We start from the raw sequence: 1,153,433 nt of genomic DNA, 5'->3' as shown, positions 1-1,153,433 counted from the left end.
ACGGATCGTGCAGCCACCTCTGGATCCCAGAGTCAACAGATGGGGACGTTTGCAAGACAACAACCGTCTGCACAAACAGTTCGACGACGTTTGCAGCAGCATTGACTATCAGCTCAGAGACCATGGCTGCGGTTACCCTTGACGCTGCATCACAGGCAGGAACGCCTGCGATGGTGTACTCAACGGCGAACCTGGGTGCACGAATGACAAAACGTAATTTTTTCGGATGAATCCAGGTTCTGTTTACAGCATCATGGTGGTCGCATCGCGGTGAACGCACATTGGAAGCGTGTATACGTCATCTCCATACTGGCGTATCACCCGGCGTGATGGTATGGGATGCCATTCGTTACACGTCTCGGTCACCTCTTCTTCGCATTGACGGCACTTTGAACAGTGGACGTTACATTTCAGATGTGTTACGACCGGTGGCTCCACCCTTCATTCGGTCCCTGCGAAACCCTACGTTTCAGCAGCATAATGCACGACAGCATGTTACAGGTACTTTACGGGCCTTTCTGCACACAGAAAACGTTCGACTACTGCCCTGGCCAGCACATTCTCCGGATCTTTCACTGGCTCGCTACAATACGCCAGTCACAACTCTTGATGAACTGTGTTGAAGCTGCATTGGCAGCTGTACCTGTACACGTCATCCAAGCTCTGTTTGACTCAATGCCCAGGCGTATCAAGACCGTTATTACGGCCAGAGATGGTTGTTTTGGGTACTGATTTCTCGAGATCTATGCACCCAAATTGCGTGAAAATGTAATCACATGTCAGTTCTAGTATAATATATTTGTCCCGTTTATCATATGCATTTCTTCTTGCTTTAGCAATTTTAATGGCGAGTAGTGCACATTTTCAGTTTCCTGCTACAACGTCCTAAGTGAGAGAAGGCCTGCTGGTCAGATTAATCGCTTTAGTTTCTTGCAGAAATGGATGGCTTTCACCATATCCACGCCATTTCAGGAGGAAAGAACGGTTGGGGCGAAGGTGTGGTAAAGGCATCAGATTTACGGCTGAGCAGCATTACCCTCAAAACTCGCGAGTGGTTGCAACGGGTTGGGCCGCGGAACAGAACTGCCTGTGAGGGCAAGCCGAACGCCGCTGTCAGTACTAAACTGTCTGGAAGGCAGGTGGCTAGTCGTACAAGCACCACCGGCGTGCTGCCAAGTTGAGACGCGTGTGAGCAGCTATGGCTGGGGGGGGAGGGGGGGGGGGAAGTATAAAGAGGGATGGTGGCCGAGGGGACGCGGTGGTGTTGCCCCTACATTAAGAATAATTGAAGCACCCTCGGGAATCGCCGCAGGGGGAGCAAACGGGCAGCGCGGAATGTGCAAATGGCAGAGCCGTGTCGGCCGCTTGTGCTCCTCGTCAGGCAACTTCGCCCGCAACAACGCCGCCTCTCGCTGGCGGCTGCCGCCCCCGCGCGCCGTGCTTTACGGCCCCGCAGAGAACTGAAATAATTAAAATTGGTTAACTGCGCAACTCTGGCGCTTCGGGGCCGCCCGGCGCGAAACCGCCCCGCGCGGGCGCCGCCCGATCCAGTGCGTGTTACACAGCGCCCCACGCCGACAGACAATGTCTGAAGATGATTTTGCGGAAACAGCCGAAACGACGATAATATCCTCCCTCGCTCCTTCAAGCTGAACCACCACAGAGCTGAAACCGCTGTTGCTAAGCTCGCGCTCCCTTGCTGAAGTTCAGAATATTACATCGCACTATTAATCACAACAAAAACTGTGAGTGATAAATCTCTATGCATAAAAGGAAATGTCCTTACGGACTGACACATCATCGCCAGCCCCAAACCGTTTAGGACAGAAACTTGAAATTTGGGGACGTTCTCGACATCACAGTGTAGGTATCGTTTAAGAAGGAACTTTTCGAAATTACACACGTAAGGGGGTCTAGATGGGGATGAAAGGTTTTTTGTAAATGCGTCGCTTTAAAGGCAGTTTTATAGTTAGAACTGTGGTGTCACCGCCAGACACCACACTTGCTAGGTGGTAGCTTAAATCGGCCGCGGTCCATTAGTACATGTCGGACCCGCGTGTCGCCACTGTCAGTACTTGCAGACCTAGCGCCACCACATGGCAGGTCTAGAAAGACGGACTAGCACTCGCCCCAGTTGCACGACGACTTTGCTAGCGACTACACTGACGAAGCATCGCTCATTAGCCGAGCAGATAGTTAGAATAGCCTTCAGCTAAGTCCATGGCTACGACCTAGCAAGGCGCCATTAGCCTTACATAGCAATTGATAATTATCGTCCAAAGCATGTCTCAACAAGAACGATGTATACCACAAGGATAATAAAGTTAAGTAAACCGACATTACGTTCTTTTCTTATTAGCATTCATTGAGCGTCCTGTTTCAGACTTCACGATATTCTGGGTGAGCTTATAGCGTGCCTATTCGGCCCCCTCAAAATAAGTGTCGGCCCCTCTGTCGACACATCAAGAACTACGAAAATTGGTGGGAAACAAAAAAATACGTGTTTCAGCATTTTTGGAGTTTTTACCACTAAGGGGGAGAAATTGTGGGTAAAAGTTTTTCTGAAAATATATCATTATTAAAGCACTACTAAAGCGTTTGTAAAGCTACTGCTATGAAAGATGATATCCGATTATCGCTTGGAAATTAAAAAATATACGTACTTCTGGGTTTTTAAAAATTCAACCCCTAAATGGGTGAAATATGAGGTGAAAAGTTTTATGAAAATATTTCGTTATAAAACCATTTCTAAAGCTAGATATACGAAAACGGTTAGAAACAAAAAGTACGTGTTTCAGTGTTTTTGAAAATATTTCGTTACATTAAAACATTTTTGAAGCTAAATCTATGAAAATTGCTATTTGACTTCTAATTAAATATGCAGTATGTTAGGGGATGGAAGTTTGTGTGGAAATATCACCACAAGAACTCAAACTACAGGATCAATAAATGCGTCTGACTTCAGCTACGATATTCACTTATTGGTCAGTACATTCGGAAAAGACCATGCTTCTATGATCTTAACTAGCGCGAAAGGTTTAGATGTTGCAGTTTGCGAATACATAAAAGTTCGGTTAATGAAAAATAGAAAGAAATCAATGCAGACCACCAACGGAATAGTGCTAGCCGCTAAGCTAGTTTTCTTATAAATGTAAACAGCAAGTGGCATGGAGTAATGTACTTGAAAAGTTAATCTGTTGGTCCCAACAGTGTATTTTTTTTCTCACTTCTTCCAATAAGTTCATTAACTTACCCTTATATACAGGGTTTCAGAAGACAATTACACGAAAATTAAAGACACACAGAAAACAGACACGCATCATTGGACAGAACACCTCACGGAGACACGGTTGTTATCAGTACGTGCATCTAATTAATCGCCGCGCGGGGTATCCGCTTGGTCTCAGGGCGCCTTGCCACGGTTCGCGCCCCCCCCCACCCCCACCCCCTCCGTCGGAGGTTCGAGTCCTCCCTCTGGTGGCATGTGTGTGTGTGTGTGTGTGTGTGTGTGTGTGTGTGTGTGTGTGTGTGTGTGTGTGTGTGTGTTTTGTCCTTAACGTAAGTTACTTTAAGTTAGATGAAGTAGTGTGTAAGCCTAGGGACGGAAGATCTCAGCAGTTTGGTCCCATGGGAACTTGCCACAAATTTCCAAATTCTAATTAATCTGAGATGCCGATGCTGTTGTTGCCACGGAGGACACCACGACAGGAACCCGTTTTAGAATTCTGTCGTTTGGGTTGCGTATTTGTAGGAATGAACTAATTCGATTCGACGATGTGGAGCAGGCTATCTGTCTACATGTTCCGACATGCCTTCTGTCTACTGTAACCATCAAACAGCACATATTACAAATTGAAACTTTAGAGAAGTTCTATCGGGTGATACATGCCCTTTTTGTGTGTGTCTTCTAGTTTACAGACAGTAATCTTCTGAAACGACAGAGATAATTGTGAATAACATTGTTTTTTTTTTTTTCAAAACCTGCTTCGGGTGATTAATGCTGTTTTGTTTAGACACTTTCAGACATGCTACAGTGAAAGGGTTTCCATCAAATATTAAACGTATGCTAAATATTCTTGCCTTTTGGCCAATTTAAAACTTTATCCAGTTTCCACAACTAGTTTTCCTGGTAGCTTTGGTCAGTTAAGATCGTACCTGTGTTATATGTCTATTGTGCGTGTTGCATAACTATCGGGCGTTACAACAAACGATCTCCTTCTTTATGTATGCGATCAGTGTCTTACTAGTCTCCCCTAAAACCTGGACGCGATTAGCCGTCTAGAAACTGAGTGAGGATATAGAAATGGCTGGATAACCTACAGAACATTTTGTCCTACATCGTTATACTCCTGTCTGTTACTTAATAATAAATAGTATTTACAGCAGAACTGAAATTGTCTGTTTATTTCTCGTTTTATTCAAAAATTGTTGATTTGTAATATGAAACACAGGGATGTTCTAGTAAAAATAAAGAAAACAATATAGATTTATCATACAGCGCCAAAAAAAGCAATTTCCTCACCGAAAAGGTAAAATAAAATAAAAACTCAAAAGAAAAATGTGTCAAACATTGCTTCAATACTTTGTCGGACGTATATAAAACATGCTCATATTATTCATAAGCAACTTCTGCATTGATCAGTAACAGCAGCAAACTCTTGCGTTCCATCACGTTGAAGAGCCTTGTATTGTGTACAAAAAATGGTTCAAAATGGCTTTGAGCACTATGGGACTTAACATCTATGGTCATCAGTCCCCTAGAACTTAGAACTACTTAAACCTAACTAACCTAAGGACATCACACAACACCCAGTCATCACGAGGCAGAGAAACAAAAAATGGTTCAAGTGGCTCTAAGCACTATGAGACTTAACATCTGAGGTCATCAGTCCCCTAGACTTAGAAATACGTAAACCTAACTAATGTAAGGACATCACACACATCCATGCCCGAGCCAGGATTCGAACCTGCGACCGTAGCAGTCGCGTGGCTCCGGACTGAAGCGCCTAGAACCGCTCGGCCACATCGGCCGGTTATTGAGTACGAACTAACAATAATAATTATATATACTTTTTGACTTTGTGCATGTAAACTGTTGTCGAAACAGAAGTAATTGCTTTGGTTACATAAAAGCGTAGAAGTTAACGGATCAACTAATTTTTATTACTTGTAAAATACAGTTTATGTTCTGTAAGAACATAAAACACACGGTAGAATAGCACGGAATGAGGCGCAATTCTAATTACGTGCAAAACAAACAACTAATCAAACAATCAAACCAAACAGAATTCGTCGGCTCCCATTTTCTGTTTTACGCAATCAGAATTCCCTACTAATTCTGTCGTCATTTATGTAGTGTACCAAAACTATCAAACGAAGTAAATGTGCAAATACAGTACGCCGTGGCCAGGCGAACCGTACACTATTTCTGACCTGAAATCGGTAACTAAGCTTCAGTGCGTTTTAAAACTTTGTACAAGCCAAATAGACTGGGGCTGACTTGGAATATTAGCTGACACGTATGTACGTAAAACGTTTGTAATGTAAAACGATTCGGAAGTATTTGTAGGATTTCCCAGTGTAATCCCCCATGAAGATAATAGCAGGTGCCATGTAGAATACAGCGGTAAGAGCCACGCAAACGAATATATCACTTAGTTGATTTTAGGCACTAATTTCCATCGCTCAGTCTCTACACAGCGAATAACAAAAAAGTTTAAAAAAATAATAACAAAAAAAAGAGACTGAGCCACAAAGCCGTGGCGCGTCCGCAGCAAAACGAGGATATCATTCCATGAATGCAAAGCAGGAAACAGAGAGAGGCAAATTCGAAACAATGGCCGCCGTCCGCTAACAGCTTCAATTCGGGTTGGAAAAATGCCAGCTCGGTTTTAAAGCAACTCGCTGCCAAGTGCATTCCGACATTTCCAGACCGATTAGATTGGCTGTACCACGAGGGGGAGGCAGAGAAGAGGAGGGGAGGGCGATTTGTGCAGGGTAGGGGTTGGTTGGCAGACTGCGAGAATGCTGAAACGTTCGCGATCGCAACGGGTGCATCGTAGCATCCTGGAAAAGTGCGTGACCGTACGTTTGGTCGTCGACAGCAAACGTTGTGTGTCCGGATTAAGAAACGTGAATATTCTACTAAAACAGATTTGTTCAGTACATAGCGTGCGTGCCTTTACCCTGAAGATGAATGGTTATAGCAGTGCGAAATGCTAATATAATTACGTCGTAAAAAATATAAACAATAAAGGTACGTAGATTGTTTCAGGGAGCTTTGCTTCCTTACTAGATCTAATGTTAGGGAGGCCCAGAAGCTGTTAATACGAGCCAGTGACTCCGTTTTTTTTTTTTTTTTTTTTTTCCCCAGCGAGCGAGGTGGCGCAGTGGTTAGCACACTGGACTCGCATTCGGGAGGACGACGGTTCAATCCCGTCTCCAGCCATCCTGATTTAGGTTTTCCGTAATTTCCCTAAATCGTTTCAGGCAAATGCCGGGATGGTTTCCTTGAAAGGGCACGGCCGATTTCCTTCCCAATCCTTCCGTAACCCGAGCTTGCGCTCCGTCTCTAATGACCTCGTTGTCGATGGGACGTTAAACACTAACCACCACCACCATTCTTTTTTTCCTGTTGGTATACCAGTAGTAATGGAAGAAACTTGCTGTTTTATGTTTACAGCCATTTTGATACATTCCTTGGTTTGAACTCTTGCGTCTCTGTACTATAATAATGTACACCATTGTAGTAGGTGGGTAATAAACAAAGATAAAATGGAGAATTCATGGACAGATTTGTTTTTCTTTAAAGTAAGTGAAACAATTATTAAAACCGAACATTGTTTTGAGCAACACAGTGTTTTCTAAGATATAGTTCCCTTGGATGTGGTTTGCCGTTGCTTTGCTCTTACCTTTGAACTGACTTACCCAACCAGTTACAGCGGGACCTATAGTTCAAGGTTAGAATTGTAAGACTACTGTAGGTCACTGTAGACAACCGTAAGTCAGCGTAAACTGCTTTGGTCACTTAAGGTCTTACTTGCAGTACCTGTACGTTGGGTTTGTTGGATCTTTTATTCCATGCCTTTCGGGTGGTATTTTACAACGATCGCTTTCTTTACGTATGCGATCACCCTTACTAGATTCCTCTAAAAGCTGGAAGTGGTTAACTGTCGAGAAATTGTGAGCGGATATATAAAGGGCTGGATAGCTACGGGACATTTTTGTCCTACATAGTTATCCCGAGTCTGTTACTTTAGAATAAACAATAATTGTAGCAAAATTGAAATTGTCGATGTTTATTTCATATTTTATTCGAAATGTGTTGGTTTGTAACGTGAAACAGAGGGTTGTTGTAGCAAAAGTAAAGAGACCAATACAGATTTATCATACAGCGTTAGAAAACTAAATTTCCTCGGCAAAAAGGTAAAATAAGAAAAAACGTAAAACAAAAATACGTGTATATCAAACATCGCTTCAAAACTTCGTCGAACATACGTGAAACATGTTTCTGTTATTCATAAAGAAGTTTCGCATTTATCAATGATAACAAGGAACTCTTGGCTTTGATCATAATAAAGAACGTTGTAACGAGTATAAAATATGCAAGTAAGCTGTACTTACATCAAAAGTGATTTCTTTGGTTACATAGAAACCTAGAAGTTATGCGATCAGCTAATTTTTATTACTGTTAAAATGCCGCGGCCCCTCCCGCCGGAGGTTCGAGTCCTCCCTCGGGCATGGGTGAGTGTGTGTTGTTCTTAGCACTGGTCAGTTTCAGTTAGTTGAAATAGTGTGTAAGTCTAGAGACCGATGACCTCTGCAGTTTGGTCCCTTAAGAACTCTCACATTTTCTTAAATGGACTAACACTCAATTACCTGTGGTTCTAATTATGTGCAAAACAAACAACCAAACAAAGAAAGAGTATTCGTCAGCTTTCATTTTTTCTCTTACACATTCGCTTACGTTTCCTTCCCCACCAATTCTACCAGTACAGACGGTAATCCTACGATTTACTATGTCGTTTATGCACTGTACTAAAATATCGAACCGTAGTTTTGGCGGAACGCAACTCTGTGCAACATGGATTCCGAACCACGGTGCAATTCGTCATTTTCCACATCAACAGACATTGCTAGAAATGAAAGAAATGATAAATGACTGATAAAAATCCCAGGAGTTACTGGGGATCGAGCCCGAGACCTTTGGATTTGTAGCCTGTGCACTTTACCATTCAGCCACAGAGTCATAAACCGAGTGGGGGCGATGTACTGTTTACGATACTGCACTCGCATTCGGGAGGACGGCGTATCCAATCTCGACCAGCCATCCACATTTAGGTTTTCTTTGACTTTCCTAAATTGTTTAAGGCGATCGATGGGATAGTTGCTTTACAAGTACATGTCTGATTTCGTGTATCCCATTTCCCTGCTCCGAACTTACACCCTTGTCTAATGACCTCGTCGCCGACAGTGCGTTAAGCTTTAACGCTCCTTGTCTCTTTTTTCTTAATTAAACGAAATCTCTATGGTACTTGACATTCCTCAACAGTTATGCTTACAATTTTTTTACTCATATTCGATCAATCTTTCAGTACGCTCAGCACAAGAGCCTTCACTCATTACCTCATGTGCTACGATTATAACCTGATTTTTTAATATTGTTATCGTGCGTATACACTAGGTCTCCTTACGGACGCATATAACCACGTTTTTGCTATAGTCTATAATACCTGTCGACAGCCCAGAGAATACATACACAGTAACGACATATAGGGCGGCAATTATTGCACTACATGAAAAAAAACGCAAATTTGTTACGAACTACGGCGTGCACATACTTTATTCAACATGTAAATGTCACTGCAGATATCTGGGTTTAGGTTATGACATGTTGGACACGTCTGCCGTCATTGGCGATGACGTGACGCAGACGAATAGCGAAATTCTACATTACACGCTGAAGTGTGGGAACATCGATGCTGTCGATGACCTCCTGAATGACCATTTGCAGCCTAGCAATGGTTTGGAGGTTATTGCTGTACACCTTGTCTTTAATATAGCCCCACAAAAAGGAGTCGCATGTCTTCAGATACAGAGAATACGGCAGCCAATCGAGGCCCATGCCGGTGGCCTCTGCGTACCCCAGAGCCAGAATGCGGCCCCTTCAGTGCTCTTCCAGGACATCAAACACTCTCCTGCTTCGATGCAACGAGCTCCGTCTTGAGTGAACCACATCTTGTCAAAATCTAGGTCACTTTGGATAATGGGTATGAAATCATCTTCCAAAATCTTAACGTACCGTTCGGTAGTCACCGTGCCATCGAGGAATATCCCACCGATCATTCCGTGACTGAACATTGCACACCACACAGTCACCCGTTGAGGGTGAAAGAGACTTCTCGATCGCGAAATGCGGATTCACAGTCCCCAGAATGCTGCAATTTTGCTTATTGACGAACCCATCGAAATGAAAGTAGGATTAGTCGCTAAAGCAAGCCACGAATGCGCATGCCGATTCCTACCATGCCCTGCGGCCACCCGCGCAGTTTGAGCGTCCTAATGCAAACCGTTCATAAGTTATGACGATTTTATTTCATGAAGTTCAGTAATTGTCACCCTGTATTGGCGGCCCACAGACAGGCAAGAGCCTAACCTCAACTCTTTGCTGCATGGGGTAGCAGCGGTACCGCGACACCATGGAGGTATTATAAAAACACATCACATAGGAACACGGGATAAAAATTGCTAAATAACTCAACGCGAAACTGGGCAGTAGCTTTCAGAACGATTAGGGACGTACAGTTCAAGAATTACAAACCGAGAAGAGTGCACTGACATTTTCATAAACTGTTTCTCCTTTTATCTGCTCTAACAACTATGAAACGTCTCAAATGTGAGCACATTCAATAATTAAAGAGACAAATTGGTGTAGAAAAAAGCTGTGCACTTTTACGACATAGAAACTTTTGCTAATTCTCAATATAAGCCCCACCAGAATTAATACACTTGTCCCAACGATGAATTAGTTCTTTTTTAGATCTCATGCAAGGAAGTGTTGTTGTTTCAGCCTCTTTCCTAAAATTTTTTTGACCTCCTTCTTGTTTGCTTTGTCTTTTGGACTCTGGTTCTAAATGATGAACTCAGGTTGTATCACACGTGCTTAGAAAATAGTCACCTTCTCATTCACAGCGTTCGTTCAAGTCAAGTCTGTGCACCCTCCGAGTCTTATTCCCTTATACTGCTCGTTAACTCTTTCGACGCCCATCTCGCACTTCTTTTCTATACTTTAACTTATTATTGATAACGTTACTAACTGTGTCAACCCTTACTACAGCTGTTTTTGCTACATGTTTAACTGTAATGCTTCGGCCTTCACGAATAGTATCGTCATTACGAGTTTCAAGCGAAGGAATTGACGCTTCAACTGGCCGGCCAAGACGTTGCTCGTCAGTCTCCGAGGTTCGACCGCTTTTGAACTATTCTACCCACTTATAAAAATTTCCGTGGTTCGTAGTACTTTCACCACACTGTAAAATTAACCAAGAAAAGACTTTAACCTGTTTTCACCTTCTGAAAGCAAAAAAAGGGTCACAGAACTTGGCACAGATAATGTGGAAACTTCAAGCGGATTCGCCTTGTTTAAAGACAATACTGACTTTATACACAAAACCTCTGCTATCCGTTGGCTCTGAGTACTATGGGACTCAACTACTGAGGTCATTAGTCCCCTAGAACTTAGAACTAGTTAAACCTAACTAACGTAAGGACAACACAACATCCATGCCCGAGGCAGGATTCGAACCTGCGACCGTAGCGGTCTCGCGGTTCCAGACTGCAGCGCCTAGAACCGCACGGCCACTGCTATCCGTCCGCTGTTGTCTGCCGATCCCTGTAATGCCAACCTAAAGTCATGAAAATTCAAAACTTCTCCCAAAAATTGTGTCATTTTTACATCAGTTTGTCTCTCAAATTATTAAATGACCCTCGTATGATGCTGCTGCTCTTTTCAGTCCGAAGACTTGTTTGGTGGTGCTCACCAAACTGTTCTACCCGATTCAAGTCTAACCAGCTCTGCATAATTACTGCTCCCTACACCCATTTGAAGCCGCTTTCCGTAGTCAAGGCTTAGTCTCCCTCCACCGTTTTTACCTCCCACACACTTTCCTCCGCTACGAAACTATTTCTTGATGACTGTGAATGTCCCGAATCAATTGATACCTTCTTACTGAAGTTATGCCATACATTTATTTTCTGCTGAATTTAATTCAGTACCTCTTCATTCGTTTCCCGATGTACCCATCTAACCATTAACATTCGTCGGTAGCAGCACATATGAATAGCTTCTATGCCCATTTCGTCTGCACTGTCTGTGATCCACGTTTCAGTTTCTTGAAAGGCTACTCCCAGATACTTTCAGAAAAACTGCCGATATTTAAATATTTGTCGTTTTCAGAAAAGATTTCCGTACTTTTGTTAGTCGGTATTTTATATCCTCTTTACGTCTGCCGTGTTCAGTTATTTTACCGCTGAAATAATAAAAATCAGCTAGTATTTTCAGCTCTCATTTCAGGAAGTCAATCGCTCGGTGCCACCTAATCTAATTTGACTAAATTCCAGTAGCTTTACTTTTACTCGTTCCTTTTCGTTAAACTGCTCTTCCAAGCCATTTGACGTCTGTGTCACAACTACAGTTGTCATGTGACAAACTTAAAGCTTTTATTTTTTCAGCGTGAAATTTAATTCCTTTTCCAAATTTATCATTCGTTCCTTTTACTATTTGCTGTATAATAAGTTGGATTAAATAATCTGGGGCACACGCAACATGGAGTTTCTCATCCTCTTCTCAAGTGGTGCTTTCATTCCTTTCATATCCTTTGACTTCTGGTATTGAAACCATACACCAACGAATATGTACACCGTCTGTTCAAAAAGCTGCAAGGCTGATTTTATACCTGGCATACAAACGACGTCATCTTAGTGATTATGATGGCGGCTTGAACTACGTAACAACTGTAAACATTCGACCAGTTAGTTGTAAGCACTCAGTATTAAGTAGCGCGCAATGTTGTCACAAATTTCTATGAAAGAAAATCTCTAAATAAAATGGTGAAACTTTCTCCAGATTGCTTAACAAAAGAGAAATGTGCAGAAAATTTGTCACGCACGTCTTGATACTCTAACAAAAATAACGACACGTGGACGCCTGCCGCATCTTAGTTGAAATGGAAAACGCGGTTGATTCTCTCTGAAAAAAATCGTCACAGATGACGAAACTTGCTGTTATAAGTACCAACCTACCACAAAATGACAGTGTACAGAAGTTAACATAAAAGGTCAACTCTTTGACGACATAACTGACAACTCGAGCACGTGTGACGCGACATGTGAACAAGATCGCAAAGGACTTTTCTGACAGTGTCACGTGGTTGTATGAATTTTCTGTGTGTTGTATTCAAGTTCAAATGGTTCAAATGGCTCTGAGCATTATGGGACTTAACATCTATGGTCATCAGTCCCCTAGAACTTAGAACTACTTAAACCTAATTAACCTAAGGACAGCACACAACACCCAGCCATCACGAGGCAGAGAAAATCCCTGACCCCGCCGGGAATCGAACCCGGGAACCCGGGCGTGGGAAGCGAGAACGCTACCGCACGACCACGAGATGCGGGCTGTATTCAAGTGGGAGGGGCTGGGGGCTGTATAGAAAATTGATGCATCAAAATCACTAACTTATCTTTTCTCTATTTTCTACCGATCCAGTCTCGAAACATTTTGGATTGACGAGGTATAGTAACGGATGAGTGAAAATTTGAACGTCTTTTTTGTTGAGTACGTTGCCCAGTGTGTCAACTAATTTGTCACCTGCCAGTTTCTGACACGATAGTGAGCTATGCGTAATGTTTTTGAGTTACCCTCGATTTCCTCACTTGACTGCTCTATAAGATAGCCTAACGTGTTGGGAACGCTACAATCAAGTATCACTTGTTTCTCAGTTACCGCCTTCCTTTCATGTCTTAGGATTTTTAGGATTGCCAGTTTTAATCGTAAAAAATTATAATGATGTATCAGTGAAAATTTGAACGCCGTTTTCCTCGAATATGCCTTCCACGGTATAAAGCAATTGGCCACCTGCTGGTGTCCGACATTATTCCGAGTTAAACGTAATTTTTATAAGTGTCAGTTTATTTTAGCTAACGTGTCTGCTCGGCGCGGAGTCGCTGGACCACGTTACGGACTGGCGGACGCCGAAACGTGAGCACTGGCGACCTCTGCGACTGGCGCCAGTAGCGTGGGAGCGAGTCGCACATGGCTCGCAGCTGCGTGCACGCACACCCACGCAGCCGGCTATTCCTCTCCCCCCTCCCTGCCAAGGCCAATCCCACACACACACACCAACACACACACACACACACACAGGCTCTCGCTGACAGCGGCCGGCTCGCGGGCCAACCCCCTCCTTGTATCAATTTGCTGCAGACGCCCCAATCGCCGTGACGCTAAATCACGCCGTCACATCCGAATTAAATCGCATCTCTGTTAGCCGAGAGCGGTCCATTCACTTCGGCAGCTACAAGCGACCGCTCACCCGTCCGTTCTTCTCTGCCCGTTCCCGCTTACCGTACCCTGCTCCAGCTTTTTTTAACGTATTAAGAGCCGATTGGGTCTGGAAAAATTCTCTTGTGACTGTGCAATGCGGATTTTTTTTTTCTTTCTTTCCTTTCCCTTTCTTTCGCTAGACGATCGATGCCTTCGTCGGAGACTATTCGACTTTCGAGCGCTGTTATCGTGGGTCACATTCTGTGCACCTAAGTTCCAACTGACATGAATAATACGTAGCTTTCAAAATGGCGTCTGTAACGGAGATGCGTTCCAGCCAGGTATCTGTCACTGAGTTTCTTTCGGCGGTAAACCAGAGCACTGCAGATATTCACCGGCACATGTCTACGGAGACCAGGCAGTCAACAAAAGCACGGTGAGTCGTTGGGCGAAGCGTCTGTCCCATGGTAACAATGTCGTGCTAATCCGTCCGATTTCCTGCGTTCCAACCCGCCGCACAAAGCTGTGAACCTTACAGTGTTGGAGCCTGTGGACGTCCTCATTCGGACAACCGAACACCTCGTTGCACGACTAGCCTGACACAAGTCTGCGCATCGGAGAGGAGCTGACAAAATTTCATCGGACTGTTCTTTCTCATCCACCCTGCAGCCCATGTCTCACACCTTCCGATTTCCATGTGTTTCTTCCAATGAAGGATGCTCTCCACGGCAAGCAGTATGCGGATGATAAGGAGGTTGCTGGCAGCAAGACATTGGCTCCGACGTCGACCAATAGACTGGTACCGGTGCTTCCAGTAAGGTTGTGGAAGGCCGTCGCACTGAACTGAGATTATGTTGAAAAATAGGTTTTTGGGTGGAATAATATGGTGCATTGTAGTCCTGAATACAACCGACCCGCTTTCAAATAAAAATGTATTTCTTTACTTATTGAAAGCTCCTTTTAGGTTTCCGCACCTGTGTTGGTTTCATTCAGTTCTTTATGCGTGTACTGTTTTGTCGTCCTATGATATAGTTAAAGTACTAAAATACTAAATCATCCATTATTGCGGCTATGTTGCTTTTCCTTCTACGCATTCCCATAAAAGTCTTCAGTATGGAGTGTGCTTCAGAGATACAGCGTGCCGTGTAAAGAACGCAACTTGTGAATGCTTAAAAACATACACATTAATTGATAATCTCAAGTAACTTAGATGTTATTACAATGATACGACATGTGATTATGTATGAAATAAGATATTACTTAGATGCCCTACAGGACCCTGCAAGCACACTATCGTTCTTACAATGAATTTTCCATACCTTTCCGGCATACTTGCACCTCTCGTTCTAAAACTACACGCTGGATCTCGTCCTTGAGCTCACGAAGTGATCGCGGTTTGTTGGCGTACACACAAGATTTCAAAGAGCCATATATAAAGAAATTAAATCTCATAACCTGAGTCGTCCTTATAAGAAATCACCCTACCAATGTACCTCTTCAGCATTAACACGATCCAGTTCAGACCACAATGCCTCCTTTAACATACTGCGCTAATGTTCGCCGTCCACTATTAACACGTTTCCAGCGCCATTTTCGTGCACCATTACGCCGTCAGTCCCAACGCCATACCACACAGTTACTCGTTGTGGATGTAGTAGCTTCTCCATAATTCCTCCACGGTTTTCTGTCTCCCAATTTCCTTGTCCACGAAATTATTCAACAGAAAGTGCCCTTCATGACCGGACATCGTTTTCTTCGAGAAATTGTCATATTTGTTGTGCAAACACCCAGTGGGCTAATTTTCTGTGCCTTTCGTCATGTTTTGGCTTCAGTTCTTCTTTCGTTTGGATCTGACTGTCGCAAAAGGGCAGATTCCTTTCGGAATTCGTTGCATTCTGATCCTGGGAATACCCAATTGTTGTGAACATCGAGCAATAGATTTCACCGGACTTACAGAAATGTTATCGCTCACAACGGCGATGTTTTCTACAGGATGACCAGCACGAGGACACCATGATAGTTTCATGTCCACAACGGAACCGGGTTTCTCGAATTTAGCAACCAGTATCACACAGTCGATTTATTCGGTTTCGGTGGATTACATTAACCAGACATTTCCTTGAGTTTGCGAACAGTCAGTGCACAGTATTCACCACATTTGTAACTGTTTTCCACTATGACAACATTCTGTCTTGTCGTGAAGAGCTCTATTACTAACAACAAAGGGGAAAAAGATGAGAATTGCACGAACTGGAAGGCCTAATAGCACCCACATAGCAGAACACGAACTGTATGTTAGATTCAAACACAATAGTAGGTTGGCAGAGGGGAAGCACCATCGGGATTCTGTGCTGCCTGTGATGTTCCAGGAAGCCCGAATACTTGGGAGGCAGCCTGTCACAGTGGACGAGCGGTTCTGGGCGCTTCAGTCTGAAACGGCGCGACCGCCACGGTCGCAGGTCTGAATCCTGCCTCGCGCATGGATGTGTGTGATGTCCTTAAGTTAGATAGGTTTAAGTAGTTCTAAGTTCTAGGGAACTGATGACCTCATATGTTAAGTCCCATAGTGCTCAAAGCCATTTGAACCATTTTGAACTTGCGAGGTAGCCACGGAAGCGGAGACACTGAGTAAGAATAAAGTCCTCAAGCAGATAAAGAACTTCAGTACGAGGTGCATTCAAGTTCTAAGGCCTCCGATTTTTTTCTAATTAACTACTCACCCGAAATCGATGAAACTGGCGTTACTTCTCGACGCAATCGCCCTGCAGACGTACACATTTTACATTTTTCACAACGCTGACGCCACGATTCCATGGAAGCAGCGAAGGCTTCTTTAGGAGTATGATTTGACCACTGGAAAACCGCTGAGGCAATAGCAGCACGGCTGGTGAATGGGCGGCCACGGAGAGTGTCTTTCATTGTTGGAAAAAGCCAAAAGTCACTTGGAGCCAGGTCAGGTGAGTAGGGAGCATGAGGAATCACTTCAAAGTTGTTATCACGAAGAAACTGTTGCGTAACGTTAGCTCGATGTGAGGGTGCGTTGTGTTGGTGAAACAGCACGTGCGCAGCCCTTCCCGGACGTTTTTGTTGCAGTGCAGGAAGGAATTTGTTCTTCAAAACATTTTCGTAGGATGCACCTGTTACCGTAGTGCCCTTTGGAACGCAATGGGTAAGGATTACGCCCTCACTATCCCAGAACATGGACACCTTCAGTTTTTCAGCACTGGCGGTTACCCGATTTTTTTTTTTTTGGTGGCGGTGAATCTGTGTGCTTCCATTGACCTGACTGGCGCTTTGTTTCTGGATTGAAAAATGGCATCCACGTCTCAACCATTGTCACTACCGACGAAAAGAAAGTCCCATTCATGCTGTCGTTGCGCGTCAACATTGCTCGGCAACGTGCCACACGGGCAGCCATGTGGTCGTCCGTCAACATTCGTGGCACCCACCTGGATGAAACTTTCCGCCTTTTCAGGTCGTCATGCAGTATTGTGTGCACAGAACCCACAGAAATGCCAACTCTGGAGGCGATCTGTTCAACAGTCATTCGGCGATCCCCCAAAACAATTCTCTTCACTTTCTCGATCGTGTCGTCCGACCAGCTTGTGCGAGCCCGAGGTTGTTTCGGTTTGTTGTCACACGATGTTCTGCCTTCATTAAACTGTCGCACCCACGAACGCACTTTCGACACATCCATAACTCCATCACTCCATTCAGAAAACGAATGATTGCACGCTGTTCAAGTAAGGAAAACGTCGTCATTTTAAGTATTTAAAACAGTGCTCATTCTCGCCGCTGGCGGTAAAATTCCATTTGCCGTACGGTGCTGCCTTCTCTGGGACGTATTGACGATGAACGCGGCCTCATTTTAAAACAATGCGCATGTTTCTATCTATTTCCAGTCCGGAGAAAAAAATTCGGAGGCCTTAGAACTTGAATGCACCTCGTACATACGACAGCTACAGGATCCCAGCCGCCTGGCTGCCAATGATAACGATACGGCGGACCGAGTGTCATCATACGGCCGAGCAAGCATCTTCTCTAGCGGAAATTGCCCTGTATTGGTGACACAGTGTTTAGCGGGTGGGTATTGCCTGCTATTCAGTATAATATTACTCAGTCACTGCTTCTCGTGTTTGAGTATGTCTGCGTTGTGCCAGGTATTAGGTTTGACTAGGACGTCAGCTTATTGTCGACCTACAGCGTCTCAAGCAACACCACCGGCGGCTTTTAACGGTCGGCAATAGCGTTCTGCTTTCCAAGGCGACGGATCAAAGGGTTCTGGGAAGTTCTCTTGTTCTACAACTTTGTTGCGTGCTCTTTACCACGAGTTTCTCATTAGCAGCGTCGTGTAGGTACGCCGCTGGGAGGTTCCTCGGGACATGATAAATCTGCCGTAGAGCTTAGTTTTGGAGCCATTGGAGATTGGTGAGGTTAGTCATCCCAGCTTTTCCCCAGACGGAGCAGGCTTAGTCCATTATCGGCCAGATGCAGGGCCTATAAATCTGAAGGCCACGTACAGTGGAGAGAGCTGCACGCTCATTGATGAGAGGATAATGAGCGCCCAGGATGCAGATCGTCGTCTTGTGGACTTCATCGACATGGTGCTTCCTTAGGAGTCGGCGGTCCAAAGTCACAGAAAGGAACTTTACAGTTGATGTCCATGGAACGCGCAAGTCGAAGAGTGTAATGTAGTCAGTAATAGAGCATTGATCCTTTGCAGCGTTAATACCCACGCGCTATATCGTAATGCAGCGGCCTCACCGGACACAACCGCGACACAAACAACAGATGCAGCATCGATGTAGTTTGCCACCAACTGACAGGAGGAAAACACGCCCAACAATATCATCGCCCATTCCGAGTGGGGTGCCAATTACCAGCAAGTCTTTGGTTGGTTCGTTGATTTGGGGGAGAGGACCAGAGTCATCGGTCCTATCGCATGAGGGAAGGATGGAGAAGGAAATCTGCCGTGTCCTTCCAAAGGAACCATTCCGACGTTTGCCTGATGCGATTTAGACAAATCACGAAAAATCTAAATCAGGATGGCCGGACGCGGGCTTCAACCGTCGTTCTCCCCAATACGAGTCCAGGGTGTTAACCACTGCGCCACCTCGCTCGGTTCCAGCAAGTCCTCTACCCCACGATTATTCTGCTGTAAATAAATAAAGTTTACCTACTATGCGTCTCCTCCTTTTTGGACACTCAGACGTTTAGTCTCAAACTATTTGCTATTGACATGGATCTTTACTTTGTGCAGCACTAACTATACGGTAGGAAGAGGGGACATATGTCTCACACTTCACTGTTTATTTCGCCGTACGCTAAATAAAGTCTGCTTCGTATCTCCTTCCTCTACCGCCGATTGTATTTTAAGGACAATGAAGTTCTAAGAAATTTGACGTCTGTGGGCTTATCACAGCTGTAGAAATGCAATACATTGATTACCAATTCCCCAGATAAGTTATTTTACGCTCTGAGGAAGTCGCTGCAAAACAGCCGAACGTCGATAATTTTAGTATCTTAGAATTTTTAGTATATTATAAGATGACGCGACAGTACACTCAGAAGTTTAGTCTCAAACTATTTGCTACTGATATGGATCTTACGTCCTTTACTCTCTGCAGCACTAACTATACGGTAACAATTGTACGTGTTCGTTGTTCTCCAATTATTAAATTATCTCGTCCTAAACAAAATGTACCATACAGTCTATAGAAAATCTTCATAATCGGAATTCGTTCTAATAAAAAGCATTTTGTTTTCCTACAAGCGGTACTCGTATTTTTGCTGTTTCATTTGGAACAAGTTTTGCTTAATTCACATAGTTTATCGAGTTTGACATGTCGTGGAATACTGAATTTAAAAAGTGGCAGTTCCACTTTGAAGAAGTTTGTATAAATAGCTGTGACCTTATTGGTAACCTGTGTTCTGTTGCCGAGTTTCTAAGGATGCACCAAACCCTTTAAAAAACGAAGCATTTACTCTTTCGTCGCATTTTGTGGTACAATAAATGAATGCACATCAGACCTGAGTAAGAATGCAGTCTTATATCACGATTTCTTTTTTTCACTTGCACTGCAAAATCCTGTTGTATAAATCCTGTAAGATACATCCGATGACTGTTAAAATTCACTTATTTCTGCTGACGACAATCCATTGAACTTTCCCGGCAGTAACCGATTCATCACGTGGGGTAATATAAGGATTTCAGCCTATTTTGCAACGTAAGAAACGAACTGGAACAATTTCATTATACCAATATGCTACTACAGGGTTAACAAAAAATGGTTCATATGGCTCTGAGCACTATGGGACTCAACTTCTGAGGTCATAAGTCCCCTAGAACTTAGAACTACTTAAACGTAACTAACCTAAGGACATTACAAACATCCATGCCCGAGGCAGGATTCGAACCTGCGACCGTAGCGGTCGCGCGGTTCCAGACTGTAGCGCCTAGAACCGCTCAACCACCTCGGCCGGCAGGGCTAACATTCTCAACTACTAGTGAGTCTTACCTGTAAGCAGTATCACACGGATTACAGTGCCAACTGTCATATATCTCTATCGACGACACTCTTGAACGACGAGAACTTCGGAATTGAAGAAGATGTGAAAATTGTTTATGCAATCTAGAATCGATTACTAATAACGTTGTTGTGAAACACTTTGGTATGTTTATAGATTCACATTACTGTGGCTCACTCCTTTCTGTCACATAGTTGATTGAGGAAACGAGAGATGCGATTCCATTCCACTTGCATGGCACAAAGACTAGCAACAAAACACGTTTGCAAGTTAAATGAAAACCAGTTAGATTAGTATTTCTGTGAACTGAGGAGTATTCCACGAATGTCCTGTACTGCAAGTATCCAGCAACGCAGAGTTTCCGAAGGAGCAATATTAGTACCATAATCAGTACCAGTTTCTCGTTGCTGAAGCAAACCAAGTATGCCTAAACGTAACCAGTCCACAGAAAAGTAAAGGAAAAGTGAATCAGTTATTACATTCGGTAATGTCAATATACAGGGTGTAAATTTTAAGTCGACAAATGTTGACAAAACTTATCCGAATCTGCGGAAAAAATTAGTATTTGGGGCAAAATTTGTAATTCCTCCATCTCAAACCCTACCCTATGGGGAGAGAGGGAGACTTTTAGTTTTAGCGAATCAAAATTTACGAAGTAAATAAGTATTTTTTATTTATTCGTAACCATTTTCCACGCAAAAATGAGATGATGAATTTCCTTGAATTACAGCGCCAAACACTAAGAATCATAACAAATGTTTAAGATAAAATGTACGTAGTTTTTTATGTACAATCTGATTCTGCAATAAAAAATGGGAGTTCTCATTTGAAATTTTAAAGTTACCTCCCGCCCCACCGCCAAGGGGCTGGGGTGGCGGGCTAATTTTAGCACCAGCAAATGTCCCCATCGAAAATAATCATTTTTTCGTGTGAAGCTTATTTTTCGAGTTATTGTAGTCTGTCGACTTAAAAAAAAATGGTTCAAATGGCTCTGAGCACTATGGGACTTAACATCTGAGGTCATCAGTCCCCTAGAACTTAGAACTACTTCAACCTAACTAACCTAAGGACATCACACACATCCTAAACCTATCTAACCTAAGGACATCACACACATCCATGCCCGAGGCAGGATTCGAACCTGCGACCGTAGCAGTCGCGCAGTTCCAGACTGTAGCTCGTAGAACCGCTCGGCCACTCCGGCCGGCGTGTGTGTGTTTGTCCTTAGGATAATTTAGGTTAGTGTGTAAGCTTAGGGACTGATGATCTTAGCAGTTAAGTCCGATAAGATTTCACACATATTTGAACTTTTTTTTTCTTTGGATATCAAAATTAGGTCGAGGCAGAATCTGTTAGGGTGATCACAGGTCTGGTAGTATTTAGAAATTATAGTAACAGGGAACAGATCGTTGGTATTCTCCTTTCACATGCTGCCAATATCAGTTGCTGAAAGAAATGAGTGGCGAATAAATTACTAACGTTTGGTGGCAAAAATTTCTTGAATCACATTGGGACATAGTGATTATAGTACTGTCAATAGAATTTTATAACCGTTGATGGTGTACAAGGTATTGAAACCGGTCATGTAATAACAAAAATACTTTGAGATCGAGACAGAAAAATTTTATATCACTAATGGCACAGACTTCTTCTATTTTCTCTCGTGTATGGAGACCATCACCCGCATTAATACTGTGATATTAGAAACTACACAGAGGAATACCTTCCACTGCACAAACATTATCTCTTTTAGCGTGCGCTTAACTGGAGATAATTACGGTGTATCACCTCTGCTGCATCGTATCGTTGCAGCGTGCACTCAGACTAATGAAGAATTGCGTATAATTGAATCCTTCGGAGCTATAGACGCTTTCCTGAGTGCAGCGAACTTGGAAAGTGCCACGGATGATTTCAGGGAGCACGACACAGCGACGAGTAACGTTTCAGCTCGAATTCCACGTGCGGTCGTCAGGATGCCCTATTTGGGGTGTAAGGGTGTGTGGCATATAGAAAACGCGACACGATTCGTGTTTCCGGGAAATATGGGCGGTGTTTTCATTCGTGGGCAGGCAGATTTATGACGGACCGCGGGCAGTTCGGCTGCAGCCGACCGGGCAGGCAATTACGTGGCGCCGGTGACGCAGCAGGACGCCCCTCCGCGCTTTGTATTAAAATTTTATGCTCGAAGAATGACATTAATTAAACTCTCGCAACGCATTTCAATTAAATTTTCGCGTTGTTCCTGCACAGGGGGCAGATTTCCGCACACGGAAACAGGTGGATTTTTGAGAACCCACTGCCTAGTGCGTTGTCCACTTTGCTGTCGCATTTGCAGGAGCAGAATTAGCAGCAGCTTTTTCCGCCGCAAGCCAGGTGATCTTCTGCGGAAGTGACTTGTACACATCTCTTTGTTTCTTTTACTGAGGGGAAGGGTTGAGGGGGTGGGTGGCATGGCAATTAAGGGCTGTTACCACTGTATTAGTTGGCGCCCTGTTTAAGTTGTTGGACTCGGCAGTGGGGAAAAGTACGATCCCAATCTCCGTTTTGTCACTGTAGTTCAGGTTTTGTTCCTGTTCTTCTGCAAGGATAGGCTGTCACGCTTTTCCTCCTTTCAGGCTATTGTCGACGTCCTATGGCCTAACTTCTTGTTGTTCTGTACTACATAAACTTCTTTATCGGTCTCGAAGACTCCTTTGGTTCAAAGTTTAATGGCTCTCCGCCCCTTTACATTTCATTGCCAACCATAAAACTGGGTGGGACGGTTGCGGTCCGGCCTATTGTTGATTTTTTTTTAAACTTTTTATTGAGCAATATCCAATCCCAGTCGGAATAGTGTAAGATCGTTACCAAATGGAAATATATGGGAAAGGATTACCATTGGCGGGGTTAGCCGAACAACCGAGGGAGACCACACGAAAACGTTGGTCGGAACCGTAGCACTCGAAATACTATTATTTTGTTTCGGGAACACAACGTAGCAGTCAGAAACATTAAGGTCTAATCTGTAGACATGTACACATTAGTCTGTGTAATAGAGTGAGGACAAGAACTTTCTCGATTTTTTTGCAATGCAGCTATTATTTTAGTATGCTCCATGACACACTCCATTTTATACATCGCTGATTCTCGCTCACGACATCGAGAAATTGAGTTTTAATATGAAAATCATTCAAAAATAGATAGCTGTCTAGCGGATAGTAGAGGGACGCAGTTGGAAATTTTTATGAGGTAGGGTAACATTAGCACATGATTCAAAAGGATAAAAGGAAGATTAGAAATTAACGCTCGTCGACAACGAGTTCATTGGAGACGGACTATAAGCTAAGATTGTTTTGTTGAGGATAGGGAAGGAAATTGGCCGCGCCGTTTCATACGAACCATTTGCCTGGAGCGATGACTGTAATGTAATTAAATGGAGTCAGCCGGTGTGGCCGAGCTGTTCTAGGTGCTTCAGTCTGGAACCGCGTGACCGCTACGATCGCAGGTTCGAATCCTGCCTCGGGCATGGATGTGTGTCCTTAGGTTAGTTAGGTTTAAATAGTTCTACGTTCTAGGGGACTGATGACCTCAGATGCTAAGTCCCATAGTGCTCAGAGCCATTTGAGCCATTAAATGGAAATAAAGTCAAAATGTAATAAGACGAGTGAATATCTTAACTGGACTCCAAGATGCAAGAAATGGTCGGGGCAAAGAACAGGTGGAAGACGGATAAACAGCACTAAAAGCATGCAAGAGCAACATGGAGGCCTTTAGGCAGCTTGTGTCGAGGTCCGATAAGCAGGCCAGTCTGTGGATGGTTTTTAGGCGGTTTTCCATCTGCTCGGCGAATGCGGGCTGGTTCCCCTTATTCCGCCTCAGCTACAATACGAGGTGCATTCAAGTTCTAAGGCCTCCGATTTTTTTCTAATTAACTACTCACCCGAAATCGATGAAACTGGCGTTACTTCTCGACGTAATCGCCCTGCAGACGTACACATTTTTCACAACGCTGACGCCATGATTCCATGGCAGCGGCGAAGGCTTCTTTAGGAGTCTGTTTTGACCACTGGAAAATTGCTGAGGCAATAGCAGCACGGCTGGTGAACGTGCGGCCACGGAGAGTCTCTTTCATTGTTGGAAAAAGCCAAAAGTCACTAGGAGCCAGGTCAGGTGAGTAGGGAGCATGAGGAATCACTTCAAAGTTGTTATCACGAATAAACTGGTGCGTAACGTTAGCTCGATGTGCGGGTGCGTTGTCTTGGTGAAACAGCACACGCGCAGCCCTTCCCGCACGTTTTTGTTGCAGTAGAGGAAGGAATTTGTTCTTCAAAACATTTTCGTAGGATGCACCTGTTACTGTAGTGCCCCTTGGAACGCAATGGGTAAGGATTACGCCCTCGCTGTCCCAGAACATGGACACCATCATTTTTTCAGCACTGGCGGTTACCCGAAATTTTTTTGGTGGCGGTGAATCTGTGTGCTTCCATTGAGCTGACTGGCGCTTTGTTTCTGGATTGAAAAATGGCATCCACATCTCATCCATTGTCACAACCGACGAAAAGAAAGTCCCATTCATGCTGTCGTTGCGCGTCAACATTGCTTGGCAACATGCCACACGGGCAGCCATGTGGTCGTCCGTCAGCATTCGTGGCACCCACCTGGATGACACTTTCCGCATTTTCAGGTCGTCATGCAGGATTGTGTGCACAGAACCCACAGAAATGCCAACTCTGGAGGCGATCTGTTCAACAGTCATTCGGCGATCCCCCAAAACAGTTCTCACCATTTTCTCGATCATGTCGTCAGACCGGCTTGTGCGAGCCTGAGGTTGTTTCGGTTTGTTGTCACACAATGTTCTGCCTTCATTAAACTGTCGCACCCACGAACGCACTTTCGTCGCATCCATAGCTTCATCACCACAAGTCTCCTTCAACTGTCGATGAATTTCAATTGGTTTCACACCACGCAAATTCAGAAAACGAATGATTGCACGCTGTTCAAGTAAGGAAAACGTAGCCATTTTAAGTATTTAAAACAGTTCTCATTCTCGCCGCTGGCGGTAAAATTGCATCTGCCGTACGGTGCTGCCTTCTCTGGGACGTATTGACAATGAACGCGGCCTCATTTTAAAACAATGCGCATGTTTCTATCTCTTTCCAGTCCGGAGAAAAAAAATCGGAGGCCTTAGAACTTGAATGCACCTCGTATATCGGCGATTGCTGCGCAAACAAGTTCTCCATGTACGCGTATACCACCATTACACTACCACACAAACATAGGGGCTACACTCGTCTGGTGTGAGACGTTCCCCGGGGCTCAACCGGAGGCCGAACCCCACAATAAACCTGGGTTCGGTGTCGGGCGGTGGAGGGGTGACGTGGACTGCGGTAGTCGTCGTGGGGTTGTGGACCACTGCGGCTGCGGCGGGGACGAAGCCTCTCCGTCGTTTCTAGGTCCCCGGTTAACATACAATACAATACAATACAATCCTCTCACAACGCCTCACACGCGAGGCTTACCTGCATTTCCTGTGGGTGGCCCTGCCTCCCCTGTTGGAAGGCATTTGGGTTGATGGTATGGAGGGTCCTGTAGCTACCGTTCCAGCTTTCTTGCGCGGAGGCATCTCGACAACGTCTACCCTGAACACACATTGAGAACGAACAGGTGCTGATGGTTCACTCCCACTAAAACATAAGTACAGACTGAACATTGCCACTTGCCTGGTATGTTTCCATGTGTGCTTTCAATCACTGAAACCCACAGAGTCAAAGATCTTTTATAACCTCCTTGAAGTGGGTGTACCTCCCTTGGAGCGCATTTCCGGCCATATCTCCATATGACCGTTTTTTCTCCTTACGCTCTCTTGGATAGTTTCCTACTGTTGGTCCCCAATTATCAAAATCAGCCTGCTTTTGATTATTATAGAAGGTAAGGACATAATATTCACGTACAACATCACATCGTGTCTGTCAAGTAGCGACAACAGTAAAGCAAGGTAACTTTTTGTAAATTCGTTTTTAATACTGACGCCACAGTAGACGTAATGTCGTGTCGGCTACTGTAGTAAATTTATGTCTCATGTTGACTAGTTCGATCGAGACTGGTAGCAAGGAAAAGATTATATCACCAGTTGCTCTTGGCGTTGTATAAAAATGTCTTTTTGTTGGCACATCTCACAGGGGACTACCAGACTTGTTAGTCGCGGATTTCGATGAGTCTGATGTGTGTTGTAGACACATCAATCTTCAATATGTGGCTAGCGGCTTTTCTTGCAGCGGCCCCTACATAACGTCAGTCACACTTCGAACAAGCAAGCACAGTGGAGTGGCAAAGGTTGGCGGATATCATGCTGGTGGTAACCACTTCCAATCCTGTCCAGGTACTTCTTACATTATTAATTCATAGGGAGGGCAGACTAATCAGACACTTTACGCTCAAATTTTTGTACAGGAAAGAAAAGCATGCTCCTGTGACGTAAAAATTATAAAAAAAATGGCTCTGAGCACTATGGGACTTCACTTCGAAGGTCATCAGTCCCCTAAAACTTAGAACTACTTAAACCTAACTAACCTAAGGACATCACACACATCCATGCCCGAGGCAGGATTCGAACCTGCGACCGTAGCGGCCGCGCGGTTCCAGACTGTAGCGCCTTTAACCGCTTGGCCACCACGGCCGGCTAAAAATTATCCCACCCAAATGTAATCTCCTTTGCCATCCATGCGACGTTTATTTTTACAGTCAGGTTGAAATGTTCGTGGAAAAATACATAATGTTCCCGACGTGCTAAAGAGTAGTAGAGAAATCGCTTTGAGGGGAGATTCCTTAACAATACAGCGTGCAATTCAGCGTCAGTTTAGTGTACCTGATTTCATGTGAATGATGGTATACGCTTCGTTTGCATCGAAGTTGATTGAAGGAAAAATACTCTTTTGGAATCTAAACGAACTGTGTTTTCCGCTATCGTTTTTGATAAATCCGTGTGTCTGCGAGGCAGTAGCTTTCAACTAATGTGTGTGATGTTCTGTGAATTGGTGGTTGATTCTGCGACAAACACCAACCGGAATTTTGTTCTAGAACAGAAAGCGATGCAAGCGATAGCGAGTGGGACGATTCTGTGATCCATTCTGTAACAAACAAAATAAACATTTCAAGAAAGTTTGCTGTAGTTATTGGTTTGTAAATGAAATTACTTCGGCGAAAGTGATTGCTTTTGAATAATTTAGAATGGCATATGTTATTAACTGTATTATGTACGATGAAATTGGAAAAAAAGGCGGAGGAGCAGGATTTGAACCTGTACTGCCGGCAAGGTAGCCGGGAACCTTAGCCCCTGTGCTACGCTCATTTAGTCGATACGTATGACACGTGTGAGTATACTAGGTAAGCGTAAAACTTCAATGTCAGTTTCTCTGAAACTAGAAGTTGACGCATAGAAAGCGGCTAGCCAGATACTCAGAACAGGCCCCTTTACAACACACCTAAGTCTCATCGTAATCTGTGATTAACAGGTCTCATGGTCCGTTTCTCAGCTGCGAAGACGCACAAGCATCCCTCCTACCTCCTCTAAATCAGCTGTCAATTATGTGATACTCCTCTGCAGCCCGGAAACGGTTCCACTTCATGCAAATGGGCACAAAATAAAACGAGACTTCCATAAATATGAGCAAAATTAACATTTCTAGGAGCTTGTCGACTATTATGCGAAAAACGCCGCTCCGAATTCTGAGCGCGTATTTACGGTTCGGGGACCTCCGGCCGGGACTTCCACATAATTATGGAGCGGGCAGGAATCTCCGAAATGAATGATAAAGACGTTTTAATTAAATTAGTTTCTGATTCAGAGCGCGGCGGCTCGGAGGACAACGCCTCTAATTAAAAAAATACCCCGCCAGAGGGCTCGCCGACCGCTCTGATGGACAGACAATTACTCGGCTACTCGGAATTCCGAAGCCCGGACGGAAAAACACACATCTCGCAGGTGAAATTTACGACTCCAAGACGGGTAGCTACCGGTCCTGTTACGGGAGAAGTCTTTCGCTCTGGTGAAGTGGAAGTGAAGACTTGAACAGACAGCTGATGTGAGGGGACTTCGGGAAGTAAGTCACACGTTATTACGGCAGGCCAAGTAACTTTCATTAAATCTGCACTGCACGTTAAAGTGACACATATAGTTACAGTTTTTCAACATAACCAGCAGGTCTCTATAAACAACGGTCGTTCAATTCCACGACGATAAGGATCTATGAACGCTAGAAATAATTCAACACCTTCTCTTGCTGACGGTATGGGTAACATAACTGATGATGATAAACAGAAGGCCGAAATTCTAAACATAGCTTTCAAAAACTCGTTTACGATAGAGGACTGCAGCACCATTCCCCCTTTCAATAAACGAAAGGATGGCTGACATAGTGTTTAGTGTATCTGGGATAGTAAAACAGTTAAGATCCTTAGACTCCAGTAAGGCATCTGGCCCACACGGTATCCCCGTAAGATTTTATGTTGACTATGATACAAATATAGCCCCATTCTTATCCGTCATCTATCAGAGATCATTGGAACGGCGGAAAGTTCCACGGGACTGGAAGAAGGCCCAGGTCATAGCAATCTGTAAAAAGGGTAGAACATGGGATGCACATAATTACCGGCCAATTTCACTGCATCGATTTGTTGTAGAATCATGGAACATATTTTATGTTCAGACATAATGTACTTTCTAGACTCTGAGAAGCTCATCTTGAAGAAACCAGCACGGTTTTAGGAAACAGCGGTCATGCGAGACACAGCTGGCCCTCTTCTTGCATGATACCGGCTCCCATGTTGATGCCATATTTCTCAACTTTCGAAAGGCATTCGACTCAGTTCCCGTCCTGTCGCTTGCTACAAAAAGAGCGCGCTTACAGTCTATCCAGTGACATATGCAGTTGGGTAGAAAGTTTTCTAACAGACAGGAAGCAGTATGTCGTCCTGAACGGAGTGATTTCAACAGAAACAAGCTTAACTTCAGATGTGCCCCAGGGCAGTGTAATAGGTCCGCTGCTTTTTACGATTTATATAAGCGATCTAATTGATGGTATTGACAGCGGCCTTACACTGTTAGCCCATGATGCTGTAGTCTACAGGAAAGTTGTATCACACGAAAGTTGTGAACAAATCAATCAGGATTTGCAGAAAATAAATGCGTGGTGTAATGACTGGCAATTATCTCTCAATATTGCTAAGTGTAACCTACTGCGTAAAACAAGGCGAAAATCCCCATTAATATACGAGTACAAAATAAATGATCAGTCTTTGGAAGTGGTAACATCAGTCAAGTATCTGGGTGTGACTATTCGAAATGATCTCAAATGGAATGATCAGATTACACAAGTAACGGGTAAGGCGAACTCTAGACTGCGGTTTATTGGTAGAATCCTGAAGCGATGCAGTCCTTCAACAAAGGAAATAGCTTACAATACGTTAGTTCGTCCAGTCTTAGAGTGTTGTTCGTCTGTATGGGACCCTTATCAGTTGGGTCTCATTCAAGAGATTGAGAAGGTCCAAAGAAGAGCAGCAAGATTCGTGACTGGTACATTTAGCCATAGCGAGAGCGTAACAAATCTCATAGAAAGTTTGAAGTGGGACACACTTGCAGATAGACGACGCGCTAAACAGAAGGGGCTACTCACTAAATTCCGAAATCCAATCTTCACCGAGGATGTAGAGCATATATTATTATCACCAACTTTCAAATCGCGTAATGATCATCATTCAAAGATAAGGGAAATAAGAGCTCATACTGAGGCGTTCAGCCGGCCGGAGTGGCCGTGCGGTTCTAGGCGCTACAGTCTGGACCCGAGCGTCCGCTACGGTCGCAGGTTCGAATCCTGCGTCGGGCATGGATGTGTGTGATGTCCTTAGGTTAGTTAGGTTTAATTAGTTCTAAGTTCTAGGCGACTGATGACCTCAGAATTAAGTCGCATAGTGCTCAGAGCCATTTGAACCATTTGAGGCGTCCTGTAGCAGAATTATGGATGACATCTGATGGTCACGCATTGTGAAGATGAAGGAGAACAATAATCTCAATAAAACTCAACGTGGGTTTGACAGCCAGAGACCTTGCGAAACTCATAATAAGTTACGACTTAAGGGGAGGTTTACTATCTTTGGCCCGAAAGAAGCATGTTATTTGAGAATTTTTTTATCGGGATGTATTATAGATATCAATGTCAAATGTGGTCAAAATGTTTATTGATATTTCCTCTACAAACTGGAATTTTTTCGACCGGAAATGTCGAAGAGCAAAGGCGGAAGTGCCGTCGGAATGAAACAAAATTTCGATGTAGACCTCCAAGCGCGGTATGTAACAGGTCAGCCGGCTCGTCTGAAATCAAAATTGAGTTGACGTTAGCGAAGTATGTAAGATTCTTTAGGAGTTGTACCTCGCTTAAGTTATTTGGACCATAGGAAACAATATGGTGGCCACTTGAAAAAATATAGGGTCTTTCATCGATTTTTCGACTTCGTCGCCCAAGTAAAAATATTTATAGTTTATGGACCGGAATAAAAGTGGTACAAATGGCTCTGAGCACTATGGGACTTAACATCTATGGTCATCAGTCCCCTAGAACTTAGAACTACTTAAACCTAACTAACCTAAGGACGTCACACAACACCCAGTCTTCACGAGGCAGAGAAAATCCCTGACCCCGCCGGGCATCGAACCCGGGAACCCGGGCGTGCGAAGCGAGAACGCTACCGCACGACCACGAGCTGCGGACAAAAGTGGTACAACTCCTAGACAATTTAGTTAGCTACGTCGGAAACTAAGAATCATGCCAATCAGTTCAGTAGATTCGAAGTCACCATACCGCGCGATAAAAAGAAGTCATTTCGAGAAAAACGCGTTTGAAAAAAAAAATGGCTCTGAGCACTATGCGACTTAACTTCTGAGGTCATTAGTCGCCTAGAACTTAGAACTAATTAAACCTAACTAACCTAAGGACATCACACACATCCATGCCCGAGGCATGATTCGAACCTGCGACCGTAGCGGTCGCTCGGTTCCAGACTGTAGCGCCTAGAACCGCACGGCCACTCCAGCCCGTGCGTTTGAAGTTTTGACTACATATAAATGCAATATAATGCAACTTACGTTCAATCTGCTATTCCGGGTCGATAAACTAGTCATTCATCTTCCTCAAAGAGGGCGTTCTGCTAGATCTGGGCCATCCTACACTGCTTCAGAGCCGCTCGTACAGCCGGTGACAAGCGGTTTTCGGCCGCTTGAATCCGGTGGTCAACCGAATGCTTGGCGAACTGCGTCGAATAGAGTCCCAGGGTGGCGTCCATCGTTGTCATGGTCTTCAGAATTGCTGAATACCCTTCGTTCAAGCTGCTCACTGCCAGGAAGGTCGCAATCTCCTAAGTCTTCGCACCATAATTCAAATGCTTGGGGGCTAACTTAAAAACATAGGCGATCAAACTTTCATTTGAATTTTGTGTCTTTCCTCCCAAGCACCGGTTCAATAACTCGTCCTCCGAAAGAAAAAAACTGGTGCGTGAATAAGGCCGATTTCAGGCAGGTGCATTTTTTTGTTCAACCGTGAATAACAAGAATTTCCGTTCAGTATTCGGAAAAACCGTTACACGGATGGATTCTAAATATTTTTATGGATCCAAAAACGCAATTTTAGTTTTTTGAACCAAAAGATAGTAAACCTCCCCTTAATAGAAATATAAGCTTATTGAGTATAGGGTCAGATTTTTGGTTCAATTTAGTACTATCTTGCAGACAAAACTAAAAGTGGTTCTTAACGAAATAAAATCGACAGATATAAGATTGATACTTTCGGGAGAACAGCAAGAGAGTATTTTATGGTCATTGTTGATTACATTTTGTATTAACGACCTAGTGGATAACGATGCAGGCTCTGCGGGGCTATTCGCAGGCTGTGCTGTTGCTTATAGGCAGGCTGCAACGCCAGAAGACTGTAGCGAAATACAGGAAGACCTGCAGAAGATTGATGGATAAAATCCATCAGTGTTCGATTTCACTATTGGCGACTTATCACAGGAAAACAGCGACAGTCGCAAAGTAATTAGGAGTCGTTGCACGGAGCGACGAATGCATAAAACAAATGACAGAAAAAACCGATTCCAAATGGAGATTCAGTCGGAGAATCTGAAGGATACGTAATTTATGCACGAAACGAGTGAATGAAGACGTTCATTCAACTGATTCTTAGGTACAGTTGATTATTCTAGGATCCCTATCATGTAGAGTTAATAAGAAAGATAGAGGAGCTACAATTAAAACTGGCGAGTTTCTTCATTGGATCGTTTAGTACGTGTGAACGCGTTCCGGAGATCTTCATCGAACGTCAGTGATGAACGCTGCAAGAAAAGCTTTGTGCGTGACGGTCGGATTAACTACTGAAGTTCCGAGAGCGTATGTTCCAAAAAGTGTCAGGCAACACATTGCTTCCTCCCATAAACGTCTCGTGAAATGAAATGGGCGAGAAAATTAGAGAAATTAGACCCTATGCGGAGATAATCGTCTTGCTTGGGTAGAAAGATCCTGATGACTTTTTTCTTCCATGTCTGTGAATCAAATGTGGGTGTTTAAACTCCGCCATCTGCAGCACGCAATATTCTTTTTTTTATGTCTCAAAACATGTTTCGACACCTACGTGTGGTCTTCTGTGGCTACTGATTCATTCCTTAAAAAAAATTTCGTGGCGTTTTTTCTATTTCAGGCATAAAATTTATGGCGTATGCATTTTTTTTATTTTTTTGTAATTCAATGGTTCAAATGGCTCTGAGCACTATGGGACTTAACATCTATGGTCAGCCGGTCAAAGTGGTCGAGCGGTTCTAGGCGCTTCAGTCTGGAACCACGCGACCGCTACGGCTGCAGGTTCGAATCCTGCCTCGGGCATGGATGTGTGTGATGTCCTTAGGTTAGTTAGGTTTAAGTAGTTCTAAGTTCTAGGGGACTGATGACCTCAGATGTTAAGTCCCATAGTGCTCAGAGCCATCTATGGTCATCAGTCCCCTAGAACTTAGAACTACTTAAACCTAACTAACCTAAGGACATCACACAACACCCAGTCATCACGAGGCAGAGAAAATCCTTGACCCCGCCGGGAATCGAACCCGGGAACCCGCGCGTGGGATTTTTGTAATTGCTTATCTGAAATTACGTTGATTGAGAAGATGGATTCCTACAGGTTGGCTTGCTTTTATGCCTTTTTATGGCTTGATAGTACGTCATCTGTAAACTAATCGGAAGAAACAATAATGTTATCTTGGAACTCTTCCATTTGGTCTGTGTTTGCATAGAAGAACAGTAATATCAGAAATTGAGTCCACCTTGATGCAAACATCTTGTTATTCGTTTGTTTCATTATTATCCCAAACTAGTTTCGGTGACAAATATCACTATCGTCAGTGGGTTTTCTTTTTAATCTGAAACATGCAGAAAATGGCATCGTTGTAAAAACACAGTAAAACATTACTTGAGGTTCAAGTTCGTTTGATGTACGAGTAGTTTCACTGTCGTTTTCTTTAAGTTTATTAAAGAGCTTTACTGGAAATGCCTGGCCTGGCATTTGTATAAATCATTAAGAGTTGCAAACTTTGTTTTGGTGCTTAGTGTTGTGTTTTGGTTCAAGAATTCGTTTCCCCTCATAACCGCTTTCTGTTTGCGGGAGTTCTCGTGTACCGCAAGTGTTTGGTACAGACTAGAGCTTTCTCTAAGGGCCTTGAGATAATTTGAGTATTATTTGCATCATAGTTTTCCTTTTGAGATGATCTGTGAAAGAGGAGCATGTTCTGTCGCTTTTTAAACCTCTGCGAGTTTCATACGCACATTTATCGATAATCACGGATGCAACGCCGGCCGGGGTTGCCGAGCGGTTCTAGGCGCTACAGTCTGGAACCGCGTGACCGTTGTGGTCGCAGGTTCGAATCCTGCCTCGGGCATGGATGTGTGTGATGTCCTTGGGTTAGTAAGGTTTAAGTAGTTCTAAGTTCTAGGGGACTGATGACCTCCGATGTTAAGTCCCATAGTGCTCAGAGCCATTTGTACCATTTTTGTACAGAAACTTAAGACTGCTGGAAAGTTCTAAAGGACTGATGACCTCAGAAGTTCAGTCCCTTAGTGCTCAGAGCCATTTGAACCATGAATGCAACACGGAATGGAGTAGTACACGAAGTACGTTGCGCTGCACAGTGGAGCGTACGTGGTGACACTGGCGAAGATGGGAGGCGCCACAGTGGGACAGGAGTCAGCGCTTTCCTTCGGCAGCGGTGTCACGTGGCGGCTTAGAGGTGAGTGGACGGAGGAGGCGCGCGCTAATAAGGCGGGCAGGACCGGTCGGTGGGCCCGCGCCCTCCCCGTGGGCGTGGAATGCTGAGCCGCACCTGGCGTCTCCCGTTACCCGCAGGCGGGAGGAGGTGGCTGCCCGCCCGCCTGGCCGGCACTCCATCCGTGAACGCCATGGCGAAATTAACTCTGCATAAAGGCGTTTACTGGCGACAGCCAATAAAGCGTTATACGTGGTGTTTCAGACAAGGTGTTCTAAAGTCATTGCTGCTTCTAAGCGGTATACATCACTCCAAATACAGGAAGGTATTGTGTGCGGGGCGGTCGGAAACCGTCTGGAAAGCTTGTAAGGTTCTTGCACGGTAGGTAGTGCCGAGAAATAACAGTTCAGAAAAAAATTCGATACTTTACGTCGTTTCCGAGTTTATTAGCATTGGAGTCAGCCGATCAGGTCGTTGCGTGCGCAAATACTAGCGTCCCGTCAGAGACGGTGTCGCCAAACGTGCTCATCTTTCGATTTCCTAAAAGCGATACAAATATTAGCCACGAGCCTATCGTAAGGATCGAACCCGAGCCAAAGGCTGAGCAGTCTCGTGTGTTGTCATCTACGCTGTAAGAACAACAGACACTAATTGCAATTGTCGGGACACTTCACTGTGCGCGCGCAACTTCAGTGCTTATTAACTCTGAAACGGCACAACGTACATTTCTTTTATTAACAATTATTTCTTTCAAGCTTTTCGAACTGTTTCCAACACCTTTTACATGTTGACTACTTCACGTCGTTCGTTTTGCGGTATAAAGTTGATCGTGGATTACTGTCATTGCCTCATCTTGTTCATTTATTATTAACACGTTTAATTCCGAATATCAGTATTTCAAGTCGCTAGGTGATTGCGTTATCAATCACTGGATGAGTATAGTTCTTATACACTACTGGTCATTGAAATAGCTACACCACGCCGGCTGCAGTGGTCGTGCGGTTCTAGGCGCTGCAGTCTGGAACCGCGAGACTGCTACGGTCGCAGGTTCGAATCCTGCCTCGGGCATGGATGTGTGTGATGTCCTTAGGTTAGTTAGGTTTAACTAGTTCTAAGTTCTAGGGGACTAATGACCTCAGAAGTTGAGTCCCATAGTGCTCAGAGCCATTTGAACCATTTTAGCTACACCACGAAGATGACGTGCTACAGATGCGAAATTTATCCGACAGGAAGAAGATGCTGTGATATGCAAATGATTGGCTTTTCAGAGCATTCACACAAGGTTGGCGCCAGTGGTGACACCTACAACGTGCTGACATGAGGAAAGTTTCCAACCGAATTCTTATACACAAACAGCAGTTGACCGGCGTTGCCTCGTGAAACTTTGTTGTGATGCGTCGTGTAAGGATAAAGGTCGGATTGTAGCCTATCGCGATTGCGGTTTATCGTATCGCGACATTGCTGCTCGCGTTGGTCGAGATTCAGTGACTGTTAGCAGAATATGGAATCGGTGGGTTCAGGAGTGTAATACGGAACGCCGTGCTGGATCTCAAAGGCCTCGTATCACTAGCAGTCGAGATGACAGGCATCTTATCTGCATGGCTGTAACGGATCATGCCCTCTTCGCGAGATATACGTAGGAGGGAGCAATATACTGCTGACTCCTCGGTGAAGGTGTGTTCTAGAAACTTCAACAAAAGCCCGTACCGAGCTACTGAACGTCTCTCTTGCAGAGTCTTCAACTGGAGTTTGTCATTTCCGTAACGCTTTCGCGATTACTAAAAGATCCTGTAACGAAGCGCGCTGCTCTCCGTTGGATCTTCTCTACCTCTTCTATCCACCCTATCTGGTACATATCCCACACCGGTGAGCAGTATTCAAGCACTGACCGAACAAGTGTACTTCCTTTGTTTTCGGACTGCATTTCCTTCGGATTCTTCCAATGAATCTCAGTCTGGCATCTGCTTTACCGACGATTAATTTTATATGGTCATTCCATTTTAAATAACTCCTGATGCCTACTCCCAGATAGTTTATGGAATTAACTGCTTCCAGTTGCTGACCTGCTATATTGTAGCAAAATGATAAAGGATCTTTCTTTACACGTATTTGCAGCACATTACACTGCACCACGCGTCAATTCGTCGCAGACCCTCCTGCATTTCAGTATAATTTTCGCTTGTTAGGACCTCTCGATATACTACAGCATCATCCGCAAAAAGCCTCAGTGAACTTCCGATGTTATCCACAAGGTCATTTATGTGTATTGTGAATAGCAACGGTCCTACGACACTCCCCTGCGGCACACCTGAAATCACTGTTACTTCGGAAGACATCTCTCCATTGAGAATGACAAGCTGCTTACTTCGGAAGACATCTCTCCATTGCTGCGTTCTGTTGTGTAGGAACTCTTCAACCCAATCGCACAGTTGTTCTGTTAGTCCATATGCTCTTACTTTGTTCATTAACGACTGTGGGGAACCGTATCAAAAGCGTTGCGGAAGTCAAGAAACAAGGCATGTACCTGTGAACCCGTGTCTCGTGGACGAATAGCGCGAGCTGGGTTTCACACTATCGTTATTTTCGAAACCCATGCTGATTACTACAGAGTAGATTTCTAGTCTCCAGAAAAGTCGTTATACTCGAACATAATACGTGTTTCAAAATTCTAGAACAGATTGACGTTAGAGATGTGGATATATTCACTAGAAGAGATTTCCACAGTGGCGAAGATGAACAAATGCTACTAGGTCTTAAAATATGCACGTTAAAGCCCATGTTTACCGGACAAAAAATGGTTCAAAAGGCTCTGAGCACTATGGGACTCAACTTCTGAGGTCATTAGTCCCCTAGAACTCAGAACTAGTTAAACCTAACTAACCTAAGGACATCACACACATCCATGCCCGAGGCAGGATTCGAACCTGCGACCGTAGCGGTCTCGCGGTTCCAGACTGCAGCGCCTAGAACCGCACGGCCACTTCGGCCGGCTTTACCGGACATTTTTTCGTGTTTTGGACCATATGAAATCTTTCCGAAACAGAGAAAGCAAAGAGCTTCCAGTAGAGTAGGTTCACTGCCAGAGGATTCACTGACCGAGGTGTCAGATGGATATGCGCTTAAGAGTTTAGGCGCGGTCATTTCCGGACCAGGGTCCCTTACCTCAAACTGATACATTTTCTCTTCCCCATTATCCCCAAAAGTTTGTAACATCATCACGCAGTCACCCTGTAGATACGTTAGGCTTGCCCGAATGTAGTGTCCAGCAATGAGAGCTTAGTCCTTGCAATACTGAAACTGAGGAGCCGCAGAGGCAGCAGCGGCTGGGGGAGACAGCTCTTGGATCGTGGAGGCTCGAGCCCACGTGGACTACCGGAGCGGCGGAGCGCAAACCCTCCGCGGCAGTGCGTGTTGTCCTAGCCAGGTAATTAGCGGCCGTGGTCCGGCCTGCACTCGCGTGGGCGGCGGCCGCGGTGGGGGCGGCGTGGGAGGGGGGTCCGCCGCGCCGACTCTCTCACGGTTCGCCGCGCCGTCTGTTTCAATTTGCCGGCCACGGCGCCCCTTGTCTGGCGGACCATCTCCACCGCTATTATTGCTCCCCTTTCAGCCACCTGATCGTGCTGTCACCGCGACTGCACGCTGCCGCAGGTACGCTCGCTTCCTACCACATCACGTAGTACGCCACAACAAGAAAGTCACGTCCGTATGTTGCTTAAGAATAAAAAAAGAATTGCGACGAAAGTTTTATTTAAGGCATAATTACAAGGCCTATCAAAGAAATTGAAGCGCCCAGAAGGGGAGGAAGAAGTGACATGAAACTTCAATGGTTGACAGGGTATGTCACGTTATTTCAGTGATCACAAAATCTAATCAAATTTACAGTGAGCTTGGCAGTACGAACTACCTCATCAATATGATGATACGACCCCTCTGGCCTCGACGTGTGTACTGACTCGGTTGGGAAAGTGTCATTATGACATAGAATAGTCAGGGATACAAATTAGAAATTTTTTATTAAAATTCACTCACACTGCCACACAAAAATTCAAGTCATGCCAAAATGAGAGGCGGAAGCAGGAAGGGGAGCCAGTATGTCGCAAGTGTATCAGGTCGGCGACACTGTCTGCCGAGAAAGGATACGCTTTCAGCATAAAGCTAGACTGCGAAAGAAAACCAAAGGATCCTACGAAGGGTACCTCTAGATAATCAGATCACACATCTTCAAGTGGTTGTACATCACATTTAACACTAATTTACGCTGCTGGGTTGACAGCAACGCTGTAGCAGTGGAAGTGGAGCATCTTCTTCAATAAAAGATTTTTTGCTGTGTTTTGTACGCCACTGGCCATTAAAATTGCTACATCACCAAGATGACGTGCCACAGACGCGAAATTTAACCGACAAAAAGAAGATGCTGTGATATGCAAATGATTAGCTTCTCAGAGCATGCACACAAGGCTTCCGCCGGAGACGACACCTACAACGTGCTGACATGAGGAACGTTTCCAACCGATTTCTCATACACAAACAGCAGTTGACCGGCGTTGCTTGGTGAAACGTTGTTGTGATGCCTCGCGTAAGGAGGAGAAATGCGTCGCCCATCCGACTTTGATAAAGGTCGGATTGTAGAATATCGCGATTGCGGTTTATCGTATCGCGACATTGCTGCTCGCTTTGGTCGAGATCCAATGACTGGTAGCAGAATATGGAATCGGTGGGTTTAGAAGGGTAATACGGAACGCCGTGCTCGTTCCCAACGGCCTCGTAACACTAGCAGTCGAGAATGTAGGCATCCTATCCACATGGCTGTAACGGATCGTGCAACCACGTCTCGATCCCTGAGTCAACAGATGGGGACGTTTGCAAGACAACAACCATCTGCACGAACAGTTCGACGACGTTTGCAGCAGCATGGACTATCAGCTCGGAGACCATGGCTGCGGTTACCCTTGCGCTGCATCATAGACAGGAGCGCCTGCGATTGTGTACTCAATGACGAACGTGGGTGCACGAATGGCAAAACGTCATTTTTTCGGATGAATCCAAGTTCTGTTTACAGCATCATGATGGTCGCATCCGTGTTTGGCGACATCGCGGTGAACGTACATTGGAAGCGTCTATTCGTCATCGCCATACTGACGTATCGCTCGGCGTGATGGTATGGGGTGCCATTCGTTACACGTCTCGGTCACCTCTTGTTCGCATTGACGGCACTTTGAACAGTGGACGTTACATTTCAGATGTGTTACGACCCGTGGCTCTACCCTTCATTCGATCCCTGCGAAACCCTACATTTCAGCAGGATAATGCACGACCGCATGTTGCAGGTCCTGTACGGGCCTTTCTGGATACAGAAAATGGTCGACTGCTGCCCTGGCCAGCACATTCTCCAGATCTCTCACCAAGTGAAAACGTCTGGTCAATGGTGGCCGAGTAACTGGCTCGTCACAATACGCCAGTCACTACTCTTGATGAACTGTGGTATCATTTTGAAGCTGCATGGGCAGCTGTACCCGTTCACGCCATCCAAGCTCTGTTTGACTCAATGCCCAGGCGTATCAAGGCCGTTATTACGGCCAGAGGTGGTTGTTCTGGGTATGGATTTCTCAGGATCTATGCACCCAATCTGCGTGAAAATTTAATGACATATCAGTTCTAGTATAATATATTTGTCCAATGAATACCCGTTTATCATCTGCATTTCTTCTTGGCGTAGCAATTTTAATGGCCAGTAGTGTAAATCGTCTGTTTCTATTCCTGTTAGCAAACCAAGGATACAATGCTATTTTAGGTAGACATCGGCCATAAAACTCCTTCTGAAATCTTATTCAGTACCCATTGGGTCTGCTAGTCGCTCATCGCTTTTCCATGATTAAGGTCAGCATTTCTTGGATACCCATTTTGCGAAGCTGCCCACTGCGTCATTATGGAGGACGCCTTGTGCCCTGTAGTCCATAAATTATAGTTACTGTTCTTGTTTGCTTATTTTTAGCAACTTCCTGTACAGTATCTGTAATTAGAGGTAATACTCTTTCGGTCCATTTTAGGTTTTTGAGGCTCATCTAAAAGCTTCCGGAATCAGGTAATATCACCACAATTTTTCGTGTACAAAGTCTCTCTCTCTTTTCAGCAATCACCTTCCCTGTAGACCACGCGCTGCATCAACGATCTGCTTCCACTGTCTTCTATCTCTCGCAACGGAAATTCCTAATGCTGCGATGTCCTTCTCTATGTCATCGTTCCGCCTTGTACGGGGTTGGAACAATGGTCTTGGTACCTGAAGAGCTGCTTCAAATGCTTTCTTTGTGATTCTGTTGTTTTCCATCATAGCCACATGGCCAGCCCATTGCAGTCTCCTACTTTTTAATTTCTGGATGATAGTGGCTTGCTTTATTAACTGATCAATTTCATTGTTCTTTTGAATTCTCCATACACCATTCTCAAACACAGGTCCCCAGATTTTTTCATTACTTTTCTTTCGAAATTATTCAGTTTTTCTTTTTCGTTCTTTGCAAGCGTCCAGCTTTCTGAACCGTATAGTACTGTGGGGCGGATGACAGCGTTGTATATCATCATCTTTGTGGTGATTGACAAAGCTTTTCTTTTGAGTGGATTGCTTAGTGCGTATAGACATCTTGACCCTGAGGCTATTCTTTCATTTATATCCATTGTTATGATATTTTTACTGTTGAAACGTGATCCAAGCTATTTAAACTGGAGAACTTTTATGAATTTAGAATGCTGATCAATTACAGAGTAAGGATTTGGGTTTATGACTCTACCTATTTCCATATATTCGGTTTTCTCTTGGTTAATATAAAGCCCCATTTTGCTGGCACTGTGCCTGAGAGATCTGTACATGTCTTTCAGTTCTTCTTCAGTTTCACTCAGCAACACTATATCATATGCATAAGCCAGGAGTTTTACTTCACTGCGTTCGAATTGCAGACCATTGTATACATGTAAATTACTCTCCCGAACCACTTTCTCTAATGCAAGGTTGAAGAGGACACATAAGAGCGTCTCCCTGTCGTAAGCCTGTTTTAATTGGAAAGGGGGGGATATGGATCCTCTGAACTTCACTGCTGTCAGTGAGCCATCCACGCACAGTTTTATCATCCTAATGCTTTTACTGGGTATACTAAATTCTCGTTATGTGTTGTAGAAGCTGTTTCTGTGGATGCTGTCGTAGGCTCGCTGAAAGTCAATGAAGAGACAGTGGATTTTTTTGTTAAATTCCCAGTATTTCTCAAAGATCTGCCGTGTAGTAAACAAATTATCAGTTGTGAAACGGTTTGTTCGAAATCCAGCCTGGTAGTCTTAAATAATGTCTTCTGCATAAGGTTTATGTTTTTCCAGAATGATCATTGAGAGGAGTTTGAATGTTATGTTCAGCAAACTCATTCCTCTGGAATTTCCACATTCTATTCTGTTTCCTTTCTTGTCTATTGGACAAAGTATTGCAGTTTTCCAATCCACCGGCAGTGTTTCAATTTTCCACATCGTTGTAATTAGGTTATAAATTTCTTTGTGTAGTTTTCTTCCGCCCTCTTTTAATATCTCTGCTGATATCTGGTCCTCGCCATCTGACTTGTTGTTTATGAGCTTTTGAATGGTGTGCATCACTTCCTTTTCTGTGATTCTACGTTATTAATTATTAATGCTGTCACTCTCAGACATTGCGTAGTTGAAGGTTATGTGCGGATCAGTGCAATTTAACATTTCTGAGAAATACTCTTTCCATCTTTCTAGGATATCTTCCAGCTGCGTTAGCATATTTTGATTTTTATCTTTTATGAATAGGTTTTCGCTTTGATAACCGCTCTTACTTTTCTTTGTATACTGAAACAACTCCTTTGAGTTTCTATTCCTGCTTTCTACTTCTATAGATTCTAGAATTCCAGTTAGATATTTCCTTTCCTGTGTTCGTAGAACTCTTGCTATTTCTCTACCAACTGCCTTGAAGGTCTCTCTCCTGTCCTCACTCTCCTTCTTATGCAGCCACAGCAGCCTGGCTTCATTCCTCCTTTCTACTGCTCTCTGACACTTTTCGTTGAACCATTTCTATTTCTTCGTTTTATTTTTCTTGCCCAGTATTTTTTCTGCTGCATCTGTTACTACAGTCTTTATTCTTTCCCAAGCCTTCTCGACATTATTTTCCTCCTCAGCTTCTTGCAATGCTGTAAATCGATTATTTATTTCAATCGCATAGACTTCTTTAGCAGACAGTTCCTTCAGTCGTTCGATGTCTAAATTAGGTTTTGGTATGGCGTTTGGTTGTTAATTCCAAATCATAATCAGTAATATATATTGTTATTATCAATGTTATAGCCTCCGACTCCTAGTGACATGATGAATGACGCCTTCCAAGTACTCCTGAACATTCTTTTGGTCCTCACCTCTTCCATGGTCACTCTGGTGCTTTCTTTGATGGCCTCTAACCATCTTCTCCATTTTAGTTTTTTCTCTAAATGTGTGGCCTTCTGCTCTTTCGAGCATGACGCCTTTTTCTAGTGTCTTCAGCTATCGTTATATACCCTAAGTACTTCAGTTTCATATGTAGCATTTTTACCTCCAAAGATATTTTTGGTATGATTTTTTCCACGAATGTCTTGTTTATTTATTTTACTTTTTTCCTTGATTTGTCAGTCCATGAAATCCTCAGGATCCTTCGGAAAACTTAAATTTCAAAAGAATCGATTTTCTTGCACTCCACTGTCTTCATTGTCCATGACTCACAACCTTACAAAACTATGGGAAAGATAAAAGTTTCAGCCATTTTTAGTTTGGTCAGTAGTGACAGCTTAGTTTCCTTTTGCATCTTACTAAATTTAATTGTATCGGCTTATTTAAGTAACGCCCTTCTTCTTATTTCCTCAGTGCGGGAGATGCAATCCCTCATACAGAGTGGAAACGATAAATGTTCACAGCATAAAACTCCGATGCAGGGGGAGTCGAGTCGGACAGTTCGCTACAGGACACTTGCTGTCTGTGAAGATGAGAAACAACGTCAAATTGGGCTACCAAACCCAACAAAACTACAGCGCGTGCGCGCCGTGCGAGATTGTCAGTATCCTCTCGCACTCTTACGTCACTGGAGTAGACGGCTATTTCGTTAACATTATTAACCTTTCCCGTGATGGTAATTAAGGAGAAAAGTCTTTTGTAAAAGTTGCGCAAAAACTAATTACGTTTAAAATTCTATCTCAAAGTTATCCTTACAAGCACAGTAGTTTCACAGAAAAAAAGACAGAAAAGCGAACGATTTAACTGTTCATTTTATGCTGTTAAAAGTCTCGGTATTTTGAGATAAAAATTTACACAAACTTCAGTTTCAAATTTTGTAATTTCAGTATCAAGGGGACTTGAATATTGCAAAGATGCTGCAGTGTAGATTCTTTTTGCAGGCCAATTAGGATGTTTCGCGGATTGACACACTACAAGTAGAGTGGCGCTCTACAAAACTACGGTTCGGTAGTTCTGGTACACTACATAGATGACCTGATAGTAGGATGCGGCGGAATTTTAAAGGAATTAAGCATGAGTCAATGCGTAAGAGAGAAAATAAGGGGCGACGACTTTTCTTTGTGTTTTTGTTTTGTGCAAAATTAGACACCGCACATCATTCAGTGTTAGTCCGTCGTGTATTTTATGTACTTACAGAATGTAAATTGCGTTTTACAAGAAATAAATGCGATTGATCCCATAACTTCTGCGCTTTTATGAAAACAAAGCAATATTTTTGATACAACTACAGTTTTCATGCACAATCATAATAAATATATACAATGGTCAGCCAGAACATTATGACCACTTACGTACTATCGATATAAACCAACCCAGGCGGTAGCAACGTCACTGGCAGTTTGGTGTTGAATGAATCTATTCAGTTTATCAACAAAATATTCTAGTTAACTCGTTGCCCGAGGTACTCGCAAGAAAGCTTAAAGAAAAGTTTGAAAATGTTTGAAACAATAACCCAGGCTGTGAAACATTGTGCCACATCGATAGTTTTATTAACGGAACACGTGAACTTTTACCAGAAACAGTTAGAGCCAACATAGCACCCAAATTCAAATACCGCCCAGTAACCTCAATTGATGCACAACGGTCCTTTTCTGCGTAAAAAAATGTTTTGAGTGATCGAAGACACAATCTTACTAGCGAACATATGGAACAGTGCTTGGTAGTTTACGTTTACAATAGCAGAAAAATTTAAAATACATTGTAAATGATTCTTTGGTCTAATAGTATTAATTAAAAGTTAATGCTGTTCAAAAAACTTCACGATTGTATGTTGTTTTTTAAATAAAATATTACGGAGTTTTTGAGCATGCCACTCTGCGTTCGATATATCTCTCAGTTGGTCCTGTGCATATCGATTGTTTCGCTGCGACTCACTCGCATTGCATCCGCTTGTTACCGACAAAAATAGCAAAGAAGGAACAATTCTTGAAACACGGTATGCGTCCCCATTTTGCAAATTTTTAGAAAATAATCCTAGAAAGGCCCCCTTCCTTACCTCTACCAGAAAGTATTCAGAAAATATCAGCGTTCTAAATGTACCGATCTTTCGCGTGGCCGGCGTTCTTTCTCGTAATTGATATGCACAGGAGTCCGCAGCTCGTGGTCGTGCGGTAGCGTTCTCGCTTCCCGCGCCCGGGTTCCCGGGTTCGATGCCCGGCGGGGTCAGGGATTTTCTCTGCCTCGTGATGACTGGGTGTTGTGTGATGTCCTTAGGTTGGTTAGGTTTAAGTAGTTCTAAGTTCTAGGGGCCTGATGACCATAGATGTTAAGTACCATAGTGCTCAGAGCCAGAGCCAGAGAGATATGCACAGGTTCGGCTTTGAGATATAATGCACGCAGTAACTATAATGTTATTTAGTTTTTGATCTTGCATATTTCGACACTTTTCATGCAGTTTTAAGCATTTTTCATGCATGTTTTAAGGTTTTTATGATGCATAAAATCTGGTCTTTAGTTATAAGGTAACGCCCATTAGGTATGCAACCCACCTAACGTGCAGGTAACACTGGTATGACCTTAACTGACCAAAGCTACTGGGAAAACTATTGTAGTCTTATGCTTACCTATTATAGTCTCAGTAGGCTCCAGTAGTTTTACAACTCCAACATAAACTCCCCTGAATCGATTTCTCTGTCTCGATTTCGCGCAGGCCACTGTTTTACATTCTAAACACGTTTGCACCGTCTATATTTCAATGCTCACCTAACTGCTTACGCGATAGCTCTGGACTCTACCTCCTACCATTTTTCGCCAAAAGAAAATGCGGAACAGGTAAAGTTGATATTTTCCTACCGTGTTAATTTAATGATAGCATATGTGTTGCTGTGGCAAGGCACGAACCGTTGCGGCAGCATCGTGACTGTACGCCGTGAGGCTCGTGGCGTTTGTTTATTTACTGAGCGCCTCCCCAGCCGCCCGGGCAGCAATAGATTGGGCGGCGCAGGGCGGCGCCGGCCTTGCGTGGGCGGGTCCTTACCGAGGGCAGTCACGTGCCCGGCCCGGCCGCCTCTCGTAAAACTCATTGGTCTCAATTTCCTAAAGGAAGCGGCGCTGGTGTCTGCCCCGGACGTTGCTCTGCGTACGTGTGGGGCGCGCTCGCAACTCCAGCCGCCCCTGCGGTCGCACAACTCGGCGGCCACCGCCACAGCCGCCGCTGCTGGCGCCACCGCAGACCTCGCGCACCGCCCCGCCAGCGGAACGGCTGCGTCCGCTGCTTGCCAACTTCTCGGCCCCAGCTAGCTGTCACCGCGTGTCTCACGTCCGCTGTATGTAAACATATCACCGGACCGCTTCTCTCTAGTGAATACCGCGCGTAACACTGCACTGTACACATAGCCCGACAGCTACACAGCTGGTCATTATAACTGCAGAAGTATGAACGCATCGTGCAACAAGCGTCAAACTGACGTTAAGTGTACAACATGCTTCAAAATACATTTCAGCCTAACCGCTTGAAGTAGTAACAGTTGTACCCTCTGTACTACCTGATCAAAAGTATCCGATCGCCCCTATGCATAGCGGAATTGACAAGTAAATGGCACGTGAGTTGTATCCGCCAGTATTCAATAACGAGTGGTGTACTGGGTTGTCACTACCGATGCAGTAACAGCAGAGTGAGTCGATCAGGAGGGCTCACTGACTTAGAACGCGGACTAGTCATTGGATATCACTTGAGTAACAGATCCCTGAGGAGATGGGACCTGGACAAATTGAAAGAACTAGAGGTTGTACACAGCTTCAGGGAGAGCATTAGGGAACGATTGACTAGAATGGGGGAAAATAATACAGTAGAAGAAGAGTGTGTAGCCTTGAGAGATGAAATAGTGAAGGTAGCAGAGGACCAAATAGATAAAAAGGCGAGGGCTAGTAGAAATCCTTGGGTAATAGAAGCGATATTGAATTTTACTGATGAAAGGAGAAAATATAAAAATGCAGTAAATGAAGCAGGCAAAAAGGAATACCAACGTCTCAAAAATGAGATCGACATAAAGTGCAAAATGGCTAAGCAGGGATGGCTAGACGACAAATGTAAAGATGTAGAGGCGCATATCACTAGGGGTAAGATAGATACTGCCAACAGGAAAATTAAAGAGACCTTTGGAGAAAAGAGAACCACTTGCATGAATATCAAGAACTCAGATGGAAACCCAGTTCTAAGCAAAGAAGGGAAAGCAAAAAGGTGGAAGGAGTATATAGCGGGTCTATACAAGAGCGATGTTCTTGAGGACGATACTATAGCAATGGAAGAGAATGTAGATGAAGATGAAATAGGAGATATGATACTGCGCGAAGAGTTTGACAGAGCACTGAGTTTTGCTACTTCGGGAGCAAAATAACTGATAATGGTCGAAGTAGAGTGGATATAAAATGTAGACTGGCAATGGCAAGGAAAACGTTTCTGAAGAAGAGAAATTTGTTAACATCGAGTATAGATTTAAGTGTCAGGAAGTCGTTTCTATAAGTATTTGTATGGAATGGAGCCATGTATGGAAGTGAAACATGGACGATAAATAGTTAAGACAAGAAGAGAATAGAAGCTTTCGAAATGTGGTGTTACAGAAGAATGCTGAAGAGTAGATGGGTAGATCACGTAACTAATGAGGAGGTATTGAATAGAATTGCAGAAAAGAGAAATTTGTGGCACAACTTGACTAGAAGAAGGGATCGGTTGGTATGACATATTCAGAGGCATCAAGGGATCACCAATTTAGCATTAGAGGGCAGCGTGGAGGGTAAAAATCGTAGAGTGAGACCAAGAGATGAATACACTAAACAGATTCAGAAGGATGTAGGTTTCAGTAGGTACTGGGAGATGAAGAAGCTTGCTCAGAATAGAATAGCATGGAGAGCTGCATCAAACCAGTCCCTGGACTGAAGACCACACACACAACAGATCCTTCAGGGACGTTCCAACCCTCTAAGGCTGCCTAAGTCGACTGTTGGTGATGTGATTGTGAAATGGAAGTGGAAAATGGAAATGAGCGTTTGGCGTCATTGGATGGGAGGCCTCTTGCTGGGCAAGTCCGGCCGCCGTGGTGGAGGTCTTATTACATTCGACGCCACATTGGGCGACCTGCTCGCCGGATGGGGATGAAATGGTGATGAAGACAAGACAAGGCAACACCCAGTCCCTGGCAGAGAAAATTCCCCGACACAGCCGGGAATCGAACCCGGGCCCGTAGGACGGTAATCCATCACGCTGACCACTCAGCTGTCGGGGCGGACGTGAAATGGAAGTGTGCAGGAATAACCAGAGCTAAACCAAGACCAGGGAGTCCTCATCTACGGATGAACAGGAACCGTCGAGGTTGTAAGACACTGGATTGAACCACCTTAACGAGTCATTTGTGATTTGCAAAATGCTTCCAGTAGTCCAGCAAGCACAATGACAGTGCATAGGTAGTCAAATAGAATGCGTTACGATGGTCCAGGAGCTCCTTACGAGCCACACGATTCTGTAGTAAATGCTAAGCACGCTACAAGTGGTGTAAAGAGAGACGCTATTGGACCGTTGATGAGTGGAAACTTATGATTTGGAATGATAAATCAGGCTATACCCTTTGGTAATCCGATACAAGTATTTGCATTTGGCGAATGTGAGGAGATCATTACCTCCGATCTTGTTTGTTGGTTGACTGGGTTGAGGGGACCAAACAGCGAGGTCATCGGTCCTATCAGATTAGGGAAGCATGGGGAAGAAAGTCGGCTGTGCTCTTTCAGAGAAACCATCCCAGCATTTGCCCGAATAGATTTAGGGAAATCACGGAAAACCTAAATAAGGATGGGTGGACACGGGTTTCAACCGTCGTCCTCCAGAATGCAAATCCGGTGTGCTAACCACTGCGCCTCCTCGCCAGGTCCAGATCTTGTTAGTGACAGCTGTGACGTACGGATGAGATGTGGTAAAGATATGGGGGTGTGGATGGGGTGTGATTCACTTACCGCGTTAAGAAAACGCTTAATGCAAATTGATATGAACACACTGCATAGCATTGTGTGCTTCGCATAGTGGAGGAACAATACGGAAACGATGACTGTAACAGCATGCAAATTTAATCAATCGTAAAGCAGCATCTGTGAGGCAATCGCTTCTGGACAATAGCGTTGCTAAAACGGAGTGGTTTGACTAGTGTTGCGATCCAAACACAATGGAACACCATTGGAACGAATCAGAAGGTCAACTTCTCTGAAGATGTCAGTGACTAACATAAACACTTATGAAATAATTTGTATGCGTCTTTCTTGCGTTCACAGAGCGAGAGTAGCACCAAGTGTCCAAGATGGGAACTATTTTCATTACTATTTTTTTTTCCAGTGTAAATCAGTTCCCCATTAACGCGTTAGAAGATCTACCAAGTGTCGCTGCCAAATGACAATTACAGCCCACACAGGATCTCTGTTACTAGCTGTACTCTAATTATAACCACTCAGTGTATCTGGTTCGTTTTGTAACGAATTGCGTGTTCACATCACCGAGCACCTAATTAGACTGCTTGATGACCGAATTAACAGCTTCTTCGCTTGTACGCGCAGGGCGCATTTCCGTCATAGATCGGCCATCTCCGCCAATACTCGTGTTAATCTGATACCTTTGTTATTTTCCAATAGTCAATTTTTAATAAATACCGGAAATATAGAAAGTACGAAACCTCAGTATTAATGAAGATTCCACTAACGTCAGCTTCAGATTTTAATAAATTATTTATTAATTATTATTACATGACGTTATGCACCTTGCCGTCAGTTTTGTACGGGAATTCCTGGAGTCTGTAGTAGCCCAGAGACTTGTCTCTTGCAGACAGAATCTGTCCCTCACTCCACATCCAGGTGCCTTTCATAGTCGAATGGTTAACACGCATCCCTATAGCAGTAAATGCAATTCTGTAAGGAGATCGTATCGCAACCCACAGCGTGGCATAAACCTCATAATGGGATTACAACACGCTCACAAGCTATCCTCGGGGTGCCCTCAGCCTCGTGATGCCAATTGAGGAGCTACTCGATCGAATAGTAGCGGCTTCGGTCAGGAATACCATCTTACGATCGGGAGTGCGGTTTGCTGACCCCACGCCCCTCCTATCCGCATCCTCCACCGAGAATGACACGGCGGTCGGATGGTTCCGGTAGGCCACTCGTGGCCTGAAGACGGAGTGCTTTTATTTTTTTATTTGTTTTTTTTTCTTCACAAGCTAACCTCACTGACACGCACGCAACGGCAGAAATATCGAAGCCTACCAGTCACTTACCTAGACGTACAAAATAGTGTATAATTAGTATCTCTGCACCTGATGATGGTGCAATGTGTCGAAACATGTAGCGCTAAAGTACGCGAAGTACACAGAGTACGCGAAGGAACTTGGCCCCCCTTCTTGCAGCAGTGTACCGTAGGTCTCTAGAAGAGCGTAGCGTTCCAAAGGATTGGAAAAGGGCACAGGTCATCCCCGTTTTCAAGAAGGGACGTCGAACAGATGTGCAGAACTATAGACCTATATCTCTAACGTCGATCAGTTGTAGAATTATGGAACACGTATTGTGTTCGAGTATAATGACTTTTCTGGAGACTAGAAATCTACTCTGTAGGAATCAGCATGGGTTTCGAAAAAGACGGTCATGTGAAACTCAGCTCGCGCTATTCGTCCACGAGACTCAGAGGACCATAGACACGGGTTCACAGGTAGATGCCGTGTTTCTTGACTTCCGCAAGGCGTTCGATACAGTTCCCCACAGTCGTTTAATGAACAAAGTAAGAGCATATGGACTATCAGACCAATTGTGTGATTGGATTAAGGAGTTCCTAGATAACAGGACGCAGCATGTAATTCTCAATGTAAGTAAGAGTGATTTCAGGTGTGCCGCAGGGGAGTGTCATAGGACCGTTGCTATTCACAATATACATAAATGACCTGGTGGATAACATCAAAAGTTCCCTGAGGCTTTTTGCAGATGATGCTGTGGTGTATCGAGTCGTCGTAACAATGGAAAATTGTACTGAAATGCAGGAGGATCTGTAGCGAATTGACGCATGGTGCAGGGAATGGCAACTGAATCTCAATGTAGACAAGTGTAATGTGCTGCGAATACACAGAAAGATAGATCCTTTATCATTTAGCTACAAAATATCAGGTCAGCAACTGGAAGCAGTTAATACCATAAATTATCTGGGAGTACGCATTAGGAGTGATTTAAAATGGAATGAGCATATAATGTTGATCGTCGGTAAAGCAGATGCCAAACTGAGATTCATTGGAAGAATCCTAAGGAAATGCAATCCGAAAACGAAGGAAGTAGGTTACAGTACGCTTGTTCGCCCACTGCTTGAATACTGCTGACCGGTGTGGGATCCGTACCAGATACTGTTGATAGAAGAGATAGAGAAGATCCAACGGAGAGCAGCGCGCTTCGTTACAGGATCATTTAGTAATCGCGAAAGCGTTACGGAGATGATAGATAAACTCCAGTGGAAGACTCTGCAGGAGAGACGCTCAGTAGCTCGGTACGAGCTTTTGTTGAAGTTTCGAGAACATACCTTCACCGAAGAGTCAAGCAGTATATTGCTCCCTCCTTCGTATATCTCGCGAAGAGACCATGAGAATAAAATCAGAGAGATTAGAGCCCACTCAGAGGCATACCGACAATCCTTCTTACCGCGAACAATACGAGACTGGAATAGAAGGGAGAACCGATAGAGGTACTCAAGGTACCCTCCGCCACACACCGTCAGGTGGCTTGCGGAGTATGGATGTAGATGAAGATGTAGATGAAAGTAAATATTGCTATTAAACTTATCTGAAGCAGTCGCAGACACAGATGCATACATTTGAGTTAATAATGATAGTGCCCAGGATGCGACACGACTGCACGGTGTCCTGCTTAGTGTGTATGTAGATGCTACACACACGGTAAGTGCCACGCGCCGCGATGTGGACGCGCGCCCGGTTCGCCCAGATCCGCGCCGAGTGGGCAGTGGACACGCCTCGCGCGGTGTAGCGGTATTTCCCGCGAGTCCGCCAGACAAATCGGCTGCCACTCGGGCGAGTCAGCGAGCTGGCGCGGCTCGCTGTGTTTCAGCCAATCGATGTCCGTCACTCCCGCAAATTGTGTTCCAGACCTGCGCAAACCTCGGCGCCGCCGCCACGTCTCTGTCATCAATTTTAGTAAGCGGACCCGCTGCCGGCGCCCGGCGCGCCGTTGTCACGCAGATAGCCCCAGTCACACAGGCTTCTCTGCTGCTGCGCGGAACGTGACTGAATCTGGCTGTCACGTACCGCTCATACCTGAGACTAATAATAGCGGCCATATTTAGGGAAAACAATTTAACACTCCTTTCGCAGATTTCGAGAATACTTTTGATAGTAGAATGAAATTAATGTTCCAATTCTTACGTCAGATTTAGCTAAAATGGAGGGTATTTAAGCCATTAGACAAATTGTTTCTCTCATATAGATTCTTTCTCCTTATATATAATATTAAACAAAAATTGCATACACAACGATATGCAGCTTTGCTTCCTTCCTCGCTATACAACAGGAAAGTTGTATTTTTGTCTTGTCGACTTATGAACAGAATATTAGATTATCGCTACAGAGCCGGCCGGAGTAGCCGTGCGGTTCTAGGCGCTACATTCTGGAACAGAGCGACCGCTACGGTCGCAGGTTCGAATCCTGCCTCGGGCATGGATGTGTGTGATGTCCTTACGTTAGTTAGGTTTAATTAGTTCTAAGTTCTGGGCGACTCATGACCTCAGAAGTTAAGTCGCATAGTGCTCAGAGTCATTTTATCGCTACAGTATGTGAATCGTCTGACACTTGGTAGTCTTGCCCGTTCATAAATTAAAACTATGCTAAATACTATATTAAAGTTTTTATCCTATACATTGAGCAGCTTGAGAGTTCTCTCTCTCGTATTTCACATACAAATAATTTCAACCAATTTATCCACTCATTTATAGGAGCTAGGACGTCAAACGGGCCGACTTGGAGCAGGAGAGGCACCACAGGACTTTTAATTTCCACTGTCTATACTTTTACAAATAAATTCATAAACGTTTGTCAGCATGACGAGGAAGGATTCAGGATTCACACTCATAGCACTGGAAGTTCAAAAACATAACAAAATAATTTTTTTTCCATGTGAAATTTCATCATTTTTCACTTACTATTGGCTGCATTTGTTGCTATAGGTACACTTTTCTTCACAAGTAAGAGAGATTCTTCGATGGATTTTGCACAGCATACAAACCGTACTTACAGGTGTATAAAACTCTAGAATTTATTTAATTTATGAAAAAATGAATGAGCTGTTACATTTTGAACTTCATGTTTGGAAAAAAAGTCAAATTTTAAAGTTAGTTATATCACGTTCTATGGCAGTTTATAATACATTTGGAAAATTATAGAGTTTCGTTCACCTGTAAGTATGGTTTGCGTGCTGCGCAAAATTCATCGAAGAATCTCTCTTACTTATGAAGAAAAGTGCGCCTATAGCATCAAATGCAGCCAATAGTAAATTTAAAAAAATGATGAAATTTCACATGTAAACATTTTTTATTTTGTTATGTTTTTGAACTTCCACTGCTATGAGTGTGAATCTTTAATCCTTTTATTTATGAATAAAACATGAATTTACGAATAAAACTATAGACAGTGGAAATTAAAATGTCCTGTTGTGCCTCTTCTGCTCCAAGTCGGCCCTTTTGACGTTCTACCTTTCTTTGAAATAACAGCAATCAAGTCTCAAGGTCAAAGAGATAGGAGGGAAGAATTAGGGTTGGGTTGTTTTGAGGGAAGAGACCGAACTACGAGGTCATCTGTCTCATCGGATTAGGGAAAGAAGTCGGCCGTGCCCTTTCAAAGGAACCATCCCGGCATTTGCCTGGAGCGATTTAGGGAAATCACGGAAAACCTAAATCAGGATGGCCGGAAGCGGGATTGACCCGTCGTCCTCCCGAATGCGAGTCCAGTGTGCGAACCACTGTGCCAAGGAGGGAAGAGAAGATGGACAGAGAGTGGGGGCGAGGCTGAGAGAAGAGGGGTGAAGGGGAGATGGAGATAAAAGTGGGAGGTAGTGATGAAGAGAGAGAGGAATAGTAGTAAGAGATGGACGAACAGAGGGACGAGAAGGAGTTGTACAGATAGATAGTGTAGAGGGAGCTTAGGACGTATATCCAATTTCAATACATATTAATTAGCAATTGCAGAATATTTGCTGGCTCTCTAATCGGTTGTATTTGCAAGCACGTAGCACACTTCATGCCAGACTGACGTCTGTTGCAAGTCGCCTGCTAGAATTTTAATAGCCGGCAGTGTACTTCTAGTGTTTCACTTGCTATTTTTCGTTTCCTTGTGTGTTATGCAACCTATATCCCACCACACCCGATCTGTCTGTGGCTATGGGTTAGGTGAACGACAGTTAGTAGTGCGTGATAATCCAGGTACCAGACCGTGTTGAGGCAGGCGGCTGGCGCGCGCTTCTGAACGGCAGGAACGTGCTGATGCTGGCTTCGGAAGCTCGCTGATTACAGGTGCAGCGAAACCGCTCCCCACGCCGTACTTCGGCCTGGGCTAAGCACCTGTTGGGGCGAACAAGCCGTGTTGGTGCAGCGCTAAACAGCGGGCTATATTGCGTCCCGGGCGGAACAGGGGCTGCGTCTCGCCAGCCGTTCCCCTCCAGCGCCGCGGTGGAACAGAACTTGGCTCGAGGGTGATTATGTAGCCAAGCGCATCGACGAAGCGTATTTGTAGGGAACAAGGGTGGGTCACACTCTACTGACGGGCCGATATCGAGGCCATTACGGACGGATCGATGGTTTAATTAGAGAAGCAAGGTGAAGGGCATCTGCCGTGGCTTATTCCTGCGAACAACAATTGGGTGTGAATTCAGTGATATGGGGAACTCCCATAACTCCTAAGTCTGACTGACGTCGATCTGTTGTAGAATTTTAGAACATGTTTTTTGCTCGCGTATCACGTCATTTCTGAAAACCCAGAATCTACTCTGTAGGAATCAACATGGATTCCGGAAACAGCGGTCGTGTGAGACCCAACTCGCTTTATTTGTTCACGAGACCCAGAAAATATTAGATACAGGTTCCCAGGTAGATGCCATTTTCCTTGACTTCCGGAAGGCGTTCGATACAGTTCCGCACTGTCGCCTGATAAACAAAGTAAGAGCCTACGGAATATCAGACTATCTGTGTGGCTGGATTGAAGAGTTTTTAGCAAACAGAACACAGCATGTTGTTCTCAATGGAGAGACGTTTACAGACGTTAAAGTAACCTCTGGCGTGCCACAGGGGAGTGTTATGGGACCATTGCTTTTCACAATATATATATATATATATATATATATATATATATATATATATATGACATAGTAGATAGTGTCGGAAGTTCCATGCGGCTTTTCGCGGATGATGCTGTAGTATACAGAGAAGTTGCAGCATTAGAAAATTGCAGCGAATTGCAGGAAGGTCTGCAGCGGATAGGCACTTGGTGCAGGGAGTGGCAACTAACCCTTAACATAGAAAAATGTAATGTATTGCGAATACATAGAAAGAAGGATCCTTTATTGCATGATTATATGATAGCAGAACAAACGCTGGTAGCAGTTACTTCTGTAAAATGTCTGGGAGTATGCGTACGGAACGATTTGAGGTGGAATGATCATATAAAATTAATTGTTGGTAAGGCGGGTGCCAGATTGAGATTCATTGGGAGATTTCTTAGTAAATGTAGTCCATCAACAAAGGAGGTGGCTTACAAAACACTCGTTCGACCTATACTTTAGTATTGCTCATCAGTGTGGGATCCGTACCAGGTCGGGTTGACAGAGGAGATAGAGAAGATCCAAAGAAGAGCGGCGCGTTTCGTCACAGGGCTATTTGGTGAGCGTGATAGCGTTACGGAGATGTTTAGCAAACTCAAGGGCAGATTCTGCAAGAGAGGTGCTCTGCATTGCGGTGTAGCTTGCTGTCCAGGTTTCGAGAGGGTGCGTTTCTGGATGAGGTATCGAGTATATTGCTCCCCCCTACGTATACCTCCCGAGGATGTCACGAAAGTAAAATTAGAGAGATTCGAGCGCGCACGGAGGCTTTCCGGCAGTCGTTCTTCCCGCAAACCATACGCGACTGGAACAGGAACGGGAGGTAATGACAGTGGCACGTAAAGTGCCCTCCGCCACACAGCGTTGGATGGCTTGCGGAGTATAAATGTAGATGTAGATGTAGAAAAAGAATTTGAATCTTGCTCCTTCCGAGTTTGCAATGTCTTTAATCACATCCTCGATACGCTCGGGGATTTTTTTTTTTTTAAGGGACTTGCTCGAAGGAAGGGCAACAACCACAAAAATGAACAAGTGCTTTCACTATTAAGACCTGTGGCATTAAATGCTTAGCATCAAATGGGACTGCCTCACTCGCTGTTGATCACCACTTTGTTTTTGTGGTGAGTTTTGTTTCTGAGACCACAACATCAGCCCATGTTAATGAGACAGAAATCGTTTATTCAATGTGTCTGCTATCTGCAAATCGTCAGCTTTTATTTCGCTAAAACTGCATAGAAACCACACTTGATCGGTGTATCACACCAATTGTCGGCAGACCCAGGTCTGCCTACCCTGTCTGTGCGATAAGTTAGACGGGGTATAGTTTTCTGACTGGGGAGAAATCGTTAATGGAGTTCCACATGATTCAGTACTCGATCCACTGCTGTTTGTGGGTCGAAATACAACTCTCCAGCTGCTAGTTACGTTCTGTTTATACAATCAGGTGCGACTTACATACGAGACATTTTCAAGTGTATTAAGTGTTTATGCCAACGCAGGCATAGTCACATACTGAAATGGGTAAATACCGACCGAATGAATTTCCTTTACTTTACGTCTGTGGTCACGAATGTTTTGTCAACAGATTATCTGTTTCAGTCTATAATGACCATCTTCAGATCTGTTTTATAAAAACAATGTCCTAATGTACTGGAGCCACTCTCCGACAGATGAACTCTGGCGCAGAGCCGAAGCGGCATGGATCCCATACTCGTATCTCTCATCCGAATCAATTTGTACACGATTCTCAGCCAGGTAAAAGCTGTTGCTGCTAGTACAGGATACTAAATTTCACACCATGAATATCCCCAGTCACATACACTAAATAAAATTTCATTTTTCTTACCCTTTCTTGTCATGGTCAGTAGCATGTTAGGTTGGTGCTTAAGTTCGTAGCGTTTTTCCGTAACTTTCATGAACACAAGAGATAAATCTAACAGCGACTTTCGTCAACTACAGTATATTTCCGTCGCTGTTTACAACAGTCTGCCTTCGCTGGAGTAAGTTTTCGATTCCGCGACTGCAGAAATCATTTGGTTTTGAGGCGATGACCTCTCCGAGCCATGCTCGGAGCACATTTTCATCCGGAGAGAAAGTTCCTTGAAAGTTGTTAGGTGGAGAGTAGAAAAAGTGAAAATCTGAGGGTGCAAGATCAGAAGAATAAGGTGAGTGCGGAATGACGTCTCAACGAAATTCCTGTACAGTGTTTTTTGTCAGTGTAGCGGAATGCGAGCGGCCGTTAGCGTGGAGTAGCATCACTCCACGCAGACTTCATGATCATTGTTTTTCGACTGCGTCTGCAAGACGTCTCAGTTGTTGACCGTAGATTTCAACAGTGATGGTTACACCTCGGTGGCAGGGTGCGGGGGATGGGGAGGAGGGGGAGGGTAAGCAATTCGTATTATCTCACACCCTCGCTGTTCCACCAGTCGCATAACATTACCTTTTGATGGTGCGTGAAGCGCTTTGTACGGCGAGTTGCTAATTTTTTTGGCCTCATGCGTTGCTTTCTTTTCCTTATGTTAGCATAAAGACACCATTTCTCGTTTCCAGTAACGATACAGGACATGAAAGGTAGTTGTTGTTCACGAGCCGATTTATGACGAGAAAGCAAAGGTGCAAATATGGCTACCCGCTGTATATTTGTGGTATTGGCTCAGAGCATGCGGTGCCCACACGTCAGATTTTTGAACCTTCGACATTGAATCATGAAAATGTCGCACGATGATAGAATGATCACAGTTCATCGCATTTACCAGTTCTCGTGCACACTGACGGGTACATGGTGGATTGATGCGATAAACCGGTCTTCATCAAACCGTGAAGGTCTTCCTGAATGTAGAATGTCACTAACGTCAAAACGATCTTCCGTAACCACGAGAAAAACATTTTCTTGTCGTGCTCTCTTTACCGATGTTCCTGTCTGCCTCCACTGCTCTCACCCCTCTATTGAACTCTACGTCTACATCTACATGCATACTCCGCAATCCACCATACGGTGCGTGGCGGAGGGTACCTCGTACCACAACTAGCATCTTCTCCCCACTCCAAAACAAAGCGAGGGAAAAATGACTGCCTATATGCCTCTGTACGAGCCCTAATCTCTCTTATCTTTGTGGTCTTTCAGCGAAATGTAAGTTGGCGGCAGTAAAATTGTACTGCAGTCAGCCTTAAATGCTGGTTCTCTAAATTTCCTCAGTAGCGATTCACGAAAAGAACGCCTCCTTTCCTCTAGAGACTCCCATCCAAGTTCCTGAAGCATTTCCGTAACACTCGCGTGTTGATCAAACCTACCAGTAACAAATCTAGCAGCCCGCCTCTGAATTTCTTCTATGTCCTCCGTCAATCTGACCTGATAGGGATCCAAAACGCTCGAGCAGTACTCAAGAATAGGTCGTATTAGTGTTTTATAAGCGGTCTCCTTTACAGATGAACCAATCTTCCCAAAATTCTAACAATGAACCGAAGACGACTATCCGCCTTCCCCACAACTGCCATTACATTCTTGTCCCACTTCATATCGCTCTGCAATGTTACGCCCAAATATTTAATCGACGTGACTGTGTCAAGCGCTACACTACTAATGGGGTATTCAAACATTACGGGATGCTTTTTCGTATTCATCTGCATTAATTTACATTTAACTATATTTAGAGTTAGCTGCCATTCTTTACACCAATCACAAATCCTGTCCAAGTCATCTTGTATCCTCCTACAGTCACTCAACGACGACACCTTCCTGTACACCACAGCATCATCAGCAAACAGCCGCACATTGCTATCATCCCTATCCAAAAGATCATTTATGTAGATAGAAAACAACAGCAGACCTACCACACTTCCCTGGGGCACTCCAGATGATACCCTCACTTCCGATGAACACTCACCATCGAGGACAACGTACTCTAATAAAAGTATATGTCAGAAATCTTCCAATTTCTCCACTGTCATTCCATTTTCTAGCGTTCACATCTCTACTCACTCTCTCCAAATGACAAAACGACAGTATGTGAACTGTAATATCAACAATGAACTACAAATGTGAAATGACAATCGATAAATAAATTCATAGCAACCAGAATACCAGGAAGCGAAAGGAAAACGCTAAGAACTTATGCATTAACGTAATATTTCCCCTCGCACACCTTAATGGTTCGAAATAGACCGCAGTCCAGAACACCGGCCCCTACACGTCGTTAAAGACTGAAATTGCCACTACCGCAGGCAGTTTCACTATGAAACAGGCATAATCCGGAGCGAGGTCGTCAGTGCTGCGTACCTAACTGATCTCAACAAGTAATCCGGGCATCGGAAGCCGTGCTTGCATGCGCAGCGCCGAGGGTCCACTACACGCGAAGTCCAGCCACAGCCGATCGCCAGCGGGAACACACGAACACACACACACACACACACACACACACACACACACACACACAGAGAGAGAGAGAGAGAGAGAGAGAGAGAGAGAGAGAAATACTCGCACGCACAGGTGCTGGGCAGCTGAGTGACTGTTCACGCGAACGTTCAGCTAGTTCGTTCGACTGCAGACGATGACCATAGCAGCTGCGGATCTGAAAATGGTCCCTGGACGAGGTGCAAGTTCACAGCCGTCTGAATTCTGCCTACCTGACTGGGCACTGACGAACTGCTATATTTGCATCTGACCAATGAACTGAAACTAAATCTTGCACCGAGTAGGCCTGCGTGACTTCAAAAAAAAACGTGATGATAATTGAACAGGGCACTGTAACACGATCTGTATTATTCAAATGGCTCTGAGCACTATGGGACATAACTTAGGAGGTTATCAGTCCCTAGAACTTAGAACTACTTAAACCTAACTAACCTAAGGACATCACACACACCCATGCCCGAGGCAGGATTCGAACCTGCGGTCGTAGCGGTCGCGCAGTTCCAGACTGTAGCGCCTAGAACCGCATGGCCACTCCGGCCGGCGATCTGTATTATTGATGTGTATTATTGATGTAACTTGCTGTGGGGATAGACCTGTGACAGGTATTTCATTAATAACACAATGCAGATGTGGCCGTCCTGTTCGGCAGGTAGGTCTCAAAAACTGTGAGGAATAGAGATTACACACTTTGTGGGCCCGCCACATTACAAGAGGCTACTCTCTTGTCCCATTAGATATGGTCAGGTTTCTAGTTTGGAAGGTAGGAGACGAGGTACTGGCGGAATAAAAGCTGTGAGGATGGGGCGTGAGTCGTGCTTGGGTAGCTCAGTTGGTAGAGCACTTGCCCGCGAAAGGCAAAGGTCCCGAGTTTGAGTCTCGGTCCGGCACACAGTTTTAACCTGCCAAGAAGTTTCATTTTTTAGATATGGTCAAATTACCACAGAGAAATGAAGAATTCGTGCAACATGAGAGGTCGGTCAGTGTCTCGAGCAATGTTTAGATACAGTCACTGGCAGCTAGGAACTGCATAAGCTGAAGGACAGTGATTGTGGACAACCCAATAACCTCTGAGCACTAACAAAGGATACCACGCCTGTCTCGTAGTTCGAATCCAAACAGCCTGACATATCTTCAAGGATAACCGTGTGACATATCGAAACACTGAGGTTGTTCTGGTCTTCGTTGTTCCCTATAGTCTCTTAACGGCGTATAAATTACCGTGTGGATGACTGTGCCGTATTCTAATACAGAGTATTGTTGTCTCTGTGTATTGTGGACAAGAATACAACGAAAGGGGAGTGTTTAATCCAAGATAGCACACATTGTCTTGTCTCGAAAAGCGTGGTGGACGTCTCCTGATCCTGCCTCTCCGTCCAGCAGACGAATAACAGCCTCAGCAATGTCACATTAGAACTTATGTACGTCGATTTAAAATTCCCTTACTTCGCGGGCTTACTATCTCCACTTTTCTTTCCATATTTTGCTTTACGGACTAGCTTGCTTCTTTTTTATGTTGCGGGGCTTCTTTTGTTAAGTGTGTAAATTGGTGCCTGCGTAGCATCCAGCTATAGCCCTCGGCGTTGGACTGTTGGTACGGGATGCAGAAGTGCTGGGATGGAATATCTCACATAAATCCAGGTGCTTCTAAATGAATAATAAGCTCACGCGCTGAGAACCGGCGGGAAAATTGCTTTTCTGCAGCGGATACGCCTTAAGGAAGCTTTATTATGAGCTGCGGCGTTCCTCTCTCTCTAAATTCTCTGCTGAGAAAACATTATTACGAGACGAATAACGTTTAAGAGTCTTAGGCTGCCAGGCAGAACGTGCTCGAGGCAGGCGTCACGTACCCTGTACTACCTGCTATTTTAATGTGCTAGTTGCTACATTGCAGAAACGTCCTTTACTTGGTTTTATGCACTTAGAAAAGATTTGTTTGCTTTCAGGCTTTGCTTAGATGGAAGAAAAGTGCGAGAAATTGTTATCTATAAAGCAAATTCAACGAGCAAAAGAAATTAGACGCAAAAAGTGCCGAACGCGTAACTTTTTTGCAGGTGTCTTAAAAAATACATACGAGGGTGAATCAAAAATAAAAGATACTTTTTAAAAAATTATTTGTGAATAAAAACGCAAATTCTAGTCATTTTACACGCAATTCCCTCCTTTCGAAACACAGCTTTCCCAGTGAATAAATAACTTTGATATGCCATACTCTTAGAACGAGCTTCTTTGAGTGGAAAAATACATGAAATTCACACGAAGGTCGGCCTGGGCTATGAGAAGAGTGTTAAAGTGTTTCCCATCAGAATTGCTCCCTTCTATCATTGGTGAAGACTTCTGTATGGGAACATGTGTTGTCTTGCTGATATAAGGAGGTCTAAATAATGAAGATTTTTATGTAAACGGAGAACAAATCGATGTTGTTGCTACGCTTGCCCGCTAACTACACAAATTCTTATTGTCATGAACCAGAGTCGCAACACCTATCGTGTAGGCTTCCCTCTATCAATGGAGGGTGAACAGGACCGAATATACTGCAGGAAAGCAAGTCTAATTTGAGCGGCCGTCTGCAGAGGTCGCTAACAGCGCAGGACTATGTTACATGCCACTCCTCACGTGCTAACAGTTGTATGGAGATGCAGTATCACTCGGCACTAGAATATAACTTGTGTTCCGCGGCTTAACCTCAGAGCAGGACTGTCACAAACTACACTCCTGGAAATTGAAATAAGAACACCGTGAATTCATTGTCCCAGGAAGGGGAAACTTTATTGACACATTCCTGGGGTCAGATACATCACATGATCACACTGACAGAACCACAGGCACATAGACACAGGCAACAGAGCATGCACAATGTCGGCACTAGTACAGTGTATATCCACCTTTCGCAGCAATGCAGGCTGCTATTCTCCCATGGAGACGATCGTAGAGATGCTGGATGTAGTCCTGTGGAACGGCTTGCCATGCCATTTCCACCTGGCGCCTCAGTTGGACCAGCGTTCGTGCTGCACGTGCAGACCACGTGAGATGACGCTTCATCCAGTCCCAAACATGCTCAATGGGGGACATATCCGGAGATCTTGCTGGCCAGGGTAGTTGACTTACACCTTCTAGAGCACGTTGGGTGGCACGGGATACATGCGGACGTGCATTGTCCTGTTGGAACAGCAAGTTCCCTTGCCGGTCTAGGAATGGTAGAACGATGGTTCGATGACGGTTTGGATGTACCGTGCACTATTCAGTGTCCCCTCGACGATCACCAGTGGTGTACGGCCAGTGTAGGAGATCGCTTCCCACACCATGATGCCGGGTGTTGGCCCTGTGTGCCTCGGTCGTATGCAGTCCTGATTGTGGCGCTCACCTGCACGGCGCCAAACACGCATACGACCATCATTGGCACCAAGGCAGAAGCGACTCTCATAGCTGAAGACGACACGTCTCCATTCGTCCCTCCATTCACGCCTGTTGCGACACCACTGGAGGCGGGCTGCACGATGTTGGGGCGTGAGCGGAAGACGGCCTAACGGTGTGCGGGACCGTAGCCCAGCTTCATGGAGACGGTTGCGAATGGTCCTCGCCGATACCCCAGGAGCAACAGTGTCCCTAATTTGCTGGAAAGTGGCGGTGCGGTCCCCTACGGCACTGCGTAGGATCCTACGGTCTTGGCGTGCATCCGTGCGTCGCTGCGGTCCGGTCCCAGGTCGACGGGCACGTGCACTTTCCGCCGACCACTGGCGACAACATCGATGTACTGTGGAGACCTCACGCCCCACGTGTTGAGCAATTCGGCGGTACGTCCACCCGGCCTCCCGCATGCCCACTATACGCCCTCGCTCAAACTCCGTCAACTGCACATACGGTTCACGTCCACGCTGTCGCGGCATGCTACCAGTGTTAAAGACTGCGATGGAGCTCCGTATGCCACGGCAAACTGGCTGACACTGACGGCGGCGGTGCACAAATGCTGCGCAGCTAGCGCCATTCGACGGCCGTGGCGGTTCCTGGTGTGTCCGCTGTGCCGTGCGTGTGATCATTGCTTGTACAGCCCTCTCGCAGTGTCCGGAGCAAGTATGGTGGGTCTGACACACCGGTGTCAATGTGTTCTTTTTTCCATTTCCAGGAGTGTATATCAGCAATCCGTAAAGCTGAGTGTTTGTATTTCCTTTAACAAGGATATGTTTTGAAGGTTGCACTGTACTCATTTCAGTAGCTTTGATTATATGCCTACGGGCCTGATGCGAAGTTGAGAGTAGTGCCACAGATTACAATGACATCAATGGCACCTTTATGGTTAGTAATTTTCCTTTAATTTACGTCTATGGTCACAATCTTTTTTGTTTAACAGATTACCGGTTTCGGTCTTTAATGACCAATATCAGATCTGCAGCAAAAATGGGAAAAATATAAATACACCCGCAAACTGTATACACCTTAAGAACAATACATAGCGCATATTGAAAAGTAGTACTGACAAAATTTACATTTGTGTGCATCAAGTATGAAGAGGCATACCTGTTTCATAAAAACGAAGTCCTAATGTACTGCAGCCACAGTGGCATCGTCAAATGTTAAATGCGGAATCAGCACCAGCATCGTCAAATACATATAAATTACATCACATGCAGAAGTCATGTTGTCAGTAAAACTACTGTTTAGAACAAGCTGCCGTACAGTAGCCACAAGATGTTTGTGTTGTAAGTTGACCAGATGTCGCTAATGTCGGCATACACTAGTTTTCAATAATTCAACGGTGTTTAATATTTATGTCATTGTCTAGAATATTGGCACTAGAGCATATGTCAACCACTGTTTTTTAACTCTTCGTCTTTTTAACAATATAACTTTTGTCGTGTTCTTTTTATTGCTTTTTATTACTGTAACAATTTTTATACTATATAAGCTTATTACAGACTTTAACTATTGTATCCCCCTTTTATTTTCACTGTTTAAATTAATTATTGAATTATGCCTCCTCATATTTAAAGCGCACAAATGTAAATTTTGTCAGTACTACTTTTCAATATGAACTATGTATTGTTCTTAAGGTGTATACAGTTTCCGAGTGTATTTATATTTTTCCCATTTTTGCTGCAGATCTGATGATGGTCATTAAAGACCGAAACCGGTAACCTGTTAAACAAAAAAGATTGAGACCATAGACGTAAATTAAAGGAAACTTATTACATATACGGGTCACTGTGTGTTTTTTCGCGACGATGTCGCAGCTTGTGAGACCTTTGTGGTTGTTGTCACAGCCTAAGTTTAGGGAACGTAACAGTTCTCAGCACCTATGAGGGGTGTTCAATAAGTAATGTAGCACATTTTTGTGTCATTTTCTTCAAAAAAAAGGCGGAATTTGTTGTGGCACATCGTGAACTATTCCCGCTTCAGCCCCTATAGTTCACGAAGTTCCGATGGTTGGCGATGCTATACGTAGTTTTAATGGCGTCTGTAACGGAGATGCGTCCCAAGAAGAGAGCTGTCTTTGAGTTTCCTTTGGCGGATAAACCAGACCATCGCAGATATTCGTAGGATCTTGCAGTATGTCTACGGAGACCTGGCAGCGAAAAAAAAAGCACGGTGAGTTGTTAAGCCAGGCGTCTTGTCATCATCGCAACAAAGTCGCGCAAGCCTGTCCGATCTCCCGTGTGCTGGCTGGCCGCACACAGGTTTCACTCCTGAAATGTTGGCGCGTGCGGACACGCTCATTAGACGTGAGGCAAACGAATGGCTTTTTTCTCTGTGACAACGCAAGCACTTAAGTGTGCGCACCCGAGAGGCGCTCGCAAAACTACATTTGACTCTTCTTCCTCATGCACCCTACAGCGCCGATATTCCATCTTGCGACTTCCATCTGTTTAGTACAATGAAGGATGTACACCACGCCCGCATCTCGTGGTCGTGCGGTAGCGTTCTCGCTTCCCACGCCCGGGTTCCCGGGTTCGATTCCCGGCGGGGTCAGGGATTTTCTCTGCCTCGTGATGGCTGGGTGTTGTGTGCTGTCTTTAGGTTAGTTGGGTTTCAGTAGTTCGAAGTTCTAGGGGCTGATGACCATAGATGTTAAGTCCCATAGTGCTCAGAGCCATTTGAACCATTTTTGATGTACACCACAGGAAGCGGTACGTGGAAGATGGGGAGGTTATTGACGCAAAAAGACGTTCATTCCGACCAGTAGAGTGGTATCATGAGGGCATATTGGTCATCACAGTAAGATGTCGTAAGGCTGTCGCACTGAACGGCGATTATGTTGAAAAATACAGTTTTGTATCCAAAAGAGTGGGGAGTAATATGGTGTTTTAAAATTCTGAGCAAAACCAACCTGCTTTTAGAAAAATACGTGTTGCATTACTTATTGAACGCACCTCGAACTAGTTAGTGACGTAGTGATACACACACTTACCAGCGGAGTTTGGTTATCAATGGAATGCAGCGTTGCAGCGTACATTTGTTGATTGCCCGCCAACATTTGGGGTTTAGCTTCAGACCTTACAGCATCGTTTGGTGGACATAGTGTATACCGATTAGGTTCCTTTCAGATTACCTGATACAATAGCTCCCTACTTAGCAATCATATACAACCGCTCGCCCACCGATAGATCTGTACCTACAGATTCGAAAATTGCGCAGGTCGCACCAGTGTTTGAGAAGGGTAGTAGGAGTAATCCATCGAACTACAGACCTATATCTCGAAGGGAACGATCTATTGATACGTAATCAGCATGGTTTGAGAAAACATCGTTCTTGTGCAACGCAACTAGCTCTTTATTCGCACGAAGTAATGGCCACTATTGACAGGGGATCTCAAGTTGATTCCGTATTTCTAGATTTCCGGAAAGCTTTTGACACCGTTCCTCACAAGCGACTTCTAATCAAGCTGCGGGCCTATGGGGTATCGTCTCAGTTGTGCGACTGCATTCGCAATTTCCTGTCAGGAAGGTCGCAGTTCGTAGTAATAGACGGCAAATCATCGAGTAAAAATGAAGTGATATCAGGTGATCCCCAGGGACGCGTTCTGGGACCTCTGCTGTTCCTGAACTATGTTAATGACCTGCGTGACAGTCTGAGCAGTTCTCTTAGGTTGTTCGCAGATGATGCTGTAATTCACCGTCTAGTAAGGTCATCTGAAGACCAGTATCAGTTGCGAAGCGATTTAGAAAAGATTGCTGTATGGTGTGGCAGGCGGCAGTTGACGCTAAATAACGAAAAGTGTGAGGTGATCCACATGAGTTCCAAAAGAAATCAGTTGGAATTCGATTACTCGATAAATAGTACAATTCTCAAGGCTGTCAATTCAACTAAGTACCTGGGTGTTAGAATTACGAACAACTTCAGTCGGAAAGACCACATAGATAATACTGTGGGGAAGGCGAGCCAAAGGTTGCGTTTCATTGGCAGGACACTTAGAAGATGCAACAAGTCCACTAAAGAGACAGCTTGCACTACACTCGTTCGTCCTCTGTTAGAATATTGCTGCGCGGTGTGGGATCCTTACCAGGTGGGATTGACGGAGGACATCGAAAGGGTGCAAAAAAGGGCAGTTCGTTTTGTATTATCACGTAATAGGAGAGGCAGTGTGGCAGATATGATACGTGAGTTGGTATGAAAGTCATTAAAGCAAAGACGTTTGTCGTCGCGGCGAGATCTATTTACGAAATTTCAGTCACCTACTTTCTCTTCCGAATGCGAAAATATTTTGTTGAGCCCAACCTACATAGGTAGGAATGATCATCAAAATAAAATAAGAGAATAAGAGAAATCAGAGCTCGAACAGAAAGGTTTAGGTGTTCGTTTTTCCCGTGCGCTCTTCGGGAGTGGAATGGTAGAGAGATAGTATGATTGTGGTTCGATGAACCCTCTGCCAAGCACTTAAATGTGAATTGCAGAGTAATTACGTAGATGTAGATGTAGATATTCGCTGTAATTTGAGCCGTAGTTTCAGACGTGTTAAAACAATCATTTTCTTGGCTGTCCGTTTTTTGTAACCGTTGCACATGCATTTTACTGACTTTTTCCTTTAAGCACACGGTTTATGCAGTCACTCCACAACCTGATTAGCTAAGCTGCAGTGTGAACAAAGGCCTGATGCGGAGGTCCGGCCAGCCCTGCGCCACTGAAGAGTGTGCCTGCATCGGCGCTCCCTGGTCGCGCGACGGAGGCGAGGCGAAGCGCAGCGGCTGGCCGTCTCCTTAAGCTGGAAACACTGGCCGGATTTGGAGACGTCGCCGGGGAAATAAATCTGTCTTTTGTGAGATTCCTAAGCCTCTTTCGCAGGCACGGGTTTGCGTTCGCTGCCTGCCGTCCGCGTGCCGGGGCCGCTTACTCGCATCACAGACATCGTTAAACAAAGGCTAAGTTCTGGCTCGGAAGGATGCATTTCTTGAGAACGTAGCAGTGGGGATGGAAGCATCGCGTTGTTGATTTCTCAGTCACCTGGTGTGGTCCATCCACATTGCTACTTTTTTTTTAGTAGCGCCACTAATGCCTATATACCTGACATATTAACGGGAGTAAGTAGCAATAATATTATCTTGCAACTCTTCCATTTGGCCCGTGTTTGCGTAGAAAAACAGTAATATCACAAATTGAGTCCGCTTCGATACAAAACACCCTGTTATTCGTTGTTTCTTTATTATCCCAAACTAGTTTCGGCGACAGATATCACCATCATCAGTGGTTTTTTTAATCTAAAACATGCAGGAAATGGTATGGTTATACAAACACAGTAAAACATTATTACATTTTTACAAATCGTCTTTTGAAATATAGTTTTATATTGATATTTTCATACTACCTTATATATTGTATGCTACAGCATGTTTTAAGCAATTATTGGCGCTGTTTGTGACATATTCTCTGTGCTCTTTTTTTCCTGTTGCCGTCTTTTTACTTAGCGAACATCATGTCATCTGCAACCATGTGAGCGGCTGTCAGTAAACAAATACCCGAAGGTGAACTTCGTATGTCAACAGTATATGAAAGATTTTGATAGAGAACAAACAATGTATTTACCTTAATAGAGTTCAAAAGTCATAATATATACACTCCTGGAAATTGAAATAAGAACACCGTGAATTCATTGTCCCAGGAAGGGGAAACTTTATTGACACATTCCTGGGGTCAGATACATCACATGATCACACTGACAGAACCACAGGCACATAGACACAGGCAACAGAGCATGCACAATGTCGGCACTAGTACAGTGTATATCCACCTTTCGCAGCAATGCAGGCTGCTATTCTCCCATGGAGACGATCGTAGAGATGCTGGATGTAGTCCTGTGGAACGGCTTGCCATGCCATTTCCACCTGGCGCCTCAGTTGGACCAGCGTTCGTGCTGGACGTGCAGACCGCGTGAGACGACGCTTCATCCAGTCCCAAACATGCTCAATGGGGGACAGATCCGGAGATCTTGCTGGCCAGGGTAGTTGACTTACACCTTCTAGAGCACGTTGGGTGGCACGGGATACATGCGGACGTGCATTGTCCTGTTGGAACAGCAAGTTCCCTTGCCGGTCTAGGAATGGTAGAACGATGGGTTCGATGACGGTTTGGATGTACCGTGCACTATTCAGTGTCCCCTCGACGATCACCAGTGGTGTACGGCCAGTGTAGGAGATCGCTCCCCACACCATGATGCCTGGTGTTGGCCCTGTGTGCCTCGGTCGTATGCAGTCCTGATTGTGGCGCTCACCTGCACGGCGCCAAACACGCATACGACCATCATTGGCACCAAGGCAGAAGCGACTCTCATCGCTGAAGACGACACGTCTCCATTCGTCCCTCCATTCACGCCTGTCGCGACACCACTGGAGGCGGGCTGCACGATGTTGGGGCGTGAGCGGAAGACGGCCTAACGGTGTGCGGGACCGTAGCCCAGCTTCATGGAGACGGTTGCGAATGGTCCTCGCCGATACCCCAGGAGCAACAGTGTCCCTAATTTGCTGGGAAGTGGCGGTGCGGTCCCCTACGGCACTGCGTAGGATCCTACGGTCTTGGCGTGCATCCGTGCGTCGCTGCGGTCCGGTCCCAGGTCGACGGGCACGTGCACCTTCCGCCGACCACTGGCGACAACATCGATGTACTGTGGAGATCTCACGCCCAACGTGTTGAGCAATTCGGCGGTACGTCCACCCGGCCTCCCGCATGCCCACTCGCTCAAAGTCCGTCAGCTGCACATACGGTTCACGTCCACGCTGTCGCGGCATGCTACCAGTGTTAAAGACTGCGATGGAGCTCCGTATGCCACGGCAAACTGGCTGACACTGACGGCGGCGATGCACAAATGCTGCGCAGCTAGCGCCATTCGACGGCCAACACCGCGGTTCCTGGTGTGTCCGCTGTGCCGTGCGTCTGATCATTACTTGTACAGCCCTCTCGCAGTGTCCGGAGCAAGTATGGTGGGTCTGACACACCGGTGTCAATGTGTTCTTTTTTCCATTTCCAGGAGTGTATATATATATATAATCAGTTCATGACATCTAGTCATACAAATTTACTCTCTCTAAGGGGCACACGTCCATATCATCCACTCTCAAAACTCCGCCATCTCACTCCCCACATCCACCACTGCTGGCGGCTCACCTCCAACTGCGCAATGCTACGTGTTGTTCACATCCAACTGCCCAACACTACAATAGCGAATATTACAACAATGTCAACCAGCCACAGACTGCACACAGCACAGCCAGTGATTTTCACACAGAGCGCTACGTGGCGTTACCAATATAAAAACCTAAACAGCCTACTTACATACAATGGCTCTGAGCACTATGGGACTCAACTGCTGTGGTCATTAGTCCCCTAGAACTTATAACTACTTAAACCTAACTAACCTAAGGACATCACACACACCCATGCCCGAGGCAGGATTCGAACCTGCGACCGTAGCAGCAGCGCGGCTCCGGACTGGAGCGCCTAGAACCGCACGGCCACCGCGGCCGGCTCTACTTACATACAGCCTACTTACAAGGTCTAGAATTTGGAAATAAATAAATAAAAATTGGTATGAGGCCTCATTAGTTTTGACTGCCAGACAAGGGTATGTCAAGCCTGTTCTTCACACTTCGTCACCAGTCTGCAGTACGACCTTCTCCGTCCAGATCAGCAAGCCAAGTGATCGATCCTGTCTTTCGAAATGAGCCTTCTCCGTCTCCCAAGAAAGGCGGCAGAATTGGTCAATCAGGATTGTTCTTTTCACCAAATTATCTGTTCTTTCGCAGTCATTACTATTTTTGTTATTTACTTGAGATACTAATAATAACTTTCGAGTTTTGCATGTGACAACCACATTGCATCCTTCCTCCATCGTCGTATTTATTTGTTAATAGTTGCATTGCATTTTCGATTATAGCCTTGTACTCGAAGATAGGTCGTAGAGGTCGGTATAGCCCCCTACTTCCACCCTGGCTGATCTTCTTCGGGATCTATGAAACTCACGCTCACCAGAGAACAGTTGCAAACATGAAAGCAAATACCTTTTTCCCTCCGATGTACTGGAACAAACAGTTGTTCCTTCCACCGCAGAGCTCACCGAATCAGGTCCACACTGACGGAATGTAGGGTCCAGTACTGTGAATATGGCCGGCCGCTGTGGCCGAGCGGTGCTAGGAGCTTCAGTCGGGAACCGCTCTGCTGCTACGGTCTCAGGTTCGAATCCTGCCTTGGGCATGGATGTGTGTGATGTCCTTAGGTTAGTTAGGTTTAAGTAGTTCTAAGTCTAGGGGACTGATGACCTCAGCTCTTTAAGTCCCATAGTGCTCAGAGCCATTTGAACCATTTGAACTGTGATATGCCCTCTTGCATTCAGTTTTTACGTGATACGTCACACCTTTCCCGCTCCAGCAAACGTTTCTGTTGGACGGTCGCATTGTGGCACTATTCACTTGGAAGGAAGGTCCAATAATGGCACTATTCACATGAAATCATCCTGTCAAGGTGGCGGTATTCTTACTGAAATTACCTCTTTCCTTTTCTCATTTGTACATGTCCTGCCTCTCCCAACATATACCGCTTGGTCCGGTACTGTGTAGTCGCCTTTTACACTTACTCATTTTTAAGAATCAGTCCCCTTCTAATACTCCTTTTGTTATTTTGATCATGATTCTTTCATCACATATGCCGTGGAAATTTGTGTCACCCAGTCTAGTGTTCTGTGACCTTTCTCACCAAAAGCTTATTTTCAGCGTGGTGAAAGCTTAGTTCTAATCGGCAGCAGCATTACAGCATTTTCCCTAAAAGCACAACTGGCATATTTTTACCGTTCAGGAAACAAATCAGTGAAACAGTTCGTCAATGTCATTAAACTTCACTTAGGATCGGTGCTTTTCAGAGACGTACTTTCATTTTAAGGTAACTTTCCCGGATTTTAAAACGACATATGTAATCGATAACTGGTTCCTAGCGCATAGTCGTTAGAATGTTGTGTGACTGGTACGAACACGATGAGACACTTTTATCCAAACATTTAATTTTGGTTGATACATAACATCGATCTTGTACAGTGAACAGGATGTAGCCATCATCTTTGATTATTTATTACGTCTACATACATATAAGTGACCGCTGTGTTTCTGCTTACATTGCGATTAAGATCACGGAAGACGAATGGCGGGTTTGATGGCAGCTTTTGCCTGGGGTATAATAGGTAACGTCCGTTAGTACGGCTCGCGGATGTTTGCAACAAGCAATAGCTCCGTCTGGGAAGATGTTGAGCGCAATGCCGACCGCTTCCTGCAGCTCACTGCTGGATCCATATTTCAACCTGACACTAATCACTTGTTGCCTAGGATGTCGAGGTCGTCATCCATGCGCTGCATTTACAGTTCATTCTGACTTGCTCGTTGGATTATAATCAGGTAGACCGGACGTACGTTGGATGAAATATGTTTTCGCCGGCCGATTGGTGAGTAGCTTTGAATTGCGGCTCTGATAGAGGGATAGCGACAGACTACAACTGAGACACAAAGAGGACGCTTCTCTGATTTCATACAGTTAAGTAAGAAATACCTTACCGCACGTTCAGATGCTGTCTAAAAATACTATTCCTAAATTTCTAGTTATGCTTCCACATTAACACGAAAATCAAATATATTACGATACTGCTATTGCTAGAACTAACCAAAGGTAAAACAATGGTAACTGAATGTAGAGGAATCAATTCAGCTGATGCCTAGGAAATTATATTTGCAAATGAGACACTAAAAGTAGAAGACGAATTTTTCTGTTTGGGCAGCAAATTAGCCGATGTTGGCAGACGTACTGAGGATACAAAAGGCAGTCTTTGCTTTTGGAATGTGATGGTACAGAAGAATCATGAAGATTAGGTGGGTAGGTCGGCTAATCAATGAAGAGGTACTGCTCCGAAGCGGGCAGAAAAGAAATCTATGACACAACTCAACTCAAAGAAGACATTGACTGCTGCAACAACCCTGTCTTCAGACTGGAGACCATGACACACCGGAAGTGATCTAAAGCATACTTTTTGTGCTTTTACTGATGATTGTTTCGATTCTTTCGTGACTCAGCAATGTCTATGTCAATCGGTATGATATTTTTAAGTATAAAATCTGTGAAATTTGAAAAATAAACGAGTGTCCAAATATACAGCTTATCTTCAAAACAAATCACTTGACGTCTCCGACTTGTACAAAAAATTTAAATAAGCAGCTCTTCAACCACATAGAACGTAGGCTGAATTTAATTCAGTAACGTTAGTGTTGCTACAGACTTTTCCGAAGTGATAACACGAATCGCAGTCTTTCAACCCAGTACTGGGCCAAGTCCAGGGCTTCTTTCTTGTCCAGTCACAAATCATGTTTAGGGACAGTTTGGAGAGGCCAGGAGGTGTTCCAAGTCTTGCACAACACAACAGTCCCACTTGTCGTCATCCACGTTATCATGACCCCGCCTGATCATGCTTGTTTTCACTGGAGCCACCTCTGTTCTTATGCGGTTCAGGGTCCTCCATGTTTTCCAGTTTGTTATGTAGCTGCCAGTTACTACGTGTGCTGGTGGACAGTCGGTTCGCGGTTCTTCGATGACAGGCTGTAAGAACCATTTGCGGATCCCAGTTGTCCAGAGAGAGACTGTCGATTATCGATGGTTTGTCTGAGCCTCCCTGTGAATTCATGAAATGTTCTTCGGAAGATGGTACTCGCAAGAACAGCAGCTATGTAAAGATTTGATAGGAGAATGTTTCATTAAGAACTATGTCGACTTCCTTTGCGTGAGTTGATTTGATCCGCACCGGGCAGGCGTATTCAGCTGTAGAGAAACGTAGTGCTTGTGCGGTGGTTTTCAGGATAGAAGGTATCACTTCCAATTTGCTGTTTACGTGTTTCCGCGAAATATTCTGGAGGCACCTTCACAGTGGCGTCCATTTGTCAGCCATCTATCCAAAGTCACACCTTGATAGGTTTCTTCATCTGTCTGTTCCAATGCGGTATTATTCCAGGAACCATGAGATTTTGCGTTGTTTGCCGAGCACGAAAGTGGAAAGCGCTTACTTGAATCTTCAAAAGAATCAATTTACAGAGGTTATTTTGATGATATTCTGACAAATCTCAGAGTGATTTCTCCAGCTTCTGCTCTACGACCTCGAAAGTCCTCCCCTGAGCTGTGATTTCCAGATCATCTGCATATAGGAAATACTTAGTATTATTAGTTACTGGCGGTCGTTAGCGCATAGATTAAAAACGGGGGAGGGAGGAGTGGAAGAGCGCTTCTCTGGGCCAGTCCATTTCTTTGGTTTCTCCATCGGCTCTTCCTTCCACTAAGAACGTCGTAAAATTGCCTATTTTGTAAGAGAGACTCAACGATCTTGACAATGTGGCACTCTGTGAGTTCGTTACAGACTTTCTGGAAGAGCAACCTATGATTGACTGTTTAGGCCGGCCGCTGTGGCCGAGCGGTTCTAGACGCTTCAGTCCGGAACCACGCGGCTGCTACGGTCGCAGGTTCGAATCCTGCCTCGGGCATGGATGTGTGTGATGTCCTTAGGGTTACTTAGGTTTAAGTAATTCTAAGTTCTAGGGGACTGATGACCTCAGATGTTAAGTCCCATAGTGCTTAGAGCCCCATTGAATGTTTCGTACGCAGAGCTGAGGTCGACCAAAGCTGTAATCTTTTTATTTTCGTACCTTTCTTCTATGAGTTCCGTCAGGTATTTGTTACAGGAACCTGAAGTGGTTAGAATGCGTTCACGGATAAGCAAAAAACATTTTGCGAGAGAAGGAAAAATATCTGCGAAACTGCGGTATGTCGAGGTATCACCACCAGATACAAACACTTGCTAACCGCATATTTTTTCTGTAGAACGAGACGGTGTTCATCGAGAAACGATTGAATCCACTACACCCTTGTACGAAACCGACTGGAAAGAATGCTATCTGCGACAACAGGATTATTGGTCTTGGCCAGTGGCCTGCAGAAAAATTGAAAAATAAGAAAGTAAAAAGAAGATTGCGCATTCAGTATAGATATTATACGCTGGAAACAGTCTGGTCCACGACGGACTCTCTAAAGCTACAGACCGAAAAGAATTTTTTAATTTTCGTTCTTTATGAATACTTCCATCGAAAATTTGAATATAGCTTACAGACAGTAAACTGAAAAATTCCTGTCCAGTTTTAAGCAGTCTGCTGTCTTTTCATTTCACGTCCCCGTTGTCGAATGCCGTTACTGTTCATTATATTGTGTAAATAGTATTTAATTATTTCGAATTCCGTTACTGTTCATTATATTGTGTAAATAGTATTTAATTACAGTACAACTGCTTCCTAACACTAGCAGTTTTTTTCCTTTTAAAACGGGCTCTTATGCCACACCGTCTGTCATAACATTGTTTTTTTTATTTTGAAGTCCGATAAAAGGCAACACAGACTTACATGTAATTTTTTTTAAATTCCAGTCTATAAAACAGTTTTGTGAGTGGCGATTAATGAGTCCTTTTCGAAGAAAAAGTAAAATTAAGAAAATGGGAAATCAATTAATAAATTGCTTCTATACAAAGCTTGAGGCATCATGTATCTTGTTGAGAGCTTAAACTCTTGTCACAAACTCGAACTCAACTGTAAAGGTAGGTTCTTCTTGAGAACTACAATTTATTTGGAGATCACAGATCTTCTTGGAGGTACAGTACTCTTGCACGCTGAACTTTCCTTTCAACTAATGGTCTTCTTGAAATTTAATCGTAAATTATCCACTATACTCTTCTTAAAAGTTTTTTGGGTAATTCTGGAATTTGTTTCTGTATCTGATTCCCATTCGCCACTTTAACATCCAGTGGCGCAGAAGACGTACGGTACTGCGTTTTGTTCTGGCCACCTACCTGTACCATGCTATAATTACTTAGTTGTTTGTCAATGCTTCTTTTTAGTACATCAGTGAGTAATTTCAGTGTATAAAGACAATAATTCTAATTGTGACAGTGACAAGTCGTTTCCATTCATAGATAGAAAATTCTTCCTCCCAGTAAGATTTTTTTCCGTTGTGCGGCAACATTCTTCTTTTAAATTAATTTGCATCATCATTTAGGTTGGTTCCTCTCTCTGCTGATTGCCAGAGTCTGGACCCGTGCTTCATAGGGATATCAGCTCAACCAGACCGACACCCCACAAAATCAGACAATTTTACAAAACTCTGCCCTATGGCCGGCTGTAGGTAAATGAATAATTCCCGAGTTTTCAGTGTTAATCTATGGAACTAATGGAAGTAATCAGGTGTGAACAAGTCTTCCTGACGCTATCGAGCTATCTTTCTAGCCGTTCTGAAAGACGAAGTAAGAAGTCTTATCCTACATTTCCAGAAAACTGGCTCGGCTATCCCATGCGAAATCTTTCGGTCTTGATAATTCTTATGGTTCTGCAAGGTACTTGCCGCTTCACACCACTTGCATCTGGGAAGGGCTTTCCAATTTCAAAACAGACATTTAAAGAAAGAAAAGAAAAACGATTACGCCTGGCTGCGACGGCTTCCTGAGCTCAGCGTTTTCGCCGAACTGAAGTGTTCTGCCAATACATCATCTGCTTTTCTGGGAAGTCTCTGGGAACACACCAAGTAAGAGATACGGTATGTTGACTATTCTGAGTTTCACTGCGGGCTGTGCACAAGACAAAGAAATGACAATGTTGTGGCGGGCGGCTTCTACGGTCGGCCGCACCACACCGCCTCACAAAGGGCAGTCACTCCCGAGTGCTGAACAGGACCTCGCTTTTCTGTGGAAAACGAGATTCACTGGTGGGTACTCACTCTGGGATTCTCCATTCACGAAAACTACTGAAATATTTGCATCCAACTACCAGTATGTACACTCCTGGAAATTGAAATAAGAACACCGTGAATTCATTGTCCCAGGAAGGGGAAACTTTATTGACACATTCCTGGGGTCAGATACATCACATGATCACACTGACAGAACCACAGGCACATAGACACAGGCAACAGAGCATGCACAATGTCGGCACTAGTACAGTGTATATCCACCTTTCGCAGCAATGCAGGCTGCTATTCTCCCATGGAGACGATCGTAGAGATGCTGGATGTAGTCCTGTGGATCGGCTTGCCATGCCATTTCCACCTGGCGCCTCAGTTGGACCAGCGTTCGTGCTGGACGTGCAGACCGCGTGAGACGCTTCATCCAGTCCCAAACATGCTCAATGGGGGACAGATCCGGAGATCTTGCTGGCCAGGGTAGTTGACTTACACCTTCTAGAGCACGTTGGGTGTGGCACGGGATACATGCGGACGTGCATTGTCCTGTTGGAACAGCAAGTTCCCTTGCCGGTCTAGGAATGGTAGAACGATGGGTTCGATGACGGTTTGGATGTACCGTGCACTATTCAGTGTCCCCTCGACGATCACCAGTGGTGTACGGCCAGTGTAGGAGATCGCTCCCCACACCATGATGCCGGGTGTTGGCCCTGTGTGCCTCGGTCGTATGCACTCCTGATTGTGGCGCTCACCTCCACGGCGCCAAACACGCATACGACCATCATTGGCACCAAGGCAGAAGCGACTCTCATCGCTGAAGACGACACGTCTCCATCCGTTCCTCCATTCACGCCTGTCGCGACACCACTGGAGGCGGGCTGCACGATGTTGGGGCGTGAGCGGAAGACGGCCTAACGGTGTGCGGGACCGTAGCCCAGCTTCATGGAGACGGTTGCGAATGGTCCTCGCCGATACCCCAGGAGCAACAGTGTCCCTAATTTGCTGGGAAGTGGCGGTGCGGTCCCCTACGGCACTGCGTAGGATCCTACGGTCTTGGCGTGCATCCGTGCGTCGCTGCGGTCTGGTCCGGTCCCAGGTCGACGGGCACGTGCACCTTCCGCCGACCACTGGCGACAACATCGATGTACTGTGGAGACCTCACGCCCCACGTGTTGAGCAATTCGGCGGTACGTCCACCCGGCCTCCCGCATGCCCACTATACGCCCTCGCTCAAAGTCCGTCAACTGCACATACGGTTCACGTCCACGCTGTCGCGGCATGCTACCAGTGTTAAAGACTGCGATGGAGCTCCGTATGCCACGGCAAACTGGCTGACACTGACGGCGGCGGTGCACAAATGCTGCGCAGCTAGCGCCATTCGACGGCCAACACCGCGGTTCCTGGTGTGTCCGCTGTGCCGTGCGTGTGATCATTGCTTGTACAGCCCTGTCGCAGTGTCCGGAGCAAGTATGGTGGGTCTGACACACCGGTGTCAATGTGTTCTTTTTTCCATTTCCAGGAGTGTAGATAGAGATGTAAGATGTTAGTTGACATTCTAGTCTCCACAATTACTGAATATTGCTTTCTATAAATGTGAGCATACATAAACTAGCCTCACTTGAACTCGAACCAAATGAATTAAAGTTCATTACAACCACAAAACATGAGACATTTCAGTCCAGCAATAGACTGCCACGTATCAGGTTGCCCGGCTGGATCGGGCTGCTGATGTTCCCAGCATTTTTTGGGCGTCTAACTGTAGCTATTGTATCTTGTGTAAGGTTGCAGCATTTCATGGCTATTGTCACTGAAGGCAGAATGTTCTAGGCTCTTAAGCCGCATCATGTTCTTCTTCAGTTTTTTCCTATGCAATCGATGTCCCGACCTCTCTGCTGGAACCATCTCCAGGACCTTCTGGTTTCCGCAGTTAGCTGCACACTGTCAAAGAGCAGTGTCGCGTTCACTTCCTGCGCTTGTTGCTGGGTGACTTTTTCCTGGTGTTGTTGGTGGGCAATCGTCACTGGATACGTTGTGAAGGAAGCAGAGAAAAAGAGAGAGAATACTTACCAAAATATTTTTGTTGTGCCGCAGGGGTACCTTCCTGGAACTTTGTTGTATTCCTCGCACTCGGTGGCTGTGTATTTACCTCCTCGATGGCGCGAAGCTACGAAGGTTGAAGCCTACTGCTGTGCTCTGTACTGCTTCCCGGACTTACCTTCTACAAATGTTGCATTCCTTGGTGAGCACTCGTATGTTAGTGAAATCTATACAGAGTGCTACGAAGTCATTGCATTACACGTGTATGTTTGACAGACGACACAATGGAGAACAACTTGTATTAGAGACAAAATGTCCGCCCCGATAGCTGAGTGGTCAGCGTGAGGGATTGCCGTTCTACGGGCCCGGGTTCAATTCCCGGCTGGGTAGGGGATTTTCTCCGCTCAGGGACTGCGTGTTGTCTTGTCTCGTCATCATTTCATCCCCATCCGGCGCGCAGGTTGCCAAATGTGGCGTCGAATGTAATAAGACCTGCACCAAGGCGGCCGGACCTGCCCCGTAAGGGGCCTCCCGGCCAATGACGCCAAACGCTCATTTTCAGAGACATCATGTTCACTGGCACTTCCCGGTAATGCTAGGTGCTTGATATTGATCACGTCCCTGATAGCCGACAGGGCGTAGACATTCAGTGGTGTGCATGTATCTTGTATGTTGCCTATAATCTATTCATGTGCTCTATATGAAGGGGCACAGGTTCAGCAAAATAAAAGGTATTAACTCGCTTCTCCTAAAATATCTTTCCCAGCCTCATTCTTAAGGTTTTCCTATTGAAAATCAATCGAGCAATTTACTTGAGAGATAGTATGCAGCACACTGCTGCTTAGTAGACCGTGCTAGTTTCGCGAAGTGTCGTAGTCCCAGGTTTGGCAGTTACTAAACGATGCGTTAATGTCACCAGGAAGTATAAGCGAAAACTTCGTTCCCAATGGCGAATGTATCACCCCATAGACTTTTAATGTAAATATTTTGAAACACCCTGCACAGATCTTCGGCTGTATGCAGCTAACTGGGAACACCAGAAAATCCTGAAGAAGGTGCCAGCAGAGGAGTCGAAACACCAGTTGTTCAAATCAAATGGCTCAAATGGCTCTGAGCACTACGGGACTTAGAATTACATAAACCTAACTAACCTAAGGACATCACACACATCCATGTCCGTGGCAGGATTCGAACCTGCGACCGTAGGGGTAGCGCGGTTCCAGGCTGTAGCGCCTAGAACCGCTCGGCCAACACGGCCGGCAACGCATGTTGTGCAAGAAAAAACTGAAGAGGAACATGAAGGGGCCTGACAACCAGAAGATTTTGCATTCTGTCGTGTCTTGTATTGGCAGAAAGATTCCAGTCAGGCCGCGGGATATTACTGAAGGTTTAATGATGAGGAGAGATGAGTACGAGAACCAGGAGAGAGAGAGACAAATGGGAAAGGAGAGGAGAGGGACTATATTCGATATCATTGCCTTATTTATAGAGCATGAGTGCCCAGATATTTCTTACATTAAGCCAGCTTCGCAGGATTGGATGTAAGAAAGAATCGAGGCATCCGTCAACGGTCATTCGGAAAAAAAGGAAGAGTCATTTAGATCCGTGTCTGGCCGAGCAGCAAATTTAATAACGGTAGGAGTCAATCCCAAGGAGACTTCTCCACCTGCAACCGTGTGTGTGTGTGTGTGTGTGTGTGTGTGTGTGTGAGAGAGAGAGAGAGAGAGAGAGAGAGAGAGAGAGAGAGATTGAGGGAGAGAGACTGCTGTGTGCGACCCAGCGTGCTACATCGCGAGTCGAACCATTAGCAAGGTGCACACAGACAGACACACACACTCTCAGGCGAGGAACCCGGAGGGATTCCACAGAAGCGAAAGCGGAAAAAGAAAAATATTGAATTGGCGTCGCCAATAGGAGGCCACAGATTGCGCTGCACTCTCTGTCTCTGTCCCCCTGCCACGTTCCCTACACCCTTTTTCTTTCAATTTTTTTTTTCTCCCTCCAGAGACTCTGCTCCGACACGACAGATTTCTCTTCCCCTTCTTTTTCCCCCTCTCCTCCCCTACCCCCACCCCCCTCCGTTCCCGCGCACGTCCCGGGGCCACACTTGCCGTACTTCCTCTGTCATCTCGGGGGCGGACAAGAACAGGTAGCGCGCCGGGGCGCCTTGCGGCCGCCTCGCTCCGGAACCGGCAATAAACTGCCCGAATTGGCGAATTACGCGCGACGAGAAGTGAAATACGGCTGCGCCCCGTGCTGCCCGTAGCGCGCGCCGCCTCCCCGCGGGGGCTGTGAGGAGACCGGCGTCACCTCCTACTCCGGCCCCATTCCTCTGCTGCTTCTCCTCCCACAAAAGGCAGCAGCGACGCGGCTGCCCGGTAATATTCTCCAACGCGGCGCAACAGAAAGGCCGCGCCCGGCGTCAGAGCGAGTGCGCGCGGTCCGCTACAATTTTAAATCGCGCCGACGTGACGGGAATGCGCCTCCGGACAATCGGGCGGCAGGAGAGTGGGGGGGAGGGGAGAAGGGGAAGGGGCTGTGGCGAGTAGGGGTAGCAGGCCGTTACGTCGCGGAGGCTACGAGGGCGTGTAAAAAATAAAAGAAAGCGGCGCGGGGCGGGAGGGGGAGAAAGCATTGGTAGCGCAGAGAGAGGGAACCTCCCTCCCGTACATTGAAATATAAAATGAACGTGCCCGCCTGGGGTCCATTACAATTAATAGCTGCCAGTGTTCTCGACGCAACAGCTAGCCCCCCTCCCTTCCCCCGCCACTCGACGGCCCGCGTTTATTGTTCTGTTTGCGCGCGTGGCCGAACTGGCTCGGCCGCAGCAAGATTTAGTACCGCCTCGGGCCGCTTCTTGCGGCTTTCCGAGTTTCCGACGCCAGCGCTCGGGTGCGCGCGCGGGAAACTGCGAAAACAAGAGCGTGTCGGCTGGCTCGCCTTCCTTCCGTTCTTCCCTCCTTCCTTCCGCGCGCGCTTCCGTCACTGGCTGTACGTGTGTGTGTGTGTGTGTGTGTGTGTGTGTGTGTCAGTGCCCGCACATGGGGGCGCAGCCCGCGCCGAAGTTGGTACTGCGATCTCCAACTCACTGCTGATACCCACCCGCGTGCGCCGACTGCCGACCTGTGTAATCTCGGGCCCGATACACGTCAGGGCCTCCGGCGAGACAGTGAGTCAGCGGAGTATGGCTAATATCTCCCCGTCTCGATTAATTCGACGGGCCGCCTTCGATCCGGAGCGTTGTTCTTCGCATAGTGATGAGTCCGCTTCGAATATCTGTCAAGAAGAAGATGAGTGTAACGTCACCGTCAATGCTGTTGCATGTACTTAAAAAAAAGTGTTTCAAGAAGGAATGACTGCAGTACCGTATCACTAAATGCTACCGAACAGAAGAGGATTGGGGGGAACTACACTCACTACGTGCTATATGTGTTACAATAAGATTACAAATGACAAACGAGAAATGACAAAAGCGGCAGGTTTTCTTGCGTTTTTACTAGAAATTAATACTTCTCGCTTTTTCTCGTGTAATTTGGCTGCTACACCTTGTCTCCTCTAAAATCTTAAGATCCTAGATCAAACGCAAAGCACTTCAAGCGGTCAGTAATTGGAATTTCTATAACTAAAACAAGATCTGTAATATGGCTTACTTGTCGATTTCATTAACTTAGAACCTTCTATTCTGTACAGAACGAAGAGAATGGATTTCTGTGTACGTGACATAAACCTCCAGCCAATAAATGTAATCTTTCTCGAGAGAAATGCGAGCTATGTGATGCTCTGGCCCTACAACAGTACGATAAAAAAAATGACAAAAACGGTAGGTTTTCTTACCTTTTTACTACAGATTAATAGTTCTCGCGTTTGGTCCTGTAATGTGGCTGGTACACCTTGTCTCGTCCAACATCTTAAGGTCAACTGCAAGGCACTTCAAGCGGTCAGTAATTGAAATTATGATAACTAAGACATGACCTGTAATTCGCCTTAGTTGTCGATTGAATTATCTTAGAACCTTCTATTTTGTACAGAACGAAGAGAGACTGGACACCTCAGTACGTGACATAAACCTCCAGCCGATAAATGTAATCTTTCAGAAATGTAATTTTTCAGAAACTGCTATCAGTCACATTTACTCACCACTTAAATTATTTAATGAAGCGACATGTTTAGTGGCATAAACCTCATCTTCAGTCTGCAGTGGCGATACAAGAATATTTAATAAAAGTACGAGGGGCATTCTATAAGTAATGCAACAAATTTATTTCTCGGCCAATTATGGTGAAAAATGCCGAATTTGTTGTAGGACATCATGGAATACTCTGGCTTCAGTCCCTAGTTTTATGAAGTTCCGATTGGTGGCGTCGCTATACACAGCCTTCGAAACGGTGTTTGTAACAAAATGGCTCTGAGCACTATGCGACGTAACTTCTGAGGTCATCAGTCGCCTAGAACTTAGAACTAATTAAACCTAATTAACCTAAAGACATCACACACATCCATGCCCGAGGCAGGATTCGAACCTGCGACCGCAGCGGTCACGCGGTTCCAGACTGAAGCGCCATTAACCGCACGGCCACATCGGCCGGCGCGTTTGTAACAGCACTGCGTGCCAAGCAGAGATCTGCCATTGACTTTCATTTGGCGGGAAACCAGAATATCGCAGATATTTGTAGGTGCTTGCAGAATGTCTACGGAGACCTGACGGTGAACAAAAGCACGGCGAGTCCTTGGGCGAGGCATTCCTTCATCATCCCAAGAAGTTGCGCAAACCTCTGCGGTCCCCCACGTGCCAGCCAGCCTCACACAGCTGGACTCCTGCAATGTCGAAACGTACGGACACTCTCATTCGAGGCGATCGACGGATCGCAATCAAGCACTTCGCTGTTCAAGTGGATGTCTCTGTTGTTTGTGCTGAGACACTCGTCCATCGCCGTGTGTCTGCTGGGTAACTAGCCGCGTAATGGAAGACCATACTGCCAGACTGAGATTCATTGGAAGAATCCTAAGGAAATGCAATCCGAAAACGAAGGAAGTAGGTTACAGTACGCTTGTTCGCCCACTGCTTGAATACTGCTCAGCAGTGTGGGATCCGTACCAGATAGGGTTGATGGAAGATATAGAGAAGATCCAACGGAGAGGAGTGCGCTTCGTTACAGGATCATTTAGCAATCGCGAAAGCGTTACGGAGATGGTAGATAAACTCCAGTGGAAGACTCTGCAGGAGAGACGCTCAGTAGCTCGGTACGGGCTTTTGTAAAAGTTTCGACAACATACCTTCACCGAAGAGTCAAGCAGTATATTGCTCCCTCCTACGTATATCTCGCGAAGAGACCATGAGGATAAAATCAGAGAGATTAGAGCCCACACAGAGGCATACCGACAATCCTTCTTTCCACGAACAATACGAGACTGGAATAGAAGGGAGAACCGATAGAGGTACTCAAGGTACCCTCCGCCACACACCGTCAGGTGGCTTGCGGAGTATGGATGTAGATGTAGATGAAATGAGCAACGAAGGACCATCTGTGTGGAACTGCTTGCGCGTTACGAGGCTGATAGTGACAATTTGTTGCCGAACATCGAAACAGATGATGAAACATGGGTTCATCAGTGCGGACTGGAAACAAAACTGCAATCTGTGTTGGGGCACCAGACCACCTCTCCGCCGAAGAAAAAGTTCAAAGCCACATTCTCAGCCGATCAAGTCTTGGCGACAGTCTTCTGGGACTCTCATGGTGCAACGGTCAACTCTAAAGTGCATTGTGCTACCCTGACAAAACTGAAGAAACGGCTTCATCGTATTTGTCGCCACAAAAAAAGCAAACAAACTTCTCCTTTTCCATAACAAGGCAGGGCCTCACACAAATCTGCGCACCCGAGAGGAACTCAACAAACTTCATTGCACTATTCTTCCTCATCCACCCTGCAGCGCCTGCCGCTGTGGCCGAGCGGTTCTATGCGCTTCAGTCCCGAATCGCGCTGCTGCTACGGTCGCAGGTTCGAATCCTGTCTCGGGCATAGCTGTGTGAGGTCCTTAGCGTAGTTAGGTTTAAGTAGGTCTAAGTTCTAGGGGACTGATGACCTCAGATGTTAAGTCCCATAGTGCTCAGAGCCATTTGAACCACCCTGCAGCCAGGATCTCACTCCTCCCGACTTCGACCTCTTTGGACCAATGAAAGATACACTTCGTCGGAAGTAAAACGACTGGGGAATTATATGATGTGTTGGAATTCTGAATAAAACAAACCACATTTCAGAAAAAAAAAATTGAAATACTCGATGAAAGCCACTTGTGCACAAAGATATTAGAGTTACTTTGTACTGTCTTAGCATGTGATTTCCTTCTTTTCTCACTGCACAAGCCAAGATTCAGCAGAACAACTTAAATATCTATGCGTACTTTTGTTAAAAGCTTTTGTGTTGCCATTGTAGCCTGAGGATATGTTTTACAACCCGAAACATGTTGTTTCATTAAATAATTTTAGTGTAGCCAACAAATATTGTTAATGTTGGCGGTCTCTAAGGAACCTTTTCATATTCTGGAAGGGTCATCGTCGTTCAAGAACAGTTTATCGGCTTCAAATTAATTCATAAACTCTTTACAACATTTTATTGAGTATTAAACGTGCTTCCTCATTCCTCCAGTGGTTTTCTCTTTCATAATGAGGTCCACTTCAGTCAGGATTTCGCAAATTTTAATTTATTATTGAACTTTGTGGCCAGATGCCCCTCCTGACGTCATAACTGTCAAGGTAACCTAAGGAGGGAAACTTGTGTACACCGTGTATATGTGAATCGTGGTCCGCAGCTCGTGGTCGTACGGTAGCGTTCTCGCTTCCCACGCCCGGGTTCCCTGGTTCGATTCCCGGCGGGGTCAGGGATTTTCTCTGCATCGTGATGACTGGGTGTTGTGTGCTGTCCTTAGGTTAGTTAGGTTTAAGTAGTTCTAAGTTCTAGGGGACTGATGACCTAAGATGTTAAGTCCCATAGTGCTCAGAGCCATTTGAACCATTTTTGTGAATCGTGTATATTGTGTTGTGTGTGTGCGTATTTTAACTGTTTGTAGTCCATACATCGTATTCTCTGAGGTGTAATTTGGGGACTAGCCAGTAGTTGCCTAAGCGAGTTGCAGAAACTGCAGGCTGGCCAGTGTACCAGTCAACGTTCCTTAATCAAAAAATAGTTCACATGGGACTTAACATCGGAAGTCACAGTCCGCTAGAACTTAGAACTACTTAAACCCAACTAACCTAAGGACATCACACACATCCATGCCCGAGGCAGGATTCGAATCTGCGACCGCAGCAGCAGCGTGGTTCCAGACTGAAGTGCCTAGAACCGCTCGGCCACAGCGGCTAGCCAGTCGTTAATCCATCACGGGGATTCGATCCACCTCTGGCCCACCTCCCTGACTCGGAAGCCGTAGTAGAGTCGCGAAACTGACGGCTGACAGCGCTGTTGCCAGCTTTCAACTGCAAAACCCAAACGGCAGCAGGCGAAACACTAGACGTTCATATAGCTGCGACATCACTGAGGCGTTGCCGTAGAGACGTATACACCATCGCGTAATATGACTTGTTGAGACATACGTGGTAAGTAGCCGAGCCGATCTCACTGTGACTGTCAGGTATCTTCTCTCGCCATTGACCGTTGTGGCCGAGGGGTTCTAGGCACTTCAGTCCAGAACCGCGCTGCTGCTACGGTCGCAGTTTCGAATCCTACCTCGGGCATGGATGTGTGTAATGTCCATAGGTTAGTTAGGTTTACGTAGTTCTAAGTATAGGGGACTGATGACCTCAGATGTTAAGTCCAATAGTGCGTAGAGTTTTTCAGAGCATTCACACAAGGTTGGCGCCGTTGGTGACACTTACAACGTGCTGACATGAGGAGAGTTTCCAACCGATTTCTCATACACAAACGGAAGTTGACAGGCGTTGCCTGGTGAAACGTTGTTGTGATGCCTCGTGTAAGGAGGAGAAATGCGTACCATCACGTTCCCGACTTTGATGAAGGCCGGATTGTAGCCTATTCGCGATTGCAGTTTATCGTATCGCGAAATTGTTGCTCGCGTTGGTCGACATCCAATGACTGTTAGCAGAATATGGAATCGGTGGGTTCAGGAGGGTAATACGGAACGCTGTGCTCGATCCTAACGGCCTCGTATCTCTAGCACTCGAGATGACAGGCATCTTATCCGCGTGGCCGTAGCGGATCGTGCAGCCACGTCTCGATCCCTGAGTCAACAGAAGGGGACGTTTGCAAGGCAACAACCATCTGCACGAACAGTTCGACGACGTTTGCAGCAGCATGGACTATCAGCTCGGAGACCATGGCTGCGGTTACCCCTGACACTGCATCACAGACAGGAGCGCCTGTGATGGTGTACTCAACGACGAACCTGGGTGCACGAATGGCAAAATGCCATGTTTTGGGATGAATCCAGGTTCTGTTTACAGCAGCATGATGGTCGCATCCGTGTTTGGCGACGTCGCGGTGAACGCACATTGGAAGCGTTATTCGTCATCGTCATACTGGCGTATCACCCGGCGTGATGGTTGGGGTGCCATTGTTTACACGTCTTGGTCACCTCTTGTTCGCATAGACGACACTTGGAACAGTGGACGTTACATTTCAGATGTGTTACGGCCCGCGGCTCTACGCTTCATTCGATCCCTGCAAAACCCTACATTTCAGCAGGATAATGTACACGCCATCCAAGCTCTGTTTGACTCAATGCCCAGGCGTATCAAGGCCGTTATTACGGCCTGAGGTGGTTGTTCTGGGTACTGATTTCTCAGGATCTGTGCACCCAAATTGCGTGAAAATGTAATCACATGTCAGTTCTAATATAATATATTTGTCCAATGAATACCCGTTTATCATCTGCATTTATTCTTGGTGTAGCAATTTTAATGGCCAGTAGTATATTATTACTGCCTGTTGATTGGCTAAAAATACGAGACCCCGTCTACCAACACATTCTGTGAAAACCGCACATGAACAGTAGTTTCGATTTCGGCAACATTTGCGGTGCAAGGTTTAGGTAAGTGATCCTGTGTATGCCGATACATATAAGTACATCCCTTGTAGTCGTTCCACTTTTGATAGGGGTAAGTCGAGAAGGGTCTTAGTTTTGAGTGCTATACGCTGGACTGGAAATACATGCATACGGAAACGGACTCCGCTGTCTCTCTCTCTCTCTCTGTGTGTGTGTGTGTGTGTGTGTGTGTGTGTGTGTGTGTGCTGTTTGTGTGTGTGTGTGTGTGTGTGTGAGTCGCCGACGTCGAGCTGCAGACGAGGAGGCGGTATTCAATTTTCCGGCAGCAAGGACGAAGATAACGCGGCGGCCTACCGACTAAGTCGCAATTCTTCGTGTTGGAGTTTATTCGGCTGGGTCCCTCGGAGGCCGCCCATCCGTTTCGCTTCCCCTTTATGCTACAGCAGCGCCCCCTCGGCGGACTAGGTGGCCGTGACGGGCCGGTATGGAATTACATTCCGTTGCAATGAATCCACAAGCAGCGCACTCGCCAGGGCAGGGTGGACCGCCTTGTTTATTTTTAAAACGCGGCGGGTTTATTACGCCCGTCTTGAGGCAGCCCGCATGCGGGAAGGGGCTCCGGGTATTTCAAGCGGAGGCTTTGCCATTGTATAAATTTTAAAAAGGTTTTTCGGGAGCTTGCTGCGTCCAGTATAAGAATGCCGGGGAAAGACCACTTCCTTCTCGTCTGGGCACTCTCAAACAACTGAAAATTTGCATAGCGCAATGGAAAGATGAAGAATGCAGTGCAGTCGGCTCGGATAGTGAATTTTCGAGCTCCTTCCGCTTTGGAGAAGAGTTGCTCTATCTAAGGTTGTTGCCTCTTGCTTCAGTTTCTATTGCAGAAGTACTATCTACAACATTTCCGACAGCACTCCGTTTGTATCTTTATACTGTCGTCCAAAATACCACACATTGTTCGCTTGTTCATTAAATCCGGCAGTGCTTCGCAACTGCTAAATATGTGCTGGGAATTGTATATAAGTCCTAATGTCGCTCTCTCCCTTCTTTTCTGTCCATCTCAACCCCCCCCCCCCACTCTTTGTCCGTCTCGTCTTCCGCCCTCCAATCCCCCCCCCCTCTCTCTCACTCTCTCTCTCTCTCTCTCTCTCTCTCTCTCTCTGTCCATCTCTTTTCCCCTCTCTCTATACCGAGCGAGGTGGCGCAGTGGTTAGCACACTGGACTCGCATTCGGGAGGACGACGGTTCACTCTCGCGTCCGGCCACCCTGATTTAGGTTTTCCGTGATTTCCCTAGATCGCTTCAGGCAAATGCCGGGATGGTTCCTTTGAAAGGGAACGGCCGACTTCCTTCCCCATCCTTCCCTAATCCCATGAGACCGATGACCTTGCAGTTTGGTCTCCTCTCCAAATCAACCCAACCCCTCCCTCTCTGACGCTGAGCCTTGTGTATTGTTATTGCAAAGGAAGCATGCATTTGGAAATCAAGTCGCTTAAAATGAATGGGTAAATCGATTGGGAGCATTAATTTAAGTGGTGTAGAAGGGATCTTTCCAGTTGCTAGATCTGTGGGGATAGTAGATTCAGTGACAATATTTTTCATAGTTTTCATGTAAAGGATAGGACTGCAAAGTTTCAGATTCCATAGCAGTATTCTAATCACAAATCGATAAGCCATAAATTCAACATTCCTCTTTTATCTTAAAACTGACTGCAATGGGGAAGACGAAACAGCACACTGCTCGGTATACAGCTTTTGTTTAAAATTGTATAAAGAGAAATAATATATGTATTAAAACAATTTTTCTAATGGTTTAAATGCCCTGATGTCTAAGTTGAAACTGACTGCTAGAAAGAAAACGAAACCGCACGTTTTCACAGTACACAATCTTCTTTCTCGGAATTGGTTTTAACAGAAAATCTGTACATTGTATTATAAAAGATGTATAGTCTGTGTCCGGCTGCTTGTTACTAGGGTATGGGGTAACAAACTGAGGTAAAACGGTGAATAACTCTTAGAGATTATCGCTAACAACGTTTAACAAATGTTGTGGTAGCATAAGTTAATGATCTGTCGCCTATGTGTTTAAGGCGGCCGTATGCACATATATAACATTTTTCTACAACTAAATTGTACAGAATTTATTTTCATCTAGTTATTACGTCGTTGTTGAAACGTTAGTCTGACAGAATTTTATTTCACAGTTAAATAATAAAATATAGTGAGATAAGCGTTTTAGCAAAGACAGCCAGTAATGTGCGCTTGTAAATAAAGACCGTAGACATTTACAAAACCCACAATAATTTTGACAGAAAGTAAGCGGGCTACAAGTTAAAAAAATATGAATCCGAATATGCCCAATCAGAATGACGATCAGTTACTTTTAATCGAGAACGATGACGCTACCCAAAATTAACAACGCTTGGGAATCACGTGAAGAATGCTAACTAGAACTATAAATGGTAACAGCACTATAAATTTGGGAAGGTGTAGCCGAAAGGTTTGAACTTCGTTTTCAGATAGGTAATAGAGAAGCGCCACCATTATTCTGCAGGGAGCCCTTCATGCAGTTGCCATTTTACCTCCAGGAATGTCTCCAACTGTCTGAGACGAAACATCAGGGAGTCACTTTACATATCGACCACGGCGTCTCAGCCCGGAAGTTTTAACACAAGCTACTTCTAATTATTTCGACAAATCTAAATGTTATAATCTCACAGTCTACCTCATCTCCCTCCAGGTCGGCGTCCTTGCGGATCAGAGAATGAAGCCAGTGGCGGGGATATCCGCAGTTTTATGGCGAGAATCGCAAGCTACTTTCCATAGCCATGACTTGGCAACTACCCCAAACGGCCTAGTGGGACGTCGCGGTGATGTATCGGCCCATCCGGCGGAGGAAGGAAAAAAATAATTTCGCTGGGGTATTAATCTGGAATGTATCACAGCGAAGGCTGCATTTGGCGGCGCCAAGTTATAATTCAGGCGCGTGTCTAGGCCTGGGTGGCGTGCTCCCATTTGCATTTTAAAACGAGCCTGCAGCCGCGAACTGCAGTGCGCATGCGCAGACTGAGGGCTGCGATGGGCCTATGCAGCTATCGTATGGCATACGCACCCTACAAAGAAAAACTCATCTGTTTTCTTCGTTGACCGTGGGTAAGTCTATTACCTGGAATCGTATTGGTCCTTATTAAAGAAAATACATTCCTACGAGCAGCCCGTCGGGCCTCAAGTGACTCCTTGATTCCACTATTCTGCGCAAACAGAAATAGCATACCCACGGCCGGTGAAAAAAGAAGCATACGTTATCAAATTGTCTTAATTTACATTAACTGATCTACAAAAGCAGGGAAGGATAGGCTTCTGTCCACTACTAGCTTACAGGCCTTGGAATTTACGTTGACTGTACCGTCTTCTTTCTTCTTCTCCTTCTTCGCCTTCTTCAAATCTCGCAGCAGTCAATATATTGAGTTTCGCTAGCCAGATCATTGCACAAGGATGCTTCTTGCATCTGATTTAAACAAACGGTTAACTTCATTCTTAGCTTTTATCTTTTAAATTAAAAGCACAATATTGTGTATGCTCTACAGCTTTAATTTAATTCATTAAATTGTTTTGACTCTAGACGGCCATCCTCGGACTTTAACTACAATCGTCAAAGAGGGCACAATATTGGTGAATTAGACTAAGAGAGATGATACACATCGAGAGTGACGTAGTTTGTAGTAGCAGAGTCATCTTTGACAGCACAGAGTCATCGTAATCGAAAATGTTAACAGTAAAAAAACCTAAAGAGAACGAACAAGACATTAACACAAAATCTCGAAAAAAGTGTGTGTGTGTGTGTGTGTGTGTGTGTGTGTGTGTGTGTGTGTGTGTGTACGCGCGCGCTTGTTGGAAAAGTAAAGGTTGGCATTAACGAAGAATTACACTCATTAAGAGAGATGATGTGCGTATGGTTAAAAACCTAATAGCCTATATAACAATTTAAATTAAATTAACAACCACAGCAAAACAAAATTAATACAAGAGAAGAGAACTGAAGAATAGCTTCAAGAGGTAGAACGTATGGAAAGCGATGCAGCGCAGAGTGAAAGATAAAATTGACAGTTGTAACAGGCGTTACATAAGATTAATTATATGTCAGTGGTATGAAAAATATCTTTTATTGTACAGAAGATGTGCATATTATACAACAACACAATACAATAACTACATAGACAATCGAAATAAAGTAAATAAATATAGGCAAAATGGAGGTATAAAATTGAGCATATCATTTGCAAAGGATTGAAGAATTGTGAGGATTAAGCGAAGCTTAGAAGATAGGAAATTTTGAGCTGTGTTTGGTTGATTAATTTTATATATGAACAGTGGACGTGCAGTTTATTGATATCCAGGGATTCCAACAGATTAAGATTTTGATCTTTGCTAAGTAGAGGACGTGAGACTGCGGCTGGAGGTTGTGCCCCTCACAGATTAACGAAATACATTCATACTGTAGAATATTCCCAATATTGTGCCTTTCATGTAAAATTATGAAGTTTCGCTACTAGGGAGTGATGGAAGAATCGGTTCAAATGATTTCATTCAAACATTTCCTATTTACCACTAACTTCAATTGTACACTGACGTCTCCTGTTATTTCCTAATAACTGTTATTTTGCATAGTTCGTGTTAAACTGTTTGTGTGTGCTGAAAGTGACACGGAAGGAAAAATTACTGAAATTCCCACACCAATAGCAAATATATCCTCAGACAAAAATGGAAGATACAGTCTAGAGCAAAGCCTCCTGTTGTCGACTATACATTTATCAGCCACAACATTATGACCACCTAACTAACGGGCGGTCTCTCCACCATTTTCACGGATGACAGTGGCGACGCGTCGTGACATGGAAACAATGAGGCCTTGGTAGGCCGTTGGAGGGAGTTGGCACCACATCTGCACACACGAGTCACCTAATTCCCGTAAATTCTGAGGAGGGCGGGGGGGGGGGGGGCGATGATCTCTGACGCCACGTTCAGTCACATCCCAGATGTGTTCGACTGGGTCCAGATCTGGCGAGTTGTAGGGCCACCACACCAACTGGAACTCGCCGCTGTCTTCCTTGAACCAATCAAACTAATCGCCATGTGACGTGGCGCATTATCTTGTTGAAAAATGCCATTGCCGTCGGGAAACATGGTCGTCATGATGGGGTTTCGCAGTCTGCAACCAGTGTACGGTACTCCTTGGCCGCCACGGTGTCTTGCACGAACTCCACTAGACCCATGGATGCTCAGGTGAATGTTTACCAGAGCGTAATGGAGTCGCCGCCAACTTGTCTCCGTCCGGCAGTACAGGTATCAAGGAGCTGTTCCTCCCGGAAGACGGATTGCTGCCCTCCTATCGGCACGATGCAGAAGGTACAGGGTGTCATCAGACCATGCAACGCTCTACCAATGCGCCAACGTCCAGTGCCGATGGTCACGTGCCCATTTCAGTTGTAGTTGTCGATGTAGTGGTATTAACATTGGCATATGCGTGGGTCATCGCATGCGGAGGCTGTTCGTTAGGAGTGCTCGATGCACTGTGTATTCAAGAAATGGTTCAAATGGATCTGAGCACTGTGGGACTTAACATCGGAGGTCATCAGTCCCCTAGAACTTAGAACTACTTAAACTTAACTATCCATGCCCGGGGCAGGATTCGAACCTGCGACCGTAGCAGTCGCGCGGTTCTGGACTGAAGCGCCTAGAACCGCTCTGCCACCGTGGCCGGCACCACTGTGTATTCAAACGCACCTGTACTCTGCCCATGGGCGCTAATGACCACTGTAGTTGTGCGCCCAAAACCACAAAAAAAAAAGATCTGGCGTTAGTTCTGCCACAGTTCGCCGACTGTCCTGTTTTACCAGTCTGCCGAGCCTACGACGTCGGACATGTGTAGTGAAGGGTGGCCGCGTAACTACTGCTACGTCCGGGCGTAGTTTCACTTTGGTTTCACCACGCGTTGAAGACACTCATCACAGCACTTCTCGAACAGCCACAAGTCGTGCAGTTTCCGAAATGCTCGTGCCGAGCCTGCGAATCATCACAATCACCCTCGGTCAAACCGAGATAGATCGCGCGCCTGCCTCATTCTACCCACGGAGCGCACGCTCACTGATTTTACAAACGCCGTGCGTGCGTGTGTCTGACTAGCAGTCGTTCGTCGCCAGGTGACGCTGTTGAACTTGAGCAAACAGAATTCGGCCACAGCAAAAAAATCCGTACTGCAGTTCACCTGAGGAAACAGTTACATGGCTGTGTAGATAGAGCTTAAGTTGGGCATCTAGCTATTAATTAGCTAGATGCCCAACTTAAGCCGGCCGAAGTGGCCGAGCGGTTAAAGGCGCTACAGTCTGGAACCGCACGACCGCTACGGTCGCAGGTTCGAATCCTGCCTCGGGCATGGATGTGTGTGATGTCCTTAGGTTAGTTAGGTTTAAGTAGTTCTAAGTTCTAGGGGACTTATGACCGCAGCAGTTGAGTCCCATAGTGCTCAGAGCCATTTGAACCCAACTTGAGCTCTATCGCTTTGATACCTACAAAAATTTTTCGTATATCAAGTGATGAAGGCTCTGGTACATCATTCCCATTAAATGAATTTGGTCTTTTGTCGTACGTATAAAGCAGTAATCGTAATTTTTTTTAATCACATTGAGATAGGATATTTTTGACTGATCTTTTATATGCGCGATATTTCTTGTGAGTTATTAATTATTGAGAAACTTATGAGAACCTAATTTTCATCACTAATCTCCCATTTCCTGGATTAATATAAGGTTTGCTAGTCGAATAAATTATTACCAAAAAATTAATCTGTCGTAAAAATTGTGATATTGATGGAACAAGTCTAGATCATTCCTTCACACAAATACGTACCTCATTGAGGAAAAGTAGGCATGTTAATAATGCGAGTTATGCAAATCGGATTTTAATTAAAATATTAACAACTTCTGGTTGAATCTAAGTAATTAAAATTCAAATTAAAATAGTAGGTGTCTAGTAGTACAGTATTTGAAATACATTATAATTAGTTTTAATAAACTAGATGTTTCTAGTGTGAAAGGATCAGGGCACGCCCGATTGCAAGTCTTATCTTGGTCGGAAGGCAAGGCTGGAGTTATGGAAGAAGGCGACGCCTCACTTGCAGACGCCAGAAGCTGAAGAACTACCACCTGGACACAACGAGAGCTGGCTGGTGTGGAAATCTTTAAACAGATTACGATCAGGAGTTGGACGATCCAGAGACAACCTGAAGAAATGGGGCTTCGTAACAGAAGATACGTCCTGTGATTGTGGACAAGAACAAGCCACAAGCCACATGCTCCAGTGCCTTTTGTGCCCTACATCCTGCACGAAGATTGATCTCCTGCAAGCCACTCCAAGTGCCTTGGAGGTTGCAAAGTACTGGGCACATCTAATATAAATACAATTTGTATATATATATTTACGTATTTATTGATGTGTATGGCTACTGTAAATTTGTATGTTTCTGACTCGAGAATAAAAATAATAAACTAGATAAACAGCACTGAACCTGTGTTTATTTTTCTTCGTAACTGATGCTGAGTGGAACCAGGAAGCATAAGCTGTTGGACAGGATTATCGTAATAAAAAATAAAAAAATAAGATACGTAATATGATGAATTGTCATAAGGTTCAAAATGGTTCAAATGGCTCTGAGCGCTATCGGACTTAACTTCTGAGGTCATCAGTCCCTAGAACTTAGAACTACATAAACCTGACTAACCTAAGGACATCACACACATCCATGCCCGAGGCAGGATTCGAACCTGCGACCGTAGAGGTCGCGCGGTTCCAGACTGTAGCGCCTAGAACAGCTCGGCCTCCCTGGCCGGCTGTCATAAGGATTCTTTAAGCCACTTTCCCTCTGGTAAGGCATTACTAATACCCTTTTTCCTTTGCGTGTTGTCATCATCATAGGGTCACAGAGCATAACAGTTTATAAAACGGAATGGCAGCGTCAATTTCAAAGCCATTTACGTATCGGTAGTGTAGCAAGTGTTCGTGACACTGCATTCAGACCGATTAAAGCACTGTCCAGACTTACCGAACTGAAACGAGGGCGGTATCGAATGCGCGTGCGTCGCCTTTTATTGTGACCGCGGCCTTGGAAGCGACAAAGGGGAAGCCCCGACGCATCGCTACGTTTCTCCCCCGCTGTGGCGGTCGCCATGGAAACGCGGCGCTCAGTCTCTCTCTCTCTCTCTCTCTCTCTCTCTCTCTCTCTCTCTCTCTCATATGGACGTCACTCGATCCGCAGCGGCTGAAATATACCGCGCTGTGTGTCGCTTTGTCAGCGCAGACGGGTCTGCTCTGGCTGCTGTCAATCACTTGAAGAATCGAGAGAAATGACCCAACTGTGTATCGCGGCGAAAGTTGGCAGCACGGAAAGCTCTGCTGTCTCGCCCACTTTATACCAGCTTCCTACCCCTGCGCAGCGACAAAATTCGCCAGTTTCGTATCTCACATGTGCACATTCATACAGGCCGATTAAAATTACTTGATAGTTGACGTTTGCCACTTGCCGCCATGTGAAATCCATTCACAGTTGCGAATATGGACTACCATCAGCTGTATAATGGAATGACTACAATGAAAATTCGTGTCGGGGCAGGTCTCGAACCGTGACGTCCTGCTTATCGCGAGCGGTCGCATTACCACTTTTTTTTATCTCATTTTGTTGGTTGCATTTGTTCAGGGTGGACGTCTGATGACGCCCGTTCAAGTTCATAGTTGTTCCGTACACTCAGTTTTATTTATTACAGAGGGCTGCTAACCCTCTGACCGAACACGCTGAGCTACCAAGCCGGCAAACCATTTGACTATCCGTACACGACTCACAAACCGAGCCAAAGTTCCATATGTCGTCAACCTAGTGACTACAACCTGTAGTCGAACATTCGCTATGTACATCCCCGTACAGGGGAAACATTTTACTTGAAAGTCGCTTGCTCGGTGTCGGCGGATAAGTACGATGTTGCAGTGCCTGTGTTAATCCGCACTACGATGTAAAATTCCTTTGGACATGCATGCAAGATCGTACTTGCCGCTACAGTGTTGCCAAATTCGTTGCCCGCTACCGCTCGGTTGTAAGTGACACACAAACACGAGCGGTCGCTTCACAAATGCTGTTAACGTATAACGGGGAGCCACGTCGGAAGTGGTTGCAGCAAGGTATGACAGAAATGCGAGATGCTCTGTCGACAGCTGATTTTAAATGATGAGTGACTGAACTGCGGCAGACGACGCGTTTTGTAACACTGAATTTAAACTCTTGTCCTAACGTAACCACAACCTCGCGAATGTTCAATATAACCGTGAAAATGGTGCTTAAAAATCTGCGACAGAATTAAACTCACGATCGCCTTGTTCACGGCGTTTAAGGCTAATCTTCGTGTCCAAACTCAAGACAGAAAAATTACCTAATATGTTTGTTTGCACTGCTGTCTTTCGCAGCAAAATTTCAGTTTTAGCGGCGAAAGCAAACTGTAATTCCTCACTGTCAGTGTTACCTGAAACTATGTTTACACTGGCTATACGAGCTGCCGCGTTACCAGCCGATGAGCAGTCTGGGTGACACTTTGATGCAGATTACAGGCCACACAGGAGGATTCAGAACGAAAAAAGAATGATATAAAGAAAAATAAGAGCTAATAAACAAGTCAAAACGATGATGAAAATAACGCGGCAAAGTGTTAGAAATAAAATAAAAAATACATTTAAGCTGTTTAACTGAATAAAAATGATAATCAAAGTCTTTTGATTGGATTGAGAAAAATAAAAACTTCATTGCTGTTGACAAGATTCGAACCTTCCATCTTCTACACGTGTGGTTTATACGTTAACCACACGCCATATCATAACACTACAAAACGTTCTATTTATGTCTCTGGTATCACAGTCGTAATGACTAACAGCCTTCAAAAATGCGGCGGCTTCACTCAGTTTCGTGCGAAGTTCTTCTAACGTAGGTTGATCTCTGATTGAAATAACTGTATAAATGACGCTGAATCGCGTTTTGTGAGGAATGATTTTGTTAGTGGATAGTGGTTAGTTGGTTACTTGGTTAGAGATTGTTTGGTTAGTGATATGTACGAAACGTGCGAAACGTGTGTATTTCATTAGCATCGTTTTGTGTGTGTGTGTGTGTGTGTGTGTGTGTGTGTGTCTGTTTTGCTTTTGGTGTGATTATCATGTGTGATGAAATACGAAATAAAACTGATAGACCCAGAATTCGGGATCCAAAAACATCATGAAAGAAAGCCGGACAACGGATTGGAGGTGAACTAATTGTTGTGGCAGTTTCGCAACGGCGAATGGTTAGGGAGTGACGTTGAGCGCCCTGAATGGAGGAAACCAGCTAAAACGCCTGAAGTGTCAACCATCAAATAATTTTAACTGGACAATAGAAATCCAGAAGAAAAATTTTAATTGAGACACATGTCAGTTTTAGAATAATCTTCATAGAGGGCACCACAGCCATTTGTTAGACGAGAGCATCATTTTTTCCACCTGCGCCGTGTTTATTTAAGCTATTTCTTCGGCGCATACTCACATATCTCGTGTCAAAGCTAGTAGTAAACGACAAGAAAAGGTCCAGTGATAGTGAAGCGGTGTCTAGCATTCCTTGTGGAGGTGTTATATGTCAACTTCTATTCTTAAACTGAAGAAAAGATGAAGGAGACAATCTGAGCAGCTTTCTCAGATTTTTTGATGATGATGCTGTTGTTTATCGTCTACGAAAGTAATCAGAAGATCTAAATCAATTGCAAAATGATCTAGACAAGACATTTGCATAGTGCGAAAAGGTGCAGTTGACTCCGAGAAGTTAAAAGTTTTAGATGTTCCACATGAATACTAAAGCAATTCTGTTAAATTTCGGTCATACGATAAATAAAAAAAATTCAAAGATTGTAGACTCATTACCTTTGGATTACAATTACAAACAACTTAAATTGGAACAATCACACAAAAAATGTTATGGGAAAGGCGAACCGAAGACTGCGTTTCGTTGGCAGAATATGAAGACTCAACAAATGTACTACAGAAATGGTCTATACTACACTTATCAGTCCTCTTCCGGAGTATTTATGTACGTTATGGTCTCCTTACCAGATAGAACTGACGAAGGATTTCGAGGAGGTTCAAAGAAGGGTAGCCCGTTTTGTATTCTCGCAGAATAGTGGAGAGAGAGTCACTTATGCAATTAACAAAAGCCTCTTTCGTTGGGGCGAGATAGTTCACGAAGTTTCAATCATTAACTTTCCCCTGAGAATGCCAAAAGATTTTCTAGACTCTCACCTACATAGGGAGAAATGACCATCACAATAAAATAAGATAAAACAGAAGTCACACGAAAATATTTAGGTATTCCTTTTCACACGTGCTGTTTGTGAATGGAACGGTAGAGAAATAATCTGAGAGTGATTCGATGAACCCTCTGTGAAGCATTTGTTTGTGAATTGCAGAGTAGTCAAGTAGATGCAGGTGTACTTCAGATCGTTTTGTTTTACATATTGTTCTGTTATTGATAGTTCGACAGATTACTGGTGCACATGAGGTGGGAAAATGCGCAGAGCTATAATGCTGACCAGTGAACAAAAACGAGCACGGACTAAAATATTCAGAGGTTTACGCACATCATATGAAGATGGTGCCATTTTCTTACGTATGGCACCCTTTTCTAGGTAACTATCTCTCCATTAAAATACGTCCACACCACTGTGTCTCTATTTCGTGGCTTTAATATAGTGTGTTTGTTTCTTTGTACACACTTAAACACTCGATAGTGTCTTATAAACCTGAAACCTGTTGTGGAAGGAAGCAGTCTAAATAAACGAAAACTAAACAGAAAAAGTGCTGCATTCATTTATTTCAGAATATTTGAGATCGTATTAAGCTTTCTGGTACGATCCAAAGTGTCAAACGAAACACCAATAAATGAATCTGTGTTTAGATCCGTGCGGAGCTACGCGTCTTTAGATACGATGAATAAAAAACGTGTCTAATATTGTTACAGGAGGCCACATTGGTCAAAGCTGAAACGAACCAAAAAAATCTGTAAACATATGACTCGTAGTTGGACTGTCTATTCTCAGCTGTTATTGGTACAGTGCGTTTCAAAACTCTTCATTCCATTTTAGAAGACTATATCTTCCACATGAAAGAAGGCGAAAACTTGAGGTGAATTTTAACTTACGCATAGGAATAAAAAACTTTTATGGTTACCTGACATGATCATTCATTGCAGAAGGTGGTCTATAGTTTTGTATTGTAGCCTTCTTTTGAAAACCAAGTTATCTGCTAAAATCGCTATGTTACTGGAGTACTAGTTTCGGCAATATATATTGCCATCCTCAGATCCATAAAACCGGGTAGTGCTAGTTACATCATACAACGCTTACACCACTCTGTGATATGAGGAGTATATAAACGCATAAAAAAGTCGTGGCATGCAAGGTGTTCTATCACGGTGTATGTACAACTCAAGAGTACGCATGGAACTAACAGGCTTTTGAACACCTGGAATGTCATTGTAATGCCTCGACGTATTTATGTATATTTCATGGTCCTCATGTGACAGCATGGTGGGAGCATTGTGTAATGTAACTGCTATTGCCCGGTTTTCTGGATACGAGAATGGCAACACATACTACTGAAACTAGTAACCCAGTAATCCTGTTAACACAGCGATCTTGTCAAATAAACTGGTTTTCAAAGGGCATGTCTTTTACATACTCTCTCTCTCTCTCTCTCTCTCTCTCTCTCTCTCTCTCTCTCTCTCTCGCACACACACACACACACACACACACACACACACACACACACACACACACGTAAAACCTTGGAGCACTTCTTACATTTAGCTTCCTTCATTTACCTTTCACAGATGTTCCATGTGCCCTCCACTGAACGCACGACAAACGTCCAGACGACAAACGAACTGTGCTTCAGCTCATCCAAAGGTGCTGAAAGGGGGGGGGGGGGGTGCAAAGACGGAGCCTTTCACGCCCTCTCCCGCCCCAAAGAAAAACCACATACCGTCAAATCTGATGACCTTGAACGGTGAAGTGCTACCAAGGAAAACTTTTAGTTACTGTGCATCAGTTAAAATTCATCCCAAGTATCTATCTTCATTCATGCGGAACATATAATTTTGTGAAATGGGATGTGCCTTTTGAAACACCCTTTATTATCTAACGATTTTTCGTCTATGTCTATGTTCAGCTGAGTAAGTTCACCTTAATGTATTGAGGCGCCTTCTTTGGCAGTATGTTTTATTATTGTTCCACATGTAACCTTTTTGCTCTTCTCGTATAGCTAATCTTATACGATCTATATTGTGCAATGTATTTGGAAGCAGAATAAATGGTATTATATTTGACTGTTCCGTCTGCCGGGTTAAGGCGTGGAGACAAATTAATGAAATAATTTTTGAATTATTGAAATAATCTTTGAAATCTATCAACAAGTTGAAGGTTCGAGTTTTTACCGTAAGAAAATGGAGCGTAAATGATCTCAGTTACAAGCCTCGCCAGACATATTTAAATATATCACACAATATATATTTCGTTAGTACTAAACTCTTTCTCATAACGAAACAAATTATTTTGAATAGTCATTAATAATATTAGTGATGTTGTTATAGTACTGAAAGACGAAAAACGTTTTATGAATTTTACTTGAATAATCATTTATTCATCTCAATACAAGTCATTTTCGACGATCATCAGCAAAGGGAAAGAACGGAAACGAAATGGTACATAAAAATAGCCGTAATGGATTTTTGTAATTTCTTGTAGTGCAGTGATCAAATATGGAGTACAAAGAGTTAAACTTCGCACGCACTGCGCCTCCAAAATGCTACGAGATCATGAACAGAGATCAGAAACATTGCAAATCTCGTGACTTCGTTGAGATGTATTTCAGAACACACTAAGAACATACGTTCGAAAACAAATATGCTTCAGTGGTTTCGTTCTTGACTGTATTGAACTGTCTACATAATTCTCCAACGTTACGATTATTTTTCATGAAAATAAAAATCTGTGTCACAATTCTGTTTTTCTTGCCAGGTTAAGAGCTTAACTTAAGCTCGATACGCAAATCAAGATCTTAATGCTTACCATTTTTCCATTATGTCCGGGACGAGTTTTTTCTCATTTAGAAATGTGCTCTTGGAAGAATCACAATTCGTCGGGTTAACACAAAATTGTTACGCCTTGAGCACTTGAAAGCAAGAATGAGTTCTCAGAACAGGTCGTGCTTGGTATAGTGAACTGTAATTGAATGTGAATGGAAAATTTAATATTTATTCTGCGTGAGAAGTAACAATAAACGAGGTATTTGATTGCTGACGAAGTCACGCTTTCTATAGTGTAAAGTAAACTAGGTTCACAGATTGAATCAGGAGTATTCGTCATTCAATTGTGGGAAAGAAAAAACTGCCTTCCTTAATGAAACGCTTCGATTTTACACGGCAGAATGGAGGAGTAAATAGTGGAAGTGAAGTACCAAAAACGACTTGTCTGTGTTTGTACAGGGGTTAAACTGTTTGCAAAATATTTTGTGTCCTCTGCGCTCCTGATATCATGTAACGATGTGCCTGTTACGATCCAACTGCCGCGAATAAACGCCGCTGCATATTTTTTATTATTATTTTCCAACAGTAATGGTTTCACAGCTTCGAATTTAGGAATACGATTCCCCAGACAGCGACGAAAATTGTGGCGCTATTTCATACGAGCCGCGGGGAATACATAGCACCTCATTCGCTTCCAGAATTTGCATACGGGAGAGCATTATGCGCCCTGAAAAAAAAAAGTGGATGGGATGAGCGCGATATTTTTCTTCCTTTTTTTGTCCTTTTTGGTTTGTATAATTTGGCGGCGTGTAAATCACAGCGTATTTTTTATCCAAAATTTTTATAGTCCGCCGTTGGTTAATTCTCAGTATTAACAGCCGTCTGTCCTTCGGTGCGAGAAGTACCCGTTTGTCTTCCATGTGGTTCTCTCAGCGCCTGCGTAGAACAGAACAGCGGTATTTTTGAAAGAACTGGCCATGTAGGGGACGCTGGAGCTCTATGGACAGATGAAGATACTTTTTTCTTTTTTTGAGGGACGTGTGTAAAAATTTCCGTTACAAAAAATACATAACATGGGTCCGTGGTGTCGACTGTTAACTTTCAGTAATTTGTAAAATATTTTTGACGCTGTGGTCGTTATGATACAGATTAGATTCAATTGAAAACGTGATTAATGAAATTGACATGACAGTAAACTGGATTATTCGTGCACGAATTGTACTAACAGGAAAAAAATAAACTGACTGCGTTTTGTTACCCGTAGACCCCCTTCCGCATCTATGTCATAAGTGTTACGCAGGAAGGAGGAACTAATTTAACGAAGAGTAGGTAGCGAACAAACTGTGACGTTTATTTCCACACGTCACATACCGAAAATTTAACTGACTGATAAGATATGATATGAAGAGCTTCTCCACCGAATCGACGGGGAAAGGAATATGTCGAATATACTGACATGTATATGAGATGATGGTAGGACATGTGTTGAGACACCAGATAATAAATTCCATGCTACTAGAGGTAGTCGTCAATGGCAAACGCTGTAGATAAAGAAATATATTGAAGTTTATCCAACAAATTATTTGAAAAATTCGGCTGCAAGGGCTACAAAATATGACAAAGTACAATAACATAGAAATCGAAATTACAGTTGTGGAAAACACAATAAACAGTACAGTCGATGGCGAACAATATGTCCTGTAGTAAAAATTCTGTCATGTAATAGGAATTCAGCGAGAATATAAATCCAAAATAGATACAGTTGTGAAAAGGAGTAGATATCTTACATATGAGTATGCGAGGAGAACTGGGATGAAGTGGTGAGGGTTTTATAAAAAAAAAAAAATTAAAGTAGTGACTGATGCTTTGCTTTTGCACGTACATGCGAGATGTAACTAAATTCTTTTTACAGACTTTGAGGACACGTTCCTTCCACTAAAACAAGAAAAAAATATCTAGTCAACATGGGCTCCAAAATGCTCACTTCAAAAGCTATGAGCATTTGTTCAGTAGAAGAGATGTGTTTTACATTAGCTCTTAAGATACACGTTTTATAGCCGATGTTTACCGAACACTTTTTCCTTTTTTTGGTCCACACTACCTCTACTACAATATGGAAATCAGAGAGCTCGCAGTAGACGAGATGTGTTTCACAGTATCGAAGATGAATAAGAACTCATATCTCGTTTGGAACGCATTTAGAGCCGATGTTTGTTAGGCATTTTTTTCTTTTTTGGTATAAGAAACCTGCAATCAAAGTCTGTAAAGGGAATTTAATTACATCCTGTAGAAGGCTGCTTCGACTCTGTTTGAACCAAGCTCAACAGAAACTAATCCGTCATTTTGTGGAGTATGCGAAGGGAACCTCCCCATCGCACCCCCCTCAGATTTAGTTATAAGTTGCCACAGTGGATAGGCCTTGAAAAACTGAACACAGATCAATCGAGAAAACAAGAAGAAGTTGTGTGGAACTATGAAAAAAATAAGCAAAATATACAAACTGAGTAGCGCAAGATAAGTAACATCAAGGACCATGCGAGCTCAGGAGCGCTGTGGTCCCGTGGTTAACGTGATCGGCTGCGGTACGAGAGGTCCTAGGTTCAAGTCTCCCCTCGAACGAAAATTTTAATTTTTTATTTTCAGACAATTATCAAAGTTCAGGCACTCACACATAATCAACTTCGCTCTCCAAAATTCCAGGACATGTTCACATTTGCTTGGACATATGCAGGATTTGACGGTCTACACACGGAAAAATTTGAAAACGTTAGAAACGTATGTTTTGACAGAGCACAGGGAAAACTGTACGACTGTGAAACTGTTGCATTAATTTGTTGCAGTTTATGTGACAAACTATGTTTTCATCACTTTTTTGGGAGTGATTATCACATCCACAAGAAAACCTAAATCGGGCAAGCTAGAAGAATCTTTTTACCCATTCGCCAAGTGCACAAGTTAGGTGGGTCGACAACATATTCCTGTCATGTGACGCACATGCCGTCACCAGTGTCGTATAGAATATATCAGACGTGTTTTCCTGTGGAGGAATCGGTTGACCTGTGACATTGCGATCAAATGTTTTCGGTTCCCATTGGAGCGGCACGTCCTTTCGTCTACTAATCGCACGGTTTTGCGGTGAGGTCGCGAAACACAGACACTAAACTTATTACAGTGAACAGAGACGTCAATGAACGAACGGACAGATCATAACTTTGCGAAAATAAAGAAAGTAAACGTTTCACTCCAGGGAAGACTTGAACCAAGGACCTCTCAATCCGCAGCTGCTCACGCTAACCACGGGACCACGGCGCTCCTGAGCTCACACTCTCCTTGATGTTGCCTATCTTGCGCATGGACTACTCAGTTTGTATATTTTGTTTATTTTTTCATAGTTCCACACAACTTCTTCCTGTTGTCTCGATTGTTCTGTGTTCAGTTTTTCAAGGCCTATCCACTGTGCCAACTTATAACTAAATCTGAGGGGGGTGTGATGAGGAGGTTCCCTGGTCAGAGAAAAAAAAAGTTCTCAGATAACTAATGTGGAAGTGCATAGCTGCAGAATACAGGCGTCCCTGTTTGAGTGCTCATACTCCGTACTGTAGCTTATGTTAAACAGTCAATCCAGCGCGTATGTTTCATTTCATTGTGCTGATCGCACTTTCTCATTTTAGTTGTTTTTCTTAAATTATTTTACGGAAGGTTAACGCTCGATGTCTTACCGCACTCGAGAAAATTAATGACGCAACGCGAACTCAGTTTAACAGTTAAAGAGGAGAAACCATCACTGCATTCTCCTGAAGTGATTTTTGGAGAACAACGATAAAAGCGTCCACAAACCTTCCCGTCATTGACCAGATACAATGTTATACGAGAACACAAATATCTGGAAGAAGTTCTTTGCTTCCCATTCCATCGTCCACGTTATTCATTTTTTTTAATAAATCCAGAATATCGAACCTAAACAGCTGTGCAAATACATTGCAACATAAACTCCAAGAATTTTTGCTACGAATAAATGGACCGAGGGTGGGGGGGGGGGGGAGAGAGAGAATTAATTTCCGGTTTGGGAAAACGTGCCGGTGGTGCAGCTGCCTTTGCCGCGACGCCGCTATGTACTTGAGCCTTGCGTATTGATCGCTCTGACGCAACACGCAAACACATGTTAAATAATACATGGAAAATTCATCTACGCCTGCCATCGTATGCGGCAAACGGCGGGGAATTTTAAGCGCAGCGAAATGCGGCAGCGGCTACCGCATTCCGGCCAAGTGTCTGCGAAGTGCGTGTGCGCGAGCGACGGTGCGTTTCGCCCGCGGCTGTTATTCCGTGGGAAAACATATCCCGTATCTCCGTGTTGCACAGCACAGCGGATGTATTCCATCCCCATTAATTGTGCACTCGTGAGCAACTACAATACATACACCCATCCAGCAACGAGTAGCACATCGTTTCCTCCTGATGACTGCAACGAATCAACATAGAAAATGTCTAAATGTTTGAAGAGATTAACTTTTATTAACTACACAGAAATATGCAAACAGGGATACAAAAACCAGTAAATTCTCGATCGGCTGCAGCCTAAAAAAAGTTTTTAGGAAGTACGTAAATACTGTACTCACTCGAACTATAATTATATTCGTTGCTGCTCAAATTACTCTAAATATACAGAGCTGTACTATTAAAATTTAGAAACCTCCGAAGCGATGTATATGACGCTGAGACAAGTAATTTAATGTAAGGAACATGGAGCCGTAAATGTCGAGAAATACCTAAAAGTGGATGACAAATGCTGAACATGTGCCGTCGCCAAATGACGTACAGTGTTTGAGTCAGTCGGTCTGTCACACCTGATCATCGCAACACAATTCAAGCATTAACGTCGGTGTGACTCCAGGCCTACCTGCTCGACTTAAGCGGGTGGGCTTCAAATGGTTCAAATGGCTCTGAGCACTATGGGACTTAACATCTGAGGTCATCAGTCCCCTACAACTTAGAACTACTTAAACCTAACTAACATAAGGACATCACACACATCCATGCCCGAGGCAGGATTCGAAGCTGCGACCGTAGCGGTCGCGCGGTTCCAGACTGAAGCGCCTAGAACCGCTCGACCACACCGGCCGGCGATGGGCTTCATGTTCCAGTCTTCTGTGTGACAGGCAGTATTTTTTCATTGCCTTAGACAGTTATATGTTTACAGCTAGATAAGATTCATTATTTTAACTACTGTTTTCGCGCTCTCCGTCAGCTATTACAACGTACAGTACAATAAAAACCTCCCGCATTATGTCACAAGTAAATGACTGTAAGCTTCCGAATTTACCAGTGAATGACCTACGTTTTCTTTTCTAACTAACCTCTGTGCACAGAAAAAGGAAGGACGAAAGGAAATAAACACGAAACGATAAGAGCCTTCGGTTGGTTACAGCGAGAAAAGTAATTTTGTAACTTCAACGTTACCGCAGTTCACATTTATCAGAGGTTTTCGCAGTGTGTACCGATGTGCAGCACTGTGTAGTACTGCCCACAAACGGTAAGTGTAGGGTCGACAAGCCCAACCGCTGTACTTGCGGCGACGTACGTCGCCTCATGACACCACATGTTCAACATTTGTCATTCACTTTTGCGGTATTTCCTGACATTTGCAGTTCCATGTGTTTATATTAAATTACTTGCCACGGCGGATCTAAGTTGCGTCGGGTGTTTTTAAACGTTAATAGGAATCATTCTGCATAGTTTTTCGTTTCTGTAACCATAACGTTCTCTTACAGTTATTAAAGGCGTTCCAAATACGTCCTTGCATCTACAAAAATGTTTATTTACTTCAGCATATGAGCTTCGTTTTATTCATTTAAAAATCATCATTGGTAGCATTTTGGTCCGAATTCCGTTTGCATTTGGAAATACCGTCTGTTTACACAGTATCCAGGAACCGACATTGATTTGCTTAGTTGACTGACTTAATTTCGTGTTGGTTAGTAGCAATATATATTGTATTAAGGTAGAACAGAATACGGTATTGAGCTCTAGCGTTTATGTAAGTTCTGCTGACAGACCGTAAACACTCACGGATACGTTTAGGCTAAACACACGCATGCGTTTGGACTAAACGCGTACACACACACACACACACACACACACACACACACGTACACTCACCCTTTTAAAGCAGGATACATGTTGCTTCGGTTCCCATATATGGTGTAGAACTGTTACCAGTCGGTCATCTGATAGTCCATTGCTGCCTTAAATCGTAGCAGTGATGGGGCCCACGGAAAATACGCTACACCCTCGCTTTCGCCCCCCCCCTTCTCTCCCCCCCCTCCCTTCCGACGCAGCGAACTTGTGACGTCAGACTAGTTGCCTCGCCCGATATACATCTCGAAAGCTGGGCTACATCCGGTGCCATGCGGGAAATCTGTATCTCAATGGAAAGATAAACACTAAACTCGTTAACGTTGTGAAGAGAGCGTGAGCCTATTTAAATGAGCAGCTGTGAAATATTAAACTGGTCTAAAACATTGGGTTGGTGCATAATTTCGCAGCGGTATCGTTTCGCGTGCTGGTATTTCGGTTACTATAAGTTTATTTATCGGCTTTCGTTTTTTATTTGTAGTTCACTCTTGGTATTTGAGTTTACATATTGTCATTTGGAGACAGTGAGAGAAGTTACGGATCATCTGCCAGGGTAGCCGAGAGCGCTAACGCGCTACTTCCAGGACTCGGGTAAGCGCGCTGGCCCCGGATCGAATCCGTCCGGTGGACTAACGACTGGTGTACCGGCCAGCCTGGATGTGAGTTTTAGGCGGTTTTCCACGTCCCACTAGGTGAATAACGGGCTGATCCCCATGTTCCGCCTCAGTTACATTACCCACAGACATTTGAAACACGTTTGCACTATTCAATGGATTACACTTGATGCAGACAGTAGGGATACACACATTCGGTCCTCGGGGGGAGGGGGGGTATGGGTTGGCGACAGGAAGGGCATCTGGCCACCCCTTAAAAATTAACACGCCAAATCCGGTTAGCCGTAACAGCAGACCAAGCTAGTCGGGATTAATGCTTGGAAAGAGAGAGAGGAGTTATGGACCCTACAAAATCAAGTTCCAAGTGGAGAAATTGGAACAGTTCCGACACATTCTTCTATCTGAGGTCAGGAGAGGGGTGACAGCAGGGAAGGCAGCTAGAAATATTTGCGCCATGTACGACGAGATTTTTCGCCTTAATATCACGTGAGATGTACAGTCACGGAATCGAAAGTTAGGCCAAGGTTCGCAGACTGTTGTAAACAGTGAAGGAGAATATATTATTGATGACTATAGTCTCTATTACGTTTATTTGTGGTGTTTAATAAACTTACGGAAAAATGGTTCGAACTTGTGCATCAGCACAACAGTAACTCTATCTCCGCTGGAGATAATCGCTGCAGTTAATAAGGCCTGAAGTGTCACGTGCTGTAATGCACGATACAAGGCCCATATATCTGCCTGGCTCCGTGGCAGCAAAGTGGTGTGTATTTGTCAATGAGTTGCATCGATGCGACGCAGTAAAGTGCATCGAATTAGAGACGTGACAAAATGACGGGAATGAGCTGCCGTGTTTTGATGCCCTCATGACCACATTGAGAATGAAGTTCTCCGATTTGTTGCCGTATCAGCGCGGACATACGACATATTTACAAGGAATTCACACCCATTTTACACAATGTAAGATCGTAAAAAGATACTAATCGGCAGGAATTACGGATGAGATTGACGCCTTGTCAATGGCAGCCGCTTCTAAATCCAACAGAGGTTACCGATGTCAGTGAATAGCGGGTACATCTCGTCCAGCTGGTGAACAAACATTGCGGACGGAATTAGATCTGACAGATACTTCGTGACAGCGCATTTCTCACAGCGGCACATAAAGCGGCATGTCTTTACCTGGCCAAACAACTCAGAAGCTGTGCAGTAACGGGCCGGAGGCGAGTAGTGTTGTCTGATGAGTTGTGATTTAGTCTGTTTTCAAACGATGCAAGGCGTCGTATACAGCGATGGCCTAATGAGACGTTTAAACTGCACCATGTGTAGGATGCAATTCAGGCCGGAAGTGGTTGTGTTTTGAGGGCGTTATTTATACCACGAATTCGGTCCACTCATTCATGTCACCGTGAACATAAACCAGGATATTTATTTTAACATTCTCGGCAAACAGTCATGTCCTAATTTTTACATCTTTATATTGAGTGTGCTGTAGATACTCCCATCTTCCAAGATGACAACAGCCGTGTTGTCGCAGCGGCACGCATAGGTTACTGCCTGGACGAACACTCGTGCATCCTTCGACCTTGCCCGCTAAATCGTCCGGTCTTAACCGCACAGAAAATGTCTGGGTCTATTTGGAATTAGCAGTCGACATCCCACAATTGACTGCCCTACGGGGTATAAGTATAACGAAGGAGAGCCACACAGCAGTCAGTCGGTATGGGATCAAAGTGGGAAAACCATACAGATGAGATAGTAGTATGTCAAAAGCAATAAAACTGTTTTCAACACAGAAAGAACCAAGTCAAGAATTGTTGATAATTTGGAGCCAGAAACGGCAAAAATATTTCAAACATTTGCTTGTGAATAAAAAGTAATTACATTTACAAAAATACTCTTGTATTAGAAATTCAAATGAAGTGGAGGGATGAGCCGATAATTAGACTGTACGAAAAATATTACTTATCAAGAAATGTGCCTATGATAATAAAAACAGTTAATGTACTTCTCACGCTTTTTCTTTTCTTTATTGTTATTTCGATCACCTTATACAAAGGCGGGCTATCAGCAGCATATTAGGCCGCTCTTCAGCCTTGAGTGGTACAATAAGTATTACATATAGGTGGCACAATAATACAATAAAAACGGCGGGCAAAAACTGTAGACACGAAAAACAATAAACATGGAGCCGTTCACGCTGGACGAGAAGAATCACCAACACTAGTTGACACGGCGCACATAACACGGATGACGGCGACGGCACACGTGAACAATGGTGGCGTGACGGCGAAAGAACACTAAACACAAAACGGAGGCACACACACGAGACACTGATGGCGATGATCTCCGGCGTGCGAATGTCCACTGAGCGTGTACGAGTCCGGGGACCTGCCAAGAGAGGTGGAGGGGGGAGGGGGAGAGGGAGAGGGGAGAGCAGAGATGCCACGGGCAGGGGAGATAGGGGGAAGGGAGGAAGGGGGAGGCGAAGCCCGGGGGAAGAGGGGTGGAGGAAGGAGGACGGGGGAAAAAGGAGAGAGAAGGGAGGGAGGGTGCCTAAAGGAAAGGACACAGGAAGTGGGGGAGGATCAAAGTTGATAGGAGGGGTAGATGGAGGGGAGGAGGACATCATCAGGTAGGGGGAGCTGGCGGAAGCCACCTTGGGAGAGGGTAAGGAGGGTGGAGAGATGGAGGCCGGGTGGGACGTGGGAATACAGGCGCGGCAGCGGGCAGGGGTGGGAGAGGATGGGCGAGACAAGCGGGTGAGGAGGATCGAGTTTGCGGGAGGTGTACAGGATCCGTATCCTTTCAAGGAAAAGGAGGAGGTGGGGGAACGGAATGAGATCGTACAGGATCCGCGTGGGGGAGGGGAGACTGATGCGATAGGCGAGGCGGAGAGCATGGCGTTCAATGATTTGAAAGGATTTATAAAAGGTAGGGGGGGGGGGGCGGAGATCCAGGCCGGATGGGCGTAACAAAGGATAGGGCGGATGAGGGATTTATAGGTGTGGAGGATGGTGGATGGGTCCAGACCCCACGTACGGCCGGAAAGGAGCTTGAGGAGACGGAGCCGGGAGCATGCCTTGGCTTGGATTGTCTGGAGATAGGGGGTCCAGGAGAGGCGACTGTCGAGGGTGACGCCAAGGTACTTAAGGATGGGGGTGAGGGTGACAGGATGGCCATAGATGGTGAGATAGAAATCAAGGAGGCGGAAGGAAGTGGTGGTTTTGCCTACAATGATCGCCTGGCTTTTGGCTTCTCACGCGTGAAATAAGTGTTTATGTACTCTTGCCTTAAGCGCAGTAAACTGCAGTTATCCACATATTGGAAAGCATTTCTTCATGAATAAGTTGTAGCTTATGTCATCCAGTCTCTGAGATTCAGCTGTTTTTACTTTTATTTCACGATAATTTACGTCTCTTGGCGGTTCACTAACGCATAGGACGCAAAAATATAATAACTGCGACGTTAATTAAGTAGACAAACAATTAAAAAGAAACATTATCTTTACCCTGCATGTGACTGTCTGCTTCCTCACGGCCTGGAGCGCTAGTGCCGCTCCTGTCAAACGGCAACGAGTTTTTCCAGTAGAGAATTTGCGACTGTGTGTGAAACGAGCGTGGTATCTGCTGGGAATGAACAGTGTTTATTTCCTTGGGAACTCTTGTTTCCTTGGATCGCAAACTTAGTAGTAGACTTGTGACCAGACGTGTGAACTAAGCGTATGCTTGCGTGTGTTTTTCCACTAGCTGTTTATAAAAGCTGTGGAACACAAGGGACGCGGATATGCGCAAGCCACCCCAACAAGTCCACCCCCATCAGTATGCTGATGACACCGCTTTCCTCGTCCTCTACCCTATATTCCCGAAATCCCAACGATCCCTCCCAATCCATCTCAATCACTTTACTTCCTGGTGTAACCAATGGTTCCTCAAGATCAGCCCCTCCAAAACCCGGCAAATAATTATAGGACGAACCATCGCACCTTTCCTCTCCATGACATCTACCTTACAACTTAAAACCGACCTATCCAGTTAACAGACGTACTAAAATATCTTGAACTAACTCTCAACCGGCGCTTAACTGGAAAACCTCACCTACTAACCATACAATAAAATGCCCACAACAGACTAAAACTAATAGGTCCAACTTCGGGATTACAGTCTTCCACTATTCTCAACCCCTACATAACCGTGGTCCGACCAATCCTCTGCTATGCGAATATTCCATGGATCACCACCACACCAAAGTTCTGTTAGTCCCTCCAAATCTTCGAACGCCACGCACTCCATCTCGCTTTCCGCTGCCGTTTATGCCCCTCCCCTCCCCCCTTTCCCATGGATCCACTACCGCCTAATTTAATTCCCGCCCTTCCTCAGCCACACCAAACACCTTCGCATCTTTTATCTCCTCCACTGTTTGCAGACTAGATTCCAATAACTTCATTGTGTCTCCTCTGATTACCAACCCTGTTACGCTGCCGCGCCTTCACATACATACATCCCTCCGTCCCTACCCCAACGCACACTCCATGTCCTATCCCTATGCAAATTCTAACAACTCCTTCGCCAAACAATGAGATCCTCTCCGATATTTAACGCTTCTACCAACATTTACTCTTCCCATGCCTATTCCACTGCAGGTCAGGGCTCCTCTCTCCGTCCATCCCCACCCATTCCTCATGCAACCACTGCCCTACCCACACGACACACTACTGCCCACCGTTTGCACTTACCACTGAATGTATTTCCCACTATTCAGCTCCACTACCTATCATCTGAAGCGCGGAGTGGCCGCGTGGTTAGAGGCGCCATGTCACGGATTGCGCGGCCCCTCCCGCCGGAGGTTTGAGTTTTCCCTCGGGCGTGGGTGCGTGTGATCTGAGGTCATTAGTCCCCTAGAACTTAGAACTACTTAAACCTAACTAACCTAAGGACATCACACACATCTATGCCCGAAGCAGGATTCGAATCTGCGACCGTAGCAGTCGCGCGGTTCCAGACTGCAGCGCCTAGAACCGCATGGTCCAGGCGGTCGGCAGCGTTTTTTATCAGAACTATTTCACCTTCCTGCAATATGTTTTCAAAATGTATATGTTGCCATTTTTCAACTGTCCGTCTTTGATTTTTGATTTAAAGTAGAAAAACAGACCCATACTTTGTTTTTAATTGTCACTATAATTTTTTTAATTCGTTTGGCTGGGGAACTAAATATTGTATCGCTGACAGTCCACCCCTCGCCCATATGGGGCGAGGTAGATGAAATAACAATAAAGGATAAAAAAGGGGGCGCAGTCTCCCGGCGGCGCTGTGGTCGCGGTGCAACGCCACGGATATGGAGCACCCATCTTAGCCCGTGGGCTGAAGCTTTAAAAGGGCCCGCCTGCGGCCGGGATTACTCCCTATCGCGTCTTATAGAGCCCCGCACAAGCGCCTTAAATATTTATAGCGGATTATCTGGCGCTCTGCAAACAGGATAGCTGTATTTATAAACAAATCAGAGCGCCACTGGCTTTGGCAGATCCGCACCTCTTAGCTCCGACTTACACTGTTAGCGGAGCGTGCCGGCGCAGCTCCGGCGCAGCCGGAGTGTTCCTTGAGTCGGAGGGAGCACTTCCTTCAAGTCGGGGCTATGAAGAACGCAGCGCAGTGCAGCGGACGTTTTGGAATAGAATGAACCGAAGACGCGAAGCTTCCCAAAACAATTTTACCGTCGAAGAACTGGTCTGCCTATGACAGTCAATTCCATGTTGAGTAGCGTTCAGTTCTCCTCATATACAGAAAATTTTAGTCCCCTGCAGCAAGGGACTGCAGCATAAAATCTCCACATAAAATTTTATAATACGTGTCTGAGTAAGTGGCATCATACGGAGGTGTGACAAGGACGTTTAACGAGGAAGTCATTTAGCAACGGACAATTTTGAAAACAAGTAGAGCATGAATAACACGAAGCGGACAGTTACGTTAGTTCAAGATCAAATTTTATCGATTCTACATTCATCTACGTCTGTTTTTAGCAAGCCACCTCATGCTAACTGCGAACGTGACAGCCTGACAATTCAAGTGAGATACGTAACTTGACGTGTTCAGCGTCAAGCCCAAGTGAAAAGAATAGTTGAAACTTCCTGGCAGATTAAAACTGTGTGCCCGACCGAGACTCGAACTCGGGACCTTTGCCTTTCGCGGGAAAGTGCTCTACCATCTGAGCTACCGAAGCACGACTCACGCCCGGTACTCACAGTTTTACTTCTGCCAATATCTCGTCTCCTACCTTTCAAACTTTACAGAAGCTCTCCTGCAGGATTAAAGCTGTGAGTACCGGGCGTGAGTCGTGCTTCGGTAGCTCAGATGGTAGAGCACTTGCCCGCGAAACGCAAAGGTCCCGAATTCGAGTCTCGGTCGGGCACACAGTTTTAATCTGCCAGGAAGTTTCATATCAGCGCACACTCCGCTGCAGAGTGAAAATCTCATTCTGAAAGAATAGTTGTTCACTTCGCGTCTCCTGATGTTGAGCCCGTTTCTGAGAAGATTACGTACAGTCGTGGTGCCGTTTATGATTTGAAACTGTTATAGGAATGTGGAAGTACGTAATGTTCGCCCACCCAGTTGGCCGTGCGGTCTCTAACGCACAGTTTCCGGGCGGGAAAGAGCGCCGGTCCCCGGCACGAATCCACCCGGCGGATTTGTGTCGAGGTCCGGTGAGCCGGCCAGTCTGTGGATGGTTTTTAGGCGGTTTTCCATCTGCCTCGGCAAATGCGGGCTGGTTCCCCTTATTCCGCCTCAGCTACACTATGTCGGCGATTGCTGCGCAAACAAGTTCTCCACGCACGCGTACACCACCATTACTCTACCACGCAAACATAGGGGTTCCACACGTCTGGTGTGAGACGTTCCCTGTGGGGTCCACCGGGGACCGAACCGCACAATAACCCTGGGTTCGGTGTGGGGTGGCAGAGGGGTGAAGTGGACTGCAGTAGTCGTCGTGGGGTTGCGGACCACTGCGGCTGCGGCGGGGACGGAGCCTCTACGTCGTTTCTAGGTCCCCGATTAACATAACATAACATAACGTAATGTTCCCTGACGGACGCCATGAATTTGCTCCAGCAGTGCAGTGCTTGCCAAAACATTTCTCACAATAGAATCACCATTACCCACTGCTACACACATTTAATTTATTACACAGTGGTGTCACTGAATATAAATGCCTCCTTCGTGTTCCTAATCGGAAATCAAGCTGTAAAATTATGGAAGTGAACGTAATGTTGAATTACAGAGTACAAAAATTAACAATGTAGAGAATTAAACACACTTCCACTAAGGCTACGAACAGTGACACCTGACACACAACGGTTTGCGTTTATGGCCGCGACCTGAGTCGTTGATAGTGATGCAGTTAGCGTTTTACGACACTTTTTATCAGTTTGGCTTTAGGAAAGGTGAAAGCACCGGAGAGACAATTCAGACGTCGCGGTTGATAATGGAAGCGAGGCTAAAGAAAAATCAAGACACGTTCATAGGATTTGTCGACCTGGAAAAAAGTTTGACTATGTAAAATGGTGCAAGATGTTCTAAATTTTGGGAAAAATCGGGCTAAGCTGTAGAGAGAGACAGATAATATACATTAGGAACACGAGGCAAGAGGGAATAATAAGAGTGGACGACCAAGAATGAAGTGCTCGGATTAAAAAGGCTGTAAGGCAGGGATGCAGTCTTTCGCCCCTACTGTTCAATCTGTACATCGAAAAAGCTATGATGGAAGTAAAAGAAAAGTTCAGGGGTGGAATTAAAACTCAAGGTGAAAGGTACCCTATAGTCTTCGGTACCCTATAGTTTTCCGACATTGCGCTACAATTTTCTATAGTTGCGACTTCTCTGCATATAACAACAACATCTGGGAAAAGCCATATGATACTTCGGACGTTACCCACTATGTCATTTAAATATATTGTGAAAAGTAATGACCCTGTTACACACGTTTGGGGCACACTCGAAATTCATTAAAGGTGGTATATACACTACGTGATCAAAAGTATCCGGACACCCCCAAAAACATACGTTTTTCATATTAGGCCACCTACTGACAGGTATTCCGTATCAGCGACCTCAGTAGTCATTAGACATCGTGAGAGAGCAGAATGGGGCAATCCGCGGAACTCGGGGACTTCGAACGTGGTCAGACGATTAGGTGTCACTTGTGTAATACTTCTGTACACGAGATTTTCACACTCCTGAAAATCCCTATGTTCACTGTTCCCGATGTGATAGTGAAGTAGAAACGTGAAGGGACACGTACAGCACAAAAGCGTACAGGCCGGCCCCGTCTTTTGACAGACAGAGACCGCGACAGTTGAAGAGCGTCGTAAAGTGTAATAAGCAGACATATATCCAGACCATCACACAGGAATTCCACACCGCGTCAGGATCCACTGCAAGTACTATGACAATTAGGCGGGAGGTGAGAAAACTTGGATTTCATGGTCGAGCGGCTGCTCATAAGCCACACATCACGCAGGTAAATGTCAAACGACTCCTCGCTTGGTGTAAGGAGCATAAACAATGCAAGATCGAACAGTGTAAAAACGTTGTGTGCAGTGATGAATCACGGTACAGAATGTGGTGATCCGATGGCAGGGTGTGGGTATGGCGAATACCCGGCGAATGTCATCTGCCAGCGTGTGTAGTGCTAACAGTAAAATTCGGAGGCGGCGGTGTTATCGTATGGTCGTGTTTTTCATGGAGGGGGCTTGTACACCTTGTTACTTTGCGTGGAAATATCACAGCACAGGCCTACATTGATGTTTTAAGCATCTTCAAAAAGTGGTTCAAATGGCTCTGAGCACTTTGGGACTCCACGTCTATGGTCATCAGTCCCCTAGAACTTAGAACTACTTAAACCTAACTAACCTAAGGACATCACACAACACCCAGTCATCACGAGGCAGAGAAAATCCCTGATCCCGCCGGGAATCGAACCCGGGAACCCTGGCGTGGGAAGCGAGAACGCTACCGCACGACCACGAGCTGCGGACTGAGCACCTTCTTGCTTCTCATTGTTGAAGAGCAATTCGGGGATGTCAATTGCATCTTTCAACACTATCGAGCACCTGTTCATAAAGCACGGTCTGTGGCTGAGTGGTTACACGACAATAACATCCCTGTAATGCACAAGCCTACACGAAGTCCTGACCTGAGTCCTACAGAACACCTTTGGGATTTATTTATTTATTTATTTATTGCCAAATTATAGACCTGTTACCTGATGTTTAAAACAGGTCGTACATCTTACAATTTTCGTTTTTCATATTTTTACAGTTTTCTTTCCTTTTGTTTTATCTACAACATTTACAAAGAATGATTCAAAATAACAAGAATTTGAAGTTGAAATATAAATAACATTTTGTTGTTTTTAAGATGTTTTTGGGATGTTTTGCAACGCCGGCTTCGTGCCAGGCATCACCGACCAACATCGATATCTCTCCTCAGAGCAGTACTCCGTGAAGAATGGGCTGCCATTCCCCAAGAAACCTTCCAGCACCTGACTGAACGTATGCCTGCGACAGTGGAAGCTGTCATCAAGGCTAAGGGTGAGCCAACGCCATATTGAATTCCAGTGTTACCGATGGTGGGTGCCACGAACTTGTAATTTTCAGGCGGGTATCCAGACACTTTTGATCACATAGTTTAGCCCAGCAATTAATAACTAAGACGCACTTGGATAAACAGATGAATCCTACGAGCCTTTCAGCAGTGTCAAGTAGTTAAAATGGATCGAGTTTCCGACGAGGCTCTCTGAGGCCACTGTTAAGAGGAATTTCATTGGTTCCCAGACCTATGTTCATTAGGGTTACTCGCTTGTTTCAGTTACCTCTACTCGCCCATTTCGTCTGTACCTATATTATTTAGACAGCCTGCATCCGGCGAGTGAGTAATAGGGAAGGAGATTTCATGCTTATCTTTTCAGCGTCCCCTTCCGCACTGAATGGCAAGCAGCTCTGTACCTGACTATTATTTCTGCAAGATGAAGTTCCATCTTTACCAACAAGTTCGTTCAGCACTACACAATGCACCCTGTCCGCTACCGTGACCCACGAACGGCGGTGTCACCTCCTCGGGTGTAACGGCAATCCCAGCCGAGATCTTAGTTCCAGACGAAGCCGGCCAACTGCAGAGGCGCCGCGAGCAGGTACGCAGCTTACTTAGGAAGTTAGTTACCGTTTGCTACAGACGCTACTGCGGGGGACGCAACTCCGGCGACTAACTCCCCCGTAATCCCGCGGATAACTTACATCCCGCCAAGGAGCTGCAGTAAACTTGCTCCACGAAAGTATAGCCGCCGCTGATAACGCACGAACCACCTTCGAGCAACCTGCACGCCAAGTCCTTGTTTGCTGTTGCAGTTCGGTAGTTGTGTGTTCTCACAGGCGCACGAATTCACGAAATCAAGCACTTTAGGAACAAGGCAGTCTCTCAGATCTTAGCGAGCGTGGAGTGGTAGGACAAGGTGCTGGGGAGGGGGGAATAAGGAGGTAGCCGGCAACTCGTATGTTTTGTCTTGCAAGAGGAAGATGTGGACAAAAAGAACCACAATATCCTGCAAAATAAAACTCTAGTTAAATAATCACCAAAGATATTAACCGTACCACTTTATTAGAGGTAGTACATATTACCTACAATGAACTAAACGCGCACATTCCATGGAACCACTGTTGCTGCACCAGGCCAAAGCAGAATGGAGAAATTTGTAAACACAGAAGTTTTGACATTAGGGAGGTAACGTTCATAAACAAGTGAATAATTCCTGATTTCACATTTTATCAGTTTTTGACACTGACTGAAGACACATACGCATACACACACACACACACACACACACACACACACACACACACACACACACACACACACACACATATTATTATTATTATTACACTGGTTTGCAAAATAAAAGCAACAAACGGAAATTTTGCAAGACTTGCTTTTATTTTCCTACAAAACACTACAAGCAACCAATAGTAAAGTAGGAACAATGTGTAGAATACAGAATATAAACGGATGCAACAAGCATAACGGTAGACAAAAATATTCTTCGTTTTTCTTTTCAGCTCAACAGGTTTGCGCACACATTACGACAACTGGTTAATGTGCGTAGTATGGGATGTGGCCACCTCTGGCCGCAGTACAGGCCTGACAACGACGGGGCGTGTTGTGAATGATGTCATCAATCTAATGTTGAGGCAGTAAGGCCCAGACAACGACGGGGCGTGTTGTGAATGATGTCATCAATCTAATGTTGAGGCAGTAAGGCCCATTCTTCATGCAGAGCTGCTCGCAAGTCTTGGAGAGTACTTGGCGGATGCTGACGTGATGCAGCTCGTCTCCCTAGTGCATACCAGACATGCTCTTTGGGATTCAAATCGGGAGAGCAAACAGGCCACACCAGACGTGGAATGTATTCCGTTTCCAAGAGAACATCAACCACCCACCCTTTATGAGTTCGAGCATTATCGTCCTTGAATACGAAGTCTGAGCCCACAGCGACTCGCAACAACCGTAAATGAGTCCCAAGATCTGGTCACGATACCTGACAGCAGTTAAACCTTGCCGATTCACTCGTACAATGAAGTGTTCGAGTGGTCAACATCATCCCTGCCCTCACCATTAGGGATCCTCCTCAACATCAGTCTCTTTCCATAATTTTTGGGTCCCTAAATCATGTTCCACGTGCCCTCTAGCTGCCAATCCGTCGAGTATCACTCTCCAGACCAAATCGGCACTCATCTGTAAAAATAACTTTCGACCGTCCAGGTGGCATTTTGACGAATCCACTCTAGTCGTTCCCTTCTGTGAAGACGCGTCAGAGGTAAACATGCAGCAGGTCTCTGACAATAAAGGCCACCCTGCCGAAGCCTTTTGTACACCGTTTTCCCGGTACAACACGTCCATTGGCTGCTGCGAGGACAGATGTCAGTTACAGTGCAGTACTAAGGCAGTACTTCGTGCCGTTACAGCCAAACAACGGTCCTCTCTTTCTGATGTCACACATGGTCGGCCCTGCTCTGGTCTTCGAGATACACTTTCTGTCTCTGTAAACTGTCGCAACACCCGAGAAACAACAGAACGATTCACATTAGGCCATGGGGCTAAGTCAGTTTGCAACTGTCTTCCTTCCGTTCTTCCTATGGCCCTCCATTGCAGAGTGATTGCTCTGACGTCATTGTTGGCATGGTTGTCCATTGACCGGAATGCCATCTTCAGTGCAGAAAGCGATTCTACAGACATCTGTTGACCGTTTGTATGACTATATCGTGAATTAGACACAGGACGGGGAAATAGCGGTTTGCTGCTTTAATTGTGGACACCAGTGAATCATTATTATTATCTACTATCCCTATTAAGAAAGACATTGAACTTGACTAGACATGATTTTTTCTTCTTTCTTGCTTCTTCCAAAATTATCTTCATGCGCTCGCTGTTTTCTCTATTGCGCCCTTACAACCATACATTCCTGCTTTATTTTATATTTTTCATTTTTTCTTCGCGCTGTGTTTTTATTTAACCTTTTTTGTTTGTACATAATTTTTCTGAACTGTTCACGATTATTTTCATTGTCTTGTATCATTCATAGTTCTTTAATGTATTTTTCTGTCTCAGTAATCTACTGTATTTTGTCTTGTTTGTGCTAGCGTTTGCTGTTTCAAAGATTTGCCTTCTAAGCCTATTCTTGTTTCTCCTAGTGATATGTCGATAAAATTTCATCCTTCTCTTTCTAAAGTTGTCCGTTATCGTTTCTGTCTGTTTATAGATCCCTCTTGATGGCCTCTTTACCCAAACCGCTTCACCAGAAACTGGTCCCAATATTTTCCTTAGAATTTCCCTTTCCTGCTTTTAAACGTATCTTATTTTCGTATGACAATGAAACACTATATTTTCTGCAGCGTAGAGAGCTTCTGGCAGAACTACTGTGCTGTAAAGCCTTAGTTTTGCATTGACAAAATTACAAGTTTCACATCACCCAGCTTCCCAGAACTTCTGAAGATAGACGTTGACTGTGTATGTTGTATCACAGACACAGTCCCTTTCACTGTTCAGCGATGTCAATAAACCCGCCAAAAGATGTAAACAACCATGTATGAGCAAAAAAATGGCTCCAAGTACTATGGATTTAACATCTGGGGTCATCAGTCCCCTAGACTTAGAACTACTTAAACCTAACTAACCTAAGGAAACCACACACATCCATTCCCGAGGCACGATTCGATCCTGCGACCGTAGCAGCAGCGCGGTTCCGGACTGAAGCAACTAGAACCGCTCGGCCACAGCGGCCGGCTACACACGCTTACTCGAAGGCAACTCACACACGTATGACGACAGTCTCTGGCTGCTGAGGACTGATTGACTTCGGCATTCAGAGACTCTGGTCGAGTGTGTGTGTGTGTGTGTGTGTGTGTGTGTGTGTGTGTGTGTGTGTGTGTGTGTGTGTTTGTATGTGTGTGTGTGTGTGTGTGTGTGTGTGTGTGTGTCGCCTAAATTTCGATGAAGGCCCTTTCGGCCAAAAGCTTACTTGAAACTTCCTGGCAGATTAAAACTGTGTGCCGGACTGAGACTCGAACTCCGCTGCAGAGTGAAAATCTCATTCTGGAAAAAGCTTACTTGTTTGACAGTCTATATACGACTCAGCATCCCCACTGCATGGTGAGTAGCAGTCTATCCTTTTCATAATATTGTCATTATTCCATACTGTGTTTTCGATTTTTATGAAAATACTTTCACTTATTCTAATTTGACATGTATTTGAGTTTGTCTGTCCTGGGAAAATAATAGCTCCAACAACGATTTTTGCTGGTGGTAACCAAAATGTCACTCCGGCCGTTCACCCTTCTCTGAAGAAAAACTCGTCTTAATAATTTCCCTGCATTTCTTTCGTCACGTGGTATGTACTCGTCGTGATAGACGACTGTGACGTGGCAGGTGGGAACGGATGGTCGGTGACGTAGGCACTCCCCCTGCGCCACACGCCTCGCCAGTTGCCTGCCTGCCGGTGCTGCACGCCGAGGCTGAGTGGAGGTCGCACATCCGGCAGACGGCGGGAGCACAGCACAGACCGCTTAGGGTCCGCATCCAGCCAGCCGGCAGCGGGCGACAAGTTTTTGCAGCGCGATGTCGGCCGGATGTGCGGCGGGCGAGCCTAACTCCAGTTACAAGGCGCGCCGCAGCTTCCTGGCCACCGCTTCCTCTGCAGCCTCTGCTCGCCTACTCGCATGACTCCAACTGCGGATGGAGTTGAGCAGGGAGGCAGCAGCCCGAAGGCGCTGTCCCGCGCAGTGCATAACCTAGTTACAGTGTGTAAACTTTTAGATGGCAGACCTCTCCCTAGTCCTGAATCGGTAGAAGTCGGTAAACGTCGGAAGGCTTCGGTAGGCACGCAGTTTCGACTGCTGCCAACATTACGTAGCTGACTGTGTTGTACAAGGTAGTCATTGTCGTCTGCTTCGTTATTGTTTTGCGCTGTACTGTTCTGCGTGTTTTTATTGTGCAGTTGTGCTAAACATTATCAAAATGAGAGAAGGGCAGTTGCTGGTCCATCTCGGGAGTCGCCAACAACCCCTCCCGGTAGGCATACGGTTAGAAGGAAACCAATATTACGTAGCGATGCTCGCAAAATTATATTGCGTGTGATTGAATGCTGCGCGGCACTTTTCACGCATCTCGATGTTTGCCACGTCATATCTCCTGAATTATATGTCGTAAAGAGACATAAATTTGCCGGCGCATTTACTGATATATGTGGATACTGTATGCGAAATATGTTGCGATAAGAGTTAATAGTAACGAAATAATACATTAAAACGTCATGCCTACTGCGGAAGATTTACGGTATGTACTGAGAAAATGTAGTAAGCGATAACCTTTTTTCCTTTCATTATTTTGTGGGGGGCGTCAGCGAGAAAAATTTTCGTAAAGGTTTGAAATTGTATGTAACGTTTGTTGCTAGTCGCTAAGTGCTCTCATTCTCAAATAGTGGATGCATAAATCTGGGTATTTTCCCGCGGTGGCATCTCATTGTTTATGACGTCATATCTCCTCAATAATGTGTCTTATTTCTTTTTTTTCGGCTAGGAAACTTCTTGGGCGTACGGAGAACAACTCACCAAAGTTTCATTGCAATCGGATGAATGGTTTGTGAGTGCATAGTAGACAAACATACATACATTCATTTATATATATATATATATATATATATATATATATATATATATATATATATATATATTTTAATGCACATGATTATTTCAGTTTCGTTTACGGACAACATTTAAAGCGAGTTTTACTTCCAAACCATTCGTCTGCTTTCGTGTAAGCATGACGCGCAATTTGTAGTGCCAGCACTGCAACTGGTAGGCGTGCCTTGTCCCCCCTCCTTCCCCCCAACGGCTCATCTACCCCTCTCCACTCCCCTCGCCGGCCAATGCTTGCTGCCTCCTCTCCCCGCACTCCCCTCACAACTCAGCCATCTTACAGTTAACACACTATACGCTAGTAGACACACTCTCGTAACGAGTCAGGTTAACTAATCGTATCGCGCTAAGGCACTGGCAGTGTGCTTTAATACTTGATTTTCAGGTCCGCAGTTGTGGTAGGCAGAGTGTAGAGCCACGGGCCGTAACACATCTGAAATGTAACGTCCACTGTTCAAAGTGCCGTCAATGCGAACAAGAGGTGACCGAGACGAGTAACCAATGGCACCCCATACCATCATGCCGGGAGATAGGCCAGTATGGCGATGACGAATACACGCTTCCAAGGTGCGTTCACCGCGATGTCGCCAAACACGGATGCAACCATCATGACGCTGCAAACAGAACCTGGTTTCATCCGCAAAAATGACACTTTGCCATTCGTGCACCCAGGTTCGTCGTTGAGTACACCATCGCAGGCCCCCCTGTCTGTGATGCACCGTAAAGAGTAACCGCAGCCATGGTCTCCGAGATGATAGTCCATGCTACGAACGTCGTCGAACTATTCGTGCAGATGGTTGTTGTCTTGCAAACGTCCCCATCTGTTGACTCAGGGATCGAGACGTGGCTGCACGATCCGTTACAGCTATGCGGATAAGATGCCTGTCATCTCGACTGCTAGTGATACAAGGATTCGAACCTGCGAACGTAGCGGTTGCGCGGTTCCCGACTGTAGCGCCTAGAACCGCTCGGCCACTCCGGCCGGCGACACAGTACAACGGTACAGTGGCACAAGTCTTCGCAGCACATCGCTCAGCACACGTTGTTGATTTGTTATGGTGATATATGGCGTAAATCTAAGAGGTGCTTAATAATGTCTGACGTGAGAGTGCTATCGGAAATAAACTGTTAATTTCCTAATTCTGAAGCTGATCACTTCTAGCACAAGCTCTCTAAGCTCCGTCATGCTATGTTTGCACATCAACGGTGATGAAAATACGCTGTACAAACATTTTTGTCTTTGACTTTAAGCACTTCACCTGATATTTATGTGACATATTTCACACTGACATGTTACTACATTCGGTCTCAAAAACATATGGGAACCCATCAAATAAATAGATCTCTTCTGAACAGCACTTTGCAAGACATCCCAGATATGCTCAATAATGTTCATTTCTGATGAGTCTGGTCGTCAGTGGAAGTGTTTTAACTCAGAAGAGTGTTCCTGGAGACACTCTGTAGCAATTCTGGACGTGTGGGGTGTCGCATCGCCCTGCTGGAACTGCCCATTGCACAATGGACATGAATGAATGCAGGTGATCAGACAGGATGCTTACATACGTGTCACCTGTCAGAGTCGTATCTAGATGTGTCAGGGGTCCCATATCACTCCAAATGCGCACCCCCTCACACCGTTACAGAGCCTTCATCAGCTTGAACAGTCCTTTACTGACATGCAGGGTCCATGGATTCATGAGATTGTCTTCATACCCGTACACGTATATACGCTCGATTCAATTTCAAACGAGACTCGTCCGACCAGGCAACATGTTTCTAGTCATCAATGGTCCGGTGTCAGTTTTGACTGGCCCAGGCGAGGCATAAAGCTTTCTGTCGTGCACTCATCAAGGGTACACGAGTCGGCCTTCGGCTCCGAAAGCCCCGATCGATGACGTTTCGTTGACTGGTTCTCACGCTGACACTTGATGGCCCAGCACTGAAATCTACAGCAATTTGCGGAAGAATTGCACGTCTGTCACGTTGAACGATTATCTTCAGTCGCCTTTGCTCCCATTCTTGCAGGAGATTTTCCGGCCGCAGCGATGTCGGAGATTTGACGTTTTACCGTATACCAGATGTTCACGGTACACTCGTGAAATGGTCGTACGGGAAAATCCCCACTTCATCGCTACCGCTGAGATGCTGTGTCCCATCTGTAACACCACTTACATCTTGATAACCTGCGATTGTAGGAGTAGTAAGCGACATAACAGCTGCACCAGACACTTGTCTTATATTGGCGTTGCCGACCGTAGCGCCGCATTCTGCCTGTTAACGTATCGCTGTATTTGAATACGTATACCTATACCATTTTCTTTGGCGCTTCAGTATACGTGTGAAAGTAACGAATATTATCAATTCACTTGAACTTCTGCTTAGCTGAAAACATTGTGTGTGGACTGTTTTAAAGCTTCCTGGCATACTAAAACTGTTTACTGGATCGGTATTCGAACCTGGGACCTTTGCCTTTCACGGACTATGCTCTTACATACTAAATTATACATGCACGTACAGCTTCATTGGGGACAATGCATATGCTGGGATGGACAAGGATCGCACACGGAGACACGCTGGAAGTGACCAAGGGAAACAACGGAAAACTTAAATCTGGATACCCGAATAGTGGTCTGAAACTTGTTTGTCCTCAATTCGAGCTTAGTGCTTTATCCATTGTGCCATCTTACTCACTATGATTGTTCAAGACCCCTTCCTTACGTACGAGTTCCTTCATTGTAGGTAATTCGCCGCCAGTGAAAGCGTACAAGAAACAATGGACTGTTGGAGTCCATGCAGTGTACTTGAAACACGGAGCACGACCAGCTATTTATGCTTCTACACTCAGCTATACAATGTTTGGTTAAAGTAAAATGTTATGGGTCATAAAGATATAACTGCCTTTACCGTTCTACATATACGGGCCATAAACAGTAGATCGTTAGAGACCGAAGATGGCCGCTATGAGTGGAAGTTCAACTAAATAATATGTGGTAGGATATTAATGTCCTACGGAGGAAGACACTCGTATGGTTGCTATAAAATATTTACCATTTCTTTTCCATTAATCTTGAGTTAATAAACTGTGTTTACCGGAACCTGTTTTCTAGGAAAACAAATTTATTTGTGTTTGTATGCCTAAATAAATTTCACCAGAGCAGACGCATCCTCAGTGGGAGTTTATTCAATTTTTCTTGAGAGCATATTTTATTCTCTGTGACTATCTACCAATTAGACTATCTTTTAGAAAAGTAGTTAATGTAGCATACCACATATTTTGTAGTACGCCTTCTCAGATGTGAGACTTGCGCATGATTTTATTAGATCTCGTTTCGCAGTTTTTTCGTCCTTGCCGTATTCTCCTAGTGTTGTTCACAGTAGTCCGATGTTACACGTTTGGCAACACGACTGGAAGCTTACTTCATTGGAATTGGTATTATGCACTGGCCCACACCTTCGAAAAGACCAACGTAATTGTAAATAAATTGGTGTTTCGAAAATTCCACTTTATTTCCATTCTCCCTCGTCCATTAGGTACAAGAAAAGGCTTATGGTGCTGGCAAGCATTAGTACAGACTGTAGAGTCGAATGGTAAAGACCACTACAGTGGTATGTTGTAACCGGGCAGATACGTGGGAGTACCCGGCGAGGTATAGGGGAGGGCGGCCCCCTTCCCGCCCACACCCGCAATGACCACCCTAGACACAAATTATGATCTTTGGAATCTGAATTCCCATCTTGTCCATCACACAGACAGATGTATCAATTTAGAGAGAGCCAGAACATGTGATGAATATTGACTATAGTGGTGTGCACATAAAAAGTAAAGGCGGGTAGCGGAGTGATGCGCCAGTGTACCAAGTGACCCTCTGGCAAATAGCATCATTCTGCCACGTATATCTTTAGGGTGAGCTTTGGGGTGCACGTGGAACTCTTAGTCTTGAATTTCATTTTAGTTTAGGTACGGTGAAAGCACTTAGCCACTATAGTGTTCATTGTGCGTGGCCTAAAGCGAACACGATGAATATTACAATAAGAAGCAACAGCAACATTTTACCCAACGAATAATTTTTTCCATGGAGAGCGCGAAGCAGGAACAGTGGCCCAACGTGACGCTTACCCCAGATTTTGAGTTACCTGGTACGCAATGGCTGCAGCGTGTGGCGTGGCAAAGAGGCAGAGAGCACGCTGGTGAAATGCTAAAATGTTCTCACTCTCTGTCTTGTCTGCGCAAAACACACCCGCCATTTGCTTTATTAGTTGCAAACTGCTATAGTAACAAATGCAACCAAAGCTATCTGTTGCGGAAATCTTAAAAGTATTTCGCCGGCAGAAGCTACTCTGCAACTGTAAATGCGGCATGGTGTGTGTGTGTGTGTGTGTGTGTGTGTGTGTGTGTGTAAACTGTGACACTAGAAAGAAATATTTTTCTGCTCTTTGGAGAAATAAGTCTTCCCTTATACCGAGCAACAGTTCCATACTCTTAATCTCCCTCCCCAACCACGAAAACATAGGAGCACACCCAGCCCCAACGTTCTTAGTTAATATACCTATTACATTACTGCAAAAAGCATGTTAAATTTTTAGCTATTGATGTGTATTGTAAGTCCGGTTTATCACGTAGCTTAAGAAACGCTTCAGTCCTTTCACTGCTATTGTGACGTATGTGCCCCACGATAGATTATCAGAGAACCAGTGGGAATTTGCTGCATGTTATTACTATGTATCAGTGTTTCACTGGCAAAGGGAAGCCTGCTGAATTGTTGTAGAGTTCTTGTAATTACGGCTTGCCCCTTAACGTTATGCTGTCTTCACGTTTCATTGTTCATCCACTTCTCCTCCCCTCCCCTCACCATACTGTCACAACGAGTAAGTTCACACTTACAGATAGGCAACCTAATCAACAGATTTGCAAAGCGGGCTGCCGTCGAACCTTGCTGGACAAGTTGTGTCAGTGAATTGCATTTACGTGTCAACGTTTGCATCTTCAAAAACGGTGCTCACATTGAACACCTTTAGTGTTAGTATAAAACACTTGGAGGGATGCTCCATTCACTAATATGTGTCTGTTTTCTGTGTGTCTCGCAGTTTTTACACAGTCATCTTCTGAATCCTTGGAGGTATTTATGAGTAACCCTTATGCCCCACCTCTCGCCTCGTTTGAAGACGAGCTGGTGGTGTTTTTCTCATATTGTAAATTCTGACAACGCTATTAGTTAAAATAACAATACATTGCCTTTCACGCCGAAAAACAAATTGTCAGTGAACGGGTCGAAGCAAGGGAATGTATCTCTGGGTGGCTAGCACTTAACTGCGAATATTACTCGGAAAGTAAGATCCTGTCTGTAACGGAATGGAAATCACAGTGAAAATCCGATTACGCTTTGCACAGACGTGTTGCGCAGTGTCTCTACTGTGCGCGTCGATCGCGCCATGCCACTCTTTTCGGTTCTGAACGCACAGGGAGCACGTAAAGGTGCCTAGAAAGTAGTGTCTCCCGCCAAAGATGGGTGACTGCTGAGAGATTTTTGCCGGATTTCATGCAACCCCATATAAAGTAACTGTCACGCATGTCCTTCGTCGTGTCTTCTCTCAGTCACACATTGCAGGCGCAATCATTGCGCTCCTGTAGAGTTTTCGATGGGAAGTGTCTGATCAACCAGCATTCAGCCCGGACGTGGTTCCTTCTGATTTTCAGCTCTGCTCACATGAACCGCTGGCTATGAAGCCAACATTTTGTCACAGACAACGAGCAGCAGACTAGCTTAGAGGATTGACGGCAAGCACAGGCAGCTGCCACCTGTGAAAATTAGTATTTGAAAATTACTGCAACACTACGACAAATGTCTAAATCGGAGCGGCGTCTGTGTAGAGAAGTAGCTGGAAGGTGTAGCTCATTGCTGCAACTAAGACTTTTCGATTTTCGCTGTGGTTTCCATTTCGAGACCGACCAGACCTTTCTTTTCCAATAACCTTTGTATTACGCTCCATGTGGAAGCGAAATACCCGTATACTGTGCACATTTGTATGGTTGGTTGTGAACAAACGGAAATATAACGTACTTCCTTTGGACACAGATAACGCTCAGTCCTTTATTATACTGCTTGTTAGTGTGTAGAACACTAAGGCCTACTGTTGTATGGTTGTTACCTAACTAAAGACAAATTCCCACTGCATGGCAACCGTGCTCACAGCTCAAGTCGCGGCAGAAGGTGATGATCAAGTGCTAGGTGCACGGTGCCGTTATGAATTGCACAAAGTGATATCTTCCAACGTAAGGATAACGATATGGAATAAATAATTACTTTATGAATAATTTACTTCTCTCTCTTCAAAATATATAATTTTTATAATACCTTAATCAATTTAACCAATTATCATGATGAGTATTACTTACATGTGACATTCAGCTCCGATGAATGAAATTTGTTGGTAGTTGTTGCCATGTACCGTTGCTCTGCAGTCATTTTTATTTATCTCTGTTTCCGATCGCAAGGTGAACATATTTTAGTGGTCTTTTTTCCATTTTCAGGTAAAGCACCGCAGTGGCGCACGTTTCGTCCCTTCGCCTACAGTGGAGGCTGCAGACTGTGTACACGTGAGAAAATTTCACATTATTTCAATCCCGATAGAATGTGCTTTTTGCTGGAGTACGAAATACCACATCTGCTATTCGTGTTGGTGGGGGAATAAACAAAATACCTTATTGGGTGTATAACCATTTAAAGCACTAAAAGAAGGCTTTTGGGGGACACATGGGCAAAAAAGATCGTTCTGTTACTTAAAGACATAATAAGTATGAACACATGAAAAAGTTGCGCTTTATTTGCTGTTAATTTTGTTCTCTACCGCTCCCCTCCCTCTTTCCCCCCCCTCCCCCCTCTCTCTCCCTCCATCCCTCACCCCCTCACACCCTCACCATCTCTCCCCCACTCTCTGATCTTCATTTAGTGGGATTCACGTAATCCACCGTGAACTTAGCGAAGGAACAATTTCGCCCTATCATTTAGACAAAGCTTGGAATAAAGAAAAGAATCTGTTTGTGCTTGGATGTCCACTGTATACAATCCAATTGCCTGGAACTCAGTAATTTTTTATATTAGACTGTGGTTCTGTGTATAAAGATAAGAATTTTCCTGTGCTCTGATAATTGTCTCCTGCCGATGTCATTTTGGGTAAGATCTCCCGTTTGATAATTGCCTCTTGCTGATATTTTGGTTAAGATCTTCCGTTTTGCAGCCGCCAATAGAAAACATCGCCGTCCCCGCCTCTACTCAGAAACAGAGTCCAAGGCTGTACAGTGATAAGCACCCACATGAAAGGCGCTCCATCCCCTCAACTCCACTTCATATAAATCCGAGCTATCTAAAACAAGGCAGACGGAGCAAATGCTTTTGTGATCTTGTGTGACACCGTGCCGTTCCTCGCATAGTCGTTGGTCCAAAACCGAACTATGTGGCCAATTTTAATGTGTTCGATGTGACTACGAAAATACTTAGCAAAGCACCTTAACTTTTGCTCAGTGCTATATGTGAAGCTTAGCACAGTGTAGAAGAAATTGCAGAACGCTATAAAAACAACATAAAGAACAACGACTTCAAAACGGTAACATACATGTAAAGATAAAGGCTGTATCGCGTTGAGCAGATTTGATAATTGTGTGAACAAAGCACAACATAGGTCAGGCTTTCTTGATTTTAATTACAGGATTCGGTCTAATAACGTTAGCTTGAGATTTAAAACACAGTAAGGGAGTAGCTACCACCGTCGTTTGGCAGGTGAGGACGAGCTGACTCTGATGGTAGATACCTATCTTCCTGTGTTCTTTGTTGGAAGATCTCAGAATTCCGTCCGAACAGGAAATTGCAATTTATTCATGTTGTAAAACGTCTACTTCTCGTTATTTTAAATAAATCCACCTGATGATAGGGGTTCAGTTCTCCGAAATGCATAGTGACAAAATCAGTGAAATTAACGGGCTACAGTTATTGGAATATATCAATAGGGGATTCCAATGCGTTCACTTCTACAGGGCGATACAAAATTGCCATTACTGGCTTCTGACAAAATTGCTATTACTGGCTTCTGACAAAATTGCTATTACTGGCTTCTAGAGAATGGAGAGGGGGCTTAGTAGATGAAGTTTTGATTAGGAACCAGTGCCTGGAAATGTACCGTTTGGTTATAAAATGAGTTCGAGGTTAAAAAATAAATGGCTCTGAGCACTATGGGACTTAATATCTGAGGTCACCAGTCCCCTAGAACTTAGAACTACTTAAACCCAACTAACCTAAGGATATCACACACATCCATGCCCATAGGCAGGATTCGAACCTGCGACAGTAGCAGTCACGCGGTTCCGGACTGAAGCGCCTAGAACCGCTCGGCCACCACGACCGGCTGAGTTTGAGGATCAGATCACTTTCATATGTGCCGCTTCACGATAAGCACACACCGGAGACAATATGCTCTGAGCTATGAGCTGTAGGAGCACATGGCACGGGAAATGTTTCGAGCATTTTTTCTCGGGTTCTCTTCTACGTGACGAAATACGTCCTCTTCAAAGTCGACAGTGCAGCGCGTTCATGGAGCATCACAGCCAGCCCTCCTATGTTTCGAACGTACCAATTTCTAGTAGCCGTTGTTGTAGTCAGACGAAGGTGTTGTGTGATGTCATAATTACAACGGTAACTTACGGCGGTGGCCTCTTATCAACTTGTGTGCGTACCACGAAGTGAGAGATTTGCAAGTGATCCGATCTTCAAACTGATTTTACATCCGAACGGTACATTTCCGGACATGGGTTCCTTATCTAAAACTCATCTACGAAGTCCCCGGGCGATCAGAGGCGCGTTCCCACAGTTCGCGCGGCTCCCCCCGTCGGAGGTTCGAGTCCACCCTCGGGCAAGGGTGTGTGTGTGTGTGTGTGTGTGTGTGTGTGTGTGTGTGTTGTCCTTAGCATAAGTTAGTTTAAGTTAGATTAACTAGTGTCTAAGCCTAGGGACCGATGACCTCAGCAGATTGGTCCCACAGGAACTTATCGTAAATTTCCAGTTTTTACGAAGTCCCTTAGACAGCTCCTAGAAGATTGCAATTAGTTGTCTTGACGAATTTCTACACGGAGGAAAAGAACGCCACGCTCACCGTTCATGTTGTGGAAACATGGGAAAGGCTCTCTGGCAGAAATCCTCGACCACATAAACAGCATTCATAAAACCTTCCATTTTGATACAGAGGTTGGCAAGGACGTCTGATTCTCGTTTCTACATGTCCTCCTGGCGAGAAGATTTTATTACATTGGTAATGATAGTACGAGGACTGTTCGTAAAGTAAGGTTCGATCGGCCGCGAAGTAGAAACCACAATGAAAATCTAATGAAGCTTTACATAGGTGTGTGGGATAGAGTCTATAGTATGCCACTAGATCGCGTCACATCGCTCTTTTCAGTTCTGAGCGCACAGTGGAGGTGTAATATTGCCTAGAAAGTAGCGTCTCCCGCCAAGTATGAGTATCTGCTGAATGATTTCGCCAGATTTCATGCAACCCACGTAACGTAACTGTTATACATTTCCTTCTTCATGACGATTCTCGGTCGCAAACTGCACAGGCAATGAAGACCCTCCTGCAGTGATTGATATGCGAAGTGTTTGGTCATCCACTTTATAGTCCGGACTCGGTTCATCCTGAGTGTCATCTCTCCTCACGTGAACCACTGGCTTTGAAGACGACACTTTGCCACAGACAACAAGCTGCAGATCAGCGTAGAGAATTGGCAGGAAGCACCGGCGACTGCCTTCTATGACGAGGGTATTGAAAGTTGGTACAGTGCTACGACAAATGTCTAAGTCGGAGCGACGACTGTGTAGAGAAGTAGCTGTAAGGTGTAAATGACAGCTTCAAATGAAACATTTTTCTTTTTTTTACTTTCACTTCGGTTTCCACTTCGTGATCAGTTGGATCTTACTATCCAAACAGCCCTCGTATGTCGATACATCATTGAACCAAAATTTTATGACCACTGGCCACCGCGATGTTGAATGCCGTCTGTTGGCATTTTAGGGACTTGCCGCAATAAGGAAAGTATATAAACGGAACAGAGACCTATGAGGAATCATTTTAGGCATGACACAGGACACAAATGGGGAATTCCACTGAAATAAGCGACACTTAGAAAAGCGTAGACTGCTTTGGCCTGGTACCTGGGAACGGACAGCTTGGGAACACCGAAGCTGTTCGGCTGTGTCCTACGCTACTATCGTGAGCATCTACACTCCTGGAAATTGAAATAAGAACACCGTGAATTCATTGTCCCAGGAAGGGGAAACTTTATTGACACATTCCTGGGGTCAGATACATCACATGATCACACTGACAGAACCACAGGCACATAGACACAGGCAACAGAGCATGCACAATGTCGGCACTAGTACAGTGTATATCCACCTTTCGCAGCCATGCAGGCTGCTATTCTCCCATGGAGACGATCGTAGAGATGCTGGATGTAGTCCTGTGGAACGGCTTGCCATGCCATTTCCACCTGGCGCCTCAGTTGGACCAGCGTTCGTGCTGGACGTGCAGACCGCGTGAGACGACGCTTCATCCAGTCCCAAACATGCTCAATGGGGGACAGATCCGGAGATCTTGCTGGCCAGGGTAGTTGACTTACACCTTCTAGAGCACGTTGGGTGGCACGGGATACATGCGGACGTGCATTGTCCTGTTGGAACAGCAAGTTCCCTTGTCGGTCTAGGAATGGTAGAACGATGGGTTCGATGACGGTTTGGATGTACCGTGCACTATTCAGTGTCCCCTCGACGATCACCAGTGGTGTACGGCCAGTGTAGGAGATCGCTCCCCACACCATGATGCCGGGTGTTGGCCCTGTGTGCCTCGGTCGTATGCAGTCCTGATTGTGGCGCTCGCCTGCACGGCGCCAAACACGCATACGACCATCATTGGCACCAAGGCAGAAGCGACTCTCATCCCTGAAGACGACACGTCTCCAATCATCCCTCCATTCACGCCTGTCGCGACACCACTGGAGGCGGGCTGCACGATGTTGGGGCGTGAGCGGAAGACGGCCTAACGGTGTGCGGGACCGTAGCCCAGCTTCATGGAGACGGTTGCGAATGGTCCTCGCCGATACCCCAGGAGCAACAGTGTCCCTAATTTGCTGGGAAGTGGCGGTGCGGTCCCCTACGGCACTGCGTAGGATCCTACGGTCTTGGCGTGCATCCGTGCGTCGCTGCGGTCCGGTCCCAGGTCGACGGGCACGTGCACCTTCCGCCGACCACTGGCGACAACATCGATGTACTGTGGAGACCTCACGCCCCACGTGTTGAGCAATTCGGCGGTACGTCCACCCGGCCTCCCGCATGCCCACTATACGCCCTCGCTCAAAGTCCGTCAACTGCACATACGGTTCACGTCCACGCTGTCGCGGCATGCTACCAATGTTAAAGACTGCGATGGAGCTCCGTACGCCACGGCAAACTGGCTGACACTGACGGCGGCGGTGCACAAATGCTGCGCAGCTAGCGCCATTCGACGGCCAACACCGCGGTTCCTGGTGAGTCCGCTGTGCCGTGCGTGTGATCATTGCTTGTACAGCCCTTTCGCAGTGTCCGGAGCAAGTATGGTGGGTCTGACACACCGGTGTCAATGTGTTCTTTTTTCCATTTCCGGGAGTGTATATATAGCGACTGAAGACGGTAAAATTAAGACTAGGCAACAAGGTTTCGCACATCCTCGTCTCGTCATAGAACGTGGAGGTAGTAGGGTTCCGCAGGGATAGAATGAAGGGTAGAGCCACGGATCGTAACACATCTGAAATGTAACGTCCACTGTTCAAAGCGCCGTCAATGCGAACAAGAGGTGACCGATACTTGTAACCAATGGCACCCCATACCATCACGCCGGGTGATACGCCAGTATGGCGATGACGAATAAACGCTTCTAATGTGCGTTTACCGCGATGTCGCCAAACACGGATGCGACCATCATCATGTTGTAAAAAGACCGTGGAGTTAACCAAAAAAATGACGTTTTGCCATTCGTACACCCAGGTTCGTCGTTGAGTACACCATCGCAGGCGCTCCTGTCTGTGATGCAGCATCAACGGTAACCTCAGCCGTGGTCTCCGAACTGGTAGTCCATGCTGCTGCCAACGTCGTCGAACTGTTCGTGCAGATGGTTAACTCAAGGATCGAGACGTGGCTGCACGATCCGTTACAGACATGCGGATAATATGCCTGTCGTCTCTACTGCTAGTGATACGAGGCCGTTGGGATCCATCACGGCGTTCCGTATTACCCTCCTGAACCCACCGATTCCGTATTCTGCTAACAGTCATTGGATCTCGACCAATGCGAGCAGCAATGTCGCGATACGATAAAACGCAATAGCGATAGGTTACAATCCTACCTTTATCAAAGTCAGAAACGTGAAGGTACACATTTCTCCTCCTTACGCGAGGCATCACAACAACGTTTCACCAAACAACGCCGGTCAACTGCTGTTTGTGTATGAGAATTCGTTTGGAAACTTTCCTCATGTCAGCACGTTTTAGGTGTCGCCACCGGCACCAACCTTGTGTGAATGCTGTCAAAAGCTAATCATTTGCATATCACAGCATCTTCTTCATGTCTGTTAAATTTTGCGTCTGTAGCACGTCATCTTCGTGGTGTAGCAATTTTAATGGCCAGTAGTGTACTTCCGGAAGGCTACTAAGGACTTATCGAATTCTTACTACTCCAAAGGTGGATCAAGACGCTAATAATCAGGTGGTCAGACCGTTTATCATCTTCAGTGTATTTACTTATTTGGATCGTTTCGACTCTTTAGCCCCACGATTGATTTGACTGTAGACTTCCCGCCGTACACTGCTGATAAAATGCTTTCTCGTTTTGGGAACAGGTGACAGTGTCGATTTACCAGGCTTTGGGAAAAGTCTCATAGTCACTATCTTCTTGCAAATCAGAAGCTGAGTATGATACTTGTATAAATGTCGCATTATCTCCACACTGTCATCTGTATGGGAACTCGACAGTGTTGCATCGCTGTGTATTTGTTCACTACGACCTCTTCTTACCAGTGTCTATAAATTGCCTTGCCTGTCGTGTTTCTTCCTAGCAGCGTTATATTTTTCCTGGTGTCCTCCCGTCTATGATCTCCCCATGTCATGTAGCTGCAAATATACTGCACTCCGGTATACTGATTTTTTTTTTCTCCGTGCTCCAGTTGCTTTCAAATCCTCCCTGGCTCAATATTGGTGCAGGCACAGTTCCGCAACGCGTTACTTGTGCTGCTGTGATTTACACACGGCAAACCCAGTTGCATCTGTGCAGCTTGCGATATACATCGGCGGTGTTTTTGACGGTGCCCGCGCTGTGGATTCGCGACTTGTGGCGCGGTCCGTCGCCAAAGCGGCCGGGGAGCGCGACGCTCGCGGCGCGGCGTCCTTGCGGCGGAGCCATTCACGTGAGGTGGACGCGGACACAGTATCGGATTTTGCGTGCCGCCGCGCGCTCTGCAGCCGCCGGCCGGCTTTGTTCGCGCTCTATTTTCACGGACGCCGCTATTTCGGGCTGGCGCTGCCGACGCAAATAGCGAGACACTGCACCGTGGCACGCCGAGCCCCAGCAGCAGCGTGACCCTGCCGCGCTGCCGCCGCGAACGACCGCTTCATCTGCCTGCCCAGTAGCTTCAGTCACAACGGAGGCGTGCTCCCAAAGGTTCATATTTTTTGCTCAGCTTCCACCCAAATTTACTACACATCCTGATAAAAAAATTGAGGCACCCAGGAGGCATGATCGCTTGTCAATGTAAGTTCCTATACTTACACACCGCCGGCAGGTATTTAAAAGATAGGATATTGCAGTGCCTGTGTTATTCAGGCACTGCAACACCGTATTTATCTGCCGATACATGGCAAGTGACTTTCTAGCACAACGTCTCACCTGTACGGCAATATACACTATGGGATCAATAGTATCCGGACACCCCCAAAAACATACGGTTTTCATATTAGGTGCACTGTCCTGCCACCTACTACCAGGTACTCCATATCAGAGATCACAGTTGTCATTAGACATCGTGAGAGAGCAGAATGGGGCAATCCGCGGAACTCACGTACTTCGAACATAGTCAGGTGATTGGGTGTCACTTGTGTCATACGTCTGTACGCGAAATTTCCACACTCCTAAACATTCCTAGGTCCATTGTTTCCGATGTGATAGTGAAGTGGAAACGTGAAGGGACACGTACAGCACAAAAGCGTACAGGCCGACCTCGTCTGTTGACTGACAGAGACTGCCGACAGTTGAAGAGGGTCGTAAAGTGTAATAGGCAGACATCTACCGGAACCATCACACAGGAATTCCCAACTACAGCAGGATCCACTGCGAGTAGGTTACAGTACGCTTGTTCGCCCATTGCTTGAATATTGGTCACCAGTGTGATATCCGTACCAGGTAGGGTTGATAGAAGAGATAGAGAAGATCCAACGGAGAGCAGCGCGCTTCGTTACAGGAACATTTAGCAATCGCGAAAGTGTTACGGAGATGATAGATAAACTCCAGTGGAAGACTCTGCAGGAGAGACGCTCAGTAGCTCGGTACGGGCTTTTGTTGAAGTTTCGAGAACAGACCTTCACTGAGGAGTCAAACAGTATATTCCCCCTCCGACGTAAATCTCGCGAAGAGACCATGAGGATAAAATCAGAGAGATTAGAGTCCACACAGAGGCATACCGACAATCCTTTTTTCCACGAACAATACGAGACTGGAATAGAAGGGAGAACCGATAGAGGTACACAAGGTACCCTCCACCACACACCGTCAGGTGGCTTGCGGAGTATGTATGTAGATGTAGATGTAGAGTACTATGACAGTTTGGCGGGAGATGAGAATACTTGGATTTTACGCTTTAGCGGCTGCTTATAAGCAACACATCACGCTGGTAAATGTCAAACCACGCCTCGCTTGGAGTAAGGAGGGTAAACATTGGACGATTGGATAGTGGAAAAAGTTGTGTGGAGTGACGAATCACGGAACACATTGTGGCGAACCGATGGCAGGGTGTGGGTATGGCGAATTCCCGGTGAACGTCATCTTCCAGCGTGTGTAGTACCAACAGCAAAATTCGGAGGCGGTGATGTTATGGTGTAGTCGTGTTTTTGTGGAGGGGACTTGCACCCCTTGTTGGTTTGCGTTGCACTATCACAACACAGGCCTAAATTGATTTTGTAAGAACATTCTTGCTTCCCACTGTTGAAGAGCAATTCGGGGATGTCGATTGCATCTTTCAACATGATCGAGCACCTGTTCATAATGCACGGCCTGTGGCGGAGTAGTTACACGACAGTAACATCCTTGTAACGGGCTGGCCTGCACAGAGTCCTGACCTGAATCCTATAGAACACCTTTGGGATGTTTTGGAACGCCGAATTCGTGCCAGGCCTCACCGACCGACATCGATACCTCTCCTCGGCGCAGCACTCCGTGAAGAACGGGTTGCCATTCCCCAAGAAACCTTCCAGCACCTGACTGAATATATGCCCGCGAGAGTGGAAGCTGACATTAAGGCTAAGGGTGGGCCAACACCATAATGAATCCAGCATTACCGGTGGAGTATGCCACGAACTTGTAAGTCATTTTCAGCCAGGTGTTCTGATACTTTTGATCATATAATGTACATAATGAGTGTAAGAGTTCAGGTCGTAGGCGCGTGGTTAAGACATATGGAAGTTTGGGTCTGGCCGTGACTCGTGCACGGATAGCCTAATAGTAATAATCGGGAAATCCGGGTTCGAACCTCGGTCCGGCACAAATTTTCATTGTCGTCATTCCATTCTACAGAAATCCTGATAACTCAGCTTGCTTTGTTCGTCCATGCGATCTACAGCGGTATTGTCAAAGATGCCTAGGCTGACGCAATATTTTGTTTCAGGAAGGCACTGGATACAGATCGGCTCCGTCGTTATTGCAAGCTTGCCGAATATCGAAACAGATTTTTCATTGAATACAGAACTTACATGCAGACAGACCTCAACACATCATTCTTAATGGATTATTGTCGACAAACGTAAAGGTAATTTCGGGACCAACCCAGAGGAGTATTACAGGGCCACTATAATTAACAATTTATTCTAGTTATCTAGCGGATAACATTAGAAGCTTTATGACGGTGTTCGCTGACAATGCGGGTGACTATAAGAAGGTGTCAACGCCAGAAGGTCCGCAGCTGGTGGTTTAGTAGCTAGCGTTGCTGCCTCTGGATAACGGGGTCCCGAATTAGATTCCCGGTCACGCTGGGAATTTTCTCTTCCCGGGGACTGGATCTTCGTATTCTCCTCATCATTTCATCATCATTCGTGAAAGTGGCTATTTTGGACTGTGTAAAGATTGTGACTTTGTACGGGCGTTGATTACCGCGCCGTTGAGCGCCCCACAAACCAAAACATCAACGCCAGAGCACTGTGTCGAAATGCTGGAACATATGCAGAGGCCAACGATTGCGACAAGGACTGCCTGTTGACTCTGAACGTAAATAAATGTAACGTATTGCCCACAAATAGGCGAAGAGGTCCATTACTAATCGACTGAAGATTTGGGACAAATCTCTGAAAACAGTTACTGTCGTTAAATACCTGGAAGCAACCATCCGGGGTGACCTAAAAGGGAGCAATTACATTTAACTAATAATAGGAAAGGCCGATGTCTGACTGTGAGTCATAGAGAAGATGCTGAGGAAATGTAATCCACCCACGAAAGAAGTACCTATAAAACAGTCGTTCAACCGATCCCTGAGGAATAATAAAAGAGAACGGGATCGTTTACGGCATCACTGCCCTTGGAAGCTAGACATTACTTATAGCAGTGTCTGATCACAGACCATAGCTGGCACCATAAAACTGCTTGGGCTGTTGACCTGTAAATGTAATCATTTTATCTATTTCACATCTATAAATAATGAGTTAAGAATGGGTGGACCCATTTGCAAGTGTACATTTATTGTTTTGCTTTAATATCCAAACACGTTTCACCACATTTATGGCATCCTCAGTGGGCTTTCTCTGTATCTATAATATGCACGTACAGATTATGTTTGGGTCAGGAAATACGTCAGATTTGGTTGTTATGTAATTTAAATACGTACTTTTACTCTTGTGTTACATTGTTTGGGTCTGTGGCTGCCAATCGAAATCAGCAACAGATCTAAATAAGTACAACGCGTCATCTGCAAATATTAGGGATGCTAGGATTTCGTCTGCATTGAATTATTGTTTAACTCCAACCACTAAAATATGTATTCCGGGAAAATTTGTGGTATATGCCCATTTTTGACCCTATCATTACTACATTTGGCTTCTCATGGGTTGTGGCTGATTTGTATTTGTGGGCCGATTTGTTTTTGTTGTCCTCGTTCCTGTACTTGTGTACTTGCAAAAAGGCGGACCCATCCATCAGTTATTATTATTTTCTGTAAGCACCTGAATTAAGCTTAAATTCGAATATAATAATCCTTATGTATTGTCTTGGCAAGAGATTTAACTGAATTGGCCGACTTTCAAAGCTTTTTCTGATTGTTTTCCGGAAGTTAACAGTGCGGTTCAAAATATTAGGCATCTGACGTTTAAAGTCCAAAGTTCTGATATTGTTGCGATAGGTACTGTCTATAGCAGCTACCATAGCGCTCAGATCTCCACTGTGGCAGAAGATGTCTGTGTCCCTTACAAAAATCACACAAAAAAAATCTGAAGTTCATCTACAGCATAGTTTCTGCAGTGGGTCTAAGCGTATCAAAATTTGTTCTTAATTATAACTGTAGAATGGCAATCAATAACGGGCTAAGTGCCAATTTTTTCTTAGTTATACTCGAAAAACCAAGCTAAGCACCGTTGCCAACAACCTAAAAATTGGGCTAAGCGCTATTATCATTTCTGGCAGTGTATATAAGGCCCGAAAGACAGCAGGAGTAGTATGTGCTGGCCAACTCGTGAGGCTAAAGCGGGCTAAGAGCGACAAAGCTTTGTAATTGCTTGCAGCGTTTTACATAGATTTTGCGCAGACTGAGAAACATACGAGGCTGGAAGAATGTTCGAGTGTCAAGTATTTAAGGACCTTGTAAAAAATATTGAGAACGCGACCCGAACAATCTATGTGTGTTTAATACGCCCCAGCTTGAGAAACTTTTTTAAAAAAAGCAGCTGATAGATGCATTAACACAGCTACAATAAATATTTCCAAGTGTAATTGAATTCAAGATTTTCCGAAGAGGATTACCACTGACATAATAAAGAACTTTCACCGTCACAACAACGTAAAAACAACTTGTCAGCTGAAAAAAAAAACGATCTGCAACATATTCTGCCGTATTTGAAAGTAGCTAATAGAACATTTTTCGAACAGTTAAACATCAATTAAAATTTCTTTCTGCACTATGAAATTGAAAGAAAGTTTAAAAATAATTTAATCACAGGATACTGCATGTGTAAAATTTTATTATTAAAAAAATTGATAAATATTTACCTAATTTCACCGATACCTGTATCACATTTTTGCACGTACTGCGTTTTTCAGAATAAAATATTTATTTTAATTTATAAAAGGAAGGGCACTCAAAACATTTTGTAACAGTCGTGTGAGTCTTGGAGTAGACAATAAATTTTAAAAAAGTTCTTGAGGTTTTTTCATTAAAATATTTTTTCCAAACAATAAAATTGAATAACTTGAAATCAGCTTATTGGCTCTTAGTCCGTTATTGATTTCCACTCTACAATTAGGGCCACAGTTAAGGTTTTCTGCAAATAAACTTTTTGAACGTGAAAAAGTTTCCTGCTCGAGAATTCGCAGCCGCAACACTTCGCACTCGCACGGTCTTGCATACCAACACAGAACGCAGCAGAGGTCGACAATGGCAGGCTCCCATTGAGGTTTTGCTGGCGGGAACAGTCCAACCCGCACGTTGTCAAATGCCAAGTAATTTAAATAGGACTGCAGGCTCGGTATGAGAAAAACTGCATCTGTGCGATCTTAGGAGGACTTCATTGGGGTTGTTCGGTGGTAATCGTCCTTTCTGCAAGCGCTCGGCAGGAAGTGACTGTAAACTGAGAGACAGTGGTGTTCCCGGAAAAGAAACGGCTTCGATAGCTTAACTAACGGCAGACGCCGCCGTCTCGAGAAGCCGAGCTGGATCCCCGTCGCCCCTGCGCCCTCCCCCTGCGAGGCGCCCTTAAACGGATGCAAATGAGATTTGCGTTGCGGAAGAGAGTTATTGGGCGCCGTGGGGAGCGCCAAGGCAGAGCGCCACCCCAGACCGAGTCAGCATTCCCGCCCCGGGGTCTGCATTCGCACTTGGATCTGCTCAGCTTAAACCGCTCAGCGCCCGTGCGCTACCACCTTCCCCTCTCTACACATCCTGACTCTTCTTACGATATGCAAAGCTACGAAGATATACGAGGGTATATCAGTAAGTATCTGCACTTACGTTGTAACCGTCTTTAGGTTGGCAGTACGACTTACTTGTTAGTGCACTCCGCAGCCGGCAGATGGCTCTGTTCTCTTCGCCTGTGGCACGTTTAAGCATTGTCGCACCTGTTCGTTCAGATCTCTCGCAGAGTAAACGTGGCTGTGCTACTCCACGTTTGCGCCAGTCGACAACAGCGTTATTTGTTTTCGGCGGTGTGAAGGCGTACCGACGACTGAAATCCATCATATCTACATTTATACTAATATTCCGCAAGCCAACGTACAGTGAGTGGCGGAGGGTATCTTGTACTACTACTAGTCGTTTCCTTCTGATCCTCAAGCAAATAACGCGAGGGACAACGACTATTTATATGCCTTGGTAGAGCCCTAATTTCTCGAATCTTACCTTTGTGGTCCTTACGGGAAATGTACACTACTGGCCATTAAAATTGCTACACCACGAAGATGACGTGCTACAGACGCGGAATTTAACCGACAGGAAGAAGATGCTGTGATGTGCAAATGATTAGCTTTTGACAGCATTCGCACAAGGTTGGCGCCGGTGGCGACACCTACAACGTGCCGACACGAGGAAAGTTTCCAAACGATTTCTCATACACAAACAGTAGTTGACCGGCGTTGCCTGGTGAAACGTTGTTGTGATGCCTCGTGTAAATGCGTACCATCAAGTTTCCGACTTTGATAAAGGTCGGATTGTAGCCTATCGCTATTGCGGTTTATCGTATCGCGATTTTGCTGCTCGCGTTGGTCGAGATCCAATGACTGTTAGCAGAATATGGAATCGGTGGGTTCAGGAGGGTAATACGGAGCGTCGTGCTGGATCCCAACGGCCTCGCATCACTAGCAGTCGAGATGACAGGCATCTTATCCGCATGGCTGTAACGGATCGTGCAGCCACGTCGCGATCCCTGAGTCAACGTATGGGGACGTTTGCAAGACAACAACCATCTGCACGAACAGTTCGACGACGTTTGCAGCAGCATGGATTATCAGCTCGGAGACCGTGGCTGCGGTAACTCCTGACGATGCCTCACAGACAGGAGCGCCTGCAATGGTGTACTCAACGACGAACCTGGGTGCACGAATGACAAAACGTCATTTTTTCGGATGAATCCAGGTTCTGTTTACAGCATCATAATGGTCGACTCCGTGTTTGGCGACATCGCAGTGAACGCACATCACATTCGTCATCGCCATACTGGCGTATCACCCGGCGTGATGGTATGGGGTGCCAATAGTTACACGTCTCAGTCACCTCTTGTTCGCATTGACGACACTTTGAACAGTGGACGTTACATTTCAGATGTGTTACGACCCGTGGCACATGCCACGATGCCTGCGAAACCCTGCATTTCAGTAGGATAATGCACGACCGCATGTTGCAGGTCCTGTACGGGCATTTCTGAATATAGAAAATGTTCGAATGCTGCCCTGTCCGGCATATTCTCCAGATCTCTCACCAATTGAAAACGTCTGGTCAATGGTGGCCGAGCAACCGGCTCGTCACAATACGTCAGTCACTACCTTTGATGAACTGTGGTATCATGTTGAATCTGCATGGGCTGTAAACCTGTAAACCTGTAAACGCCATCCAAGCTCTGTTAGACTCAATGCCCAGGCGTATCAAGGCCGTTGTTACGGCCAGAGGTGGTTGTTCTGGTTACTGATTTCTCATGATCTACGCACCCAAATTGCGTGAAAATGCAGTCACATGTCAGTTCTAGTGTAATATATTTGTCCAATGAATACTTGTTTATCACCTGCATTTATTCTTGCTGTAGCAATTCAGTAATGTTTTTTTTGCAGCGGTAGGATCGTTCTGCAGTCAGCATCAAATGGCGGTTCTCTAAATTTTCTCAATAGGGTTCTTCGAAAAGAACGTCGCCTTCCCTCTACGGATTCCCATTTGAGTTCCCGCAGCATCTTCGTAACACTTGCGTGTTGTTCAAACCTACTGGTAACAAATCTAGAAGCCTACCTCTGAATTGTTTCGATGTCTTCGTTTAATCTGACTTGATGCGGATGCCAAACACTCGAGCAGTACTCAAGACTGCGACCTCCTTAACTGATAAACACAACTTTCCTAAAATTCTTACAATAAACCGAAGTCAACCATTAGCCTTCACTATCACAATCCTCACGTGCTCGTTCCACTTCATATAGCTTTGCAACGTTACGCCCAGATATTTAAACGCCGTGAGTGAGTCAAGCAGGACGCTACTAATGCTGTATCCGAATATTACGGGTTTACTTTCCCTACTCATCCGCATTAACTTAAGTTTTTCTATGTCTAAAGCCAGCTGCCACTCATCACACCAACTAGAAATTCGTCTAAGTCATCTTCTGTCATCTTACAGTCACTAGTCTTCGACACCTTCCCGTACACCACAGCATCATCAGCAAACAACCTCAGATTGCTGCCCACCGTGGCCGCCAGATCATTTATGTATATAGAAAATAATAGTGATCCTACTACGCTTCCTCCCACAACACTTCCCTGGAGTTCTCCTGACGACACTATTGTCTCCGATGAAAACTTCTTCGCCGGCGATGACAACATACTGTGTTCTGTGGCTAAGAAGTCTTCGGGCATAGCAGGAGAAGAATGTTGATGTCCATACCTACAAAAACAAGAAGAATACAATCTTCGTCACTCATTTCTTAAGTTATGTCACTTAGAAAAGAGTTCAGTCTGTATCGACAAAACTTTTTATCCATTGGCCCGTGACATAAAATATCTGACGGATACCAAACTGCAAAACGCCTTGTATTCCACAACCAAAGTTTTGTATAAAACTTGTAGCCTATGAATGGATAAATTGTGCAGTGTGTCTCAGAAGTAATGGTCACTATTCAGAGATATGGCAGGAACATCGTTCGAAGCATGAAGTCTAATGAACATGGGCTCTAAAACCGATGCGTTAAGAACTATGAACAATTCTTGAGTAGAAGAGATGTGTTTTTCAGTAGTGAGGTTTATGCCCTTGTTTATAGACAATTTTTTTATTATTTTTGCCCGTACTATCTCCTCCCAAACTAAGGTAGGCAGTGGGCTTGCAGTAGAAGATATTTTTTTTACAGCATCGAAGATGAAATAGTGCTCATAACACTTAAGGTGTACATTTTAGAGCCAATGTTAACTAAAATTTTGAGCGTTCCTCTCATATCCCTGAATATTAACCATTACTCCTGGAACACCCTGCACTTCATTAATGTTAAAATGAACTAGGTTAAAACTAATTACTCTCAGGCCCGGTGATCTAGTGATGAAATGTGTGCCTGGAAACGGAGAGGTCGCTGGATCAAATCTCGGGCGATTCGCGAGAATATTTGTCTTTAATGTGGCCTTCACCTCTCAGCGCTGTGAGGAACCACGAGGAACGACACGTGGTTCGGATGCCACGTTGAACTGTCGGGCCCCTCTACCCCGTTGCGTAACTGCGGTAGATTAGAGACACGCAAGTTTCCGAAATGCCATCCAATTCAAAGATTTGCGTCCGCCTATTGAGTCACACGAAATTATTCTGTATACATATCCAGTAAACTTACTCATTCCAGATCGTTTCGATGAAAGGGGTTCGAGTGATCTAAGGAAATTGTCACTATCTAACTAACTAACTAACTAAGTATAAGACTTTCAACTCAGCATGGCGGCAATATGTTACCACGCTGAACTGTTTAATGAACCATAGAAAAGCGGCTGACTAAGCATGAAGGACAGATGAAGAGCAGTACGTCCAGTCAGAACTACTATTCATGCCTACAGTGAGCAAGTCCGTAACCTAATTTTGGATAAGTGACGAGCGACTGCTGACGAAGTGGCAAACGCATGTTAGTCATGGATCTCCATATGTCATCAGCCAGCTTTCGTAAAATTCGTGTAAGTTGGGTTCCCATAATCTCAATGAAAAGTGCAAAGTACTTGAGGAATCATGTTGGAATCTGTCAAGAGCTACTAGATCTTCATTCTAATGAAAGTGAAATATTTTTGAAACGAATCACCACTGGAGATGAAGAATGAGTTCATCACTGAGAACCAGAGAGCAGACACCCGATCACGGAATGGAAGCGTACCGCAACTCCTGCCAAACAGAAATTTAGCCGGCCGCGGTGGCCGAGCGATTCTAGGCGCTTCAGTCCGGAACCGCGCGATTGCTAAGGTCGCAGTTTCGAATCTTGCCTCGGGCATGAATGTGTGTGATGCCCATAGGTTAGTTAGGTTTTAAGTAGTTCTAAGTTCTAGGGGACTGATGACCTCCGATGTTAAGTCCCATAGTGCTCAGAGCCATTTGTACCATTTTTGTACAGAAACTTAAGACTGCTGGAAAAGTGAAGCAGACAGTTTTTTGGCATGCCCAAGAACTAATTCTGGAAGGGCTGGAGATGCTTGAGTACACTTTACATCTCTTAGAAAAGTATAGCTTTCAGCGCTGTAAATGACCGTACAAATGCCCAGGTCATTCCCGTTTTGAAGAAGGGTCATCGAACAGACGCATAAAACTATATGTTATGTCTCCGACGTCAATCTGTGGCACAGTTTTGAACGTGTTTTATGGTCGTATATTGTGACATTTCTGGAGACCGAGAATGTCCTCTCTAGGAACCAATATGGGTTCAGGAAACAGCGATGGTGTGAAATCCAGCTCGCCCTATCCGCAGTAGATTCCGGCGGCCAGGTTGATAACGCGGCTCTTGACTTCCAGTAGGCGTTGCACACAGTTCCACCCTGCCGCCTAATGAGCAAAATGTGAGCGTACAGACTTGATTGAAGAGTTTGTAGCAGCTTGTCATTCTGAACGGGCAGAAGTCTTCTAACGTAAAAGAAACTCTGAACGTACTACCAGGGAGTGTTATACGTACATTACTTTTCATAGCAAATATCAACGACCTAGTGAATAATGATGGAAGTTGCATGAGGCTTTTCACGGATGATGCTGATGTATACAGAGTAGTCTCGAAGCTAGTAAATTTATCAAAATGCAGGAAGCCCTGCAGAGCATCGACTCTTGTTGCAGGGAGTGGCAATTGTACCTCAACGTAAAAACCAGGAACGTTTTACGTAAAAGTTGGCTAAACAACCCATTACTGAATGATTGCATGATTTCGGAGCAATCATTGGACGCAGTTACTGCCACAAAATATCTTAGTGTATGTGTAGGGAACGCCTTAAAGTGGAATGACCATATAAAATTAATCGCAGGAAAGACAGATGCCAGACTGACTTTCATTGGAAGAATCCTCAGGGAATCTAGTCCACTGACGAAGGAGGTAGCTTATAAAACGGTCGTTGGACCAATATTTGAATATTGCTAGTCAGTATCGGATTCGCATCAGATGGGACTGATGGAGGAAACTGAGAAGATCCAAAGAAGAGCAGCGCGTTTCGTTACAGGTTCATTTAGTAAGAGCAAAAGCGTCACGGAGATGCTCACCTAACTCCGTTGGTAGACGCTGCAGGAGAGGCGTCCTGCTTCTTTAAAGTTCCGAGAGTGTACGTTCCTAGGAGAGTCAAAATGTTCAGCTGTCCCTACCTATGGGTTTCACACAACCTACAACACCCTCAAAAACCATGTGTGAAGTTCTCATATTCTCTCACTTGCTACGCTTTAGCTATTAGTCCTACTGAAGATATGAACAGGAATTCTTTGTAGGAAGTAAAATGTAGCTACATTTTGTACAGGTATACGAGGTCTGTACAAAAAATTCGGGAACATTCGTAATTTCGCGCCAATGGTTTGTTGCAGCGAAATGCAGTTGATATCCCTGCATTTAATGTGGAAGTATCGGAGGTTACATTGTTGTACGCCTGTTAGTTATTGTTCAGTGCTGTACTGAGTAGAACGTTGTATTGCACAATTTGCGAATTTTGAGATGGCAAAGTTAGAGGAGCAACACGTCTCCATTAAATTTTGCGTGAACACAAGAAAACATTTGCAGACACACACCAAATGATGCAGGAAGCCTACGGTGATAAGTGGGTAAGCCGTACTGTGCTACGAATTGTTCAGACGGTTTAAAGATAACCGTCGTTCAGGGCGCCCTTCGATTTCTACCGACGACTCTCGTGTTAGGTGCGTTAATGTAATTGTGAGTGCCAACCAAAGACTGACTGGCCGAGAGGTTGCAGAAGAATGTAAAATTTCAGTTGGCTCACTCACGTCATGAAATCCTAATACACCTTCTTGGAATGCATCTCGTCCCAGGGCTCGTGAGTCAAGACCAGAAAGACTTTCGCCTCGCAATCTGTGAAGAGCTTCTGTATCACGCAAATGAAAACGTGATGTTATTTAAGAGAATGACAACTGATTACGAGACGTGGGTGTTCGGCTACGATATTGAGACCTAAATTCAATCTTCACTTTTTCAGCGACGGTTTTCGAGTTATTAAAATAAAAAAAACAGTACAAGAGTGAACTTCAGACGCACCACTAGCTCCACAGTTATACCTCCCCAGTCAGGATTTCTAGTAATTCGTTCATGGCACTCCCTCCTACTACGATGCAAAAATTTCCAATTACACAAACTATTCCCAGTATTCTACATTTTTCGGTCTCTGTTGATTGGGCTATTTCACCACCACCACAGTCGTGGTAGTGAAAGGAAAACGACTTTTGTAAACGTCGCAGTAAAACTAATTACGTTACCGTTACAAACAGAATAGTTTTGTAGTCAGAAAGTCTGACCAATACTATGACGTAATTGTTCATTTTATGGTGATAAAATCCACAAAATTGTTTCGTAAAATTTACGCAAACGTCATTTTAACAATTGTAAGTGCTCGAATAACCCGGCGGCGTAATAAGGCTTGTAAGTGAACATCAACAAAGATCGAATGTGGGGAACAATTCGTGCAGTCGCAAATTTTTGTACAGTGGTAGGAGGGAGTGTCATGAACCACATAATAGAAATTATGACCAGGGGGACGGGGGGGGGCAATGTATGGGAAAAAAGAGTGGCTTCGAAGGTCAGTTTTGTACGTTTTTCTCGAATAACTCGGAAAGTATGGCATCTAGTGAATGCGTATCTCAGTACAAAGTTAAGTACAATAAATTTCCAACAAAAAGATCCAATTCATTTTTCCTGTAGGACTAGTAAGATGCACGTAGCGAGTAAGAGAAAACGAAAATACCGTGCATGGTATTTGAAAGTATTGTGGGTTGCATAAAACACATCGATAGGGGCAGCTGAATTACCTTCTGTGTTACTTCGTGTTACATGTATCTAGCGGAAAAACCAAGAAGACAAAATTAGATCTGAGCCCATAAGGAGGCTTACCACCAACTGCTGTTTCCGCTGGCCGGCCGCGGTGGCCGAGCGGTTCTAGGCACTTCAGTCGCGAACCGTGCGACTGCTACGGTCGCAGGTTCGAATCCTGCCTCGGGCATGGATGTTTGTGGTGTCCTTAGGGTTAGTTAGGTTTAAGTAGTTCTAAGTTCTAGGGGACTGATGACCTCCGATGTTAAGTCCCATAGTGCTCAGAGCCATTCGAACCATTTGTTTCGGCGAACCATTCGCAACTGGAACAGGTAAAGGAGACGCGACCGTAGTACATAACGTTTCCCTCTCCCACAGAGCGTAATGTGGCTCGCAGAGTGTAATTGTAGATGTAGATGCAGAAGCAGATGCAAGTGTAGTAATTCGCCAACCAACTCGCGATTTCTATGTGTCAAAGAGCTTATTGCCACAATTAGCTTGACGTCTGCGTCAGCGCCAGTTTCTGCATAGACCAATTAAAGCGCCGAACCCGCTGCGGTACGTCATAGCGTTTGCGAATAACGAGTCGTTGAATTTCAGGTTGACGTATGACGGCATGAGTGATCACTGCAGCAGGACAGCGTACCTGCTTGACATCTCGTGCAGTGAAAGGCATACCGGCATCCTGCCCGGACCGGGTCTTTAACCGGAATGATTGTCGATTATTTAGACGAGCCCGCCCCGGCGTATAGAATCAGCGAGCGCAGCGCCGGAGAGATGCGTCCGCCAACCCCACCCCAGCCCACCCCAGCGCAGGCCCGTTCGCTGCTGCCATTTGTCGTGCGGCCGCCGGCCAGCCCTTCTATAAATAACGGCCCGGGCGACGCGGGGGCGCGGCTCGCGCCATAGTGTTGCTTTGATAAGTAGATTTATTAGGGCTGGCCCGTTTCAGCGTTTGTCATCATTAATAGCTGCAATTAGAGCGCGCCGCTGTGAATGCGCGTGCCTTTCTGCGCACATTCCCGATGCTGTGCACGCCGTTCCAGCCGCCCTGTGTCCCTGTCCTCTGTCCTGCCTGATCTGCGGCTCGCCAGCGGACGCTGTCGGTCAATACGAGCAGCGGATAGGACCTGTGCCGTCCGACATTCTTCCAGGACGATCGCTTCTTGACAGCTGCGAGGGGTAGTATAAAGTACTAATTATTGCATCGAAAATACAGTCACCAGCTAGAAGATTGTGACCACAGACCTACTATCGATGTAAATCCTTCCAGGCAACAGCAGCGTCAGCTGGCGATGAATGACTGCTAGTCAGACACATGCACAGTGCATGTACACTACTGTCCATTGAAATTGCTACACCAAGAAGAAATGCAGATGACAAATGGGTATTCTTTGGACACATATATTATACTAGAACTGTCATGTGATTACATTTTCACGCAATTTGGGTGCATAGTTCCTGACAAATCAGTACCCACAACAACCACGTCTGGCCGTAATAACGGCCTTGATACGCCTGGGCATTGAGTCAAACACAGCTTGGGTGGCGTGTACTGGTACAGCTGCCCATGCAGCTTCAACACGATACCACAGTTCATCGAGAGTAGTGACTGGCGTATTGTGACGAGGTAGTTGCTCGGCCACCATTGACCGGACGTTTTCAGTTGGTGAGATATCTGGAGAGTGAGATGGCCAGGGCAGCAGTCGAACATTTTCTGTATCCAGAAACACCCGTACACGACCTGAAACATGCGGTCGTCCATTATCTTGCTGAAATGTAGGGTTTCGCAGGGATCGAATGAAGGGTGAGCCACGGGTCGTAACACATCTGAAATGTAACGTCCATTGTTCAAAGTGCCATCAATGCGAACAAGAGGTGACCGAGACGTGTAACCAATGGCACCCCATACCATCACGCCGGGTGATACGCCAGTATGCCATTCGTGCACCCAGGTTCGTCGTTGAGTACACCATCGCTGTCTGTGATGCAGCGTCAACGGTAATCGCAGCCATGGTCTCCGAGATGATAGTCCATGCTGCTGCAAACATCGTCAAACTGTTCGTGCAGATGGTTGTTGTCTTGCAAAAGTCCCCATCTGTTGACTCAGGGATCGAAACGTGGCTGCACAACCGTTACAGCCATGCGGATAAGATGCCTGTCATCTCGACTACTAGTGATACCAGGCCGTTGGGATGCAGCACGGCGTTCCGTATTACCCTCCTTAACCCACCGATTACATATTCTGCTAACAGTCATTAAGTCTCGACCATCGCGAGCAGCAATGTCGCTTTGCGATAAACCGCAATCGCGATGGGCTACAATCCGACCTTTATCAAAGTCGGAAATGTGATGATACGCATTTCTGCTCCTTACACGAGGCATCACAACAACGTTTCACCAGGCAACGCCAGTCAACTGCTATTTGTGTATGAGAAATCGGTTGGAAATTTTCCTCGTGTCAGCAAGTTGTAGCCTTGTGTGAATGCTCTGAAGAGTTAATCATTTTCATATCACAGAATCTTCTTACTGTCGATTAAGTTTCGAGTCTGTAGCACGTCATCTTCGTGGTGTAACAATTTTAATGGGCAGTAGTGTAGTATTAGTGAGCGTGGTGTCCGTGTGTAGAATGTGGAGGGCGCGTGATCTATCTGAGTCTGAGTGAGGGCTGGGCATGACTTGTCGGGTGTCTGAGAAAAGCTCTGGTGAGTGTCTTTAACAGGTGGCGAAACCAAGGTGAAACCACGTCCGGACGTCGTGGGGTTGGCCGGCTGCCCCTCATTACAGATGTCGGACGTCGTAGGCTGGGCGGACTGGTAAAATAGGAGAGGTGGCACCCCGTGGCGGCACTAACATTAGAATTTAACGCTGGGCAGAGTGTAAGTGTGTTTGAGACACAGTGTTCCGAACATGCCTAACGATGGACCTCTGCAACCGACGACCCATGAATGTTCCAATGTTAACACCACGACATCAGCAACTGCGACTGAAATGCACGCATGGCCATCTGTACGAGGTGCATTCAAGTTCTAAGGCCTCCGATTTTTTTCTAATTAACTACTCACCCGAAATCGATGAAACTGGCGTTACTTCTCGACGTAATCGCCCTGCAGACGTACACATTTTTCACAACGCCGACGCCATGATTCCATGGCAGCGGCGAAGGCTTCTTTAGGAGTCTGTTTTGACCATTGGAAAATCGCTGAGGCAATAGCAGCACGGCTGGTGAATGTGCGGCCATGGAGAGTGTCTTTCATTGTTGGAAAAAGCCAAAAGTCACTAGGAGCCAGGTCAGGTGAGTAGGGAGCATAAGGAATCACTTCAAAGTTGTTATCACGAAGAAACTGTTGTGTAACGTTAGCTCGATGTGAGGGTGCGTTGTCTTGGTGAAACAGCACACGCGCAGCCCTTCCCGGACGTTTTTGTTGCAGTGCAGGAAGGAATTTGTTCTTCAAAACATTTTCGTAGGATGCACCTGTTACCGTAGTGCCCTTTGGAACGCAATGTGTAAGGATTACGCCCTCGCTGTGCCGGAACATGGACACCATCATTTTTTCAGCACTGGCGGTTACCCGAAATTTTTTTGGTGGCGGTGAATCTGTCTGCTTCCATTGAGCTGACTGGCGCTTTGTTTCTGGATTGAAAAATGGCATCCACGTCTCATTCATTGCCACAACCGACGAAAAGAAAGTCCCATTCATGCTGTCGTTGCGCGTCAACATCGCTTGGCAACATGCCACACGGGCAGCCATGTGGTTGTCCGTCAGCATTCGTGGCACCCACCTGGAAGACACTTTCCGCATTTTCAGGTCGTCATGCAAGATTGTGTGCACAGAACCCACAGAAATGCCAACTCTGGAGGCGATCTGTTCAACAGTCATTCGGCGATCCCCCAAAACAATTCTCTCCACTTTCTCGATCATGTCGTCAGACTGGCTTGTGCGAGCCCGAGGTTGTTTCGGTTTGTTGTCACACGATGTTCTGCCTTTATTAAACTGTCGCACCCACGAACGCACTTTCGACACATCCATAACTCCATCACCACATGTCTCCTTCGATGAATTTCAGTTGGTTTCACACCACGCAAATTCAGAAAACGAATGATTGCAAGCTGTTCAAGTAAGGAAAACGTCGACATTTTAAGTATTTAAAACAGTTCTCATTCTCGCCGCTGGCGGTAAAATTCCATCTGCCGTACGATGCTGCCATCTCTGGGACGTATTGACAATGAACGCGGCCTCATATTAAAACAATGCGCATGTTTCTGTCTCTTACCAGTCTGGAGAAAAAAAATCGGAGGCCTTAGAACTTGAATGCATCTCGTACTGGACGTTGGCGCACTGCCAAAGCGTTGCACGGTCTGATGAACCCCGATACTTTCTTCATCACACCGATGGCAGAGTGCAAAACCGTCGTCTTCAGGGAACAGTTCCTTGACGCCTATACTGCGAGACGGAGGCAAGCTGGTGGCGGCTCCATTACGCTCTGGGGAGCATTCAAGTGGGGATCCGTTGGTGCGGTGGAGCTCGTGCAAGGCACCATAATGGCCAAGGAGTATCGTACTCTGTTTACAGACCACGTACACCCCTTCATGACGATCGTGTATCCCTACGGCAGTGGCACTGTTCAGCAAGATAATGCCCCATTTCATAATGCCAGGAGTACGATGGTGTGGCTCGAGGAACACAGTGGTCAGTGTTGTGGGCGCCGATACCTTCTGCGTTGTTCCATTGAACTCCCAGTTGTGTCCTGGTCGGGTGGAGCGGAAGTTATCCTGTCGCTTGGTCCGTTGACTCTCTGTCGGTTGGGTTTCCGTCGGATTGAGAATTGTTGGGCCGACTGCCCGTCTCACCTAAGCGAGAGTTAGTGTTTGAATTCCAGGCCGACCCTTCGAAATTTCTGAGCGCCGTTTGATGTGCTGCCTTTTCTAATTTGTCCTTGTTGTTTGTTTATGTATGGCTTCTAGCCGATTTTAAATTAAAGTTGTTTTGCCCTTGAGGCGTGGGATTGAATGGCACATTTATCCGGGAAGTAAGTTCTAAAATTAATGTTTGGCTTGCTCTGTTTTTAATGTTTTCTTTACTCTTGTGAAGTTTGTCAAATGAATAAAGTAGGATGTTAGAGTGCAACTAACAGCCATTCATTTAGGCCCCTTTCCACAAATTAAACTATCTGCGGGTATAGCAGGGCATCTCAATAATGTTGCAATAGTTTTGTAGCTTGTTGCTGATATAAAAAAACTGATTTACTTCATATATATAGTTTAACGTCGTTCCTGTGTTAGATGTTATTATGTATGAGAGTGCTGGCACCTGCTGGTAGTATTATGTACTTCTTTTTAAAGGTTTCCGGTATCACGGAGCCAGTTACCAACTTACACACATCTGACAGCAGTGGACGTGCTCTATCTGAAATATCTGACACAGTTGTGCCTTGCTAATACTACAGTCTGGAACCGAGCGACCGCTACGGTCGCAGGATCGAATCTTGCCTCGGGCATGGATGTGTGTGATGTGTTTAGGTTAGTTAGGTTTAATTAGTCCTAAGTTCTCGGCGACTGATGACCTCAGAAGTTAAGTCTCATAGTGCTCAGAGCCATTTGAACCATGTTACATATAAGTGTATTTTCCGTGATTTATCATAATCATTTTCAGCGCTTTATTTTACGTAATACTATTAATTTCACAATTTACCTCCATGTTTTCAATGGTCATATGGCCATGTGCCACACCTAGAGACTATATAATTTACATATCCGATTATATGTAAAGCTGAGTTAAGGTTTTTCAAAATTACATACGATAATTATAAACCTTGTGATATATTTGTAACACTTACAGATCTGAAGATGGCGATATAACTTTGCTGAAACTAGCAATCAGGATATGTATCAATTGTCATCAGTAATAAAACTTTTATTTTGGAAACTTTTTTACAACTGAATACGTATATTACAAATATTGTAGCGGGTCATGTTACAAATAACTAAATAAAATACCGCGAGTAAACAGCTTTTGGGGGCTCTGTACCGTGCAGAATGAGCTGGAGATTTGTCGTGGAGCAGAAACGCACCTTTGGATAGCTTTCCACAACGATACGTACTGATAGCCTACAGTAATCTGGTCAGGAGATTTTCGTTGTTTGCTGCCATAATGATTGGTCCGCACGAGCGTGATCTGTTATCACCATACTACTGCCCTCCCAAAAATCATTCAGCATCTTTGTCCAATGATGGTTTGAGTCTTCGCCTTCTACGACGATAAAGAATCCTTACGTCTGCGTTGCTTGGTTTGCTCCTTAATCTCAGGGTCATTGCTACACACGAAGCACTCTTCATTGGTTTCAAGATGTCTGTAGAAGTAATGCGGATTAGCCTGACACAACTGCAGCATTCCCGCTATTGTCTCCGTTCTGTTTTATTATACGTGTGAGCAGTCACCAAACTCAGCCATCGGTAACCTTTTTCATGTTCAAAACGTCGTTCGAGATGTTCAAAACGTAGTCTTGACTGGGTTTTCATTTTCCTGAACTTGTGTCAATTGCGACAGGCCTTATTCGAGCACTAACGCCTCCACTCCTTTTGTGATTCGCTGTTCTTCACAGAGAGGGAGCCCGCCACTTCGTTCTTCGTCATTCAGAGTTGGAGCCAGCTACTCACACTTTTATTTCGCAGTGCATTATTGACATACACTTTCTCCAACTCGGCAGTGGATTGTTACAGCGTTGTTACCCTTCAAATGCATTCTGCATTTGGCATACGTGCGAGTTATTGGTCTTTTTTATTGTGCGGCCCATTGCTATTCTCTTTTGAATTTGAATTTCGTAGTACGTGTCCTATTTTTTGTTGTTGTAAAAACTGAGGCTTATTTACTTAAACTGTAGTATAATAAAAGACTAATGTAGGGTTGCTCAATTTTCAACTCAGACTGATGAGAAAATCTGTGTTTTGGGCATGCATCATGAATTAGAGATTCTGGTAACTCTTTGTATACTGCTACAGACGTCAGGCAGTGTTAGGTTCGTCATCAGTAGTACATCTGACCAGAAGCTACAGTGAACTTTTTTTTTTGTGGGACTGTCACTCAGCAACGCTGTCCGCTGAAGCATGTATTGAACATATGTAACCACCGTCTATTTCTGGCCATTGTAATAGGTCCACAGGTTAAAACCAAACCATTTTTCTTATACACTATATCGGGTCGCAAAACTGTTGATGTGGCTCCTCACCAAACTCTCCTCCCCCCCTTCCTCCTCCTCCCCTGCTCATACGCACGCCATTTTTCCAGTGTTTAAAACATCGAAGCTAAATTTGCTGGCTGTGAAGTAAACACGTGTCCGACACGGTTTGTGTGCTTGTAACGATATGTCAACCTTCATGAGGTACAAGCAAACATTTCACGCTGTTGCGGCACGATTTACCGAGACAGAGTCGTGTGTGACTGTTCGAAATATTTGCGGCGACACTCATCGCCTACTACACATGTTAGCACTAACTTGTTCTGGGCACTTATGGCGTACATAAATGAAAACGACAAACAATACACAATTATGTGTTATGTCAACGTTCTCTGTATGACTTCGTAGTATACTGCGTGGCTCTTCACATTCTCTGTCTACAACAGTTTCAAGAGCACGAGTAACTTTAAGTTATTAACTGTCTCCATAAATAATCCTATCGTAATGAGAAAGAATGAAATTTGTTGCGAACGGCTATAGTAGAATGAGCAATGCAGAATATCTGATATAAACTTTTATTTTCTTCCACTAGCAGTTTCTCGGGTCACTACCACGACTGCTTTCTCTGTGATGGTGTGTGTATAAAACTACAAAGAATATCTTGCGTCTCAGAATTATGCAAAATGCATCTTCAACGACAGTATTCAGAACTGTAGACAGATGATACTAAACGACCACAAAAATAGGTTACTTTCATCAGCAACATCTGCTACCATTTTCTTTAGATTCTGAAAAAGTTGTCCCCCGATTTAGAAGTATTTAGTTTGTGGAAGGACCTTGAAGCCACTTCTTAATTTTCAAAAAACGTAGTTTATGATATGTGTATGAATAATGTACTGCAGTCTTCGCTTAAAGTACCCACACAAGCCTGTGAGCAGATGCCACGACCACAGCAGTATGAAGTGTTAGAATGGCGCAACGATTATTCCTCATTTCCAAGAGTGTTCGTAATTACTCCTGGTTCACCAACTGCTAAGTCCGAGAAAATGGCCGAAACGTATGTGCCGATTGGATCCTGCCTCCCTCAGTACCTAATATGTTCCAAAACGCAGCTAATAAAAACGGAATTTTCCGGCGCTCATACCTCGGGCTCTATTGGGTACGAAAAGGTAGTGTTAAGTAATTTGTATAGCCCTTGGGCTAGGAGCAATTTCTACACCCAACAGAAGTATCGTTTTAGTGTCGCTGTACTACAGTACAGTGTCAAGGTATGAATATTACGCACTTCCTCCTGCGTAGGCAAAGGCAGCAAATCGGTTGGTTCTTTTTGCATTTGATGTGGTATACTGCGGTCTTGATGAGACTTACGGAGACACCATTAGTTCATGGGCGATCTTCGGAAAAAACCCCAAAAACGTTTTTTTACTATATTTTCGCCATCACCAGCTGACCAAACCAAGCAGAGAATTCACAAACAGCTGTGCACTGCAAATTGCTGAAATTATTACGATGTATTGCTAAGGTCCCAATCTCGGACAATCTTGAAATTTTTTTCCAGATCTTTATCCGTTTCCGAGATTAGAGGTTCAAAGTTACTCTACTTATACACGTAAAATACGGAGGTAAAATCTGTGACGTAGCACGAACAGATATGCTGCAAAGTGTCTCCGTTATCATCTGCGTACCCCATGTTACAGTACTGAAGCACATGAAAAATGTTTTCTTGCACCTAAAATCCGGTCGGAGGTGTAAAATTAGTTCTGAACTATTTCCGTTTCGCATAAGTAAATGACCTAAATTTTACTGACCAGTACATTCCTTCTCATATAAGTGATATACCTTTCTACAGCTGGAAGAAGATGGGAAGCAGCGGAAAAATCCTCCTATTGGAGAACAAAAAATGCTAATATATTCTGCTTATTTAAAAGACTCTGACTGAAAAGTGGGGTAATAGCTGTCTGATTCTCTGATTCTACCATCCTCAGCACCTTTAAAATTTTTCCCGTTAATTTTGACATGCGAACATATTCGCGCTTTTGTATGGTGAGAGAGAAGAAGATAATGACAGTGGCAAAGAGACGGAACTAATAAATACTGGATGATAGCAGACAGTGGTTGCGTTATAGAAAGAGCGAAGGAGACAGGGCCAGTGTATCAGAGAGCGGTACAGGGCTGTGTAACATAGTTGACAGTGACAGAACAGTGCTAGGAAAATAGTAAAGGAGACAGTGCCAGCAGGTGGAGAGGGGGGGGGGGGAATAAAGAGAAAATGGAAGTGGAAGTGATTGAGAGACAGAGATAATGAGAGACAATGACAATGATAAATAATAAAGAAGAAGAGAGAGATAGTGACTGTGAGAAGTTACAGTAGTAGGAAGGAGATATCAGCAGTGAGAGAGAGAAAGAGACCGCAGTAGTAGGACAGAACGGTGGGGTGCAGTGGCTGTGACACAGAAGATAATGACAGATACACAACGAGACAGTGAGTTGGGCTGAAAGAGTGAGTGAGAAAGGGAACTGGGAGTGGATGCTTATAAGCGACGCACAGTGATGGACTAGTGGGTGTAAGTGTGTTATAGTTAGGAGAGCTTGTAGAAGTTTGAGGTGAGTTGCATGTTTAAGAAAAAAAATTTTGGGAAAATTTTTAAGGGTGCTCAGGAAGATAGAATGAGGTAGCTGGTACCCCACTTTTCAGATAGAGTTTTTTAGATAAACAATAACATATTCACAATTTTTTGTGCTCGATAGGAGCATTTTTTCAACGGTTGCATTCTGCACAACGCAGGCGCAACGCTTGAATTGTATGTCTTATTTTTCGACTTCTTGTAAAAGTACCGACGTCTTGTTGGCTTCTTGGTAAATCATACGTTACTGTACGTTAGCAGGAATGAACGATATACAAAGAAAATCGGTTCCACAATGATGCGTTTAATGAATTATATCTCATTGGTGAAATAGGAAAAAATTAAATTGTAAAATAAAGAAAAATAGTATGACGAAACTACACTAAAACCAGTGGTAATCAGCCTAATACTCGGATATATAAAACACTTTGACTATGAATGTTTCTTTTCATAATTACAGTGATGGCGAAATATTTAAAACCACCTGTTTAGTAGCGTCTTAGTCCACACTGGATCATAGTACAGCAGCGATCTTGCGTGGTATGGATTTAACAAGTCCTTTGTTGTTTTACTATGATATGTGGCACCAGGCGTTTATGCGTACGTTATGCAATATACATAAGGGCGACAGTTTGTGCGAGCGGAGCTACCACCAAATAGCACCCCAGATCCGTTCCATCGACTTCAGATCACGCAAATTTGTTAGCCCAGAGATCAACGCGTGTTCACTAACACCATCCTTCCAACACTATAGCACGATTTTGGCCTTGTGACCCAGGCAGTTACACTGCTGGAAAATGCCAACGCGGCAATCAAAGTCATCTACATCTATATACATACTCCACAAGCCACCGCACGGTGCGTGGCGGAGGGTACCCTGTACCGCAACTAGTCGTTTCCTTTCCTGTTCCACTCGCAGATAGAGCGATGCAAAAACGAATGTTTGTGTGCTTCCATTTAAGTCCTAATTTCTTGTATCTTATTTTCGTGGTCCATATGCGAAATGTATGTTGGCCGCAGTAGGATTGTTCTGCAGACAGCTTCAAATGCCAGTTCTCCAACGAGGCATCTCCGTAACACTTACATGCTGATCGAAGCTACAGGTAACAAATCTAGCAGCTCGCCTCTGAATTTATTCGATGTGTTCTTTCAGTTCGATCTGTTTCGGATTCCAAAAACTCGAGCAGCAATCGAGAACAGGTCGTATTAGCGTCCTACATGCGATCTCCTTTTCTGATGAACGCCACTTTCCTAAAATTCTCCCAATACACCGAAGTCGACCATTCGCCTTCCCTATCACAATCTTCAAGTGCTCGTCCCATTTAATACCTCTTTGCAACGTTACGCCCAGATATTTAAACGACGTGACTGTGTCAAGCAGGACATTACTAATGTAGTAAACGAACATTACGGGTTTGTTTTCCCTATTCGTCCGCATGACTTTTACTTTCATATATTAGGAGCCAGCTGCCATTCATTACACCAACGCCGGCCGGGGTGGCCGAGCGGTTCTGGGCGCTACAGTCTGGAACCGCGCGACCGATACGGTCGCAGGTTCGAATTCTGCCTCGGGTATGGATGTGTGTGCTGTCCTTAGGTTAGTTAGGTTTAAGTAGTTCTACGTTTTAGGGGACTGATGACCTCAGAGTTAAGTCCCATAGTACTCAGAGCCATTTCAATCATTTTTTGCTACCGGTCTGGGCTACCCTAGTTTACAGAGCAGGCGAGCCTTCGTCTTTCATGTTCTGTGATGAGGTACGATTCTCTAACTCCTTGTCACCTTCTCGTAATCTCACTATTCTTTGGTCACTTTCTGTAAAGGCTCACGCCAATAATATGGGATCAATCAACCATGTTCGCCGTTTCCAAGGCGCTCGTTCCCATGCACGAGGCCACAATCTGTCCTTTGTCAATGATTCACCGTTCGTCTCCGCTCAATTTATACACTTTTCTTACCGCATCACGCACCCACAGCGGCACGAGTTGCCTTTCAATCTCACAGTGGGTAGTGGTCATAATGTTTTTGGCTCATCTGCTTACGTACTATGTAAGTGTCTGAATCTATACAGGTAAGTTTTAAATATCCTAAAATAAGGGTTATCGTAACAATGTGTATGAGTAGATGAAGCCAGTTGTGACAGTTTCTGTCCGATGCTGCCTGCAGTTCACGACACCTTAATTCACATACAGCAGACTGAAGGCGAAACTTTTTTTCTTTTTTGTAAATGTAAATTTATTCTCTACTCTTACTGCTTGCTAACCACCACACTCATTTCAGCATACCGTCTACAGCCTACAAAATCTGCTTACACATTCATGCTTAGGGCTGTACGTCGACTACTCTTCACACGGTTATCGTAATCTAATGACATAAACACAAAACGTATATTTGTTCAAGGTGTTGAAATCAATATTTTTGTGACCTGTGTTTTGTCTCCGTTCTCTCAGATTTACATAACACAGGCGCAGAGCCCGTGGTCACTTACAGCACGTGTGCCACATAGGAGTTCCACACGTTAGGCGGCGTACGCTACCAGCGATGCAGTTAGTGTCAGACAGTTGCCTAAGCAATTGGCACCGATTGTCTTCATGCTGGATGAGCGTCGTCAGCATAACGATTCAGCGTGAATAAAATCTATAATGCGTAGCTCAGTACATAAGTGTTAAGGCCAGTGTTCAGTCCTCAGTCGTTCAAGGATTTCTTTCTTTCACGGTTCGCCTCTTTTGCCTCTGTTCTTGATTTTTTAATGTGGATTATTTGAATTTCCTGTGGTTCGGAGTACACTTGTACTGTATCCCTCTATAGCTGGTTGAGTAGGTAAGCTCAAATATTAGAGGAAGGAAGATAATACCACTTAATTATCCTTCTTTTACTACTGCTGCTGCTGTTTGTCTTGCAATCTCATTTGAATATACTCGCCATTCGCTTCAAACGGTCTTCCGAGTTCTTTGCTGTCGCTTTATGTATTCACTAGCAGCCGAATCCACTGTTGCCCAGGTATTCATTTATACCTGCACCCGAGTCTTAGCACGTGTGGAATTAATTTTGTGACTTATAAAGCATCTTTGTTTACACCGTTTGAAGTAGTGTGATTCGGGACATAAACGAAGAGCTTGTTTACTTCACTAATACGGGAGAGATCCAGGTAGAGCTGGCTGTGCGAAAAGCAACTGGGCCTTAAGTCCATACCTGCAGCATGCCGCGTCTGCCCTTATGCTTTGTTTATGGTCGAGGCACAACGTAAGCTCACCGGGCATTCTACACGTTTAAAACGAAACGGTAAATTGTTAGGAATAAGTGGGATTCGGGGTATAAAACCTCGCTCTCCTGTGTTTACTCCCCAACAAGATTTGCGCTTCTATGGTATTACATTGGACAGAAATAATTTTAATCCTCTGCGAATAAAGCGTTCTGAGGAACTAAATAATGCATGACGTCGTTCCTGGCTTTCGGGTGGAGTTTCTATAGAGCTTGTTAATGCTTGATGTTCTCTAGACGCAGCAAGTCTCACACCAAGATCTTCATTGGACTCTTGAGACCACTCTGTTGTATTCAGAAAGATTCTATCGTTTTCTATGCACTTTTATTCGTAAACAAAGCAAATCAAAATGTAATAAGCAGGCACCTAAAACACTGATCAAGCTCGATAAATTCGTTGTTCCAAGCCAAGAAGTCAAATATAAATAAAACCTACCGCAAGAAGTAATTTTTAAATACACAAGGCAAAATCATTGAATCCATATGTCGTAATCAAGCAGATTCGATTTCAGTTTGTATTTGTACAGGTATTTCCGTCACTGGTATAAACTCCCAAAAATACATCTATCATTGAGTTAAAAAAAAAAAAAGAAAAATTAACAGTGCGATCTGTTGGTTCTTTGGTGTTGGTTGGTTGGTTATTGGGGAAGTAGACCAGACAGCGAGGTCATCGGTCTCATCGGATTAGGGAAGGACGGGGAAGGAAGTCGGCCGTGCCCTTTGAAAGGAACCATCCCGGCATTTGCCTGGAGCGATTTAGGGAAATCACGGAAAACCTAAATCAGGATGGCCGGACGCGGGATTGAACCGTCGTCCTCCCGAATGCGAGTCCAGAGTCTAACCACTGCGCCACCTCGCTCGGTTTTCTTTGGTGTACTAGAAAACTTACAGCTCACTTTATTGTTTCTTTGGTGTATTACACTATGCTGGCAACGGCCTTGCCGCAGTGGTTACACCGGTTCCCGTGAGATCACCGAAGTTAAGCGCTCTCAGGCGTGGCCGGCACTTGGATGGGTGACCATCCAGGCCGCCATGCACTGTTGCCATTTTTCGGGGTGCGCTCAGCCTCGCGATGCCAATTGAGGAGCTTCTCGACCGAATAGTAGCAGCTTCGGTCAAGAATACCACCATAACGACCGGGAGAGCGGTGTGCCCCTCCTATCTGCATCCTCCACTGAGGATGACACGGCGGTCGGATGGTCTCGGTAGGCCACTCGTGACCTGACGACGGAGTGCTTTTATTACACTATGCTGATTGAACATCTGAATTACTACGCTGTTCAGACGATTCTAGATAAAAATTTAAATTACAATATATTTCTTTTCTGTCTTCCGATTTTGAAAAAAGAAATCCTATACGTTGCCCCAAACTACACTCAAGTTAACTGTGAAAACCACATGAAAACTCTTCCAGTAGTTTTGGAGATCGGCGTGTTCAAACAGCCAGACACAACTGTTTTTGGTAAATTTCTTTTAATCACGATATCTTTTTCTGCTGTGATTCGCTTTTGATGAAATAAAACATATACTCGTACGTTGTGCCACTTTAGGCTCAAGCTGCCTGTGAAAACCCTATGAGAATTCGTCAAGTAGTTCCGGAGATTAGCGTGTTAAAGCAGGCAGAAACGGCGGTTTTACAATTTTATTGTTAGTACAGAATATATAATTACGCTTAGAAAACGTCGAGATTCACAGTCTTCCATAAGGCTCCGCCACTCTTCCAACGACCTTTGTCTGAAAACTTTGAGTGGAACACAGTTATCACAGGGAAGAGAAAAGCATTATGTGGAGAAACGAAAAAGTTGTTGACTCGGAACCGCTGTCGGCGTCACGTACGCGTCTCCGGGGTAAGTTCATTGTACCTCGCACCCATTGTGGATCCCAGCCGCCAAATGGCGTTCCCGGAAGCCGAGCAGCTGGCGGGCGGCCTCGCTTGGTTAGGTCGCGTGGGAGTCGGCCACGGGCGGCCACCCGCCAGAAAATCACTTGTTCGTTCCGTGCCAGCGACATCGTCAGGGCAAGGATAAACACAGCCCTGTGTTCTCACGGCAGTGCTGCTGTCGGCCTTGTTGCGACGTACATTGGACGGTCTTAGCTGACGGCACCACCTCCTTTAGGAAATTGAGAGAAAGTCGGCATTGTCTTTTCGCTTGAGACAAAACCCTTTGTTCTGTTTCAAGGTAAAATTCTCTGTTTGAAGTAATTCAAGGACGAGACGTATTCTGGAACTACGAGTCATGTTTTTAAGTAAGTATTTTCCTTATTGTCCGCCTCCATATTTGAGTTGTCAGCGCGTCTGACTGTCATGCGGGTCCCTGTGATTCAATTCTCGTAAGTGCCGCAGATTTTCCCTGGGGTGACGGGGTGGGGGTAGGGGTGGAGGGAGACTGAAATGGGGTGCACGCTGCCTCCTGATGTTAACTGAGAAACTACGTGAATGTGTAGTAGTGGCTCCAAGGTCAGAAAGTGTGGTGTCACAAGGCTTAGGCCTGTCCCACCCCTCATGAAATTGACCAAGACTTATACGAATAATTGTAAGAACAGTTATTATTATTATGTTCTTTAAGTTTGTTTTTGGGTTTTCAGAAATACTGTGGGAAGAAAGTTTATTTATGTTGCAGATAACGTGGAAGACGTTGCCCACGAAAGTTCGACGTAGCGGCAAGTGGGCAATGAATAAAACGAATGCTGCAAACTACCGCGAGCCATGGAAGAGCCTGGGAAGCGAGGGCTTCCAGCTTCCTAGGTCGTTGTTGGACAACGTCAAAGGAAGAGATATTGTGCTTTCTCTTTCTAAACAGATCGATCGAGTCTTGAAAGGTTCATGTAAAACGTATAGGCGGGTGACACATTAGGTGGGACCCGATAGCTGTAATACTTCCACAGTGGTTAAAAAGTTGTTAAACGGTAAAACCAATAGTTCATCATTTATATAGATAAAAAGTAGTAAAAATATAGGAAAGGAAGAGTTGCGGCGTCAGAACGAAAAATGATACATCGCTCAGCGACGAAGAAGGACGTAAACAGCGGGCGTTACGTGGTGAAAACAAATCAACTGATAAAATAGTAAGTCTGTAATTACGCATAAAGCCACGAAACACTGCAACAGCTAACAACCGCTAGAAGAATTATTAGCTGATCCCATGCCCATCCATACCGAATGTAGATGACGCTATAATGCAGAGGAGGACGTGGTCCTGGTCCCTTCTTTTAAACAAAACAAAAAATGATCAAATGTGTGTGAAATCTTATGGGACTTAACGGCCAAGGTCATCAGTCCCTAATCTTACACACTACTTAACCTAAATTATCTTAAGGACAAACACACACACCCATGCCCGAGGGAGGACTCGAACTTCCGTCGGGACCAGCCACACAGTCCATGACTGCAGCGCCCTAGACCTCTCGGCTAATCCTGCGCGCCTTTAAACAAAACAAGTTAATTTGTTTAACAAATTTATTACTACATGAACTCCTAAAAAATTCATCAAGCAAAAATCGTAACACTGGAGTGAAAATGCCAAATGTCATGAAAACAAAGTACTCTCTTTCATTCAGCCTTATACATCGATAGCGTCCTCAAAAGCTGCATTAAATTTGACGAACAAACCATAAGTGTATTTATATTCAAATTGGTTCAAATGGCTCTGAGCTCTATGGGACTTAACATCTGAGGTCATCAGCCCCTAGAACTTAGAACTACGTAAACCTAACTAACCTAAGGATACCGCACACATCCATGCCCGAGGCAGGATTCGAACCTGCGACCATAGGGGTCGCGCGGTTCCAGACTGAAGCGCCTAGAACCGCTCGGCCACACCGGCCAGCTGTATTTCTATTTGCAGATGATAAAGTAATAATACAAAAACGAAGCAGTAAGTCGACTAAACCAAATACGTACAGAATATGATCTTGAAATCTCATTACAGCAGTATGGCCTTTCAAAGCAAATACCTCATACAGTTTGAAAGAGTAAGTAGTAACGAAATGATTGTGCAGGTGTCACATTAAAAAAAAGGGCTGTATTACGAGAAGTGACTATGATAATTATGCAGGGTGCTCTCAAATTTCCCTTACAAACTTCTAGAACTTGTAGAGGAGACTGGATAGGAAATATTTTGAACTGGAAATCATGTCCAGAAAACTTGCCATTTCCATGCTACAGCCCGTAGAAGACATGTTTGCTAGGTAGCTATGCGACTGGGTAGTTTGGTGGGGGATGCTTACGTCAGATCGCCATATGTCATTCGATGTCTGTTCTATCTCTATAACCTGGTTCGAGCCTCATTCGGTGTCTGCGAGTGCTAGATCTACATGGTTCAGTACACGTTTGCAAAATATGTCGCCATGATCATTTTATATGGCGAAGCTCGCGGTAATGGGAGAGCTAGCTGCTCGTCACCTTTATCAAGATCATAATCCACGAAGTCCGACTGCACTTCATACATTTTTCACCACAGTTACGCAACGGTTTCGTGAAGTGCGTACCTTCACCGTCAGCAGGCGTGACTGTGGTACTCCAAGGAGACGATGCACACCCGAATTGGAAGAGGTGGTACTGCATAACGATGAAGAAAATCCGCCAACAAGTGCATGTCTAATTGCTCTTGCAGTGTACTGCGTCACGCTTAATAAATTATTTATAAAATTAATCTCGTTACCAACATGATTTCAAATGGTTGCAGCGCGATAACAGTTCGTTTCCGGATATGGGTTCCAATTCAAAATATTATCTACGCAGTTCCTTCTTCAAGTTCTAGAAGTTTGTGAGGGGAATTTTAGAGCACCCTGTGTAGATGGAAAGCTTCACAAATTTGAAGCAATATGTGCTATATAATCAGAACACGTAAAAATCGAAACACTAAAAGATACAAAAATAATATTTTATAAAGCTAAATCGATGCCATTACTCTTACACGGAAGAGAGATTTGAACATATAAAAAGAAAGGTGATAGCAAAATGCAAGCACCACGGATGAGCTTCTTGAGGAGACTGGAGGGTTACAGAAGAAGAGATTTAAAAAAAAGAATGAAGATGTATGTTTGCAGTCTTTCTTGGTCGTTGTCACTGAAGTTCTACCAGTAGTGGACACAAGAAGATCCTGAGGAAGATCCCAGCAGAAAGGGTCGAAACGTTGATCATTTTAGAAGAAACATGACGCGGCCTAATAACCCAGAAGATTTCAACTTCAAGAATGAAGATGTTCCGAATGAGTTGAATGTACATGCTCTTAAAGAGCAAAAAATTGTCTACAGGGACAGCTAGGAACAATATGTCAATATAGGACGAGAAATGACTACCAAAGAAAATTCTGAAGCATAACCCGAAATGAAGAAGAGACAGCGGTCGACCAGCGAAACTGTTTACATATACTTTGTGGAGACGAAACAGGCATACGCTTGGATATCACACGGCCACGAAAGCTTCGTGAAATCCTGTATCAAAATCAGCTTTTCCATATAAGTTCCTTTGATATTAAAGCACTTACCATAAAGGTTTACCAGCTTCCTATCTCCATTCTATAATAAAAAGTCTGCTGCCATACGAGGATTGGAACTTAAATAGTGGAAACTATTTATTCACAACCGATACAAAAGAATTACATGTTTGCACCTGTTAATGCCCTTCAAAGTACTCACCAGCGTTGTGTATAACCTGTTGCCAGCGAAGTGGAAGGCGTAGTATACCGTTAGCATAGCCTGTTCTGTCGATGGTGCGAATGGAGCGGTCTACTGCCTTTCGAATCTCTGGAACAGTTATGAAGTAAATGCTTCATCTTCGGAATCAAATCAAAGTCACAAGGACTTAAGTCGTGTCACTGTTCATTTTTGGATCATCACCTGCGAACGGCTATGCGAAAGAAGCGGCGACACTTTCTGCGCAACCCATTTTGCACGACAATGCGCGGGCGCATACAGCGCAAGCTGTGGCTGCTCTGTTCGATCGATGGGACTGGGAAGTACTGTACCATCCACCATATTCCCAGACTTAAGTCTTTGTGACTTTGATTTGATTCCGAAGATGAAGGAACCACTTCGTGGCATTCGCTTCATAACTATTCCAGAGATTCGACAGGCAGTAGACCGCTCCATTCGCATCATCAACAGAACAGGCTCTGCTAACAGTACACTACGCCTTCCACATCGCTCGCAACGGATTCTACACAAGACTGGTGACTACTTTGAAGAACACTAACAGGTGCAAACATGTAACTCTATTGCATCTGTTGTGAATAAATACACTCCTGGAAATGGATAAAAGAACACATTGACACCGGTGTGTCAGACCCACCATACTTGCTCCGGACACTGCGAGAGGGCTGTACAAGCAATGATCACACGCACGGCACAGCGGACACACCAGGAACCGCGGTGTTGGCCGTCGAATGGCGCTAGCTGCGCAGCATTTGTGCACCGCCGCCGTCAGTGTCAGCCAGTTTGCCGTGGCATACGGAGCTCCATCGCAGTTTTTAACACTGGTAGCATGCCGCGACATCGTGGACGTGAACCGTATGTGCAGTTGACGGACTTTGAGCGAGGGCGTATAGTGGGCATGCGGGAGGCCGGGTGGACGTACCGCCGAATTGCTCAACACGTGGGGCGTGAGGTCTCCACAGTACATCGATATTGTCGCCAGTGGTCGGCGGAAGGTGCACGTGCCCGTCGACCTGGGACCGGACCGCAGCGACGCACGGATGCACGCCAAGACCGTAGGATCCTACGCAGTGCTGTACGGGACCGCACCGCCACTTCCCAGCAAATTAGGGACACTGTTGCTCCTGGGGTATCGGCGAGGACCATTCGCAACCGTCTCCATGAAGCTGGGCTACGGTCCCGCACACCGTTAGGCCGTCTTCCGCTCACGCCACAACATCGTGCAGCCCGCCTCCAGTGGTGTCGCGACAGGCGTGAATGGAGGGACGAATGAAGACGTGTCGTCTTCAGCGATGACTGTCGCTTCTGCCTTGGTGCCAATGATGGTCGTATGCGTGTTTGGCGCCGTGCAGGTGAGCGCCACAATCAGGACTGCATACGACCGAGGCACACAGGGCCAACACCCGGCATCATGGTGTGGGGAGCGATCTCCTACACTGGCCGTACACCACTGGTGATCGTCGAGGGGACACTGAATAGTGCACGGTACATCCAAACCGTCATCGAAACCATCGTTCTACCATTCCTAGACCGGCAAGGGAACTTGCTGTTCCAACAGGACAATGCACGTCCGCATGTATCCCGTGCCACCCAACGTGCTCTAGAAGGTGTAAGTCAACTACCCTGGCCAGCAAGATCTCCGGATCTGTCCCCCATTGAGCATGTTTGGGACTGGATGAAGCGTCGTCTCACGCGGTCTGCACGTCCAGCACGAACGCTGGTCCAACTGAGGCGCCAGGTGGAAATGGCATGGCAAGCCGTTCCACAGGACTACATCCAGCATCTCTACGATCGTCTCCATGGGAGAACAGCAGCCTGCATTGCTGCGAAAGGTGGATATACACTGTACTAGTGCCGACATTGTGCATGCTCTGTTGCCTGTGTCTATGTGCCTGTGGTTCTGTCAGTGTGATCATGTGATGTATCTGACCCCAGGAATGTGTCAATAAAGTTTCCCCTTCCTGGGACAATGAATTCACGGTGTTCTTATTTCAATTTCCAGGAGTGTAGTTGCCACTATTTAAGTTCCAGCCCTCGCATTTGACAACCCTGCTCAACGGTTGATATGATGTCAATGTCGTCGTCGTGGCGCTGAACGCCTAAATGCACTCGTAATAATTTGATTAAAAACAGTTACTGCAACTTGACAAAATTCATGAGACAAGATTAAATAGTAAGACGTCTGTTTTTCTTGAATTTTACACCAACTTTCTGCAAAAAGTCATCACTGTTTACAGATTGATCTGGCAGTAATATGGCCACCTTTAAACGTCGTTCCTTTTATCATCCCACTGCGGCTTTTGATGCCGTCTGCTACACGGCGGATTCAGCAAAAATTATGTAATAAGTCTACGTGTTGTCCTTGACAAGAGTGCATACTATTCATTTCGCTGTGTTTGAAACACATTGAAATTTCACGTTTGCACTTCGATATCGAATAAGGGAAGAATGTGAATAACACAACTTCTGTTTTGAGAAATAAGGCTCTACAATTACAATTTGTGTTAACATAAATTGTTTCGCGGAAATTTTAAGATTTTTTTCCTGATAATAATTTATTTATGAGTGCTGCGAATCTGCTGGACTCTCTTAAGCGAGTTTGTCTCTTCAGATTGTTGTGCTTTTCTAGTCAAAGGCATAGACTTAAGAGACTTGCCAATGGAATTAGAACAGACACGTCTGTTTATTTTAAAATAATTTTGATTCGGCTTTAGCCGGTCGAACTGGGGTATTTCCCTTGTTAGTAACTGTGGATTTCGAACAGTTTTCAAATATTTTCAGCTGACACAATAACTCAGTCAGACGACGCAGTATGTTAATTCGATCTCTTATCAAACTTTGAGGAAGCCCGAGGCAGTTCGGGAATGAAAAGGTACTTCATAGATATTTGTTATCCTCCGAAATTCCGAAGGAAGGGAAGGAGAATCTATTACCCTGTAGCAAATAACCTACAAATAAAAAATTTAAGAAGATTTTATGTGATTATTTATGACAGTATAAGGGCTAGACACGATCGAGACACTAAGTATATTTATTGAATGTCGTTTAGAGATGGTAAGATAAAACCTTTGTGGAAAATTTATAGTCTAACAGCTGTAAGTGTCTTACTGGACTTTTATGAAAAGTATACATTCTTTTAACGTTCATCGCCATCCCTTGTTGCTGATCTTCATGCCGTCTAGTTACCTAAATTACTGCACGGAATCAGTTTCATTGCGGTAGCGTGCTACGCTGCCGTAGAATATGTCTGGCGTTTTCGATAGCTGCGAAAGTGCTAGCATAGCATTAGCCAACCCCTTACAGATCTTTACTGATAGTCTGCATTTATTACAGGCACTAACTGCGCGCAGTGGAAGATATCTCAAATTGACAAAGACTCATGTACACAGCATACTCTCAAATATTTGAATAATGAGTCTAAATGATACTCTCTAACGAGAGGTGGAAAACACGCTTTTATGTGTGCTTATATCAGTGTGTGAAGGAACGATAGGAAGAAGCGATTGCTACAGTAAAAAAAGTCATTAAAAGAACTGACTTGATATTGCAACAACGTTATCGTCTGCACTATAGGATGGAAATTATTAAAATTTCGTTACGTTTATGTAACATTAGATAACGCGCTTAAGTCTCCAGCTTATTTGTGATACAAACAATTAATGTGAAACATAACTCAGGACGGATAAAACGGCGGAGACGCAGTTCCGAAATGGTCGCAAGTAATTTTGCGCAACAGTTACACATTACGTATATTAGAATTTTAAAACAGTTAAATTCAGTATAAATATTGTTTTAGGCCTATTTACATATTTTAGTCTTACATAGTTGACGTAAAAGTTGGTGTAGTTCGCATTAATGAATTTCTAGCGACATATAATGAAAAATACTACTTTGTACCCTTGTGACGTTACAATTTATGTCTATTGCAATTCTAATTCCACTACAGTTGGAATATTTTGCATCTACAGAGTGACGATTTAGGAGTTGTATAGTTGCTAGAAGCTTCCGAAAATGAAACCAGGTTTATCATAACGCCCATTCGTGTTACATATTTTTCTTCTGAGCGACACATATCTATGCAATCAGAGTAACATAACAAAGAACAGTAATGTAAGAAAGAATTAAAACTAAGGAAAAGTTTCTTAAGCTATAATTCATGATATGCATTGTTTGCAGAGTAAAGGGGAAAGGATAATAGGAACATCAGAGTCGTTATGACACATAAGGTTATCAAAAATTAATCGAATACGGTATTCCAGTCGTAATACAGCCACACCCAAACTTTTAGACTCTTGAAGAAGATGGTTGAAATATGCAATAGTACGAAAGAGGACAATTGCTTTTCCATTTGTTTAATAACGTTTTATGTATTAGCGCACTGATACAATAAGATTTACTTTGGACAATGACTGTTACTAACTGCGTTCGAGAATTAACGAAATATTGGCACTGTGACACGGTGCTCGTTAATGACTGCAATGACACATTTGCAAAACAGCTGCAAAATATGTAAAAAAAAAGTCATAACTGACTGCGCAGAGAACTTTAACCGCCATTGCATGTGAACCCTGCCTAAAAGGTTCTAACAAAAGACTTGGCGCCGGTATTTAGAATAGTTTTCCTATTTTTAATATGATAAATTACACTGAAACGAGTCGTTTTATGTTGATTTTCTATTGTCAGAAGCACTCTAATTACGATAAAAAAGTCTGTCTTCCCATTTAAAAAGAAATATATTTGAGTCAGTATCTTAGTAAATAAAATACGATGTCTGTTACAATTAAAAGAGATTGTTAGCATTACCAAAAATCTATTTAACGTGCCATATTATGGAGCGACCCTTTTTCGACCTTGAATCTCACGCTGTGGTAAGTTTAATTAAAACCAGTTAGTTCATTGACAACTATGAGCATTTTACTAAAGACGCGTTCTTACGCTCCGCCAAAAAATAACTTATACGAGGAGTGACGCAAAAGCGTAAACACGCGAACAAATCCACCACCGTTCGAGTACTCTGTTGTCAATAAATCATTGGAAACCGTAGCTACCGTATAATATCAAGGAGTAACCTCCTGTAACTAATATGGAATGACCACATATAAGGAATAGAAAGAAAACCGGATGGTCGCTTGAGACTTATTAGCAGTATCTTAAGGAGATGCAATTAGTCCACAAAAGAAGTGGACTACAGAGTACTTCTTCGAAGCATTCTTGAGTATTATTCGTCAGTTCGGGACTGGAGTGGATTAACAGAGCAGATAGATAATATCCAAAGAATGACAGAGTCAGAAGACAAAGGAGGAAGGTTTCAGAGTCCCACTGACCTAGCATCTGGCAGGAGATGCCTCCAGTCCCAGCCACGCCACCTCTGTCACGAAGGTAGTTTAAAACGTTACATCCGAGAATAAAAACCACTGTCACTGAGAAAATAGTGGACTCAGTTGTCCGTGAATCGTCCACCAACATGGGAGGCAAAGAATTTGAAAGATCGTACTTAACATGGAGAAACAGAAAGAAGGGGAATTTCGCCAGGAGCTGTTTTGACGCTCTGAAACATCTCTTGTTACTTCCGCTGAAAACATAATAATGTGGACTGTTTTTAACAGTTAGACAAGCCACGGGAAGTGACAGGTGGCTCTGTACGCTAAAGACACACGTCGCGAATGTTCTTTCCACTACACTTGCGTCTCCACTGGCTGCGTCCCTTGTACAAAAGATGTCGCGTAGTCGTATTCAGTTGACAGCATTCATCTCGTCAGTAATTAGGATTGCAACAACTGTTCAAATAAGTGTCCAAACTTCTTTTTTTTTTAATTTATGACTAGCATCGGTAATAATATTCACTTTTCATAACTATCACAGATAGTTGAGGTAAAATCAATCCGTACTATCTACGAAACGCTCTCGTAATATGTGCGTCTTTGTCCATGCACGTACAACGTCAGACTGTAGCTTTCTCCGTGTGAGGCCGATCTAGAGTCTGTTCCCGAAAGCCAGCTAATCAGAGGCAATAAAGGGCTAGACATCATATAACTGTGTGCTCTGTACAAACAGAGGAAGACGCGAAACGTATTTCTCAGTGTTTCCTCGCGTTGGACCACGCACGTAGTGCGTTTTCGCGACTCAGTAGCTGTCGCGCATTTTATTTTATCCAAAACTGCGCAACAAAACAGCTCCATACACCGCATTATTCGGCTGGAGTGGCTGCCTCCCAATAAACCATCATCATGTTAAAGTTACATTTAGTACGTGGGAAAGCGCACGGAGGCGGTCAGCCAACTCCGGCAGCAGACACTGAAAGATAGGCGTTCTGGAGCACTGTGTGGTTTACTATTAAAGTTCCGAGGGCGTGCGGCTCTAAAAGAGCTAGACAGTATATCGGATCCTCATATACATATCTCGTAAAAAACCCATTGACGTAAAATTAGAGAGATACCAGTGCAACGACGTTATGAAAAGGGAACTTGCCACTCACCATATAGCGCAGATGCTGAGTCGCAGATAGACACAAGAAAAAGACTGTCACAAATAAAGCTTTCGCCCCTTAAGGCCTTCGTTAAAAATAGACGACAGACAGACACTCATGCTGCTACTCATACTGTGGCTACAGTTGCGTGAGACTGCTGTCGTGTGTGTGTGTGTGTGTGTGTGTGTGTGTGTGTGTGTGTGTGTGTGTGTGTCTGTGTGTGTGTGTGTGTGTCGTCTATTTTTGACGAAGGCCTTACGGGCCGAAAGCTTTATTTGTGACGGTATTTTTGTTGAGGATATCGCGACTCAGCATCTCTGCTATACGGCGAGTGGCAAGTTTCCTTTTCATAATATTGTTACATTCCATCCTGGATTTTCCATTGTTTCAGAGATACGAGTTCAGATGAACGCTTACGAGTAATCGTTCTTCCCGCGAAATATTCGCGACTGGTCCAGGAAAAGATTTAAAGGTGTTCAAAGTACCGTCCGCTACACATTGCAAGGTCGCTTAAGGATCACAGATACAGATTTAGATTTTGGGATGCCAAAAATATTGTAGCTCACTGTACAGTGAGGTGACGAAAATCGAGGCATAGCTCCTAATATCGTTCTCCTTTTGCCCGGAGCAACGCGACGTAGCTTGCATTGACTCAAGAGGTCGTTGGAAGTCGTCTGAAGAAATATTGAGCCATACTGACTCTATAGTCGTGCATAATTGGAAAAGGGTTGCCGGTGCTACAGTTTGTGCACGAACTGATCTCCCGGTTATTTCCCATAAATGTTCTATGAGATTTGTGTCTGGCGATTTGCATGGCCAAATTATTCGCTCGAACTGTCTAGAATGTTCTTCAAACCATTAGCGAACAGCTATGGCCCTGTGAATGGTGCATTGCCATCCATGAAAATTCTGTCGTTGTTTGGGAACTTGACTTTCATGAGTGGTTGATAACGGCCTCTATCATCCAGAAATCCAGTCCACTGCGTTAAACACAGCCCACACTATTATTGAGACACCACCAGATTGCACACGGCATTTTTGAGAGCTTGTGTCTATAGCTTCGTGGAGTCTGCGCCACACTTGAACACTACCGTCAGCTCTTAAACTGAAATCGGGGTCATATGATCAGGCCATGGTTTTCTAGGAGTCAAAGGTCCAACCGGTATGATCACGAGCAGAGAAGAGACACTGCAATGGGCGTCGTGCTGTTAGCAAAAGCACTGGAATCGGTCGTCTGCTGACACAGACCATTAACGCCAAATTTCGCCGTACTGTTCTAAGGGATTAGTTCGTCGTACGTCCCACACTGATTTCACTGGTCATTTCAGACAGCGTTCCTTGTCTGTTAGAATTAAGAACTCAACGCAAACGCTCCTGCTTTAGGTTATTAACCCTTTCAGACCCGAATTTTTCTAGCCGGCTGGGGTGCCCGAGCGGTTCTAGGCGCTACAGTCTGTAACCGCGCGACCGCTGCGGTCGCAGGTTCGAATCCTGCCTCGGGCATGGACGTGTGTGATGTCCTTACGTTAGTTACGTTTAAGAAGTTCTAAGTTCTAGGGGACTGATGACCTCAGAAGTTAAGTCCCATAGTGCTCAGAGCCATTTTGAACCCGAACTTTTCTAGAGGAAGGAAAACTTTTCTTTGTGTGCTAATGATCCTAGGTGGTGATTTTAGATGCAAGATTTATACAAAAAATATGCTCATTTTCAAAACATACTTTGTACACTTGACTTCATTTTATGGACTAAAAGAACTAATTACGGAATATTCTCTGTTACAGTAAATAGTAAAATTATCATTCAAAAATTATCGTGCAAAATAACAAAAACAATAGGCATTAATACTGTGGAAAATAGCGGATCAACCACATGCGTGTACACTGTTGATCACGTGCTGCTGCGTACTGCTTCACTGACATGCTGATATTTTCACAGTGACGCAGTTGGTAGCACTTGCATGTGAGGAAAAGATTAAAAGTTCACAAATTTATACTTCAGGTTTCCTTTGGCGAAAAATGCATTTGTTCCAGCTAAGACACAGTTAAAATTTAATGTACACAATTGTAGGCAGAAGATCTGAAAGGGTTAAGTGAAGGCCATCGGCCACTGCGTTGTCCGTGGTCAGAGGTAACTTCTGAACTTTGGTATTATCGGCAGACTCTTGACACTGTGAATCTCGGAACGTTGAATTCTCCAATCATTTTCGAAATGGAATGTCCCATGAGTCTAGTTCCAAATACCTTTCCGCGTTCAGAGTCTGTTAATTCCCGCCGTGCGGCCACAGCCACTTGAGAAACCTTTTCACATGAATCGTTGTTATTGTTGTTGTTTTCAGTTCTGAGACTGGTTTGATGCAGTTCTCCATGCTACTCTATCCTGTACAAACTTCTTCATCTCCCAGTACTTACTGCAACCTACATCCTTCTGAATCTGCTTAGTGTATTCATCTTTTGGTCTCCCTCTACGATTTTTACTCTCCACGCTGCCCTCCAGTGCTAAATTTGTGACTCTTGGTGCCTCAGAACGTGTCCTACCAAGCGGTCCCTTCTTCTTGTCAAGTTCTGCAACAAACTCCCCTTCTCCCCAATCCTATTAAATACCTCCTCATTAGTTATGTGATCTACCCATCTAATCTTCAGCATTCTTCTGTAGCACCACATTTCGAAAGCTTCTATTCTCTTCTTGCCCAAACTATTTATCGTCCATGTTTCACTTCCATACATGGCTACACTCCATACAAATACTTTTAGAAACGACTACCTGACACTTAAAAATACTCGATGTTAACAAATTTCTCTTCTTCAGAAACGCCTTCCTTGCCATTGCCAGTCTACATTTTAATCCTCTCTACTTCGACCATCATCAATAGCAAAACTCCTTTATTACTTTAAGTGTCTCATTTCCTAATCTAATTCCCTCAGCATCACCCGACTTAATTCGACTACATTGCATTATCCTCGTTTTGCTTTTGTTGATGTTCATCTTATATCCTCCTTTCAAGACACTGTCCATTCCGTTCAACTGCTCTTCCAAGTCCTTTGCTGTCTCTGGCAGAATTACAATGTCATTGGCGAACCTCAAAGTTTTTATTTCTTCTCCATGGAATTTAATACCTACTCCGAACTTCTCTTTTGTTTCCTTTACTGCTTGCTCAATATTCAGATTGAATAACATCGGGGAGAGGCTACAACCCTGTCTCACTCCCTTCGCAACCACTGCTTCCGTTTCATGCCCCTCGACTCTTATAACTGCCATCTGGTTTCTGTACAAATTGTAAATAGCCTTTCGCTCCCTGTATTGTACCCCTGCCACCTTTAGAATTTGAAAGAGAGTATTCCAGTCAACATTGTCAACAGCTTTCTCTAAGTCTACAAATGCTAGAAACGTAGGTTTGCCTTTCCTTAATCTTTCTTCTAAGATAAGTCGTAAGGTCAGTATTGCCTCACGTGTTCCCATATTTCTACGGAATCCAAACTGATCTTGCCCGAGGTCGGCTACTACCAGTTTTTCCATTCGTCTGTAAAGAATTCGCGTTAGTATTTTGCAGCTGTGACTTATTATACTGATATTTCGGTAATTTTCACATCTGTCAACACCTGCTTTCTTTGGGATTCGAATTATTATATTCTTCTTGAAGTCTGAGGGTATTTCGCCTGTCTCATACATATTGCTCACCAGATGGTAGAGTTTTGTGATGACTGGCTCTCCCAATGCCGTCAGTAGTTCTAATGGAATGTTGTCTATTCCCGGGGCCTTGTTTCAACTCAGGTCTTTCAGCGCTCTGTCAAACTCTTCACGTAGTATCGTATCTCCCATTTCATCTTCATCTACATCCTCTTCCATTTCCATTACATTGTCCTCAAGTACATCGCCCTTGTATAGACCCTCTATATACTCCTTCCACCTTTCTGCTTTCCTTTCTTTTCTTACAACTGGGTTTCCATCTGAGCTCTTGATATTCATTCAAGTGGCTCTCTTTTCTCCAAAGGTTTCTTTAATTTTCCGTAGGCAGTATCTATCTTACGCATAGTGAGATAAGCCTCTACATCCTTACATTTGTCCTCTAGCCATCCCTGCTTAGCCATTTTGCACTTCCTGTCGATCTCATTTTTGAGACGTTTGTATTCCTTTTTGCCTGCTTCATTTACTGCATTTTTATATTTTCTCCTTTTATCAATTAAATTCAATAATTCTGTTACCCAAGGATTTCTACTAGTCCTCGTCTTTTTACCTACTTGATGCTATGCTGCCTTCACTACTTCACATGAATCACGTGAATACAAATGAGAGCTCCGCCAGTGCACCGCTCCTTTATACCTTGTGTGCTTGATACTGCTGCCCTCTGCACATGTAGACCTCGCTGGCTCATGTCACCTCAGTGTAAACAATCTGCTGGGCTATTTTTTGAAGCTGCGATTGATTAAACTATAACAAATGACTCTTAAGACCTATTAATGTCACATATCAATAGCGCCGCCTAAAAACTCAAAAGGTAAATGTCCTACTTACACCGCCTCACGACCGGAATGCTAAGCTGGCCGATCGTATGTAGATCGCTAACCAAAGCGGCGCGGCAATACGTCAACTGTCCGCCCGCGGCGTGTGTAATGTGTAGGCGGAATGCGCCGTGCGTCCCCGATCTGACGCCTGTATCTATTAATATTGTGGCGCGAGTTAATCCGGTCAGTGTCGCTGCAATGCGGGCCTCGCAGCGACGGTTTGGATCGAATTACGCGGCCCGTCAGCGCGCCGGTTCGGTGGACCTGTGCCGCCGTTAATAATTCGGCGACGGCTGCAAAGCTGATCTACGCACCGAGGGCACAGCGGGGACGGCGCGTTATGACGAGCGAGTCGGGTTAGCCCACCCCCACCCCCCTCCCCATCCTGCGGAGGTTCGGGAACAAGCCCTGCGCGTCACGTCGGTGCGATACGGTGACGATAGAACACTACGCTAATGTCATCAGTGTCCGAGCGCTGACCTGTTCCTATTGATGCGTCGCTCTACCTCACGGCCGTTGCTGCTGCCACCTAACAATGACGTACGGGATGGCTCAGGATCTGCACTTTGGAACGTGCGCACCCACATTCTAGGGGCCTCTATTGAATCACAGGAGTAGTAATAAAAACTGCGTGTGATACAATGGCAGAGTAAGTCTTTCAATTGGACGCCAGTTTGTCGACCTGGGTGTCCACAACCTATCCCAGTTGCCCAACTGGGAGAAGAGGACGTAAAGTTGAACGTGGAATCCGAATCGTGAGTAGTTCAAGGCAACGCCTCACGTAGTTAAGGCTAGAATAAAGGTAAGCAGAAAATGTTTTGGTCTGGCGAGGTTTCGATTCCGCGGCCTCTCGGTTACCAGGCACTCGCTTTACTGATAGACCACCATGCCCCAAAACCACAGGGGTAACATTTTTCCCCTTGTAATACTTCCCGTCTGAAATAAATTCTCCGTTCATTTGAGCTTGTAACGACACAGTCAAGTCAACACAATAACGTATATTTAAATACACTCACTTTGAAATGTAAAGGCACAGCATAGATGTCATCCATACATTTGTTCATTTCAATTGATGATCCATTTCGTAGAATGCCCCAATATTCTGCAAATGTAACAACCAACGGCATCTGTTAGTAACGTAACAAACTACAATGAAGATGGTTCAAATGGCTCTGAGCACTATGGGACTTAACATCTGATGTCATCAGTCCCCTAGAACTTAGAACTACTACAACCTAACTAACATAAGGACATTATGCACATCCATGCCCGAGGTAGGATTCGAATCTGCGACCGTAACGGTCGCGCTGTCCCAGACCAAGCGCCTAGAAACGCTCGGCCACACCGGCCGGTGTACACTGAAGAGCCAAAGAAACTGGTACAGCTTCCTAATATCGTGTGGGTTCCCCGCGAGCACGCAGAAGCGCCACAACACTAGGTGCCATGGACTCGACTAATGTCTGACGTAGTGCTGGACGGAGTTGATACCATGAATCCTGCGGGGCTGTCTACAAATCCGTAAGAGTATGAGGGGGTGGAGATCTCTTCTGAACGGCACGTTGCAAGACATCCCGAATATGTTCAACAATCTTCATGTCTGGCGAGTTGGTGGTCAGCCGACGTTTTTAAACTCAGAAGAGTGTGCCCTGAGTCACTCTAGCAATACTGGAAGTGTAGGGTGTCGCATTGTCCTGCTGGTATTGCCCAACTCCGCCAGAATGCACAATGGACACTAAGGGATGCAGGTGATCAGACAGGATGCTAACGCACGTGTCACCTGTCAGAGTCGTATGTAGACGTATCACAGGTCCCATATCACTCCAACTGCACACGCTCCACACCGTTATGAAGTCTCCACCAGGTTGAACAGACACTTGCTGATATGCGTGGTCCATGAGTTCATGAGGTTATTTCCATACCCATACACGTCCATCCCCTCAATACAATTTGAAACGAGACTCGTCCGACCAGGCAACATGTTTCCAGTCATAAACAGTCCAATGTCGGTGTTGACTGCGCTTGGCGAGGCGTAAAGCTTTGTGTCGTGCGGTCATCAAGGGCACGCGAGTGGGCCTTCGGCTCAGAAAGCTCATATCGATGATGATTCGTTGAATGGTGCTCACGTTGAGACTTGTTGATGACCCAGCACTGAAATCTGCAGCAATATGCGGAAGAGATGCACTTCTGTCATGTTGAACGCTTCTCTTCAGTCGTCGTTGGTCCCGTTCTTGGAGGATCTTTTTCCGCCTGTAGCGATGTCGGAGATTTGATGTTTCACCGGATCCCCCACTCGTGAAATGGTCGTATTGTAAAATCCCCACTTCGTCGCTGCCTCGGAGATGCTTTGTCCCTTCGCTCGTGCGCCGACTATAACACCACGTTCAATCTCACTTAAGTCTCTATCATCGGCCATTGTTGCAGCGGTAACCGATCTAACAACTGCGCCAGACACTTGTTGTCTTATATAGGTGCTGCCAAACGCAGCGTCGTATTCTGCCTGTTTACCTATCTCTGTATTTGAATAGAGATGCCTATAGTAGTTTCTTTTTCGCTTTAGTGTATTTGCATAAATGTTTTCATTTTTCTGTTTGAACAATGTAGTACACTCCTGGAAATGGAAAAAGAACACATTGACACCGGTGTGTCAGACCCACCATACTTGCTCCGGACACTGCGAGAGGGCTGTACAAGCAATGATCACACGCACGGCACAGCGGACACACCAGGAACCGCGGCGTTGGCCGTCGAATGGCGCTAGCTGCGCAGCATTTGTGCACTGCCGCCGTCAGTGTCAGCCAGTTTGCCGTGGCATACGGAGCTCCATCGCAGTCTTTAACACTGGTAGCATGCCGCGACAGCGTGGACGTGAACCGTATGTGCAGTTGACGGACTTTGAGCGAGGGCGTATAGTGGGCATGCGGGAGGCCGGGTGGACGTACCGCCGAATTGCTCAACACGTGGGGCGTGAGGTCTCCACAGTACATCGATGTTGTCGCCAGTGGTCGGCGGAAGGTGCACGTGCCCGTCGACCTGGGACCGGACCGCAGCGACGCACGGATGCACGCCAAGACCGTAGGATCCTACGCAGTGCCGTAGGGGACCGCACCGCCACTTCCCAGCAAATTAGGGACACTGTTGCTCCTGGGGTATCGGCGAGGACCATTCGCAACCGTCTCCATGAAGCTGGGCTACGGTCCCGCACACCGTTAGGCCGTCTTCCGCTCACGCCCCAACATCGTGCAGCCCGCCTCCAGTGGTGTCGCGACAGGCGTGAATGGAGGGACGAATGGAGACGTGTCGTCTTCAGCGATGAGAGTCGCTTCTGCCTTGGTGCCAATGATGGTCGTATGCGTGTTTGGCGCCGTGCAGGTGAGCGCCACAATCAGGACTGCATACGACCGAGGCACACAGGGCCAACACCCGGCATCATGGTGTGGGGAGCGATCTCCTACACTGGCCGTACACCACTGGTGATCGTCGATGGGACACTGAATAGTGCACGGTACATCCAAAGCGTCATCGAACCCATCGTTCTACCATTCCTAGACCGGCAAGGGAACTTGCTGTTCCAACAGGACAACGCACGTCCGCATGTATTCCGTGTCACCCAACGTGCTCTAGAAGGTGTAAGTCAACTACCCTGGCCAGCAAGATCTCCGGATCTGTCCCCCATTGAGCATGTTTGGGACTGGATGAAGCGTCGTCTCACGCGGTCTGCACGTCCAGCACGAACGCTGGTCCAACTGAGGCGCCAGGTGGAAATGGCATGGCAAGCCGTTCCACAGGACTACATTCAGCATCTCTACGATCGTCTCCATGGGAGAATAGCAGCCTGCATTGCTGCGAAAGGTGGATATACACTGTACTAGTGGCCGACATTGTGCATGCTCTGTTGCCTGTGTCTATGTGCCTGTGGTTCTGTCAGTGTGATCATGTGATGTATCTGACCCCAGGAATGTGTCAATAAAGTTTCCCCTTCCTGGGACATTGAATTCACGGTGTTCTTATTTCAATTTCCAGGAGTGTATTTGCGGATGCTATTATCTTTATGATCAGTTTTTTCAAAAGTTAAACACACAGAAATAGTACAATGCGTAATAAAATGGAACAAAGTACTCTAAGGTGACTAAGGCATGGGGTAACTTCTAATATCGTGTCTGAGTTGCAAGAATATTCACCCATGGCGCCTCCATAGCCGTCCATAACTGAGAAAGTGTAGTCAGTGTAGGATTTTGTGCACTAATCGACCTATAGATTATGTCCTGTAAATAACCGATTTGATTCATGTCGGATGATGTGGGTGTCCAAATTAATCGCTGGAACCGTCCAGAATGTTCTTCAGATCATCGCGATCAGTTGTGGCCCCATAAAAATTCAATCGTTGCTTGGGAACGTGAAGCCCGTGAATGATTGCAGATGGTCTTCGTGTACCCGAACATAAACATTTCAATAGAATGATCGGTTCATTTGGACCAGATGACTCAGTCCATTTCATGTAAACACAGCCCACACTATTATGAATCCACCACCAGCTTACAACTGTTGTCCATGGCTTCATGTGGCCTGCACCACACTCGAACCCTATAATGGGGTCTTACCAACTGAAATCGGGCCTCATCTGACAAGGCATGGTTTTCCAGTAGTTTAGGCTCCAACCGACATGGTCATGAGGCCAGGAGATGCGCTGCAGGCGATGTCGTTCTGTTAGCAAAGGCACGGGTGCCGGTCGTCGGCTGCTATAGCCCATTAACGCAAAATTTCGTCCCACTGTCCTAACGGATACATTCGTTGTATGCCCCACATTGATTTCAGCGGTTATTTCGCACAGTTTTGTTTGTCTGTTAACACTGTCAACTCTACGCAAACGTCGCTGCTCTCGGTCGTTAAGTGAAGGTTGTCGGCCACTGTGCTGTACGTGGTGAGAGGTAATGCGCGAAATTTGGTATTCTAAGCACACTCTTGACACTGTGGGTCTAGGAATATTTAGGTTTCCAAAATAGAATGAACCATGCGTCTACGCCCAGCTACCATGCCGCATTCAAAGTCGTACAGCAATAATCCCGCACATGCACTTACCTTTAGACCTTCTGTATGTGAGACTACCGCCATCTGTATATATGCATATCATCCCATTATTTATTACCTCAGTGTATATGAAACATTTTATCATACCTATAGAGAACTGCACTCGTTAGACAAAGACTTCATTCATTTTAGTAGGGCGGGGTCCGTATTTTATAGTGTGTGCATAGTTTGATGGAATATTCCATCGGACATGCACGCATCTCGTTATTCAAAATATTGCAATATTTGAAACGGACGAAACCAGAGGGGTACAAAAATTCGAATCAGTAAACTTCATTGGGATGCGCTTTATTGCCATTTGACTCTTTTTTAAATATAAGACTGCACTGCACTGGACTGGAACTGTATTCTGTTTTATAGAGTGGATTGTGAACGGCAAGTGAAGCTACGTCGAGAACGGGGCTGATGAACAGAACAGGCCATTGACCGATTGCGGCCTCGTGTTGTAAGCGCGTCAACATGTCTGGCGAATGTACACATGCTCGTTATTTGCCAAAGGGATTAAAAACTGGCAATATTTGTCTTGTACAGCCGCCATACAGGTCAGTTTTCAATAATCGATTCGCGCTCCATTAAGCTTTATTCACGGTACACAAAGCAACGGCGGATGGTGGAGCGCTGTGATCCTCTGTGGCTATCAGTTTTCCTACTGGAGTGCCCCTTCTTCAGGGGAAAGACTGAGTAATAAGGACTAAAAGCAATTTTGGCTGCTCGAATTATCAATACCATACTTTGTAAAATCTTAGTAATTATCAAAATATTTAGCATATCAATCTAATTCTTAAAAAGAAGTGAGATATAAATTTTCATTCACTTTTTGCTGTTGAGAACTATTATTTTGGCGTTGTTGATAGTTAATACAATAAAGCGCCTAAGAAACTCGTATAGGCATGTGTATTCAAATACAGAGATATGTACTTAGGCAGAATACGGCCCTGCGGTCGGCAACGCCAATATAAGACAATAAGTGTCAGGAGCAGTTGTCAGATCGATTACTGCTGCTACCATGACAGGTTATCAGGATTTAAGTGAGTTTGAACGTGGTGCTATATATAGTTGGCGCACAAGCGATGTGGCACAGTTTCTCCGAGTTAGTGATGAAGTGGGGATTTTCCAGTACGACGATTTCCCGAGAGTACCGTGAGTATCAGGAATCCGGTAAAACATCAAATCTCCAACATCGCTGTGGCCGGAAAAAGATCCTGTAAGAATGAGACCAACGACGACTGAAGAGAATCGTTCAACGTGCCAGAAGTGCAATTCTTCCGCAAACTGCTGCAGATTTCAATGCTGGGGAATCAAAAAGTGTCCGCGTGCGAACCACTGAACGAAAAATCATCGATATGGGCTTTTGGAGCCAAAGGTACCCTCGTGTACCCTTGATGACTGCACGATACGAAGCTTTACGTCTCTCCTGGAGTCATCGACACTGACATCATTGGACTGTTGATGAACCCCTGATACGTCTAGATACGACTCTGACAGGTGACACTTACGTAAGCACCCTGTCTGATCACCTGTATCAATTCATTTTCATTATGCACTCCGATGGAATAGGGAAGCCGGCCGAGGTGGCCGAGTAGTTCTAGTCGCTACAGTCTGGAACCGCACGGCCGCTACGGTCGCAGGTTCGAATCCTGCCTCGGGCATGGATGTGTGTGATGTCCTGAGGTTAGTTAGGTTTAAGTAGTTCTAAGTTCTAGGTGACTGATGACCTCAGAAGTTAAGTCCCATAGTGCTCAGAGCCATTTGAACCATATTTTGGAATAGGGAAATTCCAGCAGGACAATGTGACAGCCCAAACGTCCCGAACTGCTACAGAGTGGCTCCATGAACACTCCTCTGAGTTTAAACACTTCCCCCAGACACCAAACTCCACAGCCATGAATATTATTGAGCATATCTGGGATGCCTTGCAACGTGCTGTTCAGAAGAGATCTCCACCCCCTCGTACTCTTACCGATTTATGGACTAACATGCAGGATTCATGGTGTTAGTTCCCTCCAGCACTACTTCAGACACTACTCGACCTATCGCCAAGTCGTGTTGCGGCACTTCCGCGTGCTCGCGGTGGCCCTACACGATATTACGCAGGCGTACCAGTTTCTTGGCTCTTCATTGTATAAGGTGCCTTCCAAAGCTTTAAATTCCGGACGTTGTTATACTCGTAAAGCTGCTAGCTACGGCGCCGTTGTACTGCATTTTTCGAAGAGTGAGAGTGAGAAGAAAGAACATATGTATACGATAAGTGTTCCTAACAGTCCTAAGTCACAAATATTGACAAAGTACGGATTAACTGTTCATTAGTCATACTATGCTGTTGTTGTTGTTTTTCTGCTGTTGTTGTAACAGCTGTAAGTCCCAAGACTGGTTTAATGCAGCTCTCCACGGTACTATATCTTGTGCAGATTTTTCAAATTTTTGCGTAACTACTGCAGCAGACAGCGATTTCCACTAGCTTATTGTATTCAAGCCGTGGCCCCTCTCAAATATGAATTTATCTTCGTTACCTAGTTAACTATACCTTGACTTCTCCGAATGTGTTCTGTTAACCTTCCTCTTCTTTCAATCGAGTGGAAACATAAAGCTCGTATCTCCCCAGCTCCGCGCAACACTGCTTCGTTACAGTTTTGTTGGTTGTGTTCCAAAGCTTTGATAAATCGTAGAAACGACGTACCAGTACTCTACACATTGTTACTATTATACAGCACCCAGAGAAAGGTGGATATATTGACCTCATGGAGAGGATCGAAATTTTTTCACGTTACGCTAACGATTCAAATTTCTCTTTAAACTAACAACTTGAACTGAAAAACAAAAAAAGAATGTATTGAAAATTTTCTTGATATTGTATGTTTTGTGTGGTGTCCGCCTTTAGTGAAACACAATTTTGTTTTTTGTCCTAGACATGTTTCACTGCAGTTGCAGTATCATCAGTGGGTTTTTTATTATTATGGCTGTTACACATAAAGAATGTTCTTTACTATATAAATACATATAAATATTAGTTTCTAAATCGTAATTACAGGTTTTTGAAGAGCACATAAAATTGTGTATTCATACCTTCTTACCACATGGTGTGGTTTTCTCCTGTATTACGTTTTTACAGTTAGTGTTTTTCTTTAGAGTTTGTCATCTGCAACTACGAGTATATACAATTTAATGTAGGCAAAACATTTAAGCAAAAATTACGATTTCTAAACTGTTAGGGCTATGCCTCAGATGTTGATGGCGGTCCTCGTTTTTCACATGGTTAGAGAAACGTTAAATATCAAATTTTCGGTCTACTAAAAATATTTAATACTGCATTTCGTTTATGATGCAAAACCCACAGGAGTTAAGGTATCTGGATATGTAAACAGAAAAAGTGATCTGGTCCTGCGCTTGAGTATGCGATTTCTGAGGCTGTATTCCATAAAGGTTCGTTAATTACAGTGGCAAAGTACTTGATGAAGATTTGAGTAGTAAGCCTAATATACGATTTATTGTTGGCTCCCTTTTCAGTGAAGTGCAGCATCAATAGAGGTGAAAGAGGCACCTTCAACAGAAACTGGAAAAGGAATACTGTGATAAATGGGAGGGAGATGAAGCAGGTTGTTTCAGTGTGACTCGTATTATTAAAGACTCGCCTTCCGATTGACAAATTAAATTCCAATACGAGTAACGAGTACACTTGATGGATTAATTGTTGGCAGCGGTGCTGAAAGTCGTACTGATCTGAAAGCCGGCTGCCATTTAGCCAGACGCGGGTAGTCGCTGGCTCACTTCATATTTCACGGACAGCTCTGTCTCTCTTCGATGCAGGTGCAGGAGAGCCCAAACTGTGGCACGAATGCTCGTCTCTGCAGACGAAATTGCATCCAGCTTCAGCGGAAAATTCCATTAGTGCTGAAAGACACCAGCGGCGAGGGGAAAAGTGGGGCACTCTTCCACAAGATCAAAGGGACTGCTCAGAACCCATTAGCGAATTTCACGATCGCGTCTTTTTAGCTGTAACTGAAACGCCGGTGCTAACGGACTGACACAATAGGAGGTGCTAGGCGGGTCACACTGCCCGAAAAATTCATCCACTTTCTCCGACCACCAGCCCCCACCCCCACTCCAGGTAAAATAAAAAATACGTAAATTCCTAAATAAATATATAAAAAAGAAGCAGAAGGGACAAAGAACTCGACCAACGAACGTTCGCACAATGAAAGAAACCTTTTGAACTTTCGGTAAATTCTGCAACTTTATGTGTGGCTACTCTCAGTGACTTGGCTTCCTGATCCGTATAGATTTTTTGAAGAGATTAGTGTACTGGAAAACCCGTTGCTGGAAATGATGTACAACACATTCAGTACGGAAAATCGGTTTGCAGCAACGAGAGAGGGGCGTAGCAAATTCGTTTAAATATGTGGGTTTATATAACTTCAGAGATATATAGGATGTTTTACTATTACAGGTGCAACCAAAATAATCTCAATAACCAAGATGCGTTAGACATGGAAACCATTAAGTTTCCCAGACGACAAATTATGGCTCAGCGCGTGTACACCTTCAAAAGAATTCCCGAGGATCGAAAATGCAGATATGCACATGAGAACAAATACATTTCAACAAGTGCGAGCAACGTTAATGTGAAGGCGAGCTTCAGCACGTCTCCTTGCAGATGCCCGTACACATTCAAAACTCCCAGCCGCGTTCCGAATTGATTCACAACCATCCACAATGCACTCCAGAAATTCATCAAGACTATCAATTCGACTGGACTGTACTAAATCTTTAAATATTCCGAAGCAAAAAAAATCCACGCTTTCAAGTCAGGTGGTGGCGGATCATGAAGGCCATGCTACTGGCAAGCCACGACCAGTATACTCGTTATCGAAGATTCGCGCTACGTATTCCTGGACAGCCTTAAGAAAGTAAGTCATTGCACCATCATTTACGTACCAAATATGCTTCGTCTCACCATAAGCAACATCAGTCTTCCTGTGTGTGTGTAATAGGATTATGTGCTTGTTTCATTGTCCTGTGCTTACCCCATTCGCTTGTACCTACACTGAAGAGCCAAGGAAACTGGTACACCTGTCTAGTGTAGGGCACCCGCGAGCACGCAGAAGTGCCGCAATACGACGTGGCAGGGACTCGACTAATGTCTGAAATAGTGCTGGAGGGAACGGACATCGTGAATCCTGCAGGGCTGTCTATAGGAGGGGGTGGCACGTTGCAAGGCATCCCAGATATGTTCAATAATAGTTATGTCTTGGAGTTTGGTGGCCAGCAGAAGCGTTTAAACTCAGAAGAGTGTTCCAGGAGCCACTCTGTAGCAAATTGCGGGGTGTCACATTGTCCTGCTGGAATTGCCCAAATCCGTCGGAATGCACAATGGACATGAATGGATGCGGGTGATGAGACGGGATGCTTGCGTACGTGTCACCTGTCAGAATTTTATCTGGACATACTCATATCGCTCCACCTACACAGGATCCACACCATTACAGAGCCTCCACCAGCTTGAACAGTACCTTGCTGTCATCCAGGGTTCATGTGTTCATGAGGTTGTCTCCATACCCATACACGTCCATCCGCTCGATACAATCCGAAAAGAAACTCCTCCGACCAGACAACATGTTTCCAGTCATGAAACGTCGAATCTCGGCGTTGACGGATCCATGCGAGGCGTAAAGCTCCGTGTCGTGCAGTCATCATGGGTACACGAGTGGGCCTTCGGCTCCGAAAGCCCATATCCATGATGTTTCATTGAATGTTTCGCACGCTGACACTTTTCGATGGCCCAGTATTGAAATATGCAGCAGTTTGTGGAAGGGTTGCACTTCTGTCACGTTGAACTAGTCTCCCCAGTCGTCGTTGCTCCCGTTCTTGCAGGACTTTTTCCGACCGCAGCGATGTCGGAGATTTGATGTTTTATCGGATTCCAATTATTCACGGTACACTCGTGAAATTGTCGTACTGGAAAATCCCCACTTCATCGCTACCTCGGAGATGCTGTGTCCCATCGTTCGTGCGCCGACTATAGCACCACATTAAAACTCACTTGGACGTGCCATTATAGCAGCAGTAACCGATCTAACAACTGCACCAGACACTTGCTGTTTTATAGGTGTTGCCGACCGCAGGGCCGTATTCTGCCTGTAACATATCTCTGTATTTGAATACGTATGCTTATACCGGTTTCTTTGGTGCTTCGGTGTATGACAGTTGATTCCAGAAATGACACACTGACGCCTACGGCAGAGCCTCGACCCACACATTGGTGTACCGCGGGTTGCCGCGCATCTCACATGCTAGCGACACAACCGCTGGAGAAGATACATCCAGCAGTAAAATCATTGCTCAAAAAGAAAAGCCTCCTACCAAAAAAAGAGTAGGAAAAAGCAGGAGAGCCAGAAAGTTGAAGCTGTGACCAAATCTGTGACAAAAGCTTAAGAAATAAAGGAAGCTCACGGCACTGATCTGATTGCGACGTCTAGTTGAAAAGTGACGACACCAAGGTGATGTCGATCCCTTTGCAGAATGCACACTGGATCCTATTCTGATGTATAATCCAGCACATGTTGGTGGTGGAGGTTATATCTTGGCAAAATTTAGAGAGCGAAAGTGGAATTCATAAAGCTACAAATATGTCTATACTAAACCAAAAAGTACTGGAGATTGTACTACGATATTGTTCTAGAGCCTGTGGACAAGGACAAAATAATTTCTAAATAAAATGAAAAGTAATTTCCCTTATTAATAAGAATGATATGACAGGGAAATTGCCAATAGCGAAGTTTGCTATTGGATGAGTGGGGGAGGGGTGGGGGGAGTTATCAGTCGAGAAATTTGCTTTGTGTTTAACGGTCTTCTTGCTACTCTTGAAAAACAAAATAAGACAGTCGTAAACAGTTCCTACCCATTGCAGGTTGATATTATGATACCAAAAATGGGAGACAGAAATAAAGAAACGTCTGTATTGGCTCTGATGTACGTTTCATGCTGTAAATATGCTAGAAATATCCCTCACAGAAAAATCCCGGTTATACATGTGTACCGTTTTGTCCCTTCTCTTTCTCTTATTTCCAAGACTTGATCATTCTGTCTTCAGTGTACATACAGTATCACATTGTACCATATTTTGGAAAAGTAGTAACGTACTAAGAATTTCAGTTCAAAAGATGATAAAATGTTTTCAGTTTTTCTAGAGTACATTTGTAAAGTCAAAGAATTAAATACAATGTCATTTTAAAAAAGCTTATACTCTCTAACATTTACCATTTTTACCAACTATTACTCTGTTTCTTTCAAAATTACAAACAATTTATCTGATTTTGTATTATATATAAGTCACCTTATCATACATCTGAGTATCTGAAGCATGATGCCTCAAGTTTCTTTCCAAACTAATGCCGGAAATAAGAAGTTGCTGAAGACGAAAGGGCGTCTTCGCTCTTCGAAATTCCCTAACTGAGTCTCAGATTTCTACCAGTTGCATGGTATTTAAGTTTTATCATCGTTCATCCCACCTCATTCCCGCCTAATCGTTTTCTCTCTCTCTCTCTCTCTCTCTCTCTCTCTCTCTCTCTCTCTGTATGTGTGCGTGTACTTTTATCACTTACAATCACATTCGTCTCCTAAAGTTCTAATGTTGGCCTTATGTATCTCTGCGGTTAGATCAGACGCAAATACTGCAATCACATTCAGTCTGTGTATATCTCCGTCTGTACTTCAGGTGAGTAGCTGAGGATATGTAGAATATCAACTTTATTTTCCCTCCACTCAGTTCCATTTTAGTATAGCCGGCAGAAACAATGGTTCTCAGTATCCTTCTGTAGTAACCCGAATTTCTCCAACCAAATGGCATTATTCCATTGCTCCACAACCGCTGTAGGAATTTGCTGGTTGGAAGCTTCAAAATGAGTCCGAAAATAAATCATACTGTGGACTGAGGAGATCCGAAAATTTTCTAGCGGGAGGTAAGTGCTATTGTCATATAGGCGGAGAGCACAAGTATTCATTATTTACGTAGCTAGTATTTTTTATTTTTCGTGGGTCTGCAGCGTTGTAAGTCTCTTGCAACTTTAAACAGTAACGCTGCTGTAATAATTTCTTATTCAGCTGTTCTTATGGCTGTGAGGTTATTTTGACTTCATGGTCATTTTCACGTCATCTACAAAACATATAAGATGTTGGTACATAAATTTTGTACATTTTAAATAGTTATAAATTACGTTATAATTATTACGTTACAACTTGGAAGTACTTGCGTCCATAGCACATCGTTATCGCTGGGGCTATCGACATTTATTACATGTTAATAAGTTGGTGGGGTTTTATTTATTTGCAGTTTCTGAGCTTTGTTTTTGAAATTTTTGATATGTTCTTAAAATCTCATCTTCTGTTGACAGCACATAACACTTAGGGCCCAAAAGTAAATTTTCTGTACGAAATAGAAATTTGTAATCATACGCGCAAACACACGAACACAATCTTAAATTAGTAAACTGGATTAAAACATAAAAATTACATCGATAACTTTATTTAGATCATCGAAAACGAAAATGGATAAATAATTTAGGCAAAGATAATAGCACCAGTAAACAATAAAAAGAAAATAATATCTCACAGATCCATAGATTAATAAACCAGAGATTTAACCACGAGACATACATTACTAGAATGGTAATATCGTATAGAGTACCATTGGTGTCACTGAAGCCAGCACTTCAGAATCACTACATGGCGGGGAGAGCATAAGACATGTAAACACATGTGTATTTACTGATAAATGAGTCGTATGAATCAATACTCGATGTTAACAAATTTCTCTTCTTCAGAAACGCTTTCCTTGCCATTGCCAGTCTACATTTTATATCCTCTCTATTACGACCATCATCAGTTATTTTGCTCCCCAAATAGCAAAACTCCTTTACTACTTTAAGCGTCTCATTTCCTAATCTAATTCCCTCAGCATCACCCGATTTAATTCGACTACATTCCATTATCCTCGTTTTGCTTTTGTTGATGTTAATCTTATATCCTTCTTTCAAGACACTGTCCATTCCGTTCAACTGCTCTTCCAAGTCCTTTGCTGTCTCTGACAGAATTACAATGTCATCGGCGAACCTCAAAGTTTTTATTTCTTCTCCATGGATTTTGATACCTACTCCGAATTTTTCTTTTGTTTCCTTTACTGCTTCCTCAATATACAGATTGAATAACATCGGGGAGAGGCTACAACCCTGTCTCACTCCCTTCGCAACCACTGCTTCCCTTTCACGTCACTCGACTCCTGTAACTGCCACCTGGTTTCTGTACAAATTGTAAATAGCCTTTCACCCGCTGTATTTTACCCCTGCCACCTTTAGAATTTGAAAGAGAGTATTCCAGTCAACATTGTCAAAAGCTTTCTCTAAGTCTACAAATGCTAGAAACGTAGGTTTGCCTTTCCTTAATCTTTCTTCTAAGATAAGGCGTAAGGTCAGATTGTCTCACGTCTTCCAACATTTGTACGGAATCCAAACTGATCTTCCCCGAGGTCGACTTCTACCAGTTTTTCCATTCGTCTGTAAAGAATTCGCGTTAGTATTTTGCAGCTGTGACTTATTAAACTGATAGTTCGGTAATTTTCACATCTGTCAACATCTGCTTTCTTTGGGATTGGAATTATTATATTCTTCTTGAAGTCCGAAGGTATTTCGCCTGTCTCATACATATTGCTCACCAGATGGTAGAGTTTTGTGATGACTGGCTCTCCCAAGGCCGTCAGTAGTTAATAGCGGACCAAAAATCTCAAAAATGGTGCTCATCAACTGCAGATTAATAAAACTCCATGAGGTTATTAATACCTAATAGATTTCGGAGGCAGCATCAATAACGATGTGCTAAAAACTCAATTACTTCCATATTGTAACGTAAAAATCATAACGTAAACTATAACTGATGAAAACGTACTAATATTATGTAGCAACATCTTGCATCCTGTTTTGCAGATACCTTGAAAATGGCCATGATGTCGAAACGGGTTCATAGCCATACGACAGCTGAAAGAAATACATTTATAGCAACGTTGTGGGTTAAAATTATTTAACGTCTTTACGTAGCGACTTTTCAGCGCCGATGTCCTCGCGGATGACTTCGCCAAGATTAGACACAGTTAGGCTCCCTGGAATGCGAGCAGACAGAAAGCATCTGCCTGAGCTACATAGTGACTCGCGAAAATCAAGCCATTCCGAATTTCCCTTTGTTCTCTCACGGTCTCTCAGACGTGGCCGACCCCTGACACCATCCTGTTGCGTAGCATCCTATCTATTCACATTCCCTCCTCTCCTCCGTCCAAGCGTTTTATCTCTGTCTCTCGCTCTCCCTCTCTGCACGTTTCTACGTGGGCCTATACCTCCCCCCCCCCCTCTCTCTCTCTCTCTCTCTCTCTCTCTCTCTCTGTGTGTGTGTGTGTGTGTGTGTGTGTGTGTGTGTGTGTGCGTACGCACGCGTGATAGAGAGGACTGTGCTGTTGCCGTGCCTGGGGGCTAGTGCGCCATAGGCGCGTCCAAGCGTCAATTTCCACGTGGGCGCTCTCGCGTGTGCAGGAGCGCGTGGAAAACTAGCTCCCAGCACACAGCGCAGCCCCGCGGGTCCACAGCGTAGGGTTCAGTTTCATCGGACGGCCGCTGCCGGCCGCGGGCGCTGCAGTCAGCCGCGTTCCGCCGCAAGCCACTGCCCTTTGAGAGTTTATTGTCCTTCAAAGCGGTGCGTTGGGCCAGCAGCCTACTCTGCTACGGTGGTGTTTTGCGTAAATCCCTTAATTGTTTGTCACAGTCCCCGTGCGCAGTAACAATGTTGAATCGGAGGATTCGCATGCTGTTTCCGTGAATCGTTCGCAGTAAAAGTGTCCCTGCGGAGATCGAAATCGATGCTTTTGAAGCTGGACATCGTTCTTCCTACTCAAAATGGGACAGGGTATAAATATGTAATTTCAGAGCCGCGTGCAGCGTATAATTTTGTGTAGGAGGGATGAAGTCAGAACTGAAATCAACCGGAACAGAGGAAATGATGGACATTTATACTTTGGAACAGCGTGCGCCGTTCATTAATTCATCCTTCATATTCTGTAAATGTACAGAAACCAGATGGCACTTATAAGAGTCGAGGGACATGAAACGGAAGCAGTGGTTGGGAAGGGAGTGAGACAGAGTTGTAGCCTCTCCCCGATGTTATTCAATCTGTATATTGACCAAGCAGTAAAGGGAACGAAAGAAAAATTCGGAGTAGTTATTAAAATCCGTGGAGAAGAACTAAAAACTTTGAGGTTCGCCGATGACATTGTAATTCTGTCAGAGACAGCAAAGGACTTGGAAGAGCAGTTGAACGGAATGGACAGTGTCTTGAAAGGAGGATATAAGATGAACATCAACAAAAGCAAAACGAGGATAATGGAATGTATTCGAATTAAGTCGGGTGATGCTGAGGGAACTAGATTAGGAAATGAGACACTTAAAGGAGTTTTGCTATTTGGGGAGCAAAATAACTGATGATGGTCGTAGTAGAGAGGATATAAAATGTAGACTGGCAATGGCAAGGAAAGCGTTTCTGAAGAAGAGAAATTTGTTAACATCGAGTATAGATTTAAGTGTCAGGAGGTCGTTTCTGAAAGTATCTGTATGGAGTGTAGCCATGTATGGAAGTGAAACATGGACGATAAATAGTTTGGACAAGAAGAGAATAGAAGCTTTCGAAATGTGATGCTACAGAAGAATGCTGAAGATTAGATGGGTAGATCACATAACTAATGATGAAGTATTGAATAGAATTGGGGAGGAGTATGTGGCACAACTTGACAAAAAGAAGGGACCGGTTAGTAGGACATGTTCTGAGGCATCAAGGGATCACAAATTTAGCATTGGAGGGCAGCGTGGAGGGTAAAAATCGTAGAGGGAGACCAAGAGATGAATACACTAAACAGATTCAGAAGGATGTAGGTTGCAGTAAGTACTGGGAGATGAAGAAGCTTGCACAGGATAGAGTAGCATGGAGAGCTGCATCAAACCTGTCTCATGACTGAAGACCACAACAACAACAACAACAGTCAGATGCTGAACATTGGCCCACTTCCCTGTTCCACATGACGGTGCATATAAGAGGTGCCCAGAAAACACCTAAAAGCTTCGGGTACAGTTTTCTTACACCAAAACGAGAGAAACAGTCTGGTTAACATGGGTTCTAAAATTTGTACCTTAAGAGCAATCGAGCAGTTGTACATCTTTAATACTATGGAACAGATCTCTTCGACTGCAAGGACTTCGCTTTCCATATTTCGGGAGGAGCTAGTATGGACCAAACCAAGAAAAAATGTTCAGTAAACATTGGGCCTGAAATGCATACTATGAGGGGTATGAGCACTTGTTCACTTCGCTATTGTGAATTTCACCTGTTCTACTGAACTAGTACTCTTAGCTTTAAGGTATGCCTTTTAGAGCCCACTTTTACTAGACTTTTTTCTAATTTTAGAGTAAGGAGACTGGCTCTAAAGCTTGTCGGTGTTTTTTTGGGACACTTGTGTTTCATTTTTTGTTGCTCCTGAATGTTTACTTCGTTGTACCTGGAATGACACAGAAAATTCACATATAATTTCCAATTAATGTAATAAATATTGCTTATGTGAATGAGTATTTGTATCATTCAATGCTTATTTAACTCACTTTCTTCCACTCTCTCTTACACGCAGTCCTCATATTCATGATTTTATTTGCTGCTGTTGCTATGTTATCATCAGGTTCTCTTTTTTCAGTTTATCTGCAAGGAATTGTAATTCCTTACTTCTGGCATCCTTGTTCCGCTACTGCTTATTGGAACCATCTGACAAAATTCAGCTGACCTCATAGACTTCCAAGAATTCCACAATGGGTTCTAGGTCAGTAGCATCAGTGACCACTATGATGAACGCACAATGTTCCATGCGGCGATGCCACAGCACAACACACGGGATCCGTACCAGGTCAGGTTGACAGAGAAGATAGAGAAGATCCAAAGAAGAGCGGCGCGTTTCGACACAGGTTCATTTGGTAAGCGTGATAGCATCACGGAGATGTTTAGCGAACTCAAGTGGCAGACTCTGCAAGAGAGGCGCTCTCCATCGCGGTGTGGCTTGCTGTCCAGGTTTCGAGAGGGTGCGTTTCTGGATGAGGTATCGAATATATTGCTTCCCCCTACTTATACCTCCCGAGGAGATCACGAATGTAAAATTAGAGAGATTTTAGCGCGCACGGAGGCTTTCCGGCAGTCGTTCTTCACGCGAACCATACGCGACTGGAACAGAAAAGGAAGGTAATGACAGTGGCACGTAAAGTACCCTCCGCCACACACCGTTTGGTGGCTTGCGCAGTTTAAATGTAGATGTAGATGTAGAAGCACGCTTGCGCAAGCGTGCTCGTCAAGCGTATGCTCGTTACGTGTGAGGCCGCCTTTAGTCGTACTCGAGTAGCGAGTACAGCAGCACGCTCTACTGGACGGAGAGTTCACTAGAAGCTTCGGTTGCGCAGAGGTGCGGCCCTGCTCACACAGGCCGGAGCGTCGCCTCGCGACCCCTCTGGGACTCGAGAGTCGCGCACGTGCCCGGCGTGACCTTCCGGCGGACCTGCCGCCTTTGCTGGCTGACTCGGTCTCTGCCAGCAGCGCCGAAAGTGCTTTAACGCATAATTAAAGGCAGCCGGGCTGCGTTCCACTGCGCCACCTCCCTCCTCCTCTGCCTACCCTCACTCCCCACTGCTCTCCCCTAGGAGCCTGCACACCCGCGGACAAATGGGCCACCATCGGCGCCCTTTGTCACGCCGGCACCCGGCCATTACTTCCGGAGGTCATGCACGTGAGTTTCCCCGACAATTCGCTCACGGCTACAGCAGTTCCTTTTGGACCTGCTCCGCAGGCAGTTGATTACGTACGATACTCATAAAGTTTTAATTATCACCTCTAAAAAATAATTCGTTTTTTTATTGATTGCAAGTATACAGGGTGATTCAAAAAGAATACCACAACTTTAAAAATGAGTATTTAATGAAAGAAACATAATATAACCTTCTGTTACACATCATTACAAAGAGTATTTAAAAAGGGTTTTTTTTCACTCAAAAACAAGTTCAGAGATGTTCAATATGGCCCCCTCCAGACACTCGAGCAGTATCAACCCGATACTCCAACTCGTTCCACACTCTCTGTAGCATAACAGGCGTAAAAGTTTGGATAGCTGCTGTTATTTCTCGTTTCAAATCATCAATGGTGGCTGGGAGAGGTGGCCGAAACACCATATCCTTAACATACCCCCATAAGAAAAAATCGCAGGGGGTAAGGTCAGGGCTTCTTGGAGGCCAGTGATGAAGTGCTCTATCACGGGCTGCCTGGCGGCCGATCCATCGCCTCGGGTAGTTGACGTTCAGGTAGTTATGGACAGATAAGTGCCGATGTGGTGGCGCTCCATCCTGCTGAAATATGAATTATTGTACTTCTTGTTCGATTTTCCTGGGCTGCGAACAAATGCTTGCTGGATGCGTGCTACATTTTCATCACTCGTTCTCGGCCGTCCAGAACTTTTCCCTTTGCACAAACACCCATTCTCTGTAAACTGTTTATACCAACGTTTAATACACCACCTATCAGGAGGTTTAACACCATACTTCGTTCGAAATGCAGGCTGAACAACTGTCGTCGATTCACTTCTGCCGTACTCAATAACACAAAAAGCTTTCTGTTGAGCGGTCGTCATCTTAGCATCAACTGACGCTGACGCCTAGTCAACAGCGCCTCAAGCGAACAAATGTACAACTAAATGAAACTTTATAGCTCCCTTAATTCGCCGACAGATAGTGCTTAGCTCTGCCTTTTGTCGTTGCAGAGTTTTAAATTCCTAAAGTTGTGGTATTCTTTTTCAATCACCCTGTATTTTTCCAGTCCCTGTGCGTATTAAATCCCCACATCGCTGCTGGAGGAGCCAAAAAATAGGACGCACTCGACTGCCAATGTGGAGTTTCGCGCGGTACTTAATTTTCTGAAATTAATTATAAAATACTCTGGAACCCAAAGACAAATTTATTATAGTGTGACCAGTTTCGATCATCACATGATAATCTTCAGACTTTCATATCCATACTGACGGACAATGGCTGTACATGGACCAGGAACAGCCGGATGACGATAGTTCACTGTTCACTGCCGTCATTCAGCAGTTCCTGCTCCTTGTAAGGCCATTTTCCATCTATATGGTTTAGAAGATCTAAAGATGATCATGTGATGATCGAAACTGCTCACCCTATAATAAACGTGCCTTTGCAATAAAGACCATTTGACAATTAATTTCAAATATTCTACACTCAAGAGCCAAAGAAACTGATGCATATGCCTAATATCGTATAAGACTCCCGCCAGCACGCAGAAGTGCCCCAACAGGGCATCGCATGGACTCGACTAATGTATGAAGTAGCGCTGGAGGGAATGGAAACAATGAATCCTGCAGGGCTGTCCATAAACCCGTAAGAGTACGAGGGGATGGAGGTATCTTCTGAACAGCACGTTGCAAGGAATCCCAGATATGTTCAATAATCTTCATGTCTGGGAAGTGTTTAAACTCAGAAGAGTGTTCCTGTAGCAATTCTGGACATGTGGGGTGGCGCATTGTCGTGCTGGAATTGCCCAAGTCCGTCGTAATGCACAATGAACATGAGTGGATGCAGGTGGTCAGACAGGATGCTTACGTACTTGTCACCTGTCAGTGTCGTTTCTAGACGTATCAGCGGTCCCATATCACTCCAACTGCACACGCCCCGCCGTTATAGAGCCTCCACCAGCTTGAACAGCCCCCTGCTGGCATGCAGAGTCCATGAACTGATGGGATTGTCTCCATACCCGTGCATGTCCATCTTCTCGATAAAATAAGAAACGAGACTCGTCCGACAAGGTAACATGTTACCAGTCGTCAACAGTCCAATGTCGTTGTTGACGGGCCCAGGTGAGGCGTTAAGCTTTGTGCCGTGCAGTCACCAAGGGTACACGAGTGGGCATCCGGCTCCGAAATCCCATATCTATGTTTCGTTGAATGGTTCGCAGCCTGATACTTGAGGGCCCAGCATTGGAATCTGCAGCTATTTACGTAAGGGTTGCACTTCTATCACGTTGAACGATTCTGTTCGGTAGTCGCTGGTCCTGTTCTTTTTCTGGCCGCAGCGAAGCCGGAGATTTGATGTTTTACCGGATTCCTGACATTCTGGGTACACTCACGAAATGGTCGTACGGGAAAATCTCCACACCGTCGCTACCTCGGAGATGCTCTGTCCCATCGCTCCTGCGGCGACTGTAACACGACGTTCAAACTCACTTAAAGCTTGATAACCTGCCACTGTAGCAGCAGTAACAGATCTAACAACTGCGCCAGACACTTATTGTCTTATATAGGCGTTGCCGACTACAGCGCCAAATTCTACTTGTTTACATATCTCTGAATTTGAATACGCATGCCTATACCAGTTTCTTAGGGCGTTGAGTGTATTTTGATCGCCGACTTTTTCCAGCAATGTTTCCGAAAAGCTGGCCGGTGTGGCCGAACCGTTCTAGGTGCTTGAGTCAGGAACCACGTGACCACTACGGTCGCAGGTTCGAATCCTGCCTCGGGCATGGATGTATGTGATGTCCTTAGGTTACTTAAGTTTAAGTAGTTCTAAGTTCTAGAGGACTGATGGCCTCAGCTGTTAAGTCCCATAGTGCTCAGAGCCATTTGAACCATTTTCTGTTTTGTTTTCGAAAATAATTTATTTTCCGCATTTCAAGGGGAACCGCGCTGCAGCAGTTCATGTTGATTTGGAGGAATTTTACGCCAACACTTCAACATTCTATGCCACTTAGCTTCGGTGGCTCGGTCGCTTTCAGTGTGATCAAACTAGTCCGAATAATGAACAACGAAGTGGCAGATCATCTCTGCGTGAATAACCGGATATCGCAAGGGAAGCGTAACCCCTGGTGTTCGAATACTGGCATATCACAATCCAGGCTATCGTGGAGAAAGTAAAAATCAATTATGAATGAGTTGTCAGCATCTTTCACGACATTTTAATATGACAAAGGTCGCTGGTCGTTGGGTCCCTTGGCCGTTCACACCCATTCAAAAAGCCTTCCGAACCGAGACGGCAGCAGAAATGTTGCAGCTCTCTCAGGCCAATCCAGATAACATCTTCAGCCGACAGATCACCGTCGATGAGTGCTGTGCATATTACTATGACCTGAGACAGTGAAACAAAGCAAGAGTGCAGATATTCGGATTTCACCAATGCCGTGTAAGGCAAACACCCAACCATCATGGGAAAAGTGACATTGAGTTTTTCTTGGGACTATCATTATGTCGCGCTAATAGATTACGCTCGTAAGGGGAGAATCTTTGCAGAGGTTCCTGTGTATACTGGATGCCGCCTGCGGCGCGTCTCCAACCATACAGGCGTGTACCGCTGGTAGTCGCAGCTCCAAAAAAAATGGCTCAGAGCACTATGGGACTTAACATCTATGGTCATCAGTCCCCTAGAACTTCGAACGACTTAAACCTAACTAAACTAAGGACATCACACAACACTCAGTCATCACGAGGCAGAGAAAATCCCTGACCCCGCCGGGAATCAAACCCGGACGCGGGAAGCGAGAACGCTACCGCACGACCACGAGCTGCGGACTGGCCGCAGCTCCGGTCGGCTAGTAATACTATCTGGAGAGATAGAGTGGAAACAGCCGACACCAACACAAATATGCCGGGCTGCTTTCAAAGTCACCGCCAACAACTGCCACACCACTGGCTGGTGCCAGCCTCGCGGCAAATAGCGCTGATATCGTGGAAACCACTTCTGTTCCGCGGATTCACGTGACCGCTGAACGTCAGGTCAGTACCTTTCCTCCAGGCGGTTATTTAGGGTACCCGTCCGCTCTACACCCAGTTCATACTCCGGAGTTACGCAGGCAGCGCCTGGCAGCCGGTGAGTCTTAATTCGTCTTTGTCGAGCGAAACAAGGTGTATCTCACCCAGTATGCAAGCAACCAAGCCATTGCTGACAGCATTCTCGACTCACCGCTTAATTGGACTTCCGTCTCATCTTTCCTCGAGTTGACCGCTTCACTGGACCTTCATCTCAGCCATCCTCGAGTTCACTTTTCCACTGAGGCTCCGTCTCAGCCATCCTCAAGCTCACCACTCCACTGGACTATCGTCTGAACTGTCCTCGAGCTCAGAGACTCGCTGGACCATATTGCAATCACCCTCACCACCGACCACAGCTTTCACAGATTTGTTTTACTTGAGAACATTTCAGTGCAATGTCAGTGACTAATTTTCAGCCTGAATCAACTGGTTTGGATTCACATTCCCAGATAATATAAATTGTCTTCTACGCCTCCAATATAGACCTTCCGTTAATAAACATACAATTGTTCTGTCCTGCCTGGGCATTTCAGCTGTAGTATGTTGTTCCCCTCGCTCGCGAATACTAAACGGTCATACCACCGAAATTTGTTGACGATTTTACGTAAGGTTCTCCAGACCAAGTGTCGCGGGAAGCTGTCCAGCGAAGTTTTTTTGCTCCTAGAAACCAACTAAGCTCATTCTGCACAGAACACAAACACATGCTGCCTTTTAGGCTATCAAATTTTGCGTCATCCCGGTATTCTTCTGATAAGACACCCAGTGAGTTTCTCCTCCTTCACCGGATGAAGAAACCATTGCATGACAGTCATTTCCAGTATAACAATGATGTGAGCTTCTGGGATGAACGTTTGCTTAACGGCTCAATGGCTGACTTCTACAACTAGAATCTCTTTCCAAGCCACTTACCACTGGGAAAAAAAGTGTCGCAAGAAAGAAACGTTCAATCGTGTATGAATTCCAAAGGGACCAAACTGCTGAGGTCATCGATCGCTAGACTTAAACACTACCTAAACTATTTTAAACTAACTTATGCTAAGAACAACACACACACATCCACACCCGAGGGAGAACTCGAACCACCGGCAGCAGGGGCCGCGCAGTCCGTGACATGGTGTCTCAAACCGCGTGGCCACTCCGCGTGGCAGAAGTATCGCATTGAAAATTGAATATGTAGAGAAGGACCAAATGACCACAAAATTTCATGGGCGCAGTTCGATTTTTTCATTGTGATTATTAAAACTTTATGACTGCCCCGTACCTTCGCATCCCTAATTGAACGAGTCCGATTTTACTTGTTGTGAACTAGGTGTTGGCTGCAATGCATTACGTACCATGACCAAAACACATCTCTTATTCGAATAACTTACAAGCAATGGTTTGAGAATGATACATTCCTGAATAGAAACTAACCAGCTCGGTGTGGCCAACAGTCCCTCATAATGTGTCGGTGGTCGCCACAACGCAGTACGAAAACCCACCGTCCACTCATGCATTCAACACATGCCCGTGCTTACTCTCTCCCCTCCCTTTGGCCCAGCTGAGAAGATCACCAGATAGTTCTGTCAAATTCTATCAGCTTAACTCTCTTTGTGCTGTTGCCAGCGATGTGCGATATTGGTCAGAACGATATCCAATATCGTTTGGAGAGACGACGCTCTGCTGACTGCTAGGGCGACCTCTTTGCGAACGTCGGAGTCCATTGCTGTTCTGTCAAAGGCGGCACGCAAGCCAGCAGAGTTATCTAAAATTCCGTGGGAGTGAACAGGGGTATACTTAACTTGTAACAACAGGCCATCGGCTATTGGCGACTTTCATGTACAGCTATCCATTAGTAGCGCCGACAAAGCTTTTGGTTAATCACCGTAGTGCCAGTCAGCTACGCTATAATTAATTTGGCCAGCATTGAGCCAAGTCGTTTGTTGTGTGAATAGCGAGATGTTTCCTTTTAAATGGGCAGTGTCAGTTTCCTACACTATACTGTCGCATCCAAGCTTGCGTACGGGTACAGTGACCCTAGTCGACGGGACTTGAAATCCTAGTCTTTGTACATTTCGTTCACTTCTTCTGATAGAACTAAAACAGCAGTTAACATAGGACGCCGTTACATCGTTAGTTAACCGATCAGAGTGTAATGCCACAGTAGACTGCTTCCAGTCCTTCAGAAACAAGACGTTCCAGAGTGGAACACATTATTATTTTAGCCGATTACTTTTAAATGTCCAATGAGATCATTATCTTTATAATTTTGTAAGTCTTCTTACTTTTTGTTAGCTTATAGGTCTGTATACATACATTCATCTATATACAATTTTTAATCTTAAGTACTTAATTTTCACAGTTTATTAGTATGTTTTCTAGCTTGGTTAGGTAGGTCGGATACATGGACAGATATAACTACTTAGAACGAAGGTTCAGAATTAGACAGTGTGTGGTAATGCGTTCGGTCAGTTAAGGCAACACAGAGAGTAAAACAGAGAGAGCTAAAACGGCAATGGAAGATACACCCTGCATAACCAGTTACTTAACAGATTTACATTACTGATCGAGGTACTACCAGTATACATGCTGCAAAGGTCTTAGAAGCGTCAGTCACAGTCAGCTGTGTTAACACGTGTAAATCGCAGGCAAATTCAGATTTACAAGTTTCATATATCTCAATTTAACAGTAATTCGTCTGTATGACGTATTTAATTTTTCCGCACACAAGAAGAAAAAGAGTTCGTTGGATACCCTTCTGTCTCTCCTCGCCAGATGCGTCAGCATAGATGTTGGGCCGACCGCTGTGGCCGAGCGTTTCTACGCACTTCAGTCTGGAACTGCGCTGCTGCTACGGTCACAGGTTCGAATCCTGCCTCGGGCATGAATGTGTGTAATGTCATTAGGTTAGTTAGGTTTAAGTAGTTCTAAGTCTAGGGGCCTGATGACCTCAGATGTTAAGTCCCATAGTGCTTAGAGCCATTTGAACCATAAATGTTGGACGAGAATATTTTTAACGCTATCAGACGCCGACTGAATGTTGCGGATCGTTGTCTTAGGTTGTCGCATCCACAGAACAAGTGGTTGACCGTGATTCCACGTTCACAAAGCGGTGACTGAACAGCAGGAATGCGATGCAGATGTTGTCTGAAGATGCATGACCGATGGTCGCTCGTCTCATAGTTGGTGCAAACTTTCTGCCGTAATAGCTCCTTGTGTACCATGGTTCAGTTCGTATTAGTGGTGATACGTTGGCTTAAATTCGGCCTTTTCATTTCGAGGATTGTACTCAGTCTTTATTCTGTATTTTTTGTAGCATTTGTTTGCTAGTACTTCAGGATGTCTTTCTTCGCATCGTATATTGCCTATTCGACCATATCCTATATTTTTTCTCCTTTTATCTACAGTGACCTTTGATCTAACGCGTTTTGACTTGTCAGTTATTGTTTTGGAATTCTCTCAGTGCGTCTATTACTCTGTCACTGTTCTGTGTTTTCAGGAGTGGCTCATTTGGTTGTTTTTTAGCGAGGAAACTGCTGATTTGGAATCTGATAGATTAATAGTATTTCATTAGATAGTATATTTAATAGAAAGAAGAGCTCCTTGGATTACGATTCCTTTCCTACAAGACGCCATTTGTTTATTTTTTCTTCATCCATACATATTTCTTTACAGGTTTTCTTTTATTATTCTGTCTGAAAGTATATGTCAACCAATGAGAAATGTTGTGCCTAATTATCACTTATTTGTATACATAATTAGCTTTAAGCTTAAATTTATATAATCTCCAGAAGGCGTTAACATGCCATAATAACTTTCAGACAGAATAATGAACAAAAACCCATTAAAGATAACAGAAAGTGTGGGTATGGTAAAAATGATCAAGCAGTGTCTTGTATAAATCGGAGTTTCTATCCAATTTGTCCACCGAGAAATTAGAAGGGCGCTGTATTTCTTTACTTAAACAAATTTATTTCTATCTATTCGATACAAGTTTCGTGTTTGTCTTCAGATTATGTGGTTATTCTTCAATTTAGGGTATATATGCAGTTGTACGCCTACGATATGCTGTACGCAACACATCACAAAAGGTATTTCACATTCTTACAGCGGATAACATTTGCCATAAATAAAAAAATCCTATAACCATATGTCCGGAAAGGGCTACTTTTTGACACAGAGGCTGTCTTACATATCTCGACTCTGTTACATTATCAGTGATACAAGCTGTCTCCCTGTGGAAGTTCTTGTTTGTTTCTTATTGGCTGTAATTTTCTCTTTACTTATTCCACAGACTGCGAAGCTGATACGTGATATAATTAAATACTGTTCTCCAGATCAGCCGTTTCGTTTGTAGGGTACTGACTGCTGAAGATCTCCGGTGCACAACTCACACTTTATTTACGAATGAACCGAGATTCACACCGAGTGAAATAAGAGATTACCGTAACACTCACGTGTGGGAAAACTCAAATGCTCGCTTCACTAGCAACGTATAGATGAGATTTGTCGGTGTTAGACACGCATCTTATACTATACCTGATAAAACTGACACGTGCCGTTAATCAAGTACTGGAGAACGTGCCCTTGTGGAAAGGCAACACATGTGTCTTACCAAGTGCAGAAGTATGAAACCGGAATTTGGTTGCAGTAATTACACGTCTGTTGTTTGAAACTGATAAAAAATATTTCATTCAAAATAATCTCCACTGTTATTTATACATTACTCCCACCTCTCCGGCAGGCTATGAATGCCATGCCATAAAAACGGTTCTTCTTTTGAAACGAACCAGTCAGCGAGCTATTTTCATACATTTTCATACGAACTGAAGCGTTGTTCAGCGAGAGGGTATCCCAGTGATGCAAATAGATGATAATCGGATGGTGCCAAGTCTGGAGAATAAGCCACATGCCCCAATATTTCTCATCTCAACGCCTCGATCGTTTCCTGACCTCTTTTGTGTGTGTGATGGGGCACTATCTTGGAGCAACGTGACTTTTTGTTGCCTTTTTCCATATTCCGGTCGATTTAAGTCGATCATTTGCTGTTGGTAACGATCAGTGTTAACGGTTTCACCAGATTTTAACAGCTCGTCATTGATGACACCCTTCTGATCCCACCAAACACAGACATTGTCTTCTTTCCAAAGCGATTTGGTCTTGCAGTGGATGTCGATGGTTTGCCTGGATTCACCCATGAAGAAACGACTTTCTTTTTTATCAGACGAGCACCATTTCACAAGTGCTTTTTCAATTTGCTTTCTGTCTTTCATTCAGTTCATGCGGAACACAATTTCCCACTTTCTGCACCTTTCCCATGGCTTCCAACCGAAGAGAAACGGCTTTCTGCATCACATTGAATTGTTCCACGAGTTCCTGTTGAGTATATCATCTTCATCCAATAAGGCCTGCAATTCGTTGTTTTCCAACTTTTTCGGTGGTGTCTCGCGCTCGTCGTTTCTCACGTCAAAATCACCACTTCTGAATTTTTTGAACCACTCTAAACACTGTGTTTTTCCAGGAGCATATTCGTCGCAAGCTTCGACGAGCATTCTATGCGATTCTGCAACAGTTTTGTTCAAATGATGACAGAAAACGAATGATGTCGGCAAATCGTAGTTCCGGGAACAAAACTCGACTCGTTTATGCGTTTGAAATAGATACCGATGTGTGGAACTTGAGTTACTGTGTGTTGAAATTCGTCGTCAGCCGTTACAGGAAGCAGTCGGCGTTGCAGACGCGGTCACACGGGCCCTACACTGATGGCTACCATTACCTGTGGGATTCAGGTTTAACACTTCTACACCTGGTATGCACAACGGAGCAGCGCCCCGTTATGACAGAACCATTATACAAATGTTTAGTAAGCCACCGACTTTTCGAAAGTGTCCCATAGCATGACCTCGCTGTTCACCTGATCCTGCTCCCTAGCGTTACAAATTACGGAAACATTTGATAGAATGAATATAACGTTTCTACGTTGTCGACGAGTCTGACTTAAAAGAGCGTGCCTTCAACAATAGGTTTTTACCATAAGAATATATCCTTCAGGGTCAACAAACAGAAAACGTATTATAGAATGGCCCATATCTCACTCAACAAGGTTTCGTTTACGGACATAGTTCGATAAGGCTGACTTTTTTTAAAGTTGTAATCAATACGACCTCCTTTATGAATGTGAAGTACTCTTGTAAACCCTAGTACGCGTATGTACCAAGTGATAGGTCTCCTTTGGATCTCGATTATATTGCTCACAAAAGTGAAACAACATTCCTTTTGAAATCTTGCGTGGTAGTGTTTACTTCGCGGGCATTTAGATTTCATGGCAACTAGATAGTTAAGGAGTGTGAACTACGACAATGCCATCCACTCGCGGAAGCGAAATGTTCGAAAAAGAATTAAACAATCTGCGTCTGAAAGCCTTAAACAAACACCAAACAACCTCAAAACTTCAGTCGTTCCTTATACAACCAGAATTGCTCCGTCTCGTAAAACGAAATGGGAACATAAACAATGAGCATATCTACGGGTAACATTCTCTGTCTATATTTTGAGGATGATTGTTGCGATTCGTGTTCATAAATAATGTAGTTTTCTCAATCAAGTAAAGATCGCTCTTCATTGCCGACAGTTCTAATACAACTTAGAAACGAACTCTTGAGGCTTGTAGCTCATTGAAAGAGTGTAAATAGTTTACGTACTCTTATGATGAGCTTTGTAGTCGTCATGCGCAGCTAAACGGAAACTTAACATGAAGTGGATAGTCACTACATCAGCTTAGACAGTGTAATTCAGTATTTCATACCGAGCGAGGTGGCGCAGTGGTTAGACACTGGACACGCATTCGGGAGGACGACGGTTCAATCCCGCGTCCGGCCATCCTAATTTAGGTTTTCCGTGATTTCCCTAAATCGCTCCAGGCAAATGCCGGGATGGTTCCTTTCAAAGGGCACGGTCGACTTCCTTCCCCGTCCTTCCCTAATCCGATGAGACCGATGACCTCGCTGTCTGGTCTCCTTCCCCGAAACAACCAACCAATCAGTATTTCATTGGTACACATGTCCACAGCTCGTTGTCTAGTGGCTAGCGTTGCTGCCTCTGGATCACGGGTTCGATTCCCGGCCGGGTTGGAGCTTGTCTCTGCCCGGGGACTCCGTTTTTGTGTTATCTTAATCATCATCATCATCATCATCACTCGTGACAGAGACTTTATTGGACTTTGTAAAAATTGGGACTTTGTACGGACGCTGTGACCCAGCAGTTGAGCACGCCACAAACCAGACATCATCATTGGTACACATTCCATGATTCTGTTTTGCGGAGAAAAAAATACGAATATTTTATTATGTCTTGCGCACGTTATTGGAAGTTCTGTTTAGTACCAAACTACACCGATGGTGCCCCGTTCACCTTTCTAGAAGGCTAGACACTTCTCACCATTCAAATTTCTTCCTTGAGTGCATTTCGTATATAGATTCTTTTCATAATTATATTATAGTGGCGTCAAATAGAATATTAAAGCCATTTCTAGCGTCCTTGATACAGAGGAAAAAACCTCGCGCTTGATGCTCGGCTTCAGTTTCGTAGAACGGCTAATGTGGGGAGAATTGGCCTAATAACAAAGGGCCGCACTTGCTGGAATAAATGAGAAATTAAGTCAAGCACTGAAACTCTGGCCCGGGAGATACACACGATAATGTAATTAACATTTTAATGCAATCACTTGCGACTATAAACGAGGCAGTAAAAGTCATGATTAATCTTACACGCGGCAGGAACACTTCCTACGCTCTCGCCGGTCCCCTTCCGTTGCAGTGGCATGCTATATTCCGTCTCATTTTCGGCGAAGTGGCGTATCAATGTATATTGCACTGCACCGGCAGGCCAAACCAAGCTAGTGGTGAATCGCGGAAGTCTTTACCTCGGATGGTGCTGCATAGTGTTAACAAGTATGCTTCTGTACCCTACATTTACGTCTCTGCTTTTCCTATGAACTTTAAATGCAGAAAGGTTAGTTTGGTTTTGTTATGTTATCATGTAATTCCTTCTCATTCCACTGTGAGATGTCGAGTATGGAGAATAGCAGCTTCTGTTCTTCCTTTCGGAATCTAATCTAATTTTTACACGCCACACCTGTATTGGTTCTACGAACTCACTCATAACCGTGTGAAAACCGGCTTATAGGCTACATAACTAATATTTAACGAGGCCAAATGCATATTTTTCCAGTATTTATCCGTTTATACTCTTCGATTATCCTAAAGTAGGGTCAAGTAAATTCAATAAAACAATGATCATTGTTCAGTTGATTGACGTACATGTATGATATTTCACTCATTTACCCAAAGTATTGCTCAAGCAACATTCATCAACAAATTGCTCAAGCCAGTTGTTAGCAAGTCTTCAGCATATTTGTTGCAGTTATCACCTTACCAACGAGTCTCTCAATTGAGTCACGTGCGTCCAAACATACGTGACCATTCGGTTTGGTATTACCAGACGTTGTCGTTCTCAAGCGTTCGTATTAGGCGTTTTATTTCCATTTGTGGCTCGTCAGTTGCTAACTTTAGATAATTTTTGTCTGCCTGTTTTTTGCAGCGCTTATCTAATTCTATACTTCATTTTCCTCCAGATCTTTTATTTTTTGTCTGTGTCCAGAGTTTTCCTTAAAAGCTTCACTTGCCTCTTGCTACCATCAGCCAGCCGCTGTGACCGAGCGGCTCTAGGCGCTTCAGTCTGGAACCGTGCGACCGCTACGGTCGCAGATTCGAATCCTACCTCGGGCATGGATGTGTGTGATGTCCTTAGGTTAGTTAGATTTAAGCAGTTCTAAGTTCTAGGGGACTGATGACCTCAGATATTAAGTCCCATAGTGCTCAGAGCCATTTGAACCATTTTTTTGCTACCTTCTTTTCTTGCTTTTGTTAAGAATTTCTTTTCCTTCCTTACTTTCGTAAGCTTCAAACCAGTTTGGCAGTATTATTTACTCTCTCTGTTTCTCTCTCTAATAGATTTCAAGTAAATGCCGGGATAGTTCCTTCTACAAGACAAGCTCACAGCTGATAGCTTCACTCAACATTATCCAAATAAGCTATTGTCCCGTGTCACTAGTTACCTATGAGTAAAATATGGTTCAAATGGCTCTAAGCAATATGGGACATAACATCTGAGACCATCAGTCCCCTACGCTTAGAGCTACTTAAAGCTAACTAACCTAAGGACATCACACACATCCATGCCCGAGTCAGGATTAGAACTTGCGGCAGTAGCAGCAGCGCGGTTCCGGACTGAATCGCCTAGAACCGCTCGGCCACAACGGCCGGCTATCTACTTGTACATGTCGACTCTATGTTAATATTCTAACCGACCTTTATAGTTCTCCATCCTCGATTACTCATATGATTACGTTAAAGATTATTTCCGTGGCTTTTGGTAGAAAAAAGAAACAGTGATATTGGGAACAGCATTTCAGATGTTGGGAACACCATTTCAGACTAGTTGCGGTAAGTTTTACTATTACAACAAATAAAATCGGAAAATCAAATATTTCCTCCAGAGAGTACATAGCTTAGGGCCTATACTGCGCTGTGACCACACCAACGGCATACAGTGTGCAGTTGTTTTCCTCTCTCTCTCTCTCTCTCTCTCTCTCTCTCTCTCTCTACAAATAATGAAACGAGTACGCAAATTAGCCGATTTTTAAAACCTGTTATTACGAAAACGATTTTGCACTCTGTAATGCGCCAATGACTTCTCAATTTCCGGCTGGCCATGTCCCTTCTTGTTTGCCGTGTATCGATGGAAACCACATGCCGAAATTGAAAACAGCAGCTAGTTGCGCTTCCCATGTAGACATGCGAAACAAAATGAAGCCGCTGAGAATGAAATAACATAGCGACGACAGAGGAGTGGACTTGGGTGTGTGTGTGTGTGTGTGTGTGTGTGTGTGTGTGTGTGTGGTTTGGGGGAGGTAGGGAGGGGGGTAGGCAGTTATACATCGACACATTGCTTCTGCCATTTTTCAACAGTTTAATCCACCTCTGTGAAATCATCTGCGGGATTTTGTTCATTTTTCATCACTAATAACCTGATACACCGAAGTACAAAAATATTAATTTAATCTCTGACCGGATTACACAATTCAGAATAAGAAGTTCTTGTGTACTTTGTTGCATCGATTTGAATGTGCCGAGATTTATAGTTACACCGAATTTATTGGCGACGTCAGTGATTGGATAATCAAAGTATATTGTACACAAAACTGACAAAGAAGTAGGTGAAAGTTCCACAGTTGTTTCCTTCATACACAATGGAAAGAAACGCGATGGCATAGAAGCCGCCAGTTTCTTAAACTGCAGCCCTCTCCGCCCAGAAATCGTAATTTACGGATTGGCTATCCGAAAGACGGCCCTATGATACTACGTTTATTTTGTTAGGGAATTAAGTCGTGAACTACATCAAAAATCATTGCCTCCTCACCTTCCATTCGTCCCTGAGACGAGAGTGTGACAGAAAGTACACATCATCATTCGTTTTGTACATTAATGACTTTGGGTCGGGTCAATTTTAATGCAACAGCTTCCATACTGTAATTATTGGTGGTTGTCGCGAAGGCGGTGAAATAGAGGCCCCTTGGTTTGACGATGAGCTCCAGGAGCGCAGGGATACTTACTGGAAGGCACGGATAATGGCAGCCTAACAGATCTGTACTGTTCCCCCAGGACTTTCTTTTAAGACGGATATAGATTTTTGTAGGAACGGATGTTTAGGTTTGCAATGGGAATTAATGCCTACTCCGGCAATGTTTTATTTTGTTGGTATCGAGTTTTTAAGTAGAAGCCATCAGCGTCATTCATCCTCACTTTTGTAGGTGTCGTGAAATAGTCAACGTGTAGCATCCCAATAGTCAGTGTCCATCACAGAAGACTTCATGGTGGGCGCCATGCTGGTGGAAGTCTGACTCTAAGGCCTCACGCACTTACAGGAGTAGGGTGAGCCTTTGAAAATACTATTCGCTAGACGTAAATGATCTGATCGTGATTCATGCGATCGAAAGGCAACCGCCGATCGCCGTCTGTATAACTTGGCGAGATGCCATCACCACTGATAATATAAAATGCACGTCTCAAATCTACGGTGGCTTCTTTGATATTTTGTGACTTTTATTTTTAATTTGTGCTTGATCACATGTGAAACCTGATATTGAATACTAGTTCATTCTTTCCTCCCGATTTCAGTGCTTCGTAATTGTTTTTCTGTTTGTATGTGCATCTTAGCAGAATATATTTCTGTTCACAAGTCGAATTTGAGCTTCTCACGTTGTTACGACTGCGGGACGTGTCTTGGTTCACCTACATCCCCAGCTGAAGCCGGAATATACTTTGATTCACGCTGTGAGGATCCTATATCCTCCCACGTCGATATATTTGTCATTCTTTATGACCTTTGGTCGTACAGTTATCTACCTGCTACATCGGAGAATTAATGCAATTACTCCCTTGCTATAACTGGTCTATTGAGGACTCATAATACACTGATTTGCGTAGGTTACCGATTAATAATAAGATCGGTACATACGTGACCCGAGGCGCGGTCCCACAATTTTAGTATTGGCCCTTGAGTAAAGAAGTTTGGCTTGTGATGTGCAGTGCACCAGGACATGCAGGCCCGCAGCAGCGTGCAGGTCAGAAGACAATTGATCGGCGTGGAGTGTCTGACAGCGGCGACACGGAATGCACATTTGCAGCGGCAGTTGGCACCTGCGATTGCCCCTGGGAGTGCGCGCCCGTGTTGCAGCTCCGTGGGACCCGCCTACACGATCAAGTGATGGCGCTCCAGTCCGGTGAGACACACCGCACAAACACGCCGCAGTAGCGGACCGGAAGCGAGCACCTGCCGCCGACTTGTTTTTATTCCGGGAATCAAGAATACCGAGTATTTTCGCCGACAGGGGAAGCGAAATTGCAGCCGCGGGATGCAGAGCGCTGTTGTTCCTCAGACGCTTGTAAACAACGTTCTCCCGACCTGGTATTTGCTTCACCCTTGCAAATGATCGGCAGTGGCGGAACATCAATTGTGTGTGTGGTGTTTCATCTGATAGTAAACATATAAGGTGTCTTCACACTGGGCGTGGAGGAGAATGTGCACGGGAATCGTGACGAGTTTTTTTTATAAAAAAGTCATGTATTATTAACCGAGTAGTTCTTTCTCCTCTACTGTTTCTTGTAGAACCACCTCATTAGTTTTTCGGTCAGTCCAATTAGTTCTTGTTCGTAATTCTCCGCCAGGAACGTTTTCGCAGCTTCGAAGTGTACTTTCTCTTGTCTTGCTAACGTTGTGGTGTCATAATGTAGAATTAAAATTCGGAAGAGAGTTGCACAAGGCTGTTGTCTATGAGCTACTGTGTTTGACATCTGTTTAGATGGTTCAGTTAAGAAGAAGGATTATTAAATGTATGAGATATGCTGATAACATGGCGTTACTAAGTGAAACGAAAAAGGCAGTTAGTAATATGTTAGAAGAAATGAACACTACTTGTCAGGAATATGGAATGAAGGTAAATGGGAAAAATACTAAGACCATGGCTTTTACAAGGAAATCAAGGGAAACACATGTGATGAGTTTTGATGGGTTATTGAAACAAGTTTATAATATCAGATGCAAATAATCAGAAACATGACATGCAATCAACAAATAAAAACAACGATAGTATTGCAAAAGAAATGTGATACACGAGGAGGAGTAATTCGCTAGGACAGTGGATGAGAAGAGACTTCATCATGTTGGATATACTACGAGAAATAGTGACTCGAAAGATGAGCAGATCAAGGAAAATATACGAGGTAATTACATCCATATTGTAGGTGAAAAATTAAAAAATGGTTCAAATGGCTCTGAGCACTATGGGACTTAACTTATGAGGTCATCAGTCCCCTAGAACTTAGAACTACGTAAACCTAACTAACCTAAGGACATCACACACATCCATGCCCGAGGTAGGATTCGAACCTGCGACCGTAGCGGTCGCGCGGTTCCAGACTGTAGCGCCTAGAACCGCTCGGTGAAAAATTACATTATAATTATGTCAGAGACAAAAAACAACTGGGAAGATCAGTTGAACGAAAGGTATCGTGTCTCAAAAAGAGGTTCATGTTGTTGTTGTTGTTGTTCTTCTTCTTGTTTTGCTATTGGACTAACAAAATAACTGACGACGGCAGAAGTTAAGAGGACATAAAAAGTAGACTGGCAATGGAAATAAATTCTTTTCAAGATGAATGCGTCACATGCATCTATGAAAAAGTTGGCGGAAATCTGAGAGGACTGTGGAACGCTGAGCTTGCAGTAATAGTCATCATAGTCATAATAGTGTACGAGAATCAATTGCGAAGTAGTTTATCCCATACTACTACGAATCGTGAACCCATGCTCTACAAATAGCTTTTTACGCCTTAATCCAAACAGAACGGACACCTTGGTGGAATACGGCTTTCCGAAGCAAGAATTGCATATTTAGTTGTTTTTGTATTACGACATAGTGGCTAGGAAATTTTTTGACGCAGGGAACCGGTGCATTAAAGATATATTAGAAACGTATCGTTTTTGAAAAGATACGTCGTTATTACAATTGTTAACAGTACTTTCATATACGTGGGTATGGATGGGAATATAGAACTGTCTAGACAGTTTACCTTACCAACGTCTATGTGCACCTCCAATAATTATGTAGAAGAAAAATACTTATTTTACGAAAACGTGAAACGTTTAGAGGCAGACAAGGTAAAATACAAGTTTGGGACTGTCAGAAAATTTGTATGCATAGTGTATTTGGTACTACGGCTACTGTAATCCTATGGTGGTGATCTCCATTCAATTGAAGGTCTTGAATACCAGGTTAAGATCTTACAAATGCTAGAAATTTCGTTTAATTATTCAAAAAGTTAGCAATTACATTTGATTATGGAGGAAATCGAATATTATTTTAAATATATCTTTTCCAATGTGTTTCGCGCTCTTGAAACATCGACACAGTTATCTTTGGGCCTTCTGCCACCCATCTTCGAGCAGCTATTTCATGCATGCAATCTTTCGGAAAAAATTGCTGTGTGATTGGCGCGGCCGATGCTAGCGCGAATTGCCGCTGGAGAGCACTAAAGTCGCGTCTCACGTTGGCAACCGTTCGTGCTCACATACCACGCGAACATAGCTTTTCGCATCAGCGCCTCTTCTAACTATACATTCTATTGCCTTCTATCTGTAGCTCGAGCAACAACGGCGTATTCTTTAAGTCCTACTAGAGCGAGCCGAGCGGATGGTATAGTCATTAGAATTGTGCCCACGCAGCAAAAGACAGCGCGACGGAACGTGGGTTGCGACGGCGACTTTACGGGAAGGCGGAACACTCCGTGCTAAGGTTTTGTTAGAGCATAAAGGCTAATATTGTCTCCAAGTACCTTTGCAGAAAATTAAACTAAGCATATTGTAAAGGAAACAAACGCGAAATCCTAGGAAATGGGAACAATATATTCCCGATTTCAAGTCCAAGGAAATAAAACGTGATTCCCTCCAATGAAATAGCTGTAAATAGCGTGGGAAGTGCATTATTTGGCGCGAGGTCCAAGAATATTATGAAAATTGCAAAAGAACGAAACTTAAGAAATGATACTTCACTGGAAAGGAAGAAATGTACAGCGTAATTGTAAAAACAGCTAGACTCCGAAAAAACTAAAAAAATGTTGTCAACGTATACTGGTAGAAAGACTCACTGATATAAAATGTTACAGAAAGAAGGAGGTCTAATGTCCAGTCGACGAAGATGTCGGGAAACAGAGAGAGAGAGAGAGAGAGAGAGAGAGAGAGAGAGAGAGAGCACAAGCTTGGAAGGTTAGGAAAATCTGCCGTGCTCTTTCAGGAGAACCAGAAGATTTGAAGCTCCCTCCTCGTGAATACAGCGACTTACCACAGTCCCAAGCCTCTCGTTCAAAGTCTATGGGGAGAAGTGATATGGTGGTGCCGACACCATTAATTACGAGGATGGTCGTCTGTAACCCACTTCGGCTTGTGCAGGATGATGGGTTCCTTAGTACCAACAATACGGCGTCCTTGTAATCAGAAGAGCTCAGTCAGCAAATACATTCTTCATTCAGTAATGCGCTCGCGTAGTGGTTGATGACTCGATGGCACGCAGTGACCCCTCAGGCAGCAGTGCGTAAGATGGCCACGGCAGCATGCGGACGACGGGCTCATTGAAGTAGCAGCGGCAGGTCCTAAAGACAGATGACAGGGAAGGATGTAGAGGTTGGGTAGGGAAGAGGTGGGGCAGCAGGCACGGATGGACTGGAGTCAGGAGAGTGGCGCACTGGCGCACAGGCTCCGATCCCAAGAGCGGTTGGAGATGCCCGGAGACCTGATGAAGTCAAATGAAACTCTATTGTTCCAGAGACCTTTCCAGGTCTCAGACATCTATGATGCATATGTACAGACTGAAGCGATGAAAATTTGTATCGAGACCAGGATTCGAACCTGAGTATCCTGCTCACTAGGCAGAAACGCTAACGACTACGCGACCCTGGCACAGCGGTTTTATACACCTACTCAGTCCAAATTGCACTTGGTATTCACCCGAAACTTGAACAGCACTGCAGAGACCCTCCAGCTGTATTGGAATAGCACCTCACAAGGGAACATCCCCATGCACCCCCCTCAGATTTAGTTATAAGTTGGCACAGTGGATAGGCCTTGAACAACTGAACACAGATCGATCGAGAAAACAGGAAGAAGTTGTGTGGAACTATGAAAAAATAAGCAAAATATACAAACTGGGTCGTCCATGCGTAAGATAGGCAATTTTAAGGGCAATGTGAGGTGAGGATATCCGTGGTCCCGTGGTTAGCGTGAACAGCTGCGGAACGAGAGGTCCTTGGTTCAAATCTTCTCTCAACCGAAAATTTTAACTTTTTATTTTCAGTTTATGTGAAAAACTCATATGTTTTCATCACTTTTTTTGGAGTGATTATTACATCCACAAGAAAACCTAAATCGGGCAAGGTAGAAGAAACTTTTCACCCATTTGCCAAGTGTACTAGTTAGGTGGGTTGACAACATATTCCTGTCATGTGACGCACATGCTGTCACCAGTGTCGTATACAAAATATCAGACGTGTTTTCCTGTGGAGGAATCGGTTGACCTATGACCTTGCGATCAAATGTTTTCGGTTCCCATTGGAGAGGCACGTCCTTTCGTCAACTGATCACACGGTTTTGCGGTGCGGTCGCAAAACACAGACACTAAACTTATTACAGTGAACAGAGACGTCAATGAACGAACGGACAGATCATAACTTTGCGAAAATAAAGAAAGCAAAATTTTCAGTGGAGGGCAGATTTGAACCAATGACCTCTCATTCCACAGCTGTTCACGCTAACCACGGGACCACGGCGCTCCTCGCCTCACATTGCCCTTAATATTGCCTATCTTACGCATGGACGACGCAGTTTGTATATTTTCCTTATTTTTTCATAGTTCCACACAACTTCTTCCTGTTTTCTCGATTGATCTGTGTTCAGTTTTTCAAGGCCTATCCATTGTGCCAACTTATAACTAAATCTGAGGGGGGTGCGATGGGGATGTTCCCTTGTCAGCATCGAACGAAACGGGGGTCCTGCCTGAATCCTAGGCATAGGTGCTTAAATCAAATGAAACAATATGGCTCCAGAAATCTTCACAACTCTCTAACATCTATTATATGTATATTCAGACTAAAGCGACGAATTAAACTTTGTACCAGGACCAGTATTTGGGCAATGGGAACTGGGAAACGGAAATTTGGATTGAGGAGGTAAGTATGCTAGGGTAGTCTGTGCAACTGTGCGAAGCCACTGCGCCAGAGTGGCTACAAATATTCATAAATCGCTTCGGTCTGTATATGAACATCACAGATAAAGTAGCCCTGGAGCCGGTCTCCTATTGGTTGCTACGGCTAAGACCCCAGAATCATCAGGACTAGCAGACGCTCGTACACTAGCAGCTATCGGATGAAGCGGCTAGATGCAGGCAAAGCTGACTGACCCATATGGGACTGTCGACTGACGTGCAGTATGTCTGGACGTCGGTATCAGTTAAAGGCGAGGTGCTGCTGTAGTCGAGGAAGTGTAAGAAGATCATCTTCAGCTTTTAGCACTGCGAAGCACTAACGGCTGCAGGCAGGAAGAGTAGCCATCTAGTGTTGTGACAAGACTGAGGCGTTGTCAAAGAGATGTTTACATGACCGCGTTACGTTGTTGGTTATGGTACGCCTGCGGAGCTGCTGCGTCCAGCTCACTGTAACCGTCAGGGAACAAACTTCTCCGATTCAGCTATAGGGTCTGAGCACCGAGCATTAATATTAATGAAGCACCTTGAAAGGGAACAGCTTGTTCCATCTCATTCAAATTTAAGGAATGTTATAACTCGAGCGAAGAAATGGACTATCTATTTATTTAATTCATAGTTACACAAATGTACTTTCTTTCCTTAATCCCTACCCATTGCCTTTGGTTAATTAACTTTGAGTATGTATTAAGAGTTCGTTTGCTAGTAGTGGCAAGGCAGTGATGTGTTCACTCTGTAGGTTGGTTAGTGCCAACTTAAATTTAGGGCAAAGGCAGCAATGATGCACCTGTTTGCCAGGGGTAGTTCGGGGTTGGTAACAGGTTTCCCTCACCTCCAGGGCGGAGGAGAACGGCCGGTGAGGGCCGCCATGACTGGTTCACTCTAAGGGAAGCTGTTGAACTGAGCGGACGGAATCGAGGTCGATTTCCGGCTTTGCCGCCAAATTCTTTGTGGGATGGGGTGTAATTTATTATACTGTTATCAGTCCGCTCTTTTTCAGGATGGAAATAGTTAGCATGTCGTTAGGACCATTCATTTTTTGTGAGAAATTTTGCCTGTAAAAATTGAAATTTTCAGTTAGGCTTTCTTTTTCAGAGTTGAGCATAGGGGGCTCACGTTATCCATTTGTATTAATGCTATCAGACAGTGCCTTCAGCACACGAGAGCAGCAAAACCATCCAAAATCATATATTTCCACTTTTATCTGTAGCATTTTGGAATTTTAAATTTGTTTCTTGCTAAAGTATCATGGGGTCTCACCCCACCTAGTTAACTTAACACTTGGTCGTAACTGCTGATGAGAAATTTAGACGATGATGCCGTGTGAAAGCTGCTAGGATATGCGTGTGTTTTGTGTGAGTTACTTAAGGCTCTAAGCGTGTGACGTAATTTTTTGGGCATATTCATAAATTTTGTGCTGGGTTCTTTTGATTCACGACTAAACCCATTTGCAAGCAGCAACCTAGACGAGGCTCCACGTCCTAACCAATTGGTAACTGATAGGTTCTGCGTGTGAATAATTGTCTAGATTGAGTACAAAAAATTAGCCGTTATGTTTCTATCACCCACGTGGTGTCGAATTGAACCGCCAGCGAGCTACCAGTTCGTTCTTGAAAATAGTTTAAGATGTAAATGCTTGTGTGTGCCGTAAACTGTTCATTTGCGTGTGCCAAGTTTTATGGGATGTTTTACTGTTAGCAATTTTTTTTTTTTTTTTGTATATACGAGAGATGTTTGTGTCTGCTTTGTTCCTCCCGTTTTCCCGCCGAGAATCTTTGCTATAATTTTGACTAAGGTAACGGTTCTGAGAAATAATAGAGAGAGTGACCATTGAGCAACCGAAGCGCAGTTCATTAATTCATAACGATTCCAAGTAACAACATGGGGTGCGAATTTCAATCGCTGTCCAAGCAGACGGACTACATATGCAGCAACGTAGATCCCTTCCCTTCCCTTTCCCAGTGCACAATATTAAAAAAAGAGACCAGATTGCTGATAGTATTCACCTCCAGTGCGAGAGAGTGTTGAATAGATTTATGATAATATGGGTAACTTCAATGCTAAAATTTTTCGTCGTTGCTTCGTTAATTGCAATTATGAGATTGCTTAAGTATGGAGTAAAAGAGATGGTTATAACATTTATAAAGTTTCTGGGTAAATAATAAAAAAATGTCATATGAATTTAATTTCATAGATTCAGTGTCTGATCGTAACACCCTCATCCTGTGTAGAGAACAATATTAGTGCTAAATTGAAGTCATGATAATCTGAAAGAATGAAAATATAGATCATCTTAGAGCGTGGTAATTAGTTATTTGCCCACTTCATTGCTTGCGCCCTCCCCCTCGTTATCTGTTGCGAAATATTAATGTGATAATCTCCTAATCATTCAGATACAAACTTCGGGACGGTCCCCTTTCAATGAATCCTTCCGAGCATTGAACACAGCGGTTAATCATCGTGTATATGAGATGCCTAGGCACACACGCAACCGGCACGCTCTAACATAGATTAAGAGAGAGACAGAGAGAGAGAGAGAGAGAGAGAGAGAGAGAGAGAGAGAGAGAAGAGAGCAAAGAGAGCAACGAAGAAAGTGTAACGTCCCCTTAGAAAAATTACTGAATTACTGTGCTGATCAACCTCTTACACTATTTGATTTTCAAACAGCTGAGCAGTACTGAACGTACTCAGACATTTCGCTCTTTACCTATTCTGATCAACAGTAAACTGACAGCCAATGTTTTTTTAGCGCATCGCAATCTGACTTTCAATAATCCCTACAAAAGAATGGCCCTGACTAACATTAACCTATACCTTTGACAAATCACTTACCTCACAAAAATCTTCGTTACTCGAACTACTGCAGTACAGCGAGCGCCACTACTGCCAGCTAAATAAAAGATTCAAACTACTGAAGGCACTAACTACTGATAGGCATAGTTAGCAAATGAAAGATTTTGATAGAGAACAAACAATGTATTTACCTTAATAGTGTTCAAAAGTCATAATATATATATATAGCAGTTCATGACATCCAGTCTTACAAATTTCAAAACTCCGCCATTTCTCTCCCCACATCGACCACTGCTGGCGGCTCACCCCCAACTGCGCAACGCTACGCGCTGTTAACAGCCAACTGCCCAACACTACAATGGCAAATATTCCAACAACAATGCCAACCAGCCACAGACTGCACACAGCACAGCCAGCGATATTCATACAGAGCGCTACGTGTCGTTACCAATATAAAACCTAAACAGCCTACTTAGGAAGGTAACCGTTAAACCTTCCATCTATTTTTCTACCTTTCCATTCTGGAACAGCGTGCAGGAAAAACGAACACGCAAACCTTTCCGCGCGAGCTCTGATCTTTCTTATTGTATTATGGTGATCGTTTCTCCCTATGTAGGTGGGCGCCAACGAAATATTTTCACATTCTGAGGAGAAAGGGGGCCGTGCAGGGTAGATGAGTAGTGCTGCATGAGCAAATTTACCAGACTTGAGTCTTGCACCATACTGTTTCAGCAATCATCCAGGCAGCTGGCTTACTCGCCTAACTACGGGTTGGAAAGCCTTCACGTAGGGGCGTTGCCGCAGTAGAGGCGACAATAGTGGGTGTTTGAAGAAAGTGAAGAAAGCTCCGTTGACGCATAAACAGGACCCTTTCAGTCTCTTAACGTAAGAGAAATAATGTTAATTTTACAGAGAAAATTAGCGACTTTTGATAAGAATGAAAGTTTCTTTTTAGTATTAGTGTACATATTTTTTATCGCATTTTGTCAATATTGTACCTTCTTCAATGAGTTTATTCCAAATACCTTTGTATTCCTATGTTGAAAAGGGGAATAACACCAATCGGTCCCTGTTTTTTCTACCACTCAATTTTTTTATCTCCCCTCCCTGCGCCCTCGCATTCCATCGCCTTCTTGCCAAAAGATACACTCACAGGTATCTGTAAACATATAGACTACCGTCAACTCAAACACTAACGTACAAAAGAGATACCTATTGTTAAAAAGACTTCGAAACACTGACGTTAACACAAAGAGGCTGCTGTACAATTTATCTGCTATTTGAGAACTGTTGGTTCCCATACAGCTGTTCCCTACCCTTCCAAACCTGCCTCCACTATCATAAATTTTCGCAGCCACTTTATAAGACGCGTTCGTAAACCGTTTCCAATGCGTCCTTGCCAGGCCACAGCCATTCACGCCTGGGCAACCATTAGCCTTGTAAAAACAGCAATTTCTTTCGTCCATACGACCCAACTGTAAAAACCGTACAAGTCAATTTCTCTGGAGCACCTAATTTAGTTTTACTGGACGTAAGACGACCACGATGCGAGTCCAATGCTCAAGAAGGACATAAGTCGCCACGGAGATATAATTAACAAGATTCCAGCTCCAGAGGCCGGCGGGTACTTTCTCATGCATACATTCTGAGGTATTTAGCCGTGCGCAACTGACGCAGTATATCAGAAGCTAAGTGGCTCCCCGCTGAATATTAGATGCGTCATTATACGCTCAATGTGTTCGCTAATGTGACGCCCAGCAGATTCATTTCACCTATCTAATCATAATGCTACATAATAGGAGGATTCCTGTACGTGTCCCATTGTAAATCTCTCTGGCAACTGGTTGTGTACAGTTTTCAGTGAATACGGTATACTTTCGAACAGAAACGGAGACATACATGAAAATGCCCAGGAAGTTTCACAAGATTCATCACACTTTACAAGGCTGTAACTTTTGAATGAATGAAGACAGGATCTCGACTATTTTAACTTATGTATGGGACAACAATGTTGGTATTTTCAAAAGAACCATCCGATTTTACAAGTCTCTGTGTGTTACAAGCACACACAATAGCATGGAAAAATAAAAGTCGCATATCGGCCGATCCATAGCTGACATAATTCATTGTGCCATACTGTCGATGAAAATTACGCCACTGAAATGCACCTTCTGAACGCAAAATTCGTTTTGTTGCTGCGTTATTACTACCTCTTCCTTTTATATCGAGCTGCAGCAAGTCCTCATGGGTCCACGTATTCTTTGCTCTTACATGGAGCAAAATCCATGAAATTCAAATGCCATCAATGTTGGTCCATCCAAGCGATGATATCTGTCAACTCAAGCTTTTAATTCTGATTAGGCCTACAATATTTGAACTGTTCCGGATCTCAATCAGCTCACAATTGTGCTGCATCCTCCTTTCCCCAGCGACCTGATCTTATACCAGACAATGGCTCAAAAATGAGATTATTTAAGTCCACTTTACAGATACTTCAAGTTTTGTAGTCACAGCTCTATTAGTAGGATAAGTGCTGCATACAGCCGGAGTTTGAAATTCCTTGGTGGACTGTGAGATTGTTGTTGTTGTGGTCTTCAGTCCCGAGACTGGTTTGATGCAGCTCTCCGAGACCGAAGTACGATCAGTTTGCGGCTTAGATCCTTTGTTTGATCTCTGCCTCACACAATGTGTTCTCTGCAAAGACCAGCCTCAGATATTTAAAAGCATGAACTGTTTCGTGGAATCAGGCTCAGACTCCAAGCGGCTGCAGTGAATCTCATGAATAGGCAAGAGTCCTGCTCATCACCAGTCTTCGATGTGTTCACCGATCTTGCTCGCTGCTGCCCCCACGCCATCGCTCATCCTCATCAGTTTTTCCATAGGATACGTTTATGCTACAGCACCACTTCCGGCACCTTGCTGCTGGAACGCAGTGGCTCATTCTTCATTGGAAGCCTTGTTACATTTACACTGCAATCTCGCTGCTCGCCAGGAGTAATTACGTTGCAGTTGTCCATATAGTAGCGGAGACTTAACAGAATAAAACACAGCACTTCCAGAGGGACTTTGAAGCGGGCGATCACGGCTACAGTTTCAGGTCATGAGGCGCCGGCGCTTGCCTGAAACATAAAGCAGTTTCATATCGTCACCAACGCGAGGATAGTAGCGAACACTGGGGTGAACAGCGATGGTGCAGGTTAAATGGGGTGGTGAAACCAGTGAGCTTGTTAGGGTGCGTTTAAGCTGCCACTTCGCTGCTCGCTGACTTGGTCCGGTGATGATGAAACAAGCCAATTGAGTCTCACCGGCCCATTTAACCTGCACCATCGCTGGTCGACCCGTTGGTTGCTACGACCCACGTCAGGTGACGATATCAAGGTTGTTTGTGTTTCACACTGCTACTATTGCCGCATCTCCTGAAACTTGAGTCGCGAATGGGTGATTGAAGTTTACACCAGCAGTGCCGTGTTTGTTTTTTCTCTCTGGTAGCTAAGTGAGCACGTACAGGATAGTAACTACCAACGAGCATCGAGAAGACTGAGCCGTGGCGACTCGGGTTTGATCTATCTAACGTTTTTTTTTTTTTGGTCATCAGTCTACTGACTGGTTTGATGCGGCCCGCCACGAATTCCTTTCCTGTGCTAACCTCTTCATCTCAGAGTAGCACTTGCAACCTACGTCCTCAATTATTTGCTTGACGTATTCCAATCTCTGTTTTCCTCTACAGTTTTTGCCCTCTACAGCTCCCTCTAGTACCATGGAAGTCATTCCCTCATATCTTAGCAGATGTCCTATCATCCTGTCCCTTCTCCTTATCAGTGTTTTCCACATATTCCTTTCCTCTCCGATTCTGCGTAGAACCTCCTCAATCCTTACCTTATCAGTCCACCTAATTTTCAACATTCGTCTATAGCACCACATCTCAAATGCTTCGATTCTCTTCTGTTCCGGTTTTCCCACAGTCCATGCTTCACTACCATACAATGCTGTACTCCAGACGTGCATCCTCAGAAATTTCTTCCTCAAGTTAAGGCCGGTATTTGATATTAGTAGACTTCTCTTGGCTGGAAATGCCTTTTTTGCCATAGCGAGTCTGCTTTTGATGTCCTTCTTGCTCCGTCCATCATTGGTTATTTTACTGCCTAGGTAGCAGAATTATATAGCGTATAATATTATCGCTGTATGGCGGAGGAAAGGGGAAGTGACGCCCCCTCGTGGGGGAAGTCGGCGAGGCACCTGTGACAGTCGAGTAGTTGGATTTTGGAGGGCGAGCAGAAATAGTCAGATAGGCAGTAGTGCGCGGACCGTGAAGCCGTGTCTGGCGACGCCGTGTGTGGTGGCAAGAGGAAAGTTTGCCACGTTACCTGGTTGTGCTTGGGCGTTTGCGGCGGACTTGGTGGGTAGAGGCGCCGATGCTGTCGGGAACATGCTGCTTCCTTGTTTATGATGGATTTACCGTTTGCTTCTAGTGACTACATTTTCGTCTCTATGGCTCTGTGACTGATGTGATGCCATTGCGAGCACAGTTGGTTTGGATGTAAGCAGCATTTTGTTCTCAGTGTCCATCGTTCTGGCGATTACCGAGTGTGCTTGCCGTTGTGGTGTGTTTATTGAGCAGTGTGCTTTGGACGCATGACCTTACTATTAGGAGTCCATTGCGTAAGGCCGCGTTTATCCTGTGAGGACTTGTGTTCTGCTTTTAAAAACGTAGTTGTTGTCAGTCACTGAATTGCTCAAATGCATTCATACTTCTCTGCTTAAGTGTTATTGTTTTACGCCCCCGGGCCTTACTATTACTGACCTTCTCGTGTGCCACTGACTTCGTTGTGTTTTTCAGCCACGTAATTTGTGCGTTTATTGTAACGAGCCTATGTCTGCTTCTGATTAATGTTTCCCTGTGACATTGAGTGTTAATCTTGTAACGAACACTGTTTTAGACATTTTAATCAGTGTGTTGCGGGACATATCCTATTTGTGCCTCGCAAGTGGAGAGCGGAGGCGGTATATTGGCCATGATAATGTGTTGGTAGACCCATTTCACGAGTCCAGACCAGTCATCCGGAGATTTAGAAGTTGTATGTTGTGTTAAGTTAATACTCCTTATTTTAAGCATAGTGCGCTCATGCAGGAAGTTTATGTGGTTTTGCGCAGATTGCGCGGTATGTTTAGATGACTCTGAATTGACTGTGTTAAGTCGTGTCCTCTGAGGTGCTGGAAGTAGTGGATAGACAGCTGTTTTGCACACGTTGTATATACAAATAACTTATGTCCTTACTACGTTGGTGAGTTGCTTGCCCTTTGTGTCACTGGTGGTGCTAATTTAATTAATTTCGCCACCGGTCTTCGCAGAGGCTGCGAGAGGAACCGACCCACTGTGGCAAGCAGTTACGTAGTCGCGCCCGCCCACCGTAGCGGGCGTTGTTTACTAGCCCGACGTCTTCCTGTACTTGGTGACGGGAGCGTGTTGACTGGTTTCTTACGGCTTGCAGTCTGTGAAACCGTGCCTCTGGTGTACACGTGGAAGACTTATGTTTTGCTTCCAGTACCTCAGAGTGGCTCTATGTGGGTAATGAGAACGACTTATGTTGTTGGTGGCTCAGGCCGAAAGTGGTGTATATGCATTTGTTTCCCATAATTCTGTAAACATGTTTAGGTGGTTGTGTTTTTTTTTTAAGTCAATTGAACTGTTGTTCAGAGATTACTATGTATGGCCATTAACTTATGAAGACATTTAAAATAGCAAGAAAGTGTATGAAATTCTGGTTTGAAGTTGTGTTGATTATGTAGGGAAATTGCTTTGAACAGACATGTAATTAATTAGTAAACTGACTGGGTGTTGTGTGATGCCCTTAGGTTGGTTAGGTTTAAGTAGTTCTAAGTTGTAGGGGACTGATGACCATAGCTATTAAATCCTATAGTGCTCAGAGCCATTTGAGCCAATTAGTAAACAACTGAATGCTATTTGTGAGTTGAAGTTTATTGTCTTCCTAAACATATTAACGATTATTTTTAGTAGTTCACTTATGCAGTTAGGCGATTTACAAGGCCTGTTGTGTTGTTTTCTTTTAAAATTATTATCAATGTTATTAATATAGAAGTGTGTTGTAGAAAAAATAAACAGTGAACGAAGTGCCTCAAATCCCTTTGGTCCACACCTTCCGTCATTCACCCTTGGGTGGTATTAACAAACCGTGAAAGCCCATTTCGACGACAGCACAAATTGTAACAAGGCTCCTGGCGAGCAGAAAGGTGTGATGTGCGAGCAGCGAGGTGTCAACAGTGAGGCTGGAGCATAATGTGGCCATAGATGTGTGTGATTGTCACACCTTCAGCCTTGGTTCTTTTGGATTTCTTATGGAAACCTTCCGTCATTATCTTTATGGAGCCAGGTTGAACAATGTGGGTAACACACCATCTCCTTGTCTCAGTTCTGTGATGATATTAAAATACTACATTAGTTCTCCTTTGCCCTTGGATCAGTCAGCCACACTAACCAAGCTGAGTCGATTAGGCAATTCATTTGGTTCTCCCGGTCAGAGCAATCATATTACTTTTTAAAATCCACGAAGAGCACGTGAAGGTCTTAGATACACTACTAAATCTTTTCGGTGAGCTGTCACAGAAGATAGATGTATCCAAGAAAAGCAGATGAGGCATTTTGCTAAACGTAGGAACTCTGTGAGCAGCGGTTGCCATTTGCACGGCCTCAGAGAGTCGAACGCCGGTCGTGCACGTGTTTCCTTAACGCGGCTTTGGTTGCCTCGTAAAGCCTGGCGCCTGTTCCGGGCCCGCCCGGCACGCAGAGTCAAATGCGGCAAGTTGGCAACTGGCCCGGGGTAACGGCGCGCCGTCACCTGCTGCCCGGAAGGCCGGTAAAGCGGCCTGAGGCACGGCCGCCGCGCCTCATCCAAGATGCAGAAGCCGCCGGCCACGGGCGCCGCCCAGACCTTCCGGCGCGCCGCCCAGCACGGAACTCTGCCCGCTGCGCTGCCCGAGTCGCAGGGGGAGCTGCTGCCCTCTACCTGTCGTAATAACTACTGCTGGTCTCTTCTTCTACTGTTCTGTCTGTAGATTGGTTGGCAGCAATTCTTTTTCTCCATTTCTCCCTATCTTCCATGCACGGCAAACCATTATCGCCACATCTGAATCAGGTTAATAAGAGATTACCAAGCCTTGAGGCTAGGAATGATACCCCAATAAGAATTAATTTTGACTCGTGATTCTGATTCGTGATTTTATTTGTGTTGAAAGGGCAGATGAGACATACTTAACGATAGGATGTCCTGGTGTACAGGTTCTGTCCACAGTTGCTGATGGTCTTAACTAAGTTAATTCAGAAGTTAAGTAATTTTCGCCAAGACGGCATTTTTTATTGAAAGAGCACATTTTGTGCTAAGTTTGAATGGTCTTTTGCACGTGAATACAGCAGAGGGGCTCCAGAAAAGCTGTTCTGGCCGTTAGAAGAAAGCAGTGTCTGCTATCTAACGTCTGGCGTTTATGTTGCCATTTCGTTGCTCACTACTCACCAGCATGGTCCGGCAGTGATGAAGGAAGCCCACTGAGTCTTACCGGCCCATTTAACACGCACCATCACCGCTCACTGCACTGCTCACCATGTGCTGATATCAAACTGGTCTTTATTTCGTGCCGTAGCCATCGCTCTAAGTCCTGAAACTTGAGCCGTGATCGGGTGCCACAAGTCACTCCAGCAGTGCCGCATCTGCCTCTGCTACCACTCTGCCAGCAATGTGAACAGCTTCAGGGTAATTACCCCCGTCGAGGAGCGAGGCTGCAGCATAAATATACCCGAATGGTGCGTTTATGCTGGCACCTCACAGCTCGCGACTTGCGGGCGTGGCCTGGCGATGATGAAACAAATGCACGGAGTCCTAGCGGCCCATTTAATCTGCACCATCGCTGGCCGTCCTGCTGCAAAACCACATTAGGCGCTGATATCAAGCTGGTTTGGAAGTGAAACATGGGCGATAAGTAGTTTAGACAAGATGTGAATAGAAGCTTTCGAAATGTGGTGCTACAGAAGAATGCTGAAGATTAGGTGGGTAGATCACATAACTAATGATGAGGTATTGAATAGAATTGGGGAGAAGAGGAGTTTGTGGCACAACTTGACTAGAAGAAGTGATCGGTTGGTAGGACATTTTCTAAGGCATCAAGGGATCACCAATTTACACTCCTGGAAATGGAAAAAAGAACACATTGACACCGGTGTGTCAGACCCACCATACTTGCTCCGGACACTGCGAGAGGGCTGTACAAGCAATGATCACACGCACGGCACAGCGGACACACCAGGAACCGCGGTGTTGGCCGTCGAATGGCGCTAGCTGCGCAGCATTTGTGCACCGCCGCCGTCAGTGTCAGCCAGTTTGCCGTGGCATACGGAGCTCCATCGCAGTCTTTAACACTGGTAGCATGCCGCGACAGCGTGGACGTGAACCGTATGTGCAGTTGACGGACTTTGAGTGAGGGCGTATAGTGGGCATGCGGGAGGCCGGGTGGACGTACCGCCGAATTGCTCAACACGTGGGGCGTGAGGTCTCCACAGTACATCGATGTTGTCGCCAGTGGTCGGCGGAAGGTGCACGTGCCCGTCGACCTGGGACCGGACCGCAGCGACGCACGGATGCACGCCACGACCGTAGGATCCTACGCAGTGCCGTAGGGGACCGCACCGCCAATTCCCAGCAAATTAGGGACACTGTTGCTCCTGGGGTATCGGCGAGGACCATTCGCAACCGTCTCCATGAAGCTGGGCTACGGTCCCGCACACCGTTAGGCCGTCTTCCGCTCACGCCCCAACATCGTGCAGCCCGCCTCCAGTGGTGTCGCGACAGGCGTGAATGGAGGAACGAATGGATACGTGTCGTCTTCAGCGATGAGAGTCGCTTCTGCCTTGGTGCCAATGATGGTCGTATGCGTGTTTGGCGCCGTGCAGGTGAGCGCCACAATCAGGACTGCATACGACCGAGGCACACAGGGCCAACACCCGGCATCATGGTGTGGGGAGCGATCTCCTACACTGGCCGTACACCACTGGTGATCGTCGAGGGGACACTGAATAGTGCACGGTACATCCAAACCGTCATCGAACCCATCGTTCTACCATTCCTAGACCGGCAAGGGAACTTGCTGTTCCAACAGGACAATGCACGTCCGCATGTATCCCGTGCCACCCAACGTGCTCTAGAAGGTGTAAGACAACTACCCTGGCCAGCAAGATCTCCGGATCTGTCCCCCATTGAGCATGTTTGGGACTGGATGAAACGTCGTCTCACGCGGTCTGCACGTCCAGCACGAACGCTGGTCCAACTGAGGCGCCAGGTGGAAATGGCATGGCAAGCCGTTCCACAGGACTACATCCAGCATCTCTACGATCGTCTCCATGGGAGAATAGCAGCCTGCATTGCTGCGAAAGGTGGATATACACTGTACTAGTGCCGACATTGTGCATGCTCTGTTGCCTGTGTCTATGTGCCTGTGGGTCTGTCAGTGTGATCATGTGATGTATCTGACCCCAGGAATGTGTCAATAAAGTTTCCCCTTCCTGGGACAATGAATTCACGGTGTTCTTATTTCAATTTCTAGGAGTGTAGTTATCCACAACGTCCAACTCCATCCCATACCCTTTCCGCTACAGTTACGTAACGGCTTCGGGAAATTGGTACCTTCGCCGTCAGCAGGCATGACTGTGGTGCTTCAAGAAGACACCGCACACCCGGACTGGAAGAAGCCGCATTGCATCGCGTCTAAGACAACCCGTGACGAGTACATGAGAAATTTCTTTGCTTATTAATGAGTGGAATTGTGAAACAAGTGATGTACTGGGTCACGCCTAATCAATTACTTGTAAAAGAGGTCGCCTTACCAATGTGTTATGAAACAGTTGTAACACGGAAACTTCGTGTTCCCGGACATGGGATCCAGTTCAAAATATTATCTGCTCACTTCCCTCTATAAGTCCTAGAAGTTTTAACGGGAATTTCCGAACAGCCTGTACGCGTATTTCATTCAGTCTGTAGTCGACTCTTACTTAAGGAGATTTGTGTTATCCCCTTCCGTCCTTAATCAATCACCGCACCTGAGATACTGTTTTATGATTGAGGAGACAATATCGAATCAAGACCGTGGTAGGAGGTGAATTCGAAGCTTTAGTCACAGTCTGGGCAGGGAGTGGGGTATTGGGTGCTTTTATCCATGCTTCGCACCTGGCAACCCTGGTTCATCTTTTGAGTTTCCTCGTGCTAACGCATATTGTCAGTTTCAGTTCTTGTTTTATATGTCTCATGTTCTGAAGCCTTGGACTTCTTCCTGTACTCCTTCCAGATATTTTTCCTTCTACTAGCTTCGCAGTAAAGGACCAGCGGCTGCATAGCTGTCCAACAATTCTTCCTTACGTTTCTTGATAGCCGTCCACAACGATCTTTTCTCCGCTACGTTATTCAAGAATTCTTTATTGGTAGTTCTTTCTCCCATGAAATCTATAAGGCTCTTCTCCAACGTCATGTCTCGAAAGCCTGTAAGTCTTTTCCGTTCTGGCTCCCTTAAATACAGAAATTACATTTCACTGTGCGGTAACAAACAGCTTCCCGTTTTCGCATAGAAATGGTGTAAGTTCTTTCTACATATACTGAATACTCGACAAGGAGCAGAAAATCCGTTAGCTTCTCTTATTATCACTGCAGCATTGTGCATTCATTGTACGTATTTTTCGAAACTTTTGGGAGTAGTATATAGGAAAATTTTAATTTGCCACGGGAGTTCGGCACGATATTCTGTGGATTCCTTCAATTAGCCAGTTGTCACGGGGTATTGCTTACGAAAATTATGCGCAGGAAATGGAAATGAGGTAGTACGAAAGACTTAGATTTACGTGTGTGGATGCGGCACTAGCCAGCGTGTTGCCCGGAGTCGTCCATTAGCCTTTTCTCTAATAACAGACGCCTACTCGCACATACGACGTTAATTGCCTCCTCTGTGAGCAAACATTTTGAATGCTTCTAAAGATAAACGAACAAAGGATTTCACCTATCATTGTTTCTCGTTCCCTCGCCTTATAACTTAAGGTGTAAAGGAAAAGGTGGCGTGACACAGCATTGTACGTTTGTAATTATAAATAACTGCAACGTAATTTCCATCTCATGCTATAGATGTTCAAATTGCGTGGGAAATATTCGGCAGATGACATCATAAAAAGAAGAAAAGAGGCGAAAGAAGTAAAATATCTTTCTCCGCCTTTCCAAGTAAGCTCCATTGGTCACTACACGCATTCCGCCGCCGCAAACAGTTCACTAATGCAAGTTTTGGAATTGATAGAAGTATTATTGTCATTCGTATTTCGAAGACCTTGCCAAAGCTGTCCAGGCTGCCCTGGCTAACTTCACATCGGGCGGGTAGCATCTAGCCTCATCTTCTTGGACGATGATTTAGAAACACAATTGATTTCAGTCATCCGCGTCAGTAAATTTCCAAGTCATTTCCATTCGTTTCACCTAATTCTTATTATTGAGTTTCTGGAACACAATTAGGGAACGGAAACCCTGCTAAACTAGGTCTCTGTGAATGACGTCGTTAACACTGACGTAGCCACTTCCAGCGTCCTCCGATTTCATTAACACAGAAAATCGCTGACCGTGTGACAGTATCTTTGCATCTGCTCTATCTTATGTATGGTTACTCTCTTTCATTATCCGACCCAGACAGTTTTTATTCCGTTCACTACACATGTTTTCAATTCACGGCTTCCATTCTGTAAACTAGCACCAGTATCCAGTACATCTCTGTCGCAGCTCGTTATCAAACGCGATTTGAAATGTCTCTCCCTTTGAGCAAGATACGGGCCGTTATTTGTGAATAAACTGCGCTATTTTGTTAGAACCATATCTTTTATTGATCACTGCAATCTATTTGGTCTTAATTGTATTGAGAACGACCTGTTTCAAAACTGAAAATCCCTTGTCGATTTCGTTTTCTTGTTATGGCAGACTTAACATATTGTTAATCATAGTTCTAAAAATAGACCGTCTTGTACTGCTATAGGTGGCACCGTCATGACAGTACAAGAGGGTTTATTTTACATTAATAACTGTGGGGCTACGTTACTTTTCTTCACACTTGTCTCCATGTGCGCGCACGCGTCTTTAACACTAACATTTAGATACCGGTCTTTATAAAAGTTTTTTCAAAGAACAGTGTCATTGCCGGCCGCGGTGGTCGTGCGGTTCTAGGCGCTGCAGTCCGGAACCGCGGGACTGCTACGGTCGCAGGTTCAAATCCTGCCTCGGGCATGGATGTGTGTGATGTCCTTAGGTTAGTTAGGTTTAAGTAGTTCTAAGTTCTAGGGGACTGATGACCTAAGATATTAAGTCCCATAGTGCTCAGAGCCATTTGAACCATTTTTTGAACAGTGTACAAAAGCTAATACAGTGAACTTCCTATCTTTCCGTAGATTTAAACTGAAAACCAAATATATACCCTGTAACAGTGCTGTCGTTCGTTAGTTATTTACATTTTCTATGAGCGGTAATTGCAGTCTCTTGCTAGTATTAGTAACGTGACGGTTTAAAAATGTAACAAGCTTTTTCAGTTAAAAATGTGGCAGCATTCTGACCACTTGCGTAATTATTTTCTGTGTGTTTTTACATACCCTATTGATCTATAAGCCTCCAACTCCCCGACTCACACCCCCCCCCCTCCGCTCACGCGTGGACACAGACACACACACACACACACACACACACACACACACACACACACAAAGTCTATGGAATAGAGTGAGTTTCAAGCCGAATTCATTGAATTCCATTATATGCTTTGATTTTTCACATTACTAGGTAATAATCAGATATTTTATGCCTGAATATGTTACTCCTTTCTGAGCACACTAAGACAGCCAACTTGAGAGAAAAAAAAGATTCAGTTCTCCATCCAGTATTATATTTATAAACGTTACTGTTGGTTTCGAACTTCGACTGATGGCAACACTATTCGTTAGGATGTAAATGTACTGTAATGTGCTTTGTAGTTCCCGTCGTTATGCCCAGGTATTTGGAGAGCCAAAGTAGATAACATAGTCGACAAGATATGTTATACTTAGTGCACGCTTATCTTCAATGATTACTCCCTTTCCTTGAGAAGTAAAAAAAGCTGGTATCCGCAGATCAATGCGGATTTAGAAATTATCCATCGTGCGAAACTCAGTTTGCCCTTTTCTCGCACGGTATTCAACGAAGCATGGATGAAAAGCAACATGTTCCATATTCCTCGTATATTCCTGGTATATCTGATAGATTTTGACAGGATGTCTTGCTGCAGACTGCCAACGAAGGTCCGAGCATAATGAATATGTACTCACATACGTGAGTGGCTCGAAGACTTTTTAAATAACAGACCTCAGAACGTTGTTCTGTACGGTGAGTGTTCATCGTGACAGAAGTGCTCCAGGATAGTGTGATAGCACCGTTCTTGTTCTCCATATACGCAAACAATATGAAGGGCGGGGCGAGTAGCAGTATGTCTTATGATGACACTATAGTGTACAAGAAAGTGCCGTCGGTGAGTACAGGATGACTCGGATAGAATTTCTATTTAGTCCGCCGAATGACGGAATAATGTAAGTTAATACAGACGAGCTGGAAAAACGACCTTTTAATGTTCGTATACAGTATTCGTGTTGTGCTGCCTGACACAGGTACGTCGATTAAACATGTAGCCGTAACGTTGCAAACAGGCATGAAACGTAACGAGCACATACGCAAGATCGGTTGCATGGTTGGAGAGTTTATACGACCCATTCCTGAGTGCTGTTCGAGTGTTTATACTCCCCACCAGTCCGAATTATAGGAAAATACCGATGTAGTTCAGAGGCGTGCTGCTACGTTTGTTACCGGTAGATTCGATAAACGCGAAAGGATTATGGAAATCGCGGTTCTAGGCGCTCAGTCCGGAACCGGGCGACTGCTACGGTCGCAGGTTCGAATCCTGCCTCGGGCATGGATGTGTGTGACGTCCTTAGGTTAGTTACGTTTAAGTAGTTCTAAGTTCTAGGGGACTGATGACCATAGATGTTAAGTCCCATAGTGCTCAGAGCCATTTGAACCATTTTTGGATTATGGAAATGCTCCGCGAACTCAAATGGGAATCCCTGGAGAGAAGAAGACGTTCCTTTCGTGAAACATCATTAAGAAAGCGTAGAGAACCTGCTTTTTCGACAGAATGCAAAACGATTCTACTGCCATCAAAATACGTCTCGCATAAGGAGCGTGAAGGCAAGATAAGACGATTTAGGCCAGGTACGAAAGTATATAGACCAAGGGCGTCAAATGCTCAGCGTGCGGATCGATGGTTCAAATGGCTCTGAGCACTATGGGACTTAACAGCTGAGGTCATCAGTCCCCTAGAACTTAGAACTACTTAAACCTAACTAACCTAAGGGCATCACACATATCCATGCCCGAGGCAGGATTCGAGCTTGCGAGCGTAGCGGTCTCGCGGTTCCAGAGTGTAGTGCCTGGAACCGCTCGGCCACTCCGGCCGTGCGGATCGCATGCGGCCCAAAGCGAGTATTAATGCCGCCCAAGAAGTGAGCGTCTGTCACACGATCGGTAAAAAAACAAATTCTATAAAATTTCGTTTATGAAAAGTTATGATAAACTGAAACGTAATCTTAAAGATGGGGTAAAATACACAGCAATAGCTTTCGATGTGATGCAATAATTTGAAAATCTACTTCAGTATTTTCGAAAAAATAATCAAAATTTTTGTATTTATGCGACACCTTTTACAAAAAATATGAATACATTGCCACACGCTTTTCAGGTGGAGTTCATGGAGTTGCAGTCTCACATCCAACTAAAAGAAAAATTTGATAATGTCTCATTGTTGGACTTGTACAAATCACACCCTCCCAGGAACAAATAACTCTTGCTCCACAATCAAACGTTATATATGTCATCTCTGTTTGAAAGCACGTGCGTTTGATAACAGTTATTTTCAAGAATGAAGCATAAAAAGAGTAAAAATAGAACCAAAATCTCAGATGAACACGTTGAAGACACCCTGAAAATTGCAACTATTTTGATCGACCCTGATACTGGTACGTTATTTTCCCAAATTCAGAGCCAAATGTCACCTTAATCCTATGATTTGTAATTACTTACATCTAAAATCATTAATGAAATGTCATATATTAAAGTCAAATTCATTCCATATTGCTGTTTTAGAATAAAGAATCGTAAGTTATATAATTACTTCCTCAGCGGTTGTTGTTAGTGTTTATGTATTATGTGCGGCCCAAAAACACTATTCTTTTCCAATGTGACACAGGTAAGCTAAAAAATGTACACCCCTAATAAAAACAGTCATTATTACCTCGCTCCATTTACGAGTGGAACAGGGAAGGACATAACTATTTTATTCTATCGCTTGAGCCTTGTCCCGCAGTGTCAGCCATCGTTAATCGGATTTGGCATGTTAATGGTTAAGGGGTGGCCGGATGCCCTTCCTGCCGCCACCCTGTACCCGTACACCCCCCCCCCCCTGCCACCCCGTACCCCCCCCCCCCGGGACGGAATTAGTGTACCCCAACTGTCTGCGTCGAGTGTAATCCATGGAATAGTGCGAATGTGGTCAGATGTCTGTGAGCCGAGTAACTGAGGCGGAACATGGGGACCAGCCCGGTATTCACCTAGCGGGACGTGGAAAACCGCCTTAAAATCACATCCAAGCTGGCCGGCACATCGGCCCTCGCCGTTAATCCGCCGGGCGGATTCGATCCGGGGCCGGCGCGCCTACCCGAGTCCAGGAAGCAGCGCATTACCGCTCTCGGCTTCCCTGGAGGGTGAGAAAGGACATAACTATCAGTGGTAAAAGGTACACCTCCGTGATGCACCGTATGGTGGCTTGCGAAGTATGTATGTAGATATAGTGAAGGGTTGCCCAGTACTGTTCGTTGAAACCACTTTATTGCAGTTATGTAATTAATGAATGATTATAGGTGTATTGGCATTAACAGTGGTACTTGTTAAATTACTCTGTCAGGTGTTGTGTGCAGGCCTACCAAAGCGAGTATTATCCAAGTGCCACCTCCAGTGGAACGTACTACACGACCGAGTCCCGCCTGTAATTAAATTAAGAATCAAACCGTAAATAGCGGACGTACTAACTCATCCACGCGGGAAAAGCCTTATTTGTGACGCGACGGAATATCTCATTACCGTGAGAGCGGCGTTCGCAATTTACGATCCTCTTATTTTAATAGGGAGCCGTGCCTTGCGAGAATCCCTTTAACACTGTTTGATGTATCACTCCCATTCGTTTATTAAGGAACATAACAGTCGGAAATAAGTCCTGGTGGGCAAAAAGCGCGGCGGGCAGTGAGAACTGGTACCCGCTGCTGGACCGCGGTGCTGCCTTAATTGCGGCTCTCACAAAAATGGATCGCCTGCCCAGGACGCGACACGCCATTGTGTTTACTCGCAGTTGATCTCAATAACCGCCTAGCGAAGCGAGACGACGACTCCAGTTACGCTACAGACGTTTTTTACGTACGATAGTAATAGCAATCCAGTTCTGGACACTGCAGAATAGCTGCACTGGTGGTACAACACGAGCTGCTCCGGTGTTGACTTTTTTGCTGCCCGCAATAAATGCTGCCTAGTTCTTCATGGAAAAACCTGTACGAAACGAAGTTGTCCTCTTTCAACAATTACGTTCAGTTAAGCTATTTGCCTCTTCACAGAGCAAGTCCGTCGTTGATTCTCTTTGATCTGCAGCGCGACCAGTGCGGTCAATAGCTACTGTTTGAGTGAACAATAGGGAATATGGCGAGTCTTTGAGTCGGACTGTAGACACGAGAAACTTGATCACGCTGCGGGTATCAAAGTGGATGTAAAACAGTTAGTTGGTAGAAGAGAGACGTAATGATGTCGCGAGCAAGTTACGCTAAATATATCTTGTATTGATTTCATATAACTGGAAAAATGTCGGTGGTAATGGACTTGTGTGTAGGACAGGTTGCACTGTGATTGCCGGCCGCGGTGGCCGTGCGGTTCTGGGGCTGCAGTCCGGAACCGCGGGACTCCTACGGTCGCAGGTTCGAATCCTGCCTCGGGCATGGGTGTGTGTGATGTCCTTAGGTTAGTTAGGTTTAAGTAGTTCTACGTTCTAGGGGACTTATGACCTAAGATGTTGAGTCCCATAGCGCTCAGAGCCATTTGAACCATTTGAACTGTGATTTCAACCGTGTGCTTGTAAGAGCCAGAAGTAATAGTCAACTATATTCGATAATAAGTTCAGAAGTGTCGCGGAATTTGACTTTAACCCTTATCGGTCAGTGGTTTTCTCGCCATTAACAGTGTGGGAGGCTATTGCACCTGGACGATGGGAACACATGCTGTTTTTTGGTCGGTACTTCAGTGTAATGACTCATTTTAGAATCACGTGAAGGGATCCGCACTTGAGTCCGTCATAAGCAGTTTCCCCTATTTTCTACGGTTTTGTGATGTTGCTAGCCATGAGGCTGGGTTCTGTGCATCATTTGAAAATATTCCGAGTTCTACACTTTTACGTGGTGTCTCATATCATAAAACTACACTGAAGCGCAAAAGAAACTAGTATAGGCATGTGTATTCAAATACAGAGATATGTAAACAGGCGTATCCGGCTCTGCGGTCGGCAACGCCTGTATAAGACAACAAGTGTCTGACGCAGTTGTTAGGTTGGTTACTGCTGTTACAGTGGCAGGTTATCAATATATAAGTGAGTTTGGACTTGGTGTTACAGTCCACGCGCGATCGACGGGACACAGCATTTCCGAAGTAGCGACGAAGTGGAGATTTTCCCGTACAACCAATTCAACGAGTGTACCGTGAATATCAGGGATCCGGTAAAACATCAAATCTCCAAAATCGCCGGGGCCAGAAAGAGATCCTGCAAGAACAGGATCAACGACGACTGAAGTGAATCGTTCATGGTGACCCAAGTGCAACCCTTCTGCAAACTGCTGAGGATTTCAATGCTGGGCCATCAACAAGTGGCAGCGTGCGAATCACTCAACATCATCGATATCGGCTTTTGGAGCCGAAGGCCCACTCGTGTACCCTTGATAACTGCACTACTCAGTCTTACGACTGGCCTGGGCCAGTCAACACTGCGTTTCAAATTGTATCGAGCGGATGGACGCGTGCGGGTATGGAGACAATCTTGTGAATCCATAGACCATGCGCGTCAGCAGGGAACTGTTCAAGTTGGTGGAGGCTCTTTAATGGTGTGTGACGTGTGCAGTTGGAGTCACATGGGACCCCTGATACGCCTAGATACGACTCTGACAGGTGACACATACATAGGCATCCTGTCTGATCACCAACATCTATTCATGTCCACAGTGCATTCCGACGGACTTGGACAATCCCAGCAGGACAACGCGACACCCCACACATCCAGAATTGCTACAGAGTGGCTCCAGGGACATCTTTTGAGTTTAAACACTTCCGCTGGCCATCATACTCCACAGATATATGGGATGCCTTGCAACGTGCTGCTCAGAAGAGGTCTCCTCCCCGTCGTACTCTTGCGAATTTATGGACAGCCCTGCAGTATTCATGGTTACGATTCCTTCCAGCTCTAATTGAGACATTAGTCTAGTCCATGGTACGTCGTGTTGCAGCACTTCTGCGTGCTCGCGGGGTACTACACGATATTAGGCAGGTGTACCAATTCCTTTGGCTCTTCAGTGTACTTTGAAGATATAGCTAACTCTTCTGGTACAAAATTTTGTGGCGAATAAAATGCTACATATTTTTAGAACTATTTAGTTATCAGAAATGTAAGGACTATGGTATGAAGATTAGCATCTCCAAAACGAAAGTAATGTCAGTGGGAAATAAATATAAACGGATTGAGTGCCAAATAGGAGGAACAAAGTTAGAACAAGTGGACGGTTTCAAGTACTTAGGATGCATATTCTCACAGGATGGCAACATAGTGAAAGAAATGGAAGCGAGGTGTAGCAAAGCTAATGCAGTGAGCGCTCAGCTACGATCTTCTCTCTTCTGCAAGAAGGAAGTCAGTACCAAGACTAAGTTGTCTGTGCACCGTTCAATCTTTCGACCAACGTTGTTGTATGGGAGCGAAAGCTGGGTGAATTCAGGTTACCTTATCAATAAGGTCGAGGTTACGGATATGAAAGTAGCTAGGATAATGGCAGGTACTAGTAGATGGGAACAATGGCAGGAGGGTGTCCACAATGAGGAAATCAAAGAAAAACTGGGAATGAACTCTATAGATGCAGCAGTCAGGGCGAACAAAAAATGGCTCTGAGCACTATGGGACTTAACATCTGAGGTCATGAGTCCCCTAGAACTTAGAACTACCTAAACCTAACTAACCTAAGGACATCACATACAGCCATGCCCGAGGCAGGATTCGAACCTGCGACCGTAGCGGTCGCGCGGTTCCAGACTGAAGCGCCTTTAACCGCGTGGCCACACTGGCCGGCCAGGGCGAACAGGCTTAGATGGTGGGGTCATGTCACACGCATGGGAGAAGCAAGGTTACCCAAGAGACTCATGGGTTCAGCAGTAGAGGGTAGGAGGAGTCGGGGCAGACCGAGGAGGAGGTACCTGGATTCGGTTAAGAATGATTTTGAAGTAATAGGTTTAACATCAGAAGAGGCACCAATGTTAGCACTGAATAGGGGATCATTGAGGAACTGTATAAGGGGGGCTATGCTCCAGACTGAACGCTGAAAGGCATAATCAGTCTTAAATGATGATGATGATGATGATAATGATGATTTAGTAACACGTGGACACAAAGTCATACTTGGTCGATCTTGCAACATCTTGTACCTTGAAACAGAGGAAGGTTCAAATGGCTCTGAGCACTATGGGACTCAACATCTTAGGTCATAAGTCCCCTAGAACTTAGAACTACTTAAACCTAACTAACCTAAGGACATCACACACACCCATGCCCGAGGCAGGATTCGAACCTGCGACCGTAGCAGTCCCGCGGTTCCGGACTACAGTGCCATAACCGCTAGACCACCGCGGCCGGCGAAACAGAGGAAGATCTGTTACCACGGAATATGTGATACTTGCTCTTATTATGTTTTAACAATTTTCCTACCTTGAAAATGGAAATTTTTGTTAGTTTCCAATAGCTTCCGTTCCAAAACTTATTTAACTTGCAGCTGGTTTTGATAATACTTCTTTTTAATTTTATTTCAAATACTCCTTCCTGGTATGTAGTAAAGTAATAATGCAACAGATGGGTGATCAAATACGGTGTTAACATTTTCTCGACTGCAACGCTTTTCAATTTTAATAGAATATCTGTTCCTAGGCATATGAGAATGTTGTACCTTCGAACAAGTTTTCACATTTGAAAAAATCTTAATTTTCTGTAGTAATTTTTTTAATGACAGGAATTGACTGCAGCACATAAAAAGTGATTCCGTGATTTAAAACTGGAATAAGATACTATATCAAACTTCTGTTACATGGATGTATAGAGGTGAACGTCTGAGGAGTTACCTGGCCAAACCATTGCGACGAATGGATGTCAGTTGTAGCATTAATTTATAAGTATGACGGCCGAAAATTAATCAAGTTGTTACGATTTATCAGCAAAGAACTTACGTCACTGTGCGATTTTATACACTGGGTGGCCGAGAAGTTCCCATACCATGCTCACTTTGTACAATAGCGGAAATAAAAACTTATTTTAATTGTATGCCAGCTATGAAGCTGACGACAGGCATACTTCACGTATCGCTCTCAACACGATCGGCTCATTCATAAAAAGATTTGAAATATGGAAGTGAAAGGATTTAGATCGATGTTTGTGATTGAATTATCTGGAGATACGAGCAGGAGCGAGTTGCAAGTTACCGTTCTTTGTTTGCACAATACTGTGATTACCTCAACAGATCATTTACCAGTATTCCAGTTGGTGGATTATTAATAATTGTATGTTCATTGTTCCGGCAAAACTTCGTTCTCGGTGCAACAATTTGATAAGTTTCTGAAAGCAAAAATATGTATGAAAATAGGCTATCGGGTATATAATCGCTAGGTATACTGATGGTTGTTGCAAAAGAGCTAAGGTATCAAAGAGTACCCATCGGTGCTTAGTACTTTGGCGACTGAGTCTCTCTGACAACGAACACAGCGACGCAGCGCTGGTGAACAGACTAGTTTAGCCACCAGGAATTCGTATAGTCAAATTCCGTCTTCTCTTTAGTTGTTCAGTGTGAATACCTGAATGGTTTTTTAAGTAAAGCCGTGAGGCAAGCACGCTGTCCCTCTCTTTCACTCTCTTACTTCCAACACCTCGCCAATTATTTCATTTGAAAAACGAAATACTTGTCTAGGAACTGCACGAGTATCTTATTTCCTGTATTTCCGTGGAAGGTAAAAAATTATCTCTGTCAGAATCCCAGCAACTATGTTTCATTTTTAGACGAAATAATGCGAATGAGTTCTTTACGCGTCACAAGACTTTCTTGATTGTCATGACTATAATTACTCTGAACGAGGTGATGTCCACGCAGCGGCCATTAATTCAGCGGCTGTTGTGTTCTACGCTTTCTGGAGTCATTAACCGGGGAAATAACTGAGCCAGGTCTGTAATAAATTATGCTACGCTTAACGACGAAGCTGAACCGACAGTGGAGCTGTACACAGGTCAAAACCGGGAGCAGAGTTGGCCACAAAGCGTACTATGCTTGCTTACCCACTCACAGTTGCGACAGAACCTCAACTGCGTTGCCGCTGGCTCGGAGGGACATTTAACATGACAAGGATCGTTACATAAATCAGTGCGACGCGAAACGGCAGGTTGTGGTAATTGGTGGGCTGCGGCCGAAACTACCAGTGCAGTACTGTGTGTACATTTGCGCTCCCGTCGTCTGCTGCTGCTTTAGAGGAGTAGTCAACACACAATAGTCTCCGAGTCAAGGTTTCATAAAGCGGCATTAACGGTTGCTTTAGTTCCGCAGTAGCTGACAATGTTAACACCGCATTTCCTCGTTGTTAGATACCTTCCCATCTCTTTTGTACGAATATTGCCGTGTGAGTGCTGTCTCGTGTTTCATTGACAATTAAAAGAGAATTGCAACGTCACACACACACATCCTCCCCCAAACGCAATACATACGCAGGGGTTCGACAAAAATATGGAAACACGGGGGAGAAACGCATTCTTGGACATACATGCAGGTTGCCCTGTTGTAGTTGAGCATGAGCGGTACTTGTGCAATGTCCTCAATACTTTTCAAGCGTCAGTCGTGGTCATAAAAGTGTTCTGTGTAGTTGCGAGTGCATTATCTCGGAGCTAAACAAATTCGTACGCGGGCAGTTGGTATGGAATGTGCTTCTGTAGCAAAGGTAGCCGAAGTATTTAGTGTTTCAAGAGGCACCTTATAGAAGATTTATACCACATACGGGGAAAGCGGAAAAACATTATCAGCTGAGTCACAACGCGGATGAAAGTGTGTGTTGAGTGATCGAGACAGGCCGTTATTTAAGAGGATTGTGACGAAAAATAAGGGGACGAGCACCGCAAAAGCCACTGAGGAACTGATTTTCGCAATTGTGAACACTTTCAGCCTCAAAGCAACACGAAAGGATCTCCATAATATGGTAATTGCAGAGCAAGTTGGAATTCCAAAACTAATCATCACTGATGCAAATGTTCGTAACAGGGGAAAGTGGCGTCGAAGCCGCAAAAGGTGAGAAAGTCGTTTGGTCGTATGAGTTATCCTGCACAGTGTTTCCAGCTTCGGGTCGAGTTTACGTCCTAAGTGTGAAACATGGCGGGGATTCGGTGATGATATGAGTAGTCACATCGTGGTATTCCATGGGCCAAATGGTTTCTCTGCAACGTCACATTGTTGCAAGGATTATGTGACCATTTTGGCTGATCAGGCCCATCCCACTGTGCAGTGCTTGTTTCCCAGTTGTGTGTTCGTAGAGTGCAGACAAACTGAAGTATGAAGTGGTGAGCGGAGAATAATGTTGGCTTTTTGGGTATCTATGCTTTGCATAGGTGTCTGTGGGATTTCAGTGATGCTGATTACAAAAATAAGCAACATATTGCTGACGCTGAGACCGTCACGTGCGATCATAACATAGATTGTTTGAAAATATCTGAGCTGTAGGGCAAAATTTATTGAGTTAGGAGCACATATACAACTGAATTAAGAAAAATACAAGCAAGTGTAATTCTAGCTGTGGCAATGTTCTCGTCCACAAGACTAAAATCCCATCGTTCGATTTAGCCACTCTTTGTTAAGGAATATTGTTGACAGGAGAGAAGGCTATACAAATTCAAGAAGCTGCATTCTTTATTCAATATTCATCTATTTAAAACGTCGCTGCACCGTCCTCCATTCACATATGTTAGAATTTTGAACTATTGCCACTGTAAAGATCTCTATTCAAGAGAGTAGTTTGCAAACCATTCTCTTCTTAATGCGGCCTGCTTCGAGTAATTACTGTTACTAATTATTACTGTTAATGCTAATAATCATTGGTGTTAATGAAATAGCGTCATTACCAACTAAAACCGTACCTTAAAGCATGCCGAGTGTTCTCAATTGTAATGCACCCAATATGATATGTAATTTCAGTTCTGTCGACAGTGCTCCATGCATTATAGTACCTTTATTCCTTATACCGTAATTATGTCTATTTAGAAGAAAGGTGAACAGTTCTGGCGACATTCTAAGATAATTAAAAGAGCTTCTTGGATCTTCCGTTATAAATTATTACAGTAAGGATGCTGAGCAACCGAGCTGACGTCTTTTCTTCATCCAGCCACGAATCGAAACACGTTTCTTATTTTTTTTATTATTCAGCGATTCCACGCAACAAGTTTTAACTATAGAATTGGAAGGAAAATCAGAATTGGCCGTATTTTGTTGTTTTATTGTCAGCAAAATTGATTTTCGGTCACTTAGTGACCATCCTCAGTGCTGTAATATACAATTAAAATTGGTAGACAATGGTATCAAGCTATAACCACAAGCTTAGAGCGATCACGTGATCGCTCTAAGCATATGGTTATAGCTTGATAGCATTGTCTACCAATTTCAATTGTATATTACAGCACTGAGGATGGTCACTAAGTGACCGAAAATCGATTTTGCTGACAATAAAACAACAAAATACGGCCAATGCTGATTTTCCTTCCAATTCTATCCACTATTTGGTCGTAGTGCACACAACACGGCATGGAGTCGCCAATCAATAAAGCTTTAACTCCATCACAACTCGTGCAACGTGCAGTTGCCAAAACTTTCATTTCAGACACGACTCAGGGACCCACAAAACGACGAAACTGAAGTGTATACTGGTGTTGCTTAACGCTTGAGTTGGACCCCCGGTGAACAAATTGTACTCGTGCCTTTTTCCTTTCCTCCGACTGCTGCAACATCCGCACAGCTGAGAGTATGTATGCTTCGATGCCATTTGAGAATGGCTCTTGCACTGTGGATACCTCGCTCCAGGGAGGGGGAACGGATCTGGTCAATTAGGCCGCTAGTGAAGCAGTCGGCAGCGAAATGCCGACCGGGCGGGCGCATTGAACGCGCGGCGTGGGGCTCAGACACAGCTGGGCGGCCGTGCCTACCCGTCACGGCGCATTACTTGCCGCTAAGCCCGGGATGAGGGCGGCTCAAACCCGGCGCCCTATCTGCGCCGCTGACGCTGACGCCTGCTGTCGCCTATCTCTGCGCCTCTGCCGCTGCCGCTGCTGACAAAAGACGCGCTGACCTACAGCTGCAGCATCCTTTGTTTCAGGTGGGCGACGCTGCAGGAGCCTGCTGCCTCGCGCTCAGCACTTCCAAGGTGAGTTCTTCTGGGCGGGCGGCACCACAGCGCACTGCCTCTTTTAGGTCTGCAGCCATACTCCGCATACCACTGTGAAGTGCATGGCAGAGGATACGTCTCACTACACCACTTTTTAAGATTTCCTCCCGTTTTTAAGACTTCTTCCCGTTCCATTCACGTACAGAGCGTGGGAAGAATAACTGCTTAAACGTCTCTGGATAATCACGGTATATTGATAATTTTTACTTATAGACCGTCTGACAGCAACTGAATAAAACACTATTTTAGTGTCATACGCCTTTCGCCTTTATTTTCTGCAAGGCATCATCAGTGGCATGGAATATGTACATATGTTAGCTATTTAATTTACATTTTTGTCACTGTGCCTATAGGTTATAAACAGTTCTGGTGGTATTTCCTATTAAGTAGTAATGTTTTGAACTGTACTTACAGGTTGCGTGGACGATTTCTTACATATTACGCTCCTGTTGCATTTTTGGTGTTGGTCTTCTTTAAAAATATATACCACACCATATCTCACACACACACATACACAGCACCAAAAAAATTATATCGCACCAACACACACACACACACACACACACACACACACACACACACACAGAACAGATCACAGATACTTCATACTTCAATAATTACACTCGGAAGTTTGGCAATAACATTCGATCTTTGGCAAAAACTGTCGACAGTCGCCAACAGAAACCAAAACATTGCATTGAAACAAGCGTTCAGTTCATAGTGCTGTGGAATGTGGCAAAAAACCGCAAATTGGCATTCATAAAAAGAACAACAACACCAAAAATACAACAGGAGAGTAATATGTAAGAAATTGTCCACGCAACCTGTAAGTACAGTTCAAAACATTACTACTTAATCAATATACCGTGACATTACACTCAACTGAGGAAGACAGGACTACAAAAGTTGAAGATGTCAATACAGCTATGTCTCTGGATAAATTTTAATTAATGCAATCTTGTGTTCACGTTCCCTCCGTGTTAGATACGTAAGGAACTGTAGTACATTCCTAGATTTCTCATCTAATACTGGTTTTCAAAAGTTTGTAATTTGGTTTAACTGAATATATTTTGTGAAGGAAGTGTTCCACAGCTCGTAAAACGTCATAGTTCGGCCGCAAAGAACTGCTAGTAACTACTTGTTTATTCGCAACTGGCTTCAATTTACAGATTACCGTGATGTATCTCAAAGACATTTATAGCAGCCTACATGGCAGATTAAAACTTTGTCTTCAAATACCATAAAATCCATCGAACATCACTACTGTCAAGCAGTAACTTACATTCGAATGAAAGAACAAGTTTACTGTTGTCAGTCACTATTTATATCCGCAAAGTGTTTCGAAGGTTTCAACCTCCATCATCTGTTGGATTTACATATATGTGAAACTAACGCATGTAAATCCAGTTCCTTACATATCTAACACGTCTGCATTGGTCACAGGCTGCTTTCTCTGTCGTAACACATCGCATGTGAATCGTCATATTTTGTAAACAAAGGCCTTTGTTCACATATAAAGGTAACATAATTACATTGTCAGTAATGAAATATTACAGTTTTTACTACATTTTACTGTTGACAAGATCTTATTTTGTGCTATCATCTTGAAAGCAGTCCCCCTGGGAACGAATAGACCGATCCCAGAGTTCCTGTCGCTTCTGGAATGAATGCATCTTGGAACTCTTTCTTTGTTAGGGCGTTTAGCACCCTCTGTAATTGCGTTTGAATATCCTTTACTGGATCAAATCTTCGCCCTTTCAAGATAACTGAGAAGACGAAGAAGTCAGTAGGAGTTGATTTGGGTGAGTACTGCGAGGGAGGAAAAATTGCCTGGATGATACAAGCCGTATTCGTGCATTATCATGCTGGAGTATTCAGTCGTTCGTACGACACTTTTGCGAATGTTTAATCCTCATGTGATTCCTCAACGTTTTTGAACATCACGACAGAATTGATCTTTTTGTTGATAGTCCGACCAAGAGGAGCGAAGTCCTTATAAGCAGTCCCTTTAATATAAAAGAAAGAAGAATCTGATCTACATGAGCATAACGTTGCTATTGACCTGTCGAGATATTTATCTTTGAAATAAAACTGTGATCGTGTTTAAGAAGTTGTTTGAAGTTCCCTGCAGACCTCCACGAGCTCTGGCTTCTGGTCGCCTTGAAGCAATCTTATCACATACTTCCCAGCAGTCCTTCCTTTCTTAAATTGTTGTTAGAGAATAAGGCCATATGTATCACACCTTATTCCGAAGATTTTTCTTAGCAGATAGAATGCCTGTTTACGATCTTTCAGAGTCAGATTCCGCAGTATCTATTTATTTATTTATTTATTGTTCCGTGGGACCAAATTAAGGAGAAGTCTCCGTGGTCATGAACGAGTCAATACATGAAATTATAACACGATATTAGAAACAGATAAAATGAAATATAAAAGAACATATTCAGGTGACAATTCGTAAGTTTAAATGAAGAAATCAGCAATGTAACACTGGAATTTGCTTAATTTTTTAGCTCTTCCAGGAGCTCCTCGACAGAATAGAAGGAGTGAGCCATGAGGAAACTCTTTAGTTTGGACTTAAAAGAGTTTGGGCTACTGCTAAGATTTTTGAGTTCTTGTGGTAGCTTATTGAAAATGGATGCAGCAGAATACTGCACTCCTTTCTGCACAAGAGTCATGGAAGTGCATTCTACATGCAGATTTGATTTGTGCCTAGTATTAACTGAGTGAAAGCTGCTAACTCTTGGGAATAGGCTAATATTGCTAACAACAAACGACATTAAAGAAAATATATACTGTGAGGGCAATGTCAGAATTTCCAGATTTTTGAATAGGGGTCGACAAGAGGTTCTCGAACTTACACCACATATAGCTCGAACAGCCCGTTTTTGAGCCAAAAATACCCTTTTTGAATCAGAAGAATTACCCCAAAAAATAATACCATACGACATAAGCGTATTTAAATATGCGAAGTAGACTACTTTTCGTGTTGAAGTGTCACTTATTTCAGATACTGTTCTAATGGTAAATAAAGCAGCATTTAGCTTCTGAACAAGATCCTGGACAAGGGCTTTCCACAACAGCTTACTATCTATCCGAACGCCTAGGAACTTTAACTGTTCCGTCTCGCTTATAATATGCCTATCCTGTCTGATCAAAATATCGGTCCTTGTTGAATTGTGAGTTAGAAACTGTAAAAACTGAGTCTTACTGTGATTTAGCATCAAATTATTTTCCACAAGCCAAGAACTTATTTCATGAACTACACTATTTGTTACTGTTTCAATATTACACACAAGATCCTTCACTATCAAGCTGGTGTCATCAGCAAACAGAAAATTTTTGAATCACCTGTAATACTAGAAGGCATATCATTTATATAAATAAGAAACAGCAGTGGCCCCAGCACCGACCATTGGGGAACGCCCCATTGGGACTGAACATCACTACCACTCTCAATATTGCGGAGAATTACCCTCTGCTTTCTGTTCTTAAAGTAAGAGGCGAACCAGTTGTAAGCTACTTCCCTTACTCCATAATGGTCCAACTTCTGCAGTAATATTTTGTGGTCAACACAGTCAAAAGCCTTCGTTAAATCAAAGAAAACACCTAGCGTTCGGAACCTTCTATTTAATCCGTCCAATACCTCACAGAGAAAAGAGAATATAGCATTTTCAGTTGTTAAATCATTTCTAAAACCAAACTGAACATTTGACAGCAAATTATGTGAATTTAAATGCTCCAGTAACGTTGTATATACAACCTTCTCGATAACTTTAGCAAACACCGATGGTATAGAAATAGGTCTAAAATTGTCAACATTATCAATGTCTCCCTTTTTATAAAGTGGCTTCACTACCTAGTACTTTAATCGGTCAGGAAACCGACCACTCCTAAAGAAAAAGTTACAGATATGGCTGAGAACTGGGCTAACATACATAGAACAATACTTCAGTATTCTGCTAGATACCCCGTCATATCCATGAGAGTTCTTGGTCTTTAGTGATTTAATTATTAACTCAACCTCCCTCTTGTCAGTATCATGGAGGAGCATTTCAGGTAACAGTCTCGGAAAACTTTTTTCTAAGAGCGCTATATGATTCCCTGTTGGGACTAGGTTTCTATTTAGTTCACCTGCTATATTCAGAAACGTTCTATGGTGTAATGTCAGTTTTCGGCTGACTGGATGTTCGCCCGTTTTTGAAACACATGTACCAGTCGTAAGCCTATGTCTGACCGTAAATTTTGCTCAACATTTGTTGCGATTCTGTAGCGCTTTTCCCAAAGTTCAAAATAAAACTTTATACAGATGCACTGCTCTTTCAAGTCAGCCACGGGAAAGCCGCAAAATCACGGAAACATGAGAATGTACAACGTAAGACAAATAACAAAGCGACGTACCATAAAGGAATTGTCCGAATGGGACGGACGCCGGTCATCGGGACTCAATTCTAAACGGGACCCATCACTCAGACAATCCTACTCCAGGCCGAAGACGTGTCTGAGATAGAGGTGTACAAATTCCCCTTGCTGCCTGCTTGCCCCTAGCTCCTCTGCAACCATTCATGCAGGTCTGCCTGCCGCGACGTAAACACAAGAGTGCGCGTGTACTGAGGCATAGTGAGTATAATAATGCGGTCGACTTGGGCTGCCGCAAGCCCGGGCTACCTGGGTCCCCGCAGGCTTGCCAAGCTTCACGGGACCCGCTCAGCTTGCTGCGCCTGACAACAGATTGCGCTGTCAAGCTACCGTGACTAGAGTAGCCAGGTAGTTAGCCCGCAGTTCATTTATCGCAACGGTGGGGACAGCACAATGAATAGGTCGAACTTTAGTGAGATTCAAAAAAAAATAGACAACTGGCGAATACATGCTGATAAGGAAACAGAGTAAAAGTGCCGCATGGGAAACGTTGTCGTGTGTTTATGAGGCCGCTTCAAATAAATCGGTAGGTGTGTCTCAATGCAACTATGTAAAAAGGTCTTAAGTACTTATTCGGGAACCTCGAGTATGTTACGACATGTGTGCAAATTTTATTTCTTAAAACCCTTGTCCTGAGAATTACGAACACAGAAAAAAAATTTGCCGAATTGGTCCAGCCGTTCTCGAGTTTTACGCTTATCAACACATTTGGCAATTCATTTTTGTTTATAAAGGTAATAAGCCCGAAATATACGCGTAAAGGAAGAATGTACAAATAGAACCCAATATTTTTTAATTGAAAGTTTATATATATATATATATATATATATATATATATATATATATATATATATTGTTATGTTGGGGTTTGTCTTTTGGTGCTCAGGTAAAATAAAAACTTTTAATTAAGGTTCATAATACGACAATGACGCGCGCAGCTCATCAGTAATATAGGCAGGCAAGCAAGTTTCCCGCAGCCTGCCCGGGTTGGGTTCTGCTTGGCTTGGTTGGGAGTGAAGCAGCCTGCCCGTTCTGTTGACAACGCGCGGCGGCCTGCCCGCCTGCCCGCCTGCCCGCCTGGCCACCGGGCAAGCATGGGCGGGTTAAAAGCGGAACATGTACACCACTGGTCTGAGAACGACCCGGACAGTTATGGGATACCAGCTTGACTGACCCAGCAGTAAGGAGTGATGGTCAGAGGTGCCATTTCTTTTCATAGCAGGACCCATAAGCATCCTTGAAGCACAGTGGTACGTCGACGGTGTTAGAGTCCCCGTTTTGTTATCCTTTATGGGAGGCAATCCATGCCCTACATTTCAGCAAGCTGACGCTCGCCCGTACAAGAAAAGAATTTCTACTGGTTGTCTTCGTGCTTACCAAACGCTACCTTGGCCAACTAGTTCACCTGTTCTCAGCCCAGTTGAGAATCTTTGGAGCATTATGGGCGGGACCCTCAAACCGTCTTCAGATTTTGACAATGTAAAACGCCTTTTGGGCTGAATTTGACACTATATGCCTAAAGAGGACGTCCAATAACTCATTCAATCAATGCCAAGCCAAGTAACTCCTTGCATAAGGGCTAGAGATGTCCCAACGCGTTATTGACGTGCTCATTTTGAATAAATCGTCCAATTATTCTGAAAATACACTACTTGCCACTAAAATTGCTACACCAAGAAGAAACGCAGATGATAAAAGGGTATTCATTGGACAGATATATTATACTAGAACTGACATGTGATTACATTTTCACGCAATTTGGGTACATAGATCCTGAGAAATCAGTACCCTGAACAACCACCTCTGCTTGTTATAACGGCCTTGATACGCCTGGGCATTGAGTCAAACAGAGCATGGATGGCGTGTAGAGGTACAGCTGCCCATGCAGCTTCAACACGATACCACAGTTCAAGAGTAGTGACTGGCGTATTGTGACGAGCCAGTTGCTCGGCCACCATTGACCAGACGTTTTCAATTGGTGAGAGATCTGGAGAATGTGCTGGCCAGGGCAGCAGTCGAACATTTTCTGTATCTAGAAAGGCCTGTACAGGACCTGCAACATGCAATCGTGCATTATCCTGCTGAAATGTAGGGTTTCGCAGGGATCGAATGAAGGGTAGAGCCACGGGTCGTAACACATCTGAAATGTAACGCCCACTGTTCAAGACGAATAAACGCTACCAGTGTGTGTTCGCCGCAATGTCGCCAAATACGGATGCGACCATCATGATGCTGTAAATAGAACCTGGATTCATCCGAAAAAAATTACGTTTTGCCATTCGTGCACCCAGGTTCGTCGTTGAATACACCATCGCAGGCGCTCCTGTCTGTAATGCAGCGTCAAGGGTAACCTCAGCCATGGTCTCCGAGCTGATAGTGCATGCTGCTGCAAACGTCGTCGAACTGTTCGTACGGATGGTTGTTGTCTTGCAAACGTCCGCATTTGTTGACTCAGGGATGGAGATATGGATGCACGATCCGTTACAGCCATGCGGATAATATGCCTGTCATGTCGACTGCTAGTGATACGAGGCCGTTTGGATCCAGCACGGCGTTCCGTATTACCCTCCTGAACCTACAGATTCCATATTCTGCTAACAGTCATTGGATCTCGACCAACGCGAGCAGCAATGAATGTGATACCATAAACCACAATCGCGATAGGCTACAATCCGACCTATATCAAAGTCGGAAACATAATGGTACGCATTTCTCCTCCTTACACGAGGTATCACAACAACGTTTCATCAGGCAACGACGGTTAACTGTTGTTTGTGTGTGAGAAATCGGTTGGAAACTTTCCTCATGTCAGCACGTTGTAGGTGTCGTCACCGGCACCAACTTTGTGTGAATGCTCTGAAAAGCTAATCATTTGCAGATCACACCATCTTATTCCTGTCGGTTATATTTCGCGTCTGTAGCACCTCATCTTCGTGGTGTAGCAATTTTAATGGCGAGTAGTGTTTAATAATTTGTTTGTCTGTACATGTACAGCACATCTACCAATATCCATCATATTCGGAAAACTTCATGGTGATGCGTCGGTTTCCTTAATTTTTTTGCTTGGAGTGTAAGCACTCTCGTAACCAACGCTAAACAAACCACTCAGTCGCAACTGCTGTGGAAACACACCTAGCGGTGTGTCAATGTGTTGGTAAACATTTTGCGCTCAAAATTCAAATTTAGGGAACTTGAAACATCCCCTTTGAAAAATTATACATGACTGTGTTTAAAGAGACACACAATATTTTTAGCGCAACGCAGTCTGACTTTCAAAAATCCCTACAAAAGAATGGCCCTGACTAACATTAACCTATACCTTTCACAAATCACTTACCTCACAAAAATCTTCGTTACTCGAACTACTGCAATACAGCGAGCGCCACTACTGCCAGCTAAATAAAAGATTCAAACTACTGAGGGCACTAATTACTAATAGGCATAGTTAGCAAATGAAAGATTTTGATAGAGATCAAATAATGTGTTTGCCTTACTAGTGTTCAAAAGTCATAAAATATATAGCAGTTCATGACATCCAGTCTTGCAAATTTCAAAACTCCGCCATCTCTCTCCCCACATCCACCACTGCTGGCGGCTCACCTCCAACTGCTCAACGCTACGCGCTGTTAACAGACAAGAGCCCAACACTACAATGGCAGACAACAATGCAAAACTAGCCACAGACTGCACACAGCACAGCCAGTGATTTTCATACAGAGCGCTACGTGACGTTGCCAATAAGAAAACATAAACAGCCTACTTACAAACTTTCTGATGACACTTCATACCAGCAGAGGTGCAAGAATAGTATCTGCTGCGATCGCGTGCTGGAGGCCTGTGTGCGCGGCGGTGGCCCCCCAACCGCCGCTCCTGACGTGCCAACGGAAGCGTAGCGTCGGCGAACGCCTCGCCGCCCGGCGAGCGGGGGCTACTCTTGGAAAACGAGCCGCTACCTGGGCTGATAACGGCGCAGCGTATCGGCCGCGCGCCGTATATTAATTGCGTCGGCGGAAGCAAATTGCGGGGCGCCTTGAAAATACCGCTGCGGTCACGCACAGCCCTGAGGAGCTGAAGCCGCCTCCCCTTCCCCGTCCAAACCCCGCACCGCCAGCTTTCACCACCCTACCAGCAGCGCCGTGACTTAACGGGCCTTATTCTTCTAGTGCAAAAAAATACGAAGGTAAGCCTACCAGTAAAGAATTACATCGAAGAGCCAAAGAAACTGGTATAGGCAAGTGCATTCAAATACGGAGATACATAAACAGACACAATACGACGCCGCGGTCGACAACGCCTGTATGTGACAAGTGTTCTTCGCAGTTGTTAAATCGGTTACTGCTGCTAAAATGGCAGGTTACGAAGATCTAAGCCTGTTTGAACGTGGGCAGGCCGTTGTGGCCGAGCGGTTCTAGGCGCTTCAGTCCGGAACCGCGCTGCTGCTACGGTCGCAGGTTCGAATCCTGTGTGTCATGCCCTTAGGTTAATTAGTAGTTCTACGTCTAGGGGACTGATGACCTCAGATATTAAGTCCCATAGTGCTTAGAGCCATTTGAACCATTTTGAACGTGGTGTTACAGTCGGCACACGAGCGATGGGACACAGCATGTCCGAGGTAGCGATGAAGTGGAGATTTTCCCGTACGACCATTTCACGACTGTACCGTGAATATCAGAAGTCCAGTAAAACAGCAAATCTCCGACATCGCTGCGGCCGGAAAAAGATCCTGCAAGAACGGGACCAAAGACGACTAAAGAGAATCGTTCGGCGTGACAGAAGATCAACCGTTCCGCAAACTGCTGCAGAATTCAGTGCTGGGCCATCAACAAGTGTCAGCCTGCGAATCATTCAATGAAGCATCATCGATATGGGCTTTGGGAGTCGAAGGCCCACTCGTGTACCCTTGATGACTGCACGACACAAAGCTTTACGCCTCGCCTGGGCCTATCAACACCGTCACTGGACTATTGATGTCTGGAAACATGTAACTTAGCGGGACGACTGTCGTTTCAAATTGTATCAAGCGAATACACGTGTACGGGTTTGGAGACAATCTCATGAATCCATGGACACTGCGTGTCAGCAAGAGACTCTTCAAGCTGGTGAAGGCTCTGTAATACTGTGGATCGTATGCAGTTGGAGTGATGCGGGACCCTTGATACGTCTAGATTAACACAACGGATCATGTTGTCGAAATATCGTGCAAGAACGACGCTGATATCCGGCAGAATACCCTCCAACCCAAGATGTCAACAGATTGCCGGGACAGTCTGAAGAATTATCAGCAGATTGTTCTTCCCGTCAGAATGGCTCTGAGTACTATGGGACTTAACATCTGAGGTCATCAGTCCCCTAGAACGTAGAACTACTGAAACCTAACTAACCTAAGGACATCACATACATCCATGCCCGAGGCAGGATTTGAACGTGCGACCGTAGCGGTCGCGCGGTTCCAGACTGTAGCGCCTAGGACCGCTCGGCCACTCCAGCCGGCTCCGGTCAGAATAATCCACATTACCACACATGGCTGGTATACAAAGAATAAAAATGGACCCAATACTGATCGCTGTGAGGGATTTGTCTCAGTTCTCCTGACTCGTTCTATATTATGGTCTGCATTACTAAGCGTTTCTTCCTTCTTATAAACTTTCTATTTCCATATTCTTTGTTGTTTTTCGAAGTGCAGTGGATCGGATGTAAGTGATCCATTAACTCGTTTCCGACTCTTGGAGGCAAGATGAACAATGTCGTTGCATACACCTGGACGTTATTTTGATCCTCAGCTCTTCCGTGGTCATGCTGTTGCTGTCTTTCACCTCCTCGGTCCACCTTCTCCTTTGTTTTCCTTACCCATTTGACCTTGTATTCTTTCGAGCATTACAGCTCTTTCTAATGAGTCTTAGGCTATCATGATAAGCCCACAGTATCTTACATTCACGTGTTTTATTTTGGCCAACAAAGATGTTTTTTTTCATATATTTTCCAGGACTGTTCTATTTACATTTTGTTTTTATTTATTTATTTTACTTTTTCATCCAATGAAATCCTCAGAACACTTCTCCAAATCCACATTTCAAAATATCGGAGTTTCAGACCTATATTTTCAGAGTCTCCTTTCCTGCAGCAACGTGCTTAACTATAACAGATTTTTTTAAGTTATGAACTCCTTTTTATTCTCTCAGTGCAGTAGCTGCTTTTGCTATTCAGATATTATATACACGGTGAAAAGTATTTAAACCGACAAACTCTGGGAAGTTGTAGGGTACATCAAAACAAATATTTTTCCCTATGAGGAGTATTTAAACCGGTAGAGGAAGATTTCTCTGGCGGCAAATTAATTAAACCAACAAACACTTTTCCATTTTTTTATGACCAAGAGACAACAACTAGGTAGCAGATACGGCCCAATTAAACAGTCTCCAACAACACCGACCCATACATTAACGAAGAACCGCACTTTATGAGCGTTAGTAACTGTGGCATGTGGGTTATCCTCACTCCAAACATGCGAATTGTGCATGTTGAAGACTCCATCACGCCCGAACGTTGCTTCATCGCTAAACAACACACAGGGGGATGGAAATTTAGGATGCATTTCACTCTGTTCCAGGTACCACTGAGAAAACTGTGCTCTGGATGGATAATAAACTGGTTCCAGGTTGTGGACACGCTGTAAGTGAAATGAACGTAACAATTGCTCTCGAAGGACTGTTCTTACATTCGTCTGATTCGTCCCCATACTACGTGCAATCGCACGAGTGTTGATTGAAGGATCCCGCTCCACACGCCGCAAGACATCTACCTCAAATTGCAACTTCCTTACCGTGCGACGCCATCCCTGTCCAGGTAATCTGCTAAATGACCCGGTCTCACGCAGACGTAGGTACACAGCATCAAAGGTCGTATGACGCGGGATACGGCGATTAGGATATTGTTGTTGATAAACCCGTTGTGCAGCTCGTCCGTTGTGGTGCGCTATGTAGTACGCACCAATCATATCAGTGTACTCACTCCAGGTGTATCGCTCCATTAGTAAACAGAGACAATGAACTACTACACTGGTGGACAGCAGTTGCCTACAACTGAAGAGCGTAATACGCCCTCTAAGTACTGAAGATCGTAATACGGCCTCTATCAACTGAAGAGAGTAATGCGGCCTCAAAAAATGGTTCAAATGGTTCTGAACACTATGCGACTTAACTTCTGAGGTCATCAGTCGCCTAGACCTTAGAACTAATTAAACCTAACTAACCTAAGGACATCACACACATCCATGCCCGAGGCAGGATTCGAACCTGCGACCGTAGCGGTCACGCGGTTCCAGACTGAAGCGCCTTTAACCGCACGGCCACACCGGCCGGCAATGCGGCCTCCAACGGCTTAAATAATCCTCGTAGGAAAAAATGACATTAGGGATAAATATTTGTTTTGATGTCCCCTACAACCTCCCAGAGTTTGACGGTTTAAATACTTTTCACCCTGTATAAATGACATACACAATAATCCCTCCGCTCGTCCACTACATTAGTTCTCACCCCGGTTACCAAAATTTTTGTTTTCTTCAAATTTTCTCCTTAGACCAAGTCTTTTTCACTTTCCGTTCTATTTTCTCCAGCGTACCTTCAATGTTTTCTTCAATGTCTCCATTAAGTGTAGCATCATCCCCATCCCTTCAGATGCTGACTAAGTACCCTCTCAAAAAGAATGGTGGTTCCGTTACGACTGCTTCAGCCAATTCCACGACAGCTCTCCGGTCTGTTTCCGATGCATGAATAAATGCTTGTGTGTATATTTTGGCAGTATGGAACGGACGACATCTGCGAGCTTACGCAGTAGTTGTGGAGCATGCAGCGCCGGACCCCGGAATGGTCGGACCTCGAGGCTGGCAAATGAAGTCCAGCCAGAGAGCGAGAGAGAGAGAGAGAGAGAGAGAGAGAGAGAGACTTGTCGAGGCGCGTAACGCGGTGCGGCCACTGCGCTCTCATTAATAATTCATTTTCGTCATTCCGCACGCGCCGTAATTTTTGATAATCTGCGCGGCGGCGGCGGCGGCTGCGGGGGCGGCTGCGGTGGCGGTGCCGGCGATAATTAAGACGACAGGGCAGGCCTGCTGTTTATTTGGCGCGCATTCCGGCCGCTAATTGCAGTTCTACCGCCGGACTAAACTGTTTAGCGGCCTGGGCGCAGCGCGCTCATACTTTATTCACAACTTCATTTCCGACGCACGAACTACCCGCCCAGACCCCGTCCCTCTTGTTTCATTTATAATATCGCATTATTTCTCCCCGTGTATTTTTAAAGGAGTGCCTCCCTGTCATCGACGCCACGCAGCTCCAGCACCTTTCCTCGTGTCGACACCCCGCCGCAGCTTGGTCATATTTCCCGTCCTCACCACTCTCGAAGCCCTTTACCGGAACCCAACATCAGTTGCGAGGTAATATCCGATGCTTTCTGTGTGACAGATTACAGACTTCCCCATGGTGCACTTTACTGATGCTGACTATTCAAATAACATACACAGAATTCGAATCGAGAACAGCTGCCAACATGAGTAACGTAGAAGTAAATATCCTCGGAGTAGTGAATCAACTTAAATCACTTAATAAAAGCAAGTCTTCGGGTCCTTTACCAATTAGGTTCCTTTCGGAGTATGCTGATGCATTAGCTCCATACTTAACAATCATATACAACCGTTCGCTCGACGGAAGATCCGTACCCAAAGACTGGAAAGTTTCACAGGTCACGCCAATATTCAAGAAAGGTAGTAGGAGTAATCCACTAAATTACAGGTCCATATCGTTAACGTCGATATGCAGCAGGATTTTAGAACATATATTGTGTTCGAACATAACGAATTACCTCTAAGAAAACAGTCTATTGACACACAGTCAACATGGGTTTAGAAAACATCGTTCCTGTGAAGCACAACTAGCTCCTTACTCGCATGAAGTGCTGAGTCCTATTGACAAGGGATTTCAGATCGATTCTGTATTTCTGGATTTTCAGAAGGCTTTTGACACTGTACCACACAAGCGGCTCGTAGTGGAATTGCGTGCTTATGGAATATCGTCCCAGTTATGTAACTGGATCTGTGATTTCCTGTCAGAGAGGTCACAGTTCGTTGTAATTGACGGAAAGTCATCGAGTAAAACAGAAATGATTTCTGGCGTTCCCCAAGGTAGTGTTATAGGCCCTTTGCTGTTCCTTATCTATATAAACGATTGGGGAGACAATCTGAGCAGCCGTCTTCGGTTGTTTGCAGATGACGCTGTCGTTTATCGACTAATAAAGTCATCAGAAGATCAAAACAAACTGCAAAACGAATTATAAAAAATATCTGAATGGTACGAAAAGTGGCAGTTGACCCTAAATAACGAGAAGTGTGAGGTCATCCACATGAGTGCTAAAAGGAACTCGTTAAACTTCGGTTACACGATAAATCAGTCTAATCTAAAAGCCGTAAATTCAACTAAATACCTAGGTATTACAATTACGAACAGCTTAAATTGGAAAGAACACGCAGAAAATGTTGTGGGGAAGACTAACCAAAGGCTGCGTTTTATTGGCAGGACACTTAGAAAATGTAACAGACCTACTAAGGAGACTGCCTACACTACGCTTGTCCGTCCACTTTTAGAATACTGTTGCGTGGTGTGGGATACTTACCAGATAGGACTAATTGAGTACATCGAAAAAGTTCAAAGAAAGGCAGCACGTTTTGTTTTATCGCGAAGCATGGGATAGAGTGTCACAGAAATTATACAAGACTTAGGATGGACATCATTAAAAGAAAGGCGTTTTTCGTTGCGACGGAATCTTCTCATGAAATTCCAATCACCAACTTTCTCCTCCGAATGCGAAAATATTTTGTTGACACTGACTTACATAGGGAGGAACGATCACCAAGATAAAATAAGGGAAATCAGAGCTCGTACGGAAAGATATAGGTGTTCATTCTTCCCGCGCGCTATACGAGATTGGAATAATAGATAATTGTGAAGGTGGTTCGATGAACCCTCTGCCAGGCACTTAAATGTGATTTGCAGAGTATCCATATAGATGTAGATGTAGATGTAGATCGTCTTTGGAAATTCCATTTACAAACTCCTAGGACTTGTAGAGGGGAGAGAACACATAGTATTTTGAATAGGAACCCATGTCTGGAAACGTACCGTTTTCGTGCTACAGCCGTTTGAAATCTTGTTTGCTAGGTAGGCATGTAACAGACTGGTAAGTTGCACAGCTCACACCAATATTCAAGAAAGTGATTAGAAGTAATGGACTAAATTACAGGACCACATTGTTAAACGCCGATATGCAAAGGATTCTGGAATATATATGGTATTCGAACATTATGTATGACCTCGAAGAGAAAGGGCTATTGACACACAGTTAACAAGGATTTAGAAAACATCATTCTTGTGAAACACAACTTTCTCTTTACTCACAGCGCTGTCGACAGGGGATTTCTAGACAGGGTATTTCTAGATTTCCAGAAGATTTTCACACCGTACCTCACAAGAGCCTTGTAATCAAATTGCGTGCTTATACAGGGTGAGTCACATAACGTTACTGCTGGATATATTTCGTAAACCACATCAAATACTGACGAATCGATTCCACAGACCGAACGTGAGGAGAGGGGCTAGTGTAATTGGTTAATACAAACCATAAAAATTGCACGGAAGTATGTTTTTTAACATAAACCTCCGTTTTTTTAAATGGAACCCCGTTAGTTTTGTTAGCACATCTGAACATATAAACAAATACGTAATCAGTGCCGTTTGTTGCATTATAAAATGTTAATTACATCCGGAGATATTGTAACCTATGGTTGACGCTTGAGTACCACTCCTCCGCTGTTCGATCGTGTGTATCGGAGAGCACCGAATTACGTAGGGATACAAAGGGAACGGTGATGGACCTTAGGTACAGAAGAGACTGGAACAGCACATTACGTCCACATGCTAACACCTTTTTATTGGTCTTTTTCACTGACGCACATGTACATTACCATGAGGGGTGAGGTAAACGTACACACGTGGTTTCCGTTTTCAATCACGAAGTGGAATAGAGTGTGTCCCACTGGAAATGCGTCGACGTATGTGGTATCAGCATGATGGTGCACCTGCACATTCCGCAATTAACACTAGGTTGACCCTTGACAGGATGTTCGACGGGCGTTTCATAGTACGTGGAGGACGCATAAATTGGCCAGCCCGTTCTCCTGATCTTACACCTCTGGACTTCTTTCTGTGGGGTACTGTGGGGTACGTAAAAGGAGAATGTGTACCGTGATGTGCCTACAAACCCAGAGGATATGAAACAACGTATTGTGGCAGCCTGCGGCGACATTCCACCACACGTACTACGACGTGTACGACATTCATTACGCCAGAGATTGCAATTGTGTGCAGCAAATGATGGCCACCACATTGAACATCTATTGGCCTGACATGTCGGGACACACTCTCTTCCACTCCGTAATTGAAAGCGGAAACCACGTGTGTACGTGTACCTCACCCCTCATGGTAATGTACATGTGCGTCAGTGAAAAAGACCAATAAAAAGGTATTAGCATGTGGACGTAATGTGCTGTTCCAGTCTCTTCTGTACCTAAGGTCCATCACCGTTCCCTTTGTATCCCTACGTAATTCGGTGCTCTCCGATACACACGATCGAACAGCGGAAGAGTGGTACTCAAGCGTCAACTTTAGGTTACAATATCTCCGGATGTAGTTAACATTTTACAATGCAACAAACGGCACTGATTACGTATTTGTTTATATGTTCAGATGTGCTAACAAAACTAATGGGGTTCCATTTAAAAAAACGTAGGTTTGTGTTAAAAAAAATACTTCCGTGCATTTTTTTTATGGTTTGTATTAACCAATTACACTAGCCCCTCTCCTCACGTTCGGTCTGTGGAATCGATTCGTCCGTATTTGATGTGGTTTACGAAATATATCCAGCGGTAATGTTAGGTGACTCACCCTGTATAATACCGCCTCAGTTAATCGACTGAATTCGTGTCTTGCTGCCAGAGAGACCAGAGTTCTTAATAGTTGTCGGAAGTCCATCGAGTAAAAGATAAGTGATTTTCGGCGTTCCCCGAGGTAGTGTTATAGGCCCTCTGCTCTTCCTTATGTATATAAACGATTTAGGAGACAATCCGAGCAGCAGTCTTAGGTTGTTTTCGGGTGATGTGGTCGGTTACCGTCCAGTAAAGTCATCAGAAGATCGAAAACAATTGCAAAACGATTTAGGTAAGATATCTGTATGCTGAAAAAAATGACAGTTGACCCTAAGTAATGAAAACGTGAGATCATCCACACGAGTGCTAAAAGGATTCCGTTAAACTTCAGCGTGTCAAATTAAACGCCTTTCAGCCGTTTAGTTTCCAAACTCATTTTATTTGGCCACCAGTTTCGGCGATTTACTACGCCGTCTTCAGGCCCCTGACCGACGTGCAGAAAGATTCCACCTCGGTTCTGGTCAAAACAGGGACCAGCTATACTGGTATCAGTATTGCTGGCTCCTGTTTTGACCAGAACCGAGGTGGAATTTCCTACACGTCGGTCAGGGGCTTGAGGATGGCGTAGTAAATCGCTGAAATTTGTAGCCAAATAAAGTATGTTTGGAAACTGTACTGCTGGAAGGTGTTTCATTTGACATCCTGTATCGAACGTCCGAGTCCCACGATCATCGCTGAAAAGATGGACGTTCAGAGACCGTTAGACTTCGGTTGCAGGATAAATCAGTCAAATCAAAGGCTGTACGAGATAGGAATAATAGAGAATTATTGTGGCCGTGGTTCTATGGACCTTCTGCCAGGCGCTTCAGCGTGGTTTGCAGAGTAGCCACGTAGCTGTACATGTAGATACAGACGCCATGGTGGTGGGTGCTTACGTCGGATCGGCTGATATCATTTGATATCCATCCTGTCTCGCTGACCTGGTTCGATCCTCACTCACGTGTATGTGAGTGTTGGAGCAACATGGTTGAGTACACGTTTTTGGAATACATCGACATGATCCTTCTGTGGAAAGGTGACCCGGCGATACTTTTAACTACGACATTAGAGTACAAAGTTTTTATTAATTTATTCGTCTACTAAATGACAAGTATAAAATTTTTTTGCAAACACATTTCCAGATTTCGTCATGAAAGAACACTACTCAGTTCAATAGAAAAAAAGTAGAGCTTTGAGCTAGCTGAATTGCTTAACAAACTTTATCTCAAATATAAATAAGATTATTAAATGATAAAAACAATAAAAACTTAACTAGCTGTATTCTATTAATCACTCTTGTTTCAAAACAATAAATGAACTATATTCGTGGTTCACAGGCGTTGGTATAAACAGCCGATTGGTGCCTTGAAGCGGTAATAACAAATGGACAGGATAGTAAATAACCGACTACTACAACAAACACAAAACAACACAATTAAGAGGCCGGCTGCGGTGGCCGTGCGGTTCTGGCGCTGCAGTCCGGAACCACGGGACTGCTACGGTCGCAGGTTCGAATCCTGCCTCGGGCATGGGTGTGTGTGATGTCCTTAGGTTAGTTAGGTTTAAGTAGTTCTAAGTTGTAGGGGACTTATGACCTAAGATGTTGAGTCCCATAGTGCTCAGAGCCATTTGAACCATTTTTGAACACAATTAAGAACATTTAGAACATCAGTTTAAACACAAATCAGACCTGACATACGTGACTAAATCTTTAAATAATTTAAAATTACTGGAGAATATTAACGAAGATAGTAATGGTTGAGTGCTGTGTACTATATTATACCTTGGCACTCCTGAAATGAATGTAACTTAAGAACAACAAACGATAATTATGTTAAAAGTAGCCGCGCGCAGTGGCCGTGCGGTTAGAGGTGCCACCTCACTCACTGCGCGGCTCCTCCAGTCGGAGGTTCGAGTCCTCCCTCGGGCATGGGTGTGTGTGTGTTGTCCTTAGTCTAAGTTAGTATAAATTAGATTAAGTAGTGTGTATGTCTAGGACCGATGACCTCAGCAGTTGGGTCCCTTAGGAATTATCACACATTTGAACAATAATAATAAAACAATAGTAATAATAATAAAATAATAGTAATAAAACGGAAATAAAACAGACAATCGTTTTCACGTGACTCGGAGAAAGACCAGAACGCGTTCTCACTCAGAATAGATGACACCGTTGACTGCAAACACAAAATGTCCATGATGACTGACAGCAATAAGTTAAATTTCAATGCTAATATCCAGTGAGGTCCGAAAGGACAGTGTTTAACACAAGATTCTTTGCAAAATAATTTTCCTCTGTGACCGTCCTGGAATAACGATATGATAGTCATCAGTGTCGTATGCCGATATTAATGCACTCGGGCTCACGACTTTCTTAAGGCACTACCCGAAGCCAGGTGTGGACTGCAGTAAACGCAGCAGAAGCAAGGCCCCAAATAGAAGCCTTTCGGCCGGTGACAACAGGGAGCAGATGACCAAGTAGCACGTCTAATCCATGAGCAGAGACACTCTGCCTATCTCCTCCACCACACGACCTATCCGGCGAGCGCGACCGCTCCGCTTAAGTCGGCATACCCTGCTTGCCCCTTCTGGGTAAGGAAGGTAGACACGTATTCGCGAATCTAGCTGAGATACAGTCTCACCCACGTTACCGATCCCGCCCACACGCACGGGTCAGTCTTCTTCAGGAACAACTGATTGTAGTGATTGCTGTTGTGGTAACCATAGCTGGCTCGTGGCAAAGACGACCTGGATTCCGAGATTCATTAACTCTACAAGTGTTTCGAAAGAATGGCTGCGGAGTTCGAGATATAACGCAAGCGCTCTCCAAGAACTGAAAACTCGAAAATGTTCAGCGGTCACGTGATAATCCACCTGTTGTGTTTCTACCTTTCATAGGCAGTGCACATAACATAGTAGGTAGGTTCCTGGGAAAAATAAGCATAAGACCTATTTCCCGACCACCCATGAACACAAAGAAGATGCCACGGCAGATTTAGGACAGTCTCGGTCTCAAAGTCCCTGGAACGTATCATATTTCTTGTGAGTAGGAAGCAACTACATCGTTCAATCTATCCGTTACCGAACGTCGTACAGAACTTCAACGGCACATTAAAAATCGAGAACTTGAGAAATCAGCAATTGCTGAACACAGTCTCACAAAGGAACACAGAATAACCTGTCAACGTCTTGAATGTTACACGACGGTGAACTGCTATTAACAACTGCTCGACTTTCTTTCGTTGTATTTCGCGTGACGCCCGAGCAGTTTGGCTTTCCGTCTGTGCCCCTCTCTCCACGTACGTCTGCGGACGAGTGTGTTGGCCATTATGGGCGCCACAACAGCTCAACCTCACCCACCTTCCCTCCCCCCCCCCTCCACCTCCCCACCCCCACACATCCATCACGTCGGAACAGACAAGGTAGGCCGCCCTCTGTTAGCGCGCAATAAGGCGTGATGTCACTCATTGTGTGGCCGGGAGACGATGATGAATGGCAGCGCCGGCTAAACAAGTCGTCGCGGCCGCATATTTCGCCGCCGGCCCCCTGCCGCCGCATTTCCATCTCGGCTCTTCCTTCCGTCACGATTTTGGGCCAGGTGCGGCCTGCCGTGACGTGACGACAGCTTTGTTTCGAGAGGCCAAGGGGCGCCGTGATGGAAAGCTTCGCAGCAACGAACACGGTACAACGCTGTACAGACAAGTAGATCACTCCAACAGCCGTATCGTCGTCACGAAACATGGACGACTTTTCTTCTGAGAAATTCGCGATTCACAGACCCCAGTACACTTAACAATACACCGCGATACAAAATTCCATGTCACCACCAAAATTTACTACCAATCTCCGAAGACACCCTGGTGATTCACGTTAACGCTATAACAGTGTGTCGTGCACTGCGAGAATTTCACTTTATTTTCTTCATTTTAGTTAACTTGATCTTCCTATGGGTGTACGACAGGACTGTTCACGATCTCCAGTCTTGTTCAGTGGACACTTTCAGAGCACAGTACGAGGTGTGTGAGAAAATTATTGAAACGGATTTCTTCCTTACTAAAATTTTTATTTTTTTCAAACGGTATTATCCCCTTAATATTAGTTGCCGGTCGGTGTCGCCGAGCGGTTCTAGGCGCTTCAGTCTGGAACCGCGCGATCGCTACGGTCACAGGTTCGAATCCTGCCTCGGGCATGGATGTGTGTGATGTCCTTAGGTCAGTTAGGTTTAAGTAGTACTAAGTTCTAGCGGACTGGTGACCTCAGATGTTAAGTCCCATAGTTCTCAGAGCCATTTGAACCATTTTAATATTAATTCCCTTCTGCAGGTATACACCGGCGGAGCCGTTCCCTGCTGTGGTAGCAGCGGTGCAGTGTCCGGTCTCAGTAGATTCACTCTTCACCTGAGACTTTCAATGACATCTTTGTAACAAATTCGGTTGACAGTTTGTCCAGGTCTGGTCTCACAAGGGCATGCGCACCTTCGACGTTTTCGTCAGCTTTTAAAGTTGAAGGTCTCGCTGAGCGAAGTTTATCTTCAACGTACTCTCACCCTTCCAAAAATGATTTGTGCCACTGAAAAACATATGCTCCTCATATGGACTGTTCCCCATAGGCCTTTTTTTTTACTTTCCAAACATCACACTTTCGGAGTTCCATGTTTCACATGACACTTGGTGGTATAATATTGTTCTAAATTCCACTGTCCCGCCGGCCGGGGTGGCCGAGTTGTTCTACGCGCTACAGTCTGGAACCGCGTGACCACTACGGTCGCAGGTTCGAATCCTGCCTCGGGCATGGCTGCGTGTGATGTCCTTAGGTTAGTTAGGTTTAAGAAGTTGTAAGTTCTAGGGGACTCTTGACCACAGCAGTTATGTCCCATAGTGATCAGAGCCATTTGAACCATTTTTCCACTGTCCCATTTTCGTAACACGCAACAAAAATATCACTTCACTGATGGCGTTTACAAAAATCACGTGATGGCTGTACGGAGCTGAAACTCGGACAGAGCATCTGGAACGGATGAACACACCGGTCTATACAAGCATAACAACACAGAGTTGCCATATCACTTAGACTGTTGTCAGTCTCATTACTTTTCTTACAGACCTCGTTATGAAGTCATGGAAAAACTAGGAGCTTTAGGAGGACTTCAAACCCATGGCAACAAAATAGATGTGTTGAAAGTTGCTAATGGTATCGCAGTATCAGCTAAGATGCGGAACGATTAAAAGGGATACTGGCCCCGGCCGAGACGGAAACGACCGTCAACTCTTCCTGTAACATGAAAATTAACCGTACTGCATTAAAAGGGGGAGTTAAGTTGTTACTAAGCCACTGCAAATTTTACTAGTCAATATTTTATTCAAACGAAGTAATAATTTATAGTTTATACACCAGTTACTTACAATTATAAGGTCTCCTGTTATATGTCACATACAAAATAAGCACAAAATGTCCTGTTTTACGCCCTATACTGACAATGCTAGATTGTCGGGAACCACGAATTGGTCCCAGCTGCAATCGCAAATTTTGCGAGTGTTTAGTAATCTAGGGCTAATATAGCGGAAACAAACATCTTAATAGTGAGTAAGCAAAACACCCTTGTCCAAGGCTCACTTAACAACCAGTGCCTTAAGACTGTCGAATCCTTTGTCTACCTAACGATTAAAATTACGTCAGATTGAATATTGAATGAGGGTATTAGAAGACGAATCCCCCAGGAAAAAGCTTGAATTACAGCAGCGCCATGTTAAGAAAATAAGTCGTATACAGAATCGAGAGTACACTGAAGTGTGCTATGTTCCACTCGTAAAAGGCTTTTGCATCACACGAGAGAGCATATTAAAGTTTATAAAATGAAAAAAATGAGATTACTTATATGAGGCGTCCTTACTCTCTTCAACTGTCTTCCACGACAGACTTTGCGCAGTGCTGTTTAAAACGGTAAGAAAGAAAGAAATCAAGTGCTTGATGAAACAATGTTGGTATGGCGCATATCCTTCGACAAAAGACAAGACAGGTTAAAATCTACGCCCACAGCACTTCGTCTGCATTAAAATCGACATTGTGTGCACAGTTAATCGACCCAAGAAACTGGAATATATGCGGAACGGACCGAAACTGATACCAACAGTGTCCGTGTATTAAGGACCTTAGCAACAGTCAAGGAAGCCATCGTATTTCGCTAACTGCTATTGAGGTTAAACGTTGCTCTTTGTAAACATGTGACCTCCGCCACTTGTAAGGATGCTTGCACGCTACGTAACCGAGTAATCTGTTAAAAGCGGAAGAAATATGCGCTAAGTACCTGAGAACCTTTCTGCACCCGACACGAACAGTTAGCGGAACTACTTACAAAGCACCACATCTTGCAAGAAGAAAAAGCGACTTTTCACAGGGAGGTGTACTGTATTCATCAATGGAAGTTATAAGTTCCTTCCGAATTAGTAAATTCATCGTTAGAAGGAGTTTTCTGGTCACTTAGTCTATCTTTGCTTATTCATCTTAGTGGGACAAACTTTACTCCCGGAGTACTTCTCATTACGCCACATTCTTAGATATTTTTCTTTAGCTTTAGGAATTTTATGTTCCATGCTACGCGTTGTAATTTTCTCCTGGTTCCTTTTTTTCTTTATGCGATTTCAGAAACAATCTTAAGCAAGAGAGCTGTAAAATCTGAATATGGGAGCCTTCGCTACGAAACACATACATTGGAGGCAAAAAGCGGGCATTCTGTCGTAAGATTAGATCTTTTTCCTTAGCTTTCGGTTTAGGAACATCACGTTCTAGGCTACGCTTGGGAACATCACGTTCTAGGCTACGCATTGTATTTTTCTTTTGGTTCCTTGTTTTTCTGTCCGTTTGCAGAAATAATCTTCAGCAGGCGACCTGTAAACCCCGAACACATCCACTGCACGCAAAAAAAAAAGCGAAAAATTTTACGGGAATTCAGCCATAACCTAGTTTGTCTGCTGCTGTTATTTCTGCTGAAAACTATTTAAACATCTTCGGAGCGAGTGGGAAAGATTGGCAATAAAGCGTTCCCTTTCGCCTTATACGAGGGCTGGAACTTAAATAGTGGCAATTATTCATAACCGATACAAAAGAGTTATATGTTTGCACCTGTTAATGCCCTTCAGAGTAGTCACCAGCGTTGTGTAGAACCCGTTGCCAGCGATGTGGAAGGCGTAGTATACCGTTAGCAGAGCCTTTTCTGTTGATGGTGCGAATGGAACGGTCTACTGCCCGTCGAATCTCTGGAACAGTTCTGAAGCGAATGCAACGAAGTGGTTCCTTCATCTTCGGAATGTGAGCAGAATGGTTCACGGAAGGCCGTAGAACACGACGAGATGGGTCAGGGCGCACCACCCAGACCACCTCCCGAGTTGCGAGAAGGTCGACACGGCATCCGAACGGCGTTGCAGGACAGATCTGCACCCTCCTCGGCTGTGGTGCAATACCGGAACAATGTAACACATCGTACACTGTCAGGGGTGGCAGTCCGTCGCCGTTTATTACGGCATGGATTACGTGCGCGTCGTCCACTTCTCCGCCTACCTTCGTTGACTGTACAGAAACATTCTAGACGACAATGGTGTATGAAACGACGTCGCTGGGGCAGGAATGGCGTCAGATACTGTTTTTGGACGAATCCAGGTTCTGTTTGTTTTAAAACGATGGCTGCATTGTGGTTCGCCGCAGACAGGGGAAGCGGCATCACAGTGATGCATTCGCACAAGACATACAACACCAACCCCAGGCTTATGGTGTGGGGTGCTATTGGGTACAACCAAAAACCACAGTTGGTGCGTGGCCAGGGTACTGCGAGCAGTGTGACGTACGTGAATGACATCCTGCGACCCGTAGTCATATCCTTTCAGCAAAACACCCCATACGCTACTTTTCATTAAGACAATGCACGACCTCGTGCTGCTGCACGAATACGTGCCTTTTTGGTGTCACAGGATGTCAGCCTTTTGCCCTTTTCCGCAAGATCACTAGACTTGTTGCCAATCGAAAATGTGTGGGATATGGTGAAACAACGGGTGTAGCGCTGTGACCCAGTGCCAATCACCACAGATTAAGTTTTGAAACCAGGCGAATGTAACATGGATGGCTGTACCACAGGGCGCCATTTGCGTCTTATATACGTCGATGCCATCACGCATGGAACAAGTTATAATGGCCAATGGCGGATCCTGTGCCTACTAGGCAACAGGACACATGATGAACCGAGGTGACTGGAATGCTAATCATTTCTGCTGAACGGACTAATGCACATGTCCTGTGAATATGTGCGTTCTATCAGCAGTCGTTTAAGGTGTTCCGTTCTTCTGAATATGAGTGTATGTAGAACGCCGGCTTAGATGTAAGAGAGGACCTGATTGCCTAATCTGGCCACTCTAAATAAATGAAGAAATTAACAGATAAGCGCACTTTTGTTTGGGTCCCTATTTTAGTCCGAAAAGTATAACACGTGTATTTTATTTTGTTGCGATTTCTTGCCTGAAGCTCCGTTAACTTCAACGACTGGATGTGCTGACTTACCTGCTTTTAGGTTTTTTAATGGCTTGACAGTATGTCATCTATAAAGTAACGCGATCTCTCGGGTTTTCTCGGAGTTACTGGTTAATTATTTGCTTCCGGGCGTTCTACCGAGAAAGAAGCTGAAACGGAGTTTTAGGAAGATAAGCAAAAAATCGCTTACACCTGGCCGAATATCCAAAAATATCGGTAGACCCCTACGGAAACACGGCATCCTGGGAATTTCTCTGCCTTCAGCTAAGATAAAAAGAACTCCTAGTAATGTTAAACACGATTTTAGTCTCGGAAAGTCTGTCTACCGTATTTCTTGCAAATGTGGCATGTCTTAGCTGAGACAGACTAGCAGAACAGTCGAGGATAGATGCAAAGCACATCAGCGACACAGGCGACTGAAACAACCAAGCAAACCAGCTGTCTCCAAACGCTGCCTTGAATGCAGTCATGAAATGACATACGATGAGACAAATGTCGTGGTGCAAAAGCCAAGTTTCTTGGACAGCATAATTATGGAGTCTATCGAAATAAAGGTGTCAGAAGACCTAATAAACATGGACGGAGGTTTCAATTTAAAGAAGGCTCGAGGTCCAGCACGCAATTTATTAAAATCTCGCCGTCCATCACATCCATCGGAGCTGGACAACCTAAACTTGTGTTTCGCGGAATATCAGTGCGAACTCTGCAAAACAAAAGAGTATCAATGGGCGTAGTGGGTGCCGTGACTCAAATTCGGCCGTAATATACGACTCGAAAGAAACAATAGCTCTCAGTCTGGTTGGAGTTCAGGCGGCGAGAAGGCGTAATAGCAATAGTTGCAATACCTAAAGAAGACGGCCGGGTCGATGGTCGAAAGATCGTGCATGAAATCGAAACAACAACTCGATAGAACACCCAAAAGAACATCATTAATCTGTGAAGCAGGTGGAAGAAATATATTTCTTTGCTCAAAAGTTGAGAGTAGTTTTCCTATAATAGCGGTAAAGTGTGCTGTGTATATACACTCCTGGAAATGGAAAAAAGAACGCATTGACACCGGTGTGTCAGACCCACCATACTTGCTCCGGACACTGCGAGAGGGCTGTACAAGCAATGATCACACGCACGGCATAGCGGACACACCAGGAACCGCGGTGTTGGCCGTCGAATGGCGCTAGCTGCGCAGCATTTGTGCACCGCCGCCGTCAGTGTCAGCCAGTTTGCCGTGGCATACGAAGCTCCATCGCAGTCTTTAACACTGGTAGCATGCCGCGACAGCGTGGACATGAACCGTATGTGCAGTTGACGGACTTTGAGCGAGGGCGTATAGTGGGCATGCGGGAGGCCGGGTGGACGTACCGCCGAATTGCTCAACACGTGGGGCGTGAGGTCTCCACAGTACATCGATGTTGTCGCCAGTGGTCGGCGGAAGGTGCACGTGCCCGTCGACCTGGGACCGGACCGCAGCGACGCACGGATGCACGCCAAGACCGTAGGATCCTACGCAGTGCCGTAGGGGACCGCACCGCCACTTCCCAGCAAATTAGGGACACTGTTGCTCCTGGGGTATCGGCGAGGACCATTCGCAACCGTCTCCATGAAGCTGGGCTACGGTCCCGCACACCGTTAGGCCGTCTTCCGCTCACGCCCCAACATCGTGCAGTCCGCCTCCAGTGGTGTCGCGACAGGCGTGAATGGAGGGACGAATGGAGACGTGTCGTCTTCAGCGACGAGAGTCGCTTCTGCCTTGGTGCCAATGATGGTCGTATGCGTGTTTGGCGCCGTGCAGGTGAGCGCCACAATCAGGACTGCATACGACCGAGGCACACAGGGCCAACACCCGGAATCATGGTGTGGGGAGCGATCTCCTACACTGGCCGTACACCACTGGTGATCGTCAAGGGGACACTGAATAGTGCAGGGTACATCCAAACCGTCATCGAACCCATCGTTCTACCATTCCTAGACCGGCAAGGGAACTTGCTGTTCCAACAGGACAATGCACGTCCGCATGTATCCCGTGCCACCCAACGTGCTCTAGAAGGTGTAAGTCAACTACCCTGGCCAGCAAGATCTCCGGATCTGTCCCCCATTGAGCATGTTTGGGACTGGATGAAGCGTCGTCTCACGCGGTCTGCACGTCCAGCACGAACGCTGGTCCAACTGAGGCGCCAGGTGGAAATGGCATGGCAAGCCGTTCCACAGGACTACATCCAGCATCTCTACGATAGTCTTAATGGGAGAATAGCAGCCTGCATTGCTGCGAAAGGTGGATATACACTGTACTAGTGCCGACATTGTGCATGCTCTGTTGCCTGTGTCTATGTGCCTGTGGTTCTGTCAGTGTGATCATGTGATGTATCTGACGCCAGGAATGTGTCAATAAAGTTTCCCCTTCCTGGGACAATGAATTCACGGTGTTCTTATTTCAATTTCCAGAAGTGTATATGAAGGGCTTACTTCGATAATGGTATAAGTCCATTAATTCCACTTTTCTGTCTATAATGTTTCTGAAATTAATGAGGCAAACAAACAGAAAGAAAGGCTCATCTCTAGCAAGAAGTCATATACTTGAATACGTCTGGTATCTCAACTGCAGATTTTTCAGCACTCGTTTAACTTTAGGACTCTGTATTTCAATATGAACAAAATGAAGTGAGCCCTTCATATGCTTGTCTTTTCTACATTTACATTCACATCTACATCTATCTCTACTTACACGCTCCTCAAGCTACCGCCCGGCGCATGATGAAGGGTACCTTGTACCTCTACTAGTTATTTCCTTTCCTGTTCTACTCGAAAATGGAATGAAACAAAAACGACTCTCTACATGCCTTCACATGGCCCCTAATTTCTCTTACATCCCTGGTTCTTACGCCAAATGTACGCTGGCGGCAGTAGAATCGTTCTGCAGTCAGCCTCAAATGCCAGTTTTCTAGTTTCTCAACGTCATCTCCCCTCCGGGGACTCCCATTTAATTTAATGAAGCATCTCCCTAATATTTACGTGCTGATCGAACCTGCCAGTAACAAATCTAGCAGCTCGCCTTTTGTGAATTGCTTCGATGTCTTCCTTTAATCTGACATGGCAGGGATCTCACACACTCGAGCTGTACTCATCAATGGGTCACACTAGCGTTGTATGCCTCGTCTCATTCATAGCTGAGCTACACTTCCCTAAAATTCTCCCAAGAAACCAATGTCCACCATTCGCCTTCCCTCCTTCCGTCCTTACGCAAAAAAATGTTCAAATGTGTGTGAAATCTGATGGGACTTAACTGCTAAGGTCATCAGTCCCTAAGCTTACACACTACTTAACCTAAATTATCCTAAGGACAAACACACACACCCATGCCCGAGGGAGGTCTCGAACCTCCGCCGGGACCAGCCGCACAGTCCGTGACTGCAGCGCCCAAGACCGCTCTGCTAATCCCACTCGGCGTCCTCACGCGCTCGTTGTAACGTCATGCAGATATTTAATCGATGTGTCTGTGTCGATCAGCACAGTCGATCGTTACAGGATCGCTTTTCCTACTCGTTAGCATTAACTTACATTTTTGCTACGTTTAGAGCAAGCTGTCATACTCCACACCAACTAGAAATTCTATTTAAGTCATCGTGTGTCCTTCTACAGTCACTCAAAGACTTTTTCCCCACACTACAGAGTCGTCCGCAAACAGTCGTAAACTGCTGCTCACCCTGCCGGTCAGGTCATTTTTGTGTACAGAGAATAATAGCTGTCCTGACACACTTTCCTGGAACGCTCCTGACGATACCCTCGTCTCTGATGAACACTCACTGTCTTACCTACGAAGTCAAGAACTACTCACGTACCTGGGAACCTATCGTTAACAGTCTGCGGGAAGGGGGGCGGGGGCGGCGGCACTGTGTGGAAGGCTTTCCGGAAATTAAAGAATATCTACCTGTTGCCCTCCATCCGCAGTTTGCAAGATATCACGTGAGGAAACGGCATGTTGAGTTTCGCACAGGTGATGCTATCTAGAGCAATGCTGACTTGTGGGCCAAGCCTTTTCTGTCTCAAGAAAATTTATTATATTCTAACTCAGAATACGTGCAAGAATTCTGCAACGTATTGGTATGTTCGTTCGTTTACTCTTGTCCGCAGCTCGTGGTCTAGTGGCTAGCACTGCTACCTCTGAATCGCGAGGTCCCGTGTTCGATTCCCGCCTGGTTTGGGGATTTTCTCTGCCTGGGGATTGGGTGTTTGTGTTGTCAAAATGGTTCAAATGGCTCTGAGCACTATGGGACTTAACTTCTGAGGTCATGAGTCCCCTAGAACTTAGAACTACTTAAACCTAACTAACCTAGGGACATCACACACATCCATGCCCAAGGCAGGATTCGAACCTGCGACCGGAGCGGTCCCAGACTGTAGTGCCTAGAACCGCTTGGCCACACAGTCTATCCTAGTGTTGTCCTCATAATTCATGAGAAGTGTCGGTATTGGGCTGTGTTGAGATTGGGAATGTATACGAGCGCTGGTGACCGCGCAGTTGAGCGCCCCACAAACCAAACATCATCATCATCGTTTACCCTTCTTATCTACAGGAATCGTCTGCATTCTTCCACTCGCTTGGGACTATTCGCTGTGCGATAGTTCCGTGATAAATGCAAACTAAGAGGCCGTTGCTACAGAGCACTCTCTGTGAAACTAAACTGCCTTTCCATCCTAACTTGGCGACTTATTTGTTTTCGACGCTTTCAGTTGCTTCTCTGCGCCAGCTATTCCCATTACTATGTCTTCCATACACGAGTTTATTCGACGGTCAAACGACGGTGTCTTTGTACTACCCCCCATGCAAGTGATTTATTAAACGCGAAATTCAAAACTTCAGCTCTCCTTTTGCTGTTTCGTACTGCTACGCCAGACTGCTCGGTGAGATACTGAAAGATGTAAGATGCCTCTTACGTGAGGAAGACATTTTTACCAATCTTAATAAATTATTGTCTCTTATTGATGTATTCACGATAGTTATGTCGCGCGTAGTGGGATGGGGCTCGGCGCTGGATCGTAGCAACAAGCGTCAGCCTGCGAAATATACATGACAGGAAGTACCGCCATCTTGGCGCAAAATTCACCGACTTTGTTTATTTATATTTAATAATTAAAGTCATTTACGACAACATGAATACTAGGAGAAGCCTCTGGATGTTTAAAACTATTTATAATAATTTTGCCTCGTTAAAATTCACACCCGTTCATTAACAAATGCATATCTTAGTAAGTACGAACTTGATCGGAAATCCACGAACTGTGACGAAACTAGTAAGAGATACGGGCCGGCCGCGGTGGCCGTGCGGTTCTGGCGCTGCAGTCCGGAACCGCGGGACTGCTACGGTCGCAGGTTCGAATCCTGCCTCGGGCTTGGATGTGTGTGATGTCCTTAGGTTAGTTAGGTTTAAGTAGTTCTAAGCTCTAGGGGACTTATGACCTGAGATGTTGAGTCCCATAGCGCAAAAAAAAGAAAAAAAAAAGTAAGAAATACGGACTGCGCGCCAAAGTCAGCAGTCGGCGTTAAGAGCTCTTCCTGTCTTGTTCGATGGTAGCCATGCTCTCGGTTACGAGTAGTTTGTGACATGTGTGTTTCATTATTGATCTAATTGGAATAAAAGTGATATTACGGCAATTTGAATGTTAATTTCGAGTAAATAGATATCCCAAAGTTGACCGACAGCAATTTCAGATAATTAGCTTCCACCGACAGAGGCATCCAATGCGCCAATGAAGAATCTGCACGGGACGACATTTAAGAGAGCTGCACCGCGCACAGATAGGAGGAAATCTGACGACACGACCCACCAAGGCGCATCAAGGAAGGTCCGACTTACATTCACAAATTCCGCGTGGAAATGCTGACCAGTCATACTGTACGTCACAAAGAGAGCCTTCGACCTGCTTAATAATTTTATGTAGGACCAGAATTTTCTCGGGTCCTTGTCAGTATTCATCGCTAATGCCTTATTGTTCGTCCTTGGCGTTTTTAGTGGGTTATGGTTATGCACACTGCTTTTGTATTCCGTTTTTCAATTCACTCGCACCTGATATCACAAGTCGTCATACGCAAAGTGAAATGTAGGTCACTGTGTACTTGCGTGCGGGCGCATATATATATATATATATATATATATATATGTGTGTGTGTGTGTGTGTGTGTGTGTGTGTGTGTGTGTGTGTGTGTGCTGGATTTTAAAAAGCCGATTTAATTCGCAAGCACGGATAAACGGCAACTGGAACTACTACCCCCAGGAAACGTTGAATTCCTTAACATTTTGTTAGCGTTTGTTTGCCACCACAGTACAAATGTCATGTATGAATTCCCTGGTACGTCACACTAGAGAATTAACCAGCAATCGTGCATTAGATCGTGACTGGCCATTGTAAACAAGCACCCACGTTCGTTACGCCCCACTCTAGTGCTAAAAGTTCAGTGGCTGCACTAGGTTTGCGCTCTGTGGAACTCAGAACAGTCCCGCAGTCATTTCCGTGGAACAGCGTAGTTGATTGAGAATGGTAAGCCTTGCGAGCGGGTTAGACGAGCAGCATTTGCTGCCGCGTGGAATATGAAGTCGTGTCGTTGACCTACAGGCAGCGACTAGGCCGCTCGCTGCGCGCTTTGAAAGGGGAGTGTAGTGCGTTGCCCCCGCGCACACAGCAACTCGTGCTTTGCTTTCAAACGCGTCACTCCGCAGTCCAGAGGGGAGCGAAGCGACTCGCAAAGGGGACAAACGGCGCTGTGAAAGAGCATTAACTGACGCTGGCTCGCCTTCCTCTCGACGAATAATTTCGCGTTACTCTCGTTTTCTGACGACCCGCGGAATGCGGTACGCGTCGTCAACACTCTCGTACGTGGTCTACCCATGGTTACCCATTGCTACCTAATCTAACAGTATGTCTCCGGTCCAGTCATGCAACCTCGTTTGGCTAATGTATGAATACGCCCGATGAAACTGCTGAAGCATGTTCTGAGGCTAGTAGAATACTGTATCTGTGGAAGCGCTTGCGACAATTGTTTCCACTGCGTCCATTGGATGGACCAAGCGAGGTGGCGCAGTTTTTAACCCTTTTGTGGTTGATGAGACATTAAAATAGTAAATAGTTTTTGGCATTGGGGTGTCAATGTTCCATATCAGTCTAGTGTTAACGTCCAGCGAGAAGCTTTCAGTACTTGGAGAAAAATTTACAAACTATGTGTGGCGCCTCTTTTTCTGATTTATGTTATTTTTCCCATTTTATTTCATGTTTCCTTTCTTACGAATAAGAAATTTCAATTAACAAACATACAAAATGGCTGAGCACTAAAATAACATGCTTGAATGTAAGATCTTGAACTCGCTAAGGATGCGTTTAGAAGGCTGGAATTGACAAAAATAACAAGGCAGTGAAGGACTTTGCAATGTCACTGTTCGGGACTGCTCTTCTGTCCACGCCGGGTTCCCGGGTTCGATTCCCGGCGGGGTCAGGAATTTTCTCTGCCTCGTGATGACTGGGTGTTGTGTGATGTCCTTAGGTTAGTTAGGTTTAAGTAGTTCTAAGTTCTGGGGACTGATGACCATAGATGTTAAGTCCCATAGTGCTCAGAGCCATTTGAACCGTTTTCTGTCCACGTATTTTACCCTGGAAGGAACACACGTCAAGGATTTACTAACTGATTAATTTGGGTCTGGGAAATGATGATGAAGAACCTCGAGCTGCAGGAGAAGAAAATGTGCATGAAGAACCTCCACCAGTTGAAGGTGACAGTGGAGGTGCTAAATGTGTGCTGCTGTTAAAGACTGCGTATCATTCCTCATTCTTTGAATGCTGCAATTTATGACTGCAATTATCTGTCACCTTATTTATGTCATTTCATTGCAAGCTAGCCATATATATATATATATATATATATATATATATAATATTTTTTCTAAGATGTAAATATGACGAAACAATGTAAAATCATTCTTTCCTCTTGTGATTCCTATTGAGGTTCCTATTCTTATGGTTCGTTACTGATTCATGTAAGTATATTCAAGGTGAAAACATGATTTCAAAGCATAGTATTACTGAGAATGATGTATATTATTTAGATATCCTGAGTTATATTTCATTTTCAAAAATATTAGTAAAAGTAGCCTTCAGTGGCGAAATAATTGAATCTTTCGTGGGAGGAATTTTTGGTCTGCTTCACATACAATAAGTGAGTCAATATTATGACAAAAACAAGATCTTCATCTCTTCCAAATCACATTAAAGGAGGCTAATAGTTTGTCTACAGGCGACACGATGATTATTCATTTCGAATTTCGAAGAAACCACACAAGCCGAGGTTACTCGAGCATTGGTTTGGAGTGAATTTATTAGGAGTGTAAGACAATAACTTTCATGATTCAATGTATAAAAATACAGTGTGAAAGCTTTAATTAATATTCATACTAGAGAAATATATTTTACTCAATCGCGTTTTAAGATATTCAAATATCATATTCGTATGTAAAACAATTTTATGCTTCACACAGGAAGTTGATATAACTGAATAAAATATCGACAGTCTCCCGCCCCGCAAAATGATTAAGAAGTGATACAATAGTACATATTTTATTTTAATTATATTTAGGTATAGTTATTATGCAGCGAGAAGCTGATACGGACCATAGGCTAGATGTATATAAGACTATGAGCGATCAGCTGGGGCAGCATGTGTTTATACTTAGCGAAGTACGAGTGTTACACGGAAATGAAATCAAATCACCACCGTTTTAGTCCTGAGAACGACGGAAATGAATGTGTTCCCTTACGGATTACAGACATTCATTAATCCATGATGGATGACTAGCTACAACCAGGATATAAATTGGAGGTTTTTCTAAATATATAATGTAACAAATGTTTTTTGAATCTGATACGATTTGCCGTACCGTCAACCAGATTTAGAGCCACTGCAGGACCACCGTCAGATGGAGATGTTACAGGAACATTATTCCCTGGACCATGTGCAGCTTGCAGCTAGGATCGCGGCGACTTTATTGCATGAACAGCCATGTTACGTGTGGCACTCATGAAGGCAAAAATGCACGTATAATATAGAGTGTGCCGCATTTCAGTGTCAGTGACGCAAATATTATGGTTCCAACGGAACAACGATAGATTTCCAAACAGATCGACAAATAACGAAATTATGTGGGCAGATGTTGTAGCAAGAAAATTACGTATCACGGTAAACAACAAAAAATGCAAAGGTAGGATGCAATGGATAACTGGAAGCCTAAAAGGTGCTCAATGTGGAGTCTCGCGTTATTATTCAAACCACAAAATCTTATTAGTCCAAACAAGTTTCGACACACTTATGCTTATCAATGTGTTCTATATTACTTGGTTCCGAAGATTATGAAAAAGCAGATGATGGCTATTGCGTCTTGAATTTGACGAAAATGTTGTAGTAAGTGGGGAAATTATTAAAGTGAATCATATTTTATGAGGCTTATTAAACCAATCGGAAGTGGATTTTTCTAGTACTCCTGTGTTCTGTACCCAATCGTTTTTCTTTTTTGTAAACTCCACTTGTATTTTTGTTTGTGATATTTTTCTGATTCAATAATTAACGTGTCCAAGGATAAGTAAATAAAGTAAAATAGCTGCTTCATACGCAGACGTTTAAGGTTATTTGGCTACCAGTTTTTTCTCATAACGGTTAGACTCCTGAAGCTTACTTGCCTAATGTCTTAATAAGTTGTTGCACGAGTAGCTAAGAAGCTTCCATCATGGATGGCACCGTTAACTATTCAGCACCGCTAGTTTACAAAATTTACTGGCAATATTACATTAATTATTTTTAATTTAGCGTTAGGGCTCTTAATACCCGACGACCAGCATTAAAATTAATTGGCGCTATTACGGTTTGTGCCCAGAACTGTGCGCAGTAAGCAGATTAAGCGAGGTAGAGAGTGTATTTCGTGTAATCGGTCAATCTGCACTGTAGTCATTTCCGTACCGCTGTGTATTGTCCACTGACTGAATGGGCTTAGCGCGCTGATATTGGTACCCATATCCGACACGTTATCTATGACATTTGGATTGTTTCAAGCCTAAACACAGCTGCCCTTTATACATATTTCTAGTTACTATTAAATGCACGATAGTCGAGAAGTAAAACAAGCTAACTTGTCGTCGGTAAGCCCCAGCAGTCGCAACTTGTTTACATGTCCACATCCTGGACTACCTATCATCTACATTTGTTTATTATAAAAGCGAGGTATTCATTGATTTTTTATGTATTTCAGTGTTTCTTCAACATGAAACTAATTATTTATATCGAACGTGAAATATGAAAATTTCTCTGTGTTGCCATAAATTAACTGGAGTAAAAATATTAAATACAAAAGTAAGCAGTAAACAATAAATATTCCAAATACAGACAAAATTATTGGTTTCGATGGAAATTTCATCCTACACACGCGCAGCTAGTTTCGCAGTAGAAAGTCATGCTTACGTGCGAAAACCCTATTTCTATTAATTACATTAGTTCACATGGAACTGAATACTCGTACGACATGTCTAAGGTAGTGCGTACATACTTCGGATTACTCGTACGTGCTGCTGTAATCTGACATGTTCATTATACAGGGTGGTTAGAAACAATTTGAAAAGTTTGTAACGATGTTGCAGGGTAGATAGCGCTGAGAGATTCTTGTGAAGAAAAAAATTCGATACGTTGTACTGTTTCTGAGTTAATTAACATTGAATCTGCTCCCACAAATTCAAGCTACCCGCCAGATATGAGTAAGTGTCAATTGTTTTTATAGCGTAGATGATAGCGGACGAGACTGCTCAACCTTTGGTTCAGGTGTAATCCTTAATACCGTCTCATGTCCAAATTTTGTATCGTACTCTTGTTCCGCTTTACGAAACCAAACGAAGAACGCGTATAGGGACACCGTCTACTACATACATTTTATGTCTCACTAAACTAATACTGAATACTTTTCTTTTCATCACACCATTCGGTAATTCCAGTACCAACGCACCGGTATTTCTTAAGGTACTATAAAGTTATCTAATACTTGGTGTCGATCCGATACTATAGGTATCCAAATAAAAGTATCGACACTTTGTCATGTTAACAATATCGGAAGACTTTGGGGAGAAATGGTTTCAAATCCCGCCCGGTCATTTAGATTTTCCGTTGTTACTCTAAATAATATACTTTGTATCCCGCCTGGAAGGTGGCGCGTGGGTTTGCTCCTGTGATCTGCAGTATAGGCCGAATGAAGGAAGCGAGTAGGAGCAAGTGAGGTAAATCACATCGGTACTGCAAGTAAAATTAAAGCACCTTTACTGGTGTATAGACATATACAAACACATTACTTAACTTTCGGTACACATGAGCACATAGGTGCGATGCCGTTCGTGTATCAAAGCTAGGGAAGGTTCCTTTGAAAAGAACACAGCCTGTACCCTTCCCCGTGCTTGTGCTCTGCCGTTGACGTCATTGTCGTCGATGGAATGTGAAGCCTCAGTCTTCATTTAGCAACTCTCGTTGGAGGTCTTGTCTCCGGTTTAGCTATGCACGTCATATTTAACACAAATTTACAAATACATGTTTAATCAGTGCCACACTACAGGTCGTTAACGAAGGTCCGAGCATGCGAAATAGATTTTTAGATATGTGGGTGTCCCGAAGATATCTTAAGTAACAGAACCCAGTATGTTGTCCAGGACAGCGAGTTTTCATCGGAGACAAAGCTATCGTTACGTGTGTCCCAGGAACATGTGATAAGACCGCTCTTATTGTTTATATACAGCGTGTTCCATCCAACTCCGCCACTTCATTTATTTCCGAAACAAAACAAAATGGGTAATATGCATTTGGTCGGGGATGCACCTATGCCAGGGACTCACGCAGTGGGCGGGAATGTATAGTCAATCACTTTCAGCACAAAGTTATGATTTTTTTAATAGCACGTTTACGTTATTTCCATGGAAACGAGAAGTAGAACTACAATTATTGACGACAGGATTATTTTGACTGTTATAAACCTCATACCTTCTGCAATACTAGACACTGAAGGATGGCAAGAGAGCAGTAGTTTCTGCCGCAATGCGGCGAGCAAGGGCTGCCTACAAGCATAGGAGGCTTCAGGATAGTGCAAGCAACCTCATTACAGCAGAAACTGTAGCACTTTTCCATTGTTTAATTATTCCAGAAGGTATAAAGTTTAGAGCAGCGAAACCAAGTGTGTCATTACAAATTGTATCTCTAGTATCCATTTCGGTAGAAAAAAAAACATTCATGTTCCATTTAAAAAACCCTAGCTCTGTGTTGAAAGTGATGTTCTTTTACTTGTAAGGACTATGAATTCCTGCCTATTGTGTGAGCCCCTGGCACAGGTGCATCCCTGGCCAATTGCATTTTTCACTTTCTACGTTATTTCGAAAATACGGGAGGTGGCAGAGTTAAGTGGGACACCCAAGATACAGAGTGATTTTTTTCACTGTGTACAAAATCTTGGGACTGATAGATGAGAAAATGCGGAACAAAAAAGGCCTAATTAACTTATGTCTGGAAATGCATGGTTTCCATGCTAAAGACAATACTACGGAATATACCCCACTGCATGGAAAAGAAGCATAATTCGACCCATCCCTAAGATCGAAATCCCGCAACTGCCTAGTGATTACCGACAAATTAGCATACTGCCTGCTGTTTCCAAAGCACTTTAATATATTGTTCATGACCAAATCACTGAACACTTGCATGAATTCAGCCTATATGACAAATTTCAATCCGGTTTCCGTAAACATCACAGCACAAACACTGCTCTAATTAAAGTAACTGATGACCTGAAATATGCCATCGACAATCGAAAGGCAACAATATTGACGCTACTGGATTTCAGCAAAGCTTTTGACACTGTTAACTTTGACATATTGCTCAGAAAAATGCAACAGCTTAATTTCTCAGATAGTGCAATGAGATGGTTTGAAAGCTACTTAAAAGACAGACAGCAATGTGTTGTCTGCATAATTGAAAAATCTTCCTGGAAACATGTTTCCTCGCGAGTACCACAAGGACCAGTCTTAGGACCACTTCTGTTTTCTTTATATGTCAACGATATTTCGTCGGTTCTGTCCTCCTCTAAATATCATTTCTATGCCGACGACCTCCAGCTCTACCTAAGCGTCAGACCTGAAGATGTAAACACTGCAATCGCTCAGATGAATGATTATCTGTCTTCAGTAGTGACATGGGCGGAAAACCTGTGGCTTAAACTAAATTCAAAAAAGACGCAAGTAATCTTAATAGCCCATCAGAAATTAATAAGTTCAGATTTCCGTGAACGGCTACCTCCTATTCTGCTCGACGGTACTCCAATACCATATCAGAAAACAGTTAAGAACTTGGGTGTAACTTTGGATGAGCATCTCAACTGGGCGGAGAATACAGTCGCAGTGTGCCGAAAGACGTCTGCTTGTCTCTATGCTCTCAACATAAACCTGCAACATTCGCCGATATGATCATGTTAGTGCTTCATACTCAGAGCTAGGGTGGCTGCGGCCTGACAAATTGCGTGATTCCCACACACTATGTCTACTTCACCGACTCCTCGTTGCGCAAGCACCCCAGTACCTTGCTTCAGAGATTAAAAACCTGTCATGCCATCATAATCGAAACTCGAGGTCACTCTTATATGGTATCCTAACTGTGCCCACTCACAAAACAAAAACTTTTGCAAACTCCTTCTCAGTTGCCGCTGTCCGCCTCTGGAACAAACTGCCCCTTACCTTGCGCAAAATTCAATCTCCTGCTGCTTTTAAGAAGAAGTTGGAGCATTTCCTACTATCATCCCCATAACGTTCTCCATAAAATTAATGTACAAGGCCAATCCTCTCATCTGTCAAATAGCAAAGTTAGCGTCTCCTATCTTGCTCCTGAGATGCCTTCCTCTTCATCTATCTCTATTAGCCACGCAATCTTCTTTTCCTTTATATTTCCTTAATTATGTTTCATCATGTCTCTCTATTCTTCTCCTCCCTTCACCATGAGTCTCCCTCATACTCCCTGCTGCTAGCACTCCTATCTAAAATCTGTCTCTTCAATAATGTCTAATTATAACAGTACTTATGGTCTACAAATATAAACTCTATATGTATGTATTTTTCCAGGTGTACCTTTCTAATTGTTTATTTCACTTTTTGTACTAGATGTAGTTTAACATGCCTACTAAAACATATGAATGTAAAATAAGTAGAATGCCTGGTTAGATGTAAGAGAGGGCCTGATGGCCCTGATCTTGCCAGGTTAAATAAATCAATAAATAAATAAATAATGTGCCCTGTACCATGCAGGCCAGTTACAGTATGCCTGGTTTCCTCCTAGAGGGTGTTACTGTCCCTCACACCTCATGCCTTAGTGCCCTCTCCTCCCATACTAATTGGTAACGATGTTTCGGCTTTAGCACATGTGTCACCACCTTGCAGTGAATGTGGTACAGTGTTGTACACAATGGTTCCGTTTTCGAATCGAGAGCTTGTCGACATTGTGTTTACTTACGTAAAGGCTAAAGGCAATGGGCAGCGGGCAGCATGGTTATATCAGAACGCCTTTCGCCACCGATAATTTATAACCACAGCATTGAATGTTTGCAACAGTGTTTCACCATTTATATGCGACAGGGTCGTTTCAGAAAGCACAAAATCAGGCAGGACGTGCCCGAAATGTTCTGACGCCAGACTTGGAGGAGAATGTGATAACAGTGTGGAAGGCGACCTCCGTGTCAGTACCAGGTAGTTGGACCGCCAGTACAGGGTAAACCAGACGACCCTATGAAATATTCTCCATGACAATTGCTATTGCCCTTATCAGTTACAGCGTGTGCATGTGTTACTAGCGACAGATTTTCGGCGTAGGGAGCAGTTTTGTCACTGGTCTCTTCACCAGGCAACAACTATTCTGGAATTTGTGTCGTCCACCCTATTCACAGATGAAGCCACTTTCAGCTTTCATAACAGTTCTCTGTGCGACGGTATGTAGAGGCCCCATGCGAATCATCAGCATCGGTGCAGCTGGAATGTGTAGGCCGGGATAATTGGCGACCTTATTTTGGTCTAGGCGCTCAGTCCGGAACCGCGCGACTGCTACGGTCGCAGGTTCGAATCCTGCCTCGGGCATGGATGTTTGTGATGTCCTTAGGTTAGTTAGGTTTAAGTAGTTCTAAGTTCTAGGGGACTGATGACCACAGATGTTAAGTCCCATAGTGCTCAGAGCCATTTGAACCTTCTAGGGGACTGATGACCACTGATGTTAAGTCCCATAGTGCTCAGAGCCATTTGAACCTTATTTTGGAGCCAATCTTCCTTCCACGTCGCCTAGCAGGCCGGAACTATAGGTGATTCTTGCGGGTGGCTTTACCTCTCTTGCTGGAAGAAATGCCATTGATGATTCGAAGGGTTATGTAGCTGCAACATTGATGGTGCACCAGCCCACTTCACCGTTAACGTTCGCACGCTTCTCAATCGTGTCTTCCCAGTCTGATTGCTTGGACGACGGAGTCCAGTTGCATTGCTTGCTCGTTCGCCGGATCTTAACCCGTGCGATTTCTGGTTATGAGGCCATCTCAAATGTATCACGTATGCAGAGCCCTTTCCAGGTGTGAAGGTACTAGGGCGGCGGGTTCATGATGCCTTTGACACTGTTCGGATGCAGCCTAGCCGATATGAACATGTCAGACAGAAGATGTTTCAAAAATGGTTCTGAGCACGATGGGACTTAACATCTGAGGTCATCAGTCCCCAGGAACGTAGAACTGATTAAACCTAACTAACCTAAGGATGACACACACATCGATGCCCGAGGCAGGATTCGAACCTGCGACCGTAGCGGTCGCGCGGTTCCAGACTGAAACGCCTAGACGGAACATGCTACGGTATGTATACGCATGCGTTGAGACACATGGAAAACTTTTTCAGTACATACTGTAACTGTGGCTGCGTGGTACAGCGCGTGTTAAACCGCAGTCTTTGTAACATGTATGATTGAATAAATGGTCTCTATCATGGAAATCATGCATTTTCGGACGTAAGTTCATTAGACCTTTTTTATTCCTTATCCTCTCATCGATCAATCCCTAGAGTTTGTACACTGTGGAAAAATCACCCTGTATAAACGGGCTTATGGATAAAGGGGATAGGAATGTGCACCTGTTTGCTGACGACCCTGTAGTGAGCGGGAAATTGTCGTTATGTGACAATACTAGGCTACAGAATGACTTGGATAAAATTTCCGTTTAGTGTGATGAGTGGCAGTTCGTTGTATATTTGTAAAAATTTAATTTAATGTTAGAGTGCAGCATTGATAGTATGTTGTCTGACACTGTCACGTCGATTAAATATCTAGGAGTAGTATCGCAAAGCGAAATGAAATAGAACGAGCTCGCAATGTCGGTAGTAGGGAAAGCGAATGTCGACGTCGGTTTATTGGGAGGATTCTTGAAAAGTGTAAGTCATCTTTAATGCGACGAAGTACATAACACTTGTGCGACCCATTCTAGTGATGGAATATTTGGTATCCTCTTCAGGCCGGATTAAAGAAATATATCTAAGGAATTCAAAGGCGTGCTGGTAGTTTTGTCACCGGTAGGTTCGATCAACATGCGGGTGTTATTAAATACTCTGTGAACTCGAACAGGGATCCCAACGGGCAAGACGACGTTTTTTTGGCGAAACACTATTTGAGAACTTGTGAAAAACGTACATTTGCGGCCGACTGCAGAACGATCCCACTTCGACCAACCTCCATCTCGCGTAAGGACCACGAAGGAAGGTAATAGAAATCAGAGGGCGTGTGGAAGCATGGAGACAGTCGTTTTTGCCTCGCTACATTTTCGAGTGGAACAGGGAAGGGAAGGACCAGCGGTGGTATGTGGTGACTCCCCCCCGGCACCGTTTGGTACCTTGGGGACTATGTACCGGTTGGTAATAGTTACAGTGTAGCTACTCACAGAGCTCCAGTGTGGGCTGTAATTATCGTACGTTAGCAAAACGTAGTAGATATTCTAATGCGTTAATGCAGAACCAATTTACGCTGGAAAAAGTTACGTCCAGTTTTGGCCACCAGGTGCAAATCTGGCGCTATGAATGCAAGAAAGACGCATAGTAATGTTTCCATAAGTAGTGGATTAGGAAAGGATCATGGCCGGTAAAGGTGAAACAAGTGAGGAAGGCATAATGTTTATTTTATTATTAACTGCCACTTAGGCAGTTTGTTCAGTGAGAGCACCATAGACTTTCAGGAGATTCTGTACATCGCCAGATTTGCACCTGGTGGGCAAAATCGCAACTGACTTTTTTCCCGCGTAAATCGCTTACACTTAAGGGAGTAGGACGTCAAACGGTCCGACTTGGAGCAGGAGAGGCATCACAGGTCATTTTTAATTTCCACTGTCTATACTTTTACAAATAAATTCATAAAACTTTGTCAGCATTTTCAGAATGGATTCAGAATTCACACTCATTGCAGTGGAAGTTGGAAAACATAACAAAATAATTTTTTTTACGTGCGAAATTTCATCATTTTTTTCACTTACTAATGGCTGCATTTGTTGCTATAGGTACACTTTTCTTCCTAAGTTAGAGAGATTCTTCAATGAATTTTGCACAGCATACATACCATACTCACAGGTGTACGAAACTCTAGAATTTACTTAATTTATGAAAAAACGAATGAACTGTTATATTTTAAACTTCATGATTAGAAAAAAATACAAATTTTATAGTTAATTACCTCAATTTTTACCACAGTTTTTAATAGATTTGGAAAATTCTAGAGTGTCATACACCTTTAAGTATGGTTTGTATACTGTGCAAAATTCATCGAAGAATCTCACTTACTTGCGAAGAAAAGTTTGCCTATAGCAACAAATGTAGCCATTAGTAAGTGAAAAAATGATGAAATTTCACATGTAAAAATCATTATTTCGTTATGTTTTCGAACTTCCACTGCTATGGGGTTGAATTCTGAATCCTTCCTGACCATGCTGACAAAGTTTTATGAACTGATTTGTAAAAGTATAGACAGTGGAAATTAAAATGTCCTGTGGTGCCTTTCCTGCTGCAAATCGGCCCGTTTCACGTCCTACCTCCCATAACGCATCAGCAAGTCTACCAAGTTTCATTGCGATACGATAGCTACCACTCGCACTGGACCTCCGTGAGTAGTTTCACTTTAATTATAATCACCCGTTTCGTAGATGTAGACATAAATACTGTTGTGTACATAGTTCCGCGTAGTCAGCGCGTACACAACTTTCCCACTAGAGCGCGCCCCGCTAAGCACAACAGCGCAGGCGCAGCGCTCGTCCGTCTCCGCACAACGAGATGGCGCTGTCATAGAGACGGACCAAATTCTGCTTCCGCCGATCCGCGTATTAATATGTAACGCAGCCAATGAGATTGCTGCTAACGTAGAACCTTTTCTCCTCGCGGTCACACTCGCGCAGTGATACATGAACACACGAGGTATTATAACGAGTGTACAGACCTCCGATTAGTCAGTCTGCATTAGTCCGCATTTGTCTGTTGTCAAGTTTCAGTCTGCGCCTAATAAGATTATCATATTCCTGTACATAGCCATGAAGAGAAATGTATAGACACTTTGTCAAGCATCAGAGATGGTTGAGAATAAGATTAACGTACCAAGACCAAAGGAACTTCAGATAGTCAATTGCAAATAGCATCCAGAATCAAGTTAAGTAAGGTTTATGATTGTTATTATTTTAATAAATGTGTGTGAAAATTAATGGAGTTCTGTTTAAAGTTGTCACCGTCAATCTGCTACTCTAAGCGTGCAAGTGGCATCTCTATCGTCTGACTTAACGGCAGAAGATAAACACACCACGATAAGTCCACGAGACATATTGCTTACACTCGCCTACTTCGCTAGAGCGACAAGTCAAATAATCTGATGGTATGTGTATCGAAGGTCTTACAGTACGCACACCACAAATACACAATATGAAATGAGTTTTGCTAAGCCTCTAACAGTGGTTTTTTTTTTGTGTTAACATTAATTTACACGAGAAAGGAGAATGTCTAGAATGACAAGTTGCATGGCAGTGTTTTCTGACCCAAGACAGCTTGATTTATTTGAACAATTGATCAGTGGCGGTCTATTTTGTAGCTGTCATTTGGGGTTTGCATCTTAACTGGCCTATGCTCCGCCACGAGCACAGCGGGTTGCAGTCTCCCGCCCCCGTCTGCTGACGGCGACTGAATGGAAATGCGGAGGGACAGCCAGCAGGTGTTTGGGAGACAGTATCGGAGGCACGCCGCAGGCCTCTGAGGAAACAGCGGCCTTGTCGGCGGCGCGTTCGTGACCGGAGATAACGGGACGTTATTTCGGCCTATATAGCGGCGGCCGGCCTGACGTTATCGGGAGGAATGCTCTGAATTTATAGACGGAGTTGCGGCGCGTGGCGGAGACAGCCTGGCAGTTTGATTAATGGAGTATTTCGATTCTGGCAGCGCGGGCCGGCTGCCGGGACCTCTTAATGATATTTCGTTTCGGGGGGGGCGGCCCTTTTGCGAAAGCGGGACGGCGACCAGCCGTCCAGGAGCGCGAAACGCGGGGAGGGAAGTAAAAGGGAAGCCGGACTGGGCGAGCGCTGGGGACGAGGGGAGTGGGCGGAGAAACGCAGGAGCGGCTGGGTCGAGAAATGGAGTAACCTCTTCTGGAGGTCCGATGTCGCTTGATTTACAGCGGGGCACAACGTTGCCTGCCAATTTCAAACCCCTTACGCGAGCACCGGCCAGACTCTTTCTTAGGCCATTGAGTAACCGATGACCCCGCCGCGCGACAAGGGGAGCAGAGGATCACAGATAACAGGTAATAAAAGATCAGATCGCCGTATATCGGCTTCTGGGCTCTTTCTGTTCCATATGTCGAGTCTAGCCCAACGCAGCTTTCTTTCCTTGCTGAGGCTCCTCAGTGAAAGCACTTACAAGGGAACAATACACTCATCGGGTCACCGACTTCGCTCATTTCCCGCGCTATTGGAGAACGTACTTAGACGTAAGAAATGCTGCTCTTGAACGGTATTCTTCTCAAACGGTGCCGAGAAATCGAAGGTCAACATCTTAGGAGTCCAGCGACAGCCGTCGGCCATCAGCGATAACGCAACCGGCTGATGCGGCTTACTGCACTGCGTAACTGAATTGCCGGCCGAAGTGGCCGAGCAGTTCTAGGCGCTACAGTCTGGAACCGCGCGACCGCTCCGGTCGCAGGTTCGAATCCTGTCTCGGGCATCGATGTGTGTGATGTCCTTAGGTTAGTTAGGTTTAAGTAGTTCTAAGTTCTAGGGGACTGTTGACCTCAGAAGTTAAGTCCCATAGTGCTCAGAGCCATTTGAACCATTTTGTAACTAAATTAAAGGACCACTATATCGATACCCTGTAATTGTTTTACGTTACAACGTGTAGATTTGAAATTTGATTCACAGGTGCCTACAACCTTTGTAAGTAGACTGTTTAGGTTTTTATGTTGGTAACGCCACGTAGCGCTCTGTATGAAAATCACTGACTGTGCTGCGTGCAGTCTGTGGCTGGTTCGCATTGTTGGAATATTTGCTATTGTAGTGTTGGGCAGCTGGATGTGAACAGCGCGTAGCGTTGCGCAGTTGGAGGTGAGCTGCCAGCAGTCGTGGATGTGGGGGGAGAGATGGCAGAATTTTGAGAGCGATCGATATGGACGTGTGTCCATCAGAAAGAGTAAATTTGTAATACTGGATATCATGAACTGGTATATATAATATATAATATATATGATGACTTTTGAACATTATTAAGATAAATACATTGTTTGTTCTCTATCAAAATCTTTCATATGCTGACTATGCCTATCAGTAGTTAGTGCCTTCAGTAATTAGAATCCTTTATTTAGCTAGCAGTATTGGCGCACGCTGTATTGCAGTAGTTCGAGTAACGAAGATTTTTGTGAGGTAAGTGATTCATGAAAGGTATAAGTTATTGTTAGTCAGGGCCACTGTTTTGTAGGGATTATTGAAAGTCAGATTTCGTTGCGCTAAAAATATTGTGTCAGTGTAGTGTTGATTAGAATAAGTAAAGAGCGAAATGTCTGCTCAGCTGTTTGAAAATCAAATAACCTAGAGGTTTTCCAGCACAGTAAAATATAAATTTTCCTAAGGGGATGTTTCACGATCTTTCTAATACTGAAAAGCCTGGAGCCCTGCGACTTCACGCTCGGACTTGACGACGCTTCAAACACCAAAATGTCGACACATGCGAGAAAAAGGCTGGAACTCAGTTCATGTGACTTGCAAAGCGGTTAATGATCTCACATCGGCACTAAATTTCACAACAAATCGACCTAATACCACCGTTCACGTGTCACGCGACAGAAATATCGTCACAGCCCATCTTACCTACATTTCACCACTTCTTTAGAGACCTCTGCAGTGGAGATCACAACCGATCCGCACAGCGTTGAAATCACACAGTTTTCTTATTAGTGGCCGAAGGTAACATTTCGGACACAACGCCGCTTAGAATGGAAACGAAACGGCCTCAGGGGATGGCATGAATGTGGTCAACGAAATTACCTCTTTTCTTGGGAACGTTGATTCCTGCACATTTCGCGGTCGAAAACGACATTTCGCAGTGCGAGGGGCAAAAGGGCGAAGTTTTGACAACCTCTGGGACTGTTGACGTCTCCTGGGCGATTCAGCCGTTACCGACGGACATCACGGAGCTGCAGTCCCACTGAACACTATCTCACCCATTTGAAGTACAGTGCGACTGCAATATTTGCTCTGGTCTACAGTGAGGAATCACTACGGACTGTTCAAATCCATCTAACGAAATTTGAATGTGATGCGAAGCAGCAAAGAGTCCTTATGATTTTTCAGTGCTCCTGTTCTACGCCCCCCTGTGGCGCGATCACAGAAGGGTGTGACATTGATACATGCGTGAATAAAATGGCAGAGGATCCCTCTAAGATCCTCCAGTTCGGCAAAACCCTCGTTGGCACCTGCCCACATTTAGTGAGTGTTTTAAACATGTGCCCTTACAGAGAAAACCTGTGAAATACTCCTAGACGCCTGCAAGCAGACAATCATCCCTGTAGGTGTCTCAAGTGGTTGCCTACCTGCAGTTGCCTTGGGCTACCGTCAAACTTATGCGTCGGAATGGGACACAATTACGGGGTTCCGATTAAGTGACCCTTTAATTTTGTTGCGCAGTGTATAAGTCTGCTTGGGCTGCATGAGTCTCATCACTTTAGCCCTTATCTTCAATCACTCACTTGCATTACTTCACTGAATCACGTTACTTCAGAAAGGAATGACAATAATAATAATAATAATAATAATAATAATCAGACAAAGCGGTTTTCAAATCCCTCAGCTCCATCTTCTAGTCATGATACGCATTCGTACATTGAGATCTGTTGGCTTATAAAAGATCTACAAGAGAAGGGTCAGTAAACAAACTTTAATTTCAGTTCATGGTGGACGCTTATTATACGTTTTAAATCACTTTTAACATGTCAGCTGATGACGAGCAAAAATGACGAGGAAAAATTTTATAAATCTGTCATGAAATAAGTTACCTAAGCTAATGATCACGAGAAATGTTCTGTACAGAGTGATGACGCCCAACTTTGTGTTTACCAGCTTATAACGATCTCATCGCTGTTGGGATTACGTTGTTACGAAATGCCAAAAACTCTTTTCACTACTGATTTTGGCCAACATATCTTGTTAGAAGCCACACTTTGGTCGAAGTGCATGAAAGGAGACATAGTTGTAACCTCTCCCCAGTGGCAGTCAGTCTTTGCGCTGGGCAAGCTGTAAAGGAAACCAAGTGAAATTTCGACTGGGAATTAAGGTTCAGGGCTACGAAATTAAAATTTGTAGGTTTACCAGTGAGATGTAATTCTGTTAAATACGACAGAGGACATGGAAGAGCGGTTGGACCGAATTGATAGTGTCCCGAGAAGAGTTTATAAGATGAACCTCAGGCACATTAAAACAATGATAGTGGAATATAGTAAATTAAATAAGGCAGTGCTAAGGGAATTAGATTAAGAAATGAGGCACGGAAGATAGCAGATGGGTTTTGCTACTTGGGATGCAAATAAATGGCGATAACCGAAATAGGGAGGATACAAAATTGTGGCTGGCAGTAGAAAGGAAAACTGGAAATGGGGAATTCGTTATCTTCTAATAAAAACTGAAGTATTAGGAAATCATTTCTGAAGTTATTTGTCTGGTATGTAGCCTGTACAAAAGTGAAGTTTGTACGATAGGTGGTTCAGACAAGAAGAGAACACAAGCATTTGAAATGTGTTTACTACAGAAAAATGTTGGACATCAGACGGGTAGACAATAACTAATCAGGTGGTAATGACTAGAGTCGACGAAAAATGAAATGTATTGCACAACTTAACTAAAATATATTGGCGGTTGACAGGACACATACTGAGACACACAGGAATCATCACTCTGGCTACGGAGAGGCATGTGAGGGTCGGGGGAATTAACCTGTGAAGAGAGACCAATGACTGACTATTAAAGCAGGTTCAATTTACTAGGGCTTGTAGGTAATGATAACGAATTTTTTTATTACAAACTTCTTATAGCTTTTTAAATAAAAACTACTTTCTTAACATTCTGCATCTTTATTCTTCATGACTATGTCTACAAATTGCTCCATGTGTGGACGAATTCTTCAAGTTCGAAACTCGATTACCGCAAACTGTTTCTCACGGACTGACATAATTATGCTTTATATCGCCATGTTAACGTTACAATTCAGAGCCCTCTTGCGGCGCAGGACTGAAAATACATAGAAGTCAAGAATAAAGATGTAGAATGTTAAAAACGTTTGCTTTATTTAAAAAACTTTTAGGAGTTTTCACGTAAAAAAACTCTGAGGCATTACTTGTTAGCACTTCCTTGCATGTAAGTTGCAGCAGTACCGTAGAAATGAAGATGCTCGTACAGGAGAGACTACAGGTATTGCAGAGAGCCGTACCAAACCACAATAACCATATTGGACAACTGTTCTGTAGTAATATGTTTCAGGAAGGTAAGTGGGTGCTTCCCACTGACTCTAACAAGCAAATTTGGAGTCTGCCAGTGAAGCGCGCACAGCAGAAAGGAACTGAGTTTCGCAGCACAGCAAAAGCAGTGGAGCGGCGCAGTTCTGAAAGCATCTGGCGGAATAAGCGTGGCAGTACGGGGCGGGGCTGGGGCTTTGGAGGGAAATCGGGGGCAATTAGAAGACCTCGCATTCTGGCGGAGATTTAATTATCACGCGCTTCTGGCGGCAACAAAACAAGCCCGCCCGGCTCCAGTTTAAATATCGACGCGCGCCCTCGCTCCGTACACTGTGAGCGGAGCCATAATGGCATTCCGCCGTGTCTGCAAGAAGCCGCGCAGGCTGATCCGACGCAGGGGTCAGATTTTTCTTTTGGCAACGGAATTTCTTTGCAACAGGGAGTGGAGTAGAGATACTACAAATTATTTCTCAGAATGAGGAGCGGTTAGAACTGCGTGAAGACAGTGTTTTTTTTTTTCCTTACCAGTAAATTTGCCTGAGTGGTCAGTTTTTTGGTGGAAGATTACGAAACAGCTCACTTTTTTGGATTAAAACTATATTGTGTGCATTGAAAGCCACGTTTCAGTTCTGTTTCACAAAACATCGGATACATTAATAATTTATTTTACTTCCCAATATATACATTATTCTGTAATTCTAACATTTACTTGGTAATAGGACCAGCAACTCAAATTCAGTTACTATTCATTCAGTTTTCTGACCTACTCGCGTACAATTTCTTCACGGTAGCTAGTTTCGTACTTTAACGTTCATTCTCAAAGCATTGCCTGCATTTCAAGAGTTTGTTAAACCATAATTCCACTGATACACTTACCGACATCTTCATAAAACATATCTTTATGATACACGTGGTGTGAGCATTAAAAATCGTTTTTTTTTTTTCCTTGTTCGTTACGCTAATCTTCAATCTAAGGTTCATTCCAGAATGTAACATTTCTGTATTATGGTCATACGACATTTATCATTCAGATCTGTTTTATGAAGATGTCTTCTGATTGTATCACTGGAGTTATACTCTAACAAACATTTGGAATGCAGACAGTGGTCTGAGAATAAACATTAATGTTCGAAACTAGTACCCACCAAGAAACTGTACGCAGCTGGGGAGAAACCTGAATAAGTTATAATATATTTTTCTGCCTGCTCCTTGACGGATTACCAACATGCGTTTCACATACCTAAAGCCATTCTCGAACCTGAAGATTTAAACACGGCGTTATTTACTAGTACAGAAGGGTATGATTTGCTAAGAGCAGAGGTTGTACGCCCTTTTCTCTGAATAGCAATGACAGAGAAAGTCTTTGGAACAGCGTGAACCTCGAACCTTAGGAACTTAGGAACATAGTCGCATGAGGTTTCTAATATCCACTGTAATTTATAACGTTCGATTTTCTGCAGATCCACAGGTTTTATCCATTGATCGACACCTGTGTGACATATGCATTGAAAAAGAATCTGTTTCGCTGTATTTATTGGGACGAAGCAGAGCAAAAACTCGGTGTCAAAAATTGAAAGTCCAGACAGATAAGATTATTTATTTTTTGGAAGTCGTGAATAAAAGTAAAGACGAATGTTTTCTGTACGTGCTATTTGGAAGTAATAATTGTAACAGTAACCATGCTAACGGTAAGTGCTGCCGCAGAAAACTACAGACATGTGCAGCAAACATGGAAATCATCTTCCCGAACGCATTCGACAGCATTTCTTATTAATTTTCTACTGTTTATCAACTTGTTGAGTTTGGATTTTAATAAGATGGAAAACAAAATACATTTTTGGTTAAAATAATCAAAAAATAGGACCGACAAGATACTATAATCACGACCGTGCTGCAATCTCTAACGATTGCAGTATACTCGGCGAAAAAAACAGGAACGACATTTGCAATAGCAGGACCATACTCTACAAATGGCCGATTGCAAATTTCTATTCTCTATGCAAAGGGGAAAAAGTTCGTTAGGTGCCTTACGACTGTAATATTTAGGTTTATTTTTAGCTGCTTTACGTAATTGGTGAATTATTATACATGTAATAATTTTTCACTAACGCGAGACGAGCACTTAAAGCATACTGTCTTAAGAATTCTAAAATGCTCTTAAACTTGGAAACATAAAAAAATCGTAAGAAATAAAAATTTAAATTACAGTTTTGAGCAACAAGTTGAATAAGGAAACCAAAGGTGAAATCCCGTCAGAATGAAACACGTCTGTACGAATACAGAAGGCATTCATCGACATCTAATCGACGATATTTCTTCACGCCCGTCGTGCGCAGTCGTCTTCTCGTATATTAATTTTCACAAAATTTTCCGATAAATTACACATTTATTTTATATTGTATAGGATGCCTGTGTGTCTTATCGGAAAATTTTGTGAAAAATAAAGAACGAGAAGATGGATGCACACAACGGACATGAAGAAATATCATCGATTATATATCGCCGGCCGGGGTGACCGAGCGGTTCTAGGTTCTACAGTCTGGAACCGCGCGACCGATACGGTCGCAGGTTCCAATTCTGCCTCGGGCATGGATGTGTGTGATGTCCTTAAGTTAGTTAGGTTCTAAGTTCTAGGGGACTGATGACATTAGAAGTTAAGTCCCATAGTGCTCTGAGCCATCTGAACATTTTTGATTATATGTCGATGATTTATCTTCTTTTGAAAGTTATCGAGTGTATGCTATCCACTTTCCTCGTTCCTTTTCCTTAATCTGCTGGTAGTTTCGTTTATTTTTCACAACATCCGTCATTCCAAGACTACTTCTGTTTCCTCTTCCTTTCTTTCCTGCTACCTTTCCTTCGACGACTATTCGTTGCACGCAATGTCTTCGATATTATTTATTGCATTTTTTAAAAAGATCCATCCGTTTCACTCTTAACAAGGTTTTTTTTTTACTTTTCTTACGAAAAGCTCCCTCAATGATTATCCTTTAGGGTGTTAGCATCGTGGGGTACAGTCTATTTACAGGGTGTTTGAAAAAGGTATTCCGTGTTTTGAGAGGCTCTAGCATTGACCAAAATGAGAAAGGAAGTCCAGTAAACGTGGGATCTAAAATGCGTACCTTAAGAGCCATGAACAGATGTTCATCTTCGCAACTTTAAAACACGTCTTTTGTGCTGCACGCTCTTTGCTATTACGAACGATTCACAGACTGCAGAGAACAAATGAAGACGCATTCCTCTTTTATTGTCCATGGATACGGCATGCAGTAAACATCTGTTAGTGTTGTTACTGTAAACTGCACTCACAGTTCTGTGTAAGTGCAACGCACACATCAGTTATAATGGAATCAGCTTTTGTCTCGATACGTTTGTGAAATGCTTTTACATTGTAGTTTTATCTTTGCACTGGCCAGCATAATGGAAGCCACACGGGAAATGGCAGACGTATTGCTCTGTTATTGTCCGGCAATTGCAAGCAAACGTCGTGCTCGTGTCCTGTCTGCTGAAAAACGTCATAAATGCCGATAGCGAAGTAGAAAAAGTTCTGATAGCTCTGAAGATATACCAGTACACTTCCCGAAATGTGAAATACTTTTAACGCCCTGTATTTACAAACCAACCGCGCTGGTCTGTTTCCTAATCAAGGTCGATCATTAAGATGGGGCAATGACTCAAAGATGATCTTTTAGCACTGACCGAATCGGTGTAGCTCTCCTAGTACTCGTCGACAAAGATTCGAAAAAAAAAAATAGATCAATGTAACAGCGGTAAATAATTTTTTCGGAAAGATTCGATTGACATCCTTTGTTTCTAGGCCATTTAATAATTGTTCGGACCGTTACCTTTCGCTCGCGTTGCTATTACCGACTGAAATACGAAGAAACAAGCTTCAGAACTGCCAGTGGCGCTTTCCAAAGTTCACAGAAGCACACCTGTGTATCTCGCGTCCAGCGAATCTCTCCTTACGCTGTGGCTAACCTATTTCTCTGAGATGATCTTTCTTCCGGGGGTGCTAGTCCATAGCACCCCCGGAAGAAAGACTATCGCAGAGAAATGGCTTAGCCACAGCGTAAGGATTATTTTCGATGTGAAGACCTCAACAGTCCTTAAAAGTAACACGAATTCGACTCTCAGTCGATTCGTTTTTGTGTGTCACAGTATACTATCCAATGTATTGTTTCGTCTTAAACATACAGGGTGTTACAGAATGACGTTTTAAAAAATTGGTAGATTGTAGAGGATGAAATTCGGAACATGTCGCAATCAGGAATCTTTAGCTGGAAATGTGAAGTAAAGCTTCTACAGTGCTATGCACTTTCTAGGCGTTCCATAGGATAAATAAGCAGATTGCTGTAGTGTGGAAAACGTTTATTGACGTAACAGTAGAGTACGATCATACATTCTAAGCCGAGTCTGTGGCTTCGCGACTTCAGAGCAAATGTTCAATGTAAGGACCACCAGCTTCGGTACAAAACGTTTTGTCTGACTCTCTGTGAGATGCCACGCTTACCTCTGCTGGTATAAAACGCTAAAGAGATGCGTTCAGTAAGCTCAGGTACTGTTCTTACTGGTGCTGAGTAGACAAGGAACTTAACGTAACCCGAGAGCAAAAAGTCAAGTGGAGTGAGTTCAGGGAAGCGCCCAGGCCGAGGAACTGGGCAGCCGCTTCCAATTACTCTTAGCCTGAAGTTGTCTGCGAGATACGCCCTGGCCGACGATCAAAGTGTGCTGGAGCACCGTCGTGCCGAAACCACAAACTAGGGCACAATGGCGGGGGAACGTCCTCCAGAAATTCAGCCAAAGAATGTTCTAATGCCACACATCATTCAGACGACCGAGTAAGCTGTGTGGTGGCATAAGGTAATGTCCAACCATTCCAGCCGAAATGTTTACAGAGAGACCTCGTAGTTTCTCGTATGTACAATGTGTGGATTTTCAATAGCCGAGTTGATACTAGAAATTTTATTTGACATTTCCGGTTTTAGGTTCCGTGCATAAAATAATACCGAATTTCATCCCCTTGAGTTTCCCATAGTTTTAAAACGTCATTCTGTCCATCGCGAAAAGGCAAAAAAGGTTGCAACGTACGGGGGTTTCTTGTAAAATTATCGATATATTGAAACATATCTATTGGTAGTCTTAGCAGACCTTGAGTTGCTGTCTGACTTAAATTGGCTCTGTTTAAACGCGCGGTTATGCCCCCAGTATCATTTGCATCGAAATTATCACTGCACTCTAATTATTAAACAAAAATATGGTGATTGCTAGCTACGAAATCAATAATGCGGTGATTAGCATATGATACCAAATTAAGATTTATTCAGAACAGGATGAGCAATATTTCTAGCCTAACATGACAATCCAATACACTCGCTAACCTAACTAGTCTATCATTGGCACAATGCGTCCTCTTTTCCTAACTACTTAAGTCAACACTGAGCCCGCAAGTGACTCTATTGCAGTTCTGCCTGAGTTGACACAGACTCAGAGAGCGCCAGTGAAAGAGCTAGCGGAATATGAACTCATTTAGAATTACAGTGCCCTACTGCTAATATCACCATAATCCTCCGTGATGATTACCACGGTCGTGATCCAGTCTTTCCCGTGAGCGAGCTTGGCTTTAATCTCCAACGTGGACGTGGTTTGCGCCCGTAAACTACTGTACGTAAGTGTTCAATTGCGGGGTCCGTCACTAGTCAATACTCAAGCTACTTGCACATATGCCAAGAGTAGTTGGTCGACTCAGGTGGGAGGCAGCAAAGTTACACTTCAGGTTGCATATGAACACCACAAGTTAGTACAAATCTGTTTCTCTCCTCAGAGGAACTGATAATGCTACGTATGTGGAGCCGTATGCTCTAAACTATTCAGACTTGGAGAGTAACCACTGGACTCAATGCCGGTAACTTCTCCAACCTACTTCTCTCCACGCTCTCCAAGCAGGGCAGCCAGACACCGCGACTGCTCTCCTCCACAGCCGAACCCAGATTTCCTTCAGAGATTTTTTTGCAAACCTTGCCGTTCTTCGACGCATGGATCCGTGCGCATTGGTACCCAATCACGACACAGAATTCTCCCGCGGTTACTGTGGCCACCAAACTTTTAACACGTATCTCTACGAGCTCTGCGCCAATCCCGTCACAGTCTTCCGCAAATTTTCCACTATGGCGCGAAATCGTCTTTCTCTCTTTCGCATATAGCTCCTTCTCGCTTCTTGTTGTGATGGCCCAGCCTCTCCCAACGTCTCTGATGGTCTTAAGTGCCAGCCGATAAAGGGGTCCGGCCGCGGCCATCCCGTTAGTTTGACATGACATAAACACCTTCCTTAGGGGTTCCGGCCGTGTTCCAGCCTCTGAGCCCATCTCTTTAGTCTGACATGACACACACAACTTCCTTTTCTGTGTCCAACCTCTCCTACCGGTGGGCCAATTATCAATTATTATTCTGTGTATTAGTACTGATTTAGCATCATGTAAGGTGCAAAATCTGCTACCTTCCAAGGTAAAAATTATGGAGGATAAAAATAACAAGGAGTCGTCGTACCAACCGTGGTAAATTCCATGCACAGTATACAGTCACGTGACAAAAGTCATGCGATACCTCCTAATAACGTCTCGTGCCTCCTTTTGCCCGACGTAGTGCAGAAGTTCGACGTGGCGTGGACTCAAGAAGTCGTTGAAAGTCCCCTGCAGAAATGTTGACCTCTGTAGCCGTCCGTAATTGCAAAAGTGTTTCCGGTGCAGGTTGTTGTACACGGACTGACCTTACGATTATGTTAGATGGGATTCAGGTCGAACGATCACATTGTCCAGAATCACGAACAATGGTGGCGTGGTAACACGACATCCTTGTTTCGGGACATGAAATCCACGAATGACCGCAAATGGTCTCCAGGTAGCCGAACATTACCACTCCTAGTGAATGATCGGTGCAATTGGACCAGAGGGTCCAGTCCATTCCATGTAAACACTGCTCACACCATTAAGGAGGCACCACCAGCTTGCACAGTGCCTTGTTGACAACTTGGGTCCATGGTTTCGTAGGATCTGCGCAATATTCGAAACCTACCATCACCTCTTGCTAACTGAAATCTGTACTCATGTGACCAGGCCACGATTTTCCAGTCGTCTAAGGTGTAACCGACACGGTGACGAGCCCATAAGAGGCGCTGCAGGCGATGTCGTGCACTCAGCAAAGACACTCTCGTCGATCGTCTATGCCATAGCCCATTAACGCCAAGCTTCGCCGCATTGTTCTAGCGCATACGTTCGTCGTAGTCCCACAGTGATTTCTGCGGTTATTTCACAAAGTGTTGCTTGTCTGTTAGCAGTGACAGATCTACGCACACGCCGCTGCTCTCGGTCGTTAAGTTGGATATCGGAATATTGAATTTTCTAATGATTTCCGAAATGAAATGTCCCATCTGTCTAAACCCAACTACCATTCCACATTCAAAGTCTGTTAATTCCCGTCGTACGGCCATAATCGTGTCGAACACCTTTTCACATTAATCACTTGAGTGCAAAAGACAGCTCTGTCGTCGGCCGCGGTGGCCGTGCGGTTCTAGGCGCTCCAGTCCGTAGCCGCGCTGCTGCTGCGGTCGCAGGTTCGAATCCTGCCTCGGGCATGGGTGTGTGTGATGTCCTTAGGTTAGTTAGGTTTAAGTAGTTCTAAGTTCTAGGGGACTGATGACCACAGCAGTTGAGTCGCATAGTGCTCAGAGCCATTTGAACCATTTTAGAACAGCTCTGTCGCTCTGCCAATGCACTGCCCTTTTACACCTTGTGTAAGCGATACTACCGCGATCTGCGTATGTGCATATCACTGTCCCATGAATTTTGTCAACTCAGTGTATATATGTATCTGTGTTGTACAGTTTCTGGTTACAGAGGTTGTATAATGCAACAAAAGAATATCGGAAGCAAAGGTACTTTCCCCTATTACATTCGAACGTTCTTTGACGGTATTGTAGGGGTACACAAAATATTTTCTATTTCCAGAGATCTTTTTAGGTTCAGTCGGTAAAAACGGAACCGTTATTGGATTACTTCGTTGTCTGTATGGTCTATCTGATCGTCGGTCTCAGTCTGTCCCGCTGTTAAGAACCCTTTTTCTCAGGAACGGTAGACGTATGATGTCTACATTTATGTCACATACTAATGTTTATGGTCCCTTAGTGGTGTAAGAATTTTAAGCTTCTAAGTCGACGCAATCAAAAGATACGGCCTTTCATGTCACATTTTGATACGCGAAAACTCGTTTCTCAAAATAGACATTTTTTTTTTATAGAATTATGAAATTTGGCAGGAAGAAAGGTTTTCGCACTACAACCAAAGGAAAAAAGTCGAAAACTATTATATGCTATTATATGACGCGAAAAAATCTTTTTGTCACTTGTTCGTCTGTCTGTCCGTCTGTTGAGACTCCTTTTCACTCAAATTACAACAGCAAAATGCGACATTACACGAAAAATTTAAACCTCGTGCTTAAAATTAAAACGTTCTCGAAAGTTTTGCAATTCCCGGGACCAATATTTGGCAGTATGGATGTCAACAACAGGCAAAAAGTCGTCGAGGTACCCGATTCCCGGGATCAGACATTCCCGGTACAAGCTTCTAGGACTTGTAGAGGGATGTAAGTAGGTAATATTTTGAACAGGAATCCATATCCAGGAACGTACTGTTTCTGTTCTACGACCGTTTTAGTTCAGATGTGTAACTCATCCACTTCTGCTATAGAAACTGAATTAGGCGTTACGCAGTACAATTAGTAACGCACAATTCGAAGGGCGACATAACGAAACATCGATTTACCGTTTAAGCACATTTGTTTGTATAAACACTTAAACCTTACGTGTTTATATAATTCCAAAACAAAATGAACCTAGCACACTGAACCTACGGAACAGTAATAATAATAATAATGTCGTGTGACTAGGGCCTCCCATCGCGTAGACCGTTCGCCGGGTGCAAGTCTTTAGATTTGACGCCACTTCGACGACCTGCGCGTCGATGGGCATGAAATGATGAAGACTAGGACAACACAACACCCAGTCCTTGAGCGGAGAAAATCACCGACCCAGCCATGAATCGAACCCGGGCCCTTAGGATGGACATTCTCTCACGCTGACCACGTAGCTACCGGAGGAACAGTAGTGATGCATTACAACAGCGGCTCGATGTGGCAACCACCAACATTTTCACAGACATGGTAACTATGAGGCATATGCTGGTACGCACTCTCCATCTCAGTTGGTGTCTCTGTAGTTTCTAGTGCAATGGCCAGGTCAAGTGCCAGCAATCCTTCTCGCAGCAAGGCAGACGTTTTGTGACGTCAGGTGACCGTCTGACGTAATGACACGCCATCGTGTCTATCCGATTGCATGCTCTAAGAGCCGGCCGGAGTGGCCGAGCGGTTCTAGGCGCTACAGTCTGGAACCGCGCGACCGCTACGATCGCAGGTTCGAATCCTGCCTCGGGTATGGATGTGTGTGATGTCCTTAGGTTAGTTAGGTTTAAGTAGTTCTAAGTTCTAAGGGACTGATGACCTCAGAAGTTAAATCCCATAGTGCTCAGAACCAAGCAGCTCTGAGACTTTTCTCTTTCCCTTAGCAGACGTGGACGCGTTACACACCTGAACTGAAACCGTACATTTTCGAACGTGGGTTTCTATCCAAAATATTATGTGCTAAATCACCTCTAAAAGTGGCAGAAGTTTGTTGCACGAGTTTTCGAACAGCATTTGTACATAATTAAGTACGAGACTCACTCGCACTTAGTCAGCTTTTATTTGTAATGTGCCGGGATCTTATATGTTTGGCGGTAGTGCAATGACTTATTTCTGGAGCAGTGTAGCTTAAGTAATTCATATTGCGCCTTACAACGAAGTGGACGAATAGAAGCAGATCGCTCGGTGACTGTGAAATACGGCAAGTCGACTGCAAAAGGAGGAGCTGAGACGCGTCCGTGCTGTTTGCAGACGGTGTAAAAAGGGAGCGTGTTGTGGCAGTGACCTGTTAGGGCCCGTCCCGTCCCGGCCGGGGCGTGAATAAAACAAGGCAGCGCCGGCACGTGCTCAGACGGCCGGAAACGGCGAGGAAAGGGAGGCAGGCAACAGAACGACGCAGCTCCGTGTGCCGCCCGGGGCGCCGCTATCTCCTTCTGTGTGCGTCGCGACACGTTCTCCGGTAACAAGCCACACCCTGTACAAGGCCGGACTTACTGCGACGCAAGCACTGATGCGGACGCAGCAGAGGAAAAAGTTGTGTCTCCTACAGCGAAGCGTGTTTGGACCACAATTATTCACGGTGCGAAGCAAAGATTTCGCACGTAATGTCACATGCGACGTAGCACCCTTCATGGACGTCTACCAGTGCCTTTTCGTTAAAGGCGTTATAAGCAGGCGTTATACGGGTTGTTTCCGTGACAATCTACAGCGTGCGACACGACACGTTCACCGATAACGAGCTACGCTCGTGTACAGTGCCAGGCATACTGTGACGCGTGATTTGACGTGATCTAGGGGTAAATAAAGAAAATAGTATGTCCCTCAGGGATGCGTGTTTAGAACAGTGTGGTTCACATTGCAAAGGAAACATTTCACGGATAACGCCACTTGCAATAAACCATTCGTAGATGTCATAGCGAGCATTTGCATCGGAGGCTCTATAACCGTCGTTATGAGGGTTGTTTAGGTTACAACTGTGCATACTGAACAAACATAAACATAAACAATGTGTGGATTGAGAAAAGGATTTTACACTCTTGGAAATTATAAGGTCAAGAGGGATAAAATACCAGGTTGGAAAGGTTATGACTGTAATCTTAATGGTAGAACGACATGAAATGGAGGGAGTAGTTGAGAGAGAATAAGATGGCGATGTAGCCAACCTGCAGTGTTATTCGATCTCTGCGTTGAGCAAGCGGTAAATAAAACTAGGAATAAATTTGGAAAAGGCATTAAAAATCAGGGAGCATAAAAAAATTTTTTTTGGTTTGCTGATGGCACTGAAATTCTGTCAGAGGCAGCACCTAACTGGAAGGTGGACTGACCTAGAAGTCTTGAGAAGATGGTATAATATGAACGTCAATAAACTTAAAATAAGGGTAACAGGTAGTAGTCGAATTAAATCGGGCTATGCTGAGGGAATTCGATACGAAAGTGAGATACTAAAAGTGGTGGACGAAATTCTATATTTGGATAGCACAATAACTGACGATAACAGAAGTGAAGATGACATAAGTAATCAGAATAGTGTGAAAAATGAATATAAATTTAAGTGTCACAAAGTCTTGAAAATATTTATTTGAGTTTAGCCGTATGTAGGGGAAGACATGAAAGGAAATTTGTACTGAGGAGGAAGGCGTGCTAGGGTAGTGTTTGCAGGTGCTCAAAACCAATGTGCGAGGGCGATGTAGTGGTTAGCATACCTCCTTAGTGAGCAAGAACCCAGGTGTGAATCCCGACCTTGCATGAATTTTCATTCGTTACTTGAGTTTGCATATGTACACATCAAAAATATATTGGTCTAATTAAATTCGACAAACATTGTTATTTGTGTACGTGTCTCGACAGAGACGATAAATGTTTGTAAGGCGCTCAGTGACCGCAGAAGCTATGATTTTGTTTCTGCTCTGTACTTTGCTAACGATGGAAATATTCCCTCGGTCCTTCTGGAGGGCGGGTGAGGGTGAGAAGAGAAGGGCTGAATCTAATGGAAGGGGTTGGGAGTAGAATTTGGGGGGGGGGGGGGGGGAGAGAGAGCGGCATACGACGACCCGCGGAGCGGTTACTTGCCGCAAGTCCGGCGAAACGTCGGGGCTAAGCGGAAAAAGGGAAACATTCTGAGAGGCGGTGAGAGGGCATTAGTGCCGTGTCTGCGCGGCCCTAAGAGGATTGGCCCGGAATCTGAGCCCAGCCACCTGCTGGTGGGAACTTCAGCTCTACGCGCTCCGTGCCAAAGGCAGCGGAAGGTCCAGGTGCTGCCTTGCCTACCTCACTCTGGCGTTGTCGCTGCTTCTCTCCATTTTTCAGCACTCGTTTATAAATTGAGCTGTTAGTCAACAACGCGCAGGGTATTTTTGCGTCGATTGCAACTACATGTACGGACCACTTCTGTAATCCTCGATCGAGGTGGCACAGTAGTTAAAAGACTCTAGAGTAGCAATCGGAAGGAGTGAGTTTCAGATCCCGGGTCGGCCGTCTCAATTTAGGTTCAAAAAATGGTTCAAATGGCTCTGAGCACTATGGGACTTAGCTTCTGAGGTCATCAGTCCGCTAGAAGCCTAAACCTACTAACCTAAGGACATCACATACATCCATGCCCGAGGCAGCATTCGAAACTGCGACCGTAGCGGTCGCGCGGTTCCAATCTGTAGCGCCTAGAACCGCTCGACCACTCCAGCCGGCCTCAATTTAGGTATCATGCCCTTTCCCCGAAAGGGTGATCACTTCGGTAGGTGTTACAGTATTTCTGTACAAAATTGTTAAATACGTAATTATTCTTTCTTTCTTGTTCCGGGGGTCCTACAGCTGTCGCTCCATCCCGCATTTCTGTCACAAAACGCCTCGATCTTGTCATTCTTCCTCATTGTCTTCCATTCTTCTTCCCTCCATCGCTTCTTGGATACCATTCAGTCACACTTCTTCTTCTTTTGAAGGGGGTCGTCTTAAATTAATTCCATGCATGTGGTAGAACACGTCTGCATAACCTGCTTATACTCCAACTAGTGAAACAACATTGTCCTCTCGTCTAATCTGCCCACTGTACGGAAAGGATAACACCGACACAGCAAAGCTGGCTTTCTGAGTAATTCGGTATGGAAGGGAATTTGCTGCTCTGAACTGGCATCATTCATTGCTTGTTGTCACTGTGTTTTGCCCCAAACTCATTGTTGGTGTTTGTCGTGTGTCCCTCTAAGCATAACAGAACAAATGTTGTTGGTGGTTGCCTGCTTATCGACTTGTATTGTATGTTAACCGAGGGCCTAGAAACGACGGAGAGGCTCCGTCCCCGCCGCAGCCGCAGTGGTCCACAACCCCACGATGACTACCGCAGTCCACTTCACCCCTCCGCCGCCCCGCACCGAATCGCTCTTTCAGGGTTAATGTGCGAATCGGCCCCCGGTGGACCCCCGCAGGGAACGTCTCACACCAGACAAGTGTAGCCACAATGTTTGCGTAATAGAGTAGTGGTGGTGTACGCATACACGGAGAACTTGTTTGCCGACATAGTGTAGCTGAGGCGGAATAAGGGGAACGAGCCAGCATTCGCCGAGGCACATGGAAAACCGCCTAAAATACATCCACAGACTGGCCGGCTCACCGGACCTCGACACAAGTCCGCCGGGCGAATTCGTGCCGGGGACCAGGCCCTCCTTCCCAATCCGGCACGACCGCACGATTAACCTGGCGGGCTGCTTATCGACTTCCTGCGTATGCTGTGATCTGAGTGTATAGTTCACAGTACCGTGATGTGGGGACTGGGTTATATTTTGTTTTTGGTATCAGATTATTTTCACCTAACTGTGGAGTGCTGCTTGTGTGATCGGACCTCACTTGGATTTTTCTGTACCTTGCTGGGCAGCAGGAGCTGTATCGTATAGTACCTCGGTTTCAGATGAACCTTAGGTGTTATCTGTGTGGACAGAAAACAGAATGCGCTGACAAGTTGGTTGGGTTGTTTTGGGGGGAAGAGACCAAACTGCGAGGTCACCGATCTCATCGGATTAGAGAAGGACGGGGTGGGAAAGTCGGCCGTGCCCTTTCAAAGGAACCATCCCGGCATTTACCTGGAGCAATTTAGGGAAATCACGGAAAACCTAAATCAGGATGGCCGGACGCGGGATTGAACCGTCGTCCTCCCGAATGCTGAACAAGTAACGGCGGTTAGATGAATGGACATTTACCACGCTGCTAACAGAAGATGCAACTGTATGAGCCATTTTGGCGATGTTTTCAAGTCACGTAAATGTTTATTTTGTATCTTAACGATTTCTATATCCTGCATTAATATGCTTTTAAGTTTTTTGATGAATGAATCATATTGTAGTTTTGGATTTTAATAACACTATTGGTGGTTTCAAATTGTAGTATTGCTATTAATGGTATTAAGTTAATATTTTCAAATAAGAGTGCAGGGGGCCCTCTGTAGAGATTTATCGTATAGAGATTTGAGCATTTAGAACGACTGGGAGTTCATGACAGGTTCACAGTAAAATCTCTGTTTGAATAATTCTGAGGTGCACTCGATTTGCAGCCACGTATGTCCTGTCAGTAGTACGGGGATGGTATCACTGTGAAATGTGGGCTAACTTATATGTCTGGAAGTAATTGCTTTTGAATTTAAACGCAGTTGAAGCGTCATTAACTTTATCTTTCTGTAACAGCTTATCCTCGTAAACTGTTCCTGGTCCGCAACTTAATACAATTATCTTTTCTATTAAGATTTTGTTATGAGTTTTGTAACATACTAGATAAATGTAATATTAGTGTTTTAATAAATCTCAATCTGTACTCATTATCCGAGTTTAATTTGAGTAGTTGGAGTTCCACGGCACAGTGTACTCCCACGAAAGCTGTGTAGTTAGATCGCTGGTAATAAATTTCGTAGGAAGGATAAACGCAAAGTTCGATTTTGGAGGAGAGGCAGCCAAATAAATGTCGGCGGTAACAATAGCGGCAGAATTGGCGGCGCCAGAGTGACGCCCACGGTGCACACGCGACACTGGGGGAGGGCGCGTTTATTTGCGGCAGAATTAGAACCGCCGATAACAAGTAAGTTTGGTGGGGAGGTAGGCGCGTGGCGAGCGGTGAGCTAAATAAGCTCGTTAGGCGTGTAGCACAGCACGAGGGGCGGCCCCAGCCGGCGTGCGGGGGCGGCGGAGGCGGAGCCGGAGGGCTCCTAACAAGCGGTGCTCGTCAGTCGCCGCGGCCGCCGCGCGCCACAGCCGTGCGACTGGTGCGTGCAACTTCACGGCGCGTTTGCTTTCATCGCTGCGGCGTCCTGTGGTTGCAGCCTCAGCTGTTCTCAGGATCGGCATTCACTAACAGCGGACTGCCAGCGTGGTTGCCAATTACGGATGCGGTTGGCTAGAGGTCACATTCCATTGTATGTGGGCTGCATGTACACAGCGTGATGTTGTCACGACACTGAATAAACGCAGAAGTCTGGCAAGCAAGTTACGTGTGGTGCCTCAAATAAAAACAAATTACCCTTACCAAGTATTAGTCACACCCCTTAAAACAGCGTACTGTTCGGGTGGAGCGTAGTAGACATCCTAGAACTGGTACCACACCGTCATGTGACCCATATGAATTTTCTGGCCATTCGACGGTTTTATAACTGTTCATTTTCTTCGTCTGTTGTTTACTGTCGTATCGATTCGGCATCATGCTATTTTTAGACAGAAGTTACGGACAACTTCTTAGTCGACTGCAATATTGTTGCACCTGAGAGTGAGGCCGCTTCGGTCGGCATATAGTCAGTTACCATGTAATTGAGGTCGATAGTACAGGCGCAACTGACCTGAAAGCATTGATGCTTTTTCCTTAGTCACCACTGTACTTGTTTACTTAGCGTCACCGCGTGTTTCTGATAATGGCCAAGTGCATTAACATCGCGGTTGAGTAGTACTTCCGAGGTAGACACTGTGTTATTGTTATTGTAGTAGCACTTGCTCCGAAGACGCTCGATGCAACTCTCTATGTTAGTCTATCCTGTGCCTCTTCATCTCTGTATAACTATCGCAGCCTACCTTCGTTTGAACCTACATACCGTATCTCTCCCTCCACACACACACACACACACACACACACACACACACACACACACACACACACACACACACACTTCCATTGTTAAATTGGCAATTCCTTAATGCCTTAGGAAATGTCCTACCAACCGATTCCTTCCTTTTGTCAAGTGTCAAGTTGTGCAGCGAATTTCTGTTCTCCCTTATTCGATTGACTACATCATACATTAGTTACTCGATCTATCGGTGTAAACTTCAGCATTCTTCTTTAGCTCTGCATTATCAACGCTTCTCTTCTCTTCTTGTGTCAACTGTATGTCGTCCACGCTTCACTTCTGTGCAGTGCTACACTCCAAAAAGATCCCTCCATACACTCCATACAAGGTTCCCTAATCCCTATGTTGATATTAGATTTTCCGGAAATGCTGTTCTTGCTGTTGCCAGTCTGCATTTTACATCTTCTCTACTTGGGCCATCATCAGTTATTTTACTGTCCAAATAGCAAAACTACTTTTAGATTCTCACTTCCTAATCTAGTTCTCTTAGCATAATATAATTCCATTTCATTTCCTTACTCTTGTTTTAATTTTGGTGATTGTAATGTCGTTTCAAGACACTATCCATTCTGTTCAACTGTTCTTCCAAATTATTTGCTGTGTCTGATAGAATTAGCAAACATTAAAGTTTTTATATCTTCCCCAAGAACTTTCATTTTCTTTCCAAGTTTCTCCTTGGTTTCTTTTACTACAGTCTCAATGTACAGATTGAATAACATAGGTGATAAGCTACAAGAGGTACACGTATCATTGTAATAACGTTCATAACTGCACACCAATGTGTGACGTGTCCTCTCAGTATAAGTGACTCAATTAAGTTCTTATGGTAAAAGGGGATCTTGAGATTAATCAGTTTATTACATCTTGAGTTCATGAAAACGTGTCCGCATGTCCATCTACAGTCCACGAACAATTACCCTACTCACATTTATGTTCTGCAGGCGCCAAAAGTTCAACCCTCTTCCTAGCCAAGGGAACATCCCCGTGACACCTATGATCTTCGGTTCAACAGGGGTAGGTAAGTGTAAGATTCGGTACATCTTATACCATTCACCTTGGGCTTAAGTCATCATAATGAAGTAGCGTTTATGGGGGCAGCAAAGGATGTATCTGCGTCTTTTGACAAGAGGGGCGGCAAGACTTGACGTTAGGGTTGGCTAACCGGTCTTCACTCCAGGAGAATGACGGTGCGAGGAAAGCATCGACTGCGATAGCGTGTCTGCAAGCCACATATGAAGACAGTGGTTCTGAACCTTACTAGTTTACACATTGTAAGCTTATTTGTCCGTCGCTGACAAAGAAGATCGCAAACCTTCTTTCCTTCCCGTCTGGGTAAGCTATGCAGTGACTAGAGTACATGTAAAGCTTACTGGGACAGGGTAAATGCTAGGTAAAATGAAGTCGATAATTCGATTGTAATGCTGGCATTTTAATTTGATATCCCCCACAACTGACGAAATTTACAAACAAAAAAAAAAATGTACTCCTGAGAATGACACATTAACAATTTGCAATTACGTGCCCCTATTAACGGCAACTACGTTGATAAATAATCGGCACCTCGCAAGGATAACTACCAGATCAGGAATATTAGGTAAGTTGTTGGAAGTGGTTAAGCGCTGCTGAAAATCTCGCCTCTGAGCACACAAAGAGCTCTAACCGCAGAACTCTGCACGGAACACGCGTTGGTGCAGTGCTGCGATATAGACCGTATATCTCCCTTCGAAGACTATGGCCAAGACGCCGTCTCCAAGTCCGTACCGCTCGATGGCTGAAGGCGAAGTCCACTCTCTCCACAATTCTCCCGTCTCCCACGCGTACGAAAACGCGGCGGAAGAATGCTCAGTTTCGGCCAATGTCGAACTCTCTACCATCGCCGAGATCCCTGCAACTGCATTTCTGAGATCTACCCAATGATCGAGTATGTCATAACGCCCCTAGGCAAACCAAATTCCCGTCTTCACCACGTGTTGCCCAGCACAGGTGGCTCCGGATGCCAGGCTATCCCCAAAAGCGCCGTATTGTCCCGCGTCTCCGGTGACCGCTACCTGCCGCCCACGGCGGCGCGGCGAGCTACGGCAATCTGCAGACTTTATATTCCACAATTCTCAACTTCCGACGCTTTTCACCAAGGCTTTAAGTTAGTGGCTCAATCATGCAGACATGCAGGGAGTATTACTCGAGAGTGTCTCATATTTATCATAATTCAATAGAGTTATGATCTGATGCCCTTGCCAGTCCCTTTATTATCAGTACTAATGTTGGTAAGCTAATGTGTAAGTGCCCATGTCCTGGCACCTTACAACATCTTTTGGATTTCTTAATGTAACTCATCGGCGAATATTAACAATGAATTGCTCCCACCATCCGGTGGTTCAGTACCCAGACGACACATCGATGGGTTCAGATAGCTGACGGAAACTGATGTTGATGTATAAATTTGCCGAGTTTATCAACTTGGCAACTACCTACTCACCCTTAGAGAAATCATTACAAGTATCATTTGATACCGCGTGATTCCGCCCCTGGACTTGACTAATGGTTCAAATGGCTCTGAGCACTATGGGACTCAACTGCTGAGGTCATTAGTCCCCTACAACTTAGAACTACTTAAATCTAACTAACCTAAGGACATCACACACATCCATGCCCGAGGCAGGATTCGAACCTGCGACCGTAGCGGTCTCGCGGTTCCAGACTGCAGCGCCTAGAACCGCACGGCCACTTAGGCCGGCTGGACTTGACAGGCGCCTATATTCTATTAGGAAGTGAGTCCACAAGGTTGTGCAGATCAGCGGCATCAAGGTTAAGACACTCGCTGAGAACCTGATGGTGGAAATGCGCCGAGATACGGGTATGCAGATCGCGTTTAACCTGCTGTTCTAACGTGTCCCACAGATATTTGTGCCGTTCAAGTCAGTTGATTTTGCAGGACAAGTAAGATGTAATAGGGTTCATATCCTTCGAGCCCGATGAACTTTGCTGTTGTCTTCATGTTCCTATGTGAGCTATGGCCTCTTGCGAGGTGACCAGCTCCAAATATTCATGGCAGTTTCCGTCGCTATGTTCTCTCGATAACAGAATGGAATGGACCTTCACTCACTGCCTGCAGTAATCCCTGTCGGGTTTGGAAGCAATTTCTATTCACAATCCGTGAAGCGCGTCTCCGATCCCTCTGTCAGCTTCTCCTCCCGACCACAATTCTGACGTCATGTTTCGTGGCCAGGTGCGTTACACCGCTGCTTCTAGACACTTGAACAATCCGCCACCCACGGAACACCAACAAATCCAGCAACTTCACACACCCATGGCCAAGGGCGCGGCCAAACACGATTGCTCCGTTTTACCACTCAGCAAAGCACTTGCATTTATCTATGGTTACGTACAGTGGCCGCTTGAGACATCAATGTCTCGCTGATTGGTACTGCCTTACGCTCACAAAGAGCGTGATTCAATCGCTGTGCTATCTATAATGGCTCTGAGCACTATGGGACTGAACTTCTGAAGTCGTCAGTCCCCTAGAACTTACAACTACTTAAACCTAAATAACCTAAGGACATCACACACATTCCATGCCCGAGGCAGGATTCCAACCTGCGACCGTAGCGATCGCGCGGTTCCAGACTGAAGCGCCTAGAACCGCTCGACCACTCCGGTTCAAATAGCTCTAAGCACTATGGGACTTAACATCTGAGGTCATCAAACTTAGAACTACTTAAACCTAACTAACCTAAGGACGTCACACACATCCATGGCCGAAGCAGGATTCGAACCCGCGACCGTAGCGGTCGCACGGTTCCAGACTGAAGCGCCTAGAACCGCCCGGCCACAACGGCCGGCGGCCACTCCGGGCGGCAAAATGTTCAAACGTGTGTGAAATCTTATGGGACTTAACTGGTAAGGTCATCAGTCCCTAAGCTTACACACTACTTAACCTAAATAATGCTGAGGACAAACACATACACCTGCCGGCCAGAGTGGCCAAGCGGTTCTAGGCTCTTCAGTCTGGAACCGCGCGACCGCTACGGTCGCAGGTTCGAATCCTGCCTCGGGCATGGATGTGTGTGATATCCTTAGGTTAGTTAGGTTTAAGTAGTTCTAAGTTCTGGGGGACTGATGACCTCAGATGTTAAGTCCCGTAGTGCTCTGAGCCATTTGAACCATTTTTGAAACACACACACACCCATGCCCGAGGGAGGACTCTAACCTTAGCGGGGATCAGCCGCACTGTCCGTGACTGCAGCGCCTCAGACCGCTCGGCTAATCCCGCGCGGCTGTCTGTAATGGCTTAACCATTCACCTATGCGTGCGCACTGGGGTGACTAATATTTTGCCTGGCAAGCTTATCTTTGTAAACCTAATTACGTGTACTGCATCTGTACCTGTTTGGTAACATGATTATTAGGTAATGAAACACTTTTTATCTGTATGTGAGTGGACTACACAATTGATGCGGCATCTGCACGAGTGCGAGTGATATGCCCAGGAACGTCTCAGGTTTGCAAGCCCTGTCCCGATCCGCATTTGTATCCAGTAGACGCAAGCTAAATTTGATCCGTAGCGGTTATCCGCAAACGCAACTCAAATTGATAGCATTCCTCGTTGTCTCTGTCCGACCATATGCGGTCACTTCAAGAGCAACAGTGTTGATACCAATCTTGGGCAGCGGCGGCTGCGGCGGCCCCGTAAAAGCGCATTTATTACCGGAACGCGGCCTTTGTAACGCGAGCGCAGTTCAATAAGATTTGGGTATGCGAGCGGCGCTTTGTAGGCGGGCATTCCCGTCATTCATCTGGCGGCCCGTTACGCGGCTTTATGGGCTTTCAGTGAGTCAGTCAGTCAGTCTGCAGGCTGGTATCGCCGCACGCGACTGGCGCGTGCCAAGTCTCAGTCCGCGCCGGCTGCCTTTGATGGCCCGCAGCGTTCCCGCGCCGGCACTGCATGGGCTCAGCGCGCGGAATTTCACTGACTCTCTCGCCGGCCCACAGAGTCGGGCGGCAACGCGCACAGCCTGGACTCCACACGACAAAGGCTCGGCATTTAACTCGTATCAGCGAAATTAAACGAATCGTCGGTGAAAAAAAAAAGAAGAAGTCCACCTGCAGTTGTGGTGAGAGAAGGCACGGCAAAAGCGCGACCGCACGCAGTGGGCTCTGCTTTTCAAAAGCCCGCCGCTTCCGGACAGAAATGGTGCGGTTTTGGAGCTGAGCACTTCCCTGCCCCGCAGTCGGACCTCGCGGCCGGCGTTGACTTCTCGCGGTATATTTGCGTCCCTGGGGAGACAGACACTGACTGCTGTCGGCGTGATTATTTGTGTGCGAGGATATTTTACCGCGTCTCGTGCTGAGCGACACTTTTGCAACACGACTCCAGCCGGGCTCGCCACACGCCGGGACGCGTACCTGTGCGTTCGTGGTTCGTGTTAGGTCTCTGAAAAAGAAATTCCGACAAAGACGGGGCGGTGGGTGGGGGCTGTGGGGCAGCAGTGCCCACCCTCCGCAGATACACTACACAGCTTTCACACGTAACCAGTCTCGAAAATTTTCTCCCTCTTGAAGTTCGGATTATAATACAGAGTGCATCAAAAATAATCATCCGATATAAAAAAAATTGATGTAAAAAATATATTAAGGAAAGGCAAACCTACGTTTCTAGCATTTGTAGACTTAGAGAAAGCTTTTCACAATGTTGACTGGAATACTCTCTTTCAAATTCTGAAAGTGGCACGGCCGCAAGGGCGAACCAAGGATCTGAACTAGGTGAACTGGAGGGGGGGGGGGGGGGGGGGGTAGGTCGTACCAGTTTCAGGAAAGACTCGAGACAACATACAGCACTTCTTATTAAATAAAACAGTAAACCAGTGAAAAACTGCTTTTAATAAACATTTTAAATACAAGACTGCACTTGTACAATCCGAGGAAACATGCAGCATTTCTTATTAAATCAAACAGTAAATTAGTGAAAAGCTGCGAATACCTTCTAGGGGGGGGGGGTGGCAGCTCCCCCCCCCCCCCCAACCCCTGGCTGGGTACGTCCATGGGCAGGGGTAAAATACAGGGAGCGGAAGGCTATTTACAATTTGTACAGAAACCAGATGGCAGTTACAAGAGTCGAGGGGCATGAAAGGGAAGCAGTGGTTGGGAAGGGAGTGAGACAGTGTTGCAGCCTATGCCCGATGTTATTCAATCTGTATATTGAGCAAGCAGTAAAGGAAACAAAAGAAAAATTCAGAGTAGGTATTAAAATCCGTGGAGAAGAAATTAAAACTTTGAGGTTCGCCGATGACATTGTAATTCTGTCAGGGACAGCAAAGGACCTGCAAGAGCAGCTGAACGGAATGGACAGTGTCTTGAAAGAAGGATATAAGATGAACATCAACAAAATCAAAACGAGAATAATGAAATGTAGTCGAATTAAATCGGGTGATGCTGAGGGTATTAGATTAGGAAATGAGACGCTTAAAGTAGTAAATGAGTTTTGCTATTTGGGGAGCAAAGTACCTGATGATGGTCGAAGTAGACATGACATAAAATGTAGACTGGCAATGGCAAGGAAAGCGTTTCTGAAGAAGAGAAATTTGTTAACATCGAGTATAGATTTAAGTGTCAGGAAGTCGTTTCTGAAAGTATTTGTATTGAGTGTGGCCATGTATGGAAGTGAAACGTGGACGATAAATAGTTTGGACAAGAAGAGAATAGAAGCTTTCGAAATGTGGTGCTACAGAAGAATGCTGAAAATTAGATGGATAGATCACATAACTAATGAGGAACTATTGAATAGAATTGGGTAGAAGAGAAATTTGTGGCACACCTTGACTAGAAGAAGGGATCGGTTGGTAGGACATGTTCTGAGGCACCAAGGAATCACCAATTTAGCATTGGAGGGCAGCGTGGAGAGTAAAAATCGTAGAGGATGTAGGTTGCAGTAGGTACTGGGAGATGAAGCAGCTTGCACAGGATAGAGTAGCATGGAGAGCTGCATCAAACCAGTCTCTGGACTGAAGACCACAAGAACAACATAAAAGAATCATTGCTAATATGTTATTTTGAGACATGTACATGAAGAACGTAGGGTTGCAAAGATGAACTCTCCGGTTTTCCGTGGTTCCAGCTAGGTAACAGCAGCGTGCGCCCACTTCAGTTCTAGTAAAAACGGTGTCAAGACAACAGAAAGCGTTTTGTGTTCTACGATTCACACAGTGCGGCTCAGTAATAACTGTTCAGCGTGACTTTCGTCCTAGATATGGTGTGGACCCTCATACAGCACAGAGCGTTAGAGGACGGCATGAAGAGTTCCGAAAAACAGGTTGCTGGTGTAAGGCAAATCGTCGGGCAGTACACGAGTGTCCGACGCACACGTCCTAAGCATCCGCCATAGTTTTACTAGGAATCCGCCGTGTAGCTCGACAGCTCAACAAGCCCCCGATGTCCGTCTGGCGTGTGTTGCGTCGACGTTTACACATGAAACCATACAAAATTCAGCTACTGCAAGCTCGTCGTGAAGGTTACAAACAACAACACGTATTCTCTAATGAAAGATGAACCGTCATAATGTGAGGATATGGGGTACGGAACAACCACGTGAAGTTGTACAACATGAGAGGGACTCTCCAAAATTTAATGCGTTTTGTGCAGTTTTAAGGGAGAACATGTATGGACCATTTTTCTTTGCCTAGAACACTGTTACGGGAAGCACGTATGCTTGAGAACTTTCTTTTCCCACAGCTAGAGACTGATTCGAACGACTTCATTCACCAACAGTATGGAGCACCGCCACCGAAGTGCGGGAATTTCTTAAATCAAAGGATTACTTGACGACGGATCGGTCGCACTCGACCAAATGATTCAGGTTTACATTACCGGCCTCCAAGGTCAGCGGACCTGATTGCCTGTGATTATTTCTTGTGCGGGTTTATAAAAGACTCTGTTTATGTGCCTCCGTTACTAACAACAATGTATGAACTGAGGCATCGATTAACAGCAGTTGTGGAAGCTGTAATTCAGACATGCTCGCTGCAGTATGGAAACAATTTGAATACCACACTGACATATGCCTTGCATCCCAAGGGGGGAGTATTGAACACCTATGAAAAGGTATGAAAATAAAACAAAATTTATCGTATATGTTTATTAGTTACAGAAATATAGACGTGCCAAATCGGATGATTCTTTTTGATACAGCCTATAGATTAAGAAAACACCTTCCTTTACTCTAGAGACTTTGGAGGGGGCACATAGATGATAAATTTCTCCCCCCGCCCCAGTCACACCAAAATCCTGGTTTCGACTCAAGATCCCAAGCAACTAATATTTCAGACATATCACTGCAGATTCCGGGCCCTTTCGTAAAGATTAACTCACTGTTGAACCTAATATCGCATTGTTAATTTTCTAAAGTTGTTGTTGTTGTTGTTGTTGTTGTTTACAAAAACGTCGTTCGACACCTGTACTTGAATGTTGTTCGTCAGAGTGGGATCCGTATCAGATAGATAGAGGAAATAGAGAAGATTAGTAAGCAAGAAAGCGTCACAGATACGATCAACCAAATCCAGTGGCAGATATTGCAAACGAGTCGGTCAACATCACGGTATGGTTTACGAGATCGTACTTTCCTAGAAGAGTCAACAATCATAGTGCTTGCTCCTACGTTAACTCGCAAAAAGACCATGAAGATAAAATTTGAGAGATTAGAGCCCACAAGAGGGTTTATCACAATCGTTCTTGCCGCAAACTATCTGCGACTGTAACAGGAAAGGGTGGAAGCGACAGCGCTACACAAATTGCCCTCCGCCACTCATCGCAAGGTGGCTTGCGGAATACGGATGTAGGTCAGTTGATGCTCGCGACTTTTTAATCCATCCAGGTTCTCTACCGTCTAAAAGTGTTCCTTCCTTCTTTAGGGATGGGCTATAGGAGTTGTTTTGGAATGTATTCATCTCGATAAGTTCTGGGAAATCTGGGGTGAGCTGTTAACAGCCTGCCACTTGACGTTTGAACATAGAACTTTGTCTCGCATTCACGATTGGCAAAAGCCATATCACTTACGCTCTCCTCTCTTTTTTTTATTTTTGTTTTAATAATCTAATTTTTGTTAGCTTGTCTGCTCCACGTACACATACATCATTGTCATTCATCTGCCTACAGCGACCGACTGTCGGGGCATAGACGGTTGTCTTCGAAAACTTCATACGATACGCGAAAAACGGTGAATGCTTTGCTCGTGGAATATATCACGAGGCTAATCGGTTGCCGTTAGAGGTTGTTACCGTCTCATCCCCCTCCCACTCCCCGCCTGACGTACTACAGGTACTTGAATTTCAACTGTAGCAAGAAAGAAACGTTTTAATATGATAATAATAGTAATTTGTTTAATTAGTACTTAGTATATCGATTTAGCATCACCTTCAAGAAATTGTAGTGCAGAGAAATATAGCTTTTTAATGGCAGTGGTCCTAGAATTTGAGTGGTACGCATGTCGTGTTATTATTTAGGAACAATAACAGCCCCAATCTCTCACAGCATAGGAACGTCATAACTAACACGATATCAAATCGAAGTGTGCACTGACCACAACCAGCGTTAGTCTGATGTCCGCCACCTCTCAGTGCACTAAAAAATAATTTAAAAAAATGCTGAAAGTCTTTCCAACCTCGCCTTTTTTCCAACGAACTGATTCAGATTAATATTCTTCAAACTCTTAGACAACTGAAGGACAAATGTGACACATTAGTAAACTCATATCATTTTCAAAATGATAAGTGAAAAAATTACTGATTTTACTCCTCTCGTTTCTGTACGATTGTCGACACAGCAGTCTTGATGTAGTTACGATTAGTAATGGATGTACAAAGTTATTAAATTCATTAATTGTCGTAGTTTTTAATACTAGTAATAGAAGTTGCAGGTGTTCATGTTCACTACTGTCGTACTTATTCCACACATTTCAAATAACTATTCTCTAAATAAACAATTACTGACACAACGCAGCATGTGCGTGATACAAAACGAACTTTCACCTCACTTTCCGCCATCCACATGCGACTTGCAACTACTAACTAAAGAGAACAAATATTATTCTTGTATTTCAAAGCCGGCCGCGGTGGACGAGCGGTTCTAGGCGCTTCAGTCCGGAACCGCGCGACTGCTACGGCCGCAGGTTCGAATCCTGCCACGGTCATGGATGTGTGTGATATCCTTAGGTTAGTTAGGTTTAAGTAGCTCTAAGTTCTAGGGGACTGATAACCTCAGATGTTAAGTCCCATAGTGCTCAGAGCCATTTGAACCATTTTTGTATTTCAAAGAAAATGTTTCATGTAACAAATGAATTACTAATCAATTATCTTTTTTCAATCTGCTTCCAAACTTTGTAATTAACAATGTCGATGTCAATGACTTAAATGGAATTAATATCGCGTAACTAGATTTTGAAATAAATACAATGTATAAAAAGTAATCAAGATTTCTTAAAAACGATAAAGTTGATTTCTTTTATGTTGGACTCGTGTTTGCACTTATGTTTCAGATACAAATATACAAAACAATCTTATTAGTATCGTTAAAAGTGTACGAAATGCAAGATTACAATTTGAACTTTACTGGATCGTGTCGTGAATTTATCAGACGTATCGAGTACACCATGCTGTGACGAAAGAAGAGGTACTGACGAATTGCATTACGTTGGCAGCATACTGTTAGTAATTGGGCATACTTCCCACTGTGTCGGAATAATGTCTTACTCCAAAACGCTGGCTGAAGTAGGTGGCGTTCTACAGACTGCTGGCAATGAAAGGCAGACCTTCACTTCAGTGCAGACGGTCAGTACAACTTTCTGAAGTCGCACATTGACAATGCCCTAAAAAAGACCCATAAAGTTAACGTCAGATGATTATCCAGTCGTACCTGCAGTACAGTGAGCGGGTTACTTGATTACTCGCGAGACAAGAGGCAGAGGACTGACGGAGTACCTGAACCAGCGACACGCACGCTCTTCTTAGTGACGTCCGGAAATGAAGGAGAAGTAAAGTGGAGGGTTTCTTCGTGCGTTAAGATAGGAGAGCTATCACGTGGAGGGTGCGCGAGTAGCAAACCCGCCCACCAGTATGGGGAGGCGGGCTCCGATAGCGGCGGTCATAAAGTCAAGTCCTGCTGCGGCCACCGACTGGCGGTCGGCGGCCGGGGTCGTGGTCGTTAGGGCGCGATCGTAACTCCCTCTGGCCGCTGGGCTCTTCCGGCCAGAGGCAGCCCCTCTCCTTATCACGCCTAAACTTGACGCTGATCCGCACCGGATACTGCTGCAGCTAAATGTGACACATCAAAGTACAAACACTGCACGTCTGCTTCACATCCACATTCCGCAAGTCGCCTTGCAGTATGTGACGAAAGGTACTTTGTGTGCCGCTCCTACTTTGCCTCAAAAAGGAGTGTAAGCTACTTTTACAGAATATTTAATTATTGTTTAAAACATTCTCAGATTTCTTGCTTCATTAGTTCAGGGTAAATCCTCGAGCTTTCCTAGCCAGTAAGGATTACGTTAAAGCCCACAAGGAAGATATTCCATTGAGGTTGATTGTTATCGCACTTGGTTCTCCTATCTTCAGGACGGCCAAATATTTAACCAAGTTGATGACTCCAGTAGTTAACCGCTCTGATCATCACATCAAAAACTCTCAGATGTTCATTGAGAAAACCAAACACATTAGAGTTGGCCCAAACAATACTTCACTCAGGCTGGATGTGGTCTCACTATTTACAGAAGTTCCTGTGAAGGATGCCCTGAAACTGTTGGCAGAGCAGTTTCCTCCTGAATCGATAAAGTTGTTCCGACGTGTTACGACGATCACTTACTTCTGATATGGCGGTAAATTTTATGGAACGACGGACGGAATGGCAATGGATTCTCCATTGTCTCCAGCAATGGGCAACATTTTTATGAAACATATTGAAGTCCGTGCATTAAATTTGGCTCCCCTCCTTTCATCTTCATTTTATCGTTGTGCTGACGACACGTTTGTTGTTTGTCCACACGGAGTAGAAGCTCTTGAGAACTTCCATGAATATATGAACAGTGTGCAACCAAACATCCAGATCACCGCCGAGACAGAGAAAAGGGGAAAACTGCAATTCCTCTCCCCCCCCCCCCCTCTTCGACAAAAGTCGAATAGACTATTCAGCCACTGAGTGTACCGCAAGCAGACGCAGACCGATTTATATCTTGGCACCCAGAGTGTTCACCGTCCACTCTAGAAGAAAGCCTCTTTAAATATACTGCTACACAGAGCAAAAACTGTTTCCGACGAGGAACGTGGATTCCAAAATTAATCACCTAAAGCGTGCGTTCCGTAAGGAAGGTTATGGGTCACGTAATATTAAGTCAGCTTTCTCCAAGAAAAGGATAACATGTAAATGTTGAACACTCACGTGACGCACCACCAATTGCATTTCTTCCTTTCTGCAGTGCCGGCCGCTGTGACCGAGCGATTCTAGGTGCTTCAGTCCGGAACCGAGCGACTGCTACGGTCGCAGGTTCGAATCCTGCCTCGGACATGGATGTGTGTGTGATGTCCTTAGGTTAGTTAGGTTTAAGTAGTTCTAAGTACTAGGGGACTGATAACCTCAGATGTTAAGTCCTATAGTGCTCAGAGCCATTTCAACCACTTCTTTCTGCAGCGCTACATCCAGAAAAATACGCGGAGTCCTGCGAGGACGGGGTATAAGGTCTATTTTCCTAAGGAGATGAAGGAGTGCTCCCTGTTAAGGCCAGTCTTGGTCTCAGGATTTCTGCGATTTACAAGATCCCTTGGGAGTGCGGAAGCAGTTCCAACAGGCAGTCCACCCGCACCGTTTCCAACGGCCGTGCAGAACGTCAACGACACATAAACATTCTAGAACTGGAGAAATCTGCAGTTGCTGACACAGCCTCACAAACAAAAAGTACTGTTTGACTGATCGAAAGTTGCGTCCCAGGCTCCTACATACTGGCACTCTGTAATTAAAGTGGCTGTAGAAATAAGAATGTCCGATAAAACATTCATCTGTGGCAGCGGATACAATCTTAGCGGTGCTTGGAAGCGAACTGTCGATGCAGAGAAGAGCCAGAGATCGTATTCGCCACAACGTGTACGCTACGGCGGGAGCGGCCGAGCCATCTGCGCCGACTTTGACACCGTTTGCAACGGGTTTACGTAGTTCAATCAGAAGCCGTCTATGGTTTGCGTAAGGCCACCACAGCAACAGTTCTGATAGCCAGTTGCTCCTGGCGAGGACGATGGAGGTAATCGTCGAGAACTCGAGGTTTTACCCTGAACTGTCGCGAAAAGAAGTTCGAGATCGTTCTACACAACAGGCCCTTACGAAAGACTTCGTTCTCATAATTAATTACAACCCCAAAACGTTGGCCAACTAACAGGGGAAAAACAAGTTTCGGTACGCCTAAATGAAACACTATTTGTCGCTCACTAGTCTTCAGATGTTTGATGCGACCCGCCACGATTTCCTCTCCTGTGCCAAGCTGTTCATCTCAGAGTAGCTCTTGCAACCAACGTCCTGAATTGCGTGTTGTTTACACTGCCAAAAGGAAAAAAATGCAACACTCTCAAAGACAAGATCATTTTATTGACAAGTGATGAGACAACTAGGTCATCATTATGACTGTATACAATAACAGATTCATACTGCATAAAACACAACACAGTAATGGGTGCCCTAGCAGTCGCATGAGTAAACGGTGTAGCCCCCACCAGCAACAACGCAGGAGCGTATTTTCGCGTGCAAACGATCATAAATGTACCGAATGGCATCCTTTCATAAATTATCCCAATCATCTTGAACCATTTGTTGCAATTAAGTAATGATTATTGCAGGCTCTGGCGCACGGGTAAGTTCCAGCTTCATCACGTCCCCTAACTGTTCAGTTGGGAGAGATCTGGTGATCTAGCTGGCCAGGACAGTAGTGGCATACCACGAAGAGCATTTTGTGTCGCCCCAACTGTATGTGGACGTGCATTGTTCTGATGAAGAAAAACACCACTTGCTGGTCGCAGAAGTACTGGTTACTTTACCCTACAGAAACATCAGATGTGACCACGAGTTGTAACTGATGGCCCTGCACACCATGAAGCCTAAGATGGGACCTCTGTGTCGCGGACAAATACACTCCGGAATAGCAAGCTCATTAGGCGCACAGTGTACACGTGTACGTCCATAACTCGCATACAGACACGATGTACTCTCATCACTGAAGACAACACAGCGCCATCCCAATTTCCAGTAGATCTTCTCGCGACACCACAACAGCTGCTCTTGACGGTGACGTGATGTGAGTGGTACGTGGTCAGAAGCACGCGTTATTTACTCCTGGGATGCAGCAGATGGTTCCCAGTGTGCCGGGATTTCTTCCCTGAATGACGTTCGATCGGCCGCCACTGCTCGCTCAATGCGTCGATCTTCACGTCCAGAACCTGATCCACGGGTGCAGGAACGTTCCACAGACCACTGCTGAAAGCAGCAGCATACGACCGATACAGTGTACCCAACAGAGCAGCATTCCGTCGATACGCCCATCCAATCCTGCAGGCTCACAATAGGAACGCTTTCGAATTGCTCAAGGTGTTCTATAATATTACGTACTCGTCGTTTCTAGGTAAACACCGTTCACCTCTAAACTAAGAACAGTTACTGTCTGCGCACTCAAAGCACAGGATGGACAGACAGGCTTCCGGAGCTCCATCTGTAACAAATGAGTCACAACTAGCCTTGAGTAGCCCGCCCGGCTAGTCGCTTGGTCTAACGCGCTGCTCCCGAGCGAGATGCCTGCCGGTCCCCAGCACAAATCCGCCCGGCAGATTGGTGTCGAGGTCCAGTGTGCTGGCCAGCCTATGGATGGTTTTTAAGGCGGTTTTCCATCTACCTCGGCGAATACGGGCTGGTTCCCCTTATTCCGTCTCAGTTACACTATGTCGGCGATTGCTGCACAAACACTGTCTCCACGTACGCGTACACAATTTCTCAACCACGCAAACATTTGGGGTTACACTCGTCTGTTATGAGACGTACCCTGGGGCGGTGAGGGGAGGGGGGAGAGTTACTGGGGGCCGAACTGCACAATAACCCCGGGTTCGGTGTGGGGCGGCGGTGGGGTGGGTGGACTGCTGTGGCCTGTTCTGGGGTTGTTGACCATTGAGGGATACTGCAGAACGAAGCCTCTCCGTCGTTTCTAGGTCCCCGGTTTAATATACGCACAATATACAATACGTACGCCCTTCAGTACGCACGTATCATATCCTGGTGCCACACAAAACAGTATTGACGGTGTTGCATGTCTTGTTTTCGGCAGTGTATCCCAAGATCTGGATTTCTCTACAATTTTAATATTACCACAACTGTATGGCAGTCACGCTAGTTCCTCGTCAGCAACGGCTTTGTAAATTTTTTGCTGTTTCAATCGGTTAGTCAGCTCTGAAGAGTTTTATCTGTGTAGGCGGGTCACGTCAGCCATCATAAAATGACAGCGTTGCCAAATGTACCTTCCGCTACACACCGTAACGTCGCTTCTGTACTCTTGATGTACGAGTTGTGTCACAGTTAACAGCGAAAACTAACACACGTGAAAGTACATGATAACAAATGCTAAAACGTTCGAGTAAACACGCGCGATATACTTGCTGATATGTGGTTACGAGTCTCCACTGTGCCCAGTGTATTTTAAACGTAAAAGTTTCGTTTGTGCTCCCTTTAATTCGTCTCAAATTTCTCCCACATCTTACCTTAACAAGAAATATAATCCTACTACAGCTCGTGAAATGTTACAATTTGACTATTGTACAATCCTACGTGTTGAAAGACGTGTTCCGCTTGTTTCGTATTTGGATGAAATACTACACTCGTCTTTGCAGTGAGTACGAATTCTCTCAAACAGCTCAGTATCGCCTCGTAAAGCTGGAGGAAAATGTACAGTTCGGTGCTTCTGTTCGTCAACCGTATTACTAAGTGATTTTCGCTTCGCTTTTGAAATGACCCACGGGGAAAAATCGTGAGAATTGAGGTTTGATGACCATCGACAGAAATTTACAGGTCCCGTTACACAAATCCGTCATGGACCAGATTTTGAGTACAATTTTAGGGAAACGTAACAGACTGGGTTACGTTTCAAATACATTTACATCAATTAGGACAATTTTTCATTCTGAAGTCAGTGGCTGCATTAACAACAATTCGCAGTTATCTTGCAAATCGTTCTTCTGTGAACAAGTTTGCGCTGGAACCTTTTTGGTTTTGTTATGGTGTACTTTCACCAACGACCTTGTCATTTTAACGTATAATTTGCCAGATTATAGTACTGAGGAAACGAGAAGGCTTACTCAGGAATTCATGTCTTCAAATAGGGGTTTATTTTGCTATTAATTAATTATCTAAATTTGTTGATTTAATAAACTGCTCTTGAAAGATACTATTGTGTGACTGCTCGAAAATAAAATACACGGGGTAGCGCGGTTTATTGCTTTAGTTGATTGGCTGTAATGTATTGTAGCCAATCAGAAGAGAGGAAATTCGCGCTTACCTTTTTGAGCCTACAGAATTACTTTCTGGAGGACAGAAAACTTACAGAGTTCAGCCATAACGATGAAAGGACATATTTAATGTCAGCTCATAAAATATGTTTTAATTTTCGGAATTATGATCTAAAATACACTCCTGGAAATGGAAAAAAGAACACATTGACACCCACCATACTTGCTCCGGACACTGCGAGAGGGCTGTACAAGCAATGATCACACGCACGGCACAGCGGACACACCAGGAACCGCGGTGCTGGCCGTCGAATGGCGCTAGCTGCGCAGCATTTGTGCACCGCCGCCGTCAGTGTCAGCCAGTTTGCCGTGGCATACGGAGCTCCATCGCAGTCTTTAACACTGGTAGCATGCCGCGACAGCGTGGACGTGAACCGTATGTGCAGTTGACGGACTTTGAGCGAGGGCGTATAGTGGGCATGCGGGAGGCCGGGTGGACGTACCGCCGAATTGCTCAACACGTGGGGCGTGAGGTCTCCACAGTACATCGATGTTGTCGCCAGTGGTCGGCGGAAGGTGCACGTGCCCGTCGACCTGGGACCGGACCGCAGCGACGCACGGATGCACGCCAAGACCGTAGGATCCTACGCAGTGCCGTAGGGGACCGCACCGCCACTCCCCAGCAAATTAGGGACACTGTTGCTCCTGGGGTATCGGCGAGGACCATTCGCAACCGTCTCCATGAAGCTGGGCTACGGTCCCGCACACCGTTAGGCCGTCTTCCGCTCACGCCCCAACATCGTGCAGCCCGCCTCCAGTGGTGTCGCGACAGGCGTGAATGGAGGGACGAATGGAGACGTGTCGTCTTCAGCGATGAGAGTCGCTTCTGCCTTGGTGCCAATGATGGTCGTATGCGTGTTTGGCGCCGTGCAGGTGAGCGCCACAATCAGGACTGCATACGACCGAGGCACACAGGGCCAACACCCGGCATCATGGTGTGGGGAGCGATCTCCTACACTGGCCGTACACCACTGGTGATCGTCGAGGGGACACTGAATAGTGCACGGTACATCCAAACCGTCATCGAACCCATCGTTCTACCATTCCTAGACCGGCAAGGGAACTTGCTGTTCCAACAGGACAATGCACGTCCGCATGTATCCCGTGCCACCCAACGTGCTCTAGAAGGTGTAAGTCAACAACCCTGGCCAGCAAGATCTCCGGATCTGTCCCCCATTGAGCATGTTTGGGACTGGATGAAGCGTCGTCTCACGCGGTCTGCACGTCCAGCACGAACGCTGGTCCAACTGAGGCGCCAGGTGGAAATGGCATGGCAAGCCGTTCCACAGGACTACATCCAGCATCTCTACGATCGTCTCCATGGGAGAATAGCAGCCTGCATTGCTGCGAAAGGTGGATATACACTGTACTAGTGCCGACATTGTGCATGCTGTGTTGCCTGTGTCTATGTGCCTGTGGTTCTGTCAGTGTGATCATGTGATGTATCTGACCCCAGGAATGTGTCAATAAAGTTTCCCCTTCCTGGGACAATGAATTCACGGTGTTCTTATTTCAATTTCCAGGAGTGTATTTCGTGTAGTGTCGGAAAATATTTACGGGCGCACGGTAAAGACGCAAGAGCGAATTCCAGATATTTGGTACGAATTGTGTGTTTTCGAATAACAAAAATTCGTGTGGCATATGATACGAGTCTCAATTGAGAACTGTGTGTTCAAAGTGACCGATTCGTTTAACATAGGACGGGCATTCTTTTTCACAGACAATCAGTTTGTAAATTTTTCCGGTAACAGTTTGAGGTACATACCATAAGTTCGCTGTTGAGAGGGACTGTGAGTGCGTGTGAATGTCGAAATTGTAACTTCGGAGTAGTACAGTTCACTTGTAACCAAGAAGTGACAATATACGGGATTGCTGTTCGCAGTCTTTCTCTCACTTAATAGCTAGTTAAGCCTGATACTCGGAAAAAAATTCTTGCACTCTTTATACGAGAGTAGTGTGATTTCTTCTGCTACATTATACAGTTGAGAAACATTATTCGTTTTCCAACAGAGCAGGAGTGAGTGGACTGCAGAAGAGGAGTTCACCGAAAGATGAGTCGAGCTTTCTATATCTACATATATACTCCGCAAGCCACCAAGCGGAGTGTGGCGGAGGGCACAATTCGCGCCAAAGTCATATTTCACCCTCTCTGTTCCCCTCGTGGATCGCGCGAGGAAAAAACGACTGTCTGAACGCCTCAGTACGAACTCTTATTTCCCTTATCTTTGAATGATGATCATTACTCGATTTGAAAGTTGGTGGCAATAATATATGCTCTACATCCTCGGTGGAGATTGGATTTCGGAATCTAGAGAGGAGCCCCTTCTGTTTAGCGCGCCGTCTATTTGGAAGTGTGTCCCACTTCAAACTTTCTCTGAGATTTGTAACGCTCTCACAATGGCTGAATGTAACAGTCACGAATCTTGCCGCTCTTCTTTGGTCCTTCTCAATCTCTTGAATCAGACCCAACTGGTAAGGATCCCATACAGACGGACAATACTCTATGACTGGACGAACTAACGTATTGTAAGCTATTTCCTTTGTTGAAGGACTGTATCGCTTCAGGATTGTACCAATAAACCGCCTTACCCGTTACTTGTGTAATCTGATCGTTCCATTTGAGATCATTTTGAATAGTCACACCCAGATACTTGACTGATGTTACCGCTTCCAAAGACTTATTATTTTGTACTCATACATTAATTGGGATTTTCGCCTTGTTATACGCAGTAGATTACACTTACTAATATTGAGAGATAACTGCCAGTCATTACACCACGCATTTGTTTTCTGCAAATCCTCATTGATTTGTTTACAACTTTCGAGTTATACTACTTTCCTGTAGACTACAGAATCATCGACAAACAGTCTAAGGCCGCTGTCAATACCATCAACCAGATCGTTTATGTAGCGGGTAATCAAAAAGTCAGTATAAATTTGGAAACTTAATAAACCACGGAATAATATAGATAGAGAGGTAAAAATTGACACACATGCTTGGAATGACATGGGGTTTTATTAGAACGAATAAAAAACACCCCATATTGCTAGACGCATGAAAGATTTCTTACGCGCGTCGTTTGGTGATGATCGTGTGCTCAGCCGCCACTTTAGTCATGCTTGGCCTCCCAGATCCCCAGACCTCAGTGCGTGCGATTTTGGCTTTGGGGTTACCTGATGTCGCAAGTGTATCGTGATCGACCGACATCTCTAGGAATGCTAAAAGACAACATCCGACGCCAATACCTCACCATAACTCCGGACTTGCTTTACAGTGCTGTTCACAACATTATTCCTCGACTACAGCTACTGTTGGGGAATGATGGTGGATATATTGAGCATATACTGTAAAGAACATCATCTTTGCTTGTTTTACTTTGTTATGCTAATTATTGCTGTTCTGATCAGATGAAGCGCCATCTGTCGGACATTTTTTGAACTTTTTTTTTGTTCTAATAAAACCCCAAGCATGTGTGTCAATTTGTACCTCTCCACATTATTCCATGATTCATTCAGTTTTCAAATTTACACTGACTTTTTGATCACCAGTAAATCGTAAGAGCAGCGGACCTATTACGCTGCCATGGGGCACATCTGAAGTTACTCTCGTTTCTGTTGAAGTTACCCCGTTCAGGAGGACATACTGCTCTCTGTATGTTAGAACACTTTCTATCCAACTGCATATGTCATTGGATAGACCGTAAGCGCGCACTTTTTGTAGCAAGCGACAGTGCGGAACTGAGTCGAACGCCTTTGTGTTTTCTGTAGATGAGTCAAAATAACAGCACGTCGCCGCGCCGTCACTTGAGAAGTGGGTATCAACAGCGTCTAGATGTCGCCGTATCGAGCCCGGCAGCATTCGGGCTCCAGCTTTACTTCTTTCGGTTCAAATGGCTCTGAGCACTATGCGACTTAACTTCTGAGGTCATCAGTCGCCTAGAACTTAGAACTACTTAAACCTAACTAACCTAAGGACATCACACACATCCATGCCCGAGGCAGGATTCGAACCTGCGACCGTAGCGGTCACGCGTTCCAGACTGAAGCGCCTTTAACCGCACGGACTTCTTCCGGCGCAGGTGCTGTGTCTGCAGCGGTGGCACAGACTGGCTGTATCTGTGACGACGCCAGCGGGCGCCGCGGTCGGCGGCAGCCGCGAAGACTCCGGCTGTTGCGGTAGAGCTTGCTGACGTATAGTTTCCAATAACCGCACGCCGCGCCGCCGCCCCAGCCAGATCCATCGGCTGCAGACAGCCCGACGGAGGAAACTCGTTAAGACAGCCTGCGCGCCTCTGTACCTGCTGCTGCTTGAGAAGCGGCCGCAATAACTCCGTCCGGATGCCAGGCGGCACCCGTCTTCCGCTCTCGTTTTTCCAGCCGGCTTGTGGAGGAGCTCAGTCGGACGGGTGACGTCCCCCCCCCTCCCCCACCATTCCCCACCTTATCCCATCCCATTACGCCGTGCCGGGCGCGCCACCAGATTACCACATCCCGTCCCTCCACTAATGGCGTCTCCTAGCGGCACCCGTGTTCTTATTAGCTCCCCTCTCAATCTCCAGATAGGGGGAGAAAATCGGAACGAACGAGCTCCCTTCTGTTTCGTCCCCTGCGGCGTCTACTCGAGGAAGGACACACAAAACGAAAAAAGAAAAAAAAAAAAACAATACAGAGGTGTGCACTGTCACTCACAAAGTACGGCCAGCGCTCTTCAGCAGATAGCACGATTACCGACAGATATCTGACCGAATCGTTGAGACCAGGGAGATTTCCAATTTTTGTTGTCACCTTCGGTAGCTGCTACAATTTCACTACATTGCCGCCGAATTCATTAAAAAAGAGACAAAGGACAATGGTATGCCGTTGTTGTTGTGGTCTTCAGTCCAGAGACTGGTTTGATGCAGCTCTCCATGCTACTCTATCCTGTGCAAGCTTCTTCATCTCCCAGTACGTACTGCCAGCCTACATCCTTCTGAATCTGCTTAGTGTATCCATCTCTTGGTCTCCCTCTACGATTTTTACCCTCCACGCAGCCCTCCAATACTAAACTTGATACCTCAGAACATGTCTTACCAACCAATCCCTTCTTCTAGTCAAGTTGTGCCACAAACTTCTCATCTCCCCAATCCTATTCAATACCTCCTCATTAGTTATGTGATCTACCCATCTAATCTTCAGCATTCTTCTGTAGCACCACATTTCGAAAGCTTCTATTCTCTTCTTGTCTAAACTATTTATCGCTCACATTTCACTTCCATACATGGCTACACTCCATATAAATTCTTTCAGAAAAGACTTCCTGACACTTAAATCTACACTAGATGTTAAAAAATTTCCCTTCTTCAGAAACGCTTTCCTTGCATTGTCAGTCTACATTTTATATCATCTCTACTCCGACCATCATCAGTTATTTTGCTCCCCAAATAGCAAAACTTCTTTACTACTTTAAGCGTCTCATTTCCTAATCTAATTCCCGGAGCGTCACCCGCTCTTACTCGACTACATTCCATTATTCTCGTTTTGCTTTTGTTGATGTTCATCTTATATCCTCCTTTCAAGACACGGTCCATTCCGTTCAGTTGCTCTTGCAGGTCCTTTGCTGTCTCTGACAGAATTACTATGTCATCGGCGAACCTCAAAGTTTTTATTTTTTCTTTTGTTTCCTTTACTGCTTGCTCAATATACAGACTGAATAATATCAGGGATAGGCTACAACCCTGTCTCACTCCCTTCCTAACCACTGCTTCACTTTCATGTCCCTCAACTCTTATAACCGCAAACTGCTTTCTGTACAAATTTTAAATAGCCTTTCGCTCCCTGTATTTTACCCCTGCCACCTTTAGAATTTGAAAGAGAGTATTCCAGTCAACATTGTCAAAAGCTTTCTCTAAGTTTACAAATGCTACAAACGGGGGATTGCCTTTCCTTAATCTACTTTCTAAGATAAGTCGTAGGGTCAGTATTGCCTCACGTGTTCCAATACTTCTACGGAATCCAAACTGATATTCCCCGAGGTTGGCTTCCATTCGTCTGTAAGGAATTCGTGTTAGTATTTTGCAGCCATGGCTTATTATTATGCCGTTAGTTTCTTCAAATTCCGATCCATGAAGACAGTTGACAGCGCTCGACAAAAAGTGAACCATGTGGAAGACATGGTCGATATAAATGTAACTTCGTACACGTACACACCATCGGCGGGTATGTAAATAATTAGAGTTGCAGTTCTACCTGAAAGGTAGGACGGCCACCAGGGTCCGTCGTTGTTCGTATTTAGTGTTGTTACCAGGCCTGGTAGGGTAAACAAGGGACGTGAACAGAGTCAGATGTTGACTGACCTCTGCGGAGGGCACAGAAATGCTGCGTAACCGTGTGAGGCAGCGTTATCAGCACCTGAAAAATGCCTCATTGTGGTTCTCAATTTGCTTAACTGGAAGAATCTTGAAGTGTCCAGATTTGTGGAACATTCGAGACTAACGGTGACCCGATGTCGGAGTGCATGGAAACGTGACGGTAGGCATATCTTTCGAGAAGGTTGCGATCGGCCAGGTCTGACTATCAAGGAGGATGATTGCGGTACTGATCGTCAAGCAGATCGTAGCCGCGAAAACAGTTAATAGATTCTCTGCAACATACGTCATCAAGCACCACTGATCGGAGACTGGCAGCAACCGGATCAAGCAGCTGCCGCCTCAGGCGTAGCCTGCCGTTAACACCACAGTACAAACGACTGCGTTTTAAGTGGTGCGGTGACCGGCAAGCATGGACTGCTGATGAATCGCATCGCACTGTGGTTCTGCACTACCTCGCCTGACCATCATTGGCAAATGGGTCGGCTACCGGGAAAGAGGCGCCAAACTTCCACTGTTTTGAGAGGCACAGTGATGCTACTGCTGGCGTCCTGGGGTAGGGGGCAACTCGGTGTGGGTTCAGGTCACAGGTGGTAGTGATTGAGGGAACTCTGGCAGCGCATTACAGACATCCTGTGGCCTCATATGTTACCTCTTTAGCGACAGTATCGTGGGCCAGTTTTCAACAGGACAATGTCCATCCACACATGGGATACGCCCGTATGGACTGTCAGCGTGATGTTGAGGTATTACCGTGGTAGGCAAATCTCACAGCTGATAGTGATAGAGGGAACTCTGGCAGCACGTCAAAAATGGTTCAAATGGCCCTGAGCACTATGAGACTTAACATCTGAGGTCATCAGTCCCCTAGAACTGAGAACTACTTAAACCTAACTAACCTAAGGACATCGCACACATCCATGCCCGAGGCAGGATTCGAACCTGCGACCGTAGCGGTCGCGCGGTTCCAGACTGTAGCGCCTAGAACCGCTCGGCCACTCCGGCCGGCGCAGCACGTTCAAAAAATGGCTTTGAGCGCTATGGGACTTAACATCTGAGGTCATCAGTCACCTAGAACTTAGAACTACTTAAACCTAACTAACCTAAGGACATCACACACATCCATGCCCGAAGCAGGATTCGAACCTGCGACCGTAGCGGTCGCGCGGTTCCAGACTGAAGCGCCTAAAACCGGAGGCGCAGCACGTCACGGACATCCTGTGGCCTCATATGTTACCTCTCAATCGACAGTATCGTGGACCAGTTTTCAACAGGACAATGTCTGTCCCTATATGGGATACGTCTGTATGGACTGTCAGCGTAATGTTGAGGTATTACCGTTGTAGGCAAATCTCACAGGTGATAGTGATTGAGGGAACTCTGGCAGCACGTCACGGTCATCCTGTGGCCTTACATATTACCTCTCAAACGACAGTATCGTGGGCCAGTTTTCAACAGCACAATGTCTGTCCCTACATGGGATACGTCTGTATGGACTGTCAGGGTGATGTTGAGGTATTACCGTGGTAGGCAAATCTCACAGGTGATAGTGATTGAGGGAACTCTGGCAGCACGTCACAGATATCCTGTGCCCTCATTTGTTCCCGTTCAAACAACAGTATCGTGGTGCCAGATTTCAACAGGACAATGTCGTTCCACGCATGGTACATGTCTGTATGGACCATCAGCGTGACGTTGAAGTATTACCGTGCTCGGAAAATCTCCGGATCTGTCCCCAGAAGACCAACCGAACGCATGTACTCAGGCCAGAGGAGGTGTAACGTCATATAAATGGGCTCATACTGCCAAGACTTTCAAAATTTTATTAGACTTTGTAATAAGTGAAATAACATCACATACCTTCTCAAACTGTGAGATTCCAATCCGTTTCCTCCTCCCTTACCGAGAGCTTCTTTTTTTCAGCCAGTGTATTTTTTGAAGATAAAAGCAATGTTGTCCCCAAGAAGTTGTTTAATTTATAGGAAGAGACTGAACTATTAATATTAGAAACTGGCGAAATACGATAACGACAGATGAAACCGGAATCAAACGTAGGCATTAATTGAAAGTTGTAACGAAAAGCTGTCTCTAGGAAGCAGCGGAAGCACTGCCTGTTCGTGTGCAGACAAAGGGACAATGAACACAAGAGGAGGATAGTGTTCACCGAGCGCGTGACCACTATCCCAACACATTCAGCGTGATGAGCCGGCCGTTGTGGCCAAGAGATTCTAGGCGCTTTAGTCCGGAACCGGGCTGCTGCTACAGTCATAGGTTCGAATCCTGCCTCGGGCATGGATGTGTGTGATGTCTTTAGGTTAGTTAGGTTTAAGTAGTTCTAATCTAGGGGACTGATGACCTCAGATGTTAAGTCCCATAGTGCTCAGAGCCATTGGAACCATCAGCGTGATGACGGAGGCTTCTCCTAGAAATATGCCTATATAATGTAGGTTCAAGCAAGTGACTCTTGTGAACTTTCCAGGATATCCCTAACATGGGACAATACAGACGTAACGGATATAAAAGCTGAGACTTGCCACAAAGTTGGAGGACAGTACAGTAGGCGTCAGTGTCGCTACCGCTGTGTCGATCTTCGCCAGGCTGCGGACAAAGATTGGCTGGAGATATCAGCACAGTGCCATTACGAAGGTGATACACGCGGGTTTGCAGGTAGCTGACATAAAATCCTGCGCAGTCAGAGTTTGTGATAGGAATCTCTGAGACAGAGGTCTGCAACTCGTCGCCCAGTGATGCCGGCACGGTAGCTCAGCATGTTCGGTCAGAGGGCTGGTTGCCCTCTGTAATAATAATAATAATAATAAACTGAGTAAAGGACTCGGCGACCAATTTGAACGAATGTCCTGTGACGTGCGCCCAAACCAAACGCAACAAACAATACCTAACAAAAGAAGAGACAAAAAAAAAAAAGAGGCTAGCGTTGCTGCCTCTGGATCACGGGGTCCCGAGTTCGATTCCCGGCCGGGTTGGGGATTTTCTCTGCCTGGGGACTGGGTGTTTGTGTTGTCCTCATCAAATCATCATCATAATCATCATCATCATTCGTGGCAGTGGCTCGACTGGACTATGTACAAAACTGGACTGTGTAAAAATTGGGGCGCTGATGACCGTGTAGTAGAGCGCCCCACAAACCAAACATCAAACTGAGACAGAGGCGTCAGTCAGTAGCACCAGGAATACATTTCCACAGATGAGATTATTGTGACTTTCACTTACCCTGAGCTTCCTTGAGAACTACACCGAGTTCTGTACCCCTGACAACACTTTCCAGCTTGTAGGCGAACTGCAATTGGAGCTCTGTAAGCTGACCACGGTATCGTCCATCATAGATTGCATCGATCGAGGTAAGCACTCCGCCATCCACAAAGTGTCCTCCTCCTTCCTCTCGGGACACGGCAACCATTACGCAACAAGATTGGTGCATTGTCAGAAAAGAGTATATGATCCAGGTTTCCTACAGAGATAGGCCTGCCGCGGTATGGGTAACAGGTGCATCACAGGATGGAAGTGAAATGGGTCGGCAACTAAAACCGTACTCCAAAGTTGCAGTTCGCGAGACAGCATGATTCTTGCGGCCCAACGTCTAAGCTGCGCATAGATTCAAAGTGAAATTCTGCCGGTATACGGATCAGATGCAGTGCCGCGTCCAGCAGTAGTGAAATAGGACCAGACATGTGTCATGCTGATGGGGAAGTTCCGACCTCGCACTACGCGATTTTCATCTTTCCGGCGAGTTGTAAGAACATCTGGGGGGGGGGGGGGGGGGAAGAGAGAGAGAGAGAGAGACTATCCAACCACGAGGAATGGCTCCGTTAAGAAGGAGCGGATTTCTGTCGTTGAGGAAGTGAACGATTGATAGGTCGTTCCTAACATTGTTAACAAATTCTTCTTGACTATGTTGAAAAACAGTGTCACGTACCTGTGTCACTTTGAAGTGTAACGCACCACTGAATAAAAGTTACTTTGCCTGCCAAGATAATTCCTAACTTACTTCTTGAAGTCCCACCGCACTATGTATGTGAGGCAGTTTCGGCCCGTGGTCGATGTCAAATGAATATGTGGGCCAAATTCGATAGCGTGTGTGTGATCATATTTAAAACCAATTCGTGTCGTCATAATTTCTTAAGTGCCGCGCGGGATTAGCCGAGCGATCTAGAGAGTTGCAGTCATGGGTTGTGCGGCTGATCCCGGCGGAGGTTCGAGTCCTCCCTCGGGCATGGGTGTGTGTGTTTGTCCTTAGGATAATTTAGATTAAGTAGTGTGTAAGCTTATGGACTGATGACCTTAGCAGTTAAGTCCCATAAGATTTCACACACATTTGAACACAATTTCGTAAGTAAAAGTATTATGAAACATTCCTTCCGTCCACCCTCTCAACTTCCGTAACATCGCGCGAATTCCCCGTCGACCACTATCTTGAACCCATGTGCTCTAACCAATGTGCGGAACGTGAGAGAAATACGCGACTTATTGCTTCGCCGATTTTTCGGAAACTTTCATTGGGGGACTCGGATTCATTCGTTGCTTACAAAATTAATCAAAACAAGGGTCGCTATCATCGCACTGATCTGCGAGTGGGTTAAAAATGTTCAAAACTAAAGGCCCAACGCTTCCAACCGGCCGCCGTGTCATCCTCAGCCCTTAGACGTCACTGGTTGCGGATATGGAGGGGCATGTGGTCCGCATACCGCTCTCCCGGACGTTTTGTCAGTTTACGAGACCGGAGCCGCCACGTTTCAGTGAAATAGCTCCTCAGTTTGCCTCACAAGGGCTGAGTGCACCCTGCTTTCCAACAGCGCACGGCAGACCGGACGGTCACCCAACCAAGTTCTAGCCCAGCCCGACAGCGCGTAACCTCGGTGATCTGACGGAAACCGGTGTTATCACTGCGGTAATTCCGTTGGCAATGGTTAAAATTGTCAGTACTCCAAAATCGCCCGACTGACATTATCTCATGAAAATTGCTTCATTGCAAATGGGGGGGGGGGGAGTATCATTATGTCCACTCGATGGGAATTAACAGAGTTTTAACGCGGAATGGTGGTTGGAGCTACACGCATGGGACGTTGCATTTCGGAAGTCGTTAGGGAATTCAATATTCCGAGATCCACACTCTCAAGCGTGTGTCAAAAACATCAGTTTTCAGAAATTACCAAATTACCTTTCACCAAGGAAAACGCAGTGGCTCGCATTTCGTGGTCGTGCGGTAGCGTTCTCGCTTCCCACGCCCGGGTTCCCGGGTTCGATTCCCGGCGGGGTCAGGGATTTTCTCTGCCTCGTGATGGCTGGGTGTTGTGTGCTGTCCTTAGGTTAGTTAGGTTTAAGTAGTTCTAAGTTCTAGGGGACTGATGACCATAGATGTTAAGTCGCATAGTGCTCAGAGCCATTTGAACAATTTTTTGAAAACGCAGTGGCGGACAGCCTTCACTTAAAGACTGAAAGCAGCACCGTTTGCGTCAGTGCTACCAGATAAGCAACAATGTGTGAAATAGCCTCAGAAATCAATGTGAGACGTGCTAAGAACGTATCCATTAGGGCAGTGAGACGAAATTTGACGTTACTGGGCCATGGCAACAGACGACCGACGCGAATGCCTTTGCTAACAGCACGGCATCGCCTGCAGCGCCTCTCCTGGGCTCGTGACCGTATCTGTTGTGCTCCAGACGACTGGAAAACCGTGGCTTGATGAGAAAAGTCCCAATTTCACTTTGTAAGAGCTGATGGTAGGGTTCGATTGTGGCGCAAACGTCAAGAAGCTACGGACCCAAGTCGACAACAACGCACTGTGATAGCTGGTGGTGGCTCAATAATGGTGCGAGCTGTGTTTACATGGAATGGACTAGGTCCTCTGGTCCAACTGGATTTTTCACTGGAAATGGTTATGTTCCGCTACTTGGAGACCATTTGCAACCATTCATTGATGGAATACTCGTGGATGACAGTGCACCATGTTACCGGGCCACAGTTGTCCGCGATAGGTTTAAAGAACATTATGTACAATTTGAGCGAATGATTTGGCTGCCTACGTCGCAAGATATAAATCCCACAGAATATTTATGCTGCACAGCCGAAAGCTCAGCTCGTGTACAAAATCTTGCACAGGCAATACTTTCTGAATAATGGACGGCAACTGAGGCGGCATGGATCAATATCTTTGCAGGGAATTCCAACGACTTATTGAGTCCCTCCCACTTCGAGCTGGTGCACTACGCAGGGCAAAAGATCCGACACGATATTAGGAGGTCCCCATGACATCGTCACATCACTGTATGTAGGTGGTCCGTCTCGTCGATCAAGCGTCCACACACGTCTGTATCTATCCTTCTGAAATTCTCTTCTCCTACGTCCGTCACGGCGTTAGCACACAGTTTGAGATCGGAAAAGAATCGCGGCCTGAAAGGCCACAACATACGCTTTCTTATGAATGGAAATAGTGTCTCTATTCCTAGGTCATTCGTGGTGTGCCATTTTAGTTTGTATCCGCCCCGGTAGAGCCGGCACGGTTGCTCAGCGTGTTCGGTCAGAGGACTGCTCGCCCTCTGTAATAAAAGAACTGAGTAAAGGAATCCACGATCAACTTGAACGGATGTCTTGTGACGTCCGCCCAGACCAAACGCGACGAACAACACCGAAAAAAAAAGATAGCTGAGTGGTCAGCGTGACGGATTGCCGTCCTACGGGCCCGGGTTCGATTCCCGGCTAGGTCGGGGATTTTCTCCGCTCAGGGGCTGGGTGTTGTGTTGTCTTCATCATCATTTCATCCCCACCTGGGGCGCAGGTCGCCCAATGTGGCGTCGAATGTAATAAGACCTGCACTATGGCGGCCGGACCTGCCCCGTAAGGGGCCTCCCGGCCAATGACGTCAACCGCTAATTTCATTTCATTGTAGTTTGTTAACATTTGTTGAAATGCCTTGTGTCACGTACACGGAACAATTAGAAAGCAATCATAAACTGCTTGTTACATTTTCTCCCATTTACACGAGGAAACAGGGAACTGCGCTACGCTTTGTTCTAATCGTTTTCGCGGATCTCTAAACGGTCACTGCGCGACTTACATGACTTGCGGGCGTTACCGCGGTGTCTTATACACGGGCACGGTGTGGGCACTTATCTGGAGGCATAAATTGGCGCCGAGTCCGGAGGCCTCCAAGCCACGTCCATCTTAGCGCGTTTAACTCTTCCGGAATGCTGGCCAGGCACGCCACGGCGGAAGGTCTACCGCCGTTTGCATTTGTTTTACGCATTCACGCACACGAGCCATCGCTGTACACGCCGGCGGCACGCAAGGACGGCCTTCTTATATCGTGCACGACTTACAGGGTAGACTTCTAGACACTTCTTTTCGGCAACGCAAGAAACCCTGTAGGTAGTGTGAGGGTATACTATAGATCTTTTGATGATGAAATTTTTTTTAAAAATCTACGAAGTTAGAAGGAGAAAGTGGACTCTATTTTTTTACAAAAATTAATTTATGGCACTTTTTCCGTAGTTTATTGTTGTTTCATTCCATGTCGCCTCGTCTCATGTGGAGGGGTGAAGGAGAGGGACAACGGAACAAACATTTCGGCTCCTCACCAACATGCTTTTGAAATAATATAATTAAAAAGATTGAAAATTTACAAATATTTTTAAAATAATTATAAAGATGATTCTGGTATGAAAACTTACGGTTGCACTAGTTACGTTTTTCCATGCGTAGCACGACGCGCTCCAGGAATTTTTCCCATTTTCAAACGCCACGGTATGTTCGTTTTGGGTTTCATGTCTGCGAGTGTGTTGCTTCATATATTTTTCCCTGCACCTTTTCCGTCTACTACTGCAGTCGAAAAACTAGAAGAACCTCTGAATTTTTGACGCTAATGTTATTAAAAGGTGTGTTTTTAATATCTACTTACAGTTGTAGGAGTGTGAATTTCTGTGAAACGAAGAAAACACGATACCTGGTAAGTAAATGAATACTGTGAAGAAGATATCGAATACTCTATACTAGACGGTGAATGTGCCAGATAAAAAAAGTAACAATTGCTATATCCCAAAGTATCCTAATAGGACCTCGCTGCACATTTCCGCCACCGGCACGCCACGCTGACTGATCGCGAGGGGGGGAGGGGGGGGGGGAAGAGGGCGAAACTGCGAACGCGCCGCATTTAAATGGCAGCGCAGTGGCATTGCATACAATTTGATTTTATGTTTCACATTCCTCAGCCACACATATCAAAAGAAAACAAATTTTCATTGCTGTTTAATTATTTTTGGTGCACAGGAGACCTAACTTTGATCTGGTACGATCTGTCGGCATACGGGTAGACAAACAATTTCATAGATTTCTGCAATCAGTTTGCCACGCAGCCATGACTTATTTAGTTTCAAAATCGAAAAAGGTCTTTCGCACAAATATGTCGATCGAAGTGTTGTAGAACTTTTGCAACCTCATTATGGAGACGTGGGAACTCTACCTCCGGAGAACAATGTAGACGTCCTGGGCAGTTTTAACGTAAAAAAGATTTGTCTTTAAAACTGGAATTACGTTGCGGGTCAATCAGTTACATCTGCACGTGCATACAGACACTTTCAACTGAAGATGGCAAACGGTCTCGAAAACAGATGTACGACTGACTGTGTCCTTAAAACCTTCATTAAACAATACTTGTAATTCTTTCCAGGCTAAAGTGAGTTCTCCAAACATCGCGATTTCTTTAATGCCAGTGGCCTTGCGGAGATGTACTGTTTTTGTAAGAATATGTCCCTTCTTTTCTTTCTTTCTTTTGCTTGTACCGTTTTTCCCGCGGATACGCAGGGTCGGCATGGTTAATCGGATGTGGCAATGTTAGTTGAAGGGGTGGCCGGATACCCTTCCTGCCGCCACTCCGCACCCCCTGGGACGGAATTAGTGTACCCCAACTGTCTGCGATTAGTGTAATCCATGGAATAGTGCGAAAGTGTTCAGATGTCTGCAAGCCGTGTAACTGAGGCGGGACGTGGGGACCAGCCCGGTATTCACCTTGGGGATGTGGAAAACCGCCTAAAAGCCACCTCCAGGCTGGCTGGCACGCCGGCCCTCGTCGTTAATCCGCCGGGCGGATTCGATCCGGGACGGCGCGCCTACCCGAGTCCAGGAAGCAGCGCGTTAGCGCGCTCGGCTAACCTGGCGGGTCAAGAATATGTCCCTTCTATAACACGATTTTCTTTCTAACTGCATCCCCATCAAATCAGATAGAAGTTATCTTGCAGTGTTCGGGCAGTGTGCAGTCAAGGCCCCTAAAAGTGCGAAGTCTGCAATGAATTCTGGGTGTTCTAATTTTCATTCATATTTCTCTCTTTTCCTTCATAAATTAAGCGAGTTTCAAATCGAAAAATTGTTCCGAGCATGCCCCCTAACTCAATAAATGTATTTTGCAGTTATGTATGAAGTCTCCTTACTCTTATTTCCAGTTAAAACTGTTGCAACAGACAATGGAATAATGCATGCGACTTCAGAAATTTTACTATTTGCACCTTCAGTTTCTTCACGTGCTCTACACCTGCAAATTTAGCCTTGAGATTTTTCACGTAAAAAATTCGAAGGCATTACTTTTCAGCACGCCCTCGTAGATGCGGATATTAAATAAAAGCACAGCTCGATGCTTATTGATTTAGCACGTCTAGTTTGAGCGTGTAATTACAAATAAAATACGGACCTTACTGTTTGTCGGGTTTATGTTACACAGCTTTGACGTGCAGCCGTTTGCGCTGCGGCGCTTCTGTCGGAGAGTGAAAGAGAAACATTTTGTCTGCAGTCAAAGTAACCGTCGTGCCTCAGTGGCACAGGAAAATGTTAAAGTCTGCGATCGAGACAGATTTCTGCGGCAACTCCCCACCGAATGCGGACGGCGCGCCGTGTGATTTCACGCATTCTTTACCACGTCAACACTGCCGCCGGCGGGGGACACGCAGCCAGCAAACAGGGGCGAAACTGCAGCCGTTATCAGCCGGCGTCTGTCGCTTTGACACTTTGTCGGCGACGCGTCCGCGAGCGCGGGCGCAGTTCCAAAACGCGGAGTCGGGAAACAGCGCCGATCGCTCGATTGGTGGACGTCGAGGCTCGCTAAGATAATCCGCAACCCCCGCCCCACCCCACCCCGCAACTCACCCCACGGACTCCCCGACAGCGCTGAAGCGGAGCCGATACAGATACAGATGTAGGCTGGTCCCAGCCGCGTGCAGTCAATCTCCCTCAATTAATTTCCATTGCAAATTACTTTCTGGGCCATTTTCGGCAATCTGTAAAACGAGGAGCATATATATCTCTCTCGCTCGTTTCTTCTCTGTCCCTCTATCTTTCCGCACCTCACTCTCTCTCCCCTTTTTCGCCACTGTACCAGTTATTTCTCCCCCCTCACCCCGCCTGCCGCTCATTCGTCGTCCTCCGCCCCCTTGCTGTTTGCCGTATCGAACTGAATAATCGATAGTCATTACGCGCCGGTGGCCGTTTTTGCCAGTCGGCGATAACAATTGCGGGCCCGGCGAACAGCCGTAACGAGCGCTAATGACAACACCGCCGACTCCGCCCGCGGGTTCTGCCACAGCCGCTGCCGCGAGGTAGGTGGCCGGCGTGCGTGGAGGTCCAATAAACAGCGTCCGATACGCGTCGGGCAGAGCGCTGGTTTCTTCTTCGCCTTCTTCTCTCCGCTACTGGAAGGAGGCAGCTCGAAGAGAGCTAGTCCGATATGCAGATATCACCGTCTAAGTTGCCCGTAACCCTGACTGAAATCAATTCTCTACTCGTTTTTAACGACCTGTCTGGCGGATACGACTCATTAATCGAATCGAGGCTGGTATTATTAGAGCCAGTGTAATTTAGCGTTTACGAAAACAAGGTACGATTTTGTAACGAATCTAAAAACTGATTTATAGCACGACTGTAACATACTCGTTAGTGCAGCGATTAAAAAAGAAGCCTTTCAAATCTACAATTCTGTGATGGTACAGTCACTTTAAATATACGAATTTGTTTGTGAAATTTTGTTTGAATGCTCTCCAAAAATAGGCTTATCTTTTTCTTCTTTCTTTGTATTAATTTATTGGCTTTCGGGTGGTGTTCATTCAGCCATGTCACTAATGAAAGACGAGACGATAACTACTGGAGCTGATTTTCGTGTCAGTTACGATAATACGAACCAAGGCACGACGTAACACCCAGACGCCGGGCGGAGAAAATCTCCGACCAGGTTGGGAATCGAAACCGGGTTCCGTATGTTAGCAATCTGCCGTACTGACCGCAGAGCTACCGAAGCGGTCTGAGGATTCTTAGGTGGCCATTGAGAATTTGTTTGTCATTTGTATGTATGTCTTTCAATACACTGTCTCTCACAATTCAAAATATCTATATTTAAAAAAAAAGTCATAATTGAGAGACGTTTCTTTCATAAAATTTCTTTTCGTTTCATTTCGTTTATTGCATAGTTCCCCATCCCACCCTCCCCCTCACTACACACTCACTACACACACACACACACACACACACACACACACACACACACACACACACACGAACGAACGAACGAACGAACGAACGAACGAACGAACCGTAGCTCGAGTGCCTCATCATAGGGGTATTTGTGGAGAGGTAGTACTGACTTTCGGTTACTGAAGAGGGAGACCAGCGTTTCAGTAGTTTCAGGGGGCATCAGTGTGGTTGACTGACTGATATGACCTTGTATGACGTTGGCCTACATACTTTTGCTATTTTGGTAGTACGAACGGCTGAAATCAGGGGGAAAATAAAGCCGATAAATTTCAAAAAATGGTTCAAATGGCTCTGAGCACTATGGGACTTAACATCTATGGTCATCAGTCCCCTAGAACTTAGAACTACTTAAACCTAACTAACCTAAGGACATCACACAACACCCAGTCATCACGAGGCAGAGAAAATCCCTGACTTTTCTTTCCCTGACTTTCCTGTTCCATTCGCGAATGGTTCGCGGAAACAGCGATTGGTGGCAAGAGTCTATGTGAACTCTAATCTTTCTGGCTTTATGTTAACGGTCTTTACGCGAGCTATACAAAGGAGGAAACAATCTGTTAATGAAATGATAATTAAATGGAAAAAATGGTTCAAATGGCTCTGAGCACTATAGCACTTAACATCTTAGGTCATCAGTCCCCTAGAACTTAGAACTACTTAAACCTAACTAACCTAAGGACATCACACACATCCATGCCCGAGGCAGGATTCGAACCTGCGACCGTAGCAGTCCCGCGGTTCCGGACTGCAGCGCCTAGAACCGCACGGCCACCGCGGCCGGTAATTAAATGGACACCCTAGCTCCAAACAGGCGGTGATGTTCCTCATTGGGGACATGTTGAAAATGTGTGACCCAATCTGTTAGTTGACTTTCCCAGGAACGTACGTTATTGAAATTATAACAGCAAATCACTCCACGATTTTGATTTTCCAGGGTTGCTGTAATTCGCCTCAAGAGAATGCAGGGTAGCTTTTTTCCTAGAGCGGCAGTGCTTATTTCCTTCCCTACTCGTGTCAAACGCATCCACCGGCGAGTGCATCACCTTGCATTGTAGGTAGTGAGTCGGACTACACCTTGCAGACATATGAAAACACGAAAAGACAAACAACACTCAAATGCACGCATGTAGAACAGGCTGTTGTTGCCTATAGTGTTAGTATCAGGTATGGTGATCACTTTTATCCAGCAGAATCGGCTCGCAGTTCGGTTATCAAGGAAACAGAATCACACGCGTCTGGTTAGTAACCTCGAGCGTAATATTTTTGTAATGTGACATCTCTGCAGTTTTGCTTGCGGTGGTAAAAAATGCGCCAGTGTGTACATGCGGCCAAATGATGCTTTGAACATAGAATCTTCTAGGCTCCTAGGCCTCGTCAAGTTCCTCTTGAATTTCTGCGTACACAGTCCATGATTCGACCTCTCTGTTGTGGTCTTCTTAAAGATCTTCTGGTTTCGCAGTTGCCTGAACATTGTTCAGAGACCACTCTCGCGTTCAACAAGAAAAGGTCTTGAGCAATTATACTGAGAAAGTGAGGTTTCTGGGTAAAATCTTTCTGGCTGCTGTTTGTGGGCCATCCTCATTGGATTGTTGGTGAAAGAGGCAGAGCAAAAGGGGGGGGGGGGCGGAGGAGCGGGGGCAGGAATATTTATCAAAATATTACTATCGTGACACTGAGGTGGCTTTTGTAAAGTGAGCGTGACACGCGTCTTTGACAGCGTTCAGCTAACCAGTAATACCAGAAGGACCGAGCATGGTGGCATAGTGGTTAGCCTACTGGACTCGCATTCGGGAGGACGGCGGTTGAAACCCGCGTCCGGCCATCCTGATTTAGGTTTTCGTCATTTCCCTAAATATAGGTTGACTCTTACACAGAAGATTACAGCAGCCAGCCACTTTTTACAATGCTATTTGTTCATTTAGACAGTGCCGTTACCTGTTTCGAACCGATAGGTTCATCTTCAGACGGCTAGTTCACTTTTTACATTACATTTCGTGTTTTGTTTCCCCCACCTAACGAAACTTCCTTGGAGTAGTGATGCCGATGAAGAATCCGCGCCATTACCTTCCAGTGCAGGTTGGATATCACCTTGCACCATCGAAAATCGTATAATGAACTTTTCTTGTATATATATACAAGAAAAGTGCATATATATATAATGCACCACTCACACATTTAGAAGTTTCATCACATGATGTGTGAGTGGTGCGTTACATTATGTGCAAATATATATACAAGAAAACTGCATTATGCAATTTTCGATGCTGCAAGATGATAACCAACTTGCACTGGAATGTAATGGCGCGGATTCTTCATTGGCATCACTACTCCAAGGAAGTTTCGGCAGGTCGGTAAACAAAACACGAAATGTAATGTAAAAAGTGAACTAGTCGTCTGAAGATGAACCTATCAGTTCGAAACAGGTAACGGGGCTATTTAAATAAATACATAGCATTGTACGAGGGTCACTCCAAGAGAAATACACACTATTTTTGTAAAAATACAGTTTTTATTCTGCATGTGTGAATGTTTTACAGTGTGTAGATACATCCTTCCCGCTTGTTTTCAAACTTAGTTCAACCTGTTCCCGTGAGTGGCGCCGTCACAGCATCTCTTCAAGATGGCTGCTACACTTGACGTTCGTCAGAAGCAACGTGCTGTAATAGAATTCCTGTGCTGTAAAAACGAGACAGTGGGACACTTCCACAAGAGGTTGAAAAAGGTGTATGGAGATGCCGCTGTTGATCGCAGTACAGTTAGACGGTGGGCAAGCACGTTACGGGATGAAAGCGGGCACAGCAATATTGAGGATTGTCGTCGGAGCGGCAGGCGTCGTACTGCACACACTCCAGACCATGTGCAGAGAGTTAACGAATTAGTGACTGCTGACAGAGGCAGCACAGTGAACGAATTGTCACGCTACGTTGGGATAGAGGAAGTAAGTGTTTGCAGAATACTGAAGGTGTTGGCGTTAAAAAAGGTTTGTGCCAGGTGGGTTCCCAGGATGCTGACAGTGGCTCACAAAGAAACAAGAAAAACGGTTTGCAACGAACTTTTAGAACAGTACGAGAATGGTGGAGATGATTTTCTTGGAAGAATTGTGACAGGGAATGAAATATGGCTCCATCATTTTTCACCAGAGACGAAGAGGCAATCAATGGAGTGGCATCATGTAAATTCACCCAAGAAAAAAATTCAAAACCACACCTTCTGCTGGAAAAGTCATGGCTACGGTGTTTTTCGATTCCGAAGGACTCTTGCTTGTGGACATCATGCCAAGTGGAACCACCATAAATTCTGATGCATATGTGACGACACTGAAGAAACTTCAAGCAGGACTGAGTCGTGTTCGACCACATCGGCAAAAGCAGGATGTTTTGCTGTTGCACGACAATGCACGGCCACATGTCAGTCAAAAAACCATGGAAGCGATCACAAAACTCGGATGGACAACACTGTAACATCCGCCGTATGGTCCTGACCTGGCTCCATATGACGATCGTCTCTTTGGGAAACTGAAAGACTCTCTTCGTGGAACAAGGTTTGAAGATGATGACTCCCTTGTGCACTCTGCGAAACAGTGGCTCCAACAGGTTGGTCCAGAATTTTACCGTGCGGGTATACAGGCGCTGGTTCCAAGATGGCGTAAGGCAGTTGAGAGGGATGGAAATTATGTGGAGAAATGAAAATATTGCTCCTAAAAGATGTATCTACACACTATAAAACTTTCAAACATGTAGAATAAAAGATGGATTTAAAAAAATAGTGTACATTTCTTTTGGAGTGACCGTCGTCAAAAATGGCTGGTTGCTGTAATCTTCTGTGTAAGAGTCAACGTATATGTTGTACACAGCCACAGGCTCAAAACGTCAGTTTTAGACAAAATAGTACTTCCCTAAATCTCTCCAGGCAAATGCCGAGATGGTTCCTTTGAAAGGGCACAGCCGATTTCCTTCCCTAATCCGAACTTGTGCTCCGTCTCTAGTGACCCCGTTGCCGACGGGACGTTAAACACTAATCTTCTCCTGCTGCGGCACCAGAAGATACTGTAGAAGATCACAACAGAGGTGTCGAAACGGAAGCTGTGTAAGTAGAAATTGAAGAGTAATACGACGCAGCCTATCAACCTAGAAAATATTACCTTCAATGGCAACGGCCACGAAAGACTGAATACTTAGATAAATGGAGATCTGTTTTGTTTTACTGTGAAACAGTGTAAAAATTGTGTACCGCAAACGCAATTCCATTTGAAAAATCGCTCTTCCTTAACTTAGAACGCGCTGAGATTTTGCGCTAGTACTGTAACTGCAGGACAGCTGGCGAGAAAACACGAACTTTCTGGCGTTGTTCGTGTCGTCACTGCGCCACGCCGGAAACAAATAACATAAGCCGATTTTGCTGCCGAGTGAATCCCACCTAAATGTGCTTTCAGTGCGTAAAGCCCGTGAATGGTAGTCGCCATTGCAGAGTGCTGCTTAAATGTACTGCTGTGGTGAAAAACAGAAGCTCCTGAAGCGAAGTTGCTAATGTGAGCTCGAAGTGAAAATACTGCGATCTACATTACTGTAAAAAATGTATATTTGCCTTAGAGCCAGTCTGCAAACTACGAGGAATTTTCAGAGATGGCTGCCTAAATAAACTCAGAGAATGTACCAAATCATCACATTGAACTGTGTGCGTTATAGAATAAACTGGATGCAAACCCATGTGTTTTTATCCCTTACTGTATTTCATTCGTCAGTATTCAGCATCTTTAAACGAGATTCACCCAAATATGTCTCACGGTCTTTGCTAAAAGAACTTTCCATAGACGCTTCAAGGCTAGGTACGGGTTTTAGGGTAGACTCGTTACTTTTGCCAGCGGCAGTGTTTTTCTCGATGAGCATGTCAGTTTTTAGAGCTATCGGCAGCGCACGCACGACGGTTACCGGCGCTGTGCCGAAGTTCCCAACAAAGGAACGCCCTGTCAGTGAGGGCGCACCGGAAGTTTTCAGGAAGTTCTCTGACATCGCTTAACTTAACGCAACCTTCCGACGAGGAGGAATTTTGCTTCTTCGGCAGAAAGGTGAATTTGGCGGACAGTTTCAATCCTCCGTTCGAAACTTCGGCAGCTGTTGAGGGTTTATTTTTTAATCGTTATGATTCAGTTAGCTACGGGCGATTGGCGAAAAGAGTTTTCAAGCATACAACAAAATATGTATACATTTTTTGCGCTGTGATATTTCGGTGATCAGTCTTAATCATATTCTTTGAGTTGATCCCTCGTCGCTTGCCAGTTATCTTCTTCATTTTGACAATTGTTTTGAAATCCACGTCATCAGCGATATTATGTACAGGGTGATTATTATTAAAGTGAATTACTCACGGAAGTCCAACGTCGGCCGTAATCACTGTATGGCAGCGAACTTGGTTCATATGCGAATGCGTTAACGCGGAATCGATTTATGCTGAAAAAAAGTTCCAGTTTTGGCCACCAGATGCCAATCTGTCACTGTGAATACAGCAAAGACATATAGAAATGTTTCCATATGTAACGTATTAGGGACGGGGCGTGGACAGAAAAGGTTAAACAAGTCAGAAAGATATGATGAATTTATTATTAACCGCCGCTTAAACGATTTGTTCAGCATGAGCACTGGAGACGTCAACTAGATGCTGCATCCATAAAATGACGTGATTGACAGTTCCTCGCAGCAGTTCCGGTGGAAACCGAGCAAAGTATACTGGCCTTCAGATCAGTCAGAGATTGAACGTGTCCCTGGTGGACGCGTTTATTTAGATACCCCCAGAGCGAAAAGTTAAATGGATTCAGGTCGGGTGAACGTTGCAGGCCATGCGTCTGGAAAACGTATGGAAGGTTAAGCAGATCTTTTATTGGGCTGCTGTCACCTCCCCTCTTGCATGAAAACTATAGTCCCCACATAGCTGCGCTCTTCTGAAGCAGGACTCAAATTCTGTACAAGGAGGTGGATAAGTGGAGACATACAGTATACCTGACTGTCATTCTGGGTGTATTCTCTAACAAAAAGAGCGGACCGAGGGTAATAGTGCTTGTGAATCCATACCTCACAGTCACATACGGCGAGTGCAATGGCTGTTCGTGCACAGCAAGCATTTTAACAGTAACCCAAATTCGGCATATCTGTGTGTTCACAGCACCATCTAGCGTAAAAAATGCTTATCACTCTGTCGACTATTGCCCTGTCACATGTCATCGACTTCGATCCGTGCCGAAACCCGAAGAGCGAATTTGGAACGTTGCTGCGGATGATGAGGTTTAAGTTGTTGTACCGTCTGGGTCTTGTACGCGTATTAGTGTAATACAGACTGCGGAACTTTCCATATTGTTGGCCGTAAGATGGACAGTTCTCGAGGATTTTCTCTGCCTCGTGAAGACTGGGTGTTGTGTGATGTCCTTAGGTTAGTTAGGTTTAAGTAGTTCTAAGTTCAATGGGACTGATGAACATAAATGTTAAGTCCCATAGTGCTCAGAGCCATTTGAACCACTTTTTGACAGTTCTCGTGACACTGCACGAACACTGGTACTGTGTGTGTGAAATCTTATGGGACTTAACTGCTAAGGTGACCAGTCCCTAAGCTTAGACAATACTTATCCTAAATTATCCTAAGGACTAACACACACACCCATGCCCGAGGGAGGACTCGAACCTCCGCCGGGACCAGCTGCACAGTCCATGATTGCAGCGCCTTAGAGAACACTGGTATTGCCTGAGGCATGTGCTGCATGGTCACTTACAGCAAAAGCAATAACTTCCACCGGGATAGGTCGCTTTCCTCTTCCATGTACCACAAAATGCTCACCCACGTGTTGTCAACCAATGAAAATCGACATTGTATTTCCAGATGGCTCTGAGCACTATGGAACTTAACTTCTAAGGTCATCAGTCCTCTAGAACTGCTTAAACCTAACTACCCTAAGGACATCACACACATCCATGCCCGAGGCAGGATTCGAACCTGCGACCGTAGCGGTCGCGCGGTTACAGACCGTAGCACCTAGAACCGCTCGGTCACCCCGGCCGGCTATTTCCAGATGTAATAATTTCTTTTCCGGCAGTGCAGCTGAGCAAGCTGTGCTGGAGAGCCTTAGCGGAATTTGGAAAGTAGGAGAGGTACAAACATATTGGAACTTAACGCCAGATCATTAGTCGTTTCTGTGTACCTCATACGGTAAGATCATGGTCCACGAAAGTCATGAATCTGGTTAGAGTCCCCAGTTCTGCTCATTGTGTGAATCTGCCAGGAGTTTTAGTCACAATTTACATTCTATTTCAGCGACGTTCTCTTTCAAATATTGACTTGCGACAGATGCTCAAGCGATCCTGTGAACAAAAATTTCTTTTCAGACACAAATTTCACGTGAAAAAAAGCGTAGCAATTTAGTCCTCTGGTATGCCTCATTCCGTGTGACTCCACACTGGTTTTAAAAAAAGGAAGAAGAATGAAGAGTCACTTTGAAGCAATAGCAGCGCTGGCCAGCTGTTTACAGCGCCTTAATCGGCTGTCCGGCGGTAAGAAGCCGCTGACTGAGTCAGCGCGGACGCTGACACGCTGTGTTTACTGTCAGCGGCCTCTCTTATCTGCCGCCGTCACTCAGTTTCGGCCGACTTCTATTCGAGCCTCTTACAGGCCGCTTGCCGTCGGTGGCCATCATTTTGCTTGCAGCCGAACAAAGACACGTACAAGAAGGACGCGGTGGGCTACGTACGTATTCCGTTCCTTTCGTTTTGTAAGCTGTGCTGTGGCCGTCGGCTTGCTGCTCCAAGCTTCAGACTTGACTTGCACTTTGCCTTTATTCTCTCTTGTATTTTTTTGGTCTCCTCCACACTTCAGTCTACTTCTTTTATTTTACTTTGTATTCCATAGGACCAGTGTTACGTAACTACACGAAAATGGAACTTGTCATTAAATTAAATAAATAATAATTACAATCATCGAAAGAAGTAATGATATAATAATAAAACTAATGATAATAATAACGTCCCCACTACAGACACATATTGGACAGTTTAATGTGTCTATTCTTTTTAATATATTGGAGAAAACTGTAATTCTGGACTAGCAGTATCTGGAATAGACGGTAAAGCGGGCTTAGAAAGAACCACCAAGCTCAAGAAAGCCTTAAAAATCAGATGGAATCGCTACAGTAAGCGAAGATATACCGTAACGCGAAACTTCAGCAGTGCAAGACAGTTGTTTCGTCTGAGGCATTATATGTCTCAGAAACTACATCTCTAGGAGGCCACTCGAGAACTCATGTAATTGGAAAGAAAGAGCGAAAAATTCTCAGAAAAATTTATGGGCTCATTAATACAAATGGGTTATGTGTTAAAAATAAAAGTACAGATCTGAACACACCTGCAGACAAGTTCACTGATGCATTACGAAGGGACCCTCCCGCCGGAGGTTCGAGTCCTCCCTCAAGTATGTGTGTGTGTGTGTGTGTGTGTGTGTGTGTGTGTGTGTGTGTTGTTCTTAGCATAAGATAGTTCAAGAAGTGTGTAAGTCTAGGGACCGATGGCCTAAGCAGTTTGGTCCCTTAGGAATTCACACACATTCGAACGTTTTGCATTACGTAGAAGTCGCTTTAAATTCGATCATCACAGCTACAGAGTGGACAACACTAGATTAACTGAAATAACTATTTAAATAATAAATTCGAGAAAGGTAAGAATCACTTGGTTCGAATGAGATACCATCAGAGAATACAAAGCTTTTTCACTTCTAGTTGTGAATCACACGTTCGCAAGGAAAGATAAAAAAGAAGAAAAAGGAAAAGGAAAGAAAGAAAAAAACAGGAAAACACTGGACAGAGGAACGCGAGAAACAACATTCATTTCATGGTAAGGTTTTGGGAAAAGAAGAAGAAAAGGAAGCTGTCCGACCATTTAACATATTCAAACGCTATCTGTCACTGGGCATAACGAAGAAAGACTATAATGATGTGACCGCGTAGGATGTTAATTTGAAATAATTAATAATGATCAGGGAAGGGTAACGTGCTGGTTGTGCTCTTTTATTGAGAATTATTTGGAAAAACTATTGTAAATCGAAAATCTAATCTACGTTCTAGTTATATAAAAATTGCAACGTAAATTCAATACATCATAGCAACAAATATACCTACGCTTTCTTATATTACCTGGCACTTGCCGGCTACGGAATAATCACGTATATATATTGCGCAAGCCACCTACGGTTTGTGGCGGAGGGTACGCCTGGTAAGACTATCAGTTCTTCCTGTTCCCAGCTTCCGTCGCACATGGCGCGTGGAAAGGATGATTGTCCGTAAACCTCAGAATTATTTCTAATTTCTCTGATTCTCTCATTGTGGTCATTTCGCAAGACTTATGTGGGAGGAAGGTTCAAATGGCTCTGAGCACTGTGGGACTTAACATCTGAGGTCTTCAGTCCCCTAGAACTTAGAACAACTTAAACCTAACTAACCTAAGGACATCACACACATCCATGCCCGAGGCAGGATTCGAACCTGCGACCGTAGCGGTCGCGCGATTCCGGACTGAAGCGCCTAGAACCGCTCGGCCACACCGGCCGGCTGGGGGGAAGGAATATGTTTTCCCACTCATTCCAAAATGTTACTCTCGGAACATCTTCAACTTTTGTAGTCCTGTCTTCTTCGGTTGCGTGTAATATTACAGTATATTGATAAATTTTGCTTTTGTTCTGATGCTATGTTTTCGTCTGCGTTGAACACAAACGAAAACATAGCATCAAAACAAGTGTTCAGTTAGTAATGCTGTGAAATGTGGAAAACAAAAAACCCCAAATGGCAATTATAAGAAGAGGAACAGTGCCAAAAATGGAACAAAAACATAACATGTCCACGGGACCTTCCACTGAAGGTGCCATGCAGAGAATGAAGGCGAAAAGCAAATAGCACGAAAGTCAGTTGTAGTTAGACGGTCCAAAAGCAAAAATTATCAGTATACCGTAACGTTACTCTCAGAATCTCAGTAAAGAAGTTCTACGTGATGCACAATTCCTCTCTTGGAGTGTCTGTCAGTTGAGCTTCTTGAGCATGCTCTAGCGCTGAATAAACGATCCCCTGACGAAACACGCATTTCCGAAGATGTGAAAACTGTGTCAAAAACAAGCAACGAACAGTTACAATAATTCAGTTATCTGCAAGCGCTGTAAATGTTCGTTGCACGTTTTTGACGTGGTTTTCACATCTTCGGAAGTGCTATTTTCGATTATGTTACGGTGATCTGAAAATGGGCCTCGAACCGAAACTAGTCATCGAGTGAATAAGAAAGTACAATTTGCAACGTTGGACTGGCTTTTCGTACTGCCGAGTAACGGAAGTTACTGACCCATAACTACTTCAGCACGCTATAAGTTCTCTGCAGGTAGTTGAAGAAAACGAATATCTCAATTAAAAAACGAAAACTTCACTGTACTACTTTCGTGACTGTACTCTAGGACTGTTTCTAACGAAAAAGACACGGGTAGAGTATGCTCGGACGCTCCCAAATTGCGCAGCGCGCGCCACATAAAATAGTTGCACCCAATTACACAATAAATATACAATTTCCACACATTCTGGCTTTCTAACAAGGAAACATGACTGTGGCTCTCTGTATACTTATTACTAGTCAGTATCCATTATTTATTTGTCTACCAAATGTTACTGAATCGTCTGATCTATCTAAGGGGGCAGTATACGAATTCGGTTTACGAATAACTTTTTTTTTTCCACGGAGTAGGTGGGGCGGGAGGTAATACGCTCTTGTTTGTGTATATAACAGCGTTATACATGAACAGCTTGAATGTCGACTAGATGTCGGCGTGTATCCACAGAAACTCCATTTCTTCAAAATGGTTCAAATGGCTCTGAGCACTATGTGACTTAACTTCTGAGGTCATCAGTCGCCTAGAACTTAGAACTAATTAAACCTAACTAACCTAAGGACATCACACACATCCACACCCGAGGCAGGATTTGAACCTGCGACCGTAGCGGTCGCTCGGTTCCAGACAGTAGCGCCTAGAACCGCACGGCCACTCCGGCCGGCTCCATTTCTTCAACAGATATTTTGGACGTATACCTTTCGTCCACTTTACGAGTGCGCTGACTCGCTGAAGCTACAGCCCTCGTATCCGTGTTTACGGCCGAAAAATCAGTTGAAAAAACATAGTTTTAGCCTCTGCAGGATCGAATGTAGTGGTTTAATCAACGTGCCCAGAAAATACAGAAATGTTCAGATTCAGTGTCATCTACAACACCGCCGCCAGTGAATGCTTCCACAACTAATCATCTGTTTCCTCCTTATATAGACAACTCCAACAGAATATTCACATAGTTTATTTTATGATGCTCTACAATTCATCCAAAAAGGAAAGAGAGGGAGCTGGAGCCTCAGAGAAGAGAAAAAAGAGAGAGAAAGCTGTTTGGAGGGTGATATAGCGAGCGGGAACCTGACTGAGACAGCGTGGTCTTTCGTTTTCTACGTAACCAGCTTCGGCTTCCGTTCCCCCGCGATGAGGACGTCTTTATGAGGCAGCCTCGCGCCCGCGACACGCAGTCCACTTTGCAGTTGCGTGACTTCTCGCCCTCATTCATTTTATGACTTGTTATTTGCGTAAAAGATACTGCCAGCGTTCAAGCCTCCACTCAAGAACCCGGGTAATGGATCACGAGATACATTTAATTCGAGAAACTGAGTTATCCGTTTTCCTTTTTCCTTCTTTATTTACTTCTTAGAAACGTGGAAGTCCTAACAAGACCTCGGTTTCTGATATACAATAGTAGTAAGTTCTTAACACGTGTTCGACAAAACTCTATGGAGCTTTTCACTTCAAGCATCGTAAATTGAAATTCTCTCTTTCCCTCTATATACCCGTGATCAAAAAATCAGTATAAATTTGAAAACTGAATAAATCACGGAATAATGTAGATAGAGTGGTACAAATTGACACACATGCGTGGAATGACATGGAGTTTTATTGGAACCAAAAAAATACATACGTTCAAAAAAAGTCCGACAGGTGGCGCTTCATCTGATCTGAATAGCAATAATTATTGCTAATTATAATTATAATTATAATTAGCATAACAAAGTAAGACAAAGCAAAGATAATGTTCTTTACAGGAAATGCTCAATATGCCCACCATCATTCGTCAACAATAGCTGTAGTCGAGGAATAATGATGTGAACAGCACTGTAAGGCATGTCCAGAGTTATGGTGAGGCGTTGGCGTCGGATGTTGTCTTTCAGCAGCCCTAGAGATGGTTCAAATGGTTCAAATGGCTCTGAGCACTATGGGACTTAACAGCTGAGGTCATCAGTTCCCATAGAACTTAGAACTACTTAAACCTAACTAACCTAAGAACATCACACACATCCATGCCCGAGGCAGGATTCGAACCTGCGACCGTAGCGGTCGCGCGGTTTCAGACTGAAGCGCCTAGAACCGCACGGCCACTCCGGCCGGCCATCCCTAGAGATGTCGGTCGATCAGGATACACTTGCGACTTCAGGTAACCCCAAAGCCAATAATCGCACGGACTGAGGTCTCGGGACCTGGGAGGCCAAGCATCACGAAACTGGCGGCTGAGTACACGATCATCACCAAACGACGCGCGCAAGAGATGTTTCACGCATTTAGCAGTATGGGGTGGGGCGCCATCCTGCATAAACATCTTACGTTCCAGCAGGTGTTTATCAGCCAGGCTGGGGATGATGCGATTCTGTAACATATCGGCGTACCTCTCACCCGTCACGGTAGCACTTTTGCTGTCCAGCGCCATCTGTCGGACTTTTTGTGAACTTTTTTTTCTTTTTGTTCTAATAAAACCCCATGTCATTCCAAGCATGTGTGTCAATTTTTACCTCTCTATCTACATTATTATGTGGTTTATTAAGTTTTCAAGTTTATGCTGACTTTTTGATCACTCTGCATAACACCACACTGCTTAACAAATAATAACGATGCTTATGTCTTCTAAATATTGGCCAGATTCAAACCACACTTTATTATTACCTGCATTCATTTTACTTTCTTCCAGAATCTATGGCATAAGGGTTCCTCCTACACTCTTATCATTATTCATATTTTACAATACGTTCATTACAAAAACGTATTATAGGTTTTACGTAACATACAGTATTATGAAGTATTTCGTAATTACTAGCAGTACCCCCACCCATACCCACAACTGTTTATAGAATCGAACTCGAAAGTATAAAGCATTTTCCGTTATCAAACACTGGATACCTCGAGCGTGTGAGCGGTCCACTTGTACGTGGAGCCCGATTTTGTAATATATGTCATGAAAAATGACATGAAATGGTTATCACATGTAGAAGAGATTGTACCTCTTACACCACTGAACAAAAGATGTTGCCTGAATGGCAGCAGATCGATTGTAAGTAGGGGCTGGCGGAGCCCAGAGTTGGTTGCCGTTGCACGCTGTTAAAGGATGAAACGTCCCCTTAGAAAATTAATGAATGACTGTGCCAATAAACCTCTACATTATTTGATTTTCAAACAGCTGAGCAGAACTGTACGTACTCAGACATTTTTCTCTTTACTTATTCTGATCGACACTAAACTGACACACAACATTTTTAGCGCAACGTAATCTGATTTTCAATAATCCCTACAAAAGAATGGCCCTGACTAACAATAACCTATACCTTTCATGAATCACTTACCTCACAAAAATCTTCGTTACTCGAATTACTGCAATACAGCGAGCGCCAATACTGCCAGCTAAATAAAAGATTCTAACTACTGAAGGCACTAACTACTGATAGGCATAGTTAGCAAATGAAAGATTTGATAGAGAACAAACAATATATTTACCTTAATAGTGTTCAAAAATCATAATATATATATATATATATATATATCAGTTCATGATATCCAGTCTTCCAGATTTACTGTCTTTGATGGACACACGTCCAGATCATCCGCTCTCAAAACTCTGCCATCTCTCTGCCCACATCCACCACTGCTGGCGGCTCACCTCCAACTGCGCAACGCTACACGCTGTTCACATCCAACTGCCAAGAATTAAAAGACTTCTTGCCAAGATCGATATCAATAACTAGCGAAAATCGTCGAGATTCTCGATACCAGGGATGGATGAGCTATCTGTGGACATTAATAAAACCGACAAACACTAGGGACAATTCCTGACTGGAAATGGAGGAAAAAAGGTCCTATGAACATGTGTGCGGAAATACATCGTTGCCACGGTAGATGGCACTGACTAATGACAGTTCCTCTGACCATGTGCCGTGGGTTCGTAGTGCATTGCAGGCTGTTTGACGTAGCTTACTGTAAGCAGCAGAATGGCCCCTTGTGTATATCTTGCACTAGCCGAGATAATGAGTGTGTACGTCCAAGCAGATTGAAACGGTCAAGAGGAGGCACGGCTGCACCAGAACAAGTTCCCTCACAGATCACAGACACCAACCACATCGCCGGCCGATGGTGGCCGAGAGGTTCTAGGCCCTTCAGTCTGGATCCGCGCGACCGCTACGGTGGCAGGTTCGAATCCTGCCTTGGGCATGGATGTGGGGGGGGGGGGGAGATTAGTGTTTAACGTCCCGTCGACAACGAGGTCATTAGAGACGGAGCGCACGCTCGGGTGAGGGAAGGATGGGGAAGGAAATCGGCCGTGCCCTTTCAAAGGAACCATCCCGGCATTTGCCTGAAGCGATTTAGGGAAATCACGGAAAACCTAAATCAGGATGGCCGGAGACGGGATTGAACCGTCGTCCTCCCGAATGCGAGTCCAGTGTGCTAACCACTGCGCCACCTCGCTCGGTAAGGGCATGGATGTGTGTGATGTTCTTAGATTAGTTAGGTTTAAGTAGTTCTGAGTTCTAGGCGATTGATGACCTCAGATGTTATCTCCCATAGTGCTCAGAGCCATTTTGAACCAATCACAACATTTCAAGCCCCTTTTGGGCGTTTGTGTGATCACTGGTACTTTCAGACAGACGAGCGTGCAAGGAGGCGGCGGAAAGTCCGTACACCAGATTTGGAGGACCAGGTTCTACAGGATATTGAGACGAACCCTAAACAAGCTGCAGGCAAGTGTCCCGCCAACATTGTGTAAGCAAAAGTATGATTATGTGTATCCTTCATGACAACAGCTACTATCGCTATCATCTGCAGTCCCATGGAGGCCACTTTGAACATCTGTTGTGACGTGGATGCGATGCAACTGTACTGTGTTCCGGGACGATTTGTTGTCGTTGCACGCACGCCGTCAATTTCCGGACGCATGTTCGTAGGGCCTTTCTTCCTCCATTTCCAGTCAGAAATCCGTCCCTTTTTATTAATGTTCAGTCTGTATAATTAAGTTGGTAGGGAACCCACGGAGCGCGCGAGTCCTACTCGAACTTGCCCATTTTTTTCCTCTTTTCCATCAGTCTCGTTACCATTTGACTATCCCTTATACTTGTGATAAGCTGTAGATGTCGCTTTATGTAAGGCTTTTGCCGGATTCTGCTTGGACGAGATATTTTGGAGCTGACAGGTTTGGCGTATCAGTGCCATTATAAGCTGATGACAGCGTTGAGCGGCCGAGTAAGCTATGTTTAGTAAACGCTCTGCCCAGAGAGTAACGGCGGATGACGCTGGCTGGGGATAGGGCGTGATGAACGTGAGCCGGCTGTGTCCCGCCTGCATTAATGCCAGCCGCCTGCATTACACATGAGTCACCACGCTGGTCCCTGCTGTGCACGCTCCGGACAGCTCCAGCGTGACGTCACCTGCTGACAGTTATGTTTATTTCTGAGGCGATGCACGATGCCAGGACTGCTTACTGATTCCAGCGAGTGGCCAATGGAACGTTTCTCAACCGGGCGATTAGCACAAACAAAGGATGACTGGTGTTTTCTCTACACGATCAGTGAGCGAAATACGTTCTAAGCTAATTGTTCTTTAAATGTCATTGAATTGCTAACTGGGTAATCCTTTCAGAAAGTGCCAAATGAAAGCTTACTGTTCTTGAAATTACAACCTGCACTTGAGAACATAAACATGACTGGGCTCTTCGTTAGGGAAACCATCCATGCCGTACGAAAGTGAGTGCGATCTGTATAAGGTGCAAACCTGTAGGAGTACAGACTGTGAGCTAGAACTCCACCGATAAACTTTCAGAAGTGGTATGTGGACTACAACAAAAAAAGTCTAGTAAACATTGGTTCTAAAATGTTCATCTTCGATACTGTGAACACATCTCTTCTATGCAAGCTCTTTGCTTTCCATAGTTTGGGAGGAGATACGTAGTACGGACCAAAACGAGAAAAAAATGTCCACTAACTTGGAATCTAAAATGCATACCTTAGGAGCTAGGAGCCCTTGTTCTGTAGAAGAGATGTGTTTCACATTAGTGAAGATGGAGGAGGACTCACAGCGCTTAAGGTATGCATTTTAGACACCAAGCTTACAGGATTTTTTTTTCCTGTCTTGGCGCGTACTACCATTTCGCAAAGTATGGTAAGCAAAGAGCTTGCAGTAGAAGAGTTGCGTCTCACAGTAGCGAAGTTGAATAAGCCTCATAGCTCTTAAGGCATCCATTTTAGAGCACATGTCCACTTCCTTTTTTTCCCCATAGTACCACCTCTGATAATTACTGGATGCACTGCATTTGAACTTACCTCGTGGATCTGACACTTACAAGAGATAAACGTACTTCGATAGGCAATTTATAGGACGAGACATATATGGTGGAAATTTCAGTTAGAAATAGTATTGTATGTGTAGCACCGCCTGTTATAGGCTCACGGCAAGCAAGGGACAAGCGGAAAAAGAAAAAAAGCTGAAATAAATATCCGAAAAATTATTCACGGCTAAGCAAGATATGTTTTAGTTTCGCTGCGTTTGGTTCGTGTTATTGTACAAACTAGTCTGACATCAAGGAGGACTCCTAATTTAGCATTATATAAAGTCCTTCATGAGAATGCGTATACTAACGAGCAATGGAGACATGAGAGTATATATATTGACCACGACATCTTGGTAGATGATTGTTGCAGTGTCTGTGTGTTTATGGGTTGCATTTTTTCATATGACTTGTCAAGCCAATGGCAGCACGGCATCTCTTGCCGCAATTGTCACAAGTGTATCTGGCTGCTGAGGCAGGAGCAGTGGTAACATTGCGAAGCTTTTTCTGCCTTAATCTGTCTAACAAGCCTTCATCATGCTTCGACATTCCAGAAGATATATCATCACGCCACTCTGGTCTCGTGCTAGCCCGTGCCTCCCATCTGTTTGTGTCGATTCCATAGCTCCCCATATCTCGTTTACAGGAGTCCTTGAACCTCAATACAGGACGTCCTACAGGTCTTTTGGCTATAGAGATCTCTCCAAGCATCACCTCACGTGGTAATCTGTCAGGATACATACGGTGGACGTGTCCCAGCCAGCGGAGTCGTCTGTGCTTCAAGATAGCAGAAATACTGTTGCAGTTAGTTTTAGATAGCATTGCTTCGCTGGTCACTCGGTCCTTCCACGTTACTCCGAGGATGGATCTCAGGCACCGCATGTGGAAAGCATTAAGGCTACGTTCTTGTTTGGCATAGGTAGTCCATGTTTCCGATGCATACAAAAGGATGCTGAGGACGCAAGTTCGATATACAAGAATTTTGGTGGTCAAAGAGAGTTTGTTGTTTTTCCAAACGCGTGTAGAGAGTTTGCCAAAAGTTGTCGCAGCTCTTCCAATGCGAGCATGGGAGTAACAACTTACGTTATTCATAATAATTCATAGAGCAAGAACATGGATGTACATGTTATTCATAAATGTGCGGTTCTGCTCAACATAGAGAATTGATGCTTACGTATCCCCAACGCACTAGAATAACACTCGACGGTAGTTTACTAAAACATGTAACTATTTCCTTTCTGGTTGATACAGCAAGACTGCGGTGATCTCTCGTCCACATGGTAAGGAAGCTTAAATCCTTTCACAAAACACCAAGTTCCGATTCAGCCAAGTGCCAACGAGCGGTATAGCAAAAACCGGCCCTTTCAAACTTAACGTCGGTGCAGCAGCCATTGATTGTCGTACCAAAGAACTCCGATGAAACATAACTGTCATCCTGTCACACCAAAGAAAGTCGCTAGTCGCGCAAGACATGCCCTCTAATGGTATATACAAGCATCTCTGGAACTCATCACATGCCCGAAGTTACGCTAAGCAAGGAAACTAGGCGAAATGGCAGCCATTTTGCAACGCCCGCCTATAGATTTTCCTGTCCGCCCACGCCTTGTCTCTGATGAGAGTAAGAAAGCAGTAGCGAGCGACTTTTATATTCAGCACTGAAGAACATTAGCCTTGTGAGGTGAACGACTGCAAGGCGGCAGTAGTTCACCTCAACGCGAATAAAATACTCCGCTAACGACACGTAGGCCAGATTGTAGCATTTCATAAGCAATTGTGAAGTGGTTAACTGAACTCTAGGCTCGCTGTAAATTATGTCATACTTGTTATACACAAATCCAAATAACAAATCAGTGAGAGCTGAATCTTCTGTACCTACATTCAGATTGGTTCAGACTATAGCGCCTAGAATCGCTCGGCCACCCCGGCTGGCCATTGAGATTCTTCAAACCACTGTGGCAGAGGATGACACTTTTTGTACCACGTACAACAATTTCTTTCTGGTCCATTAGTGCATCGAACAAGGGAAGAAAGTTTGCTTAGAAGCTTATGTGCGAGCTGTAATCAGTCTGATCTTCTCTTCGCTGTCTCGTCTTGTCTTGTCTTACGAACAGCTTCAGTTGCAAGCGTCACATAGAACACATTGTTGCTAAGGCAAATCAAAGACATCGTTTCATTTTCAGAACACTTTGAAGACGCAACAAATTTATTCAAAAGGCTGCCTAAACTACACTCGTCCGCCCTCTTCTACTGAGTACCACTGCGCTGTATTGGATCCTTACCACATAGGATTGACGTAGAACACTGAAAACTTTGGAAGAATGGGAGCTCGGTTTGTGTTATCACGAAATAGGGGAGGTTGCCACGGACATCATACGAGAATTGTGGTAAAAATCACTGAAACAAAGGCTTTTTTTCGTTGTGGCGAGATCTTTTCACACCTATTTGGAATTACCAAGTTTCTCCTCCGAATGCGAAATATTTCTTGGTTCCCACCTACACAGGGAGAAAAAATGGTTCAAATGCCTCTAAGCATTATGGGACTAACTAACCTAAGGACATCACATACATCTATGCCCGAGGCAGGATTCGAACCTGCGACCGTGACAGTCGCGCAGTTCCGGACTGAAGTGCCTAGAACCGCTCGGCCACCGCGGCCGGCTACACAGGGAGAAATTGCCATCGTAATAAAGTAAGAGAAATCAAGAGTTCGGACGAATAGGTGTTCGTTTTTCCCAAGTGCTATTCAAAAGTGGAAAGGTAGAAAAATGGTCTGAATGTGGTTCGATGAACGCGAGTCTGAACTGTAGAAGCAATTAAGAAGACCTTGCGCAGCGCCGGCCGGGGTGGTTCAAAATGGTTCAAATGGCTCTGAGCACTATGGGACTCAACATCTTAGGTCATAAGTCCCCTAGAACTTAGAACTACTTAAACCTAACTAACCTAAGGACATCACACACACCCATGCCCGAGGCAGGATTCGAACCTGCGACCGTAGCAGTCCCGCGGTTCCGGACTGCAGCGCCAGAACCGCTAGACTACCGCGGCCGGCCGGCCGGGGTGGCCGAGAGGTTCTAGGCGCTAGTCTGGAACCGCGCGACCGCTATGGTCGCAGGTTCGAATCCTGCTTCGGGCATGCATGGATGTGTTAGATGTCCTTCGGGTAGTTAGGTTTAAGTAGTTCTACGTTCTAGGGGCTGATGACCTCAGAAGTTAAGTCCCATAGTGCTCAGAGCCATCTGCACCATTTTTTTTTAACTCTTACGCAGGGTAGACTATCTTGGACAGACGCATCAAACCAGGTTTCGCAATAAATATCACAACAACAAAAACAATGTGTCGCAGTGAGCTGGAACAGTTACCTGCGTAGCGAGAAACCTTGGACTGAGTTAACAGAGCAGTGATCGCCTTTGATTGCGCGGATTACCGGTCCGGAAGTGGGGATCAGAGGGGGCAGGCAGCGGTAAACAGCTGTTGTGAAAGAGAGAGAGGGACCCCCTTCCGGCACGGCGCGTGATGGGCGCTAAGGCGGCGCTAGGGCCAGCCAGCCCCAGCCCTGTGTCCATCGACCGCCACTAATTGCTCGGCACACAGGACGTCTGCGCTGCCGCCCCCAACTTCTTTGCGCTGCGTTCCCGTCATTTACGACTGCTGCGGAGAAAACCCGCCGGCGTTGCTCTGCAGCCTGCCGCAACCGGCAGTCCTGCCTTGGCGACACATTTCAGCACATTTTCCACCGCCTGCGTACCTTTTTACACGTTGCTATTAGCGGGCAAGAAGAGTCAGTGAAGTTGCGAGGACTGTCAAAACTCGCTACCCCTAGTCTACTTCTACATGTTGCTCAGAACCGAAGTAATGCGAGAAGATGCTCTGACGAAAAAAAATAAATAATTGCAACAACAAGAAAGAGTTGTGCGATATAAACGAAAGTTCGATATTGCAGTACCTGTGTTATTCTGATTACGATGCAAAGTTCCTTTGGACATCCATGCATGTGCAAAGGAACAGGCACTGCGGCGGCTTCAGCCGCTATGAGATACATTACATGAATTCGCAATCGCGAATGAGGAGACCCATAAGCTGTAGAATGGAATGACGACAACGAAAATATTTGCCTGACCGGGACTCGAACGTCGATTTCCCGCTTTTTTTTTTAAGGTATAGTAGATCACGGGGCAGAGTGGGCAGGGGTCGTGCATGGAGGACTGGCCACGCTGCCCCCGTCTCCTGACAGATACGGGAGAGGCTGCGGGAAGGAAACATTGTACATGTATGTAATTCTCAATTACACTACTGGCCATTAAAATTACTACACCAAGAAAAAATGCAGATGATAAACGGGTATTCACTGGACAAATATATTATACTAGACCTGATATGTGATTGCATTTTCACGCAATTTGGGGGCCTAGATCCTGAGAAATCAGTACCCAGAACAGCCACCTCTGGCCGTAATAACCGCCTTGATACACCTGGGCATTCAGTCAAACAGAGTTTGCATGGCGTGTACAGGTACAGCTGCCCATGCAAGCTTCAACACGATACCACAATTCATTAAGAGTAGTGACTGGCGTATTGTGACAAGCCAGTTGCTCGGCCACCATTGACCAGACGTTTTCAATTGGTAGTAGATCTGGAGAATGTGCTGGCCAGGGCAGCAGTCGAACATTTTCTGTATCCAGAAAGGCCCGTACAGGACCTGCAACATGCGGTCGTGCGTTATCCTGCTGAAATGTAGAGCCACGGGTCGTAACACGTCTTAAATGTATCGTCCACTGTTCAAAGTGCCGTCAATGCGAACAAGAGGTGACAGAGACGTGTAACCAATGGTACACCATACCATCACGCCGGGTGATACGCCAGTATGGCGATGACGAATACACGCTTCCAATGTGCGTTCACCGCGATGTCGCCAAACACGGATACGACCATTATGATGCTGTAAACATAACCTGGATTCATCCTAAAAAATGACGTTTTGCCATTCGTACACCCAGGTTCGACGTTGAGTACACCATCGCAGGCGCTCCTGTCTGTGGTGCAGCGTCAAGGGTAACCCCAGCCATGGTCTCCGAGCTGATAGTCCATGCTACTGCAAAAGTCTTCGAACTGTTCGTGTACATGGTTGTTGTCTTGCAAACGTCCCCATGTGTTGACTCAGGGATCGAGACGTGGCTGCACGATCCGTTACAGTCATGCGGATAAGATGCCTGTCATCTCGACTGCTAGTGCTACGAGGCCGTTGGGATCCAGCACGGCGTTCCGTATTACCCTCCTGAAGCCACCGATTCCATATTCTGCAAACAGTCATTGGATCTTGACCAAACGAGCAGCAATGTCGTGATACGATAAACCGCAATCACGATAGGCTACAATCTGACCTTCATCAAAGTCGGAAACGTGTTGTTACGCATTTCTCCTCCTTACACGAGGCATCACAACAACGTTTCACCAGGCAACGCCGGTCAACTGCTGTTTGTATATGAGAAATCGGTTGGAAACTTCCCTCATGTCAGCACGTAGTAGGTGTCACCACCGGCGCCAACCTTGTGTGACTGCTCTGAAAAGGTAATTGTTTGTATATCACAGCATCTTCTTCCTGTCGGTTAAATTTCGCGTCTGCAGCACGTCATCTTCGTGGTGCAGCAATTTTAATGGCCAGTAGTGTAGTATTATTATTTTATTTTATTTATTTATTTAATTTTAATGTCCCAGAAGTAAAATCATATATGAAAGAGAAAGGAAAGAAATACAGGGCCGAAGTGACATCCTCGTCACTACACTGGGATTAATATCCTACCCCTCAAAACTCCCCACTGCTTCGGTGGGGGGGGGGGGGGGGTCATGAAGCATGCTGCCTAGAAATTTCGCAAAGTGCCTTTTATATTTGGAGTGGCGTGGGATGATTTCGTGTTGTTCTAGTAGATAATGACAACAGTCCATGCCCAATATCAAGAGCCGTCCGCCGTGGCCGTGCGGTTCTAGGCACTGCAGTCCGGAACCGCAGGACTGCTACGGTCGCAGGTTCGAATCCTGCCTCGGGTATGGATGTTTGTAATGTCCTTAGGTTAGTTACGTTTACGTAGTTCAAAGTTCTAGGGGACTGATGACCTAAGATGTTAAGTCCCATAGTGCTCAGAGCCATTTGAACCATTTTTGAACCGATATCAAGGTCAGCGAGAGCACGTAGTGCGATGCGTGTCCTCCAATCCAGCGGATTTCGTATGTTTTCTGTGAGGGGAAAAAGACAGTGTCAGGGAAAAATAAAGATCCCGTCGTGATCGTGGATTCGTCGGTGCGCCGGAGGAGAGCCATGATACGTTGCGTCAGCCGCCAAACATCCTTTGCCTCACCACACTGCGGAGAATGTTCGTCGGTGTCTTGCATGCCACATATAAGACAGAGCGGGGAATCTACCAAGCGAACGTCGTACAATCGTTATCGGTTGAGTGTTTTGCGGTTTCTTAATGTATACCAAGAGGATCTCGCTGCCGTGAGGCGTATGGACATCTCTCCAAATCTGTCGGCAATCCCACGTTGGGTATTATAGTAGATATTCGACAACACTGCTGCCATGATGACGCCGCAAGTATTGATATATCTCACGGGTAGTGGGGATTCTTGTAGAAGGTATCTGTAACTGAACAACAAGGAATCGCGCGACGTGAGAAAAAAAAAGGCGATATTGTGCCTACCGCCACCGGCGGTTCAAAGGACGGGGCAAGAACCACGTCAGGATCGCCGACGTGATAGCGTGTTGCCGTTGGTCCCATGCTCGTAGCGTCGCTCGCAGGTATAGAGCTAGACCCTTGTTCCGCACATTCGTGAGATCAAGTCCTCCAGAATGGTGTGGGAGATTCAAAGTCTCGTATTTGACCTTAAACAACATCCCTTGGCTGGCATAGTACCCAAAGGCCGCCATTAATCTGTCAGCAATACCATGTGGCATTGGCAGTACCCGTGCCAGGTGCGGCAGTCGCGAGGCCAGAAGAACATTAGTGTATTCCACCCTTTGGAGCAGGTCGTGGGTTCGGAGTGAATTGTTGCGTATGTGCAGTCGGACTGGAGGAGACGTCGGTAGCTCGCCGCCGCTGGTTGCCGTAGCGATCGGGTGAAAAATACACCTAAGCATCGCAACGTGTCCACCATCCAGCACCGCGTTCCGTATTACCCTCCTGAAGACACCGATTCCATATTCTGCAAACAGTCATTGGATCTTGACCAACGCGAGCAGCGATGTCGCGATACGATAAACCGCAATCGCGATAGGCTACAATCCGACCTTCATCAAAGTCGGAAACGTGTTGTTACGCATTTCTCCTCCTTACACGAGGCATCACAGCAACGTTTCACCAGGCAACACCTGTCAACTGCTGTTTGTGAATGAGAAATCGGTTGGAAACTTTCCTCATGTCAGCACGTTGTAGGTGTCGCCACCGGCGCCAACCTTGTGTGAATGCTCTGTAAAGCTGTTCATTTGCATATCACAGCACCTTCTTCCTGTCGGTTAAATTTCGCGTCTGTAGCACGTCATCTTTATGGTGTAGCAATTTTAATGGCCAGTAATGTAAAATCCTGAGGTATCGCCCTGCGTCGCATGGTCGAGATAAATCATGATTGATCCTGTCAGAGGCACTATCATTTGGCTTTCCGTGCACTACTGAGGAGCAGACCAAAACTTCCATGTGTCTTTAGAGATACATGTACAACCTGTACTCGTATACCCGTTATGTATATTCCTGTACCAGTCAGACGTTGTACTTAAGTCGTTTGCCCGGTATCGTCAGATAAATACGATACAGAGGCACTGCAATATCTTCCCCCTACTCGCAAGCTCTAATAAATTCCACGCGACTATATGGAGCGGATCATTTGTCTACATTTACTGACAGGCGACGCGCCTGTCCGCAACTACGCCACCGCGCGTAGAACGAATCAAAACAAGGAGTGTTTCTCTCTCCAGACGACATGTGTCATTTCTCAGTATTTGTGGTAGTTCTCGCGCAGTCGTCTCCTGAAAACCCGGAGATACGTGCGAATAATAATTTAGTCTATTGCGCCGATGGCAGGGCCTGCTGCCACTACCGCCGCGCCCCTACACGGCTCGCTCATTATTGTCTGCAGCAGCAGCGGCGGCGGCGAGGCGGCGTGTTGCTGCCGCGCCACCTGTCCGCCCGGTTTAATTTGTGGCGCTCGCCAGGAATGCGACCCCTGTCACTCAGCCGGCGCGCCGACGCACCCCGGGCCGCAACCCTCGTCTGCTGCCTCTGCCGGTGGCCCAGCCGCCTACCGCATTTCGCGGTGGAGCCGCAAGAGGAAAAAGCTGGGGAATTCCTGCTGCACGTTATGCTCTACTCTATCGTCTATCCACTCTACTCGTGCTTCACCAGACGTAACACCTCACTACTACTGAAGCGACCTCATTCAAATTACGAGCGGCGTTCAAAAACTAACGTAATACATTTCCTTTTTGAAAGCACATTGGTTTCCTCCAGGATTCCTGTAAGTAATATTGTTAACTCTCCTTCGGATACAAAATCCTATTTTTCTACATAATACCCGTTAAATGCGACTTTTTTTTTTTTTAATCCTATGGGTAGTGCTCCCCGTCGGGCAGACCGTTCGCCGGGTGGAGGTCTTTCAATTTGACGCCACTTCGGTGACCTGCAGTCGATGAGGATGAAAGGAGGATGATGACAACACAACACCCAGTCCCTGGGCGGAGAAAATTCCCCGACCCAGCCGGGAATCGAACCCGGGCCCAGAGGATTGACAGTCCGTCACGCTGTCCATTTTTTTTACGCTCTATCCATCTTTTTTTTAATCTCCGACCCCTTTTTTTTCTATTTTTTTATAATTTTCCCCCTTTATGCTTCTCTTTTTAAAGCCCCTTAGGAAAATGGAACTAAAAAAATAAAAAAATAGAAAAAGAAACTAAGTGCCACAGCCACTTTTCATCCTATAACAAAAAAATCTGGTCCACTTCAGGCGTTGGCTCCTGACTAAGCCTACTCCAGAGAACTGCCTATATACCAGGCGAAATATGGGAAATCAAGGTTAGGGCTATCCTTAAAAACAAAACAAAATCTTCCTTTGTCTGAATTTCTTTTGTTTATTTTTGTTGTGTAATTGATCAGAGGCCTTCTGCGCCCCGCTGGTAATATGTTGAGTAACGGCTTCTCGAAATTGATGTGTTCCGTTCAATTGTTCAGAAATGTTCATTGGTTCAAACAGGAAACCTTCTTCTCTCTTGGCTTAACACATTCCAGAAACCAAGCGGGTCGTGGAAAGCACTCCCAAGGAAGTTCGAGAAAAATTGTCTGTATTATGGGTGACGGACAACGACATAATGACGGTCATTGAGGTATGTCCAAAAATCGAGTACAGAATCTACAGTTTGTCCAAATAGGTAGTGAATGGCATGTCCGCGAATCCAATTCACAGCATTGGTCTTTGCCCGAGGAAAATAGTCACGTCCCGGAAATAATAATGAAAGGGGAGTGTTCCGATCCGGAATGTCCCGCGTTAGAAAAGCCACAATACGACCAATCAATTGCCAAACCTCCGCCGCCGGTCCGCAAACAAACCGATGTTCGTCACTGTCTGGCACTCCACACGTGGAACATAGAGGTGATTGGGCGAGGTGGATACGATGAAGGCGAGATTGGTTGATTTGCTTACCATTGACAGTTAGACCATTCAGCTACCGGGGGCAGACGTCGGAGCCAATGTCTTGCTGCATCAATAACCTCTCTATCATCCACGTGCTACTTCCGGTGAATGGAATTCTTCATTGGGTCAAAAAGTCAGAACGTAGAAGGTGCGACATCCGGGATGTGGGTGAGTGGTTGAGGAAGAACAGCCCAATGAAGTATTGTGATCTCCTCTCGGTTGTCACGCTCTCTCATGTCATGTTCGTTTGCGTTCTTGTGGCGAAGAATACGCTGAAGTCGTGCATGCCTTCACAACCATATAACGGATATGCCAGGCAGCCAGTGACGTAGTTCTGCAGGGTGGCACTGCAATAGTGTAGGCATGGTTCCCTACAGCGAGGAGTTCTGGCAGGATTGGTTTGTTGCACGGTGTAGCATAACGTGACGTTTCTATATCCGACTACATGATGGGTAGCCACTTGCTGCGATAATACGTGTGTTGTCCAGAAAGTAAGTTCAGATCAGTCTATAAAAGGAAGCCACAGTGAAAATCAGAAACATTTTATTTGCAAGAGTTAGCTACACTTCCTACATAGTCGCCGCTCCGACTTACACATCTGTCAGAGCGTTGTACGAAATTTCCAACACCATCGTCATAGAAGGCAGCCGCCTGTTCTTTCCAATAGTTCTATGCTGGTCTAAAGCGCGCATCCTGCGCCCAAGTGTTGTTTTCGTATCCAGCGTTTCATGTGAACATGGATGATACTCAGGACGAGCCAATTAGGGCTGTTTTGTTGGTCATCGAACACTTCCCATCGAAAAGGCTGCAGGAGCGTCTTCACTGCCCCTGCAGAGTGTGGCTGAGAATTGCCATTAAGAAGGAAGTGCGTGGCAGTTGTGTTGGGTGGGCTGCATTCACTAAGGCGAAGCCTCTCAGCAGGCCCTCCTACTTGGCGGGAGACATCTTTGTTCTAGGCACTTTTACTCTCTCACAGTGCGCTCCCAACTGAAAAGAGCATCTTGATGCGATCGATGATCATACTAGACACTAACCGATATATCTATGGAAAGCTTCATTGGGTTTTCACTGTGGTGTCCATTTCGCACCCAATCGGAACTTACTTTCTGAACAACCCTCGTATATACACTCCTGGAAATGGAAAAAAGAACACATTGACACCGGTGTGTCAGACCCACCATACTTGCTCCGGACACTGCGAGAGGGCTGTACAAGCAATGATCACACGCACGGCACAGCGGACACACCAGGAACCGCGGTGTTGGCCGTCGAATGGCGCTAGCTGCGCAGCATTTGTGCACCGCCGCCGTCAGTGTCAGCCAGTTTGCCGTGGCATACGGAGCTCCATCGCAGTCTTTAACACTGGTAGCATGCCGCGACAGCGTGGACGTGAACTGTATGTGCAGTTGACGGACTTTGAGCGAGGGCGTATAGTGGGCATGCGGGAGGCCGGGTGGACGTACCGCCGAATTGCTCAACACGTGGGGCGTGAGGTCTCCACAGTACATCGATGTTGTCGCCAGTGGTCGGCGGAAGGTGCACGTGCCCGTCGACCTGGGACCGGACCGCAGCGACGCACGGATGCACGCCAAGACCGTAGGATCCTACGCAGTGCCGTAGGGGACCGCACCGCCACTTCCCAGCAAATTAGGGACACTGTTGCTCCTGGGGTATCGGCGAGGACCATTCGCAACCGTCGCCATGAAGCTGGGCTACGGTCCCGCACACCGTTAGGCCGTCTTCCGCTCACGCCCCAACATCGTGCAGCCCGCCTCCAGTGGTGTCACGACAGGCGTGAATGGAGGGACGAATGGAGACGTGTCGTCTTCAGCGATGAGAGTCGCTTCTGCCTTGGTGCCAATGATGGTCGTATGCGTGTTTGGTGCCGTGCAGGTGAGCGCCACAATGAGGACTGCATACGACCGAGGCACACAGGGCCAACACCCGGCATCATGGTGTGGGGAGCGATCTCCTACACTGGCCGTACACCACTGGTGATCGTCGAGGGGACAATGAATAGTGCACGGTACATCCAAACCGTCATCGAACCCATCGTTCTACCATTCCTAGACCGGCAAGGGAACTTGCTGTTCCAACAGGACAATGCACGTCCGCATGTATCCCGTGCCACCCAATGTGCTCTAGAAGGTGTAAGTCAACTACCCTGGCCAGCAAGATCTCCGGATCTGTCCCCCATTGAGCATGTTTGGGACTGGATGAAGCGTCGTCTCACGCGGTCTGCACGTCTAGCACGAACGCTGGTCCAACTGAGGCGCCAGGTGGAAATGGCATGGCAAGCCGTTCCACAGGACTACATCCAGCATCTCTACGATCATCTCCATGGGAGAATAGCAGCCTGCATTGCTGCGAAAGGTGGATATACACTGTACTAGTGCCGACATTGTGCATGCTCTGTTGCCTGTGTCTATGTGCCTGTGGTTCTGTCAGTGTGATCATGTGATGAATCTGACCCCAGGAATGTGTCAATAAAGTTTCCCCTTCCTGGGACAATGAATTCACGGTGTTCTTATTTCAATTTCCAGGAGTGTACATACGGAAAGAGTATAATTGACATATTGCCTATTGTCTTCTCCCTTGTTTTTGTTTTTTGTAGGCGGACCTATGTCTGACGATTTTCCTGAAGTTTCGTCGGCACAAGTGGATGGAATCGCCAAACGCTTCACCCTCCATTGCTGATGAGTCCGTCCTCAGCAATGGAGAGAAAACTTTGTCTATTCCAGCCACTCGTGCTGGTGAAACATCAGGAAAATCGTTAAAAAACGTCGGCCGATGAAGCTGAGACAGAAGCCAACGCGCATTACATCAACAGCGCATAAAGCCTCGGCAATTTTGAAGTATAAATGCTCCCAGCACAGTCAATGGCAGAACTGTTTCGGCGACATGCGTCCAAGTTGCATAGTCTCCATGTGAGCCTAGCAACGCCAGCCTCATCGAGCAGCAACACCAGCTATGCGATACAGCTGATGTATCAGTCGTCAGCTAGTCCTGACGGTTCCAGCTTCAAACTGGGTCCGTCGAGTCGAAGTCGCTCAGTGTCTGCCATCGCCTGACACTCCAGCCGGTTTGCGAGGGTCCTGGGTTCGACGTGCGGCCTGTGCACATTTCGCCAGCGTCACAGAGCCGGCGGTACTTCACATGGCTTGGCATCACGCCATCAATATGTCAGAGCCAGTAGCCTTAACAAGATCACTGCCCGCCGCCTCACGATTCGGGGACGTCACGGGTAGCCAATCAGCTACAGCTGACATCGAAGCTCTGTATGGAAGGCATCATATAATAAAAAATGGTTCAAATGGCTCTGAGCACTATGGGACTTAACTGCAGTGGTCATCAGTCCCGTAGAACTTAGAACTACTTAAACCTAACTAACCTAAGGACATCACACACATCCATGCCCGAGGCAGGATTCGAACCTGCGACGTAGCGGTCGCTCGGTTCCAGACTGTAGCGCCTAGAACCGCTCGGCCACTCCGGCCGGCATCATATAATAAAGAATGCTCCTGTTGAGTAAGCTTTTTCGGCTCCGCACTCGCTACAGTACTGCAGAATCCATTCCATAGCTTCCGCACACACAACGCCGACGCCGCAGCTGATAACATTGGATTCGGAAATAGCTGCACTATAATACATCTAACTTTCTGTTCTTCTTTCTCTTCGATATCAAATTACACGCCAAAAAATGGTGGCAATACAATAGTGTACAACGCAACATTTTGACTGCTAAGATGAGCGTTTGACGTTGGCTGAATTAAGAAGAAAGGAATGATGATTCTCGTCTTATATTATTACCGCAGTTACTCTTGGAGTATCAAATGCCGTACAAGAATCCTATCCATACCAACTAGAGATTCGGATTAATCGGGATCGTATAAACAAAGGCCCACTATAGTAGACAGATGTGTGACAGGTATAGAAATAAATGGCTATGAGATATAAAAGCAACTGAAATCGCCAAGGGGGAAAGGCCACTGGACCTGATGGAATGTCAGTTCGATTCTACACAGGGTATGTGAAAGAAGTTGCCCCTCCTCTAGCAACAATGTCCCGTAGATCTTTAGAAGACCGAAATGGTCTTAATGATCGGAGAAAAGCGCAGGTCATTCCCGTTTACACGGAGGATCGTTCAACAGATACACAGACCTACAGGCCTACATCTCTGACATCTGTGTATTCTAGAAAGTAGCAACTTGTTTTATGATCTCGTACTGCGAAGACCGAAAATCTATGCAGGAACCAACATGGGTTCCGAAAATAACGAACGTGTGAAACCCAGCTCTCTTTTTCTTCGTTCGGAAGACCGACAAAACGGCAAATACAGGCTGCGAGGTAGATGCTATGTTCCTTGACTTCAGGAAGGCGTTCGATTTAGCTCCATACAGTCGCCTAATGAGCAAAATACGAGCGTACAGAGTATCAGACCAACTGTGTGACTGTATTGAAGAGTTTCCAGGAGACAGAAAAGAGAACATAATTTTCAACGAAGTTCTCAGACGTAGAAGTAACTTCAGGGAAACTCCAATGGAGTGTAGTACGACCATTGCTGCTCACAATATACAGTTTATAAATGATCTTATACAGAGTAGCTGCAACGCTGGAGGATTTTAACGAAATACAGGAAGAGCTACAGAGTACTGACGCTTTGTGCAGGAAACGTCAGTTGACCTTCAACATAAACAAATCTATCGTAATGCGGGTACATCGACAGAATGACCATTTAATGTATGGTTAAAATGTTGGAGAACAATAATTGGAGCAGTTACTTCCATAAAATATCAGGAGTATGCGTACAGAGCGATGTGAAGTGGAACGACCACATAATATTAATAGCTTGTAGAGCAAATGCCAGACTTAGATTCATTAGAAGAATCCTCAGGAAATATAGCTCATCAACAAAGGAAGAAACTTACATAACCTTTGTTTGGCTAATTTATGTATATAAGAGGCAATGCCTGACTGCCCGGCCCAGCTCAAACCTCTGAGCATAGAAACGAAACTTGGAGAGGGAGTTGATCTTATGCCGTAGGCGTTGTTTAAAAATTGATTTTTCGACGTTCCAGCCCTAGGGGAGTAAAATAGGGAATGAAATTCCTTCTTTTAATATGTTGCTGTTAAGGCAATTTTGATGATAGACCTACTAAAATTGTTATTTATTGCTCGGTCAGAAATAAGAAAACACTTGTTCCAGCATTTTTAGCAATTCAGCCGCTAAGAGGATGAAATATTGGACGGAATTATTTTTTTTAAATAAATTATTATTAAAGAACTACTAAAGTATTTTTGAAGCTAAGTCTATAGAAACTTGTATTTGAATTCTCGCTTGGAAATAGAAAAAAAAGTGTTTTAGTGTTTTGGAAATTCAACCCTTTAAGGTATGAAATATGGGATGAAATGTTTCGTGAAAATATTTTTGTGAAAACATTTTTAAAGTTAAATGTGTGAAGATCGGTATTTCACTTCTTGGTTCCTTATAGAGGAATATATGTTAGGGAATGAAAGTTTCTATGGAAATATCAGGACGACAATGCAAAAGACACGATTAACAAAAACCTTGAACTAGAGCCACCAGAATCGCATTGTTGTCAGAAGTACATTCACAAAAGTCCATGCTTCTATGGATATAATTAATAAGGAAAGTTTAGATGATGTTGCAATTTGTGAACAACGTACAAATTTGATTAAAGAAAAACACAACAAAAAAACTATGTGGACCATACAGTCTATGCGAGCGAAGCAGCAGCCGATAAGCTAGTTCCTGAATGCTGCTCGACAGTCTGGAATCCGTACCAGTTAGGACTGGTAGAAGAAGTAGAGCAGATCCAAAGAAGAGCAGCACTTTTCGTTACAGGTTCATTTACACTACTGGCCATTAAAATTGCTACACCAAGAAGAAATGCGGATGATAAGCGGGTATTCATTGGATAAATATATTATACTAGAACTGACATGTGATTACATTTTCACGCAATTTGGGTGCGTAGATCCTGAGAAATCAGTACCCATAACAACCACCTCTGGCCGGAATAACGGCCTTGATACGCCTGGGCATTGAGTCAAACAGAGCTTGGATGGCGTTTACAGGTACAGCTGCCCATGCAGCTTCAACACGATACCACAGTTCATCAAGGGTAGTGACTGGCGTATTGTGACGAGCCAGTTGCTCGGCCACCATTGATCAGACGTTTTCAGTTGGTGACAGACCTGGAGAATGTGCTGGCCAGAGCAGCATTCGAACATTTTCTGTATCCAGGAAGGCGCGTACAGGACCTGCAACATGCGGTCGTGCATTATCCTACTGAAATGTAGGCTTTCGCAGGGATCGAATTAAGGATAGAGTCACGGGACGTAACACATCTGAAATGTAACGTCCGCTGTTCAAAGTGCCGTCAAAGCGAACAAGAGGTGACCGAGACGTGTAACCAATGAGACCCCATACCTTCACGCCGGGTGGTACGCCAGTACGGCGATGACGGATACACGCTTCCAATGTGCGTTCACCGCGATGTCGCCCAACACGTATGCGACCATCATGATGCTGTAAACAGAACCTGGATTCATCCGAAAAAATGACGTTTTACCTTTCGTGCACTCAGGTTCGTCGTCGAGTACACTATCGCAGGCGCTCATGTCTGTGATTCAGCGTCAAGGGTAACCGCAGCCATGGTCTACGAGCTGATAGTCTGTGCTGCTGCAAACTGTTCGTGCAGATGGTTGTTGTCTTGCAAACGTCCCCATCTGTTGACTCAGGGATCGAGACGTGGCTGCACGATCCGTTACAGCCATGCGGATAAGATGCCTATCATCTCGACTGCTAGTGATGCGAGGCCGTTGGGATCCAGCATGGCGTTCCGTATTATCCTCCTGAACCCACCGATTCCACATTCTGCTGACAGTCATTGGATCTCGACCAACGCGAGCTGCAATGTCGCGATACGATAAAACGCAATCGCGATAGGCTACAATCCGATGGAAACGTGGTGGTACGCATTTCTCCACCTTACACGAGGCATCACAACAACGTTTCACCAGGCAACGCCGGTCAACTGCTGTTTGTGTATGAGAAATGGGTCGGAAACTTTTCTCATTTCAGCACGTTGTAAGTGTCACCACCGGCGCCAACCTTGTGTGAATGCTCTGAAAACCTAATCATTTGCATATCACAGCATCTTCTTCCTGTCGGTTAAATTTCGCATCTGTAGCACGTCATCGTCGTGGTGTAGCAATTTTAATGGCCAGTAGTGTAGTAAGTGCGAAAGAGTGACGGAGATGCCAACTCTAGTGTCAGACGCTGCAAGAGAGTTATTATGTTGAGGTCTATTGGTTAAGTTCCGAGGGTATACGTTTCTATAAGAATCAATCAATATGTTGCTTTCTCCTATGTTTATCTCACGAAAATACCATGAAGCCAAAATTAAAGATGTTTGAGCCTATACACAGGCTTATCAACTATCGTTATTCCCGCGAACCATTCGCGACTGGGTCAGGAAAAGGAGGAAGTGACACAAGTACCCACCGCCATGCACTGTGAAGTGGCATGCACGGTGTAGTTGTAGACGTGTAAGCCGTTGCCTTCCTCGGAAGGAGAGTATCCGCGCAGTGGCTGCTGGAGGAAGGAGCAGTGAATTCCGTACGTGAAGCTCGCCTGCGGACCGGCTAGCCCGGGCCGATCCCGGAAGGCGGTGGCGGGCGGGCGTGACGCGCTTTACGACTGTAGAGGCCGGAGCCGCCTTGACGAGCGGCCGGGGATCAGCGCTGTCGATACACGGAAGCCACTCTTGTATACGGCCAGGGGGTCTGCAGGCCGGCCCGTGGCCGACTGCACACGCGCATGCTCCATAGCTCGACCGGCCCTCCTCCTGCGAGCCTCCGTCATCGGCGGCCATTTTTTCCTCAACGCACCGTCACTGCGAACTCTATGGAGCATTTCCTTCAGGGTGATACAGACTTCCAAGGCTGACGGAGGAGGGTAAATGTATCGATTTCAGATAGGGAACTCTGGTACGGAAACTGACAGAGTCTCTGCCTAGGATCTCGGCATGCGAAAGATGAAACAGACCATGTGCAGGTTGAAAGTGGTATTCAAACACGCAGTCGTTTTAGGCATTTTACTTGGTGCTATTTTGAGCTCCTGGGCTTTGTTACGTCGAGGCACAAGGTAACAATTATTGAACTATATTAAATAAAATCGTCATAATTTCTTAACGGTTTGCGTTAGGACGTTCAAAATGCACAGTTGGCCGCGGGGCATGATGGTAGTATGCCTGGTTTAGCGATGAATCCCACTTTCATTTCGCTACGGTCGCAGGTTCGAATCCTGCCTCGGGCATGGATGTGTGTGATGTGCTTAGGTTAGTTAGGTTTAACTAGTTCTAAGTTCTGGGGGACTAATGACATAATTTGAGTCCCATAGTGCTCAGAGCCATTTGAACCATCTGAACCCTCTTTCATTTGGATGTTTTTGCGGCCGACCGTTGTGGCTGAGCGGTTCTAGGTGCTTCAGTCTGGAACCGTTCGTTCGCTACGATCGCAGGTTCGAATCCTGCCTCGGGCATGGAGGTGTGTGATGTCCTTAGGTTAGTTAGGTTTAAGTAGTTCTATGTTCTAGGGGACTGATGACCTCAGATGTTAAGCCCCATGGTGCTCAGAGCCATTTGAACCATTTGATGGTTTCGTCTATAACCAAAATAGGCTCACTTGGGGGACTGAGATCCGCATTTCGTGGTCGGAAAGTCTCTTCACCCTCAACAGGTGACTGTGTGGTGCTCAGTTCCCAGTCACGGAATAATCGGTGCGGTACTCCTTGACGGCACGGTGACTGTAGCACGGTACGAGAAGGTTTTGGATGATGATTTCATCCCGATTATCGAAAGTGACCTGATTTCGACAAGATGTGGTTCACGTAATACGGAACTTGACCCCATCCGTACCAGGAGTGTGTTTGATGCCCTGGAGGAGCACTTTGAGGACCGCATTACCCAGAGGCCACTGCATGGGCCTCGATTGGCCCCCCACGTCTCCGGATCTGAACACATGCGATTCCTTTTTGTGGGACTATATTAAAGACAAGGTGTATAGTAATAACCATAAAACCATTGCTGAGCTGAAAACAGCCGTTCACTAGGTCATCGACAACATCGATGTTCCGTCACTTCAGTGGGTCATGCAGAATTTCGCTATTCGTTTGTGCCACTTTATCGCCAATGACGGCAGGCATATCGAACATGTCATAACCTAAATCCGAATATCTGTAGTGACGTTTACATGTTGAACAAAGTATGTGCACTCCGTAGTTTCCAACTAATTTATGTTTTCTTAACATAGTTCAATAATTGCCACCCTGCATGTGCTTGTGCGTAATGTCCTAATCATGAACCACTTGGACAAGTCGGGATGTTTCCACTACCAAATTTACTATTTTGTTTTGCATCCGGATACAACAGATTCCTGCTTTTCGTCCACGTTTCACGTCCGTAGAAGGTTACACTACAAATACTTTCCGAAAACATTTTCTAATACTTAAATCTATGTTTGCTGTTAGCAAATTTCTCTTTTTCAGAAATGTTTTTCTTGGTTTTTCTGGTCTATATTTTATTTGTCAAAAGTTTGAGCGTAGCGGAAACAAGACTCGCTAGATATTACACAATGGATTTTTATCCAAATTTTCATTGCCAAACGAATAGTGACAAATGGATTGATGGGGTATGAGCATTTCAATTGGCGTATATTTTTTAGACCAGCATTCAAAGACGCGTCAATTGTTTCTCTAACACGTTCTGTTTCTTGCTTTCGTACAAATCATTTCACAAAAAAAACTGACCATTTTCTTTCAAATTGTTTTAATCGTCGGTCACCATCAGCTAATCTGGTGCCCAAATAGCAAAACTCATCTACTACTTACAGCGTCTTATTTCCTAATCTAATTCTACGAGCATCGCCTTATTTAATTCGACCACATTCCAGTGCTCTTATTTCACTTGATATTCCCCTCACTACCTCTGTTCAAGACACTACCCGATCCGTCCAACAGCTTTTCCAAATCTTTTGTTGTCTCTGACAGACTAACAACGTCTGTAGACAAAGGCATAGTTCTGATCTCTTTAGAAATAATCATGACTGAACACAAGTTCTGTAATTAACTTCATTTTCCTACCTGAGAATGGGTTATTTTTTTTACCGATATTGGTGGTTCCTATTATGTGACATGCAGTTATTGCAACAAATCATAATTTTTCAAGAAATAAAGATTTGCAATAAACTGTCACTTGCATGTTATCAGCCACGCTTGATCGAATGAAAGAAACAAGTTGGATAGTTACTGTTGCTTGTGGCAGGAGTGGCTATGAAGAAACAACGAGAAAGAGGCAAGCTAGAAGTCTACATAAATACCCAAGATGAGGCACGTAATAAAGACAGTTAAATGTGAGGAATTTCCTTGAAAGAGAAGCAAGCACCTAAGGGAGAGAAAAAAGGGAAAAAATGCAAGAGGAGACACGAGGACTTGCTTCGTTGTTGGTTCTGAGAACACTTTGACTACAGTATAAGGAACGAATGGTGACAACGGCGAAAGTCTTTCATGACTTTCTTGAACGTAAAGTATGCTGAGTGACATATAAAAAGTAACTAAATTTTTTCAGTATCAGGCACCTACAGAAGGAAAAAAAATGCTGACGTTTTATGTTTAATGAAGAGTTACAGCCTGTTACCAGATACACTGGACCACTTTTTGCAGTTATGGTACTATCATTGGTATTTTGTGGAAAAAGCTTGATTTTGATAGGGTTACAGGCTGAGGAGCAAGTTAAGTAAGCGTAAATACGGGTATGTGGTAACCGTGCTGTTCGTGCAGTAAGACCGAAAGTAATTGTGATGCAGTGACACAATCAAACAGGAGACATATCATATGCTAGCATGCATGGTCAGCCGGATCATAGGGGGACTTCGCTGTACATAATGCGTTGAACTACGTCACGATACTGACAATTTAACTGGCAAATGGCTGAAAATTTCTCGGCGTTGGTTATAATGGAATACCAGAAACATTTTCCGACTCTTTTAAGGGACTCAGAAATATTTGTCTATTATTGTTGACGATTTGGTATGATAAGGGAATATCAAAATGACTCTGATCACTATGGAACTTAACATCTGAGGTCATCAGTCCCCTAGACTTAGAACTACTTAAACCTAACTAGCCTAAGGACATCACACACGTCCATGCCCGAGGCAGGTTTCGAACCTGCGACCGTAGCGGTCACGCGGTTCCGGACTGAAGCGCCTAAAACCGCTAGGCCACACCGGCCTGCAGGGGAATATCGTCGAGCAGTCAGAAGAAAAATTGTGAAAATGAAGTTCGTGGTTTAATTTTTGTGTTGTTCACTACATCACCTGGAAACTGGAAAACTATGAATTCGGGTAAGTATTGTTCCCTGTTGCACAGGTCTATATAAGAAATCCTCTGCTTGTCGGAAACTAACCTCCGTTAAAATTCGACAGTTTTGGAAATGAAGCGGTCTTCTCTGATCTGGTAAACCAGAACGAATGAAAATTAAGATAAATTGTAGTTGCACCTAGCAATAACGGTACCTCCGTTCGTTATGTCAACGTCGTTCTCCCTGGCGAGCTTTACGCTCTTTGATCGCATTTAATTCTTAACAGGAGAAGCGACACCTTCCAGATTAGCGTCCCTTCTGGAAACCAGTGGAGGAACAACTCGGAAAATAGTTTCTGCTACAGCGCAGCAGTGGTCCCGCGCTCCCAGATATTGCCTTATGGGAGACTGGAGTGCTGGGAAAACGCAGACCTCCGATAAACTCCATTAATTTAGTGCACCCAGCGGGCGAGATATAAAAAACACCGGTGCGAGGGTTGGCGCAGGTATCTGTAATTGGATGTGGGGCTGCGTAGATTTTCCCCGGCAAAACACGGCAATCAGTGGCGGGTAACTTTACGCCGCAGACCGCCCTCGGAGATCGTCCATCATACGGACGCGAGTCGCAGCTTGTCAGATTCCCTGGGCTTTGGGAAAACGGCCGGCACAGGTTATTACCTTTCCGGGCAAGGAATTACGCTGCATAAACATAGAAGGCGGGCCGAGTCCCTGGGCATTACATTCTCTTGAGGATTCCATCCCCCAGATGTTGCTGCAACATTCGACACGAACGTAATTTTACGTCCAATTTATCAGAGTGATTCTCCGAAAGAAAAAGCGTCATTTATTAATTTTCTCACGTATTTACATTATTATTTTCATTTCTATCTGAAGTTATTTCCACCACCGACTGGTGGTTTGTACGTTGTCCATGATTTCCACCTCTCTACACTCGAAATACAAGAATAAAAAATGTTATTTAGGTACCATTTCAAAAGACAAATCATATTGTGTCACCATCATCTGTTATGAAAATCTTTATTGTTGCTACCAGTTTGTCTTGTTACTTATCATTATGCACAAGTTATTTTCCCACTACAATATTTATGTGGATATACACATAAATAAAGATCAAGTATAATGGTTTGGGAGATCTTTTCAGTGGGTATCGATCTTTCATATCATGTCGTGGTGCAGTGTTAGTGAGTTTAGTTTATCGTTTCGTACGCAAAAATTCAGACATATTATTATGCATTTGTTTTTGAAGTAAAGTTTGTAGAGGTAACGATTATGCGTGTGACCCTGTTGCATCCAAAACCAGCTGTTAGTAATTTTTTATTTGCTTCTCGTAATTACGATATATAATTGAAATGTTTCAAAATAATTATTTCATTTTTATTTAATTAATTTCTATAAACCCGGAGTATTGTAATAAGCATATAAGAAAGGACTTAAAATTAAAACTTTTATAATTTGTCAAATTACAAAAATCGTATTGCACTATCTTTTCCTGTCAGTACATCTTTTATTTGCTTTGTATCGAAAGACTTGTTGTTAAATAGTTGTTTCATGGTAAGCTGTGTGAAAATTTGTGACTGTGCAACATGGATGCAAGTGTGTGCTAGGAAGCCGTTGTACAATATCTGACATTATTAAACGCACTTACTATTCAAAACTGAATCTTGAAATTAATTCAAAAGTCACTGGTTCCACAAGTTGTATGCAAAATCTAAATAATCCAGCCAATTACTTTCCTTTTTCTGGTCTTAAATAATTATAAATGCTTTGCAATAAACCCGTTATCTTCGAGTATGCTGCAATTACAGTTAATATCTGTGTAAGTTCTGTAGTCGATTACGGAGAGGAACATCGTTACACGTTGCATCTCATTCTTCATAAAGCCAAAAATGATTCTGTTGTCCAGGTTGTGTTGCTAACGTTATGTAGAGCGATATGAAATGTCATGTACGTGTCCAAACAGATTGTATAATGGAATAACTTCCTGTAACTCACGACAGTTAGTAACAGTGGAAAGTAGTAGCAGTTATTCCAATTCTCCACGAAGCTGACAGTGGTAGAACATGACTTTCGACAAATATCTGCAGTCTCTAGGGCATGAACTTCTGAAAATGTTTGAAGTGAGTTGGTAATTACACTGGTTTCAGAAAAATCACTATGTGAGAGTATTATTTGGCACATTGTTTATCTGTTTATTGTTTTAATTAGTCTGCCCAAATTATGGGCACCAGATCCTCTCTTTGATACACCAAAAATTACTACAAAACAGTCTGAATTTCAGTGTATACTTGTGGTTCAGCTATGAAACTCTAATATATTATTATAATGATGACTATAACTACCAAAACACATAATAATAGCGAATAATAATAATAATAATGTTATTCTTATCACCTGCTATTATAAATGCTGTTGCTATTGTTAACACTTTTGAAGGCGTGTTTAATATCATCGTAACGGAAAGAATAATAACTGAAGAGAATTCTGAATTGACAGTAATAGTAACCATTCAGAAAGAGCACGCAAAAGAGGGGGTGGGGGCTGGTTGGCTAGAATGAGCTGCAAACGTCTATGTGGAAGAGGCAGCTATTGTGACACAAGGTGCAGCGTTAGCTGCCTTTTGAAATAGGAGACACGTTTAATTTTCCTCTCATTTCGAGGAAGATCGTTTTAAATGCAGGTAACTGATAAAGAAAATTATTTAGCGTAGATGGCAATGCAGTGGATACAGAGATCATAGGTAGAGTGCTTATCACACACTACGAGGTGCATTCAAGTTCTAAGGCCTCCGATTTTTTTTCTCCGGACTGGGAAGAGATAGAAACATGCGCATTGTTTTAAAATGAGGCCGCGTTCATTGTCAATACGTCCCAGAGATGGCAGCACCGTATGGCAGATGGAATTTTACCGCCAGCGGCGAGAATGAGAATTGTTTTAAATACTTAAAATGGCGACGTTTTCCTTACTTGAACAGCGTGCAATCATTCGTTTTCTGAATTTGCGTGGTGTGAAAACAATTGAAATTCATCAACAGTTGAAGGAGACATGTGGCGATGGAGTTATGGATGTGTCGAAAGTGCGTTCGTGGGTGCAACAGTTTAATGAAGGCAGAACATCGTGTGACAACAAACCGAAACAACTTCGGGCTCGCACAAGCCGGTCTGACGACATGATCGAGAAAGTGGAGGGAATTGTTTTGGGGGATCGCCGAATGACTGTTGAACAGATCGCCTCCAGAGTTGGCATTTCTGTGGGTTCTGTGCACACAATCCTGCATGACGACCTGAAAATTCGAAAAGTGTCATCCAGGTGGGTGCCACGAATGCTGACGGACGACCACATGGCTGCCCGTGTGGCATGTTGCCAAGCAATGTTGACGCGCAACGACAGCATGAATGGGACTTTCTTTTCATCGGTTGTGACAATGGATGAGATGTGGATGCCATTTTTCAATCCAGAAACAAAGCGCCAGTCAGCTCAATGGCCGCACACAGATTCACCGCCACCAAAAAAATTTCGGGTAACCGCCAGTGCTGAAAAAATGATGGTGTCCATGTTCTGGGACAGCGAGGGCGTAATCCTTACCCATTGCTTTCCAAAGGGCACTACGGTAACAGGTGCATCCTACGAAAATGTTTGGAAGAACAAATTCCTTCCTGCACTGCAACAAAAACGTCCGGGGAGGCCTGCGCGTGTGCTGTTTCACCAAGACAATGCACCCGCACATCGAGCAAACGTTACGCAACAGTTTCTTCGTGATAACAACTTTGAAGTGATTCCTCATGCTCCCTACTCACCTGACCTGGCTCCTAGTGACTTTTGGCTTTTTCCAACAATGAAAGACACTCTCCGTGGCCGCACATTCACCAGCCGTGTTGCTATTGCCTCATCGATTGTCTAGTGGTCAAAACAGACTCCTAAAGAAACCTTCGCAGCTGCCATGGAATTATGGCGTCAGCATTGTGAAAAATGTGTACGTTTACAGGGCGATTACGTCGAGAAGTAACGCCAGTTTCATCGATTTCGGGTGAGTAGTTAATTAGAAAAAAAAATCGGAGGCCTTAGAACTTGAATGCACCTCGTATTACTCGGCTCTCCATAATGTAGGTTGCCTACCCTCGAGGCAACGTCTTATTCGTATTGCACCTAAAAGCATGATTTCTGCATTAATGGTGAGAGTCAGTGATATTTTTTTTTGTAGATGTTTACGTGCAGTTTCCTAATACGCCGTGTAAAGATTGAAGTCCTCGCTTTAAAAGAGCTAAGCAGTTTCAAGATGTGAGCCATTGTTAAATGCACGAAGGAGAGTAGATTTTTAGGAGCGTCTGGTATGGTAACGAGTTTGTGAATATTTGCTCGTGTGCCAATATTTTTTACTGTATTGTGAGTGGTTTCCAATTTATTGTTGATAGCCAATTATAAGCTAGCATCTTCACTTTAGGATAAATAACGTTTCCGAATTAAATGGGAAGGTAAATGCATAAAACCTCATAGCACGATGAGGTTAGCGATACACACATACGGATGTCGGTAGCACCACGTATATAAAATATAAAAGGACAGTGCATTTGCGACGCTGTCATTTGTACTCGGTTGATTCAAATGAAAAGGTTTCTGACGTGATAATAGCCACACGAGGGGAATTAACAGCCTTCGAACGCGAAATGGTAGTTGGAGCTAGACGCCTGGGACTCAGCATTCCGAGACCCACAGTGTCACGAGTGTGCTGAGAACGCCAGTTTTCAGGCGTTTCTTCATCATGGACAACGAAGTAGCCGAAGACCTTCTCTTAACGACCGAGAGTAAAGGCTTTTGTCCAGAGTAGTCAGTGCTAACAGAAAAGCAACACTGCGCGAAATAACCACAAAAATCAATGTGAGACGTACGACGAAAGTATCCGTTAGGGTAGTGCTGCGAAATTCGGCGGTAATGTGCTGTAGCAGTAGACGACCGACGCGAGTGAATTTGCTAACAGCACGACATTGCCTAAGGTGCCTCTGCTCGGCTCTTGACGACAGCGTTGGGACCCTACGCCAATGGGACACCAAGTCATGAACAAATGTGTGCCAGTTTCAATTGGTAAGAGTTGATGGAAGGATTCGAGTGTGACGCAGATCCCATCAAGCCATTTAGCCAAGTTGTCAACCAGGAACTGTGCAAGCTGGTGATGGCTCCATAATGGTGTGGACTGTGTTTATGTGGAATAGACTAGGTCCTCCGGTCCAACTGTCCCATTATTGACTGGAAATGTATATCTCTGGTTACTTGGAAAGCATTTGTAGGTCTATGTTCCAAAAGAACGAAGGAATTTTTTATGGATAACAGTGCACTATTGGGCACCCAAATCGGCGGACATGAATCCCATCTAACGTTTTTGGGACATAGTCGAGAGGTCAGTTCGTGCACAAACTCCTGCACTGCCAACATTTTTGCTATCATGGAGGGCTATAAAGGCAGCATGGCTCCATATTTTTGCAGCGGACGTTCAACGACTTGCAGAGTCCATGCCACGTCGATTTGGTGCACTAAGCCGGGTCAAAGGAGGACCGACAGTCTTAGGCGGTATCTTGTGACTTTTGTCAACTCAGTGTACAGTGATGAACCTGAGTCTCGTTAGGAAGTTTTCCACTTCCACTGTGGCAATTCCTGAGTTGTTCCTCCAGTTCACACGGAGACAAGAACATAGAAGAATGGTTCTGTCGACTGTCCAGCATACACAGAAACGCGTAGGACTTATTCAGCTTTCTCTACCTCTCCCTGTGGCTACGGGAAGAGTATCTTCCAACAAAACTCCACGGTTCTGTCCAAGCTATGCTGGAGATTGGGACTGGGAACCCGCTCCCAAAATATTTCCAAATGGGACTCTCTCTGCCCCACTGCTAGCTCATGGGGAAGGAGTGGAGGGTGACAATAACGCAGACGGGTCAGTGTATCATGTTCAAAGATTTGGAGGTCCGCCCCGTTAGCTGAGTGGTCAGCGCGGCGGAATGCAACGCCAAGGGGCCCGGGTTCGATTCCCGGCTAAGGAGGGAGATTTCCTACACTCAGGGACTGGGTGCTGTGTTGTCCTCATCATCATTTCATCCCCATGTCCGACGCGCAAGTCGCCCAATGTGGCGTGAATGCAGTAAGTACTTGCCCTCGTCGGCCGAACTTCCCGAATGGGGGACTCCCGGCCCACAATGCCGTACGCTCATTTCCATTTTTCAAAGATTTGGAGGTCAGTACGTCTATGGAACACTATGGCTCCCCACACTAACACCTGGACCAGTAAAACGATCGTGGGCCGGCCGTTGTGGCCGAGCGGTTCTAGGCGCTTCAGTCTGGAACCGCGCGACCGCTACGGTCGCAGGTTCGAATCCTGCCTCGGGCATGGATGTGTGTGTTGTCCTTAGGTTAGTTAGGTTTAAGTAGTTCTAAGTTCTAGGGGACTGATGATCTCAGATGTTAAGTCCCATAGTGCTCAGAGCCATTTGAGCCAAAACGATCATGTTTGACAGTCTTCCTGGGTGTATTGCTTGATCCTTCCTCTCGCCGTCCAGAATCACTACGCAGTGAAGTATCCGCTTTTATCCAACATTAGCACGTGACTTCACTCTTCGCTCCTATTCTCTTAGCATCATCGCAAATCTTTGAACACGGTCAATAACCGGTCAACGATTTTATGACATTGTCCTCCTTCCCTAAGAGTGTGTTTTCGGGGTGCATTCTGCCCTTACACTATTTTTACTAATGACAGTGCGTGAAACCCACTGAAAGCGTAGTTGGAGGAGCTCCTAGAACGAGAAAATATTCGGGGAATGGATAGGCATGTCCGTGCCCACGACTTAAATCCCATAGGGCACGTTTAGGATGAATTGGGGGGAAGTATTGCATTAGGCCCACAGGCACTAACGACCATCCACCAGTTGTCAACCACGCTGATGGAGGGCTGGAACCCCCTACAACAACTCCTCACTAATATTGTGCCCAGCATGGGAGTACGCTGCAGAGCTTGCACTGTCGTCTGTGGTTTCACTCACACTTTAAGAACCGTCTTTTGTAACGTCCAAGGAACCATCATAAATCACGGTGACGTCAATGTAATTATCGGCTTTGAGTAAAAGTGTCATTTGTGTACGTCTTATTGCGAATTTATTTCTGTCATCTTCTATACTATGAAACGTCCCCTTAGAAAAAATTATGAATGACGGTGCTGGAAAACCTCTTACATTATTCGATTTTCAAACAGCTGAGCAAAACTTAACGTACTCGGACATTTCTCTCTTTACTTATTCTGATCATTACTAAACTGACACACAATATTTTTAGCGAAACGCTATCTGACTTTCAATAATCCCTACAAAAGAATGGCCCTGACTAACAATAACCTATACCTTTCATGAATCACTTACCTCACAACAATCTTCGTTACTCGAACTACTGCAATACAGCATGCGCCAATACTGCCAGCTAAATAAAAGATTCCTACTACTGGGGGCACTGACTACTGGTAGGCATAGTTAGCAAATGAAAGATTTTGATAAAGAACAAACTATGTATTTACCTTAATAGTGTTCAAAAGTCATCATATATATCAATTCATGACCTCCATCTTTACAAATTTCCTTTTTCTGGCGGACACACTTCCAGATCGTTCGATAATAGCAACAGCGACTCAAAGGAAGGCCTCGGCGCTTGTTGGTGACGTCACTTCAGCTAGGCACGGCGAACGCCAGGTCTGTTGCAGGCAGAAACGCCTGGGCGTGCTTATCACTATAAATCTCTTCGTTTTGGACAAAATGTTTGGTATTGTTTTGGATTCTACAGTTTTATTTAGATGAAAGATTTTCTTACTATTGTAAAGCTACAAATGAAGATCATAGTTCTGTATTACTGAATCCTGTCGAAACAAACGTAGATCAATATGAGAAGATGCTTTGCCCCATTGCAAGCTTCGGAAATTTTACATTCAGGTAACTATATTTACTTGATCCATTTTGTTATCGAAACTTACCCCAACCCCCCTTACAATTAACTCGTTTCTTTTATTTATTTATTTATTTTCGTTTGACATCGTCACTGGAAATGTGAACTAATTTACATGTGTAAATGTCCAACTGTTGCCAGTCATTAGATTACAGTCGTTTTCAACGAAAGGAATTCTGAACAGGAAACAAAATAGCTTCATACATCGAAAATATTGCTGAGCTTAAACTTTTTTAAACATGCACATTAGAAAAGATAAATATTCCCCTCTTGCAACTAAAAAGAGAAACGTAATAAGATAAAAAAAATTTATTTGATAAAACAAGTATCTCTCTTTTGCTTCTTCCTCTGTCTCCCACCCCCACCCCCTGCCCCAAGATGTACAATCGCAAGATATTTCATTAACATTCAATGCTCCTCACCTCATAGTCAACCAAGATACCTAAAGAAGAGCAGCAATATGTTCACAGTTTCCTGTAAAAGCAACCCAGTACAAACGTAACTTCCTCAGATTTACAAATAAGGTAAAGAAGCACGAATTCTGTTGCTGCTGGACCATGAAGTTGTTTTTGTATGTCAATCCTTAAAACAGGTGGAAATTTAAGTTCAGGAGTACACTATTTGTTAAGAAGTGTAATGAATTGCACAATTAATTGATTGCAGAAATCTCTCAGAACAATGTGTGTTGGTCAACTACCGCTAATAGTTTCACATTTTCCTGTGTCAGAGAGGAAGACACCACCATTATGAGTATGCCTGCAACAGACCTGACGTTCGCCGTGCATAGCTGACGTGTCGTCACCAACAAGCGCCGAGGCCTTACTTTGAGTCGGTGTTGCTTATAGTAACCTCTGGCATCTATCTCCACATCCACCACTGCTGGTGGCTCACCTCCAACTGCCCAACGCTACGTGCTGTTCACATACCACTGCCCACAAGCGAATATTCCAAGAGTCCAACCAGCCACAGACTGCACACAACATAGTCAGTAATTTTCATACAGCCGGCCTGAGTGGCCGTGCGGTTCTAGGCGTTACAGTCTGGAGCCGAGCGACCGCTACGGTCGCATGTTCGAATCCTGCCTCGGGCATGGATGTGTGCGATGTCCTTAGGTTAGGTAGGTTTAATTAGTTCTAAGTTCTAGGCGACTGATGACCTCAGAAGTTAAGTCGCTTACTGCTCAGAGCCATTTTCATACAGAGCTCTACGTGGCGTTACCAACATAAAAACCTAAATAGCCTATTTGCAACTATACTGTACGGATTTTTTCTATGCATCGTCCAAGTATCATCGAGGTGAGTTACTCGGTACTGGCACATCATGCCACAGTTACTTTCATCCTTAATACTTGCACACCAGTGTATTATAAACGTCAATCATACACAAGAGAGTTCGAAAGTACGTAATGCTCTATGAAGACAAACATTATAGTGCTTTACAGGGAATTATGTCCTCATCGTTAAGCTGAACTGTATGTCCCATAATTTTCGACATCAAATATTCTATGCAGAAATTACTGCTGTAGACACCTTTCCACAGCTTTGATCCCAAAGAAGACAATGTAAAGTCTTTTATTCGTTTTTTGCGCACGTTTATCTGTCTGAGCCTTGATAAATACTTCTTTCACTCACAGTACGGTTGCCGGTTTATTCTTGTGGTAGAGCATAACGAATGAATGACGACGCTAATGTAAGCTTCCGACTTGCAGCAAGAGAGAATGAATGAGGTGGTACGTGATGACAGGAATGCGGGAGGAGGAGGAAGGGAAATGGTGGGGTGGGGTGGAGGGGGGCGGGAGGGAGATGGGCGTGAGAAGAGGGGTGAGAGGGGAGTGGGAAGTTCCTTCCGGAGTCTTCCCCTAGTCGCGTGTGTTGTGGAAAAAGGCGAACTCGCAGACGCCATCCAGGCACACACAAGATTCTGCGGGTGCCAGAACCGCTGGCGCCAGGAAGCTGGCGGCTGAAAATGTGGCCGCATTCCAGGAGGGAAGGGAAAGTGCTTTTAGAAGCTCCCCCACTTCACGGCGCACGTTTTATAGTCGCCAGTAGCTCGTGTCAGGCGCACGCGGCCACCCTGCCCGAATCTTACTGCTTTTTCCGTCTGGAGACACTACACCCGTCGTCACCCAAAACAGCTCAGACGCAGATATTGCGATCGGCGTTATGGAACCATGTGCAGTTTGTCCGTCGTTAATATAGCTCGGTCGATTCCCCATCACACGAAAATTCCCATTCGAACATAACCGCTGGTGCTGTTGGTAATATTACGTGAAGAACATCTGTTTTCTCTGAGCGAGTGGCACAATTTATTCAGACTTTCTGCGCACATTGAAGTTCAGGGTTTACTTTACATTAATTATGGTCAGGTCAAGGAAATTTAATTTGTTATTTTGATGTTATATAGAGAACAGGATACTTTTACTCAATTAATCATCTTGCAGAGGCTGGTGGCTCTCATTTCTGTTTTTTTCTTTCTTTTCGTGTTTGCATCTTAAATTTGGCTTTTGGTAGAGCTCTGCCTTCGGAGAAAACTTTTTTTCCATGTACGTGTCAACGCCATGCGTGCAACTCCCAATTGGTCTCTCTATTTGTTTTTGTAAAATATTATACACATTTTTCTGTTTGGTTCTATTTTAGGCCTAAAATTGCAGCCAGTGGACTTATCTTGTTGTGATTGCTCACATTACGCTGAACGCGCGGAGTGGCCATGCGGTTTGAGGCGCCTTGTCACGGACTGCGCGGCCCCTCCCGTCGGAGGTTCGAGTCCTCCCTCGGGCAACGGTGTGTGTGTTGTTCTTAGCATAAGTTAGTTTAAGTAGTGTGTAAGGCTAGCGACCGATGACCTTAGCAGTTTGGTCCCTGAGGAATTCACACACATTTGAACATTACGCTGCATTAATTTAAGCCTCTATATTGCCCAGTGAGTTTTTGTTATGTATTTGATACTATGTCGTCTGCAAGATAATCGGAAAAAGGTTTATTCGCTCAAGAAGTATTTATTTCATATTTTCTCGAGAGAAGCAATACCGGATGTTCAGCAGATCTGTTTCTTTCTGTGAACATCCACTACTGACGCTCCCAGCAGAATTTACAAAAAAATTATTTTTGAACGAAGAAACATATTTCTGACTATCGCGCAGAAGAGATGGTGTCACAAGCATAATACGGTAACTGCAGGCCACCTTGTATAATCGGACCAAAAATTAACTCAGCTTGATGTGATCAGCACCAACGAAGTAAATGCATATATTACAATTTCAGGCCTAAAAACAGAAACAAACAGATTTCCTATAATGTTTTAGAGAAGTAAATAATGAGAGGGTGACGTTGTTGTTGATCACTTCAAGCTGACTTCATTTTAAGTTCGGTTATACAATATGGCCTGTACTTCACTGTTTTTTGCTTCCGAGACAATCCCGTTTCCACACTGGTCAGAAAAATGTTTCTTCGTTCGAAAAGTAATTTTTTTGTAAATTCTGCATGGAGCGTCAGTAGTGGATGTTTACAGAAAAAAGTGTCGAAACGTGCATCCGTAAAAAATTAGGAAAACGAAAAACGTTGTTCTTTACGAAAGAAGAAGCTGTTCCAAGAAGTAAATGTGCGTAAACTGTTTATTCTACTAAGTATTTTGTTTCTTTCATCAGGACAATTATAAACCATTAATGAGTCATCTACGTATCTGCTCTGGTACACTATTCCTGTTTGAGAAGTTTATTTTGAAGACAACTGATAAAAATTTCATTCACATCTATGTATATACTCCGCAAGCAGCTGTATATTGTATTGCTGATGCTGCATGTTATTAATATTAACGTCTGTCTTTCGTAATCCGCTAGCGTATTGAGCGAACCAAAAATGACAACTTCTCTCTCTTATCTTTTTATAGCGGATGTACGATGATGGTTGCTTAATGCTCTCGCATTCTTCTTTGAGTACAGGTTTTCTAAATCTATCCGACAGGGTTTCGCGAACAGTACATCCTCTTTCATGCAGGTCTTCTCATTTAATCTCCCAGAACATTACTGTTACACTTTTGTATGTTCAATAGCCACACCTTACGATTGTAGCAGAGCGTTTCTGAATTCCTTGTTTGTTCTCGCGCCTACTTAATAAAGATTCCAAACATATGAACAGTACCCTAGAATCGATCGCACAAGCATTTTGTATGCGAATTTCCTTACAGAAGCATTGCATTTTTCCACGACCCGTCCATTAAATCTCTTTTTCACTGCCTTCTCTAACACTGACGTTACGTCATCGTCTCATTCCGTATACATTCTTAGTATTATTCTTAAATACTTAGGCGATGGGACTTCCTCAAGATGCTCTCCAATAATTTTGTAATCGAATACTATTGGCTTTCTTCTCTTGGTGATAGGCATTATTTTGCGTTTCCCTAAATTTAAAAGAGAGCTGCCATTCATTACACCAACTCAGAATTATGTCGAAGTCTCTCTGCAGTCCCGTACGATCGCTCAACAACAATACTTCTCTAGACACAAAACCATCCTCTGCGAACAATCTGATTTCGTGGCACAAATCGCTCATGTATACTGAAAGTATTAAAGGTCCTGTTACGCTGCCTTGGACACGCCGGTAATTACTTTCCTTTTTGTGGAACAATCACCATCCACTACAACACACTGAGTTCCACCAGACAAACATTACTCCCGCCAATCAAATACACTGACGGGAAAAAAAATCGCAGCACCAAGCTGTTATGCGAGATAAACAAAAGTTGGTGGGAGTGTTCCTACGAGGGTCACTCCAAAAGAAATGCACACTATTTTTGTAAAAATACAGTTTTCATTCTGCACGTGTGAACGTTTTACAGTGTATAGATACATCCTACCCGCTTGTTTTCAAACTTAGTTCAACCTGTTCCCGTGAGTGGCGCCGTCACAGCATGTCTTCAAGATGGCTGCTACACTTGACGTTCGTCAGAAGCAGCGTGCTGTCATAGAATTCCTGTGCTGTGAAAACGAGACAGTGGGAAACATCCACAAGAGGTTGAAAAAGGTGTATGGAGATGCCGCTGTCAATCGCAGTATAGTTAGACGGTGGGCAAGCAGGTTACGGGATGAAAGCGGGCACAGCAGTATTGAGGATTGTCATCGGAGCGGCAGGCGTCGTACTGCACACACTCCAGACAATGTGCAGAGAGTTAACGAATTGGTGACTGCTGACAGATGCATCATAGCGAACGAATTGTCACGCTACATTGGGATAGAGGTAGTAAGTGTTTACAGAATACTGAAAGTGTTGGCGTTAAAAAAGGTTGTGCCAGGTGGGTTCCCAGGATCCTGACAATGGCTCACAAAGAAACAAGAAAAACGGTTTGCAACGAACTTTTAGAACAGTACGAGAATGGTGGATATGATTTTCTTGGAAGAATTGTGACAGGTGATGAAACATGGCTCCACCATTTTCACCAAAGACGAAGAGGCAATTAATGGAGTGGCATCATGCAAATCAAATTCACCCAAGAAAAAAAATTCAAAACCACACCTTCTGCAGGAAAAGTTATGGCTACGGTGCTTTTCGATTCCGAAGGACTCTTGCTTGTGGACATCATGCCAAGTGAAACCACAATAAATTCCGATGCATATTTGACGACACTGAAGAAACTTCAAGCTCGACTGTGTTTGACCACATCGGCAAAAGGAGGATGTTTTGCTGTTGCACGACAATGCACGACCCCATGTCAGTCAAAAACCATGGAAGCGATCACAAAACTCGGATGGACAACAGTGAAACACCCGCCTTACAGTCCTGACCTGGCTCCATGTGACTATCATCTCTTTGGGAAGCTGAAAGACTCCCTTCGTGGAACAAGGTTTAAAGATGATGACTCCCTTGTGCACACTGCCAAACAGTGACTCCAACAGAAAATGGTTCAAATGGCTCTGAGCACTATGGGACTCAACATCTGAGGTCATCAGTCCCCTAGAACTTAGAACTACGTAAACCTAACTAACCTAAGCACATCACACACATCCATGCCCCAGGCAGGATTCGAACCTGCGACCGTAGCGGTCACGCTGTTCCAGACTGACGCGCCTAGAACCGCACGGCCACACCGGCTGGCAGTGGCTCCAACAGGTTGGTCCAGAATTTTACCGTGCGGGTATACAGGCGCTGGTTCCAAGATGGCGTAAGGCAGTTGAGAGAGATGTAAATTATGTGGAGAAATGAAAATACTGTTCCTAAAGGATGTATCTACACACTGTAAAACTTTCAAACATGTAGAATAAAAGATCGATTAAAAAAATAGTGTGCATTTGTTTTGGAGTGAGCCTCGTACATCTTAAAGATGATTTCCAATCAAATTTCGCGCCAGCCATGTTAGAGTGGCGCAAGTAGTACCACTATGAGGATGCAAATAAGGTTTGCCTTATATACATGCTGTAACGGTCGTGAGCGTTTGTTACATTTGAAATTGGTAGTGGTGAGTTGATGTTAGTCAAGAAAGCCTTTAAGGCAAGAAAGACTCCATTATCAACACATTACGGAGTTTGAATGAGGTCGTGTAATAAGGCTACGAGCAGCTGGATGTTTCTTCTGCCATACTGCAGAAACATTTCACAGGAATGTAGCCACTGTACATGATAGCTGGCAGCGGTGGTCACGAGAATGTACGGTCTCAAGAAGACCGGGCTCCGGACGATCATGAGGCACTACCGAGAGGAAAGACCGTCGTCTTCGGCGTATGGCTCTGACGCCCCGAACTGCTCCTGCTGCAGCAATCAGAGCAGCAGTTGACACCGCAGTGACACAACGAACTGTTACAAATCGGTTGCTTCAAGGAAATCTCCGATACAGATACCCTGTAGGGTGCATTCCAAAGACCTGGAACCAACACCGTTTGTGACGTCACTGATATCAAGCGAGAGCTAATTGGAGGGCAGAGTGGAGATCTGTTGTGTTTTCTGATGAAAATCGGTTCTGCCTCGGTGCCGGCGATGGCCGTGGGTTGGTTGGGAGGAGGCCATTTGAGGGCCTACAACCAACCTGTCTTTCGTGCTAGACACACTGGATCTTAACCTGGATTTATGGTCTGGAATGCGATTTCCTATGGAAGCAGGAGCACTCTCGTGGTTACCTCCCCCACCTTTCGTGCAAATTTGTACGTCAGCGTGTCGATTCGACTTGTTATGCTGCCAGTCATGAATATCAGGCCAGCGGGTGTTTTCCAACACGATAACACTTGCCCACATACCGCTGTTGTAACCCAACGTGCTCTACAGAGTTTCGACATGTTGCCTTGACCAGCTTGATCATCAGGTCTCCGTCGGACAACAATTGAAGGGTCATCCACAAACAGTATTAATCGTCCCGGTATTGACCGACCAAGTGCAACAGCCATGGATCCCCACCCCGTAAACTGACATCCGGCACAACATAACGTATGCACGCTTGCATCCTAGCATTCAACATTTTGGCGGTTACATCTGGTATTAAAATACCGGCATTTCACATTTTCAGTGGCTTATATCGTGCTTACATTCACCTGTGATCTTGCAGTGTTAATCTCTTGAATATGTTATGTAGAACAAATGTATTTCCCAAATATCATTACTCTATTTCTTGGTGCTGCGATTTTGTTCCATCGTTATGCTCAATATGGCGACCACCGAACCGGCCATTTTCTTAAGATACTGCAAAATTTGTTGTTAAGTGTACTCGCTGTCTAAAGTCCAAGCAACTTGTGTGCATAACAGCAAAACTTGAAGCACCTGAAGACAGGGCTACTGTACGTCCACATTTATGCGGACACATTCACGTTTTCGACGTTTAATGCAGCGACTGCACACATTTTTACGATTTCCGCAAATGTCCACATTTTTGTGTCTTGAGAATTAAGAATTTTGATTCTTGTTTTCATCTCGCATCGTCAACAGTTTATATACTTTTTACTTCGGTTATTGAGTTTCCGCAAATGTCTACATTTTATGTCTTGAGAATTAAGATTTTTGAGTCTTGTTTTTGCCGGCCGGGGTGGTCGAGCGGTTCTAGGCGCTACTGTCTGGAACCGCACGACCACTACGGTCGCAGGTTCGAATCCTGCCTCGGGCATGGATGTGTGTGATGTCCTTAGGTTAGTTAGGTTTAAGTTGTTCTAAGTTCTAGGGGACTGATGACCTCAGAAGTTAAGTACCATAGTGCTCAGAGCCATTTCAACCATTTTTTTTAGTATTGTTTTCATCTCGCAACGTCAACAGTTTATATACATTTTGCTTCGGTTATTGAGTTACATCATTTGTTATTTGCATACAATCGAGCTGTCATGCTAGTAAGACCAAAAATTTACATTGCTTACAATCGATGTTTCGATCCTTTTAGCTTAGAGACAGCTGTGATGTTACTTTCCTTACCTCTGATAGTTTCCGCTTAACATTTTGTTTTCGTGGAGTATACGTGTTTCTAGCTAACTAGTATATTCATCCACTACATGTTACTTACATTACATATTCCCGTATACCAAATCACCTAATTGCGTTAGTTTCGTGATTTTGAAAACAGTTTTTAGCACAGAAATATTGTTTTTTTTTATAACTGAACAATGCTTTTTGACCATTCTATTTCGATTTTATTTAAGATAATTTGATAATTTCTCATCATGAAGAAGAGGAAATACACATTTATGTACAAATTGCGAGGAAAATATCCAAGGTTTCGTCCCGGAAGAGTAAAATGTGAACAGAATGTATGGTTTGTTGGCAGGAACCTATGTTTCAATGTTCTAATCATGATATCACCAACTTGGATGCCCACTTGAAAATAAAGAAATATATTAAGTGTATTACAGGTGACAACTGGCTCTGTAAAAGGGATTGTAAGGAAATTTAATTTTAAACATTTGAGTTACAAAAAACATTTTTAAATATTTCTGTCGACCAAAGGAATTTTTCAAAAAGAATCGGTCCAATGAAAACTACACATAGGAAGTAGGCTCTAAAGTTATGTAGCTACGAGTAAAGTGCGTAATTTTTTTTTAATTGTTTCGTATGTAGTGAAATTAATATATGAAAATTGCTGTCTTTTTCCGTCCTAAAATATTGAAAGAGTCCTCTTTTTTTCAGTTCCAAAATATGGTAGCCCTACCAGAAGCAGACGGATTGGTCGGCGTTGAAATATTGTGCATAAAATGAAGACAACAGCTCGGCAGAATATCCGAAGAACATTATTAACGTTTCACACGAGTTGCTTTTTCCTGAATTGGTGTCGATTCTTTGTGAGAAAGTTGTGTGATACGACTGAGTGGACTTACCATTGCTAATTTAGGGTCCCGTTTACACATTGCTTTGTCTGTGTAGCGGTTCGTCAGTTGCGCCGCGCTAGCACGCATAGCCTCTGCGGAGGCATTAGCGTCTCCCGCCCGCTTTCGCTGAGCAGCGATGGGTACGGGGAATGACTGTCCGACACGCCCACTGAATGGGCGGTGCCGACTGTTGATGTGTAATCACGACTCTGTCGCCGACTACCTGTCACTCCTCTCCCCCCCTCCCCCCCCCTACCTCACACCCCTCCAACACCTGACTCCCCTTTTTGTTGTTGTCACAGTACCGGATGCTCCCAAATAATAACCGTAATAGAAAGAAGATTTCTCTACGGCGTGCCGTGACAGGAGCCTTTTCGGAACGAGGGAAAACATTGGAGGAATTTATGACGGCTGTAAACTTCGGGGGAGACAGATGTTACTTGAATGATTTACCTTTTTCCTTCTTCCTCTCATCCTCTTGTTTCGTAGGCCCTACGTACTCATTCACTAACGTCAAGCGCTGAACGTCAAAGAGAAGAGTAAAAAATTTGATGCAGTTGCTGGGCGAACACCCTGACAAAGTATTAGGCTCTATAAGCATTTTCAATATCGATTTAATAATCAACAATTCACTGTCGCAACAGTGAAGTTACCTTAATCAAAATGATTTTTGACTCCTTTACAGAGAAACTGACAACTTTCTGTGGAGGGCAACCACATCTCATAGACCTGTGAATAAAGTTAAGAACGCTCAACACTATATAACCATTCGAATTATCATAAAAATTATAACAATTAAAAATTCAAGAATGATTTGGTGTTTCCAAAAGCCGCTTGGCTGTACGAAAGTGCGTTATTCGCAGCTACTAGTTTCATATCAGTATAGATACATCTTCAGGTTTATAATGGTGATATTTCCATAATGTAGATGGATAATTACGGAGTCCCAGCTTTCTAGAAGTTAACCCCGTTAAGAGTCAAACGACATTGATGGGTTTTCGATTTTATTATGACAACCCATGAATGTGGTTTCACTCTTTACTGGGATAACTTGGATAAGAAGAATGTTTATTTTTCGGTGTACAGGTGGTCACCAACGTATTTTTAATAAAATGTTAAATTCAACGAATGTACCCCATGTGATATAACTTAGAGCAGTGTAAGTAGAGACAGTTGTCCGACAGCATGTACTAGTATTTTACCTCTAAGAAGCACACAGCCAAATTCAGGAAAAATAGGTCAAATTTTGCTTCTAACATTTAGATGTTTAAAACAGCAGTTGCCTTTTGCAGCGTATAAAATCTCTTTATTGTTGAAAAATGAACTCTCGATTTCCGTGTTTCAGCTCACGTAAACCTAGAAGGATACACAAATGTGAACTAGTTTTCCCAAGCTCTGTGTAATATGCTAGATTATAGTCTATCACGAATCGCCTTACACAACATTCGTAGGTGACTCAGCATCATTGGTAAGTTGGTTCAAGGAGAAATAAAGCTTTATTACCACAAAGAAGGTCTACTTTACGGTATACAACAACGAAGCGTGGTCCGAGACGTCATCTTAGCATTGTTCGCACCGCAAATGCCGTTTCCGGCCTCCGTGCTCTCACGTTCTAGGAGGTTATAGAATTTTTTACGACAGGTTTCAACGTCAGAATTAACAAACGCTATACCACTGTAATTGTCTTCTCGAAAACAGTTATAAAAAGTATACGGTTACATTAAAAAACACGTACTTACTTCAATATATCAGTTGATACCAGCGCTAAAAACATTAACCAAACAAAAACATACGTGCCCTTCGACGCTCTAACATTTGCCGGAAACAGTGTTTCGATGTGTGTAACCGTTCACGAGATAAGAGGGTGTTACGTCTTAGGTGACTCACACTATATATTACCGACGTTGTCACCCAGTTTTCTTACTGTGTAGTTTTATTTTGTCAAGCGTGAACACCAATGGCGGCGATATCGAGCGCCGTAATACAGATAATATAAATTACTGACCCTGATAAACGACACTCAGCAACATGAGTTCACCAGTTTCATAAATCATACACAGTATGACAGGGAATTATTCTCAGTAGGTTTCGAAATTATTCTGCATTATGGCTTACGACCAATGTTTCTGCGTTAAAATGAGCATCATTAGAAGTTGATCGGACTCTTCAATCGGCCCTTTGAGCATTTTTCCAGGCTTAAGTGTTACACCCCACTGAACCGCCAATGACACCAATGCATTTCCAATGTATTTCGTAAAAAAAGTACTTTCGTAGCAATTAAGCCGTGGCGTTGAAAACGTTTCACCGCTTCGCGCGGATCCATTGATCTCGCAGCGAAATTTCCTGTGTATCGGCATGCTTCAGCATTTAAACATTTTCTTTATTTCTTTCTCGACGCTCTGACGCAGTTGCCTTATTTTCATTCCTCTCAGCTTTCCACCCCGCCTCTTTCTTTTTTTTCACTTCGGAAGAAATACTGTACGAGTGGGCGGGCACGGTCGGCCAAAGGTTCGCCTTTCAATATACTTGCAGAATATTAATACAGAAGATGAATATAATTGAATTTCCAGTGATCAAGCAATTTTCCAGGCGGGGGCACGTCCGCCGCGTGGGCTCGCGGGACCTAATGATATTCCGTCCGCTCGAACTTTCTCAACTGAGCGCTCTTTCCCAAAAAACTTGCACCAACTCGTGCCGCGCCCTCTGTACTTCTTCTTGGTCGCAGCGCCGGTGTCTTAACAAGCAGCCCGTTCTTGTACTAAAGTACACAGTAATAATGACGGCTCCGTAGGAAAAGTGAGGCACGCTTACAAGAGGCGACTTCCCGTTCTCTATCTGACGTCTGCTTTTTACATTATGTGAGTAACACAGTGAGTCTATGTACGTATTCCAAAAATGTGCATACCCCCTGGACGTTTATACCGGACCGAAATGTGTGGGATCTTGCAGCTGACCGAGCGAGGTGGCGCAGTGGTAGTACACTGGACTCGCATTCGGCAGGACGACGGTTCAATCCCGTCTCCAGCCATCCTGATTTAGGTTTTCCGTGATTTCCCTAAATCGTTTCAGGCAAATGCCGGGATGGTTCCTTTGAAAGGGCACGGCCGATTTCCTTCCCAATCCTTCCCTAACCCTAGCTTGCGCTCCGTCTCTAATGACCTCTTTGTCGACGGGACGTTAAACACACTAACCTAACCTAATCTTGCAGCTGTGACTGGAGTTGCGCTCTACCGAAACTACTGTTCGGTAGTATGTAGTAGTACGTAGTACACTACATAAATGACGTAGTAATTGGTAGCATTGCAGTTAGTATTGGTAGGGAAACAACCATAGACGAATGTGTAAGAGAAAAATGGGAGTCGACGAATTCTCTCTGCCCTATTTTTTCGAATATTAAAACCGCACATCATTCAGTGTTGCGAATATAAATTTCATTTTATAAGTAATAAAAATTAGTTGATCTCATAACTGCTGGTCCCTTATGTAACCAATACAATTACTTTTGAGACAAACACAGTTTACATGCAAAAACGTAAAACAAAATATACAGGATGATTCACTAATGCATGCAATTATTTTAATATGTTATTCTACAAGTAAAACTAAAGAAAAAAGTTCATATAAACATAGGTCCGCAAATGTTTAGTTACGGAGTTATGGCTAGTAAAAGATTTTGCCTGAAATTTAGAAACTTCGCTAATATGAAGCCATCGCAAAACTGTACTAGTTTAAAGTAAAGCACGATTTCTGTTTATTTTGTTGTTATCGATTTGGTGAATGTAATAAAATATGTCCCAGACGTGTATCTGCAATAGTTTTCCAGAACATCCAGAGAAGCGAAGAAGTAATTTAGTAAATTGTTTTACTTATTAACTACTTCACCCATTTTCTTTTTTTTTTTTTTAAATTCCACACAGTTTTCAACAGAAGTTGTAGAGAATTTATTTTTGGAAAAATGATGGTAAGATCGTTAACTGAAACTGTATGTATGTGTCAGCACACGTGAATGCATGTTAAACTGGAAAAAACAAAGCTCAGTGTTAAGGAAGTTGTACAGTGTACATACAATTTCACAATAAATGTTCAAAAATGTCTCCACCGAGTTCAATGCGTTTAGCTGCATATGTATGAACAGATTTTGTTGCTCGGTTCAGTTTCAAATGGTTGCTTCTCTTAATGTTCTGGAACATACACGTCTGGGACATGTTCTATTAGATTCAACAGGCCAATAACAACAAAATAAACGGAAATCGTGCTTTACTATACCCTCGTACAGTTTTTTGATGGATTCATATTAGCGAAGTTGCTAAACTTCAGGAAAAATCTCTTATTAGCCGTAACTCCGTAACTAAATATTTGTGGACCTATGTTTATATAAACGTTTTTCTTAAGTTTTTCTTGTAGCATACCATATTAAAGTATTTGCATAGCTTCGCGAATTACCCTGTACAAATATTTTTGTTATTTTGTACTCAATAGAATGTTCTTAATTATGATGAAAGGTAAGAGTTTCCTGTATTATTGATAAATGCGAAAGCAGATTATGAGTAACTGAAACATGTTGCATGTAAATTCGACGAATTATTGAAGCGATTTTTGATGTTTGAGACAACTGCACTTTATAGAGCTAAATGATGAATCTGTAGCTTTTTCTTTATTTCTACCACAACATCTTCCTGTTTCGCGCTACAGATCAACAGTATTCGAATAAAACGTGGATGAAACATTGAACAGTTTCATTTTTGCTGTAAATACTGTTTATTCTTAAGTAACAGACAGGAGGCTAACTACATAGAACAAAAAGTGTTATGTATGTTACCCGTCCATTTATATATACTCACTCTGTTTCTAGACTTCCAATTTTTAGGGGAAACAAGTCAGATATTGATCGTATACGTAAAGAAAGCGATCGTTATGAGGTAGCGCCCAATAGGTATACAACACATCCATCCTACAGGTAACTTGGCTACGACCGTATCTGACCAAAGCTACTAGGAATACTTCCGTAGTCGATTCATACTTACGGAAGTCTACAGCAACATATAGCAGTTTTACAACTCTAAGTGCCGGCCGCTGTGGCCGAGCGACTCTAGGCCCTTGAGCCCGGAACCGCGCTGCTGCTACGGTAGCAGGTTCGAATCCTGCCTCGGGCATGGGTGTGTGTGACGTCCTTAGATTAGTTAGGTTTAAGTAGTTCTAAGTTCTAGGGAACTGACGACTTTAGATGTTAAGTCCCATAGTGCTCACAGCCATTTGAAGCATTTTTTTTTTTTTTTTTTTTAGCAGCTGTAACTGTGACTAAATATAAAGGTACGCGAAAGTAGAATTATGCCTTGAGCAAAGGAAATTGCCGGTACAATGTTACGGTAAACACAAGAACAGCACAGAAAATCGACAATCAGCTTGTAAGATAATTTAACAAAGAAATCAATAGAATTCTCCCACTGCTGCGAGGTAGGTAGTTCTGTACACGTTTCTCAAACCCCAAATTAATATGTTTGGCACGCATCTCACGAGACGTGAATTTCTAGGTCAAGAGTCTATCAGGTTTTTAAGCGCTTCCATTAGAAAAGTTGCATTCCAACATAAGCTAAAGTTCTCAGTGAAGCTAATATGGAGCAGCATCGTTTTTTTTCTGTTTCCTTCCTTCAACGGCATCAGGACAATATGCAGAAAACGTAGATTTTCCAAATAAAATTGTCCTAAGCTGCAGAGGTACATTTAAACACTATCATTAGAGCACTGTCTACACAGTTCCTTCAAAATCCAGCCATTACTGTTGAAGAGCAGTGTACCAGAGCAAGAGGAAAATATTAGGAGACTACAGACTAAATGGGTAAGATTTGCGGTACATGTTGGAGTGACGAATATGGATAGAATGATGAAAAGAGTGTGAGAAACAGCAGGGAGAATAAGAGGAAAGACGGGGACAATATAGCTTGTAGAACGCAAGAAGTACTGGTCTGCATTGAGGATCAAGATGGAAGGGAACGAAAATTTGGGAATCATGTATACACCGGCCGATATGCCAGAGATCAACAACAGAAAAGAATACTGGAAAAGGATAGTGTGTTGCTAGTTTTGCAGACACGAGAAGAGGATACTGAAGATCTCGGGAAAAGAGCAGGAGAACAGGAGAGAATGAATGAATAGGTTTTGAGAGGGTGCGAAGAAAATGCAAACGATGAAAGGTTAACACGAGAATTATGGTAATAATAATAATAACAGAACAGGAAGAAGAAGAATATCCTTTAGCTGCCCCATTCTTGATTACATTACGTGAAAGATAAAATTATTGCAGAGTACGAAAGAGAACATTGTTGCACTGCAGTGCCATTGCAGGTAGTGAGAGTTAAAGAGTATTAACATGTTGTTTTGTGGGGAGGGCAACCACAGCCAAACTTCGACATTTTTTCAAAGAAAATTCCGCACTGGGTGTATGAATGATTTTTATTAAATCTTCTACCAGCTTCGCACCATTAATCTGTGCATCCTCAGGCAATATACGCTATTTATAACATAGTAACGCTGAACATTGCCCTGTAGCCACTCCCCACCATTCACGTCCAATATACCGTCATCTGGTGAAACCGGTAGTTAAAATTTAAAAATCTTTTTTCAGAATTTTTAAAATGATGGGAGCGGCAATGACCAAGAAAATAAGGCTCCTCTTAAATTGCACGGTATGTTCTGATATGTTTACATGGCTCTAATTCCGCTGTTTGTTCATGATAATGTTGCGCTCTTCGTCGTTCGTGTTTAGGGGAGTTTTATGAGCACCGTTTTTTTTTTTTTTTTTTCATCAGTCTACTGACTGGTTTGACGCGGCCCGCCACGAATTCCTTTCCTGTGCTAACCTCTTCATCTCAGAGTAGCACTTGCAACCTACGTCCTCAATTATTTGCTTGACGTATTCCAATCTGTCTTCCTCTACAGTTTTTGCCCTCTACAGCTCCCTCTAGTACCATGGAAGTCATTCCCTCATGTCTTAGCAGATGCCCTATCATCCTGTCCCTTCTCCTTATCAGTGTTTTCCACATATTCCTTTCCTCTCCGATTCTGCGTAGAACCTCCTCATTCCTTACCTTATCAGTCCACCTAATTTTCAACACTCGTCTATAGCACCACATCTCAAATGCTTCGATTCTCTTCTGTTCCGCTTTTCCCACAGTCCATGTTTCGCTACCATACAATGCTGTACTCCAGACGTACATCCTCAGAAATTTCTTCCTCAAATTAAGGCCGGTATTTGATATTAGTAGACTTTTCTTGGCCAGAAATGCCTTTTTTGCCATAGCGAGTCTGCTTTTGATGTCCTCCTTGCTCCGTCCGTCATTGGTTATTTTACTGCATAGGTAGCAGAATTCCTTAACTTCATTGACTTCGTGACTACAATCCTGATGTTAAGTTTCTCGTTGTTCTCATTTCTGCTACTTCTCATTACCTTCGTCTTTCTCCGATTTACTCTCAAACCATACTGTGTGCTCATTAGACTGTTCATTCCGTTCAGCAGATCATTTAATTCTTCTTCACTTTCACTCAGGATAGCAATGTCATCAGCGAATCGTATCATTGATATCCTTTCACCTTGTATTTTAATTCCACTCCTGAACCTTTCTTTTATTTCCATCATTGCTTTCTCGATGTACAGATTGAAGAGTAGGGGCGAAAGGCTACAGCGTTGTCTTACACCCTTCTTAATACGAGCACTTCGTTCTTGATCGTCCACTCTTATTATTCCCTCTTGGTTGTTGTACATATTGTATATGACCGGTCTCTCCCTATAGCTTACCCCTACTTTTTTCAGAATCTCGAACAGCTTGCACCATTTTATATTGTCGAATGCTTTTTCCAGGTCGACAAATCCTATGAAAGTGTCTTGATTTTTCTTTAGCCTTGCTTCCATTATTAGCCGTAACGTCAGAATTGCCTCTCTCATCCTTTTACTTTTCCTAAAGCCAAACTGATCGTCACCTAGCGCATTCTCAGTTTTCTTTTCCATTCTTCTGTATATTATTCTTGTAAGCAACTTCGATGCATGAGCTGTTAAGCTGATTGTGCGATAATTCTCACACTTGTCAGCTCTTGCCGTCTTCGGAATTGTGTGGATGATGCTTTTCCGAAAGTCAGATGGCATATCGCCAGACTCATATATTCTACACACCAACGAGAATAGTCGTTTTGCTGCCACTTCCCCCAATGATTTTAGAAATTCTGATGGAATGTTATCTATCCCTTCTGCATTATTTGACCGTGAGTCCTCCAAAGCTCTTATAAATTCCGATTCTAATACTGGATCCCCTATCTCTTCTAAATCGACTCCTGTTTCTTCTTCTATCACATCAGACAAATCTTCACCCTCATAGAGGCTTTCAATGTATTCTTTCCACCTATCTGCTCTCTCCTCTGCATCTTATTTTATTTTTATTTTCTAGGTTATTGCCGTTACCATCATTTAAAAATTTTTTAAGAAAGATTTTTAAATTTTAACTACCGCTTTCACCAGATGACGGTATATTGGACGTGAATGGTGGGGAGTGGCTACAGGGCAATGTTCAACGTTACTATGTTATAAATAGCGTATATTGCCTGAGGATGCACAGATTAGTGGTGCGAAACCGGTCGCAGATTTAATAAAAATCATTCTTACAGCCAGTGCGGAATTTTCTTTGAAAAAAAGAAAGAGTATTAGCCATTAATCAAATATTTCCGATTTTGGGTAGTGAAGCTTGTCGAAACTTTTGTTTCTCTGTCTTGATCTATTTACTGTGTTTCGGCCTTCCCCATATATTTTAGCAACCGGGAAAATGTTTGGACGAGATTTTCACTTAGCGCCTGCCAACAAGTGGCCAGGCGAGATGCGCGGGACGTGTACTCGCCCTATCGCGACCACGATGCCTCCGAGTATCAAGGTATACGCCGGTGTGCGGTATTCGGGCCGGCGGCTACGGCTTATCTGAGGCCGTGTCCCTGCTGTAATTACCTCGCCTCCCCGGTCCGGCCTCTTTATTAGCTCCCGCCGGCTTGCTGTAACCTCCTCCCTTCCCCTTACCCCTTCCGCAATCCCCACCACCAGCCCCCTCCCCGAGGCCCCTCAATGCCCACGGTATTCTCGAGGACAGCCTCCCTGTAGATGCAGCAACCAGAATACAAGTAGCGCGCTCTGTGGATATCTCACCTGCATAGAGAATGAATCATCCAGTATGTTCAACATCTGTACTCTGCATGCCATCTTACGGTATGTGGCGAAGGGTACTTCAGTACCACTGTCAGTTCTCCCGTTGCCAGGTCCATGCGCGAATGGTGCATGGGAGGATCTAGGCGCTTCAGTCTGGAACCGCGCGACCGCTACGGTCGCAGGTTAGAATCCTGCCTCGGGCATGGATGTATGTGATGTCCTTAGGTTAGTTAGGTTTAAGTTCTAGGGGACTGATGACCCCACCTGTTGAGACCCATAGTGCTCAGAGCCATTTGAACCATTTTTGGGAGCATCATCTGTCGATTGACCGTGGTCTAAACTCCAACTTCTCACGAGATTCTCGCCGTGGTCATCTAGTGAGATATTCTGTGCGCACAAGTAACATTCTTCTTGGAACGTACATGAACGTAAACCCGGCCTCGTGTCTTGGCGGGTCCGTCGGTAGCGACCGAGTGCCGTGCCATCTTCTACCAGTCTCATCATTGGATGCTGCATGGCGCGGCACAGGAACCGCTTTCCCGGACGTAGCGACGCTATTACTCGGCCAAGCAATTCCTCGTCTGGCGTCGCAAGGCTAGTTACACCTCGTTCTAGTTCTGTCCGTTTTTGTGACTTGGGGCTGCTACTGCTCGGTCGAGTAGCTCTTCAGCTGTCATCGCGAGGCCGAGTGCATCCCACTGTAGTCCTTCCACCAAGGAAGAATCCCTGGCCGTACTCGGAGTCGAACCCGGGTCCGCCGCAGTCAACGGCGCTGATCACTCAGGTCAGAGTCACACCCTCGGCAAGTACGCTCTTGGAATTTCAGAGGCAAACCTCACCATGATCCACAACATTTTTCTGGGAGCGCCTGCCACTGTAGTTTCCTGAGCATCTCCATAACGCTCTCGCGATTATTGAACATTACCCCCATGTATCGTTCTTCGTTGACTCTTTTCTGTCTCTTCTGTTAATTCAACGCAGTAAGGGTCCCAAATTAATGAATAATATTCAAGAATCGCTTTTACTAGTGTTTTGCAAGTCACTTCTTTCACGGATGAATTACATTTCCTTAATATTCCTCCAAAGAATCACAGCCTGGCATCTGATTTTCTTACTATTTTTTGTGGCCTCATTCCACTTTAGGTCGCACCGAACGGTTAGGCCTATTCCTTAGTGTTTTACTGCAGCTGCTGTTTTCAATGGTTTGATGCCTGTCATGTACTTGAACAGCACCTATTTATACGCAATACATTATCCAGGTTTAGGGTCAACTGCATTAATCGCCGATCTTATGCAAGCCTTTCTGCATTTCGATAGAGTATTCTGTGGATGGAACATTCCTAAGGACAACCGTACCGCCTATGTATACCCCCATGGATCTTCCAACGTTATGTACAGAATCGTTCATATAAACCGTAAACATTAACGAGCCAATAACATTCCCCTGGGGTACGCCTGAAATTATCTTTTCATCCGTAGATTTCGTCCCATTAAGAATAATGTGTTAAGTTCTACCTGCTAGGAAGTATTGGTTCCAATTACAAATCTAGTCCGAGTCTCCAGTTCGTATTCTCGTCGTTTTACAGTTAACTGACTTGCAACAGTAACACTAACACTTTCCAAATATCTCCATTAAAATAAAAGTTATCATCATCGGTGTTCTGCCAAAAGCCAGGTTTTCACATGGTAGTTCTCCAGGCTGTCCGCCACCCTCTTCAGGTCCGCATAATTACTTCTTCCCTTTATGTCAACTATTATCTTGTATCTCCTTCTTCCTCTCAGTCTTCTCCCACAAACCAGTCCTTCCAAAGCATCTGCTAGCAAGCACTCCCTTCCCAATGAATGTCCCGACCAGTTCTTTTTCCTTTCTCTTACAACCTTCAGCAGACATCTTCTCTCACCAACCCTTTCCAATACTCTTTCATTACTCACTCTTTCCATCTAGCTTATTCTCTGCATTCCCTTCCACATCCACATCTCAAATGCTTCTAACCTTTTTTTATCTTCTCGTCTCAGCGCCCATGTTTCTGCCCCATATGGTGCCACACTCCAGACAAAACATTTGCCAGGTCTTTTCCTTAGACCTTTATCTAATTTGCTATATAAGAGTCTCCTCTTTTGAATGCCTCCTTCGCAGTGGAATTCGAGTTTTCACCTCCTGGTAACATCTCAAGTCTTCAGTTATTGTGCTTCCAAGATATTTAAATGCACTTACTTGGCTAATGGTAGATTGTCCTATTTTAATATTGGGTTCCTTTTTTACCGGCTGAGGTACGGATCTCTAAAATGGGAACTAGTTAAACCAGTATCCAATAATGAGTTAGCTTTAATCCGTCACTTATCATTGTCCGTCTTTTGCGACGAAAATATTTTCTTTCTACATAAGCAGTGAAACTTTTAGCTTCGATTGTTGTACCTAAAAATTATACTGACTGATGTGATGAATTGAAAATGAAAAGAAAAACTTGTTTCTCATTAGCTTATTTTAGGAAAGGAATTAATTTGCCTATTTTCTAGCAAAGCACTTGGCTATACTGTACGCCTGATGAACATTTCTGTGCAACGATGAACTCTGAGTTAGTTGTCTGGGTGTGTTTGTTATGAACATACATTCAGTATATCTCAGATTTCCTGAAGTAAATGCAATGTCAGTTTTTTATGCGTTCCAGTTATGGGACAATTTTATGTTACTTTATCACTCCTTTGCATATTTTCGTATTTGTTATACACAAAAATTATTATATATGTTATTGAGATCTGCTTTATTTACATTGTATGAGATTTTCTCCAGGGTTTGGTATTAGAATGAAATATTCCCCTTCACATACTACGATTTCAGTTGAATAAAAGCATGCCCGTGGCCTTAGAAGAAGTTGTTCTAGCAGAACAGGAGAGCTATGGAGTGAGTGAAGACGATACTGAAGGCTTAGATATTGATAAAATAATAGATGAAGAAGACAGTGAAGAAAATGCTCTGAACAATGGTTACATTGTACAAGGTGTAGCATGTATTTTAGAATTTATATCCACAATGCATGAAGCTAATGTTGCTGATTTACCGCCAGGAGCTAAGCGAAGTAAAGCATTAGGAAATGGACCGTAAAACACAAAAGTAAGTGGTGAAATGCGAACCAACGTACAGAAACACTAATGAACCGGGTAAGAGCAAATGAAAATTACGTTGCAGAATGTCTAGCGAATAAGACAGTGCACCAGGTGTTTGAGGAATTTGTTACTGAGGAACTAGTAAGTACTATTACAGGACAAAGCAGAATCTATGCTTGCCAACAGAACAACATACATTTGCTTCTAACCAAAGAAGAGCTAAATCCCTTGATAGGCATACTACTTCTGCGAGGGTATCGTAAACTTCCTCGTGGCAATATGTACTGACAACGGGCTTTGATCTCCTGGACAAGCATATATCACTTTAGAAGACGATCGCGAGATCAAAGAAGTGGCTGCGGCCATTATTCGCCCAGATGATTGATATCTGCCGCGCGGAGTGGCCGAGCGGTTAGAGGCACCATGCCACCTCCCGCCGGAGGTTCGAGTCCTCCCTCGGGCATCGGCATGGGTGTGTGTGTTCTTGTTAGTATAAGTGTAAGTCTAGGGAACGATGACCTCACAGTTTGGTCCCTTAGCAGTTCAAACACATTTGAAAATTTTGATTGATGTCTGCTAGTAGCTCTGATTTTTGGATGTTCATGGACAACAGTAATGTACCTTCCAAAGAAAACAGGATCAACACTGAAATATAGAGGACCATAAGGATGGGAGGATGAGTGAGTGAAGATATATGACTAGCTCCAGCAAACCACTTTCTTGTGTCAAGTAAAACACAGAAGAGATGCGGAGATTGTAAAGGGAACAGAGGGGTGAGTGGGGGGGGGGGGGGTAGGTGGTAGGTGCAATATTGCTGTACATTATGTTTTGTTTCATGAAAGTCAGCGTGTTTACGCCAGTGACTATAATAATTTTTAATTTCCGCTACTGCAATTTCGGCCTTAGGCCATTTACAAGTGCAGATGTTTTGGCTTTAAGCCATGTCTACTTTATACAAGCTGACACATTTATGTGTCGTTGTCATTTGCTGTTATATAGATTCGCAACGCTCCTAAGTAGTGCGAGCACTCATGTCCATATATCGTAAAACAGCACAGTCCGTACATACATATGTTCGTTCCACCACCACTAGTAACTTTTGCACTAATCCATAGCAGCGAATGTGTCAGCTTGTATGAAGTAAACATGGCTTAAAGCAAAAACATCTGCACCTGATAATGGCCTAAGGCCGAAATTGCAATAGTGGAAATAAAAAGTTTAACCGTCACTGGCGTAAACATGATGCCTTTCAAGAAATTTCACATGACTGTGAATTCCAGTTATGAACACTTAATTAAATGCTATGTTCAAAAATGGTTCAAATGACTCTGAGCACTATGGGACTTAACTTCTGAGGTCATCAGTCCCCTAGAACTTAGAACTTCTTAAACCTAACTAGCCTAAGGACATCACACACATCCATGCCCGAGGCAGCATTCGAGCCTGCGACCGTAGCGGTCGCGTGATTCCAGACTGTAGCGCCTAGAATCGCTCGGCTACTCCAGCCGGCAAATGTTTTGTTTCATTTCATATCGGATGCACGCTTGGTAGTATTCTCAACAGTGTTTTTATTTTGTTCACCATGTTGCTATTAGTTTTCTGAATTGACATCAATTCTGTGCATTTTGACAGCCAATTTGGCCGTAGATAACAGAACGGAGCATGTCATTCTCAATGGAGAGAAGTCTTCTGAAGTAAGAGTGATTTCAGGTGTTCCGCAGGGGAGTGTCGTAGTACCGTTGCTATTCACAATATACATAAATGACCTTGTGGATAACATCGAAAGTTCACTGAGGCTTTTTGCGGATGATGCTGTGGTATATCGAGAGGTTGTAACAATGGAAAATTGTACTGAAATGCAGGAGGATCTGCAGCGCATTAACTCATGCTGCAGGGAATGGCAAATGAATCTCAATGTAGACAAGTGTAATGTGCTGCGAATACATAGGAAGAAAGATCACTTATCATTTAGCTACAATATAGCAGGTCAGCAACTGGAAGCAGTTAATTCCATACATCATCTGGGAGTAGGCATTAGGAGTGATTTAAAGTGGAATGATCATATAAAGTTGATCGTCGATAAAAGAGATGTCAGACTGAGATTCATTGGAAGAATCCTAAGGAAATGCAATCCGAAAACAAAGGAAGTAGGTTAAACTACGCTTGTTCGCCCACTGCTTGAATATTGCTCACCAGTGTGGGATCCGTACCAGATACGGTTGATAGAAGAGATAGAGAAGATCCAACGGAGAGCAGCGCTCTTCGCTACAGAATCATTTAGTAATCGCGAAAGCGTAACGGAGATGACAGATAAACTCCAATGGAAGACTCCGCAGCAGAAACGCTCAGTAGCTCAGTACGGGCTTTTGTTGAAGTTTCGAGAACATACCTTCACCGAGGAGTCAAGCAGAATATTGCTCCCTCCTACGTATATCTCGTGAAGAGACCACGAGGATAATATTAGAGTGATTAGAGCCCACACAGAGGCATACCGACAATCTTTCTTTCCACGAACAATACGAGACTGGAATAGAAGGGAGAACCGATAGAGGTACTCAAGGTACCCCCCGCCACACACCGTCAGGTGGTTTGCGGAGTATGGATGTAGATGTAGATTGAAACTTCCTGCCAGTGTCTCGTCTCCTACCTTCCAAACTTTACAGAAGCTCTCCTGCGAGCCTTGTAGAACTAGCACTTAGCCACAGCCTGGGGGATGTTTCCAGAATGAGATTTTGACTCTGCAGCGGAGTGTGCGCTGATATGAAACTTACTGGCAGATTAAAAATGGCAGAAGTAAAGCTGTGAGGACGGGACGTGAGTCGTGCTTGGGTAGCTCAGTTGGTAGAGCACTTGCCCGCGAAAGGCAAAGGTCCCGAGTTCGAGTCTCGGTCCGGCACACAGTTTTAATCTGCCAGGAAGTTTCATATCAGCACACACTCCGTTGCAGAGTGAAAATCTCCTTCTAGATGTAGATTGTTTCAAAAGTGCGACGGTCTGTAGTTTTCATACTAATACACAGAATATTTTCAAAACAGTGCTTCCTTTCGTTTCTCAATCAGGGTATCAAATTAACGTCAAAATATGTCAAAAAAATAAAATAGTAAAGTTTTGGCAAGTAATGGGTTGATGTCATCAACTTTCCCCACTCTCCCCAATATAGAATTGGTGGTGAGGTGAGCAGCGTCCCTCTGCGACGACGGCGAGGGAAGCGCTGCAGTATCGGTGGCCTCTGCACGGCCGCCGTGTGGCGCGGCGCGGCTTGGGTCGCTGTGTGGCCGGGAGGCGCCTGCGGGCAGCATCGACCGGCCAGGACAGGTGGCGTTGTTTATCCGCCTCCTTAATGAGTCCCGGGAGCGCATCCGTCACGGCGAGGAGCCGGCGCGTCAATCTGGGCCGCCCACTGCGTTTGTTGTCGCCGATTTACCGGCGGGGCGCCATGCAAAGTAGGCCGGCGGGGGCGGCGCGCCCGCCCACGACAGCACCGTTCCACGGAGCTCGCTGTTCACTTTGCGCGCTGCGCCTCTTTCAACCCACGTACTTTTAAGCCAGAGTGGACCATACAGTACTTTTGCGTAAGTCGGAACACTGAGAGTAGGGAAAAAGCCAACAATGTTCACTTCATATCTGCAAAATAGGAAACGTAAGGTTAACTTTAAATCCGAACATTTTAAGTTAGGCTTTACCGTGACTGTTATTGACATTAAACGAAACAACAAGTTTACTGTTACCAGTCACCGTTTTATTTGTTTCCACGACGCGTTTAAAAGATTTAAACCTCCATCATCGGGTGGATTTACATTAGTTAGTATGACATTGGTGTGTGTGTTGTGTTACGATTTTTTGGAGGAACTTGTGACACTGTTTCCAGTGGTCACAGGTTCCTTTCGCTGTCGTAACACATCACATGTATACTGTCACATTTGTAAACAAATGTACCCCACATTTGTTTACAAATGAGACGGTATACATGTGATGTGTTACGACAGCGAAAGGAACCTGTGACCACTGGAAACAGTGTCACAAGTTCCTCCAAAAAATCGTAACACAACACACACACCAATATCATACTAACTAATGTAAATCCACCCGATGATGGAGGTTTAAATGTTTTAAACGCGTCGTGGAAACAAATAAAACGGTGACTGGTAACAGTAAACTTGTTGTTTCATTTAAACATAAGGTTGTTCTCCAGTTTCAACGAACAGAAAAAAAGCGGCAGGCTTCAATCTGAATGGGGTTATCTAAAGTTGGGGTGCTTCAAGATTCTGTTTTGGGTTCACTATTTTTTTATATATATATATCAATATTCTGGCATTAGAGTTGCTGCGACTGGAAAATTTTTCTGTCGCACTTGTTATTGTCAAAGGAGTGGAACGTAATATAAATGATGTAGCTAGTAGGGTAATCAGTAACACCAGCACGTGGCTCAGATTAAATTTTAACTGCAAAAAGATGCGCTTCACACAGTTGCTGAAGCGAAACTCGTGTTATAGCGAAATTTTACTGTCGAAAGGTGGTCAGTCAGTGAAGTGGACCATTTTAAATTCTTAGGTTTGCGGTCGTAGGTGGTAGGTGGAAGGCTTTCTTGGAAGTATCGCGTTCAACATCTTGTGCAGAAACTGAATGCTGCCTTTGTCGCGTGTAATGGTATCTGACTCTGACACTGAACCTTGAAGTCTTGTTTACTTAGCTTACTTTCACTTTAGTATCTCCAGTGGTATTACACACTTTAAGACCAAAAAAAACCCATGCACAACGAACGAAGTATCCGAATGGGACAGAAATCAGTACCCCTAATGCATACGTACAGACAAAAAAAAAAAAGGATTATAGTTTCAGATAAATTGCAAGATTTATGCAAGACAGAGCGCTTCACAAATTGTGCAAGTCAGTATCGCGTTGGTCCATCTCTGGACCTTATGCAAGCAGTTATTCGCCTTGTTATTGACTGCTGGCCGCTGTGGCCGAGCGGTTCTACGAGCTACAGTCCGGAACCTCACTGCTGCTACGGTCACAGGTTCGAATGCTGCCTCGGGAATGGATGTGTGTGATGTCCTTAGGTTAGTTAGGTTTAAGTAGTTCTAAGTCTATGGGACTGATGACCTCAGATGTTAAGTCCCATACTGCGTAGAGCCATTTCAACCATTTGTTATTGACTGCTAGTGTTGTTGGATGTCCTCTTGAGGAATATCGTGCCAAATTCTGTCCAATTGGGGAGTCAGAACGTCAAAATCGCGAGCTGGTTGTAGGGCCGTGACCATAAGGCACCAAACGTTCTCAGTTGGGGAGAGATCCGATGGCCTTGTTGACTAAGGTAGGGTTTGATACGAAGGCAAGCAGTAGAAACTCTCGCCACGTGTGGGCGAACATTATCTTGCTGAAATGCTAGACCAGAATGGCTTGCCGTGAAGGGCAACATAAGGGGTGTAGAATATCTTGGACTTACCCATGTGCTTTATGGGTGCCACGCTTAACAACTGAAAGGGTCCTGCTATGAAAACAAATGTGCTCCAGAACATCACTCCTGGCAGTCGGGTCCTATGGAGGGTGGCATTCAGGTCGGTATCCCACCGTTGTGCGGGGTACCTCCAGACACGTCTTCAGTCTGGAATGTCATTGAGTGAAGTAGTCTGCGGTGATGAGTCCCGCTTCAAACTGAGCCGCGATGACCAGCGAAGAAGTACCTGGAGACGCCCCAGACAGCGGTCAGACACCAACCCTACTGTCGCCCGCCATAGCGCCAGACAACCAGGAGTGATGGTTTGGGGTAACATTTCTTTTCATAGCAAAACACCTTTGGTTGTAATCCGCAGCTCCCTTATAGCATAGCCGTACATCGACGATATTCTACTCCCCGTTTTGTTGCCCTTTAAGGCAAGCTGCCCTGGGCTTACACTTCAGCAAGATAATACTCGCCTTCAGGCAGCGAAAGTTTCTTCTGCTTACCTTCGTGCTTGGCAAACCGTACCTTCGTCTGCATAGTCGCCGGATCTCTCCTCAAATTAGAACGTTTGGAGCATTACGGACAACGTCCTCCAACCAGATTCGTCCGCAGCTCGTGGTCTAGTGGCTAGCGTTGCTGCCGCTGGAGGAGATCCGGGGTTCGATTCCCGGCTGGCTTGGGGATTTTCTCTGCCCTAGACTGAGTGTCTGTGTTGTCCTCATCATTTCATCATCATCATCATCATTCGTGACAGTGGCTAAGTTGGACTGGGTAAAAATTGAGACTTTGTACGGGTGCTGATGACCGCGCAGTTGAGCGCATCACAAACCAAGCATCATCATCATCATCCAACCAACACTGGATTTTGACGATCTAATGCGCCAGCTGGATAGAATTTGGCACGATATCCCTCAGGAGAACATCCAACAACACTAGCAATCAATACCAAGCCGAATAACTGCTTGCATAAGCGCCAGACATGGACCAACACGTTACTAATGTGCACAATTTGGGAAGCACTCTGTCCTGCCTAAATATTCCAATTTTTCTGAAAGTTTATTTGTTTTTATGTACAACTACATCACATTACCGAATTCCGTCCCATTCGGATAATTCCTTAGCGGTGCGTCTTCCTTTCTTTCATTTTTTAAGTGTATTTTGTGGCAATTCTGTGTACTTACCAAGAATATTCTGATTTGTGGTAGCAGATCGCGAACTTCGTGAAGTCCTTTCTCCAGGTTTCTCGGGATTCATATTCTTCTATTCCTGTTCATATATTTTGTGATGGGATTTCTGATTTACAGTATTGACTCATTAAGAAGAAACAGCAAAATTCATTCAGTGAACACTAGGCGGAAAAACGATCTGGTATTGGGTAACACGTACTACATATTGTACAGAAAGGTGTGCACTATTCAGCAAGTTACATTTTCAATAAGCTTACACCAGCACTCAAAATTTGAGTGATATTCCAGAGTATGGAAATCTAAGTGAAGTATATTCTTAAGGAATACTTCGCCAATTCTCTACAGGAGTTCCTCGCCTCAGTTGAGAATTTTTCTCTGTAATTCCTTATTTATTCGTACACTGTCTAATAATTTTATTGTGCTTAATTATTTCTTTAATTCTTTCGTTGATAACGCTTCTAATCATCTTTCGGTAAGCTATGTACTAAAAAATGGCTCTCAGCACTATGGGACTTAACTTCTGAGGTCATCAGTCCACTAGAACTTAGAACTACTTAAACCTAACTAACCTAAGGACATCACACACATCCATGCCCGAGGCAGGATTCGAACCTGCGACCGTAGCGGTCGCGCAGTTCCAGACTGTAGAGCCTAAAACCGCTCGGCCCCCCCGGGCGACAAGCTCTGTACTGATCTGTTCCATAACGAAATAGCTTTGGCTTTAATTATCCCATAGAAACTGATGTAAAAATAAAGATTACCTGTAGATCTGCAGTAAGCAACTGGTTGTTTAGCAGACCTCCTGTCATATGAGGGGTTTTTATAATAGTTGGCGCCAAACTTCTTAAGGTAAACCGACAACGGTCAAACTTAACTAGGCTGAGAACAGGTTACATTAAGGCGAAGGGGCTAATAGTTACCCACATAATCCGGCCTGTGTGACCGAGTGGTTCTAGGCGCTTCAGTGTGGAACCGCGCGACCGCTACGGTCGCAGGTTCGAATCCTGTCTCGGGCATGGATGTGTGTGTTGTCCTTAGGTTAGTTAGGTTTAAGTAGTTCTAAGTTCTAGGGGAGCGATGACGTCAGATGTTAAGTTCCATAGTGCTCAGACCCATTTGAACCTTTTTTGAACCACATAATTAGGAAACTGGGTTACTAATTATTATTGCCAATGACACACAGGAAATTAAACTCCCACCGAGTACACCTAGGAATGCTTGGGCACTATCGGAGATTTAGTTTGATTTCATGCAATTGGGAACAATGTAGTTCTGTGAATAGAAGACCAAGAAAGGAATCAAGGAATCATCCATTTGGTAGTGAATAAAAGTGTGGGGAATAAAAGTAATAGAACAACAGTAAGACTCGAATACAGCAAACACTTTAAATTGGATGTAGTTAGCAGTAGTTATGCAGAGTTCAAGTGGCTTGCACATGGTAGACTATCGTGAAGAGCTGCATCAAATCAAAACTCGGATTGAAGACCACAACAAATACAACAACAACAAAAATGGTCGTACAACTTTGCTGTGAGAGAGGACTTTACCAGATGCAACAATATCGTATGGCGATACCTCCCAACCATGAAGGAGGTGCAGCGTTCTGTCTGATAATTCTCAATCCATCAGCAAGATGTTTCGTCAGAGAGAGAGAGAGAGAGAGAGAGAGAGAGAGAGAGAGAGAGAGACACAGACAGAGACAGAGAGTCGATTACGCAGATTGTCTTGCGTCGCCTAATCGACAGGTGGGGACGTGAAGCGAGCCGTGTAGGGGACTGTCCATGGAGGCGTATTCCAGCAGCAAGCTGCTGGTGCCTCCAGGAAAGCCGCCGGCGCCGCCACGCTCCCAGAGGAGATTCCTGCCGCGAGCCCACTGCTGGGACGCGCAGATGGCCACCGACCGCTACGTCCACGCTGGCTTCTGGGGACTCTATCTGAGCGGAGCGCGTCTCCCGGCACAGATTGTATCACAGTCCTGTCGAGGCGATGGGGCGGACGCGTGTTATTGTTCGTGATCTCTCCCAGCAGACGGCTGAAGCCACAGTGGCGATGTGTGGGGTCCGTACCAACTTCTTGACGACTCTCTCTCTCTCTCTCTTTCACTCACTCTCTCTCTCTCTCTCTCTTTCTCTTTCTCATCTATCTGTCTACTGAAGTTATGCTTTGAAAGGTGCTGTAGATCGACGAGTAGAGCGATTGATTTTGGCGCAGCGTTTGTTGTTGCGTACTCGTTGCAAGTAGGGTATTTTACAGCGTCTCCAGTCGACATTACTGCCGAAAACCTAATGATGTGGATCTGTTGTAACGGCCACCGATAACTTAGTGATATACCGGTTGTAACTGCCAGATATCTTACGTGGGAACTGCAGATGGACAAGTACACTTCAGGCACACGTAGTGAAAATTCTTCCCTTCTCTTTGCGCAGGCGATATCACACAGTCGTTGACATCAATGATGATCGATGGCTGATAGGCTGCTTGGCTCAGCATTAAAACATTTTTGGAGATGCCAAGATACATTGTTTATGACGAGAGCTATCCGTATGAAATGTGTATCACTGGTATTCATAATCGCTTTGATTAATAATCACTCGCAGCTCAAATAAAGCAGCAGCAGCACTCCGTCTTCAGGCCACAAGTGGCCTATCGGGACCATCCGATCGCCGTGTCATCGTCAGTTGAGGATGCGGATAGGAGAGGCGTGTGGACAGCACACCGCTCTCCCTGTCGTTATGTTGGTTTTCTTTGACCGGAGCCGCTACTATTCGGTCGAGTAGCTCCTCAATTGGCATCACGAGGCTGAGTGCACGGCGGCTGGATGGTCACCCATTCAAGTGTGGCCACGCCCCACAGCGCTTAACTTCGGTGATCTCACGGGAACCGGTGAATCCACTCCGGCAAGGCCGTTGCCCATAGCTCAAATAAAACACTGTTAAATCAGTACCGTTTACAACGTGTGCCCGCACAGTGTACGTCACCCTCCGTCCTCAGACTGCCTGGACAACCTTCGTGTCGGGCACTTCTGGAATATCAATTCTCAATTGCTAGTCAAACAGAGACCACAAAAGAAAACGCTTTCTTGCAAGGGTGGGATTCTGGACAGTCTTTGTGAGATAAGAAACCTAGTTGTGAATCGTTTCACGTGTTCGACCACTCACCCCGTGCGTGACCACTGAGCCGTACTCGTAGTTGAGTTCATACTATACAGTACAACATTACAGTCTTCAGTAACGCATTATGCACTTGGGCTGACTGTTTCCAACATTATGTTTAAAATTTGGCAGATCTCAGCACAGGATAAATTATTGAAAAGTATTAAAGTCTGCTGTCTTTATACAGCCTGCCAATGTTACACCTGACCGGCACCGTGACGCGATATTTGCTGCACTGATCTCGCGTTGCACGTAATTGAGGACGACGATTAATAATAATAATAATAAGAAGAAGAAGAAGAAGAAGAAGAAGAAACAGGAGGAGGAGGAGGAGAAAAAGGTTCTGGTGAGCTGTGTGTGTGTGTGTGTGTGTGTGTGTGTGTGTGTGTGTTATAACGGATCTTTTACGTTGGGATAAATTTATTTTATTTTTTGTTAGATGTTTTCGTTAAATAGCTGAATAAATTGTAATTAGGAATGATTTAATTAAGCAGAGTAGAAAAGATAAAGTCAAAGAGATGTTCATTGGGCGGACATTGTCGTAATGTAGCGTCATTGCGTTGTTTGGTTGTTAAAACAAGTCGTTTGTGTTCCGTTCTGCTGTTCGGTCATGAGCGTATTTGAAAGGAATTAATTCGGGGACTAGAATAAACTTTCACATAATAGTTACGATTCGATGTTCCGGCAAAAGGGGTTAACGTCAGTGTTAATTTGAATTGTGGCGACAGGATTAGTTTTGACAGGTACGTGAAAACGGACGTAACGAAAGTTGTTCGCATATCACCCTTGAACGTGACTTTTTATTTAATTAACGATTGCGGGCTCATTAAAAGCTATTATCTCATGATTAGGATCAATCCCTCTTTCCTCCTGGATAATGATCATTCATTAACATTTACGTCATAAGAAAAATGATTATTAATAAAAGTGATGTTAAATGACAATTACGTGTTATTCCGTTAGTGTGGATCGGACGTAATATCTCTGAAATGACATTGATATATAATTTGTGTTAAATACTGAACTGAAATAGGAAGTAAATTAAATTAGTGAACATTTGATACTGAGACTATAGAAGCAGAAGCGCTTCAGGTTTCTCTTCTCTAAAATAGCAAAATAGGTACGAACTTTAACTCAATAGTCGACATTATGTATTGCAAAGACATTAGCATTTCATACTTATTTTGATGACGCGCTGTTAAATAAAGGAACGTTGAGTCTCTGTATGAGTGATAAAATTAAATCTAAAAACATAATTAATAACGGCGAAATCCGCTTTAACAAACTGTATTGCGTGTCGTCATCGGGCAATAACTGCTCAATCCTGGAGACTTGTGTGGTGAAATAAGAAGTCGGGCATATAAAACAAACTTAAAAATCCATTCAAGCTACAGTGGAGTCGTCACAACACGACGTGGGCAGTTATTGTGTGTGTGTGTGTGTGTGTGTGTGTGTGTGTGTGTGTGTGTGTGTGTATTAGAGAGAGAGAGAGAGAGAGAGAGAGAGAGAGAGAGAGAGAAACGACCTGCAAGGTTCCCACGCATTCCCTTGGCCTAAGCGACGTTAGTTCAGTCAAGTAACACCCGCAACTTTTTTTTTATCAAATACAATACTCAATACCAGGTACCTTAATCAGAGTTAAGCAAAGTGAATGAGAATTATGTGTGCTGCATATCTCCAGTCATGACTATGAGCAGATAGTTTTAGCTTATTAATAGAAAAAGGCGAGCCAGACGGCTTGTAACCTTTCACAAGTAACGGCTCCAAAGTGTAGAAAATCGAAAACGGCTGGGAGAGCGGTGTACTGACACACTGCCCCTCCGTACCGCGTAATAACGCCATAGGCAAAGGGAGACATGGCCAACGATCGATCCTGATTGGCTCGTCTGGTAAGACTATTCCTTGTTTCGGAATTCACTCTAGACTGATCTTGTGCGGTGACGACCATTTCGCCAAGTTTCGGACTGCGCTTCTAGTTACTCGTTCACTACAAGAACTTAGCTGTTACCTACCACTCTACATATTTGTTCCACGGGTCACCTCGTAACACTGAACTTCTACATACGCCGACTAGGACAGTGAACCAAGTTGAAAAATCTTGGTTATAAACCTTGAAGGAGTGGGGGCGAGGTGCCGAGTTGAGATGCGGAAGCAACCGAGGAGGTGACAGGCAGAGGGCGGGTGATAGACAACGCAGCAGGCGCAACGGCGAGTCCCGTCATTAGCAGGCGTAATTAAGAAGCGGCCGAGGTGGCGGCGATTTTTGTGGCAGATGCCGAGCGGTAGGCGGGCCGGCGATATTTTGCGAGGCTGACGGCTGCCTGAGGAGGCCACGAGAGCAGCAGTGGGGCACGAGGAGGGGGTGGGGGGAGGGATCGATCGCCGGCGGCGGCAGTGGCGACAACTTTGTTTTTGCCGGGCGCCGGAGCGGACAACATTTCGCGACAGCAAACAACAGCGCCGTTGTAGACCAGCCGGCAGCCGGCAGCGTGGAGCGAGAGCAGCAGCAGCCCGCCGTATCGATCGCTGGCGACGATCGCCGGGGCCTCTCGTACGGCTGGAGCCCGTCTGTCCAGCCGCTCTGCCAAACCGCCCTCGGCGTCATGCCTACACAGGGGAGCCTGCACCGACTGTACAGCTAATATACAACGCTCGCCGTTAATGTTGCAACGCCATGAAAGTGGCGCGCAACAAACGTCAGACTCGTATGAACTGTCCTACGTGCTTGGGTATGCATATGATTAGCATTTCGGCATAGCCGTACGAAGCAGGTAGGAATGTCGCCAATCTGCGTTCTGTTTGTCACGAAAGATTACGCGTTTGAATTTTGCTTCTTTTTGAGCAGATCGCGTTTTGCTTCGGTTTTCTTAATTAACCAATTAATTTCTTTCGGAGCGCCAACGTAGCCCAGCGGTTAGCGTTCGTGCATTCAATGCAGAAGGACGAGGCATCGATTCCGGGTACCTCCACAGATTTGTCTGAGGTCGGGAGGTCTCAGTCTAGTGAGGCCGGATGAGGAGCTATGAGAAAAAATATAGCTCTGAGCACTATGGGGCTTAACATCTGAGATCATCAGTCCCCTATAATTTAGAACTGCTTAAAACTACCTAACCTAAGGACGATGAATGGTGGGCTCCACGTGGTTCCCAGGTTGTGCAGCGACCGTAAACCATAAAATTACCAAATTTGCAGCAACCAGTAGCAAAATCATGTTTTATTCACTTTTTCAAATCGATTTCAACTGATTAACAGCCACCATCGGTGCTTTCAACCAATATGTGCCCTGAGTAGTAATACTGTTTTAAGCAGAGGTCAGCTTTATGTTTGACCTCGGCTTTACTTTGTTAAAATCTGATTGTGTAATAATAGTAAAATAATCGGCAACATAAAAGGTCTGTTGATGAGTATTGAATTCCATTGTTAATATTTTTTAATGTGTCTGGATCTGTCCTTTAGTCGCCGAAGTGATGGCTTCCGGAACATCCTAACTGTGTGCACTGTTTTAGACGTGTCATAGCGGCATGATGATATGTAAATTTTTGTCGTAATATTCATGAGAGGATGATTATATTAAATAAGAAACCAACTGTTTTATTCCTTATAGAGTTACAAATTATTAATAATCGCTTAGATTGTCGCCACCACAGGCACGTCGGCTCCACTGAGTTCGACTGCATCATCTGTGTCTATCGCGTTAGACACTTCGGCGAACATTGAAATTAACACAGTATTTTCCCATTATTGACTCATGATACTCGCACCTCCCTTGCACCCTCGACAAACGAGCAAGGTCGCGCAGTGGTTAGCACACTGGACTCGCATTCGGGAGGATGACATTTCAAACCCGCGTCCGACCATCCTGATTTAGGTTTCCGTGATTTCCCTAAATCGCTTCAGGCAAATGTGCGGATGGTTCCTTTCAAAGGACCACGGCCAACTTCCTTCCCCATCCTTCCCTAATCCAATGGAACCGATGACCGATGACCGATGACTCCCCAAAATCAGATAACCTGCTAAGCACCCTTGACATGATTTTTCGATTGTTGGTTCGTACCAGACCTGCACAAGGCCACACGGCCGTTATTGCATCCCATTCGCTGTTGCCTCTCCAGCCTCTCTCTCTTTTCCGTCCCTCTGTGACTGGCGCTGTCGTCTGACTCTCCCTGTAGCTCGGTTTCTTTAGTTTCCTGTCTTGTCCTCATCGTGTGAACACGACTCAAGGGTTCACAGTTGCGAAATACGTGTTTTTCACGTGATAGTGTGCCTAGCACAACACTTTTCTTAACAATTTCTAGTTCCTCGACCCTTTTGTAGTCGAAAAATTAACAAAGGGGCACAAAGTGCGGGGGTAAATTCAGATAATTTACTTGTTAAAAACTAATGATATGTGTGTTAATAAAAATGTGATGTGACATCTGAACTCTTGGAATATTTCGTCAACTTGCAGTGTGATTACTTAATCTGTCAGTATCTGATTTCTTCATGTAGTTCCTTCTTTTGGTCAAATATTTGAGCAGAGCGAAAACAAGACTCCTTAGAAATCACACAATGGATTTTTGTCCGAATTTTAATAATCTAACAAAGAATAGAAACTGGACAAATGCTATACCAAAGTGAGCAGAATAAATCAATAAATAAAAATAAAATTGCTTGAAAGTAATGAGGTTAATTAAGAAAAACTAGTTTGGCATGCTGAGAAAAAACTGAAATATTTCACTAACAGCTGCTGGTAGTTATGTTAATGAAATGTCTCTTCAATGCCTGACTATTTTTCACATGAAAAGTTACATTGCTGCAGAAATTGTGGAATTATTTCTTCCATGACGAGAAAATACAAAATTACAGCATCAACTGAAATTGCTCTGCTTTTTGATGATCTACATATTCTTAATAATAATAGCATACCGACCGAATTTAAATATGTTTTATATTTATTGAGCACAACTCGAAAACATCAAAAAATTTGAAACAAACTGTCAGATGATTTGTGAAATGAAGTGTCTAAATGACGAAATAAAATAGATTAGAGAAACATTTGACATGCCTCATATGCTGTACATGATTTCGAGTATCAATCAAAGTGAGCGGCAAATGTTTCTCTAACCTACTTTGTTTCTTAATTTTAAACGAAAGGCTTCACAAAAAGTATTACTGTTTTTGCCTTGCACTCGCTTTTATGATATTGAATTTCAGTCTGTTACCCAAATCATATCACCTGCATTTAATAGCTTTTCATTGTTTATTTCTAAAATTAGTTCACTTACGTGGTCGGGGACCGTAACATTACGTGCCCTTCCTACACGAGAGGCAGCGGCGGCGATTGTAAAACCGCAGAGGAAATGCTTAACCCATTGGTCGTGTCTTCACGGGTGACCGCCCCCCAAAAGGCGGCGATCTGGCAGCCCCTTGTCCCGCTCGCAGCAGCAGCAGCAGCAGCAGATCCGGGACGGAAGGGAACGGCGCCCGATCGATGGCACAGTAAAACGGCGAGGGCATCGTTAGGGCAGCGCGGCCGAAGCGTGCGATTTCGTCATTAGCGCCGCGGACCTGTTACGACGGCTGCGCCCCGCTCACAGCGAGTAACGAGCGACCCCTGCAGTATAGGCAGCGCCGCCGTGCTACTCGGCCTACGCGTCAGCAAGTACTACCGTCTTCCCCAGACTCTTTTACGTGCCATTTCGAATCGCGTAGGCTGCACCCCTACGCGCCCTGCATCGCTACCTAGAATCGAAACTACGTGGAAGCATTCCAACTCCTGAATTTCTGTGCTGCGAGTGAGTCTAGAATGTGGCCCTGCAGACTAGCTATCTCGTCTGACACTGCACACTCTTTCTATTATGAGGTGCATTCAATTTCTAACGCGTCCGATTCTTTTTCTCCGGACTGGAAAGAGATAGAAACATGCGCATTGTTTTAAAATGAGGCCGCGTTCATTGTCAATACGTCCCAGAGATGGCAGCACTGCACGGCAGATGGAATTTTACCGCCAGCGGCGAGAATGAGAACTGTTTTAAATACTTAAAATGGCGACGTTTTCCTTACTTGAACAGCGTGCATCATTCGTTTCCTGAATTTGCGTGGTGGGAAACCAATTGAAATTCATCGACAGTTGAAGGAAACATGTGGTGATGGAGTTATGGATGTGTCGAAAGTGTGTTCGTGGGTGCGACAGTTTAATGAAGGCAGAACATCGTGTGACAACAAACTGAAACAACCTCGGGCTCACAAAAGCTGGTCTGACGACATGATCGAGAAAGTGGAGAGAATTGTTTTGGGGGATTGCCGAATGACTGTTGAACAGATCGCCTCCAGAGTTGGCATTTCTGTGGGTTCTGTGCACACAATCCTGCATGATGACCTGAAAATGCGAAAAGTGTCATCCAGGTGGGTGCTGACGGATGACCACATGGCTGCTCGTGTGGCATGTTGCCGAGCAATGTTGACGCGCAATGACAGCATGAATGGAACTTTCTTTTCGTCGGTTGTGACAATGGATGAGACGTGGATGCCATTTTTCAATCCAGAAACAAAGCGCCAGTCAGCTCAATGGAAGCACACAGATTCACCGCCTCCAAAATAATTTCGGGTAACCGCCAGTGCTGAAAATATTATGGTGTCCATGTTCTGGGACAGCGAGGGCGTAATCCTGACCCATTGCGTTCCAAAGGGCACTACGGTAACAGGTGCATCCTACGAAAATGATTTGAAGGACAAATTCCTTCCTGCACTGCAACAAAAACGTCCGGGAAGGGCTGCGCGCATGTTGTTTCACCAAGACAACGCACCTGCCCATCGAGCTAACGTTACGCAACAGTTTCTTCGTGATAACAACTTTGAAGTGATTCCTCATGCTCCCTACTCACCTGACCTGGCTCCAAGTGACTTTTGGCTTTTTCCAACAAAGAAAGACACTCTCCGTGGCCGCACATTCACCAGCCGTGCTGCTATTGCCTCAGCGATTTTCCAGTGGTCAAAACAGACTCCTAAAGAAGCCTTCGCCGCTGCCATGGAATCATGGCGTCAGCGTTGTGAAACATGTGTACGTCGGCAGGGCGATTACGTCGAGAAGTAACGCCAGTTTCGTCGATTTCGGGTGAGTAGTTAATTAGAAAAAAATCGGAGGCCTTAGAACTTGAATGCACCTCGAAGATCCTATTACCTGAATACGCAGTGAACTGTAGCATGAAACTCTGTCTTTGACAAAGTGGAAAAGGCTAAATAAATCCATATACAGACGAAAATGAAAGTTATTGAAAGTCTAGTGCCAACAGTTACGATTTATTTAGAAAGTGGTAGCATGTTACACTGAAGCGCACCTGCTGCCTCTTCTAAATAAAGCATATTTCTCTACAGCGTACCTCAAGTAGTAGTAACATCACGAAGAATGAAATAATATCGATGCTTATTGTAGTACTGGCCAGAAAAATGTTTTCTCTTAAATAGCAGTACGCAAAATGGAGACTTAATCACTCGTAACAAGTATTCATGTCTTGCTAGGCCATTACCAGAAGTTGAAATGAAATTTATTTTTTCTCTCATTTGTGACACGACTGGGAAACCGGCGGCCCGCGGGCCGGATCCGGCGCGCGATTGGTTTCAATCCTGCCTGCGGAAGAAAATCACAGGTTTACTCCTCACTGTTTGACAACTGGGATTGGCTATCTCACTGCCGCATTTTTTTTCCTATTCTTTCTCGTATTAAGATTAGCAAATTGTCCGTCCATTACGGATTTATTTGTACACTTAAACTGTTCAAATTGAAGGTAATTTATAACGAATTAGCTGCAACCAGATGCTTTTATAGACATTTACTTTCCCATGGTGAGACTTCGAGGTGCCACGCAGGCCATCCCCATAAGTTTATATTTACTTACGCCTCGTGAATGTTGGTTATTTGCTAACGGCGTTGCAGAATTTTTCAAAGGAAGTTCTTAAGACAGCTAATGTAAAACGCCGAAAATAAAGATACAGTATTCACAACTTGCAAATAAATATCAACATCACGACGTGCAATAATATAAACATCTGAAGATGAGGTCAACATAAAACGAATGTGCTCTCAAAAATGCTTGTTTTAAGGCGTTGGTTGTTGGCGAGACGTGTCGGGAAAGGGGAGCCATGTCTGCCATGTCTGTGCATTATCCGTTAAACATTGTCACGGACGCTACAGTTTTGAATCTGTACGCTAGGGGTGCTGCTATCGCGTCACGTGACGAGGCAGCACGCAAGTGTGAGTAAGTAAGTGAACTAAGTACGTGGGTCACCAAAGGTTGCACATGCCTGCTCTGTGACATCAGAATCAACGTGAAAAAGAGTGGCAGAGATTTTAATCAGTCGCACTAGGTCACTGGTGTAGCAGACGTATTCTGTTAGGTCACAGGCATAAATTATTTTCTTTCGTAAAGCACTGTATTTTTGAAAGTTTTTTTATTGAGGTGCTACACTAGCCGTAGTTTTGTTTGAACCTATAGGAATCGTTGTTGAAAGGCTACAAAAAAGAAATAAATCGTCCTCATCACTTGTTGAGTGAAATCTGGCCAAAATCTCGAAATGTTGACAAAATCCTCCTCCGTCTTTGACAGGAACAACTGACTGCCGTGCTGTGCTCAGTGAAGAATAGTCTCCGTCTCAAAGTCCCTGGAATCTGTATCATTGCAGTAGCAACTATGTCTGTCAATCTACCGTACCGTTAATGACTGCTGAGAAGAACAAAGCTCATTAAAAAATCGATACTTCGGGAATTCAACAGTTGCTGAATAGTCCTACAAACATACGCAGATTAATGTTTGTAATACAAGATATTTTCTCGTGCTTCTACGTATCAGAATTCTATTATTCACCCTAGATTACTAATCCCTCTTAAAATTTAGAATCGCAAGAGGGTATAAAACAAGATATTTTGTACTTAATTTGGTGGATAATGTACCATTGGAGATCTTATAATGGTAATTAACTAATGAACTACCCATAAATTATAACTTCCCCTGAATAAGATATGGGTGGTTTGGTAGCAATGCATCATACCCCCTCTCCGCCCCCTCTCTACCTTTAGTGTTCTAGGATTAACAAAGCAGTAAGAATTAGAATGTGCGAGAACAGCTTCAATCTGGACAGAAGTTATAATCAGAAGCTATAACCTTAGTACTGCTTAGAAACTAGCTCTCGACGCTGAGAAGACACAAAGAAATACGTTGAATTTCTCGTGGTCGTGCGGTAGCGTTCTCGCTTCCCACGCCCGGGTTCCCGGGTTCGATTCCCGGCGGGGTCAGGGATTTTCTCTGCCTCGTGATGGCTGGGTGTTGTGTGCTGTCCCTAGGTTAGTTAGGTTTAAGTAGTTCTAAGTTCTAGGGGACTGATGACCATGGCTGTTAAGTCCCATAGTGCTCAGAGCCATTTGAACCATACGTTGAATTGTTTGCGTTCCTCCTAGAGCACTGTATCTATCACCATTGCGGATATGAGCACAATTTCTGGCAGCATGACGTAGCTGTCTTGGTGGAAGTGCATTTCAAGGCCCCTTTAATTATTTTCTTGAGTAACTCAAGAACAGCCGCCTCTAGCGAAAGCGTATCCCAGAAAGAAAGGTCGTATTCATTTTTTTTCTCTAAGATCAAATTTTTCGCGCAGAGAGAGAGAGAGAGACAGAGAGAGAGAGAGAGAGAGAGAGAGAGAGAGAGAATACTGAAAATCTCACGCATGACACATGCGCTGTGGTTTAAGTGGTATTGTGTAGGCCAGTGTGTGGCAGTTTCCCGACTTGATCGAGCGCAAGTGCCCTATACCAAATTTTTCCTCTCCATTTTCTCTACATCATTGTGGTACACTGTAAACAATTATCCTTTAACCATGCTTTTGAGTTTGTTGTTTGTTACAGATTCACACTGATCGACAATGACAGAGTGAAAAAATAATCGCGTTATTGTTGCAAGTAATAAGACTCTGAACTGTGTATTTCCCACGTGTTGAATTGTATCATACAAAAAATATCTACTGACATCGGTAACTCTTACTTCGTTGTAATGTCATGTTGGTCTCAATAAACAAATAAAAAGTCCAAGAAGTGATGAGGATTAAACGAAATATGAGAGATAGTGGCAGAAAGTTAGGGGGCAGCGGGGGTCGCAAAGTTGAAATTTAACTTGATTTGAAGTTATCTCAGTTACAGTTCTTCCTACCTGAATTTCTATCATTTTTGCGTGCATCCCTGTACTTATCTCGATTCTGGTGGTTAGGAGTTCATCACTCGGAAATACGATAGTGATATTCAAGATATAAACTTTTATACAAAAATAGGAATTCCACCTTAGAGAAGACAGAAAGTGATGATTAGGTACTGAGGAAAAATATAACTAAGCTGATGATGCACGACGTGTGAATAACTGTGGTCCTGCCTTTCTGATAGTTTATTGTATTGTTGCAGAATACCATAGGTTAGAGCCCAGTATCACCTAATTTCTGAACTTGACGCACAAGAGGATGATAATTTTTTCTACTTGATCTTCTTCCTTGTAATTACTATCTTAAAAAGCCACCGTACACAAATTTAAATGAATAAAGATTCAGTTAAACTGAAAATGTTCGATTCAGGTTTTATATCCACTTTTCTCCAGTTAGTTATCATTTGTTCGATCCGAAGACACTTTTTGACGTCGCCGAACTCCAGCTATTACTCGACCTTACCAGCATCGTAGCTTGCATGGTGTCAGCGTATTTAGCGAAACCGTTCGTTCCGCAATAACATTTCAGAGGATACATGATATCGCCACTGTCAACTTCAAAGTGTATTGTGATGACAGTCACATGCACTTTCGATCCATAAGATACAACAATTAAGTCAATGGACTAAGTAGTCACTTTTTACGCAGAACTAGGCTTAAATATACACAATAATATTACATTAAGTGGTGGCAAAAAGAATTCAGCGGAATTCCGGATTCTTGTAGCGGACTACCCTAGGATTCCCGCAGCCCACAGAAATTACCGGGAACCCGTTGCCAAGTTGCTGGTCGTATATTCAACAGGCTGGAAAACGATGAATTTTATATGGCGCCAGAGGCCGGCGGACGGCCGACGTAAAGTGCCGAATACTTTATTGCGGACAGGTAAAAATGTTACATCGCGGCGCTGCGCGGCACAGGATGCCGTAAAATAAGTCGTTGAGCAGTTCCCTTTCGATATCGTTTCCGATGCCATCGATTGTCCACAGACCTGCGCGTGACTGGAGCAGGTTAGAAATAACCGTGTGAGGCGATTGCGGGACGTGTGCTGCAGGGTCACCGTGACAGATCGAGACTGCGCTGACATTCTAATCACACTTCGTAATCCCATAAGTAAATTTCTTACCTGCATCTCTTAGCGTTGTTACGTAGGTCCGTCATTTGTCGCCAACAATACTGTAGCTATATTTGACGCGGTATATAGATCAGAGCTGTTTCCAAAGATGCTCGCTTGGGTTGGGATTATCTACAGCTTAATTACACTCACTAACAATGGCTCACATGAATGTGTTAGGTATTCGCTGTATAGTCGGGGACGTTGCTAATTTAATTTACTTTACTGTAATTTATTAGATTTTGTGAGACAATGTGAGCCAAAGCTACATAATAATGGACTGAGTCACAAGAAGCTGATACGAAAATTTAAAAACCAATAAAAAGATGTACTGTTCTTGGATAATCTACTCAGATTTGTTACTGATAATATTTAATTCACTTCCTTGATTTCGAAGTTAGAGAATTTTATTTTCAGGCGTTTTTATGACAGTCCAACTCAAGCGAAATGCTCCAGTACATAAAGTAACCCAAAAGTTAACTGCGTCGAAAATCAGTAATGCTAGTGTAAGCATAAAATTGGCAGTACATTTGTGGACCCAACATGAAGCTCAAACATAAAGTAACTGATTTTTCGTGCCTGCCCAACGACAGCTGAATCAATTTTGATATCATTTGATAACGAGCTTCTGTTTCCTATTTTCTACAACCAATGTTCCAGCTTACGCAAAATTAAACATTATTATTAAATCCAAGAAATTTTCTACTGTCCCAACTCGGGAACGTCTTACGGGCATAACAGAAGGTCACAGACGTACTGCTTTCTCATGTGATACCTCTCATGAGACCTATGACGCGTATTTCAATAGGACAGCGCTTGTCCTCACACGGCACGCGTCCCTGTGAACTGACGTTGAGATGCTACCTCGGGCAGCAAGATCGATGGCTGTTCATAAATCGAGCCAGTTGTTAAAAATCATTCAAAAGCCAAGATCGCACTACACATTTTTTATTCGAGACAACCGGTTTCAACAGTCTTAGCTGTCATCTTCAGATAAGACTGTTGAAACCGGTTGTCTTGAATAAAAATATTTAGTGCGGTCTTGGCTTTTGAATGGCTTTTTAACAATTAAAGCGTATCGCTCTTCAGTACTACCATAATGAGAAAATTCAATCAACTTGAGCTAGCTTACCTTAGGAGAACGTACTTTGACTGTGTGATACCCTTCCTAACAATATCACTGCATGCATCCGGGCCCAACTTGAGTTATTGTGATCGTTTCTCAGCTTTGGTTACTGGTAATAACTTGATACCAGTGCCTATGAGTTTAATTTATACACAACAGCACTGATGATGATCACTATGTGATTGAAAATCGATTTTGCTATCAATAAACCATCAATGTTACGGCCAACGCTGACCTTCCTTTTAATTCCGATAGGAATTGTTACTCTCAGTAAATGCAAGTCCATTTCAAATGGCTCCTGACCGACCATTGTGAAGGAATCTGTATTTAATGGAGATAGATACCACGCAAAAGGTCATAGCTGATAGTTGCACATAAAGCTTCATGTCTTCACTGGACCAGGCAACACAGAAACTGAAGAGCAGCTGACTGGAAGCGTTTAGTGTGGTCCGACGAGTTGCGATGTTGCCTCTTTTCAAATTATGCAAGGTATCGAGTGCAGCGATGGTGTGAATGTGTGTGAAATCTTATGGGACTTAACTGCTAAGGTCATCAGTCCCTAAGCTTACACACTACTTAACCTAAATTATCCTAAGGACAAACACACACACACCCATGCCCGAGGGAGGACTCGAACCTCCGCCGGTGCAGCGATGACCCAAAGAGGTATGTAACCGTATCTGCGTCGAGGATGTACTTCGGGCCAGAGGTGATTCTATGATGTTATGGGGGTGTTTTTCATACCATGAACCGGGATACCGTGGAGATGAATGAGGATCTTCGATAAGAATAGAAGTTGAAGTAATGAATTTTGTGCCAAGGCTGGGACTTGAAACTGGATGTGTTATCCATTACACCACCCTGACATTGTGGCTAACTCAGCTGCACAGACTACTCTAATCCAATGCCCTATGCGTTCCGTAACACACCTCATTTCATCTGTGATAGCTACAGTGCCAGAGTAGTTTAGTAGAAAACACATCTGCTTAGGAGGCGGGAGACCCAGGTTAAGTTCCGGCCTTGGCACACATCTTAGTTTTACTTCCTCATCTATCCCTATCAAATGGTTCAAATGGCTCTGAGCACTATGGGACTTAACATCTGGGGTCATCAGTCCCATAGAACTTAGAACTACTTAAACCTAACTAACATAAGGACACCACACACATCCATGCCCGAGGCAGGATTCGAACCTGCGACCGTAGCGATCGCGCGGTTCCAGACTGAAGAGCCTAGAACCGCTCTGCCACTGGACCGGCCCATCTATCCTTATCGAAGATATTTGTGGGTCAGTAGGTCGCCGTGAAAATAGAATTCCTGCGATTAACGAGAATGTTTATTGCAACGTTCTGGGTGTACGTCTGTGAGATGTAATCATCATTGAGTGTCGTCAGATGGATATGGCACACCAAGAGAAAATTGCGTATTATCTCTGTCTATGAACTGAGAGCCTTATCAAGTCTGGGGCCGTTGTTCCGCGGTATTAACGTGATGACTTCCAAGGTGACTAACAAGGAGACGGCACGACTGTGGGGTCGAGGATTTGTCCGAAATTTTGTGTGGTGAAAGAGGACCTCTAACACCTCACGTGGTTATAGTATTAGAACGCACTACTCGGTAAATCCCGAGAAAATCGAATCAAAGTTTCTTAGGTGCCATATGAGTATAAAATGTTAGTGAATTGCCGAACCGCTGTCTGTCCTAGATGTGTAGGGCTCGGACTGTTATGCCAGAGGTCTCGGGTTCGATTCCTCCTCTGGCACTTTTTTTTCTTCTGTTTCTTTTGTTATTCCACCAATTATTCAGAAAGTTTGCCAAACCTACATTATCTGTAACAAATTAGTTACATTATTGAATAAAAATTATTTTCTTTATGTCCAACAACACAATTCATGGCGGTGGGTTTTCCATTTTTCATTGTAAAGTATATGAGGAAAAAACATTGGGTTTTCAATCAGAATAACAAAGTCGATTGGAAAACATTCAATTTTTATACATATAATAATTATAAACAAGAACCGCAGTGGTAATTATCGTAAGAACAAACAAAGCAATAATTCTTGCGACATCTTGTGCAACACATAAAAGCGGATTTTTTTACAATGACAGGGCGATTGCAATAAATCTGTACGAAAACATGCCCCATTAACATTTACGTAAATGTTTTGAGTTTCTGATAATTTTGAGGCGAACCAGGAATATTGAACCATGTCTCGGAATATTGGTGACGATAATTGATGGTGAATTATACAATGAATTTTTATACAATCTTTCCTGGAATTAATTTCACGATTCTCCTGTAACAATGCGCTGCAATTTTGCAAGCAACAGAAGAAAAAAAGAGTGCGGGAGGAGGAATCGAACCCGAGACCTCTGGCGTAAGGGTCCGAGAGCTATCCATGTAGGCCAAACGGCGACTCCGGAATGGACTAGCATTTTATACTCATACGGCACCTAAGAAACTTTGGATCGATTTTTCTCGGGATTGTCCGGGTAGTGCGTCCTAATATTTTAACCACGTGAGGTGTCGGGGGTCCTCTTTCACCACACAAAATTTCGGACAAATCCCCGACCCCACGGTCGTGCCGTCTCCTTGTAAGATTTTTTTTTTGTTGTCTGGTTTGCTTACATTGGCTACGCGCAGTGATGGAGTTTTATAACGTACTGGGGAATGAGGACGAGCGTTACTCCTACAGTCGGAATCGTTTCGTGCAGCCCGTGCTGGATGCCTGGGGAGCTATCAGCGGAGCCCCAGAGGGAAGACTCTGTTGCGCCTGTGCGGATGCCGGCCGCCAAGTCCTGCGCTCAGCTAGCGCGCCCGCTCGCATCCATCATCATTACGCGGTGGCGCCCCGGTCTGGGTGTTCCGCGCGAACTCTCTATTAGCCCAGGCTGCTGACACCCGTGAGAAGCGGACCGCCTGCTCCCCTTTGTTCCTCCTGGGCAGGGAGCGGGCGAGAGCTAGACGAAACGCTCACAGCAGCGCCGGAAAATTTTCCTCACAACAATGTGACCAAAACAACACTGTGGATCGTTCTACAGAATAAAGGCCGGAAGATAGAGATTCTGAATCGCTAGTAGATGCAGTATTATTTTGTGACCTTTAGTATTAAAACCACCATCTTCCCATTCCTTTTCACACTTCATGAATGTCCATTGTACATTATGTGATCAAAAGGATCCGGAAACCTGGATGAAAATAACTTACAAGTTCGTGGCACCCTCCATCGGTAATGCTGGAATTAAATATGGTGTTGGTCCACCCTTTGCTTTGACAGCTTCCACTCTCGCAGGCATACGTTCGGTCAGGTACTGGAAGGTTTCTTGGGGAATGGCAGCCCATTCTTCACGGAGTGCTGTACTGAGGAGAGGTATCAATATCCGTCGGTGAGGCATGACACGAAGTCGGCGTTCCAAAACATCCCAAACGTGTTCTATAGGATTCAGGTCAGGACTGCGCAGGCCAGTCCATTACAGGGAACTTGTCCTGTAACCACTCCACCACAGGCCGTGCATTATGAACTGGTGTTCGATCGTGTTGAAAGATGCAATCGCCATCCCCGAATTGCTCTCTAACAGTGGGAAGCAAGAAGATGCTTAAAACATCAATACAGGCCTGTGCTGTGGTAGTGCCACGCAAAACACAAGGTGTGCATGCCCCCTCCACGGAAAACACGACCACACCATAACACCACCGCCTACGAATTTTACTGTCGGCATTACACATTCTGGCAGATGACGTTCACAAGGCATTCGCCATACCCACACCCTGCCATCGGATCAAAATTGTTCAAATGGCTCTGAGCACTATGGGACTTAACTGCTGTGGTCATCAGTCCCCTAGAACTTAGAACTACCTAAACCTAACTAACCTAAGGACATCACACACATCCATGCCCGAGGCAGGATTCGAACCTGCTACCGTAACAGCCGCGCGGTTCCAGACTGAAGCGCCTAGAACCGCTCGACCACTCCGGCCGGCGTCATCGGATCGCCACTTTGTGTACTATGATTCGTCACTCCACACAATGTTTTTCCACTACTCAATCGTCCATTGCTTACGCTCCTTACACCAAGCGAGGCGTCGTTTGGCAGTAACTGGCGTGATGTGTGGCTTATGAGCTGCCACTCGACCATGAAATCCAAGTTTTCTCACCTCCCGCCTTTCATAGTACTTGCAGTGAATCCTGATGCAGTTTGGAATCCCTGTGTGATGATCTTCATATATGTCTGCCTATTAGACTTTACGACGCTCTTCAACTGTCGGCAGTCTCTGTCAGTCAACAGACGAGGTCGGCCTGTGCGCTTCTGTGCTATACGTGTCCGTTCACGTTTCCACTTCATTGTCACATCGGAAACAGTGGACATAAGGATGTTTAGGAGTGTGGAAATCTCGCGTATGGCACAAGTGACATCCAATCACCTGATCAAGTTCTAAGTCCGTGAGTTCCGCGGAGCGCCCCATTCTGCTCTCTCACGATGTCTGATGACTACTGAGGTCGCTGATGTGGAGTACCTAGCAGTAGGTGGCAGCACAGTGCACCTAATATGAAAAACTAAGTTTTTGGGGGTGTCCGGATACTTTTGATCACATAGTGTACATTACTAACTGAAAATAATCAGTTGTGTCCTTCCTTTGAATGTGACCACGCTTCAACTTAACTGCATTGCTGGTTATTAAAATTGTAGTATCAGTAAGGATAGAAAATAACGAAATATTTCGTGTCGTGCGTACGCAGTACAGTAGCAAAAATACATTAGTGACACGTTCACGCACGATCCTCCCATATGCGCAGCGTGTGCCACCTTTGGCTCATGGCAGATCCTCCAATAGGGAGCGTATATCACCGACGGCTGACGCAAAATCCTCCCTTAGGGCGGCATGACCAATGGCTCATTCTAGATCCTCCCATAGAGAGGTGTGTACCACCACTGGCCCACGCTAGATCTTCTCATAGGGCAGTGGGAATGACCAGTGGCTCACGCTAAATCCTTCCACACTATGATGTGAAACACAACCAATTAGGTGTGCTACCGGTAGTACACAACGTGTGATGTGTTAACTATCGGTCGTGTGCAACGAAGGGATGTGAATACAATTTTTACGTGACATTTCAACGAGATAGCTTTTTGTACAAATGAGATATTACACTACTGGCCATTAAAATTGCTACACCACGAAGATGACGTGCTACAGACGCGAAATTTAACCGACAGGTAGAAGATGCTGTGATATGCAAATGATTAGCTTTTCAGAGCATTCACACAAGGTTGGCGCCGGTGGCGACACCTACAAAGTGCTGACATAAGGAAAGTTTCCAACCGATTTCTCATACACCAACAGCAGTTGACCGGCGTTGCCTCGTGAAACGTTGTTGTGATGCCTCGTGTAAGGAGGAGAAATGCGTACCATCACGTTTCGACTTTGATATAGGTCGGATTGTAGCCTATCGCTATTGCGGTTTATCCTATCGCGACATTGCTCCTCGCGTTGGTCGAGATCCAATGACTGTTAGCAGAATATGGAATCGATGGATTCAGGAGGGTAATACGCAACGCCCTGCCGGATCCAAACGACCTCGTATCACTAGCAATCGAGATGACAGGCATCTTATCCGCATGGCTGTAACGGATCGTGCAGCCACGTCTCGATCCCTGAGTCAACAGTTGGGGACTTTTGCAAGACAACAACCATCTGCACGAACAGTTCGACGACGTTTGCAGCAGCATGGACTACCAGCTCGGAGACCATAGCTGCGGTTACCCTAGATGCTGCATCACAGACAGGAGCGCTTGCGATGGTGTACTCAACGTCGAACCTGGGTGCACGAATGGCGAAACATTTTTTCGGATCAATCCAGTCTCGGTTTACAGCATCATGATGGTCGCATCCGTGTTTGGCGACATCGCGGTGAACGCACATCGGAAGCGTGTATTCGTCTTCGCCATACTGGCGTATCACGCGTCGTGATGGTATAGGGTGCCATTGGTTACACGTCTCGGTCACCTCATGTTCGCATTGACGGCACTTTGAACAGTGGACGTTACATTTCAGATGTGTTACGACTCGTGGCTCTACCCTTCATTCGATCCCTGCGAAACCCTACATTTCAGCAGGATAATGCACGACCGCATGTTGCAGGTCCTGTACGGGCCTTTCTGGATACAGAAAATGTTCGACTGCTGCCCTGGCCAGCACATTCTCCAGAACTCTCACCAACTGAAAACGTCTGGTCAATGGTGGCCGAGCAACTGGCTCGTCATAATACACGAGTCACTACTCTTGATGAACTGTGGTATCGTGTTGAAGCTGCATGGGCAGGTGTACCTGTACACGCCATCCAAGCTCTGTTTGACTCAATGCCCAGGCGTATCGCGTATCAAGGCCGTTATTACGGCCAGAGGTGGTTGTTCTGGGTACTGATTTCTCAGCATCTATGCACCCAAATTGCGTGAAAATGTAATCACATGTCAGTTCTAGTACAACATAACTGTCCAATGAATACCCGTTTATCATCTGCATTTCTTCTTGGTGTAGCAATTTTAATGGCCAGTAGTGTACATAATTTTTGACTAGTTTCGTGTAAAATTATGTATTTTATATGTATGCGATTTTCAAAATAAAAGGTCACTATATTAAAATAGTACCCTAGGGCAGGCAAGGGCAACCTCTGGTGATCTTTAGACCTCACTCACTCCCTTACCTAAGCTTGGGGACCGCGTCGTGACATGACGCGATAACATCAGTACTAGCGCCTAAAGTCCGCTAATGTTTATTGAGTAATGCACCTATATGAATGAATTCCTTTCTCGACTCATCGCGTCAACAAATTACTCTTAAAAAGCGGCATTTTTGAGGGTTCATTCATTTTCTGTTCATTCTTTCTTCAGAAGTTTATATCTATTTGCACGTCGTGAACAATGTGTCTTCGCTTACGACATTTTACAGCCACTGTCTAAGAAACTACTACTGCAAAATTTAGCAGCGCCGCTAGCAAAGGCCGGCCGTTGTGGACGAGCGGTTCTAGGCAATTCAGTCCGGAACCGCACTGCTGCTAAGGCCGCATGCATGGATGTGTGTGATGTCCTTAGGGCCGGCCGGAGTGGCCGAGCGGTTATAGGCGCTACAGATTGGAACCGAGCGACCGCTACGGTCGCAGGTTCGAATCCTGCCTCGGGCATGTATGTTTGTGATGTCCTTAGGTTAGTTAGGTTTAAGTAGTTCTAAGTTCTAGGTGACTGATGACCAAAGAAATTAAGTCTCATAGTGCTCAGAGCCATTTGAGCCATTTGATGTCCTTAGGTTAGTTAGGTTTAAGTACTTCTAAGTCTAGGGAACTGGTGACCTCAGATGTTAAGTCACACAGTGCTCAGAGCCATTTGAACCATTCTCTAGCAAAGAAACAATGTTCAAGAGACGTAAATAAACGTAAAAATCTCAGGATGGGTTGCCTGCTATCTTGAAATGTCATCATACAAAAATAAAAGCCTATGAAAGCAGCTGGTTGCAACTACTTCATTACAAATTACCTTCAATTTGAACAATTGCAGTGTAATAATACGTCGACAACGGACGGAATTGTTTACTGATATTAATACGAGACAGAATAGAAAAACAAAATACAGCAATGAGATACGCAATCGCAGAAGACAAATAAGTAGGAGTAACCTTCCGAATTTCTTCCGCGGGCCGGGTTGAAACCAATCGTGGGCCGGACCCAGCCAGCGGGCCGTCGGTTGCCTACGCATGCACAGGGCATTTGAATACGAATGCTGCACCGCGGTGAAAGCAGGGAAAGCAGCGCCCCCGGATGAAGGAAAGCACGAACACGTGTGCCGCCCCATTGCTATAAACACAATTCTCAGTGCCGGTGTGAACATGTTAAACGTGTGGGTGATTTGGAAGTACACAGAGTTTCATCCCCCCACTCGGCCCACGCCCTGTAATTCCCTCCTTACAGAGCGTCCTTCGTACTGTTTTGCTGCCTACAGGATGGCTAGTGTAACATTGAGTTCTGCAGTGACTTTTACAGTTGTCGTCTCCTTATTTCTCGTCACAATCCACATAGCTGAGCGTCTCTCATGATAACTCAACACACATCACAACACACATTTAGCGGATGATGCTTTTCTGTTCTCCCCGCATGCAGTATAAATCTTCGATTCTGGGCCTCTTGAAACAGTAAACAAGTTGGCTATCTTGTTTACGGAAGTACCCACCATACGAACACCGACGATTTGCCTATGTTCGAATTCGCTTAGCTCGGACGTAATGCACTCCCAGCTACGCGAACCCCTGACCTTGCCGTTACTGACACTTGCAACGTACTGAGGACATTCCACAGGCGTCGTTCGAGGTCAAACACAGCAGCACAATCTGCAGGCTTCACTAGCATCTGAATTTATGTTTCAGCATACATTTCTGGCGGTGTTTCAATATTTTTGTCCAATCCCTGTACTTCGTACGGTTGTGATGAAATGCTGATCAGTTGAACATCCAGGCATGGAGTACACTTCATGTTAGTTTGATGTGTGTTTACCGCCGCCTTCACGATGTTAAAAATTTTAAGGCTAGAAGTGTGAAAGACATTGCGTTTACAGGCTCCTTTTCGTAGGATCAACGTCCCAGATATACAGGGTGAGTCACCTAACGTTACCGCTGGATATATTTCGTAAACCACATCGAACACTGACGAACCGATTCCACAGACCGAACGTGAGGAGAGGAGCTAGTGTAATTGTTTAATACGAACCATACAAAAATGCACGGAAGTATGTTTTTTAACACAAACCTACGTTTTTTTTTAAAATGGAACCCCGTTAGTTTTGTTAGCACATCTGAACATATAAACAAATTCGTAATCAGTGCCGTTTGTTGCATTGTAAAATGTTAAATACATCCGGAGATATTGTAACTTAAAGTTGACGCTTGAGTACCACTCCACCGCTGTTCGATCGTGTGTATCGGAGAGCACTGCAACATACATCGCGTTTCTACAGAATGATCTGCCAACGTTGCTCGAAAATGTCTCACTGGAAACGCGTCGACGTATGTAGTATCAGCATGATGGTGCACCAGCACATTCCACAATTAACACTAGGCTGACCCTTGACAGGATGTTCGACGGACGTTTCATAGGACGTGAAGGACGCATAAATTGGCCAGCCCGTTCTCCTGATCTTACACCTCTGGACTTCTTTCTGTGGGGTACGTTAAAGGAGAATGTGTACCGTGATGTGCCTACAACCCCAGAGGATATGAAACAACGTATTGTGACAGCCTGCGGCGACATTACACCAGATGTACTGCGGCGTTGCGACACTCATTACGCCAGAGATTGCAATTGTGTGTAGCAAATGATGGCCACCACATTGAACATCTATTGGCCTGACATGTCGGGACACATTCTATTCCACTCCGTAATTGAAAACGGAAACCACGTGTGTACGTGTACCTCACCCCTCATGGTAATGTACATGTGCGTCAGTGAAAAAGACCAATAAAAAGGTGTTAGCATATGGACGTAATGTGCTGTTCCAGTCTCTTCTGTACCTAAGGTCCATCACCGTTCCCTACGTAATTCGGTGCTCTCCGATACACACGATCGAACAGTGGAGGAGTGGTACTCAAGTGTCAACTTTAGGTTACAATATCTCCGGATGTAATTAACATTTTACAATGCAACAAACGGCACTGATTACGTATTTGTTTATATGTTCAGATGTGCTAACAAAACTAACGGGGTTCCATTTAAAAAAACGTAGATTTGTGTTAAAAAACATACTTCCGTGCATTTTTGTATGGTTTGTATTAAACAATTACACTAGCCCCTCTCCTCACGTTCGGTCTGTGGAATCGATTCGTCAGTATTTGATGTGGTTTACGAAATATATCCAGCGGTAACGTTAGGTGACTCGCCCTGTATTGCACCGGGTTTATTACCACTGAGTTTATTTAGTATCTACACGCACATTGTACTATGTATGACGTCTGGCGTGACTGGCTCATACGTCACCCGCCATTGTCTGCCAGGTGCGGAAATCGGAAGGAATATCGTTTGAGCGGAGTACAAGGTCGGATTTGGGAATGAAATCGGTCGTGCCTTTTTGAAAGAAACCGTCCCGGCTTTTGTGATTTAGGGAAGCTACGGAATACTGCTGCTGGAAAACCATTCTGGAGTTTAATTAGCAGTCTTCGAAAAGGAGGTAAGAAGGAAATGACAAGTATTTTGGACAGGTCAGGAAAACTGCTGGTGAATCCTGTGGATGCCTTGGGCAGATGGAGGGAGTATTTTGAAGAGTTGCTCAATGTAGGTGAAAATGCGATCAGTAATGTTTCAGATTTCGAGGTAGAATGGGAAAAGAATGATGATGTAAATAGGATCACATTTGAGGAAGTGGAAAAAATGGTCAATAGATTGCAGTGCAATAAAGCGGCTGGGGTGGATGAAGTTAAGTCGGAACTCATCAAATACAGTGGAATGTCAGGTCTTAAATGGCTACACAGGATAATTGAAATGGCCTGGGAGTTGGGACAGGTTCCATCAGACTGGATAAAAGCAGTAATCACACCAATCTTTAAACATGGAAACAGAAAAGATTGTAACAACTACAGAGGTATCTCTTTAATCAGCGTTGTGGGTAAAATCTTCTCAGGTATTGTTGAAAGGAAAGTGCGAGTATTAGTTGAGGACCAATTGGATGAAAATCAGTGTGGGTTTAGGCCTCTTAGAGGTTGTCAGGACCAGAACATTAGCTTACGGCGAATAATGGAGAAGTGTTATGAGTGGAACAGGGAATTGTATCTATGCTTTATAGATCTAGAAAAGACATATGACCGGGTTCCTAGGAGGAAGTTATTGTCTGTTCAACAAGATTATGGAATAGGAGGCAAACTTTTGCAAGCAATTAAAGGTCTTTACATGGATAGTCAGGCAGCAGTTAGAGTTGACGGTAAATTGAGTTCATGGTTCAGAGTAGTTTCAGGGGTAAGACAAGGCTGCAACCTGTCTCCACTGTTGTTCATATTATTTATGGATCATATGTTGAAAACAATAGACTGGCTGGGTGAGATTAAGATATGTGAACACAAAATAAGCAGTCTTGCATATGCGGATGACTTAGTTGTGATGGCAGATTCGATTGAAAGTTTGCAATGTAATATTTCAGAGTTAGATCAGAAATGTAAGGACTATGGTATGAAGATTAGCATCTCCAAAACGAAAGTAATGTCAGTGGGAAAGATAAATAAACGGACTGAGTGCCAAACAGGAGGAACAAAGTTAGAACAGGTGGACGGTTTCAAGTACTTAGGATGCATATTCTCACAGGATGGCAACATAGTGAAAGAACTAGAAGCGAGGTCTAGCAAAGCTAATGCAGTGAGCGCTCAGCTATGATCTACTCTCTTCTGCAGGAAGGAAGTCAGTATCAAGACTAAGTTATCTGCGCACCATTCAATCTTTCGACCAACTTTGTTGTATGGGAGCCAAAGCTGGGTGGTCTCAGGTTACCTTATCAAGAAGGGTGAGGTTACGGATATGAAAGTAGCTAGGATGATTGCAGGTACTAGTAGATGGGAACAATGGCAGGAGGGTGTCCACAATGAGGAAATCAAAGAAAAACTGGGAATGAACTCTATAGATGTAGCAGTCAGGGCGAACAGGCTTAGATGGTGGGGTCATGTTACACGCATGGGAGAAGCAAGGTTACCCAAGAGACTCATGGATTCAGCAGTAGAGGGTAGGAGGAGTCGGGGCAGACCGAGGAGAAGGTACCTGGATTCGGTTAAGAATGATTTTGAAGTAATAGGTTTAACATCAGAAGAGGCACCAATGTTAGCACTGAATAGGGAATCATGGAGGAACTGTATAAGGGGGGCTATGCTCCAGACTGAACGCTGAAAGGCATAATCAGTCTTAAATGATGATGATGATGATGACGGAATACCTAAAATCCACTGCGGCGGGGATTTGAACCACCGCTTCTCCGTATTCGTGTGTTACTATTTCGGGATCCCAGTCGGCCATTTTAAATTATGCTTCGATTATATTTTGGACGTGCCCATTTTCATTGTTACCAAAATTACATTTTACTTTTCCAGCATTGTAAAGATGTATATTATAGTACATTTCGACATTTCTGTGCAGCAGTCACACTTTCTTCATCTTTTTAAAATTACTGAGCTCCAAAAGGTGATCACTCAATGTTCTTTAGCATTCTTTTCTTTGGATGTTTCTATGTATATCTCCAAAATTAAGAACGTCAAAAATTATATGTCCTGTGTGGAATTTTTAAACAGAGAAACGAATAAACTGAATGTCTATAGAGTAGGACAAGTAAACGTGAGGCAGCTGGTGATTTCTTGGACATCCTAGACCGTAGAAGACGTACAGCTCTCACCAGGGATGGGGAACGCACCAGGCTCTGCCCATACTGAAGTGATTTAGCAAACCAATAAAAATTAAATTCAGGATGACCGAATGGGGAAGTTAACCTGTTTCCTCGAACTTCTGTGTTTGGAGGCTGGGCAGAGTAGCATTACAAATGTGACGTTCAAATGCTGTTGGCACTGCCAGCTCATATAAAGGTTCCGCAGTTTCAATACGAGTCCTCTCCAGCGCTTCTCACAAAGCTGGAAATAACGAATCGCATTTGCTATTGTAGTTCCCGATAACATCATTTTCAGTAATGTGCTCTGGAGTATTCATATTGCAACGGTAAATCTGTACGATGATTTTTTTCCCATTTCCCCTCATTTTTTCCTGTGTCAGATAAAAGCATTGTCGCCTTTGATGTTCCTACGTTTTGTGACATAGCTCTCTCCTAAATGTCAAAATAATCTCTCGAAACGCAGACGACCGTAATTTGAGGATCTCTCTTTGAAGTCAGTATGTACTATTTCAGACTGTATCGAACTGTTCTGTCTGAGAGCAAATTACATATCAATACCATAAACACGATTTACAAATATTAAAAATGATTTAGTCTCGGAGCAATTGAGTCTGGCCTTATAAGAAAGGATAAACCGAAAAGTAAATCAGTCTTTCGCTTCCTCCAGTCTCAGATCTCCGTAAAATTCGCTTAATCGACGGTATGTGGCGACCGTTGTGGAGGTTTTGTAGCGCTGCAGCTTTTGTCGACACGTACAGGCGCCTGGGTTCTTTTTCACGGCATTTTAGTTCCCGCTGCAGATGAATTAAATTGACTAACGATCCAGACTGATTTCATTCTGAGTTTATTGTCAGCTTAACAGGCAACATAAAAATTGGTTCGTAAATAGTAATTGATTATGAAGTTGTTAGTTTAGCTATTAGCGAGAGTATTAAAGTTTCCAATCAGATAGTTTTTTCCTGTGCTAAAATTAAGCTTGCAGCATTTTTTTCCATATTTTGCCTGCTAGCAACATTCCTGCGACTGCAATCACAGTAAAATTGTTTTTACGCGCATGATATATTACTATTGTTTTTGCATCTCTAACATCCATATGTCAATTTTATTTTTAAATTTAGTATACTTTGTTTTTCTTTCGTGCGTTATCCACCTCCTACGTGACCAATTTCTATTCACTTAACACAAAAACTTAGAAAGCTACTTTTACATACGATATTCATCTGGATCTTGAATGGAGCGTTTTCACCTTACATTCTTTGTCGTATGCTGTTGGAGATGTAAATAACACGCGTAATAAGTTCCATTATCTGAAGTTAGCATGATCTCTAAAGGACTAAAGATGGAACTAAAATACTCGAGTAGCCGTAAACGGGGAACTAGAAATTGTATATTAAAGCGGGAGCAAGGATACAAATAATGGGCTCAGTACGAAAGTCTCCTGGGTAATATAACGTTCGAACAAACATTTTTTTTTCACTTTTGTAAACTTTGCTCTCAGGGAAAGCTCAAAAGAACAAATAAAACAGAAATTAGACGGAAAAATAAGCTCTTCAATCATGTAGCCGACACAATTATGTAAATACCACATCTGAAAATTTATTTTCTACGAATACAGTTTGTCTCGTGTACCGAACAGCATGGCCGATAATAGTCCAGATTCTGCCTACCGGAGATTTCCTTCCATTTTGTTTGACCTTCGACCAGAAAGTTTCTTCATTCCTTGGCGGAATCGTCAGCTACTTTTTGATAGATGAACGAGAGCATTCTGCAACCATCTCTATTTGCAGCAACGCCCTATGTCGAAGACTAGGTTTTGAATGAGAGAAATTAATAAGTGTAATTTTATCATCACAGATACAATACGGATAGACTGTTGCTCGTGTGATAACATACGACGGGGGGTAAAGATGTCGCAGGCAGCCAGAATTACTGACCAAGGTTTTCTTTGTCCAGTAGATGGGGTACCATTCTTATAGTTCCAAATGATATGAAAACCTTTTACACACGCCCTATGTCGAAGACTAGGTTTTGAATGATAGAAATTAATAGTGGAATTTTATCATCATAGATACAATATGGCTAGACTGTTGCTCGTGTGATAACGTACGACGGGAGGTAGAGATGTCGCAGGCAGCCAGAATTACTGACAAAGGTTTTCTTTGTCGAGTAGATGGGGTACCATTCTTATAGTTCCATATGATATGAAAACCTCTTACACACAATATTGGCTCTGAGCACTATGGGACTTAACATCTATAGTCATCAGTCCCCTAGAACTTGAACCTAACTAACCTAAGGACATCACACAACACCCAGTCATCACGAGGCAGAGAAAATCCCTGACGCCGCCGGGAACACACAATATTAAATAGCTCTTTAGATGGGTGGAATGTAAGGGAGGGACAAATAATGAAGTATACAGGTGATATTAGGGGAGATGGAGACTGCCAGTTCTACACGCAGGTTATGGGAGAACGAAGAGCGACCTGTTGCGAACTAATTCTCAGTGTGAAGGCTCCAGAAGAAGAACCTCTGTTATGCTTTTGAGGAGCAATATGCTGGTGTAATGTAAACCCTTGGTATAGAAGGAGGAGGCAGGGAAAACGGTATTAGTTTTCCTTTTGACAGTGCCGGTGTGAGGTTTCCATGGTTTCTCTTATCAGTGCATAACCAACCCGGTTGGAATAATAACAGTAATAATTTTTTACACTGCTCTTCGGTAGGTGATAGGAAAGATTGTTTTACAACCGTGACCTATACTTTACCTGAAGCTGTAGCACAGTCTGCTCCTTTCTCCATGGAACAATCATTTGTGTAGGTACCGAAATGTTTCAGAACAATACAGAAGTTCGACACAGAAGGAATGGTTACCATTTATCGCTTACGGTAACACAGTTCTGGTAATAGCAATTCTGAAAGTGGTTCTTTCTCAGGGTTCCACTGTTAGAACTCGAACTATACGAGTTTACTAGTTGCGTTCTCGTAAGCATGTGGTGTTGCTTCGTCATCTACTGTGAACATAAGCTTCACTTCATTTGCAGGTTCGGCTTCCTACAGCGTGAGCAAAAAGACATTTAGGAAACGTAAAGAAGGGATGACTGCGGTGATAATCCTCGATTATGTCTGTCGTGTGTCCCTATAAAGTCGCACCTGAGCGGCACGGAACTTCTAAGTCTTTCTTCACGTACAATTATACTCAAATCCAAAGAAAATATTTCTCCCTCATTCAATCTGTATTTTCTGATGTGAGCACTCTTGCACATTAGAATAAATAAGACAACTTCATTAAGACAGAAATTAAGTCAAAATCATTACGTACAGGTAACATTCGAAAAATCATGATCAAAAGCCTCACAAAAAAAGGACAATGTGTGTACGTTGCTCTGAGGAAAGGCTACCTTCAGCGTGTTACAGCTTGTGAGCAGATATTCGACAGATTTCACACATTCTCTCGGTAAACAGTCTTTACAAGGGCTTAAGCCAAGGGAGTGCAGTAGGTGATATAGCACTTAGCAGCCCCATCAGTCAAACAAATCAGTAACAGCTTGAACTGTACGTGCTTGAGCATTTTCCTGCAAAAAGACGGTCAGGACCTGCAGAAAGTGCCATCACTTCTGTCTCTATGCTGGTCGTAGGTTGCGTCCCAAAAATGACACGCTGAGGTGTGAGACTGCACATTGTCTTGGTAAAATAAGTTTTTTTTCTTCTGCGAATATCACCGTTTTTCCTCAGTTTCCGCTTTCAGCTTGTCAAGTACTGTTGCGTAGTATGATCCTGTAATATTTATTCCTTTCATTTTCGTATCATTTGGTGAACCTGAGCTGTGTTCTCTGCATCGGTTGCAGTTTTTGGCCGTCCGGAACATTCGTTGTCACCCAAGCTAGTATGGCGTTTAAATTCAGTTGCACGAAATTTCACGGAGGTAAACGATGGTGAAAAGTTCCTGCACACAGCGTAACGTAGGCATATTGCATTTCAAAAACAAAAATCTAATGATAGCTCGACACTCGATTTTCTCCATTTTCACCGAAAACACTCACTAAAACGACCGTCAAATAACAACTGCGTGTCCAAAACAGCTGAAATTCTCGTGAGTGCTTTACTCGGGCTGCTCAATCAAATTCTCCTATGTTTATTCTCTAATACTGTTACCTTTATGTTAGAATGTTGTAATTCCATGGAAATGTATTGATCGCTAAAAGGTAAAGAGACTGAGTCTGGCATGCGACGTCTCAATATAACAGCTTTTCAAATACGCCTAATAGCAATTGTTCATGACATTTTACGTCTTTTCTTTTGTGTTGCTTACTTGTTTGGGCTCTCCTAAGCATATTTTATCTGCTGATGATTACTCGAAACACGTTATGAATAAAGTTTTTAGCGATCAAGACGTTTCCATGTGATTGTTACATGCCAAGTCTGGATGGTCACATACCTTACAAATAGATATCTTCATGCCGATGTCGCAGACTTTTCAGACGTGTACGGGACGGAGAGGAAAGCTAGGTGTTAATGTCCAAACAATTATATGGACTCTGTCTTATATGAATCCACTGAGTTATTCGCTTCGTCATCACATTGCACGTTAACTGGAAACCAGGGAGCGACGCCACTTTCCCCGTTTCTGACCGAGTGGCGGAGCAGCGTTCATCGCACCTCGTAGCCAACGGCAGCTCGAGCGACCGATCTGGCAGGGGTGGAGAGGAGCGCAGGCAGGTACACGGGGCCGTCTCGTTACCTGCGGCTATTGGCGAGCTGCGACCTCGTAGCGCCAGCTGGCGCCAGTCCTCTGGTAGCGGTGGCGCCAGCTGCGGCCAAGCGCCGCGCTGGCATCGGCGGCTTGGCTTCTCTCCGCGTCGGCTCTACGGCTGTTCCCCGGCGGATATCACTTCGTCTCGCCAGCAATCTCTGTCAGCAGCACTTTGCCTACAAGATCGCACAGCACAGTCTCTTACGCAGAGTTGCTGCCTCTGGATCACAGGGTCCCGGGTTCGATTCCCGGCCGGGTTGGGAATTTTCTCCTTCTGGGGACTGGGTGTTTGTGTTGCCCTCATCATTCCATCATCATTCATGAACTTGGTGAGACTGGACTGAGAAAAGATTTGTACAAGCGCTGATAACCGCGCAGATGAGCACTGTTCAAACCAAAAATCATCTTCATCGTAGACAGATTTATTTAATAAAATATTGTTGGTAGCCTTGTGTTGGGGTTATTTACCGTTTGTTGGCAATCAACACGCGGCAACGATCGACACTGAACGTGACATTCACCATAGGACAGGCAAATGTTCCCTACAAAGTGCGCACAGAAGCAAAGTGTGCAGACAAAGACTGCAACCTGACCTAAAATGGACGAATATTTCTGGTTGCTTCACAACGTCGACGCTCTGCAATGCCAACGGAGGCGGTACTGAACCCACTAACTGGAGTGCACCCAAGGGAATGGCAGAAATCTCCGATGCAAAAACTGCTAAATAGGTCTCTGCAGTTATACATTCTAATAGACAAAAATAATAGTGGAGATAGATGTATGTAGCTGCAATACTGCTAATATTGATGGTGATAGCAATAGTAGTAGGAATGCAGACAGTAACAGTAATAAAGATTTCTGGTATCGTTTTAACTGTTGAGTCGGTATTATTTAATTTAAAGTGAATGTAGATACAAAACTGTAAACCAAAAACACGGCGTACTGTAGAATATTAGGTACTGTTGAGCGAATAAACAAATAAATTTTACATGTCTATTTGCAAGTTTCACTTCAAATTGTCACAAGCATGACAAGTGATCTAAAAGCACGATATTCTTTTTTTAGTCATTTTACTACAATTATTGCAGCTCTTTTCTGGGATTGTAAGACAACCAGTTTCACTTACAACACAGTTAAAATATGAAATACAGTTTATAGAGGATGTATTAGTTTACGTAGAGGTAAAAATATTTGCACAAGACGGGAAAAGAGGTGGAGGAACATAAAACCTTTCGAAATGCGAGACTTAGTGCGTACATCATACGACCACCTGGTATCACATAATATTTGGTGAGTGCGAGATAGGTACGATTGACGCACATTCACTGCACGGATAAATGCTGTCAAAAGAGCGATTGGGCGCCACGGAGAGGTTTAATGTTACATCTTCTGGCAGCGTACCTTCCAAATAGAATCATGTGCTTTCTCCCACGTATATCTTGCGAAGTGAACGAGACTGAAAATTCAGACTCACAGGACATGGTGTGTGCAGCAGTTGCCTGGAAAGTGGAACATGAGAAAATAAAGGAGAAAACGAAATGCGGCATTACAGAAGGACTTTATGTGGACACAGTAATTAAATGTAGAGATGATAGAATAAATGGTGAAGTAAAGAAGTCAACCGAATATCCATGTAGGAATAAATGATGCGTTTGTCGCTATGTCTATGAGCGGTTGGCGGAAAAATAGTGTCATCACGGACAAAGCCAAGAATATACAAAACGGATTATCGTGTATACTGGATTTTGTACGAACGCTGAGATGGAGAAAATAGTGCTAGATACGAGCCACCTCTAATCACACAGAATAAAACTGGGTTTCGTTGCATTAAATTTCTGTTTGTAGCTGCTAACTAAAATAATGAAATCCATTACATTTCGTTTGTGTTTGTTCACTGCTAACAGCGTTAATAAAATACAAAGACAAGTGATAGTTAAGAAGCTAGAGATCTCCAAGATGTAATTAGTCAGTCTTGTTCCAAGAGCCTTACTGTAATACTATTCGTTACTCAATTACTTACGGCATTTTTTTAAAATTCCAATGTTATCCAGTGAAGGCATACCAGTAATGGAAATATTTTGTTGAGTTGTAATGCTATCGGCAGCCAGTTTTAAAACATGGGGACATCTTTATCCAATTTACTGTCTTTCGAGTCGTCGCCATTCAACAGTCTCGATAGTAATGCCAATTATGACGATACGAATCAAGGGCAACGTAAAACTCAGTCCCTGAGCGGAGTGAATCTCCGATCCGGTCGGGAATCGAACACGGGCTCTTTCGCTTAGCAATCCACCGCGCTGATCCCGCAGCTACCTAGGGAGCAGCACCGTTAGTTCAGAAAGCAAGTGCTGTCCCACAGTAAGATTACTGAGTATCAAGACTGCCTCATTGTCCAATGAGAGTCCCTGTCCTAGGTTCCTGCAGATCTATTTCTGTACGAAGAAAAGGCGCGTCACAATATGCGAGTGAAAACGGCGTGGCAACTGTAAAAGTATTCCAAAGCTGAAGTACACGGGACAATATGACTCATTTGCACAAAATGTCTAAATTGCTCACAGATTCATCGTGAAATTCTGACAGTATACAGTCCAGATGCAATGTCACGTCCAGCCGTAGCAAGGTGTTTCCAACAAAGTGAGCAGTGCTGCACAGACGTCCGTGATGCTGATCGGGAAGTCCAGATCTTGCATTATACGATTTCGTCTTTTCGGCAGTATGAAAGAACATGTGGGGGAGAAGAGATCTTCCAACCATGGGAACGCTCACGCAGCAGTTCTCCAATGGCTCCGTCACTGAGTGGATTTCTATCGTCGAGAAGCTGAACGATTGGTAGAACGTTCCGATCGTTCTATACAGAGACATGGTGACTGTGTTGGAACAATAGTATCTGTGTCACAATGAAGTGTAGGCCGGCCGGGTTGGCTGAGCGGTTCTAGGCGCTGCAGTCTGGAACCGCGCGACCGCTGCGGTCGCAGGTTCAAATCCTGCCTCGGGCATGGATGTGTGTGATGTCCTTAGGTTAGTTAGGTTTAAGTAGTTCTAAGTGCTAGGGGACTGATGACCTTAGAAGTTAAGTCCCGTAGTGCTCAGAGCCATATGAGCCATATGAAGTGCAGTGCTGCATTCATTATAAACTATCTGGCCTGACATAACAGCGCTTTACATACTTTTTGAAGTACCCTCGCTGATAGCAATAAAATTACAACTTTAAAATTATAGAACGATTTTTTTTTCTGAAAGTAACTGAGCTGCAAAAGTAAATTAAAAGCAGTAGCCACAAACCGAACGGCAGTTCGACAAGACAGTTAATACGAGGGCTGTTCGGGAAAGTTAGTCCGATCCCCTCGAAATGGAAACCACAGTGAAAATCAGAACTTTTTATTTGCAACATTTAGCTACACCTTCCAGCTACATCTCTAAATTGTCGCCGCCCCAACTTTGACATTCGTCATAGCGTCGTACAAACTTTGCAGTACCCTCGTCGCGGAAAGCGGCCACCGGTGCTTTCTGTCAATTCTCTACGCTGGTCTGCCGTTCGTTGTTTGTACCAAAATTTTGTCTTCGTAGCCAGCGGTTCATGTGAGCAGAGATGAACATCAGAGGGAGCCAATTACGGGCTCTATTGTGGGTGATCAAACACTTCCCATCGAAAATGCTGCAGGAGCGTCTTCATTGCCCCTGCAGAATGCGGCTCAGAATTGTCTTGAAGAAAGAAACGCATGACATTTATGTTATGTGGGCTGCATAGCTTCAGGCGAAATCGCTCACCAGATCCACACATTTGGCGGGAGACACTGTTGTTTTAGGCATTTCTACGTGATCACTTTGCGCTCTGAACTGAAAAGAGCGACGTGAAGCGATCGACGGGCACACTAAAGATACTGCCTAACACATCTGTGCAAAGTTCCGGCGGATTTTCACTGTGGTTTCCATTTCGCGCCTAATCGGACCTCTCTTTCCGAATACGCCTCGTATACTGCACTTGTTCTCGATCATGATTGATTAGTAATTCTTCGAGTTTAGTAAGAGGGCCTAAAAACTAAGACTGCAGAATAAAAAGAGGGCCTAAAAACTAAGACTGCAGAATAAATTATGCCTTGTCGCTTACAAGCGACTGGTATTTTGTAGATTCGCCGTATAATAAATACGTGTTTATGTGTTTTAAGTTTAATTCTCCATCTACGGACGTTGTACTCTGCAGCATACAAAACGGCGCTGTTAGGCGTCCGTACAATATGTGACACTATTAAACCGCATGTATTGTTATTGGCAATCCATTTGAAGCTGTTTGAGAATACCAGCCGGTGCCGAAGAGTCCCTCGCCAACGAGAATGGCTCTCGGCGCGGGCGGGATGAAATGTGTTGTTGTCCCGCGCCAGTAACGGCCGTATTACGTTATACACGGCTCATATGTGACTGCGAATACTATTTGTCAACACTGCAAATGCAGGCAGAGAGAGAGGCGGCCGCGAATCGCGTGGTCACCCGTTATAGCTCTGCGGAAAGCAGGGTTACACCATACATCTGGCCAAGTGCAAACGTGACGCCACCGTTTCGGTGATCGTTCACTGCGGCCAAAGTGATAGGTCACCAAGCGGTTACCTTCTCATAGCACCCGGCTGGAGAGACTTTCTTGCGAATAACGTTTTTGTAGAATAGGGATGAAATGGTTCAGTACCCAGTTGCGTGTACAATAGTTTTAAATTGAAATATTGGAACGACAGGTAGCGAAATATTATTACTGTTTGCCGAAGCACACAAGATATTACGACCATCTGGTTAATAGCGTGTTAGAGAACTTTGGTCGCAATACAGAGGCGATTCTGCGTGATATGAATTCGACAAGTCCCTGGCAGGGTTTCGTAAGTAGGTGCCACAAGATGTCTTCGCGTAAATTACACACCGCTAGTACCCGACAGTGTCCCAAATGGGATTCACTGGTTTCAGATGAACTTGGTGGCCAAGAAATGAGCTAGGATTCGGTATCACGCTCCTCGAATTGATTTTGGCTTTGTGACACGGGCAGTTATCCTACTGGAAGATGACCTCATCGTTGGAGAAGACGTCAAGCATGAAGGGATGCAGGTGGTCTTTGACCTGCACCGCGGAACCGCTATGGACAGCACAGAAAACGCAAATCTCAGACCCGAAATGCCTAGCTTCTTTGATAGGATAAATCCGCGAGAATTGGACCACTGTGTGACACGGATCTGTGGTGTCCGAAAATTTTTGGCGTGTTGTCACATAACGTTAGTGTTAGGATTTAATCTGCGCAATACTGATGCAGTTTTCTTACTGCGGGGCTGACAAATATGTAGGCATGAAATTAACCTAAAATTGCCACTGAGTACATTATCTACAGATACATGTCGGGGTGTTCCATCTCTCCCATACAATTGGGGGGGGGGGATGGACCAGTGTTATTTGGGGATATAGACCACTTGTTTCAATGTGAGAGAGATGGAGCATCATTAAATTTAGCATTAAGGTATGTGCAATAATCCCACTAAAGATGGCCACACTCTCAGACTATACTTATTTGTCGGAAGATATGTCTGTGCCAACAAAAGGGAGAACAGCATCTCACACACAGGTCAGCCACTTCAAAGCTCATCAAAAGACCTACTAATTCCAAGCACTTCAAAAGTGCAGAGTTATCTGTACAAGTCAAATTTATTTAGTGACATGGCGTCGGACACCACTCTTACTAAACCTAAAACTTACAAAATTACCACGTCAAAACTGACTACTCCTAAGCCAACACAGACAAAAATTTTGGAAGAAATGTCATTTATTCCTTCTATAGATAAAATCATGAATCTTAAAAGAAAGGCACCAACTGTATCCAAAGGTCTAGACTCTACTCAAAAGGTTGAAACTGTAAACAAAAAGAGATATAATAAAAGAAAGGAAACAGAAAAAAGGTACAAAAAGATCACCAAAGGGACATACTTGTGAATATAAAGCAAACTGAAGAAGTTAAAAAAGAAAAAATACTGCAAATAGTTCACCGTGTTCATCAGACATTTTAGGAGATTACGAAAATAATTTTGATGAATGGGATGAGAAGGAACGTGTTGGGTGTGGTGAAATCTATTACGAAACAAATAAAAATGACGATTGGATATAGTGTCATTCCTGTTCTCGACGGTCACTTGAATGTCGTTCAACTGTTGGTAATACGAGTAATTGTTGTGATAAGAGGAAGACAAGGTAATATTTGGATAAAAAAAGAGCAACACATTACAAAGGCCAATGTTCAATCGAGATTTGTAATAAACTAATAAAACTGTTGAAACTTCCTGGCATATTAAAACTGTGTGCCCGACCGAGACTCGAACTCGGGACCTTTGTCTTTCGCGGGCAAGTGCTCTACCATCTGAGCTACCGAAGCACGACTCACGCCCGGTCTCACAGCCCTACTTCTGAAAGTATCTCGTCTCCTACCTTCCAAACTTCCTACCTTCTAATAAAACTGTTTTTGGCTAAAATATTTAATAGGGTAATTCTGAATTCATTACAACGAATTCCAAGTAAATATTTTGACTCTTTCCTTCATGTACAATCATTTTAAGTGCTCCATCTCTCCCAGGACACTGGTCCATCTTACCCATAACCCTACGGGTGAGATGGACCACTCATGCATATTTTCATTTAAACATATCTGTTGTATTTTAAGCGGCAGTGACTGACTAACATACTGTACGTATGATTATATGACACTCTACACGAACATGCAGCCAGAAGTCAAAAAAGTTGAAAGACATGCAAATTTTACGCTGAAGAAGATAAAGTAATCCAATTCTGCCGCACTTACCCCATACATATACTAATAGCTGACGGGAGGGTTATGTTGTTACAGATCGGAAGTCATCATGTTCATATTTTGGATTGTTGCAATAAAAAAACCTATATATGTTGTTGACGTATTGCTGCTGTACGTAAGACGTGTCTAAGACCACGCTGTGGAACGTATTCTTTTGGCCAAAAAATGTGTGTGTGTGTGTGTGTGTGTGTGTGTGTGTGTGTGCGCGTGCGTGCGCGCGCTCTCGAGTGCGTGCTTTTGTGTGGGCGATTCAAACACACCTGCATTTCTTGTGCGCTTTACCAATCTTGTTTTTATTCTCTCATTTTACTGTGCACTCAGTATCGATGTCCAACAGAGAACCGTGAAATCTGGATAAATTGGAAGCGGGATCGCTCTTTATTGTGTGAGTGTCTTTGGAGCAGTTGAGCGTTAAGAGTTAATAGAGAGTGCCTAAAGGATAATAAGGGCTATAGAAAACGCTGCTTTGGTGCACGTGATGTAAGTACACCTAAACAAAACACACTCCGCCGTTAAGTAGCAGCTAGAAACATTACAACATGAGCCCGTCGTCCTCCACCGTGCTTCTAGTTATCGATATTAGCAGTAACTCAACTACTTCTTCTGTCAGTTCACGAGCACATATAGGTACTGAAGGAAGAGTTATTATCACGGGGGTAGAGATTGTGGAATAAATTGAAAATATTGGTTATACAGCGACTACGTCATGTGGGCAGGGTCATCCATCATATCGTGCTTGGGCAGAAAATGCGTAGATAAACAACCGCCGACGTTAGAAGATATTCAAGCAAAAGTGATAATCAGTCTCAGGGCAACAAGAAGGAGAGATCGGGTGCTGCAGGCCTCTGACAACAAGTAACGGGCTCTAATAAACCACGGAGTATAATGCAGGATTTTGTCGGAACCTTTTGCATAGAGACTGTATTTTAAAATCACTAGAAGTAAATATTATAATTAAATGATTACGCTCGTTCAAAAATATGGATCATTTATTTTGTGTACAGAAAAAATTGGTCAGCACAGCCCGCATTCGCAGGAAGCTCGTAAGAAGATTAGAATTTAATACCTTGCGGGCAGTATGGTAATTGGAGATGGAATAGTAACTCGAACTGGGGTCAAAGCTGGCGGAGGAAGTCGGCTCTGAACTTCTTTAAGGAAACATCTCAGCATTCGCTATAACATAGGGGATCTTACGGGACACCTCCCTTTCATTCCCTTCCAGTATACCAGCAGCGGCTGAGGGTCACATGCCCACCTTGTACGACTTCTACACCATCTGCGGTGCTCCAAAGCCCATACGATATCAGGGGTTTCAAAACCAGTTGTCTTAGTCACAGGTTAATCTTCAGGATAGTAATGCCGTGATCCATGAATCTGTTTTGTTCCTGAAGTTTCGCCCAGATCTGCGTTGGACACCTTCAGATGTGCTCCTGGTTCTGCTGTGTCTTGCCCAAGTAAATTTTTGTTGGTATTTCTGTCAACACTCGGTGGAAGCTGTAGTACCTCTGAGGATGTCCAACGCGGCTCTGGATGAAACGACAGGAACAAAGGGGCTTCATGGTTCAAATGGTTCAAATGGCTCTCAGCATTATGGAACTTAACTGCTGAGGTCATCAGTCCCCTTGAACTTAGAACAACTTAAACCTAACTAACCTAAGGACATCACACACATCCATGCCCGAGGCAGGATTCGAACCTGCGACCGTAGCGGTCGCGCGGTTCCAGACTGTAGCGCCTAGAACCGCTCGGCCACCCCGGCCGCTGAGCTTCATGGTCCAGGACCATGCAACCCTGAAGATAATCAGTGAGCTCCTTTGAAGACTCACTAATATTTTGTCTGGCCGGTTTAGATGTAGACTATCGGATAAAAAGTATCCGGACACATGTTGCTGATCATTGATATGCGCGTTATTACCCTCTCCTTTATTGGGGCTTGACTTGTGCTGGGGATACTTTCAGTTGAGGATCTGGATGCCTGAGGAGCCCACTCTTCCTCAAGAGCTGGCTGATGTTGGACGCCAGGATCTGGAGCGAAGTAAACTTTCTACATTATCCTGAAGGTGTTCTGCTAGGTTCCGGTCGAGACTCTTGGCACGCCAGTCCATTTCAGGGATGTTATTGTCCACAAACCATAGTCTCGCAGATGCTGCTTTATGACAGGGTTCCTTGTCATGCTTTTACAATCATCACCATCGTTCTATTCCTCTGCAGTACACAGTACACTATACTTTAAAATATGTCTATAGTCTTCCGCACTTAGCGTTTATTTAAGCGCAAAAGGAGATCGCAACTCTAACCGCAAGAAAGAAAAAAAACGTATCATAACACCACCTCTTCGATTCGCCACTGTTAGTAGTACACATGATGGCAAGTAACGTTCTCCAGATACTTGCCAAACCCAAACCCTTCCAATGGATTGGCCCAGAGTGTAGCCTGATTCATCACTCCACCCGTTTCCATCATCCACTAACCGGTAGCGTCGCTCTTACACCACCTCAAGCATCACCTAGCATTGACCACAGAAATCTGTGGCTTATGAGAAACATCGTGACCCCTGTACTCCATTCTTTTTAAATCTCTACGCTTAATAATTCTGCTACTTGGACTGCCGGTAGCTGCTTATGGCTCAAAAAAGGTTCAAATGGCTCTGAGCACTATGGGACTTAACTTCTGAGGTCATCAGTCCCCTAGAACTTAGAACTATTTAAACCTAACCAACCTAAGGACATCACACACATCCATGACCGAGGCAGGATTCGGACCGTAGCGGTCGCACGGTTCCAGACTGAAGTGCCTAGAAGCGCTCGGCCACAACGGCCGGCCCATGATCGTTTTACTGGTCCAGGTGTTAGTGTCTGGAGCCATAGTGTTTCATAGGCGTACTGACCTCCAAATCTTTGAAGACGGTACACTGACCAGTCTACGTTATTGTCACCCTCTACTCCTCCACCATGAGCTGGCAGTGGGGCAGAGAGAGTCCCATTTGGAAATATTTTGGGAATAGATTCCCAGCCCCAACCTCCAGAATAGCTTGGACAGAAGCGTGGAGTTCTGTTGCTAGATACTCTTCCCGTAGCCACAGAGAGAGGTAGAGTTCGATTCCCGGCGGGGTCAGGGATTTTCACCTGCCTCGAGATGACTGGGTGTTTGTGTTGTCCTCATCATTTCATCATCATCCAGGAAAGTGGCGAAATTGGACTGAGCAAAGATTGGGTAATTGTATGAGCGCTGATAACCACGCAGTTGAGCGCCCCACAAACCAAACATCATCATCATCTCAGAGAGAGGTAGAGAAAGCTGAATATGTCTTACTTGTATCTGGGAAAACTCGACGGTCCCTGCACATCAGTATGATTTTGTGAGGTCTGCTTGATCTTGGTTTAGCTGTGAGTGTTCATTCGCGTTTCCACTTCACAACCACATCACCAGCACTCGGCCTGGACAGCCTTAGAAGGGTTGAAACTGAGCTCCCCTGAACAATCCTTTCTGCTATTAATGCTTCCCTCCTGTGAACGCAATACTACCCACGTTCTTTTATACTGCAAGTCCACCTCTCGTGACATCTACTAGTCAATTCCGCAGTGCATTGTGGTGTCCTGATACTTCTAATAAGGTAGTGTAGATGCGGAGAAGATGTAGAGGTCCGTCCACTATATTTGGATGGGATGTAGCAATTGTCGATGGACTGTATAAATCTGGAAGCTCACATCAAATGAGGTGCATATACGAAATGGCTTTTGTAACTGAGAAATCATTGACTTCCTTGGGTACCTGGAGCGGGAATCGGCCGTCTGTTGCTCACAGCTAATTGCAGCCGAACGGGCTGTGGGCTGAGGAGGCGTGGCCCAGTTTCGGCGCGGCCGGCCCTGGAGAGGCGCTGCAGCCGCCTTAAATTTTGGCAGGCCCTCTCTGGCGCTATCCACGGCTGCGGAGCGAGGCGATACTTGAGTACGGAACGGCAGTAATTAGACTAATTAAAATTAAATGAGGTAGGAAGTCAGGAGGCCCTCATCCCGTTCAGTTTAGCCGAACAAAGTGGGCGCGCTCGAGAGGGAGAGGGATGGAGTTGGTGAGATGGGGAGCGAATCCATAAACCGATAAAGTGGCAGGAGGATGCGGTGCCCGGCAGCTGCTGATTTAGGGGATTTGATGGAGGCCGGAAGCTCAGCACTGCAGTATCTCGGGGGGGATTTCGTAAAAGGTTATCTCACTGCGCGGGAATTGTTTACCAGAAAAGGCTGACAGACCGTCGCCATCTCTCTGCTGTCGACGATGTGTACCCTCCAGCACATCTCTTTCTACCCCTTGAGTGCATCTTCTGCAGCAGTTCATACTCATTATTGTAACAAGTGAATAACCTGTCCTAATCGATTGGAGAATGTTTCGAAATTCGTCGCACTACTTTTACAAAAATGTTTCCTCTAACATCACAGTATTCTATTGGTAAGATCTAAATTGAAGCGAGTAAAGGTGGTTTGCAAGTTGGAAGAATCGCTTTTTCTTAACTGTAATTTTGTGTTACTAAAGTCCATTTTCTGCGTAACATTTATCTTCCTGCACATAAATAAAAAACTACTATTTCTGAATTGGTGGGTTACATTTTTCCTGTGCAGTCTTTTCTGTGCGATTTTAAGGAAGCTACTTAGTTAAAAAATCATTCTAGCTCTTACAAAGCCTCATATTGTCGTTGATAATTAATTGGGATAGTGAAAGTAGCAGGAGTTAAATACAGGGGAGCGAAAGGTTATTTACAGCTTGTACACAATCCAGCCAGCTGTTATAAGAGGTGAAGGACGTGAACAGGACGTAGCAGGTGAGAAGGGAGTGACGTAGGATTATATTTTATCCCTGATTATTCCCAATGTTGTTCAGTTTTTGCTTTGTGCAAGCAGTGAAGGAAGCAAAGGAAAAATGTGGAAAGAAAATTAAAGTTCACGAAGAGGAGCTAAATCCTTAAGGCTTGCCGATGAGATTGAAATTCCATTAGAGATGGCAAAGAACTTGCGAGATGTTGAACAGAAGGGATGCTATCTTAAAAATTGGTTATACGATGAACACTCATCATCATCATCATCATCATCATCATCATTTAAGACTGATTATGCCTTTCAGCGTTCAGTCTGGAGCATAGCCCCCCCTTATACAGTTCCTCCATGATCCCCTATTCAGTGCTAACATTGATGCCTCTTCTGATGTTAAACCTATTACTTCAAAATCATTCTTAACCGAATCCAGGTACCTTCTCCTCGGTCTGCCCCGACTCCTCCTACCCTCTACTGCTGAATCCATGAGTCTCTTGGGTAACCTTGCTTCTCCCATGCGCGTAACATGACCCCACCATCTAAGCCTGTTCGCCCTGACTGCTACACTAACAAAAATAAAAAAACGGCAATGGAATGTAGTCGAACTTAATAAAGTGATGCTGAGGGAATTTTATTTAGAAATGAGACATTAAAAGTAGTAGAGTAGTTTTGCTATTTCGGCAGTAAAATAAAAGCTGATGACGGATGTACAGAGGATATAAAATGCACATGGGCAATAGCAAGGAAATCATTTCTTTAAAAGAGGAATTTGTTAACATCTGCCGTCAATTTACGTGTCAGTAAGTCTTTTCTGAAGGTATTTATCTGGACTGTACTACAGTAATGTAGACATGAAGAGCTTTGCATAGGATAGACTAGCTTGGAGAGCTCCATCAAAACATCTTTGAACCGAAGGCCACAACAACAATTAACTAGCTACCTGTTCGTTGTTGTTGATATTCATTCAAGCGAACCGCAATTATGCTTGATGCAATATTAATGTTTTTAAATAATTCTTTCAACATAACGTCCTTCTTTATATAAGAAATGGTCAAGTTAGACTAAATTCCCGTAGTAAGAGAGAGCTGGAGAACAAGCAGAAGTGAATACACGTCTGAGAGCCGATATCTTTTACGAGGACAAGTAACAACAATACACCGCAAAGATTTTAAATGACACTAGCCGCATTTGGACCTTCAAATGAATCTGTGGCAACAGATAAAAACTTATGCCGGACTATAACTCCAACATGGATCTCACGCTAACTCGGGCTGCCACCTTAACCGCATCGACCATCCAAGCACACTTGCCAGTCGACCCAAATTCGCAGCCTGTTGCACACTACCCGCGAACACCTCACTCGCCATTTCGGATTCTCGCAAGAGACCGTCCTGAATGCGGATCTGCACTGAACGAATGGGTCATTGGACGTCGGACCTTATATATGCTACCCACCACTAATGCAGAATCTCTAATGAGTAATCTTCGTCCAACATCAGCGCATCAGCCTTTTTCTCCATCAATCATGTTACTAGTTTATGCAGCCCGCCACTAATGTCTCTTCTATAACAACCTCTTCATCTCGGAGTAGCACTTACACCCGTTGTCCTCAATTTTTTGTCGGATCTATTCCAATCACTGTCATCACGTAAAGTTTTTACCCTCTGCAGCTCTAACTAGTACCATGGAAGTTATTCGCTACTGTCTTAATGCATATTATATCATCCTGTCCCTGCTTGTTGTCAATATTTTCCAAAAGTTCATCGCCTCGCCGATTCTGCTGAGAACCTCATCCTTATCAGTTTACCTAATTTTCAACATCCTTCTATCGCACCACATCAAAGACGCTTCGATTCACTTGTTTTCCAGTTTTCCCATATCCCCCGATTCACTTCCATGCGATTTTGTACTCCGGACATACATTTTCAGAAATTTCTTCTTCAAATTACGTCTTATGTTTGATACTAGTATGCTTCTTTTTGCTAGGAATGCCCACTTTGCCTGTACTAGTCTGCTTCTCATGCCCTTCTTGCTTTACTCGTGACCGAGCGAGGTGGCGCAGTAGTTAGACACTGGCCTCGCATTTGGGAGGACGACGGTTCAATCCCGCGTCCGGCCATCCTTATTTAGGTTTTCCGACATTTCCCTAAATCGCTCCAGGCAAATGGCGAGATGGTTCCTTTGAAAGGGCACGGCCGACTTCCTTCCCCTTCCTTGCCTAATCCAATGAGACCGATGACATCGCTGTCTGGTCTTCTTATCCAAACAACCCAACCCAACCCCAACCCTTTACTCGTGAGGCGTAATTTACGTAGCTTCCAAGAAGGCAGAGTTTCTTCACTTCGTACACTTCGCGGACATCAGTTTTCATATTCAGTTTATCGCTTATCCCATTTCTGATACTCTCGTTACTCTCGTTACTCTCGTCTTACTCTCAAACCCTATTCTGTGCTCATTAGCCTGTTCATTCAATTTGACAGGTGCGGCAATGTCATCAGCGAATCATGCCACTGATATCCTTTGATCCTGAATTTTTATCCCACTCCTGAAACTTTATTTCGCCACTGACTATTTGACACAGTTGAACATTAGAGGCGAAAAACTGTCTCCTTGTCTTACTCTGTGCATAATATGAGCATTTCGGTCTTGGTCTTCCATTTACTTTTTACACCTCTTGCTGCTTGTAGACACTGTATGTTATCATCTATCTTTTGCTTTAGTTCACACCAATTTTCCTGAGAATTTCGAACATCTTGTCCCATTTTATATTGACGAATGCTCTTCTAAAGTCGACAAATCTTATGAACGTATCTCGATTTGTCTTAAGTCTTGCTTCTGTTATCAAGCGGAACCTCAGAGCTGCCTCTCATGTCGCGGGATAACAAAGTTAAGGCAGCGAGAACCTAGAGTGGACCACAGCGCCACTTCAGCCGATTCTCGGAGACCCTTCGGAAGCTCGGCTTCCGCGCGAGTACGGCCGATCGGAAAGACGAGCAAGTGCGGCTTCCGATCGCCGGTCGCGGGGAATTGCCTTCATTTGGCGTGGCGGCGCGGCGCGGCCGGCTAGCCCGGTAAGCGCACTTGGAGTGCCCATTAGTAAGTTTACTGTAATAAGACGTCCCGGTGGCGGCGCCGCCGCCCCCGCCCCCGCAGCGGCGAGTTCTCGGAGGACCCTCAGGGCGGCGCACCTGCAGGGCGCCCTCATTAGGCCCCAACAACGGGAGCCGGCGTACGTCCACAGCCCGGGCACACCGCGGCGCCGTTACTCATGAAATTCAGAACGCCGCCTTCTATTATCACATGCAACGGCTTTCGCCCTGCGGTAGGAAAGCGCCGTTCCCCTTGTAATTCTGGAACCACCTTTAACCCTGCTGTAACAATCGGAGGCCATTAAGTTCGCAGCAGCCAGCAGTTGTCCCGAAATTTGTATTCGCAGTCGACAGTCGCGACTCCTGATAAGTGTTTTGTGTGCCTAGCGATAGGACGGAAAGAGACGAGACTGCAGGTGCAGCCGTTCGGGACAACAACTGAGCGAGGTGGTCTACCTGAACTGGTGACGTGAACGAGGACGCCGGTTCATATACCGTCCTACCAGCCAGATTTAGGTTCAAATGGCTCTGAGCACTATGGGACTTAACATCTGAGGTCATCAGCCCCTAGAACTTAGAACTACTTAAACCTAACTAACCTAAGGACATCACACACATCCATGCCCGAGGCAGGATTCGAACCTGCGACCGCAGTGGTCACGCGGTTCCAGACTGAAGCGCCTAGAACCTCACGGCCACACCGGCCGGCCCAGATTTAGGTTTTACGTGATACCTCTAAGTCGCTTAATGCCAATAACAGGATGATTATGTGTGTTCGTAGATTTTCCCGGCGAATGATATGCTTGAAGGTCTCTCGGGCATGCAGCCGGGTTGACTGGTCGTTGTAGAACGAATTTTCGACGGCGTAACGTGCCATCATCATCGGGTTATTCTTGTTGACTGACGTCCTAGGCCGGCGGGTGGTGTGGTATTTATACCTGTCGCCTCTCCCCTCCACTGACTCCTCGTATGGACCGAGGGATGTGCAGGCCGCGGTGGTGGGGGTAGCCTTGCGCTGACGAGATGACAATGGCGTCAGTACGCATGCCGCCTTCGACGGGTCTGGTGCCCCGTTTCCGCTGCTCCTGTAGAACTTTTATTGCTGGATTCCACGCTTGGCTGAGTTTAAATCCGTTGTCCTTGTTAATAAGGTTCTCGTGCAGCCGGACTTCAACTGCTTCCTTGTATACACAGTCCCAAAAGCGGGATGTGTTGTGCAGGACTTATGTGTTCTCGTATTTCATACGATAATTTGTCTCGAGACAATGTTCTGCGATTTTGTAGGCTGTGCCGTTTGTGTTCAGTACACCTTTCCTCGATGGTGCGAATGGTTTGCCCCACATATGCTTTCCCACACTCGCACGGTATGAAATAAACTCCAGATTTTCGGAGTCCTAAATCGTCCTTCACTGTCCCTACAAGGGACTTGGTCTTTGGCGGCGGGCGGTAGACGCATTTGATGTTATGACGTCCTAGAATCCTGCCTATTTTTCCAGATACGTCGCCCGCGTATGGTATGTAGGCTGTCGCTTTCGGTGTGTCATCATCAGGTGTCGCTGTGGTGTGGTCTTCTGCTTGAAGGCGCGTCGAATTTGACGGTCTTTATAGCCGTTCTTCTGGAACACATTCTTGAGGTGGTCTAGTTCCGGTTTTAACCTATCTTCGTCGGAGATCACAAGAACTCTGTGAACCAATGTATTCGTTCTACAACGACCAGTCAACCCGGCTGCATGCCCGAGAGACCTTCAAGCACAACAGGATGATTACTTTGAGCAGGCAAAACACATTTAATCCCTTACATGAACAACCGCTGACATTTTCTCGGTGTAAGTCTGGCTCACCCTGTACCATCAGGTTCACGCTGAGCCCTATCTGGTCAAAAATATCCGGACACCTATAAGTGGACATTAATAGGGGTTTTGTACACCTTTTGCCTCTATCGCGGCTTGAATTCTCCTGGAGACACTTTCGAGAAGGTGTCGGCGTCTTTGTGGAGGAAGGGCACCCCATTCTTCCTCAAGAGCCGAAACAAGAGAAGGTAGTGATATCAGACGCTGTGGTCTTTAGCGAATTCGATCTCCAAATTCACCTCAAAATTAATTATTTCATTGGGTTCAAGTCGGGATTCTGGGCAGGCAAGTCCATTTCACGTAGTTATTGTACACAAAGTAATCCGTGGTTTTGATTAGTGATCAAAACTCCCAGGCTCCCGGGTTCTAACATAATAAATGGGTAAATTTTGAATAAAAAATCATCAGCTGGGGGCTGATGACTTTGGGGAAAAGACGTCACCCTCGTTCTGCCAAAAGCCTTCTCAGAGAAGGTGGAGGAGCGGGCAGAGGTTGCCCTTCACGTGGGAAACTGCCTCTAAAAGGCGGAAAAACCGGCAGTGATCAACAGCATAACGACGCACAAGTGAATGGGAAACACAGCACTAAAGACACAGAAAATGTGGCCTGTCATTAAAAAAAAGTCATGATGATCTCCCATTGGCAAAAGATTCAGTATTAGACCCCTATTCGGATATCTGGAAGGGGTCAGAATAAGGAGAGGTGCCCATCAGGAAGAGATAGTATAACTAACGAAAGGACAATGTTCTACGTGTCGAAGCGTGGGATGTCAGAAGTCTGAATGTCTAAGGGAAGCTACAAAACCTGGAAAAGGAAGTGCAAGGGCTCAGTCTAGATATATTGGGTTCAGTGAAGTGAAATGGAAAGATAAGGATTTCTGGTCAGACGAATGTAGGGCAATACCAGCAGCAGCAGGAAATGAAAATCCACGGCGTACCTTATACCACAAAACTAATTCTACAGTGATCAGAGCTACGTACACTGAAATCATTAGTTTAAATTTCATTACTATGTGACTTTGGTTCGACGAGACATTTCATGTGATATATATTTTTTTACATTTTGCTCATTTATTTCGAATTTGCAAGCTTAATACTGATTGCTGCTGTGTGGCCAAGACATACACACTCTCTCTCTCTCTCTCTCTCTCTCTCTCTCTCTCTCTCTCTCTCTCTCTCTCTCTCTCTCTCTCACACACACACACACACACACACACACACACACACACACGCATGCATGCATGCACACACCCACATACAGTATTTTTTACTTTCTATCGATGCACAAGCATGCATGAATTCTAGAAGTTGTGGAAATCGTTTTCAAATAACTTCATTCGCTAAACAGATATTTTGGGAAACACAAAAGTTGTTTTAAGATACACAGCGTCTGACAAATAGCTTACCAGCTCGCGACATCATAGCAATGTCATACGAACAGTAAGCGTTTTAGTATGAAATCCGAAAGTCAAATAAACAAATGTGTTTATTTTAATTACAAATGTATTTTTATAAAAATATGTTTTCGTCGTAGTAATTATACTGCCATTAATTGGACACAACTTCAAAAATTTCCAACGTTCCTATTACAATATTACCAAGACTGTGGCTGTTATTGTAGCCCAATACGAAGAACTGTCGTAACGACTGTATAGATCATAGTAGCGTAATGACAACGTAAATGCAAAGTAGAGCTATTACAGAAATAAGAAATTTTTTATATTTTTCAGTGTAATATAATACAACGGAGTGCCATAAAATACAAACTAGTCGCTATACAGAGAAATATTCATTTAAAAGCAGAAGGGTCGTTGTTAAACCTCATCAATTCATGAAACCATAAACTGTACGGTAAAATTTTATAGAATGAAATAATAACCTTAAATTTGGTATTACAGCCTTTTAACCATTTCACTACTATTGGGACATACGTCCCCCACGACAGGTTATCAGAGAACCAGTAGGAATTTACTGCATGTTACTGCTGTGTGTCGATGTCTAGTGGTAAAGGAAAACCTCCAAATGGTTTGCAGATTGTTATAATTACGGCTTGTAGGTGATGCTATCTTCAAGTGACACTGTTAACATTCTGCTGCACTCCGACTTGTACTGCCGCATCGAATTAGTTCACGCCTGCAAGTAGGCAATACTATGTACATACCTGCAATAGTAGTTGCTGCCATAGCATAGAGATAGCGTTACCGCCTATCACGGTAGGGGCCGGGTTTGATTCCCGGCAGGGGACTAGGTGTTGTGTGTCCTTCATCATCATTTCCGTCATTATTGACACGCATCAACTAAAAAGACTTACAATACGGCGGCCGTACCCCGAGGGGGATATCCCGGCCAATATAAATGCCATACTACGATCATTTCATTTCATGCCTTCCCGGACAAATTCGTGTCATAGAACTGCACGCGTGTATTGCGTTTTCTGTCTCACAAACGGTGCCCATAGTGAGCGCCTTTGATGTCTGTTAGAAACGTACAGAGATTCTCTATCCACTGATGAGTGTCTGTTTCCTGTATGTTTTGTAATTTTTGAGAAGTCGTTTTCTGAAATCCCAAAGGTTCTTACGAATAAACCTGTATGTCGCGTCCCTCCCTTTGCTAGGAAACGATAGGGTGGGAAATATTTTTTCATATTTTTACTTCTGACTACAACATGAAGTAAGATAACCAGACATTAATGACTTTCTCTTTGAAAAGGAAATTGGTATAAAAGGATTAATTCGAAAATCCCTCTAAAATGCAGCTTTTCGTGTTGTCGCCAAATTTCCCCTGTGGCCTAGTCCAGATTCAGCGTATGAGTCTTTAGATCCCAAATTCGGTACTGCTCATTGGTAACATTGATATCAAGTTAATAACGCCATAGTAGAGTACTTCAGAAGATTGGAGAAATGTTATGGAGTCACTTACCGTTTCTGCGTTCCTAGAGAATTTAATCGCATGTGCTTATTTGGAATATCCGCAGCGAAAGCGAATCAGACTGGGCATTGAGTAAGGAAGGTTGCAATTTATTTATTTATTTATTCATTTTCATTCTTCACAATTACAGCCTATTATCTCGGAAGCTAACATGGGGCATAGAGCTCAAATTTTTTGAATAGTAAAAAATGTATATATTTATTCCGACTGCCTAGAAGCAATTTGAAAATAAATAAAAGGAAAAATACTGATACTAAAACTACAGTCCATTATTACAAAACTACCAGAAACCTTTGTACCAAAATAGTAATACTATTGTTTGTGCTACAGGGTATATTCCGTTTGTGTTCATTTATAAGGGCACAACTAAACTGTAAATGTTTGTTTGCACTACTGCATACTATCCCGCTCAATAGCCATTGTCTGCAGCATTCCATGGACAGGCAAAGCAACACCTGAACAGCCTTTTCACTGTAACAAGCGATACTCGTCTTAGAGACCACACTTCTGTGATAATTTTCACCATTGCGATGGAAAGTCGTCAAAACCGTTTCATACCGTCGTCTCCAAACTCAGTTTGCCTTTTCTACGTCTGTAGAGTACACTGTCCAGGCGAGATGGAAGCATTGTATTTTATTGTATTAAACCGGGTATCTAAAAACGACGGAGAGGCTTCGTCCCGCCGTAGCCCTCAGTGGTTCACAACCTTACAACAGGCCACAGTAGTCCACCCACCCCACCGCCGCCCTATACGAACCCAGAGTTATTATGTGGTTCTGCCCCCCAGTGTCCCCCCCCTCCCCCCCCAGGAACGCCCGTACCAGACGAGTGTAACCCCAAGTGTTTGCGTGGTAGAATAATTATGGTGTATGCGTACGTGGAAACGGTGTTTGCGCAGCAATCGCCGACAAAGAGTAACTAAGGTGGAATAAGGGAAATCAGCCTGCATTCGCCGAGGTAGATGGAAAACCGCCTTAAAAACCCATCCACAGACTGGCCGGTACACCAGACCTCCACAATAATCCGCTGGACGGATTCGTGATGGGGACCGGCACGCCTTCCCGCTCGGGAAGCTGCGCGTTCGACCGCGCGGCGAACGAGATGGAAGCATGCTGACGTGCGGTTGAAAGTCTCGTGAAGTCGCTCTGGAGACTATGGCTGCAGCATCGTCCAAGGTGCACTCTTTCTTCGGTGCTTCTTTGGTACCTAGCGACCGTAATTTCTGACGACCATTACCTGCTGCATATTCTATAACGTGGCCGTAGAGCTTCGCTGTAGAATTTGTTAATTTATTCACAATATGACCATGAAGTTATCGGGCTACCCGACGCCGAGCTATAACTAAATTTCAGAAGCCGTGATGATAATATTCCACACTTATGCTCATGTACTGACAATTGGTAATTAAAATGAAACAAGACAGCTATGACACATAAAATGTTGACATGCAGCTGATAACGAGTTATGTTGCATCACTGAATCATATAATAATTTAGTAACTTAATAACTACAATCATCAAACACACTGTCATGGATACACACTAAAATACTATTCGAGGACTAACTATTGTTTAAACATATGTGCAGTGCCGTTACTAAACAGAATAACTTACTGCAATAGCGGAAACAGCAGCTCGTAATGAAACTTTATACTTGAGTGCAAAAATAATTTATAATGGAGGATTGTGAAAATATGAATAAAAAACAGTTGGTTGGACTGTCTTTAATTCTTTATTGTAGAATATGAACGCTAAACGTTGGTGAGAAACTGCGCGTTACATGTAAGTATCATTTAGCTCGATTGTTGCTGTGGCGTCGCTATTCAGTAGCAGATAAACAGTTTCCATTTCCTTCCTTGTTCCTTTTACTGCCACGTAACGTTAATTATCAGATAGTGGCGCATCTCTTCTTATAGTAGGCTCTCTATATATAGCTGCGTGATAAATATGCCTCCGTATCTCTTTCATCGGTCTTCACATTAGGCTCACAGGTGCACACAGAGGACGCGCCATAACCAACACGAACCAGCTGCCACATACTACTACTCTCAAAGCTAATTACGATGAAGAAAGTCGCTACCTAACCAGGGCAGTTCTCGTACAAGGACAATTAATGTTGTACATACTGTGTTTCTTTTCAGTATAGTGTAACTTTTTCAATAACTGATTGCAATAATAACATTATCCGCAGCCGAGCGGTCTAAGGCGCCGCAGTCATGGACTGTGCGGCTGGTCCCGGCGGAGGTTCGAGTCTTCCCTTGGGCATGGGTGTGTGTGTTTGTCCTTAGGATAATTTAGGTTAAGTATGGTTCAAATGGCTCTGAGCACTATGGGACTTAACATCTATAGTCATCAGTCCCCTAGAACTTAGAACTACTTAAACCTAACTAACCTAAGGACACCACAGAACACCCAGTCATCACTGACCCCGCCGGGAATCGAACCCGGGAACCCGGCCGCGGGAAACGAGATAGGTTAAGTAGTGTGTAAGCATAGGGACTGATGACCTAAGCAGCTAAGTCCCATAAGATTTCACATACATTTTTTGAACATTATCCGCAAGTACTGAAGTTGTCATAGAGAAATGACAATACTTATGAAAACTGTTCCTTGCGCTGCTAACAGAGGACGTTACTGGTGACAGTCACAGAACAGTGGCACATACTTTGAAATATTCCAGAACGTATTATGAAAACAAAATTTATGCTTTACTGTTACCTTTCGCAAGTGAATGATGAGGGACTTTAAATGTATGTTACTGTCTTGACCTAACTATGTCGTTACACTTCGTTGAGCTCATAGTCCCACAACACGTGCTCTGAAGCGCCCACTTCGCCGCAGGCGCAACTGACACTCATGTGTCTGTTGAATCAGTACAGTTACGTAGAATACGGACCATGGCCAGTCAGGAAATGTATCAGACCGCTCGAAGAGTGAAGAAATCCCATTTTCAGTCTCTCCCTCATATTGACCCACCGAGCGAGGTGGCGCAGTGGTTAGCACGCTGGACTCGCATTCGGGAGGACGACGGTTAAATCCCGCGTGCGGCCATCCTGATTTAGGTTTTCCGTGATTTCCCTAAATCGATCCAGGCAAATGCCGGGATGGTACCTTTGAAAGGGCACGGCCGATTTCCTTCCCTAATCCGATGAGACCGATGACCTCGCTCTTTGGTCTCTTCCCCCCAAACCAACAAACAAAACAAATATACTGACCCGCCAGGGCAGCCGAGAGCGTTAACGCGCTGCTTCCTGGACTCGGGTTGGCGGCGCGCCGGTCCGGAATCGAATCCGCCCGGTGGATTAACGACGACGGCCGGTGTGCCGGCCAGACTGGATGTGGTTTTTAGGCGGTTTTCCACATCCTACTATGTAAATACCGGGATGGTCCCCACATCTCACCTCAGCTCCACGACTCGCACACATTTGAAACACATTCACACTCTTTCACGATGTACACCAGACGCAGACAGCTGGGGTACACTACTTCCATCCCGCTGGAGGTAAGGGGTGGCGACAGGAAGGGCATCCGACCACCCCTTAAACTTAACCATGCCAATTCCGTACTTAACCCTGCCGACCCTGCGCACAATGTGGGATAAAGGCAGTAGTAAAAGAAGAAGAAGAAGAAGAAGCAGTCTCTCCCTGATACTCGTACCTCGAAGAAATTCCCCTATCTGTGCTTGTCCCATTCATATTGCCACTTATGTCATACGCGATCTTGTGTTAACTTTAACATATTGGTCTCAGACCCATGTATCCTTCGTACTTCCGTTTGATGGATTTTCTTCAATTGATAAACGGTTCCCCTTTTCCTATATCCCAAGTCCAATGGGCATATTCCTAAAATTCGGTTGTAAGCGTAAGCATAAATGAAATGGGCCACGACGTTGGGGGCGGTGGCCGCTCGCCGGTTCCTCGTTAGAGGTCCGCGGCCAGAACTATTGGCGAGGCGGCCTCCTACAGACGCAGTAAGCCGGTGTTTGGCAGCGGCCGCCGCGCCAGCCGCTAATTAACCGCTGCGAGGGACAGCCGGGCCACCGGGCCAGCCCGCTCTTTAATCGGCTTCGCGTGCGGGCCAGGGCACAGGCACACACCGGGCAGCGGCCCTGCCCTATCGCTGCACTCCCACACTGCCACGAGTCTCCACAGAAACTTAAATATACACTATTAGCCATTAAAATTGCTACACCAAGAAGAAATGCAGATGATAAACGGGTATTCATTGGACAAACATATTATACTAGAACTGACATTTGATTACATTTTCACGCAGTTTGGGTGCATAGATCCTGAGAAATCAGCATCCAGAACAACCACCTCTGGCCGTAATAACGGCCTTGATACGCCTGGGCATTGAGTCAAACAGCTTGGATCGCGTGTACAGGTACAGTTGCCCATGCAGCTTCAACACGATACTACAATTCAGCAAGAGTAATGACTGGCGTATTGTGACGAGCCAGTTGCTCGGCCACCATTGACTTGACGTTTTCAGTTGGTGAGAGATCTGGAGAATGTGTTGGCCAGGGCAGCAGTCGAACATTTTCTCTATCCAGAAAGGCCCGTACAGGATCTACAACATGCCGTCGTGCATTATCCTGCTGAAATGTAGGTTTTCGCAGTGATCGAATGAAGGGGAGAGCCACGGGTCGTAACACATCTGAAATGTAACGTCCACTGTTCAAAGTGCCGTCAATGCGAACAAGCGGTGACCGAGACGTGTAACCAATGACACCCCATACCATCACGAGGGGTCATACGCCAGTATGCCGATCACGAATACACGCTTCCAATGTGCGTTCACCGCGATGTCGCCAAACACGGATGCGACCATCGTAATACTGTAAACAGAACCTGGATTCATCCGAAAAAATGACGTTTTGCCATTCGTGCACCCAGGTTCGTCGTTGAGTACACCATCGCAGGCACTCCTGTCTGTGATGCAGCGTCAAGGGTAACCGCGGCCATAGTCTCCGAGCTGACAGTCAATGCTGCAGCAAACGTCGTCGAACTGTTCGTCCAGATGGTTTTTGTCTTGCAAACGTCCCCATCTGTTGGCTCAGAGATCGAGACGTGGCTGCAAGATCCGTTACAGCCATGCGGATAAGATGCCTCTCATCTCGACTGCTAGTGATACGTTTGGATCCAGCACGGCGTTCCGTATTACCCTCCTGAACCCACCGATTCCAGATTCTGCTGACAGTCATTGGATCTCGACCAACGCGAGCAGCAATGTCGCGATACGATAAACCGCAATCGCGATAGGCTACAATCCGACATTTATCAAAGTCGGAAACGTGGTGGTACGCATTTTTCTCCTTACACGAGGCATCACAACAACGTTTCACCAGGCAACGCCAGTCAACTGCTGTTTGTGTATGAGAAATCGGTTGGAAACTTTCCTCAGGTCAGCACGTTGTAGGTGTCGCCACCGGCGCCAACCTTGTGTGAATGCTCTGAAAAGCTAATCATCTGCATATCACAGCATCTTCTTCCTGTCGGTTAAATATCGCGTCTGTAGCACGTCATCTTCGTGGTGTAGCAATTTTAATGGCCAGTAGTGTACGTCCTACACTACTGCACTGCCTTTGCGTCCAAACTGAGCTCAATGGACTCATGTTAAATCACCCTCATAATAAATCACCCTCATAAGAAATCACAATGGTCACTCTGGAACGCTGTAGATACACTGAAGAGCCAAGGAAACTCGTACACCTGTCTAATATCGTGTAGGGCCCCCGCAAGCACGCAGAAGTACCGCAACACGACGTGGCATGGACTCGATTAATGTTTGAAGATACTATCAATGGAGATACTATCGAAGACAGTGCTGCCAAAGCCGATTTACTAAACACAGCCTTCCGAAATGCCTTCACAAAAGAAGACAAAGTAAATATACCAGAATTCGAATCGAGAACAGCTGCCAACAGGAGGAACGTAGAAGTAAATATCCTCGGAGTAGTGAAGCAACTTAAATCAATTAATAAAAGCAAGTCTTCTGGTCCAGAGTGTATACCAATTAGGTTCCTTTCGGACTATACTGATGCATTAGCTCCATACTTAACAATCGTATACAATCGTTCGCTCGACGAAATATCCGTACCCAAAGACTGGAAAGTTGTGTTTCAACATTATGAATTTCCTCGAAGGAAACGGTCTATTGACACACAGTCAACATGGGTTAGAAAACATCTTTCCTGTGAAACACAACTAGCTCTTTATTCACATGAAGTGCTTAGTGCTATTGACAAGTGATTTCAGATCGATTCCGTATTCCTGGACTTACGGAAGCCTTTTAACACTGTACCACTCAAGCGGCTCGTAGTAAAATTCCGTGCTTATGGAATATCGTCTCAGTTATGTGACTTGATTTGCGATTTCCTGTCATAGAAGTCACAGTTCGTAGTAATTGACGGAAAGTCATCGAGTAAAACAGAAGTGATTTCAGGCGTTCCCCAAGGTAGTGTTATAGGCCCTTTGCTGTTCCTTATCTATATAAACGATTTGGGACACAATCTGAGCAGCCGTCTTCGGTTGTTTGCAGATGACACTGTCGTTTATCGACTAATAAAGTCATCAGAAGATTAAAACAAACTGCAAAACGAATTAGAAATGGTGCGAAAAATGGCAGTTGACCTTAAATAACAAATAGTGTGAGGTCATCCACATGAGTGCTAAAAGGAACTCGTTAAAATTCGGTTACACGATATATCAGTCTAACACAAAAACCGTAAATTCAACTAAATACCTAGGTATTACAATTACGAACAGCTTAAATTGGAAAGAACACATAGAAAATGTTGTGGGGAAGACTAACCAAAGGCTGCGTTTTATTGGCAGGACACTTAGAAAATGTAACAGACCTACTAAGGAGACTGGCTACACTACGCTCGTCCGTCCTCTTTTAGAATACTACTGCGCGGTGTGGGATCCTTACCAGATAGGACTGACGGAGTACATCGAAAAAGTTCAAAGAAAGGCAGCACGTTTTGTATTATCGTGAAATATGGGAGGAAGTGTCACTGAAATGATACAGGATTTGGTCTGGACATCATTAAAGGCAAGGCGTTTTTCGTCGCGACGGAATCTTCTCACGAAATTCCAATCACCAACTTTCTCCTCCGAATGCAAAAATATTTTGTTGACACCGACCTACACTGGGCGGAACAATCACCACGATAAAATAAGGGAAATCAGAGCTCGTACGGAAAGATATACGTGTCTATTCTTTCCGCGCGCTATATGAGATTGGAATATTAGAGAATTGTGAAGGTGGTCTGATGAACCCTCTGCCAGGCACTTAAATGTGATTTGTAGAGTATCCATGTAGATGTAGATGTAGTTGTAGATGAAGTAGTGTTGGAGGGAACTGACACCATGAATCCTGCAGGGCAATCCATAAAACCGTAAGTGGAAATCTCTTTTGAACAGCACGTTGCAAGGGATCAAATATATGCTCAATAATGTTCACGTCGGGAAGTTTGGTAACCAGCGGAAGTGTTTGAACTCAGAAGAGTCCGTGCGCCATTCCGTAGCAATTCTGGATGTGTGGGGTGTCGCATTGTCCTGCTGGAATTGCCGAAGTCCGTGGCAGTGCACAATGGACTTGAATGGATGCAGGTGATTAGACAGAATGCTTACGTACGTGTCGCCTGTCAGTCGTATCTGGATGTATCAGGGGTGCCATATCACTCCAACTGCACACGCCCCACATTGTTACAGAGCCTCCACCAGCTTGAACAATCCCATGCTGACATGCAGAATCCATGGATTCATGAGATTGTCTCCATACGTAAACGTTCATCTGCTCGGCACAATTTGAGACGAGATTCGTCCGATCAGGCAACATGTTTCCAGTCATAAGCAGTTCAATGTCGGCGTTGACGGGCCCAGGCGAGGCGTAAGGCTATGCGCCGTGCAGTCATCAAGGGTATACGAGTGGGTCTTCTGCTCCGAACGCCCATATCGATGATGTTTCGTTGAATGATTGGCACGCTTACACTTATTGATGGCCCAGCACTGAAATCTGTAGCAATTTGGAGAATATTTGCGCGTCTGTCACGTTGAACGATTCTCTGAAGAGAATCTTGCAGGATCTTTTTCCAGCCGGAGCGACGTCGGCGATCTGATGTTTTATAGGATTCTTGATATTCACGGTACATTCGTGAAATGCTCGAACGGATAAATTCCCACTTCATCGCTGCCTCGGAGATGCTGTGTCTCATCACTCTTGCGTCGACTGTAACATCACTTTCAAAATCACTTAAATCTTGATAACCTGCCATTGTAGCAGCAGTAACCGATCTAAGAACTGCGTCCGATAGGCGTTGCGGACCGTAGTGCAGTATTTTGCTTGTTTACCTATCTCTGAATTTGAGTACGCATGCCTATATCCTTTGGCGCTTCAGTGTAAAATATTAGTACTGATTAACAAAGATTCAAAGAGATGAAAGAAGTGATAAGCGACAGAAAAAAATCTAGGGCGGACCAGGATTCGAATAAAAGACAGTTATATTCTTATGATTTTTCAAATGTAAATGCGTTATAAGGTGCACAAGCATTTTCATTGTGTATTATTATGTGAAAAATGAGATGAATGACAATCTGCCTTTACATATACTCTGTCGCCCTATCGCCGGCCGGAGTGGCCGAGCGGTTCTAGGCGCTGCAGTCTGGAACCGCGCGACCACTACGGTCACAGGTTCGAATCCTGCCTCGGGCATGGATGTGTGTGATGTCCTTAGGTTAGTTAGGTTTAACTAGTTATAAGTTCTAGGGGACTGATGACCTCAGAAGTTACGTCCCTTAGTGCTCAGAGCCATTTGAATCATTTTGTCGCCCTATTATCACCGGGAATTAGGCTGTAGTTATGTCACACTGCAATGATATTACACTGGAGGTTATTGGTCAGACTCGAAATACTCCGATCTCTTGGCTACCGAGCAGTATTTGGTTGCAAGGTGAGTAAAAACTCTCCGTTAATACCACATCATAAAATGATAAACTGTATAAAGCATAACGGAAAATGTAACTGGCCAGCTGTACAATAACGAGTTAAAAAAACTGACTGAAATGGTGCAGTTTTTAACACAACGAACTTTAAATTACCTTCCAGCCATCTTGATTTAGATCTTCACGGCTTCCCAAATTCGCTTAAATCGAATGCTGGAATGGATTCATCGAAAAGGACATAGCCGATTTCATTCCTTAACCGTGTCCAGCACTTCCGTCCCTCAGAACTAGTAATAATATCAAAAACTGTTGTCTGGTATGCCTGAAATGCAGCCAGTATCTTGTTACATAGGCGGTAAGACGGGTGATCTGAAAAATGTATAAGGACACACTCATGTCGCAAATAAAGATGTCTTCAACGTGAAGGTTTGTCCAATTAGAAGCGGTATGAGAGTAACGTTGATTCCGAACCACGGTGCAACTTGCAATTTTTCACGTCAGTTATAATTGACAGAGATAAAAGAAGCGATAAGAGACAAATAAAAATTCTAGAAATGATCGGGGATCGAACCCTTGACCTTTAGGTCTTTAGTGTGGCACTACACTACTGAGACACCAGACAGCCTATAATATTCTATATTGATTTCATGATTATGATCATATCCATCGGCCCTCGCATTCTTCGTAAGCGTAAGAATTTTCAAAACAACAGATGAAATCGGCAGTCCAAAGAGGTGAGGAATACCTCGAAGGAGGCGATAGTTAGACTTGGCGCTCCCAGCCGGCAGATGCGTGTTCCCGCCGTGCTCAGTCCCTCGCGGGCTGACTGCGCCAATGTCAGCGTCAGCATCAGCAGTGCTGACTAAACAGCCGCCGGCCGGGTCGGCACACACAATTAGCTACGCGCGCTGCCCGCCCGGAACAATCACGGCCGCTACCGGGCGGCGCAGGTCCACATCCCAGAGGGACCCCGCACCGCGCGTCCGCACGCGCAGCGAGCTGTCTCCAATACACGTCAGCTGTAATAGTTGGTGAATCGTCCGTGAAATCAACCAAAAGAATGGCCTTTCCGTCTCAGAAAATGGTACCCACCATTTTCGATTCGAGTAAGGCTGCTCGAATATTTTTTTGGTTTTGGCGAAGTAGTTCGGCACCACTGCATTGTTTATTCTTTCGCTTTTGCGCTGACATAGAATATCCACGTACCTTCATCGGAAATAATATCAGAAAAACAATCATCTCCATCTTGTCGGTAGCAACACAAAATCGCTCGTCTGCCCGGCATTCTGTGCTCTTTCAGGTAATAACGGTACAGCCTCCCCCTGGATTCATATGAAATGTCTACTACCACCTTTGTTATGAATCCGGTTGGTTTTCGGAAGATTCAGTGCTTTCTGGAGACTTTTGTGAGTGTTTTGGGTGCATTATTCAGTTCAATTTGCCAAAATACAGTTTATTATTTGTAAACACGTATAGAACATTCTAGAAGGACGTATATTATCGTAATTGTCTATGAATTGTAGTCATTAACAAAATTAAGTACAGGTTCCAAATCGAAAACCTAGTTGAGAAGTTTAAGTAAGACATATTTAGTAACAAATGTTAAGAGGCTGTGGAAATGTTGGCATAAGTCGCTGGCGCCTCTAATTGTAGTTAATTGGTGTGTTGACACAGAGAACCCCATTATCTTGGCAAACAGCTTAAAAATTATCACCAAGTGATGTATTTGTTATCTATTTTATGACCTCCTCTGTAATTAATATCCTTTGTAATTAAATTTCTAATTAACTCTCCAGTTGTTTACATCACACAACTTTCGGATTTTGAGGCCTTATTTGTAACTTTGTCGTATGCAGTCGGATAAAGCACGAGATTTGTACTGTCACTGAATGTTAGTAACCAAATCCAAACTGTAATTAATTACGTAACTAAAATAATACAAGAGACATTATTGTAATTAAAGTTCAGATCGATTTTCGTATTTAAAACTAGTGATGATACTACAAAAATTATGTCAATTAATATTGTATTTTATACCTTATTCGGCTGTAACATGAGTTTCTTTACGTTTTGTAAATTTTAATTTTAACATCGAAATATTACAAATTTAATAATGAGTTATTTTGAAATTTATTGTTAAAATTCTATATACAGCAAAGCAGCGATGCTGCAAGGGAAGTTCAGTTTTGAAGTTAGCTTTGGAAGTCAGAGAGATCAGTCTGTCTGTGTTTTGTTTACATGTCGAGTGTGCAGTTCGGTTGTCAATAAATCTTGTGAAGTTGGAAACCGTTATTTTCTTTCATCAAATGAATTCCAGGCCAAGTTAAATTAGTTTAAGTAACGTTGCAGAACAAAGTATCGTTTACAAAGTGACCAGTGAATATGAGGGAACGTAAAAAAGGATACGGCACATGCCGCCCAGCAACCGCAACAAGAATGACGTGTTGGCAGAAGATGGTACATGTTTCGGGTTTCCTGCAGAGGTACAGATAACACATGCATCACAGTTGTGTATGTGTGAAATGGCGCGGCAACTGGAAAGATACTCCAAAGATGAAGTATGCGGGACAGTACTAGTCTTCATGGTGAAACATCTAAATTTCACACAGATAAGAGCGTGAAATTCGCGGTACATGGACCAAATGCCATGTCACGCCCAGTCATAGTGAAAAGGCGCTAACAATTTGTCCAAGACCGCACAGCTGGCCCGAGGGATGGCCATCCACATCCAAGCTATCGGGGAACTGATTCGCAGCAATTGCAGATTTCCAACGATGATGTTCTCTAAGGGCTCTGCCACTTAGGAGCGCACTTATACTGTCGAGGAGCTTAACGATTGGTACATCGTTCCTACCATTGTTTACAGAACTTTGGTGACTTTGTTGAAAAGTAGTGTCGTGTATCTGCGTCGCTTTGAAGTGTAGTGGTGCCTTCCATGAAAGTCATTTGGCTTGTCATGATAATGCGGTAACTTACTTTTTGAAAGCCTCTCTCATTTTCGGTACCCATTTAACACAGAGTTTGCTGTATCTTCTACATCGTTTACATTTTTATGTTACTGTACCTCAGCCGGTAAAAATGGAAACCTTACAGGATCACGCAGTTGTCGGTCTGTCTGCCCCATTGTTTAGACCCCTCTTTCTCAGAAGCGGGGAAACGTATCAAGCTCAAATTTACGTCACGTATTCAGATCTACGGTTTCTTGGCGGTGTAAAACATTGAACCTTCTAAGTCAACGAAATCAAAAGACAGCCATTTACTCGCAAACTCACTCCTCAAAACCTATAGCGTAGCTCCCGTTGATCTAGAGTCATGAAGTTTGGCAAGAGGCAGGACTTTACAGTAGAAGTAAAGGAAAAAGTCCTAAAATCGTTAGTTTGCAAGTATATTAAACAAAAAATACTTTTGTTTGCATTTATTAGCCGTCTGCCTTTCCATTTGTCTGCCAAGACTCCATTTTTCTCAGGAACGGTAAGAGGCATCAAGTTGAAAAGTCACATACTAATGGTCCACGGTCACTTGGCGGTCTAAAAAAAATAAGACTCTAGGTGACTGCAGTCAAAAGATGCAGCCATTTATGTCACGTATTTTGATACTCGCGAACTCACTCGTGAAAATCTATAGGGTAGTCTCCGTTGACTTTGGCAAGAAGCAACTTTTCAAAGTACAATTAAGGTAAAAAAATCCGAAAATTTTCCTGGAGTTGTTTTCGAAAGTCTTGAAATTACCGAGACGAGTATCTTGCCAGTGTCGATATCAGTAACAGGCAAAAATCATAGACGTTCTCGATTCCCGTGACGGAGGATCTATCTGTATACATAATCAAGTTTGTACGGAACCCTGGGTGCACGATTACTACTCGCAATTACCGGATTTTTGTGAATTAAGCCGCTTAGGTCACTCAGTACATTTCTTTATTTGTAACGTCGTTTCGGCTGCTGCTTTATCAAATCAAAACATAAATGTTGTAAAATACTGTTCAGTGTGTGTTTCAACGAAACCTATGACTAAGCGTCAGTGTCCCACTTAGGCATACGGGAAATTTATTTCCGTTATGTCGTTTAACGCTGGTGCGTCAAATATGAGTAAATTCGTCATGCAAAGGACTAATTGGCAATCGTCGATCAGACCGTACATGTGGGCCCACTTGTGCAATTTTCACAGAATGCACATCGCAATTATCGGATAGTTAAACGATTACCGAATGAAAACAGTGATTTCTGTGGTTTAGTAAACAGTGCCTACATTGTAATGTGCGCGAACCCCCCCCCCCCCTTTTTTCAGAAACGATTCGTAGCTACGACGAGTGTAAATCGTTTGCACGGTGTTACAACGTATAGTGACGTAGTGATACACAGACGTTTCCCGCCGCGTTAGGAGAAAAGTTATGGCAACGTGATCTAAGCGGCGGTCGGGATGCCGGTAAGAGGTAAAACAAGCTCTGGCGCAAACCGGCTTCCCGCATGCGATGCTGCGTGCCTCGAACGGGAGCAGCAAAACACCTCTGTGCGGCCCGCCGGGATAATAACGGGATGCGGCGCCAGGTAGTCGGACGGGGCGGGGGGGGGGGGGGGGCGCAGCCAGACGGGACAAGGAGACACGACGCCATGTCGCCTCCAAAACGGCTCCTGGCTAGTGTTCGGCAGTCCGACAACCGAGAACGGACGTCAAGAATTCCAATGGCAGATCCGAGAAAAAAATTGCGCAGCACTTCTCCAATTTATCGGTGAGCCACGCCAATAGCGCCAGTACTGTGGTACTAGACTTTCAACGTGAAGCAGGACAGCAGACATGTACCTGCAGCCTGTAAGCTGTGTATCGATATACGAATCGACAGCGTCGTGTTCGTTTCTTTTGGACAGCGATCCGTGGAGGTTGCCGCGAAAGGAGAGCGTTGCGCTATTCCGTGATACAGAGTAATGAAATACTGTATCGTTTGTCGGAGTAAGGAGCGGGTCGTGAACTTAAAAGGTTTATTTGAGCGGCGATAGGCAATTATTTCACAGGGTGTGTGCGTTTGTGCCGCGAAATACTGAAAACGTTACTTTCAGTGCACATTTTAAGGTAATTCGTGTGCGTTATAAGCTTATATTCGTATGCATATGACTCGCCGCGTTGACTGAACCAAGAAGATCGTGGTTACGACTACGATAAAACCATCAGTAGACACATGGTTTGACTGAGAGAGTGATTCAGATTTTAGCATGAGAACAGACTGTGTAGATTGCAACCCTCAGAAAGAAAACATCTCAGAATACATTCGATATCACGAGAATGGTATTACCTTAATCTGTATAATAACAGCCGGCCTTTGTGGTCGAGAGGTTCTAGGCGCTTCCGTCCGGAACCACGCGGCTGCTACGGTCGCAGGTTCGAATCCTGCCTCGTGCATGGATGTGTGTGATGTCCTCAGATTAGTTAGGTTTAAGTAGTTCGAAGTCTAGGGGAGTGATGACGTCAGATGTTAAGTTCCATAGTGCTCAGAGCCAGATGAACCTTTTTTGAACCACATAATTAGGAAACTGGGTTACTAATTTTTATTGCCAATGACACACGGGAAATTAAACTCCCGCCGAGTACACCTAGGAATGCTTGGGCACTATCGGAGATTTAGTTTGATTTCATGCAATTGGGAACAATGTAGTTCTGTGAATAGAAGACCAAGAAAGGAATCAAGGAATCGTCCATTTGGTAGTGAATAAAAGTGTGGGGGATAAAAGTAATAGAACAACAGTAAGACTCGAATACAGCAAACACTTTAAATTGGATGTAGTTAGCAGTAGTTACGCAGAGTTCAAGTGGCTTGCACATGGTAGACTATCGTGGAGAGCTGCATCAAATCAAAACTCGGATTGAAGACCACAACAAATACAACAACAACAACAACAAAAATGGTCGTACAACTTTTCTGTGAGAGAGGACTTTACCAGATGCAACAATATCGTATGGCGATACCTCCCAACCATGAAGGAGGTGCAGCGTTCTGTCTGATAATTCTCAATCCATCAGCAAGACGTTTCGTCAGAGAGAGAGAGAGAGAAAGAGAGAGAGACAGACAGACAGTCTAGTCCCACAGTGCTTAGAGCCATTTGAACCGTCTGTATAATAACAACCGTTCCCTCCATGTCGAAGTTTATATTGTGTTGAAGCACTTCTGCATATACAACTCTTTCAAAGAAGCCTCGGAATACCTAACGTATTGACCGACCGCCGTGTCATCCTCAACCGACTGACCTCATCGGTTGCGGGTATGGAAGGGTGGATGATCAGCACACCGCAGTTTACGTGACCTAGAGCCGCTAGGACTTGCTCAAGTAGCTTCTCAATTGGCATCACGAGACTGAGTGAACCCAAGTGGGTCAACAGCGCATAGCGGCCCCGATGGTCACCTAACCAAGCGCCAGCGGTGCCCGACGGCGCTTAACTTCAGTGATCTGACGGGAACGGTGAGTCCACCGCGGAACGACCGCTCATTCAGCATAGACAATGTGTTTGACTGTTATAGATACAAACGAGAGGACGAGTAGAGGACAATGAAGGAAGCCCCGATATGAAGTACACACAAGCACAGTCATGCCAGTGTCACAACACAACGTCTAAGGCTGCATTTATTTCGAAACACTGCAAGGGAGGTGTATATTACAAATGATATACTGCCCTCGTCTGATTTCTTTTCTTTTTTGTCATACCCAAGTACTGGTTAACAGGGTTTCGACAACAAGTGTAACAGTCGTGGCTCGCTAATATGTTGGCATCCCAGGTCCCTCACTTGAAATGGCCTGATTTTTTTTGTTCGGGGATATTTAAGAGCCTTGGTGTATTCCAGTCCTGTCAGTACTGTCGAAGAACTCTGGAAACACATGGTGGATGGTTGTCAATGCATTCGAAATACGCCTGGAATTTTCGAACGTGCGCGGGTATCGATGAGAAGACCTGCTTTCACTTCAGTGGTAGCCATGTGACATACTTCTTACGTCTCCAGAATGAGATTTTCACTCTGCAGCGGAGTGTGCGCTGATATGAAACTTCCTGGCAGATTAAAACTGTGTGCCGGACCGAGACTCGAACTCGGGACTTTTGCCTTTCGCGGGCAAGTGTTCTACCATCTGAGCCACCCAAGCACGACTCACGCCCCGTCCTCACAACTTTGAAAGGTAGGAGACGAGATACTGGCAGAAGTATAGCTGTGAGGACGGGGCGTGAGTCGTGCTTGGGTAGTTGGTAGAGCACTTGCCCGCGAAAGACAAAGGTCCCGAGTTCGAGTCTCGGTCCGGCACACAGTTTTAATCTGCCAGGAAGTTTCATATTTGTTACGTATTTGTGCTCAAGTGTTTATCTGCAGTCTGGAGCCTCGGGAACTCTTAGACTTTCTTGCACTGACTCATAATACACAGTACGTAGAAAACCATTGATTTCTGGACTTGTGTTTAGTAGGACTTTCATTGTACTCTACTCGTCCCTTTTGTTGGTGCCTGTAATAGTACAGAAACGAACGTAAGACGAGAGAAGGAGTAACTTGTATTGGAGCTTCAGGAATTGATATAGGCCACCATTGTAATACAAACTTTACTATCACCTACGGAAGTGGGGTGAAAAGTGACGTTGTAAGGTTCTACATTATGAGAAGTGGCAGTTTGTTTGTGATAATTGCCACAGAAAGCACATTTCCTGAGTTAGTGTATAAGGTAGACTATTTAGATTCCAAAGTTTATATTGTTGTCAAGTAATCACTAAGCACTGCCGGGTACTTCCCACTCGAGTGTTGGGTGAATCGGATGTGTTGAGTTGGCCGTGCTGGTGTGGTGACCTGGTCTCCGAATGCTGTTGCTCCACCTTAGTACATATTAAATAAGATAATGTCTGGCTATTTACTGGCGTGCGCTAATATTGCAGGAAACGGAAGGTCGCATTTAGGGAGCATTTGCAGTTTTGGTTTGTCCATACCGTAACTTGTGCTTTAACTCTCAGGACATTGCCAGTTTAAGCATTTCACAATATGCATGAATTCATAAAAAGTTCAGTTCTATCTTTACCCCTTCTTCTTCCAAAATAATGAAAGCAGGAAGAAGTTTTTATAAACAAGATTTCTGTTCAAAATCCGTTGCTATTTCTATTCTCTGTAACAAAGATTAATATTGTGTCCGTGTTCACAGCCTCTAGTGCGGTTAATTAATACACAGATGAATTGTAAAAGATTTTAAATTATTCGTCATTGAGCCTCCACATCCCACTTGCCTATTCAAAAGTTTCTAAAGAAAAATTTGTTCTGGCGTGCATTGCAGTTCGCGAGATGGGGACTACTAATTGATCATCTGTTGACGCTTGGCGTCCTTTCACTGCACTCCGCAAGGTTTATTTACGTAATATCCTAAGCACCTTGGTGTCTTTCAGCTCATCTAGTTGCAGATGAATTTAATTGCATTTCATAGTAAAGCTACATTTCCGTTGTTGCACAGGTAAGCCGTATTACTAGTAGGACCAAGATGAACTTGCGAGAAACAATTAGTAAATTCCGTCCATGCGCAAATTTTCTACACCATCCAGAAGTTATATTTATAACTATACAGATTTAGCAGGTAACAGCTGTCCATTGCAACAGTGGATTTTTCATGAGTATGTCTTTAAGTGTATTACTCATAGGTACTCTTTACATTCAATTATTAGTCATTTACGGATTGTCAAGTTCAGTATAGAATAATTAAATCTCACATTCTGGATGAAATTTGTACAGTTAATATTTATATTCAAAAGTAGTTTAGTTGTAGCACTTCCAGTTCGCGGCATAGTGGCGACATTGTAACCGGAATTTAGAACACTTCCTTCTGGATTGCTGATAGTACAGTCACTCATTGTTTAGTGTGGTAGGGAACAGTAATATGTAGGGAGGTCCATTGATCGTGACCGGGCCAAATATCTCACGAAATGAGCGTCAAACGAAAAAACTACAAAGAACTAAACTTGTCTGGCTTGAAGGGGAAACCAGATGGCGCTATAGTTGGCCCGCTAGATGGCGCTGCCATAGGTCAAACGGATATCAACTGCGTTTTTTAAAATAGGAACTCCCATTTTTATTACATATTCGTGTAGTACGTAAAGAAATATGAATATTTTAGTTGACCACTTTTTGCGGTTTGTGATAGATGGTGCTGTAATAGTCCTATGACGGTGCAATCTAGCGGGCCAACCATAGCGCCATCTGGTTTCCCCCTTCAAGCTAGACGAGTTTCGTTCTTTGTAATTTTTCGTTTGATGCTTATTTCGTGAGATATTTGGCCCGGCCACTATCAATGGACCATCCTGTATATACGGACTCTAAACAAGGAAGTGTCGTTTAAAGTTAAACCTCGTAGACAGTCACCTATACAGGAAAATTAAACACCCAGGAAACTTACAGTAGTAAAAAATCATTACTACCGTACCAGAAGGACCACTTACAAGATTGCGCAATTGTGTATACTCAAGGAGATAATTAGAACTTTGACTACCTCTATCGCTACGAGGTATGCTGTCGATCAGTCTGTGATTCAGCAGATAACAACAAAAGACACCGGTAACGCCGGTAGGTATCCGCTCACTGGTATAAGGATGGGCCAGAGTTCAGCGACAGTTAAGCTGCAGAAACTGAGTTTGGTGCAGCCCGGTCTTTTGAAACCGCAGTGTGTTTCTGCAGCCTGGGAGGCGGGGACGTGCGACAGCGCGGTGATTAAGAGATGGCGACAGAGGGCGGCCGGCACCTGCCATTAGGCCCGCCGCGAGTCTTCCGTGTGTGATCAATCAGGCCGGGCGCCCGCCTTAAACGCCTGCTGCTGTAATTGCGGCGGCTCTAACGAGGCGCGCCAATCGATGCCCGGCACGGCGCTGTTTGCACTCTGCTCGCCGGCCGCGCACCGCCTCGCAGCCCGCCCCCACCTCCCCCGACCTTTTTCCCGAATCACTGCGCACAGACTGCCGCGCTCCGCCGTCGGATGTTTGACCCGCTGCCGGGCGAGCAGCCGCCGGCTGGCGGTGGGCGGCACGGTGGACTGGCAACCGCGACACATCAGCGAAAATATTAGCGGATAAACAGGAAAACATGCAAGCACAGCACATAGCAGTGGTATGTAAACTGTGCGAGAACCAGAAAAGAGCAAGCTGCTAGCATCTGGAACCTGATCCTGCAGACAACTTGACATTTACACTAATGGACCAAAACGTAATGACCACTGCTCAACTCAAGATTCAGCCAGTGGCGTTTCAAGCACGTGATGCGGCAAGGCAAGTACACTACTGGCCATTAAAATTGCTGCACCAAGAAGAAATGCAGATGATAAACGGGTATTCATTTGACAAATATATTATACTACAACTGACATGTGATTACATTTTCACGCAATTTGGGTGCATAGATCCTGAGAAATCTGTACCCAGAACAACCACCTCTGGCCGTAATAACGGCATTGATACGCCTGGGCATTGAGTCAAACAGAGCTTCGATGGCGTCTACAGGTACAGCTGCCCATGCAGCCTCAACACGATACCACAGTTCATCAACAGTAGTGACTGGCGTATTGTGACGAGCCAGTTGCTCAGCCACCATTGACCAGACGTTTTCAGTTGATGAGAGATCTGGAGAATGTGCTGGCCAGGGCATCAGTCGAACATTTTCTGTATCCAGAAAGGTCTGTACAGGACCTGCAAAATGCGGTCGTGCATTATCTTGCTGAAATGTAGGGTTTCGCAGGGATCGAATGAAGGGTAGAGCCACGGGTGGTGACAGATCTGAAATGTAACCTCCACTGTTCAAAGTTCCGTCAATGCGAACAAGAGGTGACCGAGACGTGTAACCAATGGCACACCATACCATCACGCCGGGTGATACGCCAGTATAGCGATGATGAATACACACTTCCAATGTGCGTTCACCGCGATGTCGCCAAACACGGATGCGACAATCATGATGCTGTAAACAGAACCTGGATTCGTCCGAAAAAATGACGTTTTGCCATTCGTGCGCCCAGGTTCGTCGTCGAGTATACCATCGCAGGTGCTCCTATCTGCAGCGTTAAGGGTAACTGCAGCCACGGTCTCCGAGCTGATAGTCCATGCCGCTGCAAACGTCGTTGAACTATTCGTGCAGATGGTTGTTGTCTTGCTAACGTCCCCATCAGTTGACTCAGGGATCAAGACGTGGCTGCACGATCCGTTACAACCATGCGGATAAGATGCCTGTCATCTCGACTGCTAGTGATACGCTGCCGTTGGCATCCAGCACGGCGTTCCGTATTACCCTCCTCAGCCCACCGATTCCATATTCTGCTAACAGTCATTGGATCTCGACCAATGCGAGCAGCAATGTCGCTGTACGAAAAACCGCAATCGCTATAGGCTACAATCCGACCTTGATCAAAGTCGGGAATGTGATGGTACGCATTTCTCCTCCTTAGAAGAGGCATCACAACAACGTTTCGCCAGGCAACGCCGGTCAACTGCTGTTTGTCTCTGAGAAATCGGTTGGAAACGTTCCTCATGTCAGTACGTTGTAGGTGTGGGGAATGGTTCTAGCGACGATATCGGCCACAATTGGGGGAATGCGCTGACGTAAGCGACTTTGACAAAGGGCAGATTGTTGTGGCCCGGTGCCTGGGTACGAGCACGTAGCAAATGGTGAAACTGATCGGCTGTTGTATGCTATTATCGTCAGCATCTATGGAAAGTGGTTTAAGGACGGCAAATACACGACTAGGTAGCGAGGTATTGAACGTCCATGCCTCATTACTGAACGTGGAGACAGGGACTCGCACACTCTGTAAATCAGAATAAACGGAGATCTGTTACAGGTTTAAATGTAAATGTCGTGTGACTACGGCCTCCCGTCGGCTAGACCGTTCGCTGGGTGCAAGTCTTTCGATTTGACGCCATTTCGGCGATTTCCGCGTCGATGGGGATGAAATGATGACGATTAGGACAACAAAACACCCAGTCCCTGAGCAGAGAAAATCTCCGACCCAGCCGGAAATCGAACCTGGGTCCTTAGGATTGACATTCTGTCGCGCTGACCACTCAGCTACCAGGGGCAGACAGTTACAGGTTGACGACAGGGTACAATGATTGTGTAGACGTGAGGCTGATCGAGGCATGTACTTCAACACTGAAGCAGGCCGGTGTGGAAGGTATTATGCTGTGTCAGATATTTACCTGGGCTCCTAAGGAACTTGTCGTAATTGTAGAAGGCACCATGACAGTCGTGGATTATGAGAAAATTGTGGCAGACCATCTGCATCCCTTCATACAAGATGTCTTCCCCGATTGAGATGTCATCTTCCAGCAGGATAATAGTCCGCGTCACATAGGCAAGAACCGTGCCACAGTGGATTGAGGAGCCTGGTAGCGAACTATTGCTCATGTCTCCGACAGCAAATTTGACCAATATGAACCCTGTAGAATACATTTGGGATTCTATCGGTTGCAATTTCCGCGCTCGCAAACCAGTGGCCTTGATTTACGGGAATACCGTGACCTGTGCGTAGACATTCGGTACTACGTACCTCCGGAAATCCAGCAAGTAATGCTTCCTGGACTCGGGTAGGCGCGGCGGCCAAGAATCGAATCCACCCGGCGGATTAACGACGATGGCCGGTGTGCTGGCCAGCCTGGATGAGGTTTTTAGGCGGTTTTCCACATCCCGTTAGATGAATACCGGGCTGGTCCCCATGTTCCGTCTCAGTTACATGGCTCGCAGATATCTGAACACATTCGCACTATTCCATAGACTACACTCGACGCAGACAGTTGGGGTTTACTAATTCCGTCCTGGGGGTAAGGGGTGGCGGCAGGAAGGGCATCCGGCCACCCCTTAAACATTAACATGCCAAATCCGATTAACGATGGCTGACCCTGCGCAACTGCGGGACAAGGTGCAAGCGACAGAATTGTAGCTTAGCAGAGCTATACTGAATAGTCTTAGGAAACCAGGAATGTCTAAATAAGCATGGGAGAGACCAAGAGGTCTTAATATTCCAAAGGAACACATAGCTTGGAATATCCTGTCTTTATTGTGTTTTAGTATCTTAGGTGAGCCAAGATGAAGATACAGATATTTGTGATCACTGATGAAGGGGGGTGGGGGGGGGGGCGGGACTGGCACCGCACAATTACGGAATACGAGTCCATAGTCTTACTACTGAGCTATCTCAACCAGCAGAAAGTGGAAGTAGAAGAGAGAAAGACAGGGGGAGCACAAGAATAATGGGAAGAGAGAGGGGGAAAGAGGAGCAGAGACACGAAAAAATAGGCTGGGGGGGGGGGGTGGAAGTTTGGTCAGGAAGAGAGACAGATAGGGAAGGAAGAGAAGGGACAGAAAGAAAGGAAAGGACAGGGGGAAGCATGGAGGATAATAAGAAATAGGCAGAAAAACAAAGAACGAAAAATGGTAGAGGATGGCCGGCCGGAGTGGCCGTGCGGTTCTAGGCGCTCCAGTCTGGAACCGAGCGATCGCTACGGTCGCAGGTTCGAATCCTGCCTCGGGCATGGATGTGTGTGATGTCCTTAGGTTAGTTAGGTTTAATTAGTTCTAAGTTCTAGGCGACTAATGACCTCAGAAGTTAAGTCGCATAGTGCTCAGAGCCATTTGGTAGAGGATGAAGTACATAAGGTACAGGGGTCGAAGATAGAGAAGAACTGTAAGAAAGAAAAAGAGTGAGGGGATACAAAGTTTGAAAAAGAATTTTGGTGAGTAAGAAAAAATTAAAAAAGAGAGACATCGAGTAAGTAAAAAAGAAAGGAATCGAAAAATAATTACTTCGAAATAAAAATTCGTAGATTTTCCTCCGTTTCATTTCATTACATCTCCTTATTGTAGTTCGTAGTGTGTAGCACCTATGTTAGCCGTTTGTGAGTCTTTATCGATCCAGCAACTGAAATATGGGGCTTTATTCAGTGCTACCTGAATACCTGGACTTTCCCATGTTTGAGTATTCGGTGTCAGGGCTGAGGAAAAAATCGCTGGCAGCGAAGAAGCGAGAAGGGAAAAATTGGCCAATTTCGGAGTAATACGCGGGTGCAAATTCCACTGACGAGGAGATACGAGCCAGTGGCGGCTGGGTGCCGCATACCTAGTCCACTCGCAGCGGCGGCCCACTAAATTCAGTCGCTACCCGCCCCTAGGCGTGCTGGCGCCCAGCGCGGGGCCTCGATGAATTTACCGCCACATAAACAATCTCTCCCGCAGCGCGGCTGCCTTCCCGGGTGCGGCAAATTGCCGGCAGGGCGCTGTAGCAGGTGGTCCGACGTCAGGAAGGCGCGCCGCTGGATCCCCGCCCAAATGCCTGCTGCCGCTGCCGCTGCCCGCTGCTTCCGCGCTACGCACGGAAACCTATCGCCAAGGCGCCGTCGCCTGCACGCAAACGGACATGCTACCCGCATCGCTTACTTTTTAACCTTGTCTGCCACCCCTGCTGTGCATCGTATACTTTTCTGCTGTGCAGGGTCGTCGGTCAGTATGAAGCGCTGTATACAGTGTGTACCACGGTCAGTAGAATACACGGTAGGGATCATGTGTGTGTGTATATGTGTGCGTGTGTGTGTGCTGTAGTAAAGAGCGTCGCTGACATGAAGCTGACCACTGCCGCAGGCTACTGCATTGTCCTTGCTTTCTCCAGGAAGACTAGGTTGTTTACGTGAGTGTGAGTTCTTATCAGTGATTAACAATCAAGTGCAGAGTTAGGCTACAGTTATCAGTGCACTGAGGGATTCTGCAACTATGTTCTGAATTGTCTTCGAAGAAAAATAATGGTTTGCACTGGGATCGCGAGTTGTACTAACCACTACAGACACGGAAAGCCCGCCGGAGTGGCCGAGTGGTTCTAGGCGCTACAGTCTGGAACTGCGCGACCGCTACGTCGCAGGTTCGAATCGTGCCTGGGGCATGGATGTGTGTGATGTCCTTAGGTTAGTTAGGTTTAAGTAGTTCCTAGTTCTAGGGGACTGATGACCTCAGAAGTTAGGTCCCACAGTGCTCAGAGCCATTTCAACCATTTGAACCAGACACGGAAAAATATTAGGAGTTACGTTTCACACAATTCCGAAGAACAATAAGAAGAAAGACGAATGGATGAATTCTTGTAAACGTGACGATTCGTTTTGAATGAATGCCTGTGAACGTATAGATTCGTTTTCAGTTGCTAATGCTTATAGGTACCCAATACATTTTGCTAATTCGGATTACGAAACGGTTTTGTAAAATGAAATGCTGAATCTTCTTCAGAATTCTGGTTGAAACTCACTATGCTTCAAATGGCTCTAAGCACTATGGGACTTAACATCTGAGGTCATCAGTTCCCTAGACTTAACCTAACTAACCTAAGGACAGCACAAACATTCATGCTCGAGGCAGGATTCGAACCTGCGACCGTAGAAGCAGTGCGGTTCCGGACTGAAGCCCTAGAACCGCTCGGCCACAGCGGCCGGCTAGTGGGTTGAAGCCTGATATTGTATCAGTTCTATATCGTCTGCTCTTGAGAATTAATGTAAGGAGTAGTAATGTGCCTATTAATACGAGAAAAAATCAGGCGCGAAAACAGATTTACCTCAGATAAGTAGAGGAAATTTTACAAGTGAATATATTACCAACTAATGAATATACTTGTAGTAGGGCTAACATTAACGCTGAAAACGAACGATGCTGTTAACAACTACGTTCGTTTGTATCAGCAATTAGAAATTATGGATAAAGAAATAAAAGAACTTAGGCAGGGTCGTTTCTCTCGGTGTAACACTGGGTAACTTAAAATATTTTCCAAATAAGCTTGAGTGCTGTTTTTGTGACTATCAATAAGATGCGGTAATTTAAGGGTTGTGTACTGAAGTACGAATATTTTTGTGTTATCTAAGTTCACTTCTCAAATAATTCTTAGTCATTGATATTTATTCTACAAAATTGAACTTTTTCTTGTCGACCTTCACACTAATTTCATTGCTATACCAGAGACATATCTTACTGTCCCCAAATGCTCTTCGGAGCGTCTGTAGCTTAATATCTTTACTTCTGTAGCATCTTTGAAATTAATATTCTTCTTACTTACGTTTAGCTGGGCCACTTTTTGTATGTGTTAAGCGTGAGTGCTACCATGAAATGTAGGATGGAGTGTATTTAATCAGTTTCTCGAGAACTTGACAGCGCTCACGTAGTGCTCTGCCAAAACGTCGAAATTTTTAAATTTCTATCGGAAATAAACGATTAATGTGTCACACATAAATGTACACAACATAAGTCGATCGCACTCTTCATGTTTCCTTACTCTTAATACTATTTCACATATGTTTCTACGAAACACAAGAAATTCGTTCAAGAGTTTATGGATTTTTAAACAAAATTCTTCTCTGACTGCTTGAATTCAATAGCTACTACCACAAGAGTCCAAACGGGAAAGCAAGAAAGGTCTGTAAGAGACATCTGAAGATGGATTTCTAAGAAATGCAAAACTGATAACAGTTCGATTTAAATAACCTTTTCTAAACCATACTTGAGGCTGGTTCCTGTTTCAAATTATTGTGATTTTGCTCCTCCTTTACCATGTTATGTTAACCGGGGACCTAGAAACGACGGAGAGGCTCTGTCGCCGCCGCAGCCGCAGCCGCAGCCGCAGCCGCAGTGGTCCACAACCCCACGACGACTACCGCAGTTCACTTCACCCCTCCGCCCCCCACACCGAACCCAGGGTTATTGTGCGGTTTGGCCCTCGGTGGACCCCCCCAGCGAACGTCTCGCACCAGACGAGTGTAACCCCTATGTTTGCATTGTAGAGTAATGGTGGTGTACGCGTACATGGAGAACTTGTTTGCGCAGCAATCGCCGACCTAATGTAGCTGAGGCGGAATAAGGGGAACCAGCCCGCATTCGCCGAGGCAGATGGAAAACCGCCTAAAAACTATCCACAGACTGGGCGGCTCGCCGGACCTCGACACAAATCCGCCGGACGGATTCGTGCCAGGGACCGGCGCTCCTTCCCGCCCGGAAAGCCGTGCGTTAGACCGCACGGCCAACCGGGCGGACTTCCTTTACCGTACTGGATATGTTTAGGAGGAAACACCAAGCACGCACTATGTAATAGAATTTGGCACATTAACATTACAATACTACACAATTTTACTTTAGCAAGTAAGATGTAAAAACGCCAAATCCAGGTGTGATTTTGTCATCATGATGTTTCCATTTTCGTAATCGCTAACACTGAAGTACATTTGTCGCCACCTCAGCAGTTATTCGCAGCTTGTGCTCAATCTTCCGTTTCTTTTTGTTCCAGATTATGAGAGGGCGGCCATCTCTCCCCGGTCGTCGCCTGCCGTGTTGAACGACTAGAAACGGTAAGGCGCCAGCGAGAAAGTCTTTAATGTTTCTCTCTCTGTGTCTCTCTATCGCACAAGTCTATCTCGTGTATGTATGTGGCGGCCACGACCTCTGCGTTCAGCCGTGCGCGTTCCCAGCCCATTAGCATCCTGCCGAATCCATTAATGTGTGGCCTCGCCTGCCCCACGATGGGTTTCCGTGACAGCCACCGGCAAAACCGAATTAGCTGCCACTGGCGGCCGAGCGTGCCCGCAGTTTCAATTATTCCTACTTGCGACTGGGCGCTAGTTTATGACTGGTGATCCACATAACTTCTTAGTTCAATGCATTTCATCACACACTGTTGCGACATGTCACTCTTACTAAATACCCCCTTATTTTCATTTAGAAAGATTTTTACTAACACATCTGAAATTATGTTAAAACATTATACACTGAATTCATGTCAATTTATATCCAACATTTGGTCTGCTCTTGTATCTAGATTAAAGGCTGAAAGAAAATAGCAAATAAATATTGATTTATGTTGGAGCCAGGGAAAAACAGTCATATGCACTAAGGAAGTACGAAAAGCTGGTGTGCAGTTACAACATATGTTGGAAATGGCGTCCAAGAGCGACTATACAAGTCTGAACCCGCTTAATATTACTGGAAAAAAACTTTCTGCAGATATGATTGTGATATGCGTCTCACGTACGCAGTTACTTCAGTTTTTACGTCAAAAAGCGTGCATGGGTGATTGCGATACAGTACAAATTTTCTTGCTCACCAAAGAAAAATTTTGATGGAGTAAGGTCCAGCGAGTGAAGGGGCCATAGATATTTTTTATTTATTTATTTATTTATCTGAGATCAGACCTTCCCCAAAAAACTCGTTACGAAGACTTGTAATGTTCTTAGCTGTGTGCGGAGTAGTTCCACCGTGTTAAAACCATTAGATGTTGATTGCGTCTTTCTTTAGCTGGTCAATGAAATCGTGGGTTAACAGACAATAACATTCACTGCTCACGGCTTCTTCAAAGAAATAAATGTCCAATAATGCGCCGTCTGAATATTGCTACCCATACTCCATTTTTATGATCATGCAGTGGCGTTTCAAGCACAGCACGAAGGTTCTCTGTTGACCATAATGATGGGTGTTCAGTGAGCAGAGAGGTTGAACCAGGCTCATCTGTATAGAGCATGACATCAAGAATATCAGTGATATTCCTCTCAACAAAAGATGTGAACCATTTGTTGTAACAGATTCGTCTTTCATTGCCGACATCTTTCAATTATCGCACTTTTGTCGCTTTATACGGCAACAATTTCAAGGTTTGCCAAACCACGTTATGCACGGTTGCAAGCCTCGTATGTTTTTCTTGCGCCAACTTGCGCAATTATTTTCCAGGTTTCTGCTGCACATAGTCATAAATATCCAACAACTTATTTTCGTTTACTGAAGATGGTCTTCCGGGTTCTTCAGCGCTAAGAATGTCCCTTGAAATTTGTCAATAAGTTGGACGAACCGCATTACAATGAAGTACAGCTGTTTCTGGGAATTTTTCAACAAATGCCTGCTGCAAAAAAGCTGTATATTTATCACAATGTGGAAACATATGTCCAACAAGGGAAATACGTTTCTCAGTGTCATATTTAAAATCAAATTGGACATATGAACACTACACATCGCATTCAGAAGCTTTAGCCAACTTAACCAAACCGTCTATGTTAAGAAAAAATAGAACGAATTAAAAGACGTAATCGTGTCTATGAAAAACCATTCTTGCCGACTTGTCTTTTGGCAATTTCAAATGTAATCTATATTCGTAGTTCAGTATACAGCAACTTTCCAAACGCACTGTACCTATGTTAACGAGGGTTCTGTCTCGTCTTTATTTCTCAAGTTTAGGTTTCACTGAACCAGAGAGAGATTTGTGAGATGTGTTCTGTAACTTTTTAAAAAGATACCTCTTTTGTCTTAGGGTCACTAAAGGAGAACAGTGGTGCAATAAAAGCTGTAATACTCCATCTGCAACAACAAGTAATGAATTGTAAACGACTATAAATCCCACCGTAGACATGTAACAGACAATTTTATATTGGTTTTCAGGGCAATGATACCAACGTCGATACGGCAGACAGTTCTTTGTTATCAAGTGTAAACAGTTTACAAGCACGTGCCTCTCACACATCGCCCATTCATGACCTCGTACCACTTGAAGGATTCATTTTCAATGAGTAGTTCCTAATTTCAAATTATTTAACTTAAGAGGCCTGCTGTGACACCCTATTTGTAAAGTTGGCATAACCACAATGAACGGTATTCATAAAGTTGTAATTATCACCTCGAAAAAATGAAGTTCCTACCACGAAAGCTGTTGACAGTGTTAGTTCTTCTCTCCATATTCTCCCTTCAATGTAAAACATTTTTCCCAACGATAGATGGCTTGGCGGTGACCTTGCTTGTAAGAGTAGCTGTTTTGATTGCTCAGGAGACGTTCCACATCGAAAATCACCTTGTCATCATTCTGGAAATTCCTGACTCGCAATGATTTCTTCATCCGCGGAAAGGTGAAGAAGCCACTGGTTGGCATAACAGGAGAGTGCTGGGAATAAGGAATATTTGAGATATCAAAGAAGGAGCTTGTTTGATTGTGTCTTGTGCAGAATGGGCTAGAACGTTGTCACGGAACAAAAATACCTTCTTGGACAACTTCACTCGAATCTTCGTTTTGACTGATTCCCGTAACCTCTTAAAGCAATTTCAACAGTCTCCTCCTGAGACGGTTTGCCTCTAACTAGCAACATCCGTTAGCTCCACACCAAGGCAGCCCACAAAACTCTAAGCATGTCCTTCACCCACATGTTTCCTTTGCTCCCGTCTCTAGGAGTCACAGTGAAATATCCAACACTCACCCATGGTGATCGAGCGCCTAATATCTGGAATGATATGACACAAGTGGCAAACCTCAGCGGTTGTTCGGTTTAGAGAGCTTTTTGAATGAGTGTGACCAGTCACATCTTCAAAGTGTCATGAGAAATTTTAAAAACTGATGTGTATATCATTTTCACTCTTTGATTGTCGCCTATTGTGATACGCCCCTCCTCGACTTACTACTAAATTCTCCACTTCTCTTGCGATTCCCGGTACTGCATTGAGGGACTGTGCACCACTTTGTTTTTCGTCTGTCAGACTTCTTTGTCTGCTGTGGAAGAGTGTACGCCATCTAACCAAGGTGTTACGCAATAGTGAGTTGTTGCCACACACTTCCAGTAGCACAGCATGGATTGTTGCAGCGATGTTACTCTTCAAACGCAGAACATCTATTGAGATGTTGCAAATGGATGTTACTCCCAATTTAACCGTAACATCCATGATAGCAGAAAGCGTATTTCTACCATAATTCACTAAAAAGCGTGGCAGTATGCACACTAGTAAAATTTACTTCTTCATTTGCTTGATGGGGTGCCAATAAAACAGAGATGTGGCAACACACTAAGAAATTATCAGTATCATTTATCAGTGTCGATAACACAGCTTTACTTAACTTTGGCCACAGTTTAATGCATGGCACTGGAACTACTATACATAGTATAATGAAATTCTAAACAGCTTTGTTGTCTCTACACTGTCTATGATTTAGTCACTATGACTGAAACTACTCTGTGCACACTCGTAGTTGACTGTTCCTACTTAGCAGTCGCTGTTTACAGAGTAATCAGAACTGTAGCCTACTGAATGGACTCGAGGAAATATGTTCCGTAGGTAACTGCCGGAACTGCTGCACTGCAGGAAATAGGCGAACTGCAGAAACTTGGCGAATGTTGGCGGTGCATTGTCTTTTGTGTCTGTGTGTGGAAACATCTCCATCCACGCCGGTACCAGGCGGAAGCGAAGTACTCCATGGTGCGCAGCGCTTTCTCTGGCAGTTGGCAACACTGTAGGCAGACGAATACTACGCGCTGATGGGCGTCGCGGCGGGGGCAGTTGTACCAGTTGGAGAGCTTCATCTAGAGGCAGCTTCTTGGAACTGAGACGGCGGTTGGCGAGTGATCTGCCTGTGTGGTAGCAGCCTCTCGCGGCATTGTTTAGTAGCACAAGCACAATACTCAGCTTTATCGATGGGCAACGCCATTTTGTATTGCCTCCTCTTCCAGTATACCCATTGTACTGTGGTGTAGGGGTAGGCATGTACCTAACAAAAAATTGATTACATAATTTTATTTTTCTAGGGTAGAGTGCCGTATGACTACCTGTGGTATATACACTGAACAGCCAAAGAAACACAAGTATCAGGGGTCCAATATCGCTCCAACTGCACACGTCCCACACCACTCAGAGCCTCCACCAGTTTGAACAGTCCCCTGCTGATATGCCTAATATTGCGCAGGGCTCCCGCGAGCACGCAGAAGTGCCGCAACACTACGTGGCATGGACTCGGCTAATGTCTGAAGCAGTGCTGGAGGGAATTGTCGTGCATAGCCTGCAAGGCTGTCCATAAATCCGTAAAAGTACGACGGTCTGGATATCTCTCATGAACAGCACACTGCAAGGATGCCAGGTATGCTCAATAATGTTCATGTCTGGTGGCCAGTGGAAGTGTTTAAACTCATAAGAGTGTTCCTGGAGCCACTCTGTAGCAATTCTGGACATGTGTGGTGTCTCATTGTCCTGCTGGAATTGGCCAAGTCCGTCGGAATGCACAATGGACATGAATAGACGCAGGTGATCAGACAAGATGCTTACGTACGTGTCACCTGTCAGAGTGGTATCTACACGTATTCGGGATCCCTTATTTTTCTCCAACTGCACACGTCTAACACCATTACAGAACCTCCACAAGCTTGACCAGTCACATGCTGAGATGCAGCGTTCTTGGATTCATGAGGTTGTCTCCATACTAGTACACGTCCATCCGCTCGAAACAATTTGAAACGAGACTCGTCCGACCAGACAACATGTCTCCAGTCATCATCAGTCTAATGTCAGTGTTGAAAGCTTTGTATCGTGCAGTCATCAAGGTACACGAATGAGCCTAAGGCTCCGAAAGCCCATATCGATGATGTTTCGTTGAATGGTTCGCACGCTGACACTATTTGATGGCCCAGCATTGAAATTAGCAGCAATTTGAGGAAAGATTGTACTTCTGTTACGTTGCACGATTGTTTTTCGTTGTTGTAGGTCCCGTTGCCGGATCTTTTTCCGAGCGCAGTGATGTCGGAGACTTGGCGTTTTACCGGATTCCCGATATTCAAGGTACACGCGTGAAATGGTCGTACGGGAAAATCCCCACTGCATCGCTACCTCGGAGATGCTGTGGCCAATCGCTCGGTACCCGACTGTAGCACCACGTTCAAACTCACTTAAATCTCGATAACCTGCTATTGTAGCAGCAGTAACCGATCTCAACTGCGCCAGACACCTGTCTCATATAGGCGTTGCCGACCGCAGCGCCGTATTCTGTCTGTTTACATATCATTGTATTTGAATGCGTGTGCCTAGACCAGTTTCTTTGACGCTTCAGTGTATATGGACACACACACACTCACAAAATATTTTTCTATGGGACTTTTATAACAACATTGTCCAGGAATATATTAGCATAGTTCCAAACCACCGGTTTTGACCATGCTTTTTCGGAGTTTGCTTATTAGGTGAATGCCTTAACTAGTAGTCTCTTCCCACACATTCTCCATTAGGATCCCCTTTGTGCCATTTCCAGTCTGCTGGGACTCTGGGGTGGAAAAAACGCCACTATTCATTGGGATAGGTCTCAAACAGCTCGGTCCCCTCTCGGAGCAGAGAATAAACTGAAATAAAATTAAATTAAAATTCAAATGTGCTGTGGGTCACCATTCGAGACTATAAACAGGTGATATACAAGTGATTAAGAGAACCTTCGCAAGTCTGGCCCGCACAGCAGCCGAGGTGGTTTCCGCCGTGGCGTGCTGAGCCGAGTGGCCCCCTCGGGGAGTGATCCGCCGGCCGCAGCGGCCGTCGCCGGCCAGCCGTAAGTCCGTCCTCCGCCATTGGCCCTTTCTCTCGCCCACTCTGGCGCGCCTTCACGCCCTCCGTTTACTTCCCAATCCTTTCTCATCAGGTGCCCAATCTCTGTGCTCAATTTAACCTGTTTTCTTCATCCCCGGCTTCGACGCCTCCGCGTCTGAGGTCGAGATCGGGAGCTCTGTAACTCTAGCGCTATCTCCCACCTCCCTCAAATGGCCACCTAGAGGGCTTTGCCTCACTCGCCACCCCTCTGGCCGTACAGCCACCGTGAGCCCTCGTCGGTTTCTGAGGACGTGCAAGAACTGCGGTATCACGACACTACCTCGTACACATTCTTAGCACCTCTCTGGAAAGCTGTTGCTAGGCTACCGGAACACCATATTCGGTTTTCGATAAGCTGTTCAGTCCGTTTTAGATTACAGTGTAGTTGGAAGAATGATCTCACATAAGTCGAGCTTGTGCATGTTAGAATGCTCATTGCATCATAACTCCCTTCCGTGTCCGTCATCATCATCTTCGTCATCTTCATGTTGAGCCTTATCTCAACAGTTTTATTAACTGTTTATTTCCGTGTTTCACAGAGAACATTCACGACAGTCGTTATGGTTTGGAACGCGTTAACTCAAAGGAAGATTGAGTAGACCATTTAAGAAGTGTGTGGTTATGTAGCTTCTTGCTGGTCGTTTACAGATAATTGACTGCGTATTTGTACTCAAGAATTTTTATGTTGTAAAGAAAGTCTTATTTAAGAGAAAAATGCTCTGAATTATTGGCATTCTCACGAGATATCTAGCACCGCCAGTGACACTTGGACACCATCTCTTGCAGCATGGTGTACTGATGACGTCGCCGACAGATTACCACCTGTGGACAATAACCGCTCACAACAGCAGCCACGATAGTCAGTTGTTCCTGAGGAAGAAGGCTGATGGATTTCATCCAAAGTTCGATATTTTACCTTCATTTGACGCGAAAAAATGAAACCATCGGCTTCATTTGAAAACATCTGCGGTCTTGCACAGAACGTTCTCAGTTCATATGTCGCGTCAGATCTGGTATAATCTGTGAGAAAAACCCAGCAAAATGCTCTGAATTATTGGCATTCTCACGAGATTGCTGGCACCACCAGTGACACTTGGACACAGTCTCTTGCAGCATGGCGTACTGATGACGTCGCCGACCGATCACAGACCACTGTGGACAATAAACGGACACAACAGCAACCACAACAGTCAGTTGTTCCTGAGAAAGAAGGCTGGTGGATTCCATCGAAAGTTCGATATTTTACCTTCATTTGACGCGACAAATAAACCTAGATTGTTTCATACTTCCGTTGTCAGTTTCCAGGGCAAGTTAATCAAAGAATTTTATAGCTGTGTACTTCACTTACTCTGTGACAAAGTTAGATTCATTAGAAAGAACAGAAGGTCATTTCCCCTTCCAGTATCGTATTTTTGAACGTCTCTGTTACTCTGACACCACAAAGGATTTTTAAAAACAAATTTCACGAGCGAATAAGTACACTGAGCGGCTGTGTTTAGTATTAGCAGTTGCGCAACCAAAGACCTGCAAGAGGTACGTGCGCGAACCCCACGCATAATTCCAATTACTTTCTTTTGTACAATGAATAGTTGTTGTCGAATAGAACAGTTACCGCAGAATATTATGCTGCAGATCATGAGTGATTAAAATTATATGCAAAATATATGTCAACTTACTGATTTCTATTCTTCCAAGTTGGGAGTTATTCTAAAGGAAAAAGGAGCTGAACGTAGATGATTTTGCAAATCCGCTTCAGTAGTGCATCTATTATCCGAATACCCATCAAACAAAATATCGGTAAAGCGAAAGGGATGCAGTCGGCTAACTCAAATTTGCGCTCGTGCCTTCCGATATGTAGAAACTCCACTGGTGCTGCTGGCCATTTCGGCCGTTTTTCCCTTCCTTCCAACCATAATTGTTGCTGTTCTGTGTTAACGTTTCAGTGTTCGATTTTGGCAGGTCGTGTTATTGCTCATGTACGTGACACTGCAGATGGAAGTGTACAGACAACTGAGGAAAATGGCGGAAGACCAGAGCTTACAGATTGGAAAAAGCTTGGAATAAGTTCCTTCCTTCAGATGCGTCTATCACTGCACCTGAAGAGCCATCTGTCAGTTTGTTGGGCTTTGCTGGGTTGGGTTGATCAAAGAAAACAAAAGAAATGTTCAAATGTGTCTGAATTCCTAACGGATCAAACTGCAGAGGTCATCGGTCCCTAAACTTACACACTACTTAAACTAACTTATGCTAAGAACAACACACACACCCATGCCCGAGGGAGGACTTGAACCTCCGGCGGGAGGGGACGCGCAATCCGTGACATGGCGCCTCAAGCCACGCGGCCGCTCCGCGCGGATAAAGAAAAACACAAAATTTTATGAGAAAGAGGAAGTATTTAATGTCCCGTCGACAGCGAGGGCATTAGAGACGTAGCACAAGCTCGGATACAGGAGGGATGGAGAAAGAAGGTGGCCTTGCCTTTTCGTAGGAACCATCTCGGCATTTTCCTTAAGCGATTTAGGGAAGTCACGAAGAACCTAAATCAGGACGGCAGAACGTGGGGTTGAATCGTCTTCTTCTCGAATATGAGTCCAGTGTGTTAACCACTGCGCTACCCCGCTCGGTGGGATTTGAAGTGTGCGATCAGTATAATATTCAAGACTGGCTTGAATGTGACGTAGCTGAGCCTGGCCATCAAGTACAGACGGACGATGAAGTGTTTGCCACAGACAGAGGTGACCGACACCCTTGCGACGACGAGGAAGACCCCAGAGACGACCGTGTTGAAACAGGAGCATCCGATGATGATCATGCCTCGAGTCTGCTACGAAGTGGCTGAAACAACTGCTCTCCAGAGGCTGTCTTTAAAGTTTTGCGAACTTTAACGGCGCAAAACGAGACTCAGCTGTGAAGCGAAAACAAATCTTTCAGTTCTTATCCTAAACTATGGACTTACTTCAATCATCATGCCGGCCGCTGTGGCCGAGCGGTTCTGGGCGCTTCAGTCTGGAACCGCGCGACCGCTACGGTCGCAGGTTCGAATCCTGCCTCGGGCATGGATGTGTATGATGTCCTTAGGTTAGTTAGGTTTAAGTAGTTCTAAGTCTATGGGACTGATGACCGCAGATGTTAAGTCCCATAGCGCTCAGAGCCATTTGAACCATTTTTTTTTTTTCAATCATCATTTTGAACTTTTCGGACTAGTCAGTGTAGTACGTCCTATGCATTATCTGTAAGAAGAGCGATAGAACATTATTTGTAAGAAGTGTGACAGAAAATATGTTTACAGTTTTGTATTTAATTCTGTTCTTCTTTGTGTCTTATATCGACGAACACTTGCACGAACTTTTCGTAAACGAATTATTTGAGAAATCAATTATCTGCACCTTACCCTTTCCCAATTATTTCAGATAATCGATGCTCTACCACGTATAGTTTTCCCCACTTCAAATTTTCATTAGTTTGTGCACTCAGTAACTCAGTCCTTCCAACCCCATTTACTATTTTTTGTAAGTTTTCAGCCGGCCGCTGTGGCCGAGCGGTTCTAGGCGCTTCAGTCTGGAACCGCACTGCTGCTACTGTCGCAGGCTTGAATCCTGCCTCGAGCATGGATGTGTGTGCTGTCCTTAGGTTAGTTAGGTGTAAGTATTTTTAAGTCTAGGGGACTGATGACCTCAGATGTCAAGTCCCATAGTGCTTAGTCATTCGAACCATTTTTTTGGTAAGTTTGCACATTAAAAGAACGTGAGGTATTTTTAACAGTTCCAAACTGAATGAATCGTGTTATTTCAGTGTTAAAAGCTAGTCCATTAGTTACACTTTGTTGTGGTTCAAAAAAAAATGGCTCTGAGCACTATGGGACTCAACATCTGAGGTCATCAGTCCCCTAGAACTTAGAACTAATTAAACCTAACTAACCTAAGGACATCACACACATCCATGCCCGAGGCAGGATTCGAACCTGCGACCGTAGCGGTCGCGCGGTTCCAGACTGAAGCGCCTAGAACCGCTCGGCCACACCGGCCGGCACACTTTGTTGTGGTTATCTTCATTTCGAAGAGTTGTTTGATGCAGCTCTCCACACGAGTCTGTCCTGTGCAAATCTTCTCGCCCTTGCATACTTACTGCAGCCTACAGTGGTTGGACAAAAACTTGGAAACATCGCGAACAATGCACGGTTAAACACACGTGCATATGTTAGCCAAGCCTGCAGGTTGCGCTGTTGTATTTGCCCACGAATGGCACCTGTGTAATTCCCTCCGTATCAGTCGTGGTCAGAACAGTATCCTATGTAGCTGTGAATGCGTTATGTCGGAGCTAAGTGAATTCGAACGTGACAAAATTATTGGTACTCGTAAGGTGGTGCTTCCGTAACCGAGATAGCCGAAATCTTCGTGTTTCAAGAAAGACCATATCGAAGATGTATACCGGGTACAGGGAAAGCGAGGAAACATCATCCGGTGAGCCACAGCACAGGCGGAGGTGTTTGTTTACTGATCATTCAGAGCAGTGTGACGACTAACAAGAGGCCGACAGGTGCAAAAGTCACTGCAGAACTGAATGTCTCACTCGCGATCCCTGTCAGCACCAAAACAACACTGGGGGAGCTGCAGGTAATTTCAGGGCGAGCTGGAAATCCAAAACTACTCATCACTGATGTAAATGCCGTTAACAGGAAAAAGTGGCATCGTAGCCATAAAACCCGGACCGTGGGGTAATGGATGAAAGTCATTTGATCGGATGAGTCTTGCTGCACACTATTCCCAACTTCTGGCCTAGTTTATGTCCCAAGAGTGAAACATGGGCGGCGGGAGGGGGGGGGGGTGATGGTTTGCACAGCCATAACATGGTATTCCATGGGTATCTGCAAGGTCGCTTTCCCGCCAGGGATTACGTGACCATTTTGGGTGTCAATTCCATCCCATAGTACAGTGTCTGTTCCTCAATGGTGATGCTGTGTCTCAAGATGAAGCGGCCTCTGTTCGCACAGCTCACGTCGTCCAGGACTTGTTTTGTGAATACGAGAATGAACTGTCGCATCCCCCCTGGCGACCTCCGGATCTCCATATTATTGAGCATTTGTGGTCTACTTTGGAGACAAGGATGCGCAAACGCTATCCAACTTCGTCTCTACTTTTCAGGAAGAATGGTATAATATTCTCTTGGAAACTATGCAGGACCTGCATATATCCATTCCGAGACGATTGGAAGCTGTTTGAATACCACCGGTTTTTGTACACCATATTAGGCATCGTAGTATGTTGTGCTTTTGATATTTCCGTACTTTCTTATGCTTCCTGTACATCCATTCGAAATTCCTTACTGTAGAGAAGCCTTTGTCTCTTTCTATAATTTTAACCTTCCACATGTGCCTCTATTACCAAATCAGTGATTTGTTAGTGCCTCAGGACACTTCCAATCAACAAATCCTTTTTTTAGTCAAGTTATGATTTTTTTCCCAAATCGATTGAGTAACACTGTTTATTCGAACTACACATCTAATCTTCAAAACTAATATTCTACAGGTCGGAGAGTACAATGTTTTATTCCTTAATCGTGGAGGTAGGTTAGAGAATTTAAAAAGGGAACTAGTTAAGTGCGGTGGTGGGAAGAACAGGATCTCTGAACTGGTGAATACAAGGTTACAAACACAAAATCAAATAGGGCTGACGGCGTCTCTTTCGGCTTCGCCTTCGATGCCGCTAACCCGCAGCGCACCTGTACGTAGCGGGTTGTCGTCAGCTCAACCTCTGCGGACGGGCTGGTTTCCGCGGTATCCGGCGCAGCAAATATAGGGCCTCCCGGTAAACAGCCAGAGGGCGCAGAAAACAGCAACAGCAGCCGCTCCAGACATGCACCTCTTGCTGCATCCGCCGCAATTTCGATAGCCTATAGGAAAATTGTAACCTTCCCCCGCGTGGGTTTTTCGGCCGACGCGGAGTCGCGTAGAGTCACTTCCGTCTTCGCCAAACGGCGAATGATATACCATCACCGTCTGGACACCACCTCGGGCGGACGACATCGCCTTCATCAGTCGCGACCTGTACTCCAAGTCTTGGTGTTTTACCCCATGGATAAGACGTGCTGCTCGTGAGATAGATGTTTAAAGAAGTACTTTGTTTTCATTGCTCAAGAGAATTTTGACTACGCCGTCCAGGATCTGGTTCAAATGTCTCTGAGCACTATGGGACTTAACTGCAAAGATCATCAATCCCCTAGAACTTAGAACTACTTAAACCTAACTAACCTAAGGACATAACACACATCCATGCCCGAGGCAGGATTCGAACGTCGCCCAGGATCTGTTTCAGTTTCTTTGGAGAACAGTTGTGTGTGACGAACTTTTCCTTCAAACTACTAAGAACAATTTCTGGAGGACGTTTATTTTCTCTTGTACTGAATCAGAAATTGCAGACTATTTTGTATTCGATGTTTAGTTATTCATATAAACAAGTGAACTGACGCCATGAATACTGCAGGGCTGTCCATAAATCAGTAAGAGTACGACGGGGTGGAGATCTCTTCTGAACAGCACGTTGCAAGGCACCCCAGATATGCTCATTAATGTTCATGTCTGGGAAGTTTGGTGGGCAGCGGAAGTGTTTAAACTTAGAACAGCATTCCTGGAGTCACTCTGCAGCAAATTTTGGACGTTTGGAGTGTTGCCTCGTCCTGATGGAATTGCCCAAGTCCGTCGCAATGCACAATGGACATCAATGGAGGCATGTGATCGGACACACAGACGTACGTATCACCTGTCAGACTCGTATTTAGACCTAACATGGGTCCCACATCACTCCAACTGCACGCGCCCCACAACATTACAGAGCCTCCACCAGCTTGTCCAATCCCCTGCCTACATGCAGGGTCCATGGATTCATGAGGATGTCTCCGTATCAGTACACCTCCATCCGCTCGATACAATTTGAAACGAGAATCGTCCGACCAGGCAACATTTTTCCAGTCATCAACAGACCAGTTGACGGGCCCAGGTGAGGCGTAACACTTTGTGTCGTGCATTCATCAAAGGTACACGAGTGGGCCTTCGGCTCTGAATGCCCATATCGATGATTTTTCGTTGAGCGGTTCTCACTCTGACACTTGCTGATGGGCCAGCACTGAAATCTGCAGCAGTTTGCGGAACGTTTGCACTTCTATCACGTTGAACGATTCTCCTCAATCGTCGTCGGTCCCGTTCTTGCGGGATCTTTTTCCGGCCGCAGGGATGTCGGAGATTCGATATTTTACAGGATTCCTGACATTCACGGTACACTGGTGAAATGGTCGTCTGGAAAAATCCCCATTTCATCGCTACCTCGGAGGTACTGCGTCTCATCACTCGTGCACCGGCTATAGTACCATGGTCAAACTCACTTAAATCTTGATAAACTGTCAATGTAGCAGCAGTTAACAATATAACAACTGCGCAAGACACTTGTATAGGCGTTGCCGATAGCAGCGCCGTATTCCACCTGTTTACATATCTCTATATTTGAATAAGCATGCCTATACCAGTTTCTTCGGTACCCGCCAGGGTAACCGAGAGCACTAACGCGATACTTCCTGCACTCGGGTAGGCGAGCCGGCCCCGGATCGAATCCACCCGGCAGTTTAACGACGAGGGGCGATGTGCCAGCCGGCCTGGATGTGGTTTTTAGGCGGTTTTCCACATCCCGCTAGGTGAATACTGGGTTGGTCCCCATGTTCCGCCTCAGTTCCACGGCTCGCAGACGTCTGAACACATTTGCACTATTCCATGGATTACGCAGACAGTTGGGGTACACTACTTTCGTCCCGGGGAGAGGGGAGGGGGGGGGGGGTACGGGATGGCGGCAGGAAGAACATCCGGCCACCCCTTAAACATTAACATGCCAAATCCGATTAACGATGGCTGCACCTGCGTAACTGCGGGGCAAGGCTCAAGCTATATAATACCAGTTTCTTCAGTGATTCAGTGTAGTAGGCAACACCCACACCAACAGTATATGCCTACTAGCTTCGCAGATAGTAAAGGGATTGAAAGAATGCATGAAGAAGTAGAAGAAATTATTCAGTAACGAAGGGAGACGGAAATTTATTTGTGATGGAGGACTGGAATTAAGTCATTGGGGCACGCTCAACCGTTAAAGCGCTTATTATCTGTATCAGAAACAGCTGATAGGAAGCTACGTTTTCAGAATTCTGATGCAGCTAGCTGCGAATGCTCGAACGAGCTCTCACCTTACAGTGATTACAGGTAGCTGGCAGTCGGCTGGATTTCGAGAACAGCTCGGTGGCGCCCGAGACCGTAATGCCATTACACACGTCGGCGGCAGTGCGTCTTGCAGGGATGGGCTCGGCTTGCTGTTGGTGCAGCTAATTTGGGCGAACCGAAGCCGCCGGTAGCCGGTAATTTGCGTGAACACCAGTTGCTATTGTAAGTGGATTAGTAGCCGCCTGGTTTGGGTGGGGGAGCAGAGGATCGACGCGCGTCGGTCGGCTGTGGCTGCGGCTGTGGGGGAGGGATCGAGCCAGATATGGGGGCTCGGTGGAGCGGCCGGTTTACCAGCGCTTAGCCACGGCCAAGAGCTCTCTATCTGCCTCACTGCCGGGACTCTGTCTTAAATGCAGACCATTACACTGCAGAGCATTCTTGTATTCTCTGCCGTGTACGGATGTTCATCAGAATAATGACTGACTCGCGTAAGTTGAAGGCCATAGCATTTCCGGGCAGTTTAGAACTGTGTATCAGATCGGGAGTCACGAGGTCACTTTATGGACTGGTTCTCTTCGATTTTCTCCTTACTACAGGGCTGGGCATAACTTCGCTTAAAAAGTACGACCCACATCTCAAAAACACACAAAAAAATATTCTGAAGGTTTCCGAGTGCTGTTAAGCAGTTTTTATCAAAACTTTCGAAAATTTAATTAGAGTAGACTGCAGCTGAGAGTGTAGCGTTCTCGCCTTGTAATCTGAAGGACACTGGCTCAGGTCTCACTAGGTGCAACTTCTTTCTAATTCTTTTAATTTTATTAGGTTGTTGCATAAGCTCATAACGTTTTTGTTCTGCGTAGTGGTATTCTGGTTGCTATGGGTTTATTTATAGACTTTCACTATTTTATTTGTAGTTCACTGTTGCTATTTGATTTTACATATTGTTCAAATGGTTCAAATGGCTCTAGCACTATGGCCGCAGGTTCGAATCCTGCCTTCGGCATGGATGTGTGTGATGTCCTTAGGTTAGTTAGGTTTAAGTAGTTCTAAGTTCTAGGGGACTGATGACCACAGATGTTAAGTCCCATAGTGCTCAGAGCCATTTGACCCATTTATCATTACTGGCAACGAGAAATTATGTCTTTACGCTAACATAAGGAAAAGAAAGGAATGGTTGAGCAACTCCCTGTACAAAGACCTGAGTGCATCCACAACAGATAATAATATGCATCTGGTGGAACAGCGTTGGTGTGTCGCACTATGAGTTGCTTCCCCGAAGTGTAACCATCACTGTTGACATTTATTGTCAACTTAGTGTCAACAGCTGAGACGTCATGCAGACGCAGCCGAAGAACAAAGACCGGGAAGACTGCGGGAAGTGACGCTACTCCACGATAACGCTCGCTCGTATTGGGTTGAGACGTCATTCCGCACTCACCTTACTCTCCTGATCTTGCACCCGCAAATTTTCACCTTTTCCGCTCATTATCGAACAACCTTCAAGAAACTTCCTTTCCTGATGAAAATGTGCTCCGAATATGGGTCGACGAGTTCTAGACCCAAACCAGGTGACTTCTACAGTCGCGGAATCGAAAAGTTACGCCAGCGTTGACAATCTGTTGTAAGTAGTGAACGAGGATATATTATTGGTGACTAAAGTCTGTGTTACGTGTATCTGTTGTGTTCACTAAACGTACGAAGAAACGCTACGAGTCCGCAGCTCGTGGTCGTGCGGTAGCGTTCTCGCTTCCCACGCCCGGGTTCCCGGGTTCGATTCCCGGCGGGGTCAGGGATTTTCTCTGCCTCGTGATGACTGGGTGTTGTGTGCTGTCCTTAGGTTAGTTAGGTTTAAGTAGTTCTAAGTTCTAGGGGACTGATGACCATAGATGTTAAGTCCCATAGTGCTCAGAGCCATTTGAACCAAACGCTACGAACTCACGCACCAACCCTGTACGTTTATTATCAAATCAGAATGTTACTTAACATGTAGTGAATCATATTTTAATAACATCTTTTCTGATTACAAATCACACGAAAATGCGGATGGCGATTTAATCTTTCCAAAGTGCCTTCTAAATCATTTAAAATATATACCGGGATGCTTTAAGTACAGACTTATTATTTCGCTCGTGTTTTTCAACTAAATGAGCTACAGTATGTTGTCGATCTTCAGCTACTGTAGTTGTGTACATCGAAATAATGAGAAACCAACTGCATAAAAGAAGTTTCATTTCCTTAACCGCTTCCAGGCACTTAGTGGTCTTCCTCAAGGGTTACAATTGACTACTCTAATCAGAAGCCTTTAACCTTAACCTTTGTGTCTTCAATCTTGCAGCAGTGTTGTCAAGTACTGATTGCGACAGACAGTAAGACAAGTATTCGTCGGCAGCACCGCATGGTCGCTTGGGACTCATTACGAGGTGTGTTGCTTGGATTGTGGTACGCATGGGCGATCACTGAAAGTTATCCGGGGGAGGGGAGCGGAGAAAATTGTTGATGTAAATGAGTTGATCGGTTTTGAGACGTGTTATGCAACAACAATTAAATCTTGTGGGTGACACAAAAAGCTTATAATATTCCAAAGAATTGATTGCTATTCACTCACTTCTACAGGTGTACGAGAAATCGATAATGCATCAAAGAACCGTGCTCCCGATTCCTCGGGGGGGGGGGGGGGGTAGGAAGAGCAAGGACCACTCTTCCCTATCCCCCCCCCCACTCCCGGCCGCTTGTGGACGCCTATGGTAGTGTGATGTAGTTAGTCTCGTCACGTGACACAGTCAGAGCTCAACGCGTCTCGGCCAGTTGGAGGCACTTCTTTGCCGTTTCGTTCAACAATGCCCAAGCACTACCGCTCATGCGCCTTTATGCGGGGCGAGGGCAGTTGTCATTCAGGTTCCGTGTCGATCGGTCGTATACAATCGAGCAACACCAATAATACATGAATGGTTTGCAAACGTTGTTGAAATATAAAACTGGCAGTTTTTCGTCAGATGATAGTCCAACAACTGGTAATTAGGCGGTTAATTCACGGAGTGTGCGCGTAACTACACATAAAAATGGTTCAAATGGCTCTGAGCACTATGGGACTTAACAGCTGTGGTCATCAGTCCCCTAGAACTTAGAACTACTTAAACCTAACTAACCTAAGGACATCACACACATCCATGGCCGAGGCAGGATTCGAACCTGCGACCGTAGCAGTCGCACGGTTCCGGACTGCGCGCCAAGAACCGCGAGAACTACACATAAAATCACTAGAAAAAATAGTATCGTGATTCATATTCAGTAGCATAGGGCAACGCCTCGCCTCAGTGAGACAGTGAAACTAAATTTAACTGCTAAAATAAGCATCGTTGGGTCTGACCGTTGTTAGGAATATGTTGCTTATGAACGCAATGAACGAAGTAAGTGGTATGAATTTGTTTCCTTTCGAATCAACCTTTTTCACTTTAAACTGAAGAACTTCAGTGTTCTTAGAGGAAAGAGGCAAGTTTTAGTTTCAACAACGCGGTAAGGCTTCGCACGTAGTGTGTTCCCTCTGTTAGACATCCCATACACAAGTCCGGTGGCCGCAAAGAAATCTGTTTCAATTAAGAATCAGCAAAATATAGCGGGAAACAGGTTACGTACTGTACAGTTTGAATGATATGAATACATCTCTAGCGGTGCTTCCACATGCGGGTAGTTGCGGTAAGTTGCCCCATTTTTTTTAATTTTTTTTCTGAAGAAATGTTGGATGTCTTGGGTGTAATCTGGATACTCTACTTAAACTACGGACGACGTTGGACTGATATTGAATGTTTCCGTATGCTTCCTGCCTCTGTAGGCCTTCTACGTATTTTTAGAAACAGTTATATCATTCAGAAAAAAATAACAGCTCACCTATGGTATACTGAAGTACAAATTACATGCTTTACTGGCGGCAAATCTTTATTCGATAAGGAAAGAGCAAAGACATGGTGAAGATTAGCTTTACGAGTAACCAATACCTTTGAAATGCATGTCTTCCACCCCAGTCGACTGTCGATGAATGCTGTCAATTAATCTGTGATCTGTAACTGCATTTGTAATGGACATGCTGCCGAAATGCGTCAACAGCAACGTAAGCGCGGCGGAGACCTAGCGAGAACGCCGCGTGACGACATGTTTATTTTCTCGTATCGCCAGCTTCTCGAGCCATTACTTGCTACGCAGAGAAGGTAGTTCGTTTCCCCCCAGGGAGAGATACCATCTCCCTCGCAAGGAAATTGTAAACACGCCCTTTCCACACTCGCGGTAAGTGAAGCTTTCTGCTTGCTCAACGAGACTGCCACAGGACGCCTTGCACCTCACTCAATCATTCGCGCGTCGCTACACCGCGATAACGTACACAGACCATTAACTCAAAATGTAAAAAAAAAAGAAAAACCACGCCTATCAGTGCCTGGCACAGTGGACATGACATCTTTCATCACCTTCACATAATTTTGTTCTGTATTTGTATTTGTAAGATATAAATTTCAAAAGTTCTTAGTGCTTACGCCCTACGTTGAGAATTCTCTAGTTCGTGTTTCAAAGGATTCAGAAGGAAATAGTTTTTACCAAGTAGATGGACGAATTTGCTACAGGAGAGGTACTACGTATAATACAGTTTCTAATAAACAGTTTCCAAACATTGCGTCACATAGGTGTTGGTCTCCATCGTTGATATAGTTGATGAAGTTTCCCACATCTCTGACCGTCATTAAAGAGGGAAAACCAGCAGATCCCCGAATTATGACAGTCTCTAAAATTCCCGCATTTCGACGTCGATACACTTTCAGACTTCAAGAAGAGTAAAGACATGGTGTAATTAGCTTTACACCAATATAGAAAAAAGGTAAGTGGCGATAAGTGTCTGTATTACTAAACTGTCTGTTTAATAAGTGATGGCTATCTGACCATCAAAATTACTGAAGACGGCAGAAGTAAATAACAACAAATCTTTCCTGAGAAACATAGATTTCTAACACTATATACATACTTGTTAGGGAGCGATTTATGAAAGAATTTGTCTGGATTTAGCCTTATATGGAAGAGAACTGAAGCTTTCGAAATGTCGTGCTATAGAATAATGCTGAAGATCAGATGGACTGACCGAGTAAGTAAGGAAAGGTACTGAATATAACTGGAGAAAAAAGAACTTTATGGAATGCGGGGATAAAGGAGGCAACAAGAAATAGTTTGGTAATTCCTGGAAGTGTGGTGGTAAAAATTGTAGAGGGAGACCAAGGTTTGGTTATAGCAAGTAGGCTCAGATGGATGTACATAGCAGTAGTTATGAAAAGATGAAGGGACTTGCATAGCATGTAGGAGTACAGAGTGGTGAATCAAAACAGTATTTAGGCTGAGAGCAAACAAAAGCAGCTGGAATACGATGGAATTTACTTTGGTAGTTGCACAAAAAATTGAGCATCAAATCTGATGATTGTGGTGGCCACCTAATATAACATCGCAAAGACAACATTGCTCCGTGTATACAACTAAACGTGACCTATAGGCCGTTGCGCCATCTTTGTGAAATTAAAGACATTTTATGTACTACTTTAATTTATAATGTCGTCCATATTTAGTCGTTTCAGTTTTGTAACATGGAGCATCAGCTAACAGCCATCCTAATAGTGGCACCGCGTTGCGAAAATGGAAGAGAGACCTAACACACCGAACTTAACAACTGGAAACTACAGCTTCTGGGCTTTGTAATAGACGTTGATAAAATTTCATAGGGATTATTGGCAGATCAAAATCCGAATTTTGCTTGCTTTCAACTGATATATGAAAACGAACTTCATACAAAAAATAGTAACCCGTTGTGGAGCGAACCCTCGTATGTCTTTATAAAGCTTGTGCAGCTTTTAAAATTTCTGTCACTCAATTTGGTGGTGCTCGTGATGAATTCCTCAAACTTCGGACCATTAACTGTGATGCAGCCGTCTGTCTGAGGATATCGTGAAGCCGACACTAAAAACGAAATGTGCACATCACTTCAATGACATTGTTCCCACCAGTACGCTTCCTACCTTTCCGCTGCTATCGATGAGTTCTTCAGTTCTGGAGCACCTAGCTCTTTCGGATGTACATGAAACAGACAATGCTCCATGTTTAACAGTTTCCAAGCTGTGGTTTCCTTAAATGGTAGAGGAACCTAATGGGCATACTGGATATCTGTACTCCAAAAACTGCTCTGAACTGCATAGTAGAAAGTATGGGGTTGTTATTATTAAATTGCAACTACTCAGAGGTCAGTGTGGGCTGTAGTTATCGTATGGCAGCGAAACTTCGTAGATATTCTACTGCATTAATTCGGAACTGATTTACGCTGGGAAAAAATTAGTTCCAATTTGGCCACCAGGTGCAATTCTGATGCTGTCGATGCAAGGAGGCATACAGAAATGTTAGGAACTGGTTTGGGGCAGAAAATATTAAACAAATGAGAAAGATATAATTTTGATTTTTTATTAGGTTAAATGTATAAAGGAGTGCGCAGTCCAAAGAGAGATCAGCTTGTGTTCCTGAGAGTTGACTAAACTGGTCAGCTCGCCACTGACGTAGTTGTGTTCAGACTGGTATCAGTAACACCTCGTAGAAGTTGTTTGAAGAAATCCTGTGTTTCCGATGTGAAACTAATGAGACCCACTTTTCAGTTTTCTTGATATAGTTCTGCTACTGAGTTGCATAAGTTATACACAGTATACGTAATAGCCTTTAATTTTTGATTGCATTTTGAAAGGCTGGCTTGAAAACTATCATACTGCGACCACATGTTTTACAAATGTGACGCGTGCTGCCATCTGTTGACTTCGTTTAGAATCATTGTTTCTGTACGAAAGAGCGCGCATAATACGTCCCCAAAGAGTGTGTGCGTTCTCTTTAGGGTTGGTTGGTTGGTTAGTTGGTTGGTTGATTGATTTGGGGGAGAGGACAAAACAGAGAGGTCATCGGACCCATCGGATTAGGAAAGAATGGGGAAGGAGGTCAGCCGTAACCTTTCAAAGGAGCCATCGCGGCATTTGTCTGAAGCGATTTTAGGAAATCAACGGAAAACCTAAATCAAGGCGGCCGAATGCGAGTCTGGTGTGCTAACCACTGCGCTACCTCTCTCTGTCTCTCTTTAGGACACAACTGCAAATTTGCGTTTTGAAGTCAGAAGGATAGGTTTTTTTTTCTGAATGACTTCAAATTAAGTACGAAAATCGGACAGGAAGCTCATCTAAACTGAAGACCTGCTCATTGAGGCCAGACAACAAATTGAAAATGGAGACAGCAAGCAAAGGTTGCCACTGATCTTGGTTCGAAGAAGCCTGCTGTAAGGAAAAGACTGAAAGCTTTGAGTAGGGAACATAGATTTTGGCGTATCCAGAAGACTGGATCCAGTGCACTGAGTGTGGGAGATGTGGTACGAACAGTACTCTTCATTTGAGGGTGATATCGCGTTCATTTGTTACATTTGCTAAATGCTTACTATTTGGGCAAGTTTCGCATATTCTTAAGCGCATGTGAATGAAAGAGTGCACATTTCCCGTTTTTTGTATTTTTGAAGAGTTCAATGAAAGGATTATCTCTCAGCTGCTGTAGTATTCTCAACATGTACATTTTGTGATAATACATATAAATATAAAATGATTTTGTTTTCCTCTTGATAATAACCAAAATATTTAAGGTTATTCTTTAACTGCGCACTCTTAGGTATGGTTCCCTAACCATCGCTTACACAGTCTGCTTAACCTGAGCACTGGAGACGTCGACGAGATGCTGTACAGCGCCAGATTTGCAACTGGTGGCAAAAATTGGAACTAATTTTTTTTCTAGCATATTCGGTTCCACATTAATCCATTAGAATAGCTACTAAGTTTCGCTACCATGCGATAATTACAGCTCGCACTGGACCTGTGCATGGAGCTGCAGTTTAATTACAGCCATCTGGTTCTTACCATTCTACCACACGTTAGGGTTTCTTCCTTTTCCAGTCGCGTACCGAGGACGGGAAGGATTACTGGTTAAAACCATCTGTAGTTAATCTTGTTCTCGTGAACACTGCAGGAGCAGTACGAAAGGGCTTGTTGTAAACTATTAGATGCCTCCTTTAATACTTGGAAATTTTTGTGTGGAACGGAAAGTTAAGACCCATCTTCAGGCACCTGCGAGTTCAGGTATTTGAGGATTTACACTACTGGCCATTAAAATTGCTACACCAAGAAGAAATGCAGATCATAAACGGGTATTCATTCGACAAATATATTATACTAGAACTGACATTTGATTACATTTTCACGCAATTTGGGTACATAGATCCTGAGAAATCAGTGCCCAGAACAACCACCTCTGGCCGTAATAACGGCCTTGATACGCCTGGGCATTGAGTCAGACAGAGCTTGGATGGCCTGTACAGGTGCAGCTGCCCATGCAGCTTCAACACGATACCACAGTTCATCAAGAGTAGTGACTGGCGTATAGTGACTAGACAGTTGCTCGGCCACAATTGACCAGACGTTTTCAATTGGTGAGAGATCTGTTGAATGTGCTGGCCAGGCAGCAGTCGAACATTTTCTGTATCCAGAAAGGCCCGTACAGGACCTGCAACATACGGTCGTGCATTATCCTGCTGAAATGTAGGGTTTCGCAGGGATCGAATGAAGGATAGAGCCACGGGTCGTAACACATCTGAAATGTAACGTTCACTGTTCAAAGTGCCCCCAATGTGAACAAGAGGTGACCGAGACGTGTAACCAATGCCACCCCATACCATCACGCCGGGTGGTACGCCAGAATGGCGATGACGAATACACGCTTCCAGTGTGCGTTCACCGAGATGTCGTCAAACACGGTGCGACCATCATGATGCTGTAAACAGAACCTGGATTCATCCGAAAATAATGATGTTTTGCCAGTCGTGGTTCGTGGTTCGTCGATGAGTACACCATCGCAGGCGCTCCTGTCTGTGATGCAGCGTCAGGGGTAACCGCAGCCACGGTCTCCGAGCTGATAGTCCATGCTGCTGCAAACGTCGTCGAACTGTTGGTGCAGATGGTTGTTGTCTTGCAAACGTCCGAGGGATCGAGACGTGGCTGCACGATCCGTTACAGCCATGCGGATAAGATGACTGTCATCTCGACTGCTAGTGATACGAGGCCATTGGGATCCAGCACGGCGTTCCGTATTACCCTCCTGAACAACTGGATCTCGACCAACGCGAGCAGCAATGTCGCGACACGATAAACCGCAATCGCGACAGGCTACAATCCGACCTTTATCAAAGTCGGAAACGTGATGGTACGCATTTCTCCTCCTTACACGAGGCATCACAACAACGTTTCACCAGGCAACGCCGGTCAACTGTTGTTTGTGTACGAGAAATCGGTTGGAAACTTTCTTCATGTCAGCACGTTGTAGGTGTCGCCACCGGCGCCAACCTTGTGTGAATGCTCTGAAGAGCTAATCATTTGCATATCACAGCATCTTCTTCCTGTCGGTTAAATTTCGGGTCTGTAGCACGTCATATTCGTGGTGTAGCAATTTTAATGACCAGTAGTGTATCGTTGATTGAGCCCATGCGATCATTCATTTCATATTCCCACAATTCCTTACACCCAGGTACTTGTTGATACTGCGGTCATAGTTTTGAGTTTGGTGCGGTGCATAGTTTGTTCATACTTGATTACCGCTGAAAGGATGATGTCGCTTCTGCCATCCTCCCACACCTCGCCGCAGCAAGTGGCAACACGGTGGAGGCGTCGGTCGCAGGCCGTGACGAGGCTCGCCGCGGCCTTCCAAACATCGGTTCCGTCCGTCGGCCGGCACCTGAGCGCGCTCTTCCGAAACGGCCGGCCACGCACAAAAACGCGGCGCGCCCCGTTCTCCGGACTCGGCTGCCCCCGGGCTACCTGCCCGACACGCGACAGGTGCACCGCCGGCCGCTCGCCTCCAATCCGGTTTCTGGCTGGCGTTCAGTTGCGCCGCCGGTGGCCACGCGCGCGGACGGAGTACTGTGCTGCCTGCGACCCTGCTCGACGGCGATTCGTTAGGAGGCGAGCGATGGTGATACACACGTCGATGGACCGCTTTTGTGCTTTTCTGTGTCGTCGATAATGACCCGATTCACTTATTTCGTGACAATTAGAGGACGGTGCATGTCTTCTGTAGCCTCCTGCCCCGCCGGGTCGTCTGACAGCTGCACATTCCAACAGATTCTGAGACACTACAACCTCTTCTGCATCTCCAGTTTTCGGTGAGTACAGTGCTGTGACACGTGTGAATACAGAACAGTTGTTAAACAAGACGAGAAGATCCCCGACAGTTACATCTACATCTACGTGACTACTCTGCAATTCGTAATTAATTGCCTGGCAGAGGGTTCATCCAACCACCTTCACGTTATTTCTCGAACAGCGCGAGGGAAAAGGAGCACTTCATTCCTTCCGTGCGAGCTCTTATTTCTCTTATAACAATGATTTCTCCGTATCTAGGTGGGCCCCACCAAAATATTCTCGCATTCGGACGAGAAAGTTGGTGATTGAAATTTCTTGAGGAGATCTTGCCGCAACGAAAACCATATTTTTTTCAGTATTGGTTAAAAACAGTCTTGGTTGCAATTTTAGTGTTTTTATTTTTCAACGACGCGTTTCGCCTCATTTAGACGATAAGCTGAAGATGCCTAAATAAGGCGAAACGCGTCGTTGAAAAATAATAAAACTAAAATTGCAACCAAGACTGTTTTTAACCATTACTGTTAAGCACCGGTTTGCTGTTATGCAACATATGGACTGGAAGAATTTCTTAAATATTTTTTTCAACAATTGTCACACCGTATACTTTGGACAAGGTAGACCCACGACGTACGTAACATGTCACGCAAACATAAACATATGTACAAGTGTATATTTTAGTGTGTGTCGTGTGTTTTAAGAATTAACAAGCTCAGAGGGTGAGTGCTACGAGTGCGAAAATGATCACGTGGTTGGTTGGTTGATTCGGGGGAAGGGGACCAAACAGCGAGCTCATCAGATGAAGGAAGGACGGGGAAGGAAGTCGGCCGCGGCCTTTCAAAGGAACCAACCCAGCATTTGCCTGAAGTGACTTACGGAAATCACGCAAAACCTAAATCGGAATGGCCGGACGCTAGTTTGAACCGTCGTCCTCCCGAATGCGAGTCAAGTCTGCTAACCACTATGCTACCCGCTCGATAATGATCACATACATAAGGTGCTTTTTAACTGTAAATGGTCTCATTTTTGAGAAGCTTACGTATAATGTGCTGCGTTTTATGCACCATAATGACAACATGGCATGAGATACTAACTCTCAATGGACCTCTTTTCATAACAAAAATTTTTCGAAGACCCGGAGATGACAGTTGCACCTGTCGAAACCAGTTATACACCGTAAAGACTAATTTATGCGATCATGGCTACTCAAAGCTTCTTCCCTCTTTAGTAGATCTGTTGTATCCTCTAAGAGTTCGGGTAATAAAACCCAGTCTATGGTTTGTCTTCCCCACAGCATTATCAATGTGATTGTTCCGATTCAAGTTATTCGTAATTGTAATCCCCAGGCATTTAGTTGAATTCACAGCATTTTGATTTGTATGATTCATCGTGTAACCGAAATTTAGCGGATTCCTTCTAGTACTCACGTAGATAACTTCACTTTTCCGAGTCTACTGTCATTTTTCGCACGATGCCGATATCTTGTTTAAATCATTTTTCAAATGGTTGTGATCGCCTGATGACTTTAGGAGACGGCAGTTGACAGTATCATCTCCAAACAATCTAAGACCTCTGCTCTTATTGTCTCCTAGATTGCTTATATAGACCAGGAACAGAAAAGGGCCTATAACAATACGCTGTGGAACGCCAGATCTCACTTGTGTTTTACTCAATGGTTATCTGTCTGTTACTGTGAACTTTGAACTTTCCGACAGGAAATCACGAATCCAGTCGCACAACTGAGGCGATACTCCGTAGGCACGCAATTTGATTAGAAGTGGCTTGTGAGGAACAGTATTATAAGCCTCCTGGAAATCTAAAAGTAAGCACACAGTTTGTGATACCTTGTCGATGGCACTCACTACTCCATGTGAATAAATAGCTAGTAGCGTTTGATAAGAACATTTTCTGAATCGATGCTGGCTATTTGTCAAAAACTCTTTATCCTCCAGGTAATTTATAATGTTCGAACACACAGTGGCTTTTGTAACGTTTCTTCTGCCTGCCACGACCAACCACACAACGTAGTTTTGTTTAAGGTTGGTTTACATCGGCCATATTTTACGACAATATTTGGCAGCAATAATGTTGCTATTAACATTGCTGGAATGCGGATGCAATAAAGTGCAATTATGTGGTATGGCCGGGCAATACTGGCGACATTGCAGCTGTTTCTCACCAAGAGTGGAGAATATTTCGTGTTGCAGGGCAGTGTCTACCTCTGTACTTTGTAAAAATTTGCCTCTCGCTCTCACCTTTGCAACCCACTTCTGTCACCGACAGCGCTGCCGTCACATCTCTGAGCGAATACAATATCGTTCCGCTGTTGTTCAGAAGTTTGCGGGCGTACATATAACCGTCTACATCTACATCTACATGGATACTCTGCAAATCACATTTAAGTGCCTGGCAGAGGGCTCATCGAACCACCTTCACAATTCTCTATTATTCCAATCTCGTATAGCGCGTGGAAAGTACGAACACCTATGTCTTTCCGTACGAGCTCTGATTTCCCTTATTTTATCGTGGTGATCGTTCCTCCCTACGTAGGTCGGTGTCAACAAAATATTTTCACATTTGGAGGAGAGAGTTGTGATTGGAATTTCGTGAGAAGATTCCGTCGCAACGAAAAACGCCTTTCTTTTAATGACTTCTAGCCCAAATCCTGTATTATTTCTGTGCCACTCTCTCCCATATTTGGCGATAATACAAAACGTGCTGCCTTCCTTTGAACTTTTTCGATGTACTCCGTCAGTCCTATCTGATAACGTTCCCACACCGCGCAGCAGTATTCTAAAAGACTGATATATCGTGTAACCGAAGTTTGAGTTCCTTTTAGCAGTCATGTAGATGACCTCACACTTTTCGTTATTTAGGGTCAGCTGCCACTTTTCGCACCATTCAGATATTTTTTCTAAGTCGTTTTGCAGTTTGTTTTGATCTTCTGAAGACTTTATAAGTCCATAAACGACTGCGTCATCTGCAAACAACCGAAGACGGGTGCTCCGATTGTCTCCCAAATCGTTTATATAGATAAGGAACAGCAAAGGGCCTATAACACTACCTTGAGGAACGCCAGAAATCACTACTGTTTTACTCGATGACTTTCAGTCAATTACTACGAACTGTGACCTCTCTGACAGAAAATCGCAAATCCAGTCACATAACTGAGACGATATTCCATAAGCACGCAATTTCAATACATGCCGCTTGTGTGGTACAGTGTCAAAAGCCTTCCGGAAATCCAGGAATACGGAATCGATCTGAAATCTCTTGTCAATAGCACTCAACATTTCATGTGAATAGAGAGCTAGTTGTGTTTCATAGGAACGATGTGTTCTAAACCCATGTTGACTGTGTGTCAATAGACCGTTTCCTTCGAGGTAATTCATAATGTTCGAACACAATGTATGTTCTAAAATCCTGCTGCATAACGACGTTAACGATATGGGCCTGTAATTTAGTGGATTACTCCTACTACCTTTCTTGAATATTGGTGTGAGCTGTGCAACTTTCAAGTCTTTGAGTACGGATCTTTCGTAGAGCGACGGTTGTATGTGATTGTTAAGTATGGAGCTAATGCATCAGCATACTCGGAAAGGAACCTAACTGGTATAAAGTCTGGACCAGAAGACTTGTTTTTATTATTTGAGTTGCTTCACTACTCCGAGGATATTTATTTCTGCGTTACTCATGTTCGCAGCTGTTCTCAGTTCGAATTCTGGAATTTTTACTACGTCTTCTTTTGTGAAGGCATTTCGGAAGGCTGTGTTTAGTAACTCTGCTTTGGTAGCACTGTCTTCGATAGTATCTCTATTGTTATCGCGCAGAGAAGGCATTGATTGTTTCTTGCCGCTAACATACTTCACATACTACCAGAATCTCTTTGGGTTTTCTGCCAGGTTTCGAGACAGTTTCGTTGTGGAAACTGTTATAGGCGTCTCGCATTGAACTCCGCGCTAAGTTTCCAGGTTATGTAAAGGATCGCCAATCTTGGGCTTTTTGCATCTGTTTAAATTTGGCATGTTTGTTTCGTTGTTTGAGCAACAGTGTTCTGACCCGTTTTGTGTACCAAGGAGGATCAGCTTCGTCGTTTGTTAGTTTATTGGCCGGCCGCGGTGGTCTCGCGGTTAAGGCGCTCAGTCCGGAACCGCGCGACTGCTACGGTCGCAGGTTCGAATCCTGCCTCGGGCATGGATGTGTGTGATGTCCTTAGGTTAGTTAGGTTTACGTAGTTCTAAGTTCTAGGGGACTTATGACCTAAGATGTTGAGTCCCATAGTGCTCAGAGCCATTTGAACCATTTTTGTTAGTTTATTTGGTATAAATCCCTCAATTGCTGCCGATACTATCTTTGAATTTAAGCCACATCTGGCCTACACTTATATTATTAATTTGGAATGAGTGGAGATTGTTTTGTTGGCTGTTGTTATGCTGTTGTGTAAAGCAGCGAAGAAGTGGACAAAATACCGAACGGTGAATTTCATAAATGCGATCCATCTACGACCAGAGCTATGGAACGTACAAAGTAATGTATATTAAAGTTGCCTTATCGTTTGTGCTGGTGAATTATATAATCAGGGCGAGGTCGGCCAATTGCCGATGTACAACACCCTCGAATTCATACGGAAATCGGCGAAATGCCACGAATAATGAGGATAATGGGTAAGGCTACAGAAGTAGCGTGTGGATAAGTGGAATTTTGAGTCTGATCGCAGGCGTGCTAGGGTAGTCCATCCAGCTGCGATGACCATTGTGTCTCGATGACGCAGTGGTTAGCGCACTTGCCTCGTAAGCAGGAGACCTAGGTTCGAATTCCAGTTTCGCACCGATTGTCAATTTTCACCATTGTTTTAAATCACACCCACTGACAGTTAATGTCATTAATTTCTTTCTATTTGATTCATAGTAGCTGCAGGATACGTCAACAAACAGAATTTCCGTCGCAGGGAATAGGGAAATCCTTGAGTTTAACGATTGTCCATTACCTTTCGCAAAGGTTACAGTGTGGTGTGTTGTATCAGCATTGGCCTGTGCGTTTTTGAACGTGAGGGTGGTGTTGCAAAAGCAGTAATATCCGACAGATTTATTGATATGCCTGAAACATTCTTTGCACCGAGACACACCGCCGGCCGCAGTGACCGAGCGGTTCTAGGCGCTTCAGTCCGGAACTGCGCTGCTGGTACGGTCGCAGGTTCGAATCCTGGTCGGGCATGGATGTGAGTGATGTTCTTAGGTTAGGTAGGTTTAAGGAGTTCTAAGTCTAGGGGACGGATGACCTCAGATGTTAAGTCTCATAGTGGTTAGAGCCATTTAAACTGAGATTGCACGATCCTAACATCGAAAACATGTTGTTTCAGCAGGACGGAGCAACATTACAGCTCGACAGTCGATGGAAAGCCGTTCGCCACTGTTTGGTAGACGCGTCATTTCACGTAATGGTCACATTTCGTTGCCTGCGTGATAACCTGATTTTAGTGTGTCCTATTTCTTTCCTGTGGGGACATCTTAAAAGTAATGTGTACTCTACACGTCCTGCAATTATCCATGAACTAAAGCAGAGTACTAAAGACGAAATCATTGCCCTTCCTCGAGACATGCTTCACCGAACATTCCGAAGTTTCTCTAAGAAGAATGTGGACGCTGAGAGGGAGCACATCTTTCCGATGTTATTTTTAAGAAGTAAGCAGACAGTCTGTAATGCAAACATAAATGGCATATTTTATACATGCACCTTCGACAGTAATAAAATGCTTTTCCTGTGTCTATCCTCGCAAATTACGTTACTTGAAAATTTCCCGCTTCCCTTCGCCACCTTGTACGTTATCCGGCGTAGGGAAGCAGTCAGCAGGCTAACTACAGTTTCGATATCTGTATCCATACGTTATTTGTGACATCTAAGCAGGTTGATTGACAACTGATTCGTCACGACTCGGCAAAGAGACTCATTCGATAGGATTGCCCGTGCCGAAGTGCTGTTGCTGCGAGGAGAGAAGTGGCAGAGCACTCAAAGCGGTACCTCGGGGCGTGGGACAATCGCCCCGCCGTACAATGCGACATTCCTCGCTCCCGGTCTTCGGCATCTCCAACAAGCATCTCGCCAACAGCGAGGAGGATCCGCCCCAAAGTTTCCGGCTCGGCTTGTGTACCGAAGACGGCGCGCCAATAGACAGCGAACATTTCTGCTGAAATTTAAACTGTTACTTCCGCGAAGAAGCACTCCCCGTCTCGCACGTGACGAATTAATTAAAGGGAGTCTGCGAGAGCGCCATTTTGGTCCGTCGCCCCTAATCCTGCCGTCGCACCCCCCCTTCCCCTTTTTCCCCTTTCCCCTGGTTCTTCCCAACTTTCATTCGGGAAGCTATTTCCATTCGTTACGCAAACAGGATTCCAAACTACTCGGCGTTCCTCCGAAGAAAGGTTGCGTAACTTGAGATGTTTATCGCTCCCAAACTTTTATTTTATGGTGTGAACGTTTATAGCATACTCCTCCGGGGAAGACGGCGGCGCTTCCCCCGACGTAACATGCGGGTGCTTTGTTCGGCTGCACCCCGCACGCCGTGCCGTGTACAGAAGTCTGTTTGCGGAATTAGCCCCGGCTTAAATCCGTATTTGCACGTCTGCTCCCCCCTCGCTAGTAATAGACAAGCCAAGTCCCTAATGCCCCACAGCGGATTCATTAACCGGAGACAATCTCCCTGTAGGTAAACTATCACTGCGCCCACAACGCGTCATACATTTTAATGCGCCGCTCCGCGATTTTGATTCATCCAGCCATTGCGGCATCTATGGTTCGGTAGGGCGACTGATTTACTCGCTCAACAGGATGCGAATGTACGATCATAGTCCAGCTGCTCTGCCTCACAAGGGGAAGGCCTCAGACACGGCGAACCGATTCGGCTCGTATTTAGTAGTTCATTTGAGTACAACCTAACATGAAATACATTCAGATATTTTGGCACAACACCCCAACGTTTTTGAGAGAACCACCCCTAAAGTTCATGACTCGTAATTGGCTCGAAACTGACGGAATCGACAAATAACTGAAAACTGAACATTTGTCATCATATATGTGGTTTACAAATGGAAACTGAGAAAATAAACTGTTATGGCTGTCCCTTAGGTACCCATTAGGTATCCGCTATTCAACGAAAGCGCCACCGACGTAGCGAACAAGTCATTTGGATGAGAAGCAGAGAACATGTATTGGATTTCCAGAAGTATTCAGCAGTTTTTTCTTTTTTTCATTTGTATTTTTTTCACCCGAAATTGGTAGTACATAGGGTTAATGAAGTAAGTAAATCAATGAGGAATAATAACCAAGTAGATAAATGAATTTCTCAAACGATTTGGATTAGCAAAGAATTAAAATTTCAAGCCTAGTTGTATGAAAAGACTGCTATGAAGACGAGCTTTCGACGCAGGTAATAGCATAATAGAAAAAAAAAAACGAACGCTTGTCTTTGTCGGTAGTATACATAAAATAACGCATTCGTACACGACGCATGATACGATTATAGCGTCTGGAAAATTGTTGCCTAAAGTGTTCTCGTGCTTTCGAGAAATTAATTATCAGTTTTGTTCTCGCGGTATAAAAGATGTCAATCATATAACCAACGCGTTAAAAAATATTTACGTCAGATGCTCCAAATCCGAGAAACTGATAAATTCAGCCGGCCGAAGTGGCCGTGCGGTTAAAGGCGCTGCAGTCTGGAACCGCAAGACCGCTACGGTCGCAGGTTCGAATCCTGCCTCGGGCATGGATGTTTGTAATGTCCTTAGGTTAGTTAGGTTTAACTAGTTCTAAGTTCTAGGGGACTAATGACCTCAGCAGTTGAGTCCCATAGTGCTCAGAGCCATTTGAACCATTTTGATAAATTCAAATTACAAAACATATCTTGAGAAAATTTTAAATCCGTAAGTTGCTGACAAGTTTTGTCTGATACTGGATTTCTGAAGTAGACAAGCTATTAGTGACATGTAAGATATCATGGTTATAAATGACGAAAGGTAACCGACTTGCACGATAGGAGTGATACCGCCAAACTACACGGCCTATGTGCTAGCCATGTAGTGTTTATTTTTATCGCCAGTTTAAAAAATTTATTTCGAAGCTTCAAAACTGCAATCTGCGTCTGAAAACCCAGCGGGAATTGCACAGCCACATGGATGCAATAGCGATTCACAGCATAATTCATTATCAACTTTCAGTACAGTTTTTTGAGGCTGTATTATCGTATGCGTGGCGTGCACCAAAAGTAATTTTCGAAAAAGAAATATTTTTAAATGTAAACGAAGTCTCCTTTCCGCCGAATCTTTGCAGGGACAGTTGTAGTTGAGCGAAGATTGCGTTCATTACATGTTCTTGGTGCTGCGAGTGTATTTGCTTTGAAAGTTTATCATGACAAGTATCACGTATCTAGTTGTTCCAGGGAAACTGAGTACTTCCATCAAAGTGAGTGAAAGAGCCACTGCAAGGCGACATACATTAAATTTTTAGTTCTTTACTAATGCAAGTCGTTTGAAAAATTGATATGCTCCCTTGTTCTAATTCCTTATTGATTTACTTACATTACTAACTCCCCACCACTATTGCTACCAATTTCGAAACGGAAAAGAAGCAAATTAAAGAAAACGGTACAATCGATGTGGGAACCAAAGGTGGGAACTCTTCTCCACGAGGCAGATGCTCTTTTGGAACAGGAAATAGGTTAAACAAAACATCATTATTCGTTAAAAGCATAAATATGTCGTGAAGGCCGTCCGTCCGACGGAATCAACATTACACCTCACTCAAGTCTGCTACCGACAAGACTACCATTGTTTTTAAACAAGGCGTACAAAAGTGGTCAATAAAATACGTGCATCCGTAAACAAGAAAACCTGAAGGTAAACTAAGAGACGTGATGCCTTAGACAAAGAGGAAAACAGGGGCGAGGGCATGGTAAGACTTGTAGGCTTACTTCTGTTCGGCAGATGGAACATGGGGGCAGAGTAAGCAAGTGCAATATACGATGCCTTGCCACGGTGTCCCCGGCACCACCATGGGGCAGAAGCACTCGAAAGGAGGGCAGAAGCCAAAGAGGATGGGACAATATAATTGAGGAAATGACCAGCATGCTCTGATATAGTGCGTAAAAGAAAGGGGCGCGTGTCCTTGCGCCTACACCGCTGTGGGGTACGATATAGAAATGTAGAGCGAGGAATTTAAGACGTCACCGGAGAGAGAGAGGGGGGGGGGGGGAGGGGGAGGGGGGTGACGTAAGAATCGTGCGAAAGTAATTGGTGAAGGAGGTCGTCGATTTCATTGTGGGTGGCTTGTAAGTAATACTAGAGGTCAAGGTTTGATTTATCGGCATCAGTATACAGGTAAGTGATCGCCCGTATGTCTTGGTCGCTACGCCAGTACCATTTATGCTGAATGAATGGCGTTTACCTCTCGCGTGCATAAGCGGCAGTCGAAAAAGTTTGTTTCCTCGATTACCAGGAAAATAAGCGTTTGTGGACGCCATACATGCAGACGTAAAACGTTCAGTTTTCTATCGATTCTGTAAATTCTGGTCGATCCGCGTTATCAACTGTAGGGGTGAATTTTTTTGTAACCCGCCTGGAAGGCGGCACGTGGGTTGGATTAGGGATAGGTAAAAGACGTCGGTACTGGTGTATGAATTTAAATCCCCTTTACCCAAGCATTAATAATACATAACTTGGAATGAGGTTGGAAGCTGAAGCGAAGTGTCCTGACTGACTGCACCTGATGAAATGGGCTGAAGCAGCCGCGGAGCTTGTAGACCTCGACAGCGCCCGCTAGAGGGCGCTGTCGTCCGTCTCTCGTAGTGCCAACTTGAGAAACTATTCCGTGGCATCGTTGATATCGATACCATAATTTATTTTTTTAAAGAATGGGTGAGAGGGGGGGGGGGTGCTTGTAGCAGGTTGAGCCAAAATATCGTAGTGTTTCATTGTAGACTGTACACAAGCGACTTGCCAAATATGAGCTGTATCGGTTAGCCGTGTCTGTGGTCTTCCCCTTGTTAGCATTCAAACACGTGCTACAGTGGGAAGCGTGGGGTACGCCAAGGAGCGATAGCTAGGCCCCCACAAAGCACCTGCCGATAACTAACTCGGTGACCTGATGCGTAGGACTCTGGGGCGACTTAGTTCCGGAAACCTACCGAGGACTTGACGAATCCATCCCATGCACGTTCAAAAGGTGGACCAACATTTAACGGCTGGTCACATTGTTTTGTCTCATAAGTGCTAGTAGCATTCTAAAAAGTGAGAGGGGCGTCTATAAAATGTAACAATCATGTTTCGTGACGTCTGCTGCTCCTCAGGTTTGATGATGTGTTACTACTGCAATGCGCAGGAAAATTCGACATTTCCCGTGTCACAGGGTGAACCTGTCGTGCCCCCGGGGGATGTAGAGAGTACTAAGTTGGCAACGCTGATGAAGAGGCAGGAAGATTTATTGTGGGAGCGGACAGTTGAAGCGACGGCGGGCCCTGCGGATTAACAGCCTGGCGCCATATATCACCACTTGCGCGCTCGTTTCCTCTTTCCAGTGCTCACGTGGAAGGACCTGCGGCGTCGTATTACACAACAGGTAGGTCAGACCCCTGTCACCGCCTAATTACGATGATGTTTCACTGTCCGCGCCAGTCATCAATAACGCTGATGCTACCAGAGGACGCGACGTACTGCACCATGTTGACGGTTGTCTCTCAAGATAACAATGAAAATAAAACATGCTGTATTGTACTCAACAGTTAGATGTCCTCAGAGGAGACACTATATGCTACCTCGCCATTGTTTTCAAATGCGGAAAAACGTCTTTCTCTCACCTTCCAACTCATTCCTCGCGTATTCCGAGCACTGTGTTGAAATATCAAACAACGGGCGTCGTTTTATGATTAACAACCAGTTTTCAACAGGAGACGTCCGTATATTCAAATGCTCCATTTTTCTCTACTGTATGTGACATTTTGGAAATTCTCGTCTGTTTACATTGTTGTCCATATATTCATTCTTCATCTTGTGGTTGAAGCTTACTCTTGTGTCCGTGTCTGCTTCCAAATAAATTTTGTTTTTGGATAGGCTCCTCATTGTGCAAACACATTCATTTCTTCTTTTCTATTGAGGCATGTTTCGCTGTAGTTACAGCGTCATCAGTGGCTTCTGTATTTTCTTTCTATTAAATACAGGAAAACTGCTGTTTACTACATGTACACAGTTTGTAGAAAAAATATCCACAAAATAGACAAGAACTTTTTATATATACATTGTTAACGTATGTTGCAGATTTTGTGGCTTTCTATATTTTGTATTATAGTTGCTTCTCTTTCACAGTTTGTCATCTGCAAGCATAGAGAACTTAATGTAGAAAACTTATTCCATCGAAAATTTTCCACTCGGTATGTTAAACTGTTGTGCTTTTGTGACTAACATTATTTTATTCATGAACAGCATCAGCATTATACGATTCGTTCAATGAGGATACATCAAGATTACAATTCATTAGGGACTAACTTCGCTTGAGACTGTCGCACAAATTAATTCAAATAGTGTAGGAAAACCATAGAAAACCCAAACCGAATGGGTTGGCGCAATGCTAAGACACGGGACTAGGATTTGGGAGTACGGCGCTTAAAATCCACGTCTGGTCATCTAGATTTAGGTTTCCGCTTAAAGCGAATGCCGAGATGGTTCATTTGAAAGGCACGGCTTACTTCCAATCCCAATTGGATATTCTGTTCTGTGTTTAATCACAGTACCTCGACGAAACGTCAATCTCCGATCCTCCTTTTTCTACCCTAGAAAACCCAAATAGCGAGAAGCCAGGACGAGGATTTGAGATGAACTCTGTGCCATCTCTACCCTTGTTTCTCTTCTAGAACAGGGCAGAATTGCGGGAGGCAAGGCTACCTAATTTCAAAAAATAAAATCGACACTCTTCCAATCCAAAACAAGTAAGTCAGGGATGTGGAATTTGCCAGACATCATTCACAGTTCGTGAAGGCTTCAAAGATAAATGTTATTAGCTGCACTCGCTCTTAGACTGACCTACCTGCAATGAAGAGCCAAAGAAAGTGTTATAGGCATGCCTATTAAGATACAGAGATATGTAAACAGGCACAATAAGGCGCCGCGCTCGACTACGCCTATATAAGACAAGTGGATGGCACACTTGTTAGATCGGTTACTGTAGCTACAATGACAGCTTATCACGATTCAGGTGAGTTTGACCGTGGTGATATAGTCGGCGCAAGAGTGAAGGGACACAGCTTCTCCGAGGTAGCGATGAAGTGGGGATTTTCCCGTACGACCATTTCGCGAGTGTACCGTGAATATCACGAAACAGGTAAAACATTGCTGTGTTCTGAAAAAGATCCTGCGAGAACGACGACTGAAGAGAATCGTTCAACGCAAGTGCAACCCTTCCGTAAACTACTGCAGATTTCAGTGCCGAGCCATCAACAAGTGTCAGCGTGCGAACTATCCAACGAAACATTATCGATATGGTCTTTCGGAGCCGAAGGAGCACTCGTGTACCCCTGACGGCTGCACGACACAAAGCTTTATGCCACGCCTAGACCCGTCAACACCGACACTGGACTGCTGATGAGTGGAAATTTGTTGCCTGGTTGGACGTGTCTCGTTTCAAACTGTATCGAGCGGATGGACCTGTACAGGTATGTAGGCAACCTCGTGAATCCATGGACTCTGCATATCAGCAGCGGACTGTTCAAGCTGGTGGAGACTCTGCAGTGGTATGTAGAGTGTACAGTTGGAGTGATATGGGACTCCTGATACGTCTAAGTGCGACTCTGACAGGTGATACGTACGTAAGTATCATGTCTCATCACCTGCATCTATTCATGTTCATTGTGCATTCCGACGGACATGGGAAATTCCAGCAGGACAATGCGATGCCCCCCACACGTCCAGAGTTGCTACCGAGTGGCTCCAGAAACACTCTTCTGACTTTAAATACTTCAGCTGGCCACCAGACTCCCCAGACATGAATATTATAGAGCATATCTGGGATGCCTTGCAACGTGCTGTTCAGAAGAGATCTCCTCCCCCTCGTATTCTTACGGATTTATGGACAGCCCTGCAGTATTCATGATGTCCGTTCCCTGCAGCACTACTTCAGACATTAGTCGAGTCCATGGCACGGCGAGTTGCGGCACTTCTGCGTGGTCGCAGGCGCCCTACACTATATTAGGCAGGTGTACCAGTTTCTTTGGCTCTTTAGAATTGCAGCCTTCGCTGTAAGGCATCGCGATGGCAGTACTCTTCGTACCTCAGTGGCAAGAATATTTCAGACTTGAGAAGTGACCCTCTGACTTTACTTCATCTGCTGGTAATGGCTGCACAGTCGCAATGCTTTCAGCCACTGGTGGAATTCTTGCCTGCTCTACTCTGCTCGGCATTCCCCGCCTTTAGCGACTCCTTTCGAGAGGTGACCCGCATTACTCGCCTGCGTCGCTGCCATTTGCGGTCGCTATTCGTTCTCTTCGCAGGGGCTCGGGGCTGCATTAACCTAGCAGCCGTGCTTCCCAGCTGAGTGTGAATACAGTTCGCGAAAGCTTCTGGGAGTAGCTTGCCTTCACGAGAGAACGCCAAGAGAAAGTCACCCGCCGTAACAATGCAGCATTTGTCAACTTAACTATGCGATGATCTATCGCAATGTTGAAAAATTCTCCTTCATCTTCTTCTTCTTCTGGCATCAGCATCCACCCTACAGGCCTATCCTGTTAGTCCCACGTGTCTCATAGTTTGGCCAATTTACATTGGTCGCGGTCTTCCTTTAGGTTTCTTTCCATTAACATTCCCTGTATTATGGTGTTCATGTCTCAGACAGTCGATGAATGTGCTCTTCTTTTGACAACTGATTTCCTACCGCTTCTCTCCTTACCTGCTGTTTAAGAATCTCTTCGTTTCTATCCATATTGGTCCACTTTATTTTCAGCATCCGTCCACGACACATCATCTCGAAAGAATTTAGCTTCTTCTCTTCCTCAGTGCCCATAGCCCACGTTTTACAACCATATACACACATCAAAAAAAGTTTTGGATCACCGCAGTTCCGAGAACTCCTGAAGATAGACTTCACTGTGGATCACAGACACAGTCCCAGTGACTGTTCACAAATGTCACTAAACACGCCCAAAGATCTAAACAACCAAGCATGAGCAGCTCCTATTAGACGGAGGAGGTCCGACAGCCGATCAAATGGTTCAAATGGTTCGGATGGCTCTGTGCACTATGGGACTTAACTTCTGAGGTAATCAATCTCCTAGAAAATTAGAACCACTTAAACCTAAGGACATCACACACATCCATGCCCGAGACAGGATTCGAACCTGCAACTGTAGCGGTTGCGCGGTTCCAGACTGTAGCGCCTATAACGGCTCGGGAACACCAGCCGGCGACAGCCGATCAGTTCCAGTCATCCACCAGTAAGGCCCGCATCTCGTGGTCGTGCGGTAGCGTTCTCGCTTCCCACGCCCGGGTTCCCGGGTTCGATTCCTGGCGGGGTCAGGGATTTTCTCTGCCTCGTGATGGCTGGGTGTTGTGTGCTGTCCTTAGGTTAGCTAGGTTTAAGTAGTTCTATGTCCTAGGGCTCTGATGACCATAGATGTTAAGTCCCATAGTGCTCAGAGCCATTTGAACCATCCACAAGTAAGGAGGTGCACGACTCATGTTGTTTGTAGTTCAACCATGCGTAGGCAGTCAATACTGTGGTTCGATTGCGTCCGCATTGTTACTTTGTGCCAGGAAGGGCTCTCAACAAGGGAAGTGTCCTGACGTCTCGGTGTGAACAACAGCGATGTTGTTCGGACATGGAGGAGATACAGAGAGACAGGAAGTGTCGATGACATGCCTCGCTCAGGCCGCCCAAGAGCTACTACTGCAGTGGATGACCACTACCTACGGATCATGGCTCGGAGGAACCCTGACAGCAACGCCACCATATTGAATAATGCTTTTCGTGCAGCCACAGGACGTCGTGTTACGACTCAAGCTGTGCGCAATAGGCTGCATGATGCGCAACTTCACTCCTGACGTCCATGGCGAGGTCCATCTTTGCAAAAAAGGCACCATGCAGCGCGGCGCAGATGTGCCCTGCAACATCCAGAATGGACCGCTCAGAATTGGCATCACGTTCTCTTCACCGATGAGTGTCGCATATGCCTTCAACCAGACAATCGTCAGAGAGGAAACTCGGTGAGGCTGAACGCTTTGGACACACTGTCCAGCGAGTGCAGCAAGGTGGTTCCCTGATGTTTTGGGGTGGCATTATGGGGGCGAACACAGGTTTGCATCAATGCAAGAGGACGTTCTGCTGGGTATTAGAGGTACCGGTGTGTACAGCAATCTGGACCACCACCTATGAAGGTCTCGCTGTATTGTGGTACAACAAGCAGTGTTTGGTTTTCATGAGCAATCGAAAGGGCGGAAATTATGTTTTTGTTGATCTCTGTTCCAATTTTCTGTACAGGTTCCGGAACTCTCGGAATCGAGGTGATGCAAAACTTTTTTTGATGTGTCTATAATTGTGCTCTACCAAAGCTACGGTTCTGTAGTTGTGGTACAGTGCATAAATGACGTAGTAGTATTGTTAGCACTGGTAGCGAAAGAAACACAAAAGAGTCTGTGAGAGAGAAAGTTTGGGCCGACGACTTCTCCTCGTTTTTTGTTTGTTTGTTTGTTTTGCACATAATTAGAAGCGTACATCGTACAGTAATTGTAGACCGTGTATTTTATATCTTTAGAAAATATAAGTTGCATTTTATAAGTAATGGAAATTAGTTAAATCACGTGACTTCTGCGCTGTTATGTAATAAAAGTAATTATTTTTGGTGCAAGTACAGTTTACATGCACACACACAAAATAATTTATATAGCTATTTACGTTATTTTGTACGCAATGGAACGTCCCTCATGATGATCATAGGCGAGAGTGTACTGTTGTTGCAGGAGAACTTCTGTAAAGTTTGGAAGGTAGGAGACGGGGTACTGGCGGAATTAAAGCTGTGAGGTCGGGGCGTGAGTCGTGCTTGGGTAGCTCAGTCGGTAGAGCGCTTGCCCGCGAAAGGCAAAGGTTCCGAGTTCGAGTCTCGGTCCGGCACACAGTTTTAATCTGCCAGGAAGTTTCAGTACTAAAGTTGTTTATGGCAAACATAAATGGCTGGCTCTGAGCACTATGGTACTTAACTTCTAAGGTTATCAGTCCCCTAGAACTTAGAACTACTTAAACGTAACTAACCTGAGGACGTCACACACATCCATGCCCGAGGCAGGATTCGAACCTGCGACCGTAGCGGTCTCGGGGTTCCAGACTGTAGTGCCTAGAACCGCTCGGCCACCCCGGCCGGCCGGCAAAAATAAACATGTTTTGTATAGGCCCGACGAAGTGGAGAAACGATGTTTGATATGTGTTTCTTTTGAGTTTTTTATTTAACTTTTTTTAGGAACTTCTAGTTTCTAGCGCTAAATGATAGAACTGTATTGTTTTCCTTATTTTTACTACAACATTCTCAGCTTCACGTTACAAAGCAACCATTTTTTAAATAAATCTTAAGTATACATTGACAATTTAAATTTTGGTACAAACACAGTTTATTTTTAAATAACAGACAGGAGTATAGCTGTATAGAACAAAAATAATGAATAGGTTATGAAATGATTAGTGAAGGACAGGGGAAAAAAGGACGGAAGTATCGAAGTAATGAAGAGACTGATCACTTAAGAAAAGAAAGATGGAAAAAAAGATCCTATTTTCAGTGACACTGATGAAACGTAAAAGTAACGTAGTACTATTCTCTGAAACACTCTCAAAAAGTTGGTTCTGTCTGGTGTTCGTAATCATTATTGGAGTCAGAGGCAGAGATCAACCTCGCGAAGTGCAGAGGTTTTTTTTTTTTTTTTTCCTTCAATTTATTGGCTTTGGGGACGTGCCCATTTAGCCATCTCGATGGTGGTGTATTAATTATGATGAAACAAACGTAAGGACAACACAATAGCTAGTACTCAAGCAGAGAAAATCTCGTACCCCTTGGGAATTGAACTCGGGTCTCTTCTTCTGGCAGTCCACCGCACAAACTGCGCAGCTGCGAAGGCGGACGAGTGCGAAGGGTAGTGCAGTGAGGAAAGAATAAACAGGTAACAGCTGGGTTATAGGCGTGCTACACGTATTCTCATATTCCGAGCACTGTAAACAAGTGACTTCTTTTCCTTTAGGCACAAACACAGAATACGAGTACAATCATGACAGGTTTCAGCCTTCCATTGGCCATCTTTAGAACTGACAATACAAATTAAAAAATTGCACAAAAATCTTAAAATATATAAAATTCTTGCCTGCTTTACTTCTAAGCGACGAAAAGTAAAAATAAAAATACATATGATTCATATGTATATGACGTAGGCAGCAGATGGCGTACAAACCGTCCACAACATGCGTCGTCATACTGAAAATAAGGATAAAAACCAAGGATAAACGACGTCCTTTAGTGTTCCCCACAGGTAAAAGTCCAGAGGAGTTAGGTCTAGGGAACGTGGTGGATACTCCACAGCACCTCTACGGCCTATCCATCTTCCTGGTAGATTTTCGCCGAGATATGCCCTAACACGATTTTGGTAGTGGGCTGGTGCACCATCTTGTAGAAAGTAAACTCTTCCGTCTCCATACAAGTCTCGGATGGCAGGTAAAATGGATGTCTGAGGCTTCTGAAGGTACACCTCACCGGTAACTGTGCCGTCAAAGATTTTCGGCGGCCCAGTAGGTGTAATTGTGGCGATTTGCTGTACCATTGAGTTTGAACTGTGCCTCATCAGACCACACAATCATCTCTGCAAACTCTTCATCGTTGCGCAACATGTTAGTAAACCACTAACAGTAGTCCATTCTACGATCTGGGTCGTCCTCGTTCATTGCGTGTAGCAGTTGTGGGATGTAGCACTTCCACTTTGCTGTCTTCAAAATTCGCCGAACACTTGAGCGACTCACTCCATTTTCACGGGCACACTGTCTCACAGACTTCTGTGGAGAGCGAGTGAATTGTTGTAACAAACGACGGGAGTTAGCTGGACTTGTTACTGTTACATGTCGTCCAGATCGTTGTTTGTGTGCATCTTTAACACAGCCTTCGGCTTCAAATTTGTCTCGAATGCGACGAATCTTTAAAAGTGTCGGTGGCTCTGTTTGATACTCATTTCGCCATTGCCGTTGAATCTAATTAATGTTTTAGTACTTAAAATACCACTTCAAAACTGACTTCCTTTCATCGAATGCAAACCTTGCTCCAGCCATGTTTACTCGAGTAACTAGGTGCAACTAAGAACAAAACACTGACTATCTGGCGACTGTCATCTGACAAAACAAAACGACGCAATACAACGCTTGTGTGGCGATTGCCGGAACTACAAACTTTTACACTACCAAAGACGAGACAACTCCGTCAATTAGTTTGCCAGTTATGGACTTTTACACAGTGGATACATTTTTTTGGACCCCTCTGTAGATACAATCAAGTTACGCTATATGCGTGCCTTTTATATACGTCGAAGTATAAGCAGAGAAATGTTTAAATGTAAAAAATGTAAAAACATATAAAAAGTTACACTGAATACCAATATAGAGTTCAAGTTTTAAAGGTAGTAAAAACATATTTAAAACAGAGTAAAAGCCATATCTGTAATAAAAGGAAAGGATATCGTTCCATTTATTGATACATACTACCGACAACAGAATTAAGGGACTTACAGTGGCTAAGACGTTTCCCTGAAGACCCATACTACCGTTTCGTTTATCAAAAACAGTAGTTCTTAATTAATTTGTACTTGCTTCTGGCACCAACAAAATCATCTGCTCTGCAGTTCCGTGCACTTTTCGGTGAAAGCAGAGACTGTAGGACCAACACGACACACTAGCGGTGTGGAACATGATGTAGTCACGTACAGCGAGCATAGCGGTGGAGACCTGCTACACGGGGCGTGGCAGCTGCCCCCAACAGCTGGGAGTGCGTGCGTGACTGGCAGGCTGGGCTGTGCCGCCGGCTGCTTCGAGCCACACGTGCCGGCCATGTGACGCACAACAAGACTGGTACCGCTCATTGACAGTAACCTCTGCCATTTCTCCGTATGAGCAGACTATGACGACGTTTCAAACAGCGAGTTGCGGCAGTGTTTCGGACACGGGACTCGTATTAGGGAGCAGAGGATTTCGGATAATCCAGGCTTTGACGTCCCTAAATTGCTTAACCGGAATGCCGGAATGGATCCTCCGAAGAAGGCACTGCCAATATTTTTTCACCTATGTTATTTTATGTTAACGGGGAACCTAGAAACGACAGAGAGGCTCTGTCGCCGCCGCAGCCGCAGTGGTCCACAACCCCACGACGACTACCGCAGTCCACTTCACCCCTTACCCGCACCACACTGAACCCAGGGTTATTGTGCGGTTCGGCCCCCGATGAACCCCCCGGGAAACGTCTCACGCCAGACGAATGTAACCCCTATGTTTGCGTCGTAGAGTAATGGTGGTGGGCCCGCATCTCGTGGTCGTGCGGTAGCGTTCTCGCTTCCCACGCCCGGGTTCCCGGGTTCGATTCCCGGCGGGGTCAGAGATTTTCTCTGCCTCGTGATGGCTGGGTGTTGTGTGCTGTCCTTAGGTTAGTTAGGTTTAAGTAGTTCTATGTTCTAGGGGACTGATGACCATAGATGTTAAGTCCCATAGTGCTCAGAGCCATTTGAACCATTTGAAGTAATGGTGGTGTACGCATACGTGGAGAACTTGTTTGCGCAGCAATCGCCGACATAGTGTAGCTGAGGCGGAATAAGGGGAACCAGCCCGCATTTGCAGAGGCAGATGGAAAACCGCTTAAAAACCATCCACAGACTGGCCGGCTCACCGGACCTCGACACAAATCCGCCGGGCGGACTGGTGCCGGGGACCGGCGCTCCTTCCCGCCCGGAAAGTCGTGCGTTAGACAGCACGGCCAACCGGGCGAGCTTTTCACCCATACTCGTCCAGCGCGGAACTGTACATCTTCTGTAACGATACCAAAGTCGCTGGAACGTTAAAAAAATCTCTTAATTGACGCACTGATTACTTAGGAGCACACTGCAACAGATGTAGCCAAGAATTCGGCCCAGGAGCCGTACCATGGCACGAGTGCCATAACGTTCAGCTGGATGGCACAATTCCCCCACCGCAACGCCACGCCGTCTGATCGTGTGAAGGAGGAGAGGGGGAAACAGCGACGCGTCGCATTCAAATGGCAATGGAGTCGCACTGCATACAGCTTGATTTTATATTTCACACTTCTCAACAACATAGATCAAAAACAAAACAAACTTTCAGCATCATTTAATTATTTTTGGTGCACTGAAAATGTTACATAATTTTTTTGTGGTACAGTATGTCGGCATACGGATAGACGCAGACAGTTTCGCAGATTTTCACAATTAGATTGCCACGCAGTCGTGACTTATTTAGTTTTATAATCCAAAAAACTTATTTCTCACGCATACGATGGTCGAAATATTGTAGCACTTTTGCAACCTCATTATGGCGATATGGAAACTCTACCTGAGGAAATCACTGTAGACACCCCGGATAATTTTAAAGATTAAAAGCATTTGCGTTTTAAACGGGAATTACCTTTCAGTTCAATCGCTTACATCTGCACATGCACAGGAGGCTTTCAACTGAAATGGCAAAAGGTCTCTTAAAGAGCTCGAAACCAAATGTAAGGTTGGTAGGGTTCTCAAAACGTTTAGAAAATTGCCCTTGTATTTGTTTCTAGTCTACAATGAATTCTTCAAACCTCACGTTTTCTTTAACACCAATAAGCTTAGGAATTAGACAGTGTTCGTCATATTGTGTCCCTCCTACAGCGCGAGTTTCTTCTAAATGCATCCCACTCAAATAAAAAAGAAGTTGCTTCTCAGCTTCAGTGTCTTACTGTGGGCAGTGTGGAATCAAGCCCTTTTCAAATGCGAGGCCTGCAATCCACTCTAAATGTTCTAAATTTCATTCCTGCACTCCTCTTTTTCCATCATAATTTCAGCAATAGCATGTTTTAAATCGAATGCCCCTTCACTTAAGCAACATATAAAGTCTCCATACTCGTCTTTCAGTACCACTGAGAGCTGTTGTTCAAAATGGTTCAAATGGCTCTGAGCACTATGGGACTTTACATCTGTGGTCATCAGTCCCCTAGAACTTAGAACTACTTAAACCTAACTAACCTAAGGACATCACACACATCCATGCCCGAGGCAGGATTCGAACCTGCGACCGTAGCAGTCGCGCGGTTCCGGACTGAGCGCCTAGAACCTCTAGACCACCGCGGCCGGCAGCTGTTGTAACTGACAGTGGATTAATGCGTGCGACTTCAGAGATTTTACTATTTGTACCACCAGTCTCTTCAAGTGCTCCATGCCTGCAAATTTAAAGTGATTCTTGATGTGCAAAACAATGAACATCGTCTGTCCAACGGTGTAATTTTTTACCCTTTCGTTGTCAATTAAATCTTTAAATTCCTTCTGCGTGTCATTGTAATATTTCAAACCAAATCTGCTGTACCTGTCCATTACGCGACTGCATATTGAGAAATCTCATACCATTCTTCTGTCGTTCCCATTCATTTTTAAAGGCTTGCGACAATAGATCGCCAGACTGCCTCTTTTTGTGGAAACAGCCACTGGACCTGTCAATGTACTTCATACCACGAACAAATACGAAGGGTAAATAGCGCTGACACCATGATTCTGCAGGACCGAAGCGAGCTGTGTCGACCGAAAAATGCCGCACCGCAGTACTCAATGAAATGTCGCACTGTTCGGGATATTTCTGAGAAGGATCGAACAAAGCAGAGACTGGCCGGGGCATAAAGCTTGCACGCGTGAAGTTTGGCTCGCTGTGGCCGACGCTGCACTACAACTTCATTTTGTCCTCTTTGTCCCGAGTTTCCTCTGCTTCGAATTCTCCTTTATACAGTCTCTGTACTGTTGCTTTTGGCGTATATAGTTCATCTAAACTTCGTGTTCCGTTTCGAAAACATGTCCCTTTCTAACATGTGGGCTTCCAGGGAGTTGAACTTCTCAAGGTCTTTCCGAACTTGTTTAATCCACATCGCAATTATCTTTTTGTTCAACAGGTGATCAAATATTTGTTTGGATAATCTATTTTAGCCCATTCTGTACAGATGTTCAAGAAATATCAGTTTCTTTCCCTCATAATATCAGAGATGCTGTCCACATTCTCGTACACTACTTCGTTGCTCCGAAGTTTCCAGCCGGCCTCAGTCGGGATTGCAACCACGATTTTTTCTAGGATTTTCCTTTCCAGGGTCTCCAGCATCAGTAGCTTGTAGTTCATCGAGAGTCATTCAGTCTGGCGTACATGCCACAGTATTAAAGAGGTGGTTACTTACAATAACACTATGATATGAGTTGCAATTTATGCCCTCGTCGGAGCTGAAACAATATTAAAATTTATTCTCATTAATAATGCACACATTACTATTTCTCTCAAAATCAACACAAGCCATATACACGGACATGTAATGGCTAGAGGCAACAGTTTGCGACTCGTTAAAAGAAAGCAACATAATATCTTTCAATGAACTAAGCAGATCTCTCGGATGACAAACAGGTGCAAATTCAGTTGCCTGACGTATTTCTGGGGAAATGACTGATTTTGTTGTAAGTATGTTGGGTCACATGGAGAAAAGAATCAAATGTAAGGCACACACACACACACACACACACACACACACACACACACACACACACACACACACACACACACAAAGAGCCAAGATGTCTCACTATTGTTACCGAGCTTCGAATGTCCCGGTTGACAAAGAGGATGCTGACTGAATGGGTTAAACTGGCACCTATCAGTAAGAAAGTTGAAACAATTTTTGTAATATATTTAATAAAGAACAACACCTGGGAACAGCTACATATGAGTACACGACATTCAAAAGATTGTACGGTGCCATGTGTACGAGTTCACGAAGGAGTCCTAGGCTGAAGTGAATTAGTTACACTCGCGAAGTATTGAAAATGATGTTAAAGCAGTATTTAACCAAATTTAATACAGGAGAAATACTGTGGGAAGCTATTTAGGGTGACGGAACATTCGAAAGATCGCCTGGTGCTGAGGATACGAATTCACAAAGGAAATATCTGTTAAACCGAATAAATTACACACGCAGAATATCGGAAATGATGTTAAGGCACTATTGAAAAAGATTTTACACAGGAAACACGGGAAAAGTCATTAACTGCAACTCACTAGCGCAGAGAAAGCAACAGCCCTCGATCCAGTGGTGTGCCTTAGCAGCAGGTCACCCTGAAAGGTCCGGCTTCGACCACTCCCAGTAACCATGAAATGGTAGACAGCATGGAGTTGCGAGTGATGCAGTGCTCGACTGAACATCCCTAGAAAGATCAGTGATTTCTTCACAACATTTATTCGCATCAGCGGCATGTAAACAATATGAACGAAAATGAACAATTCAAGGCAGGGGTCATAAATCCATAAACTGAATCAAACAACGAAAATGACACTTGAAGCTGTTCTGTTAAATATTTAAAGCAAATGTTAAATTTTTTCCCAAAAACATGAGAGAATGAATATTAACAAAATTTAATAGTAAGAAGTCACAATTCAAGGGGCTGAAAACAAGTATATGTGAACTGCTAATCAGGTGTCAGCATAAGGTGACCAGCTTGAGGTTATCCCTAGACAGCGCTCGGTCACTTTACTCAGTTCACAGACTAGACCTTCTAAAAAACACACAACATAAAATTTAAAACCACACAGCCACAAGTTGACAACAGAAATGGATTACAGATCACAGGGCTAAGGAGCTCATAAGGCCCTTTCAGGCATTAACTCTGAACAACACTCGTTTAAATATTTCGACTCAGTTATCTTGAAAATAATTATGGCATTTAAACACATACGTGCTTCAAGATACGAGACACCTTAAAAGACTAATCTTTCAACTTTATAGCTCATGAAATTTAGAAGGAGACACACAATTTAAAAAAAAAGATTAAGCTATTAATGCCCAGCCATGAAGACCAATATAATGGCCGCTAATCAATTCTAGGGAGTTTTATAGGCGAGAACCCAAGTTACCTTTCTATAACGAAGCCTCGCTCAGAGAACAAACGTTTTTGCGAATCACAGTTAATAGTTGGTTCACAGGTTACAAAAGGTGCTCACCGTCTTCTTTCTACTGCTGTCCTTGGTTGTATAGCAAATACTGGTAGCACAGCATGTTCATGTGCCATTAAATCTGCCCGTCGTGTGGCTCCTCTCGTGAGATTTCGGCTAACCTGTTGCCACGATACGAAATACAGAGGAGTTTAATGAGCATCAGGTATCGGTTCTTGCGCACGCAGAGCTCGAATCAAGTTCTCTTTTTACCGCAGATGAGACGCTTCGTCCCCCTCCCCTTCAAGCTTTCCCGCCAAAAGCCATTGGTTTCAGCAAAATTTGATCCGCTACCAACCCCCCCCCCCCCCCCTCCGTGTAAAGATGATTGATCCTTTGGTCACTGTTCTCCATGTGTGTTAACACAACGAGAGATAATAGTGTGTTTGCAAATTGGCGGGATTATTAAAAGTTGCTAGCCGAATACAGTACCTCCCACAAGATAAATATAAAATAAACGCCATGGAAAACATGCCTCTAAGGTATAGATGTTACTGATTGTTCGACTTACTTCTCCTATTTCCTTTTTTTTTATAGTATACGGAGGTTTGATACACTATTGGCCATTAAAATTGCTTCACCAAGAAGATGACGTGTTACAGACGCGAAATTTAACCGACAGGAAGAAGATGCTGTGATATGCAAATGATTAGCTTTCACACAAGGTTAGCGCCTGTGGCGACACCTACAACGTGCTGACACGAGGAAAGTGTCCAACAGATTTCTCATACACAAACAGCAGTTGACCGGCGTTGCCTGGTGAAACGTTGTTGTGATGCCTCGTGTAAGGAGGAGAAATGCGTACCATCACGTTTCCGACTTTGATAAAGGTCGGATTGTAGCCTATCGCGATTGCTGTTTACCGTATGGCGACATTGCTGCTCGCGTTGGTCGAGATGCAATGACTGTTAGCAGAATACGGAATCGGTGGGTTCAGGAGGGTAATACGTAACGCCGTGCTGGATCCAAACGGCCTCGTATCACTAGCAGTCGAGATGACAGACATCTTATCCGCACGGCTGTAACGGATCGTGCAGCCACGTCTCGATCCCTGAGTCAACAGACGGGGACGTTTGCAAGCCAACAACCATCTGCACCAACAGTTCGACGACGTTCGCAGCAGCATGGACTATCAGCTCGGAGACCATGGCTGCGGTTACCCTTGACGCTGCATCACAGACAGGAGCGCCTACGATGGTGTACTCACAGACGAACCTGAGTGCACGAATGGCAAAACGTCGATTTTTCGGATGAATCCAGGTTCTGTTAACAGCACCATGATGGTCGCATCCGTGTTTGGCGACATCGCGGTGAATGCACATTGGAAGCGTGTATTCGTCATCGCCATACTGGCGTATCACCCGGCGTGAAGGTATGGGGTGTCATTGGTTACACGTGTCGGTCACCTCTTGGTCGCATTGATGGCACTTTGAACAGTGGACGTTACATTTCAGATGTGTTACGACCCGTGGCTCTAACCTTCATTCGATCCCTGCGAAACCGTACGTTTCAGCAGGATAATGCACGACCGGATGTTGCAGGTCCTGTACGGGCCCTTCTGGATACAGAAAATGTGCGACTGCTGCCCTGGCCAACACATTCTCCAGGTCTCTCACCAATTGAAAACGTTTGGTCAATGATGGTCGAGCAGCTGGCTCGTCACAATACGCCAGTCACTACTCTTGATGAACTGTGGTATCGTGTTGAAGCTGCTGTACCTGTACACGCCATCCAAGCTCTGTTTGACTCAATGCCCAGGCATATCAAGGCTGTTATTACGGTCAGAGGTGGTTGTTCTGGGTACTGATTCCCCAGGATCTATGCACCCAAATTGCGTGAAAATGTGAACACATGTCAGTTCTAGTATAATATATTTGTCCAATAAATACCCGTTTATCATCTGCATTCCTTCTTGGTGTAGCAATTTTAATGGCGAGTAGTGTATGTCTCGACTTACGAATATTCGGCCAAGTGATTACAAGCGAGGCAGGTACCCAGACTTGTGCGGGAGCTCCTGGCTGGAAGCAGGCGAGATGCGACTGCACGGCGAGGGTCCGGCTGCAGCAGAGGAAGCCAGGGGGAGCTGGTGAGCCGTCCAGAAGGGCGCCCACGGAGACGGCAGCATCCGGCGGCCGGACGGACCGTGACGGCCGGGTCCCGGACACGCTCCGCTGGCCTGTCCAGAGGGGCCAGGGGGGGGATGATTGGCTCCTAAGGCACTACGTTCCGTTACAGAGCTCACCGGATGTTACTTTCGTTATTGTTGAACAGCCCCTGTCCAGAGGAAGACTACGGATTAACGTCCTACCGACGATGGGTCATTAGATGCAGAGCAGAAGCTTGTATGCGTGGCGGATAGGAACGGGATTCGGCCGTGTGCTTTCGGAGGAACCATCCTGACATTTTATACAGGCGATTTAGAGAAATTACGGTAAACATAAATCTTTGTGATGGGAAGGGGTTTTCTCTTAACAACTGCGCCGCCATTCTGGTTATTTCCCAAACAGACAACGTTCCAGATTCTATTAGTCAAACACTAATTGAACCAATCGCATATCCGTAAAGACACTCCTTGTAATCATATCTTGGCTAATGTTCAGCAATGTGGTACAGATTTCGAACGCTTTCTTAAATCTACCTGTTCACAGTATCTGAATTGTGGTACTAAATATTATTACACATATTGTTTGTCTCCTTTCGAAACATAATCTGTAAGTGTGGTTCTTTCGTAGCATGTTGTTTCTGTCATCCCCTTCTGGCTGTGACTGTGGTTTCTTTTTCCTTTTGCGTTGCGTTTGTTTTAAAATTTGACAACATAATACGGTATAACTGCTGTCTAGAATATTATCAAGTTTTCTTTGTATTTTGTCGATTCTGTATTTAATTTTGAATAATAGTGTAGTACCAATATACCCCAGGCTCGTTTAGTTCTCCTTCTGCATCACATAGTACGTATAGTTGGTTCAAATGGCTCTGAGCACTATGGGACTTAACATCTATGGTCATCAGTCCCCTAGAACTTAGAACTACTTAAACCTAACTAACCTAAGGACAGCACACAACACCCAGCCATCACGAGGCAGAGAAAATCCCTGACCCCGCCGGGAATCGAACCCGGGAACCCGGGCGTGGGAAGCGAGAACGCTACCGCACGACCACGAGATGCGGGCACGTATAGTTGGCCAGTAACGAGCAGCAGACATTCTTTTTCATTTTTTGTTGTGTTGTCCAGAGGCAGTATGCCTTCTGTGCGTATTGCAAGGTGCTATAAGAAAGAAACGAGCTGGAAGCTGTAAAATAAAAACCGCTGAAGGGATAGTAATGTCATTGCCTACGAAAGAGGGTGTGGTCAGTATAATATTGCTGAGACCTCAAACTCGCCGCTGGAGGGACATAGGTGAACGCCGAAGTGACGGCAGACCGAGTAAGTGCACTCATCGACCATCTGTTGCACTCAGTCGTGCTGAAAACGGTAAAATGTAGAATGTCTCAGGTGTACAACGAACACTGCACCGTTGTGACGGACATACGGCAGAGTGCTACCTCAACAGAGGAGCAATGGCAGTATCAAACAGCAGATCAGGTGCGAGACGTCCTGCGCCGAACCCAAGGCGCTTGGAGTTGTATGAAGTGCCGTACAAAGACCCCGTAGAGGTGGTCTTCACTTTGTGTCACCTGCTCGAGACCCGCAAACGTGTCTAGCAGCGTTCCGTAGACCAGCAACTAGCTCGTAACGCTCCTCGGCGAGGATGAAGCTGTTCGGCCCCACATTGGACATATGGCTGGTGTGAAGAAAGTCTCTACCTCGGCTGTAGTCAAGAATCCAGGAACCACACGAAGTCCAAGAATAAGTACAGGTGTGCAAGTGGCTGGGTGGTCAGTATTCATAGTTGCTCTGACCAAGTGTGCTGTGACAGTAGCCCCCCTCCTGTCACATAAGTGGGTAGAGAAGTGCAGCGTTGTGCCAAGGCATGTAGAAATCCAATCCATTGCTACTGGAGACATCGGCACTGCAGAATGTTAAGCCAGCAGTATTTTGCGCACCTAGCGACAGGATTTCATTGGTGGACTTCACATCCCTCGACGTCTTGCGACGTTTGTTCTGAGGTTGTCGCAACACTCAAGAATTGGTTGCACCAGTATGTCGTATGCAGTTTCCTTGCGCTGCGTTTATCCATCCTTACCAACAAATCTAAATCTTCCTTTGCCATCCCTAACACCGATTTTACGCTTCTTAAAGTTATCCTCAAATACTTAAAAATCAAGTGATCAAGTTGTTACCACTACTTATGTAGTTTGTATGTTACGTCGAACTTGATTCCTAAACGATCCTGTAACCTGTTTTACAATTTCGTATGCAGAACGCAATGGTCTGTCAACTGAAATCACAGATGCTGCATGAATACTTCAAGCAGTATTCTCTACTTTCTGCCAAGGATTGCATTTCTAATTAATACTAATCTCCTTTTTTTGTACGGTGAGGCAATTTGTTATTTCTGCAACCTTGTGGCTTGTAGCTGGGATGTCAAAGGGAAGTTTCACTTAGGGGAGCGGATAGTTGTAATGATGTTTTCTGCTGATAGTCACTTTCAGCACAGATAGAGAGCAAAGGAGCACAGTTTGCCTTCCCAGCCCAGCAGGCGCGTTGAGAGAAGCCGAGCATTGTGTCTTAAAAGTTGCGCTGTATGAGAAATGAAACGAATTCTTTTAAGCTAAGATAAGAATGTGAAAGGCAGGAGACGATATGAGCCTAAGAAATGTGAGGACAGCCATTAAGTCAACTAGAGGCACCTGCAATGTTTGTTCAAATTTTAGTGAATGGTTCTCTGGTTACCATAATGTAATTATTTCCTGTAGCATGGGTGAGTGAGCGATGTTGTGCAGTGGTTATCACACTGGACTCGCGTTTGGGAGGACAACGGTTCAAACCTGCGTCCGGCCATCCTGATTTACATTCTTCGTGATTTCCCTAAAGCACTTCAGGCAAATGCCGGGATGGTTCCTTTGAAAGGTCACGGCCAGTTTCCTTCCCCATCCTTCCCTAATCCGATGGGACCACTGACTCGGTCTCTGGACCTCTCCCGCAAATCAATCAACCAACCCACCATGGGTGAGTTCCCATGCATGCAGACGTGGATATCTTTTGGTTGGCCATGATTGAAGTCGGTCACATACTGAGAGGCACCGCTTAAAGAGTAAGAAATTTTTAAGCTTGTTAAATAAATTCTAGTTGGTCGGAACTCTTAAGATCTGCTGCAATTGGCCAGTGAGATTCCGATGCTGACAGGAAATGCTAAGTTTTGTAGAGAACAGCTTGCTTCAGGGGTACTGCAGACAACATTTGTTCCATGGTTTCACACAGTAAGCTGGGTCTTAGAGATGCAGAGCGAGATGTCTCCGATTTAGAACGCAGTGCAGAGGCCGAGCTGAACTTAGAGTAATCAAGCACCACTGCAGCTGTCTTGAACCTTTGCACAGCAAGAGTGGTAAACTTGGGCTGTAGTTGCATACACCGAGGGGAAGCAAATGCAAAGTTAGTTAATTTGCATCAAATTTTCGGAGCCAGCTAGTCACACCTATAATGCACATGGACGACAGTATTGATGTTCGTTTCGTCCTTTGTGGGACCTTTCCTGTAATTCGCTGACCTCCACACTTGTAAGTAGGCTGTTTAGGTTTTCCTATTGGTAACGCCACGTGGCGCTCTGTATGAAAATCACTGGCTGTGCTGTGTGCAGTCTGTGGCTAGATTGCATTGTTGTCTGCCATTGTAGTGTTGGGCAGCTGGATGTGAACAGCGCGTAGCGTTGCGCAGTTAGAGGTGAGCTGCCAGCAGTGGTGGATGTGTGGAAGGAAATGGCGGAGTTTTGAAATTACATATATTATGACTTTTGATGACATTAAGGTAAATACATTGTTTGTTCTCTATTAAAATCTTTCATTTGCTAACTATCCCTATCAGTAGTTAGTGCCTTCCGTAGTTTGAATCTTTTATTTAGCTGGCAGTAGTGGCGCTCGCTGTATTGCAGTAGTTCGAGTAACGAAGATTTTTGGTGAGGTAAGTGATTTGTGAAACGTATAGGTTAAGGTTAGTCAGGGCCATTCTTTTGTAGGGATTATTGAAAGTCAGATTGCGTTGCGCTAAAAAATATTGTGTGTCAGTTTAAGCACAGTCTTGTATAATTGTTCAAAGGGGACGTTTCACACTTACTGACCACATTTGCAACGCAGTACTACGTCGTTCTTTTATTTATCCATCCACCTGTTCCGAGGTTATAGTTTCTTATTCACAATACCTTATCCACTTGCTAAAAGTTTCTATTCTTGATTGAGTGGTTAAATTTTTTTTTTATATACTTTTCGGTCATAAACCAGATTGTTATACCGACCATCAGTTTCATTTCGTAGTATGACGGATTTCGTATTAACATGTATGTGTGAGATGCAGTACCCGTACATTCATGCTTAACTGGACTACTCATAGTAGTTTTGACTCTATAACACCTTCTCAGTCGCACAACCTTCTTTCCTTACAGCTTGCTTGATCTTATGGGAAGCTTCCCATCTGTGGAGATCATTGGGGTAGGATCTATAGCATCTTAGGTCTATGCTAAACAGCTCAAACAACGCCTCTCATATAGAATTCTTTGCTTTTGTCATGGGCATTATCTTACAGTTAAGTACATTTGAAGAGAGCTGCCATTCAGTACACGAAGTGAAAATTTTGTCCCAGTCTTTCTGCTATTCTTCACGATCGCTCACAGACAGTACTTCCCTGAACACAGTGGTACCATCAGCGAACAATCTTACAGTGTTACTGATTCTATCTGGTAATTGATTTATGTACACATCCACTTAATTGTGTGAAATGTGCGTAGAAGACGCGGGTATTGGAAAACGATCGAGGATAGCTGTCGCGAGCAATTTACTGGTTGGACACTTGCTCTCGCAGCACTATCCCCCTGGACGTCAGTGCGTCCTAGGTCCTGTGCTGGCACTGCTCCCTCCCAGGAGGGGGTAGGAGGGTGGCGCCCCGGTCGGATTCCGGCGCGCTCAGCACAACTATTCACGCGGGCACGCCGGTACGTGGATTCAATCAACAGGAGACAAAGCATTCTAATTGACGGCAATTACGGTCCATTCTGGGCCGCGGCGCGGTGCGCACTTCCCGCTGCAAGCGAGCGCGGCGCGCTTCCGTGTAATTTCCGCGTTAATCGGGATATAAATTGCCCGCAATACCGCCCCGCCGGATACGCCGTCCCACTGATAGTCGCATTAATAGCTGATTACGCCCGCCCCCGCCGAGGAATGGCCGACACGTCTCGTTCCTGGATTGTCCGCGTCTGCAGCTGTAAGCAACGCGCTCTACATCTACAAACGCACTCCGCAAGCCTCCGTAAGGTGCACGGCGGAGGGTACCTTGTACCACTGTTAGACATTCAGTTTCATGTTCCATTCTCAAATGGAGTGAGGGAAAAGCGACTGTGTATATGGCGCTCTACGAGTCCTAATTTCTATTCTATTGTCCTCGCTGTCCTTTTGGGAAATGTATGTTGATGGCAAAAGAATTGTTCTCCAGTCTGTCGCAAATACTGATTCTCTAACCTTTCTCAAAAGTGCATCTACATCTGCATCATACTACAAGCTACTTAAGTATCTAGCGGATGATACTTCTGGTACCACCAATCGATCATCGTAGCCAGTTCCACTCACGAATGGCGCATGGGAAGAATAATTGTTCGCAATCCTTCGTATTGGCTCTAATTCCTGGATTTTTTTCTCGTCATGGTCATTACACGAGATGTATATGGGAGGAAGTAATACGTTGTTTGACTCTTAACGGAAAGTGCTCTCTCGAAATTTCGACAGTAAACCTCTCCGTGATGCACAATACCTCTCTTGTAACGTCTACCAGTGGAGGTTGTTGAGCACCTCGGTAGCGCTCTAGCGCCGACTAAACGATCCCGCGAGCAAATGCGCCACTCTTCGTTGGAACCTCTATCTATCAATCCTTCTTATCAGGCCTTTCTATGTTTATGAATTTGTAAGTGGTTTACGTGATTGTCGCCTACCACTTAAAGTGCCTGCTAGTAGGCTACGTTTTATAGTAGAGACATGTAGGTACAACCCATGATGGTGCTCCCGATAAAATCAAATTTTAAAATAATTGAAAAGCCACGATCGCTTCAATCGTTTATTAGGTGACCGGTTTCAGCACTCTGAAGGTGCCATCATCAGAACAGAAACGTGGATTAACATTTATAAAACCATATGGACATCCAGTCCACGTTTCAGATCTGATGATGGCAGCTTCAGAGTGCTGAAACCGGTCACCTAATAAACGATCGAAGCGATCGTGGCTTTTCAATTATTTTAAAAACAGAGTGACCGCCCCACGACACAGCATGTGTTCACTGAAAAATCAAATTTGTCGAGCCCATTTTCTTGGATCAGTAGCCGACTGCTTATAAATCATTCTGTCCTCCCTCTTTGCTGTTTCTGGAGGATGATCTGACCTTGGCTTATTGGCTACTGTTCCTTCCTGATTTTTCCATCGATTCCACGCAGTATTAATTGTGATATGCCATTGTCTCTAGCAAAGGTAGACTGCGAGGTTCCCTACTTCAAAGCGTACAAAACAGCTTGTGTTCTGTCATGCTTCCAGTTGTCTCTGCAAATAAACAAAGGCTTTGTGAATGCTTAATTAGTAATAGTTAATGAATACTGTACCATCAAAGCAAATTACAAATTACTTTCGACCTAATGTAATATATACTTAAATTGTTATTGTACGACCTTGCTTGTTTACCAGATACGTAACTACAGTGGCGTGGAGCTCTCGATGGAGTGGCTCAACTATAAACGTTGCTCTGTTATGACTGCACGCAAAAATACGTACTAACAATATAACACTTAACTACAAAATACTTCTGAGCACTACTCTGCCTCCCGTGGAACGCATTTCCGGCCACATGTCAATACGACCTTTTGTACTCTTTATCCTTTCAGTGATCGTTTCCTGCAGTTTGTCCCCATTTAGTAAAATAACGCTATTATATTGCCTCCTAAGAATATGGCATAAATTTTAAAAAAAAGCCATACATGTTACGAAGTGGTAGAGCACTTGCCCGCGAAAGGCAAGGGTCCCGAGTCCGAATCTCGGTCCGGCAGACAGTTTTAATCTTCCAGGAAGTTTCATATCAAGGCACACTCCGCTGCACAGTGAAAATTTCATTCTAGAAACATCCCCTAGGCTATGGGTAAGTCATGTCTCCGCAGTATCCTTTCTTCCAGGAGTGCTAGTTCTGCAAGGTATGCAGGAGAGCTTCTGAGAAGTTAGGAGACGAGGTACAGGCGGAATTAAAGCTATGAGGACGGGGCGTGAGTCGTGCTTGGGTAGCTCAGATGGTAGAGCACTTGCCCGCGAAAGGCAAAGGTCCCGAGGTCAAGTCTCGGTCCGGCACACAGCTTTAATCTCCCAAGAAGTTTCATATCAGCGTACACTCAGCTGCAGAGTGAAAATTTCATTCTGATCACATGTTACTTATGGATTCCAGTTTACTACATTATTACAGTTATGAAACACTAGAGGACAGTGGTTCCAGTATTCGTCCGGCTCTCTAAATTTAAGTTTTTTGGAATTTCCCTAAACTATTTTCGGCGAATTCTGGTATGCAGCCCTTGAAAAGGCACGGCCGATTTCCATCCCGCTTCTTCTCAATCCGAGCTTGTAGTTAGTCACTAATGGTCTCGTTGTCGACGGGTCGTTAACGCTTAAATTTGCTTCCTTTCTTTACTGCACAGTTTCTAGGTCTCGCCAAACACCACCTCTCGTCCGCCATAGAGATGTGAGCACTCCGTTTCTGCTCCAGCGAAAGTAAGGAACTACAGTGAACGATTTAATATTCCGGAAGATACGAATTCAGCTCCGGGTTTTTGACTCTGTGTAGGCGATGCTCTCAGATCCACCGCACTGGCATTGAAAATTTCTCAAGACGCCGGCGCTGGCAGCTTCTTCACGACGTCGAGGTGCGGCGAACACGGCCCCACTAAGAGGAGCCACGGCGCGGAGCCGGCGGTCCCGGGGGTGCGATTGAAGCTGATGGAAATGTCACGCCGGATCTTGAATAAACAGCCGCTGCGGGAGGGCGCCACTTATGCTCAAACAGACCCGAGGCAAAGTTTTCAGCCAGCGGATGGAGGCGAGGCGGGCATTTGCACTGGTGTGCGGCGCCAGACGTCACTCCGCAAATCTCCCGTATTTGCCTTCTCAGCACGATTTCCTCTTGGTATTATCCGTCTGATACGGGTGCCGGTTGACACTGTTAATTATGTGCTCTTATTTTTGGTATTTCTTAGGAAATGCTTCGGCAACGACTCCAGGGAGTAGAATAACCACGTCATCATTTGACACACAGTGATGGATAAGGGCCATTATGAGACTTCTCCACGCAAAGCGCCCCTGCTTCATGTTTTCTAGTGTCATTTACCCCCAAGTCCTGAGTGCCAAAATTTAGACCATATCTTATCTTGAACAGGTAGCCGTCAATACACACTGCGTCGTAGGCTGATGTTAATTGGATAAGATTATGTGTAGGAAATACAGTAACAAGGAAACCGAAAGTAATACGAAGCATTTCTGTCTGAAAGAGCGTTCAGTTTTGGGAGAGAAATCACACGGTCGCCACATGAATGTGACCGCCACCTGTGTCAACGTGCAGTAGCCATTCACACACAGGAATATTAAGCGAGTCAGGGGGGAGAGAGGGAGAGTGAGGAGGGGGGGGGGGAGAGACGCGGAAAAGATGCCGTTGTTGTCGTGCGATTAATCTGGCATCCAAAAGGTTATTGGCATTAGCTCTTGTCCGAAGGGTGGAAGCATTTCCGAAACGGCTAGGTTTTTACACCGTTTGCCCGCTCCCGTGGTCACAGTATACCATGAAGGGCAAAATGGTGCTACCTAAAACGAGCGCCGAGGCAGTTGTGGTACACTACGGTCCATAGATGACATGGGTGAAAGATATCTGCGGATATGTGTAAGGAAGAATACACGTGCAACTTTTGAGCGACTGACCGCCCATAGCCGGCCGGTGTGACCGAGCGGTTCTAGGCGCTTCAGTCTGGAACCGCGCGACCTCTACGGCCGCAGGTTCGAATCCTGCCTCGGGCATGGATGTATGTGATGTCCTAATGTTAGTTAGGTTTAAGTATTTCTAAGTTCTAGGGGGCTGATGACTTCCGATGTTAAGTCCCATAGTGCTTAGAGCCATTATTTTAACCGCCATATGAACCAAGGGGCTACAAACAGTGTCTCCTCAACGACCATACAGCAAACGTTGCTGTGTATGTGCATCCTCAGCAAGCGTCTGATTCATGCACCCATGCTGACTGCTGTTTGTAGGTGACAAAGGCTGGAATTTGCACGCCAGTACCACAGGTGGACGTCCGCCGAGAGGTAACAGGTGGCCTTTTAAGATGAATCGCGTTTTATGTTCCATCTGACCACTACGATGGTGTGTACGGTGCGAAACGTCTGGAAGCAGACATCCAGCAACAGTCATCGGGAGAGTCTAAGAAGAGGAAGAGTTAAGTTCTGGGAAATGTTTTCGTGGCAGTCCCTGGAATGCACAGTAGATCAACACAAGTGTGCATCTATCCTTAGGGACCATGTACACCTCAATACAGTATGTTTTTCCTTGGCACGATGGTATCTACCAGCAGCACAATGCAACGTGTCATACACCTCTGCGTCCGTTCGGGGATCGAAGAGCATAAGGATGAGTTTATCGTACTCCCATGGCCACCAGATTCCCCGGATTTAAACCCAATTGAGAATCTGTGGGACCACCTCGATCGCGCTGATGCGCTATGGAACCTCAAACGAGCAACCTAGCGCAGCTGGTCATGGCAATGGATTTAGCATGGCTCCACATCCATCTCGTACCTTCCAAAACGTCATTGACTTTCTTTCTGCACGTCTCGCGGAGGTCCGCACTGCAAAAGGTACTTATCCACGCTTTTGACAGATGGTCACATTAACGTGAGTACACAGTCTAGGACAGATCATATAAGCACGCCGGACAAAAACTGGTTATGTCCTCCCAGGAAACATTGCGCCAGTATCACGTAACAGCGCCTCCAGCTTTGAATATGGCCTCAGTTCAACGGGAAAGAGCTCTACATGTTTCGTTAGGTACGCTGTAACCAACTGAAGCCACTCATTGATAAGATCCGTCAGAGTTACCAGATTAAGGGGACGTTTATTGCTACTTCTCACCCACTGTTCCAAATAGTGTCGGACGTTTTTATTTGGGGTTAACACCAGAGGGTTGTTCACCGAGCCTGTCCAGATACGACTGGAATTTGCGAGTGTTCGTCAAACACTATAGCTCTTCCAACACGACTGGAAGACCACACTGTCGACATCATACTCATCAAGAACATGTAGAAGAAAGTGCAACATTTAGTCACCGAGAACATTGAAATAAATGCCCTGGCTCAGGTTCATGGCAAGCTTACAGAATCGACCTGAACCGCGGTACGAAAAGCGCTTACAATCAGAAGGACACCCTGCGTTCTCTAAGGATTTAACACCACATTGGGCATTCGCCACCCTCGACGCCTTGTATCATTAGAAAATAAACGAAAATCCCGATTCTTCGGACAACACTAAAAGGCTTCCGTCAGCTGGTGTCTATTTTTTTGTTGTTAAGCCCAATGAGGACGTGCAGCTTTATGGACCGCGACACTTGTCTTTGGTGCCTGTCAGTTATGATCTTTTTACGACCATTGTTCTTGCACCATGTTAAATGGTTGCGAGTTAAACATCATTCCTTGTCGACACAGTCTACGTTGATATTAATGACAAGCAGGCCAACTTCATCTACGGTGTGGTCATGAGCAAGTCCGAATACGATACATCCTTTCAACTATTCTGCTACGATTCCACGCCGGTCCACTTTACTACGCTGATTGTATACAAGTGACTGGCACGTATTCATTACTTCACTGCCATTGCTTTCGGCAGCTGTGGAGAGTCATACGATGCCTGGCAGCAGTTCTACGCCATCTATAATGATCCAAAGCGGCCATTGTGCTATTTTAACGGGTGACTTATATGTTTTGTCCGGTGAGCTTAATAAACAAGGAGAAAGGTGAGCAGTAGAGATACCTCAACAAAATAATTCAACACTGAGACCAAAAATTGCACAATTTACGTCTTATAATAATGTTAAAAAGTAGCCATCTGCCGTTAACAATGCTGCGTACTAAAAAAAGAGCTCCCTTGCAGTTTTCTAATCGATGGGTTGTCATCAGGCCGGTCTTAAAGTTTATTTATTTATCACTTAAATTAGGCTCCATGCGAGATGTCGGCTGTTTCTGATTGCAGACGAAATTTGTTGTGGTGGTCGTGAGATAGCAACTGTTTTACTGAAATCACACCAAATGACGAGCTAAATCAACACTGAAGTAAAACAAACCGATTCCTAGTATCACTTATTGCTACAAGGCACAACCATTCCACAACCAGAAACAGACGACATATTTCGGGGAGCGTAATATAAATTATAAAAACGAGACATCTTTTGTGGTACGTAATCTAATTATAAAAACAACATTGGATTTTTACAGTATGGCCTCTGCAAAACACATTGTATTCCTCCTTTCTATTTATCCAAACTTTTTCCTCTCCTGTATGTCATCATCTGCGGATTTCGATCCATTGTGAAATTACATATGTTGTGAAAATGAATAAGTACAGATTGGTTTGGATCTATGCATACGACCCACGGAGTGACAGCATGTCATGATTTTGGTCCTCTTGTGAATATTGAGTGTGTTCGACATTTTGGTTGTAATCACACACACTGTTTTTTGGACCTCTCACTTTTCAAGTTCATCTGTTCAGGTATCGTCGTCATCGCACTCCTCACGTACATTGTGCGAACAGTTGAGCGAATACAACAGCGCAAATTCCACTGACTCATCTCTCAGAAACGCTAATACACACATCAAAAATGTTTTGCATCATCCCGGTTCCCAGAACTCCTGAAGATAGACGTTGACTGTGGATACTGTATCACAGACACAGTCCCTTTGACTGTTCGGAGATGTCACTAAACACGCCCAAATATGTAAATAACCATTCATGAGCAGCGCCTATTAGACGGAGGGGTTCCGACAGCCGATCGGTTCGTCATTCCATCAGGAAGGAGGTACACGTCTCGTGTTGTCTGTAGTTCAACCATGCCTAGACGGTCAACACCGCACTTCGATAGCATCCGCATTGCTACTTTGTGCCAGAAAGGGCTCTCAACAAGGGAAGTGTCCAGGCATCTAGCCGGCCGCGGTGGTCTAGCGCTTCTGGCGCTGCAGTCCGGAACCGCGGGACTGCTACGGTCGCAGGTTCGAATCCTGCCTCGGGCATGGGTGTGTGTGATGTCCTTAGGTTAGTTAGGTTTAAGTAGTTCTAAGTTCTAGGGGACTTATGACCTAAGATGTTGAGTCCCATAGTGCTCAGAGCCATTTGAAATCCAGGCATCTAGGAGTGAACCAATGCGATGCTGTTCGGACATAGAGAAGATACAGAGAGATAGGAACTGACGATGACATGCCTCGCTCAGGCCGCCCAACGGCTACTACTGCAGTGGATGACCACTACCTACGGATTCTGGCTCAGAGGAACCCTGACAGCAACGCCACCATGTTGAATAATGCTTTTCGTGCAGCCACAGAACGTCGTGGTACAACTCAAACTGTGCGCAATACGCTGCATGATGCGTAACTTCACTTCCGACGTCCATGGCGAGGCCCATCTTTGCAACCACGACACCATACAGCGCGGTACAGATGGGCCCAAAAACATGGCGAATGGACCGCTCAGGATTGGCGTCATGTTCTCTTGACCGATGAGTGTTGCATATTCCTTCAACCAGACAATCGTAGGAGACGCGTTTCGAGGCAACCAGGTCAGGCTGAACGCCTTAGACACACTGTCCAGCGAGTGCAGCAAGGTGGAGTTTTCCTGATGTTTTGGGGTGGCGTTATGTGGGGTCGACGTACACCTCTGTTGGTGGTCATGGAAGGCACCGTACCGGCTGTACGATGCGTGAATGCCATCCTCCGACCGATAATGCAACCACATCTTCAGCATATTCGCGAGGCATCCGTCTTCATGGACGATAATTCGCCCCCCCCCCCTCATCGTGCACGTCTTGTGAATGACTTCCTTCAGGGTAATGATATCGCTCGACTAGAGTGGCCAGTATGTTTTCCATACATGAACCCTATCGAACATGCCTGGGGTCGATTGAAAAGAGCTGTTTATGGACGACGTGACCCACCAACCACTCAGAGGGATCTACACCGAATCGCCGTTGAGGAGTGGGACAATCTGGACTATCAGTGCCTTAATGAACTTGTGGATAGTATGCCACGACGAATACAGGCATGTATCAATGCAAGAGGATGTGCTACTGGATATTAGAGCTACCTGTGTGTACAGCAATCTGGTCCACGACCTCTGAAGGTCTCGCTGTATAGTGGTACAACATACAATGTGTGGTTTTCAGGAGCAATAAAAAGGACGGAAATGTTTATGTTGGTCTCTATTCCAATTTTCTGTACAGGTTCCAGAACTCTCGGAACCGAGGTGATGCAAAACATTTTTTGATGTGTGTATTTCATCTGTCACTTCTTTCTCATTTTGCGAAATCTCTTGTGTTCCTTTCTGATCAAGTGTCCACTTCGGAAACTGTTGTTGTAGATATAATGCAATGCTTGCTCTAATTTGTATCGACACGTCTAGCACTGGGGCACTATTGTGAGTTCCTCGTCGATTAAAAAGTTCAACTGTGCTCCGTAACCTCATGCTGTGCTCATCACTGGATATCACCAGTTCCGCCCCCTTGTTGCCATTAGCAGCCAATATTGTGGTTTTATGGAAGACAATATGTGGGGAGTCGAATGCCGTAAACACAATTGGAGTTTTGCGACCCCACATTCAAGGAGTTCCTAGGCAGTCCAGTAACTGAGGGAACTGTGTGTGTGTGTGTGTGTGTGTCTGGGGGTGAGAGGATAATAAAAGTGGTACGAGACTTAATGCGGCTCAAATTAATGTAGGTTGCAGTAACTATGCTGAGATGAAGAGAATTACACAGGGTCTACTATCTTGGAAAGCTTCTGCATCGAACCAGTCTTCGGGCTGAAGACCACAACTACAACTACTGTGTCCAGACTAAGCGCCTGCAACTCTCGCTTCCCGCGAAGCAGACCGGTACAGCGGGCCCCGGACCGAGTAGGGGTCAGCCTGGCCGGTCGTCCTGGAAACACAGACGCTTCCCAGAGACCACCAGGAGGCGTCCACGGCGCCGCAAGTGGTCGCTACAGCAGCGGACCTCTTCCCTTCCGCTCGACACGTGACTGCAAATAGAGCCAGCCATATCCATGCGCCAAGCAGTATTTAGGCTGGCGCAGGAGCCTGAAGAGGCGGTTCACGCCGAGCGAGCCCAGTGGTTTCATTGTAGCAACCGCGTCATCGTCCACCGCCGCCAGCGTACCGGAGCCATCCTCGCAGGGCCTCTACTCGTCCCCGGACTCAGGTGACGGCCACGTGGACTCCGCGCCGCTCTTCACGAGACGCCCGGGGCTTGGTTTGGTTAAGTTGTATGGTTTCTACAGACAGTTTGGAAGAATCTCGGATTTAGTTGTTGGTAGGTTTGGAGGATCAGTCCTACCTGACGAATATTGTTTTGTAAATTTTGAAGAAAGACTAGTTTACATAAAAACGCTATAACTCACACTCTGAGATTTTCCTATCCGCGGACGGCGGATATATTAACAACAACAACCACTATTTACGCGCATCTTTACCACACCATTTTCCGGTAAAATAACAAGAAAAAAGTGTATCTGGATAGATGTTTACTTGAAGCTGGAGAATCTGCGACGCGGTGAAACTGTGGACGTGGGGTCCCAGAGCATGAATGCGGAGATGATGGCGACGTTTGCGGTAGCGGAGCACCTGTCGGCAATCGCAGCGCCGCGGCAAGTTGGGGGCGGGCGCCGTTACTGCGTCGCCAGCTGCGGCGGGCAGGTTATGAGGTGGCGGCGCAGTTTGGCCGCCAAGTCGCCGCCGGAGTCTCGGCCCGCCCCCGCAGCCGCCCCCGCCTCGGGCCGACCCCCGGCCGGGTAATCCCGAGCACAAACAGCAGCGCCCCGAGATATGGCTGCTCTCATTTGTGGGGATTAGCGGACGGCCATTACAGCAATTTATGGTGGCAGGCCTCCGCCCCCGTCGCCCCCGCTGCCACAACTGCTGCCGCCTCCGCTCCGGCCTCCGGCGAGCACACCAGCTCGCTTCCTCCGCCCCCAGCGGCAGAATCGCTCCGTCTTGGAAGCAGGCACTGTGATATTTTCGATACGAATGCTTCAGTTATCATCATCCATAAATAATCTCCCTTGTGGACAACTGGCTAGACTTTATATTCCACGCACCGTGTTTGTTTCGTTTGTAGAGTAGACCTTAGAAATTATGTCAAGTAGGAGCAATAAGTGGGAGAACAGAGTGTGGTAGCTAAAAAACGAGCCGTAAACGAGGTACGTCTTCATGCTGCTGCCACGTTACCATAAGAATTAATGGCGTGGCGAGGTTTCTGTTATTGATAAACAGGCTGTTTTGACGTCTTTGCGTCAAACGTCTAAGGGTGACAGATGGTAAACAACTTTTATCAGAAACAAAATGTTCTCTGACACGCCCCCTTTTGAACTAGTTATACCACGAGTCGTAAAACTAGCATAGACTACCGCAGACTGCGGTAGTTTTCCAAGTAGTTCTGGTCAGATAAGGACGTCGTTACCACATAACGATCATTTCCTTTACGTATGCGATTAGTATCTTAGTAGATTCCTCTAGGAAACGGAAGCGTGAGCCGTCTAGGAACTGAATCAGGATATATAAAACGGCCAGGTAACCTACGGAAAATTTTTGTTCTTCATAGTTATCCTCCTGCCTGTAACTTAAAAATAACCATTATTTATAGCAAAATTTAAACTGTCAGTGTTTAATTCTGGATTTACTCGAAAACTTGATTTGTAACGTGAAACATAGATATTGTAGTAAAAATAAACTAAATATAGATTTATAATGGAGAGCTAGAAAATGCAATTTCCTGAACAAAAGGTAAAATAAAAAATACGCAAGACAAAAATAAATCAAACATCGATTCAATACTTCGTCGAAGTTACGCAAAACACGTTTCCGTTATTCACAAACTACTTTCGCATTGTCCAGTAATAACAGGAAACTCTTGTCTCTAATCATGACGATGAATGTTTTATTATGTACAAAATAGCAACATTAATTATATATAATGCATGTCAACTGTATGTGCATCTAAAGTAGAAAGATAATTGCTTTGGTTACGTAAAAGCGAAGTTAGGCGATCAACTGCTTTGTATTAGTAGTTACCTTACTGTATGGATATAAAATACACAATAGACTAACACTGAATAATGTATGGTTCTAATTATGTGCAAAACAAACAACCAAACGAAAAACAAAGAGAAGTCGTCGGCTCAGAGTTTCTATCTTACACATTCATGTATATCTCTTTCCCAACCAGTACTACCGGTAATCTTACAGTTTACTACGTCATTTGTGCAGTGTACCAAAACTTCCGAACTAGTCATCAGAACTGTGTCAAATGGGACAGGGCGAGCTTCTAAAATATCTTTCTCCGTTTAAAGACACGGATTCTTATGATTTTCATTTTGAAAATGTCTCTACCAATTTATTGGGGTTGGTAGTATGTGACATACCTGGTTAGCAGACACTGCTAGCTAGCTCTGTGAAATCTCGTCGTCCCAGGATCGCAGAATGCTAAATGACGCCATGTTGTTTAACGTATGAGAAAGTAATGAAAGCACACAATGTGACTGAAACATATAGAAATATAGTGTTTTTTGAAATGTAGTACAGACTGATTATCAGCAAGTGTGTGTAATTCATGAGACCAGCGATCGCTGTCGCAATTATGAATTTAATAGCTGTAGGCTGGATAGCGCCAAGTACGTACATATTAGATAATGACGCAGCTAGAATCTCAGTGTATTTTCCATTGTTTATCCCTTTTAAATGTAACAAATTCATGGGCCAGCATGCCTACTCGTTCACAAAACATACTCGATGAAATGTGAATAACCTCGCTCAATATATCAATGTATTTACTTGAGAGAGGGAGGGAGGGGTGACGAAAGCCCGTCTGACTTGTCATCATCCCTATCTCCAGCAAGATCTGCTGCTCCCTACTAACACGAGTTGTATAAACATGGTACCGTTATCGTCTACGCTCACGCCAGAACTGCTGAGTTATCGGTGTAAAACTTTTTGCAACTGTCCGTCACATTTACGAAGCAATCATCATCCATTGCTGCTTTCTACGATGACATCAACCTAGTTTATTCATCACTTGTCACGCTAAACACGACGAACTTTATTTGACAAGCTTGTAAACGGACTTCCACTACATCAAACACATCCATGCCCGAGGCAGGATTCGAATCTGTGACCGTAGCGGTCTTCTTATTCCTTATTGATTTACTTACATTACTAACTCCCCAACCCCTATTACTTCCGTCAGTGAAGCTGTGAGGACGGGGCGTGAGTCGTACTTGGGTACCTCAGATAGTAGAGCACTTACCCGCGAAAGGCAAAGGTCCCAAGTTCGAGTCTCGGCCAGGCAAACTGTTTTGATGTGACAGGAGGTTTCAGTCTTCGGACTGAAGAACACAACACCACACACAACCATTTTTTTAACTGAAAAGTGTCAAGTGCCAAGGAGTGACCAGATAGGTCCCCTGCCAAGGGAGCAAGCACAGAGGGGCGTAAAAACAGACGAAAAGCAGGAAAAGAGTTTTAAGAATTAAACGGGAGAAGCAAGTGAGTTCTCCTACCCTTTCTCGAACGGGTTATGAAGCAAATATGCTACTGGACCGAAGGCTTCCACTTTCTGACGATTTAAGATATGTTTACCTAAACATCTAAATATCTTTGAGAATATATATGACAACGCCAGTGACTGAAGCGTCTTATGGGCGCAGTTCATCAAATTGGGAATTAGAAATAGTACTTAAGATCGAGTATGGGTGAGAGCAAAGAATCAACTTTAGCTATCTTGCTTATGAAGCTCGACGGAGCTGCTTAACTTGACTTCAATAACATAGTCATTGACTTTGCTTCGCTCAGACGAAGGAAATGCAAAGTAACATTGTCATAGAAATACAGTTCTTGGAAAGAGATTTTTTCCTTAACTTTTTCAGCCCACTGCAGCTTCCACAATGCACAGTAGCTGCCATGAACAATAAAATGTTGATATTGTTTTACTTTCAGTTTTTTTAGAAACTTATACAACTTGTAATTTATTTACTACAGCGGTACATTAAATTAGTTGTACGCGATAATTTTCGTAATATCGTTCATTTACGCAATATTTTCGTTGAGAGAACCCACGAGCTTGTCAGGTTTGTACCTTGATGATCTGACCGATACAGCTACAGAACCAGATCCTTTTCAGGAGCTAGTGCTGATTAATTAAGCTGTGCTACAGAACCACATCCTTCTCAGGAGCTAGTGCTATTAATTAAGCTGTGCAAAGGAATTTGACGAACACGATGAGCTACGGAGCCCTGAGCAGTGCATTTTGAGTAGGTCTCACTTAACTTTCTATTAATAAAGCTTACGGATATGTGTTTCGTTAACTAAGAAAGGAAAATGAAGGAGTAAGATACCTTCACACGTCATCCCATAAGTGGCATGTTAAACATAGAAGTAATCAAAGGTTCATTATAAACAGTCCTGGATCAGGTGGTATATAGGGGAACAAACTAGTACCTATATCTAATTTTTGGCGAGGCTCTGATAGATGGGTGCAGTAATTTGATTATGCCGATTTCTTATCATCGCTATCCTGTCGTGAAGTTAAACAACAGGTATGTACTGACTGCAAGGCGAGAGGATGACAGTTAGTGAAGGCAAGCGTATTAAATGGTCAAAGCGGCCGATAGAGGGTTCACTACTTCCATAACGTCAAAGAAGTAACACATCTGTTGTACTGCAGTCAGAGGTGGCCGGTTTCGAGCTGTAATAGCGTCAGCTTGAGGGGGCCCTCCGTCTCCTGTGCGAATCTGGACTTCAAGTCACCACTCTTCCTGTCTGTGAAGCCGTCTCTCCCGGATGAGACTTCACTCCAGCAAATCTCCAAATTGGCCAAAAACGCAACTTTTCTCAGCCTAGTTGCTGTTTTCCATGCACCTAAAATTTTCCGACCAACCACTAAATTTACCACCAACACTGCCCAATGCTTCTGTAATGTTTTTCATCCTCCCTCCAGTAGCTTCGTAAAACTATTTTATCAACCCCGTTACCGCACATCTGAGTCTTACGGACTCAGGATCTACGTCACTGGCCATCTACCAATAGAGTACTAGGCATTTCCCAACTGTGTGTTTTCGCCACCGTGGGAAAACAAAAAGAAAAAAATACGGCCTACTCTCTTGGAATCGACTTGGTGGGCCACCAGCCACGCAATGAGGTCTAACTCGGTGCTGCCTTACGCAAGCTTCAAAAAGTTGTTATCTGCGGCTGGAGCCTATGTTTTTGCAAACGCTGAGAGGCCAGCAGCGCTTCTCGTAAATCTCTCATACTACCGGAAAAGATTTTCTCATTAACCCATAGGCGTGTTGTACGGCTGGCACGTTAGACTGAGGTAACGAGGGGAATCGCGTTCTAATATCGCGGCTGCGTCAATATATATTGTCTCCCCAACACTGGTGGTCCGTTGCATGTTGCCTCACTGGTCCTTCATACATTGTCCCCTGGCCATGAGGTGACTGTCCGGCTTGAAAGGACACCGCCTCCTAAGAAGGGATGAATGAGGATGTCTTTCGGTCTCCCTCCAGTGCTTGCTCCCCTCTCACAGCACCTGGTCCCCTCCACACGTCATTACTACAGCATGCATCAAGTCATAATATAAAAGCACAGAGATTTGGTACGGTCATTGCAGTCGCTGTCATATCTCTGATTCGTCTCATAGATGAGATGTAGCTAGCCGGAATGGTTGTCCACCTCTCTTCATTAACACTTTATTTTTATTAAACCTACTTAAAAATTATAGGCCGGCCGGTGTGGCCGTGCGGTTCTAGGCGCTACAGTCTGTAGCCGAGCGACCGCTACGGTCGCAGGTCCGAATCCTGCCTCGGGCATGGATGTGTGTGATGTCCTTAGGTTAGTTAGGTTTAATTAGTTCTAAGTTCTAGGCGACTGATGACCTCAGAAGTTAAGTCGCATAGTGCTCAGAGCCATTTTTGAAAAATTATAGACTTTTAGTGAATCTGCATAGACAAAAATTGCAGAAATATTATTTTATGGGAGAGGGGTAAACCGGGGAGGGGGCAGGAGGGGGGAAGCTCTGGTTGTTCTGACAGGGGAGTAGAAGCACCTCGTTACGTTTTTGAACATCACCAAGTAGTTTGGCTGTGACAGGGGAACTATAATCCGGGCTACAGTTGCTGTTGCAAAAAGACGCTAATGCCATAATGGCCTAAGCATAGTCACATAAATCTTCGAAACAAAGTTTATATGCAGAAATGTAGATTAGTCGCTCATTTCCGGAAGGCGTTCGATACAGTTCCGTACTGTCGCCTGATAAACAAAGTAAGAGCCTACGGAATATCAGACCAGCTGTGTGGCTGGATTGAAGAGTTTTTAGCAAACAGAACACAGCATGTTGTTCTCAATGGAGAGACGTCTACAGACGTTAAAGTAACCTATGCCGTGCCACAGGGGAGTGTTATGGGACCATTGCTTTTCACAATATATATAAATGACCTAGTAGATAGTGTCGGAAGTTCCATGCGGCTTTTCGCGGATAATGCTGTAGTATACAGAGAAGTTGCGGCAATAGAAAATTGCAGAGAAATGCAGGAAGATCTGCAGCGATAGGCACTTGGTGCAGGGAGTGGCAACTGACCCTTAACATAGACAAATGTAATGTATTCCGAATGCATAGAAAGAAGGATCCTTTATTGTATGATTATATGACAGCGGAACAAACACTGGTAGCAGTTACTTCTGTAAAATATCTGGGAGTATGCATGCGGTACGATTTGAAGTGGAATGATCATATAAAATTAATTGTTGGTAAGGCGGGTGCCAGGTTGAGATTCATTGGAAGAGTCCTTAGAAAATGTAGTCCATCAACAAAGGAGGTGGCTTACAAAACACTCGTTCGACCTATACTCGAGTATTGCTCATCAGTGTGGGATCCGTACCAGGTCGGGTTGACAGAGGAGATGGAGAAGATCCAAAGAAGAGCGGCGCGTTTCGTCACAGGGTCATTTGGCAAGCGTCATAGCATTACGGAGATCTTTAGCAAACTCAAGTGGCAGGCTCTGCAAGCGAGGCGCTCTGCATCGCGGTGTAGCTTGCTGTCCAGGTTTCGAGAGGGTGCGTTTCCGGATGAGGTATCGAACATATTGCTTCCCCCTACTTATATCTCCCGAGGAGATAACGAATGTAAAATTAGAGAGATTCGAGCGCGCACGGAGGCTTTCCGGCAGTCGTTCTTCCTGCGAACCTTACGCGACTGAAACAGGAAAGGGAGGTAATGACAGTGTCACGTAAAGTGCCCTCCGCCACACATCGTTGGGTGGCTTGCGAAGTATAAATGTAGATGTAGATGTTGATGTACTACCTAATAGAACCAGTAACAAATGAATTATAGATCATCTGTATTACCAGAATCTGGAACTACCCAAATACCTTACATGTCACACAGCAAATATATATGCAGGAGGCTTCGTCGGCAGCTATCATGTTACAGACTCATGGTTTTGTGGTCAGGCAGCGAAAGACAACTCTACACATAAAAGATACAGCGAGAATTATGCCGAGATGGACAGACAAACATACATACATACATACATTAATCCTTGTTTCCATAGATGATGAATATGACATTTGGTAATGATATAGAACCTTTCAAACTGCCGCTGACCATATAAAGTGATGTATTGTCGATTGGAGGACATTCCGTTTTCATATACCTCACATTCCACACCTTAGCAGCAGGACAGGGACTGTTTGGCTCTGTGTCTGTAGTGCGCCCTGGTATCTCAAACGATATCTACTGTATATCAATATCATCTGGCTCGTACATGTTGAAGCCAGTGTAATAACTGTCTGGAATAAGCGAAGTGCTGTGCGCTACCAGTATTGCAGATAGCTGTGTGCAGCCCGTTCTCTGACGCCACTCCAGCAACGCGTGATGACCCGGCAAGGGGGCGCCTCTGTGCGACGAACCCCTTTGAGCTCAGACAGTCTTTTGTCAGGAGTCAGCGCACGTCTCCTGTGAAGTCGAGCCGACTTCGAAGTGGGGCGGGCTTCGAGCTCTCGCGCCGTTGCTGCGTCCGCATGGCCCTTTCCACGCTACACGGCGACCTCTGTCTCCGTGTCCCAGGCCTCAGCCGTAGAATATCAGGTTCGCACCGACGTACACGGTGCAATTTTTTTTTTTTTTTTTTTTTTTGCTTATGGCGCAGCAAATCACATAATTCATAAGCGTAATATACAACGGTGATTTAGATGAAAACTTTAATAACTTATTATTATGCAAACTGTGAAATCCAGAAAACTTACGGATACATCATTTTTCACATAGTCCGCACTAGGTGTAATTCCCCCGTCTACCGCAGATGAGCTGCGTCGATACCTCGTCACTGGAATTCTATTACAATCAGGAAAGGCAAACCTACGTTTCTAGCATTTGTAGGCTTAAGAGAAAGCTTTAGTCAATGTTGACTGGAATACTTTCAAATTCTGAAGGTGGCAGGGGTAAAATACAGGGAGCGAAAGGCTATTTACAATTTGTGCAGAAAGCAGATGGCAGTTATAAGAGTCGAGGGACATGAAAGGGAAGCAGTGGTTGGGAAGGGAGTGAGACAGGGTTGTAGCCTCTCCCCGATGCTATTCAATCTGTATATTGAGCAAGCAGTAAACAAAAGTTCGGAGTAGGTATTAAAACCCATGGAGAAGAAATAAAAACTTTGAGGTAGCCGATGACATTGTAATTCTGTCAGAGACAGCAAAGGACTTGGAAGAGCAGTTGAACGGAATGGACAGTGTCTTGAAAGGAGGGTATAAGATGAACATCAACAAAAGCAAAACGAGGATAATTGAATGTAGCCGAATTAAGTCGGGTGATGCTGAGGGAATTAGATTAGTAAATGAGACACTGAAAGTAGTAAAGGAGTTTTGCTATTTGGGGAGCAAAATAACTGATGATGGTCGAAGTAGAGAGGATATAAAATGTAGACTGGCAATGGCAAGGAAAGCGTTTCTGAAGAAGAGAAATTTGTTAACATCGAGTATAGATTTAGGTGTCAGGAAGTCGTTTCTGTAAGTATTTGTATGGAGTGTAGCCACGTATGGAAGTGAAACATCGACGATAAATAGTTTAGACAAGAAGAGAATAGAAGCTTTAGAAATGTGGTGCTACAGAAGAATGCTGAAGATTAGATAGGTAGATCACATAACTAATGAGGAGGTATTTAATAGAATTGGGGAGAAGAGAAATTTGTGACACAACTTGACCAGAAGAAGGGATCGGTTGGCAGGACATGTTCTGAGGCGTCAAGGGAACACCAATTTAGTACTGGAGGGCAGCGTGGAGGGTAAAAATGGTAGAGGGAGACTAAGAGATGAATACACTAAGCAGATTCAGAAGGAGGTAGGCTGCAGTAGGTACTGGGAGATGACGAAACTTGCACAGGATAGAGTAGCATGGAGAGTTGCATCAAACCAGTCTCAGGACTGAAGGCCACAACAACAACAACATCATGTCTGATATGTTTTGTAGCTCCTCTTATTTTCTGTGCTTGCTAAGAGAGGAACTCCGCCTGACGCAAGACACCTCATCATAATTTTGTTATTATCCAAATATGTTTCAACACTTCATGTGCTACAGTCAGAGGGATTTCTTGTTTCGTCAACACCATGTATTAATCGTGTACTTGATTGCTTTGTATCAGTCACACAATCGACAGCTTGTCATCGGTTTTTTGGATGATGTCTTGCTTCCTTCGTTTATGACGCCTGAAACCACTTATTTCTTTTGCTGCTGTCATTTCTTACTGTTACACTCGCTGCAAAAAAAAGTAACTGCTTTACTACGTTATAAACAAGGAAACAAGACCACAAAAGAAATATGACAAGCAGTAGAATTGGGTAAAGTTACAGGGGTTGGACAAAAATATGAAAACACCGCAAGAAATGCATGGTTGAACATAAAGTAAATGCTAGCCAAGCCTGCAGGTTGTCCTGTTACGTCTGACCACAGACAGCACCTGCGTAATTTCGTCAATACGTTGCAAGCGTCATTCGTGCTCAGAACAGTGTCGTGTGCAGTTGTGAATGCATTATTTCGGAGGTAAATTAATTCGAAAGTGACAAATTGCTATTGTTTGTGGTTTTGGGTGCTTCCGTAACGATGGGAGTTAAAGTATTTGGTGTTTCGAGAGGCACAGTATCACAGATATATAAAAAAAAATTGAGATATATCATCGGCTAAGTCTCAACGCGGACAAAAGCGTGTGTTACGTGATCGTGACACACGGACACCGAAGAAGATTGAGGCGAAAACTAGAACAGAATTTGACAAACGCGAACCGTGTCAGCACCAAAACAAGTCCATGAGCAGGAAATCGCAGGGCGAGATGGTATTCCAAAACTACTCACCTGTGATGCAACGGGAGATGTGCCGTCGAAGCCGTAAGACCTGGGCTACAGACCGATGCCCAATGAAGAGCCAAAGAAACTGGTACACCTGTCTAATATCCTGTAGTGGCTTCGCGAGCACGCAGAAATGCCGCGGCACGATGTGGCATGGACTTCACTAATGCCTGAAGCAGTGCATGGGGGGAACTGACACCATGAATCCTGCAGGGCTGTCCATAAATCCGTAGGTGGTGGAGATTTCTACTGAACAGCACATTGCAGGGGATCCCAGATATGCTCAATAATGTTCATGTCTAGGGAGATTGGTGGGCAGCGGAAGTGCTTAAACTCAGAAGAGTGTTCCTGGAGGCACTCTGTAGCAATTCTGGACGTGTGGGGTGTTGGAATTGCCCAAGTCCGTCGACATGCGCAATGGACATGAATGGATGCAGGTGATCAGACAGGATGCTTACGTACGTGTCACCTGTCAGTCGTATCTAGACGTATCAGGGGTCCCAATCACTCCAACTGCGCACATCGCACTCTATTATAGAGCCTCCACCAGCTTCAACAGTCCTCTACTGACATGCAAGGTCCATGAATTCCAGAGGCTGTTTCCATATCCGACTCGTCCATCCGCTCGATACAATTTGAGACGAGACTTGTCCGACCAGGCAACATGTTTCCACACATCAGCAGTCCAACGCTGTTCATTTTTGGAACACAGCCTACGACCAGCTTAGAGACAGAAGTGGTGACACTTTCTGCAGGGCCTGACCATCATGTTGTAGGACAGTGCTCAAGCCGTACAGTGCAAGCTGTTACTGATTTGTTTGACTCACGGGGCTGCTAAGTGCTGTACCACCTACTGCACTCCCCTGACTTAAGCCCTCGTGAGTTCAACTCAGTTTCTAAACAGAAACTGAAGGAAATACTTCACGGCATTCGCTTCAGAACTGCTAGAAATTCGTCGGGCAATAGATCGCGCCGCTCGAACTGTCAACACAACTGGCACTGCTAAGAGTATCCTACGACTTCCACATCGGTGGCAATGGGTTATACACAATGCTGGTGACTACTTAGAAGGTCAGTAAAACTTTGAAACACGTATCTATTTTGTACGAGCTGTAAATAAATAGTTGCCACTATTAAAGTTTCAACCCTCGTATTAACAAGTTTGCTGTAATAGCTATGTAAGTAATCTTTCGTAAATAAATACCTTTTTGATGTCCCAATGTTGTTCTTTAATCTCCCCAGACGCGATTCACCTGTTTATCTTTCTATCTTTTCTTAAATCTTATGGGACTTAACTGCTAAGGCCATCAGTCCCTAAGCTTACACCCTACCTAACCTAAATTATCCTAAGGACAAACACACACACACACCCATGCCCAAGGGAGGACTCGAACCTCCGTCGGGACCAGCCGCACAGTCCAGGACTCACCTGTTTAAACGGCTACTTGATTGGGTGTTTTCAAACAGAGTTTTCTGTTTGTATAGAACTTATTTACAGATTTAAAACACATCAATTTCTGATTAGTAAAAAAGAATCTACAGATCACCATCGTATAAAAACTACGAACTGGCTTGGATTTTTTCCCATATAACACATAAAGTATTGCTGAATGTGGAGTACCAGAAAAAATAAAACCTACTACAGGTGTATCACTCACAACAGTTTCGAATGCTGCTCTGCCCCTTACCACAGAGCTAGTGACCCCCGCACAACATCAGTAATTACATGTACTTTAGCTTATCCTTTACCGTGGCCATGTAACTGAGTGGCTGACTGTGACTACAATTTTTACAAAACCAAAACGAATCAAAAATTATTTATAGTTTCCAGCACTAGTTATATGCTTTTTAAGTGTAATACGAGATACCTATTTATATGAATACACACTCTTTCCGTCCTACTACTTCGCTCGAAAACCACGTAACCACTGCTGGAAACTGTAATCCTTTGTTGTTGTCTCAGCCCCATAAAAATTGTATGAACTATTTGCCACTTCGTAGCGTACATTGGTGTCCAAAATTAAAGCAACAAACCGAAATTATGCAAGGTTACGGTTGTTTTGCCACAAAACAGAATATACAGGTGATAGTAAAGTAGAAACAATGTAAAGGATACAGAACAAAAAAAACTGCAACATGCGTAGCGGTAGAGAGTCATGTTCTTCGTTTTTTCTAACTTGTCGGATCTGCACACGCATTCTGATAGCTGGTTAATGTGCTCTGGCAGCAATACAGGCCTGACAACGACGCGGCATGCTGTAAATTATGCCATCGTCTCATGTTGAGGTAATAACGCCCGTTCTTCCTTTAGAGCTGCTCGCAAGTCTTGGAGAGTGGTCGGTGAATGCATACCAGATATGCTCTATGGAATTCAAATCTTAATAGCGAGCAGGTCACGCCGTGCGTCCAGTATCTTCCGTTTCCAAGGAAACATCAACCATCTGTGCTCTATGAGGTCGAGAATTATTGTCCATCAGTACGAAGTCTGGGACCATAGCTCCTCGCAACAGCCGCACATGAGGTCCAAAGATCTCGTCATGATACCTGACATCAGTTAAGCCTTGCTGATTCATAAATACAATTTCACGGAGAGGAGTTAGACTGGTCAGCATATTCCATGCCCACACCATTAGGGATCCTGCTCAAAATCGGTCTGTTGCCACAATGTTTGAATCCCGAAACTGTTTTCCGCGTTCGCTCCAGATGCGAATCCATCGAGAATCACTCTCCAGATCAAAGCGAGACTCACCTGTGAAAAGAACATTGGCCCATTGTTCGATCGTCCAGGTGGTATGTTGACGACTCAGCTCTAGACGTTCTCTTTTGTGAAGGCGCATCAGAGATACACATAGGGTACGTCTCCGACAGTGAAGGCCACTCTGCCGAAGCCTTCTGTACAAGGTTTGCCTCGATATAACACGTCCAGTGGCTAATGCTAGGCCAGAGGCCACTTGTTGTGTACTACTAAGGCGGCACCGTCGTGCCCTTATAGCCAAAAGGGTCCTCTCGCTCTCTGAGGTCAAACGAGGTCGGCCCTGTCCTGGTCTTTGGGATACAGTTTTGGTCTCTATAAACTGTCGTCATTCACATTAAGCCAGCGGGCCACATCAGTTTGTGACTGTCCTGCTCCCATTCTTCCAATAACCCTCCACCATAGAGTGTCTGGTAGGCGTCTTCTGTGCCATACTGCACCGCTTGTGACAGTGTACACGGCCATTGCGGAAGTGGGACTACCCGGGAAACACAGCCACTTTTGAGAGGTATCCTGACGCCAGCGCTGGCGTGGTTGTCCGTTGTCCGTTGGCCGGAATGCCATCTTCCGTGCAGAACACAATCATACGGACATCTGTGACAGTTTGTATGATTATGTCGTAAATTAAACAGAAGACGGAGAGATAGGGATTCGTTGTTTTAATTTTGGACACCAGGGTACGTATCTACTCTTTAACATGACCAGTAGTATCCTAAATTCGAAAAACGATGTAGACTTATCAAGCACCTGAAGATGAGCCCCCATAGACGAAATGCATCGTTCAGTGAATTAAAAATCACGTTTTGTTACTGAAGGTTGCTTGTTTTTCTACTTTATGTTTGTTGTTTCGTCAAATATAACGAAAACGATGTGTCACTCCCGTAGTTCTTAGCTATATAAATGATAAACTAACTAGCGCCCTCTGAAATTGAATAACTGATTTTAGGTAATGAACGCATTTTGTCAATTTTCTGATGTACACACCACAGTGACTATCAATGGAAACGAAATGACCCGTTTGGTTTGTGTGAGTTTCAATACATAACGCAAAGAAGCAAAGCTAATCACATTTTCGAACCATTGGAGCAAAGTCTACGTTGGAGGTAATAAACTGGACACCTAGTTTTCTTTGGATGTAACGGATTTCCGTCTGATGTCCCATTCAGCACCGTGCACACGCAGCAGGGAGACTTTAATTTTGTAACCAATATTGTTCTGCAGATCTTACTATAGAACTTCTACAACTCACATTTTGTTGCTTCATCTCATCAGAAGCTACAGTGACAGCAACAAAAAATCATTAAAATTATGATTTGTTTGTATGCAGTATCTTCAACCGAATAAAGTTTGCAAGCGTTGGTTTAGTAAAGAAAAAGGAAACACAATACACCGTCTAGCATGTACTAAAAAGACGTGGTCTTATAGGAACAGACACTTCAGTGAGAAAGGAAAAGACGTTTCATTCAAAGAGACACAGAGGGAAAAGACCTGTAGGGAACAAAAATCCCTTTTAAGTAAACAAAATCTGTTTCCCACCACAAAGCTGGGTACAAATGCTCGTTATTGTCAACATTTGCTCTGTGCCTCAAGAGGGGCTGGATAAGCAGCCGATAGCTTTTCACAGAGAAGTTCAAACGTTCAAAAATGACTAACAAATGTGCCGAGGTGAAAGAGCTCCGCATTTCGCCCTCCCCAAGACCGGCTCGAACATTTAATTTGTGTGGTGGCGGTAAGCTTTTTCGAAGATAAAGGGAACTGGATCATAATTTAACCCCTAATGACTGGTCGCGCTCCTGGAACAGTAATAAAAAATGGCTCGAGTATAAACTCTCGCAGGGGCGGCTTGCGGGCTGGATTAATTGCACGCACTTTGCACTTTAATAGCACTCGAATTACTTCCTAAACACGCCTGGCCAGGCGGCGCAAATAACTTACCTGGCGGAATTAATCGACCGGCAGTTTGCAGACGTCGCGAAGTTTGTGCAATCAATGGACACTTCAAGGAGTGGCCAAGTTTGCTTCCTTGAGTTGCGGTTCGCAGAACTCCGTTCTCGCTTCCTAGAAGCGAGGCGAACACTGCTCGAATATTCTTCCCAACCTACTGCGACTAACGGAAAGAATGAGGTAAAATGTAAGATAATAGTATGAGTATTGTTGTGATATTCATCTCTCGGAAGACTGGTTTGATCCACCTCTCCATATTAGCTCAAATTGTGTAAACCTTTTATCGTATTCTAACTGCTGAAACCCACATCCTTTTGAAGCTGTTTACCTTAATCGAGCCATATTCTTTTCGTCACAATCTCCCCCAGTTGCGACGTAAGCATTCGTTGTACCGAAACTTCCTGGCAGATTAAAACTGTGTGTCGGACAGAGACTCGAAATCGGGGCCTTTGCCTTTCGCGGGCAAGTGCTCTACCATCTGAGATACCCAAGCACGACTCACGCCCCGTCCTCACAGCTTTACCTCTGCCAGTACTCGTCTCCTACCTTTCAAAATTTACAGAAGCTCTCCTGCGAAACTTGCAGAACTAGCACTCCTGAAAGAAAGGATATTGCGGAGACATGGCTTAGCCACAGCCTGGGGGATGTTTCCAGAATGAGATTTTCACTCTGCAGCGGAATGTGCACTGATATGAAACTTCCTGGCAGATTAAACATGTGTGCCGGACCGAGACTCGAACTCGGGACCTTTGCCTTCCTTTTGTGCTGGTACAGGAGGCTCAAAGCCAGTTTTGTGTTATGTTTTTAATATCATCATCTTTACATGGATGGCACATAGTGGGGCGTTTCTGAACACGTCTTGTGCAGATGCAGTGAATTACAGAATAAATAACGTCTGTTCATATCTTCATAATAAAGAAAGGTACAAGAAAAGCAACCATGCCAGTTAAAGTTCCCCTGGAAGCTAAATAACATTTGCTTGATACATTTTTTATTTTACTTCTGGAAAAATGTTATCTGTAGTGCTCAAGATAAATGGGATACCCTGTACGATGTTTTTAAAAAGATGGCGGAGAACTTGGGCGTTTTTACAGTACCTTCTATAAATGTTGGGCAACAGTCCCAGCTATTATAAAACATTTGGCAGTGATCTTTGCAGTATGGATTTTAGGCTTTGGAATGAAAACATTTTTGACGCTAGCTTACCAAATATATTATTGCTCAAGTCAATATCCCTTTTCCTCAATACATACTAATCGGACAGTGATGAACGAGCCTTCGATAGAAATGCTTTTTAACCGGTTTCTGTCATTGCATACCGATGGAAAAATTTAGCGTAAAAGAGACTTTCAACTATCATAGGCAAAATGGCAACACGGATTCCCAGATTCATACCTATATTTCACGGAGCTAACTTACTAATCACTACTAATACTCCCTTTTCATGTTATCTTATCTGTTTTTAAAATCATTATTAACTGGAGAAATTGTGTACAGTATTTCACAGATGATTACAGTGACCACTGCGGTAGTCCATTATCTCTGCCGGTCCTGCAAGTTCACTTTTCTAAACGTGTATACAGGGTGTTCGGAAATTCACATTACAGACTTCTAGGACTTGTGAGTACATAATATTTTGAGTAGGAACCCATATACGGAAACGTACCGTTTCCGCTCTACGACGCTTTCAGTTCACTTGTGGAACTGAATTAGGTGTGAAACAGTACAATAAAAAAAAAATGCCGTGTGACGAGGGCCTCCCGTCGGGTAGAGCGTTCGCCGGGTGCAAGTCTTTCGATCTGACGCCACTTCGGCGACTTACGCGTCGATGGGGATGAAATGATGATGATTAGGGCAACACAACACCCAGTCGCTGAGCGGAGAAAATCTCCGACCCAGCCGGGAGTCGAACCCGGGCCCTTAGGATTGACAGTCTGTCGCGCTGACAACTCATCTACCGGGGGCCGACAACAGTACAATTATTAGGTGACATAACCGAACAACTCTGAGATTTTTTGCTTTCCCGCAGCAGACGTGGATGCGTTACACATCTGAACGGAAATGATACATATCCGGACATGGGTTCCTGTTTGAAATATTATGTAGTCGCTCTCCTCTACAAAGTCATAGAAGTTTGTAAGGGGAATTTCCAAGCACCCTGTACTTTCCGAAACGACAACGTACTTGTCACCGTCGCCTTGAATTGTGATTTACCTATTGCTACTACGGGCTAACGCTAACTTTAATTGAATTACATTCAAAGTTATGTGCATGGAAATGTATGTGCCACGAGAGAACATAAATTCATGATTATTATTTCTCGCAACTACCTTATCCCACTGACTGCACTTCCTCCAAATACTGTCATTATTTACAACTAAAAAATTGCGAAACTTTCGCACGTGTCTCCTGTTTACAATTAATGCTCAGCTGATTGACACCAGGAAAACTGTTCTAATACCACGGATGAATTTAACACCACCTAATCCAAGTAAGCCTTTTTAATTGACAGAAGCCAATTGCCTATTAAATTTACATTTGCGGTCACGATAAGCAATTCGCAGGGACAATCGCTTTCAAAGACTAGGAGTGTGTTTACCAAATCCCGTCTTTACACATGTAGCCTTTTTCAAGGGTAACGATTCAACTAAAATTTCTGTATCCCTTTAGAAAAATGAGAAATAAAAGTACATGAAGACTGCAGTCTTACGACAAATATCGCTTACACCGAGATACTGTAATGTTCTATAAGGAATTTTGTTTCGACATTACGTGAGTGGAAATGTATTCAACGACGTATCACAAATTTATGATTATTATTTAGCGTCATTCGATTCGTTTATAAAGATGTTTTCTCTTCACTCCGACAACAACACTGATTCCAAACACTTACATTATCACTTTCTTTCTGTGGTAGTTAATTGTTATTATTATTAAGTGAAACGCAGGAAAAGGATAATATATATATATATATATATATATATATATATATATATATATATATATATATATATATATATTTTATAAATATTAAATTATGTTTCAAATAAGCGCCAGGCTCCCTACAAATTATTTCAAATGTTTTCGGCGAAATGTAATGTAGGCTAAGTTCACTGACCTAGAATAAATCGTATCTTTGAAAGAATGCATTTTTTGACGAAATAAAATTAGTGAAGCTTTGCACTTTAGTTAACTGAATAACGTGAAATGATTCTTTCTGCTCCAGCTGTGGTGGTATGTTACACAAAAAAATAAATTAAATACGCCGCGTAATGGCGGCCAATTGTTGCCAGTCAAAGATCACAGCCGCTCGTTTCGCAGAGACAGAAAAAATGCTAAATAACTTCTTGCAATTATTAATTCAGGAAGAATTGTTTGCATGGGTTCTTTAAGTAACAGCCGGCCGATGTGGCAGAGCGGTTCTAGGCGCTTCAGTCTGGAACCGCGCGACCGCTACGTCGCAGGTTCGACTCCTGCCTCGGGCTTGGATGTGTGTGATGTCCATAGGTTAGTTAGGTTTAAGTAGTTCTAAGATCTAGGGGACCGATGACATCCGTTGTTACGTCCCATAGTGCTTAGAGCCATTTTTTTTTAAGTAACACAATGCACTCACTTTTTGTAAACATATTTTCACTAAGCACAGAATACACACGTGAATTATTCGCTACGTACGAGAACAAATAAAACAAAAGCTACCGCTTTATAATAGCAAGCGTACCTTACATACGGCAGAAGAAATGATCTGACTCGAAGTGATTTTAAATATCTTTTTTCTCTTTTATATAATGGCAAAGATAATAATGTTAGTTTCGAGAACAACGATCTCATCTAATATAAATAATGTCTTTTTATTACATTGCAATCGATATAGTCTTTATTTGAAGCTAATTTAATACAATTTTATAATTAATTTGTCGTTTATGTCCATATAACATTATTCAGAGTCCTTTTATTATTTACTTCAAATATATCGGCTTGAATATTTCAAAAGGGACACTATACGCTGTCATTATTTAAGACTGTAAAAAGTGCCATTGCACAGTGCATTTTGTTCAGTTTTGTGCGACAGGATGAAAGACAACCGTCACTGGGAAAAGAGCACCGCAGGAGGCATTTTCTGTTTCGATGGGTGGCTGGATTAATCCGTAATTTGGTCGATCGCCTGTTTGGAGGGGGGGGGGGGATAGGGGGACAATGGTACGCGCCTTCGCCTCGGCTACACGTGCGACGCGCGCCGCCAGGGGGCAGGGTCGTTTGGGTGGAGTTCGGCCGTGAAAAATGGCCCAAAGTGCTCTCGGCACCGGCTGCCCGTGATAGATTAATCTGCCCCGCCTCCGTCGAATAGCAGTATTGTCGTCCGAGCAAACGCGCGATTAGTCATTACTGCTATGAAAATCTGTCTCGCCGGCGGACATGCATTCGGCTAATGCGTGCGCGATCGAGCGCCCACTCGCCAGCACCCGCGAACAAGACTGGTACACGGCGGCCACTGGGAGCTATCATCCTTTTTCCCTATTCCTGTGTGACTCGTATGTGGCTGCCCTGCGCTTGCCAATACATTTTGGGAGCGATGAAATGGAAAGCTGATAATTTCTTGCGAGCCTTGCACGCGCTGATTGCATCTAACAAACCGCGTCCGACGTGTGTGTGTGTGTGTGTGTGTGTGTGTGTGTGTGTGTGTGTGTGTGTGTGTGTGTGTCGGCTGCAAAATCGAACCGTCGTCGCAAAAACACTTCAGCTCCCGCAGTCGCACTGCTTGCAGGTGGATGGCGCGCTCAGGACAATCAGATAGAGCGGTTTCTACACCCTGGCCGTAGTGCTGTGACTGCACTTTCCGTGTGTAACGACTCGGCAGGGAATTTTCTCCCAGTGTGCAGTTACATGCGCTCATGGTTTTCTGTCTCAGAAAAATTATTTCTGTTTTTTCTGTGCCATGAGCTTCCTGAGTCGATCACTCATGTAAGGCCGGGCGCATCCATACAATGTTCTGGCGAACAAGTATTTAACAGCTAGTGTAAAGGTAGTGGGGTAATATGGAAATGTGTGTACATTTAAATCGATAATTCCTAGACAGAAAACATTTAGACTGAATCATCCAACAAGTCCAGCGACCGTCTTTTGACTGGACTGTGACCAAACGGTTGTAGAGGGTTGGGTTGTTTGGGGGAAGAGACCAAACTGCGAGGTCGTCGGTCTCATCGGGTTAGGGAAGGATGGGGACGGAAATCGGCTCTGCCCTTTCAAAGGAACCATCGCGGCATTTGCTTGGAGCGATTTAGGGAAATCACGGAAAACCTAAATCAGGATGGCCGGGCGCGGGATTGAACCGTCGTCCTCCCGAATGCGAATCCAGGCGGTTGTAGAGCCTGTAGTTTTTATATAATCAGTATTCTGCCTACGTGAACGTTGAGAGCTGTAAAATGTTTGAGGTATTTCTTTGCATGGTTGCACTTGTTTTTTATTTACTATTCACAAAGCTGTTTCGGTCTATATTGGACCATATTCAGGCTAATACACTAATGATTCAACACATTATGACCACCTGGTTTATGGCTTGTTTGTCTGTCTTTGGAAGAAAATGCATCACTGATTCTGGCTATCAGATTGGTTGGTTGATAAGGGGGAGGGGGACTAACAGTGAAGTTTTTCGGTCCCATCGAATTAGGGAAGGCAGTCGGCCGCGTCCTTTCAAAGGAACCATATCGGCATTCGCCTGAAACGATTTAGGGAAATCTAAATCAGGATGGCCGGACGCGGGTCTGAACTGTCATCCTCCCGAATGCGAGTCCAAAGTGCAAACCACTGCGCCAACTCGCTCGGTGCGTATCAGCGATCCGATAGTTTGTTAGAAGGTTTTTGGAGGTACAGGGTGTTTCAAAAATGACCGGTATATTTGAAACGGCAATAAAAACTAAACGAGCAGCGATAGAAATACACCGTTTGTTGCAATATGCTTGGGACAACAGTACATTTTCAGGCGGACAAACTTTCGAAATTACAGTAGTTACAATTTTCAACAACAGATGGCGCTGCAAGTGATGTGAAAGATATAGAAGACAACGCAGTCTGTGGGTGCGCCATTCTGTACGTCGTCTTTCTGCTGTAAGCGTGTGCTGTTCACAACGTGCAAGTGTGCTGTAGACAACATAGTTTATTCCTTAGAACAGAGGATTTTTCTGGTGTTGGAATTCCACCGCCTAGAACACAGTGTTGTTGCAACAAGACGAAGTTTTCAACGGAGGTTTAATGTAACCAAAGGACCGAAAAGCGATACAATAAAGGATCTGTTTGAAAAATTTCAACGGACTGGGAACGTGACGGATGAACGTGCTGGAAAGGTAGGGCGACCGCGTACGGCAACCACAGAGGGCAACGCGCAGCTAGTGCAGCAGGTGATCCAACAGCGCCCTCGGGTTTCCGTTCGCCGTGTTGCAGCTGCGGTCCAAATGACGCCAACGTCCACGTATCGTCTCATGCGCCAGAGTTTACACCTCTATCCATACAAAATTGAAACGCGGCAACCCTTCAGCGCCGCTACCATTGCTGCACGAGAGACATTCGCTAACGATATAGTGCACAGGATTGATGATGGCGATATGGATGTGGGCAGCATTTGGTTTACTGACGAAGCTTATTTTTACCTGGACGGCTTCATCAATAAACAGAACTGGCGCATATGGGGAACCGAAAAGCCTCATGTTGCAGTCCCATCGTCCCTGCATCCTCAAAAAGTACTGGTCTGAGCCGCCATTTCTTCCAAAGGAATCATTGGCCCATTTTTCAGATCCGAAACGATTACTGCTTCACGCTATCTGGACATTCTTCGTGAATTTGTGGCGGTACAAACTGCCTTAGACGACACTGCGAACACCTCGTGGTTTATGCAAGATGGTGCCCGGCCACATCGCACGGCCGACGTCTTTAATTTCCTGAATGAATATTTCGATGATCGTGTGATTGCTTTGGGCTATCCGAAACATACAGGAGGCGGCGTGGATTGGCCTCCCTATTCGCCAGACATGAACCCCTGTGACTTCTTTCTGTGGGGACACTTGAAAGACCAGGAGTACCGCCAGAATCCAGAAACAATTGAACAGCTGAAGCAGTACATCTCATCTGCATGTGAAGCCATTCCGCCAGACACGTTGTCAAAGGTTTCGGGTAATTTCATTCAGAGACTACGCCATATTATTGCTACACATGGTGGATATGTGGAAAATACCGTACTATAGAGTTTCCCAGACCGCAGCGCCATCTGTTGTTGAAAATTGTGACCCAGACATCAGCGTAAGTTCACTATGCTCCTCAAATCACCGTAGCAGGCTTCTTGCTCCGATACACGCATAATTTTACCGCTGAAAGGTGACATCGCCGTCGGGAGAGACATCAAGCGTGAAAGAATGCAGGTAGTTCGCAGCTGCCAGCGCGTATTCGATTACTACCACAAGTCCCATGCAAGCGCAAGAGACAATACTGCTCTCCCATAGCACAATGACTAAAATGACTTGCAGTTCGGCGGCAGAACTTCACCAGTTGAGGACTCCAGGTCATCAGTGTCGTACGATCACTTTATTTGTTAAAAAAAGTACATCTGTGTATTGTTGTGATAAAATAAACAATTAATTATTCGATAGTGTAGCATCTATTAACTTATTACAACACGTTTTGTACGTATTTTAGCTTTAAATTACAAAAAAAATACAAATTCCCTTTATTATACGACGACATGATGACACTGAAATAAAGAGCTTTCTTCTAACAGATGTACATACTGAGGACATATAGGAACGAAAACAAATAATGCACATAAAACACATAGTGTGAAGTAAATGCTACGATCAGACACAAACAGTTTAGTTTATTCTCTGAGCTAGAAAAAGTTGGATGTAGCATTTATGCTGCATAAGAACTGAGAATAATATTTGTTACAATGTATCACTGCGAAACTGGGAGGTTTCCTAATTAGCCAGTGCCTGGTTCTGCGTGAAAAAACTGTGACAATATGTGTCTGTACAGTAGCAGCGTTGCCGCCTTGGAAGCCGGTGCGCTTACCCGACCCCTACATTCCAGCAGCTCGGCGGTGAATCCCCGGCGTGACGTCGGGGAATCCCCGGAAGGCGACCATTCCGTCACGCGCCTTGCCGCGCCTGTAAACACGGCTCCCTCCGCCGGCTCGCCACGCACCCAGCTCGGCGTGAAGCATTCCGATTACGCGTGCCGGACCGTGGAGGTGGCGCCTCTGCCGGCCTCTCCCGAAGCACGCGCCGAAGCTGCATCTGACCACCCTCGTTTAACTGTGCGGCGTTGGTCGCAAGCCGCTATAAAAATACGGAGTATCACACATGTATTGCTCTTAACAGTTCGAAGACTGGTCTGGTGCAACCGTCTACCCTATTTATCTTCTGCTAGACTCCTCTTTCCTGCATCAATTTAACTCTTCCATCAACAATTTTTTTCCGAAGTGAAAGACATTAATGTATGTATGTTCTGGTTAACGTCGTAGTCAGATGTAGCAAGAGTTTCGTTTGACAATGCGGAGAGGGGTGGGGATATATGTGGTTATTAATAAAGTACCTCACAGGATTCAGTAGACATACAAAACAGACACACATCAGTGAATAGAGCATCTGCAAGTCTTTTTTTTTTTTTAAATCTCGCATTACAGGAATTCTGTAAGGGCATCGTTCGGGACGCGGAAAATGTCAATACACCCATGCAGTTCACTGACACAAATTGTCCAGGAAGGCGTCTCAGCAGTTCGCCTTGCAGCTCTGTGCATTTGGTTGCCTATCTGTTAAGTGCGAACTCACCTCATGCGGCATTACGGAGCAGGGTGGAGAGAGGTAGTAAGTTAGGAGAACCATTTTCAGATAACTTCAATCGTTCGTGAGACAGTGACTGAGTGTATTCTATTGAACTGAATATATTAAATATTTGCTATTTTGTAAGATTCCTTTTATTGTCTAGCATTTTTCCAACAAATATGTTTGCTTATACCTACAAGTTATTTTTAAAATTGAATTACTACTTTTTTCCAAGGACATGAATCTTAAGTATTTCTTCTTTTTAGCAGAAAAAGTGTAGTTGTTTAGATGTACATACTTATGTTAATAAAGTGATTGAAATTTCTCATAATAAGATACGGAAGGAGCGATCTGTCTTTGACTATTTATTCCTATCTAACATTCCACTGATGCTTCTTAGGTCATGAATTGCGGAACAGTGCACATTTGTGAACACGTTTACGTTCACATGACGAGCTTTAGCAAACCTGTGTGGAAGGTGCTACGTACTGTCCACTATCAAAGCAACATGGCATGTGTGAATGACTCGTATTGTAATAAGACGTATAACAAGTTTTCTTAAAACTGTTGAAACTGGTTCAAAAATGGTTCAAATGACTCTGAGCTCTATGGGACTTGGAGCATGTGACGTAAATATTATTTTAGCGCGTCAGTTATATGACTGACACCTTTTATACGGCGAGAACAAACCTGATCACTAATTTCTTGAAAGCACGAGAACACTTCAGACAGCAGTTTGCCAGACGCTGTAATCGTATAATGCGCTGCGCGGAGTGACCGGGCGGTTAGAGGCCCCATGTCACTGATTGTGCGGCCGCTCCCACCGGAGGTTCTGGTCATCCCTCGGGCATGGGTGTGTGTTGCCTCAAATAGTTCAAATGGCTCTGAGCACTATGGGACTTAACATCTGTGGTCATCAGTCCCCTAGAACTTAGAACTACTTAAACCTAACTAACCTAAGGACATCACACACATCCATGCCTGAGGCAGGATTCGAACCTGCGACGTGAGCGGTCACGCGGTTCCAGACTAAAGGGCCTTTAACCGCACGGCCACACCGGCCGGCATGGGTGTGTGTGCTGGTCTTATGATAAGTTAGTTTAAGTAGTGTGTAAGTCTAGGGACCGATGACCTCAGCAGTTTGGTCCCTTAGTAATTCACACACACATTATCGTATAATGCGTCGTGTTCAAAAATGGTTCATGTGGCTCTGAGCACTATGGGACTTAACATCTGAAGTCATCAGTCCCCTAGATCTTAGAACTACTTAAACCTAACTAACCTAAGAACATCACACACATCCATGCCCGAGGCAGGATTCGAACCTGCGACCGTAGCAGTCGCACGGTTCCGGACTGAAGCGCCTAGAACCGCTCGGCCACCGCTGCCGGCTGTTGTAACTGGTCATCAGGAATAAATAGTATTGAATGTGATCTTGGCTATTAAAAGTCTCTTCAAAGCAAACACAGATCGCTCTTCCCATCATAATGGAACAGGAAGGGTATAAATGTTAAAACCGTTCATCAGCAATAAATAGTACTGAATGCGATCTCAGCCCTAGTAATATCAGAAACCCTTAGTGATTTAATTGCTTTTCATTTTCTAAATTTATCTATTCATTAAAAATAAATAGTATCGTCAACTTTTGTACAATTAAATTATAAATGTTAAATGCTGCGTAATGGGCTTTTAAAGTCGAAAATTGCTCTAAAATGCTCTTTTTACGGAGTCCCTGGTAGGGCCCGCAGCAGAAGGTCAGTCTGGAGGTCAGTAGAATATAAATACGGCTCTGGTAGTTATGTATTTACAAAGCTTCAAGCACCGTGGAGAGATGTATCAAAGCAGTGTTTGAATTAAAGACTACAAAAACATATTACTTAAGTAAATTAAACTCGGAAAAAATTATTTAGCATCGAGGTGTCTGTTGCCATCATGTTTTTTTCTTTGTTTTTCTATCAGGTTTGAATATTTCACTTATTTCTTCTCGACATTGTGATATTACGGGGGTTGGAACTTAAATAGTGGCAACTATTTATTCACAACTGCTACAAATGAGTTACATTTTTGCACCTGTTACTGTCCTTCTTCAAGCGCTGCAGTCTGGAGCCGAGCAACCGCTACGGTCGCAGGTTCGAATCCTGCCTCGGTAATGGATGTGTGTGATGTCCTTAGGTTAGTTAGGTTTAATTAGTTCTAAGTTCTAGGCGACTGATGACCTCAGAAGTTGAGTCGCATAGTGCTCAGAGCCATTTGAACCATTTGAACTTTCCTTCAAAGTAGTCGCCAGTGTTGTGTAGAACCCGTTGCCAGCTTTGTGGAAGGCGTAGTATACCTTTAGCAGAGCCTGTTCTGTTGATGGTGCGAATGGAGCGGTCTAACGTTATGGCGATTCTCCTGTACGAATGTGATGGTGTTATCCTGACGCATTACGTTCCTCCACGGCAGATCGTCAGAGCTCAATACTACTTTTCGTTTTTGGAGCATCATCTGCTACCAGCTTTGTGCAAGAAGCGGCTACACTTTCTGCGCAACCCACCCATGCACGACAATGCACGGGCGCATACAGCGCAAGCTGTGGCTGATCTGTTCGGTCGATGGGACTGGGAAGTAACGTACCATCCACCATACTCCCCGGACTTAAGTCCTTGTGACTTTGATTTGATCCGAAGATGAAGGAACCACTTCGTGCCAGTCGCTTTAGAACTGTTTCAGAGATTCGACAGGCAGTAGACCGCTCCATTCGCACCATCAACTGAACAGGCTCTGCTAACGGTATACTACGCGTTCCACATCGCTGGCAACGGGTTCTACACAAGACTGGTGACTACTCTGAAAGACAGTAACAGGTGTAAATATGTAACTCTTTTGTATCAATTGTGAATAAATAGTTGCCATTATTTAAGTTCCAACCCTTGTATATAGCGATGAAGTTGTCTAGGCATTTCACTCTTTGGTGCATATCAATAAACTCACCTGGGATGCCTTGCAAAGTGCTGTTCAGAAGAGATCTCCAGGATTCATAGAGTCACTTTCCTCCGGCACTACTTCAGACATTAGTCGAGTCTATCCCACATCGTGTTGCGGCGCTTCTGCGTGCTCTCGGGGCCCTACACGATCTTCGGCAGGTGTACCAATTTCTTTGGCTCTTCAGTGTATATGTTTATGGATTCCAGTGATACATTTATTTCGGGTCAGCTGTCTTTGTGCCATTCCTCGTTTCGATACTAACATTTTCGTACCTGTATTGATCAGAAAAAAACTTCTGCGAATTTGAGAAATACTCCCAGCATCTGGAAAGTTCGGAAAGTATTTGCAGCAAGACGTGAGAAACAGTTTCCACGAAACTTGCGGAACCGAGTTGCTGGAGATGATTCAAAGTCCAACAACTTGCAGAAGTAGCTTATTAGTGGGGAGACACTTTAACGACTTCCCAGCAAAACGTATGGAGCATCCTCGAAATAACGTTGACAAAATATGGACCCACCCAAAATTTAACTTGTGTCGAAGAATACATCTTAATTACTTTTAATCCCGCCAACTAAATCTTGCCTGTTAATGCCCCATCTGTTACAGTGTATTAGTGTAGCGAATTGTGACAGAAACACCTGCAGCACGACAAGAACAGAGACGTAGCCACTGTCGAGGTGACAAGAGAATTTCATTGGAGGTAAGAAACATTATCTGAGTGTAGGAAAAGCCGCGGCAGAAAAAAGACTAAGCTGAAGGGTTACACTCGGTTTTTCCAGAACACCGAAAACGTTTGTGAGTAGGTAGTTGGCGATGGCAGCTGCAGTGCTTCCTGGCAGCTTCCACGAGGCTAGCGCAGCTGCGACAGGGTGCGCCCCGACGGAGTATCTGGGACCGGGAATCGGAGCAAGCCCCACGCTCGGCGCTGAGGGGCGCAGGCGGGGACAATGACTACTTGCGTCTCCCGGGAGGCCGGCCGGCAAACTTCATTACCGTTTGGTTACTTTTCATTACCTGCGACACAAAGAAGCGGCCGGTAGGAGCTGACGGCGCCAGGCTTGCACCATCCGCGGCTGCGGCTGTAGTCGCTCCTTCTCGTCTGTGCCTTAGCAGACGCTCCTCTCGTATTTATAGCCCGCTTCACAGTCTCAGCTCTCCAGTTCCGAAATTTCGTGCCGCGTCCCGCTTGTTTTTCGAGTCCGTGGGTATGTAGCTACTGGCCTCAGAACGCCATATAAACAGGGAGATGCAGATGTCGTTTTACGCAACATACGAGGGTCACTCCCAAAAAATGCACACAATTTTTTTAATCCATCTTTTATTCTACGATCCAGTATCTGATTTCTGTATCTCTGTCTGACCTTGATGTAATCTAACTAAAATCTTCCCGTATTACCCGGCCTGTTCCAAGTATTCCTCCTGCTCTTGTGGTTCTTGAACAGAGTATTCCCTATTACTAGCTGAAACTTGTTACAGAACTCAATTAATCTTTCTCGTCTCTCAGTCCTTGTCCCAAGCCCATATTCTCCTGTAACCTTTTCTTCTATTCCTTCCCCTAGAGCTGCATTACAGTCTCCCATGACTATTAGATTTTCAAAAATGGTTCAAATGGCTCTGAGCACTATGGGACTTAACATCGGAGGTCATCAGTCCCCTAGAACTTAGAACTAATTAAACCTAACTAACCTAAGGACATCACACACAGCCATGCCCGAGGCATGCGACCGTAGCAGTCGCGCGGTTCCGGACTGAAGCGCCTAGAACCGCTCGGCCACCGGGGCCGGCATTAGATTTTCATATCCCTTTACATACTGTATTATCCTTTTAGTATCCTCATACGCTTTCTCTATCTCTTCATCTTCAGCCTGCGACGTCGGCGTGTATACCTGAACTAGCGTTGTCGGTGATGGTTTGATGTCTATTCAAATAAGAATGAACTGTTCACAGTAACGCGTTCTCTGCCCTACCTTCCTATCCGTAACGAATCCTACTCCCGTTATACCATTTTCTGCTGCTGTTGATATTGCCCTATACTCATCTGACCGGAAATCCTAGTCTTCTTTCCACTACTGACCCCTACTACGAGGCTCACACCAAAAGAAATGCACACTATTTTTTTAGAAATCCATCTTTTATTCTGCATGTTTGAAAGTGTTACAGTGTGTACGTACATCCTTTAGGAACAATATTTTCATTTCTCCGCAAAGTTTCCATCCCTCTCAACTGCCTATGCCATCTTGGAACCAGCGCCTGTATCCCCCAAGGTAAAATTCTAGACCAACCTGTTGGAGCCACTGTTTGGCAGCGTGCACAAGGGAGTCATCGTCTTCAAACCTTGTTCCACGAGGAGAGTCTTTCAGTTTCCCAAAGAGATGATTGTCACATGGAGCCCGGTCAGGACTCTAAGGCGGGTGTTTCCGTGTTGTCCATCCGATTTTTGTGATCGCTTCCATGGGTTTTTGACTGACATGTAGCCGTGCATTGTCGTGTAACAGCAAAACATCCTGCTTTTGCCGATGTGGTCGAACACGGCTCAGCCAAGCTTGACGTTTCTTCATTGTCGTCACATATGCATCAGAATTTATAGTGATTCCACTTGGCATGATGTCCACAAGCAAGAGTCCTTCGAAATCGAAAAACATTGTAGCCATAACTTTTCCAGCAGAAGATGTGGCTTTGAATTTTCTTTTCTTGGGTGAATTTGCATGGTGCCACTCCATTGATTGCCTCTTCGTCTCTGGTGAAAAATGATGGAGCCATGTTTCATCACCTGTCACAATTCTTCCAAGAAATTCACCTCCACTATTCTCGTACTGTTCCAGAAGTTCGCTGCATACTGTTTTTTTGTGAGCCACTGTCGACATCCTGGGAACCCACCTGGCACAAACCTTTTTTAACGCCAACACTTTCAGTATTCTGCAAACATTTCCTTCCCCTATCCCAAAGTAGCGTGACAATTCGTTCACTGTGATGCGTCTGTCAGCAGTCACCAATTCGTTAATTCTCTACACATTGTCTGGAGTGTGTGCAGTACGAGGCCTGCCACCGCGAGGACAATCCTCCATATTGCCGTGCCCGCTTTCATCACGTAACCTGCTTGCCCACCGACTAACTGTACTGCGATCTACAGCAGCATCTCCATACACCTTTTTCAACCTCTTGTGTGTGTTTCCCACTGTCTCGTTTTCACAGCGCAGGAATTCTATGACAGCACGTTGCTTCGACGAACGTCAAGTGTAGCAGCCATCTTGAAGACATACTGTGACGGCGCCTCTCACGGGAACAGGTTGAACTAAGTTTGAAGACAAGCAGGAAGGATGTATCTACACACTGTAAAACTTTCACCCTTGCAGAATGAAAACTGTATTTTTACAAATGGCTTCAAATGGCTCTGAGCACTATGGGACTTAACATCTATGGTCATCAGTCCCCTAGAACTTAGAACTACTTAAACCTAACTAACCTAAGGACAGCACACGACACCCAGCCATCACGAGGCAGAGAAAATCCCTGACCCCGCCGGGAATCGAACCCGGGAAACCGAGCGTGGGAAGCGAGAACGCTACCGCACGACCACGAGATGCGGGCTATTTTTACAAAAATAGTCTGCATTTCTTTTGGAGTGACTCTCGTACAATTCTACATCTCGCCTTCAAAAACCGGGCGCGAGGTTTTCATACTCTCTTGCTCACTACGCGCCGACTGTTAGTCCTGCAGAAAAAATTAACACGACATTTTTGTAATAAATTTCATGTAGTTAAGTTTTGTACTGTGATACTTTTTCGCTAGAGGCCAAGGTTTTCGAGTTATTCAAGAAAAGAGTGCAAAAGTGACCTTCAGATTCACTTCCACCCTACATTCATTCCTCATCAATCAGGGCTGCTAGAATGTTGTTCTTGGCACTCCCTCCTACAGCTATACAAAAATTTCTGACTACACTAAATATACCCGATATTCAACCATTTTTGGTCTCCATTGATTGGACTATTGCGCTACCAGTCTTGTCGGCTATTTCGTTAAAATTACTAATTCAAACGTGAAAGCGAGGGTAATGAAAGAAAAACGACGTTCGTAAATGTTACGCTAAATGAAATGACATTAACAACTTGATCCAAACTTAACCCTTACAAGCACAGTAGGTTCGCAGTCTGAAGGCCAGAGTAGTACACCGATGTAATTGTTTATTTTATGTTTTTAAAACTCACGAAATTGTTAGATAAAATTTACACAAACGTTAGTTTTACAAATTGTAATTGCTCGACTAAGCAAGTGGCATAATAAGGCTAGTCAACGAAGATTTGAGATGTGGGTGCTGAGTTTGGAAGTGGAGGAGCGTTTATAGGTAACTTTTGTACGGTTTTCTTGAATAGCTCGGTAACCGTGATACCCAGTGGAAACGTATCCCAGAACAAAATTAACTATATAAAATTTTCTACAAAAGGCCCTGTTCATTTTTTCTGTAGGACTAACAGCCTGTGCAAAGCGAGCGAGAGACTGAAAACCTCTTGCGTAGTTCTTAAGCACCAGACATAGAATTGCGGGCTGCAGAAGCCACATTGGTAGGGGCAACTAAATGACTCTTTGTACATCTACGTCTACATATGGAAGGGCTTATTTCAATAGCGGTACGAGTCCACTTTTCTTCATATTGAGATACAGAGTCCTAAAGTTAAATGAACGCTGAAACATCTGTAATTGAGATACCAGAAACATTCAAGCATATGGCTTCTTGCTAGAGATGAACCTTTCTTACTGTTTGTTTGGCTCATTAATTTTAGAAGCATTACAGACAGAAAAGTGGAGTTAATGGATTTGTACCACTATTGAAATAAGCCCTTCATATATACTTCTAAAGGCACCATAGATGTATAAAGAGGGCTACCTTGTACTACTGCTAGTCTTCCCCTTTCGTGTTCCACTCGCAAATGGCACGAGGGAAGAACGACTGTCTATATACTTCCGTACGAGCTCTTATTTCTCTTAGTCCGCAGCTCGTGGTTGTTCTCGCTTCCCGCACCCGGGTTCCCGGGTTCGATTCCCGGCGGGGTCAGGGTTTTTCTCTGCCTCGTGATGATTGGGTGTTGTGTGATGTGCTTAGGTTAGTTAGGTTTAAGTAGTTCTAAGTTCTAGGGGACTGATGACCATAGATGTTAAGTCCCATAGTGCTCAGAGCCATTTTTGAACCTTATTTCTCTTATCCTGTCTTCGTAGTCCTTGCGCAAGATCCATTTTGGTGGCAGTAGAACCGTTCTGCACTCTTTCGCTAATGCCAGCTCTACAAAGTTTCTTAAAAATGTTTCACGGAAGGAACATCTTCTTCCCTCCAGAGATACCAATGTAACTTCACGGAGCACTTCCGCAATACCTGCTTGTTGATCGAACCTACCAACAACAAATCCGGCAGCACGCCTCGGAATTCCTACGATTTCTTCCTCTAATACGGCCTGGTGAGGATCACAAACATCTATCAATACTCAAGACTGGGTCGTACAACAATTCTGTACGCAGTATCAATTATCGATGAGATACAGTTTTCTAGAATCCTCCCAATAAAAGGAAGTCGACTGTTCATCTTCCCTACCATAGACCTTAAGTGCATGTTACATTTCATGTGTCTTTGCAACGTTACCCTAGATGTCACTGTTTCAACCAGCTCACCACTAACACTGTATTCCAACAGTATACGATTTTTTTCCCCACTCAACTGCATTACCTTAGATCTTCTCACATTTAGAGCACTTTGGCATTCATCACACCAAATATAACGTCTGTCCCAAATCCTGCATCTTCTCACAGTCACGTAAAGCGACGCTGTGCTGTACACGTTACTGTCGTCAACAAACAGTTGTACGTTGCGGCTAATGCTAACCCCCAGATCGTGGAACACCCATGACGACACCCTTGTCTCTGATGAAGACTCATGTATGTATGTATTAAACCGGGGACCTAGAAACGACGGAGAGACTTCGTCCCTACCTCCCCCCCCCCCCTCCTCCCGGGAACGTCTCATACCAGACGAGTGTGACCCAAAAAAATGTTTGTGTGGTAGAATAATTATAGTGTACGCGTACGTAGAAACGGTGTTTGCGTAGCAATCGCCGACACAGTGTAACTGAGGCGGGATAAGGGGAACTAGCCCGCATTCTCCGAGGTAGGTTGGAAACCGCCTTAAAAACCATCCAAAGGTTGGCCGACACACCGGTCCTCGACAGTAATCCGCCGGGCAGAATCGTGCCGGGGACCGGCGCGCCTTCCAGCTCGGGAAGCAACGCGTTAGACCGCGCGGCTAGCAGGACAGATGGCGGTAGTATCGCGTACAGAAGGTGTGTATAATGGATAATGGCTATGCGTTGGCGGAGCTGTTTGTGCTCAGGTTATCCATGTGAAAATGTTTGCGACGTGATTATGGACGCATGGCTCAATATTTCTGCAGGTGACTTCCAACGACTTGTTGAGTCCATACGACGTCGTGTTGCTGCAGTATGCCGGGCAAACGGAGGTACGAAACGATATAAGGAGGTATCCCATGGTTTTTGTGACCTCAGTGTCCCTTGTATAATGTGTGCATTATGTGCGACTGAAGTAACTATACATTCAGGTGAAAAAAGTCACGGATAGCGATATTCACATATACATTTAATCGAAAAAGTAATCGAAATCGGTTGAGTAGGTTACTCCTGAAAATGTAACGGACAGAGTTGCTTTGGCATACTGTTAGTATGGATTACTGCCCTTGTGGCGTACATATATCAGTATAAAAACTCATACTAGGAGAATGATTTAGCGTAAGATAGAATCCGGTAATACGGTTCCCCCGGTATCAAAACAGCAAGTACATTAAGACGAGAATAGCAACATCAAACATAACGTGTTCAAAACACACAACAGTTTCTACGTGAAAAAACTTTTTACACTACTGGCCATTAAAATTGCTACACCAAGAAGAAATGCAGATGATTAACGGGTATTCATTGGACAAATATATTATACTAGAACTGAAATGTGATTACATTTTCACGAAATTAGGATGCACAGATCCTTAGAAATCAGTACCCAGAACAACCACCTCTGGCCGTACTGAGGGCCTTGATACGCCTGGGCATTGAGTCAAACAGAGCTTGGATGGCGTGTACAAGTACAGCTGCCCATGCAGCTTCAAAACGATACCACAGTTCATCAAGAGTAGTGACTGGCGTATTGTGACGGGCCAGTTGCTCGGCCACCATTGACCAGACGTTTTCAATTGGTGAGAGAACTGGAGAATGTGCTCGCCAGGGCAGTAGTCGGACATTTTCTGTATCCAGAAAGGACCGTACAGGACCTGCAACATGCGGTCGTGCATTATCCTGCTGAAATGTAGGGTTTCGTAGGGATTGAATGAAGGGTAGAGCCACGGGTCGTAACACATCTGAAATGTAACTTCCACTGTTCAAAGTTCCGTCAATGCCAACAATAGGTGACCGATACCTGTAACCAATGGCACCCCATACCATATCGCCGGGTGATACGCCAGTATGGCGATCACAAATACACGCTTCCAATGTTCGTTCACCGCGATGTCGCCAACGACGGATGAGACCATCATGATGCTGTAAACAGAACCTGGATTCATCCGAAAAAATGACATTTTGCCATTCGTGCACCCAGGTTCGTCGTCGAGTACACCATCGCAGGCCCTCCTGTCTGTGATGCAGCGTCGAGGGTAACTGCATGCATGGTCTCCGAGCTGATAGTCGATGCTGCTGCAAACGTCGTCGAACTGTTCGTGCAGATGGTTGTTGTCTTGCAAACGTCCCCATCTGTTGACTCAGGGATCGAGACGTGGCTGCACGATCCGTTATAGCCATGCGGATAAGATGCCTGTCATTTCGACTGCTCGTGATACGAGGCCGTTGGGATCCAGCACGGCGTTCCGTATTACCCTCCTGATGCCACCGATTCCATATTCTGCTACTCGAGGCATTAGAACAACGTTCCACCAGGCAGCGCCGGTCAACTGCTATGAGAAATCGGTTGGAAACTTTCTTCATGTCAGCACGTTGTAGGTTTCGCCACCGGCGCCAATCTTGTGTGAGTGCTCTGCAAAGCTAATCTTTTGCATATCACAGCATCTTCTTCCTTTTGGTTAAATTTCGCGTCTGTAGCACGTCATCTTCGTGGTGTAGCAATTTTAATGGCCAGTAGTGTATGTATATAGACCGAAGGGGCGTGTGAAAATTTATACCAAGGCCGGGAATCTAATCCGGGTCTCCTGTTTACTAGCCACCTTGCACAGCGGTTCGCAGGACTGCACGGATTATCCTCGCATGCCTCTCGCCATGATCCAAATCCCCACTGCCACCTCAGTCTACTTTAAATCACCCCCCCCCCCTCACCACCCACCCATTCACCCATTTACGTTCGGTGCTGAGATGCTATTCCAGAACGTGGAGAGTCTCGGCAATACTTTTTATGTGTAAGAGGGAATTTACGACTCGGGTGGCAGTAAGAATTTGGATCGAGCAGGGAGACGTGCAAGAGTAATCCGTGCAGTTGTGCGAACCGCTCTGTCATGTGGCTTAATGGCTAGCGCACCTGGCTATAAGCAGGAGACCTGGATTCGTTTCCCGGACGTAGCACAAATTGTCAATTGCCGTTTCAGTCTACATACATAAAATCATATTTGTGTGAGACCAGTAAAGTCTCTGAAATTGTGTCATTTCATTTGTAATTGAACTGCTTTATCCTTTCAGAAAGACAATAGATCTAGTTTGTGCACGATGAGACACCATTCCCTTTCCCCAAGGCAAACGTTTAGTGAGAGATGATTATGTTGAGGAGATCCATCAGCATGGCTTCCCTAGTCAGCATTCCTCGCTCTTTTGAAATTATACGTACGGTAACATTTGGAAGCATTGGTCTATACCACACACATGGGCAACACTAACAAGCTACAGAATTGTACGTCCCATCCATGTGACCAAATGAGAGGGCCTCTCACGTAGGGTTCGCACGAGTTCGACGTATTTTAGACGGAGGGCATAAGGATATGTGATAATGAGGGGCAGTCAAATGAAAGTGTCAAGAGACAGGTTATTGAGGTGATTGTTATTGCCCATATCTAATTAGGATCTTGTAACCAGTAATTCGCTTAAAGGGCTGCTTTCTAGTTTAAACCAATGCAATCACCTTTAATAATTTGGTAAACTTGTTTTATAAATACGCTGTACAACTGGCGCCTTAGCTTTTCATTCATCTAAGTGCGAGGCACGTTCCGAAATGAGTAATCTGCGGAGTAACAAAACACTTCGCTGACTTTTAATTCGAAATTCATCCATTATGCTAACGGCAGGGCCTTTATGAACACAAGTGCTTCCATGTACTTAGTTGCTCACTTTCCCGCGTCGTAAGCTGAAAAATACTTCTCATGCACGAATTTGCGAATTCGGTTGGCTTTTTTTGCAATCGCTGCTGGCGCAAGAGCACTCTCGCAAATGGAATTTCATTGCGAGGCCCGCCAGACAGTAAGGACGGAGCTCGCTCCTCCATTTCAGAATTGACGCAAAGTGATTGGCTTTGTTGAAATTACTAACTGCCTTCGGCGCGGCTGTGAGTAGGCGCAAACTGTCAGCGAGCTTTTTTTTCTCTCAGCCCTCTCAGGCTGACGTGCGAAGAGGAGTACTCTAAGAGACCCAGACAACTTCAAAAACTCGCAAATACAACTTAATTGCATGCGAAAGTACTGGTTGCCCGTTCCTTCAAGTGCACTACAAATGTTCATTACGGCATGACAAGGCCCGTAAGTGAAAATATACCTGCTGGCTATTATCTGAGTCGTCCCGTCAGATTTTGACAAACTCGAGAGAAAGTCAATTTGTGGTTTTAGCTTTATGATGCAAAGTTCGAAATTTCGCTATTACCCGTTGAATTGTCAGTATCGTTATAAATAGTCGTCTGTAGGTGATAGTGAAGGGACTATCCCTAATGAAGTGTTTTAACTCGTAGCGGACCATTGCTGCAATCTGTAACATGCATAAGCGCTCTAAAACGAGCCTTAGGAGTTTCGAAATCCACTCGATAGCAATGTTATACCTGAGGACTTGGCCGCGTTATTAAGTTTTTCTTCGCCAAGTTTTCCTTCAAATTAGTGTTTATGGCACGTAGATAAGCTGCTAAGTTCGATAACCGGTCTGATCGTTTATTTTAATTTCCGTACATCATTTAACAACGCATCAAAGATCTCATTCGTACGACTGAGACACTGTTCTGTCGATAATGACTTAGCCACCAATGTGACGATAATCCATACTAAAAAGTAATGAAAACAATTTCGTGAAGCGTACTAAATATCATTGAAGTTTAGCGAAGATAGAGAAAGTATTAGCAGAATTGCTAATAACAAAGACCAGTAAAACTTCAAAAGAATGCCCTTTTTTCCAGGATTTTTCACCTTCGATGTAATGAGTAGCCATTATAAATCAAGTTATTTTTAAAATTACAGTTGTTTTGTGACACAGCGTCGTCGCAAGCAAGACGACGTTTAGCAGCTTACCGAGCAGTAAATATTGCTCTATGTTTACAACAAAGGAAGAAATTGAGCATTCGTGAAAACACACATAAGTCTATAACATATCGCGGTACAAACAAGAAGTATGACAGATTACCATTTCCCATTTATCACACTCTCTTCTTTAAGCCGACTTCGTTGGAAAAGTGTGACTGTTTATGACATGAAATATAAATTAAAACAAACATATGGATCAGTGGCTTTTACTTTCTCCCGCGCCGCGTTTAGATCACTTACACACTCATCTTTAGATGAATCAGTGGATTACATTACAGTTTTGTTTACTTTAAATAGCCAGTTATCTGTTTCGAACTTTATTCCGCTACTAATAAGATATAATTTGCATTTGTTATCGTAGTATGGCACTGGAATTATAAACTTTAAATTATAATAAAGCTAGTTACAAAATGTTTCCTGCAGAAAAAACCCTGAGATTCGTTATAAATATACATTTTCTTCATTAGATGGCACACAAACATGAAACAACAATACAAAGAGTCCAGAGAGTGTACGGATGTAGAATTACAGTGCCTCTTCATCTTTGATTCGCAATGTATCCTGGTAATGCTCTTTCACTTACAAGGCACTGTAATTCTACATCCGTACGCTCTCTGGACTGTTTGTATTGTTTTTTCGTTTTTTGTGTGCCACCTAATGATGAAAATGTATATTTTTAACGAACTTCAGGGTTTTTTCTGCTGGAAACATTTTGTAACTAGCTTTATTATAATTTAAAGTTTATAATTCCAGTGCCACCTACGATAACAAATGTAAATTATATCTTATTTGTAGCGGAATAAAGTTCGAAACAGATATATATGGGGCTAACCTTCATATATATATATATATATATATATATATATATATATATACCCTGGAGTATGTTCTGCACATATTTTCTGTTGTATATAAAAATTTCAAGTTTTTCATAGTGGTTCAAAATGTGGCCTCTGTTTAAATTATGACGCAGTATTAGATTATGATGTATGTTGTTGAGAGCATGTCATGTGTCGCTACATGAGAAAGTAGAAATGGCAGATTTATTCTTATCTAGCGTTTAGTTTTGCTTAGTCACTAGCCAATTAACAATTTAAAAAAAGTGTTATTAGTGCGCAGTCATTCAAATTCGGGTAGTAATTCAGACCATTACCTTTACTAGACAGATTAAAGGAGCTATCTCTCCTCACTTATTTTAGTGACCTGTGATTATTATTGGGTTCGTTCGACAGGTTGCACCGATATTTGACTTTCAAATTGTTATTACGGTTTCCACGCAAATATCCCGTCTTCCCGACTTTGTAATGAGGACAGGATATCGCTATCGCTCAATTTTATATCTTACTTCCTTCTGGTGATAGCGTTTCTGTCTTACATATTGGAGATAATACCGCGGCATCACGTGCTAGAAGAAAATCAGCAGGAGCCTAGCAAGATCCAGTCGATGAATGTCAGTCACGATATGGAAGTATCTCCTCGTTCCCTTCAACCGGTAGGTATCAGCATTTAGAACAACGCCCAAAATTTATGTATGGTTGTCAGTATCGGTAGTTGACTGCATACCAAAAGCTCACATTATAGCTTTCATTCTGATATTATAAGTATGAATTTCAAATGAAAATAATAACAACAGCCATAATGAAAATTTCATTTACGCCCTTATTTTACCGTGGTGTACTAAAATTTGGGCGATACCAAGACGCGACTCCAGATCTATGTGATTAATGGGCGCTGCTTCCTAGCGCGAACTTAACGATTTTTAAAACAAGCACGGTGGTGAGTGCTGTAATTATTTTGAACATCCTTAGTAGTGAGCGCTAAGAGGAGAATTTTCTCCAATGTTCATGGGTGTTCGTGAGGTATGACCTCTTTTTTGGAAAATGGACAGCTCCTCTGATGGTAGCGATCATGGAAACGGATATGTATTGCCTCGTAATGGTGGCATCTTCACATGCTCACTGTGCGTTCGGAACTGAAAAGAGCGAAGTGACGCGATCGACGGATATACTGCAGATACTGACCAACACATCTATGCATAGCTTCATCGGACTTTCACTGTGGTTCCCATTTCGCGGCTGACCGGTCATTACTTTCCGAATAGCCTTCGTATCAAGATAATATCGACGAACAGGTTGTCTACGGACTGACACACAATTTTGAAATGGCAGGTGTTCTTTATTTTACTTTGTCAATATCGTAGTAATCACGTTACCGACCGGCCGCCGTGTCAACCTCAGCCCACGGGTGTCACTGGATGCGGATATGGAGGGGCATGTGTCAGCACTCAGCTCTCCCGGCCGTATGTCAGTTTACGGGACCTCAGATTACCTCACAAGGGCTGAATGCACCCCGCTTGGCAACAGCGCTCGACAGACTCGATGGTCACCCATCCAAGTGCTAGCCCAGCCCGACAGCGCTTAACTTCGGTGATCAGACGGGAACCGGCGTTACCACTGCGGCAACCCAATGATAATACGATGGAGAGGTGCCATCATTTGTATCTCGAGAAGTGAAGTATGGAAGAGGTGGTGTTAAACCATGAGGATGTTTCTCTTCATTAGTGTGTGCTGCCCTTATTATGCTGAAGAAATGCTAAATGCTGAAAAATATGGATACATTTTACAGCACTGTATACAACAGAGGAACAGTTTGGACTAATGACTGTTTGTATCTACATCTACATCTACATCCATACTCCGCAAGCCACTTGACGGTGTGTGGCGGAGGGTACCTTCAGTACCTCTATCGGTTCTCCCTTCTATTCCAGTCTCGTATTGTTCGTGGAAAGAAGGATTGTCGGTATGCCTCTGTGTGGGCTCTAATCTCTCTGATTTGATCCTCATGGTCTCTTCGCGAGATATACGTAGGAGGGAGCAATATACTGCTTGACTCTTCGGTGAAGGTATGTTCTCGAAACTTTGACAAAAACCCGTACCGAGCTACTGAGCGTCTCTCCTGCAGAGTCTTCCACTGGAGTTTATCTATCATCTCCGTAACGCTTTCGCGATTACTAAATGATCCTGTAACGAAGCGCGCTGCTCTCCGTTGGATCTTCTCTATGTCTTGTATCAACCCTATCTGGTACGGATCCCACACTGCTGAGCAGTATTCAAGCAGTGGGCGAACAAGCGTACTGTAACTTACTTCCTTTGTTTTCGGATTGCATTTCCTTAGGATTCTTCCAATGAATCTCAGTCTGGCATCTGCTTTACCGACGATCAACATTATATGATCATTCCATTTTAAATCACTCCTAATGCGTACTCCCAGATAATTTATGGTATTAACTGCTTCCAGTTGCTGACCTGCTATTTTGTAGCTAAATGATAAAGGATCTATCTTTCTGTGTATTCGCAGCACATTACACTTGTCTACATTGAGATTCAGTTGCCATTCCCTGCACCATGCGTCAATTCGCTGCAGATCCTCCTGCATTTCAGTACAATTTTCCACTGTTACAACCTCTCGATACACCACAGCATCATCTGCAAAAAGCCTCAGTGTACTTCCGATGTCATCCACCAGGTCATTTATGTATATTGTGAATAGCAACGGTCCGATGACACTCCCCTGCGGCACACCTGAAATCACTCTTACTTCGGAAGACTTCTCTCCATTGAGAATAACATGCTGCGTCCTGTTATCTAGGAACTCCTCAATCCAATCACACAATTGGTCTGATAGTCCATATGCTCTTACTTTGTTCATTAAACGACTGTGGGGAACTGTATCGAACGCCTTGCGGAAGTCAAGAAACACGGCATCTACTTGTGAACCCGTGTCTATGGCCCTCTGAGTCTCGTGGACGAATAGCGCGAGCTGGGTTTCACATGAACGTCTTTTTCGAAACCCATGCTGATTCCTACAGAGTAGATTTCTAGTCTCCAGAAAAGTCATTATACTCGAACACAATACGTGTTCCAAAATTCTACAACTGATCGACGTTAGAGATATAGGTCTATAGTTCTGCACATCCGTTCGACGTCCCTTCTTGAAAACGGGGATGACCTGTGCCCTTTTCCAATCCTTTGGAACGCTACGCTCTTCTAGAGACCTACGGTACACCGCTGCAAGAAGGGGGGCAAGTTCCTTCGCGTACTCTGTGTAAAATCGAACTGGTATCCCATCAGGTCCAGAGGCCTTTCCTCTTTTGAGAGATTTTAATTGTTTCTCTATCCCTCTGTCGTCTATTTCGATATCTACCATTTTGTCATCTGTGCGACAATCTAGAGAAGGAACTACAGTGCAATCTTCCTCTGTAAAACAACTTTGGAAAAAGACATTTAGTATTTCGGCCTTTAGTCTGTCATCCTCTGTTTCAGTACCATTTTGGTCACAGAGTGTCTGGACATTTTGTTTTGATCCACCTACCGCTTTGACATAAGACCAAAATTTCTTGGGATTTTCTGCCAAGTCAGTACATAGAACTTTACTTTCGAATTCATTGAACGCCTCTCGCATAGCTCTCTTCACACTACATTTCGCTTCGCGTAATTTTTGTTTGTCTGCAAGGCTTTGGCTATGTTTATGTTTGCTGTGAAGTTCCCTTTGCTTCCGCAGCAGTTTTCTAACTCGGTTGTTGAACCACGGTGGCTCTTTTCCATCTCTTACGATCTTGCTTGGCACATACTCATCTAACGCATATTGTACGATGGTTTTGAACTTTGTCCACTGATCCTCAACACTATCAGTACTTGAGACAAAACTTTTGTGTTGAGCCAACAGGTACCCTGAAATCTGCTTTTTGTCACTTTTTCTAAACAGAAAAATCTTCCTACCCTTTTTAATATTCCTATTTACGGCTGAAATCATCGATGCCGTAACCGCTTTATGATCACTGATTCCCTGTTCTGCGTTAACTTTTTCAAATAGTTCGGGTCTGTTTGTCACCAGAAGGTCTAATATGTTATCGCCACGAGTCGGTTCTCTGTTTAACTGCTCAAGGTAGTTTTCAGATAAAGCACTTAAAAAAATTTCACTGGATTCTTTGTCCCTGCCACCCGTTACGAACGTCTGAGTCTCCCAGTCTATATCCGGCAAATTAAAATCTCCACCCAGAACTATAACAGCATGAAAGTATTCCCTCTCACAAAGCAGCAAATGTGAGACAGTGGTTTGTGGACTATCACATTGCTGAAATGGACTCGTCTGCACAGAGTCCCAACCTGAACCCAACTTAACACTTCTGGAATGAGTTATAGATTCGACTTCGCTAACATCACTGCCTTCTCTTGTTTCAGATTTTGACTAAAATAATCGGCTGCTATTAGTCCACAGACATTCAGAGGCCTGATTATAAGTGCTTCCAACAGACTGAAAATCGTCATACAGACGAAGGATGGATGTGCCTCATATTAATGTCCAGAAATAAGTGCCGGCCGTTGTGGGCGAGCGGTTCTAGGCGCTTCAGTCGGGAACCGCGCTACTGTACGGTCGCAGCTTCGAATCCTGCCCCGGGCATGGATGTGTGGGATGTCCTTACGTTAGTTAGGTTTAAGTGGTTCTACATCCTAGGCGACTGATGACCTCAGATGTTAAGTCCCATAGTGCTCAGAGCCATTTGAACCATTTGAAACACAAATAGGTGGATATTTTTGATCAGACAGTTCAATTATTTTTTTGTAGTCTTTGGACTCTGAATAACTATATTTGCCGAATTATTGCTTCTCCTGATATGACCTGTTAAATACGATCGTTTGCAGACTCGCTAGCTGTAGCTTCCATGTTCAAAAATTCAAATGGTTCGAATGGCTCTGAGCACTATGGGACTCAACTGCTGTGGTCATAAGTCCCCTAGAACTTAGAACTACTTAAACCTAACTAACCTAAGGACATCACACAACACCCAGCCATCACGAAGCAGAGAAAATCCCTGACCCCGCCGGGAATCGAACCCGGGAACCCGGGCGTGGGAAGCGAGAACGCTACCGCACGACCACGAGATGCGGGCGTAGCTTCCATGTTATGCGATACTGCCGTTTGGCGGTCGCTTCCGCTGTCATACTACACTACTAGCCATTAAAATTGCTACACCACGGAGATGACGTCCTACAGACGCGAAATTTAACCGACAGGAAGAAAATTCTGTGATATGCAAATGATTAGCTTTTCAGAGCATTCACACAAGGTTGGCGCCGGTGGCGTCACCTACAACGTGCTGACACGAGGAAAGTTTCCAACCGATTTCTCATACACAAACAGCAGTTGACCGGCGTTGCCTTTTGAAACGTTGTTGTGATGCCTCGTGTAAGGAGGGGAAATGCGTACCATCACGTTTCCGACTTTGATAAAGGTCGGATTGTAGCCTATCGTGATTGCGGTTTATCGTATCGCGACGTTGCTGCTCGTGTTAGTCGAAATCTAATGACTGTTAGCAGAATATGGAATCATTGGGTTCAAGAGGGTAATACGGAACGCCGTGCTGGATTCCAACGGCCTCGTATCACTAGCAGTCGAGATGACAGGCATCTTATCCGCATGGCTGCAACGGATCGTGCAGCCACGTCTCGATCCCTGAGTCAACAGACGGGGACGTTTGCAAGACAACAACCATCTGCACGAACAGTTCGACGACGTTAGCAGCAGCATGGAATAAGCTCGGAGACCATGGCTGCGGTTACCCTTGACGCTGCATCACAGACAGGAGCGCCTGCGATGGTGTACTCAACGACGAACCTGAGTGCACGAATGGAAAAACGTCATTTTTCGGATGAATCCAGGTTCTGTTTACAGCATCATGATGGTCGGATCCGTGTTTGGCGACATCGCGGTGAACGCACATTGCAAGCGTGTATTCGTCATCGCCATGCTGGCGTATCACCCGGCGTGATGGTATGGGGTGGCATTGGTTACACGTCTCTGTCACCTCTTGTTCGCATTGACGGCTCTTTGAACAGTGGACGTAACATTTCAGATGTGTTACGACCCGTGGCTCTACCCTTCATTCAATCCCTACGAAACCCTACATTTCAGCAGGATAATGCACGACTGCATGTTAGAGGTCCTGTACGGGTCTTTCTGGATACAGAAAATGTTCGACTGCTGCCCTGGCCAGCACATTCTCCAGATATCTCACCAATTGAAAACGTCTGGTCAATGGTGGCCGAGCAACTGGCTCGTCACAATACGCCAGTCACTACTCTTGATGAACTGTGGTATCGTGTTGAAGCTGCATGGGCAGCTGTACCTGTGCACGCCACCCAAGCTCTGTTTGACAGAGGGTATCAAGGCCGTTATTACTGCCAGAGGTGGTTGTTCTGGGTACTGATTTCTCAGGATCTATGCACCCAAATTGCGCGACAATGTAATCACATGTGAGTTATAGTATAATGTATTTGTCCAATGAATACCTGTTTATCATCTGCATTTCTTCTTGGTGTAGCGATTGTAATGGCGAGTAGTGTAGATCTCCGCTGCCGTGCTGTGGCCGTTCACAACGGAGTCCCCACCACTGACGTCGTCGCCTCCCCTACAGCGCCGTATGCGCCATTACGGGGGAGTTATTCTGTGCGCACTCTGTCCGCGTCACTGGCCAGCTGGTGCGTGTGTCCAAGGAGCCGGCCCGGCTGGGACTGTTGGTCGATGTGGCACAAACAGGCGCTAATGCGCGCATCCGCGCCAGCTGCTAGCACAGCCCGCAGGCCGCAGGACGCGCCGCGCCGGGCCGCCTGATCGATGGCGGAGCCTCGCAGCCTGACGAATGGCGCGGATTAAGCGCTCCTCAACTGCGCGTAGGCTCCGGGCGGGCCGCCGAGTGGACGCCTTCCCCACTGCTCCGTGGCGGCGCGCTCCCACCGAGGCGGGCTTCAACGGCTGAAACATGCAATTAAGAAAAGCATATAGCGAAACAACTGCGCAAAAGACGAGTGAGAGACACTCGTGTCATCAGTTTTTGAACTGTGGGGTAAACTGGACATACCGATACCAGATACGCCCTCTTTACCTATTGTTGTGGCCTTCAGTCCAGAAACTGGTTTGACAGAGCTCCCCATGCTACTCTATCCTGTGCAAGCCTCTTCAGCTCCGAATAACTACTGCATCCTACAGCTTTCTGGATCTGTTTAGTACACTCCTGGAAATGGAAAAAAGAACACATTGACACCGGTCTGTCAGACCCACCATACTTGCTCCGGACACTGCGAGAGGGCTGTACAAGCAATGATCACACGCACGGCACAGCGGACACACCAGGAACCGCGGTGTTGGCCGTCGAATGGCGCTAGCTGCGCAGCATTTGTGCACCGCCGCCGTCAGTGTCAGCCAGTTCGCCGTGGCATACGGAGCTCCATCGCAGTCTTTAATACTGGTAGCATGCCGCGACAGCGTGGACGTGAACCGTATGTGCAGTTGACGGACTTTGAGCGAGGGCGTATAGTGGGCATGCGGGAGGCCGGGTGGACGTACCGCCGAATTGCTCAACACGTGGGGCGTGAGGTCTCCACAGTACATCGATGTTGTCGCCAGTGGTCGGCGGAAGGTGCACGTGCCCGTCGACCTGGGACCGGACCGCAGCGACGCACGGATGCACGCCAAGACCGTAGGATCCTACGCAGTGCCGTAGGGGACCGCACCGCCACTTCCCAGCAAATTAGGGACACTGTTGCTCCTGGGGTATCGGCCAGGACCATTCGCAACCGTCTCCATGAAGCTGGGCTACGGTCCCGCACACCGTTAGGCAGTCTTCCGCTCACGCCCCAACATCGTGCAGCCCGCCTCCAGTGGTGTCGCGACAGGCGTGAATGGAGGGACGAATGGAGACGTGTCGTCTTCAGCTATGAGAGTCGCTTCTGCCTTGGTGCCAATGATGGTCGTATGCGTGTTTGGCGCCGTGCAGGTGAGCGCCACAATCAGGACTGCATACGACCGAGGCACACAGGGCCAACACCCGGCATCATGGTGTGGGGAGCGATCTCCTACACTGGCCGTACACCACTGGTAATCGTCGAGGGGACACTGAATAGTGCACGGTACATCCAAACCGTCATCGAACCCATCGTTCTACCATTCCTAGACCGGCAAGGGAACTTGCTGTTCCAACAGGACAATGCACGTCCGCATGTATCCCGTGCCACCCAACGTGCTCTAGAAGGTGTAAGTCAACTACCCTGGCCAGCAAGATCTCCGGATCTGTCCCCCATTGAGCATGTTTGGGACTGGATGAAGCGTCGTCTCACGCGGTCTGCACGTCCAGCACGAACGCTGGTCCAACTGAGGCGCCAGGTGGAAATGGCATGGCAAGCCGTTCCACAGGACTACATCCAGCATCTCTACGATCGTCTCCATGGGAGAATAGCAGCCTGCATTGCTGCGAAAGGTGGATATACACTGTACTAGTGCCGACATTGTGCATGCTCTGTTGCCTGTGTCTATGTGCCTGTGGTTCTGTCAGTGTGATCATGTGATGTATCTGACCCCAGGAATGTGTCAATAAAGTTTCCCCTTCCTGGGACAATGAATTCACGGTGTTCTTATTTCAATTTCCAGGAGTGTATATTCATCTCTTGGTCTCCCTCCACGCTTCCCTCCAGTACTAAATTGTCGATCTCTTAATGCCTCAGAACGTATCTTATCAAACGATCCCTTCTCCTAGTCAGGTTGTGCCACAAATTCCTCTTGTCACCAATTCTATTCAGAACCTCCTCATCAGTTACGTGATCTACCCATCTAATCTTCAGAAATCTTATGTAGCACCACGTTTCGAAAGCTTCTATTCTCTTCTTGTCTATTTATCGTCCATGTTTCACTTCCATACATAGGTACACTCCATACAAATACTTTCAGAAAGGAAAGTCTACATTTTACATCCACCATCACCAGTTATTTGCCGGCCGTTGTGGCCGTGCGGTTATAGGTGCTTCAGTCTGGAACCGCGTGACCGCTACGGTCGCAGGTTCGAATCCTGCCTCTGGCATGGATGTGTGTGATGTCCTTAGGTTAGTTACGTTTAAGTAGTTCTAAGTTCTAGGGGACTGATGACCACAGATGTTAAGTCCCATAGTGCTCAGACCCATTTTTGAACCAGTTATTTTGCTTGCCAGACAGCAAAACTCAGCTACTACTTGAAGTGTCTCATTTCCTAATCTAATTCCCTCACCATCACCTGATGTAATTCGGTTGCATTCCATTATGTTCGCTTTACTTTTATTGATGTTCATCTTATATCCTCCTTTCAAGACACTGCTCAACTGTTCTTCCACGCCCTTTCCTGTCTCTGACAAAATTACAATGTCACCGGCAAACCTCAAAGTTTTTATTTTTTCTCCATGGATTTCAATTCCTACGCCAAATTTTTCTTTTGTTTCCTTTATTGCTTGGTCAATATACAGATTGAATAACTTTATAAGTAGGCTACAGCCCTGCCTCACTCCTTCCCTTTCATGCCCCTCGACTCTTGTAACTGCCATCTGGTTTCCGCACGAATTGTAAACAGCCTTTCGCTCCCTGTATTTTTCCCCTGCCCCTTCAGAATTTGAAGGAGAGTATTCCAGTCAGCAGCGTCAAAAGTTTTCTCTAAGTGTGCAAATGCTAGGAATGTATGTTTGCCTTTACTTGACCTGTTTTCTAAGATAAGTCGTAGGGTAGCAAAATTTTGCATCACAAGAACGTAAACAGAAATAGACACCACGCTGTTCATATTTCTCTTGTTTTCATGTTATTTTTTTGTGGCGTTCAGATTGCGGTGACGGACTGATCTGTGTTTTAGCCCGAGGTCTGATTGATCGCGAATGTAGTGACAGGAGAATAACTATAGTATTTCTTATGGCACGTACTGTACGCACATTCGATTTTGATAAGACTTTGGGGTTCAAATCCAGCTTTATGATAACGGCATGGTTCAAGGGAACGGATAAATTGGCATGATCAATATTTCCGATGCAAGAATCCTCTATATGACACCGCCACCTCGTTCTCCTAGTGTCAATTGTAATACACACCGTGACATTAATATTCATTAATTCACGAAGACTTGTCCTCTTCAATTTCTATTTCACATCATTTGATACAAAGATTGGCTGCATTTCAAGATTCGGTGTTGTATCAGTTCCTGCCATACGATTTTGTACTGTAATATTTCCACAAAAGCAACGAATGCTGTGCTGCGTTAGTCCGTCAGTGAAGCTAAATGTGTGTGTGTGCGTGTGTGTGTGTGTGTGTGTGTGTGTGTGTGTGTGTGTGTGTGTGTGTGTGTGTGTGTGCGTGTGTGTGTGTGTGTGTGTGTGTGTGTGTGTGTGTGTGTGTGCGTATGTGGTTAGGCAAATAGCGGCCCACGCGCCACATGAAACCCCGTAACAGTTTTTGTGTGGCCCGCCAATACAGTCAGAAAAATCTGCGTTGAGCCAAGATTCCCTTCCCATGCGTGACCGAAGACCTCACCAGGACATCCACGTCAGTAATCGTGTGCAGTGTACATAGTATCCGGGCAAACCAAGTTGACGCTCTGCGCGGCGGCTAATGCGGCGACTGTAAAAGCGTTTCCAATTTTTGATCGCTCCCATCAGCCAGCGCGTCGAGTATCAAGAGTATCGACAAGATTTGGATTATCAGTACGATACGAAGCGCTTTTCCGATTGACCTGGTTTATTTCCATGTTATCTGTGCAACGGTAAATGTACAGATGTTCAACTTCAGTGAAACCATGGTCTTCCCAAAAAAACATAAAAATCCGTCATGAATATCGTCTGTGTAACGAAGAATCGACTTCTCGTGAAATACAAAATTAACTAATGAATGTAAACATATTAATTGGAATAATAGAGAATTGTGAAGGTGGTTCGATGAACCCTCTGCCAAGCACTTAAATATGATTTGCAGAGTATCCATGTAGATGTAGAAGGTGCATCCAGTCCTCCGCTGATCTCCGCTTCCACAAAGCGCCCCCCGAGCTCCAACAACAGCCCACCCCTGTATTACACCAGTAGAAGATAGGCGAAAGCCCGAAAGGCGTCGTGACATAAAGCTGTATAAAATGTGAATGGTGCTGTAGTTCTCCAAGAAATTTACTCCACAGCTATGGAGCTTAAAACCCATTGTTGTTGCTACTGTTGTTGTTGTGGTCTTCAGTCCGAAGACTGATTTCATATATTTTTTATATAGTTTATTATGTTCAAGGCACTTAATCTCTACATTGCTACTGTATCCTACATTCATTTGAACCTTCTTACTGTATTCAAGTCTTGGTCTCCCTGTACAAAGTTTGTTCTCCACATTTCCCTCCATTACCAACTTGGTGATGCCTTGATGTCTCACGATGTGTGCTATCAAGCAATCACTTCTTCCAGTCAAATTCTGACGTAAGTTTCTTTTTTCGCCCAATCCTATTTGTTACGTTCTCATTCGCTATTCGATGTACCCATCTAATTATGAACATTCTCGTGTAGTACTGCATTTCAGAAGCTTCTATTCTCTTCTTGTCTGACATGCTGATCATCTACATTTCACTTCCATACAATGATACACTTCATACAAATACTTTCAGAGAAGATACCATGACATTCAAATTTAAATTTCACGTTAACAAGTTTATCTTTAACAGAAATACGTTTCTCGCTGTGGCTAGCCTGAATTTTATTTCCTTTCTACCGCTGCCAATTTAGTAGTTCTGCTGCCGAAATAGAAACACTCATCTAGTAATTTAGTGTCTTATTCCCAAATCTAATTCTGCTAGAAACACCTCATTTAATTCGATACATTCCATTACCCATGTTTTACCTTTGTAGATTTTATATTGTAGCCTCTGTTCGAGACACTATGCATTCCATTCATGTGCTCTTGCAAGTTCTTTTCCGTCTCTGGCAGAAGTGCAATGTCACTGGCAAACAGTAAAGTTTTATTTCTTCTCCCTGAATTTCCTCTCCAAATTTTTCCTGTTCATTTTACTGGTTGCTCAATGTACATATTCAATAATATCGTGGATAGGCTACAACTCAGTCTCACTCCCCTATTAACGAGTGCTTCCATTTCATGTCCATCGACGCTTACTGCTCTAGTCTACAAGGGTCAGGCAATAAGTAGGGCGCAAACTGCGATAGAGACATCAGAGCCGCGTGAACCACCCTGATATTTATTTTCCTTCCCAACATACTCCCCATGTAAACTTAAAACTATCCCATCGTTCGACACGACGTTCAAGGCCTACAGCGTAGAATTCTTGTGGCGACCTTCGCATCTAATCAGTGACCTCCCGGGATATAACAAGTGTATTTGGTTCCTTAATTTTCCGCGACCCACAAGACCGACGTGTCGTGCGGGTAGCGAAATACCGCTATAAGGGGGAACAGCTTGCCATCATAACTAGGGAGGCCAAGATGATCCTTGTTTGTTACTTTTTCTTGTCCTTTGCTGAATTCCTGCATCCAGTTGAACATAAATTTCCATGACATACAGTTCCAACCATACATGGGAAGAACTTCGCTACGAACATGTGTGTTTAAGTTTACAAGGGGAGTATGTTGGAAAGGAAAATTAATTTCAGGCTTGTAAAAGCGGCTCTAATGTTTCTATCGCAGTTTCCACGTGCCCTCGTTAGAAAAAAATCACGTTCTACATACTCGTAGCACACCTGCTATCTGCAGATCATTAACCATTGACCGCCGAATACTCATCAGCTACCTACCACGCGACGTATACTGCCACCTTCTGAATATATATTGGAGCGAAATCTAAAATGATATGCGGTATTCTAGCGTTTGCGACTTATTTATTGACTCACTTTCGTTGTTTCTGTACAAGTTGTAGGTAACGAGCTCTGTGTTTTACACCCGCTACCTTCAGATTTACAAACAGTGGATTCTATTCAACATTATCAAAAGTTTTCTCTAAATCTACAAACGCTGTAGACGAAGATGTTCCTTTCTTCAACGTGTCTCCTAATATAAGTCGTAGCGACAGTATTGCCTGGCATGTTCCTACATTTCTCGGAACCCAAAGTGGTTATCCCCGAGGTCAGCTTCTTTCTATTGTCTATACGTAATCATAAATTAATGTTCCCCGCTTGGTTTTTCTTTCCGTAAGCTAAAGACTGATGTCAGGAAATACCGACGAAAACTTCTCGTGCTTCCGTCCAGCGAAGAAGAAGCCGATCAGCGTGACATTCATTGAAAAATCGCAGAATGCCAATGCAACCACCCATTTTGAAGACCGACAAGATTTCATCAGCAGTGTACGCCGGGAGGGTCTACATATCAGGAAGTGCTATAGAAATTTTGATACTGTTTTCACTAATGGATAGGCAGATTCCCGAGAAAAGTTCAAGCATGTAATTTATCACCTCTCCGCCAGTGAAATTTTCTGGCCGTAAACGCTTAGGGCTAGTCGCTAGTTATAAATAAACTTCGCATATTGTTACGATAGCCCAACGGCGGTACGTTTGCTTTGCACAAGGGACGTTCAGTAAGTAATGCAACCCATTTTTATCGGCTAATTTAGGTGGGACATCGTGTAATATTCCGGCTTCATTCCCTATAGTTTCATGAATTTCCGGTAGGTGGCGGCACCATACGTATCCTTCAAAATGGAATCTGTAACTGAGGTGCATCCCAAGCAGAAAGCTATAGTTGAGTTTCTCTCGGCGGTAAACCAGATCATGGCTTGATATTTTTAGGCCCTTGAAGAATGCCAGCCGCGGTAGCCGAGCGGTTCTAGGCACTTCAGGTTCGAAACCTGCCTTCGGCATGGATGTGTGTGATGTCCTTAGGTTAGTTAGGTTTAAATAGTTCTAAATTCTAGGGTACTGATGACCTCAGATGTTAATTCGTATAGTGCTCAGAGCCATTTGAACCATATGAACCCTTGAAGAATGTCTACGGAGAGCTGGCAGTGAATAAAAGCACAGTGAGTCATTGGGCGAGGCGTCTGTCATCACCACAACGAGGTCGCCAAAACCTGTCAGATCACCAGGTTGGCAGCCCGCCCTCAGGAAGTTGAGGAAAGGACTTGAGCGTGTTCGTCGCAACATTAACGCAAACGAACTTCTTCCTCTCTTTGACAACGCAAGGCCTGTCTGCACACCTCAGTGTTGTTCACAGATCTTCATTGGGCTGTTCTTCCTCACCCATCCTACACTCTCTTACTTCCGCCTTTCGACCTCCTCCTTTTTGACCCAATGAAGGATGCACTCCATGGGAAGCAGTACTTGGACGGTGGGGAGGTCTCCAACGGCTACCAGTAGAGTGGTATTATGCGGCCGCACAGATCCTCCCACTAAGGTGACGTAGGGCCGTCGCATTGAACAGAGATTATGTTGAAAGAGAGAGTTTTGTTGCCAAAACTGTGGGGTATAATATGGTGTTTTGGAATCCTAAATAAAACCAACCTGAATTCGGAAAAGAAAGTGTTGCATTACGTCAGTGAACAAGACTGTATTTCTACTGACCCTACCTGACAAATCGTTTATGTGGACTGAGAATATTATACGCCCTATTACTCTTCCTTGACTCACGCCTGTATGGTGACGTAGCGTTTCAAGGAACCAAGTCCACGGTGAGGGTTTCCAGCCGTTACATTCGGCCAAGCAGTTAGCCAGCCCCTTCTGCGCACTGCGGTCGGGGACCGTTCGCCGCGGGAGGCTGTGCGTGTCCCGGACGCGTGTGCAGAACCGGCGCGGCTGTCAGCGGTCGCTTGCCAGCTGCCAGCTGCGGGCCGCGCCGCCCCCGCCACCCACGCCGCCGTCGGCGCGTTTGATGTGTGCGCGCGCGCCTCAAACGGCAGGTCGATGCGACCTCAGGCGCCGCTAATGCACACCACCTCGGCGTGGTGACCAGCGCGCAGCGGCCGGGCGCCGGCCTATTAACATCTCGCCGCTTCAAAGCCCGAGCTCTCAAATGGCTGATCACCGCCAAAAGTTGTTCTCACTGTGTCACCTGTTGCCTTGTCTACTTCTCGCTCCGTCTCTTCCTCCATCGTAATAACTCAGTCTCCTCCATTCCCCCTCAATACACTCACACATACACACACACTCAGTCTCCTCCATTCCCCCTCAATACACTCACACACACACACACACACACACACACACACACACACACACACACACACACACACAGGTTTTTCTTATTCAACATCTACATATACCCCGTCTGTCTAAGAATTTTCAGTGGTTCAAATGGCTCTGAGCACTATAGGACTTAACATCTGAGGTCATCAGTCCCCTAGAATTTAGAACTACTTAAACCTAACAAACCTAAGGATATCACACACATCCATGCCCGAGGCAGCATTCGAACCTGTGACCGTAGTAGTCGCGCGGTTACAGACTGCAACGCCTAGAACCGCTTGGCCACACCGTAAGAAGTTTCGAGACTGGATTAATAACAAATAGTGACACCGGCAGATAGTGGTTTTACACTGACGTGACATGGGATAGCGATTTGCACATATACAGATGACGGTAGTATGATGTACACGGGGTATAAAAGGGCAGTGCATTGGCGGAACTGCCTTTTGCACTCATGTGAGTCACCTGAAAAAGTTTCCGAAGTAATTAAGGACACGCGACGGAAATTAACAGACCTCGAACGAGGAATGGTAGTTGGAGCTGGACGCATGGGACATCCCATTTCGGAACCCATTAGGGAATTCAATGTTCCGAAATCCGCAGCATCAAGAGGGTACTGAGAATACCAAATTCCAGGCATTACTTCTCTCTAAGGACAACGCAGCTGCCGACAGCCTTCACGTAACGACCGAGTACAGCGGCGTTTGCGTATGTTGTCAGTGCTTACAGACAAACAACAATCCGTGAAATAAGAGCAGAAACGAGTGCGGAACGTACGACTAACGTATTTGTTAGGACAGTGTAGCGAAACTTAACGCTAATGGACAGTGGTAGCAGACGACCGACGCGAATGCCTTTACAAGCAGCACGACATCACCTGCAGCGCCTCTCCTGGGCTCGTGACCATATTGATTCCACCCTAGACGACTAGCAAACTGTGGCCTCGCGATATGAGTCCCGAATTCAGTTGTTAAGAGCACATGGTAGGATCCGAGCGTGGCGCAGACCCAACGAAACCATAGACCCAAGTTGTCAACAAGGCACTGTGCAAGCTGCTGGTGGCACCATAATGGTAAGGGCTTTGTTTACATGGAATAAACTGGGTCGTCCGGATGTTCGGCTGCTTGGACACCATTTGTAGAAATTCCGTTCACTCACCTTTTTTATTATTATTATTATTATTACAGAGGGCAGCTAACCCTCTGACCGAACACGCTGAGCCACCGAGGACACAGGAATTATTGCGGCTGCGCAGACTCATCCTAAGCTCGCCCCACATTCTCAAATTATTCTAAACACTACGAAAGTAGTGCTCCCTGCCGATTAATGTCAATGCTCGTGCCATTGCCTATTCCCGCACTAGTGCAAGCGTATGTGTGCGGAAGAACAGACACCATATATATATAATTACGGCGATCACAAGCCAAGGATCATTTCTGTGCGGATTTCTATCAACGTCCCGTACACAGCTAATGTTTGTAATTCATTGAAGTTTCATAATTTTTTTACATTTGATGTTTCGAAACGATAAGAAAGGACAGAATGAATGTTATATTTTAAGTTACAACCGACAGATTTGTCATTACAGACACTAGCTCAGAGCTGTACTTAATCTCCTCGCCGTCGACGTGATGTTAAGCGCTAATAATCCTTCTTTCTTAGCTCGAGGTGCGGACAATTTGGAGTAACGTATCAGAGTTCCAAAGTATTTCTTAAACAGCATCTGTGTCCACACATATTTCATTCTTCATTATTACCGTTTGGACTGTAATGTCATGAACTGCTGTGTTGGTTGGTTGCGTATTGTACCAGCATGAAAAATGGCTTATAAACAGTGTCTAGAGTTGCAATGCAGCAAGATTATGGTGAATTTTTATGTATATTGAAGATTGATATTAGAGACGAATATACCCGGTGATCAAAAAGTCAGTACAAATTTGAAAACTTGATAAACCATGGAATAAAGTAGATAGAGAGGTAAAAATTGACACACATGCTTGGAATGACATGGGGTTTTATTAGAACCAGAAAAAAAAACAAATTATTGCTAGACGCGTGAAAGATCTCTTGTGCGCGTCGTTTGGTGATGGTCGTGTGCTTAGCCGCCACTTTCGACATGCTTGGCCTCCTAGGTCCCCAGACCTCAGTCTGTGTGATTATTGGCTTTGGGGTTACCTGAAGTCGCAAGTGTATCGTGATCGACCGACATCTCTAGGGATGCTGAAAGACAACATCCGACGCCAATGCCTCACTATAACTCCGGACATGCTTTACAGTGCTGTTCACCACATTATTCCTCGACTACAGCTATTGTTGAGGAATGTTGGTGGACATATTGAGCATTTCCTGTAAAGAACATCATCTTTGCTTTGTGCTACTTTGTTATGCTAATTATTGCTATTCTGATCAGATGAAGTGCCGTCTGTCGAACATTTTGTGAACTTTTCTATTTTTTTGGTTTTAATAAAACCCCATGCCATTCCAAGCATGTGTGTCAATTTATACCTCTCTATCTACATTATTCCGTGATTTATTCAGTTTTCAAATTTGTGCTGACTTTTTGATCCCCTGGTACATCTTGCCTGTAGAATGCCAAAACAAAGTTTTGAGTGGCTTCATTAGGACGTTTTTGTAGTACTAAAAATAATGATCAACGTTCAAAACATGCTCAAACCACGTTGCTACAGGTTTATTTTGAAGACGGTAGGGAGGACGAAGAATGAGTAGAGAAAGAAGGACTGAGCGTGAATTCATATAAAGTACGTTCGCCGCAAAATCTATTATTTGGTGAACCAGTTATTCTTATGTAAGAAGTACATCATTACAGTAAGGCAGCACCTTCAAAGAATAAATTATGTTCCTCTCAGTTTCATCACTTAGTATAAAGTATAAAGTATAAAACTCATATATTAAGGTTTAATTATTGTCTTAATACCTATTCCTTTTTCACCATTCCCTTCAATAAAAGGCATAATATTTTCGTCACGAGCAGTTACTTTCCCAAAATGTTTACCTGCGGAGCCTAACTATCATGTTGTCACGTGACGAATATTTTACTTCCGGGTTGTCTGACGCAATGATGAAACACGAAAATGCAGGCACGAGAGAAGGCTTAGCGAAACCATGTGTAACGGTTTCCGCGAAATTTTCTTTGCGGAATAGCGGAAGTGTGGCGCAGAAATGAGAAAAGTTTCTCTCGGAGTGTGACTTCCCGTTTCGTAAACTGCATCGAGCTCCCACAAACTGTTATGTTCTCTTGGAGGTCGACATGCTTTGCCAGAATGATGATAAATTTCTTCTACTCCGCATTTGGCTGTAGTCCAGTCGCAAACTTTTAAGCGTGAAACAGAATGGCTAAAAAAATCTTAAATAATTCATGTATTGTAATCGAGCACATTAATTCCCTTTTCACAAATCCCGCTTTCCTCTATCTGTTGAGCAGTGATGCAGAGAGCTAGATAGCTTCTGTGTACGTTTATGACTAACAGCACATTCGTCATAGCGGGACAAAGCGAGTTTCGTCCAACAAATAATCCATAGTAAATTTCTATTCGGAGTCTGGGTTCTGGCTCTACATGTCTGCCTCAAATTTTTAGACACTACGGAAACAGAAATTCTTCTGCGAAATAGTAACTATGAAAAACTTTTTCGATTTGTTTTCAAATTTAACTTTTCTGTCTGTTAGAAATTATATATCATTGGGTAAATGATAAAGATTTTCGTGGCAGCATCGTGCACCCTCCTTTTTCGTGAAAGACAGTCACAGTGTGGAATAGTGATTGTCATGTCGTTTGGTAATATTGTAATTATGTACATCACTGTTCCTTCTGAACAGTATTGGGTTATTTATAACAAACTTCATGAAGACATGAATTACTATGCAGCTGAAATCAAAATTCGTAACGTCCTTAAACCAATGTATTCGATATGATCGCTCTTGAGCACCACTTCTTTTATTTATAGCACGTTTTTGAGCAATTAAAACCTTCTCTGTTAAAAATCAGTTTACTCCAGAGGAATGATGATAATGATGATGATGACGATTGTATGGATGAGGTTACTAAATAGGAAGATCAGCGCCTGTGGGTGGAAAGACTCGTAACGTCAGGGTAGATATCGGCACGTAAGGTAGATCGTGGATCACTCAGGTATGTTGACAGCTGGATAATTGGCCATCAACAGAGTTGGAGAGATTGATCCAACCAACCTTAGGACTGAGAACCAAATTTCAGTCACACGTCTCAGATAAACATGAATTTTGATATTTACTAAGTGGTTGCGCTGTACTCATAAAACTGAGAGAGAGAAAGCAGCAGATAAAATATTGGGAACATCCAGTAATATGTGCAAGACAAGTGAAACGTCTAGAAACCGTTCGAAATGGTTCGCGCTGTCGCCTAACCAACAAAATACGAACATACGGAATATCAGGCCAACGGTGTGACTGGATTGAAGAATTCTTAGCAAAGAGAACAGAGTACGTCACCTTTAAAGACAGAAATCTTCAAAAGCAAAAGTAACTTTGGGCGTACCCCAAGAGAGTGTTATAGGACGTCAGAAGTTCACTCAGATTTGCGCGTGTGATGCTGTTGCGTACAGAGAAGTCGCAACATTAGAAAATTATAGCGAAATGCAGGAAAACTTGCAGGGAATCGACGAGGTGCAGGGATTGGCAGCTGACCCACAACACAAACAAATTTAACGTATTGCGCATGAATAGGCAGTACGATTACATGATTTCAAAACAATTAGTAGAAGCACTCACATCCATCAAATACCTAGGAACATGCATACAGGACGATGCAAGGTGTAACGACCACATGGAACTACTCGGGAGTAAGACAGAGGTCAGAGTGAGTTTCAAAGGAACAATCCGCAGGAAGCGTAGATCACCCACTGGAAACGTAGCTTATAAAAAATTCCTTGGACCAATACTTGAATACAGTTCGTCGGTGTAGGTTCGTTACAAAATTCAGCGTAGTTTCGGCTCTAATAATTTAGTAAGCAAGTTAGCGCCGCGGAGATTGTAACGAAACCAACTCGGAAGAGATCTGAACTATTGAATTTGTGAAAGTTCCTACATATTTAGCTCATAACCGTAACAAAACAATGTTTACTCGCTTAAGAACTATAAAAAAGTACTGTAAAAGTCACGTTCACGATTAGTAAACAACACCTCCCCACCTCCAAAAAGAAGAAATAAAAATAAAAATTCGAGGGCTTGTTTTTCTAGAAAAGTCAACCAATACGTTGTTTTCTCCGACGTATAATTCAAAAATGGCTCAGAGCACTATAGGACTTAACAGCTGAGGTCACCAGTCCCCTAGAACCTAGAACTACTTAAACCTAACTAATCTAAGGACATCGCACAGCCGGCCGGAGTGGCCGTGCGGTTCTGGGCGCTACAGTCTGGAACCGAGCGACCGTTATGGCCGCAGGTTCGAATCCTGCCCCGGGCATGGATGTGTGTGATGTCCTTAGGTTTAATTAGTTCTAAGTTCTAGGCGACTGATGACCTCAGAAGTTAAGTCGCATAGTGCTCAGAGCCATTTGAACCATTTGACATCGCACACATCCATGCCCGAGGAAGGATTCGAACCTGCGACCGTAACGGACGTATAATTCATGGAAAGACAGTGGAAATAGGATTAGAGAGATTCTAGGTCACGCTGCACCTTGTCAACAATCAATCTTTCCGCTGACCATTCGCGGCTGGTTGACGAAGTGGTACACACAATACCTCCACCACGCATCATAAGTTGGCTTGCGGAGTGTAGAAGAAGATGCAAACGTAGAAAGGTTAGTTTTAATAGGCCACATGAAGACTGGAAATGAAAACCGTTAGAAATTTGAAATTACATCAGCATGTCGTTGAACGACTTCGATGTTTTACTTGCAATCATTTAACATCTTGTAACGTATCAAACTTTTATTCACGTAACGTAAGATTTTTAGTTAACTTAATGTAAGCACGGATACCAAACAGAAGATACTGTCCGTTTTAGAAAGTTAGATTTTACTTATTTGGAATTTCAGTCATAAGTTGACGTCGCCAGTCCATCGTCTCCTCCGTAGTTTTCACAAAATTAAATTCATTCGGCCGACATAAACCAACACTTGCACGGTCTGGCATGCAAAATTATATGCGAGGGCGACCCCCTCGGCCTCTGATGATCGGACGATAATTTTGTGTCTTGCAACAGACTTTATTATCAACCGATTATTTGGTCGTATGTAAGACCGTTGTCATAACAGAAAAATACTATGATTAGCCGACAGAAAAATCGTTCGTGCCTATCCTTAACCGTTCTCCCGTTCCTCCGCGGCCATTCGCTGTTAACTGCTGTGGGCTGATGGGCCAGCAGTTTGACACCAGAGGTTTCTGACTGCGTCACCCGCCATGTTATGCACCTGGCGCGCCACCGCTTAGCGCCGTACTCCTGTGGCTTCGGGGCAAACCGCATTTGACCCCTGCGAAGCCCAGCAAGTTTCATAGACAACGGGAGCCCCCTCGATATTGCCCCAGGCTGATGCGAAATCGGTGGTTACCACATATCTTCCTTCTCGCCTGCCCGCTTGCATCTCTTACATTCTCTCTTTTATCTCCGAAAGTCAGTCTGCCCTCATTTTCTTCTCGAGTCTCGTAATGTCAGTTTTTAAAAACCTTTTGGCAAATATTAAAATATGGCTTAAATGGTTGACTCATGGACAGCGTCTATTGCACCGCTTCAGAATCAGAACGCTGCTAAAATATATCAATCTACGCAGAAGTCCGTCACGCAATATTATATACCAAACCTACAAAATATTTCATGAGAACGTGGGTATTCAAATTCCAGGGGACATTACTTGTCACAAACGCCCCTGTGCCTAATGTCATAAACAACATTTCTAATGAATCTAAAGAGAACGCTTTGTTCTTCAGAAAATCTTCGGTTTTAAGGTAATTTTCGATTTTTCGCCTTCTTTTTTAATCTAGCATATCTGTGAATTTGTTGCCACCGCTAATTAACCTTGCGTAAAATCCTGGTCATTTATCTCAATCCGAAAAATATAAAATTTCATTTCTTCTGTTTGAAATTTACCTCAGGTTTCTTTAGAACTTAAATGCTCTTGTTATTTACGTTTCTGCTGCTGATGATAATATTTTTTTAAATTACTGGCACCACAGAAGCAAAGGGAATAGTGCACTAAGAATGTATGTTGTCCTATGACAGTGTATGTGTATTATACCGAAGTCGTAGGTAAAGGTATATAAGATAATCAGAAATAATGATCGGGAAATATGGGTATAAAATCCTTGCCAAAAGCAAAGATGCATTTAGCTGTGATTATATATAACTTCGAATGCGAAAGATCGTAAGATTAGGAAGAAATGGGTAGTTTAAACAATTGAAAAACTAGCGATCTTTAAGACTTACTTCATGAGTCTATTGAGCAACTGCAACACAGCGTCGAAATCAATTAAGAATGTTAGTATCATTGTACTAATTCTGCTATGTGATGGAGTTTGAGATGAAAGGCATTGCTCCTCACATAGTGGAAAATGATCTCACTAAAAAAAAAACTGCGCGCAAATTTCTGTGCTGTCTTCCTTCACGACAACAGCAATCGTCAGAAACGCCGATCTATTAACAGTCGGTATGTCGTTTTACTATCATAAGGAACTTTATTTCTTTAACCGTTACCAATATCGTACGACTTGAATCATCTTTGACAGGGATACATTGTGTTTTCCATGTACAAGTTGTTTTATACTGGATGTTAGCGTCAGGCACCGTACAATACGTTTTTATGTTTATTTTTATGGATCTGAAGACTGCCCCTGGACAATAGGACAGTTATATCAACTTCCGTTAACCAGCAATTGCGACTGTAATAAATAATTAGTTCTAATTCCTTAACAGTTGCTGTGACAATTCAAGGCAATAGCTGACCCTTACAAAAGAAACGCATTTCGGTAGAAAGTGACAGGACGTTCCTAGGGGTAATCATACAGTTCTAAATATCACCTCAAAAAATGAAGTTACGTAATTAATTTTTTGTCTGTATGCAGCCCAGGTACACACAGAAATCTAGGCACAACAAAATGGCGCAGGCCTTCTATGCAGTGGAGTTGGGATGCGCCATTTCGATTTAGATCTCGTAGCGCGTGCTACGGCACTGTGCCGTGCAGATTTCAGTGTGTACCTGGAGTGCAGACACATATCTGCTAACAAACAAAAAATTAATTAAAACTATATGTCTACCCCTCGAAAAGACGTGTGTGTGTGTGTGTGTGTGTGTGTGTGTGTGTGTGAGTGTGTGTGTGGGTGGGTGGGTGGGTGTGTGTGTGTGTGAGAGAGAGAGAGAGAGAGAGATTTGGAGCGCAGTTTCCAACAGTGTTCATGATCGCTGGACCTACAGTACCAGGCTCAGAGTATTGATAAAACTGTCCGTTTCAGATACACTCGGCTACCTTCAAACATTGGGGCGAGAGTTTAAACTTTTGATTTTCAGCAATGGCCTCTCATTTTACGAGGGAGACGCTCGCACAGCAGAATAAATTACCACAGCGAAATCAGATTATTCTGTGCGTAGCAGGCCTCTGAAAATTCAGAAACATTTTATCTGGATACCTACAGATGACAGTGGCCTTTGAGTCGTTAAATCTGTCGGCCACAGTTTCACATTTGTGAAAATATTATGTCGTCATTTAAGCTTGTAATTCTTTTCAGCTGACTTGGCTCGCAGCACGGTTAAGTTTTTCAACTTTTAAATCTTTTTTTTTGAATAATGATACATAATTATGGAAGGTGACGTAGTGGGTGGTGTTTTTTCAGGTGAGGATGATGTAATAATGACGATGGAGGCCTCGAACAATTATAGTGCTAAACCTAGCTATATTATTCTTATCGTGTCACTTTTACAACTTAAAATAATATGAACTTGTACTTAAAGAAAGGTGTGCACGTAAGCAAGTGAAAATAACATTCAGCTGATGTCTCTGTCAAGCAGTTGACTGTGGATATTAATAAACATGCGAGTCCACAAAAGATGATGTTGGCAATATAAAGAAACAATTCCACCTATCGCTATACATCAGTTGCACGAAGTTAAATACAAAAGCATATAATTCAGGTTGATTAATATTTTAATACGCAAGATCTCCCATAAACATACATATTGTGCCTATCCAGCAATTAGATATCATTAAACGCATGTAAGATATCTTTTACCAGTTTTTCATAGGTTCTATTTATTTACGTTCGTATGGTGAATTCTGGTGGTGTGGTCGTATCTTACAAAATTGAAACGAATTATTTCAGAAGAGTGACACCAAGCTTATGGTACGGTTTCTTCTTTTTCTGTTTTTATTTTTTTACTCACTATAAATGAATTTTTCTGTCTACGGTAGTTACTTCGCTAATTTACTTTAAAATGTTATAATTCTGCCTCCTTCGTAAAATGACGCTTACAGAGAAAACTTCTGTCGCGTCGTATACTGCGGTACGCTGCTTTCTCGTATACAGTGCGTTTTGCCTGTTTCCACTGGTAGAAGCTTCGGCAGACACTAGAAGCAGTATGGCCTCTGTGATGCAAATAGTTCAGTGTATTCTTCAATAAATCAGTGCTGGTTTTAGTGTATTATATCAGTCCCTGTAAGTAAACCGCTTTATGGCACGTCGTGATGCTTTCAGGACACAGAGGAAGTCATCTGTCCGAGATGTGTTCGACATGAAAGAGATCAAATCTATACTTGTGTTGTGGGTCACTAAGAGGTAACTTATGTAAACAATCCCAGTGAATCCATGGACGCCGGCCGGGGTGGCCGTGCGGTTCTAGGCGCTACAGTCTGGAGCCGAGCGACCGCTACAGTCGCAGGTTCGAATCCTGCCTCGGGCATGGATGTGTGTGATGTCCTTAGGTTAGTTAGGTTTAATTAGTTCTAAGTTCTAGGCGACTGATGACCTCAGAAGTTAAGTCGCATAGTGCTCAGAGCCATTTGAATCCATGGACGAGTGGAGTGGAACATTTGCTATACTTATGAAAAATGAATATTAATCTGATCTCTGGCTTTGTCTTGCTCATATTGGGCGATAATATCAGTCCTCCTATAAGGCATATGAAAGAGACTTAGAAAATAGTTGGTTAAAGTATCATTTGAGGACCAAAATTATTGTTGTTCTTCTTCAGCCTTCCTGTCGAGTAGACATTGCAGTATCAACAGACAGCAATGGACTGTATACGCATATATGTCTTGTCACTTATGAAGAGAATATTCTGGCAAGAAGCGAAAAAAAATGTGCCAGTATGTTGTATGGAATCAGCGCAATAAAATGAGTCGACGTGGAGATGTGACGCTATAGCAGAAAGGAACTACACTGATGAGCCAAAACTTATGACCACCTGCCTAGTAGCTTGTTTGTCCGTCTTTGGAAGGAAATATACCACTGATCCTGCGTATCAGGGATCCGACAGTTTGTTGGTAGGTTTGTGAGGCATCTGGCATTAGATGTAATTCGCGTAAGAAACGAGCTACTGATTCGCGTTCACGGGGAAGGCACCCGATAGCAACTCAGATGGGTTCCATCGAATTTACATCAGGCGAATTTGGTCGCCGAGGAATCAACGTGAGTTCACTATAATTCTCCTCAAACCACAGTAGTTCTGTCTCCAAGACGCGTACAATTTGACTGCTGAAAGATGGCATCGCCGTCGGGGAAGTTATTAAGCATTTAGCGATGCAGGCGGTTCGCAGCTGTCAGCGTGTCTTCGATTGCTGTCACAGGTCCCACGCAAGTTCAGGAGAATGTCTCCCATAGCATAATACTGCCCCCATGAGCCTGCGTCTGTGGCGTGCTGTACGGTCCGAGCCGCCATTCACCTCAGCGACGGCGATTGTGGAGACGCCCATCGAACTAGTGCAGGAAAAATGTGATTCACGCGAAGAACGAACACGTTTCCATTGATTGACTGTCGAATCGCTATGGTCCCATGTCCACTGCAATCGTAACTATGTCGTGGTGTCAAGATTAGAACACGTAAGGGTGGTCTGCTGTGGAGCTCCATTCTCGATGTACGATGACGTTGTGTTCCGAAACACTTGTGCGTGCACCAGCAGTGCGCTCTTTCGGCCACAGATCACCATCCATACTATTTTACAGAGCAGACAAGCCTCCGAGCCCCACGTTCTGTGAAGAGTCGTGGCTGTCCAACCATTTAGCGCCTAGTGGTAGTTTCACCGTCTTCCTACCTCTTTCCGTGGATGCTCATGACAGTAGCAAGTGAACATCTGACCAGCTTCACCGTTTTAGAGATACTCGTTCACAGCTCTGCGTAATAATACTCTATCTTTTGTCAAAGTCGCTTATTTCTGTGGATTTCCCCATTTGCAGCCCATATCTTCACTAGCATGATACCCCTTCCGTGTACTACATCTAAGCGTCAGTGAGTCGTTCCAAGGGGCTTACACTCAAATACTCAGAAAATATCACGGAACAACCTCATAAATATTGTCGGCGGTGTTCTAATTCACTCTGTATGCCCTCTTAGTCGGAAGAAAAATAAGCCTGTAAGAGAAATTCGTAGAATACAAAACAATGATCTTAATTTTGGTATCTTATCTAATCACATTTACTGTACCTTCATGGTAATTACTAAGTTTCTGCGGTTGTGTAATTACTTATTGTTACTGTTGTAGAAGGATATAATAGACCTGACGTGAGACACACGGCACAGCAATCAATCAACATGACGGACACCTCACAGGAAAATGGCGAAATTGACACAAGAAACAACACAGACGTTGGTGGCTACTACTTTCTAGTCGAAATCACTTAGTGCATAAGCCGTGACAGGTTATTGTACCTAGAGTCACGTAAAACCCGTACAGTACGTACTGGCACATAGCTTAGTAACAACAACAACCAGAAGTGAGCACAGGGCACGATGTTTTTCCGAGGTGTCCCCCCTTCCCCCTGCTCGACTTTTGTGGCGGAAATCCACAACTCATATCTAATCTTTCCTGTAGTCTTTAAACTCTCTTCAGTTTAAACAATTCAGTAACACGCTCCGTTTCCGATAATTTCAATTTTTTTGTAGTTCATTATTATTACTTTGATTTTTGTTGGTAAATACAGAACCATTGATGTTATCAAATGAAAAATAGTAAAGTGTACAACCTGTTTCAAAATACTATGCAATACATCTCTAAATATGCAGTAAATGAATGAAAAAATGTAGTCTTCAGTCCGAAGACTGGTTTGATGTAGCTCTCCATGTCACTCCATCCCGCGCAAGTCTCTACATCTCCGAGTAACTACAGCAACCTACATCCATTTAAACCTGTTCATCTGTTGGTCTCCCTCTACAATTTTACTCTCCGCACTTCCCTCCAATACTAAATGTCGCACAAGGTGTTCTGTCAACCGACGCCTTCTTTTAGCCACAAATTTCTTTTCTCCTCAGTTCTCTTCAGTACCACCTCATTTGCTAGAAGATCCATTTAAACTTCGGCATTATTCTGAAGCACCCCATTTCAAAAGCTTCTATTCTCTTCTTGTCTAAACTGTTTATCGTCCACGTTTCACTTTGTTAGCAGGCTGAATTCCAGACAAATACTTGTTATGTATCTTCTTAATATATTTCTTTGAAGTCTGTTATTCATATAGACAGCTGAAACGATCATCGCTAGTCAAGGAAACAATTTAAAATCTCTGTGATCATTCAGGCGTTCCTAAATCGGTTAAGGCCTATGTATTGACAGATGACACCTTTCAAAAGAACATCACCCATCTCTTTCCCCAAGGCTGTCTTAAATCGAAATAGTGTGCGTATTCTCCGCATGCGACCAGCGAGCGATAGTAATTTTGAAATATCACCATCCGTTTATACTGACCTTGCCACCAACGGTCCATTACACAGTAATCTTTCTTGCTTCCTGTTTTCCACAATTCGAGAAAAAGACTATCACGATGAGAGAAACAAGAAACCGAAAAGGGCAACTTAAAAATAGGCAATCACTTTTTCTCTTCCAGTCTATCGATGAAACAGAGAAACACGGAAAACCTTCAGGCCATACAACCCGCACGCACAGCAGACTGGCGGCTGGTGACTACAAAGGAGGAGAGTACCCATCAGTACCGGTGGTGCGATAGCGGGAACAAGTAACCCCGGAATGTCTCTGTCGGAAAATAGGACATACTTCCTGTCACCGTAAAAACTCACCTTCCCTCAGAAGCGGCCATATTTCATAACCACCACCGCTCGCTGATCGCATGCGGAGAATATGCTGCAATCTTTCGATTTACGACAGCAGTAAAGATATTGCGACAGTTTCTCTGCAGTTCTCAAAATCTAGTGGCATCTGGAGAGCAGTCGTGTGGGTGTGCATGCAGCCAGTAAAAACGGCATTGCGGAACGAAAACCCGACTAAAAACTGCGGCAACAATAACCGTCTTACAAGATATGAAACTCCTATATTCGTCTGAATTTTACTTTTCGTCCTATGTTTTGTGTGACAGTAAATAAAAAGCAATGTTACCATGGCATCCCTCAACAAAGAAAGGATCTGGAAATTGAAACACCAATTGCGTCTTACAAGAGATCGACTTTTTCAGTGAAACGGTAACATGAAGATGCTGTGTTCTTCGTTGCTATAACTGGCCGTTTTTGTTTCACACTGCATTTCGTTAGATTGCGTACATTGACCTATTTGCTAGCCTATAAAATCGCGTAGCTCCTTTGTCTTATCTCTGTGCAAGATAGAGCAACGCTTCGGTTTATTACGTATTCAGTTTTTCAGTGTTAATCGAACTCAAACCTTTTACTGAAATTATAAAATCAGTGAAAAAAGTTTGATCGCGATGGTTATTTTATTAAAGTGATCATCGCGATCAAGGCTGTTTTTTCACTGATTTTATGTAGATTACATTATCGCTGTTTCACCAAAAACTTTACCAAAACTTCTGAACTTTTATTAAAGTGTAGGTCAGTTTATTGTTTGAATGCAGCTATGGAATAACACTTCATGAATTGTGTAGAGAAAGGGCCATGACCACCGTGGAATACTGTTCGAAATCGTTAATACAGGCTTTTCACTGGCTTCACTTACGTCAGCGGTGTGGGGTGACGGCCTGTCATTGGTTCTGCAGCATCTACAGCGCTACAAAGCGACCAGTGGGAGCTTTTAAGGAGGCGTTTAACATTTTGTCCCCGAGTTTTTGCTGATATCGTCTGATGGACGACTACGTCGAACGTCTTGTCGAAAGAGAGTGCTTTCCCATCTCCAAAACTAGAGAAATTCTTAAGCACAGAGAGTGAGCGTGACATTTTAAGAGTTTTGAAGTGTGGCATGTGCTGTAGCAGGTGACTCAGGCAGCGAGACTATTTAGTATCTCCCGCAACTGGTGGCGCCACCTACGCAGCGCAGGCAGTGAGCACGTTGGAACGGACTAGAGATACGCTCTCCTGCGGCAGGCCGGGCCACGTGGCGTGGTTCCAAGGTCACTTCTGTAGCTGTCACTGCCAAATGTAGATGTTGGACGTGGTGGAGGAATGTTGCACATGGATGGAAACTGTCAGAATGCGCCGTATTAAACCTCGGCCGTGATCTTGAAGTGTTTTATTATTCCCAGCTACAGTGCCACGGTCCTCTGTGTCTACATCACAGGGTCCCATAGTGCTGAGGACGCCACCTCACTGTCTGCAAAACAGCTTGGCGTGGAAGAACTACCTCGGCGACCCGTGCAACATACTGCGGCATGCTGGCCGTGTACAGCCGCAGTGTTTTGACGACGGCAGGATGCGCCGGCAGCCGACACAGTGGCCTTCGTCTCGGGATGCCTCCGGCGGGTGTTGGGAGCCATCAAGACTTCCCACTGTAGCGAGACGTCGAGTGGCCCGCCGCTGGCTGACTACGGACCCCGCGTTGGCCTCAGAGGGTCGAACCAGCGACCCGCCATGGACCGGAACGCTGGCGCCCCACCTGCTGCTGCGTGTAGCTGGTGGTGTGACACGTCCCTCCGTTCAGGAGAGCTGCCACACTTGAATGCCCCTCGTTAGAAAACTGGAATTTATTTATATGCGGCTGTGTACCTCTGTTTTGCTCACGCGCTGCTCCGAGTCATGTACTCATAACACCTTTGTTGGGCGAGTGGGCCCCTTCTGCCTGTAACTTGCGCCATGCAAACCGCTGCGTTTACTCTTTTCAGCGGTTCTATGGCCCTGTGGCTCCATTCTACTTCGCAGCCGCTGGTAAGTGTAACTTACTGTCAAAAGGCCCACGCGGGTGTGGCTGTAACTAGTGCGCTCACAAATGGTTCAAATGGCTGTGAGCACTATGGGACTTAACTTCTGAGGTCATCAGTCCCCTACAACTTAGAACTACTTAAACCTAACTAACCCAAGGACATCACACACATCTATGCCCGAGGCAGGATTCGAACGTGCTACCGTAGCGGTCGCGCGGTTCCAGAATGTAGCGCCTAGAACCACTCGGTAGCGCCTAGAACCTCTCGGCCAGTCCGGCCGGCAGTGCGCTCACAAATATTGCACCAAATCTAACTTTTTCTCATCTTAAATGGCAATGCTGCTACACTGCAATGGTACATAGCTGCCCACGCAGCGGTAACATGCCAGTGTGCTATTTAGTCTACGTGTTTTCAACATACATTTCAGCTGCCCTCTTGTTGATTACCTTTGCACCGAGCTTAGACTACATTTGTCGTCTGACTCTGGCTGCATTTCTCATAGCAATATGACGGGTTGGGCTTCATTCACAGGCTTGCCGAGTTTCAAAGTGATCGTTCTTGGCGTAACCGCAGCCTGCCAGTAGTATGTGCTGTGCTCCGAACTCCCAACCTCTACCGAACTGGTAGCTAGTAAACGGGATGGACGAAAATATGGGAATATCTAATGCGCAATGCATTACCATGCCTGATACAATGTTGCAAAACCGTTGGCAATCAAACCCGCTAAGGACGTCGCAGAATGGATAAATATTGGCCCCATATAGTTTTCAATGGTATCTTAAACCCTTCTGTTGTGGGTTGGCAGGAGAGCAAACACCGTGATACTAGAGGAAGCCGAAAGGCACGCGTTTTAGTTCACGCAGGCTGGCGTGAGGTCTGGAACAGGACAAGGAAATTAGAATTTAGGAAAAACGGACGTAGCTTTTGGAATACGTAACTTTAATCCGTTAATGGTGAACGTCGCTCTTGACGGTACATAGTTACAGTATCAATAGTAACTGGTAATGGCGCCTTGCTAGGTCGTAGCAAATGACGTAGCTGAAGGCTATGCTAACTATCGTCTCGGCAAATGAGAGCGTATTTTGTCACTGAATCATCGCTAGCAAAGTCGGTGGTACAACTGGGGCGAGTGCTAGGAAGTCTCTCTAGACCTGCCGGCTCGGTCTGCAATCACTGATAGTGGCAACACGCGGGTCCGACGTATACTAACGGACCGCGGCCGATTTAAAGGCTACCACCTAGCAAGTGTGGTGTCTGGCGGTGACACCACACCTTCATACTGCAAAATAGTGGCAAGTTCACGTAACGTCGATAGCGGTAAATAGCGATCACTCACTCTTCTCTCCAAACTAGGCCAGAAGTCTCAATAACATTGAGATCTGGTGACTGCAGTGACCAGGGCAGACGCGACATCTCATTCTCGTACTCACAAAACCAGTTCTGGACGTTGCGATCAGTGTGAACAAAATCGCCATTGGTGTACAAATGTAGTACCACGCGATGAACCTGATCAGCCGAAATGGCCACATGGTCCTTGGCAGCGATGCGATCTTGTAGAATAGACAAGGAGTCCATGGAATACCACTTTAAGGCTCCCCAATCATTTCACTCTCGGGACATAAAACTCGGTCAGGTGGGAAACAGTGTGAAACAGGAATCATATGACCCAATGAAAATCTTGGATTCCTCCCTAGTCTAGGTTTTATGACTTCGGCATTACATTTTGCTGTTACGGGCATTTGCATTACTCATGAGTGGATCTGGAATTTCAGCGCACCAACTTATGGAGTTCCTTCTTTGTGTGTGTGTGTGTGTGTGTGTGTGTGTGTGTGTGTGTGTGTGTGTGTGTGTTTGTGTTTGTTTGTGCAACGACATTAAGTTCTTCAGTGACTTTTGCAGCTGTCGTCTTTTATTTTGCGTCACAATCCTCTTCAAATGACCGTTCGTCACCTACCACTCAACAACACACTCGTCCGCGTTGTGACGTTGCGGATGATGTTTCTTTGCTTTTCCTGTATGCGGAGATGCCTCTTAAAACATCAAACACTTCTGCTACCTTGGTTACGGAAGCATCCACCGTACGAACACCAACACTTATTTGCCCATTTTTGAATTCACTTAGCTCCGACATAACGCACTCACAGCTACACAGAACACTCTTCTGGCCACGACTGACGCTTAGTTGGTGCTGAGGACATTGCGCAGGCGTCGTTCGTGGTCAAATACAACAGCGCAACGTGCATTTATGATCAAGAATGCGTTTCTCGCTGTGTTTCCATGTGTCCGTGCAACTCTGTACTATGCTCAAATAAAAGTGAGGGAAGCACGGTTCCAAAAGCCTACAACGATACCGTCGGATTTGAGCGGTAGCGCCCACCTCCACCGAATGAGTCTTGGGCTGCGGAAGGCCACTCCCAAATTGTTGTCTGCCACTTTGTCAAGGCGCCGGGCCCGCGGTGTATTCACGTAGATAGCCAATCGCCGATACCGGCAATCGATTTAACACGCGCTGTAGGGCAGCGGGGCGACATAATGGCTGAACGAGCAGCCTAGCGCCGAGGCGATGGCAGTGGCTCCTTGGGGAGGAAGGGGTGGGGGGGGGGGGGGACGGTAGATGTGGAGAAGCGAAGGGGAAGAGAGAGGTGACGGCTTTATCAACTTCGGTAGGCAATTATCCACCTCTTCTTCTTCATGGCTGTAAAGTATTTAATAAGACGTTACCTTGGGGGTTTCAGCCGGCTGGAGTGGCCGTGCGGTTCTAGGCGCTACAGTCTGGAGCCGAGCGACCGCTACGGTCGCAGGTTCGAATCCTGCCTCGGGCATGGATGTGTGTGATGTCCTTAGGATAGTTAGGTTTAATTAGTTCTAAGTTCTAGGCGACTGATGACCTCAGAAGTTAAGTCGCATAGTGCTCAGAGCCATTTGAACTATTTTTTGGGGGTTTCAGGCTGTTTCAAACGTGAAAACATATTCCTGTAAGACTAAAAGGGAACTAAACTGCTCGCATGAGTTATGAACTACTTACGTGGCGTATTAAGTGCCTCCAGTGGTTTTTTTTTTAAATCTTGAACTGCGTTTCATAAATGTTTTCAGAAGCAATCAACAGTCAGACAGTGGACAAGAAGCTCCTCTTCGTTTTCTCCTGAACCCGACAGGCAGTGTCCTTGCTTACACTTCCTCCCTGCTTGATGCTAGTTCTTGACGCTCTCTTATCTTCTGTCGGCTTTAATTTCTTCCATGAACTCCAGTGTTCTCTATCTTCTTCTCACCATCATTCACTCAGTCAGGGATGCATTAGAGAGCAGGTGACTAACCATGTTCCTGCTACTAGCAGAGACTTTTTTGTATAGGCTCCTTGTCTCTCCTGCTCTTCTCAGCACTTCTCCGTTTGAGGCTCTTGTCAGTTCATGGCATCTTCAACATTTCAAGTTTTTGCGCCACACAGGCATGTGTCAAGGATTCTTTTCTTCAGCTATTCTAGCTGTAACGTCTGTTGCACTCCTATCATCCACTGTGATTCAACATCCGAGCAGTTAACTGCAGATACGTTTTTTCGGTCCCGTTGAAATTATCATGTACAAACTGAACATGACTGATACTGAAAGTTTTTTTTCGTACCATATATAGCTTTGATTACAGTTCTTTTTAAGCCCCTCTAGATCTCTGTGCATTTTGTCTGTATTGTGTTAAGTCTTCTAACATTATAACGAAATTGAGATTGGATTCCACTAGGAGCCAAATGTGCACAACGACCGCAACGTTGTCTGGAACTGCGCGACCGCTACGGTCGCAGGTTCGAATCCTGCCTCGGGCATAGATGTGTGTGATGTCCTTAGGTTAGTTAGGTTTAAGTATTTCTAAGTTCTAGGGGACTAATGACCTCAGTAGTTAAGTCCCATAGTACTCAGAGCCATTTGAATCATTTTGAGCGCAATGTTAGTACTGTAAACAAGAAAATTGGCAGCATCGGTCGCAGGACTATTGAAATCATTTATTTGTTCGTTATCTTCCATGTTCTCCAGTATTGACGCTGTGTTGAAGTTTTAATATGTGCTTTTATTACATGAGTATTCAAGACTTTAATATTTGCATTAAAGATGGTCACACAGTGACTGAATTAAATTTGCAGTAATAAACGATTCCAAACCAATTAAAGCCGATGAAGTCAATTTTGTTGTGTAAAACTAGATAAACGAACTCCATTTCACTTTCTTTTATCTGTTGTTTTAATTCTCCCTGTTCATTTGTTTATGTATTAGCTTAATTGACAACACTACCAGAATTTGTTTTAGAACTTCTCTTTGCAGATACAATTACGCACTCGTAGAAAATGTGACTTCAGTAATGTTGGACATACAAGTAATTAAACTGCAATTATGATGACGATAATAATAATAATGAGACAATACTTTTCAAAATTAAAATAAATAAGAGAGATCAACTAACATTGTCATAACTGAATTTCTCGTACCTTAAATATTCTGCCAGGAGGTTAACAAACGGAAATACGTGGCAACATCATAAGGAAAAAAAAATCAGCTGTTGCGTGATCCAGTTTCGCCCCACATCATAACACAGAAGAAGTTTAAAATTTACAAGATTCTAAGAAATAGCCGACATTCTTTACCATGCTGATGTTCACTGGTTTAAAGAGACTGAAAGTCTATGGACATCACTCTGTTATTTCTCCCCCCTCCTCCTCAACGCCGCCAACCCCCCATGTCGGATTCCATGCACTCCATCTCTCTGCGTGTAGAATAAATTTAATGGGCAAGTGTGAAAACGATTCTAAATGTTTCCGTAGTATGTATCTTAGGCGAAACATGGTACCAGCCCGATATTTACCTATTGGGATGTAGGACAACACCTAAAATCCACATCCAGGCTGGATGGCTCACCCCCCCCCTCTCTCCCCCCTATTTCGTTGTTAACCCGCAAGGCGGATTTCATCTGGCTAGGCTCAGCTCTTTGTGTCCCGGAAATGGCGAAACGTGGTACCAGCCCGATATTTACCTATTGGGATGTAGGACACCACCTAAAATCCACATCCAGGCTGGCTGGCTCACCCCCCTCTCTCCCCCCTACCTCGTTGTTAACCCGCTAGGCGGATTTAATCTGGTTAGGCTCAGCTCTTTGTGTCCCGGAAATGGCTACTCAGACGGGTCCTATTGGTAGATAGAAGCGTAGAAGCTATTACATCATTGACATTATTTATCGGACTGTATTGTGATTTGTGAAAAGTCGGTCGCGTTTTAGGTTTTAAGGAACATCGCGGTGCAGCAAGAAATGATACAGGCTCGCCTGGATATTGCCGGCGCTTCTGGAGCGTGAGTGCGTCAGTAAACTGTGGGAACGGGGTCGGCGCCGTGTCCGGCTGGCGGTGCTCTAATTGATGAGTGGGCCGGTTGGGCACACGTACCGCCCACGCCGACGGCGAGCGGTTTGTCCGGCGACTCGAATGACGGCTAAATTACAACAGGCCGCTGTTAATTAAAATGAAACACCTCGTCACCCGTGAAGCACCACGACACTACACTATTGCCCCTGGCGATGATCACACACACACACACACACACACACACACACACACACACACACACAAGCACGCACGCGCACAACACTTCACACGTACAGACATTTGTCATCATTTGCATGCAGAATCATCTCGTGACTCTAGGCTGCAGTTTATTCTCGTTTTGATACAACGACTAATATTATACCCTGCAATGCACTTGTTCCTTTTCCATTTTCGTCCAGGGGATGAAATGGCGAATGTTCACTTTTCACCCACAGTCACTTTCCAGAAAACCCATCTAAATGTTTGGGGCAAAGAAAAGATGGTTTTGATTTGACGTCTCGTCGACGGTAAAAAAGTAAACGCCTTCCCCAGTTGGAGTTTGTGCTTCACTGTTGTGCGATTATGCTCAGGAGACATGAAATTGGCGGGAAATCCCTCCCCTTTAACTCTTCCAGTCAATGGAATCACAATAAAATGGCGGGAGAGGCATGGACTAACGAGTATCAAGCATCCTCTCCTCCTCGCACTTGTCACCTTTTATAACTGGGACACCTGAGTGAGTAGACTTCACTCTGGAGCAAGGCATTATTAAAATCAGGCTGTGTCTATTTGTTAGTAACAAATTACGTAAAGTAATGTTACTTTAGTTTTATTTGTTATTAACAATTTTATCTTTCGTCATGCGAGGCACCAGCAGAGACCATTGCCTGGCAGATGTGTAAGTACTCTCATTCTTCCACAGTTTTACTCATTTATCAATTTTTTCGTATTTTTAAATCATTTTCATAGTTTTTCGTCTTTTTCAACAATTTTCCCCTTTTTGAACTAGGACGCTCTGGAGCTAGTCTCGGCCCGAAACTAGTCATCGAATGACAAATTAAATAATTGCAACTTGGACCGGTTCTTCGTTCTATTGATTAACAGAAGTTGCTGACCCTAGTTGCTCCAGCATGCTGTAAGTTCGTACTGTCTTCCTACGTTTGCTTCTGTCTTTCTTCTATTGTTAATTATCTCTAAGTGTATTATCCTGTCTCTATAGCTGAGGTCGCCAAAGGACTCCCGTAGAGTGTCATTCGACTCGATGGTACCAGGTTCGAATCTGATGTTAGAAGAAATTATCCCCTACAGTATTGGCTAACACGAGGGCAATGGTAGTGGCGTGAAGTTCCTAATGACTGACTTCGATTAAATTGGAAACATTGCCACTGTGTCTCATGGAGTGAGGCATGTGATGCTGTTGTTGTTCTGCCCTAGGGATAGGGACGTTAAGCTCGGCAATCCTCACCCTGTTTCTATCGCTATGTGCTAGTACTGGATTTCACTCTCCTTCTCTCGCCATCCCGCAACACAAACATGATAACACGCTATACACTCGCTCACTACGTTAGTTATAGTCAACAGACACACTTGAGACACAGCACTTGCACACTTGAGACACAGCACTTGCACACCGTGCGGAACGGAGCAATTGCGTCTAGAGAAAGGAAACCCTTTCAGGTTAGACGGCCGGACAACCCATTAGGGTCTATCAGCCAACATTATCGTACGACACTTATTTTTATTGAGATCTTTTAAAAATCAATGGAGAGAAAGTTGGATATTGTAGCGTTGATGGTGGACTGTTCGAAAGGCGAAAGTAGTATCGTTTTTTATCTTCGAGGCAGGAGTCAGAGGAAGTAGCTAAGCCGTGTGGTGACGGTTGTTTGTGTGGTTGGGTATTAGGTGATGAAGAGAGCTGCTGACGCCACGTACAGCCATTGTAGCTTAATGTCCCGCACTGCTTGCTACGCGTTGGGGCCCCTGGAGAGACGCAGCCCGCAGAGCATGCTACACGGCCGCGAAACCCCGCGGAAGCCACAACGGCTGCGGTTTGTGCCCGCATTAACTTCGCTTTACATGCGAACGCCAGCGGGTGGCGCAGCTACCAGACCAAGTTGCTCACGTGTACCTCGCCTTCAGCCGTACAGGAGCAGATCTAGAACTAGACTCGGGAGGGGGGGTCAGAGTATGTTACAGTCTCCTCCCCATTCAAATCCAACTAGTGATCATCCCCACTTTTGAAGAGTCTCAGATGCTTACAATGATGATGATGATGATAATAATAATAATAATAATAATAATAATAATAATAATAATAATAATAACACTAATAACACTAATAATAGCAATAAAATATCTAAAATGTTTTCATATAATAACGGCAATACAGGAAGATTTGGTATAATGGCCCAAACTTCGTTTTTTTCCCCCTTTTTGTTTTGCTACTGCCACAATTTCTTTTCTGTCTATAATGAACTTGCTGAACTCATATTGTGACATGTTTTTTACTTATTCATCATACAATTTTTCAGATACTGTGCACTACAGAAGACAAGTAACTTGTTTTACTCAATAAATTACAAGAAAGGTAATTTTATTTAATAAAATATACGAATACACAATGTAGAAATATTCTTGAAGACCGTCTCCATGTTTTGCTGCCCTTTTAGGCCCATTCTTTGACCTACATCTGCATCTACATAATTACTCCGCGAGCCACTGTACGGTGCTTGGCAGGGAGGGTGGGAGGGGGTTACCCTGTACCACAAATAGTCGTTTCCTTTCCTATTCCACTTGCAGATAGTGCGAGAGAAAAACAACTGTCTATATGCCTCCGTATGAGCCCTAATTTCTCGTGTCTTATCTTCATGGCCCCTACGCGAAACGCGGCAGAGGGATCGTTCTGCAGTCGTCTTCACAGGTCAGTTCTTTAAACTTTCTCAGCAGTGTTTTTCGAGATGAATGCCTTCTTCTCTTAGCGATTCCGACTTGAGCTCCGGAAGCATATCCGTAACATTTACATGCTGATCAACCCTACTGGTAACGGGTCTATCCCAAGTCATTCCATCACTCCCACATAACTTGCAAGAAACTGCAACTCAGAGAAATTCCTACAGCCTTTGAAAAGCATTCTTCCGAAAATTTTAGAAGTACATACATATTTAAGTTCGTTTAAGAAGTGTAATAGCAATAAACGATCGCCTCTTTGATTCCATCAAAATTTATGTAATAAGAAAAATGTGCCGTCCAGAACGAGATTTTCTCTCTATAGCGGAGTGTGCGCTGATACGAAACTTCCTGGCAGATTAATACTGTGTGTCTGACCGGTACTCGAACTCGGGACCTTTGCCTTGCCCGCGAAAGGCAAAGGTCCCCAGTTCGAGTCTCGGTCCGGCACACAGTTCTAATCTGCCAGGAAGTTTCAAAGTGTGTTATCATTCTCTCGCCCACTTAACACTTCTCTGCAGACTACGGCTATGAGATCTGGAGGGGGGAGGGGGGGGCGGGGGAGAGATGTATTTCCCTTTATGTCTTTGCTTATTCAACTTCATGTGTTTTGTTGGTCTTCCCTGAGGACTGTTGGACCGTGTCGGATTTGTTGTTCGACTGTTGACTTGCCCAGCACGTTCTTAAACTGGAAACATCCAGTCACAATTTTCTGAGAAACAGACGAGCCTTCATTCGCTACCCACTATGATTGACTCTGGAACAGCGTTGAAAATCGTAATGTGGCGAAACAAGTGAATAAAGTTACATACGATCGAAGGCCAAGTGCTGCAAAATCGTTGAAATATGCATCTCGTAGGTCTGAGGGGTACAAAACGGCCTCCAGGTTGGGCAGGGGTGAGAAGAAACAATATTCCTTTGTAAAACGGCATAAAGCATCCGACTTTCTGGCGCCGGTGATGTCCAGAGCCGTCCCGTGACCCTGAGAGGGCTGTCAGTGAACCGCCACTACTTGTCCACAACGCTGATATACACAATCATCGAATTATAGCCCTGCAAAAACTGTTCAAATGTGTGTGAAATCTTATGGGACTTAACTGCTAAGGTCATCAGTCCCTAAGCTTACACACTACTTAACCTAAATGATCCTAAGGACAAACACACACACCCATGCCCGAGGGAGGACTCGAACCTCCGCCAGGACCAGCCGCACAGTTATAGGCCTGTATTTGAATTTAATGTGCCCTTCTGCTATACAGGATGAAAGGCATCCTCGGCAGGTGTAGTCCAAGTAGGTCTATCTTCCATCAAATCATCTGGGGAGCATCAATATATAAACAATTTTAAAGTCTATAGTAGTGCGGGAACGGGCACCGGCTTCTGATTGACTGAACAAACACAGGCTGTGCGAGAGAGATCGGAAAGGACACTTGTTACTGGGTCCTCGTGAGCGGGGAATGTGCAAAGACATCACCCACTGGTTTGAGTGTACCAATATGCGACTATGGCAAGCTGTTACGTGTCCATTATCTTCCTCGATTGGCATTGTCTCTCCCTATCAAGGATCAGTTCGTATCATACTTACGTTAACCTACATGATTAATATAGGATTTAAATCGTTCTTCATAAAAGCAGTTCTGTCTTATCTTGACTTCGGTTTATGTGTTCTGCTTTGAAATCCGGTGGTGGCGTCGGCGTTTCAATAATTCCTGCTGATGATGTGCGACACGACACAATATGTGAAAGTATGTCATGGAATTCGCAAGCACTACGCAGTGATCCCCACGCCTTCCTTTCTAGCTGACTAATTAGGATAACATATTGAATGTGCCTGCCGTGACACGTTACTGTGCCGGACAACAACCAGTACGAGTTGCTGTTTGCGAATTGTAGCATGCGGGGAACTAGGTTGCTCATCTCCTAATGAAGAGGTCTAGCAGTTTTCCTAGCTCAACAAGGGAATGTTTGCTTACCTAACGTCTTCTGAAGTTGTCTCAGTGTCACCATTAGCTTTCTTCTGCGCCAGAAGCAGATTCTGTCATGCGTGCAATGAACAATGAGTAATGCAATGGTAATTGAGAATTTCTCAACGCCACTACAATGAAAATCTTGAAATAAATGGGTTTCACCTTATCTTTTATTCTTTCAGTCTCAGAATAAGTAAAATCAGTCTTGCAGACAGTCAGACAGTAATTTTAATCAGCGCTCATCGACCACCACAAAAGTTCACAAAAAATCCATACGATTTTGATGGCAATATTGAATCACACATGAAAGTGTTTCGAGGCAGTTCTAATCAATAACTCACTTTCACGTGACATTTATGAACGATGCACATCAAGAATATCTTGCTTGTCCGAATGCTAATCGATTACTGGTTTTTACAAACGTTTCCTGGAGTTGGTTTAACCTTTCATTTAATTTGACGAAGACAAAATATCCACTCGTGTTGTGAACATGTTGTTGGTGTGCTAGATGGTTACCAAGTGTCTTACAGACATTGCCCGAGGGACATTGTAAATTTTAACCTAATTCTGGCCAGCCTAAATAAGCACTCGTGACAACAACATTTTGCCAGCATGAATACGGTCGTTAGACTGAATAGTGAGGTAGCTTAACTATTTCGGTCCTACTTGCCCAGGGCCCGCTTACGTTTGGTCGGTTCAGTCTGTCGATTTACAACATGTACATAAATTTTCTGATTAAGACTGGTCATGAGTTTGGAGTTACTGAAAAGCTGCGAGTGTGGATAGTTAAATTGTAAACGTAAATAACCAAAGTTACGCGCTTGGCGTCAAAGCGTCGCAGATGAACCGCTTTCTCTATCCTCTCCGGCAAGACTCATTCCTTCATTCTCACATTTAATGACAGTCTGTCGCTTTGTGGGATGGGAACCTACGCCAGTCTTGACTGTCTGCTAATTTACTGCAGCGTGAGCTTTCACACGCAGTGTGATAAGACATGGTACACAGCCCAGTCACATTAATGTGGTCACCGCCTATGTTCGATGTCAACGAACAATAACAACTCACAGGTGACAGGTGGTAGCACTAGCAGTGGAGGGTATACAAACTGTGTTGGAGGAAAGGGGGGGGGGGGGAGGAGGATGCGGAATCAGTGAAGCCGTTGTCGTAATGCGGGAACAGGGAGGTGTATCTGACCACCAAACGGACACGATCATTGTCTTCCGGGCCAAGGGTGGAAGTATTTCCAAACGACTAAATTTGTTAACTGTTCTATTGCCGCCTTGGTGAAAGTATACCGTGCGGAGCAAATTGGTGCTATTCAAAATTTGCCCTGAGACTATTATGGTGCACCACGGGCCAATAGATAACAGGAGTGAACGATGGCTGCGAGGATGTGTACGGAGGGATAGACGTGCAGCTGTTCAGCAACTGACCGCCCAGATGAACCAAGGGGCTACCAACAGTGTCTCCTCAACAACTGGTCAGCGAACGTTGCTGTAAAAGCCTCCATCACAGGCCCTCGTTGATGCACACAAGCAGACTGCAGTACATCAGCGTGGAAGGCTGGAATAGTACCGCCTGACGTCCACTGAGTGGTGACAGGTGGTCTTTTCAGATGAATCACGTTTCATGCTCCATCTGAGAGACGGCCGCTAGCGTGTACGGCGTGAAACGTCTTTAAGGAAACACCCTGCAACAGTTCCGAGAATGAGATTTTCACTCTGCAGCGGAGTGTGCGCTGATATGAAATTTCCTGGCAGATTAAAGCTGTGTACCGGACCGAGACTCGAATTCGGGACCTTTGCCTTTCGTTGGTAAGTGCTCTGTGAGGACGGGGCGTGAGTCCTGCTTGGGTAGCTCAGATGGTAGAGCAATTGCCCGCGAAAGGCAAAGGTCCCGAGTTCGAGTCTCGGTCCGGCACACAGTTTTAATCTGCCAGGAAGTTTCCTGCAACAGTTGTCGGAAGGGCTGGAGAAGGGAGCGTGATCGTCTGAGGAAAGCTTTCGTGGAATTCTCTGTGTGGTCTCGTCATTCTGGAAGGCACAATGGAACAAAATAAGTATGCATCTATTCTTGCGAATAATGTCCGCCCCCTAGATGCAAATTTTTTTCCCCTCAGCATGACGGTACTTACCACCAGGACAACGCAAGATCTCACACAGCTCGCCATGTCCGTGCGTTTCTCGAAGAGCACAAGGGTGAATTTACTGTACTCCAACAGGCACCAGACACCTGGTGTTAAACAATCAAAAGTCTGTGGAACCTCCTCGATCGGACTGTACGCACTATCGAGAAATCTAGCGCAGCTGGCCACGCCACTGGATTTGGCAGGGCTGCACATCCGTTTTGGTAGCGTCCAGAAAAAATTGTTCAAATGGCTCTGAGCACTATGCGACTTAACTTCTGAGGTCATCAGTCGCCTAGAACTTAGAACTACTTAAACCTTGCTAACCTAAGGACATCACATACATCCATGCCCGAGGCAGGATTCGAACCTGCGACTGTAGTAGCGACCAGAACCTCGAGACTCTCTTCCTGCATGTCTCGCGGCGGTCCGATTCAGGCTTTTAACAGGCGGTCTCATTAATGTGATTGGACAGTGTAAAATGTGGGCTGAAATTAGACATGAATGCCGCAACTAGCACTGCTCGATAAAGGCGTTACAGACCCGATACTGCTATAGACAGCTTATTCTTTCATAATCAGCATTCAACGACGCCATTCAAACTCACTCATTCCATTTGCTGCCCACCCAGGTTAACGCTACTGTTGCTGCCAGAGGTTGCGGCCGAGTTTATCACATTTCGAGTCCTGTGTAACTCCAAATGACCTACAAATTTAATCACGTATCATTGCTACAAAGCTGAGCTGTAAACGCAGGGTAAGTAAAATTTCGTTCTTTTGACATGCTCCTCGGTGCTGCAGTTACAATGCGAGCATTGTATGTCCGGCCTCTGCGGGCCAGCGAGAGCGAAGCAGTACAGGTGGCGAACAGATTACAGCCGGTGCAGAGAGACCTGCTGTTGCAGAGGGAGGGCAGCCCATTGCACGCGGGAAGAGCTCCCCGCAGGCCTTACACGCTGCGACGCTTGCGACTCCCGGCGGCTGCACAAAGGCGCCGGCGACACGAAGTTTGGGGTCCAGGTTGGCCCGGCGCATTGTCTTTCCGGCGTATCAATGGCGCGGGAGGGGGCAGCCGAGGCGTGATTCGATTATTGTAGTAGCCGGCCTTTGTTTGGCCGCGCCAGACAAAGGCCGCGGCCCCTCCGCCGGCAGATTTACTTGGCCTGCGCGAGTGGAATCGCGCGGAATAACAGGAACAAACCGCCGTGTCGCTGCCGCCGCCGCCATTGTAGCCGCGCGCTCGCCCGCGACGGAGCAGACACCAGACCGTCACGCCGCCTGCGGGCGTGCCTCTGGGGGACGACTCGTTTCACGCACGGCAGGCGATGACGCAGCACCGCCACTAAGATTTCTTACAGTTTATATATGCAAGGTGTTTCACAGTTCCTGTTACCCAACTTATACAGGGTGGTCCATTGATCGTGACCGGGCCAAATATCTCACGAAATAAGCGCCAAACGAAAAAACTACAAAGAACGAAACTTGTATAGCTCAGAGGGAAACCAGACGGCGCTATGGTTGGCCCGCTAGATGACGCTACCATAGGTCAAACGGATATTAACTGCGTTTTTTTAAAATAGGAACCCCCCATTTTTATTACATATTCGTGTAGTATGTAAAGATATATGAATTTTTTAGTTGGACCACTTTTTTTGCTTTGTGATAGATGGCGCTGTAATAGTCACAAACATATGGCTCACAATTTTATACGAACAGTTGGTAACAGGTAGGTTTTTTATATTAAAATACAGAACGTAGGTACGTTTGAACATTTTATTTCGGTTGTTCCAATGTGATACATGTACCTTTGTGAACTTATCATTTCTGAGAACGCATGCTGTTACAGCGTGATTACCCGTAAATACCACATTAATGCAATAAATGCTCAAAATGATGTCCGTCAACCTCAATGGTTCAAATGGCTCGGAGCACTATGGGACTTAACATCTGAGGTCATCAGTCACCTAGAAATTAGAACTACTTAAACCTAACTAACCTAAGGACATCACACACATCCATGCCTGAGGCAGGATTCGAACCTGCGACCGTAGCGGTCGCGCGGTTCCAGACTGAAGCGCCCAGAACCGCTCGGCCACTCTGACCGGCTCAACCTCAATGCATTTGGCAATACGTGTAACGACGTTCCTCTCAACAGCGAGTAGTTCGCCTTCCGTAATGTCCGCACATGCATTGACAGTGCGCTGACGCATGTTGTCAGGCGTTGTCGGTGGATCACGATAGCAAATAGCCTTCAAGTTTCCCCACAGAAAAAATCCGGGGACGTCAGATCCGGTGAACGTGCAGGCCATGCTTCGACGACCAATCCAGCTGTCATGAAAATGCTATTCCGTACCGCTTCAATCGCACGCGAGTTGTGTGCCGGACATCCATCATGTTGGAAGTACATCGGCATTATGTCATGCAGTGAAACATCTTGTAGTAACATCGGTAGAACATTAAGTAGGAAATCAGCTAACACTGCACCATTTAGATTGCCATCGATAAAATGGGGGCCATTTATCCTTCTTCCTATAATGACGCACCATACGTTAACCCGCCAAGGTCGCTGATGTTCCACTTGTCGCAGCCATCGTGGATTTTCCGTTGCCGAATAGTGCATATTATGCCGGTTTACGTTACCGCTGTCAGTGAATGAGGCTTCGTCGCTAAATAGTACGCGTGCAAAAAATCTGTCATCGTCCCGTAATTTCTCTTGTGCCCATTGGCAGAACTGTACACGACGTTCAAAGTTGTCGCCATGCAATTCCTGGTTCACAGAAATATGATAATGCAATCGATGTTGATGTAGCATTCTCAACACCGACGTTTCTGAGATTCCCGATTCTGCCTTCTCCATCGTTGAATTTTTGACCAAATCCAAAATTTCTGTGCTTCCACAACCGCCATACTCCCCTGCTTTGGCCCCTGCACACTTCTACCTGTTTCCGGAACTGAAATTTTCACTGAAAGAGAAGCGATTTGACATGATTGAAGACATCCAGGCAAATACGGAGAGTGTCCTTAACACACTTCTGGAAAAAAAATTTCCGTTTCCAAAAGTGGAAACACCGTTGGAGTCGGTGTGTTTAGTTAGAAGGGGACTATTTTGAAGGAGATGCATCACAGTAGCATATAAGTACCACCATTCTACAATTACCAGCCTATTCTTAAAATTTTCCAATCACAGCTCGTATGTGCCCACTTCCGTCACATGTTTATTGTAGAACCTTTGGCAAATGCAGTACTTGGTCAAGATCACAATGGTCGAGAATGACCAAAAAGACCCATATACCTTGATGAGAAGCGTTTGATCGTTCACACTTAACCTATCCTGTTAAATGCAAGGCGATATTGTGCGTAAAATGCTGGACCCCCCATCAACGTTTTCATTGCATTGTGGCCTTAAAATCTATGTCTGACAAACTTTGGATTACGGATGTAGAATGTAACACGAAAATACTACTATTATTTCGGTGACATCATATATCATCCATTGAGTGGAAAGGAAGATGGAATGCGATGCACCATCGAGAAGATGGCGTTTAATCTGACAATTGCCTGTGCCCCATAATCAGTTCGCCTTGTCGTTAATCTAGCGTGCAAGGACTGGCCACTCTGTGCGATTAGCCAATCAGGTTATTGGCGCATCAGCGGCTGTGACCTCTAATGTAATAGCGGCTGGTCCCGCCACGCAGCTGCATTCTGCCTGCATGTGGAACCACCATCTGCGGTGCAGCCTTGCACAACGCCGTTTACACTCAGTGTAGGCACTTCTGTGTCCTCGTCGTCAGCACATTGCAGTTAATTATGCAATACATTTGTGCATAACAGTACAAAGAAAACACTCATTGCCTTTATGCAATGTAAAATTAGAAAATAAAATAATGACGTAGCACTCTATAATGCATATTTATATACTAGAAATACAATCCATAAAGAGTCTTTCACTCTGCAGAGGAGTGTGCGCTGCCTTGTAACTCCTATTTAAAACTGTGTACAAAATCTGGATTCAAACCCTGAACCATTCACGTTAGGGGCTGTTCTCTTACGACCTACGATCTGCCCTCGCAGCTTACTTACACCAAAACCTCTCTCCCGTCTTCCAGAGTTCACGGGAGTTCTCTTGCACACCATTCTGGACTGATACTCCTAGAGTAAAGGGTACTGTGGGAAAATGGCTTTGCCACAGCCCAGGGAATTGTTTCGAGAGGAAATATTTCCCTTCCCAACGGAGTTACCAGAAGCAACTGAGAAAGGAGCTAAAAAGGGGACTCCATTTAGTGATCCTATTTTCTGCAGCCTGGGAAAAGGTCTTCAAAACGGCAAAGTGCGATGAAAAAGGCATAAGCATAAAATGATCTAATCTGAACAGCTTCGATTTATAGGTGTATTTTCTCTTTCTTTTTAATTCTTCTGATACAAAACTTCAACAAAGGATGGAGGAACAAAAAATGAGCAATAACAGCAGAAGGCCTGAACATTAATCACGGCAAGGGCAAACTCAAGAAATTTTCATAGTTTCCAGCGCCCTTCGATACAGTTGCACTCCGAAATTAAGTGAAGATCAGCCTCTTTACAACCACGGAATAAAGATTAAAACGCAAAAGACCAAGACCTCAAGTTTTGTTTTACATTTCTTGATGAGAGAGAAAGTGGTGGTTTTTCAACGGCTGATGGCGCTACTATTGATCCAGCGGCCTAGTATAAGGGCATTGTACAATTCGCAATTGCAAACACTTTAGGCAAGTTAAATCGCCGCCTTGCCTGTCCGTTGTACATTAGCGTACAGTCCTCTTTATTGTACATTTACACCAATCATCTACTCTATTCGAACAACAGTTAACTGTGAAACAGCTGTAGCAGCGAAGGTAATGAAAGATATGCCTACAGAAGGGAAAAAAAAGGTTCAAATGGCTCTAAGCACTATGGGACTTAACATCTGAGGTCATCAGTCCCCTAGACTTAGAACTACTTAAACCTAACTAACCTAAGGACATCACACACATCCGTGCCCGAAGCAGGATTTGAACCTGCGACCGTAGCAACAGCATGGCTCCGGACTGAAGCGCTTAGAACCGCTCGGCCCAGGGCCGGCTGCTACACAAGCCATGTTTCATTATTAAAGACAATCGAATTACTGGCTTATTACATCTGTCACTTTCAAATTCACTTCTATATTGACACAGAAATTACTGGGACGTGTAGAATGCTCATAATATAAAAGAAAACGGTAACTCGGATCCAAATGCTGTTCTAACCGACATTAAAGCTGTGTGCTCTTTCGTATCTAGTTTAATAATTGCAAGCATTTTTATTTCATCATATTATTAACTTCATCGTAGAACCAATAACTTCCTTGCGTTTACGCGAATGCAACAACGAAATCAAATTTTCACGCAAGCGTTGCAATAAAACGTTCTCTTCTACCGCTCCTGTCCTTGTCTCAGTGCCTGTATTTGTTTATTTCTCTCTCACGCCAAAATTATTACCGAATGTCATCAGCTGCGCTGAATTACTACCAGTTGTGAGTTACAGTCGAAGTGTAAAATGGAATGATATTAGCGACATACAGCTAGTTTGCTTCTAAATTTATCTTTAAATAATGTATCCTGAATTTATTGCTTTAATCCGGGCTTCGATACTTTAACTCTGCGTAAGTCCATATGCATCACAACTGGAACAGGCATAAAAACTCTCGGTCTGTGAATGGTGACATCTGTTAGTTTTACTGCTTTCACTGAGCCTCTATGGATACCTGTGTTCTTGAGTATCTGCGTACGTATCCACTCGTTTTATAAGTCATTTATTGGTGTCATTTTTTCTGTCTATTCATATCAGAGCTCCCAATTTGTTTCTATGGTCAGTATATTTGCATCTGTGCTTTCGCAAATGGAACTACTTTACTTCGTCCGACAAGATGTATGGGAGTCATGTAAACTCCGATTAATTGAAAAGTTGGCAAATTGTGGTAACGAAGAACCTCCACTAAGACTGTATTTGGAATTTGGCAATATTTGCTTAATAAACAGGCCAGTTAACAATGGTATTTGTATAAGCTGAAGTGCATTTGTGACAATTCCCTGTTTCATACAGTGACACATCATTCTAGTAGCGGCTCTGAAAGACAAGCATATATTAACTGCAATGCTATTGAATGTTAAGTCGGTATTATAAAATTGTCGTTTTTACTGTTTGTAGCCATGTTATTGACATTTAATCTTTGTTGCAGGACTTTTTTTTTACAATCTGACTTCGTATTATTAGTAAAACACATGCGACATGCGATATCGATTCGTGAGTACTGAATCTCATTGTTCTCATGATGAAGTGTGTCACCATCTGTCCTCTCGGCCTGAAACGATGTCAGTAATGTGCTCTGTCTTACCTGCATCATGGCAGAGAGCCCTGCTTGTGTGTGTCACTCACATCACAGCGAACACACTGTAAATTTTTGACGCGATTTTTGTGAGAAGATGATTATGTTACAGTAGATGCCTACAACTGCATTCTTTTTGAGTTACTTAGATTCTCGGCACCTTCTGTTAATGTACAGATGTAGTGTTGACTGCACCATCTTTGTCAATCACGTCAAGAAACTTCGTCGAATATTGAAATCATGACAGTACTTTACCTATTATTCACTCTTGATACTTACAGCATTCTTACGCTCTTGACATAATTTTTATAATCGGTAATTTTTTTTGGAAGTGGAATACATTCTAAGCGTCAGATCTCGCATTTGTACGGAGAATCAAAATCGAATCTCTCTTCTTGTCCCTAACTTATTTGTAGCCAAAAAATGAGATGATTTTCTAAAAACACAAAACAATGCTGTCTAATTCATCACTGGAAAGAAACAGAAAAATCAGGAAATAAATAATTTATTAAGAACATTCTAAGTGCCACACCATGAAACTGTCTGGCTTTACGCGCCCATAAAAAAGTTTCTGTTCCAAATGCCATTCATACCGAGGATTTACGTTTTATTCGTGATACTAAAAGTGCAGAAATACACAAGTAAGATTTTAACTAGTGGAACTGTAGTCAACAAAAACTATTTCTCATTTATTTACATTTTTACAAGGAAATAACAGAATTAAATTCGTGAAAAATTTTTGTCATTATTGACTTGTTACACTACTCCATCCTTGGGGTCAGATGTTATAAAGTTTACTGTAGAACTCCCTACGTTGTTCAAAAGGAAATGGCAACATCAACAGGTCTTTCTGTTTTGCAACTGATAAAAATGGTTGGTCTGTCAGACGACGTACGATATGGCTTACATCTGCCATGATCTGTTTCTTTTGAATACATCGGCATTTCTATCATTCTTCTGTTACAGAGTAAGAATTTTTAATAGCTATTTGCGATGGATGGGTATGAGACACATTGATCAAGCTGCATTAGAGGATCTTACACACCTATATTGACAACAGCGTTGGAGCATCATTCTTGATACCAATAAAGTCAGCTGTGTGCATCTGAATTACATGGAACAGATATGTAGCTTTAGTTGACGGAATTTCTTAAGAAAGCACTGCTTGGCAATATGACAGTGCATCTTCTGGTAATGAACGTTTGAAATATTTTCTCAGTGATTTGACACTTGGAACAAGTCTAGGGACATGCTACACAGTGCCGAGAAAACAACAGCACTGAAAACGCGGTTCTGAACGAATGGCACTTAGTGTTTTCTTTCCGTTTCCATTCTTTAATTGAAAGAATTAATACAAAGAGGTATTGAATGCAGGCACAATAAAAATTAGTAAAATGTATTTTCATAATGTGGATGGTCTCTAGGTGTCTAACGGTACGGTAATCTTGCAGTGTTTTTTTCGCATTGTTGTAAATTAAAGAAAGCCACAATACTGGGACGAGCGGACTGCACAGCTGACGCTAGTTGGGTAGTGCGAGAGAGCTTCTCAGCGCAACGGTGATATTACTGGAAATTTTTACAAAGAAACTGCGCGAGTGCTACAAAGGTTCTGACACAAAATTTTACGTGGTTTCCGCGGGCGGACAGTATGGCAACGAGAGCGCTCTTACCGAAAGATCTCTCTGCCCACTGTTATTCTCCAGTGTGGACGGCTGAATAGGGGGAGGACAAAAAAATCGGTTGGCCCTGAATGTTCGCGAAGAGTTTACCCCCAAACGCACTCGGAAACTAATGCAAAAAAAAAGCTGTTACGATATTAATTTCTTTTTCATGCTCGTGCTACGACGGTAGTTTCCGGAGCGGTAATTTAATTTGCTTTTTACAGATCAGAAATTTTAATTTTTTTCCCCTAGTTACTTTGACTGCTAAATGAAACTTCAGCGCCCACACTCTCTCTCTCACATACACACACGCACGCGCGCTCAGACATTTAGCCGAATTGCGGCGGCCGCATGTTTATGTTACGGCGTATTTAAGCAGCACTTTGCGCATCTGCGCGATTGCCTGCATGTACGACGGAAAAAGAAAACAGAGAGAGCGGCGAAAAACTGTGCCAGCGAACGGCAGATGGTGCTGCTACTGCTGTAGTTGCCAGGCAGATGTAGTGTGAACAACAGCAGGACACGCCTGGGGACTGGGCTCCGAAGCTGCCTTGTTCCAAGAGTCTGGGACGGCTTCAAATCAGACCGACGCACGCTGGTCTGGATCTCAAAAAAAAGGTGGACAAAATCGAAAAAGTGACAGTCACCAAATAAGCTGACTACTAAAGAATCCTGTAGAGGAGGCTTTGATGCATGTAACTGGGAAAGGAAAGTGAAATAACTTTGATACCTGAGTCGCTGCGTTAACTCTCAAAGTTACTGTTCTCGGCATAACGTTAACGACGTGTAGCATCTACATGGATACTCTGCAAATCACATTTAAGTGCCTGACAGATTGGAATACATCGAGCAAATAACTGGGGACGTAGGTTGCAAGTGCTACTCTGAGGTGAAAATGTTAGCACAGGAGAGGAATGCGTGGTGGGCCGCAACAAACCAGTCTAAGCGTTCTGCCAATAAAATGCAGGCATTGGTTCGCCTTCCCCGCAACATTTGCTAAGTGTTCTTTTCAGCTCTCTTAATTGTATTTCCTAAGTATTTAGTTGAACTTGCGGCCTTCAGATCTGCCTGATTTATCGTGTAGCCGAAGTTTAACGGATTCCTTTTAGCACTTACGAGGATGACCTCACACTTATCATTCTTTGCGCTCAGCTGCCAATTTTCGCACCACGCAGATATCTTTTCTAAATCGTTTTGGAATTTGTCTTGGTATTCTGATGACTTTACTGGACGGTAAACGACCATCGCCTGCAAACAAGCTAAGACGGCTGCTCATACTGGCCGGCCGGAGTGGCCGTGCGGTTCTAGGCGCTACAGTCTGGAGCCGAGCGACCGCTACGGTCGCAGGTTCGAATCCTGCCTCAGGCATGGATGTGTGTGATGTCCTTAGGTTAGTTAGGTTTAATTAGTTCTAAGTTCTAGGCGACTGATGACCTCAGAAGTTAAGTCGCATAGTGCTCAGAGCCATTTGAACCATTTTGCTTATACTGACTCCTAAATCATTTATATAGATACAGAAGATCAGAGGGCCTGTAACAGAACCTTGGGGAACGCAAGAATCCGTTTGTCTTACTCGATGACTTTCGGTCAGTTACTATGAACTGTGATCTCTATAACAGGAAATCACGAATCCAGTCGCATAACTGAGACGATATTCCATAAGCATGAAATTTGATTAGAATCCGCTTGTATGGCACGATGTCGAAAGCCTTCTGAAAAATCTAGAAATGCGGAATGAATTGCAAATAGCTTGTCGATAGCACTCAACAATTCGTTTGAGTAAAGAGGTAACTGTGTTTCACAAGAACGATGTTATCCAAATCCGTGTTGACTATGTGTCAGTAGACAGTTCCATATATGTACTAAGATGGTATCTGTTCTTTCGGACATGTGCGAATGCACAAACAGTGTCCGAACTCTCACGGGAATCGGCAACGCGCCGCGAGTAATGAGTATGATGGGCGGGGGCACTACGAATGTAGTATAGGACAATACGTTGAGAATGTGGGTTTCGCGGGAGGCGTGCCAGAGATAAATCCCTGCAGTCGCGCTTTCCTCTGTGTCCTCGGCGGCTCAGATGGATGCCGGCACGGTAGCTCAGCGTGTTCGGTCATAGGGCTAGCTGCCTTCTGTAATAAAACAAAATGAGTTAGTGGAACAACAACGAACTGAAATGGGTGTCTTTCGACGTCCGCCCAGAGCAGATACAACGAACGAATACGAACAAAATGAGATTAAAAAAAAAAAAAAAGAAAAGAAAAACGATGGATAGATCCTGCCATGTAAGCAGGAGATCCCGGGTTCGAGTCCCGGTCGGGGCACATATTTTCATCAGTCCCCGTTGACGTATGTCAACGTCTGTAAGCAGCTAAGGGTGTTCATTTCATTGTAATAGACAGTTCTCTTAGAGTAATTTATTGTGTAACCGAAGTTTAACGGATTCCTTTTAGCACTCGTGTGGATGACCTCATCCTTTTAGTTTTACCGGTTTTAAATACACTGACACCTGGCTGTTCAGGCAAGGACGCTAATAAGCTCGCTATTGAGCTCCCAACGTCCACAGACACACTCAGAAGGTCTCTGACGAAGCAGACTAGGCAGCCGCGATAAGAATCCATGGAGCGAAAGGGGACAGGTCTAGAATGGGCCACTCCTATCGTCAGCTCGCGAACACCGTTTCCAGGGCTCAGCGGAGACGAAAAACAGGGTTTTCGATAGCCCCCATCGACGCCGCCGATTTGTGCTCGAGGCTGGTGCCTTTCACCGGGGGCAGGGAGAGGGAAGAGAGCTAGCGGCAGCGCCACAATGACTGCGAGGGATGAGCGCGGCGACCGGGAACAGATGGGGGAGGGGGGGGGGGCGGGGGTTGGAGGCGTAAAACAGGCCGCGCAGGGCCCGAGCAGAGTAATTTATCTGCCGGCCGCGCGGCAAGAAGGGCGCGGGACTCCCCGCCAGCGGCACCGCTCAGCGCGTCTTAGCGCTCCTCCTGCTAGAGATCCCGATCTCCGACGCCAAACGCCGAGAAAAAATCGTCGCTAGCCTCAAATCAACCTACTTTTTAAAGAACGGCGTCATGAAACAACGGTGTAACGAATGTTTATTAACAGACAACAAAGTTCGGTCAAGCGTCTCACCTTGAAGTCACGGATCAGCATTACATCGTGGTTGTTGTTGTGATCTTCAGTCCTGAGCTCTCCATGCTACTCTACTCTGTGCAAGCTTCTTCATCTCCCAGTACCTACTGCAGACTACATCCTTCTGAATCTGTTCAGTGTATTCATCTCTTGGTCTCCCTCTACGATTTTTACCCTCCACGCTGCCCTCCGATACTAAATTGGTGATCCCTTGATGCCTCAGAACATGTCCTACCAACCGATCCCTTCTTCTAGTCAAGTTGTGCCACAAACATCTCATCTCCCCAATCCTATTCAATACCTCCTCATTAGTTACGTGAACTACCCATCTAATCTTCAGCATTCTTCTGTAGCACCACATTTCGAAAGCTTCTATTCTCTTCTTGTCCTAACTATTTATCTTCCATGTTTCACTTCCATACATAGCTACTTTCAGAAACGACTTCCTGACACTTAAATCTCTACTCGATGTTAACAAATTTCTCTTCTTCAGAAACGCTTTCCTTGCCATTGCCAGTCTACATTAGACATCCCGTCTACTTCGACCATGATCAGTTATTTTGCTCCCCAAATAGCAAAACTCCTTTACTACTTTAAGTGTCTCATTCCCTAATCTAATTCCCTCAACATCACACGACTTAATTCGACTACATTCCATTATCCTCGTTTTGCTTTTGTTGGTGCTCATCTTATATCTTCCTTTCAAAACACTGTCCATTCCGTTCAACTGCTCTTCCAAGTCCTTTGCTGTCTCTGATAGAATTACAATGTCATCGGCGAACCTCAAAGTTTTTATTTCTTCTCCATGGATTTTAATACCTACTCCGAATTTTTCTTCTGTTTCCTTCACTGCTTGCTCAATATACAGATTGAATAACATCGGGGATAGGCTACAACCCTGTCTCACTCCCTTCCCAACCACTGTTTCCCTTTCATGCCCCTCGACTCTTATAACTGCCATCTGGTTTTTGTACAAATTGTAAATAGCCTTTCGCTCCCTGTATTTTACCCCTGCCACCTTCAGAATTTGAAAGAGAGTATTCCAGTCAACATTGTCAAAAGCTTTCTCTAAGTCTACAAATGCTAGAAACGTAGGTTTGCCTTCCTTAATCTAGCTTCTAAGATAAGTCGTAGGGTCAGTATTGCCTCATGTGTTCCAATATTTCTGCGGAATCCAAACTGATCTTCCCCGAGGCCGGCTTCTACCAGTTTTTCCTTTCGTCTGTAAAGAATTCGCGTTAGTATTTTGGATCCTTGACTTATTAAACTGATTGTTCGGTAATTTTCACATCTGTCAGCACCTGCTTTCTTTGGGATTAGAATTATTGTATTCTTCTTGAAGTCTTGAGGGTATTTCGCCTGTCTCATACATTTTGCTCACCAGAGTTAAAAGAAATCGGGGACAGCACACGGCTTCATGCATGTTGACGTCGAAATACATAATTGTTTCCAGTTGCAGCATCTGTCACATTATTACACTGATGACACCAATACCTAAATATCTTTTATGCATGTTTCAACGCCGGCCAGTGTGGCCGAGCGGTTCTAAGCGCTTCAGTTTGGAATCGCGCGACCGCTACGGTCGCAGGTTCGAATCCTGCCTCGGGCATAGTTGTGTGTGATGTTCTTAGGTTAGTTAGGTTTAAGTAGTTCTAAGTTCTAGGGGACTAATGACCTCAGATGTTAAGTCCCATAGTGCTCAGAGCCATTTGAACCATGTTTCAACGGTTATGGAAAAGCTTTGAACACTATTTAGCACGACAACTTAGTGCGTATCTTAAGTGAACTGGAGTTGGATGGTTGTGTCATCGGACTGATTGTAAATCTGTACTGGAACCATAGTGCTAGCGTGTGGTGTCTGACTGTCAGCTGTCAGAAGTAGCATCTGTCTTGAAAAGAGTTTGCCAAGGCTGCAATCTCTCCCAAATAGCTTTCAACATTTATTCTGAAAATACTTTCCGAGGTTGTCTTGCTGGAAATAATCAAGAAGTGGTGGCTAATGGAGTTGTCATTTAGTAGCATCAGATACACTGATCTTATTGTCTTACTTGTAACTACTTTGAAAGATCTGCAAGGAATACTGACATTCTGCAGGCGACGCCAAGGGGTTACGTTCTAACATCAAGAACACAGAAAGGGTGACAATCTTTCCATATTTTTGGGCCACAGTCATGTAATAATGTTACTTTGACATTTTCGCCATTTCACTGTACAAACTTCTTTATTTTATAGTACTATGACCTCGGCCTTACGCCATTATTAAGTACAACAGTGGTGGGTATAAATAGTTTGTCAAGTGAATTCGTCGTCCAGATGTGTACCACCGTATAGATAAGTCAGCAGTACCGAAATGTATGGCAGAAAGGTAGCAAACATTTTTTCCAGCCAAAACACGTTGAGCTACAGAATGGACATCCATACAGTAGCTGCATGTGTAGTGAACATGGCTGGAAAATTTACTGCCTCCAAGGAGTATAGAAATGTTTGCTTACACCCCGAAAAGACAAAAAAATCGTGTACGGCGGCCGCGAGCACGCAGAACTGCCGCAGCACGACGTGGCATGGACTTGACTAATGTCAGAAGTAGTGTTGGAGGGAACTGGCACCATTAAACCTGCGGGGTTGTCCGTAAATCCGTAAGAGGACGAGGGGGTGGAGATCTCTTCTGAACAGCACGTTCAAAGGCATCCCAGATATGCTCAATAATTTTCGTGTCTGGGGAGTTTGGAGGCCAGCGGAAATGTTTAAATTCTGAACAGGGTCCTGGACCCACTCAGTAGCAGTTCTGGACATGTGGGGTGTCGCAAGTCCGTCGGAATGCACAATGGACATGAACGGATGGAGGTAATCAGACAGGATGCTTACGTACGTGTCAGCTGTCAGAGTCGTATCTAGAACTATCAGTGGTCCCACACCACTCCAGCTGCACGCGCCCCGCACCATTACAGAGCTTCCACCAACTTGAACACTCCCCAGCTGACACGCAGAGTCCATAGAATCATAAGGTTGTCTCCATACCGTACACGCCCATCCGCCCGATATAATTTGAAACGAGACTCGTTCAATCAGGCGAAATGTTTCCAGTCATCAACAGTCCATTGTTGGTGTTAACGGTCCCAGGCGAGGCGTAATGCTTTGTGTCGTGCAGTAATCAAAGTTACATGAGTGGGCCCTCGGCTTCGAAGGCCCATATCGATGATATTTCGTTGAATGGTTCGTACGCTGACACTTGTTGATGGCTCAGAATTGAAATCTGCAGCAATGGAAGGGTTGAACTTCTGTCTGGTTGAACAATTCTCCTCAGCCGTCGTTGGTCTAGTCCTTGCAGGATCTTTTTCCGGCCGCAGCGATGTCGGACATTTGACGTACTACCGGCTTCCTGATATTCACGGTACACTCGTGAAGTGGTCGTACGGGAAAATCCCCATTTCATTGCTACCTCGGAGATGCTGTGTCTCATCGCTCGTGCGCCGACTATAACAGCATGTTTAAACTCACTTATGTTTGTTAATCGGGGACCTAGAAACGACGGAGAGGCTCCGTCCCCGTCGGAACCGCAGTGGTTCGCAACCCCACGACAACTACCGCAGTCCACCCCTCCGCCGCCCCACACCGAACCCAGGGATATCGTGCGGTTCGGCCCCCGGTTGACCCCCCAGGGAACGTCTCACACCAGACAAGTGTAACCCCTATGTTTGCGTGGTAGAGTAATGGTGTTGTACGCGTACGTGGAAACTTGTTTGCGCAGCAATCGCCGACATAGTCTAGCTGATGTGGAATAAGGGGAACCAGCCTGCATTTGCCGAGGCAGATGGAAAACCGCCTAAAAACCATCCACAGACTGGCCGGCTCACCGGACCTCAACACACATCCGCCGGGCGGATTCATGCCGGGGACCGGCGCTCCTTACCGCCCGGAAAGTCGTGCGTTAGACCGCACTGCCAACCGGGCGGGCTAACTCACTTAAATCTCGATAACCTGCGATTGTACCTGCAGTAACTGATGTAACAACTGCAACAGACACTTGTTTTCTTGAATAGGCGTTGCCGACCGTAGCGCCGTATTCTGCCTGTTTGGATATCTCTGTATTTGAATACGCATGCCTATACCAATTCCTTTGGAACTTCAGTGTATAATGGGTTAGCAACGGGACGTGAGCAGAAAAGGTCAAACAAGTGAGAAAGACATAAACTTGATGTTATTATCAACTGCCACTTAGACGAATATGAGCACCGGAGACATCGACGAGATGCTGTATAGCGCCAGATCTGCACCTGTTGGTCAAAATCGGAACTGTCTTTTTCCAACATGAATCAGTTCCGTATTAAAGCATTAGAATATCTTCCATGTTTCACTGTCAGGCGATGATTACAGCCCACACTGGAACACTGTGAGTAGTAGCACTTTCATTATGACCACCCAGTATATTATTATTTACGTCTTCAAAAGAAAGGTTGTATCGTTTTTTCTGAACATTCTGCCCACTTTCTCACATTCTGCACATTTTCCAGAAAAGATGAGCTAGATGGTGTTTCTGTCTCCGCTCGTTACGCAGCTAGCCTGCTAAACCTGACGAACAACATTCGAGTTTAATCTCGCCTCGACCCTGATGTGCAGACACCGTCCAGTAAGGCGACAACACGGTCCTCCAGCCGGCCGCCGGCACAGGAATCGAAGGCCATAGCGAGCCACATGGTGGGCGACCGCCGCCGCCCTCTGCATAGTAGTGGTCACCGCCAGCCGCTGGCCGGGCTCCACAGCCGATGAATTATTAATGTCAGCGTTCAGCCCGAATTTCGACCGGAAATTGCGGTCTTCCTGGACTTAGCGCGGTCGCGCTTCTATAAATACGCGCGCGGCGGCGCTGTGGATGGACACTGCCCCACGACCGGTCACCGCTTTCTAGGCAAGTGGTTCTTAAACTGCTCCGACGCGACCTGGAAGCCGGCAGAGCTATGTGGACGCAATAAAATGCGACGGGCTAGTGTCGTCCACAAACTGGAGTCGTAAAAAGTGGGCAAACAGATCTATAAAACTTTCCTACAAGTACGTAAACAGGTCTCAGTCGAAACGCCACTGGAGAATGTGAGAATGAGCCGTTGATGTTAAAACCATAAAATAGAAATTCTTGTCCATAAATGGCTTCGTGAATGGTTCACGCGCTAAAATAATAGCGCACACGACAAAACGTATTAGAACCGAGACAGAACTGCAAAAACCGTCAACCAACGTAGTATTTATCGAAACTATATAGTGGCTGAACCCGAAATGCATCCACACAATGTTGGACAAGGTTTAGGGACATTTTCTTAGTATTTTGAAGTACCAGTGGTTCCTCGTGGCAGAGCAGTAATATGATTCCGAGTGTATGTTTTTATCTTAAGCACAATCACGCACGTTGCAAATTTAATATGCCAACGGTTACTGTTAGTAAATATGCCCCATCCAAAATATTCGTGTAACGTACAGTGACGTACAAGCAGCATAGCGACAGTACGAGAATGAAGGTGGAAGCTAGAAATACACTGACGGAAACAAAACATCGCGAGACCAGGAACGAACTGTGCAACATAAATGAAAGCTGGTAAGCGTGTTTCTACATCTGAAAGATGATGTCCATTCAGATTTCGCGCCAGTCGCGTAAGTGTAACTCGGCTGTGAGGAAACAAATCAGGTTTGCCTTAAATATGCGCTGTAACAGTAGTGAGCGTCGTTACCTTTAAGATTGGACGGGGTGAGCTGATCTTAGTCAAGAATGCCTTTCAGCTGGCACAGTCAACAATATCAACAACTCGCTCAGTTCGAGCGAGGTCGTGGAATAGAGCTGCGAGCAGCTGCGTGTTCCTTCTGCGAAATTGCAGAGATTCTTCGAGCGCATGTAGCCACTTTATGTGACTGCTGGCAGTGGTTGTCATGAGAATTTACGTTCGCAAGAAGACCGCGCTCCGGACCACGTGACACTACCGAGGAAGAAGACCACCGTCTTCGGCGTATGGCTCTGGCGCATCGTACTGTATCTGCAGCAGCAATATCAGCAGCAGTTGGCACCACTGTGACACAACGAACTGTGACAGATCGGTTACTTCAAGGACAGCTCCGAGCCAGTCGCCTTGCAGTGTTCATTCCACTGACCCAAGCCACCCTCATCGGCGGAAGCGAGAGCTAATTAGAGGGCAGGGCGGAGGTCCTTCGTGTTTTCTGATGAAAGCCGGTTCTGCCTCGGTGGCACTGATGGCCGTGTGTTGGTTAGGAAGAGGTCAGTTGAGGGCTGCAACCAACCTGTATGCGCGCTAGACACACTGGACACTTCCTTGATGAACTTCCTTCTTCTTCCTTCTCATAGGCAGCCTTCCAGTTCCCCACTTCTGTGCCTGCATCTCGTGGTCGTGCGGTAGCGTTCTCGCTTCCCACGCCCGGGTTCCCGGATTCGATTCCCGGCGGGGTCAGGGATTTTCTCTGCCTCGTGATGGCTGGGTGTTGTGTGCTGTCCTCAGGTTAGTTAGGTTTAATTAGTTCTAAGTTCTAGGCACTGATGACCTCAGCCGTTGAGTCGCATAGTGCTCAGAGCCATTTGAACCCATTTGAACCATCCCCACTTCTGAATGGTTTCTCAGATCTTTCGTCTTTTCACACCACAAACCTTTCCAATGTCGAGAAATTCCATTACTAAAACCTTACCATAATCATAGTGACTCTTCTTGCTTCCCCCCCTCTCCCCCCCTCGCCATACCGGCGACTAATGCCCAAGAGGACAAACATATTGTTCACCCGGCTGTGTAGTTTCTTACAACCATGAACTTGTTTGCAGCAATAGTACTTTCTGTATGAACAAAGCGACGACGTCTAGAACTTGACTATTTGTCAGCACGGCGACAATTGCTGCGGCTTCTCTTGATGCGGCATCAGATAGGCGCGCTGAGGTGGTGCGCCAACAACAACAATGAACTAATGAACGCAGTAGTGGCACCATGTCGTCTTTTTCATACGAGTATTAGTTTTGCGTACATCATCAAAATAATCGTATCCGTGTGCAGAATGAATAGTGCTAAGCTGAATTGGTCCTAGCTTTTAGTCTGATGATTGGGTTGCCACTTGAAAATGGTTCAAATGGCTCAGAGCACTATGGGACTTAACTTCTGAGGTCATCAGTCCCTTAGAACTACTTAAACCTAACTAACCTAACATCACACACATCCATGCCCGAGGCAGGACCGTAGTAGCAGCACGGTTCCAGAATGTAGCGCCTAGAATCGCTCGGCCACCTCGGCCGGCTTGCCACTTGATACACACGCTCACCTCTGATTCACACAGTCTGTAATTCGGACAGCAGTCATGACATTTTAGACTTTTTAAGACCGGTAACTGTAAGCTGCCTTGCAGGCCTCCGTGGAATTTCAACAGTACAACGCAAGACTTCATTGCCCGAGCTGTGTTGATCTATCTAGATACAGAGGTTGTTTAACTGTTGCCATGGCCAGAGCATTCTCCAAGTGTCTCACCTACTGAAACGTCTGGTCTTGTTTTGTACAGAGACCGGCTCGCCATTACGATTGATGAACTCTCACACAGAGCTGAATCTGCATGGGATGATGAACTCAGTTTTTTCATCCAAATTCAGGTCGACTCAATGGCCAGCCAGGTTAGAGAGAGATTGCAGCTCTGTATACTAAATGTCGCACCCAATATACCCTAAAGCGCCCACAAATTAAATCACATATTCTTCAGGCTACATTTTTGCAGTGTGAGATTTAGGTGGAGTATGGGTTCGGCCTGGATGTTGTGCTAGTACCCTAAGTCTGTACCGCCTGTGCTTGGACAGGTCGACTTGTTAGTTGGAATCCGCCAGTGCAAGGCTAGGGTGACTGGGGTACACCACGATTATGACAGCACCGGATTTGACGTAGTTTAGTTAGTAATTAGTAGGATTAGGAGTAGATACTAAACTAGGAATCTGCAGCGACAAATAGTTTTGGCCTGCCCAGTGTCAGGGGCACACTCATCGGGATTAGCTCAATGAGCAAGGCCTTGAAGTAGGTTTATATCTATACTGACTCATCTGTATCGCTGCAGGCAGTTAGGATTACTAACAAGTAGGTAGAAGTGTATAGTTTAACAAATCGTAATTTGCCCATTAACCTGCACTGTTTCACACTGTCTGTAGCTCACAAGTTAACTGTAATAGCTACAAATAACATACAACATTGTATTACCATTAGGACCCGCTAATCACTAAGTTGGTGGGTTAATTTGTATAATTATTACTATTATTGCAATAAAAAATTTTTTCTTTAAAAGAAATGTGAGGCTCAGCTTAACAATTGAAATTGTATATGTGTGCGTGTGTTTGTGTCTGTGTGTGTGTGTGTGTGCGTGTGTGTGTGTGTGTGTGTGTGTAAAAAAACTTTAAACAGGGCTAAAAATAACTAGTCGCACAATTATATCAGAAAAATTTCAGTGCAGAACCACCTCAAATCTTGTCCTATAGCAGGTAACCGGGCAAGGACGTAAACAGTTTACAATGCCTGACATTCGGCCATAATAAGAAATCATAACTGCAAAACGACGCCAAAGAATACTGACACTTATGCTGTATCATTTGTATAAATTCTAATTACACATTGACCTGATTTTCGCGAAATAGGGGAGAGCGTGTCACGGATATGCTAAGCGAGTTCTGATGGCTATCATCAAAACAAAGGCGTTTTACGTTGCGACGAGATCTTTTCACAAAATTTCAGTCGCCAATCGACAGTACAGGCCTCATAACATGTTGCTAGTTCCATTCGCTCCATGTCACTGACTACCACTGTCCATCCTGTCACCGACTCAGCCTTGGTGGCGTTTGCGTCCATCACGTGCCCGTGCCGTCCGCCCTCTCGTGCACGAGCGCAACACTTTACTTGAAAAAACTTTCTGGAAGCCAAGAAATCAACTGTGCCGTTCGACACGTCACGATGTGTACGCTACACTCCCCTGTGGTTCAGTTTTAATAGCCACAAATTATGTATTTCTTGATCCCGGCGGAGGTGCGAGTGCTCCATCGGGCATGGGTGTGTGTGTTTGTCCTTAGGATAATTTAGGTTAAGTAGTGTGTAAGCTTAGGGACTGGTGACCTTAGCAGTTAAGTCCCATAAGATTTCACACACATTTGAACATTTTATGTATTTCTTACATCTCCATTCCTTAAACCGCTTTCGGAATATTCACGAGTTTCACCCAAAACAATTGACAACCAAAAGGATACAATCTCGTCGTAAAGCCATTAGTTACTGAACTGCTATTCTGCCATCTACAGTCAGAGGGTACCAACGTAAACGTGAAGGTGAATGCGTCGCTGCAACATCATAAACTTTCACTGACTCACGGTTAAGCACCTCTTTGCCTCACCGGTCATGTCGCTGTGGGGCAGAGTCACCGTGCCCAGCCGTGATTCGAGCAGGATGTACGGCGCGCTTCCCCCGTGACAGCAAGAAGCCGTTACAAAGCGCAAACGTTTTGCCGCGCCGCCCGGCGAATCGTCATTAATTCGGGCCTGGCAGCAGGGGCGCCCGCGACCGCCGACTCGGGCCCCGTGCAAACTCATTAGCGCTGACAGCCGCAGCGAAAACAGCGGCGGGCAGGCGCGGAATCTCGGCGAAACAAAAGGGTCGGATCGGCGGTCGGGACGCGCCATCGGGTTATTGATTGCAGTAATTAATTTGTACCTCGCATGCCGGGAGTGGGCGGCCAGTCGATCAACAGAGCTGATTAAATTACGCCCATCGGCCGATGTCAGTGGCCCGCCAAGTGTTCCAGAGCATGACGCCGGCCGTGCGCCAGACCTGGGACCATTCTGCTGCTCCCGTCGTGCGTACCTAACCCCTTCCCACCTCGCCGCCTCCTCCGAGGAGGGTGCACGCTCCTGCTCCCAGAAAGCAATTTATTTTTCAGTTGTACTCAAAGCAAACAGTTTTCAACCTGTTCAGATCCTCTTAGTGCCTCACGAGCACAGAACACGAAAATAGTAGGCGTGCAAGGTCTTTGTTAAGATTCGGAAACCGAGCGACAGCAGCGCTCCAAGTGGCCTGGCGGTAAACTTTCAGTACGAAAAAGTATGGCGTGAAAATCCGTATTTTCATTTCGTAATACGCGATTTAGATGACAATATTTTTCTATTCGTAGGGAGACGAAAATTTAACAGTCATTGGGGAGTGGAATTCGATAGTAGGAAAAGCAAGAATAGGAAAAGTAGTAGGTGAACATGGAATGGGGGCAAGGAATTAAAGAGGAAGCCCCCTGGTAGAATTTTGCACAGAGCATAACTTAATCATAGCTAACACTTGGTTTAAGAATCGTGAAAGAAGGTTGCATACGTGGAAGAGGCCTGGAGACACTGGAAGGTTTCAGATAGATTATATAATGGTAAGACAGAGACTTAGGAACCAGGTTTTAAATTGTAAGCCATTTCCAGGGGCAGACGTGGACACTGACCACGATCTATTGGTTATGAACTGCAAATTAAAACGGAAGTAACTGAGAAAAGGTGGGAATTTAAGGTTGGGACCTGGATAAACTGAAAGAACCAGAGGTTGTAGAGAATTTCAGAGAGAGGATTGGAGGACGATTGACAAGACCGGGAGAAAGAAATACAGTAGAAGAAGAATGGGTAGCTTTGAGAGATGAAATAGTAAAGGCAGCAGAGGATTAAGTAGGTAAAAAGACGAGGGCAGACACACACACACACACACACACACACACACACACGCCCCAGGGAGGACTCGAACCTTCGACGGGGAGAGCCGCATGGACCGTGCGGCTATCCCGCACGGCAGAAAAACCGCACGCGTCGTTACATTTTACACTAAACAGAAATAGTCTGTTGGATGTTTTCAGTCCTTTTTGCGAGACCAACCTTATACGAGCTTAAAACAAAAAATAGTCAAAACAGATTTATAAGTTGGCATTTACGATAGCAACTAAGTGCTCAATCGTCTTATTGCTCAGTCTTCTTCCTGAAGTATACTAAACTAAAAGTTCTTCATTAAACAGAATAAAAAATTATCTACAAATCTTTAGCATAATGCAGCGCTTCAGCAACCGTGAATTGTTCAGACAATAATAAATTCAGTCTTCAGTTGCAAGTAATTATTTTTTTTAGTTTACCTAGGTTTCGATGCGAATAATGGTATCTTCTTCAGAACAAAAATTAAATTATTTTGAGGGAAGAACGTTAGCCATGTCACAGGATGAAACTAATACAGAATAAAGACTCATAATCATAATATTATGTCTGTCAATACTAAAAACAATAAGAAAAACGTAGACGGAAATACGCCGGGTCAGGAATAAGGGTCACACGTAAACAACAAGGAAACTTATCTATTGCTCTGGGAATGAAAACGAAAAGATATTCATTAAATTTCGTCATTTCAATGAGACTTATAACGGACTGTCATCGATTGATCGCCACATACTACTTAGCTTCGCTCACTCTGCGCGTAGTAGGGTTGTGACATGGTCTATTAGGTTCGACTGGCCTACGAAGAAAAATCTAGGCGACAAACAACAAAGGCATTATTTGCTGTATCAGTGTATCTAAGCCTAACAAGAGCCGACAGGGTGGACTTGCATATTTTTGGCCGACATAAGCGAAAAAAAGCCAGACATGCCCGGCTAAAGATGGACACATGGCAACCTTATTGTGCTCATCGGACTGGTGCCGAGGTACCATGGTACTATGGTCACACCACGGGATGTCCACTGTTACAGGGCCGGAGGAGCGTCGTAAGTAGAATTTGTTTTTATGTACGAAAGCGTTCAATAAGTAATGCATATATTTCTTTCTCAGCCATTTTCGGTAGAAAAAAGGCAAAGTATGTCGTAGGATTTCGTGGAATGTTCCCGCTTCAAACCCTATAGTTCCATCAAGTTCCGATAGGTGGTGGCTCTGTACGCAGTCTTCAAAATGGCGTCTATAACGGAGGTGCGTTCCCAGCAGAGAGCTGCCACTCGGTTTCTTTCGGCGGAAAACCAGAGCATCTCAGATATTCTTAGGCGCTTTAGAATGTCTACGGAGACATGGCGGTAACAAAAGCATGGTGAGTCGTTGGGCGAGGCGTCATTCTTCATCGCAACAATGTCGCGCAAACCTGTACCATCTCCCGCGGCCGGGCGCACACGCTGTGTCCCCTCCAATGTTGGAACGTTCCGACACTCATGAAGTGATTGACAAATCACAATCAGACACCATGCAGCTCAACTGGACGTCTCTGTTGGTAGTGCTGACATACTTGCCCACTAGTTTGGAAATTCAAAGGTGTGTACCTGCTAGGTTCCTCTACGCCGTCCTTCATTGTTTTTTTCACTCCTCTCAAACTGTATGGGCCAGGGATGCATCGACGTAGGAAGCAGAACGTGGTTGATGTGTGTGTTCAAATTTGTGTGAATTCCTAAAGGACCAAACTGCTGAGGTCATCGGTCCCTCGACTTACATACTACTTAAATTAACTTATGCTAAGAACAACACACACACCCATGCCCGAGGGAGGACTCGAACCTCCGGCGGGAGGGGCCTCCCAATCCGTGACGTGGCACCTCAAAACGCGCGGCCACTCCGCTCGACCGTGGTTGATGGGAAGGTTGATCATGATGATGATGTCCCATACTCCTTGACAGAGCTTAGGGGACGATGTGGGAGACCCGCACCGCTGTACTAGGCAAGGTCCTTGCGGAGGTGGTATGCCATTGCCTTCCTCCGACCGTAATGGGGATGAATGATGGTGATGCAGACGACACAACAACACCTAGTCATCTCGAGGCAGATGAAAATCTCTGACCCCGCCAGGAATGGAACCCGGCGGGAAACGAGAACGCTACCGCGAGACCACGAGCTGCGAAGGTTATTGATGCAGAAAGACGTTACTCCGACGTCGAGCTGTGGAGTGGTGTCATGCAGGCATACATACCCTCACAGTAAGGTGCCGTCGCATTGAACGGAGATTACGCTGAAAAACAGGGTTTTGTAACCAAAGTAATGGGGAAGAACAGGGTACATTGGAATCTTCAATGACAGCAACCTGCTTCCGGAAATAAAACGTGTTTCATTACTTATTGAGTGCACCTCGTATATTTTAAACAGTCACAGAAACCGCCTACCACACAGTAGCACCTACACTATTGGCCATTAAAATTGCTACACCAAGAAGAAATGCACATGATAAACGAGTATTCATTGGACAAATATATTATACTAGAAATGACATGCGATTACATTTTCACGCAATTTGAGAGCATAGATCCTGAGAAATCAGTAACCAGAACAACCACGTTTGGCCGTAATAACGACCTTGATACGCCTGGGCATTGAGTCAAACAGAGCTTGGATGGCGTGTACAGGTACAGCTGCCCATGCAGCTTCAACACGATACCACAGTTCATCAAGAGTAGTGACTGGCGTATTGTGACGAGTCAGTTGCTCGGCCGCAATTGACCAGACGTTGTCAGTTGGTGAGAGAACTGGAGAATGTGCTGGCCAGGGCAGCCGTCGAACATTTTCTGTATCCAGAAACGCCCGTACAGGACCTGCAACATGCGGTCGTGCATTATCCTGCTGAAATGTAGGGTTTTGCAGGGATCGAATAAAGGGTAGAGCGACGGGTGGGAATATATCTGAAATGTAACGTCCACTGTTCAAAATGCTGTCAATGCGAACAAGAGGTGACCGAGACATGTAACCAGTGGCACCCCATGCCATCATGCCGGGTGATACGCAAGTAGGGCGATGACGAATACGCGCTTCCAATGTGCGTTCACCGCGATGTCGCCAAACACGGGTACGACCATCATGATGCTGTAAACAGAACCTTGATTCATCCGAAAAAATGACGTTTTGCCATTCGGGCACCCAGGTTCGTCGTTGAGTACACCGTCGCAGGCGCTCCTGTCTGTGATGCAGCGTCAAGAGTAACCGCAGCCATGGTCTGCGAGCTCATAGTCGATGCTGCTGCAAAAGTCGTCGAACTGTTCGTGGAGATGGTTGTTGTCTTGCAAACGTCCCCATCTGTTGACTCAGGGATAGAGACGTGGCTGCACGATCCGTTACAGCCATGCAGATAAGATGCCTGTCATCTCGACTGCTTGTGATACGAGGCCGTTGGGATCCAGCACGGCGTTCCGTGTTACCTTCCTGAACCCACCAATTCCATATTCTGCTAACAGTCATTGGATCTCGACCAACGCGAGCAGCAATGTCGCGATACGATAAACCGCAATCGCTATAGGCTACAATCTGACCTTTAACAAAGTCGGAAACGTGATGGTACGCATTTCTCCTCCTTACACGAGGCATCACAACAACGTTTCACCAGGCAACGCCGGTCAACTGCTGTTTGTGTATGAGAAATCGGTTGGAAACTTCCCTCATGTCAGCAGGTTGTAGGTGTCGCCACCGGCGTCAACCTTGTGTGAATACTCCGAAAAGCTAATCATTTGCATATCACAGCATCTTCTTCCTGTCGCTTAAGTTTCGCGTCTGTAGCACGTCATCTTCGTGGTGTAGCAATTTTAATGGCCAGTAGTGTATAAAATAACACAGTGTGCCTGTGGCACCGTGATGAAGCAGCCCGTAGCCTCGTAGAGTCAGAGAGGAGTGACAGTGGTATTCTGCTGTCACGAGACACGGGCGACGACCGACGAGGGAGCGTCAACCGTAGCGAGCTGGCGGGGCGAGGCGATGTATCGGAAAGTCACTTGTCTCGGCAGAGATTCGCCTCTGCCGGCGCGGCGGCGCAGCCACTCGTGATTCCGTGATATACGCGGCCGCAGGCGTCGCCGGGAGGCCGCGTCTGGATAAAGAGCGGCCCAGAGACGGGCGCGAGACGTGTCGGGCTTAGGAGGGCGCCCTCCCCCTCCGCACAAGGGACTCCCTGCCAGAAATCACCCGCAGCGGGACGCGCCGCACTTGTGTACGCCGACCAACGCTGCTCCGGCAGAACCCACGGGGGCATTCTCGCCCGTCTAACATCCGTCACCATATTTCTTACGTGCTGAATGATTAAACCGAGTTACACTTGTTACAGGATCTACCTCATATCTTACAACACCTAAAAATTCTATAAGTCGCGTACTGACATTTTATTAAATTTTAAGCGTGGTTTGTTTAAGCAATCGGATTCAAAATTAACCATTTGTCTCCGAAACACGTCACGATCGAATGTATAAGAAACTATCAGCCTTGATTGCCGTAATGAAACAACCTTTACCTAGGTTTCAGCCCAAATAACTGTGCCTTCTTCACAAGATATGCCTGAATCTATAATTTTTCTAAGAGGGCATGGTCTGGAAATAAAACTAGAACAGCCTGAATAGACAATGCCCTCTTAGACAAATTATATATTCAGGCATATCTTCTGAAGAAGGTTCAATTATTTGGGCTGAAACCTAGGTAAAGGTTGGTTTATTTACTCCCATCGAGGCTGATAGTTTCTTATATATAAGAGTATCACGATTGCTGATTGGGCTGCAGTGTTGAAAGTACTGCGTCCGAACAGCCCTCGAAAGGCCCAACGGTACCGACCGACCGCCGTGTCATCCTCGGGCGACTGGCGTCATTGGATGCACATACGGAGGGGCATGTGGTCCTCACACCGCTTTCCCGGGCTTTGTCAGTTTTCGTGACCGAAGCTGCTACTTCTCAGTCAAGTACTCCTGAATTGGCTTCACAAGAGCTGAGTGCATCCCGCTTGACAACACCTTTCGGCAGACCCGAGCGCTGAATCGTCCAAATGCTAGCGAAGCCGACAGCGCTTAGTTTCAGTGATTTGACGGGACCTGTTGTACCACTGCGGCAAGGCCGTTGCCGTTATCTATGTGGTATAAAAAAAAGCAAAGTGTAAAAAACTTCTGTTACCTCACACAAGGCTGTTGGCACGGGTCTAATAAGACAACATTACAGTATTCTTCTTCTTTCGTCATTTCTTTCTTTCTTTCTTTATTCAGGTGTCCTCTTATTCAGTGCTTTCACTGTCTGTGGTTATTTACTATTTGATTTCTCCACCTCTTTCTTGGCCTACCTACTGATCTTTGTCCAGCTAATGGATAATTCATTACTACTTTAGGTATTAATTTTCATTCATTCTTGTGACAAGACTCGCCCTTTATTCCTATACTCCTTTATATGTTCATTTAATCTTTTAGGTCCTATTTCTTTTCAGATAAACTATAGCCAGCATCACTTCTTGAAAATCTCATTTTCACAGCGCCTATAGGGGAAAGTGGCACAAAATAACATACTGAGATGTTAATTCTCTTTCACAGCTCATACACGCCACTTAAAATTATACAAACGTAATTCCACATTAGACTGGTGTTTCTAGAGTAGCATATAATGAGGAGTTCAACATAAAAAATAATTAGTTTTGCTATGAGTTCACAATTTCAAAAATATTGTCAGCGTGTCATTTTCGGCTGTCCAGTGGGCCAGAATAACCCACTTTTCCTCATAGCAGAGTTATACCTTCATATTTACTATCAAATAGTTAAAGTAAGCATAAATTCAACGTAAGCATAATTCATTATACCTTAATTGTTAGAACTGTAATCCTAACAAATTAACAACATTGGTTAGGAAAATACCAAAATTTGTGGCAAATTATATAAAGATACTTAGAATTTTATAACTCAGTTATATAAAACTATTTTTTGTTGCTAGCTACTGTTGTAATTTCTGCATTTCAACAATCTTTAAGGTACAAGGACGTGCTGAAAAATATTGCCTCCGAAATTTTTATGTGAGACTCTTAAAGCTCTCTAAATAAAATAAACACTACTAAAATTGCACATCTTTATTCTTTATGTCTACGTTTTTATTTATCAATATAGTCACCCTGGCGATAAACACATATCACCCAACAAGAGAACAGTCGGTTCGTACTATCACTGTAGAACGTTTGAATTTGTTGACGGGGCGACAACTTCACCTGGGCTTGCACCGGTTCATCACTTTCAAAGAAAAGTCCTCGAAGGCGCCCTTTAAGTTTTGAAAGACTCCAGTTTCAGTCACACACGTTCGGGTTATCAGCACCGTTTGCTTCATTCCGATCACGAACAACCCAAAGCGCAATTTCCTGATGTCGTTACAATCATCGCCGTATACAGCACAGACACGTTTTCTGCCGTTACAGACTCGATTACAGTTCTCTGTTTCTCAGGCACCGACACAGTTATGTTACACACCGCCATGTTACACGCTGCAATTCGGAGCCCTCTTGCAGCAGAGGGTTGCAACTTGCCTCAACGAAGCGGGAAACTGCATGACACGTAATACGCCCACCGGTATCGAGAACAGAAAAAATGGCTCGGAGGCATTACTTTTCATCACGCCCTCGTATGTGATGGAGCAGAGTAAAAAAGACTTTTTCCTGTGTCTTTTTGCCCTCTTCAACACAAGCGTAATATTTGGTCATAAACTCGATAAAAACACCATCAAAGTATTGTTACAGATCCAATGATTTACCTTTATACGACCTCCCCATGATAGTAGATCTTCGTCACAATTAATCAACACTGCACAATTTCAAAAGTTCCTAACAGAAAGATTCGTTTCGTTGACTTCGAAAATGGTTTCCCGCGTCTCTGCTTACCAAATAGAAGCAGGCAAGGTTAAGATTAAAGACTTGCGGGCAATCAAGTAAACCAATGAATACCGTCCTGTCAGACATCGGATTGCCGGCCTTGGTGGCCGAGCGGTTCTAGGCGCTACAGTCTGGAACCGCGCGACCGCTACGGTCGCAGGTTCGAATCCTGCCTCCGGCATGGATGTGTTTGATGTCCTTAGTTAGTTAGGTTTAAGTAGTTCTACGTTCTAGGGGACTGATGACCTTAGAAGTTAAGTCCCATAGTGCTCAGAGCCGTTTTGAATCAGACATCGGATTAAACATCATGTTTAAAAAAAAAACATAAAAAAGCTATGGCATTTTAGGCCACTTTCCCCTATCATTCGTTCATTTTCAGCTGATAATGTTCAAGTCTCACTTCCATATATTCAGTGTTCTGTATGTTTGTGAAGAGATCGTATTTTTCACCCAAGCTGAGTTCTTAAATTCTCTTAGTTGTCCGCTCGTTATTGTAATTTTGCTTGGTACTGTGTCTTGATCTTTGAAAGCCATGACCTTCGCTTTTTGGGTCAAGGTTGTTCAGTTATAGGTCTTGACTGTAGTACTTAATTCAAAAATGGCATTTTGAATGATTTCCTCGCTGTTAGCTATAAGAAATTTGTCCTCAGCAAAGTGTTTTGCCTTTAGATAATTTCATTGGTTAATATTACGGTCGCTAGTCCAGATTGGACAGACATTTTACTAAACAGTGTAGTCGTGGTGTTTACACCCAACATTTCGATAAGTAAGTAAATTTCTTGACTAAATATTTCACGAGAAAAGTGTTTCATGGAATCAACTTCCCACTGTAGTACTGTTGGTGCAGTTAAATGTGGCATACCGATTTATAAGAAAATCACTCTCTCACATTGACAATTACAAAAATAATCTGGATGAATATGAATAAACCAACATCTCCAGTAATCGTAGAAGTTAACCCGGAAGGGTACTTTCTTTACTTATTGTTAGATGTTCCATTAGCACAAGTACACGTTAATGAATCTACACATAACAATGGAATGTCAAAAGAATTTTAAATATTTATTTGTTATCTGGTATGTTCTTGTGAATTGGTGCCCTGTTTAAGTTGTAACATGTGCTTTTATTACCTGAGTCTTCAAGACTTTTAATATTTACACTGAAGATGGTCACGCAATGAGTAAAATCGATTTGCTTTAATAAATGATTTCAAACTTCGTACTACCGATGCTGCCAGTTTTCTTGTTTACAGTAAACTACACATTCTAACGCTAAAGTACATTTCATGAATCTAGTAAGGTTCCTACATCAGGTAACATGACTTGCGTCAGTAGCTGTCTGGCTGCACGTCTAAACTAAATTTTGACCGTATATTTACAAAGGAACACATAACAAACAGTGGTCCATGCACTTCTGCAGTACTAAGAGAACAGCACTCTGTCTGGAAGCGGCAACACGAAGAGCTGAGTCGGCATCGCTGAATATTCCATAAGCGTAGCCGCAGCTTTTACGTAGCTCGCAAATGGCTCTTCTGTTAATTAACAACTGACGTGGAGAGCTGCATAATCTGTCCACATTTTTACATGCGGACCCAACATCCTAAGGGGTTTGGTTACTTCGCGTCTTCTACAGATGTCCCCATTGGTTATCTTCTCCGTTTGTCGCAGAGTATAACATGACAGACAGTGAAATGTAGGATGGTAATGAGGACCGAAACTTTTAGCCTGAACGATGAACTCGAAGATTTTTGATTTAAAAGAAGAGATGCCATATCATTTTAATTGGCATAATGAGAAGACACACATGGCACAGCAACGTAATTAACACAGACAGCCACTCAAGTCAAGAATGCGATGTCTGTTTAATGGTGACTAGCACCGGGTCAAATGAAATAGTGTTTACAGTCTTTTCTTCCATTAAACATTTCATTGTCAGACTCTGAGAAGCTCATCTGCAGAAACCAGCACGGTTTTATGAAACAGCGGTCATGCGAGACACAGCTGGGCCTGTTTGTGCGTGATGTACAACAGGCTCTAGATACCGGCTCCCAGGTTGATGCCATATTTCTCGACTTTCGAAAGGCGTTCTACTCAGTTCCGCACTGTCGCTTGCTCCAAAAACTGCCCGCTTACCGTCTATCCGATGACACATGCGGTTGGATAGATAGTTTTCTAACAGACAGGGTGCAGAATGTCGTCCTGAACGGGGTGACTTCAACAGAAACAAGCTTAACTTCAGTCCCTGCAGTTTGTCGGACTCTGTATACTCGTACCGGCCGAATCTAACTGCTCGCAACGGCGTCTGCTTCTACGCCTGTAGCGAACCCTTTTCCCGCGCTAACTATAATCAGTCAGCGCTGAGCTATTATCGCCGATGTTCGTCACTTTACACATCATCATACCATGTTCTTAACATGATTATTTTATCAAAATAATTAGAAAGATGAAATACTGGAATCATTATAGCTTCCAGAAAGGTCATCTTATGATTTCATTCTGTTAATTATTGATTATTAAGGCTTAACTTTATCCAACTTGTCAGCAATCATTTTTTTGAGAATGTGGGTTTCACACAGGGTCTCAGTCTCAACTCGATTCGGTAGTCACTCCCTCACACCTGACTCCTATGCAATCATATAGGGCATGCTGTGGTCTGATACCTGTCTACCTATCCTTGGAAAGCGTACTTATATCAATCGATGTGACTCAGTGCTAAAAAAAGAGCAAAAAAAGTAGAGATAGCTAAGTGGCGTGAACGACATACATTTTCGGAGGTAGTGGTTCACTTTTTCTTTGTAGATTAATAGCACTCCTTTTCGCGCGTAAAGCGTCGCTAGTCCACTAATGTAACAAGTAAATTTTAACGGATTATTTTTATTCACCTGCATAAAAATGTTCCCTTCATAACATTTCTCGGTAAGCACCTCCAGTTATTCGGTTCTCGTAAAAATTTGACATTAAGGAGGAGCACGCCTATAGATTACACCTTTGTTACGTTGGAAATAAACGTCGGTCATTTCATCTCCTTTCCTTTCGTCGTTACAGCTCGTTTTACGGTCCGCGCCGTTCCGTTTCTTTTCTAAGCGCATTCCAGTCACAATAAAGGCCGCTTTTTTTCTGTCGACGAGCGCCTTTCAGATTCAATAACATGGCCTTCCGTTTCCAAATGGTGGTCTGGCGAATGGGATTCAATTCTGCACGCGCAGGTCCAAATTCACACACACACACACACACACACACACACACACACACACACACACACACACACAGGCACAAGCGCTTAGTAGGAAGAGCGATCAGATAGAATGCATGCGGAATTGTTGAAATAAGTACTAAGCATTTAGCTTTGAAATTTAATCCATTCTTTCTGGAAACCACGTATTCATTCTAAAAATGTTCTACTGCAGTTTGGGTCTTTATACAGCTCTCTTATTAACAAATGTCGAGATATAATTTCTATATCTACATCTAAATGGATACTTCGCAGTTCAAAATTAAGTGCCTGGCAGAGCGTTCATTGAACCACCCTCATGCTATTTCTCTACCGTTCCACTCTCGAACAGTGTTCGGATAAAGCGAAGATTAAATCTTCTGTGCGAGCTCTGATTCCTCTTATTTTATTACAATGATCATTTCTACCTTCGTAGGTACGTGAAAATACAATGTTTTCGCAATCAGAGGAGGAAGTGGGTGATTGAAATTTTGTGAAACGATCCTGCCTCATGAAAAACTCCTTTTTTTTCGTGATTCACTCTGTGCAAGCATCGTCTCATTTACTTCAATTTATAAACCGCTTCTTCATCTTTGAAAGAAAATAAGATTGACTGAATCTGCTTCTTTTTTTTCCATCGCTCTCAGCATTTAATTTGCTGTTACTCCCACTTTTAAAGTACAACTGCTAGCTGGGATTTAAAAATAATAATAAAATATTTTAAAATAATAATAATAATAATATTGATAATAACAAATAGCAGTAATAGTAGTTATTACGCTCGAAAAAAATTAGTTGCAATTTTTGCCACCAAGTGGAAATCTGCCGCTGTGAATGCAAGATAGACAAATACTCGTACACTACTGGCCATTAAAATTGCTACACCACGAAGATGACACACTACACACGCAAAATTTAACCGACAGGAAGAAGATGCTGTGATATGCAAACGATTAGCTTTTCAGAGCATTCACACAAGGTTGGCGCCGGTGGCGATACCTACAACGTGCTGACATGAGAAAAGTTTCCAACCGATTTCTCATACACAAACAGCAGTTGACTGGCGTTGCCTGGTGAAACGTTGTTGTGATGCCTCGTGTAAGGAGGAGAAATGGGTACCATCACGTTTCCGACTTTGATAAAGGTCGGATTGTAGCCTATCGCGATTGCGGTTTATCGTATCGCGACATTGCTGCTCGACGTTTTGCCATTCGTGCACACAGGTTCGTCGTTGAGTTCACCATCGCAGGCGCTCCTGTCTGTGATGCAGCGTCAAGGGTAACCGCAGCCTTGGTCTCCCAGCTGATAGTCCATGCTGCTGCAAACGTCGTCGAACTGTTCGTGGAGATGGTTGTTGTCTTGTAAACGTCCCCATCCGTTGACTCAGGGATCGTGACGTGGCTGCACCATCCGTTACAGCCATGCAGATAAGTTGCCTGTCATCTCGACTACTTGTGATACGAGGCCGTTGGAATCCAGCAGGGCGTTCCGTATTACCCTCCTGAACCCACCGATTCGATATTCTGCTAACAGTCATTGGATCTCGACCAAGGCGAGCAGCAATGTCACGATACGATAAACCGCAATTGCGATAGGCTGCAATCCGACCTTTATCAAAGTCGGAAACGTGATGGTACCCATTTCTCCTCCTTACACGAGGCATCACAACAACGTTTCACCAGGCAACGCCAGTCAACTGCTGTTTGTGTATGAGAAATCGGTTGGAAACTTTTCTCATGTCAGCACGTTGTAGGTGTCGCCACCGGCGCCAACCTTGTGTGAACGCTCTGAAAAGCTAATCATTTGCATATCGCAGCACCTTCTTCCTGTCGGTTAAATTTCGCGTCTGTAGCACGTCAGCAATTTTATTGGCCGGTAGTGTATATAACCGAACACTTCCGTATTTAATAACGCGTGAGCATTAAACGCGTTTCAGAATTCTGCAACAGGATGTCAGCGACATCAATGTAGAATTGTGTGCGGTATGTTTCCATGGCAGCATTTCGCATCTCCAGCGAGCGTGGCAGCGATCGTGCGCCAGCACCAGAATTCGGAGTCTGCGCCGCTCTGCTCGAAGCCTGCGAAGGACGGTGCGCCGGCGCGCCGCACACAAAGTGTGGTTTTTGCCGGGGCCGGAATTGCGCGCTGACGCGGTAATTATGCGCATTATAATGTAATGGCGGTGACATGTTCCCTGCGAGCGCCCGTTATCGATGGATCATTCATGTGACGGCGTGCGCCGCCCTAATGGGACCTCTTTCTCAATTAGAGTGTTGTGCGGCCGATCGGCGCCGAGTTGGCCGTATTTGGCACGCGACTACCCGTCTCGTACTGGCACGCTCTTGATAGGTTCGACCCTGTTGTGTGTCCGTGGTCTACAGCAGTTAACTGCTCCTCAAGTTTTCACAAACCCAAAAGTTTGGGAAGCGATACACAGTCATTTACGAAACTTCAAATGTAACGGACAATGAAAAATCACGATTTCGGGCCACTGGGGCTATTACCAGGCCAATTTATAGAAAAGAAATCCGAATTGCAGAAAGGTTTTCTAAAATCGTTAACTGCAGGCTATAATTTGGAATATTACAGATTATGTAGTTATTTAGTAAATACTAGAAAACTGTAATATTATGTCAGATTTGTTCAGCATAACTTAACTAATGTAAATGATATCACAATATTATTAAAGAAATTATGGTTTCACTATGTATTCAAAACTTACATTAGTCAAGGCTGATATATAGGGTGATTGAGCTGCTCCTAACTATAGGTTTCCCGCAACCCGCAACGCCTTCAGACATCACGAGCAACATTTTCATACTCTTTCTCTCTCTTTCTCTCTATGTAAAACTGTTAATCCTACAGAAAAAAATGAACATGTCCTTTTCGTAGGGAATTGAATGTGGTTAAATATTTTACTGGGATACATTTTCACTAGAGGACACAGTTTTCAATGTATTCATGAAAAACGTAAAAAAGTGACCTCCCTATGCATTTTCATTGTATAACTCGAAAACCATGGCCTCCAGCGAAAATATATCTCAGTACAAAATTTCCTACAAAAAGGCCTTGTTCATTCTTCAGTAGAACTAAGAGTTTCCGTGCAGCGAGCGGGAGAATATAAAAATCAGGGGCGTGGTTGATGAAGACATTGCAGGTTGTATAAGACCTGTAGGTAGGCGCAGCTGAATGACAACGATATGCTCCCCAGCAGTCAAAGACGCGCTACTGGCTCATTTTGATACGTTCATCGTCAATATCTGTTTATAATAGATTAAAGAAGTAATTACTTCTGGTTGAGACCCTTTTGTGCATTATTATATAACTGCTTCTCATCGCGTGTAGGATATGGGAAAGTGGGCCAAAACTAAGTACCTTAACCTCTAATTCATATATATTATTTTCAATAATCAACAAGTTTGCAAATTAAGGTTATTAAAATTTCTTAAATGTTGGAAAAATGGAAATGTCGTGTGGCTAGGGCCTCCCGTCGGGTAGACCGTTCGCCTGGTGTAGGTCTTTCTGTTTGACGCCGCTTCGGCGACCTGCGCGTCGATGGGGATGAAATGATGATGAGCAGGACAACACAACACCCAGTCCCTGAGCGGAGAAAATTTCCGACCCAGCCGGGAATCGAACCCGGGCCCTTAGGATTGGCAGTCTGTCACGCTGACCACTCAGCTACCGGGGCGGACCTCTTAAATGTTTAACGATATGGTACTATTCCGTTTCAGTTTAAAATAAACCGTCTCCGTATACAAAAAATAATAGTCTCGTTAGGTACAAAATACCTGGTTTAGCTACACCCATAAGTTAAAACGGAATAACCAACTAAAGGAATCGAAAAAATTTGAAACAAGAAAAAGGTTGGATTCTACTGCAAAAAAAATTGAAAACATACAGAAATACCATTAATCTACTCGAAGTATCAAAACTGGTTTTCAAGCAACAACTTCAACACTAATATAGGCAAAGTTCCCAATAACTGGTTCAATAAAAAAAAACATGTTTGTAAGAAAGGAAATCGCAGATGACTTATATGTCTTCGACTGCAACATTGGCACATTGTTCACGAGACAAGCCATGAGACGACAGACACTGTATCTATTCCTCCTTTGTTAATTAGTCTGAATATAGCCTATCGCAAAATGTTTATGTATCGTCTGGGTCTTTTTCACTTGATGGAGTCGAAGAATCTTTTTTTTTCATTATTACTTATTTAGTTATGTTTTTGGGCAGGTCTGTTCTTTCGTACTATCATTTTCTGCTTCTTCGCCTTCTTTGCAGATTGGCCCTTTCGGTTCTTCCACATAAAAAACTTCCTTTTGAGTTTTTCTTTTCTTCTTTTCTTCTTTCTCTTTCGAGGTGTTCTCTTCAACTACTGAGTCATTTTTGTACAGAGAGAAGGATGGTATTGTAAAGGTGAGAAAACCAGGCTGTCTGGGTATGGACGGGGTTCTCAATTCAAGACGTGGGATGTGAACAGTAGCCGAGGCGGGTCTGGGTGACGATACAACAGCCGCATTATTAGTTCTTTACTAACTTATACGGTTCAGACACCCTTCTGATTGCGCTCCATTCTCTGGAGCGGTCCGGAATTCCCTCGTAATATTCCGGACGTTGGCGTATGGTGGGCGGCTGCACACGCTGCTCTGGAAACAGAGCGCTTCGCTGGCGTTTCGGTATGCGAGGCAAGCTGAGACGGCAGGATGCGGCCGCGCTGCGGTCACCGGCAGAAACCACGTCTCCTCTACTGCGGATGGTCTCGTTGTTCCAGTGGCACGGCGATGGCGTTGCCCGTCCCTCCTTCGCGGTCCGTTGGTAGCAGAGTTCTCAGCGATGGCTGCCGGCTGACACACGCCAAGCACCGTGTGTGACCCTGCCACGACCGAACATGACGTACTCGGTTGGGGCAGCGATCCCGGCGCCGAATTCGCGGAAGGGCTGCGTTTGTGGGCCACTGCGAACTATCTGGAATTGAGCAATGATCGGCGTCTGGCGTAATCGTCGACGACGCGGAAGTCAATCGAACCGGAGTGGCTTCTCGAAGGCTGGCCCCAGCGCACTGACACATAATAAGGGGTCACAAAAGTCTTGCTGGTGCTGCTGCTGCTGCTGAGGGGTACTGATCAAGCAGTAACTACGGTCGGCTGCGGCTTGTGGCCTGATTTCGTCGCTCGTGGTCTGACGACACGGGAGCTGATCGCTCAGTTTTTAATGAGCAGCATCTGCTGTCTGGTTGTGGCCTAGTTGCAGTTCTGGGCTCTGACTTCTGCTCCAAGTTCTCCTACAGTTTTGTCCCGTTACAGTATTATCGCTTTGCCCCTTTTACTACTAGTGCTCTCTTTGCACCCTCTAGCAAGTAAACCTTTGGAGGAGGAGTTAGAAGCTTTGGTGACGCAGAGAATGACGATGGTGTACCAGAATTTCCAGCAACCGCACCCAATGCAACTGACATCAAGGCACATGAATCGTTACCAATTTAGGTTTGTGGAAATGTTGTGCTTGCAGAAGGGTGGAGCATATAGCTCAAAAATGTTCAAATGTGTGTGAAATCTTATGGGACTTAGCTGCTAAGGTCGTCAGTCCCTAAGCTTACGCACTACTTAACCTAAATTATCCTAAGGACAAACACACACACCCATGCCCGAGGGAGGACTCTAACCTCCGCCGGGACCATCCGCACAGTCCATGACTGCAGCGACTAGACCGTTCGGCTAATCCCGCGCGGCCAGCATATAGGTTGTGGAGCATCATCTTCGTATGTCTCAGTTTCTTAAAACTTTCTGTGCTGGTTTGCCTTACAGGTTTTCTTTTTCTTTCTTCTTTTTTCTTCAGAGCGTGGGGCAAGACCTGATTGGCCCGATTTTGTCCCACCTGGTGTACCCGTTTTTGCCCCACAATACAAAACTGAACAAAAAAATGTCGTTGTATAGTTACCGATCACATTATGTACATTATACAAACACTGAAATACAGTGAATATATGCTTAATCGAAATAGTTACTAATCCATTTCTTACCAGGTAATGTTTCTCTTTAAAATACTGCTGCGAGAAGCGCCAACATCGAAGAAGTTATCTACCGCTCCTCTAGAAGCTCCGAGCGTTATCAGACCGAGGACAGGACTAGTCACGGAATTCTGGAAGCCGACAGTTTGACCCGCATACCTGATTTTTACCCAACTCTCCGCTAAAAGGTTCGCTTATCCAGATTAATGTCAATGAAACTGGAAAGTGTATCCGAACATAGACGTTTCCTGAGACTTCCTGGTAGATTGAAATTGTGTGCCGGACCGAGACTCGAACCCGGGACCTCTGCCTTTCGCGGGCAAGTGCTCTACCAACTTAACTACCGAAGCACGACTCATGCCCCGTCCTCACAGCTGTACTTCCGCCAGTACTACCATATCACCGCAAACTCCGCTGCAGAGTGAAAATTTCATTCTGGAAACATTCCCCAGACTGTGGCAAAGCCAGGTCTCCGCAACATCCTTTCTTCCAGTAGTGCTAGTTCTGCAGGTTTCACAGGAGTGCTTCTGTGACGCATAGAAGGTAGGAGACGAGGTACTGGCGAAAGTAAAGCCATGAGGAGAGGCATGAGTCGTGCGTGGGTAGCTCAGTTGGAATTGTCATCTAATTTGTGACGCGCGTGAATGGCCGGCACGGTAGCTCAGCGTGTTGGGTCAGAGGGTTAGCCGCCCTCTGTAATAAAAAAAAAACTGAATTAATGGAACGACGATGAACTTGAGCAAGCGTCGTGGGACGTCCGCCACGAACAAACAGAACAAACAATCACGTTTTTCTGTTAGAGATATTGTGTATATTAGTGTACCTGAACAATCACTCCGTGCTTTTAGCACAAACTAAGAAGTTTTATTGCTAATTCCTTAATGTTTAAAAAGTCGACTTAGCAATTTCAAACTCTGTTGTAAGTCTCTGAACAGGAAAATTTTATCAAGCACTCTCATTTTATTTTCTAAACTTGATTTTGTAGTCTTCAGTCCGAAGACTGGCACGCTACAGCTCTCCGCATAATTACCGCAACCTACATCCATGTGAACCTGCTTACTTCGTTCAGGGATTGCTCTCACTTTCAGGCAGTGTGACACTCAAGACAAATACCTTCACGAAAAATAATACTGGTATTAGAACGAAGTCTTTCGCGGCGACACTGTTGCATAGAACATTTTCGGAGTACTTGCTGCGTCAGCGCAGGGTAAAACCCCGAGTTGTGGGCGATTATCTCCATTATCTTCATGAGGAGCAACTGTCTGCCAATACTGCTGCTGTGGTGACCTTAGATAGCCCATAGGCGGCTTCTGATTGGTCGACAGTTACGTAATGCTGTCGCAGGTGGCGATACGGTGGCAGGCTTTGGGTATGGCGAATGACTTGTAAACGTCATCTGCCAGAGTGTGTAGTGCCAACAGTAAAAGTCGGAGGCTGTGTTGTTATGGTTTGGTGTGTTTTTCATGGACGGGGCTTGCGCCTCTTGTTTTGCGTGACACTATCACAGCACAGGCCTACATTGATGTTTTCATCACCTTCTTTCTTCCCACTGTTGAAGAGCAATTCGGGGATGGCGATTGCATCTTTCAACACGATCGAGCACTTATTCATAATACATGGGCTGTGGCGGAATGGTTACACGGCAATAACGTCCCTTTAATGGATCGGCCTGCACACAGTCCTGACCTGAATCCTATAGAACACCTTTGGGAAGTTTTGGAACCCCGACTTCGCGCCACGCCTCAACGACCGACATCGATACCTCTCTTTAGTGCAGTACTCCATGAAGAATGAGCTGCCATTCCCCAAGAAACCATCCAGCACGTGATTGAACGTATGCCTGCGAGATTGGAAGCTGTCATCAAGGCTTAGGGTGAGCCAACACCATATTGAATTCCAGCATTACCGATGGAGGGCGTCACGAACTTAAAAGTAATTTTGAGCCAAGTGTCCGGATACTTTTGATCACATAGCGTATGTTGACACATCACACGACAGTATAAGTCAGTGATACTAATGTAGAAAAAGCATTGTAAGCGCTTGAAGTCCCATTAACCATTGTGATAAAACATCAACTACCTTTTACATTTACAGTTTGGCGCATTCTCACTGAATGACTTAAGACAACACACGGAAGCAAAATTTGAGGACTGTCCTTGGCCTACAGTGTGCCGTCAGTCTGAGACACGCAGCATTGCGTCCCTTTTGTATCAACGTATACTATGATGAGAAGGCTTCTTTTACGAAGGGACATTCTTTGCTATTTTTAGTACTGAAAATTGTACACCTGCTGAGAAAATAACAGATAGAGATGCTGCATTATACAATTTTTCGGAGTATAAAATGAAAGAAAAGCAGTTTACTTAACGAGTAAAAAAAAGAATCGCCCTTATTATTCATATTTCATCAATCAAGAGTACTTCATGTATAGATTTGCACGTGTAAAGCGCATTATCTTGTTTGCACTATGCAGAATAGCTCATTACCTTGCAATAAAGTTCACCGCGGGAGTTTCTGGTATGTTTGTGAAGCACAAGGAGCTGTAACGCCAGGGGCGAAGACAGCAATAGCCCACTGCCTCGTCCTACATTGGTTTCCGAGAACAGTCCGCCTTCGCTGTATTCCACATCTCCTTCGACTCACCCCCACCCCTCACCCTTACTCCCCGCCCCTTCCTAACTGGTCCGCTAGAGTAAACACAGAGTTTGCTGTCGCAGATATGTTCTTCCGCTTGCATGGTTCTTCCACGAACAGAAACGGTTTGCTAGACGCCTGTTGCCGTGTAACATTTCCATTCTCCTGTTTGTATTCCTTCTATGCAACGACATGAGCGGGCCGGGGAATCGATGTAGGTAGTCTGGAGGGAGACTGTAACTGTTTTATAGCACTGAAGAGAATAGCGCCAGGCCATTATATTAACGTTACTATATTGAGATGCATATTTCAAGTAGTGTGATTGAATTGATGATACGCAGATCAAAGAAAAAACTCGTTGTAAAAGACGCTATCAGTACGTACTTCTTAGCAACTAACCCAAAAGCATAAGTAAGGAATTGAAACGTACACAATCGGTATTCTTTACACATACAGCGCAGATATCAATACCTTTCCGTCTGAGACGTTTCGCTTATTAATATAATGGCTGAAATACTTAAAACTTGCAACAAAAATATTGCGAAAATGGAAAGTATTATTGATTTTCGGTTTTCAAAGAATGGATTGCTAGTCAGGGGCTCTTACTGAGCAGACACACACTTTTTAAACGGAACAATGCCTATAGACATTAACAAACTAAAATTAGGTTAAATTAGACTGTCAGTGACGTTTGTTGCATGATTCTAGTGCGAGTCGTTTACGTGATAGCGTATTTTTGAAAGTTCGCACACCGACACTTTTGCGATAGGAATCGTTAGCGCCAGGATTTCACCCGGAACAAGTCCCGCCCACTCACCCCCGGTCTTCCCCGTCTTTGTTCGGCCCCTGGGCGTCGTTTCAGTTGCCCCACGTGGTTTACCGCGTTCGGCTGCACTCGCTCCGAGTGAATGTTAAATTAATATCTTGTTAGGTCTTAAGTTTTGCGATATAGTTAAAAGACACGTTACAAAAAACGTGCACAGTTGGCCTCAGCTGTGACAGGTGCTTCCACAGCAAACATAGGAGAAAACAATTGAGCACTGAATTCTTTAAATACGAGAACTCAGTATTCAGATGAATAGCCTAAGAAGAAACATACTTCTATGTGAGAAAAACCACCCAAAGCTAAAACAGGAAAAATCTACCCTCCAAGAATAATTTGCTCGGAGAGATATGAACAACGGTATACTTGACACTAGAGTTTTAGAACGCAGACAGTATACGCGAAACAGGCATCAGTGTACACTATAATTCCAGAGGGCATCAAAATTACTTTGTTTTTGCTAGATCGATCCAGGCTGTTTTCGCGTGTTATTCACTGAATAGTTTTGCTGAAAAGTTTTAGGGGTGGAAGAAGAGCTAGCACAGCATGAAGGACGTTTTACAGCTGTGAAACACTGCAGCATTTATTTCCCCCATAACTGGTCTGTGACAAACATACACATCATCACTATTATTTTTAAAAAATGGTTTGAATGAAATTTACAAAATTAATGAATCTTTTGGTTAAAAATAGACAGGACAAAGAATAACGACAGATTATTTCCCTGAGACGTTTGCAACAGCATATAGTACATTAATCACACAGAAACAGCCACAATTCTTTATAACCTCGTTTATAATGCGCAGGTATGGCATTGGAAGAATTTACAAGTTAAAATTCACCCATTACCCATGCGAATACTAACGAAATATGTCATATAAGCAAATATCGTACTGCTTTCATTAGGCATTTCTACTTTATGGCATTCTTATATTCTTTAATTTTCGTGAGTTACTATGAGGGCTTACATAAACAAAACGACTTTCACTTATTTCTATATAACGTTGATTTTAGACAACAGAGTTAGTCGACTGCATCCGTGGCTTTACTACCGACGTGACAGATTCAAGACCATTGTTTTCGCATTGTATGTTTGTTCTGCTGTTACCCTCAAATAAACGTATTATAGTAAGTGAATTAGTTAATGAAAATTTGTCGTTAATGCCCTTAAACAACATAGCGTTATTTTTTGTTTTCTATTGCTGGCGATGCTATCAATTCTCTATAAATATTTTTATTTCTTTAATAATGCAAATTCATGTTATATTACCATCCAGAAAAACTTAAATTTCTTATCATTACTGACTCTCATCACAGTGTAACATGTGTTGGACTGTGACGATAACAACTTTGATGTAGCTTCCAGTTTGTGGAACCGGCGGCTGTTTAGGGGACGGCCTTACACTATGGATAGGCGTGGAGGGGGGTTGAATGGGCGGAACTTGTTCCGGGTGAAATCCTGGCGCTAAGGGCACGTTTTTGCGATAGCTGTGGCATCACATGCACTAAAGAGCAACACGGGTGTACGCAGTAGTTACGTGGACTCGGACCAGTAACGAGACAATTGACCATCACAGGTTGTGTTCAAAATAACCACCGCCAGCGTCAATACACGCTTCCAGTCTGCTTTGACATGACGGCTGCACACGTGGTAACGTTTCAGCGGAGATCCATGAGCAGGCTACAGTAACACAACGTTATACGTCATCGGGTGTAGTTGGAATGTCCTAACAGGCAGCATATTTCAGCTCCCCACAGAAAAAAGTCTACAGGCGTCATATCCGGGGAACGGGTCGGCCAAGGCAAACGTCCTCTCTGTCCAATCCAACGATTTGGAAACAATTCGTGAAGACATGCTTTAGTACTCCGTATACTATGGGTTGGACAGCCATCACGTTGCTACCACAAGTCCCTCCTAGTCTGCAGAGGAACGTCTTCTGTGGAAGGTGCTCTGTTATAAGACTGCGATACTTGAGCGCGTTCAGTGTTCTGCCTACGAAAACAGTGACTGTGAACTGATGGTTCACTATTCTACACCACACGTGTGCACTCCATGGACACTGAGGGTCCATCTGACGAAGCCAAAGGGGAGTGTCAACAGACCAGTAGTGCATGTTTCAGCGGTTTACCTGGCCATTATTGCTAAACGTGGCTTCATCACTAAACAAAATACACGATACATCTGGAGTACTCTGTCCAAATGCCCGTGTACAGAAGTTAACACGATTTTAAGAATCGTTTCCATGCAGTTCTTGATGGAGAGAGATGTGATAGGGACGAAACCTATGTCGACGAAGAATACGTAGGACAATTGCCTGACTCGTCCTATTCCTCGTGCGATTTCAACGTGCAACAGCAGCAAGAACATTAATTTACCCCTCCTCTGTCGTCACTTGTTTCCTTCTGTAACCTTGTGCTTGTGTTACACTACCACTTTCACGTAACTTGCTGAAGAGGCTGATAAATAACTGCCGAGGTGGTTGACATCTATTGGCATATCTCGCCACGTACACTTAACAAGAACGACTTTCCTGTACTCTTCATACACCATGAGGATGTCCGCTTTTTCTGGCAGGCCGGAGTGGCCATGCGGTTCTAGGCGCTACAGTCTGGAGCCGAGCGACCGCTACGGTCGCAGGTTCGAATCCTGCCTCGGACATGGTTGTGTTTGATGTCCTTAGGTTAGTTAGGTTTAATTAGTTCTAAGTTCTAGGCGACTGATGACCTCAGAAGTTAAGTCGCATAGTGCTCAGAGCCATTTCAACCATTTTTCCGATTTTTCTACAATGCTAAATCCCATTGTCCACTCATAAGCTCCTGCTTGGGCTATCACCAACTGACTAGCAAGTCGCAGTACACTCAAGGAAGACAACAATTCTAAGCAAAAACAACAACATCAAATCTAGCAGCTATGCAGGTTGAATGGCGGAACAAGTGACGCTGTGGAAACTTTTCAAAATACGATATATCGTAAACGACTCGGATTAGAATCCTGCAACAAACATCACTAACATACTAATTTACTCTACTTTTAGTTGTTAACGTTTATAGACATTCTTCCATTTAAAAAGTATATGTTTTCACAAAAATACACTTTCCAAGTATTAATACAATCTCCGTATTGGCAAACAATACGAGCCCCTAACTACTAATCTAGTCTGTGAAAACCGCAGCCGGTCGGTGTGGCCGAGCAGTTCTAGGCGCTTCAGTTTGGAACCGCGCGACCGCGACGGTCGCAGGTTCGAATCCTGCCTCGGGCATGGATGTGTGTGATGTCCTTAGGTTAGGGGACTGATGACCTCAGATGTTAAGTTCCATAGTGCTCAGAGCCATTTGAACCGTTTTTTGAAAACCACACATCAATAGCACTTTCCATTTCCGCAATATTTTCGTTGCAAGTTTTGGGTGATTCACCCCGTATTATTTACGATAGTCATCGACTTGTACTGGTCATGTTATGTAACTACCTTTAAAAGTACGTCATTTTCCGCTTATTGCTGTAGAATTTTTCATTCTGCTGTTGCAATATTGGCATTACGGCAGTGTCAAGCAATGATATTCGATGCCATGCCACGACACAGGGATGTGTCCCACATTATCGCAGTGGAAGCAATAGCTGTTATCGCTGATAAAAGTAACATGGTGCCTAAACGACTGCTACTCACACTGTGTGTGATCCACCATCTCATTCTCAGCTTTATTGATGTTTAATATCCACAGGTCACGATTGCGTGTAGGTATTGGTTATCAAGGTTGAAGCGCCGAGAGCACTTTGCCAATGAAGTTAGTTCAATTGGAACCGTGGAGTAGAGGGTCAGTGGTGGTCAAATATATTAGCGGTTGAATGCGCCCCCTCGCCGCGGGTAGAACCTCAACAATAGCCGTAATTACAATAATTAGTGAGGAGGACTGGAAATAAACGAAAATTGTGTAAATAGTGTACAATGGATGATACGCCAGTGTTAGTGTCGTTATTGGATTGTAGTGCATCGTCGATTGACGAGACGCGTTCAGTAAGTAATAAAACTCATTTTTAAGCTGGTTGAGCCGGCCGTTGTGACCGAGCAGTTCTAGGCGCTTCAGTCTGGAGCCGCGCGACCGATACGCTCACAGGTTCGAATCCTGCCTCGGGCATGGATGTGTATGATGTCCTTAGGTTAGTTAGGTATAAGTGGTTCTAAGTTCTAGGGGACTGATGACCTCAGATGTTAAGTCCCATAGTGCTCAGAACCATTTGAACCATATTTAAGCTGGTTGGTTTTATTCATTATTCCAGTACACCGTATTATCCCCCGTTCTTTTGGCAAAATACCGTTCAGTGCGACGGCCTTATGTCACTTTACTGGGAGGGGCTTCATGCTACCTGCTACCACTCTGCTGGTCGACTTCAATATCAACGATCTCCACCTCATCCACGTACTGCTTCCCGCGGAGTGATTCTTCATTGGGCCAAACAGATAGAATTTGGAAGATGCGAGATCCGGACTGTAAGGTGGATGAGGAAAAACAGTACAGTGAAGTATTATGAGCACCTCGCCAGTGCGCAAACTTGGTTGAGGCCTTACGCTGACATGAAGAAAGCGAAGATCGTTGTTGTGGCGAAGAACTTGCTGAAGTCGTTTCTTCGATTTCCTGAGGGTACCTTAAAACACTTCAGAGTTCATCGTCGCGCGATGAAAAAAAATGTCGTGTGGCGAGGGCCTCCCTGGGGGGGGGGGGAGGGGGGGGACACCTGATCGCCTGGTGGAAGTCTTTTGAGGTGGCGCCACTTCGGCGACTTGCGAGTGGAGTTGCACCATGAGGGTGGACATCAAACAGAATGATCCCTTCAGAGTCCCACAAGACCACTAGCATGACTTCACCGGCTTTGAACTTTTTCTTCGGAGGAGACTTGGTGCGGCACAACTCCATGGATTGCTGTTTCGTTTCCGGTTCGAAGCGATAAACCGATGTTTCATCGCCTGTTACGATATACAACAAAAAATTGTCACAGTCAGCCTCGCAACGGGCGAGTAACTCCGCAGAGATGGTCCTTCATTGCTCTTTATGATCTTCAGGTATTGTTGTTGTTGTTGTTGTTGTCGTCTTCAGTCCTGAGACTGGTTTGATGCAGTTCTCCATTCTACTCTATCCTGTGCAAGCTTCTTCATCTCCCAGTACCTACTGCAACCTACATCCTTCTGAATCTGCTTAGTGTATTCATCTCTTGGTCTCCCCCTACGATTTTTACCCTCCACGCTGCCTTCCAATACTAAATTGGTGATCCCTTGATGCTTCAGAACATGTCCTACCAGCCGATCCCTTCTTCTGGTCAAGTTGTGCCACAAACTTCTCTTCTCCCCAATCCTATTCAATACTTCCTCATTAGTTATGTGATCTACCCATCTAATCTTCAGCATTCTTCTGTAGCACCACATTTCGAAAGCTTCTATTCTCTTCTTGTCTAAACTATTTACCGTCCATGTTTCACTTGCATACATGGCTACACTCCATACAAATACTTTCAGAAATGACTTCCTGACACTTAAATCTATACTCGATGTTAAAAAATTTCTCTTCTTCAGAAACGCTTTCCTTGCCATTGCCAGTCTACATTTTATATCCTCTCTACTTCGACCATCATCAGTTATTTTGCTCCCCAAAATAGCAAAACTCCTTTACTACTTTAAGTGTCTCATTTCCTAATCTAATACCCTCAGCATCACCCGACTTAATTCGACTACATTCCATTATCCTCGTTTTGCTTTTCTTGATGTTCATCTTATATCCTCCCTTCAAGACACCATCCATTCCGTTCACCTGCTCTTCCAAGTCCTTTGCTGTCTCTGACAGAATTACAATGTCATCGGCGAACCTCAAAGTTTTTATTTCTTCTCCATGGATTTTAATACCTACTCCAAATTTTTCTTTTGTTTCCTTTACTGCTTGCTCGATATACAGATTGAATAAAATTGGGGAGAGGTTGCAACCTGATCTTCAGGTAGGCGGCGAAAAATCCAGCGGGCAAACATTTCAGTAGGCGTACCCCAACTGATGGACGAGTCAGCACTACCAAGGGAGACGTCCAGTTGTGCAGCGAGGTATTGACTGTGATCCGTGGATCACCTCGAATGAGTGTCTTCGCACGTTCCAACATTGAGTCATTCACAACTGTGTGCAGCCGGCCGGTACACCGAAGATCGGACAGGTCTGTGTGACTTTGTTGCGATGATTACACACGCCTCGACCAACGTTTCAGCGTGCTTTTGGTCACTGTTAGGTCTTAGTAGGCATTCTACAGGTACCTATGAACATCTAAGGCAATTTTGAAGAATACGTATAGCGCCCTAACGCATCGGAAACGGGAATGTTCCACGATGTGCCATAGCAAATGCTGCATTTTTTCGACCGAAATTGGCCGAGAAGAAACGTGTATTCCATTACTTACTAAACGCCCCTCTCAGTGTTGCATGTATACGTGTCATCAGATTAGCATCTGACATTTCGGCCTATGTCGAGATTAACCGTGACTAGTTTCCGACACGAAACCTAAAAGGTTTACATTTGTCTGTAATTGAACTCAACGGTGGCTTTTACTGTAATGGAATGTAAATTTAATTCCCTGTTTGTATGCAGACCTGTAATATCTTTGTAAGATCTCCTTTTACAAGCTGATCACCCTTACGCCGGCCGGGGTGGCCGAGCGGTTCTAGGCGCTACAGTCTGGAACCGAGCGACCGCTACGGTCGCAGGTTCGAATCCTGCCTCGGGCATGGATGTGTGTGGTGTCCTTAGGTTCGTTAGGATTAAGTAGTTCTAAGTTCTAGGGGACTGATGACCTCAGAAGTTAAGTCCCATAGTGCTCAGCGCCATTTGAACCAGCCTGATCACCCTTATCCATTAGCCACGATCACAAAATAATTTTAGGCTGCTCTCTTTATTCCGTTGAACGTCTCCGGCAAATTTAAGTTAGGGAGTATTACAACACGCAAGCTGAAATACACCTGGAGGTAACTGAGGCATCTGCTAATTTTTTCGTCGTTTATTTTAAGTTAACTGCTATTCTGGAATAAAAAACAGCACAGTTACATTTGAAGAAAAGATGTGTTTGTCTCTGCAGCTTTGATTATGTTACACACATTGAGCATAAATTGATGAACCCCTCGCGACTATTCATCTAACTGGGAAAAAGATCTTTGGTATCCATAATGAATCAAAAGAAACTTGAGCTGTTAACATTAATTGCCTTGGTCTACAACTTGTTTTATGACTTAGTAATTGTGCATTTGACGGAAGAACTGTTTGAAGATGGTTAATGTGAAATGTGCCTTGAACTCTTTTCTCCAGCGCTGCACGAATAATTAACACATTTCATGTTCAAAGAACTAATATTCTCGACACTTCTAAACACCTTTTGTTCGATCTTGACGGGAGAATAGATGCGAATCTGTGTGGCAGCTTGTTATGCCATGCCGAGACGGGTGACGCGAGGGTAAGGCACTGGACACGTATTCGGGAGAGTGGTGGTTCGAATCCGTTTTGCAGCAGTCCTGATTGAGGTTTCCCGCCAATTCCCTAGATACAAATCAAATGCGCAATGATTCTGTTAAAATACACACGGTCTACTCCATTCCCTAATCTGGGCTTCAGTTACGTACCTAGCCGTTGATGGGATATCAATCCTTATGCGAGATGCGACAATATAGTAATGAGACTAATTTTCTTTGCAAGATGTGCCAACCCTGCAGGCTTGCGTAGGCACAGTATCTTTGACCTTGGTCTATAAGGTGCTTCTAGTTCAAGGGGCACATCGATGGAACAGCTCAGTCGTGAGTTGTGCTATAATAAGTTAACACGTGTTTGTGTCTCTCGTCACGGAAATGGAACCACATAATATTGCGCAACGGTATGCCATTTCTTTTTGCGTTAAATTGGGTGAAAACGCGACAATTTACGGTAGGCTTCAGAAGGCTTTTGGAGAGGAGGTTATGTCAAGAGCGCAAGTTTTTCGTTGACATAAAATGTTTAGTGAAGGCAGAACGAATGTTGAAGATGAAGACCGCAGTGGACGACCATCAACCTCACGGACGGATGTCAACTTGCCCAGGGTGCGTGAACTCGTACAATCTGATCGAAGATTGTCCGTGAAAATGATAGCAGAAGAACCGAACATCAATCGAGAAACGGTTCGTCTAATATTAACTGAAGATCTGCATCAGGATAATGCTCTGTCAGTATAGCAATTTTTGACCTCAAAACAAATTTCAGTACTACCACAGCCACCTTATTCACCAGATATCGCTCCATGCGACTTTTTTCTATTGCCAAGAGTCAAAACGGCGGTCAAGGGACACCATTTTCAAACAACACAAGATGTCCAAAAAGCCGTGACGAGGGTCTTGGAGGATATTACAGAAGATGAGTTCCAGAAATGTTACCATCAATGGCAGAAGCGCTGGAAAAAGTGTGTGCAATCAGAAGGGAACTACTTCGAAGGAGACAACACTAAACTTGACCAAAACGGTAAGTAACATTTTTTTCCACATCAGTCTCATTACTTTATTGTCGCACCTCGTATTCCATCCTTTTCTGTTTGTATTGCTGCGCTGTTCCGACTGCGGCAACATAGCTGTTTGGGTGATAAAGCGGAAAAACTGACGCAGAACTCGTCTCACCGGGATTCCAGGTGTATGAAGCGCGTGGGCGACATTGTAGTCAGTGGGCTTCCCTTTGTTTGTGGAGAAGCGTGGGCGGTGACGTCACAGCTGCACTCCGTGCGTCATTACTGCTTCCGTTATCCAATACAGTTGCCGATCCCCTTGCAAATGAAGTTAGGAGCAACCGACAACCAAACAGTTCTGACAAAATCGTCGCATGAAGCTTCGAACAACAGAACGCTTACACTGAACCCAGTCCCGTCTTGACATCTTTAGAATTCGGAGGAGGACCGAAAGCACGTAGAAACTATGTATTTTATATCTCACAGCGCATTTACAAAACTGCACATCCTCCAGAACAGGGTCCATCGGAGGACCTTATGCAGTTGTTGCCAGATTTAATATACTAAATGCACAGCTAGGGCCTCAACGCCGCGCGAGATTAGCCGAGCGTTCAGAGGCGCTGCAGTCATGGACTGTGCGGCTGGTCCCGGCGGAGGTTCCCTCGGGCATGGGTGTGTGTTTGTCCTTAGGATAATCTGGGTTAAGTAGTGTGTAAGCTTATGGACTTATGACCTTAGCAGTTAAGTCCCATAAGATTTCACACACATTTTTATAATCAAAAGCTCAAGATACTTTTTCATCATAGATCGTTCATCGGGTTAGTAAGATTTAAGAGTGGTAGTGGCAGATTAAGTGGACAAATATCACATGGACGTAGGGCTGTTGAAATTATTAGAATTATAGGGTACCTCGTGAGTAAGTTGTCCTGTAGTACTATCTACGAATAGTCCGATGTCAAATTAGCGTGACAGGAAAAGACAGGTCGATAGTTACTCCGAGTCAATGAACAGTTTTATAAAATCGCCAAATGACAAGGCAATTTACACTCTCCATCCAAGATCACAGGCTGTCCCCTCCGTGCTACGAAATCCTCACTCCAGTGAAAAATTTCGTTTAATTGTACCTTTCTTAATAACCGTTGGGATGATACCGAGGCAAATGATTTTCACACTTGCCCACCGACTAAATCGTGTACGAATATATACCCGCACTCTTGGCGTTTTCTCCTGTAGTAGAGCTGCTACAACGTTCACCATTTCTGAGATTGGCGTGGAGAGACTGTAGCTACCTTCCTATATTTAATGTGTCAACACCTCAGGTAATGTACCAAGGAGGAATGAAGAAAGTTTGATGGCGTATCTCGTAACGTGGATGAATGTTACAACCAAGTCTCAGTAATTAAGTACCTACTTAAAGCCGTTAACTACGCATGCTTGTGGTATCTACTCATAACAGCTTGTAAAAGCCCTGAGTAGCTCACTACCTCGACTGGCATTCCATGAAGACTGAGACTGATTACATAAGTAGGTGATTCAATATAATTTAACGATGAAATCAGGCACTGACAGCTTGCAATTGTGTGAGCCACAGACAACATTGGGGGAAATTAAAAAGCGTATGAAAACTCTGCTTTCATAGTACTGCCTGTCGTTGATACCTCGAAGAGAAGTGGTGATCGCGCTATGTTTTCATACCAGAATTATAGTGTTTCTTAGATACTTGGTTTCACCAGTAGTAGGGAATCTTTTCGGAGGGAGTAATTGCTTTTCTCATCACAGTGGGCTGCTTCGTCAATTTCTGTTGCACGAAGCCCAACAGGCACTGATAATTAACTGGGCTCAGCCTCAATTTCGAAACGAGTATCCGTCCTCTGAAAGAAACAATTTTCGAAGAACTGTCAATTTTTCAGAATGAATTTTCACTCTGCAGTAGACAGTGTCTTGACTAGAAACTGTCTGGCAAATTAAAACTGTATGACGGACCGGAGTAAAGCTGTGAGGACGGATCGTGTGTTGTGTTTGGATAACTCAGTCGGTAGAGCATTTACCCCCCTCGAAGAAAAGGTCTCAGGATCAACTCCCGATTTGGCACACAGTTTTTATCTGCTAGGAAGTTTCAAATATGAAGCCCCCCTTTCCTCCCCTCTGATCATCCATTTATTTCTCCTTAGTAACCGTCTTCCAGTTGTTGTCGACTGTCACGACAGGAAATGCACCTGCAGCGGAGAAACTAAGGACGGCTGATTTTGTTTTTAGTATTCGACGACATGATAGCTTCCTTTCTGTGTCTCTACTGACGTGCGCTTTGTAAACCGTCGAAACACACACTTTGCTGGGCGCTTTAAGGAACTTGTAAATGGGCGCTTAAGATTTCTCACAGGCATCTGCCCTCGTGTATTATTCTCACTTCCGAACTTAAAAAGGTACCATACAGCAATCAGATTTTGGTAATTTATTATGTTTTTGGAACGTAAAGTTCAGAACTCAAATATTGTCGAGAAAATCAACTTTGAAGTTTTCCGATCGTGTTTAGTTTACTAAAATTAAAACAATATATCGATAGGCTGCGTGATTCGATGGTAGAATGCTTGCCTACTACGTGAAGAACCCAGGTTCGATTCCAGACCGATGGAAACATTTAAACAAAGTTACAAGTTCTAGGAACATTCTCGCAAGACATAAAATAAACAAATATGAAAAAGTCAATTACGTTCGACACTGGTAATCGCTTGTTCGACTCTCGTTTACGTCATTTTTTTCCGTTTTTCTCTTTCAGTTAGAATTATACGTAATTTAAATACCAAATTCACCAAATATATGTTAATTAACTCATGTCCAACAACATTGTTAATGAAAAATTCCCATATTCTTATTTCCAATTACATATCGCACACAGAATTTCAGTTTTGAATGCAAATATAAATGCTTACTGACCTTTTTTTATGAAAGATTGCCAATAAACATTGTTTAGATTAAAAACATCACAAATTAAATTTTATGGTAAAAATTAAAAATCAAATACTCCTTATCTGGACTATGCTCATTGTTCTGTCGCACAAAATAGGTTGGTTCACACGAGCCAGCGTGATAAGCGTCGTAAAAACACGGAAAACAATAATTTTCACGGCATCGAGCACACAGTACAAATGCTGCATTATTGTCTCTTTCCCCCCTCAACTCACACGCAGTTTTCATAAAGATGATGACCTGATACGTGTTAATTACCGTATACTTGATGAATTTTAGACACAAAGGAATTACAGACATTAGCTGGCTGTAGACGCTGACTTATATCATTGGGGAAAGTTGAAAATTTGTGCCGGACCGGGATTAGAACCTGGATCTTCTCCTTACTGGGCAGATGGCTGACCACTACACCGTCTGGACACAGTGGGCACCACATCCGCACGGACTACCCCAGCACGCTTCCCGTCAGACCCAAATTGTCAACTTATACGGCACACTACTGCTCATTTGCCTCGTCAGTCGTGGCATCTCGCCGATTCCCGTAAGAGCTCGAACTTGGAGCGCATCTGCACTGAAGGGATCACATTCGTCGTCATCGCCCGAATTTATATATATATATATATATATATATATATATATATATATATATATATATATATATATATATATGGGTGTGTCCGAAAGAACAGAAACGACATATACATAATGCATTTTATATTTAATTGACGTAGTTACCACGGGAATGCTCGTAGAACATACACCTAAGTTCGAAAATTTGCATCTGCCTGAAATCGAACCTGGAACCTGGGCACACAGCAGGGGAGGCAGGCATGCCACACAAGAGCCCGACGGCTCATCGAAATATTGCCCGAGCTCTAGTGAATTAAAGACGCTCGGAATACTCAGAAATCGATTTTCTCGAAAATGTTTGAATGTTGCATCGAACAAGTTCAGTTCTGAACTTCAAATACAATTAACATAAAAAATTACAAAAATGCGACTGGCGTGTGGTCTCACCTTGGTCGCCCTTCTACTAGGACTACAGGGTGTTTGGCAATTCCCGTTACAGACTTGTGCAGGTGAGTGAATCCATAATATTTTTAACAGGAACCCATGTCCGTGCTACAGCCGTTTGAAGACATGTTTGCTAGGTCGGTACGCAACAGGGTAGTCATGGTGGTGGGTGGTTACGTCGGATCGGCTGATGTCATATGACGTCTGTCCTATCTTTCTGACCTGGTTCGAGCGTCATTCACGTGTCTGTGAGCGTTAGAGCAACATGATGGAGCACTCGTTTACTGAAAAGACCGATAGGAATAGCGAGGCTCACGGTAGTGGAACAAGAGCTGCTCGTCGCCTTAATCAAGATTGTTCTCCACAACGTCCGACACCATCGCGTACCCTTTTCACCACAATTACGCAACACTTTCGAGAGAGGGTTACCTACACCGTCTGCAAGCATGAATGTAGTGCTCCAAAGAGACACCGCACCCCAGAAGTGAGGGAGACCGTACTCCATCAAGTTGGGGAGGACCCGTCAACGAATATGTAAGGAATTTCTTTACCTGTTCTGCATCTACATCGATCCTCCGCAATCCACCATACGGCGCGTGGCGGAGGGCACCCTGTACCACCACTGGCCATTTCCTTTCCTGTTCCACTCGCAAACAGAACGAGGGAGAAACGACTGCCTATAAGTCTGTGTATAAGACCCTAATTTCTCGTATGTTATCTTCGTGGTCCTTACGCTGAATTTATGTTGAAGGCCACAGATCATTCTGCAGTTAGCTTCAAATGCCTGTTCTCTAAATTTGCTCATTAGTATTCCTCGACTAGCATGTCGCCTACCATCCAGCGATTGCCATTTGAGTTCCCGAAGCACTTCCGTATTTGCATGTTATTCGAACCTACCAGTAACAAATTCAGCAGTCCGTCTCTGAATTTCTTCGATGTCTTTCTTTAATCTGACCTCGTACGGGTCCCAAAAACACGAGCACTACTTAAGAGAAGGTCATACTAGCATCTTATATGCGATGTCCTTTACAGATGAACCACACTTTCTTAGAATTCTCCCAATAAACCGAAGTCGATCATTGGCCTTACCTACTACAGTCCTCACTCATATGCTCGTTCCCATTTCCCATCGCTTTGCAATATTACACCCAGATATTTAAGCGACCTGACTGTCAAGCAGGGTAGTATTAATGCTGCAGCCGAACATTACGGGTTTGTTTCTCCTATTCATCCGCATTAACGAACATTTTTCTTCGTTTAGAGGCCGGCCGCTGTGACCGAGCGATTCTAGGCGCTTCTGTCCGGAACCGCGCTGCTGCTACGGTCGCAGGTTCGATTCCTGCCTTGGGCGTGGATGTATGTGATGTCCTTAGGTTAGACAGGTTTAAGTAGTTCTAAGTCCAGGGGACTGATGACCTCAGATGTTAAGTCTCATAGTGCTTAGAGCCATTTGAACCATTTTCTCCATTTAGAGCTAGCTGCCGTTGATCACACCAACTGCAAATTTTGTCTATGTCGTCTTGTACCCTCCTACAGTCGCTCAACGACGGCGCCTTACGGTGCACCGCAGCATCATAGCCAAACAACCGTAAATTGCTCCCCACCCTTTGAGCCAAATCAGTTATGTGTGTAGACAATAAAAGCGGCCCTATGTCACTTCCCTGGGACAGTCCTGACGATACCATTACCTCTGATGAACATTCGCCTTCGAGGACAGCATACTACGAACTATAACTTAAGGGGGGTAGGACGTCAAACGGGCCGACCTGGAGCAGGAGAGGCACCACAGGACATTTCAATTTCCACTGTCTATACTTTTACAAATAAATTCAGAAAACTTTGCCAGCATGACCAGGAAGAATTCAGAATTCACACTCATAGCAGTGGAAGTTCGAAAACATAAGGAAGCAATTTTTTTTACATGTAAAATTTCATCGCTTTTTCACTTACTAATGGCAGCATTTGTTGCTATAGGTACACTTTTCTTCATAAGTAAGAGAGATGGTTCGATGAAATTTGCACAGCATACAAACCATACTTAAAGGTGTACGAAACTCTAGAATTTTCCAAGTATATTAAAAACTGTGGTAAAAATTGAGATAATTAACTACAAAATTTGTGTTTTTTCTAAACATGAAGTTTAAAATACAACAGATATTCGTTTTTTCATAAATAAAATAAATTCTAGAGTTTAATACACCTGTAAGTATGGTATGTATGCTGTGCAAAATTCATCGAAGAATCTCTCTAACTTATGGAGAAAAGTGTACCTATAGCAACAAATGCAGCCATTAGTAAGTGAAAAAATGATGAAATTTCACACGTAAAAAAAACTATTTTGTTATGTTTTCGAACTTCCACTGCTATGAGTGTGAATCCTGATTCCTTCCTGGTGATGCTGACAAAGTTTTATGAATTTACTTGTAAAAGTATAGACAGTGGAAATTAAAATGTCCAGTGATGCCTCTCCTGCTCCAAGTCGGCCCGTTTGACGTCCTGCCCCCCTTAAGAAGTCTTCGAGCCTCTCATATATCTGTGAACCTATTCCGTGTGCTAGTACCTTCTTTAACAACTTGCGATGGAGCACCGTGTCAAATGTTTCTGGCAAATCTAGAAATACGGTGTTTGCCTGTTGCCCTTCATCCATAGTTCGCAGTACACCACGTGAGAAAAGTGCAAGCTGGGTTTCACCCGAACAAAAACCATGTTGATATGTTGACATGAGATTCTCGGTCTCAAGAAAATTTGTGATATTCGAACTGAGAATATGTTCAAGGGCTATGCATAATTCTATTATATCTACATCTACATCCACACTCCGCAAGCAACCTGACGGTGTTTGGCGGAGAGTACCTTGAGTACCTCTATCGGTTCTCCCTTCTATTCCAATCTCGTATTGTTCGCGGAAAGAAACATTGTCGGTATGCCTGTGTGTGGGCTCTAATATCTCTGATTTTATCCTCATGGTCTCTTTGCGAGATATACGAAGGAGGGAGCAATATACTGCTTGACTCCTCGGTGAAGGTATGTTCTCGAAACTTCAACAAAAGCCCGTACCGAGCTACTGAGCGTCTCTACTACTGAGTCTTGCACTGGAGTTTATCTATCATCAGCGTAACGCTTTCGCGATTACTAAATGATCCTGTAACGAAGCGCGTTATTCTCCGTTGGATCTTCTCTATCTCTTCTCTCAACCCTATCTGGTACGGATCCCACACTGGTAAGCAATATTCAAGCAGTGGGCGAACAAGTGTACTGTAACCAACATCCTTTGTTTTCGGATTGAATTTCCTTAAGATTCTTAAAATGAATCTCAGTCTGGCATCTGCTTTACCGGCGATCAACTTTATATGCTCACTCCTAATGCCTACTCCCAGATAATTTATGGAATTAAGTGCTTCCAGTTGCTGACCTGCCATTGTTGTTGTTGTTGTTGTCTTCAGTCCTGAGATTGGTTTGATGCAGCTCTCCATGCTACTCTATCCTGTGCAAGCTTCTTCATCTCCCAGTACTTACTGCAACCTACATCCTTCTGAATCTGCTTAGTGTATTCATCTCTTGGTCTCCCTCTACCATTTTTACCCTCCACGCTGCCCTCCAATGCTAAATTTGTGATCCCTTGATGCCTCAGAACATGTCCTACCAACCGGTCCCTTCTTCTTGTCAAGTTGTGCCACAAACTCGTCTTCTCCCCAATTCTATTCAATACCTCCTCATTAGTTATGTGATCTACCCATCTAATCTTCAGCATTCTTCTGTAGCACCACATTACGAAAGCTTCTATTCTCTTCTTTTCCAAACTATTTATCGTCCATGTTTCACTTCCATACATGGCTACACTCCATACAAATACTTTCAGAAATGACTTCCTGACACTTAAATCTATATTCGATGTTAACAAATTTCTCTTCATCAGAAACGCTTTCCTTGCCATTGCCAGTCTACATTTTATATCCTCTTTACTTCGACCATCATCAGATATTTTGCTCCCCAAATAGCAAAACTGCTTTACTACTTTAAGTGTATCATTTCCTAATCTAATTCCCTCAGCATCACCCGACTTAATTCGACTACATTCCATTATTCTTCGTTTTGCTTTTGTTGATGTTCATCTTATATCCTCCTTTCAAGACACTGTCCATATTGTAGCTGAATGACAAGGGATCTTTCTTTCTATGTATTCGCAGCACATTACACTTGTCTACATTGAGATTCAATTGACATTCCCTGCCCCATGCGTCAATTCGCTGCAGATCCTCCTGCATTTCAGTACAATTTTCCATTGTTACAACCTCTCGATATATCACAGCATCATCCGCAAAAAGCCTCAGTGAACTTCCGATGACTGCCGCGGTGGTCTAGCGGTTCTAGGCGCTAGGTCCGGATCCGCGCGACTGCTACGGTCGCAGGTTCGAATCCTGCTTCGGGCATGGATGTGTGTGATGTCCTTAGGTTAGTTAGGTTTAAGTAGTTCTAAGTTCTAGGGGACTGATGACCAGAGATGTTAAGTCCCGTAGTGCTCAGAGCCATTTGAACCATTTTGAACTTCCGATGTTATCCACAAGGTCATTTATGTATACTGTGAATAGCAGCGGTCCTACGACACTCCCCTGCGGCACACCTAAAATCACTCTTACCTATTATAATTAGTAGAACTGTAATGCAAGTGATGTACTGGGTCACGTCTAATCAGTTACTTGTAAAACTGGTCGCGTTACCGTTTTCAAACGGTTGTAGTTCGGAAATGGTACGTTTCCAGACATGGGTTCAGATCCAAAATGTTAGCTACCCACTTCCCTAGAAGTTTGAAACGAGAATTTCCGAACACCCTTTGTACTCTTAACGGAGACGGGAGCTAGGATAGTGGAATGAAGGAGGAGCGAGACGCCAGCGGATGCCAATATTGATCGTGGCGCGGCGGCGGCGGTGGCGGCCGCGTCCAGTCGCGAGTCGGGGGCGAGCAAACACCGCCAGCCGGCAGCCGCTCGCCGGTCCGGCGGCCTAGTCGCAGCGCCTGGGAGAGTCCCAGCCCAGGGCACACAGGCGGGGCGGGCGCGCTGGCTGGCTGCGTTTGCCCCGCGGCTCCGCCAAAACTGAATTATGGCCCCTGGCTGCGGTGTCGGCCTGACCCGCCTCCAGAAATTGCAGTCCCGGGTATCTCCGGCCGCGCGCCTCCCCCGCGCCCTGCAGAATTACTTCCTACCTCCGCGCCGGCTTTGACGACGTCGCCGACTCCGTAATCACGTTTATGGCTAACGGGGCCGCCTCGCTCGTTCGCCCGCCTCCCGTTATTAATAACACTGTGCGGCCAGTGCCGTGCTCCGGGTTCCGGTAGGCGAAGAAACTCGGCTTCGTACTGGCGACTGGAGTATCGCTGAGCATCGTCCGCGTGGTCTACGCGCTCTGCATTCGAACTAATAATGAAGAAGAATCACCATATCTGCGTGTGAATTGCGGTGCTGGACGAAGAATTTACCTACGCAAGATGTAACATTTCATTTTCTTTGTATTTTTTCTCAATTTGCTGTAGACTCTGGCTGGCAGCGGCTAACCACGCGCTTTCCCGCTATGGAAGTTCCCAACACAACGAAGTCGAAAATAAAGTCTACGACAAAACTAAAAATAGCGCACCTCGAAGGAATTATCCAAATGCGACTGAACTCGGTAGATGTTATGTACATATACAGACAAATAAATCATTACATTTTCTGAAAAAATCGGTGATTTATTCAAGAGAGAGAGAGCGTCAAATTTGACCAAGTCAGTAACGCGTTGGTCCACGTCTGGCCCTTATACAAGCAGTTATTCAATTGGATCAAATGGCTCTAACCACTATGGGACTAAACAGCTGAGTCATCAGTCTCCTACACTTAGAACTACTTGAGCCTAACTAACCTACGGACAACACACATGCCCAAGCCCGAGGCAGGATTCTAACCTGCGACCGTACAGCAGCGCGGTTCCAGACTGAAGTGCCTAACATCGCTTGGCCACAGCGGCCGGCAAGCAGTTATTGGACTTGGCATCGACTGATAGAGTTATTCTATGTCGCGCAGAGGGATATCGCGCTGAGGTCTGTCCATTTGGCGCGTTGGATCGTCACAATCCCGACATAGTCGGAGAACCCTGCCCATAATGCTCCAAACGTTCTCAATTGGGGAGAGATCCGGCGACTTTGTAGGCAAACTAAAAATTTGGCAAGCATCAGGACACATATATGCCGGTCTTCCGAGCTCATTTCGAAGTGAGTCTTATGACTGTAGACAGCTCTACTCCGGTCAGCGAGATTCCAGGCCATAGATGTGTGTGGAGACACCGCCGACAGCGGTGGGTTACCAGCCTCACTGTCTCCCGCCATACGAGCCGACTACCAGGAGTGATCGTCTGGGGTGCCATTTCATTTTATAGCACGACCCCTTTGGTTGTCATCCGTCTACGATATTCAACGCCCCGTTTTGTCGCCCTTCATGGCAAGCGATCCCGAGGTTATACGATTTCACCAAAGTAACGCCCGTCCACACACGACGAGTGTTTCTACCACTTCGTGCTTGTCAAACCACACCTTGGCCAGCAAGGCCAAATTGAGAATGTTTGGAGCACGCGAAAACTAGACAGAATGTGGCGTGATAACCCTCGCAAAACATCCAACTCTATCAGTCAGTGCCACGCCGAATAATTGCTCGTATAATGGCCAGAACTGGCACAACGAGCCACTGACTTGCTCGACTTGTGAAGCTCTTTCTCTTAAATAAATCATCTAATTTTTCTGAAACTCTAATCATTTCATTGTGTGTACAAGTATTTCACATCTACCGATTTTCGTCTCATTCGGATGATTTCTTCGTTGTGCGTCGCTTTTTTGTCTTATAGAGTATTTAGATTTGCGTGATTTGTCGTGTAAGCGAAATATACGTAAAAAGTTAGATCAAAAATATAACAAAACCATTAATAGCCGATATAATATAGGCAACTTTTCCTTGTGCATAGGTCTAGAGTGCAGTTTCAGCGGCCGTATACGGGTCGGATGGCTGCTACCAATGAAACTTGCAGACGGAGACATGAAGCTTGTTGTTGTTGTCGTTGCTGTTGTTGTTGTTGTTGTTGTTGTTGTGGTATTCAGTCCTGAGACTGGTTTGATGCACCTCTCCGTGTTACTCTATCCTGTGGAATCTTCTTCATCTCCCAGTACCTACAGCAACCTACATCCTTCTGAATCTACTTAATGTATTCATCTCTTGATCTCCCTCTACCATTTTTACCCTCCACGCTGCCCTCCAATACTACATTGGTGATCCCTTGATGCCTCAGAACTTGTTCTACCAACCGATCCCTTTTTCTAGTCAAGTTGTACCACAAACTCCTCTTCTCCCCAATTCTATTCAATACCTCCTAATTAGTTAGGTGATCTACCCATCTAATCTACAGCATTCTTCTGTAGCACCACATTTCGAAAGCTTCTATTCTCTCCTTGTCTAAACTATTTATCGTCCACGTTTCACTTCCATACATGGCTACACTTCATACAAATACTTTCAGAAACGACTTCCTGACACTTAAATCTATACTGGATGTTAACAAATTTCTCTTCTTCAGAAATGCTTTCCTTGCCATTGCCAGTCTACATTTTATATCCTCTTTACTTCGACCATCATCAGTTATTTTGCTCCCCAAATAGCAAAACTCCTTTACTACTTTAAGTGTCTCATTTCCTAATCTAATTCCCTCTACATCACCTGATTTAATTCGACTACATTCCATTATCCTCGTTTTACTTTTGTTGATGTTCATCTTATATCCTCCTTTCAAGAAACTGTCCATTCCGTTCAACTGCTCTTCCAAATCCTTTGCTGTCTCTGGCAGAATTACAGTGTCATCGGCGAACCTCAAAGTTTTTATTTCTTCTCCATGGATTTTAATACCTACTCCGAATTTTTCTTTTGTTTCCTTTACTGCTTGCTCAAGATACAGATTGAATAACATCGGGGATAGGCTACAACCCTGTCTCACTCCCTTCCCAACCACTGCTTCCCTTTCACATCCCTCGACTCTTATAACTGGTTTCTGTACAAATTGTAAATAGCCTTTCGCTCCCTGTATTTTACCCCTGACACCTTTAGAATTTGAAAAAGAGTATTCCAGTCAACATTGTCAAAAGCTTTCTCTAAGTCTACAAATGCTAGAAACGTAGGTTTGCCTTTCCTTAATCTTTCTTCTAAGATAAGTCGTAGGGTCAGTATTGCCTCACGTGTTCCAACATTCTGACGGAATCCAAACTGATCTTCCCCGACGTCAGCTTCTACCAGTTTTTCCATTCGTCTGTAAAGAATTCGCGTTAGTGTTTTGCAGCTGTGGCTTATTAAACTGATAGTTCGGTAATTTTACATCTGTCAACGCATGCCTTCTTTGGGATTGTAATTATTATGTTCTTCTTGAAGTCTGAGGGAATTTCGACTGTCTCATACATCTTGCTCACTAGATGGTAGAGTTTTGTCAGGACTGGCTCTCCCAAGGCTGTCAGTAGTTCTAATGGAATGTTGTCTACTCCCGGGGCCTTGTTTCGACTCAAGTCTTTCAATGCTCTGTCATACTCTTCATGCAGTATCATATTTCCCATTTCATCTTCATCTACATCCTATTCCCTTCTTGGCTTAGAATTGGGTTTCCATCTGAGCTCTTGATGTTCATGCAAGTGGTTCTCTTTTCTACAAAGGTCTCGTTAATTTTCCTGTGGGCATTATCTATCTTACCCCTCGTGGGATAAGCCTCTACATCCTTACATTTGTCCTCTAGCCATCCCTGCTTAGCCATTTCGCACTTCCTGTCGATCTCATTTTTGAGACGTTTGTATTCCTTTTTGCCTGCTTCATTTAGTTATGTACGTAAAAAGTTAGATCAAAAATATAACAAAACCAACGCTGTCTTCGTACGATCTCTTTCTCAGCACATAGAACTCAGAGCTGACAATATGGCTCCAAGAAGCACGTAGGTCATGCTGGCCTCTCTAAATGTCGAATTTAGAAGAGGATCCAATTTTATGGTAGTGGTACAAATTAATAGCCGATATAATATATGCAACTTTTCCTTGTGCATAGGTCTAGAGAGCATTTTAGCGACAGTCCATAGCGCGGAACGCTACGAGCAATGAAACTTGCAGCCGGAGACGTGAAGCTTAAACAACAGCTGGCCGTAAAGCATAGGCCAGAGCCAGTTCTGCGCGACATCGCGTGTTTGCTTCAGACGCGGATAGGTCCGGCGTGTGACGCGGCCGCGCGCTCTCCGGCCGCCGCTTGCAGCGGAATGAGCCCTATGAAATCAATAAGCGTCACCGGCAGCGGGGAGGCCAGTGCTCTTGTTTCGCGCCCAGGGGCCGCACGGAACACGACACCACTCCTCCACACCTGCGCCTGCAGTCGCGCACGCAGCCGCTCGTATGGCTTCCCGATCCGGGAACAGGCGGCCCGAGCGAGGTCTCCACGTCCAATATAAAGGAGTGTAACCGTCGAGTCCTCTGATCCTGCTGCGTAAATTCTCTGCCGCAGCCTTTAGCCCTCAGCCCCAGTCTTCCTTTCTCGCTCTCCGTCCTCCAAGCCCCGGACAATTTTAACCCCTCCAGTCGCCCTCCGTACCTCACTGCTGTGATCAAATGAGTTGACCCTTACATCGTAGGGGGTGACTTGTTAGCTGAACTCCCACGCTGCCTTCTTGATAAGCAAAGCTCTCCGAAAACAAAGGAAGTAGGTTACAGTATGCTTGTTCTCGCACTGCTTGAATACTGCTCAGCAGTGTGGGATCCGTACCAGATAGGGTTGATAGAAGAGATAGAGAAGTTCCAACGGAGAGCAGCTCGCTTCGTTACAGGATCATTTAGTAATCGCGAAAGCGTTACGCAGATGATAGATAAACTCCAGTCGAAGACTCTGCAGGAGAGACGCTCAGTAGCTCGATACGGGCTTTTGTCAAAGTTTCGAGAACATACCTTCACCGAGGAGTCAAGTAGTATATTGTTCCCTCCAACGTTTATCTCGCGAAGAGACCATGAGGATAAAATCAGATAGATTAGAGCCCACACAGAGGCATACCGACAATTCTTCTTTCCATGAACAATACGAGACTGGAATAGCAGCGAGAACCGATACAGGTACTCAAGGTACCCTCCGCCACACACCGTCAGGTGGCTTGCGGAGTATGGATGTGGATGTAGATGTAGATGTAGATCCGCATCTACATTGGCCACTCATTTCTCGTCCACGTTCTTTACGAATACTGGTAATCTGTAAATCACCTCATTTATTCCGTATTTCTGGATTTGCGGATGGCTTTTGACACTGTGCCACACAAGAGGCTAGTATTGAAATTGCGTGCTTATCGAATACTATCTCATTTATGTGACTGGATTTGTGATTTCTTGTCAGAGAGGTCACAGTTCGTAGTAACTGTCGGAAAGTCATCGAGTTCAAAAAATGGTTCAAATGGCTCTGAGCACTATGGGACTTAACATCTGAGGTCATCAGTCCCCTAGAACTTAGAACTGCTTAAACCTAACTAACCTAAGGACATCACACACATCCATGCCCGAGGCAGGATTCGAACCTGCGAACGTAGCGGTCGCGCGGTTCCAGACTAGCGCATAGAACCGCTCGGCCACTCCGGCCGGAAAAGTCATCGAGTAAAACAGAAGTGATTTCTGGCGTTCCCCAAGGTAGTGTTATAGGGCCTTTGCTCTTCCTTATCTATATAAACGATTTGTGAGACAATCTCAGCAGCCGTCTTCGGTTGTTTTGCAGATGACGCTGTCGTTTATCGACTAATAAAGTCATCAGAAGATCAAAACAAACTGCAAAACGATTTAGAAAAAATATCTGAATGGTGCGAAAAGTGGCAGTTGACCCTGAATAACGAAAAGTGTGAGGTCATCCACATGAGTGCTAAAAGGAACTTGTTAAACTTTGGTTACAAGATAAATCAGTCAATCTGAAAGTCGTAAATTCAACTAAATACCTAGGTATTACAATTACGAACAACTTAAATTGGAAGGAACACATAGAAAATGTTGTGGGGAAGGCTAACCAAAGACTGCGTTTTATTGGCAGGACACTTTAGAAAATGCAACAGACCTACTAAGGAGACTGCCTACACTGCGCTTGTCCGTCCCCTTTTAGAACACTGCTGCGCGGTGTGGGATCCTTACCAGATAGGACTGACGATGTACATCGAAAATGTTCAAAGAAAGGCAGCACGTTTTCTATTATCGCGAAATATGGGGAGAGAGTCACAGAAATGACACAGGATTTGGGCTGCAAATCGTTACAAGAAAGGCGTTTTTCGTTGCGGCGGAATCTTCTCACGAAATTCTGAACACCAACTTTCTCCTCCGAATGAGAAAATATTTTGTTGACATCGACCTACATAGGGAGGAACGATCAATACGATAAAATAAGGTAAATCAGAGCTCGTACGGAAAGACATAGGTGTTCATTCTTTCCGCGCGCTATACTAGATTGGAATAATAGAGAATTGTGAGGGTGGTTCGATGAACCCTCTGCCAGGCGCTTAAATGTGATTTGCAGAGTATCCATGTAGATGTAGATGTCAACCGTGTATCCCTTTCTATATTGAGCACTTCATATAGTATACACGGTGTTCCGAAACTATTGGTTCGAGTTGATGCAGAAAGCTGTGAACATCAAAATAATTATAGTTAGTTATGGAACATACGGTCTCCGAAGGCATTTTCTGATGCTAGGGACGGTTTACACAGAAAGAAGTTTAGCATGCTAATTACAGCAGTAGCATGTGCTACTATTGGTCTCTATGCTCGCAGTACAACGTCGGATCATTTATTGTCGTGTCCCTTCGAAGATTCCTAGCATGTCTGTAATGGCACCAGCGGCGAAGGCAACTCTAGCGACGAGATCTCCTTCTGTTTCCATAACGATTTCACACACTAGCTGTTTCATATGCCCCCAGAGGAAGAAATCGAGACACGTGAGGTAAGGTGACCTGGGTCACCAGTACACAGGGCCACCTCGGCCTATCCATAGACTCCCGGAAGCGGCTCTCAGATGGTTCCTCACAGCAATGATGAAACGGGTTGACACTCCATCGTGTTGGAAGTACATCCTTTGTCTGACATTAACAGCTACATACTCCAGCAGTTCTGGCAACACATGTTCCACGAAGATGCGATATCGCCATCCCTTCAGCCGGAATGGGTGAATGGTCCAATAAACTTATCTCCGAGAATGCCGACCCATACATTAACATCAAATCGCTGTTGATGAGCACCTGGTCGAGTACGTCATGAATCCACATGTTCCCAAATATTCAAACTGTAGATACTGAAAAGCTTTCGTGTGTAAACAAAACCTCGTCGGTGTACAGCACCTCGGTCGGGAAGAAGGGATGCGGCGCAGTCTGTTGTAAAAACCATTGTGCAAAGTGGCGCGTTGGGGAAAATCTTCAGGTGCTGGTGCCACGCGCTGAAGATGGAAAGGATAAAGCTGCCGGTCATGTAACACATTCCACCCAAGGCTATGTCGTGTGCTTGTAGATGTAGCGTCTTCAAGATCTTGCGGAATCTCGTCTTCCATTTGGGGAGTTCGCACTGTTCGATTCCGACCTGTATCATCATATTCACCTGTATCATCTAAAGTGCCTGTTTCACATAGCAGGCCAAGTAGAGCTCCGAATATTTGGTGTTGTGGAACCCGTCGGTTGGAAAAGCGCCGGCAATACTTTCTGATGGCTGCTGGTTCATTTCCATTCACAAGACCCTACACCAGATACATGTCACCCATTTCAGCGTATGTAAACCACTCAGTGTTCACTGTTTTTATCACTAGGCACTAATGACTGCGACTGATTCTGTGTGTTTACAAGGAAGTCGTCATTGTTGTCACAAGGCGGTAATTATTGCAAATGAACATGAGTGTTTCCAAGCAGTCCTGAATGTTAGTACACAGTCCAGTCAGCTACGCCGACACAACAGCTTACGATATCACCACTTAAAAAATCAATAACATTACTAGTTGACTCCAGAGACCATATGTTCATGTTCTTCATCGCAATATATTTGCTTTGATATTTTATACCTACCGTATCAGTTTCAACGAATAGTTTCAGAACACCCTGTTTATAATTAAGGGTAGTACGGACAAGCGCTATAAAATAGGACGACCACATAAAATCATTATCGGGAAAAGCGAATCGATAGCTTGGATTCATTTGAAACATTGTGGGAATAGTCAATGCTTCTGTAAAGGATATCGCACGCAAGACGCTAGCGCGACCATTTCTAAAGTATTGTTCCAGTGTTTGTAGTCCCTATGAAGCAGGCATGATATTAAAAAAAATTGTTCAAATGGCTCTGAGCACTATGGGGCTAAACTTCTGAGGTCATCCCTACCATAGAACTTAGAATTACTTAAACCTAACTAACCTAAGGACATCACACACATCCATGCCAGAAACAGGATTCGAACCTGCGACCGTAGCGGTCTCGCGGTTCCGGACCGTAGCGCCTAGAACCACTCGGTCACCCCGGCCGGCGCATGATAACAGAAATCGAAAAAATTCAGTAACATCTTGCAATAGCGCATATGAAAATATAACTTAAATGAGATTCTTGAAAGAAAGACAACGTAGTCCTCGTTAAACCTTGTTCCTTATTCGAAGAAGGCTGTGCAACGATTATACTGCCAGCAACGTTTATCTCGGGCAGGGATCACGAGAACTGGGTAAGAGTGTTTACAACACGGACAGAGGCACACAAACACTCATTTTTTCTTTCTCATTAAGTGAGTGGAAAAGCAATCATACGAAAGTCACTTTCGTCCTCGAGTTTTGCACACCAGTGTAGATTAGATGACAGTACATGTAGAATGTAGACACCGCGATGAGCATGTATACTGTTGCCGTTATTCCACTTTATATGGGGTCCCTGAAACTTGTGGCGCTTCGGATTTCTTAAAAATAAAATATTATTTTAATTGAATGCCATCAGAGCTGCCACCTCAACACATTTTTCTGATCTGAAGACAGTTTAAAAGAAACAGATAAATAGAAAGAAGTAAAAAAGGCGACTCAAAAGTTAATACGAGGGTTATTGGGAAAGTAAGGAACGATCGGTCGTGAAATGAAAAATACAGTGAAAATCTGATTAATCTTTGCACAGATGCATTTGGCACTGTGTCTAGTACGCCCGTCAATCGCATCATGTCGCTCTTTTTACTTCTGAGCTCACAGTGAGAATGTAAAAATCGCTAGAAATTAGCGTCTCCCGCCAGTTACGAGGGCATGGCGAAAGATTTCGCCTGAAGCTATGCAATCCACATAACATAACTGTCATGCAGTTCGTTCTACACGACAGTTCTCGGCCGCACTCTGTAGGGGCAATGAAGATGCTCCTGCAGCGTTTTCGATGGGAAGTGTCTGATCACCCACAATACAGCCCGTAATTAGCTTCCCCTGAGGTTCATATCTGCTCAAATGAACCGCTGGCTATGAAGACAATATTTTGACACAGACAACGAGCTGCAGTCCAGAGTAGAAAATTGCCGAAAAGCACTGGCGGCTGTCTTCTATAACGAGGCAATTGAAAAGTTGGTACAACGCTACGACAGATGTCTCAGCGGCGACTGTGTAGAGAAGTAGCTGGAAGGTGTAGCCAACTGTTGCAAATAAAGCAGTTTTGATTTTCACTGTGGTTTCCATTTCGCGACCTATCGTTCCTTACTTTCCGAATAGCCCTCGTATATCAAGATCAATCGCTGATGTTCCGTAAACACAATGTCTAACATTCTTAAGTTAAAAAAGTTTATATTTCTGCAACTGAGGCTCGCCGAAAGTGACGTCAGGTACAATCCGCGTTATCAGCAGAAGATTTCATCCTTCACATAATTTATTTTTGGCTTTCCGGTGTCAGAATTGCTCTCTGAAGCAGGTGGTACAGGTTATTGGTGGACTGCCGCACCGAGAGCGGTAACCGGTCCCCAGTATGCTACAACGCTGGCGGGACAAATGCCAGGCTGTGGGGGAGAGGAGAGGACGGCGCAGCCATAATTCACGCCCTCGCGCTCGCCTGCGCCTACGGGTGGGACGCTAAGGGCAGTGCGTCTGCGCTTGCGTCAGCAAACTTCTGCCCGCCTCCCCTTTTCAATAATTAACACGCCATTAATTTTGCGACCGCAAAAAATTAATTACGAAAAAATATTTGTACCGTGCTTGCGCTGTAATTTATGAAACAAATACAAGAAATTAAAAACTGAACTAATTAGAGCTGTAATTAACCTAAAGTAGAGGTCCTGAGTATTGCAAGCTGCTATTTCGCTTCTGAACACGTTTACTACAAAATGGAGTGTGCTTGTGTTTTGGAGGATAGAATACTGCCAGTACACCCAATAACACACGAACATGCAGCCTTCCATTCCATGGTGCATCCCCTAACACCCATACTAACGTCAAAATGACATTTCCAAACAGAACTACGCACCATTAAATATATTGCGCCGGCCGGAGTGGCCGTACGGTTCTAGGCGCTGCAGTCTGGAACCGAGCGACCGCTACGGTCACAGGTTCGAATCCTGCCTCGGGCATGGATGTGTTTGATGTCCTTAGGTTAGTTAGGTTTAATTAGTTCTAAGTTATAGGCGACTGATGAGCTCAGCAGTTAAGTCGTATAGTGCTCAGAGCCATTTGAACCAAATATATTGCATATAACAATGGCTATAACACTGAATTAGTTGACAAAATCCTGCACAGGAAACAATGAAGGAAAATCTTGCCCTACATTTATGCCCACTCTGCAGTAACAACCACACCAAAAACCATATCTAGATAAGCTATCAGATAAACTAGCCAAAACACTGATATCCCAAAACTATAAAATATCATTTTATGTAAGAGGCACTACAGCTAATCTCGTATTCAACAGCAAGGACAAAACTGATAAACTAAGCAACAAAATAACCCGCGCTGATTTCGATAAACTGTGCATTGGTCAAATGGGCCGGGCCATATCAACAACGCTAACATGAACGCAGCTGGAGATTAAATAAAACAGACTCCACCTTTGCTGAACTTGTGCTCAAAGAAGGACACAAATATGTAACACACACTGAAGTGCTACGTATAGCCAACAAAGGCAGAAAACTCAGCGTACTAGAAGCACTTGAAATTAACAAACACGTATCCCTAAACCCCAGCTGGTTCTAAATGGCCAAGTGCAACTGAGCACTACACCGCTCTTAAACTTGACACAAGAGAATAAACCAGCTACTAACCACGAAGTGACCCAATAGTAAAAAAATTCACACCCCAATATAATGTAATATCCCTTATGTATTTACATTCCTCACTATAACTCAACTGTAAAATATAATATTTGATATTTATTAAAGCGCAATTTTTCTAATAACAAAATGTAACCCCAAAGAAAACATCGCTGTTGTACAACCAACAATTAGTGTCCAGTGCAACTGTTCACAGCAAATACCAAAAAATTGTAATTTTGTAATAATGTGTATTGTAAATAATTCTAATTGTTATTATACATGGTACTGACAAACCATAAAATGTGTGATTTATTATGTTAAAGAACAGTTTTACAGAACAAAAAGTCAAAAGATCTGTTTGACAATTCCAAAGACAGTACCACAACCAAAGATCGTATGTAAGTGCGTTGTATCTTAGTCCAGAAGGTTTGGCTCTTTAGAACATAAGCTCCTTGTAAACAATAGCCAGTAGTTATCTGAAGATGGCCTAATAAGCCGAAAACTAGTTCATACAAATAAAAATCAGTAGAACAAAAAACCGCCTAAGTGTTATTCAATCCTCAATATGGAATTGTTCTATCATGAAGCGGCGGAAGAATCCATAAATAAGAATACTGCCTCCAACACGTCGCAAGTAAGACGATCAAAACCCTAAGAACGGCAACTCTTTATACTCGAGCAGTCCAGAAAGTTCCGAGACTGGATTAATAAAAAATAGAGAAAATGTAAGATAACGGATTTAATGGTTCAGGTGTTGTACATAGTCTCCCTCCGCTTTAGTACCACGTTCAGAGCGTTCATACAACCATGTGAAATTGTCAGAAAAGTCTTTCCTTTGGGATGTTGTTCAACTCGTGCGCCACATTCGCACCTCCTTTGGTCCTACAGAACGTGAGGACCGAGCAATCGCCGGCTATTGTGGACGAGCGGTTCTAGGCGCTTCAGTCTGGAACCGTGCGACCACTACGGTCGCAGGTTCGAATCCTGCCTCGGGCATGGATGTGTGTGATGTTCTTAGGTTAGTTAGGTTTGAGTAGTTCTAAGTTCTAGGGGACTGATGACCTCAGAAGTTAAGTCCCGTAGTGCTCAGAGCCATTTGAACCATTGGAACAGAGCAATCGTCAAAGAGGCACTCAGAGCCCCGTATTCAGTATTTTCATCGATCGGACGTGCACTTTGTTGTGACTTGGCAAGACAGCCAAGCCACTAGGAGAGGAAGCCGAAAGGCACGCGTTTAAGCTCACGCAGGCTGGCGTGAGGTCTGGAACAGGTAAAGTAATTATACTAAAGGTACGTAGCTTCCGGAATACTTAACTTTAATCCATAATTGGTGAACATCGGTCTGACGGTACATGCATCACAGGATAAATAGTAACTGGTAATGGCGCCTTGCTAGGTCGTAGCAAATGACGTAGCTGAAGGCTATGCTAACTATCGTCTCGGCAAATGAGAGCGTAATTTGTCAGTGAACCATCGTTAGCAAAGTCGGCTGTACAACTGGGGCGAGTGCTAGGAAGTCTCTAGACCTGCCGTGTGGCGGCGCTCGGTCTGCAATCACTGATAGTGGCGACACACGGGTCCGACGTATACTAACGGACCGCGGCCGATTTAAAGGCTACCACCTAGCAAGTGTGGTGTCTGGCGGTGACACCACACACTTGGTGCTTCACTAACCACAAGGACCATTAACAGGTGGCTCACAGAAAGAGGGCTCACCTCTCGGCGCTCCACGCGTCAACTGCCATTGGCCTCTGTACACAAACAGGCTTGTTTGCAGTGTTGTCGTCTTGAATCTCCGTGCCTGGGGTAGAATTATCTTCAGTGATGAGTCTCGCTTCGAAATGAATCCCGATAACCAGCGGAAACGTATATGGAGACGTCCCAGACAGCGATGGGATACCAGCCTGACTGTCGCCAGACTGCCAGGAGTGATGTTCCGGGGTACCATTCCATTTGATAGCAGGACCCGTTTGGTTGTCACCCACGACACCCTTGTAACACAGCGTCACATCGACGTCATCGTACGCCCCATTTTGTTGTCCTTCATGGCTTACACTTCAGCAACTGCCAGTCCACACGAGCCGAGAGTTTGTACTGCTTGTGTTCACGCTTGCTAAATCCATCCTTGACCAACAAGGTCGCCGGATCACTCCTCATTTAAAGAAGGTTTCGAGTATTGTGGGCTGGGCCCTCGAACCTGCTCGGGATTTTGACGATCTAACGAGCCATTTGACACGATATCCATCTGGAGTAAATCCTACAACTCTACTAATCACTGTCAATCTGAATAACTATTTAAATAAGGACTTGCTTAATTTCGAAGCTACTTCTCTTGAAAAAAATAAATAAATATATATATATATATATATATATATATATATATATACACTCCTGGAAATTGAAATAAGAACACCCTGAATTCATTGTCCCAGGAAGGGGAAACTTTATTGACACATTCCTGGGGTCAGATACATCACATGATCACACTGACAGAACCACAGGCACATAGACACAGGCAACAGAGCATGCACAATGTCGGCACTAGTACAGTATATATCCACCTTCGCAGCAATGCAGGCTGCTATTCTCCCATGGAGACGATCGTAGAGATGCTGGATGTAGTCCTGTGGAACGGCTTGCCATGCCATTTCCACCTGGCGCCTCAGTTGGACCAGCGTTCGTGCTGGACGTGCAGACCGCGTGAGACGACGCTTCATCCAGTCCCAAACATGCTCAATGGGGGACAGATCCGGAGATCTTGCTGGCCAGGGTAGTTGGCTTACACCTTCTAGAGCACGTTGGGTGGCCGGGATAAATGCGGACGTCCACTGTCCTGTTGGAACAGCAAGTTCCCTTGCCGGTCTAGGAATGGTAGAACGATGGGTTCGATGACGGTTTGGATGTACCGTGCACTATTCAGTGTCCCCTCGACGATCACCAGTGGTGTACGGCCAGTGTAAGAGATCGCTCCCCACACCATGATGCCGGGTGTTGGCCCTGTGTGCCTCGGTCGTATGCAGTCCTGATTGTGGCGCTCACCTGCACGGCGCCAAACACGCATACGACCATCATTGGCACCAAGGCAGAAGCGACTCTCATCGCTGAAGACGACACGTCTCCATTCGTCCCTCCATTCACGCCTGTCGCGACACCACTGGAGGCGGGCTGCACGATGTTGGGGCGTGAGCGGAAGACGGCCTAACGGTGTGCGGGACCGTAGCCCAGCTTCATGGAGACGGTTGCGAATGGTCCTCGCCGATACCCCAGGAGCAACAGTGTCCCTAATTTGCTGGGAAGTGGCGGTGCGGTCCCCTACGGCACTGCGTAGGATCCTACGGTCTTGGCGTGCATCCGTGCGTCGCTGCGGTCCGGTCCCAGGTCGACGGGCACATGCACCTTCCGCCGACCACTGGCGACAACATCGATGTACTGTGGAGACCTCACGCCCCACGTGTTGAGCAATTCGGCGGTACGTCCACCCGGCCTCCCGCATGCCCACTATACGCCCTCGCTCAAAGTCCGTCAACTGCACATACGGTTCACGTCCACGCTGTCGCGGCATGCTACCAGTGTTAAAGACTGCGATGGAGCTCCGTATGCCACGGCAAACTGGCTGACACTGACGGCGGCGGTGCACAAATGCTGCGCAGCTAGCGCCATTCGACGGCCAACACCGCGGTTCCTGGTGTGTCCGCTGTGCCGTGCGTGTGATCATTGCTTGTACAGCCCTCTCGCAGTGTCCGGAGCAAGTATGGTGGGTCTGACACACCGGTGTCAATGTGTTCTTTTTTCCATTTCCAGGAGTGTATATATATATATATATATATATATATATATAGTATCTGTTATGTATGTGTCTAAACGTTTATTACACAAATGTGTAAAAACTTGAAATAAATCGGAAAGGTATATTTTTGAGGTTTTTACCGACAATGTTTTCCCTTTTTGTATTAAATATATATATATTGATATCTTATACTGTTAATAATATACATACGTTAAAGAATTAGGTACGTAAAAACGTGTCCGTATTAGAATTCAACGTTACATCAAAATTTCAGAGCAGTCGGTCAAGAACGTTCGCAGGTTAACGATTTCGAACACACCAACATTTACATTTTTATAACGTTTCCCGTTTTGCTACATATATACCGCATGGAGTTCCAGTCGGTATCTAAAAGCACGTGAGTGTATGAATGCAATGTTGTGTCAAAATTTCAAAGCAATCCGTGAAGAACTTTCGGAGATCTGAGATTTTGAAGAAACGAACATGTACGTTTATATTTGTATATAAACTCTAGATGTTGCTAACTGCAAATCTCCGGAAGCTTTTGGTCAACTGCTCTGAAATTTTGACACAACGTTGCATTGGAATACGTGTGTGTTTTTATATGCCTATTTTTAATTTTATATTTAATATATAATTTTTATAAATGCAATAAAAGGAAAATGCTGTTACAAAATATTTAAAAAGCTTCAGTTGGTGAATAACTTTCCGATGTATACTATTTTGAAGAAAAGAACATTTACGTTTTTACTTGTATAGACTAAGGCGTGCGAAACTTGCATTTTACATCAGTACAACTCACCATTTCTTTTGCAGGCTGCTGCAGTACGCCACGAGACAGGTGAACTGTGGAGACGCAAATAGCTTCCTCCAATTTCTGGTAATTATCATAGACATCCATATTAATGAACCTAACAACAAACATTATTATTTTGCAGTGCGTTTTCCTTAGAATGTTAGAATGATTTTTGCATTTTTAAGCGTTGGACGGTTCTCACAGAATTTACTTTGCTTACATTCGGCTGCAGTTTACTTGGAATATACCTGGTAGGGATTTTTGCTGCATAGCCGCTTGCTTTGTTTGTATATGCATATAAGTGTAACAAAGAAGTAATGCTGGTGGACCAAATTTTAATTTACCTTCTTCTCGTGTACAAAACGGTTTTTAAATCGTACCTTTTCTTTTTATATATGAAAACCGTAAAAATCATAGAACTATCACAAAGTAGAAAACGAAACAGAAATATTGAATTAGCGTTTGATAAACAAAAAGTAGATGAGAATTTTGTAAATAATAGTATTTTATCATGTACATGTTACGCTCCATGACTTTTAACATTTCGTGTTTATGGCCTTGTATCGTTTAGTCATTGTCAAGTGGTAATACAGAATCCTGAAACTGCTTACAACTGTGTTTCTACGCTCGTTGCCGAGTGGCATGTAAACCGTGCTTCGACATCCTGTAAATTGGATTAGCATCAGAAGAGCAACAATATCGGCTTGAAACGTATAATTGTATCCTAAGCAAAATAAATTAAGTAGCTTCACACCCCGCACTTCCTCCAATTCCTCGCCGCCCCCCCCCCCCTAAAAATTACATGAAAGACGTTAATTTAATATTTCATACCCTCATGGACTGATTGTCACTGAACATGAAGCAGCAACATATAACAGAGAAACTGTTACGGAAAACGTTATGAACCACGTTCCTATAGCCCTTCAGTTTCAGTTGGGTAAACAAACACCTGAGAATATTTGTAACCCTCCGCAATGGCTGGCGGTGTGTCATACTCACACAGTATAGTGGACTCAGCCATATAAAAACAACATTCAACAAGTTCCTTTTTTTGCTAACGTTCGTAAGAAATCTGTCGACAATGATCCATCCCAGTGATTTTGCATTTGCATTCAAATCACACTCTCAGAGTTAATCTCTTGTTACAAGGACGATTCTATTAATATGTTTTATTCTGCAGTTAAGTGTATTTTGGAAAGCAAACAGTCCCTTCTGCCCATTGTTGTAACTTGACTGTTGCTCCGAAACGTCTCAGCTGTTCAGCTGTTCTGAAAGGACCCAACGAACTGTTCTCCTTGTGATGAACGAGCTCAGGGAGAGAAGTATGGTTGTTTGAATCTTGTGTAGTAATCAGTAATTATTTAAGCAATAACGGAAGAGTCTAGTAGGCGGTTGTCCGAGGGTAAGAAGGGAGCAGGAACTTAGTTGACAGGTAAGACTGGAAATCCTGTCTTAAATTAATTTCAGTTTTATTAATTGTGTCCATCAACATGATACATTAAACCGTTTATGTCGTTCTTCAGGTTCCGGCGTGTAAGTTATCCATGTGTTAATTAGTTCTTGTTCCTATGTTTTTATGTTATTAGGCTCCGTAGGACGTAGCGTAGCGGTAGCGTTACCTCCTACCACGCAGGGGGCCTGGGTGTTGTGTGTCCTTCATCATCATTGACTCAACTATCATTTCATTTCAGCTCTGTAGTTTAAATTGGGCGCTACGATTGTTGCGTGGCGCAAAGCTGAAGCTGGTAATGCATCAACACAGCATTTGTCTCACAATGGCGTTGTTATATTGTTATGATGAGATGGTTATTATTTGAATTTAAGGGTGAGGAGTTTCACATTTTTAAGTACATCTTTCTACATCTCGACCCATCTACAGGGATCGGGCAGGTCTATGGAAACATCGTGATACATACATGTTTGAACATTAATGGAGATGCTAGCCAAGCCCACAAGGTGCGCTGTTGTATATGACCACGAACGTACCTGTGCAATGTCGTCAATATCTTGCAAGAATCGTTCTCGGTAATAACAGTGTTCTGTGTAGTTCTGAGTGAGCTATGTCGGAGTTCAATGAATTCCAACGTGGACAAATTGGTAGTGCTCATATGGTGGGTGCTAGGGCAATCAAGGGCGCCGAAACTTTCGTTGTTTCAAGAGGCACCTTGCAGAAGCTTTATATCGCATACATCATCCGCTAAGTTACAACGCGGACGAAAGTGTGTGTTTGATGAGTGATCGTGACCGACAGCGATTGAAGAGGATTGTGATGAAAAATAAGCGGAGAAGAGCTACAAAAGTCACTTCAGAACTGAATGTCGCATTTGCAAAACCCCCACCCCCATCAAAAAAAAAAGGCACGAAAGAGACTCGATAAGCAATAAACACCTAGGCAAGATGGAGTTCCAAACCAATCACCAGGGATGCAAAAGCCTGTAACAGAAAAATGTGGTGTCGAAGCCATAAAAACTGGACTATGGACCAATGTGTGAAAGTCATATGGTCGGACAAGTCTTGTTTCACACTGCTTCCAACTTCTAGCCGAGTTTACGTCCAAAGAGTGAGACATGGCGGGGGTTCGGTGATGATATGGTCAGCCATATCTTGGTATTCTATGGGAACTCTGCAAGGTAGCTTTACTGTCAAGAACTATGTGACCACATTGACTCATCAGATCCATCCCATGCCGTTGTGTTTCTTCCCCAACTGTTATGCTGTGTTCCAAGACGACACTGCTCCTATTCAGATAGCACCTGTCGTCCAGGACCGGTTTTGTAAAAGCTACGATGAATTATCGCATCTTCGCTGGCCACCACATTCACTAGGACTCAGTACTATTTAGCCTTTGTGGTCCGTCCGCAGCTCGTGGTCGTGCGGTAGCGTTCTCGCTTCCCACGCCCGGGTTTCCGGGTTCGATTCCCGGCGGGGTCAGGGATTTTCTCTGCCTCGTGATGACTGGGTGTTGTGTGATGTCCTTAGGTTAGTTAGGTTTAAGTAGTTCTAAGTTCTAGGTGACTGATGACCTCAGAAGTTAAGTCCCATAGTGCTCACAGCCATTTGAAATTTAACAAATAGCTATACGGTATATGATCAAAACAAAGGCGTTTTTCGTTGCGGCAGAATCCTCCCACAATATTTTAAACACCAACTTTCTCCCCTGAATGCGAAAATATTTTGTGGGCGCCCACCTACATAGGGAGAAACGATGATCATTAACAAAATAATGGAAATTGAGCTCGCACGGAAAGATATAGGTGTTCTCTTTTCCCACTTGCTGTTCGAGGGTGGGATAATACGAATTACTGTGAAGATGGTTCGATGAACCCTCGGACAGGCATGTAAATGTGATCTGCAGAGGAGACATGTAGATGTAGAAGAAACTCTTGCCCATTGGTGTAACGTACAATTCCGACTTTACGAAGAGTTATGAAAAAGATAACACGATGCGATATGAGACACTGAGTTAGACGTTTAGTAAATGCTTTAAATATCATACGTCTTGTACCCCCTGAGTTGTATTACAACTGGACTGATTTAAGTTCGTTTTCGTTACCACAGACAAGCATCACATTTGAACACTAATGTCTCTACAATACGCCTCAGCGGCAAATTATAGTTTCGTTGCTATTTAATACACATGTATTATTTTAAATCTCCGGTGCCGAGTTTTTCCACTGAGTTAAAAAAAATCCCTGGGAAGAGACGGAACTTTGTTCCGGAGCACTCCGGTCGAAATTAAGACCCGAAATAGCCTCATAGGGCTTCCGACGCTAGCCAGTAGATCATTTATATCTATTGTAAACAGTAATTGCCCTCTGAAGCTCCCTTGCTGTATGCTGAAATTACTTCTACATCTCTCGATTTCACTCTGTGAAAAGTAGCGCATTGTGTTCCAGCTCTTAGAAAATCGAGAATCAAGTTTAAAACAGGGCCCAATACTCGGTAAGCTCTTTTTTTCACTAAACGACAATGCAGAACTTTATAGAATGTTTCTCGGAATCAAGGAACACGGCATCAACGTGGGCGCCTTTGTCTACTGCGTTTTGTACTCTATGGACGAACAGAGAGAGCTGTATTTCGCAAGATCTCTGCTTACGGAATCCATGTTAGTTTTTGTAGATGTTATTTGCGTTCTCCAGAAACGTGATAATGCGTTAGAACGGAGCATATTCTATAATTCTAGAACAGACTGACGTCAGAGATATACGCCTATAATTATGTACATTTTTTTCGATTACCTTTCCCTAAAAATCAAGTAAAGTGTAATATCGTAAATGCAGCAATGAAGTCGGTCGAATACGTCCAGTTCAATATCAGAAGACAAGCAACTATACTACGAGGTCGAATCGGTCCGTCGACGTCACAACAGCAAGTGGAAGGCATTACAGAGTGACACTTTGCCATTAGGCCTCGCTGATCAATTCTGCCGCCAAACTTCTCTATTGGCTCACTCCTGTCAAAGCTCGGACGACTTGCTAAACCCTAAATGGCCGGCCGTTGTGGCCGAGCGGTTCTAGGCGCTTCAGTCTGGAACCGCGCGACCGCTACGGTCGCAGCTTCGAATCCTGTCTCGGGCATGGATGTGTGTGTGATGTCCTTAGGTTAGGTTTAAGTAGTTCTAAGTTCCAGGGGACTGATGACCTCAGATGTTAAGTTTCATAGTGCTCAGAGCCATTTTAACCATTTTTTGAAACCCTAAATCACAGTTTACATTCAGAGATGTACCAGCCCAACAGAAGGATAACAGGCTACAGATTCTTTGAGACGTGGCGTGGAAGATGGTTAACATCAGAAGCCCTTCAAAAAATGGTTCAAATGGCTCTGAGCACTATGGGACTTAACGCCTGAGGTCATCAATCCCCTAGAACTTAGAACTACTTAAACCTAACTAACCTAAGGACATCACACACATCCATGCCCGAGGCAGGATTCGAACCTGCGACCGTAGCGCGTGCGGTTCCGGACTGAAGCGCCTAGAACCGCTCGGCCACCGCGGCCGGCAGAGGCCTTTCAGTCGTTAATCATGCCTCGGTGAACCATCGAACAAGTAATATTCCATGTAGGCGGGGCTGGACAGATTTGATAGTCATGAGTCTGACTGTCCTCGGGTCGGAAAAAAGGCCTTCACCTATGGATTCCACAATTCATAGAGCAATGAAACTGTGAAAACATACCAGTCTAAATACAGCTGCCTATGTGTAACAGTGATAGACTAAAAACCCACACGTTCGGGGTTCAGTCCCCGCTCAGTTCTAGGGGTTTTGTCTGTCACTTATTTCTTATGTCACCTCTGTTAATGTCAAAAATACTAAGTCGCATTTTAGTTTGAGGTCCAGTTCAAACAATACATCCCACTGCAACTATACTAGTGTTAAAAATTAAAGCAACAAACAGAAATTTTTCAAGTTTGCTTTTATTTTGCAACAAAACAGTATAACCAGGTGCTTGTTGTTGTTTTGGTCTTCAGTCCTGAGACTGGTTTGATGCAGCTCTCCATGCTACCCTATCCTGTGCAAGCTTCTTCATCTCCTAGTACTTACTGCAACCTACATCCTTCTGAATCTGTTTAATGTATTCATCTCTTGGTCTCCCTCTACGATTTTTACCCTCCGCGCTGCCCTCCAATGCTAAATTTGTGATCCCTTGATGCCTCAGAACATGTCCTACCAACCGGTCCCTTCTTCTTGTCAAGTTGTGCCACAAACTCCTCTTCTCCCCAATTCTATTCAATACCTCCTCATTAGTTATGTGATCTACCCATCTAATCTTCAGCATTCTTCTGTAGCACCACATTACGAAAGCTTCTATTCTCTTCTTTTCCAAACTATTTATCGTCCATGTTTCACTTCCATACATGGCTACATTCCACACAAATACTTTCAGAAACGACTTCCTGACACTTAAATCTATACTGGAAGTTAACAAATTTCTCGTCTTCAGAAATGCTTTCCTTGCCATTGCCGGTCTACATTTTATATCCTCTCTACTTCGGTCATCATTTATTTTGCTCCCCAAATAGCAAAACTCCTTTACTACTTTAAGTGTCTCATTTCCTAATCTAATTCCCTCAGCATCACCCGGCTCGTCCGCCGCTCGTGGTCTCGCGGTAGCGTTCTCGCTTCCCGAGCACGGGGTCCCGGGTTCGATTCCCGGCGGGGTCAGGGATTTTCACCTGCCTCGAGATGACTGGGTGTTTGTGTTGTCCTCATCATTTCATCATCATCCAGGAAAGTGGCGAAATCGGACTGAGCAATGATTGGGTAATTGTACGGGCGCTGATAACCACGCCGTTGAGCGCCCCACAAACCAAACATCATCATCATCATCATCATCATCATCATCACCCGGCTCAATTCGACTACATTCCATTATCCTCGTTTTGCTTTTGTTGATGTTCATCTTATATCCTCCTTTCAAGACACTGTCCATTCCGTTCAACTGCTCTTCCAAGTCCTTTGCTGTCTCTGACAGAATTACAATGTCATCGGCGAACCTCAAAGTTTTTATTTCTTCTCCATGGATTTTAATACCTACTCCGAATTTTTCTTTTGTTTCCTTTACTGCTTGCTCAAGATACAGATTGAATAACATCGGGGAGAGGCTACAACCCTGTCTCACTCCCTTCCCAACCACTGCACAGGTGGTAGTAAAGTAGAAACAATGCAAAGAATTTCGAACATAAATAACTGCAACATGCGTAACGGTAGTAGACAAAAATGTTATTCGTTTTTTTTTTTTTTCAACTTGCCGGATTTGCACACACATTCCGACAATTGGTTAATGTGCTCAGTAGGTGGAGACACCCCCTCTGGAAGCAGTACAGGCTTGACTTGATATGCGGTGAATGATGTCATGAGTCTCATGGTGACGCAATAATGCCCATTCTTTTTGCAGAGCTGCTGGCAGTCGTGGAGAGTGGTTGTTGGATGCTGACGTGATGCAAACCATCTGTCTAGTGCATTCCAGACATGCTCTTTGGGATTCAAATCGGAGAGCGAGTAGACCACGCCATGCTTGAAATATCTTTCGTTTCCAAGAAAACATCAGCCACCCGTGCTCTGTAAAATCAAGCTTTACCGTCCATCAATACGAAGTATGGAGCCACAGCACCTTGAAACAACCACAAGTGAGATCCCAAGATCTCGCCAAGGTAGCTGACAGCTACCTCCTCAATATATCGGTCTCTTTCCGCAATGTTTGGCTCCCGAAATCGTGTTCTACGTTCCCTCTAGATACGAGTCCACCGAGAATCACTCTCCAGACTAAATCGGGACTCATCTGTGACAACAAGATTGGTCCACTGTTTGACCGCCTCGCTGGCATGTTGATGACTGGACCCTAGACGTCCCCTTCTGTGAAAACGCGTCAGAGGTAGACGTCAGTAGGTCTCCGACAGTAAAGGCCACTATGCCGAATCTTTCTGCACGCCGTTTGCCTCGAAGCAACACGTCCAGTGGATGCTGCGAGCTCACACGCCAGTTCCCAAGCAGTACTAAGGCGGTACTGTCGTGCCCTTACGCTCAAATGACGTTCCTCTCTTCTGAAGTCACACGTGGTCGGCTCTGCCCTAATCTTCTGGATACAGCTCGGTCTCTATGAATTGTCGCCACATCCAAGAAACAACAGAACGATTCACACTAAGCCATTGGGTCACATCAATTTGCAACTGTCTTGCTCCGCCGTAGAGTGTCTGGTTGGCATTTTCTCTATGCTACACTGCACCGTCTGTGACTGTATACACAACGATTGTGGAAGTGAGATACCCGGCAAAAACTACCTCGTTTCATAGGTGCCGTGACGTCATTGTTTGCGTGTTTATTCGTTGACCGGAGTGCCATCTTCGGTGCAGAACAAGATCATACGGACATCTGGTTAACTGTTTGTATAATTACATCGTGAATTAGACACAGGACGGGGAAATGTAGCTGGAACAATCAGTTCAAAGGTCAGTGGATGGCAATGAAACGATACCTTCAGGTTGAACATAGTTTTACTTTACTAATTTGACAAAGATTCAGCTGCAACGTACCTGCCAGGGTAGTCGAGAGCCCTAACGCGCTGATTCCTGGACTCGGGTAGGCGCGACTGCCCCAGATCGAATCTGCCCGGCGGATTAACGACGAGGGCCGATATGCCAACCAGCCTGGATGTGGTTTTTAGGCGGTTTTCCACATCCGGCTAGGTGAATACCGGGCTGGTACCCATGTTCCGCCTCAGTTACACGGCTCGCAGACATCTGAACACATTCGCACTATTCCATGGATTACAACACTCGATGCAGAAAGTTGGGGTACACTAATTCCGTCCCGGGGGGGTGGGGGGGGGGGGGTTACGGGGTGGTGGCAGGAAGGGCATCCGGCCACCCGTTAACCATCAACATGCCAAATCTGATTAACGATGGCTGACCCTGCGTAACTGCGGGACAAGGCTCAAGCGATAGGTAGAATTCAGCTGCAACGTGTCATGATAATTTAGGGAATTAATTGCTTTTCCTTAAAAAAAAATTTGTCCTGAAATGCGATCAGCGATCAAACATCACACGTTCACTTTAGTGCTAGCACACACCACTCCCCGTACTATATGCGGCTTGGTTTGTCCACGGACGCGATGTTGTGTTTGTTCGCGATACCGCTCACGTGAGAAGTGAATTCGTCAAAAAATGCCACTCTGTTTAGGAAATCGTTTTCTCGTTCAGACGCCCAAGAAAATTCTCAACAAATTGGTTTATACGAGACCTGTCACCTAGTTTCAACGCTTGCGACGTTTACAATAGGTATGGATACAACGTAAAAGCTTTCTCAAGAATTTTGTGCACGTGATGATCGAGCACGGTAGTGTATTTCTCATCTTTAAAGTTTCCTCTTCGTTACGCTTCAGTTTTAATAAGTTGAATGTAGCAAACGTTCTTCTCTAGCACGAAGGCAGTGTCAGTAACAAACAGAATGTGTATAGTCTGTTTTATTTTTCTGGATAATCTGTTTTATGATTCACTTCCATGATCGGCTTGGAGTGCCAGAGTCTGGTAACAATTACTTTAATAAAAGATGTTACCAAAGAAAAATTGAATAAACTGTATTAGTTGGAAATTTTGTATCAGTCCGCAAATAATCTTTTCCCTACAAATGACTAGAGCTACGTATTGCAGTAATCCTCTCGTGTCGTCGTATATTTTCCGTTATACTCCCTCACACGTTTACGCATTGTAGCAGCCTAATTAGAGAGTAATGAAAGTGCCTGGACGTTCCTGCTTTTGAATGTCTGCCTTTTGCTTGAGCCAAAAAAAAAAAAAAAAAAAAAAACGTAGCTTTATATTCACTTGTTTTTATCCAAGCACTAAAAGTAATTATACAGTTAATCTCCATGGTACCTACGGGACGAAGGTGTATCTTTTTTTATCAGATATTCGTTCCAGAAGTCATTACAACTACACACAATTACGTACGTACGTATAATGCCTGATACGGAGCAGTAGCGCAAATTTGTGAAATAATTACGACATAAACCTCAAAGCTGTCGTAGTTAGAAAAATTTTCGATAATATGGTGTTAGCAGAGTTATTAATGCTTATTGAAACCGATTTTGCAGAAGGTTTAAACCTGCTTAGCCGTGGAACACGTAACGGAAGCGTGTTTGTAAAAGGAACGGAACACATTTCACGCAGTTGACGTTTTCAGTTGATTGAAATCTCTCTGCAATGCCGAACAACAAAGACACACAAGTTTAAAATGCTAATAATGTCTCTGTAATTAAAACACAGAGCAGAAACAGTTTGTTACACCTGAGAGGGGCTCGTGGAAACGGAAGCACGTAGTTGGGAGCGACTGTAAAAGTAGCGAATATTCCAGAACTGCCACAGTATAGCGTCTGTTGACGATAAAATGTGTTTATTAAACTCAATAAAACTGGCTTGGTGGATTTTGCATGCTTGGCCTGGATTAATGCTCATAGAGAAATGGTCCAATATATCCCATTCTATAGTTTGTGCACGATAGTTTTGTTCGCCTAATTAACAGTCAGTGTCTCTTTTTTATTGATAAATAAATAATCCTCCGAATATTGAATAAACCTAATAGGGAAGCTCATTCATTTGTTTCCTACACTTTTTAGGGTAGTGAAATTTTCTTGCTTGGTCAGCACCTCTAAGACTTGTATTCAGCCAACGAACTGGTGACGTTCAGACTTGAGAAGAACTACAGCCATTACCCATAACGTGCCCCAAAAAAAAATTCTGACATATGTCGAAGTATTTGCCGTGCTAAATTCAACGCTAAAAACTATAAAATTATGGCACGACTAGAAGTTTCTTGAAATATCGAAAGCACTGCTTTCCGAGTTGATTTTTGCTGCTGTTGAACAACAATAACTTTGTAAGAAATATCAGGAATTTACAAACATCGTTTACTTACCGATTTCAAAATGTTGTAAGTGAGAGCCGCTAAGAGCCTCGAGTCGCTATGGTTATGAAAACAGCGCGTACAAATATTATTACTATAAACACGCAAGCAATCGCAAGAACTCACAAGCCCATAGAATCTGTGGCGGACGTAGCAGTGATTCAAGTGCTTCACGGATAGTAATTTGTTAAATCTGTATAGCAGAATATATGATATTCAGAACCTTCTTCGTCTGCTAATCCACTAGCCAGTAATAGTATGCTTTGTGGGAACAAAGGCGATAGTAAGATCGAGGTCGAAGGTCCTGTCCATAGAGACAAACCACAAGCTCTCATTAGTCAGTTGGGGAGCAAATCGAATGAATATTTTTCAAAGGGAACTTCCTGGTGTTTCCCGTAATCTATATATGAAGATAGTAGTTGTTCTCGAAAGAGCAGATACCATTGATGACAGTGCAGCTTCTCTAGAATAAATGATAATTAATTGAAACACTCAGCTGCCGGCAACTGTTGTTGATATACCTCGATGGGGACAGTTGAAAACGTGTGACCCGACCGGGAGTCGAACCCGGGATCTCTTGCTTAGTGGACGCGAGTAATAAATGGATGGGCAAATATCTATTAGGGACATTACGTATGCAGATTGTGGACAGTTAGGAATGTGGGTCTCACGGGAAGCGTGCAAGGGATAAGTCCCTGCAGTCGCGCTATTCATCTGTGTCCTCGGTGGCTCAGGTGGATAGAGCGTCTGCCATGTAAGCAAGAGATCCCGGGTTCGAGTCCCGGTCGGGGCACACATTTTCAACTGTCCCCATCGAGGTACATCAACAACACCTGTCGGCAGCTGAGGTATCCAATTGATCATCATTTCTCGTAATCAGTGTAGGGATTCCAGAATTAATGTTTCACTCTGCAGCCGAGGGTGCGCTGACACGAAACTTGCTGGCAGACGAAAACTGTATGCCGGACCGAGACCTTTTGAGGGCAAATGGTCTACCGACTGAGGTAGGAGATGAGGCACTGGCGGTGGTAAGAGTATGAGGACTGGTCTTGAGTCGTGCTTGGATTGCACAGTCGCTAGAGTCCTTGCTCGCGAAAAGCAATGGTCCGAATTCGAGTCTCGGTCCAGCAGACGGTTTTAATCTGCCAGGAAGTTTCAGTGCGGGGGTTCCTACGAAATCTTAGTGCGGATGTCAGGACGAGCTTATGAACTCCACTGTTCTAGAATTAGTCAAGTGCCTTAAGCGCAGTGCCACTTGCCCGTCGTGCATAATTTGTGTAGGGGCCGCCCTCTGCCGGCCTGGAAACCGCAGGATGCAGGCCAAGAAGCTGTGCGGTATTGTTAGACCCAAAAAAAGATATACAAAATTACTCCATTTATTACTGAAAATAGAAATCGATTTTGCTGCTTCTGGCGCTGGAAACCGCTACTACTTCTTCAGAATGCAGACCAAGGAGCTGTGCGGTATCGTTAGAGGCAATAAAATATTGAAAATTATTCCATTTATTACTGAAAGTACAATTCTTTGTTGATTCGTCTGCCGACTGGTGACTGCGTTATTAGGAGAAGGCTGCCGAGGACGTTGCATCAGCTCAGAGTAGAAGTCGATGCCACCCCAATGCAGCGGTTTTGCCGTCCATTGATATGGTAGGTACGCACCGTCTGTAGCTCAGCTTGGAGATAGCAGTAAACTCGGCGTTTGTGCTTTTGTTTCACATGCCGTTTCCGGGAGTACTCAATCCCTCCCAGATCACTGCCCGCGTTGCTCTCTCAGGTGGACCGCGATGTCTGAAGCCTAGCAGTCGTGCAGAATGATGAACCTGGCCCGCCGGTACAGTAGACTGTCAGCCTCTGTGACACTGAAGCTTGCGGCAGCTTCTGCCCTGGACCGGAGCCTTGTTGGTGGACACTCGGAATACGCATCGGCGCTGGCTGCTGTGCTCACGTCAGTATTGCGTACTGGACTCCGTCAGCCGTGGCTTCAGATTGGTGATCGACTCGCTGGGCAGCGAGTGCAAGATCAACGCTAGAACTATCTCACACGCAAGACATTACCGTACCATAACCAGGGAATCGAGTAAAACGACATGAACGCCATCTATACCACTGATCCAGCGCCAAAAACTATTGGAGGTAGAGTACGAGTATTTATGTAGCTGAGAAGGTGATCTGCTCTGAGACATCATTCGTAATAGACTAATTGATTCTGCTATTTCCGAGTCGTCAGTTCTGCTACGTGTGCTTAACGAATTTGTTACAAGGTCTTTACTGCTCAGTCAAACTCTCGCTAGACGTTGTTGCGTCGTGCCTAGTGTCTCATATACACTCCTGGAAATTGAAATAAGAACACCGTGAATTCATTGTCCCAGGAAGGGGAAACTTTATTGACACATTCCTGGGGTCAGATACATCACATGATCACACTGACAGAACCACAGGCACATAGACACAGGCAACAGAGCATGCACAATGTCGGCACTAGTACAGTGTATATCCACCTTTCGCAGCAATGCAGGCTGCTGTTCTCCCATGGAGACGATCGTAGAGATGCTGGATGTAGTCCTGTGGAACGGCTTGCCATGCCATTTCCACCTGGCGCCTCAGTTGGACCAGCGTTCGTGCTGGACGTGCAGACCGCGTGAGACGACGCTTCATCCAGTCCCAAACATGCTCAATGGGGGACAGATCCGGAGATCTTGCTGGCCAGGGTAGTTGACTTACACCTTCTAGAGCACGTTGGGTGGCACGGGATACATGTGGACGTGCATTGTCCTGTTGGAACAGCAAGTTCCCTTGCCGGTCTAGGAATGGTAGAACGATGGGTTCGATGACGGTTTGGATGTACCGTGCACTATTCAGTGTCCCCTCGACGATCACCAGTGGTGTACGGCCAGTGTAGGAGATCGCTCCCCACACCATGATGCCGGGTGTTGGCCCTGTGTGCCTCGGTCGTATGCAGTCCTGATTGTGGCGCTCACCTGCACGGCGCCAAACACGCATACGACCATCATTGGCACCAAGGCAGAAGCGACTCTCATCGCTGAAGACGACACGTCTCCATTCGTCCCTCCATTCACGCCTGTCGCGACACCACTGGAGGCGGGCTGCACGATGTTGGGGCGTGAGCGGAAGACGGCCTAACGGTGTGCGGGACCGTAGCCCAGCTTCATGGAGACGGTTGCGAATGGTCCTCGCCGATACCCCAGGAGCAACAGTGTCCCTAATTTGCTGGGAAGTGGCTGTGCGGTCCCCTACGGCACTGCGTAGGATCCTACGGTCTTGTCGTGCATCCGTGCGTCGCTGCGGTCCGGTCCCAGGTCGACGGGCACGTGCACCTTCCGCCGACCACTGGCGATAAAATCGATGTACTGTGGAGACCTCACGCCCCACGTGTTGAGCAATTCGGCGGTACGTCCACCCGGCCTCCCGCATGCCCACTATAGGCCCTCGCTCAAAGTCCGTCAACTGCACATACGGTTCACGTCCACGCTGTCGCGGCATGCTACCAGTGTTAAAGACTGCGATGGAGCTCCGTATGCCACGGCAAACTGGCTGACACTGACGGCGGCGGTGCACAAATGCTGCGCAGCTAGCACCATTCGACGGCCAACACCGCGGTTCCTGGTGTGTCCGCTGTGCCGTGCGTGTGATCATTGCTTGTACAGCCCTCTCGCAGTGTCCGGAGCAAGTATGGTGGGTCTGACACACCGGTGTCAATGTGTTCTTTTTTCCATTTCCAGGAGAGTATTATGGGAGCAACGAAGACGGTTCGATCTGCACTGTTCTAACCATTTTCTGCAGTGTTGCTCGCTGTCTCTTAAGAGTGTCTTTGTGGCTGTCTTCCTGATCCTCGAACAGTGTTGAAATGTTTACGCCTCCCGACTGGCGGCCGGCGGCACTCCCGCGTGACTAACGGTGGCTGTTCAAACTTAGAAGAAATGTTACGCTCATATTTCCTTATTAATTTTGTAGCAAATCACTTGCATCATGCTTTACTGCAACACTGACATGTTTCTTGCCATGAGTCATTTCGGAGCTTTCACAGCGTCTGTCGTGGCCAGAGTCTTCCGACTCTTTAAGCCGGCTCCACAGGGGACGGGTTGGTTAACGTTGACGTGGAGCTGTAGAAGTTTTGTGGCGTCACTTCCTGTTATTTCACGTTGAGGACGCGCTGCCTCGGGCGAAACACAAAATAAGTTGCATGATATTTCGGCAGCGTGTTACGAAACATTGGACCAATAAGAGGCAAGCACACTCTCTGCGTTAGAGGCAGAACTTGCAAAACGCCGTATTTTATTTGATGAATCCAATATTTGCTAGGCTTTGTTTGTAACTTACGCTGTTTCTAAACATCAGCACATTGATAATTTCTCTAAAACACGTCGTTATTGAACGATTTGTCGTAACGAAATGACGGGAAGCGTCATATTTTTGGTTAATGAATTTTCCTATATAGCTATTTTCTTATTATAACACCCATGTTATGAAAGTAACAGTTTTTAAGGCGACAGTACATTGAAGGTTTGTCTTGGTAGATTTGTTATTGTTAATAGTCAGTTAAGAACATAACGGCGATTATTTGTTTTACAAGCTCAGCATAGCATAGTTGATACAGGCTCCAAGTTAAGCAAATTCTAGTGGGTTCGCGTATTGCTGTAGCAATTTTCTTTTTTTTCTCTCTTCGTGTTTCCTAAAAGGCTGTTAGACATTTTTTATTAAATGAACAAATATTTTCTGTAATATTCGATACTACGTCAATACCAGTGCGCTTTTCCTCAGGAGAGCGTTTTTTTCGATTTTGTGAAGATTTGTGTAAGGCACTTCGTGATGAATATGGAATTTTCCTTCTTTTCTCTTATAACATGTTCATGGACACTCGAGTTTTATTTACGTATACCACAGATATAAAAACATGACTAGCATTTGGAAAAGGGATGAACTGTGCGTTTTAATAGAGCTAACGCAGGAATTTTAGGCGCGTCTGTTTTCGTAAACAAAGTATGTTGTTTGCGAGCCAGATACAACCGACCGCTGCCACAGGAGAGCGCTGTAGTCGCAAATCACGTTAACTAGCGCCTCCCATGTAACGCGGGCGCTGCATCTTGTGAGGTTGAATTTTTCGTCTGCGACGGCGTCGGCTGCCTCGTCCCGTGTGAGGACGACATTAGCGCTGTTCGGTGCGCGGGACAAATCATCCGTAGACTTCCTCGGAAACGTTTCTTGGCGGACCCGGAATTTCTGTATGGCTACAGATATACAGTAAGTCTAAGTCACCAGCCTCGCTTTGACACGCGAGATACATGCCATTCAGGGTTCCCATAACGGTAAGCAGGTTTCTTGATCACAGGTTTCAAATTAGTGTGAGGGAGTGGTGTCACAGGAAATTGTCAGTCAGTAATGTTCATCTTAGCTATGTAGTTGACTACTTCGCCAAGCAAAATTCCATAATATCCTTTTATCCATAGCGACTGAACATCTACGTCTTTTTTTTCATTTGTTTATTGTCTCCAATATATCCAAAATACGTCTGTTAGACTGCTTGTCAAATTGTGGGTTTTGTGACTTTCGCGTAACGCTTTGGGAGACGGTGAGTATCAATATGAGCTTAAATGTGTGTAAGTCACAGTAAATGGGCAGACATCTAGCGGCCACACAACCAATTGTAAGTCTCTCCTCGATTTTGGTTCAACTATGTGAAGCTAAGTAAACGTCATGTGACGTCTGTTATGCGTGTAAGCCTTGAAACATGGTCGATAACTTGCATATTTACGTGTGGACTGAAACAGTCTTGAATAAAATATGAAAATATTGTAAGAGTGGACTTGTACATAATGTAATCTCTTTAAAACATTGGTTATCCCCAACGCTAAGTTTATTCTGTCATTCTACTTCAATTCACAGTTTTTATGCTAATGCTGTATTGTTATAACCGTTGGGGGCTGTATGGTCAGTGTTTTTTAAAGCCAAAAAACAGATAAATAAAAATTAGAAGCACCATTGGGGAAGTGGTCTCAAACATTGCAAAACGAGTTCCTGTATACGTTCCTAAGAGTAACCATTTCGAACATAATATTACAAACAGTGTGTGTTAAGTTATAAAATGTATGCGGCGTCCGCGCAACTTTTCGATCAAACTGCTAGTATTTGCAGACGAGAACGTGTTTTTGCTGCACGCACTGGAAACACACTCGCTTTTTCCTCGTACAGGATCGCCCAACCACGGCCTTGCAATTTTTCGTCGGATGCAATTAACGTCATGACGGCGTTGCAGGCCTCGCAAAATTTATGTCATCCTATTGGCATCACAAAATAGCACAGAACGTTGATGACGCAGATAAGTGGCAGTCTGAAAGTGCCGAGAGGTTATCTCTGCAGCATGCTAGGCAGCGAGTACACATTAACTTAGCGATAGGGTAGTAATGTGGTAATGTAGATGTTAATAAGCTTCCTGTACCCTGAAAAGAACGCCAGAAGCCAGTTTTCAGGGGTGACGTTCCACTGTCTTCGGTTTAGTAAAGGGCTCGATGGAATTGGTCGGTATCTGGGCACCTTGTACATTCGGCGATTGGGAATCTCTAAATATGTCGTTTGTTCTGATTCTCTCTGAGCTCTCGAGAGCCTCCGTGCGACCTAACGTATCACCCTTTAGTGCACAGGATCCAGGAGTGCCCTCACGGTCGCTGATGCCGAAATAAATACGTCGCTCGTACTGGTTCTCGGACAAGTTGGGGTGTCGAGAAATGGGCCTGCTGATGAAGCTATCAAGGCTGCAGCTCTACTTACTTACTCCTTGGCGCCACAGCCTTTGTAGGACCTTGGCCTCCTGGACAATCTCCGCCCACTTCTCTCCTGGCTGCCTTGGCTCTCCATCTTCTAACCGCCATTCTTCTCAAGTCCTCCTCCACGTTGTGTAGCAATCTGGTCCTTGGTCTTCCCCTTATAAGGCGTCCACCTGGTTTTCCTTGAAAACCTTCTCGACTATGCTGCTCTCCTCCATTCTTTGTACATGTCCCAGCCAACGTAGTCTACTGCGCTTTGTTTCTGTCACTATATCTGGTTTATTATACAACTCTCTGATCTCCATATTATTTCTGATTCGCCACAACCCCCTGTCACTCACTGGCCGAAGATTTTCCTAAGTATCTTCCTTTTCCATCTCTGCAACAACGCCTCTTTATCATCTTCAGATTCCTACCAAGGCTTCTTACTCTAAATACTTTAATCAGTGCAAACTAACTCCTGTTACCATCTCTAATCTTTGCATGTATTTCTTCTCTTAGATCCTACGTATATCTCGCGAAGAGACCATGAGGATAAAATCAGAGAGATTAGAGCCCACGCAGAGGCATACCGACAATCCTTCTTTCCACGAACAATACGAGATTGGAATAGAAGGGAGAACCGATAGAGGTACTCAAGGTACCGTTCCACCACACACCGTCAGGTGGCTTGCGGAGTATGGATGTAGATGTAGATGCAGAACTAACTATATTTCTGTTTAAAATAGATAGGCTGTCTTTAGGACAGAATGTCAGATGAAATACAGTACTATAGAAATATAGTACTATAGAAATATAGTACTTGCCTATTTTTGGAACTGCATCACTAATCTTTTTAGTCACAGTTTAGAGGTCGCACTCTCACCTCACTTATGAAACATGGACACATTTTCACATCACGATCTTCTTGTTTTGTAGTTTTCATACTTCCCAGACCAACTGTTGTGGAACACTGCTACTGATCTGGCAAGTGCAGCAGATTTATCTTGCCGACATGATAACTGTAAGCGATTCTTGTTACTCTGTTCAGTTGGTGTCCTTTTTCTTATTTGTTTACATCAGTGTTGTCAACATAAGAGCTGTTCCATTCAGTAAATGCAGGATGCAGTGGGTAAAGTGTAGATATTTCTATATTTCTATTAATGACTCAGAGCAGTATACTGAACAACATTGCATCAGTATTTACGCCATTTGCAGATTAATAATTATAGCCATTATAAGTTGTACGTTTTTAGGTTGGTTAGTACCTCCAGGAAGATTTGGCAATAGCAAACCACTGATGCTTACTTCCCCCTGCGCAGCAGGTCAGTTATCGAAGAGTGGACGCATGGATGCAAAACAGTTAGTCTATACTGACAGCCGTAGTCCACCTAGTGAAGCAGTAAGATCTTGCAGAAATTTTCATATCGTAAAGTATGTGACATGTTTGTGGGACGCCCGTTGGACACGGGTGTGTTTACGTTTTAAGGTACCACATACAATAATGTCTGGAGTTACATCTGTTACATCTTATATATCAGATTAAATCCAATGAAAATGTCTTAATGTAAAAGGCAAAATGCATCTGCAACATAAGTAAATGTAGAATAAAATGTTCTTGTGGTTTCACCCGTGGCAAGTGGTTGAAATGCCACTTAACCACTTGATGCGGATGGAAACCTGAGAACACTTTATTCAATGACACCATGTCATAACTTTGCTTTCTCACATAGATAAAAATAGATCGCTACATAAACAAAGCGTTCCAGTTCATAAGACGAACATATCACGGTCTCCCACAAGTCCTGCGAATGGAACAAGGTAGCGGAGAAATGAAAGTGGTATCAGATGGACTCTCCATCACACACTGTAAAGTGACTTGCGGAGAACAGATGTAGGTGCAGATGAACGAGAATACAAATTCTAACTCTAAGAAATTCCACTGATATCCATATAATTCCGAGCACTGTAAACTCGCCGACAAACCCGCGATTTCTCTGGGTCAGCGACTTCTTTGTCATCGCCAGGCTGACGTCCGCCTCCTATTAGCGGCTGCTGCGCCGCAGAGACATAATTTACCTGCGCTCCCCAGATCAAAGTGATCGCATTAGCGCTCATTACTGCAGCAAATTCCCGCGGAGCTCTCTCTTCCGCTGCTGTGCTGGAGAAGAAACGCGGGTATACTGTGCCAGTGTCCGGGCGACTTGTTTTGAGAAGCGCAGCCCCGGCGTTCCGCCAGTGGAAAGGTCGCACACTCGCCAGCAGAAAAGTAAATAAAGCGCGCAAACAAGTGGACCGTGCTTGCTGGTGCTCTCGCTGGAGGTCTAATGCGGCTGCCGGGCAGGGTGGCGGTAGGGTAGGAGGCGGAGGGGAACGGAGGGGCAGTCGCTGTCCTGTTATCGTCGTCCCGTCCGCTAGAACCGGCTCCCTAATGACAGGTCAAATTGGCCTTCAATGGGGAGCAGCCGTAGCGCGCTCTGGTCACCGCTGCCTCCCCATCCCCTGCTGCACCGGGACTGCGCCGCTACCAGACAGGCCCGATTCTCCAGCATCCCACTCCAGCTGGCCGTCTCCTAACCGAACACAAGCTACGGCGGTGGCGGTAGCGGCAGCGTCGCGGGGATAAAGAACCAGCCAGGGGCCGGCGGAGGCGTGCCCTATCTCCCATCTCCGGACCTTTAATTCTATTTCGCCGGTGGAATTTAAATGTTATCTCTTGGGGCCGATAAATTACTGTGCGGCGAATTCCCCTCCCTCCCCCTTTCCCTTGTGAATTCTCGCTCCACCTCACCATTTCCCGGTTTCCAGTGCGCACCATGACAGCGTCTATCGCACAGCATCTTTAGAGAACATTTCCGGGTTTGCTTGGTTCTTCTTTTCAAAGATTGTACCGCCACTTGCAAGAACAGCTGAACACAGTGCAGCAACTGTGATTTCTCAGGCTTTCTCGGCATGGATTGATTAATCGTCGTCTTCCGGGCATTCAGCTCTGTTGTTGTTTCCATTTAATGCACAGTTTTTCGACGACCGTCTTCTTCAGGTGCTATAAATGGTGGTGCGAGACATCCTGGGGACTGGGGATTTTCATTTGAGTGTTCGGCAGAAGCCCTATTCGACGCTCTCCTGTTGATTAAGAACAAGAGAAGCCGCCGACAAGTGACTGTCAACAATTGCCGTTGGTGCCTCCAGACACTTGTCAATGCTCCGCTCGCCTTCTCTGCTCACCACCTAATGAGACATGGTCTGATGATGATCGAGATAAGATCGAAACCGACTACTATTGACAAGCGATTTTTTAATTTTTATTGTTAAAGTTGACGGTAAATTGAGTTCATGGTTCAGAGTAGTTATAGGGGTAAGACAAGACTGCAACCTGTCTCCACTGTTGTTCATATTATTTATGGATCATATGTTGAAGACAATAGACTGGTTGTGTGAGATTAAGATATGTGAACACAAAATAAGCAGTCTCGCATATGCGGATGACTTAGTTGTGATGGAAGATTCGATTGAAAGTTTGCAAAGTAATATTTCAGAGCTAGATCAAAAATGTAAGGACTATGGTATGAAGATTAGCATCTCCAAAACGAAAGTAATGTCAGTGGGAAAGAGATATAAACGGATTGAGTGCCAAATAGGAGGAACAAAGTTAGAACAGGTGGACGGTTTCAAGTACTTAGGATGCATATTCTCACAGGATGGCAACATAGTGAAAGAACTAGAAGCGAGGTCTAGCAAAGCTAATGCAGTGAGCGCTCAGCTAAGATCTACTCTCTTCTGCAGGAAGGAAGTCAGTACCAAGACTAAATTATCTGTGCACCGTTCAATCTTTCGACCAACTTTGTTGTATGGGAGCGTAAGCTGGGTGGATTCAGCTTACCTTATCAAGAAGGTTGAGGTTACGGATATGAAAGTAGGTAGGATGATTGCAGGTACTAGTAGATGGGAACAATGGCAGGAGAGTGTCCACAATGAGGAAATCAAAGAAAAACTGGGAATGAACTCTATAGATGTAGCAGTCAGGGCGAACAGGCTTAGATGGTGGGGTCATGTTACACGCATGGGAGAAGCAAGGTTACCCAAGAGACTCATGGGTTCAGCAGTAGAGGGTAGGAGGAGTCAGGGTAGACCAAGGAGAAGGTACCTGGATTCGGTTAAGAAGTAATAGGCTTAACATCAGAAGAGGCACCAATGTTAGCACTGAATAGGAGATCGTGGAGGAATAAGGGGGCCTATGCTCCAGACTGAACGCTGAAAGCCATAATCAGTCTTAAATGATGATGATGATGATTAAAAATTTTGAATCAAATCTGATTACTATTTCAAATGTAGTGTAATCATCGTCTTTGAATAATTGTGTGATTTCTGTTCGTCTCCTTGGGCGTTTCTTTCAGTTAACTTCTGTGCTATAACTCCAGGCACAGGTCCAAGTTTCATCCGGCTATGTTACTTGGAATGTGGAAGTTATTTTCGTCCTTAAGTTTCGCACTCTGGCGGTCACTAGATAGGAAAACGTATACCTCATACAGTTGCTTCCTGCGCTTCAGTTAGTTTCTAGCAATTCCCGCCAATAATCACCTTCAAAAACAGGATAACACAGCAGGGTAAAAGGGAAAAATGAGCCGCACAGAAACTTCGCATTTCCACAAAGAAAAATAAGTTATTTCTCCACTCAGATTGGCTGGTTGGTTGACTGATTTGGGGGAGGGAACCAAAGGCGAGATCATCGGTGCCATCGGATTAGGGAAGGATGTGGAAGAAAGCCGGCCGTCGCTTTCAAAGGAACCACCACGGCATTTGCCAGAAGTGATTTAGTGAAATCACAGACAACGTAATTTAGGATGGCCGGGCGCAGGTTTGAACCTTCTTCCTCCAGAATGCGAGTCTCCAGTTAGATCTCGTGAAGTCTGTTACTTTAACAAACACTCTGATCAGCTACCCAACAACACCAGACTTATGTCTCATATAAGGTCTCTTTCGTCGCTCTACGATATCTAACCATCAATCAGTGTCTTTCACTGGATAGGCCACAACAGGATGTTGGGAACACTCTTTCTCACCAATCTGAGGGCGTTAGTAAGATCAGAGGCGGTCTCACACGTGTTTAGGCGTGATATCTCCTGGAGGGGACTTAACTGTCTGGTGTGCTTACTTTAAGTAAAACAGCGTAAAATATTAAGGACTGGCCGGCCGCGGTGGCCGTGCAGTTCTGGCGCTGCAGCCCGGAACCGCGGGACTGCTACGGTCGCAGGTTCGAATCCTGCCTCGGGCATGGGTATGTGTGATGTCCTTAGGTTAGTTAGGTTTAAGTAGTTCTAAGTTCTAGGGGACTTATGACCTAAGATGTTGAGTCCCATAGTGCTCAGAGCCATTTGAACCATTTCTTTTTTATTAAGGACTACGATATTTCAGTTCTTCTTATTACATTATTTGAATTGAATGAGTACATATAACTAATAGCAGGTTAGGCAGATAATAGACAGAGATTCATAGGAAGAATCATCAGGGATTGTAGTGCACTGTCAAAGATGGTAGCTTTTCAACACTCGTTCGACTAGTGCTCGAATATTGCTCGTCAATTGGGAAAGTATACCAGGTAGGATTGATACAGGAAATACGGAAAACCCAGAAAAGAGCATCGCATTGATTTTCAGGTTTATTTAGTAAGTGCAAAAGCGCCACGGAGATGCCCAGCCAACTCCTGCGGTAGACTCCGCAACAGAGGCTTTCACCATATGGTTTAGTGACGAAATTCTGAGAGCATACGTTCCTAAAAATGTCAGCCTATCTATTGCGCCCTCCTGCTTATGTCTCATGAAAGAACATTCATGTAAAATTAGAAAGATTCGAGATCTCGCGGTGGCTTACCAACATTCGTTTCGCTGACCAGTCACAAACTGGAACAGGTAGGGGATGAGGGGTGGGTTCAAAAATGGCTCTGAGCACTATGCGGCTTAACTTCTGAGGACATCAGTCGCCTAGAACTTAGAACTACTTAAACCTAACTAACCTAAGGACAACACACACATCCATGCCCGAGGCAGGATTCGAACCTGCGACCGTAGCGGTCGCTCGGTTCCAGACTGGAGCGCCTAGAACCGCACGGCCACTCCGGCCGGCGATGAGGGGTGGGGCCTGACAGTAGTACGCGAAGAATCCTCCCCAACACACACACCATAAGGTGATTTTCAGTGCGTAGATGTCAATGTAGATGTAGTTGTAACAATTGTTTCAGTGTGATCACCGTCAAAAGAACCATCTAGAGTGTGTGCCAGAAGTAGGGACGAATATTAAAGTGCTGCTATAGAACATACAAATTGTATTGTTTTTTTTTTTTTTTTTTTTTTTTTTTACGAACACATTAAGTAACTTCTCCCATTTATGTCTGAAAAATTATATCCTCCGTATGACAACCCAAGGACGCGCGGCAATGAACAATGCGTTCATTGAAGTTCTCAATGACGCGTTCACGAACATCTGGTGGGATGCCGCTAATAATTCTTTTAATTTCTTCCTTCAGTTGGTGTGTTTTTGTGGTTTGTCACAAACACTTTTGATTTCACGAATCCCCAGAAAAAGAGTCACAAGGCGTAAGACCGCATGATCTGGCAGGCCATTCCTGGTTGCCAGGCAAAGAGAGAATTTTTTGAGGCCACTTCTCATTCTGCAGAGCAATAGTTTCAAGGGAGGTGTGACATGCGGCACCATCTTATTGAAACCAAAACTCGTCATTTTCATCAATAAGAGGGTAAACCAATCGGAAAGCGTGTTTCAGAGACGGGCACCGTTCACAGTGACGGCAACTCCCTCATCATTTTCAACAAAGTACCAAAACCCACACCACACAATCGTGCGTTGTGGATGCATCTCATATTCCACAGTCGCTGGTGGATTTTCGTTACCCCAAATTCTGCACTTCTTCTTATTGACGTACCCGCTGAGGTAGAAGTGCGCCTCACCCGAGAAAATTATTCTTTTTTATGAAGTTCTCGTTCTCCGTTTGTCGAGCGAAGACCCAATGAGTTAATCGATGTCTCTTTCCATGATATGCGCGCTTCAACTCCTGTGTAAGTTGAGTCTCGTACACATGCATTTCCAGATGATTTGAAAGGATTTGATGCAGTGAACTTGGCGATAATTCAAATGTTGAGCTCGTCGGCGAACCGATTTCTGGGGCTTACGGTCACATTGTCAAGCACGACAGCAATTTTTTGGTGTGTCCGAACAGAACGCAGTCGTACTGTTTTCTTACCGTCTGAAACAGAACGCGTGGTCTGAAGCTTAAGGATCAACTTCCGAACTGATGATTCGGTTGGAGCAGCATTACGTCCGACTGTCACACGCAATTCACGAACCGTTGCTTTGTGACTTGCACTGCTTTTCTAATAATTTTTTAGCACTTGGATTATTTGCTCAGTTGTCATCTGCTCCGTGACGAAAATACACTACTGGCCATTAAAATTGCTACACCAAGAAGAAATGCAGATGATAAACGGGTATTCATTGGACAAATATATTATACTAGAACTGATATATGATTACATTTTCACGCAATTCGGGTACATAGATCGTGCGAAATTAGTACCCATAACAACCACCTCTGGCCGTAATAACGGCCTTGATACGCCTGGGCATTGAGTCAAACAAAGCTTGGATGGCGTGTACAGGTACAGCTGCCCATGCAACTTCAACACGATACCACAGTTCATCAAGAGTAGTGACTGGCGTATTGTGACGAGCCAGTTGCTCGGCCACCATTGACCACACGTTTTCAGTTGGTGAGGGATCTGGAGAATGTCCTGGCCACGGCAGCAGACGAACATTTTCTTTATCCAGAAAGGCCCGTACCGGACCTGCAACATGCGGTCGTGCATTATCCTGCTGAAATGTAGGGTTTCGCAGGGATCGAATAAAGGATAGAGCCACGGGTAGTAACACATCTGAAATGTAACGTCCACTGTTCAAAGTGCCGTCAATGCGGACAAGAGGTGACCGAGACGTGTAACCAATGGCACCCCATACCATCACGCCGGGTGATAGGCAGTATGGCGGTGACGAATACACGCTTCCAATGTGCGTCCACCGCGATGTCGCCAAACACGGATGCGACCATCACGATGCTATAAACAGAACCTGGATTCACCCGAAAAAATGATGTTTTGCTATTCGTGCACCCACGTTCGTCGTTGAGTACACCATCGCAGGCGCTCCTGTCTGTGATGCAGCGTCAAGGGTAACCGCAGCCATGGTCTCCGAGCTGATAATCCATGCTGCTGCAAATGTCGTCGAACTGTTCGTACAGATGGTTGTTGTCTAGGAAACGTCGCCATTTGTTGACTCAGGGATCGAGACGTGGCTGCAAGATCCGTTACAGCCATGCGTATAAGATGCCTGTCATCTCGACTGCCAGTGATATGATGGCGTTGGGATCCAGCACGGCGCTCCGTATTACCCTCCTGAACCCACCGATTCCATATTCTGCTAACAGTCATTGGATCTCGACCAACGCGAACAGCAATGTCGCGATACGATAAATCGCAATCACGATAGGCTACAATCCGACCTTTATCAAAGTCGGAAACGTGATGGTACGCATTTCTCCTCCTTACACGAGGCATCACAACAACGTTTCACCAGACAACGCCGGTCAGCTGCTGTTTGTGTATGAGAAATCGGTTGGAAACATTCCTCGTGTCAGCACGTTGTAGGTGTCGCCACCGGCGCCAACGTTGTGTGAATTCTCTGGAAAGCTAATCATTTGCATATCAAAGCATCTTCTTCCTGTCAGTTAAATTTCGCGTCTGTAGCACGTCATCTTCGCGGTGTAGCAATTTCAATGGCCAGTAGTGTAAAAATCAAATAACAATGTTCACCACATAGAAGCTATCAGGCTACTGATGGGATGGATCGCAGATAACAAAATGAAAAAACCACGGCTGCCAACCGTCATACGACAAAATGGCGCAAAATTCAAATTCGTCCTTATTTCCCAGACACCCGTTACGTGTCAGACTAATCTTAAATTTTCTCGAGGATCTCAAAATTTACTACGCATTGATAGCGTCCGTCTTGGGCCGCGCCAGTGTACCGCTGTCGCCGATTAGACAGCGCGAACGTGAATAATTCGTGGCGTCGTGGGCGTTGACAGAAGCGGCGCCGCCTCAAAGCCGGCAGGTGTCGGCGCGTAATTGAGGCACGGCGCCACGCCGGTCGCAGACGCCAGACGGCGTGCCGGGGCGCAGCCGACGCCCAATTACGGCGCCGGCGGGTGGCGCCGCGACGCCCGGGCCGCGAGCTGCCTGCACCAGCACAGCGCCAGTCGCCGCGTCACGCCTAATTAAGGGGTCTAATAGGCCGCCTACCTGCCGTGCAGCCACACACGCCGCCGCTGCTCGGACTCGCCGCTCGTCCGCTGCCGCACAGACCGTGGTCGCTGCCTCGGCCTCAGCTGGTTTTTTATCGTTCTGAGTCTCACGCAGCACCTTGTGTCTCAAGTAACACCTTTCTTCATCGCAGCATTTCAATCCGAAATCTACAAATACTTAGCCCTACATCAACATAAACTGATCAGCCACAACATTATGACCACCTAGCTTATAGGAGGGTCACTCCAAAAGAAATGCACTCTATTTTTTTAAAACACATCTTTTATTCTACATGTTTGTAGGTTTTGCAGTGTGTTGATACATCCTTTGGGAAAAATATTTTCATTTCTCCACGTAATTTCCATCCCTCTCAACTGCCTTATGACATCTAGGAACCAGCGCCTGTATATCCGCACGGTAAACTTCTGGACCACCCTGTTGGAGCCACTGTTTGGCAGCGTTGACAAGGGAGTCATCATCTTCAAACCTTGTTCAACGAAGAGTCTTTCAATTTCCCAAAGAGATGATACTCACATGGAGCCAGGTCAGGACTGTAAGGCGGGTGTTTCAGTGTTGTCCGTCCAAGTTTTGTGATCGTTTCCATGGTTTTTTGACTGACATGTGGCCGTGTATTGTCGTGCAACAGCAAAACATCCTGCTTTTTCCGATGTGGTCGAACACGACTCAGTAGAGCTTTAACTTTCTTCAGTGTCCTCAGATATGCATCAGAATTTATGGTGGTTCCACTTGGCATGATGTCCACAAGCAACAGTCCTTCGGAATCGAGAAACACCGTAGCCATAACTTTTCCAGGAGAATGTGTGGTTTTGAATTTTTTATCTTGGGTGAATTTGCATGATGCCACTCGATTGATTGCTTCTTCGTCTCTGGTGAAAACTGATGGAGTCATATTTCATTACCTGTCATAATTCATCCAAGAAATTCATCTCCACCATTCTCGTACCGTTCCAAAAGTTCGCTGCATACCGTTTTTCTTGTTTCTTTGTGAGCCACTGTCAACATCCTAGGAACCCACCTGGCACAAACCTTTTTTAACGCCAACACTTTCAGTATTCTGCAAACACTTCCTTCCCCTATCCCAAAGTAGCGTGACAATTCGTTCACTGTGATGCGTCTGTCAGCAGTCACCAATTCGTTAACTCTCTACACATTGTTTGGAGTGTGTGCAGTACGAGGCCTGCCACCGCAAGGACAATCCCCCATATTGCCGTGCCCGCTTTCATCACGTAACCTGCTTGTCCACCGACTAACTGTACTGTGATCTACGGCAGCATCTCCATACACCTTTTTCAACCTCTTGTGTATGTTCCCCACTGTCTCGTTTGCACAGCGCAGGAATTCTATGAAAGCACGTTGCTTCTGACGAACGTTAAGTCTAGCAGCCATCTTGAAGACATGCTGTGACGGCGCCACTCACGGGAACAGGTTGAACTAAATTTGAAAACAAGCGGGAAGGATGTATCTACACACTGTAAGACTTTCCAACATGCAGAATGAAAACTGTATTTTTACAAAATACAGTCTCCCTCGTAGCCTGTTTGTCCACCTGTGGCACAGATAACAGCGGCGAGGCGTCGTGGCAAGGCAGCAACGAGGCCCCGGTAGGTCGCAGGAAGGAGTTGGCACCACATCTGCACACCTAATTCCCGTAAATTCTGGGGGGGGGGGGGGGGTAATGACCTCTGACGCCACATTCAATCACATCCCAAATGTATACTCTCGGCTTCAGATCTGGCGAGTAGGGTGGACCGGCACATCGACTGGAACTTGACACAGTTTTCCTCGAACCACTCGATCCTTGTGATATGGCGTATTATCTTGCTGAAAAATGCCACTGCTGTAGGGAAACACGATAGTCATCAAGGGTTTTATGGGTCTGCAACCCGCGTACGATACTCCTTGACCGTCACGGTGCCTTGCACGAGCTCCTCTGGAACAATGGTATTCCAAGTGAATGTTGCCCAGAGCATAACGGACCCGCCGTCAGCTTGCCTCCCATCGACATGATGAAAAAGGAATCGGGATTCGTCAGACCATGCAACGCTCTACCACTGCGCCAACGTCCAACGCCGACAGTCACGTGCAAAATTCATTGGTGGTTGCCGATGTCGTACTGTTAACATTTCCACATACGTGGGTCGTCGGTTGCGGACGCCCATCGTTAAGAGTGTTCGGTGTACCGTGTGCTCAAATGATTCAAATGGCTCTGAGTACTATGGGACTTAACATCTAGGGTCATCAGTCCCCTAGAACTTAGAACTACTTAAACCTAACTAACCTAAGGACAACACACAACACCCAGTCATCACGAGGCAGAGAAAATCCCTGATCCTGCCGGGAATCGAACCCGGGATCCCGGGCGTGGGAAGCGAGAACGCTACCGCACGACCACGAGCTGCGGACAGTGTACCGTGTGTTCAGACACACTTTTACTCTGTCCAGCATTAAATTCTGATGTTAGTTCCGCCACATTTCGCTGCTTGTCTAGTTTTAGCAGTCTGCCCAGCCTACGACAGCTGACATCTGGAATGAGGGTTGGCTGCTCAACCCCACGACCTCTGGACGTGGATTCATATTGGTCTCCCCACGTGTTGAAGACACTCATCACAGCACTCCCCTAACACCCAAGTCGTGCAGTTTCCGTAACACTCCAGGCCATCGAAATCTGCCCTAGATCGAAGTCAGAGAGACCGCGCGCCTGCCCCATTCTACACACGGACAACACGCTACTGATACTGTGTCCACCTTGCGTGTGTCTGACTAGCAGTCATTCCTGCTCAGGTGACGCTGCTGTCGCCTGGACAGGTTTATATCGATAGTAAATCGGTCATCATAATTTTCTGACTGATCATTGTACACTGACGTGCCAAAACAACGACCACTGCACATCGCAGGAAAGTGCCTTATGATTCGTACAGAAATTGACGTGCTCCAACGGTTGAGAGCCTGAGGGAGATGAAACCCGTTATGGCCCACAAAAACGTCCAGCTTCAGTGGCTGCTAAAAAAAGTTCGCAGGCTCCATTGTCTCTGGGGCGGCGTGTGGGAGGGTTGCTTCACCCCAGCCACAATTTCCTGTTACGCCTGGCCGTCTGAACAGCCAGCGTCCATTCAGCGTGGCAGAGTTCTTATACGTTCTTGCAATTTCATACCGTCGAATATTCCGAGACTCAAAACTCGCTGACCTCTGGCAGCTAGCTTACGGCTTTCCCGTACCATTTCGGTCAGTCATCTCTACCCCTTTTCATTACTCAACACTAATTGCATTGATCAAGCTGTGTGTTCCGTCTCAGCATAACGCACCTTTAATTTAGTGAGCGGTTCAAGACACTGACACCAGATGTTTGCAAATAATAGTACTCACAGACGCACGTAACTTTATTTGATGGTTAATACACCTAACTGTTTTACCAATCGCTGTATTGAAGAAAGCATTTTTTATTTAATTTTTTTTTCATACCTGAAGCCACTGTGGATTCTCTTCCCTGCCGAATTAAGTTCATTATCACAGTTAATGCTGGTGTTACACTTTGTTACCTTGGTGCACCCTTAGCTTGACTTTTTTTTCTGGTGTGCTTATGCAGAGGCACTATTTTTTGAAAGACATTTTTTGCTTTTGACTGTAGACTTTTATTCATTTATATCAAACAGTCACGATTGCGGATTCAAGTGCATTTGAATTTGATAGTTAATATGATGTGCAAATCATAAAGTGCAGGTCATAATGTGAAAAACAAAAAAAGTTATTAAATATTTAACAGCATTACTTACATCTCAAAATATGTCCGACCTGTCTAAATAACATATTGTCGAAATAACGAATGTCTGGTAATATACACCAGTCATAGTATTAAAAGTCACGAGTACATATCAAAAACACATAATATGGCTGATATTGTGCATAGAAAATAAACATTAACGAACTGTGGTGCGTTTTTGATAGAACATTGCTGTGACCTGCGTTCATCACACCCATACATAGATAGACGTTGAATACGAGAGCAGAAATCGTTACAAAGAGGCAGTATTGTGTGAGCAGCTGCAAGATTATTGACTGTCACTTAGCATGTTTTTCACCTGTGTCAATGATTTGTTGTTGTGGAAGTTGCACTCGGTAAAAAAAGAAGGAAGACTAGGGCTTTATGTCCCATCAATGTCGTTACCGTCATAGACGGAGCAAAAATTCAGATTGGTGAACGGTGGGGAAAAAAATCAGTAGTATCTTTTCATAGGAAGTACTCCTACATTTGCCCTAAGCGCGTTATGGAAATCATGGTAAACTTAAATCTGGATTGCCAAAGGGGATTTTAACCTGCCCCCCTCCCCAAATGTGATCCCAGTGTCGCACCACATTGATTTGGAGTCCATGCTAAACTGTCGGTCTCCCTATAATTAGCTGGGTAAGTACGTTCAAATATCAGAGGAAGGCTGGGGCATACTACCTACATTACGACAACACCTAGGAAAGCACTGCAGGGTTCAAACCAGTCCGGTCCGGTCACTCGGCTGCAGTGTGCGAGAAAGAGAGAGAGGGAGGGGGGGAGGGGAGAGAGGACGAATAAACTTCCCACAGTCTGGCGGAAGTTGCTGAAAATGACCGACACTATCCCGCTTAATGACGTAACGGCCAGCTAGACTTTCACTTCCACGCAGGTGTCACATGCCTCCAACAGGCTACGAAGTTGTAATGGCCACAGTCTAAATGCTCTTCCTCTGCGCCTCGTGCTGTCGGGCTGTACGAGAAATACGGGCCCAGCAACGGTCTTCTAATGTCACACTCGCTGGCTTGTCCACCACACTTCGCGAACGTTCGTATGCGTCAGAGCCCACGCGAAATCAGTATGTAATTGAAAAGGTACTCACTAAAGGTCTGAACTTTGTCGTATGCTGTCGAGAGGCTGCAGGCACTTAAACGCGCAGTCAAGGATTATTGAACTCTTCTGACACAAATAGTTGCTCGCCGCTGGTACTCAGACCTGCCGTGTCACGTGCTTTGACATACCCGCCATGGCCGTTCTTTCTCATGGGCCTCTTAGCGCTGTGTTGTAACACGGCGAACCGCCACGTTTCCTTAGCCATGTGGCTGTCCGTTTGCAGTCGACTAGTGCTCGCTTGCGTGAAAGCGAGTAAGATCGATCCTCGTGGATAACGAATGATGGACAACGACTTCTACTCACTCTGCTTCTTCACGCGGATGCAGTCTCTAGTTGTAACCAACGTAACCAAGAACCGAAATGAGACGAACATGTAAAATTAATGTTAGGTAAGGCAAACGCAAGATTCAGATTTTGTATTTAGACATAACTGTTATCAAGGAGTGTTACTAAATGAAATTTAAATTTTTATTTCGCACCACAAACGACACAAACGGCCACCACGACCGTTTGTGGAGTCAAACAAACATTTTAGATTTATATTTGTTGGATGTGTTCTGGTAATGTGCAACCCGTCTATCAAGAAAACCACAAACAGTTATTGTAAGATGTATTGCCTACGCTGTACGGATAGTAAAAAGAGGATATGAACGAACATTGAACGGTTTCACAGATTGTCTCGAGGAAGAAACCGAGGATAGGAATCCATTTCTAGAAATGACAGTCTGATATCAAGCCACCCTTTGGCAGCGAACGAGGCTTCGTAAGCTCTAGTGTTTTTGTGACAGGCGTGGATGCGTTCAACTTTAAATAACGTCCTGTTAGGCCCACTGCAAGAAATTACGCTTGCAGTCCGTCAGCGTACTTACCTCATGGCTGCTGTCGAAAAGATGTCACAGTGGCAGAAGTTGACCCCTATAACTTTAACACCCTTAGGCAACATTCATGAAGTTCTAGATAACGGTTGCTACCCTCAGTTTCTTCCTCTACTAACCACTGAACTTAGTCGGTATCGCCTTGATATACGCTGTGTATCATGAAGTGTTCATTATGGTCTTACGGGACCAAGCTGCTGAGGTCATCGGTCCCTAAGCTTACGCACTACTTAATGTAACTTAAACTAACTTATGCTACGGACAACACACAAACCCATGCCCGAGGTAGGACTCGAACCTCAGACGGGGAGAGCTGTGCAGGTCGTGCAAAGTGCCCTAGACCGCGCGGCTGCTCATGTTGTAAAAAAAAAGGGGGGGGGGCACGGATCTGATTTGCATCCCTTACATATCGCTCTCTGGCTACCGTTCTATGGGTTACGTTACAAGCGTCGATCTGGAAAAAAAAACTCTGAAGGTACGTGAGCAGCAGTAATAATAAACCCTACTGATGAAATGGGTCATATAGCGATTCAAACAACAAAACCACGAGGAAAGCAGCTTCATTCTCAAGGATCGCCCAGAATTAAGTAACAGATTGCTGAAGTGGAACGTCTGCAGTGATGCACTCTATGAAATGATACGTGAGCAACGTGAAATCGAATAAAGAAAGAGAAGGTTAGAGCGTCTATACTATGAAAGAAGAGAAATCGAAAACCAAAGAAATCGATAATCTACGAAGTGAGACAAGAAAGCTATAGTCACTATTTTGTACTCCGCTACGATTGCAAACAGGGATGGACCGTCGCAGCAGCCGCATTTGGATCAGATACCTGAGTTTGCAGGTAGGTATCACTAGCACTCGCGGAGAGGCATAAATTATGCGACGAGAAATTAATTAAATCTCCCGTATAAATCACGCAAGGAGATGCTGGCACTCTGCCCGCGGAACATCTGGTAACTATGCATGCACCTGCTCCCTCCCCCTACCCCCCCCCCCCAAGGCTGACGCCCCCCCCCCCCCCCCCCCCAAGGCTGCAGCAGACCAGCTAAACATCAGGTGCCGCGCCAAGTTAGTTTCATTACTGTCTCTTACGTTATGTACAAGTGTGCGTTAAAGTACTGTTGCTATTGAATTTGTGATTTCTGCAATTATCTATTCAATATGATGCTGCAAAACCCAAAATAACTAATCTGCTGCTTCCCCTATAGTGTTCGGCAACGGCCTTGCCGCAGTGGATACACCAGTTCCCGTGCTAACACCGAAGTTAAGCGCTGTCGGGCGTGGTCGGCATTTGGATTGGTGACCATCCAGGCCGCCATGCGCCGTTGCCATTGTTCGCGGTGCACTCGGCCTCGTGAAGCCAATTGAGGAGCTACTCGACCAAATAGTAGCGGCTTCAGTCAAGAATACCATCATAACAACCGGGAGAGCGGTGTGCTGACCCCACCTCCCTCCTATCCGCATCCTCCACTGAGGATGACACGGCTGTCAGATGGTCCCGGTAGGCCACTCGTGGCCTGAAGACGGAGTGCTTTTTCCCCTATAGTGTTCGTACGACAGATACGCATGTAAATTTAATTACCACCTCGTAAAAATGGAGTTACGTAAATTAATTGTTTATTGTTGTTACACATCTGTGGTTCTGGTAGACAGTACCGTAGCACGCCCTTAGAGCAGCAGAAACTGATCAAGTTGCGGAGCGTGCAGTAATTCGTTTTCTGCATTAGAAGAGGAGCAACGGTGCAGTACTCCATGCTGAGCTGGTGAAGCTGTACGCCAACGATACATCATGATACGAGACAACTGTTACGTGGCACAAGTACTTCTTCCAGTCTGAATAACGGAAGAACAAGTGCCAGACCATCTCTCTGCAGTCGCAAGACAACTGAAGGCCATGGTGCTCGGAGACCTATCACAATCGAGGCGACAGGAGAAAAAGTTAAATTCTGTCATGATCCAGCTGCCAACATCTTGCATGATATTTTTAACATGACAAACGTCAGCGCCTGTTCAGTTCCGCTACTGCTCACACCCATTCAAAATGCCCACTGTACAGAGGCAACAGTCGAACCTTTCAACTGTTTCGGACCAGAAAGGTGACTTCTGTATTCACCCAGTCAGCGTGGACGAGTGTATCACCGTGACCGGGTGTATTACTGTAGTCCCGAGAAGCAAAGCAAACAACTGAAATGCGTGGAATCACCATTGCCGAAAAAGACGAAGACCCAACCACCATAAGAAAAGGTGATGCTTAGTGTTTTCTGGGATTGCAGAGGTGTAGTTCAAAAAGATGATACTCATAGGGTGAATGGTTCAAATGGCTCTGAGCACTATGGGACTCAACGACTGAGGTCATTAGTCCTCTAGAACTTAGAACTAGTTAAAGCTAACTAACCTAAGGACATCATACACATCCATGCCCGAGGCAGGATTCGAACCTGCGACCGTAGAGGTCTCGCGGTTCCAGACTCCAGCGCCTAGAAGCACACGGCCGCTTCGGCCGGCAATAGGGTGAACACCGTCACTAGAGCGAACTAGCGAAATCTGATAAAATTACGGGATACTGTCAAAATGAAGCGTATGGCAAGCTGTCCAAGGGCGTGTATCTGGTCAACGACCAGGCACACATACCATTTCTTTGAGTTCTCAAATTTTGCCTTACTCTGTATTCTCCTGACATGACATCCAGTCGATTTTCCTCTTTCCTTGGATGAAGAAACTATTGTGTGGCAGGCATTTGCAGAATGATCATGAGGTAATTTTCAAGATGCAAAGTGGCCGGAATAGTTAAAACGTAGACTTCTACAACCAAGGTCTGCGCCAACTCGTTCATCGTTAAGAAAATGTGTCGTCATTTCTAAGAGTGAATATTAGAGAAGGATTAGCACCACCATCAGATTTCGTGTTTAGAACTAGATTCTTTCCAGTTAATAAAACTTTGCGACTACTCCGTGACAAAAATATTGCATCTGGTATGCAATATATACACAGTCCTGTCACATTAATGTGACCACTAGCTGCTACGGTCGCAGGTTCGAATCCTGCCACGTGCATGGGTGTGTGTGATGTCCTTAGGTTAGTCTGGTTCAAGTAGTTCTAAGTCTAGGGGACTGATGACCTCAGATGTTAAGCCCCATAGTACTTAGAGCCATTTGAAACATTTTGACCACCGCCTATGTTCAACTTCGAGGTGCAGACGGCTGGTGGCTCCACTAGCAGTGGAGGGTATATGAAACATGTCAGGGGATGCGGAAAATAGTGCAGTCGTAATCGTAATGCCGAAACGGCGCTATTTACCTGATGTCCAAAAGGGCGTGATCACTGCCTTTCGGGCCAAGGGTGGAAGTACTTCCCAAACGGCTAAGTTCTCCAAAGTGTTCGCATGCCGCCGTGCTTAAAGCACCGTGCATGACAAAATGGCGTCATCTAAAACCGACGTGAAGGAAACTATGGTTCAACATGAGCAATACATGACGGCGGTACTCGACAGCTGCGGAGATATACAGGCTGTTACAAAAAGGTACGGCAAAACTTTCAGGAAACATTCCTCACACACAAAGAAAGAAAATATGTTATGTGGAGATGTGTCCGGAAACGCTTACTTTCCATGTTAGAGCTCATTTTATTACTTCTCTTCAAATCACATTAATCATGGAATGGAAACACACAGCAACAGAACGTACCAGCGTGACTTCAAACACTTTGTTACAGGAAAGGTTCAAAATGTCCTCCGTTAGCGAGGATACATGCATCCACCCTCCGCCGCATGGAATCCCTGATACGCTGATGGAGACCTGGAGAATGGCGTATTGTATCACAGCCGTCCACAATACGAGCACGAAGAGTCTCTACATTTGGTACCGGGGTTGCGTAGACAAGAGCTTTCAAATGCCCCCCTAAATGAAAGTCAAGAGGGTTGAGGTCAGGAGAGCGTGGAGGCCATGGAATTGGTCCGCTTCTACCAATCCATCGGTCACTGAATCTGTTGGTGAGAAGCGTACGAACACTTCGACTGAAATGTGCAGGAGCTCCATCGTGCATGAACCACATATTGTGTCGTACTTGTAAAGGCACATGTTCTAGCAGCACAGGTAGAGTATTCCGTATGAAATCATGATAACGTGCTCCATTGAGAGTAGGTGGATGAACATGGGGCCCAATCAAGACATCACCAACAATGCCTGCCCAAACGTTCACAGAAAATCTGTGTTGATGACGTGATTGCACAATTGCGTGCGGATTCTAGTCAGCCCACACATGTCGATTGTGAAAATTTACAATTTGATCACGTTGGAATGAAACCTCATCCTTAACGAGAACATTTGCACTGAATTGAGGATTTACACATTGTTGGATGAACCATTCGCAGAAGTGTACCCGTGGAGGCCAATCAGCTGCTGATAGTGCCTGTACAAGCTGTACATGGTACGGAAACAACTGGTTCTCCCGTAGCACTCTCCATACAGTGACGTGTTCAACGTTACCTTGTACAGCAGCAACTTCTCTGACGCTGACATTAGGGTTATCGTCAACTGCACGAAGAATTGCCTCGTCCATTGCAGGTGTCCTTGTCGTTCTAGGTCTTCCTCAGTCGCTAGTCATAGGCTGGAATGTTCCGTGCTCCCTAAGACGCCGATCAATTGCTTCGAACGTCTTCCTGTCGGGACACCTTCGTTCTGGAAATCTGTCTCGATACAAACGTACCGCGCCACGGCTATTGCCCCGTGCTAATCCATACATCAAATGGGCATCTGCCAACTCCGCATTTGTAAACATTGCACTGACTGCAAAACCACGTTCGTGATGAACACTAACCTGTTGATGCTAAGTACTGATGTGCTTGATGCTAGTACTGTAGAGCAATGAGTCGCAGCCGGCCGGAGTGGCCGTGCGGTTCTAGGCGCTACAGTCTGGAACCGAGCGACCGCTACGGTCGCAGGTTCGAATCCTGCCTCTGGCATGGATGTGTGTGCTGTCCTTAGGCTAGTTAGGTTTAATTAGTTCTAAGTTCTAGGCGACTGATGACCTCAGAAGTTAAGCGCATAGTGCTCAGAGCCATTTGAACCAATGAGTCGCATGTCAACACAAGCACCGAAGTCAACATTACCGTCCTTCAATTGAGCCAACTGGCGGTGAATCGAGGAAGTACAGTACATACTGACGAAACTAAAATGAGCTCTAACATGGAAATTAAGCGTTTCCGGACACATGTCCACATAACATCTTTTCTTTATTTGTGTGTGAGGAATGTTTCCTGAAACTTTGGCCGTACCTTTTTGTAACACCATGTATACGGGAGAATAGACATGTGAATATATATCAACGTACCGGCCAGATGAACCAAGGTGGCTACAAACAGTGTCTCCTCAATGACCGTTGAGCGGATGTTGCCACGTAACGACCTCCGCAGCAGGCGCCTCATTTATGCACCCATGCTGACTGCTGTACGTCGACGACGGAGGCTGGAATTTGCACGCCAGTGCCGCAACTGAACGTCCACTGAGAGGCGATAGGTGGCCTTACCAGATGAATCACGTTGTACATCCATTGGACAGATGGCTGTTGGCGTGTACGGCGTGAAAATTCTGAAATAAAACACCCAGTAAAAATTGTCAGAAGGGCCCAGGCCGGAAGAGAGAACGGTATTGTCTGGGGAATGTTTTCGTGGCATTCCCTAGCTGATCTCATCATTCTGGACGGTACCTTGCATCAGCACAAGCAAGCATCTGTCCTTTGAGACCACACCTTGATAGGATGGCCTCTACCAGCAGGAAGATGCAATGTGTCACACAGCTCACAGTGCACGTGCGAGGTTCGAAGAGTGAGTTTACAGTACCCCTCTGGCCACCAAACACCCCTGATTTAAACCCAATAGAGAAATTGTGGAATCGCCTCGATCAGTCTGCATGCGCCAAGGATCGTCAACTGAGGAGCATAGCGCAGCTGGCTACATCCTTGTCAGTGTCTTCCAGAATGTCATTGAATCTCTTCTTGGCCGGCCTGGGTGGCCGACCGGTTCTAGGCGCTACAGTCTGGAACCGCGCGACAGCTACGGTCGCAGGTTCGAATCCTGCCTCGGGCATGGATGTGTGTGATGTACTTAGGTTAGTTAGGTTTAAGTAGTTCTAAGTTCTAGGGGACTGATGACCTCAGAAGTTAAGTCCCATAGTGCTCAGAGCCATTTGAACCTTTTTTTTTTTGCAATTGTAGCAGCGGTCTGCGCTGCCAAAGGCGGTTACTGAGGATTTTTTTGACAGGTGGTCACATTAATATGACTGGACAGTGCATGAAATAGGCGGAATACCGTCATAATTCTATAAAAATGTATTCATACCTACTCCAGGTAATGATAGGTGTGCGTATTACTGAAATATCAGTGTAATAGATCATGGGTGCGAAATACTGTCACAAATTACTTGCTAAAGAGTGGAAATGCTGGTAAAAGCGACCTCGTAGAAGATCAGTTTGGACTCTGGAGGAATGTAGAAACATGTGGGGCGCGCCTCATCCTATGGCTGAACTTAGAAGATACGTTATAGACAGGCTGATCTACGAAAAACAGCATGTATAAATTCAGAGACAGATTTTGACACTGTTGGCTGGAATACACTCGCGAAAGAAGGGGAGGCAGGGAGTTGAACTAGGGTTGTAGCCAATCCTCGGTGTTACTCAGTCTGTACATTGACCAAGCTGTGAAAGAAAACAAGGAGAGGTTTAGAAAAGGAATTAATTTGCAGGTAGAAAAAATTCAAACTTCGTTTGCCGACGACATTTTAATTCGATCAGCGTTTGAAAGAGCAATTGAACAGAATTGATAAAGTCTTGAAAAGAGTTTGCAGATGAAGATTAACAAAAGTTCGACAAAGATAATGGAATGTAATCGAATTAAATCAGGTGAATCTGGACGAAAATAATTAGGAAATAAAACACTAAGAATAAACGACGAGTTTTACTAGTTGGTCTGCAAAATACTGACGTTGGCCGAAACAGAGGTAACATAAACACAGACTTGAAAGAGCAAGAAAAGCGTTTCTGAAAATAAGAAATTTGTTACTTTTCAGTATAAATTTAAATATTAGGAAGCCTTTTCTTAATGTGTTCGGAGTGTAGCCTCGTACGGAAGTGAAACGTGAACTATAAACAGTACAAATAATAAGATAATGAAAGCTTTTGAAATGGGGTGTTACGCTGAAGGTTACTTAGGTATATCGGATAACTAATGTGGAAATATTGAACTGAAGTGGTGAGAACAAAATATATGGCATAACTTTTCTAAAGGAAGGGATCACTGATTACATACACCTTGAGGCATCACGCAGTAATCTGTTTGGCAATGGAGAGAAGTGTGGGATATAAAGATAGTAAGTAGGTTGAAATGGGTGTAGATCACAGCAGTCGTACAAAGATGCTGGCACAGGATAACTTAGCGTGGAGGGCAGTGCAGAAAATCAGTCTTTGGGCCGAAGCCGATCTCGTAATTTACAAACATGTCTATTCCTAGAGGTTCAAAAGCCAAAGGATGTTTATTACTCATTGTAGCTGACAATCTGGGGTAACACTTTTCGTGAACTTTGTTATTTGGGGTTTAGTAAGTGGTGAACCCTAAAGGGCACTGTTTCCGCGTTCCCTTTGATGGGCTGTAGGAGAAAATATGCTCCGACTGAGGACAAGTAAAAGTGTCGAGGGGAAGTGTGGTGGACACTTGGGTGGGGAAGTCCACTCTCGCGCCGAGTCGAGCCTCTGCCAAGATGGCGGCCGCGAGGCCTCTCCCCCCACCCCACGCTTTTCTCGATGACGGGACAAGTGGGAAATTGCGCGCCTGCTGCCGCGGGCGCCCATTGTGCGGGGATTTGAGGAGTAATTTGGGCCGCGCTCGCGTCTCCGCCGTCGACGTCGGCGTCGTGTCCGCCGCGCACTGCTGGGGGCGACACGGTGCTCCGAGGCCGAATTTCTGTCTCCCGGCCGAGGATATCCGGGGCCTCCGACGCCGGCAGTAAAATTTGCTGGTACCGTAACTAGCACAGTTGGTTGCGACGGCTTCACGAGGCACATCAAGACTTCACCATTCCTATTCTTCGCTTAAAAAAAAAAAAGGGGGAGTAGACCCAGAAGAAGGCCGCTGCAACCGTGGCCAGAACGTTGGTTCTCTACAGCTTTAGTTTCATACAATATGACGCGTACCACACCCAGAAAACGTCGACTGACTCTGACCGCGGAAGCCACGCAATAATACTGGTGTATACTTGTCTATGTTAGTACTGCACAGAAGACGACGTCTCCCCCACGTTGAATTTAATTGCCGTACTCGCCCAAATACTGAATGTCTGTTCACAGTAAGATTCTCTACCACACCGCAGACTGCGTGTCATGCGATGGCGTTGTATCTACGTATTACCTCTTCTTTACAACTTGGAAGGCATTGGTAATCACCAGATAATGTTGCAATATCGTCTCAGGATAAATTAGTACATTTCCACTGTTCTTAACCTTTGTGTTTGTTGCCGTCGCCATGGTGTCCTATAACGTGTTACCAGCTGTCAGGGTTTCAAGCACAATCCCAGTGGAAGGGACGCGAGACAAACGGCATACAGATGCTACAAAAGAATCGTGTGAATGGATTCGCTTTCCAAAAAGGTAAACGAGATTCTTAAGAGGTAGGAGACATACTCTCACAATTTTGAAACTGAAAACAAATGTGCATACTGCGTGGAGTGGCCGCGCAGTTTGAGGCGCCATGTCACGGATTACGCGACCTCTCCCGCCGGAGGTTTGAGTCCTCCCTCGGGCGTGGGTGTGTGTGTTGTTCTCAGCATAAGTCAGTTTAAATAATGTGTAAGTCTAGGGACCAATGACCGCAGCAGTTAGGTCCCTTAGGAATTCACACACACACAAGTGTGCATGTGTTGACAATAGGCACAATTATTTATAAAGTGAGCTTGTTTTTTGTTATTGTAATAGAACTGTGTAATTTTTTTAAATTTTTGAAATGAGATGCATGGAGAGTTGCATCAAACCAGTCTCAGGACTGAAGACCACAACAACAACAACATTGTGAAAAGAGAAAGAGGTACATGATAGACTACAAATCCGAAGATCCTAGACTCAACACCCTGTTGGGGCAAGGATTTCTTATTTACCCTCATCATTTCTTTCACCTTTAATAATGGTTTGTTAATGAAAATATGCCAAGCTGCTCCGAGATTTTAAATCCATGTCAAATTGTTGCCGTGGAATGAGTGGCTCTTCCCACACGCTGACATGCTTTGAACACGCTCAAAGCTGTGTCTCAGTAGTTACTTAGCTGTACAGATTCTTTTAAAACACAATCCTAAAATGTGACGACCTGTGTTAACACCTAGGTGATGCTATTAATCATCCTACGTCACAGCTGATTTGGTTGTTCCTTATCTCTGTGACACTTACGTTCCGCACATCTTTCCTGTATTGTCCGGGTAATCTGACCTACCTACATTTTCCCGCACGCCACGGGATGTGATAGACTCTTGGCATTTTGAGTCCTAGGTCGTCCTTAACATCTACTATGAGGCTTCCGTTTTGGTCGGTGGGTGAAGTACGTCATACCTGTTGTTGTTATGTTTCTGGAGTATTCTGCCATTTTTCGCGAATATGTTGCCGACGTAACGGATAAATATCGTCGCAATAGGTGAAACGTCCCCTTAGAACAATTTATACAAGACTGTGCTTAAACTGACACACAATATTTTTTAGCGCAACGCAATCTGACTTTCAGAAATCCCTATAAAGGAATGACCCTAACTAACATTAACCTGTACCTTTCACAAATCACTTACCTCACCAAAAATCTTCGTTACTCGAACTACTGCAATACAGCGAGCGCCACTACTGCCAGCTAAATAAAAGATTCAAACTACGGAAGTCACTAACTACTGATAGGGATAGTTAGCAAATGAAAGATTTTAATAGAGAACAAACAATGTATTTATCTTAATAGTCATAATATATGTAGCAGTTCATAATATCCAGTATAACAAATTTCAAAACTCCGCCATCTCTCTCCCCACATCCACCACTGCTGGCGGCTCACCTCCAACTGCGCAACGCTACGCGCTGTTCACATCCAGCTGCCGCTGCCCAACAGTACAATGGCAGACAACAATGCAAACTAGCCACAGACTGCAACAGCACAGCCAGTGATTTTCGTACCGAGCGCTACGTAACGTTGCCGATAAGAAAACCTAAACAGCCTACTTACATAGGTTTCTCTTCTTCCTCTTCGATCTGTGGCTTAGGCTCCTTCGATTTTGTTGTGTGGAGAAAGTTAATGATTGATGGTGTTGAGACAGCAACCATCCACAAATTATTTTAAGTTCCTTTATTCAAAAGATACCGTTACAGTTTCGAATCATTACGATTCATCGTCAGACGACTTTCATGCTTTCATTACAACATGTGCTGCGTTTTTTACTGATTAGTTATCCTAAAATATAAATAATACATAATTATAAGCACGTCACAAAGATGGTTGAGTTATAGATTTGCACTGCGACGTGACTCACGTGAAATGTCGGTTTGGAGTACTTGTTTTCATAGTTTTCGTCCAGCAGACAACGTTTGTAGTTTTCGCCGCATTCACATCATTGCACACATAAAATTGCATAATTGAGCGCTTCAGATTTGTCACTGAATGCATTTCCACCAACTAATCAGTAAAAAACGCAGCACATGTTGTACGAGGTGCATTCAAGTTCTAAGGCCTCCGATTTTTTTCTCCGGACTGGAAAGAGATAGAAACATGCGCATTGTTTTAAAATGAGTCCGCGATCATTGTCAATACGTCCCAGAGATGGCAGCACCGTACGGCAGATGGAATTTTACCGCCAGCGGCGAGAATGAGAACTGTTTTAAATACTTAAAATTGCGACGTTTTCCTTACTTGAACAGCGTGCAATCATTCGTTTTCTGAATTTGCGTGGTGTGAAACCAACTGAAATTCATCGACAGTTGAAGGAGACATGTGGTGATGGAGTTATGGATGTGTCGAAAGTGCGTTCGTGGGTGCGACAGTTTAATGAAGGCAGAACATCGTGTGACAACAAACCGAAACAACCTCGGGCTCGCACAAGCCGGTCTGACGACATGATCGAGAAAGTGGAGAGAATTGTTTTGGGGGATCGCCGAATGACTGTTGAACAGATCGCCTCCAAAATTTGCATTTCTGTGGGTTCTTTGCACACAATCCTGCATGACAACCTGAAAATGCGAAAAGTGTCATCCAGGTGGGTGCCACGAATGCTGACGGACGACCACATGGCTGCCCGTGTGGCATGTTGCCAAGCAATGTTGACGCGCAATGACAGCATGAATGGGACTGTCTTTTCGTCGGTTGTGACAATGGATGAGACGTGGATGCCATTTTTCAATCCAGAAACAAAGCGCCAGTCAGCTCAATGGAAGCACACAGATTCACCGCCACCAAAAAAATTTCGGGTAACCGCCAGTGCTGAAAAAATGATGGTGTCCATGTTCTGGGACAGCGAGTGCGTAATCCTTACCCATTGCATTCCAAAGGGCACTATGGTAACAGGTGCATCCTACGAAAATGTTTTGAAGAACAAATTCCTTCCTGCACTGCAACAAAAACGTCCGGGAAGGGCTGCGCTTGTGCTGTTTCACCAAGACAACGCACCCGCACATCGAGCTAACGTTACGCAACAGTTTCTTCGTGATAACAACTTTGAAGTGATTTCTCATGCTCCCTACTCACCTGACCTGGCTCCTAGTGACTTTTGGCTTTTTCCAACAATGAAAGACACTCTCCGTGGCCGCACAATCACCAGCCGTGCTGCTATTGCCTCAGCGATTTTCCAGTGGTCAAAACAGACTCCTAAAGAAGCCTTCGCCGCTGCCATGGAATCATGGTGTTAGCGTTGTGAAAAATGTGTACGTCTGCAGGGCGATTACGTCGAGATGTAACGCCATTTTCATCGATTTCGGGTGATTAGTTAATTAGAAAAAAAATCGGAGGCCTTAGAACTTGAATGCACCTCGTAATGAAAGCATGAAAGCCGTCTGACGATGAACCGTAATGATTCGAAACTGGTAACGGTCCCTTTTGAATAAACGAATTTAAAATTCATTTGTGGCTTGTTGCTGTCTGAACACCATCAACATTTGTCTTCATACAAAAACCACGGTCTCCAACCATTTCATCGTATGTTGTTTGTACTGTTTGATATTACGCTTGCTCGGGAGTGCGTCTCTCTCTCTCTCTCTCTCTCTCTCTCTCTCTCTCTCTCTCTCCCTCCCTCCCTCTCCCTCTCCCTTTGTGTGTGTGTGTGTGTGTGTGTGTGTGTGTGTGTCTCTCTCCCTCCCTCCCTCTCCCTCTCCCTTTGTGTGTGTGTGTGTGTGTGTGTGTGTGTGTGTGTGTGTGTGTATGATAAAAATGGAGATGGGGTGAAACTGTGTGGGGAACATAAGGTACGCGCATCGAATTGCATCGAGGGAGCTATCGAAGCCATCTCACCAACCAACGAAAGTATCACCATCAGAAGTGTCTTATGGCTTCACTCCATATGGCACTGCGAAGAGGTTTGGAATTTAATCCAGAACATGGGCCGACAGTCTCGTGTTTCGAGAGCGTACGCCAACAAAAGCCCTCATTCGCTTACCAAATTTTTGCCAACCAATATTTCTCCCGCACGAGGACTAAACGCAGGTTGTTTACAGTAACATTATCATCAATTTTCAACTGACTACGAAACTATTGTGGTTATAAAGCTTCAGTTTGGATCGAATTGTCAACGTAATTAGTTTCAGTGTACAGTTTGCAAAAATCGTTTTTTTTTCATTATTTCCACAGGCAAGTTAAAATTAATAATGTTAACGAAACAGCCGACTATACTAATGGCGTAATAGCCCAATCAGTAGGCCGAGTGAGGTGGCGCAGTGGTTAGCACACTGGATTCGCATTCGGGAGGACGACGATTCAATCCCGCGTCCGGCCATTCTGATTTAGGTTTTCCGTGATTTCCCTTGATCGCTTCAGGCAAATGCCGGGATGGTTCCTTTGAAAGGGCACGGCCGATTTCCTTCCCCATCCTTCCCTAACCCGAGCATGTTCTCCGTCTCTAATGACCTCGTTGTAGACGGGACGATAAACACTAATCTCCTCCTCCCTCCTCCCAATCAGTAGAGGCCAAGAAAGCTCGAATATCGCGAATACTTCGTGTAGTCGGAAATTTTTGTACAGTGGTAGGAGGAAGTACCACGAACAACATACTACAAAGCCCTAACTGGTGAGGGATGAGTGTGGGAATGGAGGTTCGTTTGAAGGTGACTACCTTACGTTTTTTTAGAAAACAAAACCATGGCCTCCAGCGAGATCGTATCTCAGAACAAAATTTAGCTACATTGATTTTCCCACAAAGAAAGTCCTGTTCACTCACTCTGGAGAGCGAGAGACTATGAAAATCATACAGAAGAGTTTTGTAAGAGCGGAAACGCTTCTATAACTTAAATGTTAACATGTAAATATTCCTTCGCGTTTTCTAAATTTTTTCATATCACCCTTATTTACAAAGCGCATTGGTAATACGCCGCTGCAGATACAGGGTAGCACGTCCGCACAATAGCGATGCAAATCTGATTGGCACAAGTGCTAGAGCGAGAACACGAACCTACGTTCGCGCACGTGCGCGCGCCACGGGCGTGGCAGGCTGCTTTCGCTATCGCAGCTCGCCTGATAGGCTAGCGCACGGCTCCCGGCTCTCCTGCTGGAACTCCATTTCCGATGCGTCGTCCGCAGCGTGTCGGCTCTGAGGCGTCCACACGGAGGCACGCGCAAACACGGCGATGCCTATCCAGGCTCCGAGGCACAGCTAGAGACACGGTAAAAGTATCGATATTTCTTCGTATCGATTATATCCATCTCGATATCGATCCTATTTTACTCGAAACTTTTCAATTGATTCTTTAATTCGTACCAGTGCAGTATCGTATCGAATGAAATTTTGGCCGCGTGTCTCAATAGCAGCACTTTGGTCAGCTGAACGCATGAGCACCAAAAGGCCAACAACTGAACGAGCAGTGTGTATGCGAACGATAGGGTCAGAATCTGAAAACATTTGCAACGCTTCGCCAAACCTTGGTAACGTCTCGTTCGTAGTTCGTTCACCTGGAATCCCGTTTCTTTCACAATTCGACTTACTTGTTTGTTTTTGTATTGGTGTTTAAAGCAATTTAATTGCAGTTTGCGTAACTGAAGCAGACGCAGAATGGCGCCTACTACAACTGAAAATTCGCAGTATTTTGATAAACTGGGTGATAATGAAGTGAGGTGCAAAATCAAAGTCTTCGGGAAACTCTTCAGACAAGAGAAAGCATTTAAGAAAACACGCGCCACAACAGCAAGCTAAAATTACAAGGTGTACAACCTTGCTTCCACCGTTTTTTCCCCAACATTTGAGGCTTTAATGAAACAAATTAGTTACACATGTATCATTCAAAGTATTTTTCATCGCTTTCATTGCTTTCTCCCATATTTCGGGCAGTGTACGAATCTCGCGTCGAAAAAATTGTTCATCTTTTGAAGCGATCCACGAATCGATTCAATTTGTAACTTCTTCATGAGATCGGAAGTGTTGGTTAGCCAGACCATGTGCCATTGATCTAAACAGGTGATAGAGGGAGCAATATCTGGAGAATATGGCGGGTGGGTAGGACTTCCCATTTTAAGGTTTCCAAGTACGTTTTGATCTCTTTTTGCAACGTGGGGTCGAGCGTTGTCGTGCTGTAAAATCACTTTATCGTGCCTCTCGCTGTATTGAAGCCGTTTGTCTTTTAATACTCTACTCAAACGCATTAACTGCGTTCGACACCGAGCACCTGTGATTGTATCACTTGGTTTTGACACCTCATAGTACACGATGCCGAGTTGGTCCCACCAAATGCAGAGCGTGATCTTGGAGCGGTGAATATTCGGTTTGGCCGTCGACGTGGAAGCATGGCCGGGATAGCCCCATGATTTTTTGCGTTTAGGTTTATCGTAATGATACCATTTTTCGTTCCCGGTCACACTGCGATGCATAAATCCCTTACGTTTTTGCCTCTGGAGCAACTGTTCACAAACACACAAACGCCGTTCAACGTCTCTCGGTTTCAGCTCACACGGGACCCAAGTTCCTTCTTTCTGAATCATGCCCATAGCCTTGAGACTTTTGAAATGGCTTGCTGTGTCACTCCCACTAATCGTGCCAGTTCTTCTTGAGTTTGACGCGAGTCTTCACTCGGCAAAGTCTCCAGTTCTGCATCTTCGAAAACACTCTCTCTTCCACCACTACGACGTTAAAATCACCGTTCTTGAACCGTTGAAACCACTCACGTCACGTTCTTTCACTAATAACGTCCTTACCATACGTACTAGAGAGCATTCGATGAGACTCAGCCGCTGGTTTCTTCATACTGAAGCACCTCCCGCAAATGACGAGAATTAGTCTCGTAAACTGATATATTCAATCAAGAACAACTTTATGATGCAGACGCAAATCGACTAATGTTTGAATGAGATTATGTTGACCGAGGTCCAACCTAACTGCCTGACGTCTGCGTTCTCTTTCTTTCGACCGCTACTTACCGTTGTCGCCACCTATCGGCAAACGGCGGAAGCAAAGTTGTACACCTTGTATTTTACTTAACTAAATACACTATAAGAAAAAAAGAAAAAAGACACACCGAAGAAACTATCTGAATGGGTCGAACTACCGTAGATGTGATGTACATGTACAGGCAAACAAATGATGACAACTTCACAAAAATGGGATGATTTCTACAAAAGAAACAGCTTCACAAATTGAGCATGTCAATAAAGTGTTAGCCCACCTCTGTCCCTTATGCAGGCAGTTTTTCGGCTTGGCATCCATAGAGTTATTGGATGCCCTCGTGAAGAATATCGAACCAAATTCTGTCCAAATGGCGCGTTAGATCGTCAAAATTCCGAGCTGGTTTCAGGGCCTTGCCCGTAATGTTCCAAACGTTCTCAATCGGCGAAAGACTCGGCGACCTTGCTGGCAAACGCAGGGTTTGACAAGCACCAAAACAAGCAGCAGAAGCTCTCGCCGTGTGCACGTGGTCATTATCATGTTGAAATTTAAGCCCGGGATGGGTTCCCACGAAGGGCAAAAAAAGGCGGTGGAGAATATCACCGACGTACCGCTGTAGTATGAGAGTGCCGTGGATGACAACAAACGGGTGCTATGAGAAGAGATGGTACCCCACACGATCCCTCTTACCTGTAGGGCCGTATGGCGGGAGACTCATTTTGGTAGCCCACGACGGTGCGGGACACGTATTCGCTGGTCGTGAGGTTCAGTCTGAAACGGGACTCATCATTGAAGACAAATCTACTCCAGTCAATATGGTTTCAGGCCGAAGACGTGTCTGGAGACGCCGTGGAACACACAGGTAAGCAACCTGAATATCGCCCGCCATACGGCCCGACAGCCAATTCCACAAAAAAACGTCGTCATATGTAATGTACATTAAGTTACATACGTGGAGACAGAGATAATGCTTGCCACATTACGTTGTACTAAAGTAAAGCCAGAAGCAGTGACTTTGTAGAACGAGATGCCTGTTCCACAATAGACTAGCACTATGTTACCTCCATATACGAAAACAAACATCGTGTGGCCGGCCGCGGTAGCCGAGCGGTTTTAGGCGTTTCAGTCCGGAACCATGCGGCTGCTGCGCTCGCAGGTTCGAATCCTGCCTCGTGGATGTGTGTGATGTCCTTAGGTTCGTTAGGTTTAAGTAGTTCTAAGTCTAGGGGACTGATGAACTCAGATGTTAAGTCCCATAGTGCTTAGATCCATTTGAACCATTTGAAATATCGTGTGTCATTCTTGTCAGAAGCCTCGGCATACAATGAAGTGCCCGTGATGTGGCAGACAGAAGTCTTGTAAGGTAACAGGCTCCGCTACATACCTATGCTATATACACATGCATTAAAGTTATACTTGAGACACAACCAGTGCACACCACGAGTAAAATGGGACATTGCGCGCTGTGGAAGAAAATCTTTTCGATAATGCTTCTGAACCAAGCCCTCGGGATCTCCTATTCAACAACGCAATACGACCCTTCCTCTTTCTTTTACTGCGGTGTAAACATATCGTTGGCGACGTCGCCGATTTCACACTCGGCCACGAAATCGTTTCATCACGTTGTTAATGGCTGATCGTTGGAGCGCGAATTTATGACGGCTGGAAACAGGTTTTGCTCCACGAACTTGAGATGTACGGCAAGGGGGTTTTAACAGTAGGAGATGCACATGAATCTGTCAGAGGAGCAGAAAGCAACTCCTGCGTTACGTGCCGTCAAATACAAGACGTTAAGTAAGAGAAGTCTCTGAGCAGTGCTATCTTTTATTTGGAACGCAGAGCCATACCGGAAGGGCTATGCGCCATTAGAGGACGACCGTAAAACTGGTCGCAACTGCCGCACAGTGGCCAGCGAGACTCGTAACTTTAAGCCTATACAGCAGGTCGCGATAATAGTACTTGGATATATCATGCATAGAGTGGAGTGATCGTAAATGTTGTGGCAGGGGGCGACAGCGCTTTGCTCTGATGAAGTCTATCACAATCGTAAAATGTTCTCTTTACGACATCGAGTCGTAGTCCTTAGAATATAGAGTGATGCCAAGAAGAGACCCCTTTTAAGCGCGGAGATGATTTCACGAATAGTCTTGTTTTCCATCCCTATGAAAAAGGGAACTGAAAGTCTCATGAAATGTTCGAAGACATGCGCAAGGAGGAACAGAGAAAAGTGGAATGGATGAAAGTTGCTATACTCGCTAGCTCTCCTGTCATTTATCAAATTGGAAATTTGTGGTAAGTTCTAAGGGACCAAACTACTGAGGTCATCGGTCCCTAAGCTTACACACTACTTAATCTAACTTAAACTAACTTACTCTAGGGAAAACACACACACACACACACACACACACACACATACACACACACACACACACACACACACACACGCCCGAGGGTAGGACTCGAACCTCCGACGGGGGCAGCTGTGCGAACCGTGGCGAGACGCCCCAGACCGCACGGCTACGCCGCGCGGCGTCGGTTATCATATCTTTGTAGCTTATGTGAAGCAGTCGAACGACTGAATAACGAAACAATTTCACTTTAAAGTTAGTCTTCCAATGAGCGCACTCTGTTACCTGTTTGTATTTCATTTTGGTGCTTGAATTTTAAATTTTGTCAACGCTTTCCTCTGTTATTTACATCAAGTGTTTATTCAAGGAAAAATAACTAAAAAGCACGCGCATCTCTATCATGCCATGAATGCGAATTTTAGCGCGATTTTTTGTGCATTTTAATCTTTAGTATGTTCAGACCAGATGGAGTGGTTATACGGTTCACAAAATGTACACAGACCTCTTGAAAAACATTTCTCCTCGCTCTTACACTCATGTTCCTTGCCAGCAACGTTCTGTTTTTAAGATTACGCACAAAGGCTAAGTGTAGTTACCTGTGAGATCCACGTACAAATGGTGAACTGTATTCCCTGTTTCACAGTTCTAAATGTAGTAGACAGAATCTAAGTGCTAAAGCTTTACACAGAACAGTACTTCTGTCAAAAGTCTGTGTGCATATTAGAAGGAAAACAAAATAGACACCTTTCTTAATTCTCGAGCTAATGTCGATACGTTTCGTATATGGTTTTGTATATGATAGACTGCCTACACTGAGTGCTTATGTGATGCGCTGTTCTTTGGAAACAAGCTTCCCAATTACCCCAATCGATGTGACGCCTTTCTCAGAGCAAATCTTGGAGTAGTACTGTAACTTAAAATTACTTTCTTGATACATTACTTTTTCCTCTACTACATTTAGAACTGTATAACAGGGAATGCAACTCTGTGCTCTTAGACTTACATTTCATAATTTTTCAGTGAAGCCCCAGAATATATAACCTCTACCTATTCTTGTAGAAGAACTTAGTCTAGCATTTCCATCTTATTGGTTAGCGTAAAGGCGTAGACAGACTGTTGGTGACGACGTTTCTCTGAAAAGCAAGAATGGCCAGCGAAAACTGTAATTTGCTGACATGTGTTTGGACCGTTCTTGAGAGACGAAACCCGGAGATGTGGTACAGAGATGAGACACCGGAATCGTATTCCGGGTAACGGTGGTTCGAATCGTCATTCAGTCATCCAGATTTAGGTTTTCTGTGATTTACCCTTATCGTTTTAAGTGAACGCTGGGATGGTTCCTTGGAGACCCACGGCCGATTCCTTCGGTATCCTTCCAAAATCCGAGTTTATGCTCCAACACTAATGACCTCGCCGGCCGCGGTGGTCTAGCGGTTCTGGCGCTGCAGTTCGGAACCGTGGGACTGCTACGGTCGCAGGTTCGAATCCTGCCTCGGGCATGGGTGTGTGTGATGTCCTTAGGTTAGTTAGGTTTAAGTAGTTCTAGGGTCTAGGGGACTTATGACCTAAGATGTTGAGTCCCATACTGCTCAGAGCCATTTGAACTAATGACCTCGTCGTCGACGGAACATTACTTCCTCGTTTTCCTTAAGACTTTAAAAAGTTCTGCATTTTCACCCTAGCCTGTAGTGATCTGTTGTGATCTAATTAACTGTTTATGATGAATAAACGGCAATATAGTACATGATGAAATGTTCTTATAAAAAAAGGAGGGCTTGCCGGAAAGTGATGCCTCCGATTTTTCATGTGACAACTCTTTAGGCTTTTTAAGTAAAACAAACGTCATTAAGATTCTTCATGTATACATTACATGGCAATTTGAGTGCAAAACTCTGTGAAATTGTCTGCATCTGTCCCTATGCTGACAGTTTGTACCAGATAAAAATTAAGTCTTCAGCGCGCCAAAAATATATAATATTGAAAATTTGTTTTGTTTGTGACCTATGTTGTTGAGAAATGTGAAATATAAGACCAAGTATCACGCAGTTTCAGTGTACTGCCTTTTAAACGTGGCGCATTCATAGTTTTTCCCGCTTCCCCCTCCTCGCGCTCAGACAGCGTGGCGGTGCGGGAAATGTGAAGCGACGATGGGTGCTTTGGCATCGTTGGGAAAAGTGCGTTCGTTATCAAGGTGACTATCTTGAGAAATAAATATGTAGACATGAAGAATAAAGATATAGAATGTTAGTAGCGTTTGTTTTATTTAAAAAGTCTCAAGAGTTTTCTCATAAGATGTCCTTGTAGAATAACAGTGAAGAGAGAGATGTTTTGGAGGGAAGCAATTTATAAGCAACCAGATGATTAGGAGGTCTAAGGACAGTTAACGTTCGATGACGAGGTCATTAGAGACAGGGCACAAGCTGGCATCATGTAAGGAATGCAAGGATGGGGAAGGAAATCAGGCGTGTCATTAAAAAAGGGCTAATCGCCTTAAGTGATCTAGGGAAGCCATAGAACGTATAAGCATGGATGTTCGAACTAAAATTTGAACCTCGTTCGTATGACGTAAGAGTACAGTCTAAAGTAAGTACCTCTGAAAGCTTTACAGCACTAGTAGGCACAAAAAAAGGAAATGAAGTCTCAGAGGCATAACGTTGCTGTAAAATGCACAAAATGATGTGCACGCAACGAACGTTACGTTGCTAAGGCGGATCCAGGTGTGTGTAGTGCTGCGGTCTACCGTAACAAAGGGAAACAGAGGAAAGGGCTTCAAGCCGACTAATTAACTCAGCGGCGGAATGGAAAGCAAAAATTAAATAATTTTAAGAGAAGAGTATAATGTGTCAGCTGTATGTGAAACAGTGAGATGTGGAACTTTAGTACAGAGATGGACAAATAAAGATAGGGTCTTCTCCCAGTCGGTCTCATGAAATATGAGGAAGACTGATGTTAAGGTGGCAGCCCTGTTCAGATGGCAGCCATCCAGGTTTCAGTTTCACGACGTACATAATTATAGGCCTATATCGCTGAGGTTAGCATGTTGTACATGGCGTTACGCGATGGTTTTTAATTTTATAGTACCCAGTTACATTTAAAGATGTAGAAACTTATTTTATTTCAAAAGGTACAAAATGAATATCAGTTTACATCTTATATGTTAATTTTGACAGAAATTAATTATTTTTTATAGGTGGCCTACTTTTTCAGCATACTCGATGAGCCCCTCCACTCTCTCCAACATGTTACGGTATACAGCACATATCTCTCGCTCAGTGGTATCCTTTAACTGACCCACAGTACGTGAATTACTGACGTATACCTTGCGGGATCCCCACAAGAAAGTCACATGGAGTAAGGTCTGGAGAGTGGAGGGAACCATCAACAGGTCATTTGTTGGATATCACTTTCCCCTGAAACAACTTTCTTACTTCAGACATACAAGCATTGGATGTGTGAGCTGTCGCACAGTATTGTTGAAGCAAACATTTCGATCATTTAAGCCACAGCGACGAAACTCTGGGACGACAGATTCACGCAACATGGTCAAATAACGCTCTGAATTCACAGTGACGGCTCTCTAATTTTCTGCGAAGAAATAAAGTCCCGTTGTTGTTGTTGTGGTCTTCAGTCCTGAGACTGGTTTGATGAAGCTCTCCATGCTACTCTATCCTGTGCAAGCTTCTTCATCTCCCAGTAACTACTGCAACCTACATCCTTCTGAATCTGCTTAGTGTATTCATCTCTTGGTCTCCCTCTACGATTTTTACCCACCACGCTGCCCTCCAGTACTAAATTGGTGATCCCTTGGTGCCTCAGAACATGTCCTACCAACCGATCCCTTCTTCTAGTCAAGTTGTGCCACAAATTTCTCTACTCCCCTATCCTATTCAATACCTCCTCATTAGTTACGTGATCTACCCATATAATCTTCGGCATTCTTCTGTAGCACCACATTTCAAAAGCTTCTATTCTCTTCTTGTCCAAACTATTTATCGTCCATGTTTCACTTCCATACGTGGCTACAATCCATACAAATACTTTCAGAAACGACTTCCTGACACTTAAATCTATACTCGATGTTAACAAATTTCTCTTCTTCAGAAACACTTTCCTTGCCATTGCCAGTCCACATTTTATATCCTCTCTACGTCGACCATCATCAGTTATTTTGCTCCCCAAATAGCAAAACTCCTTTACTACTTTAAGTGTCTCATTTCCTAATCTAATTCCCTCAGCATCACCCGACTTAATTCGACTACATTCCATTATCCTCGTTTTGCTTTTGTTGATGTTCATCTTATATCCCCTCTCAAGACACTATCCATTCCGTTCAACTGCTCTTCCAAGTCCTTTGCTGTCTCTGACAGAATTACAATGTCATCGGCAAACCTCAAAGTTTTTATTTCTTCTCCATGGCTTTTAATACCTACTCAGAATTTTTCTTTTGTTTCCTTCACTGCTTGCTCAATATACAGATTGAATAACATCGGCGAGAGGCTATATCCCTGTCTCACTCCCTTCCCAACCACTGCTTCCCTTTCGTGTCCCTCGACTCTTATAAGTGCCATCTGGTTTCTGTGCAAATTGTAAACAGCGTTTCGCTCCCTGTATTTTACCCCTGCCATCTTCAGAATTTGAAAAGGAGTATTCCAGTCAACATTGTCAAAAGCTTTCTCTAAGTCTACAAATTCTAGAAACGTAGGTTTGCCCTTCCTTAATCTAGCTTCTATGATAAGTCATAGGGTCAGTATTGCCTCACGTGTTCCAATATTTTTACGGAATCCAAACTGATCTTCCCTGAGGTCGGCTTCTACCAGTTTTTCCATTCGTCTGTAAAGAATTCGTGTTAGTATTTTGCAGCCGTGACTTATTAAACTGATAGTTCGGTAATTTTCACATCTGTCGACACCTACTTTCTTTGGGATTGGAATTATTATATTCTTCTTGAAGTCTGAGGGTATTTCGCCTGTCTCATATATCTTGCTCACCAGATGGTAGAGTTTTGTCAGGACTGGCTCTCCCAAGGCTGTCAGTAGTTCTAATGGAATGTTGTCTACTCCCGGGGCCTTGTTTCGACTCAGGTCTTTCAGTGCTCTATCAAACTCTTCATGCAGTATCATATCTCCCATTTCATCTTCATCTACATCCTCTTCCATTTCCATAATATTGTCCTCAAGTACATCGCTCTTGTATAGACCCTCTATATACTCCTTCCACCTTTCTGCTTTCCCTTCTTTGCTTAGAACTGGGTTTCCATCTGAGCTCTTGATATTCATACAAGTGTTTCTCTTTTCTCCAAAGGTCTCTTTAATTTTCCTGTAGGCAGTATCTATCTTACCCCTGGTGAGACAAGCCTCTACATCCTTACATGTGTCCTCTATCCATCCCTGCTTAGCCATTTTGCACTTCCTGTCGATCTCATTTTTGAGACGTTTGTGTTCCTTTTTGCCTGCTTCATTTACTGCATTTTTATATTTTCTCCTTTCATCAATTAAGTTCAATATTTCTTCAGTTACCCAAGGTTTTCTAGCAGCCCTCGTCTTTTTACCTACTTTATCCTCTGCTGCCTTCACTACTTCATCCCTCAAAGCTACCCATTCTTCTTCTACTGTATTTCTTTCCTCCATTCCTGTCAATTGTTCCCTTACGCTCTCCTTGAAACCCTGTACAACCACTGGTTCTTTCAGTTTATCCAGGTCCCATCTCCTTAAATTCCCATGATACCAAATTTCCCTGATCCAGCCCTCACTATAATCCTGTCACAGTGCAGAGAGCGCTGTCGCAGTTTCTGAGGGTTGTCTGGAGATCAGTAACGGCAGTTCTGTTTATTAACACTGCCATTTAGGTAAAAATAAATCTCAACTGACAGCGAATCACAATTCCATGTTCTTCCCCCAACATATCTTTCTTTACTTCAGCAAAACGTCTCCCTCTCTCAAAATCTTGAGGCTACACCTCCTGAACAATCGCAAATTTGTATGAATGAAAATTTAGACGGTGGAAAATGCACGGAATGGATTAATTTGACAGTCAATGAGACTGTGTGGTCTGTCTTGCAGATCGTATCGGCTCTGTCGAATTGCATGGCGCACAATTTCAACGTTTTCAGGTGATGTGGCCATCTTTGGACTGCCTCCCAGTTTTTTCATCAATGCAGAAGAACCTGTCTCTCGAAAGTCCTTAACCCATAGTACAGTGGTATCGTGGGTTGAAATAGCACCATTACGTGGAAAGTTGAATTGGAGACGGAACTTCCTGTACGTGATGGTCACAGATTCTGCATTTTTAAAGAATTCTCTAAGAGGAAAGCACCGTATTGCGCAGTCCACCTCTCCACCGTAACTAAAGTGCTACTGTAGGGGAAAACAGTGAGTCCAAGCACGCCCCCCCACTACGCTGACTCACCTGTTACTACTTGAGTCAAAAAACATCAGGTAACGCTGATTCACACTGTAGAACAAAGGGTTGCGTTTTAAGTTCACGTATTATGTCATTTTCGGAGAAGGAAAATCTCTTTAGGAACACGGATTTAGCGAGATATAGTCAGATAATGACATCCAGGTTGGTGCCGTGTTGCTTGACTTCTCGAAGGTACTCGCTACACTCCTGCACTGTCGCGTAACGAAAGAAACTGAGCTTATCTTATATTGGTCCAATTTTGTGGCTAAATTCTGGGCTTTCTAGCAGACGAAACTCAACTCATCTTTCCTGGCAAAGCGAAATCATCAGATGTAAAAGAAACTTCAGAACTTCTCCAACGGAGTAGTCAAGATATACGATACACTATCGGATTAAAAGTGTACAGACACTCCTATGTAATGCAGAATAGCCCACTAGGTGTCACGAGAGGTAGAACCGCAAGTAGATAAACAGGATTAGAAGAGAAGGTCAATCAGGAGAGGTCAGCGACTTCTAATGTGGACTAGCCACTGGATGTCACCTGCAGTGTAATCGTGTAGATACAGACAGAGATCGTCAAGTATTGCGGAGGATGGTTGTAAAAAATATCATGATATCAGCGGAGCGAATTACTTTGGGTTCCAAATTGCTACCGGCTGTCCATCTGGCACGATGACTGTGCGTAGTGAGTTATAAAGTATGGAGTACAGTGGTTGAGAAGCTCCTCATGAGCCACACATTTCTACAGCCATTGGTAAGCCACGCTTGAAGTGGTGCAAGAAACGACGACACTGGGTAGTGGATGATTGGAGACGAGTGATTTGGAGTCATGAATCACGTTATATCCTGTGGAAATCTAGTGGAAGGGTTTTAATTTGGCTAATATCTCGAAAACTTAGCTACCGTCGCGTGTAGTGCCAGCAGAGATGTACGGAGGACGTGGTGTTACAGCATGGCGGCACTAAGGTTGTGGTGTGTCTCCTAATTGTTCTTAAGAAAACGTCAAGTGCTGAAGGATGTGGAAAAGCCATTAAAACACCAAAATTCTGTTTGCTAGCTGACTAGTTTCGGGCTTTGCCAGTTTGTGAACATTTCTATTTACATTGAAGGGCCAAAGAAAATGGTACACCTGCCTAATATCGTGTAGCGCCCACGCGAGCACGCAGAGGTGCCGCAACACGGCGTGCCATGGACTCGACTAATGTCTGGAGTAGTGCTGCAGGGAATTGACACCATGAATCCTGCAGGGGCTGTCCATAAATACGTAAGAGTACGATGGGGTGGACATCTCTTCTGAGCAGCACATTACAAGGCATCCAAGATACGACCCATAATGTTCATGTCTGGGAGTCTGGTGGCCAGCGGAAGTGTTTAAACTCAGAATAGTGTCCCCGGAGCCACACTGTAGCAGCTCTGGACGTGTGGGGTATCGCATTGTCCTGCTGGGTTTGCACAAAGTCCGTCGGAACGCACAATGGACATGAATGGATGCAGACGATCAGGCATGATGTTTACGTACGTGTCACCTGTCAGAGTCGTATCTAGAAGTAACAGGTACCCCATATCACTCCAAGTGCACTCGCCCCACACCATTACAAAGTCTCCACCAGATTGAACGGTCCCCTGCTCACAAGCAGGGTCCATGGATTCGTGAGGTTGTCTCCGTATCCGTATACGTCCATCCGCTCGATACAATCTGAAACGAGACACGTCCGACCAGGTAGCATGTTTCCCGTCATCAAAAGTCCAATATTGATGTTGACGGGCCCCCTGTGAGACGTAAAGCTTTCTGTCGTGCAGTCATCAAGGATACACGAGTGGGCCTTCGGCTCCGGAAGCCCATATCAATGAAGTTTCGTTGAACCGTTCACACGCTCACCCTTGTTGATGGCCCAGCATTGAAATCTACAGCAGTTTGAGGAAGGGTTGCACTTCTGTCAGGTTGAAGGATTCTCTTCAGTCGTCGTTGGTCCCGTTCTTGCAGGATCTTTTTCCGGCCGCAGGGATGTCGGAAATCTGATGTTTTACCAGATTCCTGATTTTCACGGTACACTCGTGAAATGGTCGTACAGGTAAATCACCACTTCATGGCTACCTGGAATATGCTGAGTCCCATTGCTCGTGCGCGGACCAGAACACCACGTTCAAACTCACTTAAAACTTCACAATCTGCCATTGTAGCAACAGTTACAGACCTAAGAAATGCGCCAGACAGTTGTTGTCTTATGTAGGTGTTGCCAACCGCAGTGCCATATTCTGCCTGTTTACATAGATCTGTATTTGAATAGCATGCATATATCAGTTTCTTTGGCGCTTCAGTGTATATTTCATTTAAATGTATCTCATCTTCATTATCCAGCATGATGTGATCCACTTGATACCAGTATTGTTCACCACTTGATACCAGTATTGTTCACATAATTTGTTCTTGTTGAATTACACTATCTCTCACGATGGCTTATTTGGCGTAGATGTTATCGTAATTTTGACAGATATTGATGCATGTGTCAAACTTACGTTAAAATCTGTATCAGTTCTGTTGTTGCTAAGTTTGTAGAGTACACAACTTACAAAGATGATAGTATGGATCAAAACAAGAAAAAATAATTGGTAAATATTGACTCTAACGTACATACCTTAAGACCTGTGGGCACGTGTTGATCTTCACTACTGTGAAACACACCTCCTCTACTGAGGTAGTGCCCATAGGTTTTAAGTTATACTTTTAGAGCCCATGTCTACCAGCTATTACTCAGAAATAAACGACTGCCGAGGTGCCTTATTATAATACAGCAGGTCCCGAGGATCATAGAGAGACCTTTCCTCGCTATACACCTGGATTAGGACGCTCAAATCGTCTTTGGTGCATTCCACTTCTAGAATACGAAGTAATTTGTATAAAAATGCTTTTTACAACAGTAGTACATGAAAAAAAATCTACCAGCGTAAGACATTGAATTTGTTTAGTTACTGCATCTATGAAAATTTATTCAACGAAAAATGTGCAGAAGCCTCAATACGCAAGCCTGATTTTTGTTTTTCTTTATTGAATTTCGATTCCCCCCGAGACGGGCGGGCTGGCAGTAGCTTAGTACGCTGCTCTTCAACCTACAGAATTTTTAAAACATATGAAGATAAGAAACAATAAAAGCAAGCGATAAAACGGCGACTTAAATTGTGAAACGGCGGAAAATTAAGGAAAGTGAAAACATAAAACAAAGGGTGGGCGATGCTAATAAAATACACAGGATGCAGACAGGTAAAATAGTAGACAGGCAATGAAAAAACACGGCGACAGTCTGGTTTCTGTTCATAAGAGATATAGAAATCACTCCCAGCGACAGTATGATGTCCATTCGCAGCACTTGTGAAAAGACGCAGAACACTTAACAATCACTGGAAACACTGCACTAAAAAGTCGGCACGAAGATGACACACCACAGCCAAGGGCATATGGGGGGCGGGGGGTGGATCTGGACAGATGAGGGGAACAAAGGGGGGAGGAGAGGTTCAAATGGCTCTGAGCACTATGGGACTCAACTTCTGAGGTCATTAGTACACTAGAACTTAGAACTAGTTCAACCCAACTACCCTAAGGACATCACACACATCCATGCCCGAGGCAGGATTTGAACCTGCGACTGTAGCGGTCTCGCGGTTCCAGACTGCAGAGCCTAGAACCACACGGCCACTTCGGCCGGCGGGAGGAGAGGAAAAACGAAAGGGGAGGGGAGGGGGGAACCGACGGGAAAGGTCTCATAAGGGGGGGGGGGGCACAGCAGACACGAGAGGGAATGGGGAAAGGCAGAGGAGGGAAATGCAAAAAGACTCGGGGGAGAGAAGGGAGGGAGAGAGAGGGGGTAGGCAGGGAAAAAACAGGGCGGAAGTGTGGGAGAGGGAGCCCAGGAAAAGGACAGAGGAAGGGAGGGGGAGGTGAGGATCAGAGTTGATAGGAGAGGTAAATGGAGGGAAAGAGGTCATCATCCGGGAGGGGGAGTTGAACGTAATCCTGCAGTCAGCTGCTGGCAATAAAAGATGTGCAAAATCTTCCATACGTAAGCCTGAAGTCACTGCTGGCCACAGATGCCAACAATAACAGTAACCAATTAACAATAACAAGCGTAAAGCACACTTGGAGTATCCCACTCCTGCACATGTACGCGTTATTGCACGTACTGATTCACGGATGATTATAATTGCTGTCTGTCTGCGCGCGCCAATAATGCGTGTGCTAATTCTCACAGTTCCGTCCGACCTGCCGCCAGAGGGGAGCCGCGGTAAAGCTGTTTCGTTCCCGGAGGTTCGTCGAGAAATACCCGATTTACGGGGCGAGTCTGAAGGCTGAGTTGACCAATTGTCCGTGGCTCTAATTCTTCGCAATTCTTCACGCTGTGCCCTGGCCACGGAAGGCCAGTGTCTTCGGTATGCGCCCCCTACCTCCACGCGTCGAACACCGACCGAGCCGTTTTCTTTCCGCTCGTCCGAGACGACCGTCACACCGCAGCCCTTTGGAGGGCTGTGCCGGTCGATTGCGCAGTCCGCCTTCAGTGTCGCACAGCCGCCAAATTGCGTGCAAGCGCAATAAAGGGCCCGCCGCAGGGCCGGCTGCAGTAGCAGGTGGCTGACGGGTTCAGCCGCCGGTGTCGCTCGCGCCGCAATGAAGACGGCTGCCACTTAGCGCAGCCTCGGCCTGTAGCTCTGCTCAAATTAACGTCCATAAAAATTTAATTATGCACGCACCGCGCCCGCCTTCCAAATTGCTTTCCTCCTCATAACGTCGCCGCTCCGGCCGCCCTCTAATTCAAGACGACACTCAGCATTTTCCCAGGCCTTTCCTCTCCTCTCCATTTCCTCGCCTCTTCTTTGTTTTCCGGCGAAACGTTCTTCTCTCGACGTGCGCCTACGCGGGAGGCAACTAAATATTTCTCGGGCGTACATTGTCAGTGACGGAAAAATTAATGCCCGAGCTGAAGATGAGGCATACCACGTACGCTAAGCTTAATCGAGGCGGTGTATTTTTTCTTCCGATGGTGGTTATGTTTGGGCTGTCGCAAGACTATTGCAGGATTGGCCATTTTTTATTGTTCCTTACCTCAATCAGTAAAAACGGATGTCTTACAGGACTCGTCTGTCTGACATGTCCATTATGATTATACGGGCTGTTATGCCGTGGTCGGTTGATGAATTTTTTCTCTATTCCCAACGTTTCGTCCCCGTCTGCGGGAGACATCTTCAAGGGGGTCTGTAGCTCGATGGAAGGTCCAACACACCCGCTGGCTCGCTACTGAACGCAGACGGGGACGAAACATTGGGAATTGAGACAAAATTCATCAACCGACCACGGCATAACAGCCCGGATAATCATAATGGACATGACATTTCCGCCCGTGAAAGTCTACATTTTAGTATCGTCTGTCTGTCTCTCCCTTCCACTGTTAGGACCACTTTTTCTCACGAGCAGGGCTATTGGGAAAGTAACATCCGATCGGTCGCGAAATGTAAACCACCATGAAAATCAGAAATGTTTATCTGCAACAGTTTGCCACGCCTTCCAGCTGCTTTTCTACAAAGTCGTTGTTGCGACTTAGACACTTGTAGCATTGTACCAACGTACCAATACCCTGTGGTTACCGCCAATTCTCTACGCTGTCCGCGGCTCGTGATCTTGCGGTAGCGTTTTCGCTTCCCGCGCACGGGGTCCCGCGTTCGATTACCTGCGGGGTCAGTGATTTTCTCTGCCTCGAGATGACTGGGTGTTGTGTGTCTTTCATCATCATGTCATCCTCATTCACTCGCAAGTCGCCGTAGTGGCGTTAAAGACCTTGTGGAGCGGCGGCCGAACCGCCTCGTGAGGGGTCTCCCGGCCACCATTGCCATACGCTCATAATTATTATTCTCTACGCTGGTCTGTAGCTCGTTGTCTGTGCCAGAATGTTGTCCAAAAAAGCCAGCGGTCCATGTGAGCAGAGATGAAACATGGGGGCAGCCAATTACGCACTGTATAGTGGTTGAGCAAACACTTCCCATCGAAAACTCTACAGGAACGTCTTCATCACCCCTGCAGAGTGAGGCCAAAGGAGGACACACATGACAGTTATGTTATGTGGGCTGCATGACATCAGGCGAAAGTGCTCTCCAGGCCCTCATACTTGGCGGGAGACATTATTTTCTAGGCATCCTTACGTGCTCACTTTGCGCTTCAGAACTGAAAAGAGTGAAATGATGCAAACGACAGGCATACTAGACACACTGTACAACACATCTGTGCGAAGCTTCATCGGATTTTGACTCTGGTTTCCATTTCGCTCCCGCTCGGACCTTACTTTCCAAATAGCCCTAATATTAAGTTTAAATTTACGTCAAATACTAAGGTATAAAAAGGTTAATCTTCTAAGACAGTGCAATAAAGGATGTGGCCATTTCTGTCACACACACTCCTGGAAATGGAAAAAAGAACACATTGACACCGGTGTGTCAGACCCACCATACTTGCTCCGGACACTGCGAGAGGGCTGTACAAGCAATGATCACACGCACGGCACAGCGGACACACCAGGAACCGCGGTGTTGGCCGTCGAACGGCGCTAGCTGCGCAGCATTTGTGCACCGCCGCCGTCAGTGTCAGCCAGTTTGCCGTGGCATACGGAGCTCCATCGCAGTCTTTAACACTGGTAGCATGCCGCGACAGCGTGGACGTGAACCGTATGTGCAGTTGACGGACTTTGAGCGAGGGCGTATAGTGGGCATGCGGGAGGCCGGGTGGACGTACCGCCGAATTGCTCAACACGTGGGGCGTGAGGTCTCCACAGTACATCGATGTTGTCGCCAGTGGTCGGCGGAAGGTGCACGTGCCCGTCGACCTGGGACCGGACCGCAGCGACGCACGGATGCACGCCAAGACCGTAGGATCCTACGCAGTGCCGTAGGGGACCGCACCGCCACTTCCCAGCAAATTAGGGACACTGTTGCTCCTGGGGTATCGGCGAGGACCATTCGCAACCGTCTCCATGAAGCTGGGCTACGGTCCCGCACACCGTTAGGCCGTCTTCCGCTCACGCCCCAACATCGTGCAGCCCGCCTCCAGTGGTGTCGCGACAGGCGTGAATGGAGGGACGAATGGAGACGTGTCGTCTTCAGCGATGAGAGTCGCTTCTGCCTTGGTGCCAATGATGGTCGTATGCGTGTTTGGCGCCGTGCAGGTGAGCGCCACAATCAGGACTGCATACGACCGAGGCACACAGGGCCAACACCCGGCATCATGGTGTGGGGAGCGATCTCCTACACTGGCCGTACACCACTGGTGATCGTCGAGGGGACACTGAATAGTGCACGGTACATCCAAACCGTCATCGAACCCATCGTTCTACCATTCCTAGACCGGCAAGGGAACTTGCTGTTCCATCAGGACAATGCACGTCCGCATGTATCCCGTGCCACCCAACGTGCTCTAGAAGGTGTAAGTCAACTACCCTGGCCAGCAAGATCTCCGGATCTGTCCCCCATTGAGCATGTTTGGGACTGGATGAAGCGTCGTCTCACGCGGTCTGCACGTCCAGCACGAACGCTGGTCCAACTGAGGCGCCAGGTGGAAATGGTATGGCAAGCCGTTCCACAGGACTACATCCAGCATCTCTACGATCGTCTCCATGGGAGAATAGCAGCCTGCATTGCTGCGAAAGGTGGATATACACTGTACTAGTGCCGACATTGTGCATGCTCTGTTGCCTGTGTCTATGTGCCTGTGGTTCTGTCAGTGTGATCATGTGATGTATCTCACCCCAGGAATGTGTCAATAAAGTTTCCCCTTCCTGGGACAATGAATTCACGGTGTTCTTATTTCAATTTCCAGGAGTGTATTTTGACACTCGCAAACTTACTCATCAGATCCTACATAATGTATAGATGAACTATCTATATACGTAATTATGTTTTTATCCCAGAGCGCGACTCCTACCTGCACTTGTTCGTTTGTTTTTATTTAGCCATAAGTGAAATTACACTATTTAATCAATCACAAATTACACTTTTTAGCCATCAACAAATAAAAATGTTGATTTTTTTAAGAAATATAAATGAACATGTGGCCTTAAAATAATTTCTAAACACGGAAGTAATAATTAAATTTTTTCTGTACAAAAATGTTTACAAACGTGTTTTACAGTCACTACTTTTTGACATCCAAACAATTTTTCATTACCCACTATAAAAATAGTGATTACATCTCCTCTTCAGGTCTATGGTCCGGTCCGCTTTCAGAACTTCTAACTAAAATGAATGTTATGAAAACTGCCTTATCATTCCTCAGTAACTGTTCACTATGTTTCTGGAACTATGAAAAAGAGAAGAAGAAATGATCAATTTCTCCAAAGTATGAATTATTTCAATCACAGAGGTGCAAGTATCTTAGTTGTAGGCTGCACAGATGAACAGGGAAGCTGCCGTCATTGAATCCCATCCGACTGACTGAGGGGCTAGCCCGCATCTTGTGGTCGTGCGGTAGCGTTCTCGCTTCCCACGCCCGGGTTCCCGGGTTCGATTCCCGGCGGGGTCAGGGATTTTCTCTGCCTCGTGATGGCTGGGTGTTGTGTGCTGTCCTTAGGTTAGTTAGGTTTAAGTAGTTCTAAGTTCTAGGGGACTTATGACCACAGCAGTTGAGTCCCATAGTGCTCAGAGCCATTTGAACCATTTGACTGAGGGGCTAGCTCTGCGGTGTACTGATATGTTATGGACCCAAATGAGCGAGGCACCTGGGGTTAAACCGAACCATAATATTATGCCTTGTTTGGTGCGGCGTAAAGTCCTCTCTTGTGCCAACCTTTTCATTTCAGAATAGCTATTGCAACCTACGTTCTCAATAATTTGCTAGATGTATTCCAACCTCTGTCTTCCTCTACAGTTTTTGTTCTCTACATCTCCCTCTAGTACCATGGAAGTTATTCCCTGATGTCTTGACCGATGCGCTATCATCCTGCGCCTTCTTCTTGTCAGTGTTTTTCGTATATTACTGTCCTCGCTGCTTCTTCGAAGAACCACTTTATACTTTACTTCATCATTCCATCTGATTTTCAATATTTTTCTCTAACACCACATCTCAAATGCTTCGGTTCTCTTCTGTTCCGGTTTCCCCACAGTTCACTAGCATATAATGCTATGCTCGAAACGTACATTATCAGAAATTTATTCCTCAAATTAAGGCCTATGTTTGACAGTAGTAGACTTCTCTTGGCCAGCAATTCCCTCTTTGTCTGTGTTAGTCTGCCTTTTATGTCGTCCTTGTTCCGTTCGTCATGGATTATTTTCCTGCCTAGGTAGCAGAATTCTTTAACTTCGTTTTCTTCGTGATCGCCCATTTTAAGTTTCTCGCTGACCTCATTTCTGCTACTTCTCGTTATTGCTTTATGAGAAACAAACTGATTCTTATCGTCACTTTGTATAATGGTTAAAATGAAGTTAAAAGCATTAGCAATGTGAGTGTGGAGGAGAGTAACTGAAACATAAGGGATGAAAAGGAAAAAAAACGATGATGCAGTGTCAGAGGAAGTCGATAAAAGAGCGGCAGTAATTAAAAGCGTATAATAAAGAAAGAAAAAGCAAGTTAATTCTTTGTTGTAATTCCGTCACATTTGATTTTATTAAGCTGGATACTACTTTCGAACTGCCAAGCTCATTTTCAAGCCACGCCTATTAAAGTTGGACTAATAGTGCTTGTTCAGGCAGCACTCAGTTCACACATAGGTAATACACACATGATGTATAGTCTTATGTAATGTGAACAAAATTCTTGTGACTATGTATCATGTGTATATTACATACGTGTGAATTGAGTGTCGCCTAACCAAGCACTACTAGTGCAGCTTTAAGAGGCCTGGACTGAAAATGAACTTTGTATTTCGAAACTAGTCGCTAACTTAATAAAACACAATAAATGCGTTATTAGAATAAAGAATTTGTTTGCTCGTCACGGCCTGACATCACACTGGAAATATGAAAAAAAAAAAAGATTCAGCACAACGTGTTCTTAAGGAATCTTGTCGATGTAAAATTCCTGAGAAGAAAATCAGAGGTCAGGTCCAGAAGATTTCAGTGCGTTGTCAGTGCGTATGACAAGAAAACAAGAGAAGGAAGGCTGCTTCAACAGAGATGAAGTGAGCGGCGAGTCCATAAGGTAAGATCATTGTTTTGAGATACGGTATACATCCTGTGTAACTTCAACTTTCAGATGATACGTTTGTCAAATGGTTCAAATAGCTCTGAGCACTATTGGGACTTAACTTCTGAGGTCATAAGTCCCCTAGAACTTAGAACTACTTAAACCTAACTAACCTAAGGATATCATACACATCCATGCCCGAGGCAGGATTCGAACCTGCGACCGTAGCGGTCGCGCGGTTCGAGACTGTAGCGCCTAGAACCGCTCGGCCACATTGGCCGGCTACGTTGGTCATTTATTTGCTTTCTTTTCCATGTTCTCGTGGTTCTCCATTGTGAACAAACACTTTCTTGGGTTGCATACATGTACAACTTCATTTTCTAAAGAACCGTTCTATGGACGTTCCGCGAAATTATGTCAGCCAACGATATATCCTAACGGATCAGTCGGCGGTGAAAGTACGCCGAATCAGAAGCGGCGACACGGGCAATGATGCATGAAATTACTAGTCACAGGTAAACTCGCGGCTTCTGTGTACGCAGTAGGAGATTTGCGCTGGGTAAAACACAGCCCGGAACACCTGCGCGCACGGAAGTTATTACACCTGGGCACAAAACAAATGCCTCGCCGCCAGCGAGGGGTTCGCGAGTCCGGCGCCGCATCCGTTTAAACAGGCGGACGTGCTGGTTAACGCGCCATTCCGCGCCCCATTATGACCTCATTCGCCATTTATTTGCGCAACACCGCCGGCTGGCGCGGCGCTGCGATGCGATGAACCCAATTTCTGTTAGGTGCGTCCGCTCCGCATATTCGCGCCGCCGCACGTGCGCACGGCCCCGAATATCAGTTCGCACCAGATTCGCCGTCGCTGCGTCTGCTCTCTGCACATACCGCCCCTCCCCCCCCCCTTCCCACCCCAATCAAGGCCCTTCCCATCACTAACGTTCCGCGGATGTTTGACATCTCTCTCTCTCTCTCTCTCTCTCTCTCTCTCTCTCTCTCTCTCTCTCTCTCCAGCTGTTTACGTTGAATGGCGAGCTCCCTTCAATTAACGACAAGCTTGTCGAGTCGATTCGAATATTTAACTCCTTCTCGACACCTGCGTAGCCCAGCAATAGAATTTTCCTTAAGGGGACTGTTAAGTGAATACGAGTGGAAATCTTGAAAAATTTGTCAGGTTTTAAACACTGTAGCTCGAAGAATAAGAGCTGTAAGTCCATTAAATTCTAACCGTATTTTAACCGATCTTTTGGGAACATGTCGATACATGAACCACAGCTTTTTGTCACACACTTTTTGTTGTATGTTGCAAATGGAATAAAGCATGTTAATTATATATGTGTAGTATTATAACGCGATTTTCAGCAAAATAGGAAGAGTCCTGCGTAGACGAGGTATAAGACCGATTTTTCATCATCCTAAGAAAATTAAGGATATGATGCGCCCTGTTAAGGACAATCTCGGCCTCAGGGTCCCTGGAGTTTATAATATACCCTGTGAGTGTGGAAGCAATTATATAGGTCAGACGATACGTACCGTTTCCGACCGCTGTGCAGAACACCAACGCCATATTACAAATAGAGAACTGGAGAAATCGGCAATTGCGGAGCACAGCATCACGAACAAACATAAAATATTGTTCGATGAAACTAAAATTCTGTCCCATGCCTCCACGTACTGGGATTCTCTTATTAAGGAGGCTGTTGAAATAAGAATGAGCCAAAAGAACTTTAACCGCGATAGCTGATACCATCTGAGCTGTGCATGGAAACGAGCGCTTGATGCAGAGAAGCAGCAGAGACGTTCCTTCCACTGTTTACGTTCAAAAGGATGCGGTGGCGCCACCGGCGCACACATGACACCGTCTGCGACAGCAGTACGTAATCGCCGACCAATCAGAAGCCGTCTTCGGGCTATATAGAGGCTACCACAGCAGCAGTGAAGACAGTCAGCTCCTGACGATGACGGTGGAGGTAATCGTCGAAAGCTCGAGATTTTATCCAAAACTGACGCGGCAAGAATATCGAGAATGTTTTATATATAAGTACCGTCGCGAAAAACTTCGTTCCCAACGCATATCTCTAAATAAAAACAAAAGTTTAATACATTTTACAGTTCTTAACGCTGTTATCTTTACAGCTCACCATCAAAACGATTTTGCGACGTAAATGATACCTCTAAATTCTTTTTTAATTATGTTTATCCACATTATGTAGAGTGTATCGGAATATTTAGGCCCTTCTCAAAATCAGCATAGCTCATTAACAGAATTTTCCATAAGGAGTCTGTTACGCTCACACAAAAAGAAATTTTGAAAAATTTGTCAGGTTTCTAAATACTGTAGCTCAAAAAATAAGAGCTGTAAGTCCATTAAATGCTTAACGAATTTTAACCAACCTTTAGGGAACATTATGATGTATGACCCATAGCTTTTGGTCACACACTTTTTAATTGTATTTTGTGGCATAAATGAAATAAAGCGTGTTAGTTACGTATGTATAGCATACGATCGCATACCTCGAAATAAAAACAAAGAGAAAGCTTGATTTTCTTATGGAAGTTCTTGACGCTATTATCTTTAAAGTACACCGTCATAAAGATGTTGCTATCATAAATTATATTTCCAGAAATTTTTAAATTTGTTTGTTGGAAATTTCAGTAATTAACTCACAGTTCTTCTTTTGAAAAATTCTAAATTTTCTGAACAAGTACGGCATAAGAATGGTCTGCTTTTTAGTTGAGTATGTTTTACGACATTATTAAAGATTTCAGCTCTCTGTCCTTAACAGTTTTTAACCTAAGTGAACCAGGACGCAAAAAAGTGAACTTCTGTGAAATTATATTCAAAATTACAACTTTTTTCTCCATCTAACCTTCATAATACTAGCAATCCAAGATCCACATTCATCTTAGTGCCGATGCTGTCCCCTCCCCTCAGGATTCTTCTTCTCATTCTTGCTTCTTTGGTGCCTTACAACAGTGATTTCTTTGTTTCTAAGAGTCTCCCACGGCCAATGGCAATTAAAGCCCTTTGCGTATTCAGTACACCAAGCAGTCCCATCAGTTCCATAACGTAATACTCTGACACTACACTATCATTGAAACATAGCCGAGCTTCCACCACACCTATTTTTAAAGTATTTAATTCTACCAGAACAATTTTTAGTATTTGTTCTTGTATACAGTTTTCAGTCCTACCACTACTGATAATATTGCATCTCTAAGATCCCTGTAGCCCGCCCGGTTAGCCATGCGGTCTAATACACGGCTTTCCGCATTGGAAAGGAGCGCCTGGTCCCCAGCACGAATCCGCCCGGCGGACTTGTGTCGAGGTCCGGTGAGCCGGCCAGTCTGTGGATGATTTTTAGGTGGTTTTCCTTCTACCTCGACGAATGGGGGCTGGTTCCCTGTATTCTGCCTCAGCAACACTATGTCGGTGATTGCTGCGCAAACAAGTCCTCCACGTACGCGTACACCACCATTACTCTACCACACAAACATAGGGGTTACACTCGTCTGGTATGAGACGTTCCCTGGGGGGTCCAACGGGGACCGAACCGCACAATAACCCTGAAGAGTGGTTCGGAGTGGGGCGGTGGAGGGGTGAAGTGGACAGCGGTAGTCCGCGTAGGGTTGTGGACCGCTGCGACTGCGGTGGGGACGGAGCCTCTCCGTCGTTTCTAGGCCCCCGGTTAACATGCAATACAATACAAGATCCCTGTAGATAGGTTTTATAACTTGCATTATAGAAAATGGCAAAAAATTGTTATGGGTGTAGGTCTTATCTTAAATAACAGACCTCTGGTAGCCACACCATGACTCCCTGCCAGGTGGGCGGCCTACATGGCAGTCGTTGTCGTGTGTAGATGTTTTATGACAGAGGGTAGCCCGCACTGTCCTTGTCAAAGAAAATAGTCTGATACAGTTTAAATTTAATACCAACAAATACTTGTAAAATTTCCTGAAAGTTTTGATAAAGTCTCATACAGAACTACTGTAAGTAATTCTTTTACTTTACTGTAAACACAAATGTTGCCGGCAAAACAATTACCAAACTCTCTTCATGAACAAACGATAAACAGCGATGGTGCTTGAACGTGTTACCCAACTTTAGAGGCTAAAAATACGTGCCTTAATTTTAGGGCTTCCTGAGCTCAAATGTCTTTGAAATAAACTTTTTCTTGTTCAGAAAGCTACAAAGAATTACTTAAGAAAAAATTTAAAAATTGGTTTTTGACACACATTTATATACTAGACCCCTCGCAAAGCTTTCCAACACTGACAGTAAGTAGCAAACAGAATCTTGTTGCTTCCACAGTACTGGCAATTGGTGACATCAGCGGTGGTTTTTTTAGAACCGGGACAATTCTTTTATTATCTTTCTTCCACTCAGCTTGCAGCAGCACCGTTCCCTTTGAAAAAAGGCCGTAATGGGGAAAAGTCTTGCCACAATACATTACTACACTACTGCATCTAGTTATGCTAACACCGCAAGTTTTCGTTAAGTGAAGTTGCAGGAGTGCTACGTTAGATAATTTGCAAGAGTAAATCCTATCAGTCCATACTTGTTGCATCACTGATTGTTTAAGAATGTCCCATATCTTCTAAAGCTGTCTTGGTTTTTTGTGATGTCAGGTGTCTTTCCAGAAATATCGGAGTGTGCGTTCTTAGTGTATCGCAGAGTGGGTTGGATAACCATTATTCCTAAGTGGTCACTAACCCACAGTAATCTGTCCCTTTTTTAACTGTGTCCGTACTGGTATTTTATCATTTATTTTATGTAGTTATCTTGCTGTGGTTTTGTATTTTGAGCGCCCACTTGTTGATACATGGTGGTTTTAAAATTTATTGTTTTTTTTAATAGATTTTTGACACTCTCTTCTCTATTTTATGCAAGGGTTCTGATGACCTCGCATTTTAGCTTACTGGAACTATAACCCAATCACATCACACAAATCGGCCATGTTTTTACCACTGTAGTTCTTCTCCATAGATCGCGACTTCTGACACTGCTGTGTGCCTTTTGAGACTGGTACTACCCAACCGCCCGGTGTGGCACAGCGGTTCTAGGCGCTTCAGTCTGGAACCGCGCGACCGCTACGGTCGCAGGTTCGATGCTGCCTCGGGCATGGATGTGTGTGATGCCCTTAGGTTAGTTAGGTGTAAGTAGTTCTAAGTTCTAGGGGACTGATGACCTCACATGTTAAGTCCCATAGTGCTCAGAGCCATTTTGAGCTACTACCCAAAACAATAATTTCCAAAGCATTTACGTTGAGAAAAGGGGATGCCACCTTATTTATTAGGCCGAGTGAAACAAGGAAACACTTGTATCTGGCTGTGTGACAAAAGCCACTCGAAATTCACAGATCAACGCAACGGTCATAAAGTCTAAACATGATGTTTCGAGCACCATAAATATTAGATAAAACTTCACTACCTTTTCGTCAGAATCTCTTAATTTCGTATTAATGTCGCCCGATGCAAGATTCTCGTTTATATCACTTCCGTACAGAAACATAAAAGTACGTTTGACCATGAGTTATATGTTCATACCACAATGCACTTGGCTGTACAGTGTCACACGTGTTCGTATTACAATGCACCGGGCTAGACTGTGTCATGCTTGTTCACATCACAGAGGCTGACTGATGATTACTGCTACCCATTTCCAGCCAGTCGGTGCAGGGTGCATTTCCACAATACCTCGGCCATTTCTACCTATATTCGTTATAGCAATCTAATTCAGTTATCATGTTTTGTAAGTTAATTTTTAATAAACAAATGTTACAAAGTGACAGCATCAGTAAAGACTCCTGCGTCTTTAGACCGATTGCCTACTGGTATCAGACTTTACCCGCATTCGGATCCAGATGTCGTGACCATCTGACATTAGTTCACGACCCGAACTTGCGACGAACGCCACAATATTTGATGTACTGTGCTGGTATCAACACCCTTCGGTTTGTATAATCCCCTGTCACTAATTCCTGGATATAGTGTTATTTCGAACAGGTCGTATACAACGAAACCAATAGATCTGTTTCATAGGACACTGGAGTAAACTCTAACTTTGCCCCAGTAAAGTTGACCAACTTTTGCGGGATAAGCAGATGATCATGATAAAATTGTGTTCGGCGGGAATACGCTATGATAGTGGAAGTATAGCTGAGCTTTATCACGAACTGCACGGAGCTGACGCCATGCAGGGCTCGTTGCATTTTGGTGCAGGTTCCAAGAACAGTTGATTAGCTTTGCGTCTAACGCAGAATGATGCTCGCTGTAATCCGATTTAAGAATATTTTGGGAGAGCGCTGATGACGCTGACGGGAATTGAATGCAGCGCCTGCTTTATGCAAGCCGGGGCCCGTAATCAGAGTCGCGAAACCAAATTACGCCGGATGCACCATGAATAATGTACGCAGCGGGAATATCGCAGCGGCATGAAAAATGAAACATGCTGGCAGGAGCTCGTGTGACGAGGTAATGCGGCCGCGCCCGCGACTTCTGTCTCTGCTCTCCTGCTGCGCACGTTGAAAATCTCTGCCTACTTCGAGGACAGTCAATGACCTCGTGCAGTCTTTGAGAGCGTACCCCACAGGATAACGTCTGCTCTTAACAGTAATTAGAATTAGAGTGGTAAAAATAAATTAATTCGGAAATCAGTCCGCACAAACTGGGGAGGCAAAGCATCAGTTACGAAAACTGTAATAGTTCTGGCTTTATAGAAATCTTATTAAGGCACAGGAAGCTCTTCTTAGAACAGTTTAGCAGGCAGCAGTGGCAAGATGACGCAACGTGATGCGAGGTATCGATGACAGCTGGTTTGTTAGGTAAGGGTATCGTGTGAAAGACAGCCTAAATTGTGGTCCTTCTCAGCGATTGGCTGCTGCGTCGAAAGTTGCGGGTCAAAAGGATACTTTTCTGATATTAATATCAGACAAACTGAACCATGTTTTTACTTGCATTTCAAATTAAAGCATCCGTCAACAACTTGGTATTATTCCATTATTTCACAAGTATTAATAACCAGCAGAATAAAAAACAAACGACAAGGCAGAAGGAGCACTTAGGAGATCTGATGATCACGCCTACATTGGAGAGAGGGCGGAGTGGGTTCAACTGGTTCTGAGCACTATGGGACTTAACATCAGAGGTCATAAGTCCCCTAGAACTTAGAACTACTTAAAAGTAATGTAAGGACATCACACATATCCATGCCCGAGGCAGGATTCGAACCTGGGACCGTAGCGGTGGCGCGGTTCCAGACTGAAGCGCCTAGAACCGCTCGGCCACCCCGGCCGGCTTGGTATAGTAAATACTGATGCGAACGACGTTATTCGCAATCAGTAAAATAGTAAGTCAGTATGTGCCAGACCAAAGAGTAATGTATAATTACTCGTCGGATGTCCTCTCGACGTAACACGTTGCAAGATGGTATTTTCATACAGAACATAAATAAAAAAAGCACTCCGTCGTCAGGCCACGAGTGGCCTACCGGGAGCATCCGACCGCCGTGTCATCCTCAGAGGAGGATGCGGATAGGAGGGGCGTGGGGTCAGCACACCGCTCTCCCGATCATTATGATGGTATTCTTGATCGAAGCCGCTACTATTCGGTCGAGTAGCTCCTCAATTGGCATCACGAGGCTGAGTGCACCCCGAAAAACGGCAACAGTGCATGGCGGCCTGGAGGGTCACCCATCCAAGTGCCGACCACGCCCGACAGCGCTTAACTTCGGTGATCTCACGGGAACCCGTGTATCCACTGCGGCAAGGCCGTTGCCTCATATAGAACATGGAAAACATAAATTGAAACGGCATCTACTGCATCGACCCAATGCAGTTTTCCCGCATTTACAGGGAATGTTCAGAGTTCCTGAGGGAAAACACACCTCGTTGATATTTCGAAAATTTTCTCTTTCTTCCGATAATTTGGTTGCAAACCATGGGTAACGCAACACTGTGGCAAATGTAGATGCTGACAATTGGTGATGTACGGTGGAATGGTTTTTAATACCATCTTCACTAGAAGCAATTTCTTATTCGTTGTCAATCAGAAATGAACAGTTCCGAAGCGCTTGGTACAGTTTTTTACTTGCCGATAGAAATAAACGTCGCATGGTTGGCAAATCGGAGTACATTTTTCGGGTATGAAACTGTGCAAACTGGAAGACTTGGCCGGCCGTGGTGGACGTGCGGCTCTAGGCGCTTCAGTCCGGAACCGCGGGACTGCTACGGTCACAGGTTCGAATCCTGCCTCGGGCATGGGTGTGTGTGATGTCCTTAGGTTAGTTAGGTTTAAGTAGTTCTAAGTTCTAGGGGACTGATGACCTAAGATGTTAAGTCCCATAGTGCTCAGAGCCATTTGAAACATTTGGAAGACTCGCAACAAATAACATGAAATTCACTGAAACGTCATGCAAATTAAGTTACCTCTCAAATGTGACATGAATTAAATAATATGACCAGTGATGAAAAAAGTAATTTGATAATGAAGTTCGAGCGGGTGTCGAGCTGTCGCCTCATACACGTTCGTGTTACGATGTTCGAACGGTAATCCTCGACCACCGCGGACGCTAATATCCGGCACCTACGCACAGATACATAAGCGACATAATAGACGCGTAAAACTTCTCTTGTGATATTCTCGGAATTGCCAGTGTAGCGCACCTTACTACTCGCACATTATGTTGTTTTAATGGCCTACTAAAGGTGTACAAAGTTTGAAGCAAATCTGCGATCTGAACGTCGTGGCCTTCCTTTGTAAGAAAAAAGTGTACATTTTTCTCTGTGTATATTGCAACAGAAAGATAAAATAATGACCGTAAATAATTTCTCGAGCCCTGCAACCGCAGCCTTAGGGAACCCGGCGTCATACGGGCGAACTGCCCGGCCAGTGTGGAACCTACCCGCAGGCGTCAGCAGGCCCCTAGCTGCGGCCGGAGCGCGTCAGCTTCCGCCCATTAGCGCCGAGGAGCGGCGCCGGGATCAGACCAGACCCACAATGCCTCGCGGCCGTGGCCGGCACAATCGCCCGAATTAGCCGGCGACGGGCGCCGGCACAGCCAGCGCGCTCTTTATCCCGCCGCGCCGCCCACCTGCCCCAATGAATAAATGAATTAATTAGCATCTCAACCAGGCGGCGACAGTCTGCAACGCGGCGAGACTGCGCGCTCACCGTGCGATACGTATTGCTAAGCTGTCACTGTCCTGAGCCCATCCATCCGATCCTGCACTGTGTATTGTCGTGAGAAAGGCCACGCTTGGCAGGTACACCGCTTACTATTATGGATGGCGGTTATCGCTTAAACAACAGGTTTTCGGTTACACTGGTGTTTTCAACGTCATTAAACAGGATTATTAAAACTTCTCAAAATAACCCGTTTCTGAAATAAGTCATTTTCGTCTTTTCATTCCTGTTGTTCTCTTTATTAAACGTAGAAATCGAACAAAGATTGAAATATTTTGACTCCCTCAATTTTAAGATACGTAGCTTCAAAATATTACACTACTGGCCATTAAAATTGCTACACCACGAAGATGACGTGCTACAGACGCGAAATTTAATTGACAGGAAGAAGATGCTGTGATATGCAAATGATTAGCTCTTCAGAGCATTCACACAAGGTTAGCGCCGGTGGCGACACCTACAACGTGCTGACTTGAGGAACGTTTCCAACTGATTTCTCATACACAGCAGTTGGACCGGCGTTGCCTTGTGAAACGTTGTTGTGATGCCTCGTGTAAGGAAGAGAAATGCGTACCATCACGTATCCGATTTTGATAAAGGTCGGATTGTAGCCTATCGCGATTGCGGTTTATCGTATCCCGACATTGCTGCTCGCGTTGGTCGAGATCCAATGACTGTTAGCAGAATATGGAACCGGTAGGTTCAGGAGCGTAAAACGGAACGGCGTGCTGGATCCCAACGGCCTCGCATCACTAGCAGTCGAGATGACTGGCATCTTACCCGTATGGCTGTAACGGATCGTGCAGCCACGTCTCGATCCCTGAGTCAACAGATGGGGACGTTTGCAAGACAACAACCATGTGCACGAACAGTTCGACGACGTTTGCAGCAGCATGGACTGTCAGCTCGGAGTCTATGGCCGCGGTTACCCTTGACACTGCATCACACACAGGAGCGCCTGCGATGGTGTACTCAACGACAAACCTGGGTGCACGAATGGCAAAACGTCATTTTTTCGGATGAATCCAGGTTCTGTTTACAGCATCATAACGGTCGCATCCGTGTTTCGCGACATCGCGATGAACGCACGTTGGAAGCGTGTATTCGTTATCGCCATACTGGCGTATCATCCGGCGTGATGGTATGGGGTGCCGTTGGTTACACGTCTCGGTCACCTCTTGTTCGCATTGACGGCACTTTGAACAGTGAACGTTACATTTCAGATGTGTTACGACCCGTGGCTCTACCCCTCATTCGATCCCTGCGAAACCCTACATTTCAGCAGGATAATGCACGACCGCATGTTGCAGGTCCTGTACGGGCCTTTCTCGATACAGAAAATGTTCGACTGCTGCCCTGGCCAGCACATTCTCCAGATCTCTCACCAACTGAAAAGGGCTGGTCAATGGTGGCCGAGCAACTGGCTGGTCACAATACGCCAGTCACTACTCTCGATGAACTGTGGTAATGTGTTCAAGCTGCATGGGCAGATGTACCTGTACACGCCATCCAAGCTCTGTTTGACTCAATGGCCAGGCGTATCAAGACCGTTATTACGGCCATAGGTGGTTGTTCTGAGTACTGATTTCTCAGGATCTATGCACCCAAATTCCGTGAAAATGTAATGACATGTCAGTTCTAGTATAATATATTTGTCCAATGAATATCTGTTTATCATCTGCATTTCTTCTTGGTGTAGCAATTTTAATGGGCAGTAGGGTAAATTCAATAGGCAAATTTAAGGAAACTTAGTCCGCCAAAAGTCGGCTGCTTTTCTCGAAAAGTGATAAGTGGGTCGCTACTCCATAAATCATCATTATTCTCATACTGAATCTAATTTTTTAAAACTGCTCAAAAATGATTTTGAAATCGTGGATCATATCATTAATTGAACATTACAAATAGTCATTGCTAAAGAGTGTAAAGTGGGGTTCAAGAACTATACTGAAGCGCCAGAGAAACTGGTGTAAGAATGCGGATTCAAATAGACATGTAAATAGGCAACATACGAAGCTGCGGTCGGCAATGCCTATATCAGACTACAAGTTTCTGGCGCAGTTGTTAGATCGGTTACTCCTGCTACAATGGTCGGTTATCAAGATTTAAGTGAGTCTGAACGTGGTGTTATTGTCGCCGCAAGGGCGATGGGACACAGCATCTCCGTGGTAGCGGTGGTGTGGGGATTTTCCCGTACGACCATTTCACGAGTGTACCGTGTATTTCAGGAATTCGGTAAAACATCAAATACCAGACAACGCTGCGGCCGGAAAAAGATCCTACAACATCAGGACCAAGGCGACTGAAGATAATAGTTCAACGTGAAAGACGTGCAACCCATCCACAAATTGCTGCAGATTTCAATGCTTGGCCATCAAGAAGTGTCAGCGTGCGAACCACTCAACGAAACATCATCGATATGGGCTTTCGGAGCCGAAGGCCCATTCGTTCAAATTGTATCGAGCGGATCGACGTGTACAGGTATGGAGACAACCTCATAAATCCATGGACACTGCATGTCAACAGGGTACAGTTCAAGCTGGTGGAGGCTCCGTAATGGCTTGTGGCTTGTGCAGTTGGAGTGATGTGGACACGTCTAGATACGACTCTGACGTAAGCGGCCTGTCTGATCACCTGCATCCATTCGTGTCCCTTATGCATTCCGACGGACTTGGGCAATTCCAGCAACACAATGCGACACCCCACACGTCCAGAATTGATACAAGGTGGCTCCAGGACACTCTTTTGAATTTAAACACTTCCACTGGCCACCAAACTCCCCAGACATGAAAATTGTTGAGCATATCTTGGATACCTTGCAATGTGTTGTTCAGAAGAGATCACCACCCCCTGGTAATCTAAGGATTTATGGAGAGTCCTGTAGGATTCATGGTGTCAGTTTCCTCCAGCACTACTTCAGACATTAGTCGAGCCCACGCCACGTCGTGTTGCGCGCTTCTGCGTGCTCGCGGCGGCCCTACTCGATATTAGGCAGGTGTCCCAGTTTCTTTGGCTCTTCAGTGTATAAATGATCTGTTAAGTTTTAAGTTTTCTCCTTATAATATGTATAATCTTTTAAAGCAAATGGACCATTGTATTTCGCTGATACGGCACTTTCATCAAGACTGGGGCTGATGCCAGTCTGTAATACAACTGATGTCCGACGACGTCGTTGAGGAACTACCAAATAGACGAGATGCGGTGAGTCTCGCACACTCCATGCACACGCCTACCAACTAGTAGGCCACACCTCTTGGTAACAAGTGTATTATTATCTCAGCAGTGCTGTATCAATTCTTATGCTATGTCTTCCTTGCTTGTTTCTGTCGGCATTATTATTAAAATAGCACTGATCCCTTTTTCCATTTTATGTAGTGAGGCAATATTTCAACGTAATGCCAATCTTACGAATAAAAAATACTCGATCTTTAAAAAAGGTATATTCAAAAACGAAAAATTTTATCATTGTTGCTATAAGTAATCGATATTTTGATTTTTTAACCTGTTTTATGCAACAAAAAATAAAAACACCTTTTATAACCGAGAGCAAACAAATGTCGTTTATTCACAATTAAAACATCGGTATCGGTTTTAAGCGGTTGGTTTTTCCCATTACTGCTTGCTGTCAACAAGGAGACCACACAGCAATTGGATTTTTGTAGTCTTTTTATATTTAGGGTATCGTTAACCGGACCTACTTTGGCCGATCTTCAGATTAAAATGTTATTATCATGACTGGTTTTTAATTTCTGTGATATTTATGTTAGTGAACATAGGGGATTGTATGAAAGGATTATATACTAATTTGTACAGTGTATGTTCTAAACCGCAGAGGAAGTAATAGAAAAAATTGTAGATAGTCAAAGCATTGATTTGAGGATACTTTGTCCAGTCTATACTTCCACCACAACTGTCAATTACCTTTCCGTTTGTAGTCAATATTTCAAAAACGCTATGAATCATCGACTACCCAGAAATAAATACAATAATCTAATGTTTTCTTAAGTTCTGTATTAAGCGCCATAGAAGAGAAAATCAAGTACGGTACGTAAATCAGTGTGTTCCATCATCAAAATTATAAATATAATGAAAGGTTCTAAGATGAGGTACCACACACATACCTCCAAATTTACCTTCAGTTCATCCATCTTAAACCTAAATCTTTGTTTCCGAACATCCGGTGCAGTTACAACTTAGGTTATCTATTCTTCGTTCATCGAGTAAATATCTGGCACTTTTGCCCAAATAAACTTCGTTCCTTGTTTCCGGAGATATTTCATATTATATGTTATGTCTGAATCATTGCTTGAACCACAAAAGTTTGCAGTTTGAGCAATATATGGCTGACATTTGTTTTTCTTAGTTTTAGGCACATCAACAATTACAAATGCGCCTTTACCCTGTATACCAATGGTTCATGTTTGTACTCCTTAGTTCCTCTCTCTCATTGGCGTCAACACTGTTCGATAAATTGCATATCTGTAATCCTGGGTTAACAATGACCAGTGGTCAAAACAATCCCGAAACAAAGAAATAATGCATATAACCTCAGAAACTGTAATCTATTGGCAAATACAAACGTGTGAATAAAAAACTAATGAGTAGCCTGTTTTAAAAATTAATCCAGTAATATACGTGATATAATTGAGAACATCGATGGCATTGCAGTTATATGATATTGGTGGATCTTGCACAACCTATATTTAACACAGCTTTTCGCATACCGTTGTAAGTCACAACAGGTTCCCCATTTATCACGCAAGAAAATCGTCACTACATGGTGTCATCTAGCGTATATCGATGGAACTTTACGCCACCAAACAGAGCATATTCAACAGCCAACTGAGAGCTGTAAAACTTTTGGTGTATGAGTGGTCAAAGTACCCACGGCTGTCAACGTGTACCCGACTTACGGTACGTGAAGTTCAGAATTCAAATATCAGTCTCCAAAAGCAGTTAGATGCAACTCTCAAAAAATCCCGAGAAAATCGATTCTGATTGCTAGTTAACTTTCTGATGTGTATGCACATCCAAGAACTCTGAACGTTCAGTTTTACATATCGCTTTCCACTTCGCGCTATTGCTATTAATGATGATAAATTGTGCATTGTATACAATTAAATAAACATGTTTTTCCTCTCCTGAGATAGGTGATATACTATTTACAAAGACACAATCAATTATTAGTCTGAATATTTATTGTTCCTTCTGTTTTTGGATCTCTATTGGGCTTGATTCCGATGCTTCCATCATCAACAGAAACAAGCATCATGTCTGCTTTGCCAATGTAAGATGGAAGATAATTTGCTTGTATAAGAATAACTACTACCAATATTGAACTTCTTGGAATACACCAGTAGTAGTAATTTGTCCCCATTGACAAAAAGATACATCATGAAACTCCATGACCTATCTAACACGATCCTTAGTTTCCTATTAGTTCAATACGAAGTGAAAGATGTACTCATTGTACTTCGAAAATCATAAATTTTACATTTATGTCAACTAGCCCACTGAAGTCGATTCTGAATTTGCAGCTGTTGGTGCGCGCATCGGTGGTCTTCGTGCTTCGTGGATGCTGAGTGGTTCACGGGGGTGGGGGTCAGGAGCGTCTGATTGAACACTATGGAACACCCGTAGTTATTTGTTATTGATGCTTCGACATCAATAAATAGAAGTCAACTTCCTGGCGCTTTCATTGCCAAAATTACCAAAGACATACAGAACGAATGTTGCTTAATGTGAAGGTTAGGAGAAAATCTGTAGTAAGTGACGGTTGCTGACCGATGTGCACACTTACTGCTTTTAAACGTTCAGTTTTACATATTCCTCTCACCTATACTGTGCTGGTATTGAGGTGATACGCTGTGCCTTGCATACAATTGTATGAACTTTATTTGTTTCTTTCTGTATTTAGTAACACGCCATTTTCAAAGGGCCAGTCAAAAAGTTACACGAATATTTCATGTATTGTTCATAGTAATGTTACGTCTGTATTTTGCTTGATGAGTATGCTTGCACAATCAACAAGAGGGACTATGTCTACTCTAGCTGAGTAAGATAGCTCATTTCTGTGCAGTAATAAAAAAAGAGGTAGCAATATTGAACCCTGTGGAACACCAGTAATTATTTTCCCCCCTCAGAAGAGCATGGATCGTGAAAACTGCATGAACTGTGTAACACGATTCTATTAATTAAACAGAAAAGAACGACTTACTCACTGTAGAAAAGAAAGACTTACTCATTTTGCCTCTGAAACCGTAAACTTTATTTTTATGACTAGTGCGTTTCACCTCCATTCCGAATTCGTAGCAGCTAATGTGCGCGCTTTTGTGCTTACTGGATGCTGCGAGGTTTAACACAGGTGGGACAGGCGCGTCTTTAGTCGGAGCAGAAGTTGTGCTCGCCGGCGCGAAGCACAGACGCGCCGAGTGTGGGGCTTAGGCGGGATTACAGCTCAACTCGCGAGCACGGCTAAAAGGCCGACCCGGGCCCTGGGGACAGCGGCGCTTGCTGCAACCTGCCGGCTGCCGGCTGCTCCTCCGCTCAGGTGCGGATGCGGCCCGCTATTGATGGCCATTAGAAACGCAGCACTGACGAATACAGCAGCAGGCGCACTAGGCTGCCGTTAACAACCGAGCAGCGTCTGGGGCAATGTAGGGAGAACACGAAGCTTCTTTGTCCGTACCCGTGCAAACGCCGCTGGTGGGAGAAGGTACAACGGTAATGGTCGGGTCTGAGTTGTGAACGACCTCCGAGCGGTAGAGGCTGAAGCACGAATGCATTTCTCGCATAACTTGTAAGCTGCAGTTAGTGAGGCTGCAAACAGTCGTATTAGCAGGTTACGACAGTGCAACCAATAATTCGACAAATATAGACGTTCAAAGTCAATAGTTGCACACTTCAGTGTCGAAAGGAAATAGATGCAGAGATAAAGCACCAACTAAAGCAAAACGTGTTTGACTATGAACTGCCAGAAGGAATCTCAAAAAAGAAAAATAGGTAAAAAAGTTGCGTAGCAGACAACATCGCTTACCACGACTCTGACAATGTGAAGTAAAGAACTTGTGTCACATGAAAATTATGTGTCAAGTTTGTGACGGTACGTCACATAAATGGACATTTGGAGAAAGGGAAAGGAAGTTTTTGTTATGAGACGTGTGAGTTATAAATTATTTCAAGACTGTGTACGTATGCGCGATGTATAACAAATAGTAAAGAACGTAAGTTATTATTATCAAAACACAAATATAGATGTAATTAACAAAACATAGTTTTTTTGTTTATAAGCTCTGTGTAACATAGGCCATGAAGATCAGAGACAATGCTTTGACTGAACTATCTCTCCTGTTTTGTCTCGTCTAGCGGTAGGCCGCCATTCTAGTGCTGTCTGATAAGTAACGTAAGTTTTATCTGTATTTTTGAAAAATATAATAGAAATTGTTATTAGAAATTGTGTGTTATTGACTTAATTTTCAGCCGGCCGCGGTGGTCTAGCGGTTCTGGCGCTGCAGTCCGGAACCGCGGGACTGCTACGGTCGCAGGTTCGAATCCTGCCTCGGGCATGGGTGTGTGTGGTGTCTTTAGGTTAGTTAGGTTTAAGTAGTTCTAAGTTCTAGGGGACTTATGACCCAAGATGTTGAGTCCCATAGTGCTCAGAGCCATTTGAACCATTTGAACTTAATTTTCACCTCTCATGATTACTACCATTAATTATAATTAACAAAATTGTTACAGAACTTCATAGTGCAGGGAGCTCATCTCCCCTAGCAGGATTTAGTCTGCCATTACGCTGACTGTATTATTTAATTAAAATTTCATATCATAATATTAAATGTAAATGCGAGAGACTTCGCAATTTTGATCTTTCATTAATTTCGAAGTTAAAATTAATTTCATTTGCCAAAATTCACAGCACTGAATGAGTTCAGTATGTTTCATTTTGGCCGCCCAACGGCAGACGAGATTCTCTCCAGTTTTGCCTTGCAAATAATGAATAAGAAATATTGAAAACCATTACATTCCGCAATATCTCAGTTAAGCTTTGTGTAATTTGGTACATAAATAACCACTAGCCCCTGAGACCCATATTAATAATTAGAGTTTGCGTAAGAATACGCATATTTTATTTTCTAAATTGCAGCACTCACGCAAACTATTTATTAGAAGGCGGTGAGTCGCGCGCTGTGTTTAAAAAATATTATATCGTACGTACTTCGGGGCAGCCGATGTCCGTACGAGTGTTATCGCGGTGTAAGTTAATTAAAAGTCTCATGTTAGCCCACAATATTTAAAGCCACCCAAACCAAAATCATAAAATATATAATTATAAAAATAGAAATATACACTTATACCGTGATAAGTTCCTGGAACCTCTTTTTCAGTTTTACCTAATGCTGAATGACGCTTGAATTGTCGCCTGTGTAGACTGAGATGAGATGACAGGACGACAGCAGACTTGTTCTATAAAGGTGGAGGTGTCCAGTTGCCTCTCATGTGAAACAATAATGTGGTATTTCTGACAGCGCAAAGAGTGGGGCCTAGCGTCGTGTCACACGAATGCCACAGTCACCGACGCCTTCGGCTGTGACTGTGACGACAGTGTGGCGGCGCAGCTGAGCTGAAGATGGCTGTGAACTCCCTCCAGCGAGCGGATGGCGGGTGGCTCCCTCGTGACTCAGGGTAGGCTAACCTGTCTCGCGGTCGAACAGCGGACCCCGTACTGCGTTCTGGGATGTCGGTCCGGGTGCTGCAGGCTCATGGTAAAGGCTGTGATACTGAGACGAGATCATTTAGTATACGAATGGCTGAGTACTTATATGCTCCAGATTACGTTCGTTTAGGGCTTAAGGTACATACTCTAAACACTTCCATGGTGGCAAGTGAGGAAAGGCTTCCGTTCTTCTGCTAGCATATTGCAGCCTCAGCTGTTGCTGTCCCACACCCAGCAGGGGAGACTGTGTCACGTACGAGTTATAACGATGACGAAGGTGGCTGGGTCCTGCACTGTTCGTTACAATGCAGTATCCAGGATGGTTAGTTGTGAGCTGTGGTTCGCCGGCCGCTGTGACCGAGCGATTCTAGGCGCTTCAGTCCGGAACCGCGCTGCTGCTACGGTCGCAGGTTGGAATCCTGTCTCGGGCATGGATGTGTGTGATGCCCTTAGGTTAGTTAGGTTTAAGTAGTTCTAAGTTCTAGGGGACTGATGACCTCAGATGTCAAGTCCCATAGTGCTCACAGCCATTTGACCCAAACCATAACATACGCACTGTGTCTTATGGGAGGTAATACATAGGACTGGGCAGACAGAAATACGGTTGAGGTACTAAGGAATTTCTCACGTTTCTTTGGGAACAGAAAGACAGGATTCTTATTGACATCCTTGATGAACAGATACTCTTCACATCTGACTTGGGGAATAAGGTATCCCTACGACCACGTGTAAAGGATTAATGCCCAGAAATGGCAACTTCATAATACAGCGAAAAGGTCCTGGCAACCTTCCTAGACCTATCACCAAGGTTCAGACAAAATTTTTTGCTGCTGCTGCTCAGCACCAATCAGAGGTTGTCCCAGAATTTGTTTCCTTGCATCACAACCTTTCAGCCACCACCCAACAAAGTCTGCTGCTGCTCTCTATAGGTATGAAATAAATCTAACTGAACTGATACTAGTGAAGGATCGTGAGGCGATATGTTCCAGTCATGTTAGAGCATTTCTAATTGTGTTGCCAGTAAGACACAGTCTTCGGTTCGCTCATCTGCAGGAAGAAACAAGTATTGCGGTCCAGAGTTTTACAGGTTCGCATTTATAATTTTGTGTCTTGGCCACAGTCTGTAGCCACTGTTGTCCGTCAGAATGTTTGAAACATTTTTCGTCTTGTGGAGGAAATATGATGACATTTGTCCGAAATCTCTCGGAGCAACTATGGATAACATACATCAGTAGGGCCGAATTTTCAGCCAATCTTAAATAAAAAAATACAAATTTATCAGGACACGCCAGCAGCGACGTATGCGTCGTCTCCGACATGACGCCTGGCCCCACGTCAGCCCTTTTCGCCGCCACCTGCTGTGCTCTGCCTTTAATTACAACGCCCCCGCCCCCGGCGCTAGCTCCCCACCGTATTTAGCGAGGCGGCGGGGATATTAAAGATACTGGCGAGCGGCTTTTGACATTTAATTTCCAGCCTGCCGCCGGCAGATAATGAAAAACAATCCGCGGTTTAATGGCGGGGCGTCGTGTCAAGCTCTGCACTGCGCGCCTGCCTCAGCTGAGCGCTCGACACCTTCGCAGGGTCGACCGGGTGGAGAAACAGGTTCCTCTGCTCGCTGCGACTCCGCGCTGCCATGACAAGTATTCTCGTTGTCCGCGCCGTACCAGCCGAATAATGCACGCGAAAGATGTGCTCTCGACCATTTCCGAAGTAAAGTAAACTTACGCTGTGCTTTTAGAAGTATATGGACACGGCTATGCAGCCGCGCAGGGTAGCCGAGTGGTCTAGGGGCGCCTTGCCACGGTTCGCGGTTCGCGCGGCTCCCCCCCCCCCCCCCCCCTCAGGTTCGAACCCTCTCTCGGGCATGGGTGTATGTGTTGTCCTTAGCATAAGTTAGAAGTTAGTTTAAGTAAGTGTATAAGCCTAGGGGCCGATCACCTCAGCAGTTTGGTCCCATAGGAGCTTATCATCACTCAACTATGTAATGAGGAATTGACCATAAGACGTCGCGAGAGACAGATCCGCCAGTAGGCGGGGAGTAGTGTGTTGTCAGTGGATAACAACGGTGAAGTCACTGATGACAGTGCCACTACAACAGAGTTATTAAACACGGTTTTCCGGACCTGATTCACCAAAGAAGACGAAGTAAATATTCCTGAATTACAATCAAGAACAACTGCCAAGATGAGAAACATAGAAGAAGATATCCTCGGTGTAACAAAGTAGCTTAAATCACTTAATAAAGGCAAGGCTTCCGGTCCAGTCAGGTTCCTTTCAGAGTATACAGATGCAGTAGCTCCATATTTAGCAATTATATACAACCACTCGCTCACAGAAAGATCCGTACCTAAAGACTGGAAAATTGCTCAAGTCACACCAATAACCAAAACGGGAAGTAGGAGTTATCCGCTGAATTACAGGTCTATATCACTAACGTCGATTTGCAGTTGGGTTTTGGAACATGTACTGCATTCGAACATCATGAAGTACCTCGAATAAAACGATTTATTCACATATAGTCAGCACGGATTCAGAAAATATAGTTCTTGTGAAACACAACTAGTTCTTTATACTCAAGAAGTAATAAGTGCTATCGACAGGGGGTGTCAAACCGATTCTATATTTTTAGATTTCCAGAAGGCTTTCGACACCGTTCCTCACAAGCGTCTTCTAACCAAACTGCATGCCTACGGAGTATCGCCTCAGTTGTGCCACTGGATTCGTGATTTACTGTCAGAAAGGTCACAGTTCGTAGTAACAGACGGGAAGTTATCGAGTAAAACAGAAGTAATATCCGGCGTTCCCCAAGGAAGTGTTATAGGCCCTCTATTGTTTCTGATCTATATTAACGACATAGGAGACAATCTGAGTAGCCGTCATAGATTGTTTGCAGATGATGCTGTTATTTACCGTCTTGTAAAGTCATCAGATTACCAAAATGACTTGAAAAATGATTTAGATAAGATATCTGTATGGTGCGAAAAGGGGCAATTGACCCTGAATAAAGAAAAGTGTGAAGTTATTCACATAAGTACTAAAAGAAATTAGTAAAATTTCGATTACGCGATAAGTCACACAAATCTGAGGACCGTAAATTCAAGTAAATACTTAGGGATTACAATTACAAATAACCTAAATTGGAACGAACACACAGATAATATTGTGGGTAGAGCAAACCAAAGACTGCGATTCATTGGCAGAACACTTAGAAGGTGCAACAGGTCTACCAAAGAGACTGCTTACACTACGCTTGTCTGCCCTATTCTGGAGTATTGTTGTGCAGTGTGGGATCCGCATCAGGTGGGACTGACGGATGACATCGAAAAAGTACGAAGAAGGACATCTCGTTTTGTATTATCGCGAAATAGGGGAGGTAGCGTCACAGACATGATACGTGAATTGGAGTGGCAATCATTAGAACAAAGGCGTTTTTCGTTGCGACGGGATCATCCCATGAAATTTCAATCACCAGTTTTCTCCTCCGATTTCGAAAACATTCTGTTGGCAACCACCTACATAGGGAGAAATGATAATCACGATAAAATAAGAGAAATCAGGGCTCGCACAGAAAAATTTAAGTGCTCATCTTTCCCGCGTGCCGTTCGAGAGTGGAACGGTAGAGTGACGGCTTGAAGGCAGTTTATTGAACCCTCTGCCAGGCGCTTTATTGTGAACAGCAGAGTAATCACGTAGATGTAGATGTAGATGAAGAAGTAGCAGCAGAATGGACCGAGCGGGAGACCTCAGTGATATGGAGCGTGCGCTAGGCGTTGGACGTCACGTGAGTAACAAATCCATCAGGGACATTTCAACGCTTCTGAAGCTGTCAAAATCTACTGTTGATGTGATTGTGAAGTAGAATCGCGAAGGAACAACCATTTCTAAACCAAGACCAGTGCAGATCTCATACACTGACGAGCAGGGATCGTTGGGCATTGCAAAGCGTTGTTGAAAAAAATCGCATGTAATCATCGGAATAATAGTCGTGAGTTCCAAAGTCCAGCTACTACATTCTGCGTAGGGAGTAAACGGGGCAGAATGGTCGAGCAGCTCCTGCTGAGCCACCCATTTCTGCACTCAGTGCTAAGCAGTTATTGAGATGGTGTAAATAACGACGCCATTGGACAGTGGATGACAGGAAACGAGCGATTTGGAGAAAGTTACCTGCCATTATGTGTGGGGCCAACAGTGAAGCACAGAGGTGGAGGTGTGTAGGTATGGGGGGTGTTTCTCGTGGTTAGAGTGCGATTCCATTACTGTGCTTAATGAAACACTAAATACGGAAGGATATGAACACATTTTGCAGTACTGTGTGCTCCTACAGTAGAGGAACGGTCTGGAGACCATGATAGATTGCATCAGCGAGAAAAAAAAACCTCTCATAAATCAGCATCCGTGGACAGTTACATTCCCCAAATGGACTGGTCCACCCGGAGTCCCGACCTGGCCTCAATGGAACACTTCGAGATGAGTTAGAAGCTCGACTTCGCTTCGGACCTAGCCGTGCGGTTCTAGGCGCTACAGTCTGGAGCCGAGCTGCCGCTACGGTCGCAGGTTCGAATCCTGCCTCGGTCATGGATGTGTGTGATGTCCTTAGGTTAGTTAGGTTTAATTAGTTCTAAGTTCTAGGCGACTGACGACCTCAGAAGTTAAGTCGCATAGTGCTCAGAGCCATTTGAACCTTTTTTTTTTTTTCGCTTCGGACCTCAGCATCCAGGATCACTACCGTTTCTGGTTTCGGCTCTTAAGGAAGAATGGACCGTCATTCCTCTGCAGACATTCAGGCATCTCATTGAAAATCTCCTCAACGGAGTTCAAGCCGTCATAAGGCAGGGTGAACATATCCCATACTTTTAATCAGCTAGTATAGTTCATTTGCAGTGTGCCTAGCCTTCTTTCTATTTTGTCAGACTGCCTATATCCACGTAATCTGTATTCCATCTAGTAATGTACATTTGAAAAGGGACCGTGCCTGGCGCAACTGTGGACCAGCGGAGAAGGGATTCTTCCGAAAAATTATCACTGCAGTAAATAAATGTTGAGAATGACCACACAAACTCATATATAACAGCTGAGAATTAAACATATTTCAACGCAATTTAGGCAGAAAGTAGAATGCAGACTATGGAGAGCTTTATTGTAAAATTCGAGGTAATGCGGCGTTGTAATTGCCAAACATTAATCTGAAACTTTGACGCCGCGTCGTTACATTAAGAATTTAAATGGTGCGGCATCAGAGTTTCGAGGGCGGGAAATATTTTACTAGCTTCTAATTACAAAGTCTCTTAATTAACATGGCCTCCCACTTTACGCTGCCCTAAGCTAGAATATTAGTTCTTATTAATACACTTTTAATAAGCCATTCCATTCGCGATTTAACAGAAATTCAATATTCGTAAGTGAGGTACGAAGTGCCCAACTTGGTGGTTTAATGGCACGATAATATTCCGAAAGTTTGGTGCCGCTGGGCTCTGGCCTTAAAAGACGAGATATTACGCCAACAGCCGGTGCTGGCTAATATGTAAATAACGGGCGATGCCATCGTCAGCCATTCTCTCTCTCTCTCTCTCTCTCTCTCTCTCTGCCTTGCATTTTTTACCGTCTCCGGTCTCCACGGCTTTTTATATCGTCGCTCTCAGCGTAGGCGATGTACGTTCGATTTGACAAATAACGCAGATGCTGTTTTTAGTACAGACGCACGAAATGTGTAAGCCGTGAGGAGACCTTTCCACGAAGAAAAGTTCAGACTAGCTGCAGTATACGGTCATGAACAGGTAAAATGGACACACTTAGCTATTGGAGCACCCCCTTTCACAGTGTTACGGAGTCGGCAAGTCACAGCAGTGTCTCGACGAAATACCAGAGGTGTGGGGTAGCCTTATTGATCCATGCCCCGCGTAGGTCAGAGATGCGTGGGTTCAAAGCACGCACACATCGCTAACTCTATCCTAGATGTGCTCAACAGTATTGAAGTCAAGTATCGTGGAAGGTAGCACGAACATCTTCACATACGTGGAATGTTGCTCGAACTATTATGAAATTATTTGACAGCGATGTGAAACATTGCTTCTCGTCTGTCGTTTCGGAGGTGCCCGACCGTCGGGCAAAGTCCCAGACGCACAGCAGCCAGAAAGCGGTCAAACTTAACCCATCGTCAAACGGGACGTGTTAGGTAACGTTGAAATGGCGCGTTACGAGTTTTGTGACGTCACTTCCTACTATTTCACGTTGATGAACCATTTCGTCACGAGAAAAACAACATAAGTTCTGCTATATTTCGGTAACGTCCAACGTAAAGTAGAACCAATAAGAGGGGAAAACGCTCTCTTCGTGACAAGCAGATATTGCGATAAGCCATATTACGTGGGGCGTTCGATAAGTAATGCAACACATTTTCTTTCTTGGTCAATTTCGGTTGAAAAATGCGGAATTTGTTTTGGGACATCGTGGAATAATCCCGCTTTAGCCCCGATGATTTCCTGTCAGAGAGGTCACAGTTCGTAGTAATTGACGGAAAGTCATCGAGTAAAACAGAAGGGATTTCAGGCGTTCCCCAAGGTAGTGTTCTGGGCCCTTTGCTGTTCCTTATTATATAAACGATTTGGGAGACAATCTGAGCAGCCGTCTTCGGTTGTTTCCAGATGGCGCTGTCGTTTATCGACTAATAAAGTCATCAGAAGATCAAAGAAAACTGCAAAACGTTTTAGAAAAAAATATCTGAATGGTGCGAAAAGTGGCAGTTGACCCTAAATAACGAAAAGTGTGAGGTTATCCACATGAGTGCTAAAAGGAACTCGTTAAACTTCGGTTACACGATAAATCAGTGTAATCTAAAAACCGTAAATTCAACTAAATATCTAGGTATTGCAATTACGAACAACGTAAATTGAAAGGAACACAGAAAATGTTGTGGGGTACGCTAAGCAAAGGCTGCGTTACATTGGCAGGACACTTAGAAAATGTAACAGACCTACTAAGGAGACTGCCTACACTACGCTTGACCGTCTTCTTTTAGAATACTGCTGCGTGGTGAGTGATCCTTAGCAGATAGGACAGACTAAGTAGATCGAAAAAGTTCAAAGAAAGGCAGCACGTTTTGTATTATCGCGAAATATGGGAGAGAGTGTCACAGGAATGATGCAGGATTTGGGCTGCAAATCATTAAAAGAAAGGCGATTTTCGTTGCGACGGAATCTTCTCATGAAATTCCAATCACCAACTTTCTCCTCCGAATGCGAAAATATTTTGTTGACCCCGACCTAGAAAGGGAGAAACAATCACCACGATAAAACAAGAGAAATCAGAGCTCGTACTGAAAGATATAGGTGTTCATTCTTTTCACGCGCTATACGAGATTGGAATAATAGAGAATTGTGAAGGTGGTTCGATGAACCTTCTGCCAGGCAGTTAAATGTGATTTGCAGAGTATCCATGTAGATGTAGATGTAGATGAAGTTCCTATTCGTGGTGGCGCTATACGTAACATTCAGAATGGTGTCTTTTGCGAAGGTGCGTTTCTAGTAGAGGGCTGCTACTGAGTTTCTTTTGGCGGAAAACCAGAGCGTCGCAGATATTCATAGGCACTTGCGGAATGTTTTCGAAGACCTGGCAGTGAACAAAAGCACGTTGAGTCGTTGGGCGAGGCGTCTTTCGTCATCGCAGCAATGTCGCGCAGACTAGTGTGATCTCCCGTTTGCGGCCGGCCGCACACACGATTGACTCCTGGAGTGTTGGAAAGTGCGGATATTCTCATTAGAGGTGATCGACGGATCACAATCAAACACCTCGCTGCTCAACTGGACGTCTCCATTGGTAGTGCTGACACACTCGTCCATCATTTGGGGTACTCATACGTCTGCGTCCACTAGCTTCCTCGTCGCCTAACAGAAGATCGTAAAGAGCGACGAACGTCCATCTGTGAGGAGCTCCTTGTGCGTTACGACGCTGATCGTGCCAGTTTTCGTCACAGGCGATGAAACATGCCTTCATCACTTCGAACCGAAAACAAAACGGAGTCCGTGGAATGGCTCTCCCCCGAAGAAAAAGCCGCATCCTCAGACGCTTAAGTCTTGGCAACGGCCTTTGTGACTCTGAACGGGTTATTTTGTTTGATGTCGTCCCTCATGATACAACGATCAACACTGAGGTGTACTGTACTACCCTCAGTAAATTGAAGAAACGACTTCAGCTTGTTCGTCGCCGCAGTAATGCAAACGAACTTCTCCTTCTGCATGACAACGCAAGACCTTACACAAGTCTGTGCACCCTAGAAGAGCTCACGAAACTACATTGGACTGTCCTTCTGACTTCCATCCCACAGCCCGAATCTCGCACCTTCTGACTTCCATTTGTTTGGCCCAATGACCGATGCGCTCCACGGGAAGCGGTACGTGGATGGTTATTGTTGCAGCAAAACGTTGAGTCCGATATCGACAAGTGTATTGGTACCAACCTGGTATACAGGCCCTCCCAGTAAGGTGGGGTAAGGGCATCACACTGAACAGAGATTCTTCTACATTCGGTGCCTATCGGGTTCGGATATTGGCGATCATGGTGGCTATTCTTCTCTTGTTGGTAGCAACACGGGATAGTTCTGTTGAGCACGCAGAAGTGTCGTAGCATCATGTGGCATGGACTCGACTAATGTCTGAAATAGTGTTGGAGGGAATTGACACCATGAATCCTGCAGGGATGTCCACAAATCCGTAAGAGGACTACGGGGTGGAGATCTCCTCTGAACAGTACGTTGCAAGGCATCCCAGATATGCTCAATAATGTTCGTGCATGGGGAGTCTGGTGGCCAGCGAAAGTGTTTAAACTCAGAAGAGTTTTCATGGAGCCACTCTGTAGCAATTTTGGATGTGTGGGGTGTCGCATAGTCCATCTGGAATTGCCCAAATCCGTCGGAACACACAATGCACATGGACGGATGTTTACGTACGTGTCACCTGTCAGACGTATCAGGGGTCCCATATCACTCCAACTGCCCACGCCCCATGCCATTACAGAACTCCACTACCTTGAACAGCCCCATGCTGACATACAGGGTCCATGTATTCAATCGGTTGTTCCATACCCCATCTGCTCGATACAATTTGAAACGAGACTCGTCCGACCGGGTAACATGTTTCCAGTCATCAACAGTCCAATGTCGGTATTGACGGGCCTAGGCAAGGCGTAAGGCTTTGTGTCGTGCAGTCATCAAGGGTATGCGAGTGGTCCTTCGGTTCCGAAAGACCATATCGATGATATTTCGTTGAATCATTCGCACGCTGACACTTGCTGACGGCCTAGCACTGAAATGTGCAGCAATTTGTAGAAGGGTTGCACTTCTGTCACGTTGAACGTTTTTCTTCAATCGTCTTTGGTCCCGTTCTTGCAGGATCTTTTTCTGGCCGCAACGATGACGGAGGTTTGATATTTTACCGGATTCCTGAAATTAACGTTACGCTCGTATTGTGGACGTACGGGAAAATTCCCACTTCATCACTACCTCAGAGATGCTGTCCTACATCGCTCGCGCGCCGACTATAACACCACGTTCAAACTCAGTTAAATCTTGATAATCTGCCATTGTAGTAGGAGCAATCGTAACATCTGCGCCAGACGCTTGTCTTATATGGGCGTTTATGACCGCAGAGGCGTATTCTGCCTGTTTACATATCTCTGTATTTGAATATGCGTGCCTATACCAGTTTCTTTGATGCTTCAATGCATAAATTTATTACTATCCAAGGAAATGTGATTTTACGGTCATTCTAGCGTTGCAGATAATACGCTCTGGCTACTGGCACAATAAATAAATAGAGAAGTATACTGATAGCTTGCGGAACGCTTTAGGCGAACATACCGATGCAAATGATGACACCGTGCATTACTGTGTTATTCGCCAGCGAGGGACAATGTCAGACGTATCATTCAACTCCCACGTGAAAATGCCTCCACTATATGCCAGAACGGCGCCTTGTTGGCAAAGGGGGATGCATTGTTTCGTACAGAGAAATAACGAGGCTTAGGCATTGTTGACTGGAAGACCCCGAGGGATAGAGTCACCGGCCTAATCAGAAGGGCTTGCTTTTATGCAGGCATGGTGGCTCGTTTCCTTGAAGAGTGGGCGAGTTTAATTTTAAGTATTCGGCGAGTGTAGTGGGTGTGTTCGGTGTGTACAGTGTGGTGTTACGTTTGTTTTGTATGATGATAAGAGGGAGAGTACCGACAGGACCGTCCGAGATCATTTTTCCATACATAAAATAAAACATTTTCCCTCCGATGTTAGTTTTGTTTCCATGCGGTCTCGTTGAGACATTTAAAAATAAATCTAAATCCAGCGATTGTGGAAATCAGTTGTTTTTTCTTCAAAAGGAAGTGTTACCCCACCTTCCTCTTAACAGAAATAAATGCAAAGTGTCTATTAAACTGTGTGAAAAGAATGAAAATATAAAATTTCTGTAAGTTTTTTAGTTTGATAGTGGAACTTTTTAATTCTATAATTTACGAATTATTTCACTTTCTATCGGGAAAAGTGGGACAGAAATATAAAAAGAATCATCTAATTTCAATTAACGTGTCCATCTCGAACCACATTGACGTATTAAAATGGTTCAAATGGCTCTGAGCACTATGGGACTTAACATCTGTGGTCATCAGTCCCCTAGAACTTAGAACTACTTAAACCTAACTAACCTAAGGACATCACACAACACCGAGTCATCACGAGGCAGAGAAAATCCCTGACCCCGCCAGGAATCGAACCCTGGAACCCGGGTGTGGGAAGCGAGAACGCTACCGCACGACCACGAGCTCGCACACGGTTCCTTGGCGCACTCATGTTTACTGGAACCTTTTTTTAATTCTCTTATCGTATGCTTTCAGATGTGACATACTTCATTACAGGTCGTCTTATAACAACAACCAAATATCGCTGTGTCCCATCGTACTCGTACCACATTCCTCAACGCTGCACAAGGGGAGGTAGGAGCACTTATATGGGGTCCTAAACGAAAAGTTTACATCCAAAATACAATTGTACTAACTAGAGCAATATTTGACGTTGAAGTCTGTGGGACCTCGTAACCATGCATTTACAATTATCTCACACACGGTTCCTTGGCGCACCCATGTTTACTGGAACCTTTTTTTAATTCTCTTATCGTATGCTTTCAGATGTGACATACTTCGTTATTAACTATAATACACACTATATACTAATTTTGTACTTGGAAATCCCAAACGGCCACTGTGTCGCTTGGGCCTTAAACCAGCCCTGGGTACAGGCATGTTAACAACTATCCAAAACAATATTATTTCTCACTAACGTGACGTGACAGAATTTATTTCATTTTCGAAAGAAGTTTTTCACAAAACTGATTAATTTTGAGTATCGATAAATACCAGTGCAAGGCTCAAATCTTGTGTTTAAGTCACATTTGTACAGTTGACAACCTCCCGCTTATGTCTTCAGAGGAGCGACACTCTTTAGTAGGTATATCAATCCGCCTTGGTCACAACATTCCTTAACGAACCACCCGATCCCCTGTACTGACGTTTAAAAAGCCTCGCAGCAACGTAGATGACACTGAGAAAAGTAATTTAACATAGGACACATGCCGTCGCAAATGACGGGAAAAACTACACAAGTGGATGACAAATGTTGAACATGTGGAGTCACATAAAAAAAAGGGGGAAGGGCAACTTCGAGCAGCGCGTAAAGAGGTGACTGAGTGATAAAGTACTTGCATTAGAGCAAAAGGTGTAAATTTCTAACACTTTTACAAACGCGATATGCTGTAAATGTAGAATTTACAAAATTATTTTCCTCGCTGTAACCAAGCAAAGGCAGTTTCTGTGTTCAGTTTCTTTCGTTTTGCACCTTCTTTTTTGTTTACAGACATTACGTAGTAAAGAAAACTTGGGTAATTTACTGATAAATAACGCAATTAGGAAACTTGTACTCATTTCATTGTGATGCTATACGATAGGTTGTTGTTCTACTGTACTTTGCAGTAAACCAACGGAGACAGCGAGAGCGGTAAATAAATTAATATTACAATATGAGTACATAATTGTCTCAAGTAGTGAACAAAATACAGCGTGCTACACACATGACTCAGATCTTGAGCCCCACGCGCTGAAGTCGCGTACGTAGGTGCGGAGTCACACCGACGTGAATACGTCACTTGGGATGATTAAGTGCAACGCCGGCCCCTGTGGCCGAGCGGTTCTATGCGCTTCGGTCTGGAACCGCAATGCTGCTACGGTCGCAGATTCTAATCTTGCCTCGGGCATGGATGTGTGGGATGTCCCTTGGTTTAACTAGTTTTAAGTCTAGGGGACTGGTGACCTCCGATGTTAAGTCGCATAGCGCTTAGAGCCATTTGAGCCATTAGGTGCAACAGACCTACATACCCAACCGCTGTACGTGCAACGAGATACGTCATCTGGTGACGTCACATGTTCAACATTTGTCATTCACTTTTGAGTTATTTCCCGATATTTGCGACCCCATGTGTCTTATATTGAACTACTTGTCTCGGCGTCATCTGTAATGTTTTACAACCTTAATAAGACTCACTCTGTATTTCATTATAACATCGTATAGTAACAGCAAGTGTTTTTATAAGCTGCTGAAAACAACAAGAATACGTTCCTCTGTTTCGGCATCGTCGGACTGAGAAAGCTAGGTTCGGGGATGGGGTTGACAGAGAAGAAATTACTGCACGAACTGGTACAGCAGCTCCTCGTGCTGACGCCTGTGACTCCAGGCTGCCGGGAGTCGACAACGAGTGAAAGAGAAAGGGCGCTCCCCGTTAGCGGTGGCAGACAGAGGAACGAAACCAGCGTACTGCATCGTACCGCCCAGTATGAGTCTGGCAGCTGTACGGCCGACACAATGGGAACTAGTGGGGGGACCGGCGCGTAATTGGGAACGACGCCTGCGGCAGCCACCCCTCCCTCCCCACTCCTACCCCTCCCTGTCACCGCGTCACTCACACCCCTCCTCTTGCCCCCACCCTCCGCCGACACACTTTTTTTCCTGCGGTCTGAATGAAGCCTCTTTCCCTGCAGCGGGGCTGCTTGTAAGCACGAATTCCATTACCGCTCACTTCAGACGCCAGTCACGTCGCGCTGTGTTCCTGATTATCTGCGCCCGCTTTTGCACATACCGCGCGGCTGCAGACGCGAGAAATCGAACGGGGGAAAAGTCGATCCGTGTTTGTCGCTGCGTCGCCGGGCTGTCTGCCTCTCGGGCTGCAACTGCGAAGCTCAGTCGTGTACAGTTTCACTACCGTGTGTTTTCTGAGGTACAAGGAATGCTTTAACACAACAAACCAGGCGCCAGGCGACACAGTGGTTAAGAAAACTGACCCACATTCAGGAGTACTTAGTCTGAATCTGTCATGCAATCTTGACTGAGTTTTCTCTGGCATTTGTAGATCACTTTAATTGTATTATATATGTATTTTTATAAGTAAAATATCATTTAAAAATTGTTTCCTTGATTTCTACATGGGATCGTTAAATATTTAACAAACCAAACATACAAATATGTGATACTTTTCTGCGCACCGTAGATGATGGTCATAAAAAATTAGAAGAAACTGTTTTCTTCCCAACACTTGGATAATGCAGATAATCAATTATGAAAGACGAAAGCCGTCTGCAATACTGAGAACCACGAGTTAGGAATTAAGCTGACCACATTCAACACTTTTACTTATTCGTCTAGGACGATTTATATAATTATACGTTACTTACAATCTTAATCAGAATATACCGATCACGTAAGCTTCATGCCTGTTAAATATGTTTATATGTTTTTCTTTCTCAGATTTGTTATCTAATTATTGAAAACTATCGCTTACACTATGGTTTCTATTATTTTGCACCTGCAGCGTCATATAAAATTGTAATGATGTATCTCTGTTGTGTAGCGCCTGTTTTACCACGTGTGTTCAGATGAAACATGGAATCGCCATGTTTGAATTTTATGTGTGAATTGTGCTACATTCAGTTTCTTAGTGGAAACACTCTTTGTTATAATCCTGCACGACTACAGTATGATGTAAATTAACTCAACATAGAGTGATAATGATAAGGCCATGCACATTTACACAGTATAAAATGGCAGGAAAAGTTATTGTAAATGCATCAGTCATACATCTCTTCTCGGATGTTTACCCAGCGAATTGCAATGTGCAGAAGTTTCGTTGTTAGTTTTTATCATTTAAAGTTGTTTTCCACTGCACGAGAAAAACCATGTGGGAACCGGTATGTGATGTTTCTTCATAAAAGCTCTGCAGACATCTTAACTGAAACCTCTGATGTGAATCTTTAAGTTTTCCCTGCGTAGTGAGAATTCGGGATTGTTGCCGGATGACGCCGACAGTTTACCACGGCATTTCGGCTGGCAACCATAGAACCATCTTCAGGTTAGTGTAGCATACTCCCCTGAAGTTGGCGAATTGGTCAGTCGAAATATCGCGGCAAGATGTCGCGACATCATTCACCTGCAATCCCAAAACCTCGTGGAATGAATTGTATTTCTTAGGAACTGGTATCTCCAATGAATAAAAATATCTATTTAGATATTTAATCACTTTAGTCGTAAAACGTAGTCTACGATGCTAGAGGTCTCATTGACCTAGGCACTTCATGCATTATCCATTATTATACTGGACGGTGGCATGCTTTGTGGCCGTTTCTCAGTCATGTAATCATACCGCTGCCGCAGCGGCACACCTCAAGCATTATAGTATCAACAACAGCTTCATTCAGTTTGTGTTCAGCACTGCAGTAACATGCCATGTAGAGGCGTACAACACTTTGATAGAGTCAGGATAGTGGCTTTACTTTCAGCAGGTCATACACAGCAAGATGTTGCTGATCGGTTACATGTCACTCAAAGTGGTGTGTCTGAGGTGTGGAGAAAGAATAGGGAGACGGGAAAGGTGAACGATAGACTTGGCAATGGTCGTCCTCGTCTGACAACACCAATGCAGAATCGTTTCCTCCAACTGTCGGATCAAATGGTTCAAATGGCTCTGAGCACTATGGGACTCAACTTCTGAGGTCATTAATCCCCTAGAACGTAGAACTAGTTAAACCTAACTAACCTAAGGACATCACAAACATCCATACCCGAGGCAGGATTCGAACCTGCGACCGTAGCGGCCTTGCGGTTCCAGACTGCAGCGCCTTTAACCGCACGGCCACTGCGGCCGGCACTGTCGGATCGCAGGCGGTCAACATCAACTGCCAGAGATGTTGGAAATGACTTCTCCCGGACAACAGGGATTCGTATCTCAGATCAGACAGTGCGTAGAAGATTGCATCAGGGTGATCTTCATTCCAGAAGACCATTGAGAAATTTTGCACGAAACCAACAGAACAGAGGAGGACCTGGGCTTTCGCACATCGACATTGCACCATTGCAGAATGAAGTAATGTCATGTTTGCTGACGAGACCAGGATCGGTTTGCGACCGTACACTAGACGTGTCAGGGTTAGGAGAAGCACTGACGACACCAGGAACGCCGACACGTTCAGGAAGTCCATCCATTTGCAGGTGGAAGCATAATTTTTTGGACGGCAGTAATGATGGGACGGCAGAACCTTCTAGTTCCAATCTACTGCAATTTGACTGGTTCTCGATACCTGCAGAAGGTCCTACAAACGATTGTAAGGCCCTAAGGATCTGAAGTTTGTGAAAAACTGATCAGAGACTATGACAAGGCAAGGTCTCGGTATCTTCAAAGATGCAACATTCACCGAATGCATTCACGAGCACAGTTCCCAAACATGAATGCAATTTGACCATGCATGGGACTTGTTGAAGGTGACCATGCACAGCGTCCGAATATACCTGACAATTTGATATAATCCATTATGGAGTCGAGGTAACAGTTGTCGTTATACTGGTTATCACTGTTAGCATTCAACAGCGATTCTTATACATATATTTTAACAACGTGCATCAAGAGACAATGCTCTCATCATCAGGTTGTAAAGTCTATGTCATGAAATTAAACGGACTAAAAAGACAAAATACCATCACAAATAGTTGGGAAGTCCATAGAGTAAAACAGAATTAAAAGTATGTTGGACTGTGGGTCCTCGTCTTAAATTGAAGTTGTTGACACAAGTCGATGGCCGTCCCCTAGCTACCAAATACACTGTCGCACTGTGCCGGCTCGGGAGCTGTTGTGGACTGACGTGCCTAGGTGTTGTGGCGTGGTTACAGCCGTGTGCTTGACAGTAACGCTATGCTATTGGGCGCCTGATTTCCTTATTGCATTGGTCTGCCATCGGTAGTCTCTCGCAGCTCCGTCAGTGACATGCTACAAGTTTAAAGTCGCATACCTACCCTAAAAAAAAACGCAAAAAAATCTCATTTCTTTAAAATTATCTTGTGCATTTAGAATATTGCTTTGTTTCTTTTCATGGATAGCTATCTCGAATTCCTCTAGTAAATCAAGTTTCTTCCCTTTCTTTTCTACATGCAATATTTCTACGTTGTCTTCTATGCTATTAAGGGGATGGCCTGTTTCATATATATGGTTCGCAACAGCTGATCCGTCATAATTTCCTAACCTGAACGCATCTTTATGTTCTTTAAACCGGATCGGGAATGATCTTCGTGTCTGCCCTATATATTTTGCATCACAAGTTCTGCACTGAATCTTATAAATTCCCGATCTTTCAAACTTATTTCTCTTCTCGCCAATATCGTGCTTAAGGCTATACCTCACTAGGTTATTAGTCTGAAAAGCTATTTTAACATCGTATGGCATAGACTTTACAACCTGATGATGAGAGCATTGTCTCTTGAAACGCGTTTTCTAACAGTGATAACCATACCTGACAATCATCAGGGCTTCACTGAGGCTGCCACTGAAGAGTGGGACCTCAAATCGCAAGATAAACTTGATGGTCTTATCCAGGCCGGCCGGAGTGACCGATCGATTCTAGGCGCTACATCTGGAACCCCGCGACCGCTACGGTCGCAGGTTCGAATCCTGCCTCGGGCATGGATGTGTGTGATGTCCTTAGGTTAGTTAGGTTTAAGTAGTTCTAAGTTCTAGGGGACTGATGACCTTAGAAGTTGAGTCCCATAGTGCTCAGAGCCATTTGAACCATCTTATCCAGAGCATGCCCCGTTGAGTGGAAGAACTCATCCCTGTGTGGGGACGACTTACTCACTACTAAAGACTGATAATCATCATTATGAGATAAGGATTTTCACTGTTATTGTTTTCCAGAGGAACACTTAGGAGAGAGCCTAATTTGTTTTGTAATGATTTTTTGTAACCAACAGAAATTGTTCTTGTTTTCAAGACGAATTATGTTAATAATAACATTATGTATTATATATTTTATTTTGTTAATAAGGTACTGTACAAACATCAATGGGTGTGTTATAACAAGTCATTGTAGTAAATATGATGATCCAAACTTTATATATATATATATATATATATATATATATATATATATATATATATATATATATATATATATGGCTGCTATAGCCGTTACTACTTGCGGACGTAGTAATGGCTCTAGCAGCCATCCGCACGGCGCGCCGTCGACGTGGCGTCGTCGTTGCCAGGTGCCACTCGGCTCTGCGACGGCGCCTTTTTAATATTCCGTTGCGCGCCCCTCCAAATTGCCTCGTAAAATGTTTATGCCCAAAGTTGTTGCTGGCAAGTTGGCGCCGAGCGAACAGAGCATGCTCACGCCCATTACGCAGGTCGGCCACCAAGTTGCGCCGCCACTGGATCATAGCCGTGCCGTGCCGTTTGAGCGCGTGCTTAAGAACATTCCGGCCGCCACGCAGAATTTCCAGCGACGTCACAGCTCACAATAGGTTACCGCCATTACCCTGGATCACCTAGGCGAGTACAGTCAGAAGTATCGTTACAGGGCTTGTTCTTTGAGCGGAGAGTATAGGTCACACACACACACATCCAAGAAAAACGACAGAAGTAGTCAACAAAAATGTTACCCTACATCTCTCAGTTCTGTCTGTAGCAGAATTACAGACTACACTGAAAACCTTCCTCGAAAAGTAGGAAATAAGAAGAAGATAGATTTTTCTCTACATCGTAAAGCTTGATTTCGGGAAACCTCGGCATGTAATACTCAGTTCGCGCAGCTCAAACCAAGTGTGTACGAAGGATCTAAGGTTGATAGAAGTAGAGGTGGTGGGACTCACATTAGTTCCGCTGCGTTTTTTCAGAGAGTTGTGATTAATGGACGTAGGAAGACGAACTCAGCTGTAACTAGCGGCGCGAGGCCAACGATTGTTCATAGTAGGCATGGAGTCCAGGCAGCGAGTACACAGTACAACTCGCAGCTCTTGAAAAGGACTGGGTCGGTTGTCGAAATTTTGTGCGCAAAAGGAAATGTACAACTCTGCTGATCACACGGAACCACACCATTAATCAAACGCGACGGCAAAATCTGAGCGATCACAGATCTTGTGTTACGTGCGTGACGTGTGTGAGAGGTATATCAATAACTCCATCCAAGGCGACAACCTACGAGGGTTTAGTCAGTTGGTTCAAATGGCTCTGAGCACTATGGGACTTAACATCTGAGGTCATCAGTCCCCTAGAACTTAGAACTACTTAAACCTAACTAACCTAAGGACATCACACAAATCCATGCCCGAGGCAAGATTCTAACCTGCGACCGTAGCGGTCGCGCAGTTCCAGACTGAAGCGCCTAGAACCACTCGGCCACACCGGCCGGCGTTTAGTTAGTGTCGGTAACGTATTTTGGCGGAAAATGAGAGATAGAGATCTCTCTAATTTGGACATAAGAACACCATATTTTTATGGACGCTGGTGGTAGATGACTACGACGATTATTTGAAGTGCTATGCTGTGGGAAAAGACAAACAATGTGCTGACCATAAAAACTGTATCTAACGGCGAGATCTTAATAAATTGAGTGCTGTATCCCAAGCATTCTTAAAAACTAAAACCTCTGTCCCTGAGTGATAGGGTCTCCGACACCTTTATTTCCATAGATTCCTTAATTATGCTGTTCCAAAAACGTCGCGTTTCTAGTAGGATACCTGTATCATTGTACGTCATTTCATTATTCGGTTCTAGGCGCTTCAGTCCGGAACCGCGCGACTGCTACGATAGCAGGTTCGAATCCTGCCTCGGGCATGGATGTGTGTGATGTCCTTAGGTTAGTTAAGTTTAAGTAGTTCTAAGTTCTAGGGGACTGATGACCTCTGATGTTAAGTCCCATAGTGTTCAGAGCAATTTGAGCCATTTCATTATTATAATCAAGGCAGCGTTGCTTGCTTGAGTTAGTTGTGTGTGTCGCTGATGTTTCTTGCGTCTACGTCGAAATAACGACGTTCTAGCACCTAACAAGCAAGAACGGAGGTTTCAATTTAAAAAATGGCTCTGAGCACTATGGGACTTAACATCTGAGGTCATGAGTCCCCTAGACTTAGAACTACTTAAACCTCACTAACTTAAGGACATCACACACATCCATGCCCGAGGCAGGATTCGAACCTGCGACCGTAGCGCGGCTCCAGACTGAAGCGCCTAGAACCGCTGTTTCAATTTAAACAAGACTTAGGGTGCACTCAATGTATGAAGATCTCTCTGGTATTCACATCCATCAGAGCTGGGAAACGCCGAGGGAATTTTCGTTTTACGGAATACAAGTGTGGGCAGTGAAAGGCAGATAAGCATCAAAGGGTGCAGTGAGCATTGGGAATCGAACTCGGGTGTAAACAGCGCCGCGAGACACCACTATTTACCGATCTGGTTAGAGCCCAGGCAGCGAGTACACATAACAGCAGAACTCGCAGCACCTGAAGAAGACTATTGGATATATCGCTGAAATTTTCTCTCTTTCCTGGGACCTGTTGTCCCGCTGCAATGCGGGGTCGGCAGTGTTAGTTGCAGAGGGTGGCCTGATGCCCTTCCTGCCGCCACCCTGAACCCACTGGGACGGAATTAGTGCACCCCAGCTGTCTGCGTCTAATGTAACCCATAGAATAGTGCGAACGTTTTCAAATGTCTGCGAGTCGTGTAACTGAGGCGGGACATGGGAACCAGCCCGGTATTCACCTAGCGGGATGTGGAAAACCACCTAAAAACCACATCCAGGCCGGCCAGCATACCGGCCCTCGTCGTTAATTCGCCGGGCGGATCGACCCGGGGCCGGCGCGCCTACCCAAGTCCAGGAAACAGCGCATTAGCGCTCTTTTTTTTTATATATATCTAATTTTGTTCGCTTCATTTTCTCGGGGCGGACGTCGCAAGACATCCGTTTATGTTCGTTGTTGATCGATTAACTAAGATTTTTATTACAGAGGGCAGCTAACCCTCTGACTGAACACGCTCTGAGCTACCGTGCCAGCTACTCTTGGCTACCCTGTCAGATAGGATCTATCGCTGAAATATGGAACTTAAAAAAATATCGAGAATCGGCTGAATACAATTAACAACAAAACTTCTTTCAATCGCTACTTTTGGGGGTGGAAGAAGGAAATAACGAATGTGACTTGTATCAGGAGGCCTCTGCCACATCTTAAACGGAATTATTAATTATATTCGGATCCAGTTGTGCGCAGTGATCATTGAATACAGACAGTGGAGGAAAGAACAGCAATCGATAGCGAAATCTGTTGTTTTATTGAAGCAGATCTAGGATTCAACTGTTACATAGTCAGGTTCAGTGTATGTAACAACAGCTGACATCAATCATCAATACATAACGAACAGTACTGGTGTAGAGGTTATAGGGATGACAATGTACAGACGCAAACTCAGAATCACTCACCGGGCTCTAAGCTACCTTGCAGGGACTCTCTGATGCGCTGCTGCAACGTTCACCAGGTACCTGCTCAAAGTTTAAGTTCCAGAGCGATTTTTCGTACGAAGTAGTTCTTCCGCAGCAGTGGAAAGCCCAGAGGGCGCCGTAATTGGCCGCCGCGCTCGGGCTCCCCTCCCCACCGACGCCGACCGAACGGAGCCGAACGGAGCCGAACACCGTCTCTCGGTGCCGTGATTTGTGGAGCAGCGCGGGGCATAACTCTCGCCCCGATATTCTTGTGGGGCACGTACGCGGCGCGCCAGGATATATCAAGTGCCACTTCGGATTTAACACAGATTTGATTTCCTCTCACAAATAGTTTTACATAAATCAGCCTCCTCCTCCTCCGTGGCTCGCTGCAGCGGCCGCACCCCGCCTATTAAAGCGAGATACGGTGTCAGCTTCCGCTGCAGCCCGTGCACGCAGTTCGCTACCTTGAGTGGGGACGCGACGGAAGCCGGGAGCGCGCCTGCTCAGGCGGCTACACTCAAGACGAGCTAAGTCGTCGCAAGGCACTGCAGTGGCAGCCATTCTGCAGTAAATTCTGGTCCATTCACACACTGTTGTTCACACCACTAGCTCATGGCGTACGTGTGTTGTTAATAAACAGACTGTAATAAAACTGTAGACACTGCACTCGTGTATCTTGCTTTTTTGCATTCCATTCACGTCTTGAGCGCTGGAAGAATGCCCTCACGATCGGTATGGGAGAGATATGTACGGGTTTTTAGTATATTCCTAGTATTAGCATTCGCAGTTCATTCCTGAAACTTTGTAAATAGACACTCTCAGGGCAGTTTACGTCTATCTTCAAGAACCAGCCAGTTCAGTTTTTTCAACATCACTCTGACACTCTCGCTCTGGTCAGACAAACCTGTGACCATTCGTGATGTCCTTCTCTGTGTACATTGAACATCCCCCGTCAGTCCAGTCTGATACGGGTCCCATACACTTAACCAATATTCGAGGATGGGTCATACGAATTATTTGTAAGCAATCTGTTTTGTAGACTGATTGCAATTCCCTAGTATTCTACCAATAACCCGGAGTCTACTATGCACTTTAACACCGACTGAGCCTATGTAATAGTTTCATTTAATGTCTCTAAAAATGTTTGTATGTGTACTGATTCTAGTTTTGCCTCAGTGATATAGTCATAGGATACTACGTTTTTGCCTTCTTTGAAGAGCACTGTTTTACTTTTCTTAACATTTAAAGCAAGTCATCAGTCTTTGCGCCATTCTGAAATCATGTCAAGATCAGACAGAATGTTTGTACAGTTTCTTTCAGAGTGTACTTCGTTGTAGGTAACTGCATCACCTGCGAAAAATCTGAGGTTAGTATTAACGTTGCCCTTAAAGTCATTAATGTATAACATGTATAGCAAGGAATTCAACTCACTTCCCTGGAGTACACTGGAGGTTACCTCTACATCTACCGACGACTCTCCATCCAAGATAACTTTCTGGGTCCTCCCTACCAAGAAATCAATCCAGTCACAAATTTCCCTCGATACCCCATAAATCTTACTTTTGGTACTGAAATATTCTACAACAAATGGATGTCAAGGACATTGAGCGGGAGTTCTGCTACTGTTCTTGATACGGGTGTTACCTTTCCTTTCTTCCAACTATGGGCACGGCTTTTTGTTCGAAGGATCTACGACAGACTGTAGTTAACCATGTGCGTCAAATGAATTGGCACAACTATAAAAGTAACGTAATAACCCTTTTAAGATCTGAACGTGACTTCAAGAACATAAAAATTACAAACCGTCTATGATAACAGTTACACTTTGATATTTGTGTATTTGCCCGGAGCCGTTTATCTTTGTATTATGAACATTTATGTCGTAACGTTATGCCTTGGAAATTTTGTATGTAATGTGTACATTCTATCCTATGAAGTAGACTTCGACATTTCGCTACATTATTTATAAAATGATCTTTTGAGATATTCGTAAGAGTAGATGGTATGTGAACAGAAAACAACTAAATAAAAGACATTGTGTCACATGCCGTCAGTTTGGTTCCTTACCTACAAAAAGTGTCATTTCCGACGTCCCATGCAGAAACCCATCGGAAAACGGACTTGTTTCAATTAGGAGGGCGTTTTTACCTGTGCTATACTCTCGCTCCAGGGATCCTGAATGAAACACGTACTTTAAATAACTCGGACCCGTTGCCATGCTTCTTGAAGAAGTTCTTCGCTTTGTAGCTAATACAATCCGCGCATCTAATATAGCACAAAGCGGTTTTTCGAACAGCGGAATCTAGCTTCGTCAGGTCTGCGTTATTTCACGGCAAATGGAGACCGAGACAATTGCATTACACACTGGTCAGCACGTGTTGGGTATTGTCATCGCTGAAACCATTACCGTCAATTGGACCTGAATTGCTGCCATAGTTGTTTTGAAACTATCCGGACCATGGTCAATTTTAATATAATTACATATTAAAAAATTGACAGTGACAGTCAAGGTCACCGAGCCAGGTGGCGCAGTGGTTAGCACACTGTACTCGCATTCGGACGGACGACCGTTCAAACCCGCATCCGGCCATCTTGATTCAGATTTTTTGAAATTTCCCTAAATCACTTCAGGCAAATGGTTCCTTTGAAAGAGCACGGCCGACTTCCTTCCTTATCCGTCCCATATCCGATGGGACCGATGATCTCGCTGTTTGGTTCCCTCCCCAAATCAACCTGCCAACCGACAGTCAAGGTCAGTTTACTCATTTTATTTATTCCAGAAATTGATCATAAAAAACGAATTAAAAGGTGATAAGTCGCAAAAATTTTGTACTGTGCATGAGGTAAGCTACGGTACCTTTCCTTTTCTACAAGATCAGTACATACGAAGCGTATCAGATCTGACCAGAATCATAAGTGCCTCAAACAGAAGCTGAGCCTGAGAACCCACCAGTGCAAACTACAGCAAAATATACATCTTTCAACCAAAATTATGAGTTAAACTTCCCACAACTAGTACTTGAAAAGTACGCGGAAACACAACATAAAACAAACAGCTATCACCAACTAACCAAACACCACTGAACTTCTTGTATGTTTCTGTTTTAATGAGTTATAACTTTGTTTGTAAGAGTGGTGAAAGTATTAAGCAGGTTTGTTACTAATAAAAAACTGCAGGCCATGAAGTACAAAATCGTTAATAAATGAATTTCAAATTGTCAGTAAACGTTCAGGAAATTTATTTGTTCATAAACAGATGTCTGAATAAATTATAATAATATAATAAACTTTCATTTTTATGTGACTCGACACACTATTTTTGTTCAACAGCAATTATCGCAAAAACATCTTTTGAAGAAGTCCTATGGTTCGTTTTCTCCATAGCCAGTAATGGTCTTAGAAGCGTATTTAACTTGTCACGGTAAATTACAATTCGAGTCTCAGAGAAGTATATAGTGTTTCGAAAAGAATGATCTGGTTGTGGATGGTAATAATTGGGAAACATGGGACATGCTGGCAAGGTAATGTGTTGTTTGGATTGGCGTGGCCTAGAGTTTCACAAAATCGCCGTAAGATACCAGTCAATACGTTGCTGTTCTCAAAGAGTGCAGTTTGCAGGTTTCAAACAGTGAGTCAGAGATTTCGGTCCAGTGTGCTTTTCGTAGGCGTTTCGGCATTGATCCGCCTACACCCCAGAACATTAGTCATTGGTGCCGCCAGTTTGAATAGACACGATTCTTGTACAAAAGTATCAGTCCAGGTCGACCTCGCACTTCTCACGACATTGTGAAAAGACGTCGGCAAACGTTTGAGCGGAATCCACGGGAGTCTACTCGCCGCGCAACGTCTCATATGATTGTCAGGCGAGTATTAAGGCGTCGTTTGGTCTATAAACCATACAGACTGCATTTAGTGGTAGCTCTTTGGGTTTGCTCTGCTAGAGGACATGGAAGACGGTACATTTTGATCACGGTCAATATTCAGTGACGAAGCCACGTTTCATGCAGTGGTGAGTAAACCGACATAACGTGCGCGTATGGGGACTTCAGAACCCTCATGACATTATTGAGCACGAAAGAGAGTCACCCTAAGTTAAAGACTTTTGTATCATTTCGTGAACAAGTACACGGCCCTTCCTTTTTATGGAAAACTCAGTGAATGGAATGAACTATCTTCAGATTCTGCAGAACTGGCTTTATCCACAACTTCAGAAGGACTACGATGACCTCATTTTCCAACAGGATGGAGCTCCATCACACGGGCGCAACAACGTGCGTCAGTTTCTCAATGACACTCTGCCTCAGCGCTGGATAGGACACAACGAGCCACGAGGCACTGTCCTGTATGCTTGGCCTCCAAGATCCCCAACATGACTCCACGCTATTTCTGCTTGTGGGGATATGTGAAGGAAAGTGTGTTAATATCCCCTTTATCTCTAAACATAGAAGGAGTGAAGAACGGAATAACAGCCGCTGTAACTTCTGTAAAAGCAGATGTACACTCCTGGAAATTGAAATAAGAACACCGTGAATCCATTGTCCCAGGAAGGGGAAACTTTATTGACACATTCCTGGGGTCAGATACATCACATGATCACACTGACAGAACCACAGGCACATAGACACAGGCAACAGAGCATGCACAATGTCGGCACTAGTACAGTGTATATCCACCTTTCGCAGCAATGTAGGCTGCTATTCTCCCATGGAGACGATCGTAGAGATGCTGGATGTAGTCCTGTGGAACGGCTTGCCATGCCATTTCCACCTGGCGCCTCAGTTGGACCAGCGTTCGTGCTGGACGTGCAGACCGCGTGAGACGACGCTTCATCCAGTCCCAAACATGCTCAATGGGGGACAGATCCGGAGATCTTGCTGGCCAGGGTAGTTGACTTACACCTTCTAGAGCACGTTGGGTGGCACGGGATACATGCGGACGTGCATTGTCCTGTTGGAACAGCAAGTTCCCTTGCCGGTCTAGGAATGGTAGAACGATGGGTTCGATGACGGTTTGGATGTACCGTGCACTATTCAGTGTCCCCTCGACGATCACCAGTGGTGTACGGCCAGTGTAGGAGATCGCTCCCCACACCATGATGCCGGGTGTTGGCCCTGTGTGCCTCGGTCATATGCAGTCCTGATTGTGGCGCTCACCTGCACGGCGCCAAACACGCATACGACCATCATTGGCTCCAAGGCAGAAGCGACTCTCATCCCTGAAGACGACACGTCTCCATTCGTCCCTCCATTCACGCCTGTCGCGACACCACTGGAGGCGGTCCGCACGATGTTGGGGCGTGAGCGGAAGACGGCCTAACGGTGTGCGGGACCGTAGCCCAGCTTCATGGAGACGGTTGCGAATGGTCCTCGCCGATACCCCAGGAGCAACAGTGTCCCTAATTTGCTGGGAAGTGGCGGTGCGGTCCCCTACGGCACTGCGTAGGATCCTACGGTCTTGGCGTGCATCCGTGCGTCGCTGCGGTCCGGTCCCAGGTCGACGGGCACGTGCACCTTCCGCCGACCACTGGCGACAACATCGATGTACTGTGGAGACCTCACGCCTCACGTGTTGAGCAATTCGGCGGTACGTCCACCCGGCCTCCCGCATGCCCACTATACGCCCTCGCTCAAAGTCCGTCAACTGCACATACGGTTCACGTCCACGCTGTCGCGGCATGCTACCAGTGTTAAAGACTGCGATGGAGCTCCGTATGCCACGGCAAACTGGCTGACACTGACGGCGGCGGTGCACAAATGCTGCGCAGCTAGCGCCATTCGACGGCCAACACCGCGGTTCCTGGTGTGTCCGCTGCGCCGTGCGTGTGATCATTGCTTGTACAGCCCTCTCGCAGTGTCCGGAGCAAGTATGGTGGGTCTGACACACCGGTGTCAATGTGTTCTTTTTTCCATTTCCAGGAGTGTATAACGTAAAGTTTATGACGAATTTAGCTATCGTCTAGATGGTTTTGGTACTGCTGCTGGTGTACACATAGAGGATTTTCAATAACATAATTAAAAATTTAAGATTTTATGAGTATTTTGCAATTAATCCCATGATTGTATTATGTTTTCATCAATGAATATGGAACTTTGAAATTAGGTCATTCTTTCTTAGACACATTGTATTTAACGTGTCATGATAACATTAACCAATTACAATGCCAGTAACTCCTTCTGCATTTCGAAAAGGAAAGGGCCAAATACACGATGCGACTTTGTCCCTTACCACAGTGTAACACGTTGCTCGTGGCATGAAGGAATCGTCAATTTGACAATGGTATAGTAGAATGAAATATGGAAGAGTAAAAATTGTGGAGGACGACCAAGGCTTGAGTCAGAAACTAGGTTCAAATGGATGTAGGTTGCAGGAGCTATACAGAGATGAAGAAGCTTGCACAAAGGACATTGGTACGGAGAGATTCGTCAAAGTAGTGTTCGACCTGAAGGCTACAACAACATGGGTTCCATCTGATAGGTGAAAGAGTAGCTGCAACATCAGAACCTCACGCATGCGGAGTGACAAGTTCACTTGCCAGACCTAAATCCCGTTGAACATGCTTAGCACGCCGACTGATCACTAATGACCTTGAAAACGTTGAGCTGGTTGAACTGTAAGTCACCTTTTAGTAGCCTGATCAGAGAGAGTCAGGACAAAGCGCTCCAAGTGCATGGCATAACCTGGTAAAATTCTGTGGTGTTCAAACTAACCCTCGAAGTATTACTGCTGTACTTTTGCATTTCTTACAAAGAGTCAAACTTCCTCCTCTTGTAGAATTGTTTCTGAATGCCTTGACTTCATACATACATTTATAATCTTTAAGTGAAATTGTTGTTCACTATGGGTTATCCTGTTTTGTTTAGAAAATGCAAATTAACATTTCTTCAGTCATGCAGTGTCCAGGTAGGAGCTACAAATGAAGTAGGAAAACGCAGCTACAGTATGATACTACCTCGCAAGCAATACGGGGTATCGTTTCAAATGTTGTAAGGCTTTGCATACGAAATCCACAGAAGGTCCTCAGTTTCTCAAAGAGGTTTATGCAGATTGGAAATGAATATTAAATTTCATGGTTGCCACTTTATTTCTGGAACTCACACCGCCAGGGTCATATTTCGTTCCATACCCCACACAAAGAGAGTAAAGATACGCCCTGAATCTTGCACCGTGCGTCGGTTCACACAGTTTCACTCTCGGATCTAAATGTGAAACACATCTACACAACTGGCTCCTGTAGTACAAAGATTATCTTTGAAAAGAAAATCGTTATGCATTTCCACTGCCAGCTTCCGTTAATCCAAGAGTTAAATGGAACCAGGAAGTGAAGGTCCATCGTAATAGCAAATTTTTTTATTGTGTTAAATTATACTCCAGTTTTTTCTGAACAAGAATGTATACGGTTTTTGTATGTTTTCTGTACACTGACTGTAAAGAGAGAGCATTTTCTAAACAACGACACGTCCCCTTTTGTCAATTCAGCCACGTTTATCTTGTCTGCTGCCGACTTACGTTCTGTTTATTTTTTGATCACTGCTTTCCTGGTGGCCAACCATGTGATAAGCGAGAGTAGGTAAACAGTTGGACATCAAATCAGCGTTCTGCTTACGTTTTACTCATCGTACTGGTTTGAAGGCGACCCTTAATTTCAGTAATATGGATAAATACTAACAATTTACAAGAAACGAGAAACTCTAGATGGGCCACTTTCTTTCACAAAACTGCTGGAAATAAGGACTCCTGTCAGTCTGTCTGTCCAAATGACTCCGAGTAATGGTGTAAATATCAGAGAGTGAGTGTAACTGGTGATGTGTATAGACACAACCACGCTTTATCAATGTCAGTAGTAAATGTGTTATAAAATCTGTCCGTAAGACTCAGCTAGCAAAAACTAACTTACGAAATGCACCCATGCGAGAACTCAAAATCCCAATGAAAGAGCCTTCCGGGGTGGCCGAGCGGTTCTAGTTGCTTCAGTCCGGAACCGCGCGACTGCTACGGTCGCAGGTTCGAATCCTGCCTCGGGCATGGATGTGTGAGATGTCATTAGGTTAGTTAGGTTTAAGTAGTTCTAAGTTCTAAGGGACTGATGACCTCAGATGTTAAGTCCCATAGTGCTCAGAGCCATTTGAACCATTTTTTGAACCCAATGAAAGATCAACAACCGTTTGTGGAACGCTTGTCTAAAACAGTATTTGTGGACCACAAAACTGTAAAAACTGCCGCCATAGATGTAGAATTATGTTCAGTGATGTCAGTAAGCAGGCTGAAAATTTTCAGCTATATGGGCATAGAACTTGAGGTGAACATGGAGAAAGTGCTAGTGTCAATTGACCAGCTGAGTGTGCGCGTGGCTGAAAAAAGTATCCTATAAATGACGAAACAGGCCAGAATCCAAAAGAGAGCCTCCAAACGTTATACTGAGTATACCTAAACCCTGAACGATGACAGCTGCGGGACCTGGCGAGTTTTAAATTTGAATGTAGTTGAACAGACCTTCTCAAATATGTTAAATGTGTTTTCCCGAAAGTATGAATTTTTTGCTTTAGGTACAATTTTCTCAGAAACCAATACATCTATGGCGATGAAACTTGGTGTAGCAATCTGTTAAATAGTTTTCATTCAAATGTACTAGAATTATAGCTATCATGTAAAATGTGTGACAAATATTTAGCTATTATTTTTTTAAATGACAATTTTAAGTCTCTTGTTTTTCTGTGATAACAATGCTACTGTCATACAAGTTATACACTTCGAAAAAGATATGGCAGCTTATACATGTTTCAAATTGTTCCATTTGAACAAATACTTTTTGAGAACCGTGTTCCAATATTTGTATGGTCAGCCACAGGAAAGTTTCTCACGACCGGATCCCCTTGAGCAGCTTTTTAGCCTCTCACAGTATTACTGATACTACGCAGTTCCTGGAGAGAAAGCAGAGGAAATCCTGAAGAGTTGTACGGTGTCGGCCGTGAAGTAGACCGTCCGTCGATATGAATCGTTACTACTGAACGGGACTTACCACGCATTTAATGCGTGGCGCCCAAAACGTTGTGTAGCGCAAACAAGGCGTGGATTTTAAAAGAAGTAAAAATTACGGAGTTTTCTCTAAGATTGCACCGCGTTGAACGAAGCGAGTAATAGTGACTATGTGCACCATAAGCTATTGCTCAGGAGTTTCCTTCGAATTTGTAGAATTATTAATTGAGAAGAAATTACTGTTCAAGTTATGAAATGAGTCACGGTATAATTTCCACCTACAATTATGTCAACTACTAACGTAGGAGTTCGCAGTATACAAACTACACCAACTAATGAGCATTGTGAATTATTAGTACTCCCATGCGACTTGTTGAAGAGTCTACACGACTTTTACAATAATTTAGGAACTGCGTCATTTTAAAGACCAAACAACTCTATGTAAAAAATTGTTGATTTTACAGTTTAACTACACGTACTGGATGCAGCGTGGATGCTGAAGAATTTACATTGTGGAGACAGGACAACAATTAGGTGTTCAATAGACATCGGAAACAAACTTAATTTTCATCACTCACAGACCTGTAGTATGTGAACTGTAGCATCTACCAATAACGAACAGCGTGCGTGTAAAATTGTAGAGCTAAAGGATAGCGACCCCCTTCGTTAACAACCCGTTTAAAAGCTCTTACAGTTATCGTTCTTTACTCTATTTGGCGCACGTATGCGCATTTTCTAACACAGTAGTCCTTCCTTAATTATCTACAAGCAAATATACATGTTTACAGTGCTTGTACGTCAGCAATGCCAGTTTCTGATCACAGCATGATTTACAAACGTTCAGATTCTCCCCACACCACCCAGAGTTTCCTTTCGTCGGCCCCCTAACCTCCGTAACATCCTTGTTAAACCCTACAATATTCCCAGACTACCTTCTCTACCCAGCGCTTCCTACCCTTGTAACCGACCCCGCTGCAAAACCTGCCCCATGCATCCCCCCACAACCACTTACTCCAGTCCCGCTACTGGTAAAACGTACACAATTCAAGGCAGGGCCACATGTGAAACTACACATGTCATTTATCAACTGACATGCCTGCAGTGCACAGCCTTTTACATCGGCATGACAACAACTAAACTGGCTGAGCGCATGAACGGACACAGACGAACTGTCCGCCTAGGAGATGCCCAATACCCAGTAGCGGAGCATGCCCTCCAGCATAATTCTAGGGACCTAGAAACCTACTACACCGTATGTGCCATTTGGCTTCTCCCACCCAACACAAGTCCCTCTGAACTGCGGAGATGGGAACTTGCACTCCAACACATCCTTTCATCCCGCCATCCCCCTGGACTGAACCTACGTTAAACCACCTCACTCCCATTTACTCTTCAGTCTTCTCCTCTTTCCCTTTCCTCTTAGCCATTCACGCATCTTTTCATCCTGCATAGTTGTGTTTATCTTTATACTATATACCTCTTTACTTCTGTATGCATCCTCTTTGGTTTGAAGCTGGCACAGTACTTACAGTAGAATATCTTTGGCTTCCCTCTGACAACCATGCCTCCATCCTTGCTACCCTCCCTATTTTCCTTTCCCTGTTGCTTCATAACCTGGGTTGTGAGTAACTGAATCTCCTTTCCCTTCTTCCCTTTCTTTCCCCTCTCTCCTCCCTGATGAAGGAACATTTGTTCCGAAAGCTAGGAACATAAATTTTCGGTTTTGTTTTGTGTGTATCTATCGGCTGTACTGAGCTGAGGTAAGTACTGGCCAGCCCCTCTATCTCTTTGTTAGTATTTGTTTCACATCTCTATATGAGATTTTCCATTAATCATTTAAACGTTCAGATTATTTATACACAGCAAACTGTCATCCATCCAATAGTTAATATACTATAGTCAGTAGCTATAAAGATCAACACGATAAACATAATGTAAAGAAGTTGCTACGTTCATTAGTAGATGGTAGCACTATAAGACAGCAGCACCAACGGTGTTAAAAACTAAAACGACTTTCAACAGTGAATGGAGACATGATTCTCATTAAATTACCAAAACATTTATCTGAACGCTCTTGTTAACACGTAAATCGTGTACAATCTCTCTGCCGGAATGATTGGCCTTGTCACGGCCTTCTATTGTGATCCGTTCATAGTCACTCTGTTTTGTTTTGTTTTTGTTTTATTTATTTATTTACTTATTTTTCAAAAGCTGTTACTGACGGAAAATACGCACAGGAAGATGACTCACTATGCCTCCACTTACATATGCATTCCTGTAAGAATAGCCTGAAGCCACAAAAAGTCTGTTCAGTGTGTATTTTAGATATGAAAATATGATATAGCTTTTACACAGATAATGTCTGTTCATCATTTTCTTTCGACGTTTGTTTTCCTTTCCATTCGAAAGTGTTTCTTTTGAAGAACTCTGTTTTCACCATGTACACATGTAAATCGCTGTCAAAGCACACTTCTGGAACCCACTTTCATTTAGAAACATTTTTTTAAATATTTTGCAGTGTTTTCTCATCTCCTCTTCGGAGTTTCCATTCAGGGAATATAATACGCGGAAGTAAAACGCCGTATTTTTTCATTTTTTTGCAGCTGTAAGAACATAGCTGGCAGTCTTTCTCCGGCTTAATCACGGCGCCATTGTAGCAAGTTGGCTGAAAAGTTATTCACTGGCTGAATTTTTCGCTTACTTAAATCCGGCCCTTAACAAAGTTAAAAGCTGTTTATTTGTTCCCTCCAGCGCGCGGTGTGTATTTCATTTAAATGCAGCACTCGGCTCAAGCCGATAAACAGCTATCACTTTGACCGTCTGCGGCCCTCCTGGTAATTCTCTTCCGGACTAGGCACCTGCTGGAATTCGATTTGCCAACATTGCAGCACCGCCTTGAAGCAAGCGCTGCGCGAAATGAAAAGCCGCGTGCTAAATGGATTCGTGGTCCCTGAGGCTTACGTTTAACTGCCCTCAGCCTTATCCGCACGTGAAGAACCGCCGGTCCTAATGAAACGTTATTATTTCAACAGCCCGTTCTGCTGTATTTTTATACTCGTTATTTTGGCTATTAACAGATGCGGCGCGCCTGTGGCTTATGTCTGAAAGAAAATGAATGAATTTACTCAACCGGAAAAAAATGAGAAAATGCTGAAATTTTTTAGCTACGTTTACACAGCCGACGGCGGCAAAGGAAAAGTAAGACACCAACGTTCAACAACGTTGTCTATGACGACAGGAAATGAAACACATAGTTGACGTTTTATGTAGGTGTAATATGCAGTCAGACACTTTTCGAATTTGGTATGATTTATTTTGTCACTTCTAGTCTACATCTACATCCATACTCCGCAAGCCACCTGACGGTGTATGGCGGAGGGCACTTTGATTACCTCTATCGGTTCTCCCTTCCATTCCAGTCTCGTACTGTTCGTGGAAAGAAAGATTGTCGGTATGCCTCTGTGTGGGCTCCAATCTCTCTTATTTTATCCTCATGGTCTCTTCGCGAGATATACGTAGGAGGGAGCAATATACTGCTTGACTCCTCGGTGAAGGTATCTTCTCGAAACTTCAACAAAAGCCAGTACCGGGCTACTGAGCGTCTCTCTTGCAGAGTCTTCCACTGGGGTTTATCATCTCCGCAACGCTCTCGTGATTACTAAATGTTCCTGTAACGAAGCGCGCTGCTTTCCGTTGGATCTTCTCTATCTCTTCTATCAACTCAATCTGGTACGGATCACACACCGGTGGGCGAACAAGTGTACTGTAACCTACTTCCTTTGTTTTCGGACTGCATTTTCTTAGGATTCTTCCAATGAATCTCAGTCTGGCATCTGCTTTACCGACGATTAATTTTATATGGTCATTCCATTTTAAATCACTCCTAATGCCTACCCCCAGATAATTTATGGAATTAACTGCTTCCAGTTGCTGACCTGCTATATTGTAGCTAAATGATAAAGGATCTTTCTTTCTGTTTATTCGCAGCACATTACACTTGTCTACATTGAGATTCAATTGCCATTCCCTGCACCATACGTCAATTCGTTGGAGATCCTCCTGCATTTCAGTAAAATTTTCCATTGTTACAATCTCTCGATTGGCGTGATATTTGGCGGCCGGAAAATGTTTGCCCTCCGGGTATAGAAACATACGCGGTTCGATCGTGTCTGGTGACACTCGGTGAGAGCAGGCAACGATTTGCTGCACGAATCACCAGAGTCGCAGGTTAGACCGTGGCGAGGGAGACAAAGAGGAGAATCCGACAAACCAATGAAACTTCCAGGCAGATTAAAACTGTGTGCCGGACCGAGACTCGAACTCAGGACCTTTGCCTTTCGCGGGCAAGTGCTCTCCCAACTGAGCTACCCAAGCACGACTCACGCCCCGTCCTCAAAGCTTTACTTCTGCCAGTACCTCGTCTCCTACCTTCCAAACTTTACAGAAGTTCTCCTGCGAACCTTGCAGAACTAGTACTCCTGAAAGAAAGGATATTGCGGAGACATGGCTTAGCCACAGCCTGGGGGATGTTTCCAGAATGAGATTTTCACTCTGCAGCGGAGTGTGCGCTGATATGAAACTTCCTGGCAGATTAAAACTGTGCGCCGGACCGAGACTCGAACTCGGGACCTCGGAGAGCTTCTGTAAAGTTTGGAAGGTAGGAGACGAGGTACTGGCAGGAGTAAAGCTGTGAGAACGGGGCGTGAGTCGTGCTTGGGTAGCTCAGTTGGTAGAGTACTTACCCGCGAAAGGCAAAGGTCCCGAGTTCGAGTCTCGGTCCGGCACACACTTTCAATCTGCCAGGAAGTTTCATATCAGCGCACACTCCGGTGCAGAGTGAAAATCTCATTCTGGAAACATCCCGACAAACCAATATTGTGCAGTCGCTGTTTAGTGGCAAATTTCCTGTTGACTATGTGATACAACATTGCCCGGACATCTTTAGAGAGTAAATGCTGGTGGGTGGTATTCCACACTATAAACAACTGGATGGAGGGATATTTGGTCTCCACCACATGACGAGGAACGCGGCGCAGTAGTAGACTGTAAAAATCCTCGGTTCTGGGGGGTTGGGTTGTTTGGGTGAGGAGACCAAACAGCTAGGTCATCGGTCTCATCGGATTAGGGAAGGATGGGGAAGGAAGTCGGCCGTGCCCTTTCAAGGGATCCATCCCAGCATTTGCCTTGAGCGATTTAGGGAAATCACGGAAAACCTAAATCAGGATGGCCGGGCGCGGGATTGAACCCGTCGTCCTCCCGAATGCTAGTCCACTCGGTTCTGTGCAGACGCGTATCTGGGAGACTGGTATGTGTGTAACTGTAGTCAACAAATGAGGCACGATGAGGCTCACAGACACCGGTGGAGAGGTGGACGCAGACAGGGGGACTTCAAGCAAGCTGCATGTTAGAGATGTGCCACGCCCAGTGCACTGTCTTCTTATGGTGCTCATATACAAGGCCGCAACTCGTCTGCGGACGCTGGCGAATCCGAGACCACAGTCCCACGGGGGCAGGATAAGTGTCTCATAACGGACTTCAAACATTGAACCAGCAGTAAGATAATAGCCAAGGGCCGCCTGAAGGTTGTGCCCAGTCGCTGTCGGCATGGGGCTCCTCTCAGCTAAGGGGCGGACGTGTTTACAGAATACAATTTTCATTCTGTAGTTTTGACGCCACTCACGTCAAAGATCTCGATTTGGCCAAGAGTGATAACGAATTTGTCATGGGTACCTGGAGGCAGTGCAATGAAAGTAGATCTCGTGCAAGATAACTAGGCGCGAGGGCAGAAACGCATCCTCGTTCTCAGCACTGGGCGAGTCCACCCCTCTGTTCCGAAGGGCGGTCCCTGCTGAGCTGCGTGCCTCTTTTGTTGTAAACGAAACATTCTCTCCCTTCCCGAGCTACACTGCGGGAACGGAGACGTGCTCACGCCGACTGCACTGCGATCCTTCTCAAACATTTTAAAGATACAATTTGGTAAAAAAAAAAAGATTCTCTCGCATCTCACATTTCGTCAGCTTCATGATGAGCTGCCTATTATTTCGTTAATGGTCATAGTCACTGTGGCATTTCTTTATTCCGTAAGGTACTGTGGGAACATCGTATAACTCGCATTGAGAAATGGGGGATCACCATGATTTTAAGCTTCATCGATTTTAGGGCATACAATGCTACCTGTGAAATGTAGATAACACACTGAATTTTTCTTTGAACTTGACACTCTGTCCGATCATGCACGCAAACGAAGGAATAGAAATGAAATATTCATAACAACGAAGGAAACGAAAACAAAGGAATAGAAATGAAATATTCATAACAATATTTACGCTCAAAAAAGTATAGAGATAACCAAACAAGTTTTTGGCAGATGGAAGCAGACAAAGCAGAAAGCATATAGTTAACATACGAAACTTGTTTAGCTACTACGACATACAAGTAACCATAGATATTTTTTCAATGGCACAATGTAATTATTTAAGAGCCGTCGATAGCTGATACGAGAATTATTATGGACTTGTAATAAGGTAAGTGAATGAGTCACACTCTTCTGCCAAGCACCAGCTTTTCATAAGCTATTGACCTGACCTGTTCTCGATTACTCGTTTGAAAACAGACTCTTTTGGGATTCTATCGCAATTGTAACTCCATTAGCCTGTTATTGCGGTGAAATTGTGTAAATCCCGACGTGTTGTTGCGAAAGAAGCTAATTTTAACATGAGGAAAAGAAAAAGAAAAAACGTTTTACAAGTCAAGCGAAAATAAATTGCTCCTTCTTTTGGAATTTCAGCGCAATCCTGTAACCTATTGCACTTTTAATAATAAACGGTTGACATGTCGAATTATTGATCGTGCTGGCAGGCTGGAGGGTTAATACCCTCGTCTGGAGACTCGCCAGCTGTAGCTTAGAAATTCTGCGAGACAGGCGCTTGTGTGAAGACTTAAGCTGTAGAGCTACACCTCCCATACCGGGCGAGCACGGCCTCTCACACCGGAAGTTTTAACTGAAGCAAACACCGGCTGTGAAAGCCTACATCGCATGGTTAATAACTACACGAGACACACACTTAACACGGTGACTGGCAAAAACAGTGAACACTTTAACGCTTTAGCGCTCCGTTTTGTATCATTCATGATAGAATAAGAACGAAGTAATTGATACGTACATTGTCTGATCAAAAGTATCTGAACATCTGTTGGTGGACGTTCATATGGGACGTGTCCGCCCTTCGTCTACGTGACGTCTTGAACTCTGCTCGAGACATTTTCAGTGACTTGTGTGAATGTCTGTGCGCGAATGACAGGCCGTTCTTCCTCAACAGCCGAAACCATAGAAGGTACGCGATGTTTGATGCTGTTATGTACACTGAAGCGCCAAAGAAACTGGTATAGACATGCTTATTTAAATACAGAGATATGTAAACAGGCAGATGGTTCAAATGGCTCTAAGCACTATGGGACTTAATATCTGAGGTCATCAGTCCACTAGACTTAGAACTACTTAAACCTAACTAACCAAAGGACATCACACACATGCATGCCAGAGGTAGGATTCGAACCTGCGACCGTCGCAGCAGTGCGGTTCCAGACTGAAGCCCCTAGAACCGCTCGGCTACAGCGGCCGGCTGTAAACAGGCAGAAAAGGCGCTGCGGTCAGCACCGGCTATATACGACAATTGTCTGGCGCAGTTGTCGGATGGGTTACTACTGCCACAATGGCAGGTTATGAAGATTTAATTGAGTTTGAACGAGTGTTATAGTCGATGCTCGATCGATGACACACAGAATCTCCGAGATAGCGATGAAATGAGGATTTTCCCGTACGACCATTTCATGAGTGTACCGCGGCTATCAGGAATACGGTGAAACATCAAATCTCCGACATCGCTGCGGCCGGAGAAGGATCCTGCAAGAACGGGACCAACGATGACTGAAGAGAATCGTTCGGCGTGACAAGGGCACCGCTTCCGGAAACTGCTGCAGATTTCAGTGCTGGGCCTTCAGCAAGCATCATCGTGCGAACCATTCAACGAAACTCCATCGATATGGGCTGTCGGAGCCGTTGGTCCAAACGTGTACCCTTGATGACTGCACGATACAAGGCCTTACGCCGCGCCTGGTCCCGTCAACACCGACACTGGACTGTTGATGACTGGAAACATGTTACCTGGTCGGACGAGTGTCGTTTCAAATTGTATCGAGCGGATAGGGGTGTAGGGGTATGGAGACAACCTCACGAATCCATGGACTCTGCATGTCAACAGGGGACTGTTCAAGCTGGTGTGGGCGAGTGCAGTTGGAGTGATATGGGACCGCTGATACATCTAGATACGTATCTGACAGGTGACACGTACGTAAGCATCCTGTCTGATCATCTGCATCCATTCATGTCCATTGTGCATTCCGACGGAAGTGGGCAATTCCAGCAGGACAATGCGACACCCCACATGTCCAGAATTGCTACAGAGTGACGCCAGGAACACTCTTCTGAGTTTAAACAGTTCCGTTGGCCACCAAACTCCCCATACATGAACGTTATTGAGCTTATCTGTGATGCCTTGCAACGCGCTGTTCAGAAGAGACCTCCACCCTCGCGTACTCTTACGGATTTATGGAGAGCGTTACAGGATTCATGATGCCATTTCCCTCAGTACTACTTCAGACATTAGTCGAGTCCATGCTACGTCGTGCTGCGGCAATTCTGCGTTCTTACGAGGGGCGTACACGACATTAGGCAGGTGTGCCAATTTCTTTGGCTCTTCGGTGTAGAACAACGTGGACGTTCTAATTCGCCGCAAAGGTGTTCCAGTGGATTGAGGTAGCGACAATGGGTAGGCCACTCCGTTTCACGTATATTGTTGTCCACAAACCATTGACTCACAGCCACCCACTGGCCTGTGGCTTCGCTCTTTACACCGACTTAAGCATCACTTAACATTGACTTCAGAAATGTGTTCATCCCATTCTTTTTAACTCTCTACCCAAAGTCAGTGTGCTAGGTGGACTGCTGGTATTACTACGGAATTCGCAAGTGATTCCCTCTGCTCATTTCATGCGATTTTTTACAACCGCCCATCGCAATGCCCGACCGTCGCTGTCCGTTAGTAGAAGAGGTCTATAGTCTCCGTTTAGTTATGGTCGTTCCTTCGCGCTCCCACTACACAGTCGCCTCACCAACACTCGACTTGGGCACGTTTACCAGGGTAAATATGTACTTGACGGACAAAGTAAGAGCATATGGACTATCAGACCAATTGTGTGGTTGGACTGATGAGTTCCTAAATAACAGAACGCAGCATGTCATTCTCAATGGAGGGAAGTCTTCCGAAGTAAGAGTGATTTCAGGTGTGCCGCAAGGGAGTGTCGTAGGACCGTTGCTATTCACAATATATATAAATGAGCTTGTGGATAACATCGGAAGTTCACTGAGGCTTTTTGCGGATGATGCTGTGGTATAGCGAGAGGTTGTAACAATGGAAAATTGTACTGAAATGCAGGAGGATCTGCAACGAATAGACGCATGGTGCAGGGAATGGCAATTGAATCTCAATGTAGACAAGTGTAATGTGCTGCGAATACATAGAAAGATAGATCCCTTATCATTTAGCAACAATATAGCAGGTCAGCAACTGGAAGCAGTTAATTCCATAAATTATCTGGGAGCAGGCATTAGGAGTGATTTAAAATGGAATGACCACATGAAATTAATCGTCGGTAAAGCAGATGCCAGACTGAGATTCATTGGAAGAATCCTAAGGAAATGCAATCCGAAAACGAAGGAAGTAGGCTACAGTACACTTGTTCGCCCACTGCTTGAATACTGCTCACCAGTGAGGGATCCGTGCCAGATGGGGTTGATGGAAGAGATAGAGAAGATCCAACGGAGAGCAGCGCGCTTCGTTACAGGATCATTTAGTAATCACGAAAGCGTTGCGGAGATGATATTTTGCAAAAACAGACATAATGTCTTATGGGATAACAGCAATCAGTGATTTTATAATGTTACTTAAAATCCGTCTTGATTGCAAATTTTTTATTTATATGAGCGGTTTCGGTTCATTCAGAACCATCTTCAGATCTGTAAAAATAATGATACTAATTTACTATTTCACGGAAGCAAATCTTTTTCATCGTATCTAATCAACATCAAATGTACCAGAACGTACCTGATATTTCAGTTACAGGAGTAACCCGTCCAAATCCAGCAACTTTCACATGCTACGTCACATAAAATTGGTTGGCAGAGTGCATAGTGCAGAGTGCAGAGTGCATAGTGGGTAGATAAACTCCAGTGGAAGACTCAGCAGGAGAGACGCTCAGTAGCTCGGTACGGGCTTTTGTTTCGAGAACATACCTTCACCGAAGAGTCAAGCAGTATATTGCTCCCTCATACGTATATCTCGCGAAGAGACCATCAGGATAAGGTCAGAGAGGTTAGGGCCCACACGGAGGCATACCGACAATCCTTCTTTCCACGAACAATGCGAGACTGGAATAGAAGAGAGATCCGATAGAGGTACTCAAGGTACCCTCCACCACACACCGTCAGGTGGCTTGCGGAGTATGGATGTAGATGTAGATGTAGATGTAGATGTAGATGGACTAGTCCACGTTGCAAGATTATGAGCTTTCCGGTCTGACCCATTCTGCTGTAACTGCTTATCTACTGACGACACAACACACGCCACCTCCTATTGTAGTGTCAGGGCTGCTTCTTTTGATATTTAGGGAACATTTACGCGCTGCGTGGGAGCGTGCGGGTACTTTCGATCAGATACCTTAAATAGAACCCGTCGGCCTAGTGGCGTGAAAACGACGAATTGTTGAGCGAACGTTTATTCACAATAGTGTTGAGCTTGCGATTAACACATAGTCGTAAGATGTTCAGAAAGAAAAGAGGATTTATTTTTTGTGAGAATAACCCTGCAGCGACGTGGCCAAGCCATTCATCTGCAACTAACTGCGGCAGCTCCTAACGCACGGACGAGCGGCGCGCTGAGACAAGGCGTCGGGATGGGGGAAGCTCCTCCGTCACCATAGCAACGCAGAACGCCGAGGGGAGCGTGTATCTAAGGGCGGGAGCTCCCCTGGCCAAAATGAAAAGTGCCATCAGGGGGAAGAGATTTGTGGCGCCGGCAGCGAGTGCAGCGGACCGCCTGCGAACCATCTGAATCATGCATGGAAGAGTGCGCTCTATAAATGAGCAAACAGGCCGCTGCGGCGGCAGACGATTGTTACAGGGGCTCGGCCCTCAGTCGTGCCGCGACAACAGCTTTCCGGAAGCGTTCCCTGTCTACCGTGATAACGCTGTCTCCACTTTGAATGAGTTGCTCACAGTCCGGTTCGTGGGGTGTATTGTGTACTGATATTACCTGACAGGTGTGAAACAGGCGAAATACCCTCAGACTTCAAGAAGAATATAATAATTCCAATCCCAAAGAAAGCATGTGCTGACAGTTGTGAAAATTACCGAACTATCACTGTAACAAGTCACGGTTGCAAAATACTAACATAGATTCTTTACAGAGGAATGAAAAAACTGGTAGATGCCGACCTCGGGGAAGATCGGTTTGGATTCCGTAGGAATGTTGGAACACGCGAGGCAATACTGACCCTACGACTTATCTTAGATTAAGAAAAGGCAAACCTACGTTTTTAGCAGTTGGCGACTTAAGAGAAAGCTTTTTACAATGTTGGCTGGAATACTCTCTTTAGAAAGCTTTTTACAATGTTGGCTGGAATACTCTCTTTCAGATTCTGAAGGTGGCATGGGTAAAATTCAGGGAGCAAAAGACTATTTACAATTTGTAAAGAAACCAGTCGAAGAGCAAAGGCGGAAGTGCCGTCGGAACGAATCAAAATTTCGATGTAGTCCTCCACGCGCTGTACGTTATAGGTCAGCCGGCTCGTCTGAAATCAAAATTGAGTTGACGTTAGCGAAGTATATAAGATTATTTAGGAGTTGTACCTCGCCTAAGTTATTTCGACCACAGGAAACAAAATGGCGGCCATTTGGAAATAAATAGGGTTTTTTTAATCGATTTTTGGACTTCGTCGGCCAAGTAAAAATATTTATAGTTGATGGATCGGAATAAAAGTGGTGCAACTGCTGGACAATTTAGTTAGCTTCGTCGGAAACAAAGAATCATGCCAATCGGTTTGGTGGATTTGAAGTTACCCTACCGCGCGATAAAAAAACGTCATTTCGAGAAAAATGCGTTTGAAGTTTTGACTACATATAAATGCAATATTATGCAACGTACGTTCAATCTGCTATTCCGGGTCCGTAAACTAGTCTTTCCTCTTCGTCATAGAGGGCGTTCTGCTCGATCTGGGCCATCCTGCGCTGCTCCAGGGCCGCTCGTTCGGCCGGTGACAAGCGGTTTTCGGCCGCTTGAATCCGGTGGTCGGCCGAATGCTTGGCGAACTGCGTCGAATAGAGTCCCACGGTGTCGTCCATTTTTGTCATGGTCTTCAGACTTGCTGAATACCCTTCGTTGAAGTTGCTCACTGCCAGGAAAGTCACAATCTCCACAGTCTTCGCACCAGAATGCAAATGCTTGGGGGGCTAACTTCCAAACACACGAGTTCAAACTTTCATTTGAATTTTGTGTGTTTCCTCCCAATCACCGGTACAGTAACTCGTCCTCCGAAAGAAAAAAAACTGATGTGTGAAAAAGGCCGATTTCAGGCAGGTGCATTTTTTTGTTCAACCACGAATAACAAACATTTCCGTTCCGTATTCGGAAAAACCGTTTCAGGGGTGGATTCTACACACTTTTATGGATCCAAAAATGCAGTTTAAAAAATCGATTTTTTAATCAAAAGACAGTAAACCTCCCCTTAAGTAAGCAGTACACACCTGTGGTGGATTATCTATACTTTACTTCTCCGTCACCTCCCCACTTTTCAGACAGGACTCTGTTTACACGCCAGTTGAAGTTCTGTAGTATACTAAAATTTCAATTTACCCATATCGAACATATCGTCAATGATTCGATAAGACAATGGGCCAGTTTAGGCATGTTGCATTCCATCTGCATATAATGAGTCATGTATCAGCTTTTGTAACAAACGCTTATTATCAATATATCTGGCTGTGCTTCTCATAAATATCCCCCGTTTCCGTCGTGGAGGCAGCGCATATACTCATGTCACTATCATATGCTGTTTATGCAAGGAACCTAGGCAGGAGAATCTGTTATGCCTCCAGCCGCATGCTGGAGCGATTAAGTGAGAACACGTGGCCCGTAGCAGCTGTTTGCCTTAACAGTTCTCGACTTCCGGTGAGCGCTGCAGTCGTCGTTGCAGGTCCACAGAGCGCAGAATAGGACAAGAACAGTTCCCTGACACTGCACGCACGTGAGTCTTCAATTGTATTAACACAGTCGCCGGTAGATGAGCGAGTTTTATACAAGTGTTATATTCGTGAAGTAGGTCTCTCGATTCTCGTTAGTGGCAACCATTTCTTTTACTTTTATTTAAATTGTATATGTATTGTTAAATGTAAATATTAATTAACAAATACTAGCTAATATTGTCCTACTAAAAATAACATCCTCTTGGTTTTAATTACCGATAGTATTAAATTAAATCAAAATTTGGCGCAGAGATGCAAAATGCATTACAGTTAATCCGAAGCGACACACTTGTTAACGACAATGTAAAAGACACACTGCGGTACACAAAACCCAAATATTTATTAGTTTTTAAAAATTACTGTCAGCTGTTTTCTTGCAGTTTCGTTGTGGGCTACTGAAATTTTAAATATTGTATCATCATTTTAACAGGAAAATAATTTTTTTGTGTAAGCATTAATTTAAGAATGAACAGTTATATACAATAAGATAACAACTTTCAGTAACTTGACTACTCAAGATTAAAACTAACATGGAGAACCGTTGCAACGCGTTATGACGATAACAACAATTCTGTTATCCACAAAATATTTTTAATTTGCTGACAAAACGAAGAAATTATAGATTCTTGCAATATTCCTCCTTAGCCAGATGGGGTCTTACTACTGCTTTTCACTCAATCCACTCATCTGCAGCCTTTTTCAGCAGGCGTACTTCTGTGGCACGAAGTACAGGTGTTATTTGTTTTTTGTCACTTTACTGAGGCTGAAGGTGCATCTTCTTTGCACCCTATCTGCTTCGTCAACTCGTCAGCCTGCTTGGTCGCAGGGCACAACTGACACACGGAAGACAAACTGTCCTGCAGCGACCCTTATACTAACTATCGATCGATATTACTGCGATACAGAACACAACAGACTGAGTAAAATGTTGGCTGCTTATGGCACTACTACCAGTGCAATTTAAATTTTGAGCAATATTTGCCAAAGTTAAGAGGAATCAGTAATTACGAAAAGAATTGTGGTACGGACATGATACCGGTGTTTATCTGCAGGCTTAAATGAAAACGAAGTTATACACATCAGTAATACTGTTCAATCTCCACAAATAAAAAAGTATTTTTAATCGTGTTTCGCGATTTCACACCTAATTTTGACTACTATTTAAGGACAAGTCGTTGTCTAAGGTTGTTGCCAAAAATCTCGAGAAGTACTCGATCGATTTACCTCAGAATTTTACACGATAATCTGATGAACATTCGGGAGGACATAGGCTGCGTCTCTCTATAAGAATTATATAAAAATATACTTAATTTTTAAAGGGGAATCTTTGCTACCAAAAATCTCGAAAAGTTCTTCACCTGTTTACTTCAAAGTTTTACACATTACCAGTATGAACATTCGGGAAAGGCTATATACGTATATATACATATAAATGTTATATATAAAGGGGAAAGGTTGTCAACAGAAATCTCGAAAAGTTCTTGACTTATTTACTTAAAATTTTTACACGTTACACTAATAAACATTCGGACGAACATAAGCTATACATTTTTTCACAACAATTTACAGGTTTTCTGATAAAACCGACTGCCAGAAACAAAGTGATGTGCTTTGCTCTGCTGTGAAAATGTATGGTTTTGTTTTCAATTTCGCAGTCAATTTCAACTACCATAGCATCACTATACTTTAAACAAAAACTGTGTGAACAAGCGTGTGCTGTTTTGTTACATTCCTCGCAGTCGCTTATAAAAAAAAAAAAATACGAAAGATGTATTTATGGCTTATCGGCTTATGACTAGAACACTACTAAGAAATCGGAAATTTCAGTAACAAGGCTTAAAATCAGAGAAGGGAGAGGGAGTGAGGCAGAGGAGATGGAGTGAGAGACGGGGAAAGGAGGAGATGGATAGGGAAAGGGGGACGATGTGATGGACGGAGGGAGAGGGAGGTAGAGGTATACAGAGAGAGAGGGGGGGGGGGAAGGGTATTCCAATTATCATACGTACATGTCCATCAATTTCAAAGCATTGGTGGGTTCGCTGGTTTTAATATGTTGTGAGTACTCACATTTTCATGGGATTAGTAATTAAAAACAATAACATGTTATTTTTATTAAAATATTACCCAATATTTGTTAGTGAATACTTCCAATTTTTTTTAAAGGAATTAAAATAAAGAAAAATATTCTTTTAGCGAGATGCACATCAGCGACTTCACGATTACAATAATTTTTCGTGACATTTGCAGCAGCATTAATTAGTAACTTTTATTTGTATCTTTTGAGTTTTGCAGCTACTAGTGACTACATTAACAAGCTCTAAATGTTTTGTAGGTAATGACTCTCTGAAATCCTTTAATCGTCAAAGGCTACGTTTTCAACATTTTTAAATTGATGTATGGGTAGTTAATATACGGGCACCGGCGTTGGTACCCTGCAAATACGAAGAAAATCATAGATGGCCAGTCCGCCTTATTAGAACCACTGAGTGGGGCTCTCTTTGTTCCGATTACTCTCGAATTTACTTATCGCTTTTTCGCGGAGTAACACTCAGTGACCAAAATGAAAAAGATTGCGTGTGTGACTTGTAGATTGTGGCTGTGAGATAACTGATTGAGTGTGGGTTGGTAGCACTGCTTTGCTGTACATTAACGTTAATACCGAATCTGAAGCGAGCGAGATGGCGCAGTGGTTACCACACTGGACTCCCATTCTGGAGGACGCCCGTTCAAATCCGCCTCCGCTATCCTGATTTAGGTTTTCCGTGATTTCTCTAAATTGCTTCAGGTGAATGCCGGGATGGTTCCTTTGAAGTGGCACGGCCGATTTCGTTCCCCATCGTTTCTTACTCCGAACTTGTGCTCCGTCTCTAATGACCTCGTTTACGGGACATTAAACACTCATTTCCTCCTCCTTACCGAATCTGATGGACGCAGGACCCGTTTCTGGCTTGGTCAGAAAAATGAGTCCCTTCTTCTCGAGCTCACAAGGGCCGGAAAAGAATTGGATCAATTCCTCCCGTTTAAAGGAGGTAGACGTATCTTTCGCAGCTGCTGACCGCGCTTGAGCGCATCGGGGGATGAGTCCGGAGTGTGGGCAATCCGCGAAACCGTTCGTGTTCTCGCGCGGGCTTTCTCTGCCCACGAAACGGCCCTCATACCGGCCCATTCTTCCAGTCTGAACTTTTTTATGAACACTCCAGGCAAGAAAAGCTTTCCAGCATAGGTACTTACAGTAGAAGCTGCAAAGCTACTTCACGTTTATCGTGAATATGGATAAATGTGACGTGGGATTTCATTTTTATCTCGTCATGTTCCGTTAGACCGTAAAAAGTTCGTAAAACAGCTGTATATAAACTAGCAAAACAGCACTGAAAACAGAATTTTGTTGAAATATCTCCTAGGTACTACTACAGATAATAAAAGGAGTATACCGTGAGGATATTCTTCAAATTAGATTGGAAAGTGCGAGGATTACAACCAAAATTTTTGACGTCTTGTGGTAGCTCACTGAAAAGGGATGCAGGAGAATACTATACAGCTTTATGCCCGAGAGTCGGGGAGGTGTGATCCAAATACAGATTGAATTTTGTCTGGTATTAATTGAATGAAAGCTGCTAATTCTTGGCCGGCCAGTGTGGCCGAGCGGTTCTAGGCGCTTCAGTCCGGAACCGCGCGACCGCTATGGTCGCAGGTTCGAATCCTGCCTTAGGCATGGATGTGTGTGTGATGTCCTTAGGTTAGTTAGGTTTAATTAGGGGACTGATGACCTAAGATGTTAAGTCCCATAGTGCTCAGAGCCATTTGAACCATTTGCTAATTCTTGAGAATAAGCTGATGTCGTTAAAAACAAACATCATTGAAGAAAATGTGTGTTAAGATTAACAGTTCGCTTAGCGTTACTCAACGTGCTCGCAACCAGCTGGGAGAGCTCGGGGCTATGACCTGCAGGCCATTAGCTAGTTCGGGAGGAGTGGCTCTCGTTGCCTGCTGACCTACCTGGTGTCGGGAGGAATGCTTCCTGCGCCCAAACTGACTGTCTAGCTGGAGACAAGACACACGTGTCTGGATATTCATCCTTCCGCGATTATGATTGTTTATTCGGCTTTAGAGGAGGCAGATAACGGCGCCGCGCTCTGGTGGACTTGAACAGGGAAAATTACCCGCGCGCACCGCCCCCTCCACTGCGAGTTGTAGCTGGATGGTGTAGGCGCGCTGGCCGTCTGCCGCCTGCCCCCCTCACAGGAACGCGGGCCAGGCCGCCGCTGACGTGACCCGGGGGCATTTGTCTCGCGGCTTGCGGCACGATTAACTTTTCCGCGCGCCCGGCAGTACAATGGGCCGCGCCGACTGCCATTGTGGGCTGACGCGACCGTCAGCAGTCAGCGGTGAGCAGTCAGCGCTCCCCCTCCCCCCATCACCCCTCCACACACACACACACACACACACACACACACACACACACACAGTGCCCTGGACTCCCGCAGCAAAGCTGTGCAGACCGCTAGCTTCCGCTCCACTGCCGCGCTTCGCTCGTTCACTCCGCTACAAATGAGGATGAACAGCGATTATCGGGCTCGCCGACACCTAGCAATAGCCGCATTGTCACCTAGCACTTACCGCGGCTCATTCTGACAGCTCTTTTATTTTCCCACTACCAATTTCCACAAATTACGGAAAAATAAAAAGCCCAAAACCTCGACAAAAATACAATACATGCGATTGATACCAAAGACGAGTATATTGTTGCCACACTAGCGTTTTACAAAACAACTGGTTAAAAACAGCGACGCTCCAGTGCACTTGTAACTTATACATTGGGTGTATTGCACATTTATCTATGAAACCGTGACTGTCAAATAATCGCTTTTGTTACGCTGCTGCCAGTTACATTTACACTGGATGTCCAAAAGTAGTGTACCCACTTTAACAGATTAGATTAGATTAGATTAGTACTTGTTCCATAGATCATGAATACGACACTTTGTCTCAGGTTAATAAAAGGTGTCTATACAAGATATTACATTAGACAAAATATTACATGACACTCAATTTTTTTATTTATGTATTTTTTATTTTATGTTTTATTTATTTATTTATTTTTTTGATATTGGGAAATAACCCACATACTATATCCAAAAATTTATATAATGAGTAGAAAGAGTTGTAATTGAGAAATTCTTTTAATTTCCTTTTAAATGCTATATGGCTATCTTCAGACTTTTGATGCTATTAGGTAAGTGACCAAAGACTTTTGTGGCAGCATAATTTACCCCCTTCTGAGCCAAAGTTAGATTTAACCTTGAGTAATGAAGATCATCCTTTCTCCTAGTGTTGTCTGTACTCTTGGTTGTCCTGTCTCCCTTGTAATAATATTCCAAATTGTTTTGGTTTTGTTATCATAGGTATTAATCTCGGACATGATGCGCATGCTTCTGGACTTTTTAATAACCTTTCTTAATGTAGCGCAGTAGTTTTTATAATATTTGGCTGTTTCTGGGTCATTACTCTTTCTTGTTGTTAGATACAGTTCCCTTTTGTGGTTACAAGATATTTTTATTCCTGTAGTAAGCCAAGGTTTTTTTGCATAGTTTCTTATAATTAGATTTAACTACTTTCTTGGGGAAACAGTTTTCAAATTCTCTTACAAGTGTATCATGAAATAAGTTATATTTTAAATTAGCATCGGGTTCCTTGTACACCTCATCCCAGTCTAACTGCTGAAGATTTTCTCTGAAGTTTCTAATTGTTGAGTCATTAACTGAACGCACAACTTGGGAGGGTAGTTTTGAATTACTGAATGGAGCTGTGTCATATACTGTAACTAGCTGAGCATCACGATCAGAAAGCCCATTCTCAACAGGACAAGAGTTTATGCTTTTAAACCTATCTTGGTCTATAAAAGCGTTATCTATCAATGTGCTTCTGTCCTTTACTACCCGAGTAGGAAAATTAATGACATATGCCAAATTGAAAGAACCGAGCAAGACTTCCAGGTCATTCTTCCTATTACACTCTTTCAATGAATCAACATTGAAGTCCCCACAAATAATAATTTGCTTTCCCCTATCTCACAGATAGCACAACAAGGCATCCAAGTTTTCCAGGAATAAATGAAAGTTTCCTGAAGGGGACCTATTCACTGCTACAATTATAAAAGAGCCCAGGTAATTTGTTTAATAATGGTCTTACAACTGAAAAGAACAGAGGCTTTATCAGCTTTCTGCAACGTTTCACGCTTTCCAGGTAGCTGGTAGCCGACAACAACATAATACTCGCCGAACGTCTTTTCAGAAACAGAAAGAGATTCCAAGCTGCGGCACTGAATCCGCATCTGGAGCCACGTAGCTAATCCTCCTTTATGTTTCGCGTTATTCGCAGTAATCTCGCTCGCGGTAGTGAGCAACTTGATGCCACGATTACGACGTCAAAACTGGAAACATCTCTTCTGTGATATTCACCATTGCCTGTGTGTGACACCGACTCTTGGAGCCCACCGAGCTGCCGGTCTTAAACGAGAATCCCTCTCCGTTTCAGGCCTGTAAGCTGCGCGGCGCGGCGTGCTTACGGTATACATCCAGGTAGCTCCGGCCGCGTTTGTACATTCGGAACCGGCGAGCGAAAGTTGCTCTTCCAATTAACTCCGGTCCATTTCGCTGCTGTTCAAAGAGCCGGGCGGCCTGCTCCTTTGAGTCTCGCCTCGCTACAGCCATCTGCCTTCTTTGCAGCCTCCTTCCACGTCCTCTGCCTAGTGCGATATTCTCGTCTTCCCGCCATTCATACCTGAACAATGGCGATAAAAAATTAGTTCGCCTTGATGTACCAGCAGACGATCCGAAACAGCATTAACGTGTTCCACGTGTGAAATAACACTCAAAATGAGTGAATTTCTCTCAGGAAATTGAGAAACAAATCTGGATAATAACTGTTACCATGTGGCATTCAAAAGTTGTTGAAATTTAAATTTGGAATGCTAATGGTTATGTTGTTTTGTTGTTGGTGTTACGACCTTCTGTTCGAAAACTAGTTTCATACAACTCCCCACGCTCTTCTGTATTGTGCTAGCTTCTGCCTAACTACTGCAGCCTACGTAGTTTTCAACCAACTTACAGTATTCGTGCTCTGATCCAGTTCTACAATTTTACCGTCCTCCTTCCCCTCCACACTTCGCTTCAATGCTAAACTCACGATTCCTTGATGTCTGAGGATGTCTTATCAACCGCTTTTTTCCTCTTGTCAGGCTATACCATAAATTAATTTAATTCATCAATTGCTCATTGGTTATTCGATCTACCTATGCAATCTTCAGGATTCTTCAGTAGCACCACATTTCAAAAGGTTCTATTCTTTTCTTGTCTCAACTTCTTACTGCCTACGTTTCACTTCCTCACAAGGCTACTCTCCGGACAGATACCTTCAGAAAGGACACCCTAACACTTATAATTGATGTTAACAGTTTCCTCGCCGGCCGGCGTGGCCGAGCGGTTCTAGGCGCTACAGTTTGTTTCACTACTGTGTACACCATCTTGATGAGTAATGAGTAATGAAACAAAGCAGTAGGCTCTCCCAGAAATATCGAATCTTAGACAATGTGTCTAATAGAGTATTTTAATACGACAGTATGCCATCCGAGGCAATTGATAACACTTGAATCACTTGATAATGGCACTTTAAAGCCGAAATCATGATTGTGTAAGTGTAAATGTAACACTGCAAATAAACAACAGTCTAATAGAGATACTGACTTTAAAGAAATATATTATGACTGTGGCCCCGCATTATGAAAAAATTATTAAAGCGAGAATTAGCTGAAGAAAGTGCTGAAACTAAAATGGAATCCACTGGCTACTGGTGGTGCACAGGGACCGTTGAATATTCAAATACAAAGAAGGACAGCAGACAGTTGCAGAATCCGTAATTTATTGCAGATCAAGATTTCGACTATAAGGTAGTCATCATCCGTGCATTAGCAGAAGAGTCATGTAGACACAGCCATGTCAGAGCATAAAGATGTGACAGCTGAATTTAGCAATTACATGTGTTGTTGCTGTGGTCTTCAGTCCTGAGACTGGTTTGGTGCAGTTCTCCATGCTACTCTATCCTGTGCAAGCTTCATCATCTCCCAGTACTTACTGCAACCTACATCCATCTGAATCTGCTTAATGTATTCATCTCTTGGTCTCCCTCTACGATTTTTACCCTCCATGCTGCCCTCCAATGCAAAATTTGTGATCCCTTGATGCCTCAGAACATGTCCTACCAACCGATCCCTTCTTCTAGTCAAGTTGTGCCCCAAACTCCTCTTCTCGCCAATTCTATTCAATACCTCCTCATTAGTTATGTGACCTACCCATCTAATCTTCAGCATTCTTCTGTAGCACCACATTTTAAAAGCTTCCTGACACTTAAATCTATACTCGATGTTAACAAATTTCTCTTCTTCAGAAATGCTTTCCTTGCCATTGCCAGTCTACATTTTATATCCTCTCTACTTCGACCATCATCAGTTATTTTGCTCCCCAAATAGCAAAACTCCTTTACTACTTTAAGTGTCTCATTTCCTAATCTAATTCGCTCAGCACCACCCGACTTAATTGGACTACATTCCATTATCCTCGTTTTGCTTTTGTTGATGTTCATCTTATATCCTCCTTTCAAGACACTGTCCATTCCAATCAACTGCTCTTCCAAGTCCTTTGCTGTCTCTGACAGAATTACAATGTCATCGGCGAACGTCAAAGTTTTTATTTCTTCTCCATGGCTTTTAATACCTACTCCGAATTTTTCTTTTGTTTCCTTTACTGCTTGCTCAATATACAGATTGAATAGCATCGGGGAGAGGCTACAACCCTGTCTCACTCCCTTCCCAACCGCTGCTTCCCTTTCATGTCCCTCGACTCTTATAAGTGCCATCTGGTTTCTGTACAAATTGTAAATAGCCTTTCGCTCCCTGTATTTTACCCCTGCCACCTCTAGAATTTGAAATAGAGTATTCCAGTCAACATTGTCAAAAGCTTTCTCTAAATCTACAAATGCTAGAAATGTAGGTTTGCCTTTCCTTAATCTTTCTTCTAAGATAAGTCGTAGGGTCAGTATTGTCTCACGTGTTCCAATATTTCTACGTAATCCAAACTGATCTTCCCTAAGGTTGGTTTCTACTACTTTTTCCATTCGTCTGTAAAGAATTAGTATTTTGCAGCTGTGGCTTATTAAACTAATTGTTCGGTAATTTTCACATCTGTCAACACCTGCTTTCTTTGGGATTGGAATTATTATATTCTTCTTGATGTGTGAGGGTATTTCGCCTGTCTCATACATCTTGCTCACCAGATGGTAGAGTTTTGTCAGGACTGGTTCTCCCAAGGCCGTCAGTAGTTCTAAAGGAATGTTGTCTACTCCCGGGGCCTTGTTTCGACTCAGGTCTTTCAATGCTCTGTCAAACTCTTCATGCAGCATTATATCTCCCATTTCGTCTTCATCTACATTCTCTTCCATTTCCAGAATATTGTCCTCAAGTACGTCGCCCTTGTATAGACCCTCTATATACTCCTTCCACCTTTCTGCTTTCCCTTCTTTGCTTAGAGCTGGGTTTCCATCTGAGCTCTTGATATTCATACAAGTGGTTCTCTTTTCTCCAAAGGTCTCTTTAATTTTCCTGTAGGCAGTATCTATCTTACCCCTATTGAGATAAGCCTCTACATCCTTACATTTGTCCTCTAGCCATCCCTGCTTAGCCATTTTGCACTTCCTGTCGATCTCATTTTTGAGACGTTTGTATTCCTTTTTGCCTGCTTCATTTACTGCATTTTTATATTTTCTCCTTTCATCAATTAAATTCAATATTTCTTCTGTTACCCAAGGATTTCTACTAGCCCTCGTCTTTTTACCTACTTGATCCTCTGCTGCCTTCACTACTTCATCCCTCAAAGCTACCCATTCTTCTTCTACTGTATTTTTTCCCCCCATTCCTGTCAATTGTTCCCTTATGCTCTCCCTGAAACTCTGTACAACCTCTGGTTTTATCAGTTTGTCCAGGTCCCATCTCCTTAAATTCCCACCTTTTTGCAGTTTCTTCAGTTTTAATCTACAGCTCATAACCAATAGATTGTGGTCAGAGTCCACACCTGCCCCTGGAAATGTCTTACAATTTAATACCTGGTTCCTAAATCTCTGTCTTATCATTGTATAATCTATCTGATACCTTCTAGTATTTCCAGGATTCTTCCATGTGTACAACCTTCTTTTATGATTCTTTAACCAAGTGTTAGCTATGATTAAGTTATGCTCTGTGCAAAATTCTACCAGACGGCTTCCTCTTTTATTTCTTTCCCCCAATCCATATTCACCTACTATTTTTCCTTCTCTCCCTTTTCCTACTCTCGAATTACATAACAGAAACAATCTAGCGTCAACTGTCACATGTTTATGCTCTGACATGTTTATGCCTATTGACTCTTGTGGTAATGCACCGATGATGATTACGTTATAGTCGAAATCTAGAACAGCAATAAATTACGAATTCTGCCACTGACTGCTGTCCTTTACATCTGAAAGTGCTGAAAGTTATTTCCTAGTACATTTGACAGGCTGATCGCTAATAAAAACATGGAAAGAGCCAGCCACTGTGAGAAGAGTGCGGTATGGGTGGAAAAACATGGTATACAAGATATCGGATGAGATAGAATGGAAAATTACTATTGGAAATGGGAATGAAGTTCCATGCTTCTTGACAGAGCGTAGGGGAGCAGTGCGGGAGAGACGCGCCTTCCTCCGACCGTAATGGGGATGAATAATGATGACGAAGACAACTTAGCAACACCTAGAGCAGGTGAAAATCCCTGACACCGCCTGTAATCGAACCAGGGACCCTGTGCTCGGGCCGGCCGTAGTGGCCGAGCGGTTCTAGGCGCTACAATCTGAAACCGCGCGACCGCTACGGTCGCAGGTTCGAATCCTGCCGTGGGCATGGATGTGTGTGATGTCGTTAGGCTATTTAGGTTTAAATTGTTGTAAGTTCTAGGGGCTGATGACTTCAGCAGTTAAGTCCCATAGTGCTCAGAGCGATTTGAACCATTTGAACCCGTGCTCGGGAAGCGAGAACGGTACTGCGAGACCACGAGCAGAGGACTATAATTACTATTACTACTTTATTTTTCCTCTTTATCTTGCACTTTTTAAAATATTTACAAATATTTATATTTAATACCAATTTCTCATTTTTGTCTTTTCTGGATTTTTAAGTTCTGATGACTCATTACAGTCGAAACAGATTGTCATAAATTCATAAAAATCGAACAAGAAGTCGTGAATAAAATGTATTTCGCACTGAATCTGTTATCCTCTCCAATACGAATGCAAAGTCGTAAGCACTACGCCATGTGAATAAACGGTAGCTTACACACATCCTGGAACAATATACCTATGTATCTAACTGCCGTCAAAGTGGCAGTTAGCTTTAATTTAAAAAAAATCGAAGCCAAAGAGAACCAGGAGGAGAGAGACAGAGATTTACAGGCGGCGTGTTGTCTGTTCCTGTGGAGGCACTGGCGCCAAGCTCGCTGGCGCCAGCCGGTCCCCAACAAACGTGGGAGTCGCCCAGTGATCAGCGCGGCGCGGGGAGCGCGCGCAACTATTTTAATTGGCAGTGGCGTCGTTATGACGGCGCGCATTCCCCGCGTGCCGGCTCGGCGCTGCAGTTGCGTGTGCGCAGCCGCGAAATCTGCCACCCCGCGCAACCCGCCGCCCCCCCCCCCCCGCCCCCACGTGCTCTGCGCTGGCAAATCTCAACGTGCACCGCCGCCATCACCTGTTTTTTTTTTTTTATTCTCTCCTATCCCCAATCCATTTGCTGTGACCGCTGAACAGGACCATTCGCGAGTGCCTCTGTGGGAGAGGCAGGCGCTGATGGGGACTGGTGTTACTCCCGCCCCCCTCTCCCTGCTATCTGTCTCACTCAGACCCCGCTCCCGCACCTACCAGCACTTTTTTTTCGCCCAGTCAGTGTCCGACAAAAGGGCTGTGAAGTTGGGGTTGCTCGTTTAGTTCGCAGCCCGGGAGCTGAATAGCTGGAGTGTGCAGCAGAACGCGAATAGCTGGTGCCGTACTAATGACGCAGCCTCAAATTATTCCGCTGTGATAGTGAACGACGACGGACGCTCGCGGGTTTTATTCCGATATGTCATAAGAAAGAACAAAACAAACTCTGAATCTCTCCCCTCGTCTAACAAATGAATTTTACACTACACAAAATTCTTCTCTGCTGATCTCTGCATAGAAAAATCCAAAATATAATGTCACCAAAACAATAATAAGAAGTTCTAGAGTAACTCCACCAGTCGGGGCCCAGTATGGAAAGTCAGTATCACCTGTGACAAACCAGAGGAGACACTATATTTAGCACAACTCAGTGAACTGGAAATCACAAGGAACTGAGCATCCCTACGTTTATTGCATTCATAGACTGTGTTAATATTTTAATAAGATCGGTAACACTCAAGCTGCGGCTAACTGTGGAAGAGGAAGGCGTTCCAGCCCCTCTGCTAAATGCTATTGGGACACTTTATAGCAAAACAGACACTGAGGTGGAGATAAATGATCAATATATCAAGCAACTGTAAACCAGTGTGTTATGCAAGGGCGTCTTCTACCACACGAATGATTTAATTTCTAGTACAACGTGAACTCGAACTCCACCGAGAAAATTTCTGACGTTGTTACAGAGCAATCGTATTTCGTTTGATTTATTACCACCATTTATCTTTCTACACTCCTGGAAATGGAAAAAAGAACACATTGACACCGGTGTGTCAGACCCACCATACTTGCTCCGGACACTGCGAGAGGGCTGTACAAGCAATGATCACACGCACGGCACAGCGGACACACCAGGAACCGCGGTGTTGGCCGTCGAATGGCGCTAGCTGCGCAGCATTTGTGCACCGCCGCCGTCAGTGTCAGCCAGTTTGCCGTGGCATACGGAGCTCCATCGCAGTCTTTAACACTGGTAGCATGCCGCGACAGCGTGGACGTGAACCGTATGTGCAGTTGACGGACTTTGAGCGAGGGCGTATAGTGGGCATGCGGGAGGCCGGGTGGACGTACCGCCGAATTGCTCAACACGTGGGGCGTGAGGTCTCCACAGTACATCGATGTTGTCGCCAGTGGTCGGCGGAAGGTGCACGTGCCCGTCAACCTGGGACCGGACCGCAGCGACGCACGGATGCACGCCAAGACCGTAGGATCCTACGCAGTGCCGTAGGGGACCGCACCGCCACTTCCCAGCAAATTAGGGACACTGTTGCTCCTGGGGTATCGGCGAGGACCATTCGCAACCGTCTCCATGAAGCTGAGCTACGGTCCCGCACACCGTTAGGCCGTCTTCCGCTCACGCCCCAACATCGTGCAGCCCGCCTCCAGTGGTGTCGCGACAGGCGTGAATGGAGGGACGAATGGAGACGTGTCGTCTTCAGCGATGAGTGTCGCTTCTGCCTTGGTGCCAATGATGGTCGTATGCGTGTTTGGCGCCGTGCAGGTGAGCGCCACAATCAGGACTGCATACGACCGAGGCACACAGGGCCAACACCCGGCATCATGGTGTGGGGAGCGATCTCCTACACTGGCCGTACACCACTGGTGATCGTAGAGGGGACACTGAATAGTGCACGGTACATCCAAACCGTCATCGAACCCATCGTTCTACCATTCCTAGACCGGCAAGGGAACTTGCTGTTCCAACAGGACAATGCACGTCCGCATGTATCCCGTGCCACCCAACGTGCTCTAGAAGGTGTAAGTCAACTACCCTGGCCAGCAAGATCTCCGGATCTGTCCCCCATTGAGCATGTTTGGGACTGGATGAAGCGTCGTCTCACGCGGTCTGCACGTCCAGCACGAACGCTGGTCCAACTGAGGCGCCAGGTGGAAATGGCATGGCAAGCCGTTCCACAGGACTACATCCAGCATCTCTACGATCGTCTCCATGGGAGAATAGCAGCCTGCATTGCTGCGAAAGGTGGATATACACTGTACTAGTGCCGACATTGTGCATGCTCTGTTGCCTGTGTCTATGTGCCTGTGGTTCTGTCAGTGTGATCATGTGATGTATCTGACCCCAGGAATGTGTCAATAAAGTTTCCCCTTCCTGGGACAATGAATTCACGGTGTTCTTATTTCAATTTCCAGGAGTGTATCTGTATTCCACAGAAAATATTCACACAACAGTGTAAATGTCGACAATATGCGCCATGCATCTTGTTTGGAAACAAACTTTTTCCATTCACTGATGATTCTTCCTTTCACAAAGTAATGCCGCACAACTCTTTGCATTGTAGTTTGCATTGCCGGCCGGTGTGGCCGAGCGGTTCTAGGCGCTACAGTCTGGAACCGCGCGACCGCTACGGTCGCAGGTTCGAAACCTGCCTCGGGCATCGATGTGTGTGATGGCCTTAGGTTAGTTAGGTTTAAGTAGTTCTAAGTTCTAGGGGAACGATGACCTCAGATGTTAAGTCCCAAAGTGCTCAGAGCCATTTGAACCATTTCAAGAGTTGGCTAATATGCACCTTGTGTATAGGCTCACGAATGCAATGGCCGGGCATTGCTAGCATTATTCTGTGTTTTGTGTTATACGTTTTGTTGACTGCATAAGCAGGTTTTTCCCCTTTTATGAAGTTAGTTTTTCAGATAAAGAAAGGTAATTCGGCGGGGGGGGGGGGGGGAGGGGGGAGCAGCAAACCGAATAAAGCATCTTGATTGTCATTCTGTCTAACAAGTCATCGGAGATTAGGTATCTCTTACACCTAAATGTCCGCAGTTCGTGATCTTGCGGTAGCGTCTCGCTTCCCGCGCACGCGGTCCCGGGTTCGATTTCCGGCGGGGTCAGGGATTTTTCCCGCCTCGAGATGACTGGGTCTTGCTGTGTCGTCTTCATCATCATCATAACGGTCGGAGGAAGGCAATGGCAAACCACCTCCACTAGACCTTGCCTAGTACAGCAGTGCGGGTCTCCCGCATCGTCCCCTACGCCCCTCAGACTATGGGACCTCATCATCATCATACCAAAATGATCGGAAAATATAACTGAATATCATTCTAAATTTTATTGACGGAATGTAGATTCACGTTGTATCGATGAGATACTGTCGTAGTCGTCAATTGATACTCGTATCCGAGTTCTCAGTTTTCTTCTGCTTTTCCATTATTGCATCGCGGTTTAGGTACGGAGATGCCTCTGATGGTAGAACAATCTTGGCGTGGAACACATAGCCACATAGATTACTCGCAATCCTAGCGAAGTTTGCATCTCTGGATGTTGACGGTCATGCCAAATCGTACATATGCAGTACTGAAACAGTTTACAGACAGTTGCAACTCTGCGAGTGTGTGAGCTGGACAAACATTTTCGTTCAGATCAGTTATCTGAGTGAGACTTGTGAACCTTTCAGAGTGCTTTCTGAATTGATTAAATAGCACTCTGTCAAATCTGTACTCATAACTATAAAAATATTTGTTCTGATAAATAATGAAAAGCTTCCAAAAGTGAACTTACTAGTTGCAAATGAGCAAGTAATTACAACACAACCAGAAGATGATTTACAAAAGTCAGTTCACGAACAGTAATTCAAAAACATCTAATTCTGAAACGTCTGTACATAAAATTAACATACAAGTGGTCACCTGGAAACAGCTGACAAACCAAACATCCTAAAGAGGAGACAAATAGGTGCAAAAGGTAGACGTTTCTAAATACACTGCTTGTAGTTTCAGTTTAAAAAGTTCCAGTCACACCGACTCCAAAATTAAATACGTAGGTTGGAACTTAAATAGTGGCAACACTGCTGTGGAGACACTATGCAATGGAATGTGCTGATGTCACTGATAGCACACGTTGTTGACATACCTACCTTACCTCCAATCAAATAGACTCGCGTTACATATTTAAGGTCCCTCGTGAAAGTATAATACACCACTGGCCATTAAAATTGCTACACCACGAAGAGGACGCGCTACAGACGCCAAATTTAACCGACAGGAACAAGATGCTGTGATATGCAAATGATTAGCTTTTCAGAGCATTCACACAAGGTTGGCGCCGGTGGCGACACCTACAACGTGCTGACATGAGGAAAGTTTCCAACCGATTTCTCATACACAAACAGCAGTTGATCGGCGTTGCTTGGTGAAACGTTGTTGTGATGCCTCTTGTAAGGAGGAGAAATGCGTACCATCACGTTTACGACTTTGATAAAGGTCGGATTATAGCCTATCGCGATTGCGGTTTATCGCATCGCGACATTGCTGCTCGCGTTGGTCGAGATCCAATGACTGTTAGCAGAATATGGAGTCGGTAGGTTCAGGAGGGTAATACGGAACGCCGTGCTGGAGCCCATCGGCCTCGTATCACTAGCAGTCGAGATGAAAGGCATCTTATTCGCATGGCTGTAAAGGACCTTGCAGCCACGTCTCGATCCCTGAGTCAACAGATGGGGACGTTTCCAAGACAACAACCATCTGCACGAACAGTTCGACGACGTTTGCAGCAGCATGGACTATCAGCTCGGAGACCGTGGCTGCGGTTACCCTTGACATTGCATCACACACAGGAGCGCCTGCGATGGTGTACTCAAAGATGAACATGGGAGCACGAATGGCAAAACGTCATTTTTTCGGATGAATCCAGGTTCTGTTTACAGCATTATGATGGTCGCATCCGTGTTTGGCGACATCGCGGTGAACGCACGTTGGAAGCGTGTATTCGTCATCGCCATACTGGCGTATCACCCGGTGTGATGGTATGGGGTGCCATTGGTTACACGTCTCAGTCACCTCTTGTTCGCATTGATGGCACTTTGAACAGTGGACGTTACATTTCAGATGTGTTACGACCCGTGGCTCTACCCTTCATTCGATCCCTGCGAAACCCTACATTTCAGCAGGATAATGCACGACCGCATGTTGCAGGTGCTGTACGGGCCTTTCTGGATACAGAAAATGTTCGACTGCTGCCTGGCCAGCACATTCTCCAGATCTCTCACCAACTGAAAACGTCTGGTCAATGGTGGCTGAGCAACTGGCTCGTCACAATACGCCAGTCACTACTCTTGATAAACTGTGGTATTGTGTGGAAGCTGCATGTGCAACTGTACCTGTACACGCCATCCAAGCTCTGTTTGACTCAATGCAGAGGCGTATCAAGGCCGTTATTACGGCCAGAAATGGTTGTTGTGGGTACTGATTTCTCAGGATCTGTGCAACCAAATTGCGTGAAAATGTAATCACATGTCAGTTCTAGTATATTATATTTGTCCAATGAATACCCGTTTATCATCTGAATTTCTTCTGGGTGTAGCAATTTTAATGGCCAGTAGTGTACGTCGACCCCCCGTAGTGATGGAAGGTTCCGTCATTGTACGAGCGCTTTGTGGTTCTCATCTCCGGTTTATTCGGTCCTAGTGACAGCACCTGCTACCTCGCCGTACTGTAGCTAATCGTACCAGGCAACGAACGCGGTCGCCTTTTTTGCCTGCCGAAGCACTACGAGCTGTTTCTCGGTGGGTTACGAACGGGGCTGCCGTGCGCGGTGGAGCGAGACCGTGCCGGGCGAGAAGAATTAGCCCCGCGGGTGCTTAAGGGCTCGGAGGCCGCCGCTGATGGCTGCGCCGTGCCGGGGTATTGCCCGAGACGCCAGCTGCCGCCCGGCGCCCGGAACAGCCGCCGCAAACGGCGTCGTTGTGTCTACACGGCGCCCGGGATTCCGGAGGCAGTTTGCTCGCCGCGCAGACATTCCCGCAACTGCTCCCTCCGAATCTATGAGCCCACTCCAATATGAGGCCGTGGGACAAGGCGGCCCGAAGCCCGCGTCTCCGAGAAACTCTCGTATTCTCCGCCAACACGCTGCACAGAAACAATAGCTTCGGTAGAGCAGAACTTACTGTCTTCTGTTCTTGTTTTGTCTTCATTTTTTTTTCCATTCCGTCGAAAGGCGAAGGGCTGGCAGAGGCTAACCTTCTACTCTTCAGCAGGACAGATGTGCACAAAAAAAAGTTTGGTGAACAAATTTAGATTGCATCAGTTGAATGTGTGACGATGAAGATTATGCTAATGGTGATGGTACTGGATTCAGGGCGCTCATCGGCATGGTAATCAGTTCCCTTGTAAAATATGTATTAAATTCTCCTACATCTACATTCTCCCTATGCAGGTGGGTGCCAACGAAATATTTTAGTATTCGGAAGAGAAAGTTGGTGACTGAAATTTCATGAGAACATCTTGCCGCTCCGAAAACCACCTTTGTTTTAATGATATCCACCCCATTTCTCGTATCGTATCCGTGATTTGAACTTTTTCGATGTCCTGTCTGATGCACGTCTCGGATCGCACAGCAATACCTGGTTGCTACTAGAATGCCAACAGCAGTAGATCAGGAAATGTTAAGAGTTGGAGACATGCAGTTTGAAAAAAGTGAACACATTTAAGTATCTAGGCGTGGACATCAGTTCGAGAAATGAGATTGAATCCGAACTGAAGAAGAGATTACGGTAGGGAAATGCGTGCTACTTCTCACTGAACAGATTACTTTCATCACGGATATTGTCTAGGAATTTAAAAATTAGAATATACAAAACTATTATTCTACCACTTATGCTGTATGGGTGTGAGACTTGGTCTCTCACTGTGCAAAATGAAAAGCCGTTTCGAGTATTTGAAAACAAAATTTTGAGGAAAAAGGGTGACATTACCGGAGAGTGGCGAAAACTGCATAACGAAGGGGTTCACAAACTCCATTCAAGCCCTGACATAATCAGTATTATTAAATCACGTAGGCTGCGATTGGCGGATCACGTAGGTCGAATGGATGAGGGCAGGGCAGCGCGCAGAGTACTGGTAGGGCACTTAGAGGGAAAACGGCCTGTGGGGAGACGGAGGCGTAGATGGGAGGACAATGTGAAGGCTGATATGAGGAGCCTAGGTATTGAAGGTGAATGGAAGGAAATAGCCCAAGACAGGGACAGATGCCGAAAATACATTGCTGCGGTAATGGACTCTCGAGTCCGGTACGACCAGTAAGTGTGTTTATCGGGGGAATAAAAGACTTTCAGTTACTTCCAACAGGATGGACCAACTGCTCACGCATTGGCCGAACCTTCAAGCACATTTACACAACCTTCACGTCTCACAGGGTTGTTAGCAGAGGTCAGTCTGGTCGCGGCCCTAGCTGGCCACCCAGGTCACCTAATCTGTCAGTGTGCGATTACTTTGTGTGGAGAGCTCTCAAGTCTAAGGTGTCGACGTCACAACCCTGATAGTCTTCAAGATCTGCAGCAGAACATTTCGAAAGAGATTCCAGCAATTCCAGCAGTCCATCTTCGACGAGCCTTCAGCAACTTGCTGACCAGGGCCAAAGAGTGCTAAGAGGTGAATAGTGGTTACTTTCAACATGTACTGTAGTCAGGTTAGTACTGTGTTTACTTTCCTCTCCTGTGTTTCTTCATAGTCTGGTGTTACGTCTGCCACAGACGGCCCCTGCCAGGCAGACTGCACTCAAGACACCCCTGTGTACCATAATACATACACAAGCACTTGCAGGCGCAACCAAGAGGAAAACAATTCTTCAAAAATAAACAGAACTTGCTAGAGACTAATGCGAACCTTTTTCTGCAGAGGTCGCCCCACAGATACAGGGCAAGTTGGGGTACTCCGCCGACCTCCGCCGGCTTTATTAGGCCAGCGCAGCAGCAGCAGCAGCACAGCCAGTCCCTCGCCGAGCTAGGACCAGCTCCGACGGACCTCACCGACGCTGTTGATGGATAGTCGCCTACTTGTTATTTGGTTTCTTTGTGTGTATATAGTGATTGTTCGAGAAGTGTAATTCAGTTTCAATAAACGACATAATACTGAGTATTCTTCATCTGGAGCTCTGTTCTTCGGGCCATTTTTATTTGCCCCATGCTGTATTACAAATTCCTTGCAGCAAGCGACAATTGTCGGTCCTATGACGAGCGCTGCATCTCTCGGCCTTCCGTTAACGCAGTTTAGCCTCCAGAGGAAAAAGAGGAAACTTTCGGAGTGTCCGCTACCCGGCTACTTGTCGCTAAGGAGAAGCCGGCTGGCTAGCTCTAAAGGCGCTCCATTCATTCGACTCAGGCGCGCCTCTCCCAACAGAAACATAGCTGCAGGGTATAGGGAGGGGAAGGCTGGCGCAGCTCACTTCTCCTTGCCGACTTCCCCTCTCGCCCTGGACTCTCTCGTTTCCGCACCCATCTTTGAAGCGACGCTGCTGTGTCTCAGCCCTGCACACGCGGAATGCGGCATGTGTCGCCGTGCAATGGCTCTGTGGAACGGACGCCTACACCGCTATTAATTAGAACGCGCCCGTCCCGCGTCGCCGCCCACGCAAATTAACTGAACGCCGATGGTTCTTTCCCCTCGCGCGGTTCCCGCTAATTTGCGAGAGGTAACTTTTCCTCCTCTCTTTTTTTCGCGGAGAAGAAAAAACTCGAGAGCTGCGTGAGAGGGAGGGAAAAACCTAGGCCGTTTTAAGCCATTACGCGGGATGAATATGTACAGTAGGGCGGCGTTTGGCGGCGGCTTTGGCGCTTTTCTTTGCTTTTGAGGCGCTAACGACGGCTGATGTGAAATGTAAACGCCGCCCGAGCCCGCCTCCCGTGTAATTGCTCTTTCCTGTGAGCCGACTCGTCCGCTCCCGCCGTTAATCAGCCGCGCAGCACCGCCCGGCGCCACAGGATTTGATTTGTTCGAGCCGCGCGCGCTCGCGCATAATTCTGTGCACACACGGTCGGTGGGTGGCTAATCGGGTGCCGTCTATCTGTACCGTGACCGCTAGTCCCTTAGATCGAGTTCGCGATAAGCTAAGCGATGTGGGAGATTCAGACAACAGTTAAAAACGTGCAGGGTGATACAATGATTTAGGCACTAGAGTCTCACCCGGGATGAACGGGCTTCAGACCCCAATTTAGCTGTCGTTATGTAGGCTTTCCATTGCTTTCCTAGACAGTACCCACCCACGTATGTTCAAATGTGTGTGAAATCCTATGGGACTGAACTCCTAAGGTCATCAGTCCCTAAGCTTACACACCACTTAACCTAAATTATCCTAAGGACAAACACACACACTCATGCCCGAGGGAGGACTCGAACCTCCGCCAGGATCAGCCGCACAGCCCATGACTGCAGCGCCTTAGACCGCTCAGCTAATCCCGCGGGGCCCCACCCACATTGTCGATGGAGCTAAGGCACACATGCGCGAAGGCGCTCGACTCGGGCTTTTTTCTCCCCAAGGTTCGATCGGTCGCAAATTGGAAACCACGGTGAAAATTAAGAATCTTCTGACTACTTCGCTACGAACTTGCTGCTCCGACTTATACTTTTGTGGTAGATTGGTAACAACTTTCCAGTACGCTCGTCATAGAACGCAGCCGCTTGGGTTCAAATGGCTCTAAGCACTATGGGACTTAACATCTGAGATCATCAGTCCCCTAGACCTAGAACTACTTAAACCTAACTAACCTAAGGATATCACACACATCCATGCGCGAGGCAGGATTCGAACCTGAGACCGTAGCAGCAGCGTGGTTCCGGACTGAAGCGCCTAGAACTGCTGGGCCACATCGGCCGGCGAGCCGCTTGGGGATTCCGCAGTTCTCTCCACTGGTTTGCAGCTCGTTGTCTGCACCAAAATGATATCCTCAGCCAGCGATTAATATGAGCAAATAGATGGCTCAAATGGTTCAAATGGCTCTGAGCACTATGCGACTTAACTTCTGAGGTCATCAGTTGCCTAGAGCTTACAACTAATTAAACCTAACTAACCTAAAGACATCACACACATCCATGCCCGAGGCAGGATTCGAACCTGCGACCGTAGCGGTCGCCCGACACCGGACTGTAACGCCTAGAACCGCACGGCCACTCCGGCCGGCAGCAAATAGATGAAAATCACAGGAAGCAGAGTCTGTGCTGTGCGGTAATTAAACACGTCCCGTCGTAAACTCTGCAGAAACGTCTTTGTTGTAGCTGCCGCTTACGACCGAGCATTGCCATGAAGACATTAAGTGACTCATGACAACATTCCTCTTCGCTTGTTCTGAAATGCACTTCGTAGACAATTTTCTCGAATCGCTTGATCCACTCGCTGAACGAGATCATCGATTAACACTCGCTTCCTTCCCTGACAGCCAGCATCATGAACGTGTGCACCTCTTGCTCTAAAGTTCCTGCACCATTGCCACCCTTTGCTGCCACACATTACAGTTACATTATGTGGACTGCTTGAAATCAGGCGGCAACCCTCAGTACGAAGAAAACGATTGAAACCACGCACCAAGCAGTTTGCTGTTAGAGGGAGACTATTGTTCTCACTGTGTGCTTAGAACGCCCAACGGTCTCTCCGTAATGGTAACGCCGGTTTCCGTCAGATCACCGAAGTTAAGCGCTGTCGGACTGGGCTAGCACTTGGATGGGTGACCATCCGGTCTGCCGAGAGCTGTTGGCAAGCGGGTTGCACTCAGCCGTTGTTAGGCAAACTGAAAAGTAGTGGCTCCGGTCTCGTAAACTGACATACGGCCGGGAGAGCGGTATGCTGCCCACATGACCGTATCCGCATCCGCTGACGCCTGTGGGCTGAAGATGACACGGCGGCCGGTCGGTACCGTTGGGCCTTCATAGCCTGTTCGGGCGGAGTTTAGTTATTAACTGGTTTGCTTATAACTGAAACGAGTGACGTGACGCGATCGACGGGTATACTAGAGACAATGCGCAACGCAGCTCCACCAAGCTTCGTCGGATTTTGGAAGCGGTTTTAGTTTTGTGACTGACCGGACTATGAATAAATAAAACAGCCCCCGTACCTAGACTGGTGCCTTCGTGGACATCGTGGTAGGGGAGGGGGCAATCGTAATAGTATGAGCTCCGCTGTGTGCCATCTCTGCGCGGTAGGGGAGATGAACTTCAAATCACAATCAGGCCAAACTACAGATAGCGAACCTGTAAACGTAAGTATTAAAAGATTACGCCCGTACAACCAATAAATCGCCAGATCTCTTACAAAATTAGCACATAGACAACTGAGAAAGTCCTTCGAACGGACAAAGTGCACAACTCTGCAAGCGGCAGTAAACTTTAGAACAAAGAAGTGGAATCGCCAAGCGCTAATAAATAGAATGAGAATACGATGGAACTTTCACTGTCTTCAGCCGGCAACCGGAGGAGACGTGTTGGCTTCAAGCTGTTGATCACCAGTCATTGCACCAATGTCATCGATTAAAACCCATAACTCTCCCTACTATCTCAAGGAGTGAGAGCATGCGGCACTTTTGATGGTGATCGATCCGCCAAACGCGGACTTCAGTCTCCATGGCCCCCTCTATGTTCTTCAAGAGTAGTAGGGTGTTTGTTTCGGCCTCCGTCTTCTCTCATCAACATACAACGCCAACATGACGCCGCACTGTACGTACCCTCATTACAGTGACCAACACTCAAGAGGTACTCGAAGGCACAACTCTCACATGTCGCAAAGTAAAGAGATGTTGATTCTGTGCGGAGGAAGAAACCCCTTTGCGATTAGGCAACTGGATCTACCTGCCATTTCTCTTAAGCAACATTGCCATGCTATCTTTCCCGTTCTAAATAGTGACCAGTGGCAGCAATGATGTTTCTTTCCCCCATTCTTTTCCAACAGAACCACTTTTCCGCCACCAAAGACCCTTTGTTCCAATCCCACAAAACTAAAATTGTGAAAGTGGACAGCAACATTTCAGTCATTTCATAGAGGTTTTGCGTTTCTCTAGAAATAAAAAGAATTATCGCATTTGTGGAACATGAAATTTCTTTTTATTTACGAATGATTAAATATTTGATATCAGATTTCTAGCAGTGTGGGGACACCACAGTGCTGTATCGTGAAACTATGACCTTTATGCAGTTACAATCCTTTTCAGGGCAGGAATAAGTTAACAAGATAAAGTCGCCCCAACACATTCATGATGACAGCCATATCTCTGTGTACCTAGCGCAACTCTTCTACACTTACCTTACAACAGGACCATAACAGGTGTTAACTATCGTCATTCTTGGTTTGTCAGTACAAGCAACGAAGAGCGTTCCATAGCTTTAAGATAAAACAGAGATTCCTAAACTGTTTACAGACCAGTAGACGGAAATGAATGCTACGTATGGTACGAGATTCCGTGTTTACATGGTTCAGCTGATAACAGAGTGATAAATAATTCTGTTTCATATACCATGTTCCGCAGGTCCTGACTCTGTGTGTCGAAACACTAAAGAAGTTGCACAATGTCAACATCTGAAACTTAGTTGCATAAAACTTACTTTATCTAATAATAATCGAAGCGTGAACAAATGAACATGTAAAAACTCTTAAGACCAATTTTTATGGCTCAAATTTACCGCTTGCTGTACTTAATTCTTCAGTGCGGTAACTAATTACTTTCGGCATCGCCGTCCCGCTTATCTTATTGCAACACTGCACGTAGTGGTTCAGTACGTTAAAATCCCTCTTCGTCCCAAGAGCCTCACAGCACAGGATGCACTGAGGTAAGCCCATTTCTTCCCAACAAAATGGGAAAGGCAACTGTCTACTTCTGGAAGTCATGATTTGTACTACCTTCACTACGAAGTACAGCTATGAACCTGGTACGAAAAAAGAGCGTTTTGGAAATGTTTCCCTATGTCAGACGTGCTCAATAAATTGAACTGTGTGCATTCACAAGAACGTGGTGCGAACGCCTTGAAAGTGGGCAGCCTTGTAATCATACGACGACCCGCAGGTGAGATGGTAGTGCCCACTGAAAGGGACTACCGTAGTATGGAAGCTCAACATTGAGATCTAATTCTTTCTAAGTTAGGGTAACATCTGAAGTGGCAACAATAGTTTAATTAGTTAAATGTATTTTGGACCACTTTCAAGGTAAACCTTATGACAATATGCACAGTAGTTAAACATATCTCATTAAAATTTATACTGGTTGTATATAAATTACCCAGACAAACTTTTGGATATTGTTTTCGAAATAAAAGGAAGGTCATATTATGTACTTAACTTATCATTTCTACGTTCTATGGATCGCACTTTCCGTCTCACATCATGACGCAGTACGTGCCGACTGATGTACAAAAATAATAAATTTTCTCAGAAGATGTGATAGCATACTTGCCACTTAACGTAAGTTATTTGTATTTCTGTCAATGCTACATAAAGCTTTTATTAAAAGTTATTAAATGAAATATGACTATTGTGAATACACTCATTTATAAAGCTAGGAGCTACTGTGCGATAAGGGATACAACTTGAAACGTTGTAAGCGTAGTTATTCATGAATCGTGTTGTTTGATAAATTCCTCAGATATGCTTATTACCAGTTAAAGCTGTTGGTAACTGATGTGAATTACACTGTAGTTCAGTTAATAATCTCTTCTCATACGATACGTTTATTAGTGACGCGAATACGTTGTTACAGTGCATTCTTCTTCATTAAAAAGAGAAACTAACCCGTGAATAAGTCATGGAAAAATCTCCGTTAACGTCTTTCTGGCAGGATTTGTTATTTCATCTCTAACGAGAAAAGAACTGACTCCTCTCTTCATTTTATGTAGCGTTTATGGTGATTTACATATATTTAAAACAAAAAGGGGGTCACACGTTCTCACTGTGAGGAATTCTATTCGTAATTTTCTTTACACAGTAATAACCAGCTTTATACACTCTATATGCGGTACAAATGCAACTATTTCTGGATTTATGTAACACTTTTTGATTACGTTGTCTCTCAGATACGTGAACATACCGAGGATAATAATACGCCGACATTTGCTGTAGCCGCTTAATACAGAGCGAACAAAACATTACTTGAATGACATGAGTAGGGCTTAACGCAGACTGCGCGATTGTTCTGCAGCTGCGCAGCAGATTATGAGATGTAACTGGACAAACTGCGGTTATATTCGCAATTAAAGCTGCAGTAAATTAGTGAACTGACAAATAAGTGGAGGCGAAATACGTAAGCAGAAATTGTAGCAGTACTGTTGTAGACGTTTTGTTCGCTCCTCTCCTGAGCCTGAAGCGGCTAGAGATAAGTGCCACGACTATGAATTTTATTTAACTACGATTGCACATCACGATTAAATTTTAAGCACGCTGTTACTCCTCCGTGGACCTTACCTAAGCAGGTCAAGGTTTGACTTTAATGCTGCAAATATTTATTGCATCCAGACGTGTAAATCCTTAATTAAGTACTAAGGCTGCATTCCGTAGCGTCACAAGCTTCGTATTCAGATCTCTGTAAGCCCTGTGCTACGAATACAGGGTAAATTAGACGAAAAAAAAAAAACAGAAATTTGGTCCTCACTTGTTCATCTACTTGCAGTATCAGAAACAGTTATTTGTTTGAAAGAGCTGTTTCCCCGTAACAGTTAAAGTAGATACTTCTCGCAGTGTACATCGGTCCGAATTTATACGCACAAACTACAATGATGACAGTGACAGATGTAGGATGTCACAGGAAGAATGATCAAATTTCAAGGATATGACGGGAACGATTATTCGAAGTAAAAAAGTATAGCAAACATGGGTTTTAAAATATACACCTTAAGAGGTATGAGCACTTCTTCATCTTCCATACTGTGAAACAAATCTCTACTAATGTCAGGTCTTTGCTTTTCATACACTACATGATCAAAAGTATCCGCACACCTGGATGAAAATGACTTACAAGTTTGTGGCGCCCTCCATCGGTAATGCTGGAATTCAATATGGTGTTGGCCCACGCTTAGCCTTGATGACAGCTTCCACTCTCGCACGCTTGCTTTCAATCAGGTGCTGGAAGGTTTCTTGGGGAATGGCAGCCCATTCCTCACGGAGTGCTGTACTGAGGAGAGGTATCGATATCGGTCGGTGAGGCCTGACACGAAGCCGGCGTTCCAAAACATCCCAAAGGAGTACTGTAGGATTCAGGTCAGGACTCTGTGCAGACCAGTCCATTACGGGGATGTTATTGTCGTGTAACCACTCCGCCGCAGGCCGTGCATTATGAACAGCTACTCGATCGTGTTGAAAGATGCAATCGCATTCCCAAATTGCCTTCAACGGTAGGAAGCAAGAAGGTGCTTAAAAAAATCAATGTAGGCCTGTGCTGTGATAGTGCCACGAAAAACAAGGGGTGCAGGCCCCCTCCACGAAAAACACGACCACACCATAACACCACCGCTTCCGAATTTTACTGTGACACTACACACGCTGGCAGATGACGTTCACCGGGCATTCACAATACCCAGACCCTGCAGTCGGATCGCTACATTGTGTACCGTCATTCGTCACTCCACATAACGTTTTCCCACTGTTCAATCGTCCAATGTTTACGGTCCGTACACCAAGCGAGGCATCGTTTGGCATTTGACGTGTGGCTTAAGAGCAGCCGCTTGACCATTAAATACAAGTTTTGGCACCTCCCGCCTAACTGTCATAGTACCTGCAGTGGATCCTGATGCAGTTTGGAATTCCTGTGTAATGGTTTGGATAGATGTCTGCCTATTACACAATACGAACATCTACAACTGTCGGCGGTCTCTGTCACTCAACATACGAGGTCGGCCTGTACGCTTTTGTGCTGTACGTGTTCCTTCTCGTTGCCACTTCACTATCACACCGGAAACAGTGGACCTAGTCATGTTTAGGGGTGTGGAAATCTCGCGGACAGACGTATGACACTAGTCTCACCAAATCACCTGAGGACGTTCGAAGTCCGTGAGTTCCGCGGCGCGCCCCACTCTGCTCTCTCACGATTTCTAATGACTACTGAGGTCGCTAATATGGAGTACCTGGCAGTAGGTGGCAGCACAATGCACCTAATATGAAAATCGTATGTTTTTGGGGGTGTCCGGATACTTTCGATCACACAGTGTACTTTGGGAGGAGCTAGTATGGACCAAGACATGGAAAAATTGTCTGGTAAACAGGAGCTTCAAAATGCTTGCCTTAAGAGGTATGAGCACTTATTCAGTAGAAGAGATGTGTTTCCCAGTAGCGTAGTTGAACAAGTGTTAATAGCTCTTAAGGCTTGTACTTTAGAACCACTGTTTACTGGACTTTTTCTTGTTTTTGTCCATACTACCACCTCCCAAAATATGGAAAGCAAAGAGCTCGAAAGAAGAGATTTGTTTCACGGTATCGAAGGTCGAGAGGCGCTCACAGTTCTTATGGAACGCATTTTAGAGCCCATACTTACTAGACAATGTTTTCTTATTTTGGTCCGTACTACCTCATCGCAAAACACGGAAAGCAAAGAGCTTGCAGCTTGTTTCACTGATCGAAATTTTATGTGGTCTTTTTTTTCCTTAACTGTCCCGTAACTAATATTAAATCAGAACACACATTAGATCGGAATTCGTAATCATAAACAAGAAGTGAAATGCATATTAGTACCAGCTATTGTCAATAGCTAATTCTCTTAATTTACATTTTCTTTGGATTTGCAGGAAGTTTATAAGTATGAAGTCAGTTGGAAGCATAGTAGGACGATATGGCAGTCCTCTGGCGAACAGCGAGGCCCGGTAGCAGTGTAGAGGGACCACCTCCATATTAATTCTCCGAAGGGCGCTCCGGTTGGACTGCAAGTCAGTGCCGTTTGCTCGACCAGACTTCCCTTTTGAGTTAGCGCATCTGTTGTGAACAAAGCGCTTTTGAGACGCACACGACCCTATAGACAACATCGGGAACATGAAGTAAGAGACTCCGCTTTGCAGCCTCTTTATACGCGTGGGACGCCGCCGAAAGCCGTGTTCACAAGAACGAAATATTTACGCAACATAGGAACTGACAGGATTGGCTAATGTAAATAAACTGGAAGTTAGAGAGAGACATTTGACGGTGCTGCCGAGGTCTACATCTACATCTGCATCTACATTTATACTCCGCAAGCAACCCAACGGTGTGTGGCGGAGGGCACTTTACGTGCCACTGTCATTACCTCCCTTTCCTGTTCCAGTCGCGTATGGTTCGCGGGAAGAACGACTGTCTGAAGGCCTCTGTGCGCACTCTAATCTCTCTAATTTTACATTCGTGATCTCCTCGGGAGGTATAAGTAGGGGGAAGCAATATATTCGATACCTCATCCAGAAACGCACCCTCTCGAAACCTGGCGAGCAAGCTACACCGCGATGCAGAGCGCCTCTCTTGCAGAGTCTGCCACTTGAGTTTGTTAAACATCTCCGTAACGCTATCACGGTTACCAAATAACCCTGTGACGAAACGCGCCGCTCTTCTTTGAATCTCTGTCCGCCGCTCGTGGTCTCGCGGTAGCGTTCTCGCTTCCCGAGCACGGGGTCCCGGGTTCGATTCCCGGCGGGGTCAGGGATTTTCACCTGCCTCGAGATGACTGGGTGTTTGTGTTGTCCTCATCATTTCATCATCATCCAGGAAAGTGGCGAAATTGGACTGAGCAAAAGGTTGAGACATTGTACGGGCGCTGATAACCACGCTGTTGAGCGCCCCACAAACCAAACATCATCATCATCATCATTCTTTGAATCTTCTCTATCTCCTCCGTCAACCCGATCTGGTACGGATCCCACACTGACGAGCAATACTCAAGTATAGGTCGAACGAGTGTTTTGTAAGCCACCTCCTTTGTTGATGGACTACATTTTCTAAGGACTCTCCCAATGAATCTCAACCTGGTACCCGCCTTACCAACAATTAATTTTATATGATCATTCCACTTCAAATCGTTCCGCACGCATACTCCCAGATATTTTACAGAAGTAACTGCTACCAGTGCTTGTTCCGCTATCATATAATCATACAATAAAGGATCCTTCTTTCTATGTATTCGCAATACATTACATTTGTCTATGTTAAGGGTCAGTTGCCACTCCCTGCACCAAGTGCCTATCCGCTGCAGATCTTCCTGCATTTCGCTACAATTTTCTAATGCTGCAACTTCTCTGTATACTACAGCATCATCCGCGAAAAGCCGCATGGAACTTCCGACACTATCTACTAGGTCATTTATATATATTGTGAAAAGCAATGGTCCCATAACACTCCCCTGTGGCACACCAGAGGTTACTTTAACGTCTGTAGACGTCTCTCCGTTGATAACAACATGCTGTGTTCTGTTTGCTAAAAACTCTTCAATCCAGCCACACAGCTGGTCTGATATTCCGTAGGCTCTTACTTTGTTTATCAGGCGACAGTGCGGAACTGTATCGAACGCCTTCCGGAAGTCAAGAAAAATAGCATCTACCTGGGAGCCTGTATCTAATATTTTCTGGGTCTCATGAACACATAAAGCTAGTTGGGTCTCACACGATCGCTGTTTCCGGAATCCATGTTGATTCCTACATAGTAGATTCTGAGTTTCCAAAAACGACATGATATTCGAGCAAAAAACATGTTCTAAAATTCTACAACAGATCGACGTCAGAGATATAGGTCTATAGTTTTGCGCATCTGCTCGACGACCCGTCTTGAAGACTGGGACTACCTGTGCTCTTTTCCAATCATTTGGAACCTCCCGTTCCTCTAGAGACTTGCGGTACACGGCTGTTAGAAGGGGGGCAAGTTCTTTCGCGTACTCTGTGTAGAATCGAATTGGTATCCCGTCAGATCCAGTGGACTTTCCTCTGTTGAGTGATTCCAGTTGCTTTTCTATTCCTTGGACACTTATTTCGATGTCAGCCATTTTTTCGTTTGTGCGAGGATTTAGAGAAGGAACTGCAGTGCGGTCTTCCTCTGTGAAACAGCTTTGGAAAAAAGGTGTTTAATATTTCAGCTTTACGCTTGTCATCCTCTGTTTCAATGCCATCATCATCCCGGAGTGTCTGGATATGCTGTTTCGAGCCACTTACTGATTTAACGTAAGACCAGAACTTCCTAGGATTTTCTGTCAAGTCGGTACATAGAATTTTACTTTCGAATTCACTGAACGCTTCACGCATAGCCCTCCTTACGCTAACTTTGACATCGTTTAGCGTCTGTTTGTCTGAGAGGTTTTGGCTGCGTTTAAACTTGCAGTGAAGCTCTCTTTGCTTTCGCAGTAGTTTCCTAACTTTGTTGTTGTACCACGGTGGGTTTTTCCCGTCCCTCACAGTTTTACTCGGCACGTACCTGTCTAAAACGCATTTTACGATTGCCTTGAACTTTTTCCATAAACATTCAACATTGTCAGGTCCCACTTCATTGGTCACAGGAAGAGACAGAAAGAGAATTAGATGCGTTTTTTCAGCACTAAATGGTAGGAAGTGCATTACTTGTTAACACCTTGAAGAAAAATTCAGGGAAGTGGACCAGCATCTTTTAAGGAATCTTTTTACTGGTCGGCGCTTGGAATATATATAGCGCAGCGGATCCGACCAGAGTAAAGAACGCAAAACGCAGAAATACAAGTTTTCCTCTTGCGACCTAGTAGGTACAATTTCATTCAGTTTTTGGTATTCGACTCTTCGACTTCTTCATCTCTGGGAGCCTTCACCTTCACTGGCCTGCGAAGCCGCTCAAGTACCATCTGCGAGCAGATGAGCTGAGGGACTGGGAAAGATTTCGGGCTGATTAGGACTTAGTCGCAGGCGCGGGTCATTGGTGTGCTCCTAATGACTGATTCTGCCGCCGTCTCAGCCTCCATCCACAGATGGATATGATGAGATCGAGCAGCGACAGCGAAATGATTCGTAGAGACAGTAAAGTCATTTTTGTAGAATTTCATTAATCTCAAGCTTCACTCTGGAGACTTGCTGAGGATATAGACAGAATATGGGTCTACTATGTTTCTGTGTTTTCTAAAGTGCGCAAATTTTACATTTCTGGACACTTAAAGCAATTGGCCAGTTTTTCCGCTGCGTAAGTGGTGGTCTACGTTACGACACAGGGCAGTCGGAAGAGTTAACCGGAGTGTGTAAGCACCGCTTTCAACAAATTTGTCCGGAAAGTGACTGCCAGCCCCAGTTGTGCTGTTGTGTCTCGCCCGTTGGCACTGACTGACAGCCTAGTAGCTAATTTACGAGAGCTACTCCGCACTGGCTGGCTTTTTGGTCCAATGTTTCCGGCATTCGGGCAATACACTTTTCGTGAACTACAAAGTTCTCAAGTCCAAGGTGTAACCGAGCAGTCCTCTTATTCAGATATTAAAATAAATTAAAGAATGTTAGATTCTGTGCGTTCGGATTACTGAGCCGGGCAGGGCAGGTGCCGCGAGCCACTACTGGCTGTGCCACTTGCAGACCACAGACACCTCAGGCAGCCGGCCGCTGTGGCCGTGCGGTTCTAGGCGCTACAGTCTGAAACCGTGAGTGCGCCACGGTCGTAGGTTCGAATCCTGCCTCGGTCATGGATGTATGTGATGTCATTAGGTTAGTTAGGTTTAAGTAGTTCTGAGTTCTAGGGGACTGATGACCTCAGACGTTGCGTCCCATAGTACTCAGCCATTTTTTTGAACACCTCAGGTACTGGGAAGTGACCACCGTGAAGGACAGGACATTGCCACAGATGCGTCTCCGTGAGCATCAGTTTTTCTTTTTTTATGAATCACACTACTGATATTGCTAAATATAATGCGGTGCTAGACAGTAACATAGATCCAATAACGGGCACGCGCGCAATCCGTGGATGTGCACTGCAGACGACCAATCACTACAGAGTGTGCATTTGTTTAAGATGACAAAAGTGTTGTAATGGTTCAGAGTATCACAAATGTTTGGAAAAGTCTTATTGATAAAGAGTTTAAGCTATCCTATGGCTACTGACTCTAGCCTCGTAATACCATACGGGCGAGGAACGGTTAAATAGATGCTGACGGAGCGCTACAGAAACTCGTTCTCGGAGGAAAAAGGAAAAAAAAAGTGGGAGGTCGCGACGAATGGCCATCTGAAACTTTTTCCCCCCCCTAACCGAAAGTGGCTGAGCACAGCACGGGGGATCCTCACTCGGAAAACTCCGGCAGGCGCTAAGCTCGCTCGCCGCCTCTTGGCGAGTGGCTCCGGCCAGCTCTGCGGGCTCTTTCCGTCTCGTCTCTTCTCGTTTTGTTTTGTTTCGCTTTGCTTTGTGCAGCTCTAACGCGCAGCCCACTTCGGGTAACGGATCTGCGTGCTCGACGCGCACCGAGCGATTATCGGGAGAAATAAGCGCACGAGGGGCGCGGAGCGCGGATTAAAGCTGACGCCCGCTCGTGTGACGGGCTGCTGAGAGGAGGGGGGGGGGGGGGGTAGATGGGAGGGTCTCAACCAACACTCGACACGGACCGAATAAATCTGTTAGCGGCGCCTACACGTGAACCTTCAGTAGGTGACCTGCAACTCAGTCGAGGACGGCACTATCTGGGCGGTTGTAACATTATTCAACAATCTTTTGATAACACAGTCCTCTCGCCTCTGTTCCAACATACTTGTTTTTACCTCAAAGTATCGAGCATGTTGTAATGCCTCACCCTCAAAAGATGGTAATACAGTTTCAATATTCAATAAACAATTAGAAATAATTAAAATAAACTACCGAAGCAAAAAAATTAATTGCAAAAACATGATTAGCTGGTAAGCAAGAGAATTAGAATATTACGACAGGAGGTACTATTGGTCAGAACTACTTCCTATAACGATATGTAATGAAACCAATACCTGTCGAGAAAGGGACATTCTGTCCTCACATCCGCATCTGTCCTTTACTGTAAGTAGAATCAGAAGCTATAGGCAGCGGTGCATGTGGTTACCACACATCCTTCAGCCCTACTTCGCATTTAATCACGCAGTCTTTCAAATAAAATTGGCTCCATTTGGACTGCGCCACATGCATTGGCCACACGCTCCTGTAACGTCTGCACAATGTCGATAAGTTGGGCGTGCACCAATGCCTTTAAATGCTCCCACGAAGGAAAATCCAGCTGGCAGGCCATTCTACCGGACCCCCTCGACCAGTCCATTGGCCATGAAGCACTGCGGTCAGCAACTGTGGAAAATGTGTAAGTGTTCAGTTGCACGCAAACCACAGTCGTTGTCTAAGTGCAAGGGTAACGTTCTCCAGTACCGCTGATGGTTCATTCCGCAAAGAACTGCAACAGTAAGACAGCCTACGCCACCGAATACTACACATTACTCGTCACAAGTAAAACTGTCCATTTCTCAACAAGCAATGGTTCACAGACATACAATTATCAGAACTTTTCTTCCAGTTTTGACCAATACTGCCTCCTACACTAGTAAGTTACCCTTTTTTAAAATATGCTGTGTATCACCGAGGTGACAAGGAGATGACATTGGTATTATGAAGATCACTACGTATAGAGATATTTTCCCCTGTTTTTAAACTCGATAATTGATGTTAATTAATAAGTTACAAATTATCACCAAAATAACGATTCCCGTTTCCTGCGGTTTAATCGTCGGTGCGTTCTAAGTCTTGTGTCATTTGAAAAGAGATCAATTAGCTACGCTTCGGACAACGCTACACGCCTAAGCCAGTTACTGTCATATCTTCTGTATCGTTTGGCCCATCGAAGGCGCCGTGTTACACGAGTGTAAGTGGCACACCATTCTTGGCAGACACGTTGATATACCAATATTCGGGCAGCATCATTAATACCCCCTTTTTGCAGTTCTGTAGCGTCTACACGTTACCGTTTATTACGTGCATACCACTTCATTGCCATGGCCAGATAGCCGTGAAGGAGCATCACTGCTTGGAGCCATTGCTACACCATCAAAAAGCGACCACTGTACTCTTCTAAGTCGCAAGCTATTACTTTGTCCCGTGAGCTTACGTAAGCGTGGCGACATGAAGTCGAACTAACACATTACATAAGTTGTAGCGAAGGTCGTGACAGTTCTAGACAAGTATTTATGGAGAAGGTATCTGTTCTTTCGGGCATGTCCGAAAGAACAGACACCATCGGCAACCATGCAGCTCTCTTAGAATGAAATAATTAAATCGAGACCCAAAGCTGTCGACAGGCGTTAATATACGTCAACGGAGACAGTTGAAAATGTGTGCCCCGACCGCGACTCGAACCAGGGATGTCCTGATTACATGGCAGACGCCTTATCCATCTGAGCCACCTACGGCACAGAGGATAGTGCGACTGCAGGGATTTTGCACGCTCCCCGTGAGACCCAAGTTCCCAATTGTAGTGTCCCTGCCCATCACACTCATTACACGCGGCAGACAATCTTACCGAGTCCCGTAAGAGTTCGGGCAATGCGTGTGCATCCAGCACAGAAGGAGGAGGTCAATGGCTGGTTAGCCTTAACTATATATGAAAAACGTATCTGTTCTTTCGGACATGTCCGAAAGAACAGATACTTTCTTCATATATATTTGTCAGGAACTGTCACAAACTTTGTTGCAACTTATCTAATGCGTTAGTTCGACTTCATGTCACCACGCTTACGTAAGCTCACGGGACAAAGCAATAGTTAGCGACACGCATTGCCCGAACTCTTATGGGACTCGGTAAGACAGTCTGCCGCGAGTAATGAGTGTAATGGGCAGGGGCACTACGAATGTAGTCTGTCGACATTAAGTTGAGAATGCGGGTCTCACGGGGAGCGCGCAAGGGATAAAATCCCTGGAGTCGCACTATCCTCTGTGCCCTCGGTGGCTCAGATGTATAGAGCGTCTGCCATGAAGCAGGAGATCCCGGGTTCGAGTCCCGGTCGGGGCACACATTTTCACCTGTCCACGCTGATGTATATCAACGCCTGTCGACAGCTTAGAGTCTTGATTTAACTATCATTTCGTTCTAGACAAGGGTAGCGCACCTACACTGTGTGAACAAAAGTATCCAGACAGCCCAATGTAATGCGGAATTGGCCACTAGATATCACGAGAGGCCGACGTCCCAATATAAAAGGAGGCGGGGAGTATTGTGTTGTCGGTAGAGAAGCAGGAACGGCAGAATGGGTTGGTCAGCAAATCTCAGTGACTTCGAACGTGGAATAGTCATTCTATGTCACTTGAGTATCAAATCCATCAGGGACATTTCAGTCCTTCTACAGCTCTCCACATCAACTGTTGGCGACGTGAGAGTGAAGTGGAAACGCGCAAGAACAACGACAGCAAACCGAGGCCAGGCAGATCTCATGTGCTGACGGACAGAGACCATCAAGCACTACGGAGGGGTTTTGCAAAAAATCTAATGAAATTAGCGGAAGGAATCATCCTGAGTTGCAAAGTGCTACCGGCAGTCCAGCTAGCACAGTGATTGTGCGTAGGGAATTACAAGGAATGGGGTACAATGTTCGAGCAGCTTCTCATAAGCCACACATTTATGTTGTCAATGCTTTTTAAGTGACGCATGAGGTGATGTAAAGAGCGAAGCCACTGGACAGTGGGAGACTTGAAGCGAGTGATTTAGAGTATTGAACCTGAAGGAATAGTTTGCGTTTGGTGAATGCCTGGAGAAAGTTACTTGTCATGATGTGTAGTGACAACAGCGAAGTATGGAGGAGGTGGTATTACGGTATGGCGGTGCGTTTCGTGCTTAGGGTGTGATCCCGTTATTGCACTTAAGTAAACGCTTAATACGGAAGCATATGAACACATTTTACAGCGTTGTACGCTGCAGACAGTAGAGGAACGGTTAAGAAACTGTAAGCGACTCTGTCAGCATAACGATGCACCTTGTCATAAAGCAGCACCTGTGAGGCTTGATTTATTGGCAAGAAAATTCCTGAAATGGACTACCCTGTCCAGAGCCCCGACCTGAACCCAATGGAACACCTTTGGAACGAGTTAGAACGTTGAGCTTACTTCAGACCCTATCGTCCAAAATCACTATCTAGTCTGGTTCAGGCTTTTCTGGAAGAATGAGCTGCTATTTCCTCATAGACATAATCCTCATTGAAAGTGTCGCCAGTAGAGTCCAAGCAGTCATAAAACGAAGGGTGTGCGTACTCCGTAATAATGTCCGCATGCCCGCCCTGTTAGCCGAGCGGTTTAAAGCACGGCTTTCCGGAGCGGGAAGGAGCGCCTGGGGCCCGGCACGAATCCGCGCGGTGGACTTGTGTCGAGGTTCGGTGAGCCGGCCAGTCTGTGGATGGTTTTTAGGCGGTTTTCCATCTGGCTCGGCGAATGCGGACTGGTTCCTATTATTCCGCCTCGGCTACACTATGTCGGCGATTGCTGTGCAAACAAGTTCTCCACGTACGCGTACACCACCATTACTCTACCACGCAAACACAGGGGTTACACTCGTCTGGTGTGAGACGTTCCCTGGGGGGGTCCAACGGGGGCCGAACTGCACAATAACCCTGGTTTCGGTGTGGGGTGGCGGGGGGGACCGCGGTTGTGGACCACTGCGACTGCGGCGGGCACGGAGCCTCTACGTCGTTTCTAGGTCCCCGGTTAACATAAAACATACACAATGTCCGCATACTTTTGATCAGATAGAGTAGAAAGGTGACTGGGTTCAGGACGCCGCATGTGCCACACATTCGTAAGCACAACTTGAGTGACTGAGATCCCTAACACGCCAGATTAAAGGGAAACCATTCTGCAGCAGAGTCACTCCGAACCCAGGTGGTCTGCGTTGGTGTCTGCCATGTGCAGGACCCGGATTCGAGTCCCGGTTCTACCAAGGATTTTTGCTTCGTGAGAGCACTGGTACATGGTGCACTCAGCCTCGTGACACCAACTGAGGAGTACTTGACCCAGTAGTAGCGGCTCCACGGTCTGCAAAGTCTGCAAAACGGCTGGCAGAGGGGTGTGCTGACCACAAGCCTCTCCATACCGCACCGCCGACTCAGATCCCTTGGGCCTTCACGGCCTGGTAAGGAGCTCGTATTAGGTCTAAAACTTTGCTTCCGCCGTTTTGCAATAGACGGTAGTAGGGCCAGGTGGGGTTCGGGTGGTTGGTCATAGGTGTAATACAATAGGCTTAGGCACCTGTAGTCCGTGGTCGTGCGGTAGCGTTCTCGCTTCCCACGCCCGGGTTCCCGGGTTCGATTCCCGGCGGGGTCAGATATTTTCTCTGCCTCGTGATTACTGGGTGTTGCGTGCTGTCCTTAGGTTAGTTAGGTTTAAGTAGTTCTAAGTTCTAGGGGACTGATGACCATAGATGTTAAGTCCCATAGTGCTCAGAGCCATTTGAATCATTTTTAGGCATCTGTAAACATAATGCCATAAAAATATTAGTCCATTTGTGATGGCATCATAAAGATATTCTCGATTAAGTATGACAACTAACGTACCCATTTCTCGCCATTTTCGTGAAGTTTTAATTTTCTGCTTTAACATGAAGAAATCTACGGCTGTGGCTGTTAAAATGCTGGGTATACCTATGGTGAGGGAACTATTAGTGGAAGAACGCACAGAGAATGTTTTCAACGTGAATCGATTCATGGATCCCCACAAAAGACGCCCAGTTCTTCCGAAACGGGATTCGTATGCTATCCGAAAGATGGGAGAATGTAGTGGCCTGCGATGGGCAATACTATGAAGCATAATTTTTTTTGTAGGTTTTTCACAATAAAGCCCCGAACTTCGAGAAAAAACGGCGGAAGCAAAGTCGTAGACCTAGTAAAATTAAGCAATTTAGAGGCGCGTGTAAGAATTCCTTAGCGTTCAGTTCGGTAAACATGAGAGTGTGACAGAAATGCTCCATAAGGTAGCATAGGTATCCTTGTAAGGAAGAAGACACTGGTTTCGCAAAATGGCGTGAAGGATGTTAAGAGATTGCGAGAGACTGTAGAACAATTCTGTAGTATATACATTCATCTCGCGCAAGGACGAAATAAGGGATATTTTGGTTCGTACAGAGGCATAAAAACAATCCCTTTTCCCAATGAATGGGAATGGTTAAAAGCGTCCCCCGCCATACTCTGCAATGTGACCTCAGTATATGTATTTAGGGCGTAGACAGTTTCATAAATACAGCCGAGTAGCTCAGTGGTTAACGCTAGTTATTCAACAGCCGACGATATGTTTAATTTCAGTATGTGCCTGCACTGACGGCGGAAGTTTCTTCTCTATCCAGTAGCGATTTGTTACTCACTGTAACTATCTAACTCTTTACTTATTCCCTAGCTAAAAATTTGGCAAAATATGGCAGCTTACATTGTCTAGATATACTAGTAGTGGAAGTAGCTACAAACTTTTCAAAAGGTACGCAGAGTCATGGAAAAAGGAATGAACCTTAGTAACCTGAATAAGAGGAGTTACCAAACCGTGAAAGTGAATCAAGAGTGTAAGGCTATTCCACAGAGATAATGAAGGACCGTGATTGATTAAGGGTAGTTTGTCTCGCACCTACAGTCGAGAGGCAAGCGCTTGGCGGTGGGCTTATTTCATGGGAGTAACAATGCACTCCAAAAGGGAGAAAAACAGGCCCCCGGGATAACGCGCAATGGAACCGAGAGGGCTGTGCAACCAGCCGGAAAGCGTAGGCCTCGATACGCATCCGCGGGTCCCAGCGGTGTCACCCCACGCTTAGTGGCTGCCTCTGTCATTCTGTAATGCTGCAGACACACACCGTTCACAGATCACTGTAACGAAATATGTTTTTTTTACTGTGTTATGTGTATGCTTTCGAAAAATGGGTGCGGAGAATAGTAGTCCAACCAACCGCATCTTTCACCTTACACAAAGCAGGATGAAAATAAAGACGAATCTGTTACCTTGGAGCCACTAATTCTCAAGTAGCTCCCCATCTGACAGCACGGGGCTGAGTGCACCGCATTCCAGCACACCCACCAAGCAAACATTCTTATCAGTACTGGGAACGAAACCCGGGTCCTCTGCACTGCAGCCATCTACGCTAACCAGTTTGGTGCTGATGCGGCCTTTATGAGGAACAGGGTGAACCCCATCATAGTGTGTTCAGTCTGCTCTAATATTGTACATTAGGGTACGTAATAAATGAGAAACTGTTCACTTAGAGGTATTGGTCGAAATGTCGACCACAATGGACACATTAGTGTGTACAGCGACGCACCATTGACTGCATTACATACGTCAAGAATCCCAGAAGTTTGGCGTACTACTTCTGGGGCTGCGGCAATCCTAGCAGCCAGGTCAATGCGAGTAATGACCGGGTTCTCGAAAACTAGTCTCTTCACATGCCCCCAGAAGAACAAATCCGTTGGCGTCATGGCTGGCGAGCAAGCTGGCCACGAAAAAGCAACATCACGAAGAATCCATTGTTACCCAAAGTGTGATTCCTATCACTGAGTGCAAAGTGTACTGACGCTCCGTAATGTTGACACCACATAAGTTATCTATACCGCTCTGTGTCAGTGTTAACGTACAACTAATAATGCCAAAAAACAAGCCCGTGACAGAACCGAGCAGTACGGAATGCATGGTTGAGGGGGGAGAATACAGTGTGCAATACTGTCACAAAATGGAACTGCCGTGAGTGAATGGAACAAATTTATGAATGCTTGGTCTCGCGGTGATATGAATTAATAAAATCTTCTCGGGCTTCCAGCCGTGTTACGTAGTTAAAATCCCACGAGCTTTCCACCGAGGTCTTCTCAGCCACTGTCAAAGGTAAATGACTGCCTTGTCTTTGTGGTATAGCCACACTACTAGCAAAGACGTCACGAGGAAGAGAGCACCAGTTACGTCACAATCAACAGCGCAGCTATATAACAGGGAGGCCACAGCAACACGGCAGTCATTTACGACTTGACAATGGCCGAGGAGATCTCAGTCGAAAGCTTATGCGATGCGACTGGAAGCCCATGAATATTTTATTAATTTGAACAAATTTGTTTTTAAACAAGGCACACGGCATATACATTCATCATTTCCTTTATTGTACAGATGCTTTCATCGCAACACGGCTACAAAGATAAACGTGGTTGTTGTTGTGGTCTTCAAGCTAAAGACTGGTTTGATGCAGCTCTCCATGCTATGCTATCCTGTGCAAGCCTTTTCATCTCCAAGTAATTACTGCAATCTACATCCCTATGAATCTGCCTACTGTATTCATCTCTTGGTCTCCCTTTACGATTTTAGCCCCCCCCCCCCCGCCACACGTCCTTCCCGTACTAAATTGATGATCTCTTGATGCCACAGAATGTGTCCTACCAACCGATTCCTTCTTCCAGTCAGGTAGTACCACAAATGTCTCTTCTCCCCAATTCTATTCAGTACCTCTCATTAGCTACGTGGTCTACCCATTTAACCCTCAGCATTCTTCTGTAGCACCACATTTCAAAAGCCTCTATTCTCTTCTTGTGAAAACCGTGTGTCGTCCATGTTTCACTTCCGTACATGGCTACACTCCACACAAATATTACCAGAAAAGACTTCCTGACACTTAAATATTTACTCGATGTTAACAAATTTCTCTTCTTCAAAAACGTTTTTCTTGCCACTGCCAGTGTACATTTTATATCCTCCCTACTTCGACCATAATCAGTTATTTTGCTTCCCAAATAGCAAACTCATTTACTACTTCAAGTGTCTCATTTCCTAATCTAATTCCCTCAACATCACCTGATTTAATTCGAATATATTCCATTATCCTCATTTTACTTCTGTTGATGTTCATCTTATATCCTCCTTTCAAGGCACTGTCCATTCCGTTCAGCTGCTCTTCCAGGCCCTTTGCTGTCTCTGACAGAATTACAATGTCATTGGCAAACCTCAAAGTTTTTATTTCTCCTCCCTGGACTTTAATTCCTACCCCAATCCTACCTCAATTTTTTCTTTTTTTTTCCCCTTACTGCTTGGTCAATAAGCAGACTGAATAACATCTGGGACAGGCTACAATTCTGTCTCACTCTCTTGTCAACCACTGCTTCCCTTTTGTGCCATTCGCCTCTTATAACTACCATCTGGTTTCTATGCAAATTGTAAACAGCCTTTCGCTCCCTCTATTTTGCTCCTACCACCTTTAGAGTTTGAAAGAGAACATTCCAGTCAACATTTTCAAAAGCTTCCTCTAAGTCTATAAATGCTATAAACGTAGGTTTGCCTTTCCTCGGCCTATCCTCTAACATAAGTCGTAGGGTCAGTAATGCCTCGCATGTTCCTTTGTTTCACCGGAATCAAAACTGATCTTCCACGAGGCCGGTTCAAATGGCTCTGAGAACTATGCGACTTAACTTCTGAGGTCATCAGTCGCCTAGAACTTAGAACTAATTAAACCTAACTAACCTAAGAACATCACACACATCCATGCCCGAGGCAGGATTCGAACCTGCGACCGTAGCGGTCACGCGGTTCCAGACTGAAGCGCCTTAACCGCACGGCCACACCGGCCGGCCACGAGGCCGGCTTCTGCCAGTTAATGTGAATCATAAATCAAAAGAAACGAAGCTTGCCACGGGAGATAATGAGACATTATATAATAATGAGACATTATTCCTTTTTGTCGGTGGACGTCTTAAGAAATAATATCTGATTTATTGTGTCGAATAATTGGTCTTTGAGGCATTACCCCGTTCATGGAACGTATCGAATCAGTAAAGTGGAAACTGATTTGCTCATTTAGCACTTGGCAGTCTGCGCCGTCTGCTGACCATAGATGTCAGATTGGTACTACCACAAATATTCGGTCTTTTTCTTCTAAGAGAGATCAAGGTGGCCGCACTGTGTGTTTTTTAGACGATTTATAGAAGTTTGAAACTACTTCGACGGACACTGTCGCTCATCTCGAGTGATTGCGCCTCCATATCTAGCACAAATTTTAAAGACATTTCCACTTCAAAATGCTTCAAAAATCAAGTATGGGGAATCTCACCTTACCATTATACTCAGCCACGGTGTTCAAGAACTTACTAGTCGAGAAGCTCATATTAGTAAATTTACGTTTGTTGTTTTTACTTGTTTGACCACCAATCATGTTAGGTTTACTCTTGCATCTGGTGAGTTATCAAGCAGTCTTCACTGGTCGAAACTCTAGCCATCTCCACACACTGAAACTCGGAGAAACCAACCTTTTAAAAAGGTCAGAACAATCCAAAGAGGAATGTATTTAGCCACCGTCGGGATGTTGCAATCTACCGGTCAGTGACCGCGGGAACGACGCGGAGTGCCAACTTGAAATTAGACAACTGCAGCATTTCTACAATGAATTCAACCCTTAGTGCAGAACGTGGCACGCCGGCCGGGGTGGCCGAGCGGTTCTAGGCGCTACAGTCTGGAACCGCGCGACCGCTACGATCGCAGGTTCGTATCCTGCCTCGGGCATGGATGTGTGTGATGTTCTTAGGTTAGTTAGGTTCGAGTAGTTGTAAGTTCTAGGGGACTGATGACCTGAGAAGTTAAGTCTCATAGTGCTCAGAGCCATTTCAACCATTTTTTGAACCAGAACGTGACACGTATAACGCAAGTCGAAATAGCCCACGGATCTCATTGGCCAGGCCCGACCGCTACTGAATCCAGGTCCCTCCACCCCAGATGTGTGTCCAGAGCAATTAACTCCCAGACCCAGAGTGACACCAGGGCTTCCTGGATTAGCCTGTTAGGGAGTAGGCATGAATACTTAACCCCTAGAATCTGAAAACATCAAGAAGTAGGATGTAGTTCCCAACGCCCCCCCCCCCCAACCAAAAAAAAAATCCCTAATGGCAATTCGTCCATGTGTATATATCTGGATCACCAGACAGGCAAAACTGTATGTCTGGCATAGAGGTAAATGAGAGGTTTGTAGCATGTGACGGGGGCAAAGAACGTGAGTGCTTGAGCCTTCCTCAGCTTAGTTGAGATCTCATGGTCCAGAGCCATTTATTCGTTTTTGAAGAGACAACTGAAGGGGTATCGATAATGCATGACTGTGACCCTTCTGGCTGTGTGAGGTGAAACACTTCCGATCTCTCCTTGCAGCCCAGATCAGGTCTCCTCAAGGCCACAGTGCCGCACTTGGAACGTAACCAGCAGTGCTCAAGGTTCCAACTAGGATCCAGCACCAGTAGCCCAGAGGAATCGTTAGCGCTAGGATTTCACCCGCAACAAGTCCCGCCCACTCACCCCCGGTTTTCCCGGTCTTTGTTCGGCTCCTGGGCTTCGTTTCAGTTGACCCACGTGGTTTTTCCGCGTTCGGCTGCACTTGGAGTGAATGTTACATTAATATCTTGCTAGGTCTTAAATTTTTCCAGGTAGTTAAAAGACACGTTACAAAAAAACGTGCACAAGTGGCCTCAGTTGTGCCGGGTACTTCCACAGCAAACATAAGAGAAAACAATTTAGTACTGAATTCTTTAAATACGAGAACTCAGTATTCAGATGAATAGCCTATGAAGAAACATACTTCTATGTGAGGAAAAGCACCCAAAGCTAAAGCAGGATAAACCTACCCTCAAAGAGTAATTTGCTTGGAGAAAGAGGAACCACAGTATACTTGACAGAACTCACACAGTATATGTGAAACAAGCACCAATGTTCACTATACTTCCAGAGGGCATCAAAATTATTTTGTTCTTGCTAGATCGATCCAAGCTGTTTTTGCGTGCTATTCACTGAATAGTTTTGCTGAAACGTTTCAGGGGTGAAAGAAGAACTAGCACAGCATGAAGGACGTTTTACAGTCGTGAAACACCGCAGCATTAATTTCCTCCATAACTGCTCTGTGACAAACATACACATCACACTATATTTTTAAAAAATGGTTTGAATGACATTTACGAAATTAATAAATATTGAGTTAAAAACAGACAGGACAAAGAATAACGACACATTTTCCTGAGACGTTTGCAACAGCATATAGGTCATTAATCACACAGAAACGGCCACAATTCTTTGTAACCTTGTTTATAATGCGCAGGTATGGCACTGGAAGAATTTACAAGTTAAAATTCGCCCATTACCCACGCAAATACTAACGAAATATGTCATACAAGCAAATATCTTACTGCTTTCATTAGGCATTTCTACTTTATGACGTTCTTATATTCTTCAATTTTCGTGAGCTACTATGAGTGCCTACATAAACAAAACAGCCTTCACTTATTTCTATATAACGCTGATTTTAGACAACAGAATTATTCGACTGCATCTATGACTTTACTACCGACATGACAGATTCAAGACCATTGTTTTCGCATTGTATGTTTGCTCTGCTGTTTCCCTCAAATAAACGTATTATAATAAGTGAATTAGTTAATGAAAATTTGTCCTTATTGCCCTAAATAACATCACGTTATTTTTTTGTTTTCTATTGCTGGCGATGCTTTCAGTTCTCCATAAATATTTTTATTTCTTTAATAATGCAGATATATATTACATTACTATCCAGAAAAACGTAAGTTTCTTATCATTACTGAATTTCATCACAGTCTAACATGTGTTGGACTGTGGCGATAACAACTTTGATGTAGGTTCCAGTTTGCGGAACTGGCGGCGGCTGTTTAGGGGAGGGCCTTACACTATGGATAGGCATGGGGGGGGGGTGAATGGGCGGGACTTGTTCCGGGTGAAATCGTAGCGCTAAGGGCACGTGAAGCCCAGAGACTGAACTGGCTGCCTGGGAGAGTGTGTTGAGCGGGTGGTGTGCCGGTGTGTCGGCAGGGGCCACGATGCGCCGCCAGGTGTGGTGGGCGGCGCTGCTGTGGCTGGCGGTGTCGGCGCGCGGCGAGCAGCGCTTCGCCATGGAGCCCCAAGACCAGACCGCCGTCGAAGGCACGCGCGTCACGCTGCCCTGCCGCGTCATCAACAAGACGGGCATGCTGCAGTGGACCAAGGACGACTTCGGCCTCGGCACCGACCGCAACCTGTCCGGCTTCGACCGCTACTCCATGATCGGCAGCGACGAGGAGGGTGAGTACCACACAGCAGTTTCAAACCTACTGCGCCGCCACTGTTCTCTCGTGTGTACACGTACACCGACAAAGAGTTTGTACATCCTTTGCAGTTCAGAATGGTTGTACCGTTGCTGTTCTCCTGTATGTACAAATGACCAGTCTGCAACATTATTCTCGCCCGAGAGTAAATACCCAACGACTGCAGTATCAAGGTTTGTGAGTAACACTTCCTACATCGTCAAACTTAAGGGAGATAGGATAATAATTAATACACGAAATACGCAGCGAATTTGGTAAACATTGGAGGCAATAGTAACGCAGAACCTTAAAAACGGAAATAGTCTTCTAAAGACGGAGATCGAAAAAAATGCCGTGGGAAAAATGGAAGTATTCTGCAACCTAACAATCTAATTTAGATAGGATGGCCCAAAACGAGGAAGCAGACAGCATATAATTTTGGTAAAATATGAAATATACTGAACTCAAACATTGGTCACGAGTTAGGGATAAGTTTGAAACGTCTCTGTGAAGTCGTTTCATTAGACGCTTGTCGAATTCGGTACAACTTATCCACTTTACTACCTGATTTTAGCTCAATTCATGAACACTTCCAGAAAGACTGAGCACTCAAATAAGGTCTATTGAATATTACGTGCGTGTTTTAATGTGGGGTTTCGGTTTTGTTTTGTGGGAAACGCTGAGTTGGTCATCGTCTGCTGAGAGGAGGCGATGTTGCTTCTCGTTCGAAGGAGGGGACAGGATGACCAACTTAGGTTTCCAGTACCTGATCAGAGAAGTTTACCCATGTTAGTCGGAGGCTGTGTCGAAGGCTGTTTTTGTGTGGGAGGTTGGTGACGGAGGGCTACCCCTCTGATAGCTTCCGCTGCACGGGGAGCTAGGTAGTCTGGAAAGAGAAAGGACCACTCTTCGGTGAACGCTTGGTAAGTACGGATCGTAGCTCTTAAGGGGGATTTCAGGTGATAGGAAGCAGGTTGAATTAGGACTTCGTCATGCTTAACTGTTGAAATATTTAAGAACTTCAGCTTAACTGAAACGTGTGAAGCTAGTTATTTTTCTGAATGCGCCATAATTATATTGCTTTAAATAGGCGATTTTTGGGTGTTTGAGTTAAAAATGTGGAAGTTACTTTGTTCATTTTGAACAACGATGAAGTAGAATTTCAAACGGTAAATCTGATTAGGAAAAACTGTTTAGGATCACTTCAACCGTACGTGAGTATAATACTGTGTCGAAGCGAGTATGATTTTTAATCTTATATTTTGTGGAAGTTGCTTTTGTCTTTGTGTGTCGAATTTGTGCCACGTGTTTGGTAATCATTGACCTTTATGGTCCACCACGGCACCGCAATAGGCTCTATTTTAACAGTTTGCTTGTTTAATGAGCTATAATTTCTGCAAGAATATCCATTCTTTCGTGCGCTTTCTACAAAGTTGCACAACAGTTTGATTCGGAATGAACCATGTGCTCTAGTTCGGCCGTTTGCAAGCAGCAGACGCAGTTAGTATGTTGAATAATTATCGCACAACCTCGTGCATTGGTTAAACTTCTGTGCAGAATAGTGCATGCGTAGAATCGTAATGCGAATCTCACTGACATATTTTTATGATATGAATGCAAAGGAGATGATAGTATATTGTCTCCCACCCCCGTTTTCTGTGTTTCTTCTTGCTGTAGTTAAATTGTGCTCTGTTACATTCTTACTTAAACATTTCTAGTCAGGCACTAGTGATGTGTAATTAGGATGTGCAACCAAATACTTAGATACAATAAATAATCTACGTGAAAGATAAATTCTGTCGTGTTGATCTTACACACTTACTCCGATTTCCAATCCTGAATTAATCAAGTTACTTCATGCTCGATATGGCGTGCTATTTATCTGGCTACTTAAAGAAATTTGCATACCTTTAGTTAATTTATTAAAGCAATTAAACTAATAATTTTCCAGCTCCGTTTTTTTCTAAATGTTTAGGAAGGGCTTGGGCTGGTGGCGATCCTGAATTTCTGAATTCTGAATTTTTATCATTATTTGTGTGAGAGAAGCAGCTAGAAATACGAGATAACGTATATGGCTCGATGAGAAACGTCGTAAACATAGTAATACGTTACAAGTTTCTGAGATTATCTGTTCCACGCACAATATTAACATGATGAATATAGCTTTAAAGGAATGTACGAGGACGTGCTGAGAAATAATGCCTCCGATTTCTTATGTGAAAACTCTTAAAGCTTTTTAAGCAAAACAAACGTTAATATTCTACATCTTTATTCTTTAAATCTTCATATTTATTTCTCTACATAGTCACCCTGACGACGAACACGTTTAAACCAATGAGAGCCAGAACCTCGTCTCTGCTTGCACTGCTTCATCACTAACAAACCAATTCTCGAAGGTGTTTTTTAAGTTTTGGAAAGAGATAAAAATCGAATGGCACCAAGTGGGGACGGTATGGAGGATGAACCCAAGGCGTCGGATTGCTGCAAACGTCACAGTGCTCGTGTGTGGTCTGGCATTGTCGTGATGAAGAAGAGGGTGCTCCATGTGTGGACAAATTCTTCGGACTGGAAAATTCCTTACGGGTCACTGTTTCTCAGGCATCGGCATAGTTACGCACCGTCATGCTACACGCTACAATTTGGAGCCCTCTAGCGGCGGAGGCCTGAAAATCAGTAGACATGAAGAATAAAGGTGTTGAGTATTAATAACGATGGTTTTATTTATAAATGTTTAAGAGTTTTTGCATAAAAATTTCGGCGGCACTACTTTTCAGTACGCTGTCGTAGATTGGGGATTAACAACCCATCTACATATACATGGATACTCTGCAAATCACATTTAAGTGCCTGGCAGAGGGTTCATCGCACCATCCCATCAGTGTCGAGCTAACTAGAGACGGCGCACGAGTGGGTACTCTACAACAACAGGCCAAAAAGTGTTACAGATAATATAAATGTCGAGGGCAAAACGAGAATAATGGAATGTAGTCGAATTAAATCGGGTGATGCTGCGGGAATTAGATGAGGAAATGAGACGCTTAAAGTAGTAAATGAGTTTTGTTATTTGGGGCATATTCTGAGGCATCGAGGGATCACCAATTTAGTATTGGAGGGCAGCGTGGGGGGTAAAAATCGCAGAGGGCGACCAAGAGATGAATACACTAAACAGATTCAGAAGGATGTAGATTGCAGTAGGTACTGGGAGATGAAGAAGCTTGCACAGGATAGAGTAGCATGGAGAGCTGCATCAAACCAGTCTCTGGACTGAAGACCACAACAACAACAACAACAACAACAACAATATAAATGTTCGTGCTACTACCAACAAATCTGCAGAATATCTTATATTAAACACATAGTGCTGCCTAATGACCTTTTGTCCTTTAAAAGTGAAAAAATATTGTGACACGTTTCCGTCTATTTAAATTTAAATTACATCTTTCATAGCACTGAAATTACTGGTCATTCTGTAAATTGCGGAAAGCTAATAGCTTCTCATTTTGTTTTCTTTTTTTTTTATTTTCGTATTCACCGACTGGGATTAGAACAATCACAACATTTCCCCTGCTTTCCTTGTGGTTTTCTTTATTTGGAGGTCTCCGTTTTCTTTCAATGTTGTCCTTCGGTATTTTCGTCCATGTTCTTCCTGTATTTATCATTACTATACTAGCAACCCACCGCGACATCTCACGAGTACCACTAGCTACTTCAGCAGGACGATTTTGCTGCCATACCGATAGTTTTGTTGAGGCGCCACTGTATAGAGTTACGAGTAAAATCCAGTAAACAACTTTAGCTAACTGCCTGTTACACCCAATTTAAGTATAACTCAAACGATTTAAACAGCGCACATCAGGAACGTCTTCAGGAGACACGATTTAATCGACAGTCGTCATCACAGCTCACCCCATTTGCACGAAATATTTATAAAATAAATCAACAAACTTTCCTCGTGAATCAGTTTCTCTGTTAGTGAAAACCATACAAAAATCCCTTCGTCCGAGTAGCCTTCAACTACAGGAAGAAAAACGAGGCGGGGACTTTAATTTATAATATATAGTAATTATTGTTTATTCTGCCTCGCTAGACTTGTAAATTGAGTGTCTTACTTCTACAAGAGTCTCCGTTGTTTCTGATTCTTTGAGCTTGTTTCTTTCCAGATTTTTTGTTTTTATGTAGTCCAAGCTATTTTTACCCATTATTTTTGGCTCGATTTTAATGCGTTAACTGTCGTATTTGGCGTCCAAGAGCCTCGGAGGTATAAAAAAAGTCCCCACTTTCCAACTTTAAAATTGCGAGAGAGAAACAGCTGCCCTCCGTTGATAGCCGCCTTACGCCTCGGGTGTCCCCGAAATCCACCGGATAGCCGTCACGTAATTATCCAGTTTGCTAACATGTCGCATCTCGTCGGCACTTTTTCCTCCAACGACCGCGGATGAGCGCGTAATAAGAGTGTCAACTCGTTCCTTGGCGGGAGAGGAGATTCTGAGATTTAGCTCGGATATCCCCGTAAGGCCGCCGGGAACGACCTATTACCGCATTTTTACTGTCGCACCCGTCGCCGGCGCGGCGCAGTAGGGCAGCTCGAACCTGCGGAGTACGCATTTCTCCGCACGAGCGAATGGAGCCCACGTATGCTACGGCAGAGTGGTGCTGAAACGAGGGGGTTAGGGTGGTTTGGAGAAGGAAGGCGGGAGGCGAGAGATTCACGCTTTGGCACCCGTCTGGGGTGGGCCTCCCGTCTTCTAACAGCGGAGCCTATGCATATTCATGGAGGGTCGTGTGCGAACCGTAATGAGCGCACACAGCGCCTGTGATCCCGCCAGCTGTGTGCGCCCTCAAGTGGCGAGCACTCGCTCCAAGAAACTGTGCCGTGCGCCCGCTTCTTAGTCCCACGGGCGCCTCCTTCCGTCCGAAGAGGGCGGGCGCAGCGGGCAGCTCTAGACTGCGTTCCGCCACCTTCCGTTCCACATTATCCGGATTAGATCGCGTTTCGACCACTGTGATCGAACCTCCTGCACCTTGTCTTCCTTTCCATGTCGGAAATGTTTCTGGACGACGTTCTCATTGACCTACCGCGCAAAGATGTGCCTAGCGATTACATTTTATTGGATAATCCACTGAGTGAGAAAAATTCATGCACCTTAACATTGGAAACCCATCTTACATTATACGCGTCAGGACACGATTATGTAAGTTCAGTTGTCTATCTTAAGATGCATGAAACGCACACTAGAAAAAGAAAGAAGACGCCTCATGAATGACTTAAACGAATAGGAAGGAAATCGGTGGACGTAGTCTATATGTACAGACAAACGAATGATAACGGTTTCAGAAAAACAGATGTGATTACATTTTCACGCAATTTGGGTGCACAGGTCCTGAGAAATCAGTACCCACAACAACCATTTCTGACCGTAATAACGGCCTTGATACGCCTGGGCATTGAGTCAAACAGAGCTTGGATGGCATGTACAGGTACAGCTGCCCATGCAGCTTCAACACGATACCACTGTTCATCAAGGGTAGTGACTGGCGTATTGTGACGAGCCAGTTACTTGGCCACCATTGATCAGACGTTTTCATTTGGTGACAGATCTGGAGAATGTGCTGACCAGGGCAGCAGTCGAACATTTTCTGTATCCAGAAAGGCCCGTACAGGATCTGCAACATGCGGTCGTGCATTATCGTGCTGAAATGTAGAGTTTTGCAGGGATCGAATGAAGGGTAGAGCCACGGGTCGTAACACATCTGAAATGTAACGTCCACTGTTCAAAGTGCCGTCAGTGCGAACAAGAGGTGACCGAGACGTGTAACTAATGGCACCCCATACCATCACCCCGGGTGATACGCCAGTATGGCGGTGACGAACACACGCTTCCAATGTGCGTTCACCGCGATGTCGCCAAACACGGATGCGACCATCATGATGCTGTAAACAGAACCTGGATTCATCCGAAAAAATGACGTTTTGCCATTCGTGCACCGAGGTTCGTCGTTGAGTACACCATTATAGGTGCTCCTGTCTGTGATGCAGCGTCAAGGATAACCGCAGTCATGGTCACCGACCTGATACTCCATGCTGCTGCAAACGTCATCCAACTGTTCGTGCAGATGGTTGTTGTCTTGCAAACGTCCCCATATGTTGACTCAGGGATCGAGACATGGCTGCACGATCCGTTACAGCCATGCGGATAAGATGCCTGTCATCTCGACTGCTAGTGATACGAGGCCGTTGGGAACCAGTACGCCGTTCCGTATTATCCTCCTGAACCCACCGATTCCATATTCTGCTAACAGTCATTGGATCTCGACGAACGCGAGCAGCAATGTCGCGATACGATAAACCGCAATCGAGATAGGCCTCAATCCGATCTTTATCAAAGTCGGAAACGTGATGGTACGCATTTCTGCTCCTTACACCAGCCATCACAACAAAGTTTCACCAGGCAACGCCGGTCAACTGCTGTTTGTGTATGAGAAATCGGTTGGAAACGTTCTTCATGTCAGCATGTTTTAGGTGTCGCCACCGGCGCCAGCCGTGTGTGAATGCACTGAAAAGCTAATCATTTTCATATGACAGGATCTGCTTCCTGTCGGTTAAATGGCTCTGAGCACTATGCGACTTAACTTCTATGGTCATCAGTCGCCTAGAACTTAGAACTAATTAAAACTAACTAGCCTAAGGACATCACACACATCCAAGCCCGAGGCAGGATTCGAACCTGCGACCCTAGCTGTCGCTCGGTTCCAGACTGTAGCGCCTAGAACCGCATGGCCACTCCGGCCGGCCCTGTCGGTTAAATTTCGCGTCTGTAGCACGTCATCTTCGTGGTGTAGCAATTTTAATGGCCGGTAGTGTATTAGTACACAGGTGACTGCGTTTACGTGGTTTAGTCTCACCACCCTTAAGGGTAATATCTATCGATTATACTCCAAGCACCACGCACAGTGCTTCCACTTAGGTGGCGCCGGAAGCCCCCGACAGTGTGAGCAGCAGCCGTGTAGCAGCGCCGTCAGACGCGTGGGCGGCGCAGGCAGGCGCTGTTTTTAGACGTGCCTCTGGGGTCCCCGTCCGCCGTGCCCGCGTTCCTGGCTGAGTCAGCGGCGGCCCGCAGGGTCGGGGACCGCGGCCGGCTGCTCCACAGCTGAGCCGGAAATACGCCGCGCGCCTCCCGCAGTCGCCGTGACCGGGGGCGCCAGTGTCTCGGGAAGCCGTGTCCGGCATTCAGATGCCACAGCCGAGAACAGCGCCCGCCTTACCCGTCGCCGATCACCTTCTTCCGGTGGTGCTAGTCTAACGCCATCAGCTGTTGTGAAACCAATCACTTCTCGGTATATGATCGGTATAAGATCATTTCAGTTTTTTACCTTAAGAAACAAAACTAAAGACAACACAGGAAAATGGAGTGAACATCTAGACGGAATGAACTGTGACAGACTAACTTACAAAGTCGAAACTTGTAATCCAGTCGGCCGAAGAAGACTTGGGAGACCAATGGAGAAATGGGCATCGTAACAGGCAATGGTCTCATACCTGAAATGCATAAGAAGGAGAAATTACTAAACATGTTTCGCAACAGAGAAAATCATGTTGCTAATTTCACAAATATCATTAAAGTGTAAACTCTAAGTAAACATTTGCTTTAATGGAGTTGCAAGCGAGTGAGGTAGCGTAGTGCTGAGACACTGGACTTGCATTCCAGAGGAGAGCAGTTCAAGTTCCCGACCGGTTGCTAAAACTTAATTTTCTGTATTTTCCCTGAAACACTGTAGGTGAATGCCATCGTGAGTCCTTAAAAGGGACACGCCCGATTTCCTTTCGTTTAAATCTCTAGTTAGAATTGTGCTGTGATTCTAAAGACCTAGTCTTAGACGGGACTTTATGTGTCTTACGTACTTATTCGGGTCGAGATATTACTACTTTCTCATCACTAACGGCTCGATACACGACGCTAACAGATTATTGTGGTAAGATGTAAACATGGTGACTGGTTGTGACACATACAGATATCCTCTCCTCGGTACTTTATAGGCAGCCCCTCTGACATTTGTTGATCGTCATCGAGAACGCAAGTCTTACTGGAAACTACGATGTATGAAAGTTAAAGGGGAGGCCCCTTGGAAGGCTAATTCACCTTCTCTGATAACTATTAAGATTGTCCCTTCAATTAAATTGTCCAGTATATACTTTACGTACAGCCTTGTGCCATTGCAGTCTATAGATCTGTCACTAATACTGAGCGTTTCCGATTATTTTTACAACTCACCTGCTCCTTACCCCAACAATTACTCTTAGCGTTGATGCGAGTGCAGTAGTTTTACCTGGATAGTAAGCCGATAAACGATATGTGTAAAAAGTTCACATGAATTCTGTCTTAGCGTTGCAGAGCTGTGCTGTGTGGAAGACAGACATATACACACTTCGATGTACGTGGATTGGAAGCATCGTCTGTCTCAAACTTTGTAATGATATACAGAGCGTAGATCTAGGTGTAATCGAACCCGATTCCTCTGTGTGGCATTCAGAGACGTCGACCCCTCAGATGCTGAGGTGTGACGTCAATCGGAAAGTTACTGTAGTGGACCAGTGGTCGTCAGTACCAATTCGAGTTACTCCATATAGACTCCAATTAGAAGTGGCATGCCCCTGAGAAGCACTTATTTTCTTTATGGCCGTAGAAAAAGTCCATTATTGGACGCGAGGCGGCGTGCGTTCCGGTGAGCCTGCAACTAATTATCCCCCATCTGGAGGTGGAGAACTTTTCTTTGCCCTGGTCGGCCGCGAGCCTTTTCTTCTGTAGCGCTATTATTCTCGCAGCCGCTTTACGGTCGGCACTTGATCCTCGGGCGTCCTGGAGTGTAGCGTGTAGGTGACGGCAGAAGCAAAGAGCGCCTCCCGCCTCCATTGTGTTTGGGGTCGGCACTCGGCGTCGCCAACGGCGGGTTATCGATGTCAACGGAATGTGCTCTCTCCACCCCCCTAGCGGTGGCAACCGCTAGCCTGGCTCACCCCTATTATTTACGACCGGCGAGCCGGCGAACACTGCCCCTTAAGCCCCGAAAATTTGTACACTAAGCCTCTGCCGGCTCTCGGAAATAACGCAGTTTCGCGAGATCCCTCGCGAGTACATCTTAGGCCAATAAATAAATTCCGAAGTTCTCCCGGTTTAGCCTCTCTATTACTGCCACGGGGCGAATGCGTTTTACATATAAAGTGGCGCCCGAGGGGGATCCTGCCGAAGGTAGGCTGCTACGGCAACTGCTGATACTTTATAGAGCGCGGCGAAAGGGGTGAGTGGTGAGGGGGGGGGGGAGGGGGGATAGGTAGCAGGGCGATGACTGTGTGTATTCGGAGAGAGGGTGAGTGGAGAGAGAGTGAAGGGGCAAGGGGGCGTCGCCGGTGGCAGGCAATGCACTTCACCATTAATTACGAAGGTACACCAACTTAACCACCCCGCTCCCCACTCCCTCTCTCTCTGTCTCTCTCTCCCTTCCCCCTCCCACGACTGCTTAAATCCCCCCCCCCCCCCACCTCTCAAGCTCGAGGAATGGGCAGGTGGTGCGCTGGGACGAGCAGCGCGCCGTATTTTCCCCGCTAATGTCGCGAGTTTGTGGCCGCTTTCGACCTCCCCCCCTCCCCCCCACCCTCTTCCGCGACGGTATAATGCGTCTAATGTACCGTAACGATCCTGCACCGAGGAGGAGAGGTCTGAAGAAAGAGGACGCCGTCATGAGACCTGGCCAAAAGGACGCAACTGGAGAACTCGCGGAACTTTAAATAAACTACAGCTGGTGGCACGTCTGCAAACTCTCTCCCCCTCTCTCCCCCATCTCCCTCCTCCCCCCTTTTCTCTGTCTCACGCCAACATGCACACACAAAAAAAAGAAAAGGCGAGAGACACAAAAAAAAGGGAAGGGTCGTCATCCGCCGCGGAAGAAAGCGGCACTCGCTACAGCGTGTCTGTCCGTGACAGCCGGCGAGGACACGGGCGCTACAAAAATTTGGTTGACGCTGCGCCGGGGACCCGTCGGGAAAATAAACAGGACGCGCCGCGCGTGAAATTAATGCAGTTTAATCCGTCATCAAAGCCTCCCGCCGCAAAAATGTAATTACAGGAATACCTACTGCCTGCGGAGCGCGCCGACCTCGAATTTCGGACACTGCACTCGCTCGCTGGGATCGCGACACATTTTTCGTTATTACAATCCTCTTTCGTCTTGCCTGCCTGTTTACCGCTCCCGTGGAATTTTCACCGGCCTTGCCTCACATTCACGTGAAAATAAAAGACGAAAGTAAAAATAAAACGAAGGCATGAGCCTGTTGCATAAACGCAAAATGTCCTTGTTATTTTCTCCTTTGTGGTGCGTGCTGTCCCTCCTGTGATTTACTTTGTTCATACCCTTTAATAGAGGTCAGCAGGACGTCGGTTTCCACTCTTCTGTGGTTGCGTAACTCGACGCGCTTTTGGAAGAAGGTAGTAGTGGCAGAAACGTGAAATTCTTTGTGCTTTCAGTTACCTCTTTGCGAACCTTACTACTAGTTTACTTTCACGCATAAAAAGAAGAATAAGAAACTGCACAAAGAGCAGTAAAATAATACATTTACTGCGTGCTTCCGAAGGGAAGAAACCTGTTCCTTTTCCAGGCCTGTTACAGTGCTTGGTAAGACAGTATTTATTCTTTGCGGTGTGGACAGCAGTCTGATGGTCCATTTTAGTTTTTCATATTGCCGAAGAACTCGCTTCTGTTACACTGGACGAGCACGTAACTTGGGGGAAAATACGGTACGTGTGTGTCAGAAGGTAGACTTATACATGTCAATTCACATATTACAAAAATACAAAAAGCGATTTCCTCCAGAGACGTCCAAAGGATGATAAATCAAGGGTAATTTTAACCATCTTCAACCACTGTGACGCACTACAACGGCGTATAAACGGCAACAACTTCCGGCACTTTGACCGTGCTGCATATTCCTGTGTGAGATGCATCTGATAGCGCGATTTCTGTGCTGTTTGTTTCTTCGCAATCGTAGCTTCAAATGCTTACCTTGAAATACAACATTAGCTTCAAATGCTTGTCTTGAAATACAACATTACTACATTGACAACACTCATGGAACTAGTGTTAATACCAAGTCATATGTTGCAAGCACTCAACTAGAAATTTTCTCCATAATAACAAAGTATCTACGTTTTTATTGGGTCACTTACTTCTCTCTTTGGTCAAAATTTCGCATCTGATTTTAAATTAACTTCTCAATGATCTAGAGGCCTGAAATTTTAAACATAGTGTAGAAGTGGATGACAGTTCAATATTAACTCGCTTTGTTGTCGGTCTGTTCGCTAGGGGTGGAGGTGAAAAAGGGTAGTAATGTCTGACATCTTACCTGCATGGCAGGACTGCTGTGTTGTAACACAATATATTCTAGGTGGTATGGTGGTATGCAAGCGGACGGGTACGACTGGGCAGAGAGAGAGAGAGAGAGGGGGGGGGGGGGGGGGGGGAAACAGGAGATGGATAGAAAGAGGGGAAGAAGGAGATGTGTGCATTATATGGAACACACATATACAGAGGCAAAGCTGTGGTTAAATAGCTATTAAACATATAAATAATTATTTAAATAAAACGCATAATCGCATCAAAAAGTTAGAATACACTAAGAAATTTCAAACACGCGACCAGAAACCAGAAAATAATTATTTAAATAATACTTTTAATATAGCAAGCTTTACTGAAAATTTTTGCTTGCAAACTTTTTCTAGCTATCACAATGCCTGTAACATTTGTTACTAAAAACGTGGGGTGTATGCAACAGATAATATTACGAGTTCAACTACTCTTGCATCAGTTATGTATTGCATGCGCACCATGTTTTTCGTTATAAATCGTACAGCTGTTGTCGTAGTTATTAATAATTCACAAGCACAGATTTTCAGGACTATCTATTAAGGGGTTAGGAACCTGCATGGTACTAGGAGAAATGATTTTATACTTTTTAGTCGGATTTAAACACGAGTTACACTAAAATTTATTTTTATTTACGTAATTATTCAAAGACGAACTGATGGTTTATGTGTTTGCAGTCCTCCCTTTATTTATTTCCCATTGTGTCCATACACACTATAATCTCAATATTATTAACAACTCTTAGACACATTTTATCTCCTACACACTTTTTTTACATGTTTCCGTTTTGTATTTTTATTCGATCCTCTGCAAGTTCCGAGTGTGTTATAGTTATCAATGGATTATCTAGCGTTGCCCTGTCACGTTCAAAATGGTTCAAATGGCTCTGAGCACTGACTTAACATCTGAGGTTATCAGTCCCCTAGAACTTAGAACTACTTAAACCTAACTAACCTAAGGACATCACACACATCCATGCCCGAGGCAGGATTCGAACCTGCGACCGTAGCAGTCGCGCGGTTCCGGACTGAGCGCCTAGAACCGCTCGGCTTAACATCTGAGGTCATCAGTCCCCTAGAACTTAGAACTACTTAAACCTAACTAACCTAAGGACATGACACACATCCATGCCCGAGGCAGGATTCGAACCTGCCACCGTAGCAGTCGCGCGGTTCCGGACTGAGCGCCCAGAACCGCTCGGCCACCGCGGCCGGCCCCTGTCACGTATTTGGAAGGACGTCTTTAAGCATATTCCACGATACTTCCTAGATCCAAAAGTGCATATGGCGCAGGATCTAGACCAATGGCAGGTAATAGAGCTGACGAAGTCCTTTATTAAGAGACCCTGCCGATGAAGGAATGCTTACATGCATAATATAATATCTCGGACAGTGAATGGGAGTTGATTCTTGAAGCACAACCTGCTAAAGGCAGGAACTGAGACTGAGAAATTCCTGTACTTGCCATTTCCCCCGTATACGTAGCAATTGCTGGGAACAGGGCCATAGCGATGAGATCTTGCTGCTTCAGAACTCGTCGAGAACGAACGCTTAAACTTCTGCTCAGACTTCGCATATGATTTAGTTCATGTGCCAAAAGTGTTCTTGAAAATTCTAGGAAAGAATATTGCAGTTCATGGTCTCTCTATTCAATAAAATTTTATACATGAGCCTACTTTCGGTTCCCTTACGTGTTATATCTTAACATTTATTTGAGAGGAATAATTAATTCTTCAGGGTGTAAAAAACGATAACGGCAAACTTGGAGGGATTGTATGGGAGTGTTTTGAAGAGGAAAACTGAAGGCTGGATCTCGTGTCCGGAAACGTCATCAAAGTAAGCTACAGCTCGCAGAAGCTCAGTGACAAACACCTCGGCAGTAAAAGTGAGTTATTTCTCTGACAATTCGAAAGCAGTGTTGTTGTGGCAGAAATTCGATGCCAGCTGCCATTCTGAATGCAGTCAGTCACATTGTGAGAAGTTCCGCTAGCGGCCCGCAAGCATATAATCTAACATTTGCTACACAAGAGTTGGCCAAGAAGCAGGTGTTCGCCTTAACTGAGTTTTACATACTGTTACTCCAAGAAGAAATGGTATAACGGGAGTAGGATTCGTTATGAACAGGTAGGTAGGCAGGGTGTGAGTTACTCTGAACAGTTCAGCGATATGGTTGTTTTCATCAGTATCGACAGCAAACTAAAACCATCAGTAATAGTACACATATACATGCTGACGCCACAAGCAAATGAAGAGACAGAGGAAGCCTATGAGGAGATTGGACGGATAATTCAGTAAAGGGAGATCATAATCTAATACACGGGGGAACAGAACGCAGAGGTAGGGAACAAAAATAGTTGAAATGGCTCTAAGCACTATGGGACTTAACATCTGAGATCATCAGTCCCCTAGACTTAAAACTACTTAAACCTAACTAACCTAAGGACATCACACACATCCATGCCAGAGGCAGGATTCGAATCTGCGACCGCAGCAGTAGCGCGGTTCCGGACTGAAGCGCCTAGAACCTCTCGGTCACAGCGGCCGACAGCTAGGGAACGGAACACAAAACAGCGTTACGGGAGATTATGGGCTTGGTGGTGGAAATAATAGAGGAGAAAGACTAACTGAAATCTGCAATAAATTTCAGCTAGTAATAGCAAATGCACTGTTCAGAAACCACAAGAGGAGGAGGTATTCTTGTAGAAGGCATGGAGACACGATAAGATCCCATCTGGATTACATCACGGTCAGACAGAGATTCCAAAATCAGATATTGGATTGGAAGGCGTACCCAGGAACACAAAGACAAGATTGCGGTTTAAGAGAATCGTCCGGAAGAATCAATGTGGAAAGAAGTGGGATATTGAAGTACTGGGGAGCGATGAGATGCATTTGAAATTTTCTATGGATCTAGATATTTTGATAATATCATGGTAGGCAGTTCACTGGAAGAGTGGTCTTATCTATAAAGGGCAATCACGGAAGTTGCGCAGAATAGTGAAGGTACAAGGAAGGTCACTGTGAAGAAATATTGAGTAACAGAAGAAATACTTAAGTTGATCGATGAAAGAAGGAAGTACAACAATGTTCAGGAAAAGATTGGAATACGCTAGTGTACGTCATTTAAGAACGAAAAAAATAGGAAGTGTAAGGAAGCCAAGGTGAAACAGCTGCGAGAAAAATGTTAAGAAATCGAATAAGAAAAGGACCGAATCCACATATGGAAAAATCCAAACAATCTTCGGTGAAATTAAAAACAAAGGCGTCAATCTTCAACTTTTGTAGTCCTGTTTTCCTCAGTTGGGTGTAATATTACGATCTATTGATAATTTTTGCCCGCATCTCGTGGTCGTGCCGTAGCGTTCTCGCTTCCCACGCCCGGGTTCCCGGGTTCGATTCCCGGCGGGGTCAGGGATTTTCTCTGCCTCGTGATGGCTGGGTGTTGTGTGCTGTCCTTAGGTTAGTTAGGTTTAAGTAGTTCTAAGTTCTAGGGGACTGATGACCATAGATGTTGAGTCCCATAGTACTCAGAGCCATTTTTTTTATAATTTTTACTTATGGACCGTCTGACAGCTACTGAATAAAACACAATTTTAGTGCCACAATGAAATTGTGTTTCCTTCAGTTGCTGTCAGACGGTCCATAAGTAAAAATTATCAATATACCCTAATAAAAGGAGTCAATGTTATGAGTGTACGAGCATCTCCGCTCTCGAACGCAGAGAGGGGACATAGACGGAAAGAGTACATTGAAAGTCTCTACGAGGGGGAGCAACTGCATGACGAGGTGATGGAAGAAGAAAAAGGAGTCGGTATGGAAGACATAGCCCTCCCAGTACCAGAGTTTAACAGAGATTTGGAGGACTTTCGATCAAATAAGGCAGAAGGGATGGATAACATTCCTTTGGAATCTCAGAAATCACATGCGAAGCTGCAACAAAAAGATTGTTCAATATGGTGTGCAGAATCTATGAGAAGGTTATAAGGATCGAACTCGAGCCAAAGGCTGAGCAGTCTCGTGCACTATCATCTACGCTATGAGAACAATTGTATCAAGCGAGCCACTTGAATTAGCGAGCGCAACAACCTTTTTGGCTAACTTCAATGGTAATTAACTCGGAAACAGCGTAACGTATCGAATATTTTTCTTAACAACTGTATTTCAGCACAACCCATCCTGCAACATCTTTACAAGCTTTTCAGACTTCCTGACACTCCGTGTACACTTGCTCACGTAACGATGATTACGATGACGATGTATCCTCACCTGTTACAATAGAGGGATCTGAGAATGGACAGTGCCCGAACTGGTAGTACAAAAAATAATACACGGCCTAGTCGAATAATGTCCTTCTTCAGCTTCATAGATGTTGTGTGGCCCATCCAGAAGAAAGTGGTTAAAAGAAGTCTACTAGGATCAAACATAGGCCTTAATTTCGGAAAGAAATTTCTGAGAATGTACATTTGGAGAACAACAGTACAAGAACCACAAAATACGGGAAATTTGAAGAAGAAGAGAATCGGAGTTAGAAATGTGGTGCTGAGAAAGTTGTTGAGAATTAGGTAGACTGATAAAATAAGAAATGAGAAGGCTCTACGTACAATCTGCGAAGTAAGGAAATGCGGAAAATACTAACAAGAAGAAGGGACACAATGACAGGATATTTGGTAAGATATCAGGAGAATGACTTCCGTGGTAGCATAGGGAGCTGTAGAGGGTAAAAACTGTAGGAGAAGATAGAGATTAGAACACACTCAGAAAATAAGTGAGGTAGATAGAAAAGGTAACCTCAGAGGAAGAGATTGGCACAAGAGAGGAATTACTGGCGGGTCACATAAAACAAGTCAGAAAACTGATGACTCGAAAAAGGGAGACTTGCATTTAGAAACTAGTTATCGAGCAAAATGATCTGTTTGTTGTTTTACACATCACGGTTTTTGGACACCCGTAGCCTTCGTTAACAGTTTTATCAAATGCCAGCTCTAGTTGCCCAAAAACGTATATTTTTACATGGCCCTGCTCCTGGGCACTCCGACTCAAAACACAGTCGTTTTGTGATTGAACGTTTGATAATGGCCTAGGGATCGAAACTGTTCCTTTAAATATGTGAACTTTCTAGGAGTGGAGCTGTCATTTAATAAAATTACTCATCTAACTCAGTACTAATTCTTACGCTATCGAAGATTCCAAATACTTCATACTTCTATACTATGTACTTCAAGAATCTCATCAGCATTCCAATTTTTATATAAGATTTAACTGTTATGCAGGACTCAATATTTGATCAACTTTATGTAGTAAAAAACCTCAATGCGTTGCAGTCAACAAAATAAAGTATGCGGAAAACAAGTCACATGGCGTAACTCGAGGATGGTTACGCTTAAAAATTTATTTTGTTTCTAAAGAAAGCTGCTAAGTGAGTAATTTTGTTTTCTCATATTCGCGCATACCACCGCCTGAGGAACCTTCCTGCGTTCTCCTTCTTCCCCCACCGCCAGGGCCGGAATTGTTTTCGGCTTAGCCCTGCAGCCGTGATTGATCGCTCCCTGTCCTTCGCGCAGAATACAAATGACAACGCCCCGGAGTCTGATATATTTCATCCGGAGAAGAATTTTTCGAGTACACAAACACTATTGATCCTTTCTGTGCGGCGCTCACGACCAAAAATAGAAGTGTTTACTAAAAATTCTTGGGCTTCTGCCAGAGACATCTCAATCTGTCTCCTAAGTGTAACAATTTTACGTATTTGAGAAATAACTTTCACAACTAGTCCTTCTGTACCCTTCCCCCATCCTCAGTTATACGACGGTTCCTTTCATAAAGTGATCACAGATGTAATCTACAGTTTAAAGTGACAATCTGTGCTTTAGAAACGTTTTTAAAGTCAGTGACGGTAACCGGGCATTAAATGTCTTACTGAAATGAAAAACTGTTTAGTAAGGTTGCAGTATTCCCCTGAAAATGATCGGAATTCTACCTTATTCAGTATCTGAAGAGGATTGCAGATATTTTGGGTCAAACGAGGAGGTTAATACAACGGTAGATAGTGGTTTGCAGTCGCCGGCCACGGTGGCCGAGCGGTTCTCGGCGCTGCAGTCCGGAATCACGCGACTGCTACGGTCGTAGGTTCGAATCCTGCCTCGGGCATGGATGTGTGTGATGTCCTTAGGTTAGTTAGGTTTAAGTAGTTCTAGGGGACTTATGACCTCAGCTGTTGAGTCCCATAGTCCTCAGAGCCATTTGAACCATTTTTTTTGCAGTTCTTCCGAAGTCGAATTTTCTGGCTGTTATCTACTGCCAGCAAAAACTATGGGTATGGTGCAGTGACTTGAAAGGTATCTTCGTCGAAAAATTGTGTATTTCTGATCAATAAATACAGTGTTACACTGCTGTATGGAACAGTTTTCACCATGCCATCGTATAAGCTTCGTAAATCTCCACAGGTCGTTTTGCTGCTGTTGTTTTTGTTGTTGTTTTCTTCCTCGTCGTCGTCGTTGTTGTTGCTGTTATCATCGTCGTTCTTCTTGTCTCAAACCCGTAGAATGGATTGATGCAGCTATCCGGCGTAGTCTATCTTGCGCAAGTCTCTTGATCTCTCGGTAATTACTGCAACCTAGGATCATTCCAACCTCCCAGCTTCGCGCCATTAAAAAACTACTACTTGATGCTTATTTTATTTTCTATCAACTCATTCCTTATTTTAATCAAGTTGTAGCAAAAATTGCTTTCCTCCTCTATTCGATGTCTCGTTCTCAGTTCATTTCCACAGAACGATACGTATCAGACAAATACTTTCACCTTAGACTTTCCATCCTTACATTTACACTCCACGTTAAAAACTCCTCTTGATGTTGCCAGTCTGCGTTTTGCCGTCATCAGTTACTCAGCTGCCAAAATACTACTTTTAGCTTCGCATTTTCTAATCTAATTTCCCCTGAGTGATCTGACTTCATTCGAGTACCCTCATTGCCGTTGTTGTACTTTTGTTCATTTTCACTTATTATTTTTTTTTCAAGAAACTAACTATTCTGTTCATCTGATCTTTCACATCCCTGGCCGTCACTAACGGAATTACAGCGTTATCAGCAATCTCCAGTGTTTTTCTGTCTCTTCTCTCAACTTACATTCATTTTCTATATTTCATCTTCATTTGCTTTACTGTACACATATCGAATAATAGGGCGATGTGCTACAGGCCTGTGCCAATCCCTACTCAATCGCTACTTCGTTTTCATGGCGTTCAACTCTCACAATTGTAGTCCGATTTCTGAACAAGTTATAGAGAACTTGATGACTGGGTGTTGTGCGCTGTCCTTAGGTTAGTTAGGTTTAAGTAGTTCTAAGTTCTAGGGGACTAATGACCATAGATGTTAAGTCCCATAGTGCTCAGAGCCATTATAGAGAACTTTTTGTTCGCTGTATTTTCCCTCATCTTCGGCATTTCGGATAGTGTATTCCAGTAAACGTTTTCAAAAGCTGTTTCTAAATGTACAGTTGCTATAAACGTAGGTTTTTCTTTCTTCATTCTATCTTCTAAGATACACCAGTATGGACTCGCGTTTTACTACGTTTCCCCCGAATCTAAAATGATCTTTCCCAAGGTCCCCTTCTACCAGTTTTTCTATTCTTCTGTAAAAATTCGTTACAATATCTTGGAATCATGACTTACCAACTCACGTTTCGTGTAATATTCATAACGGTCACCACGTGCCTTCTTTCTAACAGGAATATTAGATTGCCCTTAACGTCTGAGGGTATTTCTCCTCTCTAATAAACCTTGAACACCAGTTTTAACAGTTTTTTTTGTCATGACTAGTTCTCCCAAGCCTCTCATTGAGTCTGAGGGAATGTCGACAACTCCAGGGCACTTGTTTCCACTGAGGCCTTTCAGTGCTCTGTCAGATTTTTTTTCGCTGCGTCATATCTCCCATCTCATCTTCATCTTCTTGCTCTTCTCTTTCTGTAACATTGTCCTTAGGTTTTTCCCTGTTGGATAGATCCTCTATGCATTCCTTCCATCTTTTGGCCTCCCCTTCTTTGCTTAGCACACACTTTCCATCTGAGCTCTTAATATTCATGCAGTGGCTCCTCTTTTCTTCAAAGATGTCTTTAATTTTCTTCTGCACTGCACCTATCTTCTCCCTAGTCGTGCATCCTTCTACGTCCTCTGATTTCTCTTCTGGCTATTCCTCCTATGCCATTTTGCACTTCCTCTCAATCTCGTTTTCTAGTCCTCTGTATTTCTTTTTTGTCTGCTTCGTTTGCTGCGTTTTTATATTTTTCTCTTTCCGTCAGTTAGATTCGTGCTACTTCCGTTAGATATCCTAGGATTCTCACGACAGCAGTGTGGCTTGTGTACAAGTTAAAGACTATCAAATGTATTATCATAAAATTTTTTAAAAAATTTCTATAAAACGTTCAGTATTATCTATAGATTGTCTCAATCGCATTTAACCTTAATTATTTTTTTTTTAGGAAGTGATGACCAGTTTCCATAGCTTAACTGCCATCTTCAGATACGAGAACAGATAAAGCAAAAGAAAAATTGCATTACGTAACTAATTTTTGTAGAAACTGCTGTTAGCTTACTTAATTTTTATTTAATTTTCGGGGAATTTATATACGGCAAGCAGTATTATAAATACACTCAGAGTGTACAAGACCATTGCATCGTCCATAAACTTCTTATCTTAAATCTTCAGGTAAAATGTGCTAAGCACAACCATAGCGTGCTATGTACATCCATAGAGTGCCTGTACATAACACATTTTACCTGGCGATATACAATAAGAATGTTATGGCCGATGCAATGACCTTGTACACTGCGATTGCATTTGTAATGCCAATTGTCGTATATAAATCACCTGAAAATTAAAAAAAAATTAAAGTAAGCAAATAGCAATTTTTACATAAATTTATTACTTATGGCAATTTTTCCTTTGGTTTGTCTGTTCTTCGATCTGTAGATGGTAGTTAAGCTACCGAAACTGGTCATCACTTCGATAATTTTTAAAAAAAAAGAAGGTTACGTTAAATGCGATTGAGCCAATGTTTTTAAAAGTTTTAAATTTTACGTTTGGTTATATACTTAGGTCGATTTCGCCTACTCTGACAACGTTAAAATATTGACAAAAGTCCTTCCCCTCACTACAGCTGATCCCTGACAACTGTAGAAGACATTATAACCGACTGACTGCGATAACATTGCGCTGCTGTGTGCAATAACAGTGCTACAGGCGAGCAGGTTTTGGCGCCCTGAGGAAGGATATGGGAGGCATGCGTCACGCGCGTCTGCTACACGCGAGGCCCTCCCACACAAACAGGGCGAGCTCCAGGGGACGACAAGTGTTCTCCAGCATCTCCCTGCGCGCCACTCCTCTTCCGCCTTCCACACACCACTCCGGCACCGCCGCTGCCACCGCCAGCCGGCCATCACTTTCGCTACATCTCGGCAGCCCGTGTCGAGGATCGGATGTATATCGTAGCTATAGCCAGCAAACATTCACTGCACACATTAACAATCTAACCTGACGCTGAGATATGCAGATTATTAACATTCAGCGCAATCGCTAAAAGCAGGTAGAAGTATACAAGGCAATTACTCATCTAGACATCTCATTTGAATATCGTTTGGGAGAAGATCGTGTAATTTTAGCGTTACCAGGAGTAACCTCTGACAGCACTGTCGGAATATGATAATGTCTGAAACCTGGCCCACCGGGACTTTGCTGATCGCGCTGGTTGGAATCCAATGATTGGTATACGAAAATGGAATCTCTGGGTTCAGAAAGGCGTTACGCAAAGCCGTGCAACTTTTCTGTGTTCCATACGACTAGCGCCCGAGAGGACAGACATACTATTCGCTTAGCCGTGTGGGATCGTACAACCACGCCACTTACCATGAGCTAGGAAATGATGATGATGATGATGAACATTGAGGTTACGCTATAAAACATGAGTGACACTATGTTAAAAAATATGTTCTGTTGTTACGTTGCAGTCTTCATTCGGAAGACTGGTTTGATATGATTCTGCAAGCTAGTCTATTCTGCGCACCTCTCTTCATCTCTGCTTAGCTACCACAACTACGTCCATTTGAATTTTCTTACTGTATTCTAGCCTTTATCTCCCTCTCAGCTTTTACCTACCCTCCCCCTCCCCCATAGACACACACTCCACTACCAACTTGCCAATTCCTTGATATCTCAGGATGTGTCCTAGCAGTCTGTCACCTCCCTTTGTCACGTTGTGCCACAAATTTAATTTTCCTCTATTCGATTCATTAACTCCTCATTAGTTCTTCAATCTACCCATCTAGTCTTCAGTATTCTTCTTTAGCACCACATTTCAAAAGCCTCTACACTCTTCCTGTCTCAACTGCGAAATGGCCACTTTTCACTTCTGTACAAGGCTACATTCCAGACAAATAGCTTCAAAAAAGGCTTCCTAAAACTGCTATAACTTCAACAGTTTTTTGTAGTTTACGTGTACGTTAATCGTATTTTTGTATAACTTGTTACACGTATGCAGCAAAACAACTTCGAAATGCGTCTCAGTACGTAGAAACAAAAGATAATGACCACATTATCTGATACTATTTTATATTTTTATGCGATCAAAATCAAATTTTGACAACGCAACGGGAACGTTACAAAACCACTTGCAGCTCGTGTCATTAGTCTGACGATGGCCATTGGCTGGTCCAATCTTGTTTAACGCGCTGTGAAATGCGGGTGTGATTGCGTCGTACAAAGACGATAAAAAAATAAAAGAACATAACCAACTAGTCACTTAATCTCCATGGACAGTATGTCATGTTCCTCAAACATTAGGGGACTCATAATAGCAGATTACTAAGGATATCTGTCCTCAACGCAAAGGCTGATTTACCAACCGAGATGGCCGCAGTGGGTAGCACACTTGACTCGCATCTGAGAGGACGGCGGTTCACATCCCCGTCCGGCCATCAAGATTTAGATTTTCCTTGATTTCCCTAACTCGCTTAAGGCAAATGCCTGGATGGTTACTTTAAAAGGGGCACGGCTATTTCCTTCCTCTGCCTTCTGTAACACGACCTTGTTCTCCCTCTGTAATGATGTCGTTGTCGACGGAACATTAAACCTTAATCTTCGTTCCTTCCAAGGATGATTTGAACACGGCAGTGCTTTACTACTGGAGAAAATACACTTTAACGTGGATTCTGAAACACGTTACAACTTAATATTGCCCTTAACCAATTTTCTTAGAGATGAATGAAGCGTAAAATGTTAGGAAAAAATTCTAGTACAGATTGGGTATCGAACCCCAGAACATTGTATTTTGTAGTCGAGCACTAGAAAAAACACAGACAGGGTGAATCAGCTGCCCTTTCTGCTGTTGTTTTATGCAGCCCGCAATGTTAAAGTCGGTCTTCGTAAACCACGCGCGAGATTTTGTTACTCTTTCGCTCGCTACGCGGGAACTATCAGACCTACAGAAAGACGAATAGGACCTTCTTGCAAGAAATTTAATGTTAATATATTTTGTACTGAAATACGTTTTCGCCAAAGGCCGTAGTTTTCGAGTTATTCAAGGAAAGCGTACAAAAGTGACCTTCAAATGCAGCCCCACTCCCACATCCAGTCCCCACCGGTCACGACTTTTAGCGTGTTGTTCATGGCACTCCCTCCTACCACTACCAAAGTACTTGTGACCGCACGAATTATTTCCCACTTTCGACGTTTCTTGCTCTTCGTTGACTGCCTTAGTAAGCTACCAGCTTAATCGAGTACTTACAAATTGTAAAATTGACGTTTTTGTAAATTGCATTTAATAGTTTTATGAATTTTAGCAGCTTAAAATGAACAATTGTGTCGTTGCTTTTGTCAGGTCTTCTAGCTACGTAGCTGCTGTAAGGCTTACGTTAACATCTAATTATCAACGTACGGTAACTAGTTTTAGCGTAACATTTAGAAAAATCATTTTTCTTTCATTACGCTCACGTGTACGTTTAAATTAGTAATGTAAGTAGCTTATTACGCTGGTGGCAGAATAGCCCAGTCTTTAGAGCAAAAAGAGTCGAATATCGTGAATAGTTCGTATAATTGGAATTTTTGTGCAGTGGTAGGAGAGAGCGCCATGAGCAACATTCTAGAAATTCTCAGTGATGTGGTATGAGCGTGGGATGGAAGAACGTTTAAATGTCATTTTTGTACGTTTTTCTTGAGTAACTCGAAAACCGTCCCCTCTGGTGGAAGACTACCCCAGTGGAAAATTTAACTACATCATATCTCCTCCAAAAATGTCCTGTTCATTCTTTTTGTAGAACTAATAGTTCGCGTGTAGCCAGCGAGAGAAAACGAAAATCTCGTGCATGTTTTATGAACGCCAGCTATAATATTGAGGGTTGCATAAAACGACGGCAGTAGTGGCAGCTGAATCATCCTGTACACTTATCATTAAATGTTTCCCTTAGACATTTAAGTCTCTTTTTATTATCTACGATAATGGTCGAAGCAGTCGAAATGAATTAAAATTTGGGATAGGCCAGGACTCGAACTCGAATCATCTTGCTTGCTAGGCAGAAATGCTAAACATTACACCACCGCAGTACGATGTCAACATTGCTGCAAGGAGTACCATCGCAGTTACGGTCGTGTAATGGTTAGCATTTCTGCCTACCAAGCAAGAAGACGCGGTTCGAATCCCGACCGCAGCACAAATTTTAATTCATTTCATCTGCTTCGATCATTATTGTAGATAATAAAAAGAGACTTAAATGTCTCAGGGAAACACTTAATTATAAGATCTATAAAGATCGCCAATGGTTCAAGGACGTCCCATTACGTCAGTGTTGGGGTGCTTGCCAATATCGGAGAGCACTGGCAGTAGTGACAATATGTAAGAGAAAAATTAGTTGAAGTTTGTGTTGTGGAGGGCACTCAGCTTTGGTAGTTTGTGCAGCAATGTTGACCATCGTACTGCGGTGGTGTAATTTCTGCCTAACAAGTAAGAAGACCCGGGTTCGAGTCCCGGCAGCAGCACAAATTTTAATTCATTTCGTCTGCTTCGATCATCATCCTGTACACCGATACGCCAAAACATTATGACCACTGCCCACCGCAACGTTGGATGCCGCCTGCTGGCGTTTCGGGCACGTGACACGGCAAGAAAACTATGTAACCGGAGCAGACACGGACAGGGTGTCACCCTATACAAGATATGGGCTACAAACGGAAAACCCATTGAGATGAGCGACTTTCAGAAAGGGCAGATTATTATTATTGTGCAGAGCCTGTGAACGAGCATCTCCAAAACGGCGAAGCGAATTGAGTGATAATGTTCTACTGTCGCGAGCATCTACATAAAGAGGTAGAAGGACGCTGAAACTACCACTAAGCGCTAAATGGTTGGGTGTCCACGACTCTTCACAGAACGTGCTCTGTAGCGTGTCTGCCAAAACAGCAAAATGTCGCTGCACGCGCAAGTGCTTCGGAGCACACCGTGCATTATACATTGTTGAACATGAAGCTCTGCAGCAGACCACGCCTACGTGCTCACATGTTGACCCAACGACATTGTCAATTATACTACTGGCCATTAAAATTGCTACACCACGAAATGACGTGCTACAGACGCGAAATTTAACTGACAGGAAGAAGATGCTGTGATATGCAAATGATTAGCTTTTCAGAGCATTCACACAAGGTAGGCGGCGCCGGTGGCTACACCTACAAAGTGGTGACATGAGAAAAGTTTCCAACTGATTTCTCATACACAAACAGCAGTTGACCGGCGTTGCCTGGTAAACGTTGTTATGATGCCTCGTGTAAGGAGGAGAAATGCGTACCATCACGTTTCCGACTTTGATAAAGGTCGGATTGTAGACTATCGCGATTGTGGTTTATCGTATCGCGACATTGCTGCTCGCGTTTTTGAGATCCAATGACTGTTAGCAGAATATGGAATCTGTGGGTTCAGGATGGTAATACGGAACGCCTTGCTGGATACCAACGGCCTCGTATCACTAGCAGTCGAGATGACAGGCATCTTATCCGCATGGCTTTAACGGATCGTGCAGCCACGTCTCGATCCCTGAGTCAACAGATGGGGACGTTTGCAAGACAACAACCATCTGCACGAACAGTTCGACGACGTTTGCAGCAGCATGGACTATCAGCACGGAGACCATGGTTGCAGTTACCCTTGACGCTGCATCACAGACAGGAGCGCCTGCGATGGTGTACTCAACGACGAACCTGGGTGCACGAATGGCAAAACGTCTTTTTTTCGGATGAATCCAGGTTCTGTTTACAGCATTATGACGGTCGCATCTGTGTTTGGCGACATCGCCGTGAACGCACATTGGAAGTGTGTATTCGTCATCGCCATACTGGCGTATCACCCGGCGTGATGGTATGTGGTGCCGTTGGTTACACGTCTCGGTCACCTCTTGTTCGCATTGATGGCACTTTGAACAGTGGACGTTACATTTCAGATGTGTTACGACCCGTGGCTCTACCCTTCATTCGAACCCTGCGAAACCCTACATTTCAGCAGGATAATGCACGATCACATGTTGCAGGTCCTGTCGGGCCTTTCTGGATACAGAAAATGTTCGAATGTTGCCCTGGCTAGCACATTCTCCAGATCTCTCACCAATTGAAAACGTCTGGTCAATGGTGGTCGAGCAACTGGCCTGTCACAATACGCCAGTCACTACTCTTGATGAACTGTGGTATGGTGTTGAAGCTGCATAGGCAGCTGTACCTGTACACGCCATCCAAGCTCTGTTTGACTCAATGCCCAGGCGTATGAAGGCCGTTATTACGGCCAGAGGTGGTTGTTCTGGGTACTGATTTCTCAGGATCTATGCACCCAAATTGCGTGTAAATGTAATCACATGTCAGTTCTAGTATAATATATTTCTCCAATGAATACCCGTTTATCATCTGCATTTCTTCTTGGTGTCGAAATTTTAACGGCCAGTAGTGTATGATTGCAGCGGGCACGGCACCATCGGAATTCGACCGTCGATTAATCGAAACATGTCCGCTCTTCGGTGAAACACATTTTTGCTTCAGTACGTCGATGATCGTCTCCACGAACTCCGTCATCTACGTTGACAGCGGTTCGAAACGTGCAGCGAGCCACGTACGCAGGCTGGTGGGAGTAATACTATGCCATGGGAGACGTTCTCCTGTACTTGCATGCTACCTGCGCTGGTAATTGAAGAAACGCTGACAGCTGCGAACCAGCTGCATGCATTCAATCTTGATGCCTTTCCCGATAGCGATATCATCTTTCATCAGAATAATTGTCTGTGTGTTGGAGCCAGAACCGTGCTTCATTGGTATGAGGAGCGTTATAGTGAACTCACGCTGATGTCTCGGCAACCAAATTCGCCTGATGCAAATCCTGTGGAACCCATCTGGGTCGCTATCGGGTGCCGACACCGGGTAAGCAAATCAGCGGCTCGTTATTTACGTGAATTATATGACCTTCGCGTAGACATCTAATGCCACATACCTTCTCAGACCTACCGAGAAACGGTCGGAAACCTGATATGCAGAATCAGTGATCTATTTGGTTCCAAAGACGGGCTAACAAGATATTAAGCAGGTGGTCATAATAATTTGGCTCATCAGTGTATAATGGGGTCTAACAAATAAATTTTTTTCATACTGCGTTATTCGTGTACAGAACGAAAGGTGAAAAGGTAATGACAAATAATAAAGATAAATATCAAATTGAAAGGATGAAAAAACGGCGGACAGAAAGACAGGTAGTCGTGTACTGTGCACCCCACAATAGACACAAAACGCCTGACACAAAAGCGGGAATAACTCAGTTTGACGAACAGCTATTACGAACCTACCCGGCGGCATTGTCCTGAACAACTGTGGACGGCAAGACGATTTGACAGTAACGGCTCTGTGATGTGAAAGAATGTTCTGATCGATCCAGCTGAACCCGCTGCGACATTCGCTGCTTTTGTCTTGTAATTTGTGTCAAAGGCAAAACAAAAGTCTCTTTGAGTTTAAGGACTGATTGGCGTTTATCTGGCTGCGACGATTACTTAATTGCGTTTTCCGTCCGGCAGAGCGGAAAAAATAAATAGCTTGTGTAAACAGTTTGTCGTTTCGCTCTTTCTGATTCGCTAACGAGACGTTCGCTGAACACTTTCCATTTATTTTGAAGGATCGTTCTTGGATAATCCACGCCAAATTCCGATTAGTCATGGTTTTTAAAATATCTCTTTTTGTTTCCCGTTAACTTAAAATATAAGCTGCGATGAAGAGTTATCAAATTATATTTTCTCTTGTGAATGCGGACGCCTATTGACTGTCTCTCTCTCCATCCAACCATCACACACACACACACACACACCACCACCACACACACACACACACACACACACACACACACACACACACACACACAGAGAGAGAGAGAGAGAGAGAGAGAGAGAGAGAGAGAGAGAGACTGCAAACTCTTCAGATCGAAATTTCGGATTAATAGCACCAATATAGAGCTTGTAAATAGGCAGGAAGCAAATTTAAATTCGAATTAAAATCGTTTAATTAAAACCTGTGTAAATTGTTTGCTCCGACAGGGGCACATACGGAATTAATTTCCTAGCTTTGCGAATGGGTACAGGTTTCAGATATTTTTAATTGCGTTTCGTTAAGGATGTTCATGAGGAAACAATATAAAACGCAAGAACTTTCTTTCACGGCGATCTGTTCTGCTTTTAAGTTAGAGTTGCTTCAAGGGAGCGTACATTCTTACGTAGTTTGTAAGGAATGAAGGAATGGGGAGAAAGTCTGAGATAAGTTGTGAGGTAGTATTCGTGTCGCGGTCAGGCACACTATTTCAGCTTGACGTACATAAGCAAAGAATTTATTATATTGTCGTCAAACAGTAAAGAACCTTTTCCAACGGATCATTCAAGAGAGACAATATTGTACTCCTTAACACAAAGAAAGCGACGCACCACGAATGAATTATCCGAATGGGATGGACATCGGCAAATATAAAACATGGTTTTTCTCTCGCTGAGTGCATAATTGAAATAGGATAGAAAATCCTGATGTTTGTAAAAGGTATCCTGTAACATGCAGTGTTAGTTGCTAGTGGAGTGTATATGTAGAACCGGACGTAAAAACATACCAGGGAGAAACAGAGACGTATAAAATGATAACAAAAAATAAATTAAAATGGGGGAATGGAATTCTGTTTCACAACCAGTAAGGTTGCTGGTAGTCAAAACAACTCCCAAGTGATTTATGCAATTCTTAGTATTTAATACACACTTGGCAGTGAAGGCTAGGATTACTGATAACAGTGAGTCCATAACTCGTTCTCTTAGTCTGTTACTAATATTGATTACCACCACAAAGTAATTCTTTTGTTTCGTAATTCGATCGTGATATAACTTGATAGTATCAGGACTCTTTGAAGGAAAAGTAATCTATAATAAATGGTACCTTACAAATAATGTCTTGTCACGAAAAGTAGATCTTACACTATTTGTCCGTTACTGGTAAGGGACGCGATGCATTTTCTAACTTGGGAATAGTAGGAGAATTGCGTATCTCTCGTCGAGGGTGGTGTGTTTAGCGTTGAATACTTGCTCTGTCGATTAAATTGCCACGGAGACTCGCTATTGTGCTGAAGCCCTTATGCGGTGCACAATGCAACTGAGTACATAGACCGGGGCCAAGGATCCAGTTCCTCTGTGATGGCCATTCTGTCGATATGGCAGTAACGACGAAGACAATGAAGTCCGCATAATCGAGCTTCCAAATTAGCACCTAAGACGAAAATTCACTGTTCAGAATGCTCCTTAATTACGAGTAACAAAAATTCTCTGGCAGACATTTAAGTGTTAACTGTGTACGTATTAATGGCATGTATTCACTGCCGCCATTTCGGCCTATTACGCCATTCCCAAGTGTTGGTTTCATATGAATGCAGTAACGCACTTGACATAAGGCTGAGAACGACCCAAGAGGCCGAAATAGCAGAAATGTATAAAAGTATTTTAATAACAGTGCAGACAAAAAACGTTGTCATTCATAGAATTCGAAATCTATATTTATACTCCCCGACGGATGCGGAAATACATTAGGGTAGATGTAAGTAAAGAAATACGGTGGCAGATTCTGGACGGTTTTCTACACATGATATGCAGTAATCTTATAGATTACTTTTCCGGTACCCATTCGTAGTTAGGTGTGGTTCAAATGGCTCTGAGCACTATGGGACTTAACATCTTAGGTCATCAGTCCCCTAGAACTTAGAACTACTTAAACCTAACTAACCTAAGGACATCACACACATCCATGCCCGAGGCAGGATTCGAACCTGCGGCCGTAGCAGTCCCGCGGTTCCGGACTGCAGCGCCTAGAACCCATGGCCACCACGGCCGGCCCAGTTAGGTGTGTCCTACGCTTTCTACCAGTTACTGTTTTTTGAGGGACTTACGATAGATTATACTTAACAGGGAGCTTACTCAGCCGCAAACTGGGCATAGAATCTGAAAGTATTCCATTGGCCCCTGGATCTTTGTTCAGTTTTAACGATTTCAACCGTTTCTGGTCCGTTTAACTTTTAGTGATCCTAGCCATTCTTTCGACGTTTTCATTATTTCTACTTGATAAGGGCCCTAAACCATAGCACTCGTCAGGAAGATACTGAATTCGTCTTCCGTACTTTCTGGTGATTGTCGAAGACACAGCTTTGGTGGACTCGAACCGGCAGCATTCGAGACGAGTATAGTTGCCGGTTATTCTCGTAAAAGTTATCGAATATGTATTCCTTTCCCATTGTCTCCAGCTGCCCCTTATTACAGGAACTCGGGCAACGGCTACACTTATTCACTTGTTATGCAAAAACAACGCTGCATTGGAACGTTTGTTTAAAAAGGTAATATTGGATTATTCATACCTTACACAGCAACCTCCTGATTATTCGGGTTTAAGCGGTAACGACACTACACGAATAACTAGAAAACACGGATAATCAAAAATACACACCTTTTTTTACGGAATCTTCTATTTACTGTGTTCACAAAACATACTGCGAGTACCCGTACATGTCACATTTTAAAAGTCCAGTGCATCACATACTCGTTACTCGCCGGAAACTGACAACACATTTGTCAAATCACATTTAAAACGCACTGTGTTTCATATCACTTCCTTTCAGTTCACTTTCAGGAAATAACCGTCCATTTTTGTTCCTGTTTCTCATTCAGTTTTTTTTTTTTTTTTCCTATCGACGGATTTCATTTCTCGGAGAGTCAAAACACTGGTGTACTCAAACGAACTTTGTCCTGGGTACTGTATCAACAGACCAGTGTATTACAGTGCCTCGGTGTTCGTGATAACGGGGACCTCAATCGCCTGCTTGTAACTCTCTTCCTCTGTCGAGCACACTTCTTTCACCACACGCGCGTAAAGTAGCTGCTCAAATCTCAATTCACAGTCACTGTTATTCAACCACTGGTGGATGTTTTCATCTATGTCTTGGCAATTAAAAATTCGTAATCTGACCGAAAGTATTTTTTTCGAATTATCAGAGAATACTTCCATCTTGGGTTCTTTTGATTTTTTTTCACGAATCGCCGATATATGCACGGATGATCCGCAAAGCGGGTATCATGTACTAGAATTAAGTGACCAAGGCCTAGAAATGCAAGTGAAATCGCACAGCTGAGGCAAGGCCTCTGGATCTGACGGGACATGAGTAAGATTCTAAGTAAAATATGGAAAGAACTTGCCCCTCTTCCAGCAGTAGTGTACTCCAGGTCTTTAAAGGAGCGAAATGTTGCTTATGAGTGGAAAAAAGCGCAGGTCATTCTCTTTTTCAAGAAGGGTTGTCGGCAGACGCACTGACTTCAGTCAGTTGCAGAGTTTGGGAACTCGTTTTGTGTTCGCGTATTCTGACACTTCCGAAGGTCGAAAATCTCTGTAAGAACCAACACGGATTCCTACAACAACGGTTGTGTGAAACCCAAATCGCTCTATTCGTCCACGACACGCAGAAAGCAGTAATACAGGAGCCCAGGTAGATAAGGTTGTCCTTGAGTTCGGCGAGACATTCGCTACAGTCCCGCACTGCCGCCCAAAGAGCAAAAAACGAGCGTAGAAAATATCAGACCAACTGTGTGATTGAACTGAAGGGTTTGTAGCAAAACGATCACGTGTCCATCTGAACGGAGAGAAGTCTTCAGACGTAATATTAATTTCGGGCTTGACGCACGAGAGGGTTATAGGGCCATTACTTATTACAATATAGTATATAAATTATCTAGTAAATACTCGTAGTGTCGGAAGTTCAGTAAGACTTTCCGGGGACGATGGTGTTGTACACAGGGAAGTCGCGATGCTAGAAAATTGTGGCGAAATGAAGGAAGATCTGCAGATGATCGAGGCTTCGTTCAGGGAAAGGCAGTTGACTCTCAACATACGTATACAACTGTAACGCATTGCGAATACATTGTCAGAAAGGCCCTTTGTCGTATGATTACGCTATTGCAGGACAATCGCTGGAAGCAGGCACTTCCATAAAATATCCAGAGTATGCGTAGAGAGCGATTTGAAATGGAATGACCATATACAAAAAATCGCGAGCAAGACAGATACCAGACTGAGATTCATTGGAAGGACCCTCTGGAGATGTAGTCCGGCAACAAAGGAACTAACTTACAAAACCTTCTTTCGACCGGTATCTGAATATTGCTCCTCAGAACGGAAGCCACACAAGATAGAATTGATAGGGGAAACAGAAAAGATCCAAAGAAGAGCAGCGCGTTTTGTTACGGGATCATTTACCAAGCACCAACGCGTCCAGAAATGATCAACCAAGTCCAGTGACAGACGCTGTAAGAGAGGTGTTCTGCACCGCGGTATGGCTTATTCTTAAAGTTCCGAGAACGTACGTGATTAAAGTGAACAAATATATTGCTTCCTCCTACGTATATCTCGCGAAAAGATCACGAAGATAAAATAGAAATTCGAGCACACACGGATACTTGCCAGCGATATTTCTTCCCGCGAGCTATTTGCGACTGAAACAGAAGTGTAGGGATGTGACAATGGTGCACAAAGTACCCTACGCCACACACCAGAAGATGGCTTACGCAGTACAGATGTAGACGTAGAATTGGGAAGTTGCTGCGTTTGCGTCAAGCAGACCTGATAAAATGTTTTGAAGTGCTTCATAATCCATGGCATCTCTCAGGAAACCATGATCTTCATTGGTATAATGAATGGAAAACGCTGTCTGGATCACAATTTTGTTTTACTAATGATGACCAGTTTTGATCTAACTAGTAGATCATCTTCGGATCCAGTGTTGCAAGGTGCAGTTTGTCAGTAGTGGTAAGAATGTAACATAAAACTACTTAAAAAGTATGGAACATGAAATATGGAATGTTACATAGTTAATTACGTTGCATACTACTCACAAATTTCACCTTCAGCTCTAGATCTGAATATAATCTACTAGTCAGATCGGGACCGATCGTCAACAATAAAAACTAGTGATCTAGACTGGGTTTTTCATTCAATTCGCAGAGAATTGTTCCAGTAATCTCTGAAGATGATATCAGCAGCAGAGTCGAAACATAGGTGACATTTTTCACGCATCTGAAGTCCTACGTCGGCTGGCTGAGAAATGGCTCGTAATGAGTTAACGACTACCCTACCCCAAAGGCGCAGGCCATCCTTAGCCCTGTCACGTGCTTGCGAGGAAATCGAATCCTTTAGCCAGTGCGGAGGACCGCTCTCTGGGCCCCATTCCCGCCTCCTCCCCCACCCGCACACTGGCCACCCCCTCTCTGGCAGCCCCTTTGTATCTGTTTTGCAGCCGTCGCGACGAGTGTCTATTCAGGAGCGGGCCGCGAGGCGCCCTGGAGAACACTACACGTAACCAAGTACTGCCTCCGCCGTCTCCACCCCCGAATGCCAACTGTCGTACCCCGGCGCGCCCATTCAGCCCACCAGGCACGCCCATTTATTTATTTATTTCTGGAGCACTAAACGAGGATCACGCGAGTGCTGAGCGGCGTCACAGTGAGCCTCCAGCGCAAGTGCCGCACTTACTCCTACGTCGCGGCCGTCTAATCTTCGCCGCCTTATTTGCCTTTTCTGTCGAGGGACGTCGCTGAGAGCCCTGACTCAGACACACTAGCAGCGGATTTCGCACGCTACGGCGTACAGCGGTTATGTGCATACACTGCCCGTCCCTTTATCCAGCGGATCGCAGACCGGCAGCACATGAGTAACAATTAAGCATAAATTTATTCATTAAAACAGCGGTTCATTTCGTGGCTGTGGTTTAAATTACTTTAACAAATAAATCAACTAGCCACTTCTTCTGAACCATGATCACGCAAAGACATGTTTCGGGCTCTCACGTATCTTCAGTTGGCTAAACTGTAATTTATTTGTATATGGCCAGGGTTAAAACAATTTCCTATGTTTACACAGACTGGGCCAGCGAAGGTGTTCACCCGAAGTATTTCATGAATCGCTATAGTACCCACCATTCTGTCTTTACTCAAATGATTATGAAAAATTCTTCACTAAATGACTTAGAGCGTCTTTTCATAGCTACGTTAATTATAGAGTTATTAGTATCAACTTTGCTTTTTGAAATGGCGCTATAGTAATTTCTGCTGCTAATATCGGAGTTCTAAAAGAAACAAATTCAACGATGGCTCTGAGAACTATGGGACTGAACATCTATGGTCATCAGTCCCCTAGAACTTAGAACTACTTAAACCTAACTAACCTAAGGACATCACACACACCCATGCCCGAGGCAGGATTCGAACCTGAGACCGTAGCGGTCGCTCGGTTCCAGACTGTAGCGCCTAGAACCGCTCGGCTACCCCGGCCAGCTGTATTCCTGTCTTTTGTGGAAATTCACGTTGATATACAGAATTGTCACTTCAAGCTGAGGGGGTGCTCCAGTTTGATGCAGCTAAGAGATCCCTTATTTTAGTCAAGTTTTGCCATAAACATTTCTGTTCCCCATTTCGATTGTCCGCAGCTCGTGGTCGTGCGGTAGCGTTTTCGCTTCCCGCGCCCGGGTTCCCGGGTTCGATTCCCGGCGGGGGTCAGGGATTTTCTCTGCCTCGTGATGACTGGGTGTTGTGTGATGTCCTTAGGTTAGTTAGGTTTAAGTGGTTCTAAGTTCTAGGGGACTGATGACCATAGATGTTAAGTCCCATAGTGCTCAGACCATTTGAACCCATTTCGATTGCGTACCTCGTCACTAGTTATTCCAGCTACCCACTTATGTTTCTTCTGTAGCACCACATTTCAAAAGCTTGTATTCTCTTCTTATTACCTTTAACGTCCACTTCTCGCATCCATATGAGGCTAGTCTCTAAACAAATATCTCCAGAAAACGTTTCCCAACTATTCGATTTTTCTTTTGCAGAAACGTTTTTCTTACTATTGTCTGTCTGAATTTTATATGCTGTCTACTGCCACCACCGTCAGTTACTTTGCCGACGGAATAGCAAATCTCTTACATTCTACTGGTTCTCATTACCTACAGCAATTGCGTCTTTTCACTTGGTTTAATTAGACTGCTTTCCATTACCCGTATTGAACTTCTGTTATCGTTCATCTTATAACCTCTTTTCAAAACACTATCTGTTTCTTTCGACTGCTCTTCAAATCCCTTTACCGTCTCTGATAACATTATTGTATCTTCGGTAAACCTCAAAGTTTCTATCTCTTCTCCCTGAACTTTAATTCCCTTTCCAAATATCTCCATGCTTTAATGTATCATTTGCTGTACGTACAGATTGCGTGACGTTGGGGATAAGCTACAGCACTGCCTGATTCCCTTCTCGACTACTATTTCAGTTTCATCTTCTTCCACTCATAACTGCAGCCTGTTCAAGTTGTGGACAACATTTCGCTCGCCGTATTTTATAAATATAGGGTGAGGCAGGTAAAACAGGTCACCCCAGTTATATCCAGGATGAAAAAATACATCGAGCTGCGGTTTTCGCCAAGCTATAGCGTACAATATGGAGAATTTCATGACGTTCTCAAGTAATTATTATTATTTATAGTCCCCGATTTACCACACCAACAGCATTTTTTCATGTTGGAACTACGAGTATACACTTTCTTCTACGAAATCTGAAAGAAGACTTCAACGACACAGCGTGTACAGAACTGAGTTAAACAATATCAAGATAACAGCGCCGCAAACCACTGTTTTACCGTCAGGCGAAGGGGTTCCACAAACTTTTGCTCTGCTATACGAAATGTAAGCAAACACGGAACACAGGTACGGCTCGTGTATGTATGTATTATCACGGCTGTCATACCAAGTGCTCAGAATGTTGACTAGCATTGTTACACCCTATAAAGTGAGTCTGGAGAAACAATGCATCACGTAGAATATCACATGGAGTTAACGGCAGCACAAGCCCGTGTGTGTTACCGCTACTGTATGTTAGTTTCACTTCTTCCATCAGTTCCTCTTCTTTCTACCTTGGCATATTTTTTCCTCACACTTCAGATCAAATGTAAGGTTAATTTTAAATTAACAATAGCCTCGGTTGCAATGTTTACCTAGATTTACCTAGGTTTCAGTTGGGAAAACCCAACCTTCTTCGTAATGAAAGGATCTACGATTTGTCCATAATGGACAAGGTCAAAAACTAAAAATTATAATATACACTCCTGGAAATGGAAAAAAGAACACATTGACACCGGTGTGTCAGACCCACCATACTTGCTCCGGACACTGCGAGAGGGCTGTACAAGCAATGATCACACGCACGGCACAGCGGACACACCAGGAACCGCGGTGTTGGCCGTCGAATGGTGCTAGCTGCGCAGCATTTGTGCACCGCCGCCGTCAGTGTCAGCCAGTTTGCCGTGGCATACGGAGCTCCATCGCAGTCTTTAACACTGGTAGCATGCCACGACAGCGTGGACGTGAACCGTATGTGCAGTTGACGGACTTTGAGCGAGGGCGTATAGTGGGCATGCGGAAGGCCGGGTGGACGTACCGCCGAATTGCTCAACACGTGGGGCGTGAGGTCTCCACAGTACATCGATGTTGTCGCCAGTGGTCGGCGGAAGGTGCACGTGCCCGTCGACCTGGGACCGGACCGCAGCGACGCACGGATGCACGCCAAGACCGTAGGATCCTACGCAGTGCCGTAGGGGACCGCACCGCCACTTCCCAGCAAATTAGGGACACTGTTGCTCCTGGGGTATCGGCGGGGACCATTCGCAACCGTCTCCATGAAGCTGGGCTACGGTCCCGCACACCGTTAGGCCGTCTTCCGCTCACGCCCCAACATCGTGCAGCCCGCCTCCAGTGGTGTCGCGACAGGCGTGAATGGAGGGACGAATGGAGACGTGTCGTCTTCAGCGATGAGAGTCGCTTCTGCCTTGGTGCCAATGATGGTCATATGCGTGTTTGGCGCCGTGCAGGTGAGCGCCACAATCAGGACTGCATACGACCGAGGCACACAGGGCCAACACCCGGCATCATGGTGTGGGGAGCGATCTCCTACACTGGCCGTACACCACTGGTGATCGTCGAGGGGACACTGAATAGTGCACGGTACATCCAAACCGTCATCGAACCCATCGTTCTACCATTCCGAGACCGGCAAGGGAACTTGCTGTTCCAACAGGACAATGCACGTCCGCATGTATCCCGTGCCACCCAACGTGCTCTAGAAGGTGTAAGTCAACTACCCTGGCCAGCAAGATCTCCGGATCTGTCCCCCATTGAGCATGGTTGGGACTGGATGAAGCGTCGTCTCACGCGGTCTGCACGTCCAGCACGAACGCTGGTCCAACTGAGGCGCCAGGTGGAAATGACATGGCAAGCCGTTCCACAGGACTACATCCAGCATCTCTACGATCGTCTCCATGGGAGAATAGCAGCCTGCATTGCTGCGAAAGGTGGATATACACTGTACTAGTGCCGACATTGTGCATGCTCTGTTGCCTGTGTCTATGTGCCTGTGGTTCTGTCAGTGTGATCATGTGATGTATCTGACCCCAGGAATGTGTCAATAAAGTTTCCCCTTCCTGGGACAATGAATTCACGGTGTTCTTATTTCAATTTCCAGGAGTGTAGTAATACATCGTCATATTGCAATAACTTATCTGGGAAACAGCCTCGGCCGCACTTCTCGACAGCAGTACGGCAGCAACTGTTGTTGTGCTGAAACTGGCTATAGCCTCGAGAGCGCATGCGCGATGGAGTGTCATGCGTACTTGTTAACACTGGCACCCACATGTACTCCTACACTTAAAATTTATTGAATAACCAGGTGTGGCTAACGAAATTGACGTATACGTTGTCCTGTAAGAAACGAAGTGATAAAAACATTTGGCATGGGTATAATGATTACTCCCTAAACTATGGCGGATGGAATAACGGTTGAAAACCTTCAAAAAAGTTTTTATTTCGCAGCTGCAGCTGGTCGTTAAGAAGGTTATTTTTGTCAGATAGTGTTTAAAAATTTGCATTTGTTCCAAAATATCCAACCTCACACCCTTCAGTTCGCAATGCAAGAGCTGAGTATTAACCGGAGGGTTGGGTGCGTGAGCCGTTTGCTGAATAGCTGGGATTATCTGGTGTTTCAAACCCGTAGTTATCCTCATGCGGTCAAGTTCGATGATTAGACCGAATATGCTAGGTTGGCTTATAATAGCAAACGCATTGCTCCCTTCACTTTTGACGTCCAAGAAATTATTACAAATGTTAAGACAGACGACATATCTTCGTTTCTTACAGGATAACGTATACGTCAATTTCGTTAGCCGCACTTTTGGTTTTTGAATAAATTTTAAGTTCAGGAGTACAAGCGGGTACCAGTGTTAACAAGTACGAATGACACACTATCGCGCATGCGCTCTCGAGGCTATAGCCAGTTCCAGGACAACATCTGTTGCTGTCGTACTGCGGTTATTGCAATATGACGATGTATTACTATATTATAGTTTTTAGTTTTTGACGTTGTCCATCATGGACAAATCGTAGTTCATTTTATTCTGAAGAAGGTTGGGTTATCCCAACTGAAACCTAGGTAAATCTAGGTAAACATTGCAACCGAGGCTGTTGTTAATTTAAAATTAATATTTATACAGTTGCTGACAGGGCCGCGAAATGTTGAAAATATTCAAATGTAAGGTACCTGGACGATTGCTCTTGGGGCTACTGCATTCGCGTGTACTGGACATATAAAGAAGATACTCACACAAGCTTTAAATAAGAAAGAAGCCAGCAGATAACCGAAAGTATAGCAGAAATAAGTTAGCAAAATACTCGCTTAAGAAAATAGGTATCGATAGGTTCAACACTGGCCACAGAGCAACAACCTAGCATCCTTATAAGCTGATCTCGTTGATAGTGCTAAGAATATTATTGTTGCGTGGGGCACGGCCTTGAAAGTGAACTCGCGGAACGGCCATTGGTCCGGTGCGCTAGGTCTCAGAGGAGCAAGAGACGGCGACGGCCGGCCGGCGGAGGGTGGGGAGAGGTGAGCGCGACACGCCGTGCCGCGGGCTGGCGGCTTAGCGCCGACGGCCGGGCGCGGCCTAACCTCTCTTCTGGCTGGTCAGCGATTTGTGGCCAGGTTAGGCGGCGATCTCTCGCCACTTTACGACCGGCCGGAGCGCCGTCAGCTGGCGACGTGCCGGCAGCCGTCCGCGGGATTTGAGGGCTTCCGAAGGGCGCCTCGAGTCGCGTCGCGCTTTATTCGCCGATAAAATCCCTCCGCGCCTCCTTAAGGCATCTCGGTAGGAGCAATTTCTGTCGCTTTCTTGTTCACGGGCGGGCAAGTCGAGAGAGGGTCAAGGAACGACGTGTTGAATCCGCGGTCTGAGAATAAGAACTAATCTATTGCGCTACTACTGACATTCTCTTGGGCTCGCGTTCTTTTTCCTCTAATCTTGCAAGTCAGTCACATTATATAGCACAGGTGCACGTCACAGTACTTCATTATCCAGCTAGTGTCACATTTTAGTCATTTCTGTTTCTATTTAAACACAAAACGTGTTATTTTACCACGATTTTATTGTCTCACTTTCTTATCTATCTGTTTATTCGGTAAAAATTTTGAAGTTGATTTTAAACTAACTTCCAAATGACCTAGAGACTTAAAATTTTTAGCGTAGCACCGAACTGGATGGCAATGCAATATTAACTCGCTGTCTTGTCATGCAGTTCGCAAGAGGTGGGGTAGAGATGAAAAACTCTGGTAGCGCCTGATATTTAGGCTGCCGGCACGACTAGTGTGTTGTGCAGGCAGTATCGGAATGCCTTTCAGGAAGTATACATGCGGACGGGCACGACTGACCAGAGAAAGGGGGGACAGAGCTGATGGATAATGAGAGGGGGAGGATTTTGCAGAGAGAGGGGAAGGAGGACATGGACAGACAGAGGTGGGAGAAGGAGGTGCACACAGAGAGGGGGAGAAGGAGACAGACCAGACAGACAGACAGAGGGACCACGGAGAGAGAGGGAGGAGGAGAGGGGGAGGGAGGGAGAGAGAGAAGAGGTAGTCTGAGTGAGGGGTAGGATACAGTGGACAGAGAGAGGAGCGACAAGATGATGGACAAGGTGAGGGAGGAGGAAAAGATCCACACAGAGAAGGGGAGTAGGAGATGTGTGCAATATATGTGACAAATGCACACAAGAGTGAAGCTGTAGTTATAAAGCTAGTACAGAAATAAAAACCTTATAAAAGCTATTTGAAATTGCTTCTTCATTTTTAGGGAAATAACAGTTAAATAGACTGATACATTATTAGCAGGTATGTATAACACTATTCTCTTTCAGATATTATCAGGTGAAAAAAAACTTAAATAAATTTGAAATTTAACACACGTATCTCTTATAATCACATCAAAATGTTTAAAATCCACTGAAAAATTTTATACTCACAAGACCAAAAACACAGAATAATTATTTAACTAAAAATAAGTTTTTTGTATACTATATTTTAAATCGGACTAGAAAGTACAAAATAATTTGTCTTGGCGCCAGCCAGAGTCCTAACATATACAAATACTCCTGAAAATCCGTAATTGTGAATGTTAATAACTATGAAATTACTGGTAAGATTTAAAATGAAAAATATGGGACTTACGCAATTCATAATTCACACGTGAACAGATCCCCTCATTATCTACTGCATGTGCCCAATTTTTTTCGTTGTAAGTGTTACAGACATTTTCAAAGCTCGTAAAAATTCACAATCACAAATTGTCAAGACCATCTGCATCGGATTAAGAATCCGCATGGATCTAGGATAAATTATTTTATACTTTCTAGTCCGATTTAAAAATGTTGTATATTAAAAATCTATTTTTTATTCAAATGATTATTTTTCAGTATGTTCCTTTTTTTCTATCACACACTTTAAGATGAATTAATTCATGTTACCTCCATTAGTTTCGTTAAGAAGTACCAGTTTCAAATCACTCACAACTCATTATAAACAAAAAAAAGCATCTTGGCAGATACATTAGCAAGTAAAACATTTTTTTTTAAGTCATCAGTCTGCTAACTGGTTAGATGCGGTCCACCACCAACCCCTCTCCTGTGCCAACCTAAATCTCAGAGTAGCACTTACAACCTACGTCCTCAATTATTTACTGGGTGTACTCCAATCTCCGTCTACCTCTACAGTTTTTGCCCTCTACCGTTCCCTCTAGTACCATGGAAGTCATTCCCTGATGTCTTAACAGATCTCCTATCATTATGTCCCTTTTCCTCCTCAGTGTTTTCCATATATTCCTTTCCTCTACGATTCTGCGCCGAACCGCCTCATTCCTTACATTATCAGTCCACCTAATTTTCAAAATTCTCTTCCGATTTTCCCGCAGTCCAAGTTTCACTACCATACCGCCCTGTGCTCCAAACATGCATTCCCAGAAATCTCTTCCTCAAATTAACGTCTATGTTTGATACTAGGAGCCTTCTCTTGACCAGGAATGCCATTTTTGCCTGCGCTAGTCTGCTTTTGATGTCCTCCTTGCTCCGTCCATCATTGGTTAGTTTGCTGCCTAGGTAGCAGAACTCCTTAAGTACATCTACTTCGTGACCATCCTGATGTGAAGTTTCTCGCTGCTAGCACTTCTGCTGCTTCTCATTACTTTCGTGTTTCTCCGATTTACTTTCAATCCATATTCTGCACTCATTAGACTGTTCATTCAGTTTAGCAGACCATGTAATTGTTCTTCACATTCACTGAGGATAGCAATGTCATCAGCGAATCGTGTCGTTGATGTCCTTTGACCTTGAGATTTAATTCCATTCCTGAACCTTTCTTTTATTTCCCTCATTGCTTCTTCAATGTAGAGACTGAAAATTAGGGGCGAAAGACTATATCCCTGTCTTACACCCTTTTTAATCCGAGCACTTCGTTCTCGGTCGTCCACTCTTATTATTCCCTCTTGGCTGTTATACATACTATATATAACCCGTCTCTCCCTATAGCTCACGTTTATTTTTCTCGGAATTACGGACATCTTGCATCATTTTACGTTGTCGAACGCTTTTTCCAGATCGACAAATCCTATGAATGTGTCTTGATTTTTGTTTAGTCTTTTTTCCATTATCAACCGCAACGTTACAATTGCCTCCCTGGTGCCTTTGCCTTTCTTAAAGCCGAACTGATAAAGAAAGTTCAAATGGCTCTGAGCACTATGGGACTTAACTACTGAGGTCATCAGTCCCCTAGAACTTACAACTACTTAAACCTAACTAACCTAAGGACATCACACACATCCATGCCCGATGCAGGATTCGAACCTGCGACCGTAGCGATAAAGAAAGGTTCAGATATGGGACTTTAAATAAAAGGTGAAAGGAAATCAATGATCAAATTCGCTGATGGACCTGCTATCCTTGGTGGAAATGAGTAACGTTTACTGGACTTGTTGAATGGAATAAAAGGTCTAATTAGCACAAGAGATTGAGAATAAATTGAAGGAAGACGAAGGTAATGAGGGGTAACCTGTAAGCAAAATCAGACCTAAAGGTCGAAGCAAGGAGGACGTCAAAGGAAACTAGCACAGACACAGACGGCATTCCTAGCTAAAAGAAGTCTATTGATGTCGAAGTGGGTGTTAATCTGTGGACGAAATTTCTGAGAATGTACGTCTGCAGCACATCATTGTAAGCAAATAAATCAAGGTCTGTGACGAAAGCAGGAAAATAAAAGGTTCAAAGCGTTTGAGACGTGGTGCTATAGAAGGATATTGAAAATTATGTGGACTGGTAATATAAGGAATGAGGAAATTCTCTGCAGAATCGGCGAGGGAGGAATGTGTGAAAAACAGTGAGAAGAAGAAGAAGAAGAAGAAGAAGAAGAAGGGATAGTACGATATGTGTTAAGGCATCAAGGAATAATTTCCGTAGTGCTTGAGTGAGCTGGAGATGGTAACAGTTGTAGCGGCAGACAGAGACTCAAATATATCCAACACATAACTGAAGATGTTGGACACAAGTACTGCTCATAAATGAAGAAGTTAGCACAAGAGAGGAATTGATGAAACAAATAAAAAAAAAGTTGATGGGGTATTTGTACTCAGCTAACTCTGTCTGAAACATTGTCTTGTCACATCAGAATCAACGTAGCTTCGCAGAAGTCAGAATGGGGTAGGACGGCCTACATCCATCCGTACAAAGACGAGCTTACCTTGAAACACTGTCGTGTCGCCGTGTGAATGCCTCTACGAAAGCGCCTCAACCCCCTGGGGATGTGGGGCTTCGTGTCTTCCAGTTTTCTGGCTCCGTATTTCCTTCTTGCCGACTTCGCAGACAGCTGGACAGTTCTGCGCGCCGTAGACCAATCACTTAATGGATGGCTGCGGTAAATAATCCTGCCCTCGTGTTCCTCTTTCATTACTGCGAGCGGCCCTTTCCCGACTGGCGCAGGAAGCGGTATTTTAACGTTCACCGTGACATACCAGGTGTCTGCTGAAGCTAAAAGTCTACGTAGCTCTGAAGAGAATTCTCCATGAAACATTTTTTTTTCAGGCTGTTAACTGAACTAAAATAGTCAGTGTCAGCTTTTGTTAAAAGAACGTGACTGGAAATAAACATTTTGTTTCATTTCTGACACTTCTCCAATCATCAGACTAGAGTTTAATGCCATGATTTTTGTAACGTACTTCGAATGCAAAGAAATCGGCCACCAATCAGAAGTTCAAAGGAGACACCGTGCGATTAACCCCGTCATGACTGCGCATGTTAACAATTTAAGAAGGTGTGACGTGTCATCAACTGTAGCTTCAGTCACTACGTGTGTACAACGCGTTTCAGTGCTAATCCAGAAGCACATGTCGTATCCTTCCTCTGGTTTGATGTTTTGATGTTTTCTTTAAAATATTCACTGTGATGAAATTGCTGTATCACAGAGGTCATTTCGAAATTTTCGAAATTTCAGTGCCTCCTGATAAATGTTGCGATAATGTCACCTGCAACATTATACTGTAAGAACGTAAAAATGGAGCGAAGTAAAATCTCTTGCCGGTACGAACGATTTATAAATCGACATATCAGTTATTGTTAAAATTCTTATCGAGTGCACACCCAGTAGGGAGATCCATACAATGTAATTTCCAAGTTCAAACTCTTCTCAACGTACATACACAAAAAATTTGTGATCTCTGTTTTGATTTTTGATTTTTCAAATAAGTTACTGATAGAGGAAATCAGGTCTTGGAGAAAAGAACTGAATGTCTAGTGTTTTATCCGGCTGTAGAGAAAGTGTCTTCACCTTTTCTGATAGTGAAGTACAGTAAATACAGTAATTATGGTAGTAATGCTTCAACTGTAAATGAAAGTGCTGGTCTAGCATCTTGAACAAAGAGTGCACCCTGTCGTCTTGAATATATGGCGGTAGACGTTAATAAATGACGAGAATAAAAGTGGACACGTTATTGATTCCTGCAGCGCAACTGTAACGATATCTCGTAGCTCTTTATTTTGGTTCATTATACACACTACACGAGCTTCGTAGTGCGACTGTAGCAAGCCGTTATAAAATGAAAAGTAGTTAACCGCTAAATCCCTAATAATTTATGATGAACATAGAATATCAAATATAAATCTTGCAACGAGTGTACTGTAATAGGTATTTATAAAGACTAACGTCCACGGAGTTGGTTTTTTTATGGGTGTTTACGGAAATCAACAGGAGAAGACAAAAGCCAGCGGTGTCCCGTAAATCACTGCACCAGAATACCGTCAAAGGAGCATTCCATCCGACGATCTGATCAGCGATAAGCTTAATGCTGCCTGCCCTCGTTCTGTGAGACGCTACGTGGAACTGTGGGGTTTCACTCCGTGGACTCAGTACGCAGTGTGTTGGTCAGCAACAAACATTTCTCCAGCCCCACCTCCCTTCTCCTATCAGCAAACTACTGTCGACGAAAATTTCTTATCCACCCCCATCCCAGCTAGGATTAAGTTCAACTGAGTCACGACAGAGAGAAGCAATATTAGCAACAGCGTCAGCGATTTCCCCAAAAGGATGCAGATTTCTAACGAGGGTAGGTGAATTCGAAATTATGATTCAAAAGCTGCTTCAAATGTTGCTGACAATAAAATTATTCTCTGCGCAAGTTCGCTGCAGAGGATCTGATTTAGCCCGTCTGAAGCTTCTGTGGGCACGATTAGCTCTTCCATCCCGCTATGCAATGCTCTCAGCTTAAGAAACATTAAATTGGATTGAGGATTGATATTAACCTTTGTGACGGACTAAAGCCGCTATACGGATCTGCGTGTGTCTTCTTGTCTCATTAGCTGTGTGTAATCCACAAAGCACTACGTTCCCACGGCTTAAGCACAATAATTTTTGTTCTGTGGGACAAAATGGTCCACTCTGGGAAAGCTGTATCTTGTTACTAACTTCAGAAACGTGACAGTGTTATAACGCCACGTCTTCTAAGAAAATAACACGAAACTGGCGTACAGGGATAGCGAAGCATGTTAATCCAGAAATAATGTTCTTTTTTTACGGAGGAAACAGGGCCAGAAGGTAGCTTTGTAGCTGCAGCAATTGCAGCAAGACAGTAGTTATCACATTTTCTGACGATACTCGAATATGCACTGAATACTACCAGAAACACGAAAAGTGAAAAGCTTTTTTTTAGCTTTGGCTTCAATCGCTAATCAGCGAACAGACGTGTAGCTTTTATCCTTCTTTTGATACAGTCAGTACTCAACAAGTACACGATTACTTTACGTATTCTGTCATTTGGTTGTTTATTCGACGTCAGCTGTAATGATACGCACTGTGTTCCATTGCTGAACCGTCACAGAATAAGTTTCCCTCGGTCAAAGTTTTCCTTTGAAGTTAGGCAACGTATCTGTGTTTGTGTGAATGCTAACTAGATGTCAATTTACATATGAGAGCAACATGCGTAGCGGGTTCATACCGCTGTATCTGCATCGCAGTTGACAAAACGTAATAAACACGTCCGTCTGCAACATCTGTCAACATGGCTGTCGGAAGAAGATATTATTTGACTGAAAAAGAGAGATGGTGGTGTAGAAGCAGAGAGAGTACGATATACAATATGATAGCTCTCCTCTTCGTCCACCTCCTCCACCTCCTCCTCCCCTCCCCCCCCCCCCCTCTCTCTCTCTCTCTCTCTCTCTCTCTCTCTCTCTCTCTCTCTCTCTCTCTCTCTTACACAGCCGGCCGCGGTGGCCGAGCGGACCGTTCTAGGCGCTTAAGTCCGGAACCGCGCGACTGCTAGGGTCGCAGGTTCGAATCCTGCCTCGGGCATGGATGTGTGTGATGTCCTTAGGTTAGTTAGGTTTAAGTAGCTCTAAGTTCTAGGAGACTGATGACCTCAGATGTAAGTCCTATAGTGCTCAGAGATATTTGAACCATTTTGTCTCTTACACACACACACACACACACACACACACACACACACACACACACACACACACACACGAGAGAGAGAGAGAGAGGGAGAGAGAGAGAGAGAGAGACTTTTTTCTTTATGTACAAGATGATGTATTATTTGAAACATAAATCATTTCCCCAATTCTCGGATGAAAACAAAAAAATATTATTTATTAATGTCATAATGTAACTGACTTTCTCCAGCGAGAAACAAACAGCTGTTGGACAGTGGATGATTTGTTGTTGTTGTTTTTGGTGGTGGTGGTGGTGGTGGTGGTGGTGGTGGTGGTGGTGTGGTGTTCAGTCCGAAATTGTTTGATGAAACTCTCCACGCTAATGCATCCTGTGCAAGCTTCTTCGCCTCTGCATTATAAGCAAAATTACATCAATTTGTGCGTGCCCACTGCCTTGGTCTCTCTCTATAGTTTTCCCCCTCACGTCTCCATGATCAAGTTGACGGTTCCTTGATGCCTCAGAATGTGTTGTATCAAACGATCACTTCCTGTTCCCAGTTTTATTCAGTATCTTCTCTTTATTCGATCCACCCCTATGATTTTCAACATTTTCTATAGCGTTACATTTCAGAAGATTCTCTTCTCTTCTCTGCTTTCCTGAACTGCTTATTGTCTACGTTTCACTTCAGTGAAAAGTTACAGTCCATATACCTTCAGAAAAGACTTCCTAACACTTATGTTTGTACTGTATGTTAACTTACCTCTTTGTCAGAAAGTTTTTCTTGCTGTTGCCTGTCTGCATTTTGTATCCTACCTACTTTTGTCACAGCTATTTTGCTTGCACGAATGACAATGAAATGACATCCAGCCCCGGGCGGAGAAAATCCCCAACCCGAGCGGGAATCGAATCCGGTACCACGTGATCCAGAGGCAGCTACGCTAGATACTAGACCACGAGCTACGGACGGCTAATATGGTGGCCAACGCGGAGCAGCAATAAAGTTTCCATTACAAGCTCTACGTGATCTTTATAGACTGCTGTCTCTACCGGCCAGCATCGGTCGCGCGCTAGACCAGGCGGGAAAACTAGGGCGGCACCTGCTTCGACGCGGGCGTCGGTTAATTTGCATCGGTGCGAGGGTTTTACCCCCTGCCGCCAGAAATTCGCGAGTCCTTTGAGCGGGGCGCACATAAAGCCCGGCCGAGCTGGAATTTAATTTTCGCCTCACACGTAATATTGCGTTTGCATTTTAATCTCCGCAGGTGCAAACTATGACTGCGCGCGCGGGTCTCAGCGCCTCGCCCCGAGTGGCTGGAAGAAGCGCCTCTCGCCCAGACATCACACGCTCGCTAAAAGCTCGAATCCATTAGCGGTTAATGGCGGAGACCGCCGCGCGGGTGCAAGACTGTTCCAGGAATAATGACGGGCGCCCGCTCGTAAAAATCAACCGCCGGTCCGGGATTCGCTGCAGCGGATCGCGGCCGAGGGAGGAGGCAATAGGGGCTCCTCGCACGTTCCAGTTGCCTCCACACCAATGCTCAGAAAATGCATACGAGCTCTGTGGAAGGGCGATATGCAACGTAACTACTGAAATAACTCCTTTACTTGACTGCACCGATAAACCCATTGGTCCGTCTCGCGTGGTGTAGTGGCTAGGATATCTGACTCTCTCACAGGAGGCCTGCGTTCGATTGCTGGTACCGGAACTACTAACACCCAGCTTCACAAAATAAGCTTATGCTGAAACGGCAAAAGCGACGAATGAAAATTTGTACCTAAGCCAGGATTCGAATCCAGGTCTCCTGCTCCCTAGGTAGATGTGCTAACCAATGCACCAAAATGGCACAGTGACTTTACACAACTGCTCCGGCTACCCTCGCGAATGGTAATTTGGATTCTGCCTTGAAGCTTTTCCAGACTCTAATATTTTGGCCTGGAAGACATGGAGTATAGCAGAGAATACAGGACTTCTTGCTAAGGTTCCTTATGGGACTTTGGTGCCATTTACTCTTTCTACAAGAAGAAAGAAGCTCAGTGCAGCATGTCATTCTCAATGGAGAGAAGTCTTCCAAAGTAAGAGTGATTTCAGGTGTGCCGTTGGGGAGTGTAGTAGGTCCCTTGCTATTCACAACATACTGGGTGAAAAGTATTTAAAACGACAACCTCTGGGAGGCTGTAGCGGACATCAAAACAAAAATTTTTTCCCTAATTTCATTTTTTCCTATGAGGAGTATTTAGACCGGTAGAGGAAGATTTCTCTGGCGGCAAATTAATTAAACCAACAAACACTTTCCCATTTTTTATGTCCAAGAGACAACACATTAACATAACCCAATTTAAATTACAGTAGATTTTCAAAAATGCCTCCATTGACACGTAAACGAAGGTTACACCGTCGGATCATGTTCTGTCTGACACGGGCAAAAACCCCAGGAGTATGCTGAATTGCTCCTGCTGCTGCTACTACTACTACTATCCGGGCAATCAGATCCTCTTCTGATGCAACAGGAGTTGCGTAAACAAGGTTGCGCATCTCTCCCCACTCAAAAAGTCCAGAGGGGACATATCTGGGGATAGAGCAGGCCATGGTACAGGACCATCTCTGCCGATCCATGTTTCTGGGAACAGTCGGTCCAGGAATCGACGCACACGACGACTGAAAAGTACCTGCGCCCCGTCATGTTGGAACCACATGAGTTGTCTTGTAGGGAGCGGGACGTCTTCCAGCAATACTGACAATGCTCTGGCGAGAAAATTGTAATAGTGCCTGCCATTTAATGGCCTAGGTAGCAGATACGGCCAAATTAAACAGTCCCCAACAACACCGACCCACACATCAACGAAGAACCGCACTTGATGAGCGCTAGCAACTGTGGCATGTGGGTTATCCTCACTCCAAACATGCGAACTGTGCGTGTTTAAGACTCCATAACGCCCGAACGTTGCTTCATCGGTAAACAACTCAGAAGATGGAAATGTAGGATGAATTTCACACTGTTCCAGGTACCACTGCGAAAACTGTGCTCTGGGTCGATAATCGACTGGTTCCAGGTTGTGGACACGCTGTAAGTGAAATGGACGTAACAATTGCTCTCAAAGGACTGTTCTTACATTCTCCCCATGTTATGTGCAGTTGCACGAGTCCTGATTGAAGAATCCCGCTCCACATGCTGCAAGACAGCGTCCTCCAATTGCAGCATTCTTACCGTGCGACGGCGTCCCTGTCCAGCTAATCTGCTAAATGACTCAGTCTCACGCAGACGTTGGTACACAGCAGCAAAGGTCGTATGATGCGGGATACGGTGATTAGGATATTTTTGTTGATAAACCCGCTGTGCAGCTCGTCCGTGGTGGTGCGCTACGTAGTACGCACCAACCATATCAGTGTACTCACTCCAGGTGTATCGCTCCATTAGTAAACAGAGACAATGAGCTACCACACTGGTAGACAGCAGTTGCCTACAACTGAAGATCGTAATATGGCCTCTAACAACTGAAGAGTGTAATACGGCCTCCACCGGTTTAATTAATCCTCATAGGAAAAGATGATATTAGGGAAAAATATTTGTTTTGATGTCCCCTACAATCTCCCAGAGTTTGTCGGTTTTAATACTGTTCACCCTGTATATAAATGACCTTTTTGATAACATCGGAAGTTCACTGAGATGATGCTGTATTATATCGAGAGGTTGTAATAATGGAAAATTGTACTGAAATGCAGGAGGATCTGCAACGAATTGACGCATGGTGCAGGGAATGGCAATTGAATCTCAATGCAGACAAGTGTAACGTGCTGCGAATACACAGAAAGAAAGATCCTTTATCATTTAGTTACAATATAGCAGGTCAGCAACTGGAAGCAGTTAATTCCATAAATTATCTGGGAGTAGGCATTAGGAGTGATTTAAAATGGAATGACCATATAAAATTAGTAGGAATTAGGTTACAGTACACTTGTTCGCCCACTGCTTGAATACTGCTCACCGGTGTGGGATCCGTACCAGATACTGTTGATAGAAGAGATAAGGAAGATCCAATGGAGAGCAACGCGCTTCGTTACAGGATCATTTAGTAATCGCGAAAGCGTTGCGGAGGTGATAGATAAACTCCAGTGGAAGACTCTGCAAGAGAGACGCTCAGTAGTTCAGTACGGGCTTTTGTTGAAGTTTCGAGAACATACCTTCATCGAGGAGTCAAGCAGTATATTGCTCCCTTCTACGTATATCTCGTGAAGAGACCATGAGGATAAAATCAGAGAGATTAGAGCCCACACAGAGGCATACCAACAGTCTTTATTTCCACGAACAATACGAGACTGGAATAGAAGGGAGAACCGTTAGAGGTACTCAAGGCACCCTCCGCCACACGCCGTCAGGTGGCTTGCGGAGTATGGATGTGATGTAGATGAGAGGAGGCTTACAAGGGTAAAAACCACTGTGTCAGTTCGGTATAGTGGTTAGGGCATCTGCATAATGACTAGGAGACCTGAATTTGAATCCCAGCCATGGTACAAATTTTCATTCGTCACTTCAGTGTGCATATACACATAACAGATGTATGATACTATAGTGGGTCTCTGTAACCATGTAGTTTCATTTCATTAAAGCACCTGTGCCTGGGTTTCAGGCAGGATCGCCCATTTCATTCGGTGCTGAGGTGCTATTCCAGTACGGTTGGAGAGCTTCTGCAATTCTGTTCGAGTTTATAGGGAATACCAAGTGGACTGAGGAGTGAATGGGATTCAGGAGGGATCATGTTAGGGCAGTTATGTAAAAGCCACCGGGGGAGGTGTAGCGGTTAACACATCTGCCTACTGAACAGTAGACCTAGGTTTGAATCCCATACTCAGTACAAATTTTCATTCGTTGCTTCAATGTGCATAAACACTAAAGCGCCAAAGAAACTGATATAGGCATACGTATTCAAATACAGAGATATGTAAACAGGCAGAATACGGCGCTGCCGTCGGCAACGCCTATATAAGGCAACAAGTGTCTGGCGCAGTTGTTAGATCGGTTACTGCTGCTACAATGGCAGGCTATCAAGATTTAAGTGAGTTTAAACGTGATGCTATAGTCGGTGCACGAGCGATGGGACACAGCATCTCCGAGTTAGCGACGAAGTGGGGATTTTCCGGTACGACAATTTCACGAATGTACTGTGAATATCAGGAATCCTGTAAAACATCAAATCTCCGACATCGCTGCGGCCGGAAAAAGGTCCTGCAAGAACGGGAGCAACGACGTCTGAAGAGAATCGTTCAAATGATAGAGAAGTGCAACCCGTCTGCACATTGCTGCAGATTTCAATGCTGAGCCATCAGCAAGTGTCAGCGAGTGAACCATTCAACTAAACATCATCGATATGGGTTTCAGGAGCCGAATGCACAATCGTGTACCCTTGATGACGCATGACACAAAGCTTTATGTCTCGCCTGGGCTCGTCAACACCGACATTGGGCTGTTGATGACTGGAAACATGTTGCCAGGTCAGACTAGACTCGTTTAAAATTGTATCGAGCGGATGGACGTGTACGAGTATGGAGACAACCTCATGAATCCATGGACCCCGCATGTCAGCAGGGGACTGTCCAAGCTGGTGGAGGCTCTGCAATGATTTGGGGCGTGCGAGGCGGAGCGATGTGGGACCCCTGATACATCTAGATACGACTCTGATAGGTGACAAGTACGTAAGCATCCTGTCTGACCTCCTGCATCCATTCACGTCCATCGTGCGTCCGACGGCCTCGGGCAATTGCAGCAAGCCAATGCGGCACCCCACACGCCCATAATTGCTACAGAGTAGCTCCAGGAACACTCTTTGGAGTTTAAACACCTGCCTCCCCAGACATGAACAATCTTGAGCATATCTGGGATGCCTTGCAACGTGCTGTTCACATTAGAGGTCCACCCAGTCGTAGTCTTACGGTTTTATGGAAGCCCTGCAGCATTCATGGTGTCAGTTCCCTCCAGCACTACTTCAGACATTAGTCGAGTCCATGTCATGTCATGTTGCAGCACTTCTGCGTGCTTGCGGGGGCCCCGCACGATATTAGTCAGGTATACCAGTTTCTTTGCCTCTTCAGTGTGTACTATAATTATTATTATTCGCCTGTCTCTACTCGTTCCTTCGGAGCATTCCATAACAAACGTTAAGCAGAGACTGATTAATAATTCTGCTGTGGCAGGGTATTCGTTCCTGCAGTAACAGCTGACAGGGGCAGGCCACCGAGTGGAGAGTTGTTCTACAGCGCAAGCAGTGGCACTCTTCCAGTAAGGGAGCCGTGACACGTTTGCAGGTCCAAGTGTGTTGTGAGTTCTGGATTGCAGTCCAGTGCTCGTGTATTATTCAAACGTGATTTAATGTGGGAAACCGAAGTGTAGAAATTTTACATTCAGTTTTGTATGTAGTTGAATGTGATTGTCTTCAAGATATAAGAAGACAGAAATCTAGTTTTTTACGGGATATTTTACCGTCGGTGAAGAAAGCAACAAAACTGCACAGTGCGATTTTTATAGCGAAACATTGTTTCAGAATGACTAAGAGTATGAAACGGGCAGTCACAGCTTGATAATTTTCATTATTTTTAGATTTCAATGTATCTGTGGACTATTAGACGCATTCATCTGTAGTATAGAGTGCAACATTAATATATTTTTCGTGTTCTGCTTTCGTATTTCACGGCCTACATGACATCTGTTTAACAGAATGATAGATTTCTAGAATCTACTACCTCGCTGTAACTGGATCTTTGTAACCTGCTACTCGTAATTATTAACAATTTATCCCGTCCCTAACGAATTACAGTCTGAAGAAATAAACCGTGATTAGAAATTCCTTGCACAAACTAGAAGGGCTTGGAGTGTGCCGCGGTTACGTACCGCTTTGATTAATAACGTATGGACAGAGAAGCATGGCCTCCGTATCATGGGTGAAAGTAAATGAGTTCTCTCGCTCATGATGAACTAGCGCACAGTTGCAGTCTTCAGATTTCCAGCGAGGAAAAGAGCTACTTCTGTCTTTGTTGAAGTAGAGTTAATTATAAACTTAAATACTCCCGCAGGACAGAAATCGAGAAGAGGTAAATCTGGAGGGTAGGGGAGCTACACAGCTGCGCCGCTAACGCTTATGCGAACTTTGGAAGGAAGGAAAAAAAGGAATTTCGAGGAATTGGGTATTCCGACGAAGAGGAGGTTAATAGAGGCAGTGAAATCTTCGAGCCGGCCGGGATGGCCGAGCGGTTCTAGGCGCTACAGTCTGGTTCCGCGCGACCGCTACGGTCGCAGGTTCGAATCCTGCCTCGGGCATGGATGTGTGTGGTGTCTTTAGGTTAGTTAGGTTTAAGTAGTTCTAAGTTCTATGTGACTGATGACCTCAGAAGTGAAGTCCCATAGTGCTCAGAGCCATTTGAACCATTTTGAAACCTTCGGATGCACAAGAAAGGGGCAGAAAATCCGCAGAGGCGTTTTCAGAAGAAACATTCCAGTATTCAGCGGAAATAATTGAGAGAAATCACGGAAATGCTAATCGTGAATCAGCGACGGGAATTGAACCAGACTCCTTTTGTAGGCGAATCTGGGTAGCCTGCTATGTAGCCTGCTGCAACTATTAAACATAAAAATTAACTGCAGTTTCACAAAAGGCACAAATCATACAGCCACAAAAATACGCGACTGGCTTCTTCGTAACAGAACTTTGCAGTCATTAGACGATTTATTTTTTTTCCTCTTTGGAAATATTTAGGAAGGCGTGGATGCTTTGCCGCCAGACATGGGCATAACATTTAGGACAGTTTGTCTCACCTGTGAAAGAGGCGGACTTCTTAACTATTTCTTTAAATAAATGCTCCACTTGCCATTTAAATTGTAATTTTACTGTCATAGTCGGTACCCACCTTGCACAAAAACTAGACTGCAATTATAAGAGTTGAAGGATGAGAAAGGGAATTAGTGCTTCATTAATCGGTAGGCCCGCAGAATATTCCGAAAAAATGATAGTTCCACTTTCTGCCACCAGGTGCAAATATGGCGCTGTAAGCAGTCAGAATGTGGTGTAGCTGCAGAAAAATAAAACACGTGATAACCGTTTATTAAGATATGGCCACAAGTTACAACTTATGTTCAGTATGGTCTTCCGACTCAGCAACATGCTGCATTCGTAACATAGCATAGTTGACAGTTGCTTACAGCATATTCGGCGTAATCAGATCGTTACGTCGTCGTATGCCACCCTTCATATCAGGAAGAACCCGGATAGACGCCTCATAGACACGATCTGTCCGATGTCCCCACAGCCAAAAGTCACTTGGATTTAGGTCGAGGTGATTGGAAGGCCACACATCTTGAAATTGCCTACAGATGCTGAGGTAGCTACCGAAGGTTTCTCAGAGCAAATCTTTCACCTGGCAACCGACATGTGATGTCGGCCCATCTTATATGAAGAGAGTGGCGTGTATACAGTTGCGTTCTTATAAATTTGGAATCACGTGTCGCACAAGGAAGTCCTTATAACTTGCAGATTTCACTGCGCATCTAACAGGCCTGTGAGGACTACTTGAACCTAACTAACCTAAGGACATCTCACACATCCATGCCCGAGGCAGGATTCGAACCTGCGACCGTAGCAGCAGCGCAGTTCCAGACTGAAGCGCCTAGAACCACTCGACCACAACGGCCGGCGACGCGTTATTCGCTTGCTCATTTTGTAAAGCTCTTTCTCTTTAACAAATCATCCAATTTTCTGAAAGTGAAAATTTTTTGTCTGTACATCTACATCACATCTGCCGACTTTCATGCCACTCGGATAATTCCTTCGTAGTGCGCCACTTTTCTTGTCTTATAACGTACCGTCACGCCGCGCAAGGACAAACAGAAGATTGCGAAAACTCTGCCTCGGCTCAGAGCTTCAGTAGACGGAGATAAATTCAGGAGAAAGAAACGGGTGCAGTGATTTGCGCTACTTTAAGCGCGGCCGCGGCTGCGGCTGTGTTCCTGGGAGCTGCAGCGCGGTCGCCGCGTCTGGGTCAGAGGCCAGCGACCGTCTCGCGCCGGCCGGCCGGCCGCCCTGGCTATTTGCTAATGGGGCCTCTGCGGCGGACCAGCTCTCCATTGACTTACGTGCCAGTGTCCTCTGTACTGTTTGCACAGCTGCTACAGTACCGCCGACAACGTTCTGCACCCGCATAAGAATGCAGGAAGGCTCGACTGCAGCAGCCAGTCGACGCTGTGCTCATTAGAGACGCTGCATTAGCACAACTGGAGAGAAACACGGAGAAAAGGAGAGGACCATGTTCTTGTTAGAAGAACCATTCCGGAATTTAGTTCGAGCGAGTTTACGAGATCATAGAAAACGTAAATACACTACTGGCCATTAATATTGCTACACAAAGAAGAAATGAATTGGACAAATATATTATACTAGAACTGACATGTGATTACATTTTCAACAAATTGGGTGCATAGCTCCTGAGAAATCAGTACCCAGAACAACCACCTCTTGCCGTAATAACGGCCTTCATACGCCTGGGCATTGAGTCAAACAGAGCTTGCATGGCGTGTACAGGTACAGCTGCCCATGCAGCTTCAACACGATACCACAGTTCATCAAGAGTAGTGACTGGCGTATTGTGACGAGCCAGTTGCTCGGCCACCATTGACCAGACGTTTTCAATTGGTGACAGATCTGGAGAATGTGCTGGCCAGGGCAGCAGTCGAACATTTTCTGTATCCAGAAAGGCCCGTACAGCACCTGCAACATGCGGTCGTGCATTATCCTGCTGAAATGTAGGGTTTCGCAGGGATCGAATGAAGGGTAGAGCCACGGGTCGTAACACATCAGAAATGTAACGTCCACTATTCAAAGTGCCGTCAATGCGAACAAGAGGTGACCGTGACGTGTAACCAATGGCATCCCATAGCATCACGCCGGGTGATACGCCAGTACGGCGATGACGAATACACGCTTCCAATGTGCGTTCACCGCATTGTCGCCAAACACGGATGCGACCATCATAATGCTTTAAACGGAACCTGGATTCATCCGAAAAAATGACGTTTTGCCATTCGTGCACCCAGGCTCGTCGTTCAGTTCACCATTGCAGGCGCTTCTGTCTGTGATGCAGCTGCAAGGGTAACCGCAGCCATGGTCTCCGAGCTGATAGTCAATGCTGTTGCAAACGACGTCGAACCGTTCGTGCAGATGGTTGTTGTCTTGCAAACGTCCCCATCTGTTGACTCAGGGTTCGAGACGTGGCTGCACGATCCATTTTTAGAGCCATGCGGATAAGATGCCTGTCATCTCGACTGCTAGTGATACTAGGCCGTTGGGATCCACTTCTTGTATCGCTATTACATGACCTCCTCTAAACTCAGTGAGGTGTTGATACCGCCGTTCCTGACTAACATTAATTTGACACCTCCAGTCTCAAAGTTTATTAACGCTGGCGACCGTTACAGTGTGTATTTAAAGCAAACCTGATCTGCATCCTCATAGTGACGCTACCAGCTCCACTCTTACGTGAGTGGTGTGAAATCTTAGCAGACATCCTATGATTTATATTAAAATCGCGCTAGTCAAATAAGAGTGACGCTGACAGCGACACTATGAGGATGCAGATCACGTTTTCTTTAAATACTCGTTTAACGGTCGTCAGCTCATGTAACCTTTGATAGTGGACGTGTTAAGTTAACGTTATTCAAGAAAACCTTCAGATGTAGAAACATGCCTACCAACTTTTGTTTATGTCGCATAACTCCTCCTCCTTGTTGCTGTTTTCTTTCGGTCATTGTATTTACGGAGCAATGCTCGAATATTATTCGCCAAGCAGGACATATTGGTTGGACATCGCAAATGCGGTAAGACGATCTCACCAGGACATGAGAAAACGCAAGGCTTTATAACAGCAGACAAGAGAGCCGGAGATCTGTTGTGTGTGAAAACATGGTCAGAGCGACTGATCAAAGCCGTATGTGTTGCATCCTATATTGTCTTTTGTGCAGTCTTTCAAGCTGTGTGTAAGGAAATCCTGCTTTGTGTGGGCTTGAATATTTCGTTGACAATACAGGCACGGTGTAATCAGTTTCAGTGCCTTGATAGCTTTCAGACGTTCGTAGCCGTCGATGGACCTACACGCAAGACTGCAGTTGGCTCCCCTGGAAGTGCTATCAGATTTTTGCCGCTCAGTTTTTATTGCGAATTCCGCTCCATTCAGTCGGGCCTAGTCCCGCTCTTTCCGACAAGCAGAAGGGGCGCATGGGCCCCTCGGCGTTCGTAACGTTTCATAACTGCGTTCTTCGCAGGAGTAACTCCTTTCAGCGCTGTACGTCGTTAACTGCATTCAGGCCTTTCAGCCGTGGCTCGGCCACCTCCCCCTTTGCAGTTTCGGAGCCCTGAATCTCCCTCTGTCGGCGCTTCCGCGGAGCGAATGGAAGGACCTCCTCAGGAGCAAGAATTCCTTAATTGCGTAATTCGCAGTACCCTTCTCTTTTGCAGCGCCATTTCTTTGGAGCCTCTCCTAGACGACTCAGTGGCCTCATCAAAACAGTAGGGCTGCCTCCGTTCCGAGATAAAGGGTAATGTCGAATGAGTGTGATAAATACCAGTCGGTTGGGACGCGGTACCACATCGCAATTTCTAGAGTTCATTTTATACTAATAATTCTATGTAGTACATTATAAGTGGTTGGTGAAACCTACGAATGTGAAAGTAAATGGTTTGTGTTTCTGCTACCAGTCAAAATTTTCTTTTATTTATTTTTTGCTCGACGCGTTTCGGGAAATGATTCTCATTTTCAAGTGATTTTCTCGTGTATTAAGGCATTTGTGCGTGACATTTTCGCTGTATGAGATGTTGCATTAGTCTGTTGCCTTTACTGTGATATGTAATGGCATGCAAGTTTAAAATTATTTACAATAAGACTGACGCGGTGTCCTAATCGTTTTCGGGTAGTTGCGGTTTTTATTCGCTACAGAGCCCGTTGTGTGCCACTATGCCATTGGCTTTTGCATTCCACACTTTGCTGGAGGTTAGCCGGCCGCGGTGGTCTCGCGGTTCTAGGCGCTTCAGTCTGGAACCGCGTGACCGCTACGGTCACAGGTTCGAATCCTGCCTCGGGCATGGATGTGTGTGATGTCCTTAGGTTAGTTAGGTTTAAGTAGTTCTAAGTTCTAGGGGACTGATGACCTCACGTGTTAAGTCCCATAGTGCTCAGAGCCATTTGAACCCCCTGCGGCCACTGGTGACACTCTGCCGTATGAAGTTCCGGCCACCTCGCTTGTTCTACAGCTCGAAACAGCTCTTTCCTGTGTCCGTCTAAACCACCTTCACAATGATAATATGCAAAGTTCTCAAAATCTTACGTACCAGTATGAACCTTGGTTTTGCTATTAGTATTTTTCTGCCTAACGGCTATACCTGCCCGCGTGGTATTTGTCATTTACTTTTTGAATCAATTTCATGTAAGGTGCCAAAATCTGCCGCCTTACATTCTCACTCATTCATCAGTAATGACACAGCGAAATACTCGGGGCAAAGTACGCCGTAGATGCTCATGCGTTAACATTTTACCGCAACCAATTGGAACGCCGAAAGCACGATTTCCAGCGGTCTCTGTGATGGGCAATTCTCCTGTTCATTAACAAGGGTCAGTTCTGCGACTATCTTATAATTATTTTTCCGTTCCAGGTTTTTGCTACCCTCTATATACAGTTAGTGACAAATTTGGCAAAACCTTTCTACTTTCAGTTCTTTGTAGTCAGTTTCCGCTCAAATTGATTTGTCTGTATGTTCCAGTATAGCTCCAGAAGCTTAGGAAAAATTTTGTCGTCAATCTCATTGCTCTTACTCGATAATACTTTCGCCTTTCTTTGGTTCTCCCTAAATGCATATTAGCTGCTCATTAATCTGTGCATCCCATTTAATGGGTACTTTGATTCCTCGTCATTTTCAGAGAGTACAGCACTGACATAAGCCAATTTTATCAATTATATCCTTTCAACCTGAACTTAAATCCCTCTTCTGAACCTATTTTTAATTTTTTTCATTACTTCTTAGATATAAAAGTCGAAGAGCAGAGGAGAAAGACTGTATCCTTGCCTTCGTCCTTTTAATCTGAGCAGTTTTCTGTTGGTTGCGATTCCCTCTCCCACATATTGTACACTGTCCAGTCACATTAACGTGACTATCTGTCAGAAACCTGAATAATAACCTTTTGCAGCGTTGACAGTTGCGAGAAGTGCAGGAAAAATGTCAGTCAGGTTCTGGAAGGTGCCGACTGGATGTAGAGCCACGCCGATTCTACTGCCGTGGCCAGATGCCTAGGTTTCTTGGTTGAGGTTCCATGGCGCGGACAGTCCAATCGATGTGGTACCACAGATTCTCGTTTCAGTTTACAACTGGGAATTTTCGTCGCCAGGGTTCAAAATGGTTCAGATGGCTCTAAGCACTCTCATTGATACGTTGAAGGCTGGTTCAGATGGCTCTGAGCACTTAACATCTGTGGTCATCAGTCCCCTAGGACTTAGAACTACTTAAACCTAACTAACCTAAGAACATGACACACATCCATTCCCGAGGCAGGATTCGAACTTGCGACCGCAGCACCAGCGCGGTTCCTGACCGAAGCGCCTAGAACCGCACGGTCACAGCGGCCGGCTCGTGGCCAGGGGATTACAGTAAACTACGAGTGTAGTAAACTCATCCTCGTGCTCTTCGAACCTCGTATGTAAACTGTGTGCCACGTTGCATTGTCCTGCATTGTGCCGAGGAAAAACAATCTGCAAGTAGCGGTGGTCACGGCCCCAAGGTTAGATACATACTTGTGTTGGTCCATTGTGCCTTTCAGGATGAAGGTGTCAAGCAGGGACCGTAGCGGTCGCGCGGTTCAAGACTGAAGCGCCTAGAACCGCTCGGCCACACCGGCCGGACAGCAAGCAGAAGATCCGGAGTTTGAATCCCGGATTGGCCCACTTTTTCACCTGTCGCTGTTTATTCTGCATAAAGTCCCAATATAGCTGATATCATTAATTCTTTGCCCTTCCTTTCTCCCCTTGTCTGCCTACAGTTTGCATAATGAGAAAAATTGAGTGGGGTGGCGCAATGGTTGGCATACTGCACTTGCATTCAGGAGGATGAAGATTCAAACCTTCATCTGGACATCCAGATATAGATTTCTCATGATTTTCCTAAATCGCTCCAGGCAAATGCCGGGATTGTTCCTTTGAAAGGGCTCGGCCGATTTCCTTCTCCATCCTGGACACGATCTGAACTTGTTTTCCTCTCTAATACCTCGATGTCGATGGGTCATTGAACCCAACCTTGCTTCGTTGATTTATAATATGAAAAAGGTTGATTTTAATCGGCAATATTCCTCGAATTACAACTTGTAGTGACATAACTTGTTGAAGTAAAATGTATATACGGCATATTTGCTCAGGAGTCCCCTTCTGGGGAGTTCAGCTGTCTGGTTCAATTCTTTGTATTTGACACCACTCCAGAGACTTGTGGGTCCAATGATGATGATGACGATCAGAACAACTCACACCCCTGTTATGAGTGGAGAAAATGCCGAACCCGGCTGGGAATCGAACCTAGGGCCCTGTAATGTAGAGTCAGCAATACCACAAGCTGCCTGACACATAATCTGTTAATATGATCGTTTGCAGACTCCCTAACTGCTGCTGACAAGGTAAGTGGGATATAAGATTGTGTATAGACTTCTGCTGTTGCACTACAGCTCGTCTACCATGCGGTAGACGTCCACAAAGTAGCCCACACCACTACCGTTCTTCCCTCCCCTCCCACGAAGTTTATGCAGGAATGTGCCAAGTTATCTTGTACGCACTCTACATCAGCTTGTGACGAAGGCCCTAATCCTGTGTCCATGATCTTCACTATCGAGGGGTCTTCGTCATTCGATGTCGAAGGTGTAAGATTTTCAAACATAACTGCACAATTTTATATTGTCAGACGCTTTTAACAATATGACAAATCGTACAAAAGTTCATTGTCTTTTATTACGCAATTAAAACTGAAACATGGAACTTATGAAAAGTCGCACGGATCGCCATAATTTCGAACCACTGCCGGGACGCCTTTCCACCCAGCTAACCCGTCCTAACACTAAAGTATGCGGCAGCGGAGTGAAGGAGCGGTCGCCGAGACTTGCAGGTAAGAGTTTCTCGGGCGGAACCTTCTCCGCACGCCCGTCTCTGCCGTCAGCGATAAGAGGGAGGTCGCTTCCAGGAAGTGCTCAATTATTTCGTAAACAGCAGATAGGCGGAAGCTGAGGGGGCACCGCGCAGATTAAATTGCAGCCGCCCTAAGTAGCGAAACTGCGGCTGCCCGCGTTAGCACTTTGTGACGGCATTGCGTTAAAGTGAGGCCTGTGCGGCCACCTCACCCCGTACGCACGGCGGCCTCCTCAAAGCGGCTCCTCTGCAGAGGAGAAATTTTCAGCCACACACAAGGAGTCTTCCTCGGTGACGCGTGTAGGAACTGCAGTCTTGAAATGGGTCAAGAAGAAACTGGCCTCCATCATGAGAACAGTATCCGACATCCAACTGACAGAGGTATTACATTGGGACTGGTCATTATTCTTCCTTCACTAAGTTGTGAGGTGGTGGCCTATTTCAAGCCTTTTTCCTCACATTTTATCCTAAGTGCTTACTGAAAGCCGGCCGCTGTGGCCGAGCGGTTCTGGGCGCTTCAGTCTGGAACCGCGCGACCGCTACGATCGCAGGTTCGAATCATCCCTCGGGCATGGATGTGTCATGTCCTTAGGTTAGTTAGGTTTAAGTAGTTCTACGTTCTAGGGGACTGATGATCTCACATGTTAAGTCCCATAGTGCTCAGAGCCATTTGAACCATTTTGCTTACTGAACTTGTATACAAGACTCCCTTGTCTCATTTACTTTCCGATACAGTTTTTACTTTTCAACTTTTCTCCGGTATTGCGTGCTGATTACACGAGTAGTTAGGGGTAGCTTTTAACAACATGAATTAGCCACCTCTCTGAACCTCACCTTTAATTACTGTAGTAGTTTCTTCCCGTTGAATGCATCTGGTCTTCACCAGGGGAACTCCTTTTCGCTCGGGTGAAAACAGGAGGTGGTTTCACCGCTTTGGGAGAGCTGCCGGTCACTTGGAAGGCAGGTCCTACGCTAGTAAACCGCACGGACTGTCAGGCGAGGCTTTCAGGATTATCCTTCTGGCTCTGCCTTCGCAGACACTGAGTGGAGTCTTCTGACGCAGAACAGGGAACCATTGATGGAAGGTGTGAGAACTCCGCTTGTTAGTAACCTTTGGGTGGAGTCCTCATCTGTCCGCTTGTCGTTATCCTGCTGTATGTGGTCTGCAGACATGATTTCACAAACAGAATAAATAGCCACTCATGCGTCTGCAGATTTCCGAACTTTGCCCTTCCCTTGGGAACGCTGTGCGAAGCCCAGCAAAGTTTCCAGAATTTACGACAAACAAATCCGTATGTGGGAACGTTTCCCATTTCTTTATACACGTATCTCATTGGCGGATACATATTTATCTTTATGGTGGGAGCTAGGGAACAGACTTCCAGATCCCTCATTAGAAGAGCACTTAGGTCCTTTCTGGGGTTGGCTAGAAAACACCTTGCGAGGTGCCTTAACGAAGTCTGAAGGAAGCCTACCTTGAGAGAGACATTCGGAATCGTATTCGGATTCTCATGTCTACTTTTTGAGGCCACTCTGTACTCTGCGCTCGTACTGATTTTCTTGGCTTCGGTGTTCTGCCATGTCTTCAGAGTTTTACTTTGAACTTAGACGCATCCGCGACGAGTAATCAGGAGGATGATGGGACCCGTGTTTCGCAATCTCATCACATCGGCTCAGCGCAGCAGCAGGTAACAGCGGACGCAGTTTGGCCCACCCTGATTTGTCGGCAACCACCTCAGAGGCAGTCATGGTAAGATTGCATTTGCAATGCACGCTCTCGACATCAGGAACTGCGGTATATTGTGGGAACGCATTCATGGTTTCTGTTTTCTAATCTTCCTAACTTGATCTACGCGCTTCACGAACCGGTATCCTAGTTTTTCTGCAATCTAATTCTTGCTTAAAAGGGAATTTTTCTCGTAACTACTCATGTTTGTTTCGCTATCGAAGTAAGTCGTTGGATCACTGTCTCCTAGTGATGTTTCTTTTGTGATTCTTCCTTTACTCATAGGTCTATTGTATGCTCTATTCGAATTCATTCCTTTTTGTGTAATTTTAAAGTTTCACAATCAAGCTGAAAGCATAATTCGTGCCCTTTATGTGTTTGGGCACCATCTCAATTGTAACTGCCCAGCATCGTGCAGATAGCGACCCTAATAACCATTGATTGTCTTATCATTATTCTATTTTAATTATATACATTCATTCTCAAATTGTTTTACGACCTCAACGTTTATGTGTCATCAGTAATTTTTACACACTGCTTGAATAAATATTGTTTTACCAGATCAAACTCTATCACTCGGGCCAGCCGGTGTGGCCGAGCGGTTCTAGGGGCTTCAATCTGGAACCGCGCGACCGCTACGGTCACAGGTTCGAATCCTGCCTCGGGCATGGATGTGGGTGATGTCCTTAGGTTAGTTAGGTTTAAGTAGTTTTAAGTTATAGGGGACTGATGACCTCAGATGTTAAGTCCCATAGTGCTCAGAGCCACTTGAACCATTTTTCTATCACTCGGCAATCATTAAAGTAAATTATGCAACTGAAATTCCCGAGTTCTCCAACGACAAGCTATAGGCGAGACCACTGAAAAGTTCAGAAACTTACCAAGTAACGTTTTTTGATGTGCATGGCAGCTGATTTTCCAAGTACCCTGATAGCTTCATGGGGGTAGTCTATCATTTTATGTGATCCGTGATGATGTATTCAGCAACAGTTTAATCTGCCTACCAACAGAGCACCTGATAACAAAGAAGTCGTGTTCACAGCACACCCGGCATCTGCCAAAGTACGATACGAACAAATTTGACAGCCGGCCGCGGTGGTCTAGCGGTTCTGGCGCTGCAGTCCGGAACCGCGGGACTGCTACGGTCGCAGGTTCGAATCCTGCCTCGGGCATGGGTGTGTGTGATGTCCTTAGGTTAGTTAGGTTTAAGTAGTTCTAAGTTCTAGGGGACTTATGACCTAAGATGTTGAGTCCCATAGTGCTCAGAGCCATTTTTTTGAACAAATGTGACATTTACAGACTATTCATCTGCACAAAATCAATAATACAGTACAGTGTGGGCAAAAACTATCTTGCCAGTTTTAAAGATTCCTCACGACTGTATTGTCGTCGACCTAAGAGCCTCACCAACAATCATCGTACCATCGTATCATGAGAATACAAACTACACCATCTTGGGGCGAAACAAGTCCTGTATCATTTGAGAGATACAGAGGCGAGCGAGTGTTCCGAGACTTACCAAAGTCACGCATCAGAACGCGCCTGTGAGTAGCATACAAGTATTGCACTATAATCTAAGACTGAAATTAAAAATTAAAGTAGCTTTCCCAAACTTTTTCAACATAAGCTTCAGTATATTAATGGTTAAATTGTTAAATCTCAGAGTGATCAAATGAATACGTTTCCCTAAATACATCGTTTAAAGGAAAAAAAATAAGTGGCGCTAAATAATTAAGCTGGAAAGCCGAAAGTAGTTTAGAATGTGCAAATGAATGTCAAAATCAACTGTTAAAAGTCCCAACTTGTTTGGAGCAATAATTTGGGCAAAAACAGCGTTTTTACGAAAAATTGAAGACACTAAATATTACACTCAGAAAGATGAAGATTGGTATGAAGCTTCAGTTTGATAAGAAAAAAATTAATTATATGACTCCATTAAGCTACCTCTAATAGTTTTCGAGTAATTTACTGAAAACTAAATTTGGAACAAAAAAATTATTTCTATGAGATTATCATTTATATTAATGATAGAAAGTTTTGATTGCAGCATCTAACGAAACCCATGAAATAATAGAGCCATAACAAGTTTAAAGGCTTTGATGCAAATACCAATCAACACAAGGTCTCTTAAAGATGTAATTCAGACGATCATGTTCTACTGCCAGTTATGTTTTGAAAAATCGAGATGGCAAAGTTTAAATAAAGGCGAGCTAAAACTTTTTCTGTGATTAAAGCGCCGGCCGCGGTGGTCTAGCGGTTCTAGGCACTCAGTCCGGAACCGCGCGACTGCTACGGTCGCAGGTTCGAATCTTGCCTCGTGCATGGATGTGTGTGATGTCCTTAGGTTAGTTAGGTTTAAGTAGTTCTAAGTTCTAGGGGACTGATGACCACAGATGTTAAGTCCCATAGTGCTCAGAGCCATTTGAATCATTTTTTTTTTGTGATTAAAGCCAACTTAACTCCATTCATACAAAAATTAAGAAGATGCTAATTTGATACACAACAGTGTTATGAAATAGTATGTGTCCGAGAAAGCGGCGCTTCAGTCCGGAACCGCGCTGCTGCTACGGTCGCAGATTTGAATCCTGCCTCGGGCATGGACGTGTGTGATGTCCTTAGGTTTACATAGTTCTAAGTCGAGGGGACTGGTGACCTCAGACGTTAAGTGCCCATGGTGCTTAGAGCCATTTGAACCACTTGAGAAAGCGGCCACTTAGATTATGCTACCTGGGCATACTGCAGACGACGGCAAATGTTCCCTTCGAGCGTCCGCTGCGCCCATATATAAATACGGCCTGAGAGGCAGTGGCACTTCTCTTCGCACCCAGCTATCATACGGTCCGCGTCATCGAACGCCGGCTCAAGCGCTGCTTCGGATGACGTCACAGACAAGCTGCAAGTAAACACATCTTATCGGTACGAATAGGACGTGAACTATTTCGCGGAAGTAATTGTCTGTGTGCCACCCGTAATGTGAAAACCTTGTGACAAGTGGTGATATTTTCCACTTTGGTGGCGAGCAATTAACTTTGATTATTAGAAGTCAAAGTGAAAGACCATTTAATAGGAACTTACCGTAGTGGTCGCCTCTGAACTGCTCATAGTGCTGTTTATGATAGAGGCATCAGCATTATTATTATCATCATCAGGAATATAACTATGTTTGTGCGTGTGAAACTTGTACTTAATATAAATCAGTTAGAACTCAAATCTCTTATTTACAATCATAGTTCCTGATCCCGCTGAATAAACAAAGAAAAGAAACATTTCTTTCAGTGAGTACCAGAAGAATGGGGACTTGCAGACTGGAAATTATCGTCAGTGTGTTCTCCATCGCTTTCTAGCTGGCCACAAAAATATTTTTCAGGCTCTCGTAACAGACGGCGCCGCCGTCCCACATCTTCGAACGTCGGTGTGAAACCCCACAATATTTCATCAGACCAGCTGACTGCCTCGTGATGACTGGGTGTTGTGTGGTGTCCTTAGGTTAGTTAGGTTTAAGTAGTTCTAAGTTCTAGGGGACTGATGACCATAGATGTTAAGTCCCATAGTGCTCAGAGCCATTTGAACCATTTTTTAGCCCAGCTGACAAACATCTTCATGTGCGATCTAAACATTGCTCAGTGATGACCGAAGTCTTCTATTCGTGCCTGTCTAAGTGGAAAACACGCATGCATGAAGGCGCCGAAATCTTTGACCGCCAGCGAAGATTTCCTGTTTGGTAATGGAAATTACTGCTATCGCTAACTGTCGAAAGATGAACCGACGTCTTCAGCGCAAGCCCAAAGGCGTCAGTTACAGCTCAGTAGTGTGTTCTGGTTAGCTGCACCGATTAAATATTGGAATTTCACGACATCCGACGTCTCGTCCAAGAACCATTTCTACAGTTAGTCTGTCGGAAACGCCTCAAACAAGACTTCTTCGAACTCTTTACTGTTTACGGACTGAAGGACTTCCATTTTCAACATGCCTTCCAGCTCCAAAAAAGTTGCAGCACTCTGTTTCCATTCGCAGGCCCAATCCACAACTTCATTTCTCCTGAGCTAGAAGAGGCTCAAATGCATGTATGCCAGAATCTAGCTATCCGAGGAAGCTTTCTTTGCGCCTTTATTTCGCTTTTGTAACATTTATCCAGGAAGATCTCATTAAGAATACCGAAGACTTGTAAATTAATTTTTCTCGCCGAGGCCGAGCGGTTCTAGGTGCTGCAGTCCGGAACAGCGCTGCTGCTACGGTCGCAGGTTCGAATCTTGCCTTGGGCATGGATGTGTGTGATGTCCTTAGGTTAGTTAGGTTTAAGCGGTTCTAAGTCTAGGGGACTGATGACCTCAGATGTTAAGTCCATAGTGCTTAGAAACATTTGAACCATTTTTTTTTTCTCGCTGACAGAGGGGAGAGAGTAAGACGAGGCTGTAAGGTGATTAAGGAACAAGAAATGGTTGCTCAGTGGATAAGCCTGACAATAATGTGAATAAACTTTTCTCACAACGTGACAATCGCTATGAGAACACTTTTGTTTAAAAAAAAGTGCTTAAGTGCTAAATTACAAATCTCAAAGTTCCAAAGTTCGATGGCCAGTTCGTCCTAGGAATTTTTCTCTCATTTGTTGCTCCCTTGACCTATAAAAAAGCTACGTTAAAATGAAAAACACCAAGTTGCACTGTTGCTTGGCGTCTGCAGGTCTCCATGTAACTGCCTATGTAAGATTGATCGAAGGCAGGAGGAATTCAAGCATAAACCACATCGAACTGGTTCACGCATAGTAAAGCACTGTGGTGTTTAAACACAGCAGTATTAGCTTTACTAATCTGATTCCGTTACTACCTTGAATTGTTAAACAGTATCTGTCTGGAATGCCGTAATACGAAGAGATGTCACAAATGTAGCTGTGTAGAAAGCGAATACTAGAAGACACTGATCGGCAGAATCTTACGGGAATGCCATCCGGCAACGGATGAGGTCGTTCACTGAACCTTCATTCGATCAATCCTAGAGCACTATTAGTTGAACTGCGACGCTTACGAATTTGATTGACGAGTTAACTGTTGATGTCTCGGCGACCAAATTCGCCTGATGTAAACCCTATGGGACACATCCGGGTCGCTATCGGGCGCCGTCACCGCGTACTCAAATCAACGGCCCGTTATTTACGTAAATTACATGACCTGTGCTTAGACATATAATGTCATAAACCTACCAGAAAACTGTCGGGTCCCTGGTATTCAGAATCAGTGATGTATTTCGTTCCAGATACGGACAAACAAGCTGTTAAGCAACTGGTCATAATGCTTTGGCTCATCACTGTGAAGCTGAAAAAGTTTAGTATTCGTAAAGAAAAGGTAAACGTAATCGCTTTAGGCAACACGATCAGGTTTAGTACGTAGCGTTTTCTATCTGTTAACCACCTTTTACCCGTGTCCGCCGCAAAGAAAACTGTTTCGATTAATAATCAGAAAAATATTCCGGGAGATTACAACCGCACGCTGTATTGAGGAATACCGAGGTAGACGTAGAACATACATTAAGGGGGGTAGGACGTCAAACGGGCCGACTTGGAGCAGGAGAGGCACCACAGGAGATTTTAATTTCCACCGTCTATACTTTTACAAATAAATTCATAAAACTTTGTCCGCATGACCAGGAAGGATTCAGGATTCACACTCATGGCAGTGGAAGTCCAAAAGCATAACAAAATAATTTTTTTACCTGTGAAATTTCATCATTTTTTCACTTACTATTGGCTGTATTTGTTGCTATAGGTACATTTTTCTTCACAAGTACGAGAGATTCTTTGATAAATTTTGCACAGCATACAAACCATACTTACAGGTGCATGAAACTCTAGAATTTTCCAAATCTATTAAAAACTATGGTAAAAATTGAGGTAATTAACTACAAATTTTTTTTTCTAAACATAAAGCTTAAAACGTAAGAGCTCATTCATTTTCTTCATAAATTAAATAGATTCTAGAGTTTCAGACATCTGTAAGTATGGTTTGTATGCTGTGCAAAATTCATGGAACAGTTTCTCTTACTTGCCCGCATCTCGTGGTCGTGCGGTAGCGTTCTCGCTTCCCACGCCCGGGTTCCCGGGTTCGATTCCCGGCGGGGTCAGGGATTTTCTCTGCCTCGTGATGGCTGGGTGTTGTGTGCTGTCCTTAGGTTAGTTAGGTTTAAGTAGTTCTAAGTTCTAGGGGACTGATGACCATAGATGTTAAGTCCCATAGTGTTCAGAGCCATTTGAACCATTTCAGTCTCTCTTACTTATGAAGAAAATTGTTCCTATAGCAACAAATGCAGCCAATAGTAATAGTAAGTGAAAAAATGATGAAATGTCAGATGTAAAAAAAAAAAAATTATTTTGTTATGTTTTTGAACTTCCGCTGTTATGAGTGTGAATCCTGAATCCTTCCTGATCATACTGACAAAGTTTTATGAATTTACTTGTAAAAGTATAGACAGTGGAAATTAAAATGTCCTGTGGCGCCTCTCCTGCTCCAAGTCGGCCCGTTTGTCGTCCTACCCCCCTTTTCCTGGTAGCGTAGCAAGTTACCTTTCACTTGTCCGCCCCTGGTAGCTGAGTGGTCAGCGCGATAGAATGTCAATCCTAAGGGCCCGGGTTCGATTCCCGGCTGGGTCGGACATTTTCTCCAGTCAGGGACTGGATGTTGTGTTGTCCTAATCATCATCAATTCATCCCCATCGACTCGCAAGTCGCCGAAATGGCGTCAAATAGAAAGACTTGCACCTGGCGTACGGTCTACCCGACGGGAGGCCCTAGTCACACGACATTTGGCTTTCACTTCTGTGAGCCACATAAATGTACATCAGCCCGTACTGCACACGAATGTGCCGGCATCTCTGCATGAGCGTTAAGATGTGGACAGACCCTGCCTCTCCTCCCCTTGGAGTGCGGCCACACGCTGTACCCCTCACCTATCGGACTCTGTCCGTGGAAATGGTCTCATCACACTAGGTGTAACGCCAGGTTTTACATTTCATTAAGTGTGATGAACACTTCCGGAATGGAATATCTCATCATGCAGGGAGGGCATCATTAGCGCCGGAAGTGGCTGCTGAAGATGACCGAGTCCTGAGCACGTCGTTGCCGCAGCGACGCCCACTAAACCCCGGCCCCCGGCCGTTAGGGAGTCGCTAAAACTCTTTAGGGCGCTGCTAGCGGAGCCCTCGCTCCACAGTGCTCGCAGAGGCCAATTACCGAGCGCTCGCCTCCACATGCGCTGCACCAACCGTCTCATTTATGAGGAGAGGCCAATAAACGGTTAACCGGTCACCGCCAGCTGATGAAACTGTTCCAGCCTCGGCTTAGCCCTGACCACCGAATGGCCCCTATCAGTGTTCTCGTCGGTAAGGAGGCTACTGAGGAAACAGGACGCTGCAGACAAGTTCTGGTTTTAACCAGAAAGAAATTTGGTGATAAGAAACTGCACAGCAAAGATTTACGTACGATGTAGAAGAAAGGTAATGATGTCGTTTCCAAGGGCCAGTTTTTGAACCAGCTGAACTGTTCGGCAGTAATTACCAATGTTATTTTTGATGTGTACAACTGACTGGTAAATGTATTCGCTCCAGAAAAGATTCATAAGAATCATAACCAAAAATGGTAGTAGAGCTCATTGTAACGATCTGTTCAAAACACTGAGGATTTTAACTGCTCCGTGTGAATACATTTACCAGTCAGCTGTACAGATCAAATATAATATTGGTAATTACTGCACAAACAGTTCTGTCATTGACTATAGAACAATTTAAATTTGCCAAGAAAAAATAAACAAAACTCAAAACAGCATTTTCTACCAAAGAATAAAACTGCATAACAAATTAGCAAAAGAGATAAAAGAAATTGCAAAAATACACTTATTTAAAAAAGGCAGCTAAAATGTACTCGTTACGCAATACATTTTATATATTTAAGTGTTACGTAGATAAAACATAGTAGGGATTTCGTGAAAAAACGTTATACAAATAAATAAATAATAATAATGACTAAAGAACATCCAACATTCACATAACACCTTCACACTATGTTTCTTCCTTTTTTCTTTTTCTATAAAAACTTACCCCCGAGCAATGCGTTGCACAATATTAACACCTCTTCCCCTTTCTGAGCTCAACATCTCACTCATTATAAACGGATGCTGACTCAGTTTTTCAGGATAGCAAGTGGGAAGCTGTGGTACAGAAAATGGCTCAGAGATCACCAGTGTGCAGTGACTGATAGTGAGACACGAGTGAACAGAGTGGCTTTACATACTTAATAAGTTATTTGTAAAAAAAAGTATTGTATACCAGGATTAATCTAATGATTGTCTCTAATTAGAAGTCTGTAAATGCATGTGTATACTAATTAGCTTATTTTAAATTGGCCTAAACTTGTAAATACTTTGACATGTACTATACCCTTGTAAAAAGAGATCTACGGCTGAATAAAGTTACTACTACTACTACTACTACTACTACTAACTAACTAACTAACTAACTAACTAACTAACCAAGCAACCTCCTGTCAATTGCCGACTCGAAGCTGTTAACAGACGAACTGGTGCTTTATTTAAACAGTTGATCTCCATTCGAGAGGAGTGAGGTACTTTGTTGCAGTTGCAACCTACTGCTGATAGTTTATTGCGTGGTAAATCTTATATGATTTTGAGACAACATCTTGATTGTTAACTATCTACAAAAAAAGTCACAAATAATGAAGTTTCTGTGTGGCGCAAGAGCTTAATAATGCAATAAATGTTTGCATTCATTCCATTCTGTTTATTCTGGGTTTTTAATCGAATGGCGAACCTGTATTATAACGCTACTTCTAACGTGCCAACGAATGAAGGGGTACTATGCGGGAGAAAAGACGTTTTATGGTACAACATGACTGAAGGAAAGATAGGTTGATAGCACACATTCTGAGGCACCAAAAAAAATTAATTTCAAAATGAAGTGTGAGGAGAGGGGAGAAAAGTTGTAGAGGGAGACGAAGGCTTGAATAGATGTAGGTTGCGGTAGTTAAGGGCAGACTAACAGGAAAACTGCATCAAACCAGTCTTCGCACTGAAGCCCGGAGTGGTAAATAACACACGCTGTTCACTTTTCACATCTGGTACGACTCAGCCCTGGCCTTGGCCTTGGCCTTGGCTCTCACCGGATGACGTAACAGTAAACAAGTACAACGGTGACTAAGGGAAACGCATCGCAGATCAATTGTGCGTAAATTATCAATTACGATTACGCTTTGGCTCACCCTAAGCCGGCCGAAGCGCTCCCACCGCCATGTGCAGTAATACTGTGGTCGATTAATTCTATTCTAGGCATGCATTTTCTGTGTCGGGGTAGGTATGATACACACCGAGTTAACGTGTTAGTTCACCACAAAGAAATCAGCTGACACATGTTTTCCGCCTATAAGTACAATATCACCTGATAAGATTAGGGTCTTCAGGCCCTCTATTACATCTAACGAGACATCCATAGTGAATTAACATTATTCGTACAATATGCGCAGTACAAGTGTAGTGGATGATGGTGGTTGTGGTGGTGGTGGTGGTGGTGGTGGTGGTGGCAATAATTAAAGCATCGGCTTTTTTCGTTATGGCAGGATATTTTCACAAAATTTCAATCACCAATTTTCTCGTTGGAAAGCCAAAACATTTTGTTGGCCCCCACCTACGTAGGGAGAAATGGCCATCGTGATAAGGTAAGAGAAATAAAAAATCTAACGGAAAGATGAAGATGATCCCTTTCCCCACGTGCTGTTCGACAGTGTAACGGTCTAGAAATTGCTTGAAAGTGGTTCTATGAACCTTCTGCCAAACTTTAAATGTGAATTGCAAAACAATGTTGTAGATGAGTAGCTGAATGAATCTATGACATTTCAGTAATGTCAATGTTGTTCACATTAGGTGAAGTAATTTTGTCATTACTTTCTTGTCAAATATACATCTAACAGAAACGTATGGCAGCGAACACTGAAGGAATCTGATGAGAAGTTATTGACTGGCCTGCGAAACAGCGAGAAATAACAGGGTAAGATCAGCAAATGAGACAGAAGAAAGAAAACAGAAACAGTTACGGATGAAGTGTTAACAATGTGGGAGAAATATTGGGGTTTGCCACAAGGGAGTCTACGCTTATGACAGGAGCTAAACCCTTACTCTACTCTCGCATACAGAGTTGTTAGGGATAAGATACGGGTTACTAGTTATTTTGTCCCAGAGTCGTTCGACTGAAAACGAGAATTAGTGTTATGCACAGGCCCAGCCACAACTCTGCATATATCAAATACTCTATCGCGGTTAGAGTATGATAAGTATTTAGCCGCGCTGGATTAGCCGAGCGGTCTTAGGCGCTGCAGTCATGGACTGTGCGTCTGGTCCCGGCGGAGGTTCGAGACCTCGCTCGGACATGTGTGTGTGTGTTTGTTCTTAGGATAATTTAGATTAAGTAGTGTGTAAGCTTAGGGACTGATGACCTTAGCAGTTAAGCCCCATAAGATTTCACACACGTTTGAACAAGTGTTTAATATATGAAGAGAGGTACTAAGGACATCCATGAAGAAAACAGAGTATGCGAAAATCACATCGGTCACAACCGTCCCAATTGGGCATGCGATGCACTCACGTGATCAAAGAGCTGAACATTAAAAAAAAATGGCTCTGAGCACTATGCGACTTAAAATCTGAGGTCATCAGTCCCCTAGAACTTAGAACTACTTAAACCTAACTAACCTAAGGACATCACACACATCCATGCCCGAGGCAGGATTCGAGCCTACGACCGTAGCGGTCGCGCGGTTTCAGACTGAAGCTCCTAGAACCACTCGGCCACACCGGCCGGCTGAACATTACACCCAAACACATTGACGAGTCAAAACATTACGACCACTGTCCACCACAAATTTTAATACTGCATCGTGGCGTTGCGGGCAAGTGATGAGGCAAGGAGAAAGTTTAAGAGCAGCAGAGACGAATGGGGAATCATTCTAGTGACGATACGGGCCGAAGATAGGGAAATCCACAGACATAAGAAACTTTGACAAAGTGCATCCACACTGAAGGTTGTGGATTCATTGCCTATCAGGGCGAACCTTGTATATGAATGTGGGGTGTCTGTTTCCACTCGTTGCCGCTGATTCCGCATAAAGTCCCGATGCACCCAAACGATGTCATTAGATCCCTCCCTTTCCTTTCTCCCCCCCCCCCCCCCTCCATCTTCAGTTTACATTATATGTATCACAGCTACGGATACCGCGTAATGTCTGTTCTTTCGGACATCCGAAAGAACTGACATCATGCATTCAGCTGGCCGAGGTGGCCGAGCGGTTCTAGGCGCTACAGTCTGGAACCGAGCGACCACTACGGTCGCAGGTTCGAATCATGCCTCGGTCATGGATGTGTGTGATCTCCTTACGTTAGTTAGGTTTAAGTAGTTCTAAATTCTAGGGGACTGATGACCACAGCATTTAAGTCCCATAGTGCTCAGAGCCAGCCATGCATTCATAAAATGATTCGGCAGGACCGAACACTGAGTGACAGCAACTCTATTTCTACTGCTTGCCTGTCCCCCTGTTACCCAAAACAACCGTAGTTTGTCGACCCTGGAGGGAGCTGACCGTTGCTATCCGAAACGCGTACGACGTTCCACTGATTAAATTTCTCCGTCAATTCGAAGGTAGCGGTATCTGGGAAGACGCCACCGAGCGCAGGGTGCGCGGCGACTTCCAGGAGAGCCAGGAAGCTCGTTCGCTGCACGCAGGACGCTGGCTGCAAGACAACTTGCGGCTGCGAAAGAGGATTTGGTGGAGCAACTAATACGTAGTAACGAACAGCGGGCGCGTTGTGGGGTCGCAGGCTCGGCGCTCCAATTACGCGGTCCAGGGAAGACGACAAGCGCGCTCGCAGCGCCGCCATTGTGTGCCGGACCCCGCTATAAGTACTGCACGGCCCTCTCGTTATACAGCTTCCTAGGACACACCATATTACGACATATTGGAATTCCTCGATGCTTCAAAGACTCCATCTCAGCGAATCTCTCTCTCTCTCTCTCTCTCTCTCTCTCTCTCTCTCTCTCTCTCTTTCTTTCTCTTTCTCCGCTCCTTCCCTTCTTCTTCTTCTTCTTCTTCTTCTTTTCCTTTTCCTTCCCTCTCCCGTTTTTTTTCTTTTTTCTTTTATACGTTCAACACAACTTAAGATGAAACACACACACACACTAATGAGCAATATGATTAGCATCATCTCCCATAATATCGAGTCAGCCCTCTGAAACACCCCTTAGAAAAATTAATGAATTACTGTGCTAATAAACCTCTTACGTTATTTGATTTTCAAACAGCTGAGCAGAACCGAACGTACTCAGACATTTCTCTCGTTACTTTCATGAATCACTTATCTCACAAAAATCTTCGTTACTCGAACTACTACAATACAGCGAGAGCCAATACTGCCAGCTAAATAAATGATTCTGACTACTGAAGGCACTAAATACTGATAGGCATAGTCAGCAAATGAAAGATTTTGATAGAAAACAAACAATATATTTACCTTAATAAGATTCAAAAGTCGTCATATATATATATATATATCAGTTCATGACATCCAGTCTTACAAATTTACTCTTTCTGATGGACACACGTCCAGATCATCCGCTCTCAAAACTCCGCCATCTCTCTCCCCACATCCACCACTGCTGGCAGCTCACCTCCAAGTGCGCAACGCTACGCGCTGTTCACATCCAACTGCCCGACACTACAATAGCAAATATTCCAACAATACAAAGCAGCCACAGACTGCACACAGCACAGCCAGTGATTTTCATACAGAGCGCAACGTGGCGTTACCAACATAAAAACCTAAACAGCAACCTACACCTCTTTCGGCCTTTAAGATGTCAGCACTTCGACGTGCCATGGCCTCAATTAGAAAATGGCAACTCACTCCTCTCGTTCTTTATAACCAGAAATCTTTAGAGTACAGCTAATACACTGGTGGGCAACATTAAGAGAGAGGTAACATTTGCCTTAATAATGTGGGAAATACTGGAGAGAAATAAATGAAATAAATATGGATATAGTTTATGCTATGAAAATCATTTGGTCAGAACAACAATTGAATGGCTATTGATTAGCATGAGTAATGGCTAAGAGTCCAATGTCGTCCAAATCACAGGTTGCAAAATGGTTTTGAAAATGGGGCAAGTACAATGTGTGGTCGCCTCGGACAGACTCACGACGTACACAACGAGTTGTCAAACTGTTAACAAGCGAGTCAGAAGTGCCTGTAGAATTAGCACCCATTCCCCTTCCAGGCACGGTTTTAACTCCTGAATGGTTCTAGGTGGGGGGGGGGGGAGAGGGGGGTTGTTGCAACTGCTCTCCCATGAGCGTCCCAAATATGTTCAATAGGATTCAGGTCAGGTGAGTTAGCCGGCCGTGCCATACGGAGAAAGTCCTCGCTTTGCAGATGTTCATCAATCCGTCGAGTCCTTTGTGGTCTTGCGCGGTCTTCCATAAAAATGAATTGAGGGCCAACAGCACCCCAGAAAGGACGCACATAGGGCTCTACGATCTCCCAACGGTGCATCTGGGCGTTCACGGAACTAGTGCAAAACACAAGGAGCGGTGTGCAGGTATCGTGCACGATCCCTGCTAAATCAGCACACCTCCTCCGCCGTATGAGTCCCTTCCCCTGATGTTGCATGGATGATCTCGTGTCCCACGTTCGCTCCATACGAAGATTCGCCCAGAATCAGGTTGTAGAGTGAAGACAACAGTACCACATTGAAGCTGTGTCCGTTGTCCGTTCAAAATGGTTCAAATGGCTCTGAGCACTATGGGACTTAACATCTGAGGTCATCAGTCCCCTAGAACTTAGAACTACTTAAACCTAACTAACCTAAGGACATCACACACATCCATGCCCGAGGCAGGATTCCAACCTGCGACCGTAGCAGTCGGGCGGTTCTGGACTGAAGCGCCTAGAACCGCTCGCCGGTCGGTATGGCCGAGCGGTTCTACGCGCTTCAGTCTGCGCTGTGTGCAGTCTGTGGCTGGTTGGACTCATTGTTGGAATATTCGCTAGTGTAGCGTTAGGCAGTTGTTTGTAAAGAGCGCATAGCGTTGGGCAGTTGGAGGTGAGCCTCCAGCAGTGGTGCCTGTGGGGAGAGAGATGCCAGAGTTTTGAGATGTTAATATGAGCGGACCATTTGGACGTGTGTCCGTCAGGAAAAGGAAATTTATCAAACTGGATGTCACGAATTTATATATATATATATATATAGTTCGAACTTTCAGGGACGAAGGAGAAGGGTAGCTGTATCAATTTGAGATAAGGGATTCTTAGTCCGGAAACGGCCGAATCGAAAGATTTAGCCTCGCACAGCGGTCAAACTAAGGAGATTTTGATAGAGAACAAACAATGTATTTACCTTAATAATGTTCTATATACATAGAACATTATTAATGTATATATATATATATAGAACATTATTAAGGGAAATACATTGTTTGTTCTCTATTATAATCTTTCATTTGCTAACTGTGCCTGCCTATTAGTAGTTAGTGTCTTCAGTAGAATATTTTATTTAGCTGGCAGTATTGACGCTCGTTGTATTGCAGTGGTTCGAGTAACGAAGATTTTTGTGAGGTAAGTGATTCATGAAGGGTATAGGTTATTGTTAGTCAGGGCCATTCTTTTGTAGGGATGACTGAAAGTCAGATTTCGTTGCGCTAAAAATTTTGTGTGTCAGTTTAGTGATGTTCAGAATAAGTAAAGAGGAAACTGTCTGAGTACGTTCAGTTTTTCTCAGCTGTTTGAAAATCAAATAACGTAAGAGTTTTCCCAGCACTGTCATTATTAATTTTCTAAGGGGACGTTTCATATAGCACTGTCATTCTTAATTTTTTAAGGGGTCGTTTCACGGTTCTATGTGGTTTTTTCGGAGAAATGCGGGAAAATGGTACCTCTCTCTTTATTTTGTGCACAAGTCTCGAATCTAAATCGCTGCTCTGTTCCTTGGCTTCTAGAAAGCCTTAAGTTCAGTTCAGAACTTCAGATTTTAAGCGAAATACTTGCATATGTTGTCACATTTTCACTGAATCTATTTAGCTGTACCTACTGATGGTAGGAGCCTTCACAGTACACTGGGTCGAATTATGTATTTTGGCTATACTGGTCCAGACTTAACCCACTTGGGTGATTCCGTCACGATAGTTCCAACTTTCAGGGACGAAGGAGAAGGGTAGCTGTATCAATCTGAGATAAGGGATTCTTAGTCCCGGCCGGTGTGGCCGTGCGGTTTCGACGCTTCAGTCTGTAACCGCGTGACCGCTACGGTCGCAGGTTCCAATCCTGCCTCGGGCATGGATGTGTGTGATGTCCTTAGGTTAGTTAGGTTTAATTAGTTCTAAGTTCTAGGCGACTGATGACCTCAGAAGTTAAGTTGCATAGTGCTCAGAACCATTTGAACCATTTTTGATTCTTAGTCCGGAAATGGCCGAATCGAAAGATTCCACTTTAGCCTCGCACAGCGGTCAAACTAAGGAGCCCAACTTCCCAATCCTGATCGTGACGTACAGAATTCCCGCTGAATACGCCTCAATACTCTCAGATAATTTCCCCTCTTGATGGACTAGTAACGGCGCACGTAACTTGATGTTACAGAGACCGAAAATCCTAAGTCTACGGTACAGTAATAATGCATTCCATTTCGCTACACAAGCTTCTACATTTACAACAGGTGTTCAAAATGGCGTCACACAGCGTTAATGAAGGCATGGCATCACCGCACAAAGTTCTGTCGTACCCTTTCTAATATCCACGGATTTTTTTTTTTAACGGTGTCGCAGGCAGCGACAGTTCTTGCCAAGAGGTCCTCTTCTGTTTCCACAGGCGCCTCGCACGTAACACTTTTCACTTGGCCCCATAAGAAGAAATCAGGTGAGATCAGATGAACGTGCTGACCATGAAGCGGTAACTCCTCTGCCTATCCAGTTTTCAGTAACAGTCTGATCCAGGTGTTCACAAACCCTCAGGCCAAAGTGAGCTGGGGCTCCATCATGTTGGAACCACATCCAAATAAGAAATAGGATATGTAACTTCAAGAAAGGCTTGTCATTTTTGTGTGCGGGTACATGTAATCCGCGTTACCAGAACGATTTTCGCTTATAACTTTCGACTCGGTCGTTTCCCGACCAGGGGCACTTATCTCGAACTGATAGATTTACCCTTCTCACTCGTCCCTTAAAATTTGTAATATCATTATCGATTCACCCTGTATACTGAATAGACGTAGGACACAAACTTGCAAATGAATTAGTGGAAATATTGAACGTATGGTTAATGCATAATGACGTATTGTCTCAGGACCTCCGACCGATTTTTCTGACGTTTCGACAGCAAGAATGAGTGGCATTGCCGAAGGTTCCCTTTGTACTGTTGGTGGCGGACTGCAGTTGAGCCATGCGGCTGTCGCTCCTGCGTCTGGTATATTATCCCTTGTCATTATCGCTTTGCCGGCCGGAGTGGCCGAGCGGTTCTAGGCTCTTCAGTCTGGAACCGAGCGACCGCTATGGTCGCAGGTTCGAATCCTGCCTCGGGCATGGATGTGTGTCATGTCCTTAGGTTAGTTAGGTTTAAGTTCTAGGGGACTGATGACCTCAGATGTTAAGTCCCATAGTGCTCGGAGCCATTTGAACCCTTTTCTTTCATTATCGCTTTGGCTCTCCCCGTGTTATAAAACTATTTCACGTTTCTAAAATTATATGGCTTGTATGAACAAATGGGTGTGTAGCTCTTCTCCATAGCGAGGAATCACGTGTGAACGAATTTTATTAGTTGAGACAGGCGGAGCACGCGCAGGAATTAAAGGAGAACTAGGCTCCTTTCAGTGTTACATTAGAATACTGAAGACTAAATGGGCAGATGTCGTAACTAATAAAAAGGTATTACATCAAACTGGGGAAAAGATAGCTTTTTGGCACAAGTTGACCAAAGCGATAGGTTAATAGAGTACATCCTGAGTCATCCGAGCACAGCTAATTTGGTAATGGAGGGAAGTGTGAAGGTTTAAGAATTAGAACTGGCATGGAATTCTCCTAATTGAAGTAATCTTTTCCTGTAGTTCACCATTTGCGTTATGATGTCTTTCCCCAGCGTATGTCTGCATGAGATAAGTCCCATTGGTGAATTCTGTCAGCATTACGGTGCAAGCAACAACTAAACGTTGTTGCTTTGATTGGGGGTATATGTCATTTGCACGTAATATACGAGCGGTGACTCGTGCTTGTATATATGAATAGAACCGCAATGTCTTGAAAGAAACAAGTTTTCAGCAACGGCCGTTATTTATTTCCATTTTATTTCTATCTTGCGTACTACGTCGTTTTGGCTGTGTAGCCATTCTCCAGCAAAACACATGTAGTTAACGGGTGAAACATTTTTCTTGAGAACGGCTACACAGCCAGTATGGCCACACAGCTGAAACGACGTAGCGCAAAAATAAAAATAAAATGGAAACAAATAATGGCTGATGCTGGAAGCTTGTTTTTCTGAAGAGATTCATCACGGCCTCTATTGCAAGAAAATTATTTGAAGAACCGAAATGGCTGGCTGTGATTCTTTTCCGGATGTACCGCAGAGCCCATCGATCCAGACGGCTAAACTAGTTATCTGCACTGGCCCGACACAGCTGCACTACTTCCACTGCTGCCCAATACGAATTACCGCACGATGATCCACTGTGTCAAGGGGATGCGCCATTAATGTTTTAGCAGCTGCAGGAACGTGATAAGGTATTCAGGCGTGGAGATATCAGTGTGCAAGAAAATTGCAATCATGTACCTGTAAACAAACAAAAAAATACGAACTTCTTTTTTGTTGAGGGGGGGGGGGGTTTGGTGATAAGTAAAACTTTATGACTACCTCATACCGCACTATTGTAGTAATGGCTCTGAGCACTATGGGACTTAACATCTTAGGTCATCAGTCCCCTAGAACTTAGAACTACTTAAACCTAACTAACCTAAGGACATCACAAACATCCATGCCCGAGGCACGATTCGAACCTGCGACCGTAGCAGTCCCACGGTTCCGAACTGCAGCGCCTAGAACCGCATGGCCGCCGCGGCCGGCACTATTGTAGTAGAAAGGCAGATAATACGCGATCTTTAGTGATATGTCTGCACATTAATTCCTAACGATCGCTGTGTCCCCCACATTTTCTCACAGTGTTTGTGTTGTAAAAGCACCAGCTTTGCCGACTTGTCTTGTAGGTACGTTTTGGTAGATTCTTCTCGTGGTGCACTTTTTTCAAGTTATGGGGAACAGTGTCATGTACTAAATATCAGTTAGCCGACCTGCTTCATACTGTTTGGATTTATGACGCTATCGCCTTTGCCTTTTCATTGATTCCTAGTCCTTGTTTTTTCCTTACTGGGGTGGTTTTCTCTCATTGCTTTCGTTTTCCGGTTCATTGTTCGTTGTTTTGCTCTGTCTTCCTTTTTGTTTCTGCTTTTTCTTACTATTTGTTTCCTTGTCTGTTTCTTATCTTTAATTTGTCATGGGTTCGTACCAGCTATTGGGCCTCTGTAGATCCTTTGTCTACGTCGTGCAACTGATCTGACATTCTCCAGTTGCCTAATAGTGTCTCTCAGTGCCCCTAGTTTGTTGTAAATTTACGCATGGTCCCTCTTACGGTACCTGTTCCTACTTCCTTGTCTAGATCTTCTATTTTTGTCAAATGTACTGCGTCGAGGACGCACGGTAAGACCTTGTTTTGCACTATTTGTATTTGGTATATATTAGTCTTGCTCTCCCAGAAAGCGCATCCATGGACGACTATTGGTAACATTGTCGTCTTGAATAGTTTCTAAGGCGCTGCAGTCATGGGATGTGCGGTTGGTCTCGGCGGAGGTTCGAGTCCTCCCTCGGGCATGGGTGTGTGTGTTTGTCATTAGGATAACTTAGGTTCGGTTGTGTGTAAGCTTAGGGACTGATGACCTTAGCAGTTAAGTCCCATAAGATTTCACAAACATTTGAACATTTTTGAACAATAGTTTCTATATAGTGCAAACATGTAGCTGCAAACAAACAAAAAACAAAAATGTTTTTTGGAGGCGGGGGCTGTTTCTTAGGACAAAAAGTGGATAAGACCTAGTGCAAACATGTAGCTGCAAACAAACAAAAAACAATTACGTTTTTTTTGGGGGGGGGTGTTTCTTAGGAAAAAAAGTGGATAAGACCTTTGGCGAGTCCAGTGCTTCGTACTTTTCTCACCCGTACGTGGTGATGGAATTTAAGGCTTTTTCTGTGCATTAGTAGTCATAGATGCTTTCACTTTGCCTCAAAAATGGTTCAAATGGCTCTGAGGACTATGGGACTTAACATCTGAGGTCATCAGTCCCATAGAACTTAGAACTACTTAAACCTAACCAACCTAAGGACATGACACACATCCATGCCCGAGGCAGGATTCGAACCTGCGACCGTAGCGGTCGAGCGGTTCCAGGCTGAATGCCTCTCTAAGGAAGATCTTGCTCGTTGAGTGTGATGCGTGTCATTTAAAAGGAATCGTTTCCTGCTGAAATAGACGGCGGTTGTTTCGTACCAAACCTGCGATGCCTGCGTTCGCCTCGCTAATTTATACAAACAACGTAAAACCTGTATCTCGATGGCAAGATGGGTGTTACACTGTAAATGGAAACGAGAATGACGAAAGTCCGAAAGTAGAGCTCTGAGTGGTGGTCCTAGTACGCTTCCTTGAGGGACACACGTCTGTGCTGCGGATGAGTGGATCCAAAGGAAGAAGTGCGCTACGGCACTGATACGGAGAGTCACTACGTTTGGGCTGTAGTAGAGCGACGGAGGGACGAGACGTAGACGGCGTCGGCGTGAGTGCGGCCGGCCCGGAAGCAGTGAGCAGGTAACGCCTCGGCGAGATCGATGCTGCGGCTGTAGCGCTGGGCGCTGCCCGGATAGCGCAAGGCGGCGCCGCGCCGCTGCCCTGCAACCAGGCAGCCCTTGTTCCCGCACAATGGCCCGGCGAGCCGAGCCAAGTCGGGCCCGGCGCGCGCTGCGCTGCGGGCCAAGGAGTCAGCCGACCCCGCCGCCGGCCGCCGGCCGCGCTAAGTGTTTCGCGCCTCACCTCCGCGCTGCGCCGGCGCCACCGTCTCCACGAGCTGCCCGCTCCTCTCACGTCACTGCACTGTAGCTCAGCTCTGCCTCCTTAGTCGAGGGTGGCGACACACAAAGATTATCCGTACCTCTGGGGAATCGATACCGATACTTTTTTACTCGACACCTTCCAATTGAAATGTTTACTCATATCTGTTGGAACACGTGAGGCAATACTGACCCTACGACTTGTATTAGAAAATAGATTAAGGAAAGGCAAACCTACGTTTCTAGATTTTCTAGACTTAGAGAAAGCTTTTGACAATGTTGACTGGAATACTATCTTTCAAATTCTGAAGGTGGCAGGGGTAAAATATAGGGAGCGAAAGGCTATTTACAATTTGTACAGAAACCAGAAAAGTCGAGGGGCATGAAAGGGAATCTGTGGTTGGGAAGGGAGTGAGACAAGGTTGTAGTCTGTCCCCGATGTTATTCAATCTGTACAGGGTGAAAAGTATGTAAACCGACAAACTCGGGGAGGTCGTAGGGGACATCAAAACAAATATTTTTCCCTAATGCCATTTTTTCCTACGAGGATTATTTAAACCGTTGGAGGCCGTGTTACGCTCTTCAAAAATTTTCAAATGTGTGCGAAATTTTATGGGACTTAACTGCTAAGGTCATCAGTCCCTAAGCTTACACACTACTCAACCTAAATTATCCTAAGGGCGAACACACACACCCATGCCCGAGGGAGGACTCGAACCTCCGCCGGGATCAGCCCACAGTACGCTCTTCAGTTGATAGAGGCCGTATTACGATCTTCAGTTGTATGCAACTGCTGTCCACCAGTATAGTAGTGCATTGTCTCTGTTTACTAATGGAGCGATACATCTGAAGTCAGTACACTGATATGGTTGGTGCGTACTACGTAGCGCACCACAACGGACCAGCTGCACAGCGGGTTTATCAACAACAATATCCTAATCGCCGTATCCATCATGATACGACCTATGATGCTGTGTACCAACGTCTGCGTGCGACCAGGTCATTTAGCAGATTACCTGGACAGGGATGCCGTCGCACGGTAAGAACGCTGCAATTTGAGGAAGCTGTCTTGCAGCATGTGGAGTGGGATCCTTCAATCAGCATTCCTGCAATTGCACGTCACATGGGGACGAATCAGACGAATGTAAGAACAGTCCTTCGAGAGCAATTGTTACGTCCATTTCACTTACAGCGTGTCCACAACCTGGAACCAGATGATTATCCACCCAGAGCACAGTTTTCGCAGTGGTACCTGGAACAGTGTGAAATGCATCCTACATTTCCATCCTCTGTGTTGTTTGCCGATGAAGCAACGTTCAGGCGTGACGGAGTCTTCAACATGCACAATTCACATGTTTGGAGTGAGGATAACCCACATGCCACAGTTACTAGCGCTCATCAAGTGCGGTTCTTCGTTGATGTGTGGATCGGTGTTGTTGGAGACCGTTTAATTGGGACGTATCTGCTACCTAGTTGTTGTCTCTTCGTCATAAAAAAATGGAAAAGTGTTTGTTGGTTTAATTAATTTGCCACCAGAGAAATCTTCCTCTACCGGTTTCAATACTCCTCATAGGAAAAAATGACATTAGGGAAAAATATTTGTTTTGATGTCCCCTACAACCGCCCAGAGTTCGTCGGTTTAAATACTTTTCGCCCTGTATATTGAGCAAGCAGTAAAGGAAACATAAGAAAAATCCGGAGTAGGAATTAAAATCCATGGAGAAGAAATTAAAACGTTGAGGTTCGCCGATGACATTGTAATTCTGTCAGAGACAGCAAAGGACCTGGAACAGCAGTTGAACGGAATGGACAGTGTCTTGAAAGTAGGATATAAGATGAACATCAACAAAAGCAAAACGAGGATAACGGAATGTAGTCGAATTAAATCGGGTGATGCTGCGGGAATTAGATTAGGAAGTGAGACGCTTAAAGTAGTAAATGAGTTTTGCTATTTGGAGAGCAAAATAATTGACGATGAGAGGATATAAAATGTAGACCGGCAATGGCAAGGAAAGGGTTTCTGAAGAAGAGAAATTTGTTCAAAGAAAATGTTCAAATGTGTGTGAAATCTAAAGGGACTTAACTGCTAAGGTCATCAGTCCCTAAGCTTACATACTACTTAACCTAAATTATCCTAAATACAAACACACGCACCCATGCCCGAGGGAGGATTCGAACCTCCGCCGGGAAATTTGTTAACATCGAGTATAGATCTAAGTGTTTCTCTGTGGCTGCACTACTGAACACGGCGCTCGTTACTGTAACTACTATCTCCATAGCTACTCTGACTTGCACACCACTTAAAATTAGTTAAAGACATTACAACAGTTCTTACTGTTATCCAGAGCACCTCACTTTCGGTTCAAGGAAATATGTTTTAAAAGAAGTTGATTCTTCTCAGACACATAAACCAAGCACGTCACACAACCCGTATTAAAGCGTATGATGTGTTTATCTGTGGCTGCACTAGTGATCAAAACGAAAACAATGTTCTCCTAAAACATATTAAAAAGACAGAACAATACATTATTTTTGTTTAAGTAAAGAAAAAATCTGATACGGATTAATGTGGATTCAGATTAAACCTCCGTTATTTTTATAGATGGACTGATTATTCTAACGTTACATACTTTTCTATCGCTTTTGCTGCCCCGTCCATAGTCATTTTACCTTCGTTTGTTTCGCGATATTACGCACAGAGTAAGTTTCTGTCGACTACTGAAACCTTCTCTCGCCACTCTGCGCTTACACGGCGCTACACACAAATAAACAGAAAATGACATTTTGCTCATCCCTTTCCTTACCATTATTTAAGCTAACTTCATTTCGTTACCACTTTTTTATCTTGTTTACAACGTTTCAAGACATCAATTCGGAACTCGCATCTGTTCGTGACGATATGCACAGCACAATCGTCTCAGGCAGAAACATAGACTATAGATAACATAGACTGCGCATGACGTCATTTTATTGAAACCAACATCTAAGTCACGTGACTCGTGGCACGAAGCCGAGCATGTCATTACGCATTTATAGAGCACAACTTATCACATTTTTGTTACAGATCAAATGTTGTGCTTTTTACTAGAAGCAGAAGTAAAGACGTCCACATATGATCGGATTAGACAGCCGGCCGCGGTGGCCGTGCGGTTCTAGGCGCTCCAGTCCGGAGCCGCGCTGTTGCTACGGTCGCAGGTTCGAATCCTGCCTAGGGCATGGGTGTATGTGATGTCCTTAGGTTAGTTAGGTTTAAGTAGTTCTAAGTTCTAGGGGACTGATGACCACAGCAGTTGAGTCCCATAGTGCTCAGAGCCATTTGGATTAGACAGTTGTTTTGTATCCTGCAGATTAGGTAATGTGGCGAAAATCTCAGTTGTGTAAGTGAATTATTTTAAAATACTTGCAGAGGTATTTCCATAAATTGAAAGTTAGTATGGATATTGGTCCTTTGATGTAAAACTTCGTGAATGACTAAGATTTTCAGACGATGTCTACATGTACATATATACTCCGCTAGCCACCAATCGGTGTGCGGCGGAGGGTACAATTCGCGCCAAAGTCATATTTCCTCCCGTCTGTTCCGCTCGCGGATCGCGAGAGGGAAAAACGACTGTGTGAACGCCTCAGTACGAGCTCTAATTTCCCTTATATGTGAATGGTGATCATTGCGCAATTTGAAAGTTGGTGGTAATCAGATATGCTCTACATCCTCGGCGAAGATCGGATTTCGGAATTTATTGAGCAGCCCCGTCCGTTTAGCGCGTCGCCTATCTGCAAGTGTGTCCCACTTCAAACTTTCTATGAGATTTGTAAGGCTCACTCGATGGCTAAATGTGCCAGACACGACTCGCGCCGCCGGCCAGTGTGGTCGAGCGGTTCTAGGCGCTTCAGTCTGGAACTGCGCGACCGCTACGGACGCAGGTTCGAATCCTGCCTCGGGCATGGATGTGTGTGATGTCCTTAGGTTAGTTAGGTTTAAGTAGTTCTAAGTTCTAGGGGACTGATGACCTCAGCTGTTAAGTCCCGTAGTGCTCAGAGCCATTTGAACCATTTGAACGAATCTTACCGCTCTTCTTTTGACCTTCTCAATCTCTTGAGTCGACCCAACTGGTAAGGGTCCCATACAGACGAACAATACTCCAAGACTGGACGAACTAACTTATTGTAAGCTATTTCCCTTGTTGGACTGCATCGCTTCAGGACTCGACCACTAAACCGCAATCCAGAGATCGCCTGCCCGTTACTTGTGTAATCTCAGCATTCCATTTGAGATCACTTCGAATAGTCACACCCAGATACTTGACGGATGTTGCTGCTTCCAAAGACTGGGCATTTATTTTCTACTCGTACATTAATGGGGATTTTAGCCTTGTTATACGCATTAGGTTACACTTACTAATATTGAGAGATAACTGCCAGTTATTACACCACGCATTTATTTTCTGCAAATTCTCATTGATTTGATCACAACTTTCGTGTAATACTATTTTCCTGTAGACTACAGCATCATCGGCAAACATTCTATATCTAGCTCACTACACCAGTATAATCAACGTTTTGTAATATATTACGCTTCCTATCTTGGTATCGTTTCGGTATCTGTACTGGATTAAGAAAAAGTCAGAAAACATACGTGCTTATTTTGTGTAAATACCTGACGCTATGCACATAAACGAGTTTCAAAAAAATGGTACAAATGGCTCTAAGTACTATGGGACTTAACATCTGAGATCATCAGTCCCCTAGACTTAGAACTACTTAAGCCTAACTAACCTAAGGATATCACACACATCCATGCCCGAGGCAGATTCTAACCTGCGACCGTAGCAGCAGCGCGGTTCCGGACTGAAGCGCTTAGAACCGCTCGGCCACAGGGGCTGGATAAACGAATTTCCTTTCTTACAAAAACTTACTAAAGCATTTCACACATATTCTTGTGGAATTGTTAGAAAACTAATGCTGCGTTCGAAATAGTTATTTTGTTTTCCACTTCTGTTGAAGCGGCGAACTACAAGAATTCACAGTGGGATAAAAAGTATTCACTAAAGAATAGTCATTCTGTCGCTTATTAGAACTGTCAATGCGTTTCAACTTGATCACGAGTAAAAGCCATAACCACTGCTTTATCGTCAAGAATTTCGGAGAAACTACATGTGTAAGAGTAGTAAATCAGCTCGTTGAATTGTCAAAATCAATGCTTGGTTTCAGCAATAAATGAGAGAAGCTGTAACTGTCAGCTCCACACAATGCGGAATGACGGAAACTCACCTCGCGGTATTAGCCGAGCGGTCTTAGGCGCTGCAGTCATGGACTGTGCGGCTGGTCCCGGCGGAGGTTCGAGTCCTCCCTCGGGCATGGCTGTGTGTGTTTGTCCTTAGGATTATTTAGGTTAAGTAGTGTGTAAGCTTAGGGACTGATGACCTTAACAGTTAAGTCCCATAAGATTTCACACACATTTGAACATTTTTTTTTTTTTTTTGACGGGAAGTCGGCTTTCTGCGCAGAGTCACGTGTTGGTTTCAAGCGTTAACACGGCAGAGACAGGGACATGCGCGGTCTGTGTTATATGTGGTCTATGGATAATAAGCTGTCGAAAGCACTTTTCTGCAGTCGCACTGTCGACTGTCAACCGACATTTCATTGCTGCGGAGCATCAGTACAAGTAAACTCCTACAGATAAATATTAGTAAAGTCTGTTACATAGGTTCAGTTTTCAATGTGACCCGCCAGGTTAGCCGAAAGCGCTAATGCGCTTCTTCCTGGACTCGGGTAGGCACGCCGGCCCCGGCTCGAATCCACACGGCGGCTTAATGACGGAGGCCGGTGTGCTGGCCAGCCTGAATGTGGCTTTTAGGCGGTTTTCCACATCCCACTAGGTGAATACCGGGCTGGTCCCCACGTCCCGCCTCAGTTCCATGGCTCTCAGACATCTGAACACATTCGCACTATTCCATGGATTACACTAGACACGGATAGTTGGGGTACACTAATTCTGTCCCAGGGGGTATGGGGTGATGGCAGGAAGGGCATCTGGCCACCCCTTCAATTAACCTCGCCAAATCGGATTAACCATGCCGACCCTGCGTCATTGCGGTAAAAGGCAAAAGTAAAAGAAAGAAAGAAATCAGTTTTCAATGTACCTTTCAACAGCTAGCTTTCAGTTACACCTTAAATTAAAATTAAATTTGTGCTGTGAAGGGCAATTTCAGTGTTGAACTCTATATAGTTGTCACGTAATAAATTGTGGTGACCTAACGTTTTAATACTATGCCAGGATAAATAAGACCCAGCTGCTCTTTTCTGTATCTTGAACCATTCTTGAAATGAAAGAGGTGTTACGTCTTATGCGCGTCACCTCGTTTATATATGCTTTCCACTATTTTGCAACACACAATCTTTTTGATTTTATTTGTGTACTTGTTATTCCAAAATATTGAGATTGATGAAAGTCAAATACCGCTGGATTTAAGAAACGTCTGTACGGTAGTATATGGAAGACGAATCTTTTGCAGTCTCTCAGAAACTGATCCAGTGAAGTAAATGCGATCTCTTCTCTGGCTGCGCTCAGAAGATGAGAGGCGAGGTTTTCGCGAGTTGGTCCTTTATTCGGGCGCTCTAGTAGAACTGTCGTCTGCCTCTGACGCGATCTGCAACTGCAGACGCGGGGCTGCGCCGGATCTTCCGCACGAGTTGCTCCTCAGACTTGGCGATGCAGAACTCTTAATGGAAGTCTCATGTAAGCTCCTGCCGTGCTGCACAATCCACGAGCGCCTCATTTGCTTTTCAATGATTCAGGAGACGACAAAACGGCGACGTTTCGAGAAACAAAAAAAAAAAAAAAAAAATGCCGGCAGCGGCAAAACTGGGCTGAATATTTGAGAGCGCGCTAAGCCGATAAACAGGGTTTCTTGTTTATTACAATAAGAGGATTTGTTTTCAAAGTCGGAGCCGTACTGTATATTCCTTCGGCACCAGCCGCAAGGAAGTTTTTTGAGTACCTCTCGGCTGATTTCTTGCCAAATGCAGGACGTAATGTTTTAGACAACGATAAACAGCGACGATGCACTTCATAGTGTACTTAATAGGCACTAAGTACTGAAGGAAATCAAACAGAGGTTCAATAGTGGGTTTAAAATTCAGGGAGAATAGATTTCAGTGATAAGATTCGCTTATTACGTTGCTATCCCGTGTGAAAGTGCGGGAGAATAATTGCAGGAGCTGCTGAATGGGATGAGCAGTCTACTCAGCATAGAATGTGAACTGAGAGTAAACCACAGAATGACGAAAGTATTAAGCAGTAGAACTGAGAATAGCGACAAACATGACATCAAAAATCAGAACCTCTTAGTAGAAGCTACGGATTTCTACTACCTTGGATGTAAAATAACGCGTGGCGGGGGATATAAGAAGCAGACCAGCAGAGTATTCCTTACTAAAGCAAGTCTGCTATTATCAGACGTGTGACTTAATCTGAGAAAGATATTTCTGAGAATGTACGTCTAGAACACAGCAATGTATAGAAGTAAATCGTGGACTGTGACGAGACTGGAAAAGAGGGGAACCAAAGCATCTGAGATGTTGTCTCATCCCAGATGAGAGTATTGCATGAGATTGGGTGACAGGGTTCGTGAGAAGTCAACTGGCCGGTTTTGCCAGTTGAGAAGGAGTCTTGACCTGGCTATTGTGTTAAATCCCTTATTACAAAAAGTAAAGACTGATATGTGACTTGGATTAATATCAAGCAGAGTGGACTGCTACTTCTAAATTCATTCAGGAACAGTGTTAACTCTCTCTTGTTCACACTGAAGGTGTGTCCGTCCCCGGTAGCTGAATGGTCAGCGTGACGTATTGTCAATCCTCTTGGCCCGGGTTCGATTCCTGGCTTGTTCGGGGAATTTTCTATGCCCAGGGACTGGGTGTTGTGCTGTTCTCTTCATCATCCTATCATCTTCATCGACTGCAGGTCGCCGAAGTGGCGTCAAATTGAAAGACCGGCAACGGCGAACGACCTGCCCGACTGGGGGCCCTAGCCATACGATTAAATAAATAAACTGAAGGAGTCGTAGCCACGAAAACCCCGACCTTAGTACAGAGACGATGCCTGGCTTGCACCATTCTGCTTGCTATGAATTGCAACTGTTACTATGACCTGCACCCACAATACAATACGCTGAGTTTCTCAGCTTCTCGTCTATGATCCTATCAGCTATGCTGATACTAACGCAGCTACTTCAGCCTAGCCCTGAATGGCTACTGGTACTGCTGTTTTAGTACCTAAGGTTATTTTTGTTCCGTCGTTACAACAACAAGAAAATGCGTGCTTTTCTCACCAGACGCGTGAGCATCATCAGTGGTCCATATTACAGATATTTAAGTATAAGTTGTTTTCCAGAGCGAAAAACAGTTCGTTATCAAATTATTGGTTTTTACTTACGGTAATTTCTGCTCTGTTATTCGCCCACACCAGGAAATGACGTCTGCTAGCACATCTTTGGTTTCTTTCTTCGCTAGTCACTGATAATGCTGCTCTAATTTCACGTTGCTTTGCAGAACTACGTATTTTTTACGTATAACACAGCACAGTTTCGTATATGACGGTTCACTGTTTATTTGTTTGCTTCTAAGTGTGTATCGTGTTTTGCAGTTTTACAACATTGCCACTAGTTTTCCTTTGATCTATATTTTTCTTTAATTTCTTTGTAGTTCATTATATTTGTGTTATCGTGTTTAATTACGTCATTGTGTATTTGCGTACTATGTAAGGGTGATGGATAATGATGGAGATTTTTATTGTAGTAAGTGGGGGAGGAAGAAGCATAGATGAGTGGACTTAAGTGTGTAGTAATGTGATGAGGGGTGAGTTGGCGGAAAAAAGTGAGGGGCATAAAGCGAAACGGAATTGAAGGAGAGGGGGAGGGTGGGAGGGGATGAATGAGAGAGGGTGAAGGATGGGAAAGGCCCTTTAATTTTTCATCTGATTTCTTCAGCTATTTTATATAATGTCTGATTTTCAATATTTATTTGGTCACTGTTAATTTTGTGTTAATGCTTCGTGTATACCGAAATTTTCTTGGAAAGGGAGGAGGTGTCTGTCTTTACTGATTCTTATGATGTTCGTATATTTTGCAATAGTACTTGGTCTGTGGTATTCTTGTTTAAGATGCACTGCAAATGTTTAATGATTTGTACTGTGTTGCACTGCTCTGATGTGTTCCTTATACCTTGCGTCAAATGTCCTGCTAATCGTCCGATCGCATATTTTTTCACAATCTCTGAAATTGAGCTGATACATACCAGATTGTTGATATGTCTGTTTTTTCTTTCAGTTTCAGGATGTGTTTTGTATTGTTTCTTTTGTAAGCGGCATTATGCCTTGTTTTTTTTTTTAATATTTCACCTACTTTAGGCCTTACTGGTTCTCGCTAGTTCTGTACATCTCATTCGGAGTGTCCTGCTCGCTTTCTCTCTGCCCATTACATTGTTTCATAATCTGCTCTGCTACTCTGCCTTGGAGCGTCCTGCTTCCCGAATTCTCTCGTGAGTTTTTCTCTCGTTTCGGAATTTTTCGTCGTTATCCCGCATCTCCGTGACACAAAGTGATCCTGAAGACGCGCCGCTGTTTCATTGGCTCTAATTACGCACTCTCTGTCTCTCTGTTTCCACTCTCTTTGTCGTGTCATAAGCGTCGTGTGTCGCGTTCGCTTGGAGCCACGTCCGTTAACGGTGTACTGTAATCCTCTTGTTTATAGCGTCGTGATCGCTCTATGGACTGGCGCCTGGCAGCCGTCTTCGTGGCTCTGCTGCCCTATCGTCATCAGCCTCGTGGTTATGCCGCGATACTTCGACGACATACTTTACTCTCCACAGGTTACTATTTTCTCACAAGACTTGACCCTTTGTTTGTCGATACTATAATGTGGAGACATGTCAAATGTTACCAATGAGGAGATTCTTCACAGAATCAGGGAAAAAAGTAACGCGTAGGGAACACTGACTAGAAGAAAGGGCAGGATAACAGGAAATACGTTAAGACATCAGTGGATAATTTTCGTATTACTACATCGAGTAGTAGCCCGGAAAATATGTAGGGAAAGACAGAGATAGAATATACAGAACAAATATCATAGGAAGCTGTGCGTCGGTGCTACTCTGGGGGAAAGGCAGTGGCATGGGAGAGGAACTCGTGATGATTCGCATGAAACCAGTCAGAAGGCGCCACCCAACCCCCAACCCCCCCCCCCCCCTTCTCCCTACCCTTCGGCGACCACACCAGACGAAACAGAGCACAAGTCATCGTGCCTGCAGCACAAGTTATTTCGTCCTGGAAAATCTGCTCAAAAGTTTGGAGAAAGATAGCCCGTGACAGTGACAGTTTTTTATAATTCCGATACTAGTCACGACAAGTATTATTTCAAGCTTTGCGCAAGTTTATTGCTAATTAACATAGTGCATTGCTTGAGATTAGTGGCTATGTGGCAGTACCAAAACTGTGTGCCAGATGGGGACTCAAATCTGAGACCTTTGCCTTTGAGAGGCAGTCCTCTAATGGATGAAACTTCCCAGACCAGAGAGGCTAACAGGAAATTATACCAACCAGATCCTGACACAGTACAACATTGTGTGGTTCTCACATTGTCTCTTACTCGTTGAGGAGTACAAGACTTACAATATAGGTGCACCCGTAAGCAAAATTTATGTTGGTAGTAATGTAATGTGATGTGATTTGCCATTAGAAAAAAAGGCTTTGTAGAAAAATTGTAGATGGCTATTGTAGAAAATCTAATGTGTTAAAAAAATTTAGAATTTTTTTTTTTTTTTGTATTTCCAACAGGCTTATTGCACAAGACGTACTCAGCAACACTACATACCGCACACTGGCGAGAGATACAGACGTTTAATACTAAAAATCAGTTCGTGAATTTGTAGCACTTGTATTTCATACAACGATAATGCTACGATGGGCCGATGTCATGTTTTACGGAACTTTTGCACTAGAGATCACAAAAAAGACACTTTTTTTTAGCGATCCATAATGTGGCGCCGCAATTAAACAGCAATCTTAACTGTGCGTTTAAGTAAATGTAAGCTCTCGATACCACACGACAAAGTCAAAGACATTTAGTGGGTAGCTTTCCATTGACATGCTGTTTTCCCGTGGGCCGTGCACGGAGCCAATCATTCCCCATGTATGCCAGGCAAGGCGACTAGTGTGACGTCACAAGTTCGTAGCGGGGCCAGTATTTCTCGTGGACCCGAAAGCACACACATGTGAAGTCACTCAAACGTCATTGTCGTCACGTATGATTTCATGCTGCACAAGTCGTATGATAGCTTCTAACCTAGATTTCAAGCTGTGCTGCAGATCAGTCTGTCAGCACAAGCTTCATTCCAATAAATACTCTCCTGCATCGCTTTCGTTGGCTCCGCCAGTACACATATAATTTACCACCTTTCACACTGACCTATAGCTTGAACTAAGTCACAGATCAGACTGCTCCAGAAACTTCAGTTCACAAACAGCACAAATAATACTGTATAAAGATTAAAATAGACGTTCTCCGTTTTCTGCTGTACTGCCAGAAACACGTTTGCCGGAAGTCAGGTGTCATAATTATCCTGTTACTTACTGACAGAAGCAAACGGAGCAGGCGCCATGTTGGATTTCGTGTCTGCGAAGCGGTTTTCGTACTTAAACTTACGTAATACGAAAATATGTTGTTCAGTTGCAGCACCGCGTGTGATATCTCAGAAACGTGTCGTGTTTGAGGCGATTAGTTGCGCAGAAGTGTCGAGAAACTGTGTGATGTCGGTCCACGGTAACATTATCTCGCGGAACAGTGCTGACATCACACGAAAAAGGAAGTCACAGTATCCAGTAGTGCAGCAGAATGTAGCACGACAGGAAGCAGCTAGCTCTGGTGGTGCAGGAAGCGCACAGGCAGGTCAGCGGAGACAGCCGTAGCCGGATAGGGGCTGCAACTTTCAGACCCCGGCGGTGGCTCGCTCGTTACCAAGTCCTTCCCAGCTACCGGTGGAGGCACCGCTGTCGTCTCTCGCTTCTGCCTCGCGCAGCAAAGAGACAGTCGCGAACGAACGTATAGTAGGGCGCCTTAAATCTGGTCGCGTTACGTGTAACTAGCGCGTAACTGAATCGCAAAACGCGTGGCGAATGACGAGCGCTAAGTCGCCTGCGCCGACTCGTAAAGCCGGGCTCGCCCTTGTTGGCTGCAGCCTTAACTCCTTGCTGCAGCTCCACCTGCAGCTGCAGCTTGGCCCGGACTAACTGCGGCGCGCGCTATCTCGTGTGCGCCGCCGGAAATATACCTCGTGCCGTATCAGCACGGTCCCGTGGCCAGCTGTGCGCCATTGCTGCAATTCACGCGAGGCCCTTCTGCCGGAGCCGCGAGTCTTAACAGCAGAGCCGTGCTGCGACACGGTCACTGCCATAAAGTTGCTCGTATTTCGCTGGTCCTGCTCTTTATTTTTGCCCTAGTCGTGTGTATTTTTTCCCACTTTTTTGCGTTAAACTTCTGCAGTATCGATCAGCTCAGTGTTAGTGCCATAAGAAAATGGTGTGGTAAAATTCATGGAAAACGCCTCATTTGAAACCGTGCTAGATCTTGAATCTGTGCAACTACTTCCCCTATCAGCCATACAGCCGTTTATGATTATTGTCCTAGAGAATGGCCACAGACGGGGGCAGTAAATCCCCCTACCTTCACACACACACACATATATATATATATATATACATATATATATATATATATATAGGGTGATCAAAAAAGTCAGTATAAATTTGAAAACTGAGTAAATCACGAAATAATGTAGATAGAGAGGTACAAATTGACACACATGCTTGGAATGCCATGGCGTTTTATTAGAACCAAAAACACAAACATTCAAACAATGTTCAACTTCATCTGATCAGAATAGCAATAATTAGCATAACAAAAAGAAGACAAAGCAAAGATGATGTTCTTTACAGGAAATGCTCAATATGTCCACCATCATTCCTCAACAATAGCCGTAGCCGAGGAATAATGTTGTGAACAGCACTGTAACGAATGTCCGGAGTTATGGTGAAGCATTGGCGTCGGATGTTGTCTTTCAGCATCCCTAGAGATGTCGGTCGATAACGATACACTTGCGACTTCAGGTAACCCCAAAGCCAATAATCGCACGGACGGACGTCTGGGGACCTGGGAGGCCAAGCAAGATGAAAGTGGCGGCTGAGCACACGATCATCACCAAACGACGCGCGCAAGAGATCTTTCACGCGTCTAGCAATACTTTTTTCTTCTTTTGTTCTAATAAAATCCCTTGTCATTCCAAGCATGTGTGTCAATTTTTACCTCTCTATTTACATTATTCCGTGGTTTATTAAGTTTTCAAACTTATACTGACTTTTTGATTACCCTATGTGTGTATATATATATATATATATATATATATATATATATATATATATATATATAGTAATCAAAAGGCAGTATATATATATGTGTGTGTGTGTGTGTGTGTGTCCAGCATCTCCTCCTACTCCAATATACCGATTTCAACCAAATTTATTACGACGAACATTTCATAAATTATGCTGTTTTGTTTTTTCGCTGTGTACTCTAACACAAAATTGGCGGGAGGCAGAAATGGACCCTGCAGGGCTCACAGGTAGTGTGGCGTGGCTGTTGAAGACCAGAGGTCCTACTTCAAGATAGAAACTTTACGCTGCAACCCGACAGAAATCCATAGTGCGTTAAGTGAAGTTATTGGTGAGTTCACAGAGGATCATAGTACAGTTTCGAATTGGGTTAATCATTAGCATGGTGGTTGTATAAGCATAGACTATAATTCCAAGACCCAAAAAGCCAACAAATGCACGAAGTGTGAAACTTGCGGCAGATACTCTTCAAGATCACATTGCGACTTGTGAGGCACTATCTGAAGCCAAGGGTATTCCCCCAGCAACATTGTTCCGTATTCTGACGAACTGAAGAAGATAAAAATTTCTGCGAGATACGTGCCGCACTGTCTCACTACTGAAGACAAGCACAAACGCCTGAACATTGTCCCTTTTCTCAAACATCGATTCCATCGTGGAGATCAAGGATTCTTGTGTTGCACCGTCGCTATTGATGAAACGTGGATTTAGAGACGTCGAACCAGAGTTGAAATCTTGGTCCAATGAGTGGAGAACTTCAGATTCCCCACGTCCAAAAACGTTTCTATGGTGATTTTTCCCTATGATCGCCAAAGAATCATCATGGCAGATAGTCTCACGTCGAACAAGTGTCACGACAGTGTATTATCTCAACTGCACGTAAAACCTGCGCAGAAAAATGCACAAACCCCGACCACAGTTGCTCAAGAGTGGGTCATTGATTCTCCACGACAATGGTCGCCCGCATATCGACAATGTTGTAGCTCAAGAACTCTGCGATGGGAACTGTTGTCACACCCTCCTTACAGCCCAGACATGAGTCCATCAGACTTCGACTTGTTCCCGAAGTTGAAAAAACCTATCCATGGACGTCATTAGCTTTCTCTGAAGGAGCTTTCTACCACTACTGCCCAAGCCAATCAAAAGATGAACAGAAGTGGTGTTCTGGATGCAATAATAGAGTTTCCGAGACGTTGGGATTTAGTCAGAGAAAGGTAGGGAGACTATATTGAAGGAATGTAAAGAGATATTGAAAAAAATAAACATGTAAGTAAAAAAAATAGTACGCATTATTTGTGAAGTGCCCTCGTGTGCATACTGCCAGCTGTCTGGGAACCAGCACTGGAAGAGTTAGAACTTCCTAGCTCCCATCAAAGCAGAGATACAGGTGAAAATGGTATTCAACCGTTGACATCTAGGCTGGACTAAACATGTCTGTGGTGTCTGCATGCATTGCAGGAGCTACACATGCGAATGGGCATGGCTTAGCAGACAGAGAAGGAGGAGGAGATGGATAGTGAGAGGGAGAAGAGGAGATGGACAGACAGAGAGGTGGGAGTAGGAGATGGCCGTAGGGGTGGGGGTAGGAGATGAACAGACAGAAGTGGAAGGATGAGGTGGACAGTGGTAGATGGAACAGGAGATGTACAGACAGCGAGGGGGCATGAACAGATTGACAGAGTGAGAGGGGAGGGAGAAGGTGAAGGGATGGACAGGTAATAGTAAGAGACAGACAGAGACAGGCGAAAGCAGGAGATGGGCACGGGGAGAGGAGATACACGGAGGGGGGGAGGAGGGTATGGCTAGAGATAAGAGGTGGAGGAAGTGGGCAGAGAGAGGAGGGGTAGGAGATGGACAGAGAATAGTGAGGATGAGATGGTCAATGAGAGGAGAAGGATGAGATGGACTGACACACAGGAGATGTACACAAAGCGGTAAGGACGAGGACATGGCCAGAGAGATGTGGAAGAGACAGGTAGGAGGGAAATGACAGACACGAAGTAGGCATGGATACATATAATGTGGCGAAACACGTACAGTGTAAGGAAAGTCCTCACAGTTGGGAACAATTCAGACAGCTTTCAACTGCAAAGCACAGTCGACAAAAAAATCAAGACGACAGTGGTCAACACAGTATACGGCACTGCAAAGAGAGTTCACATTATTTTATTTACAACTGCAGACTGGAATAAATAAACACTCCACGCCTCCTACACAGAGACTGGAGGAGGAAGGGTGGGACAGAGAGAGGGGAGTAGAGGGAGAGGGTATGTGTGCAATATATGTGTCGAATGTTTCAAACCCGCCATCGGTCACCCAAATTTAGGTTTTCCGTGACTTGTCGTGATGGTTCCTTTGAAAGGACACCGCAGATTTCCTTCCCCATCCTTGATACAATCCGAACTCTTGCTCCGTCTCTGATGCCCTCGATGTCGACCGGACGTTAAACCCAATCTTCCTTCCTTCATATGAGTCGAGCGCGTACGTGGGCGAAGCTGCAGGGAAAAGGCTATTTAAGCTTTAAACTGAGGTCTCCGCTGATTAGGAAAATGTCACCAAATACTTAGAAAGCACTTTCACACTTACACAAAGAATACTCTAGGCGCAGATAGATGGGGTACACTGATACCGTCTCGGTTTGGGGGGGGGGGGGGGGTGAGTGAAGAGGAGCATTTTGTTACCCAGTTTAGCCCCATATGCACGCCAATGCTCTGATGGCTGACTTGCGCCAGGCATCAAATATCGTTTGCGGAAGTTTCACTGCGTAATTTACATTTCATAGAGTAAGAACGAAGATGTCAATCATGAGCACATAAAAATACAATATAGCTTGAAAATTTTGGAAGACGAAAACTGTAAGCCGGACATAAAGTCGAAATCCGAACGTTGCCCTGGGTCAGTACGAGCATGCCTTCGAAGACAGTACTCTAGTTTTGAGTCCCTGTCAGGCAGGCAGTTTTAACCTGCCAGGAATTTAGCAGAACTGCTCACGCTCCGTCGCAGAGGAAAACATCATTCGGGAAACCGAGCAAGAGTTCGGATGTGCCATATCTCGCATATTTTCTGGTTTCCATCATGAATGGAAATTATGTCGTAAGGTTTTAATAAACCTCGTCCGGATAGTACGTAAGATCACAGTTGATGACCAAATCTTTGTCTACCCTCTTATGTTTTTCCATTCCATAGACGGTCACCATTGTAACGAACTGCACAGTTGAACTCTTTTATTTTATATTAATTAAAGCTAAATTAACTATGAGAAGGTCTGGAGTTGAGAGATTAAGGATGCTATTTAATAATTAGACGTCGGATATTCAAACGACGTTGTGCGAATCTTGAAAAAAAAAAGATAACAATACAGTATATAAAATATCGCTATTATTTAACAAACGTTGCTAATGTCATTTAAATTTGTATTCCCACATTATGCATCTACTCCGTGGTCCACATTATTTTGGAAGATGTGTGCCTTTCCAGGGATGCACAGATCGTAAATGATGATTTTTCACTCCAGCGGAACCAAATCTTGGAAGAGGAGTGTCACGTGGTTTCAGTCCACATATACGAGTAGACGATAGGACTCAGTGTGACTATTTTTGTACGTGTACGTGGGACCCGCGGCAGCGTGAGCTTTTTTCCGTGGCTCCAGAGAGAGTCGCGAGGGTTTCGGCCCTCCTCGAGTCCTAAGCCGCTGAGCCGCTTTGTCATTAGCGACGCCTCTGGCGCTGCTTAAATATTTAACGCCTGCGACTTATCTCCCAGCGGCTGGGCCCCCACAAATCGTAAAGAGCCCAATCTCCTCCAGCCAGCGCGGACGAAACGGCTGGAGATGTTGAATGAAATTTTGCTTCACTACGTGCACTCCGCGAACAAATCCAGGTAGAGCATTTCTTACGTGGCGCGTATCCCAGTGACAACAGAAATCTGCAGTTTGTTGCTCTCTTTGGCTGTAAGGTCGACAAAGAATCATGACTCAGGACATGTACGAACTCTTACTGTATACGGTCGTGCAATATATGAAGTGGTCTGTTTGTACTCGTAACTGTTGGTGGTTGGTTGTTGGTAGGCGTCTCTAATAGATAAAGAACCCAGAGTAATCTTCTATTTCCGCTGTGTCTTATCCTACCTCATGCAGGGGCCACTATTTGTTAAGCTTCCTCCATTTAATCTTGTCATGTGTGTCATCCTCCGTCAGTCGTTTCTGCTTTTTCTCAACTCGAACACAGCCTATCACCCAGTTTATGACACTTTCAGTGGTGCTTCCTGCTGCCATATTCGTTCACCTTCGGCAGTGTGAATTTGATCTCTTCTACAGGGTGAATAAAATAAAACTGGTCCGGAAAATATTTACAATGCTGCTGACACGGGGTCGATCCTTGTTAATGAACGTTACAGGAGAATGGCCGTTGTTGACGTCGATGCTGCGCTGTGCTCGATTAATCAAACTGTGAGACCAACAAGTAGTAGAGGTAACGCTGGAGGATATCCATCCAGCATTTCGCTGAAGAAGATACTCCAACAGCACCTTGGTTTCCAAGAAAAACCAAAAGCAAAAACTGACGAAAGGTAGAGTGAAGTGAGGAAGAAACGGCATAGGAGACGAATGGGGAATACTGGGCTAAAAGTAAATCCCAAACACGAGGAAAGAAGACGTGCAGTTGAAAAAAGTTCGAAAAGATGAAACGAAGTAACAATATCATACTGCGATCCTCGCCAACATAACATACGTTCAGCTTAAGATTCTACATTTATCCTTTAAGTGACTTATTAATTACTTATGATTTTTATGTGCTATTATACTGCCACACCCAAAGAAGAGAAGCCACGGACGTGTTACTGAAATTATTGATGGCAGAATTGATCGGTGACAATTCTGTGTAAGCCGGTGATCGTTTGCATCAACCAGCTGTTGAAGAGAAGCGAGAGCTATGTGGGAAGAATGATTTTTGGTAGGCCTTCGTGTGAACTCTCTGATTTTACGTTCAAGATCTTTTCGTAAGATGTGTGTAAGAAGAACAGTATATTGATTGACGCTTCTATGAATGTACTCCATGATGCGCTTATTAAGCCAGTCCGATATGAAACGCGCTTCTCTTCTTGCCATCCGGCAGCTGTGGCCGGGCGGTTCTAGGCGCTTCAGTCCGGAACCGCGCTGCTGCTACGGTCGCAGGTTCGGATCGTGTCTCGGGCATGGATGTGTGTGCTGTCCTTAAGTTAGGTAGGTTTAAGTATAATATTGGCAAGCGTCCCAGACTGCTGAGGAACAGTGCTGAAATATCAGTGAAGGAGGGTTTTTTAAGCTGTCTCCTTCTTGGAAGGACTCCCTAAGGATGTTTGCAATGAGTGTATCTTCATCTATCTTTCTTGCAATTATTTGTATGTGGTCGTTTCACTTTAGGTTCCTCCATACGCCTTTAACGGATGTGACTTACCAGTGATTGTTCAGTTTTTCTTCCTATATATGCGTAATACGCTACGTTTGTTTATTTAGGTAACCTGCAAATCCCTGTACCAAATGTCGAACCCCTGCAGGTCTTTATGCATTTCACCACAGTCTTCTAGCATTACAGCGCCTACCACAAGAACAGCACTGAGAACTGCCTTATGAATCATCTGGATGAATTCACTACGTCATTCATGTAAATTGTAAGCAGTAGTAGCCCTATAGCACACTCTTGGTGTACAGTTTATTCAAAATAACGTGGCATCAGCGTAAAACGCTTTCTCGTGGTAACCGCCGGGTGAAGGAAGGAAGATTAGGATTTAACGTCCCGTCGACAGCGGGGTCATTAGGGATGGAGCACAACCTCAGATTGTTTTGTTACGGTTGGAGAAGGAATCTCGGAGGAACCCTCTCAGCATTTGGCTGGAGTGACATAAGGAAATCACAGAAAATCTGAATCTGGATGGTCAGACACAGATTTAAACGTCTGTGTTCCTGAATGCAATTCAGTGTGCTAACCGATGTTCCATCTCGTTCGGTAGCACTGGGCGATTCCATGCCGTTGTTCTGAAAGAGTGAGCACCTCATTTGACGGCTACCATGACAACTTGCACTCTTGGAATGTTGTTATTGCTGTCTCTTTAACACATAGCATAGGACCGTACTCTACGTGCATCATATGTTGAGGGAAAGTTCTTAGTAACCATTCAAGTGTGATTGTATGAAATGCCGTCATATTTTCGTCGGGAAGAGGCAAAGGAGGAAGCAAAAATGTCATTAAATATTGTGCATGAGAGGGTTGCTTCAATACTGTAGTGACAAACAGTTGACCTACATATTTATTTGTTGAATTATCGGTCATACTGACAACTTCTGTTTACAGAATAACATTGTGGCTTACAAGTTAGGCGAGACGGGGTCTTTGTCCTTAGGATACCTCGCAGTAGCTGCTAGCAACACAGCCCCCCACCAATACCGTTGACCCCTCGCATGCCACACCATTTACAAAGGAACGGGTCATGTTATTTTGTGCACACTCAATGGCTCAGTCAACACTGACACCTGAAAATTGTTCTCTGTTTAGAAAAACATGCTTTTGTTCTATTTGCAAGGAACACTCCAATCCAGTACAGCTGATAGATATTTCACACGAACGTTTTTTTTTTACATTAGGTGACACTTAAGGCAATTAATGTCACTGGCACCGAGACAAATTAGTTTGAAAGTCAGCGATGGAAATCTTCGTTCCACACACCGCAAAAAAAAGTTCGACACTTTCCAGAAGATGCTGCAACCGAGCAGCGACTGTCGCCGCCTGGATGGCGTGTGAAATCCGCGTGGGTGTCGCAGCAGGGGTCGCGTGCTGTGCAAACACGGCGGCGACTCGCGTTCCCTGGAGCGTTTCCCATTTCTGAAACACTCGCCTCGACGGACAGATAGAATTTATAAACTTTGCACGAGACCTTACAGTCGCCGTCGCTGCTGCTCCATTTTTGTTCCTTTTTAATACGAAAGCCGGTATTACGTTTCGGTTTGTATTTTCATGCATAGGTCATTACAAAGTCAGATGAGGTTCCAGATAAGGTATAAGCCTCTTTTACCGCGTAGTGACGCTGGCCAGCGAATCCCACAAAATATTTTTGCGGAACGTGTTGCGGGGTAGCGCTGAAAATTATTGAAGAGGGAAGAGAGAGAGAGAGAGAGAGAGAGAAAGGGGAGATAGGAGGGAGGGAGGAAGGGAGGGAGGGAGAGGGTAACGAATTCCTATTCGCGTTTTATTAATTCCGCCGCGCGGGCAGCGAGCTCGTGAGGGGAAGGAACTGGGTTGGGGTAGCTACCTAGCTGACTTCCACTGACTCGAGCTGCGCTCCTCCCCCTCTGCCCCCTCCCTCACCCTTCTGCTACCAACCTCCCCCTCGGCAGACATCTCGTATCCTGAAGATCTGTAGGCTGCTGCGTGTATTTGTGTTTGGACGCTAATCCGGTGACAGATTTCCAGCGTGTGCGGTTGCATATTTATAGACGATGCGGCGCGCTGCGTAATTTAAGCCGAGTACAGGCGCTGGAGAGGGGCACTGAAAGGGAATCGCTAATGCCGCCAGTGGCTGGCGGCGCGACGCGCGGCGTCCGTAATGTTGGTAGCGCTGGCTGCCTGCTGCAGGGCGACAAGTCACGCACCAGTGTGTGTGTGTGTGTGTGTGTGTGTGTGTGTGGCGGAAGGGGGCGTGCGCGGTGTAGGTAAGCATGTACCCAGATAAGCTGACGGGCAATTCAGCACGATCAGTGCCGTTCAAAGAGTGTGGCCGCCATGGCGAGACTCTGGTTGCCTACATCAGACGGCGGCACTGTTCTGCAGAGTTACGGCACGACTCCGTGCTCTACGGACTGCAATCAGGTCCGGTTTAAGTTCCCAGCGACACAAGCTGAGAGGGGCTGTTAAGGCACCTAAGTGTAAAACTGATATACAGGTACTATCACAGTAGCGAAAATTGACACGTGTGCAAATATACGGTAATTCGAGCAAAAATATCCCGGCAGACATGGGTTCTCAAGCTGTTAGCGAGGAAGTAGCGAATGTGTGGTTACCTACAGCCTCTGGCTTCTGAATCGAGTTAGTATAAACATGTTCTAAATGTAAGCTTTTAAATTTAGTCACCATCTAATTGGTCTCAAGTTTCACCCAAGCTCTAGCTTAATGGAAAATACAATACTGCTTGTATATGTTTCCAATTTCGTACCTGGCAAATAAGATGTTACACCAGGTTGCCCTCCATGGGGTGGGTGCACGCAACGACTGTGGTTATATTGGGTTAGATAGAGCTGCAATCAGTCGTGGAATTAAGTTGCTTTAATATGACATTTATAGTCACAACGCAGATCAGATTTCGACCTGTGTCAGGTCAATATCAATGCAGTGCGGAATTGTAGCAGTCGTTCGTGCTCAAGTGAATGCTTACACAGTTCAACTATTACTCATTCACTTGAGCACGAACAACTGCTACAATTCCGCACTGCACTAATAATGATCTGACACAGGTCGAAATCTGATCTGCGTTGTGACTATAAATGTCATATTAATCCAACTTAATTCCACGACTGATAGCTGCTCTGTCTAACCCAAGGTGTTACACGTTTCTTCCTCATATTTGGAGACAATACTGCACCGTACTTCCTTCAACGTATCAATGAGAGTGTTGTACATTTCAGTTTTGAAAGGACCACAGACATCAAGTACAGAAGATTGAGGGCTGGTGATCTTGGAGGCCAAGGTATAGGCGCTGCTGGATTCATCCACCTTACACCATATTGGCGCGTTAGAGGTCATAGTGGCAGGAAAATATGCCTGTGACCCATCATGCGTGTACCACGTTCCCCAAAGTAAGGTAGACCATGGGCGAAATTTGAGCCCAATATGTTGCGCACTGAATCAAAACGTTTACATTTCAAACACATTTGTACTAACTGGGACAATATCTCGTACTGAAGTCAGCGGAGTGTCGGAAACATACATTTGCAGTTATCTCGCAAATGGTGAACATGTTATGTGTTTTGTTAAGACAGATCTTGGTGAAATTGTAGCCCGGTTATATGGGGACTGAGTCGAAAAATCTGCATTTCAAATACGTGTGTACTAGCTGGGGTCAACGTTTCGCACTGAAATCATTGGAGGCTTGTATCCATTCAGTTGCAATTACCTCACAAACGGCTTGTTCGCGGACTGTTATTTTCTGGAAATTTTACGCTTCTGTTACATATTTTCAACGTTAATTATATTACACCCTGTATCATAATGAAATGATGAACTGTTACCAAGACGTGATGACCAAGACAACTAACTGTATCGCACCATTATAACTAAATGCGAGAAAGTGATTATCGATATGTCTGCGTAAGCAGAAGACACTAACGATCAAAGTCCGAAAACAATTTATTGGACTGTTCAATTAACAAAAACAAATTCTCCAAGTATAACACCAACACGAAACAGTGATCTGTCTTCGAATCACAATTACATACAAGAATAATATAGAAAACAACTGAAATAATTTCCTACTAGTCTCTGCTAGAAACTTCTCCGAGATACCAAGCCTAATCCAGAGATCAGCGAGAAGATCGAAGCCGAGCTGCCGGTCGATGAACTGCCGATGTGTGGCCGAGCGCCGGCCTTTATAGCGCTTCGGCAAATGAGTACCCCGGAACTATTTTCGTGGTTTGACGTGCGAAAATAGTTCCGGGATCTGCAGCGACCCCTTCCTTACGTTTATGTGGGCCGGTAGTGGCCCCTGGTGGCCTCTGGTGTCTTTGCTGTGGTGTTGTTGTTGTTGTGGCCGTTCATCAATATCGACCATCGATTGTGTAGTGCTTCGGTGTGCCTGCGAAGCGGGCAACCCGCGGCTGCAGGCTGTCAGTTCGGTTGCTGATACTCTAGGCGCCGTGATGACTGTTGGAGAAGGGCCCAGCAATTATTATACACTAAGAACATACATAGTGTAGAATGGCAGGGAGCACATCTTGGAAACAGGAGCAATTGCCACAGTGAGCAGAGAAAGAGACTGTTCTTTGGTAAAACGAATAAACTACAAGTTCATACTAGGATTTAGTTGATAATTTTCATTTAGAATCGTATTTCATGTGAAACTTCTTATTTATACTGTCTTTGTAGCAGCCGCACGGTTTACATTTACTTCTGGGGAACAAACCGTAGATATGATAGAAATTGAATAAAAACAACATAAGCATTAAAATTACCCTGTATATTTGGAATGGGACAGCTTTAGCGTCACGCGAAAGGGACCTAGAAGAAGATAATTTAGAAGGAATAAGTAGAGAGGGAAGGTTCTGATGCTCCATCACAAATGTTCAAAAGGCTCTGAGCACTATGGGACTTAACTTCTGAGGTCATCAGTTCCAGACTGCAGCGCCTAGAACCGCTCGGCCACTCCGGCCGGCCGCACCATCACAGTACATAGCTTATTGGCTGCTAGCTTCTATCGAGTTGACATACAAAATACAGGCTTCTGGGACGCCAGAAATCAGATGGGTTTCCATCCGCGCTCTACAGAATTACCAGAGGAATTCTATACGTTTTTTTTTTTTAACTGCAATACTTTACGACGGTAAAGTTGTGCATCAGAAAGCGGTAACTGCCGAGGTTCGCGTCGACCTCGGATCGCAGCGGAAGCTCGCAGTAACGGAGACACACGGCGTGCGTTATCTTTTTTTGCGAAGCCGGAGTGCGTGGTCGCCAAGGGACGGCGCCAAACTGCGTCCTACCCCATCCTCAGCCCCTCGCCCACCGTTCCCCCGGCCACTGCAAATTGCCGCTAATGCGGCGTGTCAGCCAGCCCCGGCTTTCGGAAACCTACAAATTATCTGGCGAAACGGCGGAATCGGGGCAAATCCGAGCACCGGCCGAATTCCCGCGGGCCGTGTTTTAAGCGCGCGGCGCCATCCATTGCGGAGCTCTACCAATATTATCTGACGCTATTACCGCGGCCCGCGCTGCGGCGCCACGGGTGGCTACTCGCGGCTATCGCCGGAACACTTTCCGCCGAGTTTCCGTCTTACGCTAATGCCACGCTAGGCGGTTTTTCTCCGTTCGATAATATTTGCAGTTGAAACGGTCACCGAATGCTCTGCCGCACTTGAAACGATTGTAAATGCGACATCTCGGTACGTGGATTCTGACCAAAATAAAAGCTGGATGTCACACTTGCGACGAAAATCTGCAGCTTTTGCAGCCGTGTAGCAACCAGCCTGTGAGACACACCTTACAACATGAGCTGTCATTCTAAATTTAAATATTTACCTGAAGGAACATTATACGATGAGTGGAAACGTCAGACATTCTAAGTGGTATTCTTCCACAGAACACGTCGTGCTACTGTGTTCTCGGTACTCTGCTGCATGTCTGTAGATTTATTCCAGTTGACAAATAATGGAGAAAATGTTTAAAATATTGCATTCAGATGTAGATGGTTCAAATGGCTCTGAGCACTATGGGACTTAACATCTGAGGTCATCAGTCCCCTAGAACTTAGAATTACTTAAACCTAACTAACCTAAGGACATCACATACATCCATGCCCGAGGCAAGATTCGAACTTGCGACCGTAGCTGTCGCGCGGTTCCAGACTGAAGCGCCTAGAACCGCTCGGCCTCAGATGTAGATGGCGCATGGTGTCTGTGCCAAGCAGTGAGTCCCACAGGAGCTCTAAGTGACGTGCGTGAAAGTCTCCTCCATTTAGCTGATGCGCAGTTTGTGTGGTAAGCAGACTCGATGTAAGCTTGTGTTTCTGTCAGTAAAAATTCTTTGTACGGAAAGGAAACAATTTGCATTTCCAATATACTAACAAAGTTGGAGAAATGAATAAACAAAACACCTCTTGTGTAGGAAATGTTGCGAAAAGCCATTTCTTCCTAGAGTTTTACAGTAAACACTGTAACATATGATTCGAAGAATAGAGTTGTATGAGAGACAGAAGACGACACTAAAAGATTTTTTCTCTGAATTTACTTTTGTTTTGCTCTTGTAAACAAATTTTAAACGACATGCGAAATATTTTTAGTTGATTACAATTTAATTAGTTAAAACATTACAACTGTATTTCTGTACTTTCGTTATCACAAACAGAACGTAGTGCCTCAGTATTAATGGCACTTGTTGCAGAAACTTTGTTGTTAGCACTCAGAACCAGTCAGTTCCTTGGTGTAGCACCTCAAACGTCCTTGACAAATTATTTCTTTTCTAATTTGTTTCATTATTTTTTGCAATGATCAGGAGACCAGTACAATTGTGTGGTATCAGAATACCTTCTCAATTTTTTAAACATACAAATAAGGTATTAGCAAAAGAACGTATATATAGCTTTTTTTTATTTTCCTGAGAACTTTGAGATTTGGTACTTGGAACGTTTTACATTTCCACGTTTCATATGTTGTTCGCCGCTGAAGAACACATAACCGCCCGTGAAAATGGCGAATTCATCCATTTGTTACGAGACGTTCAAGTGAAAGAAAATGTGTTGTAAAAAATATAGTTTTAGTTTGCCAGTATTACTGCATTTAAGTTATTTTACTATTACTTACGTTGCTCTTTCATTGAAATTATAATGATTTTCTCTGTCTATAATTGTTATACTGACCAAACTTATTGATTCATTAGGACGTTATTGCTGAACGATTTAGATGGTTCTCTAACGAAACAAACTGGCGTAATTTTGAAGTATGCTTCTTTCTTTAACTGACAGATTGGATATTTCATCAACGGCATTCGTTTCTAGTACAAGAGTGCTGTCCAGGATCCTAGTCCAGGTAACAATGACTGCGCTTAAAGATAACGTCGAGCAAATAGAATTTTACACCACTAGCTTTATATTCTCTTATCAGTTTCGAATGGAATGAAATTCACTGGGTGTGCCTTACAAAAGTTCTCAGGTAGTCTGATGTGAACAGTCTCTCATGTTGTCGATGCTATTCAGACGAAGGTGTCAGCGTCAGAGACAGTGCACCAGTCGTTACTCTTCATGTTGTTTGGGTCTTAATTCATCAGCCATTATACGTCACTCCCACTGGACCTTTTAAAAATGACTTTGTCTTGCATTCACCAAATTACTGCCTTGCACGAAATACACACCCCCACTGTACACCGGAGCTAGTATCGGAGTGCCAAGCGCACGCACTCTAACGTAATAAAGCAAAGTACAGAGTCGTTGCCACCACCGCAGTTTACTCTCTAATAAATATAAGGACACACAAATTTCTCTAACATTTTCCTACCGACACAATCCGGTTTAATAAAAATTTACATAAAATTGCAAACGATGGTAAAAATTCTAGAACGAAATTTTCACTCTACAGTGGAGTGTGCGCTGATATGAAACTTCCTGCTGATTAAAACTGTGTGCCGGACCGAGACTCGAACTCGGGACCTTTGCCTTTCGCGGGAAAGTGCTCTACTTGCCCGCGAAAGGCAAAGGTCCCGAGTTCGAGTCTCGGTCCGGCACACAGTTTTAATCTGTTAGGAAGTTTCGATGGTAAAAATTGTTTTACAAACTGCGTATAAAATACATATTTTATTTTACTCACTAGTGAAATTTCGAAATTAAAATACAATAAATAACATGTTTTTGGCTATACAAAATTACATGACACTTAAGAAAAATATTGAAACCATGTCACATCGGCGTCATACTCGTAGTGTTACAGACAAAACTTACAACAAAAATAACTGCGGTGCATTCGTGGTGTGGTTCTATCGATACATTCATACGCGTATCACATTTACAGTATACGTTATTGAAAACAAAGAGCTATGATCAAAGAGCCCCCAGATTTATTCAGATACTTGAAAGCGATCGAAGGCAGAAATTGAACAATCGAAAGAAAATACAATAAAATTTAACAGTCCAGGCAACATGGAGTCATTCATAAAGCTATATGCCATTTTTTAAAAAGAAATTCGAAACGTTGCTGGTAGCACATCCGGTATTTAGCTCATGAGCAGAGCTCCAGAGAAACTAAGGCTGTCGAAATAGCTAGAATGTTTTAAGTGTATCACTTTGATTGCAGAATGCTTTTGATGGATCAGTAAGAATAAATACACACAGGATGCAAGTACGCCAGATCAGTACCAAAATCAACCAAAATACTTAAGAGTGAAATTGATTATCTAAAAACATTCTAACTATTTCGACATCATTGGTTTGCCTGGAACAGTGCACCTCAGCTGAATACCTGCTGCTACCTGATGACGAATCAAAGCCTCTGAAACGTGACGTGAATGAAATACTGAAGGTATAGTGCCTGGTTACATTGTGTGTGTGTGTGTGTGTGTGTGTGTGTGTGTGTGCGTGTGTGTGTCGAAATTTTACGTTAAACAGCGTAAACTTTTTTAACTTTATCTCGTAAATATTAGCATGAAAGTTGTATGCGAAACATCGAAATTAATGCCTGACGTAAAAACATGTCAAAGAACAAAATGCTAGTGATTCCGACTTTTATTATTTATTTTTGACTCGTTATTCCAAAATTGTTACAGATGACAAAGTTCGCTTTAGTAGGATGTTTGTTTTGGGATTGCTTTTTGACCTGGTTAGAACTATTACTCTATACAGGACGTGAAGGAAAATATGAGTTTTTTATTATGTTCTGGATGATTTTGCTTTTTCACAGTATGGTTTAATCCCATGGGTGAACGCTTGTTGTGCCAATTCACTTTAGTTTGCTGTACAATCTAGTTTTGAGTGCCTAACGACTTTCGAAGAGCTTGTTGCGAAAAAACGATGTACCAAGTGACATATTGAGACGGAAATGAAGTTGAAAAACTAAAGATTAAAAATAAGGCAATACAGTGACTGTACATACATATTTGAGAATAACTTTCAATACGTACATGAGATGCCAATGTAGGAAAATTCATTAAGGAAAAGTGTCAACATGTTACGTTCAACCTGTCCTTTCCTAGTGATCATACAACCACAATATCACCACCAAAACGATTACAGAACATGGGCGATGCCCGGAAGGCTGGAGTCCTACATTTTCGCTGGTGTTTTCGGCAATTCAAAGCGTCCTCTATTAGGGGACTATGAAAAGTGAACCAATAGGACCGCATTACATATTTCTGTTAGCCGGTTGATATGATTTAAACTCCTGGCGCTATCGAGGTGTCTCCTTTGCATTCATTTAGTTGCCAAGATGTTTGACAGTAGTGTGCGTACCATGAATAATTTCTTGATGCAATTCTCGTTGTGTCATTTTCGTTAGCACCGTATTCTCTAGGCGCACGCTAGGATCAGGCGCCATTTCCGAGTTAGCCGTAACGGCCCTCTTTAATGGTCACCCGTCTTTATCACCTTGCTTCTCTTTCCTTTCAGTGCTGTTCTCCCGAGACTAAGTTCATTTCCCCCGTGATTGTAGAGAGTTATGAAATGGAACGTAAACGTAAAACAGCCCGTGTTGCTTTCCTATGCGTAGTTAACCCGTGCTCTCCACGTAATAAAGATTTATTTGATACCAAGAAAGGTAGCGCAGTAAGACACTGGACTCGTATTAAAGAGGATAAGGGATCAAATCCCCGTCCAGCCATGTAGATATAAGGTTCCCGTTGTTTCCGGAGATGTTTAAAGCAAATGCCAGGATTTTTACTTTGAATAGGACGCGGGTATTTTCATATTCCAATTGCGAGCTTCCGTGGCTTCTCTAATGATCTTGAAGTTCATGGAACGTTAAACCCATAATCTACCTCCGTTCTTTTGTTTGGTATTCCTAAGCGATCTCTGCGTATTATATGCAAGTTCACACAAGTTAAAAGGTTCAAATGGCTCCGAGCAGTATGCGACTTAACGTTTGAGGTCATCAGTCGCCTAGAACTTAGAACTAATTAAACCTAACTAACCTAAGGACATCACACACATCCATGCCCGAGGCAGGATTCGAACCTGCGACCGTAGCGGTCACGCGGTTCCAGACTGAAGCGCCTTTAACCGCACGGCCACACCGGCCGGACACACAAGTTAACTCCGTTTCATCACTAAAAGTAACTTAGTCTGAAAATAAAAATTAGGTATTTCTTGCTCACAAACACGTCATGAGAATATGGAATAACTTCACTTCCGGTGACCAAAACAGTTCACTCAGTTACGGTATGCACTGCGCATCCATGTCGACGTACAAGCGAGCTCTTATGTTACTCGAGATTGTTGGCTGCATTTCATTTCAACATTAACACGTGGAAATTCTGTAGTGATATTTTAAGCAGTGGCTCATAATTCATGATTGCCCACTGTCGAGAAAACAAGGCTCACTCAACAGCGTGCCCATCCATACACCGCCCTTATGTCACAAATAAATCCGTTGTGGCTGACGAGCTGTAACGTAAATACCGAAGTGTCACCTAACGACGGGTCCCGGCAGAGGTTCGAGTCCTCCCTCGGGCATTGGTGTGTGTGTTTGTCCTTAGGATAATTTAGGTTAACTAGTGTGTACGCTTAGAGACTGGTGACCTTAGCAGTTAAGTCCCAGAAGATTTCACACACATTTGAACATTTGAACCTAACGACGTAACAGCCATCAGAATCTTTGTGAGTCCCAACACTGTCAGAGAAAAGAGAGAAACGTGTTTCGATGCGAAAAGTACGCATTAAATGCGAAGTGCAGTAATGTGTGGAACATAAGATTTTATGTCCCGTCTAAGGGTTCATGCACAACTAGCAGTACCACGGTCACTTCCTCTTCACCCGCCGTGGTTTTGTGGCGACGGAAAACTACAGGGCAGTAAATGTGGATTAATTTTTACGCTCCAGTTTTTAAAGTCTGCGTCTCGAGCAGTAAAACAGAGAATTGCTGCAAAAGGAGTCTCGGGCCATATTTCTGTAACGGCGGCGGAGCCACACTTGAAAACAAACGTTACTACCGCCGGGCAGAGGCCACTCCTCTTAAGAGCGCTATGGACGGACCGAGTCCTGCGGGCGCACAGCACTTGTCCGGCCCCTCGTCACGTAATGACCTTCCGAGGATTCTGTTCCGCTTTCTCCGTTTCCGTGAAATTTGGTTGATGAATTCCGCGAATCCCGTCCTAAATTAAACTCCTTGGAACAATTATTTACAGTAAATGGTCCAAAGAAAGAAAAGAAAAACACGACGCATCTCGAAAGAATCATCCGACCGGAACAAAAGTCGGTAGATGTTGCGTGCATGTATAGATAAACAAATGATTACAGCTTCAGAAAAATTGGATGATTTATTCACGAGAGAGAGCTTCAGAAAAATTGGATGATTTATTCACGAGAGAGAGCTTCAGAAATTGAGCAGGCCAATAACGTTTGGTTCATCCCTGGCCATTGTTGTTGTTGTTGTGGTCTTCAGTCCTGAGACTGGTTTGATGCAGCTCTCCATGCTACTCTATCCTGTGCAAGCTTCTTCATCTCCCAGTACCTACTGCAACCTACATCCTTCTGAATCTGCTTAGTGTATTCATCTCTTGGTCTCCCCCTACGATTTTTACCCTCCACGCTGCCCTCCAAAACTAAATTGGTGATCCCTTGATGCCTCAGAACATGTCCTACCAACCGATCCCTTCTTCTGGTCAAGTTGTGCCACAAACTTCTCTTCTCACCAATCCTATTCAATACTTCCTCATTAGTTATGTGATCTACCCATCTAATCTTCAGCATTCTTCTGTAGCACCACATTTCGAAAGCATACAGTAAAGCTGCATGCCCTCGGGAAAAATTACGGCCGTAGTTTCCCCTTGCTTTCAGCCGTTCGCAGTACCAGCACAGCAAGGCCGTTTTGGTTATTGTTACAAGGCCAGATCAGTGAATCATCCAGACTGTTGCCCTTGCAACTACTGAAAAGGCTGCTGCCCCTCTTCAGGAACCACACGTTTGTCTGGCCTCTCAACAGATACCCCTCCGTTGTGGTTGTACCTACGGTACGGCTACCTGTATCGCTGAGGCACGCAAGCCTCCCCACCAACGGCAAGGTCCATGGTTCATGGGGGGGGGGGGGGGCATTATGCAAGCAGTTATTCGGCTTGGCATTGATAGAGTCGCTGAATGTCCTCGTGGGAGATATCGTGTCACATTCTGACCAACTGGCGAGTTGATTGGAGGGCCCTGCCCATAATGCTCCGAAGGTTGTCAATTGGGGAGAGATTCGGCGACCTTGCTGGCCAAGGTATGGTTTGGCAAGCATGAATACAAGTAGCAGAAACTCTCACCGAGTCCAAGCGGGCATTGTCTTGCTAAAATACAGGGTGGTCCATTGATCGTAACTGGACCAAATATCTCACGAAATAAACGTCAAACGATAAAACTACAAAGAACGAAACTTGTCCAGCTTGATGGGGGAAACAAGATCGTGCTATGGTTGGCCCGCTAGATGGCGCTGCCATAGGTGAAACGGATATCAACTGCGTTGTTTCTTTTTAAATAGGAACCCCCATTTTTATTACATATTCGTGTAGTACGTAAAGAAATATGAATGTTTCAGTTGGACCACTTTTTTCGCTTTGTGATAGATGGCGCGTCTCCAGACAGGTCTTCCCTGGTCATCTTGATTTAATTCGAAGCGGGACACATCCGTGAAGACAATTCTTCTCCAGTCAATGAAATTTCAGACTGGATGTGCCAGACACGACCGCAAACGGGCTTGATGGTGTGCAGAGGTCAACGGCAGTTGACGCAAGTGATTTCTGTGAGCTCAGCTCCCTTTCTGTGAGCCGCCTGTTAATGATTCTTGGAGTCACTGATGCACCATCGGAACGATGATAATTATGAATCCGGGGCTCTGAGCGCCTCTCCGATGATTGCTCAGTCCTCGCTTTCTGTCGTCTCTGCAGGTCGACCGCTTCCTTCTTGTCGGTATGTTCAGCCTTGGGTCACCAATATCTGCCATCATCATCGAATAGTGGCATCGCTTCAATTCAAATGTCGAGCGATTCGACGGTTATTTCAACCGCCTTCTTTGAGCTCAGCTGCACGCCCTGTCTCAAATGCTGATATTTGCGTATGTTGTTAATGCGACTATCTCCGAGGCATAGTTAGTGTCCAGTTAAGTACACGGAATGAAACTCACAAAGATTTTTTGCCCTGGTATCGAAATGTCCCCTGTTTAATTCCTTGCCATCTGCGTGCTGCAGCCGGCCGGTGTGGCCGAGCGGTTATAGGCGCTTCAGTCTGAAAACGCGCTCCACTACGGTCGCTGGTTCGAATCCTGCATCGGGCATGGATGTGTGCGCTGTCCTTAGGTTAGTTAGGTTTAAGTAGTTCTAAGTTCTAGGGGACTGATGACCTCAGATGTTAAGTACCATAGTGCTCAGAGCCATTTGAACCATTTGCGTGCTGAAAATGCGCTGCTACCTGAAAAGAAGCATTGTGAAAGTAGCACCTACTTTCCACATGACAAGATGGCCAGGGGCGCAGACGCTTCCAGCGTGGCCTGACAAGTATGATTGACGGAGAACCAAGTGACAGACCATCTCTTTGTGGTGAATCAGAAGTCATAAGAGAAGTAGGGGCCCTGGTGCTCGAAGATTGACGTACCACAACCGAGGTGATAATGGGTTCAAATGGTTCAAATGGCTCTGAACACTATGGGACTTAACATCTATGGTCATCAGTCCCCTAGAACTTAGAATTACTTAAACCTAACTAACCTAAGGACATCACACAACGCCCAGTCATCACGAGGCAGAGAAAATCCCTGACCCCGCCGGGAATCGAACCCGGGAACCCGGGCGTGGGAAGCGAGAACGCTACCGCACGACCACGAGCTGCGGACTGGTAATAATGGGAAAAGTGAAAATCGGTCGTGGATCAGTTTTCAACATCATGCATAATTTTTTTTTTCCATGGAAATGGTAGCCGCCCACTTGGTTCCACTACTAATCATACCCATTCAGCAAACCGGCCCAACTGAGGCAGCAGCGGAAATGTTACAGCTGTCACGCCACTCCAAATGACTTCTTTGAACGCCATATCACCAAACACGGAGTCTGGGCGCATAGCTATGAACCCTTCTATATCCCCACTATACACCTACCAATACAGTTACCAGACATACACCCATGTCCGACGGGTAGCAATGTTCTACTCGCCCACCAAAACCAGCTTGCGTACCAGAAAACCAGTACTGGCCGGCGTATGCACAGCGTGCATATAAAACTGTCTGGTAAAAGACCAAAATACCCTGTCTTGTTGTCCACAGTATTCCCTCCAGCCACTACAAGAGGCTCCATTCTTGGTGCCGGCAGTGCACGCATTAATGACCGTGGTACTGCAATCGCGGCACTAGGTTGCCACGGCGGCTTATCTCTAGCTTGCGCTCTACCTCTGAGGTTACGCTCAGCGCACGCTCCAGACTTCATGCAGGCAGCATCCAGCGTTTCATCTGCCGGAGCTCATGCTCGATCTCCAGGAACGCTCTCGGTACCGGAGCTACTTGGAGGCGCCAGTAGTCTTCACCCTTGCTACGCTTATACTTGGCCTCCCAAAGCTGGTTCATCCCAGACTTTGGCATCTTACCTTGACACCGGAACTGTCTTTAGAGACTATCGTCTCACTTTGTGAAACAGTCTACTTGTGTTCTTGTTAATTAATGTTCTAGGACGGAGAAGAGCGAATTTGTATTGTTTGTTGTGTACATGGATGTTAAGTTCTTCCGCACCGAGGCTGTTCAGGACACACAAACCTTGACACAAAGGATGTAACCTCCCCACAAAATTTAAAATTGAAATTAAAAATAATTATTATGGATAGCTATTCTCATTTTTGTGTGACCTCAGAAGAAAACTGGTTCCCATTTAATGTACCCACAAAATTATTTTCTCATTTAATGTAAGCACGAAACAGAAAAATTCCTAAGCGTCATAATAAAAAAATAATTCAGTAACCTGGTAAAATTTGGACGACAGCAGTGCTGCGTCGTGGCCCTGTAAGATCATTCTGAATAAAAAGCAAAAATTCTTACCTCAATAAAAACGGCGAATATATCTGCTCTTACTTAACATTTTTCCGGCACAGCTCCGTGCAATGCTGGCCTATACATTTGTGATCTGTGAAAGGAAGCAACTGATTTTTTTTAATGAATGCCTTTTTTTTTTAAATTACTTTATATTACCAAAATTATTATTAGGACATTTTTAAAACATTTGGATGACAGTTCAGATACATTACTAGATATGCGCGACGCTGCTTCTTTACCTTATACAATAATACTCCATCTCCAGATTCCCGACCAGAGCAGACTGCAGACAAGCGCAGACAACCCCAGACTAGCGATTAGCAACAACTAACTGCTACAGTTACACAGTTCGTACTGCAGTCAACACTGCTCTCTGGTCAGCGATTCTCATATCGCAGACAGCGCATACCTCTTACAAGGAACAAACCAAAAACAGAAAACATACGGACTGACAATCGACAAAAAAGGCGTGACATTACAGTCATCGGAGTAGGTGATAATGTTTTTTAGGATCGCTATGATATGGTGGTATCGGATTATGTTCGTAAGGAACATTTTACCGCAACCTCCAGGCGAGGATAAGGAAGGTCATCAAGCTGAAGTGTCACTGGAAAGTATGCGAGGGAGTGCTTTTGGTCCTCAACCATGCCCTGACTCTTTCTTTTCAGTATATAGCTATTCTTGCTGCTTGATGGATAATGAAATTTCGCTTTGTCCCCCGTAGTCTTCTCACATGGAATCTAGTGACTTGTTCTTCTTTCCTCAGAAGAAAAACTCATAACGTGGTAACTACTTAGAGAATGACGACGCGGTGATTTACAAAATGGTTCGTCCTTTTAACAGCAAGATACTTTCTGCATCCAACATCCCGGAGAAATCATCCGCCATTGGAAAAATGTCGCATTGAAGTATGAGTATGTAGAGATAGAATGAAACCGTCATCCAAGTTCCATGGTAGCACCCTGATTTTTTTAAAGGTGATAATTAAAAGGTGTCCGCCTCCGTAGCGCAGCGGTAGCGTTACCACCTACCATACTAGGGGGCCCGGGTTCGATTCCAGGCAGAGGACTGGGTGTTGTGTGTCTTTCATCATCATTGACACGCAAGTTGCCAAAGTGGCGTCTACTAAAAAGACTTGCAATACGGCGGCCGAAACCTGAGGGGATATCCCGGCCAGTAAATGCCATATGATCATTTCATTAAAAGGTTACGACTACTTTTCGTAAAACTATTTTGTGAAATAAGGATATATCTTGAGATCCGTGACAAGTAACGTAATCAACAAGTTCAGTTTCATTCGTGTCTATTACTTAATGTTCAAACAAATAAACTTAAATTTCTCCCGACGAGTAAAATGTCCAAACAACTTACGGGAACACTGTCGGGTGACGTCTTCGACAACCCCCGATATCTTGACACTTGAGCACTCCAGTATATTCAAGGCACAAATGCAACGAGAGAGTGCTGTGCAAGAAAATTTAAACCCTCGGTAGGCGGGGCTACGCCGCCCAAGAACCGTAATATAATATACGCAGAAAAGTAACTCTCAGCTGTAAATAACTAGTGCCACCGCACAACCAAGCATGACCAACGTCAGATCTTATAAACAAAGACAGATGATTCTGATTAAAACCTTCTAGAAATCCTGCTCTCTCCCTGGTCAAACAAGAGACAAACAGACTTAATGCTACTTGCTAACCCGTTGGTAGTTGACATTTACAGTTCATAACTCCTGACATTTGTCCTCTTTGTTTGTATGGTGTCACTTGTTTGCCGTATGCGTGTGTGGTGTTTTGTCGTTCTGCGTATGCCGTATTATAGTACTTGGTTCGCGTAGCCTGCCCAACGGAGGTTTAAATTTCCTTGAAAAGCGCTCTTTCACTGCATGTGTATCTTAAAAATGATGGAGCGTTAATCCTTTTTAAAAATAATAAATAGCAAATAAGTATCATATTCTGTACATGTACAATTTCGTATTGTGAAAGTAATACCTGTCTTAGCAACAAGGTGGCAGATCATTTGCATATGGCAGCAAATAAATAAATAAAATAAATGTCAACATATCGGATATTGTCGAAGACGTCACCTGGCTGAATTCCCTTAAGTTGTTTAAAATACATTCCCTGAAAAAAAAGCTGAAGTACCCAGAAAGGAAGGAGAAATCAAATGAATCTTCACGACTCGAGAGGTATATAATGTTATTGTAGTAATTACAAAATAGTGTCAAATTTACAAAGGACCTGGTAGTGTGCGACCACTTATCAGTATGATGTATGCTCCCATTCTGGCTTGGATTCATGCAGTAATTCTGCTGGGGAAGGTGTCATAAAACTGTTGTACCCTCTTCTGAGGCAGGCTGAACCGCAATTGTTGTAACTGGTCGTTGATATCTTGTATACTGGCACTGGGACGGGGCAGACATCCGAGTTGGTCCCACACATGTTCTATTGGGGACAGAACTCGGGAAGGAGGGGAGGGGGGGAGGCTTTACCTGAACATCACGTAGACGGCTCATATCACACATACCGTGCGTGTACGAGCACCACCATGTTGAAAAATGGCACCACGATACTTCTGCATGACAGGTAAGACACGAGGACGAAAAGCGTCCAAGACGTACCGTTGTGCCATCATAGTTCCCTTAATCAATTCCAGCCGTGGCTTGAAATCATTCCCAGTGACTTCCCACACTATCGCGCCAGGTATAAGACCGCGGCGCCTCTCCAAAACGTTGGAAGTACCGAACCTCTTCCCGACATTGGTTATCTGAGGTAATGCAGAACCGCAGTTCACCACTGAACACAGTGGGGCGGCATTCATCGACATTCCACGGTTTCCGGTCGCGGCGTCACTCCAAATGCAGCAGTTTATGTTGTGGTGCTAACTGCAACCTAAGTATGGGACGGTAATTCCCTAGTCTGGCTCCAGCTAGCATTCGATCAATGGTGCAGAATGATATAGACTCTTGCAAGGAGCCCATTACGTGTCCTCAGATTCCAGGCGCGGATGTGAATCTGATAAGCTATCCCTGGTCCACAATACATTCGCCATTGTGGCGGTCAGAAGTGGTCAACAGTGGTTACTGTCACATCCGAATGGCCCACCCATCTGGATATTGCATGATTCGCTCAGACGGTCAAATGGAGACCTACAAAGTATGGTGTCTAGGAACCCTGCGTACTCAGTTCGCTAGACAAACATTCAAACGAATCGTGTTCATGAGTTTTATTCAAAAAATGTTCAAATGTGTGTGAAATCTTATGGGACTTAACTGCTAAGGTCATCAGTCCCTAAGCTTACACACTACTTAACCTAAATTATCCTAAGAACAAACACACATACCCATGCCCGAGGGAGAACTCAAACCTCCGCCGGGACCAGCCGCACAGTACATGACTACAGCGCCTTACACTGCTCGGCTAATCCCGCGCGGCTGAGTTTTATTACAAAATGCAAATTACAATACTTAACTTTTACAATTACACAGATGTGGTGCAAGGAAAGGGCGACATACCACTCCGTCTACAGGCCACAAGTGGCCCATCGGGACCATCCGACCGCCGTGTCATCCTCGGTGGAGGATGCGGATAGGAGGGGCGTGGGGTCAGCACACCGCTCTCCCGGTCGTTATGATGGTATTCCTGAACGAAGCCGCTTCTATTCGGCCGAGTAGCTCCTCAATTGGCTACACGAGGCTGAGTGCACACTTAAAAATGGCAACAGCACATGGCGGCCTGGATGGTCACCCATCCAAGAGCAGGCCACGCCCGACGGAGCTTAACTTCGGTGATCTCACGGGAACCGGTGTATCCACTGCGGGAAGGCCGTTGCCCAAGGGGGACATACGAATTAATGAATCTTCTTCAGTATAAACAGTTCTCAAGTCTGTGCTACATAGAAAATACAACCGAGGCAGCTAGAGTTGACGCTCCTATACAAATGCCTAATCTTCAAGCTGCTACTGAAATTGGTAATCCTGAAGCAGCTATAGAACTCGCCGTCACCAGTCGGTCGCGACGCTTTTGACCTCTTCACATAGGGGCCTCTGCGGACGCATTGTCGTCCTGGAGAGGGGTCGGTCAGCGAGCGATTGGCTGACGTCTTCTCACAGCCCTCTCTTCTCCATCGTTCCCGACTGACGTGCTGGCGCTTGACTTTGCTCCGTAACACAGAGAGGTCACTTTTAAGCTCTGCCAGGTGCCGATAACGCCATCTCGGACTAGTACACGGCACCTTCGTATCTTTCACAGTGACCACTCAACATCTGCCGCTCCTCACTGCCTGCAAACACCCTAAGAAATACACTACAGGCCATTAAAATTGCTACACCAAGAAGAAATGCAGATAATAACGGGTATTCATTGGACAAATATATTATACTAGAACTGACATGTGATTACATTTTCACGCAATTTGGGTGCATAGATCCTGAGAAATCAGTACCCAGAACAACCACCTCTGACCGTAGTAACGGCCTTGATACGCCTGGGCATTGAGTCAAACAGAGCTTGGATGGCGTGTACAGATACAGCTGCCCATGCAGCTTCAACACGATACCACAGTTCATCAACATTAGTGACTGGCGTAATGTGACGAGCCAGTTGCTCGGCCACGATTGACCAGACGTTTTCAATTGGTGAGAGATCTGGAGAATGTGCAGGCCAGGGCAGCAGTCGAACACTTTCTGTATCCAGAAAGGCCCGTACAGGACCTGCAACATGCGGTCATGCATTATCCTGCTGAAATGTAGGGTTTCGCAGGGATCGAATGAAGGGTAGAGCCACTGGTCGTAACACATCTGAAATGTAACGTTCGCTGTTCAAAGTGCCGTCAATGCGAACAAGAGGTGACCGAGACGTGTAACCAATGGCACCCCATACCATCACTCCGGGTGATACGGCAGTATGGCGATGACAAATACACGCTTTCAATGTGCGTTCACCGCGATGTCGCCAAACACGGATTCGACCATCATGATGCTGTAAACAGAACCTGGATTCATCCGAAAAAATGACGTTTTTGCCATTCGTGCACACAGGCTCATCGTTGAGTTCACCGTCGCAGGCGCTCCTGTCTGTGATGTAGCGTCACGGGTAACCGCAGCCACGGTCTCCGAGCTGCTGCTGCAAACGTCGTCGAACTGTTCGTGCAGATGGTTGATGTCTTGCAAACGTCCCCATCGGATGACTCAGGGATCGAGACGTGGCTGCACGATCCGTTACAACCATGCGGATAAGATACCTGTCATCTCGACTGCTAGTGATACGAGGGCGTTGGGATCCAGCACGGCGTTCCGTATTACCCTCCTGAACCCACCGATTCCATATTCTGCTAACAGTCATTGGATCTCGACCAACGCGAGCAGCAATATCGCGATACGATAAACCGCAATCGCTATAGTCTACAATCCGACCTTTATCAAAGTCGGAAACGTAATGGTACGCATTTCTCCTCCTCACACGAGACATCACAACAACGTTTCACCAGGCAACGCCGGTCAACTGCTGTTTGTGTATGAGAAATCGGTTGGAAACTTTCCTCATGCTAGCACGTTGTAGGTGTCGCCACCGGTGCGAACCTTGTGTGAATGCTCTGAAAAGCTAGTCATTTGCATATCACAGTATCTTCTTCCTGTCGGTTAAATTTCGCGTCTGTAGCACGTCATCTTCGTGGTGTAGCAATTTTAATGGCCAGTAGTGTACAAACAACTCTAATGCAATGTTTTGGCCGTTGTACCTACCATACGTAACTGCAGCTCTAATCATTTACGTATTCATCGATGGTGTGAACGTGAACGAAGTTCACTGACAACCGACCTTGTCTTCTCGATGCTTCACTTTTTTTTGTCAGGCATTGTACTTTAAATAGACGCTAGTTTCAATATTCCTTACCAACCATTTCTGGCCTAATTACTCTGTGCCGCGTGAGCTAATTTTCGAGAACAAGGAACAAATTTCAGAGACGGGAGCAACAGATTACGAACTCGCGGAAAGATTAGCCGAAGCAACGGCTCTGAGTTACGGAACCTTCGTCGTCAGAACAGGGGGGTAATTGAGACTTAGGGAGGCGCTGTAACGGCGACGGCTAACGGAGACACAACAGGTACGAGACGTCCCTGGGGAAGCGCCGCGACAGAGGGCTGTTAGGCCGCCGTCGGCAAATGAAAGGCAGAAGACACGACATGTCGCGTGTACCTCGAGGCGGGCAGCACCGAGAACGGGCTGGCGTGCGCGCCCGGCGGGGGCGGATCAGCTGCTAAATTCTTTATCAGGCGGCGAGATTGGGATGGAGCGCTACGACCCGGCCAACTTTTAATGAGCTCGTAAGGGCGGGGCCGGCGCCGTAAAGCCGAGCAGGAGCACCTGGCCCGCTCCTGATGGCCCGCCATTCTTCGGGATGCCGACCGCGGATGACACTCTTTACGGGCCGGAATAATTTACTCGCCTCCTGACACCGCTGCGCTGGAATCAATCGCCGACGGCCGAGCGGGTAAAAGCTTCCGGCAATCAGTCGGACGTCACGGGTAAAGCAGACCTGCAAAGTCCAAAGCCACAGTGCTGCGACAGGTACGCTACCGAAGAGGCATCGAGTGTCCCGTGATCTTGATACTCGTTTGTGTTAGAATAGAGATTTTTGGAGTGAGGATAAGGTGCTACGCATGTCACCAACATCAAACTCAAATTTCCACATGACTCCCTCTCTCTCTCTCTCTCTCTGTCTCTCTCTCTCTCGCTTATGATTAGGTTTGCCATCACTTAAATGGCCGACCGCAGGCAAATACTTGAAAACCCCAGAGAGTTCGGTCAAGCGCATTATTTCCCTAGACATATACAGTCTGTCGACTATAAGTTGGCTGGTGCAAATTAAACCGTGAGTAATTAAAAAATCATAAGGAATGTAAATAATACAAACTTCAGTAAATCGGTGTACTGCAGCATCGAGGTACTAACACTTTTTCCCTTGAAGCAGGTTGGTTTTATCGAGTGTGACAATATATCATATTATAAAATAAATGAAGTACACTCCTACCTCTCTCCAGCAGCCCATAACAGACTGAATCCTTTTCCCACCATTTTCCCCTCCAGACCGCCATCTAGGCTTATGTCATGGGAGGGACACCGGTGCCCTCTGGTGGCAGTACTGTGTACTAGGTCAGTTGGACTCCGGGCCTAATAGTGAACACACTGCGTGGACGTACTGCCTCATATTGCTTAAATAAAGACTGCAGAACCCTTTTCTTTTTTTCAACATAATGTCGTTTCAATGTCACCTTACTGGGAGGGCCTGTATGTGCATCTGGTACCATTCTACTTGCCGACATCAGAGCAAACATCTTGCTGCAGCGATTATCTCCCCACCATCTACGTACTGCTTCCCACAGAGTGCATCCTCATTAGACCAAACAGATGATAGTCAGAAATTGAAAGATCCCGGCTGTTGGGTGGATGAGAAAAAACTGTGCAATGAAGTTTTGTGGACTCCTCCTTGGTGTCCAAACTGATGTGACGCATGGTGGGAGAGTGTGTCAGCACCACCAATAGAGACGTCCAGTTGTACAGCGAGGTGTTGGATTGTGATTCACTTTGAATGAGGGTGATCGCATTTTTCAGCATTGCAAGAGTTCAGTGCTTGATTTGTGACAGTGCGCGCCGGCACGCCAAACCATTACCTCTGCGCAAACAACGCGTTTTAGAATGTTTGAATTTCGAAAATCGCCCTGGAAGGTCAAAGTACCGGAATATCTCTCTCTCTCTCTCTCTCTCTCTCTCTCTCTCTCTCTCTCTCTCTCTTACAAATCAAGCGGTACGCGGGAGATTGGATAGGTTCGCGCGACCTTGTTCTGATGACAGACGCCTCGCCCGACCACTCGCCGTGCTTTTGTTCAACGCCAGGTCTCCGTAGACATTCTGCAAGCGCCTACGAATACATGTGCTGCTCTGGTTTCTCCCCAAATGAAACTCAGTGACAACTTTCTCCGTTACTGACGCAATTTTGAAGGCTACGCATAGCTCCTCCTCCAATCGGAACTTCGTGAAACTTTAGGGGCTGACGTGGGAGTATTCTACGATGCGCCGCAATAAATTCCACATTTTTACAACCGAAACTGTCCCAGAAACAAATGTGTTGCATTACTTATCGAACGCCAGCCATATTGTGTTTGTGGCAAGGACGCGTAGGTTGAAAATCTTCCACAGTTACCTCTTCTGTGCACAGATGCCTGTCGGGCGGGAAGGCGGTGCGGTGCAGGCGATCCTCGATTATCGGCACCTTCTCATTGTTCTCAATAAATAAGTAAGGAAAACGTGTGTAGAGGTGATCGTCTAAGCGTGTTTACCAATGATTTTTAATGTAAAACGAAAGAAACTGGACGTGCAGGGAGATCGCTTTGAGCATCTGAGGACAACGTATTCTCTTGTGAAGGTCTTTCGGTCATTAACATGGACATTATTATTGTCACCGGCTGCTAATGTGCGACATCTGAGAGCTCATCTTACATGTAGTATAAATGACAAGTAGATGTTGTGTTATTGTTCTGTGCTATCAATTGTAGCATCTCGAAATTGATATTGTTTTTGCAGTTATTTTGTCCTATGACAGGTCATTTGTTATTTTTTTCAACTGTCTATTTGTCAATCCACGTATTTGTTATGTTAAGCGTTACAAAATGTAAATTTAGGACACATGTGACCTAAGAAACGACGGATATTACAGTATGAAACGTCAGAATTAAATTAGCGTTTAAAAAAAAAAAAAACCAACCCAGGATCCAACCCTCTAACACCTGCACCAACTGTGTTACAGTGTTGCCAGATTGCCTCTATTTAACGTCCTTTTTCTGCCGGATGTACTCGCCTGACGAAATTTTGTAAGAGACTTTTTTTTTATCGCTGGCATGTGAGGAGTCGCGCTGCGAAGCCCGAGTGCGCGAATTTCGCTTCACCCTGCATATGCAATATACACTTGAAAGTTAAATGGGCCCAACAATAAGTTCGGGTAACTGAGTGATCGATTTTACGTTAGTTTGGCTGATCAGTGTGGAGTAAGAAAAGTCGAAAGAGCAAAAGTTAAAATAATACTACTGCAGTTTCATCAGCATCTGTATTTCTTCACAGACGGAAGCAGGAAGTAACAAATAGAACTCAAACTGAACGAAACTAGGCTTCTACTTACTTAATTATTTACTTTAATATTTCGAATGGATCGTACAGACAGCTTTCCGAGAATACATAAGAAAACTTGAAATGCATTGATTTTTCAATGCTGAACAAACTTTCATCAATGCTCGCATTTTCTCTACAAATCTCCCTACAAACGATTTTCTCTCTTGTTTTACTTTTACTGAACCATTCCTCATTAATGGCGAGCCCATCCATATCCAGAGTAACGCTGAATCCTTTTTTTTTTTAAGTTTATTACCATCTATAGGTAAGTTCTGTCGTTTACATTGGCTAAGACGTTCCAATAACCATTCTTCAAGACAGGTGAACTCAACCTGTCGAGTCCGCTTCTTTGCTCTGTATGTTACTTTCTGCGCAGCCTTATGTTTCTGCTTCAGCATTCTCAACAGCGTGCATTGGCAGAATCCCAAACCTTTTCACTACATCCTCTTTGTTTCCACTCCTCATTCCACGGCCTCATTAACCTTTCCTTCTGACACACTTTTACTTCTTCCAAGTCATTGTTAGAATTTTACCTCCTGTTGTAAGTTACGAGTTGTTGAGAAAACAAAGGAGTGCCGCGAAGAGTCAAACGATAACATAGTTATCAATTCGAATTACCGAGTGTCAGAAAGCCTCTGACTTCGAACGGCGGATTGTTTGCAGAGTGATCTGTCGTGACAGTTGCTTCGATTTCGTAAATATGCCGAAACATAAATAATTTCGTCGATACATCTACAAATGAGTTTCGAGCTAGACTGAAGCAGCTCGTAGTGAATTTCAGGAAAAAACGCCGTCAAGAGCATATTAGTGACTAGTCATGACCAGTTGTTAACAACAAAATGAAAAAAGTAATGTAGTTTTCCTCGTGATTCTTGAAACTCTTGTTCACTCTGCAGCTCTGCGCATTGGGGATGTGAACTCGGCCAACACCAGGAAGATGGAACACTGGGTTTAGTCATTCAGCCTCGACCGGAAGACCGAAGTCAAAGAGAATACTGGCACGACCCAAACCTCAAAGATATTAGTTTCCCCAACGACTGTAGAGTAGCAATATCTGTAGAGTGGGCATAGCATACTGTGCATGTCGACCACAGCAAACCGAAACAGTCAGGTTTTGCATTAATTGTAAGACTGAAACTTTAATGTTGCACTCTCTTTCACTATTTTTAATTATTTATTTATTAGTAATAGCAATTATGAATGGATCTCTTTAACATATCCAACTTTCGTTAAACTTTGTCTAATGTGCTGTCGCACAAAGTGTAGGAAATGGCGTGGCGCACCGTCGTTCGTAAAACAAATGTTTCGATTTTCTACAGGGGTAAAGTTGTCTAACAATATGTAGAATCTTGGACGGAAATTTTTGTGTTTTTGTGAAAAGTTTTGTTGACGCTCCTCTTTTTTCTTAATGTATGCCTGGGAGGTGGCATAAGCCCCCCCCCCCTCATATTTCTATCTTACTCTGAGTAATTCGATTTTCCTCTCTAATTGCATGCGGTGAAAAGTTGCTATTCCTTCACACGCAGACTTCCCACGCAGCGTCTCTCGTCACCCGGGTGGTCCGGTGACAGGCGAGTTCTGCTGAGCTTGAAAGGGTTAAGCCGACGGGTGTGAGGGAGTCGAGTGGATGCTTTCCAGACGCCGACATTGTCGTAAGAGCGGGAGCGACACGCCCAGAGGGGCCAGAAGGGGCGGCTGGGCTAGAGATTCCGTTACTTCGCAGAAACTTAGTGAAAACACTTTCTGGCGGGCTACCAGCGAGCTGTGGGAATGACTTGTGTTCCCAGGCAGTCTTGGTGGGAAAATTCCTGCGTTTTCTGCAAAATCGTAACTGTGATTGGCTTGCTCAGGGAATAGTTCCGTGACGTAGCAAAATCGGCGCAGAAATTGGCGCCAAGTATCTCCATTGGTGGAATAGTACTGCGTCGGCAATAGAGGGGAATTTTCCGCCGGTTATCGAGTTGCTGATTGGAACGTTTAACCACGACCACTGTCGTGGGGGCGGCAATGTTCTGTGTTCGGCTTGTATGGGTGCTCTTGAGAGTCGGTTCTCGCCTTTCAGTCGGAGTAGGTTACAAGACTGAGCTCTTGCTGCTCTGGACAGCCTGCCTTCCGTTGGCTATCTAATAAACTTTTATTTAATTGTAGCTGTTTGACGAAGTTGCTGAAGTTTCGACTTCTATGTAACTTTCCGAGTACAGTTGGCAATTGAGCGTTTTGCGTACAAGCGGCCTATGTTGTCTGTCTTGAGCAGTTTTGGCTTAAGTTGACTGTATCGGAGTTACTGTGTGACTTCGCTTGTTAAAATCAATCACTTTACCGTCAGTGATTGTGTGGTGGGCCTTCATCTCCCTCAGAGGCGCATTTGTATTGATAGGAAGTCTTTAGTCTGGAACAACCAGACCAGGATAATTTGTTTCGGGCTATACTCACGACATTACCATCACCACGACAGGACGTCGCAACCAGCCACCGCTTCCAGTACGCCAGATCGTGTCGTTGCAGTTAAGAAGACAGCTTGGTAATGTATGTCCGCAGCATCGGCAGATTAGGGAATTTGCTCTATGATAATCAGAGCTCAGGAGAGCGTGCCTGTTCCCGTCTTTTCTTACGTGGTTCTGTCTTGAATGTTCATTGTCTGAGTTCTCACTACTGTAGCAGCAATTAATGTTGGGTTGGCTGGGTGTTTCTCTTAAGATTTGAGTTGCAAGGAATTGGCTCCACATCCCACTTCGTCATAAATGTCACTATCTAGTTTATGGACAACTTCACCTACACAGCATTTATTTGAGTATCCAATTTGATCCAATTTTATGTATTGTAAATGTTTCATGTGTTTTGTTTATGATTTTGAGTTTAGTCATAATAAATCAAATTGTTATTTTGGACAGAACTGTCATTCTGATAATCGGTAGAGCAACCCTTTCATTTCTCACTACGTTAATGAAACTTTCCTTTATTTAATTAATGTCTATCAAATTAAATTATTGCAGGTGCCAAACTCTTTTCTACTCCACTTGCAGGGTCGATTACAGTCAGTTCGCATTTCTTCTTAATCCATGTGCAACAGCAAAAGTCGGAGCTAGGTAAGGGGGGGGGGGCGGAGGGGGGGGCTTATAGAGCATCATTTACTTATGAAGATTCTAGAAGAATTTAGTGTTAAATACACTGCTAGCCCCGGCACCTCGCATGCCTGATACCCTGTGAACCATATTACCAGATCTTACTGTATACTAATTCATGATTTTCACAACAAGTAAAAAATGACAGATTAAATTTAATTTTTTGCCCCCTTTTCGCCACATTTACAAATCACAAGTACACTGAGACTGATGATTTATTCTTCGGCTTTTAGAATACGTTCTTACTGCACCTGCAGCTCTGTCGTTGATTCCATCCGAAGAATAGGAATATATTTATAGAGGGGGCACAACGTACTGTGCATTTCTCCTACATAAAAATAGGTTTCTTACGTGATGCGTAGCGAGCTGCGTGGAGGGCAGCGTAGTACAGTTGGAGTGCGCCAGTAAGGCCACAGGATATCTGACACGATAAGCAGTACAACAATCAGACAAGAAGTAGAACAATTCAAGGAGTGTAGAAATAAATGGTGCGGTCATGTTACAAGACCAAATGAAACCAGAATTTCGAAAATATGAATGATTTACCGACCAAAAGGAAAAAGATCTATAGGTAGACCAAAAAATAGGTGGAAAGATTAAATAGTAAGTAACCAAGAACAACAGTGGCACTGAACATTAGGTCGTGACAAAAGAATGTTTAACACTTGATAAAAGCAAAAGCAGGCGACGTGCGAGCCGAAAGATGCCAGTACGAATGTACCCTTTAATCATTTATTTAAAGTTTCTGCTACCAGTCACTTTTTATTTTATGCTTAATCTAACATAATGCAACGCGTTTCGAACATGTTCTGTTCATCTTCAGGCGTTTATACACCTACATACATACATGCATAGAGAAATGTTACTTAAAAATAAACAGTCTTAAACTAGATTAATCTAGAACACTTTGTCCATTGTTTTTTACTGTAGCTGCTGGTGTGGCATTTGGGGGGAAGGAGGGGGGCAGTGTTACTCCTTCCCCCTAAATGCCACACCAGCAGCTACAGTAAAAAACAATGGACAAAGTGTTCTAGATTAATCTAGTTTAAGACTGTTTATTTTTAATTAAAATTTCTCTGTGTATGTATGTATGTATGTATAAACGCCTGAAGATCTACAGAACATATTCGAAACGCGTTGCATTATGTTAGATTAGGAATTAAATAAAAAGAAACTGGTAGCAGAAACTTGAAATAATTATCCCACACAGTCACGGTTCACAAAGATAGCCATTATGGCTGAAAATAAATACGAATGTACCCTTCTAATTGTACGCGACGCTACTAGATTGGATGCAGTAAGGAGAATCCAGTGGTGTACCAAAAAAACGCGGAGGTATAAGTAGCGCAGTGTTCACTTCCGCATTAAATTTACGATGAACAGAGCATAGGAAGTCGGCCTGTCCGTGCGGCAGGGGTGCCCCTCTCTGCAGCGCCGCAACCTGACAGGACTTTCTTTCCACTTCGTGGCCGCGCTACTGTTGTGCGCCTCCTCCCCTCCCCTTCCCCTCCCTTCCCCCACCTATTAAAGTGCATTCTCTTTTCTGCAGAGAGCTCAGCTCCTCCGCGGGACGAGTCCTGGCTTCGAGCCGCTGCCCGCTGCACATCACCCCCCCCCCCCTCACCCCGCCCCACTCACGCCTCCCCACCCCCCACCACCACGTCACTCAGCGAGGCTGCTTTTAATTAAAACGCAGCCCCCTCCGGGCGTACGGCGCCCACCTGACAATGCCCACCTCACCGGTCCCCAGCGGCGACAGATAAAAAAAAAGAAAAAAAGAAAGGTACAGGGCTCGTTTGAAAGCTTCCCTTAATTAAAAACAAATATATCTGAAAGCATTCCTTCATTTCCAAAATAGGCACGTGATATAACAATTTGCTACGCGCTTTGCTTTTACAAAATAACGGCGAATCAACGGCGTGCGGCCGTGATTTCTACGAACGTTTTGTGTGAGCGTCGCAGGTGCGTACGCGTGGACCGCAGTTCGGTAGCCCGTATCGGAAGCTGCCATCAAATTAGCCTGTCATTAAAACTGGCCACGCCTTTAACACTTTCAGACAGGCAGTCTATAAAGCGTCGATCTGGTGCCATTGAGAAAGATTTACGCTTATGGCTGCTTGTACTCTCGCCAAGGGCGTTCAATACCTGCCTCATATCGCACTAGCTTTATCATGCTCTTCTCTCGTGATCTGTCAGATTAAAAAAGAATTATCTGTCGGAATCACGACATACTCACCGACTCATTCGTTGTGTCGATTACAATTCCTGTCCAGGCGTTCTGCTAGTGTGGACCAACTGATTTAGTGGTTAGTCTTAATCTACATCTGTATTCCGCAAGCTGCCTTACAGTTTCTGGTACCATCCTAGTTGGATCCTTTTCCCGTACGCATGGAAAGAACGACTGTCGATCCTTTAATTCAAAGGTCCTTTGAGAAATGAACTGTCAGACTGCAGACCAACACAACTCAATCACTAAGAATATTGCCCACGAAAATGATGTTGAAAATGTTCAAATGTGTGTGAAATTTTATGGGACTTAACTGCTAAGGTCATCAGTCCCTAAGCTTACACACTACTTAACATAAATTATCCTAAGGACAAACCCACACACCCATGCCCGAGGGAGGACTCGAACCTCCGCCGGGACCAGCCGCACAGTCCATGACTGCAGCGAAAATGATGATCTGGCACATTTTGTGAACCTGGCGTAACTTTCATAAGCTGCTAATGTTCGTGACAATTGAAATGCCGCAAAGAAAGCGTGTAAGTAGCAGCGTGCAACGTGGATAAAAATTTCTTGATTACTAAGCTCCACTAGTTCGGTGGTTGATCCGAGCTTTCGATGATTTCCAGCGTCATCACCGTCAGGGATAAAATCTGAACGCCAGGATATGTCTACGTTCCCCATGTGTCTGGTTCGCAAGAGATACAAGTTTCTTTTTATATTATACTTTTACCAATCTTTTGACTAGTGTTATGAGGTCCGACAGGACTTCCTCACCTCTGCGAACCTCATCATCTCAGAGTAGCACATTATTTGTTGGATGTGTTCCAATCATATATAGCTCTCTCTAGTATTACGCAAGTTATTCCTACGTCTTAAAACAGGTCGTATAATTTTGACTCTTACTTCCAAAGATTCCTTTATTCCTTTCTTCATCGATTCCGCGGAGAACCACGTCATTTCTTATCAGGCTAGCAAATTTAACGTCCTTCTGTAGGACTAAACCTTTATTGCTTCCACTTTCCTCGGTTTCCGGTTTGCCCATAGTCCATCCATTCACTTCGCTACAATGTAGTGTGCCAAACATAGGATCTCAAATGATTCTGATTTTCCCGATGTAGACATCTCTTGTGATGTATTTCGGGGAAAGTAACATATTGGCTGATTCTTCTTGGAAGGAACGCTCTCGGAATCTGAATAGTAAACCCCTCTGTGATGCGCAACGCCTCTCTTTGCTCGCGATTCTTGGAACTCCAATTGACTCTGCAGCTCTGCATATAGGGGATGTGAGGACGACCAAGACCAGGAATATGAAGTGGTTTGTTTACTTATTCAGCCACCGCCGGAAGACCGAAGTCAAAGAGAGGAGTTCGATGAGCAGCACGTAACGCTCTCGCATTTATGAAATAAAGACGGAACGAAATGTACTGCTCTTCCTTGTATTATTTCTGTCTCCCTTTAACTCTACCTGGGGGTCTCTTCTAATCGTTCCATAATTCGTTCTACCACCGTGGCTCCCCTTCCTTTCTGCATTTCAGGTGTTGTCCACTTCTTTATTTTAATTTCCTTACATTTATGTGAAGACTGTCTCAGATCTCTTTTGGACGAATGGAAGATCAGAGCTTCATTTCTCCTCAACAGCGGAATTATTAGAGACATAACACTAACTTAGTTGGAGATTGACGGAGGAAGAAACCAACTGTGTTCTTATCAGAAGCACGCCTCCACTATCTAGTTAAGCTGACTTGAAACAACCTTGGAAAATGTGAATCACTATAGCCGGATGAGGGTTTTGAACTCAGTCCTTCAGATTGCGAATCAGTCACCAAGCCATCCATTCGTTCGAGCCCATTTCTTTTCTTACCATCTTAACCAACTTTACGGACGCTTGAAACTTGGTTTAACCGAAAATTTTCTTTCAGAGTCTTCTTCTGGAAATACGAAGAGCACCCCAGAGATGTCATTTGCTTTAGAGTGTGTACGTGAATTAAAACGCGTTTTTCATATTTCTACTACGTTTCTAGTGCTGCGTCTTGAATTTGTTGTTGAAAAAGCAGTCATTTACTCACGGTCAATGTACGGAAGTCATATGCTAGCGATTTAATACTTCTTATAACGCCTAAGGCTAATACAAATGTCGGTAAAGTTAGACTTGCATTTTTATTCGTAACGGTGCTTGTAACTTGTTGGTTCTATTCAGAACGGCGTTCTGTTTCATTTTCAAGGTATCCAGCGAATGCTTCAACTCCCTGAAAGAAAGATGTAATCTCATTTGCACACTTACCCTCTACCAAAATTAGGCTACAAACTGAGACTTAAGACACGATTTTGAATAATGGTAATTTATTACATTCAGTTTTTATCCACTTTGTCGAGTACCTCCACCGTCTAGTGAAACATGTCCAGATCTTTTCCAAAAACGACAAGTATTTGTACAGAATCTAGGCATATTCTCGATTTATGGACTGTTTAACCTCTATAACAGAATTCATTTATAAACTATTTATGGATGTTTCACCAGTACCGATGACTATAACAATATTTTTACATTGTTATATCTCTAGAACCGAGTGAAACTATCCACTTCATTCCTTAATTATTAGTCTGCAATGGCGGTAATGTTGCACAAGTTTACTTGAGACTGCACATACAAGCTGGCTATCACACAGTGTCAAACACAAATCTATAGCCATGTGAAAGTGGGTAATATGAATTCTGGAAACAAACGATGGAAAGAAATTTGCCATATTAAAAGTATACGGTGCGAAAGAGGTAATATTATAGTCACACAGTCCAAAATAAAATTTCGTGGTCTTGTAGTCTTCAATCCGAAACCTGGTTTGATGCAGCTCTCTACAGTAGTATATACAGGGTGTAAATTTTAACTTGACAAACCATAATAACTCGAAAAATAAGCGTCACATAAAAAAATGTGTACACCCAAAGCTGATTACTTTCGAGGGAGACATCTGCTGGTGCTAAAATTAGCCCGCCACCCCGGATCCCCCAGGGGTGGGGCGGGAGGCAACTTCAAAATTTCAAATGGGAACCCCAACTTTTTATTGCAGAATCAGTTCTACATAAGAAAAACTACGTACATTTTGTCTTAAGCATTTGTTTTGATTCTTGGTAGTTGGCGCTGTTCACATTTTTGGGTGGAAAATAGGGTGGGGTTTGAGAGAGAGGAATTAGAGTTTTACAAATGTTGACCCAAATATTAATTTTTTCCGCAGATTAGGATAAGTTTTGTTTGTTTCCTGGTCATGATGCCACACAACTTTTAATTATCAAACAAATCATCTGACTAGCCAACTAACTAACTAACCAATACTTACTTAAATAAGTATTTGCGTAACCATTTTTCACGCAAAAAGAGAACATGGATTTTCTTGAATCACAGCGCCAACTACCAAGAATCAAAACAAATCTTTGAGACAAAATGTACGTAGTTTTTTTATGTAGAATCTGATTCTGCAATAAAAAATGGGGGTTCCCATTTTAAATTTTAAAGTTGCCTCCCGCCATACCCCCAGGGGGCTGGTGTAGTGGGCTAATTTTAGCACCAGCAGATGTCCCTTTCGAAAATAATCAACTTTGGATTCTACACAATTTTTCGTGTGAAGCTTATTTTTCGAGTTATTCTGGTTTGTCAACTTAAAATTTACACCCTGTATAGGCGTATCTAAATCGTCCGGAAAAGAAAAATTGTTTACAGCAACTATCGAAATCGCTACGAAAACATGACGTAAAGCTATACTTTCTCTTTGGCTCCATTATCTCGTTCATTTACATGTGGCGTAGAACCCAAACTCTGCATTTGGCTATTCATTAATGTTACCGGCTTACAAGTTTCAGAAACAAAAAAAGGAAAACACGAAGAAACGAAAGAATGTGAGCTAGTGCAACGCAGTTGCACGATGTGACGGCAATCGGAACCGTTCACCGCTGAATCTGCGGCAGTCATTCATATCGATAGGTCGAAGGTCGTGCGAGGCCGGTCTGATGGGTCAGCGGTCGCAGTAGCGAAGGTCGGAGTTGCAGGTAGGTGTCCACAAATTCCGGGATAGGTGAATGGAAGAGGGTACTGTGCTAACAAATCACTGGGGGCAATGAAAACTGCGCTGCTACATCCAAAGGTATGCATTGCCTTTGTAGCGCATGATTGCCTGCGCTAGTGAAATTTATCGTCTCCATTTTCCGTTACTTTGTCGAAAACAGCCATTGTAAGAAAGTTTACTTTTACGACGTCCGACAGTGTGTTCAGGGTCCACTCCTACATTAACACAAACATAAGAAGGAGGTATGAGACGAATGTCACAATTTTTTCCTTCCGTGTCATGTAGAACAGTATAGAAGGCATATTACTTAGAATCGTAGTTAGTATGTGATTACAACTACGCCGCATGCTAGAGTACGTAAATCATATTGGAGATCGAATATATGGCCACACGATCAATAACTGACGCTCGTCATCTTTTTTCAAATGACCCGCTTGAGGACTAAGACATACAGGTTGGTTGGTTGGTTGGTTGTTTGGGGAAGGAGACCAGACAGCGTGGTCATCGGTCTCATCGGATTAGGGAAGGAAGTCGGCCGTGCCCTTTGAGAGGAACCATCGCGGCATTTTCCTGGAATGATTTAGGGAAATTACGGAAAACCTAAATCAGGATGGCCGGACGCGGGATTGAACCGTCGTCCTCCCGAATGCGAGTCCAGTGTCTAACCACTGCGCCACCTCGCTCGGTAAGACATACAGGTATTTGCTTAAAACGGACCTCCATATTAGCCCGGCTGTTGCATCTTCAGTCTTGCATTTCTGGGATACTTATTCTTTCACGTGGCTGCCTGCTCTTCCTTCGAATACTTCACAAATATGCTCGATTTTTGATAACTATTCTTTGCTATCTATAATTTCTCTAATTTTTATGTAGTTCCGCTCTCCTACGTGTGGTTGTGTTAATCTTTATCCAGCACATTAGAAATTGTTTAATACTGCAGAAATGATCCTTGAGCTAACGTCCTTAAAATGTTAAATACCTCTTCCTGAGTTTCAAACATACACCCACCAAAAAAGATTTTGCGTCACCTCGGTTCAGAGAGTTCTAGAACCTGTACAGAAAATTGGAATAAAGATTAACATAAACATCATTTCCGCCCTTTTTATTGCTCATGAAAACTACACATTGCATGTCGTACCACCATGCAGCGAGACCTTCTAGAGGTGGTGGTCCAGACTGCTGTACACACCGGTACCTCTAATACCCACTAGCATGTCCTCTTGCATTGATGCTTGCCTGCATACGTCGTGGCATACTTTCCACAAGTTAATCAAGGCACTGTTGGTCCAGATTGTCCCACTCCTCAACGGTGATTCGGCATAGATCCCTCAGAGTGGTTGGTGGGCCACGTCGTCCATAAACAGCCCTTTTCAATTATCCCAGGCATTTTCGATAGTGTTCATGTCTGGAGAGTATTCTGGCCCCTCTACTCGAGCGATGTCGTTATCCTGAAGGGCGTCATTCAAAAGATGTGCACTATGGGGGCGCGAATTGTCGTCCGTGAAGACGAATGCCTCGCCAATATACTGCCAATATGATTGCACTATCGGTCGGAAGATGGTATTCAGGTATCGTACAGCTGTTACGGCGCCTTGCATGACCACCAGCGGCATACGGCGGCCCCACATAATGCCACCCCAAAACAGCAGGGAACCTCCACCTTACTGCACTCGCTGGACAGTGTGTCTAAGGGGTTCAACTTGACCGGGTTGTCTCCAAACACGTCTCTGACGATTGTCTGGTTGAAGGCATATGCGACACTCATCGGTGAAAAAATGAAATGTCGTGTGACGAGGGCCTCCCGTCAGGAAGACCGCTCGCCTGGTGCAAGTATTTCGATCTGACGCCACTTCGGCGACTTGCGTGTCGATGGGGATGAAATGATGATGATTAGGACAACACAACACCCAGTCCCTGAGCGGAGGAAATCTCCGACCCAGCCGGGAATCAAACCCGGGCCCTTTGGATTGACAGTCTGTCGGGCTGACCACTCAGCTGCCGGGGGCAGACACACTCATCGGTGAAGAGAACGTGATGCCAATCCTGAGCGGTCCATTCTGCATGTTGTTGGGCCCATTTGTACCGCGCTGCATCGTGTCGTGGTTGCAAAGATGGACCTCGTCATGGACGTCGGGAATGAAGTTGCGCATCATGCAGCCTATTGCGCACAGTTTGAGTCATAACACGACGTCCTGTGGCTGCAAGAAAAGCATTAGTCAACATGGCAGCGTTGCTGTCGGGGTTCCTCCGAGCCATAGTCCATAGGTAGCGGTCATCGACTGCAGTATTAGCCCATGGGCGGCTTGAGCGATGCATGTCATCGACAGTTCCTGTCTCTCTGTATCTCCTCCATGTCCGAACAACATTTCTTTGGTTCCCTCTGAGACGTCTGGACACTTCTCTTGCGATAGAACCGTGGTATTGACGGCCTAGGCGTGATTGAACTACAGACAACACGAGCAGTGTACATCCTTCCTGGTGGAATGACTGGAACTGATCGGCTGTCGGATCCCCTCCGTCTAATAGGCGCTGCTCATGCATGGTTGTTTACAACTTTGGGCGTGTTTAATGACATCTCTGAACAGTCAAAGGGACTATGTCCGTGATACAATATCCACAGTCAACGTCTATCTTTAGGAGTTCTGGGAACCAGGGTGATGCAAAACTTTCATTTGATGTGTGTATTTCGTTGTCGGATCAGCATCTTTATTCTTCTGTTATTTACATATTGCCAATATCATGACTAATGTTTATTATTTATTTGCTTCATAAACTTTATGACCCGCCGTCTAGATACGACGACGGACCCTAAATTCCGTTACGTACAAAACTAACAATCAAAATCACAACAGTGAAAGATATAAAATTGTCACATCATTCACAATTTGTGTATATAACGGTTTTTGATATTACAATAACAACTGAAGGAATTATAATTCTGCTAGCGGTTTGCGCAGCCCGTTACTACTTAATCTAAAAGCTATAAATTATGTAGAAAGACTGAAGACGACTAACTAAATGTTAATAAGAGGAATAGAAAATAGGAAGAGGTATGGGTATGACCTTGGAATTTTCCTCGTCTACACTCCAAGGCTAACCGCTTAAATTCTATTACACCTGCTGTTTCCACTTCTTTGTGGTCTTGTAGATGTGGCGCAGGCTCTGAAGATCTATAGCCTTTATTCGCTTTACAGGGCTGTTGTGAGTACTCACAATGGAACATTATGCTGCTTTGTAAAAGTACAACTGGATTTTGCACGTTAAATATCTTTCAGATTTTGTTATTAATGTGTAACACTTATCTATAGTTACCTAAACCTAAGAGATTCACTAGCACCAGGTACAGTAACAGCACTTCTTTGTCGTTTGAATAGCGTTTAAGTGAGAGTGCTGGCGACGATGAGGACAACTGTACACGGAGATATGACCTCCACACGCATGATGTAGTCACTAGTCACTTCACTTTCACTCCCTCACACTCCCACTTCACTCGCATTCACTATAGGACACTACAATCGGCACCCTGGGAAGTCCACGGCGACAATTTTCCTCATATTCGACTCAGTCTGTTTGGGATTCTATTTGCAACACCGTTAATTAAATTGAATTTTCTGCGTCTCTTACAGCGGTGTATAGAATTGGCGCTAAGAGAATGTTCTGTCTAAAGGCTAAGGGCAGCAGTAAACTGTTAACTGAGCAAATACTACAGCCAGGTTTGCCCCTGGAATCAATAAAGGCCACTGTTTGTAGCGAATCGCATCAACGTGCTCACTGCAGATATTCTCCGCTCGGGGTCAAGGCGTTGTGTTGTCCTTACTTTCACATCTTCATAACTGACATTCCGGTGTTTGGGGTGGCTGTATGGGCACCTCCCGAAAACCAATGCAAAAAAAAAGAACCTTATCATTAACTGTCACAGTACTCTCACAATTTATCAAACAAAAAAATTAAATAAGTTTAGAAAAAAGGAATCTAAATGGACGAGTAGTTCAAAAGGAGGAAGTGGGCAAGTAGTCCAAAAGGAGGGTGGAATCAAATCCCTGCCCGGCCATTCAGATTGAGTTGTTCCAAAACCTCCGTAAATTCGCTTCAGGCGAATACTGGATGGTCCTATATCAGGCCCACGACAGATTTCCGTTCGCATCCTGGAGGTCCGTCTCTTGCGGCCTTATTTCTTCCCGCTGCGCATAATAATTTCTCCCCTATCGGGACTACAGGGAGCCGCCAGACAGCAGACTACGCCGACGCTAAATCTCGCCCCCCACGCGACAAGTGGTTGGCGCTTTTCCATTGTCCAGACTACGGCCGTCAAGACTGCTCCGTTCCGTCCTGGGGATGGGACAGCAGGCAGCGGCAGCGCCAGAGTTTTTTTATTTGCACACGGCTGTCAGGCAGGCCCTAAATCTATATTCCTCCAGACGCGATTATCCCAATTCCATTATGATCCGGCGGGGGCGGAATTGGCGCGGTCACGCAACCCCTGGCAGCCTGCGCAGCGCCCCAATAGCCGGTCGCCCGCGGCCCAATAAATGTGATTACACCACCCCAGTCCGTATTTTAATTCCCATTCGACCGGCGCGGCCGTATGTTTGTGGTATGGGGCCCTCAGGTGAACTATCTCTCTCTCTATCTCTCTTTCACACACACACACACACACACACACACACTGTCACTCGGCCGCAGCGTGGTAATTTCCTTTATGCTTGCCATCTTTTGTCGAATTCAGCCCTCCGCGCGAAACTTAACGACGGTCCTAGATCGAGTTTCAAGTCAAGAGCGAGTCCTATAGCGAATTTCCTTCTTTATTATTACACAAAAGGCTCCAACGAATTGTCCGAATAACAATGAAGAAGCTGGGTTTTCAGCTTCAAATAAATCCGGGTGTAAATCGAAATGATCATCCAATCCTTGCAATAGCTTCTCTCAAGATAACTAAAATAAATCCGTTATTCCGTACGATTTCACAACGGACGAAATAAGTCTGAAAAGCTTCCAGTAAATATTTCAGTGGCCCAGGGGTCAATCTCTGTAATATGATTGCTGATTGAAAGCTTAAACAATCTTACGTCCGTGATGTGACAACTGTTGCAAGAGAAAAAAAAAAAAAAGCTTGTATGCTCACTGGGTGGCTGACATGACTTTATTTGCTATTTCTGAAAACTGCTACAAGCAAAAAAACATTTCTGCGTATTGTCATGACATCCTGATCATTAGTTTCCTCTGGTGTTGCGGAGAACAAGCTATATGACGTCTGGAATCGAGGATCTCGAAGATTTCTGCCTGTTGTCGACATCGATACTGGCAGCATATCGGTCAAAGGGATTGCAAGACTTTCAAGAATTTTCTAGTTTGAAGTTGAATAACAAATGACAAAATAAACATTTTGTCAGGTGATGTAATTACAAAGTAACAATTTTCTGTTTTTTTCCTTTTATTTGTACTGTGGAACCTATCTTCTTGTGAAATTTCATGATTCTACGTCAAGGAGGAGTACCATCTGTTTTTTAATGAGTGAATGTATCAAAATATGTGACATAAATGGCCTTATCTTTTGATTGCATCGACTTAGAAGCTTACATTCATTACATCGCCAAGTGACTATAGACCTTAGTGACATAAATTTCCAACTTAATTCGTCTACCCGTTCCTGACTAAAAGGGGTCTTAAAAGACGGAGGGACAGAGAGACATTCGGATAACAAATGACATTTTTTTCGTGTGGTATAGTTACAGATTAACAATTTCGGATTTTCCTTTACTTGTACTGTAAAACCTTGCTTCTTGCCAAATTTCATGATTCTAGACCAATGGGATGGATTTCGATAAGTAAGTTTGCAAGTACCAAAGTAAGTGACATAAATCGCCGTATCTTTTGATTCCACTGACTTAAAAGCTCCACTGTTTTACACCGTTAGGGGACTGTAGCTTTTAATAAGTGACTACCCGTTCCTGAGAAAAATGGTTTTGAACAATCGTACAGACAGTCATTCATAGATACAGACAGACAACAAAATGATCCTATAAGTGTTCCGTTTTTTCCGTTTGAGATACGAAGTCCTAAAAAAAAAGGCAGCTCAGCCTTATTATTACACATCTAATGTGTTACGAGCACTTTCGTTCGTTGCACATCGTCAGATTTGCCGAGTTGTGCTTAAGTCTTGTAAATGGGCTGGTTGTCGTTGGTGACGTTAAAGACCGAAGCCAAAAACACTTTCCACAGACATTCTACCTACGACAACCAGAAGTTGTTCAACAAATGAAACCGATCGCAACACAATAAATGTGTAATGCGACAGCTGAGATGGTTTTTAGGGTTTCTCTCTCTCTCTCTCTCTCTCTCTCTCTCTCTCTCTCTCTCTCTCTCTCTCTCTCCCTCCCTCCATCTCTCCCTTCCTGCATCTGTGTGTATGTCAGTCTCTGTCCGAATGTTAAGACGCTTTAACGGTCAGAGATATCAAGTTTAAATTTATGTCACATACTAATGTCTACTGCTCCTCGGCGGTGTAAAAAGTTAAAGCTTCTAAGCAAATGCAATAAAACTTAACAGCCATTTTTATACTCACAAAATCACTCATCAAAACTTAAAGGTTACTCCCCGTTTCCTACAATCATGAAATTTAGCAAGAATCACCATTTTACAGTAAGAGTAAAGAATAATTTGAAAATTGTTAATTTTTAATTGTATCACATATAAAATATCTTTTGGTTAGAAGCTTACATCGTATTCGTAATCTGTCAAAAATCTTAGGAAATACTCTATGGATATTGATCTGGTTTCCGGTGATAGGTAGAGTGATTCACAAGGAAGCTCTATGTGTATAATTTACAAACATTTCATGCTAAGTGGCTGAGCAACGATGAAGTGAAGTTCCCTGCCGCTACGAAAACGATGCCTCGCCATGTAGCGATGACAAGTTTGAGGACGCCCGACTACGGCACTAAGCCGGCTCCTCTTACTTGCAAACACCCGCTGACAGTCTATGCTTACGACACGTAAAGCATCTGTAATGTTTCATAACAAAGTAATACTCGTAACTGATGCGCGATTGGACTTCCATTGTTTGGGATGAGGTTTCAGGATCCCCCCAATATATCCACCGAACGTTTGCATAACAACAATAGCCCCATGGACTGCTGTACCGTTTTCTTCTCTGGAGACTTCTGCAAATGTTACCAGTAATCGCAAAAGGGGTGAGAGCAGACGAAGTCAAAGCATCAGTAACTGCCAGTTAGCAAAGTACGTTAACACAACAGCGAATGCGAAATCACACAAAAAATTTAAACTTAAAACTCGAAATTAGTACAGTGTCGAAAGTCTTGGAATCCCCTGTACAGAAACAGAATGTCCCACATACCGACACTGCACGATTGCGATGGAAATGTTACCGATGAGCCGGCCGGAGTGGCCGAGCGGTTAAAGGCGCTACAGTCTGGAACCGCACGACCGCTACGGTCGCAGGTTCGAATCCTGCCTCGGGCATGGATGTGTGTGATGTCCTTAGGTTAGTTAGGTTTAAGTAGTTCTAAGTTCTAGGGGACTTACGACCACAGCAGTTGAGTCCCATAGTGCTCAGAGCCATTTGAACCATTTTTGTTACCGATGATGGTGCCACTAAAGTGGGGTTACTGAATACAGTTTTCTGTAATTCCTTCACGAAAGAAGACGAAGTAAATATCCCAGAATTCGAAACCAGAACAGCTGTTAGCATTAGTGACAGACATAAAAGTAGATATCGTAGGTGTTGCGAAACAACTCAAATCATTTAAGAAAGACAAGTCTTCCGGTCCAGATAGTATACCAGTCAGGTTCATTTCAGAGTATGCAGACACAATAGCTCCTTTTTTTATTAATCATATACAACCGCTCACTTGACGAAAGGTCTGTTCCTAAAGACTGAAAAGTAGCACAGGTCACACCAATATTCAAGAAAGGAAATAGAAGCAACCCATTGAATTACAGACCCCTATCACTGACCTCAATTTGCAGTAGGATTTTGGAGCATATACTGTACTCTAACATTATGAATCACCTTGAAGAAAATGACTTATTGATACATAACCAACACGGATTCAGAAAATATCGTTCTTGTTCAATCTTTATTCTCATGAAGTAAAGAGTGCTGTCGATCGATTCCATATTCCTAGATTTCCAGAACGTTTTTGATACCGTTCCTCACAAGCCATTATTAATCAAATTGCGTGCATATGGAGTATCGTCTCAGTTGTGTGACTGAATTCATGATTTCCTCTCAGAGAGGTCACAGTTCGTAGTGATAGACGGTAAATCATCGAGTATAACAGAAATGATATCTGGCGTCCCGCAAGGTAGTGTCATGGGCCCTCTGCTGTTCCTGATTTACATAAATGATCTAGGTGATAATCTGAGCAGCCCCCTTAGATTGTTTGCAGATGACGCTGTAATTTACCGTCTAGTAAAATCGTCAGGCGATCAATTCCAATTACAAAATGATCCAGAGAGAATTTCTGTATGGTGCGAAAAGTGGCAATTGGCACTAAACAAAGAAAAGTGCGAGGTCATCCAGATACTTACTAAAAGAAATCCGATAAATTTCGGGTATACGATGAATCGTACAAATCTAAAGGCTGTCAATTCGACTAAATACCTAGGAATTACAATTACGAGCAACTTAAATTGCAAAGACCACATACATAATATTGTAGGGAAAGCGAAACAAAAACTGCGCTTTGTTGGCACAAATCCACTAGAGACAGCCTACATTACACCTGTCCGTCCTCTGCTGGAATATTGCTCCACGGTGTGAGATCCTTATTAGGTCGGATTGACAGAGGACATCGAAAAAGTGCAAAGAAGGGCAGCTCGTTTCGTGTTATCGCGCAATAGGGGTGAGAGTGTCACTGATATGATACTGAAACAAAGGCGGTTTTTTTGCAGTGAGATCTATTTACGAAATTTCAATCACCAACTTGCTCTTCCGAATGCGAAAATATTTTGTTGACACCCACCTACCTAGGGAGAAATGATCATCATAATAAAATAAGAGAAATCAGAGCTCTAACGGAAAGATTTAGGTGTTTCTTTTTCCCACACGCCATTCGAAAGTGGAATGGTAGAGAAGTAGTATGAATATGGTCCGATGAACCCTCTGCCAGGCTGTTAAGTGTGAATTGCAGAGTAACCATGTAGATGTAGATGTAGATAAAACCGGTACGCCTCATGTACATGTTAATCATCTTTTATGAAGCGGCAACACTGTATCGAAAGTTGGCACCACAGCGTTTTATCGGACAGTTGAGCGCAGTTCTGTGTTCGTGCTTAAGTTGTGAGGAGCTCGTATTGTTGAGCAGTTACAGGAAAGGGGCAGTAAGCATTATAATAGCGAATTGATATTGTGGGGTTTTACATAAAGACAGGCTCCGTCAAGGAATGTGAAGAAACGTTTCAAGTGAAGTGTCCTGGTATGGAATCCCGCACGACCAGCACTATTCAAGATCTGTACAAGAAATGGAGGGCTATAGGATCCGTTCAGAACATGCAGAGAAATAGGCGATAGTCAGCGAGGGCCCCAGAAACCGTAAACAGAATTCGCATGGACTTCACGAGCAATCACCGCAAGTCGGCAAGGAGGTTATCACAGCAGGTGCATCTCCTGCATCCTGTCAGCGTATACTAAAGGGTACGAAATTAAAATCCTGTTGGGTAAATGTGGTGCAAGAGATGAAATTTGAAGATCAGGGAAAAAGAGTTCAGTACTTTAACTGGCTGTTAACATCAATTGCTAACAGTTACTTGGACCCCTTGTTTTACTTCTTGTCAGATGAGGCCTAGTTTCAGGTTTCAGATTATGTAAACTCCCAGAATTGTAGATATTGGTCGGAGGACAACCCACACATTCTGCACGAAGAACCTCTCGTCTCAGAGAAGATAGGTGTTTGGTGTTCGTTGTCCGGCATGCGCATTATGGGCTCCATATTTTTCAAATGGTTCAAATGGCTCTGAGCACTGTGGGACTTAACACCTAAAGTCATCAGTACCCTAGACTTAGATCTACTTGAACCTAACTAACCTAAGGACATTACACACATCCATGCCCGAGGCAGGACTCGAATCTGCGACCGTAGCAGCAGCGCGGTTCCGGATGAAGCGCCTAGAGCCGTTCGGGCACAGAGGCTGGCCCCCATATTTTTCAGTGATACCTTAAACAGTGGCATATATCTAGAGATCTTTGACTCTATCTGCATCTAACAAATTCAGAGAAACTGCATGCACTATTCCAACAAGATGGAGCAACCACTCACACATCCAACCAAAATATGGCCCACATCACCAACGTGTTCCCTGAAGGCAGTGGAGGCCTCTGGCCCCTATGGTCCCCGGAATTTTTTATTTATGGGCCACACTGAAAAGCAAAGTGTATGCTGACAATCCTCGCACAATAGACGATCTTACACGGAATATTACTAGAGAAATTAACAACATCACGTCTGCATAATTACAGCGTAATGCTAGTAACGTCCTCAGACGAAGGCAGTGATACCTGGGTGCAAGGAAAGATCGTCAAGAATTTCGGTTCTCAGAATAGATGATCTGTCTGCATATAAAATCAGGTTTGTACGGAATCCTCGGAGTGCGAGCCATACTCGCGCTTGTCCTGTTTTATTATTAATCATTAAAGTTGTCAGCTATGGTGCTCAACATGATCAAGACCAGTCAAGAATTTTATTGCTCAGAGTACCGTAAGGCGCTTTAATGTACATCCAACAGCACACTCCTCGATCTTTTGTAAGTTACTTTTTTCATTTCTTTGCCAGAAATTCATTCCGAGGGAAGCGAATTTCTCCCTGTCTCGGGAGGAAGTGCCGTTTATTGCGCGATATTACCTTTCACGGTACACTATATTAAACAAAATACTGAGCGAGAGTCTGTATTTTTAAAGCTCTGCAGTCTCCTTGAATATATTGCGCAAACCGTCGATACAGCTCTCAGACAGACTCGCATTCGGGAGGACGACGGTTCAATCCCGCGTCCGGCCATCCTGATTTAGGTTTTCCGTGATTTCCCTAAATCACTCCAGGCAAATGCCGGGATGGTTCCTCTGAAAGGGCACGGCCGACTTCCTTCCCAATCCTTCCCTAATCTGATGAGACCGATGACCACGCTGTCTGGTCTCCTTCCCCAAACCAACCAACCAACCAACCAACCAGCTCTCAGACAGTCAATATTATGGATCCCTTTACAGTTAGAAATTGTATTTGAGGAGATAGTAAAGAGCAAACCTGGCAAAAAAAAAAAATGGTTCAAATGGCTCTGAGCACTATGGGACTTAACTTCTAAGGTCATCAGTCCCCTACAACTTAGAACTAATTAGACCTAACTAACCTAAGGACATCACACACATCCATGCCCGAGGCAGGATTCGAACCTGCGACCGTAGTGGTCGCGCTGTTCCAGACTGTAGCGCCTAGAACCGCTCGAGCATCCCGGCCGGCCAAACCTGGCAATACGGTTTAATGTTCCCAACAATCATTTTTTAATTTTAGTTAGCAAAATACTATACTATGTTCACTAATACATATAGCTCGTCTTAACTGACAGACACTTGTGTTCAAAACGGACAAAGCAGTGCGTCACTCAACCAACGCCGCTAGCAGCGACGTTTGAATAGAATATTACATCCTGTTGTTATCAGGTCTGCTTTGCCCCGACTTGTGCCTCATTCGAGTTGTAAACACTATGCAGTGCAAGAAGGCGTAAGAGAAGACAGCAAAATATCAAAGTAAAAAGAAGAAAAGCGTAACACGACACTGTCATCGCACCGAGCCGCAGGTTCGATGGCAGCTTCTGTGGACAAACAAAAGAAAAGTACACAGACAGACGTCAACAGGGGCAGGGAGGGTGAACTGCAGATAACAAACATCGCCAACAGACAGCAGCAGAGTCAGCCGCGAGTCAACAGGAGTCATTATGCATAGAGGCAATACTGCACGTAATACGTGCAGACCTATTTGCCCACGCTGCCTGCATATTTGTTTTATGTCTCTTCGATCTTTCTGTTCCGGATCGTTTCTGTTTGCTGAATGAATCTTTAAATCCGCTGGCGTCGTTTCTGAAACTCTACTAGGTGCTTTATCTTCTCGACTGTGTGTCGGCTAACCACTATCTCCACATCCTCCTCGTCAGGGAAGTGCAGGGACAGAAGTGTGTATTGGTGTACCATGTTTTTCTAATTTTTGTTCTTATCATGTGTAAGTAGGCTGTTTATGTTTTCTTTATGTAAGTTTGATGTTTATGTTTTCTTATTGGCAACGTTACGTAGCGCTCTCTGTATGAAAATCACTGGCTGTGCTGTGTGCAGTATGTGGCTAGTTTGCATTGTTGCCTGCCATTGTTGTCATGAACTGCTATAGCTGGATGTGAAAGTCAGATTGCGTTGCGCAGTTGGAGGTGAGCCGCCAGCAGTGGTGGATGTGGGGAGAGAGATGGCGGAGTTTTGAAAAATGTCATGAACTGCTGTATATATTATGAATCTTGAGGTAAATACATTGTTTGTTCTCTATTAGAATCTTTCATTTGCTAAGACTATCAGTAGTTAGTGCCTTCCGTAGTTTGTATCTTTTATGTAGCTGGCAGTAGTGGCACTCGCTGTATTGCAGTAGTTCGAGCAGCGAAGATTTTTGTGAGGTAAGTGATTTGTGAAAGGTATAGTTTAATGTTTGTCAGGGCCATTCTTTTGCAGGGCTTTTGGTAGTCAGATTGCGTTGCGCTAAAATTATTGTGTGCCAGGTTAAGCACAGTCGTGTACAATTGTTCTAAGTGGACGTTTCACATGCAAAATTGTTCTAAGGGGACGTTACATATGTCGACCCTTAGCCTAGGATACCTCACTGGAATCTTCTGATTTTTTCTTGTAGTTTGTGTATTTAGTGTAGCTTTTGTTTATTGCTAGCGCGTAATTGTAGAGAGAATCTCCTTTGTAGTTGCAGTCTTTCATTGTTGCACAGTAAAACAGTTGTGGCATGCATGTAGATTTGCACCAAGTATTTCGCAGCTGCAATTAACTAGATATTATTTTCAGTGCTATGTTAATGTGTTCTCTTATTTTTGCTATTCAAATTGTGCTTTTCTGTGTTATCGTGTGAAATATTGTCACAATAATGGCGTGTGAAAAACGTAACACTCGACTCCAAAGTAAACTGAGAAATGACAGTGAAGACGAAAGCAGTGTGTTGGCCCCACCATGTAATGAATTAACTAATATTCAAAGTAGTAATTTAGTAACTGTGCATAAGGAAATGGAGCGGGCGTCAGACAATGGCGTAGGCAGTGAAACAGGTAGTGAACAGGGAAGCATTATCGATCGATCGGTCGGCAACAGCTCGCCTCAGGAATCCGAAATGATAGGACACAATTTTGCAAATACTGTAGATTCAGGTTTTGCGTCCTCACCGTTTTCTCAAAGGAGTCAAGACACATTTTCAGCTTGTCAAAATGTGAATGTTGCCGGTGCAAATTCACTGCCGAAAAGCACTGAGGAAAATGTTTCAGACACCAATGCATTGTTATTACAATTAATGCAACAAATGGGAGAAAAGCTTCAAAAGTTAGACACAATGGAACAACACCAGAGACAAACACAGCAACAGTTAGACGCAGTGGAACAAAATCTTAAAAAGTTAGACACAGTGGAACAAAATCTTAAAAAGTTAGACACAGTGGAACAAAATCTTAAAAAGTTAGACACAATGGAACAAAATCTTCAAAAGTTAGATTCATTGGAACAAACTCTCGAACAAACACGTGAAGATTTAACTGCTGAGTTACATAACATTGAATCGAAATGTCAAAAAGTCTGTAATGACGTAAAAACACAAATTTGTGAGCATTTCCAACCTATTTTTTCGCGTCATGAGAATGTATTACAGAATCACGAAGCAGCCATAAAAGAGCTGCAAACCATTGTTCATGAAAATCATGAGACCTTGTGGGCTAAAATAGACTCAGTTGCATCTACCGATTCGGTTACGCAACTGGCAAAAACTCAGGAAAACTTAAAGAACACAGTAGATTCGATTTCAACACAAATGGACACTCTGAAACTTGGTTCAGAAAAACACACTGAGGAAATGTGTTCACTATCGGAGAAAGTAGCCGAACTTTCGGATCAGGTCACTAACTTATCTACAAAGGTAGATGATGATCTGAATGACACAAGACCCATAGCCTTCACTGACACAGAAGACTATGAACAAATAAGAAAATTCAAACAAAATCAAAATCAAATCAATACACAGTACAAAAGAGAAATCCGGGAAGTACAAGATCAGCTGACACAGGTAATACAAGAATTACGTATTTCAGAGGATACTCGGGCTCCAACACGGGAAGAGGAACTTAGAAATACGGAAAAGCCACAAAATAATAGCACAGGGCATTTCGGTAATTATGAAAGAAATTGGCAAGGTACACCGAATTTTGAGATGGAACCGCCGACACGACGTAACAATGAGCGATATGTGACTCGCCGACATGATGACTTTGACTATAAGCTGTTCATTACTACACGTAAATTCAAAACATTCAAGAATTCTGCCAACGACATTCATCCACAAGCGTGGCTCCATCAATTCTCTCATTGTTTCCCTCCCAACTGGTCATTGGAGCACAGGTTAGAATTTATGTGTGGCTATTTGGAGAATGAACCAGCTGTAAGAATGCGATCGGTCATTCACGATTGTCACAGTGAAGGAGAATTTTACCATGCGTTCCTCTCAGCATATTGGTCACAAGCTACACAAGATCGCGTAAAACATAGCATCATGATGATGAAACACTTTGAACAATCTGAATTTTCCAGTCTTGTCAAATATTTTGAAGACATGTTGCACAAGAATCAGTACCTATCAAACCCATACAGCCCCTCAGAACTCATCCGCATTTGCTTAATCAAACTGCCTGAACATTTACGACATATTATTTTGGCAGGACGTTGCAAAGACGACATTGAAGCTTTTCAGGGATTGTTACAAGAACTGGAAATTGACACAGACAGTCGCGGGATGCGAAAACAGGAAAACAATCACTACAGGTCACATCCGTCACAATTCCGTGACGACAGAAACAATAAATGGCCACGACAAACCTATTCTTATAACGTAAATCGTGACCAAAACAGACACCACCCATATGATAACCACTGGCAGAGTAATAGTTACAGGGAAAGATCACCTTTCCGCGGTAATGACTATCACAGAGACAATCAGAGAAACAGACAATATGGGAACCAAAATAACTATTATCAAGGGAGACAGAATAACTTTAGACGCGATGGTCCAGCGCGTAGTTACGATTCTGGGAGAAATTCTCCACCACATGACCGACAAGAAAGAAACTATCCTACCTACCGACATGACGACAGACGATATGATCGTAACGACAGACCTGAATTGCATCAGAACTGGCGAGATTTAAATAGAGCAGAGCACTCTCGTCACAATGAATTTGTAGAAGTTAGGTCTCCAAATCCCAATAACGACGCGCGCCAACAAAGAGACAATAGGCGATGACTCACACCGCTGGCAGCCACAATATGTACTTATGAAACTGACGACGGAGCTGCCGTAGCTAGTAATTACGTAAAAATGGAAGACATTAGGGACATCTTACTCCAGGAACACGACGTAAAACATAACAACATTGCATATCCTGTGATTCACATTACTGTAAATGACGTAAAATTTACGGCAGTACTTGACTCTGGCAGTCCTATTTCAGTAATTAGTGAAACAGCTTTTAGCAAATGCAACAAATCGAACAATTGCCCCACACTTCCGTTACGTAAGATTAAATTACAAGGTGCAATCTTTGGAAAAAGTGTAGATGTACGCCAACAAACCAATTTAGAATTCTTTTGCCAAAGCCACAGCTTCTCTATGAACTTTCTTATTGTTCCATTATTGTCGACGGAAATTATACTGGGAGTAGACTTTTTGAATGAATACAAAGCAATTTTAAGCTTTCACGATGCTGAAATAAGTTTAGAGAAAGAAGGTATGTCAATAGCTTTGAAATTTGAAGACTGGCTCTCAAACCATGATGAGGAAATTAATCGGCTTTACCTTCTGTTAGATAACAGTTCGGAATTTTCTATGGAACTAGACACTAACAATCACTCTGCAAGTACTGACAGCGATGACATCGACGGCATATTTGAAATTAATGAGTTAATTCAGAATAAAATTCAAACAATTGAGAATTGTAATGACACTGATAGGCAGGACCTTTTTGAGATTTTACAAGCACATTCCACAGTTTTTACTCACAAAACAGGAACAATCAAGGGATTTCAATACCAATTTCGTGTTCGTGAGCATACTAAATTTTGTGTTAGACCATATGTAATTCCAGCACATTATAGGGACCGTGTTAGAACAGAAATACAATCTATGCTTGACGAGGGCATTATTGAGCCTGCAGTAAGCTCATACAACAATCCGTTACATGTTGTTGAGAAGAAAAATGGATCGATCAGGCTTGTCTTAGATTCGAGACAAATCAATACTATCATCATTCCTGAAACAGATAGGCCACAGACGATGGAAGAACTTCTTCAAAATTTTAATGGTGTAAAAGTGTTGTCTTCCATTGATCTCAGATCCAGCTTTTATCAGATCGAACTTCATCCAGAATGCAGAAAATACACAGCTTTCCTTTGTTTCGGCGTTTGTTATCAGTTTCGGAAACTTCCTTTTGGTTTGAACATTTCTTCAGCAGCATTCATTCGCGGGTTAAATTCCATATTACCTGAGTTCTTAAAACGTCACATCACCTTATATGTGGACGATATTCTAATAGCAGAAGCTTCATGGGAACAACATAACCGCATCCTCGACAGTTTGTTACGTATTTTTGCAGAGTCTGGAATTACAGTTAACTTGGAAAAGTCTGAATTCGGTAGGTCAAAGGTGAAGTTTTTGGGACATATTATTTCTTCTGAAGGCATTCAGCCGGATCCTGAAAAGTTAGAAGCAATCAGAGCCATTCCAGTTCCATCCACAAAAAAACAAGTCCGTAGTTTTCTAGGTCTCGTAAATTTTTACCGTCGTTTTCTGAATATGCAAATTCTTGTTACACCAAAACTTTGTTCTCTCACTGGAAAAAATACTATTTGGAACTGGGACGAACAAGCACAGTTGGAATTCAATTCTTTGAAAGAAGCGTTACTTCACGCGCCAATACTAGCTCATCCAGATCTGTCACAAGATTTCTGCCTTAGCACGGATTCTTCTAAAGTCGGTCTTGGTGCCCATTTATTTCAAGAAGCCATAGAAAATGACACTACCATTCAGAAAACCATTGCTTTTGCTAGCCGAGTGCTAACAAAATCTGAAAAAAATTATTCCGTTACTGAATTAGAAGCTTTAGCTATCGTTTGGGCATTTAACAAATTCCGTTTCTTTCTTTCTGGTAAGCACGTAAAAGTATACAGTGATCATCGTGCATTACAATTTCTTATGTCTTCAAAATTAAATCATGACAGGTTAAAACGTTGGGCATTGTTTCTGCAAGAATTCCGCTTCACAATAGTCTACATTCCCGGCAAGGAGAACATTGTTGCGGACGCGCTGTCACGCGCACCGGCTGGGCTTGAGAAAAGTAACACAGAAGGCAACCTCGAGAAAAATTTCAGTATTCTTTACATTCAGAAAGTCGCCTTTGAAAACTTCATCACCACATCTTTAAAGGACATTGCTCGTGAACAAGATAAAGATCCGATTTGGAAAGACATCAAAAGTAAATGGCATGAAAAGACACACACTCAGATTCGGCATTATTATCTGGTTAGAAACAACATACTCTTCAAACGCTGCACTGTTGATGACAAGCTATGGGTACTTTGCATTCCAGACGATTTTGTTAATAAGCTCATTTGGTACATTCATTTCAGCTACGCACATTTTGGCCCACGAAAATGTTATCATATTCTTCGAACGACTTGTTATTTTAACAATATGGAAAAGCGAATTCGAAGAGTCTTGTCTATTTGTAAACTTTGTCAAAAGGCGAAACCATCTACTGTCTCCCATCGTGCTCCGCTGTTTCCTATCATTCCTTCTAAATTAAAAGAATTTGCTGCTGTTGATCTCTTGGGACCGCTTGTCAGAACATCTAATGGATTTGCATACGTTCTAGTCGCTGTTGAACTTACTTCAAAATTTGTTTCTTTCACTCCGTTACGTAAAGCCACTGGACGGTCTGTATCCAACGCCTTTGTTAAAAATTTCTTACGTGAAGTGGGACACGTTAGTAAAGTCATTTCAGATAACGGACCGCAATTCAGATCTGCTGTTTGGTCACGCATGCTTCGGAATCATAAAATCAAACCTGTTTTTATTTCATTGTATTCACCACACTGTAACCCGTCTGAACGGATTATGAAAGAAATCAATAAGCTTTGCAGACTTTATTGTCACAGAAAGCATCAGCATTGGGACAGATATTTACACTTATTTCAAAATGTGCTGAATGAAATGCCTCATGATTCCACTGCTTTACCACCTACTCTTGTACTGAAGAATGTAGAACCTCCGAACAGAATCAGAGAGCTTGTACCTTTCCCGAATACACGTAAACTTCGACACAAAGACATAATTGATTTGGCTCTTAAAAATATAAAATCTGCAGCAGACAAAAGGAGAAAACTACACGGTAAAGCAAATGCAAAGAAATTATATATTGGTCAGAAAGTTCTCATTAAAGCTCATTCACTGTCACATAAGAAGAAACACTTGAGTCACAAATTCTTTCTAGTTTACAATGGACCTTACAGAATCCGACGTATACCACATGATAATTGCGTTGAAGTTGAAACTCTGCGTACTAGGAAGAGTAAAGGTTTACACCACATTTCTCATGTAAAACCATTTATTGACAGATAATCTGCTTTTTAACTTAGTCTTTGCAATTTTCACTTCACACCACTTGTACAATTTGTCACACTGAGAAACTGTTAACATGCAACTATGTTTAAAGCTAACTAACCATCCAGTCAAGAACATAGGTAACTTAGACAAGTAATTGCGAATGCATTGTTATTGCGAACAGACGACACAGTGTTGTTATTTATACATTCCTCCTTGTTAGTTGCACGATTAGAACATTTACCAGCCCTGCTAATGAAATTTTCATGCAACATTTTCGTTTGCTTGAGAGTGGATTCTGGATTTGAGGTGCTTTATGTGAAATGCCAGATGACACAGTGGTTGGTTTGTGTGACAGCTACACGATTATATCACGACGTTACTAATGCGTGACAATTTACAATGTTGCTTTTGCGGTGTATCTGTTTTATATCTGCACAGTTTTTTCTGAATTCTTCTATAAAGTGAGACATGTTTTAGTGGTGACTTTTGTGCTATTGCTACAAGTAGACAGCCTTTTCCGTAGGACAACAATACGTTACAGCACAGTACTTTCCTCATCACGGCAATAAGCGTAATAACTAAGTTATCTATACGCAAAGCATTTCACTTTGTTTATCATGAGGTAAGTACATTGACTTCTGCAGAACTTAGCTTTCGGAGGACAATAACTACGACACTTCCCAGAGATTATCTAACAGCAAGACGCATATTTAGCGCTACAGGACACGTATTTGAGTGATTAATTTTGTACTTAAAACATTTATTTTTAAAGAGTTTTGAATTACACAGAAAGTTTTTTGTGATACATTTCATTCCATTGCTGTAATCTGTAACACCTGAGGGTATAATTACAATAAACCTCAGGGGGGTACACGCCTACTTTGTGTACCATGTGTTTGGCAAGCACAAGGAGCCCTAGCTAATATGGTATTTGCTTATACAATTTAACACATCGGTACCATATTTCTCTAACACATAAATTACACACCTATCTGATCATTTAACAGAGAAACAAACATCTTTTTACTATGTCAGTGACACATGTTTACGCAATTACAGAGTTGGATTACTTCACACTTAAGAAATTGTATTTTGTCTGTACTTTGTGCACTGTTCATATTTTTTTGGAACCATTGTGATACTATGAGAACTTTGAATGATGTATTTGGTAAGGGAGTATGATTTTAAAGTATGTTTGAGGTAGATGACACTACCGAAATGAGCAGAGAATTTTCTTTAGGTTTTGAAATCATTGGAAGAAGCTACGACGTTTTTGACATTTGACTGAGGTTTTATGATGTTATTTTTACGACGACGATGTGTATTATGCTGTTGCGGTAAGTTTATGATCCATAAGCTGATGCTATATGAGTTATTTGATTATGCTATGTATCTGTTATGATGAAATATGGAAAAAGTGTCGACGAATAAGGTAAGGAGTAATGAATAGTGGTTAGGGACTCTTGACCTGTGAAATATTTTTATATGAGACTGTCACTGTAGCGGAAACTACTGTCGTAAATATTTCCGTAAGAAAGTTAAGTGACCACCTGCAGATAATGTGACGTGGGCACCCAGGTGTGTCAGACACCTGGAGAACAAGCCTTTTCAGACGCTCAGGTAGAAAAGAAAGCCATTAGGGTGTGCCAGAGGCACAGGTGGAAGAGAAGGACGAAGAGAGGCCATTAAACTCGCTGTTGACATACCTTTGTAGAGGGCATCGCTAATGCGACACGCTCGTTACTTGAAAACATATGATTTTTGTAATGCGTTGTGGGCACACAGCTGTGTCAAACACCTGGAGAATAAGCCATTAGGATGTGCCTTTCATCGCTAATGCGACACCCTCGTTACTTAAAAATTTATGATATTTACTGAAATGCCTAACAAAATGACAAGAAATATTTTTACATCTGCTCACCTGATTATGACAAGTGTCTTTCTACGAGAGTTGAGAGCCATTAACTTATGAAATGAAATGTCACATGACTACTGAATGATATTTTTATGCTTTGGTTTGCGTAATTGCTTATTTCATTTGATATCTGGTTTCCAGCTGTGTTGCAGCATTGCTTTTATAAAATGAGATGCATTTGCTAATGTGAACTCTTTCTGTCAACAGATCTATTAAATGATAATTTTGTAATCCACATTCTTTAAGAAAGGAGCACTTGGAAAGGAAAGAACAATAAGAAGAAACTAGCAACAGTAACACATAATTTTCTTTTCTAGTACATGGTAATATTTTTTTTACAATCAGTTGTTATGGTGCACCACTTTAATTACATAGACATTAAGATGTGAATATGCATTTCCCTTGTCTGCATTGTTGTTTTTCCTGTAATATTTTTTCTGCTTGAGCTATGTCACGTTTAGGTATAAGTTGCTGCTGTTTGTCAGGCATAGTGTTACTGAATTTGACTTTGTGTTACTCTTCTAAGCTAGTTTTTCTTGTTTCCTGCATTGCCTTATATTAGTTGTAATATTGCACTTGCTTTGCTAATTTATGCTGCTTGCTTTGCCATTTCTATATTTTGTCATTGATGTTTGTGTTAATTATTTTTTTTTGCTGCATTGCCTCGTCCCTTGGTATATATATATCTGAGCTCAGTAGATTTAAGTTAGCTTAAGAGGGGGTAGACTATATAAGAAACTGACTATGGAGAATAGGTAAAGAATGCATTGTGAAGAAAGATTTGGGCCCCAATGAGTATTGTACAATCAGAAATAATTATTTTGAAAGAAATATGAATAGAATACAGGAAGGAGGTATAGGTAGGATTATCTTGGAAATAAATAATGAGGTAAGAAATATGTGAACACATAAATACAGAAAGCATGCTTGGATAGGATTTTTTTGGTGGAAGCAAAGGTTGAAATAAGACGAACGATCTATGGAATGAAGGGAGATCTCCAAGCAAAATACTGCAGTAAAACAAACCCTGTCCTTTCCTCTTTGCTGCTTTTTCCCAATATGTAATTGTGTGTTGTCCTTTCCTTTTGGTGTTATCCCACTATGTGTTTGTGTACCCTTGTGTATTTGTGTTTTTCCTGTCTTTATGTGTTTAGCTGATGAGAGCTATGTTGTAGAATTTTTCTAATACTCTGTTATTTTCTTTGTAAAGATGCTTAGACTTTATTTATTCTGTTTTGTTTTAATGCTCATGTGTGAAGTTGACGTTTCAAAAGTGATTCTGATCTTTTATTTTTGTACTCATGTCATCATTCCTGTAACACTGATGTATATGTTTATTTCTATTCTTTTGTAGAGCCTATATTACTACAAATGTTATCTGTATTGTTATGTTTTTAATGATGTATTTTGTACCTTTGTAATTGTATTCTTACGTCATAAAATTGTAATTGACACCAGTTCATCATATTATTAACTTGTAAGCATTCATTTCACTGCACACTTTTCTGTTGGTCATACTATATGGACACTATGTGAGAAGTTGGGACTGTTAGTGTTTGCACGTGTGTTACTAATTCAGCAAGGGACTGGATAACAGCATTGTTGGTTCTAAGGACAATTCCCAAAAACTTTGTGAATGCACAAGTGGTGGTTATGGACTTGCTCTATTATCCGCAAGACTCTTCAATGGTGATTGTGCACCTGCACAGTCACAACAGATGGCTGCTGGCCATCTCTACAAGGACTACAGTGGGGCTGCATCTTTGATGGCCCACCAATACAATACTCTCTACCAGGACTACAGTGGGTCTACTCTGTGATGACCTACCTACCAATATTCTTCGAAACGTCGACTGACTCTGCTGTGGGTTTGCTCTGTTGTGGCCCATTACCTGTCAGCATTTCAAGAGTCAGCACTGTCTTTCCGTTGGAAGGACAACACTACTTCTTCAAGACTGCATGGAAATCCACTACTTCTATGTGCAATTTCTTTTACTAATGAGACTTTGTGAAAAACAAAAACTGTAATTACTATTATGATGAACAATCTGGACTGTCTTTATTGACTGTGAAAAAAATTTTAGCTGTTGACCAACATTGTGTCAATAAGTGTGTGCATTTGATATCTTTGTTATTGTAATTATGAAAAATTTTTTCAAATCTGTATTGGCCACTGGCCAAAAACATTTGTAAAATTTTTTGTGGGGAGCATGGGGGCTATGTAAGTAGGCTGTTTATGTTTTCTTTATGTAAGTTTGATGTTTATGTTTTCTTATTGGCAACGTTACGTAGCGCTCTCTGTATGAAAATCACTGGCTGTGCTGTGTGTACAATTGTTCTAAGTGGACGTTTCACATGCAAAATTGTTCTAAGGGGACGTTACACATGTACTATATAGTGCACGGAAGGGGGACTTTTTATAGGGTTGGGGGACAAAGGGAGGTACATCGACTAACTTCACAGCTCGCATTGAGATAAACTAGACAAATTATGTATCAAAATACCGGTCTGTCATCCTGTGAAATCTGCGTCAAAATACTTATCAGTCACCCTATCCGTATCACCAAATTTCCCATAAGTAGAATTTCATCACTACCGAGATAGCAAACAGCTACCTTTGGGGGGGGGGGGGGTGAGACCCAATGACCTAAGCGTAATTTAACTACGCCCATATAGGGTGAATCATTCCACGAGGAATTTATCTCTAGAGTAGTTTAATTATGGCTGGTAACATAGCAGCTGGAATCGAACAAGTAATGAAAAAGTTGTAAACAAAACTACTGCAACTGCCTTGTACACTGTATATACAGGATGAGCATTAATAAAACCGACAAACTGCAGGGACTGATTCGTGATTGGAAATGGAGGAAAAAAGGTCCTATGAACATGTGTCCGTTGTGCATCGTTGCCAAGGTAGATGGCGCTGAGGAATGACTTGCTCTGACTAGTGCCGTGTGTTCCTTGTGTGTTGCGGGCTGTGTGGTTGACGCAGCGTACTATGAGCATCGGAATGGACCACTGTTCATGTCGGGAACAAGGCAAGATGGTGTTTCTTTCGGGCCAAGCAGTTGGAAACGGTCGAGAAGCAATAGAGCTATACCAAAATAAGGACCCTCACAGTCACCACCCGCATCACACAACATTTCAAGTCCTTTTTGGGCGTTTGCTGTGGTCACGGGTCCTCTGCGACAGACGAACGTGCAGGTAGGCGGCGGGCTGTGCGTACACTAGATTTGGAACCGAGTTCTACAGGATATTGAGACGAACCCTACGACAAGCTCCAGGCAAGTGGCCCGCCAACATGGTGTAAGCCAAAGTACGATTATATGTATACTGCATGACAACAGGTACTATCCATATCACCTGCAGCCCCAAGGATGCCGCTCTGAACATACTTTGTGACGTGGATGCGATACAGCTCTGTACTGTGCTCCGGGATGATTTGTTGTCGTTGCACGCACACCATCCATTTCCGAACACATGTTCATAGGACTTTTTTCCTCCATTTCTAGTCAGGAATCCGTCTTTGTAGTTTGTCAGTTCTATTGATGTTCACCCTGTGTATATGCAAGGCTGGTGTGCGCTTTCGTGACAAATACTTATAAAATAGCAAATTCAAGCGCATTACCGAGGAGGGGATCTTTATGCCCACCCTAAAAAATTAAAAAACAAAAACAAAATTCGTTAATTATTGTTGATTTATATTAACAAGTTAGCTCTTAAAGAGATACTGATGCGCATCTACCACTAAGGCGTAAAATGTTTGGCTGAAGTTTGATTCAGCAGTTTAAAACATTTATAGAATCTGGTAGGAGAGTGAATAAAAACAATATTTTTTGAAATTTTAAAATATAAAGTAACGTACTAGATTACATTTTTTTTCAAAGGCAGGTATAAAGAAACCCCCACCCCCCCCTCCCCTTGGTATTCGGGAGTTAAAGCTTGAGCAGAGACTGAAATGCGGTGCCAACACTTACGCAGAGTGCGGACAAAATAACTTGGCCAGTACCTACATAAACAACGCAGTATCGGAGAGGACGACCGTAGTGGTGCGGGCTCCGTTCTGAATGGTTACTGCGCAATGGGGGAGGTGCAGTTACATAGCCGACACCCACGCATATCTGACATAACTTGCAATTCGACAAATATATTTGTTTAATTATTTATTTAACATTATCTGCTTAGTACCACCAGGGCCTCTCTTACAGTGAAGAAGGGTTTCACACACACAGAATCTTTTTCACATGTAGCTACATAAGAAACAATAATTTTAATTTGACAAATAGTATTAAAATGATTTGACTGTGTATAGTGACATTGTGAATAAGTAATATAGACTATGAACTAATAAAGTTGGTACTGACAGCACTTCTACTATTGCTGCAGCTAATAATAATAATTCTGGCAGGTATAAAAAGAATTTATTGGTTTACAAAATAGATGTTTTCTGATATAGTGAGTTGTGGGGAAAGGAAATTTAAGGAGCCTCTACCAGCTAAAAATACTCTGAAATGAGGAAGATGTGATGGAAGGAAGGATGTACAAGGCTAATGAGTGCGTACAGGTGCAATGGTAATCGTTATTGCTGCTTTAGTAGAGATTTCACGAACTGTCTTATGAAGCTGGAGATGTTACCCATTTCTCTAATATAATGCTGAAGATTATTCTAGAGTCGGATTCCTGCTACTAGAAGGACTTCTACAAAGTGGCTCAGTGATAGAGTGGGACTGAAAGGATTTTTTTTTATGGGGACGGTTGTTTTTGCCATTTTGTTCAGTAAGCGTGTTACGGTCGAGGAGAGATATGAGGGACAGTGCACTTTGACCAGACAGTGTATGGAAATCTCTGCGCTTGTCTCCACGCAGCCAGCGTAGCTGTGAAATGTAATAAAGTAGTCGAACATCACATATATAACAAACACGGACATTCGTAACCAGTTTCAGACGCTGTGAGATTTTTTGAGAAAAACCTTGCTGGATAAAACCGCAGCAATCAATATTTGGAAGTATAAGTGTTTGTACAAGTTTCTTTTTCAGATCAAGGGGGAAGAGATTTTTATATTTGCTTCTTGCACTTTGCAGTTACATGCTCGCTCAGACCAATTTAAATTTTCATTTGTTAATACTCCTAGACTCTTTGCTGAGAGAGAGAAGTTGATATTTGTCCCGTTTAGGGTTAAATATACTTGGGATTCTCTATATTTCGGATAAATGAGCCTCGAATGACCGACCAGTACCGCTTGGGTTCTGACAGGCTGAATCCTGCGCCCATTTTGATAGTGCGGACTGGTCGGTATTGAGATTCTCGATAGTGGTCTTCAGGTTTATTGGTTTTGCACGTAGATACAATTGGAGATCATCCGCGCACGTGTGGTATTTGCAGTGGGACAAAACTGACGACACATTATTGACACACAATGAAAAGAGTATAGGGTCTAATAGTGAAACCTGGTGCCATGTGCCTCCACTGTGACTCTATGGTGCCGTACACGACGCGTTGCTGGCGAGACGTCACGTATGTGTGAAATCTTAACACTTGTACTTTGCGAGAAATTTATGCTGCTAAGTCTGGCAAGTTCGGCAACTAAAATGTCGAAATCGACTTCTGTGTCTATGCTGTTCATTTTTGGAACACAACCTACGACCATGACACTTCCTGCAGGACCTGATCATCATTTTGCAGGACAATGCTCAATCACGTACAGTACAAGCTGTTACTGATTTGTTTGACTGATGGGGTTGCCAAGTGCTATACCACCCACTGCACTCCCCTAACTTAAGCCCTTGTGATTTCAACTCGACTTCTAAACTGAAGGAAACACTTCACGGCCATCGCTTCAGAACTGCTAGAAATTCATCGAGTAACCGACCGTGCCGCTCGAACTGTCTACACAACTAGCACTGTTGAGAGTATCCTACGGCTTCCACATCGCTAGCAACGGGTTATACACAATGCTGGTGACTACTCTGAAGGTCAGTAAAACTTTGAAACACGTGTATATTTTGTACGAGTTGTAAATAAATAGTTGCCACTATTAAAGTTCAAAATATTCAAATGTGTGCGAAATCTTATGGACTTAACTGCTAAGGTCATTAGTCCCTAAGCTTACACACTACCTAACCTAAATTATCCTAAGGACAAGCACACACACAGCCAAGCCCGAGGGAGGACTCGAACCTCCGCCGGGACCAGCCGCACAGTCCATGACTGCTGCGCCTCAGACCACTCGGCTAATCCCGCGCGGCTATTAAAGTTCCAACCCTCCTATGTGAAAGTTGAAATAAAGAGACGACTGGTGACTGATGGAAACACGAAAGAACTGTATTAACAAATCTTTGTATCACTAAGACAAAATATTTTAAAACTTGAAAGATTAAAAATTCACTTTACATTAACAGAGAAAAAACATGAACAAATTGTCTTTACTTTCTTACTAACAAGTAAGCCATCCATCTATGAAGAAAAAACAGTAAATCACACGTTGTTACAGTATCATAAAAATGTCCAGTTTTAAATCCCTGACCAAATAATTATCATACCTTGATGTCCCGGCAAACGCACTATTACAGTACCTTCTGAAATTTACTGAATCTCTCCATACATGAAAAATAATATAAGACAATTATTGGCAGCACATAGGACGACCAAAACACATGTTACTCCATCACAAGACACAATTCGACTCCTCTCTAAGACTGCCCTCCACCCACAAGCAAAGTTTCTGCTAACAGTCTCTCGTAGCGCTTCCTCTTTGGCGGAGATGTTGCCCGCTATTACTCAGATGTTATTCAAGCTTTACTTATTGGCGCCACATCCAAAATATTACCAACATTACCATCTTCTGCATAAAACAAGACCCTTACACTGTAGGTAGTTTTCCGTTGGCCTATCATCATGGAATTAGGCAAGAAGCAAGTTTTCACAATACAAGTAAAGGAAAACAAACGAAAATTGTGTATCTGTAATTACATTACACGAAAAATATTTCTTTTGTCATTACTTATATGACTTCAACATCAAAATTAAAACAATCTCGTAAGTCTTGGAATTTATGGAACTGTTGTGTTGCGAGTATCAATATCGATAACAGGCAAAACTCGTCGACATTCTCGTTTCCCGGGATGGATGAACTATCTATCTACATAATTAATATTGTACGGAACCGTCGTCTAAGGCGCTGCAGTCATGCACTGTGCGGCTGATCCCGGCGGAGGTTCAAGTCCTCCCTCGGGCATGGGTGTGTGTGTTTGTCCTTAGGATAATTCATGTTAAGTAGTGTGTAAGCTTAGGGACTGATGACCTCAGCAATTAAGTCCCATAAGTTTCCACACACATTTGAACGGAACCGCCAGTGCGCGACTCCACCAAGCATCTAGCCAACTTTGCAGTTTAGAGTCTTCAGAGAATCAACAGTGCGCATAATGGCGTAAAAATACGCGAAATCGCTTCAGATTAGAAGGTACTCATGGAGTCGTTTTCCATAAGATCGCTATCATTCTCGCTATAGTCTCCGTTTTTTCCTCTCTTGACAGCAATTTCACTTTTCTGACCATTGTAAAATCCTTATCCGAAAAAATTCAGTTTACAGAACGGGAATGTTTCACTATTTTCCTTATTGCCACTTTGTTCTTATGTATTCCAATTCACTTTTGCTGTAGTATTTCTTTGCTTTATAGCGCCAAATCAGTTTCAGTCACGAAGTTAACAGCTGCGTAGAATGTTTCTACGAGGTACACTCGCGCTGTTGTTCGCGTCTTGCAGCGAAAGCGGCGCGTTCAATAACGTACAATCAGCGTTTCACTATACAGCAGGGCGCAGTCAATATTAGCTGAGCCGAGAGCGAATGTAGAGTACGCTTTTATTGACAGCGATATTTGCATGGAAAACCTGCGCGTTCGCTGTGCCGCGTGACATTTTGGGAGCGCCGCGCTCTTTGCACGAGCCTTCGTGCGACTAGCGTAGTAGGCGGTAGGTACACCTGTGCCTCTCGCGCCCCCGTGCTAGTAACGGCGGCCAACTGCACGGTGCCCACACCTAACACACCACTCTTCTCCAGCGAACTTGGCCACAACAGTTTGCCTTGCGCGACATTTACACTTTAGCTTCCTCACTGGTCTTTTGTGCGGGATGTCGAACATGTTTATCTAACAGGTATTGGTATTCATATCAACGCGAGCGATGTGGCGCTGTAGTCCAGAGACACAAGGCTCAAATTTAAGTCTGGAAATATACACTACTGGCCATTAAAATTGCTACACCAAGAAGAAGTGCAGATGATTAACGGGTATTCATTTGACATATTATACTAGAACTGACATGTGATTACATTTTCACGCAATTTGGGCGCATGGATCGTGAGAAATCAGTACTCAGAACTACCACCTCTGGCCGTAATGACGGCCTTGATACGCCTGGGCATTGAGTCAAACAGAGCTTGGATGGTGTGTACAGGTACAGCTGCCCATACAGCTTCAACACGATACCACAGTTCATCAAGAGTAGTGACTGGCGTATTGTGCGAAGCCAGTTGCTCGGCCACCATTGACCAGACGTTTTCAGTTGGTGAGAGATCTGGAGAATGTGCTGGCCAGGGCAGCAGTCGAACATTTTCTGTATCCAGAAAGGCTCGTACAGGACCTGCAACATCCGGTCGTACATTATCCTGCTGAAATGTAGTCTTTCGCAGGGATAGAATGAAGGGTAGAGCCACGGGTCGTAACACTTCTGAAATGTAACGTCCACTGTTCAAAGTGCCGTCAATGCGAACAAGATGTGACCGAGACGTGTATCCAATGGCACCCCATACCATCACGCAGGTGATGCCCCAGTATGGCGATGACGAATACACGCTTCCAATGTGCGTTCACCGCGATGTTGCCAAACACGGATGCGACCATCATGATGCTGTAAAGAGAACATGGAGTTATCCGAAAAAATGACGTTTTGCGATTAGGCACCCAGGTTCGTCGTTGATCACACCATGCTGCTGCAAACGTCGTCGAACTGTTCGTGCATATGGTTCTTGTCGTGCAGACGTCCCCATCTGTTGACTCAGGGATCGAGACGTGGCTGCAAGATCCGTTACAGCCATGCGGATAAGATGCCTGTCATCTCGACTGCTAGTGATACGAAGCCGTTGGGATCCAGCACGGCGTTCCGTATTACCCTCCTGAACCCACCGATTCCATATTCTGCTAATAGTCATTGGATCTCGACCAACGCGAGCAGCAATATCGCGATACCATAAACCGCAATCGCGAGAGGCTACAATCCGACCATTATCAAAGTCGGAAACGTGATGGTACGCATTTGTCCTCCTTACACGAGGCATCACAACATCGTTTTACCAGGCAACGCCGGTCAACTGCTGTTTGTGTATGAGAAATCGGCTGGAAACTTTCCTGATGTCAGTACGTTTTAGGTGTCGCCACCGGCGCCAACCTTGTGTGAAAGCTAATCATTTGCATATCACAGCATCTTTTTCGTGTCGGTTAAATTTCACGTTTGTAGCACGTCATCTTCGTGGTGTAGCAATTTTAATGGCCAGTAGTGTAGGTTTTGCTAGCCAGATCAAATATCGTTTGGCCGAGAGTCAGTTGTTTTAGAGGAATGTTGTCTGTAAATCAGCTGTTTCAATTTAGTTAGCACAAGTAAGGGAGATTATCAGTCCTTTTGTAATTTTTTTAAATAAGTGAAGTGTAGAATTTCCTTATGGATATCAATGAACGAGTAAGCAGGATGAGGAGGAAATTGGACAAGAGAATACGTTTAAAAATTTTATTCACTCCAGTCAATGCATTATAAACTGTTTTATTATACCCGCCTATATCACAATAATTGGGAGAAGGACTGCGAAGTGATCATTGGTGGAAGATTATTGTACCCAAACATTTTGGAGGCTTCCGAATGAGTGAAGGAACGTTCCTACTCCTGTACACAAAATTAGCGAATGGCTTGTCAACAGCAATTGATTGCATCTGGGAACTTAGTAAGGAAGCGTACAAACTAGTCAGCTGTGCAGGATAAATGGCCACTTACAAAATACTTTGCGCAGAATATAAGAAGGCTGCAATTAACTTGCTTTTTCTAATTCAAGAAATGTTTATATTTATGGATCACTTACCATCTATTAAAGACCAAATTTGCTTCTCTTCAGTGAAATAAAGGAAATAACTTCTTGGTCAGTCGACTACGTTTTTTCCTTCATTCCACATCATCACTTTAAGTAATATTTTGAGAAACGAGTAGCAAAGTTAGAAAGCCGTCGCGACTTAAATACGGTAGACGTGAAATTCGGCAACCTCAACCACATTGCTATAATCGATATTTGATTGTTTACATGACCTAGCGGTATTCGTAGGTCGATTTACAGCTCATTTAAACGAAGTGATAGTGAAGAAGAACAAAAAGAATCATGTGGCATTGTCGACTAGGTGATACCAGGAGGAAAGCTCAAAAAAATGTTCAAATGTCTGTGAAATCCTATGGGACTTAACTGCTAAGCTTACACACTACTTAACCTAAATTATCCTAAGGACAAACACACCAATGCCCGAGGGACGACTCGAACCTCCGCCGGTATCAGCCGCACAGTCCGTGACTGGCCGGCTGGTGTGGCCAAGCGGTTCTAGGTGCTTCAGTCTGGAACTGCGAGACCGCTACGGTCGCAGGTTCGAATCCTGCCCCGGGCATGGATGTGTGTGATTTCTTTAGATTAGTTGGGTTTAAGTAGTTCTAAGTTCTAGGGGACTGATGACCTCAGAAGTTAAGTCCCATAGTGCTCAGAGCCATTTGAAGTCCGTGACTGCGGCGCCTTAGACCGCTCAGCTAATTCCCTCGCGGCGAGGAAAGCTCAACCAAGCTATTGGAAACGGCTGTTTTCCTCCGCATACGATGGTGCCCTTCCACTCGGTGTATGAGAACTGAATCTCAAATGTTGCGAAAGTTCATAACTGTGCGTAGTGTGCTGTCGTGTTCGGATAGTACGGTGCTGAGCAAAGGGAGCGGGTGATAATATTTTGTCGACGCCTAGCATATTCGTCTCGAATAAGGATGCTGCCGAACTTAACATCCCTCTCCGACGGAGGGATCACGATTAACAGTGTGAGATGCCCTCACTTAATGAGACACTGTTGAGGGGTTTGGCATTTAATCTACGACATCGGCGCAAAGTCTGCTGCTCAGGAAATGTACGTCAGTGCCTCCCTTTCCCTTGCTGGCCAAATAGGGGATAGCATAACGCTTCTTAAATACGAGTGGACTGCAGGCACAATTAAACAAGTATATTTTGATACAAGGTCCACAAATAAATTAATAACGAAGGTAAAAAGACACTGAAGTAAACGGTAAAAGCGTCTGATTACAAGATGATTATTAATGGTTCAAATGGCTCTGAGCACTATGGGACTTAACTACTGAGGTCATCAGTCCCCTAGAACTTAGAACTACTTAAACCTAACTAACCTAAGGACATCACACACACCCATGCCCGAGGCAGGATTCGAACCTGCGACCGTAGCGGTCACGCGGTTCCAAACTGACGCGCTTAGAACCGCACGGCCACAGCGGCCGTTGATGATTATTATTAGACCGGGAAAAATACTCAGTCAATCAAGGAAAACGAAACACATCAGGAGTAAGAAGACACGTACAAAGTGAAGAAATGAAATATGTAATTGAAGACGAGCGAGAGACATACAATCTAACGATCGCGCGTGGCAGATTACTATAGTGGCGGCATGCTGTCGTCGGTGGTCCTGATGCAGTCGTAATTATGAACTGGATGATCTGATTGTTACAGCCAGCGAGCATCAAGATCATTAACTGTTTCTTCGACTAAACTACAAAATGTTACCGACATTCTGGTGCCTATAGCTCTCAGTTAAACTGTCCTAACACGGTACATTCAGGGCAGGATCACGGTGACCGGACACTGACTGTACCAGCCACGAAAACGTGACTTGACGGCAAAAGAACTCACATAACAATGTGGACATTTAAAACGATCGATTGCACGGAGGTCTGTAATTTCCATAGCCAACCTAACTTAGCTCATCTGCACAGCTTTGGGCAGGTTACTCAGTTACGTTATACTGTTAGGTACTGGCTTCTTGTATCTGCCAGGACTGCCTGCTATGTATATATTTATACACGAACGACCGTTCAGACTTAGCGCATAGGGTTTGCTTACATTAGGAAACCCCATCTTGACGAAAATTACTTATTCCTGCATCAACTGCTAGTGCTGACAGTAAATATAACAGACAATGCCTCTATCCCGTAGTATCATTCATGTCTGTTTGGTATATGTCATACGATCTTGTTACACACAAAATCACAAATTAAATTATGATCAGAATTAATTCATGTAGGACTATATTTCCTAGCTCAGAGGCTCGCCAGTGTCTAATTGACCTGATTCTGATATGGCGATAATAGACAACCGGCCCTGGAGTGTGTGTCACACACAGTGATGGTTAATATCCGCGTTAGCATTTGGCGGCTTTGTGAGCGAGACGCCGTGTGCCGGCAGGTGACTACTCGCTGGACATCTACCCGGTGATGCTGGACGACGACGCGCGCTACCAGTGCCAGGTGGGGCCCGGCGCCAACGGGGAGCCGGGCATCCGCTCCAAGTTCGCGCAGCTGACGGTCCTGGTGCCGCCCGACCGGCCGCGCATCGTCCAGGGGGACTTCCTCGTCACCACCGAGGACCGCGAGATAGAGCTCGAGTGCGTCTCCATGGCGGGCAAGCCCGCCGCAGAGGTCAGTACCCAGTCCACAGCCCTCGTGGTTCTATCTCTCTCTGTTATAAAAGCAGAATGAATGTATACATGTGTGTGCATACGTATGTCTGGGATCTCCTCTCAAAAGCTGTGGGTCAATTTCAATCGAATTTGTCACACAAAGATCCAGTAGAAGCAGAGATACAGGCATAAGCGTAAGCCCGTGCCTGATAGGTTGTCCTATACGTCAGATGTGTTTGAATAGTATTGGTCTGCCTTATGAACCTGCTTTGCACAGCAGCCTGTACATCAGAGGCAAGAAACAGTTTCCATGCCTGTTATATATAGCTGCCCTGCACGACAGGCATGTCGAGGGAGTAGTATCAGTATACTTTATCTACCTGTTTCGTGGGGGCTACACATACAGATGGACATGGTTGGGGAAGTTTGAGTTGGGTAGCGGAGGGGATGGACAGAGATGGGGGCAGGAGGTGCAGAGAACGAATGAGGGGACAGATGTAGATGGACAGAGAAAGAGGAAGGAGGAGATAGAGAGGAGGCAGGAGGGTATAGACAGAGAGAGGGGGAAAGGAGGGGTGGAAAAGGATGCAGAGAAGTAGATGGATTGGGAGATGGGGAGGAAAATACAAACAGAGAGAGTATGGGGAGGATGAGATTAGCAGAGAGAGGGATGAGGAAGGGCTGGATAGTAGGAGGGGGAGGAGAAGGTGGAGATTACAGAAAGAGGGGTAGGAGGATAGGGACAGAGGGTGGGAGAGGAAGACGTGGTCAGAGAGGAGGCAGACACGATGGGCAAAGAGAGGGAGAGGAGGTGATTATCAGAGAGAAGTGGGAGGATGAGGTGGACAGAGGTATTCTGGGAGAAAGAGGTGGACACAGAAAGCGAAGGAGGAGATATATGCCATATATATGTCGAGTGATTAAACAAGTGAAGCTGCAGGGTAAAGGCTAGTGTATAATAAAGCAGCAATGTGTGTATATTTCTATGTATGTATGAATGTATGTATGTCCGTATGTATGTCAAGGATCTCCTCCAAAACACCTTGCTCGATTTCAGCCAAATTTAGCAGCCAAACAGCAAAATTCATGAGTTTCAGCACTGTGTGGCTTATAATGCCCTATCTCAAATAGGGGTGGAAATACAGGCAAAACTGGTATTTTTTCAGCCCCTGACTTATAGGTTGCCCTGCTTAACAGATGTGTTGTATGGGAATAATATCAGTCTGCCTGATCGACCTGATTTGTATGGCAGCCTATAAGGCATGGGCAAAAAATGTTTTTTAAACCCCTATGTAGGCTGCCCTGCACAGCAGATATGTTTGCAGGAGCAAAACTTGTCAATGGATAAGGCTGGAGGAGTGTGAGATGTGTAGAGGGGGGGATGGACAGGGTAAGTGGGCAGAAGGGTACAGATAGGGAGTGAAGGTGTAGATGAGGATACAGAAGGGGGAAGGAGGGGAGGGACAGAGAGGGGTAGGAGGAGATTGATGGGGACAGGGAAGGAAGAGATAGATGGAGAGAGTGGGAGGAGGAGGAGGTGGATAAGCACATAGGGGCAGGAGGAGATGGGCAGAGAGATGGGGAGCAGGATATGGTCAGATAGGTGCAGGAGGCAGAGGGAAGGTGTAGAGAGGTTGTGGGAAGGTGGAAGAGGAAGAGAGAGGAGATGTTGGACAGAGAGATGGGTGGGAAGATATGGTTAAAGAGAGGGGACAGAGGATATGGACGAGAGATGAGGAAGGGATGAAGAGGCAGAAAGAGTGGAGCAGTGGAGATGGACGGATAGAGGTGGCAGGATGAGGTGGACACAGACAGTGGGAGGAAGAGGTGGACACAGAGTGAGGGGAGGAGGAGATGTGTGCAGTATGTGTCAGACATGTGCACAAGCGAAGCTGTGGGGTAAAGGCTAATCTTACCTAAAGCTCTCTGGTTTTCAGCTGACTGAGTTCATCGAGTATTGTTTCAATAAGTGTCAATATTATCATCTCCTGAGGAAGTATCGAAACAATGTATTCCTTACAGTTTGACTTTCCGTTGTAGTGGACAGTAGTAATGCAGCTGTGTGATGATTTGCATTTCTAAATAAATTAATCTCTGGCTGTGAGAATGATTTTTTTTTTAATTTTTTATTGTGAAATCCATTTCAGGGCTGCGAGCCCCATCTTCAGATGCAACTCTTCACATAGCAAAATTTTCCCCATTGTATGAGTAGTGCATATCCAATATAACATCATGATTCAAATGCTATATTTTTTAATGTAGAATAGTCCCAACAGCATAAAGTTGCTGATTTATTTACCGGTGATCGGTTTCGACCGCGGTTCTGGTCATCGTCAGACACTTACTCCATGGGAGTCTGCTGAAGCTGGCGAGGAGCAGACGCCAGTCTAGGAGGCATGTAACCTCTGGAATATAACCATAGCAGTGATTATATGCCTCCTAAACTGGCGCCTGCTCCTCGCTAGCTTCAGCAGACCCGTATAGAGTAATCAGCCTGATAACGACCAGTATACTGGTCGAAAGCGGTCACCGATAAATAAATGAACATCCTTATGCGGTTGGGACTGTTTTATTATATAAAAAATGTAACATAACGGCTGACGTTCCAATGAAACAAGACAAAATGTTGCAAAAAAAATTAAATTTCGTATAATATATTTTGCAAGTTATCTGACTTCACTGGTCATCAGATCAGATTAAACATGTGGATATGTAGGATCATACTTAAAATTACAATAACTCATAGTCAACACCAAATAATAAGACAATAATATTTTCTTTCTTACGTGTGTTACATGTCATGATATAGTGTTGCCAAACAATTTACATTTAAAATTACGGACCATTTCAGAGGGAGTGTGTATACCACTCTCCACAAGCATCAGTCATTTATGGCGTTACAAACAAACCTCTGTGACACAAACGTCATACATAATTGTTACTTGTAGAGGTTAGTACACAGACTCCCACTGTAAATGGTTCTTAATCTTAAATGTAAATTAGTTACCAATATCATATGAAAACTCTTAACACACATACAATGCAAAAAGTAATTGTCTTAATATTTGGTCTGTGACAGTGAGCAATTGTAATTTCATATGTGATCTGAATTAAGCATAAGAACTTAAATCTGATCACAGGGCTAACAAAGATTTGTCAACTTGTAACGTATGGTAAATGAGTACTGCTGTTATGACGTACATGCATGTAACTTTTCGAAAATTTTTCGGCGTGAACAGGTGCAACTAAAGATGGGTATGGCACTCCTGAAACTGATTATTCACTAGGGGAAGTAAAAACCACCCTTACAGCCAGAAGCTAAATGTAAATGTCGTGTGACTAGGCCGGTTGGGAGTCTTTCGATTTGACGCCACTTCGGCGACTTGCGCGTCAATGAGGATGAAATGATAATGATTAGGACGACACAGCACCCAGTCCCTGAGCGGAGAAAATCTCTGACCCAGTCGGGAATCGAACCCGGGGCCTTAGGATTGACATTCTGTCGCGCTGACCACTCAGCTACTGGGGGCGGACAGCCAGAAGCTAATTTATATATAACTGCGGGCATATTTGTTATTCTTGCATAGATGCTGCAACGCAGTGCCCTACCCCCTCCACCCTCTTTTGTCAGAGGCGAAGTGGATGCGAGGTCTGGAGCCACACTAGAGTCTCGGAGTGGCCACTCATAATCCATCTCGGCTGCGAGCGCTCACAGCGTATTTTCGCCAGTTCTGGGTCCTAATCAGAACGTAGTGCATAATCACCATCTCTATTTAAGTGGCTGTCGCTAGTTCTAATTTCGATGACTTCTTTAATACGCTGACCCAGAATCCACTGGTCTCACACAGCAGTTTCATCGGTTCAAATGGCTTTCTTCCAAGCTGTGCTCAGCGACCGCCATTTTTCTTTGTGTCCCAGGCGAACGTACTAGGTGGACTCAAGGCAAGGCTGCTAAACGCAGCGTTGTGCTTGCCCTAAGTAATTGCCGCAGCCTACATTCACTGTAAATGCTACAGACACGAGGCATGTGCGCGCCGAGTGGATCCTTGAGCAAGCCGTGTAGACCTTTAATCTTCTGCGGTGATCAGAAGATTGTTTTAAGTCCTACCAACACACTATGCAAGTTCGCTCAGCTGATGTGCTGAGATTGCTAGCACTGGAGAAACTCGCGCTTCGAAGACGCCACAACATCGTCTGCCACCACTTCGTGAAAAACGAAATACTTTTAAGTATAAGCCAATGTATTGTATTCCCATATCTGTGACTATGAATTGGATCTAAAGTGTGGTTATGGATAGTAAGTATGCTCAGATTGCGAATCTAACATCATGAATAAAGCCAAGGGGAAATGAATTAGCCGTCCTTCCCCTACCGTAACATCAAATATATTTTAGTTATTCTTTCATAAATGAACTGCGCAGAAAATCATTCACCAGAAGTGAATAACTTTTTTGCAACACCAGATGATATTAACAGCTTGCCGGCGCGGGTTAGCCGTGCGTTCAACGCCGCCATATCGCGGACCGCGCGGCTCCTTGCGCCGTCAGTTTGAATCCTTCCCCGGGCATGGATGTGTGTTAGGTTCGGTAGGTTGAAGTAGTTCTAGGTCTAGGGGACTGATGACCTAAGCAGTTTGGTGGCATAGTTCTTAGAGTCATCTTTTGACCTTTCGCGTAAATTTTCTTTACATAAACGGCCGTATCTTTAGATTGCGTTGACATAGCTCACTTTTTTGCACCACCAAGGGATCGTATGCTGCAGGAAGAGCGATACATTTCCGCTTATTATGTCCACCCGTACTCGAGGTAAACGGGTTGTAAGGATTGGGTTGACAGATAGACGGTCAAGAAAGTGAGATTAGTAGGGTTCCATTTTTACCGATTTAGTTGACGAAATCCTAACAACGAAAATAGCTACCACAGTTACTGAAGATGAGGGCCGCATAATAATTTCCCCTACTCTTGATTCGAAATGTTCCAGTTGCAGTCGATACATCAGCATATTAATGGTAGCTACGCTTTCGATCCAAATCACGTTTACACGAATGCAAATAAAATCCATTTGCCTATACACATGGTAATTCAGATCCCACTATTAATGCCACCGCGTTTTAGATGTGCGAGCATTCCCATTGCTAGCTACCTTAAGGAACACTTCGGCTAATGAACTTTTTCTCGCTGTGGCACGTCTAATGGAGAATTCGAAACAAATGGTAAAATACGTTTGGCAGCTACGTCGCCGTTTATTTCCTGAGGTGGTGCAGAATTATCCTACTAAATTTACTCTCTAATAACAGTTTTTTGTTATTTCGATAAACATCCTGAAAGATTGTCACATAAGCGGTGACATAAAGGTAGACAATTCATGTTTTTGAGTCCAGAAAGCTCTGTGCAACAGAAACTGCAGATAATTTTGCCATTTTCATTGCGAAATTGCCGGTTTATTCATGTCTAGGGTAATAATAGAGGGCTGTTTGCCTGCTTTGTCTGCTAGCGTAGTGAAAGGTGTTTGCTACTGCAAGGGAGGTCTGATTTGCTTTCGGTTCTATTCTCGGTGGAGGCAGATAGACTATCAGTAAAGGAATTTTAAGAAATTCTCGCACCCCCAATACGTTTTATTGCTACCTTTATCTGTACCGGCGCCCCGTGGATGTCGATATGAAAATCTTGTAGAGTTTCATACTTGTTACTACCTACTTTTTCCGCTTCTGTCAATAACTGAATTGACTTAAGTGTGACACTGAACGATTTTTAACTGAATTTCGTTATGAATCTTCACGCATTGCTAAATTTGCACACTTTCATGGTAGGTCAGCAACGGTATTCCAGTATGACTGGTTTGAATGTTGACACACACCATTTCGCGGCCGAATGCGCATATTATTTTGCTAATTCGTAACGATCTGGGACTCGATAAGCTGAAATTCATTTTTATTAGTACAGTTCATACTAATTAGCGTTTCTTCCTTCATTTATATCTTATATTTAGGTGTTGTTGTTAAGACACTAATCAGCATTGATATAGTCTTACACATTATTGAAAACAGTCTTACAAATTTCGGATAGTTTTTCAATTTCACGTCTGTGCATAATATGTTGGTAGCACTTCGTCGCCTTGCCTGTTATGGTGTGTAGCAGACTTTAAAGCTGTGCGGATCAGCATAACGTAAAGGCGAGGGGTCTCGCTCGTATTGTCCACGAATGTACAGATGGATTTTCTCTCCAGTGCCCGTATATTCTACTGCTGAATATTCACAGATAACATGGATTGACGGCCTGGGCAACGTACTGCGCGATGGCATCGAGTACATCGTGGAGGCGCTGCCCGACGGCCGGCGCTTCACCGCCAAGTCGATCCTGAAGCTGACGCCCAAGAAGGAGCACCACAACACGACGTTCACGTGCCAGGCGCAGAACACGGCCGAGCGCACCTACAAGAGCGCCCACCTGCGCCTCGAGGTGAAGTACGCGCCCAAGGTGACGCTGGCCGTCGTCGGCAGCAACGGCGCCGCCGCCGGCACGGGCGGCCTCACTGGCAGCCTGGTGGGGGGCGGCGCCGGCGCCAACGGGGGCGGCGGGGGCGGCATCGGGGGCGGCATCGCCAGCATCGGCCACCGCGGCGGCATCACCGAGGGCGCCGACGTGCGCCTCGCCTGCAAGGCGGACGCCAACCCGCTCGACCTGACGTACCGCTGGTACCTCAACGACGAGCCCGTGCCCGGCGACTTCACCACTGAGCTGGTCATCCACAACATCTCTCGCCGGTACCACGACGCCATCGTCAAGTGCGAGGTCCACAACCCGGTCGGCAAGAGCGAGGAGTCGGAGACGCTCGACGTAAACTGTAAGTACGCGCCCACAAACACGCTGCCCAGCAGTACGTGTTTAACTGTTTCGTAAAGGGTTACTCACAAGTACAAGACGTACAAGAAAATGACACTTGTCGGTGGATAGAGCGCCTCTTCAAATATCGATTCGTAATACGCGCCGTGGCGTAGTTGCAGATGCCAGATAGGAATGGCGGTTATCGCTGAAACACCCGGTTTTCGGGTATTTCAGTTTTTTCCAGCGCCAGTTTAACCTGAGTGTTAAAACCTTTCGAATTAACCGGTTTCTGTAATATCTGATTTTTGGTTTTGTATTCTTATTATTTCCTATAATAAACGCAGAAATCGGACAGAGACTGAAACTTTTAACTTCGTCAGTTCCAAGATAGACAGAACCGAAATTTTAAATTTAATAGGCAAATAACAGAAAACTTTCTCCGTCCACCGTTCACCGTTTTTCTCGCAAAGTGGTAAGTGATTGAATACTACAAAATATCACCATTAGTCTCCTACTGTTCCTAATTTTGAAATCCTACTCAAAAATCATGTTGTAATCGAGGATCATACCACTATTTCAGCATTAAGAATAGTCAGTGCTAACGGATTGATCAACTATTTTTCAAGTTAATTTATCCGATTCAAAAGCCAAAGAGAGGTAAAGGCGTCTTAATGTAGACTCAGGCAACAGATCAGTTACTTTCAATTTTCATTATAAACTATTAATGACTTGTTAAGTTTAAATTTTTCTCCTTATATGATGTCACAGTTTGTTGATAATGTTTGGTTTGTGGGGCCCCCAACTGCGCGGTCGTCAGCGCCCGTACAAAGTCCCAATTACTTCACAGTCCAATTTTTTATTCAGTCCGATGTAGCCACTGTCATGAATGATGATGATGATGATGATGATGATGATGATTGTGATGAAATAATGAGGACAACACAAACACCCACTCCCTGGGCAGAGAAAAATCCCCAACCCGGCCGCGAATCGAACCTGAGACCCCATGATCCAGAGGCAGCAACGCTAGCCACTGGACCCCAACCTGCTGATGTCACAATTTGTTGTGGCTTCTCCTGTTCTTAATCTTTTAAAGCAAATGGGTCTTTGTACTTCACTATACTGCACTTCATCAAATATTTTCATATTAGGAATTGTGCTGTTCTATAATGCAATTAATGTTCAACAAAAGCAGCGAGAAACAAGATGGGGCACGTCTCAGACTGCATGCACGCACGTACCATCCAACTGGCCACTCCACATGGTAACAGGTACATTATTCTCTCAGCAGTGTTGAGCCAATTCTTACGCCATGTGTTTCTTGCTTGTTTCTGTAAGCAATGTTATTAAATTATTAAAATAATAATGCAATATTTCAAAGCCTTGAAAATCTTATGAATAGAAATTACACTTTTTAAAAAAGTGTTATTAGAAGACAAAAATTTTTAGCACTGCTGCTATGACTAATTGATATTTCTGTTTTTTATCTGGCTATTAGTAAAAAATTAAAAACCCCATCTATAACAGACCAAAGAAATACCAAAAAATACCCGTTATTAAGCACTAAAATACTGGTATCAGTTTTAACCAGTCCTGTCGCTAATGTCAGAATGGTTGGACAATTATACATTCCGTATTATTGCACTGACTGGGCTGTGCCTGCGGAGTGGCAACCCAATGAGCAAATTTCCGAAGCGGGTTGCTGCAGGCAGTGCTGACTTCAATGAATCACTCACATTGCTCTTTCACGCATACTGACATCTCCTGCATCGTGAACACCTCCCACATCGAGCATCTGTAATGTGAGTTAGAAGCTTGCAGAGATGCTCTACCCTCTGATATGTGTCTCTTATCTGTAAATCTTGTAGTCCCCTTCTGATAGGCTGGCCGGTGTGGCCGTGCAGTTCTAAGCACTTCAGTCTGGAACCGCGTGACCGCTATGGTCGCAGGTTCGAATCCTGCCTGGGGCATGGATGTGTGTGATGGCCTTAGGTTAGTTAGGTTTAAGTAGTTCTAAGTTCTAGGGGACTGATGACCTCATATGTTAAGTCCCATAGTACTCAGAGCCATTTGAACCATTTGAACCTTCTGATACCCTGAAGGCACTTCATGACTAACCCTGTATCCTATAAATACATATTCTTCATTCACGTAACTATGAGAACCATTCACAAATTAAAGAGACAAACTGATGTAGAAAAAAACTGTGCATTTTTATAAAATGAGACTTTTACTACTTCCAAACATGATCCCCATCATATTAATACACTTGTCCCGACGAATAACTATTTTTTTTAATACCTCATGCAAAGAAGTCTTCGTCTTGTTGTACGAGACACTTTCTCACAAATTCTTTGCCCTCTCGTTGTTGCTGGAATTTCCTTCCACTCGTTAAGTGGACCAAACAAATGAAAATCCAAGGCAGCGAAATATGGACTATAGGGAGGATGAAGCAATACCTCCCAACCCATTTTTTCAAAGGTTTCATGGGTCAGTTGGGCAGTTTGAGGGAGAGCACTGTCGTGTAGCAATATCACACCATTTCTTTGAGATCCGCGAAGTTTTTCCCTCATTGCTTTCTTTACTTTGTTCATCAACACGAGTGATTAGTAGGCACTGTTTATTGTTCGCTGATGTTCCAAATAATCACAAAAGACGATATCTCGAGCACTCCAAAAGACGGTAAACAACGCTTTTCCCGCTGATGCTTACCTTCTGAATTTCTTTCGGACAGGTGAGCTGTCCTGCTTCCATTCCAAGCTTCGTCTTTTAGCCTCTGATTCAAAATGGTGAACCCATCTTTCAGCACAGGTTAAAAACTTGTTTATGAAATGGTCATCTTTCCTTCATAGCGTTCTTACAAGGCTGTACACACTCTGAGACTTGTTTAAGTGTGTTGTTGCGTTAACTTTTACGGGACTCTCCTTGCACTTCTTTTGCTGTACTTGAGCTTGTTACTGATAACTGTACCAACACTTACTGCAACTGCTTTTTCTATATGAACAAAGTCGTCAATGCACGTTTCAAGCGAAGGAGTTGACACTTCAACCGACCAGCAAGGAAGTTTCTCGTCCGTCACGGAGTTCCGATTGTCCTACCCTCTTCAGCGGTTTATACAACTTCGCCGTATTGTTTAATCACTCGAGAAAATATTTTAGTCGATTTTTCACCTTCAGAAAGTGAACGCCGTTCAATTAATGTGGAAACTTCAAGCGGATACGCAATCGTGAAATGCAATATTGAGTTATAACCAAAACAGCTTTTAGCCGAAAGCTGTTCTCAACTCATGCCACTGATTCTAACCGAAAGTCATGAAAGTAACCCCCCCCCCCCTTACAAGCTGTTTCATTTCTACAGCAGTTTGTCTGTTTAATTATTGAATGTTCTTCGTACGCTTCGCAAGCCAGTACACAATGCATGGCGGAGTGTACTTCGTACTAATATTAGCGATTTTTTGTTGTATTCCATTCACAAACTGAGGGACGTATATACTTTTCAAACCTCTGTACAGTACCTATCAGAGGGTACATGATACCAGTACTAGCAATTTTGTACCCTATTCCATTCGAGAACTAAGCAAGGGAAAATGGTCTTTCTCTTTGCCTCTATACGCGCTCGAATCTCTTATCTCACTGTCATGCTCTACTCAAGGTACAGAGGAGCCAGCAGAATCATCACTAAGTCTTCATCAATATAGGCTCTCTAAATTTACCCAACAGATTTTCGAAAGAACTGCACCCTCTTTCTTCCAAAGATTCCTATTTAAGTTCTCCGAGTATCTGTGTTGCACTTACCTGTCGGCTGTAGCGACCTGTTAAGACCCTAGGAGTCCGTTTTTTAAGTTCATTCAATGTTTCCTGTCGTGACCACTTCATGAGGACTCCTAGCGCTGCAGCAACACTCCACAGTTGCTCGCACTATGTGTTGCGTGCGTTTTGTGTTATAGATCAACTGCACTCTCCCAGAACCTTTCCAAAAAAATCTTAGTCTTCTATTGGCCTTGTAATGGAACTGACCTATAGAGCCCATTTTGTTATGAAATATTATACACTAATTAAAACTGTTTTCGAAAAAGCATTCGCTTAGTATGATGTTAGGATAGGTGTTGCGATCAATGCAAATTTGAAAGTGTGTATATTTAAATTACGACTATTATTATTACTAAAAATTTGTCTTGCATTATTGATATGTACAATTTTGTCACTCATATTATTATTATTGCCCCTGAATTATCTTTTTTGATATTTGATATTTCATGTGACTTAAAATGTGTGCCGTATCAATCATCGATACAGAAATCGTAAGTTCTTTGTCGATATGACTTTGTGATCTTTGGTGCCGGCCGCGGTGGCCGAGCGGTTCTAGGCGCTTCAGTCCGGAACCGCGCGACTGCTACGCTCGCAGGTTCGAATCCTGCCTCGGGCATGGATGTGTGTGATGTCCTTAGGTTAGTTAAGTTTAAGTAGTTCTAAGTTCTAGGGGACTGAGACCTTAGATGTTAAGTCCCATAGTGCTCAGTTCCATTTGAACCATTTGATCTTTGGTCAGCAACGTGATTTCGGCCACTTGTGTTTTGGCCGCTGTCGAGACTAGTTGGTTTTATGTGTGTCACTTGATAAACGTGTTGTGACCACAATGCACGTGGTACTTTATTTTTGTGTTTCGAGATCGTGAAATTTAATAAATTACTTTAGAGTTCAAAGTTCTGACAATAAATAAGTGTTTTTTCTAAACAAAAAATCGTGGAATCTTGCTTCATGATTTCGGTAGTCTGGTAACAGTCAAAACCCGCACCTTTTTCATCCAGAGCAGCAAAGGAATCAATCATCGCGTTGACAACGAAGCCACATGTGCAACGGATATTTAGCAGCGTCAAGATAAGTGACATCATGATCATCCCTACAAATTACTTAACATCCATTAGACACACAGTAACGGTGTCTTTATGGAAATAACTGCATCATTGTAGAGAGGGTCTATGATAGCCTTCCCTCTGGTGCATGCATATGATAGTCCCATTTTATGACGATTCTCATTATTCTCCCTAAATAAATGATGTGACGTGACCCAGACGTTCGCCATGTTCTCTGTCTTTGTTACAGACATTATCGTCACTTACAGTAGTCAGGGAAACCACAGAATACCTAAATGTGGTTGACTAGGTGGGAAACTGAACCCTGATATTCTTGAATGGGAATCCAGTGCCATTTTATTTTGTCTCATACGAGTTAAGACATATCCGACAACGTTACATTCTAAAATGTATATTGAAAATACAAATGAAAACTTATGATCAGTGGCCAGGATTAATTCATTCTGGAAACAATACCCCGGGCTGTGGCTAAGCCATGTCTCCACAATACCCCTTGTTCCAGTAGTACTACTCCTGCAAGTTATGAAGGAGATATGCGAAGTTTGGACGCAGGAGATGGTGTACGAGCGGAAGTAGAGCTGTGAGTTCAGGTCGTGACTCGTGCTTAGGTAGCTCATTTGGTATAGCAATTGTCCGCAAAAGACAAAGGTCCCGGATTCGCGCCCCGGTCCAGTACTTTTTTTAAATCCGTCAGGTAGTTTACGATCAGAATATTGTACAGACAACTGGAAATATTTTAGTACTTGTACTTCATTTGTTCCTATCGAAGATGGCCGGCCGCGGTGGTCGAGCGGTTCTAGGCGCTTCAATGTGGAACCACGCGGCTGCTGCAGTCGCAAGTTCGATTCCTGCCTCGGGCACGGATGTGTGTGATATCCTTAGGTTAGTTAGGCTTAAGAAGTTCTAAGTTCTAGGGGACTGATGACCTCAGATGTTAAGCCCCATAGTGCTTAGAGCCATTTGAACCATTTTTTTAATCGAAGATGAAAAATGCAAGTGCGTGGAGCGTCATGAGAGTGTAACTGTGGTGGTGCTGTGCAGATGGGCCCAAGTTCCGCAGCCGACCGCGCAGCGTGCAGGCGGACCCCGGCTCCACGGTGACGCTGTCCTGCGATGTGGACGGCAACCCGCCCGCGGACATCGTTTGGATACACGACGACGGCACGTCCAAGGTAAGTCTCGCACCACCCACCTCATCAGCTCCTCAGTCTAGGGAACCTCGCGGCTTTGCCCCATTTCAAAAACGGCGGTCGGCTTTGGTTGAACTTGGCCTGCCCGACAGATAAGAATGATGACGACGACAGTAACAGCGAGCTGCTGACATCACACCGAAGACTGGTAGCTCACATTGGGGAAATCTAGATCGTTCCCTTTGGGAAACTGGATCCGTCCTTGGCCCTGTGTGCCCATTTGTGAAAACACAAGACAGTAGCGGCAAAAACTGGAGTTCATAACTTTTCAGACGTACGAGGGGTGCCCACAAAGTAACAGTTGCGAAATGGAAAACACAGTGAAAATCCATTGAATCTATGCACAGACGTGTTAGGCAGTTGATATGCGCATCGATGGCGCGACATTGCGCTTTTCAGCCGGCACGAAAATCCGCAGCCAAGCATGAGTGTCTGCCGACATTTTCGCCTGATTTCATGCAAACCCGTATAACACAACTGTCTTGCATTTCCTGCTTCAAGACAATTCTCGGCGGCACACTGCAGAGGCAATGAAGATGCTCCTGTAGCGTTCGCGATGGGAAGTGTTTGATCACCCACCATACAGACCGGACTTCGCTCTCTCTGATTTTCATCTCAGCTCATATGTACAGCTACATTTTGGCATAGACGACAAGCTGCAGACCAGCATAGAGAACTGGCAGAAAGCAAAGACTGCTGGCTTCTATAGCGAGAGTAGCGGAAAGCTGGTACAACCCTACCATAAATGTTTAAATCGGAGTGGCGATTGCTTAGAGAAGTAGCTGGAAGGTGTAGCCACCAATCGAAATGTGCTTTCTGGACATTCCTCATAATTTGTACATAACAGATTTCAGCCATCAGTCGTCCTTTTTAAATTTTATTGGCAGATCTAGATTTCAGCTATAAACTAGCCATTCTCAATGCACTATCATTTTTGATCAATGCATGCACTGATCAAAAATGATAGTGCATTGAGAATGGCTAGTTTATAACTGAAATCTAGATCCGCCAATAAAATTTAAAAAGGACGACTGATAGCTGAAATCTATTATTTACATGTCAATATAACAATCGTTGAGTGCAACAGCGTTCCCAATGGAAGGTAACCTGAGTCCTCATAATTAGCTTCTTTACTTGAGAATGTGTCACTAGAAGGTGGAATCAATGTGACACTCAGTATCTTAGCTAAAGATGTACTGTGGTTTACTTTCAGGTCCATTTTAGCAAAAATTTAAATGTCACTTCATATAAAAGTAAGCTTGTTGTGTCTGTGTAAAAACCAACTGAAAAATTATGAGTGGAACATATCCCAACAGCGCAAAAAGTTTCGAGAATGGATTAATAAGAAGTACAGATAAGTTAACGATGGTGACTTTTAATGCTTCAGGTGTTCTACATATTCTCCACCCTGCTTGAGTAGAACGCACAGAACGTTCATACAACCCCGTCAAACTATCGATGCTGTGCAACTCGTGCGTCAAATTGGGTTGATTGTCGGTTATGTCGCCACAGCGCTGACCCATCATACGAATTACTGGACTTTGTAGTTTTGTGAAGGTATTGAAAACCGAGTGTCGTCACGCATGGTTATTTTTTTCCAGAAACGAATTGTCAGAGTTTTACGTTTCAGTCAAGTCGCGACTGGCGTGCACACCCCCTTGGAGTAACGGTGTGAGGCACAAGCTTTGCACACACTTTTCTCTTCTTCAGAACATTCTGGAAAATGTCTCGAACACTTGATGTACTATTTGTGACACAACAACGTTGACAAACTGTGGCCGCACGTCCACTACTTAACACTGCATGCTCATATGTGGCTGGATGAATGCACAGCTCTAGTTTACAGTTGTTACTTCAAGCTGCCACCGTAGTTACTGCGCTGACGGCGCTTATACGCCAGGACCAAAATCAGACGGTGTAGGGTACAACAGAGATTGTATTCTGTTATCATCTCAGATATCTTTCGCAGGTAAGAGTAAAGGTCGAGTGTCTGCTTGCTTCTGACAGGAATTAAATAAATAAAATAAAATACTTGTTTTGTAAATAAAACTGCCTTTTCCTGCTGCTAGTTACTTTATTTACACCATACGCGGTTCGCCTTCTCCTGTTCTAAGGCATCATCAGTGGGATCTGACCCAGACACATGCCAAGCAATTCATTATTTACACTAATAGATAAAATAATAGAATAACGTTCGCAAAAAGTATTAATATAATAATAGTGTCCAATATAATAATAACAGAACCCAACATCTTTACACTCACTCATCCATGAACCCCTCCACAGAATACTGAAACGAAAAGTCAGATCAGTTGTCACCAAAGTTTTCAACCACTCACTAACAGCTAGTACACCCCCCCCTCCACAAAAAAAAACTCGTCGGCTCTATCCCCCTCCCTCTCTCTCTCTCTCTCACTCATACACACACACGGTATAAACACCATAAATAGAAGTTAGTCTCGAACATAAACTTCGATAGGTTGTCAACAAATAGGTAAACGTACCAAAGAAGATGAAACACGTAATGTAGTCGCAATATTTACGTTGTGAAAAACAGTGTACGACGAAATAGTTGTATCGAGTGACAAAAAAAAATTGTCCACCACAAAAAAGAGTGAGAAATATGGTGAGCAGTGTGTGGAAGGCGAGAACACGAAGGTGTGATTATATGGCAGTGATAAAAGTGGTAGTGCGACCTCCAAACCAGATGTGAGGGAACGTTGATCAGCAAATCGTAAGTAATTACTTTTTTACAAAAAATCGCGAAGTGAACTGTTTAATAATCTAAAACTAACAAACCTGTATCGTTATAGATCCCACTGATGATGCCTTAGGACAGGAGAAGGCGAAACGCGTATGGGATAAATAAATTTACTAGCAGCAGGAAAAGGCAGTTTCATTTACAAAACAGGTATTTACATGCTTGCTGCGGAGGATGGCCACACAAACAAACTTGTTAAATAAAATAATTTTTTTTTTCAATATACTTTGTGCAGGAGGTGCTTCATAGTTAGGCAAAGATGCTGATAAGTAAATGTTTATTAGCTTCGGGATCCGGACATCTGATCAAATGGACGTGTCATGAAATTACAGCAGCCTGTAAGGCGATGTTACTGTGTCGTCATAGTGGTTTGATTTTTATTTCATTTGATGCTACAGTAAGAACACCGTTATACAGGCTGTAAATTGCCGGTAGTTAATACAGATTTACTTATAAGTAGCTGGTGGTGGTTTGAAATACGACTTTTATTCAAAAACTCGTCTGTTTTTGGCAATTAGTTAAATGTTTTGCCCGTTCCGAGGCAGGGCAGGACGGTGGTCGTGACTTGTTTGTGATGCCGGGACAGGTGGTGGGCACGTCGGTGAACCTGACGCTGGACGTGGAGCGGCACACGGCGGGCCGCTACTACTGCAAGGCGAGCGTGATGGGCTTCCCCGAGGTGGGCGCCGAGGCGACGGTCTACCTCAAGGGCCCGCCCACCATCAGCAGCCAGCGCACGCAGTTCGGCCAGCAGGGCGACACGGTGCGGCTCGAGTGCGTCGCCTACTCCATCCCCAAGCCGGACCACGTCATGTGGACGTTCCGCGGCGCCGAGCTGGACCCGGGCGACAGCGACTACACGCTGCTCGAGGAGCCCACGGCCGACGGCATCCGCAGCGCGCTCGTCATCCGCGACGCGCAGGACCGCCACTTCGGCGCCTACAACTGCTCCGTCACCAACCCCTACGGCAGCGACATGGTCGAGATACTGCTCAAGCCGCAGAGTAAGTAACCACTGGCTGTCTCCCCCCCTCAGTCCGTCTCCCAAATATATTTAAGTACACTACTTACTAACACACTGTAAACCCATACTCTGATCCCACTTCAGCATCACCGCCAATTGTCCGCAGCTCGTGGTCTCGCGATCGCGTTCTCGCTTCCCGAGCACGGGGTCCCGGGTTCGATTCCCGGCGGGGTCAGGGATTTTCACCTGCCTCGAGGAGACTGGGTGTTTGTATTGTCCTCATCACTTCACCATCATTCATGAAAGTGGCGAAATTGGACTAAGCAAAGGTTGGGAATTTGTACAGGCGCTGAAAACTGCGCAGTTGAGCGCCCCATAAACCAAACATCATCATCATCATCACTGCAAGTTCTCTGTCATCATCATCATCATCATTGCCATCACCATTAGCATCATCCATTTCATCACAATTTATATGATCATTACCTATACCACCATCACTATCACCACCACCACCATCTTCTATATGATCATCACACATACTGTCATTATTAACATCAGCATCCTTATAAGCGTCATAATCCTAATCACAATCATCACCTGTTTCATCCACAAAATTTATTTATCATTCCTCTATTCAGTTATCATCCAATCATGATCAGCATCAACATCCATATGATCACCTTGCTCATCGACATTTATATATTCATAATGTATACCATCAATGTCAGACAGAAATCCCGTAAAGCAACAGAGAAATGATCAAATTTGGCAGCAGATATTAGAAACCGAAAATTAAACGTTTATGGACCTGATCAAAGACTTCCAACAATAAGACTGGAACACCTGATTATGACATACATCAGAAAATTAAGGAATAATATAATGAACGAGAACAAGTTTTAAAAAATACCTTGATAAAGCTCAGATAGAAGCAGCATCATCCATTTCATCAAAATTTATATGATCATTACCTATACCATCATCACTATCACCACCACCACCACCACCACCACCACCACCACCACCATGATCATCACATATACTATCATTATTAACATCAGCATACTTATCAGCACCACAATCCTCATCATCACAATCATCATCTCTTTCATCAACAACATTTATTTAACATTCCTCTATTCAGTTATCATCCAATCATGATCAGCATCAACATCCATATGATCACCTTGCTCATTGATGCTATCATCATTTATATATTCATAATGTATACCATCAACATTAGACAGAAATCCCGTATAGCAACAGAGAAGAAATCAAATTTGGCAGCAGATACTAGAAACCGAAAAGTAAAACGTTTATGGACCTGTTCAAAGACTTCCAACAATAAGACTCGAACACCTGAGTATGATGTTGTTGTTGTTGTGGTCTTCAGTCCTGAGACTGGTTTGATGCAGCTCTCCATGCTACTCTATCCTGTGCAAGCTGCTTCATCTCCCACTACGTACTGCAGTCTACATCCTTCTGAATCTGCTTAGTGTATTCATCTCTTGGTCTCCCTCTACGATTTTTACCCTCCACGCTGCCCTCCAATACTAAATTGGTGATCCCTTGATGATGCCTCAGAACATGTCCTACCAACCGATCCCTTCTTCTAGTCAAGTTGTGCCACAAACTTCTCTTCTCCCCAATCCTATTCAATACTTCCTCATTAGTTATGTGATCTACCAATCTAATCTTCAGCATTCTTCTGTAGCACCACATTTCGAAAGCTTCTATTCTCTTCTTGTCCAAACTATTTACCGTCCATGTTTCACTTCCATACATGGCTACACTCCATACAAATACTTTCAGAAATGACTTCCTGGCACTTAAATCTATACTCGATGTTAACAAATTTCTCTTCTTCAGAAACGCTTTCCTTGCCATTGCCAGTCTACATTTTATATCCTCTCTACTTCGACCATCATCAGTTATTTTGCTCCCCAAATAGCAAAACTCCTTTACTACTTTAAGTGTCTCATTTCCTAATCTAATTCCCTCAGCACCACCCGACTTAATTGGACTACATTCCATTATCCTCGTTTTGCTTTTGTTGATGTTCATCTTATATCCTCCTTTCAAGACACTGTCCATTCCGTTCAACTGCTCTTCCAGGTCCTTTGCTGTCTCTAACAGAATTACAATGTCATCGGCGAACCTCAAGGTTTTTAATTCTTCTCCATGGATTTTAATACCTACTCCGAATTTTTCTTTTGTTTCCTTTACTGCTTGCTCAATATACAGATTGAATAACATCGGGGAGAGGCTACAACCCTGTCTCACTCCCTTCCTAACCACTGCTTCCCTTTCATGCCCCTCGACTCTTATAACTGCCATCAGGTTTCTGTACAAATTGTAAATAGCCTTTCGCTCCCTGTATTTTACCCCTGCCACCTTTAGAATTTGAAAGAGAGTATTCCAGTCAACATTGTCAAAAGCTTTCTCTAAGTCTACAAATGCTAGAAACGTAGGTTTGCCTTTCCTTAATCTTTCTTCTAAGATAAGTCGTAAGGTCAGTATTGCCTCACGTGTTCCAGTGTTTCTACGGAATCCAAACTGATCTTCCCCGAGGTCGACTTCTACTAGTTTTTCCATTCGTCTGTAAAGAATTCGTGTTAGTATTTTGCAGCTGTGGCTTATTAAACTGATTGTTCGGTAATTTTCACATCTGTCAACACCTGCTTTCTTTGGGATTGGAATTATTATATTCTTCTTGAAGTCTGAGGGTATTTCGCCTGTTTCATACATCTTGCTCACCAGATGGTAGAGTTTTGTCAGGACTGGCTCTCCCAAGGCCGTCAGTAGTTCCAATGGAATGTTGTCTACTCCGGGGGCCTTGTTTCGACTCAGGTCTTTCAGTGCTCTGTCAAACTCTTCACGCAGTATCGTATCTCCCATTTCATCTTCATCTACATCCTCTTCCATTTCCATAATATTGTCCTTATGATATGCATCAGAATATTAAAGAATAATATAATGAATGAGAACAAGTTTAAAAAAATACCTTGATAAAGCTCAGATAGAAACAGTTGAAGTAGTAGGCTGGAATCTGTTCAGCCAAAAGATAATTTGTTGAATAGTACAACCAGAGAATAATACTTCTCAGAAAATTATATACAAAAATAAATTTTTAAAATGCCACGTTTTTAAATCGCACTAAAAACTATAAAATAATTTCTCATAGACCCATACAGATACCCATTCCCATACGTACACCTATAGTCCTGAAAATTTGTGATTGTGAATATTAAATAGCCATGAAAAAACTTGTAAGATTTAAAACGAAAAACGTGGTGCATGTAGTATCAACTGAAACGTAGTTCAATAGTAAGGGGTTATATTACTCATGCATCAATCATCCCATGTTTTCATTTTAAATGTTTAAAGCATTTTCGAGCAATTAAAAATTCACAGTCATAAAGTTCCAGGACTAATATCCTGAGGTTAGCAATCCACAGCATATGGAGTTAGAAGAAATTATTTTAAATTTTTCAGTTCGATTTTAAAAAGTGGTACATCAAAAATTCATTTTTAATTAAATAACTATTTTCTGGTTTTTAGTCTTTGCGTGTACGAAATTTTTAATCGATTTCAAACGTTTTGATGACATTTACAACAGATATGCGGCAAATATCAGGTTTATTTCAGTTTCTCTTCACCTGACTCAACAAATAAATTGCTTCCTTCTACATAACGCCGTGTAGGTAAAATTGAGATTCAAGCTCGCTCGGAGGCTGTCCAACAATCGTTTTTCCCAAGAAACATTTGCGACTACAACAGCAAAAGGGGAAATGGCAGTGGTACACAATGTACCCTCCGCCGTACACCAAACAAGAAAGCGAGTTAATATTGCATTGTATTACAGTTCTGGGTCACGACTAAAATTTCAGGTCTCTACCTCATCGGAAAGTTGATTTAAAATCAGTTGCAAAATTTGAACCGGAAAGACTGACAGACAAGAAAGAGAATTAATAAAGAGGTGGCATTTGTATAAATTAATAGTAAAAACAGGACCAAGTGAATTGAAGAAAGAAAAGTACGCAAACAATAATATCATCGTCATTATAAGCAACATCATCCACGTCACCATCTACATCACTGGCAATGTTGATACATCCACCATCATTCATTCACTATTCATTCTCATTCACATATTCATCATTAGCATCATCGTCGTCATTCATTCACCATCTTTCATTTATTCACCATACGACATCCACCATTCATCAGCACCACCACCACCACCACCACCACCACCATCGATATACACTCCTGGAAATGGAAAAAAGAACACATTGACACCGGTGTGTCAGACCCACCATACTTGCTCCGGACACTGCGAGAGGGCTGTACAAGCAATGATCACACGCACGGCACAGCGGACACACCAGGAACCGCGGTGTTGGCCGTCGAATGGCGCTAGCTGCGCAGCATTTGTGCACCGCCGCCGTCAGTGTCAGCCAGTTTGCCGTGGCATACGGAGCTCCATCGCAGTCTTTAACACTGGTAGCATGCCGCGACAGCGTGGACGTGAACCGTATGTGCAGTTGACGGACTTTGAGCGAGGGCGTATAGTGGGCATGCGGGAGGCCGGGTGGACGTACCGCCGAATTGCTCAACACGTGGGGCGTGAGGTCTCCACAGTACATCGATGTTGTCGCCAGTGGTCGGCGGAGGGTGCACGTGCCCGTCGACCTGGGACCGGACTGCAGCGACGCACGGATGCACGCCAAGACCGTAGGATCCTACGCAGTGCCGTAGGGGACCGCACCGCCACTTCCCAGCAAATTAGGGACACTGTTGCTCCTGGGGTATCGGCGAGGACCATTCGCAACCGTCTCCATGAGGCTGGGCTACGGTCCCGCACACCGTTAGGCCGTCTTCCGCTCACGCCCCAACATCGTGCAGCCCGCCTCCAGTGGTGTCGCGACAGGCGTGAATGGAGGGACGAATGGAGACGTGTCGTCTTCAGCGATGAGAGTCGCTTCTGCCTTGGTGCCAATGATGGTCGTATGCGTGTTTGGCGCCGTGCAGGTGAGCGCTACAATCAGGACTGCATACGACCGAGGCACACAGGGCCAACACCCGGCATCATGGTGTGGGGAGCGATCTCCTACACTGGCCGTACACCACTGGTGATCGTCGAGGGGACACTGAATAGTGCACGGTACATCCAAACCGTCATCGAACCCATCGTTCTACCATTCCTAGACCGGCAAGGGAACTTGCTGTTCCAACAGGACAATGCACGTCCGCATGTATCCCGTGCCACCCAACGTGCTCTAGAAGGTGTAAGTCAACTACCCTGACCAGCAAGATCTCCGGATCTGTCCCCCATTCAGCATGTTTGGGACTGGATGAAGCGTCGTCTCACGCGGTCTGCACGTCCAGCACGAACGCTGGTCCAACTGAGGCGCCAGGTGGAAATGGCATGGCAAGCCGTTCCACAGGACTACATCCAGCATCTCTACGATCGTCTCCATGGGAGAATAGCAGCCTGCATTGCTGCGAAAGGTGGATATACACTGTACTAGTGCCGACATTGTGCATGCTCTGTTGCCTGTGTCTATGTGCCTGTGGTTCTGTCAGTGTGATCATGTGATGTATCTGACCCCAGGAATGTGTCAATAAAGTTTCCCCTTCATGGGACAATGAATTCACGGTGTTCTTATTTCAATTTCCAGGAGTGTACATCTAGGGTTAGGCTTCCGGCTTCATGAGTCGCTTCATAATTTATGTCGTCCGCCTATATTTCTTTGCCCATTGAGTCTCTATATCTGCCAGCCTCTGTTATTTGCTACACAAAGAAAACTAGTCTATTTCTTTCAGCATCTCATTTTCTAATCGAATCATCATCATGTGACTTAATGAGACCACACTCCATTGCCCTTGTTACGCAGACAAGCCAGTAAGTAAATCCACAGGTGGGTGTGATTGTTCATTGTCAGAACTTGAGAATGTTCGGGATGTGGAAGGAATGTAGTGGATATTTCAGTTGCGTCGTCGTGCGTCGCGATGACCCGATTCAGCAAGGGACGTGAGACGTGAGCAACATAGGACGATGGAGCGTTCCAGCGAACCAGTCGTGCATTGCTTCCATGGCCATCGCCTATTACGGAGTCAGAGGTCTGCTTTTAGCTGGTGCGCATGAAAGGGAAAACGTTGTAATTCCATTATGAATACTAAAACACTATTACGAGCCGCCGTTGTGCTTCTATTAGTCGATTACGGCCCGTTTCGGAGTCTGTGCTCCATCATGGGGCGGCAAATTGCGTTATTACTTCGCTTGCTCGAGCCCGTGTTGCATGCCGTTGTTATACGTGCAAATATATGCTGTTGTTGCACTTTTCGCTCGGTGTGTGGTGTGTGGCTACAGCCTGGTGCACATGAACACTACACCGTTATTTCGCCGCGCAACACAGGATTATACAAGCGCCGAAGTAGCGTAATTCTCCCTAGCAGGTGACGCAGTACAAGGCTTTGTAATTGGCCAACAGAAGCTCGATAAGTGCTGTTATCAGTGCAGAATTATTGGGCGTAATAACAAACACGACCGAAATGAAACGGTTAAATACAACGAAAGCAATTTACTCTCACTTCGACTAAGAAATCTTTGATATGTTATCCCTTCCACCCCCACCCCATCCCCTACTCGTACCCATTTTAAGTCACAGAGCGAACTTGGGAAATCATACAATTTCTTCAACTAAACATCAGTCGCGAATAAAGCTAGCAATTTTTAATCTTCTTTATTGTCTTCTGTGTTTCAACCCGCCCCGATAGCTGAGTGGTCAGCGTGACGGATTTCCGTCCTACAGGCCCGGGTTAGATTCCCGGCAGGGTCGGAGATTTTCTCCGCTCAGGCACTGGGTGTTGTGTTGTGTTCATCATCATTTCATCCCCATCCGGCGCGCAGGTCGCCCAATGTGGCGTCCAATGTAATAAGACCTGCACCAAGGCGGCCGGACCTGCCACGTAAGGGGCCTCTCGGCCAATGACGCCAAACGCTCGTTTCCATTTCCAAGGGGGATATAAAATCTCTCATTCAGGAAATGTTCAGTAACTGCAGTTGACATCTTTACTTGTAAAAACCAGTTTCAAGACTAACGCCTCGTTCTTAAGTGCTCCTATACAAAAAATTCCTAATGAGCAAATCCCGCTTTGAAACAAAGTAAATACGTAATAATGTTACTGAAGTGATCAAAATAAATCCATATTTCATAAGAGGACGACAGAACGGTTATTTGCTCTCTCTCTCTCTCTCTCTCTCTCTCTCTCTCTCTCTCTCTCTCTCTCACACACACACACACACACACACACAATATTAGATACATTATTACCCAAAACGTTTCGTATAACGAGCACAAATGCAAATATTCCGCTGAGATTGTGTTTCTTTCGGCATACATTTCCTTTTTACTGATTTACTGGAAACAGTGTACTTTCTTGCTAACTAATGAAGTTCTGTACCTCTTATATTTCTCAGGAAATATGTTCTTTTCGTGCAATAAGAGAAAAATATCGAAAGAAGCCAGTGAAACTTTCTCTCGACATATTTCATGATGAGAAGATGGTAATGGCACATGTAAGGGACTTCGCAATAAGTTAATGACCTCAAGTAAGACGAGAACGCTTCAAGCAGCGTGCTGAAAACTACGGTACACACGCTACGATTAGGAACACGATGTGTCGGAAAGTGCCGACGACATTCTTTGAAAGCAGCAGGAGCACTACCATCGCAGAAGCAGCAAACATATACCATGTCAGCATAATTTTCATTAGTATTGGTGTGTGGAAATTTAGCCACCGCGTGTTCAAACAGTTAACTTACGCTTCTCCTTGATACGCTCAGTTACTCGCATTACTTCACTCACAACACAACATGGAGAACTGCGTATTCAACGGGATAGTTTAATGGTAGAAAGACATCCTGAGCAAAGAAAGAGGTTCTAAGCAGCGAGGTAGGTTGGAGTAGAACAAAACTTGCGTAAGACAAATAGCTGCGAGCAACTAGCCGAAAAACAAATGTACATTAAATGTGTTCTGCCTCGGAAACCATTCGAAGTAGGGCATACATCTGTATGAAGTTTTTTGCTTCAAATGATCGTTCTGTAAAATCCCTGAACACTGACCATTTCTCCTAAGACTCCCTGTATGCCTGGTTATACACAAAAGAGGGCCTCACCATACGAGGGGACTTCGGAAAATAACTTACACGTTATTATGGCAGGCCAAGTATATTTTACTTGATGCTGCATTACACTTCAAAGTGACACACACACACACACACACGCACAGGACACTGTTTTTCAGGATAAAAACTAAGTCTCTGTAAACAACGGTCGGAACGCTCTACCAATTGTTGAATCCCTCGACGATAGGAATCCATTCCTTGATCACGGGACATTTCGGCGACAGCTGTGTCAGTGTCCTCATCATTGGAAAATGTCTTTCCTATAGGTGTCCTTTCAGCTTGCCAAAATCGCATGGCGCAACACATGGACTGCATCACCCGCGTCTGTGCGACCTTGGTCCAATTGTTGGCACCGCTTCACTACGTCTGGATGCGACACTGCGGGTAGTCCGTACGCCTCCAGAGTATCACGTTGAATCTGTGTGCAGTTCAGACGTTTTGCCCACAAGAATCGTACTGGTTCGCCTACATCAACTTAAGAGTACGTTTCCAGTTGGCGCAACATTTCACGGGACTCTGTGATGCTCCTGTTATCTGTACTGCAACAAAACCGTGCATGACACCCGGAACGTCTACTCTCTTTTGACAATGCGCCTTAATTGTTGTGCATTGTCTTACAAGGACAGCCTAGCGGTGGGACAGACCTTTTGAAACCAAATATACAGTGACGTAGGTTAACATCCTAGGTGTCACCATTGCAGCCATTCACCCAGACGGGCCCCCGTTGCCCAGTAAGTGACCAAGACAATTTTTCGGAATTTTGCGTGACGCTTAGTATGTTTAAAAAGAATGTTTTGGGAATTGGTTGTGTGGTGTAATAGATATGCAGAAGGTTACGCGTTTGAATCTTATGAGATACATTAATTTTATTTATTTTTAAATCTTTATTAAAATGACTTTGATCATTATTTTTATTCAGTTAATTGGAATAGATGTATTTTTTTATTTCTGTTGGTTTGTCACATCATTTTAATCACCCTATGAACTTTTTCATTTGTTTCATTTTTTTCTTTATATCATTCTTTTTCCATTCGGAATTTTTGTAAATCTGAATTTAATTGTATTAATCTATTATAATATTCAATTATTTGAAAATTCCGATCTGTCGGTTTAAAAACAAAAGATGAAATAATCTATTTACATTGACTGTGCAATTTACTTTTCGTTGCAAAATGTACAACGTTTTTGCATGGTAATCGTCATATAAAGATTTAAAACATATCTAACTACCTTCTGCACTATGAGCAACATAACGCAGATGAAGATTTAAGTGAAAGAAGAGTTTGCAAGTAAAACGGAATTCAAGCAAAGTGAGTAATAAATGTAATGAATGCAATAACCTGGTCGAAAAAGACAGGATGATAAAACAAAAGAAATTAAATTGAAATAATACATAAAATTAATTAAAAACACATGAACAAGGATTCCAACACAAAAAGATGATAGGAAGAAACATGAAAGCAAATGAAGAAGTAAACAGTTTTTCATATTCCTAAGCAACAGCCATGCATTACTTTTTAAATGAACGCACCGCCTTTTGACTGTATTGTTGTTTATTTAATTATGAGCCACGTTTTCGCCTTTTATGCCATTTGATTGAATTTATGTCATTAGCATATACTGCAGGACATAAAGCTCAAAATTGGCCATAAATAAAGTAAAATATTGACTCCCCACGAAATGCCAGATGTAAAATGATTTTCCTTAATTTATGGCCAATTTTGAGCTTGATGTCCAGCAATAAATGTTAGTAACATAAGCTGAATCACCTGAAAAGGCATAAAACGCCGAAATCTTGGTTATAATTAAATAAATAACATTACAGTCAAATGGCGGTGTGTTCATTTAAAAATAAAGAAGTTGATGTTATGATTACGATGATGTGAGAAAGGAATGGAAATAAAAAAATTGCATTTAAATCAGTTAATTGAATAGAAATAAAAAAACCTTATGTACCTGATGTGATTAGCACCTACAACTTCCTGCATGTGAAGTCCTTGCCTTATCCATTGCACCACACAGCCAGAACATGAATTGTAACTTTTTTAACGCTATTGAGTGTGACACAAAATTTCGAATTTTTTTTCGACAGTTACTGGCAATTGAGGGCCCACCAGGGTGAATGGATGCAGTTTGCGATACCTGGGATCTTAACCCACATAACCACATAGAAGGTTTCAAAAAGTAGTCCAACCACTGGGACCTCTCCTTGTTAGTTTCGTACGATATGTGTAGTTCACTACCTGACGTTCCAACGTACACAGGATGGCCAAAAATAGTCAGAAAAAATTGTAACGGTGTTCCAGGGGAGGTTGTGCTGAGAAAAAAAAAAAACCTCGATGCCTTGTACCGTTTCCGAGTTAACACTGAAGTTAGCTATTCGGGCCGTTGCGCGCGTTAAGTTCGAGCGGCCTGAAAGAGACGGTGACGGCAAACGTTCTTTCTTTGGTTTCCTAAAACCGAACACGAGAGCAGTACAAAAATGGAACATGGGACGGTAGTAAGCCAAAGGCTGAGCAGTTTCGTACGCTTTCATCATGAGAACAAAAAAATGATTCAAATGGCTCTGAGCGCTATGGGACTTAACATCCAGCGGTCGCGCGGTTCCAGACTGAAGCGCCTAGAACCGCTCGGCCACACTGACCGCCTCATGAGAACAGCTGATACTAATTGTATATGGCAGGCCGCTTGAGTTCGCGAGCGCAACGGCCTAATTGGCTGACTTCAGTGCTAGTTGTGAGTGGTCAGAGCGACAGAATGTCAATCCTCCGGGCCCGGGTTCGATTCCCGGCTGGGTCGGAGATTTTCTCCGTTCAAGGACTGGGTGTTGTGTTGTCCTAATCATCATCATTTTATCCCCATCGACGCGCCGGTCGCCGAAGTGGTGTCAAATCGAAAGACTTGCGCTCGGCGAACGGTCTACCCGACGGGAGGCCCTAGTCACACGACAAAAACAAAAAAGTGCTAGTTAACACGGAAACGGCGCAACGTATCGTATTTTTCTTAACAAATATTTCTCAACACAACCTAGTCTGCAACACCCTTATCAGCTTTTCGAACCGTTTCTGACCACGCGGTACGTACAGGTCGAACGAAGATCATCTTTGGATCTGAACTAGTTTCGACGATACAAAAGGTATCACTGTAGCGACTTTTTCGTGGTTAATAACAATGGGCGTCAAATATTTACTAGCTCTGGTACAATGTTTATACAAAATATCGTTGAAGAAGTCATACACAGTTCTTGTTCCTCGTTGTCAATGTACTCGTATCTGCAGGTATATGTATTTAAAGCTGCGCGTTATTACTTTGCAGAAAATTTCCCATTGCTGATGATCCTGACGGGCGTGATCGGCGGCGTGATAGTGATCATCGTCATCGCCATGATCATCATCCTGTGCCAAAGGCGGGAGAAGAAGCCGAAAGGTAAGGTGGCGCAGTAGAACATTCTGCTAGTGGTATCCCCCGTACGCGCAAGGCAGCGCGACTAATGCTCGGTTTCCGGCAGTGGGTTCGAGCGCGGCAGACAGCAGGGAGGCGGAGAAGCAGTGCAAGGAGTCGGACCGGTCGTCCAACATCTCGGACCTGAAGATGGAGCTGCGCACCGGGTCTTCGGTGAGCAACGTGCACTGCGAGCTGGAGTACGGGCCCGACTCGGAGACGGGCAGCGAGAGCGTGGTGACGCGCGTCGGCGTGCCGCTCGCCGGGCCCGTCGCGCTGCCCGTCAACGGCGGCGACGCGCTCTACCGGTACTCGGCCGAGTTCAGCGACCAGCCCTACCCCAACAAGGTGCGCCACCTCCCCTACACTTACAGGCTCTTTGGAAATTCCCGATACAAACTTCTGAGACCGGAACGTTGTTGTTGTGGTCTTCAGTCCTGAGACTGATTTGATGCAGCTCTCCGTGCTACCCTATCCTGTGCAAGTTTCTTCATCTCCCAGTACCTAGTGCAACCTACATCCTTCTGAATCTGCTTAGTGTATTCATCTATTGGTCTCCCTCTACGATTTTTACCCTCCAATGCTAAATTTGTGATCCCTTGATGCCTCAGAACATGTCCTACCAACCGGTCTCTTCTTCTCGGCAAGTTGTGCCGCAAACTCCTCTTCTCCCCAATTCTATTCAATACCTCCTCATTAGTTATGTGATCTACCCATATAATCTTCAGCATTCTTCTGTAGCACCACATTTCGAAAGCTTCTATTCTCTTCCTGTCCAAACTATTTATCGTCCATGTTTCACTTCCATACATGGCTACACTCCACACAAATACTTTCAAAAACGACTTCCTGACACTTAAATCTATACTCGATGTTAACAAATTTCTCTTCTTCAGAAACGCTTTCTTTGCCATTGCCAGTCTACATTTTATATCATCTCTACTTCCACTATCATCAGTTATTTTGCTCCCCAAATAGCAAAACTCCTTTACTACTTTCAGTGTCTCATTTCCTAATCTAATTCCCTCAGCATCACTCGACTTAATTCGACTACATTCCATTATCCTCGTTTTGCTTTTGTTGATGTTCATCTTATATCGTCCTTTCAAGACACCGTCCATTCCGTTCAACTGCTCTTCCAAGTCCTTTGCCGTCTCTGACAGAATTACAATGTCATCCGCGAACCTCAAAGTTTTTATTTCTTGTTCATGGATTTTAATACCTACTCCCAATTTTTCTTTTGTTTCCTTTACTGCTTGCTCAATATACAGATTGAATAACATTGGGGAGAGGCCACAACCCTGTCTCACTCCCTTCCCAACCACTGCTTCCCTTTCATGCCCCTCGACTCTTATAACTGCCATCTGGTTTCTGTACAAATTGTAAATAGCCTTTCGCTCCCTGTATATTACCCCTGCCACCTTTAGAATTTGAAAGAGAGTGTTCCAGTCAACATTGTCAAAAGCTTTCTCTAAGTCTACAAATGCCAGAAACGTAGGTTTGCCTTTCCTTAATCTTTCTTCTAAGATAAGTCGTAAGGTCAGTATTCCCTCACGTGTTCCAATATTCCTACGGAATCCAAACTGATCTTCCCCGATGTCGGCTTCTACCAGTTTTTCCATTCGTCTGTAAAGTATTCGTGTTAGTATTTTACCGGAACGTATACGCTTAAAATACGACTGAAATTACGTAACTGACAGTATTATGAAACACAACCGTTGGAAAGGGAGTGGCATGTGAACGTGGAATTTATGTCGTCGCTTATGCGCTTCTCCCTGTACTGCTGCAGCAAGAAAAGATGGTTTATTCGCAAAACAAGTAAATTTAATACTCCATTAAATTTTGGGCATGCAGGCGCGCAAATAAAATTACTTCCACTGACATTTCGGCCGCGTATCGTCCGGCCATCCTCAGAGTTAGTCACAACACTGACGCCAAGATTTATTTTTTTTTCTTTATTGTATTTCAGTGCTCCATCCGGGGCGGGCTAGCAGCAGCATATGCGCTGCTATCAACTGAAAGACGTTAATCATACAATAGAAGACATTTAAAATAACATAAAGGAGAAAATATGGCGTACATAGACATAAAAAAGGGGGAACATCATGCAAGAAAACAGACAAAATGGAAATAAAAACCGTAAAAAATTTGCACATGCAAAACATAACCACACACTGGACCATAAAAGTGTCGATGGACAGTGTAGGACATAACAATCACTGACAATAACACTTTGTACAAGCCCAGCACACAATTAAAATCACAGCTCTTGACGCACAGGAGAACAGCACCAAACACAACACTGGCATCGTACACTCAGGACGATGAGCAAACAGAGAGAATATGCTAGGGGCATACAGACGAGAGAGGAGGGAAGAAGGGATGGAGGGGAGGAGAGGGAACGATGAAGGGAGGGGAGGAGAGGGTGGAGAAGGGAATAAGGTAGGGAGGGAAGGAGATGAGGGGGGGGAGATGGGCGGGGGGCGTGCCGAAGGAAGAAGGCCAGCGAGGGAAGGACATGGGAGGGAAGCAGTCGAGGAGGGGGTGCAGGGACTCTGGGATGGAAGGAGAAAAATCCGCTCTGGGAGAAGGAGAGAAGAGGAAAAAGGGGGTCCTGGCGAGGGAGGAGGAGGAGGTGGGGGACAAGGCCACGTTACAGTTGGAAGGAGGGGTACATGTCACAGCGAAGTTCAACATCCGGGAGAGGGAGGTGCTGGAAACGGCCCTGATGAAGGAGATGGAGGTGTGGAGGTGGAGAGAGGAAGAGATTCAGCGATAGAGGTGCGGCAACGGACGGGGGTTGGGGAGGAAGGAGGAAACCAGGGGGTGGGGGGATAAAGCCTGCAGACTCAGATGCAGAGACGTTGGAGGAAAAGGAGGACGTGAGGGAAGCGGATGAGGTCATACAAGAGCCATGAGGGGGAAGGAAGGCGGATACGGAAGGCAATGCGGAGCGCATGATGTTCAAGGATTTGGAGGGTCTTGTAGAAGCGGGTGGGTGTGGAAACCCAGGCAACCCTGGCATAACAGAGGATAGGACAGATGAGGGAATTGTAGGTGTGGATGATGGTGGAAGGATGTAATCCCCATATCCGGCCAGACAGGGGTTTTAGGAGGTGGAGGCAGGAATGGGCTTTCTGCTGGATGGTCAGGAGGTGAGGGGTCCAGGTGAGGTGACAGTCGAGGATGAGGCCAAGATATCTCAGGTTGGGGATGAACTGGATGGGACGACCATAAATAGTGAAGTAGAAATGATGGAGATGGAAGGAGCAGATGGTGCGGCCTATGATGATTGCCTGGCTTTTGGAAGGGTTGAAATGAAGGAACCACTGGTTACACCGAGTAATGAACTGGTCAAGGTGGGTTTGGAGGGAGCGTTGGGACTGTTGAAGTGTAGGATAGAGAACCAGGAAGGCGGTGTCATCAGCATATTGAAGAAGGTGGACAGGTCGGTGTGGCTTGGGCATATCAGCGGTGTACAGGAGATAAAGTAGAGGACAGAGCCCTGAGGGACGCCAGCAAGACTCTTCTTTTACATTCATAAAAATGTATATAATTATAAAGGCTAAGTAAGTAGGCCCATTCAGCCACGATCTGTGCGTGACCGACACTTTGAGTGTGCATTGGAAGTTCAGACATTGGTCAACAGATGGCACTGGAATGCAAACACACAGAAGAGAATGTCCGTTATAAAGTACGCTATGTCCAGAGGCTTACAAAGCTTTTAGAACGCGTATATCGGCTGAAAATAAAACTGTCCACTGCAGTGGACAAATACACCAAAAGGGCTAATCCGCTGTGCAGATTCGATGCGGGACCGGCGCTTTAACAAGCACAGCCGCCCGGGCGCGAAGGACCACAATAACCTGATTGATAAAATTAAAAATCTGTCACTAACGCCACAGAAATTTATAATTATAAAACTAATTATTATTATTGTTATTATTGTTGTTATAATAGCGACAAGTACACAGTTTTCATAGCACTATAAAAATATTTCATGAAAAGGCATAAAATAACATTATACTGAGGTATGTGTTGTCCCAGCAACAGTAATGCTAGAGAAAAATATAAGCACTTCAAACAGATTTGGATCTGCTACTGGCTAGGTCTGTCTTCTGGAAGATTAGTAGTAACGTCAACTAACAATGTTCTGCCATCTTTTAGAAATTCTCCACGGTTAACAGTGGTTTTTAGGTGCAAAATGAGGCGGTCTAATGCCCAAAAAGATTTTATTCACATTGACATTGTCGAAGCCTTCGCATTTGTAAATTTAAAAGCAAAACTTCCATAATGGATGAAATGTTGATCTGACGAGGAGAGCACGGCTAGTGCCGTAACCTGAGTTCGCAGTAACTTCGCTCAGTGGAAGAGGAGCCAAGTAAGTTGTTATCCGTAGATATGCAGCCGTTTCTGAGCAAACGAATGTCAAAGTTTTCGATGTAATTTAGATGTCTTCTTGCACGCTAAAAGCCGAGCCCAACTGGCGCCATAGTGGCTGGCGTGGCTATCTCACTTTTGCATATCGTGTTCGAAACCCGTTTATTGTTTTTATTTATTTTATATTACTTTATTTTGTATATCTCCCCATGTCCGTAGAAGTTTACTACACGAGTGTTTTGTATCAAGTTAGGGAGTACAGGGGCGTTATATTAGCTGCAAAATTACAACTGGGGTTCACAACAAGCCGAAACATAGAAGTTCCGAACACCACGAGCATCGGGCGAAGGCAGGTTTACCACGGCGACATTTCGTCGCATGAATTTAACTCGGGAAAGAAGCGTCGTTAACACTGCTGAAGATTTAATGCGTTGACAATAATTTCGTGGTAAACCGAGCATAACGGATCATTTTTCCGAAAACTGGCGCTTGTAGCTGATTATGAATCAAAAAACGCTGCAGAAATTTCACTCAAAAAATTTCAAATGATTTTCCATTCATTTTTGGTTTTATTTTGAAATTCATTGACGTGACATACACCTAGTAGACGAATAAGGACAACGTCATTTCAATATACATCGGAAAACGTCCGTGACGTAATCCCCTGCGGACATAGTTGGCAAAAAGTAAAACCGAAACAAAAAGCAGTAATCGGGTTTAGACTGAACTGTTTGCTCGGTAAAAAGGCACATAAATAACCTGGAAAACTCTGAACGTGGTTTTCTCAGAAAAGGCCTATATTATGCTTATCCATTACGGATAAAAGTGACTGGTTGCAGTTGTGTATAACTTATTTACATAAAGGCCTATATCTCTGACGGCCTATATTTCTGACATCGATCTGTTGTAGAATTTTAGAACATGTTTTTTGCTCGCGTATCATGTCATTTCTGGAAACCCAGAATTTACTCTGTAGGAATCAACATGGATTCCGGAAACAGCGATCGTGTGAGACCCAATTCGCTTTATTTGTTCATGAGACCCAGAAAATGTTAGATACAGGCTCGCAGGTAGATGCCATTTTCCTTGACTTCCGGAAGGCGTTCGATACAGTTCCGCACTGTCGCCTGATAAACAAAGTAAGAGCCTACGGAATATCAGACCAGCTGTGTGGCTGCATTGAAGAGTGTTTAGCAAACAGAACACAGCATGTTGTTCTCAATGGAGAGACGTCTACAGACGTTAAAGTAACCTCTGGCGTACTACAGGGGAGTGTTATGGGACCATTGCTTTTCACAATGTATATAAATGACCTAGTAGATAGTGTCGGAAGTTCCATGCGGCTTGTCGCGGATGATGCTGTAGTATACAGGGAAGTTGCAGCATTAGAAAATTGCAGCGAAATGCAGGAAGATCTGCAGCGGATAGGCACTTGGTGCAGGGAGTGGCAACTGACCCTTAACATAGACAAAGGTAATGTATAGCGAATATGTAGAAAGAAGGATCCTTTATTGTATGATTATATGATAGCGGAACAAACACTGGTAGCAGTTACTTCTGAAAAATATCTGGGAGTGTGCGTGCGGAACTATTTGAAGTGCAATGATCATATAAAATTAATTGTTGGTAAGGCGAGTGCCAGGTTGAGATTCATTGGGAGAGTCCTTAGAAAATATAGTCCATCAACGAAGGAGGTGGCTTACAAAACACTCGTTCGACCGATACTTGAGTATTGCCCATCAGTGTGGGATCCGTACCAGGTCGGGTTGACAGAGGAGATAGAGAAGATCCAAAGAAGAGCGGCGCGTTTCGTCACAGGGTTATTTAGTAAGCGTGATGCGTTACGGAGATGTTTAGCAAACTCAAGTGGCAGACTCTGCAAGAGAGGCGCTCTGCATCGCGGTGTAGCTTGCTCGCCAGGTTTCGAGAGGGTGCGTTTCTGGATGAGGTATCGAATATATTGCTTCCCCCTACTTATACCTCCCGAGGAGATCACGAATGTAACATTAGAGAGATTTGAGCGCGCACGAAGGCTTTCCGGCAGTCGTTCTTCCCGCGAACCATACGCGAGTGCAACAGGAAAGGGAGGTGATGACAGTGGCCACCGTTCGTGGCTTGCGGAGTATAAATGTAGATGCAGAGTGCTACCGATAAGCTGAGACACATTTCAGCTTATTTTGACTCCTCTTCCACTGAGTGAAGTTTCTGCGAAAACGGGTTATGGCATTTGCCGTGTTCTGCTCGAGAGAGACCCGGGTGTTTTTGGAAGAGTTGTAGCGAGTGTGGCCTCGCTGTTGCAGGACGGGCAGAACAACAACGGATACGTGCCGTACGTGGACTACTCGCGCGAGTACACGCCGCCGGCGACGCTGGCGCTGGAGACGAGCCGCGAGTCGCTGGGCGCGCCCGTGGACCCGCGCTACTCCGCCGTCTACGGCAACCCCTACCTGCGCGCTCCGCCCGCCGGCGCCGCCACGCTGCCGCTGCCGCTGCCGCTGAGCGCGCAGCAGCCGGTGGGCGCGCCCGCGCCGCCCCCCTACTCCACCGCCGCCGCCGCCTCCGCAGCCGCCGCCGCCGCCGCCTCCGCAGCCGCCGCCGCCGCCGCCGCCTCCGCCGCCCGCAACGGCGCGGTGCCGCAGGTGGCGCGCCTGCCGTCGTCGCCCACGTCGCAGTACATCGTGCCCAGCTCGCAGCCGGCCGCCGTCAAACGGGGCACGCTGGCCACGCACGTATAATGCCGACTCCCCCCGCGGGCGCCCCACCTCCAGGTCCTCGCGATTGTCGAAAGAGCTTCCACTCGGTAAACCCCCCCCCCGCCCCCCTTCCTCACCTCCACCCAGAACACTACTCCCCCAAAGTCGCGCGCGGATACCAAAGACTTTTTAAACGTAAAATAAAATTTCCAAACAACTTCCTGTACGAAGTGCAAAGAGACGCTGTCGTGGTATATTTTTCTTTCCGTGAAAGAACGTAGCATGTGCAGGTGTTCGCCGTTTGAAAAAAGCGGTGTTAGAAGCAGTGCGTGTGCTCTGACCCGAGAGTCTCCCGCTGACGTTCTGTTTGTGGCTGCCGAGACTTGACTTGTGCCATAACGCGAGGGACGATGCAAGTAGTGAGCGAGGAGTTACCTGAACTCCAGTAGTGGCGAGGTAACCACCATCGACAGGCTTCAGTCCGCTTCGATGTAATGTACTGGCCGACCGAAGGCTTATTGTATCGCTCTGTTTCTATACGCATTGCAGCCGAACTTAACTCGTATGTAAATATCTTAACTGTGATTTGAATAATATTTTTAATGTGTTTGCTATCAGATCGTCATTTTGGAATTTCTTCCACTTTGAGAAAAAAAATGTTAAGTCCATTAAATAAACAAAAATAAGAAATTAAAAAAAAAAGAATGAAAAGTATTCGGGCCTAATTATTCAGCTTTTGGACTCTGTGTCATTTTTTTTAACAATGGAGAGGAAAAAAAGTACGAGGATCTATCGAGTTAGTTGCCAAATGGCTTGTAGTCAGACTTTATACTCCATGTCAATTGTACCAGGGCTGTAGGTAAAGCGGAGGACACGAACGAGACTCCAGTGCTATTAAGACGTCTTGTCTAGCGTTCCGAGTGTTTTATCGCATCGATTTGTTACTCACAGTTGGTTATTTTTGTATTGTAGCGGGCACTCAAGACAAAGTTAGATCGACCGAGAATACGACTTATAGCGATCTCCCGTCCCTCCTGCTAATAAAGTTGACCGTTAAAAGAGGATGAATTTTTTTATAATGTTGCAGGCCAGTCTGTCTGGTGCTGAAGTAGTGGTGCCAGAGGTCGTTTTATGATCAATTGTGTTGATCTGTGTAGAGTGCATTCATTCTGGAAGAAAAAAAAAAGGACAAGATATATGCTGCTGCTACAGCCGTGTTTCTAGAACAAGAAACGAAATGGTTAATTGTGTTGATACAATAATTATTTTATGCTACGGTTGCTGTTGAATGAAGACTGCCTTTGGCACAGCGTGGTAAATGTTGTGTGTTTGGGCCTAATTGTTTTTATATAGTTCTCTCTCATATAATATATATGTGTGTGTAAATATGTACATGACTGTATAAAAATATTTGCCAGAGTCGTGTAAATTTTATTAAGTTAATAAAATGGAAGCACAGCAACGAAAGAATTCCGCTATCAGAAGCTTAAAAGTCTTTCTCTACTGTGAGTAGCTCTGGACTGTTCCTACGTGAAATAAATACTAGAGTTCAAGCATTCACTGTTAACCATTTCTTGTTGAAGGTGTTGTTTAAGTGGTGACGTTGAATGTGTTTCCAACAAGTAAGAAACATTCCTCAGTATTTTAAGGAAATTCAGGTTATTAGAATGTTATTTAGATAGCCTTTTATATATAAAAAAAAGAACGTTGCCTATGGCCCTGATTCATTCGATTGTAGATTCATTTCTGTTTCTATTGAACTTGACTCAACGTCGTCATTTTTTCTTACACACTTTTTGGATTTCAAAGGAGAAAACTGTCCTAATAAAGCAATATGAGACTTTCGTGACTGACAGCTCACAGTTTCTTTCTTTGCTCCTGCTACACCATCCCTAACTCACTTTACGAAAATGCACACTCCACACACACATCAGAGCACAACAAGGATGCTTATATAGATTTGGCGAGAGAATATGTCACAAACACACACACACACACACACACACACACACACACACACACACACACACACAGAGAGAGAGAGAGAGAGAGAGAGAGAGAGAGAGAGAGAGAGAGAGAGAGAGAAATGACTGACTAGAACGAGACTTAGCGAGATGCAATCATGGAACACATAGGAAGAAACAACCACACTTCTAATCCAATGGTCTACTTGCGACGTAGTCGCCTGTCTGTAGGTCTCTGGTAAGCCTTGAGTACCTGTTGGTCGAAGTGAAAGAGGTTCAATAATACTATCGCGCGCCTCAAGTCGTAGCAGACTGTCAGCTGGTACCTTCGCTACAACCTAAGCTATCGACATTGGCCTATTTACCACAAATACTCTTCGTCCACACGTTGGTGCCAACTTGGCGCCAGCAATGGGCAATATTTATGGTACATCCGCCACACATTTCAACCAACAATCAGGTGAATTCGTAATGAGTCCACGTAGACATATCTCATGGACAGATAGCGGCTCGTGCATTTACGCTTTTTAGTGCATGAATAATTGTATTTTGTCATTCAAAACAGATAAAGGGCTACTTTTAAAATAATTTTATTGGTTGTAACACTTCACACTTTTAGAAGTCAGTAAGAGTTTTTTAAAATAAAGAATAATTTTTTAGTTACCATACTTAAAATTTCATCAACTTGTCTTGAGATTTTATTTACAGTTATTGTTGCAGGTTCAACATGCGTCAGTTATTAGACCATCTGAAGCATAAAGTCGGGACAGTTTGATAAGTTTTGTCGGATGTCAACAACAGATTTTGAACTGCTTCTTAAAATGATTGAACCCAAAATATAAAATAAAGATAGTTTTTGGAGGGAAGATATACCCAGAAAATTGACACTTGATTTCTTGCTACACAAGTGATCACACATTTCCTTTTTAAAATATCATCTCAGGTGATGTCTCTGATAGTGCCTGAAGTTTGCAAAACAATATGTGAGGCCTTGAAATATTATGTTAAGGTAATGTCCAGTTTTTAAATTACGTTCAAAAAGCACCACCGAGTTTCTAAGCCCACATTCCTATTTTGCTGCTCTCTTGTCCAAGAAAGCTACCCATCAGATCGCAGGAAAACGGTATACTTCGATATGCTTCATTCTAGATGTCCCTGTACGAACTGAAGTATTTTGTCCTTTTCTGGTAAAGAGTAGAAATTCAAATTAAAGACTCCTTTTTTAATTCGGATATGGTGCAGTCCACAATGAATTTTTGCTGGATGTGTTACAATGCGTCCACTTCAGCATTGCAATTTTTGTGGTTCCTGGTAGTAGGATTCCACAAATGTACTCCCGAAAAACTCATGGACTTGCCTGTTACTCCACTGTTCCTGATACATTGTAATTTCAAAAACCAACGTAATAATACAAGCAACAAATAAACAAACACACACGGGTTTCTGAACAACAGTGGAAATAAACAATGTTGGTGCCAGTGTGTGGTTGACATATTGACATTTGCCCCGACTCCCTTTGATATTTGGTCAAAATAATGACAAGCGACGGAGGCGTACAAATATTGGGGCCAATGTTGGTTCCCATGCTATTTAATTGATCCACGCATTGGACCAACTAATTATTTGCACCAGTGTTGGATGCAGTGTGTGGGCCCAGCCTTAGGGTTACGTACATTACGAAATGGACATTATGTTAACGTAGTCTTTGAACACTTCAGATACTGTTTTTCAGACTAAAGGCGTAGTCTAGTGGCATGACTTGAGTGGATATTTTAAAAAGGAAATGTAGGCTTTTGAAACTGTCTCGTATAGCAAGAAATCGATGTGTCAATGCCAAATAAACTTTTCCCTCCAAACAATACCTTTATTTTTTTATTTAGGGTCGAACCATTTGAAGAAGCAGTTCAAAATCTGCTGTTGTCGTACGACAAAACATATGAAACAATCCTGAGGTTTCATGCGTCAAATGGCCTGCAACAATGACTGTATATAAAATCATAGGACAGGTAGATGAATTTTTAATTATGGTGACTGATAACTTACAAATTACTTAAAGGTTAGTGATTTCTAAATGTGAGAAGTGTTTTAGGCCGACAAATTTTTTACAAATGATCCTTTGCAGTTCTGTAATAACAAAATATAATTATTCATGGGTTCAAAACCGCAAATGCTCTACAAATTCAACTGAATGTAGTCTCGAATGTGTGTACCTGTCTCGCGAATACTGCTCAAAGACGCCGCCAACGTTGGCACCAATGTGTGGACGAAGGGTAACAATGAGAGTGAGGGCTGATATTTCCAGCTATTCTTGTTGCGCTTGCGCACAGGGCACTTGATTTTACTGCGCGCCTTTCGTTGATGGCTCTTTAAAGACACCTATTTTCACTTACCTTTTATTTATAACGCCAGTGTCATAGGGAAAAATACAAATGAATTATGCATACGAACGTCACATCCTCATCGTAAGCAAGACTCTCATTAGAAAACCCTACTTTGAACGATGTACTCTAATGAAAAAACGCCTTACAGTAGTAGCATACATAGTTATTAAGATATTTATACAGCAGGTGCGGACACAATATGCATGCAGATGAAGAATTTGACCGACATCTTTCCGGATGCTTGAGTAAAATGAAAAGGTAAGTCGATTTAATGTTCTTACGTCACTCGAACCTGATCATCTGTCATCGTTACAATGTTGATATAACCACAATCAATGAAATGCTTGTAGAACAGCGCTTACGATTCTACTCTAGAGGGTATCAGAATGCAAAGCCGACTTGTTGCGAGCACTCGTCAATCACTTTATTCGGCGCTTTAAATATGGTACCCGCAATAGGCTGTGAGATGGCAGTTACCAGTACGAACGAACATTGCTCAAAACGGTTCTCATCTCACGCTGGTTATAAAGGAGAGTGAATGAATATACAGGGCGTCTCAAAAAGAATCGTACGATTTTAAAAAATCGTAACTATTATGTTATTTGAGATATGTGCGTGAACAATGTACTGTTGGAAAGAGCAAACTCTTGAGTTTTACATGGGTCCCGCTAGGTAGCAGCAGTGTGCGCTCACTTCAGTTCTAGTAAAAATGCTGTCGGGACAACAGAAAGCGTTTTGTGTTGTACGTTTCGCGCAGAGAGGGCCAGTAATAACTTTTCAGAGTGACTTTCGTACTACGTATGGTGTGGATCATCCTACAGCACAGAGCATTAGACGACGGCATAGCAATTCCAACAAACAGGTTGTTTGTGTAAAGGCAAATCGCTGGGCCGTCCCCGAGTGTCTGGCACAGTCGTCGAATGCATCCGCCACAGTTTCACAAGGAGTCCGTAGAAATGCGTTCTCCGTGCAGCTCTACAGCTCAGCATGTCCCCGATGTCCGTCTGACGTGTGTTGCGTCGACGTTTACACATGAAACCACACAAAACTCAGCTTCTGCAAGCTCTCCGTCAAGGTGACAAACAAGAACGTAGGAGTTCTGTAATTTCGTGCTTGGCAAGATGGAGGATGACAGTTTTCTTGCACGCTTAGTGTTAAGTGACGAAGCAATATTCCATTTAAATGGAAAGGTGAACCGTCTTAATGTGAGAATATGGGATACGGAATAACCACATGGAGTTGTACAACATGAGAGGGACTCTCCAAAATTTAATGGGTTGTGCAGTTCACGGTCATTAAAATACACCATCCCTCTCAAGAGGGGACGTATGTTTTTGATACATCCTGCATTTAACTAGTGTTTTTGCCCACGGCTTCCCCTGGGTGTGCGTATGTCACATATATTTCACGCATATTTCATCCGTATCTCTAGCGAATTTTTACCTGCAGTTTCATCTGAATTCTGAGGAAACTCGTAATGTGCCAGTAACCGACTGTCATTTCGACAAAAAAGGACTCTCACTGGCAGCTGTCAAATTCTCCTCTGCTTTACATGATGCGACTCTAGAGAGGATATTAACTGCATCTGTGGTATTGAGCCGACAAGCATCTTTTTGGCCCCACACTGGAAAAATCGCTGGCTCGCTACAGTATTCATTCTCACGATGTTGACGCAATGAACGCAAATACGAGACATATTGCGCTTCGTATTTTTAAAATATTCCAAGCCAATTACTTATATGTGAGGTTTGTATATGTCACCCTTTCTCACTGTAATCCCCACCCCTAACGGTAGTAGATGTATCTTACCGCCATAGTATTTTTATACAAACTATGAGTGACGTACCGCATGATCAAAAAGTCAGTATAAATTTGAAAACTTAATAAACCACGGAATAATGAAGATAGAGAGGTAAAAATTGACACACATGCTTGGAATGACATGAGGTTTTATTAGAACAGAAAAAAAAGAAAACCATATTGCTAGACGCGTGAAAGATCTCTTGCGTGCGTCGTTTGGTGACGATCGTGTGCTCAGCCGCCACTTTCGTCATGCTTGGCCTCCCAGGTCCCCAGACCTCAGTCCGTGCGATTATTGGCTTTGAGGTTACCTGAAGTCGAAAGTGTATCGTGATCGACAGACATCTCTAAGGATGCTGAAAGACAACATCCGACGCCTATGCCTCACCATAACTCCGGACATGCTTTACAGTGCTGTTCACAACATTATTACTCGACTACAGCTATCGTTGAGGGATGATGGTGGACATATTGAGCATTTCCTGTAAAGAACATCATCTTTGCTCTGTCTTACTTTGTTATGCTAATTATTACTATTCTGAGCAGATAATGCGCCATCTGTCTGACATTTATTGAACGTGTGTTTTTTTGGTTCTAATAAAACCCCATGTCATTCCAAGCATGTGTGCCAATTTGTACCTCTTTATCTACATTATTCCGTGATTTATTCAGTTTTCAAATTTATACTGACTTTTTGATCACCTGGTATATACCAGGTTTGGTCGAAACTGCTCCATGTGCTCCTGAGTAATGCTTTTATGCCACCGCTTCCTTCGCGCCCCCTCCCCCCCCCCCCCCCAGCCCACCCGCGAAGCTCAGTGGTCAGCGGATCTGACTGCTTTGCGGAGGACCCGTGTTCGATTTCCGGTATCGCTATGGATTTTTCCTTTCTGGGATGACTGAAACAGGATGCACTTAGCTTCGTGATGCCCACTGAGGAGTGAGAATTAGCGGTTCCGAGGTCAAGAAAACCGACAACGGCCGGGACAACGATGTGCTGACCCCACCCCTCTCACTACCGCAACAGTGACATCAATGGCATATAATGACACGGCGGTCTGTCGGTCCCGATTGGCCCATAGTAACAGAATGCGAAGCTTTGCTTTGATTTTCGCCCCAAATCCACAGTCATAGAGGCGCTACGGGTTTCTTACTGCCACAGTAAATTTTTCCAAATAGTAAGTATGGCAATTTTCGCAGAAATTACTGTAGTCGTTAGAGATGCTGCTATGGCACTATCTTCCCATCATCTTCCCACCATCTACCACAGCAACTCCAGGGTTGAAACGTCATCGTGACTGCCACCGGCAAATCTAACGACCCCGAAAACAGTGGATCCGATTTTGATATTGGTCGTTATCGAATGTTTTTACATGTCACGTCTTCTCATCCATACCCCCACCTCGAAGAGTGGCTCCGTATATTACACCCACAATATTTTTATACAAATAAAGAATCATGCTTATGCAAAATTTGATTGAAACTCCTCCACAAGTTCCTGGGTTAAACGCGTACGTCATGCCTTTTTCACTCCATCCGTATGGGTTGCAGATGGCTTTTTCTCTCCACAGAAAACGTCACGAGGATGCGCGCAGTAACTCACTAAAGTTTCATCGGATGAATATTATAGAAAGTCATAGAAGACTACCAACAAATATTAATTTTTATATATTAGACATTAGTCCAGGTGTAAACAGTTGTCCTTTGTAAAAGAGAGTTGCTGCCAAGGACCTAAGAGCAGCGGTGGGTACACCATCTGCTACCCGCCTCCCCACCCAAACCCACCACCCCGAAAAGATCTTTGCAAACCGAATCCTGCCCTCCAAACTGATAGATGCATATCTGCCAACGTTCAAGAAACAAAAGTCAGTATTCAGTTTTGAAAATCAGGAAGTACCAATGATAAAAACCGTGGCTACTTTTCAGTATAATGCAGAGGCAGTGGATTTGAGTTTTACGCGGTGACGTCACAGAGCTATATAATGGCTATAAAAACATAAATGAAAACACCAGAGCTACCCAAAACGTTGATTTCATACCTCTTATGTTGCCTAAGTAATCGATACTAGGTTGGGACGTTTTTTGGTTTTAAATAAAAAAAGTATGATTGCCGTAAAACGGTGTTCGCGGTATTTATTCGTGACACACACATGAAAATTGTAAATACAGGCCCGCCAATTGGCTCTCGGCTGTATTCTGAAAAGCTACCAAAACTCCTTCTTTTTTAAGTTTTAGGGATAGTATCTACTTTTTTCTCATAAGATTTCACACATTATGTGACAGCAGGTTCAAGGTCAGCTGAAATTACAAATTTTCAGGGAAATTATGTCATTAAAGAAATCTGTAATATTCTCATTATACTTAACTCAAGCCGTGTAGCTCATTTGTTATACTACGGACTGATGACCTTAGCAGTTAAGTCCCATAAGATTTCACATTTCTTATACTACGGATGAAGCAGAAACTTCTTCTGCAGTAATGGCATATTACACTCCATCAGAATGTTAAAAAGTGTTCCTTTATCGATACCAGTGGACTCTCAATGTAAGTTATGGAGAGATAATAAGCTGCTTTCAATTTTGTTCGTCGTGTTATTATAAACGGGAACAATTACAGCCGGCCGGAGTGGCCGAGCGGTTCTAGGCGCTTCAGTCTGGAACCGCGCGACCGCTACGGTCGCAGGTTCGAATCCTGCCTCGGGCATGGATGTGTGTGATGTCCTTAGGTTAGTTAGGTTTAAGTAGTTCTAAGTTCTAGGGGACTGATGACCTCAGCTGTTAAGTCCCATAGTGCTCAGAGCCATTTGAACCATTACAGTCCGCTTTGTTACTATCCTCGGAATAGAAGACGGTCAACCTTTCAAATTTTCTCCCATTTCTTCCTTTTCCTTTTTCGCTACTTCTCTCATAATTATGCATTTCTTGTTCTTGCGCAGTTCTATTTTTTATTTCTTATTTTAATTTTTGCTGTATAGCTATCCGGGAACATCTCCCTGAGTAAATGATTCGCATGGTCGGCGCAACTTATTGGCAAATTCTGATCGAAAATAAACGATTTAAATAAGCATTCAGCATTTATCGCCCGTCTCTTTTACTTTTAACATCGAATTCTAGCTTCTTTGCACCTACAATTTTCTCAGTGCTTTTAGTTTCCACGTATTTTGAAACATCGCTTTCACCGCCACGTGCTATACAAATGTTGTATCGGCAAAGGGCACAAAATGCAATCAACGGACTTTTTCTAGACTCGATAATGCACTGAAACTGTTCCGAATATTGATTAGAAAAAAAAGAAGTTATATTTTTTGCCATAATGATAAACAAAACAACGAATCAAAATATACTACGAATATGACGCACCCGATACAAGTGAAATAACGGCTTACACAAAATTAAAACCTTTCAGGGATTCAGGTAACAAACTCTCAACAATCAATACTAAAGATTTATGCCGATTATAAAAACGTTGAATAATAAGCGACGGCACTTGAGACGCCAACACAAGTCCAAACAGAACACAACCCTAAGCAATACGAGTATACACTCTACGAAATGCCCGGGAAAGAAGAAAAATAATAATCGATATACTGGTCGCTCGGGACTTGAAAATTCCAATAAACTTTGATGCGTATATCGATTAAAAACGACTGATCGGTGAAGAGCTTCCGATCATGGTCAAAAAGACTGAAATGGTTTATTTTCAAACCAAATGTCTTAGGTTTGACGAAAATTAGCCAGAAATCGGGAGATACGGTGGTATAATCAAGAGGCGGGAGAAAAAGCGGAAACCTGGGAGTCTCTTGCCAAAATGGGAGAGTTGGCAGGTATGTATAAGATACATCATCTCAGTATCAGTTTCAAAAAAGCCATAACATATAATGGATACTTAGTAGAGTCGTGAATTCTGATATTTGTTTCGTTATCCGCCGCGAAAGTAATATGAGCTATTCTTCCCCCCCCCCCCTCCCCCCCTGTTGTAGGCCCTTGGTTGCTGTCACGCTATTTTTTAAATTAAATTTCCAACAGAATAATAAGAAAAACTCGAACGAATTTTAGCTCTGAATAGAGCATACCTGAGCACACCCACTTATACACGCGAATCAGTGTGCTTGGTTTCAACCATGATTACCAAAATACACAACAGGCATAGGAGTTTAAAGAAGCACACATGTTTACGTCAGGCACAATTGTGAATACCCTCAGAATTTTTCATGTTCTAGTGTATTATCGTTCTTAACTCATTTATCACCTAAATATACAAATATATTTGAGTTTATTTAAAAGATTTTCTCTGCATAAAACTTCGTTTAATAAATATCTAAAATAATGTTTGTTTCTAATACTTGTCTAGGCTGGTGAAATGTTAGTATAAAGCCTCTGAAGGACGTCCCCCTCTTTCAGAATCTCGGAAGGCACGCTACCTGTTTTTGCTTTGGAAAGAGGCTTACATAGGCTTATATCATAATTATAGACCTATGGAATGAAGAAACACCCAATAAAGACATTCTAAACTCTTTAAAACAATAAATTTTCATTTCTTAAAGTTTTACATATCAGTAATATTTATATACATAATATAAATCAAGTTTTCTATTCACACACACAAACCTTTGACTGTGTAAATTGGTTTTCTTTCTTTTTTTTTTTAATTCTGAAAAGTCATGTTGAACTTTTCCCGTTCTTCACGTTTTGCCTTCCTGTACATTTCACGTCTGTAACGTCCTTTACTCTTATAAATAAGCTCTGAGTTATCGTCAATGAAATTACTCTGAAATTTTCGAAAGTTTCTTTTCATTTTCAAAATGAATTCCATAAACTGTTCCCTTGACTTTATAAATTATGCTGTTGAAATTGTCTGAAGCCATCCTTTCTTGAGAAATTTACATGTCCAGTTAGGTTAACATACATATGTGATGATAATGAGTGTTTTTTTTTTACAAGCAACATAACCTGGAACCTTCTGTAGCACCTCAATTTCGTTTTTGTTCCCGAACTTTTCTCTCACTATTAGTCAGTTAATTAGTTGTTCATTCATCCATAGATCATTTACAAAATGATATCAGAAATGATCTTAATTGAAAAAGGAAACAGTTTCCAAAAAGTCTAATATCACCATCTGATAAATACTTTTCACAGTATTTACAAGTCTCTGTGCACATTACGCGCTAGACGCACGCACTCACAAACCCGGCTGGCATCAGGAACTTGATGATAATTTCTCGGTTGTGTCGAATCATACACGTTGTCTCCTTGGCCTGTGTGAAGAAGCTGATTCAGCACCTCACCACAATGAATGAGACATTGAGCTCAAGAAAGTAGAAAAAAATTTACAACTGTCCTTCATAAATTCTAGGCACAGGACTTTAAAGTAAGAGTCATTAAATTACGGCAGTTTACAGTACAATAGCTGTTTGTTATTAAATAATGTTAGTTAGACGCATTACTAAATCTACTCTATAGGATGGGGGATGTAGAGGTGGACTAACATTAGGGTTCGTCGTGTGTTTCGGATGAAGATTCGAATTTTGAAATCCCTTTCATAATACGAATCAGCAAAATACATTGAGCACACACAAGCAGTAACAGCTGAATACGAATCGCACTTTTTCAAGCATTTATCTGTTTTTTCGTTCCATTGTTCCTATGAAATACATGAAACTTGGTTGCCAACTTCTTTCGTTGTATGCTGTGGTTAGCACAACTCGCGATAACATAGCAAAGCATTATTTTTCACTGAAAACAATTTAAAACATTCTCTCAGAATCCATCGATGCACTGAAGTATTGTGAAACTCTGCACTTGATCCTCAGTCATCGACAAGAACCCAAAGTCACGTAAACAGTCTTCTGAGCGGTGGCAGGCCCGGCTATGACGTTAGCGTGGCAGTTCCCTATTTTGCACACAGTAGGCACTGACCCAGTCCGTGATAAAAATGGTTCAAATGGCTCTGAGCACTATGGGATTTAACTTCTAAGGTCATCAGTCCCCTAGAACGTAGAAATACTTAAACCTAACTAACCTAAGGACATCACACACATCCATGCCCGAGGCAGGATTCGAGCCTGCGACCGTAGCGGTCGCGCGGTTCCAGACTGTAGCGCCTAGAACCGTTCGGCCAACCAGGTCGGCAGTCCGTGATACTTGCCATGTATTCCGGTAACCTGGTCCTATCCATTCAGCTAGCAAGCTACGGCGGTAGGCATCAAATAACAAATACGAGAATAAAAGATGTTTTTCCCCAATTAGCAGTGTAGTGAGCAACTGCATACACTAGAACATGAAAAATTCTGACTGCATTCACAATTGTGTATGAGTTAAACATATGTGCTTGGTTAAGCTTCTATACCTACAGTGCATTTTAATAACCACGGTTGGAGCCAAGTGCGTTCTTCACTAGCCCTTTCACAAAGATAATGGCCTCTGTTGACGATCTTCACCTCCATTTAGAGTATCCGTAGGCCTTTGTTTTGCTTAAAATTCTTACTGTACCGTGTTTTATAACATTTAATAATTTGCACAGTTTGTGCTCGTATTGGAGGCGACCTGTTACTATTCGAGCAATACTTCGTTTTCTACGATAATCGTGTAATCGTGCAGTAGTAAAATGAACTTGTATCCCTTCGTCTGGTCATTCTAGAAAAGCCAAAGAGTGCTAAAGTTGCCATCTTGCCTCTTTTTACCTGGCCTTTTTTGTCATGTTAGACAACGAATGGTTGTCAGTTAATACACCCATGAACAGTCTCCTCATTGCCCACTGAAATAGTTCTCTTCACAAATACTCACATTAAAATTTACCAGAGATCTGTTATTGTAGTAACATATTTAGAAGTTAAGCATAATGTAATCAAAGTAAGAAACTTACTAAGAAGCAAAATGTATGTAGATCTGGCATATTCACATTATTATGCAAATCACCGATTTTTGCAGAAATGCACGTATGTTTAAGCACTGTAACGCTATCTTGAGACAGATGTTACATTTGCCTCAATGTAGATGTAATAAAGTGGTAACAGTCGGTAATTCATAAAGGGTTTCATTGTGTACAAAAGTGAGCCGTACGTTATCTTGTGACACACCAACTCGAAGCAGGCCCAGACCGCTTCCGCGTTACGATTTAAAGTTTGATTTGATCGTTGGTTCTTATGACTGTGGTTTTCAGGTATTTTCTTTGATTAGGCTAGCCAAATCTGGTCTGGCACTGCCTAGGAACACAATATGTCAACATTAAAACACAAAGTGTCACAAAACAAAATTTCATTAACGGAAGGCATACGCTGCTTCCGTTCCAACCTAGAGCAAATGTTGATGTGGTGACAGGAATGGCGTTTAGCCACAGAAATGAAGTACAGTTGTTACCTCCACGGCGGGCGATTGCACATCATTCAGAAGCCTCGAAAACAGGATTAGTGCTAGAAAAGCCACATGATCATAGCCATAGCAAGCCGAATCCGTTTGTATCTAATTAAAGTTAAATAAAGAATAGTTTGATAAGATAGTTACAGTTGACGCTTTATTTTCATCAAGGTACTGTCCTAGTAATATAGTCACGAATTTAGAGAACATTGGGTCCTACTAAGATCTATTGTAAAACGGAGTATGTTGCTAAATTGTAAACATGCTCTCTAAACTCCAACATACTTGTTGTTAACAGTTTCGGTAAAGCGTACGTTACACTTGAAAATACGGTAGGGTTGAAGAGAGGTGATCAAATCCATGTGCGGTACTGACAACTGAAGCGAGAGCGAAGGAAGTGTCGCATATTACAGTTGTGGCATTTTCCTTGCGTGCTCTACGGGTACAGGCAGAAGAAACTACATCCTTTCCACCCCGATATCAGGTAAAGACTGTTTGCACTATCCTACTGTCTATGTCTGCATATCGTACCTACGCCATATCCCAACATAGTGTACTGCAAGGAATAACGCGCTCCAAAAAAAGGTATAGCTAATCACGGTCGCGATAAAACTGGACACCGCATAACACATCATTGTTGACGAGCGAGTCAACGTTGGACCTTGGATAACTGCAATACCAGGTATGTTCTTAACATAAACGTACTTTAACATATAATGAAAAGCCCTAGCAGTGTACCATTGATGGCACAGCGTCCCTTTCTTAATTTTATATTTCGGGGTATTCTGAGTCAAGAATCCTTACTCCCAACTACACATAAAATTTAGTGTGAGCAGCACATTAGAAATATTGGGCAAAACATTTATCATGCAGGTAATAAAAAAACAACGTGACAAAATACAGAGAAAAATATAAAAACCGATTAACTATTTGTATTAGAATGTGACTAGACAGTAGTTACTTTTAAGTGAGATTAAGTCCGTCCCTGGTAGCTGAGTGGACCTATGCGGACGACCTCCTGCTGCTCGTTCGTTCTGAGGAAGAGGTGAAGACGGTCCTTGAACTGTTGTTGGACCACAGTGTGACGGCGGGTAGTGCAGTGAACATGAACAAATCGGCGGCAATGCCGGTTGGAAGGGGCCTTACGCCGGAAGAAATCAGTCCGTTTCCTTATGTGCAACGATTCCGCTATCTCGACATAGACTTTACCTCATCTGTAAAACATACTGCGGCAGTTAACTACCGACGTATTTTACAGACAACACGTACCATGGTCCGACAACGTCTCCTACGGCGCCTTGATCCTTTGCAGCGAGTCGAGTATCTGAACACTTATGTGGTTTCTCGAATGGTGCATATTTCGCAGATCCTGCCCCTACCACTCACGCTCGGACGTCGACTTCAATCAGCACTAGGCTATTTTGTGATGATTGGATCGCCCCTGAAGGTGCGATACGCAACGCTCACGCTCCCTACGGACAAGGGGGACTCGGACTAACGAATGGTCACTGCCGAGCGACGGCGCTCCTTCTAGCCACGATTTACAAGCAATGGCGCTACCTCCGTGTGACCCGTCAAAATATTATACCTGCTTCCTTCTTACATCCGAAGAGTGACTACTTTCCGGCGACTAAATCACAGTCGATCATCTGGGTCAAAGGTTGGACGATCGCATACCTCTATGGTGATGCTGCCAAGTCACGACTTGACTTTTGGTATTTTTTCCAGCAAGCCCACACTGAGGTTCATAGATGGTCACACTATCGGAAAACCTTTGCCAACTATCTTCAGGCAGTCTTTCTCGACCCACCACGCAGTTGGGATGTGCCGGGTGCAGTCGGTGTGCACATTTGACAGCTGATAATGAACCTCACGCTTCTCTCACCACTCAATATGTAATTCACATACTATACCACGAAATGATCTACATGTTCCTTTTAACAGAGTGATATTTATTGAAAATAAATACAAAAAAGTGGTCAGCGCAACGGAATGTCATACCTAATGGCCCGGGTTCGATTCCCGGCTGGGTCGGAGATTTTCTCCTCGTAGGGTCTGGGTGTTGTGTCGTCCTTATCATCATCGTTTCATCCCCATCGACACGCAAGTCATCGAAGTGGCGTCAACTCAAAAGACTTGCACCCGGCGAACGATCTACCCGACGGGAGGACCTCGCCATACGGCACAGTGAAATTAAGTTTACAAGAAAATTTAGACTTCATTGAAGGACAATACGCTTAATTTTTATGAAGATGAAAACATTTTTACCTACATTTTATGACTTCTCTATATATATCTACATCAACACTCCGCAAGCCATCTGACAATGTGCAGCGGACGGTTCTGGTAGCACTAACTTATACCCCTTCCCCGACGAATGGCGCTTAGGGAGAATGGCTGTCGTTAAGCTTTTGTATTGACTCTAATTTCTCGAATTTTCTCGTTGCAGTCATTCCGTGTGATGTACGTGGGAAGAAATATGTTGTCCGACTCTTCCCGAAGAGTACTCTATCTAAATATCATTAGTAAACCTTTCCGTGGTGCACAACGTTTCTCATACAGCGTCTATCACTAGAGTTTGTTGAACATCTCGGTAACGCTCTCGTGCCGATTAAACGACCTGGTGACGAAACGCGCCATTCTTCGTTGGGTCCTCTCTATCTGTTCTAGCACTCCTATCTGGTAATGGTCCAAGACTGATGAATAATACTTAAAAATCGATTGAACAATCGCCTTCTAAGCCAGTGAGCTAAGTTTCCGTAAGTTTCTTCCTATGAGTCTCGTTCTGGCATCTTCTTGTCCTACTATTGGTTTTACGAGGTCATTCCACTTAAGTCGCTCCTCGTAGATATTCCTAAAGTCGTAGACATTTTACAGTAGAAACTGTTTCCAGCAAATTGTCGTTAACAATGTATCTGTACAGTAGTGGATGTCTTTTCCTATGTATGAGCAACTATTACATTCATCTGCGAGCAGTCAAAGAGCTACCGATGCATTCTGCTAGATCACTATAAACAGTAAAGGTAGTAAATGGTTCAAATGGCTCTGAGCACTATGGGACTCAACATCTTAGGTCATAAGTCCCCTAGAACTTAGAACTACTTAAACCTAACTAACCTAAGGACATCACACACACCCATGCCCGAGGCAGGATTCGAACCTGCGACCGTAGCAGTCCCGCGGTTCCGGACTGCAGCGCCAGAACCGCTAGACCACCGCGGCCGGCAGTAAAGGTAGTATCACACTGTCTTGTGGTACCCGCTAAACCACATTCACGTCTGTCGATTTTGTTCCGCGCCCGCAGCTCGTGGTCGTGTGGTAGCGTTCTCGCTTCCCGCGCCCGTGTTCCCGGTTTCGATTCCCGGTGGGGTCAGGGATTTTCTCTGCCTCATGATGACTGGGTGTTGTGTGATGTCCTTAGGTTAGGTAGGTTTAAGTAGTTCTAAGTCTAGGGGACTGATGACCTCAGCTCTTTAAGTCCCATAGTGCTCAGAGCCATTTGAACCATTTTTTTGTTCCGCCATGAGCGACATGTGGAGTTCTACCTGCAAGGAAGTTTTGATTCCAGTCGTAAATCTTATGTGATACTCGGTAAGATGGTGGGGGAGGGCGTCAAATGCCTTCCTGAAATCAAGGAACATGATATAAATCTTAGTGCCATTGTCTACAGTTCTATGGGTCTCAGGGAGGAAAAGAGCGAGCTCAGTTTCACCAGATCTTTGTTTGCGGAATCCATGTAGATTTTTATAGAGGAGATTTTAGTTTTCCAAAATGTCATGATTATATTATTAAAAAATTTTACAGTATTGCATGTCAAAGTATTTGTTATTTTAGCGTCTTGGCAACAGTACCACCTTTGCACTTTTATATTTCTGTCCATCTTGGACGGCACATGTAGATAGCTGATAAATTTGTATATTGTCCGAGAAAAGTGTGGAGGTCAATAGGGATTGTTCAGTTTCTAAAAAATCACGGAGCTTTTAAAATTATTCGCAGTGTTTCAAACTAGCCGTTGCCGTCTAACTTAAACTTGAATGTTCAACTACGATTCTGAAACATACACTATTGAGCCAAAACATTATGGCCACCTGCTTCAAAAAATGGCTCTGAGCACTATGGGACTCAACTGCCGTGGTCATAAGTCCCCTAGAACTTAGAACTACTTAAACCTAACTAACCTAAGGACATCACACACATCCATGCCCGAGGCAGGATTCGAACCTGCGACCGTAGCGGTCGTGCGGTTCCAGACTGTAGCGCCTTTAACCGCTCGGCCACTCCGGCCGGCGCCACCTGCTTAGTAGCTCGTTTGTCCGTCTTTGGAACAAAATACATAATTTATTCTGCGTATCAGGGATCCGATATTTGTTGGTAGGTTTGTGGAGGTATGTGGCAATGGATGCCTACGCACAATTCGTGCAAATAATGGTCGCTGATGGGCGTTCGCGATGATGGCGCTCGATAGCGACCCAGATGGCTTCCATAGGATTTACATCAGACGAAATTGATAGCCTAGACATCAACATGAGTTCACTATAATGCTCCTCAAACCACTGTAGCACGGTTCTGGCTCCGAGACACGGGCAGTTACACTGCTGAAAGATGGCATAACCGCCGGGGAAAACATCAAGCATGAAGAGATGCAGGTGGTTCGCGGCTGTCGGCGTGCCTTCGATTACTACCACAGGTCCCATGTAAGCGCAGGAGAATGTCTCCCATAGCATAATACTGTTCCCACCAGCCTGCGTCCGCGGCGCGCTGCGCGTTTCGAGCCACCGTTCACCTCGATGACTGCGTTTGTGGAGACGACAATCGACCTGGTGTACCAAAAATGTGATTCACCCGTAGTGGTGACACGTTTCCATTGATCGAATGTCGAATCCCGATGGTCCCGTGCACACTCGCATTTGTGATTGACGATGTCGTTGGGTCAACATGTGAACACGTAGGGGTGGTCCACTGTGGAGCTCCGTGTTCAACAATGTACGAGGAACGGTGGTGTGCTCCGAAACGCTTGTGCGTGCACCAGCATTGTGCTCTTCCGGCCACAGATCACCTTCTACCCTACTTCACAGAGCAGACAACCCACCGAGCTCCACGTTCTCTGAAAAGTCGTGGACATCAACCATTTAGCACCTAGTGGTAGTTTCGCTGTCCTATCTCTTTCCGTAGATGCTCACGACAGTGGCACGTGAACATTCGACCAGCTTTGCCGTTTTCGAGATACATTGTAACGTCCACCTCACTTATCAACCTTAATGACAGTAAAAATTTAAGCTGCGTGTACCTAATGGAAATTTGGGAAAAGCAATCTTCACCGAAGTTAATCTGTCGGTAAAGAGGGAGGAAAGGGTTATATATAAATGAAAGAAAAAATGCAAATGTAACTGGCGGAAATTAATTTTGAAAAGGGGTAAAGTTAATAAAGAAAGTAAATGTGCGGTCGTTACGTTAACAATTAGTTGGCGTTAATTAGATATTTGAGATTTGGGGAAAATTAACGGTCGCCAGTCCTATGGAAACTACTATAATAACTAAAAAAGAAAGGTTATTGCACATATAATTAGCACTAAAAGCGTGGCAACTGAAGGTTGACACGTGTTGTGTGAAAACTGAATATTTGTCAGAAGTAATAAATTTCGCTACACTCTGATTTAATTTAGCGAAAGAATTAATAAAACCAGAAAGTTGAAAGTTAATTTAGTGACTGAAATTAATAGTGAGCTTTGTTTCTGAAGCACTACGAAATTCAGTAAAATAAGCTTAGTCTTGGGCTACCTCAACAATCATTTCAAAAGCTACTTGAATCTACGCAATTTAGAAATAAGAGATTTAACTTTGAACTTGAATTAAATGATTCTGAACAATTAACAGTAGTAAAATTTCGTACGTACCAAGCTGAGCTGCAGTCACAGGTAAGCTACAATATGGTAACAAAACTCGCACTCTTAATTTGTGCTTGTGTAATCTAAATATTGTAGCCAGCTATGAATACCTTAACTGAACTTCGAAATTAAGCAGTGAAATCGAATGATATTACTTTAGTGCTGGCGTTTGAATTTCAACGACACTCGGGTTCATTCCGGAAAAGGAAGGGACCCTGCTTGGTAATGCAATTGGGACAATGAGCAACAAAGGTTCATGCCAAGTTGCTGTAATTTTGTGAGGCAAATGGAACAATTTTAAAAGCTGAGGTCTGCCATACAGTCTAAAACTTTACGTGCTTCCAGTCTTCCTTGTTGGTTGATTGAATGTTTGAAGTCGTCGGTCGAGGGGGTGGCGACAGTCACTCATTGTCGGCCGTCGCTGTTACAGAAGCTGGATGTTTGCGCGTCTTCTTCTCGACACTGTCACCAGGCGAAACGGGCTCTTTATGTGCGCAAGGTAATGCTTCCCGTCCGCGACACCGCGTCAGAAACTATCATAGCAAGTCGAGCGCAATTACATGCTGCCAAATCCCGAAAGCGCGGCAACTCGCGGGATTGTCACACAGCACTCCTGCTCCACTCGCTACTCCAGCCAGACTTCGCTCTGCCTGCGCTCCACGCGGCAGAGTTCACACTATCAAAGATCCTAAACACTTTGGTTCTATACCCGACCTATCGATGTAATAGTTTTCCCTAGGCAAGACCCAGCGTAAAAATACAAATAATATTTACAAAACAAACCAATTATACATCGACATAAATGCATAAATATATACATACAAATAATAAAACAATTACAATATATAAAGACACAGAAATGTCATATCTTCAGGTAACAAAATAAGGAAAAAATTTATAGTACAATAGAGGGAAATAGGAGGATATGCATTTCCGGCGTTACATGTTCACAGGCTCTATGTAATAATAATTTGCCCTTTGTCAAAGTCGCTTAGCTCAGTGGATTTTCCCATCTGTTTCCCATATCTTGGCTCTGAGCACTACGGGACTCAACATCTGAGGTCATAAGTTCCCTAGAACTGAGAACTACTTAAACCTTACTAACCTAAGGACATCACACACATCCACGCCCGAGGCAGGATTCGAACCTGCGACGGTAACGGTCGCGCGGTTGCAGACTGGGCCGGATAGCCCATATCTTCGATAGGTTGATCCCCGTCCGTGTCTGCTCCGCCTAAATACTTGGGTTACAGCGTAACTTGTCCGCAACGCCACAGGGTGGCATCCAACGTCGCGATGGGAAATCGTCATAATATTTCGGCTTATCAGCGTACATTCAACTGATTTACAGCCAGTTTTCTGGGATGTCTATCTAATAACGGAATGTAACTCAGTAATATTCAGTGACAACCATTAACTTTCACAAGCAGAACGTAAACTTTGTTCACGTGTTTCAGAAGGAAACAGATTAGTCGATAGTACCAAAGGAGATTTAGAAAGCCAACAGAATTAGTGTAAAGAGGTCTTTCTTATAGGTAAACACTGGAGCAATACATATGCCGCTCATGAGAGCTAAAAACTGCAAAATACACCCAAAAGTATTAACATCTGAATTCTAGTGATTCTGTGACAAGTTTATGAAAAGAACTGAAAGTAGAGTTGCTGGCGAAACTGCCTTCATCAGCAAATTGCAACAAAAATACTTATCGGAAAGCTGAAATATGCGTAAAATAGAGGATAGTATGTGTAATATATGTCGCTACAATGTGAGTGCATTATTTACTAAAAGCGAAGCCATCAAACAGAACAAGAAATCATGAAATGATGAGTAAGGGACATGAATACGAATAGCCACGTGAATCCAAAAGCAAACAAAGGCAATTACAACATAATAAGAAAACGAACGCGGATTCTTTTTGCGGAGGCAACCTAATGTTCACGATTTTAGGTACAAAATAGGTAGCCGTGTATAGGCGGAGAGAGAGAGAGAGAGAGAGGGAGATCAATCGAATACCACGAATGCTCATGAATGTCGGAAGTACGACAGATTATTTCTGTACATGAGGACACGCGATTCTACAGGTAGCGTTCTCGCTTCCCACGCCCGGGTTCCCGGTTCCCGGTTCCCGGGTTCTCAGGTTCGATTCCCGGCGGGGTCAGGGATATTCTCTGCCTCGTGATGACTGAGTGTTGTGTGATGTCCTTAGGTTAGTTAGGTGTAAGTAGTTCTAAGTTCTAGGGGACTGATGACCATAGATGTTGAGTCCCATAGTGCTCAGGGCCACTTTTGAACAAAAAAAATCTAAGTTCTATTTCAACTGTAACATGTAGGAAGTATGCGAACTTGCCCCATCTAACTCTGAATTCAAAAAACAAATGTATCCTACAGAAACGTACCTAAATGCGCTTGCAAAGCATTGCCTAAGCCAACGGCATATAGTGACCGAACCCAACACGTGCGAAACTATTCTTCACGATATTAACTACAACCAGCGTCGACGTCCAAACAGTACAAGAATAAGCCGCAAATGTCTTCCAGCTCACGCCACGCTATGATCGAACAGAAAATTTGCGGCTACTCACCTGACTGGCTCACGTTTGTCAAAGTGCCACCTTTGCATGATATGTCACATGCGAATGGTGGCAGAGGTTACCCAGAAAATCGTAGCGCGGTTATAACTGAGTGACTCTTTAGAAAAAAACAGTGGAGCGACTAGTGTTGTACTTATGAAACGAGATAATGCCAACGTCAGACGCGTTTCAGTGTCTCATTTTGGACAGGCCGGTGTTAAAGTGTGCCAGGGGCAACCTATCTTTATATGGGTCATGTAGACAGCATAAGAATCTTCATTACTTCACATTGTTGGTATCTCGTTTATTAGATATTGTTGTTTTAGAGAAAAGTGTTATAGCAGTATTCGCAGTGATTTTTACAGTGCTTATGTATTGGACCAACGATGCAAAGAGGAATTTTTCCTTGAAGCGAGGAAAAAAATTTCAGCCTTTCAATCAAGCTTATGGAGACGATGCTCTTGGTAGAAATCAGTGTTATGAATGGTTGTCTCTATTCGAAGTGGCGTTCAGTCAGTTGAAGAATACCTTCCGATTAGAAATCCTTAGACCTCAAGCGGTGGCCTTCACATTTAGAAAATCAAGGACTTGTTGTGCGACAACTATGATCTTCAGAGAACTTGGCATCTCCGCCGATATGCATCGTGATATTTTAACCAAACAGTTTGACGTGCATCGAATTGCAACAAAATTGGTTCCTCTTTTGACGACTTAATGGTTCAAATGCCTCTAAGCACTGCGGGACTTAACATCTGAGGTCATCAGTCCCCTAGACTTAGAAACTGCTTAAACCTAACTAGCCTAAGGACATCACACGCGTTCATGCCCGAGGCAGGATTCGAACCTGCGACTGTACAGCAGCGCGGTTCCGGACTGAAGCACCTAGAACCGCTCGGCCACTGCGGCCGGCGATGACTTAATGTATGAAGAAACATTGAGTGAACGTTCGTAAGGAGCTCGTCGAAGAAACTAACGATAGTGAAACATTCAAGCAAAGGATCGCACAGAAGACGAGTGCTAGCGTTACGGTTATAACATTGAGACATACGTTTAGTCACGACCAAAAGAAGCTCCGCTGTCTTATCCATTGTCAATCTAATGCTTATTCTTTCTTCCGACATTATATATTTCTAATTCTTGCCTTAATAATCGTCAGCCAACCGTCATAAACAGAGTCATCACGAATTCCCATAACCCCCTATCGCGTATCCACTTATTCAAAAATGGTCACATAGTATTAATGTGGGTTCATGGCAGAGGACAACTTTGAGGTAGTGTGACTACTCTTTATTATATATTACAGTGTGTCTGTGTGTACACCATCGTTCTCATAACAGAATATGATTCTCCTCCATGTACGGTGTGAGATTCTTCTCAACACTACAGGCGGGATGACAGCATACGCACGTCGAACGGCATGCTTGTATGCTTAAGGTAGTCAACTTTCACGTAACGTGTAGCAACAACCTACTGTTTAATGCATTGTTGCAAGATAGCAGACCAGAACTTCGGGGTGACCGCTCCAAAATTGCAGGCAAATGGGCAGAACCACTTTAATCCATTTATCAGGAAACACCTCACATAGTTATTCTTTAACGGGAATGGCATAAAAGGTGGTGTCCGATCCTGCTGGAACAATACACGACCAAGCAGCCTCAGATCTTGCAGATATGGAATACACCAATCACATAACATGGTGAGACACGCAATGTGATTCACTGCACCGTCAAAGAATTATGGAGTTGCCAAGTGGGTTGCAGACCTCATGACATGTGGTGGGTTGTAACAAGTTGTTCATAAAAATGTGGGTTTTCTTTATACCATAAATAAATATTCCTTGCCCTTGCATAGCGATATATTGCACACTCATCCGAGAAAAGCTCTTCCCCCGGTTTATATGCCTTTAAATTCAAATCATTCTTCATATGTTTTGTGATATCGAGTATGGAACTCCCGACTCCCGTGACCGCTTACGAATGGACGTGTTTGGCAAACGTTCAACAGACGCTGCAGCCTCCACACATGTTTCCAGTCGTGTTGGCGGTCGTCCTAAGCTGAACTTATCTTTTACGCAACCAGATGCAAAGAGCTTTTTCTCCCACGACAAAATTGTTGGTTTGGCCACCAGAGGGGATGAGTTTAAACAAAGAGATTTCAGCTTTATTTAAACATGTTCTGACCTCCACATATTTCTAATTTAACAACGAATTTTTTGAACAGACGGACAGAGTCGCCATGGGTAGTCCCTTATCCCCTCTGGTGGTCAATTTATTTATGGAGGACTTCGAGGAGAAGGCTTGAATCCGCTGACTTGAAACCCACGGTATTCTGGAGGTATGTTGATGAGACCTTTGTAGTTTGGCCCCACGGTGAAGACAACTTGCAAGACTTCTTAAGACATCTGAACTCCCTCCACGATCAAATAAAGTTCACAATGGAAATTGAAAAGGAGGGATGCCTTCCATTCTTGGATGTTTTGGTTCGGCGCAGAGAGGATGGCACTTTGGGACATGAAGTTTATAGGAAGCCGACGCACACCGATCTGTATAGCTGCCACCATCCTGCCCAGACAATGAGTGTTCTCCGAACTTTGACTCACAGAGCGCATATTATTTCTGACGAAAGCAGTCTGCAAGATGAACTTTCCCACTTACAAAGAGTGTTTGAAGACAGTGGGTACTCTCCACAACAAATACAGAGGGCACTGAAAATGAAACCGAAAGAGGCCACAAAGAAAGCAGAAGAAGATGAAGAAACCTTTAAATCGATGGCCTTCCTGCCATATGTGGGTAGCCTCTCATCAAAAATAGGACGCATTGTCGGCAGACACAAAGTAAAAGTGATTTTTCGTCCTCCACCCAAGACAGCCGCACTCGTGGACTCCGTCAAAGATTATTTGCTGCTCCGAAAATCTGGAGTTTACAAAATTCCATGTGAATGTGGCCTTTTTTACATCGGACAAACAACTCGTACTGTCCAAGAAAGATGTACAGAACACCGGAGGTACACACGACTTTTACAACCTAACAAGTCGGCAGTGGCAGAGCACTGTATTGATAATGGTCACAGTATGTTGTATGACAACGTCGAAATTTTGGCAACTACATCATCCTTTTGGGACTCGATAGTGAAGGAGGCAATTGAAATTCGCTTGACGACGAATTTAATTAATAGAGATAGTGGTTTCAATCTTGATAAATCCTGGAATCCGGCACTTGCTGTAATAAACTCGCAAAGACGTCGTCACAGTGCAGCTCACAATGATATATTGATATGCCAACAAAGATCAACTGCGGAGTCATAGATACAACTCGCGCATTATGCACGTCTCTGCCGCCCAACGTCTCTGGCGCATTTGCATCTGTGGCCGCATGCGCAGTCGCGCGGTAGGGACGAAGCGAACACTGGAGCGGCAGTCTTGCGGCTCACTCTGAAGATGGCTGAACGTTACACAGCTGAAATATAAGAAGAAGAAGGAGATTTCTGGCGGCTGCACACCCGAAACTTAATGGAACATATTCTTCATTGATGACAACTTTGAGTTATACTACGAGCAGGAAGAATTCGTTTCACCGGACGATTTGAAGCCTTGCACGGAACTGAGCAACTGTTTAGTCTGAAAGATACGGCGAATGAGGGCCTGAATAATAAAAGTATTTGTCAATGGATTTTATTCGCGTTTCTGAAATACACAGTAGTTACTAATAATACCGAAATGCGCCGACAGCAGATTAAACGTAAATGAGTAACTGTCACAACTATTTATGCTTTTTTGTCGTAAGCACATTCAAAACTAATTCACCAAACCCGATCCATATGTCTGCAGTGTCTCGAGTGATTATACTGCATAGATTGTGACAATGCACCACATATTTTGATCATTACAGACTTTAAAAATGTTTCTCTTAAGAATGCTGTCATTGACACTACCACCGAAACAGAGGAACGCATGAAAGAACAGCTCAGCTTTCATTGCAAAACGTGAACATACAAGAAGAGGTTTCGTAAGCTACGAATAATGTTACGTTCCAAACCAAGAACAAGCTGAAGAGAGGGCTCAAAAAACTGTGTAAAAATTGACACCATTGAATATGAGCATTCTTATTTCGATTCGAGCTGCTGCTAACGCGAAAGGAGAAGCAGTTGCCATCAGGACAAGGAATAAGGAAGGAAAGATGCAGACAACAATGTCTGAAATAAATCATCCCTAAGCAAAACTGTCTTTAAGCCTATAAATACTGAAAGAATGACAAGTTTCTTTTTTTCTTTCTTTCTTTGAGCCTTAAGAATTTGGCAGTGTTAGTTGCAGAGGATAGTCGGATGCCCTTCCTGCCACCACCCAGAATCCCCCAGGACATAAGTAGTGTACCCCAGCTGTACGTGTCTAGTGTAAGCCATGAAATAGTGCGAACGTTTTGCAAATGTCTGTGAGTCGTGTAACTGAGACAGAACGTGGGAACCAGCCCAGTATTCACCTATGTGGATGCGGAAAACCGCCTACAAACCACATCCATGCTGGCCAGCCTATCGGCCCTCGTCGTTAATCCGCCGCGCGGATGCGATCCGGGGCCGGCGCGCCTACCCGAGTCCAGGAAGAAGCGCACTAGCGCTTCTTTAAATTAGCTTTTTTTTGCTTCAACTGGCTCTAAGCACTATGGGACTTAACTACTGAGGTCATCAGTCCCCTAGAACTTAGAACTACTTGAATCTAACTAACCTAAGGACATCACACACATCCATGCCCGAGGCAGGATTCGAACCTGCGTCCGTAACGGTCGCGCGGTTCCGGACTGTACGTACATTCGTTGCGTCGAGTTGGGGACGCACGTAACTAAAAACATGCTTATAGTTGCAGCAAGGGGGCATAAAGAAAGAGAGCAAAGTGTGGGGCTAAGGAAGCCATGAAACGAAACCTAAGGTTGGAATCCATACCACCATTAACCGGTGCTACACCTTGCACCGGATGGGAAACAAAAGCTGCGAAGACCTTTTCGCCCCGGGGACAAAAAGAGGAAATGGAGCAAATACGGTTATAAAGTGATCACGACGAAACTCTCCATCTGCTGTATCATCCAGACATGACTTCTCGTAATGAACAAGGTAGATCCTACGTTGTACTGTGTACTGTTCTATCATCGTCTTGTAATTTTAGCTTCTCTAACCCGAGATGTTCCAGCTACGTGGATGGTCGTGGAACGCACTCCACAAATAATTGGAAAAATATTGTCGATACTTTGGGTTACGGACGATCTTGCAATTTCGTTCCTGCAAATAGTTCCGAAAGTCTAAAGTGTCCTTAGTGCCGTCTTGAAACAAATAATGCATTGCATGTCCGCGAAGCCATGTCATGGCATTAGTTTTCGTGCGTGGGTATTATGTCTCATCCGGGAATAAGATAGTCTTGGGGTCGATATGATTCGGCGTCACTCGAAGGAAGTACGCTGACATTTGCTTCAGTAAGTGTCACACTGCCATAGAGTCGCCACAGCTAAGACGGTGTTCATAATTGTCTTGAACGCCACAGCTCGTGCACGTGGGTGAGTCCACCATATGGATCGCATGTAGCCTTGATCTGGTCACCTGCTTACCGTTGACAGTGGTATACCACATCGCCGTGACGGCAGTGTCCAGTGTTACGTGGTGAATTGTCCTCCACACTACTCGCCAATTGACATTCGGGTTCTTCCTCTCCACGACGTTATCGGGTCGTCCACGTTGCAGGACCCGATAAACCGTCTTTGCCGTCGCCAGTTGAGTCGTTGGTTAGGCAAGTCGAACGTAACTGAGTTCGTGGTAAAAGACACCGATGTAGAAGACCGAGGAGGGGACGTTTTGTACCGGCACAGGTGGTAACAGGAAGGGCGGTGCTAGTTCTTGTATTAACTCGTCAGACTGTCCGGACGGCGGTGCTATAGTTTGACTAATGTGCTCACAAATAGGGCGACCGCTCTGTCATGAACGTGGTAGAGGCCAAGCCCTCCCCGATCCGGGGGAAGGGTGAGGGTCTCATATTTGTTCTTGAAACGCATTCCTGAACTCATGAAGGACCCAAAAGCTGTCAGTATACGGCGAGCTAACATCACCGGTATAGGTAACATCCGGGCGATGTGCGGACTGCGTGACGCTAAATGTGTGTTGACATACTGGGTCCGTTGGACGATGTCCAGGGCTCGTAGTCGGTTTGTGGCTATCCCAGTCTGAACACTTCGTAAAAGCCGTCGAAAGTTGTGAGCAGCGGTTCGACGTATATCGTCTGCGAAATCAATGCCGAGGCTTTGGTGACGCTGTCCTCAGACAATCCGGCCCCGATGTTCATCGCCACCGATTTTGCGACGTTGATACGACTACCAGTGGCCAAGCTATATGTCGCTATCCAATTCAGTGCGCTAGCGGTGTCATCGCCTGTGCAGATGACAATCACCAGGTCGTCAGCGTACGCTACACATCGGAAAGTGTGGCCTCGTAACGTCATACCCGTTAATCGTTGACGCAAGCCGCATAGGATTGGTTCCACGGCCACAGCGTAAAGTAAAGTGGACAGAGGGCAGCCTGGGCGTATCGATCGAGAAATAGTGCGGGGCTGCGTAGGTCGGACGTTGACGATCACCTTGGATGTCGCGCCACGGAGTAGTTGCATGACGACAGTGACGAATGGCTGTGGGTTCCGCATATGTTGAAGGACCGCTTCCAAATAATCGTGGTCCTCTCGGTCGAAAGCTTGACTGAAATCGATTGCCGTCAGTGCACCCTTCAAACGACATGCCCTCGCAAGAGAGATGAAGTCACGATATTCACTGAGTGCTGTTTGAATATTATTGTCGCCTCATAATGACATTTGATCGGGTGAGATGACGTTTCGTAAGGTCTGGTGTATCCGCGCCGCCAACAGTCGAGAAAAGATCTTAAAGTCGCATTTCAATAGCGCCAACGGGCGGTAGTCCTGTAGCCGTGAGCCACCGGTCAGTTTGTGAATAGGAATAATCACCCCTTCCACAAGGGCCGCAGGGAGCAGCACTTCCGGGGATAGTAGTTCGCGACAGATGTCCGTCCATCTGGTGGCTAATCAGTATTGAAAAGTCCGGTAAAATTCCAAGGGGAGGCCATCAGGACCCTGAGACTTGTTCACAGCTCCTTTTGTAATGGCGTCGATCACTTCTTCTTCAGTAATTTCTTCCATCAAGGCCGCTTCCATTTCCGGGGTGAGAGTGCCCTAAATAGTCTGAGAAACGTCCTCCAGAGCTGTCGGATCAGGGGTCTGAGCTGAATAGAGCTGGGAACAATGATCGTAGAACGCTCTTGTTGCGTGGTGAGGCGACGACCGTCCTCCGTGTCGATGAAGCGTATCAGCGCTCGTTGGCGTCGTTTACGTTCACGCGCTTTCGCTCGGTATCCGATCCTGCGTCCTCGAGCGGATGACCACCCCCTCTAGGTGGCGTCTCATATTAGCGATGATCTGAGCCTTACCACGGTGGACCGCCGTTTGTCGTTCCGGAGACGGCGCCATAGCATCGCAGTCGCGCAGTACTCTGAAGTAAAGGTCGAGTATATATCTACGCCAAGCAACGTGGTCGCGACCGTAGGTTATCAACGTTCGTCTCAGTGCCGGTTTGGCGCAGTCCAACTACCAGCGGATCGTTGTGGGATATGGACGGAGGCGATTTTCACGCGAATGCCATGTATCCTCAACGGCTTGGAGGCAATTCAGGTGCGACAGGTGAGCGATGTTTAATTTCCACGGGCTGCGGCTTCTCCAAACTTGTTGCCGCCGCAGGGTGACGGCACAAATGTAAGCTGATTGGTCTGAGAAAGCTGCAGGCCACAGTTCCGCATCCTGTGAGTAGGGGGACAACCTATGTGCCAGGACAAGCTGCATTGTTGCCAAATTTATTCAAGATGGCGGCGATGACGTCATCCAAGATGCGGCGTGTAGACTTGGCAACATCAAATGACGACTTCCAAGATGCAGGCTTTTGGCGGGAAAATAGTCGAATTGTGCTACGTTCACTAACCTAACCTCAAGAAAAAATGGCGGGAAGTTTGAATTTTGGCGGTAAAATAGCCCAATAGTGCTATGTCCACTAACCTAAGCGTCCAGAAGGAAAAAAAAGGCGGGAAGTTTGAATTCCAACGGGATAATGCATGCAAAGACCGTGCTTGTCTTTATTATTATTATTCATTTACATTCATTAACATTCATTATCATTTATTATTATTTATTATCATTTATTATTATTTATTATCATTTATTATTATTTATCATTATTGACCCGCCTCCACTAGAAAATTCCCTCCAAATTCAAATTCCAACATGATAATGGCTGCAAAACCTTACTATTGTTTATTATCCATTATCATTCATTATCATTTATTAAGATTCATTATCATTCATTAACATTTATTATCATTCATTATCATATATTAACATTCATTATCATTCATTGTCATTTATTATCATTCATTATCATTTATTATAGGCCTACATCCACTAGAAAACTGCGCCAAATTCAAATTGCAACTCGATATTCTCTCGAAAACTGTACTTCTATGTATTATTATCATTTATTATTTACTCAAGATGTCCGATTTTCTCGGAGAGAAACCCATTCTCCTTACATCCATAGCAAAAATCTATCACAAGTTCAAATCCCCAACACCATAATTAATCACATGTACGAGCTTTCTCTGTGACTTAACTTTTTTTTTCGCTGGTAGCCTATCAGAATCGTGTCACATAATAAACTGCACTTATAGTAACGTAATTCACGTCCTTTGATTTTGCAGGGGGGAAGGGACTGAAGACTTTATTTCAAGCAGTACGGCCATCACTTGTTCTCCAACACAGTCACCACACACATCTTTGATATCACAGTGCAGTCACCACGACGTCCGCGCTCCAACTGAATTAGTTCAAATCCTCGCCACCCCCTGGCCAGCGCGCAGAGACACTGCCTATGCCTGTCACGTGAGGCGACCAGTCACTAGCGCAGGGGGCGAGCCCAGCGATCGCTCCCACGTCGTGAACATGTTTTCGCTGGACACCTTGGAACTTGTCGAGTTTGACGTCACAGCGGCCCCTTGTCTGCTCGCCACGTGTATTCGTCGCCTCCACATGTTTCCAGCCAAAATTGTCTCCCTCCGTGCTGAATCACACAATGGTCGGCCGTTTCCCTGCAACACTTTCGGTGCCACGTTCAGACCTGTCGATGCCGACCTCACACAGCCGTTCGCCACGTGTCCCTGTGCGAGCGACAACGCAGTGCTACACTTTTGGCGGCAAAGTTTGCTCGACAGTGGAATCCGCCATGACTATACAACAGCACCTTTGGACCACACTAGAATGCCCGCTAATTGAGTCGCTCTCGCGCGCACATAATAACTGTACAATCACTGTGCCACCGTCCTGCTCACGTCTCACACCCTCCATACACGCGACGGACATAGCCTTCTGTAAATACCTGAAAAACGACTCTATATTTCAGACATTATGGTGATGCAGGTGTGTCCCAACTGACTTCTCCATGCTCACACAGTGAAACTCCAGAGCGCAGCTGACGTACGTGCGGCCGGCTGAGCCCACCCCCTAGCCCGCTGACGTCAAGCACACCCCCACGGCCAGTGCGACAGGTAGGCGACGGCGAGCGCCGCCTGAGGGTCCCACCACAAATGGTCGGCCGCGCCCGTGAGCACTTAACACCGGACACGATGTTTCCTGTCGACCGCGTGCTGTACAAAGGACACGTTTGGCGCCAGAGTTTGACCGACAGTGGAATCCACCATGACTGTATAACAGCACTTTTGCTCATCACGAGAATGCTCGATAATTCACTCTCACCACCCCAGCTATATTAAATAATTGAATTTACAATTTCATATACGTATGCAAACGTGTTCAACTCCCTAATATCAACTACTTTTCGAGGACCAGAACGCCACCTCCTCCTCCTAGGAACCAGCGCCAAGTTTGAAATCTGCCAGTAAACACAGCTCACTTGCGCTTACGCCACCTACCTAAGAAAATTGTTTCAAACCAAGCCACCAGCACTCAACCTGTTCCTTCACATTTCTGGTAAACGGGCTCACCCTGCACTAGGTCCATGGACCGAGGAACGAATTTACTTTATTTATGAATGGAGTATATATATCACACCGACATGTCCCACATCATACAGACCTGCAAAACACTCCTACATAACTCATTTATAATGTTCTAGACACACGCTTGCTAATTGTAAACAGTTAAAAATAACTCATAGCACAGCCTACAGACATGCGAACCGCTCGTAAATAATGCAAAACATTTACCTCCAAATAGCCAAACAACTGCTAATTTTGGCAAATAATTTCAGTGGATAGGCTGATGGAAGGAAGAATGAGTGTACTTTATGTATTTGCTACATATCTTTTTCAAACTATTACTTCTCATAGGTTTGATATGTAAGGCTGACATAAGGCAGTTTCTGAACTCCAGTAGTGCACTACACTTGGCAACACAACCAAACCCATCAAGATATTCATTCCATTCCAGACCTGTAACTCCTCTACAGATAAATTTGTCCAGTTATTTGTCTACTCACTCACATTCTGACCAGATTGCCGTTGTTACGAAAAAACAGCTCAGACTGCGCTGTGCTGCTCGGGGAAGTAAGAAATTGCTGCACTCTAGTTATTTGGAGCCCTTTTATTTAGTCATGGAGTATATTTGTCACAAAACACCCGCACTGATCCGACTATGGTCATCTGACACAGGCCACAAACACGTAAACAACTCCTAATTTCACAACACAATAGCAAACACTCTTAAATAATGCAGTACACAATATCAGCAGACGAGCTCTGTACTCTTAAACTCTCCAAATAAGTGCACAGACATGCTCGCAAAATAGTGCAACAGCTGCCAAACCGACCAAAAGTCTCTGTTCGGCCTCCCCCAAACATGACCTCAACACAGTCGCATTCGCACTTATCACCGGAGAAGTTGATATCACCTATGCTACTTAGATTACGCTCCAAGGCAGGCCGCGCGCACGGACGGTCGGCGGGGAAGGGGATTCCAGAGTCTCCAGCCAAGTTCATCTTCCGAGCGCTCGTGACAGGCGACACATGTGAAAGCTGCGTTGTTCTTCTCATGTATACCGCCGGCGTCTCAGGTCTGGACCTGCCTTCACGTCTATTCTCAGAATAGCTCATAGCTTGTTGACACACTCGATTAAAGCGGCCGGGAAAACATTTACGTCTCGCATGCAACCGAGATGGTGACGGAAAAACCAAATCACTCTGATCTGCGCTGCAGGCGCGTGTAATCATTGAGAACACTATTTAGTTTTTCGAATAACTTATTTAACCATACAGTGTATCTATCACACTATCACAAAATACCAATCCCAGATGTGCCCTGGACCATGTTGCACAGCCCACAGACACGCACCCAATCATAATTTCAGTACACACTATAGCAAACTGCTACTAAATAATACATCACACAGGTGTGTAGATACGCTCAGTACTCGTAAACTATCCTAATAACGCATAGCAGAGCCTGCAGATCCGCTCGCAAAATAACTCAGCAGACGTGTGCAGGCACCCCCACTCTGCACCCTGCCCACTGGATCGTGAAGTCACCCATCCGTCTGATTTCAGACCTCGCACAGCCCCTGCTCGGCTTCCGCAAGCGCGAGTTGGCGCGGTCAACGCGCTCGTCAGCGGTCAAAGCACACACATATGTCCGTCCAGGACCGCGATCCCGAGCCGCGACCTCCAAACGCGGGTGAAAGTCAACTTTATGTCAACGTAGCATAATTCCAAAGCGCAGCCTCCATACGCTAGACACATCATAGCAGCACATGTCTTTACCTCCTATGACACTGTAGCACACTGCACATTGCTCCTTATAAGACATTACACGGCCCTTTAACTAAACATAACTACACATCCCTGCTCTCGCCTCGTCGCGTTACCAGCCATCTAAAAACCTTCTCAATATTATTCCTACTTTACAACTTTTTTTTAAAAAAAATAAGATCTAATTTACACCTCCCATCGCACCTAACCTCACACCCGCCCCACCATCAACATACGCAAACGTCCTCAACCCTATCTTGACACTCATATATCACCCCACAAACCATGCCCATCAATCAATTTACCATTCTCATCCCCTCTTTTCGAATTACAAACGTAGCCTCTATCTAAACACCAATCAACTCATCTTTCTCACACTTTCAACAGTAAAATTAATTTTACACACACCCAGAAATACCAAACCCAATTAAAGATTCAAACTTTTATACAAAGCATCAAGCACATACGACAATATTCAAAGCCTGGTCCCTGATCTCTGCAATTTAAGTCGGAGAAAGACATATCTATTACCTTCTGCAACCTGTCTATAAACAGAACGATCTCAGTTACTACAACAGGACCTTGTTTTGACCATTCGCCGGAAATTCGCAACGTTGTATGCCTCAAACTAGGTACAAGTACAACAGATCCTCAACACCCTATCATCTTTATCCTCTACCATCAAACAGTGAAAAAGTCACGAAGGCACCAATGCGATCCACCCCCAGTGCGGACAAACGGAATTCACAATACTACCCCCTTAATAACTCAGAGTGCAACCATCCAAGAATTCCTAACAGCTCACCAAATCCAACACCTCAAACTACAAATGCCTATTTGAACAAGATCATATTAAATAAAAACACACACTGCAGAGAGCCCTTTAAAGTTTGATCACCCATACTCTAAGCGAATGAGAAGCTGCCTCTGGCCCTTGTTCAAACAGTGTTTTCTAACACGCCTTTGCACACTGCCGAGCATTTCGTCTTTCTGCCGCGACTTCGAAGTCATTGTCTGATTCTAAACAGACATTAACACGGACTGATGCACGGTCTCTCACAGGAAACTATACCTTACACCTTATAAATCATATTCTTACAGTCGACAGCATAACATTGAATGATTTTAAATAAAGGACAGCCACAACACAAGGAAAATAGAAGAGCCTGCTGGCGTTGTAGCCACTTCCCTCGAAAGTGATTGACCACCTCTATATTTAAACTCATATGTCGCAGTGACCGAATAGTTTATTACTCTGCATTCAATTTCTAGTGATTGGTCATTTTTGCACACAAGTACAGGATCACCGTTTTCGGTGCTAGCAACCCTGGAAGTTGCGGTCCATCAACCAAAATTTCTCCCCCAACTCAAGCAAGCATTGTCAGTCAATCATTATGTCGTACCCAGTGCACAGATGCGATGGATAAGACACTGCCAATCTACTGTAATATTATCCATCACAGCTGATATCGCGAAACATTTTACAGTAAGTCCAACACTGGCCATTCATGTGACAGCTTGTTTTCTTAATTTCAGTATCGTAGTTAAACCACACATCCTCTACTTTGCACGTATCATTGCGATCATTCATAGATGACTGCTCAAGACGTCCATTCACACTTAATTCTCGAACACATAAAGACGATCAAATTATACCAGGCAACGCTATACATATTTCTAAGACCTTGCGCATAGTACTCGATCAATCTCTATGCGTATGACGGTCACAGAGCTATCTAGTCCTCTTACGTTAAAAGACCATCCTCACCTCGGCATTGACCTACCTGCCCCTCAACATCGCTGCCCAATTATTCCTCAACCGAGCAGACGAATACAGCTACACTCCACCTCTCTTGACTGAATAGAGCTTTCCTAGTCCTAATCCATTCAAGTGCACCACATTACTCGAAATGTAACCAAGTCTTGGAGCTTAGCACACCATATCGATCTATAGTAAGAGATCTCAAAGTGCCTTAATTTAATAGCATACAGTTAAGAAGAACAAGAATGGAGCGCTATTTATACGCAAACGTAGTTCGATAGATTGCCGACCATTTGTGGCGATGCCCTGAGGCGCCGCTCGCCGCCTACCTGGCGCGCTGGCCGTGGGGGTGTGCTTGACGTCAGCGGGCCAGGGAGCGGGCTCAGCCGGCCGCACTTACGTCAGCTGCGCTCTGGAGATTCGCTGTGTGAGCATGGAGAAGTCAGTTGGGACACACCTGCATGACAGTAATGTCTGAAATAAAGAGTCATTTTCCAGGTATTTACAGAAGGCTATATCCATCGCGTGTATGGAGGGTGTGTGACGTGAGCAGGGCAGTGGCGCAGCGATTGTACAGTTATTACGCGCGCACGAGTGTGAGTCAATTAGCGGGCATTCTAGTGCGGTCCAAAGGTGCTGTCATATAGGCATGGCAGATTCCACTGTCGAGCAAACATTGTCGCCAAAAATGTAGCACTGCGTTCTCACTCGCACAGGGACACGTGGCGAACGGCTGTGTGAAGTCGGCATCGACAGGTTTGAACGTGGCGCCGAAAGTGTTGCAGGGAAATGGCCAACTGTTGTGTGATTCAGCACAGAGGGAGACCATTTTGGCGGGAAACGTGTGGAGGCAACAAATACACGTGGCGAGCAGACAAGGTGTCGCTGTGACGTCAAACTCGACAAGTTCCAAGGTGTCCAGCGAAAACATATTTACGACGTGTGAGCGATCGCTGGGCTCGCCCCCCGCACTAGTGACCGGCCGCCTCATGTGACAGGTGTAGGCAGTGTCTCTGCGCTCTGGCCAGGGGGTGGCGAGGATTTGAACTAATTCAGTTAGAGCGCGGACGTCGTGGTGACTGCACTGCGATATCAAAGATGTGTGTGGTGACTGTGTTGGAGAACAAGTGATGACTGTACTGCTTGAAATAAAGTCTTCAGTCCCTTCCCCCATGCAATATCAAAGGACGTGAATTACGTTACTATAAGTGCAGTTTATTATTTGACACGATTATGATAGGCTACCAGTGAAAAAAAAAGATAGGTGACGGAGAAAGCTCGTACATGTGATCAATTATGGTGTTGGGGATTTGAACTTGTGATAGATTTTTGCTATGGATGTAAGGAGAATGGGTTTCTCACCGAGAAAATCGGACATCTTGAATAAATAATAATTGATAATAATACATAGAAGTACAGTTTTCGAGAGAATATCGTGTTGGAATTTGAATTTGGCGCAAATTTCTAGTGGAGGTAGGCATATAATAATAAATGATAATGAATGATAATAAATGATAATGAATGACAATGAATGATAATGAATGTTAATGAATGATAATGAATGTTAATAAATGATAATGAATTATAATAAATGACAATGAATGCTAATGAATGTTAATAAATGATAATGAATGATAATAAATGACAATGAATGATAATGAATCTTAATAAATGATAATGAATGATAATGAACAATAAACAAGAGTAAGGTTTTTCAGCCTTTATCATGTTGGAATTTGAATTTGGAGGGAATTTTCTAGTGGAGGCAGGTCAATAATAATAAATAATAATAAATGATCATAAATAATAATAAATGATAATGAATGTTAATGAATAATAAGAATAAAGACAAGTACGGTCTTTGCATGCATTATCCTGTTGGAATTCAAACTTCCCTCCATTTTTTTCTTCTGGTCGCTTAGGTTAGTGGACGTAGCACAAGTGGGCTACTTTCCCGCCAAAATTCAAACTTCCCGCCATTTTTTCTTGAGGTTAGGTTAGTGGACATAGCACAATTGGACTATTTTCCCGCCAAAAGCCGCCATCTTGGATGACGTCATGCAATGTTGCAACGTCTACATGCCGCCATCTTGGATGACGTCATCGCCGTCATCTTGAATAAATTTGGCAACAGTGCAACGTGTCCTGGCACATAGGTTGTCCCCCTACTCCTGTGTTCCAGCCGCAAGAGAGCGTGAAACATAAATCCGGTCGATGCGACTGGAAGAGTGACTCGTGAAGTGTGTGAATCCCGGTCGGTGGCCGTGAAAATGTTCCCAAGTGTCCGCCATCTGCAGGTCTCGAAATAGCGTCTCGGGTTCTGGGCACGGATTATGTCGTGGGAGTTGATCTCTGGGCGCCAGTACGCAATTGTGGTCACCTCCAAACACCAGATGGTCGTGGCGGCCTTGGAAGAGCGGGGCGACGTCTTCCGCAAAGAATCGTGAACGTTCGCGACGTTTGTCGGTCCCAGAAGGTGCGTAGGTATTGATAAGGCCGACACGTAGTACTGTGATTGCCATTCCTCTTGCCCCAGGCAGAAAGAGGATATCGTCCGCCACTAACTCTTCCCGAAGATGTACAGCAACACCGCTGCCTGTGGGGGAAGCTGGAGAGACGCGAGCGTCGTAACCGTACATGCCTGGGAAGTCGTCGACGTATACTTCCTGGAGAACGGCTACATCGATGGAAGCAGAATTTAACATATCCTAAGCAAGGATAACTTAGCGCTCGTTCGTATAGTGTTGATGTTTATAGTCGCAACGCGATAAGTTGAGGTATATCCATAGCGCCTGTGTTACCCATCGATACCCTTGTAAGGCTGTCTCTTCACTGTATTTGATGGCCGGAAAGGATCAACACTGGTGGGGTAAATTCCCCCGTGTGGCTTCCGACACGTTGGGCAAGGAGTTTTCCTAACTGTCGTCCGCCCAGTCGCCATGAAATACCATCGGCTGCTGGTGGCTGTTTGTGGCTGCTGCGGCACTCGGCGCTGACTCCATTGGCTCTACTGGCTGGGCATCGGCAGCGGCTGTCTGCGTGTGATCCAGCTGTTCTATGGGGTCGGACGGACTGAAGCCGTCACCATGGCGATCTGTTGGGTGGGATGTTACAGCGGCCTCTGTACCGCCGGTACCGTAGTCGGAGTGTCCACAGTCCATGTCAGACGTTCACTGCAAACACTCGTCCGATGAAGCACGCCGCCTTCTCTTGTGTTTCCGCGGGGAACGCTGTTTACGGACGTGTGTTTCAGTATCCGAATGTGGGTGGATTTCTTCAGCTGCTCCGGTGTCTGGAAGAAAAGCCGCTGTCGGCACAACCCGTGAGTCAATGTCCATCCTGGCATTCATGCTTTCTTGCAAGGTCGGTCGGTGATTATCTTTAGGTGGGGGCGCCGTTGTAGAGACCGGATCCGGTACTGCAGAATCCATCATGGTCTCGCTATCGGGGGCGGCTGTCGGACGAATGTGGTCAGCATCGGAAAGGTTTGCTGCCGGTGCAACCTCGGCATAATTGAAAGGAAGGGTCGTCACCGTAGAAGGAGGCATAGATTCACTTGTCGGGATTTGAGTAAGCCGTCGTCGGAGACAATGCGACCGGACGTGCCCTTCTTGTCCACAACCGGAGCAAGTGCGTGGCTGACCGTCATACGTAATGATCGCCCTACATCCGCCGATGACAAGGTAGGATGGTACATGTTTGGTCAGTTCAATTTCGATCTGTCGTACCCCGTTAAGAACGGAGTACGTTGTAAAAGTGGTTCATTTTTCGGCCATGTGGCTGACCACTCTTGCCGTAAGGCTGTAAAGCCGTGATGACTACGTCGGGTGATACTTCGAAAGGGAGTTTGAAGGCGCGTATGGTACGGAGGTCAAGCCCCGCTTGATCGATAGAAACCTCCCCAATATGGGCATCAGAATGTTTGAATTTAAGGTCGTTCGCACGTGCGTGCACGATTCTGTTGCACACCTCGTCACTCACTAACTTGACGCAAACAACACTTCTCGTGATAGAGAGATGGGTATCAATTATGTCCCGCGGTTCAATTTTAACGTCGTCACGTAGAAAACGTTCCACTTCAAAAGCTCGCGGTCGTCCATGATCGGGTTGAAAACTGATCTTGACGGTGGTTTGTCTGTATGAATGTGCCATATTGCGTCGGTAGTGATGGACTCTAAACTAGCGATGACGAAGTAGTAAACAACTACGGGCACTCGCGACCGCGCGGACGGGACGTAAACAAGACGTCCTCGGCGCAGCGCTGCGGAAAGCAGACTTGCGCTCTCGGCTACTCTGGCAGGTGAAAGAATGAAAAGTATCTATTCCTAATGCCTACAGTATAACGACTGTTGATGTTTTGTCAGTGAAAGCGAAGAGTATCCACGTTGCAGAGCTTTACAACTTGCATTATGCGTAAGGCGAAGAGATACCAAGATAACAATACCTTCACCATGCTAATTTTCTATGCAGTACCTCACAGCCGGTGCACGGTGTTATTAACTGAGTCCCTGGTGGTACCATTTGTGAATTACGCCTCTACCCTGCAACAAAACTCTGATGAGCATTATCAGCGTGTCACACAACGGCAGAGATGACCAGACAGTTCTAGTACTTGCAGAAACTATCTACCCGCTACTGATTCATGACGCTGAACTGTCGCTGCATCGGATTGTAGTTCAAACTCATTTTCTGCTCGTAAAGAGTTGGTCAGTAGTGAGTGAATAGCATCCACACTCTGGTACCCCACACATAACACAGAACCATAATGAGCCAGTTAGTCGCAGTGAAATACTATATGCTCGCATTTTTCTGGGAGCGTCTTTTTTCTTCTTTTTTTCTGTTTTCTTCTTTTGCAGTAGACTCTCACCCCGTTTTGGAAGCTACAAATAATTGTTACAGTCTACCACACCGTAATTCACACCCACTCCCTTCCAACCATAACAACAACCGTTGCTGTTTCTTAATATATGACTCTGGATGCAGTTTTATGCCTATCTTATCGGTTTCTTGATGTCAGTTTATTTGGGCGGTTATTCTGCTGTTACTCTGAAGATGAATACGTAAGATAAATGCTAGTATTTTATTGTGGTGAACGTCCAATGTCTCCATTCTTCCATCTCCATCATTCAAAATGCACTAAAAATGAGCGACATATATGTGCTTGTGACTTATGGTAGTAACTGGCAAAGTGTGGCGATTTCCATAAGTCATCTGACGATTACGAACTCAAGTGTTTCATAGGACTCCTTTAATTTTTTTTCAGTTAAAACAGAGCAAGAAGAAAAACAGCTGGCTTTAAGCATATGATTGTAGTGGGATCTGAGTATATGGCTGCAGTTGCAACAGAACACAGCTAGTGAGATATCGTCGAGAATGTGAACATTATCTCATTGCTTTAGTACAGGCTAAGGCAGAAATTAGCTGTTACAATTATCTATTTTATGTTTAAGCCTATTTCAAGCACGTTTTGCTCATCATCAGACGTTTATGCATACTGAAGATTGTTACTTACAGATAAACTGTCGTAGCATAGAACCGTTTTGTTCACTGTTCGCCGCTGGAGTGGCTATTGGAGTATTTGAGGGGAAGCGGTGCCAGTGAGTGGCCAGAAATCAGATGGCAGCAGTGCCTTCTGTTGGCGTGGAGCTCTGTCTCGTCTTTTGTCGTGGTTGAATGGTTCAAAATGGTTCAAATGGCTCTGAGCACTATGGGACTTAACTGCTGTGGTCATCAGTCCCCTAGAACTTAGAACTACTTAAACCTAACTAACCTAAGGACACCACATACATCCATGCCCGAGGCAGGATTCGAACCTGCGACCGTAGCGGTCCCGCGGTTCCAGACTGTAGCGCCTAGAGCCGCACGGCCACTCCGGCCGGCGCTCGTGGTTGAAATCATGGCCTGTGCGGGTTGCGGATGTTTCTCCAGTTGTCGTGGTGCGGTGATACACCTTTCATAAATCAGTTGTTATCTACATTTTTGGCATCCCACGCTTCATCTGCATCCGTGGCATACTGGATGAGTGGTTTATGACGTTACACTACTGCACTGCTTAATCTGACACTGATTTGGACGTAATTGTTCCACATAGTCGCGGTCCTTAAACTTAGCCAGCATGGCAACAATGAATTAAGGAAAAAGGAGACCTTCCATACAGTAAATTACGAGAGATATTGTAATTTACTCGTAAAATGACCACATTGTAGGCTAGGCGAAAACGTTAGATTGTGTGTATGTATGTTAACCAGGGACCTAGAAACGACGGAGAGGCTCCGTCGCCGCCGCAGCCGCAGTGGTCCACGGTCCACAAGCCCACAACGACTACCGCAGTCCACTTCACCCCTCCGCCGCCCTACACCGAATCCTGGGTTATTGTGCAGTTCGGCCCCCGGTGGATCCCCCCCCCCCCCCCCCCCGCAAATACACACACAGGGAAAGTCTCACACCAGACAAGTGTAATCCCTATGTTCGCGTGGTAGAGTAATGGTGCTGTACGCGTACACGGAGAACTTGTTTGCGCAGCAATCGCCGACGTAGTGTAGCTTAGGCGGGACATGGGGAACCAGCCCGCATTCGCTGAGGCAAATGGAAAACCGCATAAAAGCCATCCACGGACTGGCCGGCTCACCGGACCTCGACACAAGTCCACCGGGCGGATTCGTGCCGGGGACCAGGCGCTCCTTCCCGCTCCAGAAAGCCGTGCGTTAGACCGCCCGGCTAACCGGGCGGGCTAAACGTCAGTTTTCTAACATCCTATTGCTTACTGTGCACGAAGTATTCAGGCCTCACAATTCCAAACAAATATCTAGTGAACTTTGGTAATTCAGCTCCACTCCTGAAAGTACATCGACTATCACTGTGTTACCAAACACTTTTCAGACGGTGTTTTCTATGTAACTGTTTTTCAGACAGTACGCGTAATGGAATTTTAACGACATCCTTTCGTAAGTAATATTCTTGTGATGTGGCTAAAACATTGCAAATACTTGTAACTCGAAGTGAGGCGTTTATGGATACAAATACCTAATGGGCAGTATATTCCATAACAATGGAAGCAATACTGCAGCAGACTGGTTATTAACTAACTGCAACATACAGAACCTGTGTAACGAGAGTCATTACAGTTGCGTAGCAGACGGCAATTTGCCTAAGCAGTTATCAGCAGAGACAAGGGCCTTGACGCAGTGGTAACATCAGTTCCCGTCACATCACCGAAGTTAAGCGCTGTCGGGCTTGGTTAGCACTTGGATGGTGACCTTCTGGTCTGCCGAGTGCTGTCGGCAAACGGGGTGCACTCAGCACTTATGAGGCAAATTGAGGAGCTACTTGATTTAAAAATAGCGGCTCCGGTCACGAAAAGTGACAGCGGCCGAGAGAGCGCTGTGCTGACCACACACCCTTCCATATCTGCATCTAGTGACGCCTATAGGTTGAGGATGACCCGTCGGCCAGTCAGTACCATTAGGGTCTTCCGAGACCTTTTCAGATGGAGTTAAGTTTCAGTTTTTAGTTCCCTGCAGAATTAATGTATGTACCATAACAATTAATTCTGTTTCTGCTTAGATAGGTGCTTCATATATAGGATTGAGCAGATTGATGGGTGTTTCCCTTCAAACATTAAGGTTTTTGTTCCATTCTCTGCTTGTTCTTGATGGAAACGAGAGGCGATGTAGTAGGGAAGACGTTCGTAGTCGCACAGCAGTGCATAGCTTGAGGAGCAAGATGAACAGGCAGAGCCTCCTGACAGCTGCTGCATAAGAATGGAAGACATCACACTATCGTTATTCAAGCAGTCAGTACTAGATTAAGAGCACCAACACTAACGTCATGAAAAGCCAGTGGAAATCGTGACGCCGCCTCATTCTCTGAGCACCAGTACCATTCTGATTATACAGTTGTCACTGTCATCTGTTGACGATGGTTACAATTCTGGTGCTGCGTTTCCTCATGCGTCAGTTCTGGAACGTATTGTGGCAACTGCGAGTCAGTGCTAAATGCACACGTGTGCAGAGGTATTTCTTGTGTTGGCTATTGTGGGAATCAGCACCGACACAAATAAGAAAGGAGAGAAGTGATGGCCAGTGGCAGGAAGCCAAAATCATCTTTACAAAACACTTTCTATTTAATAGAAAACGTTAGTTGTATTAAGAGAAGCAGCAATACTTAACTTCCTGTGCCTCCTACGTGCAATTACGTTGACATTCTATCATTACTCGCAGAACGGAGGCTAAGTGTCGGCTTCCTATTACGCAGTACTGATACGCTAGAAGTCTGCGACCGAACTGGGGCGACCAGCGAAGGGCGACTGGTTAAATCAGTGTTGACAGGGGGCGCTGAACTTCCTGGAGGTGTGGCGCTGCTGGCTCTTTCCATGGGCGCGTGGGCCAAATGGTTCAAATGGCTCTGAGCACTACGGGACTTATCTTCTGAGGTCATCAGTACCCTAGACTTAGAACTACTTAAACCTAATTAACCTAAGGACATCACACACATCCATGCCCTAGGCAGGATTCGAACCTGCGACCGTAGCGGTCGCGAGGTTCCAGACTGTAGCGCGTGGGTCAGCGCCTTTCTGATGCCGTTTCGGGGCGCTGCACTGGTAGGTGCGCAGTCGATGCTTTAGGAATGCACAATGTTCACTGAAGTAAGGGGGAAGGGGGAGGGCGCGAAGTACCCTTCACTCTTCATCCTTACATGTCCCCATACCTTACCATAACGAGTAAGGTAACGGAAGGTTAATTCACAAGAAACACTCGACATCACAAATCCATAAATAAGAATTTGTGAGTGGTAGTTATGTATAAAAGAAAGGAGGCTCTTGGGTTTTATAATGTTCCCGATCGGGACTTCAATTAAAATCTTGTATCGTATTATGCTTCACAACCTTAAAATGTTTATTTTCTCACTTCATACTCAAAATCATTTTCATGGAATTTTAAAGGGGATGTTATCCACCCACTACGAAGTGGCTGGGAGTCGAGTTACTGCAAATCCCATCGGTATATCACCAAGAGGATGTGACACTACAATCCGGATCGAAGAGTAAGAGGTGGAAAGATGACTTCTCTTGCTGGAGGAATAATTGACACTGATTTGTTCTAGCTTGTATTCGTTTGTTAGTTGGCTCTCGATGTACGGTAGTTGGATAAGCGTGTAAGTACTGACTTTGCTTCTAAATAAATAACTACCACTACACATATACGTACTATCCATATGGATATACAGGATACTGTATCATGATCGGTTCACTATCGAACAGTGCGTGGGGGTAAAAAATGAGCAATGCTGAGATTTAGTCCCAAATGCCCCGATACTCTTGCAGTAGCTCCGAATTATGTGTGGAGGTGTGAGGTTGTTGCACCAATGTAAACGATTGAATGGACAGTGTACTGAAAACTATTTGATACTCGTAGCTTCGTATTAATGAGGTATGCTCCATTTGAAAAAAAAGGGGGGGTGATGTATTTCTCAGGAAATATTAAGCTGTCAACGAAGATTCTGACGTTGTGGCCGAGCGGTTCTAGGCGTTTCAGTCTGGAACCGTGCGACCGCTACGGTCGCAGGTTCTAATCCTGCCTCGGGCATGGATGTGATGTCCTTAGGTTAGTTAGGTTTAAGTAGTCCTAGGGGACTGATGACCTAAGATGTTAAGTCCCATAGTGCTCACAGCCATTTGAACCATTTGAACGAAGATTCTGACACCATTACACTGTCACATTTTTAGCGTAGGAATCATATAAATAATATATAGTCTATGACATACTATTTTACATTATTTTTACGATGCTTTAGCGATGTGAAAACGTGTGTTTGCTCAGTCGCTAGGAATACGAGGCTAAGACATACATTTCGGAAGGGACAGTCAACTGACAGGTATTTTGCTATTGTTCACAAGGCCGGCATGTTTCGGTTTTCAGAAAGCATTTCCCCTCAGCATTCAGAAATGTCTCTGAAGCTAGAATGCTTAACGCTTCGTGAATTTTGTTTGTCAAGAACTGTTTGGTTTCGACAGATATTACCTCTCTCTCTACGCTGTAGGTGCTGAGAACGTCTTAAGCATTAATGGCAGAATGCTCTGGAAATAGCCATATTGTTGAAGGCTGCGTTGGAAGTTTTGATAAGGGGGGTGGGACAGAGGGGAAGGACAGAGGCCATTATTTATGAACAGACAGGATTGCTGGCTGCACACCACATACATACACAGGTGTTGCCAAAGTAAGCTATTGTTCTAGACCAGAGACAGCTTCTGTTTGGTCTCATCTGTCTATACACCTGAGGTTGAGTACATATTTGAGTTGGGATCACGCAGAATGGGCCAAGTCACTATTGTCAAGTGATAACAGGACGCCGGCTGCCGTCCCGCCCGGCAGTTGAGGCCACGCTCCCGGCTGTTGCCATGGACTCGGGCCTGGCAGCTACGCATTCCTTCGCTGTGCAATCTTTGCGCACGATCTATAAGTGCGCTTAGGAAGGATTTTTGAGTGAACTCCGTCGTCAGATTCATGTGGACTAGGTTGTACAGCAATGCAGTGTTCCTATCAATTTTTTTTTTAAAAATGGCTCTCAGCACTATGGGACTTAACATCTGAGGTCATCAGTCCCCTAGAACTTAGAACTACTTAAACCTAACTAACCTAAGGACATCACACACACATCCATGCCCGAGGCAGGATTCGAACCTGCGACCGTATCAATTTTTTAGAAAGCGATATTGTGAATATCTTGCATGGGGGCTTAATTAAAATATAATTTTAGTAGCTGTGTGTCCGGTTACGAAATCTCGTAACCGGTTGGCCCTGAGTAATATTAGGACGCAATCTGACTGCATAAAATAAAAATAAAGGGTGACAAGAAATTTCCGTTAACACAATTGATTAATTAAGTCCCCTGCAACTATAAAAGCTACGAAACAACAAAGCACAAGTGTAACTGTTCTGCGTGTGGTAGTGTGAATCAACGTACATGTATCCAGCACGGTTCTTCATCAATACGATAAGATATTTTAAACACCATTTACTATGAACTAATTAAAAAAACCTTAAATACTATTATTGCACATAGAAATCAGAATTACAAGTCTAATACATGAACATGAGCCAGATGCTTTGTTGACTGAACCTGTGACCAAGAGGCATTGTCATTAAAGAAATATGAAATAATTTTTTTTTTACCTCAATATATATTGACGAAAAATACACTGTGATCATTGCAACATCTTCCATCTATACATTACACCAACCGAACAGCATCTACTCTTTCCCCCAACAGAACAACAACTGCACTCACATCCTCTGAACTAGTACTGCTCTCGACATCCTCTCAACAAGCACTGCCCACGGCAACCTCTGGACTACTACTGCATCAGTGGAGACGGCGGAATAATAATTTTTGGCGCAATCTCTGGCGCTGTGACTCAGTGTACCCACCTTTCATATGCCCCTACTCCACTGGCTAGAATTTGTTGGTATTGCGTTGGAAGTTTTGATAAGGGGGGTGGGACAGAGGGGAAGGACAGAGGCCATTATTTATGAACAGACAGGATTGCTGGCTGCACACCACAGACATACACAGGTGTTGCCAAAGTAAGCTATTGATGTAGACCAGAGACAGCCATGGTCAACAGGTGCAAATAGCAGTCCCATGACATTTCATTTTTGTCCAAAAAACACAAACAAAAATAAAAGATGATATTAATAAGTAAATATCACAGAACTAAATAAATTTTGGCTTTGCATTGACCTTTCAATATATAAAATACAGTAAGGAATACAAATGCTTGCATTCATGTGATTTTACATAATAGTTTACACAAGTATCATTTGTCAGAGTAGTTAAACAGTTCAATCAATGGCACCAGCAATGACGAATAGGTGCAGGTAAGAGTCTCATAACGTTTCATAAACAGTAGATACACAAAAAATCAGTTTATACTAATATTCACATAAAATCTTTTCAATAGTTCAATAAACAAGTAGCACTCCTCAGAGTAGTTGACAGTTCCAACAGTAGCACCCTGCAATGCTCAACAGATGCAAATAGCAGTCCCATGACATTTCATCAGCAGTATTTAAACAGCTCCAACAGTGGCACCCAGCAATGGCGAGCAGATGCAGAGAGCAACAAGTGACATTATCTCAGTAGAAGCAGTTCCATCAGTGGCATCCAGCAATGTTGAACAGGTGCAGACAGCAACAAGTGACATTATGTCAGTAGCAGCAATTCCGTCAGTGGCACCCAGTAATGTTGAACAGGTGCAGGTAACAGTCCATAATATTCACCAGCAATAATTACACAGTTCATCAGAGTTCCTCAGCAGAAATTAAACATTTCCAAGTGGCACAAGTGGCACCCACCAATGTTAGTAAGTGTAAGCACGAACAACAGTTTGAATGCACACACAATTGCTTTTACAAAAGTATCATCAATGCTCTTACACTAAACATACAAATTATAATGAACACACAAATGATATCAGATAATTGTCATATTAACTATTACAAATACACAAATGTCAGTAACCCTATAAAATCTATGGATGTCAGTGCAAACCACAGCAACAAGTAAAATAATATTTAGGAGGTAGGTCGGTACCAATTATTTGGAATTAGGAAAGGGAAACACACAAAACACACTCACTCATCTTTCATCCACATATTAAGTACTACTGTGTAACTGAATGGTGTTAACTGGATAAATGCAATTCTGTCAAAATTTGATGTTCAACATGTGTATCAAGTAGTAGTGGCAGCAGTGTATAACAGTCAATAATAGTTAGTCAACGTCATAGTCATCATGTCAAGATCAATGTTTGCCAAGCCAAATCAAAATGTATGGTTGCTGAACAACTGTCAGTGTGCCAAGATATGCAAATACTTCCTCTCTCCAAACAAAAGTATATACTGCTTATTTATTTAACAAAGTGTGTGTGTGTAGACAACCTTCCTTCCACTGGAGTGTTCTAGTCTGCCATCTTCATCCTTCTTGTTCCATATAAACCAACAAAAACAAAATATGCTCCTCACTTACTTTACCTCTTATCCACCAAAACTCCAATAATCATCAACATCACACAATCTCAATACTTCAATAATACCTCTTCAATACGCCGATACATATAAACCTTATCACCAATATCATTTCACTTCCATAACAACTTTTTCCTCTAGTCAGTCTCCTCGAACAAGTACAGATAAAATCCTAGTGCAAACTTCAATTCATTATCCCATACAACCCGAACGCAATGTCCACACACAACCTCTGTGTAATCCACCTGAGCCAAATCTTCTACTCATTATGAATTATAAAATACATTTTGGTTACCTTGTCCATCATAAAATAAAAGAAATGCATACATGACCTCTAACAGCCTTCAGTTTGAATAACTTTCAGTAAGTAGGTGCGAGTACATAGTATGAATGATCACATAAGACTTTGAATGAATAAATCTTAATATTTCACAGTGTGTACACCACTTCAAGAATCATGGCAAAACAGAAGCAAACAAGTGGAGTATTTCTTTGTGTCAGATGTCACTTGCTATTTCAATTGCTCACGAAGAATGCAGTGTAATAACTGTCAATGGTCTAAAGCTAGTGTTAGTATTTCATGTCGTCAGCTTCCTTTCTATTAGAATCAATTTACACAGCTTCCATAAACCTCCAGTTCATGTGACTTCAATGAAGTTTCTCATACCAATGTAGTTCGTAGAATTATAGCAGTTCGTTTTCTTATCTTAAAATTAAAAGCACTGAGCGTAAGCAAAACATGCAATAGCGAGTAAATATACCAGTGGGACAGAATGTCAACAAGTGTATGAAGCACAATCCCTACAATGAGGCTCTGCCAAGCGAACAATCTATAATTAATACCATAATGAAACCTAAACTCCATGTTCGTACACAGTATATAAGCATTTCTATATACAAAATTAAAGAGTAGTTATGACACCAAAACAGAAATGTGTAAATATGCAATCCATACGCAAAGCAGCAAGTATATATCTTACGTAATAAATAGGTCATTAGCATGATATCAGCATAAGCAAATAAATATTCATATGTAATCTTACTAATTAAACATGAAGGCGCAAGCAGATAAATCACAAAGTATAACTTGCATACATTACCATATCAGCACAACTAATCAGGTGACAATTATAATTTAAATAAATAGGCACAGCAGTCGCATAGTAAAAAAATATAACATCAGTGAAAAAGTAGCCAAACGATGCATAATATACATAAGTAACAACCCTGTTCATTAATCAATCATTGTGAAAATCAGTTAACACAAATTATAAATCACGTAATTGCGAGCAGCAAATTATGTATAAAGTACATACCTAAGTAGAAATATGTTACCTGAAAAATAAACTCAATTAATAGTTACCTTTTTAGTTTATTACTTTCTTCTTCGAAATTACATTCTTCCTGAAATTCTCTCGATAGCAAGTCCTCTTATCGTCAGACACGCACAGAACTTAACTGAAGTTCTTAAATATTTTATACAGCTGTATCCTGAAAAAAACTTAACGTTAATAACATAAGTTATCAAGTCACTATAGCTTTATACTGAATTTAATTGGAGAAATTAGACTGTGTATTTGTTTACGGCTGTCAGTGCATTCGCACTGAGCGCTCGATCAGCTGTACGTAAGCGTGACGTAGGAAGTAATTGTTTGCGGTCAACGACTACCTTGTGCGGTGCGCAGACTGACTGTCGCTTTGAGTATGTGCCGCGGCCAAAACACGGTGCGGTATCGTTGTATCCTCTGCGTGTTTACGTGTAACTGTTAATTTCTCAAAAGTATGTCACTCCACAAAAATTTTAACGTTCGATATATGATGTATTCCCTTAGAGCGCCGTGATTTAAGAGTTTCTACTTCGACAGTGTTATCATGAATAATTTTGCGAACTCTATATGGACCGTTATAAAGCAGAAAAAATTTGCGACACAAGCCTTTTCCTTTGTGAGACAAACGATGAGACTTCATTAACACCTTTTGACCAACTGACAGTGTTTAAACGACCAGGACGCTTAGCTGATTTCTCTCTTCTAGCAGCCGCAGATGCAATATTTTGCAGAGCCAGGTTCACAACTTCAGAATGCCGCAGTTTCCGTGTAGGCGGAAAAGGAACTATTTCAGAAATGCGATTTGTCGGTGCTTTATTTTTTAATATCAATATAGGCGGTAAACAAGTTGAATCATTAGGGAGTTCATTCAGAATGTTTTGAAAAATATGAAGATACTGATCCCACGTTATGTGATTATGGTGATAATAAAGTCGACACAATTTATTGATTTGCTTCATCCATCTCTCTGAAGCGTTAGATTGAGGGTGAAAAAGTGAAATGAAAATTGGTTTAATCTTACGACGCCGTAGAGTACGAAACCAAATTTTAGAGCGAAACTGTGATCCATTATCTGATATAACTTTATCAACATGACCCACTTCTTTAAGAAAATGTTTGATGGAAGCATTAGATACTGAACGAGCTGTTGCTTTACGTAAAGGTGTAAAACACACATATTTTGATGTCAGTTCCACTGCTACTAAAATGTACGCAAAACCATTAGTAGAACGAACCACTGGACCGAACAAATCGACTGCATGCAGCCATCTCCTTTAATTTCGCTGAAATGATAGGAAATAACGGTGCTCAGTGAGAAATAGTTGGTTGATTAGCCTTTTGACATAATTTGCATTTGGCAAGAACAAGTCGAATATGTTTTTTCATATTACTGAAGTAGCAATTTTCTCGTAATTTATGAAAGCATTTTCTGGGACCAAAGTGTGCATAGTTGAAATGTGTATACCAAATCAATTTATTAACCCACTCATCAGGAATGCAAACTAACCAAACAGAGTTGTCAACCGATTTTCGTTTAAAAAGAATATCATTGCGAGCTAAATAATACTGTCGAATCGCTACACTTTAGGTAACACAAGACAAGCAATAGTTCTTACACATACACGAAAAACTGATTCACTAATAACATTCAATGGGCTCCCAGAATCTAAAACCGCAGTGAACTTATTCTTACTCACGCATACTTCAATAACAGGGTATAAAAATGCGTCTACATTATTTTCCTTTTCGTCAAGCAAAATATCTCTCATGTCTTCCAAGCGTACGTAGTGTAAAGTCGTAGTGTCATTACTTTCTGAACCGTCTATATTGCTGCCAGAAGCCGAAGCTACAAGTCATTGTCGATTGTTTGCGTCACGTCTTTGATTATTCGCGTCATTTCGCGGATCAATTTCTACGATTTGCACTTGTCTCTTTAAATTTCTCTCACGTGGAGGATGCCAAGTAGGTCCCTCCTGTCTGTTACATGTAAATTCTTGGTGTGTCTGTTATTAAAATTTCTATTTTCCTGGCTATCTGCATGACTACTTCTTGTGTAATTTCGACTGTCACTTCTGAAATTATTGTTATATCTACTACCCTGGTTATTTCCGTAGTAAGAATTTCTATTATTGTATGAATAATTTCTGTCTTGATGATACCGATTACTGTTTCCGTATGATTGATCATTCCGGTAAGAATTTCTGTTATCATACTTGTCTGTGTAATTTCTGTTAGAACCTGTGTTATTGTCATAAGGCTGGTATCTATTGTCCTGTCTGTTTTCGTCTGTCATTTTCAAAATTACCACTATAACGTCCGTTTCGAACATTATCCCTTTTCTCTGAAAATCTATTGTGATTACCGTTACTGAAAAACTTACAAGAAGTTCCGTCGTCGTTGTGATACTCAAGTTCTTGCAGCAAAGCCTTAAAAATTTCAATGTCGTCTTTACATCTTCCGGCTAAAGCAATGTGTCTTATCGATTGTGGCAGCTTAGTTAAACAAATGCGTATTAATTCAGTCGGGCTATAAGGGTTGGAAAGGAATTGATTCTTTCAAATCATGTCTTCAAAGTATTCTGCCGGCGTGCGGAACTCAGACTGTTTAAAATTACGCTGCATAATAAGACTATGTTTGACCCTGTCTTGCGTGTTTTCGGACCAATATGCCGATAGAAATGCATGATAAAAATCATTTAAATTATTACAATCCCTAATAAGTGCGCGCATGCTCGTCGCCGGTGTTTTTCTAAATATTCACACATAAATTCCAGTTTGTGGCCAATTTTGTGGAAGTGCGTACATAAATTGATCTAACCATGAACATGGACGTATGTCATTCTTAGAATTGCGAAAGATCTTAAATTTCCGAACAGTTAAAAAGTGTTTATAGTTAAAGTTTTCGCCTCGTGGCGACAAAGACCTACCGCGTCTGTCCCAGTCCGAATGTCGATTATTGTCGAGTTCCCGCGCCTGGCGCTCTCTTGTTGCATTTCGTAAAAGAAATAATTATTTTCTTCCAAACCCGCTGCTATCGGTTATTCTAAATTTCTTCTACTGTCTTTTCCTACGATCTCACTTTCAATTTGTTTAACTTGCTTTCGTAACGCCTCAAATTCCCTTTTAAGGCGTTCATTAAATTTTCCCTGATTTTCAACATGTTTATTTATATTCTGGTACTCTTCTGTTTCTGCAAATGGCAATGGAGCTGTATCATCTGAATCTCTGTCCCCATTTAAACTAAGACTTGTCAATTTATCTGAAGTCTCCTCAACTCTTTCCGATAAGTCACCTATTTGTTCTTTCTGTTTATTTACGTCTTCCGTAAGTGTCGCGACTCGGGTTTCAGTATTGACACATTTAGTAGTTAACTGTTCATATTGTTGTGTTAAGTTATTTATTCTGTCATTTGGTACGGATTCCTCGATTCTTTCAAATATTTATTCCTTATCGTGTAAACGTTGAAGATTTAACTTTGAAAATTTTTGTACTATCACGCGATCTCTTTTTTCCTGTTCTCTATCCTGTTCCATTTGTCTAATTTCTATTGAAATTAATCTATTATTGTGAGCATTCAAAATCGGTTGTACTTCTTCTCTAATTTCCTTCTTTTATTCATCTTTCATGTCTTTAAAACATGTCCCTATTCGTGAATCTAACAGTGTTTCCAATGCTCCCATCTCAGTTTCTAACCGTGTTGCCAATGTTCCCATATCAGTTTTAATTGTTCCTATTTGTGAGTCTAACCGTGTTGCCAATGTTCCCATCTCTGTTTTTAGTTCAGATCCTAACTGTGATCCCAAATTTAATATTGCACTCATCAACTGCTCCATATTAACTGGTTCGAAATTCTTTTCGCCCCTAACATTTCCCGTAAAACTAACTTCCTTCGTCGTAGCTGTAAAGCTATCTGTGTTCGATACTATTCCAGAATCTTCTGTCGTTAATCTCATATTCTGAAAATTTTTTGATTGTGAAAAATTTTGAACTGGTTCCGGACTATTTTCCCGGCTTATTAAATTGTTTTCTACTTCATTATTCATCATACTGTTCTCCTGTGTTGGCGAGTTCGGCATGGTAACACTTTCGTCATTCTGACTATCCATCATTTTTGCCTTTTTCATCGATCGCGTAATCATTTACAAAACATACAAAACTCGTCACTATACGAATATTACACCCAATATAACACTTTATCACCAACACTACCATCCACACGAAATGCTTCCTGACAAACACGATTAACGAAAAATTAAAACCTTCACAATTGCACAAAATTGTCAAACCCGTATACGACTCATCAAAAATTAAATTCTACAAAAATACCATCAGAAGAATGACAAAACAACTACAAATGTTCAATTACAAAATCTATACATGCAATATAGACTACAATTACTAAACTACAAATTACTACAACAATAATACTGTCTGCTAATTTTTCTATCAAATGAATTCCACGG

General features: G+C 44.4%; 1 protein-coding gene, 1 non-coding gene and 1 pseudogene across 3 annotated transcripts; 2 read left to right on the top strand and 1 right to left on the bottom strand.

The window, feature by feature from the left end:
* Positions 1 to 247,784: 247,784 nt before the first annotated feature.
* Positions 247,785 to 1,100,920, top strand: LOC126187460 (irregular chiasm C-roughest protein). 2 transcript variants are annotated; one of them, XM_049928554.1, is made up of 11 exons: positions 247,785 to 247,834; positions 499,467 to 499,527; positions 720,392 to 720,455; positions 893,649 to 893,897; positions 1,063,529 to 1,063,761; positions 1,070,000 to 1,070,585; positions 1,076,481 to 1,076,611; positions 1,079,977 to 1,080,394; positions 1,091,867 to 1,091,977; positions 1,092,060 to 1,092,340; positions 1,098,673 to 1,100,920. In XM_049928554.1, exons 4-11 carry the CDS (start codon positions 893,657 to 893,659, stop codon positions 1,099,105 to 1,099,107), a joined length of 2,436 nt encoding a protein of 811 aa, XP_049784511.1. In that variant the 5' UTR covers positions 247,785 to 247,834; positions 499,467 to 499,527; positions 720,392 to 720,455; positions 893,649 to 893,656; the 3' UTR covers positions 1,099,108 to 1,100,920. The 2 variants fall into 2 exon arrangements, with proteins under 2 accessions (XP_049784511.1, XP_049784512.1); XM_049928555.1 differs by lacking the exons at positions 247,785 to 247,834; positions 499,467 to 499,527 and adding an exon at positions 523,725 to 523,980.
* Trnat-ugu (transfer RNA threonine (anticodon UGU)) lies at positions 731,485 to 731,558 on the top strand. Its single transcript has one exon. It is a non-coding gene; the product is annotated as a tRNA-Thr (tRNA).
* LOC126189418 (5S ribosomal RNA) lies at positions 794,799 to 794,916 on the bottom strand (annotated as a pseudogene).
* Positions 1,100,921 to 1,153,433: the final 52,513 nt, after the last annotated feature.

This window comes from Schistocerca cancellata, chromosome 5 (genome assembly GCF_023864275.1).
Source record: "Schistocerca cancellata isolate TAMUIC-IGC-003103 chromosome 5, iqSchCanc2.1, whole genome shotgun sequence".
NCBI lineage: Eukaryota > Metazoa > Arthropoda > Insecta > Orthoptera > Acrididae > Schistocerca > Schistocerca cancellata.
Note: the sequence above shows the minus strand (reverse complement) of the source record. Positions and strands in the feature narration are given on the sequence as shown.

Excerpts from the sequence above, each read along its gene's own strand:
- LOC126187460 (XM_049928554.1), top strand. The coding sequence starts at position 893,657 with ATGCGCCGCCAGGTGTGGTGGGCGGCGCTGCTGTGGCTGGCGGTGTCG. Across the intron at positions 893,898-1,063,528 it reads GATCGGCAGCGACGAGGAGG|GTGACTACTCGCTGGACATC; the intron begins GTGAGTACCACA and ends GTGTGCCGGCAG. Across the intron at positions 1,092,341-1,098,672 it reads ACCAGCCCTACCCCAACAAG|GACGGGCAGAACAACAACGG; the intron begins GTGCGCCACCTC and ends TCGCTGTTGCAG.